General features: G+C 46.0%; 1 protein-coding gene and 1 long non-coding RNA gene across 8 annotated transcripts; one reads left to right on the forward strand and one right to left on the reverse strand.

Moving 5' to 3' along the window:
* Nucleotides 1-307,599: 307,599 nt before the first annotated feature.
* On the reverse strand, nt 307,600-331,601 carry LOC138503963 (uncharacterized). Of its 2 annotated transcripts, none has more exons than XR_011279740.1 (3): nt 331,166-331,601; nt 325,879-325,977; nt 307,600-313,548 (listed from the first exon to the last, which is right to left on the reverse strand). It is a non-coding gene; the product is annotated as an uncharacterized lncRNA (long non-coding RNA). The 2 variants fall into 2 exon arrangements; XR_011279739.1 differs by having other exon boundaries at nt 329,440-331,601.
* Nucleotides 331,602-331,690: 89 nt separating this feature from the next.
* LOC138503961 (uncharacterized protein C11orf24 homolog) lies at nt 331,691-938,287 on the forward strand. 6 transcript variants are annotated; one of them, XM_069624097.1, is made up of 7 exons: nt 331,691-331,810; nt 350,160-350,265; nt 517,931-518,029; nt 765,713-765,787; nt 801,315-801,555; nt 920,818-920,934; nt 936,360-938,287. In XM_069624097.1, the coding sequence occupies exons 5-7, from the start codon at nt 801,354-801,356 to the stop codon at nt 937,712-937,714; spliced, it is 1,674 nt and encodes a 557-aa protein (XP_069480198.1). In that variant the 5' UTR covers nt 331,691-331,810; nt 350,160-350,265; nt 517,931-518,029; nt 765,713-765,787; nt 801,315-801,353; the 3' UTR covers nt 937,715-938,287. The 6 variants fall into 6 exon arrangements, with proteins under 6 accessions (XP_069480198.1, XP_069480203.1, XP_069480200.1 ...); XM_069624102.1 differs by lacking the exon at nt 350,160-350,265 and adding an exon at nt 730,107-730,175 and having other exon boundaries at nt 331,696-331,810; XM_069624098.1 differs by lacking the exon at nt 331,691-331,810 and adding an exon at nt 402,514-402,641.
* The last annotated feature ends 215,146 nt before the right edge of the window (nt 938,288-1,153,433 follow it).

Below are 1,153,433 nucleotides of genomic sequence, written 5' to 3' on the forward strand. Positions count from 1 at the left end.
CTTGATGCCTTATAGAATATCTGCATTCTCTGGGCTCTGCATCTCTTCTAGGTACGTCGGTTCAGCTCTGTGTGACGTCACTATTCTTCCTTACCATTTATCTGCTCTGTTTCTTCAGGAATCATATTTAAACAACCATCATATTTCCTCATATGCAGGTATGGTTTCCTCAATGGCAATCTTGCCTCTAGGATTCCCTTTGGCCTTTGTCGTTTCAACTGCTCCATGAATGTCACATACTCTGGCTTCCAACATACAGGCAATAGGGGCGGAACAGTTGAGGTGGGGGTACTTGGCTCCTCCTCTACACTCCCCCCTCTGGGCGATTCATCAACCACTCTCTCATCCTCCTTCACATCCAGGCATTCAGGTCTGAAGAAAAGCTTCTTTGGGATCCATATTTTTATGACACCCTTCAGGCATCCTGCTGTTTTCATATGCTCATCCTTGTTCCACATCATGAGCATGCATTTTCCATTTGGACAGCAATAGATCCATTTTCCTACATACTTCTTATGATTCTTTGGATACAGGAACTTCGTCCCTTCAGGTGCATGAATACTGGCCTTCACAAAGTCTCTGATTTCTTCATCTGTCTGGTCTTTGGCTTTCCATCCTGGTTCAACATTGATCATGATCTTCATCGCTATGGCTTTCTTTGCTGTCTTCTTGCATTGTGGGATTATCAAATTGATCACACAAAATCCAAATAATATCATCACTATCAGGGCTCCAAGAAACTTGAAAATGTCTGCCATCCATTGTGGAACCCATGAAAAGAGTGATCCAAACCAACTGTTATCAGCAATGTCTTCAACTTTGTCTATCATCTGATCATGGAGCTTTGTCAGCATGTATATGGCTTCTGTCAAGGTTCCATTCTTGTCATCATGAGAAGGTATAAATGTGCAACATGATTCTCCAATTTTTGCACAACCACCTCCTTCCATAGCTGTAATCATATCCAAGACATATCTGTTCTGAAGAGTCATCAGTCTTAGGGCTCTCATCTCTTCTCTGATTGCATTGAATCCCTTTATAGTTGTGTTGATCGTCTGTAGCAATTCCCATCTGGTAATCTGCAGCCATTTGGTATTTGCTCCAACCTGGATTCTCGGCATAAAGATCAAGATGAAGACTAATGAGGTCTGGCTGAACAGCCTGTGCTCATATGGAATAGCATCAAAAGCTTCTATGGATTTTGCTGAAAAATAGTTCTCTCTCTTCATCCTCTTCATCAGCTTCACATATCTCTTCTTCCTCAAGTGAGCATCTACTTTTGGAAAACTGTCAAGGTGTAGGTCACTTTCTGGAATCACCAGTGCTGGAATATGAACATTCACCAATGAACATCGTCCTCCCCAATCCTTGGGTAGCTTCATGTACGCTCTGTATCCACAAGCCCAATAAGTAGCCATGATTACTGCTGTTCCGTGTATCATTCCTGGCCCATACAAGAGTCAAGCACAGTTCTGATTCTCTCCAACTTTTCTTATGTCATTATTTCTGAAGCACAGCTCTGAACTTTGCAGAGGCTCTATCTGCAAGTGTCCTCCTCTGTCTTCGACCCAAGTCAGTAGCTTAGCAAGTCTTGGTCATAATGGCTTACAGCCATTCTGTACGATGTCAATGGCAGGCTTGTAACAACCAATGACCACCTAGGCTCTGCAGATTACCACTCCTTCTTCCCATCCATCTGGTGATACCACTGATCACCAGATCTGCTTTTGGCCTCTGTTCTTATATCTACACATTTCTTCTGCAGATTTTCCTGGACTCTCCAGTCTTTTGTTTACCTCCCATCTGATTCCAGCTCCTTTCACTCCAGGTTTCTCGTATCTGATCACATGATTCTTAGTATGGGCTCTGTTTCTTGTCTTTGTATCTTGGATGTAGTCATCTTCATGTGAATCTGTCCATTCAGTTGCCCATTTGAGGTAGGCATCTCGGCCCATGAACTGGCCTCTTGTTTTGCAAAGTGCTATGTGTGAAAGACAATGAGCTGTCTGGACATCTATTTTGATAGCTATGAAGATCTTGGATTTTCCCATACTGTACAGTAGGAGGGTACACACAAAGCATTCCTCCTTCAAGGTTCTTCTTCCCACTTCCTTCATATGTTGATACAATGGGCCTCATTACACGGAAGGCGGTGAGCCATGGCGCTATTAGCGCCATGGCTCATGCCGGTAAAATACCGGCACCGCCTTGGCGGAAAGGGGATTTACCGCCCCATTCCAAGGTTGGTGGGGCGGTAAATCCCCCTTCCGCCATTGCCCTTCCCCATTCCCATTTCTGCCCCATAGGGCTCTATGGGAATGGGGAAGGCGCTAATTACGGCACCGCAATTTTGCGGTGCCGTAATTAGCTCCGAGGTCCCTTAGCGGGTTGGTTTTTAACGCCTGCAAAAAGCAGGCGTTAAAGCACCAACCCGCTAAGGGACCTCGTAGTAAGGCGGTAATGGTTAACGGTCACCGTTACCATTAACGGTGGCCGTTAACCATTACCGCCTTCCGTGTAATGAGGCCCAATATGTTATTCCCCAAATGAGCTGTACTGTCCAGGTAATCACCATCTCTGATGCTTTTTGTAGGCCTCATTCTTCTCATGTGACCTTCCATAATCTATTCATGAAGTGTGTTAGCATAACTCCTTCTGGCTGGATCAATTATAGGAACACCTATCAGTGCTCCCTGAGCAGAAGAAAATTAAGAAAGTTTCATCTTCTCAACATACCATTTAGGCATAAAAATGTCTCACAAAATCTCCATGTGTGACTTTCTTTGAGGAATCACCCTTTGGTATATATCACAGGACCAGGTGCAATTGCATGCATTACCTGTGTAGGTTCACCTTCTACCAACCATTGCTCTTGCCTATCTTGCCATGCCTGTCTCTTGCATCCAAAAAGAGTCTCTAAGACACTTCTTGCATGTGAAGGATGATTGTTAGTGACTTTTATCTCAAATTCCGGCAATTTGACATCTTTCTTTGGAACAGGAATAACTACATAGGGTCTTGGCTGCCTAGTAGTTGCCACGATTGTACCTTCCTTCTGCTCAAGAAGATTCACAGGAGTCTTAGCTCCATGTACATCAGTGTAGTACAATGTGCGCACTGTGAGTGAAAGCAGTATGATTATGAACAAAATGCAAGTGTAAATAATACACAGATAAGATATTTTGCAGCATCGACTTTGTGGACAACGTGGACGTCTCTCTGCATCTGGCATTATAATGTTACTACTAACACTTCCCATCTTTATTGCTTAAGGACGAGAAAAGTAACTTTAATACAGCAGTATTATGTACTACTTCTGGAAGCTGCAGACTTGACTTGACAAATTGTCCCCGATCAGCTGTCTGCTTACTGGATAACAAGAACACACTCTAAAGGTATCCCTGGAACCTGTCTTTAACCGGACGAAATGTGGCTGCTTCTCCAGCAAGAAGAAAACCGACTTCAGTAAGTCTAAATAAGTTGAACGACATACACCAGTTCCCAGTCAATTCCTCGAATCTGTCTTAGACCAGATGACATGATGAATTTCTTTCAGAATGAAACACAAGTTCTGTCTGACCAGCAACCACTCGCTCTGTCCCTCGAAGGAAAGTTTCACTCTGACCTCAGAGTTCTCTTGGAATAGGTACTCACCTGTGATATGATACCCCTTTGTGTATGTTCTGTAGAAAGTGTTGTGTACACACTTCTGTCAATCACCCCCCCGGACCATTTTCCGTCCTGGGAGCACCTTGTCCAACTATAGGTCTACCCTACTGTCATTTGTGCCTGTGCCCGTAATGTGGAGTTTTTACCTCGACATTATAGAGGTTGATACTTACCTGTATTTACACTGTATATAATCACACCTGTCTGTTGTCACTTTCGTGCTTATCGAAAGTTTTGTAAAATAATTGAGAATTTATCTGCAAAAAATATATATCTTGTGTTTTGGAATAAATGTACATGTTCAGAACCACGCAGCTATTTATATGATCTCTCATCCTGATTCTTTGATATTTAAACTTGTACCCACCTGGGTATATCAGGACCCCACCAGGCTCCTAAGGATTAACAGGATTCACTACTCTGCAACAAACTATTTTGATCGCTGGATTCGATAGGACTACTTCATAGGCAGAAGCCCTTTGAGAAGTCAACGTGCCTTTTGGGTTCTCTAAAATGGCAAACAGTGCATGTTCAACAAATAACGTCATAGAGCATTTTTATTCAGATAAACCCAGAAGCCAACAGGGTCCCGTTCTGTCTGTCTCATGCCCAGTATCTTTTAGTAATCATCTGCGCCTGAATATGATTTAATCCATCTAGTGCGCGTACGAAATTCTTCAAAATAAAAATAAAAATCAAGCATCCCATCACTATGCTTGCAGCTTTTTCTATGGCAAATGCGGCGGCTGCCAAAGATTGTTCGCATGGAAAATGACCTCTCATTACTGTGTCTAAAATCCCACTGTAATATGCAAGGGGCTTGTACCCCAATGTGGTTCTCTGTGTAAGGACTGCTGTCATAACAGTGCTGTCCGTGTGTGAAAACAAAAATAATTCTTCAGCATAATTAGGAATCCCTAAAACTGGAGCTGTGCAAATTGCTTTTTTCAACTCATCAAACCCTTCTTCCATTTCCTCAGTCCAAACAATTTTTTCCTGCGTTACCTGTGCTTTCTTTAAAGCCTGCAATAAAGGCCTTATATATGAACTGTAGTCAAAGACCCATGCTCTGACATAATTACATAATCCCAGAAATCTCTGCATGTATTTTATCGAGTGCAGCTTTGTGGTTTTCAAAATAGCCTCAGCTCTCTCAGGTGTACCCTTCTTTCCTTCATGTAAAATCAATTGGCCTATGTACAACACCTCCTGTTAACAAAACTGTAACATCTCTTTGTCAACCTTATATCCTTTGTCAGCAAGTGTAATCATCAGCTGAACAGAATCCCGTCTGCATTCTTCCCCTGAAGTGCTGCAAACTAAAATGTCCTCTATGTATTGTAACACACCACTTTCTAAATCAATATTGCTTAAGTCCTTCTGGGATTTCTATTGAAAATCGTTGGAGGTAATCACATGCTTTTTAACTTAGTCTCTGAACGTAAATGACATCAGATCCTGCGAGTCTTTGTGCAATGGGATTAAGAAAAACACATTTTTCAAATCAATCCCAGTGAAATATCGTGCTTCAACGGTTATATTACATAAGATTGTAGCAGGATTAGAAACTAGAGGTAACTCAGCCTCTACAATCTGGTTTATCGGTCTCATATCTTGAATTAGCCTCCACGACCCCTCTTCCCCCTTTTCACAGGATAAATTGCCGTATTACAGGGTGACTCTGACGTCACTAAAATACCCTGATCCATCATGGCGGAAATTGTCTTAAAAATACCTTCATCTGCCTCTCGAGACATGGGATACTGTCGTGCGCGATTTAATCAATGTTATCAATGTAATCTGTACTTCTCCAACCCCCTTCAACAGGCCTACGTCATAGGGGCCTGTGGTCCATAATGAAACTGGCCCCTTTGCCATATATTCATCAAAATACTCAGGACGTTTTTGTGATAACATCATTTTCTGAGGAACTTCTCGTTTGATTGCTCTCACCTAATAAGTAATACTCATATCAAATATTACTTCGTCATCAGATGGATGATCTCCAAATAGATCCTCATCAGTGACGTCAGTCAATCTGTAACCTTCCCTGATGGCAATTACTGCACACCATTGACTGCCCTTGTCATCATTCCCATCAAGCAAAGCCATTTCACCTCGCAATATGGCTGCTTACAGCTCTAAGGGAAAATCTCATCCCTCTTCTTCAAACATAGGTATTTTTGGCCTAAACAAAAATTCATCAGGTATTCTCATAGTTCTGCCTACTAGGCCTGGTAGCCATATCAACAGAATGCATACCCCATAATGAAAAACCTCTGATTCTAAAGGCGTTGCCCGCATGGCCATTTGTCCTGCAAATGCCATAATAAATTTGCTCACGTTTAAATAATGCATTCCTGGTGTTGAACACACCATACCTTCATCAGTAAACAAAATTGTCATTGTCAACTTTGTCAATAGATCTCGACCCAATACGTCGACAGGTGTCTGCCTTGAATATAGCAATGGCACCGACATGTCACACTCTCCTATAGAGACTGGTAATTCTTCAGTGAAAGGAACTCTACTTGTAGCTCCTGTAAAACCTTGGGTATGCATGGTATTTCTACACATTAAAAACGTTCCCTCTCGTATACATGAGCGTGTTGCACCCGTGTCTACTAAAAATGAAAAAGATTTGCCTCCTATACTGATGTTTACCCTCAGTTCCTCATGAGGATTCAGAGTCACGGATAGTTTTGAACACATTAGGTAGGTCCCCCAGTGTGCTGTCCTATTGCGGGTACAGCCTCATTGCGTTACCTGTAAAAGGATTCCCTCCATGGACAGTGACACCCCCTACTCTAGGAGTCATTAGCTGTCCTGTGCTTGTACTCTGCTGAATCTGCATGGGCGAATGCTGCGACTGCCCTTGTGGCGGATTGACTGCTACCTGCTGTGTTTGCAAGCCTTGGTGCATTCCCGGCGCCTGTTGCTGCTGCATTGTTTGATTCTGAGCAAAACCGTCGCCACTCTGCTCTGAATACGCAGGCGGATTTGAAGTCCCCCCTCTTAAAAACTGGCCGTTTCACACAAACCCTTGACTTCTACACATACGATCAAAGTACCCTGTCATACCACATATCCATCAAGTAGGAGGTCTCCTAATATGCCCATCCTGCATATTTTGACTGTCCTTCTGCAAATTTTTAAACCCACCTTGATTATTCTAGAAGCTTCCCTGATTATTCTGCCAATTCCCTTGGTTATTCTGAAAACCTCTTCCTCGAAATCCTCCCCTTCCTCAAGGAGCAAATCCATTATTGCCCTGATCAAACTGCCTTTGGTTATTCACCTGCGGCATATTCGTGGTCTGCTGTGAATTCGATCTGTCTACACTAGTCAACGTTGCCCCTTCAATGGCATTTTGGACAATTTCTTCTGTACTAACTTTGCCTCTTTGCTTTTCCTAGCAACATCTTGATTCTATTCCTGCAAGAGTCTACAATAATGCACAGTGATCAGCTGAATCTATGACCACGGTTTGGCTTCTATACCAACTAACTTCTTGAGCTGCTTCTGTACAGGGTCCGGCAGCCCTTGGCCCAATATATGATAGAATACAGGTATAGATTTTCCCCAAGATTTGCGTGTCTCCAAGCTCCACTGCTCTTGAAAATTCTGAATGTAAACAAGCGGATCATCCCCATCTTGCATCTTTTGCGTCATTATAGTTCCCATATCGGACGTGTCCGGATACAGTACTCTAAGCGCTTTCCACACTGCCGCTCTACAATTATTGAACGGTCCTCCATTGTGAGCAGTGTTAACTGTAGTAACACCACCATATCCTGCCCTTGACCACAGGTCATCAGCTCTCTCACCAAGTATGGCGATCAGCAGACCCTTAATGTCCCCTATAGCCAATGTGTTTCCTCCCGTCATTTTCTCTAACTCATGTATCTAGCTCCCAGCACCAGAGGTTAAACTTGGAAATGTACACCTTAAATGATCCTTGTTCATCTGGGGCCACGGTATATACTGTGGTCTGCCCCCCCCCGTTCTCTAACAAGGGAAACTGTGAAGCCCCAAACTCATTCTCATCTCTCATCATTTGCCTGTCCACCGCAGGGACACGATTCCCACATCGCCTTCTTCCTGGCAGCGATTTTAATCTGCTCACATATGGTGGCGACTCCCCCCTTTCACCATGGAGTTGCCCTTTAGGTCGGTCTGACTGTGTCAATGGTTCTGACACCCTAGGTATAGGTGTGTTTAAATCTCACCATCTTACTTCCTTATCCATAGAAAAACATCCCTCAGGACCACATACAGCCCCTCTCTCTTCCCCACGGATGGTGTCTCTGTCTTCGTCTGACATTTCTTGTGCCCAACTCGTGCAACTCTTCTCCTCTTCGTCTTTGTTCAGAGTCAATCTATCTAAAGACAACTCCTTCTGCCTCATACTGCATGAGGCTCCCTCTGTGTCATATAACTGCGTACTCTCGAGTCGATCAATTTTTCCCTTCCCCTTTCATTCTTTCTGGGCTTTCATTTCATGGTATACTTTATTAATCGCTTCCCCAATGCTTCTAGAGTAAAACTCGTCCTCTAGATTTACTCTAAAAGGGCCTGGTAATGACTTGTATTCTGGAAAGAATTCCTCTATGTCCTCCCATGCTACTTCTGGTTTTGGATCCCTTATCTCCTTATCCAAGCGATCGAGATTGCATGCTCTCTGTCTTCTTTTACGTTCTATATCATCGTCAAATTCTCTCTGCTTCCTTGCTTCCTCTCTTACTCTGTCTTCCTCTTTTTTCTTCATATCGCTTCTCTCATTTGCCCTGCGTATCTCCTCATCCCTTCGTCTCTGTATTGTTTTGTCCCTTAACTTCTGTTCCTCTTCTTCTATTCTTTTTCATTCTAGCCTTTCCTGCTCATCAATTTCTCTTTGTCTGTTATCACATTTTCTTTGCTCTTCTGCTCTCTCTTGTTTTCTTAATTGCTCCTCTTGATATAACTGCTCTCGTCTATGTCTATCCTTGATTTTCGCTCCTTCATCTTTCAATTGTTCCTCTCTTTGTTTATCTTTTTTGTCTTGCTCATCTTGATCTTCCCTTTGCCTTGCATCCTCGATGCTTTTACCATCATTTTTACGCAAAATCTAACCACCCATTCATTCCATCTGTAGAAGTGCTAACTCATCAGCTTTATCTCTTTCTCCCTTCCATCTCTTTATTTCTCTTCCTATATCCAGAGATGTGCTTGCTCAATCACTTCTCTCTTTATCGTGTCTCTCCTTATCCCTCTGGACCTTAGAGATTACATCTCGCTCAGTATTTTTCTCTGGACCCTGGTCACTGCTTTGCAGAGGCGACTCATATGCCGGGTTGCTATACCCTGTTGCTGCCTTAAGCTCCCTCAATGGGTACAACCATCGTCTTTCTTGTTTTCGTCTTCTATTTCAGCTGGGGCTCTTTGCATACATTAAGTATCCAATCTACAGGAGGCGGCTCATTTCGTTCCTCCTGGTACACTTTCCAAAGCTCTAAGCTCGCTAGTCGCTTGTCTAGCTTTTTTCCCGTGTACGCTGCATGCAAACATGTCGTCATATGTTGCAGGTCTGCCTTCGATAGTGACCCTCCTTGTGGCCACGGCATAAACATGTTGCCTGCCGTTCCATTAACCCATTCCGTACCATACTGTCTAAGCTTGGGTGCATGTTTCGGCAATTGCTTGCAGAGATGCACAAGTGGAGTAATATCCTCCATTCTCAATTCGTTACTCTTAACCTGTTTGACACCTGCTTGCTTTAATCACAGATTTAAAAAGTATGTTTCAGAAAAATAACACAATATGAGCATGCACCACTTGTCGCAGGCTCCAATCCCTTTGATTACACTTTTTACTTTAATCTTGCTAAAAAAACAACCACCAAGTTCAATTTAAAACAATCAGTTAGTTTTTTCATGATCAGATAAAACAAACAGACAGACTTGACCGGTCACATATATTTTTCTCTACAGTCTTCTCTAAGATCTGTCTTGCGATCTAAAATTCTCCATACAGAGTTTAAATTAACCTCATTAGATTCATCTTTAATCAAATCCGTCTTCTACGTCATCCGCTACAGGACTCTAGATTCACATTTCTTTTAATACGTTCCTTAAAACACAGGCCAGAGCATTTTCTCATATTGTGGCCTCTCTCACGATACCTCTATTGCTTGGCCACACCAAAGTGAATATCTATTCACTATATAGATATAGTACTCTTATTCTCACGTTATGTTTATCCGCCTCCCTCCGTTACTCACTTTCTTATTCACTCATCACCCATACGTTTTGCCAACTCTCTCAATTTTTACTCACCACTCGCATTTTCGTCTTCTGACTCTTTGGATCGTACGCCTCTTTTACCGCCTCTTCAACCTTCTGTTCGATCAGCTTCTCGTAGACGTGGGATGGGATTCTGTGTAAACCAGGGGACCCGTCACACCGCGCTTGCAAACTTTTTCAAATTACACTAACCACTATCTACGGGGAGCTTCACGTCCTTTCAGCCAAATGGCAAAGGCCGTACAATATTTCCGGGACTCTAATGTTTACTTATGTCGATGGATCCGAACCATCCTCTCCGCTACCAATTAAACTGGATAGCCCAGCCCTTTAAGATGAGTAGCAATTTACCTGGAAATGGACGGGGATGCAGATTTTTATTCATACATCAATAATCAAGACAGCTCAGGTAGTTGGCAAAAGGAAGACTGTTTTAATATCAATTATCTAAAACAGAGAGCATAAAGAACATCAACGAATTCGCTCAATCCTCTTACTCAATGTGTTCTAGAAAAACCTGAGATCTTATACACAAAACTCATCATAAATGACGCTAACCTACGTGTTTAACTACAAAACGTATGAGTATGGGTGATTGGCTCTGAGTGAACATCTAAGTATATGATCCATACTAGTCTAAAAAAGTATGACTATGTGATTGGTTACTTAACATCAGGTGGGGCAACTAAGCCCTTCCCTAAAAATGACCACGATGAACGTCACTAAATACACGACGTTCCATTGGTTTACACAACTATAAGACCCTTAATTACGCAGTCCTCTACAATTGGTTGGCAGTCTAACCTCTGTCAGTACTTTTCCATCTATGTCTAGCAGCATGCAGGCGGGCCATCCAGGTGCCGGTGAGCTTGCTTTAACCATTGCTTCCCACCAATTAGCATGTCAATCCATCATCACCTCAGTGGTCTACTGTCCATAAGGCTTTGATGCTCGGCCTTGAGAGTGTTCTTAGCTCTGAGAAATTCAGGGAGTGAAGGCACGCTCTGCCCTCGTGCATAGGTGTGACCATCTTGTTCGTCCAACGTCATCCTTCCATGTGACTAGAGACCATGGAATCGAGCTTCTAGTGCATTTTAATACTTTTTTTTAATAGACCCCTGACGTCTTCCTTGTTTTGTTCATGCCTTCTGAACAGGAGTTCTGTTCTTTCACACAATTTGTATACAATGTCAGTTTACTCCAGTTTGACAAGGCCTTGGCTTCTTGGCTCATCCAGCCTTGTCTGCTGAGATTCACTTTGTAATTTAATTTGCTTTTTAACTGCGACACTCTGGAAATTAGGCTTTTTCTGCCTTTTTGCTAAAGTCTAGCACTGCTATAATGCGTGGTGGAAACATCCATCGTTTACTTGTCAATATGCATATATATATATTGGCGCTTCTCGCAATCTATTCACTATAAAGCTAGCCTCAAGATTACTTTATCTGCTTGCGTTTCTTTTGCATCTGTACACGTGTAAAATAACTTGACATCTTCATCTGTTTCTGTGGCATAGGTTTCATCACCTTGATCATAAGATGTCACTTATCCTTAATACTTTCTTGATGCCTTGGAGAATATCTAAATTCTCTAGGCTCTGCATCTCTTCTAGGTACGTCAGTTCAGCTCTGTGTGACATTACCATTCTTCCTTACCATTTATCTGGTCTGTTTCTTTGGGAATCTTATTTAAACAACCATCATATTTCCTTGTATGCAGGTATGGTTTCCTCAATGGGAATCTTGCTTCTAGGATTCCCTTTGGCCTTTGTCGTTTCAACTGCTCCATGTATGTTACTTACTCTGGCTTCCAACATAAGAGTCAATAGGGGCGGAACGGTTGAGGTGGGGGTACTTGGCTCCTCTTCTACAACATACTTGTGGCAAATATGTACACCCTCCAAAAAAACAACTAACCAGTGGTGGCTGGTATATTTGTGGGTCAGGCACCGCCCATTCTCTCTATGGTACGTCAAAGATTTAAGCTTTGATTGAAAAACATATTTACTTCTTTTACTTGCAGTAGTACATGCCCCTGCAGCAGCATAATCATCATGGACATTGTGCACACGTGGTGGTCCACACCGGCCTGGGGTTTGGCATGCCCTGTGCTTTGATAAGGAGCTTGTGGTGGATCCCACAGCATGGCTCGCAGGGGAGCTGCCAAATTATGTGCTACGCCATTGGGCACCAATGGGTCTTACAAAGGAGTATTGTGCACTGCGCACCTTCAAGTCTGCCAGTGAGTCCCTGGGTGATACGCGACTCGTGGGTGTTTTCAATTTTAAATAACTGTGTGGTGCTATGAATTTATATGTGCAGCAATGATATTACATTAAATGTTTTTTTTAAAGTCTTCTGGCACCTAGTATTACGCTTAGATAATAAAAATTGTGGGGGATCTTGGGTATATTAAAAGAACCTTTCCCGGGTATTATACTCCAGCAAAGATAACATTATCAGGATCACTCCCCTCTGTGCCCGCAGACCAGTCTGATAGGTTTCTTCTATCATAGTGGTAGCTGAATCATATATACATTTAAAACCAGGGAATTTAGTTGATATTAAATCCTGGTCAATGATTTAATTTTCAGGCCTTGCGCAGGCAGCATTTTTCTCCTGGTTAAACAGCAGAGCACGCCTCCCCTGGTCAGTGCTTGTTTGGCTTGTTTATCACAGCAACTCCATGGATAACACGTACTTCTGTGTCCGTTGATCTATAGATGTTTCATACACTAGCTGTAGCCTGTGTTACAGATTTCGGTTACCCTGTCAGAAAAACTGCATTATGTATGTTTTACATATAGACCCCATGTCGAATCTGGAAAATTGCATTCCCCAAATGTGTAATCGTGGGCAAATCATGCCTCCCTCTGTGCCTCAGTTCTTATATCTGGCTGAAATGAGAGCACCTGGAAACACGGGTGCTAGATTCATCTAAGAAATCTGAAGGTCATTTACCATCACTTCCTGTGATGTCACTTGGGGTGGGGTCAAATTACAAATCTTACTGTGATGTCATCATGGGGTTCAAGATCGTGTGATGTCACTTCCACTACACCTGGCATTTTGGTGAAATGACATCCCTGTATCCACATCCAAGCAGTGAAAGAAATGGTGATGACAAAAACTAGACTGAAAATGGATACAGCAGTCAACCGAGTGCAAGTAAAGGCATACAGTAACCAGGTATTCAAATAGCATACACTAATTCTCAAGCACATGGATAAGAATGAACATCATTTGATGGAAATTGCAGGGTTTGAAATTGCTGTGTGCTATTTAGCTCCTGCTTCTACCCTAGTAAAGCCTGGTTAGCTTAAAACCAATAGTTACCAGGAGCTACTTTTGGCTCCCCAGGCCAATTGGTGCTTTACAAATGTGCATATGTGAGATTAACTTTGAGTGTTTAAAGGAGTATTGCGCTCAAATATATTATTGTCCCAAGATTTCGGGCATGTGTTTTTAAGCATACGTTCATCGACGGTAAAAACATTTCCTATGCACCTTACCGTGGTTTTCCTCACTTTTATAAATGCGAAATTAGGCAGCAGCGTGTGGCCATTTTGTGCTAATCTTATCCGTTGCTGCATCGCCCTAAGCTCAAGTGCCCTATCGGCACTAAATCATAGTCCCCGCCCCTGAAGCTGACATCACCATTCCTAGCGATATTCTCCGCCTATCTCTGTGACGCTACTGTGTAGCGTAGCCAAACGCGCCCAATCATAACCTACGTCCCGATGTCAGTTGACGCAGAACCCAGAATATCAACACACATCCTCTCACAGCACAGCGTGTCCCTATTCTGAATATAAAACACTATCTTTAAAGGAAACCGCAATACTCTGCAATTTATAATGTGCTTTTATTTCACAATAAATGCTCCGAGAACCTCTGCCGATTTCCATATTCAACCAAATTTTTTGTTTCTTTCTTTGTTCTCGATACGCAAATGTTTATCATGAGTCACACTGTGTTCCTTTGGGTATAAGCGCATTGGATGGGGGCACCGTGATTCACAAGGCTTCTGCATCAGCTAGTTGCTATACCACCATAAACGATGTCAAGGTACTCCTTATTGCCGGTAACGCCAAAGGGGATATAGGCCCAGAGCGATCGTCCCAAAACAGTGTGATGGTCATCCAACCATTGAGGTGTATCATTAACTGCCGGCTGAAGAAGCCATCAATTGGTATCTGGAAACAATGACATTCGCAGTAGGGCAGGAAGTGGCTGTGTATAAAACATAACAGAAATGTGTCTCAGTAGCCGTTCTTTATTCTATTCTAATCAATCCATTACTTATGCACCGTGTGAAAACCAATGATGAACACAAACATGAAACAATGCAAACACAGAGAAAACAACATGCAATGTTGGAGTCTATGATGTGATTGAGAGGTTAGTGCTATGCAGTGTGTTTAGTTCGCAATGGGAGGCCGATGTAGAGGTTGACGTAATAATTTGAATAACACATAGACAGCATTTTGACGTAACAGCCTAGAATTGGGCGTTGGTGGAACCTGTGCGAACACAGACATGGACTCCATGCATTTTGGTGCTGGATTGCCCACATGCCTGGGACAAATACAAGTACACACCGGCTGTTTCTGAGTGTCCTCACAAATTGCCAAAAACAACAAGCCATTTAATATTAGCCAGCCAGCCATACCGGTCATAAAATGAAACCTTGACTCCTTTAGCTACAAATTCGTCTACAGAAAACGTACAAAATAATCAGCATTTCCATTCTCTCGGCGTAACGCAGAGTGTCCGTTCAGATCAACGAATTTTCATAAAATGAAATTAAATGTTCCATTGTCCAGTTTTGGAATGCTGAACCTTATCACATTTGACGGTTTTACAAAACTCCCTCCAATCCTTTCCTTTCCTTTCAAATCCTACCTTTATTTCCAAGGGTGAAAAACAATACTGCCTTATGCCTAGCTTGCTTTTGGTAAATGAAAGCCACAAATATACTCGGCAGGACGCGAGGGAGTGGACAGCTCAAGGCATTAACCTTGAGTCCCACTACATCGATTCCCATGTGCACCAGGACAAATTGTTTGCCGGCATACACCAATGCCGTGCAAAATTTCCAGAGATGTACTCATTTTATGAAAACACTGAGAATTCATAATCCACCTGTCAGCTGAGCACGTCTCCAGTTTTCGGCTAGCGAGCGCCGCGCACAAGGAGTACCAACAGCCCCCACCTTTGTAAATGCTGCATACAGCGAACAGTGACTGCCCCCCACCTTTTTCCTCCGGCGCCTGTGTCACACTAGCCTATTTGTCACGGCTGGTCCACCGCAAAGTGTTATAATTCAAACAATGTATTGGTTTTGCTTCCTTCCTCTGAGGAGTGTGACCGTTCATTGCTGACCACCCTAGAGTCCCCCAACACAACTGCCTTTATGCCCCAAAGCTTGGGGTACATCTTGCCCACTGATAAGGTCTTGGAAGAGCAGTACCCCCCACCCCTGCAATCATTTGGAAATTGAATGTGTTTGGTATAATGTTTTAAAGGGCAGCAAAGTTATCTGTATGCTGAATCTCTATAAAGACTTTATTCTTCTCAATGCCAATCTCCTGCTCATTCCCTTATGGATGTGTACAATTATTATTATATTTTGTATTTTGGGGACTCTGCGCCTCCAGACCCTAACCCCGCACCACCATCTGGAAAGACATTTTTCGTACGCTTTATTTGAACAATTTATACTTTTGATAGCTTTCAAATTCAAGTTACATATGTTTTCCATTGGTCCATTGGTCATGTACAATGTATCAACATTTTTGAACATATAAATAGCTGCTGTTCATTTGTATCAGGAAGCGAACTGTTCCAAGAGTTCTGCTTTCGGTGGACAGGGCACGTTTGCAATGTATTGTGGCAATGTATGTGTCCTAGGAACCAAACCACAAACGATTCCATGAGTATGCATGTCCAACACAGTCAAAGTCAGATCTTTCACGAAATTGAATTCCATTTCTTGGTATATTGGCTTGACCACCCACTTTTTGCTTCTTTTTCCAAAGGCCATTTTGTAACGAAGCATCCCAAATTTTCCAACAGTTCTAGATTGTTGTCTGCCTATGTTCTTGTTATGCGCTAATAATGCAAGCCGTGTGCGAGATTCCATACCCTGTGTAATGAAATGCAATCTCTTGGGCCGGTGCTTTAGGCACATATTGTGTGACAGAATTCTGTGAGTCCCTTCAGATCTCTTGATACAGTTTTATCAAACTTGAACCAACCACTTCTTCCTGCGTTCCTGCTCCTCTGATAAAGGTCCATGTTCACATTTGTGAAAATGTTGGTTTTCTGTCCATGAGTGAACGTTGGAGCAGTGTTGCATCAATGAGCGCCATTTTTCAATTAGAATTTCCACAGACTCATCACAAGTTTTGGAGCTCCACCAAAGATGGTTGCTGAAAAACTGCGACCACTGTAAAAATATTTTCAGACCCCTTTTTTTTTTTACCAGCATCTGTGATTTTTTTATTGATTGATTAAGCTACGTGCCAGACATCAAATTGATGGTGAATGTTTGGAAATTGCTCACGCATGACCTTAGCAATTGAAACATGACCTTAGCAATTGAAACATGTCTGTCAGTGGCTATGAGGTCTATTTGCATTCCCCTCGATTGGAGATCTTGCAGGGATTTTATAAAACCATGTTTCTCCATGGCCACTGAGGATTTACATTCGGACACATACATGACCACAGAACTCACTATTTTTTTAGTGTCCATGTCCTCAAAGTGATATGTGCAGTACTTCACAGAAAAACTGGGGCTGTCACACTGTCCATCACCAGCTAGTCTGAACCGTTTGCCAGAGAATGTCCGTTCAATTGACATTCGTTCAATTTTCCAGGCTTCACTGGTAGCAAGGAATAAAAATTCACATTGATATTTGAAATACTGCGTTTTGGCGAGGAACTGAAGTCCCACAAATGTACAGAAACTGGACCACTTACTAAAGCTCGAACCACTGAAAAGCAATGCTGCTGCACACAGTAGATTTCCAGCTGGCACTTTGCCCAGCATCGGTTGAGCAGACCATGAAAATGGTGCATGGAGTAGGGCACAGGTGGCTTTGATTTTCAGGTTTGTGCCTTGTGATACACGAGTAACATTCACCAATGGCTTCCCTCATTCTACCCCCCTTACTAGATGGACACATTTCAGCATCAGTATAATCTGTACTAGGCAGCTTTACTGGACTATTGTCCTGCGTGAATGTGGGTTCTGACTCAACTGTGGTGGACATATCTGGCAAACTGCCCACACTGAAGTCGAAATATTTACCACGTACCTCTGTCAATTCCGTTGAGGTTTCAGGCTCTGTTATTTCAACTTGTGTTAATTGCTCACGAATTGGAGAAACCATCAATGTCGATGGTTTTTTGGGTGGCCCTTTTTTTGCGGGTTTAGATTGTTTGATGGGGTCAGTGACTAATTCAAAAGCATCTTCCCTATATTCAGTTTCATCTTCATCTTGTCCAGTTCTCGCATTGTAGCAATGGTCCAACAACACTTTGCTTGCTTCGCCGGTCACATTCCATTTATTTTCTGGCCATTGGGCATAAGCATCGCGAGCCTGCTTATTGACTGGAACACTCTGCGCCTCAAATAATAGTTGCTCCATGGTGAGATCTGTTTGGCAAGCAGCATCCTTGGTTTGATATGTTGTCTGTGTGCTCATAGTTCTTATGCTTCTGGGCCTCTAGGAGATGGGTTGTAAAAATATGTTCAATGCAAATCCAACATGCAGTATATAGCACTTTAGATAAAAAATACATGTTATGAAGACAACACCAGCACAAAACGCTTTTCGCAAATGAATTTGTGTGTAACTTACCCTTGTTTTCTTGTATTTCTGTGCAATCATCTTCTTTGTCTGTGCAAGCGTCTTATTCAGTGTGACGACCGCACCAGCAAGCTGGTCCACCACCTCTGATCCATGTGCCTCCTCTTCTAATTCACCTCCTTGTATACATCCCTTGAATAAAATATTCATTTTTAAAAAACAAAAATAAAATCATATTTGGAATCAAATTCTTTCAACGCACAAGTCGCTTACATACATACCGTCGTAAACAGTGTACAACATTTAGGCAAAATAGACATTTTGAATTTCACCTGATTGATGGCAAGTACACTCGATCAGAGATCACCATGCAAAACAAACATATTCTAATGTTGCACTGAAGCAATTGGCATTGCATTCTGCATACCTCAGACTCAGGAACAGCTCCAAAGGATGATGTAACTGTAGTCGAGGTACCATCATCACCATGTAACACTGTACTTGTTTTAGAATGGATGGAAACAGCAAAATTGAACTGAGACTATCGGATGCAGACATTTGGTACAAATATATAAAAACGCATAAATGATACTCTATGTAAACAAACGGCCGGATACATAAACTATTTCATATGATTTAGAATTCCATGTATAATACATTCACGTAATCATAAAACTACCTGACAGGCGCTCGAAGTGGTTGTGGACTCTGGGAAAGAAAAGGATGCAGAATCTAGTTCCTTCATTTTCAGTGATTTGCCACAAAGTGATAAAGTGAAAATTAGATTTGCATTAGATATGTGGGAAGATCTAACTGTCAATAATATGAACTTCTGCAAGTCTGTATGGCTCACCATTGGTATACTGGAATTTTCGGATTTGTCGTCAGTGTCGAGGGTCTGTGCTTCAGTCAATGTGCTCACCTAAAAGAATTGAAATGTGAAGCAACCGATTAAGATAAGATTATGCTTATTTCGAAATGCACTATTGCATAGTCATCTCTGATGCTCATAAAACCAGGAACAGATGTCTAGCAAAATGTGGTATAGTTCTAAAGTAATAAAATCTGGTAAATATGCAAAGTTTAGTAAGAAACAATTACACCGAAAGCACCAATCCGTTCATGTAGTTATCTGCCCCAAGGCCTACAGCTAATTCATCATCGACAGCTAATTCATCACTGTGAACTCACCTGGTCCCGCGTGTGCATTAATAGAGTTTGAATTGAGTTCGGAAGCAATTTACGAGAGGTTCTGAGTCGACGCTTTTTTGTGTACTGCGATGGGTTGTACATATATCATGGAATGATATCATAATGGGCCTCATTCCGAGTAGGGCGGTAAGGGTTAACGGTCACCGGTAACGAGACCGGTGCCGTTAAACCCTTACCGCCCTACTACGAGTTCCCTTTGCGGGTCCTTCCTTAATGCCTGCTTTTAGCAGGCGTTAAGGACGGGACCCGCAAAGGGACACCGGGGTCAATAACGGTACCATAATTTACGGTACCGTTATTGCCGCCTTCCCCCTTCCCATTGAGCCCTATGGGGGCTCAAATGGGAATGGGGAATGGCCCTAGTGAATGGGAAATTACCAGTCCCTCCGACCTCGGAATGGACCGGTAATTACTCCATTCACCAGGCCGGAGTTTGGACGAGTTCGGAGGCAGCCATGCCACAAATAGCGGCGTGGTTACCTCCAAACTCGGAATGAGGCCCAATGTTTCTATGCAATGTTTGTTTTGGTCACAGAAGCAAAACCTGTGGAGCGTAGTCGACTATACAATAGGGTAACTTTCATACAGAATTGATTGAGGTGACGCAAATCCTAAAGTGTTAGTCGTCCATTGAATGTACTTTCTTGCATCAAAAGGAAACATGCTTATAGACATGGTCCGCGAAGGATGCAATTCTATCCCAATTGTCACTGTATACACTTGCTATATACCGAGAACAGAATCGATTAAATAGAAGACAATGGTAAAGGCAATGAGATGAATGAACATTAGACTACTGGGTACACTTGTTCGAAATAGGATAGAATTTTACAAGACGATCAGGTGACCTGCACTTACCTTGACTAACAATCAATGAGATTCAGCAAGCCGGGTAGTTAGTAGCAGGAGAAAAGGTAGCGCCGATCCAGAGTTGACTTCCAGTGCTCACAGATGCTCACAGGTAGCACGATCACAAGTTGATTGAGTGAAGGGGCGCGGTCTGCATCAAGGCAACAGGCCTGCAGACACTGGGTCTGGGGATGCCCTGAGTTCCATGGCCACTTTGCAGAAGATAACTTTGAAGTGTGGAAGGTATAGCGCACCTCGGACATTCCCATCCTGCCAGCACCCTCGGGAGGGCAGGGCCATAGGTGCAAACTGCCATTGATACTGGAGGGGAGATGGATACCCAAGAGGCATGGAGAAAGGGGCTGGAAAAAACTGCTGAATGGAGACGACACACTTATGAGGACATCCTGCCAGTGTAAGGAAGGATGGGTTGTTTTGCCTCATCACTGGTGCCAGAAGAGAAATCCTGGAAACAATAGAAGAGGGCCTACTGCAGGACCCAGTCCGAATCCATTTTGTATAAACCTCAGACTCCATTTTGGAGTAGGCCACGTTCAGATTAATGTGAAGCCTCCTCTCCCCTTTTGCAGCGCCGCGAACAGCGAACACAGCCGGCCTCCACCTTTTTCTCCCCCTGAGCCTGTGTCAGACAAACTCATGGATGTACTGGATGTACTGGCTTGAATTGTTGCTAGCAAACAGTGTATTCTTTTACCTTCCACTGAGCTCATCTGCCTTGTGTGTGACCGGGCCAAATGCTGCTCTGCAACCCATTCATCTCCACAAAGCTGCTCTTGAGCCTTTCACCCCGTCCTGTGGAAGTTATCGCATGATTGCCCCATGTGCCCATACATTCTCACTTTGATGTAGCAGAAGCATGAGCCTTATTCACTGACCGCCCTAGTGTGCCCCAATATAGCCTATCCATAAGTCCTCATATATTTTGCTAAGACCAACACGTGTCACTTCACTCATTCTTGCCTGATGGCACAAGGACAAATAAATCTCAAATGTAATCCTCTAATCACGCACAAGGAGAGTAAGACCATTGCACCCCTTACGCCCACAAAGGCCTTGAAATGAAACATGTTTATATGTAGTTACAATTCATAGGTATCCCCACATTCTTGGGGTTGTACACAATTTGCATTATTCACATCTGCCAGATGAGCGTGGCTGACCCACGTGCAGCAGAGTTCTCTGTGTGCTGACTTTACATAAAGTCTTTATACTTCTCTCAACCACTACCAGACTACATTAATTTGGCAGTGATAGATCAAAGTTACGACAATATATGAGACATCCATGTCCTAAGTTAAATCACATCTAGAGCACACTTACTTGAATTGCAAGGGCGAACTGTTGCTCGAAGTTCGTGCATAAGCACCATCATAATCCTCAACACGGACCTTGTGAGGCAGGCTACCCTGAAGTCATGCAGCTCGGTAACGCATATTGGTGGTGTGTCTTCTTCCGATATGTAGGCCAAGCATCCAGAGTTTTCTCGGCAGCAGCATTTCATGACCTTGCACTGATTGCAGGTACACCAGGTGGAGACGTCGTCCATGCGACTAGGCTCAGGTCCTTGATCGGGTGATTCGGTTTCCCAACTTTCGTCTGAAGCCCCATCGTTTCCAAATCTTTCTCTTTCCATTAATTCGGCCTCGGAATACTCCGGCTCGTACTGGTAGGGCATTATTGATGCCATCATACGACATAATTAAAATCGATAGTAATGCTGGCACTAGTATCTGTTCGCACAGGTTACAAGCAAGGAGGATAGCTGAACAGAGCAGAAACGAGTCACAGTTTATTCTACAAAAGACAGTGAAACGACTGAAAAAGCAACTCTGATGTTGTCTGATGAGAAGTGGTCTGTTTATACGTCTTGAGGAAAGAGGTGTCCTGCCATTTCCATGGAGACACCACCCATTAGCAGAGAACGTTGACACGAGACGTGCATTCACATTGTGAAATGGGCCATACATGTCGAGTGATGTCAGCTTCAGGGGCGGGGGCTATGATTTAGTGCCAATTGGGCACTTGAGCTTAGGGCGATGCAGCAACGGATAAGATTAGCACAAAATGGCCAGGCCCTGCTGCCTGATTTCGCATTTGTAAAAGTGAGGAAAACCATAGTAAGGTGCATAGGAAATGTTTTTACGATCGATCAACATATGCTTAAAAACACATGCCCGAATGCTTGGGACAATAATATTTTTGAGCGCACTACTCCTTTAAGAATTGAAAGCAAGCGTCCCCAAACAGCACGATCCTCCCCGCAATGAGAGACAATGAAGGACTCTCCCAAAATGGGAATAAGGCCAAGACAGAGTGCGGGTGAGCGTAAATGGGAGTTTATCAATCAGAATTGGGCATGCAAAGAACTCTGCAAACTCCGAGAGCGCTCTGTCTGACAATAGCAAAGACAGGCGTATATATTTACAAAAAACGTCATCAAAACCTACATACTATAGGGGGCACAAGTTCATTGGGATTGGGTGGCGACGACTAACTATAGGTGCTGCTGCGGTGTGGTTGGTCTTGGCTGGAGGACGTCACTGGTCACCCTCGTGGGTTGGGCTGGGCCTGGCAGGTCGGCTTGAGTTCATCCGGGCGGTGTTGGTGTGCTGAGGCGGCCTGTGGCAGAGATGAATGCCTTTCCTGACTTGCTTGCCCTCTGCCATGCACCCCGCCGTCATTCAGTCATTTACAGTTCTATTTTCTTTAGTAAATCTTTCAATAGGTTAATGCAACACAGGAGGAATGCACCTTGTGAGGGGTCTGGAGATAATATATCGAGGTCTGGTTACTTGTGATCTGTTGACCGGGACCGTGGGTCGTGGGGCTAAGCTTCAGGGACTGGGGCGGGTGGTACAGGTCTTTCTGTCTTGTTAGAAGTGGTTATAGATGTTTCGCTGTGTGTCGCCAAAGTGTTGGGTGTCCTGATTGCACAGGGCCATAAGTCTGAGACAGTCCGGTGGGTTGTGGGGTTTATGAGGGGGCGCTTGAGTTTAAACTAAGGTTTACTGCAGTGCTGTAAATAATGCAGGTGGCTGGCCGCGGCCTTGGGTGCTGCAGTGGGGTTACAAGTCTTTGAAGCAGCTCCAGTCAGGTCGGGGGAGGCGTGATAGCACAGAGCGGGGCTTTGTTCTCATGTCTTGGCAGTCTTCTGAGGGAGGGAGGGGGATACATCGAGACCTTGTACGCTTTCACAAAGGTATCTCCCTTGTGTGTTGCTGAATATAAGTAAAGACATCGCAAACATTTGAATACTTTCTATAATACTTATTTAAAATCACTTCAAAACATGCATTTAACCTTGGCTGGGTGTGTTTCCGTTATACCCAGTCCGAGCACCATTTTTGTACATTACATTCTAGCAGCTACAGTGTTTTAGTTACATGCATATATATTTGCAGTAAATGAGGTAGTAGTTAGATTAGTGGAGTACATAGAAAACGATCCGCCCCTGTACGTGACGGTGGTAGCATATGAGGGGCTCAAACATTCACACATGATAAGTGCACGCTTGCGCATTCTTGACATGAGTTCATATTATAGTTGCATCCGCGTTCTCGCGTACTCTAGCAGCATTAGTTTTATTTATGGCGCGAAACCATGTGAGGTAGGCTGCCCAGTGATACACGCAACGAACAGGTCCCTGGAGCGTCCCTTTATCATTAGCATCCACCTACAATGGTGCGAGCTCGCCATAGCTTATATCATAGGAGCATACTCTCTCATTTTAATACATTCTACAGGCGTTTGTATTTTATGGAGGAAAGAAATAATGCAAGAGGTCTTGACATTAATATATACATATATATAAAGACTGTCTGCCATCAGAGGACCATTTTACTGTTCTTCCCATTGTTCAGGCCTGCTGGCCGGGTCATGCTGATAGTGATGGTACACTGCGGGAGGTGAACTGTTACAATGTTAGCGTATTGCGCTAGCTCATGTCCGTCTTGTTCGTGGGAACGTGCTCACAGCGGATCTGCCAGGGTGCTGCGGCAACAGGGATGTTCTCCAAGGGTGGGGGCCGCGCTACAGTGCGCTGAGCTCACACCATCTTTGCTGGGCAGAGAATGGTTTTTGGGCCTAACTAAATTTGTGTTGTGATCAATAGATGTGGGCATTCGATACGTGTGGGCAATGTCTCCAGTGGGTGAACCCTCCACCACCTGGGCCCGGGTGGCATGAGGGAACGCCCAATGGGCCATAGCCCTCACCTGGGGAAGAAACGCAGGCGAGAGGGGTCTCTTGGACCAGTCCTCCCCTACATTTCCCCCCTTTCGTTACTTAAGTAACGAATTCTTTAACTCCTCTATCCTTCTACATTCTGCTTCGTCCATCACCGCCTCATCCCATGCAGGAGTTCCTTTGATAGGCATCCATGCTCTGCACACCCCCCTTAAACTCTCACCTCTCCTGGCGTATTCATCTGGAGTACACGTAAGATATATGCACCCACCATCTCCTTCCAAATCTACCCACACTTCCTCGTACCATTCTAGTATGCGGGGCTCTTTGATGGTGGTGTGCCAAAGCTTATCTACAATATCCTTGTCGTGGTACATGGGCACCAGTTGGTACCTTGGTGTGTTGTCTACCCCTGTTTGTACTTGTGCTTCTTGCACCGTTTTTATTGTACCGTGCGAGTTGCCCATTGTCACCATCATCATTGCACCATTTGGTACTGCGTTAGCACAGACTCGAAGACCCACCTGGCATAGGCAGAAAATCAAAAGGAGGAACACCACAGCTGGCATCAAAAGTTTCATCGTTGTTCCAAGCCATGAGGGGACCCAGGAGAAGAGGTTATCGAACCATGTACTATCTACTGCTCCGCCTTCCATCTTCATTTTTTCTCCTAGGTTGTGGACTGCTTCGATCACATGGGACAGGGAGCCGTTTTCTGTGTCTTCAGAAGGTACGAAAGTGCAACAGGCACTTCCTATTTTTCGGCAAACACCGCCGTCCATCGCCGTCAACAGGTCCAGGACATACCTGTTTTGCATGGTCATCAGTCGCAAGGCTCTTAGTTCGACCTTTATTATGTTAAAACCTTCTTCAGTGTCGTTCGCCAGCTGAATTAATTCCCAGCGGGTTATCTGGAGCCATTTTGCGTTAGCCCTTGCTTGGACACTTGATACGAGCGAGGCAAAAAATGTTTCTGCTGAGCTGAATAATCGATATTTGTCTGGGATCTGGGCCAATAGTTCTGATGATGCCTTCGATATATAGTTTGATGCTCGTCTGTTGCGGGTCAGCACCTCTTCCTTGCTTCCAGAAGACAGGACATACATTCGTGGTTCTGCAGTTGGTTGGCCCACACTCTGTTGTGTGCGTTCCTGTGTCCTTTTGCTTCCATCGATGTGGCTTTCTGGTATCACCATTAGAGCTGAGTGCAGAGTGGCCATTGAGCAGCTGCCACTCCACGACGGGGGGAGGTGTAGGTATGCCTGTTTTCCACATACCCAATACGTGTCCATAAGGGCCGCAGTCCCTTTTCTTAGGTCTGGGATAGTGAGGGTTTTGTTGCACTTCTTGTTCGTCCCCATGGACGTTCTCCCCTCTCCTTTGAAACATAGTTCATAGTCTATTTCATTCTGCAACTTGAAAGGCTTTTCGATGGGCGTGACCCAGGTTAGTTTTGAGATGTGTTCTCTCCATACAGGTGTGCATGTTTCTTCTATCCATTGCAATTTCTCCGGTGCCACACCCCTCAGTGCTTCAGCTTTACACATTACTTTTTCATTCTTCCACTTGTTATCAGAAAAAAGTGTCCCTTCGATTGCAAAAAATGGTTCTTTCAGACATACAACTCCTGACGGTTTTGGGTAGCACGTTTTCTCGTTCTGCAGCATTTGAAAAGTCACTTCATGTGCCTGGAAGGTGTTCTTAATTCTGCACAACGTGAGATGAAGGAGACATTGGGCATCTATAATCGGCAATTCTTTGGGTAACAGCACTTTGGGTGTACCTGATGCGTGAGGGATGAGGGAGCAAACATAACAGCTCTCGTTTGTTGTTTGTTTAGCTGTGGCACTCATGTCTGCATACCACTTATTTGTTTGGTGGGGGTGTCGTGGGTCTTCCATCTTATCTAAGCCTAGCCCATAGTACTCATCATACTTCCTCCTTCCTGCTTCCCTCTTCCGTCTATTGTTCTTGTTCCTCATATTCTTCCCGATTCCCTGGGCAAGAGACAAAATAGACCCCCCTTTCTCATTCCCGCCCCCCTTCACCCAGTCATCATATAATATTTCATGTGTTTCTCTCGTTCTTTGATTCTCTATCTCCGTGGGGGCAGGTTGGCTGGTGGGGGTATTATACAACCAGGATATGGCAGAGGGGTTTCGGTCGTTTAAACTGTGAGCATTGTAATTAGACATTTCAGGTGGGGACAGTGTGTTGTATTGTCTTTCACTTTTTGGCTTTCCATCATGTGAGATGACAACATTGGGTGATGTAGTATAGTAGCCCCACACAAGTTTAGTTCCATCCCATACCAAAAAATCACCTTCCCTTGTAGTTGCGTTGACACTTGCAGTTGTATTGGTCCCAATAGTTGCGTTGCTCCCTCCCCCCTCGTTCATCTCGATAGAGATGAACGCTATAAACCAGTATGTAACCAGACCAAATAATAATGTAAAAAACAATATAATGCACGCAGATAGTCCACATTCATACGAATATATACATTTCACAGTTAACCATTCTCTAATTCTCGTAAATTTATCCGTTGCAGGCCGCCCGTTAGATGCCATGGAAGCTCCTGTTTTAAGATATAAAAGTGCATTGAGTGCATACATGTAAACATTTTTGTTGGCACCATCAGTGCCAAGATACATGTGACGGGGAATGGAAGCGGGTGGGGATACGGGGAGGGGTATTCACAGACAAGGGTGTATACAAACTCATAATGTATATATATATATATATATATATTCGCTCTCAACAAGATAAAAGTTAAAACAAAATTTATCAGTTGTGCATTTCTTAAAATTCACTACTAGCACATACACGCAAGTTCATGTTCAGTCATTCTGTTCAGTCGCAGCGTTTGCTGTTGTCTGTGCCTCCTCATCAACCTCCTCTTGTACGTTGCTATATGCCTTCCGTACATCGGTCAAATGCACCCAGTACCTCAACCCTTTGACCTTTACCGCCGTAGGTGTGCAAAATATTACTTCATATGGGCCATGGAATCGTGGTGCATTCCACCGACGCACAAAACTTCTGACATATATCCAGTCGCCTGGCATTAGCTGCAGTTGTGGCTCTGGCTCCGTGACAGCGCCTGTTACATTTCCCTCTTCTCTAGTGAAGGGTGGGGACAATTGCTTTGCTATCACGCGCGCTGCCCTTGTCAGCTTCTTTAAATAGTCTGTGAACTCATCTCCCAATATCGCGGCGCTTCTGTGAGCGTCCGAGTGTTCGCGCAGTGGTGAGTGTGCTGTGTTCATCCGTCTCCCAGTCACGATCTCGTGCGGGGACAAATGGTGGTCTTTGCTTGGCTGGTTTCGCAACTCAAATAGCGCAAGCGGTAGGCAGTAAATCCAATTCTTTTTTAATGAGAAGCATAGTTTTGATAACCTGCCCTTCAACAGTCCGTTCATCTTTTCCACTACGCCATTACTTTGAGGATGATAAATTGAGCATAATTTATGTTTTATTCCCAGCAATGTAGTCACTTCCTTAAAAAGCTCATTCACAAAATGAGTGCCATTGTCTGAGCGGATCACGTCACAAATTCCCCAGCGCGGGAATACTTCCCTTACTAGGAACTTGGCGGCGCTCTTGGCATCGGGTCGCGCGCAGGGTCCGGCTTCCACCCACCTTGAAAATGGGCACACGACCACAATCATGTACCGTGCACCATTACACCTTTCCCCCATGTCTGCGTAATCTATGTGTAGTTCCTTGAATGGGCCAATAGGTTTAGGGATTGTTCCCCGGAGAGTGCGTAATGTCATCCCTGAATTGTATATTTGGCATGTTGTACATTCCATTGCCAATCGAGACACGTGCTCCTGAAGACAGGGCACGAACCATTCTTCCTGTATTTCTGCTGCGATGTGTTGTTTGGTGTTGTGTGCAGGGAAGTGTAGCTGTTGGAATGCAATCTTTAGTAGCTGAATTGGCATTACCACCTTTCCCGAGTTATTTTGCCTCCACAGTAGGTCTGTTCCTGACTTGCTGCACCCTCGCTTTGTCCACAAGAGTTTTTCCTCTGCACTGGCTCCTTCCTGTAATTCTATTATTTGTGGTATGGGCATGATATTATATCCCTCTGTGGGCTCTTCGTTTGTTTTATCCTTAAGCATGTACTCACCTTTGTCATTTTTCTGAAAATAGGAAGCCTCCTTGGCGGCCGCGTCCGCTGCCGCGTTCCCTAAAGACACAACATCTGTGTTGGACGTATGTGCCTGGCACTTTACTATTGCTACTGCAGTGGGGTTTTGCAGGGCCTCAATTAACTCTTTTAACAATTCTGCATGCTGTACAGGTGTTCCATCTGCCCTCCTAAAGCCCTCCGCCCCCATCTTGCTAGTCCTCCATGTACTGTTGTTGTCATGTAAGCTGAGTCTGTGTATATCGTCACTGCACACCCCTTTGATGCATGTAGTGCTTCTATGAGTGCAATCAGTTCTGCTGCCTGCGCGGAGTAATGTGATGGGAGACGATATTGTACCAGTGTTTCATACTCACCGTCTTCTAACCTCACCACTGCCATGCCAACGTGTTTTTCTCCCGTGTCCATGTCAATAGATGCGGACCCATCTACAAAGTACACTTCCCCTTCGCTTAGAGCGTTCTCACACACCACTGTCTCTTCCCCACTTCCTCCTGTGTAGGTTGCGCAATCGTGGTTCTGCATGTCTTCGAGCGTGCACGCTTCTGTAATGAATGCGGCGGGGTTCACTGTCTTGCATCTCACTATATGGATGTTGGCACTGGACAGTATAATCTCGTAGGCAGTTGCCCGCTGTGTGGTCAGTGTGCTTTTTGATCTCTCGAGTATGGCAAATAATGAATGTTCCACAAACAATGTCACAGAACAGCCCATTACTATTGTGGCACTTTTCTCAATCGCGAACGCGGCTGCAGCGAGTGATTGCTCGCACGCGAAATGGCCCTGCATCACGGCATCTAAAGTGCCACTATAGTAGGCCAATGGCTTGTGTCCTAAAGATGTTTTTTGTGTCAAGACTGCTGTCATCAGTGTTTCCTTGCAGTGTGAGAATAGGTAAAACTCGCGTCCATAATCAGGGTTTGCGAGTACTGGGGCGCTTGAAATCAACTCTTTTAGTGTTTGGAAGGAGGAACTCATCTCTTCTGTCCACTCCATCTTCCTGTTCTCCTGTTGGGCCACTTTTAATGCTTGTAATAAGGGCCTGGTGTATGCCGCATAATCTAATATCCATGCTCGGCAATAATTGCACATTCCCAAAAATTTCTGCATGTCTTTTACTGTTGTGGGTTCTTGTACTGATCTTATGGCTTTTACCCTGTCTGGTATTATTCTTTTCCCATCTCTTGAAATCAGCTGCCCTACGTACAGGACCTCTGTCAGACAGTACTGTAGCTTTCCCTTGTCCACTTTGTACCCCTTGTTGGCCAGCAAGGTCAACAATGTTACGGAATCTGCTCTGCATGTCTCTTCGTTTCGTGCGCAGACTAGTAAATCGTCCACGTACTGAATAATGGTGTTCTCAACTGATAGGTTTCCTAGGTCTTCGTGTAATACACGATTGAAGATGCTCGGGCTCTCGCAGTAGCCCTGTGGTAATCTGCAATGTTCATACCTTTTACCCCCCAGTGTGAAGGCGGTAAGGTATCTACTCTCTTCAGCCAGGGGTATAGAGAAAAATGCGTTTTTTAAATCCACTACTGTGAAATGTGATGCCTCTTTCGGGATGCTGCACAGTATTGATGCGGGGTTCGGGACTAGAGGGAACTCCTTCTGAATTACATCATTGAGGGGGCGTAGGTCTTGTATCATCCTCCATGACCCCCCTTTTGCTTTTTTGATCGGATAAATGCACGTGTTACATGGGGAGTTTGAAGGCACTATTATCCCTTGTGCCAGTAGGGCATTTATTGTCTCTTTTATCCCTTCTTCAGCTTCACGAGACAGAGGATACTGTTTAACTCGTGGTAAAATTGCTCCTTGCTTTAACTTTATTACCACAGGCTGTACTCCATGCAACAGCCCCACATCATGGGGGCCTGTTGTCCATAAGTTGTTTGGTACGAGCCTCATGTCGTCATCAAAAAACGACGGTGGTGCTCCTACCACTGTCATCAATTGGACGGGAGTCTCCCTGGCTTGTATTAAAATATCACAGGGCATCGCTATCTCCATCACTATTTCACCATCATCTTCTGAGTCTGAGAAGAGATCCTCATCTGTTACCTCTCGCAGGGCGATGTTGGCGTTTGTGCATAGCACTGTGCGCCACTCACATCCTTCCTCATCCACTCCGATCACAGCTATTCTTTTTGCTGACACTTGCACAGCGTGCACATCTAGCGATACCACTGACCCTGGTACTGCGTTGGGGCATACTATGGGGCGGAAGAGGAACTCCGCCGGGATCCTCCAGTCCATGCTCCTTAGCTCGGGAATTATGAGGGCCAGAGTCTTCAGCCCTTTGATAAACATTTCCTCATTTTGTGGCAGTCCTCGTATTTCCTGCGTGGTTGTGTGGGCTTGCACTACCAACATTGCACGCAAGGGGCATATCCCGGGTGTGGAACACACTATTCCTCTCTCGGTAAATGATATGGTCATGTTGAGTTTGCTCAGGAGATCCCTCCCTAGCAAGTTAATTGGGGAATGTTCGTAATATAATAAGGGTGCCTTCACTGTCTTACCCCCCACTGTCACATCCAAAACTTCTGTGTAAGGAACTTCAACTACAGCCCCAGAGAACCCCTGCGTCTCTAACTTCCTGTTAGATAACGGGAATCGGCCCTCTCTGATACATGATTTCTCCGCTCCTGAATCAACCATGAATATAAACTGCTTGTCTCCTATCTGCGCCCCTACCAATGGTTCCTCCGCTGCATCGTAGGTGGTAGATAGAACTGGACACGCAAGTGTTCTCTGTGGGCTGTCCTATGCGGGGTATCTTGTCGCCCCTCCCTCAGTAAAGACATTTCCGGAAACTACCGACATGCCGCTGTAAGGTGCTGGCGCGGGGGCCCCGTTTGCTGTTGTCGCGAAAGGGTTACCTGGCGTGTATTGCATACTGTCATTGTTTTGGGGGTGGTTCTGTGTCCTATACTGGTGTCCTTGTTGCTGGCCCGTGGTACCCTGGCCAGGGTTCCTTAGCTGCTGTTGTCCCATTGGGAGACCGTATGGGCTTCCCGGGTGTGGATGACCATAAGCCTCCCCCTCCTGGAACCCATTGTTTTGTCTACTTCTGCACTCCCTGGAGTAATGTCCCCATCTTCCACAGTTCCAGCAACTCCCTTGGGGGCCCCTGGGACCCTGCCATCCATTTCCTCCCATTCCTCCATACCCCTGTCTGCCTCCTCTCCGGCCCCTGTACCCACCTCGTCCCCCTCGAGGGGTCCACTCTTGCCACTGCGGGCTTCCACCTTGCTCTTGCTCAGTCCACTGCCGCTGCGCTGGTCCTGCCCAATTAGTTGCCACCCTTCCTTGGAGTGCTATCAGCCCCTCCTCCTCCTCATCTCCCTCCCTACTGTGTGGGAGCGCGGCTACTGCTGCTGCAACCTTCACTAATTTTGACTGTACTAACTTCGCCTCGTCTGCCAATCTTTTCTGCGCCACCTCCTTCTCCCTCTCCTTTATTCGTTTACAATGGTGTACTATTATGCTCTGAATTTCTGGCCATCCTTTTGCTTCAATACCTGCTATCTTGTCGAGCGCCTTCTGCACTTCCTTTGGGAGCCCTCTCTTTATAATAAAATAAAATAAAGATGTCGATTGATACCAGGGCGTGCCCGTTTCTGCTCTCCACATCTCTTGGACCCGGAAAATATAATCCATAGCCTCTTCCCCGTCATTCATTGTACACTGCATCACTGACTGCAAGTCCGGTGTGTCTGGGAATGTTTCGCGTAAGGCATCCCACACCCTGGCACGCACCGTGTTAAATGATGCCCCATCATGGCGGTCACAGTCTAGCGTTACTCCCGGGAAACCGGCCTTAACCCATACCCTTTCAGCCTGGTCACCTACCGCTGATACGAGTAGACTTTTCACGTCTCCTATGGCTAGGGGTACCCCGGCAGTATGTTTCTCAAAGGCATATATCCACTTACTTGCCCCTCCTGACAACGGGGGCAATAGCTTTAATAAATTGGCTTTATCCATCTGTGCCCATGGGATATAGTTAGGCCTCCCTCCTCCCCTGTGTATCAACGGGAGCTGTAGCCTTCCTTTTGTCGTTCCGTCCGGACCCGTTTGAGCTGTTGATGTCCCCAGTGATGCCATTTTTCCCACTCTGTTCCTTAGTCGGCCACTCATCATCCAGGGTTCTCAGCGAACACGTACCTTCCTCCCCCTCGCTTCCCCCTCCTATTGCCATACTCAACCTGTCGCTTTCTTCTACCTCGTCCCTTATATCACACAGCAACTCCTCTCTAATTCCCCCCGCCTTTCCTCACTTGCACCATCTCCCTCTCCGGGCCCTACTTCTATTATTCGCGTTGGTTCTTCCTCAATTCTGAACAAAATCTCGCCCTTTTTCCACCCCTCTTCTGGCTTTCTATTTTCACCTAGCGCTCTGGACGTACGCCCTGATCTAGGTGCATCTAGTGCTGTCCGTTCGCATATGTCTTTTATCCTAGAGAGCTCATCCTTTGCTATCGTCAGTCTTGATTCTAAATCATCTGTGAGCTTCTCTATATCTACCCTTTGTGCGCCTGCCTGGGCTCGCTCCCTCGTGCTCTCGTATGGCGGAGGTGCCGTGGGCCGGAGGGGTGTGGTATCTCTCGGGGGAGGTATGTAAGTGGGATCACTGTACCCCTCTGCGGGCACAGGCTTCTTTATTATCGGGTACAAACTTATTACTTCTACTGGTGGCGCTACATTTGAGCCTTCTTTGACATCTTTTTGTATTAGCAGTGGATTGTCTGTGGTGGACGGGAGATCAGGATTTAGTGCTGGTGTCTTAGGCGGTGGTACCTCTTCAAATAACCTCCAGAGATCTAATATTTCCCTCCTATTTTGCAGCTGCTTTCCTTTGTATCTTAGATAAATGCATGTGGCCACTGTATCCAGGACACTTTTATCAAACGACCCTCCCTCGGGCCAAATCTGGGGTAACCCCTCCCCCTTTAGCTCGGTCACCCATTGGTCGTGATATTTTTTAATCCGCTCCACGTATCCCGGGAGATTCTTACAAATATGTGATAAGGGTGTTTCAGCCCCCATCTCTGTGCCCTCCTAGTGCTGATGTGCCTTGTGTGTTTGCAACTACAATGTAAGTGTCGTATCAATATTATTCTTTATATTTTACGTCATATGCAATGTTGGGTCCCTTTGGGCTCTCCCCCTCCCTGTCTGCACAATACAAAACTGGCCGTACACAATGTCTATTATGTTCTTTTTGAGGGGCACATACAAGAGCAACCCATCCTTTGGTTTGACAATGTCAGACTGGAAATCAAAAAGGTTATCCGGCCACACTTATCATGACCATTTAACTATTATGCACTTATAATCGCTCACACATTCACAGCATCAAAATCTCTTCTAGCACATACGAGCTGCACACACCTCTTGGCACCATTCACCATTCAAGCTGCCCTCCCTTTCCTTCCTAGCCGGCTGTCCCTAATCGCCTTATTTGAGTATCTAGATACCCATACATATATATATATATATATATAGATATTAACCCGTTTTCCCCTCCTTCTAATAGGACTCTTTTTCTCTTACTCTCTCCCTAAGTCTGTGCTAATCACAGTTCTTTATTCTCCCCCCCCTACCCTTAAAGAAAAGGAAAAAAGTAATAGCGGTCACTAATGTACTCTCAGTGTCCCCTTTTGCTGAACACTTTTATTTTATACTCCACTTCTTCATATATTCCCAGTACTAGTTGAGATAGCACTATGCGGCGCCGCCTTCCACCCCCTTTCGGAGCTAGGTTCCCTTCACTTTTATCTCTTATTCACCTCTTAATCCTAATGGCCATATGCAAAGAAAAAGCAAGGAAAATTTAAGATGATCTTCAGTAGATCTGCGTACCCCCTCTTCGTTTCCTGTCCTACACTTCACTCCCTGCTCCCCTTAAGATCGCTCGCACTCAGTACTCACGTGCCCGTCTTGAACCGATATTCTCCGAAACTGGGTCCGTCCAGGCAGTGTCGCCGTCAGCTCAACGGTCAGCCCCGGCTCCGGCGAGCGGTACTCAAAGGGGATTTTTCAACCGGGATCCCGTACCCCCTCTCTATTGAGTGCGCACTTCTTAGTGTACCGGTCGCCGTTGGTGGGCAGCCTCCCGGAGCCGGCTCACCGTGCGTATCCCTTTTCGACCGGAGATTCTCGTGCCAAACGGGGACGGTTAGAAGGAGTTTAGGAAGAAATAAATATCACGCTATCGGGGTCACCACTGAAAGCAAGCATCCCCAAACAGCACGATCCTCCCCGCAATGAGAGACAATGAAGGACTCTCCCAAAATGGGAATAAGGCCAAGACAGAGTGCGGGTGAGCGTAAATGGGAGTTTATCAATCAGAATTGGGCATGCAAAGAACTCTGCAAACTCCGAGAGCGCTCTGTCTGACAATAGCAAAGACAGGCGTATATATTTACAAAAAACGTCATCAAAACCTACATACTATAGGGGGCACAAGTTCATTGGGATTGGGTGGCGACGACTAACTATAGGTGCTGCTGCGGTGTGGTTGGTCTTGGCTGGAGGACGTCACTGGTCACCCTCGTGGGTTGGGCTGGGCCTGGCAGGTCGGCTTGAGTTCATCCGGGCGGTGTTGGTGTGCTGAGGCGGCCTGTGGCAGAGATGAATGCCTTTCCTGACTTGCTTGCCCTCTGCCATGCACCCCGCCGTCATTCAGTCATTTACAGTTCTATTTTCTTTAGTAAATCTTTCAATAGGTTAATGCAACACAGGAGGAATGCACCTTGTGAGGGGTCTGGAGATAATATATCGAGGTCTGGTTACTTGTGATCTGTTGACCGGGACCGTGGGTCGCGGGGCTAAGCTTCAGGGACTGGGGCGGGTGGTACAGGTCTTTCTGTCTTGTTAGAAGTGGTTATAGATGTTTCGCTGTGTGTCGCCAAAGTGTTGGGTGTCCTGATTGCACAGGGCCATAAGTCTGAGACAGTCCGGTGGGTTGTGGGGTTTATGAGGGGGCGCTTGAGTTTAAACTAAGGTTTACTGCAGTGCTGTAAATAATGCAGGTGGCTGGCCGCGGCCTTGGGTGCTGCAGTGGGGTTACAAGTCTTTGAAGCAGCTCCAGTCAGGTCGGGGGAGGCGTGATAGCACAGAGCGGGGCTTTGTTCTCATGTCTTGGCAGTCTTCTGAGGGAGGGAGGGGGATACATCGAGACCTTGTACGCTTTCACAAAGGTATCTCCCTTGTGTGTTGCTGAATATAAGTAAAGACATCGCAAACATTTGAATACTTTCTATAATACTTATTTAAAATCACTTCAAAACATGCATTTAACCTTGGCTGGGTGTGTTTCCGTTATACCCAGTCCGAGCACCATTTTTGTACATTACATTCTAGCAGCTACAGTGTTTTAGTTACATGCATATATATTTGCAGTAAATGAGGTAGTAGTTAGATTAGTGGAGTACATAGAAAACGATCCGCCCCTGTACGTGACGGTGGTAGCATATGAGGGGCTCAAACATTCACACATGATAAGTGCACGCTTGCGCATTCTTGACATGAGTTCATATTATAGTTGCATCCGCGTTCTCGCGTACTCTAGCAGCATTAGTTTTATTTATGGCGCGAAACCATGTGAGGTAGGCTGCCCAGTGATACACGCAACGAACAGGTCCCTGGAGCGTCCCTTTATCATTAGCATCCACCTGCAATGGTGCGAGCTCGCCATAGCTTATATCATAGGAGCATACTCTCTCATTTTAATACATTCTACAGGCGTTTGTATTTTATGGAGGAAAGAAATAATGCAAGAGGTCTTGACATTAATATATACATATATATAAAGACTGTCTGCCATCAGAGGACCATTTTACTGTTCTTCCCATTGTTCAGGCCTGCTGGCCGGGTCATGCTGATAGTGATGGTACACTGCGGGAGGTGAACTGTTACAATGTTAGCGTATTGCGCTAGCTCATGTCCGTCTTGTTCGTGGGAACGTGCTCACAGCGGATCTGCCAGGGTGGTGCGGCAACAGGGATGTTCTCCAAGGGTGGGGGCCGCGCTACAGTGCGCTGAGCTCACACCATCTTTGCTGGGCAGAGAATGGTTTTTGGGCCTAACTAAATTTGTGTTGTGATCAATAGATGTGGGCATTCGATACGTGTGGGCAATGTCTCCAGTGGGTGAACCCTCCACCACCTGGGCCCGGGTGGCATGAGGGAACGCCGAATGGGCCATAGCCCTCACCTGGGGAAGAAACGCAGGCGAGAGGGGTCTCTTGGACCAGTCCTCCCCTACAGAATGTAAAATAAAGAAGAATTAGGACCCATTTAACTACAATGGATTGTACTTAATGGGCAAAAAGTTCAAGCATACATCTCATGTGGACACTAGATTTGCAGTGCACTGTGTACTTGCTCCTGCTTCACCAGCAGTAGCTGCTGCCTACTCTGGGATGCGTGATACCCAGGAGCTGATTTTAGCTCCTGCCCATTGAACCTTAATTTCCAATCTGACATCTGTATAGCTTTCTTTCTCGAAGCAGCAGTAAAACCCTGGCTCTTTTAAACATAGAGTAGTGCTTCACTAATTGGTATGGTAATTATTTTTTTATTTGTGCCAGAAATAAATCACAAACACTTGGTTGTGTTTTTTGTCTTAGGTGCAGCATAACAGAGAGGTGCCTCGTAGACTGTTGGATATAACCTTACTTCTTGCAAAGCTAAATCTTCCCTTCCGTGCCCATAAGGAAACAACGTTGGGAAATCATCCTCATCACAGACAATACAAGAGTGTAAACATTATGGCAATTTCCTCCAGGTGGCAAAACTACTAGCCAAGTATGACTCTGTGTTGAGTAAACATCTTTCAGACTGTAAATTCAACCAATCGTAGTTAAGCCCTGGAATCCAAAATTAGTTTATTGATTCACTGTGATCTGTTGTTGTAGGTAAAATTATCAGTGAGGTTCACGATGCTAAATACTATGGAATTATAATGGATTGCACAATTGATATCTCTCATAAGGATCAGTTTACATGCTGTGTTAGGTTTGATGATGGACATTTTAGCATCCAGGAGAGATTTTTAATGTTTACTAATATTGATGACTCATCCTCCTCTTCTCTTTTTGCTAAATTGCAAAGTATTCTAAATATTCTGAATCTTGACGTAGCCAATGTCTGCTCTCAAGCCTATGACGCTGCAGCAAACATGGCCGGTATAGTTTCCAGACTGCAGATAAGGGTGAAAGCAGTCAACAAATCAGCATTGTATGTGAATTGCTATGCACACAAACTTAACCTTGTTTTAGCTGACGGTTATAACTCCTATTTAGATGCCATTACATGTTTTGGTTTTATTGAAAAGCTACATTGCTTCATATCTGCGAGTCAGCCGTGCTTAGAAATATTTTTAAAAGCCCTAGAGGAACTGAATATATATGCCCTCAGAGACTTAAGCGCTTATGTGAAACAAGATGGTACTGCAGGCATGAGTCTGTCAAAACTGTAAAATGTATACATCCTGCAATCATACTTGCATTGGAGAGAATCCCAATCCGAGAGACACCAGTCAAAAATGCTGGAGAGGCTCATGCTTTGCATGAATCTATAACCAAGTTGGAATTTATACTGATGCTCGACATTTGGGAAGAGATTTTGCAACTTGTGAACAGCCACTCATGCAACTTGCAAAGTGCATCAATGGACACCCTGACAGCATCGAACATGGTCTCAGCATGTTAGAATTGCTTAAAAAAACAGAACAATTGAACATTACAATGCGTTGCTTTCTACTGCAAAAAAATTTGCCAGACAAAACCATGCAGAAACAGAATTCAAAATTGTACTGCAGTTCAAATAAATGTGCAGAGAGGAAGCCGCGGATGAACGTAGCTCAAATCCTGAAGAACTTTTTAAAACTCAGGTTTTCTTTAGAACTTATGACCAAATAACGACAGAGTTAAAAGAAAAGTTCACAGATTTCAATAACATTGTTTAATTGTTTGGTGGTCTTTTGCCAACCCATTTACCAGACCAAGACAATATTGTTAGGCTGAGTGTATTGTGTTCTGCCGACGTTGACACAGATATGGCATTTTCAGAATACCAGCAGTTTTGCGAGGTCTACAAAGACGTATCTATTGATCCTGCACCCACATCCATCTGCACCATCTTAAACAATTTCAGCAAAAACGACCTTCACAATGCCTTTCCAAACTTAGGAACTTAGGAATTCTTGGCACCGTTTATTGTCAACTTGCAAACCTGAGCGTTGCTTTAGCAAACTGCGAATTTAAAAAAAAAAACACTTGCGCTCAAGCATTGGAGAGGAGCGTCTTTCCTCCCCCTCACTTCTCAGGATTGAACGAGATGTTGCAGACTCCTGTTGTCGACCTCTTCAGCGGAAGGAAAAAAAGACGCATGCCACTTGAGCAATGTCTTGTTGCGTGCTAAATGTCGCCCCCTTCAACTTGCCTATTGATTACCTTTCTCATCCTCCTTAAAAATGCTTATTAAAAACAAGATTCCGTATTTCTTGTTTAACGTGATTTTTTTTTAAATGCGGCGACGATTGTGTCAGTTTAGCATTCATTTTCCAGGCTGCATTTGGGGGTAAAAATAGCAGGATTTTTTCAATGTAACCGCCGCCGGCCCCGCCTTCCTCCCCCCCCCCCCATTCCCCGTCTCTTGACATGCTGGATACTCCCCTGCTAAAGGCCCATTCATCGAGATGGGATCCCCATCCCGGCACCATGCACTCAGTCCACTGGCTGGGCGAGACGAGACCAGTCTACTACGTAAACAGCTCGTAATAATGAGCGGGTGGCGCTGACTTGGATAATCCTTTGTTTCTGTGTAGGATAGGCTGCATTTGTTCTTGCTTGGCAGACGTAAGATAAGAGCTGCTCACCTGTGACTTGCTGCCCTATGAACAATACTCTGCTCTTCACGAGAACCGCGGGCTTTGCCTCAGACTTGTTGGCAGACAGCCCCAGTGAACGCATACAAGAGCTGGAGCGTGTCACATGAACGTTAACAGCCACGATGCATCTGGGACACCTGCAATAACACACTCCTTCGCGCCGGGAAATTGGAGCTCCGTTCTGCTCCGAGTAGCAGAACAACCCGACTGCCCGCGCTTATTTTCATGTGCTGTAAAATGAGTATTTAACCAACACAAAGAACGGATGCCAAATCTAAACTAAGCAGCTACGGAAACAACGGGCCAGATGTCCTCTTTGAAAAAATATATTAAAAGGACAGCCAGCAGCATGCTGCCCGATTTACGTGGCCAAGCTTGCAGGATTCCGTGCACGCCCTCGTGTTAGTCGGTGCGCGGGGGGAAAGAGTGCCATTGTCAATCACCGCTGGGCACTGTGTACAAACCGATCAGCCGTTCTGCGCTATGCAGCCATGCAGAGCCTCGCCTCATTAAAATGGAGGTAGGACAATAACCTGCTCACTCTGCACAGGCGGAGCAACGAGACTGCAGTAGCAACCATTGCTCACCACATTATGGCATTTTAAATAAAGAGTCGTCCATGCACCATCTATGGTACCGCTACCAGAAATTGGCATTAGAGCTCCTTTCTGTTTGGAAATATATAGGGCTGTTTATGCCTGACCAAAGAGACAAGATGGCTGCCGTGTAACAGTTGTCAAATGTGAATTCACCACTTAACAGAAAGAGTAGAGAGCAGGGATATAGACAGCGTCAGCCTTAGCTGCGGTAGCTGCCCGGGCAGTTTAACTCTCTGCCACCGCGCCATAGCAGGGAGTTAATCACTGGAATAGGGTGCCAATGTTAATGCATCAGTGCCCTGTTGTTAATAAATATGCCCCACTCCTGTGCTGGAAAGCACGGCGCCAGCACAAGAGCGGGCACATTTAATTTCAATAGGGAACCGGCCGCGCCTTCTCCCACCACGCCTGCTCGGGGGAGCCGTTGAAAGACTCCCCTGAGCTGGCGTGGCAGACTGCTAATGGCACCCCGGGCAGTTGCCCGGGCGGCCCTGCCCTAAGGCCGGCCTTGGATGTAGAGTACCTCCCAGAAACATGCACTGGAGTCAAACCGCTGCTTGCTAAGCACACTTAGGGCCTCATTACACGGATGGCGGAGGACCAAGGTGCTATTAGCACCTTGGTCCATGCCGGTAAAATACCGGCACTGCCTTGGTGGAAAGGGGAATTACCGCCCCATTCCAAGGTTGGCGGGGCGGTAATTCCCCCTTCCACCACTGCCCTTCCCATTTTTGCCACATAGGGCATAATGGGAATGGGGAAGGTGCTAATTAGGGCACCGCAATTTTGCGGTGCCGTAATAAGCACCAAGGTCCCTTAGCGGGTTGGTTTTTAACACCTGCAAAAAGCAGGCGTTAAAGCACCAACCCGCTAAGGGACCTCGTAGTAAGGCGGTAATGGTTAACGGTCACCGTTACCATTAACGGTGACCGTTAACCATTACCGCCTTCCGTGTAATGAGGCCCTTGCATTGTAAACTGAAGGTGGCAGAGGTTACATTGTAGTCACAAGCCTTAGCGTGGATTGCACATCCCTTATTGTCATCCAGAGGCACTATTCTGGTTATTTTCTTTCCCGAGCAACCACATCCAACAAGTCATATTGAAGTCCCGCCTATCAGAACTAATCCCATCAATCATGCGTTTGCAGAAGAATCCTCTATCGGGCTGATTCACTCCGACATCTTTATGGCGCGGCATGGCCACAGCCTGGAAGCACACTGCATCTGCCACTAGTCACATGCTGTCCGCACACAGATATGCCTCAAGCTTGTAGAGCAATCTGGGAATCAACATCAAGCACTCAATTGCCTAAAAAAGGTTGAGACATTCATTCAACTAAACTAGTCTCCATCTTGAAAGCCAGGAGAGAAGTCTTGCTCATGGTACCAGAGGATACATCACTGCTGCCATTCATTTGGTCTGATTCACGTGGGCCACCTCGAAAAGTAGCCCAAAGATACACACCTGTGCTCACTCTTTGACAGCAACATCGACAACGTGCTACAAGTTAATGCAACTGCCACAAATGTGTTCTTCTACCTTAGCAACTTAGAAGGAGTCCTTCCCTTGCTGCACCACTCTGGCAAATTTGCATTCATTGGCCATTTTAAGAATTGAGTATTCCATCTCCTGCTACATGGGGCCCCCAAAAGAGCTCACATGTTCCGAATGATACTGCCTGAAGTTCTACAGTGACTTTGCCCATGCCCTGAAGAACTTATGCTGCCTGCTTCTCGAGAGATTGCCATTCAAGATGCTGTTCCTCACCCTCTGCTCACTGTATGGCTGCACCCAAAGCTCACAGGTTCAGAATTATACTGCCCGAGGTTCTACAATGACATTGCCCATGCCCTGAAGACATTATGCTGCCTGCTTTTCAAGAGACTGCCATTTACGATGCTGTTCCTCACCCTCTGCTCATTGTATGGCTCCGCCCAGAGCTCACAGGTTCAGAATGATACTGCCTGAGGTTCTACAATCTGTGAAAAAGGGGGGATCAGTAGAAGCACTCCCTAATTTTATATATAAAAATAAGTCAGTTTCCTTAGTAGTGTATGATAATATAGATAATATTTTAAGGTGCAGGGGAGGAAACGTGATCCTGGCACAGGGTCACTGCAACATATATGTAGAAACAAGAACGAGGATCCAAAGATAGGAGCCCTCCCGCCCCCTGCACTCTGTTATAAATCCATCAAAAGATGGTTCACTAAATTTTGGTAAGCTGGCTATGGTTATTCACTAATCTACAGGTTGAGTAAGTAATAAAGCTAATCATTCAGTTGTTTAGTAAAAGAACCAAAATAGGTTTTCATTGCAGTAGCAATTAGTTCACCATTAAAAACTTAAAGAGAAGAAGCAAAAATTGCTGTCAACAAAATGACGTGAAATGAGTAAGAAATGATAATCCATGCATACAATTCAGAAATGGCTGATGCGTTTCGGGATACATATCCCTTCTTCTTGCGCCAAGTGGGTTTAAACTGAAAAACATACGTGAAAAATAAAGACTGTTTCAATAGACACAATGTCTCTGTATAGCAATGTTAAGTTTAAACATAGCAATCATAATAAATCTTACATGAAAAGATATACCATGCTGAGGACAGTTCAAAGATATTCTTAAAATGCTGATCCTAGTTACCCTGAGAAATGAGACCTACACTGTAGCCAGTGTGCCAGAGAATGTCCACTACATGCACCAAGATAAAACAATTACAGCTCTAGATTGCCCTTAAATAAAGACACACCCCATATAATAATTGCAAACAGGTTCTACAATGACATTTCCCATGCCCTGAAGACATTATGCTGCCTGCTTCGCAAGAGACTGCCATTCAAGATGCTGTTCCTCACTCTCTGCTCACTGTATGGTTGCACCCAGAGCTCACAGGTTCATAATGATGCCCAAGGTTCTACACTGACATTACCCGTGCTCTGAATAGCGTATGCTGCCTGCTTTACAAGAGACTGCAGTTCAGGAAGCTGTTCCTCACCATTGGCTCACTGTATGGCTGCGCCCAGAGCTCACAGGTTCTGAATGATACAGAGTGAGGTTCTACGGTGACATTGCACGTGCCCTGAAAACATTATGCTGCCTGCTTCTCAAGAGACTGCCATTCAAGATGATGTTCCTCACCCTCTGCTCACTGTATGGCTGCGCCCAGAGCTCACACGTTCAGGATGATACTGACTGAGGTTTTACACTGACATTGCCCAGGCCCTGAATACCATATGATGCCTGCTTTTCAAGAGACTGCTGTTCAAGAAGCTGTTCCTAACCCTCTGCTCAGTGTATGGCTGCACCCAGAGCTCACAGGCTCAGAATGATGCCCAAGGTTCTACACTGACATTGCCCGTGCCCTGAATACCGTATGCTGCCTGCTTTTCAAGAGACTGCAGTTCAAGAAGCTGTTCCTCACCCTTGGCTCACTGTATGGCTGCATCCAGAGCTCAAAGGTTCCGAATGATACAGCGTGAGGTTCTGCAATGACATTGCACGTGCCCTGAAGACATTATGCTGTCTGCTTCTCAAGAGACTGCCATTCAAGATGCTGTTCCTCACCCTCTGCTCAATGTATGGCTGCACCCAGAGCTCACAGGTTCAGAATGATACTGCCTGAGGTTCTACACTGACATTGGATATGCCCTGAAGACCTTATGCAGCCGGCTTCCCAAGAGACTGCCCTTCAAGAAGCTGTTCCTCACACGATGCTCACTGTATGGCTGCACCCAGAGTTCACAGGTTCAGAATGATACTGTCTGAGGTTCTACACTGACACTGCACGTGCCCTGAAGACATTATGCTGCCTGCTTCTCAAGAGACTGCCATTCAAGATGATGTTCCTCACCCTCTGCTCAATGTATGGCTGCACCCAGAGCTCACAGGTTCAGAATGATACTGCCCGAGGTTCTACACTGACATTGGATATGCCCTGAAGACCTTATGCAGCCTGCTTCCCAAGAGACTGCCCTTCAAGAAGCTGTTCCTCACACGATGCTCACTGTATGGCTGCACCCAGAGTTCACAGGTTCAGAATGATACTGTCTGAGGTTCTACACTGACACTGCACGTGCCCTGAAGACATTATGCTGCCTGCTTCTCAAGAGACTGCCATTCAAAATGCTGTTCCTCACCCTCTGCTCACTATATGGCTGCACCCAGAGCTCACAGGTTCAGAATGATATCTCCAAACACCGGACCGAGGCCCACTGGACCCTTAATAAAACACATTGCAACAAACAGAATAGAAAAAAACAAAAAAGAACTTTGTGTTAAAAAACAGAGTATAATGAGTGAGCCTCCTAATATTCGATGCCTCTAGCCATAGAAATGAAGCCTAGGGATATGTATATATATTCACCTAAGTTAGTCCAAAAGTGGTGCCGAAAAATATGTTTGTTTCGATCCGCCACCCAAGCTGGACTGATGATGCAAGTGAATTTACATCTAAAAAGACAAAAATGAGAAGTTACATCGAGGGCTACATTACTGTTGACCTGTATCGAAAAGAAACTGATCGGAATACTATTTTAAGATTCGATAGTTTTCATCCTGAATCATTGCGTAAGAGCATTCCCTATAGTCAGTTCCTTAGGGCTAGACGAAACTGCACCAAAGTTGAAGACTATAAGATTCAGGCGAACATTATTGAAGAAAGACTGCATCAGCGAGGTTATCCAAAATATTTACTTCGTCAAGCTCGTAAAAGAGCCAGATCTCAACATCGAGATATCCTCCTTGAGAAACATCCTCGGGAAGACATTACTAAGGAGAGGCTAGTTTGTGCCATGACTTTCAACACCTTTCATCATAAGATTAAACAAAGCATTATGAAACACTGGCATCTGCTCCAATTAAACAATCCAGGACTTGCAAAACCTATTTTTGCATTCAAGAGAGGCAAGAACCTCAAAAGTTGGCTCACTAAAGCCGACAGGTCGAGTACTGGACCTAAATTGAATACGGTGACAGGTCTTTGGGGCGTTAAACCTATCCAAGGTCACTTTTCATGTGGTTTTTGCAATCAATGTGCTTCTACAATCACTGGAACCTCTGTAGGGATTAATGGTAAAAATTGGAATCTCAACCATCATACCACGTGTAACACCAAAAACGTGATTTACGTAATCATCTGTCCCTGCGCTCTAACGTACATTGGCAGAACATCTAGGCCTATTAAAACCAGAATTGGTGAACATAAGTCCAAAATTCGTAACAAAATTGTATCTGCTCCCTTAGTGTCGCATTTTGTTGAAAATAATCATGATTTGAATAGTTTGAAATGGTGCGTTTTGTAAAAAGTCTATGGTACCGATGCTAACAACACAGCAGCCCGGTTGGCGCAAAGGGAACAATGGTGGATGTACAATACCAATAGCTATGAGACAGGATTAAATCGTCAAGAAGAATGGCTCCATTGTATACCTTAACGTACAACATAAATTAATCAATTTCTTCATAGAGCCCTGCAGGTTTTCTCTTATCTGGTTTTGCCTTTGATTATTTTATACTTCTATACCAGCAAATCTTGCTTCTGCCCCTGCATTGTTTTGAGATTAAGTCCCTTTTGAACATTCTATGGGACTTAAAATTGACGTATGCAGCCTTACTTCGATTAGGGCGTTTTTCCGTTCGTATTGATGAACACAGCCATGGTTACAATACACAAATGGCGTCTTTTTACGACAGTTATTCAAATATAGCCACATTATGTAACTCCACTGGCCTATTCTCATTATATTACATCTGACAGCTTACATTCGTTGTCTCTGCTCGTTGTGAGGCCGTACCTAGTCCTTTTTTAGTCTCTACGGGACCAGAGGCTCATACGTAGTCCTATCTCTTTTCCCATTATCGCATGTGCCTATACCTAGTCCTTTTCTAGTTTCTACGGGACTAGGGGCACATACGCAGTCCTATTTCTTTTCCTAGTACCGCGTGTGTTTATAAACACGGCCGCGGAGGATATATCGGACGGTGTGCAATTTTAGCGGCCGCCTTTAGAGGCGAGAGAGAAGGCGTATTCCGGGTGAGAATCTTGTTATTCCTTTATATACACTTGTAGGCTTTCCCTTGTCCCTCTCGCGAGCCGATTCTAGTCTTAGGACCAGGACAGGCTTGTGTAAGTGGCATTTGCCCGACTCAAGCTTTAGTCCTTTTTCTTCGACGAAATTGAAATTCATTTCAACATTCTAAATTTCACGTATTCCAGTTTCTCAGAGGTTCAGAGCTTACCCATCGGGTCGAATTTATTTAATTAGGATGCAGCTTGTTTTTTCATCCTTTTAGGCTTTTTTGCAACTGCTGCATTCAATGTTTTGCAACCCTTTAAAATGCAAACCTGTTTTATACCTTTTTCTTAGGGTTTCCACCCACGGTTTTTCATCTACGGGTCCTGGAATTGTTGGTCTCTCCTTCCGGTTTGATCTCACACCATTTAAGATTTAAAAATTTGGAATATTCTCGACCCTGTTGCAGACTTGAGTCTATTGCGGCTTCGATTAAGAGTTTGAAACATTTTAAGGTTAGCAATTGAAGAGGCAAAATTTTGATCTACTCCCTGTGGAGACAGGGGACACTGTGTTTTAGCTATTGAAGTTTGAGATAATCTTGGGATATCTTTCTTAACTTCTCATTTTTGTCTTTTTAGATGTAAATTCACTTGCATCATCAGTCCAGCTTGGGTGGCGGATCGAAACAAACATATTTTTCGGCACCACTTTTGGACTAACTTAGGTGAATATATATACATATCCCTAGGCTTCATTTCTATGGCTAGAGGCATCGAATATTAGGAGGCTCGCTCATTATACTCTGTTTTTTAACACAAAGTTCTTTTTTGTTTTTTTCTATTCTGTTTGTTGCAATGTGTTTTATTAAGGGTCAATGTCTCCAACAGACTTCCAGATCTACAATCAAGCCCTTATGAATTGTACAAAGATTTTACCTGTGGGAACTACTGAATGATAGATTAAAATTCAAGCATTAGTATGTTCTAGGTTCATATTTGCAACATCTAGTGCGCCCTGAAGAAGGCGACTACTGGCTCGCTTAATTGAGCCAGATAGGTTGAATTCGCCGAAACTGTTTTGATATTTGAAGATCATATATGCACAGTATGCACAGTAGGCACTTAGCACTTTTTTTGCATTCAGTACTTTATTTCTTGGTTAACAATTTGGCACTTAGCACTTGGTTGCATTTAGCACTTTATCCAATTGTTAACTATTCATTCTCTCTACAGCAATTACGTTTCTTGAATGAAATTTAAAAATAAGACAGCGATGCTCTACCTTGAGTAATACAAGGTTATGAATTGTGGCAACTAAACTGCGATTGAATGTATTGAGACATGAGCTTTGATAAGAATTTTATACTTAAATTGATTCATCTATTTTATTGTTGTTTTGATGTTTATATATACTATGCAATTTTATAATGATAACAAATTAAAAATGAAAATGTGAATATGTATGTCTGGGCTTCCTTCTCTTCCTCGCCTCTATTTTTCACAATCGAGTACTCAAACTAATACAGTACTCTTCCATGCGAACTCCTTTTTCCCTTTGGGATTTTTTGCTACTTTGTTGTTCCCCAGTTCCATGGTTTAGGGGTTACCCATCCGGTGTGATATATCTACAATGACATTGGCCATGCCATGAAGACCTTATGCTGCCTGCTTCTCAAGAGACTGCCATTCAAAATGCTGTTCCTCACCCTCTGCTCACTGTATGGCTGCACCCAGAGCTCACAGGTTCAGAATGATACTGCCTGAGGTTCTACAATGACATTGCCCATGTCCCGAAGACCTTATGCTGCCTGCTTCTCAAGAGACTGCCATTCAAGATGATGTTCCTCACCCTCTGCTCACTGTATGGCTGCGCCCAGAGCTCACAGGTTCAGAATGATACTGCCTGAGGTTCTACACTGACATTGCCCATGCCCTGAAGACATCATGCTGCCTGCTTCCCAAGAGACTGCCCTTCAAGAAGCTGTTCCTCACACTCTGCTCACCGTATGGCTGCACCCAGAGCTCACAGGTTCAGAATGATACTGACTGAGGTTCTACACTGATATTGCCCAGGCCCTGAATACCATATGCTGCCTGCTTTTCAAGAGACTGCTGTTCAAGAAGCTGTTCCTGACCCTCTGCTTACTGTATGGCTGCACCCAGAGCTCACAGGTTCAGAATGATGCCCGAGGTTCTACAATGACATTGCCCATGCCCTGAAGACCTTATGCTGCCTGCTTCTCAAGAAATTCCCATTCAAGATGCTGTTCCTCACCCTCTGCTCACTGTATGGCTGAACCCAGAGCTCACAGATTCAGAATGATTCTGCCCGAGGTTCTACAATGACATTGGCCATGCCATGAAGACCTTATGCTGCCTGCTTCTCAAGAGACTGCCATTCAAAATGCTGTTCCTCACCCTCTGCTCACTGTATGGCTGCACCCAGAGCTCACAGGTTCAGAATGATACTGCCTGAGGTTCTACAATGACATTGCCCATGTCCCGAAGACCTTATGCTGCCTGTTTCTCAAGAGATTGCCATTCAAGATGATGTTCCTCACCCTCTGCTCACTGTATGGCTGCGCCCAGAGCTCACAGGTTCAGAATGATACTGCCTGAGGTTCTACACTGACATTGCCCATGCCCTGAAGACATTATGCTGCCTGCTTCCCAAGAGACTGCCCTTCAAGAAGCTGTTCCTCACACTCTGCTCACCGTATGGCTGCACCCAGAGCTCACAGGTTCAGAATGATACTGACTGAGGTTCTACACTGACATTGCCCATGCCCTGAAGACATTATGCTGCCTGCTTTTCAAGAGACTGCTGTTCAAGAAGCTGTTCCTGACCCTCTGCTTACTGTATGGCTGCACCCAGAGCTCACAGGTTCAGAATGATGCCCGAGGTTCTACAATGACATTGCCCATGCCCTGAAGACCTTATGCTGCCTGCCTCTCAAGAAATTCCTATTCAAGATGCTGTTCCTCACCCTCTGCTTACTGTATGGCTGCACCCAGAGCTCACAGGTTCAGAATGATACTGCCCGAGGTTCTACACTGACATTGCCCATGCCATGAAGACCTTATGCTGCTTGCTTCTCAAGAAATTCCCATTCAATATGCTGTTCCTCACCCTCTGCTTACTGTATGGCTGCACTCCTGCTTACATTTGTTTCTTACAGCTTGCCCCTAACTCAGATACCTGAGGTCCTTTACCTATAGTAACAGAACCATCGCTATGTTCCTGTTATACATCCAAGAGGTGCAGCAACAGACAATGTTTTTTCAAATGTTCAATATACAAATGCATGATCTGTGTCTGCGGTACATGAGCTTCACTCTCAACCTTGAGGCTATTGCAGGAGAAAGAGCACACTTCTTCATGGATCCTGGGTCTTTGACCGGCTCGTTTGACTATCAAGCAAAAGGAGGCACCTGCTGCGGATGCCATTGGGCGGATGAACACAGTGAGCAAGGGGTCCGCGTCTGGATTACCCTGGATTACTTGGGGTGAAACCCCAAGTTTTACAAATTAAACAAGGGTGTCAGAGCCCCTCTACGTAATCCAGACGTGGGCCCCTTGCTCACTGTGCTTTTGCGAGTCTCAGCTCACCTCACTGTGGAGGCCCAACAAGGCCGAAACACGAGTCTGGGTTGCTGATGGCACTCTTGTTCAAGAGGATTGACTAGCATTTCGGTGCTGGACTGCCCTTGTGGGTGGGACAAAGACTGATATGCAAATGGGAATTTCTCCTCTGTGAAGGGTGCAGTGAGCTAAAACGTGGTTGAAGACCCTCCTGAGTGGAGGAAATTCCATAGAACAGGGTATTTGACCCCTGTTTGTTCTCAGTAGAGGGGCTCCTACACTCTTGCTTTAACTTTGTTTTAACAGTGAACAAATACTTTATTTTTAAATAGTTTGATGAAAATGTGGTTACAATCAGTTTTAAATTTGGTGTCATGTATGAGAACTTTACAACTTATTTGAAGAGTAACTGTGTTTTTTACAACTGCCATTAGTTGGTGGTCGGTCTTAAAATAAATCTAACACCACACATGCGTACAGGGGTTTTAATGATTCAGCACTTGGCCATACAGCAGTTTGGAAGGGGTTGTGTCTGTAGCAAAGTCTGCAAGGGGTTCCCTGATCCCCCCACAGATTTTGTGTGTCTCCTACGCCCCTGGGAGCGGGTCAATGGGTCAAGTGACCATGCTCGGCTAATAAATGCCAAAAAACACCAAAGGAAATAGGCTGAAAGACATATTAAGGCAGGGATTGGCTTGTGGGAGGGTTAGGGGTCAAGTGACCTTGCTCTGCCTGCATCAGGCAGACATCTGAAATGACCTGATTACTTACCGTTAATCTTCATTGCACTGAGTCCTAGGCCTCTTCATCAGAGTCCTTACTTGACGGTGGTGTCGGCTCCTCGAGCCAGACTCTCCAAGCTACCCTTTCCATATCAGCCTAGAAGAAAGGCCCCAAGCCTCTGCCCTAGTCCTTCTTCTATATTGTTTTCTTTTTTTTCCCCATCAACTGACCTATAGATACCGGCTTTTGAGGTGAGTAGCGGTGGATATACATGATTGTTCATGCTGACTCACGGTGTGCTCCTGGGCAAGGTATGGATACTTAGCGTGCCCAGCAGTGCTTCGGGTGCTCAGTCCACCTGCTCTGCAGTCACCTATTTTGAAGATTATCATAGTGTCATGAGTGGGAGGTGGGGCAAGGTAATGCCAGCTGATGGGACAGGGCCTAGCTTGTGGCAGGGAGGCACTAAAACCCTTTCACAGGTTCTGGTGTGGAAATAAAAAATATAAAGGAGTGGCCGAAGCAGCACGTGACTGAGAGTGCATCTTGCTCCCACCCCCCTTCCCTGGATGGCAACGGATGCCTGATTCCTAGATGAATAAGACCAGTGCCTTAAGTGGCACTACAAATCGAGCCGGGGCCCATCGAGGGGGCGTGGCCTAACAACAGGCTCTTGATGGGCCGTTAGGCCACGCCTCCTTTGCGAGCCCCGGCTCAATGGGCTACTGGCACCCCTGCCAGGCAGCCTTTTGTAGAGATTAGCACCCTCTCCCCTCTAGAGGGGAGAGGGTGCTGATCTCTGCATTTATTTTGTATAGGCTTGCCTGGCAGGGGACAGCGCCTCGCCTATTCAGCCTTGATGGTGTTGCTGCCCCTCGCCAGCTGGGGAGGGGCAGCGTCACCATTAAGGCTGAAAGGGTGAGGCCACTGGAAGCAGAGGCCTTTTTCCTAAAGACTGAAACTCCCGCGAATCCGCGGGAGCTTCAGTATTTAGAAAGCAAGGCTTCTGCTTCCAGCGGCCTCACGTTTCTCCATAATGGTGGCGCCGGCCCACGTGGCATCCCTTGATTAAAGGGATGCCTCGCAGGTGCGGCGCCACCATTATAGCTGAAAGGCATTTTTTTCTGAAGCCTGAAGCTCTCGCAGACGAGCGAGAGCTTCAGGCTGTAGAGAAAAATGCCTTTTCGTGTAGTGGCTGGGGCTGCCAGGGGAGATTAGTGGGCCCGGGCAGGGCCCCGCCTCAAAACGAAATTTCGGAGCCTGCCGGGGCCCAGCCCCGGCAGGCCCCGGCCCACTTAAAGCCCTGAATAAGACATTTGTCGAGACTCTGCCCACCTGCGCTATTTCCCATCATTACATATGAAAGGGGCCCTAGTCTGATATTCCGATCAATGCCGAAAATAGTGCTAGAACCTTCCAGGCTACAAGGTACAAGCCAACCAGTTCAGCACGGAAGCTACACAGCTCCTTCCAGGGAACCGTCACTCCTGTGAAGACCTTGCCTCCGGCTTGGGGACTTGAACCCGCGCCCTGCGCTCTAACTTCGGGTGCCCCAGCTTTCGGAGAAGGAGGTGCTGAGTGTTACTGTCAATTCCTATCCCTCCTTGTGATGTGGCAGGTAGGTAGTCCTATCTCAGTGGAATGCGGGGCGATGGCAGGGGCTTCAGTTGTAATGTCAGTGCCCCTGGTGTTTGCCTCGGGAGGAGGATCACACCTAGGCTTGGCCCAGTTGTCACTCTGCCTGCTTAGGCAGTGGCCTGTGCCTGCTAGCTGGTCTGCCCTGCACGACCCGAGAAACAACTTGACTCTCTGAGAAGAAGAACGGACAAGCAATGTTTCCGGAATGCCGCAGAGGTCAGAGGCCCCGGAAGTAGGCAGCTGTCTTTGGCCTGCCCGGATGTGGAGGGGAGGGAGGGCAGATCACTACCGAAACTGGTCCGCCTAGTAATAAACTGAAAACTAAAAACAAATACTATTATGACTGTGTCTGTCAGCGGGGAGCTCATCATTACTTACTGACACAGGCATGTACACAAATGTCGCAATGTAATGTACACGTATCTGTCTGGTCAAGGTCATGGGAAGGTCAAAGAGCCTGCATGCAGGGCCTCTGTCTTTATCTTGCCCGGCCTCATTACTCCAATTTCTCTTGTTGAAAGTGTATTGACGCTTTGGGTCGCTTCTTGATCGGTGTTATCGTGGCACAGCACAGTTGGCTTCACAGGGGCAGCGCTGTGACGAGCAAAAAAAAAACAGTCATAGAATGGGAGGTATTTTTAGATCGCGTGACAGTAAAGCAACAGAAGGATTCTGGCAGTGCAAGAAGCCTTTCTTCTATCCTGATTTGAAGGGGTAGTTCAGAGTTGGGACCTCATTACGACTTTGGAGGTAGCCATGGTGCTATTGGCGCCATGGCTGCCTCCAAAACCGTCCGGGTCCGGGTTCCCTGAATGGGGAAATACCGGGCCATTCCGAGTATGGAGAGCCCGGTATTTCCCCATTCAGGGAACCCAGACCCGGACCTTCCCCATTCTCATTCGAGCCCCCATAGGGCTCAATGGGAATGGGGAGGGAGCTAACATCGGGCCCATTACAAGAGGGCCCGTTGTTAGCTCCCTGGTTCCCTTGCGGGACCCGCTGTGGACGCCTGGATAAACCAGACGTCCACAGCGGGTCCCGCGAGGGAACCTCGTAATAGTGCAGAATGCATTTAAAGGTGCCGGCACCATTACCGGCGCCGTTAAACGCATTCCGCAATAGTTACAATGAGGCCCTTGGTCTCGATGAGCTGATGCCTCACCTAAGCAAGGACCGTGACGAGGACAACGAACCCGCGGGAAATGATGAAGGCATAAGCTGGTAAAATAGCTCAGCGGGTTGAGCGCTCGCTGCTGTGATCTAAGCATGATCTGCAGGTTGCAGGTTTGAATCCCGGCAAGGCCAACTCAGCTTTTCATCCTTCTGAGGTTGATAAATGAGTACCTATTTCGGTTGGGTGATATTGTATGTAAATATGTGCTCTGTAAAGCGCTTTGGATTAGGGTGCTATATAAATAACACATCATTATCATTTGTGAGTGACAGATCAATTAAGCCATATTCAGCCATATGTTTAGATCTTACCCGGACTTTAATAAGATTCACTATTAAAAACTAGCATAGGGAGGAACCTGATGGGCTTAATGGAGGGTTTGTTTGGCATAGGGTCAATACATATAAAATGATGCATATCTTTGCCAAGCACCCCCTGGGAAGACACCCCTATCTAGCCCCATGAGGTGCACTTGTCATGGTGCTATGGTTTTCTAATAGGTCCCAGTGTTTTTAGAAATGTGACAATCTTTGCCGTAGCGTGTGCAAAGTTTCTGTAATCTGGCGCAGGTGCATTTTGGCTTAAATTATCAATCTTGTTCTTTTTTTGAAAATGAAGGAGCAAATTACTTTCCCTTGGTCACCAGAGGACCTTGCAAGGGTGCAGCATGGATTCTGTGCAATCGTGCCCTTGGCGAATGTCGATGGTGCTCTTGATGGCATCCATGCACGGCTCGTTCCACCTAAGGCCCGTGACTCGTTTTTCAATGATATGTGACACATCATAAATGTTAAGGGAATTTTCCCAGATCAGCACACAAAGCATTTATGCAGCAGCCCTAAGGGGATGAAGGTCATCACATGATAGATGTTGATTGCTTGGTAAATCACCACATGTACTGATGTTTTCCAATTATAATGTTGATTGATTATTGGGACTAACGGCTTACAGAGGTCCTAAATCACTGTAGAGACTTGCAGGATCTCCCACCCCCTTGTGATTTGCACCAGTGACAGCGTTCTGGTTTTCTGGTGTGTAAGTGAGAGTGCTTATCCCTCTAATTCTTGACTTCTAACACACATTTTGGAAAGTGAAGACCCACCAGCCGACCTGGGAATTGAACTAGATGGTTGCAGACTCTGTCAGGAGTTCACAGACAATTCATCAAGGATTAATTACACAAATGTTTGAATAGTGCTTTAGCTACAACTTGCGGTCATGTTACAATGTTTGCATTATACCTATGTTAACTACAGCTACAAACATTTTGTATTTGAACTTCTATTAAAAGAACCATTGAACTACAAAACTGTTAGCGCAGTGCAATAATACCCACTGGCCCCTCTCTGGGTCTCAACAGGAAGTTACCTGATCTATGATATCTCGGTCCATGAAAATGTCAGCCGGAGTTTCTTGAGAAAGACAGACATTGAACCTGAAAACATGTCACACGGCTAAGGTTTTGCTGGCATTTTGAACATGATTGGCACAAATTGAATGGGTCTGAGAGTTTGTGAGCCACATTCCTTTATTCTGGATGGCATTGTCCAGGAACATATCAGATGGGCATGAGGTAGGGGTTCTGTCTACAAAGGCTTAGGGTGTCGACTGCAATCTCAGAACATTCCATACTCATGTCTTCACGAGTCAGCATTGACAGCCCCTTCTAACAAACTAGGAGCCTGTGGAGCATCAACGCAGGGGACATGACAGTGCCATTAGCAGGCCGTACATTTCTGGAGTCCTCACGGCAGGCATCCTCTTCTTCTTTGACACTATCATCCATGCCACTAGCATCTTTCTATCTCCAACACTCTGGACATCCTTGCCCCTGCCATGAGGATCCGTCTGAAGCCTATTTCCAAGTGCAATTCTTCGTATGATTCCGACCTGGCCACCCTGAAATGTAAGTGCAGGGTAGCAGAGCGGACATGGAGGGCATCGGGTGCATCATCTGACAAAGTGGCTTGCCGCCTGCGCCAAAGGCAATACAGACTCTCCGTCTTCTCCAAGAAGAGGCTCCATAGTGAAGCCTCTGCCTCTGCGGCATCTAACAACACGGCCAAACTCTTTAAAATCTGTAAGGTGCTGCCCAATCCTATTGCAGTCTCCACCTCTCCTGCTCCCTCCTAGGCTCTCTGCTCTTCTTATTTCACCACTAAAATACAGGACATCCTGTCTTTACTTTCCTCTTCCCCTCTCTCTCTCTCTCTCTCTCTCCCTCTACCTCTCCCAGGGCCCCTGTGGCCGCCTCTCGCCCTCCTCTCCTTCTCTCTTTCCTCTTTCTGGTAACACCTTATGATGTTTCTAGACAAGTCTGATCTAAGAAAGTGTCCTCCAAACAGGTGCTCCCTTACTCTTCCAGAACCATCAAGGACCACATTGCTTCCCTCACTGGCAGATTTCTGTAATCACTCTTTCACCACTCAATTTTTCCACTCTCTCCTCAAGCACTCCCTTGTGCACTCCCTTCTAAAAAAGCCTTCTGCCAATCGCTCCTGTGCAGCAAACTATTGTGCGATCTCTATCAGCCCTTTCCTAGGCAAACTCCAGGAAAAGCTGGCCATCTCCAATCTAGCCCTCCACACTAAATCTGTCGGTTGTCTCCATGAACATCAGTCTGTCTTCAGAGCAGCCAGAAGCACGGAAACTGCTCTTCTGAACACCCGTGAAGATCTGCTCTCTAACCTTGACTCCACCCCTCCCGCTGTCTTCATCCTCCTTGACTTTTCCTCTGCCTTTGATACGGTCAATCATGCCATCCTGATTAATGGACTCCACGAGAACCTGCGCATCACAGATCAGGCCCTGGAGTGGTTGACCTCCTTCCTCCTGGACTGACCCACCAAGGTCCAACTTGGGTTACTTAGGGGCTGTAACTGTAACACCTACTGCACCTGCCTTCCATGCACTTACCTAGATCTGCACTGCCTTACATGCACTTACACAAAGCCATGGTGCCCTGATCGCACTTTCCCCTTCCTTTCCCCTGCACTTCCTCCTCTACATTTCCCCCTTGGACTTTTGTTGTCGCACTTGCACGATCCGGATGACACAAGGCCTAGTAGGATGGTTTGTCCTATATTCTCTCTGTCTCCCCTTCCCTGTCTTATGGCCCGTAGAAACACTTGTGTACAGTCGCGTTATAAATACCACATCATATCATATCATGGGAATTAAGGCCTTATTACTATGAAAAAGACGATGGGATAGGTCGGTCAGTGTGACTAAGTCTTTGGCAATGAAGAACAAGGACCCCAAGCCTGGATTGTCAGGGCCAAATTATTTTGAGGTGGATGACAGTGAGAGGATCTTTTTTGTGTCAATTAAAGCTGCCATGTCACAGTGATGATTGACAACTAATATACAGATACTGATGCCGACGTTCCACATAACCTTTGTCTGTGCTATGATCTCAGCTAATATTTTCTCTTCGTTACATGAGAGTGTGACCTCCCGCTCTGCTGTGTTTACAGTTTCTGGTAGTGTGACAATGTGTGCACCTCCTCATTTGCCACGCTGGTTTGCAACGGAAAATCAAAAGTGTACTCATAAACTGGTTCAGCTGGTTCCACTTGAACAAGATTTGTCTGATTAAGGTGCTGTGAACAAGGGCAGAGCCAGCCCCAAAATTTTGAGGAGGCTGCATGGCAGTTTTGAAAACTGTGAGTGAGACAAAAGTAGGGGGGCCACAGGCAAAAGTGGGGGCCGCTTATGAAAGGTAATGTGTGACGTCACAATCACTCCTGCAGAGAGGCTTTTGTGCCCACCAACTACCCACACCCCACTGCACCCCCCCTCCCATCAGTATGCAGGCATGAAACCATTCAGTGACTAATGGCCCATCATTAGCAGTTTCGTGCACTACATTCTGATAGGAGGGGCTGCAAGCTGCTCTGCACACACTATGAAGGTCCCTGTGCAGAAGCCGGGCAGGAAACCCTGAGAAGTTGCTCGTGCTCATACAGATGCCAATATGGATGCCAGAATGCATACCAAGATCACTGCCAGCTTTCAGACGAAAGGAGAGTATTGCCCGTGTGATATGCAGACATTTGCCTTAGTGAGTGTCACAAATAACACCACAAACAGAGAACACGGTCACTGCTCGCCTTAGGTAAGGGGCGGGGGGGCAGAAGGAATGGGCCAGGTTTTCAGAGGGAGGCGCAGCGACGCCACTGGGCCCACTTGCCATGAGAGAACCCCTTCAAATGACAGGAGCTCATGGACAGGCCTCAAATTCTCGGTCTGAAAGCTTTGCCTTCCGTTTATGCCCCCTGCCATTTTCTATGTGACAAGGTAATATAAAGGAACACGAGACACACATAGTTCAACATACCGCCAACATACTTCCAGGTGAAGTGGAATTCCCTGTCCACTGAGCACACGTGTGATCCGAGTATACAGCGTTTGGAATCAGACAAATATTATGGACCAGATTTTCAAAAATGTGCATTTGAAACAAGGGCAGACGATGCACTTTTTTTCATTTGCGCTCATTATAGAAAAGTGCAGAAGGCGACGTGCATTTCAGGGTGTTGGCCGGACAGTAGCGCAGAGATGCACTGGCCAGGCCCCTGCATTCATTAGTGTCGGGCACGTGACACTTATGCGCATCAGCACTAATGAGAAAGGCCCTTAAAGGATGAGTCTCTGTGAAATTCGAGAAAACCCCCCAAAAAAGCATGCCCATCCCTGTTTGGGGGATGGAAATGCAGGCGTGACAGCTGCAGTTTAAACTGCGGCTGTCACACTTCAAGAAAAATGCATGACAGGGTAGTAAAATGCCCCTCCCCTGCCCCCGGGGTGGGCTGTAGGGAACTCTGGCGAATTCCAGGTAGGCCTCTGCACCCTGGGCCTCTTTTGTGTGGTATTTCCATCTTTTCCCATAGGAAAAGGGTTGGATTTGCTGAAAATGTGTAATATGGGGACACTTTGAAAATTATTTCCAGGGCCTCTTTTGGCTCCAGTCCACCTCTGCCCCCCGCAACTGTTCCCAAATATCCCTCATTTCTGTGAATTTGATCCTGTCTGTCTGAACTTTTAAATGTGCAGAAACAGCCCCTGAGATGCACCAATGTGGAAAGGGGTGAAACATGGCACCTGATTGTGCACATCTAGGGCGCACGCATTCAGGTGTCGATTGTGAATTGGGCTGCTCCTTTATTCGGGGCAAGTACGCCTCTAATTACTTGCACCCACAAATGTTTTCAGAATCTGGCCACAACGCGTCCTACAGATGCACCACAAAAGGAACCAGGCCCGCAATCTCAGACTTGGCCACATACCCTGGCATCGTTTGAGCAAACAAATGGTGTGGCTAAGGCAGCTGACATCAAAGCTTACGGTGGACTCTTGCTCCCAAGAGATCCTCTTCAATGACAGGAACTCAACGACCAACCCTTGTGATGGACATGCGACGTGGCAATAAGCAGAGCCAGGGACATCATTTAGGGGGTCGCCAGGGGTCGCACTTGCTACCCCTGTGGTCTCCCTTGCTACTCTTAAAAAAAATGTTTTTTTTTCTTTTTTTTTTTACACATTGAAGCTCCTGGGCTGTGGCCAATGCCATGTGGTTATTAAAGCTATTTGTCTTTCTGGAATGCCATACAATAATTGCTAGACTCATTAAAGGTTTATTTCAGGCACAATTCAGGGGGTGTGTCACTGATTTAGTCTTTTCTTATACACCTCAAATTCACAATGCAGACCAGATCCTCCAAAAAGCATTTAGAGTAGAATAAGCATCCATTTTGCACTATGTATTTTGCTTTCCGCAAGTTGCAGTTATAACATGTTTTTTTCTGTCGATGCATATGGTGATCCATTGATGTATGAAATGTATATCACGTTACAGTAATAATGTAACCATATTTTTATAGTGTTTTTAGAAACAATGTTACGTGATGCCACTTCCTGTTTTGTCAAGGGGTAAACGGTTGTGTTCCATCTCTTCCCATGATGTCACTTCTGGGTGGGGTCAAATGACATCACTTCCTGTGATGTCATCAGAGGTTAAGGGTCATGTGGTGTCACTTCCGCTACCCCTGGCATTAGGGTGAAATGACGTCCCTGAGCAGAGCGCAATCTCACTGTTGCGGCAAGACACTGCTACTATACTTTGCAGACAAGAACGTCAAAACCAGGCTCTCCCGGGGAGCACCCTATTGACGTTCGTCAGCTGTAGGTCATGGAATTGTGAATCCCTTAGTCTGAGAACACGACTGAAATGCGGTTTTGGAAGTCCCGTCCTCTGGCCATCCAACTTGCAAGCTCATTATTAAACTATACTGTGGCAAGCTTATGTGGCAGCAAACTGACTTCAAATGAAGGAGCTGAAGTGTATAACTCCTTCAATGGCAAAGCCAGGCCCTTGTAGCTTCTCAAAATCTTGAATGAAAAAGGTAGAATGCTGAAAATCTTGAGCGGTAACAGGGAATTCAAGGTCGCGTGAGTGAGACAGCGAGCCGTCCCATTGCACCAGAGATCCTAACGCAGAGCCCGCAGCTCCGGCGCGTGTACAGGCCTCAGTGGAAGCTTTGGTGGAGGCAGAGCCAGCGTAGCGGGCCACGGAGAGGAGCGATAAAAACAATAGCCGCCTCTGCAGCTCCCGGGGCCGATTCCACCAGACCCAGCTGCAGAAGACGACAGAAGGCACCGGCGGTGCAGGTGGAAGACGAACCTGAAAGCCCATGTACCAAACAGTGCTATCTGGTAAGGACGCCACCATTCCCCTTCCGCCCCAGGCTCACTGGGGCATCAACGGCGATCCAACACCAAACGGCAGCGCCCACGATACGCACACGGCACGGCCTCGTGGGAATACGAGGCCCGCAGGACCGGACCCGGGCTGTCCTCCGCCTCCCCCCATCCATCGGGTGATGCCATAGGCGGGCCGAGGGCACACCGCGGACCAGGGCAGCCACGCTCCACCAGCGCTAACCAGCACAAGTCCACCCAGTGAGGAAACCCGACCAGCACCCAAAAAGGGGGGGAAAAAGAAGAGAAAATAAACAAAAGGACCAGAGGCCCCATCGCAGTTTCACGGGGACGTCCACCAATGCGGCCGGGGATGCCGCCAAGACACGAGATCCTCACAGATCATCAGGCGCCGCACGCACCTCTCAACGCGGGCACCTGGACCCAGCCGCAAATTTACCCGCCTCAATAGCCCAGCAAGTCACGCCAGCTTTGGAATTCGTCATACCGGTTCCGAGTCCAGCAGGAACCAGGATCAACAAGCCCTAAGGTGGGCCCACAAGCAAACATTAGTATCCCTGGTGGCAACGCAGATCAAGGAAAGGCAAATATGTGAGAGGACACAGTCCACTCCTTGTAACAACTAGGTGGCACACAAATTAACATCCAGCTTGCTAACATCTGCCACTCAATAACACCAACATCCTTTGGCAAACTGCGGCCCTGCTGCCGCAATCTACTGAGTACAGCGATCCAACACTGAGCTCAGCAGGGGACAGAGGGCCTACCACCAGTGAATCAGCCCAACGAAGGAGGAAAAAAAAGCCAACTGGTGCCTTGACACTGTTTCTCCCGATAACACTGTTCCCTGTGGCTCACATCCACGACAACCTAGATCATGGTACAGGCACATGCAGCTCGGGCTGGTTGACCAGATACACCAACTGGACCGGGCCACGCAGGATAGACATTCTTGAGATGCCTGGAAAGAACGTTGTAAAAAACAGGAAGACAGGTCCAATGGATTCATACACAAATTCACAAGTGTTCACCGGTAGCTCGGACCCACCTGTTGCCACCACAGCAGCATCAGCAGACGACACAAAATTTGACCACCTCCTCACTACGGTGGAAAACGGGTTCCTAGCAGTCAATGTCAAACTAGATGACATTGTCTCAACAATAGGCTCACTCAAAGCCTGTGTTGACAAAGAAAGTTCCCGAATTACAGAAACGGAAACCAGAATCAGCGCCAATGAAGATCCAATCCACCAAAATACCCACGACATAACACTCCTGAAAGGGGAGATGACAAAGCTCCGGGGCAAATGTGAAGATTTGGAATCGAGATTGCACTGTAACAACATACGGATTGTTGGGCTCTCAGAGTCCTTTTGCAAGGGACCAATGGAATCCCGCATTGAAAACCTGCTGAAATCCCTGCTCGGCAAAGACTCCTTCTCCCCACAGTTCTTGGTTGAAAGGGCGCATCGTACTCTGGCCCCGGCCCCAAGCCGGGTGCCCCCCCTTGAACGGTCATCGCTAAGCTACTCAACTATAGAGACAAAGACACAGCGCTGAGACTGGCAAGAGAAATGGGACCCCTGAGACACGGTAACAACAACATTCACATCTATCCCGACTTCTCGGCTGGAGTCCAGACCCAAAGGCGATCCTCTGGAACAGCCTCCCTGCCACTCTAAAACTTGAGGAGAACCATCTCCGGTTCCGGAAGCACCTCAAGACCTTCCTCTTTTCTTCTGCCTTCGCTCCCCCTCTCCCCTGCTGATCTGTTCTCTCTTGGCACCGTGCACCTGGCCACCCTCTGTCCTCTGGGCCCAGGTACCTTCTCACCCCGCCATCCTCCTGCACTGCCTCCGGGCCTCCCCTTGCACTGGGGTCTTTATCTGTACCCATAAAGCCCCCCCTTTTTCTTCCTGCACTTATCAGACCTACCCTGTCTGCTGCCTTAAACCTAGCAATTGCAAATTTCTGGCTGCACTACCACTGTTTGTTGTCTTTATTATTTATTTATTGTTATTTATCTGTTTCTCCTCTGCTTCGCACTTTCCACTTCTCCCCCCTTCCATGCACTTTTCCCCTCCCCCTCTCCCATGCACTTGCGCGTTCTCAAATTCACTGGGCCTAGTAAAATCGTTGTTTTGTTCTCCCCTGTTCTCCTCCCTTGCCTTGTTGCGCTCTGAAACACTTGTGTACGAGCACGATAGAAATAAAATATCAATATCAAGATCTATGCAAAGATGCCTGCAACCATATTGTTACCCAAAATGACTACCCTTATACACCCCGATCAATGCGGCTTCATCCCAACAAGGTCCACGGCCTTAAACCTACGCAGACTGTTCGGAGTCATGGGTCAGATTAAATCAGGGGTACAGGCAGTGGCTGTAACACTCGACGCCGAGAAAGCGTTCGACTCAGTCTCTTGGGCCGACTTGTTTGAGGTTCTAGATAAATTTGGATTCAGTCCATACTTCACACAATGTGTCAGGCTGCTTTCCACTTCCCCCAAAGCCAGGGTCCATAATTTGTCCATCCATTTTAGATTAAATAAGGGAACCAGGCAAGGATGCCCCTTCTCTCCCATCCTCTTTGCTCTCACGATAGAACCAGTTGTGACAGCGGTCAGACTAGAACAGGAACAGAGGGGCATAAGGATGGCCGGCATTCTCCGTTATATGCGGAGGAAACATTACTGTACATACGCGAACCAGAGAAAAATCTAGCTCCCATATTGGCAGTGATAGAAGAATTCACGGTATACTCGGGATACAAAATGAACACCACAAAATCTGAGATTTTCCCACTAACTCCAGCCACCACCCGTCCTACACATACGCATGGTCTTAGGTGGTCCCCTAACCATATCAGATATCTTGGTATTCTCGTTTCTAGAGATAGGACGTCCCTATACATCGACAATTATGAATCCCTATTACAAACGATCCATACTAAACTAGACTCCCTATATCACTCATTAGTCCCATCACGGTACTAAAAATGGTGGTACTCCCCAAGCTCCTGTACGTGTTCAGCAATGTCCCAATATGGCCAGGCACACCCTTTTTTGAGAACCTACGATCCATGGCAACAACATTCACATGGAAGGGCGGTAGTAACAGAATGAAGTGGGAGAAATTGGTGGAGTCGTACGAAATGGGGGGCATTGCTGCACCCGATTTCGAGCTGTACTACTTGGTAGTACAAGCCCAATACGCTAAATACCGGCAGGACCCAACAGATAGAACACTGCATGTCCCCATCGAACGCCATTCTGTCTGGCCTACTGATCTGCGCTCCATAATATTCACGAAAACCACAGGGATGTATGAAAATTCGACCCAGAACCTCCACGATCGCAGCCTGGGCCGTGATCAGTAAAAGACTGCAAATACACACACCCTATGACTTGCAAACCCTGCTATGGAATTTCCCGGGCATCAAACCCTCATACAATACCAGTATACAGAAGACATGGGTTCTGGAATATGAAATCAAAATGAGATATGTTTCCAAATGATAGATTCGTTACACCAGAAGACTTTGCAGACACAGTGGGGAGAACCCAATTGGCCACCCTCCAATACCACCACATGAAAGCTGCTTTCAAGAAGCGATGGCCAACATACCCAGAAGACCCACCCATACATGCATGTTTTCAGTCACTTTATTCACAATCTAGTACAGGGGTGTCGAAGCTATACAACATAATTCAAACACACTCAAAATCTTCAAATAACATCAAAACCTCATGGGAGATGGACATGGACATAACCATAGAAGAGGGGAAATGGTCAAGATATTGCCTCTTATCTAAAAAAGTCTCACTGAATGCCGGCCTCAGACTGATTAAAATGGCGAAATTCTACAACACATTGTCGGCAGACTGCCCGAAATGCGGAAGCCCCAGAGCGGATGCATTCCATGTGTACTGGGCATGTCCCATGATCGCTGGTATCTGGCGGGAGGTTACTAGAGGAGATCACACAGATCCCGGCGCAGCTCAGCCCCCAAAAATACCTGTTTGGAGACATAGGGAAAGTACCAGAGAAAACTAGAAGATTGTTCAACGTAACATGTGTAGTAGCTAAGAAATGTATTCTTCAAGCATGGAAAAGCAAGCACGACCCCCGCACAGATCACCTCCTTAAAGGATTAAGATACGTTAACGATTGTGCGAAGAAACTTATATAGGAAAAATGCCCATAACAAGTAGACCAAAAGACATATGGACTCCGTTTAGATCATACCTGAATAGAACCCTATCCGACAAAGAGAACTCTGATGGGGAATAGACTCTGCCCAAGACCGGATAGCCCGGAATTCTTTTGATAATGGAAAACTCTGTAAATGCGCAAAGGTACCTGATTGCTGTCTAGACATATGAAATGTAGGGGTTATGTATTATCATATTGTATGCTTCAAAATCAGTGATAATGTGGAACAGCTGTGATGTGATTTGCAAACCAAAAATAAAAGTTTGAAAAAAAGAGTTGGGCAGTATTCCAGTGGTAAATCTGCCAGAATATTGCCAAATGATATTACTGTTACCGCCACTTGGTCCAGCAGATTTACTGCGGGATTACTAGTGGTTGTTGTGTTAGTCCGCATTAATTCGGAGTCCGTAGAACTCCATATGGGATTTCAGCGGAATTAAAATGGCAGTAATTCCGCCTGTGGTAATTCTGCCGCTTTGGCTGCCACTTTTTTTTCCTGCACCGCCATACTCGTAATAAGCCCCAAAGTACTGAACCGCGATTAATGAGCCACTCAAAAAAACAAGAGGGATCCACTGACTTTTAGACTAATTACCACAATGATGGTAGCTGCCCTGGACCACATCAACTGATTTCATCAAGGAACACCAGACACTAGATCTCCCCTCTAGCAGCTGTCTAATAGTACAGAAAAGGATGTCTGAAGGAGAGCGCCCACCAGCCTTCGGTGCTATCCCCTATATGGTATGTTATCTTAATTTTGTATAGCTCGTCCTGTCAGATGATTGCCTTTGAAGGGCTGTAGGAAGCACTGTGGTCTGAAAGGCGAGCGAGAAGAGCATTGCAATGCACGCTGCTGCGTGGGCAAGTAGAACAGAGGCTCCTGCAGTAGGCAAAAAAAAGAAGAGGAATACAGCAAGGCCCCCCCCCCCCCCAAGGAAGGCCCTTAGAGAGACCACAACGGTAAAAAAAAAATCAGCAAAAACTGCTAATAACCCAGAGGGTAGAACGCGCCCTGCACTGTTTCCGTCAGCGCTACTATGAGCAGGGAAACGTCCCGGGGAGACTATTAGCCCAGTTCCTTAGGCAGCAGAATGGCTCCTCCTTTATCTTAACCCATTGGCAAGGCCAGAAAAGAGAGTGGAGGAAAAAGAATCTCTTTAACAAATTTAACAGCACGCTCTACTCCTCCGACGAACCAGACGCTCAGCAGCAGAAGGCATACCTGGATGGGGTTAAAGAGTGGAAAGCGGCAGGGCTGCACCCCGTTGCCCCTTTTATTTGCCATGGTTATGGAGCCTTTGGCGGCACGCATAAGGGTCGACAGGTTGTATCAAAATTGGGGGGCCCAGCACAAAATTAACTTGTTTGTGGATGGCATTATATTGTCACTTACAGAGCCAAGCAACTTCTTAGCCGAGAAGAATTGCGACTGTGCGGGGGCGTCTTGGGTTTGAAAATCAATTGCGCCAAATCTGAAATTTTAGGTATTAACATCCCCCAACTCTTAAGGTCGGAGTTGGAGCAACGTTTTCCATACACCTGGGCTACAGGATCGCTGAAATTTCTGGGGGTAAACATACCAGAAAACTTGACCCACTTATATAAACTTAACTACCCGTCCCTGGTGCAGGGGGTTCAGAAGGACTTGGCCCGCTGGTGCTCTCGACACATCCTGGTTTGGCAAAATGGCCATTATTCAAATGAACGTGCTCCCGTGATTCCTGAATCTCTTCCAGTCGATCCCTATCCCTGACTTTAAGCACACTCTGCAAATATGAGACCCTTACTTCTGAAATTCCTATGGAATGGGGCCTCTTCCAGGGTGAACAAGCATATACTGTATGCCGCAAGGGTACAGGGGGGCATAGCCTTTCCCAAGCTTCTCAGTTATTACCTGGCAGTACAGATCAGACCCATGATCGACTGGGTACAAAAAGACTCCAGAAAGTCCTGGGTGGCCATGGAACAGGCTGTAGCGGGACGTTAGTTATGGACGCCACCGTGGGTGCCGAGGAGTGGCCGGGCCAGAGAACTATATGTAAATCCCATTACCAGGGCAACCCTGGAAGCCTGGGACAATCTGAGCAGATTTCCTTGGGCCTGCTCCTTCTCCTTACCCTTATCCCCATTCTTCCACAATGACAGCTTCTCCCTCGGTATGTCCCTTGGTATTGCGGATAAGTGATTTCAGAGGTGGCTGGATAGGGAGCCTAGCAAGGAGGTAGACCTCTTTTCCAGGGGCAGGGATTAGAACGTTTGAGGAATGCAAAAATGTAATGAGGCTCACTGAGGGCAACCCTTTTGGATACCTGCAAGCCAGATACTGGGTGTTTCACCCATCTGTTTAGAAATTGGCTACCAGGGAGTTAACCCCTCTTGAGATTGGCTTTGGCAGGGCAGATATCTGAGCTACATAAAGCAATTAATCGCTCTCGCTCCTTGAAAGACGATCCTATTGTGGGTTAGAGAGCTGGGTAGAGATCTATCCCCCGGCACCTGGGGTAGGAAATATGTGAAAAATCACTCCAAGCTGTGACCGCGGCTGGCGGAAATACAGGCCAAGATACTGACCAGATGGAATAGAACCCCCTCCCGGTTACACCTGGTATGACCAACAATCTCAGAGTTTTGTTGGAGAGGGTGCAGGACAGAGAGATCTCTACTGCATATCCTCTGGGTCTGCCCGGCATTGCAAGACTTCTGGCTGGACGTCAGGTCGAAACTGAAGGACAAGGAGGGATCAGAAATTCCAGAAGACCCATAATATGTATCCTAGGCCTGCATGACTCGCTTAAACAAAAGTGCATGGAAGCGGAACTCAAGCTGGTAGCGCACCTGCTGCTGGCGGCCAAGCTCTATATTTCACATTTATAGAAGAAACCTGAGCCGCCAACTATAGCTATGTGGCTGGACAAAGTCTGGAAAACTCTTGCCATGGAAAAGCTTACAGCTAACATGAGGAACTCTTTACTCACGTTCACAACGGTCTGGTCCCCCTTTTCGAGCCCTCAACTTGGACTACCCTAAACCTTTTTATCTGAGTCATAACTACCTACTTAGCTTGTCAGATATGTTGTTGCCTGTAATGTGTTACCTGTGAGCACTCCCGGGAGGTGGGGAGAAATGGGGTTGGGGTGCTAATGATGCTTTGCTTGGAAGTTGTTATGTAATGTTGTTGCACGCCTGCTTGGACCGGTAGTTGTCAAAAGTATCTCAAAACCTAATAAAATCTTACTTACTAAAATATTTAACAGCAGCCCAAGACAATGATTTACAATATCATCTTGTGGCTAGCTTGAGAGGTTAAGTGCTCACCTCTGACATGAGATCTGCCTGCAATTGGCAAATTGGAGCACTGGCGGAGCCGACTCAGCCCATCATCCCTCTGAGGTCAAACAGCCACTATTACAATGCTTAGAAGCGTGACAAATATGGTATGAAGCTTTACTAAAATGGGATACTGTTATAATTATGCACTTACATTTCAAACCCATTTAAGGTTATATTTCTTCAGCACCAAATTCATGTCTCTACTGACTTGAACTTCGGTTCCCAAGGGCGTTCAACCTACCAGCGCCTTCAGACCATACCAATGGTACATAAGGCGCTATATAAATGCAAGTAACATAACATAACATAACATATAATGCATTCTTCAAAAACGGACAATTCCCTCACGACCACCAACATATGTTGCCTCTTTGTCTGGCGTATGACTTTCCAGGGAAAACCATCAGCCACTCTTTATCCTTCATTGATATCCGTATGAATTCCTAACTGAGTTCAGCTTAATGGTCATCTTAAGAAATTGATTACTGCATCTTTGGGTTATTTGTTCAAAATCAGGTCGAGGGCTGTATCTGCAAACTTATTAGGATTTAATGTTTCATAGACCAGGTGGTAAACCAAGTGAACCCCCACCTGGCACAGATCCAGAGGTGCTGTTCAGGTGTAGCAAACATAAGTGGTCTCCGCCCTCTCCGACAATGCACGCACCAGTGGGGAAACCACAAAGATCTATGCCACAAGTGGGATCTGCGTGTTCATGGTCGCACATGGATGTGTGCACATTCACATGCACTGCGGTAAACGATAACTATTTTAAACCGTGTCGTGAAAATTTAGATTTGATTTTTAATTAAAAAAATTCTCTCGATAGATAAAGATCTAGAAATCCAATTTTTGAAATCTTCCCGCTCAACCTAAGTGCAGGACAGACAGACCCTGCTGAAGCTGAATTCTGAAAGTCGCCTTGTGTCACTTATTCACATTCTCCATGCAACAGTTCCATACCTACCTCATCCACCCATTGCAAGCGGCAAGGAGCTCTGCCGGGTAACTGGCCTCTGGATGTTTCACCACCTTCAGAGGGCGGCGTGCAGCATGAAATAGCAATGTCATGCTGCACACATGACATGGCCACTGTCGTGGTCTCCAAAACGTGAGTCTTGTTCGGAGATATTACGTATTGGGCTCACGTAGGGGCTTCCAGACCTTGGTGTGTTTTGTGAAGATAAGAGGGAGTTTGGAAAAGCGGCAGCTGAAAGTACACATTTTGAAAACAGAAATTGTCTTGGATTAAGACGTGATGCTAACCTGACCTAGCTTGCATAAGTGTTACAAAAGGATTTACTACCCAGCTCCAACAATTCAAGACATCACTGGGAGTGCTTGAGCCTGCTCAGGCAGAGGCAAGATCAGAAGGGAAGTGGTTGGTGGCGAGACGAAGAGAAGAGCTCTTGTCTTCAAATCCTTTAATGTTTCTGTGAGCAGATGTATGTTATTAACTAACAGTTACAAGCACCAATAAATTGATATTTTTTAATAGTTCATATTGCAATAAACACGGAATAATATATAGGTCTAAGAATATTTTTATGGTTTAGAAAGATTAAACGCCCAACCTTCTCACTGCCCACTTTCAGATCGTAGTCGTACTCCCCTAATTTGTAGTAATATGTCAAAACAGGCATGCAACACAGGTGAGATATGTTCTCTCCGTGGTTTCCAGCCAAGGCTGGTGGGACACATCCACTACATCTGGAGCTTCTCGCTGAGCCCCTGAGGATCCCAACATGCAGAAAAAGGCAGCAGTACAATTAGAAAAGTCAACCGCGAAGTTCATGTTGATGCATTTCGTGGGCAGAAAGATGCCCATTTAAAACGGCATGCGGAGTGGGCAAGCAGAGTGGCGGTGAGTGGCAGTCATGCAGTTTGCTCCCACCATCCCAGTATTTTTTCCCTGTCTACATCAACCTTTGGAGGCGTGTTCCAGCAGTCCCTACTTATACTCATTTACTCCGCGGAGCGGACGCAGAGTGGCAGTGAGTGGCAGTCTTGCAGTTTGCTCCCACCATCCCAGTATTTTTTCCCTGTCTACATCAACCTTTGGAGGCGTGTTCCAGCAGTCCCTACTTATACTCATTTACTCTGCGGAGCGGACACAGAGTGGCGGTGAGTGGCAGTCTTGCAGTCATGCCAGGCAAGACGGCAAGGACTGCAAAGACGGCCACCCCTCTGACTCCCTATCCGGATCCTGAAGACGATATAGGACGCTGCCTAAGGAGCGCCTGCCTCCGCAAGGAGTCTTCAATCGAAAACATCAATATCACACAAGAACATTACCAAACTCTCCTTCACCCGAGTGCTGAGAGCATAGAATTTCGTCTGAATAAGGGAAGCGTCACACATATACAATCTTCTCCTTCCAGTGGAAAGCACAGAGTCCAAACAATCTGTGATAATATACTTCAAAAGGACATCAACATTTCCTCCGGGGGAAACAACCTTACCTCAAGCGAGCCCGTAAGCCAAACGAAGCTTTCTCCTGTGGCCCTCGACCGAACGCATGCTGGTTTAGCCTTTGCGAGAGCTCCGCTTTGAGTTCTCCGGCCGCGCTGGCCCATGCACTTCCGGAACAGACGGCATTGGAATTCACACCGGCCGCCCCGTTGGAGGGCAACTCATCAGGAAAGCTGACGAGCAAATGCGAGGACCGAGGGCCCGGTCATAGTGGTCTCAACCGACCAGAATCATCGGATCCATCATCTTCGCAGATGCCTGGAGCCGCGCGTCCTGCGTCCAACACAGAAAGCGAAACCAACAATGACTCGGCTCCACCCATTACCGTAGTAACGGTAAAAGCACAGATTCATGTTAATCTAGTGGATACTGTACCTCCTGATCTGCATGGCACCGCTCAAATCAATGTTGTCCCGGCACCCTACACACCTCATAATGAAAAAGATAAAAATAATTCAGAAAACAAGAAAAAAAAACCAAGGAAAGTGGGTGACTCCACTGATGAAAACCCAGACAAAGCCAAATCCAATAAAACAACAAAACCTTTGGTGAAGCAAAGAGTGAGCCAAAAACAAGGCAAGTCCAATAAAACGGGTCGTGCGGCCCCTAAGGGCACAAGAAAGGGGACAAAGAAATCCCAACCCCCTCTAAAGCTGCTATCAGACTTTTTCTGCAAACATTTCGAAAGCAATACAAGAAAAATGCCAAGAACTAATGGACGCTGAAATCCATGAAGCCATAAATGAAAATACACCACCACGTAAGCAGCCTAAATTGGCAACAGCACAACGAAAACTTTCTCCGCCCCCACAGAGAGGTCTCGATAACATTGTTCAAAAAATAAACAAGGACCATTGGCAATTTACAGGTAAACCTGCATTCACACTTGCCCCAACAAAGACTGTTGCACTGCAAGTCGAGCACGATCTTGACACAGGCTCTCTCTCAACATCCTCCCCAACACCCCCCAACGATAAACATACCACCGGATGGGCCGGAAGCGTCCATGTCCACCCGGGAAGAAGCTCCAACCGTTAATACAAAAGCCCCTGAACTGGAGCAGCAAGAACGGATCCAACCCCTGGACGAAAACCCGTCGGCGGGGGCTCAAATTCCATCTAAAAGCCTCAATCTACTGGGAGAAAGTCCCCTATCAGGCCAAACCTACCTCACCAACATGACCTGACCCCAATTGCGGTCTAAGACCCCGCCCAGTTGAACCTGATAACAGTTAAGAAAAGGCGGAAAATCCACCACCTGCTGCTCTAGAAGATCCACATAGACTCAACAAAGAAACCTCGGGAACCCCGTACGAAAACAAGATTCCCTTGAAATCGAAGAATAGACTGCAATTCGAGAAACCTTAGACACCTTTTATTCAAACCTGGACAACTACAACCATCCACGAAGATATTCTCTGGACCAACCAAATAGAATGCCGCCACACCCAGGTACACCAACGATGCGACCATTGTCTCCAGTCAGGAGCAGACCATCGTCCCAAAGCTCAGCAGCTCCTCAAGAAACTCAACCAAAAACACCCAACATGTGTACCCTGATGTCGGCAATAACGATTGCCTTCACACCATTTACCAAACTTTTACGAAACTATCGGAAATACTCTAAAAGATCAAATATCAATCCAAGCTTCAATGTTAACCAAACTGACCTATCTCGAAGGGTACATTACGGTCTTAGAACTAAAGCAAAATCCCACAGACCCTACATTGGCCCAACGACTACCATCCCCCCTCAACACTCAAGAAACTGCATTAAACACTGTCATGATGCCTACCCCCGGGGAACCAGACCAGGTCCAGCAGCCCCGGGAGCAGGCATCACGTTCCCGGGGAAAGGCCCAGCGACCCCTGTTAGGGGCCATCTGGACACAGTCCTGGCGCCTTTGGCACCAGGCTCATATGAGACTTCAGTCCTGGTGCCATGGGCGCCAGGCTCATAAGGGGAAAACTTACCTGGACTTACCTGTGCAGACCATGCTGCAAGGGATCCAAGCCCCCAAGAGGCCTAGAAGGGACTACTTTACCTAGGGACTCTTTTGCCACTCGGTGTGGCGGTGGAGGAACACTTACCTGGAACTACTTTGGAGGCTATTTAAACCACGCTCAAAGAGCAGTACACGCTTTGCGTTATTCTGCATCCAGCAGCGTAACGCTCACTGTGCCTGCAGCAGCATCCAGACTTCAGCCACGCCCGCCTCAAACCCGATCACCTAGAAACAAGAGAAAGAAGGAGAAAGGTTAGAACCAGAACATTTACCAGCTTCTTACCTGATTCCAGAGCCATCGCATCGTCGAACCAAAGGAAAGACTTTATTTTTAAACACGTCGCATCGCCAGCAGCAGCACCGCGCTGCACTCACCGTTCCTCGCAACAGCATCTTCACGTTTCACCGCAGCCTCCTGCATGTTCCCGCCGCATTCTGGCACCTAGGGGGAGATAAAGACAATGGCCCTCATTACGACCCAGGCGGTAAGGGGTTTACGCCGGCGTAAACTTCGCCGACCCTTACCGCCTGAGTACGAGTTCCCTTAGCGCCATGGCGGATTTAACACCTGCTTTTAGCAGGTGTTAAAATCCATGGCGCTAAGGGACCTCGTTGTTAATTACGCCACCGTAATTTACGGTGGCGTAATTAACGCCTTCCCCACTCCCATTATGCCCTATGGGGCAAAAATGGGAATGGGGAAGGGTAAATGGGGATTGGGGACTTACCGCCCCGCCAAGGTCGGAATGGGGCGGTAAGTCCGCCAACCACCATGGCGGAGTTGGCAACTTAGCGCCATGGACCATGGTGCTAATAGCACCATGGTTCTCCGCCAAGGTCGTAATGAGGGCCAATAAGGTGAGCCAAGGGAACATATAGAGGAATACTGGTTACCACCCTAAGACCTACCTGATTTACCACCGGGGGAACCATTCCTCTCCTCGGGTCGGCGCAGCTCCCACTGCACCATCGCCGTACCCCGGCCCCTAAGGGGAAACAAAAGCACAACAGGGTGAATCAAAAGGACAATCAAGGGGAGCCACCTCCCGCCATAGACTTACCTAATTTTACCGCTGGAGGTATAACTCCTCGACCGTGGTTTTCTTTCAGCATCTAAATAAAGGGGAAGACCACAGATTACGGGATTGGATAGGAGTGATGGTCAGGCATTTGAACTCTTACGAACTGCATACTTACGGCGTCTTGCCGGGAGAGTCAAAATAGCCCTGGAACTCACCAATTCCTTCGACCAGTGGAGCAACTGCTCCATCACGCACCCCTGCGCTCGAAGCAGGATGGAGAGCTCAGCCCTTCGAACCATAAGGTGAGACTTTAGAGGGGACATCGGAGGTGGTCAGTGGGGAGAACAACAGGGGTGGGGGGAATTTACGCTCAACTCCACGGGTGGTTAATTCCCCTTTCTCCATTCACAGAAGAGTACTCCTACCGGCCAGATAAACGACACATCTCGGCCCTATGCATTATGCAGGAGGAGGCCGCAGCAGCCCAGATCAGACCGGCGCCTCTGTGGGAGTCAGGTGAGCGTAACAACACAAGACTTTCGTGCCAATCAAAGCCATCTTCCAAATCAGAAGGTCCCCAAACTCTACCATTTATTGACTTGACAGTAACAGTACCTTCTTCAACTGTGAAGCTCAAGACCCCAAAAGATACCACAGAACCCAAACCCAAACTCAGCAGGAAACCGACACTTGAACCAACCTTTCAACAACAAGAGCCTGCAAAGGGTGAAACGGCACCACTCCTAAGACTCCCAGTGGCTCACTTAAAGCCTAAGTCTATAGCTAAAGAAGCACAAGTGCCTCACACCGAAGATATTGAGTCAATCAATCAATCTCCAAGAGGGGTTGAAGCCTTTCTAATCAACGAAGACATGATGAACATTACACAACACCTAACAGACTCGATAATAAGTTCACACTCGAATTCCCAAGGCAACCCGGAACCTGCTAAAACGTCTCTTCAACCACAAACAACCACCATCGAAGAACTCGAGACCCCAGAATCTCCATTCCTTACCCTTGAGTATCGCAGACGTCGTGCAACCATGAAACACAACAATGCATTTAAAACCCGAACTCATCAGTTTACTCCCACCGCTCATCCAAGACCAAACCACCAAAGTCAAGACACAAGCAAGCAAGGTAACTATGGACATCAGTCGAATGTGCGACACAAAGACAAACCCCTTAGGAGATCTAGGGAGCCTTGACCAAATGATCGACTAGGGAATACTTTAACCAGAGAGCACACAAAGGTATTCAAGTCGCTCTACAAACCAAAGACAGGTGTTTACCATAACAAAACACAAACCCGATGAATACTGAAGCTAGAACAGATCCACGTAAATTACGATGACGTCACGTTAAACAGAAGAGCAGTTATCGACCTCTTTAGCCATATCCCGAAACTACGTTCAGTTAAATCAGCTGATCTTCAGATTGTCGACCCAAGTCATAACCACTCTAAGGTGATCTCACACCTATATATAGCATCATCGACCACAAATAACCTTCTATTTCAGCAGCAGAGGAATTGCTAATTATGGGTTATGATTTAACTGAATCATCGAGGAGAATAAAAGTAAGCAGAAACCTGGAACCTAAAAAGATCTCAGAACCTTTGAAAGAAAATGACCGACCGAAACCAGATCATCAAAAACATCATAGCATGCCAGAGAAAACCAAATCCGCCTCAGCAATGAACGGATCCCCCACCAAGGATTACCGTAAAAAAACAACAGTGGGGTCCTCAAATCCAACAGCCCGATCCCTAAAATCTGTCCATCAAAACCGAAGCCGCCTTGATTCTCCAATAGATTCAAGTCTTCAACTCAAGAATTTAACACTAAAAGAACACCAGAAATTCCAAAGGAATGTCCAGAACGAGATCTGCTCTAGTGAGATAAAACCGCACCCAAGTTCTTCACTGCAGACCATGTGGTCATGGCTTCCAAAGGCCCTGAAGATCCAACATCAAAAATAGCCACTCAAGGACAAGATCTGCAACAACATGACCGAAAATCGATCAACTAGGGACCTCGACCCAATAAAGATGTGTTCATGGAACACACGAGGCTTCCACCATTTAACTGTCCCGGGCACCATACACCTGAGCGATTACGACATCATCTGCCTCCAGGAGACATGGTTACTTCAACCTCCCATCCTCGATGGCTACGATATTAACACAGTCTTAGCCAAAAAGGGCTCCACAGGATGCCCGACAGCGGGTCTACTAATCGTGATTCGTAGTGGGCACGGCATTAACGGCCATCCAAAAATTGAAAGAGAATCACTACATGTTGATGGTGAAGCTAAACTGGCTAACAACCGATGTAAAAACCAACATAACCCAGACAAGCCTGTTGGTCATTATTACTATCTATTGGAACCCAGCCACCATAGACTGTATAAAATACATCAAAATGATTGAGATGATAATAGACTGGATTCAAGCCAACCACCAAGCCGACCACATTGTTATATGCAGTGATCTTAACACCAACTGCCTGGCCCCTTCCAACGCCACTACGAGTAAACCCAAGAGACCTCAAACAGACCAGAGGTCAACCAAATGGCTGAACCTGATGAAAATCAGATCCTTCTCTAACCTCGACCAGGTCTTTTACGACCCAAACAGACTTCCAACTTGGGAAAGAACAAATGCAAAATCAACGATTGACCACATCTTCGCGTTGCGATCTTTACTGCCTTTAATAACAACATTCAAAGTGCTTAGGACACCCGAAAGCGATCATAACCTCCTAGAAACCGCCTGGTCTTCGAACCCTCCGACCAACCCATCAATGACCTCAAACATAGAAGTTACAAGTCAAGGCACAAGACTCAGAATGACAGAAAGGGCAATTAGCTCTTTAACGGCAGCCTACAGGGCCTTAAACAACCAAGAAAACCAAATGGTGGTGGACTACACCCCACTTCTGACCTCCTTCAGAGTCCCACAGGGGAGGGGAAGAAAAAGCAAACCAAGACCCAACTAAAACACATATACGATAAATTGATCGCTGAAAAAAAGAGGAACCTCAGAAGAATTAAAAGGCAGGCACGAAAACTAGACCCTCAGCAGTCATCAACCATCATTAGCGCAGCTGTAAAAACCTATAAAACGTGGTTGAAAGGATATCGTCACAAACTATACCAACAAGACGCTGAAAATATCCTCGAGGCCATAAACAGCAACCATGCTAGAGATGTCTGGTCCCTCCTCCATTCAGCAACACCAGGTGCTCCCCCGTCCCAATTGAACGGAATCGGAGAATCGGTCTGGGAGGCCTACTTTGACACCCTTTTCCAACGGCCCAAAACCGGTCAGGAGGACACGGGTAGTTGTGACACCCCATGGGTACACCTAGACAACACCGAGGACATCCAGGACCTGATAAGAAAATTAAAACCATCACATGCTCCAGGTCCAGATGGGATCACCAACCTCGACTTGAAAAAACACCCAGAAGCTTGGTCATCTCTTCTGAGCACAATCTTCAGACGCTATACTACATCCAAATCCATCCCACCATCATGGACTTGCGCGAATATAGTTCCCATCTATAAAAAAGGAAACAGGGCAGATCCTGCAAATTATCACCCAATTGCCCGTCTAGACCCAATAGTTTAAACTTTTTGGGTCTTTCCTTCTACAACACTTCACTACATGGGCGAACAAATCCCCCTGCCAGGACAAACTACAGACGTGCTTCAAAAAGAAGCTCGGCACAAATGCGAACATACTTATGCTGAGTTCGCTGAAAAGCAAGATCTTGGAAGGTCGACCCCGCCTTTTCATTGCCTTTGTCGACCTTACTCAGACGTTCGATGAAGTTGACCGCTCAAGACTATGGCAGAAACTTACCTTATGGAAAAGTCCACACGAACTGCTCGGTCCAATCAAAGCCCTATATTCCAACACGTCCATGCGAGTCCGATTAAACCAACAAGGGGCCCTCTCCGGCGAGATAAACACGGCCAGAGGTGTCAAACAGGGCTGTCCCCTCTGTTTTGGACACACCTAGGAGACTTCCAAGAAACTGAAAAATCAGTACGAGCATTTCCACCAAAGCTTGGAGGAGACCAGATCAGTCGACTACTCTACGCAGACAACTTGATCCTTTTAGATCACACTCCTATAGGCCTTCAACACCAACTTAACAACCTGCAGCAGTACATGGCGGAAAACAACTTGGAAATAAACGACGAAAAAACGAAAATGATGATCATTGCAAAATAGACCAGGACAAAGGAAAATATTCTGCTCCGTTCGGCCTAGCTACCGTTGAAAGAGTCACCAACTTCAAATACCTAGGCGTCACACTAGACAGTTCGACGAAGGACAAAGCAATGCAAGAGGTTCTTTACGAAAAAACAAAAAAACTAGCAATCCAAGGAAAAGCCATTGACACCAAATTTGGACACTACTCGTCGATCCCAGTCAGAGACTTTTATAAAAAGAAGGTCATTCCATCTTTAATTTACGGCGCTGACGCGATGCCTAACGTTCGCGCCGAGTTATGGCCTAAACTAGAAGCAATCTTTTGGAGAACAATCTTCGGCCTACCAAATTCAACCCCCATCGCATTGATCAGACGTGAACGCAGTCTTTCATCATTGGAAACAACAGTTGACTCAAACAGTGTCTTACTATATAGAAAATGTATCATGAAAGATTCGCCATATGCCTACCGTCTGATAAACCAAGGAATCCAACTTGGATCATGTAAAATGCTGCTGAGATGGGAAACTAAGAACATGTCTATTCTACATACAGTGGAAAGTAGCGAAGAAGAGCTCATAACCAACCCAGTCAAAGTTATTAAAAAGATTCGAGAACAGGACTTGATAAAGACCATCGAAACAGCAAACAAATACAAACTTGCCAAACATCTTCCCCCGTTTATCAAGAAATTGGACACTGTACAAACATACCTCAAACTATTCCCAAGTAGACCGGCACGGAACCTTTTTCTGAAAATCTGCCTGGACTTACTGGAAACAAACGAAGTTCTGGCAATGAGAGACCTAGCTCCAACAAATAGCTGTCGTATCTGTAAATCCACAAGGACAAAGGAAATCATTCGCCACTTACTTCTGAGCTGTCCGGCGACGAGAAATATTCGATCTATATACCTGAAAAACACCATTTCAACCTTCAAACTCCAAGACGAGGAAAACTGCTGGTACAAACTGATAGGAGGAGACAAACCGAAATGGTTGCTGGCAACAGTGAAAATGATCCAACACATCTTCAAAGTGATGCTGCCGCATCAGGACTTGAACACGGTTTCAACCTCATCAGGGAAATACATTTTAGAATCTAAGACTAGTTTACTTCTTTTGGCCAACTCGCAGCCATCTTTTTTGTAAAAAAAAATCCGATTGGATTACAAACAAATAAAAAAATTAAATTAAAATAAAAATTAAAACACATTGGTTTAAACATTGGTTGACTTGGGACTAAAAGGCAATTCATGAATAAATTAAATCCTCAGGTTTTTGCCTGACTGTGATGGGATCAGACACAGCCTAGTGAGTCATGCAAGGTAATGAAATGAAATAGGCATTTCACAATGCAGGCATTACCACTGTAGTGGTCTCCAAGCAGTGAGACTTGCCCGAGGGTATATGTCATGCAAAGCATCTCGCTGGTGCTGCCTACCTGCTTTCCGTTGTTGTTGTTGGGTTGAGGAAGCCACCAGAAGACTGTGTGAGGCGGGAAATGGACCCAGTGCTGCCCTAATGAACAGGGGAATGCAGAATCAGCTCCTCACGGCAGGTGACGGACCTTCCCAGATTAAAGTGGCGTGAGGACAGTGCGATGCATCGACAGGGAAGGCCACTCTCGATCCAGATGTCCAAAGGGCAGTCCCGAAAACTCTGTATAGCACGATGGTCGGACTGGATACAGTGATGATTCCGAAGAGGCAAGTTACAGAGGTCAGGACAGCTGGAGCAGTGCAGAGGCCAGAGACCAAGAGGACAAAACCCACCCTAAAGGCTAGGAAGGCAGGACCAGAAGGATGAACATGGTCAAGGCAGGAGAGAACAAGGCAAGGACAGGAGGGCAAGGAAGGTTAAGATGGACCTGAACAGAGGGGAAACCAGGAAACCAATGAGACCCAAGAAAATGAGCAATAACTGGCAGAAATGCTGGTTTCAGGATCAAAAACACGGACAGGTCAGAATTTGCATTGGGACCCGCTGAAAGGCATCTCCACCCTACCTTTATAGGCAGCCGTGCTTGCTAGAGGCCTGAGGCACGCCGGCAATGGTTGCCCCGGCAACCTGGAGGGCATGTCAGACTGCACATGCGTGAAGAGCCGAACACGGTATCCCACGTATGCGCAGACCTGTAGTAATGGCTGCGCCCATTAGCAACGGCTGCCGCATCACCCGCACCCAAGGCCACCTCCAGTGTGGGTAAAGCCTCCAGTAGGGCACCCGGGCCCCCACACCACGGCACCAGGTAGGTGCCGTAATAGGAGACTGCATATTGGGCTCACTTAGGGGTTCCCAGACCTTGGTTTGTGATGTGAGGGTGGGCTGAGAAGGGAATGGAAAAAGAGCGAGCAGAGAGTACACATTAAATGGAAGTTAAGGAAAGCCAGTGGGGTGGGAAACTGTGAGGATATAAATTGAGATTCACAGATCAGCTCCCTTTTTTAGTAGTGAATTTCGGTATCTTGCTGCAAACCTGTCTCCCTGGCAGAGGTCTTAGAGACTGTATCTCCAACAGAGGTTCAGTGACTTCTTCTTGTTCTTCTTAGAGTCCAGAGATGAATCAAATAATGAGGGGAATCTCCTCTGCCAGCAGGAATTGTTCCAAAGAAGGCATGCTGTAAGGGTCAATCCCTGTTGTAACAAGTGCCCTTTGCTTTGTGACATCATGTACCTTGCATGCAGGAATTGTAGGGGACTGAAAGAGTAAGAGAACCATAACAGAAGGCAAGATGTTGGGACCCTACTCCAGGCCTACATTCCCTCTCTGGCTACCCACACTTCTTCCCATGCCTGCTAGCTTCAAAAGAACTCCAGTGATCAGCATCCTGGTGTGAGGCTGGGTCTGTAATGTCAGTGCTGCCTCTAAAGCACTGTTGCCAGGAGACCTCTTGGGGACATTTCTATGCCCTGGGGGAAAGTTTGACCTTTATGCTGGAGAATAAACGAGGCAGAATTCTAGCTTTGTTCCTTGTAGTTGGTGGAAACAGTCAGCCTAGACACCAAAATACAACAGTCCTGTCATAGTTAGGCCCTGCTCAAATAGTTGATGCTGTTGTGATATCAAATTGCTGTGGCTTTATAATTGTGTGATTCTAGCAGTCACCATGCCATATATGGCTTATATTTACATATATACTTGCCACCAGGCTGTCTACATTGCACAATCATTGGAATGTATATCAGAGATGCAGACAGTTAAAATGCTATGTCTACCTGACCTTTGCACCTACTCTGTGCCACTTCAGAGCTGGCGCTGTAGCTGTGAGGAGACTGGTTACAGCAAGTCACATGTTTGCACTATAATTTTGGCATGGAGCATTATGAAAGGAGGTCTGAATAGCAAACTTCACTTTCAGTGACAGAATTACATGCATCATTTTAACATTAAAAATCAAACAAGCTAGGGCTGTCACACCATGGTAGATGGCATGCTGTCACACTGTGCTCATCAACACAAGGGCACTTGTGAATGTGATAGAAGAAAGTCAGTTTGCCGTCCCTGACACCTTTCCACAACTAAAGCCATCTAACGTCAATAATTATACCTCCGAGACTTCACCCTGCTAAACCTGGAAGGTGTTTTTGTCACAATGATCTACCAGAATGAAGATTCTGTAAAAACTACATTTTACATGACAAAAGCGTTGTCATTGCAGAAAGCCTGGGACTAGTTCATTTTATCTTCAGTGATCGAAAAGAAGAAATTGACAATCTTCTGGAGAAATTCCAAGACATCTTCTAGGGTATTGGGTGTCTAGTAGGACATTAGGTGAGACTTCATATTGATCAGACCAATAAACCATTGGCAGATCAGAAAAGGTGGAGCCGTTTTCACTTATAAAAGAAGGTAAGTTGAGCTACTGAAGCTAGAACCCAAAAGGGATACTTAAGAGAGGCGCAGGCCCCACCCTCTGTGTATCCCCTATCGGCATGGTCATCAAACCAAAGCAACCAGATGTGGTGCATATATGTATCGACATGTACCTTCCAAACAAATCCATCAAATGGGAACAACACCATACGCTGATGATGTATGCCATAATCACAGAGCTACAATGTGCTACCATATTCTTCAAAATAGACAAATTCTGGCTATCACAAGGTCTCACCGCACAGTGAAAAAAGGTACATAATACTGTTTCATCTTGCTCTGGCTTTTTCCAGTACAAAAGGTCGCGATTGCTCAGATTTGGTGTTTCCTCAGCTGCTGCGGTGATTGAACACACAAGTAGGGACATGCTAGTGGGGATAGCTGGCATGCTCAGTGGGAGCATGACTTTCTCATTTAGGTTTCCTACATTCAAGAGCAAACACTATGGGCCTCATTACGAGGTTGGAGGTAGCCTTTCCAGTAAGAGCGGCAAGGCTACCTCCATACCGGCATGAAAGTCCGGCACCCGCGAATGGGCCATCACCGGGGTATTCTGACCCTGCCGGACCCAGTAATTGCCCTTTCACCGGAGCCAGTGCCAGTAGATCCCCATTCCCATTTCAGCCCAATAGGGCTCAATGGGGAATGTGGATGCCTGTAGCACTGGCACTGTTCATAACGATGCCGATGCTACAGGCATTCTGTGCTCGCAGGTGCCTTTCATTCCGCCAGGGCAGACCTGGTGGAATGAAAGGCACCCGCGGCACAACTCACAGTTTGCCAGTCCGGTAACAACGGTACCGGCAAGCATACCGGTATCGCTGTTACCGGACTGGCAAACTCGTAATGAGGCCGTATGATTTAGGGCTGTTTTCCAAAGCCTAAAGGGCAATTGTCAGTCAACCAGGACAAATAAAAAACAGGATTGGGTTCTTTCTGCATATTTTTCAAGATGAAGGGCTATCAATTGACCTAAATAAAAGTACATAACATTCGAACTGCAGCTTTCGACAAGGTCCGTCATCTGAACATGTCAAGAGGGGATGGGAACCCCTCTCATTCTGGGGTGGGAGGCCTCCAGTGTGGAAGTCAGAGTGATTCCTATCTCAGAGGGGCATGGTGGAATTTTGTAGGGCCCCAGTTCCTGTCCTCTCTAAGTGCCTGCGAGAATGTCAGCAGTACCATTGTTAATCACCCCATGCCTCAAGAACCCATTGCTGGACAGTTTTTTCTCTTTACATTTGAGATCATTACAAATCATGCCTGGGGCAGACATCCTGCAAGACAAAAGCCCACCAAAGTGGTACACGCAACAGCCTCAGTCATCTCATGAATGCGCTGTGCTCCAACAGCCGCTGTGGAGCATTACAGACAGTCATGGCCTCGGGACAAAGCAAAAGGTGCTTACCTGGGTTCTTCAAACTTTGCTACAACACGTTCTCCTTACATGACTGGGGACACTCTCTGATGCGGGTGCCCATTGTTCCATCAGTTTGGCACTTGCAATCCCTTCCAGGTTGGTCAGGGATAAAGGCCCAATGAAAAAAGGATGCAGAGGATAGGAAGGGAGACAGGAAACAGGAAGGTGTGGGTTGTTTGGGTGAGGTCCGAGGAGAAAGAGGTGGCAGACTAAAAGACCAGAAGTAGGAAGGATGGTGGATTGGAGCGTGGAGACAGTTTAACGAAAAGGTGCAGCATTGGTTGGTGAGAGCAAGTGGTACTGTGCTGTGCAAGGTGGGTGAGTGAGAGTATTATAGGAAGGGTAGAGAGTGGGTGGAAGCGATTTTCAGAGTGGAAGGAGGGTGACTGAGTAGCAGTGGGGTGGGGAGAGTAGTGGTGGAGCAGAGAGCGGAGAGTAGTTGTACAGTGGAGAGGGGAAAGTAGCAGGAGAGTGGAGAGAGAGAGGGATAGGTGCAGAAGGTAGCAGAAGAGAGTAACATCAGAGAGTGGAGGTAGAAGGTAAAAAGAGTGAGGGAGACATTTTAGGGTCAGAAGGAGGAGAGTAGTGGGAGGAGGGAAGAATCTTAACGAGATGTAGGGAGAGGAAAATCTTGGCATAAGAGGAAGATGTCAGGATGGGGTTTGAGTGTCTGAAAGGCACATAGCTACAACCCCTATAGCACTAACATCAAGACAGAGTAGGGCTAGTTTAGGAATTTCCAGAGGGATACTGGATAGATAAGGCGATTGCCTTTATGCCCTCAGTGCTAGAATAATTAGACCTTAGACAGTAGGGGGTCAATATTGTGAGGGGTCAGAAATACGAGTCAGACACATAGGTATAGTTTTCTCGCAAGTTGCCATTTTATTAAAGGATTAGGGTTGAGACAAACACCTATCTTTCCCTAGCCTAAGAAGGATTCCCCTACCTGACAAACTAAGGCTAAAGAAAATGTTTTCAAAAGTATCTGTCCCTCACACTAATACATACAACAAATCATACAGGAATGATTTGGCTCTTTAAACTTCACAAAATAACATATACATTCAAACATAAAGATTGTGAACTGGAATCCCTTGTGACAAGGGTTAGATCCCCTTTCCCTGGATCAATTCAGGATGTTTTACACCAAAGTTCAATTTCAAGAAAAGTTCTTTTCACTGGCCAAGTTCCACTCCAGGTAGAATACAAAGTTCTTTTCATTCAGTATGTCCTTCACTTGGCAAAGTGACTATTTTAGTTGCAAAGGGTTTTTTTTACACTTAAAGACAATTGGTAATGTTTCCACAACCTTCTGCTTGGCAAACAAAAAGGACTTTCTCTTCACACATCAAGTCATAAGGTAATGTAAATGTTCTTTTCTCTGAAGGCCAATCACTTTTTATCACATAGTATTTCTGCTTCATAAGTAAAACTTTAGTTAGGATGGTTCACTCAGAAAGATATACTTTAGTCAGGATGGTTATACAACATTTCATCAAAACCACGGTTGTGGAATTGGCACTTCTTTTCCACCACAACCTTCTACCACATTCACAGTGCTTCAAATTGCCAGGACTAACTACTATTTCTTCCTTTCCTGGTTTATTCACCTGCCAGGACAAATCTCCTACTACTACAGCGTGTACCCTGTGGTAAGGTTTGTATCAAACTTTACAAACTTAAATCCTCAATGGGGAAAGTTGAACCAACAACTGCTTCTCAGACTAGTCCTTTGACTATCAACACAATAAGCTTACAGTTTCTTCTACAAGTATACTGCACAAAAGGACAATGATTCTTACGTTGATCTGTTTGCCATAGGCAAGGCAGGTTACAGTTCATTCCCCCTTGATCTATTTCACAAGGAGGGCTTTTCTCCTGCAGTCTCTGATTTCTATTTACACAATTTATTGGCTGCTGGTAATGTGGTTTACAACTTTCTGCCACAGGGTATCTTGTTCTGGGACTGTTATATTCAAATTGCCTTGGTGTCACTCTCAGCTTTCTTTGGCTCAGGAAATGCAGGTTATAATGTCCCCTTATTGGATATCCCGCTTCAAGAAAGTTGTGTTCCCTTTGCTTGCCTAGTGCCCCACTTTGGCTTTGGCAATGCGGTTTACAATATTCCCTAATTGGATATCCATCTTTAGGCAAGTTCTATTCACTCTGCTTTATTACTGTCCCTTTTTGACTTTGGCAATGCAGCTTACAATATTCCGTTATCGGACATCTCTTAATAGGACAGTTGCACCCAATTTACTTTAATTCAAATGTTTGTTATTCAAAGTGTTCATAATTACACAGCGGTCTCCTTCAGAGCGCCCTGAGGGGCCCTGCATCAGGCCAACTCACCAGTATGTACTGGCGTCTCCTTCTGAATCGCCGGTTCTGATTTTTCACGCGTTGGGACTTCCTCAGCGTTTGGCAGCCCTGGTCAGTCTGCGCATGCTCGTGCTGACTGTCAATGGAGCTTTCACAGCTCCATATGCTCTCCGGTGAGAACCTTACACCGGAGCGGGATACAGGACACAGAAAACTTCTCTCTCCCTTAGGTAGCCGGCCACAATACCACTTCCTGCTGCATGTCCTCTGCATAAAACAGGAATCCTGACCTCCGCCACGTTTCCTGCATGGTGTCCCGCTGGCAGTACAGCAACGACTCCAACGTCTGCTTCTTCCAGCTGTTTTCTTTTGGCCTGCACCTGAAAGGCCTTTAAATGTTTAAAGGTCCCGCTTAGGTGTGGGTCATTACAACATTTCATCCAAACCACAGTGGTGGAATTGGCACTTCTTTTCGACCAGAACCTTCTACCACATTCACAGTGCTTCAAATTATCTTCTTCATGGTCCACTCATCACAGTTTGGTAACTCTGGACCCATCTTCCTCGTCTCAGTACTAAGAGCATAATGGGACTTGAAGTCCATAATGTTCTTATTTGATTTAAGATTAGAATCCTCAATTTTACAATAAGCCATTTAGACTTCAAGATCATTAGGGAAATTAGTCAGAGAGTTCTCCCATTCCTCCCGACCTGAGTTTTCTTCCATGTGATCCTCCTGCATACTAACCACAGGGTCAGGACCAGGTAGCGACTGCCTTTCCCTGGCCACATGAGAAGGGTTCCAGGTCAGGGTTTTTGGGATGATCTCCTCGGATTCATCACAAAGCACCAGAGACTAACCTGGGGAGTTAGGATGTCTAGATTATGGTAGATCTGAATATTCTAGACGAGAGAGTGGCGGCGGCCTTAGAACCCTACAAAATGTTCATAAAAACCCTTCAACTATGTCTCGGAGTTTGTGTGCTCTTTAGGCTTTCTATGGCAAGCTGCGCCCTTTTCAACATGGAAGTCAGACATTTTCTAGGGGTGGTGACATTCTATAGTGTATTTATCCCAGATCTTGTAACTTTCAAATAACCTATATGATGGCTTACCCATAAGGACTGTGTTTGGGAATGGAATAAAGTGGAACAGCTGTCATTTGAATGGATACAGCAAGTACTTATCGCTGAGAAAACAATGGCATTTTTCAACATAGCCAGACAAACAGATGGTGGTAGGTGCCAGCCCCACACTTAGAGCATTTCCCAACTTAATTAACAAACAAGGCGGTCATCTCCCCGTTCTCCAAGCCAGTGAAGTCCTGACACCTATAAACCAAAGATACTCTCAGATATATAGGAAGGCACTGGGGGGTTCTGCAAGGGTGCAAGCACTTTCATGTATACATATAAAGACACCCTGGGCACTGCTCATTCCCATGATGACTGGCACAGCCCTCAATCCACCAGCCGAATAGAATGGAGGCTTCTCCAACTGTAGCAAAATGGCGTTTCCCTACTTATTCCACTACCACTTCTGGCAAACCAGAAGAAGGACTCGGACCAGAGAACATGTTTGAATGTAGTTTTATTTCAATACAAAGAAAAAAAAAGAGTTCCCTTCCTAACAAAACTAAAGTAAGGTGCATGTCTATATTCCAAAATAAAATAGTCCTCGGGCCAAACCTATCCACTAAACTGGCCCTACCACTTAGTAAAAACATAAAAAAACAGGTTGAGTGCCCTGCACCCTTGGTTCTTCACAGAGCTATCTGGGGCTGTCCCAGGAATCCCATGTGGGTCTGGCAACAATGGTTATAAGTAACCAAAATTCCCACTCAAAGAAAACAGTTCTTGTCAGTCTATCAAACATTCCTCAAAATTCCCCAAAGTTCAAAAATGGCTCATGTTCCTGGAAAAACTAAATGGCCAAACTTCTTTAGGTGGGGGGATAGTTCCCTGATCCCTTTCCACCAACTTGGTTGATCTCTTCACACTTAAAGCTACTTTTGGGAGCCTCCATGCTTCCGTGATAACTGTTTTTCACTCTGCGCATTATGTTCCCTGTGGCTCATTTAGTTCTTTAGGGTTCCTATGACGTATTGCAGCGTATTGTTCACTACAGGTTGTCAAGCATGTGGAAATTTCAGCATTACCTTGAGCCAAACACGTAGATGTATTGTGAATATTACCTTGAGCCAAACATATTTTTATTTATTTTGCATTTATTTCAGCGCACCAAATTCTCGGGCATCAGGGCACTAGTTACAGAAAGTGCATAGAGTACATGAATACACATGTGGATTACAGCAGTGGTTGGTGGTACAAGCACACTGTGTCAAGCCTCACCGTATGGTGTGGGGGCTCAAAGAAGCATAATAGACAAAATAGTTGTGATTACACAATCTGGCTAAGCCTCACCTCATGGTGAGGGGGCTACATCAGACATGTAAACAAGCAAGATGGAGAAAATAGGTGTGATTACATAATCTGGCAAAGCCTCACCTCATGGTGTGAGGGCTACATCAGGCATGTAAACAAGCAAGATGGACAAAATAGGTGTGATTACACAATCTGGCAAAGTCCTGCCTCATGGTACGGGGGCTACTTCCGGTATGCAAGCAGACGGGTGTAACAGAAACAATAGGCAAAATAGCACAATCTGACGAAACCTCTCCTAATAGTAAGGTAGGTAAGTAAGGTGGGTTGCAGACAAGTGACAATAGTGGTACTGGGCTGGGTCCGACATGTTAAATATGCTGCAAAAGGCAGCTGTGTGAAATAAACAACAAGATGCTGATGGATCAAAGTAGAAAGGTTGCAGAGAGTGCACGGGGCTACAGGCTAAGACAGGTATATTATAGACAGGTTAAGGTACATATACAGAACAGGCTGCTGGGCAATCTGGTAGGTTACAGAGCAAGTTAAAGTTACACGTACAGATTGAGGCTGCCGGTTGAATAAATATCAAAACATATCTGCACAAAATGTTCAAGTTGGAGTTTTACATACAGCGCCAGGCTTCAGTCAAGTCTGATGAACTGTAGGTGAGTTCAGGCATAAAAACAACGTGGGGCAGCTGGACAAATCAGTGGGCTAACGGTTCAAGATTGACTGGGTTGTAACGAGAAAGGATGCAGTCAGGTAGAGCTTCATTGCAGGATACGGCGGGGGTTTTGGGGAAAACAGAGAACTGAAAGAGTTTCTTCTGATGTCAGGCTGTACATGTAAAGGATTTGTGGAAGAATAGATAGCACCAGTTGCAGGGAGCAGTTTAGGGCGGGCACAGGATGTGCATAAGCAGGGCACAGTGGGCGCATGTTGCATGCGATTATAGTTGGTGACACAGAGATGAGGACTTATACATGGACGCGTACCTGGCATAGGTACATGGATGGCTGGATCGCTGCAGTAGCGGAGCGCGGGTGGTCCTAAGAGAATCCATGGGTAGATGCAGAGTAGTATTTCCTTTGGCCAGGCCAGCAAGACAGGCAAAGACAGGAGTAAGGGGCCTTATAGCCGGGCCTTCGAGCTGGGCCGGCATCACCTCTCGGCTCAGTCGGGCTATTTTATTTGTTGTACACATAGATGTATTGTCAGTATTTGGCATGTTTTATGGGTTTTTGGTTGGCACAAAGCATGCCTCGATTCTTCCAGTTAATCAGGTGCTCCACTAACCTATTCCTGACATAATCAGAGTCAGTGATTATGACTAGTTCTTTTAGTTGATGGTACACTGCAGTGAGGATTGCTTGATGAACGGCCATCAACTCTTCAACCAGACTACTTCCGGGTCCCATTTTGTAAGCAGCAGAGAGTTCCGGGGTATCATTCACCCAGGCATTCCGAATGCCAGCCACTAGTTCTAGTTCTACCCCTGTGGTTATCAACATGGTAGGAGCACCCATCCACATAAACTGTGGGTACCCCCTGACATGTGCCTTCCTAATAGACTGTGTGCTGAGAATTTAAGTACGCCTCTATATTGTTGTTGGTAATTAGGCTTTCATCCCCAAAACTGTTTTCTTGAGCACAGTCATGCAAGTCTGCCAACCCTTGCGCTAGGGGACTCTTCTTGGAGTGCACTTGAGTGGAGCCCCTTCCCTTGTCCCCCTGACGCCTTCCTTATTCCAGTCTGCCTTGATGTCCTTTTTCTGTTTGTTTGTGGTGTGCTCCTCCCATGTGTGTCTCCCTCCACGCCTCGTCGTTCCTCTGTTTCCCCTCCCCATTGCCTTCCACCTCACTCAATTGGCCGCTGACCTCGCTCCTGTGAGAGTTTCACTTGAATCCGGCCCCCGGCTCTCCATTCCCATCTTGGAGAGCAGGTGAGTGGAGCCCCCTTCCCTTGGCGCCCTGGCCCCTTCCTTCTCCACGTCTGCTCTGATGTGCTTTTTCTTTGTGCTGCGCTCCTTGCGTGTGTGTGCCCCCCTCCCCTGACCGCCTCATTGTTCCTCTGTTTCCCCTCCTCATTGGCCTCTGGCCCGACTCCTGGGAGAGTTTTCACCTGCTGCCGGCCCCTCTGCACTCCATTCCCATCTTGGGGTGCAGGTGAGTGGAGCCATTTCCCTTGTCCCCCTGACCCCTTCCTTTTCCCTGTCTACCCTGATGTGCTTTTTCTTTGTTTGTGCAGCACTCTTTGAGCGTTTCCCCCTCACCTGCCCTCCTCCTTGTTCCTCTGTTTCCACCCCCCATTTCAAGGACAACATCACCTCCGTTGCTCAAGCCTTGGCGGAATCTGTGATCACTCCTTACGCTGTGCTCCTTCCCGCCTCTCTGCAAGCATTCCCTTGGGTACCCTCTCCTCAAAGTGCAAGTGATTCTGTTCACTTTCCCTTAATTATTCCTTCTCCTCCCTCCTGCCTGAGCATTCCTTTCCTCCCCGTCCTGCACTTCTCCTCCTACCCCTCTCCCCTTATTTCTGTTACTGCACTTGCATGCTCCGAATTGTCTCATGACCTAGTAGGGACATTATTGTTGGCCTTCTTCCCTGTTCATCCCCATCCACTCACTTCCCCTCCTCCCCTCTCCCTTCTTTTTCAGTTACTGCACTTGCACGCTCCAAATTGTCTCACAATCTAGTAGTAATACTATTGTTTGGTTTGTCTTCCTCCCTGTTCATCCCAATCTTCTCTCCACCCTCCCCTCTTTTCTGTTACTGCACTTGCATGCTCTGAATTGTCTCACGACCTAGTAGGAAAATGTTTTTTTTTGTCTTGTTCTTGTTTGTTTGTCTCACCTTCACCTCCCCTTATCCCCTCCCTTCTCCTTTATTCTTGTTACTGCACTTGCACGCTCTGAATTGTCTCACAACCTAGTAGGAACAATATTGTTTGTCTTCCTCCTTGTTCATCCAAACCTTTTCTCCACCCCCCCCCTTTTTGGTTACTGCACTTGCACGCTCTGAATTGTCTTGCGACTTAATAGGAACGTTTATGTTTTTGTTTGTCTTACCTTCACCTCCCATCCTCCCCTCCATTCCCCTTCATTCTTGTTATGGCACTTGCATGCTCTGAATTGTCTCACGACCTAGTAGGAAAATGTTTTTTTTTGTCTTGTTCTTGTTTGTTTGTCTCACCTTCACCTCCCCTTATCCCCTCCCTTCTCCTTTATTCTTGTTACTGCACTTGCACGCTCTGAATTGTCTCACAACCTAGTAGGAACAATATTGTTTGTCTTCCTCCTTGTTCATCCAAACCTTTTCTCCACCCCCCCCCTTTTTGGTTACTGCACTTGCACGCTCTGAATTGTCTTGCGACTTAATAGGAACGTTTATGTTTTTGTTTGTCTTACCTTCACCTCCCATCCTCCCCTCCATTCCCCTTCATTCTTGTTATGGCACTTGCATGCTCTGAATGTCTCAAGACCTAGTAGGAGCGTTTTTGTTGTTTTCTCCCTGTACCGCCACCTCCCTTGTCTTGGTGCACCTTGAAGCACTATTTGGCTGCATAGGCTCATTATAAATACCTAATAAATAAATACAAATAAATATTTCTTACTCCCATGTAGGCCTAATACCTTAGGTATAGTGAGTTTGCCATGGGAATGTGAGTCATTGTCCCCTTAAAGAGGAGTCACTACCAGTGAGTTCCTGCTTTCCTAAACACGTAGGAAGGGTTTTGCTGAGCAGACTCACCCCCATAACCTCAAAGAGGGTGGATATTGCTAAGGAAGAAGGGACAGATTCATCACACTGTGTAAACACAGCAACAGGATGGAAGAAGCATGGGCAGAAGAACACATGTACCTCCTCAAGCACACAAACATGCCGGCTACCCTATCTCTACCAGTCAATGTGAAAGACACTGAAGAGGGTGACTGTATGCAATTGATCAGGTCACACATTCAATCAGGGCAATGCAGAGACTGTCAAATCACTTCCACTGTACAAGTGCAATAGGTATTTCAACGGTGCTGGCAAGTGCATATGGAACCGTCTGTGGCAGATCATGGCCTAGTACTGAGAGGGACCAAAATTGTCATCCCTTCTCCGCTGCTAAATGAAGATGTGTCACTAGCACACACCAGAGAGTTCAATATTCCTGGTGCTAGGCAAATGCGACTAAACCCAGACCACCACCCATCCAACCACTGATGAAAAACAACATGCCTCATCATGGATTTTGGTACCATCTTGAGTAATCAGCACTTCTTGGTAGTCGTGGATGAATACGTAAATTATCCCTAAGTGGAATCTTTAAACTCAACATTGGTAGACACAATAGTACTCAGACTACAAAGACTGCTTTCCACCAATGGCCTGTCGGACTCCCCATGTTCCGTCGACCGTCTGCCATTTCAAAGGACTCAATTCTGATGCTCCCTGTCCAACATGGTCATCACCCACTGGCGTATCACAGCCTGCTGGCCCAGAGGCAACCAACAGTCAGAGCGATACATGCAGACTCTAAATAAAACATTCAGAATTGCGTGTGAGCAGGGGGAACCACTGCCCAGAGTACCATGCAGATTCATAATGGCATACCGCACAACTCCTCACTTGTCGACTCAGCTTTCCATGGGAGAGGCATTATGGGGAAGAAAGGTGAAATTGTTAACACTGGCACATGAGCTAAGACCGCTAATGGTGAAGATGATGGTATCATTCACCAATGGCAGGTGAAAGGCAACCAGCGAGAGAGCTAGAGAAGGAAGACAAGGCAGGTGCCACTAGAAGTGGGCGATATTGTGACAATCCACGACTGCCGTATAAAAGGCGTCTGTGGTCAGTAGTGGCAATGAAAGTCTCACCTGCGCTGGAGGAAAACAACCAAGAACAGATGGCCCCTGACCATGTTAGAGGATTACCATTAGATCACTCCATTGAATACTCTAGGGTACAGGACAGGGAGAAGATCCAACGGGGTGAGGGGAGTCGCTATCCGAGGCACACCTTCAGATGCGTCTCTCATGAGTACATGGTTTGAGTATGAAGGTTATAGTAAAATTGCTAATGTTTTGGGAGGGATATTATTAGGAATGGGTGTGACCCCAAACTGAAACAGAGTGACATCATGATTAAGCATAATGATTCTGGGAGCATTATCACTTTCTATGTTTAAATAAATATGAGGCGTGCGGCAAAGTACGCACTGACTATAACTCCAGGCCCATCTCTGTGTGGTCATTACATGCGGCTGCGTTGAGCAAAGCCTCCTCCCTGCAACACAATAGAGCCAATTTCTCCCCCATACCTGAGGGACATTATGGTTGTTTAAAACCACAATTTAAGAATGGGTTGATAGGTAGCCATTGATAAACTAGGTGTGTTGGTTCTCTGGCATTGAAGCGATGCTTAAGATGGCGGTACCTGCCTATCGGGTCGAGGGTAGACCTATAGCTCTCAACCTCTCGAGTCCGTTGAAGAGAATGGACAGATAAGGAGTTTGGCGGGAGAGAGAACACTTTCCGTGGTGGATGAGTTGAGAGGTATGTAGACCCCATAACTGCGCGCACATCGCAATCTCTATCAGTACCTATTAGTGACAATGGCTCCTAGCAGCTTCCAGTAAGTGCCACCTGTGGCTAGTGACTGTGATGAGAAGCTGTGCAAAGCCACAGCCAGCGGTGGTCAATGGGTTGGGTCCGCGATCCGGCATCAGATGTCTCTCCGGATCTCGGACCCAGCTGGCCTCAGCTTTGACAAGGCTTTACCAAGGGCCCTGCTTTGTGGAGGGAAGCTGGGGGCTCAGTGATCTAATCTGCCCTGTGCTCCTTTCATCCTTTCCCCAGCCTTCATTTGCACGTTTGCATAATCTATTTGCTGAGCCTGTTTTCTTTCTTCTAGCCTGAAAGGGACACCAGGGGAATCAATGGGTCATGACTATAACTGGGGTGGGGGCTGTGACGTCTGATGTTGAAAGTACGCATTCGCGAGCCTCGTTTTGGGCCGCACATGTGCTTTGTGAATAAAGACGGTCCGTGCGACAGTTGCCGCCGGGACCCTGGAAAGCACAGACATATGTCTCCGGTCTCTGTGATTGTGTGCGTGTGTGTGCGAGTCCAGGGCGGCCCGAGGTACGGGCTCGCCCATCACATTGGCGACGAGGCGGGATCCAAAGGAGGGAGCGGTTTGACACGCGCGAGTGTGTCAATCACCAGCATTTTTCTTCACTGGGCATCCCGAACCCGATGCGAGCGATGGCGGCCATGTTATTTTCAGCGCTGCCCACATGCTAAGGGATAACCAGCAACCTAATTTTTTGAACTTATGCAGTTCTCCAGGCCAGGAGGACTGCAGTGAAGCCTGTGACCAGAGGGTCCTTAGGCCAGGATGGTCATCTAGGCATTGAATGACAGCCAGGTGCCTGGGAGGATCATCACAGTTGCACCGCATCATCACAGCTCTGGTATCCAGGTATGTCAACATCTGTCTAAGTCAGGTTTGCGGCCTCTAACCCCGTTCCGAGGTGCCTGTGTGACCTGTGAAGATGGCAGACAGCGATGGAGAAGCGCCTGCGGCACAGGCGGTGGTGCGCAGACAACAAGGATTGTTACTGCCAATGCAGGAATTTGACACTTCGGGCCCACCTTCGAAATTGGGCCCAAAATGGTTACTGTGGATAAGAAAATTGGACATGTACTTCACAGCGACCGGTGAGACCAACGATGATGCAAAAAGAGCGACACTGCTCTACTCAGCCGGGATGGACGTTCTTCGTATTTATGAGTCTCTAAACCTGCAAGTGGTGACGTATGATGCTGTTAAAACAGCCCTTAAGAACTATTTCATTCCGTTATCTAACGCGGATTATGACAGATTTCTCTTTTGTGACGAGAAACAGCGGGAGGAGGAATCCCTTGACCAGTTCTGAGCACGGCTGCGGCAGATGGCTGCCACATGCAGGTGGGACAATGAAGAGGTCATGGTCCGCAACCAGGTGATACAAAGTTGCAGTTCCAGCAAGCTATGCAGACAGATCCTGCGGGAGCCAAGCATGACTCTAACTCAAATATTGGATAGTGCCAGAATATATGAGTTAGCCGAGTCGAGAGGTGCGAAGATGGACGCAGCAGTGCGCCCTGGCAAGTCGGAAGAGGCGTTTGCAGTCGGGAGGCAAGCCTCGTCGAAAGCTTGCTGGGGCCAGAAGCGCCAAGAGGCGGCTCCAGCACATGGGTCTGCGACTATCTGCCAGTACTGTGGGTATGATCTGCCTCACTCTGATGACTGTCCCGCCAAATCAAGGGTCTGCGGTAGGTGCAACGGTCCTGGCCACTATGCTAGGATGTGTCGCGCCGCAGCACCGGTGACCACTCACCGAGGGCCGGCGAGGACAAGCGGAGGCGGGTTTAGGAGGCAACGCAGTATTGCGACATTAGAACATGATGCTCAAAGACTCAACATCTCAGAGGAAGAGGAGGGGGAAGAGGAAATCTTCTTTATTTTGAATATTGCGACAGGAGCTCAGAAAAGGAGGCAGCCTACGTGTGTTGTAGACATTCAAGGCGTCCCCACACAGGTACTGATAGACACAGGGGCCTCTGTTTGTGTGCTTGCCACCGACCACTACAAGGCACTCCCGGGACCGCCACCGTTGGACATGTCAGAAGCAAAGATTTTCACTTTTGGGGGTGATTCCCTGCTACCCCTTCAAGGGGTGTTTGTAGCGCCCATTACCAAGGGGACCAAGACCATCAAGGCCCGATTCTTCGTCACCGATGTCAGCCCACACTCACTGCTCAGCTGTGCGGCGTCGGAGGCGTTGGACATGGTTCACTTTGCCCTGGAGGTGTACCACATGGACATAGTTCAACTCCTAGTCAAGTTTTCTGGCATCTTTCAAGGGGTGGGGAAGTTGAAGGCTCCCCCAGTGCGTCTCCACATCGATGACACCATCCGGCCCACCGCCCTCAAAAACAGACAAATTCCGTTCCATCTCAGGGAGCAAGTGGAGAAGGAACTCCAACTGCTTGTCGAAATGGACATAATAGAGAGGGTGGAGGGGCCGACGCCCTGGGTATCACCCATTATAATGGCGCCAAACCCGAAACAACCAGGTGCCGTCCGCATCTGTGTGGACATGCGTCTCCCGAACGCTGCCATCAAACGGGAAAGGCACATAACACCAACGTTCTATGACATTGTGGGAGAACTACAAGGGGCCAAAGTATTCTCGAAGTTGGATCTGAGGTCGGGCTACCACCAGCTAGAGCTCCACCTAGATTCGAGATATATCACGACATTTACCACACACGAGGGTCTCTATCAGTTTAAACGCCTGAGTTTTGGCATCTCATCTGCAGCAGAAGTCTTTCAAAATGCCATCAGGGGAGCGCTGGCTGGCCTAAAAGGCGTACTCAATATGAGTGATGACATTCTGGTTTTTGCTGAGCCCATGGTCGAGCATATGAAGAGACTGGAGTCCACCTTGCGGAGGTTGAGCAAGCTGGGCCTTACCTTGCACTGTCAAAAGTGTGAATTTTTCAAAGATACGATTGGGTTTTTTGGTTTCATCTTCCATGCCAGCAGGTTTCGCCAGACCCGGAAAAATTCAAAGACATCCGCGAGGCGGCGGCGCCCCAGTCCCCTACGGAGGTGCGTAGTTTCCTGGGGATGGTTAATTACTGTGGGCGTTTCATCAGAGGACTGGCGTCCCGATCCGAGCCTCTCAGAGCACTGACCAAGAATGAGGCCACCTGGGTGTGTAACAAGAGAGAGCAGGAGGCCTTCCAGGAGATCAAAAGAGCCTTGTCGGATCGCGACACAATGGCATATTTTGACCCCACCGCTGAGTCAGAGATTGTGGTGGATGCCAGCCCGGTGGGACTGGGCGCTGTTCATGCGCCCAGTCCCACCTGTTCATGCAGGCGGACACTAGAGGTGACATGCTCCCCATCGCATACGCGAGCAAGGCCCTCACGGACACGGAGAGACGCTACTCGCAGATTGAGAAGGAGGCGTTGGCCATCCTTGGGGCTGCCGGCATTTCCGTCTGTATATTCTTGGCAAACCTGTAACGGTCGTAACGGACCACAAGCCGCTTCTGCCCATTTTATCGGGTGTGTCGTCAAAGCCCCCTCTGAGGATAGAGCCTGGATGCTTGCACTCATCGGGTATGAGGTCAAGCTGATTTACCGACCAGGGACTTACAATCCTGCGGATTACCTCTCCCGCCACCCGAACTACGAGCGGGCAGAGGGTCCCAGCGAGATGGTGGAGTGCCAGGAGTTGGTGCACAAATTCGTGGAAGGCGTGACGCCCGTGGTGCTGTCCAGGGCAGTGGCTGCCGAGGAATCGGCGAAGGATGAAGTGTTTCGAATCATCCAGGCCGCGGTGAGATGTGACGATTGAAAAGTGGTGCTCCAGAACAACGCCAGGCGGGAAGCGAGAGAGGAGAAGAAACTTCAGGCATTCTGGAGGGTGAAGGACGAGCTCTCGACATCGGACAATGGCTTACTGCTGCAGGGAAGGCAGATCGTCATTCCACAGGCCCTGAGGAATCGCGTCCTAGAACTGGCACATACGGGACATCAGGGGGTCACCAAGACAAAGGCGTGGCTGAGACCCAAAGTATGGTTCCCCGATCTAGAAAGCCTAGTGGAGTTGTACGTGAAGAGGTGCCTGCCGTGCCAAGCAGCGTGCCCCATAGAAAGGGCTCCGCCCATCAGCTCCATGGAAAGGAGAGAGAGTCCGTGGGGCACCGTCCACGCCGATTTTGGATCGACGGGGAGGGGCATGTACTTTTTGGCAGTGGTTGACCAATGGTCGAGGTATCCGGAAGTGGAGGTGGTGGAGTCAACAGCGACCGACCACACAATCAGGGCTTTGGACAAAATGTTCGCGACTCATGGGTTTCCCGAACTTCTGTGCTCGGACAATGGGCCTCCGTTCATGGGGAGCCAGGTTGCGCAGTACTTGAAGGAAAAACGCATTCAACACCAAAAAGTCTCGCCCCTCTGGGCTCGGGCAAATGGCGAAGCCGAGAGACTTATGAGGACCCTTAACAAAGTGTTCAGAATATCGGCATATGGAGGGGATGACCTACGGCAGAAGTTGGTTGAATTTTTGAGAGAATACAGAACTACGCCTCACCAGTCCACGGGCTTTGCCCCAGCCGAAGCTTTGTTTGGACGCTGTCCGAGAGGTTTGATCCCGGAGATTGAGGGCCGAAAGCCCTGGGTTATCGACAACAAGAAAGTCCGGGAGGAGCGAGCTGCACGAAATGCGAAGGAGAGTGCAAGGAGGGGTTTGAAAGATAAGGAGGTGGCCATCGGAAACTGTGTTGGTGCGGAATCGTAGACCTGAAGGTAAACTGTCACTACCGTACGAACCCCAGCCGTGGACTGTCACCCATGTCAAGGGGACCATGGTCACTGCGGCCAACGAGCGAGGAACAGTCACCCGCAACCGGTCCTTCTTCAAAAAAGTGGATATCCCATGTGCCGAAGCCGATCCAAATGAAGGAGCCTCATCGGAATCTAAGGCTGAGAACCCCGTGGCTGATGTACCACTGGACGTGCCACTGCGGGCTGAGAGCCCTGCTGTAGCCCCACGGAGCAGCGGCCGATATCCGGTGTGACATGATCGCAGACTGCCTACTCGTCTCAAGGACTACGTCCTGGACTCAGGAGACTGAGCCGACGTCCTAGTCAGGTCAGCGACCCACGTTGGGTCTAGCTATAGTTACCATGTTTAATGTGTTGATGACAGTTTTGTTTTGGTTAAAGAAAAAAAGGGATGTGACGTCTGATGTTGAAAGTACACATGCACGAGCCTCGTTTTGGGCCATGCATGCGCATTGTGAATAAAGACGTCCGTGCGGCAGTTGCCGCCGGGACCCTGGAAAGCACAGATGTATGTCTCCGGTCTCCGTGATTGTGTGTGTGTGTGTGCGAGTACAGGGCGGCCCGAGGCACGGGCTCGCCCATCACTGGGGCCATAACTGTTCAAAGCAGGCTTTCTTCATGATGGGCACACTATTGTTTCCCAAATATGCATCTTCCACTTTCTTAGAAAAAAAGGCATTTCCAAACTCACAAATGCTGCTTGCACTTGCATTCACTACTAGTTTTCTTTGAAGTGTGTTTCTTTTTTTGTCAGACTGCCACACAAATACCCTGTAATTTTTGAGCCCCTGCCTTTGTGTTTTAGAACAGGTTATATTTATAAAGATGTTATATGGAAATTAAACACTGGGATCATGGGTGCCAACCTTTGATTTTCACTACAGTGGCACAAAAACCCACACCTCTGCCCTGAATATAAGCAAGCGACCAGCCCAACCCAACCCCTAGCCAAACACATTTTATAGCACTTGTTTTATATAAGGAACTGCAAAAAGTTATACGATTAACAACCAGTTTTTAATATAAAACATCTCAGGTTTGCTCAACCTGCTGAGTTACCCTGGTAGCCTTCTAGTAGAGCTTGTCGATTGACACCTTGATGTACTAAAAATCACTGCATTACCAACAGTATTTGGGTGCAGTTTGGAAAGAAGCAGCATGAAAGAAATTGCACTCTTTTTATTAAACCATTATTTTCTTTCAACACTTCCTCTGAGCGGAGTTCAACTGCCAACTCCTCCTACTAAAAACTCTGCCCCTCCCCCAAAAACCGCCCCCAATCCCGGCCCTGTGGGATCCCCCTTTACATTTTTTCCATTTTCACCGCTGGCTGCAGTTGTTATATTTAGGTCATTTAAAAGTATGTGTTAAGTATCGCTATGTATTAATTAATGTCCTAACGAACTAACGAGTGATTGAAGCTTTGAGAGGGGATGGCGGTCAGACGTTGGCCTGTGTGTGGGTGGAAATGGCTGTGCCATCGTTGCACACGGACTGGTGTCACCCTTTCCCTTCTTGGTTCACTTACGAAAGGGAGCTTTCAGCTCACGGTTTTCTGCAAAATTAAAACCCCTAATCCCAGGCCCGACTCCGGAATAAGGGCAACAGTTAGAGGGGGAAAAAAGAGTCCGCCATGATAAAAAAAAAAAAAAAGCGCAACGATGCGCTGTTTCCTTGGAGCGGCAGGGGGCAGTGCGAGCGAATCTCCTGTGCTTTTGAAAAAAACGACACCATGAATTCTGAAAACAAATCTTGATTGGTTCCATTGTCAGATAATTAACACACCACCACGATGTGCCCTATGTAGCATTTAAGTGCTTTCTCAGACCTCGGTACAAAACCTCGCACACCGAGTACAACTAGAACACCGACATGCTGTGCATATCACACAAACACGCACACAATCCGAATCCGCAGATACATCAGATACATTGCGCACGCAAGTCAACAGATCTTATGTGGACACCACGTCGGAACATGCAGCGTGCGTTGGCGTTATCTGTACGGCGCGGGTCTGTATAACGTCGTGAGAAGAGCTCCGATTTCGACGGTCCGTCGAACACAGCAGCTGAAAGAGCCCTCCGGTTTGCTGAACATGCTACAACCACTGCAAGGGGACCAACATACATCAAGGGACGCCGTTTATAAAATCCTTAAGAAATCCAGAGACAACTTTGGGAATGATGAACAGAAGTTGCTTTGTGCGATATGCATTTGAGAGGCTTCTGAATGTATCTCACGAATATTTCCCTGATCACGTGATGTATTGTTGTTTTCTTTTTCAATGCAATCATTGTAATGTTTTTCGCTGACAGGATGCCACCTGGTGTGAGAAGTGAGAACATCACCACAACTGTATTAATGTTTGGCCATTGGATTTCGTTAGAAATTCTCCAGTACATCTACCTTCGCACAAGGTAGTGTGATGGATTGCCATCTGTCGGCGAAAGGGCGGGGGTGAAAGCCCTGTTTTTTAAAAAAGTTTATTAATAGGTACAATTATGCTGGTAACTGACTCTGAAAGGGAGGCCTGCAGATCAGACTCCATTTAATAAAAAGCTTCATGCCAAAAGCGCAGTGTATACGTGTGCTCCTGATGCACCAGTCTCCTGACATCCGCAGCATCTGCTCTTCAGTGGAACAGAGCAGATTCAAAGGTCATATGTGCATTCATGACAGCATGGGACACAATAAATGTCCCTAAATAGTACCCAAGGTCACCACAGATGCAAACTCAATCCTACACACTCCTCAAAAACCAGTCCGGCATACTCTACAATCCAACAAACAATTTACGTTACCAACCCTGGGCGCAACTCCCAACTGCTCCAGACAACTCACAAAACGAATAGAACATACACACCACAGAGAGCCCTATCTTCTCACATCTGCACTCATAAAACATTGCTACAAAGCAACCTTGCGTGCTCCTAAATTAGCCCGATACCCCGCCTCCTGGAGATCCTGAAATTCCAAGGAAGAGTGAAAATGGTAGACTGTGTGCTATACATACATAAAATAACAGGGCATAGCAAAGAGATTCACCCATTCTGCGGGGCAGTACGCTGGACAACTCATGTACTTTGGTGACTGGCAGAAAAAGGCGATGACATTAATGTTGGCTCTGTTCAGGCCAGTGCTCTTTACTAGAACAGACTATTTGCCCAGGATCACACAGTATGTTTATTTATTTATTTGTTTACTTATTTCAGCACACAAGACCCAAAGGCATCTAGGCGCGAGTAACAGAAAGTGCATGTTCGCATTTGGCAGTTAGAAGTAGGTACATTTCAGGTACAGCTCAGGACTGTGAGAATCACCGTTGGTAGTTACAGGTAGGTACAGCGCAGGGCTGTGAGTCACATTTGGTAGTTACAGGAATGTACAATTCGGGTACAGCGCAGAGCTCTGTCACATTTGGTAGTTATGGGTGCGTGTAGTTCAGGTACAGCGCAGGGCTGTGGGTGTCACATTTGGTAGTTACAGGTGGGTGTCGTTCAGGTACAGGCAGGGCTGTGAGTGTCACATTTGGTAGTTACAGGTAGGTAAAGTTCAGGTATAGCGCAGGGCTGAGAGTGTCACAATGGGTAGTTACCGGTAGGTACAATTCAGTAACAGCGCAGGGCTGTAAGTGTCACTTTTGGTAGTTACCGGTAGGTACAATTCAGGTACAGCACAGGGCTCTGAGTGTCACATTTGGTAGTTACATTGAAGCTGGAATTTTAACCCACTGTACAGTTTGGGCACTAGAACGCATACCTGTCATGCGGCACTTGGTAACAAATAGTTACATTTTGTATTTCAAGGCCCACATTAAGAGCAGAGGTCTAAAGCTCCCCATTACCATTGGCGAGGAAGCCATCCAGTCCTGTTTTTGATTGGAATTCTGGGACTTGTAGTTTTCCTAAATTCCAAGTGGGGAAAAAACTTTGTATCCCAGAATCCAGGAGTGGATGGTCCTCAGACGAATGGGATGGTAACTTGAGCACTTTGATCATTTTACTTTCAAACTATACATCTCATATTAAAGCAACCTTGTAATATGTCAATTCTGAGAAAGAAATGCTCATGCAAAAGATTATTGGTTTAGCTTGATTTTTCGCTGTATGAAATGAATGGAAAACTAGAAGAACCAGAACACAAAATAATGCATGCCGGAAATATGTTTTCTTTTTACACTACTGTATTTTATTCACTTTGAGAATGGTTAATGAACGTATAGCAACGTACCTTGGATAAAAGAATGGTTGTCACAAATGCCTGGCCTGCTATTGTGTAATGCTGAGGCTTTCGCTTCTGCCTATGCTCAGGCAGTTGGCATTGATGGGACAACTATTGGCTAGGTAACGATCTGTGAAGGGCCTTTCAGATGAGAATGTCCCATCAGTGCCAAACGGCTAAGCATATTGTGATGAATCTGACGACTTCGTCACTGATTCCCTAGAAGGAAACCTCTCTTACATGGCCGGAGAAAGGTAGACGCTACCTGACTCTGACCCTGGGGTGGCTATCTGCGGGAGGACCACATGGGAGAGGACAATCTCCACGTCGACAGAAAGAAACTAAGACAAAATACCCCTTCACTTATACCTTTCAGTGACAACCATGTACCTTGGCAACATTCATACATGGCCTATTGTAATATACATACTGATTTCCCAGGTTTTTCTAGCCCAAAAACTCATTCTCCCCTCCCCATTTTGGGTACTGAGACGTGGAAGAGAGAGGGAGTAATGAGAATGACTGGACATGGTAAACCCACGTCATGTTCTAGTCATTTGCGACTGCAGGGAAAGACCGGGACATTTCAAAGCAATACAGGTGTACCGAATTCAGGAGAACGAGAGAGCCGGAAACTGAAGAATCACCTGTCTTGTGCTGACACTGTGGAGGACGCTGAAGGCAAACAGGTTGCAGAGTGCATGGCAGATGCCAACTGGCACGGTGTGCAGAAGAGCCAGATCAGGAGAAGTTTGACGCAAGACCAGTCAATGGACCGGGAACGTAGATGCTGGGGAAACACGAGGAATGCTGAAGAGGCCATCCACGACCGGTAAGCCCAGACAGATTGAGCAGGTAACCGGGGAGCGTCTACATGAATGCAGTGTACCGAGAGTCCAAGTATGAATACGAACATTGTTGAAGGAACAGGTCTTAGTAAAGGCAGAGTGAATATTACTGATATGAACATTATTGAAGGAACTAGCCTCAGTAAAGGCAGAGTAAATATTACTGATACGAACATTGTTGAAGGAATAAGCCTAGGTAAAGGCAGAGTGAATATTACTGATACAAATATTAAAGGAAAAAGCCTAAGTGGAGGTAGTGCAAGTATTACTGACACAAGCCTTGTTGAGAGAAAGAGTCTCAGTAAAGACCGTACAAGTATTTAGGACACAAACACTGTTGAGAGAAAGAACCTGAGGGAAGACAGTGAAATCGCTGCAAGTACGAACACTGTTAAAGGCAAAAGCCTAGATAAAGGTGATGGAAGTTAGAAAGGGTTGCTGACCCGATATTGGAACATTATTATGAGCTGGATAAAAGAGAAAGTGAAGCAAAGAGTGGAGAAGCCCTGGCAGGATAGTGAACCAGGCAACCAGTGAGTCTGGGACTCACACCCAAGTAAGAAAGTGATGACACCCTGGCAGGCTAGTAAACCAGGGGTACAAGGATAAAGCATAAAAGGGGAGGATAATTCCCCTTTTTTCAGGGACAAGGAACAATACACTGACAGGAGAGTATACCAGGGAAAGGAAAAAGGATTGAGCAAGCTAACAGACAAGGGAAGATTCATGCCCCTTAAAAAAATTCAAGAGATAAAACTAAAGAAACTAAGCAGAAAGGGATGAGCCTTATCCCTTTAAGGAATCAAAGTCCCAAGAGAAGAAACAAAACAGTGGAACCCTGGCAGGGAAGTAAATCAGGGATAGAAAGATAAGTGAAGAAAGCTAAAGTTTTGGAATAGCAACACAGGGGGGAAGCCATACCTCTGGAGAGAGGAGCAAGAACAAGAAAGAGAGAAAAAAGTGAACAGTTTAAAGAAACCTGAAGATTTCGATTCAGTTAAGATAAAGGGGTTCAAGGGTGGAGTTGTTCCCGCCCCCTAACCCCTGTCAAGCAGAGAAGTACGTGAGAACTGAGTACCTGTTTTCTTGACTGAGGTTCTAGTTGGGACAGCCAGGCTGCATCCAGTGAATTGACGAACATGTGACTCGGGGAACCAGCCTCTCCACCACCCTAATGACACAGGGTGGTGAATGGACCAACTCCCAGCGTCACGGAAGACACTCTCCTGATTAACGTGACGAAGGGACTGTGCAAGCACAGGCAGGAGAGGCCACAGTCTGATGGAAGGATACTGGATACTGGTGAAGTCCAAAAGTGTCTTTTCCAGAGGTACGTGATCCAGTGAAGAAGCGAGATAGTCTGGGATACTTCTCAGATGAATACAAGGAAAGGCCCCCAGTCCATGGGAAGACAAGTTCCAGCAGATGCACGTAGCTGGTCAGGGATGACGGATCTGCTCGAGGTACAGTAGGTCCAAAGGATGAGGCACCAGGCAGGACCAAACAGGAAGAGGGAACCAGATCGGGAGGGGAGACCACCAAGAGTAGGGATCCCTAAGGTATGTCACAAAACAGTGAACGAGGGCCCCCAGGAAGCAAGAGGAGAAGCTGGCCCAGAAAGACCCAGGGAGAAGCCCAGGAAAGAAAGCGGGAGTCCCCAGGGAAAAGCAGGGTAACCTGGAAACCGGACCCAGGGAGGCTCAAAAACAGACAGGAGCAAGGTGGGCCCAGGCAGGAGGTAGGAGACTGGGACCAGGCAGGCAGGGAACCCACAAGGCAGGGAGAACAAGGAGCAGGTTGGTGCAAGGCAAGGCCAGGCACAGGGAAGCAGGAACCACAAGTGGCTGGAGCGAGCAACACGACCGAAGCAACCGCGTTGAGACGCGAATTGCAACTGCTCGCGGCTCCTCTTATGGGCCGCCGGCACTCGCGAGGCCTGAAACGCAAGCCGTTTCGTTTCCGAGCGCCGGCGGACCCAGAATGAGGCTTGGAAGGCAAGCCCTTCCCAGAGCGGAGGCCCAATCTACGGCGCATGCGCGGAACCGAGACAGTGGTTTCCCGCGCATGCGCCGCAGCCCTCTAGCAGCGGCCCCAGCACCTCTCCCCCCGGCGAACGGCCAAGCGCGAAAGCGCGGGTAGATCCGCCAGGAGAAGGGAGAGGGAGCGGGTGCAACGGACCCCGGTCTCCCAAAAAGTGGCGTGACACTATGCCCCCTCCCAGAAAGACCCAGAGCCCCAGGCTTCCAGGGAAAACGATCATAGAACTCGCGAACCAAACGGGGAGCATGCACATGCCGACGTGGTTCCCAAGTACGATCACAAGCCGGGTACCCCTTCCAATCAACCAAAAAATGAAGCACCCCCCTGCGGTAGCGGGCATCGCAAATCTCCTGAACCTCAAATTCAGGGACCCCTTGCAAAAGGACAGAGGCTGGGCGAGGGCAGGATCTGCCATAGGGATCGGCCACATAGGGTTTCAATAGGGAGACATGGAAAACAGGGTGTACGTGCCAAGAGGGAGGTAGCTGAAGACGAAAGGCCACAGAAGACAACCGTTTGGTGATTTTTAACAGACCAAAATACTGAGGAGCTAATTTGACCGGTAAATTGCGAAGTGGCAGGTTCTTGGACGACAACCAAACCCTATCCCCAACCCGAAAGTCTGGTTCCACACTCCTCTTCCTGTCAGCCTGGGCCTTCATCCGCTCCTTGGCTTCCTTCAGGATCCTGCAAGCCAATTCCTGTTGTCGTTGAATGGTTGAGACCAAGACATCAGCAGATGGAACTGTACTAGTGGGCACAGGATGAAATGGCACCAACTTGGGATGTTGACCCGCGGAGCAGAAGAACGGACTAACTCCAATAGAAGCGTGGACAGTATTGTTGTAGGATACTTCTGCAAGATCCAAGTACGACTTCCAGTTGGACTGAGTTGCGTTAGCAAAACAACGGAGATACTCCTCCAGGGTCTGATTAGTTCTTTCGGTGAGCCCGTTGGTCTGCGGGTGATAGCCAGAGCTTAAAGCTTTACGAATTCCCAGATGACCACACACCTTGTTCCAGAAAGCAGAGAGAAATTGAGAACCCCGATCCGAGATAATCTTTTCAGGAAGACCATGTAGGCGATAGATCTCATGGAAAAAAGCTGAAGCCATCTGCGTAGCTGTAGGGATCCTGTGAAACGGGATGAAATGAGCATATTTAGTGAAGCTATCCACCAAGACCATTATACACGTAAACCCATTAGAAGGAGGTAGATCAACCACAAAATCCGTAGCTATGGTATGCCAAGGGTATGGTGCTAATTCTGTGGGTACTAGCAGTCCCAAAGGTCGTCTTCTAGAAACCTTACATTGGGCACAGACGGGACAACTCTCGATGTATTTCTGGACGTCGGTAGCCCAACCAGGCCACCAAAACTGTCGGGATATCAGCTCTCGTGTGGCTTTCACCCCTCGATGACCACCAAGTGGTGAATCATGAAACCCATGCAAAATGCCGTCTCGCATCGTACCCTTGGGGATGTAAAGCCTCTTCCGGCAAAACAGGAGCCCGTCATGCTCAGATACCGACATTTGCCGAAGAAGGGCCGGTCTTTCAGGATCCATCCGGGTGGTATCAGCAATTGACTGTAGATGAGGTGACAACGTCAACAGGAAATGGTGAGGGGAAATCAGCGGCTTATCCGAACTGGACGTTTCTTCCGCTCTTTTCAATGATCGGGAGAGGGCATCCGCCTTCAAGTTGGAGACTCCAGGAACATAGGTGACATGAAACACGAATGGTGAGAAAAAGAAGGCCCACCTAGCCTGGCGGGGCGTTCGACATTGCAGGGAGCGCAGGTACTGCAGGTTTCGATGATCGGTACGAACCTCTACCGAAAAACGGGCTCCAAGTAGGTGATGCCTCCATTCCTCAAATGCGGTTTTGATGGCCAACAGCTCCTTTTCGATGACCGCATAATTTCTTTCGCTGGGATTCAACTTGCGTGAGAAGTAGGCCACTGGATGTTCAACAGATGTAACCGGATCACTTTGCAGGAGAACCGCCCCAACTGCAAAATTCGAAGCGTCTGCTTCCACGATATAAGGTAAGTCATCCTGTGGGTGACGCAGAATCGGGGCGGCCATGAAGGCCGACTTCAAAGTGTCGATTGCCTGAGACGCAAGGGAATCCCACTTGAAAATGATCTTACTGCTGGTCAGCCTGGTAAGGGGCGCTGAGATTTGAGAAAATCGTGGAATAAAGCGCCTATAGAAATTAGCGAATCCCAGGAAGCGTTGTAACGATTTTATGTCATGGGGTTGTTTCCACTCCTGTATTGCTCGAACCTTCTTGGGATCCATCTCAACCCCATCCTGATTGATCACAAACCCCAGGAATTCAATACTGGACTGGTGAAAACAGCATTTCTCCTCCTTGGCGAATAAATGATTGAGAGACAGACGGCGAAGGACCTCGCGTACATGTCCTACATGTTCTTCGATGGTACTGGAAAAAATCAGGATATCGTCCAGATACACCCAAACTGATAAGCCAATAAGATCACCAAAGATGTTGTCCATGAACCGTTGAAAGATAGCTGGGGCGTTACATAAACCGAATGGCATGACTCTATACTCGAAATGCCCAAAAGCCGTCTTAAACGCCGTTTTCCATTCGTCTCCACTCTTGATGCGCACAAGATGATAGGCTCCACGTAAGTCCAGTTTGGTAAAGATCCGGGCGGTGTGTAGAGTTTCCAGGATACTGCGAATCAATGGAAGTGGTTACCGGTCTTTGATAGTTATGTCGTTTAGTTGTCGATAGTCCACACAAGGTCTCAAAGTGCCCTCTTTCTTCTTCACAAAAAACAGGGGAAACCCTGCGGGCGACTTAGACGGGACTATGTATCCTTTCTGTAGGCAATCCGACAAGTAGTCTTGAAGCACTTGTCTCTCGTCCCGTGTCAAGGCGTACAGTTTCCCATGGGGAATCACGCTGTCTGGTAACAACTCGATTGAATAATCAAACGAGCGATGTGGTGGTAGAGGTATATCGCCTGGTTCAGAAAACACTTGTCCAAAATCAACATATTGCAGTGGAACTTGAGAGGTAGAACACACACTGAGCCCTCTGCCAATTGATTCCAAAGGGGTCGAAGAAGCTCGGATCGGAGCGGACAAACCGCACTTCTGGGCACAGACTGCGGAGGAGAAGGTCAAAGTGTGCGTCCTCCAGTCAATTGCCGGATTATGATGTTGCAGCCAGGGTAACCCCAAAACCACCTTGTAGGTAGGAGACTTGATGACATCCAAAGCGAGGTCTTCAAAATGGTTGGCAATCTGAAGATGTAGACCCACTGTACATTGGTGGACGGGTCCAGAAGACAAAGGAGTTCCGTCGATGACTTCCACGGGCAGAGCAGTGGGTCTGGGCAAGAGTGGAATCCGGTTTACAAAAGCAAAAGTCTCATCAATGTAATTGCCGGAAGCCCCGCTATCCAACAGACCAGACACTTCCAGGGTTCTGTCTGGCAACTTGATCTGAATCTTCAAAGTCTGTAACACTGCGGGTTTCATGGGATAAAGTCCTGTGCAAAACGGGGAAAGGTCTGAGGAGGAAATGGGACCTGTCACTGCCTTCCCAATAAGTGACAGGTCCTCTAGTTTCCCGCTTTCTTCTTCTGGGGTCGTAAGGGGCACGTACCCAGATAATGCCCGGCAGCTCCACAATAAAGACATAACCGAAGTGTTCTTCTCCGTCTCCTCTCTTCCTCAGATAACGGACCCCTCATGGCACCCAATTGCATTGGCTCTGGCCCAGACTCGGTAGGACCAAACGATCCGGCTGGTAAACTGGTCGTTCTGGGAGAGCTTCTCTCGAGCCTACGTCTCTCGGCCTTTCGTTCTGCCAGTCTCTGATCAATTCGGAGCACCTGATCAATTAAATGTTGTAGAGACTCTGGTTCAGGAATGTGGAGTAGCTCATCCTTGTACTCCTCTCTAAGCCCACGACGGAACAGAGTCTTTTGTGTGATTTCAGGCCATTGGGAATCAGTTGCCAATAGGCGGAAGCGACTGATGTATGTTATTATGTCGACACTCCCCTGTTTTAAATCCATCAGTTGATTCTGCGCAGCGGAGGCCAGGTTTGGCGTCTGAAAAACCTCAAGGAATGCTTTTTCAAAGGCTGCAAAGTCATTCAGAATCGGACTGTTTGTTACTACAAACGGGGTCGCCCAGGCCAGAGCATTCCCGGTTAGATTCCCCAGGATGTAGCCAATCTTGGCTTTATCGTTGTTGAAGTGTGTCGACCTGAAAAGAAAATGGATTCTACAGTGGTTACAAAATTCAGCCACTCGACGTGGGTCTCCGTCGAACTTTATTGGTGTTGTATGTGCCAAGGATCCTTCAACCTGCGAGGTACTCATCGCCCCTTGGGTTATCATCTGGCGTAGAGTCTGATTTTCCTGGCGTAAGGCGGTCATCTCCGCCCTGAGTGCTTGTAATTCGTTCCGCATCTCTTGCGAATCCTCCATCTCTGGGTCTGAAGGCAGGCGTCTCAATCTGTCAAGCAGAGAAGTGCGTGAGAACTGAGTACCTGTTTTCTTGACTGAGGTTCTAGTTGGGACCGCCAGGCTGCATCCAGTGAATTGATGAACATGTGACTCGGGGAACCAGCCTCTCCACCACCCTAATGACACAGGGTGGTGAATGGACCAACTCCCAGCATCACGGAAGACACTCTCCTGATTAACGTGACGAAGGGACTGTGCAAGCACAGGCAGGAGAGGCCACAGTCTGATGGAAGGATACTGGATACTGGTGAAGTCCAAAAGAGTCTTTTCCAGAGGTACGTGATCCAGTGAAGAAGCGAGATAGTCCGGGATACTTCTCAGATGAATACAAGGAAAGGCCCCCAGTCCACGGGAAGACAAGTTCCAGCAGATGCACGTAGCTGGTCAGGGATGACGGATCTGCTCGAGATACAGTAGGTCCAAAGGATGAGGCACCAGGCAGGACCAAACAGGAAGAGGGAACCAGATCGGGAGGGGAGACCACCAAGAGTAGGGATCCCTAAGGTATGTCCCAAAACAGTGAACGAGGGCCCCCAGGAAGCAAGAGGAGAAGCTGGCCCAGAAAGACCCAGGGAGAAGGCCAGGAAAGAAAGCGGGAGTCCCCAGGGAAAAGCAGGGTAACCTGGAAACCAGACCCAGGGAGGCTCAAAAACAGACAGGAGCAAGGAGGGCCCAGGCAGGAGGTAGGAGACTGGGACCAGGCAGGCGGGGAACCCACAAGGCAGGGAGAACAAGGAGCAGGTTGGTGCAAGGCAAGGCCAGGCACAGGGAAGCAGGAACCACAAGTGGCTGGAGCGAGCAACACGACCGAAGCAACCGCGTTGAGACGCGAATTGCAACTGCTCGCGGCTCCTCTTATGGGCCGCCGGCACTCGCGAGGCCTGAAACGCAAGCCGTTTCGTTTCACCCAGAATGAGGCTTGGAAGGCAAGCCCTTCCCAGAGCGGAGGCCCAATCTACGGCGCATGCGCGGAACCGAGACAGTGGTTTCCCGCGCATGCGCTGCAGCCCTCTAGCACCGGCCCCAGCACCTCTCCCCCCGGCGAACGCCCAAGCGCGAAAGCGCGGGTAGATCCGCCAGGAGAAGGGAGAGGGAGCGGGTGCAACGGACCCCGGTCTCCCAAAAAGTGGCGTGACAACCCCTCGTTAAAACTGAAAAAAACAACGTTGATAAGGAGGAATATTCAAGGAGAGGATCATCTCCTTGGAAAATATTGGAACATTATTGGCTGTGTAGAGGAGGTCCCAAATAAAGCCTGCACTCCAGTCGCCCATTTTGAAGTTCCAGGAACGTTGACACCAAAATATGTGACGTATGATGAGCAAATAAACAAGCAGACAAGCAGAGAGCCACAGTAGGGCTCTACCCAGTGCCTATTAGAAGAGCAACACCTAATGAAGTACCGGTACCCAGAAAACCATGGACAGTAAGGTATCCATTGAGGAAACCTAAAAGAAAATTAAACGAAATGAAGATTGCCTAAGCACTGTCCCAGAAGAAACCAAAAAGGCCGTAAAGGAAGACGAATGGTGACGTCACAAGGACCCAGACAGACTTGCAGATAGAAGAAATGACAACCCGACAATGATGCAAAGAGACGAAACGCCATGAATAAGGATATTGTGAACCTAAGGAGAAAGAACAATGTTGAAATACAAAGAAGTTCAAGCTGTAAGCAAGATGAAGCCATTCAAATAGTTTACACCTGTAAATATGCTTGGAACCGCAAGAAAGCTAAGAGAACAGTGCGGCTTGCTATGGTTGGTAGAGGAGTAGTGCGGGAAGCGCCATTACACATAATCTACCTCAAATGAAGCACCTTATTATAAGCATATTTCTACTTTGCACAAAAGTAGAACCAACCCAGGTTACTAAAGGCCGAACGCAAGAAGATTCATATTCTAGTCTAGAGACGGCTGAATCAAAACTCGGCAGATACAACTCGTGCCAGGGAAGCCAAGGTCATACCAATAGAAGCTATGAACAGTAGCTATATTTAATTGAAACTAAGAACAGAATATCCTGCCTCTGAAAGGTCGAGATAAGAAGACGTAGGCAGGTGGCGAGCTAAATAAGAATCAAATACACAAATGGAGAGAAACGAGACAAATTCACGGTGTGGGAAGCACACGACCAGCCGAGCAAGAAGAAGCGGGTGTTCACACCTACGCTTGACACCGGACCAAGCAGAGATATTAGAACTTTTCCAGACAGAAGATGCAGTTTCGAGGCCAACCACAATGTACTAATTGACACATGGCTATTAAAGTTATGATTGATTGTAACAAAGGCTGGAGGAAGGCCAGGTAACTAAGGGGCACCTTGCACCTGGCCGACCATTCTGAGTGCTGCTAAGCAAAGTAGAAAGTTATGCATGGGGTTGGTGCCAACCCAATCACAATGGACCTAATAATCTAGGGTCCTATAGTTAGTAGAACCAATGAGACGTTGTACTTTTAGTGACATCAACAGTAGTCATGTTTGAAGGAAGGGCTTAGACGCCCAACTGACAGTGTTTACCCAATCCCCTCACTCCGTTACCATATAGAGATATAGTACCTATAATAAAGTTATCTTTTCCTAACTAATAGAATTGCATGTTAACTTTTGAGTGTTACACATCAATTATGATGAGTTATGTGTATAAATGTTACAACTTGTATGAAGTTCGTTGGAGTTGAAGCGAGAAGGACGATCGCATCACTGCTGAAATCCATAACTCCTAGTTTTTTGTACTTGTCATTAAACTGACTCCCTTTGCCAAACCATTGAGTTGTCCTTATTGATTGGTGTTGGAGTAATAAATCTGCACCCCAATCCATCTCAAGGGTGCCTCTATCTCATTTTAAGGTACTTCTGAGCGAACCTCGACTCTATGGGCCGGCCGGCCGGGGGTCTCTGGAGTACACTTGGTTGCAGAGATTGATGGTTATCGATGATCGATTATTGACTAGAATAAGACACCCATTGACCGCCAACATAAAGTAACTCTAGGTGAAGGATCCCGTGTTTCCCCATGCAACCCCTTCCCATTTCTACCGGCAGCTGAGCGGGCGAAAAGCCGAAGAAGGCGGGTACAAAGGCAGTGATCTTGAGGGTCCATAGAGGAACAATGCGAACGGTGAGTGAAAGAAACTGAGTGTTTTGGCAAAAGTGCATGCTTTAGATCAAGTAAAGGGAAAAGGTAGCGTAGGGAGGTGGGAAAACAAAACATAGCTAGAAGTAGAGAAGAATGTATATATATATAAGGGAATAATGACTCGAGGATAAATAAACAAAAGAGAGGTCCCCGGGGAGGACACCTGAGAAGAGAGAGGTTACCAGGGGGGACACCCAAGAAGTGAGAGGATTCGACTTATTCCTACGCTTTTAATATAAGCGGCTAGAAGAAACGTGTATCCAGAGTCCCACATAATGGGGAACAAATAGACTACCACAGCGATTAAAGACGCAGTGAAAAGGGTACGTTTAAACTCCATGAAGAGGTAATGATTAGAGGCAGAGATACCTGTGACCAGCTGGTGTTCGTTTAGTCTGTTAAAAGTCTGTTTTACATGTTGTTTGTTGTGACATCACAAGTCAAAACATTTTCCTTGAGAAAACTGATTTAAATTTTATGCGATTGAATAGCTGAGGTAATATCGCATGCAAATTGATGTTTTTTGAATTAAATAGAAGATATAACATTTTGTGAAAAAATCTGGATTGGAGCTTGCAGTGTTTGGTGCTCGCTCATATTGTTGGAAGTTGTTTCAGTCACGTGAAGTGTTGACAAGTGTTATATAAGGAGAAAGGGAATAGATCTAAGCATGGAAGACATAACTCCATTAGCACACATATGCAAACAGTTGCCGAAACATGCCCTAAACTGAAAACATACAGTACAGAGTGGGTAAAAGGAACCGCCCACAAAAATGTTTATGCCATGGCCACAAGGGGGGTCCTTATCTAAAGCTGTCTTGCAACACATGATGACATTTGCCTGCCACATACACAGGTAAAAAGTTAGACAAACGCCTCGCTGTTCTAGAACTTTGGAAAATGTATGAACAGGGAAAGGAAGAGGAGCGCCAACAGATTGGATACTTAATGTATGCACAGAGGGGGGGGTGAGACGCCTACTGCGCCACCTGCCCCATCCGAAACAAAGGTTGAAGAGAACAAAGATGAGGGGCTATACCCGCTGAGAGAACTTAAAGCAGCTACAGGGTATAGTAACCCGGCATATGAGTCACATATGCAAAGTAGTGATGAAAATCAAGGGAGAGAAAAGGATAAGGATATCGCCTCCAAGGGACAAGGAGAGATGCGAGGATGAAAGAAGGGACCAGACACAGACAAGTACAGTTCTCGATAAAGAGAGAGAAGGGAAAAGATGGAAGGGAAACAAAGCTAGAACTGATGAGATAGCATTCGCAAAGAACGAATGAATGGGAGGGCAAATTTTATTGAAACTCGATGGTGAAGGCCTTGATGATGCGAAACAAAAAGAGAGATTAGACAATATACAGAGAAAGGAGAACGAGAAGGAATTGAGAGACGAGAGAATAAGGAAAAAGGATAGACAAAGGCGAGAACAGCTATATCGCGAAGAGCAAGAAAAACAGCTCGATCGCAAACAGAGAGCAGCAAATGATCAAGACAGACAGAAGCAGCAAAGGTTAGAGGAACAGCAAAGAATACGAGAGAAAAGAATAAAGAGACGAAGAGATGAGGAAAAATGAAGGGCAGATGAACAAAGAAATGAAAAGAAAATGGAAGAAGATAGGGTCAGAGAAGAGGCAAGGAAGCGCAGAGAATTTGATGATGATGTAGAACGTAAGCAAAGGCACAGAGCACGCGATCTTGAATATCTGGGGAGAGAGATAAAAAAATCTGATCCTGTAGTAGATTGGGAAGATATAGAATAATGCTTTTCTGAATAATGCTTTCCTGAGTACGATTCAGTACCAGGCATGTCTAGAGCAAATATGAAAGATGAGTTCAACACCAGAAGCATCGGAGAAACAATCGATATAATATATGATGAAATGGGGCTAGAACAAATACCCCAAAGGGAGGGGGAAGACGAGCGCCTGGAGAGCCCTCGGCTGTACGACACTGAGGATGTCTCCCGAAGTAGTGGGAATAGAGAACTATCCCTGGATAGACTAGAAATAAGTAAGAACAAAGAAGACACGAGAAGTGGCACTAGTTGGGCACAGACAATGTCTGACTCAGAAAGGGAGGAGCGTGAAGAAAAAGGAGGAAGAGAGATGGAGCAAAAGACGACTCCCAAGGGAAAAAGGAATAAGATGATCAGACACTAGCGAGTCTGCACCGAGAGCATCAGAGTCAGCCACACAGTCAGACCGACACGAAGAAGTATCTCACGGTCAGTGGGGGGTGTCATAACTGCCCTAAGTGGACAGGCTCAGGACATTGCCAGGCAGACGGCGATGCAGGAATATTACCCCTGCAATAGACAGGAGGACAATGAGAGAATAGAGAGAGGGCTATGCATCCCAATTTCCAAAACTCGAGAAGGGGGAGTAAGACCACAATATATTCCATGGCCACACATGGATCGAGAAAACTTGAAAAACAAGCTTCCAATGCTGACATCGGGAGCCGGAAAGTGGATACACGAGTTAGAAAAAAATGACAGGAGGAAACACGTTAGCTATAGGGGATATTAAGGGTACCCTAATCGCCATACTTGATGAGAGAGCAGACAATGTGTGGACACGAGCAGGCTACCCTGGTGTAACCACACTCAATACCGTGCATGACAGAGCTCCATTTAACAATTGTAGAGCCGCAGTATGGAAAGCGCTACGAGTGCTGTATCCAGACACTTCTGATATGGGAGCTATAATGACACAAAAAATGAAGGAGTCTGAGGATCCATTAATTTACATACAGAATTTTCAAGATACGTTGGTACTTGAGACTCATGAATCTTGGACGAAATCTATACCTGTGTTCTACCATATATTGTGCCAAGGGCTGCCAGAGCCGGTACAGAAACAGCTCAAGAAATTGATAGGAATTGAGGCTAAACCTTGGGCAGAAATACAGCTGACCATCGCACATTATTGCAGCCTACTGCAAGAAAAGAATTGCAAAAAGGAAGCTGCACGAAAGGGTGAGGAAGCGAAACTGGTGCAGAAGAAATTGTCAAAGTATGCTGTTGAGGGAGCCATGATAACCAGCGCAGCCGAATCGAGCATGCAGCAGGTGACTAATCTACAGCAGAATAATCAGGGCAATACAGGGTTTTACCTACGGGGAAGAGGATTTAGGGGAAGAGGATGGCAGAGTAATCAGGGAGGCTTTCAGAATAACCAAGGAGTTTTCCAAAATATGCAAAATGGCAATATAGATATGCCAAATGGGCAAATGATTCGACCACCGCCATTATGTTGGTTGTGTGGGATGATGGGGCATTTAGCGCGCACATGCAGAAACCAAGGCATGATGCAAAACAGCCAAGGTATGGGAGCAGGCATGGTGAACCCACCTGCAGTTTTACAGCAGGGAGTTACACAGAATCACACTGTTCAACTGCAAACACCAGGAGCTCAGCAAAACCCACAGCCCAAAAATGTAGTGAGTTTTCCACAAGGGCAGTCCCAACAGTCACCGCTACAATTGTCGCAAACAACGAGCTCAGGGCAGACCACGAGCCTGGAATGAGGAGTAACACTGGTAATGGGGGAAATCCACCAGCACACAGTGGGCCAAATTAGTATACGGACTAGGACAGCTCACTAGGAACTCTGATGTGTTCTATCCTATCAGTGACACCAGACCCGCACCGGGAACCTAGGATAGATGTCGTTATAGGGGATAAAGAATATTCCTTCTTAGTTGAAATGGGTGCAACACGCTCGTGTATACGTGAAGGCAAGTTTTCCTTGTCCGGCGAGGCCATAAATACTCAGAGTTTCACAGGAGCCACAAGTCGTGTTCCCTTCACAAATGTACTTCCAGTATCTATAGGAGAATGTGAAATGAATATGCCTTTACTATATTCTCGTCAGACCCCAGTAAACATTTTGGGTAGAGATTTAATGACAAAGTTAAACATGACAATCTCATTCACGGAGGAGGGCATAGTATGTTCAACTCCAGGAATGCACTATTCAAATGTATGCAAAATTATCAGAGCATAGGCAGGACACACAGCTATGAGGGCTTTACCATTAGAGGCTGTAAAACTCCCTGATATTTGCGTATGGTATGCGCATACTAATGGCAGGGCTGCCAGGCCTTGCAGACAGAACCATGAGAACCCCAGATGAGTTCCTATTTCGACCAAAAATACCCGTGCACGAGGAGAAGGGACAAGTATTTCCCTTGATGATACACACAGCTGCAGTACTAGGGAGAGTGGCCTTGATTGACGGTTATGATGTCGAAGGCCGACAATGGTGTGCAGTAACCGCCAATGAAGAAGGATATAGTTTGACTGATGTCACCGATGACGATCTGTTTGAAGAGCAAGCAGATATGGGAGAAACCATAGTGGAAGTGAGTCTGACCTTTTGGGTGAGAATGATCAAAAGGGAAGTGTCTCAAAGAATGATGTTGGCACGAAACCGTCCTGAATATTCTGATGGCAACATGGCCCAGGTGCCTGTCTCAGTGTAGACCACAGGTCCCTATGACGTAGGCCTATTGAAAGGGGTTGGAGACGTGAGAATTAAGCTAAAACCAGGAGCAATTCTCCCAAGAGCACGACAATATCCCATGTCCAGAGAGGCAGATGAAGGAATTTTTAAGACAATTTCGGCTATGATGGAGCAAGGCATCTTAGTGACGTCAGAGTCATCATGCAATACTGCGGTTTATCCGATCAAGAAATCAAAGGGAGGGTCTTGGAGGCTAATCCAGGATTTAGGCCCAATAAATTATATTGTTGAGGCCGAGTTCCCTTTAGTCCCTAACCCGGCTACAATCCTATGTAATATACCTGTTGAAGCAAAATATTTCACGGTGATCGACTTAAAAAATGGAATTTTCTCGATCCCGTTGCACCGTGACTCACAAGATCTGACGTCATTCACGTTCAGACAGATGCCTCTGAAAAGCACAAGGCTACCCCAGGGGTACTGGTAGTCTCTGTCTATTTTCAACAGAGTCCTGCAGATGGATTTAAGCAATATTGCATTAAAAAATGTTGTCCTGCAATATGTGGATGACATCTTGATCTGCAGCATGACAGAGGAGCAATGTAGGCACGATTCTGTTCAGCTATTGACTATACTAGCTGAGAAAGGATATAAGGTTGACAAGGAGAAGCTACAATATTGTCAACAGGAAGTGCTGTACATAGGGCAGCTGATCTAACATGAGGGAAGAGAGTGACCCCAGAAAGGGCTGAAGCCATACTGAGCACGGCTAAGCCACACACGATAAAACAGATGCAGAGCTTTTTAGTCCTATGCAACTATGTCAGATCATGGGGCTTCGACTATAGCTCTTACACTAAGCCTTTACTTCAGGCCCTAAAGAAGGCCCAAGTAACAAAAGAAAAGATTGAATGGTCTGAGGCCATGGAGGAAGGATTTGCTGAACTCAAAAAAGCCATTTGCACAGCACCAGTTCTAGGGATTCCCAATTATGCAGAGGAATTGTACCTGTTTTCACACATGAATGGCAGCGTTATGACGGCAGTACTCACACAGAGAACCACATTGGGGTACAAGGCTCTGGCGTACTATAGTGGAAATTTGGACCCAGTAATGAGAGGTCATTTCCCGGGCGAACAAAGTTTAGCTGTTGCAGCGTTCGTCATAGAGAAGGCTACAACCATTGTGATGGGATGCTCCATGACGTTGTACGTTGAGCACTCACTATTTGCCATTCTAGAGAAATCAAAGGGCACATTGACATCTCAGAGAGCATCTGCTTATGAAGTGATCATATCAAATCCATCGATTAAGGTAGTCCGATGTAAGATAGCTAACCCAGCTGCGTTTATAGCAGAGCCAGTCACTGAAGGAGAGCCAATACATGACTGTGCAAACTATGAAGAATTCTATGACAAAATTCCCAGGGTAAAAGAAAATGCCTTGGCAGAAGGAGAGATCGTCTTTATTGACAGTTCTTCGAGGATCGATCAAAGTGACGGACAAAGATATACAGGCGTTGCTGTGATGAAGCACACAGCAAATGGAGAATTCCGAGTACTTATTAGCGCGCAAAAACCATCTCATTATTCAGCACAGGCTGCAGAATTATTAGCGTTGATACTCGCCATTGAGAATCACGCAGACCAGGAAGTGACGGTGTACAATGACTCCGCCTATGTGACGTCGACAGTGCACGCAGGCTTAGCGTGCTGGAAAAGGAGGGGCTACTTCAGAGCAGACGGCACGCCCTTGCAGCAGGCAGCCTTATTGGGCAGGCTGATCAAGGCACTACAGCTCCCAGTTGGCATAGCAGTCATGAAATGCGCCGCCCACACGAAGGGGACAGATTTTATCTCATGCGAAAATCACGCAGCAGACACGGAGTCCAGGCGTATGGCATCCAAAAGTGAAACGATCATGGAAGTGGAAGTCATCCCTATCAATGAAAGGGTGATGGTTGCACAAACTACACCTGAAGGATATAACAATCTTGGGCAAACCCAGTTGATGGAACTCCAAGGGGAGGCAACAAAGGAAGAGAAAAATCTTTGAAAATGCTGAGGGTGTTCTTTAAACCCCTCTGACAGCTTGCGGTGACAAGACAGCACTGGTAGGCTGGTGATGCATGTAGCCCTATTGAAAATAGCGCTGGAGCAGTTGCATTACCCGGCACACATGACAAAAGAGAATCTAGCAGCAACACTCGCAGAAGACTGGTTCATACCGAATGTAACCGAGCACGTTGCATTTTTTATAGTAAACTGTATAATTGGCCAACAATTCACAGCTGGGCACACATTAAAAGTAATGAGAGGAGTCATCCCTAGGCCAAATGGGCATTTTCAGCACGTGCATGTCGATTACGTCGACATGATTCAAGTATGTAATGGTACAGATACTTAATTGTTGTGGTGTGTCCATTCTCCAGATGGATTGAGGCAGGTCCTTGTACACACCCAGACTCTACCTGTGCGGCCACATTTTTAGTGAGAGAGGTGTTCCCCAGGTGGGGAGTTTGCGAGGTCATGAGATCCGATAATGGCCCTCACTTTGTTAATGCAATATTCAAACAGATTAGCTTGCTGCTTGGTATAAAGCACAAGATCTCATCGGCGTATCATTCGCAAGGTAACGGAACCTGTGAGAAGCTCAATGGCTTATTAAAGGAAAGGATAGCCAAGTTGAAGCTTACTCTAAGAAAGGGATGGTTGCACTGCCTTCCTTTGGCACTGTATGCACTTAGGAACCAACCCGGTTCCGACCATCATCTTACGTCACACGAGATAGCCACAGGAAGAAGAATGCGTACTCCTCTGACACCCCGAGATAGAGCTAGATGTGATGCCCAGTCAACAGGAGAAATTTTAGGGTCTGAAATGCAAAATTACCTGAACTGCATGACATCTTGCCTTACTGTAATTTCAGACCAGCTGCAGCGACGACGAAAGGGGTGCAGGGCAGCACGGAACACAGAAGGAGATACTACTACCGACACAGCTCAAGGACTTTGTGTACCATCCGTTTTCCCTGAAGACTCCATCCTTGTAAAGAACCATACGAGGAAAAAGTGGGATGAACCAAGATTCAACGGTCCCTTCACAGTGGAGCACTGCACTCCTTCCGCAGTGAAACTACAAGGCAGGAGAGCTTAGATTTTCCTGAGCGATATCAAACCCTACATCGAAGAAGACCCCTTGCCTGCACCCCAACGAGAGAAGTCTACAAGCGACGGGGAAGAACCGCAGCAAGTGCAGACGAGATCCATGACGAAGAAAAAGGACGCATGACCAGCCAGACAAAGATAAAGAACTGTTTGTAAATTGGGGCTTAAATTGGATACTTCCTCTAAGCAAAAAGGGGATAAGGACATAAAACTGACACTCTGTGCATCCTAGTTGCAGGGTGAAGAAGAAAATTCCACAAATAAGCCACAACATAGTCTGTTAACTTTAAACATTGGACTGAGGCACACCTAAGGCCTTGATAAAAAGGAATATGCCAAATTTTGATCGAGGACACATAAATTGGAAGAAAATACAGTATCCAGACTCATTCCGCACCGAGACCCTATTCGGAATTACTTATGGTGTCCCACAGTAGTGACAAATCCAAAGACGTGGTAACATACTTTAATCTAGTGCTAAGATCATACCCTTCATTGGTGAGAAGGCTCACCAGTGTCACTGACTTTCTTCAAGATCCTGAAAACGAAAAGACAATGGGCCTCATCACGAGTTGGGCGGTAATGCCGGCGCTTTTAGCGCTGGCGCTAATAGCCCTACTGCCAAACCCCCCCCCCGGCGCTATTAGTGCCAGATCACGGGTTTGGCAGAACGGTTATTGCCCATTCCCCATTGGGCCCATTCGGGAATTCCTCATTCCCCATTGGGCCCAATGGGGAAAATTTGCGCTATTACCACCGGCAGATTTCCCGCCGGCAGTAATCGTGCCGAAAATCTGCAATTCTGCCGCGGATTTCCCCCCAGCTCAGAGCTGGAGGGAAATCCGCCAAAGCCATGATCTGGCAGACCCTTAAATGTGGCAGTACTAGCACTACCACCGCATTTAAGAGTTACCGCCAGACTCGTGATGAGGCCCAATAAGATGACTGCATACTGTAATTGCCGAACAATTCCTCTTACTTCCTGAATACAGTGAGGAGAAACCAAATGTCTCAAACGGAGAAGGAAATAAATTAGCTTGTCAACACATTGGGCCTCATTACACGGTAGGCGGTGGACCAAGGTGCTATTAGCACCTTGGTCCATGCTGGTAAAATACCGGCACCGCCTTGAAGGAAAGGGGAATTACCGCCCTATTCCAAGGTTGGCAGGGCGGTAATTCCCCCTTCCCCCATTGCCCTTCCCCATTCCCATTTTTGCTCCATAGGGCATAATGGGAATGGGGAAGGTGCTAATTACGGTACCGCAAATTGCGGTACCATAATTAGCACCCTGGTCCCTTTGCGGGTTGGTTTTTAATGCCTGCTAAAAAGCAGGCGTTAAAGTAGCAACCCGCAAAGGGACCTCGTAATCAGGCAGTAAGGGTTAACGGCCACCGGTACCATTACCGGTGAACGTTAACCCTTACCGCCTTCCGTGTAATAAGGGCCCATTGTTCTTTCGTATAATCGAAGACTGTCCAAATCTTGTCGGCAGAACAACAGATACACTCACGTTTCTTCGAGACCCAGCGAATACAGAACATCTAAGCCAACTCCTAAACACAATTGTGATCTTAGTTGCACTCCACGCGAATGAACAGTGCAGACATTGTTTACATTGAAGAGAAAGCATAAAATCCCAAAATTCAGCAAGAAAGGACGGATGTCCCTGTCACTAGAAGACAGCAGGTTGGCTCACAATGTTTTCTTTCATCTAGTCACTGAGTTTCCAGAGCTAGTGGGGAGACCGATCGATGTTGACGTCCTCACATTCATCAGAGAACCAGCTAATGTTGCACAGATGGGCATGCTCTTGCATGGAATCGTACTACAAATAGAATTCTCGAACCATCAACAGAACTATCTGAGGAGATTCTAATAGCTTTCCGCCAAGGGACAGATCGAGGAAGCAGTGTCAAGGGTTTCCCATTCTTCCATTTATTGTTATTTTTCTCTATTCTTCATATCGACCAGGATACAAAATGTCTTCGGGACTGAAGCAAATCAGAGGCGTGGACTGGGAGCTGACCTACGTTGAGCATGCACAGTAAAAGGACTTGCCGAAGTGTTATTTGATTTGATTTTTCCCATAGTTTAGCAAAGGAACTGTATCCTGAAATAAGAGACAATTCATGCCCGCAAGAGGAGGGACACTTGTCGGACACCTGAACCTGTTAAACACAGAATCTGACAGACAGTATTGGTTAAAGAAGTATAGTAAAGGGTAGACATTTGCAAATGATCGAGTTGGGGATCCAGAGCGGCAATCTGTTCCTCCCACAGGAAGAGAGACACCCACGTTTCTCTGGAAGTAAATGCTGCCGCCTGACCTACAGGGGCATAATGTATTATCATATTCATCATTGTTTTACTATCATTAACGATCAGAACTGCATTTTTTATCGGTGCACAAAGCATTCCAATTCCAGTGCACCCATCTAATGATGCACACATGAAAACCACAAAGGCACCCAGACCTTACATAATCATTCCGGTCCCTAGAAGATCTGATGGTGAAATTAATGAGCTTGAAATGAATGTGATCAGCAATGACACATACACACGTGGCAACAAACAAAAAGAAAGTCCGGAGACAGGGTCGGCAAAGAGTGAATGAAGAAAGAGTACTGACAACCACACGCATGAAAACACTGAATGCACACGCAACAGGCCTAGTGTCAATGACTGCAGAACCACAATTCAAAGCCCCAGAGAAGAAAAGACTGCCTACTATGGAAAATATCACTACAAGTAAAGTAAAGAGCCAAATGAAGGAAGCAGACATAGTGGAAAGTCTAGAGGAGCTAAAGAAGAAACCCACAGAGACAACAGTGACAAACATATATGTTCCAGTGAAAGGGACACGCACAATTTCCACAGTACAACCATATACCAGACCAATGCCATAATGGATATAGACATTTCTAGCCTGAAAGAAAAAGACGTTTGAGGACCAGGAAAGAGCTGCCAGACTTTTGTCCACTCAAATGGCGCAGATGAGGAAGCCAGCACCATGGACCGGGATACCTGAGAATCCTCCAGCAAGAAAAAGCCATACAGATGCATTCAGGGATGTAGTGATAGCAAACTACATGAAAACCTTAAGAATCAAGAGAAGCATGCATGGAGATGACAATGAACTAAACGACTACCTGGACAGCACACCACATTTGGGAAATAACATTTTGTACCAGCACATGAAAGAAGTTGGAAGATGAAGTTCAGAAGGCGAATGCTTTGTTTGCACACTCCTACCATACAGCATGGGGAAGTCCAAGATCTTCGTAGCTGTAGAAATCGATGTCCAGACAGCACACTGTTTGTCACACATAGCAATGTGCAAGATCAGAGGCCAGTTCATGGGTAGTGATGCCTCATTGAAATGGGCAACTGAAGCAACTGATCCAAATGAAGATGACTATGTCCAGGAAATAAAGACAAGAAACAATGGAAATACGAAACACATTGTGATCAGATATGAGAAGCCTGGAGTTAAAGGAGCAGAAATCAGAAGAGATGCGAACCAGAAGCTAAATGTCCAAGGAAAAACTCCAGAAGAAGCTTGTAGATGGAAGAACAGAGGTCAAATGCAAATTTGGGGAACAGTGCTTTCACCAGACCGATGAGAAAAGGAGTAGTGATATGCCAAGCCTGGATGGTCTTTGGTGGTCACTACGAGCCCACCATCAACATAGTGCGAAGCGGATGCAAGCCATTATGGCCAAAGCTTGCAAAACATTTGACATGGGTCAAAGACAGAGGAGGACCCTTGCAGATAGTGCCACTGGAAAGCCCAAAATTCTGCTTCAGGAATAATGGCACAAGAAAATGGGACAGAATCAGAATTGTGGACGAGTTTTTGAGGCTCCAGGAATGGTTCATGGCACTGCCGTAATTATGGATCATAATTGGGCATGTGGATACAAGACATATATCAGGCTGCCGAAAAACTGAGGAGGCATATGCACAATAGTGAATGTCCACGTTCCAGCACTGGTGATCCCGAAAAGTGACCTGAATATTGACAGTTTCCCAAAAGCAGATGCTCACTTGAAGAAGAAGAGATCTGTGGTTCTGCTAACTCGAATGAAGAGAGAACATTATTTCTCTACCAAATCAGAAGAAGCCTTTCATACAAACCCATATGAACACGGGCTGTTTAGCCTCACCTCATCAGTGTTCACAATGATTTTCATGCCAAGAATCCAAGGTGGAGTAAATACTAAATGGTTGCAGATAACCAGATGGGAGTTACTGCAGACCATCAACACGACAATAAAAGGATTGAATGTGATTAAGGAAGAGTTAAGAGCCATCTGACTGATGACTCTCCAGAACAGATATGTGCTTGACATTATCACAGCTATGGATAGAGGAGTTTGTGCAAAGATCGGAGAATCATGTTGCACATTTATACCTTCTCACGATGAGGAAAATGGAACTTTAACAGAAGCCATATGTATGCTGACAAAACTGCAGAACCAGATGATCGATGAAACTGACGAAGTCGATGATGACAGCTGGTTTGGATCACTATTCTCATGGGTCCCACAATGAATGGCAGATGCATTCAAGTTCTTGGTAGCCCTGCTAGTAATGATATTACTAGGCTTTTGTATTATCAAGATAATAATCTCTCAGTGCCAGAAGACTGCGAAAAAAGCCATAGGGATGAAGATCATGATTGATGTCAAGCCAGGATGGAAGCCCAAAGACCTGACTGATGAAGAAATAAGAGACTTTGTGAAGGCCAGCATTTACGCACCAGAGGGAACAAAGTTTCTCTACCCAAGGAAGCACAGAAACTATGTGGGAAAATGGGTTTATTGCAGCCCAAATGGACAATGTCAATTGATGACTTGGAATAAATACGAACATATAAGGACAGCAGGAAGCCTGAAAGGAGAAATAAAAATCTGGACTCCAACGAGACACTTCTTCAAACCATCATGTACAGATCCAGATGAGGAAGAAGGGATGAACCCAGGCGATGAAGTGAAGATAAATACAGAAGAACTGAGTAAGATGAGTCCAAAGACGGAAGTGAAAGTGGTCGATGAATCGCCCAGAGGGAGGAGTGTAGAGGAGGTCCCAAATAAAGCCTGCACTCCAGTCGCCCATTTTGAAGTTCCAGGAACATTCACACCAAAATATGTGACGCATGATGAGCAAATAAACCAGCAGAGAGCCGCAGTAGGGCTCTGCCCAGTGCCTATTAGAAGAGCAACACCTATTGAAGTACCGGTACCCAGAAAACCATGGACAGTAAGGTATCCATTGAGGAAACCCTACCAGCAAATGAAACAAAATGAATATTGCCTAAGTACTGTCCCGGAAGAAACCAAAAAGGCTGTAAAGGAAGACGAATGGTGACATCACAAGGACCCGGACAGACTTGCAGATAGAAGAAATGACAACCCGAGAATGATGCAAAGAGACGAAACGCCATGAATAAGGATATCGTGAACCTAAGAAGAAAGAACGATGTTGAAATACAAAGAAGTTCAAGCTGTAAGCAAGATGAAGACATTCAACTAGTTTACACCTGTAAATATGCCTGGAACCACAAGAAAGCTAAGAGAACAGTGCGGCTTGCTATGCTTGCTAGAAGAGTAGTACGGCAAGCGCTAGTACACATAATCTACCTCAAATGAAGCACCTTATTATAAGTATATTTCTACTTTGCACAAAAGCAGAAGCAACCCAGGTTACTAAAGGCCAAATGCAAGAAGATTCATATTCTAGTAACACAGGGAGAGACGGCGGAATCGAAAGTCGGCAGATGCAACTCGTGCCAGGGAAGCCAAGGTCATACCAATAGAAGCTATGAACAGTAGCTACATTTAATTGAAACTAATAACAGAATATCCTGCCTCTGAAAGGTTGAGATGAGAAGACGTAGGCAGGTGGTGGCCTAAAAAAGAATCAAATACACAAATTGAGAGTAACGAGACAAATTCACGGTGTGGGAAGTACGTGACCAGCCGAGCAAGAAGAAGCGGGGGTTCACAACTCCGCTTGGCACCGGACCAAGCAAAGATATCAGAACATTTCCAGACAGAAGATGCAGTTTCGAGGCCAACCGCAATGTACTCATTGACACATGGCTATTAAAGTTATGATTGATTGTAACAAGGGCTGGAGGAAGGCGGGGTAACTAGGGGCACCTCGCACCTGGCCGACCATTCTGCGTGCTGCTAAGCAAAGTAGAAAGTTATGCATTGGTGCCAACCCAATCACAATGGACCAAATAATCTAGGGTCCTATAGTTAGTAGAACCAATGAGACGTCATACTTTTAGTGACGTCTACAGTAGTCATGTTTGAAGGAAGGGCTTAGACGCCCACCTGACAGTGTTTACCCAATCCTCTCACTCCGTTACCATATACAGATATAGTACCTATAGTAAAGTTACCTTTTCCTAACCAATAGAATTGCATGTTAACTTTTGAGTGTCACACGTCAATTATGACGAGTTGTGATGTTACAACTTGTATGAAGTTTGTTGGAGTTGAAGCGGGAAGGACGATTGCATCACTGCTGAAATCCATAGCTCCCCGTTTTTTGTACTTGTCATTAAACAGACTCCCTTTGTCAAACCATTGAGTTGTCCTTATTGATTAGTGTTGGAGTAATAAATCTGCACCCCCATCCATCTCAAGGGTGCAGCTATCTCGTCTTCAAGTACTTCTGAGCGAACCTCGGCTCTATGGGCTGTCCAGGGGTCTCTGGAGTGCAGCTGCATCAGAAGTCCCAGACTGATTGAAAGAAACCAGGAGAAACATAGGGGAAGGGAGAACCCCCGATTCCTGGTCAGACAGTATTTCCTTTTTTCTTTTGTGTACCTTAGAACTTTATGTTTGGAACTTCAAGAATAAGCTATGCATTTATAGTTCAAAGAAATTCCCATTTTCACCATGTATTTAGTTTGGAATGTAAGGGTCAGTTTAGGGTTTTGGACACGGGACTGAAGACTCTTTGTTTAAAATCCTGACACAGACATTTCTTAGTTTCGTGGAGGCATGGAAACCCCTCATAGATTTGGGGATAGCTAGGATTTACCCAACCCCTCTAATTATTTTGACAATAAAGGTTTATAACCAAAACTTAAGATGCACTGTGTTTGAATCTTACTACTGACTTCTTACAATAAGTAAAGGAGGGAGCACCTAGGAGGAAACCTATGGTCTAATTACAGGCCACAAAGGACTTGCCAGCAGCCCAGTGCGAGATGCTTTGTGGAGCCGCGACTTGTAATGGGCTTTGCTGCAATTCAAACACGCCCAATTACACGTGTACATATGGTGAAACAAGCAGACAAAGCCCACGACAAGCAACCTCCAAATTTTATAAGCGACTTTAGACAAAAAGAAGCTTAAGCGGACCTGGCAAAACTGGCCACTGCTGCTTCCATGGGGACCCTGGGGTACCCCCCTTCCACCTCCCTCACGAGAGTGTACCTGAGCTGGATGCAGGGGGCCAGAGTGGCAGCCCGCTATGCCGGATGTCCCTTTAGCGTCCCCTGCATGGGCTTTGACATCCGCTTTATGCTCTTACGAAAAAAGCAAGAAAGAACCTTTGCTGACCTTTTTGGTCACTTGATGGGCGAGGGCTCTGCATGAGGCATGGCACCCTGTCGAATGGCCTGCCGGCTGCAGCCTTTATGAAAAGAAATGAAAACAAGTCGTCCTTGTGTGTTTCCTATGGAAAACCGTTTTAGTGGGCAGAAGACAAACAAAACCCATGGTTTATATAATACATAAAGTATTCCTCTCCCTGCTTCACTGCCCCAGCCTGCGGATAAGTGTGGGGAGTCTCAGCAGATTTGCAACAAGGATTTATAACTAGTTGTCAACTGACGAGAGGGAAACTGCACACTGCGGCAGCCACGGCCCAAATAGCCTGACCAGGATAGCAGGAAAATTCCAGCATAGGATCTAACAGACGGGGAACAAAAATTGCTTTCTTTAGCCTTGAAAAGGACCGTTGAGGTCGAAACACGTGTCGGTTGACCACTTAAGACTATCTGGCTATAAATAATAATAAAACCACAATGGGTTTTGAAAAACCTTTGTGTAGATATCCATCTATCTAATTAAGTAACTCAAGGTATCCGGGACCAAACAGTTTTTTAGGACTTATAACTAGCCTTCAGCTATCTCTGTGATCAGCACTATAAATCATAAGGAATATATATAGCTCTGTGCACACAGGCAGAGGGAAGGAATATGTTGAGACAGCTGGTGGGCTGTACTGCTTGAATGAAGGCTCCAGCACCTGACAAGAAGGTTATATATGTATATTTATTGAAGTACAGGACACAACATCCAACTCCTGACTAGCCTACCACAGAATCACCAACCGTCCACCCCCTACCGCCCACCCCCTACCATCTCTTACCCAAACACTCATGTTCTCAACGTTCCACTTCATGCACCTGCACAGTGTTACAGGTCCCAAAACCTATTTCCCCTTTAATTAATGAAAAAACATTTATCAGCAATCAATGGAATAATTGTAAAGCAATACATTGGCGGAATAAAGATACAACATCAAGAGTCAATAGATCACAAAATCACAGCAACTTCTTTGGAGGACCAGCAGATCTGTGATGGCGGAATACTACCCCATCAAATCTGGATTCTCCACCATTAGGAGGCACACAGCGACTCTCCCCCGCCACATCTCTCACACCACTGCGGATCATTGGGAAAGACCGAGGGCCAGAGCTGGAAGGAGCAGACTGCAAGGAGTTATTCAGTGGATATTCCACATGTACATTACATTCAGCCTTCTGAGATGTACACACTTTCGCCACTTTTGCAAAATTCATTCTAGATCCATCCTCCAGGCGCACTTAAGTACCACGTAACGCGCTCACTGTCATCGGAACAGACTACTGCAATAGCCCCTTTCTTTTCTTTTTTAGGAAACGTTTTATTGTTTTTTGACAATAAACAAGATTGGTCACATCGCATCAAGAAGTTACACAACAAGTGAAGCCCCAGCAACCCCATCCCCAATCCCCCAACATAAACATGCATCGGAAATCTTACTCCTGATTGTAAATTTAAACACCCTGCTCCCAACTTCCCCAGATTTTTGCGTGACTTTGCAGACCATCCTCTTGTATATTCTCTTTTCCAAGGACATACACACATTCATATCTGACACCCATACACTGTATTTGGGACGCCCCGGGCCACCCCATTTCATAGCAATGTTACGTTTAAGAGACTAATTGCCGTAGACAAAAACTGCTTTTCAAAGCGGTTGCATGAATATGCAGCCCAAATTTCCCACAGTAACTATTTCGGTTGTTCTGATATTCCTGTCCCAATAATCACTGACAATTGATCAAGGCAGGCACCCCAAAAACAGAAAATCTGCGGACACTCCCAAATGATGTGAAAAAAAAGTGCCATCCACCCGTCCACATCACAGACAGTCTGGGTTAGCAAGCCGTCTCCACCTAAAGGGCAGGGTGCAGGGATAGCACACACTGGAGTATTTTGAGTTGCACCAATCGGAAATGTGGATGAGATTGCAACTTCCCTAGGAAACATCAGTGCCTCCACCCAGTCTTCCGGTTCAACAGGCCCGGCTCCAGCAGAGGGGGCAGGGGGGCCAGGCCCCCCCAGAGCCAGCCCCTGGCCCCCCCTAGAAAGAGGCCATGTCAGTGGTGTAATACACCATTAGTAACCAAGGTAGTGGAGGGTGGATGTCACTCTAAACATTCATCAGCAACCTCAGAGACATCATTCTGAGAGGCTGAACTGCAGGAGGCCCAGCCAGGATTTGTTTTCTTGCCCTAGACAATGATTTATGCCCCACAGCTATGAAAGTACAGATGACCCGGGAGATGGAGGGCCATTCACAACTCTAAGTGAGGTAGCACACGGATTCAAGCAGGCTGCCTACAACTATTTTCTCAAACCTAAAATCACAATTTTGGTTTCTGTAATTTAAAGTATGTTTATTTTTTGTGGGAACATAGTGGTTTTTCACATCATGCTTAATAAAATAGTTAATTATATCAAACAATATAAATGGCAATTAAAGTTGCTTGAACACAGATTTCTGCAGAAGGTGCGTCAACTGACTGGTGGCTCTTACAAATTAAATTCAAAGTATATATTCTGCTGCATTAACTACTTGAGTACAAGTGAATTGATAAGATTGGTAGTAACACACATTTAATTCTGGAGAGGAAGAGTGTAGTAAAATCAAAATGATAGATGCAAGGCTTTGAATTAAACATTACCACTACCGTTTCTTTGCGCAACATTCCATGCCATAATTCTCTAGTATGTATGTGCCATTACAGAAGGGGACAAGCCATTAGCAAATTACTTTTGGTGCTGCCACCAAAATGTGCAGTTCAATATCAATTGCTAGGCTGTGTTCCATCTGCACTGGAACACAAGTAACCACATGCATTTTAGGCCCTGTGGTCTAGCAGTTTGCGACGAGCTTCTGATATTAGTGACAGGGCCAAGGCTGATATGCAAACAATGGTATGGAAGGCTGGCCAGAGCAATGACAGTGGTTCTAATTGATTCAGAAACGTTTTACCTGTTAGGTGCAACCAGAACATATGCTGTGAAACACAGATAGGATTGCAATAAAATGTGAGGAGAAACACACACCCTATGGGAGTGTCTGGTCATTTACCCACCTAATGACTAGCCATGGCTATGTTAATGCCTCATCACCAAAACCCAACCTTTCTAGAACTCTTTGAGCAAGCTCTATCACAAACTAACACCAAATGTGTTTCTGTATAGGGCCTGCCAGTGTTATATCTAAGCATTCTTTTGAGTGTTTAATTACTTAATTGCCTCTGTAAATGAACTCCTGGTTCTCTTAATACGTGTCTTCAGCCAGTTGATTTTCAATATATTTGTCAATGCCTCAGTGACAGTGCACTAAAGTCCTGTCTTAAACAAGCAATCACATTCCATCAGTTTTTGCTTGTGCATAGGTATTAGCCGACATTTGCCAGGCATGCAATCATATGCCCAGTTACTGGCACCATTTTCCTGCTGTTGCCATTTATGGCCATTTGTAACCCGCATGTGGTACCCTTATGGCAGTGCCTGGCAAATGCCTATCCATGCCTAATCAAAATCCCAAGCCGTTGGCTTTGCCAATGCATGTTGGTTCTGTTTGTTTCCCTAAGTGAATGTGTATATGCCCAGATGTGGGTGTCTTGCTTGCTATGCCTAGGGAATCAAGCTGCACCTCACTGTGCTGGTCCAACAAGGCCCTACCTGAAAATGATAAGGCTAGGTTGGCAAGTATTGACCAGTTTCAGATTTTCTCATGCATACTTACCAGTGGGGCTGCGACTTAAATAGAATGTATCTTTGTTTTTAGCCTAATCTATTCTGCCAGAACGTTTCGTGATTCAAACTGATAGGTACTGACTTGATAACCTCATTCTGTTTGAGTAACTTTACAGAATTTGCATGTAAACAGAATATGTAATGCTTGTTGTGGGATTTGTTTGGAAAGCATGATGTAAATCCTGGGTGCTAGGTGTTTATGCAGTGCCGGAAATGAAACATGAACACCCGTTAAATAACATAAAAGAAGAGCGTTTTCTATAATGTTGCGGGCAAAGTATAAAAGGTGCACATCTTTTATAACTAAAAAGCAGTATTTCAATATTTTCTAAAGAGTGCCATCAGAGGTGAATTTAACATCTGGACAAGGTTAAAATGACAATACCCCCCACCCCCTGTTCTACCCTCTCCCCTTAAATGCAAATAGCATGGCTGAACTGGCCCTACCAATGTTTCTTTTTAACGTGCCTCAGAGGCAGATTATTTACAACAGGAAGTGCTATGATATGCTGATGATACTGTGCCTTTTCCCTTTATCAGATGACCACTCCAAAGACACTGAGGTCATTAATGCCACATACAGCCAAATCCAGCTGATGCTGTATAATGGCCTAGCCCTGAATAACTCAAAAACTGAGAATATTATCCTGGGCACCGGCCCCAAGTGGCGCCAGCTTGATCAGTCCTATTGATTCTTTCAAATTGTAGACAGTCTGCTCCCCACTTTGAAAAAAGTAAAAACCTTGGGGATCACTATTGACCAATAGTTCTCAATGAGGTCCCATATCAGTGGACTAGTGTCTAACTCAACCTACTACATTACACCTTTGGCACAAATCAGACCATTCCTTGAGGCCTCCAGTTGTACCACCCTATCCAGGGCGATCATTGGGAGCCGCCCGGACGTCTGTGCCAGCAGTCTACTTGGGGTAGGCAAAGGAGAATTCAATTGTCTTCAAGTTGTGCAGAACAACGCAGTGAGGACCGTTATTGGTATGCGTAAGAGAGATCATATCTCAACAGCACGCAGAGCATTACATTGGCTCCCCATTAGAAAGAGAATCAAGTTTCATACCCTTTGCATTGCACATGCTTGCATCAGTGGCGGCTGCTTATTTAGGGCGTAGGGGCACCGCCCTCCCAGCCCCCAGGGAGCACAGAGAAAACAGTGTTGGCTATGTTTATTCCTTTTTGTTACACGCGATGTGGCTGCAATGTTAAGTACATATATAAATAATGAAATCATTTTGCCGTGTCAGAGCTGGGCCTGACACATACAGAGGGGCGCGTCCCATTTTACGCATTTATTTCCTATAGTATAGTGCATGGAGCTCAAAGGCTCCACGCACTTAAGGTAACCCATTATCATAAACGAGGCTGGCGGGGCGCTAGAGCTGTGGCCCCGCCAGCATTAATGTGTGCGCAAGCAGCGCAGTGTAGGATCCTCATCTGCATTACACCATAGCAACAGAATATTCGGGATTTTCATTGGCTGTTTGCAAGCCAATGATAATCGTGTTGTGATGACTGTGGGTGGGGTGATGGGCGCACGTGCGCCACCGTCTGAGTATGTTTCAAACTTGCAGAGCCCTCAGCCAGGGAGTGGTCGGCCAAGCTTCTATAGCCCCCAGAACAAGATAGCATGTAGCAGCAGAGTAGAGCCACGTGCGCAGTGCAGCCTTGCTTTCACTTGTGGACCCTCACCCATCTGAGGATTCTGAATCTGAACGTAAGTGCTGCCCCTCTAGCCTGTACCACGTGGCTGAACCATTACTAGCCCAGCCGCGGTACGGCCTCAGCCATGCCCTGCCCGGAGCCCAGTTTTCAATTTCAACACTCTCCTTTCCCCTGTGACAAGAGGTCACGACGGAAACCGAGAGGGGCGAACTGTCGAACAAGTAGCCTGGGCTGCCTCAACGCTTGAGGGTGAGATGCCGGAGGCAGTAGGCAAATGAGTGCACTGAGCAGGGGTGACTGGGCGATCGGGGCTTGTTCATGAGATTCCATCAAATCAAACATATAATACTGAAACAGCAGCAATGCTTTGCAGTTTGTCTTGATGTTAAGACGGATTTGATGTACTAAATGCCTGGGGTAGGTGCCGCGGAACTGGTTTTCATTCCAACACTGAATCCACGCAAATCACACAGATCGACCGAACTATGCTGGCTGTGAATGCCCCCCCTCCCGCTTCCATCAAGATACACAATATCACTTTCAGGCTATGCATGCAGTGCTTCAATCACATAAGTGCTTTCAAGATCTAACGCTGTCCATAGTTGTTGCTAGATAGGCCTCTGTTCATCACAGTGCGCACAGAGCAGGTTGATGTACCGACAGAGAACTCTTTGATATGAATTGTATTTGCACATTGTGTGCACATATATGACTGGAATATTTCACGGTGCAGGCGACACAACCCCACGTTTTAAATAGATGCCGTTTATTATTTTTGCATTTTTAATTCCGTTGACCGACGTACATCAGTATTCCCCGTTATGTACTTTAGCAAGCACAATATTACAGCACGCCTGCCAGGCCCACTGCCTTTCCTGGTGTTTTCGAATAAAGGGCATTCAAGAATACCTTTACCCAATCTCTATTTAGCTTTTGTTCTTTTAAGATGAAATGAATCAACCCTCCAAATTACGCTTTAAGGAGCGCATTGCTTAACTTTCACCCATTTATGAAAGCGCGCGCAGCCCGTCCGCAAATGTACTTAAAAAAAAGCAAGGCTATTACAAGTTTAAAGATGGCCTTTTTATGGAGAAATGTAAGGATGTTAGTTTTATTGACTACAAAAGTGTGTCTCCCTAAAAATTGGAAATCCTCAACAAAAAGAACATGCAGTTATGATATTGCTAGTGCGTTGAATTAAAACTAACATTACATTGTGGACACACACATTTATAATTAAAGTGTCGTTCTCGAGTCGAAAGGATCGTGTTGAATGTCTGAGCCAAATGCTCCAAAAGCAGAATGCGGGTCTCGAGCATTAGCACAACAGCAGGCGCTGCCTTATCACCCCGTGATATTACTGCAGGCGATAATCACCTAAGTGTACTGGGTAACCCCTCAACTAACCGGACCGCATTTGGGTTGGAGCCAGATCACAACACTTTCTGCATTCATCCATTTACGCCAATTTAAAACAATCCCAGGATACATTTCACGTGGCATGGAAACGCTCAGGGTCCCTTTCTCCGATTTCTTTTCTTGCATCACAGATGCGAGACATGACATACACTGCCACCAGGACCAGTGCGCACACAAGCCTCACTTGCACATTTGTCCTTGATGAGTCTTTGGAGGTTGCACTGGCATGTATGCACTCTCTCTACTATAAGATGCGCAACCTCACTTCTCGGCTATTTGCCTTCTCTGGATGTGTACCCATATTGTCATTTGTCTGGTCCCTGCTGCCCGTTCCTTCACCCAGAGGGATTGCATGGGATATTTACGGCATTGGGTACGTAGAAAGTACTGTGAGTGGTAAAAAAACAATATTTACTCCATGTACTTCTTTATATACATGCTGTAAATATACCATGTGATTGCTGCTATCGAGCAGACAGAATTATACAAAGAAGTGATATTTAAAATGCCACAGCCCCAATATATGTATGGAAGTAATGGTGTAAACATGTGGGGTCAGATTTTCAAACAATCACTCGAGAAAGCAAGGGGGTGCCCTTTTTAGTTCTAGCTATTGGGTGGAGCTAAAGTGTAACCTATAAGCAAAAACGATTAATTTGCAGTACAGTAGTGGGGAAAAGGGATATGAGCAGGCACACAAAGCTTGCATGTGTTCTTTGATTATTTACCCACCCATTGACTTCCGTGGCCATGCTAATCCCTATGACGATCCCCACCCACTTCCTGCCCCTCCCCACCTAAAACACATCCACCTGGGATGTCGTTGAGTAACATCGAACTTTGTGCTTGATGTGCCTGCCAGTGTTATTTCAAAGCAGTCTTCGGAGTGTTAATGCTTTAGTTGGAGCTGTAAATGGATTACTAGTGTAATGAACATTTCTTAACCAAGTGTGCATTCAGAGCTTGTTGCATATCCTTCATTGAAATCCGGTCAAAAGCAAGCACTGGCAAATCCAACAGTTTGGCCTTCTGTATAGGTATTAGGCATTTGCCAGGCACTGTTACTATATGCTCAGGTATTCACACCATTTTGAAGCTGCTACAATTAATGGCCAATTAGTCTAATTATTGCAGTGCCTGGCAAATACCTATGCCAAGCCTACACACAAGCCAAAAATGTTGGCATTACAAATACTTACTTGCATGGCTTTAAGAAATACATAGTTGACATTATCTGCAAAGGTGACCTGAACATTTTGTGGGATTCAGTGAAAAAATGACTTTCTGTCTTGCCCCTTAACATTCATTAGTGCTAGGAAAGCATTCCAGACATTAATATGGTAAAGCCTCCCATCATTAGTACCTAAATCCTAATACTTTTTAGGTAATCTTTGTGTTGGTTTGGTTAGTAAATTGGACATTTTGGAAGCCCTTTTTCCAAACATTTTGCACGGGAACCCCCATCCCCCGCTCACCCCTTGATGTGGGTCGGACTCACTCACTCGCTCGCTTCTAAATTCGCCCTGCTAAATTTACGCCCCACCACCTTTCAAAGTCACCAGCCGCCACAGGCTTGCATGTATGGTCTAAGCCCTTCTTATATGACAGCACATTTGAAGTGGCTATCTAACAGGTGTAATCTAAGATCCAATAACACTGGGTTGCTTTTCACCCCAATGGCCAAGCTGGTACAGGTGCAAAATGAATGCTTCCCAGCCGCAATTCCTCACTTTTGGAATACTCTTCTGCCTGATTTGAGGCTGTGTACCACTCTTCCCAGGTTCAAACGTGTCCTGAACACCTTTCTTTTCAAGTAAATTGATCCTTGGCCTCCAATAGTTTCCCTCAGGTTTCTCCTGAGGCCTCTCTGAGCTCTATGTTTTTATTGTATGTAATGTCAGCGCTCTTATGCCTCCGGGGCCACTGTCCTAGCGCTTTAGAAATAAATTAAAGATGAAAAAACATAAAAATCCAGGGACCATTGCTGTGGCACATTAAACAAAAAAAATTATATAGGGTTTTAAGAAGCTATTTGGGTGATTAGTAATTAAGGGGATACAGAACAAGCTGTGTGAAACAATAACCTTGTCATGCATTTCATTTCACTTTGTGGCTGTATCAGACTTTTTGTAAGTTCTCATTAATTGCTATGCTGGAGCTTATAGGCTTCCATTCAGGATGGGGAAAATAAAGCTACAGTCATAGGGGATTATTTTCCAGGTCAAGCGGAGTGGAAGAAGTGGCACTAAATGCATTTAGCTCCACTTTTTAAAAGCTGTAGGATTTTGTATGATTTGATAGGCGAAGTTGGAGAGCAGATCAAACTTAACAAGGTCCCCCTGCCAAATCCGATTGGTATTGCACCAGCATATATTTTTATGTTGGCAGAAAACCAATGGATTCCTATGGGATCTGTCTGACTTTTACACCTGACAAAAGTGGACAGAGTCAAAAGGAATCCATTGTGGATGGCTCCCACAATCAGTGGTCGAAGTGTACGAAAAGAAGTATGGGAACTATGTTCCTTGCTGGCCTGCACCCACTTCCCACAAACCCCATCATCACGTCCCCTCCCACACACAATACACACCACCAAAACACTTGCACCTGCTGTTTAACCTCTTAAGTGCCATTGAGGTTCCCCCCCAGTGCCAATGGGTTTTTTTTAAAATCGCGGTATTCACCGCCCAAACCCGCCAGCATTTCCCCCCTCATTAACCCCTTAAGTGCCACCGACGAGCCGGCTTGTCGGTGGCAACCTAGAGCGGTTTTTACCGACGAGCCGGCTCATTGTTGGCATTTAAAGGGTTAAGGGAATGTTCAGTGCAGTGCACTGAAAGTGCAAGCTGCGGATATCCAAGATGGCCGCCGCGGAGACGGGACGCGACTAAGCCGCGCTCGTCCCGGGCCGCCGCATAAAAGCACAAATTGAAGCAGAACCAGAGCGACAGAGACCAGATACACCCCCCCCGGAGACACCCTTAGATCAGAGGCACTGGGTGTGCGGCGGAGGAGCGCCGGATAAAGCAGGGTACGCCGCTCCGCGGCGACCGCCCCTCCCCCACCGAGGGATTCCCGCCTCGGACCCAGAGGCTCGCCGGTGCGGAGCGGGACCGGGGGCGGCGGCCGGGGTGGAGCCCTGGCGACGGAAAGGTGAGGTGACCCCCTCCCCCCCCACAAGCAGAGACACGCACACGGCAGAGACCGGGGTCGCCCACGCCCCCAACCCCGTTTGCACTGAGGGCCCGCCGCGCTGGCCCCCCCGCAGTGGCGGTTGCGGCACCGGACCCACCAACAACGGGGAGAGCGTCGTGGGGGCCGCGGGGAAAAAGACCCAGCCCAAACAATTGGGGGAACACAACCGGCGACCCCCCCCCATAAGCCGCCGGAAGGGAAGCGCTTCCAAAGGAAGAAGGGCTGAGCCGAGAGCAAGGGACGCGTCTGTGAAGACGGCAACGAGACGCCCAACCGGGCACATTGAGACAAGGCTACGGACATAAATACAGAGGGACCGGCAGGAGGGCCGGTCTGGAGGGTGCCCCCCCAACAAAGCCATAGACAAGAAAGTCCGTCCGGGAAAGGGGGATAATCCCAATTTACACCAAGTAGACCCCACAGGAGACCCGCCACGAACGCTAGGGGGACAAAGCACAAACCTCAAGAGGGAAACCCAGCGGCCCCTGTGAACTCCAGGACACAACCATACCATGTCAAGAGCTAAAAACAAAAACAGCGTAGCCCAACAGACCCCACAACCCATGAGGCAAGAAGCAAACATCCTTCAACTGTGGTCCACGGAAGCTGCGCAACAAGGGAAGACTCAGGACAACCAACAAGCGGAGGGAATGGCACAGGCGAACCCCCATAGTATACCCTCTAAGGAGGACATGCAAACATGGTTCCACGACCTCCAGGAGAAATTCATGTCCACAGTACAGGAAGAGTTCATGACGATGAAAAACGACATGAAACAGGCGGTCCAAGACCTGCGGGCCGATGTGGCGAAACTGGAGGAAAGAACCGACACATTGGAAAGAACACTCCAAGGGATTGACGAAGAAACGCAGCAAGTTAGCGAAACCCAGGAACATCTGGTGAGACTCACCCACAACCTCGAGGTACAGTGTGAGGATTTCGAGAATCGTTCCAGACGCTCCAACATCCGCATCAAAAATATGGTGGAAACTGTACCGGACAGAGATTTGATGTCGGCAGTTAAGGAGGTGTTTAGAGACATCCTGGGCGCAGCAGAGCCAGACACAATCGGAGTTGACAGAGTCCACCGGGTCGGCCCTAAGAGATCGGGGGCACCTGGGGAGAGGCCAAGGGACGTCCTGGTGGCGCTCTCATCCTACCCGCAAAAAGAACAAATTCTGAGGAAAGCCAGAGAAATGGTCCACATAAGAATGAATGGGCAGGAAATTCAATTGTACCAAGATCTGGCACTAACTACATTACAAAAGAGAAGAGCGATGGCCCCACTAGTCAAGGCCCTACTGGCGAAAGAAATCTGATACAAATGGACCTTCCCATTTGGGCTCACGTTTGCATGGGAAGGTAAACAGAGGAGAGCAACCACTTGGGAAGAGGGCCTCAGCATATTGGGCCTTCAAGGTGATACGGAGGAGGGGGATCAAACAGCACCCAGCGGAGAACAACGAAGAAGTCCGAACGGATGGGAAAAGATCAAGCAAAAAAGGCCGGCCCTGGGAAGAGAAGGCCGCAGGAAGCAAATATGAAAGGAGGATAACACACAGAGAGAAAGGAGGTCAACCATGCGACATCGTGCTGGCTCCGGAGAGGGGGCGAAAGAGAACACAAACAGTCGCGCTAGAAACGGAGCAGGCGGCCCGGGATGGATCATCCGGCTTGGAATCGGGTAAGATAAGACAGTAATGTGGGGTTTAGGATTCCCCACGCACATCTCCCCCGAGAGGAAGGAGGGCAGGGAGCTTCGGGCGGAACGCCCAAGCATCAGTAGGAACCCTCGCCCTACTCGGGGGCAACAAGTTTGGTTCTGTTATTGTTACCTGTTGGGGGGGGGAGGGGAGTTCAGAGGGTGGGCAAGGAGGGACCGGGATCACAGCCAGAGGACAATACCGAAGGAAGGGATCAACCGTACTTTGAACTTGTGCCTTATTAAATGGGTAAGTTACGTATAGTGACCTATAACATAAGGGGGATGAACCATCCAACTAAAAGGGTGAAACTGGAGAAATTACTTAAAAGGGAAGAGGTGGACCTCCTCCTCCTCCAAGAGACGCACATCAGGAAAAAAGATAAACTAAAGGCAAGGGTAAAGGGATATACAATTTGGGCCCAAGCAAATGCCACGGAAAAAAGGGCTGGGGTCCTCATTGCAATGAAGACCGGAAGGGACGCCATTCTGGAGGACTCCATCACAGATAAGGAGGGTAGGTATGCTTTTGTCAATGCGGTGCTGGAGGGACAGAGAATCACCCTAGCGTCAGTATATGCGCCCAATGTGGGACAGGACGGCTTTTTAAGGGACGCCCTGGACAAACTAGAATCCTTTGCAAGGGGGGAGGTGATCTTGGGTGGAGATCTGAATATAGCTTGGGACCCACAGAAGCAAAGAAGCGCTGGAAGGACATACAGCCATGGGGCACCTTCTAAACGGCTAAAGCAACAAATGGACCGATTGGCCCTGGGCGATGTATGGAGGGAACTCAGGGGGGACCTGAGCGGGTTCACATACTTCTCACATGTGCACAGCTCTATGTCACGAATTGACTACTTGTGGGCTTCTGTTAACCTCATGGGCAAAATCCAGGAGGTAGAAAAGGGGACAATTGCACTCTCGGATCACGCACCCGTGTGGCTAGATCTGAAGCTGCAGGGGAAAACTAGAGGCTTGTTGAGGTGGAGATTGCCGGAAGACATAATCCAGGACAAGGTAATGGGGGGGGGCCATAAGGGAAACGATAGAAGAATACTTCACCGAAAATGACACAGGGGAAATTCCAATTTCCACAGTCTGGGAGGCGTTTAAAGCAGTGATCCGAGGGAAACTAATGGCACTGAAAATAACAAGGGAGAAACAGAGGTATGCGTGGGAAAAAGAATTGGAAAGATCGATATCGGAGCTGCAAGGGAAAATTCTATCACAACCCACAAAGGAATTTAGGAGGACTCTCAAACACACTCAGGGCCAACTGGAGATGCTACGCACAAAGGGAGCGGAAAGGAGCCTCCTGTACCTAAGACAAAGATATTACATAAAAGCAAATAAAGCAGATAGGCTACTAGCGAGACAACTCCGAGCCAAACAGAAAGACATAACAATCAAAAACATCACAGACACAAAAGGGGAACACCTGACACGTACACAAGACATTGGGGAAGTCTTCAGAGAATATTACCAAAAACTGTATAACTCGGACCACCCGGAATCAGACGCACAAGACACATATCTGGCATCCCTCACATTCCAACAAATCACAACGGCCGACAGGCAATCCTTAGAAGACCCCATAAGGGAAGAAGAGGTTAGAAAAGCAATAATTGAACTCCCAACGAATAAGGCCCCAGGCCCGGATGGCTTCACAGCCCCATTTTATAAAAAATAAGCGGATCAGCTAACCCCGGTTATTACCAGACTCTTAAACTCCTTCAAGGAAAGCGGCAATGTGACCCCCACAATGAACGAAGCAAAGGTCCTGGTTTTTCATAAACCAGGGAAGGATCCATCATGCCCAGCCTCATATAGACCAATCTCACTGATTAATTTAGACGCCAAAATATATACGAAGATATTAGCAGCTAGGCTATCCCCGCTTCTCCCAAAGTTAATTCATTTAGATCAATCAGGCTTCATCCCAGGAAGACAAACTCATGACAACCTTAGAAGGATCATCCACCTAGTGGAAAAGATAGGAGTAAAACAATCCCCAGCAATCCTTCTGGCAATAGATGCCGAAAAAGCATTCGACCGAGTTGAATGGTCCATGTTATTTAAGACACTACAATGTATGGGATTTGGGGAACACTTTATTGCTAGAATCAGAGCGAACTACAACACCCCAACCTGCAGAGTGGCCATCAATGGGGAGGTAACCGAAAGGGTAAACATATCCCGAGGAACAAAACAGGGGTGCCCACTATCTCCACTTTTATATGCCATTTTCCTAGAGCCCCTACTGATGAAAATCAGGGAAGCCACGCAAATAAAGGGGATAGAGATGGCAGGCACGCAACATAAGGTAACCGCATATGCGGACGATATGCTGCTGATCTTAGAAGAGCCGGACCGCACGTTGGCCGCAGCAGTGGAGAGCTAGAAACATTCGGGGCCATCTCGGGGCTAAAAATCAACAGAAACAAATCGGAAATACTAATACTAGCAGGTGACGGGGAAGAGATTAAAAAAGAAGCAAGGGCACTCAACCTCAAATTAGCAGAAGGGGGTATTAAGTACCTAGGAATCACCCTAACACACAGGGTGGAACAACTATACGGCAAAAACTACCCACAGCTACTGTCAAACGTCAGAAGTGACATAGGTAAATGGAATCCCCTGCTGATCTCTTGGTGGGGTAGGATACAGGCGGTAAAGATGACCATTCTCCCAAGGCTCCTTTACTACTTCCAGGCCCTACCGGTAGGGATTCCCCACTCTTTTTTCAGGGCACTCCTGAGTGTGATCTCGACCTTTGTGTGGAAGGGGAAAACTCCAAGACTGTCCAGGGCTGTCTTAACATCGACAACAAGGGAGGGAGGGATGGCGCTTCCACATTTCCAAAAATATTACCAAGCGGCCCAACTAAAGGTGCTTCGGGAATGGCTGGGAGAAGACCCACAACAGATATGGGCGGCTCAAGATAGGGCGGTGGCTAGAACCCCTCTAGGGGAACTACTCTGGAAACAGAAACAGCATAGACATCCCAACATAGGGATCAGCGAAATACTGAGCACGACAATGAAGGCTTGGGACACCCAAACACGTAAAGGCGCAATGTCCACCACACTAGGCCCATTCACCCCCATATGGAGGAATCCGCAATTCCCGCCAGGGACGGAGCAGGGTACATCAGACGATTGGGAGGAGGTGGGCATAACGAGAATCGGGGAAATGTTCCACAAACAAGAAATTAGACCATTCGAATCATGCCTCACACTCCCAAATAGAACCACAGGGAACAGATATAGGTATGAACAACTTAAGCACTGGCTAAAATCCCCCGAAGTCGTAAAGGCGGCAACGAGAACCCTAACCCCATTTGAGACTTACATAACATCCAACTCAGGGGTAAAGAAATGGATCTCGACACTATACACCTTTATAAATAAGCAAGATGAAGAGATCAAATGGGCATACATGGGCAAATGGGATAAAACGCTGGGAACGGAACTAACGAGAAACCAGTGGGAGGACATATGGGCCCTGATCCCCAAATTGACAAGATCGGTACAGTTGAGAGAAATGTGGACTAAAATAATGACCCAATGGCACTACACACCAGAGAGACTGCACACCATGTTCCCAAACACATCTAACCTCTGCTGGAGGGAATGCGGAGAGGTGGGGACGTGGAAACACATCTGGTGGGCCTGTAAAGGAATAGTGCCGTTCTGGGAAGAAGTTAAGGGAGAAATGGGCAAAATGTTCCCAGATGTGGAGCAAATAAGTGATGGCGTATGGATGTGCGGAATAAGAGACGACACTACAAAAAGATACACGAAAGCACAACTGAGAAGCTTTGTGGGACTCCTCATAGCGGCTTGGACAACAATAGCACAGAACTGGAAAAAGAGGGAAACACCGCTAGTATTCACATGGCTTCAAAAAGTCTGGGCACAGCTTGCAATGGAAAAAGTCACCCACACAATCCAAGGCACAAAGGACAGGTTCGCCAAAGAATGGGGTAGTGTCATGGAACACCTACAGTCGGATTTTATGGAACAATGGTGCCCCCACAATATTAAGGTTTCGGACGTTTTCAACGCATAGACTAATCCCTCTGAGATAAATATCACGTGTCCCCGGGGGGGGGGAGGGTGAGGTTGGGGCGAAATGTTAATACAAGTTGACTATATGCTGTTCACTAAGGAAAAAATAATAAAGATACGTTTTAAAAAAAGAACCGTTCTGGAACGGTTTCTTTTTCAAATAAAAGTATAGGAGCTGTAAAAGGTCATTTAAAAAAGTAGAGGAGCACCGCTCCCGACCGCTCCCGACCGCTCCCGCTCACTTCGACAACTGCCCACAATCATTAATTGTGGAAGTGATTTACACTTTTCCAAACACGTAGTGGTAAAGTAAAGAGCAAAGGTGATTTTCACCTGTGTTTTACTCTTTACTTTTCCAGTACTTGGTGGAAACAATTAAAATTAACGAATGGCCCCTTTTGCAAAAAAGTGCAAACAGGAGAATTCAGCTCTATGCAGTTTATAATTCAAAACAAAATGCCCCCCTTAATCTTTTCATCAACATGTTTCTACAATGATGAATACATTGTCAGGGTTTTTTATCATGTGACGTGTGCATTTTTAAGGTAATCTGTATATAATTGAGAATTATTTTAGGTATTCAAAGCTAAAATTCAACATATATTTGTACCAACTTGAGCTCAGGAGATGTGCAGTATCTAAATTTCAGTCTAGTCTGAAATTATGGCTTTACCACTTAACCAAAGTGTGTGATCCTGAGCATTTTATTCTTCACTATGCCTTGCTTGTTAAAATGAGGTGCCCCTCGAAGTGATTCAGTTCGCATTATAAGCTATTCCAAAAAGCCTCACTCATGGTTTAATGGATGGGCAGAACAGGCATTAGGACACACACACACACACACACACACACACACACCTTACTTTGAAAATATCCGGGCCAAATTTGTAGAACAAATTTGTATCATTCAATGCCAAATCAAAGTAAACACATCAAGCAAAGAGACATCATGGACAATTGCATATTATAACCAGTGTATAAACAGTATGTTCCAGACAATGATGTACAGGGCCATGGCAGGGGAGCAAGGCCCTCTCCTTCATGCCACGCCCCAACAGGTGCGATACCAGGATGCCGGAAACCCCTCAACCAGCACCGTCTGCCTCCTGATGCAGCCCTAGCACTGTCTTGCAATCTCAACTCAATTAAAATGTGTTGAAAAAATGCAACAAAATCTAACATTTTGTGTTTAAAATGTAATAGTTTTGGACATGAATCATTGATGGGAAACATTCAGAATGGGACTACTGTATTGGATCAGTTGGAAAGGAGGGGGGGTTGTTGTGGACTGGGTGGGTGAAGGGAGGATTGTATACATGTGTATGCTATTGGAGGATATGTTTTTGTGCCCTAAATATTGTTAAGATCAACAAGGCTACATGTATTGATTGGGCATGGTATGTTCTGTTCTTGAAATAAAAAGAAATTTGAAAAAAATGTAATTTTGTAGGAAATAAAATCTCCTATTCCTTGCTTCAGTATTCTGGGGGTTAGGGGGGTATGTCTTTCACAACAAGATGGAGGGAGCACAAGCATCTCCTCCGGGGTCTGCTGGCAGAAGCCACAGTGCTCAGGAAGGTTGGGCAGAAACCGTCTGAGATGGTACAAAGACTGTGGGCCTCACTGCTCAGCCTCTCAGAGGAAGATGAGGAGGCATCACCCTCAATTCTCCCAAGCCAGGCCAGGAAAGGTGTGCTGGGTGCTATTGTGAATAGGTGGAAGGGTAGGTAAATGGGAACGGTGGTTAGGGCAGCTGTAGGAAGGTGTCTGGACGGTGAAAGGTGAAGGAGGATCAGATATAACAGAAAGGGGAGAGCAGATGGGAAGGGAAGATAGGTAGATTGAAGTTGCAACACTATTTGCCTTGCTTCTCTTTTACTATCTACTGTTTTTTATAGAGCAGTGCAAATGGGAAATCTGGATTCACGCCAGCACTTTGATTAAGGTACTCCTAGACCCACACCCAATGAAATGTGGTCCCCCCTGGTCAGAACCCTGGCCCACCCAGATGAAAATTCCTGGAGACGGGCCTGCGGTTCAATTAGGTCCACCTCTTTTTCCCACCTCGCTTTAAGGTTAGAGAGTTCTTGCGATGCAAATGATGACATGGCCTGATGGAGTGTGGAGGTGACCCTGGTCGTTATGCGCTCTGCCAGGATATTTCTCTCCAACAGGGAACATTATGGAACCTCCCTGAGATCCGTTATCTGTGCATGTAAGGCATTAGATATTTTCAAATAGTGATAACGTTCTGTGTTAGGTAATTGGTACGTGCGTTGAAGCTCTACAAATGGCATAATAGTCCATCTTTTACCACAACTTTAAACTCCAGTATACTCGAGTTTACCCACACCATGAATCTTCCCATCTTATTCAATTCAGGCAAGAATGCATTGGCTCACAGCGGCCGTGTCATCGTCTGTTTGTTCCCCCATCCAATGTGCTTATGTACCCAATTCCAAATGTGTATAGTGTGGCGAGTCCTGTCAGGAATGGATAGATCCCCAGGCCTTCCGTATAGGACATGTAAGGGTGCCGTCCATCCCATCCACGCTCTCTCTGCCTTGATATAGGTAGGTGTGGATTGTCAGGTAGCCAGTTCTTAACCGTCGCCAGTTGGCTCGCCCAGTAGTAACACCTCACATGTGGCAACCCAATGCCTCCTTCGAACACTGAGCATTGTAGCATTGCCGGGGCGATACACAGTTGTTTGTGTTAGGCAGAATTGCAGGCAGTACCCTCTGGGAACACCACACACAATTAGGACAATAGGTGTAAGCAAAAACCAACCTTTGGTATAAGTCTGTACCACACACCTTTGGTAGTGAGCTGAGCAGCCAGGCTCATCTCAAGAGGGAGTGTGAGCAGTAGAAGAAGTTACACAGAAGTATTACAATCACAGTGGTTCAAGTAGACACTTACACTCAAGGTTTCTTGGTAAATAAAATACTTAAACATTTATTTACACAGTCATTTAGAAAACTTGCACTAGTAGAAATGAACTCAATATTAAACATCAATATACTACAATATCAAACTAGTTATAAAGACAGTTTGCGCTCCCCTGAAAAAGGAGCCAAATAGCACTTCAGTACTTTTAAATAGGAATAAAAAGCATAGGTTTGTACAAATGGTTAGAACACAGTTTCTTTAGTGCAAAGGTTCAATGTACCAGGAGGGTCAATTCGATTCAATAGGCCAGGCCAAAGTCAATAGTCCAGTGTTCTTGGAAATGATATCACAGTTCTGGTACAGGTAGAGAAGTCTTTGTAAAGGTTTTTAGAAGTAGTTGAGGCGATAAAGCAAGATATGTCGGGTCATAAGCTGATTAGGCTTGCGAGTTGGGAAAGTTTCATGAACTTCCACCGCAAGAGTTGGGATTTCTCAACCATATGACACAGTACCTTAAAGTGGAGCAAAAAAGATGCAGCTAAAGATGTTGGTTCCTGGCAGGTCCTGCAGGTCTTGCTGTTCGTGAGCCTCAGTCGTGGGGACAAGAGGGAGGACGTCGGGGGACTCCTGCACTACACGGGATCGTCGTCGGAGCAAACAAAATGGCGTCACTTCAGCTCAAGTAACTGTGGCTTCCAAACACAAACTGGTGTCCTTCCCCCTGGTTCACCTTAACCAGCTCCGAGAATGGTATCCAGGTGTTTTCTGAGTTGATTGGTCCCCCCAACAAAAAGGTAGAAGCCGTCCTTGAAGGAGCTTCTCTGTCGATTGAAGATCTAGCAATTCGGGGTTGCAGCAGGGCTTCACCGGGCAAACCAACGGTCCAGTGGTTGCTGCAGCCATCCTCTTCCAGCTCGTCTTCGGTTCTTTCGTTCCAGTGGTCAACTCTGTCTTCCAGTCCTGGAAACTCGCCTTTTAAACAGTTTTCTCCCATTCATCCCAGCCTAGCTGCAACTCACCCAGCAGGCTGGCTGTCCTTGACGGAGAGTCAGCCAGCCAATCACGCCAGAGTGCATTTGGGTCTCCTAGGAGACTAAGCACAGGGAGTTTCGGGCACCTCCCTCACTTCCTGCCCAACACCAGACACTCTGATGCCATGGTCAGACTTCAGTCCTGAACCCGCCAAAGGTTCACGAACAAAGGGACCAAATCTGATTTGGCTTGAAGAGTTAACAGAAGGACCTTTCCACAAAGACACGGCGAACAAAGATGACCAGAGTCTGTTTTCACAGAGGGGTCTTGGGCGCCATATTGAAAAACATGGCTACCCCGATTTTTAGCTACCGGTGCTCGGGGTCGGGAAAAATCATGGTTGTTTGTTGTAAAACCACTGCCACCAGCCATTTCAATAGGAACGGGTAGCATTTGACTGCTACAAGAGTGTTTAGACACAGGGGATACTAGGTAACCCCTCCAGCACTTCATTGTAAGATGGTGTGTGCTGGGTGTATGGATTTAAAAAGACTAGTAAAGTCAATTTAACTTTACATTCTATGGGGAACAGTAGTTCATCCCAGAGAAGGTATTTAAACTCTGGGGAGTCCAAAGGACACCCCTGTGCCACTGCACTAAAGGTGCTGTGTGACACAACAATAAAAAGATGATGCCTATGGGGTTATCTAAAACTTCATAACCAAGGAAGACAAGAGTAAAACACACATCAAAATACCTGAGAGAGTGGGAAAAAGGCTCACACTTTCTCCAGGGGGAAAAAAACAAGTCCTAAAAATCCAGCAAAGTTGCTGGGGCTCTCTAAGGTGAAGGGAAATAAGCACATTTCTGAGAATTCTCCCTAACAGTTGCCACCCCATATGGGTTCCCTGAGAGCTGTGTCAATTTTGCGAAATTCCTGTTTGGGGACCACATAAGGGGCATTCTGGCGGATATAAATGAATCTGGGCAACGTTATTGTTTTAAGAAATGCAGCTTCCCCAAGTAGGGTTAATGGAAGGGTCTTCCAGTGTTCTACATCTTGTAGAAGGCGTTCATGGATTTGGTAGAAATTACGCTCAGGAAACTTGGTGTGTTCAGTGCCAATGAGTATGCCTAAATAGTGGAATACATCTCTTGCTACCTGATATGGACAGTCTGGTGGAAGAGCCTGTTAATTGCCTTGTATTGTGAAGAAAATTGATTTGTGCCAATTCACCTTAAGCCCACTAAGCGTTTCATATTCCTGGAGTCTCCTTGTTACAATCAAACAGGAATTATGTTTATGTTTATTAAGTTTATATAGCGCTTTAATCCAAAGCGGTTTATAATAAAACAACAAGATAAAAAAACAATTGGGTTTGCCAAATAAATGAGTAGATCGTCAGCATACAATGAAACCCTGTCCTCCCACCCTGTTGACTAGCGAACACTGGTCCATGTCGGATCTGATCCAAGTTGTGTCGCTACTGGATCTGGATGTTATGCCGATATTTACGCTGACTTCTGCAATTGGTGATTCATAGAGGAGGCAAACCCATTGAACAACATTAATCCTAAATCCCATGTCGCCCATAATATCCCACAAACTATATCACAGAACCGAATCAAAGGCCTTTTCAAAGTCGACCCAGAGAAGTGCCATCGGGTCCTGAAGGGAGAAGGCCTGTTCAATCGAAAGGTGTAAGCGCTGGATATTCATGCGGGTGGATTTGTCTGGCATAAACCTGCATTGGTCTGGATGGATCAGAGAGGAAATAACTGACAATAGCCGGTTTGCAAGTACCTTTGTGAATATTTTAGCTTCCCCATTAATTAGGAAAATAGGCCTATAGGAGGCACACAACTGAGGGCTTTATCTTTCTTTGGGAACACCACAATGCTGGCTTTCCGAAGATCCAGGGGGAGTAGGCCAATGTCTCGACAGTATTCGAAAAGATAATACAGGGGGGTAGCGGTTTTAGTGCTGAGTTCTTTCCACATTTCAACAGGGAAACCATTCGGACCTGGTGCCTTCCCAGATTCAAGCTGAGAGATGGCATATGCAATCTCCTCCTCTGTGATTTCTGCCTCTAATATCTGTTGATCTGACAAATGGGAGAGGGCAATATTTGCTAAAACTTCAGTGCCCCCCAGACTGGAAGATCCCTGTGGACTTCAATACAACTCTTCATAGTAAGTAGCAAAGGTTTCTGCTATACCCTCATCTTTCCTGATTTTTTCGCCCACACTACCTATCAGTTCCCTTACTTGTCTATGTCCTTCATCTGTTTCTTCCAGCCACACCAGCATCGGCCCGGCTTTACCTCCCACCTCATATATTCAGCTGTATTTTTCCCAGTGTGCCTAGCATGCATTGTCGAGAGTGACATTCTGTAGTCTCTCTCTAGCTGCTAAACGTGACCTGTGTGCCCTGTGGGAGCCTAAATTGAGAAATTCTGTTTCTAGCCGCGCAGCCTCACACACTGCTTGCGATTGGGCCTCCCTTCTGGAGACAATTCATGAGATAATTCCCCCTCACACTTCTCCCACGAGTACGGTTTTATACCCCAGTATTGCTGGACTATCCACCGTCCCAGTATTACGAGTGAAATACTCATCTGTTGTGGATGTAATGTCCTCAAAAAGTTTGGGCAAACAGAGATAAGAACTATTTAAGTGCCACCGTGGTGCATGTTTCACTCTGCCACTTTTGAGTTTGATAAGGAGCGGTGAGGGATCGGAGAGTCCCCTGGCTAAAAAACGTCCAGATGTCGCTTTATGGGCATCTTGGTGGGGAAGAAAGAAATAATCTATCCTGGACATGGACACATGTGTCCCGGAGTGAAATGAGAAACCACGATCAAGTGTGTGTAATTCCCACCATATATCACTTAGATTGAGTGTTGTTGTGAAGGTATGTTGTTTTGTGGAAATGTCAGGATTCCTGCTGCGCAGGTGTATTTGATCGTGGGTCACATCCATAGCATCACTGACGTCACCCCCTAAAACCCAGGGATCAGTCTGATGACTTGTACGAAGAGACTGAATGTCGTCCAAAAGTTCCATTGATAGCGGTGGAGTGGCATAGACCGCAATTGCACCTAGAGTAGCCCCACTAACTCTCCAATCAAAAGCATGAATCAGCCCCGGGGGTCCTGTTGGACTGCCAATAATGTAAGGGGCAAAAATATATGTACTTAAACCAGAACTACTGTAGCTTCCCTAGAGAATCGGGCGTGTATTGCGATTGTGTAATTTAACCTCTTAAAGAGATGGCACTCTGAACCTGCCAGATGTGTTTCAGTAAGAAGGGCCATTTCTGGAGCATATCTGTTAAGAAATTGGAGAACGAGTCTACGTTTGATACAAGAATCCAGCCCGTTCACATTCCACGTTAGAAACTTGAGGGGTCTCACAGCATCATCTGTGCCCATGTAGATCTAGGGTAGGGCTTCGAGGGGCTATGCCCATATGCTCAATCGTCCCGTTAGGGACTGTTTGAGAAGCATCACTTGGTCTATCGAGCAAGATGCACACAAACTCCCCAACTCCCCCCTCCCTATACTCCACTCCAACCTGAAGTACCTTTCGCCCAAACATTTTGGTTAAAGAATAATTGCCAACTCTGAAACCTATATAAAAAAAAGGTTAAGTGGGAGAGGCTGGATGAAACACCTCCGCTGAGGCACTGCAGTGTGATCTTGGTCTGGGTGTTCAAAACCAACGTGCATTTTTGTTTCGCCTGCACACTAGTAAATATAGATCGTATCAAAGGACTGACAAGCTTTCTGCACTTCCCTCGCATAGTCAAGAAAGAAAGCAATCTTCAAGCCATTAAAAGTGATCAGTGCTTTGGGGCGTGCCACCTGGAGTCGACTGTCTCAATCGTGATATTTTAGAGGTTTGACAATTACTGTTCGAGTCTTGGGTCCCGTAATCAATTGGCCTGTGGGCATTCTATGCACTCTTTCCACTGAGAAGAAATCTGAGAGCTTTTTGGGTTTTATCAAGTCAATCAGCCATTGTTTCAGAAAAATCTCCATACTCTGCCGCTCAGATTTCTCCAGTAGCCTCAGAATACAGATGTTGTTGCCCCTGGAGCAGCCTTCACTCTCCTCAACCTGAAAATCCAGCACCTTCACTTGTTTTGTTATTATTGTGATCTGGCACCCCATCGCTCTGATTGTATCTTCCGAGCCCGAGATATGTTTCTCAGCCTCACCAGTCCTCTTGTGCAAATTATAGCATAGCAGGGAGACCTCGGAGCTCAGATTATCAAGTCTGCCTACCATAAATGTTCTAGTATCCACGATAGCGCTCATCACGTCTGCAAGGGAGAGGGTGAGCACCTTTGGGTTCCCTATCATGCTGTCCAGTCATGGGTGTGGAAGTTTTAGAGGATGCTGAGGCTGAGACAGTGTATTGTTCCATCCTATTTTGTGATCCGAGCTTTTTCATCTTGTCCTTCACCATGATTGAGGTTTGACTGTAAAGCAGGAGCTGCGCCAGTGTGAAAGCAGCTCAGCACAGTGAAATGGCTGTAATCCGTTGTACTTGACAACAAAGGGGAAATGGCCACTGCCTCACCACCAACACACACCTCAGGTCCTACCAGACTGATAAAACAAGGAGTCAGGAACTACAGAATTAAACATTTGATTGGTATTCAGAATAAGAGAAAACTCCTTCTGAATCACAAAGACCCCACTTTTTTCCTTAGTTAATCTAGAGTGTAAGGGTCGGAAATAGGTTTGGCCACAGGACCTGAGGCTCAAAGAGGGATGGTCCGGCACACTGGGGGAACCGTTGCTACATAGGAAGCTGTTGCACTTCCTCCTGCCACCGCCGTTAGGTCTCACTTGATGTGGTCCAGATAGGTTCTCTCAACACATAGCCTTGTCTGTCGCCTATATTTACTCCACCTGTGCTGCAATTTCCAGTGTGTCTCGGGACAGTTCTTGATCTAAATATGCCCTTGCCGATGGACAAGTGTGGTGGCTATGGCAGTGCCATGCAGTGTGCAGGTCCGGGGCCCATCAATGTATCGGCACAGGGCCTGAAAACTCCACAGGCCATGACCCTGTGGGGGTAATACCCACCTGGAGCACTCTGGGGGCTCCAGGGACATCCGGCGCCACACAGCAGCATCACCCATATCTCTCCCACTCCTGACCTCTAACTTTTCCTTTCCAGGCTCCCTTCTCAGCCTGGCCATCTCCCCCTCCAACACCCCGTGTGGGTCATATCTGAGGTGCAGGTGCTGCTATGCTGACGGCTGGCAAGATGGTGCCCGGTGCTACAGAGCTTCACACGGAGGAGACAAATCTAAATGCTCAGGGCCCTGTTCTTCTCCGGAGTAAGACCGGGCGGATCAGGAGAGTCTCGCACCACCACAGCACCAAATACCTCAGGGGTAGGGGCAAGAAAATCAGGATATATGTGGGCAGGATATAAGTACCTCAATGGAGCTTGCTCAGCTCACGTCTTCATGCTATCGCTGCACAACAGTGCGCCCCCGTAATAGCACCTTTCTCACTCTACGTGATAGCTTAACTTTCACCACATATCCCTCCTTAGGAAAAGGAAAAACTATCTGGCCCTATTTCTAAGAGGGGTTTCCTAACCTCAACAAAAAAACTATTGACTGTCAGGATGTTCCATAAACGTGTCAAACACAATAACAATATTAGCAGGGAATTTGCCTTCCATCCTGTTCTTTCCTTCTCTTTTGTCTTGTTCCCAAAAACATAGTTCCCAAGCATCAAGGGGGATCGGAGGGGAACATCTCTTCCCCTGTTCTTTCTTCACTTCACAAAAAAGTCTCATCAAGTCGGGTTCACAATCCTGCCAGACTTGATTTGTAACTCTTCTTGTTTCACACAAGTTGTATTTTCACACAAAACACCAAAAAGCAAAATTTGGGCATTGTAAGGAAGGCATGGTATCAACAGTAAAACAGCTGCAAGTGCCCACAGTTCAAGGGTGTTTATTTAACTTTAACAAGGGTATAATAAACGGCTATCAAATCTTAAATCTACAGATGGGATCACGCTACGACCATCAAAAAATAATAACGCAGTCCTAGTGGTGTCTTGTCAAAATAAAAGGGCCTATACTAAAAACCTATTGCCAATCCTTACCTCTAAATACAAATAGTGTGGGGGTAGTGTTTATAAAAAAAAAGAAGTGTTCACAAAAATGATATGTCAGGATGTTCAGGTCTTTGGCCTCCCTTCCCCACGTTTTTAGCACGGGCCAGCGTAGCACAATCTCTGGCTTCTTTAGCACAAGGATACCGTTCAATCATTAGTATCAGGGGCTTCTGTGCCCAAGTCTCTTTGCCTATTAAAGTCTCTTCATGCAGAGGGCCTGATGCGACAAAACAAGCTAAAAGTTATTTTCCTGTTACAAGTACTCAATTCAGGTGATTCACCATTCACCCTGGATGCCCCTCAGCCGGGCTCAGATCCCTTTAATATATTGATCGTCAATGTGGATCCTCCTCTTCCGGGCTCATATCCTCTTTCACAATGTTCTCAAGATATTCTTTGTCGGGTGACTCACGGTTCAGCCCGGATCCTCCTCAGCTGGGCTCATATCCCATTCTTAATACAATTAGTCTCCCTCAGCCAGGTTCAGACCAATCTCAGTTAGCATCAACTATCGAAGACTTTCAAATGTGCACAGGGTTTGGCTTGACCCATTGCAGGACCACTTAGATTTCACGATTCCTTTTTACATTTGCCAAATTTCATTTGGATACCTAACAGAGACCTTCGAATGAGCACCCACGTGGCGCCGGACTACTTGGTTTACAGTATCTGTCTTGGTTTCAAAGGTTCACTCACTCATCTGCTGTTTAATTATATTTGTGTTGCTTGTCACATATGCTTCGCACACTGTTCTCTTCAGTTTTCGCTATACAATGTTGCAGCTTGCAACCTTGGCTTCAACACAGACCGGTCTGGTATCAGTCTCCTCAACTCACCGGCTGTGCTAACTTTACTGGCGCTGCTTTGTTGTAGGAGCCAAGGACAGTACCACAATGGCAAATGATCCTCCCTGCCTTGGGTATCGATGCAGGAGAGCCCCGGGTACCTCTGACACACAATGCAGGTTTCTTCAGCTTGGATTCTGGGTTTATGTTTCTTGTTCTTGAAAGCTCATGAAAGTAACAATCTTCCTCTGAAAAGGTCAAGGGCACTTCCCTCCTTGCAACTCTCTTCAGTCTTGCCGTTTTTCTCCTTGTATTAAACTGCCATCTTGGAACTGCTGCTTCCTCGCATGCTTTGCCTTGCTCAGAGTGTGCTTTCCTGCTCCACCTTTTATTCATGTGGGGAAGTGTGATGGAAGTCAGGTGTGAGTAATTGACTGATCCTGTATGACCATTGTACTGGGACATATCAGGTATACGGCTCAGGTGTTAGTCAGTTTTCTCTCACAGTGAGCTGTCTGTGAGAAAGTGTTCGTGTTGGAAAAGGGTGGGGGCTGAGTTCCTAAGTATCCTACCTGGTAGGATGGGGAAACGTGTTACAGGGAAGGCAATACCGCGTCTCGCCGTCCGGTGTCCCACTTCCACTTCCCGAAGACCCCTCATCCAGGTGATCCTCTTGCACTGGTCCACCCCCAGGAACTGGATCCAAAAGCAATGGCTGTGTCCTGGCCACCTGGATGACAGATCCCCGGGGACTAGCGGGTGAGGCACCTTCAGATTTCTCACAGCTTCTGTATACCTTCCTGCAGGCTCCTCGCCTTGTTTCCAGAGCTGGTCTCTATCCGCTTGCGCTTCTTGCTCCAGCCGTGTGCTCTGGCTCCTGGTTGGTCCCAGACCTCCAATTCTCCAGCCCGGATAAGTGTGAACACAGCGTGTGTTCAACAAGGCTCCGTCAGCCTTTCCTGTTCTCTGCGGTGAGCCTCCAGCCAGCTCTTGGTTCCAGCTGGGAGGATCTGCCCCTGCACACAGTACTTCTTCCCTTTTTATGTTCACGTTTTACTCTGATTGACTGTACCGCATATGTTGGTTACGCGGTGGGCTTTTACCTCTATGCTTGATCTTCTTCGTCTCAGTAGGTAAATGCACTACATCTGGGTAGTGGTCACTCTTCCTTGTCCCAGTTTGGTCTGTCGAGATAGGGTGTCCTACCTTACAGAAATGCAAAGACTTGTGGGGAACTCCAGAGGATGGAGTAGAGTGAAAGGAGTGAGGGGACAGAGATGGGGAGGGGGTGCATACCATTTTATCCCAAGATAGTTGTCACTGGTCCCATAGAGGGTTTCCCTCCCCATGAGATCTACCCACTGAGTACTACCCACAGGGGGTCTATCGGGTAGCTGCCTCACCTCCCTTGTCTCATGGGAAGGGGCTCCCCCCATGGGAGCAGTGACAATACCCTGGGATTCATCACAGTAGCGTGAGGCCAACATTTCTTAACATATCTAAGACCATTGCCAATCTCTCACAGTGCTCTTCAGGGAAAGGTGAATATATGAGCACGTCATCCTGGAATGCGAACACCCCTTTCACCCTATGAAACAAATTCCTCATCAATTTTTGAAACATGGATAAAGCGCTCGCTAGGCTGAAAGGCATCCGTTTGAACTGGAATAACTCATGAGGGGTCAAAAAAGCAGTTAGCCGACAAGACTCTGGTTGGAGCGGCACTTGATAGTAGGTACTCGTTATGTCTAAGGTGGAGTCAAATGTAGCATTTCTCACTAGTGACACCAACTTGTGAATGTTAGGAAAGGGATGACATTCCAGTGCAACACATTTGTGTAGGCCACGTAAATTGGAACACAATCTCAAGCTAGCATTGTTTTTTTCAAACAGAACCATGTGGCATCCTGGTCTGCTTCATCTTCCTTCGCAATAATGGGTTTCACACTCACGGCTCCTCCAGGGAGGGCCAGACAAGTTGGTAAGTCCCTCTTTGGTTTTTATTAGAGAAGTCCACAAAAAGCTAGACTGTAACATCATGTTCTTGTTGGTGATCATTATTGTTCCAAGCCTCCTCATTCCAGTCCTTGTCCATGATGGCCTGTGAGAAGTCTTAGTTACTTACATGTTACTGTATTTCTCCAGCATTGGTATCTTTCATAGATTCACATGCTTGAATATTCCCCATCGTCAGACTGGGAATCCTCAGTGATAAAAATAAATATACATTTTCTTTTTTTATATACACACATTGCTACATAGAAATGCATGTACATAGTCCATTGTGGCCTATGGGACATTCTATTGTGTAGTCCCTCCACCTCACTTTGGTCCTTTATGACCCCAACCAATGAGGTGGCAGGGCTTAAGCTCCGCCCCAGGCAGCCATCTTCAGATTTTGAACAGTAGGAATTACAGTATGATGGAAGCTGAGCGTAGGAGCAGCCTCTCAGGGGAGGTGGTTGGGCGCATACCAATGCTGGAGAAATACAGTTACAGGTAAGTAACTAAGACTTCTCCAGCATTGGATCTTTCATAGATTCAGATGCTTGAATAGAATACCAAGTAGTTAAAAACATGGCACCATCATATACATATATGCATAAATACAGAAAAAACATATCTCTGATGAAACCTTTACCATGCAGCAACACAACGGTTACATACTTAGGGAAAAGTGGGAAAAGGAGGCTGGTCCTACCTTATGCACAGAGGTGGCGGAGCACTGCCTGTCCAAATGAAGTTTCTTTGTTGGTATCTTCAGCCAGACAGCAGTGTTTAGCGAACGTGTGCAGAGTGCTCCATGTGGCGGCTCTGCATATGTCCTTCAAGGCCACCCCTGCGTGGAATGCTGTTGACGCTGCTCTCCCTCCGGTGGAGGGCGCTGAGGGTGGTTTGGGAAGGGGGTCTCCTTTCGTTAGATGGCTGTGGGGGATGCAAGAAGAGACCCAGCGTGCCAGACCTTGTTTGGAAATATGTTGGCCCTTTGTATGGCCAGAGAAGGCGATGAACATTCTATTTGAAGAACGGAACTGTCTAGTCCTTTGCAAATAAAACTTTAGAACTCTTGCTATGTCCAGAGAATGCAATGTTCGTTCTGCTTCCAAAGAATGATTCTGGAAGAAAGTTGGTAAGACAATGCGTTCTGTGAGCGTCATTTCCGATACTACCTTCGGGAGGAACTTAGGGTGTGGTCTTAAAATGACATGGGGCCTCATTACACGGATGGCGGTAAGGGATCCTGAGGAATTTTCTGTGTACTAGGTGGATTGGTACGTGGAAGTATGCGTCCTCCAAGTCTAGAGTGGCCAAGAAATCGTGCATGTTTAACCAAGGAACCACTCCTTGCAAAGTTATCATCTTGAATTTGATGCGCTTGATATATTTGTTTAGCAATCTCAGGTGCAAGATGGGTCGCCATTGACCATTCTTCTTTTTGACAAGGAAGAAACGGGAGTAGAAACCCTTCCCCCTTAGAGAGTAAGGTACTGGCTCTATTGCTGCTTTGTGCAGCAGTTTCTGGCTTCAGACAGGACTTGCTTTAACATATGCACCTTGCACGGAGTCAGGGCAAGGAAGGGGGCTGGTCTAGAAAATCCAAGGTGTGTCCCTCGCGGACCACCCGTAACACCCATTTGTCTGATGTTATTGACTGCCAGCGTTAGTAGAACTGGCTCACCCTTCCCCACACCGGGGCATGATGTTGAGGGCGAGGAGCTGGACTGTCAATTTTGTTTGCTCTGCGACTTTCCTTGAGCGGAACCCCGCCTCCCTCTCTGGCTGTATTTGTTGGAAGACTGGTACTTGGTGACCTGGTATGAATTACCTTGCGACTTCTGACCGTAGGAAAGATGGTTAAAACCTCTGTACTTCGAGGATGAACCTCCAAAAGGAAGAAAAGACCGGCGATCCTTGTCTTTATCTTTCAAGGAGCTGATGGCACGTGCCGTGTCCGTGTCTGTTTTGATTCCTTTGAGATGGTCATCGATCTTTTTCCCGAAGGGTTCTTGACCATCGAAGGGCATGTCCAATATCTGAGCTTGGACCTCAGGTCTAAAATTGGTAGCCTTCATCCAGGCCTGTTTTCTCAGCACTGTGCCGTGGGCCATCTGCCGGAAACCTGACTCTGGCACATCGACTGCTGCGTCAATCGTGTGATCCGAAGCTGCTTCCCCATCGGTGATAATCGACCTGGCTTCTTCCTGGAGTTCTACAGGTAGATGTTTGGCCAGCTTGGACATGCAGAGCCAAAGTTTGCGGTCAAACCTCACTGTCATGGCCAGGGCGTTGCCCGCTCTAATGGTAAGCGATGCTGATGCGGATACTCTCCTGCCCATCGCCTCTAGTTTGCAACCGTCCTTGTCTGGTGGGGCTGATAGAGGTGATGCTGGATTGGTCACCATTTTCCTAGCTGCTACTGTGATGACCGAGTCTGGTTTTGTATGACCTCATAGACAAAGAGGTGCAGGCTCAGGAGCCTTGTATTTTTTCTCAGGCCTGGAAACTAGAGCCGGAGTGGATAAGGGTGTCTCCAATATCTTGGATCCGGACTCCCAAATGGTGTCGAGGAGAGGAATGGTAGTAACAGTTCTCCTACGTTTGTCCCTGTGCTCATAAAGCACTGACTTCTTCTCATCCGATGTGACCTGTAACTGAAACAATTCTGCGGCTTTGCCAATGATAGTATGAAAAGAGACGGCGGTGAATAGCCACCAGGAGAATATTTCTTACTGGGCTTTTCAACAGTGTAATCGTCCCATTCGCGATTATCAGGCTCTTGCGTGATCTTGCCTTCTTCCAGCTCAGAGAGAACTCTCTGAAAGGATCTTCCTGCCAGTCTGAGACCGAAACAGAGGATGGTACAATTGTTGGATCTCTAACTGGAGATCTTGTTCTGTGTGACGATGCTGGAGAAGGGACCCTTGTCGCTGAAGCACTGAGTGTCCTGCTCCTGGAACTGCACGGTGGTTCTGTTGAAAGTACCCTTTTCTGTGGCCAACTCCTGGAAGTCGAATGTCTTCACATGCTTTGTCGAGGTGAAAAATCTTTCTACGGGGGGGGTCTGGCTCCCTTGGTACAGCTGACTTGCTTTTTTCATTTTGACGTCTGTTGAACTCCTCAATGATCCTTTGCATTGATAACATGAGCACAGGATCATAAGGATCAACAGGCACCTCTGTAGTAGGTTTCCAAGGAGGGCTGTGTTCCTTAGGTATAAGACAATGCTGTTCTTCAACAAACTCAGTGTCTGAAAACTCCTCCTGCAGGATGACGTCAGGTAGTTCTGGCATTTCTCCTAAGGGAGTTAATTGTGTTCCCTGAGGTTCGAGAGCGTTTACAACAGAGACAGCGCTTCTATAGACTCAGGAAGACTGTCTTCATTGGATGGCGTAACAGTGGCGTCAGCGAGGGGTGTTTTGGGCCCTAAATCCTCTGTCGGTAAAAGAGCTTGCAGTGCCGTCGACGGAGCCGTGGTCGAAGATTTCGCTGATGACGGCCTCATCGGCAGCGGGTCCATGGACGAAAATTTTGTGGATGGTAGCTTTCCTTTTTCCGTCGACGAGTGCATGGACCAGAATTTCGTGGACGGTAGCTTATCCGTCGACAAGTGCTTCATGGACGATTGTCTCGTGGATGAGTGCTTCATGGACGAATGATGAGCTTCCTTCGTCGACGATTGATAAACTCGCCGACGAGGATTTAGCCGTGGACGATGCGGTTTGTCGCTTGGTGGTCGTCGATGAGGGTTTTGTCAATGGCTTGGTGGACAACGGGCCTCTATCTTTACTGCCACTCGTAGACGCCTTCTCTGTGGATGACTGCCCCCCCCCCCGTTTTTTTGCAAACTCCTCCTTACCCTTGGAGGTAGTTTTTGCCGAAGAATGCTTCATCTTATGGCTTGTAGAGTCCAGGGGAGGTAGGAAAGGTATAATTTCCAGCTTCCTTTTACCCTTGGGAGTGGGAGAGGAACCCCTTTCCACTGAAGAAGCCCTTCTTTTAGATGTTTGCCTCGCAGATGATTTGCTGGAGTGAACAGGGGCTGTCTTCGCAGATTTCTCGTCTGAAGAAAGTTCCTTGGCTTCCAAATGCAGAAGAAGTCTTCTATGTCTGTCTTGTACGGTCTTAGCTGAAAAAGACTTGCAAATGTGACATTTCTGGAAGTCATGAGGATATAGACAGTATATACAGTGATCATGGGGGTCTTTCATATACACCACCTTTCTCCTGCACCTCGTGCAATCCCTGAACAAGGAAGGTTTCTTGGTAGCCTGAAGTTCAGCCATCTGAAGAGAAAGTTCACTCGACGAATTCTGGGTCAAAATAAAGTGTTTTGAAACCCCAAAAACCAGTGAGATAGCCCCTAGCAAGGGGAATGTGGTAGAGTATATAAAAATATAAACTACTGTGAAAATAGATGAATATTCGAAAAAGCTCAGAGAGCTTGAGGATTCCATGTGTCAATTAGACTGCGGTGAAAAATCTGAAGATGGCTTCCTGGGACAGAGCTTAAGCCCTGCCACCTCATTGGTTGGGGTCATAAAGGACCAAAGTGAGGTGGAGGGACTACACAATAGAATGGCTCATAGGCCATAATGGACTGTGTACATGCATTTCTATGTAGCAATGTGTGTATATTAAACATTTTTTCATATTTATTTTGATCACTGAGGATTCCCAGTCTGACGACTGGGAATATTCAAGTATGTGAATCTATGAAAGATCCAATGCTGGAGAATAGTCTAGATTCTCCCTCGTCTCGGTACTAATGAGAGGGGTAGACTGGCAAACATACACAGACAAACAAAAAGGAACTGCGTTCTACGGGAGGATTATCAGAGTTTGGGTGAGGGTCAAAATACTGCTGTCTCCCACTGTGTCCTCCCTTTATCCCAGAGAGGGAATCCCTCCCCATGAGATACTCCCGCTGAGTAACACCCCCAGGGGGACTATTGTGTAGCCGCCTTACCTCCCTGCCCTCATGAGAAGGGTCTCCCCCTGGGGAAAAGGGATGACACCACAGGATTCATCACAATGTGCACACTGTTTTGCACCCACTTTATTGTGGTTTATCATTGAAAAGTACAAAATTGAGAGGGATTATCGGACTATCCTGCCCCAGTATTTGTGTCTGTTAACTTACGTGAACTATTTATAACTGCACTTTACACCAAGAATTTGCCAGTTATTTATTACAGCGGTGAACCCACACGTGGGGCTGTTTTTTTTATTTATTCACATAAAGCTTTCCCTGTGAGGGGTTTTATTTTAAAAGCATTGTGCAGCTGACTGTTCATTGATGTTTTCCTGACTTCCATTGCAGTAATATATACCCACATTGGGAAGGTTGCATATTCATGTTCACAGGTGGAGATTCCTGGAGTATGCCCCACATTCACTCCCAGTGGAGGCACAACATACTCATAAGAGTGAACATGTGCTACTCTTGTCCTTTTTCTTTAGCCCTGATCACTTTAAAGAACTCAGGTACACGTAGAGTTGTGTAGTCCATCTCCTGTGTCACTAACAGGTTGTGTTTACTCCAGTGGTTGAAGTGTACGATAAGAAGTAGTGCAGCTATGTTCCTTAATGGCCTGCACCGCTCCCCACAGACCCCATCGCTGCACCCCCTCCCATGCACAATAAAAACCCCAAAAAACATGTGCCTGCTCTTTAAGGAAACGTCCTGTGCAGTGCACTGAAAGTGCAAGTTTCAACTTCTTCCTACACTTTTATTTCATAAACGAAACGTTCCAGAACGGTTTCTTTTTAAAATAAAAGTATAGAAACTGTAAAACTTAATTAAAATAAGTATAGGAGGCCATAACTGGATGGCGAGGGAGGGGGGAGCTAGGGTTTGGGGAAGTTTTGTTGGAAAAGGCAGAGGCAGACCAGCAGATCATGCTATGATGAACAGTCTTAAGAGTAACTACACGAACTGCAAATGCATGCCACGACAGGTGAGCTGGGATGTGCCCTAGACAAGTGAAATGCCCACTACCATAATGTCCTGGAATGTCCGGGGATTGAGTAACCACACCAAGGCCCATACAATTATGGCTTATGCCAATAGACATGACAGCAAAATACTACTGCTGCAAGAAATGCACTCAACGGGCCGCCTTGCAGGGAGCATGGCACCACCATGGGGGCCTAAGATACTTCACTTCCTATTCCACGCAGGCCAGAGGCGTGCTGACATTGGTCCACAAATCTGTTAACTTCATACTACACAAGAGCTACATAGATCCCGATGGCAGATATGTCGAATTAAACTGTACCATAGTAAACAGGAAGTACCTCCTTGTGAACATCTATGCTCCAATGCAGATTCCCCCGAATTTGTGGACACTGTGGCTGCTATACTGCTTGGTTATGTGGGAATCCAGATCATATGGGGTGGGGGGACATGAACCTCATATTGGACACTAGCCTGCAAAGGACCGGGACTGCCGTCAGGTCTTTGTCCGGCACCGCACGCAGACTACATAGTCACAGCGCTACACTCAACATGCGAGACGCTTGGAGTACATTGCACCCTCAATGGCGCGAATATACCTATTGCTGCTCTGTCCACGATAGTTCCTCCAGAATGTACCTGTTCCTAATGTCAAGTGAAGTGATGGGCAGGGTGGAAGGAGCGCAGATATTGACTCGTACATTATCTGACCATGCCCCAATTACCCTATCAGTAGAACTGGGAACACCTGTCCCGACATTCAGCACATGGCGCTTCAAATCCGCGGCTCTCAAGGACATTGTGTTCAAGGCTGATATATAAGCGGATATCGAGTCCTTTTTTTAACACAACACCCCCCAGGCCACCTCCATTGCTGTCCGGTGGGATGCTTTCAAAGCATATATCAGGGGGATGTCCATATCCAGAGAAGCGATGTGCTAAAATCGATAAGAGCCGCCCTCAGCCGCTCGGAAACCAGACTGCATGAGTTGGAACAGGAATGTTCGACAGCGGCTGACCCCGCCAAACTTGCTGTAATTGGAGAGGAACTCCAGACATTCAACACACATGCCACCAGAGAAGTCCAATATTTTAACCGGCCACAGGCTGCTCAGAAATATGGCGAGGGTGATAGGGCCGGGAAAACAATAGCAACTCTAATAAAGGAGGAATGGGGTCAGGCCCAGATCGCCTCTATTAAGGATGAACAAGGCATTGCACAGTGGTCGGACCAACAGATATTGGATATATTCACCAAATTCTACATGACCCTATATTCCCAACACCCTGAACACACTGAACAGCATATGAGGGACCTCCTTGATCAGATACCCACAACATGTGTCTCCTCTTCGACCAGAGACCAGCTGGACTTTCCAATCACTCTGGACGAGATAGTCAGGGCCATCTCAGACCTGCCTAAAGGCAAGGCACCGGGTCCCGACGGACTCATGGCTGAATTCTACCAGGAACACATAGCCCTACTAGCTCCCAAATTATTGGAAGTCTGGGACGAATCGCTCTGCGTGTCTATCCTCCCTCCTTCCTTGCGTGAAGCCGTTATAACGGTGCTGCTTAAGCCTGGCAAGCCCGGCAATGAATGTGGTTCCTACAGGCCCCTCTCCCTGATGAACTTAGACACTAAGATCTTCGCCAAGGTAATAGCGAACCGTTTCCTCCTGATTATGACGCATCTGGTCCATGAAGATCAAGCGGGCTTTGTACCCGGGAGATCTACTTCCCATAGCATTAGGCGGCTGTTTAATGTGATTGCCCGAAATGACCAGGACGCGCACGCAATTGCAGTCACACTCGACACTCAGAAAGCGTTCGACATGGTATCATGGAGATATATGTGGCTAGTGTTGGAGGCAATGGGCATTGGCCCCAATATGATTGGATACATTAAACTATTATACACCTCCCCAGTGGCTAGAGTTTGGGCTAACTCCTTGAAATCTGCTCTGTTCACACTCTTCAGGGGCACCCGACAGGGTTGCCCATTCTCCCCGATCCTCTTTGCACTAGCGATAGAGCGCATGGCGGACCATGTCAGGGCTCGCCCACAGGGATGTACGACTAAAAGACGGCCCGGCAATTATATCCCTGTATGCAGATGATGTATTACTTTATATTAGAGACCCTACCACCCATCTTGACCCCATACTACGAGACATTACACGGATAGGCACCCTTTCAGGATTCACAATCAATTACTCCAAATCCTTTCCGCTCACTAACTCTACCCAACAACCAGTCACCGAATACTCTCTCCGCTGGACCCCCGGTGGAATCAGATATCTGGGAGTCCAGGTGTCCCTAACTAAGACGACCCTGCTCGCAGACAACTACCTGACTGCAGCACAGCTAGCTGAGACGTAAATGGCACGGTGGCGCTCTCTCCCACTGTCATTTGCCGGGAGGCTCTCTCTCATCAAGATGGTCCTACTCCCCAAGTTGTTATACACTTTCAGTAACATACCCATATGGCCCGGGGGGAATACTTCACAAGGCTACAGAAATTATGTGCATGTGCACAGTTCCTATGGCACTCTGGTGTGGTGCGCAAGAAATGGTCTGATATGACGCTCCCATATGAGAAAGGGGGGTTCACTGCCCCTGACCTAATATCCTATTGGACAGCTGCGCAGGCCCAGTATGCCACTCACTGGTACCCTGGCTCCCCAAACCACCCACACGTCAAGCTGGAAATCCTGGCAGCAACCGTGGTTAACATAATGACCCTCATATTACATCAGCACTATGCACCGACTCTCCCATCGACCCAATCGAAACCACCTTACGTGCCTGGAGTTGGCTTCTATACTCAACAGCAGAATCCCCTCCCTATTATAAATGGCTCCCCATGTGGAACTTCCCCGGGCTGGAGCCTACACACGATACTGCTCTGGTACGGCACTGGGGGACTCTAGGCTACCAGGCACTGACAGACTTCTACCCCGATGGCAGGTTTATTGACCCACAGACATGGAAGCTGGGCCACTCTTGGTCTGCGCTGGAGATCCTGCAATATTATAGGCTCTGGGCCGCATTCCACGCCACATGGCCCACTTTTCCTAATGAACCCTCTGACACTCCAGCGATTGCATACATTTCTAATTCGGGCGGCGAAATAATTCCTCTTTATATAAGATCTTACTGGAGTGCGCCCCGGTCCAGGTTTCTAGGGCACGCAGCGAATGGACAGAGGAACTGGGCTTTGAGATTTCCGACCAGTTGTGGGGGAAAATGTGCTCACATACCAACAAAGTTTCCCTTAACTTCCGCTACCAAGCCATGCAGTATGAACTACTGAAAAGGTTGTACTACACCCCCTTCAGGATTTCTAAATTTGCTCATACCACTACACAGGCCTGTCCCCGCTGTAAGGCGGAGAACGCTGATCATATGCACATGTTTTGAACTAGCCATAAACTTGGGGAATTCTGGGGAAGAATCCTAGAGACACTTGCTGAGATAATTGACACTACAATCGACCCTGACCCACTGGGGATCTTGTTTGGGGTGTGGAAGTCCGACGATACTAAACACATGGCTCAATTCTTAAATATAAGCTGCATAGTGGCCAAGAAATGGTCTCAAAACTGTGAAGAAGAGTACCTTACTATGCTCCTTACCCATTCCTGCCCCAAGAGCATTTGGTCTGCATTCAACAGCTACCTCAATAATCGGGAAGAGAGACCATCTGAGAGCGCTCGTCTCCGGCCCCACCGGAAAGCACTTGAACACTATGAAACATCATATTTTGTCGCTTCCCCATGGATTATACTATTGCCTTTGCAGTTACTGCACTACTGTTCATGTGTTTATTGAATGCATCATTTGCTTTAACATGTGTGATTGTTGTAAAACTCTGCCAACAAAAATATAAGGTTAAACAAAATAATAACATGTATAGGAGCACCGCTCCCGACCTCTCCCGCCCACTTCGACCACTGGTTTACTCCCGGTCATAGTTAGGAATCATATTAATGCCTGATACTAAAGAAGAAAATGATACATTGATCATATCTGATGTTAAGGGGTCTGACGATTCACTAGGTGTCATCATTTCTCCCCAAGGGGGTGCCCCTTTCCATGAGGTTAGGGAGGTGTGACAGCTACCCAATCGTCCCCCTAGCAGGGGTTTAATGTGGGAGGACCTCATGGGGAGGGACTACCCCCCTGGGGACAAGGACAGTCACCTAGGGCACAGCACATGTAATATTGTCACTCCTCAACATTCCTTAGCCTTCCCCACTGTTCAAAACCATTTTGTGGAGAGTAAACCTATGTACTTTTGTAACACTGAGGATGAAGCTAAAACCAAAGGTACTAGGATGATGACGAGCACAGGAGACATGAAGGTCATTGACTGTGCTAGTACTGCTACGAGGTGGCCCCCGAGGAGGCATACAGATTAAGTTATCAACAAGAACAAAGGACTTTTACAATCCACCAAGGCGGGACTGGCAACATTGTAGAAGTATGGAAGACGGACTAACCAGGCTGTCAAACCCAGCCGGGAGAGGCAACAGGCACGGAAACCAGCAGGAGTGTGACGAAGAGAAGAACCCTAGTCCCAGGAAATCCCGGTGGCATGCAGAGATCCCTTAGAAGGTAACGTGAGGTGCGAGAGACCCAGAGGGGCCCTTGGTTGAAATTTGATGGGTCAGGGACCATAACACTGCCATACCAAGCATCCGAGGAGAACTTCACTGTTGCAGTGGTAACCATAAGCCCACTGACCACCAAAGAACGGTTGGAGACCCTAATCCAGATAAGCCAAGCATCCGAGGAGGACTTCCTCATTGCAGTAGCGACCATAATCCCACTGACCACCAGAGAAGGGTCAGAGACCCCAACCAGTCCAACCCAAGCATCTGAGGCAAGCCTCCTCATTGCAGTGGCAGAAATAAGCCCACTGATTATCAGAGAAGGGTCTGGGACCCCAACAAAAGGAAACTGAGCAAGCAAGCAGAACTTCTTTGTCACCGTGGCATCATTGAACCCAGTGATCAACCAAGGAGAATTTAGGACTTTGCTAATAACAAAACAGAGTGGCAAAGTGTAAATCATGCTAAGGGCTGTGAGAAAGGAAAGAACTTTTAAACACACCAGGAGAAGGGAGTCATTCTCCTGGACAAGAGGCCAAAGCTCTTGGAGCATACTCTACAGACGGACAGGGAAGGAAGTCATTCCTTCTGGCCCTGTTGTGAACTGTGCCAAGCAATATCAGGAGCAGGTAGTCGTTATCCTGGTACCAAAATGAGAGTGGTAGAAATGCCAGGTAAAGGGAGTAATTCCCCCTGGTTTATTTGGAAACGGTATCGATCTACACCAGGAGAAGGGAGCCATTATCCTGGATTTGGAAAGACTTTGTGAAACCCACATGCCAGGGGACGGGAGTTATTCCCCCTAGCATATTTTCTTACAACAGAACATTCTTTTGAAGATTACCCAAGCATCAAGAGAAGATAGACATTCTCCCAGGGAAGGAACATCTTGTTAGATTATCCTTTAGTTGTAGAGTGAGGGATAGAAGCATGTTATGGCACTAGACGGTGGTATTTGATTTGACGGACATTCTGACGGACCTGTTTAGTATTAGTTTGAGGCAAAGAATCCCCTCTTAGAAATAGGGATAGTGAGTGATTTTTCTTATACAAATGAAAGTCTATAACCAAAACCATGCCACCTTTGTGTCAGCTCCCTTCTTTAACAGCCTTACTGGGGCCACACATGGGGTTACACTGCTCCATAGATGGCACTCTATCTAAGATGTTTCCCAATAATAGCCCCATATGCTGGAGAAGGTGTGGAGAAGTAGGATCATGTTGAGATGTCTGGCGGACTTGCAACACAATCTAAACATACTGAAAGGAAGTTCTAGGATGGGAAAGGCAAGATGAGGGAATAAGTAGGAAAATGGATACCACGTTGATTCTGTTTGGACATTCCCCAGAGAACACCTCCTATCACTCTTTACCACATATGGTGCACAATGTATTCTTAGTGGCAAAGGTATGACTACTGGTGGGGTGAAAGCAGCCACTTCCTACTACTTAAAGGGAATGACTGTTAAAGCCCCAGGAAATGTATGGCATAGATCTAGGCACATGTCCTCTGTCCCACTCACCGGTCACTCACTGCTGATCTGTTGCTTTATTGTTTTGTCACTCTTTTTTCCCCTAGTAAAGACCTTCCATCCTCTTATCTTTTGTAGTTGGTCAGCTGACGCAAGTGGATCTAGGCCATGTTAACTATACTCCACCCACCTGCTTGACCCTGTCTCTTTCTTTCCTTTCTTAACTGTTAGACCACAGAGTGTCTCTTGCCTAGGCGTCCAATGCAAAGGGCAGACGAAGAAAAGGCAATTCCTGTTTCGTCCCGTTGAGACCAGGAAGGACCCAGGACCAATTTCCTGCTTCTCAAACATCAGGTAAGCTCCCTCAAATATGGGTCCCTCCTATAGCCCATTACCACTTGTCTCCAACCAGGCCACCAACTAACAACATCTCAGACACCGCATTGCAGCAACCTCACCCATGTCACCATAGACCCCATTAGCCATCATGATCCACAACTACAGGAAAACTCATGTTTGCCAACGTTGACTCAGCAATCATTTGCACAGTGGACATCACTAACATCATTACCACACACGACTTGGACGCCATTTTCACTACTGAGACCTGGATGACATCCACCTCCACCCACATCCTAGATGTACCCATTCCCAAAAGCTGCATCATTCTACAATGAGACTGTCCAAATAAGATTGTCAGGGGCCTCACCATCATTCACAAACCATCATGGCAATGCACCCAACTAGATGTCACCACCATCAGCTCTTTTGAAAACCTCTCCTGCCACTTCCTGCTTTCCCCAATGGACATAGTCACCTTCCACCTCATCTAAAGACCACCTATGCCCAACACCTCCTTCATTAGAGACTTCACAGACTTGGTCACCACCATGTCTCTCACACACTCCAACATCTTCATTGATGGCTTCAACATCCCTGGTCACCCAGCAACCAAGTCCATGAAGAAAGCTCTCCACTGCCTTCTCAACACTCTGAACCTCACACAGCACATGAAAGACTTAACACACAGGAGAGTTAATATCCACGACCATCATCAATGTCCTACACAGCCTCAATCACAGCCCTTCAATCCTGCTGAAATTAGTGGACCATCTAGCAGTCCCCTTGGACATCAGTCACACTATCACAGTAAAGCACATTCTCAATGAACTAGGACTGCAACTTGATTTTCCAAGAACTCGGCACCACACTTGCAACCAAAATCCACCACTATGCCCTGGTAAAAGAACTCACCCTCAAGCCTAAGCCTTCCACACCCTGGTAGACTCAACCATGACAAAAGAGCCATCAGAAAACAAGAAAAAAGTTGGCGACAATCCTGCAGCATACCCAACCTCGCCCTGTTTAAGGAATTCCAAACTACACGCAAAAAACTGATCACCAGAGCCAAGGCCAGAAATGAAAGCACAGCCTTCTTCAAAGCCATCAAGCATTGTATTAACCCTCTCTTCAGACCCCTGTACTGCACTCCTTTGTAAAATCCACTGCCATCAAATCATTCTTCATCAAACACAATCAGCATATAGACAATGCCACAAATCACAGCACAGCACAGATTCTACCTCACAAAACCATCCCTTCTTGGACAACTTTCAAGACACTCACCATGGAAGACTGGACAGCCACTGTAGCATCCCTCAAGGGAACATCATATGTAGACGACATCCTGTCTGCCTCAGTACTGAAGACCCTTCTGAGAGAAGCACTCCTCCCTTACCTGGCAATCACCAACAGCTCCACCATTCAAGGCACCTTCCCTTGACTCTCAAGACTGGGAACATCCTCCCTATTCTCAAAATACCAACAATGGACCCTGATGATCACAGAACCTCCTGCCCCATCACCCACATTCCTTTCTAGGTAAGATCCTTGAGAAAGCAGTAGCCACGCAAATCCTCCAACACATTGACTCCAATAACCTCCTTCATTATTACCAATCTGTCTTCAGATCCAGAAGCAGCACAGAAACGGCTACCATCAAGGTGATGGATGATGCCCTTAACTTTCTCGACAATGACCATCCTGCCTCAGGTTCTCCTCAACCTCTTTACTGCATTTGACACAGTAGACTACCAGGCACTTAATGGCCTTCTACATTGCCATAATGGGATCAGGGAGATCATCCTCAGCTAGTTCAAATCCTACCTTGATAAACCACCACCAGTTCATCAAAATGGATTCCCCCAGATCACCAACTCTACCCATCACCTTTGAAGTTCTGCAAGGATCCATCTTCTCCACCTTGTTGGAGTCACTTGTAACTCTCCTAGCTCACACATCATCCACATCCACCAATTCACAGATGACATGCAACTTTACCTCATCGAAGCCATCCACAAGCTCAAAGACTACCTCACTTTGATGTAGTCCTGGATGTCCAGTGCTTACCTGAAGCCCAACCCCTCTAAGACTGAATTCCTACTGCTGACCAACAACACCGGAAACCCAGACATTAAGACCTGGTTCTCCACTACCTAGAAGGCCTACACCTCAGCTGACTACCTGTATCAAGTCTCTTAGGTTGCACATTGACAGATGCTTGAAGGAGCACATAGCAAGGAAAACATAAAGGGCTTGATATCAACCTTCCCTCCTGCAGGAAATGAAGCCCTTCCTCCTAGCAAACAACTTCAGATCTGCTATCCAAGCCTGGATCCTGTCCCACCTGAATGTGGCAATGCACTCCAGAATTCTTTCTGGCAACCAGCCTAACACCCGTGAGATACGTCCTATATTCAGCAGCATGACTCATCAAAGGACTCTGCAAATTCAACCACATCACGCTGAGCGTCATCAAAGTCCAGCTGCAAGCACGTATCACCTTCAATTCCTGCTGCATCATATGCAATGCCATCACCCTCAAGTCGCCAAGCTACCTCACTGAGAAGCTCAGCACTCTGGAGGTCTACGATCTACCAGAAACCCGGACATGTGGCAAGTTGAACTTCGCCGGTGCAGGAAGAAACGAATGAGAAAACAGGCATTCTCTGTCTATGCCCCCAGACTCTGGAAGCTCCTATCCATCAACACAAGACTTCTACATTTCAGGGAGGCGCTCAAACCCCTCCTCCCCAAAGAACAGCTCCTTCTTAACATCTATGCCCACAACCCCTCCAGACTCCCCTTCCTGAGACTGGGTGATCTTTACCTCCACCCTGTTTCCACCTAGGGTGGCTTTTAGATCCCTTGCTGCCACATTGTCTGCCCTCCTCCTACTCGGGTGTTAGCTGCCTGTTCCCTTGTATTGATCCCTTGTGATCTGCTTTCTTCATTGTGAACGTCCCCCCATGACATGAAAAGTGCTCTGTTGCTAGTCTACCTGAAGCGGATCTATGAGGTTTGCTTGAAATTAACTGGCCGAATCACATTTTGCCACATTTATTTTACTAATGTTTTTGCTGCAAAAGGTGGGGGGATACACCCTGAACCCTCCACCTACCTCCTCAGCCCCCTTTCTCTAAACCTAATCCCAATCAACACCTATATTATTTCCAGTAAAAAAGGTTAAGAAATTCGACAAAATGTGTTTCCTATCAGTTTGTAAGTTTAACAAACTGGAGAATACCATTGAAGCTAGGTCTGCACTCAATAAATACCCTAATTATAAAGGAACTAGGTCTGCACTCAATAAATACCCTAACAATAAAGGAAATAGGTCTGCACTCAATAAATACCCTAATAATAAAGGAGCTAGGTCTGCACTAAATAAATACCCTAATAATGAAGGAGCTAGGTCTGCACTCAATGAATACCCTAATAATGAAGGAGCTAAGTCTGCACTCAATAAATACCCTAATAATGAAGTAGCTAGGTCTGCACTCAATAAATACCCTAACAATAAAGGAAATAGGTCTGCACTCAATAAATACCCTAATAATGAAGGAGCTAGGTCTGTACTTAATAAATATCCTAATAATGAAGGAGCTAGGCCTGCACTCAATAAATACCCTAATAATAAAGGACATAGGTCTGCACTCAATAAATACACTAATAATGAAGGAGCTGGGTCTGCACTCAATAACTACCCTAATTATGAAGGAGCTATGTCTGCACTCAATAAATACCCTAATAATGAAGGAGCTAGGTCTGTCCTCAATAAATACCCTAATAATAAAGGAGCTACGTCTGCACTCAATAAATACCCTAATAATGAAGGAGCTAGGTCTGCACTCAACAAATACCCTAATAATAAAGGAACTGGGTCTGCACTCAATAAATACCCTAATAATGAAGGAGCTAGGTCTGCACTCAATAAATACCCTAATAATGAAGGAGCTAGGTCTGTCCTCAATAAATACCCTAATAATGAAGGAGCTAGGTCTGCACTCAATAAATACCCTAATAATGAAGGAGGTAGGTCTGCACTCAATAAATACCCTAATCATGAATGAACTGGGTGTGCACTCAATAAATACCCTATACTATACTGCGTTGGACTAAGGGAAGACCGGGAGCAGTGCTTGGGGGAAGTCCTGAGAAGCTTCGTGACAAGGAGCGCGGAAGAGTGGTGGAGGGCTCTCGTTGAAGGAGAAACAATGAAGACCAACATAGCACTCATAAGACTAGTGATTTTAATACTTAAGAAATTGGAGGGCCTCAAAAGTGTGAAGAGACTCGGAAAACATTCACAGGCCCAGAAACACTAGACCAAGCCTTGCGAGCCACACAACGCATATTAGACAAAAGATAAACCACGGAAAACTGGTCACGATATTAGGTTAAAGGTTTTAAATATGAAAAACATATAATCTGTGTGTAATAAAAAAATAAAAAAATAAAAAAAATACCCTAATAATGAAGGAGCTAGGTCTGCACTCAATAAATACCTTAATAATGAAGGAGCTAGGTCTGCACTCAATAAATACCCTAATAATGAAGGAGCTAGGTCTGCACTCAATAAATAGCCTAATAATGAAGGAGCTAGGTCTGCACTCAATAAATACCCTAATAATGAAGGAGCTAGGTCTGCACTCAATAAATACACTAATAATGAAGGAGCTGGGTCTGCACTCAATAAATAGCCTAATAATGAAGGAGCTAGGTCTGCACTCAATAAATACCCTAATAATGAAGGAGCTAGGTCTGCACTCAATAAATAGCCTAATAATAAAGGAGAGGTTAACGAATTTTGTAAAAGACTCCCTATGAAGTATTAACAAAAATGACTGGTGCCCATTTCTAAAGATATATTAACAACCGCAATCCCCTCCACCTGTGCAGGACATTTCATAAAATTAAGAGAAGGTGACCACTAGGGAGTGCTCTTTGGCTAAAGCGGGCTTACATTATAGTAATGATCACTCTGTAATATTATTGGGATATCTCACATGGCTGTGTTTCCCCTTTGGGGGTGGGGTGAGTGGGGGTGGTGGGTCTTGAAATTTCAACTGTGATGAGGGATTCCACGGAATATTGAAAATGTTGTTTATCAGCACTCACAATGCTCTTATTTTGGCAAATTACTATAAAAAGATAGTTTGCTAAAATAAAAAATCAACTCACTGTTCAATGCAGTGTCCGAAATCCTCAGGCAGAGAACCCATAGAGGCAAACATAGAAGGACGGCTTTCATCTATCAACCCCTAGGGGCGGCTCATATAAAAGCTGGGGTTCATATTGCCGAGGATACCAGCCACGCATACCACCGCAATCCATAAACCCTAAACACAATCCCCATGGCAAGGAAGAAGAATGCAGAACGAGCTCACCCTGTTCCTTTCTTGCCCCCAGGTTTTGCACTAACGAGGGGACAAGAAACACCGGGCCAGGTTCCGCTGCTCAGCTTTGGGAACCCGAAGATTTAGACTGCAATCTCTGACCTCCATCTAGCAGGGCCCCAGGCTGCCACAGTGCAGTTATCTGGGGACAGAAGGAAGGTGCAGAACGGCAGCCCTCGGTGAGATGGGACATGCCTCACAGAGGCCCATATCTGCGCTGGGAGGTGGCCATCATGCTCTTCCTCCCATTGACCCCAGCCCACCTGCTCTTCACCCGTGTCACAGGGCGAGAGGAAGAGGGCGTCCAGAGACTGGGTGGGATGTTGGGTTCCGAACACAGTCTTGTTTGCAGAATAAAGGAAGTTTCACACCTCTAGGAATGATGAAATAGAAAGCCCTCTCTGGGCAACAGGATAGTGACATGCACAATTATAAACTGACCCCCAACCACATTCTTCCTTCACAGGTTCTGTCTGCCAACAGCCTGCAGACCAAAGCACAGCCAAACTATACGAATTATGGGAATGTGTCAGTAGAACTCCAATGGGGACGAAGGTTCCCTGTACAACAAAAGATAGGAGCTTTCCACCAGTAAACAGATCCGGGGATGGGTGAAGTAAGAACAGTGTATTCTCTACTGTAAAAGGACCTCGTTTTCTGAGGCTAACAACTGCGTGAGTGTGTCCACAAAAGTCACTCACAGCCTTTGGGGGCAATTATTTTTATCATGCTGGGGTCTTGGCCACAAAGATCCTGGTCGTAGTTCTGCATCTGTGTCTTGGCTGTGTTACATCCTGAGACGGTGGATGTCTTTCAGTGATAGTGAAATTCCTAGTGTATGTACTTATGGTCTGCAATGGGCAGGTGTGTAGTTCTCTCAGCTTTACTATTGACTGTGACCTTTAATTTAAAACACACATCACCAAGAGCCAAGCAGCATGGTAACGGCTTGCACTCCTCCTCTTGCCCTTCTGGTTCCACTGATAAACAGTCTATAGAACACCTGACTCAGTACTTCCCTGAACTCTCCGCCTGGTCCCTATCAGCCGCTTTCCCCAGGTCCTCATCAGGCTTTCTACCCATCCCGGATGTGGGCACTAGATCACAGTGATTCCTAGGAAGTGCGCCCTCCTAATCCCGGTATGCAGTGATAAAATCGCGGCAGAAATGTCGCCTGTACAAAGAATCGTGGCAAAAATGCTGTGGTTTGACCCGGTAAAGGTGTACCGCATTAACCATTTAAGTAGAGCGGGGGTTTCGGGGGTTTCCCCTGCTCCCCTTAAATAGTATAATGGGGCCGGAGGCTGCGGGGGTGTCGCCTGCATCCTTTACATAGATTGCGGCAGCAAAACCAGAGCCTTTTTGCCGCAATATTTTGTGTCCGTGGCCATTTGTGTCCACGGCCACATGGAACCCTAATCCCTGGCTCGACTCTCTGCAGCCTTACAATCCAGCTTTTGCCCTCCTATTTCTTTTCATCCTTCTCCACAATCTTCTGCTTTCACTGCTCCATTTCTCCATTTCTCATTCCTGTTCCTCCTCGTACTCTTCCTCTCCTATCTTCTAAAACAGGTCCCTTTCTCTCCTTTGTTCTCATCTCCACCTCCTTCTCCCCTCCTCCTACTCTGACCTTCCTTTCTCTTCTTCCAACCTACCTCCAGGCTCCAGCTTTCTTCTCGGTAAGTAGTATCAGCTCTCAAGAACTGCGGCCCGGTCCTTCACAAAGTCATTGGAAATTGGATCAATACATGCTCTGATTGGCTGGCCTGTTAGCAGGGTTGGAGTGGGGCATACAATTGTCTTGGGCATCAATGAAAAAGTTGCCCACAGCTGCAAATGTCAATTCATTCCGTTTGCAACAGACTGTTTGACTAGTACCCAAGGAGGTGTTTTTTGATAAAATGCGATGCTAATTGTGCATTTAAAAAAATGTGTATTCAGCAACACTGGTCAAAACTACTAGCTGTATGGTGAAGTACCTTATCAAACTGGCCCACATTGGCCCAAAAAGTGGCCCACTTTGACCCAAAAAACTGGCTCACACTAGCATTTGGAGTTTTTGGTTCGGGCATTGCCCTGTTGCCCTTATGCCAGTCCGAGCCTGCCTGTTCCGTCCTGGTATCCCTGACGCTAATTGCCCATTGTGTCCATCTCCTCTCCCTGTGGGCAACAACACCTTGACCTCTTTAATTCCAGGTGCAGGCAGTTTTCAACTGGTTTAGTTTGTGCGCTCACTATGATAGGGTCAGGGAGGAGTGTCGTGGCTGCTTTCTTACCTGATCTGCCTGCAATGTTTGCCAGGAACTAGACGCCCAATTCACATTGTGTGTTTTTAACTGAATTCTGTTTGATATTGTGAGTCCTTTCATATATTTTGTGACAAATACAGACTCGTGAAAAGGCCTAGCCTAGCACAAAGCTGACCTGCCAGTACGCACTGTATCCTGCAAGTAAATGATGCATTCCACTGAGTTGTAATAACTTTATAAAGAGTCTACATGCTTCCAAAGCACTGTAATGATGTAACACTGCAGTAAACACCATCAACGTTATGAGCTTAAAAAGGCTTGGTAAAAAAAACCTTGCACCTTAAACATGAGAGGATAAGTCATTTCAGACAAATCACACATACCACAGCACCATCCAGTGGCCATCGATAGAAGTTCACCTTCAGTTCAGAGCCACATATAGAGGTTTTAGTGCCTAAATCACTGGTCCAAGTGGGTGGGAGCGGTTGGGCGTGCTGATCTACCTAAAACATTTTTTTTTGCTTTTCCTATACTTTTATTTTACAATGAAAACGTTTCGGAATGGTTTCGTTTTAAAATAAAAGGGTAGGTAGAAGTTGAAACTTATATAGCTGTGCCCACCGCAGCAACAGTAACATCTGTAAATGCTCATACAGCACTACTGAGTGGGCATTTACAGATTTTGGGCTTAGGCCCTACTCTGTCTATGCGCGTGGGAGAGGGCGTGGCGATACGGTTTGTGGGGAGCAGGGGCAGGCCCAGCAGGGAACATAGTTCCACTACTTCTTTTCGTACACTTCAACCACTGGACTAAATAGGGTGTGCCTCTACCATACCTATTATAAATTTATAAATTCAGCAGCACACTGTGAGATTGTTCCTAAATTGCTCTGCCAACACAAGGCCCAAAGCCAACTCAATTCTTTATAGGTTAGAATTGAAAAAGGGAAGTCCTGCAGGCGTAAGCAACAGGGCGCTCCATCACAATACCTGATATTATATCTGCCCCTGTGATGACCCCGAGTCCTTATCAGATATTTTGTATTTTGTAGTGATAGAAGCGCAACACTTCTTCAACCTGTTCTCTCATTGTGATGGTTTTGGGTTAATGCCAAAGGAAATCATGAGGTGACATTTATGTCTGCACATGTGCCTACTGTAAGGAACTCATGGTGGCAACAGCCAAAACAGACACAAGTGATCACAGTTCAAGGGTGTTTATTAAACTGTTAATGCAGGGTGGAAAAACACCTAAACTAAACCTAAATCTAAGATGGGAGCAAGCATCGACCATCAAAGGAAAAAAGTGAGAGGCAAGGGCATTGCAAAGAGCCTGGGAGGCAACAGAAGGGGTAGAGACTGCAGCAGGGTTGGCCAGCTCCTTGCAGATTTTAAAGAGTTTGTCCGAGTTGTTAGATGCCGCAGAGACACGAGCTTGAATGTGGACTCTCTTCTTGGTGAGGACAGAGAGTTGGCATTGCCTTTGTAGCAGACGACAGGCCAGTTTGTCAGAGGATGAACAGGAAGTCCTCCATTTCCGCTCAGCTGCCCTATACTTACGTCTAAGTGTAGCTAGGTCAGAGTTATACCAGGTATTGCACTTGGCTTTGGACTTCAAACGGATCCTCATGACAGGGGCCAGAGCATCAAGCATATCAGAAATTGAATAGTAGAGCAGAGACAGGGCTATGTCAGGATGTGAGACAGCCATAGGTGGGGGGGGGGGGGGAGAGAAAGTGGCAGCAAAAGCCTCAACTGACACGCTTCATGGGTCGGATGTCCGAGAAGGTAGGTGGCAGTGTTGGGGTGGGCTTGGCTTGGGGGGAAGAGAGGGAGAGATGAGAGGAGAGGAGGGAGTGATCGCTCCATGAGAGAGGAGTGGTCAGAGGGATGGAGAGGGGGAGGTCAGAGGAGATCAAGACATCGAGTGTGTGCCCTGCAGAGTGAGTCGGGCCAGAGAGGAGGATGGACAGGGATAAGGGAGTCACAGAGGTCACGGAAGAGTACAGAGGAGGAGCAAGGAGAGTCTAAATGTATATTGAGGTCACTGAGGAGGAGGAGTTGAGTGGTAGAGGCCAGGAGGGAAGAGGAGAGGTCTGCCCACTCAGAGAGAAATGAGGTGATTTGACCAGGAGGCCGGTAGATGGTAACCACAGTAAGAGAATGGGTAGGCGAGAGAGAAAGCCTACAGACAAGGCATTCAAAAGAGGAGTAGGTCTGAGTTGGAATGATAGAGGCAGGAATCCACTCAGGAAAGATCAGGGCTACCCCCCCACCAGACCGGGGGGATCTGGGTGCTGAGAGGATCTTGTAGCCATCAGGGAGGAGAGTGTCAAAGCTTGTGACAGAGCTGGCCGTGAACCATGTCTCAGTAAGACCAAGGACATCAAGGTCTAGTTCTTCAAGGAGGTGGCAGATGTCAGAGGAGTGTTTGACAGCAGCGCGAGAGTTGAGAGTAGCAATATGAAGAAGGTTGCCAGCCTTAAAGACCTTCCGGGGAGGGGTATAGATCAGAGGTACGCCGTGCGGAGGAGAAAGAGCCCTAGGAGGGGCAGAGGAGGAGGAGGAGAGAGAGGGCAAGGTAGTCAAGGGGGGAGAGCAGGGGACAGCAGGAGGTGAGAGGAAATTGATGAGGTGAGGGAAGCGCCTATCAAAGAGGAGGAGATTGGCCTGAGGGCCTTGGACCAGGACAGTGCCATTTAGGTAGACATTAATGATGACTTTAGAGGAGTCGAAGGAAGCAATGAGAACTTCCAAGCGAGTGCCACCATTAATGGGAGAGGAAGAGATAGGGCAGAGCACAGATACCATATGAGGAGTCCATAGATTTGGCGAAGGAACGACAAAGAGGATGTTGGTGAGGGTCTGTCTGGTGGAAGCATTGGAGTAGGTGTCAGCGATAGGAAGACCAGGGTTAGAGGCCAAGATATCCTTTTTGAACATCTTCCTACCAGACTTAGTGAGAAGGGAAGGATAGTCAATGGAGAAGCAGTTGGAAAAGATAGGAGAAACAGAAAGTGCCATTGTGGTGGAAGCGAGGAGAGGATGGAGATACTGGGGGGCTAAGGCAGGTAGGTGTGGGACAAAAGAGAGTGGTGAGGTCACTGGGCTGGCAAGTTACAGAGAAGAAACAGTATACAAGCAAAATACAGAGAATTTCGCAATTGGCAGCAAGATTTGACTTTTTAGCACAAAGCAAAAACAGTAAGATTTGATTTTTTAGAACAAAGCAAGAACAGCAAGATTTGACTTTCTAGCACAAAGCAAAAACAGCAAGATTTGACTTTTTAGCAAAAAGCAAAAACAGCAAGATTTGACTATTTAGCACAAAGCAAAAACAGCAAGATTTGACTTTTTAGTAAAAAGCAAAAACAGCAAGATTTGACTTTTTAGAACAAAGCAAAAACAGAAAGATTTGACTTTTCAATCTTGGAATCGGATGTTAGCAAAGGGTTTTAGGGAGCACTGCACATCAGGATGACAACATGGGAGTAACAAGCTGAAAGAACAGTGATAGTCAAAGGCGGTAGGAGTGAGTCCATAAGGAGGGAACTAACCCATAGTTTTGGAGGAGGCAAAGTCAAGGCAGTCTGGATTTCTTAGAGTAGTGAGGTGGCAGCATCATTGTGGTTAAGGTGCATGGAGGACCCCAATTAGCGTTCCGGAAGTGGACAGGGAGCAGACAGAGGCCTTAGAAGTGGGCCTTTGCTGAGAGGGCCGGCTGAAGCCTGCCGGTCCCTGATTGGATGGAAGAAAGAAAACACTGAGCAACCAATCGAAGTGCAGCACAGGGAGAGGTGGTTCAACACAGCCTGCCTACACAACAAAGAAAACCACGGCGGCCATCTTGGAAGGGCCAAAAAACAGTCAAATAAGCAGGCAATAGTGGGCAAAAACGTGTGCTTTCAAAATAGCAAAGCAGCTCCAGGTGTTAAAAACCTAAAAAAATGGCAGCACGATGAAAATGCCAAATAAAACGGCCTTTCCAACTATTTTATGCAAATTTCGTTTTTTTTCTTTTTCTTCTCTTTTTTTCCAATTTTGATTTTTCAGGAACAATAATTCCCCTGGAGGTGCAGTAATGCACAGAAAGTGCACCTACCTAATGGAATGGTCAGCAGCCAGGCGCAAACTCCAAATGTGCAGGAGAACAACAGATGGCCAGGAGGGTGTAAACAGGACCTCACTCTCAGTGAGAAGCAGATGAAAAAGATATACCGAAAGTGCACAGGATCTAGAGCTAATTATTTGTTAATTTAATATTTGAATGGTCAGGCTATATCCGGACACAGGCAACTAAGGGACTTTCCAAGGGATAGTGAGTATGAGAGATCAAGCCATACTAATTGGCATGCAAATGTGATTGATTTGAAGCTTGATAAGGCCACGTACTTTGTGTATTATTGCATTTAGCTATGGATATGTTTAGGGGCAGAACTAACCTTAGATATACAGGAGAACCATTCTAGGCCGATGAAACCAATGGTACCCATGTTTAGCAAGAGTTGACATCTTAAATGATGTTTGCTTCATAACAGGTGAAACAACAGAACATATGATATTGAAAGTGAATACTTTACAAAGCACTACGATTTGTACACTCATACTGTGGCTATAGAGCATATTTCACATTGCAATGATTTCAAATTGAGAACATTTGAGAATTGTGAGGTAAGCAATTGGAATAGATGAAATTGTTAAAGGCAGGCGGAGGCGTATTGGAGCAGTGGAATATATTTTTAAAAATAACATTTTTTTTAAAGAGGAATGTTTAAAAGATCGAATGATATTGTGTATTTTCTGAATAAAATTGTAAAGTACAGCTTTTATTATTTATTATTATGGTATTTATTGAGCGCGGACCTAGCTTTGGGAAGCAACGGAGAGCTTTACAGCTTCATCATTTTTAAAATCATTACATTTCAAACAAATGTCATACAAAAAATGTAACATTTGTGAAAGCTTCGTAGGAACCTCTCTGTATAAAATATGCATACATCATTCTACAAAAAGGTTAATTCACGTTTTTATTTCTGACTTAACAGAATTTGATAGTGCTGAAGTTTTCGAAGATTCCATTCTTTAAAAAGACAAGATATTAGGCACCCCTATCTTGAACGCTCTTCTCATTCTCATTCCATGCCTGGGGATATTCTCCCTACGTTGTCCTGGCTGAACTAGTTGACTAGGTTTGATTTCACATAAATCCAGTCCAAACGACTGATCCCTCGAGAGACCGCACCACTTACAGGGTTTTCAGGGGGGTTGTCCTCCCGTGAAATTGTTTGAAATAATGGGTGAAAATGGTGCATTTGAAAGCATACTTTTTAGAAAAATTGTGTAAAAAGCCAAACAGTTTGCAAGTCACCAACAGTGCACAGGAGCATTCCTCCAACACGTTTTCATGATGCCTTTTCCCACAATATGTGCCAGTATAAAACATTTTCACACGGGCTGTGCCCATACAGTTCAATGCCAACTGCACCATTATACCCTAATATTCACATATAAGAACATACTCATGATTGCTTTGTGTATAATGCCAGTAATGATACTTTAAGAAAATATGTCCATGTTTGTTCGGCCAATATATGGCAGTATCTCCACGTAAGTACATACTGTAGTAGGCTTTACCATAATAAATGCATGCCAAAGTATGAAAACAAGTCCAAACTGGCTTTACGTAAATGCCAGTTGAGCTACATAATAACACTTATTATGCTTGCTTTACCAAAGATGCCTAATACAAAATGTCATACCACAATAGGAAATGACTAGACTGGCTGCATTGGAATGCCAGTCTAGCTACAAAATAACGTCATTTGATGTGTAACCACAGCCTTATAGCAACTGATGGTGAGTCCCTTATTTCCATGAATTAATTGTTAATGAAAAATAGATTTTTAAATTGTTTGATCGGCTGCAAAATCGGGTCCAATGGATATTGAGGCTGTCCAATATACTCAATACTGACTATGTAGAAGAAGAAACAATCCAATTTGTTGCGCTAAGATCTATTGTATTTAATAATAAAGTTCAAGTAAAAAAAGAATGACATCACTTTTGTTGAAATACGTTGTAGTCCCTCGACACATGTTTCTTCACCTTTTTGGGGGTGGTTCATCAGGATAGTTCAATAATACAAATCAATTAGGTGACGTAAAGCAAAACAAGGCTTCATATCAGTCTTGGCAATTCTTTGTGAAAAATTATTTATGAAACTTAGTCAATTTCTACTTATGATTTCAGACTCAACAACCTTTAATTACAAAATAATGATAATATTCACTAATGGATTTGTGCTGTGGCTCAATATTCACTCCATAATGGGCAATTTGGAATTTACAATGGAACACTTCTTTGTTTTGCTCGTGTGTTTTTCCAATTACATTACTACAAAATATAAAGATGCATATTCCATTTAAACTGCTGAACTACTTGCTGCATAGCAGAGTTCATATTTGGAGAGTAAGTATAAATGTTTGAATAATTAGAATTGGCGTTCCCACCGCTTACCTTTATTATCGGATTGCGTGCCGGTTTCCCATTCTTGAGGTTTTCCTCGCGGCATGTTAACCACGGGAAAACAAAGATGACCATTTATTTATAGTACCGTGATGACGCAGTCACGCTGTTGTGCGCCGCTGCGTCATCACACATACTCCATCTTGCATTGGGCTCATTTTGATTGGCTAACATGATATTGCCTTTGTTTGATGTTGATATATGATTACTTTTTCTACCCTTCATTTTGAAATAAACTTATCACAATGCCATATTTATTTTCGACTCTGTCTTAATGTTGGGTCTGGAGTCAAGAGTATAATTGGTAAACTTTAAAGGGAAAAATATTTTTTTCTCCCCTCTCTCCCACTGAGGTTCTAACCTGAAATGTAAAGTTTACAAAAATGCATTAGTAAGTTAGGACATTGACATACTGTCAGAGTCTAATGTTTCCTCCCCTGAGTCTCCTCACCTGGGTCTTCTGTGGAGCTGTCCTGTAGAGATGTCTTCTGTCTTCTCCTTCTGTCTTTCTTGGTATTCTCTGGTTCGTCTTCTGTCTTTGAATTCTTTTTCCCTTTCTTGCATTCGTAGAGATAGGGACGGACCTGTAGGGTATTTTGTGGAGATTTGGGGCCTGACAGTATTTTCTTACCGCCGAAAAATAACTTAGCAACAATCACTCCTTGTATTCAGATTGGGCCATGTACAACAATAATACAGTGGACATGCATTATTTCAGCACACAGACATGCGTATTTGGTATGCGTGGTTGGTATGCGTGGTTGGTGGTATTTTGGTGAGCATAATTCCCTTGTTTTATTTGTGGCCCCAATATCCAGAACCCCTTATTTTTGTTTAGATTTTTTCGTGTAATCACTAGAGAGACCTCAGGCTTGCATTTCAGGAACACCACATTTAAATTTTTAGTGTGCCACCATGGGCAATTTCTCTCTGTCTTATCTACGGCAGCGAGCTATCATGTGGTATTTTCACTATCTTATATACGGTAGTGAACTATGTCCCGGGCCTCCCTTTTTGCCGACTCATAGACCTCCGACAAACTACAACACACACAGTTAGTTATAATTGCTCATACTGAATTACATTGTGCACACGGCTGCAGCCAAATTTGATGTTTAGCTACCTTGAAAATGACAATTGCACTGTGTAAACATCTCCCCACATCATCAGCACTGTATTGGTAAATATAAAACACACCACCCGTCTGCTTTCAAATATCTTTGTGTATTATAAAAGTTACATTTAAACACGATCTCACTCTTTACAGAAATAAATAAAATAGCACAGTAACAGCATTGTCTGTGATACACTGAAAAGAGAGTGGCGGAGACAAGAACTCAATTTGCAACATTAAACATGTGAGTAAAGCACAGGAATCTCCTTTCCTACACTGACTGAATATTCTCGTACACACTCAGCCCCCACACTTCTGTAATTACCTTATCTGTTCAGCATGAGTTTTCTTCAGCTGTTCTCTTTCTGAATTTGGCTCCCTTGAAGATTAACCCCAGTGAAAACAAGCGTCTTTCGTTCTCAAACCGGGGTTATTGCCTGGAATTCTCAGCTTTTGCAGCAGGAATGCTTCAGCCAGGAAACAGGTCCTTCTCCCAGCTCTGCCAAATCTCGATTGTTCTCCCCCTCTCCTCAAGCTCCCCCAGCAAAACTCTAATCACTGCCTCTAGCATGATACTTGCTATGACGCTGCTCCAATCAGAATCAATCATGCCATCTCCTCCCTCACTACACAATGGCTCATCTCTACAGTAACCATTTGTAACCAACTGATTTCCTGTTCCTTCGAGCCCTTTGCTTCCTGTAGTTATGTGGACAGAGCAGTAGAGAAAAAGAAAAAAAAATGAATGTGCGTTTTAAAGTTCACTTTCAGAGTAGGCCTAATTCTGCAGTGGAGACACATTTTTATTAGTGGGTTATGTTAAATGCAGTTTTATTAGTCAGGTTAGTTATTAATAAGGTTAGTTATTAATTTTCAAATGTGTCTCTTGCACCATAGGCATTTCAGGTGAAAAATAGTGTGCATTTTTGAATGTGCACGTGTGCTTTTAACTGTAAAAATAGATTTGCATCTTATATGTTAAAATCGTTTTTGACTGAATAGCCTGTCTTTACTTATATGTCCATGTTATTCTGGCAACACATATAGCAATGCACCACACCCATGTGGTGGTGCTGCATCAAAAAAAAAATTGCTACCTGTGCAGTAATGCTGTACTCTGTGCTGTAACACGCCAAATATCCTTACATACCCTCCTTTTGTTTTTAGAACTTGGCTACGATCCAAGCCAATTCCTAAAAACAACTTGTTCTTTTTTTTCTTTTAAAATGCATGTGTATTGGGATATCTTTCTCTTCCTGACGTAGCTAGTAAAATCAGTAACATTTTCATTTTTACTGATAGCACAATCAACCATCCACCCATGATTAGCACCAGGACAGCCAAACCCACTATTGAGCGTTCCCCCCAGGTTCCCCAATTAAATCTTTCCACTTCTATTATCCCCAGATTACTAATTGTAATATTGTTTTTTCTCAAATTCATTTTTATAACGTGTCTTTCTTTGTGATTCAATAAATATTCCACATCCGGATCTATTGGAAAAGTATCCCTTTGAAAAAAATCGATATTTTCCACTTGGCTTTCCCAACATCATTTGTTACATGAAACAATGTTAACCCCCCAATTGACACAATTGTATCCTTTGGAACCTGTAAATAAAAAACATTATATTTCATCTGTTTAACCACGTATGTTCCATGGTTTAAATGTACTACCGTCATGTTCTTTAAACAGGTGCTGACCAACCATTTACCTCTGATCATCTTAGCCTGTGCCATTTCTTCACTCCCCATATTGCTAATAATCACTTCACATCCCTCTGATATACTTGGGTCAGATTTCAAACCACAAATAGCATCTGTGGCATCAGGAATAAACGGTTTACCTGGACACATATAATTTTGTTCTTTAAATTTCACACATGTTTCCAGGTTTGGTATTAAATAAACTTCAGGTTCCCATGACTGAAATGCCACCACTTCTGCAGTCTTAATCTTAATAAATGTGTCCTCTTGCCAAAATCCCACGTTGTGTACCCACTTCATTTGGTAAATAAGTTCAGGGGCTACATATGGGATGCATAGCAAAAATCCGATCTCTAGTCTTTCCAAGTCCACATATAACGGCATTGCATTACCCATTTCGAATGCAATTTTTACCTGTATTATATCAATTTCCCTCCTGGTCAATCTTTCTATCATTTGACTGTTAGGAAAGATTTCATAATTGTAGGGAATTTTCCTTCCATGTGGCAACCCCTAAACTTTTTGCTGTTGTTATTCACCTTGTTCTTGACTTTGCCAGAGAAGTGCAGCCTTCTGCCGCACTCCTCTGGGCTTTCGCTCCTTTCTTACGGGGAAACTGACATGCCCTTAAGACAGTCAGTACCGGGGAACGCTGTTTCCCGTAGTTTCTTCTATCGTGTTGCGGCTTTAGTGCAACATGACACAAGAGGGCACTGTAAGCTAAGTTACAGCTCTCTTGGGTCTCTAGCCTTCTACAGGCCGTAGATACTCTTTTAGGAATGTATTTTGATCGGTGCAAGTCATTCAGGGACTCGAATGGTGGCAGCGATCGTTTTGTTTATTTTGAGCTCCTTTTGGCGTTCTGAGCACGTTTTTCGCACTGAACCCAAAATGGTGGCCTGGCTCCCAAAATGGCCAGACCACGAGGCTCCTTTGTCTTGTCCACTGACCGTCTTGCTCCCTTCACCTTCCCGAGGTCGAGCGACCCGGGGCCTTCCTTATTTGGGCATGTACTTTCCCGCGAAACGTGGTTGCTTTCGCGGGCTTCTACATGTCCTTTGTGTGCCTCCATGGTGTGGGCTGGGATGTCTGGTCCCAATACACATCCTGGGTGCCAGAGAGTCTAGGGTGGTGTGAATGCCTGGGACCACCGTGGTCCGTGATTGGTCCACGTATGGTGTGTGTGTTGATGAGCGGATCTCCCATTGGCTCCCCTCCGTTTTGGCGCGAAGGGAACCGTGGATAAGAGGGAGCTGGAAACACCACTACCATGTCGATCTCCTGAGTTCTCACGAACGAAGGAATACAGGAGCCAAGTATCCTGCAACTACGAGGCTGGACCGAGGAATCGCTGGTGACCCGCTGAAGGAATCCTCCTTTGCACTGCTGTCGTCCTGTGAAACCCTTTCCTCCTTTGATCGAACCAGAAGGCCTGTACTGGTGCTTCGACCTTTGGAATAGCAGGAACAGCTATTCCCGGCGACTTCATCATCTCCTGCCAAGTAAGCCTTCGGAAGTGTCTCTGGGCCATCCAGTTGACTGACCAGCTTACAAGGGAGTCCTGCTCTGTAACTGCCGCCAGGTTGTGTTGTATTTCGAGTCCTGGTCACTCTCCCACGCTTCGTACGCTTGGCGTCCCCAGGTCTGAAGGGAGGAGTGTACATTTGGCTCGAATACACACGTCCGCTCCGTTGTCCTGCTGCGGCAACAAAACTGTGCTGGTTTCGTCGATTGGGACGTCTTTTTGCTCTACACGACTACGAGGCGTTCCCTGCTCTTCTGAACCTGCCAGCTGCTGAAACTAACGTGGAGAAGCCTGGGTCTGCTTGCTTCGGGGACCGGTGAGTAGTTTAGCTAGGATCTGGTCGCCCTCCTGCAGTATCCCATTGCTTTTCCCTGCTGTGTAAAAACAGCACCCTTTTGGCCGTACTCGCGCTCTGCTTCTGCCTGCTGTGGAGGCTGCGCTTGAGTTGCGGAAACCTGTTCTCCTTCTGCTGTGCACTAACCCGAACTGCCTGACTTCCTCCGAAGAGCTTCCCCTTTTGCCCGTTGGCACCGGCGTGGCAGGTACTTTGAGCACAAGGCTCCACTCTTCGCAGGGCTCGGACTTCCATCTAGTTAGGTGCCTCTGAAGGCGAACTGAGTCTAAAGCGTTATCGCACTGCCTGTTTTCCTTTCCTTTCAGGTGGACTGCATATTTCGTGCTTTAAACGCTTGCGACTGTGTATTTGTGTATATATTGTGTTGATATGGTATGTGTTGGTTTAATATTGTGATATTGTGATTTTCTCGCTACGGTCATTATTTTAAAGGCCTTAAAATAAATGTGTATCTATTTTTGATATAACAACTGTTTGGAGTAGTTTGTAAGCGCTCTTGCTTTGTGTGCTCACTGCAGGCTTTCAGTCACCCTCACCCCTCTTGAGACCTAGTCTTGACCGCCGCGATCGCTACCTTGATTGGTCTGGCTTGTCCAGAGGTTACCCTGTTCCAAGTAATTAGGTTGGCCTTCTGAACTTCTGCGCCACCAGGACAGAGTTCAGAAATCCGTCTTAACATTGACGAATAATATCCTGCGAAACAAAATACAAGGGGATATGTCCTTGAATCAATTGTGAAACTGCCGTTTGAACTTCTCTCATATAATTCGTTAATAGTCTATCAACAGGACTCATTATGTTCAATATTTCATTTAAAAGTTCTGTCATGCTTAAGTATTATTTTAGTCGCCCGTTGCATTACATCCGCTTGTTCATTTAAAATGATTGCAGTTTCATTTATGAATCTTACTTGTTCATCCAGTCCCTCTCTAATTCCATCTAATGTTTTTTGTATTATTTCTAGGTCAATACTCAGTTGTTGCGCTTTAGTACTCAGTGTTCCTACCGAAATAGAATTGGCTGTTGATATTGTGGTACCTATTATGGCTCCAACTATAGACATTAACAATGATATCGCGAGCATCACTGCACCTCTCTTTCCTCTCTTCTTCTTAATGTCTGCTGAATTCACGAATGTTTTTTCCAATTGCATTAATATATCTCTTATTGACTGCTTAGTGTCCTCTTTTCTTATTTCCAGCCACTCTTTAGTGTGTTCAATCTTAATTCGGGTATTGTTCAAGTGTTTTTCAATCAAAATCTCAGGATTCAATGGTATGTATATATTTTGGAAAATCATCCTTCTATCACTCATGATGAATCCTGGTGCCTCTTCCACCGCGATACCAGATGCTGGTCCAGGTTCAATGACAACCTGTGCTTCTGAATTCTTGAAGATCCCTCCAAATATCATCATCATTAACCATATCATCGGTATCATCTTCAATGCTGATCGCTTTGCAGCCTTGGTCTTCACCCCTCTTTGGGGCTTTCCCGGAATCCGTCCACGTGGGCTCCAGGACTCCATCGTCTCCCGTGGGCTCTGATCTCGGAACCTCCGACCAAATAATGTTAATTTTCTAAATCAAATAGAAAATAAACAAATTAAGTACATAGCACGATACTAACTTCACCCTTTTGCCAAAAATAAAACATGCTTGGTAAAAATATTTCGTTTTTTTTTTTTTCTTTTCTGAAATTAAACACAAGTTAAAAAGAAAACAAGCACATATAAAACAGCATTCAATATTTAATACATTTTCTCTCTGCACACCAACCATGAGCTTCCATTATATATATATATATTTATTTATTTATTTATTATATATTTTTACATATATTACAGTGTTTATGTGCCATTATAACAATCAACTTTTTAACTTCTTTGTCACTGCCTCCTGATTGTACCCATTTATTTTCTCTTTTTGTGTTCAAGGGACTTTATCTGTTTCTACATGCTCAAGCTGCCTGATCTCATGTCTGGGATGGCATGGTTTGATTTGATTTACATGGACAAACTGCTCTATTGCCGTTTCACCTTCATTTTTCAAAATTTTATAAACTACAGGAGAGACCTTATCTATAATTCGAAATGGCCCCTGCCAGGCTACTAGAAATTTAGAATTTTTCTGTTTACTTTTTCCAAAATGAAACTTGTACACCTGATCCTCTACACTGTATTCCTTTACTGATGTCTTTTTGTCATAATAAGACTTTGCACTGTCAGCAGCTCTTTCCAGATTTCTCTGCACAAAAGCAAATGCATGTTGCAAATGCCTCCTCGGTTCATCAATATATTCATGAACTGTGGATGCACTCACAGGTGTCTGCTCATGTGTTCTGTATAGTAGGTGTTGTGGTAACACCATTTTCCTACCTGTCAAGATCTCATGGGGGCTAACACCTGTTGCTTTGGCAGGAGTTGATCTGATTGCCATCAAAACCAACGGTAAACGTAAATCCCAGCTGGAACCTGCTTCTGCCACAAATTTCTTTAAAATATCCACAACAGACCTATTGCTTCTTTCAACTGTACCTGAAGACGCTGCCCGATATGCGATATGTAGTTTCCTTTTCACACCTAGTATTTGCCATACCTTACTCATTAGAGTACTTGTGAAATGACTTCCTCTGTCTGACTCAATTCTTTGTGGCAACCCAAACCTTGAGAACACATGGTTCACCAGCAATGTGGCTGCTGTTTGCGCACTACAATCTGGTGCAGGAATGCATTCAATCCACTTCGACATCAAACATACCACACTCAAAATATAACGGTTTCCCCTGCTCGACCTTTTTAAAGGACCTACATAGTCTATTTGCAAATCTGACCATGGGAGAGTTAGGCCTCTTTTCATCAATGGTGTTCTATGCATTGGTGAAGCAGGTTTAAATTGGGCGCATACTAGACATCCTCTAGTATATAATTCCACATCTTGGGACATATGTGGCCAGTTAGCATAATCTTTTAGTATTTCTAATGTTTTTTGTGAACCTCTATGGCCTACAGTTATGGCATCATGTGCATGGTGTAGCATTAGTCCTCTGAATGAAAGGGGTACTACCCACTGTATTTGTCCTGTTATGGACTCTCTAATCATGAGTCCATCCTGTAATCTAATTCGTGTTTTGTTCTTTAATAGCACCCTCAACTCTTCTTTTCCCATACAATAATTTTCTGTTAAAGAATTTTGTTCAGGATCTATCAAATGATTATAATATATTCCCAAAATTCGATCATTCTTTTGTGCCTCAATCAAATCTTGGTCTGGCATGTCATGACTCCACTGCACCACCGGTTGATCTACCTCCTTTGGTGCTTTAGAACGTGTCACTGCATCAATTTGTATTTCACCCATTAAATAATCAATAGGTAGCAATTCTCCCATCACAGCCCCAATCTTAGCCAGGTGGTCTGCCTTATCATTTCCCTCCTTATCCTCTCCTGGTGTTTTTAAATGCCCACAAATTTGTCTCCAGTATATTGTTAAATTATTCTCTGAAACCAATTTGTCTATGGCTTGTATCATTTTTCCATGTTTAAGTGGCTTTTTGTTGTATGTAACCATGCCTCTTGCTTTCCAACCAGGCAAATACTCCACAAAGCTATTCCGTGCATAGTCAGAATCAGTCACCAGGACAATTTCACTGAACGTTTTATCAACTGCAGTAGCAATTGCTTTATAAATGGCTGCCAATTCCGCCACCTGACTGCTCCTATCTCCAATCCTCATCCCTATACTGGGGACGCCTTCACATTTCAACCAGACATTTCCTATTCCTGCCACTAACTGTTTATTACTGTCATTTTCAATGTGAAAAGCACAACCATCCACATATACAGTTGGCAACTCCTTGCATGTTTTTTCATCAAAAGCTTTGTGTGGTGATTGTTCAAATTCCTGCAAACTAGTTTCCACTTCCATTTCATTTGGTATTTGTTCAGCTGCACAGTCATGTAAGTCAGCTAACCCTTGAGCAATTGGGTTCTTTTTATTTTGTCCATATCTCACTTCTACGGGAAAACCTTGTAATGACAGCGTCCATGAAGTGATTCTGGATTGCGCTAGATTACCTGATCTAATTCTTTTACTATCTAAAAATTGCAAAGGTTGATGATTTGTTTTAATAATCACCTTTCCTCCCTGAACAATGGGGCGGAAATGTTGTAGCACCCACACAGTAGTTAATAGGGCCTTTTCACATTCATTAAATTTCATTTCAACTTGGGAAAATGCCTTACTTGCATAGGCAATGGTTTTGTGATTCAAATCGTGTTTTTGTGATAACACTGCTGACATACAATTGTCAGAAAAACCTATTTCTATAAAGAAATCCCTGTCCTTTATGGGGTATGCTAAACATGGTGCCTTTACAAGACATTCCTTTAATTTAGCCACTGCATCAGACTGCTCTTTTTCCCATTTCCAGGGAGTATTCAGTTTAAGCAGTTTAGTCAATGGTTGAGTGATTTCTGCATAATTTTCAATGAACTTTCTGTTATAGCCTGTCATCCCTAATAAACTTTTTACTCCTTTCACATTTTTAGGATCTTTTAATCTTTGTATGGCCTCTATTTTCTTCTTTTGTGGATTTAGCCCATGTTCAGTCACTTCATGCCCTAGAAAGTTCACTTTTTTCTTGCACCATTGTGCTTTTTGCAAAGATACTTTGGCGCCTGCTTTCTGCAATTGGCCAAGTACATGTCTTATTTCATCAAAATGGCTTTTCAGGCTTTCATTTTTTATCAGGACATCGTCCACATAAACTATTGTTCCTCTTTCCGCTGCATCCGGCATGGCCTTTCTCAAAAATATGCCAAATTCACTCCCACGATTGATGTACCCGAACGGAGCTCTAAGCCAGGCATATTGAGTCCTGTCAAATGTAAAGTAAAATAAATGTTATATCTCCTCTGCCAATGGCACGCACCAATATCCAGAGGTGAGATCTAATGTGGTAAATACATTTGAACCATGTACCTGAGCTAGGCCCTGATCAATGAATGGCAGTGGCCATCTAGATACTGGTACTCTTTTATTTAACTCTCTCAAGTCTGAACACAGCCGCCATTGACCATTTGGCTTTAACACACCTAAAATAGATGTATTGGATGTGCTATGAATGGGCCTGATGATTCCCCGCGATTCCAAATTTTTAATAATCTCTGCCAATGATTCTAAACATGCCAGCGGTAGCCTATACTGGCGTACAAACACTGGATTTCTGCTACACCCTTCTGGTAGTGTGGCCACATGTAAATCAGTTAAACCACAATCATAAGCATCTTTTGCAAATACATCCTTAAACTCCATAAATATCTCCCTCAGATTGTCCCTATCCTCATTGCTTTCACACGCATCCGCTAAGGAGATCTGCTCTTCTACCATTTTGGAAAATTCTGGAAAATCTTCTGGTAAGGGAATCTCGGCGCTTTCCTCTAACTGTGTGGCTGTGTCTTTTTGTAAAGCTGCCACTTTTAAATATTTTGGCATATCAGCTTCCACTTCAATGGGCTGATTTTCTGTTTCATTTTCATTTAAATTAAATATTATGCAATCCTCTTGATGGCAGCACACTGTCTCATTTGAATCATAAGGATACACAGAATGAATTTTAAATATTCCTTTGGGCTGAGAGTCCAGGTGTTCTGGCAACTCACCCTTGGCATCTACATACTTTTCAGGAATATTTCCAATCACCATGTTATTTAAATCTGCCGCATAATGTGATTTTTGTATGGCCATTCCTAATGGGGAGTTTTCCTCTAAATGAATATCCTGACAACCTTTATTATTTACCATAATTTTTACAGATCCTTCACCAATGTTTACCAATGGAATGTATTCATAATACAGGCCTTGTTGTTTTATAGATTCATTCAGGCATACAAATGCATCAGAGCCTTTCATCTGCTGTCCATTTTTACATTTCAGTGTTATTGCAAACTGTTTTGTAAATGCAGGAATAATAGTATCTTTCCTCATTTGTAATTCGATTGCATAAGGAACCAGTTGTGCACAATGATAAGCCCTTCTTTTGTCTTCAAATTCAGGTGCCGGACCACCTAGACGTGACCATATTTTTTGATTAAGGAAATCTAACACCATACACATTCTGTGCATGATGTCATTGCCCATGTAAAATTCATTTTGTGCTCCACTCACTATCCATACATTATGGTAAATTGTTTTCTGCCCAATGCTAATTTTAAGCATGCATCTGCCTGCAATTCGGTTTTCAAAGTCTGGACTGTCCAACCCAGAAAGATATTGGTTTTTAATCCTAATTCTCGGGATTTCTTCCCTCTCCATTATTTTTTGCAACAATTTCTCATTAATGAAACTCCTTTCATGTCCAAGCGCTAAAGTGGCTTTTATTGTTTTAAAATAGTCATTTATACCAACATGACCCCATGGTTGCTCATCTTCCATGTGTATTTCTGCCAGAGTGGTAATGTGTTTTTCTGAATCTGTTTTAGGAGCAATATTCTGTTTGCATGTTTTCTCTTTTAAATAAAAACGTAATGTGTGCTCATCTATGGCAGTCTGCCAATTTTTCCTTGGGTCCAAGTATATTTGTACAGGTAGTTTTTCATTGTCGCTCTGCATTTTGTCTTGACACATTAATATAACAGTGACACTAGGTATGCAGCTATTCTGGAGATATACCTCCACAGCATCATTTGTTTTGGCAACGGTGTGACATTCATTTATATTGCTGTTTTGTGATTTTAGTTTCTTAGGCCTCAATGGTTTTTTGGTTAAGGACCACAGCACTCCATTCACCCCATCAATTAGAGGAGACAATCTTTTCAGGCAATCTGTCCCCATTAGAAATGGAATTTCACAAATAGATGTGATCAATACCTCTTGTTTCATTCTGTGCTTTCCTATTTTTATGTCAACCTCAGTTACACCTATGATGGGCACCTCCTCCCCATTAAAGTTATGCACTGGGCCTTGATTTACCTTCACTGTGATCTGACTCTGTGGGGGTCTCCCTTCATTGATACTCTTTACCAGCTCCTTGGACATAATTGTGGCCTGTGCGCCAGTGTCAATCATAGCAAAGGTGTGGCATTTTTCTTCTACAGTGATGGGTGCATAATATCTGTCCTCAACTTCCTCTAATACACATATGAAATGTGAATTCTTACTGATTTCAGGACTCACCTTTCTCAGGTCTTTTTCACTTTTGGCTAAACACATTGGTAAATGGAAAGACATTTTTCCCTCCTTTTTACCCATTTCTGCGCGAGAGACTTTATTCATTTCTCCATGATCAGAGGTTTTTTGGAGTGTGGCCACTGTTCGCCCATCCATCTGGGTAACATCAGAGACCACATTACAACCTTCCAACTGAACATGTGTAACAACATCATTCAGCAATTTGTCATTTTTTAATTCTGTGCATTTGTGATCATTTAGTGTGATACCAGCCCTTTCAGCCTCTTCAAAAATATGTGGCTCAAAGAATTCTTCAGGTGATTGACTTGTACCCTTCTTTTGAGTATTTCCTTTTTCTGTCTGTGTTTGGTCATTGTTTTGCTTGCCCAGGGAAGGAGCTATAGCATCCCCACATACTCCCTGTCCACTGGTATTCCCCATGCATGAGTCATTTTTCTTAAATCTGTCCCTTTGTTCTTTTGGAATTCCTAATGTTTCTTTTTCATTTGTACAAATCTTTACTGTTTTATTTAGCTCTAGGTTAAACCGTACCTCTTTTTTAGAAGTATTTGCACTTTCTGTCACAAGTTCATTTACTGGCACTTTCACATTTAATCCATTAGGCATTTCAGAGTCGTTATGCAAAATTATATCAGAGCAATCTGTCATTTTGGCACTGCAGTTATCATAAGTACTTAGTCACTTTTCGGAAGCCCCCCGGTCATTGCTATGGCCATCAGCCCCCTCTTTGGAAGGTTGTTTTTGCGCTGTACAGAGCTTTCCTATTTGCTCAGCTAACATTTTCACTTGGGCCTCAAGGCACTGGAACCTTTCCATCTCTCTAGGACCCTCTTTCTGTGGCCTAGGTCGATATTGGTTGTTTTCCCCCTGAGTGGATCTATTCTGATACCTCTCAGGTGATTGATGTCGGTTGGGATGGTTTCTGAACTCTTGATTCATTTGTGGAGGGGAGCAGGTTGCACCCATCCTTTGATTATAGTCCCCTGGTGGGGAATCATTGTACTGACGTGGATTGTAGTTCACGTTTTGCCTCATGTCCTGTCTCTCAGATTGTGTGTACTGGCCCCTAGGTTGATTTCCATTATCAGTAAATCGATCCACATATCGGGGCCTATCCTGATTACCATATATCATGGTGTTGGGATCAAATCTGCTCTGTGTCCCCAATGACTGGTAGGGACCATCATTTCTTTGATCTTGATTTTGTCTCTGGTTATTGTTCATACCTGCCATATCAGGCCGATATCCTACCCGGGGTCTGTCCCCTAAATACCTAGGGCTGATGTAGCTCTCTCTATTACTAGGATCAAGTGATTGGAACATTGGTACAGGAAATGGCGATCTTTGTTGATTACCCCTTTGTTCAGGTGTCACATTATTTTTACCTTGGCTTTGAGCAGACTCAAGGGACATTTTGGCTGACCTGATTTCCATTACTGTGGCTGAGGGTTCTTTAGATTTAGGTCTAGTATCTTTCATTTTATCACTTTCTCTACCCTGACAATAGAGTACCTCATATGGTTGTGTGCTTTGATGTACAATCCATTCAAGGGACTTGTCACGGTCAAATTCACGGACCAATTGGGATATGATGTCATTCTGTAGCCCATAGAAGTATGCAGTTTTAAACTCATTGGAATTTGAGTCAAAAGATACATCAAAGCGAGAAAATGCTCTTTTTAAGTCTTGTAAAAATTGGCGAGGGGATGTATTAGGTCCAGCAGTAATTGTGTAAGCGACTTTCTTTGCCTCCTGCAATGACTGAAAAGGAGAAAAATGACGCCTAATTTCTTTTTCAAACTCCAACCAGGTCATATTCTGCTGTTCATTTAATCCCCTTATGATGCTGGCCGTCGGGGCATCTAAAGTTAAATGAAAATATTGTCTGTACTGTTCCTTAGGTATCTGGAGTGCTTTAAAAATGTCATGCACCGCTTCTAAGTGATCCTCAATGCAGCATTCACCTCCCTTTTTAAATGGTTTGATCAGGGCTTTAATGGATTTCAATATTTTTATGGGGCTGCTTGTTGCAATGCATGGAATTGCACTATTTTGTGATTCAATCCTGTTTTCAGGTGTATGAGATTGGTGGCTGCCCCCAATGGGAGTATCAAATCCCACAAGGGCGCTGCAACCAAGTTCAGTCACCGGCCCAGTCACTGGAGCACTAGCTCTTTGGGCAGAGCTAGAATTCACCTCCACTCCATTGAATGTGGTACCCTGCCGCCTCTCCTGGGACCTGGTAATGCACATTTGCTGTTCTAAGTCCTTACACTTTTTAAGGAGTCTGTTTGCTTCATTTTGCAAATAGTTGTTTTCATCACTCATCTTATTAATCACCTCCTGCATGTTGCACATTTGCATTTGGCATTCATTGAACTCTTTATTCCTCTTGTCTCTTTCTTGAATCATTTTAATCATTTCTTGTTCTGCACTCTGGAGATCACATTCTTTTTCACAATGTTCTTTTTGTAAAATCTGCATTTCTGAAACAACCTCATCTTTATCCTGTCTAATGTGGTCCACTAAGGCTTTTAAGTGTACCAATTCTTGCTCACTATCCTCAAATTGTTTCTTGCTTTTGGATAACTGAGCAGCCAAGTCTCTGCATTTTAATTGCATGTCATTTTGGCATACATCCAATTCTGCTCTCAACATTTCCTGATTTTTACTTGCCCCATCTAATTCAGTCTTTAACCTGTTAATTAGCTGAGTATCATTCTCCTGCATTTGCAGGGACTTATTCAAAATAAACCATATTTTGCCGCATAGCCGTATTAAACAGTCTTTCTCTGCACTTTTATCGGCTGCATTCAATAATCTTGTAAGGCAGACCTGAATTATGCTGCCTTCTGCAAAAATATTGTCTAGTTTTTCTTTCTGCACCTCACCCTGAATGCGTTCACGCCATTCTAACGTGCTATTCGACGACCAAGTCCCATGTGCAAACAACTTTGCCTCTAAATATTGCACTAGGTCTGAGAATGTGGTTTCCCTTTGTGACATTCTGAAATTCGTTTTTAGTGGCACACTGCTATTATAAAATGGGTTCCCTTTAATGTGCAAATGGCAGTGTGAGACACGCTTGCCACGCCCAGTAGGTACTCTATGATCACTTTCCCGGCCTGCAACGCACCATAAATATGTAGGGTATTTTGTGGAGATTTGGGGCCTGACGGTATTTTATTACCGCCGAAAAATAACTTAGCAACAATCACTCCTTGTATTCAGATTGGGCCATGTACAACAATAATACAGTGGACATGCATTATTTCAGCACACAGACATGCGTATTTGGTATGCGTGGTTGGTATGCGTGGTTGGTGGTATTTTGGTGAGCATAATTCCCTTGTTTTATTTGTGGCCCCAATATCCAGAACCCCTTATTTTTGTTTAGATTTCTTTCGTGTAATCACTAGAGAGACCTCAGGCTTGCATTTCAGGAACACCACATTTAAATTTTTAGTGTGCCACCATGGGCAATTTCTCTCTGTCTTATCTACGGCAGCGAGCTATCATGTGGTATTTTCACTATCTTATATACGGTAGTGAACTATGTCCCGGGCCTCCCTTTTTGCCGACTCATAGACCTCCGACAAACTACAACACACACAGTTAGTTATAATTGCTCATACTGAATTACATTGTGCACACGGCTGCAGCCAAATTTGATGTTTAGCTACCTTGAAAATGACAATTGCACTGTCTAAACATCTCCCCACATCATCAGCACTGTATTGGTAAATATAAAACACACCACCCGTCTGCTTTCAAATATTTTTGTGTATTATAAAAGTTGCATTTAAACACGATCTCACTCTTTACAGAAATAAATAAAATAGCACAGTAACAGCATTGTCTGTGATACACTGAAAAGAGAGTGGCGGAGACAAGAACTCAATTTGCAACATTAAACATGTGAGTAAAGCACAGGAATCTCCTTTCCTACACTGACTGAATATTCTCGTACACACTCAGCCCCCACACTTCTGTAATTACCTTATCTGTTCAGCATGAGTTTTCTTCAGCTGTTCTCTTTCTGAATTTGGCTCCCTTGAAGATTAACCCCAGTGAAAACAAGCGTCTTTCGTTCTCAAACCGGGGTTATTGCCTGGAATTCTCAGCTTTTGCAGCAGGAATGCTTCAGCCAGGAAACAGGTCCTTCTCCCAGCTCTGCCAAATCTTGATTGTTCTCCCCCTCTCCTCAAGCTCCCCCAGCAAAACTCTAATCACTGCCTCTAGCATGATACTTGCTATGACGCTGCTCCAATCAGAATCAATCATGCCATCTCCTCCCTCACTACACAATGGCTCATCGCTACAGTAACCATTTGTAACCAACTGATTTCCTGTTCCTTCGAGCCCTTTGCTTCCTCAAGTTATGTGGACAGAGCAGCAGAGAAAAAGAAAAAAAATGAATGTGCGTTTAAAAGTTCACTTTCAGAGTAGGCCTAATTCTGCAGTGGAGACACATTTTTATTAGTGGGTTATGTTAAATGCAGTTTTATTAGTCAGGTTAGTTATTAATAAGGTTAGTTATTAATTTTCAAATGTGTCTCTTGCACCATAGGCATTTCAGGTGAAAAATAGTGTGCATTTTTGAATGTGCACGTGTGCTTTTAACTGTAAAAATAGATTTGCATCTTATATGTTAAAATCGTTTTTGACTGAATAGCCTGTCTTTACTAATATGTCCATGTTAATCTGGCAACACATATAGCAATGCACCACACCCATGTGGTGGTGCTGCATCAAAAAAAAAATTGCTACCTGTGCAGTAGTGCTATACTCTGTGCTGTAACACGCCAAATATCCTTACAGACCCCACCCGAGGCCACCTTGACTGTGGATAGAACAAGCAGTCAGGAGAACCCAGGGGAGCCAGTCCCTTAAAACAGAGAAAAAGCCTGTTGAGGCAGAAAAAACCCTGCATCGTCGTAGGATTGGATCGAAGGATTGAACAGGAAGTCGAAGAGGCTGATTGACTGTCAGGATACTGGAGTCAAGATGAATGATCGAATAGAAGGGAACAAGGACCACAGCAATACCTTTGTAAAAGCAGAAGTCCTTGCAGGTACGTATGGGACGAAGGCGGTAGTAGTCAAAAGATCCTTGGAGAGAACTGGAGAAGATGCAGCAACAAGAGGGAACCCTAACAGAATGGCTCAACCCCGGGGAAGGATCCAGGTAAGGTACAAGTAGATAAGAAAAGGAATCCTGTTCCGAAGAGAATAGAGAAGATCTGAGAAACGAGACAGCAAGAGAGCTAGAGAGAGAGAGAGAGAGAGAGAAAGAGAGAGAGGAGAGAGAGGAGAGAGAGAGAGAGAGAGAGAGAGAGAGAGAGAGAGAGAGAGAGAGAGAGAGAGGAGGAGAGTGAAGGAGAGAGCGAGAGGGTAAGAGCGAGAGAGCGAGAAAGCGAGAAAGAGAGAGAGAGAGAAAGCTCGAGGATAGGCAGAGCGCTGCTTATGGTACAGTGGGAAATCCGGTGCCACCAAAGCTGAAAGGGTTGCAATAGCAAAAGCTAAAAGACAAACCAGAATAGGAAAATTACACAGAGATAGACCCACACCACAGAAAGACACTAGAGAAAGAACAGTACCCGACACAGGTATCAGCGGCACCAAGGAGGAGGAGTTAAACTAGGACAGCGGACTCCTGGAGAGAGAGAACCTGGCCTTCGACCCCAATACCCAGTTGCTACTCGGCTTTGACATCATATCTCTTTATACCAATATTCCTCAGCAAGCATCTTTAGAGGCGATTGAAGAAATACTTCTGGGCCGTACTGACAAGGATCCGGTTCCCACGTCCTTTATCTTGTGGTGTGTCGAACTGGCGTTGAAACGCAACTATTTTGAGTTCAACGGTAGGATTTTTCAACAAACGGAAGGGACTGCCATGGGTGCTACCATGGCCCCGAGTGTTGCGAACTTATATGTAGAGACTTTCGAGAAAAGTAACATCTATAGTAATCTTAATCCCTACAATAATAACATTGTGAAATGGAGTCGGTACATTGATGATATCCTGGTCATATGGAGAGGCACCTTGACTGAAGCTAACAACTTTTTCAACTGGCTTAATAACCGTAACCCTCACCTCCAGTTTACTATGACGTCTAGCAACGAGCTCACTAACTTTCTGGATCTAACCATTTTTGCTTCGAATGGAGTCCTGAAAATTAAGCCCTATCATAAACCTACCGATAAAAACTCCCTTCTAGAGTACTCCAGTCACCACATTAAACATCTTCGTGACAACCTCCCCTTTGGGCAGTTTCTACGCCTGAAAAGGAATAGCTCTACTAAAGAAACTTATGAGGCGGAGGCCGACACCCTTGCAAAAAAACTGAGACAGAGAGGGTACCCTAAGAAACTGGTGCAAAAAGCAGCCAAAAGGGCTTTCAATAACAATCGAGAGGCATTATTAGAACCTAAACCAGTCAAACCTAAAAATGATCGGATTGTTTGTGTGAGTACCTTTTCTAACCAGAGCTTTGATATTACCAACATCATTAAGAAGAATTGGAAAATCTTTCAATCCTCCTCTCCAACTATGAACATGCCAATTTTTGCTTATAAAAAAAGCACAACGATAGGCAACAGAGTGAGTAATAGCAAACTTAAATCCATCCCTATCCAGGAACCCAGATTGACCACTCTATGGGGTCTACCTGAACCCACCGGTCATTACCCTTGTGGTTCATGCGGGGTCTGCAAATTGACCTCTGTAACTAAAAATATTGATGTTGGACTCTCAAAGCTCTGGACACAAAAAAATTTAACTAACTGTAACACAGAATTTGTGGTATATCTGATCACTTGTAAATGCGGACTGCATTATGTGGGGAAAACAACTCGCAAGGCTAAAGTTCGGATCATGGAACACCGGAGCTGTCTTAAAAACAGGACTGAAAATGCCCCAATGGTGAAGCACTTCAATCTTCTGAAACATCACTATGAAGACTTTAAATGGACAATACTGTTATCACTCAAAGGTTCTAATTATGCCACCCGTGAGAAAAAATTGTTTACTATGGAACAAAAGATGATTTATACTTTGCAGAGTGATATCAGGGGTCTCAATGACTCTGTCGAATGGTACAATATCTAATTGCCTGTTTTTTTGACCATTTCTTTGATCTTTTTTTCTGCTATCTCTGTATTGTGTGTACGAGGTACCTCAGAGTTCTCAGGACTAATATTGGTAGCTGTATTATTTGTTACACTGTTTACCATGCACTGTACACCTATAAGGATAATTGTTTACCCTTATCTCTCTACATACTAGCTGTATTCTCCCTAATGAGTATATTTACAGATAATTTATTCTATTATCTTTATACGGTCCTCTTGCTCTTGGAGTAGCTTTTTTAAGAACTGTTATAGTTTTGGTACTATCCCCAACAGCTTCCCCGTATGTCTATCTTGTTAGCACTCATGAGTTCTGTTTTTGCTCTGCGACCGGCTCTTGCCACTCCAAGATGGCGGCCGTTCAGAACTACGTTGGTCTGCTTGCTCTCTTCCTGGCCAGACATAGTTGTAGGACCACTTTGTCTCCATGACTACCGTTCAAGCACCGGTCATCCAGCCTAATGACCCTGTTATCTCCCCAGAACACGGTGCTCGCTGTACTAACCTTGCAGCACTTATCGCTGGTTGCAGCGTCTATTCCTGGAGCCGTTTGCCAGATCCGTTCTCGCCCGGCACTGCTATTTACATTTCGTAGGTAAGGCTAGATGCACACTGATTCCCTGTTTGGGGACCGCCGTTGAGATATGACTTGCTTGGTTTCCAATGGCGGCATTTACTAATTTTCTGCCATTCTAGTCGCCCAATTCTCTTACTTCAGGGCCTATTAACGGTGTAGCACGAGACACCGTGTCACGCTTTGATGAATCTTTTTTGATTAGAGCTACCCAATGCACTACAGCTCGGAGCTACGTAGGAGGCACCCTGTGGACATGTTTGTTCATTTTACTACATTAGACTCTCTCTGTCTATACTTCCATCTCTAGATGGTTCACACTTTACACTTATGTCATTAGTTGCTAAGCTTTAGCACGTTTCCTGCTTTTGTTAATGAGCTACTTTTTAGCGCTCATGTGTATGTATTTTTACTCTAGGTAGGAACGATTTTCGGTCCCATACCGCCTACTACTTCTCGAGTAGAGAGCACCCACGCGGCATCAATGGAGGTATCTATTCCCCTCTTTTTTGATTCCGTAGTTCATGAATTTTGAACTTGCAACATGAATTGCTAATTGTAAGTTTATGTTTTGCGTTTTGTCTTTTATCTTATAGATGCCACGAATTCCGCGAATGTTATTAGTTGTCTACTGATTGTTGTCCTGGTTACGTGGTTAATCATATACCTCCTGATGAATGTTCCATAATAATTGTAGGAACTGAAACATGTCGAGCTAATACTCTGTATTTCTCACCAGAGTTACTAATTGTTTGTCTTAACTAAACCTAACCAGTGGAGGGTATGGTACACTATTTGTTAAAATGTACCTACAGACATTGAATGTGTCTACAGTATGATACATTGTAAATCAGCTAAATTTTAGCCTGTCACGTAACGCCTGTTTGTTTTTCTGTTACTCTGTTTATGAATTGTATGTGTTGTGGACCACATTATTTAATCACTTTTTAGACTCTGAACCTATTAAATTTGATGTTTATCTCTTTTTAATAACGACTGGTCCTTGTGTGGTCTCCCGATTCTGGGAGTCCTGTAAATGTGTGGCATCTACACTTTAGCTCTGTCTTCACCATAACTACGAGAGAGAGAAAAGCACCAGGAAGGAAGAAAACAGCAGGAGACAAAACGAGGCTGGATACGGAGGATAGTCTAACGGGAAATCACCAGAGGGTAGCACTGCGACATGGGTGAAAGTCACAGAGACTCATAGTAGCGAATTGCAACGCGACTCGCTGGGGACGTGGTCTCCCTAAAAACCTACAGCCGCGAAAGACTGTAGCGTTACACTGACCTGCTGCAGCGTCCTAATAGCACCTCCATCTTTTCCACAACTTCCACGGCCGCGGTGTGACACATACATTATGAAAGAAAACTGCTGCGGCTGAACTTGCTGTTAACCATTTGGTAATGTTACTCAGTATCACAAGAGCAATAACTGTTTAATGAATAATGAAAGTTTTAAAGGAAATTATTAATCTCTGTATCTACATTTAGACCTGTAAGGCAAGTGTCCATTAAGCATATCCAAGATGCTTCATTACATCTCAAGATTTTCTTCCTATTCCCTCCTCTCAGAGGCATACGCACACTCTCTAGTCCAAAATATTTGATATTGTCCACAGAGTCTTTATTATGTTCCTGCTGAAAATGGTAAGCCAAGCGAAATTTTAGGTCCTTATTTCTGATGGATCTCAAATGTTCTGCTATTCTTATCTTCAGGGGTCGAATAGTGCTTTCTATGTACATTTTTGAACAGGTGCATTGGATGCCATACATGACATATTTCGTATTGCAGTTAATAAACTGATACATTTTCCGAATTGTTCCATTTGGCATTTGAATTTCATTGGCTAAATAAGGGCATAATTTGCATTTACCACACTTATAGTTTCCATGTAGTACCTTCTGGTTCTACATTTGTGGGAGACCAGTATCTTTCTTTTGGGCCAGAAAGTGCAACAGACTTGACATATTCTTCAGGTTCTTTGCTTTTTGAAATGTTAGACAGTGTGTACTGTCCAAATAAGTCTTCATCAAGTTGTACAATTGGCCAATGTTTGAGCAATATTTATTTCTTGTCTATCAGAGCTATAGGTAGTTATAAAACGCACCTTATTGGTCATAATTGAAGGACTTGATTTTGGTTTGCTAATGAGCAAATCCGCTCTTGTGCGTAGTTGTGTTTTGTAGTATATTTTCTGGAGATGCTGACGATCATAGCCCTTCTCTTTAAATTTTCGAAATTAATCTCTTGCATGTTTTTCAAATGTTTGATTATCGGTACAATTTCTCTTTATTCTCAACAGTTTGCTGTACGGAATTTTTCGGATCACAGGGTTAGGGTAGTTGCTTTTCGAATGAAGAAGGCTTTTTCCTGTGGTTGATTTCACAAAAAGGGTTGTGTGAATGTTACGCTCACCTGATATCCCCGGGGGCGTCTGGAAGGCTCTGAGAGCTGGAACCCTGGAGGCGTAGTTGCCCAGTGCTGAGTAATTAATCTTAGTTATTTGTAGGGTGAGCTATCCGTCCTGCGTTTCTTGTGCAGGGGCGCTTGACGTTTATCGGCGAGCTGCCAGAGTTGCTTCACTGGTGCAGTGCTCCTTCCTTGGGCCCAGGCCTGCTGTGACCGCGAATCTGCTGATAGGCAGGTAGGTTTGTTAATTTTAAGTTTTTGTTCTGTTTGTGGTGAGATTCCGTTAATGTCTTTATCACCTTCTTTTCAGGTGCAAAGGTTTTGCTGCTGGCATGCCGGATGAAGAGGCATGTTTTTAGGCAAGAGAAAGCACGAAGCGCGGCGCCTTTATTGTCTTTTAAAGCTTCTTCTTCTTCTCCTTACAGGCTGCTGTGGTGTTGCGAGTGGATGAGAGCGCGATGAAAAACTGGCCCCCGGAATCTGTTAAGGTAACTAAAGCACTGTGCAGTTGTTGTATTTTCAAAGCAAACCTGAATATGTCTCCTTTTCCTTTTCAGGATGTTGCTGTGGTGCTTCGGATGGAAGCGCGGTGTAGCACGATGGAATTCAGGTGAGACTGATGGAATTCGATGTTTTGGAAGCACCCACGCTTTAATATTGCTTTTCCTTTTCTCGTTATTGCAGGTCACGATGTTCGAGCCGCAGCTGTGGTAGCGGTCCGCTGGAAGTCTTTAAGCTGGTACTCACAGGTGAGTGATGTTTCTTCTTCTCTCGGTTCCACAGATTGCAGCCCGGTTGAGATGCTCAGTGCTGGATGGTGTATCCTCAGGTAAGACAGAATAATCTTGTTCTTGTACTTGCAGGACTACAGGAAGATGCTGAAGACCAGGAGCTGGACACGGTGAGCGTCACGCTGCTAGTTGCAGAATAACGTGAAGCGTGTTCTACAGTCAGGGTGTGGTTTATTTAGCTCAGGTAAAGTAGTACCAGGGAAACTAGTTCCAGACCTGCCACACCCAGAACACTAGACCGCATGGCTTGGTTCTTGGGAACTAGGCTGTGTGGTTGCTTCCATGTTGGATTTAAAGACCCATGCAGTCAATTGAAGTAAGCCTGGTAGTATCTCCTTACAGTACATGAGCCTGGTGCCAGATGCGCCAGGACTGGCTCCAGGAGCCTTTTTGCAGAAGTCTTGAGGTCCTCTGAGTAGATTTGGGGGCTTGCTTGTGGCACAGCTTCTGGCCCCTGACAGTGGTCATGACAGCACTCCCTCCCAAGGCCCCTCTCATGGTATTCTTCCTCTCCGGTCCTGGTTTGGTGGGATTATTCAGATGAAATATCCTAATCAGACGTGGTGCATGGATATGTTCACTTGGTTCCCATGTTCTGTCTTGAGGACCGTATCCTTTCCAATCCACTAAATAATATAGTTTAGATCTAGTACGTTTTGAATCCAAGATGTCCTTAATTTCAAATGCAGGCTCTTCATCGATTAGCACAGGCTTTGGTGGGGTTATGACTCGGGTCCCAGGTTGGACAGGTTTTACAAGTGATACATGGAATACCGGGTGAATTTGCATGTTTGGTGGCAAGGCCAATTTGACGGCCACTGGATTTATCACAGATTTGATGGTATAGGGTCGTAGATATCTTGGACGAAAGGTCCGGGTTCCTTTAATGGGCACATGGTTTGATGCTAACCAGTCTTTGTCCCCAATCTGGTAATCAGGAGCCTTCCTCCAGTGTTGGTCTGAAAAAGGTTTCTGTCTGTCTTTGGCTTGCTGTAATTGTTCAGTTGCCTTTTTGAAAGCTTGGATTATACTTGTTTGTAGATTCTTTACCACTGGCATTTCCAAGGTTGTGGGGGAGTCTAATTCAGAGGTACGTGGATGTCTTCCGTATATTGTGTAGAACGGGCTTTGTCCAGTGCTGGTGTGTATGGAGTTGTTGTATACGTATTCCGCTATCCATAAAAAGTCCTTCCAGCTCTCTTCCACTTGGTGCAGCATGCAACGTAGATATTGTTCTAATGCCTGGTTTGTTCTTTCAGTTTGTCCGTCCATTTGAGAGTGATGGCTAGTGGATAATCAAACATTGATTAGTGCCATTGTACAGCATTTCCTCCAGACATTGGATACAAATTGGCTTCCACGATCTGAGATTAGGACTGAGGGGAAACCATGCAGTTTTATAACCTGTTCAAGAAATACCTTTGCCAGACCAGTAGCGTTAGGAAGTCCTTTGAACGGAATGAAATGCGCCATTTTAGAGAACAGATCTACAACCACCAAGATGGTATTAAATCCTTGACAGGGAGGTAAATCCGTAATAAAATCAAGAGAAAGGGTATGCCAGGGAGCCGGTGGAATATCCAGTGGTTGTAGAAGGCCAGCTGGTTTCTGCTTTTGTGATTTATTCTGTGCACATACCCCACAGGATAGAATGAATTGAGCAATGTCCTTACACCAGGTTGGCCACCAATAATTCTGCTTAACCTTGGCTACAGTCTTAGCAATTCCGGGATGGCCTTTGATCAGGGAATCGTGATAACTAGACATGACCAACTCTTGCAGATCTTTATTTGGTAGATATAGTCATGCCCTGAAGTAGGGTAATCCGTCCAGAAACGTGTGATGTTCATTTTGGGAATTCCATTTTTGCAAGATCTCGGGTTTCATTAAGGATCGAATCTTATCTTGTAGTTCACTTAGAGTCAATGTGGTAGTAAGTCCCAGTAATTTATCACTTGGGATGATGGCAACAGGGTCCAGGGTACTGTTCATTTTTTCTTCAACACCCATACGAGATAAGGCATCGGCCTTCCCATTCTGAACTCCCGGTCAGTATGGTACCACGTAATCGTATTCTGCGAAGAATAAAGCCCACCATAATTGTTGTGACGATTGAGCTTTTGCTGACTTTCGGTATTGAAGGCTTCGGTGATCTGTGATTACTGTGGTGGTATGTCTGACACCTAATATATATTGCCGCCAGGCTTTGAAGTCCGATTTTATTGCTAACAATTCTTTATCTGTAATTGCACAGTTAAGTTCTGTTGGTGAAAATGTACGCGACCAAAAGGCCACGGGGTGTAACTGGCCCGTTTCTGGATCTCTTCGAGAGAGAACTGCTCCCATAGCTACGCCGGAAGCATCAGTTTCCACCACATAGGGGAGGTCTGGGCGAGGATGTCGTAGTATTGTCGCAGAGTTGAATCTTATCTTGAGTTCTCGAAAGGCCTGTTCCGCTTCTTCAGTACATTGGAATTTTTTGTTTTTTTTTCTCAATAACTATGTGATTGGGTGTACTATCTGCGAGAGATCTGGAGTGAATCGACAATAAAAATTTGCAAAGCCGAGCATGCTTTGGATTCCCTTAAGTGAAGAAGGTGATGGGCAATTGAGAATGGCATCAACTTTAATATGTATCCATCTTGACTCCCTTTGGCAAGAGGACAAAACCGAGGAACTCGACTTCGGTGACATGGAAGGAGCATTTCTCGAGTTTAGCGTACAGTTTGTGCTGGCGAAGTTTTGCAAGGACTGAGCGGACATGTTCAACATGCTCTTCTTCAGAGGAGGTATACACCAGGATGTCGTCAATATAGACCAGGGCACAGACATTGATTAACTCGCACAATACATCATTCATAAAGTATTGGAATGATGCAGGAGCATTGCACAGCCCAAAGGGCATTACCTGATATTCGTACAGGCCACACTTGGTGCGAAATGCGGTTTTCCATTCATCCCCTTTCTTAACACGAACAAGGTGGTATGCTCCTCTGAGGTCTAGTTTGGTGTAGATTTGGGCATCCTTGACTTGGTCCAAGAGTTCCGGGATAAGGGGCAAAGGTTAGCATTTTTTTACTGTGATTTCATTAAGTGCGCGGTAATCGATACAAGTCCTCAAATCTCCTTCCTTCTTTGGTACGAAGAATAAGGGGGAAGCTGCCGGTGACTTTGATTGTCGGATAAACCCATTAGCCAGGTATTGATCCAGATAGGACCTCAAGTGGAGATTTTCGGTTTCCGTGAGCGCATAAATTCAACCACAAGGAACCTGTGCAGCAGGTATTATGTCGATCTGACAGTCATAAGGCCTATGTTAACCTGTTCCTTCTGAAAAACATCTTGATAATCCTGATATTCTCTTGGTAAAGTGTCCATTGGTTCAGCGATTCCTGACGATATTCCCTGGACAGATTTCAGGTTTGGCTGTGGTATAGCTTTCGAGTAGCAAGTGTGGGCGCAATCCTTAGAAAGGATCAGTTTCTTTGCATGCCAGTCTATGTGGGGTTTGTGAGTTACTAACCATGGCATCCCTAAGATCAACCGGAACTGAGGAGCTTTGATGAGGTCAAACCTGATTGCTTCTTGATGTCCATCCTGACACAAAAGGTTTAATTCTGTTGTGCCTTGAGTTACTGGAACCGAAGCAATTTCTGTACCGTCAACAGTAGTTACCTTTTCAGTTGTTGGTTTTGTGCATAAGGGAAGCCCCATTTCTGTTACCAGGTCTCGATCTATGTAATTGCCAACTGCTCCGCTGTCTATATACGCCTCTATGGCATGCATCCGCGACGGTCGTTGGTGATTGATCAAGATTACTGACAGGGCGAAATGTGAGGTCTGTGACTCATCCTTCTCGCTCGACAAGCGGACCTCTATGCTTGCCGGGCCTGGTAGTTTTCCGATTTTTTTCCATCATCTTCTTTCTCTGTAGCACCTACTACCTTCCTTGGAGGTTTCATTGGGCATTCTTTGAGGTCGTGACCCGATTTACCACAATATAGGCATAACTGTAGCTTCCTCCTCTTGTCTCTTTCAACCTTGGTTAAAGGGGGTTGTACTCCTCCAATCTGCATGGGTTCTGTGGTATTTTCTGATGGACGTTGAACATTGTCTTTCGAACGTACGTCCATGGCACGATTTTCGAGTCTACTTCGGTCTGTCCTTCTATCCTGTAATCTGTGGTCCAACTGCGCTACCAGGTTGATAAACTCTGCACAGTCTTTAGGTAGATCTACAACTTGAGCAAGGACATCCTTCAGGTCTCCTCGTAGGCCCCGATAGAACAACGTGTTTCTTTTTTCTTCAGGCCACCCCGCTTCCACGACCAGTCTATTAAAGGTGGCAATATAAGTCAGCAAATCCTGATTTCCTTGGCGTAGGGACAGGAGTTCGTTATCAAGAGCTTGTCCATGCAAGTGTCGAGCAAATAGCTTTTCCATCGACTGTTGAAAAACCCCGAAGTCCTGCAGTAACGGGTCATCCCGGCTCACTAAAGGTACCGACCAGTCTGTGGCACTTCCACTCAAATATGATAACACAAAGGCCACCCTCGCCTGGTTGTTGGGGAAAGCCCCAGGTCTACAAAGAAAATTGAGACGGCACTGGTTCATGAACGTTGCGTACCTTCTGGGGTCTCCATTAAATCATTCTGGTGATGCCAGGGGTACTGCTCCCGGCAACGTTATCTGTACTGGGTTGACTGATGATGGTGTAGTGACGGATGGGGCAAATCTGGGCAATGGAGCTTGCCCCACCTGTGTTTGTAGTAGCTGTTTGCTTAGTTCATCAGTACAGTCTTTTGTGACTATTAACTCTCATCTTAAGGCATTGGTTTCTTGCCGGGCTGTGTGTACCTCGGCGCGTAATTGTCCCAAAAGCTGGGCTAACTGGTCAGTTTCAGATGTCTCCATGACACCCAGGAGGATAAGGTTTAAAGGCTTTGTGTTCTGTTACACTCACCTGATATCCCCGGGGGCGTCTGGAAGGCTCAGAGAGCTGGAACCCTGAATGCAAAGTTGCCCAATGCTGAATAATGAATCTTAGTTATTTGTAGGGTGAGCTATCCGTCCTGCGTTTCTTGTGCCAGGGCGCTTGACGTTTGTTGGCGAGCTGCCACAGTTGGTTCACAGGTGCAGTGCGCCTTCCTTGGGCCCAGGCCTGCTGTGACCCCGAATCTACTGATAGGCAGGTAGGTTTGTTAATTGTAAGTCTTTGTTCTGTTTGTGGTGAGATTCCGTTAATGTCTTTATCACCTTCTTTTCAGGTGCAAAGGTTTTGCTGCTGGTGTGCCAGATGGCACGTTTCTAGGCAAGAGAAAGCGCAAAGCGCGGCGCCTTTATTGTCTTTTAAAGTTAACCTGTGTTTTCTTCTTCTTCTTCTTACAGGCCGCTGTGGTGTTGCGAGTTGATGAGAGCGCAATGAAAAACTGGCCCCCGGAATCTGTTAAGGTAAGTAAAGCGCTGTGCAGTTGTTGTACATTGAAAGCGAACCTGAATATGTCTCCTTTTCCTTTGCAGGATGTTGCTGTGGTGCTTCAGATGGAAGCGCTGTGTAGCGCGATGGAATTCAGGTGAGACTGATGGAATTCGATGTTTTGGAAGCATGCGCGCTCTAAAATTGCTGTGGTAGAGGGCTGTTGTGGAGCTGTTAAGCTGTGGCGGCACTGACAGCCATTTATTTATTTAGCTCTGCTATATTGGTGGACTGCAGCAGAGCGAACGGAGCAAAGAAGCGCAAAGCAGCCTTTTTTTTGTCTTTTTTGACAACTCGGCACGAACATTATTCAAAGTGAAAGCTGAAAAGGACGCCTTTACTCTTTGAATCAGCTGGAACTCCTCCCCAGCAACGGGCAAGCCATGTAGACACTAGCTGGGCTTATTAGCATAACCGGAGCACCCTTGTGGCGTAAGCCCTGTGGTAGAAGGGCTGTTGTGGAGCTGTGAAGCTGTGGCGGCGCTGACAGCCATTTATTTATTTAACTCTGCTATATTGGTGAACTGCAGCAGAGCGAACGGAGCAAAGAAGCGCAAAGCAGTTTTTCTTTTTCTTTTTTGACAACTCGGCACGAACATTATTCAAAGTGAAAGGTGAAAAGGACATCTTTACTTTGAATCAGCTGGAACTCCTCCCCAGCAATGTCCAAGCCACGTAGACACCAGCTGGGCTTATTAGCACAACCGGAGCGCCCTTGTGACGTAAGCCCTGTGGTAGAAGGGCTGTTGTGGAGTTGTTAAGCTGTTTGGCGGCTTTAGCACGTGGAGCGCCAGCTCCGGCTGTAGAGGGCTCTAAACCTGGAGATTTAATGACCACCCTCTACTGCTACAAATTGCCCTGTCTGGAGCGGGAGGACAGGAGGAGAAAGCCTCCAAAATCGAGAAACAATATCAGCACAGTAAGCATCTTGTTACCGACTTATAGACATAGGAAATCCAGCACTTGTATTTCATCTGCCCCTCCCTTTGATTAAAACCCCAAAACCTAACTCAAACATTGAGATCGCATCGGGAGAAGGGAAATTTATATAAAAGGGGAGAGGGCACCCAAAGTTAAAACCAAATTCGGGAAGTTCTACCAACCAATCCCTCGGGGTGGGGCTGTCATTTGGAAACTTGGGGAACACAAATCCCCATCCCACTCAAACCTGACGGGAAGGCACCAAGAGAAAAGCAAAAAGAAAGTAAGGTGAAATAATAGATTAACAACAATCTAACACCTACATAATCATATTCACCTGCAACGTCTGCTCGTAGAATGAACTAAGGAGCACAGCGCTTTTGGACTGAACAAAAGTACCAGAGTGGGAGGGCTCCTATTTGGAACCAGTAGCATACTCCACTACTGTAGGGTCACCTGCAGATAGGAGGGAGCTGGGACCCGGAATGAATAACCAACATTCAGTGGAGGCTCAAATACATACTCCCAACCTAAGATCAGAAGAGGAGAGAACTGAAAATGGAAACCATTCAGATTGTAGGAACCATTGGAAAAAAAGGGCTGGAATACACAGTCACCACCAGAAATATACAAAAAGAAATAAAAGAGTATTTTGAAAAAAGGAGATGTAGAAGTTTAGATGAACTGGTGGAATACCCAACAAAGGACCCAATGCAGCAGAGTGAAGAGGATGATATGAGGAAAAAATCATGTGAAGATCAACAGTCAACACAAGAACGTATTGAAAGTGAGAGGGAAATTGAGAGGGAAGCAGAAAGAGAAATCATTGAGACAAATAGTGGAAGCTCCTTAATGGAGAGATCCAACAACAAACCCATAGAAGAGGGAAGAGAAAAAAAGAGAGACCCAAGTTCCCCTATAAGTGGGACAACCTTGGCGCCCTCAATTATGTTCTAAATTCTTTAGTGTCAGTTTTTGAATTATTAAAAGGGGAGGTTCAATCCCAAGCAGGAACAGTTTTGGAACTAACCAATAAAGTAGCAAGATGTGAAGCATCAATGGTCGGCCTCAGCAATGTGATAAATACCATAATAACACTGTCATTGGAAGAGATAAAAAAAATCTTCCCAAGCCATAGAAAAGAAACAGCTCTCCTGCTACCCTTTTGAAACATCTTGGGAAAGCAGAGTAGTCTGGCAGAGACCAGATGCTGAAGGCCATGTGGAACTGGAATGAAAAGCCAGTGCAAAAAGAAATAGGAATCCAGTCTGGAAATCAGCAGTTTGATGATCAGGAAGACACCCCTTTATCAGAGTCAATAATAGAAGAGCTTTTAAAGACAGTTCAATTGACGGAAGAACAAAATAATATTGGAGAAGAGACCAAAGATACACAAAATGAAGGCAAAGAGGACCCTAAAGATGATTCAATCATAAATTGGACCGAGGCAAATAATCAAAACTCTAGGAGAAGAAGGAATACAAAAACAAAACAGAAGAAGAAAAATATGGATCAGGAAAGACTCCCTTACCTGACAAAAAAGCAAGAAAAGAAGCTACGAAATGACAACAGCCAAAAAAGGGAAAGGGAGGAAAAAGAAAACATACAGGAAAGCGGGGATAAGATACCACCGCAAAAGGGCAAAGCTCCACTGGATAAGGACCCAAAAAAAAAGGGCATGACATATTAGAAGACAACTTGGAAAATCGACCACAAAGACAAAAGGGAAAGAAAAGCACAGGGCAAGACGCCCTGAATGCATCAAAAATGACGGGAGTAAATGCAGGCTCGCAAACTGAGAATCAAACCAAGCCCACTGAGGCAGTGGCGATTTCCACTAACAAAAAATTGAAATTGGCTCCAATCTTTATTAAACAATTTAAAAAACAAACAGGCGAAGCAGGGCCCAAAAAGAGAATAGCCCCGATATTTGAAAAAAAGAAAGTAACTCCGACGAAATTGGCAAATTCGAAAGTCCAAGAGTCCTTTACCGAAGTGGCTATGAACCTGGGACAGGGAACATTTCAAACTATCCCAGAACCTGAAATAAGAGAAATCAGAGAGAGAGAAAAAGAACTTTTAAACTAAGGGCTGAAGAGAATAGGGAAATGAGACGCAGCAGCCCAGACATTCAAAAAGACTCCCCTATGGGATTTGAAATTCCTAAACTATGGCTAAAGATGGAGCCAAAACGAGCAAAGACCAAATCCCTCAGTAGAATGGCGATATTATCCATAATAAAACAAAACAGAAATCTCTACCTATTTTCTACAGAAGATCTCGAGTATGTGAAATTTCCAGATCGGGCAAACTTCTTTTTTAGTAGAAATAGGACTGAGCTCAATAAAAGCCCAAGCTGCAATCTTAAAGGCAAACAAAGAACTAGAACAAGAAGGGCTAACCATATACACCTCTGACCCTATAACAACTGAACCTCAGACGAACGAACAAGTTCGACAGGAGGAAACGGCCCAGAAGGAAGGCAATGCCCCCCGGGACGCAAATGGAGAAGGAGAAAAAACCTCTGAGAATGGAACATCAATCTAAGAAAAAACACTGGCGGCCCTACCCGCATACTTACACAAGTTCTGAAAAATATGGGAATAGGGATTCAGAACCTTTAGGCAGGAAGAGCTGAATGTGGTTAGCTGGAACACAAGAGGCTCAAGCACGTTCAGGGCAAAAGAAGTGAAAAACTACCTTCTGGAGAAAATGGATATACTGGCTTTTCAGGAAACATGGCTAGTAAACCCAATAGAAATAGAGGGCTTTACAACCGTTTGTCTACCAGCAAGCCAGAAAGCAAAAGGGAGGCCGGTGGGAGGTTTAATAACGGCTATAAAAAACAGCACTTTCAAGCGTGCTACACAAATATGGAAGGATGAAAGTGGAATCCTGGCCTGCAAAATTCGCTCCTCTATCAACCTAGAAGAAACTGCTCTGATCGTGATTAACATGTATTGGAACCTGGCAACCACCAAAATCCGACCCTTTCAGGACAAGCTAGCAGAAGTAATGGGGATGATTAAGACAGAAATGCAAGACGTGGAGATCATGCTAGTAGGTGACTTCAACACAGAATGTGTATATCGTAAAAGGATCAAGGGAACTAATGGCAAACAAACTCTATCAAATAAAGGAAAATCCTGGTTAGAATTTACCAAGGCTTGGGATTTAAAAATGATGAATAACGTAAACCAAGGAGACGAAGAGCCCTGTATGACATGGCAAAGAGGTAAATCAGCCTCAGTATTGGCTTATATATTTGTCAGCGAAAGCCTCTTCACTAGAAAATCATCATTAAAAATCAAAAATGAAGGAGCAAGAGACCATTCGAGATTGGAACTATCAATCATGTACGACTCGGACATCACAAACCTAGCCCACAAACAAGAACTCATGGGAATAAAAGGCAAAATAAGATTAAAAAAATATGGACAAGGAGGGAGAAACCTCAATAAAAAACTACAAGATATGCCGGAACAGCCAGCTCAAGAGATAAGCAACCCAGACAAGTTTGTCAACACCCTATGGTCACTTCTACCACCAAAAGAGCCATCAAACAGTGGGAAATACACACATCTCCATAGCTTTGATGAAGAAACGAGACAAAGGAAAAGAATTTTGAGAAAAACCATCAGAGATCTGAAAAGTCAAAAACTCAACAGTGAAACATACTCTCATCAACTGAAAATAATTAGAAGAAACTATAAAGCCTGGACAAGGAACCATAAAAGTATGCTCCACCAAAATGAGGGGGAGAAGATGCTAAAACTTGTTTCGTCCTCTTCATCGAGAAGTTTCTGGTCACTTTTACGAGAACTATAACCAAACTCCAGCAGCACATTATGCAATCTGGTCCCAGAGAGAACCTGGGTGGAATACCTCACAAAAAGTTTTGGAAAGACATTAAAAGAACAACCCTGCCCGGCCTTTACCAAAGGCTGGGAACTACAAATCGAGGAGGAGGAAACTGTGTAAATCATAAGCAAGGCCTCACTATCGAGAGCAGCAGGGCCAAACGGCCTCACATACCAAGTACTGAGGGAAAACCCGAGGCTGTGGGCCAAGCTACTGAGAAGGCTCTTTAGGGAGATACTGAAACAAAAGAACTTTCCGCCATCGTGGAAAACCGCTTTGGTCATACCATTCTTCAAGGAGGGCGATAGGGTAAATCCATCAAATTATAGACCCATCGCCCTCCTAGACATTGATAGCAAAATATTCATGAAATTGCTATTGAATGAGCTCTCGACCTGGACAGAACAAGAGGGGGTGTTATCCAGATGCCAAACAGGCTTCAGAAAAGGTCTATCAACGGCCGTAAATGGAGCCCTATTAAACATCCTTAGTGAAACAACAAGGGCCAAAGGAGCAACACCCCTATATGGAGCCTGGATAGACCTCTCTAAGGCCTTTGATCAGATCGACAGAACCAGACTACGGCACAAACTTAGAAAAAAGGGAATACCAGAGTCATTGCTATCAATGTTAATGGAATTGCACAGGGGAGCAAGCGTAAGATTATGGTTAGATAACCACGGCCACCTCTCAGAGGCAGTCCCTGTGGAAAGAGGGGTAAGACAGGGCTACTTGGAAGCTCCCACTTTCTTTAATCTGTTCTTAGCAGACATAGGAGAACATTTGAGCCCGTCCGCATTGGCAAGCCCAGTCATAAATGGCAGGAAAATTTTCTGGCTTGCCTATGTCGACGACATTAATCTGATGGACAGAACAGCCATCGGATTGCAAAGACTTTTGGACAGCCTAGGGAAATATGCGGAAGAGAACGGGCAGATAATAAATCCTAAAAAATCAAGGATACTAGTATTCAAACATCCGGAGAAAAAGATATTATATAAGCATTGGACCCTAGTGGGGCAAAGAATTCCCCAAGTTGAAGATCTTAAATACTTGGGTTATATGATCTATGCTAACCCAACCACTTACAAAGCTGAGAGAGACATTATCTCCAAAGCTCAAGCACTAATCCCTCACTTGATCAAAATCAGGTCCAGATTCTGTAAATTCTCAATTGTCCCAATAGTAAAATATTACCTGAGTAAAATAGTTCCAGTCCTGTTATATGGAATCGAAGCCAAACCACAAATATGGAACTTTAATTGGAACAAAATAGAAGGAAGAATTTGGAAAAAAAAGCCCTAAATCTACCATGGTGCACATCAGGAGGACAGCTACGATTTGAATTGGGTTTGAAATCTTTGAACTGCATGTGAGAATGGAAGCTAACATCCTTCTATAGAGAAATTACAACACCCAAAAAAGGCTCTTTGAATGAAGATATTAACGAGCATCATAAGAATCTAAGGTCTGAAATGCTACAGACCCTGGATAAGAAAATAAAAATCGTAATATCAAGAATTGAGTCAAACATGGAAACCCTGATGGATAACCCATTGAAAATAAAGCAGGAGATGGTAACATCAGATTGGATAAAAACTATAGAAGAAACAAGATGCACAACATCAACGAATACCTTTCTGGCAGTGGATAAAAAAATAGGCACACTTCCAAAGTACCTAGAAAAATGTCCGGATGAAAAAATCAGAAGTAATTTTCTCAGAGCAAGAATGAACATTCTATTAACGGGGTAAATTCTGAACATTCGGAAACAGCCAGAAAGAGCAGTGATCTACTGTAAAGACTGTACATTTCCAGGAAATCAAACCCTAAAACATCTGCTCATCGATTGCAAGGGAACAGGGGCCTGAGATTTAAAAAACTAGGAGGATGTGTAGAAAGAACTGAATGGTTGACATCGGAATACACATGGCATAGAATAATAGCAGGCCACGAGACCCAACTAACGGCGGCAGTGGTGAACTTTCTTAAGGCCCTATACTTGTTATAGAGGAATAAAAACTACTGGCCTTTCCCCCTCAAGAGGGGTAAAGAAATCGTATATTTTATATATTGAAACAAAACAAGAATCATCATTTGTCTTAATTTTCTTTCTTTTTTTTCCTTTTTCTCCTTTTTTTCTCTTCTTTCTTCCTCTTTGGAAATGTGCTTTTTTTAGCAAAAGAAATTGTAAAGGTTTTCTTTTTCATGTCTGTTAGACAGAAACTGTAGGCCATATGCAATAAAAAAGAAAAAAATATATATATATTGCTTTTCCTTTTCTCGTTATTGCAGGTCGCGATGTTCGAGCCGCAGCTGTGGTAGCGGTTCGCCGGAAGTCTTTAAGCTGATACTCACAGGTGAGTGATGTTTCTTCTTCTCTCGCTTCCACAGATTGCAGCCCAGTTGAGATGCTGAGTGCTGGATGGTGTATCCTCAGGTAAGACAGAATAATCTTGTTCTTGTTCTTGCAGGACTACAGGAAGATGCTGAAGACCAGGAGCTGGACACAGTGAGCGTCACGCTGCTAGTTGCAGAACAACACGAATCGTGTTCTGCAGTCAGGGTGTGGTTTATATAGCCCAGGTAAAGTAGAACCAGGGAAAGTAGTTCCAGACCTGCCACACCCAGAACACTAGACTGCATGGCTTGGTTCTTGGGAACTAGGCTGTGTGTTTGCTTTCATGTTGGATTTAAAGACCAATGCAGCAATTGAAGTGAGCCTGGTAGTGTTTCCTTACAGTACATGAGTCTGGTGCCAGATGTGCCAGGACTGGCTCCAGGAGCCTTTTTGCATAAGTCTTGAGGCCCTCGGAGTAGATGTGGGGGCTTGCTTGTGGCACAGCTTGTGGCCCTGACAGTGGTCATGGCAGTGAATGATGTCATTCTCACTGTACAGTTCCAAATTCAGCAAACTAATTGAAGTTGTGCTATCTTGTAAAGTAAATTGAAGATTGTAGTCATTGGTATTCCAATAGTTATGAAATTCTTTGAGCGCTTGTTGGCTTCCATTCCAGATTATCAGTATGTTGTCTAAATAGCGAACCCAATAAATTATATGATTTTTAGTTGTGAATATGGGGTGTTGCCAGGCAAATACGATTTCTAAGTGACCCATATATAGATTGGCATACAAGGGTGCAAATTTTGCACCCATAGCCGTATCCTGTTTTTGTCGATATAACTGATTGCTAAAAGTGAAAATATTGTTCTGAAGAGTGAAGTTGAGCATTTCTGTGAGCATGAGAGTCTGTTGATGGAAAGAAATATATCGGGTTTTGAGGAAGTAGTAGATGGTTTCAATGCCCTTGTTGTGTAAAATGCTGGTATAAAGAGAAGAAACATCAAGTGTCACTACTCTATAATTGGCTTCCCATGTTACTGATTCAAGTAGCTGAATTACATGTTTGGTGTCCTGTATATATGATGACAATCCTGATGCTAGCAATTGTAAATGTTTATCTATATATTGGGAAATAGGTTCAGTTAATGATCCAATGCTATAGATGATTTGTCTGCTTGATGGAAAGGTCTGTATGTATTTTCAAAATAAAATATACTGTTGCCAAGATTGGAAATGGATTGTGCATCCAATTGTGTTTATCTTCTGTGACCAGGCCTACTTCTATCCAATGAGTATTCATAATGTTCCATTCATCCACAGGTTTTGGTATTGGGTTGGTTGTCAGTTGCTCATAGCAATGTTCATAATTTATGTGTTGGAGTGCCAATTTGACATAATCATCTGTATTCATGAGGACAATGTTTCCTCCTTTTTCCGCCATTTTGATTATCACTGAAGGATTCTTGCTCAATTCTGCTAATGCTGTTTTTTCTTTTAGTGACAAATTGTGGTGTATTTTGGTTTGTTGCCCAAAAGATATTGGCTTCTGAATTCTTGCATTGTTGTTTTATAAAACATGTCAATCACATTGTCCATAGCTAAGAATGGAATACATTGAGACTTCAGTTTTAATGATGATTCTTCTGATAATTCTGTCGTGATGTTAAGATCAGCTGAGAATGATTGTAATGTATGTACTTTATTAAGTTCTTGTATATGTAACAAATTCACTGTATCTTCTTCATGTGTTACTGATTTGTGAAGTCTGATGCTGTTTGCGTATGGTCATGTTGGAAAAATATTTCTTGAGCTTAAGACGCCGGTAAAATTTGAATAGGTCAATATTAGTTGTAAAGTAGTCCAACGAACCTGATGGACAAAATTATAGTCCTTTGTTTAGGGTTGACGTTAGTTGTGGTGAAAGATCCATATTGGTGAGGTTCACTATTACATATTTTTGTTGTGGTGTATGTTTCTGGATCTTGTTTGCATTCCTTTGCTGCTTGATGCGAGATTTAGAGAGGCTGCCCCTCCTACCCTTCCTTTTCCTCCTCCTCTTGTGGTGGGTTGTTGTGATGTTGTTGATCTCAGCTGGTTCTGTGATGGTTGAAACTGCAAATAAGTCCTCATATTTATGTATTTTATGAATTCTTCTAAAAAAAAAGAGCAATCTACTGGAGTGGCTCTTGAAGATAGAGATGCTGCTGTAGTTGTTTCTAATTCGGTTTCGCTTGATGACTCTACATCTGATGACTAGGGCGGAATTAGCAGTGGTGTGGGTATTGTTGGTTTTGCTTTGGGTATTGGTTTATAATTCCTCGATATTTGTAGTTTTTGAATATGCTCAGTCCATCTCATCTCGGAAACATTTCTTTTGTTTTTTGGCTTTCAATTCCTTTGTATAGTTAAATAGGGAATGATCCATTATTTGACAGTTTTTAAATGTAGGTTCTGGTAAGTTATGTGCTTCATTAATTTTTTTGATGTTTGTGATTTCCTCAGTAATTCTTTCATGTGCCCCTTTGGCATGTTGTATCACTCTATGCATCATTTCCTTAGATGTATTTATTATTATTTCCTCCCATTCCTTGAGGCCTTCCAGATCCTCTTCTTCAAACAAAGGGAAGATACATATTCTGAGTCCTCTGGGTATTCTACCAACATCCAGATATTTTTCCAGGGTTTTCACTTCCCACCACCTTGAAAGTTCTTGTTTTTGTAGTAGTTCTAGTACTTCAAACAGTTTCCTTAAGGATTGGGTATTGGAAGTGTTTGTGGCTATTGTGGGTGATTTTTGCCCCAAAAATAGCAGTTCAGCCTCTTCATCAGGAGATTGGTAATTTGTTGTCATTTTCTTATTGTTTGAATACATATTTTGTTGTTGTTTTCTTTCTTCTCTGACTGTTGTGGATTCTGCCTCAGTTGTGTTATGAAAAAGTCATTTGATGTGTAACAACAGCATTATAGCAACTGATGGTGAGTCCCTTATTTCCTTGAATTAATTGTTAATAAAAAATTGATTTTTAAATGGTTTGATTAGCTGCACAATCAGGTTTAATTGGTATTGAGGCTGTCCAATATACTTGATACTTACTATGTAGAAGAGGAAAGAATCCAATTTGTTGCTCCAAGATCAATTGTTTTTAATGATAAAGTTCAAGTAAAAAAAGAATTACATCTTGTTCACTTTTGTTTTTGGAATACGTTGTAGTCCCTCGACACGTGTTTCTCCACCTTTTTGGGGGTGGTTCATCAGGAGGGTTCAATAATACAAATCAATTAGGTGACCTAAAACAAAACAAGACTTAATATTAGTCTTGGCAATTCTTTGTGAAAAATCTTTTAATTTCTACCTATGATTTCAGACTCAACAACCTTTCATTGCTAAAGAATGATAATACTCACTAATGGATGTATGCTGTGGCTCAATATTCACTCTATAATGGCCAATTTGGAATTTACAATGGAACACTTCCTTGTTTTACTCATGTGTTTTTCCATTTCCATTCCTACAAAATATAAAGATACGTGATCCATGCGATGGGAAGAAGATTGTGGCATACATTTTGGCGATGAATTGTGGTCAAAGATTTGGTCCAAAATTAAAAGTATATCTACCTCAGCTAATTTCACAGAAACCCTTTACTTTTTTATACATAGACTATCACTCCCAAGAAGCTATTCCTATCTAAATTGGCAGATATTGATCTATGTTTCGTCATGTCACCTAGCTTCTGGAACCTTTAGTCATATGTTTGTAGACTGTCCTCTGGTAAGTATGTTTTGGAACCATGTTCGGACTTCCCTTCAACAGATCTTTAAGATCTCTATTCCCTTGAATTTAACCAAGATCCTGCTGGGGAGTCTAGCCCTTAATGATGGCAAGATTAGGCTGTTGCCAGTTATATTTGACTTGTTTATACTTCTGGCAATACGCTTAATTACATCAAATTGTAAGGATTTCACCAAATTGTCTTGAAAAGGTTAGAGCAATATATGCGATGTTCATCGAATGGAGAAATGTATGGCTAATTCACCCTCACTGTCACTCAGACATGATAGAAGGTGGCATCTGTTTGTTTTTGTTAAATAACACAAGTGCTTAACTTATCTGACTGATATATTGTTAATCCTGTTTACAAATGTATTGATATTTCCATTTATCCTGTTGAATAATCTGATTGTTGTTCCATTTTTTTTCTTCTAACCCCATATCACCCCCTTTCGCTTTATCACTCAGTTCGGAGTAACTCGCTCATATGCTAATGAATTCCATACTGTTTATATACTAGTTACTATATTGTAATACTATATATATAATAACTTTCGGTCTGCTCTCCCCTGAACATTTCAGACTTTGCCCTTGGACCCACCCCCTACTTACCTTGCAGCGGCACACTTCGCTGTGTGCCGCCGACTCGCTTTGTCCCTGTGGCGCCTGTTCCCTTTCACTTCTGTGAAGCAGCAGGTCCTTTCCCATTTTCTTTTTTCTTTATACAGGAACGGCTGCAGTGGCCACCCCCACAACCCCAACTCACAGTATAGTGAACAAGGGTGCGGGGGGCAGCCCTTACCCCCGAATGGGGGATTTAGTGGAACTTTTCAGACGTTTGGAATTTTCGAACGTCCAAAATTTGGTCAAATCGGGATTTTAAACATTCTTTTTGGATGTTTACATGATTGATTATTTATTGATAAAGGCAAGGATTACCTCTTGGAAAAAGTGTACACACAGACAAATGGCTGCTCAGATCATGATATGGCACAAATTGAATTGCAATGTGGCTTGCAAAGGTGTAGAGGGGCGAGGTGGCAGTGTAACGAATTCCTACTGAAAGATTAGGTTTTTAGGGACTTCCTTGAGGAAGAGAGAAACCATTTTTTTTGTCAATGGTGATGGGGAAATGGACCTACCCGTTTCCTGGGATGCAGCCAATGGCCCTATGAGGGCCTTATTATAGCTGAATGAGCAAAGAGGAAAAGGGTGAGCAATCATCTGTAAGCAAAACTGACAAACGGGATAACAAACTTTCAGTAGAAACTCCTGAAAGGGAAGAGGTGCGGATAAATAAGGCTTGCCAATTCCTTGGAATAAAACAGATGTACCACAAAAAGGGTGAAAGATCAAGGCCTTACTGGCCAACAGAATACAAAAGCAAACCGTTGATGGTATAGTTAGATGTATAAGGGATTCAGCAGGGAAAAAATGTGATCACCTAGAAGAGGTAACAGTTGGTTGGAGTTATCTGGGTCGGGACTCCCTGTCCACTGCGCTTTTAGCCCACAGCCTGGCTCCTGGTTTGTCTGGCGACCAACTCCGAGGTTCCCAATTGGCTGAAAGAGAAAGTGGGACGGCAAACCTGTGGATAGTGTTGGGCGCTGGCGGGATTGGATGATCCAAGAATTCAGTTGATATGCTTGTAGTTTAGGTACATCATCAGGTCAGAAGAATCATGTTGGTGTTTGTAAGTTGTTGCTTTTTTATTATTATTTTCAAACACAACACCAAAGCAATTAGACAATTAGACAATTTCTCCACAACCATGTCTCTGGTTTAATGCACAGTTATATACTTTCAAACAACAATGCCAATGTCTGGAGTCCAGAACGAGGAAAACTAAAGCTGACCCTGACAAAATATCAGCTAAACTTGTACTATGCGGTTATATTAAAAAAAAGAATTTGTTGAGGCAAAAACAGCTTCCTCCATAAGGATCTCTGAGGCACTAAACAAGCCTAGGGGCTTGTTCCAGGCTGTTAAGGATTTTCTGCCACCTACCCGCATTCAAAGAATGCTACTGCTGTGAAGTGAATGCAAGATATACAGAAGGAGTTGACCTCTGTGCCCCTTGTTGTCTCTCCAGCTGGCACTCATTGTCCACAGTGGACTATGTCCCAAACATTTACCTTTACAAACATTGCCGTTGAAGACATTTTCATCTTGATGAAATCCCTGCATCCAACCTGTAGTTTAAGCGACGCCATACCAGATGTTGCTGTCGATGAGCATGTTACTGTTTTTGCCCCATCAATGTCAACTTTTGTCAACATGCCCTGTCAAGAAGTCCCCTGCCTTGTTGTAGGCAACACCAAGGGGGTAAATCGATGACCCAGCGATCACCTTGAGCCAGTGGATGATTGGCATGGTGGCCATAAATTGAGGATCCTCAGGGCACCCTCACTTGGTCTCTGTCACACGGCAGGGACAAAGATAGTAGTCCAGTGTGCGGAATCCTGGGAAGCTGGGATCCTCCCACATAGTGCAGTAGATAAGTACAGGGCACTACCTTCCCACTTAGTATTCATACCTCAAAACGCCAACCAAATTGCTGCCTTTTCCGGTTGCGACTATACTCCGGATGTGTGTCATCATTGCATCAAACACTATTATCTCATACATATGACATACATACAAAAAATTATATGTGTACCCATTGCACTGAAACAGCGCTTGTCAAAGTCTGGGACGACATCCTAGTCGCCATTCACGAATGGCCATTGTCATGCTGGTCATGCTAGACCTATTTTTGGTACTCAATACGGTTGATCATGTACTGCTTCTGGAAAGTCATAATTATGTAGCAGGAATCGAAGGCACACCCCTTAACTGGGTCCAATCCTTTCTTGATAAGCGTCAACATATGGGTCAACTAGGGCAGTTCTGCTTCTCCACAAAAGGGTGCAGTGTGGATTGCCTCGGGGTCCTCTATTTTCCTCAATCCTATTCAACATATACATTCAACCCATACTTGATGTGCTAGGTTTGTATTAGGATTTGCATGCTGGCAATGCACAAATGTACCTGCATGTCGAAAATCATCTCAATGACTTTGCCCTTCTCTCCAATGGCTTGACACTAATCAGCAAATGGATGAATGGCAGCGGTCCGAAACTTAATACATCTAAGACTAAAGCACTTTTGCTGGGTGCCCATCTGGACACCTGGACGTGTCCTAGACCATTTGAATATTTTTGCTTCACTTTTCGGATGCAATAAATTGCCTCTTTTCAGCGAGAAAGGCTCCTGATGAGTCAAACCAAAATACCCTAATGTTATCACTTGTCTTCCCTTTGAAAATGTGGGCAAAGGGTAAGGCTTACTCATAAATGCGTGAGAGGTGCAACCAAATCACAAGCACAATAAGAAAAGACAACAAAAGAGATTGGTGTTCTAACCAAGTCATAAAAAGATCCAATGTATTATCTAGCCAATACCAAAAAGATATTAGAAGGGAATAAAACAATAGCAAGCATTGACAAAGACAACCATTTTCGGCTCTTATAAATGCATTAGCTATACATTTATCAGGTGCTGCCATAATATGCCCAGGTACTAACGCATTTACCAGCTGTTGTCATCTAATATCCAGATAGTACCATTGGGTAATGCGGATCCCATGCCTCTACAGAATCCAAAACTGATAGCTTTGCCAATGCTTGCCATTGGAAGATTTAGCCTTCCTGCTCCAAGTCAACAATCCAGAAACCAGGAACTCCTACAACCCAGAGCCTGAAAGCAATTAACTGAAACGTAAGACAAAACTCAAATTGTAGGGTATCATTGGTACATTGAGTTCAATTTATTGAAATTAAGCTAACTAAAACTACAACTCTCAGGAGCCATTGGTTTCTAAAACATTTTTTTTTTAAAAAAATACCTTCACGGGGGCCTTCTGGTCACCCCAACTTGAACCATTCCCCTTTCACCAAGCCTTTGCCTACCTCTTTTATTCTATAACCACTTTCAGTCCCAAAAATGTACAAGATGCAGCCGAAGATGTCCTGCTATTTTGTCTCTTTCTGGCTCCCATATCTTCTAATCCAGTAGATGCCTATTCATGCATCCAACCTCTTTTATTCAGTTTTCTCTGTTATGTCTTCCATATTCTTTAATTCTGCTGGGTGCCTTTCCTGCTCTTTAATTGCTCTTTAATTCACCCTTATACACCTTTTGTAAGCTTACCATGCCGTTTAAGTACACCTTCATGCCTCTTAATGCACCTTGTGTGCCTTTAACGACTTTAATACACCTCCATGTCTTCATATGCACCATTTTACCGCCAGATATCCAGAAAGGCCAGTTGGCACATTCAGGCTGCGTAAAGCGCTATGAGGTCATACCAAGATGATGAGCTCTTGACAAATAACATGAACATGAATCAGGCCAGTGCCTCGGAAAGACCAGTAGGCCCGTCACAAGCATTCTCACACATCTCAGTCTGCTGAGTCGACAAGGCAGGTGAAATAAAATATCCATGGAGAGTTGTGAATTGCTATTGTAAGGAAGGCATGGTATCAACAGTAAGACAGACATAAGTGACCACAGTTCAAGGGTGTTTATTGAACTTTCACAAGGGTATGATATATGATATGGCATTTATAACACGCCTATACACAAGTGTTTCAAGGCGTGATGAGGAAAAAGGGGGGAAACAGAGGGAAGACAGACAGCGATCCTACTAGGCCAGGTGTCATTCAGATCGCGCAAGTGTATGGAAGGGGGAAGGGGAAAGTGTGTGGGGGAGGCGGAGGGGACAGGGCAGTCCATGGGATAATAGAATAAATAATCAATAAGTGAAAGTATGGCAAGCATGTGGCAAGTGCAATGGTAAGTGCAGACATCACGTGTCAAGTGCTGGTAGTGGGACTGTGGGGATAAAGAAACAGCCCCCAAGTGCGGGGGATGAAATGAAGGCAGTGCAGGTGTGTGTGACTGGCGGGGGAGGGACCTGGGCCCGAGATCAGAGGGTGGCCAGGTAACTAGTGTAGTTTCAGTTTCAGCCAGGAGGTCAGCAGGGGAGAGGAGGAGAAAAAGCAGAAGCAAAGAGAAAGGTTTTGAGGTGCTTCCGGAACCAGAGATGATTCTCCTAAAGTTTCAGAGAGGCAGGAAGTCTGTTCCAGAGGGAGGGCCAGCCGAAGAAAGAGACCAACTCCAACTCGTTGCTTGGAGAAGTGACTGACCCTGAGGGAGTTGGAGGCGGCTCAGCGAAGAGCTCGAGAAGGAAGATATTTTGGAAGAGGGAGTTGAAGTTATTGAGGCCCCAGAAGGCCTTGTGGACAATGCAGAGGGTTTTGAACTTAATCCTTGCAGCCACTTGGAGCCAGTGCAGAGATTTCAGTCCTGGAGAGATACGATCCCTGGGCTTGAGGCCAAGGACAAGTCTCGCAGTCCTGTTCTGGATGAGTTGCAAGGGCGGAGAGTAGTAGCAGGCAGATTTAGAAAGAGGCTGTGAATAATCCAGCCTAGAGGGAACCAGAGCTCGGGAGACAGTGAGCTTCTGGAGGAAGGAGAGGAAAGAAAGAATACCTCTGAGGAGGTGCAGCTGGTAGTGTGACTTCTTAGAGATGTCAGAGATGTGAGGAGCGAAGGAGAATGTTTAGTCGAAGATGACTCTGAGGTTTTTAGCCTCACAGGTGGGGGCAGGAAGGGGGCCAAGAGAGGCTTGCCAGACACAGTGACAGGAAAGGAGGGAGCGAGTGTGCCGATAAGGAGAATCTTGGTCTTACTGGCATTAAGGCAGAGATCATTGGTGGCACACCGCTCCTGGATAGCAGACAGACAGTCAGAGATGAGAGAAGGAAAAGGGGTGGCTGAGGGTAGCCTGAAAATGAGCTGAGGGTCATCCGCGTAGCACTGGAAGTTGGGGCAGAGTGTGGCAATGCAGTGGGTAAGAAGTGCCAGGTATTGGTTGAACAGCCATGGAGAGAGGTTAGACCCCTGTGGAATACCAAAGGTAGAAATAAAGATTGAGGAGAGGAAGGACCCAAGTTGAACCTGGGAGGGTCGGTCAGAAAGCAAAGAAGTCAGCCACACCGGGGCCTGACCAGTGATCCCAGGTTGTCACAGAGACGTTTCAGCCAGATGGCATGGTTAACCGTGTCAAAGGCAGAGGAGAGATCAAGTAAAATGAGTACACAGGGGGTGTTGGAGTCAAGGTTGGAGAGCAGGTCTTCACTGATGTTCAGGAGAGCAGTTTCCTTGCTTCTGGCGGCTCTGAAGCCAGACTGATGGTGATGGAGACAACCAACAGGGTGTGATAAACGGCTATCTAAATCTACATTTACAGATGGGAGCAAGCTACGACCACCAAATAATAATAATGCAGTTCTAGTGTAGTCTTTGTCAAATAAAAAAGGCCTGTACAAAAAAAACTATTGCCAATCCTTACGACTAACTAACAAATAGTGTGGGGTGATGTTACTGAAAAAAGAAAGAAGTGTTCACAAAATGATGAGTCAGGATGTTCGGGCCGTTGGCCTCCCTTCCCACGTTTTCAGCACGGGGCAAGCTGGTTCACTTAAGCAAAGCACACACTCTGGCTTTTGTGGCATGAGGATACAGTTCCAATTTCACCATTCGGACCTTCTGTGTTCAAGTCTCTTTATTTCTTGCAAGTATCTTGACTCAGAGGGCCAGATGTTCAAAACAAGATGAAAATGTTCCTTTCCTTTAACCAGTATTCAATTTGGGCGTTCACCCTGGATCCCCCTCAGCCAGGCTCAGATCCCTTTCAAAGCAACAGTTCAACATTGGAACCCCCTCTTCTGGGCTCAGGTCCCCTTATTACAATGTTCAGAGAATTGTTACTCAGGTGACTCACAGTTCACCCCGGACCGCCCTCAGTCGGACTCAGATCCTTTTTCAAAACAGAAGTTCAATGTTGGATTTCCCTTTTCCGGGCTCAGATCCCCTTATTTTTACTCAATTAGTCTCCCTCAGACGGGCTCGGGCCAATTGCTGTGTATTTTAAATTATCAGAAGACTTTCGAATGTGCACAGAGTTTAGCATGGCCCGTTGCATGACCACTTTGATCTCAAGATTCCTTTTTCTCACACTCAGCATTCGTTGGCTACCTAACAGAGACTTTCGAATGAGCACCGACATGGCACCGGACCACTCTGTCTACGGTATCTTTTCTTGGCCTCCCAAAGTTCAGTTACTCCTTTGGTTTCCAATTATATTTGTGTCGCTTGGCACATACGCCTCACACACTGTTCTCTTTATACAATGTTGCTGCTTGCAACCTTGGTTCAAAACACAAGCTGGTTTGGTATCAGTCTCTCCAACTCACCGGCTGTGCTGTCTTTACTGACGCTGCTTTGTTGTAGGAGCCAAGGACAAGACCACAGCGGCAATTGCTCATCTCCACCTCGGGTATCGATGCAGGAGAGCCCTGGGTAACTCTGACACACTGTGCAGGTTTGATCAGCTTCTGTTCCTGGTCTTAGGTTTCTTACTTTACAAGGTTTACAAAAATAACGGTCTTTACAGGTCAAGGGTACTTCCCTCCTTGTAACCGTCTCTGGTCTCGCTGTCTTTCTCCTCATATTAAACTGGCCTCTTGGAACTGCTGTTTCCTCGTGTGCTTTGCCTGGCTCAGGGTGTGCTGTCCTGCTCTGCCTTTTATCCGTGTGGGGTAGTGTGATGGAAGTCAGGTGTGTGTAATAATCCGTAATTGCCTGACCTTGCCTGACCATTGTGTTGGGACATGTCAGGTATACGGCTCTGGTGTTAGTCCATTGTCGCTCACGGTGGGCTGTCTGTGAGAAAGTGTTTGTGTCGGGAAAGTGGGGGGGGGGTTGAGTTCCTAGGTATCCTACCTGGTAGGATGGGGAAAAGGTGTTGCAGGGAAGGGGATACCACATCACACCCTCCGGTGTCCCACTTTCACTCCCCGAAGACCCCTCATTCAGGTGATCCTCCTGCACTGGTCCACCCCCGGAAACTGGATCCAAAAGCGATGGCCGTGTCCTGGCCACCTGAATGACATATCCCCGGGGACTAGCGGGTGAGACACCTTCAGGTTTCTCACACTATGATGGTGGGCTGAGTCCAGGGGGTGCACCCACCAGATACTGGCGAGCTAAAGCAGTACAGGCTTTTATTAACATCTGAGCGACTTCTGCCCCTAGCATATCAGAATGTCACCTTTAGCCATTCTTGTCTTTTTTGCCTTCAACAATCTGCATAATAGTATCGTGGGAACATACTTCTGATGGGAGAAACGGCACTACCAGTCCCAGAATGCAAAGACTGGTTGGCTAAAAAGATACTAGGACTAGATAAGAGTGCATGCCCTTATAACACTTAATGGAAAGACAGCTCCGGCCCCACGGATCAGTCAACAGCTGCATAACATGTGCAGAAGGCTTTGCTTTCTACTTATTTGTCCCAATTCATGCGGTGCCCTATAAAACAACAAATCCCAATTTTTCTGAAGCACTTCAGCTCAAAACGTATGCAGGGACATCATTTCACCAAAATGCCAGGGGTAGCGGAAGTGAAATCACATGACCCTTCAGCTCTGATGACATCACAGTAGGTAATGTCATTTGACCCCACCCAAAGTGACATCACAGGAAGCGATGGAACACGACTTTAATCTCCTTGACAAAACAGGAAGTGGCATCACATAGCATTGTTCCTAAGTACATTATAAAAAATATGGTTAGGATATCACTGTAATGTGATGTACATTTCATACAAGAATGGATCACTATATGTATCGTTAATGTCAGTGTGTGTAAGCCAATATTACCCAATTACTGTGAATGCAAGCAGACGTCCAAGATTAAATGATAATGATGTGTTATTATATAGCACTTTCGCTTAAGTGCTTTCGAACCGGCAACCTGCAGATCACCCCAGTGAGTGCTCAACCCACTGAGCTAACCCACTGAGCTATCTTACGGCTATAGCTATTTTACCAGCTAAAGTAAACTGAGCAATTACATGTCTGAATGTTCTGAAAGTCAAAAAGAAAATTACACTCCGTAGTGGATACCATTAAACTGGTAACCAAGATTTAACAGCAGGCCAGTTCATCTGCAGGTCTGGTGCAAAGTTGGCCACATGTCAATCCTGCGTGGATCTACTTTTCAGGCTTCAGAGGTGGGCAAACACATACCATTGGGAGGGTTCATAACTGTGTATTTAAGAATTTAGAGTAGGGCAGGGAAAGCAGCCCACTCGCACGGCATCCCATACTCTGGGCACTCGTTACCTCCTACATGCACCAAACATCCTGAACAGCATGCCTGGGAGATAGGGAAGATAGACAAATGACAACAAAGCTTTAATTGTGTCAAAATGAAATCAAGGGCCATTTTATGCGGTATGGTCAAACATTTCTACACCCGACACAAGCATTTAGGCACCAAGATTTTGGAATGTCTTATGATGATCATAAGACACAACGGAAGAAAAAAACATGCAACTTGCGAAAAGCAAAATACATACTCCGAAATGGATGCTTATTCTCCTCTAAATGTTTTTTGGACGATTTTGTCTGCATTTTGAATTTGAGGTGTTTAAGAACAGACTAAATCAATGACTCACCCCATGAAGTGTGCCTGAAATAACCCTTTAATGAGTCTAGCAATTATTGTATAGAATTCCAGAAAGACAAATTATTTATTATTCCTATTTTTTGTTATTTAGGGTCACTGCTCAAAGTGCTACACTTATGGAACCCCCGTTTTTTTTAAAGAGGCCTGAACAAGAAAGCCAGCTAGTCCAGAAACAAAGAGCCGCATGGCGATAGCTACAACCCAGGAGTTTCCATTTAAGAAAATATGTTTTTTAGAGGTAGCAAGGGAGACCTCAGGGGTCACAGGCATGACCCATGGCGACCCCCAAATGACGTCCCTGACCGTATGTATTTCAAACTGTGCTACAAAGACCTCCACCAGAATGTTAGATCAACGGGTGAAAGAGAATGCCGCGAGAACTGGGGTTTCACCCTAATTACCCAGGATAATCCAGACGTGGAACCCTTTGCTCACTTGCTTAGAGAGCCACAGCTATATCCCACTGATGAGGCTCGACTAGGCTGAAACGCGTGTCTGGGGTTGCTGATCGTACTCTTGTTCAGAGAAGACATGCCTAGCGTTTTGGTGCTGAACTGCCTAAGTGGGTGGGACCAGACGGATATGCAAATGGCTATGTCTCCTCTGTGAAAGGCACAGTGAGCTAAAACGTGGTTGTATACCCTTCTGAGTGGCACCTTTCCATATTACAGGATATATATATATATATATATATATATATATATATATATATATATATATATATATAATGCTCCGAGAGTGTCTTCTCTGGAAAAAGTATCCTTGTTTGGCTGTTGCTTGGGAAGGCAATAGTAAATGTCAATCTGTCATCAGCAGGACAATCTCTCCTTCATGACACCCCTCATTACAGTGATAAGATCAGTGGTCCAAGCACTTAGGCTTTGAGTATTTAGGCTCTGAGTACGTTTTGAAGAAAGTAGGGATGCAGTATCAATTCCTGACATCACACCTGTGTACCAATAAGTAGTCATAATAATGACTAGTGGTGACGGATGGCATATGGCTCCATGTCATGTGGGTATCATTTTGGCTCCATGTCATGTGGGTATCATTTTTCCAAACCAGACTTACTGGGCCTCATTACGACCCTTGCGGAAATCGGAAAACGATGGCGGAAATGCAATACCGCCATCGAATAGCGCTCGGTGCGACTATGACCCGTCACCGCAAAGTACGAAGCCATTAGCGACACCGCAGTGAACGCCAACGCTAACTGCACCAAGCACGCGCGCGCGCGCCATGCGAAACCGCAAACACCACCATGGCGCAAGGGTACGCCAATTCCGACCCTAGCGGACATGTACCTAACGCCATCAGGCATGGCGTAATGTACCATTCCGCCATGGTGAGAAGTACGGCATCGCGAATCAACCGTAAACGGCCCCACTGAGTGCCTGTACACCGCTCCCTGCCCACAAAGTACAACTCCCCGTAGGTGCAATGAAGTCACAATGCAACCATTGAAATGTACAAGTCACCCATGCATGCCAACGAACAAAAGAAACACAAGAGGGGCCAATGGGAGCTGCAGGGCACAGATGGCACGAATACAGAAGCCATCCCAATGGACATGACCACAGTCCCCCACCAAGAAACGCACGCAAACACAGGCACCTGTGACCAGCAATATTCCGAGAATCACATCATTCCACCAGTCCACCTGGCTGACCGGCATCTGCTACACAAAACCCAATCCCCCGCCCCTGAGCATGACAACATTCAAACTGTCATATTGGTAGCCCCCATCCCTGACCTCACGGGCTTAGTAGTCAAACGCGCCCAGTACAGTACCACGCAACTAAACTCCGAAGCTGGAACCCAATGCAGATCTCCTCACAATACATCGCCCCCCAAATAGGCATATGCCACATCACTTGCAAAGAAAAACGCTACACGGGCCAAATCAGAATAGAAATTTAATGCACATCAAAGTCACCAAGCCCATACAGCCATCAGGCCATGAACTCCAAAACACTAATCACCATTGTGGGCTGCATCCGCAAGAAATGACCAGCCACTACTTGTGTGTCGCCCTGTTCCCCCATGGTACACAGAGCCACATTCACGTACGAAAAGGCAACATGGAAGCGCACAGAACCGCAGGGCCGTCCCAATGGGGAGGCACTAGTCCAGCTGAAAGGCCGAAATGTTGCTCCGAGCCACCAGTACTGCGTAAGGGCATGTGGGCCATTGGCGATCGTCCCATAAGATCGTAATGCTGCTCCACTGATTAACACGAAGCAGCAGGTGTCGGGAGTAAAACCCATCTGCAGGAGTGGCATACAGATGGCAGTGGCAAAAGGGGAGGAGATACCTGTCAACCAAAAGAAAAGAAAAAGAACAGAATGGCCATCAGAACTACATTCCAACAACTCACTCCAATGATCACACCAAATCCACAGCCATATGCATGCTAGCCCACTCCAAAGGATCATCACCACCCCAAAACCACTTGCGACTCATAACCATCTATATCGAGGTGCAAACACCATCACAAACGAGTGTACCTGTGCATGCGTCTGTCAAAACAGAATCCATCAGATGGGAATGTTAACGTGCATGGACACAAGTGTCTGAGGGCGCGTCGAGACAGGGAGGGCTCAACAAGGCCAGATAGACGATGGTCCCACTATGGCAGCCCTGCATCACATAGCGTAGGGGAGGCGGATAGATCCCAAGAAGCCCTGTTCATGGCAAACTCTGTATCAAATCACCTGCCCATGCATCCATTCATCATTCCCTCATCCCGGGATCAAAACGCCTGAATAATTACTCACATAACATTAGAAACATCCATTGAGTCTGTGCGTTATGCAGCCTGCAAAATCCACAGTGCCCCAGCCCGTAAATCCAGTGTTGTGAAGTAACATGTATCTGGGAACGGCCGGCCTCATCGCCCACGTAGCTATTGCGCATCCCAAACTATTCATATCAATCATTGCTTCCTCGCCATGGGCCCTGTCTCAAGGACATTGAACAATAGAACGTTATATTTGCAGTCAGACCTGTGGGCATCTCCTCGCCGCTAGCTGGAAACCGAAAGCGCCGCCCTTCGAATTCCTCATTTGCAACATCACGTCGAAAAGGCATCTGTGGCCGTTTGAAATCACTAATTATTCCATCGAGCGCGGCTGTGTGTGAAAATGGCAACTGCCTTCACCCACAAATGGGACGCCCCGCCCGTCGGTGCAACTCGGTACAGTGATGCATGAGGGCCCACCGTTACTCGAGTACTACGTTCCACTGACCCTTCACAAGTCTGTTCGCGACTGCACAGATAGTATGTGAAACAATGGGACCACAGCAGAATGAACATATCAACCAATCTTACACGGCCATCGGGTACAAATACATGATTGCAATAGCAAGATGCCATTCCCCGAATTGCAGCGTTGTGCGCGGGACATGCTCGGCCAAAGGGGAGAGCAGTTTGCACAGGTGGAATGAATCACCACAGGTGGAGGCCATACAGCCTGAAAACACATAAATTGCACAGCCAGTCTCCTCCCACAACCACACCGAAATGCTACCGGCAGGACTCGCGATGTTGGCCCTGGGGGACCTGATAGCACTGCAAGTACTCCAACTCCAAGAAGAAGACGAACACCAACTACAACCAGCCGCACGGAGGAGACGCAGGAGGAGGAGGAGGCCAAGGCAGGGCCAGCAAGGCCCACCAGCACAGCCACTACCACCACGCAGGCAGCCCGCAATCCCACGCCTCCGAGCACATCCGTTCAACCTCACTGATGAGCAGATCCACACCCTCTACCGTCTGGACCGGGACACCATAGCCGCCATTGTGGACATGACACAAGCTGACCTTGTCAGCATGATAGATAGCCCAACCGCCATCCCACCCCTACTGAAGGTGGTGTCTGTACTCCACTTCCTGGCCACAGGCACCTACCAGCACACAGTCGGACAGTTGCATGGCATATCTCAGCCACTGTTCTCACGGACACTATTTCAAGTGCTCGATGCCCTCCTGCAGCACGCAGACGACTACATCTCTCTACCACGCTCGGACCAGGAAATTACCAACACAAAAGTGGGATTCCATGCACTTGCCGGCATACCGGGTTGCATTGGTGCCATCGACTGCACCCATGTGGAATTGGTCGTCCCACATGCCATGGAGGCCCAGTACCGCAACCGAAAACAATTTCATTCCCTGAATGTACAAATGGTGTGTGACTCCAACAGGATCATTACACATTGTTGTGCCCGATTCCCTGGATCAACCCATGATTCTATGGTCTTGAGGAACTCTACAATACCACGCTACATGGAGCGACACGCAGGGAACAGATCCTGGCTACTCGGTGAGTCTCATTACATGCATGATTATGTGGGGTATGTGATTTGGCAATGACCTGGCAGGAAGGGGGGGAGTGTGCGTACGTAGCAATGGCATTCCACATCATACGTTTCTCGTCCACATACAGGTGATGCTGGATATCCACTGAAGAGATGGCTCCTCACACCAGTCCGGAACCCACGGGACCAGCATGAGGAGGACTACAACCATGCCCACTCACGTACCCGTGTAGTCATTGAACAGGCATTCGGCCTACTGAAGACTCGTTTCCGCTGCCTCAGCAGGTCTGGCGGGGCACTCCTGTACCGCCATGAGAAGGTTGCAAAGATGGTCATGGCATGTGTCATGCTCCACAACATGTGCGTACGTAGAAATGTGCCCATGCCCCCTGACGCAGAACTGCAAGCACCTGATGATGGTCATGATGAGGGTGGGGATGTGGCAGCACCTCATGGAGTCTGCGAGGCACCGGAGGGCCGTGACATTCGTCAGCATCTCATTGATATATGCTTCTAGCACTCACGCCTGGTGGCTGATACATGGACACGGGACTCGTGGCACTGTGTGTGTCTGGGACATGCACAATATGGACTGTACGCCTATGATGGCCTAGTACACAAAGATCAATGTCCACACATCTCATTGGTTGATCGTGCACTTTTTATGGCATATGTGATGTCATGTTGAACACCCTATCGACCCGCCACCCAAGTGAGCCCAACACACCCACTCCACCCTCCTACCTCCCCCCCGAACACCAGTGTCCAAAGATGCTCATTGTCAGTGGGCTGTCGCTATTGCAGGCCCCCTCTGCGGGTATCAGGGGCACCCCTGCCTGTGGAGCGCAGGTTCCTCCCAGATCTACGTTGGGGGCTGCCCTGGACGGAACTTGCAACGGATGATGTGTCTGCCTGCTCACGTCCATGCATGTCCCTAAGGGTTTGCGAGAGCTCAGTGAGCACACGGCGCACTGCGGCAAGTTCGGCACATACGTCTTTGGACGTCGCATGCAGTTCCCCCCTCAGGCTCTCGGTGCTTCTCTCCATTTGGACTCTCAGGCTCTCGGTGCTACTCTCCATTTGTGCCCTTAGCGTCTCTGTACCTCTCTCCATTTCTGCCCTAAGTGTCTCAGTTGATGTTTCTATGTCTGCCTTAGTGCCCCCACATTCATCGGCATGGTCCTTGAGGAGTGTGGCCAGTTGCTGCTGTTGTACGATTAACTTGTCGAGGGACTGTTGCCTCTGCTGGGCCATGGCCATTTGCGGGGGTGTCACAGAGGGGCTGTTGTCCTCATGTTGCCTTGCCACAGGGCTTGTGGGGGATGGCCAGTCGTCGTCTTGTGGCTGCCCCTGCGTGGTATCCTCATGTTGTACGGGATGGGACAGACAGGGGGATTGGGACAGGTCATGGATGGATCTGACTTCGACATCCCCGTTTTCTGTGTCCGAGCATGCTGCCATCAATGGGGTGTCACCTATGGTGCTGCTGCCACCAGAGGCAGTGCCTTCTGTGGCATCCATTGGGGGGACCTGTGGTGGTGGTGTTGTGGGCATGCTGGCTGCTGGGGTGCCTGTTGATGTTCCCTCCTCTGTGCTGCCACCTGATTTGTGCTGCTGCCGTGTCTTGATGCGTGCAGCTGAGGTGGAGGGTCTCTGGCCGTTGGTCTTGGCCCTCTTTGCAGGTGTGCTGGTAGGGGTGTCCTGTAGCTCGTCGTTTGGATCGGACCCTGTGGTGGAGTAAAGGAGGGCGAGGGTTATTGATGGGTCTGTGGGAATTGGAATGGCATTGTATCACATGCATTGGGGTGGTACCTGAGGGTGATTTGGGTCGGGGCCTTGGAGGTGCTTTGATTTGTGTGTGGAGTGAGGGTGCAGTTGTTTGGCAGCCTGCAGTTAGGGTGTGCCTGCTGCACGTGTAGTGCGTGTATTAGGGGTTTTTAATTATTTATGTATTTATTGTGGGTTTTAACGTGCGCTATCAGGCCGATGTGTGTGGACGTTCTCCTGGACATGTGTTTCTGTTGCACTATGTGGACGCATGGTACTTCACACGGATGGACTGTGTGGATTTGGCATTGTTTTATCTGGCCCACCTACCTGAATCTTCGGATGTCTGCACTCCTTTCTCCATCCCTCCGACTCCCTCTATGCTCTCCATTCCGATGGTGGAGGCACAGATTTCTTCCCAGGGGGTCAACTTGATGGGTGATTCAGGACCTCCCCCGGTGGCTGTGGCAATGTTGCGGTTGGCAGAGAGTATGCTGCGGACGCGTATCCGCAGGTCGTCCCATCGCTTGCGGCATTGCTGTGGGGTGCGGGGTGCGGTCCCCACCGCACTTACCCGCTGTGCCACCAGAGCCCATATGGTCTTCTTGTTTGCAAGTGCCGTTCTGGTCATTTGCGTGGAGAAGACGACGGCAGCATTCTCCTGGAGGGTCTCTGTTAGCACGGTGAGTTCCTCACGGGAGAAGTGGACCTGGCGCTTGCGGTCGCACGCTTTCTTCGCTACTTTTCCCATTTTTCTTGGTTTCGCTAGGGTGGGTGACGGGTTGGGGTGTGTTTCATGGTAGTGATTTCAGTGGTTGTGTGGTTTTAGTGGTTTTATAGGTGTACGCCGGGATGTTTCCCGTTCCGGGCCCATGTTTTTACTTCCGTTTCCGTATATTTCCGGTCACCGTACTTTCCGGTAGGCCCACACTGCGGTGACCGCTAAGAGGGGTGGCGGTATTGCACCTAGGGCGCCGTACGGCGGCGGTGTGGGCTGTTTTGGGGTCATTTCCGCCATCGCGGACTTTGCGCTTCCGCCGTGGCGTGGTGCTCGTGCCCGATGGGTCGGAATGGGCCGCACTTTGCTCCTTCGTGCAATGGCGGAAACGCTATTTACGCTGTGGCGCTCCGGTCAGTCACTTTCCGCCAGGGTCGTAATGAGGGCCACTGTAAGGAAAAACACATTGGGACCTATAGTGTTGGTTTCAAATATAGTATATGTACTACAATACGAACTTGCTTTAAAAAAGTATTCGCAAAGCCAGCAGTTTTGGCTTTAGTGTAGGCATGATGGGATTGACGATTACCAGACCCTACCATAATGGTACTAACTGCTCTTAAAATGGCAAAAGCTGGAAAATGGCGTGATTACATGGGCATATGATAGCTGTGCCTGGCAAATGCTTGTCTAATACCTATACACAAGCCAAAACTGTTGGCTTTGTCAATGCTTGTTTTCAAGAGGATGTCAGTGCAAGGAACAGATACGAAGGGGTCAAAATTTCAAGCTGCTACTTACTAGCCAGCCATAAAATGTCACCGCCACCTCAGAATCAAGTGGCTAAAAAGCATGCTTGGTTTAGACATTTGTAGAACACAGATAGCAGTTTCACAGCTTCAATTAAGCAATTAACTCTCAGCACACTGCTTAAAACCTATACTGATAGGCCAAGGTGTAATGTTACTGCTTGATAAAGCTAGCTGAAAGAGATCCAGGATGATGTGTTTTGGGCAGGGTTAGGCAGACAGCGAGAGGCAATGGCAGCAGGGATTAGCATGGCCATGGGCAGTCAATGCGTGGGTAAATAGCCAAACAAGCACCCACAAGCTCTGAGTCCCTCCTTGGCTTGCATGCCATCTGCATCCTAGCTGTAATGCAATGCAATAGTAGCAAGTTATCAGTGGCGCTAAAGGACCACCGGATATACAAAACTAAAAGGGGAACCCATATAAAATAGTCGCCACTGCTCCAGTGACGACCCAAAGATAACTTGAAAATGTGTTCCTTTGGGGAGTCATTTTAATCACTGAAACAATGTAAAATGTAAAAAGAAAAATGACCAGGCTCAGCAAGGTGCAGAAATCTGACCAATCTATGGGTTGGTTCACTCAAGGCTTCACAAAGTGTGGCAGCAATCCAGCTTTCTCAGTCAGTATTTCATGTCATGACACAAAAAGCTCACACCAAACCTAAGCCATTGCAGGGTCCAGTGAATACTCTCTTGCACAGGGTCAGGTGCAGTGGCAGTGTTCATCATTGGCAATCCTCTGCTGTTTCAGTGGACTCTGTTGTGGTCAGTCTGTTTTGTCATGTTATTTGATATTTGTATAGCATTTTTTGCCATTGTTATGGCTTTGAAGTACTGTGGGGTGAAAGGCCCTTTGGAAGACTGCAGTCTGTGCAAGCATGGAAATAAAACGTGCATTACATTGCATGCGAATAGTAAATATAATTAGGTGACTATTCAACTACTAGCAAAGATGACATTATAAAAATCATGCAGAGCATTGTGTTCAGGCGCAGAGATGGCTGCTATGTCAGTGGCTATGTGACAGCTGTACAGGCTTTTTAGTGGGACTCAGCTCTGTACTATGAGTTGCAGTACAAGTGGGGGGATAGGTATTATAAAGTGTATCAAGCCCTAGGCCAAGTGTATACAATTGAGGGCTCTGCTATAGTTTAAATACAGAAGGCATGCACACTGAATAACGTGCAATCAATGCAAAACAACCTGCAACCCTGCACTCCCGCCACTGGCCTATATCGCATACAGGTCCCATTTCACTAGCTCACCCAGCATCTGCCAATCCCTACCTATCCCTCTCTCACATCGATACATTGAATCCCATGTGCAGCAAAACAAGCATCAATGAGTTGGCAGATGGGATTTGGGTTGTTTTACTGAAGTAGAAACAATCACTGCGGAATTGACCGTAGTCAATTTCACTCCAAATCAGTTTTTACTTTGGCAAACAGGTCAAATTTGGCAGTAGACCAACCCCCTCCCGCCTACTAACCTTTTCGCTGGGTGCTGCTGCGCTCCTGTACACCTGCAGCGTCAATTCTGTCCCTCTGATATGGGTCAGATCTGATGCTGCATGGTCTCTTTTTCTTTTTTGATCTTCTTTTGGGGGTTTTGGGTCCTCCGCGTCCAATGTCAAGGAAGCAGGGGACACTCCCGAAACCCACAATACCGAACATAGGGGGTGGGGGACACCCCCACAACCCCTGCTCCTCATGTTCAATATTTTGGGCTTTGATTTTGTAGTACTGGCTGAATTCGGCCAAATGGTCCATACAACCATTTTTCCAAACTTTTGGGGTGTTTACGGCAGATGAGGGGAAAAGATTAGGAAGTCTGCACGCTCCAGTCAATTAGCAATAAGCAACAGCTAAGTGTTATGGGAGGCAAGAACCTTTGGTTCCGAGAAAGGACTACTTGAAATGTGGGGTTGCAGTCACCCATTTTGCCTTGCATAGCATATTGTTTGGCAGGCTGAGAGATGCCTCAAACTCACTCTACCATGCTCAGGTGCTGTGCTCATTGACCTCGTGGGAATACTGCCCATGCAGGGCCTGTATTGTGCAAACCACCAGCAAGGGCTTATTCAGCTTCTCGCGTCCACTGATAGATAACCAGTTCTTGGCTGCGCCATCATTTGATACCAGTCAGATAGCTATTGCAGGCCTTTCCTCGATCTTCAGCTGTTTTTTTACTGCGGCACACCGCCCTCTGATCCTTCTTTCCCCACGGGTCTGAGCTTACTAAATATCTGACACCGATGTCCAGAATTCTATCCAATGGCAGCACTGCCTGCAGTCTATTCACTACGTATAGCCAGCATTTACTATTACTTAGTCTACTTGCGTTACAGCATCTGTACAGTCATAAATCGGCTTGCATTTTCTGCAGTACTCTTCATACGTGCAATATTTATCCCGCATATGAAAGTCTTCTCGATTCTTTACTTCGTCATCAGGTTCTATAAGGTCTATGCATTCTCTTCTTTAGCCACTCTTCTCAGCGTGTCACGCTTGTTTCTTGTGATGCCACCAGCCTTTCTTTTTCTCATCTTCATATTCCTTCGGGGATCTCCTCCAAGAGACTGTCATCTCTACTGGGATACATCATATAGGGTCTTCTCATTGGATACCTTGTCTCAAAGGCTCTTCGTGGAATAGGCACCATCACTGGTGTTGTACATGTCGCAATTTTCAACTTCCAACATATAGGCAAAATGGGGGCAGGACTTCCTGCGGAGGCATTCAGCTGCTCCTCTACACAAACTAGTGGAGAATGGTCCGTGACGATGTCTGAACTTTATTCCTGGGAGGTAGAATCTAAGGTGGATAATGGCCCACCTGATGGCAAGGGCCTCTAATTCTATCACAGAGTAATTTTTTTTAATGTGGGAAACGTTTGCGACTGGTAAACAAGATGGGATGTTCCAATCCGTCACAAATTTGTGATAAGACTGCTCCTAGCCCTGTAAGAGAGGCATCTGTGTGCAATACAAATTCCTTAGAGAAATATACCATAGAATTGGTTCTGGCAAATAGTTTGTTTTAAGTTTTTGTAACATGTATCATCCTCCCCTTTCAATTAATTTTCTGGGGTTTGGCGTTCTTTAGTTTATCTGCCAGCCTAGCTGTCCTGTCCAAGAAGTTTGGGATAAACCTACGGTAATAACCGATTAATCCTAGAAATGCTCTGAGATCTCGTTTAGTTTTAGGTGTAGGGGTATCTAGTACGGCTTTCACTTTCTCGCGTTGAGGTTGCACACTACCATTCCCTACAAAGAAGCCAGTGTATTTCACGGCTGATTGGACCACTGTGCATTTGGCTGGATGTGCAGTAAGGCCAGCTGAGGGCTCTCATTATAGTAAAGAGATGGAAAAGGTGGTCTTCCCAGTTTTACTATAAATGGCGATATCGTCGATATAAGCGCCATAGATATCAGAGTAGGGCTGTAATATTTTGTCCATAAGCCATTCTAAAGTGGCTGGAGCCCCATGTAAGCCAAAAGGGAGTACTTTGAGCTAAAATAGTCCTGTGGGTGTCGAGAAATCTGTCTTTTCCTTATGAGTCCATACCCTGGGACCTGCCAGCACGCTTTCGTTAAGTCTAGGGTTGATAGAAAGGTTGCGTTTACGAGTTTATCAATTAGGTCATCGATGTGTGGCCTGGGAAAAGCATTGAAGTTGCAAATTTGTTTATTTATTTATTTATTCGCATTTGTTGAGCGCACAACAGCCCAGGGCCATCGTGGCGCTTGTTACAGTAGCTGATCATGGCTTAGTTACATCAGGCAATGATCATGGCTTAGTTACACACGAAGAAGACAGACGAGCATGCTAGGATTAGATAGACTGACAGTAGCGGCAAAATCCATATAAATCGTGTAGATGGTTAGTTGAAGAGGGCTGTTTTAAGATTTTTGCGGAAGGCATAGAGAGACATTTCAGATCTGAGAGTGGTAGGGAGCGCATTCCATAGCTTAGGAGCAAGATAAGGGAAGCCTGTTCCTCTCGCTTTAGCTTTATTGTTGCGTGGTACCCTGAGCTGGTTAGTGTAGCAGTGCCTGGTAGGCCTTATAGAGTGTGTTCTGGAGAGTGTGTCTGATAAGTATGATGGTCCTAAGAGGTTGATACATTTGTGTGTGGTTGTAAGAATTTTGAATGTGATGCAGTCTTTGACTGGGAGCCAGTGAGCCGTCTTTCTTGCTTGTGTGATGTGGTCTATTTTTGGAATACTAGGAGCTGCTCTAAATCCGTTATTTTGTGTGGTTTGGAGTCTCGTAACATTTTTCTTTGATGTGCCAGCCAGGAGTACCTTACAGTAGTCCAATTTGGCTCCTATAGTAGCTCTGGCAATTGAGAGACAATTGTCCTTGGTTAGAAACGGTTTAATGGGATTAATAAGTTTGGTACTCAGAGCGGAGGCAGAGACGATAGCACTGACTTGCTTATCCATAGACAGTGTGGCATCAATGTGGACTCCTAGAGTTTTAACAGAAGATAGGACTGGGATAACACAGTTATCGATATGGAAGTTTGAGTAGAGTGAGTCAAGAGTGGCTAATGTGGACTTTTGACCAAGAATGAGGATTTCAGTCTTGTCCCCGTTGAGGCAGAGACCGTTTGTGGCCATGCAAGCTTAGATGGTGGAGTAGATTAGCTGTAAGGTTGTGGCATCTTGGTGATAGATCCCTCTCAGAGGAAGGAGCACTTGGGTACCATCTGCATAGTTTGTATATGTGATCCCAAGTGCATCCAGCTTATCAAAAAGTGGCTTAGTAAAAAGATTGTAAAGGGTGGGTGCAGTACAAGATCCTTGAGGGACACCACAATGAATGATAGTGGGCTCTGCATTTGCAATATTGGAGAACACTTTCATCGCTCTGCCTTTAAGAAGGAAGGAGGTGACCCAGGTCGCAGCTTGATTGAAGGAGTGTGCAGCATGTGTAAGATGGCTGGTGAGGGTGTTGTGATCAACCAGGTCGAACGCCGCTGAGAGGTCTAGGAGGAGGAGGAGAACAGGCTTGCCCTTGTCAAGGATATGGTTGATTTGGTTCTTTAAATATAGTAGGGCGGTTTCAGTACTGTGCCCTTTGCGAAAGCCTGACTGTCTCTTTCCTAGGATGGAGTTGGATTCAATGTACCATTGGATCTGCCTGTAGGTGGCCTTATCTAGGATTTTAAGGAGAAAAGGGACAGTAGTAATGGGACTGTAGTTATTCGATTGAGTGGGGTCTAGCGTAGGTTTTGTTAGGAGCGGGCGCACCCATGCCTCCTTGAGGCTGTTCGGGACTGAACCTGTCTTGAATGAGGCATTGATGAATGCGGTAATGAGAGGAGCGAGAGGCTCTGCACATTCCTTAATGATTTTGGGGAGCCATACATCGCCTTTGCATTGTGAAGGTTTGAGATGTCTGAGAATTTCAATGACATCTGTTTCAGTGATTGCAATGAAATTGAATTTGGGAGTATTGTTGTTTGTGGAAATTGGCTGGGTTTGGGTTGGGTGGTTCTGTAGGGCATTATAGTGTTCTGTGATTTTATTTTTGAGAAGGTCTATTTTTTTAGCATAGTTGATTGTATGCTGGTGTACCAAGCTACATCTTTAAAGATCTCCTCAGTGCAAATAGGTGGCTAGTAAGCTCTTTGAATATAGTAAAGAGTTCTTTAGTTTGGGAGTTAGCCTCTGTAATACGATGGTTGTAGGCTTCGGATTTAGCCTTAAAGATGGAGTCTTTATATTTTTTAGCAATGTTTTGGAAATTTTCTTTAGTTGTGTCACAGGGGTTGGACTGCCACGTTTTGAGCGCCTGGTGCTTGCATTTGCGTAGAATATGGAGTTCATCTGTGAACCAGGAATTGGAGTGGAATGTTTTTTTTCACTTTTCTCTTCTAATGGTGCGACAGTGTTAAGGGTGTCTTTGAAAATCTCTGCTAAGATGTTAGGGTCTGGTGAGAATGGAGGTGCTAAGCAAGAAAGGTCAAGAAAGGCACAGATGTTATCAGCAGTGAGTTTTTTTAAGCTTCTGGCTAAGGTAGCAGGTGCTGTTATAGTCGTTTTGGTGCACAGAGTTAATGGGATAGTAAATTGTATGCAGTTGTGGTCTGTCCATGGGAGGACTGTGTTGGAAACGATGGCTGGGTCACAATTGTGGTCTATAACCCAGTCTAGGATGCGTCCTTTGGAGTGGGTAGCAAATGTGATTTTCTGAGTGAAGCCTAGGTCGAGGAGGTCTTTGGTGAGAGAGGTGGCAGTTTTATAATTCTGGTCGTTGAACCCTAAATTAATGTCTCCTAGGAGCAGTGTTTTGGTAGTTTTTTGTAATATTGTTTCCGAGGAGGGGTGTGATTTGACCTTGGAAGTTCGTGGGAGGACCTGGGGGTCGATAGATGACATGCACTTTTATAGTGTCTTTCGGGCAGAGTGATAATTTGGCTGATAGAATGTCTACCTTATCTTCTCCTTGGTGAGGTATGGGTCTAATAGTTATGGTCTCTTTGAAGATTAGAGCCACCCCCCCTCCTGTTTCGGATAGCCTGTCTTGTCTAAGGATTGAGTAGCCTTGAGGTAGGGTCAATGTGATGGTCGAGCCGGAGGCCTCATGGAGCCATATTTCTGTGATGGCTATTATGTCTAGGTCCTGACTGGTGACTAAATCATTGACTTCTATTGCATGAGCATTAAGCGAGCGTACATTAAGTAGGGTGCATTTGAGGTACAGAGGCTGATAGTTCTTTTTTATTTGGGGTGGGCGCCTTTTGTTGGAGAGGAAGTGTGCTGTTTGAAGGGATTGATGTTAGGCATTAAATGGAGCAACTTGGTGTTGGTGCGTTTGTGAGCAGTCGAGTGGTGGTGACTGGTTTTAGTGTGTGTGCGAGAACCCAAATGGGTGTTTCTCTGTGCTACACGTGGGAATGGCAGAGATGTTCAGTGGGTGGGTGCGTGTTCTGAGTCTGTGTAGTCTGAGCTGATGGTTAGCTGTGTGTTTGAAAACCTGTGTGTTGTGGAGAGTGGGGTGAGTGGAAGTATGCATGGAGTCCATCATGTGGGTGATGGCAGGCTCTCACCTGTGACTAAAGAGTGTGCCATTAAAGGTGAGCACAGTGCCTAGTATTCATAGGTAAAGTGGCAGAGTGTACATGCAGTTTTATGGTTGACAGTACAGATAGTAGAGCTTCTATATAAATAGCCGCTGAATATTAAGTGTCTCATAAGGAGAGGCTGGCTGATGACTAATCTAGCGATATGAGGCAGAGGCTGACTACACTGGTAGGGAGGGCTGTATGGAAATCTTACAAGAAAATCGAGACAGTGGGAAGGGTCCCTCTTTGATGAAACCCCTCCTTGTTTCCACATGCGCTTTGCAGATGGAAGGCGAAAGTGGTCGGTTGGAGGAGGAAGTTGATACTGAAGACCTCGAGCTAAACCAGCGAATGGTGAGTAGATTAAGGGGAGTGGCAAATTGAGGGCACAGGGTTGTGATAATTTTAAAAGTAACAAAAGTAAAGACAGTAACGAGAGTAACAGGGGTAACAGGAACATTTTGTAAAAAGATAAGGAGCAATATAGCGCCCAGAAGCCTGACCCAAGATGGTCTAGAAGAGGTTGTCTCACACGGCAATGGGAGTAATTTAGGCTATGCGCAGGACAGGTCTGCATAAAGAGACAATGTAAACTCTGTGATCAGGGTATTGATTAGGGGCAGAAGAGAAGAGGGGTGATCACCAAAGTTTTTATGTAAAGAGACGACCAGTCTGTCTGTTTATGTATTTATGTTGAATTAAGTGTCGAGGAGCGACATGAACAGTTGTGTGAGAGTCGAAACAAAGTTAAGAAGTGATACTGTCTATTTTAGGGAACAGTTGGTACCAATCCAGAGGTAGGCAGAGATTATTGGAGAAATATAGGTTTTGAGCGGCGATTGTTGGAGCGCACTCACATTTGTTGTTTTTATCAAGGTATTTTGTAAACACTGGTAAATATTGACAGTCAATTGATACTTGTCACAATGGGAGACATTACTCCTCTGATTCATTTATGTAAGACATTGCCAAAGCACATGACCAAGCTCAAACAGTATAGCGCAGAATGGGTGAAAGCAACGGTGGATAAAATGTTCATGCCATGGCCACAAGGGGGATCACTGTCAAAAGCGGTATGGCAACACATGACCACATACTTGCACGCTGCGTACATAGGGAAGAAATTAGATAAGAGGTTAGCTATTTTAGAGCTTTGGAAGATGTACCAGGAAGAAAGGGAAGATCTGCCACCCGAAGGGTGGATGCTTAACCAATGCATGGAGAAAGGTGTCGAGACTTCTGCTCCCCTTGCCCCGCCTGAAGAAAAAGCAATAGTACAGAAGACATAGGATTGTATTCATTAAAGGAACTGAAAGCGGCAACGGGATACAGTAATCCGATATACGAACCACCCACTTAAAGCAGTGATGATAGTCCAGAGGACACCAAGAGAAAAGAGGAGATCGTTAAGATCTTGCAAAACAAGGAAGCAAAAAGTGAGCGATCAAATGTATGGACAAACATAGAAAAAGAGATTAGAGATGGAAGGAAGAGAAGGATAAAGCTGACGAGGTAACGCTCATACAGAATGAATGGATGGGAGGACATATATTGCTGAAAGCTAGATGGGAAAAGTATCGAGGAAGTAAGGCAAAGGGAAGATCTGGACGAACAAGATAGAAAAGATAGGGAATGAGAAAAAAGACTGAAGGAAGATGAGCATAAAAGAAAGAAAAGACAGAAGCGAGAACAGATGTATCAGGAGGAGCAACAAAAGAAAGAAGAAAGGGCAGAGGAGCAAAGAAATTATGACAACAGGCAGAGAGTGTTAGAAGAACGGGATAGGCAAGAAAGGAAAAGAGAAGAGGTTTAAGTGCAGAAATTAAGGGACAAAAGAATACAGAGACAGAAAGAAGAGGAAGAAAGAATAGCAGGGGCAAGGATAAAGGAGATTAGAAAGGAAGAAGAAAGAGCTAGATGGGAAGCGAAGAAGCAAATAGAATTAGATGAAGAATTAGAGCAAAAGAGGAGACAGTGTGGGCGCGATATTGACTTCATTCAAAAGTGGCTTATGGAGCCAAGTCCAGCAATACAATGGGGCAGTATTGAGGAGTTCCTACCATTACAGGGAGCAATGTCAGGGCCATCTATAATAGCCTTAGAAGAGAACTTTGATATCAGAAGTATCAGATATGGGATCGATACAGCCTATCAAGAATTAAGGGAAGGTAGTAAATCAGGAAGCCGAGGGAAGGGAAATCAAACACTGGTCTTCCAATCACGAAGCAAAGAGAATAATCCATTCAGCTTCGAGCATAGAGCCTTATCATTAAGCAGAATGACCTTAGATAAGGGTGAAGGGGACGAGAGTCACACTAGTTGGGGACTAGATATGTCAGACGAGGAAAGGAATCCTTCAGTGGAGAAGAGGGAGGGGCTGCATGTGTCCCGAGGGAATCCTGAAGGCGGACAAGGAAGTAAGATGGTCTGATCTAGAGCAACCTAAGGATAGGACACCAGATCCCACAGCAGATCCAGAGTGTCCTAAAGGACGATCGTATAGTTAGAAGGGAAAATCACCACCATATGTGAGCAGGTTAAGATTGTTGCCAGGGAGGAGATGGTCAGGAACCATTGTCCCCGCCATGGATAGGCAGACAATGGGAGCCGTTTGCGGGTTAGGGTTTACACAGTTTCCCTTATTGAAAAAAGGGGGAAAAAGACCACAGTATATCCCATGGCCGCAGATGGATAAGGATCATTTAAGATGCAAACCCCTGAGTTTAACATCGGGTGCAGGAAAATGGATTTATGATTTAGAAAAAATGACAGGAGGAAATACCTGGGCAATAGGAGACATTAAGGGTCTCCTAGAGGCCATTCTTGGGGAAAGAGCTGATGACATATGGAATAGAGCAGGCTATTCAAGTGTGACAGCACAGAACACAGCGCATGGTGGAGCACAGTTTAATAATTGCAGAGCAGATGTCTGGAGGGCTCTCAGGGTACAGTATCCTGACACATCAGACATGGGTGAAATCATGACAAGTAAAACGAAAGAAGACGAGGATCCTCTTGCTTACATTGAGGACATTCAAGAGCGCTGGATTCTTGAAACGCGTGAGCCATGGGAAAAACAACGGTAGCATTATTTTACCACATTCTATGTCAAGGGTTGCCTGAGCAAGTACAGAGGCAAATGAAAAAAGCAATGGGAATGGAAGCAAAGCCATGGGCTGAAATACAGTTGACAATAGTGCATTAATGTCGGCTGTTGCAGGAGAAAAACAAGAAGAAAGATGAGGCTAGGAAACCTGAGGAAGCTAAATTAGTTCAGAAGAAATTGTCAAAGTATGCCATTGAAGGGGCAGTATTGACAAGTGGAGAAGGGCTGGGAGTACAGCAAACAGTGGGTACATCTCAGGTGAATAACCAGCGCCAGATGGATCAAGGAGGGAATGGGTTTGCACCACAAGGTAGAGGTGTGGGCTACAGAGGAAGGGGTGGATTCCAAAACAATCAAGGTGGGTTTCAGAATACACAGAATGAGAATCAGAATGTGCAAGGAGGGTTCAACCAAGGGGGACTAGTTAGAAGGGCTCCTCCTCTGTGTTGGACTTGTGGGATGACAGGGCACATTGCGCGCATATTTGGGAGTCATGGGTATGTACAGAATGGCCAATTCTCAAGAGGGGACACAGCTTATCCTCCAGCATAGAGTTCACAAGCTAGAGAAGGGTTTCGCCAAGATCAGACAGTGTAACAGACACAGGCGCCGCAAATGCAACAGGCACAGCAAACACAGCAAGCGCATATGAATCCACTGCAAGGGCAGTTGCAGCATGCCCCTATACAGATACAGCAGAATGCAAACATGGGACAATTATTGACACCTAGAATAGGGGGTGTCAATGTGGTAGGAGGGAATCCTTTTACAGGTACAGGGGTATGTATGTATCCACAATAGGACAGCTCACAGGGCGACTTGATGTGTTCAGTGCTATCAGTGACACCAGACCCCCAAGAGGAACCGAGGGTTGATGTGACTATAGGAGGCAAATCGTTTTCGTTTTCAGTGGGGCTACTCGTTCATGCATACAAGAGGGAAAATATCCAATGTCGGGAATTGCCATGAATGCTCAAGGGTTCTCTGAAGCTGGGAGATGAGTTCCTTTATTGATGAATTACCAGTCTCTATAGGAGAGTGTGACATGTCTGTTACATTGTTGTATTCACGGCAGACACCAGTTAACATTTTGGGAAGAGATTTGATGACAAAACTTAACTTGATGATTTCTTTTACCGATGAAGGGATACTGTGTGGGTGAATTTATACTGGCATACACAGGGCAAGAGGCTCTGCAAGGCATTCCAATGGGGCCCAGGGTTTTTATTTATGGGGTGAGAATTATGTTGACATGGCTACCTGGCTTAGTGGGGAGGACTATGAGGATGCCTGATGAATTTTTGTTTAGACCACAAATACCTATGGACGAAGAGGGGGGACAGACCATCCCTATAGAATTAGATGAAGCCATAGTACGAGGGGAAATGGCAATGCTTGAAGAAACAGATTACGAAGTTAGGCCATGGAGAACAGCGTTAGCTATTGGAGAAGGGTACAGGTTGACTGATGTCACTGACGGTGACATGTTTAGAGATGATCCATCAGATGATGAAGTAGTGTTCTTTATGAGCATTGCATATTGGATTAGAATAGAGAAAAGGGAGATCCCACAGCGAATGGCGATAATGTGGCAGCATCCAGCATTTTTGTACAAAGACTTAGAGAAGGTACCAAGCCCCTTATGGACTACAGGCTCTTATGACTTAGGCCTATTAAAGGGGATAGGGGAATTTAACATAAAGTTGAAGCCAGGAGCAATTTTACCTCGAGCAAGACAGTACCCAATGTCTCGAGAGGCAGATGAGGGTATTTTCACAATTATCCCAGCACTGATGGAACAAGGTAGACTAGTGCCATCAGAATCATTGTGCAACACTGCAGTGTACTCTGTGAAAAAATCAAAGGGAGGGTTGTGAAGATTTATACAAGATATGAGACCGATTAACCAGATTTTAGAGGCAGAGTTTCCTTAAGTTCCTAATCCGGCGACAATATTATGCAGTATCGCAGTAGAAGCTAAATATTTCACAGTGAGTGATTTGAAAAATGTGTTTTTCTCAATCCCGTTGCACAAGGACTCACAAGACTTGACTTCATTTAAGTTCCGCCAAAATTGTCTGAAGCATACTCGTTTGCCTCAAGGGTACTATGAGTCCCCATCGATCTTTAAGAGTCCTACAGATGCACATAGGCAATAACGATTTGAAGAGCACTGTGATACAGTACGTAGATGACATTTTAATTTGTAGCACCACAGAAGATGAGTGCAGACAAGACTCGATTCAGTTGATGACTATCCTAGCAGACAAGAGATATAAAGTAGACAAAGGTAAGCTACAGTATTGTCAAGGAGAAGTGTTGTACATAGGCTAGTTGATGTCACATGAGGGAAAGAGGGTAATGTCTGAAAGAGCTGAGGCGATTATGAAGACTGCAAAACCGCACACAGTAAAGCAGATCCAACAGTATTTGGGACTATCTAATTATGTTAGAGCAGGGGTGTTTGACTATAGTTCGTACACAAGACCCCTTTTGCAGGCTGTTAGGGAGAATTCTCTGTATAGGCTAATTTCCTAAACCTAGTGAGTCCCCCAGCAGCTTTGCTGGATTTTTGGGGTTTAAGTTTTTCTCCTGCCAAGAGTGAGACTCTTTTTCTCCCACTCTTAGGCATGATTTGAGAATGTCCTTTGACTTTGTAATGTGTTTTATGGGCTATGGGGTCTTTTACTCCATAGGGCTTCATGTGTTTTTGGGATGTGTGTTACACAGCACCCTCCGTGCAGTAACACAGGGGTTCAAAGTGACCCCCAAACATAGACTCCATACCCTGGGACTGACTACTGTCTCCCAGGGCATGTAAAGTCACCATTGACTTTACTAGTCTTAAATTGTGAACAGAACAGGTACAAACAATCATATTGTGGAAGTCCTGGTAGGGGTAATTCGATTGCCCCTGGGTCTGTTTTTCAAGGGGGCACTGTCTTATCCTCCCTTGTCGAGTTTCTGGCTGGTGGCAGTGGTTACAACGCAAAATATTCCACCGGAATATTTCCTATGGGATTTTCCCATTCATTTTAAATGCACCACTTTTTTGGTGCAAAGTTAAAGATACTGCCGGGTTATTTATTTAATATTATTCCCCGGTTGGGTCTTTTTGCCAGGACTCGGTTTTAAAATGGTGTTTCTGTTCGCCTCTGTAACTCAAACCCAAGTCGAGCCCTTTGTTCTACTTTTGGCAGGCTTCTGCACAGAAGCCTCCAAAAGTGGTGCCACTCTGTCTGGGTCTACAGGATGTGTGGGAGGGGGGAATAGGCACCCTGGACTGAGTTGCCTTGGCAACTCAAGTCACACTCTGGTGTGATTGGCCCAGTGGTGAGCCGCCCGGCTCACCACTTAGCATGTTTGATTGACAGCTAGGTTGGTGAATGGGGGTTTTGCTGCATAAAAGCAGGGCTTTGGGGACTGGAACTTCAGAAGTCGCCACAGGACCTAAAGAATCCGAAGAGGGGAGAAGCTGAGCCATCTACAACGACGACACCACCGGTGGAGCCCTGCTGTACGAAACTTCCCACTTTCCCGATGACAGAGAAGATCTTCTTCCAGGAGAGTCTTCTTCCCTTTGAGCTGGTTGGACCAACCAGTTCGCCTTTTTCGCCTTCCTGGATCGTCTCGTGGTCGAATCGCCGGTGCCAAGCACCCCTGCGGCCGAATAGCCACGCTTCACCACTACCGCGAATAAAAGGGCACTACCTTTTAACCGGGAAACTCAGCGGCTGGTTTCTTCCCTGGCAGTGCAACGATCTCCAGCTTTCCTCCACGTCGAGATCTTCTCTTCCCCTGGACAAAGCACTGACTTGCACCCGCTTTCTGGAACAACTGCCCTCGCTGGAGCTTTCTCACCATTTCAGGTACTGTGTCCCACCTGGTCTCCCTTGCAACAGACTGTCCAAGGTGTCCCGTAAATCCTTAACTCTCTATCCTGGGGTGACCTCGGACCTGTTAACATTACCTTTCTAACTTGATTCAACCTCTTTTTCACTTTCCTGCAAAGACTTTGAGTGCATTTCCACTGTGTGATCTTAGGCAAATTCCGCCTTGCTCTCTCCAAGAGTGGGCCTGGCCAATGAACTTTTTTTTCTCTACAGTAGACCCTGCCTTTCTTGACATGCTGTGGTTCGTTAAAGGTGTCGGTGTTGTGTATTTTTTCCTATTTCTGCCTTTTCTCTCCCTTTTTAAATAATTATTGGAGTGCCTTCTATGGTTATGCGCTCACCTCTGTATTGCTAAATAAGTGGTGTCTTAACCTAGACTTGTCAAATAATTAATTAGGGAGGTGTATATATTTCTAGTGACTGTGTTTGAACTTGCATGACATATTAATGCCAGTGTATTTTTACAAGTGTGTTTTTAAATAAATAATTATATACTTTTATACCAAAGCTCTGGTCAGTGTTTGCTTGTGCTACTGTATTTTTGGCCCTATTGTGTATACTCTATATACTGCCTAACTCTTCTTGAGAGAAGTCTGACTGCTCAGCCACAGCTACCAGGTAAATCTGGGTGGTACAGACTGCTACCAATTGGGTTTACTGCTAACACCTGTAGTCTTAAACCTTTTGCAGTGGTCCCTAAGGGAACTGCACAGGTTTCTGCCTAACACAGGCTTTAAAGAAAGCAGAGGTGAACAAGGAGGAAATAGAATGGACTGCGAAAATAGAGGGAGGGTTTGAAGAGTTGAAGAAAGCAATTTGTACAGCTCCTGTTTTAGGAATTCCCAGTTATGCGGAAGAGTTTCTCTTGTTTTCGCACAGGAATGGGACAGTCATGACAGCAGTGCTTACACGGAGGACTACATTAGGGTACAAACCTCTGGCATATTACAGCAGGATTTTAGATCCAGTTATGAAAGGGCATTTTCCTTGTGAACAGTCATTCACAGCCGCTGTATTTGCAATTGAGAAATCTACAAGAATTGTAATGGACTGGTCTTGGATGCTTTTTGCGGAGCATTGTTTGCCATTTTAGAGAAACCCAAGGGTACATTGACATCCAACAGAGCTTTGGCATATGAAGTGATGATCTCAAACCCAGCGATTAAAATTGTCAGATGTAAAATAGTGAATCCTGCCACATTTGCAGCTGAGCCAGTGGGCGAGCATGTGCATGATTGTGCAAATTACATAGAATTTTATGATGATATACCGCACGTAAAGGAAAATGTGCTGCCAGGAGAGAAAATTCTCTATACTGATGGTTCTTCAATAATTGATCAAACAAGTGGAGAAAGGCATTCTGGCGCAGCTGTAGTGAGGCATATAGCAAATGGCGAGCTTGAGGATGTAGCGAGTGCAAGAGTACCGTCTCACTTTTCAGCGAAAGTGGCAGAATTGGTAGCACTCATATTCCCGCTGGAGAATCATGCAGGGCAGGAAGTGACAGTGTACAGTGACTCCACCTGTGTCACGTGAGCCGTACACACAGGGCTAGCACCTTGGAAAAGGAGGGGCTACTTCTGAGCGGACGGCACTCCAGTGCAGCACGCATCCCTATTGGACAGGCTTATTAAGGCACTACAACTCCCAGTAGCCATAGCGATAGTTAAATGCCCAGCGCATACTAAGCAAACTCACTTTATTTCCTGCGGGAAGAAAGCTGCAGATGCAGAAGCCAAAAGGGTTGCATATTCACCAGATATTTCAAGTTTTGATACTCCAGAGATGAAAGAGAAAGTAGTCACGATTATGGTAGTGAAAGAAGGATTTAATCATTTGCTGAAAACCCAATTAATGGAGATTCAAGGAAGTGCACCACAAGAAGAGCAGGAATTATGGAACTGAAGGGGGTGTTCTTTATCCCCACTGAAGCATTATGGCGACAGGACAGCACTGGAAAGCCGGTGATGCCATTAGCTCTGTTAAGGGAAGCGCTTGAGCAGTTGCACTACCCTGCGCATGTAACTAGGGAAAGTCTTGTTTGTTCCAAATTTGTTAGAACACGTTGCATTTTATGTAGTAAAATACATCGTATGTCAAAAGTTTACCACTGGGCATACACTGTGAATGATTATCAGAATAATTCCTTGACTGAATGGTCCATTTCAGTATTTACATATTGATTATGTTGATATGCTGCAAGTATGTAGTGGATACAGGTATCTGATAGTGGCGGTGTGTCCCTTCTCCAAGTGGATCGAAGCACGTCCATGTACATACGCTGATGCCACTTGTGCAACAAAGTTTTTAATATGAGAAGTCGTTCCAACATGTGGCGTGTGTGAGGTGCTGAGACCCGATAATGGGCCACATTTTGTTAATGAAGTATTTGAACAGATAGGTTTATTGTTGAGTATTAAGCAAAAGTTTTCTTCTGCTTATCACCCGCATGCAAACAGAATATGTGAGAGACTCAATGGCGTCCTTAAAGAAAGGATTGCCAAGCTTAAGCTGATGCTGAAAAATGGATGGCTATATTGCCTGCCCTTAGCTTTATATGCCCTAAGGAATCAGCCTGGTTCGGACCACCATCTCACACCCAATGAACTAGTGACAGGAAGGTGAATGAGAACACCTTTGACTCCTCCATTGAGGAGTAGAAGTGATGCCCAGAATACAGCAAAAATGTTAGGAAATGAGCTACGTGATTGTTTGATATATATGACCGCTAGTATCTCTCATTTCAGCTCAACTCGAGCATGAGGGGGGTCGGTCTCAGAACACAGATGAAAACCATTCAGCAACCGGACCTTCTGAACTTTTATCAGCTCCAAGACTCTTTGCTGGCGATACCATGCTGATTAAACACTTCACTAGGAAGTGGCACGAGCCAAGGTTTGATGGCCCGTTTGTAATAGAGAACATTACTCCCTCAGCAGTGAAAGTTCAAGGCAGACAAGCATGAATACACCTGAACAAATTCAAACTATACACCAGCGAGACTGCAGCACCCCCAGCCATTGATCCTAAAGCAAGACAAGAAGAATTTCAGCATGTCCAGACTCGATCGATGACAAAGAAGAAGGATGATAATCCAATGAACTAATAAATACAGATTTGCATTTGGACTGTGGCTTCCCCTGGATACTCCTTATAGATATTATAGAAGGCGTGCAACTCTTTGCTTGAGCAACATGAATCTTTGAAAATGAACTTTAGAGAAATGCCAATATATCATGATTATGCCTGAACGACAACACTTGGTTAAGAATTGGAAACGTTAACAGTACCCCGATTCGTTTTTTACTGATTATTTGTTTGACTGAATGTATGGTCCTCTCAGAAAGTGATGTACATTGTCTCGTGCTTGCTGTTTTTGTGTTTATTCTGCGAGCTTATCCGGCTCTTGTTAGAAGAGACGGAGACATACACACTTTTTTACAGGATTCTAAGAATGGCTCTGTAATAAGAAGGCTTTTTATAGTAATAGTAGAGGAGTTACTACAATTGCCTAATCTATTACAGTTACCAGAGTAAAGTATTTTTCCTTACTTAAATTGAAGTAAAAATGAGGAAAGTTGAAAATGGTACCATTTCAGAGAATGAGCGAGGCCAAGCGATGCCAGAATGGCACAAGTGGTTTGGATTTATATGTTGGTTTGCGATATACATATGCACCATTGTTCTTTGTGCCTTTTTGTTTCTTCTGATTTATTATTTCATTGGTCCAAATAAGGCAGAAGTCCCTTTGATTCTCCCCACTCCAGTAACTCGTGTAGATTTGTCTATTACTGAGAAGCCAAAGCCTCTTGTGTTGTCACCCGAACATAAGGCTGTTTAGAGTTGTTTCCATGGGCTGTAAACATTTTGTTAGGAAGACACAGGAGGAGTGCAGAGGATGGCAATGATGGGATAAACACTTATCTAGATATTACAGCACACTTGGGTAATAACATGTGGTATCAGCACATGAAAAAGGTGGGAGAACATCTAAAGAGAGTTGCTATGTCTGCACCCTCCTACCGTATGCTATGGGAACCTCTAGGATATTCATAGCTACAGAAGTACCACTGCAAAAAGCTCATTGCCTGCGCATCTCGCACTCTGCTAGACAAGAGGACAGTTCCAGGGTCAAACAGCATCCTTGATATGGATAACTGAAAAGACATCTCAAAGAGAAGATAACTATGTGCAGGATTTGAAGACAAAAGAGGAGCCAGAAACAAAGAATCTGGTAATAGGATATGAACAGCCTTGAATGAGCGGAGCAGGAATCAGAAGGGAAGAAAACAAGATGCTAAACTGTCAGGGCAAGAATAAAGAAGATATACAGAGATGCTGGGAAAGAAGAGACCAATTGCAAATCAAAGGAATAGTTCTGACTCCAGAAGGATGGGCTGAATGCCTGATTGTGTGTAAAGCAACAGCATTAACTGGATATTTCGAGCCAGTTATAGATACCATAGAGAATGAATGTAAGCATAACTGGGTGAAGATTGCAAAGTTGCTGACATGGGTCTATGATAAAGGAGGACCATTGCAGATAGTACCTCTAGCTAGTGCATCATTGTGTTTCAGAAATAATGGCATGAGGAAAGTTGGAGAAAATCATCAGTGTGGCTGAATTTTTGATGTAGAAGGCATGAAGGATGGAACAGTTGTTTTAATGGACCACTATTGGGTTGTGGGCATAAAGCCTACATGAAGCTGCCCTGAGACTGGGGAGGGATGTGTTCTATAGTGCTTATTCATGTTTCAGCCTTAGTGATTGCGAAGAGTGACCTGAACATTGGAGTGTTTTCAAAAGCAGATGCCCATTTGACTGATGATGCTCCTTAACAGATATGTCCTTGATATGATCACAGCGATGGATGTATGAGTTTGCGCCAAAATCAGAGAATCATGTTGCACGTTCATACCTTCTCATGATGACGAGAATGGGACCTTGACAGGGGCCATAATGTTGCTGACAAAACTGCACAATCAGATGGAAGATGAGACAGAAGACATTACAGATGACAGTTGATTCACGTCTATCTTCTAATGGGCTCCACAATGGATGGTGAATATCTTCAAGTTCCTGGGAGCAATATTAGTGATGGTGATGTTTGGATTCTATGTGATCAAGATAATAATCACACAGTGCAAGAAGACAGCAAAAAAAGAAGATTATGATCAATGTTGAATCAAGGAGCTGACCGCTGAAGAAATCAGAAAATATGTAGAGGCCAGCATCCTAGCACCTGAGGGAACAAAGTTCCTGCATCCAAGAAATCACAGAAAGTATGTGGGACGATGGATTTACTGTAGTCTGAAGGGACAGTGCAGTCATATGATCTGGAGCATTGATGAACATGTAAATTCAGCAGGTTCTCTGAAGGGAGTGATAAAGATCTGGACTCCGAAGAAGCACTTCTTCAAAAGGGGATACCAAGATGTGAAGACTGATGGAAGAGTGATCGATGAATCAACCAGAGAGGGGAGCGGAGAGGAGCAGCTGAATGCCTCTGCAGGAAGTCCCACCCCCATTTTGCCTACATGTTGGAAGCCGGAAATTGTGACATGTACAACACCAGTGATGGTGCCTATTCCACGAAGAGCTTTTGAGACAAATTATCGGTTGAGAAGACCCTATATGATGTATCCCAGTAGAGATGACAGTCTCTTGGGGGAGATCCCCAAAGGAATATGAACATGAGAAAAAGAGAGGCTGGTGACATCACAAGAAGCAAGCGTAACGCACTGACAAGAGCGGCTAAAGAAGAGAATGCATAGACTTTATAGACCCTGATGACAAAGTAAAGAATCGAGAAGACTTTCATATGCGGAATAAATATTGCACGTGTGAAGAGCACTGCAGAAAATGCAAGCCATTTTATAACTGTACAGGTGGTGTAACGCAAGTAGATTAAGTAATTGTAAAAGGTGGCTATACGTAGTGAATAGACTGCAGGTTTTGCTGCCCTTATATAGAATTCTGGACATCGGTGTCACATATTTAGGAAGCTCAGACACGCGGAGAAAGAAGGATCCGGGGGCTGTGTGCCGCAGTAACAAAACAGCTGAAGATCGAGGAAAGGCCTGGAATAGTTGTCTGGCATGGTATAAAAGGATGGAGCAGCCAAGAACTGGTTATCTATCCTTAGAGAAAAGTGGACATGAGAAGCTGAATCAGCCCTTGTTAAGGTGCAAGAAATAACACCATGAGTGCCAAGTTTATGAATTCAAGACAATTAAATGCTGCAAAATAAGCCAAAATACGGTCATCTGTCACATGAGCTAAGGATAGAAATCCGAGTTGGATGTGCAGACCTGAGCTGCAATAAGAATGTGCCTATGCTCCCTTTTATTCTCAGGAGCAATGATACTTTGCAAGGCCAAGTTCAAAGACGATCTGAATGGCAGACGGCATGAGCGATGAGAGATGTTGGGCTAATTGGATGGGGAGACACGGTCAAGTCCACTCATTGACACCTGGGGTACCAGCTTACGTGATGCTAATGAGCCGAATGTTCCAGAAGGGTACAAGCGTGCCAACCAATTGTAGAAGGCTATATAATGAAGGGCCTTATAGTTTGAGAGCCAATAATATGCTGTGTACTTAATAAATGTTGAAGATGACTTGCACTAGGGGTGGCCATAAATTGTCCACCTGACAGGAGAGACCCAATCGCAACCTGTCCCTACATAGAAAGTATACTTAGATGTTCCCCTTAAGCCAACCAGAACATCCCGTAGGTTTTCTTAGTTTGCCACGTAGTACGACATCACGTATGACACATTTTTGTTATAAAACAATTGTTTTTTTGTGAAATGCTTCGAGACCTATGCTGTGCGATGTCCGTTGATGTCCGTTGTAACTCCCTGTTTTAGACAATTGAAAATAAAACAGTCAGATGAGACATTTTGTCAACTTCCTGAGTCTGCCTTATTATTTGGTGTCAGAGTTATTCTGCTTCCCCATCATTGTATGATGTGTTACTGATTTGAAGGGCCCCTGCATGGGTTCATTTGGATTAGCCAACTTAACGTGAAGACTCTAACCCTGGAGTCATGCAATGGGTCTTAGACCTGCAACCCTACTGTTTCACTGTGGAGCACCAAAAAGGTAAAAACCAAGGGAACATGGATTTCCTCTCTCGGTTCCCCTGTGAAACAAATGGGGCGACATCGCATAGGGGAAGGGTATGTGAGAATCCTGAAGATGTCTCACACGCTAGTCCCTGGGGATCTGTCATCCAGGTGCCCAGGACATGGCCATCGCTTTTGGATCCAGTTCCTGGGGGTGGACCAGTGCAGGAGGATCACCTGGATAAGGGGTCTTCGTAGAGTGGAAGTGGGACACCGTAGGGTGAGACTCGGTGTACCCTTCCCTATAACACCTTTTCTCTATCCTACCAGGTAGGATACCTAGGAAGTCAACCCCTCCCTCCCCCCTCTCCCGACATTAACACTTTCTCACGTACAGCTCACCGTGAGCGATAATGGACTACACCAGAGCCGTATACCTGAGATCTCTCAATACAATGGTCAGGCAATTATGGATCATTACACACACCTGACTTCCATCACACTTCCCCACAAGGATAAAAGGCGGAGCACAAAAGTACACTCTGAGCGAGGCAAAGCTCACGAGGAAACAGCAGTTCCAAGATGGCAGTTTAAAACGAGGAGAATTACGGCGAGACCAGAGAGGGTTGCAAGGAGGGATGTGCCTTTGACCATTTAAGACTGTTACTTTCATGAACCATGGAAAGAAACCTAAGACCTGGAATTAAAGCTGTTGAAACCTGCACAGTTTGTCGCAGGTACCTGGGGGTTCTCCTCCATCAATAACTAAGGCGATGAGGAGCGATTGTCACCATGGTACTGTCTTTGGCTCCTACAACAAAGCAGCATCAGTAAAGACAGCCCAGCCGGTGAGTCGGAGAGACTGATACCAAACCAGCCTGTGTTTTGAAGCAAGGTTGCAAGCAGCAACATTGTATGAACATTTTTAAAGAGAACAGTGCGTGAGGCATATGTGATGAGCAACGCAAATATAATTAGAAACTGGAATTTGGGAGGCCAAGAAAAGATACTGTAGACTGAGTGGTCCGGGACCACGTGGGTGCCCATTCGAAAGTCTCTGTTAGGTATCCAACTGGTGGTAAATGTGAGAAAAGTGAATCTTAAGATCAAAGTGGTCCTGCATGGGTCAAGCTAAACCCCATGCACATTCAAAAATCTTTGATGGTTTAATGTACACTGCAATTGGTCCGAGCCCGGCTGAGGGATAGTGATCGGGTAAAAGAAAGGGATCAGAACCCGGCTGAGGGGGATCCGGGGTTAACCGTGAGTCAACTGAGAAAGAATATTCCCTGAACATTGTGATAAATGGTTCTGAGCACAGAAGAGGGGGATCTAACGTTCAACTTCTGTTTTTGAAAGGGATCTGAGCCCGGCTGAAGGGGATCCAGGGGTAACACCCAAATTGAATACTGGTAAAAGGAAAATAACTTCTGCATCTTGTTTTCTGTACATGTGAGTCAAGAGACTTTTAAGAAGTGAAGAGACTTTTACACAGAAGCTCAGGATGCTGGTAATTTAACTGTATCCTTGTGCTGCAGAAGCCAGAGTGTGTGCTTTGCTCAAGTGAACTGCCTTGCAACGGCCCAAACATCCTGACATATCATTTTGTGAACACTTCTTTCTTTTTTCATGAACACTACCCCACACTATTTGTAAATTAGTGGTAAGGATTGGCAATAGGTTTTTTGGAATAGGCCCCTTTGATTTTGACAAGACTCCATTATTATTATTTGATGGTCATAGATTGCTCCCATCTGTAAATTTATTTTTAGATAGGCGTTTATCATACCCTTTGTGAAAATTCAATAAACATCCTTGAACTTTGGTCACTTGTGTATGTCTTACTTTTGATACCATGCCTTAATTACAGTTCTATGGATCTAATGATGTATTCCACAAAGTTCAGGCAACTGGCTAAATTAACTGATGGCAGAAAGACACGTTTTACACCTTGTTTCGTTGTGGATTAAATTAAGAGATTAAAGACGAGTTAGCTAGTGTTGCCCATCCTGTGAACTTCAACGCCTTAGTGGCTTTGGTTTTACAGATTGATTTTTGTCTTCAGGAACGGCGTGCATAGAAACGCAAATCCAAAGGCCTTACCTACTGAACCAATCCTATGTCACCTGGAGCTACCTCCAGTACAACAACAACAGATCCTGAACCTATTGTTGCAGTTTGGAGTAGCTAGGGGACCACTTACCCCAAAGAGAGAAATCATAGAACCACTCAAGGTTTATGTATGTATTTTGGTTCCCGTACTCATTTGCTACGTGAATGTCCACTAGCCATGAATCATGTATTCTTCAGTCTCAAGAACCTCTCTGTTGGTGCTAAATATGTAAATCTTCTCATGTGAATGAAGGCCAGTCAATGCTCTGGCATTAGTGAATTGTGGATTTGCAGGCATTTTCATGGACATTTCATGGGCACAACAGAACAACATTCCCACAATGAAGAAGACTGTTTCACAACCTGAGGAAGGTATCGATGGAAGACATTTATCCTCTGGCCATATATTGGCGCAAACACAAGATTTGAGAATGGAAGTAGCCCGACATACAGACACTCTTAAGTTTCGATCTCATCAAAGCGGCTCACTTCCCACTTATTCTGGGTATTCCTTTGCTCCAAGAACATATCCCCTATATCAACTGCGCAGCAGGACCTTATTTTTGGGGGTCAGAGTACTGTACCCAGTACTGTTCACTGGCAGAGAAGACCTTCCCAGTTCACTACATAGATGTACAGAATGAAAACTCTTCTCTATCGGTTTCTTATTTACAAATTATTCCTCCAGAATATCAAGAGTTCACCAAGGTTTTCTCCAAAGATATCGAAAGATCCTTACCAGTGCATAGGCCGGAGGATTGTGCTATTGATGTGATACCTAACTCTGTTATACCATTCGGTAGGATGCTTATTTTGTCGACTCCAGAAAAAGGTGCGTTAAAGGAATACTTGAAACAAAAGCTTGCATAATGGTGTCATTCGACCTTCCAAATCATCCTGTGGAGCACAACTGTTCTTTGTCCCTAAAATAGAAACAACTGTGTTAAAACCGTGTCTGGATTACAGGAGCTTGAATCGTGTCACAGTAAAGGATAAGTACCCGCTCCCATTGATTACGGATATCCTGGAAGCCCTTCGGGGTGCTGTGGTATTCACGAAGTTGGATCTCTGTGGAGCCTACCACCTTATAGGAATCAAGCAAAGCAATGAATAAAAAACGGCTTTCCGAACACCTTTTGGGCATTTTGAATATCTCATCATGCCCTTTGGTTTAATGAATGTTCCAGCCGCTTTCCAACACTTGATGGATCGCACTTTTTCAGATATGTTATTTCAGTACCTATTCATATACCTAGACGATATCTTGATTGACTTGTCCAATTTGCCAGACCATCGTCACCATGTACGTCAAGTCCTAACCAGACTACAAGACAATAATTTTTTGGCAAAGCCAGACAAATACCAGTTTCATCAATCAAAATCCATTATTTGGGTTACGTGATCTCCCAAACAGGCATTTCTATGGGCCCACTAAATGTTAAAGCTATTCTTGATTGGCCAAGTTCTCAAAACGTTAAACAAATCCAGCATTTTCTGGGTATGGTGGACTTTTACAGAGGTTCATGTCAAATTGCTCACGTCTAGGTTTGCCTATTACTCGTTTGTTGAAAAAAGATTAACCATACCTTTGGTCTGACGGATGTGACGTGGCCTTTGACACCCTTAAAAACTCCTATCCTTTGCTAACCTGATGCCAACAAGAGCTTTATAGTTGAAACAGATGCTTCAAACTATGCGATTGTTGCAGTCTTAAAAAAGATGCAGAACGATGGGGAAGAACAGCCTTTGACTTTTTTTGTCCAGAACCCTAGGAGACAGCGAAAGGCACTATTCAGTCCTAGAAAAACAATTATTGGCAATACAACAAGCATGTCTCAAATGCCAACATTTACTACTCACCGCTACTAATCCAGTTCAAATGAGCACTGATCATCAGAATTTGTAAGCGCTCCAGAATTTCGAATGTTGAAACAGTCGACAGGCCGGTTGCGCCTACTTTTTTGCATAATATGACTTCATATTGACTTACATCCCAGGACCTCAAAAAAGAGTGGGTGACACCCTATCTCGCATATACAATGAGCCTGATGAAGCATCAGTACCCTATCATACTGTGCTTCCAGGGAAAACATTCATCTGTTTTGTGGACACCTATCTGTCTAAGATACAACATGGCACTCAGACTTCTGAAATACTCCTAAACCTATCCATATCTAACCCTTGGACACTCTTTGGCAGAAACACACAAAGGAAGACCTACAGGTCTGCTTCTACAACCTACACCACCTTCCAGACCTTGAGAAAACATCACCACCGATGTCATTGTGGAGTTGCCACCTTCCAATGGTTTTGCCACTATTATGATTACAGTTCTTCTGTTTACTCAGGTGGCCCATTTTTCACCTTTTCCAAAGATACTGACACCGATACCTTTTGCCTGCATGGTCTTTCAACTACAATAATATCAGATAGAGGACGGCAGTACATATCAAAGCTTGGTCTACCTTGTGTAAAAATGTTGGGATAAAAAGATTGTTGTCAGGCTATCATCCACAGTCAAATGGAGTAGCAGAATGCCTCAATCAAACTCTTGAATTCTATGTCAAGAACGGAGGTGAGCATTATGCTTACTCTTTATTTCTACCCTTCAGCAGATTTATATCTTTATACTTTCTTTTTTTAAAACAACATTTTTTTTAAACAAAGAAAACATATCCAGACTCCATTTCCCATGAGCACCAGTGTCTCTGGCAATACCTTTGCTCCTCCTTAGATCTATGAGGCAATTCCTATCTAGGTCCCTTATTCTTCTTTTTCTGCTCTTCACAAGAGTTAAGTGTCTCTCCCTATGGCAAATCGTGTTTATATTGTTGTTTGTTTTTCACATTAGGTTTTTACATAGATTCTGGATGCAGAGCAGACTGCAAGCACAAACACGACCTTCTGGCCACTAGCAAACCCTCTTTTCCTGGCATTTATCATTTTATCCCTCACAGCATACACTCTGTTTTTTCTCTCCGTCTACCACATAGACACGCGCAATGAGCGAGGAAACAGAACCGGAGTGCAGCCTAGCCCGCAAGTAATTCAGTCGTGTCCGGGGCTTCGGCTGCACTCTGAAATAGTTTTACAATGACTACTTAGATTAAGTAGCCTCCCAAGAACGGGCTGCCGTTTGCATGTGCAAGGCCGAGGATTTCTAACGGCTATGTACACAACAACCAAAGGAGCTTAGACAGCACATTTTAAGGAGATTTATAGAATGCAGACATGCCACACGAGTTGCAACACCCGAGACTCTCTTGCTACGATACCTTTGCTGCCTGCACAATTCAGGAGCAAGTCACACGAAAATAAAGACCTTCATACAGATTGAAGGACTGCAGATAGAGAGAAGCCCAACTTCCCAGCAGAGCCTCTTATCCTCATAAACCACCCTATCCCCCCCAGAAGGACGTGTGCCATTCAGCCTGCATCGTTCAGGCACACTATTACTATGGAGCCAGAAGAGGGGAGTGTTGGAAGTCGGGAGAAAATATACTCCGAGGAAGAAGACTCTAAGTTTTAAGAGAGTGTTAGGAGATACTTTAACAGATGCTGTGGCACAGGGGGTTCGCCCACTCCAGGATAGACTATATGCTCTGGAGTACCTCATTGAGGAGGGGCTAAAGAAAACAGGTTCTATAGAGACTGCCAGCAAGTCCTTCGAACAGCCATCTAGAAGGGCAACAAGTAAGGGGAGTGATCAGACCCTCAAACGCAAGGCCCCAACGACTCCCCAAGGTCATAACAAGGAGGATAAGAGGAGACCTCTTGAGACTGTTGATGCTTTTGAGAAACTAAAAGATGATTTCTTGCTAAAGTCGACTGTGCCAAGCCTCCTACCCCTGTCCCCTGAGGCGCAAAACACAGGGGATGATGACTCCTCGTTAGAATCTAGAGATTCAGCCTGTAAAGCTACCCAAAGATCCAGGGGCGGAAAAAGGAAGTGCAAAGAGAAGCATCTAGATGAGCACAAGGAGGAATTGATGATATTTTTGCTCCCGAATCAATCATACATCCAAGATCAAATAGCTGTCGCCCGTCCCCTAGAGTTACAGCATACATGAGTCGAAGGCTATGCAAGCCTATTGAAAAAGAAGTGAGACTGTGGATGCGCTGAGAATGACCCAGGCCAGAACTGCCGGGTAAGGTGGCAGAGACCACAGAGCTGGACCCCAAGATGACAACTTTTATCTCCAAAGTGACCAGAGACCTAAGAAAAGGTATGGACCGAGCTTGGAGAGGCTGTCAAGAAAAAGATTTAGACTTAGCAGGACCCTTAGCAAAAATCATGGACCTAGCAGAAAGGTCCAGGGACACCAGGTTTCCAGTAGATCCAGAGGTCCTAGCAAATTCTAGGGAACGCAAACTGTGCACTGTCTTCCGAAAGGAGAAGGAGCCTTCTATTGAAGGTGGATTCAATGCTAGGTGATCTAGCATCATACGAGGCAGGTGAGGCCGCTCAATGGCTGCTTTTTGGCAAAGCTTTTGTGAAAGAAATGGGGTGATTCGTAGGTGCATATACCACCCTCGAAAAAGCCCAAGCATTGATTAAAAAGATTTTTCCCCAAAAGAGTTTTTGCCAGGACCGGTCGCAACAGAGGTTGTGCGTCCGGTCGTTTCCAGGCACATAGAAGACCACACAACTCCAGGGTGCAGTACTGGGAATCCCTTCAACAAGACGCCTTCTTCCCAGTGCACAGACGCAGCTACAGGGGACGCAAGGGAGGCAGATACTACTGGCCCCCCAACACTCCACCAGGTGAGAGAAGTAACAACCTACCCCTCATCGGGGGCAGGACACTATTATTCTTTAAAAAACTGGCAAATGCTTTCAAGCGATGCATGGCTGCTTCAAGCAGTGACAGGTTTCTGCCTAGAATTCGGAGTTCCTCCTTATCAACAGAGGAGACCAATACGCATAATGATAGCGTGCAAAGAAACAGATTTGCTAGACAGGGAACTCAGAATGCCAGAGAGCATAGGTGCAATAGAACGCAACACAGCAAGAAAGGCCTTCATAAGCAACATGTTCCTGGTTCACAGGAAAGAGAAGGTGAGGTCAGTGATAAACCGAAAAGAATTGAACAGTTGGTTGATTTACAGACACTTCAAAATGGAGGGGGTATAACTCCTCAGAGACATCCTTCGCGAAGGGGATTGTTTAGTATGACTAGATCTGAAAGACACCTACCTGACAGTCCCCATCGCCATAGAACACCAGCATTACCTAAGTTTCATATGGAACAGACAGACATGGCAATTCAAATGCCTCCCGTTCGGCTAGCGACAGCACTGTGGGCTTTCACAAAGATTATGAGGTCAGTGGCTGCGACTATGAGAGAGAGAGAGGCGTCCGAATGATCATCTACTTAGAGGAAGGGGACATCTTGATGCTTGCAGAGAAGAAACAGAGATTCATCGAGCAGGCTCAATGAACGTCCAATCTGCTCCTTTCTCTTGGTTTTCTAATAAAAAATCACGCAGATCCCTCCACAAAATGGAAGCCTGGAACGAGCGCACCATATTTGGAGATATGCCAGAACTAGTCATAGAATCCGACACCAGCAAAGTAGGCTGGGGAGCAAGGTGCGGACACCTGGAGACAGGAGGAGGATGGTCCCAGAAAGAGTTGGACCTTCACATCAATTGCTTGGAATTGCTCGCAGGCTCGTTTGCAGTGAAAGCGTTCACTAGAGACAAGGCGGAGTGTTGCATCCTACTCAGAATGGACAACATTTCGGCGGTCCGATTATCAACCACTGAGGGGGGACGTGATCCTGCATGCTAACAGAACTAGCGAAGGCTTTCTGGCACTATTGCCTCGAGCACAAGATCTCTGTGACAGCGGAATATCTCCCAGGCATTCAGAATTGGGTAGCGCTATTGGCATGACTCCAGCGACTGGAAGTTGCACGAGGAAGTGTTCACATGAATAATAGCCATCTAGGGTCCCCTGAACACCAACCTATTTGCTTCCAGGTTGAACAAACAATTACCAACATTTTTCAGCTGGAGATTAGACCCAGAAGGCAAAGGAGCAGACGCGTTTCTGCAAACATGGTCGGGAGCAGTACACTACTCCTTTCCCCCCTTCGTAATGCTAGCCAGAGTACTAGCAAAGATCAGGAGAGAGAGAGCAGAAGTGGTAGTGATAGCCCCGAACTGGAAGTCGCAAGCATGGTTTCCAGTTCTGATGGAACATTCTACGGATTTCCCGCGAGTCCTCCCTCCCAGGGAGGATCTCCTGCGAGATACATTAGGGAACTATCATCCTCTGACGAGAACCGACCAACTACCTCTGAACGCATGCAGAATATCGGGAGCAGATGGAGCTTGCCGGGCATTTCGGGACCAGCTGCAGAACTCATCAATCAGTCTTGGGACTCCTCCACACTCAAGAGTTACAAGAACACATGGAAGAGATGGAGCGTATGCGCAACCAGCGCAACCTTCATCCCGTTTCTGCCCCTTTAGTACAAGTACTGAACTCTCTAGCTTCCTTAGCCAAAGAAGGGAAAGCTTTCCGTACCATACGTGTTTACAGAGCAGCCATCTCAGCAGGACATGATCCCCTAGAGGGAGCACGAATAGGGAAGCACCCAGCCGTAGTGAGACTCATGGGGGAGTAAAATCTAGCGGACCTACCTCCCCTCCCCAAATACGCACAGCTATGGGACATATCGACAGTTCTGCGCCTAATTCTAGACTGGCCTCACAATAGAGATGTATCTGACCAGCAGTTATCAGGGAAACTGGCAATGCTACTCTGTTTAGTGTTGTGTAAAAGAGTGTCAGACGTGAAAGCTCTAGAGATGGACCAAATGTTTTTCGGCCTGGACGGAGTAACCTTTGCCATAGTGAAAAGGACGAAGTGAAACACTACGACTATCTCATACCCCTATAACCGAGAGTGTTCCAAACTATGCTTAGCAGAGTGCATCAAAGAATACGAGCTAAGGACGGCAAACAAGCATCCGGCGGGCATAGTTCAACTACTCATCATGCGCAGGAAACCATTTAGAACGGTAGCAGCAGCGACCATAGTGCGGTGGGTGCGAGAGAGTATGACCCTAGCGGGTATAGATGTCTCTAGGTTTGGAGCGCATTCAGTGAGGGGAACCATGGCCTCCAAAGCTAATGGAGCCGGCACAAGCCTTCAAGACATATTAAAAGCAGGAGACTGGTCCAGCAATAGCATGTTTAGGACCTTCTTCTTTAAGCCTATAACAAGCGCTGCAGGGGCAAAAGTTCATAGCTTTGAACAAGCATAATGCTCGACTCCGGTCTTGACATAGAATAAATATTCCCTGCCTTGGAGCAGGTAGTCTTAATTCTATTAAAGACACGGAGGTGAGCATTATCCTACCCATCGACGCAAGCAAATTGCATATAATGATGAAAAAGATGTACGACATTGCTATTGTTACGTTGCGTCACACCCTAATACATTTTTTCTCTGGCAGGGGATGACTAGAAGACGAACTGAGGATAACACAGGGGAGTGAGGGCAGGATGCAGTCTGAGTTGCCAAGGTTGGCCATAAAGAGGACTTTGTGCAGAAAAGGATCCGCATGGAAGGACATTGGGACACCATGGCGAGAGTTTGTGACAGGTTTATTGGAGTTACCACAGGATGTCAGTTCAAAGGCATCAAAAGAAGAGGAAGGGACCTAGACAGGAAGTGCCTCATGGTTCTAAGGAGGACCATAGGAACTAACAGAGACACTGGGGCTTATGGGAAATGGAGTCTGGATAGGTTTTCTTAGTTTTAAATGTATTAATTGTTTTTAAATAGAAAAATGTTTGTTTTGAAAAAAAGGAAGTTTAAAGATTTAAATTTGCTGAAGGGTAGAAATAAAGAAGAGTAAGCATAATGCTCACCACTGTGTCTTTAATAGAATTAAGATTCCCTGTGCCAAGGCAGAGGTAATCGCTATTGTACTTACACAGCATTTCATCCCAGGTACAAGATGATTGGTCCGCCTTACTTTCTTTGCAGAATTCATGTATTATAATACCTATCATGCATCGTTACAACAAAGTCTGTTTTTGTGCATACAGATTCCATCCTACTGTATTTCCTTCAGTATCACCTGGTTCCTCTCAAGTACCAACAGTTGATAGCTGAATTGTAGATCTACAAGAACGCCAAAAGAAGGCATCTGAGATTTTTTTTTTTCGTTGGCTCAAGAACAGACAAAGACATACGTTTACAAGAAAATAAGTAAAGAACCTTCATATGTTGTCAGTGACAAAGGTTGGTTGTCTACAAAATACTTACCTTAACATCTTTGTCCTTCCAAGCTGTCATCCAGATATTTTGGACATTTTAACATTCAAAGAAAGATCAACCATGTTGCTTTCCGTTTTGACCTACCATCGTCATTGAAAAGAATACACCCGGTGTTCCAGGTCTCATAAAGATTCTAACAGAAAGAAGAAAAATCAGTGAGTTCCAATCCTCCTTGATGATACTCCAGAGTATGAAGTGGAACAGATCTGTGATACTAGATATCGCAGAGGACTCCAGTACCTTATACATTGGAAAGGGTATTCTATCTGTGAAAGGACCTGAGAAACGACAAAGAACTTCCCCGCTCCATCTTTGGTTCGGAGATTTCATATGGTGCATCCAGATAAACCTGAGGTGTCGGCATTGGAAGAGGGCACACTGTCATATATTAACCGGGAATGCAGTGGTCCTTTTGGCGAATCTGGAAGAATCGCCCTTTTAGGATTGTGTGTTCCGTTCATACTGCTTTTATTGCCTCGCCCAATATGGCAGACGGTTGCTACTGTGCTCTCCCGCTTCCATGGTTGCTTCGCCTCACAAAAGGGACAAATACTCGAAAGGCATCCATGGGACAAATGAGCAGAACAATAAACACAAAATGGGGGGTCCCCGAGATGAATCACTTCAATTTGTAATTCTCAAAGGGCCAACCTATATTTAGGTATGGCCATTACTTTTGGTAAAGATCAAATCTATATAGAGGCACACAAATAAATATGAAGCAAAACTATTTTATTTTATTTGTTGCGTAGGCCAATAGGTCCTACCACCTAACATTTAAGAACAAAGGCATATATTGTTGATCAGTTTTAAATGTGTACAAATTAATCAAAAACTATTTTACATATAATGCATATAAACATCATTAAATCACCACTTAAAATCTGGTGAGGAGTATTGCACACACAGGTGTGGTTATAGGTATGAATTGATCAACTTCATGAATATACAATTCCAATCCTGTACTACTGGCCCTATCTAGCTAAGCTAAATAGAATCCATGTATGCCAATACCCCGTGGCTATTACGTGGCTATTACGACAAGAACTAGACACACATCCCAGGTCTACGTCCCAAGTACAGTCACAGAAAAAAGATCTGTATTTAGTGCCAAGTTTATATAGGCAGGACGTTCCGGCAGAAGTTGGATTTCACTGCCTTTTTTAGGACCCCAAGGGAAGTTGGAGCTCTGTGGATGTGATATAATAAAAAATGACTACAATAGTAAAGTAAAAATAAAGTAATAACTGTCTTTAAAATGTAAAGAGTGAATAAAAAGGTGGGAGGTGTAGATCAATCAACAGAGAAGTGCCATCACCCACCTAGTGTGCCATCAACCGATAGTCACAACCTCAATGAAGAAGAAAGATGGGGTTCAACCAAAGGAGGCCACCCCCAAAACGAAAAGGGATAGGAAAGAAATCAGAAGACCAAAAACTTGTTTTGTGTTGGAGGGAAAACAATTCTCCATGCACACATGCATCACCCGATGAGCCCGTGTCCATTGTATACAAATAATGGACTTACTGAATAATCAAGCTGTAAATAGCTTGCAGAGAAGAGTCATTTCAATGTTGACCTTAATGGTGTGCTTGAATACACTGAAGGTTGTCGCCTCAATCGTAATTCTTGTAAGGTACTTCCACTGCATAGAAAGGAATACATAAGGGTAAAATGGAGGTGCCAGGGTGCAACCCCAGATTTCACAGTCGGTTGTCCCTATGGGTATCCAAATACCACTTGGTCCTCAACCAAAGTGCAGGGTATTGCCTAAATAGGCTTGGATGTTTAGTGGGGCAAAATTGAAAGCAAAAATCTTCCTATCCAATGCAGTCCCACATTCAAGTCTTACTCCTACTCCCTATAATGTGGTCAGCCCTGGAACACTCACCCTCAACATGGTTGTTTACGAAGAATTTGAATACGGGAAGACCAGAATTCTCCCCGACCGTTGCCCTCATATACACTTCACTGAGAATGCTCCTAAAACACACAAAGTTAACATAGATTGTCTTTGAGAGTCCAATTACTGGATGACTACTGTGATAGTGTAAGATCACACGCAATTAGAGCTAGGGAACGTGGGTTACTCCAAACAAGGGTAACCTGTGTCAGAGTCAAGTGCTGCTACGCTACAGCTCGTGCAGCGTTTTTCCATAAAACAAATCAGGTATTGAACAAAACTTGCATCTCAACGCTAAGGTAGCTTGCAATCTTAGCTCAGCGCTCCCTTTCCTGTGACCTCCTCGTGTTCCTAGCCTTCTCCTCCCATTTGTTCCTCTGTTTTTGTTTGTTCCTTTGTTTGACTTGTCAGTTTCCTCCTGCTGTGATTTTCCTCTCCAACCTTTCCTGGAATGTATTATTCTTCAGCCTCCTCCTACTTTGCTTATTTTTGGATTTATTCAGTCACATTATTTCCTTGAACTGTATTCTACTACGGATTACTTCCTTTACAAGACCAAGAAGACAAACTTTCAGTATAAGGGTTTTTTCACCCCTGGTGGTTTTTTCCCTTTTTTCGGGGTTATTTCAGGGGTCACTCCGTCTATTGCAGCCAGTGCCGGGTGGTGTGGTTGCCAGAGAGGACCGCCCTTACCTGCGGGATTCACGTCTCTGGCACAAGCATCGACCCAGATACTCTTCTACATCTATACATAAACTTCAGGTAAGCCAAACTCCTGACAGCGACATTGATAGCATCATCAACATGAGTGACAACATCCTGGTGCATTTCCAACAGAAGAAGAGCAACAATGAATGCTACGAGTTGTACTATAGAGATGAATTCACGGTACCCCAACCCTTCGCAGAGAAAAATATGAATTCTTCAAAAACCACCTAGAGTTCTTTGGATACATCTTCAACCAATAAAGCAATCAAAGCTGATACAAAGAGAACAAAATCAAGGAAGAACCTGCCCTGCAATCTCACCCAGAAATGTGCAGTTTTCAGGGCAGGGCCAACTCTCTCTGGAAGAGTTATTCTATAACTGAAACCCTACATGACCTGACAAAGACCTCCACTGAGTGGAAGAAATGTGAACTGCACCAAAATCTTTTCAGAAGACCAAGGATGGCCTCATAGTCGATGCCATGATTACATACGTGGACATCAACTAGGAAACAGAAATTATCATTGATGAGAGCCCTTGTGGCCTTGGTGCAATTTACACACAGTCCAACTGACTTGGAAAATTCTAAATGGTTGCATAGGCCAACAAGGTACTGTAAGGGTGCAGAAGTATGAGTCTGAGACAGTGGTAGTATGTTTGTGGGTAAATACTTTTATTTATACAAAATGAAAAGAAAAGGAAACGCTATCTTGCCCTATTACTATGAAGGGTTGTCCTACCTCAACACCAATACTACAGATTCTCTCAGGATGTCCGTAAAGTAAAAATGTCCACTGTCCTGTTTCCAAACCCATTTCCGTTCCTTACATTCTAAACTAGCTTAAGGAAAAACTGTGTGTCTTCTTGATCCAGAAGGAGGGCCCTCTCATTCTGGATATAGATTCAATTGTTCAATTCTTGATAAGAAAACCTTGTGTACAAATCTTAACTCAAAGGTTCTTGATCTTGAATGCTCCTCTACATGTATTCAAAAGAAAGCCACAACAGGATTCACTGGGGATTCGGCTCCACTCTACTTTCACCAATTCAATATCAAGTCTGGTTTACTCTCCTGCCAGACTTGATTGTGGGTTCCTCCTGCAATAAAACACAATTTTCAAACATATTAAAATAAGGGGTGTTCGGGAACAGTCTCTCTACCTATTCCTCTTCCATTTCATCAGTGCAGCATCCAATCTGATTTACTATTTTGCCAAATTTTCCCTGAGTCTCAGGGGGAGTCTCTTCCTCTGCTCTCTAGCTCACAAAATTAAGTGTCAAGTCTGGTTCCTTATCCTGCTAGACTGAACTGTAGACTTTTAATTACAAAGCAAAGTTCCCAGGCATCTGGGGGGAGCCACTTCCCCTGTCCTTTATTCAGTTTATTACCATAGTGTCGGGTCTGGTTCACTAGCCTGACAGATCTGACTGTAGGCTTTCTGTTCACAAAACATGATGGGCCTCATTACAAATCAGGCGGTCCGGAAATAACGGTGGTGGTAAACCAGCCGCCACCGTTGTTCCCGGACCGCCTGATCCCGACTCCTGCAGGCGGGAGGTGATGTTCCCGCCAGGTTTGACCTGGCGGGTTTAACACCGCCCGCCTGCTGGCGGACGAGGAAACACCGGCAGCATCACGAGATGCTGCCAGTGTTTCCATGATCCCCATTCCCATTGAGTCCTATAGGACTCAATGGGAATGGGGATTAACACCATTTCGCTTCCGTGATTCCCGGGAAACCGGGGTTGTAATGCCCCAGTAATTCCGGGAATCACGGAGGCGGAATGGTAATACGAGTCCGGCGGTAACCAGGCGGTTTTACCGCCTCGGTTACCGCCGGACTCGTAATGAGGCCCAATGTTCAAATATCTCCAGATTACCAATGTAGCGCCAAGTCTGGTTCACTATCCTGCCAGTCTTGACTATGGACCTCGCACACTCGGGGCTGCGAGTCCCCCTAGCGCTTTCTCTGTCTGCCGGATTCCTTAGTGCTACTTCTGTCAGAGAAGCTGTGCCGTGCTGAATTCACATGTGCCCTTTAAGAAGAGCTCCGCCTCTTTCTGTCCGTGGATTGGACAGCCCATATATTTTGAACACACGCGCACCCGCGCGTGCGCACTCGGGGCAAGTACTGGTTAAGTACAGCTTGGCTGTGAGTCCCCCTGGCGCTTTCTCTGTCTGCCGGATTCCTTCGTGCTACTTCTGTCACAGAAGCTGTGCCGTGCTGAATTTACGTGTGCCCTTTAAGAAGAGTTCCGGCTCTTTCTGTCCGTGGATTGGACAGCCCATATTTTTCGAACACATGCGCACCCGCGCGTGCGAACTCGGGGCAAGTACTCGTTAAGTACTGCTTGGCTGCGAGTCCCCCTGGCGCTTTCTCTGTCTGCCGGATTCCTTCGTGCTACTTCTGTCACAGTAGCTGTGCCGTGCTGAATTCATGTGTGCCCTTTAAGAAGGTGATTGGTGAATACTCTCTGGCTCACAGTGCTTGGACGTTGTTTGGACTTGTTTGGACTTTGTTCTGGCACTTCCCTGAATTTTGTTTGTTTTTCCTCCTCAGAGCTCCGCCTCTTTCTGTCCGTGGATTGGACAGCCCATATATTTCAAACACACACGCACTCACGCGCGCGCACCCGGCGCAAGTACTGGTTAAGTACTGCTTGGCTGCTTAGCTGCGCAGCCAGCGGTTACGAACCCCCGATTATCGCATGGCGTTATCATTAAAAACTGGTATGCCACCACTTTTAAATCCTTTGCAAAATGCCATGGTTATTCCGTCCACAGGCGCGATATGCGCTTCTTATAAATCCATAACCCTGACTCCGATTAATGCGACATCAGCTGCAAAGGAGCGCGCCACACCAGTCTTGCCTGTACCCAGTTATTGCAGAATAAATGTCCCTCCCTTCCCAGTTCTTTCATACACACTGCACTCATCGTAACATCCAAATCCTTCGTCTCATCCCTTGTCAGACCAGACCATGCTCCATACCACCCTCCCTCACCTTTCTCTCCCCATGACAGAACCTATGTTGTCTGATGCTCTTCAGACTTCCTCACCGTGTTCAGATCTGGATCTCTCCATCTATGCGAGTCAGTGTGAATCAACTACCTCTATGTTTGCCAACTCACCTTGTGCCCAGGCGAATACTCCTGACTCAGCCTCCATTACTGGTTCCCCAACAGTTTCATTTGTGTACCCCACCCCACGGAGAGCCCATGCGCCGGCTCCTCATGCTCCAGCTCCCACCATCCCTGCACTTCCTCAGCCCTCTCCAATATTGGATGTCACACTGGCTGCCATGAATTTGAGCATACAGAGCCTCTTTAAGTTATACGAGGGTCTCGACGCAAAAATGTCTATATATTCTTTACAGTTCCAACAAATACTTTCTTTATTGGAAACTTTAACGGCTCTTCCCAAGTCTACCCCTCAAATTGACTTAAATGAGGACGGCATGCCTGCAGATGACATTTCAATTATCACCATAGGTTCCCCTGCTCCTCAATGACCAGCCCATACAGCTGCCTTACCTCTGTTCAAGGATATTGTTATCCCAGAGGTGGTGGCTGATGGCGCGATCCCAATACCATCACCACATGATTCTTGGATCAGTATTCCAACTTCGCCGGCCACCATTACACCACCATTAGATCCATCTTTTGCCCTGCCTGTGGTCTCAACATTGCCTCCAATTGTTCCAATTAAAATAAGTACCAAGGTGTCTCTCCCGGTAAACAAAAAGACCAAAAACCACATTACCTTGAGATTGCCTAAACAAACCATGAAATCTTTTTTTCCTACATTGCAAACAGCCCCAGGCACAACTAAGCCTATTGAACAAGTTGCTTCTATTGACCAACTTCCATCTAGTGCACTATTGTCCATTGCTTTACCCGTGATTGACCTAGTAGGCCAACCCCACCACTGCAGGACATTGCTCCTCCTCCTACAGCGGCCCGCATGTCCACCAGAAGTGATCCCATGCAAGCCGCTGTCAATATATATCGGAATGTTGTAAGCTCGACAGTACCCAATTCTGACTATTCCAGTATGTCGTAACCATCAACAAAATCAGTAGTTTCGTCTGTTTCTATTTCAAGCTGGAACACACGTGGTTATTTATATCTGCAAGTTTCCATTTCTAAGTTCCCTGTGGAATATGATATTATAGCACTACAGGAAACTTGGTTGATTCAACCACATGCATGGAACAACTCCGAAATTGCACTGTTACCGGCTATTGCTGGAATGAAAGGGCGTCCTTCCTCAGGTCTCTTAGTGGGGGTTAACAAGTCCAGGGGCGTTTTTATTGTGCCTTGGGATTCTGTTACTGCATATATACAACTTGTTAAAATTGTATGCCGACCACATGTGACCCCCTTGGCCTTACTGATGCCATCTTTTATGCAGGGATGAGTAGTCTTCTTGATCTCATTATCATCACCTCAGATGTCACAGATACAATCATTGTTGGAGATCTTAACATGAATTGCTTACACCCGAAAGGCCAAAGCAATATTGTGAAAGTCAATCGCATATCGTCCTTTATGTTGAAACGCAATTTTCACACGGGCAATGGTTCCATAGCATAATCTTGTGTGAAAAGCGCAATCGTGCCTGTCGGAGGGATTAGGAAAGGTATGATTACTAATTAGCGCAGTGCCTCTCTAGCCTACGGTGAGTAGAGGGCTGAAATAGGTGATGGTGTAGGTCCTAGAAGTAGTGATGAGGATAGACCTACTGGCGTACCCACTGTGGTGTACAAGAGTGGTGCTGTGCGCTGACACGTGATAAGGCTTAGTGGAGTATCGATGTGCAAAAACACAACTGCACGTGACAACCTAATTGCAGATGCGGGTGGTGAATGCACAGCCTATTGGAAGTCCTCCAGAAAGTGTGGGTGTCCCCCCGGACTGTGAAGCATCAGTTGTAGTTATGAGATGCCCGTGATTAGTATGGGCTGTGATAGGTCTAGGTTAATATTGCAAACCCATATCATGCCACCTTAAGTTAGATGAGCGAAAGCGGCCAGGAGAGTGTAAATACGCTGAGTCGCACTGTTTAAAAATGCCAAAGTGGATCTGAGCACTAAGCATGTGTGGTAGAAGCTTACCTCTCACGAGTACGTGGTGCTGCCGAGATGGTTCTTGCGGCGGTGCGGTCTATCCGAAGCTGAGGATGCAAGTGTGTGAAGTGCAGGCGTGTGCCGTGTTAAGGGCAGGGGCCCTGTAGTGCGGTGACTACCTTAGTGCCTGTTTGGATGTGGTAACGGTCATATGCTGGACAATATCTTGGAGGCGGGGTTGTGTGTGGATGCCCATGGTGGTGGGGGCATAAGCCATCATGCAATGTCTGAACCTGGTGACTAATGCGTGTAGGCATTGCAGGCAGTCAGTTGGACTAAACTGCAAGTCATGCATGGATATGGCGCACGTGCCTTGTAAGAGCGGCGCCTAATAATGATGTCAGCCACTGTCAGTCTTAATCGAATTACGTGAATGTGCCGCGAGCACGTGTTCAGTTGCACCAACAAATTGCACATGACAGGTGTATTGTACCATGACAATAATAGGTCCTCCACACCGGCACAATATACCCTTTTACTAACTTCATTTAAGAACCCAAACAAGTCCTCCACTGGCCGAGGGCACATGCATTCTCACTTTTTTAACCCTTTAATCAAAGCTAGAAAGAACGACTATCAGCGAGAAAAGAAATTTATCAAATCTTCCCTCTCAGTCTCAACAATTGCGAACTGCAAAATGCAGATATCATAATTGGTTTTGACTATTTTGGGTTCAAATTCTGCAACACGATAGCAAAAACATGTTAAGGCTCATTGCAAATAAAAATACTGCTGAGACCTGGGCCGTTTTCAATCAGTGTGCCCAATTGACCCAATCCTCAATGCAATCTCATAATGTCACCAAAGCACAATGGATACAGCATTATGCAAACCATTACGCTGACTCCCACTTTACCAACTTGGTTTATCATGCAGAGGGTCAAGAAAAGTGGACATTAGAATGCTCTCCTACCATTTTACAAGACTATATTAAACATATTAGCCCATCGAGAGCTATGGGCCCTGATGGCCTTTCCAACTCAATGTTCAAATCCAGTCCTTCATTGTGGGCAAATATATTGAATGATATATTTCACCAGATTACTGAATCACGCTGCATTCCCTCCTCATGGAAGACTTCCATATTAGTGCCCATTCATAAGAAAGGTGATAGAACTCTCCCTCACAATTATAGACCTATTGCTCTTTTAGATGCGCCTGGGAAGCTCTTTGCTAAATTAGTTCTGCATGATTTGAACATCTGGACAAAATCTAGTAACAGCCGAGACCCTTTCCAAACAGGGTTTCTAGCAGGTATGGGCACCAACATCAATTTATTCTGCCTTAACGCAGTCAAATATCAAGCACAGGCATCTAGACAGGCAATTTATTTTGCCTTTGTTGACCTTCACACTGCCTTTGATGCGATCTCTCACCCTCTTCTCTTTTCCAAACTAAAAAGAGATAATTGTACATACACACTATTGCAAATCATTAAATTCTTACATTGTGATACATCTATCCGAATAAGATTGACCTTAGAAGGGTTACTCTCTATGCCGATTCCCACTGCCCGTGGCCTTAAGCAGGGCTGCTTACTTGCTTCTGCAATCTTTAATTATTTTATGCATGAAGTACGACCATTTTTTGAGCCAATCCAGTCAGACTCTCCCAAACTAAATAACATCCAGATCCAGACCCTTATGTATGCCGATGATCTAGTACTCATTTCCAAAACCCCCACTGGCCTACAAAAACTACTCAATGTATTTAATTACTATATAGAGAAGAATGAATTGCGTGTTAACACCACCAAAACTCAAATTGTTCTCTATAGCCCAAAGAGTGGATTTAAGAAAAAAACTATATGGACCAACAATCACATCAAGCGGATGACAGCCCCAAATTACACCTATTTGGCTATGTTATTTGATGGTCATTCTTTAACGTCTGGCTACTACGATGTTATACACCACAAACTAGCAACAGCCATTTCTCAGACTAAGGTTATTATACATCATTTTTGCACCTTCACTTTGAAACCAGCTGTCATTTACTGGAAACAAAAAAACATTCCTTGCATTCTTTATGGTTTAGAATCTCAACCCCCTTGGGCTTCACAAGTTTTGGATAAGCTAGAAGCAAAGTATTGGAAAGCAGTACTCCAACTTCCTCAATGAATTCCTGGGGTTTGGTTACGCTATGAACTAGGCCTAACATCTCTCCATGCACAATATTAATGGAGAGTCTGTGCATTGTTACGTAAATGCCTCATAGCTACTAACGAGAATAACATCTTGAAGTTCTTATCTGACTATGTATTCAAAACTAACCATACTTTTGTCAAACATTGGTTGCATGCCATTTATACCATCATGGCTCAAGCTGAAGTAACTATTGATGTTTTACTTTACAATCCTGACAAAGCTAAAAGATGAATCTATTGTCATGACTGGATTAATACCAGACATGAATGCCTAATATATAAAACTGCGTCCCCTGACAACTTTAGACATAAATGTCTTGGGACAATAGAATCATATTTGCTTAAGTTTCCATCCAAAAAAATGCGCTCAGGTATTCTACGGCTGTGCCTTAACCTGTGGCATACTCGTGAACTTCTTCTTAAGCCCAATCTCATTAAATTAGATTTGTACTTCTGTCGATTTTGTTTAAACATCAAGGTTACTGAAACCCTGGAACATATAATATCTTTATGCCCATCTATGACCCATGAACTTCTGAGGTTTTTCTCCCATCATTGTGACCATTTAAGTATGCTGGATTACTCACAAAGATGGTCAACTTTGTTATGCACTTCGAATGTCTTGTTGGAAATAGCAATTGTAAGTTTACTTTATGCTGTGAATTTAACGTGTTAAGCTCAAAATTGGTTCCATTGACCATGATTATGATATGCTTTCCTGCTAACTTTCTTCTCTGTTTTAAATGTGAAGTTAACTTGTTAAGGCCCAGCCGATTTTGTTGAGCATGCCTAACTATTTGTTTTCTTTTTTTGTTTGTTTTAAATCTAAATTTTGTATATTGAAAAGTTGATTAATTCAGCTAAATCAATAAAAAAAATAAAAAAGACTGGACCTTCTCTTCACAAAACAAAATTTTCAAATGTTCCCAGATCACCAATGTGGCATTGAGTCTAGTTTACTATCCTGCCAGACTAGTTTGTAAATCTTAGAGTTCCAAAAATAGTTTCTCTCTTTGGGAAAGGGTCCCGGACCCCTTGCTCTGGTTTCTTGCTCTTTTCTTTTTCTTCTACTTGAGTCCCAGATCACTCTGGATTGTTTTGGGATCTCCCTGCTGTATTCTACTGTTGGTTTCTCCTTTCTGTGGGCCCCAGACCCTTCAATGTTGTCTCGGGTCCTGCCTGATTTATTTTGGGCCCCATCCCATTGATTATGTGTTGCTATGTGCTGGTGTGGGTCCTTGACCACAGTGTACTTCTTTGGTGGGCTTTGCCCACTTTCATATGGGTCCCAGACCCTGGTATGTGCTGCTAGTGGAGATTTCCCATCGTCATGTGGGTCCCAGACCCTGGTATCCTGTTTCTGTGGGACCTCTACCCTTACTTCACTCTCTGTCCATCTGAACAGACCTGCTGTACTCCACGTAGTGTTCCATACAGAATATTTAGCAAGGTTTGTTTCAAACTGTATAATTCTTCCATTATCGCTTTTTTCACCTTTCGGGATGTCAGTGTGTGTCCTTTTAACCTATTTTTATTATTCGGTTCTTTGAAAGTGCAACACGCCCATAGGCCTCCGTGTGCACAACAGGAGACAAAGAAAGAAAAAGGGAAAAATAGGAGGTGCCTAAGTCAGGGAATTATGGTCAGCATATATATGTTTGTCTAGTCTTTACAATTGGAGAGGAAAGTTTGTATGACTTTTTTTCAAGGTACTAATATTTGGGATATTCCTTGAGTCTGGCTGTATTGAGTTCCAGAGGCTAGGCGCACAAGTATCAAACCAAGTGCTCCCAAATCTTTTAAGGTTCCAATGGAGTAACCGCTGATATCGAAGTGCATTAGACCAAAGGAAGCGTGTATTTAACGTCTTTTTCAGGCGCTGATGCAGGTATATGGGTGCTATGGCATTAACACACTTGTGTTAATGAAAGGACTTTGTAGGTGATACAGTGGCGCACTGGCAACCCGTGCAAAGATGTTCTTGCCTGTGTCACATGTTCAGTTTTGGCTAGCCCACAGATGGCTCTAACAGCTCCATTCTGCGCTGTTTGGAGTATTTATAGGTCGCCCTTTGAAGTTCTGACTAACAGACTGTTCCAATAGTTGAGTCTTGAATTTACCAATGCTGTTGTTACTGAAGACATTTTTTGGGGAGACAGGTAAGGTAATCTGTCTGATTAATTTTTTCGTATAAGCACATGCAGATTTACTTTGTAGTACGTGCTTTGTCATGGTGAGTCTTGAGTCCAAATAGACTCCCAAGGTCTTCACCCATGAACTGACTTGTACAGTACAATTAGATATTTTGATTTGGGCATATCCGTCCTCCTATTTTTTATTCTATGATTAGTAACCACAATCAATAGTTCAGTCTTACTTTTGCTCAAGGCTAATGAGTTAGCAGTCATCCATTCCTGGATTAAACCGTATACCCTATTTATTTTAGCTGCATCCTCATCATAATCACTGGTAAGTTCCAAGACCACCTGGGTATCATCAGCATAGTTAGTATAACTAATGCCGACGCTATCCAGGAGGACAAATAGTGGTCTTGTATACACACTGAACAATGGGGGGCAGGCATGCACCTTGGGGTACACTGCATGTTAGTAGCTCTGGGGGTGCCTGAAAACCCTCTGAAGCCACTCTGGCAGTTCGTGGACAGATCTCCCAGCCTTTCGAGCAGCAATTTATGATCAATAAGGTCAAATGCTGCCGAGTGGTCGGGAAGCAACAGTAGTGCAATCCAACCATCATCAATTTTTGCTGATTTGCTCTCAGGTCAAGCATAGCAGTTTCTGTTCCATGAGAGGATCAGGAGCCGGACTTTCTAGCACTCAACACATTATATTTTTCAATATTTAGCTGTAAATAGACTGCCCAATCTAAGATCCTCAATAGGAATAGAACCTTTGTCATAGGGCGGTAACCATCTGCCTCCTCAGGGTTGGCTGTGTCTTTTTTAAGAATGGGGGAAATCCATACTTCTTTTAGGCAGTGAGGTACGGTAGATGTGCTGAAAGAAGAATTCACTATCTCTGTAACAAGGGTTGCTAGGCATTCAATGGATGTTTTTATTATACAGGCTAGTGTACGGAACTCATGGTGGCAACAGTAAAGACAGACACAATTGATCACAGTTCAAGGGTGTTTATTGAACTTTATAATGGGTGAGGTAAACGCCTAATCTAAACCTAAATCTAAGATACGAGCAAGCTACGACCATTAAATAATAATAAGACAGTCCAGGTGGCGTCTTGTCAAATAAAAAGGGTCTATACTAAAAAATAAACGATTGCCAATTCCTTACTGCTAAATCACAAGAAGACTGTAGGATAATGTTCACCAGATAGAAAGAAGTGTTCACAAAATGAAAAGTCAGGATGGTATGGCTGGGTCTCCCTTCCTCACTTTTGAAGCACAGCACAAAGTGGGACTCTCGGGCACAGCACACTCCTTGGCCTCGTCAGCACAAGTTTTATAGTTCAGTTAAACGATATCCAATACTTTCAGAGGCCAAGTCTCTTTCCTGAAAATGTCTCTTGCCTCAGAAGACCTGTGGTGGTTCAGACTGACAAACAAACAAACAAAAGGTTTCTCTGGTACTCTTGTACCTTGGGCGATTGTTCTTCGCCCCTTGGATCTCCCTCTGCTGGGCTAAGATCTCTCATGCAACTTGGGCCTCCCTCCGTCAGGTTCACTACAGCATTTCAAATCTTGCTGAGATCATTCAAAATTGCTTAAATCATTCAAATGTCTTTTTAAACACTTCCCAACTGCAGACAACCCTTGACCGGGTTTACTCTTGTCGACACAATGTTCACGGGTGTATTACTCTTGATGCAAAATAACAAATAAACAAATGTTCTCTCAGTCATCTTGCACCTTGGGCGATTGCCTCTCCCCCCTAGGATCTCCATCTGACGGGTTCGGATGCTTCTTGCCTTTTCTACAGGATCTCCCTCTGTCAGGCTCGGATCCTCCTTGCAGTTCAGTCTGGGCCTCCCTATGTCGGGTTCACTACGGTCTTCTTTAACACAGTTCATGTATTTCTTATACAGTTCATGTATTGTTCATTCTCATCAGAAAGCAGGGTTTTCTTTCTCCTAGCTTTCTTTCGGCATCTCTCTGTTGGGTTCACACTTGCCTCTTTCACAGTTCACAATCCTTTCAGAAAGTGGGGTTCCCTTCCCCTAGCATTCCTCTGGCCACGGGTCAGAGACTTTCGATTGTATAAGGGATTTGCTGTAACCCTCATAGGACCACTCTGGCGCCTCATGCCTCCCTTCCCTAGGACCTTCTGGTTCTTGTAGTTTCAAATAACAGGACCCGGTCAGAGTCTTTCGAAATAGCGTCTATGTGCTGCCGGACACCTCTGCAATTGGGACTCAACTTGGCTTTCTTTTAAGTTCAAACAAATATACAAGATTCTTTCTCCCAACACATTCCTTGCATTCAAAATGTTCTATTTGCAACCTTGGGCTCCGCATAGTTCAGTTTGCTATCAGCTTCCTCCAACTCACTGGCTGTGTTGAGCCCGTTGGCTTCTTTGTTCTTTGGAGTCATGGGTAGCACCATGGTAGCCAGCTTGCTTCTCCGCCTGTGTTATCAATGCGGGAGGCCCCCATGTGCCATTGACGTCTGCTGCTCGGCACGCCAGCTGCAACTCCCAGTCTTATGTTTTCCCCTTCTGATGCTTCGTAGATTTGAGTTGAAAATGGCAAGGGCGATTCCCCTTTCATCATCCTTCCAGGTCTCACCGCCTTTCTTCTCTGTTCGAACTGCTGGTTTTGTGTAGCTGGCTCTTCGTGCATTCGGCCTTGCTTAGAGTGTGCTTTCGTGCTCCACCTTTTATCCCGGGGGAAAGGTTAAGGACTGTCAGATGTGCACGGTTATTGTCAATTGCCTGACTTTGCCTGATCCTTGTGTCGGGACATGTCAGGTAAACGCTTTTGGTTCGCTGTTTGTCATGGTGTGAGAGCGTGTTGGTATCAAAAAAGGGGGTTGGTAGACCTTCCAGATATCCTACGGGGAAAGGGTTGTGAAACAAGCAGTAATGACTGGGATTATCAACTTGAAATGAACAAGGGGGTTTGTGAGAATGGTAATGTTTGGTTAAAGCAGACTGGGAGTCCGGGAAATAATAATCAGGGGGACGGTGAGAAGAATGATAGGGCGTGTTCGAGTAGACAACATGACGACAGGGATTCTGGGAGATGTAGTTTCCCACGGCCGGAGGGTTTGGATATCTAATTGGTGTACCAGATGTGGATGGGTTGCTGGATTTAGGGAGGGGAGATTCATTAGGTGGAAGGAAGATTGATCTAGAGTTACCTATAAAGGCCTCACGTCTTCTTCCCCTGTGTCATGCTGTGTCTCACCTGGGGTGTTTTCCTGAGCACAACCCCAGGATAAGGGATTCCTGGGTCCTACTCAGAAGTGCCCCCTTAGGTTTCTGACACTGGGCATGTATCTCCAGTGCAGACCGAGAGTTTTAAGCCTTTCACAATTTCTATCAGTCCAGCCTCTGAAACCACATTAAGCTTGAATTCAGGAGGAAGAGATGGGTGATTAGCCAGTGACTTGTTATTAGATTCTATTTTAGGAGTAAAGTGAGGGGGTTCTGTGGACCTGCCACAATAGTTGCAAGGTGTGACTTGATTTTATTAGAAAAAACACACTGAATCATAACACACTATAAATCACTTTTATGGTCAGCATAGCCTACAGCTTTCTTACCCTTAGGATGCCAAATAGTTATTTTTTTATCCGACTTAGCATTCCTTTTCAAAACTGACCCTTTTGGCTTTGAGAATATCATTTTTGTAGTTGGCTGCTGAACTTCGATAGGCTTCTAAGTTGGCCTGACAAGGTTGTCTCCTCCAAAGCCTCTCACTTTGCCTTTTGGCTTTCCTACTTTCAATGATATCTGCTGAAAGGTGTTCCCTAAAGCTTTGCTCTTTACTTTCTTATTTGTCACAGGCGCAAGAATATCAATCATAGAAGTGCTGATGTTCTGAAACTGTTCGAGCAAGACATTAGTCTCCCCAGAGGAGGTTCGATTGGCTAAGAATCAGACCAGCTAAATTGGAGAATGCCTCCAGAGTAGCTTTACAGAGGTTTCTGACCCTAGAGATCAGCCTTGGATGGGTATTGGATTTTTTTTACATAGAGCTGGTACCAGTAAGGCAAAGGAACAAGTGATATGACCATGGGCTAGAGTTAATAATAGGAGAGGAAGTTAAGAGATTTTGTGTCACGACCCAGTCAAGAATGTTACACTCTTTATGAGTAGGGTATTTGACAGTCCTGTTGCTTTCCAAAGTAGGTAAAAGAGATAAAGCGTCCCTATCCAGAGAATTGTAGGCCGAACAATTAAAGTCGCCCAAGAAATCTCCAAACAAGGTGAGCAATTGTTCCTCAAATAGTGGGGTCTTCATGGGGGGCCGATATAGGACTAAGAGACAGATAGTTATATTAGCATTAATACTTAGTTTAATAAGTTTGTGCTCACAGCTCTCTAGGGACGACAGATTGAGTCTGTGAACCCTAAAAGCGTCCTGAAGGATAATCACAGTACCCCCACCTCTTCCTTATGTATGGTCTGTTCTTAATATTTTGTAGCCTGCTGGAGTGGCTAACTCTGCAGCATGGTTGGTTGTTTTAGTTAACCATGTTTCTGTTATACAAGCAATGTCTCGGTCCTGTAGCATGATCATATCTGCAACCTCTTTCGCATGTTTGACCAAAGAGCGAGTGTTTAGGAGGGCTATTTTCAAATGATCATTGCATTTACTCACAATGTTACCAGTAATAATAAAAGGTGACGTGCCATTAATCTCAGTTAATTTATCACTCGGATGACGTGCCATTAATCTCAGTTCTTGGAAAGAGTATATCAGGAGGAGGTGCAGACGTATAGATTACCCTTTCGTTATTATTGTATACATGCTCCTGTATAAGTGGCACTGTATCTAAAAGGGTTTCAGGATCCCTGTTATTATTATGTTGGTTGCCATTATTTATTTGTTCCTTGCTCCCCTCCAAGTCACGTACCTGATCATGGGTAATAATAGTGGATTCTTGAAAGTGAGGTAACAAGCAACTATCTCATTTGAGCGGTTGCTATGCACAGGTACTGTGCTTAAATGTGCTACTAGTGAGGTTTTGGCTGCCATAATGGCATCTAGTGGGTGCATGACGTGGCAAAAGGTGAAGATGTCACCAAGGTAAGTGTTGCAAGATAATAATATAAGCAATAACTTACGTGTAAGGATGAATACCTCCTGGAGAGACTCGCCTCTCCTCGACAGTGTCTCTGATTCTTCTGTTTGGATCCGTTGCCACGAAAGCAGTGTCTGGTTCCTCGCTCCTCCAGGGCTGGCTTTACGAAATATGCAGCACTTCCTTGCTTTTTATTATTGAGGTTGCCTCTAGTAAGCTGTACCGCGTATGTCGGTTCCGCGGTGGGCTTTTGCCTCCTCGCCTGATCTTCTTTGTGGCAGTGATGATTTGTATTCTACCTTGGTAAGCCTCACTCTTCCTCGTCACAGTAGGATTAATGAAGTCCTCTAGTGAAATACATAGAGGTGCAGGGGACAAGATGTTACTAAGTGGGGTGCAAGGACAGTGGGGACAGTAATGGAGGGAGTGAATACCACATTCTCCTAACACTATCATCACTGGTCCCATGGAGGGCTTCCCTCTCCATGAGATCCACCCGCTGAGTACCACCCCCATGGGGACTATCGGGTAGCGGCCTCACCTCCCAGGCCTCATGGGAAGAGGCTTCACTCATGGGAGCAGTGGCAATACCCTGGGATTCATCACAGCACTCACACTCACTGGAGAAAAGGTACTCCCAGATCAAAAGTGAGTCTCAAGCGGTACTATCAGGTGGATCAAGCACCTTCACCTTTGCACTCAGAGACAGAGGATCAAAGCCATCACAGATCACAAACCCTTAGTCCCCATCTTCTGCGCTACCTGCCACAATCAAGAAGTGAATGCTAGAGTTACATGGCCACAGTTTCAAACTGGAGTATAGACCAAGTGGGGACAACCCAGTGGACTTCCTGTCCAAACACCCGCTTTGACTAAAACAGCGCTTCCAAAAGCACTGAGAATGGATGAAATCAAAATTTTAAAAAGACAATGAGGTATGCACTCAAATTTTCCCATCTTGCCTGCAGTCCAGATAATAGAAAACCCTATTCAGTCAGTAGCACAACTGGAATTTGAAAGTAAAAGTACACTCACTGCCATGGTCACCATGGTCAGAAACCGTTACAGTCAGAACATGGCTTGCTGGTCAGAAGCAGAAGAATTGGCACTTCAGAATCACTCTTTAAAAGGGTCATGCAGTTCACTCATGGTGATGACACTTCCAGATACAAATAAGTAGAATGCACCAATGCAGAAGATGCAATTCTAATGTTGGGGAAGATATTGGCAACCCATAGCCTACCCAAGCTGAGAATACCATAACTACCTTTACCACCTTGGGATCAAGCACACCTGCATCATCTCATGCTACCTGCAAGCCAACAGAGATGCAGAAAGGAACATGATAACCCTAAACAAAGTGATCTGCTTAACCCAGCAAAGAGGATATAAATTGAAACTAGAACTATACAGGTTTCTTATGTTATGTTATATTGGCATTTGTATAAGGCCTACTGCCATTGGTGGTATGGCCTTGAGGTGTTGTGGGGATGAATGCCCTTCAGTGAACCATGGTGCCAGATGAGAAGGAAGGATTCTAAAATGTGGGTGGGCATTTTTAGCCAGCACGAAGGTAGGTAGGAAGTGGCTAGGCCCCTAATAGCAGCCCATAGAAATCAGATGAGAGGATGGGTGCCATGATAGACTGTCAGGGGAGTAGGAGAGCCATGGATACTGATTATGTGCACAGCTGGACGGAATTATTTCATGTGACTCAGCTGCATTCTATCAGAAGTAGTTATGTAAGTTTGGGTAGGTGAAGTCGAGCAGAGTTTATTGCAGATGCATGGTGGAGGTGTGGCCATGCCCTGAGAGTGATACAGCTATGTTCCATTTTGAGTGATTGACATTCCAGTGAAGCAAGGTTGACACCTAATTAGAATGAGGTCTTGGGGCGACTATCATAAGGCCTCTCTGAAATGTTTTCGGTTGGGGTCTGGGTTTCACCTTGTCAGCTCATAAGATGCCCCTTCAGTCCTGCCGGGGGAGGTAATAGTACAACCAGGAGATGGACTAGGTCTGTCAGGATGTGGAATGGAAAATCCAGGCTTTGAGAGTCTTCCTGAAGGTGATGTGATCCTCTATGTGGCAGATGGTAATTGGGATCGAGTTCCAGATGGTGGGTGCTTGGACTGAGAAAGATGAGCTCCGTATTCTGGTTCATTTTGCCACTGGAATGACAAGGAGGGGAGCTGTTAGGTTTCTAGTGGGCCTGTAGCGTGTACGTTTATGGTTCAGATATTCTGGTCCTGTATTGTGGTTAGCTCGGTGGGTGATGCACATTGTCTTCAAGGTGGATTGTCGCCTGATCGTAAGCCTGTGAAGGACACAGGGGGCGGGTGTGATGTGTTCTCTAGGGCCTAGAGCATGGAGGAACCTTGCAGCAGTGTTTTGTACCCATTGGAGTTTTCTTAGTTGTGATGCGGGGGCTCCAAGGTATAGGGCGTTAGCATAGTCTAAGTGTGAGAGGATGATAGCAACGATTGCAGAAACTGTGTGGGAAGTTCAAGGAGGGAAACATGGGGTGGAGATGCGCATGTGTAGATAGAAGCTTTTGGTTATGTAATTGATGTGATGTGGCCAGGCAGGCTTTAATTGGCCTATAGGGCAATAGGCCCAGGGCCAAACCAAAACACAAAATGCCTTTGTGAGTCTTTTTTTGGCCAGTTTGATGAGTTAATTCACTCTGCGGCTAGTAGTTTTAACCAGTGTTGCCAAATAAATATGCTTTAAAATGCACAATTTGCACCACACTTTATCAAAAAGCTACCCCTTGGTTAATATTCAAAGTGTCACAAAGTTTTTAAATGACTGGGTCATGACACAAAAAGAAATACTACAGGAGATAGCCTGCTCGGAAGAAGAACTATTGCAAAATCCAGTAAGAATCAAATCAAAAATGGAATGGTTAGATTGGATAAACACCAACGAGAAAGCAGTCACAAACAGACTGCTAAGTCATCTGCCACTGACCTTCAATAAACTTAAGGAACCCATGGCTTACTGCGCAAAATACCAGAGTAACCTTTAATGAAAACCTTACTGAAAGCACGCCTTATCCTGCTACCTACTCAGGAAATTATTGCAATTAGGACAGCCAGTAAAGAGAAAGCATGTCGACTCTGCGAAGACCCACAAAACACAGAATCAATCAGACACCTTCTGATGTCCTGTCCGGCACTAAAACAAGAAAGGAAAGCCTTTTTCAGCCCTCTACTCTTAAAACTCTTTACTTGATGACGAAGACACATGGTGGAACCGTCTCATCACAGAAGCCCAAATCAGATGGTCAATAGCAACGGCTAAACTCCTAAACATCGCTATGGAGAAGACTAAACAACCGTCTGGCCTCCCCACAACCTCCACCTGAAAACATACGCGAATAGAAGATCCTTCCACTTCACTTACTTCTAGCGCCTTCTCTACTTCCTTTTAGTTCCGAACAGTAGATGCCACTAAACTTCATGATTTTCTTCTCTCTACTGCTGATAATGTCCTTGTAAAAATCTAAAATGATTATACACAATAAACATTTTTTTTTAAAGTGTCACAAAAGGAAGGAATTGCCATTTGCAAATGTAGACCACTTTTTCATTGAGGCCTGAGGCAATTTTATGGCCCAGTTCGACCCTGTGGTCCGGTCTGTGTCCATAATGCATTTTTACTGCATTGGAGAGGGTGGGCCTAGAGATGGGGTGGGTTGGGGGAAGAGGGCAGTCTACCCTCAGAGCATGATCTCGGTTTTCCTGGGTTAAGGACGAGGTTAGCAGTCATCTAGTGTTTGATTCCTGAGAGACATAATGCGAGATCGGGGGAGGCGGAGCAGGGGCCCTTTGGGATTTTGAAGACAATTTGGGTGTCGTCTGCGCAGTTAAAGCAAGATAGGCTGTAGACTCGGATGAGTGCAGAGATGGGGCTAAGGCAGAGGTTAAAGAGCAGAAGGGAGAGAGGCGCCCTGTGGCACTCCGTGGGCAACAAGGCGGGGAGTCAAGGAGAAAAGAGACATGTGTATTATTTGGGATCTGTTGGAGAGGAAGGAGGTTATCCACTTCAGAGCTGCACCCCTGATGCCGAGAGAGTGGAGTCTGTGCATGTGGATGGGATGGCCAATGGTGTTGAAGGCTGCCGAGAGGTCAGAATTAGGGCGGCGCAGACTTCCGAGTCTGAGTGTCTTTTAAGATCATCCCAGATGGAGACTAGTCATGATTTAGTTTGTCTAAAAGGTCTGAAGCCGGGTTGGGACGGGGGTGAGGAGTTGGCTGGATTCTGCGAAATGGTATTGTTGAAAGTAAGCTGTTCGATCAATTAGTTTAGCTATTGTGAGAAACCTGAGGGCATTCTCACTTCCTTCTCTCCAGCTTCCTCTGCTCAGGGGGCCAGGGAAAGGATATGCAAGGGAGAATGTCCTTAGGTGAGACACAGTATTCCCCATTCCCTTTTCATGATGAACCTTCAATCCTGGAAGCTTTTATAGGGTACTGTCAGCAGACCCCCTTGCCTTCCTTTTCAGAACAACCCTTGGAAACACCCTTCTTATAAAAGGTCTATAAAGTGAACATCTCGAAGGACCTCCCTCTATATGGGCAAGGTAAACCCATTTCAAAACACCTATGTTGATTCCAAGACACCGTAAACATATGCCAAACCAGGAAGTAAACAGCTAGGAGGAATACCCCATGTCTTTCTCCCTTCCCTACACACCCACTGTCCCACATTCACATACTTTTACAAGTCGGATGAGGAAGAAGAGAACTAGGAGTAATGCACACTTCTAGTCAATTTCACCACTATGTTACTGAAATGAGGAAGAGAACTACAGAAGAAGGCCAGGCATGTCTTGTTCATGATTGTAATTATGATCATGCAAAGGACTTACAGCTGAGACCAATTGAAAGGTCCCAGGTGTATAAAATGAGGAATCAAGACTGAAGAAGGAGGAAAACCTTGCTGGTATCGAGGAGGCAGCTGCGAGGTGAGGAGCAGGCTGGAGCAGGTCCGGCAGAGAGGACGCTGTGTGTTGCCAAGGAGAGATAGAGGCGGTGCAACACGAGCGGGATGTGGGAGGGCCAGAGCCCCAGCAATTATCTGGGCAGAGTGTTCCAGCTGTATCACGGGGAACACGAAAGACTCCAATCAGCCGCTGGGTGCTGCAGCAAGATTTCCCGGTAGCGAGCGCAGCTTGCTGGAGCTCCAGACGCCTACCCGGGAGGAAAGTGGAGGCCAGAGAAGGCAGCAGAGATGGCCAGAGAAGCAGCCGAGTACCGATGAGTGCGAGAGACGGAATCTTGTACCAGGGTGCTCCAGGGGTGGGAACTGAACTTTTGCAAATAGCAATTCGGCTAAAATTCCCAAATGTGGGGTTTGGAACCCTAAGGTAAGCATATTAAATACCGAACAAACTACGAAGTGCTTTTTGAAATGGCTCACAGTTTTTTGAAATGCCACAAGAGTTATTGAATGGCGAACCAACTGCAAAGTAACTTTTGGAAATAAACCAAGATTTATTGAATACCGAATTGAAGAGAAAGACAGAAAAATAAGATGAAAATACAGAACAAGTGAAAAGTGAATGATGTGCAATTGTGAATGTTGTGAAAACCCGTTCAGAAGCATTTAATGAACAAAGTGAAAATTCATGATAAGTATTCTTGAATTAAATGGAACAGCAAGTATGAAAGACAAGTTGATGAACTTGACTGGACATTGAAAAAGCAGAGTGTAAAAAAGATTTTTACGACAGAGTGACTTGAATACAAGTTGTGGCAAAGCCAAGATACTGTCATTGAAAGCTATAACGAAGGTGAAGAACTGACACAGGTTCAGGGAGGAAAACCTGTGTTGGCCAAGGAAAACCAAGAGCATCACAAAGTGCCAAGGTTTATCAATTGCGTGACCTGTAATGGGTGGACCGGGTGGTCCAAAAACTGTGACTAGACTGAGTAGCCCCTACTGGAGAAAGAACCCAGGAAGCCACAACATAAAGGCTGTGCTGAATGGTGATCGATGGAAGTTCAAGAAAGCAGTTGTTTAAGTTATCAAAAGAGCCTAGAGGATTACAACGTTAAACTTGGAAGCATTCAAGAAGCTCACAGCAGTTCTGCTGGAAGAGCTGCTTACTTGGGAAGAGATCCCCGAGGTTCTTGGTGAACTGTTTTACACTAGGGAAAGGGAACAGCAAGCCTTTGTGAAGTGTGTTACACGTGGGTAAGGTAACCCTGAGGTTTCTGTGAAATTGTATTGAATTTAGGGGAAGGGAAACCCCGAGATCATTTGGACTTGTGCTGAACTTGGGGAAGGCAACCCTGAGACATTTTGGTACTGTGTTGAACTTGGGTAAGGGAACCCTGAGACATTTCGGTACTGTGTTGGACTTGGTGAAGGGAACCCCAAGACATTTTGATACTGTGTTGAACATGGGTAAGGAAAGCTGAAACCAAGCATGAGCTGGAAGAAGCTCAACACTTTACTTTGAACACTGTTTCTTTTATTGCTAACATCCCTATTCACTGTATAGCTTTAGTTGTGAGGGCAAGTATAAGTTTTGGACACAGACCAGGTTTTAAGTGGAACTTAACAACACAGACTGAACTTAGTTTCTTTAGGTAGGGAAATCTCACCTTAGCTTAGGGAAAGTTAGGCGTTACTCCATCCTGATATAAGGACAAATAAAGTATTTTATCTAGAAAAGTGAATCTTTTGTTTGCGTCTTGCTTCATGATGCCTTCACAAAATTAATTGGTTGTTTGAGATGGGTCTGTAATTGGTTGGGACAAGGGGGTCGAGAGAGGGCTTTCTGAGCAGGGACTTGATCTAGGAGGTCTTGAATTCTGCTGGGAAGGTCCCGGAAGTGAGAGATGGGTGAACAATACATCTTGCAATGTCGCTAGCACAGTTTGAAGACAGGATTTCTTTTAGTAGAGTAGGAGGGTAGGGGCCTCCAGGGATCCCAAGGCCAGCTGTTAGTAGCTTTAGAAACTTAGAGTGGGAGAGTGGAGAGAAGGAAGGGAAGTGCAGGTGGGTGGAAAGTGGATCTCAAGTCCAGGTCGAGGTCGCTGTGGAAGGGGTAGTGATGATGTTGATGTTTCTTTCGAGGGCTATGTTGTGGAAGTGATCTGAGAGGGAGTAACATAGTGTTTGGGTGTGGGGGCTAGGCAGTGTATGCTGGGGCATTACATTCGGGGATACGCTTGTGGAGCTTAACAGGCATTCTGAGCATTTGTGATTCTATTCCAGTGATAGGATCTTCTGGCCTTGCGTATTTCTGCCCAGTAAGCTTTGAGCTGGCAAATGTAGGCTATTCTGTTTGATGTCGATGGGTCTGCACACCATCTGCGTTCTAGGAAGGGGTTCTGGGATTTGAGAGTTTTGAGGGCTAAGGTGAACTGTCTGGGAAAGAGGTTGTGTCTCCTAAAGAAGGATCTGGCGGAGGTGAGTGGGCTGAGAGCTTCAGAGAGCCAGCAATCAAAGTGGTGAACAGAGATCTGGTCCAACTGGAGGGGGTGGAGGACAGGGAGAGAAGTAGGGAATCTGCCAGGTCAGGCGTTACTCTGACTTTCTTCCAAAGAGGGGAGTGTGTAGGGCTGCCAGGTAGGGAGGGTCTACAGTCAAAACAGTGAAGAGGATGGCTGAGTGGTTCATCAAGGCGAGGTGACAGTGAGGTGATGTGGTCTGGAGAGCTGAATATTGCATCTAGGGTGTGGCCTGCAGACTGGGTAGGGCCAGAGTCTAGTTGTGTTAGATGCAGGGTTTCCACGTTGTCCAGTCGGGATCGTGTCATGGGGGTATGTGGAATGTTGAACCAGATATTAAAGTCTGCTATTATTGTGAGGAGGGGGTTGGCTGCGAAAGAGTCGCTAAGGGATTCTGCAAAGCGTCTATTGTACTCTGGGGGTCTATATATGAGCAGGAAGCTGTGAGTGTGTGAGGCAGTGAGCAGAAATGTAACAGAAGGGATTTGCAGTCTGAGCTGCAGGCTCGTTCCTTAGAGTGTGAAATGCAGAGGTAGGATTTGCACAGGATGGCAATGTCACCTGCTCTACTGGCTCTTTTAGGCACAATAAGATTGTAGCCTGGGGTGGGGATGGGGGGATGGTCCCATGTGCAATGGGCCAGAGGTTTTGTTAGAAGCAGGTTTTGGTGATGAAAAGGATATCAGGGCCTTCAGATAAAATTATGTTGAAAATGCTGTGGTGATTTTTAGTGATGGATCTGGCATTGATCAGCATGCACTTAAGCCCGCTGGTTTGTTCAGCGCTTGAGGTAGGGGGTTGTAGATTTTGGAGGGAAGCTGGGGGCTTCCAGATGGATAGGGTTCGGATGGTATAGATGTTGGTGGGGGGTGAAGGCTAATGTGGTGATAGTTGCAGAGAAGGGAAGGGCTGCTGGGAGAGGTCCGGTGAATGACTCGACTATGTATAGTGGTAGAGTCCAACGGAGAGGTTAGGTACCGGATCCTAGATGCGTTTGAAGGTAAAATGTCTTTCGAGGATGTCATGCGGTTTCCGGTGGGAGAGTGGTGTTGGTGGCCATGTGTGCTATTTGCGATTGTGTGAAAAGTGCTTGCATGGTCGGAGTCCTCTGGGTAAAGGTGGGTGTAGTGGTTACTCAGGGTGGGAGTATGTGTGGGGTGTAAGGATTAAGACCCTCGTGTGAAGGTGGATTTGGATTCTGTGGTGGGTAGGTGGTTGAGAGGGTATGCAGGGCTCTGTGTGGGGTTTCCAGTCAAGAGAGGTGTCTGGTGACAGTCTTCTAGGGGAGGTAAGGGAGACTGGGGAAGGTCTTCTAGAGGTGCAGGGGAAATGGTGCCTGGTGTGTGTGCCCGACAGTGTATTTAGCAGGTTGAGGAGTGATTTCACTGGGTTGGGTGGATTGGGGAGGCTGCAAGGATGTATGTGAAGGGGGATGTCTTGGGTCTGGATGTGAGATAGTGGTAGGTATGTTGTATAGATAATACATGGGTAGCAGTGTCTGTTCAGTTTTGAGCATGGGGAATGTGAGTGAGGGTTGGAGGGGCGGCAGAGCAGGGATGATGGCAAGGGTTGCATGTAGAGTGTTTAGGGATGCAAAGCAAGGGTCAGTGTGGTGTGATTGCGATGAGGGAGTGCACATGGGGTGCAGGTAAAGCGATCCACAAAGGTAAGGGTCTGGTGTAGGAGAGGGTGTTGGGAAGGTAGCCTGGGAGAGAGAGGGGGATAACTGAATGGGTGATGCGAGAGGGGGTCTAGGCTGGATGGGGGTAGGTTGTGTCCTCATGAGGGTGCTAGGTTGGGATAGAGGAGGCAGCATGGGCGGGATTTGCACAGGTGAGTGGGGATCTTTCTTGTGGGCCTCTGACTTTGGAGTTGCTAGGCAGGGCGAGAAGCCCACAGCCTGGACCCTAAGGAAGGAAAATATAAGTATGGCAGAACAGAACAACAACAGAATTCAATTATGAGACTCCTCACTGATGAGGTCCAATGTGGTCTTGTGCAGAAGGGATGTGACCAAGCAGTTTGAGCTGACTACCTCTTTTGTTTTGCTATAGTACCGTGGACATAGTCAAAGAAGAAAAAATAAACAGTCCACCATGTGGCCTGGGTTCAAGTCCTAAGATGGAACAGACACCCCTGAGGACAAACCATTGCTGCTTTTGACCGACAGCCACCTGCACCAAAGGAACAGAGGTAACTGCAGTGAGCTGTAAGACTCTGTGGCAGGAAATAAATCACATTTTGGAGACTAGCAGGGCAACCATGGACTGATAATGCAGTGTTACTGATTAAACACCACTACTAATATATATATATATATATATATATATGTATATATATATTTGAAAAGCTTTTTTTTTTTACAAGAGTTAAGGGTAAATCAACAGAAAACATATAGTCTACAAACATCAGAAATAATAACGTTAAGGTGAGAAAATAAACATTATCAATAAAAAAAAGATTAAAAATCAAATATTTAATTTTAACCTTAACTCACCTTGTTTTTGTTTTGCAATACTTTGTTTTTGCTCTGAAATGCTTTATAGTGAAAGTAATGTAATGTGTTGTGTGAATATTTGTGTTTTTAATACATATTTTAGTTTTTATTTGTTTTTAATGTGTATTACATTTCTGCTGCTTTTGTTAGTACTCAATTTAATTTAGCACACATATTACGTTTGCATTTTTATGTACAGTGAAATTACTATAAATGTTCTGCATGTATTATTTGTAGAAGTATGTTACTAAGCTTTTACTGTATATGATATTGTAATTGTAATGTTATGCTTATTGTTTAGTAAATTATATGTATTTACAATGACATGTACCTTGTTAATTGACATTGTTGAAAAGTATGACATTTGAAAGCTTATGTGTATTTTGTTATTGTAGATTTAGTTTTTAAAATATTCTGTGTATTTTTTTACATTGCAATATTTGGAGGAATGATGTGGGTGTGTACTATATTTAAAGCTTATGTAGTAATTTTGTATTACAAAAATATTGTATACTTTCTTTAATTATGCAATTACTTGTTTTTATGCATGAAATTGTTATACTTGTATGTAATATTGTATGCTTTGAAGCGTGTGATTGAGTTAAAGTTACCATGACTTTTGATGTTAACATATTATTTTTAATGTATTGATACATGTATTATGCTGTTACTTTACTGTTATTATTTCTGATGTTTGTAGACTTTCAGTTTTTGGTGGTTTTACCTTAACTGGTTTGTAAAAATATTTTTTAAAATATTGTAAACTTCTTTTTACAGTTACGCGACTATAGATTCTGAGTGTTTGTTGTAATACTAGTGTGTGCTGTGTGATTCATCCTGCGGATCCCTCACTAAAACCCTACTCATTGTGAAAAAAAATGTTCTAAATAATGTTAACTTTTTTACAATTACGCGACTATAGATTCTGAGTGTTTGTTGTAATACTAGTGTATGTTGTGTGATCCTACGGATCCCTCACTAAAACTCTACCCAAAGTCTCCTCCCTTTGGGTGGTGTTCTGCGGGAGGATCCCCTGGGAGGTGAAAAGGCTCAGGGAAGTGAGAGGAATCTGTGTGGTGAGACTTGGTATTTGGAATGGGGGTTAGCGGGCACCGCTTGTTTGTATATTCTTTCTTTATGTATAGATTAAATAGATGTCTCAAGTATGAACATTATTTGGTCCTGTCGCCAGATTCCTCCCCTTTACACCATGGGTTGGTTTAAAATAATCCCAAAGGTAAGACTGGGTTGGTTGTCCCAGTCAGCTGGAAGGGCCTGTGTGGTGAACCACTGTGTTTGTTTCTAATATTCCCGTTCAATTCTTCATGCTCTTTGCTTAAGGATACTCCCAAAACATACATGCATTTTTCAATGATTGTCTTTATTTGTAAAAAACATCTTTTTATTGGCCTGTTGCAATTGCTTTACTTTCTCCAATGCATTTCAGTCTATATTCGACCTTCTTCAGGGACTGTTATAAAGAGATAAACCCTGTGTTTCAAATCATGTGTGTCAATTGTATCAAGGTTGAATTTAATCACACAAGGAACTATTTTCAAAATGATATATTGAATTTCAATTTACCTTAGCTTTATGGTCACTTTCTTGTATTCATTGTATTAGAATATAATTAATCCATTCTCAATCTGATGCCCTTTGTATCTGTGTAATAACAAATGAACACATATTCTTGTTGTGCTATTTGTTTCCCTAATATCACAATTGTTCAAACACTGTTTTCGAAAAAACTGTTTTTAACAAAATACAATTCGTACCTTTTCCAGTATGTATGATCTATTCCTCTCCGGTATTGTTGATCTAAAGCACCTGCATTTAAAAAAAAAACATTATGCTTTAATGTTCATTACTGGGATGAGGAAGAGGGATGCAGAGGAACACCCCTGTAGGAGCGGTGTGACGAATCCGATGGATCGCTCACTGAAACCCTGCCTAAAGTCTCCTCCCAGGTGGTCAGGGGAAGGCAGATGGTGCCTGGTCCTAACCCTGAGGGTGGTGTACTTCAGGAGGATCACCTGGGAGGAGACCAGGCCTAGGGTGGTGAGGAGATTCCGTGGGATGAGACACAGTATTTTTCCTCTGGAAGAGGGAGCCTTCCTAAGGTACCAAAAGAGGTAATGGTTTATTGTCATTTTAGTGTATATGACCCTCAAATTAAAGCTGGAGGTGTGAACACAAGTATTGTAAAATCTGAACAAGCCCTTCCAAAGGAAAGATCGTTTTGGGTATCCCAAACTAAACACCCTCCTTACTCCCAAATGTATAATGCAAAGGAATCCGGAAATGTTGTCTTCAATAACTCACCTTCCTCTATAATGACTAATTGTAACAGTCCATCTCTTAATGAGTTCGGGGAAAATAAAGCTACCCTTAAAATGAACTCAAATGTTAAAAGAACCAACTTTGTAGAAAGGGACTATAAGTCCCATGATGCCATAAGTATTGAGACGAGGAAGAGGGCCGAATAGGCATGCAGTTGCAGTAGTCATGCCATCAAGCCTAACAGCCACTGCAGCAGTCAAGCAATTAAGCCCAACAGCCCACACCTGAAGGAACCTGGGAGGCAAAAAGGCCCCCTCAGTTGCAGGCAGAAGGAAGGAGTGGAAGGAGCAGGAACATTGGTTGGAGTGCATGCTGTAGCAGTAGAAGCAGAATAAAGACACAATTCTGGCAAACCAAGCAGAAGTGGGAGGACAAAAGGGATGCCGGAACGTGGAGACAGCAGATTTCACCTGCGTGTTCTGAGAGGGCCCTGTTGTCACAAGCTTTGAAGTGCAGAGGCTGTGCAGCGGAAGAAATGCAGGAGAGACGGTTTTCCCCTTGTGAGCCCGATTGCTGTGGTTGCCGAGCTGCAGACGTGCAGGAGACTGAGGCAAGAAGCAAGCAGCAAGCTGAGGGTCACGGGAGTAAGAGAAGCTCGCAAAACGTGTGGCCGGACAGGAGACACCTGTTCAGGAGAAGGGTGTGGGTCCCCAGCGAGCCAGAATCAGTAGAGGTTGTGTTGGAAGTTGGAAAACGGTGCAAACTGCAAAGCAAGTGCTAAGAAACCGGTGAGTGAAGCACAGCGTGCTTATACATTATGCGAGCCTAGCTGGTAACAGTAACCAGCTCCTTGATAACTTGCATAAGACTCTAGATAAGTAGAAGTTGTTTGTTGCATCTAATCTAATGTGAACAATGAAATGTAACACACGCGTTTAACAGGAGGGATCTCTTACTCGCGTGAGAAGCTAACGTTACTGAAATCCATTGTTCCATTTTTACAAAACTGTTGCTGCCTGAAGGAGTGGTTGCGTGTCCCTAATTAAGGAGAGGGAACATTGCGAAAAAAACTACTAAATACCTAACCTTTACAATACAAGAGTTACAATCTATAAAGTGTGAAAACTAAATGAAGGAGTGGTCATGTGTGCCTAATTATAATTCCCAAAGAAGGCCTGAACTCTGTCTTTTAACTTTACACAGAAATACAATTGTATATTCATCCTTAAACCTTGAAAACTACCTCAAAGAGAGGTCGCGTATGACTATTTGTGGTTTCTGTAGAAAGACTGAACCTTATATTGTATCCAAAAGTGATACATCTTTTATTCATAAGAAGTTAAGAGTATAAACTGTTGAAGAGGCGAAGCATTGCGCAAGACAAGAGCCAACCCATATTAATAATGAAACCAACCTTTCCAAGAGTTGAAGAGCCATCCAGCTGCACTGTGAAGTTAGTAACAATTAAATTGCCTAAAATACACATGTGCAAGCATTACCTGAAGCTAGGAGATTGGCACCAAGACTTCTGTGTAATTACTTGGCTGTTAGCAGGCAGTAAGACACAAGTGAAGATGGGGAAGGGGAACTGACTGCTTATAAAGACTATTTGGAAGTAGACACGACTTGTAGTGCCAAACACTGTGGAGGCCAGAGACAAGTGAGTCTTAAGGGCAAACCCAAGTTGCTATTGTGGCAGTCAGACAAGAGAGGCAAAGAGGCTGCCCCTTTTGAAGAAAGCTATTCAAAGGAAGAGTGCATTGCCTACCTGAAGATGTTGAAGTGTATCTTGCCAAAGCCTATCTAACATTTCAAAGTACTGATGCTGTTAAAGTAATCCAAAGTACTGAAGCTGTGGTAGTAGCCCAAAGTACTGAATCTGTGGTGGTATATCTGGTTGTCCGTAGATGCAATTTTGCAGTACTCTGAATCAAGTGAAGTACTGTGGGACAAAGGGCACTGTTCCCATGGTATTACCAGTAGAAATGTGGTTCTTGAAGTGGAAACAGCAGCACCAAGAGGTTGTCCTGACATATATACCACTGCGAATACTAAAACTGCAACTAAAGAAGTCCTAACTATTAAACAAGTACTGCACATTATAAACAGAGTGGATATTGATATTGCATTTCCTTTTGAACTGTGGCAAACTTTCTTAAAGAAGTGACAAAATATTGTGACCAGGATTATCATTGGTGTTATTTTTCTGGAAGTAGAAATTGGATATTTCATTGTCTCTGGAAGATAGCTCAGGGGCAACGTTCTCGCCTTGGAAGCAAGACGACACAGACCAACAGAGGCTCTATCCCCGGGCCCGTACTTAGAATCCTCTGGGTATTAAGCACGTTATAAATAACCTATCATCATCAACTGATTCAAGACGTTTCTTTCTTTGGTGGAACAATCTCAGAGTTGACTTTGAATCCGGGGGAAGGGAAATTACTGAGGACAGTACAAGGTCATCCAGACATTGTGAATGTTATTCATGTTACCTTGCATTTCCATATATTTTCTATGTATTTGTTGCTTAGTGTGAGGGACGGTTATCCTGTGTTAAGAGAGGGTTTCCTTAGCTTTGGTTAGGCAGGGAATTCCTCAGCAGGCAAAGTGAGGCATGATTTAACATTTTTATTTTAAAAATAAAATTGCATATTCTGATAAATCAACAAACAGTTGTCCGCCTCGCATTACTGACCCCTCACAGTGGTCAGTTAATTGGGGCAAATGACCTACACCTGAGGAAGACTGGGAGGCTTAAAACCCCCCCTCAGGTGCAGGCATTAGAGCAGCAGAAGAGGAGAAAGCCGTGTGGGCCGTGTAAGCAGCTGGAAGTGGAGCTGGAGGCGAGATAGGACGCCAGGACCACTGTAACACCAGAAGCAGTGACAAGTCCTAAGTGGGTCTTTGCCTCGAGTTGTCTAAGTTACAGAGGCCAAGCAGCGGGAAGAGTGAGATAAGAACGCTTGGCCAATGAAGATTCATTGTGCAGAGGTCGCACAGCGGGAAGCAGAATTAGCAAGGGGAGTGTTCCCTCTTCAAAGGTTTCAGGTGGCTGGGTTGCACCTGACCCTCTCCGGAGCAGAGGAAGTTCCATTTCCAAGTGGTGCAAGCCGAGGTTGACCAGAGGAGGCTGTTCACTGGATCGCGAGGAGCCACAATGACAGAAGATCTGCGAACACCAAGCAGAGTGGGAGTGAGCGAGTTACCCGGTGAGTACACAGCTTGCAAGTGACACCGGAGCGCTCCGACGCGGTCCGCGTGTTCACGACAGGCAGTTTCACTGAGTGAAAGAAGCATTCATCGCAAATCTGAATACTGAATCGTTCGTAAACAACAAATGTTAAACGTATTGCACCAACATAACTATGTAAGCAAGCGTGAAATTGAAACAAAAGCCTACAAGCAAAACCCAGACCAAGAGTACTTAAAAAACTCAGTAATACCAATATAACAAACATTACTCAAGGCGAGTATTGAGAAACCCAAGGGTGAGTATACTTGCTGCTTATGTGTTATGAAATACAGATCATCAGGTGACACACATTGTCAAAGCCAAATCAGAAGTAAAGTGATATCATACCCTGGTCACTAGTTGGTTGTTTGTGTAGAGGCGACAAAAAGGTGGCAAACAGGCTGCCCTTCTGGAGAAGATTATCCAGAGGGAGAGGAGCATAATTGCAAAGCAGTCCTAAAGAACACTAATGTGCTTCTTTATTTCCCCGAAGTTGGTTTAAAGCTTGTTTCCAATTAAAATGTGTGAAGTTGCTGTTCTATGTTGGAAGTTACCACTGAAGCACACTCTGTTCTTTTGTGAAGTATTGAGCAGGCATGAGAGTGAACCTGTATGGCAAGTGTTTGCTATAAAAGCCCTGGTACAGGAGTAAACCAGGTATTAGTTGATACAAGTGCTGAGCTGTGGTTCTAACAAAGACAATTGTGTAAAACTCATGCACATGTGTTATATTTCTAGAGAAATCAAAGTTATGGCAAATCATCTTGAAAAAGACAATTGTTGCTTGTTCTTACTCCAGGAGGAGCTGGAACATACTATTTCTTTTGCAGAAAAGTTGTGGCAAATCATTCTGACAAAGACAATTGTTGGTGTTTACTTGAAGAAGACAACATCTGAAACGTGTTCTTACTCCAGGAGGAGCTGGAACATAGTAATTCTTTTGGATACATTATTGAGAAATGGAACTTTTAGATTATAATGTTTAAATCCTCAAGAACTGTGTTGGAACTTTGTGTCAAACGAGGATTTCCTTGTTTCTTTTGAACTGTGGAGCAAAACCATGCTCATAACTGGGAAGGGGAATTCACACAGCACAGGCTTTTACAAGAGACAGTAGCCTTATTGTGAATTTGATCATATGCAATATATATTTGATGAATTGGACTGCCATGCATTTCCTTACTGTTTTATTGAACATACAATTTTGAGGGACAGATATCATTTTTTAGAGTTTCCTTTAGTTTATTTTAGGAAGGGAAATTCTCGTCAGGGTAGCCATAGTCAGGAGTCAATCCAACCTTTTGTTTTAATAAAATGGCTAATCTTGTCGTAAAAACGTGTGTCTTAAGAGTGTGTATCGTTAGAGTCTTTGGTGTAAGACGTATGAGTGCTTGGTGTATATGTTTTTGCCGTGCGAGTCTATGACGTATAAGAAGCGCATGAGTGTTTGTTATAAAGTCATAAAATGCACATGTCCTAAATGCCTTTTATGTGTTTGAAAAATTACATTGAAATCAGGTTTAACTTTGATATGAAGTTTTTATACGCAAAAGAGGCATATAGGTCCTTTACAGTTCATACATATAGAAAATGTACATCTCCTAATAAACGACATCAGAGTAGTTCTGCATGTTATCTGAAGTTTTTAGAGGTATGTTAGTGTGAATTGTTCATTTCCCACGCATACATATAAAATGTACATTTCTTCTGATATTGCACTGAATGCCTCCTTTACGTATGGAAGCTCAAATTAAAATCAACTTTAATGTGCATTTTTAATATTTTTACATTTGTAGAGCTCGTTAGCCCTGGAGACATACATGACATCTCCAATTAGTATTTGTAAGTAATGTATAGCTCCCGAAAACTTACATCAAAGTCAACCCGACTTTCCTGTCAGTGTTCAAAAGATGTAAACTGAATAATATATGAACTGCGAAAATGATACGCCCCTTGGTACAGTTCATATGAAAAAAATTACATTTAATAAATCCCCTGAAAACTAACATCAAAATTAGCCCTGACTTTAATGTGAGTTTTCATATGTAAACTGTGAAATGTACAAACTGAGGCGTATATGACTTCTCCAGTTCGTACTTCTATGCAATTTATGGCTCCTGAAAACATACATCAAAATAGCCAACTTTCATGTGTTTTCAGAAGATGTAAAGTGCCACCTTGAAAACTAAGATTAAAGTAAACTATAACTTTAATGCGCATTTTTTATAAGTATGAGAGGCGTATATCACTTCTCCAATTAGTACTTGTATGTAATTTATAGCTCCTGAAAACTTACATCAAAGTAAGTCCTGACTTTCCTGTCAGTTTTCAAAAGATGTAAATTGCTTAATCTACGAACTCTGAAAATCAAACGCCCTTTGATACAGTTCTTATGAAAAATGTACATTTATGAAATCCCCTGAAAACTAACATCAAAATAAGTGTGTACTTGTATGCAGTTTGCAGCTCTTAAAAACTTTCATTAAAGGAAGCCCTGACTTTCATGTGTTTTTAAAAAAACGTAAATTGCATAATCTACAAACTGTGAAATTCATACGACCCGTATTACATCTCCTGAAAACGAACATCAAAATGAGCTCTGACTTTGATGTGAGTTTTCAAATGTGTTGTAGCTGCATGTGTTGTAGGTGCTCATGTGATAGGTGTATGTGTCATCGGTGAATGTTTTGTAGGTGTGTGTATGGCTTCTCCAATTCGTACTTATATTTCATTTATAGACCTAAAAACACACCAAAGTAAGCCCTGACTTTCCTGGCAGTTTTCAAAAGATGTAAATTGCATAATCTACGAACTGTCAAAACCATACGCCCCTTGGTACAGTTTATTTGTAAACATTTACATTTATTACATCCTCTCAAAACTAACATCAAAATCAGCCCCAACTTTGATGTGTGCTCAATTAACATACCATTACAAGTGTTTGATAGAATGTCACATTTTTCTCACATCAATCATGAAGCATGCTTATTCAAACAATGAAAAACAAGCATGTTACCCTTTCACACGTTATTGTTTTTTCTGCATCTAAATCTTGCGAGTGCATTGACAAAACACACAGGCCATTTTTTAGCATCCTGCTTACATGCATTCTGGTATTTGAAGTCACCCTTTCAAGAAAGGAGAAAATACTGCTACAATTACACTCTTATTATTGCTTAACATATTCCCATAAGGATTTACACATTTGTCTGAGTGTGTTATTATGATTTGGGTTCTTTTCAAGTCTTCTCTAAAAAAAACTGAGTATTGTTCAAAGTTACACATGGGGCTGAGCAGGGGAATGAAGGAGAGGCCAAACAAATGCCAGGGATGTGGAAGAGAGATTTCTAGCCAGGAGACTGGACAGTTATTTTCCCTGGAACAAGCCCTGTGCTGATTTTGTTAACACTGGAAGGCCTGTGAGACCACTTACTCGCACTGCCTCAAGACCTTCCTGCTGAATAGGCTCTGCTTTGATTGCACTATAAGGCAATCTCTGCCTCAGAGCCAATCTGTGGCCTGTCACATTTAGAACCTGAGGTCACAATAGGAGACATATGTTAGGTATGCAACTTGCCCTATGTTTTTGTTATAATCTGCCTTTACCTTTCTGGTCAGCTATGTATTGATGTGATGTAGGAGTGTTTCATTAGTAGAATGCTGTGTAAGTGCTCCCTGCTGTGTGGTTCTAGGAGTGACAGTTGATATGAGAGAGGGTGGCCGGTTGATGTGTCACCTGTGTCATTTTCCTACTGCTACTCTACTTACCTGTAACTGCAATAAAACAAGCTTTCTTTTCTACAAGCGGCTCCTGTGCTTCTGCGAGACCACCTCACCAGTTTTACAAATAATAAAGGCATTACTTGGAAATTAATTTCGTCCAACATTCAAAGTAATCTTCGCCTGTAGCTTCCGAATTAAAAAACAATTGCTAGTATGGACAATATGGCCAAATATATACACACCATGCAAATAAAAAGCAATCATAAAACTGCTGCAAAAACAGCAGTTTACTTCAGTTATCAAAACACAGTTGCAAATGTGCACTGCATTCCAAAGTCAATAGGTTAAAATATTATATTATATATGGTCCACAAATGGGGTCTAATTGGTCGATGCGGCATTAGGGCATGACAAGACCGAGGCTAGGGATGGCGTGATACAACTTCAAAAGCCTTGCAGTGATGGTTCATAAACAACCGCGTCTGCACCTCGTAGGTAGTCCCACCAAATAGGAACGTTCCTTTCGTGGACCATATATACGTTAATTGAGTCATTTATCTTAGCACTCATTGGTAATATATTTTATCCCAGTTTCCTTTTGAAACTCGAGCATTAATATGTTTGTACACATGGTGTAAGGGATTCATTGCATTCTCCCTTTCTCTGCTCTCTCTTTATGCAGATCAATGACCTGAACATTTCAGAATTTCTTTTCCTTCATGGGTACATGCAACAATACAAGCGCATGACCAGCACACAGTAAAACACGCGACTGCCCGTAAATTCTTTCTATAGGCTACTGCTACAACTGTCTAAACGTATACATTTCGAACCACCTGACATATTTTTTGGGCTTTTCTCCTAACTTTCTATGCCAACTGTGCGTTGTTTTTCAGCACTCCGTGTCATGTAGACTAAGCAATAGTCTCTTTTTCACAACAAAGAGTCTAATATGATGTTTAATAATACATAATTAATTTAAAGAAATATGAATTTATATTCATTATGTATAACGCAACACTCTTTTACACTTAGGACAAGGTGATTCTTGCCATAGAACCTATGATCCATCCAGCCAACGTGCCTCTGGACGTAGCAAACTAATTCTTGAGACAGATGATTTTCTCACCGACACCTGACCTAGAGAAAAAAAGTAAGAGATTGGTTTCGTATTGAATGTCACACAATGTTGTCTTGTCATCTGGTTTTTAAGTAACTGTTTTTTTAAATTGTGAATATCTGTACATAACCTTAAGTAGAGACACTCAGTAAGTCTTGGAGGATATAATCAAAAGTCAGTTGTTGATCATTAATCTGTACAGCATCTGTTTTTGCATAGCTCATGAATTGCACATACATTTCTCTAGATTGATGATTTTCCATCTATGTCATACACAACCTTCACTATGAAGAAATCATTTGTCCTGAAGATGGCCACTATACCTGCTTCCGAATAGACACTTGAGAAAATGTCTAATTCGCCCCTTGGCCGAAACATGTTGACACCCTATGTCTCCAATAATGTCTAAACCTACCCATTATAGTAAAATAACCTCATGTTAAAGTAGGGTTTATCGAATTACCCATTTTTCCTTTTCTTCCTTCCTCTTGTTATGTCTCATTAGTTAGACATATGTTGTATGTCTCATTCTTTGATACATTGATGTACGAATTTCTTCTTGATTTTTAATATTTATATTATTAAAATTATTTTTTTCGTGTATTGCATCTGTTGAATATGTTTTCCAATGTTAGCGGAATTGCTGTTATTTGAAATGTGTTGTGGTTATGTTTAGTTTTGTGTGACTACAACCGGTCAATCTCTACTACTCCTAGTGTCATAGTAGTGAGGGGTAATCAATTCTCTGTGCTTCCGGCACCCTCTTTTTTCACATCCTAGTCAGCAGACAGCTCTGGCTTCTTCCTTCCTGCCGGCGGCAGTGTCAGTGAGGGGCAGAGGAGTAAGCTTCAGCCTGCATGATAATACTCTGCTCTGCATGCTTCTTTACTTCTCAGCTCGAGCATGCTACATAAATTCCAAACAGAGACTACGCCTGGGAAATGTGCACAATGGTCTACATGCTTAGCGTCCCACCGAGTGGCAGTGAGCTCACCGTTGAAAAAATGCACAACTGCACATTAAGATTTATTGGGCACAATGAAGGGTATACAGGACTCCAATCGAGGTCCGTTGGATAGTTATAGAGGCACACAAACAGGTCAATCCTGAGTTTGTTACAGTGAAGGACCAGCACTGTTCGGTATGGAGATACATTGCATTCATAATGGTTGCCCGCAGCTCTCCATTCATATTTATTGTGAATACTGGGAAGGACCTGCAGCTCCCAATTGAGCTTTTGTGATTACATGGATGCACTTTCTCCAACTCCCCCATTGAAATGCATTGGGTACATAGTAGGCACAAAATTAGCAACCTGTGCAGCTCCCTAATGAGATTATGTGGATTTAGAAAAGGCCCCCATTAAGATAGATCGGGTACATTCCAAAGGTACAACGAAGGACATGCCCTCAGTTGATGTACATTGGGTTAAGAGAAAACCCTGCAAAACGCTTGTTTCCCTCTAGGTGCATTATGCCTATATACAGACCTGCACCGACTACCTATCAAAATGTATTTGGATTTGCACCAACTACACTTTGAAATTCAATGTGTGGCTATGTAGAAGAACCTGAATAATTCCCAGTTCAAGTACATTCGTTACAGAGATGAATTTGCACAATTATCCACTAAAATCCATCAATTATGTAGAAGAACATGCCGACTCTCTTTCACTAAGCTGCATTGGCCAGAGACGACCAGTCACAACTTGGCTTTGTACACAGAGAAGGACCCATATCAGCCCTCATAAAGCCGCATTGGAAAAGAAAAGGGCTCATCCCAAAAACCTACCTGTTTGCAGTGGGTACGTGGAGTGAACTACACTATTCTACGATCAAAGGCACTTGGAACAAGATAATCCACTCAACCTAGAACATCAGTAGGTGCTGCGAAAGAGATGTCCCATCTCCCCTCTCAAATACATTTGGTGCAGAATTTGATTTGTTCCAATTCACCAATTAAATGCATGGAAATGCAGACAGTACAAAGACTTGCATTTCTCCCAATTACCATTCATTGCATGTAGGTATGGGTCTGCAAGTTTTTTTTGTTCTACATCAGGTAGCGATGGATCTGCTCTCAATGCCATTTACCAATATATCCACCAGTGGCTTCTTTCACACCTTGTTTGCGCAGATTTGTGCACACCTAGTCTTCCCCGCTTCATGGGGTAGACGACTGATCTTGTTGAGATACAGTCTTGCTGGAACTTTTCATGTTGTGGGATAGTGATGATTATATACCGAGCACTTGACGTAAATAGCAGACTGATATTGTTGCGAACAGATGAATATTTTCTCGTGGTTATTCTTCCACACTGCTGTCACTTCAGTGCTTAACAGTTGGAAAGGCAGGACTGCCCAACTCGCAGATTGAGGACTAGGCAAGCTTGAGTAGATCCCTTTCAGGAAGTAGCACACAATATGCTTGCATATGTATAGTCTTTAATGAACTCTGGCATGCCCCACACTTTATTTCCAATTAAAAGCATATAGCTGTCCATCCTCCTCAACAGTCATTCAGTACATTATTTACTTAATAATTGCCCTCAATGACCGGCAACTGACCTAGCCTAGTTAGGGTTTTGAGCAGGAGGAATGCTATTGTTTTATAGCCTGTTGCTTATGTAGTCTTTCTTGAGATTTCACTAAAAAGTTCACACTCTTTTCATCTCTCTTCTTATAATGTTGTCTAATCCTGCGGATTGTACCAGAGACAGAGCTCTTTGATCTCTGCCAATTGTTCCCACTATAACCCAGAAATCTTGCAGTGCTAAAGGATAGTATATCAGGGAAAAGGTGTTTAGCTGATTTGTCTAATTTATCGGGTATGTCTTTGTGAGGGACAAAGATTGTGAAGGTTTGGTGATTGCTGTCCAGTGTATGGGCCAGTGCAATGCCGAAGAGCCCAGAGCAGTGCCAGTGGTTATGATGTATTCCTCCTAACATCACTCTTTTTACAAGTCGATGGTTTGAGACCAGTATTCCCATTAGCCAAAGCTTGCTCTGCATGGAGCAGTTGTATCCAAACTATGCTGTGCCGGCCCCCTCAAGTAAAATTATTGTTGCCACCCTCCCAAATTTCACAAAGGCTTATATTTTCTATTAAAAGCAGCTAAGGTACTCCCTTTTTAGAGGGACTTGCGCCACCTCTGGACATCCTCTAGGCCATCCTACCAAAGGCCAACCACACAGTTTGAAGACCACTGATCTAGAATCCTAGACTACACCTCACTGATGCCCAGTGAGGCTGAAACATGTCTGGGGTAGCTCATGATCGTCCATAGAGGATGTGGCCTAACAGTTCAACCTGAACTGCTCCTTTTGGGGCGGTGCCAGGCTTGAAGTGCGTGTGGTCATGCCTTTAAAGTAATTGTACGGCAAGCTGATAAATAATGGTTTGGCATGTTGCCTAGAGCAATAAAAGTGGATTTGATTTAGTAATAAACGTAATCTATTGTTTGTTTCTGTTTGCTATGTATTGGTCGGTTTTCTGCTGGCAGGGCATCCATTGAATAAAAAGATGTTCCATGTGAAGTATCACATTGCTTTTAAATGTCTCTGGTACTTTGTTGTATGTAATTTGTGCGCGTAAGCTGTCATTTTCTTATGAATGAACTGTGACCTTGCACAAACTAGAAAGCATTGGGGGCTGAGTGATGGAGGGCACTGTCTCCACCTTAGCTGGAAAAGAGGAGCCAGACACTATCTATTCCCACAAAAAGCTTCTTTCTAGAAAACAAGTCCCAATGGCGGCTATTGGCAACATTTACCCTCCTCCCGGGCTCATATTCATGCGCAGATATCAAAAGCTTCCAGTAGCTCATGGAGAGGTGCACAAATACCCCATATCCTGAGTTTTTTTTCACTCAACAGTCTTCCAAGCCACTCCTCCCCACTTATCCCATGAAGCTTTTGGTCTCCGTGGTGCTTCCCCCACCCCCCCCCCCCCAAGTCAAAAAGGAAGATCTTCCTGGAATCAGTCTGGAATCATCCGGTGACTCCATCCTAGAGTCATCCATGGCTAGTTCAGGGAGATAATCCTGAAGTATGTATTTGTATAGGCCGAAATATTTAAATGAGATGACTCTATGAGTTATCACAGAAACAACTCCAGGATGAGCTCTGATTACTTCCAGTGATGATCGTGTACTACTCCAGGATGACCACATGACAAGGATGACTTTATGACAACTTCAGGATGGGTGGGGAATTACTCTGTGATGACCCCCATGACTACAGGATGGGTGGGGAATTACTCCAGGATGAGCCCCTGACAACTTCAGGATGGGTGGGGAATTGCTCCAGGATGACCCCATGACTTTAGGATGGGTGGGGAATTACTCCAGGAGGACCCCCTGAGAACTTCAGGATTGGTGGGGAATTACTCCAGGATGACCCTATGACTTCAGGATGGGTTTGGAATTGTGAGTGATTATTGCAGACAACTTCAGGAGACGTTATTTCATGTTGCTTCCAAACAATTTAGGAAACGGGTTTTGATTCCTTGTGTGTAAAATGGGTGGTATTACTGTAGGGTGAGTCTAGTTGGACTAATGGATAGTGTACTGGAAAACCTCACAGTCATTTGCAACCATCACTTTCCATCTTTGCCTTCTTTGCTAGAACACTCAAATGTCATTTACTAAGTATGCTGATTTAGTATACAAAACTACAAATCCACCCCACAATGTCACAAACCAACCTGTAAATGCTGTCATTTCAGTTCTCACCTCTAGCTAACATGGCATCACACTCAATAAACTCCCCCATACACAAATCACTGCACTAAAATACCACATTTCGGTGACCTAAGCAGAATCCATTAAAGGTCTACCTGCATGACAGACTGCCGATCACTTCACCCAATATCACTCTGAGCAGCTAACAATTAGTTCGCCCATTCACCACAACCAAGAAAACACTAGCTGAACCCCAACAGAAATCATAGACAATAGCACAAAAACATATACCATTTACAAGTTGGCCCCAACCTACAAATTCACCAGATCAACTATATAGTTATACACACAAGAGCACTTGAATCTTCAGTTTCACAGAGCAGCGGGTGAGCTACAATTACTTTGTCGATTAGTAGCAGGGGCTGACGTAGCAACCAAACTCGGTTGTGGGGATGTTCCAATTCCATTATTTTTAAAGACCGGAATTTAAATGATTGAGCAGGTGCGTGGGAACGTGGAGGTGCCACTTCACTGTCCAAACAGGCATGACCGTCATACTGTAACAAGAACACACTGTTGAGAAGACGTGGCGAGAGCTGAGCTTGCCTAATCGGATCTGTCCGACAAAAGACAATTGACTTACTTTATAGTCCAATATTTTTGTTGCTGCGCAGCTACATCTTTGGGAACTGCAATATTACACAGAGACATCTGTCGATTTACTGCTGTGTCTTTCAATTGTCCAGATGAAGTAACAAAGGCGGGTTCTGAGGCAGGAATGTAGGAGGAATGAATATCACTGGCCAGCCCTACCAAAAGACTTAGGTTTTGCAGCTTATGTGACCATTCATAAGTTTGTGAATAGTCGGTTTCTACTCATCAGCTTTTACAATATATTTCTCTTTTGTTTTTTTCACTGCATCTTCTTCTTGTAGTTCACGCAACACTCAAGTTTTCCAGTGCCTCCCAGATTCCGTCAGTAGCTGCTTTTTCTCCTCTGCCTTTCTTTTCAAAGCCTCATTAGTCCCTCTGCATCACAATAGGTTTTAATTATTTCGTCAAATGTTTTCTGTGTCTCATACACTGTTTCTTGGCTGTGGGTATGAAAAAGGCAAGTTAAAACTTAAATGTGACTATCATAATGTGACTATCAATACAACAAACGTTTTGTTTGAGCTGTACACTGGGGTAAGTGACTCCCATTAAGCACGATCCTATCCGTCCTCTTGGTTATTCTTACGCTCCTTGGCGCTTTCCCTCTGTCCCCAGGCAGCTAACCAAACCCCAGTCTAGCTGTACACATACTCTGACCTGGACTACTCTCCCGGAGGGCATTCAACCCATAGTGCTTTGCCAATAACATAGGAGAAATCATGTACAGCATCTATACTTTAGAGAGTTACTCTAGAGGAAAGGGATGCTGTAAAAGAGTGGTTGGTATTGTGCAGCACTCATCTGTATGTATGAAAAAAGGGAATGCCTCCGCGCAGGAACGTCAGATGTACCCTCCTCCCCCAAACATCAAATAGATGAAGAAAAAAAAACACATTGCTTACCTGCTGACTGGAAAAAGCACTACTGCCTTGAAATCCTTTCCTTCACATATTTCTCTTCTACTTTCATCAATACCCTCTATCAGCCATTTACAATTAACCTCTCCAGGAATTGCCAAAGGCTCAAATTCCCCATTCTTTTAAAGATACAGAGAATTGTCTGAATCAAATAAAAGCACATTAAAGAGTGCCATGAGTTGAGTTGTTGCCTAAAGGAAGAAATTTAAAAAAGTAAATTTAGTATGCTCCAAGTATTTGTGAAACATGTCTGTACCCAAAACCATTAATTTATAGTGGGCTTGCTATCGATGTTCCTGCCTGATGTGTCCCTATTTGTGAGTGAAGCGTCTCTTGGTGCTTAGTAGCTTCCTCCAAGACTTTCACCCATTGTGGCTTCAACTAGTTAGAGGTGGGTGTTCTGGAGAGGCAATACGTTCTTAACTGCAGAGCTCTTGTACCTAAAATGCTGCAGAGTCATTTCGCGTGTGTCCTTTAAAAGACAAGCACCTGTTTCAGTTTCTTAAATGTAAATATCAAACATAGAGAGTCCCAGCTTGCAGACAGCAACATGTACAGGAAATGATAGGGACCGAAAATCGGAGGGTATGCAGGGTCAGAACCCATGACCAATGCAATCTTTACTGGGGGGAACACAAATTAAATATTACACCTTAGCAGGCAGGCCTTTACCCCCAAGCATCGCTACTGTTCCATAAATTATGCACTACAGCTGAACTAGTGCAGTGCTCATAAGCAGTGGAAAAATCCTGCAAATAAGTAAACAAAGCCATGGGTATATTTTGCAGAGGCATGATTTCTCACACATGCCCCAAGGCCTGATACACGTAGATAGCTTATTACTTAGAGGGTCAGGTGCACCTATCTGAGGGAGGCATGGACCTATTCACGTGGAACATTGTGGGGGCATTGGAGCAGCAACAGCGTTAAAGTCAAAGGGGCAGCCAGTAGGAGCATTTATTCCCTACTTGGCAACGGTTTGAAAGCGATCAGACTGATCAGTAGAACAGTCATTGTGTGGAACTAGAATGGGGAAGGGAAGGAATCGCCCCACCCACCAAAAGGGGGCCTCTGTATGCTGAACAGCTAGGGTGCAGTGGTCTCCAAACTGGGGGACCCGAAGGATTATGGTGACTGTTTTTAATAGAAAATATAAACATTTGTGGTGGGGGTACCTGTAAACTACATTTATACTCAATGGGGGTCTCACCATAATGGCTTGAAGACCACTGTCTTATGGGAATACAGTAACCTCCCACTTTCAAATAGCAAAGCAATTAACAACACTCCTTTCACGGTCAGGTCAGAAAATACCTGCTACCGCAACAGTCCTCTGAAACACAAGGCTGCTGAAAAATCCAGAAAATCAAGAAAATAGCTCCAAAACATCTTAACGAGAATGAACTGGTCCCATCATTAGAGAAAAAAAAAAATAAAAATAAACAACCATCACCATAAAAAAACATCCACCCCAGATCATCAGAAACAGATAAAAAAAAAAGATATTTTCAAAATTAACGACAGTGATGACAAGCCCAGGCAAGCATCCAATAAATAAATTATAAATGATGTTCAATTAACTGCTGAGGTGCAATTGTTGGAAAAAAAAAAACACATTGAAGGGCCAAAAAGAACCCTCCGGGAACCTCATCAACCTATATACAGATTGTGACATAAGTATAACTAGAACATGCAGAAATCCTGAGTCTCTGAAACATTTGTATTCATTAAATCATGTAGCGAGTTCCCCAAACTGTTGAACATAAACTAAACGTAGATGGAGGAAAGCACGAGTCATGGAGGGAATTAGAACATTGTCCCCCACACACAAAGGCTGGCACAACTAGCCCTACTGTGAACTGAAAAGGCAATGGAAAATGGGGGTAAACAAGCTCTTAGTTGACTGGTGTTCAATGACTTAAGTGAAAGCAATGATCAGGTGGCGAGCAATGTTAAGAGAAATAAATAGATGGGGGCATCTGTCCACTGTTGGTTAGAGGAGCCTTTTTATCTCCCTTCTTAATGAGCTTGGATGGCCAATATCTGCAACCCTTCTCTGTGCGCAGAATCACAACAGCAAATCTAATTTGGAGCTTCAGTAAAGTAAAGCCCAAAGCACCCTGTGCCACCATTATTATGAAGGCAGGAATCAGAGAGCGCATTCATCAGGGCATAACCATCCCCAGCCTGAGATTATGTCGGTGTGTGCCGCAAACCCTGTAACACACAGCGGCTCAAGCAATCTGCCACACACTTCAAAACGTTGCCAGCCTTCATCCCAGCTAAACAAAACTTTGCCACCCTGCTTCACGATTAAGCAATATCGAGGATGCTGCAAAAGTCACACACGCTTCCCATGTGCCACACATCAACAATCCTCACACAAGGGAAATCTATGCCAGCGGGCGTTTTTGCACCAGCATGCAGCTGTCTGGGCAACCTATTGAAAATTACAAGCATAGCGCCACCATGCCCTTTATATACAATAGACATTCTCACAGGGGCTACACAAAACTGCATGGTTCTTAAACAGACGACCAAGTCAAATCTTGAGTATTGCCGGGCCCATGTGACTCTTTCACAGTAAAGCACTGGAATGATTTGCTTGTACCCACTGAAGGTGTGGTAATGTGTACGATTTGCAAATGCACCATACTGTACACACAGCAATGTCGCACAGAAGGGCACTGCAAGCATGTGGATAATGGACCACTTTAAAAAGTAAAAAAGCAACCAGGGATTTTGCAAAGTTTTGTTTAGTACATTAAGCTTCTGCCGTTCAAGCACGCATGTGCACTGTCCCCTAGGGACCGGGTAGGGTCCAAGTGCTCTTCCAAACTAGCAATCAAAATATATGTTAACATATAACGGTGCCAGCAAGATAGCAATTATGTTTTTTCGCCTTTTTTATTTTTTAAAACATTTTTCTTGATAACAAGATAGTCACTCTATAGCAGTGGTCTTCAAACTGTTTTGCCCCTGAGCACCCCTAAGAAAAATGTACCTTGCTTGGGGCCCCCCTATACACATGGACTCCATAATGTTTATCGGTTGCGATCGGTTATCGCGCTGGTGTAGAACGGTTCCCCAAATGGAGAGTGTGGGTGCCAAACACTAAATTCTTTCAAAAACATTGCTTGAAATAACTCAAATTAGATTAGAGGGCAAATATTTGTAAACACAGCATTCAGGATTTATTGCTACATAGCACTTGACTAAAAGTAGTGTTAGATATTTATTTCCAACAGTAACGTTTGACAAGTATAAGTACAACTTCTTTGAGATTTCTATCAATGCAGTCACTTGCAAGTTGGACAGTGGCATATTGGAGAACTTGTGTGAAAGGTGGGCCTGTCTTTTAGCAGCAAGCCTGTCACTATGTGGTTCAATTTTTGCAATGGGCAACTGCAGGTTTTCTTCCAGCTCTGACCAATATTTAGTCTTTAGGGTTGCAAGTGCTGCAAAGCCAATCTCGCAAAGGTACGAGGTGCTGAAAGGTAACAGTACATTGACTGCACATTTGGATAAAGTTGGAAACTCTGCATTTTGCCAAAATCCACCCAAAGATATTTTTTTGAATTGGCTCTCCAGTAGGCGGTCACTTTGAAGCTCCTTTAGTTCCTCCTGGAGGTGTATTGGGAGGTGGGTCCCTACATCTGCTAGGAAAGGCTGACCCACCCAGTCATTGATGTTACAATTGGCCTCTGGAAAGTACTTTGAGATGGGTTCTGAAATGGTTTCCTATTAGTTCAACAACACATGAAAGATCATACTGTATCTCCTCAACAGCATCTGCTAATAATGGAAAGACATCGGAAATGACAATATCAACCCTCCTCCTCCAAAGATCCAGCTTGTTCTTGAATGCAGATATTTTTGTGTTCATAGCCAATGATGTGGTTTTTATGCTTTGCAGGAAGAGGTTTAGAATATTTAGCCTTTCAAAGATGTCGCCGTACAAGCCAGTGTGAATCACACAGAGGCTCTTCCTTCGTCTGGTCTAAACCCATGAGAAAGTGTCTCACTTTGTTCCCGAGTTCCCTTGGAGAGCCACCTGACCTCCGTTTGAAACAACAAAGCATCGTGTTCAGCTCCCATTTCTGCACATAATGTGGCAAACAGACTGGCTCTAGTGGGGTGCATCTTAATAATATGTACAATATTTACAACAGAAGTCAGCACCTCTGAGTGTTCATTTCCCACATCGCGCACAGGCAGAACTTCCTGGTGTATCACGAAGTGTGTCCACAATATATGTGGAGCTACTGTCAACACTTTGCTTTTAACCCAGCTCTAGCACCACATAATGAAGGAGCACATCTGTGCAAATACCAACACACGACTCCCACTTTAGGCAGTGGTAACTTAGGAAGTAGTTAACAATGTCAAAGACTACAGATGCAGTTGCCCTGCCCTGAACTGTTTTACAAAATATGAAATCCTCCAATGTTTCTTTTAAATGGCAGTACCTCACATAAGCAATCAAATGTGTTTCTTTTGAAAGGCCAGTGGCCTCATCCAACTGTCGGGCAAACTAACAGTTTCAAGCGCAATATCAATTCTGTACTGATATCAGAGGAAAGGTCAGTGATGCAGCGGAAAATGGCAGTGTCAGACATAGGGACACTTCAGCATTTTTCTGCTGCACCGTCGGTTGACAGCGAGAATTGTTGGCAGAATTACTTTCTCAGCATCTGTAAAAGGCTTTTTGTTGTTGCCCAGATAAAGTAGTAAGGAGCTTGCAAAGTATTTGCAGGTACTCAGGCCACATTTCTAACAGTGTCCTTTTGTTTTTTCATGCCTTGAAGCTGCTGTACAAAGAAATCCTTGGTCCGTTTTGCTAAATCGGCATGTTCTGTTTCCAAATGCGGCCTTAATTGTGTTGGCTTCAGGCTGTCATTTGATAATGTAGTGCCACAAACCACACACCGCGGCTTAACTTCACCAGCAACTGCGATCCATGTGAACCCAAAGTCCAAATAAGAGACATCATATTTCTGTGTTTTTGCATTTCTTTTGTTTCCGTTTACACCTCCCCTTCTGCTTTTCGTTTCAGATTCCTACCATCTTTGGGCACTACGAAATGATCCGGTTCTATGTGATATTTGTGCTTTCTAAAGCCCGAACACAAAAAAAGACTGATTTTATTCATCCGTTTTTGTGTTGGCTTTAAAATGCAGAAGTATCACATATGCCCCCTCCTTGCCCACCTGCTCATTCACTCGTTATAGGGGGGTATAACTCACCGAACTCCCAATTTACCCACCCACCACCCCCATGCCGCATCAACACACGCATCCTCCCCACACATACCCACATAAACACACACACTGACAAACATACAATCCAAAGCTAACCTCTGCCTTCTGCAATGACGCCCCTGGGGCTCACAGAGCCTGTCAGCCCCTGCACGCATCCGTGTACGGCGGGGGTTTGACAAGTGGGATAGTTCGAACTTTTCACTTAGAACCAACAATCCATATAAAAAAGGAGCACGAAGTCTGTGAAAACATTGCAAACCCCCACTTTATTGTATGTCACGTTAGTTTTTAAAAACCATTTAAAGTTTTCAAAAATAAAAAATGCAATGGAAAACACCACATGCAAAGATTTTAAACGAACCACGTGAAAAGGCTGGGGGGGAAAAACCCTCACAAAAATGGGTCCGAAATACAGGTTGGATTAAAAAACACCACATCCATACAAGTCGAAGAAGACTCCCTGTTCAGATCTTGAAGTCCTAGCTCGAATAGATTGGTGGCGAAAACCACACCTGGATGCATATTGCTCAGGGCAGATCTAAACTTTTAGCACTTCTACTCAACCAATGGTACCAGGGCCGGCCTTAGGGCAGGACGGGCCGAGCGACCGCCCAGGGCGCCATAGCCCTCCAGGGCGCCATTTACCCCCCAGGGTGCCAGCTTGGAGGAGCCTTTCAAGGGCTACCCCGAGCTGGCGTAGTGGGAGAAGTGTCCTTTTGAAAATAAATGCGCTCGCGTGAGCGGGCGGATTTAACAACAATAGGGTGCTGGCACCCTATTGAGATAATTGCAGCCTTTCATAGGTCTGTCTACCAGGGAGCTTTGGCAAAGATCAGCTGGTACACGATGGTCCCTCGTAGCTCGGGAAGAGGTCTCCTAACAAGATCCTCTCTCGGATCAGTTCTTGAAGGCACAGCAGCTTTCAGACTGCAATGAAGGGAACAGCGGTTCGCCTTCTTCTGGCTCGGCTTCGAGAGTAAGCATCAAGTAACAACTTCAGCTTCTGAACAAATTCTAGCAGTGAGAGGGCCCCAGATATACTGTAAATCTCCCATTCACTCTGCTGGGTCACACTGGGGCAACCAATCATTCAGAAGGGCATTCAGTAAGCCAATCGGGCTCACAGCGCATTCAGGCCATTCGTCCCCGTCCAGACACTCACAACACAGAATGTGGATTAGGACAAGCACTCTGGCATCCAGCACGACACACTGCATTCATACTAGTTTCGGACAGGGCTGTCTCAGTCATTGTGTCAAGCACCAGATACTAGACACCCATAACACGGAATGCGTTTTCGTCACACACTCCATTCACCCAGGTCCCGCCACACGGGCATACCCACAACATACAGTCATTGGGAAGGATCCAGCCAGTCTGGCCTGGACGTCCCCACACACCATATATGGAACTTCCACCCAACAGCCAGTCAGGGGGGAAGGTACAGAGTCAGGGCTTCCCAGGACTTCGGGAAAAGTAAGGTAACGGGCAATAGAAACCAAGAGGCCATCTTGTTTCCTATCAGGAATCAACAGATTCCAATGGCAAGGCCTGGGTATCCCCAAAAATGGAGGATACTCAGAGCACCTGTCAAATTCAGCATGGTGCTGCCACTGGCCCATACCCTGCTCTGTGGGCCACACACAGGTGCCCTAAGACATACATTAGGGGCACAGGGTTGTACCCCCCCACCCATGGGTGCCATAAGGGTATCCCAAGGGTCTGTACACCAAACCAAAAAGAGGAAGAGCCGCACCACCAGGTGTCCCACATGAACTCCTGCGTGGAAAACACGACAGAACATATATGATAAGGCAATAAAGGAAAAGGATATGGAGGCCCTGTCCCTCCAATGCTTTTCCAGCATCACAGCCCCTAAGGTGGGGGCACAGGAGAACCAGCATTGCAGTGATCCTGCCCCCTGCTCGCCTCTCCCCACACGTTCACTGTTGGGTCCTAGAGGCCCACGTAATAAGGATGTGACACCAGAGCGATGCTATAAGTCTTTCTTTATTTGTGTACTACAGCATACTGCCAAACTTCACGTACTCCTCCCCGCACCCACGTCATCCCTCATGTGACCCCCTCACTAGACAGCGCCCGTTAACAGCACCCCCGGACAAATGTCATGGCGTCCACCTAGCATTCTTCAACTAGGCAAAGTGGTCTCCTGATGGTTCGCTGGGGCCTGGCACCTGTATTGCTGCCCTGGACCGCACTGGGTGCGTCAACCGGCTCCGACATGTGCCGTGTGCTTCTCCCATGTTGTCCACAGGTCGTCTCTGGGTTCACGAGCCTCCGGATCGGGGTCAGGAAGCCAAGGCCTTTCATCCTCCCTCTTGAGGACGTGCTTGAATAGAGAGCTGTTCCTTTGCAGTTCCCTATCGGCTTTGGTGCAAATCGAGCATCAGTCTTCTTTGACGTTGTTTGCTGCACCAACACTTCATCTCCTACGTGGAACTCTTTTGGCTTAGCTCCTCTTCTCTCATCTGTCTACACTCAAGCTTTCTCCTTCTGCTCTGTGTCTCTTCTTATGACCTCCTGGTCCACTTCTGGCTGGGTCATGAGGTGCCGCACGATCCGTGTGCGAACTTCATATCTCATCAATAATTCGGCCGGGGTCTTGTTGGTTGCCTCGTGGGGGGTAATGCGGTAGTCACAGAGCAGGCGGCAGAGCGTTTGATGCGGGTCAGCACCCTCGATATGGGCCCTCTGCAGCTCTTCTTAATTGAAGCCATAAATTGCTCGGCCACATAATTGGCGTGAGGCCAGCGGGGTGTTATTTTCTGATGGGCAAAATCCATGTGCTTCGCAAAGGTTGCAAACTCGTGTCCACTGAATGGAGGCCCATTATCGGACTTGATGGTGGCAGGGATCCCCCATTCACTCACTACCTCGTCAAAGATCGCTGCGACATGGGCAAAAGCTGTGGATGCTACTTTCTTCACAATGGGGAATCTTGAGTGTTCATCTATGAACAGTAGGAGGTACTCCCCCCGATTCTAGGGGTCTGTGTCAGTAATGAATGTGAACCTTTTGCCTATCACGAAGTTGTGAAAGTGCTTGCATGCCCACACGGCTGCCAGGCTCTCCTTCTCAGCTTGCGAGTAGGCATACTCGGGCGGGGGCAATGCTCTGCTAGCAGAGGCAACAATGTGTCTGGGGTTAGAATCAACCCTGTTTGTCTGTGCCAGTGTAGCCCCCAGCCCCACTGGGCTTACGTCCACAACGATTTCGGTGTGCCAGTCCGGGTCAACGTATGCCAACCTCTGGGCCTCTGCGAAAGCTAATTTAATGGTGTCGAACGCCTCCTGACATTTGGCTGACCAGGCAAACGTGGTGTCCTTCTGCAGCAGGCGATGTAGTGGCTCGGTGATGGAGGCATAGTGTGGGATATATCTCAAGCGCAGTAGCCTGCCATCCCCAGAAACGATTGCACGCCAGCCACCTGGATAAGTTCCCGAAGGTTGAAGATGGTGGTGACCTTGTCAGGATCCAGCGTCATGCCGTCTCCTGAGATGATGTGCCCAAAGAATTTCAGTTTGGTTTTTACTGAATCAGCATTTGTCGATGTTCAATGTCAGACCCGCTCCCTTGACAGCGGCGCAGGTTGCAAGCAACGCAGCGTTGTGTTCCTCCCGAGATCTTCTGAAAACTAGGATGTCTTTGCTGTAATTCAGGGCCCCACGTATCGGTCTGATAATCTGCCTAAAGGCCTCCTGAAAGATTTCAGCCGCCAACGAGATACCAAAGTTGAGGCATTTGTTACGGAACAGGCCATTGCAGTTTGCGAATGTGGTGATACCTCTTGAATCGGGTTGTAGCTCGATCTGATGATAACCTTGGTTGCGGTTTAGTTTGGAGAAAAGAACTGACTTTTTCAGCTGGATGATCATATATTCGATGCGAGGTCCTGGGTGGCGTTCTCTCTGGATGGCAGTATTGGCCATTCTCAGGTCCACGCAGAGTCTGAAACGTCCCCCTTCCTTGGGCACGATCACTAGCAGTGAGACCCATGGCGTCGGTCTCATGGCTGATTCTATAATGTCATTGTTCAACAGCTGATTGAGTTCACTCAAGACTGTGGCCTGCAGGTGGAACCCTACTCTCCTCGGATGTGGGGAACAGGTCGGACTGATGTATCAATATGTAGCTTGATGGGGGGACCTTTCATCTTCCCCAGCCCCTTACAGAGGAGTGGGAATTCCGCCAGGATCGTGTCTTTCGTGATAGGGCTACCGGACAGGTGTTCATGCCTCATAGTGCAGATAAATTCTTTCAGGTCGCCTGGGGGCGCAGTTGACTGTATTGTGTCTGCCTCGTGGACATGTAGGTCAATAAGTCCTAGACAGGACACCATGTGGAAGCTTAAGAGGCATCTCCCTTTAGTTGGGCTTCAGATCACATGGATGACTGTAGTAGTGGCCAGACCTTTGTGTATGAGCCGTCGCCTGAAGTGTCTGATGGAATGGAGGGGGAAGGTCTGCTCCCCACTGGAATATTTTGGACGCCGCCTGGGTGAGTGCTGGCGTGTTGGGCATCTGGAGAAACTCATTTTACCCGATAATATTGACGGTGGCCCCAGAGTCGACCAGGAAGCAGAACTGTCTGCCACCGATGTTGACAGGTATCCTGGGCACCTCCCTTGCTTCTCTGTCGTCTAGGATAAGGTTAACATATTCGTCCTGACCATATTGGTTGTAGCGGTCGCCTTCATACACTGGTCAGTGCGCCAATGCCACATATTGGCTTTGGTGTGGTTGGGGTGGTTTGTCATATTCATCCCTGAGATATAGGATTCGAGGTCTTGGGGGCCCACTTCAGGGTAATTGCCCTCCACCACCCTTACTTATCGTCCAAGCCCCTGATGGTATGGCCACACCTGGTATGCCGGGTTCTGTGGGGTCCGACTGTAAATCCTGTACTGTGATGGAGGTGGCATCCGCGGCGTGGGGAAGGGCCTGCCTTCTCAGCAGACCAATTGAAAGTGGTCCTCTCTGCCACAATTGCTGCACCTCTGAGAGAGCAGGACACGTCCCTGAATGGGGGAATGCCATCCTGCAGCGGTAGCACTGCCTCTGCATTCTGGGGGCCATTTGCTACCCTCCTGTGGTACTCCTTTCTCCGGGTCTCTGACTGGTTGGCTGGAGCACTGCAATGAGTTCACTTTTGCTTTGTTTGGTGGTGGCACTCCCCGACATGTGGGTTGATTGTATGTCCACCCTCTCGAAGATCCTGGCCATTTCACTAACTTCGTCGATGGAGAGTGGCTTCTTGAGCAGTTGTTTTTTCAGTTTTTGGGACAGGCACCCTTCGATCACTCTCAGCCGTATTGCTTCGTCCAGGGAAAAAGCGTGAAATTGGCACTGTGCTCCTTTGATCCTCAGGCGAGTGAAGAACTCGACGACTGTTTCTTCTCCACTTTGGGTACACTGATTAAACGTGTACCTCTCGTAGTAACGATTGGGCTCAATCACAAGTTTCTTGTTGAGGGCTGTCAATAGTGCCGCAAAGTATGGATGCACCTCCGGAGGGATGGTTTTGATGAGTGTCTTGACCTCACTATCATTGATGTTGAGGAACATGTTTTGCGAATTTGGGGAGTTCTCTTCACCCGCTGCCTTAATTAAATTATTAAAGTCATCTGGCCACTCCACCCATCGCTGGCCTTTGTCTGCCTGCGGGTCATGGAGAATGGGGGCGTCATGCGGTGGCTGTGGACCGTGCAGGCGGATTGGGCATGGCAGGAGGTTGTGCCGCAGGTGCAGCCGGTGCGCTCATGGTGGCGACTGTAGTAGCTGGGGTGGTCATTCGCTGTTGGCTCAGGGCCTTTTTTAGGGCAGCGAGCGCTGGTAGTGCTCCTTGTGGCTGTCACTGTCGTGGTAGCAGGTACATGTGGCGCGTGCGAAATGGCAACATGCGTAGTGGTGTTTTCACAGTGCTCATGCGCGCATGCTTGAAATTGTCCTCATGGTGCGGGCGAGCTGGGCCCACTTGGTGACCTGGACGAGCGGGTGTTTCACAGCGAGCCGCATGCAGCATGTGACTGGGAAGCTGCGCATTATTGGCGGGCTCGCAGGAACGATGGCGCGACCTACCTGCTGGGCCGCATGTGCTGCCGTGCTCCAGCATGTGGGAGAAAGCTGGCAGCTGGCGGATTGCCGCGCAGCAAAGTAATGGAGTTCTTCCCTCTGCTCAGGTAGCGTGGATCATGTGTGCTGCGTATTCGGTGGAGGCCCGGGATCGGGTGTTGTGATGCCGGCGGGATCACCAGGTGCGTATGGAGTGCTGCTGCGAAGCGGCCTGGAACTGGATGCTGGAAGGGAGCATTGCGCGGTGGGATCACCTGCACGCTGTAAGAGGACGACTCTGGTGCACGATGGAAACCGCCTTGTCGCCAGTTGTTGAGCCCTAGAGGCCCACGTAATAAGGACATGACACCGGCGGGAAGTTATACGTCTTTCTTTATTCGTGTACTACAGCATACTGCCTAACTTCACTTACTCCTCCCCGCTCCCACGTTATCCCTCATGTGACCCCTGTCCATCACCCACAGCAAAATAGTAGTTTGAAAAAAAAAAGGCATTCTTACCGTCGGCAAGTCATACTGCAGATGTCAAGATTTTTTATGGTGCCACTGCTCCTCCGAACTTTGCTGTCCTATATTGGATGATGGAGCCAATTTGTGTTCCTGCAATTGAAAAAGTACAATAAAAAAATATTATACCCGTACCAGATTGACCATACTAATATTTGCGCACTGCACTCTGCCAGTCAGCGCACATCCTCCCCCGCACACAAAAGGGACCTAGGGTGCAGGGTCCTACCAGGAAATCTACAAAGTTCCCTATAGGTCAGTCCACTCCAGCTGGAAGAGAGAACAGAGAGCAGTCAGAGCACATACCTGAGAACGTGACTCATACTCAGCCACAGTAAAATGATAGAGCGAGAGTAAAGGCATCAGCTTGTTATATTTTACCCTTTCTATTTCCTGCCTAGAATAGTTGAGAAGTCCAGCTACATAGAATCCGACACTGCAGTGCTTAACCCACCGAGCTAACTTTCGGAAACAATCGAGTAATAGTCATTTAGCTTTTACTGGAGTTCAGTGACAGCGCTGAAGTAGCAGCAGACTGTTGTGGCTGCCAAGCCAGACACAAGGGCAGCTGGCTTCTCTGCAACATATGGTGCCCCATACAGGCAAAGGCCTGGCACCCACGGCAGGAAGATATACATGCATTTCACTTTAAAACTCTTCTATGGCTGTGGTGCATCCAAAGTACTGTTGCTAATGCAGTCATTTAATACATCAAGGGATGCATAGACTAGCTCTATAGTAGATGGCTACCGGGGTAGCTCAGCAGGTTGACAGATCGTTGCTGAGACGTTATATATGCCAAATATAATTATGCGTATGAATATATTGTTCCAGTTTCTTTTAATGTGTTTAAGGTTAAATTTAACCAAAACAATACAAACAGAAATGCAAACCGTATAATCGAATGACTTTTTGCAATTACTTTAAAAAAAGGAAGTGCTATTAAATGTGTTTGGCCAGAGGATGGGTTGGGGTATTTCTGCCTCTGTAGTGAAAATCAAAAGTTGGCACCAATGAACCCAGTTTAATTTCCCAATAACTCCTGTCAGCACAATGGAAGCATTTATTTCTGATTAACCAGTTTGATAAACATAACATCTTTATAAATATAACCTGTGATAAAACACAAAGCAAGGGGCACACAAATTACAAAGTATTGGTGTGGTGCTCTGACAAAAAAAAAAACATTTCTAAGAAAATTAGTGAACGCAAGTTTCAGCAGCGTTTTTGAGTTTGGAAATGACTTTTTTCCTATGAACGGGTAAAATGCACATTTGAACAACATTAATGTGTCCAGCATGTAGAATGCCTGCTTTCAACAGTGACCCCCACCCCCAGTGATGTTCATGGCCCATCGATTCCCATGGTGTCCCTTTCTGGATAGAAAAAAAGGAACGGGATGAGCAACCAGAGTCATGAAATGCGCGAGTGGTGGCTGGGGAAAGGAGCACCGTGCAAATTAGATTACCGAGCCCCCAGCTTCCTGGTAAAGCCTGGTCCTGGCAGAGGCAGGCCGTATCCTGAGATCCAGCCAGACATCTGATGCCGGATCTCAGACCCAGCCAGAGCCGCCCCATGGACCAGGGAGGTGATGAGGCAGCCAAAGCAGGGGGGGCGGTGTTGTATGATATCTGGATCCCCCACAGCAGATTGCTGGGGCCCAGCTATCTGCCGTGGGGAAGCCGGATAATATTACAACACTGTGTAACAATGTTGTATTGTCATCAACACACCTGAGCCAGCAGGTAAGTTATATGGGTCTATTAGTTAAGTACACAGCAGGAAACACCGGCACATCCTTGCCAGCCAGCTCTCTATCTCCAACTGTCCCCCATGGAACACCATTCAGATGACAACACCCTGAGCACAGTGACCTCACCACATTCCACTGACATCACCACTGCAGGGAAGACACAGGAGGGAAGACACTCATTATAACACTTCTCCCTTCCTTAATTTAATAATAGGACACACCAACATTTGTACAGTACAAGTCATTCCCATACACAAAGTACCATCCATCACAATACCGATACAAATACGCGTGGCCACCACGTACCTGCCCAGAAACACCCAAGCTCATATGAACACGAGACCCAACCCCAGGAAACGGTCCACATGAAGCCCATTCACCCACCAAGGCCCACAACAGAGCACAAACGCTCTACACCACCATAAAGGTACAGAAGCGCACTGACACCATTGAAACTATCTCCCACTAATAAAACCCAAAGCACTAAACAGGTGGAAACATAACCTTGCACAATGACTCCCACTCAAACGGAACACAGATCCACCCTACAACACTATTACTATCCCTTGTCCACCAAATCACTCACAACAGAGGAACCCACCGACATGGAATAAGGGCTGCACCTCCCTTCTACTGAACTGGAATAACCACTCGAGGAACAAAACAACAAAACAAAAGCTCCACCTGCTTCAAGCTGCCCCTTGAAGCCTAGGGCCTGCCACACCCCAGCATCCCCAAAACGGATATACCACTAACAAACACAACCCCTCAGTGCACCTACAACCTTCCACCCTGGTCTGCACCCCAGGGCAGCCACCCCGGGCACTAACCCAAATTCAAAAGAGTAACCACCGGGCACTAACCCAACTCTAATGAGCACCAACAAGCACAACTAACAACATCAGTTAAAAAAAAACCTAATTAAGGCAATACTTAACTCTGACCACAACCAACTCTGAACTATTCTGCAAAACTAGATCCACCGAACCAATGCACAAGCTCACAAAAAGGAACTAAAAGGACCTCTAAATGCGTGTGCAACCTAGACACCACACCTAACACCACAGGACCCCTAGTCCATGCCAAATACAACACACCTCTACACGCCCCAGGACCCCTAGGCCCTGCCAAAACAGTACACCTCTACACACCCCGGGACCCCTAGTCCCTGCCAAAACAGTACTTCTCTACACACCCCGGAACCCCTACTCCCCGACAAATATAGCACACCCCCTCCTAACGTGGGAACCCCAGCATAGGTCAGGCTGTCACTGTGGTCAAACCCACCAAAATGTTCAAACTGGCACAACCACCACACCATACAATGGGACCCCTAGCACTTACTAGGCTACCATAGACTAACACAGTGGCTACCACTCACACGCACCACTCATGCGCACACACAACATGCGTACTCACACCCGCGCTCGCACCTCAACAAATCACTCACAACACAAACAATATAGGGCTCTTAAATCAATGGGAAGTTTCAAAAGATACAATTCTAAAACAATGCAGAATTTTACACACACTGGCGTGTGCAACTCATCTTTACATGCAAAACGACATTTGGAACCAAGTTGCAGTGCATCCCACAAGTCTTGAAGTTCAATAATAGTCAAACTCCCAATGTATATTAGTATAAGCCACAAGTCTCGGAACGCCACCCAAAACACTTTATACTTAAGTTACATAAATAATGCAACAGGGGCCACAACATGAACATTCACACACTTGCGTTCTGGCCTGACACAGAAACTGCATTACTTAAGGCCACAACACCCTACCAAGACACCACTCACACTGGCCTGACTGCTCATCACGAGCACGAAACGTTCAACATGTCCCGGCACCATCAGTTCCACACTGGCGAAAGACACCTCCTCCTCCGCCCAGCGAACACAACTTCTGGAATTGCCGCACCCGCGACGGATTTCCTGTCCTCTGCACGGCGAACTTGATCCTTGCAGCTCGCCGCTGTTGTGAAACACACCATGTTGCCAAAATGGGGAACGAAGCACTCCACAACCCAAAACCTTTACCCCCAGTTCGGCTTCCGACTGCCGTAACACACTTCCTAGTTGCCATGGAAACTGTAAAATTCGTCGTGATTCCGGAATAAGGAAGGACACTGTCTTTACAGTCCACGCACCGCCGCCAGGCTACCGTAAGGCAAGTCCTGATTGCTATGGAAACTGGAACTCCTGACTTGCTTCCGGAAACATGAACAGAACTGGCCGTACATCCCATGCGTTCTGCACACGCAGAGCATTCCGGATATTTGTTAGCACCCCGAACTTTCCACACGAGCGTTCTGTGATGGCTTGCACCCGTCATCATTTCATGCCAGACAATGCGGCGTACGCATCTCCTGGATACACAACCCAGTACCACAGTTCGGGAGCCATAAGGACAGCGACAACACTGGCCCATCCGGCACCAGGCAGACAATAAGGGTAATTTCACTTGGATTGCCGCTGCCGCGCTCAACCCCTTCCTGGACCAGGGGAGCGCAGCAGCACAGCTAAGATGAGAATCAGCAAACTTCCTCACAGTGGCTGATCCTCCATGAATTTCTGACTGGCCACCCGGCCTTCAGTCACAACAGGGTTTGTCCTCCAACTCTCCTGGGAGAGCCGCTCCTGGCCCACCGCCCCGCAAGAGCACAGCAAGATGAAGACAGTGAATTCACTGCACGGCTGTCTTCCAACTCCTCTCTGCACTCACATCAAAGGACCCTACACTTCCAGGCCCCCGGCTCCCGCTGAAATGGAGCCTTCTTCCTCCAGCACCACCCGGCCTGCTGGGCTGCAACTTTTGCCCGGACCTCCAAAGCTGCACTGCTGGCTGCTACAAGGACATGGACACTTGGAGGGTGGTGTCCTGATCATCTGCTGTGCCCTCCACGACAGGATCCCATCCTCGTCGCCAGTCTAACAATGTCGTACTGTCATCAACACACCTGAGCTAGCAGTTAAGTTATATGGGTTTATTAAAGTACACAGCAGGAAACACCGGCACATCCTTGCCAGACAGCTCTCTATCTCCAACTGTCCCCCAAGGAACACCATTCAGATGACAACACCCTGAGCACAGTGACCTCACCACATTCCACTGACATCACCACTGCAGGGAAGATACAGGAGGGAAGACACTCATTATAACACACTGGCAACACTTCCGTCCCCGCTCTCCACTGTGGCCGCCAAGGAGGGGGCATAGAGGGAGAGGGGCAGAGATTGACCAGTATTGCAGTGATCTGGCCCCGTTGCTCGCCTCTCCCCACTCGTGGACCTTCTTAGGTACACAGGGGGAGAGAAAAGCAGAGGGACTGAGAAAGCCATGAAACGTTCGCTTCCCCGCAGCCCCCTCAAACTGTGGTGTGGGGAGTGAGCGGAGAAGACGTGTGCGGCACCAGCAGAAAGCAACAACGCAGCCTGGATGCGTGATTCAAATTCAGGAAAGCGCACGTCCAGACTGTGTCTATTTCCTGTTTTGTGCCCACCACCCCCATCACATCACACTGACCGAGCACATGCATGGGGTGGGGGGCAGTGGCTCGCCATGCAGTTAAGTGAGGCAAAACATATTTTCTCTTTTCTCGTCGTCCTGGGTCACGCTGAGGCGGGAGGGGTGGCAGGGAGAATTAAGAAAGACATCTTGGGGTACAGACACACTCTGGCCGGTAGTGTGGTAAAAATGGGATCACGATATGGGGCTTAATTTACAACAAGGTGAGTTCATTGTTGTTTTAACAGTGAAAGCCGTGTTGCGCAGATAAGGGAGAAGAAAGAAGGCGTATAATTCCACTTGCTGCTGACAGCCGAATTTGGAAGAAACATCTGCCCTGGGGCGTGCACGGAACGGCCATAAATCACTTCTGCTTGGGGGGCGGGGGGAGCCGGGGATGGGGCTAATACGGCATGGAGTGCTCCTTCCTCCACGATTCTCTCCCTAATCACGTCCTTCGTGAAAACGCCACGACGACTTAACAGAATTACTTGCAATACGTCATTCCGCTGAAAAGGCATTTGAGAAACTGTCGGCAAACTGTTAAACAAACACACAATGCTGTCGGGCCTCCTAGGGACTTTAATTTCGTGATTGATAATGAAGGCAATATACTGCCTCCCTTTACGAAACGCTCATTTCCGGATTCCAAGCATCAACCAGGTGAGTGCATGCGAGTGTAGTGAATTGTATATGCATTTCTTTTAGCATACATTAAAGTAGACGTTCTCGTCCCTTTCTTGTTATATTGGTAAGAGGGGCCCTTTTGCAACCTCTGAAAATGCACTTTGTAGTGAGAGGGTGCAGCTGAAGGTGTAATTGGTTGTATTGTATGTATCGCATGTTGAAATTAAACATTGTAAGTACGTGCCTTTCTAAACATCTGGTTTTCTAATTACATGGAGCAGTCTGTTGTTGTTGGTATTGTAAACACGGTAGCTGCTTCCGAAGCTCATTTACGGTACTGTTCATGCTCTGGAATGCTCGCAGACAGACGCAGAAATTGCTCTGCAGCCACTGCACAGACCCTGATCTGGTGTAAGTGACTACTCGTATAATAATACCTGCGCTGGCTAATGATTGCAGTGTACTGTGTCCAGTTCCAGTGCCTACTCCGAAAGTAATGATTCCTCAGGGCTAATGGCTGCAGATCCGGTACTTTCTCTGCATCTAATGACCCCTCTGTGCATAATAACTACAGGCACAGTGTCTGTTCTAGGTATGACTGTAGACACAGAAACAACACCCCTATGAATATCGGCAGACACTACCTTATGTAGCGCTAATGGCTGGAGCGGATGAGTGCAGACACAATAATACCTGCTCTGGATCTACTGACTTCCGGTACAGTACGTCGCACTTGCTCACCAGCTACATCTGACAATACCTGCCCCGGGCAAATAATTACAGACACAGTACCGGATCTGGCACACCGATTCCAGACACAGTACCTGCTAATCCGCTACAGTTGACAGAATATCTGCCCTGGGGCAAATAATTACAGACACCGTACCGGATCTGGGATACCGATTCCAGATACAGTACCTGCTAATCCGCTACATATGACAGTATACCTGCTCTGGGTTTTATGACTACACACACAATGTCTGCTCTGCACAGTACGTACCCTGGGGCTAACGATTCCAGTCACACTATCTGCTCTGTAGCTAATGGTATTTAACATAATACCTGCTCATGAGCAAATCTAGGATTAATGACTGCAGAAACAGTAAAACCCACATGCACCCTTTCCTTCTCATGTTTCCTTTCCCATTCCTAATTCATCTTTGAGATTTGAAGTGAAAGTACAGTATAAAGAAGTGATCAGTAGGGTTAAACCATTGTGCCACGATTTTCAAAACGCGTTTGGTGCAACTGATGGGGGGCGGGGAATCATTCAATTCACTTGCGCCAGAAAGGTGGTGAACCGTGCACATTTAAATGTGTGCATCGTAGTTGTGCACATTGAGGTTCTCTTTTTACCACCAAATGCACAACTGCACAAGGCAGAGGGTGGAAAGGGGGTTCTGGGCATTTTCAACTAAATCCCGATTTTCAAAAGAGGTGCACTTTTGAAGGCACAGGGAAAAAAATGTCTCTTTGCCTATAAAATGTGTGGGTAGGTCACTTATGATCCTCTCATGTAATGAGTGAGTTTATGCTGTGTGTGAATATGCAATTGAATGTTAAGTCAAATAATGTGGGTGTGTTCGTGCTGGGCCAGGGCCGTGAAATAGTACAGGATTTTTTCCAAAATCACAATTTTAAGGGCATTTATCCTCCCCATCCAGGATATTGATAAGGGCACCCATTCTGCCAGCAGCCGATGCAGCTTGTCCGCTAAAGGTGGGTAGTTAGCACGATAAAGAGCACCCATAGAACCAGTAATCTGGACTCCCAAATATCTAATGCTGGTTTCTGCTCATCTATAGGGTACTATACCCCGCAATTCCTGAACCTTTTCTGAGGGGGCGGTCATGTTTAATAACTGACTTGTGGGCATTTATTTTTAACCCTCCCCCCCCACCCCCCTCCCCAAAGAGAAGAAGTTCCTGTGAGATCCCTGGAAATTAGGTTTCTGGTTCTCTGATCAAGAGGAGCATGTCATTAGGAAACGCTGCAACTCCGCTCCTCACACCCAGAGGGAATTCCCCCTAATATTCAGGGAGGGCCTAATGCTGGCAAAGTGCGGCTCCAGGTGGATGGCGTACAAGAGCGGGCAAGCCCGCTTAGTGTCTCTTGAGACCGTGATCCTCTGGGAAAGTTGCCTGTTGATTGCGAGGCGCAAGGAGGGAGTTTGGTAGTTAGCTCTTACCATTGAAAGGAATTTAGAACCGAATCCCATAACCTCCATCGTATGGAAGAGGAATGGCCATTCGACCCAGTCAAATGCCTTCTCAGCATCCAACACTAGTATAAGTGCAGGGGTTATAGATTTATGACCGACCCGCTGAATGTTATCCGAGGTCTGCCTATGCCTAATAAATCCTTACTGGTCGGGATTAATCCGTTTGGGGAGGAGCTTATCCATGCATGACGCCAGAACCTTGCTGTAGATCTTTGTGTCTAGATTAATAAGGGCAATTGGCCGGTACGAACCGCATAGTGGCATCCTTACCTGGCTTTGGGAGCAGCACAACCATGGCTTCTTCCATTGTCGGGGTGACGCACATTGCCCACCCCCCCCTCACCTCATGAAAGAGCTGGGCTAAGCGCAGTATCAGAGCTTCTCTAAAGGTTTTGTAGAAGCACGCCGGAAAGCCATCCAAACTCTGAGCCTTTGCTGATGGCAAGGCAGCTATAGCCGCCCTTACTACTTTGGGAGTAATGTCTCCCTCAAGTTCTTCCCATTCTTGAGGGGTGTTCTTAGGGAGAGGGCACTAAGACAGGTATTCCCTTTGGGCTCCATCCTCAGGGGAATCTGATGTGTACAGTGATTAATAATATTCTGTGAAGACCGAAATTGTCAGGTAGACCAGTGCTTTCTTACCCCCTTCTTTATTTTAAGGATTGTCCTTGTCCCTTCTTTTTTCCTAATCCACCTCGCTGACAGGCGATCCACCTTATTGGCTTTGACATAATACCTCTGTTGGAGGTAGAGCAATGAACGCTCTGCAGTTCTAGTCTGCAAAACATCTAACTGGCCCCTAATCGGCTGATATTCCCTTTGCAGCGTGCTCCCCGCATTATTTGCCATTTGAGACAATTTTTGTTTGAGTTTAGCTTCCAATTCCTCCCGTAAGAGACCTAGTTGTTTGTCCCTCTGGCACTTTATCGCATTGTGCTCCCCCCCTCAATGTAGCTTTAAACGCGTCCCACACCACATGGTCGCGTACACCACCTGTTGCGTTAAGTGTAAAGTAATCCAAGATTTTATTCTTTGTCCTCGCGTAGGACTTCATCCTTAAGGATGTGGCTAGGGAACTTCCACCGCCTTAGGCCTGATTCGTTCTGCCCCATATTTAAGGTAATCGTTATGGGCGAATGGTCTGACCGGGCGATCACTTCCAGCTCTATCCTCGCGACCCTACCCAATAGTGACCTCGAAATCCAGGTATAATCTATCCTTGAGAAGGATCTATGAACATGGGAATAAAATGTGTAGCCCCCCCCCAGTTCCCTCCAGCCATCTACCAATGCCATTTGGGCCATGTGTTCTTTCTAGCAAGTAGATGGTGCCACCTGGTTGTGGAACACCCTTATGCTCCTGTCTTCTCTTGGGTCCCAGGCCAGATTAAAGTCGTCTACCATTATTATCTGCCCTTTGGCAAAAGTCTCCAATTCGGTCAGTGTTGCCTGCAAGAACCCATTTTACCCCGTAATGGGGGCGTAGATTGCTGCCACTGTATATTTCCCCCTCTCCCATTGTAAAGAGGCCACCAGATACCTACCCTTTGAGTCCCCTATGTTGCTATGACCTGGAAGCCTGGGATGTCCCGAATGGCGATTGTCACCCCAGGGGCATTAGATTGGAACAGATAGTGGTACCCCTATGATTTTCAGCTTATGCCTGTCTCTCCTCCAAACGTGCGTCTCTTAGAGGGCTACAGTTCATGTGACTTCCCCGCCCCAAGAATTGTTCCACCTTCCTTCTCTTAACCGTGGAATTAAGCCCACTGACGTTTAGGGCGGTCACCCAAAGCGCTTCCCTCTTTCCCATCATCGTCTTACCATGCGGCTCACACTAATGAGTGGCTGCTGTTGGGATCCCCCTCTACCTTCACCCTCCCTCCCCTTTCTCTGCAGGCTCAACCAGCCTCTAGCTTCCCCTGACCCATCATCTCTGGAATTGAGCCCTTGTAACAACCGAGACTAAACCTGTGGGGGTCCCCCGTGGCCCATGTAGATAAACCAAGACATCCTGTACTACCCACCTCCCTGGTACCTTTCCCCTAACTACCTCCCCCAGGTGGACTCTAACATTCCTTCCTGTAACCCCTCTTTTCCCTCAGCGTGGCGCTCCAGTGTCGATGGGCGTGTGGGCACCGTCCACTCGTGCCCCCTCGTCGGGGTTGGGGGTGCGGTGAAACTGGGCCCCTTAGGCCTCAATTCTTTTAGCCCCTTGTCGAAAAACTTCCACTCTCACTTTTTTACCTCCTTGAGCGGTTCTTTCCCTGGTCTTTCTTCTTGCCTTGGTGACCCTTCGTCCTCAATTTTCAGTACCCTCGTACCTTCCTTGCAGGTGGTGACTCGATGCTGTTTCCCTTTCCATTCGAACAGTAGTCCAAAGGGAAAGGTCCATTTATATCGTATGTCCGTTCGATCAGGCATCGCATCACCGGGCCCATGATCCTACGATTCACCAGAGTGGTCTGGGCTAGGTCCTGGACTAGCTGAAGTTCTGAGCCATTGTAGAGGATTGATCTGGCCCTCCTAGCAGCCGCTAGCACCTTCTCCTTCTGCCTATACTCGTGTATGGCCACCACTATATCTCTGGGTCTGGCCCCTGACTCTCCCCTTTTGACCCCACTCTGTGTATGTGGTCCAGCTCTATCCCCGACCAGTCTTCCACCTCTAGCAGGTCCGCGAACACTTGCTGCGCCATCATTACATTACAACATTTATATAGCACACTGTGGACCCTGGGGCATATAGGCGCAGACAGTTGAATCAAACAGATCACACCAAATGTATAGTCTCATCCTGGAGACTCTAAGAAGACGATTACTGACCAGGAAATACTTGGATTAAGCAAACAGAAAAGTTTTTACACCTTTCTTAAAAACTTGCAGGGAACTTTGACATCTTAGCATAGGCGGAAGCTGATTCCAGAGTTTAGGGGCCGCCAAATGGAAGGCCCCCTTCTCAGCCTTCGAGGTTCTGCACCTAGGGATTAGCAACAAGTTCTGATCAGAAGACCTCAACACTCTGCAATATACTTTTTTAGTAATGGCATCCTGCAGATAAGAAGGCATAATGCCTAGCCTGCATTTGAATGTGATGGTTAAAAGTCTGTGCTTAACACGAGCTTCGACGGGAAGCCAATGAAGTGATCACCTCGCTTCTGTCACATGATCTCTCCTGGTAAGCCCCAACACAGCCCTGTTCTGCATGATCTGTAATCTATGAATGTCCCTCTTGCTAAGACCTGCCAGTAGGCTGCCACAATAGTCCATTTTGGCCACAATAATGGCTCTAGCAATTGTTTCTGCACTTGCCTACATAATAAGCGGTCTGAGGTGGTAAAGCAGTTTAGCATAATATGCTGAGGCAGATGCAACACTAGTGACACGATGAGTCATTGATAGTGACTAATCTAGGGTCACCCCCAGAATCCTGAGTTTGGGGACAGGGATAATATGGTCAGACCCTAGCCTGAAGGAGCAAAATTTGCTGTCCAATTTTCTGAGGGCGACTGAGCTTACTATGATCATGAGTTTGGTCATGCTTTTATTTAGACCTAGGTTGTTATTAAGCATCCAGGTCTCCGAGAGTGACAGCCTGAAAGCGGGACAACACATTGTGTGTCATCTGCATAATTTGGGAATATAATCCCCTCTGCCTCTAAATTAGCAAAGAATGGCGCTATAAATAAATTGTAGGTGCAAAGGGATGTGCTGGCCCCCTGTGGGATCCCAAAGAGAACCGGGATGGGAGAGCCCTCCTGTGTCTGTTTTCCAAGAAGGATACAATCCATGAGAAAGCCAGTGATGAGAAATTGGCTACCTTGGACAATCTAGACTTCAATATAGAGTGGCTGACCAAGTCAAATGCTGAAGACTGGTCTAGCGAAACGAACAAAGAAAGAGACCCTCTGTCCAGGCGATCTAGCAGTGTGGACTTTAGGTCGAGAAGTGAAGTCTCGGTGCCAAAACTCTGCCTAAAACCAGATTCAAAATAGGGTACTTATTTAAATGTTCGATATCTTGCTCTGCGCGACATAATCCAATATGTTAGGAGGAAAAGTGTATTGGATATTGGGCGATAGTTCAGAGGATTATCCCTTGCCAGTCCAGCTTTTTTAAGTATGGGCGTAACCATTGTTTGTTTCAAGTCATCTGGAACCTTTACTTCCCTCAGTGATGTATTAACAAATATGCTGATTACTTTTATGAGAAGCGGGGGGCAGGTTTTTATTATAAGGGAAGAACAGAAATCCCCTTTACAACTGGAAGGTTTTAGTTTTTCAATGATTTTCTTTGTAGCAAGTCTTTCGTGATTGGATGAAGTTAAATTGGGCAACTGTTGATTCAATTCCAAGGGGTATCTGCTGCGAACTTGGAGCCTTTGGAGGTAACTGCTTCTTTCTTTCCAGCATCCCAGCTCTTATACCCAGGAGTTTATTTTGCATGCCGTCCTGTATACGCTGGCACTAGGTAGAGTCCATAATCTCAAGTTGATCCTCTGGAGGAGGAACTACTGCCTGTTCTTTAAGGATTTAAAAGATTTCCTTCACATCCGATGTGGCATTAGCGATTCTTAGATTATGGAAGTTCTGCTTTGCTTCCAGAGCGGCTAGTTTTTAGTCCTTAACCAGAGTCTTCTAGGACTGAAGGAGGGCTGGTTTAGAATCGGATTTCCACGAGTAAAAAGCCTTAAGCGTTAGGCTTTAAGCTTTCTGAACTCCTCCGTAAACCAGGGTTGACTTTTAAATTCTATATTCTTTAGTTTCTTAGGTTTTAATGGTGCTAGGATATTGTATATGCTAGCCATGTTGCTAGCCAGACAAGAGGACATAGTGGTTTTAAAAAATAAAAATAAAATTACAAAAAAAATAAAAATAAGAGAGAAACTTATGATGTTGTCCAATAATGGCGCAATATTGTTCAGGGTTAGGCGTTTTAGATTGCGTGATGGAGAATAGCTCTTATTGGGATTACTTAGTTTCACCGAGAATGGTACCAATATAGAAACATTTATTTGTGCGTAGATCCTTGTCCGCCACTGACTCAGCAAGGCCCTTTATTCTGAAGTTAGATCTTCTCGAGTGGCTTTTAAGGTCTTTGCTCTGGGTCTCGAGGTTCTGTGTGACCTTTGCTAACTGCTCTACCAGCTTGTTTATCTTCCTTGTGTACTCTGCAACCTCTTGTATGGCGCTCTCCACTGCATCGGTCCGCTCCTTCGTTATGTCCCCTTTCACCTCTTGCAATGATTGGGACCATTATGCTCGCATCATGCTAAACTGCGACTGAATGGTGTTCCCTATCTTGTCTGCAAAATCCTGAAAGCATTGGCGAAGGACCTCCTGGGTGACCATATCATCTTTTGCAGTGCCTGCCAGCGCCCCCAAATCCTCTCCTGCTCCTGATCTCCCCTAGTCGGTACCCTGCTGTCTCTGCGCCAAAGTCTCTGCAGATTGCCCTTCTGTGATTTCTTCACCAACTTTGGGGCAGCTTGCAAGTCCTTCCCCTTGTTTTTGGACATGTGTGTAGGCAGGTCTGATTTTGGGGGGGGGGAGGGGTGGGCTGTCCCCTCCTCTTCTCCCTGATATTGTGTCGCATCCTTCGGACCTCTTATGGCTATTTTTTCAGGGCGTAGGAACCTCCTCCCTCCGCTGCTTTGTGGGTCTGCCCTTGACTGTGCGGGGGGGAGGGGGTTGGAACGCCTCTCTAATTGTGCGCAGGTGAGCCACTGTTTGTCCTCCTTCTCGGGTTTCAAATAACCCTCCTCCTGGCCTTGGATCACTCTTCCTTGAGCCCGGGCAAATGACCTCTCCTTTATTCTTCCTTGCCCACCACGGATGTAGATGGACGGTTTAGCCCTCTATTCGGCCTCAGGATTGGCTTGTGGATGCCAGTGCCCTACCAGTCCCTGTCTCCTATGCGTGGTGCGCCTCTTGTACCCTTGTCTCCCTTGCTGTGCTTCTGGATGGGGGTGCGCTGGCTAAGGCACTATATGCAGCTCCAAAATGTACCTCAAATGGGCCTCCTGCCACCCCGACTATAACACCACAGGGCCTCCCCTGGTCTTCTCTTGGAATCCCAATCATGATGCACTTTTTAGTGGGTATCCATCATGGATGCCAGTACAAAATAGATATGTGCTTTTATGTGGCTGCAGTGGCATTTTGGGGCACCATTCTTTGCTGTGACATTTTTTTATTTTTCATACTGGGATTCTATGACAAAGCAATCATGAGTGTTGTGTCTATACTGGCATTTAGGGCAGACAGTCAAGCCATTTCTTACTGTGGCATGGCTTATTTTTCACTGGGTATCCAGGGTAAAACAAACATGATAAGAATGATTACGCATCTAGACTCGCCTACATTGTGCAGCCAGTTTGGACATGTTTTCCTGTTGTGACAAGACATTTTTAAAGGCAAAGCCAACAGGAGTGTGTGGCAGGCCACGGTGGGCATGCTGCTACCCCCCATGCTCAGTCTCCAGAAAAAGGGGGATGGAGGGGTTAGTGGGGAAAAGAGTGAGAGGATAGGTTAAGAACCAGAAGGAACTGCCGTCTGTTTGTTGTTTTGCATGTGGTCACTTGTGAGCTGCCTCGCGCATTGTAACCATATGGGTAAGATTCCGTGCCGGATGTGTGGAAGTGTTTTGTGTTGGTATTAGTGTGGTGTGGTTATGATGGGTTGGTCATATGCACTGGTTAGATAGTTTCCATAAGGGATTAATAGTCACAGGTTGTCGTAGCTGTCAGGTAGTCCGGCATCTTGGTGTGTTGCGTTTTAGATGATTTTGGGCTATGTGAGTGGTACATTCTGGATGTCGGCATAGTAATTGTTCTCTGTCGGCATAGTAATTGTTCTCTGTATGTATGAGTGTGGCTAGTCCAAGATCTGGTGTAGAAGTGTCAGTTATGTAGGAGGAGCAGTAAGGGAAGAGGGTTAATAAAGTTAGTCTGTTTGTGGTCTCTCTTTGGATGCCACTTGACGGTATCTAGATAGGTTATTGTTTGCGGTTCTCTGGCACCTGTCATCTCCTCTCTAGTTGTTTGTCTGCGGTGTTGTTGTTGCTGGTGTCCCTTCTAGGTTGTTATTGTCTGCTGAATAGCCAGGTTTTTAGCAGTTTCCTTAAGGTGATGTGGTCTTCTGTGGTTCTAATTACTTTGGGCATGTTGTTCCAGGTGTTAGCAATTAGACGTGAGAACGCTGTTCTGGCGAATTTCCCTTTTTCTTGGTGTTTTCCCTCTATTTGTAGGTCGCTGCTGGATCTTAGTTCCCTTCCTGGGGGATACCAGTTCATCTTGTCTTGGAGGAATTCCGCTCTGTGTGTGTGCAAGGCTTTGTGGACGATGCAGACTGCTTTGAATTTGATGCACTTTTCTACTGGTAATCAGTGTAGGCTTTTCAGTGCTGGCTTGATGTGGTCTCTTCTTTTTAGTAATAGTAGGATTCTGGCTGCTGTATTTTACACCCTTTGGGGTTTCCTGGTGAGTATTTCTGGCATTCCTAGGTCAAGGTTGTTTGCCGAGATAATTCTTGTGAGTATCAGGGATATGATTGCAAGGGTTCTGTGGGAGAAGGAGAGATAGTGAGTAATCTCCTGAGTAGTTGTAAGAGGAAGAAGCATTTTCTGTAGATTGCATTCAATTGCGGTTCTGCATGAGTATTCCTATGTTAACTACATTGGTAGTCTCTGGTTGCGTTCCCATGCCGATTGGCCAGTCCAGTTGTGGGTTCCCTCCATTGAACCCCGCGGGTGAGAACATTATTTCAATTTTTGCCTGGTTCAGTTTGAGATTGTTGTCATCCAGTTGTATATGTCTGTGAGGCAGTTGTTGAGGTTGTTATTTTGTTCCTGTGTTCTGTTTGTTTTCACGATTAGTTTTGTTGTAGGCGGTAAGTCCGTAGGATCGAATGATTTTCATTAGTGGGCACATGTAGGGGGGGGAGGCTGGAACCCTGTGGGACTATGCAGGATATATTTTTGGTGTTTGAGATGAACGGTGGTAGGTAGGAACTTTCGGTTCGGTTTGTTAGGAATAAGGTATGCCACTTTAGTGCAGATTCCTGTATGCCACGTTCCATCAATATTTGTATTAGTGCTGCGTGGCTGATTGTGTCAAAAGCCGCTGAAAGGCCCAATAGAAGGGCCGATTGGGTGTCGTCTACGTTTATATACAGATCTTCCCATATTGATTGAAGTGCTGATTGTGTTCCTCTCAACTGGTGATTGGTAGAGTGTTCAGTTTGTTTTGACGTTTGTTTTGACCTGTTTAAGATGGATTTTGTAGACGTGGTTCTCCAGGATCATTGCTGAGTAGGGCAGGTTGGATATCGGTCTCTAGTTGCTTGGGTCTTCTGCTCTTTCAGACCTTTTTTATCAGTGGTTTGATGAAGGCGGATGGTACTATTCCTCTTTTGAGTGATAGATTAGTTAGGTTCCGTAAGCGTAGATTCATTAGGTTCCAGAAGTGTGTCGCTGGGGTTCTGTGGTTGAGGATTCCTTTGAAGATGTCCAGGGGGGGCAGGGATCCCTTGGAGATCCTGCAAGGTTGGTGTTCTTGAACAGTGTGGCAAAAGTTTCCTCTGTGATTGGTTCTAGGCGCATGAGCTTTGCTGTAATATGTGTTTAGTCTGGTCCAGTGGTTGTATTTGACCCGGCTAGGTTGATGGTTTCCTGTATTCTCTATTTTTGCTCTAAGGTGGTTGGTGATTTTGTCACAAAGTGTTTGTGTAGGGGTGACAGAATTTTTGCAGGAAGAGGCTTTTTTAAGTCTCTGATTTTGAAGAGTTCTTTCTGTGGATTGTTTGAATTCTTGTGGCTTCGTTTTTTTCTGCTTTCTGGACAGTTACTTTGTACAGTTTGAGTTGTCTTTGGTATTTTAGTTTGTCTTGTCTGGTGTATTCTCTCCATTCAGCATTTTTTTTCATATTTTATTTTTTTAAAGATTGTTTTTCAGGTCTTCTGTGAACCATTTTGCTGGCAGTTTTTTTTTTGTTGGTGTTGCTTTGAATGTTTAGCTGGTGCTAATTGGTCAAGGATCAAGACTCTTACTTAACTCTCCATATGGTTAGTTTTTCCCTCCTTCTGCCTACCCTTTTGATTCTATCTCATTCACCTCCACCCTACCTGCTTCTTGTTTACAACTGGTCCCCCCTTCATGCTCTCATCTAAGCACTCTCCTATAACCTTACCTCTTTTCTTATACCTATTGGTGCTTTATTGCCTTGATACTGAAATTCTGGGTGTGTTTGGGAAAGTGAGATTTGGGTGTGTCTAGGTTAGTCAAATTTGGGTGTATTCTGCATTTAACTTTGGCCATGGATTTGGAACCTGCTAGCCCAGTGACTACTCTATACCCCTGGACTTCCTTACTCCTCCCTCTGCCTCCTCTCTCTTCACACCCATGGCGCTTTTTGTTTCTCCCATCTATTCCAACTGCTTCTCTATCAACTAGCCTTCCCTTCTCACTAGGTCTGGAAAGAAGAAGTTTAAAAAGGATATCTTGGCCTCCAACCATGGACTCCCTATCTCCGATACCTATTCCAGCACCTCTTGCAGACAGACCCTCACAGACATACTCTTTGTTGTTCCTTTGCCGGATCTATGGACGCCCCCATATGGTCTCTGTGCTCTGTCCTTTCTGCTCCTCTCCCATTAATGGTGGCACTCGCTGGGAAGTCCTCATGGCTTCTTTCCACTCCTCCAGAGTCATCCTTAATGTCTACCTAAATGGCACTGTCATGGTCTAAGGCCCTCAGGCCAATCCCCTCCTCTTTGATGGGCGGTTCCCTCGCCTCATCAACTTCCTTTCATCTCCAGCTGTCCCCTCCTCTTACTCCTCGGCTACCTTGCCCAGTATTCCCTCCTCCTCTGCCCCTCCTCAGGCTACCTCCACAACTCTGCAGGGCCTACCTCTGATTTGTACCCTTACCCGGAAGCTCTTTAAGACTGGCAACCTTCTTCATCTTGCCACTCTCAAATCTCGCTCTGCTGTCAAACACTCCTCTGACATCTGCCACCTCCTTGAAGAACTTGACCTCAATGTCCTTGGTCTCACTGAGACATGGTTAACGGCCAGCTCTGTCACGAGCTTTGACACTCTCCTCCCTGATGGCTACAAGATCCTCTCTGTACCCAGATCCACTCGGCCTGGAGGGGGATTAGCCCTGATCTTTCCTGCGTGGATTCCTGCCACTATCATTCCCACTCACCCACTCGGATCTATTCCTCTTTCGAATGCCTTGTCTGCAGGCTCTCTCTCTCTCCCAGCCACTCTTACTGTTGCTACTCTCTACTTGCCCCCTGGTCAAATCACCTCTTTTCTCTCTGAGTGGGCTGACCTCCCTTCCTCCCTCCTGACCTCTACCACTCAACTCCTCCTTCTTGGTGACCTCAACTTCCACGTTGATTCTCCCTGTCCCTCATCTTTGCTCTTTCGCGACCTCTGCGATTCCCTCTCCCTCATTATCCCTCCCCTCCGGCCCGACGCACTCTGCAGGACACACGCTTGATGTCTTGATCTCCTCTGGCCTCCCCTTCTCTATCCCTCTGTCCACTCCTCTCTCCTGGAGTGACCACTGCCTTCTCTCCTCTCACCTCTGACTCTCTTCTCCCCCCACCCCCAAGCCAAGCCTACCCCAACCCACCTACCTTCTCAGACATCCGGCCCAGGAAGCGTGTGTCAGTTGAGGCTTTCGCTGCCACCTTCTCTCCGCCCCGTCATCCTCCCGCTGTCTCACATCCGGACACAGCCCTGTCCCTTCTTTACTCTTCTATTTCTGATACTCTTGATGCTCTTGCCCCTGTCATGAGGGTCCGCTTGAAGTCCAAAGCCAAGTGCAATTCCTGGTATGACTCTGACCTAGCCACACTTAAACGTATGTGTAGGGCGGCTGAGAGGAAATGGAGGGCTTCTTGTTCATCCTCTGATAAACTGGCCTGTCGCTTGCTCCAAAGGCAATACCGACTCTCTGTCCGCACCTAGAAGAGAGTCCACATTCAAGCCTGTGTCTCTGCGGCATAAACAACTTGGCCGAACTCTTTAAAATCTGCAAGGAGCTTGCCAACCCTGCTGCAGTCTCTACCCCTCCTCTTGCCTCCCAAGCTCTCTGTAATGCCCTGGCCTCTCACTTTATCTCAAAAACCCAGGAAATCCTGTCCACCCTCTCCCCCCCTCCACCTCCTATTCCCTCTCAGTCTGAGCTTGCTGACCCTCTTTATACCACTCCACCACCCTCCTTCTCGTCCTTTCCTCTTTTCTCCCCTGATGAGCTCACTAGATAAGTCCGATCTATGATGGCCTCATCAAAACAGGTTCATCCCTGTTCCTCTAAAACCATCAAGGATCACATTGACACCCTTGCTCCAGCGCTTGCTGATTTTTGCAACCACTCCTTTGCCTCAGGATCCTTCCCCTGCGCTCTGAAGCACTCCCTTGTGCATCCTCTTCTCAAGAAACCTACAGCTGATCCCTCTTGTCCGGGATCGTATCCCTCCAGCTCAGAAATCTCTCCACTGGCTCCCAGTGGACGCTAGGATTAAATTCAAAACCCTCTGCATTGTCCACAAGGCTTTCTAGGGCCTGGGTCCAAAATACCTTCAGCTATCGCGAGCTCCTCGCTCATCTACTTCTAACTCCCTCAGGGTCAGTCGTTTTTCAAAGAAACAAGCTGGGGGTAGATCTGTCTTCGGCTGGGACCTCCCTCTGGAACAGCCTCCCTGCCACTCTAAAACTTGAAGAGAACCATCTCCGGTTCCGGAAGCTCCTCAAGACCTTCCTCTTTGCTTCCGCTTTCGCTCTCCCTCTCCCCTGCTGAACTGCTCTCTTGGCACTGTGCACCTGGCCACCCTCTGTCCCCTGGGCCCAGGTACCTGTTCACCCTGCCACCCTCCTGCACTGCCTCCTGGCCACCTCTTGCACTGGTGGACTGTATCTGTACCCATACAGTTCCCCACAACCCCATTTTCTTCTTTTTTCTGCACTTATCAGACTTACCCAGTCTGCTGCCTTAAACACAGCACTTTCTGACTGCACTACCACTGTTTATTGTCTCTACTATCTATTTATTTTTATTTATTATTATTTATGTTTCTTCTCTGCTCCGCACTTTCCTCTCTCCCCCTTCCATGCACTTTCCCACTTTCCCATGCACTTGCGCGTTCTCAATGTCACTGGGTCTAGTAAGATCATTTTGTTCTTCCCCGTTTCCCTCCCTTGCCTTGTCACGCTCTGAAACACTTTGTGTACGAGTGCGATATAAATAAATGATCATATATCATATCATAATGGCCCTGGTGATCCAATTGTTAAATGTGTCTTCTGTTGTATCTATGCTTGTATCGGCGGGATCTCTTTCGCTTGGGACGGTTGCATCTAGACAGTTTTTTGGAGCCTCTAGGTCCTAGCTCTTAAAGTATATTTTCTTGCTGGTATGGAGTATTTATTTCCTGGCCAGTAGGCGGTGTTTGGGGTGTGATGTGGAATGGTATCAAGTAGTGGTCCTCCTCACCATTGGTGTAGGTGTCACGGATGCACATAGTTCTTACCTGCAGAAAATTGCATCCAGGGTGTGTCCAGCGTCGTGGGTGGATCCCTTTACTATTTGCTTGAACTGCAAGGTTTCCAGGAGTGCGCAGAGTGAGTTTGCTGTGTACACATTTTCTGTTTCGAACCGCTAGTTTTGTTGTAAGAAGGTGGTCTTTAGATCAGGAGGAATACTATGTTGGATTGGTTGTGAGTTCTATCTTGATTAGGAGGATTCATAGTCTTCCGTGTTGGTTGTGATGATTCGAGGAGCTCGGTGTGTGTGGTTTTTTATTTTTTTTTGGGAAATTTTTATTTATTTTTTAAAAACATTTTTTGGGTATAGATGCAATTACGCCTCCTCTTTGGTTTTCTCTGTTGGCGTGTATTTTATAATTGTCAGGTATGCCTTGTTCTCGGTGGCGTTATAGTTGTCTGATAGCCAGGTTTCTCTAAGGAAGAGCACGTCTGTGCCTCCTTCGCTTACACTTAGGTCATTGATTTCTGTTGTTTTGCCATGAATCTGACGTTGAGGAGGCTGCAGTGTAATTTGCTTGGTTTCCCATTCGGGTTGTTGTTCGTATTGGTTGTTCTTACCAGTGTGTTGTTAGTTGGATTTCTGTTCCAGGTGAGTTTTCCCCGTTGAGTCGGTTGGGTGGGGTGGTTCTTTGTTGGTCAGTCTTTCTCAAGCAGACTGATAGTGGGGTTGGTTTTTTCCGGTTTGTTCTGGGTTGTAAATAAGGTAGCTACCCCTCTGTTGTTCCAGTCTTGGTGATATAGAGGGTGTAGAGTGTGATGGATTCCAAGTTGTCCCTTGTTCTGGTTGGGGTATTGTCCATGGTGGAGACTGGGTTGGAATGGTTTATTAGTTGTCGTGTTCCGTTTGGTGTCCTTGTTGGTTCTGTATTTGTGATGACTTGTTGGTTCGTTGTTGCTGTGCTGTTTCTGTTAACCATGTTGTCCTATGTGGACAGGTAGCAAGCAATGTAGTCTCTCTTTGCTCTGTTATTTGTATGTCTCCTTGGGCCATCTCAGATCTTTGTTGAGTTTTTTGGGGGCTGTGGGATCATGCGGGTCGGTGCCTTCCCGAGCGGTTTGGGTTTTCTTATTATTTCTGTTGTCTGTTCTGGCTCTTGTCTTTCTTGTGGCGAGGCATGTGTGTGGTGTTCCTTTGAATGGGCGCCCTCTTTCGGTAAGTGTTTTTCCTGGTCTTTTGTTTTTAGTCTTTGCTGTTTGCTGTTTGTGGTTTGTTGCTTGTATTTGGTAGGTTGTGGGTAGTTGAGATCTCGGTTGATGGTTCCATTTGTTTATTGCTTTTTTTCTTTTTTGGATCCTATGTTTTTTTTGTTTTGTTTTTTTCACTGGAGGTCCTTTTGCTTATGATTGTTGGATTATGCGCAAAAAACATGAATACTGTTTGAAGGAATACACGGGAATACTGGCATATATTGGTGCAGTCAGCATGGAAATGTATTCATTGTGAGGGTGCTGGCTTTCTGCTTTTGACTCGGATGGCAAAGGATTCTCACCCAGGGGGTGCATGCTATGTTTAGGCCTTTGGATTCCACTTTGGCCCAACATAGTCTCAAGCTTTACCCTTGCCACGTATATCATCCTACTAACTCTGATTTTCTGTAATCAACAAGTCCTCCCCAAATCATCAAGAACATACATGTTTCATTGCAATGCTCTTTAAGTAATCTAAACTAAAACAGGGATGATGTTAGCATATTCATTTAGTCATCCTCAGCTCTTCCCCCAAATCATCACCGACTATTCTGAGACATTTACTGATGACTTTAACAGTGTGATGACATCTGATGATGTGGGAATGACTTCTAGTGTAGTTCGATGGTCTCTAAAGTCATCCTTTTAGACCGGGGTTCTCTCAGCCAACTTTCATAACTACAATGTCAACTCCTCCTGAACTCTTCATGTACAGCTCAGTATTAGCACGAACACACCCTTTCTCCTCCTTTCCTTTCCCTTCCCTTCAATTGGCTATATAAACATTGCACAGCCTTGTGTGGTAGCACACAAGCCACTGAGTAACATTATAGTGATGTTACTTTATACCGTCCAAGATGATTTTCTTTTCTCTCTGCTAAATAATTCTGCAACCGCCACTCATGACACACCATACTCGCCAGTACCGGGAGTTTAGTTGTCTGTTTGCCTCCACGCATTCTCTGCAGTTTCCCAGACCAACCATGAAAAGAGTAAAGGGACACCTCGCACATCATCGGTCATCATTTTTCTGGTGGTTATTGTTTTTTACTATAACAGTCTAACGTGATGTTTTCATGGCCCTGCTCCATCTGCCCTCGGTGCGCTGACATCTAACTTCATGTTAGAGATCGAGGGCTGACCTTGCAGATGCACATGGCGGTAAAGTCGGGATGTGCACAATGCTGGATCTAATGGGCCCTTTGCCCTCATTATTGGCCAACACCTGAGTTATGTGTCTGAGACAAACTCAAGGGTGTGTAGAGAGGGTGAGGGACAATGACCTCCTGCCCCTGCAAGACTGTAATGCCATTGTCATATGGCAGAACGGTTGAAGAAGATGCTTGTAATCTTGGAGTGTTTATGTTCCGGGTGGAATGGGCTAAGGGAGACACTAAGCATTCATACGGATAATGGGAGAGAAACAGAAGGCCAGTGGCTGCGGCCCTTTGCTGACACATTGGTCATAATTCTTCACCAATAGTCCAGTGTTTATAATTAAGCTTTATAGACAGGTTTGAGGGCTGTAACGGGCGGTACGGGTCATGAAGACCAAGTTAAAGGCATGTAACAATGAGGGTGTTTTAAGTGTTTTAAGAGTCCCATAACACCTGGTATGGCCCATGGGTGGCAGTTCTATAAAACTATTAACATCTGTTGCCCTTGAAAGTATATATGTTACTAGTCAAGCCGCCTACTCTTTGCGACTGCCAAGGTGCATTGAGTACATCAATTTAGCCTGGTGATTGCAGGGAATTGGACTGCAAAGAGACGCTGTCATGCCGGCTGCATTGAAACATAGTGTTCTGAACAATCTGCTGGCTAGACAAACACTTCTATGGGCTGTACTGGTTCTTTTAGCCTACAGATTGTTCAGCGAGAGCACTAAGCTAACATTCCAAGGGTTATAATTCAGTTTTATAGACCTAGCCCAATGGCCATACCTGAGTTGTGGGCTCTGAAGACGGAGTTAATTGTCAGAGCACAGCAAGGGAATTTAACGAGGTGTACAAAGACCCATAATTCCCAGTATGGTGAGGTCTAAAAAGATTTCAAAGTCACTCTTCAAAATGTATAAGAAGTATTCAATGTAAAATTCCACCATAGTGGAGGCGGGGAAATAGCTGCAGATACACCCTACTCTGCTGGTAGCCTTAGACTGTTGTATTTAAAGCAATCTGTAGGATTTACTGAGGCGATATGACCTGAGGCGACAGTTGAACCCTGTCTCTAACAGCCCGCTGCCCAATCTAAGGGCACCATGCGATGCAAGATTCCCTTAACGCGGGCGGCAGCGCTGTTACAGTCAGGGTCGGCCCAACACTGACAGTCATATCGCCATTAGCACCTGTGAGTAACTACACGCAGGAGCTAAAGGTGAAGCAAAAATGTTAACAAAGAAGTAACTTATTTTTTTTAGTCCTGCAACGCCACATTGGGAACATGAGTCTGACTTCAGTGTTTATTATGAATCAACAATGAAGATGGACTCCTGATGCAGGCGCAGCATGGAGGACTGAAGAAAGGTATGTTTCTTTTTTTTAAATGTTAATTTAACTTAGCTTTTAGCACCTGCGTGTAGTTACACATGGGTGCTAAAGGTGGTATGGGGAGGTGGGAGGGCTCAAGAAAGGTGAGGGGCATGTGGCCACAGGGGAACTCAGAATACAGGCTTATACTAGAGAATATATCCCTTGTTCCGAGCTTCCTGAGTAGCCAACGCCCCGCCCAGGGTGGTAATGAATGGTGTGCTAATGGTTCCGATGGCATGCAGATTTATCAATGAGGATGCTTTCTCAGGAAGGAATATCCTCTTTCCCGACATTCCAGTGGTTCTCTTGTTCCAGTTGAATTCAAAGTACACTTCTCTCAGTGGGTAAAATGTTCTAGTGTTCTATGCTCCTCAAACTCTTCAAACCATGTTATTGATTTTACAGTATAGCATGGTTACAAAAATGTTCTTCAACTCCCTGAGCCCCTCCCTCGGTGGTGTAGATTGTGTCTTCGGCTGGGATGTGGAATGTTTTACAGAATGTCCAGAATTATGATTTTGTGCGGGCACCATTGCAGCATATGGTCACTTTGCAAATAAGCTAGGATATGTCCCCAGTCTTTCCGAAAGGCTTCAGGTGATCCTTGAAGTTTGTCATCCATTCAAGTGACCCGAATCGCCACACTTTTTGCAGGCAGTCCTAGATCGTGGGCGGGGTTTTTTTGTTTCCAGTTTTGGGCAATCATCAGCCATGCCGCTCTCACCAAAATCATCACTCCCCTCTGTTGTATTTTCATGTTGGACCCCTGACCTAGTTCCCACATTCCCGCCATCCATACCCTATCCCGTAGTTGGTCTGTTCCCTGCATCATTTTGCCTACTTGGGATTTCACCTCCCCAGAACTGCTGGAGGTTTGGGCAGGTCCATCATGTGTACCTCCAGTCCCCTTTTGTGGGGCATCCTCGCCAGCACATGTCGCTGGTGGATGGGTACATTGTGTGGAGTCTCTGGGGGGGGGGGGTTGGTGTAGTGCCACTGCAGTATAACTTTCTGCCACATCTCTTGCCTATATCGAGCGTGTTAGCTTGTGGACTATGCACCATGTGTGTTCCCATTGTTTCCTAGTGATGGGTTCGCCCAATGTTTTTTCCCAGTTTTTCATATAGTTCATGAAGCTCTTGTCTTTGGCAGTTTTTATAAATAATGACTGGTGTAGCTCTCTGCAGAATTCTATTATGTTAGAGGAGCTGATTGCTTTTGCAGATGTATTCGAGTAGTGAGATCCATCATTTGATGACTTTCTGGTGTGGGCGCCTGTATACAGAAGCATTCCCATGCTTGGGAATCGTTCGTGTGCTTTTTCACCTTGGGCTGGGTAGGGGTGCAATATTTTCGTGCGATTCACTTTTGGATTTGGGCATGAGCTCTTTGAAAGTTGGTTCCTTCTGGCGTTGTTGGTAACCGCTGGAGCCTTGAAACTCTTCAGGATCTGTACAACCTCCAGAGATGGAGAATTAAGGTGGTTTATCTTTAAGCTTGGAACGCCTCGAGCTGTACTTACTACCTATGAATTTAAGGCACTAAGGGGTGCTTTTGTATGATTGACGGAGCTTTCGTGACCTGGGAGGTACACACACTGCATGGAATTCACGACATACACTTATATCGTCACTGCTGCTTTCTTTTCCTTGGACAGGTATGGTAAAAAAGATTAGTCACTGCTCCACTTTAACTTCCTGTAAGGTGCTTGTCACGCTTGCTGAAATGTACTCTTCCAGTGTGCAGTAATTATCCACTCTGTTCCTATCATGCAATGAAGACATTATCGCCTGCTCTTGATTAGTCAGGGAGGGAAAAGTGACATTTCTTTTCTATGCAACAAGCGTCACGCGATGCTGGTGACGGTTTGCGGCAGGTGCCTGTGGCTGCAGTATGAGGTGTGAGGCGTCACAGTTGAATTTTGAAGTCGTGATGGTGTTAGAAATGGAAAAATGTTAACAGGGAACCGATTCTCAGGAGCGGAATGGGGGGCTGTAAGGGGCAGTGGAGCTTTGCAGTCAAGTGAAGACTGAACGTGAACAAGGCTCTCCACTTCACCCAACCTAATTTCATAAATATAAGGAGTATGGTTGTATCTTATAAACTGCACCATAAAGGTAATACTGCAAGCACCTGAATGACATTTTATGTGAGCATACAAATATCCTGTATGTTTTAGAATTGTACTTTAAACAATGTCATGAACAAGGATATTAAGCTTATTGTTTAGGATAAAGAAAATATTTTGCGTCTAAAACTATCAGACATTATGGAAATGACTGGGCAGATTTTTTAAATGGGGTGAATTTTGTGATTCACATAGCATTGACATGAAAGAATTCACGTATTTGGCAGCATACCACACCCAGTACTTACTCCGGGGGTTACCAGATGCATTCGTCAGTTTTAGCGCGTAATCTGAGGATTTATGCCATTCTGATGATCTGTTCCAGGCGTAATTCCCCAGTCTGTGAAGGGTGACCTGCTTGCCCTGTGGAAGACTACCTTTCTAACACTTCAGAGGCCGAGGAACCCTGTACCCGCCCTGCTGGGGCCGATGTTGCAGGTGCCTATGCTGCTTCCTTTTTGCCAGCGTGGCACTGCTGTGCAGTGCAGCTATCGCAAGCACGCGCCTCCCGGTTTTCTGCCGGTCTCCTCCTTGCAGCCAGAGGGAGACTCGGCGGGGAAAAGCCGATGCAGCTTAATATTTTTGCCTGGCTGGGGCAGGTTTTGATCTAGCCGCCATGGACTAACGCTCTGGAAAGAAACCTTTTCGGGAGCGCTTTTCTGGGGAATTCCCTGCCCTGGTCGTGATGGTTAATAATAAACGGCAATCCTTGTTTACATTCTCTGGAATGCATGCAGCCGAGCAGGATATGTGTAGGATTTGACCGATTTTGGAAGCTTTCACTGCTGGATTCTTTACCACACTCGTACATCTTTGTGAAACGCATCCAGCGACGTTATTTTGGGGTAGAAACATTCTCTTGAGGGTGCGTGGGTGATGTGATTAATGGCAGATATTGCTATTTCTTATTGCTTCACATAATAATACCCTTTTGCAGCTGGTCTTATTACTTTTGCCATTTTCCTATTTGAGAAACTGAATACTTTTCAGAGCGTATCAGAAGTACGAAGACTTCCCTATTCAACATGACCAGCCTCTCAGAGGGACCCGCCGAATGGGTGCTCCTGGTTATTCAGTTAGCACTCGCCCATTGAAGTCTCCTACAGGGTTAATGACTGATGCTTTTGCGGGGTGACCCCATTGAAATTAATGGAGAGGAAGAATATTTTGGCAGACAATGAAGGATTGTGGGTAGAGTAGTCACATTGAAGTATCTGGGCGGTGAACCAACTTGATAAAAATGTACATAGTACAGTAGCAGGGTGCAGGGCATTCTTTTTACTGCATGCATCATAATAGTTGATAGTGATAAGCTTGCTGGAGTGGACAAGGTGGTGGACAGGAAAGAGACCTGTGGGTGCAAGGACGGCACAGTCTGAAACTCATTTTGTACATTTACCGTTAATTATGTGCTCACGTTTTTAAGTTATTTATAATTGCAGTCCATGGAGGGATGAGTAGGTGGAAAAGATGATGCGACTGTATGTCCAGGGCCATTTGGTGGACAGGAAGTGCTTTTGAGAGCAGGCTTGAAGGCTTATGCAGTGGCTATGCTCTTGATATTGAGGTTAGGGAGATCCATAAATTGAGGGTCAAGAAGGAGGAGCAGGTAGCAAGAGGGAGGGAAGGGAATGTACAGGTTGCCAGGGCTTGGGAACGTAAAGTGGGGGTATAAAAAGAGGTAGACAGGCAGGGGTGGGGAAAGGCAGCCCATGAATGGATTTTAATACAAGAAGGAATTTGAAGAGCACCTGGTGTTGCATGAGGGGGCATCCTGCATGAAAGCAGTGGGCAGAGGGGGAGAATGATGGGATAGGTTGTAGAGAGGAGGCTGAAGCAGTAGCCAAGAAAGTTGACATAAGTCACAATCAAGATTTTAGTAGAGTTGTGGGGACTGAGCTTATGTGTAGAATTGTATAGCAGTAGAGAGGTTAAGGGCCTGATTAACAGAGCAATTTCCAATGCCATTATAAAACGCTTCTGTGATTTAGGTCCTAAGTTTGCTGTAAATGAGGACTCCAATGTGTTACAAGCCTTACGCAGAAGAGCGAGGACATCGAGTAGGAAAGATAACTGGGATTGATTGAGATACAGTTACACAATTAGTCTACCTGTACAGCTCATTTTCTGTAATGCCTAGCTGCACATGTATATAATATATTTACAAGAAGTGTATGTGTTCCAGGAAGTAAGAACTACAAAGAAAAAAAAAACTGCATAACATTCAGGATCTTGGTTCTCATCACTCGCTTCTGTATGTTGATTATATGGTCTGGTGAGCGTTTATTTCCAGATGGGTGCAAATTGGTTACTCTCCCAAAACATTGGGACTAGCAACTTACACTTGTGAAACCTGAAGGTGTCTCCCTAACCAGCTCCCAGGGATCTGTCATCCAGGTGGCCAGGACACAGCCATCGCTATTGGATCCAGTTCCTGGAAGTGGACTAGTGATGGAGGATCACCTGAATCGGGCGGGGGTCCTCGGGGAGTGGAAGTGGGACACCGATGGGTGAGTCGCGGTATCCCCCCTTTACCCCTTTGGATATTCTGAAACACTGCCCCCTTTCCGACACAAACACTTTCACACTACACAGACAACAGACTAACACCCGAGCCATTTACCTGACATGTCCCAACACAAGAGTTCGGCAAAGACAGGCAATTGACCTGAATCACACACACCTGATGGCCCTTTTCCCTTCCCCACAGGGATAAAAGGTGGAGCACGAGAGCACATTACGAGCAAGGTAGATTGCACAACTGGACGGCTATCCAGGCATGGTAGTTCAAGAGGAGGAGAAAGACGGCGCATACCAGGAGGGTGACAAGGAGACAAGCACCATTGCCCTTTCTGACCAAGGCCCGGGAAACCTCAGCAGAAGGTATTGTAAAACCGCGAACAATAGCCAGCGTGTGTTGCAGCAGATGTCAACGGTACACAACACCCTTCTCCGCTGATAACCAAGCAAGGGAGGGATGCTTGTCTTTTTGATGCCAATCTTGGCTCCAAAGAGGAACTAAGCCAAGCCGTTCATCACGACCGGTGAGTCGAGAGGAGAGTCAATAAGAAAACTAACTATGTTGAACGAAAAGTAGTGAACGGCTAATTGAACTTTGAAAGCATAAAGAGTGATTGATAAGAAAAGGGGGAAATGAGCAACAGAGGAGTCCAGCACCACATTGTTGCTCACTCAGGAAACTCTGGCTGATTACCCGATTATTGAAACTACCACAACCAGGAGGCATTGGGAAAGGCGAGAAGAGTGGTCAAAGTGGTCATACAGGGGACTTGTAAAATCCTCTATAGTCTTTTACCTACCGATGATTGTGAAGCTAAGGGAAATGAATCCTGCATCGCAAGAGTTGAATGAGAAAATGTACGATTGACAGATTGGCAAACGTGAACCCGATTGAGAGATGCCGACAAATGGGGGGGGGGGGTGAAGTGAAGTCCCAAAATACAATGTGTTGACAAGAGTGAACCCGGCAGAGGGATGTCCACCGTGAACTGTACAAAAAGACATATTTTATGAAAGTCACCAGATAAGTTCCATTGAAAGCCATAATGAACCCGACCAAGGGAGGCAAACAGTCAAGTCAGATCTGAGCCTGCAAGAGGGAGCTCCAAGGGTGAGAAGCCAACATCCACCTACCTGTGGGTGCAACAAATCAAAATACAAGAGGGAAAAGCCTTTAGAATGCATGATATGACAGAGGGAACCCGATAAAGAGAAGTGATATTGAGAGCGGTCTGAGTCTGGAAGAGTGAAGAACTGTCAACCAAATACAGAGAAAAGCTTTTGTTGAACTTTTTGTTTGATTATTTTAACTATCAGATCCTCGGAAAGCAGGAGAGACAACCTCCGAAGAACCTGATATTGCTAAGAACTTTCTAGGGTTCTGTGCCCAGAAGAGGGGGATCCAGAGCTGAAGGACCTCACTGATGTATCCGTGAAAAGGAACTCTTTGTTTATTATTTGAATACATCAGACCCTTGGTGGCAAGAGACTTTTTGATAGAAAAGAGACTTAACCACAGAGTGCCCTGATTGAAAGTGGAACTGTTGGCTCGTGATGGGGAAAGCTTGAGCGTGTGCTGTAGACCCACCTTGTCCCGTGCTGAAAACATGGGGAAGGGAGACCTCGAATACTGCATCCTGAACTATTTGTGAACACTTCTTCTTTCTTAAGAAAATTATTCCACACTTCTTTTTGTATTTAGCGTAAGGATTGGCAATCGGTTTTTCTTAGTATAGGCTCTTTTGTTTGACACAACGCCACTAGGACTGCCTTATTACTTGATGGTCAAAGCTTGCTCCCATCTTAGATTTAGATTAGGTGCTTTTTCAACCTACCTTTACAGTTTAAGAAACCCCCTTGAACTGTGATCACGTGTGTGTGTGTGTGTGTGTGTGTGTGTGTGTGTGTGTGTGTATTCTTGATATCATGCCTTCCTTACACACCCACCAGCACCATTGCAAAACTCCCTTGTAACAGATTCAGCTTAATTGCGTAATGCATCATGTGAAACCTCCTTACTGTAGCAAGGATTGAAATGAGAATTTGGTGACTGCGAGCTAAAAGTTGCTCCTGCATTATATATAATGCAGGAGCTACCTCTGGAGGATGAGGTGCTAATATATAGCGTGTTGCAAATGTAACTTTCGCATGAAAGTTAAACTATTAACGTATGACCTTCTATAATATGGCTCATTATGGTTTAAATATCTTCTAGGAGTTTCCTAATACTCCTTTTGACACATTCCCAAACACCGAGATTTGATGTCACATAGCTATGTTTCCATGGCACTTTTTGGCGCGGGTGTGAGGGAGGGTGTCAAAAGTAGCTCCTGGCAGCTGTTTGTTTCAAATTAACCAGGCTCTTCTAGGGTATAAGCAGGAGCTGAAATGCTCAAAGCTACTGCCAATTTCGAAACCTGCTCGATATAGTACAGAAGTGCTGGAACCCTTAAGTAATACCATCAGCTGGTCAATGTTAACCTCTCATTTTATGGCTGTGCACGCAACATCACTCGTTTTGTGTCTTTGCATTCTTTTCTTGCACAGTGCAGGAATAGCTTAAGGAGGTACTCTCGAGGAACCTTGGTTTCAATTTAGCGTGCTTACTTTGTCATGGATCCTGCAAGATGTTTTTCACTGCGCACTACCAAGGCTAGTGTGGACAAAGCACATCCTTCGTGAGGAATATGTAATCCTTCAGGAAAAAAAGCCATCTTGCATGTGGAACCCGAGGTTTTGAGTCCATGGACCAAAAAGAGATTTGTAAATGTTTATTTTCATCAAGTCCTCTTACGATTTATACAAACTTTACCTGTGCAAAACACACCCCAGAAGCATTAACTACTTCACAGTACTCTCGTGAACTATTTTTCTCAGACGATCCCACACGCATTGCTAAAGAATTTAATTCAGCAAGCTACAAGGACTCCACAGCTAGCTAGCTGTAAGGTGATCAGTATATGTCTGCGTCTGCTGGAGCCAGTTGATAGCAAAAGGAACAGTCGTTTGGGTTAGAACTCCACTAGAGCAGTTAGTTTTCCGTAGATGTGATATTTACAAATAAAAACACACTGAACAGCATTTCTGCCGCGTGTGTGTGTGTGTCTGCAACTATCTCGTATTCATGTTGCAATATGCAGGGAAAAAAATGGAAGTCCTACCTTCTGATAAACCGCATTAACAGAAGAGTTACATTTGATTTCTCTGCATTTTGAAATTAATGTGAGATGGGTGCGTAGAGCACACTCGACAAACCAGAAGTCCCCTGGCTGCATTATTCTACCAAATTCAGTTTCTTGTACGTCCAAATTATTTTTTGCAAGACAAAGCCTACCTAGGGTATATATTGAACAACCTTACCAGAGGTGTGCTTGTCTGGACTATTCTCTGTCTCAGCCAAGTGCCCCATTTTCGAGAACTTTACTGAATTTGAATTTGAAGACATTTCTGGCAGTGTATTTGTCTCAGAACGTTGCTTCCAGTGCCCAAAATCAATTGATTTCAAACAAGATAGTCTGATCGCTTGCATCAGTTGTTTTTGCCAGCAGCTGTGGGTTCTCTTTGACCTGAAGTAACACAATAGACCTTGTGCCAGTGTGCAGTTAAGTGGGGAATACAAGGGTGACTTGGTTCATGTCCCAGGATCTAAGACACTCCAGGCTCTAAATTACCTTTTGGTTGTCTGAGTAAAGACTCCTACAACTAAACTGCCAAGTCTCTCAAATCCCATCTGTGTCAACGCCACCAGGACCTATGTAATAGAGGCTATAGGGGTATCCCAATCTGTTAGGGCGAACTCTCAGAAATGTGCTAATTACCTTAGAGACCCCCAGCAACTTTGCTGGATTTTGAGGACTTGATTTCTTTTACCTGGAGAGAGTGAGACCCTTTTCCCACTCTTTCATGTATTTTAATGTGATTTTTGAACACTTTCTTTTTGGTTGTGGAGTCTGACAAACTCCATAGGCATAATTTTTTGCATTGGGTCACACTGCACCTCACACTGCACCTTCAGTGCAGCGACACAGGGAAGTCTGTCCGATTTCCCAAAGGTTTAAATACCTTCTCTGGGATAAACTACGGTTTCCTAGAGCAGTAAAGTGAAATTGACTTTACTTACATTTATAACTTTCTAGACCCAGCACACACTAGGGTTCAGGAGGGGTTACCTAGTATGCCCTTTGTATAGCTTCTCATGTAACATTTTTGTTATCCTTTCCTCATTGAATGGCTGGTGGCAGTGGTTTACTTTTTACTACCATGTTTATACTAACATTATAGGATTTTACCACAGGCTGCGTTCGCAGCCACGGTAAAGCACCCATGGGTGCCATTTTTGTCAAAATGGTTCTTTTTTCGAGATTTCTTTGTGGAAAGGTCCTTCTTGAGATTTACTCTACGCGCCAAACCAGGTATTGTCCCTTTTGTTAATTTTGTCTTTGGCAGGCTTCACGAGTGAAACCCACTTCTGGCTCCAGGGAGTCTGGCGGGGGCAGGAAGCGAGGGAGGTGCCCGCAACTCCCTGTGATTAGTCTTCTAGGAGATGATAAGAATGCACTCTTAGGTGATTGGCTGGCTGTCCGGCAAGCACAACCACACTGCTGGGTGACTGACAGCTAGGCTGGAATGAATGGGACCAAGCTGCATAAAAGGCGAGGCTTTTTGGCTTGCAAGGCAGTTGACCACTGGACGAAGGAATCCGAAGAACTTGACGAAGACGCCTGCTGCAACTCCTGGACCCTTGGTTTGCCCGGTGAAGCCCTGCTGCTGTGCTGAAACTCCAAATTCGTATCGACAGAGAAGCTGCCGCAAGGACCACTTCTCCCTTGGAGTTGGTGGGACCAATCGACTCCAAAGTAAGCCACCTGGACATCCTCTCAAAGATGGTCGAGTATCCACTGCAGTCGCTGCTGGAACCGGATAGCCAGGGAGAGGAACACCATTTTGTGTGTGTTGCTTTTAAGCTGGCCAAGAGCTCCAGGAAGATCGTCCGGACTCCCAGGAAGCCGGATTGACCGAGCCTGACCCCCCCCCACTCAACAGTGCGTGACCCCAGACGCAAGGAAAGCCCATCTCAACAGCCAGGAACTGCTGCGTTGCTATTTGCGGTAGACCAGAGGAGCTGAAACGCTGAACAGCCACTTGTTTGAAGTTTGCCGGTTGCAAGCAGTGAGGGTCCCATTGCAATGCAGGAGTCCCCAGAAGTCCCCCCTCTTGTCCCCAAGACTGAGGCCCAGGAACAGGGAGATCTGCAGAGCTCCACAGGAACAGAAGTCATCTGCTGCACTTTTTCTTCCACCTAAAGGTACTGTAAAGTCTAAGAACGTACCTCTTGTTGTGTAGCCACTTGTCCTTGTTGGAGACTTGCTTGGTTGCATCTGTAGAGTTGCTGTCACCTTCTTTACTTCACAAGCCTAATCAGCTTGTGACCCTACTTTTGATTTTCTTCTATTCTACCAAGACTTCGAAAAGACTTTCTACTTACCTGCAAAAAGTGCTTCACTTCACCTTGACTTTTGCTAACTTAATATTGGCTGGTCTAGGCTCCCTGAATGACTCTTCTCTTTTCTGCTCATGTGTTTTGCCTTCCTTCCAGGAAAGGGTTAACTGACTTTGCATTGGGGGTTGTATTGAAATTACTTACTTACTTAAAAATAACTGTATGAATACTTGTTTTATTCTGACCTCTCTTCTCCTTAACACTACTCCTAAGAATATTCTAAATGCAACAGTGATATATTAATGTCAACAGCAACCTAGCTATTGAAGTCACCTGAGGGTGTAGGTAGTGCATGCGTGTCATCCCAAATGGGTATTTGCTGATTTAGATAACTAAGAGTGTGTAAGTATATTTGTGTGGTGTTTTATATTGCTCCCTTCTGGCTTATTCTAACTGACTGATAAAATTAATAATCGTTTTTATCAAGAAACCTTGTGTGTAAGAGTTTATTTGAATACTTGTCACTGTGAATCTCTGTGTAACTCCCCTACAGCTCACAATGACCCCTCTTGACATGAGCCTGGCTGCTCCATACGCTACTACCTTTGTAGTGCAGAATTGATTGTACCAAGGTTGAGTTTCTATTGCCAGGAGGTCAGGATTGTGCCCCGAAAGGGTACTACATGCAATGTTGCCTAACACTATCGGAGGCTGAGAAGATTCGACACAGGCTGAACCATCTTTGTTTATGGTGTGGAACAGCGGTCATTAACTGGCGAGGTGTCCCCAGTGCCCTTCGGAACCAGTAGTCAAGTGACCGGCTATCTGTAGACGATGGAAGCCACAAGCCCGTGTCGGGCGATGAGCCTTCCATCTGACCAAACACCAAAGCTCCTACCCCTTGTTTCCTCTTAAGGTACGTAACCAGGGAAACCATATACCTAGACTTCTTGAAATTATTGCTCTAGTGGATTGCAGGGGATTAGGGAATTATGTGGACAAAACCTTTGCATGCATTCACTCCATTATTTTGATACCCAAAGACATGGGAATGCAAATAGCAGTTCCAGGTGGCACTCCTCTGGCTTCAGGTCTGATCGTCCAGCACACAGAAAGGATAATAATAGCTACAAATCAAGATCAGCAAGTCTTTGCCTTTGACATCATTAGGGTATCTGCGTATCTTGTGGTCCTCGGGCTTTGTGGCTTATACATCACAATCCGTTTATAAACTGTGGTACCTGTGCCTTGGTTTTTGGGTCCAATCTCTGTATTACCTGCAGTTTTATGAATACTGCATCAGTGACTGTTATGACTTCCACTTATACTTCTGTACTGGTACAGCAAGAATATAGTTGCCAAGACATGCATCTAGAACGCCAAGGTTTCCATAAGGTATTTAACCATCCTGAATTGATTACACTGACTCTCATTGGCCTATGACATCCTCACTCATTCCTTCAAAAAACCTATTCCTTGTGGGCGAATCTTCTCCCTGACTGGCAGTGAAAGAGGAGTTGCAGTGCTACTTGGACTAATGCCTTTCGAAAGGCTGTACCCTATTTTCTGAAACCGAGGCTCTGCTGTTTTTTGGGTGCTGAAAAAGGAAGTTGACCAGAAGGAGATCACTTACACAGGAAATATTGGAATTGCTGCATTCAACCTTTAAAATAAAAAAGTTTTAAAAATGTCTTTTACCAAACTTGACATACGATTTGCTTCACATCTGATCCATATCAAGGAGGGAGACAAATGGAAGACACCTTTTAAGACTCTTTTGGGGTAACATAAATATCTAGTCATACTGTTTGGCTTAACCAGTGCTTTTGCCGTCTTTCAACGATTCATGAATTCAGTGTTTTCTGAAATTTTGAGGATATTGGTCTGGTTATCTTTAGAGCATATCTTGGCATTCTCCCCATCATTGATTATCATAACCCCATTTAAGGGAAGTACTATCCAGACTGGAGGGCAAGCATCTATATGCGAAGGCTGAGCAGTACTTTTTTTTTATTTTTATTTTATTTTATTTTTTTTTTATTTTTTTTCACACCCAATCTACTTGTGATCAGCCAAACCGGTGTGCATATGGATGCCCACAAGTGCAAACCATATTAGAATGGAAAAGTCCACGCAATGTCCGATCCACCCAATGATTGCTGGGATTTATTATTATAATTTTTTTATAATGTTTTTTATAGTTTTTTTTTTTACATACAACATACCAACCAACAAACAGTAACTTACTAACAACTTCTCATACAACACAACTGCCATAGTCGGGAGTAGCAGCCAGTCTATGTTGACGCACTTTCTGTCTTGCCATGTTTCATACTCTTCTTCTTCGATGTCCATGCGGTTCAACCAACCCCAAGGTGAGTTCTCTGCTGCGGGCCATGTACCCTTGGCGCCTAGCATTGTCGTAGTGATACCTTACTTTCGTGGGCCGCACAATCATTTGTCTGTCTCCCCATCCTCTGATGTCTCTGTGCTGCTTTCGGGCCTGGGTGCGAATAATTCCTCTGCTAGCATGTCCCACTCCATTATTTTGATGCTATTCTCGCTTGTCCCTCTCTGCAGTGCGGTAGTCCATGCCATTGTTTCTGCCATTGTCCCTCTTTTTAGGTCTGCCCACCATGCCTCAATAATTGGGCCTTTGTTAGCCTTCCAGGATATTGCTATCCGGTGTTTTGCTAGGATGCTGATTAGGTCTTTCATTTTTGCCAAGTGCTCTTTCTGTGTGCCGCCTCCTGGGAAAAGTCCCAGTAGGTAGGATGCCAGTGACCATGCTTGCATTTGAATTCCCAAAGCTGCGACACTTACCTTTTATTTATTCCCAGAATTCATTGATTACTGGGCAGGTCCAAAACACATGCATTATGTCCGCGTCCTTTGCATTGCATCTTGGACAAAAGTGTTCAGCTTTGCTTCCTATTCTGAATAGCCTACTCTGGGTGAGGTATGCCCTGTGAGTGACAAACAATTGCATTTGCTGGAACCTTGCATTCCTAGAAACTTTCTTTATGTATTTTAGGGCTCTAGCGCACTCTTGATCCATAAGACCTTTCTGAAGCTCTAATTCCCATTTCTTTCTAGCCGGGAGCTCAGGGGTGTGTTGTAGTAACACGTACGGCGTGCCCACACCCCTCTGCCATGTCGAGCATTTCGTCTGTCCCCTCCCCCGTGCTCAGCTGAGGCCACCTCGTTCAGCGCTGACACCATTCTTCTGTAAAGCATGAATTGGCCCTTGTGTATGCCACTTTCTTCCATTAGGGTTTGGAATTCCACCCACTGGCCCTCACTCCATAGGTCTCCTATTTGGGCTATTCCTTTGGCCTCTCAGTGACATCTGTATATCTGGAGCGCTCCATGTTGTGCATTCACCATCACTGCCAGGGGGACATGAACCGAATAGGGGTCTGGGTTCTGCCAAGTTTTCCATGCTCTTCCACAGTGCAAGGCCAAGCGTGACCAGCATGGGGAGCCTCTGTGGTTTACGGTGTGACATCCATAAAATCTCCCTCATGTAGCGGTGTTTCAGGGCAGGTTGTAGGATCAGTGAATCTATGGAGATTTCGTCTTTTAGCCAATGCGCCACGAACTGCAGCTGTCCCGCCAGGTAGTACTATTTGTAATTCGGTACTTTGATCTCCCCTGAGTCATAATCCCTCTGCTGTGTGCCTAATGCTAGTTCTCCCCAAAGAAATTCCCTCACCTTTATGTTCAGCTGATTAAAGAACTTTTTCAGCATCGCGTAGGGCTCATTGGTGAAGTGATAAAGTAGGCGGGGAAGTACTATCATTTTTTTAGCAGTGCCGCTCTCCCCGGCATTCCCATTGAGAGCGTCTTCCAGAACTCCATGGATCTAGTAATGCTTTCAAGGGCCGCCAACGTATTAGCCTGATGTGACATTGCCGGATCATGGTGTATCTCTATCCCCATGTATCTGAAGGAGACTGGGGCCCATTTTATTCACAAGTCTGGCAGGTGGTTTATGTTTACATGCCTCAGTGTCGCAAGGGTGTATAGGGAGGATTTTTCTCCATTAATGCTTATTCTAGACAGTCTGGCAAATGCTGTTACTTCCTGTATTAAGTGTGGCAGGTTGTCCTCTGGGTTATTAACCTACAAGAGCATGTCGTCTTTGTATAGTGAGACTAAGTGAGTGTCGTTGTTTATGCATATTCCCATATCCTTATATTCTGACCTCGGTAGGCTGCCAGCGATTTCAGCGCCAGTATATAAAGCATTGGCGACTGCGGCCAGCACTGCTTTGTGCCCAGATATATTCTCCATGCTGCCGAGACATGTTTCCCAGTCTTGACTCTGACTCTAGGTTCTGTATACAGTAGCCTGACCCATTGCAGGAAGTTCATGCCCATTCCAAAGTGGCCAAGCACCCGTAGGAGCCAGTTCAGAGTCGAAGGCCTTGACTACGTCAAGTGAAGCTACTGCGCTCTGATCCTGTCTGTGATTTGTCTGGTCGATAATGTAGTGCAGTCTATTGCGGTTCCAGGTGAGGTTGCGTCCTGGAACGTACCCCGTCTGGTCTGTGTGCACCAATGTGTGTGACTTGTTTTTGCTTGTATTGTTGTGAGGATCTTACATCCTGGTTGAACATAGAGAGTGGTCTATATGATCCATAGTCTAATGGAGATTTTCCTGGGTTTAAAATGGGTATGATCAGCGCCTCTTCGTATATCTCCAGCAGCTTAGGTGCTAATGTGTCTTTGTATTTTTTTTATAGCCCATCCGGTCCCGGTGTCTTAGCTTTTGGTAGGTCGGCAATGACTGCTTTAATCTCATCTACAGTGATCGGGCCATCTAGCGCCTGTGCCTGTTTTTCCGTTAGTTTGGGCAAATCTATCTGAGCTAGGGCTTCCTGTATCTCCCACTCCTCCGCTCCCAGGTGAGGAGCATATAACTGCTTGTAAAATTGTGAAAACACCTGGTTAATATCCTCCTGAGTCGTGGCAATTTCCCCTGTCTCCTTACTGTGTTGATCGGGTCTCTACGCACTTCTTGCTTTTGTCAACCAGGATAAGAGTCTCCCAGGTTTATCACCTTCAGCGTGCAGCTTTTGGATATACTTCCCATAGTCCTGAGTCTCTCCCAGATGGCTATGCACTGCTGCCTTAGTGTCAACAGCTCAGCCGGTTCCGCCCCCGCCCGTCCCGCTCGCTTCTCTTCCTGTTCCATTTCTGTTCCTACGCTGGTCAGCTCCTCCAGTACTTGTCGTCTTAGGCCCCCAGACTTCCCTATCGCTTTCCCTCTGGCCACCACTTTGAAGGCGTCCCATACAGTTCTGACTCTGTCTACGCTGCCCGAGTTGCTCTCAAAGTATTTGTCTGTAGCTGTTAGCATGCGTTCCTGAAATTTGCTGTCCAGCAGTGCTTCAGCCCTCAACCTCAACATTGGAATGGGGGCTTTTGCGTTACTGTATTTCCATAGCGTTACTAGTGGGGCATGGTCCGAAAGGGTCCTTGCTTAGTACTCCATGTTTGTGAATTCATACAATGTTTCTTCCCCGATGCAGATGTGGTCCATCTGTGTGTGCGTGCCGTGTGGGGCGCTATAATTGGAGTTCCCTCGAATATCATTGTGTTTTTCTCCAAATGTCAACCAGCTGGAGCTGGCCAAGGAGTGTCTGTAAGCCCTTTGCTGGTGGGGCTGGCTACTTGAATTTTGTGTCTGACCTGTCTAACATTGGGTAGAGTGTACAGTTGTGCTCCCCCCACACCCCTCCCAAATGTATGCTGCCCCTCTGTATAGGGTGAGCTTAGGGCTGAGTGTTTTAAAGAAACCAGTTGCATTGTGGTTAGGTGCGTACATGTTTACAAAGCACACTACCCTATCTTCTAGCAGGACATGTACAGCTACTAACCTGCCCTCTTTGTCTTTGTCGACTGTTATGAGCCTGGAATGGGACGTTGGGAGCAATCCAAGTCAGTACCCCTCTGGCGTAGCGGAGTAGGCAGATCCATAGATTTTCCCACCCTACTTACTTGTTATCTTGGTCAGTCTCTCATTTGTCAGGTGAGTTTCCTGCAGCATGGCCACTTTTACTTTTGATCTGTTAAGCCATGAGTAAACTCTGTCTCTTGACATAGTTGTTTAGTCCCCGCACATTCCACATAGCTATGTTCATCCTTTCAGGTCTCATCTGTTCCTTCCTTGGCCTGGCCCACCTTTTCCCACTGGCCCTCCTTCTCCATTCTTGCTTCTGCGTCTTCCCTCCGCCCAGACTCCTTGCACTTCCTTCCCATGTTTCCATGTTCTTTTCGGCTTCTTGCTTTACCAGTATGGCATTCTCTTTGTGGGTGTTCGTTCACCTCCTCTGGGTTGGCTATTTGCGGCACAGGTGTTCGTTTGCTCTGTGCATTGTTTAATGAATCTCTTGTGCTGAAGAGTTCTCCCACCTCCTTCCCTACTTCTGAACAATAAACTTTAACTTTGAACAAACGCCAACCTCCCCTCCCCCGCTCAGGCTCCGCCGCTTCTCTAGGTTAGCCCCGGTTTCCCTGGGGTGGCCTTCCACAGCGCGATGACTTTGAACTGACATCTTGTATATCCTCAGCATTCTGGGGGGTCAAGCTCGCTGTAGCAACCATCAGTGAAGCCACGGGTAGCCCATTGGCATACTCCCTTTTTTCCTTTTAATGATCCTGGCCTTGAGTTCCCATTCCGTGTCTTGTTTCATTCTCTGTTTTGGATCTCCTTTCAGGGCTTCTTGTGTCTTCTCTCGTCTAATTTTGCTGGTGCGTTGGCATTGTTATTGCGATTTTTAAGCCTCCAGTTGGGGGTATGCTTTGTTGGCCCAACCAGGCGTGTGCTTCCTCTGTGCTTTCGAAGCAGTTGGATCGTCCGTTTTGTAGTACCTTGAGTTTGGCTGGGTCTAGCAGCATGTACCTGAAGTCCCTCTTTCGTGGGTCCAAATTGCGCTCGCTCGCCTCTGCACCTGCACTGTGTAGTCTGGATAAATTGCAATTTTTGAGGAACTCCTGGTGATCACGGCCCCTTCTCTTCAGAAGGGAAGGATCTTTTCCTGATCTTTAAAGTTCATGTTCTTGGTAATCATGGGCCTTGGTGGGGCTCCCGGCAGAGGCTTTCTCACTAAGGATCTATGGGCTCTCTACTGCGAACCCTTGCAACAGCTTGCTCGCCCCCACTTCCTGCAGCAGTAAATTCTCCATGTAGTTCGTGGGGTCTCTGCCTTTCTCTCCTTCGGGTAGGCTGACGATGCAGAAGTTTTTTCTTTGGGTTCTCCCCTCCACATCCTCGGCTCTGTGCTCCAGGGTCTTTATTCTCTGTAACATGTTTGTGATTGCGGTCTGGCCCATTGTTCAGTACTGTGTTCTCTTGCACCTGATGTTCCGCTGTGCCCATTTGTTCTGCCAGTGCCCTGACGTCCTGCCGCAGCAGGCCCATGTCCACTATCACTGCGTCCATTTTGTGCTCCAGCGCCGTTTTCAGCGCAGCTATTGCCTCTAGGATGGGGCCATCCTCCTGCCTCCCTGTTTGTTGGTCCAGGCTCGCCGTGTTCATGTCTGTGGAGGCATGCGGCTCATTTTCATTTTTCCAGGCGTATGTCTCCATACTGGTTTGCTTGCCCTTGCCCCGCCTTTTGTTTGTCCGGCTTCTTGTTCCCGTAGTTCTTGGGCTCGACTCTGTTGCTGGTCAGGTGTTAATGTTCCACTGCCCTCGGGGTTGCCGGGTATCTCGTGGGTGCTTACTCCCTTCTGCAGTTCAGACCCCATGGCTTCCGCAATCTGTTTGTGTGGGCTTGTTCTACGCAGCAGGCAGGTGGCGCCAGGTCTAGTCTCTACCGCGCAGCTGCTGTTCCGTGCTGGTGCACTTTTAGGCCCTCACTGCTGGATACTCTCGAATTGTCTCTATTTTTTTTCCCTTTTTGCCCCCTCTTCTGTTTTCGGGGGTGGGGGAAAGAGGCCCGGAAACAACGGCTGGTTCCCGCTGTACTTGTGTCGTAAGTGCATGTGTCTTCCTCCTCTCTGCGTGCCCCGCTTGTTGCGTTGCTTGTACCCCTCCTTGGTTGGTGGTATGAATGTTATCCGTTCACCGGGCGGCCTGTTGTGCAGAGTCAAATTTAGCAGTGTTGTAGTTACTCTATTGTGTCGCAATCTTGTTCTCAAGGTGACTCCAGCATTTTCTGCAACTTGCTGTAGCTGCAAGCCTTAAGGTGTCCCTCTTTGCGTGACTACCATCTTAGGTTCCGGGGGCACCCACGCTGAATTCTTAACATGCCTCTCGGACTGCACTGCACAGTGGGGCCTCTCCTCACTCCTTGCCGGTATCTCCTTGCCTCCGCTGCCGCAGGACGTCTCACTTCCCTTTCACACTCTGCCCGGGGCAAGAATTACCTCGAGGGTTTATGTCTTCCGTGGGGACAAGCCTCCACTTCGCCCTCCAGTGTCCCCTGGGTCTGGATCAGGGGGGCGGGGTGGGGTTCCTCTTTGCAGGAGGAGCACGCTGTTTTCAGTTTTTAAAAATGTCTTATTCAGTGCGCCGTGTTTGTCCCTGCCGCCCGGCCCCTTTATCACCTCTCGCTTGTGGTTCCTTAATTTTGCTGTCCGTCCCCGGGCGGATTAACAGTGGCCCATGTTTCTTGGCAAGCTTGGGTCACCACTCGCGTATTTTGTATGTGCCGCAGGTGGTGTGTTGTTGCAGCGTATCTCTCACGGTCCGCTCCGGCAACCTACTACTTCGTGCCTCCCTGTCTACTTTTCCCCTCTGCACGTGTGTAGATGGGACAGCAGGGGGGAACCAGCGCAGGGGCCGCTGCTCACTTCCAACCTCGCACGGCTCCTGTGCCACTTGCGCCTGCCTGGAGGTCCTTGCTCGCTCCTCCGCTGTTCGTGGCCTCCCTCGTGGGTGCTGGTGCTATCAGCTGGCTGGGGTCTTGCTTTCTCTTCCTCCCCTGACCTCCGTCAATGCAGCTTCCAATGCCCTCCTGCAGCTTCCAACGCCCTCCTGCAGCTCTGCATCGACGAACGACTGCTCTTGTGTTTGGTGCTTGCGTTGCGCTCCAGCTCTCTTTCCTCTGCCAGTTCTCAAGCACGTTTGCGTTTCTGGTCACAACCGCCTACTCGTGCCCCCTCCTACTCTGCTCCGCTGTTGCTCCTCTGCCATGTTAGCTCTGGGTGCAGTGGCATGCTTCGCTCCCTTCTTGGCATTCATTTTGAGTTTCCCTACTTCTCCGCACAGCGGTTTCTCGACTTGTTCCCTGGTATTTCCGACACCTTCCTTTTTTTTTTTTTTTTTTTTTTTTTTTTTTTTGTTCAGCAGGATCTATCGGGAGCTCTGCAGGTCTGCTTCCTCAACGCATGGCTTTTAAGCCACCCCCCCCCTCTCGTCCCCCCCCTGGGATTTGTTAATTATTTACATTTGACCAACAACTGGACCCAATGAACTTCAGCTGTTACAAGTCTCAACTACCTCAAGTATTTCTCTATGGGACAGTGTAGCTGAAAAGATGTTTTAGGCATTGAAGCATTCCTATACCAAGACTTGGCTCTAGGAGGCATCCTTCTCCAAAAGTAACGGAATACTGGATCCAAACAGAATGTTGCTTCTTATATATGCAAGTTATCTACCAGCGAACGTACTGCATTATAGAGGCCTTGGAATAGTGGAGACCTCACCTTCAGGGTACCCACTGTTTGGTCGAGATAGTTAAAAATCGTAGGAACTTTGCAAAATGTATGCACTGTGTTGAACCAGAAGAAGGACTGGGACTAAGATGTGTCAGGTTCAGTATGTTTATTAAATAATAAAAAGAAAATGTTTATTCTGGAACGCTCGTATCCTGACTTACCTTCTGCTACACGCCGAATATCCTGGGGCGCCTGCCGGCGTGCACTTACTTCCTGGAGGAGGAGGAGCTCTGCGCCGGTCACGTGTGTGGTCACGTGACATTTATCGGTTTCAGAAACAGCCCCTGACGCCCTAGCGGTGTGTTTATTCTGGAACGCTCGTATCCTGACTTACCTTCTGCTACACGCCGAATATCCTGGGGCGCCTGCCGGCGTGCACTTACTTCCTGGAGGAGGAGGAGCTCTGCGCCGGTTACGTGTGTGGTCACGTGACATTTATCGGCTTCAAAAACAGCCCTAGACGCCCGAGCGGTGTGTTTATTCTGGAACGCTCGTATCCTGACTTACCTTCTGCTACACGCCAAATATCCTGGGGCGCCTGCCAGCGTGCACTTACTTCCTGGAGGAGGAGGAGCTCTGCGCCGGTCACGTGTGTGGTCACGTGACATTTATCGGCTTCAAAAACAGCCCCAGACACCCTTGCGCCGTTCAGCCCGACTGCGGAGTAAAGGGCACTGCACCATATACATAAAGAGCTGTTTGGCTGCTGTTCGGCTCTGGATGGCGCTGGTACCTGGAGAAGAATAGGCAAGTGTGTGGAGCAGGGTGTCGGGAAGCAGCAGACGGTAAGCCACTTTTTCTTATCTTCTTGTGGCTTACGTGGATAACCCCTCTTCCCCGTCCCATCCTCCACTTAGCTTTAAAGCTGTGTACCACCCACTCACAAACTCTCCTAGAGTGGGGTGGCTTGTCCACCTCCATCGGAAGACGACATAAGTCGCCGTCTGCGGAGCAGTAAACTGGCACTCGACACTATTGACCCCCCAGAGTGCCAGGCGCACACCCAGTTAAATAAACATTCTCTAAAAACACAGAGAGCTGTGCCACGAGAGGGGCAACCACAGACTGGGAGTAATTCCACCCCCTTAGATCTTCCCTGCTCACACCCCTCATCTCCCGTGCCTCCTACGCAGATGAACTCACCCCTGGATAGGCAGCGGGCCGACGTCAGGCAAAAGGAAACAGGTGGCTCCAAGAGTCCCACTGTGTACCCCACGTACTTGGACGGTCCTTTGCTACCAGTAGCAGATCAAAGTGACAAAAGGGAAGGGGAGGCAAAGAACGGTGCAGTGTGGAAGGGCGCCCTTCTCCCCCCTTTTATCGCGCGGAGTCCCCTCAAAACTGCTGTGCACAGAACGCCCGGCGGTTCGACCGCTATGGCGAGTGATCTCCAGCCAGAGACTGTCGGAGGATGGGCGAGGCAGGAATCTATACGCCCTGAGCTATCATCACGAAAATGTTCTCAAGACAGAAGAACCGCGGATCGACTTACAGAGCCAGGAGTGCGCTTTCACGCAGTCGTCCGCAAGTCGAATGCGGAGGGCGCCTCCAACCACCAAGTAATTCCAACTCCCCAAGTCTCTACTATCGTCCAAATGCACCAGTCACTGAAAAGTACACATTCACCTATTGGCTGTCCCAACCAGTCAAATTTACCTAACGCCAATGCAACCCGAATTGAAAGTAGGGTAAACAGCTCAGACCTGGCAGAGAGCACCGACCATGAAGCTGAAAAATCAGCAGTGAGCGTGAGTCAATCAGATGACTCAGTATTTGAAGTACCGGAGGAAGAGGCGACTACAGCCCAGGATGACTCGTTTTGTGAAAATCCAGACCAACACACCCCATCTGCAGCAGTTGGGGGGGGAAAACGCAAAAGAAGGTCCCACAGCTCATGCCACAAATACAGGAACTACATAAAAGTGACAGTGGAGGCTCTAGCCACCAGAATTTAGCCCCTCAGTACGAGGTCCCCAAATTGGATGACCCACTTGTAAAATCTCCAGTACCACGCAGAACAGTTCCCCCAAAGCAAAGAAAAACAGCAAAAGAAAGGTTGGAAAAAGCCCCAGGGAAAAAAGCCTGCATAGCCCCGGCACGAGCACAGGGTAGAATCAAACGCTTAGCAACTCCTCTGATATCGGCATCTCTCAAAGACTATTTTATCCAACAGCACAAAAGGAAACATGAGGTGGAGCCAGAACTTTCAGATGCTGAAATAATTGAGGCTATCACAGAACCCTCTCCAAGACTGAAATCTAGAAAAATAGATGGTAACCCTCAAGGGATCGCAAATAGCACCTCAGTGAACCTTGTCCCACCTATAGACAACGAGGAGAGCAGTGACTTAGAAAATATCTCGTCCCATCAAAGGACAAAGCAAAGTGCTAAAGAAACTTCTGCTCACCTAGCGACTGAGAGAGGTGAAGTGCATGAATCTACCAAAGCATTACAGTCAAAGGAGGCTCTCTCAAAACCCCGGGATGGTGGCTCACCAACCCCTAGTGAAAGAGGAGAGCAGACTTCATCCACCGCGAAGGACCAATATGCATGGATACACCCACACATTCTAGGGAACTCTGGGAGGCCACCAGGGGAAAACCACTCAATCATTCTTGGTGCACCGACACCAACAAAGAAAGGGAAAACAGAAAGACCGGCCCATCACCAAATCGAGAGAGCGACAAAAACCCCCAATGAATCGAGGCGCTCAAGTGAAATTTCAAGCATGACAGAGAAAGACACCCCTTCCAAAAATAAAGCCGACCTACTGTCGATAATGTCGGCGGTGACAATAGCCTTAAACCCCTTTTGCAAATTGTATGAGTCAATTCGTGAAGCACTCAAGGACAACTCGTCCATGATAAGCTCAATGCGTGAAAAACTAACCTTCATCGAAGGATATCTAACGGCCGTTGAGCGAAACTCAAATAGGATTGCCACAAACCTTGAGGGGAAAATTGGCTTACTGAGAGGCGAGTTAGAAGCAAAAAACAGCCTGACTACTTCCTCTTCTAAGGCTACACAGACAACAGAATGTGGCAACAGCATGGGTACCGCCCCCATTTTCAAAAAGTCAGTAAAAAAAACTGCACTTCACGAACAGGAACAGGTCATAGCCGGTCGGCTTACGACTAATCTAAAGCAAACAAAGGGGAAAAGCGTACTGGAAATGGACAAAAAAGCAAAGAGCACTCAAGGGGAACTACCAGAATCACAGAAAAGTCGAGATGAAGGGATTTTAAAACCTCATCCCAATAACGTTGTGCAGCCAGAGAAACCCCCAACTGTCTTGAGACCACTTCTGACTCTTGATGTAAGCAGTGGGAATGAGTCCGATCAGGTTCTACTGACCATTTCGCAACACTCTGTTGGTCCTCAACATCGGAAAAGATCAGTTCCCCAACGACAAGCTCACAAAAACCCTTGTTGGGGAAACCCACCCCACCACCGAATGAGGTAACAAACACCAATGGGGGGGGCCGAAGGTCTCGTACTCATAGTTCGCCAGCAAATTCTCCAAGCGTCGCCTTGGAGGCTTTAAAAACCCTTAAAGAACAAGAAATACCAAGAACATGCAAACCAGATCGAGACACAAGTTGCGGCCCAAATCAACGGCAGCACCAGGATAAAACTCTATTACAATCCCACAAATCGATGGGTAGGCACCAAAAGTCTAAGGAAAATATACAAGAAAAGCTACACGGCTCAACACTCTTCAAATCAGAGCAAACCTCTGCAAAGGATACCTATCTAGTACTGAACCGAGGTACAGTCCTGAAATTGCTGCGAAAGATAAGCACGCTGCGAAATTTAAGATCAGCCGATTTTATACTTGAGGAACCATACCATCGGGACCACAGTGCCAAAGCCTACCTCCATGTGCATAGTAAGGCAGCTTTCTATCTCTCTAGAGAAGTTGTAAAGGATCTCCACCGTATGGGCTTGAAAATAGAAAAACTTCGAAACCCACTGCCCTTACACCAAATCCACAAGAGAGAGATAAATGGCACGGCCTTACATCATGGCGCAAAATACATTGCAGAAAAGACACTGTATAAACCTAAGTGGTCCTCAAGGACAAACGTAAGGGGAGAACTCAGGCCGTCTAACCATTATGAAAACAAAGAACACAGTAATTACAGAAACAGTCGATCCACAGATTCACCGAAAGCTCAAGGGAAAAGTGATGAGAAGCAATATCACGAAGAACTAGGCAAACAGATGAAAACAGCGTCTAACAAAGAGGGAACTCAATTGAAACCATGGAAGTGGGTTCAAGACCTTATTGCCCGCCCACACAAAGCATAGCAATCACCAGCGTGTTCCAATGCCACTATGGGACGGGAGGAAACGCCGCCCACAAAGCAAAAAGAACTGCCCCTTCATATGGCATCCTCGAACACAAGAGGCCATCGCCATCTAATGACTGAAAGTGAGACTAACTTAGGAGCCTTCGATCTTATTTGCCTTCAAGAAACCTGGCTCTTGGGAAAACCAGTGTTAGACGGCTATGAAATTGAAGTTTCCCCAGCAACAAGGTCCTTACAGGGACGACCATCGGCTGGCCTGCTGACGGCAACCCGGGTGGGATCAGCAATCTCGAGTATAAAGAAGGTAGCTGAAGATTACGGCATGTTAACAACTCTTGTATCTTGGAATCATCGTTCCCGGAATGTAGCCATAGATGCTACATCAGAAGTAGCAATAATCAACCTATATTGGAACCCGGACAGAGTCTCCACCGAGGGCTTCTGCACGGCGATTGCGAACATCATCAACAAAATTACAATCGACCTAAGGGTCCCCCACGTAATAATATGCGGCGATCTGAACGCAAAATGTGGGACTGGCAAACATAAAGATGATAAGCCTTCCTATCCCGTGGCAGACGATAGAGGAAAAGTGTGGGCAGAACTAATGAAATCACGAAAACTCTACAATGTGGCAGAACTGGTGGAGCATAAATCCCAAATTCCAACATGGGAAAGGTCGGGTGCGGAGGCTACTCTCGATTACATTTTTATCACCGAAGGTCTGATCCCGTATTTGACGGACTTCACAGTACACCGGACACCAAAAAGCGACCACAATCTGCTGCAGATGTCCTGGGGAGGCCTCATGAAGGAAAGAGCGCACTACCTACCAGTGGTAAGTTCGAATATGCAGCAAAACCGACTTCGCCTCTCATCTAACAACGTGAGAGGGTTGGAAATCGCTCTGAAGCAAAAAGGGGGGGTCCCTCCGGAAAATCTAATAGAGGGAAGACCTGAATATGTATCGCTACTTGTGCCCTACAAAACAAGTTTTGGAGGAAAGGTGGGAAACCCTCCCAACCATGTCCACATGCTCAACCAAGAGGTGGTGACAAAAAGACTGGAGCTGAGAAAGCTAAAAAAGAAAGCGATCAAGGCAGGGAAGGGGGAGGCATGGACTGAATACCACACGGGCGAGAAGATTTACAAGGCATGGCTAAAACACCATCGTCAAGCACCCTACCAGAAAGATGCGGAAGCCATGTTGGTTATTGGGGCTACAAGAAAGACCAAAGATTTTTGGACATTGCTCAGAAATAGAAATTGCCAAAAAGCGCCACCACTCTCGAGTTCAGTATCTGAACAAAACTGGATCTCCCACTACTCAGACTTATACCGCGTACCAGGGGACTCGCCCAAACAGATTCAAAAAGGAGGGGGAATACCCATGGATCGACTTAGCGAATCAGGAAAATATCTTAAGAACAATTGCCAAACTAAAAGCTTCAAGGGCACCGGGCCCGGACGGACTCACAAATGTTGATATCAAAAGGCATCCATTAGCATGGGCAAAGGCAATTTGCGAACTCTTTACCCAATGCCAGACCCAGAGGCAAGTTCCAAAATCCTGGACAGAGGCAATTTTAGTCCCAGTTTTCAAGCAGGGTGACAGAAACCAACCGGCTAACTACAGACCGATTGTACTTCTAGATATAATTGGCAAAATCTTTGCCTCGTTGCTGTTACAACATTTCAAGGATTGGGCCGCCATCTCCCCAGCCATGGATTGTTTCCAGACAGGATTCCAAAAAGGTACAGGAACGGCAATTAATCTTCTGATCCTGAGTATAGTCAAAGCCAACGTAAAGAGGGGATCTACTAAAGTTTACATGGCACTAATAGACCTCTCGCAGGCCTTCGATATAGTAGATCGTACTAAGCTATGGGCCAAACTGACAGCATGGAACTGTCCGAGACCAGTTCTCGACCCCATCCTGGCACTTCACACGGAAACATCATTAAGGGTCCGTCTAAACCAGCAAGGGGCCCTCTCCGACATGATTTACACCAAACGGGGAGTCAAACAGGGATGCCCCCTGGCCCCGGCCCTGTTTATTGCATTTATCGGGGACTATCAAGAGTCTGAGAAAATGGTGAGAGCATTCCCTCCAAAAGTAGGAGGGGAGAAAGTGTCTAGGCTTTGGTATGCCGATGACCTGGTTTTACTGGACCAAACAGCAATCGGCCTTCAGCGCCAGTTGACCAACGTGGCGGCCTACATGAGCACAAACAATTTGCAAATCAACAAAACGAAAACCAAAATCCTTATTTTCTCAAAATCAACAATGAGCACTAAATCAACCTTCGGCTGGGCTTTGGGACAAACAAAAATCGAAGTCATAACCGAATATAAATATCTCGGAGTAATGCTCGACAACACGCTCCGTGAAAACTCACTCCAAAACTCGCTTTGGTCCAAAGTGTGAAACTTAACTTCTCAAATGCGGGCAGTCGATGGGAAATTTGGAAAATTCTCTTGGTTCCCCGCCCTGCAATTCTACAAAACGAAAGTAGTTCCAACCATTACTTATGGCATGGCGGCAAACCTCAATCTCCCGGATGAACTATGGCCACGTCTGGAAGGCTTCATCTGGAAATCAGTATTAGGCCTACCTAAGTCAGCTCCCCTTCCAGCAATCCGTCGAGAATTAGGCTTGCTATCTCTCGGAGCGGTGGTGACCATATGTGCAACCCAACTATACAGGAAAATCCTGCTCCAAAGCTCCCCCCCCGATTTTCAAAATCGTGGCGGCTGAACCACAAGGACGGAACTGCAAAGCCTTGGTAGATTGGGAAAAAAAATCAAGATCGCCATGGAGGCGGTAGTGTGTGATGAAGAAACACTGATTTCAAATCCATGCCGTGTCAAAACAAAGTTAGAGCAGCAAGATTGGATCTGTACAAATGAAAAAGCTCTTTCATACAAATCACTAAAGCACCTACCTCCCTCTCACAATCGCCTAAAGGAACCTTTAAAGTACTGTGATAAGTTCCCGGAAAAAAATCTAAGAAGAACTTTTATGCGGGCACGGCTGAACTTACTGCCTACTAGAGAAATTCTATCTAGTAGAGCGCTGTCCCCATCAGCGGAGTGTCGTCTATGCAGTGTGCCGGACAACCGAGAATCACTCCTACATCTACTAATGATTTGTCCAGCCTTATCCTATGAGAGACAATCCTATCTGACACCACTCTTCAACGAAGCCAAGACGTTGGATGAGGAAACCTCCTGGTCACGGCTGATAGCCGGGGCCTCGGCTAAATGGTCCAGGACAGCCGCGAAATTTTTGACTGTTGCCCTGCAAAGAGCTAATGGGCCTAATTGTAAGAGCCTCCAGGTATCCCCTGAAGAGGCACCAACGTCAAGCCTGTTCTCAAGTCTAGAGAAATGATGAAAGGAGTCCCCAGGAGTGGTGTCCTTGGGAAGTACACAAACTGCACAACAGGGAATGCGAATTTCGAATACGTTTTGTAAAAACCTATGAGGTTATAAACAAATAAAAAAAAAAAAAAAAGAAAATTCCTATCAAACCCTATTGTTATGAGGGGAATTCTCCACTTAGAAGAAAAATAACAAAAAGAAAGGAGGCAGGAGTAATGGCCTCTATTTTTGGGCTTCTGCTTGGCCCAATCGCGTGGATCTTTCCCTCTCCCTCTCCCTCTCTCCAGTAAGAAAATATCTTCTTAATCCAATTAGGTTTTAAATGTTTGCCAATGTCTCGGAGCATACTTCAGTTTCTCTGTCGGTTCTATATGCCAAGTCTTCCTTTCACATGGTTCACTCTTTCCAGGAAGAAAGGTTTTTCTTAATTTCGATACCCCCCCCATTTCCGACTTCGTGTTTGTCAATATTGTGATTAAATGCTTAATGACTGGAACCTTCCAGGTTATCTGTCGCCAGTTTGGACTGTCTGTTTGCCAGGGCTCTCCAAAACCATCTGGCCCTGTGCTAGGTCTTCTTGAGTTGAGCTTTAGATCGGGCATCTGCCTTGTCAGGCTCCCTTAACCCATGTGATTATTATTATTGTTTTCCCAGCCTCCACTGTGAATGTCTCTTGGTTTTCTCAGTGCTCTCTAAGACCCTCTGCTCTACTGATGTGCTTGCTTTAGCTTGATTTAGATGGGGCATCTGCCCACTTATGTTTATCAGGATCCCATGACCTTTGTGGTTTCTCTGGCCTCGAATATCACTGTGTGCAGCTCTTGTCTGGATTACCTCTTAGGGAGCGTTTGCTTCCTCTTCGCCTCTCAGCTTGGCAGATAATTCACTTCTCGCGCACAGCTCAGGGTTCTGGTCTCTCCGCTGCATTTTGGTTTCGAGTCAGTTAACGGGCCCCAGGGCCACAACGACTTCCATGTGGTTGCGCCACCAGACGGGAGACGGTTGCTTTACCGTCCCTGTCTCCTTGTAGACCCAGGCTTCTATGCCGGTTAGGACACCAGCATTCCGGCATCTTTCGAGTGTTTCGTTCTCTCCACACTACCTCTGGTCTAGCGTGGATCCTCCCCACCCAGGACGTCTTCCAGTCAGAGACTCCTCTGCGCAGGATTCTCTCTCCAACCATTCATAGTTCATTGTATTTTTATGGATGTCGTCCCAAACAAAAGGGGTTTGTCATTCTTCCTTGACTGTGGTGTTCGTTATCTGAAGCCAAAGAGTGAAGACATGTCACTAATTGGTGAATCCAAAACAGATGTTAACAGTAGAGTTGGTCCAACAAACAGGTTTTAACAAATTACAAGCAGTAATCTGCTTCTGATCACTAGAGATTGATTTTGAGCAGGGGTCCGCAGTGAAAAAAGTCTTAACTCCTCTCTAACTTTAGTGGTACCCATAAAGGTGGAGCGTACAGATTTTATCAGGGCTCCCGTCCTATCCTGGATCCCCTCCCTTGCCTCAAGGAGGGTGGCTCCCCCTTCCAGGGGAGACGAATACCCCTGGATTCATCACAGCACCCTGATTTTCAGAAATAGTCGTCTAGCCTGTTCGCCATTCTTCATATTGGGGGTATGGGGGGTAAAAATAGGTTTTCACCATTATCTTCATACTATTGACTTAAAATATTAGTTGACATGCTATCTCTCTCCATAGAGCTTGCAATCAAAAAAGAAACCGTCATCCTTGAGGTTGCAGCTAAAGCACCTTTTTTTTTAATTTAGTTTTTATTGACAATAGGCAGAAATAAGGTCGGGCCGGACAGCCGACCCGATCCATGAAAGCATCAGAAAGAATCACATTGTCAGCAACATTTTCCAGTTACACTTTTCTTAACATCTTTTCCCAATTCCCCCCCTCCCCTCCCCTCCCACCCCCCCAAACAATTAACAAGCCAAGTTTAGAGGAGTTACAAACTTATGAAATTTTGGGAAAAACACTTGCGAGCCATTCGGTTATTAAGAGTAGCACTTGAGACAGTGGGGTCCATATGAGAGATTGGTGAGCAGAGGCTGGGCCGGGTCTAAGAGGGGTGTGTGGAGGCCTGCCGAATCTGCACAATTACAGTGGTCTGCATGTCCAACTATATAGCAGCGGCACAACACTTCTCCCAAGTTCTTCAGCTGCATGTGGGCCCAGAGTGGGTCCAGTGCGTACGACGCAACCAATCAACTACCAAACATAAACACAGCATAGAAGTAAAAAACAGGCGACGTTAGCCGCAGTAGATAACTCTGCAGGGTGCGGTGGGGCGAATGATACTAGTAATCAACAGATCAGGACCCCTCTGTTGTGGGCCAGCACAATGCCCCTTCTATAAGCGCATAGAGACACAATCGTCGTGCAACAGGACTGCCGCCCATTCTTGTACAAAATCTGTCATGGTATCATTTGCTATTGCTGTAAGCTTTTCGTACGAGAATATCACCCTAAGCTTACGAAGCCATTCTTCCCTGGAGGGGGCCTGGCCGCTCTTCCATTTTTGGGCGAGCGCCAGCCTACCCGCTCGCAGCATGGCACCAATGACCTTGGGGTATACATTTGTTTCAGTCTCCGGCAAAGGGGTACCCAGCAAGACTTCCAGCGGGTGCAAGGATGGACCGAACCCCTCAATACCCTTGATCCAGCTGAGAAGTTCTGACCAGTAAACCTGTATAATTGGACAACCCCACCACATGTGAAACCAGGTTCCCCTCTGGTGGCAGCCCCTGGGGCAAAAAGGAGACACGTCTCGGAACATTTTAGACAGCAGGGATGGGGGGCGATGCCAAGAATGAAGAATTTTGAAGCTGTGTTCCATGGCAGCCGTGTACAGAGAACCCGTGAAAATACCTTTAAAAACGGCCCTCCAGGTATGGTCATCCAATGGCATCCCCAGTCTCTCCTCCCATATGCGTTTAAAGGGCTGTCTGCCCTCTAGGTCGGACGTTATCAAAACCTTATAAAACTTGGACATCGCACCCTTCCGTGATGTACTCTTGGCCAGGATGGATTCAAATGGGGTGAGGGGGCGGCTCAGCTGTTCAGACCATCGGGGTTGGGACAATATCCCCTTCAATCGTAAGTATTCAAAAATCGTGGGGGGCCTATCCACCAGGGCCTCGAGCAGGCCACCATACTCTATGAAGCCCTCCTCTCTTGACAGCTGGGAGACTCTTTCCAGGCCCAAGTCAGACCAGGATTGTGTGTCGCGGAAGCCCCTTGTGTCCAGGTCGATAGGGGCCCCCAGAGTGAGGATAGCGGGGAAGGCCAGCTGGATAGGGGTTTGTTGGCTCTGCTAGGTTTCCATAACGCCCACAGGGCTGCCAAGGTAGGATGCATTTTTAGCTGGGGTGGGAGAACCTTAGGAGAGGCCCAGAAATAATCTCTAACCTTTTTCGGGTGGGCATGGATGTCTTCTACATACGTCCAGTATGTGCCCATGTCGTCTCGCATATGCTCCAACATCACCCTGAGCTGGGCTGCCTTATAATAGAGTCGGAAGTCAGGGAGGCCAAAACCACCATGTGTCTTTGGAAGGGTTAAGGTGGAGATTTTGATTCTAGGTCTCTTACCATTCCAAATGAAATTTAGGACACGGGACTGCAGTATCTCAAAGAAAGTCTCGGGTATCACAACAGGGAGCGCTGCGAAGAGGTAGAGAAGGCGGGGCAGGACATTCATCTTGACTGTGACCATGCGACCCAGCCAGGAAAGCGTGAGGGGAGCCCATCTTTTGAGGTCGCTGCTGATCTGGGCAAGGATCCCCGGGAAATTGCACTGGTATAGCTGTGACAGGTCTCTGGGGATGGTAGTTCCCAGATACCTAGTGGATTCTCTTTCAATTCTGACCCCCAGAATATCGGAGTTGCTTCCAACGTCTAGATCGCTCTGGCCGATGGGCATGATGCTTGATTTGGAAGTGTTTATCCTCAACCCAGAGAAAGAGCCAAAGCTGTGTATGAGGTCGAACAGTCGGGGTAGGGATGTCTGAATATTGGTTAGGTAGCCTAAGATGTCGTCTGCAAATAGGGAGAGTTTGAAGTCACACTCTCCGCATCGTATACCCGTGATTTCCGCGTCGTTCCTGACCGCTATAGCTAGGGGTTCCATTGCCAAGGCATATAATAGGGGTGACAAGGGGCATCCTTGCCGGGTGCCCCTGGTGAGGGAAAAGGGCTCCGAAGTGCCTCCGTTAACCAACACTCTCGCTGTGGGACTGTTGTAGAGTGCCGCTACCCACCCACAAAAATTGTCCCTGAGGCCCATCTTTCGGAGAACCTTGCCCATGTAAGGCCACTCGACCCGGTCGAATGCCTTTTCTGAGTCGAGTGAGAGAAGGTACCCTTCAACTCCCTGCCTGGATGACTCGTGCATAAGATCGAGGGTTTTTCTTATGTTATCAGACCCCTGGCGCCCCGGGATGAAGCCCACCTGATCCCCGTGTACTAGGGTAGGGAGGAACTTTGCCAGCCTATTCGCTAGGAGCTTAGCCAGAATTTTAACGTCCGTATTAAGGAGAGATATGGGGCGGTAGGATTGGCAATGCGCGGGGTCCTTGCCCTCTTTAGGCAGAACTACAATCATAGCTGACATCATTGTGGAAGGGAGGGTGCCTTGGTCTAGCGCGGCATTGAACATCTTGGCCATGAATGGAGCAAGTGCTGATCTATAGGTTTTATAAAACTTGACTGTGAAGCCATCGTCTCCCTGGGTGGTGCCACTCTTTAAAGAGGATATAGTGTCGACTATCTCCTCTGGGGAAATGGGGTGTTCTAGTGCCTCGGCTTTCTCAGGGAGAAGGCCCGGTATGGGGAGAGAGTCTAGGAAATTGTCGATGTCTTTCCCATTCCCGGGATATTCCGAACAATACAATTTTTCGTAGTATAACCTAAATTGCTCTGCGATCTTGGCGTCCCTCACGGTAAGGTCCCCTTCCGGGGTGCGAATCGAGTTGACCCTCCTACTATTCCTAAGTTCCCGAAGTCTCCAGGCCAATATCTTGTCCGCCTTTTCCCCCTTTTCCATATATTTCTGTTTCAAAAAAGAAAGCTTCCTTTCCGTTTGTCCCACTTGAAGGTCGGCTAGCTTGGCCCGCAACCCCTGCAATTCCTCCCACTGCCCAGGGAACATCTGCGTTTTCAGCTTTCCCCCTGGTTGGATGGCCGCTATCTTGTCTTTCAGCTGTTTCTCCTCGTGCCCCCTCTCCCTCTTTCTCCTGGACCCAATACCAATAAGTGTGCCTCTGATGGTTGCCTTAAATGCCTCCCATACTCCCATGGTACCGACCTCTCCATTGTCATTCAGGGCGAAGTAATCTTCTATGGCTACCAGGACGGATTGGCGTGTCTCCCTATCCTGCAAGAGGAGGTTGTTACACCTCCATCGGGTTTCAGCTGCCGGGGCGGGGGGGAGGCCGAGCTTTATCATTACCATATCGTGGTCTGTCCAGGGGACGGTCTCCACTCCCGAGCTTGTGACCTCTCCCTGCAATGATGAGTCCACCAGAATATAATCTATGCGTGAAAAAACATTGTGAGGCTTGGAGTAGAAAGTGTAATCGGGGTTCCGGCCCTGTACATTGACATGTGTATCGCACAACCCCAGTACCCCATTCACTTCCTGAAAGGCCGTCGCCAACTTCCTATGGAGACGGGTGTTGGAACAAGGATTAGCTGACTTCCTGTCCCGCTCGGGGGAAAGCACCATGTTAAAGTCCCCCCCCACCAGTAGGGTGCCCTCGGAGAATGCCATTATTGTCCCTCTCATACCCTCCCAGAAGGTGTCTTGCGCCTCATTCGGGGCGTATATGCAAACCAGTGTGAACAAGCGGCCCCGCACCTCCCCTTTCACCATGAGGTACCGACCCTCCGGGTCTGCTTTTGAGGCTTTAAACCTGAAGTGGGCCCCAGGGGACACCAACAGGGCAACTCCCCGCTTCTTTGTTTGTGAAGAGGCCGTGAACAGGTGATCTATGGTTTTGGCCTTGAGCTTAGGCTCTTTACCTCGGACCCAATGAGTCTCTTGTACAAAGAGGAAATGTAGGCGTAGCTTCGCAAACTCCCTTAGGATCAGCGACCTCTTTGTAGGCGAGTTGAGCCCACGGACATTTAATGACCCCACTGTTAAGGATAGGAGTGGATCATCCATAAAAGAAGTTGTCAAGGCTCCTAACTCCTCTCCCTGAATCGCAAGCGTTATAGTTCCCACAATGCTTTTGCCGCCCATAGTAGGCTCGGGAGAGCCCCCGGGGCGCACGAGTAACCCAAAAACTTGGCGCGCTACAACAGTAACCCCAACACCCTAACCCCCCCTCGTGACAGGACAATCCGAACCAGGCCACCGATGTCTCCCCCCTCCGGGCTCATAAACTTCTCTTGAATCATAACTCGAGCCCCCCCCTGTCCCCGGATTCAATACAATTCACAACCTACTACATCCCCTTCCGTTCACCTAGTCAAGTGCCTCTTGCTTCGTGAGGCACCAGCGGCTCGTTTCCACCATTCGAAGAAGCTGGTGACGCTGGGGCCACTCTCCTGTACTTTCTTTGGCCTCGGACTCTGCGCCTTTCCTTCGGTGCTTTGTTCCCTTTCGGGCCTGTCGGGGATCGCACACAGTTCTGGTCCTCCGCCTCCACGCTAGGATTGTCTAATAGTTCACCCGACACTCTCTGGATATCGTCCTCAGTGATCAGTGCGTACTTGTAGCCCTCGAATTCAAAGGAGAGTGAAAAAGGATACCCCCACCTATACCTGATTCCTTTGGAGTGGAGCATCTTCGTCAGCGGAGCGCAGAGGCGGCGTCTTGCGAGGGTGAAGGCCGACAAGTCTTGGTATATCGAGATCCAGGCTCCTTCCCACTCCACCGGCCCCTTCTTGCGAGCCAGTTCGATGATCCTGTCTTTTTCCGAGAAGTAGTGAAAGCGGACTAACACCGATCTGGGGCCTCTGGATGGTGCCCCTGCTCTGTGGGCCCTGTCGATGGTGGGTTCGTTGGTGTTAGCCCCCTCAAATAGCACTCCTATTACCGCGTTGACGGCCCTGATGATGTCTGCTTGCGTTTCACCGTCGCGTTCTGGGAAACCAAGAAAACGTAGGTTGCAGCGACGTTCTCTATTCTCCAAATCGTCCATTTTTAGGGCGCATTTTTCTTCTCTTCTCTCGAGCTCCGACAAGCGCATGTCGAATTGGGTTTCAAAGACGTCAGCTGAGGCTGTGTTGGATTCCAGTGCCTGGACCCTATCGTCCAAATTATCCACTTTTTTATCTAGGGTGTCTAATCATAATGTAATGTCCGCCCTGAAGCCCTTAATTTCTTCCAATAGGGCCGCCATTACCCTGGTGACTGAGTTTGCATCCACCGGTTCCTGTTGTGCCTGGGCCACCATTGCGGGGGGCGTACGATGAAACTTCTGCAAGGATTCTCTCCAGTTCATAGGGCCTTGCCCCAGAGGACCCGGGATGCGGATCGTGACGCTAGGGGCAGGGGCCAGCGGCAGCCTCGGAGGTTAAAGCGGCGGCTCTGTTCTGGTAGGGTCGGGGGGCCAAGCAGCTTCCCTCTGTAGGTGGTGCGGAAGCTGTTCAGGCCAGGCCGTATTACTTGGATGATAGCCTCCCGTGATTCGTGTTCTCCGGGCCGCGCAACTGCCGCGCCAAGGGTTTAGCGGAGGCCCGCCCGCTTCCACCCGCGTTAGTCCTTTCGGTTATTGCTCGTGTTATGCGTTCGGTTCTGTGGGGGCCCACTTCCTGTGTCCCGACGGGGCTCACCGGGTTCCGCTTGGTCCTGTGGGCGAGTCCCCGCCACTCCCGGCGCGGCCTTCCGTTTCACTATGCGTCTATCCTCTACTCCAGGGAGCGAGCCGCGAGTCACCCCCACCAGAAAGGCGGGGGGAGGAATCCGCCGGCCGGGGACGCCTAGGCCTCCTTCAGGCCGCGCTCGGGCCTGGGCTCGTCGTAGATTTCCGCGGAGCCGCGGCGCTGCGGGGAGGAGGGGCTTCCGTCCCGCGGGGATGCAGATGCTCAGAACTCTGGATCGGTTCCACCTCCGGAGCTCAAATTTGGGCTAGGGGTGCCCGACACCTTCCTACAGGCTTGGGTGGTGTCATCTCCTTACTCCTGGGGCGTCGGGGGGGGGGGGGGCTCAGGTCCCGCGATCTGTGCCCTGTCGAGGAGACGAGCGGAGATGCGTCAGTCCATCTCTGCGCCCCCTGGTGGATCTAAAGCACCTTTTTATATTGGCTTTTTCCCGATAACTTCTGGGCTACAAGCTTAGACCAATATCGACCCTACCCTTCACCAGCGGAGTTGCTAGGTCTGGAAAAGATCTGGGGCTAAGCTGATGTTGGAACTGGGGGCTAGCTAGTCTTTTGGCTGTAGCTCCTGAGATTCTATCCAGGGCTACAACCAAAAGATCAGGGGCTATAGCCCCCTTACCCCCCCCCCCTAGCAACGCCCCTGCCCTTCACACCCTGTGGCAGATGCCTAAAGTTATTGAACGGGAGGGACTCCTTCTGTCAAAACTGCTTACATATATACCCTCCGAGGTTGCATACAACCATCCTAACTGGATTTCATTATGCCCATATTGGCAAACACCGGGTGATCATGGGCAGCAGTAGAATTGATATCCCATCAGTTTTGGTGGCCTAATATGGCATCTTAAGCATGGACATATGTCTCTGCCTGCCTAGACTGTGTACAAGTGAAGACCATTGGCTTCTACTTGGTGGACTGGAAGGGCTAAACAGGCTTTTGACCATTCCTGGGAACCTGCTTCTCATCTTGACACTTGAGTTGCCGATTCTTTGTCTGCTTTACTTGGAAGACTGGGAGTCCTGTCCTGCCCACAGGAAGACATGGTGTCACACCTTTGCCGAAACACACAGTCTGGCTGTCTGTTCAGACCTCTTGCCTAGCTCAGGGAGTGCTCATTGTAGGGAGGACCCATGTTGGTGGTGGGATGTACTCCTCAGAGGGTGGCGATCAACCTACAGAAGGGGGCCAGTATTTGACATGGTAGAGAGCTGCCATGCTGGAAATGAGGAACAGGCATAACTGACCATTGCCAGCTTTTCATGCATGTGCTGTAGTCTGGGCACTAGCTGTCTCTTTGATGACTGACATGCCGGCAGTCGGCCCTGTTGGGACACTTACCCTTGTTTTTGTAATGCATTCTGTGTCTGACCATGGTTGCGTCTCAGCACTCTCCGCTCCTGTGTGCTCCTGAGCCTATTTTGCTTCCTTTTGTTTCTGCCTTCTGTCAGATGCATTCCTTGACTGTCCTCTTCACTGAGGTTCCTTGGCCCATTCTGGGGTCCCCATGAAGAGGCTTCTTGGCCCATTCTGGGGTCCCTACTTGTCTTGCCCTGCACCTCGATCCCAGGCTGGCGCCCACCTCTCCCAACTCCCCTTTTTAGGCTCCCAACTACCCTTTTTAGGCCCTCTACAGTAGCTCACCTACGTTATATTCTACTGGTTGCGATCAGTCACCAAGAGTTCCTGCTTGCACCATCCAGCTTCCTCTTACCTGGCCTTGTTTTGGTTCTATGAAGGTTTGCTGCATTTTTTTTCACCACATTTGTAGTTTAAAAAAAATGTTTGACCACAAACCGCTTGGGAATCCCCCTCGGCCCTGACCCACCCCTTCCCCCACCCCAATATGTACCTTTCCCCAATTTACCATCTACTGGTTTTTGGTAAAAAGAAATGTAAAAAACTTTTACAAAATGTGCAAAAACATATTAGGCAAAGTTGTCATTCGGCAAATATGATGCATACCCTTGTTTTCCCATCAGCCTAAAACCCTGGGCTTTTCTGCTTTCATCACAGTACCTGGCTCCTCACTTCAGCCATTCAGGGTGTGGTAATTCTGGTGGTTGCTTAAGGCTAGAAGATGCTGCTAACGAATTCTTCAATCTGACACATCCTCTGAATTCAGGTAGCTCACACAAGCGAGATTCTCTGTATAATACCAACAAGACCTACAACTCCTGATTTTCTTTGGAACCATATATATAATACTGCAGGAGAAAAAAATGCTATTGTTTGACGAAGCTTGCCTTTTTTCTAGTTTGGCAGATAGTTATTTTCCCTCAATTGTTGTAGGGCTGCTTTAACGTGTTGAATACGCTGTTGTTAGCTTTGAAAATAAATGATAATATCGTCAGTATAAATGATGATGATGATGATGATGATAATGTCCAAGTAACCCGGTACTGAAAAGCAGCGGGTGTGTTGCAGAGGAGTCTGAATCGATTGAATAGGTGTTGAAATTATCCAAAATGTGCGTTCTATAGGCAGTCTTCCATTCATCCCCCTTGCACACCCGCACAAAATGACAAAGATCTATTTTGTGTCGATGGAGGACGTCTCTACCAAGTTTAATTTGACGGATATCAATATGAGGGTTGCACCTATTTTTTTAAATTTTATTTATTGCTGTACTTTCGTCCTTGGTCTTTTTAGATACAAAGAATATGGGTGAAGTATAAGGATGATTTTACCGTGCTTTGATTTTGCTTCTTTTTAATCCTTAACATGTTGGCTTACAGCCTATGCTACTGTGTATATCCGGTTGCATGGCACTGGTGCTGCCTGCTCCGGGTCAATGCAGCAGCTGAAGGGACGATGTGGTGGCAGTGTCTCTTCAGACTCGACATGCAATAATCTTCTAAAGCCGCCATTTTGGGCCGCTACAGATCCCAACCACCTGACTTGTGGAGTACCCCAATGAGGCACACTGTCCCTTCTCCTTTTCAGCAATAAATGGCACTCCACCTGGAACTCCTCAGTCTATCCGGCCTTACCTGCTACAACTTTGCAAGTATTTTGCAAACTGGAAAACTCATCAACTATCTCACCAGGCCTAAAAAGGTGACTTGCAGATGTGGGTGCATGGATGATGGCAAACGGACTAAAACTCAACCTAGGGCTGGGCTTTATGGACCAAAAATACAATATTTATCTCGTTTTTTTTATTTTTTAATCTGAGTTAAATGCTCAGTTGTAAGCCATCAACGGCATGTGAGATGTCACAAACATCTTTATTTATAAGACATTGATCAAAATAAAGTGCAAATACAGGGTTACTCTTCTTGTTTGAGAATACACACAACTGTGTAAATATCAAAATGTAAATAAAACATTGTAGTATATGTATATATCTCAATGCTAACAATATTTTCTCATCGTCTATCTATTTTGAAAATATATAGATCGCCCAGCCCTAGCCCAACCCCCCCCCCCCCACCTCCCCAAAAAGAACTCCTGCTCTGCAACTCAATACCATCTAATATCTACTCGGCCCCTTGCTCGACCATGTAGGCCCCTTCCCAACACCATCATCCACGGTCACGAACCACCGTGAATGTAACCTTATGCTAGTACTGCAAGTGAGAGCCGTCATCAGAAGCTTGCTCCTAACTCTGCACTCTACATTACCTGTCCATTCACAAGACCTCTGCTGTGTTCTCTTTATTCCTAACAAGACTAGATTATGCAAATAGCCTCGATCTTGGACTCCCAGAGTACCTCATGGTAAACACTACAAAGAGTGCAAAACACAACGGCAAGACTGCTCCTCGGGATGTAAAGATTGACACCTCACCCCGACACTTGACATGCTTCATTGGCTACCCATTAAGAAAATCTATTTCAAAGGTATCAGCATTACATACCGTGTTTACCATGGAAAAGGTACCAGCCTGTTTCACAAGGACATTTCAGCACTGCACACACACCCGGGCTCTTAGGTTGAGCAACACTGCTATAGTCCATGTTCCTGACTTCAGTAGAAAGAGAGCAGGAGTATCCTCTTTTTTTCCGTATTGACTATCGCATTTCAGAATAAACTTACCATGCATCTTTTTTATATAAGTGAACCACATTGCATTCAGGAAACAACTCAAAACCTGACTCTTCAATTAAACAAATAGGTTATAAAACATCAAATCGAGTTCAATTCAACAAATTGTATTCGGTATGCATCATTAACAAAATAAAATAACATCCCAAGTTAAATAGTGAATACATTATAGAAGACCACAACTTCTAAATACTCAATCTTCCTGCAAATGCCTCTTTTACAAATGTTGAAATAATGTACATAAAATCCTCAACCATAAAGTGCATGACAATGACCCATGACCTATATGGCAAGTACATACAGTATAAAAGAGCCACAGGTTCAAAAAACCCTAAAACATCTTCCAAATGCCTCTTTAACAAATGTTAAAATAAAATTCTCATCAACTGACTGCATAATTAAAAGCATAGAATCAGCACAAAATCTGATGTTATTCTTAAGGAAATGCAGCTTGAACCCTCTTCATCGCAAATCAGTATAAAATGTACAGAATAAAAAAAAGTCATCATCCTTACCCATCCTGCAAGTACATTGCCTGTCTATACCCATCCAGCTGGTTCTGGATCTCAGCGGGCGAAGATTTAATCTGATCATAAGGACAACCATCCTACTTTTTTCTGATTTTATTTTTGTTAAAAGAGCTGATGATCAATACAGGCCTCAAGTCTTAGAGATGGCAACCTCCCAATGCGCAACTGGATATTTTCAAAATCTTCTTTTCACCTCATTTCTTGATTCACTTTTTTCTGTTGTTCTTTCATCATAGAACTAATGAGCTCCATCTCATTAACTCACATTGTCCATTAAAGCAATCCCCTGTGAATACCATTGATACCTTGTACAGGGAATTTGACCAGCTCATTGTAGGCATTCCCCATATTGAGATTTGCTGCAGATGCACTTTAAGAACTGTTGGAAACTATTATGTGCCTCACATTTTATACTAGATATTCCCAGCTCCCTTGTAGTGCATTGTCAGTGATAACCCGACTACCCTATTCTGGATAACTTTCAGCCTTGCGCAGGAGGAAAACCCCCATAACTCACTTCCATATAAGATTGCCATGCAAGTTTTAAGCTTTAATACAGAGAGGCATTTGTCCAATCACCCCCCCAGAGAGATAATAAAAGTGTAAAATACCCTCAACTTGCCTCAACCTGTGTTTTTTTTTAAAATGCATTTACTTTTCGCATTTTCCATAAACAAGCAATTTCACAAATCGTAAGCCATTCAAATATTAAATGCAACAATATGAACAATGCAAATCACATGGAGTATTCCTCCTATCAACCAATCGATAATCCATATCGTGCAAAAGGGAAGGGAACCACCACACACACACCCAACAACCCAAGCAACCCCCAATCCTGTTGATCCCGTCTGTTTTATCTTCCACCTTTGTGGGTGTTCCAACTCCAATCATGTGAGAAAACCAACCCCAGTTAACTGTACGAGTAAACCACCTCCATTTCCTCCTTAATGTGCCATTTACCCAGTATTCTTCCTTTTTCAAAGACCACGATCTTGGTTTTTGCTAAATTTAATTTCATGTCGTGGTTTCTGAAAAATGCATCCACATATAGGAGACTCTGCTGAAACCCCCCCACCCCCCGCCTCCCCCTTCTGTGAGATCGGTTAACAGTGTCATCAGAGTAGAGCTGGGCGCTGAACCTAATCCCATTTAATTGTGGGCAAGTAACCTTGTCTAAAACGCCATGTGGGTTAAAATCTGATAAAAACGGCTTAAATAAAAGTGGGTCTAATGGGCACCCATATTTAACCCCTCCATTAGTACAGATATCCTCCGCATATTCATTTGCCCTTGAACATCGGATTGTTACTGAAGTCTCCTCCTGGACAAACTGAATTAGCTATAATAGCCGTGCTCAAACTTCTTAAATACCAGATTCCTGTCAATTGAATCAATGGCCTTAGATACGTCAAGAAAGGCTACACATACCTTACTGCCTCTAATCTTAGTTTGTTTTCTCTAAAGTATGCAGCGGGAGACATTGTTCCAGTGTGGAAAATCCCTTTCTAAAACAAGCTTGGCTTTTTGGTAAGACGTTATTATCTGAAACCCAGCTCTGCAACCTTGATACCAATCAGCCTGCAAACCTCTTTGTTTTTTGTATTTATTAATCTTATATAGCACTTTATACCAAAGCGCTGTACAGTTACAACAACGGGGTACATTTAACACAACAGGGTACATTTAACACAACAGGGTACATTTAACATAACAAAAATTGTAACAATGGAAGCAAATTACAAACATGAATCAGTCACCAAAAACAGAAAGTAGAGCAATTATTTAGAGGGGGAAGGAGCAAGGGGGGGGGGGCTAGGAAGAAGAGAGAGGGAGGGAAGGTAGGAGGAGGATGGAAGGAGGGGGTTGGGAGAGGATAAGGGGGAGGAGGGGAAAGTGGGTAGGAGAGGAAAGTGGGTGAGAGGAGGGGGGTGTCATGGCGGGTAATGGAGAAGGAGAGATTTGAGGGGTGTGTGGAAAGAGTAGGAGAAGAGCGGATAGAGAGGGGCAAGGAGTTCCAGTGGAGGGGGGCCAGGAGTTGGAAGGAGCGGAAACGGGAGGAGGCACAGGGGGAGGGGATGAACGGTGAGGAGGAAGTCGTCAGCGGAACGAAGGGGACGAGACGGCGTGTAGAATGAGAGAGGGGAAGAGAGATGAGGGGGAGCAAGATCGTGGAGAGATTTGCAGACTAGACAGATTTGAAAATCTTGCTCGAAACATCTAATAATGAGAACAGTGAGGATCAGCAACCATACCCTTTTTGAACAAAGGAATTGGGAGCCTCCTCTTCATTTGTGACCTTGGAGATTGCAGTAAAAACTCAAATCAGCACTATGGTCCACCAAATCATGCAAATGTATAAATACTTCTGGCCTTACCCCACCAGAGCATGCGGCTTTGCACATTTTCATCGTGAGGATGCAGGTAACAATTTCTTCCTGTGAGAAAACTATCTTTTTGAGGGTGTTTAAATCTTTGAGTTGGCTTTGAACTTCTGTTCCTCCTTAAACAGGACCTCTTGAAAATGAGCTATCCACACTGGAGGAGGTATTGATCCTGGTTCACCTTACCCCTTTTCTTCTAGCCTGTTTGATCCCATCCTCCAGAAAACCTTGATATTATTCTCCTGTATTACCCTGTCTTAATTGTCCCCATTGTTTTTTCAATGAATTGAGGCTTCTTATCCTTTAATAAGATGTAATAGGCAATCTATTTTGCATGCAAAAGAGTAGCTTTTAAGGCACCCTCCCTCGACTCTGTATTCAATGCCCCTTTGGCGTGCCTACAGTCTGCGTCAAACCAGGGGGCCCTGCCTCCCTCTTTCATTTTTCCTCTGTATGGTTCCACTAAGCTGTACGCCAATTTGTCATGAGCAGAAATTGGAAGTTGTTCAAAAGAAAGGATAATCCTACCTTCATCGTTATCATTCAGAAGAATAGCGCATAGCCCCTGCGTTTCTAAGGCCTAAAGAATATTAGCCAGCTCGTCCTTCCCTACTCCCCTCATGAATGGGAGATGCACTAGTCTAGTCTGTTTGTAGGTTATTGGGTCACAAAAAGCCTGCATCTTCCACTCTACTACTAGCCAGTTATGATCGCTCTCCAACCACTCAGGAACCCTAAAATGTTTTATTTTATGAAAATAAAAACAGTCTGATTCCATAATCAATCATTGATTTCCTGCGACTAGATTTAAACGTGAATTTGGGTGGCATATCTCCTCTACACCTGCCATTTAATTCAACTAAATGATGACGTTTCAGAAAGTGCTCAATTGCCCGGCCCATTAGATCATGATCCGAGTTCAAACTGTTCCTTTTTGGTATACCTTACAATTCCGCAATTTATGATTCAGAATGTAGGGAATCATTCCCTAATCTATCATGGAAATCCCCTAGAAATATTATGCTTGCCTTTTGGAACTTCAGCTAAAACTATAGAAAGTGGCTTCCCGCTTTAAAAACGCTTGTTTAGTTTGATTTAGGCAGAACATATACATTTACTAATGCCAAATTTTGGTTAGGCCTGGAATCGCCTCTGTAAAAATGATCATTAATGATTCAGAGCGTGACTGCTTATGTTTCACAACCAGCCCTGGAAGAGCGCTCTGGACCAGCATAGCCAGACCCCCTCCGATGCTCCTTGGGTGACCTTACTGAGTATACCTCGAACCCAATGGAAAGATCCCTTAAACAGTCATCCCCCAACACGGGCTCCTGAAGACAAATAATATAGGTTAGATGATTTCAACCAATGACTAAACGACAAATGCATTTTTAACTAACCTAAAACAATGACAGAATATTGTTTTTTTTTTTGTGGGGGTCCCTCTCAGCCCCCTGTTTCTCTATGTTTAAAACCCCACCCAACAATTCATATCAGCGCATGTACGTGGCACAACCCTGTTATCTGTCTGGTGCACTAGGCAGGGATTAGCCTGGCGTTCCACAGTCTGCAGCTAATACATTTCATTTTTTCGGACAACCATGACCCATTCGCCACAGCGCCCTAATACCTGGCATCTCCAATGTATCTTCCCCACCCAACACCTCCCCACCTATTTTAACCCCTTACCCCACCCCCGTATATATATCTATTTTTTAATTTGATATTTTTTCATTGTTATTTCATTCGTTGAAATGTCATTCTTTGTTTTCAATTCGACAAAATCACTGCATACCATAATATCATAGGTGCCTAGCCACTGTAACAATCTCACTTCATTCCAACTAATTATCCTCAGAGTATCTGTGTTTTAAAGGGGCAAATACAACATACTTGCACCCCCCCCCCTTCTGTCGTTCCGTTCGGGCGCATATTGATGGTGTCTAAAATAGATGGTAATTCAACCACCCTCTATAAACTCTATCCCTTATGATTGAAGTGGTGGTACGTGATCGATACAACAATATACACACTCTGATGCATGGCTCGATGTTTTCTGTGTCCATGATTTTTTCTTGGCAATGGTTCAAGTTGTGGGCCCAAGTAATCTAGTAGCAAGGCCTTACAATTCATTACCATTTGTGCGTTGTCTGCTCCTCCAGGTTCCATTGATTGGCACGAGCCAGACGTCATCAGGTGGCATATTTTAAACTAGTGAACTGCAAACACATGATTCCCTCTTGCTCCCAGGGCTTCCGTCCAGTTTACTATGCAGGGTCTAGTATAAGGATTCATGAAACCAACCCCCCACACAACATCCCCCCACAGAACATACAATCAGACAAGACTGAAAAGATTTTTCACGTGATCTCACTTAAATCCCAACTCTGAGTGCTCTCACAAGAGCTCGCTTATACTAGGGACGTCATTTCACCAAAATGCCAGGGGTAGCGGAAGTGACATCACACGACCCTTGACATCACAGGAAGTGAAGTCATTTGACCCCATCCCGAAGTGACATTCCAGGAAGGATGGAACACAACCTTTCAGCCCTTTACAAAACAGGAAGTGGCATCACTTAGCATTGTTGCTAAGTACACTACGAAAAATATGGTTACGATATTCCTGTAATGTGATATACATTTCATGCAAGAATGGATCACCATATGTATAGTTAATATCAGTGTGTATAGGCCCATATTACCAAATTACTGTGAGTGCAAGCAGACGTCCAAGGCCAAACGATAATGATGTGTTATTATATAGCACTTACGCTTAAGCGCTTTATATAGAACATATATAATATCACCCACCTGTGTTGGTACTCCTTCATCAACCTCGGAAGCATGAAAAGCTGAGTTGGCCTTGCTGGTATACGAACCTGCAACTTACACACACATCGCAGCAGCATGCGCTCAACCCACTGAGTTATCTTGCTGGCTTTAGCTATCTTACCGCCTGTAGTAAAATGAGCAATTACTTGCCTGAATGTTCTCAAAGTCCGAAAGCAAAGTACACTCTGTAGTGGATACCATTAATCTGGTAACTGAGCTTTAATAGTAGGCCAGTTCATCTGCAGGTCAGGTGCAAAGTTGGCCACATGTTAAGCCGGCATGGATCTACTTTTCAGGCTTCGGAGGTTGGCAAAATGCATACCATTGGAAAGTTCATAACTGTGTATGAAAGAATTTAGAGTAGCGCATGGAAAGCAGCGCACCTACACGGCATCGTACTCTGGGCACTCATTACCTCATACATGCAAACAAACATCCTAAACAGCATGCCAGGGATGGACATATTACAATAAAGCATTATTTGTGGCACATTGAAATCAAGGGCCACTTTATGTGCTGTGGTCAAACATTTCTACACTGTACACCAGCATTTAGGAGAGATTTTGTGGAGTGATCGAGGACACCGATACGGAATGTCTTGCGATGATGGTAACTGAGACAACGGCAGAAAGTCATGCTATAACTGCAACTTGCGAAAAGCAGAATGCATAATAGTCCGAAATGTATGCTTATTGTATTCTAAATGCTTTTTGGACGTTTTTGTCTGTATTCTGAATTTGAGGTGTTTGGCTAACCCCCTGAAGTGTGCTTGAAATAAACTTTGAATGAGTCTAGCAATTATTCTATAGAATTCCAGCAAGGCAAATTAATTGTTGTTCCTATTCTTTCTTATTTTGGGTCACTGCTCAAAGTGTTACACATGTGGAACCCCCTATTTTTTTTAGAGGCCTGAACAAGAAAGCCAGCCACTCCAGAAACAAAGAGCCACATTGCACTGGCCACACAACCCAGGAGCTTCACTTAAAAGAAAAAAAATAGAAAATACAACTTTTTTTTCTAAGGGGTAGCAAGGGAGACCGGACCACAGGGGTAGCAAAAGAGAGCTCGGGGTTGCAGCTGGGACCCCTGGCGACCCCGAAATGACATCCCTAGCTTATACGAGTTTTTGCAGCAGTGCTTACATCCCTTGAGAGTACATTTTTAAATTCCGGCCCTTCGAGCCTTCAAGCAGGTCAGGGAGCAATGCTGAACCTTGGCTGGTAAAATGTGGTGACCTGCTGGCCTTGCCTCCCTCTACCTCTGGAGTTGGCGCTTTGAGAGGTTTATGATTCCCATTATTGCAGACTCCCTCATTACCTTCCTCACCCTGAAATGCGTTGACCTTTCCCAGATCTGAACCTGCTGGGTCACCAAGATGGTAGCATCGATCCATTCCACTGGTACTATGCTCCACTTGCATGCGATTCTGACGCATGCATTCTCCTGAGTGGCTAAGGTGATCTGCTTGGATAGCCCTGCTGCACTCTTTCCCACACCCAAGCTGGCTGACCTTTAGTCTTGCGTACATCTATAACCTGCTGCACTAGCATTTCTTCTGGCAGTTTCCCCTCCAGCGCTGTCATAGTCTGTGATTCTCAAATAAACCATATTTATTTCCGCACTCTGGCCTGTGTATCGAGCAGGCGGAGGCTCCTGTCTGCCCAGTAAAGCAATCGACAGCCTCTCCATAATTTCCACACACTTATTATAGGGCAATTCATCCCTGCGACTGACCCCGTTCAGTATATATATATATATATATATATATCGTATGTATATATCGATGAACATTGCGTCTACTCTCGCTGCTCAAGCGAGCAATACTGCAGGCATTTCCCCTTCAGCATATAGTTGAAATCTGCTGTCATCCATTATTCCAGCGTTCTGAGGGGAGAATAAATGTCCCTGCCTTGGTTTTTGAGCACCAAGGAGTAAGGCAATCTCCTCCCTAGAGGCCAAAGGCTCAGTCATCGCCCTGCCAACTCCAAGGGCATCTTGGTCCATCTCTAGGGGTGGTCCATTCGGACATCCTGTGCGTGATTATTGAATTCATCATTGGGATTGCTGCAAAGGTTGCTGTTGTCACTTTTTAATTGGTCCTCTACTCTTCGACTTTAGCACGGGCCCCTGCATATCATACAGACCCTCCAGGTCCCCTGTTGTTGGTAGCCTCTAAACAGTTCACCATACAGGCGGTGGATTGAGCGCTCCAATGCATCAAGTATGGATCTGACAGATGAGTTTCTGGAGATGTAATAGCAAGCTCTGTCATCTTTAAGGATTTGTTCCTTAGCTCATTGCTGTCCACACCCATACTCTCTATTGTAGACTCTGTCTGGGGCCCCTCAATTGTGCTCTCCACTTACTCAATGTCACCCAACAGGTTCTCCTCCGGTTTTTAGTGGGATTGGTGTTTAAAAGTGGGCCAGTAACTATCGTTGCCCGCTGCCGGGGTGAGGTTAGGATTAATACTGTCATTATATTTCTTGACCTCCCCACCTGATATTGCTCCAACACATTCTGGCTCCTCAGTGCCCACTAAATTGTTGATGCGTGTATTTGTTTGTGCCTCGCATGTTGGATAGCTGTGCTGCACCTTTACAGTAGAGGCCATCTTTGTTTTAGATGCAGGTGCCATCTATGCCAGAACTTGCAGGTCTTCTTGGCGATTACTTTGCACGAAGTGCACTGAAGGAACCCTGCAGAATCTGGGGCAGACGAATAGATACCTACTGCCGACAAATACATGGGGGCTCATTCATGGAATTATTTGCGCCAAAAAATGGGTATTTGTGTGCCAGTCTGCACGCAAATCCCTTTTTAACAAATGGGGATTTGCGGGCAGAATGGCGCACAAATCCCCGGTTTTTGGCGCAAATAAATCCATGAATCAGCCCTTTAGTAGTTAAAGATTTTCCCGATGACACTGCACTACTCTTGAGTCTCTCCCCCTGCGCGGCCACCTTTTCCCAGATGTTTCCTGGGCACAGACAGAGGAAGTGCACTGACCAGGCCAAGTATGACACAGAGACTAGTGCCCACCCCCCTGCTCCAGACAGCCAGTGAGATGTATGGCCGCCAGCTCATCCGCAGAGCAGCATCAGAACAGATACGATTGGGTGAATTGACTCACCAGCTCAGCCATAAGCCTGCAGCAGTGCCGGCCTTATGGCAACCTCTGCATTATCAGTGGCTTTGACGCCTCTTACCAACTGGGGGGATGTCCAAGCACCTGCAGGTGGCACTAGAGGGACAGCCCGCATAGCTGGCCACCCGCTCCCCAGTGCAGGGAACGCCCACCTTTCCTCAGGAGGGGGCGTCCCCAGGGCCTTCACATCCAGTGCGCGCCTGGGGACGGAATATAAGGCGGGGGACTGGTAGCTCAGCCTCTTTCCAGCTCCCCCCTCCCCCCTCCTGGTCGGGCTACAGGCAGGTAATGGCCCAAAGGGCTTTAGCTCATGATGCGTTAACTCGATGTATGGTCAGTAGTTTGATCAGTGTTGCTGAATAAATATTCTAAATGCACTATTGGCAAATTGGGCGCCATTTTTCATTCAAGCTGAGACCATTCTTGGGCAGAGTTGGAGCAAGATTAGGGTTGCTCGGTATAGCATAATTGCACTTACGTTTCGTTCATTGACACCTAGCAAACACTTTTTGCAGCCTTACTTTTAATGAAGGACGTCAATAGAATTAAAAATGGACACCATGCACACGGAAAGGTTAAGAAGGTGCGGATGGCGACATTGAATTCTGGCATTGAAAATCTCTGAGGTGGTTGAGCCATTTGTGCAATTTTATGCTTGCAGGCCATTTGGGGGCTCTTGCCAGATGTTCTGGTTAACGGATTGTTCATGATTTGGTAGTCTTGAGTTTTCTTAAGCAGTGGGGATGGCTTGACCAGATCTTTAGTAAGGACGCTTTGAAGGTATTCATCGACTTGCTCGATCTATTTAACAAGGCACAGCAGCTTTGATGTGCCGTTGCAGGTCTGCCTCCTGGTCTGAAAGTATACTTGCTGTACTGTTTAGGTAACAACTGGCTGGTAACTGGTGCATGGGGCGGATTTGTTATGTTTCCGTGGTTTTCTGGCTTCCAGAAGAAGTGCACAATACACTTGATGTACTGGATGGGTTGTTCGTGAGGGGAGGCCTTACCTTGGGTGTGGATGGTCTATACAGGCGTGTAGCCATTCCACCTACTAGGAGTTCAGGGAAAAGACAGAGGCATGGTGCCTAGTGTTTTAACACAACGCCGTCTGACATTTCTTGATATCAGCCACAATAGAATAGAGGATTCAACACCAAAGCTTTTGACTTTGCTGAAAAAGTTTGTTCAACACATTACTGTGTTTTTTTTTTCTTCCAGTTTCGGCTGTTGTGGTAGATGTTGACCTATAAATGACAGGATTGTAAGTGAACATCTCAAAGAAGGTAGCAGGCGCTCCTCTCCAGAAAGAACATGGCATGATAACCTGTTCTGAGATGAGAGTTTGCAGCACACGCTTTTTGCTCACTGTACCTTTCGCAGATGGGAAATATCCATTTGCATATCAGTCTTTGTCCCGCCCACATGGGCAGTCCAAGTGAACATGGGCTAACTAACCATCAAGCACTGTGCTAAAACTACTGTAAGCACTGAACTCTATGCCCTATGGCAGTGTACGCAAATCTGGTATGCCCCCACCACCCCCCTTGAATAAAAATACTGTTGGAGGATGTGAAGGCAGCTTGAAGCAAGAACCAGACATCCGATTAATGTCAGGATGGCTGAAGACCTGTCTTTCCTTAGTTTTGTTGGACAGAAAAAATCACACCTTGACACAGGGCGAGTTGAGTCAAAATTCAACAGAAGTGTCTATTAAGGAACGCTAGGCAGATACTTACACTTTGTCATGGACTGACTTGGGTTCCATAAATTAATGGGAATAGCTAGATTTAATTAAAACTCCCAGCCAGGGTATTCGGCTGTGCTTAGCGATAGGTCGCAGGTACAGAGACGGCCCAGGTTTTTCTTCCAGAGGTATATTGCAGTGGGTCTGGTCACAGGAACCATAAGGTTAATGATTGGGACCAACAGAGGATCCGTCCTCCGCAATGGGGCCAGCTGGGGATACTGCTCTGGATACTTGTGTGAATAGCGGACTTGCGATTATGTGTTATCATAGGAAATGGAAATAAGGGAGGAAGCCAATGACCGCCGCAGTCGGGTCCCAGGAGTCTTTCCAGGAATGTGGCATAACGCCCCTTGAAAGGTTTGGTAAGATTTGAGGATTGCATAAATCCTTGATAATCTGAGATTGTGGTTTAGGGAGAATTTAAGGGCTTGGCCAGGAAGGCGGCATAGTGCTGCCCCCCCCCCCCCCCCCGACCTCAAAGGTTTGGTATGTACATGCCTGCAGTAAGTCTGAGTTAGGGCATAGGTCACTAATACATTTGAAATTGTGTATATATACAACTGGAGGGTCAATGGGAACATGGCATAACGACCTTGTAAGGATGGTAAATTAGGGGACACCACCACAGGGTACATACCTGCATTCTTACGGTGTAATGACAGACTGGTGATTATGCGTTATCAATCATGGGAAATGGATATAATTGTAATCTGATATTGTGGTTTAGGGAGAATTTAAGGGCCTGGCCAGGAAGGCGGCATAGCGCGCCCCCACACCCCCGAAAGGTTTGGTAAACTGTGGGACGCTCCCACATTGTACATGCCTGCGGTAAGTCTGGCTGATGGCGTAAGTCACTAATACACTTGAAATTGTGTATACATACAACTGGAGGTTCTGGCCAGGAACGCAGCATAACGACCCTGTAAGGATGGTAAACTGGGGGACACCTCCACAGGGTACATACATGCATACTTACGGTGTAATGCCAGTGATTATGTGTTATCAATCATGGGAAATTTATATAATTGGGGATGTCGAGGACCGCCTCAGTCTGGTCCCAGGAGTATGGCCAGGAATGCAGCATAAACTACCCTGAGAGGTTTGGTAAGCGGTGGGACATTACCACAAGGTACATAACAGTGGTAGTACTTGACAATGGGAGGTGCAGTTCAATTCAAAAGCCTACAAGGAGGTGTTGACCATTAAATTGTGCCAGGGCAAAACTGATCAAGGGGGCTAGGGAAGTGGGTAGTGCTTCACCAGGCCACCCACAGCGACAGTTTGTGGTGGCACTCCTGGTTACCAGCAGTGCAAAGGCGGCTGCAGTGGAGGCTCGTGCTTCTGGTGCACTGGTGCAAGAATTAGCTGGCACTGATTACAATGGGGTGGTGCCCAGATTGCAATGGCACAGGACGGCATGTCACATGGCCATGGAGAAGTCCAGGCGCAGGCTCAACAGAGGGATTGAGAAATTTACAAAGGCTATGGGGCCTGGGATTTGTAAAACCTGCTTGCCTAAAGGAGAGGAGTGTGACACTGTGGTTTCCCGCGTAGACTGTTTCCCAATGGCCGCAATCGAGCCAAATTCCGACGATGGTCACTGAGTCCCGTAGGGATAGTTGAGATTCCTCACCAACTACATTCAGTGGCCCTAGGAAGAAGTACTGCATGAAGTACAATCTGAAGCATATGTCCGCTGCCTTGCTAAGCCATGTACGGCAAGGGTGCACCGGAACATTCAGAACTTTGACATTTCCCTGCTTATGGGCTACCTTAGAAGTCTATGGTCATAAACCATGATGTTGTTTAGGGCTGGGACTGCCCCCGTTTTGTGTTATGCTCCAATCAATATGACCTTTTGTTTCTAAATGCATAACAACTGTCTGTGTTTATTAGTAGGCTAGTAATGGGTATGGTCTGTTGCCTGACTCACCGCCCCTCCCGCCGAACCCCATGAAAAGAGGGAGGGGGGCCAATGGGGGATGGCACTGCTATGTGCAGGGGCATACTCCTCCCCCCGAGTACTGTTCCTTGCCTTGGCTCAAATCGAGAGCAACCCAAGAGAGCGTCCCAGTGTCCTTTATGTGTCAAATCACAAGACCACTAAAGTGCTCAGATACCAAAACTCCTTGACATTCCATAAAGGAGACCAGGCTGGTTCGAAGCCCTCTTAATGGAAATGCTTTTACAGAGATGCCTTTCCTGCTTTCCTACTAACGCTGCCCTCGCCCTCTTTGACTTGCAGATGCACGCGCAGCGAGTCCTACATTATTGCCAGAAGTGCTCCACATAAGACCACTTTCCAAGACCACTTTCCTCATGGAACTGAGGCACAGACAGATAAAGCGATCAACACAGGATCAGGTTACTGAGGTTGGTAAAGGGAGTTCTATGAATGATCTCTTTCTAGGTGAATTGTCAAGTTTTGTCCAATTGAGCATCAAGAAAGGCCACCTTTTGTGTGCAGGAGAGCCTGTAGTCGGTGGCCGTTTTCTACTTTCCTTGTCGGCCGCCAGCTGTTTTTAGCTTTAGGTGCACCTAAAAATTAAGGACTTCGATGAGGAAGATGGGCCTAGTGATAATGCCTGAAGTGTTTTGATTAACCCATGTCCTACTCTTAAGTCTTCCATTTTACCACCTCACCCTCCGATGCAATTAAATGGCTTTATGAAGCAAAAAGGAACACACATTTTCTTTCTTAGTAAAATGTAAAACTTGGCTAAGGATGAGCAATAAAAAGACAAGTGGAGAATACCAGTAAATAAACCGGGCATTGGTCGATGATGAAAAGCTAAGCAAGACGAGACAGTTACGCTGATGGTTGAAGCGGGCCAGATCGGGGACAGCGGTTGATAACAAAAGCCCAGTGGATTCTGTTACTCTGCCAATTGTTTTGGCCTGTGAAAACTCAAAAGCCTCTCGCTTGCTCGTTTATGCGCAGCTTCTTGCTGTACAAAGCATCACTTTAGAAACAAATACTCTTACTGCATCCCAAGAGGGGTTATGTGTGGCCTGGAGAGGCAATGCACTGTACAAATGGGAAACAATTACATCTATGTGCATTCAGCATTGTATCAATTGTGTAACCGCGTTCAATGCTTTCACAAAAGGGTTGTATCAGATGCCTCCTCTTTACACTTGATGGTGTAAATGCATATATTTTTGGATTGAAAATCCAAAAAAGATCCTGGAGCAGTTAATAGAAATGATGTATATCTCTCTCTCTACCTGTGGTGTTCACCAGGGGTCTAACCTCTCTCCCTGGCTGTTCAACCTGTATCTGGCACTTCATGCCCACCGCATTGCCGCTCTCTGCCCCAACTTTCAGTGCTATGCGGATGACACCCAACTAATTTTCAGGCTCACTTCCTCCACCTCTTCTCCTTCTTTCATATGACTGTCTGTCCGCCATCCAGGAGTGGTGCGCTGCCAATGATCTCTGCCTTAATGCCAGTAAGACCGGGATTCTCCTCATCGGCACACCCGCTCCCTCCTTTCCTGTCACTCTTTTGCCGGCCTCTCTTGGCCCTCTTCCTGCTCCCACCTTTGAGGCTAAAAACTTTGGTCATCTTCGACTCCACACTTTCCTTCGCTCCTCACATCTCCGACGTCTCTAAGAAGTCACACTACCAGCTGCACCTCCTCGGAGGTATTCTTCCTTTCCTCTCCTTCCCCCAGTAGCTCACTGTCTCCAGAGCTCTGGTTCTCTCTAAGCTGGACTATTGCAACAGCCTCTTTCTAAATCTGCCTGCCTCTACTCTCCGCCCTCTGCCACTCATCCAAAACAGGACTGCGAGACTTGTCCTTTGCCTCAAGCCCAGATATCGAAATCTCTTCACTGGCTCCCAGTGGCGGCAAGGATTCAGTTCAAAACCCTCTGCATTGTTCACAAGGCCTTATGGGGCCTGGCACCTCCATACCTTCAACTCTCTCTTCCTAAATATCTTCCCTCTCGAGCTCTTCGCTCATCCAACTCCCTCAGGGTCAGTTGCTTCTCTAAGCACGAGTTGGTGGTAGATTTTTCTTTGGCTGGGGCCTCTCTCTGGAACAGCCTCCCTGCCTGCCTGATACTTGAGGAGCGCCATCTCTGGTTCCGGAAGCACTCAAGACCTTCCTCTTTGCATCTGCTTTCTCTCCCCCTCTCCCTTGCTGAATCTGAATCTGCACTGGTTACCTGGCTACCCTCTGATCTCTGGCCTATGTTCCCTCCCTGGCAGTTGCACACCTGCACTGCCCCCTGGCAACCCTTGCACTTGGGGGCTGTTTCTGTATCCCTACAGCCCCCTACTAGCACTTGACCCCTGATGTCTGCTCTTACCCTTGCCACCAGCTGGCTGCACTTTTATTTGTTTTATTTATTTTACTTTTCTCCTATGTACTGTACTGGCCCCTTCCCTCCCCCCCTGTACTCCCACCCCCCCATGACCCTCCCCGCACTTGCGCAATCTCAATGTCACCTGGTCTAGTAGGATAGCTGTCTGTCTTCCCTCTGTTTCCCCTCCCCTGCCCTGCCTTGTCGCGCCTTGAAACACTTGTGTATAGGTGTGTTATAAATGCCATATCATAAACTGGGATCTATGGAGGTGGTTTTTGTGTTAGTGCTCCAGTTGCGAACTCTCTGTATTCGTTCAGCAAAAGATGCATCTCTTTCACCATCTAGACCACTCTGCAGCCCTTTTGTTAAGAAATTTTAGCAAAGTTTCAAGCAACAGTGACAATCACGAGAGGTATACGATTTCAGTGATTCCAAAGAAAAATGCAGACTGTCGAAATCCACCAATGGTGGAATAATGACTGTCTGAGAAAGCTGGCGTTAAACGATCCCAGATGCATTTACGCTGTTCATCGGTTTTTAGTATGATGGCAGCATGTTAAGCTACAACCCACAGAGATAGATTGGAGGCTTGGGTGTAGTGTTCTTCTCTTTTATTTTTCCCGGATCACCCCTCATACTCGTTAAGTAGGTGGAGCTGGCCACATGTAGTGGGGAGTTTTCCAAAATCCCTTTCCAATACCCTGACACTTGACCCACCCACCACAACCCCCTTCCTTTCCATCTTTTGGTCAGTACTGTTCATGTGACATTAAGGGGTGCCGCTGCTTTGTTTGCCCAGTGCAAAAACAATGTGCTTTTCTGAAATGTTGTCATCCGGGGACAGTGTGCCACATGGACCAGTCACCTACAGGAAGCCTGAACTGCTGCCCAAACACCTGCCACCAGTCTCTATCAATCCATGCCCTGCTGAACCCAAAGCCTCTGGTCAGGGGTGGACTAGGAACTAAAAGAGGCCCTATATTACACATTTTCAACGAGCCCAGCCCTTTTCCTATGAACACATTTGGAAATTAAATTACCACACACGAGGCCCAGGGTGCAGAGACCTAGTAGGAAATCTCCTGAGTTCCCTAGAGGCCAGTCCACCCCTGCCTCCGGTTATTCCAAGAACAAGGAGGCCCGAGGCAAAACGTGTTTTAAGTCTTGCACGTATAAATTGGCTATACCTCAAAGAATGTGTTACAAATATGAAACTGGTCTCCAGGAGGCCTATTGGGGACACCCCGAATATAGCGAATTCGACACATCCTTGGAGAGGCACATGTGTGCAATCAACTGTCATCGGTAAATACCGACTCGGGACACAAGTCGAATGTGTGGCAGCAGACCAGAAAACAAGCTGACTGGATGGCCGGGCAGGCAGGATCTGATGCACTTGAGGCGTGCTGTACGATTGACCCGCCGAATTATCGGCCCTTTAGAATAGTCAAAGGACAGCAGGGCAGGGATAGCTGACCTCAAAATGGAAACGTTGAAAGTCAGTGTGCTGATCTTGGGTAATGCCGACCTCTAAACATTGGATGTCTAATTTCCAATGCCACGTTTGACTTTCGTGTGCACAGGAGGCTCTCGTCATTTACAATCTCTTGCTAAAATGTACTCGTGATATTTCGATGGTTTACAGCGACAGAGGCTCTCGCCACGGGGAACGGATGCATGAAGATTGGACTGTGAGGAGTGCAAAAAAAAAGATTGGACTGTGAATATTTTGTTTGATTTCTACATGGCAGTGTCACAAAGCTTCCACTCCTCCCTTTATCTGTTGGAATGGTTATGTGTGCTTGACTGGGAGGTATTCAAGTTAAGCGCGACAGTGACCTCCTTGTGAAGTGGGAAGAGCAGAATGGTAGCAACAAAATATAGGGCAGGATTGCGCATTACTGTTCCATGTATGTACAGAATTCTGCCTACTACTTTTTTAAATTTATTGATTTATAAAGTTCTTCCGCCAAAGCTCTTGGCAATAATTTTATCAAAGGTGGATAATAGCGATGTAAAATGACCATCTAAAAGAGCAGTAAAAGAAGGTAAGTGTTGGAGGGAAGTGACAGTGTTATAAAAGTGGTCCAAAAAATATGAAAGGATGCAGAGGAGTGAATATGAAGGGGTACAGCATTTGGGGGCCACTGAGTAGAATGAACAGGAAGAGGCAAAAGGGGGGGGGGGGTTTAGGGACAGTGCGAAGAAAGAATGATTGGGAGTGAAGAGAGCGAGTGGGAGTGTAGAAGGACACTAAAGTAGAGGGATAAGAGGAGCCAAGGCCATGAAGACACTTGAAAACAATACAGAGAAAGTGAAAAAGGGATGATCAAAAGAAAGTAGCAAGGCTGAGAGAAGAAAAGGAGTGATAGAGGACCGACGTGTGGGGGCTTGGAAGAGGAGACAAATAGAGGAGTTAAGGACAGACCGAAGGGAGTCAGATGGGAGGAAGGGAGAGCAAGCAATAATGCAGAGCAGTAGTTAAAAAGGTGAGAAAAGATGAGCGAGAACATGAGAAGCTTCGTAGCCTGGAAAGAGAGAAAAGGAGGAGCATAGTAAGATTATAAAGGTGGAGACGGGCAATACGAGCAGTGTTGGTAATATGAGGTGAAAAGGAGAGCGAGAAATCTAAGGTGATTCCAAGATTGTGAGCTGAGATGAGAAAGCAAAAATGGAGGGGGTGGGGGAAGCAAAGATCAGCAGGGAGGATTTTTTTCAAGCTTGGGTTGATAACCGTGCGTTTTAAAGGAAGAAGGAATAGAAGAAGAGAGGTTAATTAAAGGATGGGGTTGAGAGAGATGGCAGTAGGATGAGCACGAGAAACTTGGCCGTATCATTCAGTAAGAAGAGAGGAGAAGGAAAGAGAAGAGCAAGGGAGAGACGCTGAAGGAGGGGGGAAAAGGGGAAGCGGGAGAGGGAAAGGAAGACTGGATATTAGAAACCTTGGTAGTGAAGAAAGGGTCTGGTTGGCTCTAGGAATGGAACCTGCCCATGCTAAGCACCATTTATAGGTTGGAAGGTTTGTTCTGGTGTCGCAAGATCACAGGAGTGGTTAGGGGTTTAGCCAGGACCCCAATTTGGTGCGTATGAGAGGTGGGTTTACTCCTGGTTATCTTGTCTGATTCGGTATCAATAATCCTTCTAACACGGTAGTTAGTGCGATACAGGTTCGCTTTTATTGATGGTTTATGAAAGATTCCACTTGATACAATGATTAGTGTGTAGAACACTGTTATGGCATTTTATGCCTTGGTGCGGTCAGCCGACACGTGTTTCAACCCAAACGGGTCTTTCTCAAGGCAAGTATGTCATGCTGCGGTCCCTGGGTGGGGTTCTTGTTTTATTGTGGGTGGCTGTCCTTATGGCAGTCAGGGAGCAACGCATCACAGACACTACTCAGACGAAGAGCCCAATAGGAGCTAGACTGCCATAAGGACAGCCACCCACAATAAAACAAGAACCCCACCCAGGGACCGCAGCATGACATACTTGCCTTGAGAAAGACCCGTTTGGGTTGAAACACGTGTCGGCTGACCGCACCAAGGCATAAAATGCCATAACAGTGTTCTACACACTAATCATTGTATCAAGTGGAATCTTTCATAAACCATCAATAAAAGCGAACCTGTATCGCACTAACTACCGTGTTAGAAGGATTATTGATACCGAATCAGACAAGATAACCAGGAGTAAACCCACCTCTCATTGGTAGTGAAGAAGTTGTCAAAGTCAGAGGATGTAAGAAGGGAGAGGGGATCAGTGGCGGGAGGAGAAAGGATATTGTTAAGTATTTGGAATAAGCGACGTGGGTACAGAGAGCTAGGAAATAATTGTTTTTTTGCAAAGCGTAAGAGGGAGGAGGTAGGAAGTGTAGATGGAGTAAGAAGATCGTTGGGTGCACTTGGCTTTACGAAGAGGGGCGCAAAGGGATAAAAGGAGAAGGACAGAGCCATGGTTGGAGGATTCTTGAGGGTGTGAAGGGACAAGCAGGGTAAGATGGATCAAGAATCAGTAGGAGAGTGGAATGAAGATGGGAAGAGGCTGCATCAACAGAGAGGGAAAGGGGGAAGCTGAGTGAGGAAAAAGGATGAGAAATTAAACATGCGAAGATTGTAAAAAGAGACACAGAGGGGGAAGTAAAGGGGGGGACGGAGGGAAGGAAGTGATCAGAGGAATAGATTGGATAGGCCATAAATGGGGTGTCCAGGGAGGACACTGGGGCAAATTGGTCGAGAGGAACCAGAGGATTGCGAGAGGGGGGGGGATATGATATGATATGGCATTTGTAACGCGCCTATACACAGGTGTTTCAAGGCGCGACGAGGCAGGGAGGGGAGGAACAAGGGGAGACCGACAACGATCCTACTAGGCCAGGTGTTATTCAGATCGCGCAAGTGCAGGGGTGGGGGAGGGGGAAAAGTGCAAGGGGAAGGGGAGGGGGGGAAGTGCAGTACAAGGTAAGTGGCGTAAAGTAATAAATAAATAGGGCCAGCTGGTGGCAAGTGCAAGGTAAGTGCAGAACAAGTGCTGGAAAAGGGGGGGGGGCTGTAGGGATACAGAGACAGTCCCGCAGTGCAGAGGGGTTCCAGGGCATCAGTGCAAGTGGAGAGTGGCTGTGCCCAGGACTGAGGCCGTTAAGAGTGGTCCAGTTGCAGAATCAGTGCAGTTTCAGTGAAGAATATTAGCTGTTCAGCAGGGGAGAGGGAGAGAGAAAGCAGAAGCAAAGAGGAAGGTTTTGAGGTGCTTCCGGAACCGGAGATGGTTCTCCTCAAGTTTCAGGGAGGCAGGAAGGCTGTTCCGGAGGGAGGCCCCTGCCGCGCAGAGAGATCTACCCCCAGCTCGTTGCTTCGAGAAGCGGCTGACCCTGAGGGAGTTGGAGGCGGATGAGCGAAGGGCTCGGGAAGGAAGATATTTGGGAAGAGAGAGTTGAAGGTATTTAGGACCCAGGCCCCAGAAGTCCTTGTGGACAATGCAGAGGGTTTTGAACTTTATCCTCGCAGCCACTGGGAGCCAGTGTAGAGATTTCAGTCCTGGAGAGATACGGTCCCTGGGCTTGAGGCCAAGGACAAGTCTCGCAGTTCTGTTCTGGATGAGTTGCAGAGGGCGGAGAGTGGAGGCAGGCAGATTAAGATAGAGGCTGTTACAGTAATCCAGCTTCGAGAGAACCAGGGCTCGGGAGACCGTGAGCTTCTGGGGGAAGGAGAGGAAGGGAAGAATACCTCTGAGGAGGTGCAGCTGGTAGTGTGACTTCTTAGCAACCTCAGAAATATGAGGAGAGAAGGAGAGTGTGGAGTCGAAGATGACCCCAAGGTTTTTTGCATTGCAGGTAGGAGCAGGGAGGGAGGTAGGGAGTTAAGTCGCATGAAGGGAACTAAGAAGACGTAACAGTGGGACAGATGAGTGTATATTAGAGATGGAGAGTGAAATCCCCAAGATGAATAAAAGGAGAAGGGAGTGGAGGAATAAGAGACGCAAATATGTCAAGGTAATTGAGAAATGTAGTAAAGCATTGGGGGGGACTGGTAGAAATTGAGAAAAGAGAGCGAGATTGAGAACAATTTGAAAAATGATATTCTAACGAAAGACAGACTTGAAAGTGAAGGTATGAGGGTGCAAGAAGTCGGTGGAGTGGGCAGAGTTGGGAAGTTAGCAAGGGAGTAAAGAAACAACACATGGGTACTAGTGTTGGATGGGGATATCCAGGTTTCTGTTAGACAAAGAAAATTAATGTTAGAAAGAGATCAAGGATGGAGTGATATTTAATGCAAACAGATTGGACATTCCAGAAGGTAACAGATTCAGATGGAGTGGGGAAGTAGAGGTGGGGCATAGAGAGGTAATCCTTTGCTGCTTTGCACATCGGTAGATTGCCAAATACAGTAGGTTCAGTACAGAGGGTTGCTTTTGTTCTCCGCTTGTACTGGGTGTTGATTGAGTCTACGTATAAAAGAAACCAAGACCCATTAATCATACTGTTAAAAGAGAAAATAAATGTGGTATATCTTTCAAGAACTTGGGGGGGGGGGGGGGGTGTGGGGAAGACGTTTTTTTAATAATGATTGAATTCTTTTTTTAACAATTTCGGCTCCTAGAGCCTTTTGTGAAAACATCCAAAATAATAAACGTCAGGAATTTACAAAGGACACAAAACCCTAAAACCATTTTTTACAAAATAATTGCTAAAACATTTTTTTAAAAATCTTTGACCAACAACGCAGATATGAACTACAACATAACAAGCTTTTTAGGGGGAACAACCTCAAATTCTTTACGTCACAACCTAGTAATAGTTACTGCAAGAGCGTGGAGGAGAGGTAATTTTTGTGGGTTTAACCCTCTGGACATCCTGACCCAAGCCCAACTTAAGCATAGCTCTACTCGCAGGTTGAAGACCTGCTTTTAAAAGTGCCCTGATGCATATGAAGCTTACTGTAGGAGTTCGCACCTCTGGCTGCATTAAGTGCACTTTCATCTGCACATGTTTATTGTGAGTCTATAGCGCTTTACAAGCGCTTCACAAAATTAGCGAAATGGTTCAGTAATAAATAGCAATGATGATGATGATGATGATGATGATGATGGTGATGATGATGATGATAATAGAAAACCTAGTAGAAGAAGGAAAAATAGACATTCTGAATCCTGGAACTGGTTCATATCATCATATATCAGTGCCAAGCCGCAAACTAAAGATGCTCCCGCCATCCTTCATAAAATAACCTCAAAATTACCTTTTAGAAAAAACAAGCCATTGGACGCTTCCAGAATGACCTCTTTTCTGAATCGACTGACCATAGAACATCACACAAGGAATTATATAAGAGGCAGATCAACAAAAAACGTTGCAGAGTTTGTATGGTTTAAATTATCTTTACATCTGTCTCCACTCTAGTACTTGGGCTTCTACAGATTTTCACCCAAAAGCAGTTTGTCACACGCTGCACCAGCAGCTGCAAATAGCCACTGATGGAAACTTTGCCCATTTCATCCAGTTCCATACGCCGAGCTGCTTCATCTCTGCACTGCTTTCCTTTTAGGAGATGTGATGGAAACCTCTACTGAACATCCTAGCCCATAATCTCCTTCGTTCCCAGGGAATGTAAATCCGACTTAATGCTTTCATTAGAAGGATGTTCATGTTTCAGGTATTTGTCCATGTTTACTTTTTCCCCCAATAGAGGCCTTTTTACAGTGTACATACCTGAATAGTTCTTTGCTCCGTCATCACCTTTTGGTTTTGAAAAAGTTCCCCCTGAGTGAGACGGGTATGCCCAGACGTGCGTCCAGAGCTACTCTTCACTGATGACACCCAACGAGGCTGAAACATGTCTGGGGATGCTTGTGGTCCCGTTCGAAAGGGGTATGACCTAGCAGGTCGGGCTGAACTGCTCCTTTTGGGGTGGGACCGAGCCTGATTTGCATATTGTCTTTCCCCTTCTATAACGGCTTAGCAGGCTGAAAACCCGTGGTCTGGAGGGTTGCCCAGACGGTGCCATTTATGATTGATTCAAAACATTCTAGCCATCACCTTTTGGTTTAGCATTTGTTTTTGTAATGCCAGAGGGGTTATTCATGCATGTCATGTATATTAATGAAGTTGATTTAGTTTCAGAGTTGAACAACGTTACCAGCTTGGTTGTTCAGTTTACTCCACTCCAACATTCAGATTTGCTTCCTTTCCCTACACCCCTGGGTTTAGTTCCTGTAAGTGCCATCCGTAGCAGATGTTCAGTGCCTTACTTCTTTGGTCGAGAATGCTACGTGCTGCATCTTGTCCAGTGTTGCACTTTTATTTAGACACATGTTGACTATTGCCACCCCTACCCTCTGCAAACCGTGTTTTCTCAATCCCACTGCATTTTGGCAGCATATCCGCACCACTTCACTGTACCTCTACCGCCATGTAGGCATGCTATCGGAGACCCCAGTGTTCACCCCACCCATCAGTTCAGGTTTGATGTTCACCTGCCGCCCAGTGGCCAGGCGTTTAGTCCACCACCACTTTGCTGACCGCCCCCTCCCTCCTCACTTCTCTGCAAGCAGGCATCTGGAAAACATATGGCATACTTGCAACTATAATGATGTTGGCAGTCTCTACAGCAGCAAGGATTAAATTGCAACCAGTGCAGGAGGTCTTTGGGTAGATTTGGTCCAAGGTCTGCATTTGTAAAATGGTGGTATGTATCTATGGTGTAAACGTGAGGGCTACGTTTAAGTGAAATAGTTGATACCTAACTCTTGTGGGCAAAGGGAGGAGCCATTATTGTGGAATAATGACCTGTCGCAGTATATTGCAGGAGGTAAAGCCGAGGGCTAGAAGTTAGGGAAGGGTTGAAACATGTCAGTTTAAAGGTCACAAGTGATCATGACCAGTGGCAAACTCTACAAGTTACAAGTTTGTCACAAGTTTTGCTTGACAAGCCTTGTCACAAGTTTTGACACACTTCTCCCTGAAGGCTACAAGATCCTCTCTGAGCCCAGACCCAACAGGCCAATAGGGGGAGTGGCCCTGATCTTTCCGGAGTGGATCCCCGTTTCCATCACTCCCACTTGGGACTATTCTTTGTTTGAATACCTGGTCTGCAGGGTCTGCCTGTCTGTGTCCCTCGTTCTCCCTCGTTCTCCCTCGTTCTCCCTCGTTCTCCCTCTACTGCCTGGTCCGACGCAAACTGCTGGCCACACCTTGAATGCTCTGATCACCACTGACATCACTCTCTCTGTCCCTCTCACCACCTCACTCTGTTCTCTCCTCTCACTTAAACCTTTCTTCTCCTTTAGCACTGCCACACCCTGCACTGCCTCCCACTTTCAAGGTCACCCAACCCATGAAAAAAGTGTCAGTAGCTACCTTTGCCTTCACCTACTCTTCTCCTCCTAATCTTGCAGCTGACTCCCACCCTGACCCAGACTTTTTCAACTTTCACCTTTCCATCTCCAACATCCTAGCCCCTGTCATGAGGGTCTGACTGAAGCCTGCCAAAAGGTGCAACTCTTGGTACGACTCAGACTTGGCTGACCTTAAACGCAAGTGCAGGGCAGCAGAACGGAAATGGGGATCTTCAGGTGCACCCTCTGACAAGCTGGCCTGCCACCTTCTGCAAAGGCAATATAGACTTTGCATCTGGTCTAAGAAAAGTGTCCATATTCAAGTCTGTATCTCTCCGGCCCCCAACAACACGGCCAAACTTTTCAAAGTCTGCAAGGAACTGGCCAACCCTACTGCACGCTCATCCTCTACTACACCCACTTAGGAACTTTGTGGGGCCCTGGCTGAACATTTCACCGCCAAAACACAGGACACCCTGTCTTCTGTCCTTCGCACCCACTTGTGTACCATCAGCTCTTGGGGGCCCCCTCGGCCGCCCCCACCACTCCTCCTTTTCTCCCCTACCTCTCCCCTGTCCCACCTGAGGATGTATCAAGACAAGTCCGGTCTATGAAAGCCTCTTCCAAACAAGTGGACCCTTGCCCCTCCAAAACCATCAAGGACAATATTGACTCTCTAGCTCCAGCCTTGGCAGACCTCTGAAACCTCTACTTTGCCACTGGAGATTTCCCCACTTCTCTCAAGTATTCTCTTGTGCACCCTCTGCTCAAAAAGCCTTCTACCAACCATTCTATTCCAGCAAACTATCACCTGATCTCTATCACCCCTCTATCACTGTCTCCATGACCATCACTCTGGCCTTAGAGCATCCAGAGGTACAAACTGCTCTTCTGAACACCCGTGAAGACCTGCTCTCAAACCTTGAGTCCGGCCCCATTCTTCTTGGCCTCTCCTCTGCTTTTGATAGTTCAAGCACAACATCCTGATCTCCCGTCTCTGTGATACCCTGGGCAATCCAAATCGGGCTCTGGTGTGGCTAGCGTCCTTGCTCTCTGACCGTCCTTCCCTGGTGGAACTTGGGTCCTTTCTCTCCACTATCACTCTCTCTCTACTTGTGGCATCCCCCAGAGATCTAATCTATCCCCTGGTTTTTCAATTTCTGCATGGCCCCTTTGGCCCCAAGATCTCTGCCTTCACCTGCAACTTTCAGTGTTATGCGGATGACGCACAGCTCTTTCATGCTATCCTCTGCCTCTTCTTCCTCCTCCTCGCTCATTCCTGACTATGTCCGCAATTCAGTCCTTGTGTGCTGCTAATGGGCACTGCCTTAATGCCAGTAAGACAGAGATCATCCTCATTGGGACCCCTGCTCCCACTTTCCCACTCTCACTCCCCACCAGTGAAGCAAAAAAAATCTGGGGGGGGGGTCATCGATCCACTCTCTCCTTCTCTTCTCACATCTCGGACATCTCCAAAAAGTACAACTACCAGCTGCACCTCCTCAGAGGTATTGTACCTTTTCTCACTTTCCCCCAGAGGCTCACCCTCTCCAGAGCCCTGGTTCTCTCCAGACTTGACAACTGCAACAGTCTCTTTCTCAATCTCCCTACTTCCACTCTCCAACCTCTTCAATTTATCCAGAAAAGAACCGTAAGACGTATCCTTGGCCTCAAGCCCAGGGACTGCATCTTTCTGGCGTTGAAATCCCTCCAATGGCTTTCTGTGGGTGCAAGGATCAAGTTCAAGTCCCTCTGCATAGTACACAAGGCTTTCTGGGGCTGGGGCTGAGGTCCCACTATCTACAATGCTCTTCCTAAATACTCTCCTTCAAGAGCCCTCCGCTCTACCTCCTCCAACTCTCTGCGGGTGAGCCACTTTTCTAAACTGAGATTTTGGGTATATCTTTATCCTGTGCAGGTGCCTCCCTCTGGAACAGCCTCCCTGCCTCTCTGTCTTGAGCCGGACCGCCCTAAATTCTGGAAACTCCTCAAGACCGTCCTCTTCTCTTCCTCTTTCTCTCTCCCTCTCCCCTGGTAACCTCCTTTTTCTTCTCTCCTGCTTCCCTCCTTCTACTCCCCAGCTTGCTCAGTTTCGCTGACTGGTTGTCTGGTGCACCTCCAGAGCCTCACAGGTCCCAGGCTCCCCTGCTAGTCCTGCACTTGCCTCTGCACGCTGCTTGGCACTACTGTACTCAGAATACATTCCATGAGAGGGGCAACCTCTCTGCACTTAACCCAGCCCCCTGCTGGACTGGGCAAACTTGTCCCCGTCCCTCGCACTTCCTGTCAGTGCACTTGCACGACCTTGAATGTACTAGGACTAGCAAGATTGTTTCTTCTGTCCGCCCTCAAAGCTGAGGTACTAATCAAACTATACAGTTTTGGTCATCCAGGCAATTTAATGTTGCCACTATAAAAGAACACCGATTTATGAGAATACAGTGGACCTAAATAGATTACATCGTCCAACGAATCGGGTAAACCAACAGATCAACTCTGTCCTGTAGAGTAAAAAAAAATCGGATAGCCGTGGGATGTCTCCTAATTTATAAAAAAAGAAGTCCTTTTAAAAGACGCAATTCGTGAAAAGCTCAGAGATCGTTGCTTACAATTCATCACTCTCACCCATAGATAATGAGAAATGACTACTGAAATGGAATGACCATATCTTAGAGTAAAAGACTTGCGTCTGTGTTAAAACAGGGCAAAGAGATTCAAAGTTGTTTGATTTACAAAGTCTACAAGTGAGCCTGTCTCAGGGTAGTCCAATACTGCGGCCAATCACTTTCAATGTATGAAGATTGTTCAACCTAAATCTTAAGAACCAACTTCTATAGTTCTTGATGGAAATTTAAAAAAGTAGGCCATCATGATATTCACTCCAGGTAGAGTAACAATATACTCTTTTTATAGAGTTTTAAATTTAAATGCACTCTTCCTTTTTCAATGTAATCCCGCTCTCTCAACTACTTCCTTATTAGTGAAGAATGGGATTCCAGTATTTCCCGCTTCGGATAAGAAACTTTCACAAATCTTCAAACTCATTCAATGAAGAATTAAACTTCAAACGAAACATATCCCTCAAACTTGAAAAGAGGGATTTGCCTCTTTCTTCTCATCTTCCTAAAGAGAACCAATTTGTTCAATTTGCAAGTAAACCAACAAGAGTTAATACCAAGCTCTATGCCAATCCCTTCAATTGGAACAAAAAGCAGAAGACCCAAAAGTGCCTGCCTTAATTTCGCCTTAAATACATCAAGCCATTTCCGGTTATTGAGAGATGGCAGCTCCAAACCATACATAGTTGGCGTGACTTTCGTTTTGTAGAATTATAAAAGTGGGTGTAAGGAGTAATTCGAGTATCTGGCCTGAAGAATCTTCATTTGGGAAATTAAATATTCAATCCTTGACCCTAGTTTTGACTTAAGAAGGCCAAGGTGATTCATATTGGTATGGTATGGTAATGTTTATTTGTAAAGCTCCTATACACAAGGCAAGTGTTTCAAGGCGCTCCAGGAGGGAGGGAGCAAGGGGGGAAAAACAGACCTTGAATTTCTTAATGATACAAGTCTGCACAGGCAGAGTAAGTGTAATTAATACAATTATCAGTGAAGATAACAGCAAATAGGTCTGACCACGATTCTGGAGGGGAGACAGGGAGGATAGATAGAAAATCTTCAGGCATGGTATGTTCAGATCGTGCAAGTGCACAGACGGTGCGGAAGAGGGGAGAGGGGAGGTGGGTGGACAAGTGCAGGAGGGGGTCGGAAGGGATCAAGTGCACCCAGTCAGAAACTGGGGTAAGTACTGAGAGATTCCACTGTCATGGGTCATTGACCAAGTGCAGTAGGTAGGGAGGACGCAAGCACAGGCCCAGAGGCAGTGCGAGAGGACTGGCAAGGGTGCCAGGGACCTCTGAGATGCACCCGGCTGCCAGTCAGTGAGCTGTGTGAAAAAAGGAGGGATAGAGCAGAGAGAGAGGTTAGCAGGGTAGAGGGAGAGGGGAGGAGGAGGAGAAGAGGAATGTGTTAAGGAGTCTCCGGAACTTAAGGAGAGCCAGTGGAGGGATTTCAGCACCGGAGAGATGCAGTCTGTGGGCTTGAGGCCAAGGATATGTCTCGCAGTTCTGTTCTGAATGAGTTGCAGAGGGTGCAAAGCAGAGGCAGGGAGGTTGAGAAGGAGGCTGTTGCTGTAATCCAGCCTTGAGAGAACCAGGGCTCTGGCGGCAGTGAGCCGCTGGAGGAAGGTGAGAAAAGGAAGGGTACCCCTAGAGAGGTGCAACTGGTAGTTGGACTTTTTAGAGCTGTCCAAAATGTGAGGGGAGAAGCAGAGACTAGAGTTGAAAATGACACCAAGTTTTTTTGCCTCACAGGTGGGTACGGGCGCAGGGCCAAGGGAGGCCGGCCAGAGAGAGAGAGAGAGTGGGAAAGCAGGAGCAGGAGTCCCAATGCGGACAATCTACGTCTTACTGACGTTGAGGCAGAGGTCGTTTGCGTCACACCATGACTGAATTACAGACAGTCAGATATCAACGAAGTAGAGGAGGTGGCTATGGGTAACCTGAAGGAGAGTTGCGTGTCATCTGCATAACACTGGAAGTTAGAAATGAGTGGCAATCATATGTGCCAGGGCAGCCATGTAGACCTTGAAGAACCTAGGGGATAAGTTAGAACCTTGGAACACCACAGGTTGAAAGAGTGATAGTAGAGCGAAAGGGCCTAAGTTCCACCTGGGATGGGCGGTCAGAAATGAACGAGGTCAACCACGCCAGAGCCCGACCGTGACATCCTGGGAATCACAGGAGACGCGGGATCAGGATGTTGTGGTTTACTATGTCAAAGGCAGAGGAAAGGTCAAGAAGAATGAGGACAGAGGAAGTGTTGGTGTCAAGATTTCAGAGCAGGTCTTCACGGGTGTTCAGTAGAGTTTGCGTGCCTCTGGATGCTCTAAAGCCAGCCTGATGGTTGTGGAGGCAACCAGCAGATTCAGTGTGGAGGGCGAGCTGAGAGATAACCAGCTTCTACAGAAGTTTGCCCAGGAAAGGGGTTATAGAGATGGGGCAATAGTTTGCTGGAATGGAGGGGTCGGCAGAGGGTTTCTTAAGCAGAGGTTGCACAAGGGAGTGCTTAAGAGAAGTTGGGAAAACTCCAGTGGCAAAAGACAGATGACCGAGATCAGCCAAGGCTGGAGCGAGTGAGTCAATTTTGTCCTTAACGGTTTTTGGAGGGGAAGGGTTCCATCGGTTTGGAGGAGGCCTTCATAGACCGGACTCGTCTAGTGACCTCATCAGGTGTGATGGGAGTGAGGGAAGAGGAGAATTGGTGGCGGGGCCAAGGGAGGCTCAAGAGGTGTTGATGTATGATGTGGTGCGGAAGTGAGAGAGGAAAGGATGTCTTGGGTTTTTGCAGTGAAGTGTGTTGCTAGGGCCGAGCAAAGGTCCTGGGTGGGTGTGACGGAAGAGGAGGCTGCAGCAGGATTGGCCAGTTCCTTACAGACTTAGAAAAGTTCGGCCGTGTTTGATGCTGCAGCGATGCAGGCTTGAATAAAGACTCTTTTGTTGGTGTCGCTGCAGAGTTGATATTGCCTTTGAAGGAGGCGACAGGCCAGTTTGAGAGTCCACATGACGAATTCCATTTCCGCTCATCTGCCCTACACTTGTGTTTAAGGGCAGCCAGATCAGTTGTACCAAGAGTTGCATTTTTTGGAAGCCTTCAGTCAGACCCTCATGACAGCTGCAGGAGTAGGAGGCGGAGAGTAGGTGGAGGCAAAGGCAGCTGCTGTCACTCTTTTCATGGGTCTTCTGGTGACTTTGAACCTGAAGTGGCCGCACCGGGTGTGCCGATGGGATAGGAGAGCTTCAAGTGTGAAGAGGGAGATATGACCTTCACCAAAAACTCTCTTCCTGCCTTACTGCCATTAAGAACTGGATGTCCTCCCGCTTTCTCTCTCTTAACACTGACAAGACCAAAGTCCTATTCTTTCCTCTCTTCCACCTCCCTATCCTCCCCCATTCATTCACTTTCCTCCCTCTAATCTCCCTATCTCTCTCCAAGCTCGTAATTTAGGCGTTCTCTTTGACTCCTCTCTCTCCTTCTCCCAACATATTTCCCTCACTTCTCGCACCTGTCGCTACCACCTCTTCAATATTCCCAAAATCCGTCCCTCCCTCACTTTTACGCTACCAAACTCTTAATCTCCTCCATCTTCTCCCGCCTCTTCTATTGCTCTTCCCGACTCTTTGGACTACCTACATCTCATCTTGCCCCCCTTAAATCCATCTACCACTCTGCTGTTCGTACCCTATGTCCCCTTACCTCCCGTGACTCCATCTCTACTTCACTCTCTTACCTTGGCTGGCTACCATTTCACTCCCAACTTAAATTTCACTTTCTCTGCCTAGTCTTCAAATCCCTCCATGGTCTTGCTCCCCCTTATCTCTCCTCCCTTCTCTCTTTCTACTCCCCCTCCCGTTCCCTTCGTTCTGCTGACCATTTCCTTCTCACTGTACCTCCATCCCCCTGTGCCTCCTCCCGTTTACGCTCCTTCCAACTCCTATCGCCTCTGCACTGGAACTCCCTCTCACAATCCGCTCCACCCCGACCTTCTCATTCCACAATTCCCTTAAGTCTCTCCTCCGCCATTCTCCTCCTTGAAACCCCCCTACCCCCTCTGCATCCCCTCCTCCTTATTCTTTCTCCTTGACTATCTCTCTTCCCCTCTCCCACCTCCCCTCTCTCTCCCTTCCATTTCCCTCCTCCAACTCATCACCCCCCTACCCAGTCCCACTCCCCTATTCCCCCTTTCCCCTTCAGTTAATTGCTCTTTTCACTGTTTTGTTGAATGATTCATATTGTAATTTTGCTTCCACCGTTATATTGTTTGTTTTTATGTTTTAAGTTGTTCCACTGTACAGTGCCTTGGTGTAAGGCGCTTTATAAATACAAATATATATCGGAAGAGATGAGAGCATCCAGAGTGTGGCCCGCTGTGTGTGTGTGAGGCCCGAGGGTAAGATGGAGAGGGAGAGGAGGCCAGGTCAGCCCATTTCGAGAGGAAGAGAGTGGACTGGCCTGGTGGGCGATAGAAGGTGGCCATCAGGAGAGAATATTTATGAGAGTGTGAGAGCCTGCAGACTCGACAATCTAAAGAGGAGTAGTCCTGAGTGGGGATGATGGACACAGGTATCCATTCTGGGACGATCAACTCCACCTCCTGACCTCTTGGCCCTGGGCACAGAGGATCTTGTATCCTTCAGGGAGGAATGTGTCAAAGCTTGTGATGTAGCTGGCCTTGAACCATGTCTCTGTGATGGCGAGAACATCTAAATCCATGCGTTCAAGGAGATTGCAGATGTCAGGCAAGTGTTTGACAGCAGAGCGAGAGTTAAGCGTGACAATATGGAGCAGCTTGCCATCTTTGGTCTTCCGCAGGGGGTGCAGGGGACGTTGGCCCACCACCCCGAGGTTGGCAAGGGAGCCAGAGGGATAGTGGAGGATGGCAGAGGAGCCAAGGCCGACAAGGGGGCCGGGACAGTGGGGTAAAGCAAGGGCACCTGTGCAGAGGAGGAGGAAGGCACAGCAGGCAGGGGAGCCTGTGCAGAGGATAAGGAATGCACAGCCGTCAAGGGAGCCTGTCCGGGGGAGAGGTAAGGTTTGAGAGGCAAGGTAGGACCCGGTCTAAGAGAAGAAGGTTGGGCTGAGGACCCTGAACCATGATGGTTCCATTCAGATAGACATCAATGCTGATCCTAAATATGGCGAAGAGGTCAAGGAGGACCTCCCAGCGGGTGCCACCATTATTGGCAGAAGAAGCGATAGGGAGAAAGGCGACCATGTACCGGGTCCATAGGTCTGGTGAGATAACGAAAAAGAGGATGTCTGTGAGAGTCTCACTGGCGGAAGCCGTGACATAGGTGTCTACAATCGGAAGGCCTGGGTTGGAGCCCAGTATGTCCTCAAGTTTCTTCTGGCCAGATTTAGTGATAGGAAATGGATCGGAAATAGAGAAGCAGTTTGAGAAGATGGGAGAGATGGCTAGTGTCGTAGCTAGCTGCAATGGTATAGAGTACACTTAACAGGCTGATGTAATGAGGCACATGGTGGGGGGAGAACACAGAGGCTGGGGGACAGGGTACAAGGGGGGGCACTGAGGACAAGGTAGGACGTGCAGGGCGTTGGTGAGGGATGAGCTCAACAGCAACGCTGAATGTAAGAGGATAGTAACAGTAGTGCACCCAGCAGAAATGATTTTCACACAAACGGGTACTTTCAATGCACAAAGGAGGCACAGCTAAACACGATTTTTCACACACAGCTACTTTCAACGCAGGAAGGGGGCACAGCTAAAAACGATTTTCAAAGCAAACAGACAGTATTTAAGGAATGGCACAGGAAGTGGAGCAATGCCGTAGTTGGAATTGGTGGGAATGAGTCACAGAGAGTGGGGCAGAGTGGAGAGTCACTGCAGAGCAAGGGGCACCTACAAGGTAGATCTCTTGAGGCAGAGGAAATGAGTTCCGTGGCGCCGAGGCAGAAACTGAGTTGTAGTAGTCGTGTGAAGACACCCTTAGCGATGACAATCAAGAGGGCCCTAAATAGATACTTGCGGAGCATTTTACAAAAAGATTCCGGGAGGTGGGCCCTGAGCAGGGCCAGGCACTTACAGGAGCCTTAGGAGTGGGTTATTGGGAGGCGGGCCTGCATTTGCCTGCCGGCTAGCCTGATGGGGCCATATGCAGGAAGAGGAGCCCAATCAGACAAAGCCGTCCCACAACAGCAGGCACTCCGGTGCCTAGGCATCAGGGGCAACCATGAAGGAAGGTGCAGGCTAGCACTGCCTTTTAAAAGCACAGATTGAAAAACGAACACAGCAACTGTTTTTGTTTGTTTTTTTTAAACATTTTTTTTAACCAAATTTGTCAAACTTTGCATTTAAAAATAAAGTGCCTTTTTATGCATGTTTGCTGGTGAGTTTTCGGGGCACTATGATCGGTACCCAGTGGGTGCTTCACGAGGCCAATAAAGCCCATAGGGCTTACCTTTGTGCTGTTGTGAAGAGGGGGTGGGGTGTCCTCAGGCCTCATGGTGGTGGAGGTAGGCCCATGCTGGCAGACTCTCACACAGAGATGTTGCAAAATGTATTGGCAAAATAAACCCCCAAGTATATTAAATGGTCAACTTCCGATATATTATTACCACTTACAAACCACCTAAAATGTTTAGTGTCCTGCAAGTGTGGGTCAGTTCGTCGGGAGACACTAGTTTTTGGAAACGTGTGCTGCATTGAAACCTTTCCTTCAGCTGGAACTGGTGGCCCACCTATTGGAGCCTACTAAAACTGACTGACACGCTCCTTGTGCGCGCGCCTCTTTGTGTGGGTCATTTTGCCAGTTCGGCGTGGACGGTGTAAATTCTAGGTCTTTGTAGCTGTACCCACAGCTATTTTTTTTTTTTTAAGGCGTTGTGCTCACTGAGAAAAGAATAATTCCATCACAGCAAAGCTTCAATGAGCAGTTGTTTGAACCGGAGTATGTGCTGTGGTACTCTTATCACCTGCTTTATTTGGTAAGGCTTTACCCCTTTTTCGCTTTAACATTTGGGAAGGAGTATTTTACTATACTCAATGGTGATTCATCAATCCACCATCAATTGTACATGTACGATTTGCGCAGTTACAAGCTTAGGAACCACACAATGACTAATAACATACACATTTCTGATGAGGATCTCTTGGCAGAAATTTGTGTCCCGCTTCCTCCCTCAGCAGAGATGTCGCATTTTGCTTCTCCCTTGTGTGAACTGGTGGACAATGGTGGCGTTGTAGCTAACCCCTTAACATGTACTGAACGTGAAACTACTAGTAATGCGCCCAGTTCTGCAGCGCTTGTTTCAGTGGAAACAAGCAGTCATTCAAGCATTGTGGCAAAGATAATAAGTTCAGGGAAATCTCTGGGGGGACAAATCAAAGCCTTCTTTCCAATTGTTAAAGGGGCTTTGTGAAAGGCCCAAAAAGGGTCAGTGACTGTGACGTGTCCCCATATAGGCCCCCAGGACTCGATTAAACACATTGGAAGCTCCATGGAGGCAGCTAGAACAGTTAATGGTTTGGTTTTAGTTCTGTTACCCCAATCTGGCCTTCAGGTAACCTCGGATTGGGTGGGGCGTCTTCTTGATCAAACAATTGATTACAGCTCACGCAGTTGTCCTGATTCGCCGCCTGATTTGGGGAAACTACATTCTAGATTTTGACTTCTCCTTATCCATTGGTTCTATGTCTCCAACTGTGCCATTCAGTCACTTTCCTGCCGCCTCGACCAAAATGCTTCATGAGGGGCAAGTTCAGGCGGCACAGTCACTAGTCAAGATTAAACCAGTGCTATGCATCCTTGTCTCTCTATGAAGGTCTTAGAAAGTAGAGATTCCAGGAGTATGGTGTTCACCCCTGCCTCTGTTTTAAGTTTGATAATATTAAGCTGTACTCGACTGCAAAGGAATTTCTATTTAATCACTCTCCTAAAACCTACCTCTGTAGGGGCTCCTTACTCAGCTACTTCACCATCTAAAACATCTTTTCTGGGATCCTGCAAGCTGAGATTGGAGCCACAAGGAGTAGAGTCACGGGAGACCCTGTCTAAAGGAGCTCCAACAAAGTTGTTCTTACTGACTATTGATGGCAAAAACCCTCAGGTTTTGGCTGTTTCTGCAGATCCTGTTGATTAAAGCTCAGGGCCTATCTCAACTTCAGCCATTTTGACTGGTTGCCCTGTATTGCCATTGTCGTCCACTACTTATGTTGTTTCTTTTAGGAATGTACCTCCCCCTCATGTGTAGATGGTGAGCTCTAACTCTCCACCTGCTTTATCCTTAAAGACTCAAGGGGGTAGGCCCCCTCTGAAGGCACGAAATAAGAGGTGCCTGCTTAGGAAATCGGGAGCCAGTTTTGGAGACCACAAACTCAGCTTTGCAGCGTTTATTAGGTCCTTTTTTAACAACCAATGGTTGAAGCTGCACTAGCTCACAAAAATGATGACCCGCTAAGCGTTGCCCAGCAAGATGTGGTTTTTCTTGGTGATTTGACCTCCCAGGATGTAATTCCCACTAAAGCGAAGACGACTGAACAATTGGCTTTGGCAGCCCCTTTGATTCAACATAGGGGACAGAGTAATCTAAACGTGCCCTCAGTAACCATCAACACGGCAGTAGTGACAAAGGACGGTGACACTCCTCAGAAGCCTGCTCACAGGTCTGGTTCAGTCGGACACTGGGAGGGTGGTTTGGAGAACTCTTGTGCCCAAAAGCCATTCTGTAATCAACTAAATATGCTAAGGGTCCTGCTCAGGAATTTGTGACTCTGGTCCCTTCATTTAGGCTTCTGTTGGAATCTGTTCACCCAGATAATACATCTGACTCTTAATCGCTTTGACATTCTTCGCTTGTTTTCTGAGGTACCCAGCTGGGTGGGTATCTCATCGAGCGATCTTCAGCGTTAGACTTTATTGATGGACTGATAGATCTGTTATTAATTTTCAATCTAAATTGATATGATATTGTTTTACAAGAATGTCATTCTCTCCAGGTGTTTGGCATTGATCTGTATCCCTATGTTGAGAGGTTGTCTTCATAAGTTGCACTTAATGGGCCTGAGAGTGTAGAGATTCCAGGGGATGAAATTCAAACCCTCCAGTTTAAGATGAGGGCCTCAGAGGAAAGTGGTGATTGGTCCTGGCTGCTGAGTGCTATGAACCGTAGATAAGGAACAATCTTCTTTCTCCCTATTAGAGGAAAAATTATCACTCTCCATTTATTCCTGGAATACCTGTAGCCACACACATGTGTTTAATAATCCTCTGGTGTGAACCCATATTGGGGTACACACAATTGTTTGTCTCCAGGAAACCTGGTTGCAAAGTTCCCTCTCAATTGATGGTTTTGTTGCGATTTTTCAAGCCGTTGGGCGAGGCGACAAGGGTCACCTGTTTGCGGGCCTGTTAGCACTTGTCAAATCGGGGAAAGACCTTTGTTTGAAATCTATGGTTTTCTACTTTGATGCTCTAATAACACATGTTCAAATCTCAGGAAGCTCAAATATTGAGATTCCAATCATTAACTTGTACTGACACGAGGGTTTGTATGGGCTGATTGCAATCTTAGAGTACCTAGTTGGAACCATCAATGAATGGCGAAAAAGGAAATAAGGGAGGTCATGTTGTTCTACTAGGTGATCTGAACTCTGACTGTATTAACGTAAGTTCTTGCAATGCTCAGGATCCACCTGGTGTTGGGACTGCTAACAAACTTCAGAATGGGAGTTTATGGTTGGGCGCTTTAGAGTGTCTAGGTCCATTTTGTTTTAAACTGTACAGTTCAGGGGGACATCCTGTACTGCCCCACTTAGTCCAAAGGGAACGTTTATTCCATAATTTACATCTTTGTAGGTTGGTGGCTTCATACAAAAACGCACTAGCTTGGAAATAACACCTACCCCCTATAGTGAACATTCTATGTTAGTGGCACACTTCGCTTTTGGCCTGAAAAATGATTATTTGGGCCTGTGTGATTTTACTAACTAAACCGGCCGGAAATAAAATCTCCTGGAATTTGGCCTTAGCAGCAAGGGTACTAGTGCCTTCTGGGGTTTAATGAATAACGTTGAATCCTGCCAGCATTGTTATCCACTAGACTTTGACTGGGTTTCCCACTTTCTTGACCTGTTTGCTCGACCACTTGTGGAGTTGGTCATCTTTTCTCCAACTTGGGGGGGGGGGGGGAGGGGAGGAGAGGGGATAGAAGATACTATGCAATCATCTTTGTTTGACAAGGAGAGGGTGCTTCAAGTTATAAATAGGAGAAGTAGTTCTCTTGCCCTGGGCCCCAACCAGTTGTCCAACTTTCTTTTTAAGCAAGAACCAGAGCTTTGGGCATCGACTTTATCTACCATCTTTGAAAGTATCCTTATTACAAACCTTTTTACTCCCTCTTGGTCTACTGCCTTCATAGACCCAGTTTTTAAAAAGGGGCGTACGATTGAACACTACCAACTACAGACCAATTGCGATACTGGATTCAGACAATAAGGTGTTTTCATCATTACTACTATTGCATCTTGAGCAATGGGTGATTGGGGCTGGAAAGTTGGAGCAATGACAGGTCGGATTTATGCCTGAAAATGCTAACTTCTTTAAATGGTCTCATTGTGAAATGTATACAACATTTGGCATGGGAGGGCACTAATGAGGCAGTTTACATGGCATCGATCGATCTGAGTGCCGCCTTTGACGCTGTTGATAGAAATCTTATATGGTCTAAACTGTGGGCATGGGGCATTCCACAAGGCCTCGTGAGGCTGATTATTGGCATCTATTCAAACTCTAATATTCAACTCCACCTCAGTTGTGCAGGTCAGCTTTCATGCCAAATGTCCACCTTCGTGTGGCGTCAGGCAGGGTTGTGTTTTGACCCCCTGCATGTTTCATTTATATTTGTCTGATCTGGATGATCATTTGAAATTGGCTACTTTTGTGTCACCAAAATTACTTGAGACCGTTTTGGTTGGCTTATGCCGGCAGTTTTCTCATTTTCGACTGAACTCCAGTGGAACTGCAGTGTTTGATTAATGCACTTGCCGCGTTTGTCAATAATCATTGTTTCCAAATTTAACACATCGAAAACAAAACTTCTGCAATGCTGACGGGGTAGGAAAATCGGCACCTTTATTTGAGTCTGGGGTCTGAGGAGGTGGGGAAGAGTGAACTCACTATTATATCTGGGGTTCTGGCTTTCCACTAAACCTTCTACTGGTAGTCTTCTGAAATGGCTAAGGAACCGTGCTTTGGCCCTATCTAATAAATGATCAAGGATTGATTCAAGTTATGGTAAATTCTCCCTTCTTCCATGTATTAAATATCAGGAAGGGGAAATTGTTCCAACAATTCTTTATGGAATGGATGTGCATCCCCTGTCTAACGTGGACTATCTTCCCATTCTTGAGGGATTCATTTGGAGGAGGATTTTACATACCCCCCAAACTCATCCCTGTATGTTCCATAAAATATGAGCTGGGATTGGTATACCTTGGAGCGAGAGACCAGTAGAAACTTTTGTCTCGAAGATCATGTCTCCACTTGAGGGATCTTAAGCTAATTCTTGAGGGCAAGGGGAGTACTTGGTTGCATGAGAAGTTTTGTTATGATATATTAACAATGATGGGCGGTTCTTTGTGTGATCTGATGAACAATCCATCCAAGGTTAAGAAGTCTCTTCTTCTGTGATTGTATTGGAACTAATGAACAAATGCACACATACTCATCCATGAGTCATCTTCGGTTTGATCACAAGAAGCCCGGAACTTTAGGCCCATATCTTTCATTATATCCACGCAAGTGTTTTAGGACCTTATTTTTTTGCGATGTCGACTGAATCTGATGTGCACTAACCAAATAACCAAATCTTGGTGAGATAGCTTGCTGAGGATGGGCCAGCTTCAATGTTTAGAGCACTTAATGGTGTATTGTCCTGCTGAACTTTTGAGCTTGGAAATGAGGAATTCATTTAGTCCACTTGTTTTGCAGGCCGTACTACTTCAACTGATCTTTCAGTGATCCACTTTTAAATCATTGAATCTAGAAGACTCATTATTATGAAATGTATCAATTTTCCTGTGATGCTATGTTTTTGAATATTAGATGATTTGTATTTGAATGTAATATCTTTTAGTCATGTTTTTACTTTCTTTTCTTTTAATCTAGTTTCCATTTTGTTCTTGTATATATTCTTTCCTTCTTTATTTTCTTTTTTCCTCCTTTTTTAGTTCCTTAAGTATTATGATGTTTTAAATTTAAGTTAGGTTTTCTTAATGACATAACAATAAAATAAAAATAAATGCATTTCTTTTTTTGTTGAAGATCAGAATTCGAGATTTATCCGGATTATTCTCTAGACTGTTTGTTTTTTCTAGCGTATAGCCCAACCTGATCTAAATATCTTTGGAGCTTGATGGGTGATGACGCTAAAAAATCAGTTTGCATAGGCCATTCATCCAACCTCCAGTGAAACAATCTTAGGGGGGGAAAAAAGGAAGACTTTGACAAAATATCCTGCAGATAAATCTAAATCCAAGCTTGCCGAGTACAGAGGTTGACTTTTATCTTTGGATGCCTTAGTCTGACATAGTGTATAGCATTTAATGTGAACCCCATTCCTTTACTAAAACCTGTTGTTCAAACTCTTGTTGCTGTCTATCCACCTGACTAGATCTTTTAAATTGAAACCTGCTAACACATTGCTTAATGTATCAATTGGACATATGGGTCTGTAGCTTTTAGGGGGGCCTTTTTTTAAAATGGGTGCTATGATCATCCTATGCCAAGAGTCTGGAAGGATCAGAGTGGAGTCTACCTGTCTAAAGAGAGTAAACCGGATATTGGCCCATAATTTCACATTTCTTTTGAGAACCCTATTGGAGACACCATCAGGCCCACACAGCCCTGAATTTTTTTTAAACTATTCGGGGCCCACTCCAGATTTTCCAAATCAAAATTCAACTTCAGGGAATACATGGTCAATGTAAAGACTGGATGGGGATATCTGTACTTCTGCCCTCCTACAAGGTAGGGTAATGGCAACTTCCCCAGCCAGGGCTCTCAATTTGGTAGCAATGGACGAGAAGCTAGGCATAAGCTTTCAGGAGGTAATGCTGGCTGGTTCTTAAGTACAGGGAATCCCCAAAGCCCCAAAATGGAATGTCCATACTCTATGTTGGGTGATAAAACAGCTTCTTTATATAAAATAGGTTTCAGGAATTCAAATAATAACACTTTGTACTTGGACATACTTATTCAAAGAATGGCAAATATATACACTCTATGTGGTATCGCACAGTAATTAAATTCAGTAATAGATGCACTAACTGCAGAGAGTTTTAAATATGTATGGGAATTCCTAAGTGAGGTGTATCAGCATAGAATAGGGAAGAAAGGCAGGTTAGTTGTGAACAGTGGCAGAATGTGTTCTTTAGACTAGTTCTACAATTAATTCTGTGTGAAGATCCCCCCCCACCACCCCACACCACCCCAACCTGGCCAAACTGTAATGGAAAGGTTAGGGGGTAACTTATCTTGTCTTTTATAGCCTAGTCCAATAATGTTCAATAACCTTCTGCTTTCTTTAAAAGGAAAGAAACCTTTTCCCTTTTATAGAAAACCCTAAAATACCTGAGGGGCCACTGGAGAACAGGATACAAGATGAATTTGGGATGCCTGGAGGACTTGTGAGGCTAGAAGATGCTCTCCCTCATTGCAGTACCTTTGGTGCCTTGGCAGGTGAAGTGGCAGAGTTTCTTGGTTTCACTCGACAATTCCCTGCGAGGATGGATCTCCTTTGGAAGAAGGAGCTCCTGGGATGCAGAGTCCAAGAAGAAAAATTGAATCGAAGCCTTTCTGAAGTGCAGCAGTTTTGCTATTCGTAGTGCTCGCCTTTTGTAGACTATTTCTTCGACTGAGGAATCCTGTGAAGATGAAACTTGCTGTGGGCTTCTTAAATGCTTGGAAGATGAGTAAGACCCCTGGGATCCTTCAATTACTTCTGGTGGTGATGGGTGCATAGGTCACATTTGGTGTTGGGTTTCGGAATATTGTGGTTTTCCGACTTTTGGTACTTCAGTGCTGCAGCCGCAGCGCAGACCTCTAGATGGCTTCTGGCGATTTGGACTTCACCACTGGAATGGATCTTGGACCCTCTGGACAGCTTTGTTCGCTTCTTGTGGCAGGAAACTCACAGACACACCTTCCTCTGCACTCAGTGATTCTGGACTATCTCTCTGGCTGGAACAAGTGGTCAGTGATGAAATAAACCCCAAGTATATTAAATTGTCAACTTCCACTATAATCACTTACAAACCACCTAAAATTATTAGTGTCCTGCAAGTGTGGGTCATTTTGTCAGGAGATGCTGCTTTTTGGAAGCGTCTGCCGCATTGAAACTGTTCCTTCAGCTGGAGCTGCTGCCCCCTTCTTTTTTACAGTCCCCCCCTCCCCACTTACATCCTTTTAGCAACGGGAAGTGCATCAGCTGCTCCTTCCTCCTTCCTCTCTGCTCCGTATGGCTGCCATGGAAAGGGACGAAGGGCTCTTTACGGAGCCACAGCTTTCGATTCCATGGCAGCCATATTTAAATGGTCTTTTCCTTCCGTGAACGGGACGCTGCGAGGCAACCCATCCACGGAACGAAAATAATTTGAATTGGCACCGTACCACCCCTTGGGACAGGTGCTAGTGGCATTAACCACCTGTTCCAGACTTTGGGACAGGTGGTCAACGCCATTATTATAGACTGTATTTTGAGCATTATGATTGGTTTGGAGGAGGTCTATAAAGGAATCTGTGTCCGAATGAGAATGATCCAGTCCTGGATCCATAGACCATTTTGTATCTTAGCTATGACCATTTGCCGGGCACTACGTTACTTTCTCCTGTAGCAAGACATTGTTCCAGAGATTTTGAGATTGGTGTATTTTACGGTCTAATTTTGGAAATTGGGCGTAATGGGACATTTTAGGGAGTAAATATGTAGTTGCCATTCTTAGCTAGTGTATTTCAGGCCAAGTCAATACGCTCGTTATGTGATCAAATTCCTTACGCCCCTTCCTCCCAAGGAGTTACTCACAGGGCCAAAGGTAGGAAGAGTTGTGCCGACTTCCCTAAACAAATCTGGGTACACTGGGTAAATCCAACAGTATCTCGGCCCCTCCACCCCCCCATGTATGGCTTGAATTACTTTTTATGGAGGTTCTTTGGGAAATCCCCAACAATAAAGCCCCAATGTGGCACATTTACTATATTGATTGAAGCCCCATTGTAACCTGTGTCATTATGAAGAGTGTCTGTCCCCTGATGGTAGTTGTATTTTGGACTGCTCTGTTGCACTGTGCCACCATAAAGTCATTAATTTGTCACCCTTTGATAAAAGCATACGGGTGGTGAGGCTGCTCACAATGCACTCAATGTGCGCAAAGACCCTGCTTATTCATCATTTTCACAGATGGGCGGCTCTTTGCTACCTTTGCTTTTCTTTGGCATGTAAATATGGTGTTTTGCTTTCCGTGCACTTGGACTGTGTTTGGTTAGGCGCTGAGTCTGCAACAACATTCCAAGAAAGGAAGAGCTGCACTGTGGCAAGAGGCGGGCTAGAATGGCGTCTGCAAGGTTGTACAAGCCTTAGCTTTTTTTTGTTTTTATTAATAAAATGATGGTGGGTCATTCTGTTTCTGAAAGGGAGCTCTGCTAATTGCCCCCCCACCCCCCTTTCATAATGTTTAATGCTAAAAGCATGTCCTGTGCCTTTGCTGAGACAGTCGTCTAACATCCCCTGCACCAGCCCTGCAGCGACAGCAGTGCATTTTCAAAGGTCACATGTGCATCCCTGACAGCTTCTAAAACGCAAAGTTCCAGCAAGTAGAGTTGGCTCTTGTCTGCAACCTTGATTAAAAACATAATAATTGTGCTCTCTAGTCAGCCTGGTGACACATTAAATATAAGCCATGCTTGATTGTGACTTCGTGGCTACTGGGGGCAGTCACAATGCTACAGCCACAGCATTTGGATATTCTATTGTGCCAGCTTGGTGAGCACCGCATATGCCATTTTAGGGCTGAATTTTCTTAGCTGTCTGGAATGGATGTATCCACAACAACATGCAGGACAATGACCAGGCGGCTGCCCAGGACAGACTGGTCCAAGGCAAAGGAAAGCTCTGCCCCCTAATCGCCCTCCGTGAACATTAAGGTGGCACTTCTGTGGACCAAATCTACTGAAAAATTGTCCAGAGGTTATTTTATTTTTAAAGGTATCAAAAATGTATTTATTAAGATGCATTATTTTCAAAAATGAATTAATCATTAATTAAGACACACACATTAAATTACATTAACATTGCAAAGGAGCACAAAACACCAGGTGATAAAAACCACAACCATCATTCGCCAACAGTCAATCCATCATTTACAACTCAAAACAATCAACCTCATTCACTCACCGTAAAAACTTTTATTTGACTAAACTTTTTAGTACAATCCATATGTGGTAGCACATAAATTAGCCCCACATGGTCTTGAATACTTCATCTTGTCCACATCAAATGTGTGTCAGCACAACCATTGACCAAAAATGTGCTCTATTCCACAGAGTGGGTACATTTAACAAAAAATGATAAATCCCATCCCCGGATCTTCTTCTCTACCGGTTTCGACGTTTTTGAAAAATATGAATGGAATAACGTCTTCATCAGGAGGACCACTTGATACAGTATTACCACTGACTCCCAATGTCATGTGCTCAAACTCGTCAGGCCCATTAAATCTGACTCAAGGGAATTTCACAAAGTTTCAAGGAGAGCTCAAGAAACAAGTCGCGCTACTATTGCTGACGTTGGTGTTGCCTCCGTACACGTGACTTTAAATGCATTTTAAATCTGGACTCTAGGTTGGGAAAGAATCGCAGCACACTGCAGTCGTCCGTGAGCCCGGCCAGCGTCCTAATACTTCTGTGGACCAAGGCTTTCCTGCTGTATGTGCACTGGAACCAGTATCCTACTCACTGGAGGCGAAGGACCCCCCTGCAGGTGCCAGACAAGCTTACTAGCGGTGTAGACTAAAGACTCTGTGTATACCAGGAGACCATCTGGGATAGGGTTGGGACTTTGAGATGACTCCTCCCAGTTACAATCTACACCCCTTAAAATGATTAGGACACTGCATGTGATAACCCAAATAAGGATTCTTTCCTCCTCTTCCCCTATCTGGGTTTCCCTCCCACCCCCCATTATATTGCCAGTAACTGTACCTCGCTCTTCCATCATATGGAGAAACAGAAGTGTAGAGACACCTGTGCGATACTCGCAATAGCTAGCCTTCACCACCTTGGAACCCAGGCTACATATGAGAGACTTTTCACGGACCAAACACCTGCACCAGAACCTCCATATCCAAGCCTGTTCATCTTTTGATGTAGGAGCAATTGTAGAGAAGCATTGGGACGGAAGCCATCTGACCCATGTGGTGAGCAGAAGTGGAGCAGCACAGAGGAAGCAGGACTTCTACATGAACCCAAAATGTCACAGGCCATTTACATCTTTCTGTGCATGCCTACAGATGAACAAGATTATGGGTACATCAATCAGAAGGACTCCAAGGCAGACAAAAAGAGCATAAGCAATGCCAAGCCTTGTTACGCTTTCAAGCGCATCACTATAAAAGCCTCGATCTAAAAGGACCATGTGTATCAGTTGCGAGTAGGCGGCAGAGAACAAGAAGCCAGAAAGGGGGGGAAAGGGATCAAGGGATCAGGAGAACCCAACTGGAGGAAAAGCTGTTTGACACAGTGGGATAATCTTTGCGGGTTTGACACCCACTTCAAGAGCTTTTGATTCCAGGAGAGGCAGAATGGGAGAAACTGCTGAAGACACTGACACATATAGCTTCTCTAGGCTTGGGTGATCAGAACATAGAAACACTCCAGATTTGGTTTACTAGGAAAAATCGCACACCTGAGCCTGGCTCAAAGAGAGACCACCCCAGGTAGAGGGTAAAATAATCTCAGGCTGGCTGTGAGAATGAGCAGGGCACTATGAACCTCATTACTACTATGGAGGAACCATAACAACTGGAGGTAGTGCAATTACCTCCCAGTTTTTTTCATGCCTCCTCATTCTAAAACACAGGAGGTAATATCACCAGCATATGCAAAGAGGTATAACCTCCAGATAACTGGAGCAATTGCCTCCAGAGATAATTCTTCCATTTCCCAATGCAGTCCTATGAGAATTCAAAATAAGGACTAACCTCTGCTCATAATCGGGTGGAAATTCCACTGTTAACAGTTGTCGTAAATGCAATTCCATTTGGAGGAAATTATTGCAATTAAAACCTCCAAACATGTAACAAGGCCCTATATTCCGGACGGAATATTGAGCTGGACACAATATGCCTGATAGTTTCTAGAAATTGTAAGAAGCATGCTTGGCACTATACCCCTGAGTCGGTCAAGAAGTGTGCAAAATGCTATATGCTGTGTGGTATGCCAGAAATAGGAGTTGGACCACTGGACATGATTAAACTGAACATTTTATTAACTTGAATAAAAACTGCCTCACCTGGCCCTACTGCTACAATGGGGTTACCCAACTTCAACTGAAACAGAAGCTGTGCTTAAGAACGTTCAGTCAACATAATCCTGTCCTCGGTCTAAACCTAATCTAACTAACTGGCACTACCACTATTGGGTGGACATATCCAGAGTATTTGCAAGGGGATGAAAAAAGTAATATTTGTTCTGCTTCATTGAAACCTTCAAGTTTGTGGAGGACTGGAAGTTAAACCAGCTAATTTGGGAATGCTTGAGAAGCGAATTGTGTTTTCATGAATTACAGCACAACTGAATGACCTTTGTACAAGGAACTGTTGCCAAAGGCCAAATATAGAGAACTGTGTTAATAGTTCTTGAAAATAGGAAGGGGTCAGCTACGGGTACCCAACACTCCAAGCCTAACAGGCATTTACTTTAGGTTTTACAATTTGTGAATAGTGGTAGTGCCAAAAAAAATCTTCTCTAAATCATGAAAGAGACTTCATGATTTAGAGAAGATTTTTTTCCTTTCAGTGATAAGTTTCAGCGTGATAAGGCTGTCTCATCTCTGTCATTATGCTAAGTTAGCTACTTTGTGTTTCCATCTTTGTAATTGGCCAGCCCTTTTATCCCAGTTTGTCTTTGCTGTAAACTAGTTTTTGGATTGATTTACTTGCGAGCTATGCCCGTACCCTAAGCCCCTTTCTGAGTGGGTAAGGTTGTTCGTAGTGTTGGGCATGTATGCTGATTTCTATCCTCATGGGGTTGTCTCTTGTGTTCTATTCCACCTAGCGTTGTCTCTTTTGTTCTTGTAGGAGTTATGGTTATGGTGTTAGGTTTAATTAGTTGGTTTCTGACAGAGAATATTTAATTTTGACAGACATTCTGAAAGCTCGCTAAAGTTTTCATAGGTTCAGGCAGGGCAAGCCCCTTAGAAGTAGGGAGAGAGAGGTTTCTTAACAAATGTTTATAGCCCACGACGTGACCCGTACATGCCAGTTTCCTTCTTCCACACCCTCACATATAGTGGCAGTAGGGGGAACAATGTCCACCTGAAACAGTGGAGGGAACCCAACAACCATTAATGCTTGCATGGCAAGACCTAGTGACCAATTGCCAGTGATGGGCACCATGGTGATAAAACCAAGTCTGAAGAAACCTTCAACTCAAATTCTCTTAAAACCTCCCTTTACGTCTTCTTTATCGCTGAGAAAGCAGGGGCGATACAGACAAGGGGATTAGAGAAAGGACGAGAGACACATACCCTGCCATAGAGTCACCTGAAGATGCATCTAGTCCCAAAAGAACATCAAGGATAATTTCCTCCCCCCTCCCTTCCTTTACATTCAGAATAAAAAAAGATTCAGAAGAGGAAAAGGAAAGAGAGGCATTTCTATCAGGTTGGGATAGGTCAGAAGACTGGGAGGAGATTCCAACCTCCAATACATCTCTCTCTCCTCGCGACCTAGAACCTCAAACTCTGAGTCAGAAGAGCAGGAGAAGCTCCTGAAGGCAAAAGAGACGCAGACTCTTCTCCTGGGCCACAATTAAATGTTCTTATGAATCCTGAAACAGGCATTACTTGAACACCTGGCAAGCCACCAAATGCAGGCTGATCAAAGATTCCAAGAGGGACTAGAGAAAATGGCAAATGGGGCTGAATGATGCAATGTGGGAGAATTGGCCTCTGTTGACTGTCAGAAGGGAGAAGACCTAGGAGATTCTTCTTTGAATTTTGAGAGACTTGTCCAACAGTTCAGTTGGAGTGAGGAGAAACATGCTATCTAGCACCCCTGTTAAGGGGTGAATTGCAAGCTTCTTACCAAACACTAAATCCTTTGGGAACCACATCCTTAGATACAATTAAGCAAGGTCTATTACATAGAGTAGGACAAACTGATAATTTCTGTTGTCAAATGTTCAGAGAAATTTGGCCGGGTACAGGTCTTATCCAGTTATGAAAGGTTTATACTCCTGAAACAAAATTGGGAGGACTTTAATTGGAAATGTTGGCACCCTTTAACGACTTCTACAGTTAGGGGAGAGCTTTTGTGTTGGCTTGTGAGTAAAAAAAGTGGTAGAGGCTTGGTTGGGGGGGTGTGGGTTTTTTTTTTTTTTTTTTTTGGGGTGTAATTTCTCGTTTACATGCGTCAGATTATTCTTTTTTTAAACAAATATTGTTTAGTGTTTATTGCTGTTATACTATTGAGATATATTTATAGCTTGTTAAGAGAAACTATAGTCATGAATGCTAGCATGATGACTTTTAAATTGAGTTGTGTTTTATGTTAAAACATATAAATGGAGACATTTTTAAACAAGTTCAGAGAAATTAAGTCCAATCGAAACATCACTGAAACTGGGGCGTGGATATAGAACATACTATCCCAGTGGTTATGCAAGAAAACCCTACCCGAAGTAATTGAGACCTTAGCTCTTCAACTGCTGACTAACTGCCTTCCCCCATTTTTACAAAGAGCGCTGTTACAAATAAGCAAAACAACTCTTAATAGTGCGATTTAAAAACTGCTTCGTTCATGCCAAAAACTGCTAAACAAATATGAGCCTTGCATAAAGGGGAGGAGAGCCGAAAGAGTTAAAAGCAAACACTAGGCACATAATTCAAAAGGAATTAAAGGTAACCCCCAGAGCGAAAAATCAAACGAATCAAATAACTAGGGACGAAAGAGGTAAAAAAAAGAGATTAATAACGATGAAACCCGAAGAAGTAAAAACTGGCCCGGCCCGATTTAGTCTAGTTTCTCATGTGGAGAAGAGAGGCACCTAGCTAGACAATCCCCTCGCAACCAGAAAGAAGAACCTATGGAAGTGGGGTTGCTGGATGGAAAAATATGGGAAGAACCAGAACAGCAGGAGGAGGCAGAGGTAGAATCTATAAGCAGTTGTCTCTGTCTGCCCAGCCCCTTTAAAACCCATCAACAAGTAAAGGTCAATGGGATACAGGTCTCTGCCTTAGTAGATTCAGGAAGTCAGCCAACAGCAATAAGAGAGAATCTTGCATACCCCCAAAGATCTACAGATCAGTAAACCAATAGGAATACATGCATGAAGCCCAAGACCTATTTCATTGAATATTCAGGGTAAAGAGGTCACAAACTCCACTGCAGTCCTCAGCCTCCCGGAGGAATTCATTATCAGCACCGATTTACCTCAATTTTGGGAGTTGATTGAGAAACTAAATCGACACCAGTCTAGATATTCCCCCTTAAATACATATGAAGGAACTGGGTTTGTAGCAGACACCCTGGTTTGGGTCTGGAAGGAAAATCCAGTGTATGTACCTAGTAAGAGCCACAAAGACCATAACCTTTACCCAACTGAAATTTTAGATGGGGGTGGGGGGGTGAGGGAAGCTGAAACCATTAGGAAAAGGGTATGTGACGATTCACCAGGTTGTGTCACTTCTCCTCGGGGTGCCCTTTCCTTTGAGGCTAGGCTGCTCCTCAATAGTCACCCTACGGGTGGTAATATGTGGGCATATCTGATGGGGACGGACTCCCCTCCTGGGGATTAGGGCATCCACCTGAGGGAAATCCTTCCTAAAACCCTGTCACACAACCTCCTTCCCTCATGGTCACCCTTTTCTCCCACCATTGATAATGGAGCCATGTGTTATTGTAATGCCATGACAGTGACAAATGTAAAACATACTGGGACGAGCATACTTTTTGCCAGTGCGCTGCCAATGGTAATTGGAGTCCTGTACCCCCGCCATACTTGAATGTTTTCTTATTTTTGTTCATAATTCAGGTATTGTACTTCCTATATGTATTTCTTTACTTAGAAATGTGGTGGCAACACAAACTTGTTCGACAGTTTACATGCTTTGAAATATTTTTTGTGCCATTTTTTTTGCGTTGTCTATACTTGCATATTGTTCTTTGCATACTTGCACATACTGGATATGCTATGTTAGCTATTTTCATATAACTAGGACAGAGATTGGAACGTAATGTTGGTGCCCTTGTGTATATTGATGGCTTTTGTCCCACATATTCGTTCATGTCATTATGCATTCTCTGAATATGCCAATGTTAAGTATTTCATATAAAATTTTGCTCTTTGGTATATCTTGTGATAGGTTGTTGCCATGATTTGAATGTTTAATTTCGGTTTCAAAATCTCCTGTCTTGATTTGTGTGTTGATTTCCGTTTTGCTGTATCACTGCATTTCTCAAGGCTCCGACAAATTCACCCGCTGGGATCTTATTTATTGTACTTCTTTGATGAGAACCCTTTGCATGTAATGAAGCATTTACCTCTCTGAGTTTACGCAAGGTTTTTGTATCCATTCTACCTCTTTTTTTTAGATCAACTTCCTTGATCTATTTATGTTGCAGTGCACACTGAGCAGGGCTGAAGTCGAGGGTACACGCGGGGGAGACGGAGTCCACCCACGTTTTTCAGAGGGTAGACTTGGTCCCCCAGCTAAGTTTGTAGGCCGGACACTTCACCACTGCATTATATAACCTGATGGAAAAATAACAAACAGCTAAAGGTGAAATGTCCCATTTCGGTACTGCAAATCCCAGGGAAAACATTTGTTCTTGGAGTTTAAAACATGCACACCTTTTAACGTTTTCAAAAACACTATTAGAAGTTTTGTGTGTTTTGATTTTTATGAAAAGGCAAATGCCATTTGTCCTGTGTAATTTGGGTGGTTATGCAAAGCCAATTTAATGAAATGTGTATATTTCACTTTGATATGCTCATTTCTGGCAACGTCACATCCCATTGTATTTGTTGAGTCCCCCCACTTTAATTTTTAGGACTTGACCCCTGATACTGAGCTCTATACCGAAACTGTTGTTCAATAATGCAGTATAATTTGTTACATTTGCTTGTATTCCATTCCAAATCAGAAATATATCATCGATATTGTGATTCCATGTTGCAGTTTTAGATGTGAAATTATTATTGTTTAATGCATGTAAGATTTCATACTTGCCCATGAATAAATAAATGGTGCAAAGCATGCACCATTGCTTTTCCCCGGGTTTGCTTGTCGGTTACATTAGCAAAAATAATAATGCCCGCAGCAACGCACTAATGGCCTTTTTATTTGAGTTCCACTCTCCCATTGGCTGCCTCCTACGTTATTTGCCAATAGCGTTGACCGGCAGGTGGAGCCGACCTCACAGACAAGGGCCTGTCTGTGCCAGTCGGTGTTCTGCTGTGTGGTCGTGGCCCACCACCCTAAAACCGACAGGTAATCCCTTGCCATCCCTCCACTCCCCCTGGTCTCCCGTGATGTGCCCCCCGGTCGCCAATGATGCTGTGTGCCCCCCAGTTGCCTGTGATGCTGTGTGCCCCCCACCTCTTGGTTGCCTGTGATGCTGTGTTTGCGCCCCCCCCCCTGTTTGTGCTCCTCTGGGCGGCTGTGTTGCTGTGTGCCCCCCCCCTCGCACCACCTGGTCTCCTGTGATGCTGTGTGCAGCACCCCCTCCCGGTCACATGTGATGCTATGTATGCACAATAAACTACCCCCCTGGTCTTCGTAATGCTGTGTGTGCGCCCCCACCCCAGTCGCCTGTGATGCTGTATCTGCCCCCACACCCTTTCTTGCCCTTGATGCCCTCATCCCACTCTTCCAAGACTGGTAGTGCCCCTAATTAATTTTTTGCAATTGCATGCTGCTGCCGCCCTGCAAAATGGGGTAGGCACCATGTATCTGCCCATTGCTGGACTTTCGCATCTGTGTGCTGCTGCTACCCTGCAACATGGGGTAGGCACCATGTACTTGCCCACTAATTTGACTCTCGCATCTGTGTGCTAGTGCTGCCTTGCAACATGTGTTGGGCACCATGTATCTGCCTACTGATTTGACTTTTGCATCTCTGTGCTGCTGCCGCAACATCGGGTAGGCACCATGCATTTGCCCACTGACTTTGCATCAGGCTCAATGGACATCTCTTTTGCACTTAGCATATGATGTGTTACGTTTGCACGTTCTACGATGTTGTAATTCGCCTCTTGCACTTCTTTTCTGTAACCGGAAGCACTGAAACTAATCTCAAGTCTAAGCGCCTAGATACCTCAGGGTTTGCACGCTATACAAATAAACAAAAATAAAAATGTTGTTAATGTAAGTTGTAGCAACTCCTTAAGCATTTCTATGTAAAGCATGTATAATGCTGATTGATCATTGCAAAAGTAATCGAAGGTATCGAGTGCCAGTTTATGATCGATTGAGGTATATAATGCTTTGAAATCCTTTGTTACCAACAAATAGTTTTCTTCCCAAATAATAGTAACTATGTTAAATGTGCATTATATCTCCAATGTATGATTTTAATTTACATACCATGGGTCGCAATATGTTATCAATATATCTCGATTGTGATCCAGCCAATGCACCTGACAATAGATCTTACTTTTGGAAGTTTGTCATATTCTTTATGTACTTTAGGTAAAAGGTATATAGTTATCTTGGGATATTCATTTATTAGAAGTATTTTCATCATCCGATGTCATTCCTCTTCTGTACCATTTCAAAATTATTTTTCACTTGCCCAACAATAATTTTATTAACTGTATTTTCTTTTAGTATATTATATCAAACTGTCAAGTTGCGATGTTTGGAAGCCATGTTACTGCACTCTATTCTGTTTAAGATTAGAATATTGCCTCGGTTTTCCTGCCTCCTTAATTATTATATGCTCATACTTTAGTCTTGTCAAGTGCAAGTTTTTCTTACTTGGTGAGATTATCATCAGTGCTGTTTTTCCTCTTGTTAAAATCATCACATGATGGATGTCCCTGGTCGTCACTTTGTTGAAAATAAAAATTAGATTTTTTTGTGGTGTACATTTAGATTGACACTTTTTAATTTAGCATCCAATAATTTGTCTGTGTCTATATTGAGTCCATTTAATATTTGAGAGATGGCAATGTCCACCCCTTCTTCCAATGAGAGTTAACAATTGTGTATCTTAAATGTCTTTTAATAGTCGGTACATATTTACCTGTCTAAGGTGATGCTGATTTGTGATGAAAGTATTTCTTTAGTTGACATTTTTTTATAAATTTGAAAAGGTCAGTTTGGATCTCTGTATAATTATTATAGTTGGTGCAAATGAAAGACCCTTGTTTAGGATGTACGATGTTCTTTCATCGTCTGGCCTTTCAAAGCCTGCAATTTAAACGTGTTTTACAGTTCATTGAATTTGTTGGGGTGGGTGGGAAAGGGCAGATAAGTGGTTGGGGGGGGGTTGGCTATAGGTAAAAATAGGTGCCGGAGGTGGGGGGTGAAATTTTAACTGTCAAACACTTTTAAATTGCAGGCTTTGAAATGCCTGATGATGAAATGACATAGAACCTTTTAGGGTTTGTAATTCGGTCTATTGAGGTATTATTCTTTCTCATAGTGAATTGTACTGTGGTAGCCTGTTGAGTGAGTGTCTGGTGTAGGTGCTTGTCTTTGGGGAGGTACCCTGATAAACACCAGAGGCATTCTGGTATTCTATTTTTGTATTTCGGAGTTGAGTTGTTGTTGAACCATTTATTGAGATTTTTAGCTTGGGATTTCAGAGTTTGGATGCTTTAGATGCTATTTGATCCAGTGCTGATATAATGGCTTGTTGGAGGGTGGCGAAAAGCACATTAGTGTCTCCCTTGTTAGAATGGGTGGGCTGCCAAAAATACTTTTAAGGGTTATTTTCTGTCTGAATTCTGAAGATACTTCATCAGTGGGAGTTGAGGAAAAGGTGTTTGGGCAGCCAACCAACAGTTGGTGGCCAGTCCATGATTGGGGTATGGACTTGATGTTTGCCTATAGCTATTTTGAAGGTGTACAACGTGTCCAATTTATTATCGTGGTTGTGAGTAGGGCCTTGCAAGAGTTGGGCAAAGCACATGTTGGTCATGCTTTCGAGCAGGTCTGTTGCACGCTTGTTTGTGGCATCATCCACGCAGACATTCAATTCTCCTTATGTAATCACTTTGGTTAGACGTCATGCTAACTACCATCAGTTCTGAAAACCGTATATGCTATAAGTGTACCATGTGACGGAAGCAAATTATTTTAGCCATCCTTTATCCAGAAACTTAAAAATAGCAGTGGGATTAAAAGGTGGGGTCCTCTTTGAAAGGGCTGCAGCAGCCTACTATATCTACTGCAACTATAGCAAGGCCTCAACCACCATGGAACAAGCTGACCATAAATACAATGGCAAGTGCTGTGCCACCCAGCTTTCCCATGCCACAATCCTTGAATTCCTTGCACAGAGAAGAGGACTGCAGCTGCAGTGTTATTTTCTTCCCAGGACCTGAAAATATTTATGGTGAGTCTCCCAAGCTCTTGATAGGAATATTTTTCTTTGTTTGTTTATTTTTCTTTGAGGTGTTCACCACAAACTAAATTGCCTCTTGGCATGGTAACCAGAGGTCAAGATGACGAGTTTCCAGAAGGAGGAGACAAAAAGTCTAAGAGGGTGAGGTAGAGGAGAAGACAAAGGGAAAGTAGAAAGTAAGGGAGACGAAAGCTGTGGAAGTGTCGCCCAGGGAAAGAAAGACAAGCAGGTAAGCTAGAAAAGTAGTTTTGATCAGTCCTGAAATGCACAAGTGACTCTATCTCATAAGAGGGGGCAAGGAGTACAAGGTGAGGGTCGAGAATAATCAATAATCCTATGCCCTTTGCTTCTGCAGTGGGAAAGCATGCACTGAGGGAAAGTACCTAGATCCAAGGGGCCTGATGATTGTAACCTGTGGATTTTGTCTTGGAGGTGGCAAGGAGCCAAACTATGAATGCTCATAAAGGAGGTTCGCAGCTGGATAAAAACATTTGCAGTTTTAAAAAAAACTGCAATACTCTTTACATGCAAAATGCAGCAGGTCACTGATTTTCAATGATCTAATCTTGAGTTATCAAACACTTCACTTAGCCCTGCAACATGGACGCTTTCTATTAGTTAGTAGTACATTTACAAGGGTGAATATTGTTTCTTGATCATCTGGACAATTCATGTTGGAAGAGGTCAGTAGTAGATTCCAGTCGAGTCACCACCCCACTGCCAAGTTATAGTTTCTCCTCTTCAATTTCTTTATAATGTTTTAAGTTATTTATGTATTGAAATCTTGTGGAACACGGCACTAGCCCCTTCGCTTCTGCATTTCCGGAAGGAGCTCCATAGCCTCCTCTTTAAGGAATGGCACCCCCTAATACCTGGGTCTACATACCCTGTCTACACTCCCTACATAACTTGTGACTGGGTGATTTGCTCCCCCTGGTTTCGCCTTTGGTTGCTTGTAGATCCCTTGCTACCGGATTGCTCGCCCTAATAATAATCTTAAGAATAGTCGAATAGTATGGAATGTGTGCTAATCGATTTTTCAACCAGTCCTACATTAACACGGTTCTGTTTTTGTATTTTCTTTGCAGTGCGTTCTGGTCTTGTAGTCTTTGATTCCCTATTAAATCTATGTCTACAAATCCAAGGCCACAAAGAAACAAACAAGCATTTGTCCCTGCTGTTTAGTTTCTCTTTCTTCTGATGCTGAGGGTAAAGCTTTTAAGGACAGACTGCAGCGTTGTCTTGGTACACATAAAAAGCCTTGTCGATCGAGGAGTATCTTCACTCGCTGATTTTCATAGGCTAACATGGAAGTAATGATTACCTTTGTTTTGGCACAGTTAGTGTTTGCATATGTCTATCATTCCCAATTATTGAAAGTGCTTTAGGCATAATATTTGATTTGGAAGTGACCCGCAGAAGCACAATGTCTTCCAGCCCTACATAGAAGGGGTGTATCACCCACTTGTACGCCCTATAAAAATTGGCAAATGCTTCCAAAAGATAGGGAGTACAAATACTCCCAACGAAAAGTAGGAAAACGCATGTGGAATATTCCGCCCCTGCTTTCACTCTCACAGGTCCATGCATACGTTTGGACAAGCAGTATCTTTTTTGTGGAAGAATAACTAGGTGCAACGAAATAAATACTTTAAAATATTTCCGTTTTTCAATTAAAACATTTTTACTCACTTATAAAAATACTCTTGTTGAGAATTGGGCTTAACATTTTTACTTCTTAAAAAAAAAAAAATCATGTTACTCCCAACTGTAAAAAAAAACTTCCAATTCTTATCTGGAGCACTGATGTCTTCATTATCCTGAACAAGCGCAGGGAAAAAAATAAGCAGTTAAAACTGATTAAGCCAGTCAGAATCTTTTCATGAACAACTTTCCTACATGGCAATCAATTTTTCATAAAGTTTTAATTCATTTTTACGAGGTAAAACATTTCTGCCATGACCGTGGTCTAACCAAAAATGGGTCTAACATTAGGGATCTATTGTTAAAAGTAAAACTATAAGGGAGAGCTGGAATGTATGACTTGCATTCAGCGTTGATAGATCTGGTTAAGGCGCAAAATGGGAACGCCACCCCGTTTGTGAACATTCATCATTTTGACCTATTTTCATTTTTCAGAGGGTTTGAGTGAATTGACGGGTATGAGCTGCACGTTATAACTCAAGATGTTCATTCAGACAACGTTGCATTGGGAAATTCCATTCTTCCTGCACCAAATCTTAGTAGTGTTGTGGGCAACATTGAGTTGTGTGCAGTTTATAAGAACGTTCTTGGCAGTTCCAAGATCAGTTTGAAAAAGGGAACAAAAGCTGTGTGGCTAAAGACCAGGCAACCCACAGACCATCTGACAAAATCGCATGCAATCGGTGTACGCCTGGCATTGCTGCCACAGCCTAACACTTTTTGGTTCATGCCTTTTTACGATTGGAGATTTTGGTTCTAAGCTGAAAGGCGTAATTTTGCATTCAATTTTTCCCATTGACCCTGGTTGGTCTGAAGTATGACTTGGAAGAAATCCGTGTATGTTTGGCTGAGCACTTCAGCCATGGAGAGAAAGCAGTGTGCGAAACACTTTGGACACTGTTTGTTACCAGCACAGGCCCTTGTGCTATCTCTTCACACTCAATTCACTCGCTTCAGAGATCTTTCTGACGTGTCTGCACTACAGGCTGATTGTGATAAACACCACTTGTGCATCTCTGCCTCTGGGCCCAGTGAAGGCACAGAGTAGTCATTGTTTGTCATGTTAGATCTGAGGCAAAGGTTCCATATTTGCTGTGTTGCTGGCTTCAAACTTGTGATAGTTAAGAGTATATTTTTGAGCTGTTTCTTTGATGTGTTTGTTGTGGCAAAGGCCACAATGACATGATATAATGTAATCTGTAAAGAATTATGGAGAAACTCCTTCTTTGAGCATTTGAACAAGGCCCTTGCTTGTTGACACCATCGTTCTTCGATTGAGTGACTGCTGCAACCCGCTAGCACTGTTCATCCCATTTTCCTGCCCGTTTTGGCACCCAAAGAACCTTCTAAGTCTGTCTCTCCTCCTGCTGCACCGTCCCAGCTCTTGCTGACTTGTGCAAACCTATCGGTGGTCACAACGGATCCCTGTGGATCGCTATAAAATGTAGCCCAGCTATCGCTGAGGTGCACAAAGCATGTGCCAGTCCCAACCAGCAGTTGAGACGTATGTGTAGCTTGTATGGGAAAATAAGCCCAATCAATTAGATCATATTGCAAAGTCCTGAGTGCATGTACCATCTCCCTTTTTTCAGCTGCACAAGGACGATGGCACGACTTTCACCTCCTATTAATCGCTCAGCAATGTTTTTGACTGGGCTTTTCGGAAAGAATAATATTTCCCAGTGAAAATACACTTAGAAGCCGTACCCTGTCCATGCCCACTATCCTTGCACCCCATTGTGCCAGTGAGCACTTTTGCGATCTTTGAAATTTAAAGTACCAATAAAATAATATTACCTATAGTCTCACGGGAAGCCTGGATCCATTGATGTTTCCAATTATCTAATAAGACACCTTTTTTTCATCCAGGTTTTCCCTCTGTACTTTCCCCTCCCCTCCCCCCTCTCCTGCACTTGCGCAATCTCAGTGTCACCTGGCCTAGTAAGATCATTGTCTGTCTTCCCTCTGTTCCCCCTGCCTTGCCTCGTCACGCCCTGAAACACTTGTGTATAGGCACGTTATAAATGCCATATCATATCGTATCCTATACATTACTACGGTTTGACATTACTACTAGGTGTGGAGGAACATGCTGGACCCCACCCCCCTCGTAACTCTCCATCCAAGGCTTGACTCCACCTTCCTACAGTGATTGATTCTCACTTGAACCATACGCCATCTGTAAAACAAAAAGCATGATTTGATGATTTGCCATTTTGGGTGAAAATGGAGGATGGTACTCTCATCCTTCAATATTAATCAAAGGTTTAGCATCTTTCTTTCTGCTCGTTTTTTTACATGAGCAGGGAGAGGCTCTTTCTTTTATGTGTTCAGCAGTTTTAAAGGGCTACACTCTTACCTGCAGCTCTAATCAGGGATTATACTTATCTTGTTAGATGTGCCCTCCAAGCACCCCTTCTCCTATACGGGATTCAAGGGCTAGTGTACAATTCGAAGGTAGCTCATGCAGTTGGGTTCCACCAATGCGAACTCCGTCACTGCAATTGATTCAGTTTCTCCTTTTTTCAGACCGGTTTGTTATAGTCACAACCTCCCTTTTAATCAAACTTTCAGATTCGGTTTCCTGTTGACGGGGAGAAGCGGAGGTAGTATATCCAATGCCAAGATAGTTATGTTTCCCTCTTCCAGTCCCTCAATTGATAACTTCCACCAAATCCTTATGCTGAAATGGATTCATACGGTTTCGTAGACCCAGTCAGTCTCATCTTGGTTGAGCAATAATATGTACCCAGGCAGACTTGATGTTTCCTTGTATAAGGCATTCCACTTCGTAGAGGCTCTGGCATTATATCCAATATTTCATTGTTTTTAGCTGTGCTGCTTCGTAATACTTCACAATTTCTGGGAAGACTAATACCATGCACGCCTTTTTCTTGTGATTATCACCAATGCAACCTTAGATACCCTTGGAACACCCATCTCCAGACAACACATGCTCACTTTCTTCCTGAGGGCCTCACTGGCAACCTGCAAAGCAAGTTCCTTAAATGGGTGGAGAAGACTTGGTGATATGTTCATCTTGAAGGATGTGACTGCCCCTGTCCTCCAAGATTGCTAAATTGATCCACCTGCACATACGCTCTTTAATTTCCTGATGAAATTCTCACTAGTGTGCCCTGTACAGTAAGGAATTACAGTAAATTCATGATATTTACTCCCCAGGCTTTGTTCCCGCTTTAATCAATGGGGATACATGAATTGCTCATCTACCCAGGGACTCCTTTCAGGTGCAACCCGTTTGACATGTACCCCCCCACCACTCCACATTGAATCCCCCTAATGTTGCTGTCCCTATCGAATTACACCTCTCGTTTCGAAGTAAGCTATAATGGCGATAGTAATAATGGCAACAGGACCAACGCTCCCAGGTACTTGCACCACGTGTACCATTGGGCGAGTGACTGAGCTACTGCTGCAGTGGCCCCAGACTTGTGATTCTCTTACTAGGCTGCTCAACTGGTACACTCCTCATTTAAATGGCCCCTCACATTGGAAACTGCTCTTTCCTGACTGGTAAAGTTAAAACCTAGGGAATTCGATTTGACACAGGACTCCGCGTTACATGAACGCAGTGGTTAAAGGAACCAATTTCCAGCTCATCGTGCTGTGCAGACTACTACCTCCTCCGAAAAGAAGCTGTTCTGTTGGCCATATTCCCGCCTTTAGCAGGGCTACTTTAACTCTGATTTCAAGGAGGCCATCTATATGATTTCAAGGAGGCTATTGGCCTATTTTGTAAGGGCTGGTGACCTTAATTGTTCAGGTCACCAGTATGTGAGTTTATTGGTTGGTCAAAGACTGTAATCGCACACAATCTGTTACTAAGACTACTAGAGAAAATTTGAAAGCAATCCTAACCAAACCAATTTTCTTCAGCTTGACTTCGGCAAAAGAGTCTCATCCATATCTTTGTTACCTCTTGTTTGGGGAGTTTTGTTAGGGGAGTTTTCCCAAAGTCCTCTGGAAGGTAGGACATCACAAAACTTTAAATGAGTTTGTAGATCCTCGACTCTCAGCATCCGTCTGTACTGTTGAAACACCTGTCGCGCCTAGTAACACTTGTCGCGCCTAGAAACGTTTGTATACAGGCGCGTTATAAATGCCATATCATATCCTATCATACTACTCGTGCAACCTTGGTAAAGTGGCAGAGCAGTCAGGCTTATCATAAGAGAAAGGTGTGAGCTGTAGTTAAGTACACTGAACCTGGTTAGTAAAGCAAATATATATATATATTATAGAAAAAAGAAACACAGGGGAAAAAGCTAATCAAAGCTTTTTTAGGCGGCACTCTTCTCCGAAGTAAAAATGCACCAGATGCAAAAAAGGATCTCCATCACACGTCCTTTATTTTGCCAGAAAAACACGGTGGACAAGCAGTTTCAGGAGAGAACAACGCGTTTCACCCTTCCGGGCTTCGTCGGATTGTAAACATAGAAGACAGGTATCTCCATTTAACATTTCTCTGATGTTGTAGTCCCTCTTCACTTTCATGTGAAAAATACATTTGCGCTTAACCTGGTTAACATGGGTGCCATATTGGAAATGCTTTCTTGCAACGTGCATTGTCAACTTTCTCGCACATTTTGTGCTTACATGATTTCATCTGCTTAAGAGTTTTATTTATATGATTTTTTTGCAAAAACCCAACGTGACTGATGTTGAAATCAAAATTATATAAATAATCTTTGTTTGACTCCACAAATGCATATAATATTTTTGGAACACCACATCTTTTTAAAATTCTAAATGTTTAGGGTTATGATCCTTAATGACAGTTCGTGAATAACCATTCCTGCATGGAGAGTACCTTCACGTTATTGAAATAACCAATATTGGCATAAAATGTTTAGTGTTCATATTGTATTGACAATTTGGCCATGCTTTGTCCATGTCCTTCCATTGTTATTTGCTGATGGATTATATTGGCCATATAGCGCATAGTGCTTTATCATGACCTTAAAGTGCATAGTGCTTAAGGTGCATGGTGCTGGAAATTAGAAGCAATGTTATAATTTACAAATATGTTACACAATTATTAATTGTTCTCCATCATTGGTATACATATATACAATATAAGGATTAATAATGGTATTAAATTCATTGGGTTGACATGTTAGCCTGGTTTATCGGTAGTCTTTGTATGAGGAAAGAAAAAATAAAAAATAAATGCTATTACCCGTATTTACCTCAATAAAGTGCATAGTGCTTACAATTTGTGTGGCATACAATTAGTATATAACATTCATTAATACTTTCTTCTAAAGACCAGTGATGACAAAGTTCTGTAAATTTGATTGAATTTCATCTTTGCATTTCAGAACTAGTGTTCAAAACATTAGATTATTCCCAATATGTAACTGTTCGATTCTAAGGATTATATTAAGAGTGTTTTCTTCAGTTGATTTTTTATTCGTCACATTTCCAGGATCTGCGCAATTAAAAAATGCAAAGGTATCTGAGACATGGACTGATAGATGCTAAAACTAGAGACCTGTGATTGCTGCATATATTACAGTGTTTTTAGGAAAGCTCCTTGAAAAATTAAAAACGTATATTATGCAAAGTTATATACAAAAATTAAAACTTGTTTAAAACCAAATATCTAGTTCAAGAAAGGATATTATGGATACATATAGACACAAAATGGGAAGGCATTTGTAAACACAGCTTGTTCCTAGAATGTTCTATTCTCCCACAAAAGTATAGAGTTCTTCGTCTTTGTTGTGGCCTCCCGGGTTCTTAGTATGGTAATCAACAATGTATTTGCATTCAGTTTGTCGCAATTTTCTTTCCCGATTGCCACCTCTCGGATGTGGGGATATTTTGTCTATTCCAAAATATTTTAAAGAAGATATATCCCCATTGTGCTTTTCTTCAAAATGTTTTGCGAGAGGATAAGATGGATCTTTGTTTTTAATGGCTCAGAGGTGTTGCAGCATGCAGAGTTTTACTTCCAACTTTGTGCTTCCGATATACCAGAGGTTACAGTCACATGTGATTACGTACACAACGTAAGATGTTGAACAGGTGATGTGTTTAGTTATTGTTACCTTTCTCTGTGTCCGAGGATGTATATAATGTTTGAGAGAAATCCCATGTTTGCAAGCTTTGCACTTGGTACATTTATAGAACCCCTTTTGGTTGCTTGCTACCCACTGTGTGGTAGATTGAACAGGGGTTACAAATAGACTTGGCGACAATTCTGATTGTAATGATTTGGCTTTTCTGAATGTCACACTTGCATTTGGCTGAATGTACTTTTTTATGTCCAAATCTCTCTGTAATAGTGACCAATGTTTGCCCATAATTTTTTGAATTTCTCTGGCCCCGTTGTTGTAGGTTGTGATAAACCTTATATTATCAGATTTAGTGTCCTGTAATTTCAATTGGCTTTTCTCTTTGTTTTTTCTTAAGATAGCCCCTCTGGTTTGTTTGGCACATTGGTTAAATGCGCTATTGATTGTTGACTTCTTATAGCCTCTTGCTACGAAGTTGGCCGCTCTTCTGATTGCATTTTCTTCAAATGTTTTACTCTTCAAATGTTTTACTCTTACTGCAATTCCTTTTCATTCGCAGGAATTCACCGTATGGTATACTGTTTTTGAGGCATCTTGGATGTGCACTATCTGCATGGAGTAATGAGATGGTACTTGTTGGTTTTCGGTTTGTTTCCGTAGTAATCGCTCCATCTTTGATCTTAACTTTAATGTCCAGAAATACCACTTCTGTTGGATCATGATGTTGGGTGAATTTAAGATTGCTGTTCTGTGGATTCAAGGTATTGAAAAAACACATCCATTCTGTTTCACTGCCCTCCCATATTATGAACAAATCGTCGATGTAGCGACGCCATAGGGCCACCTTGTTGGTATGTAGATGCATTGTTTCGTCAGCCAGCAAATTTGCCTCCCAGTTGCCCATAAAAAGGTTTGCATATGTCGGTGCTACCGTAGTACCCATGGCAGTACCGCATAGCTGCTTGTAATGTTGTCCATCAAACATAAAGGCATTATGCGTAAGACAATAATGGAGCATGTCCAGAAACATCTGGGAGTGATCCCTAAAACTGAGAGATCTGGTGGATAGGTATCTTCTGGCAGCTTCCATGCCTTCTTGATGTTCAATACAAGTGTACAATGAAACAACGTCCAAGGTTATGAGCAAGTATCCTGGTTTCCATGGTATTTGGTCGATCTGCTGGAGAAAATCTGACGTATCTTTGATATAGGAGGGCAAGGTTTGAACAAACGGAAAGAGAAAATGGTCCAGATATTTGGATGTGTTTTCAAGCAGGGAGTCAATTGATGCGACTACGGTCTGCCCGGTGGTTTTCTCATACACTTGTGGATTTTCGGAATAAAGTGTATAATTGGTAGGATAGGAAAATCTTTTGATAAGAATGTCATTTCTTGTGGGGTTATTAAGCCCATTGTTTGTCAGTTAGACAGTTTCAAATCATACTCTGTTTTATACATTTTGTATGGATCCGCAGGTAACTTTTCATAGTTGTTGATTTGTTTGAGTTGACGCATGGCCTCCCGTTTGTAATCACTTGAATTTAAGATTACAATATTTCCTCCCTTATCTGACGAGCGAATGACAATTGATTTGTCTTGTTTCAAGTTGTTTATTGCTGCCCGTTCACCTGAGGTCACATTATGGTTCCGTTTTTGGTTAGCGGAGGCCAATTTTTTAAATCCTCTATGATTAAGACCTCAAAAAGGTCTATATATGTCATGTTGTTGTTTGGAGGAATACATTTCGATTTTTTTTCCTTAAAAGACTAGGTGCCGGCGTATTGGTGGGTAGATCCTCCGGTATGTTGGTACTCCATTCCAGCTCATGCGAAACTGGTCTTGCCACGGGTTCATTCTCTTCTTGTAATGATGTTAGTGTGCATAGTGTAGGTATACGATAGTTCGGACGGTACTTTGATTCCCATAGTACTAGATCTTTCAGTATAATTTGTGTTGGCAAAGAATTTGGCCAATCTGATTTTTCTGATGAACAGGTTCACGTCCACTCTACATTGGGCATAATCGAAGTTGGATATTGGACAGAATGACAGCCCCTTTGACAAAACTTTGATTTCTGTATCAGTTAGTGTCTTCTCTGATAAGTTAATGACTTGTGAGTTTTGCGTTGTCATTATTGCTTCTGTTTTTTGGCCTTGCCAGAGCGTGTCGGCTGGGTTTCTGACTGTCCTCTTTTTTTTTTTGGGTTGGCCTCTGCTCCCCCGTCTGTTCTTCCTCTTGTGTACCTTGGCTGATTCCTGCCTTGCGTATTTATCCCTACTTGATGTAGGAGTTTCATTTCTTCTAAAAAATTTAATTTAGGAAGAGGTTCGTTGGTACTGCTTGAAGTTGAGGTATCGGTTGATGAGCCTGCACTTGTTTCTGAGTCCAAATCTGTGATTACCGGCTTGGGATTTTTCTTTTGACTCTGTAATCCCTTTCTAACTGTATCATATTTTTTAGAAAAGGTATATATTCTTCCACTGGCATAGTCTTCTTTATCACGAAGAAACTTCCTCTGCTTTCTCTCTTTTATTTCTTCTTCGTATATTAAATACTCAGCACATTGCCAAAAACACTTTAGAACACTTTTGAAAGGCTGCTGCTTAGTTTGTAGTTGCTTGCGGTTACATTTGTTACAGCTTTTGACAGTAATGACCGTTCTATCCTATTGCAAAACATAGAAGAAATACGGAAAATACATTTACTCTGCAAACCCACATAAGATAGTGGGGACTTTTAGGAAGGAATATAGTTGGTTAGTTTAATACTAGCAAGGCTCAAGGTTCTAGAAGCAGTTTCTTTGCACACCACGGCTTCTTAAACCCAAAACGCAACCCTAGCTAAAGGAGGTTCGGAGAGGGCTCAAAGTCTTGACAAGTAGTAGAACAATGAAAACTCCGGTGGATATTTTCTGGTTTTCTGGTCTCTAAGATGCAAGAGGATACAACCAACGTTGGAGACACTGTTAAAGGATTCGCTAAATGGGCACAAGCAGCAGCTTAGATCGGAGATAAGAGGTGGTTGCCCTGGGCACCTCCAAGTGCAGTCCAATGCTCTGTAGTGACTTTTTGGCTTAAGGTAAGCAGTACATCCCGCCCCCCTCCCCCACTCCCCCACCAGTACCTCTTGGTTTGTAGAAATGTTTGGATTCTCCTCGATGTGGCAGTGCTGGACCCAGCCTCCAGGTTCCTTGGTCTAGTGATGAAAAGGCAGGACAATGGACGGTATCTCTCAACAGCAGTCTTGAGGGGGTATTACCCAAATTGGTCATTTATAATTGTTCGAATGAACAATTGACCGAATTTATAACCCATATATATATATATATATATATGTTTTGGGGGGGTTTGGCGTTGGGTGGGGGGTTGTGTGGGGGTTCCCCCCACATATATGGTACAATTGACCTTCACAATTCGGTCAATTGTGAAAAGGTCAATTGTCATTCGAGCAGTTGTAAAACGATCAATTCGTATACAACCCTTGAGGGAGGACCTCTGGCACGGATTTCAGCAACTTCTCTGGTCACTGCAGTTTTGGCACCTTTTCTGCAGCACCAACAAAGGATGCGATTCACCTGGAAAAACGTCTTCAGTTCCTGAAGTACTGCACTCTGGTGAGGGGACTTGAACAGGCTGGAATGTTTCTCTGGAGGACCCCCTGGAGCTCAGCAAAGACTTGAACGGATTTCGCCTTTCCATGATGATGCACTTCAATTGGGTTGGAAGTCTCCTGGTATTGTGGTTCTGCAGTTCTGGGGAGGCACAGCACCTCGGGAGATGGCTCTGATTAAAGTTAGTCTTGCGACTGGTTGTTCCCACCAGTAAAAGGGAAGGAGTCTTTGTCTTCGGAGGTCCTCTGTCACACAGAAAACGGGTTCAGGACAACAGTGGTCGCTTCACGGGCGTCTCCGTTCTTCTTCTTCGGTTACTTCAGTTTCCAGAGGTCGATTTGCCTTTCACCTCAGGAACCTCACCTTTCATACCGTTTGAGCACACACTCCTCTGCAATCTCTCTCAGCAATTTATAGAAAGGGGCGGGTGGCTGTCCAATCAGGACAGCCAGACCGAGCTGGTTCCATTCAGGGACTCTGGCAGACAAAGCGCAAGGGAGTGGAAAACTCCTCCACCCCCACTTCCTGTCTGCCCAGACACATTGGAGCCTAGGCGCGGACACCCAAGGGTACCCACCAAATGCAAAGTGCTCACACAGGCCTCCCCCCTCCCATGGCGGTAGAAGAAGTTCTGACAAAGGACAACCACGCTAGTAATGGCGAAAAAAGAAAGGAGACACCAAGTTAGTACTTGGGTGACCCGTTTGTGCACTACCGGGGCTATGGATATAGCCTGCGGTAGAAAATTTGCACAGAAGTTGGTAGAACACGTCCATTGCCATCAGCCATAACTAGAGGGATGTCTGTGACTAAAAAGTCACATGAGCAGAGAAAAGGGGGATACTAAGGCACATAACGTGGTGTGTGGTAATCTCTCGGACTAAAGTTTTAGGAGAGATACAAAGTATCTCTCCATCCTTAGTAACTGTAGTTAATCTAGGATATAGAAAGGAATCTCAAATGAGAACCCAAAGGCTTCCCAGCAACACTGCCCATAAGGAGCTGTGTGCTGCAAAACTAAAATACAGATTCCATAAAAAGATGTGGAGGAAAGTAGACTCCACGGAAGAGTAAAACGCAGAGAACGGAGCCCATAAGAATGAATGAATGAATGGAAAAAGGCTTCACTCATTCAGGATTAAAAGGAAAAGGTCCAGAAGCCCAGCAAAATGTGCTGGTGGTCTCACCAGGAGAGGGGATGAAGCAGAACAATGTAAAATCGCCCAAACATCTCTGCAACTTGGTCATCATTCATTGCCAGTATGGCAGGCCCTGCCCAGCCTTTTCTACCTACTTTTAGCTGTTAGTGTACTTTAGCAAGCTCTCTGCCTGACTTGACATCCTCCAGCTTTTACAGCTTGTGGTTCCAAGAATGTCAAATGACGACTCTTCTTGGACTGAATGTCCCAACAGTGTAAGGGGGTATTGCAGCCACACCCTTTAATTGATCCCAATCTTATGCTGGTCCATCGTCAGTGTCTGTGACAAAAATAGATTTCAGAGTCCTGCTTGAGGAACAACACATTTCAATGCTAATTAATACACGTGCGGGCTAAATGCACGTTTTCAAACGGTGAATGATGTGCTACATTAGGTCATGAATGTCACTTTATATAGTGTGACTGTAGAATGGGGCGATGTACATTAAGGGAGTATATAAGTTCCCATAATGGGCGTACATTCCGGGATAGACGGAGGGTGCACTTGCAAGTGCATAAAGAGGTTGCAGGTTGCAGGTGGTTACACACTGGGGGTACCGATTAGGGACAAAAAGGCTGATTCAGTTTTCATTCATTTGTGGTGGGTCTGCAGCTATGCCATTTCCCTTCCACGTGCTTTAATGATGAGGCATCCCATCTATTTTTAAATCTCAACATTTAAATGTGCTAATTACATTTACTATACATAAACCTTTTAATGACTGTGCCTACCAGTTCTCTGCATGTTAAAAGTGAAAAGCACCCAAGACCTTTACCCAAATAATGCTCATGTTGTTTACACCTATTCTTAACAAGGCCAAACTGAACTTGACACGGTTGTTGTCGGTATCCAGTACAAAAGCACCTTACTGTGTTTTAAATCTTTGTAAGCGAATCTAGTTAAAGTCGCAAATCAACACCAAAAATCAGATCAATTCCCCCAAAAAAGTTCGCACATACTAACATTGTTTTTTGAAACGCAAAATAATGCTGTCCAGCTTTCAGGCCGTTTTACAGCCAGGACACAGGTAGGACCCACAGGTAGATCGTGTGGCTGGGCGTCGGTTTGAAGGATTGTAAATTCACGTGACTGGTGTCTGGGTTCAGGGGCTGGAGTGGTCTCAATGCTGTGGAAGGAAATGCAAAGGTCGTGGAGAGCCCTCTAGGTAAGGATGTTTTATTTGCTTAAGTTGGCAGTGGCTGAGGGGTTCGGTTTGTGGGTTGCCAATTACTAAGGAGGAGCAGGGGACCTGAAGAGATGTCTGTCCGATACCACCATTTAAATACATTTGTATAGTCCGAGAGGTTATTTATTTATTGAGATGTTAAATGCTGGGTTAGTTTAAATAGTGAAACATTCATTACATTTAGTTAATGTCGAATTCGCTTGAAGTCAGTATTTGCCCTACTTGACCTTTTGTATAGATTTAATTTCAGAGATCAGAAGTAGGCGTTTAGGACGCACACTTTTACAAGGAATAATTTAGGAATCTTCAATTGAAGGAAAAAATCCTGCGTGTACCAGGGGGTGAAATAGACGATACTTCCCGGCCTCCAAAGCTCATTCGATAGTTTAGGATTCACCCTCTCTTTTAGGGAAATATGCCCCCTTGGATTCAAGGAAGTCCCATTAACCATTTTTGCTGATATTGGGAAAGTCATAAAAATTGCCTTATTGTTACCCTTTTGCTGTTTGTTAGATTAGCATCTTCATGATGGTAGGGTTTTCTTTCATGCGACTTGTTGCTCCGCTTGTCTCCCACTATACCCTATTCTCATACCCGGCATACCTAACGCCTTCTCAGTGACCCCCATCTCCTGGGGTTTCCATTCCTTTCTGATGCAAACATTGTAACAGCTTGGCTCTAATGCTGACCCTTAACAGCCAAGCCAGTGGCCAACCAGCATTTCTTGTCGTTTTTAAAAATAAAAATAAAAATGTTAAGCCCACTTATAATCCTCTGCATAGCCTACTTGCTTCACCCATTAGGTAATTCAAATATAAGGCATATTTAACTTCAGCCATCAAATGAGCCAAAAGTAGGACATCCTCTCCCATAGTCAATCTATTGATATCACTGTCTGGGATTTCGTTGTGTTCTGTGAATTTCCGGACGACCTTTCCCGTTGAGTGTCTCTGGAAGACGCAGCAATTTTTCCATGTTGTGCTGTTGTTCCTTTCCGTGTAGGTCTCTCGCACTGGGATTAAAGTCCAAAAGAGAAAAGTTTTTATATAATGTTTCTTTTCCTTTTTTTGCAATTTGCTGATCCTCTTCAGTGTTAAGTTCATTTTAGATAGGAGCTGGGACATGTCCTGAAAAATACATTTGCCTCGCTGATTCATATTTTTCCATTCCCTCTTTGTTGGAAATATTTCTTGCACATGAACTATTTCTTGCATATGAACTATGATTTATCTACTGTTCAAGTTTAGATTCGGGGTTTGTTCAGGGTCCAACGTCTTCGGATTGCGACTAGGTTCAAGCTCTAATGAGAAAAGGTCGCGTCGGTGTGGTACTTGTTAGGAGGAACCAGAGCCCCTACCTCCTTGGTTAATGTAAACAACTTTAGAATGAACCACGACTGTGACTGCGCCCCAAGGAATTAAAAAATGTTTCCTGTATTTGTTTGAAAAAGTATAAATAAAGTTCCAGCTAAATAGTACTTGGTGTAATGTGCCCCTTATTTGTTAACACATGTTTCGGCCTCTCAAGGGCCTTTTATCCGGGCAATTTATATCCTAAACAAAAATACCTGGGCAATTTTTATCCATTTTGAGTTCTGAATACCATGTTCACGGGATAATACCTTGCTTCGCTACGAGCATCCTCCTTCGCGTCGGCTTCGTTAATGAAGCCGACGCGAAGGAGGATGCTCGTAGTGCACATTACACCAAGTACTGTTTAGCTGGAACTTTATTTATACTTTTTCAAACAAATACAGGAAACATTTTTGAATTCCTTGGGGCGCAGTCACAGTTGTGGTTCATTCTAAAGTTGTCTATGATTTATCTACTCAAATGATTCTTGGCGGGTATAGGAAAGGAATTAGGTGGTGCGTTTTAACCCAGGTTGGTCCACCTTACTACATGGTCTTGAGGGTTTGGTGCTTCGGAATGGGCAAGTGAGGGAGTAGAAGATCAATTGGATGAACTGTTGCATGCCTCGGGCTTAGAGGAGAATCATAAGAGTATGACGCCATATATTGCTAGTGAAATCCAATTTTGAGCCCCCACATAATATTTCTTTAAATGCCTCAGCTGTTCAGTTATTCCAAGTCCGGGAGACACAGGGGCTTGTGGCTTGAGGATCAAAGTTACAATACAAAGAGGTATTGCATAGTACTAAGCGCATTCAAACACACTGAATACTGGAGAACCCTCTGAAAAGCATCAGGATTCAGCTACGTACATATAATGTAATTTATTACCATTGTATCATTTCTGTGTGTGTGGCTACATGACTGTTTTAGGAAGGTGTGTATCAATGTTGTTCTGGCACAATATACCCATGTATTTGGGTTATGAGGCAGATAATTGGATTATCTACTTCGATCCTCTAGGTACTCGCATCATATGCCATGTAATGACTTATAAGCACAACATACTACCTACCACCATGTGTGATGAAGGATTGGCAAAATGCAGGAGTCAAGAATGTAGTTTATGGTTTCCATGTTTTATGGATGAAAGCTTAACAATTTGCATTTTAAGGTACATCTTCTAGAAAAAGGCAACTCATCCATGAAAATTAATTTTTTGAAAAGGAAGGTGTGGGTTTGGGTGGAAATCTGTAAGGATGTTGGTTTAAAGGTGAAGGAGTAAGGGCAAAAACAAGGTATGGGCAGGACTCCCCTCGTGCATAGGGTCAATGAAGCAGGTGTTCGACAAACATTGGGCACCGGCATTTGCAGAAATGCACTTCTGGATAATGAGGGTCGGAGCAGCCACATACGACCATATATCTGCCCTTTTTCATTGGTAATATTAACCTATGGTGTGATGAGAGAGATGCACAAAAGAGTGAAATGACAACGAAACCAAATGTGAGCAGAAGAACACCTCGCAAATGTTTAAAGGGAACGGGGCATAAAGGAACCCAATACCCTTTCAAATCAGTGATGAAATGTATTATGATCTCATGCAGATATTATGGGACACAAATGTTTTCATTACTGCATTCTTCAAGCATAATCTTAAGTAGAGATCGAAGTTCTACAGCATTATGACATGCGACTCCACTCAACAGTACTTTATTTCATATGTGAGAACTTGGGAGATTGAGTAGAGTGATCAATATTGTGGAATTTTATACTTTTAAAAATGTTAAATAAAATATATTTTGGTTTTTTTAAATGAGGAGTTTCACAGCTGGCACCATCACAACAATGGCTAAACAAATACTTGCCATGTGTTTATATATATATATATACACATATATATATCTCCTAGCCACTGCTGAAGCAGCGACCCACTGCTGCTGCACCTTGTGCAGGACTGCACGAAGGTATGTCTCCTGCAGCCTGGGATATTGTGACTATCTGCGTTACTCTTAGCGAGTTAGGCGCGATAACCATCTAATCTGAATTTCGTTTTCTTTTTTAATTCATAATAATTGAAACAGCCGTGTTTGCTGCTCTGCATCTGCTGCAAAGTTGTGGCTGTCCCCCTGACGGAGGCACAACCACTCGAGCACCATTAGAGGACACGAGGCTGAAGCCACTCCAAGATGGCCGCCCGTGCCCTCTGAAGCCTCCCCTCCTCTGTGCTTCCTCACCCGATCAGAGGCACCGAATGATTGGCCCCTCCACCTTACATCTTCACCTATCAGGCGCCGGAAGGCGCAAGCCAGCCCTTCCTGGTAAGGCCCTGAGGGAAGGCCAACTACTGTCCAGAGACTGTCCTGAACTGACAAGAGCCCAAGGCCATACCCCCTGTCCAGTTCCCATGAGACTGTGAGTAACCTACGTCTACTTAACTTACTCTATTCGCACCCCCATATACTTTTCCACCCAAACAGTACCTTCCATCACCTCCCCCCCCCCGCCCCTTCCATGTGCTCTAGTCACTACATGGATCTTGCAAGCTGCTTAATCATCTGCAACAGTGTGCAACATTAGTTGGCCTGGGTGCCCTACATCCTGAGGACAACTGTACCGTGCACACTCCTTACATGCAAAATACATCTCTGTATCATGCCCATGTGACACACTTAGTAGAAACCTTAGACTCCGTGCCAGACTAACTAAAATGCACAAACCTCTCCGCAGGTCTCTTCCCCCTACCAATATCAAAACCAATCTCCAGCAGATCTGTAAACCTTGTTATACTAGGCTACCTCTTCAACCCAATTCCAATATTTGCCCAATTCAGAATAACGAGCCTAAAACACCCAATACATCTACCACTCTATCCCCCAAAGCCACAGAGGTCACCAAGACCCCAACCATCGTTGGAGCACTCCTTAACGTGAGATCGCTGGTCGCCCATGCCCTAGACATTGCCGACCTAATCTCAGAAGGCAACCTCGACTTTCTCGCAATCACAATGCAGCAGGACCTTCGCTAATGCAAGCCATCCCGGATGGCTACATGATAATCAGACATGACCGAGAAGGTGCAAGAGGTGGCGGCATCGCCATAATATCTAAAACGAGCCTCTCACTCAGACTAGTACCCACCCAATCGATCCAATCCTGCGAGACCCTATCTGCCAAACTCCAGATAAATAATAATCAAGCACTCACCATTCACCTTCTATATAGACCCCCAGGCCTCTTAGGCACCTTTGAAGAGTATCTCCACAACCTACTCACTAATAACCTCAAACCCTGTTCTCAACTAATCCTCCTTGGGGACTTTAACCTAGGTTTCCACGACTCCACGGATATTAATGCTACAGTGGTAGCCAATACTATTCACGCACTAGGCCTAACTCAAAGAGTTGACAAGCCTACGCACCTGAAGGGAAGAACGTTATATTGGATAGCTGACTGCAACTGCTTAGCCACTATTTCGTCCATAATGCCCTTACCTTGGACAGACCATTCTTTGGTGTCCTTTAACCTAGCTACTTCTAGACCTAAATCCACAGCCCTTCCACTAGCGCCACCTTGCTTAACCAGAAATAAACAAACGTTTCACGGCAGAGAAAGTGATCCCAGCTATATTACCGACCCTCAACGCATTACCAGCTAATCTAAACCCCAGCACCCTAGTGCAAGAATTTAATAATATCATGCTCTCTACTCTAGATAAACTGGCACCTCTCAAACTTGGATCAAGCAAATCGAAAGCTCAACTAAATAAATGGTTTACTCCACAGCTAAGAGACCTACACATTCTGAAAAGAAAGAGTGAAACCACCTGGAGGCTCTGCCCCTCAGTCGAAAACAAAGCTAAATTAACTTCTCTCTCCTCACTTTACAAAAAAGAAGTTTGCCAGGCAAAACGTAACTCGTATGATGATCGTATAGCCAGATCCAATTCCAGCATGAAAGAGCTCTTTTCCATTCTAAAGGAACTTGAGTCTCCTATCGCCACACCGGACGCCTGTACCAAGGACAAACCCTGGTGCACAGATATCCAGCAAGCCCTAAAAAATAAAATTATCAGACTCCAAAATAAAATCCAGCAAAAAAAAGAAGTACTCAAAATTCAGGACTCGCCTAAAATGTCCCATACCAATAATTTGATGGCGCAAAGTAATACCTTCCACTTCTCCAAAATGACTACCTTGGAAGTTGAAAAAATTATCCTGTCGCTTAACCCTTCTAATTGTAAAGGTGACATTTGCCCTGCACAATTAATAAAAGACGCTGCCAGAGAACTATCTCCCTTTATCACTAAATTGATTAACGCCTCCTTTGCCTCAGGCACCATCCCGGCCAACCTTAAACAGTCCTGGGTACTCCCCCCCCCCCCCCCCTCCTTAAAAAGCAGACACTAGACCCCCTCATCCCCACTAATTACCGCCCTATCACTACGGTACCGTTTCTTCTCAAGATTCTGGACAAAGCCGCATACAACCAAATTCAAAGGCATCTAGAACTGCATAACCTCCTAGGAGAGAGACAATCGGGCTTCCGTCCCCTTCACGGAACAGAAACTGTCCTTATTGACTTGAAATCACAAATTGACGAGCTGAGAGACAAAGGGAGAACAGTACTCCTGCTACTCCTGGACCTCTCAGCTGCTTTTGATCTGGTGGACCATAAAGTCCTCTGTAGTCACCTGGATTCCAACACTCATTTCTCCCCGGAAGTCATTAGATGGATCGAGTCATTTCTGAGTGAAAGAACGATGAGTCTTCTCCCCCTCAGCAGCGGCAGATCCCACCCCCATCTCATGCAGTGTCCCCCAGGGCTCTTGTGTCTCCCCAACTCTATACAATATCTTCACCAAGCCCTTGTTTGATGATCTGGACTATCTCGGTATCACCTACACTAATTATGCAGATGATACATAGATCCTCCTCCCGCTTTCTGGGGATCATGCAAAGGACACGGAATTGGTGAACAAGATGAACTTATCATCCAGGCATGGATGGCCACTCATGGCCTCTGTCTGAACGATGATAAGACAGAGTTGATTATTCTCGGCACCCAAGCCAATATCAAAAAACTAGGCCAGGAATTCTCCTCATTCAACATAGATGGGAATATCATCCAAGTGTCCAAGGATGTAAAAACCCTGGGATTCTATCTTGATTCTACCCTTTCACTTGATAAACAGCTAAAATCCCTTGCCTCCTCCACGGCTTACACGTGCAAACTGATAAGAGCCGGTAAGCCATTCCTCTCCAATAACAGTTGTTTAATCCTGGCCAGAGCCTTAATACTCTCCAGAATTGATTACTGCAACGCTCTATATTCCGGAGCTAATAAAACAATAACTCAAAGACTACAAACACTACAAAATAATGCCCTGAGAGCAGCACTAGGCATAAACAAAAGATCCCACATCTCCTCCGCCAGACGCCATCACAACTGGTTGACCACTGAGAACAAAATAAATCTCAAGATGTTATCCTTGACCCACAAAGCCCTTAATAACTCCGCCCCTAGATACCTGATTGACAAATTCCACAGGAGAACATCTCTCAGACCGACCAGAGCTGTTAATTCGAATTGCTTGACAGTACCGAACTTTAGACTCACTACGATCGGAGGAAATAGCTTCCCGCTAAAGGCTGCAAAAACCTGGAACTCACTACCACAAGACTTAAGAGCTGACTTGCCCTATCTTCGTTTCAGAAAAAATGTCATTCAACAACTCACCTCGATTGACCTCAGTTGACCTGTGTCACCTATCTTCTACTGACTTACTTGCACTAATTCTTGACTCTACACATCTGCAACTTTGATTGACCTTACTTGAACTTTGTATATTTGTAATTATCTGTGTTCCAGAGACCTACTGTATTCTCTATTGTACGTTATACTATGATGTAACCTGTAAGTTTTGCATTTCCTTGCCACTGCGCCCTGCTACCCCTGGGTTTGGCGCGCATAAAAAGTGAATAAAACAAACATCTATATGTCCTCTAAGCATCTCTTGTTTATGCATGTGATCTTGTGCCACCCTGCATTTGAATTTACTGCCTTTTAGGCTGTTACTACCAAAATCGAATCTAGGCATCTCTTGTTTATGTATGTGATCTTGTGCCACCCTGCATTTGAATTTACTGCCTTTTAGGCTGTTACTACCAAAATCGAATCTAGGCATCTCTTGTTTATGCATGTGATCTTGTGCCACCCTGCATTTGAATTTACTGCTTTTTAGGCTGTTACTACCGAAATCGAATCTAGGCATCTCTTGTTTATGCATGTGATCTTGTGCCACCCCGCATTTGAATTTACCGCACAACTGTATCCCAGCCACAACTGGGTCGGCCCATTATACTTGACACTGTGCCATCTTCGCCCAACATGCGCACTATCCAGACCTGCTTCCTATATACATCCTGGACCCTTCTAACCATTACCACAAAAATGGCCCTCACCAACCTTACCCCCTGCAATCTGCAAGAGAGAAACTTGCGACTCAGAGCTAGGCTGCCACGACTTTGATATCAAAAACAAAAGAACCAGTCCACCAGCCACTACATTCACTTCTACTGCCACTAATCCCAACCTTCTAGCCTTAGCGACGGCAAATCATCCTGTACCACAAGGGGACCCATATCACAAACAGAGGAAACCCAACCACCCTAGTCCCAGATTTGTCAAAGATACCACTACAACTCCTACATTATCAGGAGCCCTCATTAATGCTAGGTCCCTTATAGCACACAATACTGAAATAGCTGATATACTGGCTATGGGCAATTTAGATATCCTTGCTGTTTCTGAAACCTGGCTCCATGATGCAGCTGGCCCTGCCCTCATGATTGCCATACCGGACAATTACAATATCCTAAGAGTCGACCAGCCTAACACTAGAGGAGGCGGCCTGGACATCATAACCAAAACGCAGCTAGCTGCTAGACTTACCCCACACCCAGAAATCACATCGTGCAAACTTCTCTCAGCTAAAATACCAATCTCCAACAATAGCACTCTAACGATACTTCTAGTGTACAGACCACCAGGCCCACTAGGCAACTTTGAGGAAGACCTATCCAGCCTCCTCACTAATAGCATCAAAGACTCCACCCAGCTCCTTCTACTAAGTGATTTTAACTTGCGCTTTAATGACGTTGAGGACAAACAAGCCCAATCTATCCAATCCATTTTAGTCAATCCCGACATCATTCAAAAAGTCTTAGCTTCTACACATATAAAAGGACGCACACTAGACTGGATAGCCAACCATAACTGTGACATCACCATCTGTAGTCTCCTACCTCAAACATGGACTGACCACTATCTTATTTGCTTTACAGCCATCATAGAGCCTCCCAAACCCAACAAGAATAAAATAGTACCCCGCCATGCCAACGAGAAGCAAAGAAGAAATCACGGCTGAAAAACTACTCCCACTACTCCTACCAGCTCTCACTGCTAGCTCCAGTGAATCCAACCCTAGCGAGCTAGTTGAATCATTTAACAACTCCATGGCCAACGCTATGGACGTGATTGCCCCTATCAAACTCCATAAAAGTAAACGTGAAGCTCACCTTAATTCATGGTTCACTCCCCAACTCAAAGAAATGAGCATCCAAAAACGCAAACTCCAAGCTATCTGGAGGCACACTCCTTCTGCTGACAATAAAACCACTCTTGCCAACTTTGCCAAAAGATACAAGAAGGAAATAATTCAAACTAAAAAAGTTACATTCAACGAAAGAATTAGTAAAGCCAATTTTAACACCAAAGAACTCTTCACTATTCTCCGGGAATTGGAAAACCCAATTGCCCCTACAGACAATGTCCCCAAGGACAAATCTTGGTGCACTAGCATCCAAAATGCCCTAGCAAATAAAATCACAACCCTTCAATCTAAAATTGCTAAAAAAAAAGCCTCCATAAGCCCTAGTGGAATTCATACCACACCACTGATAGAGATACCCAGCACTGTACTGAGTTGTTTCTTATCCTCTGCATGCAACCTAAGCTTAAGTATCCCTGTACCTGCTGCGCCCGGCTACCCCTGGGTTTTGTGCGCATTATCAAATAATAAATATATATATAATATATAAATACATATTATATATAATACACACACACACACATGTCCACAATCTTGTGGTGGAACTCTCCCGTCCCCTGCACACCGAAGTTGTATTGTAAACACAATCAAATGGCAATTGGTTTAGTTAACAGTGAAGTAAGTTGAATTTAAATAATATCATTCATACTACAGTTTTACATCAAAATATATATAGAAATATGAACATAAACATAATCGGATAGACCATTTCAAGCATTGAAAATGATAGTCTCGCATTTGTCTCAACTATACAAGTCAACATCCCATGGTGTATTCAATCCTTGTTTCTTGTTTTGTTTCTCTACGCCTTTCGGGGTATACTTATCCCCTTCTTCAGAAGTTGTCTACTCCGTTCTGTATTTCAGAATTCCAATCTGTATTTCTTCCTCTCAGGGTAGCATTGTCCAAATCCAGTTTTCAATTTAGTGGGCTTAAAAATGCTTCCTGGTTGGTATATGAGGAAACCTTACGGTTTTCAGCGAGAAATATCCTTCCTTGTACAACTTCTCTCTCTGATGCCTAAATTGTACATCCATGGATAGTTTTTAGGCGATCCGGGGCAGCGAGATGGGAGAATTCAGTCCAGATGGGCAGTGTGCGTGCCGGCATGCATTTATTTTATTTGTTTGCTTGTTAGGCGCTTATACAATAAGAAAATGCTGTTTCAAAGCACCCACAGGGCAGGGAGGGAGCGATGGTGTGAAATGCATTACAACGCAATATTTAAGAGCAGAGGGGGGAAAGGGTGCGGGACAAGCCTACTATGCCTTGGGAGTATTCAGAACGTGCAAGTGCAGAAAAGGAAGAGGGGGGTAAGTGCTGGGGAGCCCGAGCTCGAGGGTGAGCCATAGACTAAGTGCTAGGAATCTTGAGTGCTACATGGCCAGGCTGCGGGAGGTGTAAGTGCGAGCCTCCAGAGCAGAGGGTGTGCAGATGCATAGTGCTGTGGATAGACAGGAGCTGGGAAGAATTGGTGTGGGAGGTCAATACCTCGAGGATGCATAAAGGACACCGATTCCGCAACTGTGGTATTAGCAGAGGAGGAAAAGAGGAAAGTCTTAAGGAGCTTCTGGAATTTGAGAAGATCATGCTCAAGTAGGAGGAGGAGCAGGAGGAGCAGGAGGAGAAGGAGGAGGAGGAGGAGGAGGAGGAGGAGGAGGAGGAGGAGGAGGAGGAGGAGGAGGAGGAGGAGGAAGAACCAGCAAGTGTGATGGACATTAACGAAGCAACGTGAGGATGCAAAACCGGCCAAGAGGACTTCCCACTTGGTGCCACTGTTAATGGAGGAGTATGTGGAAGAAGAGAGTGGAGATGGGGTGGAGGGTCCAAAGATCAGGAGAGGGGACAGAGACAAGGATATCGGTGAAAACCTCTCTAGAGGAAGCACTGACATAGGTGTCTGCTGGAAGTCCAGGGTTTCCACTCGGGATGTGTTTTTCTATTTTTTTTTTTTTTTTTTGTGCTTTTTCATGCCGGACTTGGGGGGATAGGTGATGGTGTAGCAGTTAGAGAATATATGAGAGATGGAGAGAGCCATAGGAAGGCAGAGGTTTAGCCAAGGAATGAGGGAGGAGTGGCAGCATAGCACAGTTCTGGCTAAACCCACCAGGAGGCCTAGTAAATTGAGTCGGAGAGAATAAGTGAAACCCAGAAGCAATAGAATTGCATTGGATAAGCGGCACATAGATGTGACACTATACACATCCAGATTCAATTTTAAAATGGAGGTAACAAACCATGCAGAGTACCAAATGCAGTGAATAGAATGAAGTTAGTTGAGGCAGGATGGAGGAGATGAAGCACTGAAGACACCTCAGGAGAGTTAGTTGTGGAGGTCATCAAAACCCACTTTCATGACTGCAGGGATTGTGGATGGCATTTGAACAGTAGTAGTAAAGCAGTCAAGTAATTAGTCCGGGGAACGGATCATAGTTGGAGATGTGCATCTGTGGCTCTCCAGGCCCTCCCCGGACAAATGGGGGCCTTAATGTGGGTCTTGTGATGGGCCAGCGTTCGCCTGCCGGCTACTCTGATAGGCCAACAAAAGGAGGGACAAGGCGACTCCCGAGGCAGCTCAGGCATGCACAGTGGAACCTGCTAAATGGCGGTGGCCATGATTGAATGTAGAAGAAAGGCTCGAGTTGGTGGCCCAGCTAGCCCTCTGCGTGTATTATGGGTAATTTCAATCAAATGCCTCAGTGGTGCTGCCACGTTCGGAAAGAGGCAGAGGAGGATGGTGTAAATGGAAAATGAAAATGAAAAACTTTTTTTCAATTCCATTTTTTCTTTCTCGTTTCTTCTTGTTTTTCCTTAATTCAGTCTCTGTATCTTGTGCCAGCAGCAGAATTAGGCCATGCCCCATCAACGCTTACCTACTGGGGTTATTGGTTGCACACCTCTGGTTCCTCGGTATAGAGTGGGGGCTGCTGGTCCATCGAGGGCAGCATGGGTGATGAATGACGTGGTGTGCTAATGCTGTGGGAGGTTGATTCAATGGTCTCTCAGATTTTGTCTATTTTTTTAAATAAACAATTTGTTGATTCCATCACATTTTTCCTGAGTTGCTGGTACCTCGGTCGGGTGTGGGTTTGGTACGGTGCTTTACTACTTCAAAGAGAACTTTGCTCATGTAAGAGCTTGCCGCAATGGTGGTTGAGTAGTATGCAGCTTTGGCCTCGGAAATCAGAATTCAATGGTTGGTATGGAAAGAATTGAGGTTGGTGAAGTCTCTAGGGTTAGTGTTTTTGTGCTACTGCTTCTCTAGGGCTCTAATGAGCATTTGTTGGAGGCGCATTCGAGGGTGTACCAAGGAGCGGATGGTTTGGCCTTAGCGTGACTGGGTTTTAGAGGGGTATGAGTTGCCCACTAGTTTCATAGCAGAGTTGTTGAACAATTTTAGGAGGCTCAAGGCATTCCCTGTGGTGGGGAAGACTGCAAAGTTTGCTTCTAGCTCGTTGACTGGGAAGGTTTTGAATGAGTGGGGTTGAGTGAGTGCGCATTTAGCCTGACCTCTGTATGCCGTAGTCCAGTGGATGACCGATAGTGGGGTGGCGGCGTGGTCCATCCAGTCGAGTGGGACAGGGTCTGTGCAGTTGGTAAGGCGGGATAATGTGAATACTAAGTGTAGGGTTTTGCCTTCGTTGTACATGGGGGGGGGGGGCAGCAACATTTGATTGTTAGCCTGGGACAGCTCTGAGAAAGACGTTATTCAAGTGTGCTAATTTGGCAGAGGAGAGTAAGTTGGAGATGTCCGCAATGAGTCACTCCTATTAGGTGGTCTGTAGATGAGGTGGAAGAATGGATTACCTATGCGATAAAGGGAACTGGCAGGTGAGTGATATAAAAGAGCTTGTTCTGGGTAGGGGATGATGGAGCATGGGGGAATTGCACCGATGGATGATTGCCACTCTGCCTCCTGCCCTTCCTGGCCGGTCGTCCTGTTGGATGCATTGGGTCGGAGGACATCGAAAACATGGGTGGATGATGGGATAAACCCTGTTTCAGTGATGAACAGGGCATCAAGGTTGTTGTATGAGATGCGGGCAAGGACGATATTGATTAGATTTTCTAGGGTAGTTTGCTGGGGCTGCTCAGGGCGCTTGACCATTCAAACCCTAGAGAGAGTGGGACTGGGTTCTGGATGGAGGAAACGCGTGTCGATATATTTTGGCAACTAGCAGTATCAGCGACAACATTTTTGGGTGAAATGCAGGATAGTGGGTCTGGCCCTTGGCTCTATCGGCACAAACGGGCACGATCCTTGTCTTAGTTTGTCCTTCAGTGAGCACGCTTGCGATGAGAGCACCTAAGGACTTGTGAAAACTGATGGTGGTGGGTGGAGCAACTGAGTGGCAGGGCCTGGTAACATGACCAGCAGTTTACTCCATGCTCTCTGCCTGGGGCTGGCCTAGAGCCCTTATGTAGAGGCCTGGAAGGCCTGAAAGCTAGTGGTGGATGCAGCAGCTGTGTGGCAGGAATTGGTCAAAGACAAAACAATGCACGTTCTTGCTGTGCCATACCTTCCCTACTTTGTGCACGCAGCATGGCGATGGTTTCTTACAGTGACATGACCATTTTTACTGGTATTATGGGCAAAGCCAATAGGAGTATGCTCTTATGAAGAAATTCTGGTATGTATTGGTTCAGCCAGCTAGCATGGACATGGATGGGCACAGCCATCATGAAAATGTTTCTTACACTTACATATACTTTAGACGAAGGCATTCTGAAAATACATGGAAACATTCTTCTGTGCACTGTTGGTTAGGCCTCCCTCATTATGCTCGGTCACTCCCACATTCATAGGGAATGGATACGCCCTCCAGATCAATCTATCATTCAAAATTCACCAGCCACCACTGCACTTTTGCGACAGTTTAGAACTAGTAGTATACATATTAGTTATTTATGAATAGTCAAACTCTGAGCATTCTGCAAAATGTATGTGGGATTCGGTCTAGGCTTCAGCTAGATTCTGACACCTGTAATTAATTGGTTTTGGGAGGACATGAATATGAACGTGATGGATCTTGTGGGTTTGATAAGAGATGGATATTGTCTTATTGGTGCAACAGAACTGACAAACGTAGGCCACTGCTTATTCGAGCATGTTATGACAGCTTCTAACCTTACAAAATGTGACGCACTCTTTGTGTCTTCAAAGACGTTTACCAGAATACCAAGCCTTATCTTAAAGCAACGACATCTAAATATGGTGATCTTATGTGCCCCACAAAATGAATCTTGTTTTCTTCATTTTACTATGTGTTGGGGAAACAGGCGTAGATATGCAATAGCAATGAAACCATGATTAAAAGGCATCTTCCTTCTTGGTTAATGGTTTTATTCAAAATGCTACTGAAGTATTACAAATGTAAACCATTTAATTCACACTTTGCAACGATTGTTAAAGACCCATTTGAAAAGCACAACCAGGGAGGAATTGAGTAAAAGGCATCTCTTGGCTAATACTTTGTTCCAATTGGCACTCTCAAAAAGAAAAAGATTTTTAAAAGTGTAACCGGCAAATGCTGGCATAACTTTGCCAGCTGTATATGATACATTTAAGAGATGAGGAGGACGCTTATCAAAGAGCATTGTCCTGCTCATGGTGAATACAGTTTTGTTAATAGGCACCCAGGGATTCGAGGAAATCTCTGTCACAGAATAGGCCATTATATGAACAAAGCAGATGGGCTCTTTACACTCACTACTGCCGCACACCCCAACAAAGCTATGGACCAGAGCTTTTAACTAGGAATCAAGGGTTTCACTTTAAAGCTATATCTTTGCTGGATGACCAGGGTTGCAGCTCGGAACAGTTAACTCGCCAGATAATGCACTGGAGGTCTCACTCCACTTACAAGTGGTTTGGGAGGGTAGTTTGCAGGAACCAGGAGTACTCATTGAATGCTCCCAAAAAGGCATCAATAGTAAGCGGACATGACCAGCAAAGCAGCAGTTCTACACTGGTGAGAACTCGGAGGGACGTGAGAGTCCCCTATTCCAAAACGGCACAAGTGTGGTACAAGGCCACCTTATCATAAGCTCTGGCAACCAAAATCGCTTCAGCTTGACGGCCCAACATGCCCTTCTAACGACCACACTTCGTGTGGACAAGGAACAGACCACTGCATGCGATTACCTCGAAAGACGATGGCCCTCTGATGTGATGCGTTTGTATTTTGTGTTCGTAGTACACTCATTACCAATATTTACAACAAAGCACAAATATGCATGCACAATATTTATTTTGTATCCTTGGACAGTATGCTAATTGCAGATGTAACCCGTTTCTAATCCCAAAATGGCCATGCAATAAAACTAGGCACATTAAACGAAGGTCCTCTCCAGTAACTGTTTTCTGGGGGCAGCTTATTTTTTAAAGGCGTGAATGACAATTGTTGAATCATTTTCAGTGATTTAAAAGTGAGCAGAGCCCCAAAACGAGCAATTTTGCTTTCGGGGCACATGCATGGTTATGTAAAAGGGTACAGAGGAAAGAAAAAACATGCAGTCTGAGGACTTCAGTAGAGGTATTGATAGATAACCTGTCGGGGAAAATCGCTGGATGAGCATATGGGGAACATGACGGCTGGAGTTCAACACAAGCTCAAAGCGGATCATTCCAGGCCTTGAGATCCTATCCTTTGTGCTTCTGGGTGCATGTGTCTAGTAACTTTACGGGAGTTCGCTCACTTAGTGTTTTTAACCAGTCTAAGTTGGGAGCTGCCAATGAGAATTTGAGTTTGCAACCAGCAGGTTGGACTCCGATAGAGAGCTGTATTGGGCATTTTAACCCAAGTCTTTGAAGCTACACAATTTTAAAAGGTGGGTTCTTTGTCTCAGAGTTATGTTCTCTAAATTGTCTATATGAACTCAGCCTGAGAGAATCTAAAAACTTTAGCCTTAATAACAAATCTATTGCAGAAACTTGTATTTTAAGATGGTACAGTGGACAAGTGTTTCTGAAGGCCAATGGCTCGAATCCCAATTGTTCTATTCAGTCTCTTTTCCTTCCAAGGTTGATAAAGTGTACCTTAAAGTTGAGTTCTCGAGCGGCAACCCGTTTGCCCCTGGGTTTCTCTCCCGTGCTTGGGCTTGCTTCCACACAGTCTCCCATGGCGTGGTTCCACTTAGCATGGTTCTTGGGCCCTCGCAGGTCGCGTGCAGCCCAGCATCTGCAGCTCTCTCCTCTCCTTCTCTCCGTTAGCTATAGCGAAGGCCACTTTAAACTTCCCGGCATGATTACATGTTCTCCAGTGAGTAGACCGTTGCGTTGGTTTACCCGTCTTCGTCATCTTTATTTTGCCTTGCTTTTTCTTGTCTCAGTTGTAACAAGACTGTTTCTTGGATGACGTTGAGGAGGTCGATATTGGCCCTCATTGGCAGTGATCATTCCTGTTTGCTGCCCCTTCCTTGTCCCAGTTGTTGGGGTAATGTTATTTGGGGGATATTGGGGTGTATTTAAAGTAGACCTAGCAAGAGGCGGAGAGAGAGTGTTACTATATACCATTAAGGCATGTGGAATGGAGGAAACATTCCTAGAAGGGAATGAAGGGCATGTTATTTTCCCCAATGGTGTCGTATCCCTGGAGGGTTACCTCCCTCCAGGTGATTCTCCCTCATGTAGCCGCCCCACAGGTCAGGATCAGGTAATGGCTGCTGTCCCCTGGCCACATGGGGTTAGGATATCTCAGGCAATGCAGTGATGGCATCATTAGATTAATCACAATTAGCACCGAGGGGTCTCGTCAAAAGGCCTCTTAGATAATCGGCATGCTCAGACAGCAGGTATTGCCCCACTGCATTGCCGCCTTGCACAGCACCTCTGCTTTAAGAGGTTGCCATCTTCCATCCTGGGACACTAACACCAGACTCCAGCCGCCTGCATCCTCACCACTTCCCTGTTCCCCCTCACTAGCACCTACCTGTCCGGCTTCCGCTTGGTTTCGACTTGCCGCCCGGCCCTGTTACTCCTCCAAATGTGCAATGCAAAACAAGAAGGGACTAGGAGCAGTTAATTCTGTTTTCTAAAGCCATCAAACAGTGAATGGAACTAATGTTTTATTTATTTAACCTGAGAAACAGCCACTGCACCATTTCTCAACTTTAGAAAAAAAAAAGCTATCCGCGCAATCATGCTGGGCATTACAGGCAGGTAATGGCACCTAGGACCTTGTTAAGTCCATTGTTTCGCTCAGGCCTGCACGCAGTTACCTGCCAGTAATGATCTCCACCTCGGGGGTATGTGCGAAACAACTTCTGTGCTGGTGAGCATATGCATGTCACCTGGCCCACGCTGCTTGCTGACTTTGTTCCACGCTGTTTTGCCTGGAGCACACATGTTCCAGGAAATGGGGTAGCCATCTTGGCTTGGCAAATACCGATATCCATGCCATCTATGGGATAATTCTACAACAAGTGCAAAGAATTAAAGTGAAGTGTTGTAAGTGTACATCGAAAAAGATGGCAGGCAGCAGGGCTAAGGAAACTTCCTTCATGGTCTTCTCAGGTAAAGGCAAAACGACCAATGGTGCAAGAACCCACCCATGCTCCACTGCTTGGGGAAATGCCTACCTTTACCTGCACTCCTACAGAACATTCTCCATGACATCAATGTATTCCACAGATGACCTCCCACCCTTATGAATCACATATCGGTCATACAGACCTAAAGTAGGCAAGCTTAAAGTCATGGAAGGAAGCACATGGTTGCTACACTCCTTCCTTACTTCACAATGAAAACGGCACCAAATGTGGCCTACGTTGATTTTGGTCACAGAGGCTCTACCCTGAGGTCATTTACCCTACACTACATTAAGCTGTAAAATGTATCCTGGTGCGAAGGGGACTGCATTCTGAAGCGTCTCTTGGCTTTGTGTCCGGATTAAAGCCTGAGATTCAACCAGTTCTCCAATCCATGCAGTTTGATGTAAACCATTCTCTGAGTGTATGCCGCCAATTTTTGAAAGCTATCAAAACCCAACAAGAGATGTGGCCTGGGCACCTTTGTGTGGATCTAGAAATCTGTAGTAGAATAAATGTATTTTTTTATCAATTGTCATGACAAATATTTAAGCAGAAAACCCTTTCAGTTCGATCTTCAATAGAATGCAAATCACTTGTAGCAGGGTAATTGAGCTCAACAAATGTGCCTCCAGTAACCAACCAAAGTAACCACTCATTGCCGCTTTCCAATATCAAATTTGTGATGTCCCCGACATTAGCTACTGCGAAAACGCAGCGTGTCTGGCTTCTTTGCACCAAAGAAACCTGAAGGATTAAATGCCTTACTCATCACGGTTTTATTCAAATAATTACAACGCCGTTTTCAACAAGATCACATGCCCAGCAAATTAGGTGATGGGAATGTGAAATGTGCTAGCCTTATTTGAATTCTGTTGGCGTGGATTCATTTTTAAAATTAATGTAGATCTGTGTTTTTCAGGAAGCCTCTCTAGTAGTTTTTCTTGTCACGTTTGGATCCTCCAGAATCACAGAATTGTTTGAAAAACTAAGGTGGTCTATGTTCGGTTACAGTCCAATTCTTTCTGTTCATTTAGGTAGCAGTACGTCATACTGGTTACTCAACAAGGATTTCCTGACATACACCGATAGTACTTTAATGTCACAGGAATTAGAAAGCCTAAGTCCTATTTGGTATTACAGAACCAGTGACCTTCTGGAATAGTAATCTCAGTTGTTTTCTTGGGTTTGATTTATGCAAGTGTGAGGTACCCAAACAATTCAATTTTGTTGAAATGAGAAGGGAGGTCCCTTTTTCTTTTAATGCCTTCGTAGAGTAACCTACATTAGTTATGTCCTACTTCTTCATGAAGGTTCACACACATTCATTGCAGTGGTTAATTATGAAACCCCTCACCTTTTTCCACTCTAATTCTCCTATTCGGTTAATACACTATGTATAAAGTGGATAGATGTCTAGTGTTGAGATGTGTGTTTTGTGGCTAGGTTTTCACAGTGCACAATATGATATAAAAAGGTCTTGTCAGTTCAGCCAACCTCGCAGCTTTGTTTTGCGTGCAGCTATCTCCAGGGCAGTCCAAAGGGACGTGTCATGTATAAAGTCCAAGTTGAACTATTTGTGTGGATTTCATCACACCTTTATCTTTATAGTGTGTTTGTCAGCAGGATAGCTTCTCGGGGACACACTATGACCAGGCTTGCCAAGTTGGAACAGAGCTCTCAATTTTCCAGTGGCCATGTATGAGGAGACCATTCAGTCATGTTTGTTTCGTTTTCGATTCTGTTTTTCTATCGCATTCAAAAGTTAAGGAAACTACAATTCCCAGAATTGCAAGTAAAAGCAGACTGTTTGGCCTTCTCACGCATGGCCACAGGGAACTTGAGAGCTCTGTTGGAAGCAAAGCTGAAGAACATACTGTGCGGGACCTGTCCAATCCTCCATTGCAGTATTGGACGGTCGAAGGTAGAGGTCAAAGGCTGCAGCAGGAGCTCTCTGCTGCACCTCTTATGTGCTTCAGGCCCCCCACCACCTTGTAAGCACCCACTGCACCAGAGAAGTAAAGCACAGCCGTGCAGATCAGGAGATGGCTGCCGTGGATTCCACTGTCTCTGACACAACATTGTTTGCCCAGATGGATACAGCCGATTGGCTAAAGAAACAACATGCCCAGCAGGACGAAATTCGCCAGATGGCGAAGCCATCCTCCGTCGAAGGCCGAGGTCAAAGGCTGCAGCAGGAGCTCTCTGCCGCTCCGCTGCGGACATACATCCTGACTGAGCTTGCTGTGCTGAGTAACATCAATGCCTCAGGTAAGCCCAACGTACCGCTATGTACTGCCGGTGCTTTTGTTGTGGGGAACAATGTTATACTGCCAGCACGATGCCCCCGCCATCCTGTCGGCGTCTGCCCAACCCCGTTCTTCCCATCCTTAGTATCGGTAGAGCCAAGGGAACGCCCCCCCGCCCCTGAAATAATACGAGGCTAGAAAGTACAAAATACCAGGTCGTTGCATCATACCATGGCCCTTTCTCTACCCACCGCAGTTGCTACCTCCCCTGGACACCAACACCTCACAAAGCCTTAATTGCCTACCAGACCCAGGAACAACAAACATCTCGACCTAGCTGGAAAGTACCACATATCGACACCCCCCACGTACTGCTTCCCTACACGCACACTACCGTAGCCATACTGACCCACAACAGTCCACTCAGGAGAAGCGCACCTTCTTCAGTAGCCGTTACAGAAGCGGCTCCAGCTACTCCTAGAGGAAACTCCCTGCAGTCCGTCTCCGCTTGCGATTACTTGCATGCAGCCATGAAGGTACTCCCGACCAGCAATACTAGCCCACCAGGCATACCGAAATATACACACTTAATCGGGCCTCCCAAAAGACATTTCACTCGCACATAATTGTCAATAGCCTCTGCCTCATCCCGCAAGAGCTTTCAATTCATAAGACTACACAGGCTAGCACCCATCCTCCCCCCCCAAGAGAGAAACTACAGGCTATGTGCAAAATACTGGAGCACTTTCCAGCACCGACACAGAGAAGAAATTAGAAACTTGGGGCACAGACTCAAGCTAGCCTCGCTGCTTCTACTGCACATCCCATCCATTACCATGAGGATTCTACTAACACTAAAATTGCCAGCATCAACCCTATGCAGTACTCCTTCCGCACCACAGCTGGCCTTGAACCTTACAATAAAAGGATCCCCAGTTCTATCTTGAGCTCAAATAAACACCCAGGGACTAACCCCAATCCGTTAAGTCACAAGCAAGCGCCTCAACCACTACACCCACCTACCTCTCAACCTCAACCATACATGCAGCCTTAATCAATGCAAGGTCCTTACCAGCACACGCTCTGGACATCAACGACATAATCTTAAACCTGAAGCTAGACCTTTTAGCTATTAGAGAAACCTGGCTTCATCAAGCTTCATGCCCTGCGTTGTCCCTAGCTTACCAGAATGTTTCATTATCCTCAGATGCCCTCATCCACAGGGACTCCCTCCATATCAGACTCACTAGCTCTTCCACAGAAAGAAACTGTGAATGCCTTTCTGTCAAACTTTTCGCTGCACCCTCAGTCTCCATCACTATACATATCATATGCCGCCAGCCAACCTTGTGAGCAGACTTTGAAGAAGACCTCCTCCACCTCATAGGAGATAATATAAAACCTTCATCTAGAATAATACTCCTAGGAGACCTTAATCTAGGTCTCTGACTCATCGGACCATACAGCGACAAGGGTTGCCAATGCCCTCTCGAACCTAGGCTTCAAACACTGTGTCTCATCTCCTACCCACATCAAAGGAAGAACCTTAGACTGTATAGCTGACCCGAACAACCAGATCACCATCTCCTCAAACAAGCCCATTCCTTTGTCGTATCATCCTGTCCTCCCCTTTAACCTCCCTTTGCTGAAACAGGCACCAACTACACTTTCAACCTTGCCACCCACCTAGGCCTGCAGCACTAAGGAATCACAAAAGATCCACTCTGCCCTTATCTCGCACCGTTGGCCATTGAAAACATCGCCACAGCAGATCTTGTAGCTCCGCTCCTCCCCAGAAAATGTAAGCCCACAGACCACCGTAACCCCTGGTTCACTGACTACCTCCAAACACTGCGTGCTAGGAAAAGACGAGCATAAGCTCTCTGGAGAGAAAAAACATAGACCTCCTAAAACTGACCTTCAATAAGGTTGCAAAGGAATACAAGCAGGCCATTATAGCAGCTAAAGCAGAAACCTACAATGCTAGAATAGCTAAAGCGAACTCAATTTGAAAGAACAACTCAAAATACTGAGTGAACTTGAAACCCTCACCACACCTCCCTCTTCTGTAAATAAAGCCGAAAACTGGTGTACCAACATCTAGAATGCCATGAGGAATAAAATATGCCTATTACAGAAGAAAACTGAATTAGAAGTAGTTCAAACCAACTCTAACAACCTCCCTGCTTCCTCTAGCTCATATACTATACCCACCTTCCACTTCAGAGAAATCTCAATTGGAAACAGCTAATATTAAAAACCTTAAACAATCCAGATGCAAATGAGACATATGCACAGCAACAATCATAAAAGACTGCTCCACAGACCTAGTCCCTTTCATCACTAAATTCATTAATGCCTCATTCGCCACAAACCTGGTGCCTACATGCCTGAAAGAATCTTGGGTACTCCCATTGCTAAAAATAAAACATCACTAGACTCTACAGTACCTAACAATTACCAACCCATCACCACAGTACCCTTGCTTAAGATCCTAGATGGAGCAGTCTACAACCAGATCCAATGATGCCTTGAATCAAATCACATCCTGAGTATGCAGCAATCATGGTTCCGACCTGGCTATGGCATGTGTTATTAGACTTGAAAATACAAATGGACTTGTTCAGAGACAAGGGCAAACCAGCCCTCCTCCTCTTACTAGACCTTTCAGCAGCGTTCAACCTCGTAGACCACAAAACCCTATTCTATCGCCTTACCTCAGACGCCAATTTCTCAAATGAAGCCTCCAGTTGGATTACCTCCTTCCTAGAAGGCAGATTAATGAGTCTTTTCAGACATAGACAGCACTGCATCGATCCCCATCCATTGCGGCGTCTCCCAGGGTTCATGTGTATTCCCCTCCCTATACAACATCTTCACAAAACCCTTATTCGATCTCCTGGACGACTTAGGCATATCATACACTAATTATGTTGATAAAATCCTGTCAGAGGTAGGAGTATTATGACAAGGACTCCCTGATGCTCAAAAAAATATATACAACCATCTAGTCATGTGTGGGATGTATTTACCCATGCATCCTAGCCCTACCTCAAAACTGTGCAGTACTGACATGAAAACATCATGATGGCCAGAGCTTCCCAGAAAATGCACAGGGAAATGCAGGAAGAATAGGCTGCCACCCATTTTTGCCGATGTTATGGGCACAGAAGGACACTGCCTAAAACCACCATTGGACTACCCGCACAGTAGTCTGAAACCATTGGGAGTGGCAATGCTGATTGCCAAAAGCAAACCCATAACTGTTGGGAATTCATTTTCTTAAATCCCAAAAATGGGTGCAGTACCAAATACTCACCACTATCCAAAAGCCGGCAGTTTAAAACCACCCTGTGTTTCTCTGAAGGGAAGCCAAAGTGCCTATTTTCAAACATTGCAATATGTGCAAAATATTTACTGAACACCAGCAGACATTTGGCAGAATGGAGTTTTGTGTGCCTACAAAATCTGGGAAATGAAGATCATAAGACAAGGTTTATAACAAGACTGGCTGCGCTGTGGATTTCAGCAGTTTAAGTTGCACTGGATTGAAAGACACTAAAAAAAAAAATCTAAATGTTTAAATTGACTGAGTGACCTACTTTTGAGTGTCACATAGGTTGCAATTGTTTAAATGTCATAGTTTTGCACTTAGAATCAGCATTCTAGCTGCATGTGTAAAATTGCAAGTTAATTTAAAAAGCAACAAATAACATGACAGTAGCTGAAAGTCTGGCTTAAGGAACTTGATTCTGCCTGGCAACTACCCCATCAGGAGTGAAATTTGAGTCACCACTGTGCTCCCAGGCCAACCTTCCTTTTGCTGCCCCCACTAAGGATATGCCATCTATCTGATAATTGAATTACCTGTGCTCTGCAAGAGAGTGAACAAAGCCCTCTTCACTCAGGCAAAGGTTTTTATTACCGCAGTCGTAAAATGTAGCTTCCTCTTGGCAAGAGCTGGGAGGGGCACCGCCTGTGAGAGCAAGCTGGCTTGGCAGAAACTGGAAAGACTGGTTTCTATACCATGTGACCTGGGAAACCACACCCCTTTGGAGCCAGAACATAACTTTAAAAAGATGAATAACTCATAGAGCGGACATGTGAAAATTTTATAAATGATACCATAATTCTTGTGATTTTTCTGCCCACATTTTAAGAGGTTTTTCGACCCGGTGGCATGTTCAGGGGGGTTTTAGCGGAAAAATGGATATTACTCTAACTGTATGCATGTTAAAAATCTGAAACTTCTTCAGTTAATGTCCATACTCCCTGCACACATATATGTAAAGTTGGGTCAATGTCAGAAATTGCAAAACCAGTTAAAAAGTGAAATATGTGCCATTTCTGAATGCAAGCTCCCAGGAAGAGCAGAGTTTGAACAGGGGATACCTCCTGTAATGCATGATGGGTGCATATGATTTTAAAACAATATGTACCTCTGCAAATATGTATTTGTCTCAAATCTAGATTTGTGTGTAAGTTGACAGGAGGAGTGGACTTTCTGCAGGCTGTAAAATGACATCACTCTGACTCACAGTTCATTCCCCAATCAAATGATAAATGGAAGTTTGACCAATTAGAAGCTGAGAGAGAGGTAGGGTCAGTGATGCTAGAACACACCCACATTCTAAACACATAAAAGCAGACACATAAGGACAGATAGGAGCTTCCAAATCCATCTGCAGCGGGACGCTCTGCCGGAAAAATCCATACTTTACCTCCATCAACCTCCAGAGAGCCAAACTAGAGACTTCAATCTATCCAGGACTAAGAGACCAGACCAGAGAGAGACCCGAGCCCAGTCCAAACCCTGACCAGATCCGTGATGAGGCCCATTTCACTCAAGAATATAGTGTGAGTACCTAGAAAACTGTGCAGAACCAATCTCCTAGTTAAAATAATATAATTCAATCTAGCTTAATCTAAGTAGAACTGTCTCCTAACTGTCACCTGTCATTTGCATAGCTGTCACTTGTCATTTTCTAGTTGCAAGCTGCACTTGTCTTTTGAGCTTTTAAAATTTCAAATCTGAAAAACGACCTTTATTAAATCGCTCATATCTCCGCGACCGTTTGGGCTAGAGACTTGCAGTAACTTTCCTCTGATAGCTTAGAATCGTAGCTTTGAAGCGCACCAAGAACCGCATTCCTACCCCTTATAGTTTTACCGCAATCGCGGAACACGCATCCGCGAATTTTACCGCGATTTGCAATTTCTTCACATGTAAAAACTGCTGCTGTTTGCTTTCCATTTGCCAGAAATTCGTTTGACCTGCTAACTATCCCTGCATCATTGCTAGTGTGAGCCTGGACTAATATTAACTAGATACCACTCACCCTGAACCTCTGAAAAGGGAATTAAAAGCATTTTAGCATATTTTTAATTCATTGCCAGCACATATCAAAGCAATTTGGGCCTGTGTTTTCAAACTTATGTAGTCTAAGTTTGCTGGATTGAACTGAATTACAGTTGATTGCATTTCTGAGAACTGTGTGCTTCCTTCCATTTCCTTGCCTTGCATCAAGGGGGGAAGGGGACTGCCAGAGAAAAGTGATTACATTGTTTTGCTGAAATCATATCAAGTTGTTTTCTATACTGCATTTCATTCATTCAACCTTGCATCCATTTGAACTCTATAAAGCATTTGGTACCACCTTCTTCTTTTGTTCCTATTCACCTGTGTGCTACCTTATCCATTTCATCTCAACTCATTAGTGATTATAAGAAGTGTGCTAGTGCCAGATTCTCCGTTGTTGATCTTTATCATATCAGATTAAGTGTGCTATTCAATTATTAATTTATTATAAAGTGTCATATATATATCTATTGTTTAAATTATCAAATAAACCTTTTAAACTTGCAAAACAGAACTACTTCTTGGCTCAGTGGGGTCAGGGGGATTTCAAGAGAGGGGTGTTATACAGGGGTAGTCATCCAGAACGCATGAACTGGACCTAAAGATATATCAATAAGGGTTTTCATTCAGTATTCTAGACTAGGCGTTAACTTAGCTGTAGTGCTGAATTGAATCCTCTTACAAAATGGGGGCTCGAGGCGAGACGTTGGGTTAGAATACCACTTGTGCAGCTTAATACAGTGTGCTAACTGACGGGATACATACATCCAGTCGGATCACCACGCTGCCTTACGCTGTGAAGCATTCCTCAAAAGGGACACTCCAAGAAAAGTTCTGTTCTGCAAAAATAAAATACAAACTTCTGTAAGTCAGGACAGAGACTAATCTCTAGAATGACGACCTTAGTAGACATGAAAATAGCCAGAGAGCACCTCTTGCATAAGCTATTTGTGAGAGGTGAATGGACCGAACAGGGCCAGGATGTGTGGTTGCAGGCCATCACACAACAGGTCACTGAAACAGGGTCAGATATATATAGAGATCAGGGTCCCTTACATGTGGCCCTGAGTGAACTATATATGGCTCCTAAAGCCAAAGAGGAACACAATAAGATTGCCAGGATAGCAGCATACCTGTACCTATATATGGGAGACATGCAGGATAGATGTGCTGAAAGCCAAAATCTGGCAAATAGGCAACAGATGGCATTACAGAAGGCCCAATCTGATCTGGACTCTTCTGAGCAGAGGCTGCAGAGGAGCCAGGAGGCAGAAAATGATAGTAGGCAATATATCATTAAAATAAAAGAGGATATGGGCATCCTACAACAGGAAAAGACAGACCAGGATACCCGATTTCTGGCTCTGCAGAAGGAGCACCAAGACAGTTTGGACTCCTTGCTGCAGAACCAGAAAAAGCTGGAGCAACAGATCAATTTCAACAGGGCATGCACAGAGCAGGTAGCCACCCTGCAAATCCAACTAGACAGAGAGAAGGAGGAGAGCAATAAACTGATTCTGAAAGACCTGGATACCCAGGCAGAGTTTGATCAGGAGCGCCAGAAAGCCGGCGCCTTCCAAAGGCAAAGGGACGACCTGGCGGCGCAGATGCAGGCTCTTAGTCAGGAAAGAGACGCCATAGGCCAGGAAGTCTGCCACTTAAAAAAGGAAATTGAAGAAAATCACCTGGCCCTCCAGGGTCTGGGTGATCTCCAAAAAGAAAACCAGAACTTGGTAGAGCACACCAGAAGGGTGGAAGATGCTCTAGCAAGAAAGGAGCAGGCCAATAGGGACATTGCCCAGGAGGTAAACCTCCTGCAGCAAAGACTGGCCCAGTTCTCCAGGACCAACCAGGAAGCACAGAGGGAAAATGAGGCCCTCTGTCAACACAATGATAGGCTCCAACAACAGGTAGCGATGCAGGAGAAACTGATAGAGTCGAGTAAGGCCTTAACAGAGGAACTGAAAGCACAAATGCAGGCTCTTGCATTGCAACAGGGAGCAGGGGCGGATAGAGATGAGGTCCGCTGGGAAAGAGAGATTCCTGACCATAACCGCAGGAGCCCTACCACCAGGGGCCTTCATCTCCCCCAGTCCCTGGACTCTACCACCCCCATGTCCCCTGGCGCACATGAGCACAGGGCCACAGGGATGGCAGATTACTATCCAGCTAAGAGTATGGGGCTCGTAGGCCAGTACCACTCAGGAATGGAGGGGTGGGCATCCGGGTATGGGCACCCAAGTACAGTACAGTTCAATGGGGAACCCCAGGAGAGTAGGCCCATTAAGGGCATCCTGAAAACCTCTGCCCAGTTAGGTCAGTGGAGGGGGTACCCATCAAATCCTGGCAGCAAGGAGGAATCTGAAGACTCCTCTGAACTGCGCAGGACACAGGAGACCAGGTCCCCACATTCTGCCAGCCATTCTCAGGCTCGCAGAATTCGGGAAAACCTGGAAGAACAGATGGGAACCTCTGGGAGCAGTGCCTCTGAGTCCGAGGAAGAATGGACAAGGGTTACCCGAACCAAAAAGGCCAATAAGGCAAAAAGGGCCTTGCTTAAGGACCCCTTAAAGCAGATTAAGGCAATCAGGAGCGTCATCACGCCTTACCATAAGAACGCTAAGTATTCTGTTTGGGAGCACTTAGAGTTGTTTGAACAAATGATGGAGACTTTCCATTTGAAGGACAGCCAAAGCTGTATTCAATATGTAAAGTGGACCTTCTCCCCGGAATACTCCAGTTTCTTTGCGGGGCTGGAGGACCAAAATCATTTAAGATGGTCCACCTATAAGGCGGCCATCCTGAAACATTTTTCTGTTCACAGAAATCCTCAAGAGGCTCGCAAGGCAGCCTACAATTTGCAATGTGGGGAGGATCAGGCCCCACAAGAATTTGTGCAGGAGTTAAAGCGTGCTTTTGCACAGACCACAAGAAGGGTGCGCACAGATAGTAGAGAGTTTATAAATACGTTTTTCCATGCCTTGCCCAAATATATCATGACCCAGCTTGTGAGGGATTTTCATGAGAAAAGATCTTTAGACTGGGTCATTGAACAGGCTACCCGGATCTATGAGGTGCAGAAACCGATAGATAGCAAAAGTAATGCCCAGAAAAACCCCAAAGCCAACAGCACCCCTGCTGCTGCCAAGGTGGCAGAGGTAAAGGTCACCCCCGTTTTGGATTTGGAGATGGGGGGGCCTAAAAACCCACCTGCACCTAATAATGCTAGGCCCAGGAGGTCCTCGGGTCAGTCACAGACAGGGAGCCAGGGAGGCAGCCCCACAAATGGGGTCCCTCGCTCTCCTGATTATGTAAGTCCCCGTTACAAGGGAAATCGACCCATCCTGGGTTATGTGTGGACTCCTCCAGCCCAAGGGGGGGGATCCAGCCAAGCACCTAACCCAGGGAACTTCCCTCCTAACTTCCCACCGGAGGGCAGAAACTCTCCAAATCCTGGGCAGAACTTTTTCCCCAGGTATCCACCCAACTTCCAACCCCAAAATCATCCATCCTTCTTTCCCCAATTCCCTGAGCCCAGACCACTGAATCCGGGAGAGGGGAGGCCAAGGGTGGAGGGGTACCCAAATCTTCCCAACCAGGGGTACTACCAAAGAAGGGACAGCTACCCTTCCCGGGATCAGCCCAGGGGAGAAAACAGGGCCCCGTATCAGCCTGAGCGGGTTTCCCAGTTAGAGCGCCAGGTTCAAAACATGGCGCGGGATCTGGGTCACATACTGAGGGCTCAGCAGAACCCTCAGATGGGCGTGCCGGCGCAGAACGCACCCAACTCTGGACCTGGTGCTCCAGAACAATGACGGGGGCAGCACCCCGATAACTCACCGGTTCCCAGGGAGGAGGCACAAAGGGAAGGGGGGTGTAAAGCCTTGGAGGAAGCTTCCTTCCTCACTTGTAAACAGCCCCTGGAAACCCAGGAACCGGAAACAAAATCTCTTGCCCCTGAAAGTCTGCCTCCGAAGGAGCAGAGGGGGGGTAGGAGAAACAAAAGACCCAAACAGACTCAGTTTGAGGAGGAGGTACAGATCTTCCAATTTGAGGGAGAGGGATCCTCAGAGGATCCTGGGAAAAGGATCTTCTCCTTCAGAGAGGGGGGAACTCCTCCCAAAGAAAAATGGGTCCCTAGGAATGCAAATCCAGACTGGGGAGATGTGGAGACTGAGCTACCGCCGCCCACCATCTTATCCCAGAACCAACAGCAAGAAAATCCCCTGGTTCGAACCCATCCTGGTGACTGCCTCCAAAAAGGGGGGGGCGGCCCAGAACCGGAGCCAGGGGAACCCACAATGGCTCTGATCTCCAGTTGCCAACTTTTTCTTTCAGATTCCCATGGCTCTCCACAGAATTCTGCCCAAATCTCTTCGCTAGCGATGTCCAAAACCAGAAAATTAGCCCACCAGTTGTCCAAAAATGTACATTATCTGTGCCCCCTTGAGGAGAAGGAGGGAAGATATTATGCCCCGGTACAAGTACAGGGGCAGGGTACAATTCTGGCACTGGTGGACACTGGATCTCAAGCTACCCTTCTGTCCAGAAGGGCCTTTGACGAACTGAATGCAGGAAGGGGAGAGAATTACCAAATTCCTCTCGCCTCTCTTCCTGGACAACTACAGAACTTTGACGGGAAGGAAATTCCCGTTGAGGGGACTGCAGACTTGGACATTAAAATTGGGCGACACAAGTTGAAACACCCGGTCATAGTTGTGACCCCAGAGGGCACCCCTTGTTTACTAGGGAATGACCTCCTGAGAAGGTTGTCACCCCTAATTGATTGCGTAAACAAGGTCCTCTGGACCCAGACTAGCCGACCCATAAAATTAAAACAGAGTGTCAACCATGTTAGTTTAAACGGCACATGCCACATGGTTGAACAAAAATCAGACCAAGTAGAATTCCACTTCCAGAACAACCAAATTCCAGACGTGACAGTAATAGCAATAGGACAACAGACTGGTGATGGGGGGTCCTCTCTATTTCTGAAAATCAACCTTCCTTCCAGTCTAAAGTGGTATTCCACGCTGGAAGGAAACACTCTGAAATTCTATACTAATCCACAATCAGAAACTCCCACTCCTATAGTCCAGAAAGATGTGAAATCAGCTCAAAGCCTGGCTGATATTCAGCAAATTGGAGAGCAGTTGTTCATCCCTGTTCAGTTAAATGATGGGAAGGACTCTGTTCTCGCTCGAGTGTGCGTGAACAATGGTAAGAGCTTCATCAGCGAAGCCATGTTTCGCCAACTCCCAAAAGATCCAGCCATTCCCACCTTCAAACTGATAGACAAATGGGAAATGGACCTGGAAGCACCTAATTCCAAACATCTCCTGCCAAGCAGGTGTATGCTCAAAATCTCCATTGGCAACAAGAGCATAGTCCACAATTGTTGGGTCGTGCGAGACGTCCCTGCCGCCTTTTACTTAGGCAGTGACATTCTCAATCGCTTTGCCATTAGTTTGGACCTAATAAACTTCAAAGCTTGGTCCCGATTAGCGGATAATCCCATGGGCTTTGATGATCCAGAAAAAGCATTTAGGTCAGCTCAATTGCTACCTTATGCAGTTGAAATTCAGGTTAAAGAGGAAGTCACCATCCCAGAAAGGACCCGACAATTCTCCCTGGAAGTGAAAGTTAAAAGGGGACAAGAGTTGAAAAACCCTGATGCTTACATACATCTAAATGCTTCTCTCCAACAGCAAGGGTTGGGGGTAAACCCAACACCATTAGTCAACATAGAACATGACACCATTCCAATAGAGGTGGATAACAGCGACTTAAAGAGTATTACTCTAGCCGCAGGCACCATTATTGGAATGGCGGTTGATGACCGACATTTCTCCATTGATCTTAGAAATGAACTGTTAGGACCAATCCCCAAGGACTGTTTTGACAGTGACAGTGAGGACAATACAACACCAGACAGGATTTTTACCCGTCATGGGGGGAACTTCCTGGTGTACACTTCCTGCCCCTATGGTAAGGAAGATGTGACTTGTGATTTCAGGAGGGATGAGGTGATTTTCCAGGTCCATGAGGGCTGCCTTGCCCACCTGAAGCCTCCGGTCCAAATCAGCACTCTGACCAGGGACTTCTCCACCCAGCTGGAGGAGGCCGCTGAAATAGCCAAACCAGAAGTCTTTCCAGGCTTCAGGCAGATGGTGGAAGAGAGAGTCAACCTAGCTGATGCCTGTGTGACTCTGGAACAAAAGCAAAAGTTGAAACAAGTTTTCTTGGATTTCCAAGATCTCTTTGCGGTAGACTCATATGACTGTGGTCGCACTGACATCCACACAACAACAATCCCCACGGACCCTGGCATGACTCCTGTGTTTGTGAAGCAATATCGCTTGCCTCTCGCATCAATGGAGTCCCTTACTGAAATAATTAAGAACCTTGAGTCCCGGGGAATAATCCGTCCAGTCCACAGCACCTTCAATAATCCGGTGCTGGGAATATTGAAGCCAAACGGCCAGTGGAGACTCTGCGCCGACCTCAGGGAGCTCAACAAACGGGTCCATACTTCCCGATGGCCTCTTCCCTACATTGACCAAGGGCTGGCCCAGATTCAGGGGTCACAGGTATTCACTGCAATAGACCTGACCAATGGATACTGGACTGTGCCTGTCAGTAGGGAGGACCAATACAAACTGGCTTTTACCTTTGGGGGCCAGCAGTACACATGGACCCGGACTCCCTTCGGATACCTCAACTCCGGCAATGAATTCAACATTTTTCTACACAAGGCCATGCCCGACTTGGGTGCAAGGGGTAACCTGGCTTATGTAGATGATGTCCTCATCAAAAGCTCAACTGTTGAGGAACACATAGCGGAGATCCGTTATGTTCTGACATAGTTGAGGGCCGCCGGAGCAAAACTTTCCTTTCAGAAAGCACAGTGGTGTAGAACCCGTGTTAATTTCTTGGGGCATGAGATTACTCCTCAGGGTCTCTGTCCCCAGGAAAAGAAAGTGGAAGCACTTCAGAAACTGAAAGACCCCACAACTCTGCGGGAACTAAGGAGCCTCCTTGGACTGACTAATTACAGCAGAAAGTTCATTGAGGGCTACGCAGAGATCACCAGACCCCTGATTCATCTCCTGAAGGGGGGGGTCAAGTGGGAATGGGGTCCAGAACAAGCCGAGGCCGTAAAACAACTCAAAAGAAGCCTCTCACAAGCGCCTTGCCTAGCTTACCCTGTCAGAAACAAAGAGTTCTTCCTGGAGACAGGGTTCTCTAATACGTGCTTGACGGCAGTATTATACCAAAAGCATGACAAGGTCAATAAAGTAATCTCCTATGCGAGCAAAACTTTATCCTCTGTGGAGGAAAAATTCAACGATTGTGAGAAGGCACTCCTGGCGACGGTGTGGGCATTGAAGAATTACCGCCCGTTTATCCAGGGGGAACACATCATAGTGGAGACTCCACACCAGCCTCTGCAATATCTCCAAAGTGACAGAATCCGGGCCGGAAATGTGAGTAATTCCCGAATTACTTCCTGGATTCTGTCAATGCAAGGCTTTCCTGTGGAGGTCAGATATGGCCAAAACAAGAACAGTCCCCTCGCGCAAGGTCTGGCTGACTTGCATGATTGTGCCAGAGAAAACTGTCTCGAGGACGAAAGTCTAAAAATAAAGGACAACATGGAGGCATACCTTAATTCCCCACACAAAGTCTTTGAAGAGGACAAGTGTGAGGGAATGCCCACTGTGTATGTGGATGGATGCTCTTACCATGTTGACAACAACGGGGAGAAAGAACTAGTGGCCGGCGTAGGGAATGCATGGGTGAATGAGTCCCCAGAACCCTCCGCCGGATACAAAATTGGTCCCCGAAGTAGTCAGGTGGCAGAATTGATGGCTGTGCATCAAGCCATCCTCACTGCTGTCCAGCATCAACTCCACGAACTGGTCATAATCACAGATTCGGATTATGTACGGAACGGGTTCGTGGAGCACCTGGTTAATTGGAAAACCAGAGGCATGTTATGTGCTAACAACAAACCCTTGAAACATGGGAAGTTGATCCAAAACATTGATGATCTGGTCACATCGAATGGGATGACCATCTACTGGAAAAAGATCAAGGGTCATTCCAAAGTAGAGGGACCAGACAAAACTGGAAATGACTTAGCTGATCAGCTGGCCAAAACCGGGGGCCATCCAAGGGGATCTAATTGAGATTGAGTCCCTGTTGGGGGAAATCCAGGTCACTGCCATCACTAGGTCCCAGACGAATGCTCACAACGACCTTTCAATTCTACAATGGAGTAAGGAGACCCCTGATGCTGATTTGATTACTGCTCAGAAGGGGGATCCAATTATTGGTAAATTTTACCAGCACCTTGAGGACCCTGAGAACTTTCCCCTGACGGATACCGATTACATTGGGAAAGAGGACCTAAGAGTGTTGATGAAATGTCCAAAAATGTTCCGAATCCAAGACGGTTTGCTGGTAAGGAAATCCAAAGCTGGCCACGATCAGTGGGTGGTTCCTACCTCATTCCGAAGCCTGATGTTAAGTCACGCCCATGATGCGGCCACCGCCGGTCATAGGGGGTTTCACACAACATTGGAAATCTTAAGAGAGGTTGCATACTGGCCACACATGGGCCAGGACCTCAACCAATATTTGAAGGGTTGTCTTGTGTGTGCACAATTTCAGCCAACATCCCTCACACACCGGGCGCCTTTACAAAAGAGGGGAATGACACTGCCATGGTCAGATTTACAAATCGACTTTGTAGGCCCTGTGATTCGCTCGGCTAGGGGGAATAAGTACATGTTGACTGTGACATGCTTGTTTACCAAGTGGGTGGAATTTCTCCCAGCCCCAAATTGCAAGGCAGAAACTGCAGCTGCCTTGATGATTAACCACATCTTTTCCCGTTTTGGTCTACCTCAAAGGATTGAGTCAGACAGAGGTAGCCACTTCACCAGTGAAGTAATGACAAAGATGTGGGAGATACTGGGGGTCAAGAGAAAGCTGCATATTGCTTATAGACCAGCTTCTTCTGGGGCAGTAGAGAGATATAACCGGACAATTGTGAGCATATTAAAGAAGTTTGTGGCAGATTCTGGGCCAAGTTGGGATATCCGATTACCTCTGGTCCTAATGGCCATCAGATCTACCCCTTCATCTGCAACCAAAATGTCACCATTTGAGTTGATGACTGGGCGCAAGATGGTGCTTCCTCAGCATTTGCTCTACAGAACCCAAGAGCAGACACTGATAAATGCCTCCACTACTCATGAGTATGTAGAGAATTTAAGGAAACACCTTCAACATGCTTTTGCTTATGCTCAGCGGAATCTAGAAAGATCGGCTGATAGCATGAAGACCCATTATGACCTGAAAACTTCCAGGAAGGAATATCAGGTGGGAGACCGGGTCTATCTATACAACTTCCAAAGGAACCAGGCCAAGCAGCGCAAATTTTTGCCTACATGGAAAGGACCCTTTGAGATCATCGACAAAATCTCCCCTGTGGCCTACAAAATCCACATCCCCAAAGGTCCTTTGGCAGCGGGGGAAGACAAGTGGGTCCACATAAACCAGTTGAAATGTTGCCATCCCAGGCACACTCTGCAACAACTGGAGGAATCCTCTGGAATCCTAGCGGGTACTGTCTCAGACTAATTCAGTTCCAACCATAAAACATACCACATCTAGTCTCTAAAATATTGTGATTTGCATGAAACTGTCTCTTAGTTATACTGTTTTCTGTATCAAAATAAGAATGTAATGTTTCGTCATGATGAAATGCATATGCTGTCCCACTATCTCAACAGTGGTGGAAAAACGTCTATGAGTAGGTATTGCCGCTCTTCCTTTGTCGTCCTAGGAGAAAGAAAACCTTGAGACGGGCCAAGGAGGACGATCCGGAGACCGGGAGCTGAGACGCAACGGGCTCGGGGTGGACCGCCCAATATTCCCATCAGGACCGGCGAGGAGAACTGATCGATCAGTACCGGATGGAGGAAAAGATGCTGAACTGTGCCATCTATTGGAAGAAGATGAGGAAACATCCCAGATCTTGCGAGTCCCATCAGTGAAACCGAATGGCCATCGCAAGAGGGGGGCTTGTGGGATGTATTTACCCATGCATCCTAGCCCTACCTCAAAACTGTGCAGTACTGACATGAAAACATCATGATGGCCAGAGCTTCCCAGAAAATGCACAGGGAAATGCAGGAAGAATAGGCTGCCACCCATTTTTGCCGATGTTATGGGCACAGAAGGACACTGCCTAAAACCACCATTGGACTACCCGCACAGTAGTCTGAAACCATTGGGAGTGGCAATGCTGATTGCCAAAAGCAAACCCATAACTGTTGGGAATTCATTTTCTTAAATCCCAAAAATGGGTGCAGTACCAGTACTCACCACTATCCAAAAGCCGGCAGTTTAAAACCACCCTGTGTTTCTCTGAAGGCAAGCCAAAGTGCCTATTTTCAAACATTGCAATATGTGCAAAATATTTACTGAACACCAGCAGACATTTGGCAGAATGGAGTTTTGTGTGCCTACAAAATCTGGGAAATGAAGATCATAAGACAAGGTTTATAACAAGACTGGCTGCGCTGTGGATTTCAGCAGTTTAAGTTGCACTGGATTGAAAGACACTAAAAAAAAAAATCTAAATGTTTAAATTGACTGAGTGACCTACTTTTGAGTGTCACATAGGTTGCAATTGTTTAAATGTCATAGTTTTGCACTTAGAATCAGCATTCTAGCTGCATGTGTAAAATTGCAAGTTAATTTAAAAAGCAACAAATAACATGACAGTAGCTGAAAGTCTGGCTTAAGGAACTTGATTCTGCCTGGCAACTACCCCATCAGGAGTGAAATTTGAGTCACCACTGTGCTCCCAGGCCAACCTTCCTTTTGCTGCCCCCACTAAGGATATGCCATCTATCTGATAATTGAATTACCTGTGCTCTGCAAGAGAGTGAACAAAGCCCTCTTCACTCAGGCAAAGGTTTTTATTACCGCAGTCGTAAAATGTAGCTTCCTCTTGGCAAGAGCTGGGAGGGGCACCGCCTGTGAGAGCAAGCTGGCTTGGCAGAAACTGGAAAGACTGGTTTCTATACCATGTGACCTGGGAAACCACACCCCTTTGGAGCCAGAACATAACTTTAAAAAGATGAATAACTCATAGAGCGGACATGTGAAAATTTTATAAATGATACCATAATTCTTGTGATTTTTCTGCCCACATTTTAAGAGGTTTTTCGACCCGGTGGCATGTTCAGGGGGGTTTTAGCGGAAAAATGGATATTACTCTAACTGTATGCATGTTAAAAATCTGAAACTTCTTCAGTTAATGTCCATACTCCCTGCACACATATATGTAAAGTTGGGTCAATGTCAGAAATTGCAAAACCAGTTAAAAAGTGAAATATGTGCCATTTCTGAATGCAAGCTCCCAGGAAGAGCAGAGTTTGAACAGGGGATACCTCCTGTAATGCATGATGGGTGCATATGATTTTAAAACAATATGTACCTCTGCAAATATGTATTTGTCTCAAATCTAGATTTGTGTGTAAGTTGACAGGAGGAGTGGACTTTCTGCAGGCTGTAAAATGACATCACTCTGACTCACAGTTCATTCCCCAATCAAATGATAAATGGAAGTTTGACCAATTAGAAGCTGAGAGAGAGGTAGGGTCAGTGATGCTAGAACACACCCACATTCTAAACACATAAAAGCAGACACATAAGGACAGATAGGAGCTTCCAAATCCATCTGCAGCGGGACGCTCTGCCGGAAAAATCCATACTTTACCTCCATCAACCTCCAGAGAGCCAAACTAGAGACTTCAATCTATCCAGGACTAAGAGACCAGACCAGAGAGAGACCCGAGCCCAGTCCAAACCCTGACCAGATCCGTGATGAGGCCCATTTCACTCAAGAATATAGTGTGAGTACCTAGAAAACTGTGCAGAACCAATCTCCTAGTTAAAATAATATAATTCAATCTAGCTTAATCTAAGTAGAACTGTCTCCTAACTGTCACCTGTCATTTGCATAGCTGTCACTTGTCATTTTCTAGTTGCAAGCTGCACTTGTCTTTTGAGCTTTTAAAATTTCAAATCTGAAAAACGACCTTTATTAAATCGCTCATATCTCCGCGACCGTTTGGGCTAGAGACTTGCAGTAACTTTCCTCTGATAGCTTAGAATCGTAGCTTTGAGGCGCACCAAGAACCGCATTCCTACCCCTTATAGTTTTACCGCAATCGCGGAACACGCATCCGTGAATTTTACCGCGATTTGCAATTTCTTCACATGTAAAAACTGCTGCTGTTTGCTTTCCATTTGCCAGAAATTCGTTTGACCTGCTAACTATCCCTGCATCATTGCTAGTGTGAGCCTGGACTAATATTAACTAGATACCACTCACCCTGAACCTCTGAAAAGGGAATTAAAAGCATTTTAGCATATTTTTAATTCATTGCCAGCACATATCAAAGCCATTTGGGCCTGTGTTTTCAAACTTATGTAGTCTAAGTTTGCTGGATTGAACTGAATTACAGTTGATTGCATTTCTGAGAACTGTGTGCTTCCTTCCATTTCCTTGCCTTGCATCAAGGGGGGAAGGGGACTGCCAGAGAAAAGTGATTACATTGTTTTGCTGAAATCATATCAAGTTGTTTTCTATACTGCATTTCATTCATTCAACCTTGCATCCATTTGAACTCTATAAAGCATTTGGTACCACCTTCTTCTTTTGTTCCTATTCACCTGTGTGCTACCTTATCCATTTCATCTCAACTCATTAGTGATTATAAGAAGTGTGCTATTGCCAGATTCTCCGTTGTTGATCTTTATCATATCAGATTAAGTGTGCTATTCAATTATTAATTTATTATAAAGTGTCATATATATATCTATTGTTTAAATTATCAAATAAACCTTTTAAACTTGCAAAACAGAACTACTTCTTGGCTCAGTGGGGTCAGGGGGATTTCAAGAGAGGGATGTTATACAGGGGTAGTCATCCAGAACGCATGAACTGGACCTAAAGATATATCAATAAGGGTTTTCATTCAGTATTCTAGACTAGGCGTTAACTTAGCTGTAGTGCTGAATTGAATCCTCTTACACATGGATGGCAACCGATTATCTAGATCTAAACGATGACAAGGCTGAGATTTAGCTAGTGGGCTCCCGGGAGTGCTAAAAGAATCGACCCTCAATTCTCAGCCTTAATGATAGATGGAATTCAGATCCCAGTCTAGGACACGAAAAAAAACCTTGGGTGTATACCTGGATGCATCTTTCTCGCTCAACAAACAAGTTAGCGCCATTGCGACTTCCGCAGCTTACACAGCCAAGCTCATCAATGCTGCAAGACAATTTCTCACCACAGAAAGCTGTATGACCATTGCCAGAGCAATTACGGGCGCAAGACTGGATTACTGTAACGTCCTATTTGCGGGAACGTCCAAACGGAATATAAACTACAAGTAATCTAGAATAGCGCCCTTGTACCAGCTCTGCACATCCATAAAAGGATCACATCACAGCTGCAAGGAAACAGGCTTATTGGCTTCCCATCAGGGAAAACAACATCTTCAAGAGCCTTGATATTACACAAATGTTTGAGCACAACTGCCTGACAGTATCTGTTGCAGAAAATAGATCGAAACCTAACGGGCCTGTAAGATACTTCGATGCCTACAAATTAGCCATACCTAGAGTGAAAAGAGCTAAAGGTGGAGGGGTAAGCTTCCCATCAAGTGCGGTCAACCACTGGAACGCCCTCCCTTCAGAGCTCTGAGCACAGGAATCTTACTGGGCCTTCTGCAAAGCACTAAAAACCTGGCTATTCGCCTAACCCCCCAACGCGATAATGACATTCATGTAATCTCTCCTGCAATGCTGTCTGTCTCTTGTCAAGATGTGTTTAATTAAGTTTTGTATAATGCAACTGGTCTGCAACAGCGCCCTGATGCCTATGTGGTGTTTAGCCAGTCCGATAGCACAGCGAGTGCTCGCTTTGACTTCTCATCCTTCACAGGCCTTTCATCCTTCACAGGTCAATAAATGAGCACCACACACCGTGGGTAATAATAAGCAGCGCTCAGATACCTGAGGGTTCGTAGCGCTATATAAATGCTAAATAATTATTATTAGCATTTCAAACATCTTTGATATACATTTTACAACCGTGGTACAGCCAGCATAGTTACGGTTGCCTGACATTTTCCATAGGAAAATCGGTAGTCGTTTCCCTCTGTAACGTTTGGCTTTGTCGCTAAAAGCTCACAAAAACCGGCAAGCAACTGATCTGGCTACACACTCATGACAAAGTTGGTGAAGTTTCATGAGCACTTTCAGGTAGGAAGATTGTTGAAAGAATGTGTGGGAGGCTCGGGGGGGGGGGGGCGTTGCATAGAGTTTTCCAAAGACAGTCAAAACAATTGCTTTCAAGACACGTCATGAAATTTCCAGTTTCGATTCTCGATTTTGTTTTTTGGCGCGCACCTAGCCCCTTCCATTGAACTAGTGGAAGCCATATTTTGAAAATCGGATGTGCCAAACTCGAAACATTGGAGTGGGCGCTTCCACCTTAACTTTGGCATTCCCAACATTTGTAGATGCCACCTTTTTATAGGTAGTCCTTCTTTTTTTTTTTTTTTCTTTAGAAAACATTTTGTCCAGTGGAGAAACTTTGCTGAAAAGGTTGGGGTGGTGGGACATGACCTCTAAATGAAAGGGGCCCCTACCAAATGAGTGGGACAAAATGGTGTGCCACAAATGTGAAGGTCGGGCAAACACCCTTTACCCCCCCACCCCCCTAAAATGATGCCCATGTTTTTGTCTACTGTGTAGCATACACCAAACCAGCTCCATGGAGGAGCCAACAGTGGCACTTACTCTGCTTGCATTGGTGAATAATCCTTGACAGACTTTGTGAAAAGCGACTTCTGGCCCCTTTGCTATTTTGGGCCTGCATCCTCCTATTGCGTGACTGTACAATAGGTCTTTTGCACCGCCGACACCTGCAGTGAGTTTCCAGGTCTCTTGCAACGATTTGTGCTGCATTTAGCAGCTTCTTTCTGATTCTCTGGCTTATTCATTGGGTTTGTTAAGCCAATTAAAATCCTCCTGCACTGTCTTGTCAAGCTTGTACTGCTGGTTTGAGCCTATAAATATTAAAAAGCCCCAGCTCACTTCTTGTACCTTTTCTGATTTTGTTGGACTGTGAGGTGAAGGTGTTGCATAGAACACTTTGAGGATGTTGGTTTCATTTGGAATATTTAGAACAGTTTTATGTGTTGCTTTTTGCGTAGCTTGGCGTTTTTCGGAGTGTTCTGGAGTGTTTGTGCTGTCCGTTTGTGTGCCCCTTTGTCTGCTTGTTAGTTTCCCCATATAGCATAAGGGTAAATGTTGCCCTTTTATCGTGTATCATTTTTTTTTTTTTTTTTTAAATATTTTATTGATTTTATATTTTAGAAAACCAAACACACAACACAATACAACTGTTAATTACTTACAGAAACACAAAAGAAATTACGAAAAAACTCCCCCCACCCCCCATCAAGCCAGAGCCGGCTCCCTTGTATCCTCAATCGGGGCACCGTCAGGTGGAGCATTGTCCGTATGCCCGTCATCCGAATTCTCAGATTCGTTCAAACCCTGTTGTGGGTTGGTCATAGAGGTCGTCAGGCCAGCAAGGGCCCTATCTCCGCCTCGCCCCCTCTAGTGACCGCTTCAAACCATACCACGGATTCCGCCTCCGCCCACCATAGTTCCACTCTCGGCCTCCTGGCCGATTTCCAGTTCATGGCAATCCTGCGTTTGGCCAGAACATATGCCAGGTGCCTCATCTTGCTCAGGTGCCTAAAGTGTCTGGGCCTGGGGAAGATCCCAAGCATACACGACCAGGCCGATCTCACGTCCAACACCACTCCCCCACCTGCGAGCTTCATCCTAACCTCCTCCCAAAATCTATACACTTCCGGGCAGGCCCAAAACATGTGTAGCAACCCTGCGTCCACCTCCCCACACCTGGGGCATTTTTGAGTGATCGGGCCTCCAAACCGTGCGATCTTCTGGGGAGTCAGGTAGGCCCTGTGAGTAATGTAGAACTGGAGTTGTTGGAGCCGTGCATTTCGGGACACCTTTTTATGATACCCCAGGACCCTCTTCCACTGACCCTCCGTCATGAGTCCACCCATCTCCTCCTCCCATGCATGCCTCAGTTGGAGCAACTCTTTCCCAGCCTTCGCTCTAAGGAGTTCGTATATCTGTGATATTTCATGCCCGCCCTCTGAGACATCATACATAGTTTCAAGGGTGGCATCACTGCCAGTGCCGTCACCGGCCATCTCTCTCTTACTCGTTTCACTAGCCTGGCATAGGTGATGTACTGGCCTCTATGCATCCCCGTCTCATCCTGCAACTTCTGGAAGTCCAACGCCTCCCCCTCCTGCCATATGTCCCCGAGCGTGGCCAGGCCCACCGGCTCCCAGTGCCTACGGACAGACTGAAACAGTTGGGAGTCGTTTTCGCACAGGGCCACCAGCGGGACCTGCCGGGATAGCGGCTCTGACTCCCATCAATTTCCACGTTCTGTGCCAGACCTCCCATCCCAGCCTCAATAGCCGCCCTCTTCCCGTCAGTTTATTCCTTTGTAGCCACCCCACCTCTCTCAGGAAGTATGGGGCCGCATCCTCCCGCAGCAACCTAGATTCCGCCGAATCTTCATCGGACAACCACCTGGCCACATACAACAGCTGCCCCGCCAGATAATATAGTTCGAAGTTGGGCAAGCCTATACCCCCCTTCTCGTGCGGGTTCTGGAGCTTCCACAGGGCCACCCTATTCCTGGAGTTACCCCACACGAAGCCCCTACACATACTATGAAGTCGCACAAATAGGCTCTTAGGGATCAAATACGGGACTTTCACGAAGAAATGCAGGAGTCTGGGAAGGACCACCATTTTCAGCAAAGCCGCCCTCCCCATCATGGACAGGGGCAATCTGGACCAGAATGCCATGCTGTTCCTGACCCCCTCTATGGCTCTCTCTGTGTTATGCTTGTGTACCGCCTCAGTCCGGTGGTAAATATTTACCCCCAGGTACCGAAACGTGTCGGTCCGCCATGGTATTGGCAACACAGGCAGCCTCTCCAGCGGGACATCCCTGTACCCGCCCAGTGGGAACAGGCTAGACTTCCTGGGGTTCACTGATATGCCCGAGAGGACAGCGTAATTATCCAGTACCTCCAGTACGTACTGCAGGTTCTCCTCCGGGTAGCGCAAGTAAAGCAGCATATCGTCCGCATACAGAGATATTAAGTGACTGCCGCTGGCGGTGTTAATGCCCACCTCTCCGTATTGTTGCCGCAGGCATATCGCCAGCGGCTCCAGCGCGAGTATATATAACATGGGTGACCAAGGGCATCCCTGCCTGGTCCCCCTGCTGAGTTGCCAGGCATCCGAGACTGTGGCCCCTGTCTTGACCCTCGCCACCGGGCTGCTATATAACAACTGAACCCATCTGATATACCCAGGGCCCATGCCGTATCCCTGCAGGGCCGCTTTCAGCCAAGGCCATCTCACTGAATCGAAGGCCTTGACCGCATCCAGCGACACTACCGCCATCTCGCCCATGTCGTCCTTAGTATGGTCGATAACATGGTGCAGCCTCCTATGGTTATCAGTGATATTCCTGCCAGGGACATATCCCGTTTGATCCGGGTGGATCAGCTTGCCGATCACCTTCTTCAACCTGTTGGCCAGCACCGCCGTGAGTATTTTGCTGTCCTGGTTTAGCATGGACAGAGGTCTATAAGATCCACACTCAACAGCCGGCTTGCCTGGTTTCAGTAATGGGACAATCATGGCCTCACGGAGGGACAACGGGAGTTCTCCCTGTTCGTATGCCTCGTTAAACAAGGCCAGCAGTGGCTGGAGCAGCTCCTGCACGTACACCTTGTAAAACTCACTAGGCAGTCCATCCGTTCCAGGTGCCTTACACGTGGGGAGGCCCCGGATCACCACCTCCAGCTCGTCTGAAGTGATAGGGGCGTCCAGTTCCCCTCGCTCCAGGTCATCTAGGGTGGGCAGACCAATGTCTTCGAGTGTGTTCAGGATGTCCTGACTCCTGTCCTCCCCAGTGTCCTCATACAAACGTTTGTAGAACCTGAGGAATTCCTCGTTCACCCCGTCCTGAGTGTTGCGAAGACAACCGTCCTCTCCACAGATCTCATGAATAACCACCCGGGGGGACTCGCTCTTGTACAGCCAGGCCAGCAGTCTGCCTGGCTTGTCGCCCCCCGCGTGCAGCCTCTCAGTGTATTTCCTATGGTTCAATCTGCATAGTCGATCCCAAAGAGCACTGCATGCCACCTGAAGGTCCCTCGCCCTCGTCTTGTCCTCCTGAGTGGCGTTCTCGAGACGAGCTAGGCTTTCAAGTTCCCTTTCGGTGTCCTGAAGCTCCCTCTCGATACCCCCTTGAAGTCCTTTGGATTTAGAGATGGCCACTCCGCGCACCACCATCTTAAAGGCCTCCCACAGAGTTCCCACAGAGCGCACGCTACCCGTGTTTATCTCAAAATATTCCCCGATGGCAACCCTCAGGTCCTCCCGGAATCCCTCATCCTGCAGTGCCTCCGACCGAAGCCTCCATGTGGGGACCCGAGGCCTAGGGGGTTGGTGTCGCCACTCTACCACCAGGGGCGAGTGGCCCGACAATACTCGGGCCTTGTATTCTGCCCCCACTATTTCCCCCGCTATCTCGGCAGTTCCAAACACATAATCCAATCTCGTGTACAGATCGTATGGCGCCGCATAGTGCGAATACTGCCTATCTGTGGGGTGGAGTTTCCTCCACACATCTACCAGTCCCAGGTCTCCCAGCAATGTCCCGAGCGCCTTGGCCGCCGGCGACATTTTCCCTTTGGTATCAGCGGACCGGTCAATTTTGGGATCCAAGACGCAGTTGAAGTCCCCATCGCACCCCCTACCAGGGGGCCTAGTTTGCCGTAGAGGGATCTAAAGTAGGCTGCAATATCATGATTGGGGGCATACAGGTTGAGGATGTGTACTTCCCTGTTCTCCAGGAGTCCTGTTATCGCCACCATTCTGCCCTCCGGGTCCACTATCGAGTCAAGCACCCGGAACGGCACGTGCGGCGCCACCCAGGTGATAACCCCTCTAGCATACGCCGAGTACGTGGCACCCACCACATTGCCCTTCCACTTCCTCTTGACCACCTCCAATTTCTCGCTAGTGAGGTGGGTCTCTTGTAGCAGGGCTATATCTATCCGCATCCTCTTCAGGTATAGCATTACCTTATTCCGCTTGAGGTAGCTATTGAGGCCTCGGACATTCCAGGTAGCTATGCGAAGATTATCTGATGCCATCAGTTCGGTCCATACTCAGCCTCGCCCTCCCCACAATGCTCCCTTGGTCTAACTCTCCGCCGGCTCTTCCGTCCTTGATCCCCGTCCCCACTCCCTGTTTCCCAACTACACACCACAGCAAACAACCCATCCCACCCCAACAAAAGCCCAGCTCCATCCCTGGATCTCAGGCCCACCCGCGTCTGGTCTTATCCCGTATTCAAGGAATAGGACCCCGCGGGGTGTCGCCGATCTAACAGCGACCTAACTAACTAGATATGTTACTACTGGGGACAAAGGAAGCCTCTCGGAGCTCCCAACCAAGTAACCACGGGTAGGCACGCCCAATGGGCCAGCCAGTCAGCACCACATCACACGCACCATATGCCGTATAAATGACTATATTCAAGTCCCAATGTCTCGGCCCCATTGCCCTAGGCGACCCAGCCGTAAGCTACTTATCTTCCGTAGTCTCCGCCTGGATGCCCGGTTCTTGAGGACTGCCCAGCGCGTCCAGCCAGTCCATTGCTTCAGTCAGTGTTTCAAAGAACAGGGATCTGTTTCTGTAAAAAACTTTCAATTTGGCCGGGTAGAGTAGCATGTAGCGATGGCCAGCTTCATGCAGTCTCCTTTTCACCGCCCCGAAATGCATCCGACTCCGCTGTACTTGTAGCGTGTAGTCAGGGTAGGCCGTGATCTTGGCCGATCCTCTGTCAATTGTTCCCCCTTTTCGAAAGAATTCAAGAATCTTTTCGCGATCTCGGTAGTTCAGAATTTTCGCGATCACCGGCCGCGGGGGGGCCCCAGGAGGCGGCCTCCTGGTTAGGGCCCTATGCGCCCTCTCAACTGCAAACCCCTGGGTCAGCACCCCGCCGGTAATCTCCTGCAAAAGCATGGATTCCACAAATTCCGTGGGGTCTGGTCCTTCCGTTCCTTCAGGTAGGCCCACAATGCGAATATTGTTGCGCCTGGCACGTCCCTCCGCCTGCTCCGCTCTGTCCTCCAGGTTGCCCACCCGTTGCACAAGGGCATGTAGTTCCCTCTTATGAGCAGCGCAGTCTGCCGTGTTCGTGGCCGTCTCCTTCTCAATGGTCCCTGTGCGCTCCGAGATCGCCCTCACATCCAGTCTTAGCAGATTCACCTCCTCCTGGACGGCACCGATCTTAAGGTTTAAGCCTTCCTGCAGCCCTTTCATGGCAAGGCCCAACTTGGTCTCCCATGACACTTTTAAGTCCGCAATCGCCGCCAGCACCTCCTGTATCGTGCCCGGCGACTCTGCGACCGTCACGGGGGTCTCTTTGTTCTTGCCTCCTTCCGCCCCTGAGGGGGACTTGGCGTATGCCTCCATCGTGGGCTGTTTGGTCTTGGGCTTCACACCTCTCGTGGTCATACTGTTGTATGAGTCGGGCGGGGGCCCGTCCCGCCAGGCACCGAAGGGGAATCACGCCACTCAATGCGCAAAGCCTGGCCCACCGCACCATGGGGCATCCAACACGCCCAAGCACCCCAGCTCCCGGGCCCACGGTCCCGTCGTCACAGCTGCATCCGTTCGGCCCTCCAGCTCGCCGGGCCACCGTGCGTCCTAGGCGGTGCTCACGTGTACTAGTCCCCAAGCGAAGGGACCCGTGGGTCCTGCACTCGTAATCGCGACGCTGACTTCACGGTCCTCGGTGTTCGCAAAGTGTCGCCGCCATTTTGTCTTGTCCGCCTACTCAGGGCTCATCCCAGTCAATCGCATTTATTTCGGTTCCCGGGTCTCCTAGACATCACAAACTTTCAGCGGGTGTAGTGGTGGCATTCCCACACCTGGACATCGATTTCCAGCGTCGGCCGGCCCCCGTGGACGCACCTTTCCATCAGGATCAGAACAGGATCAACGGAGCTCCTCCAGAGTGCGACCCTTTACATGGCCGTCCAAGCCACGCCCCCCTTTTATCGTGTATCATTTGCTTTACTTTGATAAAAAGGTTTCTGTCCCCAATCCTATCCTCAAAAAAAAACCCAAAAAAACCACAAAAGGGTTTTACTGTTTTCCTCTTCATATGGGTTTGTCGTCATCTCATCTACCCACTGGTTGCATTGATTTGTCATTCCTATTAGTGCAGTGTTGAGTCTTCAACCCTGGCTTGTTTTCTGGTGTTTTTTGTTCTCCAAATTTCCACCTTTCTTGATTCCTGAGGCAAGTAATGGTGGGTTTGCGATGATAGGAAGGGATGAAGGTGGGAGGAGCCAAGGAGTAGGACCGTGCTTCTCTTTGTAGGAGGTGACATGGTCCCCCATGATTGATGAGGAGTGTGGTTTCCTCGTGCTGTGTTTTGTTGTTCATAGGCATGGGCCATGCGGTATTGCGGGTCTTCTGAGTTGCTGGGGAAGCCTGAGGCATTGGCGGTGGGCTCATGAAGAGAAGTGAAGAGTGAGCAGGGCCTGTGGAGGACTCCTCCTTGACCTCAGAGGCATGGTAGGCCGGGCCTCCGGTGGAGTACCCATGGACATGGTCATGTAGTGGAGCAGGAAGGCATGCAGGTGGTGAAGGACAGGGGCAGTTTCCTCATGTGGCAGGTGGAGATAGTTGCACAAAGCACTGCAGAGTAGGAGTACAGTGGAGTACAGTGGGATGGTTCCAGTTTTACTGAGAGATATTGCAGCAGGTCGAGGCTGCAGAGTAGGGGAAGAGTTTCCTTCAAGTGAAGCCTCATGTTGGGGAGAAGGCTCGGCATGGTGCTGCCACAGGTGGAGGGCCTATGTGAGGGGGGAGGAGGTTGAGTAATGGAATAAGAAGATGTTGAAGAAGACGCCTTGCTTGGTTCTGCCATTGCAAAGTGGGCAAGTCTGGCACATAATTCCAACTCCCAGGGAGCAAAGATCTCTCCCCACCCTCTCAGCCTCTTGGGTCTTGAATGTGGGAGTATTCTGAGTTGCTATTGGGGAAGACTGAAGGAGGATCTCCTCTGCAGGGGGAGGACTGGACATGTGCAGCCACATTCTCCGTTGGCATGAAGATGTTTACCAGGTGAATGAGTCCTCGATCTCCACTGAACCCACTAGTGACAGGGCTGACAACACCACCCTTTCCAGCAGTGGTGAGCATCCGTGTGCATGTACTTCTCACTGCCAGGATACACAGGAACGGCTTTTGGCATGCTGTGCCAAGCAATAGGTGGCACTGGCACAGGTAGCCAAGTTGTGGGGGGGGTGGGGTGGCACGACACTGGCTGCATCTGGACAAAATCTGTGGAGCTGGGTAATCGGGCATTCAGGCACTCATTGCTTGGGGTGAGATGCAGGGGCGGTGCAAGCTGGACTACATTGTACTTGTGACTGCTGTGGCACAGCGGATGATGCAGTCATGGGGAATGGATTGTTCTCTGAGAGACTTCAGCACGCTGTGGGGGAGCCATTGACGCATAGGGCGGTGACTGCACTCTGTGGGAGAACCCGAGAAAACTTGACAAGTGGTGCTTGTGGTTGTGACTATAGTAGGACTGTACTGGCACAAAAGGCAACCGGTCAAAGACTATCAGTCACTACTACAGCTATCCATTTCCCAACCACTTGCACCACAAAACGGTGCTGACCCACTTTTCGGCATCTGACTTGTACAGGGTAGCAAATTGTTATAATTTAGTTGTAATTGACATAATTTTGGCTGTTTGATGATCTCCCTGCATCCTTCTCCAATTCATTTTACAAGCCATGCAGCAAAGCATCACTGCACATTTGCACTGTATCCCCTCTTTGTGATGTTTGTTGTAAATTCCTCTTCCCTGATACTGACCCATGCAGATGAAAAGCATCCATTTTAATCTTGAAATGTTGGTCTATATAGAAGGCCAGCAGGTAATCAATGTAACCTTTAAATCCAACTACCCATGGTTTACCACGCAATGTTGAAAGCCGGTCTCTCACCAGCTGTGCCATATCCGTTCAGCACGCAAATGCATAAGCGCCATCTCCATACAGGTTCAGCTCAAGCAGGTACACCAGAGGAAGAACCCCAGTGGGCGCTAATCCATTTAGTGGCCTCCTCAAAGGTTGTAGCACTGTCCAGACAGTAGACTCCACCTGCAACTGACACAGTACCAAAAATGCCCCGTCTAGGGCTCTTCTGTGAGATCTGCTTTCAAATCCTGACTCTAACTCTTCCTCTGTCCTCCATCTACTCCACCTGAACTCTGCCTTCGATACGGTGAACCACAACAATCTGATCGCACGTCTCCATGATACCCTGGGCATCACTGATCAGGCCCTGGCATGACTGACTTTCTTTCTCTCTGACCGCCCATCCCAGATGGAATTGGGGTCCTTTCTCTCCGCTATCACTCTCTACATGCAGTGTACACCAGGGATTTAACCTTACCCCCCTGGTTTTTCAATGGCTACATGGCCCCCCTGGCCCATAAAATAGCCACCTTTACCTCCAACTTTCAGAATTACGCAGATGACACGCAGCTCTCCTTCAGGTTACCCTCGGCCTCTTCTTCTTCCTCACTTATACCTGACTGTCTGCAATTCAGTCGTGGTGTGCCGCAAACGACCTCTGCCTCAATGCCAGTAAGACAGACATTGTCCTCATCGGGACCCCTGCTCCCGCCTTCCCTCTTACTCTCTGGCCGGCCTCCCTTAGCCCTGAATCTCCACCTATCAACGAGGCAAAAAATCTGGGGGTCCTCTTCGACTCAACTCTCTCCTCCTCGTCTCACATCTCAGACATCTCTAAAAAGTCCTACTACCAACTGCACCTCCTTAGAGGTATTCTAACTTTCCTCACTTTTCCCCAGAGGCTCACCATCTCCAGAGCCCTGGTCCTGTCTAGGCTGGACTACTTCAACAGCCTCCTTCTCAAACTTCCCTCTTCTACCCTCCGTCCATTCCAATTCATCCAGAACAGAACCGCAAGACTTATCCTTGGGCTCAAGCCCAGGGACCGCATCTCTCTGGGTGCTGAAATCCCTTCACTGGCTCCCCGTGGCTGCAGGATTAAGTTCAAGACCCTTTGCATTGTCCACAAGGCTTTCTGGGACCTGGGCCCACTCTATGTGCAATGCTCTCTTCCTAAATACTCTCCTTCCCGAGCCCTCTGCTCATCTTCCTCCAACTCTATGAGGGTGAGCCGCTTCTCCAAGCAGAAGCTTGGGGGTGGAGGGGGATCTTTATCCACTGCAGGTGCCTCCCTCTGGAACAGCCTCCTTGCCTCTCTCCATCTAGAACCTGATCTCCTTAAGCTCTCTCCCTCTCCTCTGCTAACCTGCTCTCGGCTCTCTGACTCTCTCTCTCTCCTCTACCTCTGCTCAGTTTCGTTGCCTGGTGTACCTTCAGAGCCTTACAGGTCCCAAGCTTACTCGCCAGTCTCCTGCACTTGCCCCCAGGCCTTGCACTTGCCGCAGCACTACTGCACTTGGGTTATGACCCATGACAGTAGTATCTCTCTACGCTTAACCATGTTCTGACAGGACTGGGCGCACTTGATCCCTATTCCCCCAACCCCCACGCACTTCCTGTTGGTGCACCCGCATGATCTGAATGTACTATGCCTAGTAAGATAGTTTGTCTTGTATTCCTTATGTCTCCCACTCCCATGCATGGTTGCACTTTGAAACACTTGTGTGTAAGCGCATAATAATCAAACCTGCACTGCTAACATTGCGTGTCCAATATATACAAAGTATAGTTCCAATGTGTGGCAACTGAGGTCTTCATGATGTGCAGTGTCTACTTGTGATGCACCTGCAATTGGTGAAATGCATTTTTGACATAGAAAGACCATCTGAAATTTTTTCTGACCTTCTAGGCCACAGCCACCACGCCGTCTGTGGGCTGATAATTGCTGATAATACATGTAAGACGGTGCAGGGGATGTGTATTCTCTTGCTAATTCTTAAAGTAGCAAGGATGTTGGATCAATTGTTTGCTTCAACAGTCTATTTGCAAATTACGAGACCGTAGCCACTTTTCCTCCACCCCCTCTACCCAGATATCCGCTCTCCTGTGCTTTATGTTCTAAAGCTCTTGCATGCACAATGTAGACTTATGTGTGGAACTGCATACTCATATTGCCCGTTGGATTACTATGGGACCTCTCCTGACTCTGACTGTAAGAGAAAGGAAAGGCCAGGTACTGTGCTTTAATGACATGTAGGCAATGCTCTGACCACTGTCCCAACAGGCAGAGGTGACATTTTAATCTATACTTCTAATTCAAAACATAATACAAATTGTGTACCCTATTCAGCCTGCTGGCATGTTAAACTGTCAAGCCATGACCTGGTTATGACATGGTGGCTGCTGTGGTCACACAATTATACAGCAACATCATTTGGATGACATAGTATTGTCAAATTGGTGGGCTGTGTTCTGGGCATGGCTGTGCGACCTGGGTGTCTCCACATCAACCATGTGGGACCTTGCCCCAGGAAGCTACTCCTTTAATCTACCTGAGGCAGTTGACTCCTTGCTTCAGTGCGCAAGAACTCCCCCCGGGAGGTCCCTTGGAAAAAGTGCTTTAAAGACATTCATGACCAAAGAAAGGCACTCTCACACAAGTGTACTGATAACTGGAGTCCTTTTGAATTAGGCAGATGTTGGTTGAGGTGGAGTTAGAGTAGTCAGAGGAGAAGTACAGGCCAGTAGGGGAGGTCCCCGACCATGGATTCTGGTAGGGATCCCTAAACATTCTGCTCCTCCCGACTTCCTGCAGACAAAGCACTCTGGATATGACATCGGAAAGCCAAGGACACTTGTTAGTACAGCCTGAATTGGACCCCAGACAACCAGTTTGGACCAATCCGCTCTGTCCTTTTACCTTCATGGGGAGAGACTGTGCCCTTAGTTGATTCATGTTTGGATTTCGAAGGATTCTATTTGAACTCTGTTGAGGATACAGTCTATTACAAAATCCTTTGCCATAGAGGGGAAGACTTCCAGGAAAGAGGATAGCTCTTCTCCATACCCAACTTGGGGGGGGGGGGCTCATTTGGATTGTCACTGCTGTAGACCAATGCACCTCTGCTGCCTGTGTGCTGGAACCTTGATCCTGCTCACTGGTGGGGAAGAACCCCTGGTAGGTGCCAGACAATGTTTCACATTTCCAATCCAGGAAGGAAAGGACTCACTTTGTCTCCAGAGAACCCGTATTGGGCCTCCCGCCAACTCGGAAGTCCAGAAGCAGCTCAGAACCACGTATACTGCCTAAAGACATCTTCGAGTTGGACCCAGGTCGCTTTGAGCCGCTACAGAGCTTGCAGTGCTGCTATTGGCACTCTGTGATCTTCAACACACTTATATTCTCTTCGAGCAGTCCATGGGCCGACTCGATCCATTGAAGTGGACTGCCTTGACTCAAACTTATTGACTGTACTCTGTGGAAGCAGCTAACTCACCCTGCAGGAATTCATCATCTCACCCATTAAGAACGTCAAATCGACCCCGCAGAATCAGTCTCACTGCGTACTCGAACCGCTGGAACCCATCATGTCTCAAACGCCATCTTGACCCTATGGGCATGTGCGTCTCTAACCAACTTGATGCCGACTCGCCTTTGGCAAAGCGCAGCTCAACCGTCTAGACACTAGCTCAACTGCAGCAAAGCGCCTAGAAGTCTGGCTTGATGTTGTTGAGCCCCAAAGACAAAAAAACTAAGGATATTTGAAGAGGCCCTGTCCCCTTGGACTGCCTTGCATGACCTACTGACTTTTAAGCCCCCTTCTCGACTTATCTTTGAACCTTCACAGCTGCTGAAATCTTTTGCCTATGCACCCCTGCCTATCAACCCCGAGTGCATTTTTATTTCCAAAGTCTTTGTTCTCTGAGTTTTACAGGGCTGGGTCCCTGGTGTTTTTAATTAGTTGCGTGCAACAGTAGTTTGTTTTTAAAATATAATTCCTATTTTCATAGAAGCTTGGTTGGACTTTCTTTTATTTTGCTACCCTCTTACTATTGTTTGTGTTGCAAAGAAATCGGCTCACACCCCTCCCGAAGCGTATAGCTTGCACTCGGCTGGTGTTACCAAAACAGCAGAATTAGATATTCCTGTTGGGTTGGGTCTGTTTTACTCTTATGATTGGATGGTTCTATGTGATTTTACTGAAAGAAATGATTTTTTACCGAAAAATATTAGTTTTTATTTTATTTTTTTTTATTTAAAAAAAAAAATTGGGTGTCCCCCCCCCCAAACCTGCCATTTACCTATGTTTTTAATCCCACCCCGAACCACTCCCCACCCGTTTTAACCTCTTACCCCACCCCCATATAGATTCAATTGAAAATTCTGTATTTATTTGTTAATTATTTAGTTAATAAATACCTCTGTTTTCTTTTTTCGGTAAAATCACTGTATACTGATTGGATCATTGCTAGTTCAGTGGTATAGAACTCTGTAGGTGTTCGGATAGATTTCTCTTTTGGCAACTGTCCCTCCATAGTTTCTATGGATCCCCAACCTTTGTGCTTTTGTTTTTTAACCTGTTCTGACTTGGAGGGGAAGTAAAGCCTTCAGCTTAATTTCCTGTGACCTTTTGCTAATTTGTTATGGGGAAACTGAACCCATCAGACTATTTGGTACTGAGAAACTGTTTCCCTTTTCATCTTTTACTTTTTGTAACTTTAACATTTCACACAGTATCTTACAATGCAGTGCAAGAGGATACTTTTGTATCGCCCTAATCTTTTAGGCTTGGGATGTTGGGTTACTTTTATGTGTCTAAAGACGAGCTGCGGCAGCAATTGTATATAATTTTTGTTATTTCTAGTGTGCACATTCGTGTTTACCACGTATGGCTACTAAACATGTCTAGCTGTCACAGCGCCTCGCCATTTGCTCTGGAGTCGCTGGAAATGGATGCACGCTGTGGTTTCATCACGTTTGTGCTGATACGTCCGCGTACCGGCCTAGTGTTTTCCAAGATGGCGCCTGCGTATCATATTTACATACCGAAGCTGTGGCGCGCTGATGCATTGCAACCCTTATGCCTCTGTAAGATGCTTGTTTCCTTCTTTTCCCTTGCCTTGTACTGCCCTTATTCTTGTCTCCATTCTGCTTGTTTGCCCCGCTGTTTTTCCTGTTGTTCTGCTGCCCTTGCTCTCTTACCCTTCGCTATTTCGCTTTTCCTTGGCATCCTTCCGTGTCCATGCTGCTCCTGTTAACCCCTGTTGATTACTTGGTTTCAGTCTTCCTTGAATTCCTGATTGCCTTCTTTATGGATTGCCATTATCTTCGGCCATCTTATTGGGGTTTTTGTGCCTTGGCTTTTCCCCAAATAGGACTGACCATCCTGTTGTCCCCTTGTCCATCCTGTTTAATTAGGAAGAGACTGTAGTGATAGGCAGGGACCATCCAATCCTCTACAAGGAACGTTCTTTCTCCAAGCAAAAGAAGACCGGCCGGAGAAGACCTGAGGATCCATTACCGAAATAAGGGCTGTTAAGAGGTGAGGATCTTCACCATAGTTTTGAACGTGAGACTAGTTTCCTAAAATGGCCATGCCACAAGATTTTTCGCTTGTTCTCTGTGCCATATTGTTTGCCCGCCTTCCTGCCTTGCAGGAGGGAGGAGGAAGAGTAAGAAGAAGAGGAAGGGGCCATTTCTTCAGTTCAGCATTGGAGCCAAGAACCCTTTGCAGAAGAACAGCTGACTGAAGAGGCCCACCATCCCATCCTGTGTCTGGCCTGGTGAAGCCCTGTTGGACTACCTAATCTGCAAACGCCCTGTGTGGTGCTTCAACTGTTGGACTGGTGAGATCAATCAGTCTTGACGTGTTCTCAAGGGTGCAGCTATCCTGAGCCTTCAGAAGTGTCCATGGACCACGCAGTGCACTGTCCAGCCCTCCAGTGGGCTAGTTAACTAGAACCATCGCCGTTCCACGTTTGCAGCCGTACCTTTGGTGGTCGCCAGCTTGGTTAAGTTACCTTCCTGGAAAATGTCAGTCTCCCAGGTTCAAAGGAACCTGTCCTGGAAGGACTTCTACAATCGTGACTGGAAGGACGCCTGCCGATGTCTGTGTGATGTTGCTGGAGCTCGCCTTCCCCTCGTCCTGTAAAGTGTCCTGAAGTGGGCTGCATCAGAGCATTCTGCATTTCTCCATCAACAAAGATTGCGCTCTGCTTTTGAACCAGACCAGAAGAATCCTTGCACCTGCAGCTCCTGGGTATCTCTCACTCGAACCAATTGCGGGAAATCCAACCTCCAGCGCCCCCAAGTCAACCCATCTAATCATCTGGGGAAATTGGTGTCATGTGAGTAAGTATTTGTCTCCCCTGCCCTCCATATCATAACATTGGGAACAAGTCTCTGTGTATCCTTCCATAGTAGTAAAACCTGAAAGATGAGCACACATTCTACTCACCAAGTAACTTAGTTACAATCACCAGAACACATCTTACCTGCTACAGACACATTCCGGGGAGAAGAATTATGACTTTTGGGCACAAGGCCCCACTCTTCTTAAGGACTGGACTGCTGAAGCTAGGGAGTATCACTTGTGACTTGGTTCCATCTTTACTGCATCATTTTACTTATCTCCTTTGTTGATTTTTGAATGCATTTTAAGAACCTATGGTGACTGTATATATGTTTATTATTGAGTGTTGTGCAATATTATCACCTGCTTGTATTTTTAGTGTGTAAATGCCTAGAAGCAATGATGCATTTTTAGACATTCCTGTCTAAATTGAATTATTGTGTGCTTCACTGTGTGGACTCATTGTAGACCCCTGTTCCCACTCACATAATCCTGAGAATAGCCTTGACTGATCTCTATTGCTACCTTGATTGGATTTTGGCTAACCTCTCAGAGGTCCCCTGTTCACTATAACTAGGGTGGCCTCCTAATATCTCTTCACCAGACTAGATTCTAGTAGGCATTTTAGAAACTACTCATCCCTGTACTCCTGTAGAGCAGTAGTAATTTTGTCACAGTGCCCAGTCACTCACTAACTGCCCGTATCCTTCTTCTTACTCATTGTGATACATCTGACGATGCTGTCCCTTCTCCCTTGAGGGGAGATCTTTCCCATGGGGCCAAGGCGGTGTGTCCACAGTATAAAAGTCTCCCTGGGGGTGGTGCACTGAGGGAGGATCACATGGGAGGGGGATCCCTGATGGGATTTGGGATGGCCCTCTTGAGAGAATGCGGTATGCATCCACATTGGTACCCCTAAATCACTCTCCAATATAAAATCCCCTCCTGCCTCCTTGTGATATGGCCCATATTTATTATTGTCAACCTAGTCATTCTAATATATTGGACAGGCTTCAAACCTTAGATTATACAGAATGCTTCACATCTGATTCTGACACATACTGAGTAGAAGATGATCTGGAGTCCAAAGATCACTGCAGAGAAATCGAATGAACATTCTGTTTTCTTAAGGACTGAGAAGAGAAGATGGTCAGGAATACAAGGATCACCAGCTGGAAGCAGAATGGGCGTAGTTTTTCAGCCAATGTGATTGGTTCAAAGAAACTCCCTTTCCCAATGCCGAATTTTGAACATGAAATGGCTAACTTGTTGGAAGAGAGTGCGCCTCCTAGGAGGAAGCTGGAAAAACCGATAGCAGCGAGAAAGGCGAGAGTGAGCTTGCGGGAAGCGGAGAGCAGAGGAGGGGGAAAACGTGAGCAAGGTCCTAGGAGCTGTACTTATGTTGTTGCGGTTGGCACCTTTGGGCTCCCTGAGCACCGGTGAAGCACCCAGCAGAGGACTTGCTGCTGGAAAGAAGCAGCCGCCAAGGAAGCTGCTGCTGACCACGAGGAAGCCTCAAACATGACGGGAGCCCCCGGGGAAGCTGCAGCTGCTCTGGAAATGCTGGCACCGTCCAGAAGAAAGCAAACAGATACGTGGATTCCCCGAGTAGCAGAGGGAGTCCAGGGGAGCGAGAAGGCAAAGGCAGAGACCATTATAAGAGGGTCTGGGTCCCTGGAAACCAGGTGCAAGTCAAGCACACATATCCATTTCAAAGACAGAAACCAATACAAACATTGCGAGTCTGGGACTCGCACCCACATGAGAAATTGAAACAAAGCCAAATTAAATATTGTGAGTTGGGGACCCGGCCACAGAAAGACAGTCCATGTTTCAACTGTTGCTTGGGAGAGGAATTGGCCAAGCAAGAATGAAAGTTAAGAGTCTAGGAAACAGTGTCCTTGAATGGGTGAATACTTGGCAGGAGAGTATACCAACTCAAATTAAATATTGAGAGTTTGTTAACCGCAACCAAAGGAGAGGTTTTGCTTGGAAGGAGAGCATACCAAGGCAAAGTGAATGGTACAAGTCTAAGACTTGGTGTCCTTGAGAGGGTGAATACTTGGCAGGAGACTATGCCAAGTCGCAATCAAATATTGCAAGTCTGGGACCCGTACCCAAATAAGAACTTTCATTACAACATAACTGCTTGGCAGGAGAGTGAACCAAGCAGTTAAATTGAGAGTCTGGGACTCTCACCCAGGAGGAAAGACAGTAAAACAAGTCCTGTACTTGGCAAAAGGAGCGTGTCAAGTTGTTAGGATAAACTAGTAAAGCATATAGAAGATAGTATGGTGAAGTATTTATTGACATTCGTTTAAGCAATGATAGGCCTGAGAAGCCCCAAAAAGAGAAGAACACATTGAACAAGGAATCTAGGGGAACGGTTTACAACCCTTACCTTGGAACAAACAGTTTTTGAACATTTCTTTATTTGTACCCAAGAGTCTGGGAACTTTTCTGTTTATGGAACTCACAAAGAGCATCTTTACTTTGAGAAGAGATCATCCTTGCACAGTTAGGTTATGTTATCAGTTTTAGGGACAGAAGTAGGCTTTTTGGGACACTAGAGTGACAGACGTTATAATTTGGATAGTATTACCGTTTCATTTGTTTTCTTAGGGGCAGACTCTTAGTTTTAGGGACAGATGCATTTTTCCAACCCCTTTTCATATAATAAAGGTTTTTGCCATAAAACACGCCACCTTTTTGTGTCCGAGCCTTACTTCTGCGCCCTTACAGCATCTACTCTATCTCCACTCGATATCCTGCCTCTCTGAAAGTTGCCTAAAACTCGGTATTGGCGTGGATGAATGACGAGTTGAAAAGAGTATTGTGCTTAAGCATTGTTTTCATAGCATGTATTTGTTTGTTTGTTTATTTATTTGTATGGCGCACCTTACCCAGGGGCATCGGGGCGCAGGCAAAAGATAATTCGAACCTTACAATGTTGCAGAAATATACACTTTGAAGTAGTAATAAAAATAATCAGAATTACAGGAATAAGAAATATACAAATCTTCATGCATACAAAGTCAATATCTATGCAGGGGTAAATATACAGATATGTGCAGGGCTGTTAGAGGCGGGTAATCCTGAAAAAATATTCAGGATAATAGGAATAAGAGGTATACAAATCTTCAAACATACAAAGTCAATATCTATACAGGAGGTAAGTGTACAGATGTGTGCAGGGCTGTTAGAGGTGAGGGCAGAATCACGAACAAAAGTATCACTATCTATACATAGGTGTAGAAAGTGCAGCTAAATACAAGGGTTATTGGAATTAAAGTGACTGATGAGGTGTCTTCTAAAGTGCAAATATGGTTGGTCAGCTCTTAGGTTGTGTGGCAGAGAATTCCAGAGCGTGGCAGCTTTCACCGGGAAACTGTTCCCACCAATGGTGGAGAGTTTGAATCTGGGAATTATCAGACGGTTGGAATTGGTAGTTCTTGTTTGTCGGATGGAGGACTTTCTCTTTACCTTGTCCATCAGATAACTGGGGGCGGCATTGTTGAGGGCTTTATGGGTTAGGGAGGCCAACTTTAGTTTAATTTTGTTGTCTGTGGAGAGCCATTTCTGTTGGCGTCTGGTGGTTGAGATATGATCTCTCTTATTAATGCCGAGGGCAGCTCTCAAGGCATTGTTTTGTAAGATTTGAAGCCTGTGGATAATGGCTTTGTTAGCACCGCTGTAGAGGGCATTACAATAATCAACCCTAGATAGTATGAGTGCTCTTGCCAGGATCAGGCAGCTGTCATTGGATAGGAATGGTCTGTCTGCCCTTATTAATTTGCACGTGTACGCAGTGGTAGATGCTAGTGAGTTGACCTGTTTAGTGAATGACATAGTGGCATCCAGATAAAAGCCAAGGGTTTTTACTTCCCTGGATACTCTGATGAGATTGCCATCTATGTTGAATTTGGCATACTCAAGGCCTAATTTCTTGATATTAGCAGGGGTACCGCGGAGAGGTCGAGTAAGAGGAGGAGTGCTTTCTTGCCCTTGTCCCTCAGATCATCAATTTGGGTTTTCAGATCAATGAGGGTTGTTTCCGTGCCGTGTAATGGGCGGACACCTGATTGTCTGGCGCCTAGTAGCTTGTGTAGTTCTAGGTATTTTTGAATCTGGACATAGGCAACTTTGTCCAAGATTTTCAGTAGGAAGGGTACCGTGGTGATGGGTCGATAGTTGGTGGGGATGAGGGGATCAAGCGTCTGTTTTTTGAGGAGGGGGAGCACCCAAGATTGTTTTAGGTTGGAGGGGATACTGCCTGAGGAGAAAGAAGCGTTTATAAGTTTAGAGATAAAGGGCGACAGGTCTCTGGCTGCGTCCTTCATTATGTGTGCAGGGCAGATATCGCCTTTACAGTTTGATGGTTTAAGAGAGAGGATGATTTTCTCGACCTCAAGGGTGGTGGTTTTAGAGAAGGTGAATGAGTTAGTGTGTGTACTTGGTGAGGCTTTGGGCGGAGATGTGGGAGGGTTAGTGAGGTTTAGGGAGTCTTTTTTTAGTTGAATTTTATTTTGTAGGGTGTTTATTTTATTTGCTAGTGCTTGTTGGATGTCAGTGCACCAGGTCTGGTTCTTAGTGCAGGTGTCGGGTGTGGCAAAGGGTGACTCAAGTTCCTTCAGTATGGAAAAGAGCTCCTTCATACTTGAGCTGGAGTTGGCAATGCGGGTGTTATAGGAATTCTGTTTAGCTAAGCAGATTTCAGCTTTGTAATGATGAGAAATCGTGTCAAGGATGGCTTTCTTTTCGCTGGAGGGGCATAATTTCCAATCCGCTTCACATTTTCGCTTTTTTAGGCGGAGGGCTTTGAGTTCGGGTGTGTACCATTTGTCTAAATGGGTTTTTGGCTTGCTGGTGCGAAGTTTGAGTGGGGCAATTTTGTCCAGGGTAGTTAACATGATTTTATTATATTCGTGAACTAGTGTGTTGGGATCTAGATTGTCTGGCAATGCGTTTAGGGTTGGAAGGATAGCTGGGATGATTTTTTCTATTGAGATATTTTTCTTGTTTCTTGTGAGGCAGGGTGGTGCCAGTGACACGGTTGTGGTAGGTGATCTAAAGGTCAGTAGGTTAAATGAGACCATCGAATGGTCGGTCCAGGGTAGTGGTGGTGTGGTGGCGGAGATGACCACTGAGCAATTAGCATCAGCAACCCAGTCTAGGGTTCTACCCTTCAGGTGGGTGGGTAGGTTGACTTTATGTGAGAGTCTGAGTGATGAGATCGTATTGGCTATGGTGGAGGCATGTATGTCTGCTGGGTCGTTGAACCCTAAATTAAGGTCCCCTAGTAGCAGTAGTTGTGAAGTGGTTTTCGCATTGTTAGAAATTAGGTTGTGTAGATCTTCCTCGAAGGTTCCGAGTGGACCTGGTGGTCTGTAGATCAGGTGGATAGTGAGGGATTGGGTATTATTTATGGGGAGTTTGGCAGTGAGGGATTCACACGATTGCAGAGTTTGGGTCGGGGCTAGTCTGAGAGCTAAGCTTACTTTAGATATGATGGCGATGCCACCGCCCCGGTTACCTACCCGGTCCTGCCTAGATATAGTGTAGCCGTCTGGGATGGCCAGCATTAGAGATGGGCCTGCTGCATTGTGGAGCCACGTTTCAGTTAGAGCAATAAAGTCTAATTTATCTTTGATAATTAGGTCTGCTATATCAAGGGCATGTGCGACCAATGATCTGGTATTGAGGAGAGCTCCTTTGTAGGAGTGTACATCCGTTTTTACCGAGATGTTTGTATGAATGATAGGTTTGGACTTGGTTGTGGGGATAGTGGTGCCTTTGGTGGAACTTTTGGCTTCGCATTTGGAATCAGACAGGAATCTTCGGGGCGGCTCATAAAGTTTAGAGAGTCTAGCGCGAAGTTGGTTGTTTCTTTCGGTGGTAGTGCAGGGGTGGGAGGCAAAGGGTGTAGGTCCTGACTTGCAATGATATCTTGGGTAGGAAGGGTCAGGATAGTACCTAGTTGTGTGGGAGTCGTTGGTGAGACTAGTGCCTGGCTGGGGAGGGGGGGGCTCCCGAGTCAGTATCCTGGATGGGAGTGTCTGGGGATGCGGGCGTGGCCATTGCACAGAAGATGAGTAATATAGTTAGCATTTTCTGCAGTACTGCGCTGGCGTTGTGTGAGCAGAGTGGGAGTAGCGATGTAAGTGTTATCTGAGAGATGGGGTAGGCAGGGCGAGAAGCAATACAAACACGTGCAGTTCAATTCGGGCAGGGCAGTAAAAGTGCAGTATGCAGATATGAGGATCTATATGTATATTTATGGTTAACTGTAACATGCCAATCTTTTTTTGCAAACTCAGTAAAGGGTGGGGAAAGAAAACACTTTTGAAAAGTTCTTTTTAGTGCTGTTTCGCAGGTATTGCAGTCTTGGAGCTCAAGGTTGCAAGTCTGTTTTCTCTGTGTTGTGGCACAGCCCAGTCTCAATCCTACTGATCAGCTTGGCCAGCAGATGTCATTTGTTGATATGCATTTTTTGTTTGAGATATATTACCTGTTGCATACCAATGTATTTGTTAACATCATTAATAAATAACGACTATCCAAATGCAGCACTGCAAAGATCATGTAGTAGTGTGAACATCATTTTTCCCTACTGTAACTACTATACTCAATTTAAACGTTTTCTGTGTTTTCAGAACAAGACGACTGGTACCGGTTGATATTATTCTGTTCATGTTCCATAAACTTTACTGATGCGACAAAGATGTACCAGATGGAGAGTTCCAGGACTTGAGGTGAGATGCAAGGAATCAGAATGACTGTTCTTTTCCGGAAACATGTCTACCGTTTGCCGTTCTTTGTGTAATATTTAGGCAATTAATGGGTGTTAGTACTTGCATGTCGGGGGAGTGATTAGAAGGGTGAGGGGCAGGAGACCGTTCATTCTCACAGCAGTTAAGTGTGTGGTGTGAGACGTGAAGGAGAGAGTTAACTTCTTGTAACATTGAAGCTGTCCTAGAATAGTCTCATTCGAACGTGTGAAGAAGTTGGATGACCCCACACAAGTAGGTTTGCTCCGCCCCCACAGTGAAGTTGGCACCTCTCCCAACATTTGAAGGGTTAGACTTCCTCCTCCCCAAATTGTGGCCTAGGTGCACCCTTGCCTCCTTGTAGATCACTGTAAGCAGTAAGAGCAGGTCCCATTGCCTCTATGGTACTGAAAGCCTGAATGGATGGATCCAGCTGAGCATTTAACTATTTTACCAGGCTGCTGAGCAATGCCATTAAACATGGATGGGATGGCGCCAGGTAGACTTTATCGTACCATCAGCGGAGGTAAGAATAAAGTGGTCAAGTGAATGCAAAATACTTGCACATGTTGTTCCCTGAGCTAGCCCGTCTTTGGATGTCTCCAGGAATCTATGAAGGACATATCATTTCGTGTTGTCCCACAGCTACTGCTCAAAGATTGAATGCAAACAAGGAATTGGCACCAACTTTCACTTTGACTGAAAGGCAAACAGGATAAAAAAACAATCTGACCCAACTGTATGGGCTAATGAGTACATACACCAGTTGCTCCACCTTTTTTGAGGGCTGCTGCAACCTGGATAATTATGAAGGGGTGGAGTAGGGGCAGTGATGGCTCACTGGAATGCAACTGGAAGGCTTGCATCTCCTTCTTACTTGACGTTAGTATATGCAGAACATGCTAGGGAATGTTAGCACTGTTCTGCTCCCCCCTTTCATCAAGTTGGCGACTAAGTGCAAATGTGGTGATATTGCTGCTGTTGGTGTTCCCTCCCTATATCTGGGCACCCACTGGGAAATTCATGAGTAGGCTCCCCTGATACTTGTTGAACAGTCACTTGCTCTGCTGTGTTGCTCTCGGATCTCGTCAGTGTTTTCCTTACATTATGGAGAGAGAAATTGCAATAATGGCAGCAGAAACAGCTTCTAGCTTAAACTGCTCTGATGGAATTTAATCTGGTTGTTTGACTGTCTCCTGCGGTCTGAACCCCCGTTCAGCTGTTCCTAACTAGTTAAAGATGCATTTTTAAGTTTTTCTTCAAAGTGCATAGTTGTGTTACCAGACTTTCCAGTTAAGAGCAGGGGTACAGCACCTACTGCTGCGCTGGAAGCCAGTGCAGCTGGGCATTGCAATTTTCTGCATTCCACAGCGAATTTAACTGGGTTATAGACTATTGGCAGGAAATGCATAATCTGAGCCTTAACGATGAGCAGTGCCATCGCCAGCGTGCTGAGCATGCTTTAGCCATAATTAAAGTTCTGTGGCCCAAAACTAAACGGACACCTCTTCTGTGCATGTAAATCCAGTAGTCCTTTTTTAAATGTACAGTATTATACCATGGACATCTCACTGCCTGCCTCTCTGCGTCTGGTGCATGACGCATTCTCCTCTCGCAAAGATATAACTGCCCTGGGCTCTGTTTTGCTCTATTGGCAGTTTACAGCTCTCGACATTTCTTTCATCCCCAGTAGCTCCTGTCATATAAGAAGATTCATTCCAAGCCGTTCTACCTCCGTGTGTATCTAGATGCAGTGGCACTCACTGGCCATAACCTAGCCCAGACTCTTCCTTCTTTCAGTCCTATGGTAAGCAAGGGCCTGCCTTGTCCTCGTATGCATTCGACTAGGCAGCTTGCCGCTACGGGGACATGCAAGTGTCCCAGTCCTTGACCTCACCAGCCAATGTGGAGGGATTCATTTGGATGCTGCTTTGCCCTCTTTCAGCATTAAGGACTGCTCTCAGCGCAACATAGTGTGCGGGTTAAAATGGTTCCACCACTTCAGATTGTAGTCGCATCCAGATAAGATTGTCAGTCCCCTCAAACTTCCTGTGTCTGGAATCTTCCTGTTGGAAGTGTGATGGCCTCTTTCCATGCTCACAAAGTGCCTTTTCTGTGAAGTGATCCATGTGGGGAATGTCTGCAGATAGAGGGAAGCTGCATCTTCTGAGATATCAAAAGGAATATGTACTTTGCAGACCTCCATCAGTATTTTAAGTTCTCAAGCCGGTTTCTTTTGACTCGAGTGGCATGAAAAACCCTCTGTAGGGGTTTTAAGTGAGTAAGTAAAAGGAATGTTATTCTTGAGGTATCGGCTTCTAGAGGTTTGGTTGTTTAATGTTTGCCACTGACATTTCTGTTCACGATAACAAGTGATTAATCGGGTCAGAGCCCTGTTCTGTGGGGATCGTCAATCTAGTGATGCTTCCCCTTGGCTTTAATTACAATGTTATGTTTGTCAAAATATCTAACTTTTTTTTTATTCAACTTTTATTTATAGTCAGAAGTTTACAACAATCAATACAAGTTTTCCATACTATTAGGTAGATGCAGGTCACTGGTCACAGTGGCAATTAACACAAACGGACGTTCTTAAATGCATTGGTTAGAGCACAGTTTTACACGATATTCTGGCAATACGGGTTACCCTTGTGGGGCTCCAGGAGATGTTGGTTCCGAGTTCCCTTCGGACAGCCTGGTGGGATAGGCACAAAATGCAGACCATACATTTTGGGGCGAGAGTGTATGGGGGAGGGAGTTGATGTATTCCTCCTCACAAGTCTGAGTCCAGGTGCTTTCAGCCACAAGTCAAAGGTAGGGGGGGGAGGGGCGCTTCCAACATTGTAACACGCATTTCTTGGCAACATGCAACTGACATTTAAAAATGTTGACATTTTCTTAATACTATCGCGTTCCCATATTCCAAACACAGCTAACGGGTCCGGTTCAACCGTGGCCCCCACAATGTCAGAAAGGGCCTGCAGGACCCCGTCCCAGAATCGGGTAAATTCAGCACAGGACCAAAACATGTTCATTTGATTAGCCCCTTAAATGTGACACCTTGTGCAGGCCTGTGCGTGGTTTCGAGTGAACTTGGCAATTTTATGTGGGGTATAACCTGTTTAGTAGCTTGTACTGCATGCAGCGAAACCTAAAGTTGAGGGAAACCCGGCGAGTGTGGAGGCACAGTTTCTTCCGTGTGTCGTCTGAGATCTCGGTCCCGAGTTAATCAGCCCATGCATCACGAGCAGCGTAGAGGTTGGTCTGGGGATTATGCTAGCAGCATTTTGTACAGGGTAGAGACCACACCGCGGGCCCCTCCCGAGTTAGCTATGTAGCATATTTCAGGTGAATCGGGTGGGGGGGCGGGTCTCGTTCGTGTAGGATGACCACGTGGCCCTAACCGCCGCCCGGAGTCTGCAGTATTGCAAGAGTTCTAATGCCGACCCAGAATGGCCAGGCTGCCACGTTTGTGGAGTGATGAATTTCCCTTCAGGGAACAGGTCGGACAGGGTCTTGTAGCCTATTGCCAGACAGTGCTGGGTCAGGAGTTTATCGTGTGTAGGCTCAAGCCCGGGGAATCACCATATAGGGAGCCATTTGTAATAGGGGCATGGGTCTGAGGTTGGGCGTAGTAGCCGGTTCCATGCCAGCAGAGTGGTTGAAATGGGGTCAGAAGGAGAATCAACCACGTAGTTGCGATGGAGAATTAGGGACATGATATTCACTTTGGCAGCTGCAAGTTTTTCTTGTTTATGATGAGGTGGGGCAAATACCCTTGGGTACCAGTATGTGGCATATTGAGCCTGTGCCGCTATCCAGTATAATGCATGGTTGGGGGTAATGAAGCCACCCTTCTCGTAGGGCAAAGTCATGTGTACCCACTTTTTACAAACTGCATCAGCATGCCACAGGAACTGTGCCCACAATATGTGTAACCTGTTGAAGTATTGTTTCCCTGGCCAGACTGGTACGTTCGTAAAAATATAGAGCAGCTTAGGAACCAGGACAATCTTGACCAATGAGAGGTTCCCCGCTAGCGAAAGTGGGATGGAACGCCATCTCGTTATTTTGGATTCAGTATATTTTGCAGTTGCAGTTTAGTTGTCAGCCAGCAGGGTCGATTTAGATAGGGAGACTTGGACCCCCAGATATTTGATTCCTCTCGGGGACCAGCGCAGAGGGTACTCGCACATGGGTTGTTGCGTTATGCTCGTGAGCGGGAATATTTCAGATTTAGAGTAGTTTATCGTGAAACCGGAGAATGTGCCTATTCGCGTCACATGGCGCGGGATGGGGGTCCAGTTGAGTAGCAGGGCATCTGACATAAAGCAGTACATCGTCCGGGTAGAGTGATATTATTTCAGCGATGTTCCTCGGCTGTATTCCTTTCCGGGCATGTCGCGCTCTAACATAATCAGCCATTGGTTCAATAACCAGTGCAAAGAGAATAGGAGAGAAGGGGCAGCCCTGCCGGGTGCCCCTGAGTAGGGCGAAGGATGCAGATGTCGGGGATTTCACCAGGACCCTAGCCGGGGGTGCATGTGTACAGCAACTTAATGTATCCTATCATATTCAGACCCACCCCCGTTTTCCCCAGGACCTCCCACATGCATCACCATGAGACCATGTCAAAGGCCTTTTGGGCATCCAGTGTGACTGACATGGCCTCTATATTTTGACCGATCCTGGACATAACATTGAAAAGGCGCCTGATGTTAAGCGCAGTCGGGCACCATGGGACGAAGCCACTCTGGTCCTCATGTACCAGGTATGGCATGATCAGCAAGAATCAGTTCGCTATAATTTTGGCAAATCATTTCGTGTCTATATTCATTAGCGACAGGGGTCTGTAGGATCCACAGTCGTCACTAGGCTTACCAGGTTTAAGAAGAATAGTTATAGTTGCTTCCCGCAATGAAGGGGGGGGGGGAGTGGACTCCCAGAGGGATTCAGTCCAGACCTCCAGCAATCTGGGTGCCAGGAGCACCATATGCTCTTGATAGAATTCCGAGGTAAGTCCATTGGGTCCGGGGGTCTTGCCCTTCGTCAGGTCTGTGATAGCTTTAACTATTTTGTCTAGTGTAATTGGAGTGTCTAGTTGGTCTCTGGTTGCCTGGGATATGCATGTCATGGGGACCTGGTCGAGAAAAAAGCGTATATCTTGTACGTCATGTCCCTGGTGCGGGGTGTAGAATTGTGTGAACACCTCTAATATCTGCTGGTCTGTCCACTGTCGGACGCCTTGTGCATCCTTGATGCACGCAATCTGGGTTTGACCACCTTCGGCTCGGACCAATCTCGCCAGTGTTCTCCCTGGTCTTTCGCCCTCCCTGTACTTCTTAGCCTACCGTGGGCGGGAAAAGTAGCATATCTCGCGCAAGGCATGTGAATCAAAAACCCCCAGTTCTTCTCTAATCTGCGCTCATTTAGCAGGAGTGGCTGCTGTTGCGCATTCCCGTTCCAGGTTTTTAAATTTACTCTTGGAGCTGTGTAGGTCATTCCTTTATTGCTTTTAGAATTCCCGCCTCCCTAGAGATGGACATGCCACTGATGTACACTTTGAAGGCTTCCAAGCGCACACCCCTGGTTGTGTCCTGTTGCGTATTTCATGTAAAGAATGTCTCTGTCTGAGAGGACACGCGGTGCGTGGAGGCAGTGACAATCCCAACACAATGGATAGCGTTATTGGGGCATGGTCTGACAATGTGCGGGTGAGTATCTTGGCGCCTTCTAACTTGCCAATCAAGTCGCCCGATGGGAGGAAGAGGTCAATCCTGGAAGAGCTATCATGTACCCGTGAGTAGTATGTGTATTCTTGCACCTGGGGGTTGAGAACCCGCCAAACATCTCTCGTGCCAAGCGATGCCTTGTGTTTGTGTAGCCTCCGAGCTGCACGCGATAGCGTCCTGGGAGCAGCTCCAGTTCTGTCCAGGCGAGAGTGTGGTATCAGATTCATATCGCCCTCCCCCAGATAATCTGTACCCCAAGAGGATGGCAGCGACGGTATCGAAAAATGTGGGCCATACGTGTTCGCAACCAGGTATTCACCATTTTGCAATCCTACGGTGTAGGATGACATATCTGCCCTTCGGGTATGTAGCTCTTCTTAAGTGTAAATTTGACCGACTTATGGATTAATGTCAAGACTCCCCTAGCCTGCATGGAATATGTTGTATAGAACCTATTCGGTCTCCTGGAAGGAGCAAGGCCAGATGCAAGGTGACCCTGGGCATGGGTCTCCTGTAGCATGAGCATCATAACACCATGTCTCTGGGTGTACGCTGTGATCTTACGGGCCTTCGTGAAGTTGCCTTTACCGCGGACATTCCATGACATCAATCATAAGGGCATGTCAGCTCCTAGGGGACATCCCAGCTACCACACCTCTGCATCTAGTACTGTGTCAATCGTGTCACCAGATAGTCTACCAGTTATGTGCAGTGCTTCAATACCTCTGCCATTTTTAACATAACTTTCCCAAACACATTCCCTCCCTCCTCCCTCCCTGCCCCCCCAGCCCCACAATGAGCAGTGTGATATCCCTCCCCCTCAGTACAGGTATCCGAGGGCCATCCCCAACTTGGCCCACCCGTGGAACAGGCCCAACAGGGGCTCTGGTGTAACAAAACCTCAGTGACAAACATTGCAGCCGCATTGGGGTGCGCTGCTGCCAGCTATTCAGGATCTGTGGTGGAGCACCACAAATTGTTGCATAGGCTGGATATATACACTACGGGTTCTTCTATAGACTCATGAGAAGGATAGTACAGTGTAAAGGCGGAGCTATTGTACGAAAGTTTCATCAGTTAGTCAATACAAACATTGTGGTGTATGGCGAGTATTCAGTATCAATGCGAGTTGCGACAGCATATGGGCCATAGGGTGTCCGGTCAAATGGTCGAAAATAAAAGATCGAATGACCATTTGATCGAAAGTCAAATGGTCGGAAAAAAAATGGTCGAATTTTTTTATTTATTTATATATTTTTTTCGTTTTGTTTGGTTAAAAAAAAAATTAATATAGAAAAATGGGGGTTGGAGGGAACCCCCCCATTAAAAAAAAAAAAAAAAATCCCCAAAAAAAAAAAAATCGACCATTTGACTCTCGATCAAATGGCATTCGATCATTTGGTTTTCGACCAAATGACTGGTAACCGACCATAGTACAGTGGGAAGTCTCCAACAAGGTGCAACTCTGCGGGTTTCAGCCCCCCTCCAGGACCCCAGTATGTCACAGGTGAATGGGGGACGTTTGCTCACGCAGCAGATTGCACAAGTGATGTAGAATGATGGGCACAGGAGTGGGGAACAAAGGACAAGGGGGCCCCAATTCAGTCGTTGTGCATTAAGTCCATGGCAGGATTGTTCTGAGGGACATGTGCTTCGATGAATTTCACTGCTTCTTCCGGAACGGTGAAGAAGTAGAGCTTGTCTCTAAAAGTGAACTTCAGGCGTGCAGGAAACAGTATTGCGTAGGGGATGTTCTGTTCACGAAGCATCTTCTTCACACCAGTGAATTGGCGTCTTTCTTGTTGCACCCGCAAAGAGAAATCGAGAAAGATTCTGATAATTTGCAAGCCCAATCTGAGTTCTCCCTTTTCCCCCGCAAGGCAGAGTTTGTGATCCCTGTCTCTTTAACTTAGCAGTTTTGCAATTATAGGTCTTGGGAAATCTCCTGGTTTAGGGTGCAGAGCTAGAGCACGATGAGCTCGCTCAACAGCGAAGAAGGGAGAAAGTGCAGTATTGTTTAGTAGTTTTTTAAGCAGGTCTTCCTTTGTCAGCTACATCTTTCCCTTGTGTGCGTTCTCAGGCATGCCAATAATGTGGATGTTATTTCTATGCGACGTGGACTCTAAATCATTGCATTTTGCTTTGATAAATCTCATATCCTTAGGGAGGCCACTGCTTCATGAAGTGAATGTATTGCATCTTGATTTGTTCCGATTCTAGTTTCGGCTTCTGTGATTCTGGTACCTACATGGTCTAGTTGAGATTTGAGTGATGCCATGTTTGCATTAATGTCATCCAGTTTTTTGTGGAAAGGTGCAAAGTTTTTGGCCGTGGATTCCATCATAGTAGTTTGGAGCGGGAGCCTCCGCAGGTGCTGACTCGTCGTCCTGGCCGGCAGAGGATTGCCCCTAATCTGGCCTCAATGTTGCATGGCAAATTTATCCATGGCGCCGACCTTGTTAGCACTCCGAGTCCTGTTTGACATTATTGAGGCGGGCAAGGGTACACCGGCTGGGCGTATAGTGACCGAGCTGGACTAGCCTCCACGAGTGCAGCGGCCGGGCCCTGTTGCAAGCTAAGGGAGGCACAGGACAGCGTGGTTGGAGTGGGGCACCCCGGAGTATCGCAGAAGTGCAGCACAGCCTCGGGACTCCGGGCTCCCTCAGTGGCGCAAGGCGGCTCGTTTCAGGTGTTCAGGATCGGTTAGAGATTGGGCCGCTGGGCGATCAGGAGCGCGGCACTGTGCGTGTTGTGTAGGGTCAGGTGATGGTCTTCCAGTAGCACCTCAGTGGCCAGGTTTGGCCCGCGAAGACGGAGGTATGATGATGTACCACTGGCCAGCCCGGAGTTCCTAGCACCAGCGGTGGGGAGGTCAAGATGATGTGTTGCAGTGTCAGTCACAGGCCAAATATTGGGGGCACAACCACCCGGGCTCAGGGCTCACAGAGGCTGGATTGATGCGCCAACTAATATGGGGTATTTAATCCTCAGTCTGGGTGGAGCGGAGGGCCAGCAGCAGTCCAGAGTGGGCCGGTGCCGCTCAGTTAGAGAAGGCCATAGGAGGGCCAGTCCAGGTCCGTAGAGCGGACCAGGCCATTGGTGTTCACCCACGGGACCCCTGATTAGCCAAAATAGGATGTTTCGCAGGTGTCTGGGGTCTATTATATGTATAACTCAGTTTTGCCTCAGGGAGGGCACCAGTGCCTCTGGAAAGTCCCAGATGGGCCACCAGCACCACAGCGCAGCCCGATTCCAGTGTATGGTGGGAGGTTATGTGGGCCGCACCCCCGCCGCCCCAGGCTCACCTGCTTAATTTTAGTAGGAATCATTGTCGGTGCCCCGGTTCCTGCCGAGTATCCGCCGCAGCACCACGGAAGTCCAGCACCGGGTGAGGCCTCTTTGAGCACCTCTAATTCAGCGAGAGGGCAGGCGTGCACATCCAGCGGCTGTGCAGCCCGAGGTGGTTCGCTTCGGCAGGCCGCAGTAGATTCAATCTCGGCCATCCTGAGTGGATCCCAGCGCCATGCAGCGGCAACTTGTGTAGGCGGACAGGCATCCCCTCGGGACCCGCTCCCACAGCAGAGCACAGTCAGATGGCAACGGCAGGCACAGGCTGCGCCTCGGTAGGAAGAGCTCCTATCTACGCCCCAGGGCACACGACACCTCCGAAACTCCACACAGGAGTGCTCCACACTGTAGCTGTTGAATAGTCCTCTCCAGGGAAGGATGACCAGCGATGCCGCAGTTATAGCTGGATTGCTGCCGGCATAACACAGAACTAAGTAGCTAGGCAGCCATTTTGGGCTGCTCAACAGCGCCAGCCCCTCAAAATATCTAACCTTTTAAATATAGGTTTTGTTACGGTGTTATTGACCTTATAATGCTATCACCATACCTATTTTTAGTTTGGGCTATTAAGTGGCACTATAAGCCAAAACTACTGCATTCGCGTACAAGTAGGAGGGAGATTATATGTGAGGAGGGACTTATGGGTATTGTTTGGTTACTTAAAAAATAAATGTCTGGTAGCCCCACTACCCGCGAACAAACGCAGCCAAAGTAACCTGTTCTATGGGAAGGTGCCCCCTCTGCAGTGTCTACAACCACGTTTAGCCCACTTCCTCTTTCACGGAGGAGAAATACCATTTGCATATCAGTCTGGTCCCACCCACTTAGGCAGTCCAGCACTGAAATGCTATGCCATTCTCCTGTGAAGAATACCAACGGCAAACCCAGACACGTGTTTCGGCCTATTCGTGCCTCATCGGTGAGGTGAAGCTGTGCCTCTCTATGCACAGTGAGCAAGGGGTCCACGTCTGGATTACCCTGGTTAACTTCTGGTGAAACCCTACGTTCCCATATATAAAATAAATCCGGTCTGGTGCTGCTGTTTCTACTCTTGTTCAGAGGAGAATTGCCTAGCATTTTGGTGCTGGACTGCCCTTCTGGGTGGGACCATACTGATATACAAATGGTAATTTTACCTCTGTGAAAGGTACAGTGAGCTAAAACGTAGCTGTAGACCCTGTCGAGTCGGAACCTACCCACAGAACAGGTTATTTGGCCATTTTCGTTCTTGGTAGAGGGGCTCCCAGGCCTTTGTGTATATGATTTGGTTATTTACCCACCCCTTGGCTGCCCCTGGTCATGCTAATCCATATGGCCATTGCCACCCACTACCTGTCCCTCCCAAAACACCATTCTCCTAGGAGCTCTTTGAGCTCTTCCCGTCAAGTCGTAACATCAAGCATTAGCCTGGCACAGTTATTCCTAAGCAGTCTGCCAAAAGTTAATGGCTTAATTGTAGCTGTAAACGACTACTGGTGTAATAAAAATGTCTTCACTTAGTGTGCCTTCAGCCACTTGATTTATGCGCCTTCCTGCACTTAAGTCCTGTTAAAAATAAGCAGCAACAGAGCCAACAGTTTTGGCTTTAGGTAACTGGGTATAACGTCCTTTGATCGCCAGTCTGTATAATGTCTGCCTTTTAAACGTGGAGAAAATAACGAAAAAGTTCGAAATATTTTGAGGTGGGTGGGGAAGGGCAGATAAGTGGTTGGGGGGGGGGTCGGTAATAGTAAAAAATAGGTGGGGGTGGGGGTTGGGCCCCCCAAAGAAAAATTCGATTAACTTTTTCGTTATTTTCTCCACATTTAAAAGGCAGTTGTTAGAAAACCTGACGATGAAAGAACATAGAACCAGGTACTAGAAGGGCATTTTCCAGGTATGCTCAGGTAATCACTTAATGTTCGACATTTCATTGATTCTCACCGCACACAAGTCAATGCGATATTTTATTAACGCTTTTTTTGTGATTTAGCATCAACCTGACTGGCTCAAGGCACAGAACAATCGAATTCCGACAGATGCTCCTTTTGGTGCGACTTTCTCTCTCACTCTCACTCTCTCGCCCTGCCCTGCGTCCCAAGGCACGCAGCTGACTCCCACAATAAGTTTGGTCCAGATGTTCTCAGTCTTCCAGGCTTTCCCTCTTTCTGTCTTTTTTCAGCCTATTAGTCCTTCGCCCTTCCTTTTCTGGACTTCTTTGGCCGCCTCCTATCTATACTCCTCGATCCCAACTGTACACAACTTTTGGCTACCTTTCTCTGTCGCATGCTCCTTCCATTGGCGTACCGGGGCACCTGCTGCCCCATGTCCTGCGTAGGCCCTCCCAAGACTTCAAAAATACATTTCATTTTAAAGTCCAGTAAAATCCCCACCCCTCCAGGACCTGGATGGAGGCCTTGCCTCCTCTGCGCTTGACAGGAACGGTTTCTGTCTGTATGGAGCAAGGAACCGAAGCCTGTCAGACGGTTTTGCTGAAAACGGGTAGTCAATACTTGTTTTGTAAATGTGCATGTGTGCATGCATGGGTGGGTGTATGTATGTTATGTAATGTGTGAGAATGAGTGAGTGTATGATATGTATGTGTTGAGTATGTGGTGAATGGATGCACGTGTAAATGAGCAAGTGAATGATCTGTTAATGTGTGTGTTTAATGCTGGGCTGATTTTGCGGGGTGGAAAGGAGAGGGTACGTGTGGGGGGGACATACATAGATTATGTAATTTGAGTGTGTATGATGGCTGGCTGTATGCATATGTGGGTGTATGGTGACTGGCTGCATGTGTAAATGAAAAAGTGAATGTGTCTGTGCTTGTGTTTAATGCTAGGCTGATGGGCTGATTTTGGGTGGTGAGAGATAGAGGAGACATGTGGGGGCATATATATATATACACACATATATATATATATATATATATATATATATATATATATATATATATATATATATAATTAGTGTGTGTGTATGATGTATGGGTGGCTGGCTGTACATATTGTCTCGGGGGGGATAGCTCAGCGCCAATGTGCTTGCCTTGGAAGCAAGACGACACCGAGCAACACAGTTTCGATCCCCGGGTCTGCACTTAGAAACCTCTGGGAATTAAGCGCGTTATAAATAACCTATCATATATCATATAATATCATTCATATCATGTGAATGTATGGGGAAGGGTGCATGTGTTAAAAAATAAATACTACTTTTTTTTAAAACGAGTGAATGGTGTATGAATGTGGTGTTTGTGTTTAATCTTGGCTGAGGAGTTGATCTTGGGGTTGTGGGTGGGAAAGGGGATGTGTGCGGTAGACTTTAACGTGTGTGAATGAGTGTATGATGTGTGGGTAGCTGTGCGAGTGTAATGTGAATCGGCACACATGCAAATGAGCGAGAGAAAGGGTGTGTGCTTGTGTTTAATGCTGTACTGAGAAGCTGATTTTGGGGGCGGAAGTTGGATGGTGCAGGGACGTGTGGGTGGACCCAGCAGGGTGTGCTAAATATAATTTGAATGGCCATCCATGATAAAGGAGGCATGATGTGTTATTAGATGCTGCACTCGTGTTTTGTTTTCTTATTGTGGTATGGCATTTTGAATGGCAGAGCTAACGGGAGTATGTCCTTGGGTACTGTCATGTATTGGCAAAGCCAGCCTGGACATGTTTTCTTATAGTATCATTACTGGCATTATGCACAAAGCAGACATACGTATGTTCTTATATTTGAATACTGACATGTATAGGTGTAGCCATCATGGACATGTATTTGCACAGCCACTGTGAAAGTGTTTTTGTACTGGCATATATTGTGGGCAAAAGCATCATGGAAATGCGTCTGTGGAGTGTTGGTCAAATGCATCTATTGGTTTTTGATTAGTTACCCTACTGTTTCGCTTTGTAGCCAATTTTTTTTCACAGAAAGTGTGTTGTATAATGCACCATTTCAAACTATTAGTTAAAAATAGTTCTCTGGGAGGGGGTGCTCTCCCTACCCCGAACCACCTTTTGGTTGCTTCAGGCTCCTTCTGTGCGCTCGTCCACTTTGGCATATTTGTGGGAATTTTTTACATCCCCCAATAAAATAATTCCCCAGCTGCCAATGGGTGAATGGCTGGTGGGTGAATGGGTATGAATGTGTGCGTGCAAGGCTGGGGCCCAGGCAAGGGGCATTGGAGCATGGACTTTTTCATACATGTTTTACAGGAATTTTTGTTCAAAGCCAACTTTATGAATGTTATTACATGGAGGAAGGTTTGGGGTGGGGCGTTTTAGCACAATGGGGCAGGCAGGCTGGACATTTTCTTTCTTTTGCATGGCATCTTTATTCACATAAGGGGCAACACCAGTATGATGTGTGTTCTTACATGGGGAGGTTGCAGCACTTGTGCAGTCAGCAAGTAAACGTTTTCTTACAGTGGCATTGCATGTTTTACTGGTGTTAAAGGCAAGGTCAGCATGACGAGTGTTCTTGCATGTTGGGTGGTGTTCTTGCATGTTGGGTGGAGGTATACGTGCAGTATTACTGGCATTGAGGGCAAATTCAGCGAGTATTCTTGCAAGGTGAGGGTTGGGCAAGCATTTGTGCGGCAGCCATAACATGTTTTCTAATTGTGGCAGAGTTTTACTGGCATTACGGGCAACGCTAAGAAGTGAATATTTGTACTTGGGGATATTGGCATATATTGGCAGAGCAGCATGAGTATGCTTTCTTATGGTATCATTATTGTGCCTAATATCACTGGTCACTCAGATAGTTGGCTGTTACATTTGCCATCCGCAGCCCCCTTTTTTCTATGCTAGGTGAAAGATTAGGTTTGATTAAAATGCATGTTTCCATCTTTCACCTAGTGCAGTGTGCGACGCATCCCTGCAGCAGCATGATCATGCACATTGCGCATGCATGGTGGTCTAGGCCTGCCTGGAGAGTGGCGCAGCCCATGCTTTGTTGCCAGGCTTGGGAGTTGAGAATTTTCCTCTGCCGCTGTGCCAGGCAAAAGTGAACACTGTACTCGATGAATGTTGCAACACAATGTGTAATGAAATGCTGAAGTTGCAACCTGAAAGAGAAGAAAAAGACAAAGACTTTTCTCACCAGCGCAGTCTTGAGTCAATAGTCATGAGCACCAGTGGCATGCCATTGGTGGGATCTGTCTAAAGGGTAGCCATGGCTGCATATCTTACCTCTTTATTGGGGACCCAGGAAAGGGGTGTCCACCCCACTCTCATTGCACAGATGTGGAGCTCTGAAGTATAAGGCCAGAGCAGCAAGGGGATGGATTGTTTGAAGACCTGCCAGCAAGGCTTCCCAAACTTCAGATACAGTGTCCACGGCACAGAGAATGAGATCCTTCCACAGATTGTGTCGTTTCTTCGGTTGCAGGGCCAACAGGATCAATCGTCTAATGGACAAAAACACAAATGCCGAGTTCATGCTTGGAGGAAAGTCACAGGTGACTCCAAATACTCCAAATACGTCCATTGTATGCATGCTCTCCCTATAAAATGGAGGCTTAATATTCAATCTCCTACTAGCTTCCACTAAGACTCTGCAACCTTTAATTCACCCCGAGAGGTTTTGACTTCACCTTCCATCGGACCTGGTCACTGGTGAGGGATCATTTATGTTCTAGTCCCCCATATCTGGCGAGCTGCAGGTTGCAAACCTGCCATGCTCCCTGATTTACTAGGATAGGGGGAAATGCTTGGTGGGATTAACAGTGCATATGCCTGGGAATGGACACAGGGCATTTCAAATCCTGGGAGACTTGGTGTCCACTCACGGGGCCAGCTTTATAGGAATGGGGACCCATTTAACTTTTAGGAATGTACGGTGACATTCTTAATCAGGGGCAGAACACTTTTGGTATACACCGCTGCAACGCTAGATCTCCTGTGGTAAGACCAGAGAGGCAGGATCCAGAAATCCTAAGGGTTTAGAAAGATCTTTGGCAGAGGGTCGCTCAAAGTGATGGGGTTCGCGGTTTTACAAATTGATGGACGATTCTTCAGTGTCTGGTAGACTCTCAAATATGTCACGATTGAAATCCAAATTTGCAATTACAATTTCTTATAAAGACTGGGCACACACATAGGGTAGCACATTACAAGTTTCACAACGCACAACTATTTAAGGTATCCTCCCACATAATATGCTTTTGATGGTGTACACCGGTGCAAACAAATCTAATTAATAGAGCTCTTATCACAAGTATTTTGGAAAGAAACCCTATCTCAACTCCAAGAAATAGCTGGTTTACATTTACCATTAGACCGGTCGGTGGTCGTCTTCATGGCTAGTGATGAGAAGGACATACACCCACGTTTTGCGTTTACATGGCTTCTCAAATTTCTTGGTGGGACTTCTAACGTTTGTGCAATTTTGGAGATCCTGCAGGGCCTGGTTTAGACACAATGGTGGGGTAAAATATGGGGATATTGGCCATGGAGAACGTGTTAGGAATCATTCCGAACTATTTTCATAAATATCTACAGGCCTGGTACCCGCCATTAGATTTTTGAGAGACCAAGAACATAACATTGGTATCTTCTTCCTTTGATATTGCAGAGTCCCGCCTTGATCCAGCCATGTCCAAAAGGGGTTATTGTGGATGTGAGCCCTAAAATAGTTGGCAGTTTTATGGATGGACTTGGTAGCAGCACCCCAACAATGAACGCTTCTTGTTTTCTAGCGATGATTGATTTCTTTTAAACATTTTTTTTCTACTTTTGTGAACTTTGATTTACTATTATTATGTTATGAGACGTTAATTGCATCTTGTTTCGTTCAATCGTTTACAGAAATGTTGGTTAAACTGTTGAAAATTAAAGTTTATAAAAAAAATAAAACTCAGATTTACAATTTGTTTTTGAAGCGCTCTCCATGGTTGGTATGATATAGCCTCTTCTGAGGTAACGTAGACAAAGCCTCAAGCCTCAACATGCTTTGTCAAGTGAGTGTGCAGCTTATCCTCATCCTCCACTAGCGCTAGAAATGCTGGCCTTCGTAGTTTAGTGCATTCAATGAGGTATATTTATGAAACCTCAACCACATATAGAAATGAAGTGCTTTCTGGTGGATCGGCAGGTTCATGGCGGCCCGATGCTTGGGTCCTTTATAGCATTAAGGAACCCACAGTATTACAGCTATGAGAAGTTACCTTTTGAGTATGCCACCATTTATTGAGGCACAGCCAATACATCGTGAAGATTGGTGCCACTGCTAATTCCTGTTCTGCTTCTCCAAACCCTGAACGACCCTACATGCTATCAGACACACAACTGCAGCCATTGTCTGCACACCCTCTGATAATCTGTGCATCCTCGGGCATACTCTGCATGCGCATGCCTTACACACGGTCAGATTTACTGCAATTGCAAACTCTCTTCCCATACTTATCCGTGCTCTCCTCACCCTGAGCTTGCCCACACTCTGCACACCTTCAGCAGGGGGGTGGGGGGTGGTATTTCTCCGGCGAGGGTTCCAGTCGAATGGCACCCCTGCGGCTCCTTGGGGGGGGGGGGGGAGAGTGGTACAGTAAGATTGGAAGGAAATAGAAATGTGTAGCTCTACAAAGGGGATAACGACGACTAGAAAGAAATAATAAATGGTTGAATCAACTTTGCTTCTTTCAGCCAGTTTTTGGGAGGCGTTTATCAGGTTGGTTGTCTCTCTGCAAACATACATTTTCAAGGGAGCAGTGCAATGGTTTCTGAGGAGCACCATGCCACATTGACTCTACCATGTTCAAAGCTCGTCAGTCTCTGGAATGTCAATGAGCCTTCTGGACTACCCGATGACTATGGAGCATGGGATTCTAATACTACTGCTAATTTTAAGCTCTGAAATAAATGCACTAATTATCCTTCTCTGAGGAGCTCCCGAGTTCTACAAGCACCAGTAGAAGAGGTTACTTGCCATTCAGTCCCATTGCTGAATACAGCCTCTGGCGATCTCTTCAAACGGTTTACTTCCGATTCCTCTTTGGATTGTTGGACATGCTCTCTATATATCAATTGTGCAACTGACTTGTTTGGTATTTTTCCTCGGGGTGATTTCTGCAGGTATAATCTAGTGCTGTAGCTATGCTGCGAGAGCCTTTCTCTTCTGGTACTTCATTAAATATGTATGTATGGGATATTATTTTCTAACTATGCGGACAACACTCAATATGTCGTCCCGCTCTCAGGCTGCCACTCGCAAGACGAAGCAGAGTTGAATCTTTAATTTAATTGAAACCTGGATGCTTTAATAATAACCTGGCATTGAACAAAAGCAAAACATAACTAATGATTATTGGAAGCTCCTATGCCATTCGTAAGCTCGAAAGCAAATATCCATCCTTTAAGCTTGGATATGACTATATTAAGCCAGTATCAAAACTTTAAGATTCTAGGAGTGATTAATCATTGTCCATGTCACACCACGTCTCTAGTGTAATCTCGGCGTCAGCATACTACATCAAGCTACTACACCATCTTACACCGCTCGTTACACAGGCAAATCATAAGGGCAAAAATGGACTACTGTGGCAGTCTACTAGTAGGTTAAAAAAAGGGAGACACCCAAAGACTAAAGACAATGCAGAACAGGGCAGTCAGAGTGGTTCTTGGGCTGTTAACTGGCTCCCAGTAGAAGCACACTTTCAATATAGAATTCTAACAATCACCTTTAAATGCAGACAGGGCATTATGCTATCTTATCTGAAGAATGCCAACATTGAAAAAATGGGGAGCAGAGAATTGAGATCCTCGGGGCAGAACCTTCTTAAGATTCCCAGGAGCAGTACCTCAAAGGCTGAGAAAGGAGCTTTCATTTTGTAGCCTCAAACTTTTGGAATCCGCTTCCCCTTGCGCTGAGACTCCAAAGCTCATTGCAGATTTTTTTAAAAGATTTTAAAACTCTCCTCTTTGCCTGAATCTCTATCCCTGTATATAGCATTCTAATGGCGAGAACTGTACCATAATGTTTTTACATTGCTAGTTAATCTCTATGTAACAATGTCGGAGCCTTCATGCCCCAGGGTCAACAGTGTGCTATATAAATACTGTAAAGCAAAGATGTATCAGCATTGATATGGCACTAACCTTCTTGAAAATATGACATAATCGGTAGCCATGTTAACAAATCCCAGGAGGATAGCTCAGCGGCAACGTACTCGCCTTGGAAACAAGACGACACGAAGCAGCACAGGTTCGATTCCCCAGGTCCACGCTTAAAAACCTCTGGGTATTAAGTGTATTACAAATACGTAACTATGAAACAAATTCCTGTAACAGTGCCTCGATGCCCCCGGGCTGTGTGAGCGCTTTAAAAATGCAAAACAAAATAAAATATAAAATCAATGAAGTATTTCTATTTTGCAGTCTGTGTGTGTAATAATGTGGCCTGTTAGATTAAATGAAAGCGCTGTGCACATTGACGGTCTCGATCCATGCATTTTAATGAGTAATTAAGAAGTCCTGTAGGGAATCCCTCAAGCTCATATATTCCCTTCACCAATTGATCTTCTAAATATTTGAGCTATTTTATACGCAAATATCGGAGACAGTGAAAATAATCTTTTAAATGTAGGATTGTTCTCCAAAGTTGCTGACTCTTAATGAGCCTCCTGATTTGTATCCTGAAATTCAAGTACGTCTTGAATAGGTCAGTCCTTTCCTAGCCTTCTCACTGAATTCTCCCTTCATCAGTTCATCTCGTGTAAATTGATGCATTCTGATATTCCTTGTGTCTTCATTTGTTCGTTTTCAGTCAACTGCAGAACTCTCTTCTGGCAGCCCTCCTCCAGTGAAAATACACTTTTTAACTTTGAGTGACTATTATGTATAAGTACAATAATTTTTCCAGGCTCATATTTGTGCATGGGGGGGTAGAGGAGTTAATAACTATCAGGGCTGCCTGTGCACCAGTTGGTATTACTGTAGTATGGTAAATGCCAACACTATATTGCCCTATCATCATTGTACATCGTTAGGATATAATGCAGTGACATATTTGTGACATTGTTTTAGTTGTAGTAGACGTATGTCTAAGTGGTAACCAAGACATTACATGCTCAGAATTCTGTCTCTCTTCAAATGTATATCACCGTTCCAAAGCATGCTTGAATCAGTTGACGTAGCTAGGTGTTACATGAGACCCCTTCGCAGTCCATCTTGTGCAAGGATGACCTTGATCTCAAAATGCTTTTGCAGGAAAATCCCCTTGAGCATAATAAACATTCATGGGATGCTTCTTTTGCATCATATTCGGTCAATAATCTCCTTATGCTCATAGTGTCCATGTGTGATATACAGACATCCTGTGCCGCTACGAGTCATGTCTCTAGTACCCTGCTTCAAAGCTGTTCATCAAATCTGTTCTGCCATGCAGGTATGTGGGAAATTTAAGATTCGTCAATTGAAAAAAGAATCCGAATACCGTATTGTACTAGAAGTTGTTACCACACGGTCTGTAGCTGCCACTTAAGGATATATAGATGGTTCTTTGAAACAATCATAGGCTTTAGAGAGACTATATAGTGCTGATGTCAGAGTACTCTGCCTTCTGATACTTTTTTGTGTTACCAGCAATATAATCTCTCTGAACAACCAAAGTCACTGTAATGTCTACAACTGCTTTTATTGCGCAAAATGGATCCCTGTCTAGGTATCGATTTGTCTGTGTTGGATGTCTTTGTGTATTATCAAGTATTGTTGTGTATTCATAAGAACCAGACCCTCTCCCTTATCTTCATGACAATAGTCTGTGCCATGGCTGGGAAATGCCTTTTATAGGTTTCTCCAAGTAATATCTTCTTGTATCACAGTCCTAGTGACATTTACATTTGGGGGAAAGTTCTACATAATCACTCATTTAGGTAGTTAATGTTGAATTTCTCCTAAAATCTCACCTCATCTAGTAATGTATATTTTGAAGTAATTTATATTTTTTTTAAAAAGCAAATTCTGTCCCACATTTCCAACCTTTATAAGCACACAAATGATAACCCTTATTTAATGTCTGTCTTTATTACAGTTAATGGTCGAGCCAATATATTCACCACAAAATCAATAGTGTTAGCACCCCTTTATCTCATAATCTTGGTCCGTTGCCTGTTGGTTTTTATACCTTCTCTCTTCTATTGCTTCCTATTAGATCCTAAACACATTCTGCGGATTGCCTGGGCCTTTTTGCAAAGAGTTAACTGCATGGGGAACATGCTGACTGCAGTGAATCCTGTCTGCAAATATCCAGACAAGGCAAATAATGAGCCTTGGCCTTTGTTTAAAAATGTTTTATGATGGACAAAACGGTCCTCCGAGTCTCCCTTCTGCTGTTTGGATGTGTGTTAAGTTTGGAGGACATAGCTGGCTAATATTTGAGAGTAAAGGAGTTGTTACAGTGGTTAATATGTACATTTCATTCCCTTGTTTACAAACTCTTGTATATGTCTAGCTTAATGGATGGTGGGAATTCTTCTCATAACAAAATAGGATTAAGCCATCCATTGTTCATGGACGGTCCAGAGTTTCCCTATTCCTGCAGAACCAGAAATTCCTATAATATTTTCTCCACCATCAAAGTTATTCAATCAGGATGAAGGTAAAGATTGTATATCAAAGGCCTTCTTCTAGTTTGTCGACTCTAGGCGTTGGCCAAATTATGCAGGGCTGAACTCGCATATCTCGAAAATGCCTTTACATAAATTGATCATTTTTTGAAAATGTGTCCAACGTGGTCTGACCAATCCAGTGTTTGTTGTTAGTAACCCGTTCCAGGGGCTACACTGGGAGGGGTAACACCCTGCAGCTAATGGCCCGAGCGAAGCAAGGGTGGTTAATGAGGGCTACGGGATTCCCCCCTCCCCTCTATCCCCTGCTTTAACGGGTTACTTGGTTACTTGTTTACTAACGCCAGTAGCAACCTGGGTTAGCAAATTGGTAACCCGGGGTAATGAAAAAGGTATTTTCATTAATTGAAGAGACACTGCGCGCCTCCCATTCTTTGACTGAAAATACTGTGCAAAGATGGCCACCATGGGCTCCTCTTCCCTTTTAATTGTGACCTCAAGTATCAGGAAAGAGGAAGAAGGAAATTACGCCACAATGAGGTAAGTGAGGTCAGGGGATTATTTAAAAAGGTGTCCAGGGGTGGGAGGAATACGGTGGGCGGGGAAGCGAGCATCAAGTGGGTTGGAACACTGGCTAACGTTGGCAGATTCAGCCAGTGTTTACAGCCTCCTGATTGGCTGCTCCCCCGCTCCGGGTGCTAAATTTACATCCGTTTGTAAAAAGTTTCCTTGATTTGTGCAAAATGCTTTTCTGTTCCAAAATGCCTGATTACTTTCTAAGCCCCACTTGAAGAGATGTGATGTTGTCCATAGCCTTTAAGTGTACCCTTATCAGATTTAAATCAAGGTGCATTCTTCTCCTGGACTGATGTACGTAACATGAGGGTGCATAATGTGGTGTTGAGCCCCCGTTCCAAGGGCTGAAACTGGGGGGGTGGGGTAACAGCCCGGCAGCCAGAGTTAACCACCCGAGCGAAGCTAGGACCATTGACGAGGGCTCCGGGCTGTTACCCCCAGTTCCAGCACTTGGAACGGGGCTTAAGGCCATTAGCACCCCGGCTACCAAAGCTGTAACCTGGGATGCTAAAAAAAAAGGATTTTCCTTCGTTCAACAGGATGCCTTGTGCGTCCTTTTGAATGAAGGAAAATCCTTTAAAAAGATGGCCGCCATGGAAAAGGAAGGCGGGGATCCGTACAGAGCCCCTCATCCCTTTCCATGATGGTCTGTGGGGGGCAAGGGGAAGGAGCGGATGCAGGGATGGCACTGAAGGTCGTAAATGCTCTAGAGGGGATATTCCATGATACCCCACATGTTGTCTTTGTTGCTACTGTAGATACTGACATCACATGCTCATGCACCCTCATAATTTGCGTAGTGCTACAATTGAATGTGCATATTACCACCATTTTCCAGGTTTAGCCATACTATAGTGCCATAAAACCATTACGGTGGTGTTGGGCGAAGGCCCCACGCAACAGGCCCCTGCGCACCGAAATCTGAAACCATGCATGCCACCATAACAAACATGACTCCTTACTTGGCCTACGCGGCCTGCCCACGCCTCCACATGACTGGCAACCCCACTCTCACCTCGAAAGGAGTGGGTGCCTCACCACACCCTCTCCCACCTCCAAAGACCTCCCCTACAGGCACACAGCCAGCTGGCCGTGCTGACAAGCAGCACTTGCTCACAGCGCTTCCACACATCCCCTTTGCAAAAAGTGTGCCCCAAAGCCCAGCAATCGGCATCCCTCATCCCTCTTGTCACTGAGCCATATCTACTCCCAGCAATCGCTCTGCTCTTGCCCCAGCACAAGCTACATCCAGTACTTATGCACTCCCCCATCCCCCTCAAAGCAAAGACTCTGCCATCTGCAGCCTCGTTGCCCATAACAAAGCACACTCCCCGCCCAGGCACACACCTCCCCTGCTATCCCCAGGCATCACACTATCCACCCACACCATCGTCATCCTGCCCTTACCCACCACTTTCCTCCCACCTCTTCACGCTCTGCTGTTCCCATCGCCCGCATGCCACAAAACACCGGATTATGCCCCCTACAGTTCTAGATCATGCTTGCTAAGCCACCACCCCTCTCCACATTGCTCCTTCCCCACCTCTTCAACATACGCCAAGCTATACAACTCACGCCCTCCTGCCACCCACACAATACCCTGCATTGGCCTTCCAAGACATGAGCGCCTACGCTCACGGATCCCCACTGGCACTGACGCACCATGCCTTGGCCACGATAGATGTGCTCGCCTAGGCGCTCGCACAGGTCCCCGCCATCGCCAGTTACACAGCACTCACCCTGACACCCCTCAATCTCCCCACAGGAGCCACTACACACTAAGCCCGCTCTCACAACCCCCTCAACCGTACACCTTCTCCAGTGCCCTCCTCAATGCATGCTCCCTCTGCGCGTACGCGCAAGACATCTTTGATCTTCTACTGGAACTTGACCTTGACATACTCTCCATTACCGAAACATGGCTTCACAAAGCTGCGGGCCCTCCCTCTCCCTAGCCATCCCCCCCTGGGAACACTCTGCTGAGATCCAACAGAACAACCCAACCAGGCGGTGGAGTCGCTACCATTGCCAAAACCTCCATTCCCATCGGGCAACAAACTCCTCCTCGCCAAACTAGAACCGCATCCACAAACTACCGTCAACCTCCTCCTCCTTTATCGTCAACCTGGCCATTCTACCTCCCCGGACACAGACATCCCCCTCCTCTCATCAAACCCAAAACCAAACTCGGTGATTTCAACCTTGGTCTCCATAATCCAACCGACACAAAAGCCACTGCCCTTGCTACTTCTCTACAAGAGATGAACTTTACACAAGCCTTTAGCTCTCCCACCCATATCAAGGGCTGGACCTTGGACTGGGTCTCAAACCTTAACCTGCCCATTGACCCTGTACCCTGGACTGACCACTCCCTGATCCTCTTCCTCTTACATCTGGAGCATCCAAATGCCCGAAACAACCCCACGCGCATTCCCATAACCTCCCGACACACGCACAAACTCACTTCTGAGTTGCTCTGACCTATCATCTCATCTCGCCACCTTATCTGCCCAAAACGACATTGAATCCATCTTCGCTGCGTACAATGCACTGATAATCCACACACTTGACTCTCAAGCCCCATTCAATACTACTATCCAAAAGAAACCTTGCACCCACAATTCATTCTCTGACGAACTTATCTCCCTACGTAAACACAAACGGGCCCCAGAACACCTGGAGAAAAAGCCCCTCTACGAAGAACAAAGCCTTTCACACCGCAGCCAAAACATACGAAGCTACCGTCATCTCCACCAAATAGTCAATCTATAATTCCAGAATTAGCGGAGGCCAGCTCAAATACTAAACAGCTCTTCAAAATTTACAAAACTTGAAGCCCACACACTCCCTATCACCAGCTTTCCTAAGGACAAAGCCTGATGCACCACCGCTATCTGACAAAACAACCAAACTAAGAAACAAAACTATTCTTAACAAACACTGCTTCACACCCCCCACTGTTCCTCCATTACAGTTCTTCCCTTGTCCCCCATCACCTGTCCTCCACATCATCCAAAACCTTAAACTCTCTAACTGCAAGGGTGACCTCTGCCCCACTCACATCACCAAAATGTGTGCCAAGTACCTGACACCTAGCATCCATAACTTCATTAAGGAGGCCTGGGTCACCCCCTCATCAAAAACCCACCGTCGATCCCACCCTCCCTACCAATTGCTTCCCCATTACTACTGTTCCCGACCTACTCAACATCCTATACTGCACTGCATGCGTCCAACTCCAAGCATACCTGTAGTCCAACTTCCTATCGGGCACCCGCCAATCCGGCATCACAACTAGACATAGTACACACGCTGCCCTCCTCAGCCTTGAAATCCATCTTGCAGCATCTGCGATGCTAGCCAACTAGCCATCCTCCTCCTCCTCCTCCTCCTCCTCTACCTCTCGGCAGCCTTCGATCTTGTCGATCACAACATTCTCTGTCAACATCTCTCCACCAATTTAATTTCTCTAGAGAAGCTACCAGCTGGATCAAAGCTTTTGTCTGCCAGTGAACCTCAAGGGTGTCCCTGCATTTCACCCACCCTGTAAAACATGTACACTAAGCCTCTTTGACCACCTTGACAACCTTGGGATCCTCTACACAAACTTCGCAGACGACACCCAAATTCTGCTAACACTTACTGGTAACCACGCCACTGACTCTGCAAACATCAATCAAGTCCACAGCATCATTCAAGCATGGATGGCGGAACACCATCTCTGCCTGAATGATGACAAAACCAAGCTCCTCATAGTAGGCTCCCTGTACCGTCTTAAACAGCTATACCTTGCCTTTGCATCCTTTTGCATTGACAGAAACCCCACCAGCGTCTCAATCCATATGAAAACGCTGGGTGATCACCTATCTGCAGAACTATCTATGCACAAACATGTCAAGGCCCTCGCCTCCTCAGCGCTAGACTCATCAACCTCAGCAGAAAATTCCTATCCACTGACAATTGCCACACCCCCACCAGAGCAATTATAGGCAGCAAAGTAGACTACTGCAACACCATCCTTGCAGGCAACTCCTAAAAAAATTTGGTTAAACTTCATCTGATCTTAAACAATGCCCTCCGGGCTGTCTGGGCCCTCAAGCGGTCGGACTACATATCTCATGCCAGACATGACTCTCATTGGCTGCCAATCAAAGCACGTATTGACTTCAAGATTCTCTCCATAACACACAACGCAACGGCTGCATTAAGCAATGTCAAATAATCCAAAATAATGCAGTTAGATCCATCACTAGGAAATCGAAACACGATCACATAACACAAGACAGAACCGACCTCCACTGGCTCGCCATAGAGGAGCGCATTAGATTCAAATCTTTGACGATGGTCCACCGTTGCCTATATGGCACGGCCCCAGCATACCTAAAAAATAAATAAATAAATAAATAAATAAATAAATAAAAAATAAAAAAAGAATTCAAATGGTATGAACCAAGCAGAAGCTTAAGATCGGCTAAACAAGGGTTACTTGATTCTGGCCACGTCAGAGTAAAAGCCACTAGCTTAGGCAGGTCATTTCACACCAGACCTGTCTCTTTGGAACAAGCTACCTTGCAACCTCAGGCTGGAAACCAATTTTCTCTTCTACAGAAAGCAGTTGAAAACATTACTCTTTAGGTAAATTAGTCACATTACACAGCCCTGTACTCATATTGAGTCCATCTTCTTCCTTCTTTGTATAGTCCCGTGTTCTCTCAGTCTTCGTGTTCTTGTCGCGCCCTGATGCTTGCGAGCTACGGCGCGTTACAAATATATAAATAAAATAAAAATAGACGCATCCACAATATGGCACCCTCCTTCCTCACCCAACGAATCGCAAAAAAAACAAACTCCCTTGCCTAGGGTCCTCAACCACTCCATTAGCATCCCCAGATTCTCAAGAAAAAGACTGGTTGCACTTGCATCACAGTCATTTCCCCCACCCTGTGGAATGCCCTATCCCTCCACATCAAAGAGTAGCCATCCTACCTCATCTTCATAAAACTGCTGAAAACCTGACTGACAAACACGACTAACTTGAAATTGGGGATAATTTACTATCATGCTTATGTACCGTATTGCTGTGCTGTCTTGTTCACTGATGTCTCAGCGCTGTGATACTCACGGATTTGGGCGCTGTAAACAAATACAACAAATACATAAATATATTTTAAATAACACACTTGCATTAAATTAGAAGTATTGCCATCTTATAGTAAAGTACTTGCATGATTCCATGTATTGAAATACATCGCTAGCTTTTGCAATCGAGCAACAGCAACTCACATAATCTACTGAGTATTTCTACAAGCTGCCCTTATACTTGCATCATGTAGTAATTGTGTTTAGTTATATAGAGCTTCATGTATACTGACGAAACACTGTCTACGCATCGTACTCAATTGATCACCCTCAGAAGGATGCAGGGCTGAGTCAGCCCCTCTGAGGTTTCAAACTTGTGTTTCATGGCCTCATTCTTTTCCCGAGGTGAGCACACTGCACATTTCCTCTCCATGCGGCATGCCATCATTTGTCAGATGTTAGCATTGTATGCCCAGTTACTTCTACCATTAGCCAGCTATTGCCATGGGATGCCTAAGTGTTCGTGCCATTTCACAGGTACTTTCACCATATGCCAGGTTTGCCCTTAAATGCTGTGCAAACAAACCATTTGGCGGATAATGTTATAATTTGTTGAAGTTCTCGCATAATAGGACAACATGACTGCTTTACCTAATAGCTTCCCTACTTCCCCTACAGTGGTTTGAAGTAGCCTCAAGGAACTTTGGCACCAACCATGTTACCTAACCTTACTCAATATAGCTTGGCTGTATTTCCTTTTTCCCGTGCTGCCTAAGTACTAACCTTTCTTCCAACCCCCTCTACTGTTTTTCCCCTGGAACTTTTGGAACAGTCTCTGAACATGTCTTCACTAGCTGAAGACCGCGAAATGTCTCTTCCAACGCTTTTAATTCAGAGCAAAATTAATGAAGAAATAGAGGCTGCAGCATATGCTATAGCAGCAGAAACATCAAGGGAAGTGCCCCTAGTTTAGACCGCAAACTTTAACATGGGATAATGAGGCTTCATCTGGCAGAACACAAGAAACAGGGTAGCACTATGGAAGTTGCAGAACACATATGAATAGGGTGGCATTAAATTGCCTAATTTTGAGGCATACTATCTAGCAAGCCAGCTTCAGTTAGTGGCTAAATGGTTATCGAATGAGCAGACGTCAGACTCATGGCTGCTTACGGACAAATGCTCTCCATACTTTCTGAATGTGTTAATATGGCTTCCTGAAAAGAGAGATACCGGAGAGAGCCGGCTTTTTAAAAAAAAATGTATTTTTTTTTATTTTAAACAAACAAAACCAATAAATAAATATTAATCGCTTGAGTCCTACAGCTATACAGCTAGGGGTCTCCTTCAGAACTGCAAGTAGTGCTGAAACAAATTGAGAGTGGCTACCTGTCTAAATGTAACTCTGCATAAATAAATTGACTATTTGCTTGTGTAACCCAGTGCTGGTCATTGGGCCGGCTCTCGGCGGATCCGAGATCCGGCACCAGATGTGTAGCCGGATCTCGGGATCCGGCCAGAGTCAGCCACGCAAGCCCATGAATCACGCTGGAAAAAAGAAAAAAAGCGTCCGCGACGGCAGCATTGCCGTTTACCGCGGCTTTGGCACTGATGTGTAATTCACAATGCTCCTACATGTACAACTGAAAGGAGTCAGTTGTACATGTAGAGAGCATTGTGCTTTACACACCAGTGCCAGAGCAGCATAAAAGGCAATGCTGCCCTCGCAGGCGTTTTTTTTTTTTCGTTTTCTTTTTTTGGCACAACAAAATGAGCAAGGGGGCCTGGCCTAACTGCAGGGGTCCTGCTGGCCCGTTAGGCCACGCTCCCCCGAGGAGCCCCGGCTCAATGGGCCACTGGCACCCCTGCCAGGCAGCCTTTTGTAGTGAACAACACCCTCTCCCTTCTGGGGAGAGGGTGTTGATCTCTGCATTCATTTTCTATAGGCTTGCCTGGCAGGGGACAGGGCCTCGCCTATTCAGCCTTAATGGTGGCGCTACCCCTTGCCATCTGAGTAGGGGCAGCGTCACCATTAAGGCTGAAAAGGTGAGGCCCCTGGAAGCAGAGACCCTGTTCCTTAAGACTGCACCTGCGAATCCGCGGGAGCTTCAGTATTTAGAAAGCAATGCCTCTGCTTCCAGCAGCCTCACATTTTCTCCATAATGGTGGCGCTGGCCCACGTGCATCACTTGATTGAAGGGATGCCTCGCAGGTGCGACGCCACCATTATGGCTGAAAGGCATTTTTTTCTGGAGCCTGAAGCTTTCGCACACGAGGGAGAGCTTCAGGCTTCAGAAAAAAATCCTTTTCGTGTAGTGGCTGGGGCTGGCAGGGGAGATTAGTGGGCCCCACAGGGCCCCGCCTCAATTCGAAATTTCGGAGCCTGCTGGGGCTGAGCCCCGGCAGGCCCCGTCCCACTTAAAATCCTGGCCGGCGGTAAAAGGCAATGTTGCCTTTGTGGGCGCTTTTTTTTCTTTCTTTTTTGAAGTATTTATCTGACCGGATGGCCACTACCAACCCTGCCCCCTCTAGAACTTGCCCCCCCAACTCTTCCCCCACCCCGGCACTTCTGGGATCCCCACCACATTTTTTCCATTTCCACCACTGGGGTAACCCTAACTAAAAAATGCTTGATATGACTGTACTACAACACTGTATAATTTGTGACAACTCACCCGTATTTTCGCCGTGATACCCTCGGGTTTGGGCGAGTAACAAATTAAATAAACAATACAGCTTTTCGGGACATACATAATCAATATGAAACCATCACATTATATAGTGTTATTCTCCGTCCTCTCCCCACCCTCCCCGTGAACTTGAGCCGGCTCTTCCGTGTCATCTACGGGAGCGTTTTCGGGAATCACAGTGCTTGTAGACTCATCTGAGTCTTCTATTTCATGGTTAACCTGGTGGGGGTTTACCATAGAGGTCACTAATTGTCGCCAGGCTATCAGGGGGCCCACTTCCTTCTCACCCCCCCCCTGGTAACGGCTTCAAACCATACTACTGATTCTGCTTCCGCCCATCTCGGGAGGTCCGCCCACCATGTCTCCACCCTGGGTCTGTGGGCTGCCTTTCAGCCCATTGTGATCCTGCGCTTGGCCAGGATGTAAGCCAGGTCCTTCATCTTGCTTATGCGCTTTAGATTGCGTGGCCTGGGAAAAAGCCTGAGCATGCATGCCCAAGCCGACCCCACATCCAGCACCACTCCCCCACTAGCCATCTTGGTCCTTATTTCGTCCCAGAATCTGTGCACTTCGGGACAGGCCCAGAACATGTGTAGCAACCCCCGCCTCCACCTCCCCACACCTGGGGCATTTCTGCGTGGCTGAGCCTCCGAACCTGGCTATTTTCCCGGGGGTCAGATAAGCCCTATGGGTGACATACATCTGGATCTGTTGGAGTGTTGCATTTCGGGACACCTTTTTATGGTACCTTTGAGCTCTCTCCCATTGCCCCTCTGTCATGGGTCCTCCTACCTCCTCCTCCCAGTCCTGCCTCAGTTGAAGCAGTTCCTTCCCAGCCTTAGCTCTCAGGAGCTCGTATACCCTGGATATCTTGTGCCCGCCCTTTGAAACATCGTACATCGTTTCCAGGGCGGCGTCAGGTTCTTCCGCCAACACTGTCTCAGGCCACCTCTCCCTCACCCGTTTCGTGAGTCTGGTGTAAATTATATATTGGCCTCTATGCACCCCTGTCTCCTCCTGCAAACTCTGGAATTCCAATACCTCCCCCCTCCTGCCATATATCCCCAAGAGTGGCCAAACCCACCTGTTCCCAGTATGTACGGACTACTTCAAGCAATTGGGAGTCGTTTCCACACAGCGCCACCAGCGGAACCTGCTGGGAGAGCGGATCCCGATCACCCACCGTTCTCCACGTCCTGCGCCAGACCTCCCAACCCAGCTCCAATAGTCTTCCTCTTCCCAGCAGTTTACTCTTTTGTAGCCACACCGTCTCTCTCAGAAAGTATGGAGCCAAGTCGCCCTGCAAGAGTCTAGCTTCTGCCGAGTCCTCTGACGACAATCACCTGGCCACAAACAACCGCTGCCCCGCCAGATAATAAAGCTCAAAGTTCGGCAAGTTTATGCCCCCCCCGTCACACGCGTTCTGTAGTTTCCACAGGGCCACTCTGTTCCTGGAGTTGCCCCATATGAAGCTCCTGCACATACAATGAAGTCTCTTGAAAAAACTTCTGGGAATCCGATACGGGACATTTACAAAAAAGTGTAAGAGTCTGGGCAAAACCACCATTTTGAGCAGAGCTGCTCTCCCCATCATAGATACGGGTAATCTAGATCAGAACACCATACTATTCTTAACTCCCTCGATCGCTTTCTCTGCATTATGTTCGTGCTCTGTTTCCGTCCTGTGGTAAATGTTTACTCCCAGATACCTAAATGTCTCAGGTTGCCAGGGTATTTGCAGGATAGGCAGCCTCACCAACGGGACACTCTTGTACCTTCCCAAGGGGAACAAGCGAGACTTCCCGGGGTTCACCGATATGCCCGAGAGGGTGGCATAACGATCCATCACCTCCAGCACATATTGCAGGTTTTCCTCCAGGTAGCGCAAATAGAGGAGCATATCATCTGCATACAGCCATATCAGGTGCAGGCCACTTGTTGTACGAATCCCCACCACCCCGTACTGTTGTCGTAGGCATATTTCCAGCGGCTCTCGTGCCAGTATGTATAACATGGGTGACCAGGGGCATCCCTGTCTGGTCCCTCTGCTGAGTTGCCATTTGTCTGAAATTGTGGATCCCGTTTTAACTCTCGCTACCGGGGTGCTATATAACATCTGGACCCACCTGATGTATCCAGGGCCCATTCCGCAACCTTTCAGGGTCACTTTCAACCATTGCCACCGCACCGAGTCAAAGGCTTTGACCGCGTCTAGCGACACGATAGCCAACTCACCTGTGTCTTCCCCAGTGTAATCAATGATATAGTACAGCCTCCTGTGGTTGTCTGTGATATTCCTACCAGGGACATAGCCCGTCTGATCTGGGTGTATCAACTTACCAATCACCCTCTTTAGCCTATTGGCTAATACTGCCGTGAGTATTTTACTGTCCTGATTGAGCATGGACAAGGGTCTATAGGACCCGCACTCTATGGCTGGCTTGCCTGGTTTCAGAAGTGGGATGATCACTGCCTCGTGGAGGGACAGTGGCAATTCCCCCTGCTCGTAGGCTTCATTAAACATGTCAAGCATCGGCTGGAGTAGCTCCTGCTTGTATGTCTTATAAAACTCGCTAGGCAACCCATCTGACCCAGGCGCCTTACATGTGGGCAGATGTTGGATCACCACTTCCAGCTCGTCCGAGGTAACAAAGGCATCCAGATCTGCACATTCTAGGTCATCCAGTGTGGGCAGCCCTATATCCTCTATTGTTCCCAATATGTCTTGGTTCATATCCTCCCCTGTGTCCTCATATAGTTGTCTATAATACTTAAGGAACTCCTCGTTTACCCACTCCTCGGTGTTACGGGTTTGGCCTTCTGCATCCCTGATCTCTAATCACTGAGCGGGGTGTCTCGTTCTTATATAGCCACGCCAGCAATCTACCCGGTTTATCCCTACCTGCATGTAGTCTCTCTGTATATTTCTTGTAATTTAATTTGCATAATCTATCCCAGTCCACTGCAGGTTAACTGTAAGTCTTTTATCTTGGCACTGTTCTCCCGGGTTGTCTCCTCATTTTGCATGAGACCCTCCAGCTCTCTTTCTGATTCCTGAAGTTCCCGTTCAATGCCCCCTTGGAGCCCTTTAGATTTCGATATAGCGACCCCCCGCACCACCACCTTAAATGCCTCCCATACTGTACCCACAGAGCGTAAACTGCCCGTGTTAGTTTCAAAATATTCCTCGATGGCCTCCCTCAGGTCCTCTCGAAACCCCGCGTCTTGTAACGCCTCAGTTCTGAGTCTCCATGTCGGGATGCGCGCCCTGGGGGGTTGATATCGCCACTCTATGACCAGAGGCGAGTGATCGGATAGTACCCGATCCTTATATTCTGCTCCCATCATTTCTCCCAATATCTCGGACGCTGCAAACACATAGTCTAGCCTCGTGTGCAAGTCATGTGGTGCTGCGTAGTGCGAGTATTGTCTATCCAATGGATGCAGCTTCCTCCAGACATCCACTAGGCCTAGGTCTTCCAACATTGTCCCCAGCGCTTTAGCCGCTGGCGCTGGCTTCCCTGATTTGTCATCTGACCTGTCTATTCTAGGATTCAGGGTACAATTAAAGTCCCCTCCCCACACTATCGCGCCACCCGCCAGGGGGCTAATCTTATTGTATAGGGACCTAAAGTAAGCCGCCGTATCATGGTTAGGGGCGTACAAATTGATGATGTGCACCTCTCTGTTCTCCAGGAGTCCTGTGCCCTCTGGGTCTATTGTTGAACCGAGCACCTGGAACGGCACGTGCGGTGCCACCCATGTGACCACCCCTCTTGCATATGTCGAATACGTGGCCCCCATAACACTACCCCTCCATTTTCTCCTGACCACCTCCAGCTTCTCCTTAGTGAGCTGGGTCTCTTGTAGCAAGGCTATATCAATACGCATCCTTTTTAGATACAGCATCACTTTGTTGCGTTTTAAGTAACTGTTTAGGCCCCGCACATTCCAGGTCACCACTCTAAGATTACCCGATGCCATCTAATCGGTGTGCTCCCAGTCCACTCCTCCCTCCGATGCTTCCCGTGATGGCCCGTTTACCGACTCTTACCCTTCCCAGCCTCAACAGTTTCCCCCCCCCTGTACCCCAACTCCACCCCACTGCACACAACCCAACCCTTCCCCCCCACCCTACCCTACCCCAACAAATGCCCAGCTCAATCCCTGGATCTCAGGCCCACCCGCGTCTGGTCCTATCTGGCGTCCGAGGACTAGGACCCCGCAGTGCGTCACCGATCTAACAGTGACCTAACTAGGTATACAACTAATGGGTTCAAGGGATGCCTCCTAGGTGCTCCCACTTATCTGTTTAGGGTTGTTGCGCCCAGCGGATCCCGCCAGCTTATCTTGCCGCGCACTCCCCACGAGCTTAATTGAACTCTATATTCAAGTCCCAATGTCCTAGCCATGTCCCTGAGGAGGACACAGTTGCGTGCTGCTTATCTCCTGCAGCCCCCATCTGGATATCCTGTTCCTGAGGGCGGCCTTGCATATCCAGCCATTCCATTGCAGCCTTCGGCGTCTCGAAGAACAGGGATTTGTTCTTGTAGAACACTTTCAACTTGGCTGGGTAAAGCAACATATAATGATGGCCTGCTTCTTTTAATCTTCTTTTCATCGACCCAAAGTTCATCCTGCTTTGCTGTACGTGCAGCGTATAATCCGGATATGCCGTGATTTTTGCCGACCCCCTTTCGATCGTTCCTCCCTTCCGAAAGAATTTGAGTATCTTCTCCCGGTCTCGATAGTTCAGAATTTTTGCGATCAGCGGTTGCGGGGGGGGGGGGGGTTCCCGGGGGCGGTCTTCTTTTGAAGGCCCTGTGCGCCCTTTCAACCGCGAACCCCTGGGTCAGCGCCCCGCCAGTTATCTCCTGCAGGAGCATGGTTTCCTCATATTCTGTTGGGTTGTGCCCCTCCATTCCTTCCGGCAAACCGACAATTCGTGTGTTGTTACGTCTGGCCTGCCCTTCCGCCTCCTCCGCTCTGTCCTCCAGGTTTCCCACCCGCTGCACGAGGGCATGTAGCTCCGATCCATGTGCGGCGCACGTCGCAGTATTCGGGGCCATCTCCTTCTCCAAGTTCTCGGTGTCCTCCGCAATCGTCTACATGTCCAGTCTCAGCAGGTTCACTTCCTCTTGGACCGCACCGATCTTGAGGTCCAGGCCCACCTTCAGTTCGTCCATTGCCTGGCCCAGTTTAGTCTCCCAGGCCACTTTCAAGTCTGCAATTGCTGCTAGCACTTCCTGGATCGTGCCCGGTGCCTTTGCCTCTGTCGTGGGGGTCTCCTTGCCTTTGTCTCCCTCCGCACCTGGGGGCGTCTTGGTGTAGGCCTCTATCGTGGGCTGTTTTGTCCTGGGTCTGATAACTTTATTAGACATCCTTCCGTGTTGTCCGGGCGTAAGCCAGCTGCACCTCCCCGTGCACAAAGGTCTGCGTGGCACCAGGCCACCCACGTACTTGTGCACTCTCGGTGTCGTGACCCCGGTCTCTGCCTTTCTCCGGGGGCGCCTTCCAAGTTCAGTCTGGCTTCACTGCGGGCCCAGCATGAGCTGCGAGTTCGCGGCGGGTCTCGTCAGTTACCATCTGTGCGCATTCGGGCTGCGGGCGCACGCCTCTTCGGGCGTCTTGCTGTCTCGATCTTGTCTCTCGGCTCGCAGTCTGCCTTCTCTCCTCCGCTTCTCCACACCATGGCCCCTTCGGGTCTATTGCTTAAAACAGGATCCTGAAATCCATTACTGGTACCGTCTGATCCTTCCATCAGCTATCGCTGCAGAGCGCCTATGACCCTCGATGACCCCTTTGTTCCCACGGCCATTTTGTTTCCATTTTTCGAGTCGGGGCCCGCAGTTATACAAATGGGTATAACTTTGTGTCCGTGCATCCCATGTGCACCAAAAGTTCCGCGAATACGGCCCCCACCTTCATAGTCACGGATGTGAATTCACAGCGCTGGCAGGCATCCGTGCGCGCACTTTATCCCCAGGATCAATACAGGATCGAAGGAACGTCCCCTTACACGGCCGTCCTAGCCACGCCCCCAGAGAGAGCCGGCTTTTAAGGCTAGGTAAAGATATCTGGAGGACATGCCGATTGATAAACAATCCCACCCCATGCTCCCCGCAAATACCACTGGTGGGGCTAGAAGGAATAGACATGCAGACCAGGCTGAATATTAGGAAATGATGGGAACTGGTTGGGATAGCTACAGTGGGTGATATATGGGTAGACGGGAAACTAGGGGAATTTGAAGAGCTGGCGGGTGACACAGGGCTACACAGAGAGCAGAATATCACGTATTACAGACGCCGGCAGATCATTCAAAGGACGTGTCCCGAGTCCGTATTAAAACAGCAGCTGGATGCGATGATAGAGACATTTTACGATGTGGCAGAAGGGGGGCATGAGGTCTCCCATATATAGGAGTTGATGATGTCAAAAATTGGGAAAGAGATAGCCCAGACAAGACAACAGTGGGAGGAGGAAGTGGGGGCACCTATGTCAGACAGCATATGGGGAGGAGTTCAAGAATATCAAAGTGTCGAGGAATGCACGGCTGCAGCAGACCCAGCTATATGTGACTCACAGAGCATACCTGACCCCGGAGAAAATCGCCAAATTCAACTCGGTAGCGGCTCCATCATGCCAGAGGTGTGGGGAGGTGGAGTCTGGGATGGTACACAAGTTTTGGTCCTGTGTAGAGATAAGATATTTTTGGGAAGAAGTGGGGGTTCCCTAGGCCTAGCAGAGCTAAACATGTGAGTAAACTAATGGGCCTACCGTATATACTGGCAAAACGCAGAATAGTGATGAGCTGGAAAGCGCAAATGAGGCCGTCTGCTAAGGTATGGTGGCACGACATTATAAAGTGGGCAAATGCAGAAACGGTGGTGTGGCAAGAGGCCAGAGGTAGCCAAGAAGAAACTGAGGGAGGGGGGGTTAGAGGTATAGATACAAATAGTGTCTGAGCTATCTCAGCAGGACCAGACAAATTCAAGCAGCACCTACAATTGGAAGGGGGGGGTGAGGCTGGGAGATCTGGCTCCACAGAGCAAATATGGGAGCAATGTGGTGGGGCGAAGGGGTGAAAAGAAATTGCATATGACTGCACGACACAATGTGTTGACCAAGTCTTGTGGTATATATTAATTCATGCTTGTATGCTGAAAACCAATAAAAAATGTAAAAAATAAATTAAAAAAAAGGATAATGAAAATGAATTCATGTTTGTAATAGTCTTGTCTAGGTATTACTTTTACGTACAAGTCAATAAAACATTGCTTCAATTGCAAAGGTTTAATGATGCTCTTGAGGGGGTGCCGGATGGGAGCAACATGGGTGTCATCTTCTGGTGTGAAGGCCTGGGTGCAATATTGTCTAGGATCAGCCCAGCATTCATTCATCCATCCCTCTTTGACTCTGTTCTCAATTATTCATCTTTTCATCTCCCCTGCACCCTCTGCCATGCACCCCCAGGCTCCATATTCACCCTCTGCCTACACATGCCTGTGCGTTTGAACACAGTTCATCCTTCACCATCAGTAAGCCAAGCTGGGCTTCTTAGATCTCTAAACATATTGTTCCAAATGATCGCGTGAGGTCAACCCCATCGGATGCAGGAACCTTTATGGTTGACGAATGCTAGATGGAAAGTTACAAGATGAGGAAATGGGAGTTGTGCGACCTTTGAGGAGCACAGATAGGGGCTGTATCGGGGGTGAGGGATGTGGAGGAGGTTTCTCGCTTCCTAATATGAGGGGCTGTTGGGGACATAATTAGACATTTCCAACACATATTTCTCTGAAGTAAAAAACATATATACTGCGCTCCGACATATTGAAGCAGATATTTCTTATAGTAAATGGCATGTATTCTAGTGCTCGCCTCACTAAGTCTGGTAGGAAGAAGTTCAAAAAGGATATCCTGCTCTCCAACTCAGGCCTCCCTATTGCTGACACCTATACCAGTGCTTCCTCCAGACGGACCCTCACCGACATTCTCTTTGCCGTTCCCTCGCCAGACCTTTGGTCTCTTCATATGATCTCTGTGCTCTCTCCTTTCTCTTCTCCCATTAATGGTGGCACCCGGTGGGAGGCCCTCCTGGCCCCCTTCCACTCCTCTAAGATTATCATTAATGGTTACCTGAATGGCACTGTCTTGGTCCAAGGCCCTCGGGCCAACCTTCTCCTCTTTGATAGACGCTTCCTGTGCTGAATCAGTTTCCTTTCTTCTCCTGGTGTCCCGTCTCTCCCTTCTTCGGCTTCCTTGTCTGCCCCCTCTGCCTTCTCCTTCGTTACCTTGCCCTCTCCTCCTTCCACTTCTGCCCACCCATGGGCTCCTTCTACAACTCCGCAGGGTATACCTCTGATTTGTACCCCTCCCCGGAAGTCTTTCAAGGTTGGCAACCTTCTCCATATTGCCACTCTCAACTCTCACTCGGCTGCAAACACTTCTCTGACATCTGCCGCCTCCTGGAAGAACTTGATCTCAATGTCCTCGGTCTCACCGAGACATGGTTCACAGCCAGCTCTGTCACAAGCTTTGACACTCTCCTCCCTGATGGCTACAACATCCTCTCCGTGCCCAGTTCCAACCGTTCCAGAGGGGGTGTAGCCTTGATCTTCCTGGAGTGGATTCCTGCCTCTGTCATTCCTATGCAGGCCTACTCCTCTTTCGAATGCCTTGTCTGCAGGCTCTCTCTCCTGGCCACTCTTACCGTGGTTACTATCTATCAGCCACCTTGTCAGATCACCTGCTTCCTTTCTGAGTGGGCGGACCTCTCCTTCGTCACTCCTGGCCCCGACCACTCAAGTCCTCCTTCTAGGAGACTTTAACATCCACCTGGATGCTTCTCTTTTGCGACCTCTGCGACTCTTTCTATTCTCCCCTCTGGCCCGACTCACTCTGCAGGGCACACTCTGTATGTTCTGATCTCCTCAGAGAACCCCCTCTCTATTCCCCCTCACCACTCCTCTCTCCTGGAGTGATCATGTTCTCCTTTCCTCCCATCTCTCCCTCTTTACCCCTCAGGCCAAGCCAACTCCAGCACTGCCACCTACCTTCTCGGTCATCCGACCCATAAAGCGTGTGTCAGTTGAGTCTTTCTCTGCCACTTTCTCTCCCCCTCCTCCTCCTCTGGCTGACTCATCCTGACCGTCCTTTCCATGCTTGACTCTATCTGATACACTTGATGTTTTTGCCCCTGTCATGAGGATCCGCTTAAAGCCCAAAGCCAAGTGCAACTCCTTGTATGACTCGGACCTCGTCGCCCTTAAACGCAAGTGCAGGGTGGCTGAGATCAAAAGGCTAGCTTCTTGCGCATCCTCTGACAAACTGGCCTGCTGCCTGCTCCAAACGCAATACCGGCTCTCTGTCCGCACTAAGAAGAGAGCCCACACCGAAGCCCGCATCTTTGCAGCATCTAACAACTCGGCCGAACTCTTTAAAATCTGCAAGGAGCTGGCCAATCCTGCTGCAGACTCTACCTCTCCTGTCCCCTCCAAGGCCCTCTACACGGCCCTGGCTTCTCATTTCATCTCTAAAACCCAGGACATCCTGTCCACCCTCTTGTCCTCTCCTCCTCCTCCCTCTACTCTCTCCTCTACCCCCCCGGGTCCCTTGTGGCCACCTCTCCTCCCTCTTTCTCTTCCTTTTGTCTGCTCTCCCCTGATGAGGCTTCTAGGCAAGCCCGATCTATGAAATTCTCGTCAAAACAGGTTCTTCCCTGTTCTTCCAGAACCATCAAGGACCACATTGACACCCTGGCTCCTGCCCTGGCTGACTTCTGCAACCACTCCTTCGCCACTGGAGCCTCCCTCCCCTGCTGCCTCCGAAGCACTTTCTTGTGCACCCTCTTCTCAAGAAACCCTCAGCTGACCCCTCCTGCCCGGCTACCTATCGCCCGATTTCCATCACTCCTTTCCTGGGCAAACTCCTGGAAAAGCTGTCCATCTCCCAGCTTAATCTTCGCACAGAATCTGTTGGGTGTCTCCATGACAGTCAGTCCGACTTCAAAGCAGCCAGAAGCACAGAAACTGCTCTCCTGAACATCTGTGAAGACCTGCTCTCTAACCTTGATTCTAATCTCCCCTCTGTCCTCATCTTAATCGATCTCTCTTCTGCCTTTGACACGGTCAACCAAGCCATCCTGCTCACCTTAAGTCCAGAATTGGTGGCAACGCACCTACCGGCACTCTTAAGATCTGAGGCTCAAGGGCTCATAGTATTGAACCCTTAAAAAAAAGCTAACGGTCTAGGCAGAGCCTTTCCCAACCGGACGGCTGTCAGTTGGAACAAACTTCTGCTGAGTTTGAGACTAGAACCTAATCATCTCAATTTTAGAAAGTCATTGAAAACGCTCCTGTTACAATGAAAAGAAGATATTGGCGTAGTAACTGTCCAGTTTGTCTTTCCACCTCAAGTGTCCAGCCCTTATGTGAGTCAGTTAATTCTTGTCTTTGTCCACGTCTTTTTGTGGCGCCCCGATGCCTGCAGGCTTACAGCGCATTACAAATAAATACATAATAATACAATAAATACATAATACAAAAAAAAAATACATTGTCTCCGTGATGACCTGGGTATCGCCGATCAGGCCCTGGCCTGGCTGACCTTGTTCCTCTCTGATCAACCCTCCCAGGTCCAACTTGGATCCTTCCTTTCTATCTCACTCTCTACCTGTGGTGTTCCCCAGGGGTCTAACATCCCTCCCTGGCTGTTCAACCGATACCTGGCACCTTTCGCCCACCACATTGCCGCTCTCTGCTCCAACTTTCAGTGCTATGCGGATGACACTCATCTCGTTTTCAGGCTCCCCTCTACCACCTCTTCCCTTTCTCCCATCTCTATGCTATCCAGGAGTGGTGTGCCACCCACTATCTCTGCCTTAATGTCTGTAAGACAGAGATTCTCCTCATCGGCACACCTGCACCCTCCTTTCCTGTCACTCTGGCCAGCCTCCCTTGGCCCTCTTCCTTCTTCTCGCCTCTGAGGTTAAGGTCATCTTCGACTCCACACTCTCCTTTTCTGCTCACATCTCTGACGTCTCTAAGAAGTCAAACTACCAACTGCACCTCCTCAGAGGTATTCTTCCTTTCTTCTCCTTCCCCCAGAAGCCCACTGTCTCTCGAGCGCTGGTTCTCTCTAGGCTGGACTACTGCAACAGCCCATTTCTAAATCTGCCTGCTTCTACTCTCCGCCCTCTGTAACTCATCCAGAACAGGATTGCAAGACTTGTCCTTGGCCTCAAGCCCAGCGGTCATATCTCTCCAGCACTGAATACTCTGTATTGGCTCCCAGTGGCTGCAAGGATTACGTTCAAGACCCTCTGCATTGTCCACAAAGCATTCTGGGGCCTGGGTGCTCAATACCTCCAACTCTCTCTTCATAAATAACTTCCTACTCGAGCTCTTTGCTCTTCCACTGCCAACTCCCTCAGGGTCAGCCGCTTCTCCAAGCAACGAGTTGGTGTTAAATCTTTCTTTGGCTGGGGCCTCAACAGCCTCCCTGAAACTTGAGGGGAACCATCCGGTTCCGGAAGCACCTCCAGACCTTCCTCTTTGCTTCTTCCTTCTCTCTTCCTCACCCATGCTGATTTCTTGTCTGATACTGCACTGGTCACCTGGCTACCCTGTGATTTCGGGCCCAGGTCCCTACCTGCCCAGTTGCACCCCCGCTCTGCCTCCTGGCAACCCTTGCACTTGGGTCTGTATCTGTAACCCTGCAATCCCCCTGCCTGCACTTTTGGACACTTGCTCTCTGCACTTACCCTTGCACCTGCCACCTGCTGGCTGCACTTCTTGTTAGTGTTTTGATTCCATATACAGCACTGCCCCCTTCCCTTTCCCTTGGCACTATTCCCCTCCCCTCCCCTGCACTTGAACAATCTCAATGTTACTTGTCCTAGTAAGAACGTTGTCTCTTTCCTCCCTCTGTTCCCCTCTCCTTGCCTCGTCGCGCCTTGAAACACTTGTATATGAGCGCGTTACAAATGCCATATCCTACATCATATTAGAAAACCGGGATAGACTGAAAATGCCTGGCCTGCTGCATAATAAAATACATATAGTGATATCATTGAGACAGTCCCACTATGTACTCTTTTTCAATGTAAATAATGTTGTTTTTAGTAGTGAATACAAACAACTCTATGAAATAATGGTTTTACTAATATTTTAAATGTTATAACGGCTATTTTCAATCTATTTAACAATGTAACCTCTTTATGCAATGTACTATACAATACGTATACAATACGTATGTTTCATTATATGGTCTATACGCATTTGAGTTTATTATACATTGTCTTGTAACATAATTCAACATTTCCGACGTATATTTATGTCTCAATCAGCACTCATTTCTTAGTTTTGAAACACTGCAACTTTTTCTAGGACAAGTTGAATGCGTTAAATATTGAGTTTTACCATTCGACCACACCGGTTATAAAAACAACTTTACGTGTAAAGTGAGTCTGGGTGTTTGACAGTTGGAACAGCTGCGCAGGAATTTATTTTTAAAAAGAATGTCCTCGCATTGTGTGCCGTTCTCGTCGCAGTGCTGAAAGGAGATGGGTTCTTTGTATTTTCGAGGATTGACCCTAAACAATCTGTTTGAAACGGCTGTGCCCCCAACTCTCGTTGATTCCCGGCCGATCAGTGGCGAAATGCATCAACTGAATGTGGAATGAGCACGCCCTGCTAGGCCTTTTGGGGAAACTCTACATTTTGGGCCCATTCGCACATTGATCCCCTTCAGCTGTTGATATTGCGAAACACAGCTCAGATTACCCTGTTCACTCCTCAATGTACATTCACAGACCGTGACCTCATGCTAAAATGTATTTTTACAACAGCGAAAAAAGAGCCCAAGCACATCAACACGTTTATGAAATGTTTGAAGGCTATCAAACCCAAGTGCACTGACCAGGAACCGGTTTCCCTTGCCCACGCTGTCACTGTTCTGTTGGAAGTTGTTATCTGTAAGTGTTGTGGAGGAAGCGGTCACTGTAGCTTTTGGCTCGTGCTACCTCGGGTAGGATTGGTAGGGTAGCGACGGTGGTGACGGGCACTGCAGTCACCTTAACGGGCTCATAACGGTTGTCCTGGATTGGAAAGTGTAGTAATGAGCGAACCATTTTTAGCGGACGGGGGGTTGCACAAAACAGTGTCAAACAAGCATGGGTGAAGGGATTGTCTTTGTTCGTTCTACCCTCCATTTCCGCAGAGTAAAGAAGAGCATTGCAATTCTTTCACGTCATGGTCTCTGCCAGATTTCGAACCGTGCCACTCCCTCTGCAGCCTTATTCGTGTATAATTTTTCTGAGCAGCCCCTGTCCTATTCATTTTTTTTTTGTGGAACTTTATTGATTTTACAACAATGAAATCGTGAGACATTACAAGACCGTGCACCGGTCACGAGACCCTTTATCTCCCCCCCCGCCCTCCCTTGGAACGATCTCAGCTTAATGTCGGGTTCAGTTTCATATCGGTTCTAGTGTTGTTGTTGTTCGGCACTCATGGCTACTATTGAAGTGTCCGGTTGCTCGCAACAGTTTTGTGTTGGAGGTGAAGACTGCGAGCTCGAGTCGTCATCTGCGGTTAACAGGTATGCAATATAGAAGCCCCAGATATCGGGGGGGGGCGTGCATGGAGGGGCAGAGTTCGTAGGTAGTTCGTTTCGGTGTCTTGACAGTAGGTGACATCTTGGAGCCATTGCTTTAGAGTTAGCCCCTGTCCTATTCATAGGAAATCCTCCCGGGCTCAAGCCTGGTTTGCTTTGGACTTTTTTTTTTCTTCTACAAATCATCATGTTATAATTTTCACAACTAGAGTGGGCTGATCGTTTGGGCACTGCTGTGAGAATAAACATGCCCATCTCAACTTGGATATTTGTTAGAAATAGTGCTTTATGTATGAATGTGTTCTTCTCTGGAAAGCCTTGCTCAGCACAACAATGGGGAAAAACCCCACACAAGCGACGTGGACATAACGCAACTGATCCATGCCTAGCTCTTGTGTGCATCACACCCCAGCAGTTATGTAAAAACTTAATGGAAACATTAGCACTATCTTGCAGAAACACGAACCTGTAAATAATGTTCTCCTACCCTACCCTTAATGCAGGTATTCATTCACTCTTTGCGTTACATGTAACAGCGCAAAGTTGTCACACACAAATAAAACACGTACACATTAGACATTGTCACCATAGAAATGGCACACACGTGTGAACTATAACATTGTCAGATGTACTCTATCATTACAAGATGGCACCCATCCAAATTCTAGTTTATTAGTTTGTGCAATTAGGTGGCGCTAGTGCAGCATACGCCAAAACTATTGCATTAAAATACAGATGGGGAGAAATGGCATAGAAGGGACACACACACATTTTTAGGTGTTTATTTGCCTGCCCGTTGCCATGCTAATCACTATGGCAATTCCCACCATTTCCTGCGCCTCCGCGCCCAAAACACTTCTCATGGGAACGCAAGCTAGCTTTAATCGAGACTTGCCATCAAATCTTGTACTCGATGTGCCTGCCAATGTTTTTTCAAAGCAGTCTTCAAAGATGTAATTATTTAATTGGAGTTGTAAATGTGCTGGTTGTGTAATAATGTCTTAACCAGATCTGACATTAGCCACTCTATAAACACAATGCATGTCCTTCACTGAAGTGCTGTTTAAACAAAAAAAAAAAGCATTGGGAAAGCCAACCGTTTTGGCTTGTGTATAGTATTAGGCATTTGCCAGGCACTGCTATTAGATGCCCACGCACTCGCACCATGTTGCACCTGCTACTGTCGATATCCAGTTAAGTGTCTGGCAAGTGCCTTTCCCATGCCTACACAAAAGCCCATACTGTTGGCATTGCCAATGCTTGTTTAAGATGCAATGAGTCATTGTGAAGCTGATTTTGCATGGTTTGGGAGCCTTATTAACATGATATTATCATATTCCCAAACACACTGAAAGTTGCAGCAATAGACTAATAAAATGGCAGTACTGATAACCACTGCAAGATCAAATGTAAATCAGCACGAAAGTAGGGGGCATATCTGTGTACCAAGGAGCATGGAAACAAATGACTCTTAAAAGCAACTTTCGATAATTCTGTTGCACGATCTTCAGCAAAACGGCTGTGACAATAATACAGCTTCCACCATGGTGCACTCCATCCGCATTGTGCAACAGCTGATTGACACCGGTTAGATCTACAAACACCAACAAGCGCTCTAGCAGAGCTTGAAGCACTCTCTAGGAAGACTGAACAATGAGCTTAGTGCGGCCTTCAAGATACGATTTCCACTAATGGGGTGAAAGGGGGTTGGTGGGATGGAGTCAATTCTAGATGGCACATTCTTCATCAAGGTTTCTGCCTAGTGCGGAGGAAGCACATAAACAATAAATGTATAGCCAGAACGTCAATCTCCATGACTCATTTTGAAGACCATACACAGGAGAACTCTTTACATTAATAATCAATAATTTACAGTTTTTCAGTTTCCCAGATGCCTATCTTCCCTGCAGTTCCATAATGTGTATCTTGCCATCAGAATTTTGGTTTGGTCCATTTGAGCTCTGAATGCACAACAAGAAAGTGTTTATAAAACAGTAGTGATTGGGTCCGCCTGCAGCCATAAGCCATAGCTGTGGTAATGCCCACTGCTAATACTGTAATACAGCCCCATTAGAAATAATGCACATCATAAATACTGTGTGTGTGTATATAAATACTGTGTGTGTGTGTATATAGATATGTGTTTTGCAAGGTGCATAAAAAGAAACTCTGCGAATAGTAAACGGAACAGGAATCGACTGAATTACCTTTTTGTTGTATTCCCTGTCTCACCACAATGTCACTAACCCCAACTGGCCTAGATCTGGTATTCCTGCTCATGACCTATAAAGGCATCAAGGGAATGGTTTGACCCTTAAGCGCCAAATGCCTGTGTGGAAGTGGTAGGGGGGATATTTTTTCTTTTACAAACAATTGAAAACGAGAATTAATCGGGATGATACTTTTAAGCTAACTATATCCTGTTTGGCAAAGATGAGTATGTGTAACTTTACTAAAAACATGCAATTTCATTCTTAGCCATTTATGTTGTTGCATAATGCATAACTGCAGTATTGCTTCTTTAAAACGCTGCATTGTCTTCATGGTTTACAGTAAAATTTAGGTTAGTGTATCTGAATCCCATAGTGGCAGATAGATTTTTTGTTTTGTTGGGGCAGATGCATCACATTGATGAGTGAACACTTTTGAAAATCTACATGATCACATGGCCAGCTGCTTTTAATGGCAAATCTAGTTCTTTGAACTGCTGGTTTCATTTATCTGTGCAACTGGCACTCAACGCATGAGCAGTTTTATACCAGTTAACCTGAAAGTGAGAAGGCAGCAAACTACAATATTTCACCTAGTTTGACCAATTCTTTGCCTGCTATGCCATCTTCTCTGCTTAGTCTCTTACATTCTTTTCTCTTACATAATGAATACACAAGTCTAACAAGATGTTTACGCAAAAGAATGGCCAATAGTTCTATCCAGACTGTACATCAACACATCTACTGCAATACCACACACTGTAGGTAGCCCCTAGAGCTCACTCTTCTCTATAATTATAATTGCATTATATATTAGCACTTATGGGGGAGAGCTCGCCAAACTGTTTTCAGTGGCTTTTTTTTATCATAGCTATTTATTTATTTGTGTCCATTCATTTAAAAAAATAAAAACCCTTTATTTGAGTCATTTTAATCATAACAAAAGCATACATCAACATTGCGCCATGTGTGGATCCTGCCCCCCCTTTCCCCTCCCCCCCATCGGTTAAAATACATACGTTTACTACAGTCGAGCTGTGCTGTACTCAATTTGAACATAGCAGTCATCGAAGATGTAAATGATCTGTTAGGGCTTTTGCCAGACATCGTGGGCCGTATGGCAGTGTTCAGTCTGATGTTATTAGATGATTGATGTAGGGCCCCCATATGTCCGGGGGTCTTGTGTGTAGGGGCAGGGTCATGATTAAGTTATACTCCATGTCCTGGCAATATGCAACGTCTTGTAGCCATGTTTGTGGTGTGGGCGGGTGGCCCCTCCCCCAGGTCATGGCCACTCTCCGCCCCCCCCCCAAAAGCACAAGTAGCAGGCCAGCCAACTTCCTCACTGAGCTATGTACGTTCTTAGTATAACCCAGAATCGCTACTTTGGGGTCGTGTTCAAGGGGCTCTCCTATTATTGAAGAGGTTCGCTCCAAGACTTCCATCCAGAAATGGTTAATTGTCGGACATTCCCAGGCTAGGTATAGGAAGTTGGCTGGGGATGTACCACATCTTTCACATGTTGCTGGTATGGCTGGACGCTGTCTGTATAGTCTTGCTGGTGTGTGGTAGGCCTGGTGTATACAATTAAAGTGTAATAGCTTATAATGTGAATTTAGAGACACCTTTTGTGTCTGCCACAGGATGTAAGCCCAGTCTTGCTCTGGTAACGTGGCCCCCAGTGTTTTTTCCCATCTCACCTGTGGGGCTTGTGGCTGGTTTGTTGTGTCTGACAGCAGGTTCTCAAAGATGACAGATTCTAGCCTTCCCTCTCCCTGTGATTGGATAACGCTGTGTAAGAGTTGGCATGTGGGTGGTTGTACCGGGAATTAAGGGAATAACGACTAGAGTGTGTGTATGAGTCGGAAGTAAACGGATATGTCCAGAGCAGAGTCCGCTCCACGTGCTCGCGTTTCTTAGGGTGTCAAACTTCCCGTCTGTAAACAGGTCGCCTAGCGTATCTATCTGTAGTTTATTAACCCACTGGAGATCTACTTTCTCTGCAGTGAGTGGTATCCCTGGAATTAATCTCGCCGGGAGAAGAGGGGAAAACCTGATTGCAGCGTTGCCCCTCTGTGCTATTCTTTTCCATATCTCATATGTGGAATGCACTATGTTCAGGGTTTTTGGTGTTATCTGGATATCGCCTATAATGGCCGTTCACAGCAGGTTGGGGCATATTAGGGCTTGTTCCATTTGGACATGTGGACGGATGAATTGGGTTGTGTACCAGTGTCCCAGGAATTGTGCCTGCGCTGCCCAGTAGTATCGTTCCAGGTCAGGCAGTGCCAGTCCACCTTTTGCTATCAGCTGGACCAGCGTTGCGTGGGCTACCCTTGCTGGTTTGCCCACCCAAATTAGCTCAAGGACTAGGCTACGTAGGCTTGGGAGGAACTTCCACGGCAACTTTATGGGGATGTTTGTGAACAGGTATAGGAGTTTATGCAATATAATCATTTTCACGATGGAGACCCGGCCCCACAGTGTGAATGGTAGCTGTTTCCATCTAGATATTTTGTCGCGCAGTATCTCGAATACCTTCCCATAATTATCTTAAAAGAGCTCATTGTAATTCCTGGACATCCATATTCCCAGGTATCTGACTCCCGTGGAATCCCATCTAAACACAGTCGTCTTTAAATACTTGGGCTTCAGGGGTTAGGGGGAATATAACCGATTTCGTATGATTCATTTTTAACCCCGAGAGGGTGCTGAATTTAATTACCTCCCGCATGATCGGGTTTAGGCTTGTTACTGGGTCCCTGACGAAAAAAGCCACATCATCAGCATATAGAGAAAGTATCTGTTTATGGGGGACCCAGGGAGAGACCCCTTCCCATCTGTCTGGTCCTGAGGCCTGCCGCTAGGGGTTCCATTGCTAGTGCGAAGAGGAGGGCTGACGGGGGCATCCCTGTCTTGTCCCTCTCTTTAATTCTATGTGTGCAGATTTTACTTTCCCTATTGCAATGCTGGTTAGGGGGTGTTTAGAGAAGGGAGACTAGGTTCAAGAAGTAGCTCCCTAGGCCCAGTTTTCTTAAAACCGTGAAGAGGTATTGCCATTCGACTGAGTTGAAGGCCTTTTCTGCGTCCAAAAGGACAGCCCACAGCCTGAGATGTTGGGTCGAACGCCTCGATGATTCCGAAAAGGCATTTGATTCCAAATGACATATTATGCCCTGGGACAAAGCCTGCCTGGTCCGCTAGTACCAGACCTGGCATCAGGGGGAGCAGTCGAGCGATAAGGATCTTTGCTAGGATTTTGTTATCGATATTAATCAGCAATATCGGTCTGTAAGAGGTGCATTCCTCAAGGGGCTTCCCCTGTTTATGGAGTAGGATGACGTTCGCCTCACGAAGTGTTAGGGGCAAGCATCCTTGCACCAGAGCCTCTTTGTATACCAACAGTAGGACCGGTGCTAGGATCAGAGCAAAAGCTTTATAGAATTCCCCCGTTAAGCCATCGGGGACAGGGGCTTTGGTGCTGGGGAGTTCTTTTATTGCTACGAGTATCTCGTCGAGAGTGATCGGTTTGTTTAGGGTTTCTCTCATGTCCCCCCTCCACCCAGTACAGCTGTTTCTTCAATGTAATGCTCAAGAGTTTCTGGGCTGTTTGAGTATTTGGAACTGTACAGGTCGTGGTAGAAGGCACGAAAGGCCTCTGCTATTTCGACTTCAGTATGGACTAAGTTACGTTGGGAGTCAAATATGCATTGCACCTGTGGGGGTTTCCTGTCCTCTGCAAGTAGTCTTGCCAGGAGGGCACCTGGTTTTTAGCCTTCCCCGTATTGCCGAATACAGTATCCCTGTGCCAGGTATCTAGCTTCTCGGTCAGCATTTGTTCTAAAGGTTTGAGTCATTATGCGCTTCGTACACGCGTTCCAATTCTTTAAACTGCGTCTCGTTTTCGGTGAGTTCTCTTCTAATTAGTTTCAGTATCCCATTCTCTTTAGCCATACATATCCCTCTAATAAAACATTTCAGTGTTTCCCATAAGGTCTCATTTAATGGTACGGATTCTCTATTAATGGTTAAGAAGGATGTGATCTCGTCCCTAAGTTCTTGGCAAAACACCTGGTCTTGTAGTGCCCCTGATTTAAATCACCAGCTGGGTCTACCATTCCTGCTGTCTCGGGGGACACACTCTAGGGTGACAGGGGAGTGGTCGGAAAGTGTTCTCGGGAGAATCTGACAGGCTCCCCATTGGTACCCTCCCCCGGGCCTAGACACAAGTAGATAATCTAGTCGTGAGCTGGTGTTGTGAACCCAGGAATGAAAGATGAAAGGTGAAAGCCTGCGTGCCTTTGTGGCTGTCTTCACACAGCGACCAGGTCATAGGCTCCGCAGATCCCCCGAACCTGGAGGCTCACCTTGGAGGGTATGTTGGTAGGTGCGTGTGATCTATCCCATGTGTGGTGTTTAGGTCTCTGCCCCCAAATGATTGTGGCTGTGTCATTTCCAGCTAGATGAGTCATACCCCGTCAAAGGTGTTTGCTCCATCTGCCATCTGTTTTCGGGCCGTAGGAGTTCACTAGGACGATTTCAGTGCCTTCTAGAACACCCTGGACGAGGAGCGATCTACCTTCTTCGTCTCTAGAGACTGACCGTAATCTGAATTTCACCCTTTTATTAATTAGTATAGCCACCCCCCTGGCATATGATGAATAGGATGAGTAGTACCTGTGGCACCACCAGTTGGCCTTCGGAGGATGGGATGAAGTGAGTTTCCTGTATGTGGGCAATGTATATGATGTGTCTTTTGAAGTATTGCGACACCTTCCGGGTTTTGGCTGGATTATTGCCCCCCGAATGTTCCAAGTCGCTAACTTGAATGGTGTAGATTGCTGCTATGGCTGTTCTGGATGAGCACATCTCTCCTAGGTGCTGCCTTGGTAGTACATCTTAGTGCTGGTTGACTGTTAAGAATTGACCGCAGGGTCAGTCGGTGGTGGCTGGGCTCTGACCTGGTGGATTTTCCCCTTAAACTCCCTCCTCCCTTAAATTTTGCCTACTATTTGTCATAACTTCCAGCCAAGTTCCCCTCCCTTCCCCACCCCCAAGGGCAACCCCCAACCTGCCTGTCATTTGTCCCTACCCTCACAACTGGTAACTAACAAACGGTGCTGAGCTCGGGGCGCTAGTGCCCATCCAAGTTCAGTAGCTCCCTTCTGTGTATGATTTTTGGTTACGCCTGTGTGTTGTGCTCTGGTGTGAGTGTCGGACAGGAAGTGAGAAGCTCAGGTTTACTGTTCCCATGTTGGTAGTGATCCGTCCGCCACACTGGGCACGGGACGTGATTTGTCGTGGGGTATCCCACATACAGGTCCTCGTCAGTATGGGTTCCTTCTGTCGCGGTTATTGTCCAGGGGCTGGCAGCCTAGCTCATCCAGGGAGGTATTTGCTTCTTCTGGTGTGTTGAAGACTTGTGCCTTCCCAGCGTGTTGGATTCTTAACTTTGCGGTAAATAGCATGGAGTACTGCATCTGAGTATCTCTCAAATGCCTTTTCACTCCGGTAAAGGATCTTCGAGGCCTGGACTGCAGAAGTCGGGGTAAATTTGGATCTTATGCCCATCGTAGTGCAACTCGCCTTTTTCCCTGGCACGACGTAGGATCGTGTCACGATCTTTGAAATTGAGCAGCCTCTCAATGATGGGGGCGCAGGACTGATCCCGGGATCGGGTGATTGGTCGGTATACAGTGGGCACTTTCAACTACGAATAGATGGGATAGTGAGTTTCTCAAACAGTTCTTTACACATTGCTTCAACGAAGGCTTCCATTTTCTGTGGGATTTGTCATTCTCTCTCTCATCCCAACCAGCGTGATGTTATCGTGGCGGGCTCTCCCCTCCAGGTCTTCACACTTGGCAGTCACTGCTTTCATTTGGACTTCCAGTGTTGTCACTCTGGTCGCTAGAGTGGTGTGGTTGTCATCGAGATCTGAGTCCCTTTGTTCCACCGAGTCCAGTCTGTCACCATGTTTATCGAGCCAGTGTTGTAACAGGTCAACTTTCGATGAAAGCGCATCGAATTTAGAATCCAGGTTGCCGATGCCGGCTTTAAGTTCTAGCAGGATCTCTCGAATGTCAGTGGTCGGGCTTGCTATTGCTGTCATGGCTGATGTGAGGCTTGCATGTCTCTTCCCACTCCTCACTGTTGCATAATGGAACTAGGCATGTACTTCCAGTGGTTACAGAAATATAGCACTAAGCTGCCTAACGGGGGAGAGGGGTGAAGGGTCCACTTACCAGATCAAGCCAGGAAATACTGCGTGGACTACTCCTTTTCAGACCTATCCAGCCTGCTCCTTCACCACTCAGGAAGTTCAGATAGAGGTATATGTTGTGTCCCAACTGGCTGTTGCCACTTTAAGGGGGCAGGGCTTAGACAATGGAAAGCCTTTGCTGCGGGCTGCACCTCGGCGGTGGGGAAGGGAGTTACAGTTGGCAGTTAGGGGAGTTATAGTTAATAAAAGAAGGTTGATGAGCCAGGCTGTGCTGTGTAATTATTTAACACGCATCCCATGTGGGGTGTGCAAAGAGACGCCTTTCCCGTAGTCGATGCAGATAAAACAGCTGGTGGTGAGCCAGTTAGTGACCTCGAGAGTGCAGACGGACGTGGCGGTGATTGGCCACCGAGACGTAGCGCTCCTGGCGAGGCACCAGGAAAGCGAGGGCCTGCCCACACTGGAGCAGCCGTACAATGGAAAAGAGAGCAAGTAGTGGCGCACGCAGGAGGAAAACTCCTAGAGAGGCAATAGCTGACCCGACTTACCACACTCCAGAGCGAGCGCAGAGTAGGTCAGAAGGCGCGACTAGCGGTGCAAAATAACGCACCTGATGGTACCAGGCAGGAACAGTAAAGTTAACACAAGCCTCTAACCCCTCCAAGTGCTGGTACATTCAGTTTGAGGCCGGCCAATATACGCATTTGCTATTCGCTTATAGTGACGCACCTACTGCTAAAAAGAAAAAAACAGGAAACTGAAACCACCATCACCACCAAGGCTCGTCCATGCGACCTGAAGTAAGAAAACCACACCAAGAACATCCACTACAAAATTAAGGAGGTCCAACACAGTACTCCGTTCATAGCGCCACAAGTGTTCAAACAAAATCAAACGGGGTACAGCACCAAGTGCGTTTGAAACGGAACATGAGGACAGCATACCGGAATTACCATCCCGAGTGCCAGGAGTGCCACTATGCAGGACCAACAAAGTGATGACACCCGGGGGTGGGGGGGCACATAGCCACCAAGCCCACTGAGCACTTCTTCTTCCCAAACCGCAACCTTTTGAGCCCACCCACCAGCATAGATGGAGGGCAGAGCCGGCCTTAGGGCAGAGCGAGCCAGGCAGCTGCCACGGACACCCTATCAGTAGACCCCTGCCACTCCAGCTTGGGGGAGTCTTTCAAGGTCTCCCCCAGGCTGGCGTGGTGTGAGGAGGCGTGGCAGGTGCCCAGTTGAAATTAAATGCTCTCCGCTCCCGGGAGCAGAGTGCATTTAAGAACATTGGGGTTGCGTGCCGTTCCTATTGAAACATTTTGCGCTACCCCCCCACCCCTTGCTGCATGACTAGAGGTGGGGGGGCGGAACCACATTTTTCATTTGCTGCCCGCGGTGCTGGGGCTTCTAGGGTCGGCCCTGGCAGAGGGGCACGCTTGACCGAGTAAATTGAAGAATTTTAAGACCATATCCATGCTATAGGAAACTCCGAAACAGAAGGGAAAATTCACATCTTGACTAAAATGTCTGGCAGAGACGTGAGGGAAATTATCAAAACCCTGGCACCCACGGAGAAGGGCTCATATGATACGCTTGTTGCAGCGTTAAACGGCCAGTTGACCAATGCGTACTCCTCCTGCAGAAACAGGCCAGACACTGCCAATTCGACCAATTCTCGGAAAAAGAGGCCATCAGACTGATGGTGATTGAGGCTTAGCACATCATCGGGCCTGCGGAAACATTTACTCCAAAAGCCACTGCCCTTATCAGAGTTGTTGGACCTGCCGAGAATCTACTAAAGAGTGGACATGCAGATTGCTGTAATAAAAGCACAGAAGACTAGCAGAAGTATGAGGACAGCAACCACAGTCCAGGGGAGATGCCAACCACAGGCAACAGAGCCAGAGCAGATTGCAGAGGAGCTGGTGGTAGAGAAGTGCCGCTATGCTACAGTTGTGGCCTCTTTTCCTCACAGAGTCAGTGCCCCGTCCTTGCCCAAGCATGCAACAAATGCAAGTGGATAGGGCATTCCCAGTCCATGTGCAGGAGCGCCCGGGAGGATCTGCCTGACCGAGGAGAGGTGAAAGAGTACCAACGCTGGTACGTTAGAGCGATGGAGGATGAAGACTATCCTCCAAGGCCCCAAGCCTGTGAAGCAAATGTGGCCAGTATGGCCATCACTTGCGATGAATATGTACAGCTCATGACGGACAAGTCACAGGGAGCCCCTTCTCCATAAATTCGACTTGGTATATGTCAGCAAGAGGTGGAATTTGTTATCTATACCAGAGCCATTGTTTACTTCATGGATGAGCGGGAATTTTGCAATTTGACCCTACTCCCAAGCCTGTAGCCGTCCAGGGTCCCACTCTTTCAGTGCGGCCCAACCGAACCCCTCCCATGCGTAGGATGATTTAAACATTGCCTCCGCCACAGGGACACCACACTCTTGGCCACTATTTACGTCTTTGGGACACCCAACGTCAGTCTGTGTCTTCTCATTTTCACCTCAGCGTCTAGACTAGGGCTCATACACCTCACACACCGTGACAACAAACGGACAATGTCAGTGACGCAACTCTGGTCCAAAGAAGATAATCAACAGATGTCCCCCCCCCCCCACATCGCCTAAGGCCTGGCGAAGTTCAGAGGACCTCTATATCAAGGAGAGTGTCTAAACCATCCCTCAGCACCCCAGAAGGGTGGGGTTCCATCTCCAAGGGAAAGCGGAGGAGGAAATACAAAGATTACTGAAGGATGACATCATTGAGCCAGCTACAGGGCCCACACTGTGGGTGTCGTCAGTCGTTGTGGTACCCAAGGAAGAAGGACGGATCAGACTGTATCGATATGAGACTACTCAAACGTGCAATTGAGGGAGAACACCACACGGGGCAGAGCATCAAGGACATGATTAAGACTCCAGAAAGAAGTACGCTTCGCAAAGCTGGACTTTAACCAAGGCTACCACCAGCTGCCCCTCCCTCCACAGTCTAGACGCATCACCACGTTTACCACTCAACAGGGTTTATTCAGGTACAAGTGTTTGAACTATGGGATCTCTTCTGCCACTGAGATCTTCCAGGAGACAGTTCAGCACATTCTGCTCCCCATCAGACAATCATTCAAATGCAGTGATGACATTTTAGTCTTTGTGCGCAGACAGCTAGAGCACGACCAGGCCCTCACACAAGTCTGCCAAGCTTTGGAGAATGCTGGCCTCACCCTTAATTTAGACAAATGCACAGTTAATCGAGCACAATTGAAACTCTTTGGGCACATGTTTTCCAGCCAGGGAATGACACCCGACCCTGAGAGATTCCTCGCCAACCTGACAGCTGCCAGGCCTCATCAACGAGCAGGAGCTCCTATCCCTGCTCGGGATGGCAGGATATTGTTCCCTCTGCATACTGCACTATGCTACTGTCACTGCGCCACTACCCAACATGTTGAAACACAATGCTTCATTCATCTGGTCACCAGAATGCAACGCTGCCCTTGGAGCCATCAAAAAGGCACTTCTACAGGCCCACCATCTGGCCTATTTCGACCCCAGGAAAGAGATTGAGCTAGTAGTGGGTGCCGGCCACGTAGGGCTTGGATCCATCCTAGGCCAATGAAGTCCCGGTGCTCAGACCCCATCATTGGGTAGCATATGGGAGTCGAGCATTGTCCCTGATGGACATGACTTATTCGCAAGCTGAAAAAGGAGCCTCGCTGTGGTGTGGGCGTGTGAGCACTTTCACCATTTCCTTGCTGGCAAACACTTTGCGCTCATCACGGATCAGCAGGCCTTACTATCCATCTTTGGGAACCCCAGATTCCGCATGCCACTGTGAATCACAGGTGGGGAATGAGGCTGCAGGAGCTAAATTTTTCTATAGTCTACGCTAAGGAAGCACTTACATTTCCAGGAAGCTCATGGCTGTGGGGGTTGGTCAAGTCCAAGGGAGGGGAGGAGTACATCCGTTATATGGCAGCCCCTGCGTTGCCACCATTAAACAAAAAATAGGAACCCACGCTAAAGACAACGCAATTTGTTGTCATTATTCATTTGAATTAATTTCAGTTTTTAAAAGGACATAAATGTATCGATGTTTCATATTCAAACAAGACACAAAAGAGAATGTTTAGATTATTTTCTGCTAACCATTTATAGAAACAAGTTTCCACACAATACTCATCCTGTACTTCAGACAGAGGTATCCAGAATGTGTGATCTTGTCTCCAGACAAAGAAGTTCCTGTAAAGCGGGTGAACAGACTTCCATTGTGAACAAGAGATTTATCTGGTGTAGAACCCAGCCACTATGAAAGAAAATCAAAGAATGTATTGTTATAAAATATGTACCAGCTACCAGTGTTTGTATTATAAAAAAAAAAGTGATACTCTTAGACACATTTTTACCTTTTTTTTTCTTGTGACCTCTGGGCATACAAGTCTGTGAAATGAATGAATTCAAATGAATAATGACAACAAATTGCGTTGTCTTTAGCGTGGGTTCCTATTTTTTTGTTTAATATTGTATACTGCCCCCAATCCATTCCCACACCACAGGGCGTCCTTTGTATTTGTAAGTATGCGTTGCCGCCAACCATTACAAGTGCCCAGATAATGGAAGCCATGACAGTGTATCCCACACCCCAACTTGCCATTGCAATGACCAAACTGGGGAAGTGGAACGGCCATAAGAGACATCCCAGAGAAGCCAACGACATAGATGAACAGGACATACAGGCTTTGGCCAAGGTGAAGGATGAGCTGGCCGCTATGACAAATGGGCTCCTCATGAGAAACACTAGTCTCCCCAAGACAACGCGACCGTGTCAATAAAAACACCATGGCTTGCGTATCCACTTTCAGCGCCAACACAACTCAAGGGGATGATAAAAAAATGTTGGCCCATAGTACAACTTAGCCTACCGGAAGAACCTCTACCCAGGATGGCACTCAGAAGAGCTAAAAATCTAAAAGACCTCACTCACACTAGACCCAGACGCATAAATGCCAGATCCACTGTCTGGAACATGCGCAAAATCCAAGGTCACCCCACCCTGTGGCAGCTGTGCAGCTTGTAACCAAACCCTAAAAATGAAATCATTCCCTATAGAAGGCAAAGAATGGGAACTGCGTCAATTCACGAAATGCAAAACATCGAATGTAATCTACCTAATTGAATGTCCATGCAAACTACGGTATGTGGGGCAAACCTCCAGACTGGTGCACAAAAGAATTGGAGAACCTAAATCGAGGATCGGGTGCAAAGCCCATGCAGAACCTCTCGTTTCACCTTTCTTCTACGCATGCGCGGATTAGGTGCTCAGACACAGCTCCTATCGTCGCCTATGCGGATCACAGGCAGACCCCTCTGCCGGTCCCCCAGACCCGCCTGCTGCACACAAGGTCAGTGCTCATGCCCCCCCATCAGGTAGGGTGATGACCCTGTCTTATACTATTAGGACCCATGACTTAAGGGCTTCCCGTTTTAATACAGACTTGCTTTTGTCTTTGCCCATCTGTTCCGCCACCCCTACCCCCGCTCCCACCTGCAGACTTGTGGTAGCTGACCGAGGATTAATCCTGTTAGGAGTGCAGGACACATTCCCCATGGACAATAAGGCTACTCCAATCCGCCTTCTATGCTGTTTGTGAAGACACAAGCGGCTCCTGGATATTAGATTCCCACCTCTTTGAAGAAATACATTTAGAGCATTCACCTCCTTTACAGCTCGATTTTAAGGTCAGTCCTTTTGCTACAGGGCCACAGATCCTTCACTTATTTTCTACCCTAAATTTAACAGGGTTTTAACCCTTTTTTTGACTATCCTTAACTGTGATTGTACCGTCCTTCACTCTGAGTACTCAGTACAAACATGTATCTTTTTATCCTTAGGGAGACCTGCTAACACTTGGCCCCAGAAGAAGGCTGATGCCCAATCAAGCCGAAACGTCAGTGGTGATCGTGCCCCCACATGGGTTTCTCGAGCTAGGACCACATGAACTGTTCTCCATTTACATCTAGACGTTGACCAGTATCTTGGTCGTCCCTCCAACGCCAGGCTTAAGTAGACTTCACCTTTAGGTCTTAGTTCCACACACAGTGGACCAGTACACCAGACCTCTGTTAACTGGCACCCAGCCACTAGACCTATAAACTCAAAACCTCTCTTTTTATGGTTGAAGTGCCAGTGGTGATGCCCCTGCATACAAAATACCAGGTGTCTGAGTTGTATGTGTTTGTATTCTATGCATCTTTTCATACAAAATGTTATATTAAGTTTGCATAAAATGTTGAATTTGAAGTTGCAATGGATATATGATGATAAGAGTACCCAATAAACTGATAATTATTGCATAGGAGCTGACTGATGTGAAGTAATATTTAGTCTGGCCTTGCATATGTGGGTACTTGAGTAGGCCTAAAACAAAGGAAGGTTTATGTCCCTGTTTTTCCTTACTATTGATATGTATTACTCACAGATTGGTTTGTGCACACAATCAAAGCCCTGTATTGTGTTATGAGCCTAACTTATTTTAGCCTATAAAAAAATACAAGAAATCTACATGGGTAGCCAAATAAAAAAGACCGCTGTAGACACATCTCAGTGGTTGGATGGTTATTTCTCCCAGTGACACAAATTTGAAAGTTGGGTTTCTGGCTGTTTTTTTGAAGGTTTAAATAAACATTGCAAGAATTGATTGCATTACAGTTGTTCTGAGGACAGGATAAACCCCTTGTATACACTGTTTCTCTAGCCCATTTAGTCCTGTCCGTCTCCCGGCTGTCCCTTCTGTTATCACAGGGCTCCTCATGAGAGGCACTAGCATGGTGGTACCAGAGAGAAGTTCATTGAAGTCGCATACAAAGGACACTGAGTCATCGTAACACTTGTGATGTGTTGTGTGGTTTCCACATATCAATTAAATGGTGCATCGTAGGACCCAGCGTTGTGAAGCATGCCAGGTGGCAGAAAGATCAGCACTCCCAGTACTGTTGGCATTAATGGAGATGCCGGCGAAAGTGTGGCACGCCATTTCAGTTGACTTCTTCGGCCCCCTCCTCAGTGGATCCTCTGGCCTAGTGGCCATTGATGAGTACTCGCGGTCCCCCTTACAGAGTGGTACAAACAACGAGTTTTGCGTGTACCGCCCCGGCATTGGATGAAATGTTCAGTGATTGTGGTGTCCCGCGCATCGTAAAGTCAGATAAGGGCATGAGTTCACGAAGTTTGTAGACTACCTGGGATTCCGCCACCGTAAGATCGCCATGCTGTGGCCCCAGGCAAACGGAATGGTGGAGAGAATCATGGCGGCATTGAAAAAAAACTGAAAAAAAGCAGAAGTCGAGCCAGTCCTAGTCCAGCAAGTCGTATGTCGAGTCCTGAGACCATACAGATTAACCTTGCATGATGCCACAGGGAAGGCCGCTGTGGAACTGATGAATGGATGCCAGTGTCGTGGGCGTCTGCCTGTGGGTGCCGGGCCGCCCATGTCAGACGATCCGGAGGTACAGTGAAGGGATCTCCTGAAGATGGACGCCAAGGAGCACAGAGATGCGAAGAGAGGTGCCCGATTAAGGGTCTTTGAGATTTGCAATGAGTTCCTTGTCCAACAGACGCTTGAGGAAAATGGATACCTGTTTTGCACCCACATGGGCGCAGGTCATGGCAGTCAACAGACCCATGGTCCCAACCTCTGACCGTGAGCGTGAGATGACCAAGAACACCACGCATTTTTGCCACTTCTGTGGGCCCGAGGGGGGTGGATCTGATTCCTCAGGAGACAGCCTGGAAGTAGCAGGTGGAGTGGGTGCCACAGACCCTGTGCCAGGAGGTAGTAGGGGAGAAGAAACACGAAGTTGAAGTAGTCGAGTGATCTGGCGGCCACGCCGGCTCATTGAGGAGGTGTGACTTTAAGGAGGGGGGGAAGGTGTTGTGTCCCCACCTGGTTGTTGCTGCTTTTAAGAGGGCAGGGCTTAGACACTGGTAAGCCCGTGCAGTGGGCTGGAACTCGTGGGGGTGGGAGGAGTTAGTTAGGTGAGTTATAGTTGATAAAAGAAGGTCGATGAGCCAGGCTGTGCTGTTGTTATTGAACCCGTATCGCGGGGCTTGCAAAGAGGCCAACACGGACCCAACAGTATATAAACTTGCATTGGCAGTCAGAGGGGCCCTTTATGCTCTGATGGTGCTTTCCCTATGAAGCGCAAACACCTACCAGAGTGTTCCCCCACTTCTCATTCAATCATTTTGGTGAAACTGCGTTTGATCGCCTTCCCAGCCCTCTGCCATATTTAGCACTGACTAATCAGCTTCTACTAAAGCGACTCTTACCCCGGTTTCCTCCTCCTCCCTTACAGCCATCTTGATACTATGGCATATTTTTGTGGTGTGCCCTTACCCTCTACACGTGTGCACATGACCGTAGTCCGCAGCATAAATCTGCGAGCTGAAGGGGCATGCACAGTTGCTCGAATGGTTGCATTTTAAAAATACAAATTGGCCTTTTTTGTATTCAATCCCCTTTAGTATCTGCTGGAGGCTAAGTGGAGTGAATGGGGTCATCACGGGGATCAGCACTCTAATGTATAGGCATTGATGGGTAATATTAACCCTTTGTAATCGGTTACTCGAGCTGTATGCACATCAAGGAACAAATGCCTGCATTAACTGCTTTTTCATCCTTTTCTTCCAAGTCATCACCAGCGGTGCCCCTAAAATAAGGGTTTTGACAATGTGTGAACATCACTCACTACGGAAACTTAATGAGGTGTTTAAATGTGCCGTTGCTCGTTAATCAGTTGGTTTTCCTTTGATTGCTGTTTGTTTGAGGAGTGCTGATGGTGCCCACACCCACAAGAACATATTCTAGATCACCCTGCCATCATTGTACATGTTGGCGGGGCTCGTGAGTGGAGCCTCAGATACGGGCCTGGCATCACGTGTCCAAATAGTGTTTATTTTCAAATGTAAGGTGGTTTGGCGTCAGTACAGACGTATGAGACCTTTCTTTTTCTGTACTAACTTTTTCCATAGATGGGCAGCCAGCACAGCAACCCGGGCCCGACTTGCCACCTGGGAAGTTGGGGGGGGGGTGTACAGTGATGAGCACAATACTTTGTAGGGAGGCAGGTGCCCCAGTGGCCCTACCCTCGAGAGGCCACTGTTCCTTAACAAGGGCTCCTTGAATGCTCCTCAAATATTCTTATTCTCTGCAGGCAGCTCGGATTTCCTGTTCTCACCACAGTCTATGCCATTTATTTGCTCCATGACATTTTTTTTCCCTCTAATGTTCTGAAATGGTTGAGTTTTGGAAAATGTTCTTCAACTTATACCTGTGGTGTCTCTGCGTAGTACTCGAGAACATTGGAGTCTTCGTTACCAACTACGCAGATGACACCCAGATTGTGGTGGAACTGAGCGGGTGTTGTAGCAAGGATAGCGGCAAGCTGGAAGCCACCTATAAAATCATTCAAACATGGATGGCACAAAATTAGATGCGCCTAAATGGGAGGAAGACGGTGCTGATGATTTTTTAATCCAGCCAAGCTCGAGCCAAACTCAGCCCGGAGTTCAAGTCCTTTACCATCAAGGATGTAGTTATTAGAGTCAGTGAAAAAGTAAAAATTCTCGGATTATATCTAGAAGCCTCCCTAAGAGCAGAATCGCAAGTGGCATATTTGCATAGAAACTGCCAATACTATCTCAGACTTCTCAAGAACATTAGATCTTTAAACGAGGAAAACAGTGCCACCATAGCTAGAGCCACGATCTTATCGCATTTGGACTATGGAAATGCACTGATGGGCAGCGCACGCCAAAAGTGTCTGACCAAATGTCAGACTATTCAAAATAACGCGGTAAGAATAATCAAAATGAAAAAAAGGAGAGAACACATCACTAAGGACAAAATGGACCTCCACTGGCTAGCTGTCAAGGAGAGGATCTCTTTCAAAGATCTGACGCTAGCTCATAGATGCCTGTTTGGACAAGCTCTGGTTATCTTAGAGAGGATCAGTCAATGTGTTCCTCCAGGATCATTAAGCTCAAACGCAGACACTGATCCAATGTCCAGCTTCGAAAGTGCGTAAATGGCCTGGGCAGTTCTTTCCATATAAAAGTAGCTCAGACTTGGAATAGCCTTCCAACTGAGCTAAAGCTTGAAAGAAACTACAACAGTTTCAGGAAAAAACTGAAAACGCACCTTTTTCAAATTAAATACCTTCTGAAAGTAGTCTACAAACAATAAACTGAGTAAACTTTTGTCCCGTGTTGGCTGTATAATGTCTTCGTCTTATTGGTGCGCTTCGATGCCTGTGGTGCGGTATAAATTAATAAATAAATGTTTACATTTTTTTTTTTTAAATGTACTATTTGTAAGCAAAGTGAATGGTGTTGCAGTTGATTTGGGCCAGAGACCAGCGTGGAGACTCGATGCACCCCCAGAGAAAGCAGTCTTGTTTTGCAAAGCTAGCTCCAGCAGTGAGAGTGCGGGCAGCAATGAGAGTAACTCTATCTCCAGCTTCCGGTCTTAGAACGTCCTCCTGCATCAGTCCATCTGAATTTCTCTCCTCCTAGGTCTTGCACCCCTTTCTGTCGGGAGGGGTTGCTCTTCGTGTCGTGTCTGCTACGGCCTCTTGCATCCAGATGGGTGCTTTTCTTCATGCCTCTCTTTTAGCCTTTTATCCTCTCAAGGCCTATTCCTTTTTGGTGGTCTTTTTATTTTCCTCGTCCAAAATCTCCCCTCCACGATTAATCTTCTCTGCCTGCTTCGCCTCAGTTTTGCCATTTTTAGTTCCTTCCCTCGCGTATTCCCTGTGCCGCTATATTCCTTCTGGTTTGTCCCCTCTACTTTACTTTTTTTTTTTTTCTTCATACTCCCTCAATCCTTCTCTTTGCTTGGAGCAGCTTTGGCCAAAGTTCCAGCTTTGACTGCCTGCTTCTCCTGGGTCAGGATGTCTATATGGGTGTTCTCCTTTTTTGTGTGCCGTTGTTTGTATTCCCTTCCCCTCATCTCCTCCTTTTGTGCGTGGTCCCACTGTTTTTTTCCATACTCTCCCTTTCCCATTTCCTCTACTTGCTAAACCTTTGCTTCCTTTCTTTCTCCAGGAGGCCTCCTCATTGCCTAGAAGAGCTTCTTCTAATGTCTTTGCTCTGGCCCAATTTCCTTTTCAGGTTAGCCAGCTCTCGCTCTTTAGTCTCGCCACGTTTTATGTCTCGTTCTTGTCCTTGTTAGCATTCAGACCGCCTATTGCTCCCATCTGACCTTCCCGTTTCCCTCTCTGCCTCTTTCTTCTGTCTCTGTTCGCCTGCATTTCTACACCATGGTTTTCTGGCCTTTGAGGCCCAGTTTTGTTCTGCCCCTCTTCCCTGTGCCTTCCTGCCCTCTGGCTCTTGAAGTTCTTACCGATCCACTGGTCCACTCTGAACTTCCCCTTTCAGCCCATCCTTGAATCCTACCTCTAAGACCAGGTGTAACTGCAGGTTCCCAGCTTTGACTGGCCTTTTACCTTTTGAACTTCTCTGTCCTTCCTTTCCAGGCACTCCGTCCTTCCACTCCGGCACGGCCACCCTTCCTCCTGCGTCCCTGGCCCCTTCACCCTCTCTTCCTGCTTGCTTTGGCAATGCCCTCTTACACCCATTCTGTGGGACCAAGCCTCCTGATTTGCCTTTGATCTTTTCCCTTCAGTTTGGCATGTCAAGCTAAAGAAATGATGGGATGGGAGCGTGAGGGATAGGCAAGGGGCGTGTACCCGGAGCAGTGTCTCGGGCTATGATGAATTCAAAACCTTCCAGCCATCTGCCTTGGGTTTTGCTAATGGAATAGAAATTGCCAAGTTCATTTCTCCAGCCCTTATTAATCTTGGCTGTGACGTGATGCTTTACTACCACCTATAAACGGAAACTATTTCATTGGAGGACTGAGAGTGAGGAGAGTGGGCATTATTGCCTTTGATTACCCATGGCATTGCTAATCCCATGGCCATTTCCACCCGCTACCTGCCTCCTTCTGCCCAAAACACACTATTTCGGGATCTCTTTGAGTTAGCTCTATCCGCAGTAGCATAAAACTCTGTGTATATGGCCTGCCATTATTATTTCGCAGCAGTCTTCTGAGAGTTCATGGATTCATTTCTGCTGTAAATGATCTCCCGGTGTCATAACAATGCTGAAACCAAGCGAGCCTTCTGAAATTTGTTTTGTAAGCAATATGGGTGTCCTCACAACTGTGCCTTGGACTTAGGTTCTGTTAAAAAAAAAAGCATTAGTAAAGCTAATGGCTTTGGCTTGTACATATGTATGAGATTGCCATTTGCCTGGCACTAACGTTGTACGCCTAGGCACTTCACCATTTTCCAGCCGTTGCCAACTTCTGGCCAGTACCGGTGCTACCTTCGAGCCAGTTATTACCATTATTGCTGTGCCTGGAAAATGCCTATCCTTTACCGACACAAAACCCAAACCTTTTGGCATTGCCACTGATTATTCTAAATTGACAGTCTCGGCCACCTCCAACTTCTCCGGAATGAAGCTCGTTTCGGTGACGTATGTGTTTAACGTATATGCCAGACCCGGGTCCTTGCCATCCTGCCTTCCTCTCCTCTCCTCCGCTCCCACATACGTTCATTTTCTTTTTTTGCTGCCAACGCCGGATTGTTGGCCACATCCGCTTCTTTCCTCTGTGCCTTGCTGCACCTTTGCTCATCTGATACCCAGTGCCTGCATTTTTTATGTAAAATCAAATGCCCCTAACAGCCACCTGTGTTGTGTTCATGCAGTTAGCTTTTTGAATATATTTTTTTGCCTTTACTTTTGATTCAGGGTTTCATGTTTCATGCCAAACACTTAACGTTCGATGTACGAAGATGAACACCAGTGCCCGACATGCCGCCCGGTCCTTTAGGATTACTTGGCTTGCCAGGGTCCAGGCCATGTGTGTGGGATCACCTTTTATTTTCTGTGCCTCGGATTTCCCGCCAATGTACCCGCTCCGGCTCCACAGCCCCTCGCCCCGGGTGTGCGGCAGCTTGTACTTTACATCTGCACATCTGCGCTCCTGGCTTCCAGCAGCGGCCCTCCTCCATCCCTAATCGCTTTCATTAACAATGGAAAGGTATATAGTCTTCCAAGCCTTTTGTATGTGTCTTTCCTGATGGCGGTTTTCAACAAATTTCTTTTCTCTTTAATAACACCCAGTTGTGTGGTCTGACAGCGGACGAGTACTTGAAGTCACTATCAAATCGTGATCCTCCTGGCCCCACTGGCATGCTCGAATCGCGTCATATCTCGTGGTTGCCAGCATCGTCGGCACTTAAACTTACTGACCGCTTCTTGGCTAACTTAAGTAGTGCCGAAACCTTGTGCTTCTTTTTGGAAATCCTCAGTAATTTTTGCTGCCAGAAAGATTTCTGCAGAGGTCTTCTTGAAGGCTGCACCCACCTTTTAGATGTGCTGCCTACAATAGCCCATATGACTACATGGTGAGCTACAAGTTATCGGAGAAGGTACATAAGGCAACAGGCTTGTGGCAGCTGTTTGGTTAACTTTTGGGTACACCCTGATCTAGCGTTTTTACAGTGTTGGTAGCCACAATAGCAAAATGGCTACCAATGCATTTTTAATTCCTGTGATATGGCCATTTTCTTTGTGGCCCTCCTTTGTGTGTTTTTAACATGCAGGATGGCCATTTTGGCCATTCTACAAACATGTAGAAACTAGACTATAAATTTAACTTCTCGAAAGTAACTATACTCGAGACTGAAAAGATAATACTTTCACTCAAGCCATCCAATTGCCGAGGCGACCTATGCCCAGCCCAACTAATAAAGGAAGCGGCCAGAGACCTCTCCCCATTAATTTCTAAGCTTATTAATGCCTCCTTTGCTTCAGGCACAATACCAGATAACCTCAAGCAATCCTGGGTCCTCCCCCTCCTAAAAAAACAAACACTGGACCCATCCATCCCGACTAACTACAGGCCTATCACAACGGTACCCTTCCTATTAAAAATCCTAGACAGGGTAGCCTACCTACAGATCCAAAAACATCTGGAGCTGCACCACCTTTTAGGCACAAGACAATCAGGTTTCAGACCCCAGCACGGAACTGAAACCGCGCTCATCGATCTTAAAACTCAGGTTGATGAGCTGAGAGACTCTGGAAAGATGGCCCTACTCCTCTTACCTACTCCTCTCTGCAGCCTTCGACCTGGTGGATCATGATGTGCTCTGCACCCACCTAGAAACAGCTGCCCATTTCTCCACACATGCCATCGCATGGATCAAATCATTCCTAACCGGTAGAACTATGAGAGTCTTCTCTACTTCTGCTGCTGCTGACCCTGTATCCATCACATGTGGAGTCCCACAAGGTTCTTGTGTCTCCCCCACTATGTACAACATCTTCACGAAGCCATTGTTCGATGATCTAGATGAACTGGGTGTTACCTACACTAACTATGCGGATGACACTCAGATCCTCATACCACTTTCAGGGGATTATGAACAAGATTTGGCCTTGGTGAACAAGATTTATCTCATCATTCAGGCATGGATGGCCACCCACGGGCTATGCCTGAATGTTGACAAAACGGAACTTATCATACTGGGGAACAAACAAAACATCAATAGATTAAAAGAAGAATACTCCTCCTTCATCATAGACGGCAATATTATCAAGGTGGCAAAAGAAGTAAAAACATTAGGGTTTTACCTTGATTCCCACCTCTCCCTAACCAAACAGGTGAGCGCAATGGCATCCAGTACCGCATATACCTGCAAGCTGATTAGAGCCGCAAAACCATACCTATCCACTGCCAACTGCCTAACCCTTGCTCGAGCATTAGTGCTGTCGAAATTGGACTATTGCAACGCACTATACTTAGGAGCCAATAAACATACGTTGCAAAAAATTCAAACACTACAGAACAATGCTCTTAGAGCAGCCTTAGGAATTCCAAGAAGGGAGCATATTTCAGAAGCTAGAAGACAATCCAACTGGCTCTCCACAGTGGACAAAATCAATCTCAAGACAGCTTCTCTAACTTTCAAAAGTATCAACCATCTAGCACCCAAATACCTAGCCGCTAGATTCAACAGAAAAATCTCCACTAGACCCACTAGAGAAGCATACTCTAACCAGTTAGTGATCCCCCCATTCAAACTAAGTACGGCCGGAGGAAATAGCTGCCCAGCTTTGGAACTCCCTCCCGCCCGGCCTGAGATCTACCCAATCCTACGCCCTCTTCAGATCTAACTGTATCAACTGGATCAAAGAAAATGACCGATAGTCCCGCCCTACACTAATATAACTACTGTCCTACATTCGTACTATGTACATAACTAAATACTCTCTATCTTCCTACTGCATATTTCCTGTATATATTATGTTATATGTTTATATTATGCACAATGTATACTCTCCCTACTGTCCTGCATTATGTAATTTCTACTATGTTTAACCACCATTTGTAAGCATGCGTAACCTGTAAAGTTTAAAGTATCCTTGAACAACGCGCCCGGCTACCCTCGGGTTTGGTGCGCGCTATAAATAATAAACAAACAAACAAACATGTGCTCTGAGCAGAGTGAACGCAATGTGGTTTAGGCCGGATCCCTCATGCTGGCTGTGCTGCCGATTCCTGGTCCTTGTGATACTGTACCTCTTGCCTCTCTGCACTGCAATCCTGCTTTAGGATTTCCCTCTTCAACAATCCGACTAGAGCAGTGGTTACATCAAGCCCTGTGTGCTCCCCTGAAGCTCCCTGGACCTGGCTGAGAAGGCCTTGCTGCTGGCTGGAACCCGAGTGGTGGTGGTGCTGCTGATGCTCCATCCCACCAGCTCCTTTCTTGGACATCCTGGCGTGGAGCTCTGCTGCTCCTTCGTGGAACTGTCCCATTTGCTGCACCAGTGATGCCTTTAATCCAATGTAATGGGCCACTACTGTGCTTCCTTGCTTCTGCTGTTATGCCCCCTACCTTGCCTGAATGGGGGGATGTGAGTGTGTTTTCCTCACCCAGCCATCTCCCGGTGCTGTACTTGCAACAGGAAACGGCAATGCGACCAGAATTCATTTCGGACGCCTGATATTACCCCTGGCCTTATTCAACTCCCTCCTGCAGCCTGGGTCATATTGCTGGAGCTTTCTGACCTCCAGCCTGTGCTGATCCTCTTCTGCAGGGTCTTGGGACTTCATCTGCAGTTCTTCAAGGCCCCCCACCCCGACGGACAAAGCACTGCAACTGGCTTGACCCCATCCCTGAAACTTGTCTTCTCCGGAACCCTGGTTGGAAAACCTGGGCATGGTACTCCTCTGGTGGAACCAGACACGGGTTGCCACCTCTGCGGCTTCTCTGGAACGCTGGAAAAACCTTCCTTTTCACTGTAACCGCGAGATGCCAGCAGAATTGTTTTGTTAGTCTATGGCCAAACTTTATCTTAACCTAACCATTAGCACATAATAATGTTACTTGCCGATCAGATTGCACTAAATGATTGTTTATTTCTCAGAACCCTGGTTTTAGCTTGTGTTTTTTACTCCTCAATAAACCGTGAAATCGCTTCAGTTTGTGTCCTGTTTCTCTTTTGCAAAACATTGAACTGTATTATTTACTTGAACTGTTTTTCAGTGAATATACTGTGTAGACTTCCCCTTATTGTGCGCTTGTGTGACTAACTGTACCGTAGTACTGCCCCTTGTCAGACTGTTAAGTCACACTGCCATTGTGAGAGTCAGGAGTAACTTAGTGGAAACCTTGCACATACGCTCCAGGTTGGTCTTCACAAGCAGCTGTGGCGAGTCAGAATGATGATGCAGACACAGAGTTCATCACCAACATGTGTGAATTAAAGAATAAGAGTAAGAATAATGCCTAACTTTCCTGATCGCTATGGGGTATTCCCTACCCATTTGATTTACCAAGGTGCTTGTCAGTCACCAGTAAATGGCCAAAGGAATAGGTCTGCTGTCCTAAGCTAATGCTACCTGACTCTACCAGTGTTCAAAGAAACTAAGGTCAGGAGAAGGACTCCCTTCTCATGATGGATGCTCCTCACACTTCTATTCTTGAATCTATCACATTTCTTGTTAATATTATATTTGCAAATATTCACTTTTTACTTTTCTGTGGCTGTTCCTGTAGTTCTCTTTGCAGACTTTTGGCTTTCCTTTCTTCTTTAATGATTACTTTCTTTGGCCTTTTTCGAATCCTTTGACTCATGCTGATCTATTCTGGGTCACCGTGGAAAGTGTCTTTTCCTATGTGTTGTTTATGCCAGGAAAGGTTGAAGCCCAATTATAGTCTTTCTTGTAAATTTATTTCTGAGGCTTCTATGCCCTTCACTTTATGATATTATTTCTCTGTTACGTTCCCTTCAATGTTCCTTGAGTAACTGGGTGTTTCCCCCTCTTAAGATAGTGTGACACATTACATTGATCCCTCTCTCAGGATTATTTATGATCCTTCTTATATTAACACCTTTCCTCAGATTTAGTTTTACGAAGTCAATTGTACTGAGATGTGTCTCTGTGCTAGCATAATAAGCCCTGCTCGGTCTCCCTGTTCTCCCCATCACTGGGGCCTGTACTGGTGTGCAACCTTCTCCTTTACTTGGTTTCTCTGTCTGCTCTCTTCCACCAGTGTTTTCTCCTTGCTGTTCTCTCGTTCTCTTCACATCTTGATATCCCGATGGGAGACCCCAGAGCGTTTACCAATTCCCGACTGGTACAGTGTTGGCATTGTTAGACGGGCAGCCTGCCCACCACAAAGTCCTCGTGGTCATGTCACTGTCCCATTTTGGCCTCCACTCGCCTCAGCTTCTCGCTTTCTGCACAGGCCGGGCTGCCAGCATTTGTTTCCTGTGTTCAGAGCACTTTTGAATATCGCTGGCTCTGCAGCTCTCTCCAGTGTCACCTCCTCCGGATCTTAAATTCCCACGCGCCTCCCCTGCCTGTGTATGCATTCTTCTCTCTCAGCTTCGTTCGGCTTGCACTCTCCAACCTCCTCGTCCCAGTTGATTAGTTGATTGGAGATTTTTATTTAAAGTGACATTTTCGATTTCTTCCTGGTGATGGCATAAAAAGACTCTCTTCAGCCAAGTCACGGGACTTGACACCACTTTGGATATTAGATAGTCCCATGTATGCCATCATGTGACATAGTTTAGGGAGTTTCTCACAGGAAAGGGAGTCCTTGTCCCTTAAGGCGGGAGTCTCCCCCGGTAAGGTTCCACTTGCCTCTTCCCCTAATGGGGTGGTGGTATTGCAGACAGGGCTCAACTCACTAGCCTCACGGGGGCGGGGCGCGCTCCCACTTGAAGAGAAATGATGAATTCCCTCGATTTGTCACACAGTAGAAAAACCTACCGACACTAGTTAATGGCCACAGAATCTTATCTCTTTCAGACCATTTTCAGTTTAGTTATTGGTTACATGAAAGGAATAACAGACTTGGTATACTAGGAAAAAATAAATCTACCAGGAGGAGAGGCAAAATCGCACATAGGCCAGTATCGTTTTTTAAAATTTGCTCATTATGTGGTCTGCTTTGAATTAATCACTCCAGTCCAAAGAAGCAGGTTTTGTCCAAACTATACTTGCATAATATCCTTCAGCCAAGCCGATGGCTCAATTAGTAAAGCACTGCATGTTGAGATATCAGCAGGGCAGGGCAGCTCTTTGTGCTTCTGGGGTCGATTTACTTGGGTGCAAGTCGCACCTATTATTACAGTGCTCACAAACGGCAAAAATCTGACATAAAACCCTATGTAAAGCATATTGTCTTTCGGGCAGTTCTTTCTCTGCTAACTCATGAATAGTGCAGTTCAATAAATATGACATTAACTCCTAGTTATTTGCTTATAATTTGTGATGGGGGAAACTATATACTATTTGCACATAAGCAATTTAGTTCATGCCCTGCTTATGAATTACAAATATGCATTATTATTTTTAGAAATAACTACGTTCGATGCTTGGTAGATTGTGCCCTCACTGAATGCGTGTTGCAAACATGCCCGGTGCAATGAAAGTTATAAGGAGCCAACTATCCAAAGAGGCAGTATTTGAAGTCATTTTGATTCTTCTAGAGTACTTAAACAACAAAATGGACGACTTTTATTTTTAGCTCCTCCGATTCTACTCTACCTCTCATAATGAAGATTACCCCTGCTAACTGCGCAGGGAGTATTAATTCTATTAAAGACTAGGAGGCGAACATTATGCTTCAACTTCTTTAATTACTACTCCGCAGCAGTTTCAACAAACCAACAAAACCAATAACAAAACACTGAAAATGTCTCAGTAGGCTTTTCTTCTTTTTGGAACTACAATCCCCATAGTCTCTGTAGTCCATCTCACTCCATGCTCAGCTATGACCACTTCCTGCCCCTGAGCTCCTCCTCTCTTTTACTCGCTCTGAATTGTCACTCTTAAACTCCACACTATGTCCTGCCAACAGAGCAAAGACTTAAACCACTCCAAACCAAATGTCGATCCTCCTCGACTCCAAGCGACTATAGTTGCTAATCTCCCATCTCAATTGTTCTTTTGCTCTTCCCCTAGGAATAATACAAAGCAGAAAATTCAAGGTGGTGTCCATGTATTGTCATTATCCTATACAGTATCATCGGCCACAATCTATAAATGCGATAATATACATAATACATAAAATGGGCGGGAAATTAATGCTCGCCTCCTAGTCTTTAATAGAATTAATACTCCTTGCGCAGTTAGCAGGGGTAATCTTCATTCTATGGCAAGACTAGAGGCGAGCATTATGCTTGTTCAAAGCTTCCCAACACAGCGACCGCTAGGCTCTCGGTCGGCTTACAATAAAACTCTTTAAATGTACGATCATTCACCCAGTCTGCCGCTAGCATAATCTTTCTCAAAGACACTCCTGCCTTAAAGGCTTTAGATGCCATAGATCCACGCACTGAATGTGCTCCGTACTTCCCCAAATAAATGTTTGCCACTTGCAGGATTTCCTTAACCTATCTAGCATTGGTGGCTGTGGATACGCCCTGAAAGGGTTTCCTACGTGCTATGTGCAATTACGTGGTACTAGCTGCTCTGTGTTCTGCTATCCTGCTTTCATACTCTTTGACACAGCTCGCTACACACCACTTAGGTCTGTTTGGAAAATATGGATAGTGTACTGAAGAGGTCCCTGTCTTAGTCCTTTTTACTATTGCGAAGGTTACCCCCTCTGGGCCGAAGGATCTTCTATTTATCTCAAGCGCTTTCACATCCGATACGCGCTTGCAAGAAACTAGGCACAAAAGCATTGCTAGTTTACCCGACAATTGCTTATGGGATAAATATCGGTCTACAGGCCAACTTTCTAATAGCTGAAGTACAACTGATACGTCCCAAACTGTATTATATCCAGGCTCTGGGGGGACCTTAAATCTGGCACCACTAATGAGTCCGACCACTGCTGGATGTTCTCCCGCTGGTACGCCCTCGATCGGCAGGTGCCCTGCAGATATCACAGATCTGTATACACCTATTGTGCGGAATGCTCTTCCGTCTTGCAACAACTGCCTAGAAAGTTTAGGATCATCACTACAGGCGCTGGAATGGGATGAACACCTCTCCCTTTGCACCAGCTAATCCATTTGGCCCAAGCCGCGTCGTAGCTCCTTCTAGTGGATGGGGCCCAGGATTCTGCGATGAGCACTGCAGCTTGCGGCAAAATGCCTGGCAATGCCCAGCGTCTCCTAATATCCTGCATGCAATGAGCGGGAGTGTCCCTCTCACTCTCAGAGGATGATATGACCCAACTGGGTCCGTGAGCAGTTGTTCTCCTTCTGGTAGCACTCTCACAGGTCCACTGCTAGCTCCATAAGAGTTGGAAACCATACTTGTGACTTCCACAGTGGTGCTACTAGCAGCAGTTCTGCTCTCTCCCTCCGACATTTCGCTAGAGCTCTGCTCAGCATCATGAATGGGGGGAAAGCGTAGTGCGGGCTGTCGTTCCATTCTTGCAGGAACGGGTCTGTCCCTCGAGCACCCGGGTCCAGCCTCCAGCTAAAGTACTCGGCTGTCTGTCCATTCAGACGAGATGCGAAAAGGTGTATATTTAGCGGTCCCCATCTCTGATTCATCCTCTGAAACACTGACGGATCCAGCTTCAAATCGCTGGAGTCCGTGAGGTAGCGTGAGTTCCAGTCCGTTACTACGTTCAGTGTTCCGGGCAGGTATTCCGCCATCACTGACGTCTCTGACTGGAGGCAAAAATGACAAAAATCTTTCGCCAGCTCTGCTAGCATTTTGGATCTGGTTCTGCCTAGGTCGTTTATATATCGGACTGCAGAGATGTTGGCCATCTTTAATAAGAAACATGATTTCATCCTCCCCTTCGTGAAGGCCTTGATCGCGAAGGACCCCACCAACAGTTCCAGGCAATGTATGTGGAGACAAAGTTCCTCCTCGCTCCACTCCCCTCCCCCCTGACCCCCCTATCTACAGGTCCCCGCATCGAGCACCCCAACCCAACCGGCTGGCGTCGGATTCTATGATCAGGTCTGGCCGAACTCCGAAAATGGCCCACCCATTCCAGGTGTCCATATTCTTCAACCACCATTCCAGTTTGGTCATGGATTCTTGATCCAAAGGTACCAACTGATGATATCTCAACCCTTGCTTCAAGTGTCTTATCTTTTACCTCTGAGGCGCGCGATAGTGTAAGGGTCCGGGAAATACGGCTTGGATGGAAGCTGCTAGTAGCTCCACTATTCTCGCCAACATCCTGAGCGAAACCATTTCTTTACGTAGGCACCCTCTTATCTCTCCCTTGATGTTGCATATTTTCCGTGATGGAGCTCCAGCATGGCTTTCCTGGTGTCTCAAATAAAACCTATGAAGTCTCTGTGCTGGTGTGGTGTCTGACTTCTCTACATTGATTAGAAATTCTAGGGACAATGGCAGATCCTGCACCCATTTTGCCTGGTATAGTAGTGCTTTTCGGTCCTCAGCCAACAGCAGGAGGTCGTCCAAATAAATGATCAACCTTATGCCTTTCTCCCTTATCGGTGATGCCACTGGCTTCATCAGCTTGGTAAAGGCCATAGGAGCCGACGCAAGCCCGAAGGGCATGGTCTTGAATTGCCAAAACCGCCCTTTCGAGCAAAAAGCCAGGAAGGTCCTGAATTCCTCTAATACTGTCAGGTAGGCATTCTTCCGGTCCAGTCTCGTTAGCCTCAGCCTTCTCTGAGGGAGTCTCGAAGCTGATCTTGAAATGACGGTAGACTACCCAACCGTTCACTTCTTTCAGGTCTATGACCGGTCGCACTGTCTCCTTCCTGTGCTCCAGGAACATGTTTCTTACGAAGCTGGGAGCTCTCAAACATCTCTCTATGGCATTCTTCTGCGGCAACTGGCATAACACGGGATCTAACAGCCTCTGCTCTGCGCGCGCTAATCGCTGCTGGTGCGGCCTGTGCTCTTGTATGGGTGGTTCTACAAATTCTAGCTGCAGACCTAGTACGGTTTGCAATACCCAAGCATCGCTGGAAAGCGCGCGCCAGTTTCTCCAGAACATACCAGTCCCCCCCCCTACTGGAGGGTAATGAGCTGCTCTCACCATGTGTGAATCCTTGGCCTCGGCCGGATCCTCTCCCTCTGCGTGCCCTCAGGAAACGTCCTCTGGCTGGGAAGAAGGAGTCCTGTTGCCTGTTTTCCCAGTATTGAGATATGGGATTCGGGCGGGGGTCTTCTACCTCCCTGGTTTCGACCAGCTGTGTGACCCCTGTGGCGACTGGTCCCGGCAAAAACCCGCTTAGGGAAGATCTTGGAGATAGAGGCTTGCGCCTTCTCCAGGGAAGTGTACGTACTGACGAAATGGCCCATTTCTTTTCTGAAGTTTTCTCCGAACGGGAATCCCTGTGCTGCTTCTCCTGCCTCGTATGATGCGCGGTCGCTGATCTTGTGACCAATCTTGAGCAATAGATCTCTCCTTCGTTCCGAGGCGATGGTGCAGTTGGCCTTGCCTAGTAAGCAGACTGACCTCTGCGCCCAGCCTGCCAGGGCATCGGGGTCTACTTCTTCCCCCCTGACTCTAGCCCTCTCTGCCAGGTCCATGATCTTTGCAAGAGGACTGGCTAAGTCTAGTACCTTCTCTTGGCAAGTCTTCCAAGATCTCTTGATGCCTTTCCGGGGATCCTTGCTGGTTTTGGATACGAACGTAAGCATCTTGGGATCTAGCTCCGGGGTCTCGACTACTTTACACAGAAGGTCTGGTCTTGGGCACTCTGCGCGAAGGCGTTGTCGAACCTCCCTGTCGAGTGCTTTCCTTAATCTGATGGTCATGTACTGTTCCACTCTTGGTGATGGTTGCCAGTCCGATGACCTCGGGTTCCGGATGCTGTCTGGGTCGAACATATCTTCTACCTCTTTGAGGTGTTTCTCTTTGCGGACTCTCTTGTCTCCGCTGAGCTTGACCTCTTCCTCCTCCACTGTCTCTTCTCTTCCTCGTCCTGGGAGGGCGGGTCACCTTCCTCTGGCTCCTCTTCCGAGCCTGGGTTTTCCTCTGTCATCATCTTCCCCTGGAGTGGGGGCGTGAGTTTCGGCACTGTCTGACGCTGCAAATATGCTTCTCTGAGCTTTGCCAATGCTTTGACCACCTTCGGGGCCTTTGCTTTTGCCCCATCTGAAGGGCCCTGGGGGGGGGCGATCACAAGAGGATTCCTCTTACGGGCCTGAGTATTCCCCTTGGACCCTGGACCCTGTTGCAGAGGGTTCAGTGGGCGTGCAATCTACCATACCTGTGCTATTTATAGGCTTGTGTAGGATAGCCTCTAGGGTCTCCAGCCTTTCTTGAAGGGGTCTCACCCCTTACGCCACGGCATCCACTAGTGAGTTTCCCAGCACATCTTTGAAGCTGGCAGCTAAGTCCAAAGACTGCTCCTCTTCACTCCATTCAAACTCTGACATTCTGGGAGATTGCTGTGTGCCTGTTATACCCGAGACAGGTGTCTGAGCACACCCACTTCACTAGCTGGTGCTTGTAGAGAGTTCTGTTAAGCTCCGGTAACTACTGTGTTACCTCCTGTAATTTTTATGTAAGAAAATGTCTTTTTTAAAATTTTATTTTCTTTGTGTATTCTGTGGCAGCACCGGGTAAATTGTTCTTTAGTGCATGTGATGGGCGAATAATGTCTTAAAAGGTCCCTTTGGAGAGCATTGTTTATATTCAGAGCCTGGGCTCGTGTTTCTCTGAGTTTATCTGCTCCTTGCTTGTGTACAGCTGATTCTGTAGGTTCCGAGCGTGTGTGCTGCTGCTCCACAGCATCTCCGGTCACGGCCTGAGTCAGGCTAAGACTTCTATTCCCCTCGGGATCAGGGAAGCTTTTGAAAATTCTCTGCCGTGCCCGGGTCTGCATTGTGCTGGCTCCGCGTCGCACTGCAAATGCGACGCGGGCTCTGACGCTTCGCGCTCCGGCCCTGCCTTCACGAAGAAGGGGGCCTGAGCGTCTCAGCGTTCGTCTGCCTCTTACGAGGCTCTCCAGGCTCCAGCGGGCGCAGCACGAGCAACCCCTGATGTGCCGATGATGCAGCACAGGTTGAGTGCACCGTGGGGCCTGTATTCTACCTTACAGTGACTCTTTAACTAGAATGCTGCGCATTGAAAAAATTGTCTCCCGCGCCAATTATTTGAGGTACGCCTGTTCAGCTAATACGCTGCTAAGCTCTATTACATTAGCTCTTATAACCTTATTAGTCCATAATATTTACATTCTTAATACCGTACAACCCCTAGACATGCTATACAGGGATCTGCATGAAGAGCAGTAAAAGAAGAGGTGGATCTCAGGGGCAGGAAGTGTTCATAGCTGAGCATGGAGTGAGATGGACTACAGAGACTATGGGGTTTGTATTTCCAAAAAGAAGAAAAGCCTATTGAGACATTTTCAGTGTTTTGTTATTGGTTTTGTTGGTTTTGTTGAAACTGCTGAGGAGTAGTAATTAAAGAAGTTGAAGCATAATGCTCGCCTCCAGTCTTGCCATAGAATTGCAGCTTCTCCTATCATGAGGTGCATTATTACAATCTGCCGATTTTACTTGTTTTGATGGGTTTGGTGTCACCTTTCCCTGTTTCTGTATTTGAAACGCTGCATTTTTCTTTTTTGGTGCCCAGGTCCTCTCCGTATGTGTATGGTTACACAGCTGAACTTTTTACTGTCCTTAGGACGTATTTACATTGCAGTTGCTAAATGAAAGCATTGAAATCCTGTCCTGAAAGAGTTAAAGAAATACCAGTCCTTTGCATTGTCTGGAGGATGCTTCACTAGTAAAGTCTTAGTCATTTATAGTGGCATTAGGTTTACACAGGGTCTCTGTCAGCACCACCTTTCTTCAAAGGTCCTATCGGTCTGGACAGTAAAAACAAAAATCTCTCCCAGCCGGCACCAAAGCTCTTGTTGGTCCGCACCATTACATGTGCTTAAATTGGGGCCCCAGCCTCATAACTTGGACGTTTGTCTTTTAGTGCCCATTGTTTAGGCTTGAAGAGTTGGTAGACTTTGAGTTGCCTTTATGTCCATGTGCTTTTCTGTGAGTTTCTTGTTGCTCAGTAAGTTCCCTGTCACACTTTTCTTTCCTGTTCTGACTGCTCCTGGAGAGCGTATACCTCTTTATATGCCAAGCGAGGCATGGCTTCAGAAAGCGCAGGCTGCTCTTCCAGCAACGTCATTTGAACATTCGAGTAAGCAGTCTCTTTAGCCAGACCGACTCTATCCTAAATAAAACCCTTTATTCAGCTGCCAGAGCGGATAATCCTTCCTGGCCTCCCTCAACCGCTCGCTCAACTACTCACTCATGCTCAATTGTTGTTGGTGTAAGGTTTGAGTGTCTACATACCTCTGCCTTATGAGACTTCTGAGACCGGACTAGAAGCACCTGACTTGATGACATTGTGTGTCCCAGGTTCACACTGCTGTCTTCTTTTATCAGAAGACGATTGCAATTTAAAAATGGAGGTCGCAAACTCCTGGGCTATGCAGATAGTTCCCAGAGAATATATAGAACTAGCCTTCGAGGAGGCCGTCTTCCCAAGTGACTCGGCCATGACGATAGTTATTGACCGGACTTCAGCTTCCAGGCTCAAGGCATTGCACTCAGAAGACTCATCAAGACCCATCCTTGTTTTACTGTCCTTTTCCTACCAAGTTAACCAATCATCAAAGCTTATGTGCTAGGGGGCATTGCAAGAGCCCCTAGCCAGTATCACTTTTACCAGTCAGAGCTTGCAGTTTGCCTTGTTCCAAGTGCTCCCGTTTTTACAGACATGGACTGGAGGACGGTCTTCTTGTCTACTTTGCCTTCTTGTCTACTAGCCTCCACTCCCCATCAGCTGGAGGACTGGGATTCGCTCCCCTGGCCATTCTTCTACAGACCATTTCTGCTGGAAATGGAAAAGTTATTGGGGGAACTATCACTTCTAAGGAGGGGCAGGTCTTTGTGAAGGCGAGGGTGGGGCAAAGGGGCATAGCCCCCGGCTAGGTTGCGCAACGCAGTATCGCTATATAGAACCCAATCCTGCATAAAAGCAAAGAGCATCATGGCAACATGTCTTCTAGTGATTCATTAAGAAAAGAGAATAATGGACTTTTCTGTTTTGATTGGTCACAATATTCACTCTAATAAAGAGATGGCTGTAAAATGCAGGACATATATACCAGTTTGAACAGCTGCCAAGCTGAATGTGACGTTTCAGTAGTTTCTATATGCAGGCTACAGTACTGCATGTTCTGAACCTTGTTGAAGAATGTGTTCAAGTTTGAGGTCCGAGGTCTGCTGATCTGAAATGGCAGATCAGTCTTGCTTCCATTTGTCGTAGACCTAATTCCCAATTGCCACCCCTGCGACCTAGGGTGACTTTCTGGGCTGCAGAAAGTCACCCTAGGTCGCATGGAAGCAAGACTGATCTGCCATTTCAGATCAGCAGACCTGGGACTTAACTCGGACAATGAAATGGCTTCTTTCCTATGAAGAATCAGAATTTGTTTGCAGTGCTTCTCAAACTAACGATGTGATGTGTACATTAATAATGGGATGTCTGTAATAATTCCTTTTTTTGAAATTTCAGAGCTACATGTTCCTAATGATTATGAAATTCCTTTAATTTAATTGATCCTTCAGAATTATTTGTCTGTCAAGATTATGCAATTTCTCTAATCCAATGGCATGTTTTCTCTCTTAACTATTGCAACCGACTAATTATAATTATTTGTCTCCATTAACATTAATTGGGTAGTGAGGCCAAATTACATATTGCATCATTACTACGCGAGTACACACAACAATTGAAATGGCTTGCGATACAGTATTTCATTCGAATCCTAGCCAATTAGGTTTGGTAAGAATGATGTTTTTCAATACACTAACAACTAAACAATGACGTTTCTACTACAGCTTAAGCAGTTTGAGAATCACTGCCAACACTGTGCTCAAATCCCAAACATACTTATTAATGTGCACGATTTTAGCACCAGCATGTAATATACTTTCAACGAACGTTCAATCACTGACCGTTTTAGTTATTTTGATATTTCAATGGACCGCAGTGTAGACCAATCGAGGGTTTGATATGTTTTTAAACACTTACACCAAGAACTAATATCACACTAGTTTTGACATTCTGGGTAAAAAGACATTGGTTAACATAAACAAAGCGACCCACAATCCCTAAATATGGCTGCTGCCTTAGATAGGGAAGTCAAAATAGAGATAGAACTTTTAGTAACCATGGCAACTTTAATAAACAGTCATTCACCATGGCATCCCTAAACTGAACGCAGAGCCGATGCGCGAGACCATGATCCAGAGTTTCAAGGTAAGCCTTCGCACCTTAGCCGACCCCTAATTGAGTTGGACCAATAGCTGTTACTTGCGAGGATACACCTTTACTTAAAACAATAGTGATGGCATGCAGAGCCACGTATAACATGTAATGGTCGGACCGCGATTAAACAATTACCAGACATACTACCTTTTAGATATATGTACTATTGAAGTACATTGATTCATTGTGGATTTGACATATTTTCGCTCATTTTATTTAAGACCTAGTTTTGACATTCCGCCACACTGCAAACTGATAATCTGTATTGCCTTATAAACATGAAATAGATATCAGCAGATGCTACGGGCCACTGCGGTTCCGGGCAATTATTACCGGTAGCTGCAGAATCGGAGCATTTGTTTTGTTCAGTTACTATACACAGTACTATTGACATACCGCCAATGCACCTTAATTGATATACTTTTTAAGAGGGATTTAACCCATGACCCAGGCATCAATAAGAACTCAAAATGATTGCTGGATAACCGAAAGGGTAAGAGGTGTCGATCATTCTCCATTACAATTTGATTATACATAGTAAAGATTGATTAACTATGTGTGATGAGATTCTAAAATCTGAGAGTCTCTGACTTTTTTGTTAACCCTTGTACTAACTAGAGTGGCGTATGTAAAACATATAAGTAAACGTAAACTTGACCAGCGTATGTATTAATATATGGACTTGCTCAGAACTACTCAACATCACAAATTTTTTGTTATTTGTTTCTCTATCTTTTTTGCTCCACAATCTTTCCTTTATTTACGCATTTATCCTAATCAACCCTTCCGGCCCTCCTCCCCCTTATCTCTGTGGTTCAACGTTAGTTAACAAATGCTTCTTTCTATTATTTTGCAACAATACCCTTATTTTGCTGATTATGTATATATATTTGAATTTTTTTCCTTTTTAACTGCGTTACTCAATGTGCCTATTACAAACAGTGACGCAGTTTTGTGTGAAATACTGAATTTCTCGTTGAAGAATGAGCTGTGCAGCAGGGAGCAGACTGCTTTCAGAAGACTCGACACGAACACCGAGTCTTCTGAAAGCGGTCTGCTCGATGAGGTGCAGGATCTGCAAGATTCGTGTTTGTGACCCCATGGGTCTGGAGGACGGAGCGTGGCTCCAGCAAGACATTGTTTGCTGGAGCGTCGTTCCTGCCCATTTCCTGCGCTGCCTCAGACCCCTGACAAAACCATAGGGTTATCAGATTGTCACTGAGGCTAATCAACTAGAGATGCGCAAAGTGAACCTGATAACCTTCGACTGACGTATCTATGGCTGCAAAGTGACCAGATGTAGGACTCAACAAAACCTAATTTCCAGCTGCCAATTGCAAGTGGCAAGGTTTCCACAAACATATTCTTATGATACAGAATTACTGTAAATGAAACTTGTAAACATCCGTTTGCCTTTTTCTGTACATACATTTGTGACCATAGCTAAAAGGTCCAACTTGCTGATATTCTTAAAACATGGATTACAATCTAAGCTGTATCGGGACTGGCTTCCACTCCCCACCATACCCATGACTTGGTGATCTGATCACCACTGTTTCCTTCTCTGGTTACTTGTAGACCATGTTGCTGGCAATTGTCCACCCTCCCCTGTCGTTGGATCCCCACTCCCCTGTTTCTCTGCTCCCTAACCTTGTTCTTCAACCTATCATTGTAAAGCACTCCTGTGCGTCCCGAAGCTAGGTCCGTGCTCAATAAATACCCTAATAATTATCATTGCACACTCTTATCACAACGATTGTAGTTTCTCACCCGAGTGCTTTAAGGCAAAGTTCATTTAATGAGTACTGCATGATGTATCTGCCATTGTCGAGGGAATAATGTAATATGCCTACCAACATATAAACTAGTCACACATTCCTCTCCCAAGAGGAAACGCAAACTTTCTCCTTGAGTCTTTGGTTACATCCTACTTGCAAGTGAGTATCGTCTTTAATTTCCCTATTGCAGGCCAAGTTCCCTTCTTGTCATTCTTTTTAGTTGGTTCACGAAAACTCCTTTGTAAAATGTTAACCTGCCTTATTTTCTTTTCAGTTTTTACTCCCCGAACCAGAGCTATACCATCGTATCAAAAGATGTGCCTTACTTTTACACTGCGTCTATGTGTTTTGACATTTCTCCAGCATGGGGTCTGGCATGGATTCACATGCTCATGAATATTCCCCGTCGTCAGGCTGGGAATCCTCGGTAAAGAAAAAACCAGTATCAGTTTCGTTTCTGATCTGTCTTTCGTAGTAATAACCAATCACTGGTCTCTGCGTCATACTGACCACAGCCAATGACTGCCCTCTACCTAAGCACCGCCTCTGGCAGCCATCTTCAGATTTTTACCGCACGTTCATGTATTGGGATCCTCGTGCTATTGCTCTCGAGCGTTAGTGCTATTTTTTCACGTTTTTTCTCAAAAACTTCGTTTTTTTCGGTCAAAAGAGCCTCCAGCTCCACCGACTCTCCATCCGATCAACGGGGACCCGTTTCGGATTCGTCTGCGCCCCTCAAGGGTGAAGATTTCGTCGAGCTACGCTTTTGGAGGACTCCAGAAGTTTCTCAGGCCCGGTCATGGCCCAGGAGAAGGGAAGCTCGACGCCCGGAAAGCTGTTCAGGGTCTGCCCTGGATGCCAGCTGCAGAACGTCTTCAAGGAGGACGAACACTCTCTTTGTCTTTACTGCCTACATGAGGACAAGACGCACGTGGAGAAGGACTGTGCGTTTTGCGGCAACATGTCGGAGCGGACCATGAAGGACCGCCATCAACGTCTCGCCAACTGGCTAGAAGGGAAGAGCCCGTCCGGCGAGAAGAAGAGGAAGAAATCCGAGCGGTCTTCTAAGACCTTTGAGGACGCCCCGGCGACGGGGGTCCAACATAAGGCCAAGCACCGCGAGTCCGCTGGCACCGGGAGCGCCGAACGGTCGGGCTCTACGGGCGCCAGGCAGGGCGCACCCTCCCCGGCACCATCAACCACGAGCCAACGCTCTGGGTCGGGTAAGAGGAAGTCCGAGCACCCGGCGAAGCTCCTGGAGAGGCCCCGGTCGAGCTCGAAGGCGGAGGGGGAGCGAGGCAGTGTCCCCCCCCCTCAAGGATAAGGCGGTGAGCGCACCTAAGGTGGTGAAGGCCTTAATCCATCCGGCCAAGCCCTCTATCGAAACTGTCGCGGCGGCCCTGGCTCAGCCTGTGGAGGCTACACCAGTGGTGGCGACCTCGGGGCTCAGAGTCTCCCTGCCACCTCGGAGGGAGTCCTCTTTTGTGCCCATTGATAGGACCCCCGTGAAATCCCCCGTGGGGAACAAAAAGGGGGGGCAGGGCGTCGTCGTAGATTCGGCCTCAACCTCGGAGGAGGAGCTGGTCGAGGTCTTAAGCCACGGCCTCGGCGTGGAAGAAGACGGGCCCCTGATTGCCCGTCGGATTCCCCTCTGCCAGCGCCGCGAGACAACTCGGCGTCCATTTTGTTGGCTATACAGTCCTTATGCTCAGAGATAAGGACGAGACTACCGTTGCCGACGGAACCTCTCCCGTCGGGGGACCCAGAACCGGGACCTTCTGGTGTTCCCCCTACCAAGAAAAGAAGGATCCACCCTCCACCTCCTTTTCAGCCGTCGCGCCCCTTCCAGCCCTCCTCCCCGTCCACCCGAGGGGATGATACGGGGACTGACACGGCAGCGACGGGTACGGACGACGAGGTATACGCGAGGATGTACCGTCGTCGCCTCCCACCAGGGCTTCTCCGCCCGACGAGATTGGATCGTTCCACTCAATGATCGCCAGGGCATCCGAGCTTTTCCAACTCTGCCCTGAGGAGAAGAAGAAGGAAGGTTTCCTTTATCAGCGGCGCGAGGCCAAGAGGAAGACGGTCCTCGCGGTGCCACTATTGGACGACATTTGGGATGAGGGCCTCACCCTCCTCAAGAACCCTTCCACGACGCCAGCTAGAAGAGACCGGTACGAGAAAAAGTACCGGGTCCCGGACACGGCCCCCCTGTGCCTCCGGGCGCAGCCTACTCCGGACTCCGTCGTCTCCGCGGCAGCCAGGAAAAAAGCGGGGGGGGTGCGGCCTCCACATCGACTTCCCCACCGGACGGCGAGGGAAAGAAATTGGACGCTATGGGACGCAGAGTCATCTCGTCTGCAGCAACGACGATTAAAGCTGCCAACGCCTTGGCTATCGTGGCCCGATACGACAGGGAGCTCTGGTACAAACTGGCTCCCCTGCTGGACTTCTTGCCGGACGACAAGAGTGCAGAGGCCCTGGAGATCCTGCAGGAAGGTGAGGTGGCTTCGGACCACGCCATTACCGTTGCGACGGACATCGCCGACACTGGGTTCCGCCAGTTGGGCAACGGCGTTTGCCTTAGGCGGCGTGGATGGCTCAAGGCTACGGACTTCCGTCAAGACGTTCAGACCAGAGTCCTTGACATGCCCTTCGATGGGAACAACCTGTTTGGGAAAACAGTGGACGATTCCCTTCAGGCCATTAAAGCGGACACCGAGACGGCCCGGGCCCTTGGGGTTCTGCAACAGCGACGGACGTCCTTTCGGAGCAGCGGAGGCAAGGGCGCCTCCAAAGGTTCCGGCGGCGGTTTCTCCTCCTACCGTCAAGCGGCCCGCTCGTCGTCTCAGGAGGCCTACAGAGGACGAGGCAAGTCTGGCGGACCCCGCCGTCGTCGCCAAGGACAAGGCGCTAAAGCCTCGTCGAAGCAGGATTGAACCGGCCGGGGGGTCGGGCCCCCACCGAAGCACCCCGGTGGGAGGCCAGCTGGCGAGCTTCGTCAGCGTGTGGGAGTCCATCTCCACCGACCGTTGGGTGCTGGACGCCTTGGCCCGGGGCCACGCGCTCGAGTTTCAAAGAAAGTGTCCGCGCGTCCCCCCCGTGGCCAGGAAAGAACTTCACGTCCCTCAACTTCTTCTGGAGGTGAAGGCAATGCTCAAGAAGGGCGCCATCGAACTCGTCCCAAAGAGGCTTCGGGGCTCCGGAGTCTACTCGAGATACTTCCTCGTGAAGAAGAAGACGGGGGGGATGGCGCCCCATCCTGGACCTGCGACGTCTGAACAAGTTCATCAAGGCGCAAAGTTCCGGATGGTCACCCTCCAGCACGTCCTGGGTCAGCTAGAGGAAGGAGACTTCCTGTCGTCGTTGGATTTGGAGGATGCCTACTTCCATATTCCCATCTTGAAGGGGCACCGAAAATTCCTCAGGTTTGTGGTCCAAGGGCGTCATTACCAGTTCAAAGCCCTCCCCTTCGGTCTACGGTCGGCACCCAGGGTGTTCACCAAGTGCCTCGCACCGGTGGCGGCTCAGCTGCGCCGCGAAGGGATCCACGTCTACCCCTACCTGGACGACTGGCTCATCCGAGCCAAGACAAGGGAGCTCGCCGTGGTTCACATGGCAAGGACCGTCCAACTTCTCACGGACCTGGGATTCTCCGTGAACTACGCCAAATCCCACCTGGTACCCGCGCAAGACACTCTGTTTCTGGGAGCGAGGCTCAACACAGTGTCCCTTCTGGCCTCCCCGTCGGAGGAGAGGACCAGGACCATCCTGGGCAAGGTGCAGCGGATGTTGGTGGCCGACGCGGCCAAGGTCAGGTCCATCAAGTCCCTCCTCGGAATGATGTCTTCCTGCATCTACCTCATTCCCATGTGCAGGCTCCGGATGCACCCGTTGCAGGAGTTCCTGGACGCGCGCTGGATCCAAACGACGGGCAGCTTCGAGGAAAGGATCACACTCGACGAGAGTTTCCGACGAGCGATCCGGTGGTGGGGCACCAGCGCACATCTGACGGCGGGCATGGACTTCCAGACCCCAGCCCACCAGGAGAAAGTGACCACGGATGCCTCCCTGGAAGGGTGGGGAGCGCACACCGGAAATCTGCACGCAAGAGGCCTTTGGCTCCCGACGGAGAAATCCTTACATATTAACGTCCTGGAGCTCTGTGCAGTGTTTTGGGCCCTCAGGTCCTTCCTTCCGTCCCTCAAAGGCAAAGTGGTGAGGATCTTCACCGACAACACCACCACCATGTTTTACATCAGGAAACAGGGCGGAACCAGGTCCCCAGCACTGTCCAAGGAAGCGCAGGACCTGTGGCATTGGGCAGTCGCCCAAGGGATGTTTCTGGTGCCGTTTCATCTGGCAGGAATAAAAAACACCATTGCCGACTCACTCAGCAGGGAGCTGCGCTCGTGCCACGAGTGGGAACTACGGCAGGATCTAGTGGATCGCCTCTTCCGACGGTGGGGCACACCCCAGATCGACCTGTTCGCGACAGCGACGAACTCCAAGTGCCGGAGGTTCGCCAGCAGGTTTCCCCAGGCGAGGAGCATGGGCGATGCTTTCTCGTTCCCCTGGGAGGGCCTGTTCCTCTACGCGTTCCCTCCTTTGCCACTGCTAATCCGGCTCGTCAACCAGCTCAAGAGGTCACGGTGCAGGATGATCCTCGTCGCACCTGCGTGGCCGAGGCAGATATGGTTCCCGGACCTTCTGGACTTGTCAGCGTCCCCGCCAATCAAGCTGCCGGTGGACGCGGATCTACTCTCCAGGGAAGGAGGCGCCATCCTCCACCACGACCCGAAATCGCTGAACTTGCAGGCCTGGCTCCTGCAGCGCTAGAGTTTGGAGGATACGACATACCGGCCGACTGCAGAGAGGTTCTTGCAAAGGCCAGGGCGTCCTCGACTCTTAAATGCTACGGACGCAAATGGAAGAGGTTCTCTGTCTGGTGCCACGCACAGAAGATTAACCCTCTACGGATTACGGCTCCCCAAGTACTGCCGTACCTGCTGACGCTGGCCAAAGCTGGACTGGCACACGCGTCCATCAAGATTCATCTTGCTGCGATCTCCCGATACACCAGGACCACGGGGCGGACGTCCTTGTGGTCTCATCGTCTGGTGAAAGAGTTCATGAAGGGACTGTTCAGATCGTTCCCGCCGGTGAAGGCTCCGGCCCCGGCGTGGGAGCTCAACGTGGTGCTGACCAAGCTCATGGGACCTCCGTTCGAGCCTCTGCACTCGGCCCCGTTGAAGTTTCTGTCGTGGAAAACAGCGTTTCTTGTGGCCATCACCTCCGCACGACGGGTGGGAGAGATCCAGGCCCTTTCCTGCAAGGCCCCGTACTTGACTTTTCACGACACGAGGGTAGTGCTCAGGACGCACCCCTCCTTCATGCCCAAGGTACCGTTGGACTTCCATCTCAACGAACCCTTGGTGTTGCCTGTGTTCTTCCCGTCGCCTTCGTCGCCGGCTGAGAGGACTTTGCACTCGCTGGATGTGGCTAGAGCGCTGAAGTTCTACGTAGACCGCACAAAGTGTTTTCGGAAGACGTCACAACTCTTTGTGAACTTTGGACCTGTCAATCAGGGGAAGGCTCTCTTGAAGGCTTCCATTTCCAGATGGCTCTCCGGCTGTATCATGTACTGTCACCGGTTGGCAAACCGACCGCTGCCTGGCTGTCCGAGAGCCCATTCCACCAGAGCGATCGCAGCTACCACAGCGTTCCTATCTGGTGTGCCCCTGCTGGACATATGCAGGGCTGCTACGTGGAGGTCGACGCACACCTTCACGAAATTCTACTGCGTCGACCGGGATTCCAGGGAGGAGTCCAGGGTCGGCCAAGCAGTGCTGCGCAACCTGTTCGCCTGAGGTGAGCCTGGTGAGGAGGTAAGATGCTTAATGTTGAGTTTGATGTAATGCTTAATGTTGAGCCTTTGCCACCTCCCGTGGTTGTGCATGTGTGTACTGCTATGTATTCTTTATTCATGAGCATGTGAATCCATGCCAGACCCCATGCTGGAGAAGGAACAAGTTACTTACCTGTAACTGTTGTTCTCCAGCATGGGTCTGGCATGGATTCACATGCGAACCCTCCCGCCTACCCCTCTGCGGCTCTTCACTTGGTCATACTGCCACTTCACGTGCTTCCAAATCTGAAGATGGCTGCCAGAGGCGGTGCTTAGGTAGAGGGCAGTCATTGGCTGTGGTCAGTATGACGCAGAGACCAGTGATTGGTTATTACTACGAAAGACAGATCAGAAACGAAACTGATACTGGTTTTTTCTTTACCGAGGATTCCCAGCCTGACGACGGGGAATATTCATGAGCATGTGAATCCATGCCAGACCCATGCTGGAGAACAACAGTTACAGGTAAGTAACTTGTTCCGTCTCCAAGCACCTTGTTCTTTTTGTTTTTGACCTCTGCGTGTCATGTTGGTCAAGGCAAGAAAGATTACACTCTGTAATATATCAGCACGTTTAAACGCAGAAGGAGCAGACAAAGCAAGTGGGATTCTGGCTACAGTTGCTAATGGTCCACTAGTGAGCCCTGTCTCAAAATGTCTTAAATTGCCCAATTAAGGGGCATTGGACCCATGTATGTGTAGATTCTTCATGATGCCTTCCGATGGCCAACACTGGATAACCATGGCACAATCTAACCTAACTGTGCTGCTAATTTTGTTGGTGGCTGCTTTTGATGTAATGTCGGGGAAATATCGTGGTGAGGCAAGCAAGCAGCATTCAAATGTTTACTTGTATGTAGTCCTTCTTCAGAATCCCCCTCACTTAGGTGAATAGTTATAATTAAGCAATAAGCCCAGAGAGAGGCGTCTGGTATTTACAGGCACAAGCAAAGCGAGGGTCTTATTGCAATTAGTACCTCACCCGTTAGACCGGGGTACTAATACTGTGTTTATTTGGTGGTGAGACGCTCTGGCATTTCGCAACTGGAAATCAAAAATGGCTGCCACAGATTGGTAAACTAAATCCGTTCTCCCTTTCCATGACAGCCATTTGAAACAGTAAAAATGTTAAAAAGTAAACGAAGATTGGTAATGCCCCTGTTCCAACCCTCCTTATTGGCTGGGATGACAAAGCCTTGCCAGTTACTAATAATTTAATTGGAGCTTCTTGGCGGGCTGCTACAGTGTGCAAGAACTATGGTAGTAGGTGTAATAAGGTCTCCCAATTTAATGTTACTATGTATATTGACCTTGGAATAATGTTGGGCTGACTCAGCACTGGTGGGGTTGGAAGCCTGTAACTGGAGGTTGTAACCAGATCTCTGAAGCAGGCAATTTTAGCCGGTGTCAGACTACCTTTTACTGCATTTTTAGGTGTCTTTTTATGGGGGCGGGGTCAGGGTTTAAAAATATATATTTTTGGTGTACTGTAAGGGTGGGGGAAGACATGTGGGGGTATGGGAGGGAGGCCTGCCCATCATTAAAAAACAGAGAAAAATGCAGCAAAAAGACCAGCACGAGCAGATGTACCTGACCCATTTTTGTAAAGCTGAGCTATCTCATAGCCTGCTCACTGGCAAGTCTGTCACTTTAGTATTGTGTTGAGAATTGTAGACCAGAGTTTTCAACCTGTCTATACAAAGACACCACCACTCTGACACTTCTCTCCCACTTCCTTCTTAGGCAGAAAACAAGGGATTTAAGAACTGGGCATTGTAGGTATCTACATAATAATATTGTGTTCTTATATAGAGTGTAATGCCAGACTTGCGCCAGCTTCCAAGCACTGCAATTAAAGGATGAAAGACCAAGTCGCTCATGAGGGGATAAACTTTCTCTAATTTAAGCAGTGATTAACGTTGGTGAAGAGGAGGATTAGTTTTCGTTCAGAGACAGGATTTGGCCCCATGTCGGAATGTATGGAAGGAGTGTTCTAACCTGATGTTGGGAGGTAGTGCATTCCAAGTTTTGGCTGCTAGGACTGGGAAGCTTTTGCCACCTGCCTTTTGGAGTTTGAACTTGGGTATGATGAGTAGGTTAGAGTTTGAAGATCATGTTTGTCTTAATGAAGGCTGGAATTCAAATGTGTTGCAGAGGTATTTGGGAGCTAGATTATGTACACATTTGTGTGTGAAGGAGAGAGTTTTGAGTTTGATTCTTTGGTTGATAGAGAGCCAATGAAAACTATGTCTTAGCTCTGAAATATGAAGTTTTCTGGGAAAGTTGGTGGCTGCTCTTAAGGCATTGTTTTGATAGATTTGTAATTTATTTAGATTATGCTGACTAGTGCCTAGGTACAGTGCATTGCAGTAATCTAGTTTGGTTAGTATGAGCGCCGTGGCCAGGGTGATGCAATTTGCAGTCGTCAGAAAAGGTCTGCATGCGTTAATGAGCTTACATGTGTAGGCAGTCGTGGAGGCGGTTGCGTTAATTTGTTAAACGAGAGATGGAGGAGTCTATGTACATGCCTAGGGTTTTAACGTCCTTAGAGACTTTGATATTATTGCCGTCAATGGTGAAGGTGTTGAATTCGTCGTCAAATTTGTTGAGTCTGGCTTGAGTACCCACAAGGAGAAGCTCAGTGTTATCGTCGTTGAGGCAAAGTCCATGTTGTGCCATCCAAACTTGGATAATAAAATAGATCTCATTGAGTCTGTGTGTCCAAGTCGTGGTTGCCTGATAAGTGTATGAGGATTTGTGTATCGTCAGTGTAGTTAGTGTAAGATATGCTCAGTTGGTTTAGTTTGTAAAAAAGAGGTTTTGTGAATATGTTGTAGAGTGTGGGGGAGACACAGGAGCCTTGTGGAACTCCACAGGTGACAGATGAGGAGAGTGCAGAGGGGGTGCAGAGGCCGACGGTGCGATTACTCTGGTGGTTCTGTCATTTAGAAATGATTGGATCCAGGTGATTGCTTCGTTGGAGAAGTGGGCTGATGAGGAGAGGTGATTGTAGAGGGTTTTATGGTCGACCAAGTCAAACGCCGCTGATGGATCTAGTCCTTGATGTTTTCGATTTGGGTTACTAGATCTAGTCCTTGATGTTTTCGATTTGGGTTGCTACATCTATTAGGGCTGTTTCAGTGCCATGTCTCGGTCGGAATCCAGATTGGCGTAACCCTAGCAGATTATTATTTTCCAGGTAGTGTTGGATCTGCAGATAGGCTGCTCTGTCTATTATTTTCAGGAGGAAAGGTACAGTGGTGATAGGTCTGTAATTGGAAGGATTGTTGGGGTCAAGAGATGGTTTGTTAAGGAGGGGCATGACCCATGCATCCTTGAGGTTTGTGGGGACTGTGTTGGATTTGAAAGATGCATTGATAAGTGAAGTGACAAATGGGGTGATCTCCTTTGCTGTTTCTTTAATGATCGGTGCGGGTCAAATGTCGCCCATACATCTGGATGGTTTGAGACCTAATATTATTTTTTGTACTTCTTTAATGCTGAGTGGGGTAAATTTGAATAGGTTATGTTGGTCAGAGTGTGGTATAGTTGTGGTGGGAGCAGGCAGGTTATTAGTTAAAGTGGCTTTTTTATTTTCAATCTTTTTTTGTAGGAGCTCCATTTAGTCTGATGAGGCCTTTTGGATGTTCTGACATCAAGTGGTGTCCTTCAGGCAGGTTGTAGTAGGGGGTGTGGGTGATTCAAATTCTTTGAGAATGTTAAACATTTCTGTAGTGTTGGATTTAGCATTTTGAATACGTTCGTTGTAGGAGTCTGATTTGGCAAGAAGAATGGCAGATTTATAGGTGGTAGAGGCTAATCTAAAATGTTCTTTGCTATGAGGTGATTGGGTATTTCTCCAGCTGGCTTCCGCTGTTCTTTAGTTTTTTCGCAGGGTTCTCAATTGTGGGGTGAACCAGGTATTAAGGTGGGTGTGTGGCTTGGCTTTGCAAAGCTTTTGTGGAGCTTTTTTGTTGATGGCGTTAAGTATGGTCGTGTTGTACTAAATGTGATTGGTCTTCACTAAGCTCGGAGACTACGTTTCCCTGTAGGAGCAGTTGTAAAAGTGGCAGTACGTTGTCCGCTGTTATATTTCTTGTGTTTCTTGTTATTCTCGAGGGGGCTATAGATTTTTCGTGGATGGGAGTGTCTCTCGGAATGGAGAAGAGGATAGCATTGTGGTCAGTCCATGTGAGAGGGTAGTTGGACATGATAGCAATGTTGCAACAGCAGTCTGCAATCCAGTCTAATTGTCGGCCTTTTGCTTCTGGATTGTGCAAGCCTTTGTGTGAGGCCTAGATCGGTTATGCTCTTGCTGATGTTTGTGGCTTTTTTGTTGTTAGTGTCATGAAGCCCCAAGTTAAAGTCTCCAAGGAGGAGAGTTTGTGAGCTAGGTTTAGCTTTATTAGTGATCAGCAGTGATGGGTCTTCTTCGAAAGAGGAGAGTGGGCCAGGGGGTCTGTAGATCAGATGGGCTGAGATGGTCTGTGTGGGTGATAGTGGTAGTTTTAAGGCTAGGTGTTCGGCAGAGCAGAGGGTTTGGCTGGGGGGGTTGTCTGATGCCTAGGGAGGACTTAGCAATGATATCAATGCCGCCACCCTTGGAGGATGTTCTATCTTGTCTAATGATTGTGTATTGGTCTGGGATGGCCAATGATAGGAGGGGACCTGATGCGGGGTGGAGCCAAGTCTCTGTGATGGTAAGGAGGTCGAGGCCGTTGGCTGTCATTGATTTCCAAGGCGTGGGCTGTTAGTGACCTTGCGTTGATGAGGCTGCCTTTCAAAGTGGAGGTATGATTGGCCTGTGATAGGGGTGGGTTGATATTATTGGGTAGTCTGTCAAGGCTGGAATTTTGGTGGTCTGGGGTGTATGTTTTATTTGGGTCTGATTTTCTGCAGAGCGTTGGTGAGAGTCTAGGCGAGAGCGTGGGGTGCCTTCTGGTGAATCTGTAGCCTAATCTAGTATTTCTGATGGTAGTTGGGCATGGTACGTTTGGGGTGGGTTTTCGAGCAAATGTGTTTATCCATTGTTCTGGAGTGTGGCATGCTCCACTACAGTTCGTGTTAAAGGTGGGTTTAGTGCTGGATATTAAGGTGTTATGTCGGACGGCAGTTGTCTTGATGTTTGTTAGGTGAGATAGTGAGGCAGTCATGTATGGAGGATTGTGGCGTCTATTGCATATTTACACATGCATAGGATTGGTATGATTGAATAGGTCAATAGCTCACACATCAACATATGGCTCGACATCCCCACCAACCCTATGACACACTCTATGGTTGACGGTCTAGACGCGATTAACCTCTAACCCCACTTAAACGGCCCGACTCACTATAAAGGACACACTCTTGATGCCATCTTTAGCTCCCACAACCGGATACTTCTAAAGCACCACCACTCCTATCATATGGTCCGATCACTTCATTGTTTCTTTCGCCATTAGCTCACCCGACCCGCTTCCCGTACTCGAACCTGAACCTCCGAATCTATGCAAATGCTGGAAAAAACAAATAATCGTTCCCGACCTAGCCAACGCACTCCTCCAGTCTCCTCCACCTACCTGCCAACTCAATAAACAACCTAACCCCCGACGCCTTTGACTCATGGCTCAACACCTCACTAATGCGGCTCACACCCTCTTGCAAACCATCAACCCACCGTGGCCTGTTTCCTAGATGGTTCACTCCTGATTTGAAGACCACTAAACCACTATATAAATACCTAGAACGCAAATCGCAGAAAGACAAAACCCAAGAGAGCAGAGCCGCCTTGGCCCGACACCTTCATCAGTACAAGGCCGAAATCCAGAAAGCAAAAAAATCCCACTACAACTCCCGAATCCTAAACTGCAAAAACCCCAGCAAAGAACTTCACAAAATCATCACCGAATTCACCAAACCGGCATGCACTACCACTGTCCCGACCCCCTCACAATCACTCTGCGACTCACTCTCTCTCCACTTTTACGCCACGGCTCTCGAAAGAACAAATGCGCTAACTACCAAACTGGCTCTGTTACATCCACCAGGCAACCCTCCCCTCATACTGGCCAACCCACCGCCTGTGACCACTGCGCATCCAACGTTCGACTCCTTTAGTCCAATATCACCCGACCAATTTCTCAAACTTCTCTCTGCCCGTAAACCATCCGGCTCTCCACTAGACCCTTGCCCGGCCACAACCCTCAAAGAATTTTTTGCTCCTACGTGGGCAGGAGAACACGCAAGATCCATCATAAATGACTCCCTTTCCTCAGGTATTTTTCCCGACGCATTCAAAACGGTTCATGTCAAACCTCTAATAAAAAAACCTTCCCTCGAGCCCAAAAACTACCGCCCCATCTCAAACACCAGGTTCCTTGCCAAACTCATTGACCAAACCGCCTACTCCCAACTAAATGCCTTTGTCGAAGCCAACAATCTCCTAGACCCCGCACAATCAGTTTTCAGAGCCCAACACGGAACAGAAACCACCTAACCTCAATCTGGGATGACCTTAAAATCACGGCAGACTCCGCGGGATGTGACACATTAATCCTTCTTGACCTATCTGCCGCCTTCGACACAATCAATCACTCAATCCTCCTTGACCGCCTAGGAATTCGTGGAACTGCTCTGAAATGGATAGCTTCATTCCTCAAAGATAGGTAGCAAATAACGCTACTCTCCACCTATTCCTCCCAAGCCCGACCAGTCGACACGGAAGTTCCACAAGGAGCATGCCTATCTGCCCTCCTGTTCAATCTCTGCTTGATCACCCTCCCACCAATAATTTGTTCACACAACATCCTCTGTTACAACTACGCTGATGACACTCGACTAATTCTAAAACTCCTGAACTCAAAACTCAACTGCTGACCTGACCTCGCCTCCTGCCTCCTCAATATAGAGCTCTGGATGACCCAAAGCCACCTCTTGTTAAACCACTCCAAAACTGAAATCATAGTATGTGGCAACTCCGAACTTCTTCCGCACCCACTACCCTGGCCATCTGCCATGGGCAACTCACCGACTCCCTCTAACTCAGTAAAAAACCTTGGCTGCACCCTTGACTCTGACCCAACACTCTCGCGCCAAGTCAACAACGTCTCAAAGTCCTGCCACTACCACCTTAAAACTCTTAGGCGTATCTTTCCATATCTCTCCTTTTTCAACAGACTCTCCACGGTTCAATCAATTGTTATATCAAGACTGGACTACGCTAACCCCCACTACCTCGGAGTCCACGCTTACCAACTGAATAAACTTCAAAAAGCACAAAACGCTGCAGCCAAACTGCTAGTAGCGCTCGGCCCGAGAGACCAAATCTCGCCAGCCCTTAAAACTCTGCACTGGCTTCCAGTGGCCCGAAGGGTGACTTTCAAAACCTTATGCATCTCGCATCAAGCATTTCATAAAACCAGACCTCAATATCTTCAAGACGAGCTAAAACCCTATCACTCTCTACATACTCTAAGATCAAGCTCAGCCGGCCTCCTAGTCATACCTAAAACATTACTCAGTCAGGCTAGGCGGATCATCATTCTCAGCCTTGGTATCCAACCTGTGGAACGCACTGCCACCCCACATCTGCCTAACTGAAGATCTAATGTATTTCCGCAAACTACTGAAAACTTGGCTCTTCCTCTACAACCAACCCGTACGCAAACTAACCCAAACTGAATAACCGCATCTCAATGACACCAACCCAACAAACTACTAAATCTTGAATAACAATAAAACAAATAATAATACAACATCAAGATCCATGCGAGAAATTGACAACAATAACCGCCAATGTAAACTAAAAGGACAAATTAGAATAGAACAAGTAAACTAGATCAAAGCAGTGAAGTGGATAAAAAGAATAAATTGTACGAAACAGTAAGGAGGTTTAAATTAAAGAAATGGAAGTAATAAGTGCGATGGACAAAATGGGCGAAATGAATAAAAAGAGGATGGAAAGATTAATTCAAGAGACTGATGAGTACACAGATTGATGACACCGACTGTATGAGTTCATAGCATAAATGGAAAGTATGGAATAGACTATTCAAGTACATGAGACGGGGTAGTGCATCAAACAGAGAGCACGGAACAAATACAGTGCGTACGAAAGGTGACATGGCCTGAATCGATAATGCATGATGAATGAACAAAGTGAATGGAGCGGATGAAATCGTTGGAATGGATGAAGCGCGTGGAACGGATTAGTGCGCTGAGCGGATGAATGCGCTGAGCAGATGAGTGTGTAGATCGGATGAGTGTATAGAACGGATGAGTATGTTAAGCAGATGAATGTGTAGAGCGGACAAGTGTGTGGAGCAGATGAGTGCGGAGGAGTGTGTAAAACGCAGGAGTACATAGAGCAGATGAATGCGCAGAGCGGATGAGTGTGTAGAATGGACAAGTGTTTAGAGTGGATGAGTGCGCAAGTGCGGAGGAGTGTGTAGAATGCAGGAGTGCATAGAGCAGATGAATGTGCAGAGCGGAGCAGTGTATGGAGCAGAGGAGTGTATAGAGCAGACGAGTGTATAGAGCGTATGAGCGAACGACTTTGTAGAGCAGATGAGTACATATAGCAGATGAGTGTGTGGAAAGAACATGTGCATAGAGCGAGATGGGTGCGCCGAGCGAGATGGGTGCGCCGAGCGGAAGAGTGCCTAGGGCGGAAGAGTGCCTAGGGCGGAAGAGTGCCTAGAGCCGGTGAGTGCGTAGAGCTGTTGAGTGCGTAGAGCGTATGGAATGGGTGATGTATGTGGATGGAATGGGTGACGTATGTGGAAGGTACTGGTGTAATATGTGAAAAGTACAAGGAAGTATGTGGATGGTACGGGTGGAATACGTGGATTGAGTGCATAAAACAACTTAGAAATACACGGAACGGATCGGAGTACATGGAACAGATTCGAGCGCGTGGAGCGGACTGGAGCGCGTGGAACGGATTGTACCGCATGGAACGGATTGGAGCGCATAGAATTGCGCGACTTACATGGAATGGTTTGGAGTGCATGGAACGTTTGAAAGAGCATGTAACCCATCACATCACCATGCTTACTCTCTTCTTTACACCACCATTCAACTAGAACACAGATACTATGACACCATTCGGTATAGCTGTTCTCATATCAACATCTGCCTGATACTCCCCATCACTCTAATCACTGCTGGTTACACCCCCTACCCCAGCCAGGCGTTTTCCTCAGGCCTAACGCAGCCACAATCGGTCTGGATAAATCCTGCCAGAACGAACACATACTCTTGATCTCTCAACCACCACACCTACCGCTAAGAAGCAGCTATTACACAAATGCCATACCAGCTGCACACATATCCAGTGCTCACACGCACCTTTGACTCTCTACTGACTTGAACTTCGGTTCCCAAGGGCGTTCAACCTACCAGCGCCTTCAGACAATACCAATGGTACATAAGGCACTATATAAATGCAAAATAACATAACATAACATAACATGACAAACCTGTGAAGTGCAGGCTGCTCCCATGATGCAGACCATCTCTCCACCCATGTCAATGTGGCAAGCAAGGATAATCCTTTGGTTCACTGCTTATGAATCTCTTAACTAAATCTTAGTGTTAAGTGGCGGGTCCATATCCTGCACGTGTTCTAAATTGAACTTTGAAACCAATCACATCCTCACCCTTGACATTAAACGGAACACGAATTTGTGAATCGCACTCGAGTCCAGAGACTGCCTCTGATATTGGCCAACACGTGAAAGAAGAGCAAGAGGTTCCTGTGATCCAGGCGTGTGCGTCAGAGGATACCTCATTTCTCTCCCCTCAGCGAACAGTGATCGAGTGTTACAGGAACGTTCTCCTATGCCATGAAAAAGAACTGGCAGGACTTCAAAACTGTTAGTTCCTTGTCAACGTACATCCTCTGTAAGTGTTCGTGTCAGGACGCCAGGTGCTTTCAATATGGTGAAAAACATCCGACGACGGGAGCGACAGTCGTGATAGTTCGTGCTTTTATCATAAGATGCAAGCAGGCTGCTGTTGTCCCGCCAAAACGCCAACAGGTTTAGGGAACCTGTGAAGTTCAAGAAGCCTGGCCATCCGTGTCGAGCAGCGGTGACTGCAAGAACGTGCAGGAATGATGACTGCACAGCAGGGGTGGACTGGCCTATAGGCAACTCTGGAGATGTCCCAGTAGGCCTCTGCACCCTGGGCCTCTTTTGTGTAGTATTTTCAAATGTTCTCATAGGAAAAGGATTGGGCTTGTTGAAAATGTCTAATATGGGGCCACTTTGAAAATTATTTCCAGGGCCTCTTTTGGGTCCCAGTCCACCCCTGCTGCACAGAGTGCTTTACACGTCATCCCGGCATTAGACAAAATAACCGAAGCTGCAGCTCTGCAAAGACAGCGTACAGAGCAGCAGAGACCAACGGCGACGGTTAAAATGAAGAGCAATGTGGGAGCTGAAACGGAAAATATTCGCTCTGAGTGAAGCAATCCATTTAGCATGTGTGCCTTTGACCTACTTTGTATAAGGCACATTCTCTTTCTCCAAATAAAAGTATCCCCACAGTGTTGACATGAGCACACCTTATGTGCTCATCCACAATATTCGTATTGTTCTTTTGTATTCTGTGTCAAACATTCCTTTTTAATAATGGCACATTCAAAGATTTTTGCGTTCTCGCGAACACAATTCATACGGTCATAAACACATATTTAGAGCGTTAGTCTTTCTTCATAACTTCCTTAGTTGACTAATTATTTTGTCTGATGTTTCCATGCATCCATCGTGTTCTTTAGGAAATCGTAATGAACGAACATCTTCGTTTTCAAATGATAAGAGTACTCTTCAGGATGGCATTTGTTTACTCCTACTCTCTCATTGTCATGTGAAAATAACTGTCTGTCTTGGCATTGTGAAATGTATTCCAAAACATGTATTGGTATGGTTTCGCCACCTACATAGCTTGCTGCACTGGTCCAGTTCTGTTTGGTCTTGAATCGAACAGACTAATTTGTGCTACTTTGTATGGATTTCCATTCCCATTTGAGGTATGTGGGGAGCTTGTGTCTTAGCTTCTCCGATGCAATGAAACATTGTGTTTTTTATTTTCAGAGTTTTTTTTTAGCGCACTGAACATCTTAAATTCATTTCAGGGCACATGACAATCCAAGCAGAGGAGATCATTTCCAGATAGAGGGAACTGCTGCAGGGGCCCTCTCTCCAGTATTCCCCAGTCACTATCATGTGTAGAGGCAGCATCCCTAGTTTGAACATTCACGTTGGCCCTTAAAGTGGGATTCTGGACTCCACTTGGAGTAGTTCGATCTGGTGTTATTATTATCATTACGTTTCTTGTAAAGCGCAACATGCACAGAGGCCACAGTGCGCACGAAAAACAGGAAACGAACAAAACAAACAATGCAAATTAAGAGTCGGGGGGGGGGGGAACAAAAAGGAGATGGCAAGGTGGGACAACCTTTTAATCCTTGGAATTGAAGTTGTGTGTTTTTAAAGCCTTTTTAAAAGTAGAAAGACATATTTTGCTTATACTTCGATGAATCAAATTCCAGAGTGAGGGTTGTTTATTTATCGTGGGTTGGGGTTAGTTCACTACCTTCACTGCGCTTTGCTGATCACTTGCTTTCAACCATTTCTCTAGCATGGGGTCTGGTATGGATTTGCATGCTTATGAATATTCCCTGTCGTCCGGCTGGGAATCCTCGGTAAAAGAAAAAATAGTTTCACTTTCACTTACAAAACTGTATTTCTCCCATAAACCAATCACTATCCTCTGGGTCATACTGCCCCCAGCCAATGACAGCCCTCTCCTTAAGCCCCTCCTCTGGCAGCCATCTTCTGATTTTTACCACACTCTTCTGTGTTTGGAGTCCTTGAGTTTTGCTCTGTGAGCTACTTCTAGGGAAAAGGTTCTATTTCTGTTCCAAAAGAGCCTGTGTAGCTTTTCTCTCCATCTGCCAATAGCGTGGATAAGTTGTCTGTGAAGTTCAGCGACCCTCAAGTGCAAAAATCGTCAAAGTTTCTATAAGGCGATAGGGCCTACTTCGCACCCTCCGACAATCGGACAAACACCTAGAATGCCTCTACTGCCACATCCGGACCACAAGGAAGAGGATTGTGAGATTTGCTTCAGATTCTCCAAGAAGATGACAAAGGACAGGCACAGTAGACTGGCGGCATGGCTGAACGCAAAGGCCTCTGCCCCGTGCCCCGGGCAGGGACACTCCTCACCCAAGGCCGGTCGGTCCGAGGAGCGGGCTTCTAAGTCCTGTGAGGGCCCCTCATCCATAGGGGCCCACAATGAGGCCAACACTGCAAGTCTGGGGTCACAGTGGAAGCGGGTCGCACGGCAGGCAGGGCACGATCGACGTCACCCTCCGCCTCCATTGCCAGCCGGCAATCGAGCTCCTCCTCGAAGAGGAAGTCGTTCAACCCGGCTAAGCTGCGGGAGAAACCCAAGAAGCTGCGGACGGAGAAGGCTGAGCTGACCCTGAGAGGGTAACCCCCACAGTGCTGAAGGTATCCCTCCCTCCAACGCGAGAATCCACAGTGGAGACTTTGTTAAGGTTTAACGGCACTCTGAAGGACACCCCCTCAGAACCCGGTTCCAGCTGCTCAGGGTGGAAAAAAGGGGGGCAAGGATGCCCCGGATCAGCCCCAGGCCGAGGCTCATGCAATGGACATTTTGGCCACGGAGGACAAGGACATGGAGTCGTCCACGAGGACGTGGAAGAGGATGATGGTGACAAGGGCGCAGGGCCCAGTGTTTCCGATCACGCTAGTTCTGCTGAGGGATGTCCCTGGACATCCTATCCACCTTCTACACCTTGGTGTTGGAGATCCAGAAGAGGGTGCCACAAGGGCCTGTTGCAGCGGCACCCCAGGCCCCTGAGCAACCACCTACAAAGAAAAGAAAGTGCCATCTGACGCCCCCCTTTCAGCCTCCACATCTGCATCGGGTTCCAACTCCCCCCAGCATACCCAGACACCGGTACAGAGATGGATACGGCCATGACGACGGATGACAGCGACGATATCATCTGAGCGGGCAGCGGGTCCCTGCAGCCTAGGGAGTCCCCACTGGACGAGGTGGGATTGTTCCATTCTATGATCGCCAAAGCCTCCGAGCTGATCCAGGTTGTGCCCGAGGAGACCAGGAAGAAGGGTTTCCTTCTTCCTGGCCCGAGGAGACCAGGTGCGAAGCCAAGAGGAAGACCATTATGGAAGTACCCCTCCTGGACGATGTGTGGGAGGAGGGCTTGGCCCTCTCGAAGAACCCTTGCACAGCTCCAGCCAAGAGAGAGGCGGGAGAAGAAGTACTGGGTACCGGAATCCGCACCCAAGTACCTGAGGTAACAAACCATTGCCTGTTTCGGCGACCATGAGGAAGCAATCTAATCCGTCCTCGTAGCCTTCTGTCCCGCTGGGCAGCAAGGGCAAGACGTTGTTGGCGACCGCAAGAAAGCGATCTAACCCGTCCTCTTAGTCTCCCTGTCCCTCCGGCCACAAGAGCAAGAAGTTGGACGTCATGGGGAGGAAGGTAATCTACACCGCGGTGTCCACAATCAAGGCAGCCAACGCACTGGCTACCCTAGCCAGGTAGGACCAGGAGCTGTGGTACCACCTGGGGCCTATTCTAGAGTTCCTCCCCGACGACAAGAGGATGGAGGCAATAGCCCTCTTTCACGAGGGAGAGGTAGCGTCAGATCACGCTATTACAGTGGCACTGGACGTTGCGGACATGGGGTTCCGCCAGATGGGGAACGGTGTCGGCCTTCGTTGCCAAGGCTGGATGAAGGTCACAAACTTCTGTCAGGAGGTCCAAACGAAGGTACTGGACATGCCTTTCGACTGGGATAACCTTTTCGGAAAGGCCATCGACGAGTCCCTACAACAGATGCAACCTCTCTTCAGGAGTTCCTGGACGTTCGCTGGGAGCAGGTGTCTGGAAACTTTGCAGACAAGATCACTCTGGACGAAGAGTTCCATCGGACGATAAATTGAGGGGGCGACTGATCCAACATCGCCTGTGGCACAGGATTTCAGAACCTTCCATTCCAGGATACGGTTATGACGGACACTTCCCTGGAATGCTGGGGAGCCCAGACTGGACCTCTTTACGCCACAGGTCTGTGGTTGCCGGAGGAGAAGGATCTCCATATCAACATCCTGGAGCTGTGGGCAGTGGTCTAGGCCCTCAAGTTGTTCCTTCAATCCCTGAAGGGCAAGGTGGTGAGGATCTTCACGGACAACACCACCACGATGTTCTACATCATGAAACAAGGAGGCACTCACTCGCCAGCCCTCTCCAAGGAAACACAGGAACTGTGGCGCTGGGCCATCAGGCAGGAAATGTTCCTCGTTCACTTTCACCTAGCGGGTGTTAAGAACACGATCACAGACTCCCTCAGCAGGGAGTTGCGCTCCTGCCAGGAGTGGGAACTTCGGCAGGACCAAGTGGACCACATCTTCTCCAAGTGGGGCAGGCCCCAGATCGATCTGTTTGCGACCACATCTTCTCCAAGTGGGGCAGGCCCCAGATCGATCTGTTTGCGACAGTGGCAAACTCCAAATGCCAGACGTTCGGCAGCAGATTTCATCAGCTGAGGAGCCTGGGGGACACCTCTCCTTCCCTTGGGAAGGAAGGTTCCTGTAGGCGTTTCCTCCATTGCCTCTCCTGCTGCGAGTCAACACACTCCGTGTCAGTGCAGGATGATTCTCATTGCCCCGGCGTGGCCGAGGCACATTTGGTATGCAGACCTTTTCAGCCTGTCAGCAGAGAAGGTGGCACAACTCTGCCTCACGACCAAGGATAGCTCAACCTGAGGGCTTGGCTCCTGCAATCCTAGAGTTTGTAGGATATGAGTTCCCAGTGGACTGCAGGGAGGTACTCGCCAAGGCCATCGCATCGTCGACTCTGAAGTGCTACGGTCACAAGTGGAAGCGTTTCGCTATGTAGTGCCAGTAGCAGAAGATTACCCCTCTGAGGGTCATGGCCCCGCAGATTCTTCCCGTAATTGCTATCCGTGGCCAAGGCTGGACTGGTGCACACCTTGATGAAAGTGCATCTGGTGGCCATCTCCCGCTACACCAGGTCTCCAGGAAGGTCTTCACTTTGGCCTCATCGACTCTTCAAGGAATTCCTCAAATTACTTTTTTTTAATCTTTCCCGCTGGTGAAGCCGCCTGCCTCGGTGTAGGAACTCAACGTGGTTCTGACGAGGCTCATGTGGGAGGGGGGGCTTCCAGCCTATGCTTCGGGCCCCTCTGAAGTTACTCTCGTGGAAAACAGCATTCCTCGTAACCATCACTTGTGCCAGGAGGGTGGGTGAAATACAGGCCCTGTCCTGCAAACGGCCATCCCTGACGTTCCACAAATCGAGGGTGGTGTTGCAGTCGCATCCCTCTTTCATGCTGAAGATTCTGTCAGAATTCCACCTCAACAAACCTTTAACTGGTTTTTTTTTTCCCCCCAAAACCTTTGTCTCCGGCTGAGAGGGCCTTGCACTCTCTGGACGTTGCTCCTGCCCTTAAGTTCTACGTGGCATGCACAAAGAGTTTTCGAAAGACTTCACAGCTGTTCGTGAACTTTGGTCCTGTGAACTAGGGGAAGCCTTTGTCCAAGGCTTCCATCTCAAGGTGGCTTTCCGGCTGCATCATGCACTGTCTTGGGTTGGCAAACCGACTGCTGCCCGGCCGTCGGAGCCGATTCCACCAGAGCGTTCGCTTCAACGTCCCTTTTTGAGCAAATTTGAGAAGCAATGTTTGTTTTGCAAGAAATGATCAAGCTGGTCATGTCGGACTCTGAATACACAAAGAAAAAGAAAATGAAACTTTGGAATAAGAGGATGGTTAGCAATTTTTCCAGGGATTCTATATGCCTTAGAGGTTTTTCCTAAGAGGGCTATTAGCTGGCTTCTTAAATTGGAGGCTAAAATCCTTTGGTCGCTATTGGGTCTGCCGGGCTCCGTTCCAGTCGAGTTTTTAAGACTGGAATTGTGCCTTCAATCACTTTTGTCTATTTGGACATCTGCAGTGTGCAAACTATGGGTTAGAATAAAGTTTGGTGGTGGCAGATTTGCATCTTTGTTATAATCTGCCATGGCTCATGCTGAACGGTACACTCGTAGCACGTGGTTTAGAGCCTTGGAGAGCTTTGCACTTGCTCTCATTGCCAGGATATTTTTCAAACTTGTTGCTGCAAACAAGAGGTTCCTGTTTTCTTTAGCAAACTTTTTAGGAGTCTGGATTATGACTCTGGCTTCCTTGGCGGAAAGGCATAAATGCATTCAGTATACAGAACAGGGGGGCTTCACCCAGGGTCCGAGGCAATATCCAACTAGGTGGCGCCTCCCTATGCTGAGCCGCTTCATTATGTGTCTGCGCCTTGATATATTACCTGTGTATGCCATCAGGCTAGCTTGGCAGGGTATTCCTGGCTATGTGGCCAACAAATTGAAACTGGTCGACACATACACCTATGCACTGCCCTACTTAAGGAGATTGCTATGACAAGGCCTATGCCCAGTTTGAGATGTATGAAAGTGATCCATTTTGGAGTATGCTCTATGCAGCAGAATCCTATCTGTTGGCTTCTGCTGCCCATCATGCCTGGCTTAAGGCGATTGCTATGCTTTCGGAAGTTAAAGATCCTTGAATCCTATTGTTACTATTGGCTGCTAAGTTAACAATTAATTATTCTCTTGTATTTTTTGAATGTGTGTTAGATGTGTTTTTAGTGTGTGATTTCTTCTCGTCCTTATCTTATTGAATTAATCAATTAATCTGGGGTTTTTTTTCTCCATATTTTTAAATATAAATCAATTGTATCATGTAGTCCCTTCTTTTATACTGTTCAATTCTTTTTACATTTTATTTGAATGATTGTATTATATTGTAATGCTAGTGTAAAAAGTTATTCAACTGTATGCACTTAAAGCAACAAAAAAAGGATTGCAATATAATGATGTACTGTAATTCACCATGCCCTTTATTTTGATAACCTAGAGGGATAGTTCTTAGGAAATACGTTTGAAATCGGTCTTCAGGCACTGTGCACTTCATTGAGGATATGTACTGAAAGTCACTATGCACTTCTGTTAACAAAATGTGTAGATACATGTTAGAGCACCTCCCCTAATTGTGAATGTATTGCGTATTTGCACATGGATACTGGCAATGGACTTTGAAGGAGGACGAGCATTGAAATGTTCTTTGCACCTCATGTTTCTATTTATTGAATATGCATTTTGCACAGACCACAAATGTGGTTACATGGGCCTGTAGATAATAATCTGAGATTGTGTGTGTTCACCAGGTTACTCTGCAGGTTTATAATACACTGCAGTGGGTTTGTATAACTAAAATGTGCGCACACGATTTGGCCATTATAAGGCACCAGCGTATTTATAAAGCTAGTGCTCCTTATATAGAGGTTTACTTTTTTGGTCTGCAGATGTAAACAGTAGGTAAGGGACGAATATTCTCTTTCAGCAGATCTATAAATATGGATCACTAGATAAAAGTCTGTACAAGGACATTTGGAGAAACAAAAATGCATGGTGATTTCATTCCTGCTTGTATTACTTGCCTCTGAAACCAGTGCAACGAGTTTTACACACTCTGCTTTGGTCCCTTTTTGCTTTCGACAACATAATTGTAAAATAGCCTGACATTCAAGTCGGAAACGACTTGAATGTCAGGCTATTTTACAATTATGTTGTCGAAAGCAAAAAGGGACCAAAGCAGAGTGTGTAAAACATAGTGAATGCAACGCTTTTCAGAATGTCCCTCACATGGTGTATGTTGTACATGAACAAGCAGTTGGAGAACTGAAAAATGCGCTGTGCGGCGTTTAATTTTAATTTTTCTTTCTTGTGAAATGAACTAATTAAAAAAAACCTCTTCAATGTGGTCGTTCTCTGTGGCTTAAATATGGCAATCATGCCGAGGATTATCTATGCACCTCTTTGGGAGTGCAAGCCCAAGTGTACATAGTTACATTTCCTCTTTTTGTCACAATAAAAAAAAATATATATTTTCACAAAAAGGTCTGGGAACCCCTCTACCGGGGACAAACACGGCCAAATAACCTATTCTGTGGGATGGTGCCCACTCGTGAGGTTCTATAAACACGTTTTGGCTCGGTGTACCTTTCACAGAGGAGAAATAACCATTTGCATAACACGGGCAGTCCAGCAACGAAATATTAGGCAAATCTCCTCTGAACAACAGTGCCATCACCAACCCCAGACACGTGTTTCAGCCTAGTCGGGCCTCATCAGTGAGTTGAAGCTGTGCCTCTCTAAACACAGTGAGCAAGGATTAATCTGGATTAATTATATATGGCATGCCATTTGCTGCTCTTAAATTAATCTAAAACCACTTTTCATTGACTTCCCAAAATTCTACTTCTAATAACCTCTGACTTGCTAGACCGATTTGGATGAAATATTCAGAAGTAATCTTGCAAAAGCGCCTCCAAACTGGAAAATGTAAGCAAGAAAATCTTAAACGGCTCAAATGTTTATTAACAAAACAAGCTGTTTTTGGCCTACTCTTATTTATTTTACCCGTAGGGAACTAGGGCTTCCATTTACCACCCCATACCACACACATCTCTTCATGGTGGAATTTTCTTTTTATACCTTCGCCATCTGTTGATGTTTGTCTATATTTTCATGTTTTTTCTACTGCAGATTCAGCATCCCATTTCAGAGTAAAATTGATTGCAGCTACGGGTGATGAATTTTGCTGAATGTTGCATTCCTGGTCCTGCTGCCTTAACCCATTTGTAGCTCTGCTCCCAGGTCTTGTTGTAAACACAGAATATCTTAGTCTTCCTGGCAGGGCTCGATTCATCACCTGATATTCCAGACGAAGCAGAGCGCGCTCTTTCCTTTGGTATCAATTTAGCACTTCAATCAGAAGAATTTGCGGTCCAATCCAGTCCATACTCAAATTGCAAGTTAGTGCTTGAGGAGGTTTTCCTGGACATAGGAGCATAAAATGGCATATTTGACGCCTGCTCAAAGATCACTTGTATGCAATTAAAATCTCAAGTTGTGGTATCTTGTCGGTGATACCACTAATGGGACATGACCAGATATGTTAAGCTGCATGGCCAGTAATACCCATTTGCTGCGTTATCTTACAAACGTTGGTATTTAAAAAAAAGTTGTATGCCTCTACAAAATTAAAAGAAAATCTACCTTCCTTCAAAGCATACACTATCCACAAAATAACCAGAAAAAGCACATCCATTTAGGATGATTTGGAAATTGCCAATACCGGAAAGTGCCACTTTTCTTTTTCTTAAACAAAATGCATTCCATCTCAAAAACAAATAATGTGTTTGCCAATCCAGAGCAGTAATTGGGGTACATCTGTAATGGTTTGTTTGTAGAGCTTGATGCAACAGTAGTATGTCTTTGTAGCATTGTAAGTAACGTGTGCGTGTATTCATATGGCACACATTTTGAAGAACTTGGAAGGCGGAGAAGCGGAAAATGCCCTAGCGGAATAGCATCCTGAAGATTTCAAGCTCTTCACACATTTTTGGATGTTTCCATTATCCCACTTTGCTGTTTTGCAAGATAAATAAAATACACTACCATGTTTGTATTGAATTTTGCTCGCTGAATTGTATTGGGGATTAGAAAATATTTGCATGTCCTTATTGTAAGGAATGCATATTACTGGCATGTCAAAGAGAACACCATGATTCTATTCTTTAATAAACCACTGCAATTTTGTGCTAAAGGCCAATTGAATTGAGCCTGGACTCCAACTCCCAGAATGCATCAGATTTGTAAAATCTCATGCTGGCAGCTGAATCCGCCATCACCTTTTCCTAGAAAAATGTTAAACTTCAGAAGCCAATGAATCACTGAAATAGCTTGGTGGGTAAAGCACCTGCAGCCGAGATTAGTCTGTGACCTCCATTTCCCAGGCTCACATCCTGGCTGCACAACAAAAAATCTGCTGTTGATTTTAATAACTATTCATTATGTAACCCAACTCAAGGGCAAATATTGTAGCTTTATTGTAAGGATGGAAGGCCAAGTCATCCATTTGCAGAGTGTAACCAATGATCTGCAGTTTGCACACACGGAAGGCACATAAACCTATCAACAAAACCTGCTAAAGGAAAAGTTGAAGCGAAAAGGGAAGCAACGACGATGTATTGCCCATTTTTCCTAGTGTATGCAAACGGAATGGGCCTTGGAGGTGCTTTAGAGAAGTGGCTATTACTACATCTCTGAATTAAATTCACTGTATCCCAATCGAAATTCAAAAGCTGGTTTAGGTACACTTGACAAATGGCTTATACTTCCGAAGCCCAATTTAGCTTTTAGTGGCCTTCAGAGTTCATTTGCCTGTGATACAATCACATTTATTATCCACTTGCTGGGGTACCCGGTGTTACCTGTGTCCTGATCGAGTGGTGTGTAATGTGCTCTGGAGGATGTTGCTCCTGTCCTCTTGTGGGCAGTCTTGCTTCAGTTTGCTCTGGTGTCTCATGTGCCCCGTAGGATGTTGCTCTTGTCCTCTTGTCGGCAAATCTTGCTTCAGTTTGCTCTGGTGTCTCATGTGCCCTGGAGGATGTTGCTCTTGTCCTCATGTCAGCAAGTCTTGCTTCAGTTTGCTTTGGCATCTCATTTGCCCTGGAGAAACTTGCTTTTGTCCTCTGGTCGGCAAGCCTGGCTGATGTTTGTTGTTTCAGAAGCTCTTGATCTTGATTTTTGCTTTGCATCAGATGGAACTTTTCCAAGTGATGTTCGTTTTTTTGTGCGGCATGTTTCAGGCACTTAATGGCTTTAGCACATTTGAGAAAATGTCCAAGAAAGATTGATTGTGCTCTCTTCTCGTGAATGAACTTAAGTAAACTGTTACATTGCCATTTCCCATATTTGGAGTGGCGTGATAAAAACATTTTAATTTTATTTGAATTCCCTTTAAAAATGCTTTAATAGTGCTACATAACTATAGGATCAGCCCAAACTTTATACGGTGGGTGCACATTGTATGTACGCAACCATATGCTAGAGTATGTGTGAACAGAGTTTTATCCTCCATACTGATACTAGCGGGGGGCAACAGGCAAGGATGCCCGCTTTCACCTTTACTGTGCGCGCTGGTGATGGAACCCTTGGCAGATCTCTTGAGGGCTTGTTACACTCGAGCTGGTATAGTTATACCTGTGTGGGTAGAATTGATAACACTATATGCAGACAAGATCATGATGTATGTGAAGGATCCTGAGAAATATTGGCAGAGGGTATTAGCCGCGGTCAAAGAGTTTGGGAAATATCCAGGTCTCCCCTGAACAGTAATAAATCTGAAATATTCCAGCTGACGGACAGTACAAGAGAACCTAGTAACCTGTTCGGTCTGCGTTGGACCCCCAACAGGTGAAATATCTAGGAGTGGAGAAGGCGCGTTCAGCAAGTCTGGTACGCTCCCTGAACTGTGACGCCAATCTTATTGCAGTGTGTGCTAAGCTTTAAAGATGGAAGCAGCTCCCTGTCTCATTGATGGGGCGAGTAAAACATATTATTCTTCCCAAGCTATTCTACCTCTTCAGTACTATACCACTGTGGGTAGGTAGATCCTTTTTTATGAAGATAACTGGAGCATGCTCTGCGTTCGTGTGGAAAGGACAGGCAAGAGCCAGTTGGAAGCGCCTTACATTACCGTACGAGCAAGGGGGGCTGGCCGCTCCAGATTACGAATTGTATTTTTTGGCAGCTCAGACATACTATGCAGTGCACTGGACACAGGGTGGGCCACTCACGTCATTTATTGAGCTAGAAAGGCAGGGGAAGAGTAAGGCTACACTGATGCATAGGGTGGCTATGGGAAGGAAAGGGAGTGGCAACCAATTATATCCAGTGTTAGTCACACAACAAGCATGGTCGAGACTAGTCCAACACCCCCAGAACACTATAATGTATAGCCCGGTTTTGCCAATCTGGGACGTACCCTACCTGGACCCATCAAGAGACGCAGTGTTGGCAGCACACTGGCGGGGGGCAGGCATAATAAATCTTGGGGACTTAGATTGGAATGGCATGTTTGTGACCTGGGATGACATTAAGATGCATGTGGGGGGATACCCCACTCCAGAAACACCAGTACTTCACACTCCGCTAAGCAGTGGCATTGGTTTGTGCTGGTTTCCCTCAAGAACCGACCTCACACCAAATCCTAAACTATGTAATTTCCTCCGGTATGGTGAAGAAAACTGCTTCAGCTTTCGATAAACTGGCATTGTCGACAAGGAGGGTGCAAACAGCAGACAATGGGAAAAGGATCTGGGTATCACGTTTACGGAGGCACACTGGCTGCAACTGTGTAGGTTGATGAAACCGGTATCTTACAATTCTAGGTACAGATTAATTCACTTCAAAATACTGAATAGAGTGCACCTGATTCCTGCCCGCCTTAAGAAAATGTACGCAACAGTTGAGGGGGAAATGTCTGAGATGCAGAGATGAGGATGCTGATAGAAAACATATGTTGTGGTCTTGTAGGGAACTTTCTGCTTATTGGGGCAAGGTATGTGATTCACTAGAAGAAATGGTGGACCAGCCTGTGCGATGGGAACACACGTCGTGTATATTGGGCTATGTACTTAAGATTAACCCATTGAAGTGAAACGTATAAACATTGGTCTGCTGCTGGCTAAACCTGCTATATTAATGAGGTGGAAGAGTAAAATACCCCCTACGATTAATGGGTGAGCGATATGACCTGGGCAAGCGACGTCTGCTGCCCCCAAAAAGCCGACTGAGGGATATATGGGGAGAATTCCATCAGTACTCTTATCATTAAAGAAGATGGGGGTGGTAAAGGAAATGTAGCACTATGATAGACTTGTACACCTTGTTGCCTGATTATGTGCTATCGAAATGATTCCTGTGTCATGCATTATCTAGCTGTATAAATAAGTGATGTTGTAACTGTGCAAAATTAAATAAAGTTTTTTTTAAAAATGCTTTAATAAACACTTTTGAACTGTATAAAGTAGTAATAAATGTCAAAGGAATAACCAACACATCAAACATTTTGCTTCAGACACTTTTCTAAATGTTGCCTCGTTCTAGTACCTATTGTAGTGAATCGGGGTGAGCATCAATAAATGAGGGGGTCTACGGAGTGAATTCTTTGCATCCAAGCAGTGACTACAATCTTTCCCGCAGGCAAATGAGGAATACATGCAAAATTTGGTAGACGTTGGTTCAACAGTGTGGATTTGTATAACCGGACAAACCAACACACACATATACATTCGGCTTTATATATTAGATATCACTATTACTCCTGTTATCACCTTCCTAGAGATGAAATGTCTGTGTCCAGCAAGAAAACTTGCTTCGGCATTGAGCTCCTTCCTACACCCCTTTCCCCCGCCCCCGACACACACACATCACAATGATGAAATGCTGAAATAAAGTGACTGACCCTTCCCAGCGGTACTGAGTTTTTGGAGTCACTATTTTAACTATTTCAGAGGCACTTATTCTCCCTAAATATGATGAAATGCTAAGCCTGGCACAGCCAAAATTCGACTGCATTGGCCCCAACCCCCCCCTGCACAGGCACTAACCAGTCATGAAACCTAATGTTATTGTTACTCATGTTCTCGCCATGAAATAAGAGTGAAATACTATACCAGCCTCCATGCTACTTGAACACAGGCATTATTCCCCGATTAAAAAAGTATTAATTGCAATCCTATTACTACAAAAATATACCATTGGGAGAGGAAACGTGCCTGTAAAGTGTACTCGCATAGTATACTTCCCCAGCCTCGTTGACCATATAGTGGCTTTCAGGGTTAATTGGCCTGTGACAAAACATGTATTATCCACATCACACTTACTCAGGTTATCCCCAGGCATTCAAAACTTGCTTGGGCATTGGGTGACAGAGATGTACGGGCATTTGGGTGGTGCTAGCATCCAAGTGAGAAGTTTTAATTGATCACCATCGCCACGGGGAAAAGCTGAAAGGCTGTGACTGACGCCTCCCCAGCATTACTGGCTTTTCAGAGTCGGTAGCTTGCTATATGGACTCGCCACTAAGTAGTACCTCACCGAGGCACTAACCTAATCTTCCTAAAAATGATAAAATGCTAAAAGTCTGACACAGCCAAAATGTAACTTGATTGGCACCAACCATTTATGAAACCTTCCACTGTAAAATAAGGATGAAAGGCTGTGCCAGAAACGTAACGTGAATACTTTGACCAGATATTATGTCACAATCTTAAACGATATATTCATTGCGGTCCTATTGCGATACAAATACCGTTACCTGATGCGTACTCTTCTCGTTTCAGGAAAATCTTTGACTGCAGTGGATCACGCTGACTAAGCACAGGGTCAGATGCATCTTGAACGGGCATCTGTTTGCAACGTCAGTACAGCCTCATCAAAATGCATTGCATAGAAAAAGAAGGCTCTTGACCTAATAACTACTTGGAGATGCATTATCAATGCAAAGGTGTAGTGAGTGGCGTGTGCATTGCCCTTTGTACTGAAGATGTTTCTTTTAAAAGTCCCTTCCTTCGTGTTCGAGGTGGTGGAATGCACGTGTGTCTGCTGCTGCTCTCGGAGAAAAAAAGAAATGGCCATCGTAGAAAGGGCAGTTTTGCTCTGCATTTCCGGACAAAAGCCGAAATCCAGGGCATTGGTCCTTGACCACAACAGCAAACCAACACAGGCAAACATGCCATTGGTTTGTTTACCTTTTAAAACAAACGCAAGTGCTCCAAGCAAGCTCTACCAAGCTGGGGGCATGCAGCTGAACTGGCAGGTATGCAGCAATCAGTTGTTGGGCTGCTTGCCTTCAGCAACAGAGCCTGCATCTGATTGGTGCACAACTTACTGCTTTTTTGTGCGACACTGGAGACTGCCATTGTGTCCCAAGGGAGTGATTGTGTAACTCCGCAAAAGCAGGACAGGAAATTCGGCTTTATGTCCATGAAACCGGACAAAGAAGTAAACTCCAGACCAAATCTGGGTAGGCGGCAACCCTACAAGAGCACCATAGGGGCAGCGTGGACAGCGCTCATCATAGGGAGATGGATATCAGTCCATGGTCTTTTAGCCTGTTTAGTGCACTGGTGGAAAGTGGTCATGGTCGAAGGCTGTGGCCTGCCCGTGGGCTTTTTGCCCAATTTTTGCATTGGGGCCATTGACCATGACCAAAGGCCTGGGACCCGTGGGATCTAGCGACTTACTACTCAGAGGGATGTGGATCACGGCTGTTGGCTGAAGCCACTGGCCGGGACCAAAGGTCTAGGATCTGTGGGATCTAGCGACTTACTACTCAGAGGGATGTGGATCACGGCTGTTGGACTGAAGCCACTGGTCATAACTAAAGCCCATGGCCATTTGGCCTCCGACATTTCTTTTTAGTAATTGGTACAACATAGGCAGTGGCCACAGCTGAAGGTGGTGGCTATTCTGGGCCATGGCCAGCAGGCCACGGAGAAGATGAAGGATAACGAATAGCAAAACCCTTGAAATTCAATGGGAAAACTATTTTAGACCGAGTTCAGACGACCCGATTTGTTGCAACAAAACCCAGGAAACGAAGCTTGTGTGGCATGCGACGACTCTGAGCCCATCTTGTTGCTCTGCCTGTGAGCACATACATGAGATGACAACAGTGAGCAACAATGAGCTACAAATGGCATCATTGGGGACATCTCTGAGTGGTGTGGACTCAAATTTAAGGTGGTCACCACTTCCTACACCCGAGTATCAATGGTTTTCTTTACAAACCACGTCATCTTAACTTTATTTAAACTATAGTGTTTACACCATCATTTTTTTACTGTAATTACTAAAAAATACTTCAGCTAATAGTTTAGGTGACATCATTTCTCACAGCTAAATCCATGCCTAATACGTGTGCTGGAAGCAACGACAGACTTAACTCCGAGGCCCCAACCCTGTTGATGTCATCAGTGATATATCATTGCTGATACCATCTGTTATATCCTCTGTGTGGTCTTGTGCCAAGCAATCCGGGTCGGGTGGGAGGTGGACTTTTTAAAGACATTTTAAACCGCTTATCTGGCCTGGGAGAAAAGAACAGATGGAACATGTCCCAATAAAGACCACCAGATGGCGCAGCTGCGTCACTAACGAGGTCTCCATCATCGGTTCTGCTCTATCGTGAGGGAAAACCCTGTCGTAAAAATATGAATGTAGGACATTTAGTGTGAGCGAACCTAAGAAAATAAATATATCCGCTTCTGGCCTTCTGGAAGGATACCTACCACTGCAGCGGTTTTGTGTTGGGGGTGCAGGGATGGTTTACAAATACATACTTTGATAAATGGGGCCATGTGTTTATTAGCACAGTCAAGAGCCCGCGAAGAAGACAGATGCTGCCGTCTGTTAACGCTAACTTGGTGAAAAACAACACGTGGTACGTTTTAGCTAGCCAGTGGCAAGACGTTTAATGATGGCACAATCGATAAACTCTGCAATGCCCGAGGTGGGCCAGTTTATTTCTGTGGTAATGCGTGCGCTGCTTTATTGGTGTTTTTGACGCCTCGAACACACTTCCCCGGTAGAAAGAGCAGAGCTGGCTGCCACCATTTAAAAGCACCGTGTTTGACGACAGTGTCAGAAATCACAACTCGGCGCGGTATTGTGGGGAAGCCTGACATGCAGCATAGTTCTTTATACCACTAAATCAGTATTGACAAAGAAAATAGTTTTGGCGATTCACCATTTGGTCACTTTTGCCATCGTTTGCCCAATGTACTCCTATAATTTGCCAGGTATTGACATGACGTGGTGCAATCTTCACATCATATGATAAGTATGCATCAGGTGATGCCTTCAAAAGCTCAGCTACTCACTGCAATTGCCAGTGATTTCCATGCGATGTCCAGGTCTGCACCCCACAGGCAGCAGCATTTTGAATGGATTGTGTCCTCCCACGCATTCCTCATCTTTGATATTCAAGTCTGATTGCAGCATGCTTTGGATTTTTTTTTCTCTCCATAGAATCTGGTGCGGTGTTGCGTCAAGTCGTGGCCCTTGGCGGCTGCCGCCGTGACGTCAACGCTGGTATAAGTAGCACACGCAGCGACCGTTGCCTCCGTTCCGATTTTCCACATGTCAGCAAGCTTTGGAGCGATGATCGCCTCAGCGAATTTTCTTCTACGTACTTCATCTTCGACAATGTCTTTGACACCCACGACCGGTTTTAAGTGATGTGCAGATTGTGGGGCAAAAATGGCCATCCCATAGTCTGTTTGCGGGTAGACCACAAAGTCGATGACTGCGTGTTTTGCCAATCTATGATGGTCAAGGCCTTTCATGAGAGGAAGGGGAAACTCGTAAGCATGTAGGCCCTCCTAAATTGCCCTCCCACCTCAAAAAGAAAATGTTCAGATGACTTCAGGGACGGGTCCCCGGAGAAAAAGCACTCCAGAAGCGCTCAAAGTCGAGGTCTTGACACTCGCCCTCTCACCAGAACAGTAAGAAGCAATGCCACGGGTCATTGTCGCCTTCCTCATCACCTGATGGGAAGGTCTCCTTCCCAAGTAAGTCGTTGACTCCCGCGGAATGGGATAAATTCCGTTTGAAGATGTTATTTTTCAGAGCGCTGCTCCACCGAATGCCCCTCTGAAAGAGTCGAAGAAGTCTTCCAATCCCTCTGCGTCTCTCAAGACCAGCAAGGCCCCTGATGTGTCTCCTTCTCGCGTGCCCAAGAGCCCAGGAAGAGAGGCTCTTTGACACAGAGATTCAAGTCACCGGCCTCTGCTTTGAAGGTTAAGGTGTCGGGGTCCTCAGTGCCTTTATCGCGGCATTCCCCTAAGCCGTCGAAGTCCTCGATGCAGCTGCTGGCCTCAACACCCTCCACGCCATTGACGCCTTCGGTACCTCAGAACTTCAAAGCCTCCTGTAGAGCCTTATAAGACGTATTAACACTTCTCCAGCATGGGGTCTGGCATGGATTCACATGCTCATGAATATTCCCCGTCGTCAGGCTGCCCTCTACCTAAGCCCCGCCTCTGGCAGCCATCTTCAGATTTGGTAACACGTGAAGCGGCAGTATGACCAAGTGAAGAGCCGCAGAGGGGTAGGTGGGAGGGTTCGGGGCTTAGGTAGAGGGCAGTCATTGGCTGTGGTCAGTATGACGCAGAGATCAGTGATTGGTTACTACTACGAAAGACAGATCAGAAACGAAACTGATACTGGTTTTTTCTTTACCGAGGATTCCCAGCCTGACGACGGGGAATATTCATGAGCATGTGAATCCATTCCAGACCCATGCTGCAGAACAACAGTTACAGGTAAGTAACTTGTTCCTTACCAAGACCAGAATTCTTCAGGTCCAAGGGTTCAATATTCGAGGAAAAAGAATAGGAGGAGGAGGAGGATGTACCCTTTGGGTATGATTATGGTACCCCCAATGTACCAGAGGAGCTGGTTTCAGAGGAGTCCAAGATGAAAAATCTTGTTGACGCTCTGAAAGAGGCCAGTGGTTGGGAGACTTCTCTTGAGACTGATTTTGGAAATCCAGAGGTGCCAGGTTACTCTGACCCATCATATAGATCAGTAATGAGTAAATGAGTAAGATGTCAGAGTATCTTGGTTGGGCTAAACCAGCTGCTATAGTGGAGAGAGACGATCTCACAGACCTACTGAATTATAGACCAGTTAAAGAGGTGGTACTGCCATTTGACACCGCATTGAGAATAAGGTTCATGGAAAATTGTGTTAAGCCGGATTCTACTTCGGCAGCGAACAGTACCTTAACATAAAAATATAGACCTGCTTCTATTGACCCTCTGTTTCTAACATGGCATCCAATGCCAGAAAGTCTGGTGGTGCAAGCAATGACTTCTTCCTCTAGTGCTTTTGCATACCCTTCGGCCCCAGCAAACAAGGATGATAGGAAAATGGATGCCCTGGGAAAGAGTGTGTTCAGTTCCCGCAGCATGGCCCTTAAGTCTGCCAATGCCACCAGTGCCCTCCCCAAATACACCTACACCGTATGGGGGAGTCGCAGCTTTGACAGCGGACCACATTCCGGAAGGTGAGGAGAGGGAAGGATTCCTGAACCTTGTTCAGGATGGCAGGGAGTGTGCTTGGCAGACTAGGATGGAGAACTACATATGCGCAGAATGGGAATCTCTTGAATCGGGAATAAGAGCAGTTTTTGGATACATGCAACAAGGACCCATTAGTGCGAGGGTGAGATCCCCTTCGGAGGGACACAGGGAATAAGATTATCACCTTGTGGAGTTATTAATCGTGCCTCATGAACAATCGTGGCAGAGAGACACCTATTTGCAAGGAATGGACCACAACCACAAGACGCAAAAAACTACCCAGGAGGGAAGTTTTGGCAAGCATTGACGGCCAGTACAGGTCTACAATATGAAACACATCTTATTGAAAACATTTTGGACCCAAGCATACTCAGGTTTCCCCCAGTCATCTCTCTTTAGAGACCCTCACAGAAACAGTTTGATCTACAGAAGTATGAAACTCATTTGAAATTGGCAAGAAGTTATATTCTGAACACCTAGATGACACGCACTACATATCGAGCTGAACTATGCCAATATGAACTGGCGTCTTTGTATTTAATAATATATATGTCCTGATGAGGCGCACCAGATAGAAATATTATTTGTCTATTGAGGTGCACGAAAGTCGGGTAGACAACACCATAGAGCCCACTTTGCCGTGTTGGGCTCCTTTGAGTTTCCATAAAATACATAGGCAATTGACACATGTTCATAAATAAGTTATTTTTGAACATTTGCCTGGTTCAACTCTGTGAACAGAAATATTTAGTGTTAAATAGGCCTTTGTAATTATACAATAATATTTGAATCCTAATAGATGGGGGTTCTACTACTAGAACAAAGTGATTAGTATTGCGGTTCTTTGCACAGTACGAATGATGGATGGTATGAATGTTGATGAAAGTGGATGTGAGTAAAGATGGGTGATATGCGATCACTGGTTTTGATATGTGTTTTTCTAGATGTGATATATGTATCTTTAAAATTGGTTTTTAATATATGATATATCAATGTGTTGTGGGGTTATTCTCTATAAATGTGCTTTTCAATGATTTGTAAGCAATAAATGTAATAAATGAACTTTAAACATACCTACTGTGATTTGTCTAGAATACAGGCCCTTTGAGCAGGGCGATCCCTTTGGAAAGGATGATTGTCAGCGTTTTTTCGCATGAATTATCTTATAAATGAATGGAGGGGGTGCACTTATCCATGGATAATTGCAATTTTGTACAGGATGGCAAGGAGGCCATGAGAGTCACTGCAATCTATCCTTTACAGAGCTGATGCTGTGAGCAGGGCAGTGGCAGCCAGCACTGTGATAAGACGTTTGGCGTGGCTGAGAAAATCCCAGCTGTTCAGAGAGAAAGCTGATGACAGCTTAGAAAAGCTGCAAGCTTCTAGGGCTGCATCAAAATCTCTGGGGCGACAATCGGACAACCTTCTCAATCCCAGTCTTGTGCACAGGGATGTAGAGGGCATCCTTTTCAATTAAATTCTTTTATCTCAAGGGGGAGAGGACAGTATTCTCAGAGGTCAGAGGACACCATGTGGGTGCAGCGGTAGAGGAGGTAGGACTTCCCTGGAAGCTTTTTCCAGCTTGCCCTCTCCTGTGGCTGGGTCAGCAAAACCGTTCCGACTCCTTTACCCATAAGACTGTGGTTTTGGGCAGGCTATCATTGCATCTTCAGAGGTGGCGGCGCATAACCTCGGATGCATGGGCGCTGCAGACAAAACCCCTGCATTGCCCCCCAAAAGGCTGATCTATCTTAGATCCAGATCAGATCCTCCTATAGGACATCTCTACCCTGTTACAGAAAGGGGCGATGGAGTTGGTACCCGCAGCAGAGAGGGATCAGGATTGGTACTCTCCTTATTTCCTAATCCCCAAGAAGACGTAGGAGCGTGTCCCATCTTGGAATTGAGGCGCTTCCCCTCAGGAAGTACAAGTTCAAGATGGTAACTCTTGCAGACACTTCAGGCCCTTCAACTCCTGGCTGGTCTCCTTGGACCTTCAGGATGTTTATTTTCATGTACCTATCCATCAGAACCACAAAACCACAAAGTACCTGAGGTTTGCAGTTGGCAGTTCTCGCTATCAGTTTCAGGTTCTGCCATTCGGGCTCACCTCTGCCTCAAGGGAGTTCACCAAGCTTATGGCAGTGGTGGCTGCAAGACTAAGCAGGGAGGGGATTCACATCTATCTTTACGTGGACGACTGGTTGATCAGAGCTTGCTCGTCGGAACAGGCGCCAAGTCACCTCTGCCGCACTTGCCACTTCCTCCATGAGCTGGCCTTCTTCTTGAACTTCAAGCTGTCCAACTTGAAACCTTCTCAAAAGCGTCAATCCTTTGGAGCAGTCCCTGATTCAGCCTAGGGAAAAGCCTTGCTACCCGAGTTGAGGGCTCAACATCTTTTGCAGATGGTGAAAACATTTCAGTGTGACCCAACATCTCCCGGTCTTCGATTTCCTAAGGTTGCTCGGCCTCATGGCATCCTGCTTTTTTCTGGTGCCAGAAGCCCGTCTAAGAATGAGATCCCTTCAATGGGCTCTCAGATCCCAGTGGTCTCAATTCTCCGGCAGGATGACAGACCTTACTCGGATCCCAAGAAAGATCACCCAGGACCTTCTGTGGTGAGCCTTTTGAGAGAATATGAGAGGAGAACCCTTGGCAACCATTTCCGGAGATGACAATTGTGATGGCCACCTCCCTTTCAGGATGGGGAGCCCACATGAAGGATCTTTCAATCAGCAGACACTGGTCTCCATCTGTGTCCAGACTTCCCATCAACCTTTTAGAGCAGAGGGCAATCCGGCCCTCGATACGGGGGAGTAATGTCCTGATAATGACAGACAACACAAAGGCCAGGCATTACCTCAAAAAGAGGCTGGGTGTGGGGGTCACTGCCCCTGTGCAGAGAGGCAATGCACCTCTAGTTCTGGGCACTAAAGGAAGGAATCTCTCTTCTCGCAGTTCATCTAGCCAGAGATGAAAACAAAACACTACGGCGGATGCTTAGAGCAGGCAGAGCACGATCTTCCACGAGTGGGAATTGGCTCAGGAAGTCCTACAGATCTTCGCCATTTGGGGAACCCCTTAGGTGGATCTGTTAGCGACGGCTGTCGATTGGAAGTGCAAGCAGTTCTGCTCCAGGTAATCTCCTCAAAGAGGATCTCTAGGGGACGCGTTTGTGGTTGTTACTCGCCACCAAACTGGCTGGGGTGTTGTGATATGGACCTCGAGTCAACCAGATGGAAGAGGTAGAACAGCAAGCCCACAGTACTCCACTCGTAAACCAGGGTTGACCCAGAATCCAGTCCTCAACTTTTTTTTTTTCTCCCCTCTGGACAGATAGAGGGGGTAAATCATACGAAAGAGTGGGGAACGTGCACACCGCCAAACCAGGGCTGTTTTAAGAATAATCAATAGATTAATGCAAGTGGAAAAGAACAGACATAGTATGTTCCAAAACCTCCCTGATATACCTTGGATATTGATGTAATAGATATAGGGAGCGTGGACCTAGGAAAACCAAAGATATGTAATTAACCCCCTAATCCTGGAATTATAACAGTAATAGGGGAAGGAAAAGGAACTGGCTTACCACAGTGGGGATAGAGTTGAGTTCTGAAGAAAATACGATAGTTCGAGAGACAACGGCGTGGAGAAAACAAACAGGGCAATTAGTAAAGGTAAATAACCCAGACGGCACGGGGGTCGCACTCGGTCCAGGTTGGTGCACAAAACCGCAGAGCGTCCTTGAGTGCATGTGATGGTTGTTGAACTTGATAATGACTTGTGGTGGTAATTCCCATTGAGGTCCATAATCAGGATAGGGTAATATTGTCAATTGTGGTATAGAACACAGGAGGACAGTGCCAAACAAAATCCACTATGAAAACAGGGTATTAGAGTTTGTGGTATTGAATGGCAGTGCAACCAGGAGAGCGTGAAGCCTTGGTATGTGATGGCGTATTGAACTATCATTTGTGGGCTTAGCCGGATGGCTACGTGTGGTTGACTACACCAAGATGGAGAAGGTAGGTTTACAAGCAGCAAAAGCGTAAGCAAAGCTGTAGGTTTACCAGGTGTTTGTTCAGTGTTGAAAAACTGGAACAGCAGGAGATCCAGAACGTTAGGCGGAATGGAATCCGATAAGTAGACTGAAGTCGGCAACGGCTGATCTAAGCATGAAATGGGACGTATGATCAGGAAGTCAGTTATAGCAATTCCGAGTCGGCAACAGACGTATCATAAAGGTGAGGGATAAGGCAGTAGAATGTCTGTGTAGCAAAGCCATAGTCGTAACAGGATAAAACCTGCCAGAATAATGGAAGAATAACGCTTAAGAATAGCAGCAGCGTTTCACCTCCGAATGCAATGCTGCATGGGAGGTGGAGTCTGTGAGGCTGTGTTGCATGGGAGGACAACTGATCTGTCACGTTATGCAGCATACTACGTTCCTTCCCCAAGGGAACCGAAGCGGTCACTCGTCACCATGGCAACCTCCAACGCTGCCATACAGGAGCGGCCATGAGACGAGAAGCAAGAAACGCATGCCGACAGGTGCGAGAGCCCCACTGCCTCTGAAGTGTTACAGTGGTGCACTAGGAATTTCCACTTCTGTATGCGTTTTCGCCAGTGCCAGTCATTCCTCATGTCATCAGGAGGTTGAGGAAGTGCGGAAAATCATTGATCCTCATGTTCCGGATTGGGCCACGAGAACGTGGTACCCGGGCCTTCTGGAAATGGCCATCTGCCCTCCAATTAGTCTTCCCCAAAGAGAGGACTTGTTCTCGTAAGGGGGCGGGGATCTCCTTCATCCAGAAATCAGTACTCCGAACCTTCACGCCTGGTTTCTGAGAGGGTGAGATACAAAGATTGGGACCTTCCAGAAGACGTGATTGAGGTGTTGCTTTCAGCTGGAAAGCCAGCAACGAAGTTCCTGTACTGCTGCCATTGGAACAGGTTTCACAGTTGGTGCAGGGAGACGAAATGTGACCCTTTTGGGTGTAAAGTTCCTACTGTTATTATTTTTTTTTTTTTACTCTATTTAGCCCATTCAGGGATCCAGGTATCCACAATCATGGGCTACTTGGTGGAACTTTCCATATTTAAGAGATCACCTGATGAAGGATCTTATTTCCAGGTCCTGATTCTGATACAATTCTTGAAAACATTTTCTGCCGGTTTCTTTCATTGTACCGACCTGAGATTTAAACATAGTGTTGAGGCAGCGTATGGGAGCTCCTTTTGAGCCCTTACTTTTGTGCCCCTTAACAATGATAACACTCAAAACTATTTTCTTGTTGGCTATTACATCAGTCCGCAGCATGAGTGAACTGCAGGCACTGTCCTCTAAACCACCTTTTGCAACCTTTTTTAAGGAAAAGGTAATGTTGAGGGTGCGTTCATCTTTTCTGCCGAGTGGTGACCGAGTGCCACCTGGCACAGAGGATTGTCTTACTGACTATTTAGCCACCGCCTCATTCTTCTAATGATGAGGAGAAGCTGCACCGTTTAGACCCTAGAAGAGCCTTAAGTTATTTCAAAGATGGCAAATATCAGACAGGATGACCAACTTTTTGGTGGTTACACATGACGTAAGCTAAGGTTAGCTGATACAAAGCAAACTATTTTTCGTTGGATTGTTCTGTGCATTATGGAATGTTACTCTCTGGCAGGCAAGGACTCACCCAATGGTTTAAGGACACATTCCACTAGGGGAGTGGCGGCTTATTTGGTTGGGTGATATTGTATGTAAATATGTGCTCTGTAAAGCGCTTTGGATAAAGGCGCTATATAAAATAACACATCCTTATATTATCATTATTCGGCTCTTGAACGAGGGGAACCCGTACAGGACATCTGCAGAGCGGCTACTTGTTGGTCTCTTCACACCTTTAGTAGATACTATTGCCTAGACTATGTCAGGTGAGGAGGCCAAATTTGGCAAAGCGGTTCTTCACAGCATCAATAAATAGAAATTCTTAGCACCCACCTCATCCAGACTGCTGTGGGAGTGTATCTAGGCTGAGGAATGCGTGGTAGGACACAATCCATTTGAAGAACAAGTTACTTGCCGGTGGTAACATTCTTTCAACTGGATGTTCCTCCCACGTATTCCTCATCGGCATCCCATCCTTCCCCACGTACTTGCCAAGAATTTCCATATTAACACGTTCCTCTCTCCCAACGCCAGATTTGTCTCTTAAATTGGTAGAGTATTTAGAGCGAAAAACTGGAACTGAGGCAACAGTCGCTGCACATGCTACTTCTACCAGCGTCGACATCCCGTCCAAGGACAGGACGGAGGCCGTCGGGCCACACCGCCACACTGCACGGCGCCCGATTCTCTGAAAAAAAAAAATAATAATACTTGTGAAGTAAGCTGCAAGCAGACTTTGGTTTCAAAGATGAGGAACATCCAGTCGTAAAAACGTTACCACAGGTAAGTAACTTGTTCTTCCCACCGTCTCACACATGCCTCCTGCCGTCCATGTGGAACAGAGGGACAGATTGCACAGGTGAGTGAACAAGCCACAATGGTGCACCTTTACCTTCCACACTGGCACTTTAGAGCAAGAGGCTGGCTGCGGAGTCGAGGGTCCCTATGCACCATCTGTCTGGACCGCTTCTCTGGTTTCCCTGCCTTTTTAAAGCGGGACCTGAGCAGCGATAGAAGTGTACCAGAAAAAGTAGTGAACTGTGACTCCGGCTGGGGACAGAGTAGGAAGGAAAGGAATGACGTGGAACACAATTCGAGGGGATTGGGTCCTCCGACGTATTCCATATCTATGACAGGTAATCACCACAGCTGTGCTGCTTCGGAAACTTTTTTCGGCTCCTGCGTCGATGACGTCGATGCGCCGTCGTCGAGGACCTCCTCCGACGTCATCCGATGTGATAAGTAGGACGCACGACGCCCGTAGCCTCAGTTCCGTTTTTTCCGCGAACGTGTTGCTTCGTGAATCTCGATTAACGCCTCGACTCTTTGGAGTTCTGTTCTTCTCGGTTCTTCGAACCTGTTCGTTTTTGTGAGAATCTCCCTCGTGTGAAGATGTCTTCTACTTCGTCTTCGACCCCGCGTCCGGGCTTCAAGAAGTGCGGGGAGTGTGGGTCCAAGATGTCGGCGACGGACTCGCACGACGCCTGTCTCTGGTGCCTTGGGGAGGCCCACGACACGGATGACTGTATCGACTGCCAGTCGCTCACGTCCAAAGCCTTACATGAACGTAAGAAGAAGTTGTCGGTAGGTCGGGTGTACAAGCCCCGGAAGTCGAAGTCTGCGGGTCTTTCGACGGATGATTCGAGAGGAGACTCTCCGCGCCATCGTCGGAAGTCTCGTGGGTCTCCTTCTAGGAGTCGGTCTCGCCACTCCTCGGCCTCTTCGAGGCGTTCTCGGAAGCGCCGACAGCGGTCGTCTTCCAGGTCCTCTTCTGAGGACTCTGCCCGGCACGTCGCTTACCCCACCAGCCGTGCGACGCCAGAGGAATGGGCTTCCTTCGGGAAGAAAATGCTGGCGATTCTCGAGTCGCAGGGTACTAAGCCGTCCGCGCCCCCGAGTGGGTTCGGTCGTGAGAGGTCGAGAGACACCGCTCGCAAGAGTGGTCGGCACGAGCCGCGGGAGAGGTCCCGTTCGGACAAGGGGACTCGTTCTCGACGTACCCGTTCCAGGTCCCCGTCCTTGGCGCGTTCGAGACCGTGTGCACCTGTGATGTCTTCGAGAAAGACATCGATGTCTGAGGCGTCGAGGGCGTCGACAGGCTTTCTCGAGGCTCCGGCTCCGAGGAAGTCGTCGAAGCCGTCGATGCTCAGGTCGTCGAAGGACACGCTCGGAGCTCCGGCTTCGAGGACTGTGTCGATGCTGTCGGCGCTGCATCTGACGTCGACGCCGATTTACTCGACGTCGACGCCAATCCTCTCGGCGCCGATGCCTGTTCTCTCGACGCTGGCGCCGATTCACTCGACGCCTTTCGAGGCCGGGGTGTCGGAGGTACCCCATGGCACGGGGGAACCCCCTAGGAAGGCTTTGGTTAAGAGCAAGCACTCTCGGGTGCCTTCTTTTCGCCACATGGAATATCTTTCGGAGGCGGATGAGGATTCTGATGGCCTGGTTCCTAGTCAGGTTCCAGATGAAATTGTCTCGGGCCATAGTCAGTTTGACGATTTGAGGCAGTCACTGCATGATGCCAGTGGACAGGACACCTCTCCGGAGGTGGAGTTTTGTAGGCCTGAGCCTGGCTCTCATGCCGATTCCTCGTACCGGCGCCTTATGGCTAGGGTTTCAGAGTACTTGGGATGGTCTGCTCCCCCAGGGGAGTTTGTGCAGGATGATCTCACAGACATCCTTGATGTTGGTCCCCAAACTGACCCGGTATGGCCGTTTCATATGGCTCTACAGAGAAGGGTGGCGGCGGCTTGGACTGCTCCGGAGAGTCTCACGGCGGTGGGCAGGTCCTTGTCGCGAAAATACCGTCCAGCCAGTAGCGACCCCTGCTACTTGACCAGGCACCCCACTCCGGAGAGTTTGGTGGTGCAGGCGGCCACGGCCTCTGCAAAGCAGGCGTCGTACCCTAGCATCCCTCCTGATAGGGACGACAAACGTTTTGATGGCTGGGCAAAGAAAGTGTTTTCTTCTGGTGGTATGGCGCTTCAGACGGCCAACTCCATTTGTGCCTTGTCTTGTTTCACACACACTCTGTGGAACTGTGTTCCGTTAGCGGCTGAACATATTCCCGAAGGGGACGAACGGGATGGTTTCCTTGCTATGGTCCAGGATGGTAAGGATGCCATGTGTGAGTCCGTTCAGTCGGGTTTGGACATGGCTGAATGCGTCAGCAGGTCCATGGCGGCGAGCACCGTGATACGCAGGTTTGCGTGGTTGCGGAAGTCGGGGTTTGCTCCTGATGTGCAGTCCCGGCTCCTCAACATGCCCTTTGACGGTGAACACCTTTTTGGCAGCAAGGCTGACGAGAGCCTTGAGCGGTTGCAGACCTCAAAAGCTGCAGCGAAGTCGTTGGGCGCTGCAGTTCGCCAACCTCCGCCTTTTCGTCCTAAGGGACAGCAATGGAGGGGTGGTTCCTTTCGCTATTACTCGTCCTTCAGTAAAGCGAGAGGAGCTGGCAGTCAAAGAGGCCAACGCAGGGGTACCAGAGGTGGACGACAGGGTACCCGTGGTGCCAAGGCCGCTCGGGCAGTTGCCTCTTTGCCCTCAGGTAACGCCGCAGCCGCTACCACTCAGTCATGAGGCCATGTCCCATGTTTCGCCGGTTGGGGGAAGGCTGGCGCAGCATCTTGTAGAGGGGCGTGCCATTACTTCAGATGTGTGGGTTCTGGAGATCATAACCCACGGCTACTGTCTTCCCTTTCGGCACAGGCCTCGCGACAATCCACCGCGGAACCTCTTTGCAGAGTCCGGATCCACTCCTTGCGCAGGAAATTCAAGCCCTGCTGGAGAAAGGCGCCATAGAACTGGTGCCTGTAGCGGGGAGGAACAAGGGATGGTATTCCCCTTATTTTTTGATTTCGAAGAAAGACTGGGGATTGAGACCCATCATGGACTTGCGCGGTTTGAACAAACTCTTCAGGAAGGACAAGTTCAAGATGGTTACTCTCTCTCAAGTCCTCCAGGCCCTTCAGCTTCAGGACTGGTTGGTGTCTCTCGACCTCAAGGATGCTTACTTCCATGTGCCGATCCATCCCAAGCACAAGAAATACCTGAGGCTCGCGGTTGGCGACTCGCACTTTCAGTTTCGGATCCTGCCGTTCGGATTGACCTCCGCCCCGAGGGTTTTCACCAAGCTCATGGTGGTGTTGACAGCGCACCTCAGGCAAGGGGGATTCACGTCTACCCCTACCTGGACGATTGGTTGATCAGGGGGAGCTCTCCCGAGCAAGTCCTGGATCATCTGTCCGTCACCTGCCACTCCCTTCACAGGCTGGGCTTCTCCCTCAATTTAAAGAAGTCCCATTTGACGCCAACACAGCGGCTCCAGTACATCGGAGCAGTGCTCGACACTTCCCTGGGGCAGTGTTTTCCTCCCCAGGTGAGGGCTCTTCACATTCAGCAGATGGTGCACAAGTTTCAGCATGCCCAGACGCTCCCAGCGTTCGAGTTCTTGAGGTTGCTCGACCTCATGGCATCCTGCATTCTTCTGGTGCCAGAGGCTCGCTTGCGGATGAGATCTTTGCAGTGCGCACTCAAGATGCAATGGTCGCAGTCCTTCGGCAGGATGTCGGACCCGGTTCAGGTGCCGCCCTCGGTCGCCCGGGACCTTCTGTGGTGGGCCGTCGAAGGCAACTTGATGAAGGGGGCTCCATTTTGGCTTCCCTGGCCGGAGGTGACGATCGTGACGGATGCGTCCCTCACGGGATGGGGAGCTCATGCCAACGGGCTGACAGTCAGCGGTCGTTGGTCTCCGTCGGAGTCCAGACTCCATATCAATCTGTTGGAGCTGAGGGCCGTCAGGCTAGCCCTGAAGGCTTTTCTGCCGACTGTGCGAGGAAAGAATGTCCTGATCCTGACGGACAACACAGTGGCTATGCACTAACTCAACAAAAAGGGGGGGGCAGGGTCACTTCCTCTGTGCAGGGAGGCGATGCAGCTCGAGTTCTGGGCCATCCAGCAGGAAGTTTCGATCTCGGCAGTTCATCTGGCCGGAGACGAAAACGTGACGGCGGACGCTCTGAGCAGGCAGAGCACGATCTCTCACGAGTGGGAGTTGGCTCAGGAGATTCTTCTGGAGATCTTCGCCCTTTGGGGGACCCCTCAAGTGGATCTCTTCGCCTCCAGTGTCAACCGGAAGTGCGAGAGGTTCTGCTCGTGGGAATTTCCTCCAAAAGGAGCCTTAGGAGACGCGTTCGTGGTGGAGTGGTCATTCCCGCTGCTGTACGCATTTCCTCCAGTCCCCGTCATCCCGCAAGTGCTGCGGAGGTTACGGAAGTTCGGTTCCCGGATGATCCTCATTGCTCCGGCGTGGGCTCGGAGGACGTGGTACCCGGACCTTCTCGACTTGTCCATCTGCCCTCCACGTCGTCTTCCCTACCGAGACGATCTGCTCTCACGGGAGGGGGGTCAGGTTCTCCATCCAGAGGTCAGATCCCTCAACCTTCACGCTTGGCTTCTGAAAGGTTGAGGTATAAGGATTGGGACCTCCCTGAAGACGTGATGGAGGGGTTGCTCTCGGCCCGAAGGCCAGCAACAAAGTCTCTGTACCGTTGCCGTTGGCGTAAGTTCTGCGACTGGTGCAGAGTTCAGAATGTGGATCCTTTTGCATGTGACATCCCCATGGTTCTGTCCTTTTTACTTTCTTTGGCCCACAGGGGCTTGCAAGTGGGTACCATTAAAGGTTACCTGGCGGCGCTGTCCATCTTTAAGCGCTCGTCTGAAGAGTGTTCCTACTTTAAAATCCCTTTAATTTCACAGTTTCTGAAAGGGCTCACTAATGTGTTCCCTCCGTCACCTTTCCTGGTGCCCGGTTGGGATTTAAACCTTGTTCTTAAGTTTCTTATGGGTGCTCCGTTTGAGCCTTTGCATTCTTGCCCTTTGAGGCTGTTAACTCTGAAAACTGTGTTTCTGGTTGCGGTTACTTCCGCTCGCAGAGTGAGTGAGTTACAGGCACTTTCAGTTAAGCCACCCTTCACTGTATTTCACAAGGACAGGGTTGTCCTTAGAGTTCGTCCTTCTTTTCTTCCGAAGGTGGTTTCGGAATTTCATTTGGCCCAGAAGGTTGTTCTTCCGGCATTCTATCCTCCTCCGCATCCTGGTAAGGAAGAAGAGAGGCTCCATAGGCTTGATCCTAGGAGAGCTTTAAGCTTTTATGTTTCACGCATGTCCCGGGTCAGAGTGGACGATCAACTGTTTATTGGTTACGCTGGAAAGCGTTTGGGACAGGCTGTGACGAAACAGACTTTGTCTCGCTGGATTATTTTGGCCATCTCTGAGTGTTACCGCTTGGCGGGTAAGGACCCGCCGGCTGGCTTGCGGGCCCATTCTACCAAGGGTATGGCTGCATCTACTGCCCTGCAGAGGGGTGTTCCTATTCGCAACATCTGTGATGCAGCCACCTGGGCTTCTTTACATACATTTGTACGTCACTATTCCCTCGATTCCATCCGGGGACAGGATCTGGCCTTTGGCAAGGCGGTCCTTTGCTCTGCTATTTGATTGGCAATTCTAAATTTTGATTCTAAATTCTTTCCCTCCTCCTTGCTCTGGTACTGCTTTGGGAGTCTGTCATAGATATGGAATACGTCGGAGGACCCAATCCCCTCGAAGAACAAGTTACTTTCTTACCTGGTAACGTTCTTTCGATGGGATGGTCCGACGACGTATTCCATATCGCTCCCTCCCTGCCTTCCCCGCTGCAGAATTTCTTTTGCGATTGCAGCTTACGTTCCGCAAGGCTTTGTGTCTGACTGGCAGTTGACTGATGTCACACGTTCTGGGGGGAAAAAACTACAACTGAGGCTACGGGCGTCGTGCGTCCAACTTATCACATCGGATGACGTCGGACGTCGGAGGAGGTCCTCGACGACGGCGCATCGACGTCATCGACGCAGGACGCAGACGCGGAAAATTTTTTCCGAAGCAGCACAGCTGTGGTGATTACCTGTCATAGATGTGGAATATGTTGTCGGACCATCCCATCGAAAGAACGTTACCAGGTAAGAAAGTAACTTGTTCTTCTCAATGGTTGCAGTCATGCTAGTTTACAGCCAATTGAGTTGAAATAGATTTCAGTTTAACCGTAACCAAGATCCGGTGGTAAAGTGGAGAAGTGTGCTTTAACTTCATAGTGAACAGTTCTGGAATGGTGAAAATTGTTGTAAAAAGTAGTGGAGCTGTTAACAGTAAAAAATAAAAAGAAATGTAATACCACTACCGACAATTCCCGTTCACTTCGATCACTGGACCTGGGAGGCGGGAAGGCACTGGAGGTGTCCCGAGATGGGCGTGAGGACCCGGAACTGAGTCAAGATGCTTGACTGCGGTGCCCCTGCACATCAGCAGCCCTGCTAGCTTACCCCTCTTTGCGTTTTTCGGAGCACAATTCTGCAATTGACTGGAGCAAATTGACATTTCGGAGACTTGTGAGCAAAGTCCGAATTTAAGGCTGGCAAGTAACTATTCGCAGTTGAAAATCTTTTTTTGCCAGATTTAGAAATGGCTAGCTTGCAAGTTACTTGCTAGTTAAACTTCTAGCTTCCATAAACTGCTGGGCTGGGTATATACGTTTGAGGGCTGTTTTTCTGTTTTTGTTGCAGAAGTCCTAGACCTGGGTTCAGGGGAGCCTGTCTGCTCCTCTGTGTCCCCAAACCCTCAATCCTACCTTTCCCAATCTGGTGCTGTTTTGTGCTGTCCACTACGGATCCTCTTCTGCCCTGGCAGCAGTACCTTTTAGTCCTGTCCAGCCAGGCCCAGATGATCAGGCCAGATTCTGGAACTGGATGCCAGCTCCTTTTAGTAGAGCAGATTCTGGAACTGGAGGCCAACCCCTTTTAGTAGGCCAGATTCTGGAACTGGATGCCGGCATCCTGATTAGCCCCACAGACTCAACTTCTATTGATTCTAGCATGTTAGATCTGTGAACTAGGAGGAGCCAGGACAAGAATGAGTCCACAATCTACAGCATTGAGGTGGGGATTGTGAGCTGCAGCTACCTAGTGAGGCAAGCCATCCGCGGCTGAGAGTCATGCATATGTGCTAACCACATTGCTGTGGTGGAGACTAGGGAGGGAAAAAAGCTTGGGGTGAGTGGGGACCCGTTTTGTCTTGGCACTTCCCTCCGGGAATGGCTTTTCTTTTCTTACCTTTCCCTCCACCTCTTTCTTTTCTCGTCTGGCTGCTTTTCCACGCTATCATGGAGAGAGCTCCTTTTAAATTTTGCCCTTTTTGCAACAGGGCATTTCCGTGGAAGGACACTCGCAGTGAGTGTGACATTTGTCTACCTTGTGACTATGACAAGCAGTGCTGCAAATCCTGCAAACTCTTTAGGCCTAAGACGCTCCAAGAAAGGCGCATGAAGCGCTCGGCGACCTATGCTATGCAGACTGTGAGTCACTCTCAGGCCGGCGTCTCGGACGAGGATTCTTCAAGCAGGCACGGCTCTGTTTTGGTTGTCCAAAGACATTACTGTGTAGTCGGCTGACTCCTGTGTGCCCGTCTCAATCCCCGCTAAGCATGCCGTTGGCAGTGCAATGGGGAAATCGCACCCTTGCGACAAGGGCACACGTTCTCTTTCAAAGGGCAAGCACACAACCCCTCGGCCTCCTTCGATGGAATCGTTGAGTCTTTGGCACCCATAGGCCGGTGAAAGTTTTGGCGGGTCCTGCTAAACCTCTGGTTTCAGGGCCCACTGTGCCTCCACCGCCAGTCGGTGCATGGGTGTAGTGTTGTCCCCTGGTCCTCTTTCCCAGGGTGCCATTCCTAAAGTCTCAACCCATGTTTCTGATGCGTCGAAAGATCTGTTTAAATGCACTTCTTTGGTGAAATCTCTCCCCAAATCCGGGGGGGGTTTGGGGGGGAAAGCATTCCAAGGCCCTATCTCATGATTCTGAGCCAAAATAAATCCCCTCTTTGCCTTCCGGGTATTCCCAGGCATCCTTTCCATTGTCCCCGGCCCTACAACCGCCTGGAGACCTTGCTCCATCTGACTCGGCTTTCCTTCTTCTAGAAGCTTCCTCATCCTCTGCCTGGACTAGCAAAAGATTTGAACTCTGTATGAATAAAGCCGTAAGAGGTCTTGTCCGCTTGATGAAGCCCTTAGACGTTTCAAGTCTCCTAGTCTTCACTCTCCCGAGGCTCACTCGTCTTCTCCTAGGCAGAGATGTCCTGATCCCTCTGAAAACATTTTCTAATGTGATCAGTATAATCCGGACGATGACGTCTACTATGTCCCAGATCAGGAAGATGGCTCTGAGACCCAGTTTCTCACAACTCAGATGCTTGGTTCCCCGCAGATGACCAGGGAAATTGGGCCACTACCCCTGCTCATGAAGCTCAGTCGGATGATTATTTTTTGGGACTCTCCTCCTGTATCCCAACCCAGTGTATCCCAGCCCAGGGCAGCTTCCCCCATTAATGATCAGATGCTGTTGAATACTTTCCTTCGGAAAGCAGCAGACCATTTTAAGATTGTCACTCAAGAGGTGGTACATGATTCAGTTTTTATTGAGGATATCCTCAAGACTAAAGTTCCTTTTGAGCCATGCTATCCCGCTTCTTAATTCTATTAGCACATTGCCCCCTCCTTGCTTACGCCCTCCCTTACTCTCGCAGTTAATCCACGGGTGGAGAGGATGTTTCACCCTGCGCCTTCTGATCTGCTCTATATCCGGCGATTGTAAGGAATCTGAGGGCGTCCTCGCTTCTTTCCCCAATATATCATCCCAGGTGGCCAGGGAAAGACCGTCGCTTTCGGATCCTGACCCTGGGGGTGGATATGTAAGGGAGGATCACCTGGGTCGAGGAGACTTGGAATGAGGTACACTTGGGTGAGAAGCGGTATCCCCCATTTCCCTTTTGTAAGGAGTCAAATGTCACCCAGGCTTTTATAGGGTATTACCATTCTCTTCCCTATTTTTCTAGAAAACACTCTCCCAATATCCACCAATCTGGTACTGAGAGGAGGCCCAACAACTACCACTCTAGTACTGAGACTAGGAAGAGACAGCCCAGAGTTAGACATCCTCTTTTTATTAAAAACAAACATACACAAACGCCACTTTGGTGCTGGGACAACGAAGAGGGATGCCGAGTACCAAGACCGTTAGCCAGTAAAGGAACGTTGCCTGCACCTGGGGCCCAGGAGGCAGTAGAAATGGCCTGCTCAGGTGAGGCTGAGGAAATTGCCTGGGAGAATGCCTGGGAGATTGCCTGTGGAACGCTTGCAGGAGAAGCTGGAGGTGAGACCAGGGAGATGCATGCCCTAAGCGCCCAGAAGCTGCAGAGTCGTTCCAGCGGAAGCAGAGTGTGGCAGGAGCCTTCAGAAGGTCTCAGACAGCTGAACTGGTCTGCATACTTCCTGGAGTCTGAGTTACTCCTTCTCCGTACAATTGAGGCGGCGGAGATCATTGGAACTGAGGCGCGCTGTGCCGGGAGCAGCGGCGGCCACAGAGAGCCTGTCGATGCGGAGTGCATCACCCGGAGACAGCATACCCAATAAGTCAAAGGAGCCTGAATGACTCTAGGGCGCTGTGGGATCACCCGTGTGGTTTCTGCAGGTCGGACCGCTTGCAATGAGCAAAGGACAAGGTAGGCAATGTAGATGCCAGTCCAGTTTTGAATTAAAGACTTTTGACAGTACGATAATCAAAAGGCAGAGAAAATTGAATGTTTTTTTTGTGAGTACCGAATTGTGAATAAGACGAAATTAAAAGGCCAAGAGAGAGCTATGGAAAATAGAAGTTTAGAACTTGTGAAAACTCCTGTGAGCAGGGTGCAAATTCCCAGCGGCAGATTAAACTGGGAATTTGATGCTAATGGATTTAAAGTGACTTAAATGAATGAGATGAACTCTTGTGATTTCAATACCGAACTGAAAGAAAACATGTGTGATTGAATACCAATTGAATTACAAGCTGTTGGTCAAATTCCCTGATCCAAAGAAACTGTAAATTGAGGAAACTGAAGAAAATAAGCATTGGCAAGTGCCATAATGAATATAAGGAACTGTGTGTACTGAAAGAATAAGCAGTGGTAAAAGCTTTGAGAACATGTGAAAGCATAACAAGTGAATGATGGCAAACCAAGTATTGAGAAAGCTCCAAGAGGATAACTCCAATACCACTGTAAAGCTTAAACAGTGACCGTGTAACTGTGAAGAAGCAAGTAAGGTGCGTTGGTTGCATGATTTGTAATTGGTGGATCGTGTGGTCCGACAACTGCGCCTAGACCGAATACACCATCTAAAGGAAAAGCCAATTAACTCGACCCTAAGCTTGTGTTTGACGATCAAAGAGAATTTCGGTGAGCTGAAATTATGGAAGGAAACTTTGCGATATTGGTGAAATTGATGAAAGGCTTTACCACCAGAAAGCTGGGAAGTGTCCCAAGGAATTGTGTGATTTTAGAACATTGAAAGTTGTGAAAGCTTGGGGAAGTTAACCCCTCTTTTTGACAAAGTGAACATCCTAAATCTTGGGGAAGGGAAACCACCCTTCTCCAACCAAAAGCTGGAAGAAGCGCTGAACTTTTATTTGAGCACTTCATTTTGATGCCGACATCCCTACATGTAGTATTGAGGGCAAGTATAGGTTTTGAACACAGGCAGACATTTGTTTTGGACTTCCTGATACAGACTATCTTTAGTTTCAGTAAGGTAGGGAAATGCCACCTTACCATAGGGCAAGTTAGGCCCTTTTTCACCCTTCTTTTTATTTGAATAAAAGTTTGTGACCCAATCTTTGTGACCCAAACTGTGTCTACTTCCTGATGCCTTGACGGGGCATTCCGACTCCGACTCCTTAGTCATTACCACAACTAGAAAACATGCTGGGGTTCCCTTGTCTTCGTCCAAATCTCACCCTGATATAGACTGCAAGAAAAGTTATGCCCTGGGCAAACGCATCAGCTCTTCTGCTGCCTACAGCACCCGCATCGCTAACAATACCACTCTCCTTGCTAGCTTTAATGATGTCCAATGGGTCTGGTGCAAGAGGATCTGCAGAATGTACCAGAACCTACTAGGTCACAACTACTTTCAGTGGTGCACGAGGGACATCAAGTTACACAGAATATATTGAACACACTTGACCCTGCAGAGACTGCGGGCAGGGTGTTGACTAAAGGCACTCTCTTGAAACTCCATGCATGGCTTAATAATTCCAGTTTTAAACTCGAGACGCAGGCCTCGCTCATTAACCTATCCAGGGCTCAGCCCTCTTCAGCAAAGCGGTGGATGACGCCCCTGAGACCGCGATAAAGGAACATGAGACATTGTCTCTTAATCAGATCTCTGCCAAGCCATATGTACAACGCAGGGTCTTCAGTACCTGCTGGTCCTTTCGCAGGCGGTCTTTTCCCCGTTCAGCTCAGAGTGCCTATGGGACTGGGGGATCCTCCTGATATTCCTGCCAGGGAACAGCCAGCACCTTTCAGACCCCTCAACAAAGGTGATTTTGACGTGGCAAATGTAGGGGAGTAAATGCAGCAGCCAGAGACTCCCCTGCCAGCAAATGATTTGATGATTCGTGTCCCCTCCCATGCTTCTTCATTAGGAGGGTGATTAACATGCTTCACCCACGCTTGGGAGGGAATAACCTCAGACCTTTGGGTGTTCAAGACTGTGAGAGGCGGTTATTGTTTCAGGTTTCTCCATCTGCCGCGATATGACCCGCCAAAGAGCAGAGGACTATTTACAGAACATCTTCACATCCTCCTGGAAGAAGTAGACCCTGCTGTAAAAGGGAGTGATCGCGCTCGTCCCAGATCTTCAGGTAAACAAGGGCATTTATTCAATATGCTTCCTTGTACACAAAAAGTATCTAACCATGCACCATGTATTAAACCTGCGTCCTGAAAACAATTATGTCAAACCTCGAAAGTTCAGTATGACGACTCTACAGGAGGTAATCCTGTTGCTAAAGCAAGGGGATTACATGGCCACCTTGGATATGAAAGATGCATACTTTCATATTTCAATGTTGCCAGCTCACAGAAAGTACCCCAGGTTCAAGATAGAGCACACTCACTATCAGTTCAAGATACTCCCATTTGGCATTGCCTCAGCCCAGCCCAGATGGTGTTTACCAAGGTACTTGCAGTGGTGGCAGTTCACCTGCGCAGGCATAGCCGGTCAAGTGGCACAGCGAGTAGAGCGCTTGCTTTGACACCCGTGCAGAGCCTGCTAACGCAGGTTCGAATCCCGGCAGGGCCAAACTCAGCCTTTCATCCTTCCGAGGTCGATAAATGAGCACCACACACCGTGGGTAATAATAAGCAGCGCTCAGATACCCGAGGGTTCGTAGCGCTATATAAATGCCAAATTATTATTATTATTATTATTCCATTCCAGTGAACCCTTATCTCGACGATTGGCTCATAACTGGAGACTCACACAAGGCATCTCTGGAGAACACCCAAAAGACTATAGAGCTTCATTTCAGCCTGGGGTTCTCCATGAACGAAAAATGTCTTGTCCCCAGTCAAGTCAAACAATTTCTGGAGGCCCTAATTCAGACAGAAGACTCTCGTCTTCCCCTCTACTGAGAGGGTTCAAAACATGTTGTTCCAGATCCCTCAATATGTAGCCAGTCGTTGGGTAACCGTATGGAAAGCCATGCGGCTATTGGGCATTATGGTTTCCTGCATCTTCCTGGCTCCACATACCTGTATGTGCATGTGTCCAATGCAGAAGTGGCTTTCGAGCCAATGGTGTCCGGCAAGCAGTCAGTGGGACGATTTAGTTATCTTGACAGCCCTTGTTCAGTCGCTGCAGTGGTGTTTGAAGGAGAACCTTCTAAAGGGAAAATCCTTCACCACCCCCGCAGTAGAAGCCACTCTCACCACGGACGCATCCCTGTCAGGATGGGGAGCACACCTTCCACACCAGAAAGCACACGACATGTGGTCACTATCAGTAGCAAACTGACATATGAACCTGTTGGAGCTACTTGCTGTGTTCAATATCTGAAAGCCTTTCAGACACAGCTACAAGGAAAGACTGTTCTAGTCCTTACAGACAGCACCACAACCATGCATTACCTGAACAAACTGAGGGCATTCGCTCTCCAGGGCTGCCCAAACTGTCTCGGTGCATTTGGAAATGGGCACTAAACATATGTTTCTCCTGTCTCAACATGTTCCAGGGGAACACTGTGTACGGTAGAACACAAGTGGCGCTTGCACAAGCACATTTTACACAACGTTTTTGCAGAATGGGGTCACCCAGATATCGACCTTTTTGCAACACACAATGCCCAGACTACCCCTCCAGGTATCCCCAGAGCAAGTCCAAAGGGAACGGTTTCTGGATAACATGGTCAGGGAGATTTGCCAACGCTTTTCCCCCAGTTCCTCTACTTAACAGTATAGTTTACAAGATGCACCAGGAACAAGTTACACTAATCTGGATAGCACCAATGTGGGCTTGTCAGGTGTGGTCCTCGCATATCATGAGAATGTCACTTTCCCATCCAGTGAAACTGCCTTGCCCGTACATCATGCTGTCCCAGAACCAGGGGACAGCACTACACCCATGCCCTCAAACACTCAATGTAACAGCATGGCTCCTGAAGTCAGAGTTTGGGCATCTCCAACTACCTCAAAGGTGTATGGACTTTCTTAAAGAGGCACAGAAACCTAACAAGTGTCACCGCTATTCCAGTAAATTGAAGCGCTTCGTCATTTGGTGCAGTTCTAGGAACATCACTACTATTGACTGTTCACCCACACACATAGTCCTTTATCTAACACACCTCTTAGACTCAGGCTTGGTTTCAATTCACTAGAGGTTCACATTGCTGCCCTTTCTGCTTACACCACATCTCACAATGTTTCCTGTTGGAAAGTGCCTGTAATTAAGGCTTTCATGGAAGGGGTAAAAAGACTTCACCCTCCTATTTCTAATCCAACTCCCGGATGGGTCTTGAATGTTTTTCTTAAGAAACGAATGGGGGCAATGCACAGAGCCAGTCTTAAGGCTCTCTCCTATAAGACCGCCTTTCTGATGGCTATTACCTCTATCAGGAGAGGTAGTGAACTGCAGGTACTCTCAGTTCAAGACCCATTTGTTACCATTCATAAGGACAAAGTGGTGCTGCACTCACAACCACACATTGCGCCTACATTCATTTCTAAGTTCCATGTGAACGAATCCATCGAACTTCCAACTTTCTTTCAGAATCCCACTAACTCAGCTGAAGGAAGTTTCCATACACTAGATGTCAGGAAAACAGTGGTGTATTACCTCGATAAGACAAAACCACTAAGAAAGATAGACCAATTATTTGTCTCTGTTGCCGCTGGTAGAAAAGGGGACCCTATCTCTAAGTCATCAATCTCTAGATGGATTGTAAAATGCATCCAAATGTTTTACTCTCTCTGGCTAAGAGAGATTTACCCATTACGCCTAAGCACATTCTGCTCGAGGCACAGGAGCTACTATAGCTTTTATTGCAAATGTTCTGCTTGATTATATTTGCAAAGCGGCTACCTAGAGTTCTATTCACGCTTTCACTCTACATTATTGCTTAGACACGCACTCGAAGACTGATTCCTAGGTGGGTCACTGGTGTTAAGACCTCTCGTTGCTGCTGTTCCTTCACACATCCCACCACCATCTCCTGGTACTTCTAGGTAGTCCATGCACAGCATGTGATTCTGAGCAGATTCACAGGCATTAGAAGACCTACATTACTCATTGTAATCATGTTTCGGTGCTTGCATCTGCTTAAATTCACATGAGCCCACCCTTCCTCCCCTCTTGGAGTTGAAGGAGCATAATGCCCCTTCTCTTCTTCTTGACCCTTGCAGGCAGAAACAACCAGAGGGACCTCCAAACGTGAAGGATCTTGGGTACTCTACACGTCACGTTAGGTATAGTGTTACAGTCACGCCCATGTCGACGTCCGATGCAATACTCCGCAATAACCACTAGATGTTGGACTATATTCACAGCATGTGTATCTAAGCAGAAACAAGCACGAGAAATACGATGACGGTGAGTCATCTACATAGGTCAGAGAGGTAGCTCAAGCCTGGATCTTGGTGGGGGGAGAAACCTGCTGACCTCTTTCCCTATCATGCAATATTGCTGATGCAGCGGCGCTCGAAGGCCGTTTCAGTCAGGATACAGAGTAGGCGGGCTGCTGGTATGCCCCAAAGTTCTTCCTGTCAGCTGGCTGCAAAGGTGGCATGCATTAATTGCACTAATTCTGGTTGCTGAAAAGCTTCCGGCCCAGGACCGTTAGTGAAGGAGATGCCTCCAGGTTTTCCATCGCCTCGACTGCAGTCTGAGAAAACACCCCGGCATTGACTGGTGGCTGCTTGGCACTTTCTCCAGGCTTTGTCAGCTGTGCGCAAGATGCTACACTACTGGGGCTTCGTGCAAAAAAAAGGTGTTAAATGAAGCAGCAATGCGCCTTATGAAAAGAAGTGCTTTTAAAAATAGAATGTTTTTCCTGCGGGATTTTTAAGAAGATGACGGTTTCCTTGCTGCCAGTGCATTCTTCTCCTTTCCCAGTTTCTGGCAGGATTTTCCTGGAGCCAAAGCAGACATTGTTAGGTCGGGTCCCAAGAGTTTGCTCCCTCACTGATCTGATGCTTAACAGTCACACATGGACTCCCATCATATCTTGTTCTTATTTAATGGTTGCAGCAAGGCTCTTGTGCAGTGTGTGCATTTTGCAAAACAACTAGAGGCTATTGTGTTCGAGGCGAAGGACCGCAGGAATTTTGCTCTTTGGAAATTCATGGTCTTTCACGGTCTCCGGGGGTTCACTGCTTGAACAGTTTGACCAAGCTGCTAAAGGGCCACCTATAAGCCTAAACTGTTGCATTAGAGTAGAGCTATGGTACAGCTTCCCCCCTCCCCTTCCCTGCACTTGCGTGATCTCAATATCACCTGGCCTAGTAATATCGTTGCCTGTCTTCCCTCTGTTCCCCCTCCCTTGCCTTGTCGCGCCTTGAAACACTTGTGTATAGGTGCGTTATAAATGCCATATCGTTTCATATGGCCTATGAGGAGGAATACAAAGCTTGCAGATGTTCTTTACCCACCCATTGAGTGTCCATGGTCATGGTAATCCCTATGGCCATTCCTACCCACTTCCTGTCCCTCCTTGCCCAAAATAAATCCCCCTGTGATCTTTGACCTAGCTTTATCAAACCTGACCATCAATCTTTGCTCGAAGGGCCTGTCCGTTTTTTCAAAGCAGACCTCTAAGAGTTAATGACTTATTTAAACGCACTACTGGTGTAATAAGAATGTCTTTACCAGGTCTACCGTCAGTCTTTGGATTTAGAAGCACTATGTGTGTCCTTCACCGAAGTCCTGTTTAAAATCAAGCATTGACAAAGCCAACAGTTTTGGCTTGTGTATAAAATATTCAGCATTTGCCAGGCACTTTTATTATATGCCCAGGTACTATCACCCGTTTGCAGCTGCTACCATAATTGGCTAGTTAGTACCACTGTGGCAGTGCCTGGAAAGTGTTTTTCCATGCCTACACAAAAGCTAAAACTGTTGACATTGCCAATGCTCATTTTAGAAAGAGTTCTGCTCTGCGCCCCGCTCTCCCTCTGCAGCCCCCTTGGCATTGTGTGCTCGGTAAATCCTCGGCATTCTGTCGGAAAGACAGGTGCAGTGCACTACTGTGCATGACGACATCTGAGAAAGGATGCACGTCCCACACAATGCCAGTGGAACGCAGTACTGGGGGGTGGGGGGTCCACCCCTCCTCCCCTGTGCATGTACTTACCATAGTTGTGCCAGTATATCAGCTAAAATTTAATAGACCAGAACATTTTCAGAATCTCATTTTTGTAGGCAAATATAATGTACTTTCGCTTAATTTTACGAAACACTTAAAAGTGAAAAGCACCTTTGACAAATATTTCATAGTGCATCAGAAAGATTAAGAAAATGAGTATACAATTAAAATGTCTAACAAAACGATAACTTGATGCACCATTTAAGTAAAAGCTTGGTGTGTGTGTGTCTGTCTGTCTGTCTGTGTCTGTGTGTCCTTGGTGACCAGATGAAGGCCTGGATATGGAGGCCCATATCATTTCTAATGAGTCACTATAAAATATTAGCCAAAGTTCTTGCTAACAGGATGAAATCTATTCTCACAACAGAAGACCACACCTGTGCAGGTAAGTGCAGCATGCCCCCAGCACCTCCAGTTTGTCCAATTTATTTTAAAAAAAACACCCCATCCCCAGTCCTCAGGTTCCGTAGCACCCAGCAACCACTTCCTGGGCTCGATTCTCCCTACCGCCTCCAAGCCCGACCTCCGCCTCGCATTGGCTGAGCTATGTGGTCTTAACTGACCCTGCTAGGCAGCCCTCTGCCCGGCAGCCCCTGCGGCTAAGGGCCTCAAGGCAAAGGGCGGCTGCAACAGAGGCTGCTTCAAGATGTGTCTGCAGGTGTCCGCAGGGGAAGCAAAGGAAGCGAACAGACATCAACAAAACTGTAAGTGTGTCATGGGTGGGGGGGTAGAGCAATCACTCTACTCCAGAAAGCCCTCGCCACTCTACCTTGCCTCTCCAGAACGTTGACTGCCATAGAATTACAGCATGCAGGCTTAAAGAGATTAGTTACCACCAACCTAAATACATTCTTGGCTGGACTATAAATGTTGCAATGCACTACGCACTAACATCCTGTTATGTTATGTTACTTAGCATTTATATAGCCCTTTATATATCATCGGTAGGTCCGCAAAGCCAATGTTAACTAGTGCCAATGTTAACTAACCTATAGAGAACGGTCACGATTAACCTATGTCACCTTAGACAGGTGTAATAATCGTTAGCCTGCGCCGTATCTAGATGGGATTGTGAATGTTAGCATGGGCACACATGGAGGGAATTCTTAAGCTTAGCATGTGCCACATCTAGATGGAATTGTGAATGCCAGCATGTGCCACACCTAGACGTAATCTTGAACATTAGCCAGTGTTGCATCTAGACGTAATCGTAAACACTAGCCGGTGTCAATTCTAGATAGGTTTAAAATATCAGCATGTGTCACACTTAGATAGAATTATGATTGTTAGAACTTGCCCAATTAACCAATCCACTAACTATTTCACCCCTCTGCATATACCTCTCAAACTCTAACCAAACACAACCACAAACCTATAACACAACAATCCGCACAAACTTCACTACACTGCAACAACAAAACAAACCACACATAGACTACCGACCAGGAAACACCCCAAACCCAGCCAACGGAATTCTGGGCTGAGGCCGCCAACTGCACATCACTGCTCTCTTGCACTTCTCCAGCTTACTCCCACTAACTCACCCCCCCCCCCCTCCCTTTTTTCAGAGCGCCAGGGGACCACTCCGGTGGTGATAGTGTGCAGTACAAATATCCTTTAACATTAACATAACATGAAGCCATTCCAGGTTCTCCTCTGAAGATGACATGCAAGAGAAGGTCCTTCCCTGCAGGAGCAATCATGGAAAGTCAAAGGTTTCAGGGAGCGTCCCGCCTCTCCACGCCACTGTAAGTAATCTTCTTGTCCAAGCCACTAGCTTATTTCAAGGTGTTCGCATGGGTCAGAACGTTAGCCTTCCAACAAGCACATGTATGATTAAAGCGAAAGGAAGGGGGAAGGAAAGGATCTGGAAGGGCTAGTCATGCGATGGCTACTTGGCAGGAATGTAAGTGGAATGAGAGAAAGCACATGCCTTTCACCCAAATGCAACTTCTCTTAAACAAGAATATACAAATTGATATAAAAAAAATTGAAAGTTATAATAACTCGCAAACACCAGAAGTCTGGCAAGTCAGATGTAGAGGTGAGCGAATGTAAAGTGGGTACTTTTGAATTTTCTTTTTCTTTTTTTTGTGCTTTTGCCCAACATAAGACATTTTACACAGTTTAGAAAACATAGCCAGAGTGCACATACTTTATACAAAAGACTTCAATTTCTTATTCCATACAAAATAAAAAATAAAATAACATAGATAATGCAAAAAAAAAGAGATAATGCAAAAAAAAAAGAGAGGAAGACAAATCATAAGCCAAAGAATCATTTCATAGGGTAGATGGAGTTCTCATGTGTCTACTAAAGGCGCAGCGTTTACAACACCCTTATTAACAGTCAAATTAAGTTCCTTTAGCAGCGCGGCCACCTCCAGAGTAAGAAAGACTTCAGTTCCCGAAAACAACCTGTGCCAGAACATATCCGAGACAAGTGAGTAAGGGTCATGGACACATCTTTGGAATTTTAATACTCTGAGCAGCCAGGTTCCTGAACAAGCAACCAGAAGATGACGAATAGTTTGCGTAACGTTTGCGTCCCATTTATCACAGATGTTTGTCACATAAATATCACCATACCGGATATGCAGGATTTCCTGGGTTGGTAATAGATAAGTCTTAATCTCAGGAAATCCATCTGTGTTGCTGAATCGGGGAATTTCCTTAGATATTTAGGGACACATGATCTAGGTTTGTTATTTAACACAGGTGATGAGAAGAGTTTACACAATCTCATCATGTCGACGTTCCTAATCCAGTCCATGCGATGAAGTGCTTCTTTAGCTTTGAGTGGATTTATGATTAGAGCATTGATGTTAGTATCAGACGCAGCCAATAGCTCATTACATCTAAGTCAGAGTGTATTCAGAAAAACATGGGTGGAATTATGTAAAGCTAAAGCCACATAATTGTATGAAGAACATTTTGGAGGGACCAAGATAAGCCTATAGGTTGACACCCACTTCCATTCCACCCATCCGCCAAGGGAGAGAAGCCCCAACTCAAACCTTAGACAGGAAATAGGAACACTATTTGGCAATGCCAGAACTTTTTTCCAGATTTTACTTTCCACCTTGCTCCAGTCGATGTCAAACGCCCAAATGCTACATTTCATATCAAATATAATAACTGGAACCACCTTACAGATGTAGAATTTAATGAGTGGCAACAGAGAGAATTTGCAATTTTGGGAGCAAATTCTCTTCATTTGAGCCACCAGGTTAAGAACTTTCAAATCTATGGTCTCCAGAAGGACGACCTTGGTGGGAAAAGCTGTTTATTTAAAGCCCAAATGAATAATTTCCTTTAAAAATAGGAATAGAGGAATTATCCAAATGCCAAACAAATGGTTTTAACTTTCTTAGTGGATGTTTGTTAAAACCATGATTTTAGATTTGTTTGGATTGATTTTTAGGTCATTTTACTTGGCATACTCAGATAGTGCCGATAGTAAGCGTTGCAGTCCGACTAGTGTGTGGTCTAAAACCGCAATATCGTCGGCATGTGCTATCCAATTCAGTTACATACTGCCAAATTTGGGGCCCACCAGACCGCTCTTCTTTAGCCACTGCAGAAATCCGACATATATAAAATAAAGAGAAGGGGTGCCATCAAGCAACTTTGACGCACCCCTCTCTCTATTTTAACAGACTGAGAGAGGTCCCCTGATTTAGAGAGGTGAACTTCTAATGAGGATCTCTCATGAAGCTCTATCAAAATAGATAACAGATTGTCTCAGAGTCCCTATGATTTTAGTTTCACCCATAATCTATTTCTATTAGTAGTATCAAAAAGCCTGTGTGAGGTCCACCCAGGCTCCGAATAGAGGGGTTGCTCCTTTTGCACAAGACTCCGCTCCAAGACAACTTAGAATCAAGGTACTGAGAGTGGTAGAGAGTCCTCTTCGAAAACCCGTCTGTTGTTTGGGGTTGATACCGGTATTCTCTGCCCACTTTTCTAATTTCCCCCAGTACAAGTCCCGAATAAATCTTCCCATCTGCATCCTAGAGCGATATTGGACGATGATTCAATGGGGATAGACGCTCACCTTTTTTATAAATGGGGATTACAATCGAATTTCTCCAGGACTCTGGGATAGTTTTACTGAGTCTTATGTAATCAAATAAGATCTTTAGGACTCTGGACCACAATTCCGGGTTTAATTTGAGGACTGCATTTCTGAGTCCATTAGGACCGGGAGCCCTAGAACCAGACGATTTCTTTATCAACTTTACAATATCCTCACAGGTGTAATTCAAGGACCATTTTGAAGTTATTTCTGGTCTAGATTCCCGAGAGTCAGTGGCGCTATATATTGAGGAGAAGTGGCCAATCCAGGTCATTCCTGAATAACAGTGTCCTGGGATGGTCCACTTCGCGCCTTTGTCGACTCACAATGGACAAGAAATTTCTCACACATACAGCCCTAAACATTTCTTCCCACTCTTCTGTTTCCTCATGTATCTATGTGAACTCAGCCAATTTATTTCCACTTCTAGAATTTTGGGGTCACGTATGGTTCTCTTTAGTAATGCCCTTTGACGCCGTTTCAGTTTTTTCCTTTCATAAACCATTGAGTCAAAATGATATTTATTCAGGTGACTAGAAACCCCAGAGCCTAGAAGTGGAGGATTAAGGTCCCGTAGAAATCTACTGAAATGGGAAGGTTCACAGTACTTCCACAATTGTTGCTTTGTAGAGTCATTGGTCACTATGTCTAAATTGTTATTAAGTTGTTATTAAGGATACAACCTCCCCTTTCAAACCTTCGCAAGCGATTTCCCACAGAGTTCAGAGTCAACTTCTCCACATAATAAAGAGGCTGTATACTCTGCACAACAAAAAAAGTGGCCTCCAACAGACAGTGATTGTCAATAGTTCCTTCTGTTATTTTGAATTCTTTGCAGTTATCAAACATTTGAACAGAAGTGAAAACCTAGTCAGTCGTCGATATTGCATGATCTCTCTGCCAGGTATGTCTGCTAGGAATGTCGCCCTGGGCGTTACCATGGAGCATCCTCAATTCCTGGTCTGACATAAAGCTCTGCCAAGCATGACAACTATTATCTCTTTTTTTTTTTTTTGTGGTTTTGTTCCTTGTTGTCTTTAGGCATTGGGAGTTGAGGTCGCCCATTATAATTAACTCCTGGATATTTAATCGATAATGCCACTAGGAGGTCAGACAAACAACCCAAAAAGTCAATCAGAGGGGCAGAGGCGGGATTCCAATATAGATTGATTACAATCCAACTAGACCCCTGATCAGCCCCTCTTCTGTCCACACTGATCGCCAGTATGCCTTTTACATCATTAGATCGCAAAATAGAAGCGCCAAAGGTCAAATTACTGCATAGGCTAAGTAGGCCGCCTTTTAATCCTCTTGAGGCCAACTGCTAAAAAGTGGAAAAACCATCTACACACAAGATACCCAAGGCCAAGGTTTCTTGAAATAGAATTACATGGAAGTTATGTAAAATATAAGATTTTCTAGAGTGACCAAAGAAAGAACTAAAACCTCTGGAGTTCCAGGACAGACACCTAACTTCATCCATGACTAGAGCTTCCCAGCTTAAGAAAGATTTGAGATATTTCTGGAATACACTCCCACATAGCTGGCAGTGTTATGGGTAGTTTAACGGCACTCGGTTGGCAACCAGAGGTTATTTCCTTTGATATTTGCAAGGCCTCCTGTTTTCGCCTTCTGGAAGCGTAGTTGATATATGGAAACCTCTTGTTGCCCAATGTTCCTTTGCTCCTAAAATAGTTTCAAAGGCCAATTTTGAGTTAATATGAAGCTATGCCATGTTTGTCTCCGACTGGAGAGGGAAGCTCAACTGTTGTATATCCATGGTAGAGAGGAATTTTAGGGCAGGGATGGTAGTCATTTCCCTTAATACCCTTACGCGATTCAAGGGAAGGACCTTTGTAGAATCTTTAGATATATTAAAAAGAAAAACTGTAAGGTCTGTGGGCAGATCTTGAAGAGATTCATTACATCTTAACGGATTCTGGTTTCCCATCCTTGCTAATCCTTGTCCGATAGTGTTGTTTTTCTTTCTTCCTTCAGCCGGTTTCCTTTGGTTAATGTTATTCTTAATTAACCCCTCCTGTGCTAGAAGACCAAATTGGGATTGTCCAGTAAAACAATAGGCGAATTAGCCGGACACTCCCTGTTCCCCAAAGTCTGAACCACAGCCTGGGGGATTTTTCCTGGTTTAAATATCTTCAGGAAAATGGGGGGCAATTTTCTTCACTGGCAAGGTACTCTTCATTTGGTTTTTTGTTTTCAAAAAGATCGGGGCAATCTTCCTTGGGGGAATTGCAGGTTCAGTTTGGCTGCCAACCGTAGCTTTAAGTGTTTGCAGGCTGGTACCTATATCATCGGTATTCCTTTTCTTTTCATCTGCCAAAATGTTTGGTTTTTTTTCCACCTTTTGGCCCAATCCTTTCCTACCTACTTTCTGAAAGGCCTCTAAATTCACTCCTTTCTGACTTTCTGGGTCGTCATTCAGGGTAATGCTCTTTTTTTATTTTTGTGTTTCATTTGGTTCTGGACCTCCCTTCTTGATGAACCTTTAGAGCCCTTGGATTGTCTCTTCCTCAGTTTTCTTGTTTTCCCATTTCGTTTCTTGCCCCTCTTGCTCTCATCATGATTCACATACAGAATGTCTTCTGTAGTTGCTTCCTCCTCTACAATAGGCGATATAACCTCATCTTCCGCAAGTTGGGCTAGCCGAATAAATTCATTCATTACTGATGAGGATAGTGGAGTATCATTCGCTTCGTCCTCTGGGATAACTGGCAGGGTGGACTGCCTACATTTCATACAGCCATTCTGTGTCCCTATCTTTTGTAGATTCCTCCATCTTCATATTCAATTTGGTCATCTCCTCTTTCAAAACGGCATATTGAGACGTTAAAAAGTCCTTTTTCCCTGCTTGTTTCTCCGATATTGCAATCAAAACATTAGTAGTTCTTCCCCCCCCTCCCCCTTATAATCCCTGATAGCCGTTTTTAAAGCCACCATCGAAGTATCGGTCAATTCAAGCTCTTTTGTTACTTCCAGCAAAATCCCAGTATGCTATTGGACTTCCAATTTAAGATTTTCAAAAACCCTCACCAGCGAACTCGGCACAAAATGAAGGTCTACTATTGATGTGGATTTCAAGTCCTGATCTTTTTCTCCAGCCGGCAAGTTCTACTTGTCTGGTACATCATTAAGATTCAAGGAGGCAAGAGGGATCGAAGCACAGATTTTTTCCACTTCCTCCCAAATGGCTGATATGCCATTAAATTCTTAGGAGTCGGTGGGCATTAATGGGTCCCCCTCTCCCACCACCCCCATCAGGGATAGCTGGTTTACAACAGTCCGACTAGCCGTCTCGGCAGGTAGATGCGGGGTACCCTGCGCCTCATCTTCAGGATGTAGGGAGGGATCAAATAGTGTCTCTTGTCTGGTAGGTGGATAATAGTTCCCAATTGTGGCCTTCATTGTCGTGGTCGTTAAATTATAATTGAGGTTAGCTTAGAGTACATTTTTTATCATAGGGTTTATCGGTGTAGAGGCACCAATTGTTATAGCATCCATCCCCAAACTTGGTGCAATACCCAAAGTTGTGGGCTCTTGTAGATCATTTGCGAAGAAGCTCCGTGGGGTGGGGGAAACACCCCCCCCCCCCCCGTTTTTGTACAGCCTGAATGAAGACCCACCTTCTTTAGAGGTTAAGGGGTTAAGAGGCATATTCACCTGGTGGTCTTTAAAATTGAGGTGTCAGGCAACCCGGCACTTCAGAGATTATACGGCTTCGACATCTTTTTATCTCCAAAGACAAGTTGGTGGTGCCGCTGCTGGTATTGAAACAGCGGAGTGTGATTTACTGATGCTCAATGTAAGAGGTCTTTGAGTTCAAAAATTCTCCTATTCAACTGAGGAGCAGACGCAAAGAGAACCAGAGCCCGCTGTTCCAATGAAAAACTGTGTCACTGACTCTGCGTCGCCAAGCAGCCCTGAGAGAGACAGCGGCCAGGCAACCACCACCTGTATATCCTCCTCTTGATGAAAGAGGGGAGCATGCCCTTCAGGCAAGAAATAAGCTTGATTAGCATGGCAGGCGAGCCAAAGGCAGGCCTGCAGTCCTCACCGCCGCAATCCTAGCTGAAAGGGTCTTCCCCACAGTAAGGTTGAAAAAAGTCTGATGAGGCATTATATGAGGAGTTATGCCGGAGCCTAATACTCCAAGCTCAGCGCTCAGCCTTCCTGATATATATATTTGGGGTATTAGTTATGCATGCCTAATGATATAGTCCAGTCTGGATGGTTTACAGCGGAATCAGAAGGGGAGAGACCCCCAACAGTCTCCCACTAACCGACATGATCACTTTAGCAGCTTTATTAATTTAAATAACTTTGGTGGGTCTCTTTCCCTTATGACTACATTTGCTTACCAAAGCTGGAATACAGCGGGCCTCTCGTTCTGAAACTTCGAAGCTTCCGCACCATACTGGGGGCACCTCTCCCACGGGAAATCGCCTCACTCACTTGACCCACTCAGCCCAGTCGGCCCGCTCACAGCATGCGGCTTCCTATCAGGCGTCTTTTTCCTCGCCGCCTCCACGCAATGGATCACTGGTTCGCGGTTTGCTTCAGCTCGAGTGACTTAATCAGCTCAAGACTTCTTCTCCAGGAGTCTTCTGCCATTCTCTCAGGCATTCACTACGATTCAACTTCGACTTCAACTTCGAGTCAATATGATTAGAGGAGAGAAACTTCCAAGTTCTCTCTCTATCTCAAGTACAGCCGTCAAGCCGCACTGAAACTCCAGGAAGAGTCAGCCGCTTCCGACATGGCTCAGTTACAGCACTTTAAATGTCTATTGCGGATCTAAAGGCATCATTGGACAAAGAAACCAGGCATCCTAACATCTAAAGAAGGGTTGAAGGAAACTGAAGAATGCGCTGATCGGGCCAGAGGGTGGAGCTGGACCAAAACTAACCAGCCACCGAGCAGGTTCTACATTGGGGCAACATAAGAGTTTCAGAGCCCTTTCCTCAAACCTACCCTCCGCTCACAGCAGCAGACTTTTGTATATTTTTCATTATACTCCTTTCACCCTCCCTACGGGAGGATCCTTGATGGTGTTCTATCAACCCACTCCGAATGTGGCCCCTTCGGTCTCCTTGTTCCTAGTCTCTTCTAAAACCGTTGCTATTTCCAGTGACTTTGGGGGCCCAATATAAATATATAGGTCATTGACAATGGCAGAGTTATTCAAACCTTCCCCTTTTGAAAAACAAAAGGTACTTGTTTAAAAATAGCCTTTCACTGGTTTACCACGGTAGACTTCAGATGCCTGATTGGGATGCAGACACCACAGAAAGGCTTTGAGTTGTTCTGCAAATGCCAGAAGCTTATGAGGACATGATATTGCTTTCAATACCAAATCTGCTTCGGTCTCCTCTAGAGGTAAGACTGATGTGTTGAGGGTGGAGGATGCTTTTCACATAGGCCACCTCGATTCTCCTCGATCTATCGTCTGCTTTTCACACAGTCAACCATGCCATCCTGCTCAATCGCCTCCACAACAACCTTGGTATTACTGATCAGGCCCTGACCTGGTTGACCTACTTTCTCACCGACTGACCCTCTCAGTTCGAACTGGGGTCTTTGTTCTCTTCTATCTCTCTACTTGTGGTGTTCCCCTGGGGTCTAACCTATCTCCCTGGCTCTTCAACCACTACCTGGCACCTCATGCCAACTGCATTGCTACTTTCTGCTCCAATTTTCAATATTATGCAGATGACACTCGGCTCTTTCAGGCGGCTCCCTTCAGCCACCTCTGCTTTTTCTCTCATGCCAGATTGTATGGCAGCAATTCAGGAATGCTGTGCTGCCAATGATCTCTGCCTTAATGCCAGTAAGACCGAGATCCCCTCATCCAAACACCGGCTCCTTCTTTCATCTCTCCCTGGCCGCCCACTCTGGGCCCTCATCCTGCTCCTTCCTGTGCGGCTAAGAACCTTGGTGTCCTCTTCGACTCCACCCTCTCTCTCTCCTCACATCTGATGTCTCTAAGAAGTTAAACTATCAGGTGCACCTCATTTTCTCACTTCCCCCAGAAGTTTACTGTCTCCAGAGCTCTGGTCCTCTCTAGGCTAGACTATTTCAACAGCCTCTAAGTCTTCCTGCCTCTACTCTTCGACCTTTACAACGTATCCAGGACAGGACTGCGAGACTTGTCCTTGGCCTCAAGTCCAGGGGTCGTATCTCTCCAGCTCTAAAATCTCTTCACTGGCTCCCAGTGGCTGCAAGGATCAAGTACAAGACCCTCTGAATTGTCCACAAGGCTTTGTTGGGCCTGGGACTGCTCTACCTCCACCTTTCTCTTCCAAAACATCTTCCTTCTCGAGCTCTCCCCTCATCCATTCAACTCTAAGGGTCAGACGCTTCTCCAAGCAGAGAGTTAGGGGCAGATCTATCTCCAAAGCTGTGGCCTCCCTCTGGAACAGCCAGCCTGCCTCTCTCAAACTTGATCAGAACCACCTCAGGTTCCGGAAGCAACTCAAGACTTTCCTTTTTGCTTCTGCTTTCTCTCTTCCACTCCCTGCTGATGCATCTGACTGCACTGAGCACTGGTCACCCTCTGACAGGCTCCTGCATGTCCAGTTGCCCTTGCACTGCCTCCGGGATACCCAGCACTTAAGGGTAGGTATCTGCAACCCTACAGTCCATTCTCGCTGCACTTATGAGCCACCTGCTGGCTGCACTTGTGAGTTAACTGCACTTCCCCCTTCCCCTCCCCCTGGCATTTCTCCTTTTCCCTCTTCCTCACACTTGCACGATCTGAATGACACAAGGCCTAGTAAGATCGTTTTTTTTGTCCTCCCTTTGTTTTCCCCTCCTTGTCTTGTCGCGCCTAGAAACACTTTGTACAGGCGCGTTATAAATGCCACATCATATATCTCATCCTCTTGATATAAATAACAATAGTTGGTGTTTTATGTGGCACAATCTCACGGATATCCTTTTTTAAGCTCTTGGCATCAGGAATTGTAGTTACCAATTACTGATTGCCCACTTTATTTTTGTGGCACCCAATTCCCTTTTCGGAGGCATGAGTAGACCTGTAGGAGACGCGTGCTCCAGGCTCCTTGTGGAAGGCCCGTGCCCCAATAGAGTAGTCGGCGGACCCTTTTCCAGGATCTGAACTGTCGGTTCGGAGGTGCCTTGTCTTAGCTTTTGCTGTGACTGGAGGTGCTAGGCTGATCAGCAGATGAGGGTTTACAGGACCGAGGCATGACATCCGCAACATTGTTTATCGCAACAGCATTCGGAAGAAGATTGAATCTTTAACATTAGTTAAACCAAACATGAAGGTACGTTTTGTGCAAGAAAAAGAAGTCTCAATGCATTCAGATACATAGACGGTAAAATAGCTCAGCTAGTTAAGCCCTCATTGCGGTGATCTGTGTTTGATCTGAAAGTCACAGGTTCAAATCCAGGCAAGGACAACTCGGCGTTTCATCCTTCTGAGGTCGATGAAGTGAGTACCAATTTCAATTGAGTAATAATGTATGTAAATATGTGCTATGTAAAGCGCTGTGGGTAAAAGCGCTATATACATATCAAATATGATATGTTATATATCTTTTAGACATCAATTCGGACAACATCAATACACTAATGGTGCATTTAGGTGGAGGTTTGGGTGGAAAACACCCCATATTATGAGCAAACTAAAAAGGTGCATGTAATTTCTTGGGTCCCAACACAGTTAATGTGGAGAGGTTTCCTTACTTACGTGCATGCTTTGCTCAAAGTCTACATTTATTGTTGGGATACTGGATTCCATAGTTGTGATGTCTTTACTACAAATGAAACTTGAGTAGACCCATGTTTCAGGGTTGCATTTCTTCATCAGGTGGTGGATGTGTTTTTGTTCTCCTAGACTTGGGATGACGGCATTTTGCAGCCGTGGAGAAAGAGGCTAGATTTGTTTTCTTTTCCAGAGACGCAGCTTGAAAAAGATACCAAGGAAGCGCACTGAGCGTAGAGACACATGTCGGCGCATACAAAGACGAGCCCTACCAAGAAATAATCGCACACTGTTTGGAAATGGCTCTAGCAAGTACACAAACTGTGTTTGTCCCTTGAGGACCTCGCGTGCCCTTGTGGTGCGGCCAGTGTCACGCTCTGCCGTTGCGTTCTGGTCGCACAGGGCCCAGGGACTAATCATCCCAACACCGTGTTGCGTGTTTTTCAGATGCACTCCCGAAAAGTCCAACATTGCCATGAGTATGCTACTCTGTCAATTACCTCCCTGGACTTGAATGCTCAATACGCAGAGAAAACTTAAACTCTTAACTTGTTTTACTGGCAATGTGGACGTGCATTCACATGTGGCCTTGGTCTTTCGTACACATTATAAAACGCAGTCCCTTTGAGCTGTCTGGGAACCCAACCATTTGGTGTATCTGAAAAGGTTGGGGCAATTAATTGGGCATGTTATCCTATAAAGGTTTTCCCCTGTAACAAAAACAACACAGGAAGTTGACTGGCCGCTATAAAGTGTCTCCCGGCGTTGAGATGGCAGTAACGATCGTAAAGGGGCCTTTGGCAGACACTTCCCAAGTAAAGGAACACCAACCCTTGCATCGTTGACACAGAAGTGCATGTTACTGGCAGGGACGTGTGCCTTATTTGCTCCCCTGTGTCGTTCACGGTATCGTTTGCTCTAAACATACCCGAGGCACTAAATGAAAACTTAAGAATGTCTTTTCTGTATGCAAAGTGATGCTTTGCAAACCAATCCGTTTTTCAAAGCTAACGGCATGCAGCACAGGTGAGGCTTCATCCCTGGGCCCTTTGCGTCCAGAAGGCAAAGGGAGGTTCTGCTGCCAGCAGGGCACTGCATGTACCAGCCACTAGTGCTCACACGGTAACAGCTGGCACGCGTGTTTGTGCCTTTTCCAAACAGTGTTTTGTTGGCAGGGGGCATCTTGGGCCAGCACGTGCTTTACGTTCAGTGGGCGTCCTTGCCACGTGTTATATAACCTGTGCATCTATGCCGTATCCGAGAAAAGAAAGTCTGCTTCTTTCTCAATGGCCGAAAAAAGATCTCTTTTGGAGACACACACACACGATACCTGCACAGCCTGATCGCCTGGGCCTTTTCTCCCAAATCTAGAGAACCATAACAAATCCTCCAAACCCGGAAACCATGCATGATCTTAAATGAGTTCTGATGAAGAGGTGTGAGCACGAAACATGCCTCTGCTCAATTTTTATTTATGTTATCCATCTTGTATTTAAGCGCCTCCTGTCACATAAAATGATGTCACAGATTTATATTAAAGATATCTTCATTATTGACTCCAGGATCCCAGCAATATATATATAGACTTGGAACAAAGGGCTGCACGAAAATAAGTGCTCCCACTTTGCAAATGTATTTTCTGAAACTGTGTGGGGGTAGCCTAGGAAGTTACACATACTTATGTTTTTTGCTACTGGGATGGCTGTGTTCCATCCATAGTTTAACTTCAATGCACCATTGGTCTAGTATTGTTCTGCCATTTGATGATTTCCTTATTTGAATATGTGAGTAATCTTTAATGTCTACACAATTATTGTTGATTTGTAAGGCACCCTCTGTGAAGACAGACACTTTGTGATGCCATAGATGGAAAAAGGGGAGAGAAAAGCTGGTCTTTGCTGCCTTCACATTCAGATCGGGTACTTCTATTCCTAGCACTGGACCATAAAAGAATTAGATGAACATGATCTTTATGACCTCGTTGGACTTGAATTGGACACCATTCTCTGAAGTTAGCTGGGGTATTGGCCCTATCAGGAAAAGTGAGTGATCCAGAACAAAAGTAACGTGGTTTTTTAGAGCCCTTTTTAATTTTGGAAATCGCCCTGTGAAATGTTGCAGTTCTGTAATGTGCTATATTCACAAAGGTGCAGCTGGAGAGTAGGGTTTGTCTATATAGGCCAGGCAGACTGGATGTCCCAGACCCAGAGCTTGTTATGTAGAGTCAACTTGATCTTGTTATGTTTGAGGCTTATCATCTTGTGCAAAAATACTCCACTTTGTGATGTTACTGTGCTCTAGATGTTCATGTATTGAGGTAAAATAATTGGTATTATGTCACATATTGATGCATAGCGCTTCATTTCTGACTCCTGTTTCTAAGTACTGCAAATAAAAAGTGTTCTTACTATGCAATCTAGTAGTACTTAGTTTATCAACCTCCGAAGGATGAAGGGTGGAATCAGCCCTGCTGAAATATGAACTTAGAAAGTGCAGGCTTGCACATGTCAGAAGGGAGTTTTTTTTTTAATTTTAATTTTTTTAAAAGTTTTATTGAAATTTTCTCAACATTTCAAGAAACAGTACATCTGGATATTAGGTGGATATCAAGGTACATATCAAGGCAATGTACGTTTGTCTTTCCCACTCCCTTCATCAACTTATACATAGAACATTTCAAACAATTTTTCCACCCCCCCCTCCAAGGAACAGTGTACCCTCTTGTTGTGTACATTGAAATACTTCTTAAGGTTGTGATTAGTGCATAGTGATTGTACTTTACAGATGACATTAAGCGTGGTTGCCTCCTTGTATCTTCTTTGGAACAAACATAAGGGTCTCCTCTGGGGGTGCACGTTGAATGTTCTCTATGATAGGGTGGGCAAGGATGATCATTTCTCTTTACTATAAACCTCATACAGTCTAGGGCAAGTATGTATTTACTAAGTTCCCCCACATTAGATCACATTGCATGGATGTAGTGCAGCAGTGATCTTTTTTTAATTTATGTTTTATTGTATATGGTTTACAAAAGAAACCTTTACAAATACATTAAATGAAAGAAACATCAATATCAAAACATCAGTATCAAAAGAGCATAAAAGAACATACATTACAAATACAATTTCAATAAAGATACATTACAACCCCAGGATCCTAATTCTAAAACAGGAAACATTAAACAGACCGTTAAAAATCAGTGCAGAAATAAGATCTGATACAATATCTAAAAGATAATTTTAGAAGTCAAGCTTCCCTCTGCGTATAGACACATTTTGGTAGGATTTCAGTAAAAATTCACAATTTTATATAGATGCACAGTACAGTCAATGATATTGGAATTAAAATTCATCATATACGTTGATCATAAGGAAGGGGCATACAACTCTAATGATTTGATAAAACCCGCCACAGCAAGTCCATCTATGGTTTTAGAAATGAAAAGACACTGAGACCAAATGTGATTTTCTGCCCCCAATAGTCCCAGAGTATTCAATCTGCCTAAGTAAGTGGCCTTAGGACCTTTCAGAGCAACACAATCTAAAAAAAAAATGACGGGCAGATTCTGTAACCCCAGGAATCTGGCAGAAGCGGCATGTAAGACCCAAATCACTAATCTCCTTCCTTCTATGTAGAACTTCCTTGGTAGGTAACAGGTTCCATCTAAGTTTCAGGAGAAGTGAGCGATAGTGGCGGTTGGGAAATTGTGTCAAAATAAAAGACAAGCAGCCTCTCTTCTTATGATCAAATTGTAAGTCGCAGAGAGATGGATAGGCATGCAGTTTTTCCAGCGTATTGCTCCAGTCACAACAGAAAAGACACTCTTGAACTTTGTTAGAATTAGTCAACAGGGTATCCCTATCCGTGGAGAGATCTAATAGCGTTTTATCACAAAGGTCCCTAAATTTTGAGAGATACAGGATACGGTCTGGAGATCCCTGCGAAAAGAGCGTCTTACCAACATCAGCATAAAGAGTGTCCTATTTAGGAGAGAGTAAAGCAGAGAAAAGTACAAGAGCCCTCCAAAGGATTCTTGCTCGCAGAGAAACTAAACCCAATTCATACCTTATGGCTGCTATTGGGACACAGTTAGGCAGTTTCATAACCTTTCTCCAATAGATCCCCCCCAAGGGTGTCCCGAAAGGTCAGGAGAGCTAAATAGTGTAGTTCCATTCCGTATATTAGTTTTGGAGTCCCCTTTCCCTTGAAGAAGTCTACAATTGGCTTAAAGGAGAACCTGCCATATTTATTATCTAACTTAATAGATTGTGAGATAAGCGGGAGTATTTTATGTCTAAGGGAACGTCTTAATTCGGCGACCGATGGTTGGGCCATCATAAGGAATCCTAGATAGACGATTTTGTGTGCTCTTATAATGTTTTCACCACCAATTTTCCACACTTGTTTATTTCCTTTTTTCCCCTTTGAAAAAAAGACCATCGTACAGGTTTTACTTGGGTTGATTTTTAGCCCGTTATGTGTAGCGTATTCTTCAAACCTGCATATCAGTCTTTGCAGGCCGACTTTGGTCTGATCAAATAGAAGGAAATCGTCAGCATATGCCAACCAAGAGAGCCGGAGATCCCCCAATTTTGCATTCACCATACCTGCATTTCCAAGAAACTCCCCAACATCAGCCAGATAGAGGATAAAAAGGCACAGGGCTAAGGAACAGCCCTGTCTGACCCCAATACGTGTTCTTATCCTTCTAGAGAGCGTTCCATCCAGATCAATCCTAATATGGACCGCCGCGTTCTCATACATTGCCATGATTAGATTGAGAAGCCCTGCCGGGATCCCCCACGTTGATAGTTTTCCCCAAAGTCTCGACCTAATCTCCAAGTCAAATGCATTTGACAGGTCAATTGAGGCAACGTAAAGGGAACCACCATATTTTCTCCATGTTGTACTTTGTAGGGCAGTTAGGATAAACCCATTGAGATTAGTTGAATGGCCAACCCTGAAGCCTGTTTGTTGCTTCGGTAGGATGTGATTTTCCTTGATCCACACATTAGGATGGGAGAGAAGCATGGAAGCAAAAAGCTTACAGTCCACATCAATAAGAGAGATTGGTCTGTAATTCTTGACCAGGGTTCGTTGGCTTCTCTTAAAGATGGGAACAATATGGGCGGTCTGCCAACTGGTGGGGACGTTACCAGTATTTACTACGTCTTGGTAAAGCATGCGGAGAAGTTCAGCCCAGATTTGTGGTTCCGCTTTCAGTGTATTGTTTGTTAAGCCATTAGGGCCAGGGGCCCTGGATTTCTTAGCTTTGGCAATAAGGCCAAGTATTGACTCATAGTCAATAACAGGCTCCCAAGTATCATTTATTGCATTCACCCCCCTTGTGCACGGTTGTAGCCCCTCTTCCCCTGTACCAAAGAGTTCGGTGTAATGATCTACCCATTGAACCTCAGGGATGGCATTCAACTGGTCCACCACAACGCTATCATTTTGGGCTGAAAAAAAAGCCCAGAATGCCCTAAGATCTCTTTTGACCAGGACTCTAAGCATACACTCCGCGTCATTTTGTAGCAGACTAGATTTCCTTGGTTTGCAATCATTCTTATATTTTTGACGGATGGTTTTAATTTTTGCTTTTTTGCCCAGTCAATATCAAGTGCTTGGACCTCCTTGATAAGTTTCCGAGTATAGGCCTTTTCATTGGCCAACTCCGATCAAACCTATGAACATGAGATTTTTTATGGTTACCCTTCCGTAGAGAGCCAGAGATAGTACTATAGAGAGCCTTGAGGAAAGTATCAAAGTACAAAGTGTTAAATACTGCCTGTTTCCAGGAGAAAGAGGTATGATTGAGCGAGGAGATAAATTGGCAATTAAAAAGGTCAATGTTAGCAGGTGACCAACCAACCCCAGTCCCTTGTCTCACAGTTTTAAGATGATGTGGTCCCCCTGCGAGCAAAGGCTTCATGGGGAAAGGGGAGGAGAATGTAACCACCAGAGACCCATGGTCACTCCATGGGTTGAATAAGACCTGAACCTCAGACGAGAGGTAAGACGGAGAATGATCTACAAAGACATAGTCGAGAGTAGACGTTGACAGACCTCTATGCCATGTAGGGCAAGGTGGAAAATCGACATCATGGGAGCCGTTGAGACGAATTAGACCAACCGAATCCAAGGCGAGATTCCAGAGTCTACCCCAAACAAATTTCTGACCTCTTCGATTATCATCCTCCAAAACCAATCCCAGGTCATCATGTTTGGCCTCGGACGAAATGGAACAGTCGGAGTTAAGGTCACCAGCCAGGATCACTTTCCCCCTGGGATATAAGGATCTCCAAGTAAGGGCCATATCCGTAAGGCTTTCCAAAAACGGCTCAAGGGCAGCAATGCCCTTGTGCCAATAGACATTAATCAAAAGAAGGTTGACCAGTCCATCTAAAGAAGCAACCTCCAAAGCCAATATACCAAAAGGCGTGTCCAAAAGGACCTCATTCCTAAGGCCAGGAGAAGCTCTGATTCCAATAAGAAGGCCCCCTGAGGCCCTCCCTCCTAAATTAGATTTTGCATTTTGGGAATAGATATCAAATCCATCAACAAAGGAAAAAACAGTCTGAGGCCCTAATCATATGTACTGTATCAGTATTCATAAAAAGATGTAGATTACCCCTGGAATTCCAGGAGAGAAAAGTGAATTTGTTTGGGGCCATGACATTTGTGGATAGAGCAGGACTCTTGAGAGAATGCTCATTTCCACAGACTTGAGGTAACCTGGGCCCAGTTTCTGGCGTTACCATTAAATCTGGCCGTGAATTGCCTCCGTTGAGGTTGCGACGCTCTTTCCGGATGATATACCATTTTAGGATTTCCCCTATACTCTTCACAACTTCCATATTTACCGGTGAGCTGACTGGATTGTAGCAGACTTACTTCGAAGCCTAGCTGCAATAGACCCTCTTTATGGGCCATTATTCAGCAGTGATCTTTTCCATTACACAAATATTTGTGGCTACGTTGACCATCTCTCCTAGAGTTGAGCTTTTAAAAGTTATCCATTGCTACACAGTGTGCAGTTTAATCAATTGTGCCGCTAAAATGAAACCTTTATTAGGATATCTACCCACCACCCTGTCCCCCTCCAGTCCTTTTAAAATCAAAACGTAACACTATTATCCCATTTACTACTGGGCCATGACACATTCCACCTGCTTCTGTGCCCTCTAATAATAAGTTTTATGCTAATAAGAAATGCACCCCCCAAAATGCAACCGCCTGACCCAATGCATTACCAAATGCTGTGGTATGCCCATTTAAGGAGAAATAGCTGATAAGTTAGCTCATCGGGTTAGGTGGTCACTGCTGTGGTCTGTGTGATCAAAGTTACAGTTCTACTTGGATAGAATGGGGTCAAAGTATGCTTAGATGGTGTTGACGTTGTTTATATATCAGCTTAATTTAATATTTTCACCAATTTATAAATGTTTCGGCCTATCATAACTTTCTCCTTCAAGTCCCAGAAGAATAAAGGAGGAACCTGTATTGTGAATCGTGTGAAGGAGTTTATTCATACAAAATATTGAATCACTAAAGGCCCAGTTCTTTCACTAACAACCACAAGGTCTCTGTTTCTTACCAAATTTGAGCCGAGCTGCCAGTTTTAGTTTTCCACATCCTGTTATAATAGCGGTTGTTAAAGATATACGAGATTTTAAAACCAGAACAATATCCTCATCTAGCAGAGTGTTTCTTAGAGACTCGCAATTGGACTAAGGAAGGAAGGAACACCTTTCTGATAGATAGTAACACCTTTATGATAGGTACACCAGGCCTGTTAATGGGTCTTGTACCGCGCACTGTTGCCACTTGTATGGTCTGTTGGTTCTCTGGCGGGTCTGCAAAGGAAGGAAGATTGCAGGGTTTGTTAGTGGGATTCAGAGGGAGAAGAGCAAGAGAGCTTTTGATGTGCTGTTGGCGGCTTCAGTTTGGAGAAACTGGTTACTGAGCGTAGGAGCGGTCGGTAGCCGTCATGTGGTGTTGAGGTGTGATTGTGTGTGGTTTGTTTTCATTTCTGGTGTTGTGAAGTGCATGCATTTTGTGGTGCGGTAGAGTAGTGGTTGTGTTTAGTTCAGAGTTTGTGGGTGCATATGCAGAAAGGTGAGTTTATAATATGGTTGGTTAGTGGCAATACATTTCCTGCACCCAACAATCCCTCCAAATGCGATACATTCCCCTCCCCCAACAGTTCATACACGTGTGATGCCTTTTCCACCCCCAGCAATCCATCCAGGTGAAACGTATTCCCTGTGCCCAAAATTCCATCCAAGTGTGGTACAGTTTCTGTCCCCAAACAATCCGACCAAGCGCAATGCATTTCTCACCAGTGGCAGCCCATCCAAGTGCGATACATCTTCTGCTCATAACTGTCCATCCAAGTTTGACACGCTTTCCTCCCCCAACATTCTATCCAAGTGTGCTGCACTTCCTGTCCCCAACTACCCATCGAAGTGAGACGCAGCTCCCACTCCCCTGCAGTCCATCCCGGTGCGACACACTTCCTATCTCCAAACAATTCATCTAGGTGCGATACATTTCTTAGCCCCAACAGTTTAGTGCAATGCATTTTCTTCTCCAACAATGTTTCGGGGAGCCGAATCCGGCATGCTACAGATGTTAAATAGTGCCTATCTCAGTGCTCAGCAGGGAGTATAAGGCTTAGTTATATTATACCAGATGCAGAATGTGGATAACCTACACATAAAGACTCAGTGTAAAATGTGGCTAGTTTACACAATTAGGCTACATGCCGGCTAAGGTTAACCTATGCTGGTAGGTGTATGATATCAGGAAACTAGAGTGGTGTTTTCTTTGGAGTGCATTAATGGCTGTACTCCTGTTTTTTCTGGTAGGTTTCTCTTGCTGGATATTGCATGGTTTAGCTTGTGTTGATGGGGGGGGGCGTAGGTCCCTTCGCGTGGTCTCGGTTCATGCTGGGTGGGTTTGGTTAGTCACTGGTTTCGTGGGGTTTCTTTCCATGTTTTTGATCATTTCGTGGTGCGTAGATGTTTCCCTCACCTTCGGAGCGTAAGACCCAGGTTTTTTTTAGTTTTCTGAATTATAAATGGTCATTTCTTTTGGGAGGGAATTCCAGAGTTTTATGGCTATGCAAGAGAAGGCTGATCCTCCAGTCCTTCCTTTGCGTAGTAGTTTGGTTCTAGGTGGATGTCGTTGCTAGTTCTAAGTGATCTAAGTGAATTTCTTTTGTATGAATTCCTCCCCCTGTCCATTTATTGCTCTGTGAGCTATCCACATTGTTTTGAAGGTGATTCGTTTTTTGACTGAGAGCCAATGTAAGATCCTTAGCGCTGGTGTGATGTCTCTTCGGGACAGTTTGAGGAGAAGTCTGGCAGTTGCATTCTGTATTCATTGTAGTTTCATCAGCAAGTATTCCTGCATTCCAAGGTATATGCTGTTGGCGTAGTCTATTCTGGACATGAGGGAGATGATGGCAAGTGTTCTGTGCATAAAAGTAAAGCAGGGTAGTCTGTTAAAAAAAATGTTTTATAGTGTGCAGATGGAAGAAGCATTCCTTAATTATCGTGTTGACTTGTCATTCTAGTGTTAGCTCATTGTCCTTTAGGATGCCAAGGCTTTTAACTAATTTGGATGGTTCATGTGGGATTCACAGTTCTGTGGGTCATGGGATGTCCTGGTTGTTTCCTCGGTTGTTGGGTGAAATCATGATTTTCGTTTGATCAGGGTTCATTTTAAGGCTATTAGTGTTCATCCATAGGTATTTCTTTGAGGCAGTCTGTTAGCGTAGCGTTCTCCTCTTCATTGCCATTGATTTTGTAGATGATTTGGGTATCACCTGTGTAATTGTAGCATGCGAGGCTGTGTCTTTTGATGAGGCTAATTAGGGGCGCCCGGTAGATGTTAAACAATAGTGTGCATAGCGAGGAGCCTTGTGGGACTCCACAAGTGGTGTTCCGCAGTTCGAATTGGAATGGAATGGTTTTAGCCATATTTTTGTTTCTCCAGACAGGAAAAATTTTATCCAGAATCATGCTGTGTTGCCGATGCCTATGTCTTCAACTTTTTTGTCAGTGGTGTTATGGTTGACCGTGTCAAAGGACACGGCTGAGGTCGAGAAGAATCGGTGCCGATTTTGTGTTTGATTCTGCATTGCTCTTTAGGTTGCCCGATATAGAAAGTAGTGCAGTCTCCGTTTCTGTCATGGGTCTAAAACCCACTTGTGCCTGATCTAATAGCTGGTTGTTTTCGACATGTTCCAGTATTTGTTTGTAAACATAGGTCTCTTTTGCCAGGTATGACATGTTTGAGATAGGTCTGTAGTGTGAGAGGTCTTCAATATCGCCTGTCTTATCTCTAAGCAGCGGTTTGATGTAGGCTGATTTGAAGGCTCGCAGTACAGTTCCCGTTGAAAGTGACATGTTGAAGAGGTCTAGGTAGTATTCTGATGGTCTTCCCTTTGCAAGGATCGCTTTGTAGATGTCTGGTGGACAGGGATCGTGTGGGGCACCTGTGTTGCTTTTGTTCACCAGGCTGATGAATTTTTCTCTTCAGATTTGGGGAAAGGGGCTCAGCCTGGTCAGTGGGTGGGTCCCAGGTTTAGGTGAGCAGAAGGATGGATCAGTCTACTTTGTATGATCTGTTGTATGCTGGTGATTTTATTCTTAATAGCTAATAACAAAATTCCAGCCTGTTGCCAGCATTTCATTCTTAAAATGATATGCGAGATTGTTGCATAGATTTTGTGAGGAGAATGGTGTGTTATTGCACATACGAGGGTTTCTCATCTTGTTTATGATGTTGAACAATTCTTTTAATGTTCGTGGCTTTCGTGATCCATTCATTGTAGTATTTCTTTTTTGCTTTGAGAATTCAGGCTTTGTATGATCAGATCTGTCTTTAATATGTTATTCTTTTGTCTTTGTCGTAGTTCTTCCTCCATTCTTGTTCTAGTTTCGCCCTTGCTTTTTTCATTGCTTTGAGGTCTGGTGTGAACCATCTAGCTACCTATATCTTTCGCTATGGAATGCCTGTTTTTTCTGATGAGATGTTATCTATTGTTTTCATGATCAGTTCTTTGATCTATTTCCGTTGCATTCAGGGTGGTGATTGATTGCTTTGAAAATCCCAGTTTCTCCTCCAGGTCACTGCTTTTGACAATTCTCCAGTTTCTTTTCCAGATCGGGGGGATTATTTCGGGACATGTTGGGTGCTTTTGATGGTTTTTGGACCACAAAGGGTATAATGAGGTGGTTGTTCCAAGGTATTTGGATCGGGAGCGTTGCTGTGATCAGATTCTTTTTGGCGAAGATTGCATCTAGGGTGTGGCCTGTTGTGTGTGTGGCTCCTTATACCGTTTTGTCATAGTTGCATTGTCTCAAGCTGTTTAGTTAGTGTTTTCTGCAAGTTTACATTCTCTTATTCAAACCATATTTTGAATGTGCAGAGAATGATTAGGTGGTCATGTTGTGTGGCCATGTTAGTGACAGCTTCTACATAAGTGTCTACAAAGGTTGCATCATAGTTTGGGGGCCTATATAAATGTGAGGTTTGTTTGCAGGTCTGAGGTCAGGTGCAGGGCGAGGGATTTGCAGGTCGGAATGTTCAGCGGATCGGCTGTTCTTGTTTTTAGATGTTCCTTGTATGCCACAGTGAGTCCTCCTTTATTCCTATTCTATTTGCCTGTATGCCAGGTTTCTGTGACGCATAGGATGCCGATTCCCCCCCACCCCCTGCCTCCATTGCAAAGTAGATCATATGTCTCTGTTGTGTGTTTGGACCTAGATCTGGCTTCGATTTGGTTGCAGTATAGCTTCTTTCATTACTGTGGCATGTTGTCTCTTATTGTGTATTCCAGTGGTCTTGTTGATGATGCTTATTGTCATCACGTTGAAGGTTACGATCTATTGGGTCTGTTTCATCATTAAGTAGTTTGGTTAGTTTCGTCTTGGGTTCACGTCTTCTTCTGGATCCTCTTCGCTTTCAGGTTGATGGTGCCGGTGGTCCCCTTGGTGTTTTGTGATGTATGGGGTGCAAGTCTTGTTTCCTATTGCTTTTCCTCTGTGTTTCTTTCCTTTCCCTTTGGATTCCCGATATCCTGCTGAAGTGTCTTGTGTTTCTGACTGTTGGTTGCTGCTTAGTGATTTTTGTCTGGTTTTCGTGGTGGCTCTTATTTCAGTCGGGCGCGTGGGTGTGCGTTCCATTGCTGTGTAATGTTTCCTTGTGTGGTAGCCTGCTGTGATTCCATTTCGCTTGTCCCAATTCAGTGTTTTCTCGCACACTGTCCTCTCCTGTGGCATAGCATATTCTGTCTTTCTATGACTTACCAGTGGTTTTTCTTTGAATACTTGGATGTGTTGCTGTATTTCGCAGTTGTGAATGCCTTCCTGTGAATCTGTGGTTTGCTATTTTATTGTAGTGTATTCTTGTGGCTTTATGCCAAATGTGGTATTTGCTGATTTGAGGTTCTCCCTGTGTTGCTCCTTGGGTTTTCTGTTCAGTACTTGGATGTGTTGTAGTTCAGTTACTGCTGCCTTCCTGTGAGTCTGAGGTTTTATCTTTATTTGCAGTGTCTTGTGGCTTTGCTCCAAGTGCGGTAGTTCTCAATGCCAAGTTCTTTCTATGGTTTAATTTCCTTCTTTCCTTTTCTTTCAGGTTTCTTTTGTTGCATCTTTGGTGTATGTTATTGGATCACAGAGGCGTTCTTCATGTCACGTTGAGTGGATTTGAGTGTCCGGTCAGATAGCACAGCGAGCTGAGTGCTCGCCTCTGACATCTGTGTTTAGCTTGCTGATGCAGGTTCAAATCCCAGCAGGACCAACTCAGCCTTTCATCCTTCCGAGGTCGATTAAATTGAGTACCACACAGTGGGATGATAATATCAACTGTTATTCAGCGCCTTGATGCCTGTAGGCGAGTTAGCGCTATATAAACTTGATATTATTATTTTGTCGACCTTCCTTGTTGGTTCCTGAGTGGTTGTTTGGTTTGCAGTTTCTTTGTATTGTGGGAGTTTCTTTGTATTGCCTGTTAGTGTATTTGAATTGTTAGTGGGACTGGGTTAAGGGGTGGGTGGTTTTCAAAGGGATACAACGTGGCTGTTGGGTGTCAAGAAGAGCATTACTACCTGTACCAGGTAGGGGAAGGGGCAACGTCCACGTGAGGCAGGGCAGGTCAAAGGGCAGCAAACTGCAGAGTGGCTGTCACTGAGCTCAGCCGTGATCAGGACACCACCCAGTCGCTATCCCGGTTTGTTTAAAATCGGCTGTAGAGTGCAGTACAGCTCAACACCATGGCAAAGTATGGATTGTAGCACAAATCAGCACAGTGGCTAACTAGAGGGCACAGTACAGTTCAACTCAGGCTAACCATGTGGGGCAGCACAGCTCATCAAAATGGCTAATTATATGGCGCAGCCCAGTTCAACACAGTGGCTAGCTCTAGGGCGTAGCACAATGGCTATCTTTAAGCCGAGCACAATTCAACACAAGCTAGCATCCTCCTACAGTGTAAGACAACTCTGAATCCTTCTGCAAATAGAAGCAAGGTGCAAAATAAATTGCATTACGTATTTAAAATAAGTCCAAACACATGTGGTACAGTTTAATCCCTGATTGTTTTTAACTTCCAACATTTTAGTGTCAAATCTCCACTTCCTTTTCTCAGTTCATAATTTGTTGGACCGTTTACTCCAACTGTGAATTCACATAATGTTAATGTTGAAGGTATTTGTACCATGCACCGTCACAAACGAAATTGGTCCCCAGGCGCTCAGGCGGATCTGTGAAGGAGGGCGGGCAGGGGGGTGTTACTAAGGTGAAGAGGAGGTAGGAAAGTGTTTAAAGGTGATGTCTTGTGGGCTGCTTCAGTTCGGTTTTCACTGTGCGCTGAGCTTGGGTGTGAATATCTGATCGATGCAAGCCCATGTGTGCTGTTGGTGCAAGTTATATGTTTGGTGCAGTGCGGAGAAGTTCGTGCGGTTTACTGTGAGAGAAGGTGGTTGTTTGGATTTTTGTGTGAGGTAAGTATGCAGAAATTGAGCTTTCGGGTTAGTGGGTTATATGTCTTAGTCCTTATACTTCTTGTTCTATGTATCCGGTTGTCCTATGGAATAGGCAGATTCTTTCTATTTTTTGAACTATATTTAATATATAGATCTGACTTCACTGCAGAAAGTGTCAATTAAATGCAAATGCAAAAAATAGAGTGTTAACAGTCTCACTCCCAGTGCAAAACCAGTATTACATTTTAAAAAGTCCCCCTTTGGATGCAAGTCTAAAATATATGAAAGATTGCCACATGGATGAAATGCCCCACTAAGAGTTCAGAGCACTGTTGTCTAAAGGGCAGCGATGCGCTGGCCCAGTTTTTCTCTGTTATGCTATTGGGTGTATACTGCGCACTGATCTCCTTTGCTTGGTCTCCAGGTGCTCGTGGATCTGCTAGGAATAGTGGGGAAGACGAGGCATTGTATTGTGTTCACATGTTGGGGTGTGTGTAGAAGCAGCAGTAACTGACTTCTGTGCGCATGTCTTTTCTAAGGGTATTCATTTGCCTACCGGTCCCGGAGGAATTGTTCCTAACTGGGAGGCCCCGCGTGTGCGACTTGTCGAGGTGCTTTGGTGAGATTACGGTTTGTAGTTTGATTCTAGACATGTAGAGTTCGGAAGAGTTGAGACGAGGAAGAGATTTGTCTAGTCATTTAGTGGTGGTGGAGGTGGGGGGGGTGCGTGTGTGCGTGCGTGTGTGTCTGTGTCCGCCCGCCCTAATGTGTTTTGTTAATAGGTATTCCCAGGGCTTTAAGTGGGCCGGGGCCTGCTGGGGCTGGGCACCGGCATGTTCTGAAATTTCGTTTTGAGGCAGGGCCCTCCCGGGGCACACTAATCTCCCCTGGCAGCCCCGGCCACTACACGAAAAGGCTTTTTTTTTTTCTACAGCGTGAAGCTCTCGCTCGTGTGCGAGAAGAGCTTCAGGCTTCAGAAAAAAATGCCTTTCAGCCATAATGGTGGCGCCACACCTGCGAGGCATTCCTTTAATCAAGTGATGCACGTGGGCCGGCGCCACCATTGAGGAGATAACGTTAGGCTGCTGGAAGCAGAGGCCTTGCTTTCTAAATACTGAAGCTCCCGTGGGTTCGCGGGGGTTTCAGTCTTTAGGAAAAAGGCCTCAGCTTCCAGCGGCCTCACCCTTTCAGCCTTAATGGTGATGCTGCCCCTCCCCAGCTGGTGAGGGGCAGCGCCACCATTAAGGCTGAATAGGCGAGGCGCTGTCCCCTGCCAGGCAAGCCTTTAAAAAAATTAATGCAGAGGTCAGCACCCTCTCTCTAATGGGGAGAAGGTGCTGATCTCTACAAAAGGCTGCCTGGCAGGGGTGACAGTAGCCCATTTGAGCTGAGGCTCGCCAAGGGGGCGTGGATTAACGGGCCAGCAAGACCCCTGCGGTTAGGCCACGCCCCCTCGATGCGCCCAGGCTCGATTTGTAGTGCCACTTAAGGCACTGGGTATTCCCACTACCAATATTACTTCACGAAAATAAAAAAGCACACTACCGAAGGAGAAAAATCACAAGCCCAAAGTTGCAGAAATACGACACAACCGGGTGTAGTAAATTACTTGTAATAAGGACAGGAGCCTCTGGTCTTGTAACGTCGTATTTATTCTCTCACAAGTTTCATGCAGGATGCACACAACATGTGTGTCTTAATAATAATAGCCAACGGGCTGAAGGTGGCTGGGAGGATATGGCCTTAATGTCTGTGTCCCAGATTAATAAGGAGCGGGCCCCGTAACAGGAGGGCTCAGCAGGGCGCTTCTTGTCGCGTCCTCCGCTCGTCCCGTAGTGCGCGCGAAGCGCGCGGGTGCGGAGCTAAGGTCCGCGGCGAGATCTCGCGAGAGCGCGCGCTCTCGCGATATCTCTACACATCTCCCTTTTTCAATGCACAGCGAAATCATTGTAAAACATAGTCATTGTATCTCACCGGTCTTCTGTGTTGTCTTCTGGGCCGATCATCAGTTCGGGTGCAATTCTCCTGTTGCTCCTGATCGGGATCTGCACCCAGTGCTTCCGGTTCGACCTAGGTTTCCACCCTCTCTCTGTCGTCTCCTTCTGGTTCTCTTTCTTCACCTGCTCCGTGGTCTCTTTCGGTTTCCGTTCGTGATCTCTCCGGGGTCTTCGCTCTTCCTCGAGTCTTCTGGTATAGTGCCATTCTTTCAAGATTCCACGCTCGCCCGTCTTCCGTGCGAACATGATTTGCTCCTTTGTGAATCACTTTAATGGGTCGGCTAAACCGAGACGCTGTGACTTGATCTTTCTTCGGTAACTGGATTTTAACCAGGTCTCCTTTTCCTATGTCAGACGTTTGTTTGGTTCTTCTTCTCCGATCACTCCATGACTTCATGCGTGTCTTATTGCTTTCGATTCTCCAGACTACTTCTGCCATGTCCACCGCTTCATCTTCTCGTATTTTCGACAACCATGGTGGAATCAGCGTGGATGCCGCACTCCTCCCTCTCAACATTTTGAACGGGGATATTTGGGTGATCCCATTTGGTGTGAGTCTGTGGGCCGCTATGGCCTCCTTGGTGGTTTTGAGCGGGTCCATGCCCGAAGCCGTTGCCAATTGGATGGCGCCTTTTATGAACCTGTTGGCCCTCTCTACAAGCCTATTTGCTTGGTGGTGATATAGGGCCGCTTTCTTTTGTTTTATGTGATTTCTTTTTAAGAATTCCTCCATGTCTTTTGAGACTAGTTGCACCCCGTTGTCTGTGACTACTTCCTTGGGGAGGCCTTCCCTCTGAAAAATTTCTGTAAGTACTTCTATAACGGTTGCCGTAGTTATGTTCGGGACGAACGCGGCCTCCACCCACTTGGATAATGTAATCGACCAGTACTATGCCGTACCGGTGTTCAGGTGCCATTGCTTCCAAAGGCCCTATGAAGTCAATGCCAACCTTTGACCACACAGCTTCTGGAATTTTCGTGGGTATTAGGGGTGCTTGGCGGACCTTAAGTCTCTTGTCGCTGTTGAGACATTCATGGCAACGTTCTATCATGGATCGAATTTCCTGGTCCATGGATGGCCACCAGTAGGCCTCTCTCACTCTGCGACGGATCATGGTGTTTCCCAAGTGGCCCGCGTGGGCTCTACATAGGATGATTCTTCTCATTCCTGTGGGAAGAATAATCTGGTCTGACTTCATAATTATCCCCTCCGTCTCAGATAGTTCGTCCGACACCTTCCAGTAGGGTCTCATGCCCTCGGGTAACGCCTTTTCACTTGGCCAACCTTCCTTGGTCCATTTGCGAATCATGGCCATGGTGGGGTCTTTCCCGTCTTCCTCTTCCCAGTGTCTCTCACTGAGTTCCAGGTAATCTGGCGCTCTCAAGTCCATGATGGATGCAACTATGCATTCTCCATGAAGGAACGTGGTGGCTTTATCCTTACCCTCCGGCAGTCTCGACATGCAGTCAGCTTGTGAGTTTTTCCCGCTGAGATATGCTGGATCTCAAACGTGTACTCTTGCAGCTTGGCTGCAATGCGTGCCAATCTGGGCGTGGATACTTTTGTGCCTCCCGGGCTGAGCATATGGATAAGGGGCTTATGATCAGTCACCAACTTGAATTTGGTGCCCCATACATACGTCCTGAAATGTTCCACTGCCCATGCGCAGGCCAACATCTCTTTTTCAATGGTGGAGTAGTTCTGTTCCGCCTCCGATAATGCCTTCGATGCAAAGGCCACAACGTGTTCAGTGTCACCTTTCTTTTGTGTTAGCACTGCTCCTAGCCCATAAGCACTGGCGTCGGTGGTGACGACTGTTACCCACGCCGGATTAAACGGTTGAAGGCATGGTGCATCTATGATATGCTGTTTTATATTCACCATCGCCGTCTTTTGGGGTTCTTGCCATACAAATTCCGAGCCCTTTTTGAGTAAATCTCGAAGGGGTGCCGTGGTCTCGGAAAACTTCGGTATGAACTTCGCATAGTACTCAGCCAGCCCCAGAAATGACCTTACTTCCTCTTTGCTGTTTGGTTCCGGTGCTTTAATGATTGCTTGCATGAGATTCTGTTTGGGACTGATACCTTTTTCTGAAATCTTATATCCTAAGTATTCAACTTCTTTCACTCTGAACAGGCATTTCTCATACCGTAACCGCACCCCTGCTTCTTGTAGCTTGTTTAGGACAATTCTTAACGTGGCGTCATGCGTTTGTTCATCCTCCGCATACACGAGGATGTCATCCTGGAAGTACACCACATTTTTGACTTTCTTTAGCAAAACATCCATCATGCGTTGGAAAGCCAACGCTGCTGTTGACAACCCGAATGGCATTTTGGTGAATTGGTATGTGCCAAATGGAGTGATGAATGCTGTGAGGGGTTTCGACTCTTCATGTAGCTGTATTTGGTGGTATGCATTCCTCATGTCCAGTTTTGAAAATATTCTGGCTTCTTTCATTAACAGAATGAGTTCATTTATGCTTGGAAGAGGGTAGTTATCTGTGATGACTTCCAAGTTTAAGCTGCGTAGATCTATGCATACCCTGAGTTCCTGTGATTGGGGTTTCTTTATAAGCACGACAGGGCTCAGCCATTCAGATGCTTCGATTTCTTCTATGACACCCTCCATTTTCATCTTTTCCAACTGACTTCTAAGGATGTCCCTTGCCGTGGCTGGTACTGGCCTCACTCGGTGCTTTACAGGGACCGCATTCCTTTTGAGCACTATTTTGTGCACAAAACCCTTGATGTGCCCCGGCTCCTCTGAGAAAAGTGTTGGGTAGTCGCTTTTGACGACAGGTCCGCTCGTCACCCTGACTGACAGGACTTGATCTTCGGTGCTGGGATCCAGCCCTAGCACTGCTGGGCCTTCGTGACTGAAATAGACCCTGGTTGTGGTTTCCCTTCCTTTGAATTCTACTTTGGCTTTGATGTATCCTAACAGTTCAACTGACGCCCCTCCAAACACCGTGGGTTTGTGCTTCGTTATTAGCACTTGCACCTTTTCCTTTCCCACCATGTCCTTATACGTGCGAAGGGGAATGATCGTTAGATCCAACCCTGAATCTGCCATGACCCTTGTTTCCATGCCATCAATCTTGATCATGCAGTGAGGTTTCTCTCTCCTTGCTCTTGTGCTGTTAACCATGATGACAGTGGGTCTTCCTTCATCTTCTGAGGATGATTCTTTCTCCGTATTGCGATCTGCATTAAGGCTGGAGACTTTCTTGTTCCTCCACCGACACACAATAGAGAAATGGCCAATGCGTTTACAAATGGAGCACTCCTAGTCTCTGGCTGGGCACTCCCTGTCAAACGCCAGGTGTTTGGTGCTGGTGCACCTGTGACACTTTAGGGGTTCTTTCCTGTTCCCTCTCCCTTCTCTCGTGTCGGTTGCCGGCCTTTCTTTTTTTGCATGGAAACCCACTGCTTGTATTTCTGCGGAACTCTGGGCCCCAGTAACCTCCTTTCGTCTTCCCGCCGTTTCCTCGACTGCTCTGGCGATCTCAATCGCTTTCTCCAACTGCAGTTCCTTTTCGACAATAAACTTATCTTGGACTTTCCGACTGTTAGTGTGGACGACCAACATATCACATATGAGACTCTCCGCATTGTTGCCAAAATTACACAGCGCTGCTAATTCCCTCAGCTTGGTGACGTAATCGTCAACTGGTTCAGACATTTCTTGCCTTCGCGTGTAAAACCGTATCCGGTGGAGCACTGTGTTCTCTTTACTGGCAAACCTTTTTATGATTCTCCTGACCGCTTCCTTGAAAACATCGTCATTGTCGCCAGCCACCGGTATCGGGGTGAGACTCTCGAATATTCTCTGTCCTTCCACTCCCAGGGCATTTAGTAGCATGGCCCTGCGCCTTGCCGCTGAGAACCCTGCCCCACCTAGGGCCTCCACATATGTCGTGAATAGGGGCTGCCATTGTGGCCATGGGATGGCAGGCCTACCTGGAGTTTGGAGAAATGGTGGCGGTGGCGTTGCTCCTTGCATGCTCCTCTGTGGGTTCTGGTGGTGATCCTCGTCGCCAATTTATGTAGTAAATTACTTGTAATAAGGACAGGAGCCTCTGGTCTTGTAACGTCGTATTTATTCTCTCACAAGTTTCATGCAGGATACACACAACATGTGTGTCTTAATAATAATAGCCAACGGGCTGAAGGTGGCTGGGAGGATATGGCCTTAATGTCTGTGTCCCAGATTAATAAGGAGCGGGCCCCGTAACAGGAGGGCTCAGTAGGGCGCTTCTTGTCGCGTCCTCCGCTCGTCCCGTAGTGCGCGCAAAGCGCGCGGGGGCGGAGCTAAGGTCCGCGGCGAGATCTCGCGAGAGCGCGCGCTCTCGCGATATCTCTACACCGGGGCAGCTGCAGCCTGCCCCAAATTTGAAACCGTGACCTGCTTAATTTTTTTTGGAGGTGGGCGAGGGTGCTTCTTTCTCTCAGCTAGCACCCAGGCCTCAGTGAGCTGGAGGCAGGCAGGGAATGGGCCCCTTGCAATATTCTCCGAGGTCTCCCGCCCCTCAGCCCGCCTGGCGCAGCACTCCCACCGGGCCGCGCACGGGGAAGTAGGTGCGGCTCCCACAGGGCCGGGAGTCTGCACACTGTACCCTCTCGGGAAGGTCAGGCTGCAGAACGCTGCTCTCCGTCTGGCTGCAATGAAGTTTCGGAGGCTTTTATTTCTTGCATCGTGCACATCCTGTTTTAATACAAGTTATTGTGTGTGTGCTAAAGATAGCGCAGGGTTTATTTGAAATAAGAATACTTCCATTTTAAACATTGCATTTGCAAGACATTATTAGTATAATCCCCTTCTATGGAGAAAGGCCGAGTGAGGCCGGTCTGCCCACAGTAGTTTTCTTCTTCATACCTCGTTGCTCTGTTGAACTGTATTGATAGCGGGTCTTGTGTGTGCCCCTCCTCCACACCTTATCTACTTTCCACTACTGCCTCATCGGCGGCCTCCTTTTTCTTATGCACCCAGTCTCCTGTCTTCCTCCATTTTTCCTTTGGATCTGAGCCTTTTGCCTTTCTACATCTTATTTCGTTGCTTTCTCCCTCACCTTTCTTTTTCTCTTCCGGGAGAGTACAGTAAAAGGTTGGAAGCCTGTTTCATACCTTGTCGGCAAAATAATGTGATTATCTGCAATATACCTAAACAAACACGTTGCAACGCTGATGCACACAAGCCGAGAGTCGGCAACGTGACACTCCTCATGGAAGAGGGACGCGTTCAATGGACACTGCTCGTGTCTGCATTGGCCATCCAAGGGCCTGGGGCACCTGGGACTGGAGTAGGACATTATCATCATCTGATCATGTTGCCAGGTGACCATTGTTCCATCAGAGGGTGGACTATTCCACAGGATATTGAGGACACCCTGAATGACTTATCAAAGGAATATCGCCCATAGAAAGCAACATTTTGACATTATCACGGCTTCAGATGCAATTTCGAAGTGGAAAGTGTTTCCCCTCATTTTGTTGGAAGTAAAATTATTTTTTAGGGATTAAAAAGTAATTCCAATTCCAGAGAGGAAGTCTCCTTAGCCAAGTTAAGATATATATTTGAACTGTAAACCAGATTTATTTTGTAATCCATGCTTCTTTGCACATAGTGACTCATGAAAAAATAATGTGCGCATGCCTAAAAGTTCCCCTTCAGATGAGGGGGCAGTGCTTAGAAGAGTGTTGTATCTAGTGTATTGTTATCTTGCTGGGGTGTGCACGCGCGTTCCGAGGTATTTGGAATGTTGGTGCGAGGGATGACGTGAGTGTGCTCTGAAGTTGACAGTTGGAGAATATGCCAGCCGGGTGCGGTGCTGCCAGTGTCTCTCCCGTATTACCAGCTTACCTTAAGAGACAATAAAGACACCGTAAAGCAATTCGGTGTTTTACCTGACTACGAACTCACATTGCTACACTGGTGACGAGGTTTCGGGCTGCTGCGGAGGGAGCAGTGGAGAGGAACGTGACGCTGCCCTCCAGTGTTGACATCGCACCCGGCGGGGCGCTGGGCCAGTGAGAGGGACTGTGTTGCTCCGTGTTGTCTCCAGAGGTGACGTGGTGTGCTCCGGCATAAGTCCTGTTTGTGGGCTGTTCCTCACTGTTGGGCCTGGCGTCGGACTGCAGGATCAGAGTGGGCAGTCTGAGTCGACGCGGCCGGCTGGAGGACTCCGGTGGTCTGCAGCGGGGGAGTGTCCAGTGCCCCTGGGTCCGGACCCGGAGAGTCCAAGGCTGGGGGGGTCCAGGGCCGGAGAGCCCAGAGCCCTATGTTCCGACGGGGCTCTGGTGCGACCGGAGGTTGGTCAGTTGCAGTTCTACCCGTACGCGGTATCCCGTGACAGGGTTTTGGAACGGCCTCCTTTTGGGTTGGAGAGGCCTGTTACGGGGGCTTGCAGGAGTTGTCGCGGCCAGTGATACGCCACACTGTCAGCGGAGGCGGCGAGCAGCGGAGCTCTTCGTCACAGGATTGGTTGCCCCTGCTGTCCAGTGGGTGGCGCTGTGGTGTGCGGCCGTTAGGATTCCGGATTCGTTTAGGAAGACTTTATTTCCGGGTGCCTGTGTTTTGCGTCCCTGGGTCTTACTTCCCGGGAAGAAGATTATGGAATTAGAGGATGGTGCGAGTTCGTCAGGGGAGCACAGTGACGTCGGTGCTCCGACCCCCTCCGAGTTTTCATGTGCGGCACAGAACTTTCATCTCCAGTGTTTTCGGATGAGTCCCATGGGGACAGTGACATGGGGCATCTTAAGGACATGTGTGGGCAGGAAGATCCTCAGCTGGGTGTCGTGGATGGGGCTGTCAGTCTCCATCACGCCTCACGGAAGAGGTGTTCAGAGGTTGTCAGTGGCGGCAAGTACTGTGTGCATCCTAAAAGGATGTGTCGACATACATGTGTGTCGTGTGTCTCGAAGGAAAATACTGTAACCGATGTTGTTCCTTTCCTTCCATTTTAAATGAATTTGATGCAGATTTGCACGATTTTTATATGAGATTAAACAATCTCACATTGACCGAAGATTAATTTAATGAGTTGTGTTCGAGGCCAGTGTGAGTGCGTATGAGTAGGTGGCGTTAGTGGCCTCTGTTATGTTCTTGTATGGGCCGTATGGTGCGTATGGTGTGACTGTAGGTACGTGTTGTGGCCCTGTCCTGTGTGCTTTTATGTTTGCAAAGTAACGACAATGTTATTGCCTGTTTTCCCTTGCAGGGGGGGGGGGTCTTATTAACGTCTGGAACTGCGTATATTCTGTAACAATGTACTTCATTTTAAATGTTTTATTCCCTGTTTCTCTTGCAGAGGGGGGAAGGGTCGTATGAACTTGTGGAACTGTGAACATTTCCTTGTAATGCGTTTTAGTTTTTCACAGAGTATTTGGACTTCCTACGGTTGAGGGGTGTTATGGTTTTTCCATATAATTATTTGGGTCATGTGATTTTGAACAATTAAATGCGGTTTCCTGTGTTACGCTCACCTGGCTCCCACAGGGGCGTCTATCTGAACTGGACAGCTGCGTCTCCACCAATATGACGCGTAGTGCCGAGATGACGGACTGGACGGGCCCACCTAGCTTTGTTTGCTTGGCCCGTAGGAATATTCTTCTGCAAATGGAGAAAGGGAATTAACCACCTGTGGAGTTGAGCGTTAACCCCCCCTTCCCCACTCCCGCTGTTCTCCCCACTGATCACTTTTGATGTCCCCTCTTATAGTCTCACCTGATGGTTTGGAAAGATGAGCTCTCCATCCTGCATTGAGCGCAGGGGCGCGTAGATAACCAGTTGCTTCATTGGCTCAAAGGAATTGGTGAGTTCCAGAACAGTATTGACTCTGAGACTCCCGGCAAAACGCTGTAAGTATGTAGTTCGTAAGAGCTCAAATGTCTGACTTTCACTCTGTCCGATTCCTTGTGGGTTGCAGCTTGACCCTAGCGAAGAGTTCCTCGTGGCAACCGGTAATATTCAGGTAAGGATCTGTATTATCCAACACAGATCGATAAAATAATGTCAATATGTAGCCTGTTGCTTTCTCCCTTATTCAGGCACTGAGAGAAAGTATGAAGTCTCGGGGAATAATGCCTCCGGCGGTAAAATCAGGTAAGTATATTGTGGTGAGGAGGTTTCCCCTTGTTTGTCCCTTTGTTTCACATTGCTGTCCTTTTGTTTCCCCTTAGGGGCCGGAGTGCGGCGGGAACATGCAGAAGGATGCGGTGGAATGTGAAGATGCTGCGAAGGCCGGTGAGTTCAGCACGGCGCTGCAGCAGGCGTGGTGACGCGCATAAAATAACTTCTTTCTTCCAGCTCGAAGGCGCAATGGATAGGGAATTCAGGTAAGGATCAAAGGTATTGCTCTTGTTCTAACCTTTTCTCCTTCTTTCTCCCTTTTTCTAGGAGCTCCAGACTCGAGGCGGGCGTGGCAGAAGACTGGATGCAGACTTGCAGGCACGGTGAGCGTTACGCTGCTGGATGCAGAATGACGCGAAGCGTGTGCTGCTCTTCGGGCGTGGTTTAAATAGCCTCCAAAGTAGTCCCAGGTACGTATTCCTCCCCAGCCCCAACCGAGTAAAAAAAATAGTCCCTAGGTAAAGTAGTCCCTTCCAAGCCTCTTTTGGCTTGGAGCTCTTGCAGCATGGTCTGCATCAGGTAAGTTTGCAGCATGGTCTGCATCAGGTAAGTTTTAATCTATGAGCCTGGCGCCTATGGCGCCAGGACTGACTCTCCATTTGAGCCTGGCGCCATAGACGCCAGGACTGCACCCAAATAGCCCCTAGCAGGGGTTGTTGGGCTTGCTTGGAATAACTTGATGCCTGCTTCCGGGGTTGCTGGACTTGGTCCGGGTCCCCAGGGGTAGGCATCATGACATCCTCGTGTGTGGGAAAGGGGTTTTTGTACAACCTACACATTTAGTTGTGCAAGGTTAGGTTCTTCGTGGTTTATGCATAAAACATGTTCATGAATTTGCGGGTATGAGTATGCTGTTTATTATGCATATGTGTGTGGAAGAACTGTGATTGTACCGCCTGTGTGAGTGGTATGTTTCCTTACCCTCATTATTCTAAGGATTTAGTCAGTTTGTTCCGTATGTGTTTAAAGGGAACTTACGTATGGTCCTTGTAGTCGTGGGCAACCGGGTAGACACCTATGGTGTCTTGCTGGCGCCACTGCGGGCGTTCTATTTCAGGAGGTTCCAGGTTTTCTCTGGCTGTGGCTTGTGTCACAGTGTCTTGAGGTGTCGGTGGCAGTGGCCTGGCACGCAAAGAGGTGAGGGGTAAGTGGCAGTGGCTTGGGGCCACAGTTGTGTGGGTGGCAGTGGCCTGAGGCCACGGAGAGGTGAGGTGTAGGTGACAGTGGCCTGGGGCCATTGTGAGTGAAGGTGTACCACTGTTAGTGGTGGTCGTGGTGGTCGTGGCGTGGGGCCACATTGGTTGGTTAGTGTGTGTGTGAGGGTGTTGGTAAACATTCTAGTGGTTTTTATTCTGTTTTGATTATCTCGGGTGGTGTGCGTGTTGTGGGTCGTGGACGGCCGGTTGGGTCCATTGGCTGGGTGGTTTGTGCTCCAGGGTGGCAGGCTGGTGGCCCCGTGGGGCAGCCTGGGGTGGAAGGTGTTGTGTGCACGGGTGGTTCTGGTTGGTTAGTGTGGATATCGTGGATGAGTCAGGTGTGGCAGGCCTGAGCCCCGAGGGGCAGCTCGGGGTCTGGTGGTAGAGCTTCCTTTTGTTGTTTTTGTCCTCGAGGGTAGTTAGGTCCCGGATAGGTTTGTAGGGATTAGTTGGACAGGGATTAGTTATGTTCTGGTGTTTTGCGGGTTTTTGGTTCGTTGGATTTAGATAGTGGGTGGTCATTTAGTAGTCAGGAGGTTGTATCACCTGGTTATGTGGATACACCGAATGGGCGGGTAGGCGCTCTTATTTTCTAAAAGTGGTGTTCATTGCAGCGTTCTGTCCTGTGGGGCATTATGAGTGTAGGGGTGTTTGAGTTTCTTTGCTGAGGTTGGATGTATGGCATGGTGGCCACATGTTGTGCATCTTGAAGGTTTGTCTCAAAGAAATGATCGGGAGGACAAGTGTTGTATCTAGTATATTGTTATCTTGCTGGGGAGTGCACGTGCGTTCCGAGGTATTTGGAATGTTGGTGCAAGGGATGACGTGGGTGTGCTCTGAAGTTGACAGTTGGAGAATATGCCTGGCGGGTGGGGTGCTGCCGGTGTCTCTCCCGTATTAGCAGCTTACCTTAAGAGACAATAAAGACACTGTAAAGCAATCCGTTGCGTCTTACCTGACTACGAACTCGCATTACTACAAAAAGCTCCTGCCTGTCACATCGGATACCCTCTACCAATATGATTTTCACATTCCCGTGCTAAAATACCAACCAGGAGGGAGAGCTAATGTGGGTACAAAGCACCTCTTATGTGCCAAAGCTGTGAAGTAACGCTAGGTGGCGCTAATGCGCCATATACAAGATACAACTAATTGATGAACGTAAGCGGTATCTATGAGCCAAAAGTAATTGTGTCGAAACTAACAATGGAGCTAAAGTGTCATCTATGAGGCGAGACTAATAGTGGTCTAAAGTACCATCTCTAAACCACAATTAATTGTGGTGCTGAAGCACGACCAATAAGCAAAACGATGTACCCTTACTGTGAGACACTCCTGTTACTGCCGCCCAGAAGCCAACGATGAGTGTGATGCTAAAGCACAGTCCAGGAGCCAGTGCTGAATGCGGGGTTAAAGTGCCATGCAGGACCCACAAATAACCATGGTGCGGAAAGGCCACATTGCAACCACAATGATGTACATGCAGGAGGAGCTCAGAGGAAATGTGGCACAACGCGCCAGGAGCCAAAAGTGATTGTGCTGCGAAAGTGCCACTTATGAGCCAAAAAAGTGTGCTGTTCAAGCAGCTCCTGATGATGCAAAACTAATGTGGAAGCTGAAGCCCTGTCGATACCGGAGGTGCAACTCGCTCTGCGAGTCCAAACTGATTCTGGCGCTAGACTAGAGCGCCACAGGTGAACCAAAACTAATTGTGAAACTAAAGCCCCCTATGGGAGCCAGAACAAATTGCTGTACTAAAGCATCATCTTTAAGCCAACCGTCTCTACCTCCAACTTGAACCAAAACATTGTGATGCTTAAAAACCGAACATGAGCTACATGTTACGTTGGTGCCAACGCACCATCTGTCAGCCAAAATGAAATGTGGCGCTTTTGGTCTGTAAAGTGCCACTGATGAGCCAAAACACATTTTCCCACCAAAGGGCCATCTCTGAGCCAAAACTACTTTTGATGGTAAAGTGCCAGACATGAGTCGAAAGGAATTGTGGCACCCAATCGCCATTTACAATCCCAAATAATGCAGCCTCGCTCTGAGCCAAAACTAGTTGTGGTCCTAAAATGCCTTCTCTCATCCAAAGTAAATGATGGCGTTAAAGCCCCAGCTTAAAGCTGAGAAGGTTTACCCTCACTAGGAGACATAAAAGGTAGACTAACATGATGCAGATCCCATGTTAAATGCAAAACAATTGAAACTTCTTTATTGTTAAAAAAAAAAAAGAATAACTTTCAAAGTCTCATTCATATTGAAAATGTAACAACTAAGGTCTTGCATTCATGGCAATACATTTGCAAGCCGCCACCATACTCCTCCCTCAGCCACCACTGCATTTCAATCGAAAGATCAATTTACACTGCCCACACAAACGGGGTTAGTTTGGACAGATTTGATCGAGCGTTTGAAGATAAGTGTCAAGGATACTTAATGGAACAATGGGGCTAGAAAGGGGTATTTGCACAAAGCACCAAAAACCAACCGAACAATGAGCCGAATCTGCCACTAACCCCCAGCGGCGCAAAAATGTTCAGATGAATTAACCCTTACCACTGTTTAAGTATCTGAACCATTTTAAAATTGCAGGATACATGCACCTGGAGAGAACCCATTATAGAGGGGTGGGTACAGAAAAAATGGTGGACTCAACAGTGAGGTCAACAATACTTGGGTATTCATGTCCTCGAGCATTGTCATTGTATGTGCAGTTTTTTTTTACTGTGACGAAGTCCCCAGCATGGTCATCATGGCAGGGGACAGTCACATGGCACCTGGACATGACACTGACTCATTTAGGACCACTGTCGAGTTAGGGTCTCGACCATGGGGATACATGTAGCCGTCCCCTAGCTCTAGTGAAAACAAAGACCCTGCCACGCAGGACCAATGGCACTGGTAGTTCAGCTCCTGTACGGCAGCAGAATGTCTCGGAGCTGCTCAGGAGGGACATTAATGTTGTTCTCTTAAATCAGAAAGCCTCGGGCATGAGCAGAGCACGTTCCCTGTAAGGAATCGGGAGCCACCCTCCCGAGCACTAAGGTAGTCATGTGGCCAGGCTTTCATTCAGTTTCCTAACACAGACCAGGAAGTCCTCCCCCTCTCTGCCCCCCCAACTCCCCAAAAAAGCTTTCCCTGAGGTGTGCGTTACATCAAGCAGAACAATGGTGCAAGTTGACTGTTTACCAGCAGAATTTTCACTTGCAAGGGAAACCGTGTTACCAAGTCATTGTTCCCCAACAAAGCTTTCCTGCGTGTGGATCCAAAATTATAATTCAATCAAAGGCAAGTATATTTTCTAGAGTTAAATAGCCTAGGGTCCACGTATTGCATTGCAGTAGCAGAGCTGTGCCTCATACAAGAATTCCCAGCCCGGCAGAGTTAGAAGGAGAACCAAAATTATGTACAGGCCAAATAAAGACTTGGTCCCACCCCTATCCCCAGAGTAGTCAATGGTGAGCCAATCCCCATCCCTCACCAATTCAGAGTTGCAGGTGCAGACTCTCACCCCAGAGTCCAGTTCAGGCTGGGGGGTCAACACACCAACACAAAGCCCCAAAGAGGCAGTGTATTCGTTTTGAGGCATTAGTTTTGTCTATGTGGCAGGGTGGATATCAAGGGGAGAAGAGTTAGGAATAGGAAGCAGAAGTGGTGGAGCTGGGATAACGAGGGGATAGACGACTCTGGAAAAGATTGGCAAGGTTATGAAGCTGATTGAAGTTTTGTTGAGAGAGTTGGGGATCATCAGGAGGTGACTGGCAACCTTGAGGAGAAGATTAGGAAATGGCAACACACACTGCCAGGGGGAGGGGGTTAGTGTGTGCAAGAAGGATGGTGGCAAAGATTTGATGTAGATGTTTTGAGATTACAGAGGAAGCAGGTGATCATCTGAAGGAGTTGTTTGGTGAGACTGGAGGAGGGTGGTGAAATTAAGGAACAGGTCAGTAAACCTCTTAAATTTAGGAGGTTATTGAATTTTAGGAGAAGGGGATGGCATTAAGAGAAATTAAACAGGAGACCTATGAATATCTTGACTCTAAGGTTTGTAAACGTTTGCAGGAGGGGGCTGCTGCATGTCCGGAGGAGGGATCAGGAGTCTTGAAGGACTTGCTTGGAAAAGTTAGGGAGGCAGAAGACCACTTAGTTAAGAGCCACACTTGGGTGAGTAAAACAAAAAAAACCTCTATTTAACATATGACAGTCACATACAAGAGGTTCATGCTGTTGCAATCACGGTTAATCTGTTACGTTACACACAACACTGGTATATCCATTTACATCAGCACACCTTAAAGCCTCGCATGGTGGACAGTTTACCATACCCCAGCTCTATCTACATTCTGTCGGCTGATTCCGGACAGTTCCTCCATGCAAGCCCGGTCTGGGGCCCAGATGTCTTTGGGCGAGATATTATTGCTTTGGTTTGTATGTAGCTCTCTTCATGGTCGTTGCCAGTTCAGTGAACCATTGTCTTAGTGTTGGTGCATCTCTTGCTTTCCACTTCAGGAATATACATTTCTTTGCTATTATACAGCCAAGGTTAAAAAGTCTACGAATTTTGATTTCTGCTTTGCCTATGTCGCCCAGCAAGTGTTTCAGTGGTAGGGGCGTTGGGGGTATACCATCCATTTCATGTAGTGTTTGTGCAATGAGGTGCCAGTATGCTGCAATTGTGGGACAGCTCCAGAGCATTTGTATGGTGTCTGCGTTATCTGATTTACATGTCGGGCATAGCTGTACTTGCTGCGGGTTGAACCTAGTGATATGTGCGGCTGTGTAGTGGAGCTAATTCAGTACTTTGTATTGTATTAGTCATAATCGTGCGTTGAGTGAGATTTCCGTGGTCAGGCTACACATTTTCCCCCACTTGTGTTCATCTATTGTCGATCCGGTGTCTCCTTCCCATTTTTCCCTTAATGTTTTGGACTGTGGCATACTGTGTTGTATTTTAGTAATTTCCTCTCATTGCCAGATACTATTATCATTTCCATATATTCGTTGGAGTCAGGCTCCATCGGAAATGATGGCCATTTTCGTTTCACTGCTGCTCTCATGCGGCAGTATTGTAGTACTAACACACGGTTATCCCCCAATTTGCTTTTGAATTCCTCCAGTGTGACATATCTGCCCTCGACAAAACGGTCCCCTAGTTTCATTTCCCGGTTTGGGTCCCATGTCTTTTGTATGTCCAAGTCCATCGTTGGGGGGAGGTCAGGGTTACGCAACAAGGAATTGTGTTTGCTATATGGGTTCTCGATTTGTAATTTGGCCCTTATATGCTTCCATGCCCCCAACGTGGTGCACAGCGGGTCGAAGAGGCAAGCGTCTGTTTTGCACTCACTTATGAGGGTGGTCCTTATATCATTCGGGCTGCAGACTGTCTCTCGAGGTCAGTGTGTGAAAATGTGTAGTCTATATTGTACTAGAGGCCTGCATATTGGGCTTGGGCAGAGAGGTAATATAATTCAAAATCTGGGGCTGCCGGGCCCCCTGTGATGTATGGCTCAGTAAGGGATTCCCAATTCGTTCAAGCAGTCTTCCCACCCCACACAAACCCCACGGATAGTTTCTGGAGAGTGTTGAAAAACTGTCATCCCAGCCAAATCGGTATAGTGTTAAAGTAATGTAAGACCTTAGGAGCTACTATCATTTTCAAGATGGCTATCCAGCCTATTAATAATAGTGGGAGCTTACACCACAGGCTAAATTTGTTCTCAAGTGTGCCAAGGTAGTCGGCATGGTTTTTCTCATGGAGAAGCCTATATGTCCGTGCTACCATGACTCCCAAGTACTTTACTCTCCTCGGCCCATTTCATCCCATGTAGGTGTGCTGGCTTAGGAGTGTCATCAGTGAGCGGAAACAGTTCCGATTTCAAAGTATTAATCTTATAGCCTGAGTGTGCAGTGAATTTGCTAACTTCTGTAAGTACAGGTTCTGTGTTTACATCTGGGTGCCTTAGGTATATTAAGATATCGTCTGCATATAATGATATTATCTGCATGGATCCCTGCATGCATATTCCCCTGTGCCCATGGAACTTGCGTATTTTGCTTGCAAACGGTTCTATTGTTAGTTCAAATAGTAGCTGGGAGAACAGACAACCCTGACGGGTCCCTCTGCAAAATTTTATCTCCTTTGATTAGTTTACATTAATCCGTATTTTGGCTTTGAGGCCACTATACAGGAGTTTAACGAATTTGTTGAATCCCTCCCCCAGTCTCAAGCGCCTCAGGACCCCAAATAGGAAGTTTTACGACACTGATCGATTGCTTTTTCAGCATCTAGTACCATCGCAGCCGCCGGGACCTCTGGGTTAATCTGCGCCATTGTACCGAACAATCTATGTAAGTTCAGAGCCGTGGACCTTCCCGGGCTGAATCCTGCCTGGTCGGTGTGAACTAGTGTCATCATGTAGGGTAATAGCTGTTGGCCAGCATTTTAGCAAAGATTTTTGCATCAGAGTTTTAGTGAAAGCGGGCGGTAAGAGGACATTTCATTGGGGGTGGGGGGACTCCCTGGTTTTGCCAGGACCGTTATAACCGCCTCCGTGAGGGACAGTGGCAATTAACCAATCTTGCAGGCCTCTCCCCACACCATGAGTAGTTTGAGGGCCAGAATATCTTTGTATAGTTCAATGGTGATTCCATCGGGTCCGGGGGCCTTACTTGCTGCCAATGAGGCTATTGCTTCAGTAATTTCCTCTACTGTGATTGGGGCACATCGTTTTTGTTTGGCTGTAATATCTAGAGTGGGCAGTTGTGTGTTTGCTAGGTATACCCTAACCTCATCCTCTGTGGTTGTCAGTATTAGAATATAGGGTTTGGTAGTATTCCCTAAACATATCATTTATTTCCACAGGATTAACGGTAGTTGAGCCATCGGGTCTAGTGATCCCATGTATATGCTGTGTCTCGCGCTCCCCTTTTGATTATGCTTGCCAGCAATCGACCACGTAGGTCGCCCTCCCCATATCATCTCATTTGTACTCCCCTATTAAAAAACCAAGTCTCAAGTTCTGCCAGTTCATAGAATCTGTCTGTTCCCATTCATGAGCCCCAGTAGTGCCTTATGTGTTCTCGTGTACTCATTTTCTAGGTCCCTGATGTCCTTTTCCTTTTCGGCCAATTCTCTCCTAATGGTTTTTAGGAGGCCAGATGTTGATGCAATCATCTCTCCTCTTAGCAATAACTTGAATATCTCCCATATCGTGGAGTACTTATCGACTATACCCTCATTTTCAATTAAGAATGATTTGATTTCCATTAGCGTCTCTACCAGGGAGTCGTCCTGCAGAGCGGCCAGGGCCATTTGCCACACTCGGGTCGGTCTAGGCGACTGTGTCGGTCTTAGTTCCAGTACTACAGGGGAGTGGTCCGACCAGGTGCGTGATCATATTTTGGTATTGGTTACTTCCCCCACCCAGTCGTCAGACACAAGCCACCAGTCTATTCTAGAATGTGCGTTGTGGACTGTGGAATAATAAGTGAATTCAGTAAGCAAAGGGTGTTCTATACGCCAAATGTCAACCAATCTGTATTGGGTCATGATTTGCTTAATGGTGAGGGTAGCTCTGGTCTCATTCCTGTGTTTAGTGCCTGATCTACCCAAGGCCAGGTCAGGTACTGTATTGAAAGTGCCTGCCCATATTATAGGAGTGTCCGGGTCTTGGCATAGTAAAGCTGCAACCTCAATATAGAATGTGGGTTCATCCGTGATGGGGCCATATGTGTTAACTAGGCTTAGTGGCCTGTTATTGATCATGCCCGGCACAACTACAGATCTACCTTCTTGATCTATGTGTACTGCGCCAGCCTTAAAGTCAACACTTTTGTGTATCTGTGTTATTACTCCCTCTCCTGTGATGAGTAATTTGTAAAAATAAGAAATGACATGTTCCTCCATCTCTGTGCCATTTGCTTGTGTGTAGCCTCCAGTGTGTGAGTTTCTTGTAACATTACTATGTTAGGCTTATGGTGTTACAGGTATGCCCACAGCTTCCTTGCTTTAATCGGGTTGTTCAGGCCCCTTACGTTCCATGATATCATTCTAAGGTGTGTCGCCATTCCGTGATTTGGTATCCCATTTCTCCAGCATGGTGTCTGGCATGGATTCACATGCTCATGAATATTCCCCGTCATCAGGCTGGAAATCCTTGGTAAAGAAAAAATCAGTTTCAGTTTCGTTTCTGAACTGTCTTTCTACTAGTAACCAATCGCTGGTCTCTGGGTCATACTGCCCCTAGCCAATGACTGGCCTCTACCCAAGTCCCTCCTCGGGCAGCCATCTTTAGATTTTTACTGCACGTTCAAGTGTTCGGAGTCCTTGTGCTGTAGCTCTCGAGTTTATACTTATATTTTTAGTCAATCGAGCCTCAAGCTCCACCGACTCTACTTACGATCAACGAGGAAACATTTTCAGAATTTTCCACGCCCCTCAAGGGCATCTTTTCATCGTGTTTTCCACTCCTCAGAGGATTCCAGAAGATCTTTGAGGCCTACCCCTCATGGACATGACCCAGGACAAGAAAAGCATGACACCTGTTGATCCAAGCTGTCCAGGAGCTGCCCTGGATGCAGACTTCAGAATGTCTTTGAGGATGAGCACTCTCGGTGCCTCTACTGCATTCATGACGACAAATCACACGTGGAGAAGGACTGTGCGTTTTGTAAGAACATGTCCGAACGGACTATGAAGGATCGTTGTATTCGACTCACCAACTGGCTGGAGAAGAGGAGCCCAGCAGCGGGTGAGAAGAGGAAGAAATCAGAGCAGTCTTCTAAGACCTTTGAGGGCGCTCCAGTGACGGGGGACCAACAAAAGGCTAAGCACCGCGAGTCCGCAGGCACCGGGAGCACTGATCAGTCGGGCTCCTCAGCTGCCAGGCAGGGCGCATTATCACTGACGCCATCAACCACGAGCCAACGCTCTGGCTCGGTGAAGAGGAAGTCAGAGAACCCGGGTAAGCTTCGGGAGAAGCCCCGGTCGATCCCGACGGATACAGCCGAGTGTGAGCGAGGCGGTGACCCTCCCCCCAAGGTGAAGGCCTCGGGCACGCCCAAGGTCGTGAAGGCCCCGATTCACCCAGCTAAGGCCTCGATTGAGGGAGTCATGGCGGCCCTGGTGAAACCTACGAAGGCTTCCCTCAGGGGCTATAGTTTCCCTGCCACCCTCAAATTCATCAGCGTGTGGGAGTCCATCTCCACCGACCGTTGGGTGCTGGATGCCCTGGCCCGCGGGCACACTCTAGAATTTCTAAAAAGGTGTCCCCGTATTCCACCCGTGGCCAGGAAGGAAAACCACGTCCCTCAACTAGTGCTGGAGGTACAGGCGATGCTAAGAAAGGGAGCCATCAAGCTCTTCCCAAAGAGGCTCCGGGGCTCCGGAGTGTAATCGCGGTACTTCCTCGTCCGGAAGAAGACTGGCGGTTGGCGACCCATCCTGGACCTTCGTCGTCTAAACAAGTACATCAAGTCCCAGAGGTTCCAGATAGTCTCCCTCCAGCACGTGCTGGGACAGCTGGAGGAAGGCGACTTCCTATTGTCACTGGACTTGGAGGATGCCTACTTCCACATCCCCATTCTAAAAGGACATTGCAAATTCCTGCGATTTGTGGTCTAGGGGCGACACTATCAGTTCAAGGCCCTTCCCTTTGGATTGAAGTCGGCGCCCAGGGTGTTCACTAAGTGCCTAGCACCAGTGGCGGCACGGCTGCGCCTACAGGGGATCCACGTCTGCCCCTACCTGGACGATTGGCTCATCCAAGCAAAGTCAAGAGAACTCGCCGTCGATCACACATCGAAAACCGTCCAACTGCTCACTGATCTGGGATTCTCCATCAACTTCGCGAAATCCCACTTGGTGCTGTCGCAAGTCACCCTGTTCGTGGGAGCCAGGCTAGACACAGTGGCGCGATTGGCTTCGCCGTCGGAAGAAAGGACAAAGGCCATCCTGGGCAAGGTACAATGGCTATTGACCATGGGCGTGGCCAGGGTGATGTCCATCAAGACCCTACTCGGCATGATGTCCTCGTGCGCCTATGCAGACTGCGGATTCGACCACTGCAGGAGTTCCTCGACACCTGTTGGATGCAAGCGGTGGGCAGCTTCGAAGACAGGATCTCACTCAACAAGACTTTCCGCCAAGCGATCCGTTGGTGGGGCACCCGCGTGCATCTGGCGGCGGGCATGGACTTCCAGACCCCGGCATATCAGGAAACGGTGACGACGGATGCCTCCCTGGAAGGATGGGGCCCGCACACCAGAGATCTCCATGCAAGAGACCTTTGGCTGCCGGAGGAGTGGTCACTACACATCAATGTCCTGGAGCTCCGAGCGTGTTCTGGGCCCTCAGGTCGTTCCTTCCGTCCCTCAAGGGCAAGGTGGATAGGGTCTTCACCGACAACACCACCACAATGTTCTACATCTGGAAGCAAGGGCCACCAGATCTCCAGCCCTAGCCAAGGAAGCACAGGATCTGTGGCACTGGGCCGTCGCCCAAGGGATGTTTCTGGCACGAGTGGGAGCTACGGCAGGATCAAGTGGATCTTCTGTTCTGACGATGGGGCAATCCCCAGATCAACCTATTAGCGACAGCCAAGAACACCAAGTGCCGGAGGTTCGCAAGCAGGTTTCTCCAGCCAGGAAGCATGGGCGATGCCTTCTCTTTCTGCTGGGACGGCCCGATCCTGTATGAGTTCCCGCCGTTAATGCTGCGACTCATCAGTCAACTCAGACGGTCCCGGTGCACGATAATCCTCGTCGCACCTGCGTGGCCAAGGCAGATTTGGTTCCCGGACCTTCTGGACATGTCAGCATCCCCCCCAGTCAAACTGCCGACGAATGCGGATCTTCTCGCCAGGGAAGGAGGCGCCATCCTACACCACGACCCGGGGTCGCTGACCCTGCAGCCCTGGCTCCTGCAGTACTAGATATCTGAGGATACGATATCCCGGCGGACTGCAAGGAGGTGCTTGCAAAAGCCAGGGCGTCCTCAAGTGCTATGGACACAAATGGAAGAGGTTCTCTGTCTGGTGCCGTGCACAGAAGATTAACCCTCTGCAGATTACGGCCCCCCACATGCTGCCGTACTTGCTATTGCTGGCCAAGGTGGGGCTGGCACATGCCTCCATCAATATCCATCTGGCGGCTATCTCCCGCTACACCAGAACTTGGGGGCGGTCATCCCTATGGTCTCATCGCCTGGTGAAGGACTGTTCCGATCGTTCCCACCGTTGAAAGCCCTGGCATGGGAGCTCAACGTGGTGCTGACCAGGCTCATGGGACCGCCATTCGAGCCTCTGCATTTGGCACCATTGAAGTTCCTGTCATGGAAGGCAGCGTTTCTTGTGGCCATCACCTCCGCACGACGAATGGGAGAGATCCAGGCCCTCTCCTGTAAACCTCCATACCTGACATTCTACGAGACGAGGGTGGTGCTGAGGCCGCACCCCTCCTTCATGCCCAAGGTGCCGTCGGACTTCCATCTCAATAAGCCATTAGTGTTACCTGTTTTCTTCCCGTCGCCGGCTGAGAGGACTTTGCACTCGCTGGATGTGGCTAGAGCGCTGAAGTTCTATGTGGACTGCACGAAGAGTCTGCGGAAGACATCACAGCTGTTTGTGAACTTTGGACCTGTGAACCAAGGGAAGGCCCTCTCAAAGGCTTCCATTTCCAGATGGCTCTCTGACTGCATTATGCACTGTCCCCGTTTGGCAAACCGACCTTTGCCCAGCCGTCCGAGAGCCCATTCGACCAGAGCGACCGCTGCTACCATGGCGTTCTTGTCCGGCATGCCCCTGCTGGACATCTGCAGGGCTTTTAAGTGGAGGTCGACGCGCACCTTCACAAGATTCTAATGCGTCGACTGGGATTCCAGGGAGGAGTCCAGAGTCGGCCAGGCAGTGCTGCGCAACCTGTTCGCCTGAAGGTGGACCTGGTGAGGAGGTAACAGATGCTTAATGTTGAGTTGTTGAAATGCTTAATGTTGAGCCTTGCCACCTCCCGTGGTTGTGCATGTATGTACTGCTATGTATTCTTGTATTCATGAGCATGTGAATCCATGCCAGACCCCATGCTGGAGAAGGAAAAAGTTACTTACCTGTAACTGTTGTTCTTCAGAATGGGTCTGGCATGGATTCACATGCGAACCCTCCCTCTTACCCCTCTGCGGCTCTTCTCTTGTTCCTACTGCCACTTTACATGCTACCAAATCTGAAGATGGCTGCCAGAGGAGGGGCTTAGGTAGAGGGCAGTCATTGGCTAGGGGCAGTATGACCCAGAAACCAGTGATTGGTTACTAGTAGAAAGACAGTTCAGAAACGAAACTGAAACTGATTTTTTTCTTTATCGAGGATTCCCAGCCTGACGACGGGGAATATTCATGAGCATGTGAATCAATGCCAGACCCAGGCTGGAGAACAACAGTTACAGGTAAGTAACTTGTTCCTTCTCTGTGTTGTGTTCGTTACCAGGTCCCAATAGCTTAAAATAGTACCAGGCCTGCATAATTCTTGCCATAGATTTTCCAACTTTACCACCCCCCCAGAACGGTCTGGCTACCATTTGCTACCATTACCTTCAAAACCTTTAACATCATAATCCTGCTTCCCTTTCCGTCCCTCCCCCCCAACCTCACCATCAACCCCAAATTGATGATGTAACCTTTGTAAACTTTTGGTGAAACCCTCCGGGTGGGGGGGGGGGAGAAATTGTGAGGATAGCTTGAGGGGTCATATCTTTTAGAAGCTTCTCCACTAACAGTTCCATAGAGCCTTTGCATGCTGCTTCTGGAATTCCCACCAGGTGGATGATGCGTCTTGACCTTGATTCCAAATCCTTGCATTTTTTGTCATTTTCTTCAGCTCAGTTTGGATACTATTCAGTGTTTGGACATGCTGTTGTATTATATGTTTCTCACTTATTCTAGTTTGAGCCTCTGTAATGTGTCCACTCTCCTCCATTTATTTTGCTTTCAGTGACCCTATTGTACCCACGATATCGTTCAGCTTGACATTGATGGCTAAAATGCTATTCTGCATTGTCTGTATTAAATGGTCATCTCTGGAACCGCCATTGCTCCTATCCATCGTTGTGGGGTTTGGGGGTGGGGGAGTGGCGGATGTTGTTGGTCTTGGGCCAGTAAAGGAGTCCATTGGGCCTTTTTTCTTATGGGCCCCCTTTGTCATTGTATGGGTTATGCCAGGGGGTAAAATGTAGTTCCACCCTTTGATTTCTCCTTTAGTGCTGGTCGTTGTCTATGCCGTAGGATTGTCACGAGTACATGTCAGACATTTACTGTTGCTTGTGGGCTGTTGGGCTGGTCTTGTCTCGAACTGAATGAGTTGAATGTGCGTCCGCTGTCGGGTCATCGGGGCTGTCTGCGTTATGGCCGCAATTAGGGTGTATTGGCCAGCTGATCGCCTTTAGTCTCCCCAAGCGTCCCCTGTGGGCATGCCAGTTGTAGGCGTTCCTATCTCCTGGGTTGCTGGTGTGTGCTGTGCAATCTAGTCCTCGCCCGATATGTGGGTTGCTGGACAGGTTGTTGGGTCTTTCGCTCCATGTATTTAGGGATAGAGCCTGTTACAAGGCGGCCATGGATTGTCCAGGTTCAGACGAGGCACTCCAGTTATCAAGTGGCGAATTGAGGTTTCCTGCAGTCCTCCGACATGGCCCACTGATGATGATCAGCCTGAAGTGGTTTGTAAATGCGTCCTCAGATGGCTGCCTTGTGCTATTTGAGTTGTGCAGCCTTCCCGGTCTCGACTGTATTATTGCACTTCTCTGCAGCGCCCGGGCCTATGGTATTCCTTACACATTTATGTCAGGTCATCGCCGTTTAATCTTGTGCGTTTATCAGTATATGGCGCTGTGGAGGGCGTTCCATCCCGCCATGCTCAGACAGACCCAATCACGGATTTTGTAGTCTATTTGGGGACTGGGTTTGTTACGACCGGATGTGCATTAGAATGTTCTCTGTTAATAACCCTTTTGCTCAGTGTTGCGGTTCGTGGGCCCAGGCATTAGTGGGGTTGCCACTTACATGAGTGTTAATTCTCTAAGGTATTCACCTTGCTGTCGTGAAGTATTCCACCGTTGGTGTAGCGTGAGGATCTAGGTTGTGTTGCGCTATCACTCAGATGTAGTCTCTGTGGATCACCACGTTAGCATTACACTGTGCGTTTCAGAGCTGTGATGTTACTACTTGCCCCAGTGTCCCGTATCAAGGTTAATTTAGTGAGCAGGGTCGAGCCGTGGGCCACAGGTACGTGCCTTCACCAACCGGGCCTTCAACAGGACCACCATACTCGTATTGGTGCTGCGCGTTGTGGCTGTGCGCGTTTCCCCACTGCATGGCTTACTTCAGTTCGGCATAGTAGGCAGCGTTCCATTCACTCTGGGACCTACGGATCAGTCACGGGAACTCGATGGTCACTGTTCCGCTTGTTATCTGGGGAGGTGGGAGCGCTGTCGCTCTGGCCGGGCCTTCAAGTCTCGCCGCTATTACTTTCCCTGCTTACCCCACCGGGTTCTTGTCTGTTATCGGGTTATCTGATTCAAGAGGCCTGGCTGTTTGTAGGGTTTCGGTGCGCAGCTAGTTGCCGGTGTGTTGGAGGAATCCAGTTGCAGTCCCCCCGTCTCCATTGTGTTGTTCGTTGTGTCTCAGGAGGCCGCGTTTGATGGAGGGGCTTGACCCGACCCTCCGCCAAGCCGATTTTCGATGCATCCGGGCCACGTTTCCTAGAACGCATGGATGAGGTCCGGTGGCTCGAAATTTCACCCTTCCAACGTCTGGTGTAGTTTAGTGTACTGGTCATACGTAACCGTGCTACCGCCTGCTTTTCGGTCTGGCTGCACTGTTTCGGCTAGCTTGGGCTCCTCCCCCACCTCCGATCCCAACATCCCCGCGGCTTCAGCACTGGCCTTTCTTGTGGCACTTGTACTCGCCTCAGTAGCTTGTGCTTTTGCTCAAATCAGACGAGTGAGTGCACAATCGGTTCTTCTACTACCCAGTCTCTGCAGAGTTAAATATTTATGGCCGGCGATGTCAATTTTCGTTAAGGATTAATAATTCACTCGGAGCTCCTCTCCTAGACGGCCATCACAGTCGGCTGCTCAACAGCGCCCCCACACTTGGATGAGTTTGGAGGCGAGGTTCAGGGAGTGGGGAGAAAGGCTGGGGATGGTGGTTTGAGAACCATTACCAGAAAGTGAAAGGAGGACGTGATTCTTGCAGTGGTTTACCGCAATAAACATTTGAAAGTGGTGACAGGAGAATATTAAGAGGAAGGTACTTATTTGTAGCTAGATGGTGATTGGGAGCATTGGATTAAGAGCTGAGAAGTTGACAAGAGGTGGAACATGCTTGGTGATGGAAGAAGAAAATGGAAAGGAAGTAGGTAGGGATTAAAAGTGAAAATAGAGGAGGTATTTGGAGAACATTGCGAGAAAGTGGTAGGACCGACGGAACAGGAGTTGTGTAAGATTATCAGTTAAACTTTTTGGGACGGCCTGCCTTCCTAGGCTGGTATTAGTTGTGAGAGGAGAAACAAGCCCTGGGTTTGGGCGATGCGGATGGAGGGAGAACCCCAAATGTTACAGTACAGGGGTGGGTGGGGTAATGGGGACCTCTGGACTTCACGACTAACATCTGGAACTCATGGAGCCTGTACAGAGGGTGTTCTTCCAAAGGAGGGTTCGGGTACCCCTTAGGCTTGCAATGAAAGACCAACGGAGAGATACTACCCCTCCAGAAGAGAGGTCCATCTCTGAGGTCCGAATCTGAGATACTTTGTTGCTTTCTTCCACCCCTTCAGAAGATTGCTTTGGCCCCTTAGTTTCACTGTATCCCTAAGAAATTGTTTGTTTAACCTGATCATTGTCGGGCTGGTCTGTTAATCGCAGTCACCCATGTGACACTAGCGCAACTATATTTTTCTCTAGCCGATAGTTATAGGGTACTAAATCCTGCATTTCCACAAGGTCAGGATGCAGACTTCCAATTTTTCAGAATCTCCTCCTTGGCCATGAGGAGTGCCTACGAACACCAGAGTTTAGTGGGTATTGGTAGATGTAGGGCTTGCAGAACTTATTCAAGAACAGAAAGAAGCACATTAGACTAGAATCCGTCCTGGAGGCCATATGTCAATCCATGGCAAGAGGAATCGGTCAAATAGCTTGCATTGTACACATGAAAAATTATTCTCTGCTTTACATACCACAGGTTGTAGTTAATGTTCATATTAAATAGGTCTGCACAGATGTCGGACTAAGTGTTCGATAATTGGACCCAGCTCCGCCAACGGCGATCGTCGGGTGCCACCCCTGCCACTCCAATAGATGGAATTTGTAAGGCTAAAAGGGTTGTGTGCTTGGCAGGAGAAATAGGGTGGGAGGCTTCAATAGGCAAACCCATGGACCTTAGGTCATCTTGTCCAGCACTGTAGTCAGGATGGTGTATCTTCTCACTTCGCTGTCTGCCAGCCTATACTGACACTTTATGTATGCACAGAGGAGCATTTTGCCAAATACCCAAGCGCCTGTAATATACCTTATCCCATCTCCTACCACAGCTTCAGGTGACTTGTCCTATTGCTGCTTTTGTCCGCCACCTTGTTTGAGAATGATGCCCTGAAATGCCACATCAAATGTTTCCAATATTTGATAAAGCTTCCATGCATTATCTTATACAATGGGGGCAACAATTAGCAGGAGGTGTTGTATCCAATGATGGCAAACGTGAGAAGATACCTGGGGCTACTCAACTTGCACCCAATTTTTGACTGCTGTATAGGGTAACTTCACTCCAGAGTCTGCTCCAAGCCCAATGCTAGACCCGGTAATTAGAAGGCGCAATGTCCGATAGCTATATCTGAAAATCCAAACGTTCCCTTAGTAGTGTTAACCTTTAGAATTTTTGGGGATTTTCGAGAGCAAAATCCCCCCCCCCTCCCTCTGCCCCCACCACAAAAAGTTTTTGAATGTTTTTATTTCACTGGTTATCTAATGTAGAGGGGTAGAAGGAACGTGTTGGAAACATAAGAATGTTGGAAGGAGGGTCAATGTTCTCATGTTGAGTTTGCCCCACACGATCAGTTAAGTTTCCCGCAAGCCTGCAGTCAGCATTGCAGTTTTCCAATGCCATTTTTATATTCTTTCTAAACAAGTGATTGTTGTCCCTGCCAAATGGTGACCATAAGTGCGTGAATGAGTTATTTGCCCATTTATCATCTAACTCACTAAAAGTTGCCTAGCAACAAGCGGGTGACACTGGAAAACATCTGTCTTTGAGCTATTGAAGTGGACGAGTTTGCAAAAGACATTATAGAGGTCATTTAAGTTCCTGGTGGAGGATTGTGTATTGCACAGCAGAGCTGGCACTTCATCAAGCATAGAGGAGGACATTTGAATTAAATTGTGTGCAGGGATGCCTTTAATTTCAGGTCTCTCAGGAAGGTCAACCGCTAACAGTATTGAAAAAGCAGAGCGAAAGGGGCAACACTGCCCGATGCCCCAGTGAATACAGAAGCTCTCTGATATGTATTATTTTATTCTTATTGTGGTATTTGAGTGTGCACCTAGCTGCGAGAAGCAATGGAGCGCTTTAGAGGTATACAACAGAACAGATGCATAATGGAGGGCTTTTCAGAGATCTTAACCATTTTACTAGGATCCTTGCAGATGGGTCGGGGTGCAAGCCCTTAAATAGATTCACAAATCTGTGTCCAAAACCAAGTTTGCTCATTGTGTATTTCATGTAGCCACAACATACCAGATCAAAAGCTTCCTCAGTGTCGATAGAAATGGAGGATGGGTCTGTTTTTATATTGGTGGATATTTAGGGAGATTTAAAATTTTCATGCCAAATCTCTTCCACCTGTCAGACCCCCAGAACTTTTTGCTGGACTACTAAGATTTGCTCTTCTCCCGAATGAGTGGGAGCCTTTTTCCCCACTCATTAATTCTTTTGCTGTGATCATGGGAACCCTTATGCATTTTTCTGTACTTTGTCATGGAGTCATGCTTTCTAAAGGCATCTGTAATTTACTTTTGCAGCACACAGCACCCTTTGTGCAGTGTTGCTTGGGATCCCCTGGAACTTTCCTTTTTATATTCTTTACTTTCCTTGTATGAGCACGTTTCCAAGGATAGGGGGATACTTTTATCCTTCTGACCTTTTCCTTTTGTGAGATCAGCACAAACCACCTTATGTAGAAGAGTGCTGAGAGGTTCCACTGTATCCCCTTTCTCACTGCTCCTGTAGCATTTATGTTACAGTGACAAGCATACCTGAATGGCTTGTGGTAGTGGACGTGATCTACCAACTATTGTGTATGTTTCCTACCCTGGGTATGTTCACAGCTGCGGTAATGCACAGAAGGGTCACCATTGACCCAAAGTTGTGGCTGGTTTATTTTTTTGCTCATTTCTTGTGTGCATGTCCTTTTTTGGTCCTTCGTCTGCTGTGCTGAGTGGGAGGGTCCGGGTTTGACTTTTGTCTTCCCCGGGAATCCTTTTGTGAAGCCTACCGAGGCACCAGAGTGTCTGTTATGACAAGAAGCCGGGGAGGTTCCCAAAACCCTGCTGGTCTGTCTTTTCGCATGTCTGCCTGGAACCAGTTCGAACTGGGAGGCTGGTTGCCCTGAACGGACAACCACCTGCCAACGTTTGAATGTAGCATGATTGCTTATTCGCAGGGCTCCTGGATGGAAGGCTGAATTCCTGGTGCACAGAGTCGACAACTGGAACAGAAGGTTCGAAGAAGATGACCAGAAATGCCTGCAGCTCTTACCAGCAACTGCAGAAGCCTGCTTAAGTAACAGCTGTTGTCCTAACTCCATTTTCAAATCGACAGGGGACTCTCCAAAGAGGATGACTTCCTTCCTTGGACCAGTGGGCCTAATCAGTCCTAACATGACCTGCAATTTAAAGCCATTCCAAAATGACCTGCAACCTTACTGGCTGCAAACCACCAATTCCCTAGGACCTGCGACCATCCTGCAGAGCATCATCTTGCTACAAACAAAGCTTCCCGAAACATTGGACTCCATTCCCGACCAATTCCCCCTCCTAAAAGTCCCCTCACAAGAGTGCAGGACCAAGCAAGCAAGGCGATTTTACCGGGCAGTAACTGTTCGTCAGTAGTGTCTGTAAAATGGTGCCAAAACCACAGATCTGCATTGGAGCACAAAGAATCCTTTGCTGGGAGTCCCCTATCTCGACTGCTGCTGTGACATCCCTTCAAGAGGCCCTCCTTTCGTCACCACAACCCAGAAACTGGGGACCCGGTATACAGCTGCTGCATCGTGAAGGCGTCTAGCTTTATCTTCTTAATCATTCCTAAGGTACTGTGGGACTCTCTGTAATACTGGTTCCATGTGTTAATTCCGCGGGAAAAATATGGCGATGCAAAAATATGGTGATATTTTTGCAGTGAAATTCACACATGGACCCTGCGGGGGACACCCCTGCATCATTTTCTTATGTGCGGGGGACACACCCACAACCCCCGCTCCCACATAATATCCCCCCCAAAAATATCACATATGGCGAACCAAAAGGCCATATCTACGGCTATATTTTTGTTGGGGATATTATGTAGTGATACTGTAATACTTACCTTGAGTCATTCTGTCACTGCTTTGTTGCTGGAGTGCCAATTCCAGTGTTTGGGTGTTCACCCATACATGTTCTCCTATGCTAAAAGCTTGTGCATTCAAAGTCCCTGAACACTTTTTACTAACAAAAGCTTGCTACTTACTTGTAACCAACAAATCCTCTGGAACTTTGCCTTTTCTACAGCTGTGCCTTTCCTGCTTTCCGTCCAGTCTGACTTTGAAGAACTAATAACTAGGTAGGGATGGACTGCTTAAACCTTCTGGGCCTCTGAAAAGTATTACAAGTCTTTAAAAGTGCTAATGTTGGTGCTGTTCCATCATTTGATTCCTTTCACAGAATATTATGAGTTATTTGAACAGTGATTTTACTTACCTATCAATGGCCTTCACTGACCATATACGTTTTTACATTGTGGTTTACTCACCTGAATTATTGCATTGGTTTTCTATTGTGTTTATTAGCTTGGAAATAGTACTTACATATCTGAATGTGTATCTTTGCCTTGTGTGTATATATAACATTAAGTGTTTCTTTGGGCCTATGTATATTCTAAGTTCTCTGTTCTGACATACAGCTCACATCTCTCCTAAAATAAGCCTGGCTGCTCTGCCATCCTATCAATACCTTGAGTGGAACAGGCCTATATTAAAAGTTGGGGCTCTGTTTACCAAAGGGACAGTTTTATAATGTCTATACTTCACAAAAACTCCCCTAACGTGGATTATGGCCCACTAGTACCCAGTGGGGGCGTGGCCTAGTCCTCCCAGCCAATGAGGAGTCTCGGAGCGGGGGCACTACCATACGGTAATCACGCCGCTCCAAGCCTCCTCAGTGCTGGAGGCCACCATTTTCCCCCACTGGTGCTCAGGCAAGTGCTTCCCTGTGCCCCGCAACCTCTTCCTCCTTCCCACCCCACTTTTACACATTTCACCTCCTCCCACCCCCTCCCACTTACCTTGTGCTTCATGGTCCCACACCAGCGCCGGGAACATAAGTGTTCCCGGCGCATCCCTGCAGCTGTGGGAATGGCCGCCATGTAAAGGGAGAAGGGACTTTAGTCCCTTCTCTGGACTGTAGTCCCTTCTCCCTGTTCCATGGAGGCCATATTTTTCACTTTTTAGTTTAATGTTTCACAACTTCTCAAAAGAATGTATTAGTACCCCGGTCCAACGGTCCAGGTACCAATAGGCCATAATCCATGTTAGGGGAGTTTTTCTGAAGTCAGTCTGTATTAAGGCTCTCCCTTCTCTCTGGCCTTCTCTCTGGTTTATTGCTTAGCTGTTCTTGCATGTTCTCCCTACCTTTACTGCTGTTCACGAACCGTGCTTGTTTTCTGTGTATCTTGGTGAGTATAGCAGAGTCTATCTTTCATTTGAAGACGTTTGCAAGCAGCCTCAAATTCAAACTGAGGAAAGAGAGGGAGCTGAAATGTTCGCAGCTTGTATGGAGCATCATAGGCTTGGGGATCTTTTGATTAAAGCAGCAGAGAATGAGTCAATGACATTTTAACATGACATTTTTACAGGATTTGACATACCACTGTGAGAACTGTCTGGGACATTTAAAACTCAATTGGCAGTCCATCTGGAGCTAGGCATTTAATTTGATTCATCAGGTGAGCTGCCATTCCAATCTCTTCTCTCTACATGTCTTTATTTGATTAGATTTTAATAATGCGTCAAATTGCAAGCAGGTCACTTCAAAGCACCAGAGTTTTGAAGGAGAAAGGTGGGAACGGCAAAAGAGGTGCATTATACCAATCATGACGCACTTGTCTTTCCGGGATAGTGGACACAACAAGCTAAACAATAGTCTGGGTAACAGATGGAGGATTTCTTTCTTATTAGCAGCTTGGTGAGTTGTTGGACCAGTCTATACAGTGGAGGAGTCGTTTGCCAGCAACCAAATCTTGAAGTCTCTTTTGAATTTAAGGCAATTCTGAAGCTCCTCAGAGAAAACAGATTATTAAAAAGTTGCGGCACTGAGGTAATCTATCCCGTCCAGCGCGGGCTTTGTTAAATTGCTTACTGTCAGTTATCCGTTTGTTGTATTTCAAGCCTTTCCCACGTGTGTAGACCTTAGCTAGTTCATTCAGATACTCTGGGCTTGATTTAGGTAAGGCAATATTGGTTAGATAAAGGACCTTGTCAGTGATTCTCTTTTCTTCTGGGCGCCAGTTCAGAGTTTCCAGGCTACGGTAGATAGTCTTTCATTTTTGCCCCACAGATTTGTCCGTCGGCCGTGTACTACACCACTTGTTCCTGAATTAAGAAAGTTGGTGTGCTTGTTTACATGCCGGCCATGGTAGCATGAGAGCTTCCACCGTCTCCTTTCTCCAACAAGTAATTTCTAATAGGGGGATCATTTTTTTAAAAAGGTGGAATTGGAGGGGGCATGGCCAGGAGCCGTCGCGAGAGGCATGGCCGCTTAGGAGCTCCTGCTCGGCCCATCGCGCCTTCATCCACACCGCTGCTCCCAGACCCCGATAAATGATGAAAAGCGAATGCCTCTCGTGGGATCCCGCACGGCAGCCACTGATCGAGTGGGTCCCCGTTCCAGCGCCGGATAACAAGAGTTTTGGAGTGTTTTCTCTGCAGGACCCCGCTCGACGGCAAGATGGTGGCTGCGTGACAAACACTGAGGCGCACCTTCATGAGGGGGAGGGGCAGGGGTACTGAATCAAACATAGCCGCCTAACGATCTCAGCCCTCTGTCCCGCACTGGCACACCAGCAGACTGCCCTGAATCCTGCAGACTCTACCGAGCCCGAGAAACCCACAGAAGCAGAGGCGGCGCATTAGCGGGAACCTGCACCTCCTCCGAAGCACCCCGCTGCAGTAAGACAAGGGGCCCTGGCACAAACCCTGCAATCCCCGCTTCCGCCTCACACACCCGGCGTGCCTCTCTTCCCCCGGCCTGCACAGGGGCTGTCCCAGACACATTGCTCCCTGGATTGTAGAGCCGGAGCTTATGTCCCCCCCTGGGGCGGGGCTGCAAACGGGGTTTGTCGCACTTCGCGGTCCCTGCCTGGGATCATCAGCTCCTCGCCCCCAGCAACAGCTCCTGAAGCGACGTCTCACCTATCCAGCCGGGTCCCTCCTTCTGGTGCTGAAATCCACCACGAAGATCTACCAGCAACATCAGAGGACACTGCCGGAACCCGCCCAGATCTACACAGCAGCCCTGCAGATCACTCAGCACAGCGATCCCCACCAGCCTTCCGGTCCTCCGCCCGCAACATTCCTGGACCTTGAATCTCCAGGACTGAGATCCTGGGAGCACGCGGGGTGCTGCAGACTCCCCCCCCCCCCCCCCCCCACCCTCCTGAATAACAGATCAGACCGCCATCCCTGAGGTGAGGACTGGGGAGGGCCTGGGGATTCTGGCCTGAATTTCCCTCTCTGAGGCTGTATTCTAATCGGGCCCCTGAATTCACGCTCTGCTGATCATTACGTTCCCACCCCACGGGCCACTAGAAGCACCCTCCGGCCCCCTCGACCTGATATTCCATCACTCCTCACCCTTCACGTCGGGTCTCGCGACTCAACCTCGGAGCCCTACTACGATCTGCTACGGGCATTCGCAACTACACAGCTCCCTCCTTCAATATTCAAGCTCTCCAATCATCATCTGGTGGACCGGGAATCCACAGGTGAAGTCCTCTGAACTCTCCCCCTGTCCGAAACAGCAAGATACCCATCAACACCAAAATTTCAAAAAGCAGCAAAACTTCTAAGCAGGCGGATATCGTCTCCTTACTGGCGAATACCACCACTGAAGGATCTAGAAAGGGGGACCCACCAGAGGACCCACCCAACAACTCCACGCCGACGGTATCAGCATCTGCCCACTGCTCATCCCAAATGGTCACTAAAGCCAACTTGCAAGACATATTGTCAGCATTAACCAAAGAAATTCAAAAAAGCACTGAAGAAGTCACAAAGAAAATCAACTCTCTGGATGGGCAGGTGGGAGAGGTTGAACACCGAACAGCAGAGCTTGAATCCGAGGTTTGTGACCAGAGATATGAAGATGAAATGGACAGGGACAGGATCAAGGCACTAGAGGCAAGATGCAACCTCCTTGAGGCAAAACAGGGGGATGCAGAGAACCGCTCTAGGAGAAATAACATTCGCATAAGAGGGATCCCATCCTCCATTCCAGAAGGAGAGCTAAGACGCTACGTCTCAAATCTAATCAGATTCATAATTACACTTCCAGATAATGCGCCCCTGAAGCTGGACCGGGTACACAGAACCTCCCCAAGACGGGAATCCACATTCCCCCCGGATGTCCTAGTCCGAATCAATTTTTTTCAATTAAAGGAGGAAATCATGCGCGAAGCAAGGCAAATGCACCAGATCACCTTCCAGGGCTCCATTATATCACTCTACCAGGATTTAGCTGCCTCCACTCTCCACAAATGGAAAATCATGCGACCCCCTAACGGAATGGCTACGAGAAAAGAAAATACCGTACCAGTGGGGATTCCCGACATCAGTCAAATTCAAATGGGAGGGAGCTCTGAAACAACTCTACACACCAAAAGAAGCAGACAAATTCATGGGTCTCGGAAAATCGGACATGTAGTCGGAAATGGAAGAAGCAATCCGCCCCGCCCGGGGAAACCCCTCCACAGGAGAATGGTCAAAATCCAGCAGGAGGCGCAAACTTCAAGGTCCCACCAAGAAAGACAATAATCCAGGATGACCAATCGGCATTAACTCACTTGTATCTAGGCACTACAATCCCATGACGATGCCCTATACGGGCAATCGCTCTTGAAGTGATGCCATCTCACATCCTACAATGCTACGAGTCCCCTGCAGTGTGCTGGACCTCAGATACATCCACTTGCAATCACACCAATAGTGCGGGAATAAGGCTGAACTCTGACGCACTTCAGTTCAATGATCAGCGGCCCAGTTGGCCAGTTCTAGGTGCTTTGGTGCCACCAGTTCCCCAGTGGCATCAGGACAAAGACTCTACTACCAGTTCAAGTTATGGGGGCGGAGGGGTGGGGGGGGGGGAGTTCAGTTATCAGAGCAACCAGCCCAGAAAGGGACACACCGAACCTCATGGGGCCTGGCCCCTCGCGCATCACCTCAGCATAAAGCGTCAGCGACGAAGCTACCACCAATCCAAAGCAGCAAGAAACATCCCCTAGCAATCTCTCGGCCTTAGCGTGACGATACGGACCAAGACACTGCTAAGACAAAAGTAAATATCAATGGCTGATACAAGCGAGATAGTAATACTCACATGTAACGTCCAGGGTCTGAACTCGTTCAAGAAAGCGCAAATCAGTTGAGCATAGACTGGGACAACTATCGGGAGATATTGTTCTTCTCCAAGAAACCCATCTACTGCAAGAAGACGAAAGCCGGGTGAGATTTAACAGGTATAGAAATGGAGCATACTTCGCCTCCTCCGGAAAGAAGACAGGAGTAGCAATTCTCTTAAGTGACAGAGTCCTGCTGTCAAAAATCACCATAAAAAGAGATCCGGAAGGCCTTTTCCTCCTCCTAAAAGGCCTGTTCGAAGAGCTCCCTATCACCATCATTTCAATTTATGGTCCCAACACATCCCAAGCTAACTTCATCACAAAACTAATCCCATCCTAGCCTTCCATGAAGGACACTTGATTATGAGCTTAGTCTTTAACTGTATGCCAAATCCACAAATAGACAAAACTCTGCCCCCAAAGAATACAGACTTTGCGCATGCACTGCATTATCCAAACTACTCAGAGAATCCGAAACGAAACTGTAGACGCATGGAGGCTATTCAATGACACCCTGAGAGACTACACTCACTACTCATGTGTGCATAAAGGCTTCTCAAGAATAGATCTTATTTTAATATCTGGAATCCTGTGCCCATGCCTTAATAGCGCAGAAATCCACACATGTATGTTATCGGACCACGCTCCAGTATCCGCCAAACTAGCCATTTCAGGTCAAAAACACCCCGTTCAAAGACATTGGAAACGTAACGTCTCACTGCTACTAGATGAATGCATCAGATCAGAAACTGAAGAAACAATCTCCAATTACTTCAACGAAAATACAACGGAAAACTCTCCCATCAACATAATCTGGGATGCCATGAAACCCGTCGTTAGAGGCGCACTGATCAGCGCCGGAACAGAACAAAGAAGAGTCTTGAATATCATGGCTGCTAAACTGGAGAAAAGGGTAAGGCATTTAGAGGACGAACTCAAATCGCACACCTCCAGGAAAAGGGAAAGAGCCTTAAGGAAAGCCAAAACAGCGCTGGAAATGCACTGCACCGATCGCACGGCAAAGGCCTTAGCATTTACAAGGCAATTCTATTACAACAAAGGGAATAAGGCAAACAAGGTGCTGGCGCAAAAATGGAAGAATATCCACAGCCGAAACAATATCTTGAAACTCAGAAGGGAAGACGGAAAAATGCTTTACTCCGTGGCTGACAAGACTGAAGAACTGTTGAATCACCATAAATCAATCATGTCTGGGACACCCACAGTACTAGACAATCTACCAGAATATCGCAGTACCATGCCCCTCCGAGACACATCCCAGCTGGAATCCCTGGAACTACCCATATCCACCGAAGAGATCATTGAAGCTATTAAATCTCTTAAAACCGCAGCCCCAGGCCCTGACGGTTTATCTGCAAACTTTTACAAAACATTTGCCAGAATACTAGCTCCTCAAATGACGGTCTTGTTCAACTCCTTTCTCGCCTCAAAATCAATAACGGAATCAATGGCAGAATCTCAGTCCTGCTACACAAACCTGGAAAAGACCCCAAACTAGCTGCTTCCTACAGGCCTTTATTGCTACTGAACAACGACGTAAAGATCTTTGCAAAGGTTCTTGCCAATAGACTGGGACCTACCCTACCAACCTTAATTGATCAAGACCAAACAGGCTTTATCCCTGGACGAGGGACCCATGACAACATCAGAAGGACAATTAACATCATCGAAAGCGCCCATAAACTAAAGGTAGGAATGGCAGCCATATCCTTAGATGCACACAAAGCTTTTGACCTGGTCGACTGGGGGTATATCCAGGCAGTCTTGAAGCATCTGGGATTTGGCCCTAATTTTATCACATGGGTAATGGCAAATTATCAATCTTCTACCACACAGCTACGGGTCAACGGCACTAGATCCAGCAAAATTCACATTTCCAGAGAGACTAGACAGGGGTGTCCACTCTCTCCTCTAATTTCACCCCATCTATGGAGCCTTTCGCTGCGCGAATCAGGCAAAATGCCAAAATAAGTGGGTTATCCATGGGAGGTCACGAGTATAAAATAGCACTATATGCGGACGATGTCCTAATAACCGCTACAAACCTAGCAACCTCCCTAGAGGCCCTGTGGACGGAGCTCTCAGAATTTGGGGCCATGTTGGGATTCACGGTAAACCTGTCTAAATCCGCAGCCCTGGGGGTTAATCTCTTTAAGCAAGAAAAACACACTCTCAGCCCTTTAATGCCAATCCCATGGTCGACTGGCCCAATTGACTACCTCGGGGTTCACATCCCTAGTGACCCACGGCGCTTGTACTCGAGCAACTTCCCACAAATAATGAGAGATCTCCAGAAGGATCTTAAAAGGTGGAAACCCCAGGAAATATCCTGGTTTGGCAGAATCACAGCCATCAAGATGAATCTGATCCACAGATGGTTGTACCAATGTACGGCACGCCCAGTCAATATCCCAGGCCCTGCCCTGGCAACATTACAAAAGCAAATCCAAGCTTTCGTCTGGGGGGGAACCTCGTATCGCCAAACAAATAATGTTGAGGGGGATACCACAGGGAGGATTGGGAGTCCCAGACCTAGCTAGATACACACTAGCAGCGCAACTGTCTCATGCTTTCACATGGGCCCACGAGTCGGATGCCCCGAAATGGGCACAACTTGAGGAATACTGGAGTCCAGCGGCGACCTCAGATCTCCCACATATTCCATTTATAAAACCACAAACAGTGGACCCCTGCTGGCAACGCTGACAACGGTCCACTGCTGGAAAGAAGCAGCCCGAAAGTGGGGTATCCGCGGTCCATTGGGCCCCCTAACTCCGATGTGGAATAACCCTGAATTCTCTCCAGGCCTACACCGCAGTGTTTTGACCATGGATCGAAGGCGGCCTACGAAAGACCAGCGACTTCCTGGAAGCAGATGCACCCATCTCATTCGAAAGGTGTAAAGCAAAATTCGGGATCGACGAGCGGGAAAGATTCCACTATGCACAAAAACGACACTGGATGTCCCACAGAGTGACTAGGGAGAAATGCACCAGAGACTTAACAGCTTTAGAATTATCCTTAACGACCCCCACAAGCAAAGGCAGGATTTCGACCCTGTACCGTCTCCTCGACAGGGCAGACCCATCTAAAAAGGAAAGATATATGCTTCAATGAGAAAAAGACCTGGGTCAAGAAATCAAGAAATTGAAGTAGAGGAATGGGGAAAAATGTGGGCCAGGCTGCAGAAAAGTTCACAATGCATCACATATAGAGAAGGGGGCTACAAAGGGGGGCTACAAACTATGCTACAGGTACTACACAACCCACGCTCAAATCAATAAGGCCAACCCAAACATTCCAGGGACCTGCTGGCGGGGGTGCCCATCTATCGGTGATGGAGCATTCCCAATCTCGGGCCAAATCCCCAGGCTATGGACACATCTACTCCTAGCAGCAAAAATAGCACTGGCCCGGGTTTGGAAAAATCAGGAAGGCCCATCTGTGGCACTCTGGTGGGTGAAATGCTTGGACATAGCAGTGGCCGAAAAATTCACCGCGATCCGAGCAGGGTCTCTGAGTAGAGCACTAAAAATATGGGACCCATTTATGGACTACGCTGCCAAATTCCCGGCTCTCACCAAGCGCCCTCCACTGACCAGATGGCTTCAAAGCAGCCCGTTTTACTGAAACACTTCCTCACACCGTAGCGCCACATCACCCCGCTGTCCACTTGGCGGCTGAGAACAGACAATGAACAACAGTGCTCACTCTATCACACTGGTCCTTCCCACTCCGATCCCCCTGGAGAGATATTATCGCTCTATCACATCCACCAATTGCTGCTTTATGATTGCTGTTATGCTTACTGTAATGCTCTTTTGTAAAACTGAATAAATGTTATGAAAAAAAAGGTGGAATTGGAAATTGGCTTTTTTTGATTATTTCATTAAATTGGGGTTCAGAAGAGGGTGCAGAGTTGAGCAAAACCCACAGGTTACTTTTGCTAGTGGGGTTAGCATGAGAGGAGGGCCAAGTGCCAGGGTGTAGGGAAAGTGGAAGTGGCTGGCAGTTCTTGGGCTTGAATACAAATTTTCCATATTTTTCTTAAAGGCTGCTCTCCTTTCATCAGAGATGAGGGTATGTTCTGAATGGTGGAATTGGGTAGGGTAGTGCCAGTATTTAGATTAATAAGGATCTGGGCATCATAAGCATGGAGGAGCAACACGAGTTCGATTCCCCAGGTCCGCGCTTAGAAACCTCTGGGTATTAAGCGCGTTATAAATAACCAATTATGATTATTATTATTAGAGATGTGAGACGTTTCAAATAGATATTGGGTAGCCATGGGGATAGTGGTGAACCCTATGGTAAGCTACAAGGACGTAAAGTGGGTTCAGAAATGAACTGCCCCAATTTAAACTGGGAGGAGCTCTCAAGCAGGAATCAAAATACTGCAGTGCTTATCCCCCCATATGGAGGTGGTCTTGAAGGATGTTTTGATCCACGACACTGGAGGCTGTTGACCAATCAGATCGATTCAAGACTGTCAGCTTGTTAGTGTCTAACATCTGAGGAAAACCGTTTTGAATAATTAGTGGTTTTTCTGCCACATGTGATCTAAAGCCAGTTTGCAGATTGTGTAATTGCTTTGTTTCTTGCAAGTATTTTTGGAGGTGTGAGACTGCCACTTTTTCTATGATTTTAGTCGCCTTAAAGAGGTTAGTTATTGGATGGTAGTTGGCTAACTCAGATGAATCCGTGTTAGGTGTTTTTACAATGGTGTAAATAGTTGCTTTTTCTGAAATCCAAGGGGATGTAGGTCTAATGTGAGAGGCATTACATAGGGAAACAGAAGCCAGACCCATTGGGTTTATTAGCCATGTCAAGAACATTAATAGGCATGGGTTATGTGGAGTGCCCGATGCTTTCAATTTGGAGGTGGTTGTGAGAATTTCTCGCCTCCGACAGCGTGTGACAAGCAGTGACTACATTTTTGATGGCAGCTTTCTTAATCAAGAAAATTGAGGCTAAGTCATCTTTAAAGGAATAGTGCGCTAAATAATGTTATTGTCCCGATCGTTCAGGCAAGACATTATAACCATACGGTGATCGATCATAAAAATGATTCCTTTGCATCTTACCTTAGTTTTTCTCACTTTTACACATGCGAAAACAACGTGTGGTGTGCGGCCATCTTGTGCTAATCTTATCTGTGGATCGATCACCCTAAGTTCAAGTGCGCTCGTGGCAATAAATCAAAACACCCATACCCGAAGCAGACATCACTTGTCCCAATGATCTGCTCCACCTATTTTCATTACGTTCGTGGCCAGCGTAGCCCAACGTGCCACGGCATCACCCACGCCCGCAGAAACAGGAAGATAAACACAAGATAAACACAGACATCTTGACACAGAGTGTACCTTCTCCGTCTTGCCCTAAATATCATTTGCGTATAGAATATTTCAGTAATACATCAACAATAGTCTGCAATGTTGCAAGTGCTTTTATTTTTCTAAGAATGTTCACAAGAAATGATAAACTCCAGGAAACTAACGATTTTTAAATTTTGCAGGTAAGTTAGAGCTGACGACGATTGCATGACTCTCGAGCTACGCATATTACGATGAACGCTCCATGTTCTTTGTCCTTTTGGGTCCTTGTCTTGCCATATGACACATCAGCAAAACAATTCAATGACCGCCCTTGGTGCTCCGTGTGGGAGAAGACATGTCTTTTTTTGCAGTTTCAAAGCCGAAAGCTCTTGCTTCTCAGCGTTCTTACATCACGAATGCCGACATGTTGCTCCTTATAGCCGGAAACGCAAATGGACATATAGGGTCATATAATCCCACATAACGCTGATCGAAAAAACACTGCTTATGATAATCCTCCAGTGTTGATTCCAGAAGCCATCTGCTGGCAACTGGAAGCTATAGCACAGGCAGTATGGTACAAAGTATCTGCGAACAAAACACAATAAAAATAAATTTATGTAGCCGTTCTTTATTTTAATATAACAAGTTACTGTATAACTCATAACTGTTCGAAACCTAATCGTAAGCACAACACAACCAATATTTAACACACAAATGAAAACAAGGTGTACTACTTGAGACCACGAGTTGCGTACAATTGGAGGGCTGTGTAGTAGGTATAGCTCCCAATGGGGTGGAGAACCACATGGAGAAAACAAAGAACAAACATAGCAACCATTCAGCTTGAAGCCTGTACAGATGTCATTGTAACGAAACTTGCAAGATTACTGTTCGAAAAGCAATCACAGTGCACATGCACAACGTTTACTCCATTCTCTCTATTATGCATACAGCACCACACTCTACTCGTTTTTAATCCCAATAGAAATGTTATGTAAACTTGAACTTACATTATTTCTGGAAATTCCATGGTTAGATTGTTTCCACGAGCAACCGCTTTGTACGATGCATCACACACTTTCACACTAACTTGTCTATTCCCGACAACTTATGTCCTTCGAGCAATTGCTGCCTAGCGTTCAAGGCGAAATTACAATAAGGCACTTGTCCTATTCAAAGGCAGACGTTTAGCTTTCGATTTCGACAATGCCGGAAAAAAAGGCATTGAAGCGGGACAGTGTTTCAGAACAGGAAGGACAGCGTGAAACATCAATCTAAAGATATGTTACACTGCATTAACGTGTCTACATTCATGAATTGTGTATGTTGATGCCTCCCAGAACGCAAACATGCTCAAGCATGGATAGAGGAGACCAATTGGTAGGAAGGAGAAAGCTACACATACGATAGCATGGAAAGTGGATGCAGATTCGAAGCTACCAGGAAGATGTCTGTATCCAGACAGTCTGAGATTATAAGTGGGACATGGTTTTCAAATAGTGTTGCCATTAGAGATCAGAGTAAAGTGTCTTGGGTGTGCAATATATATCAATGCTAGCTATTATAGTGGAAGCAACACAATAGCCAGTGAAACCATGAAAGAGGCTGCTTTGAAGGTCATACCCTGAGAAGGAAATCTCTCTGAAGGGCTGACAATTTTGAAAGGTTTAGGAACTGGCAATTTCGAGAGGGTAGGCAATACAAGATTAAATTGATCACATTACCAAACATGACAAGTGCCCTGTTTGCCCTCCTATTAAAACTGTCTCTGCTGGATGGCAAAGGATAACAAAACCAACATCGAATGGCTGGAACTGTCTTTCTGCTATCCGGGAGCGATGTGCCTCCAATGATCTCACCTTCATTCTGATGCTCACTGTGTCAAGAGCACTGGTTCTGTCTAGGTCTTTCCAAAGGCACCAACATTCACTCTGTTCTAAGAACTTTCGTGAGTTTTTTTTTCTGTAAAAATTCACACGTTGGAATGAACTGGACTTTATATTTGTATGATATACTGATGCTCAAATACTGTGCACTGTATAAACCAATCACTCTAATGCAGGATATCACATTTAATGTAGGAGAGTTTGACCAAGGGGTGTAATATTCAATTACAGTTTCTTTTTAATTCAAATTTTATTTTTTGGCATTGATAACGCCTCCAGATGCCCACGTGAAGGCGTTTTACAGAGAGCTACAAATCATTTGAATCTAAAACTACGCCTTTCGACAAGTTCATATTTTGGAGGACAAGGCTTGTTTGCAATGTTTTGTGGCATTGTATGGGCCCTGGAAACAAAATCAGCTTCCAGTCCATGAGGATGCATGTCCAACACAGTCAATGACAGATCTTTGACAAATTCAAAATCCATTTCCTCGTATATTGCCCTGACCACCCATTGTTTGCTTTGTTTTGTAAAGGCTTTGTAGTAACGTGGCACCCCCAATTTTCCTGAAGTTCTCGCTTGATCCCTACCAACGTTATTGTTATGGGCAAGTATGGCTAATCTCGTTCTCACCTCCATACCGTCTATGCCGAATTGCACCCTTTTGGGCCTGTACTTTAGGCACATATTATGGAACATTGCCAAATCTCCAGTGAGCCAGAAATCGGTGAGTCCCTTCAGGTCTCTAGAAAGCGTTTTATCGTACACAATCTTTTCAAGTGCTTTGTGTGGAGGTGAACATGGCACCAACCACTTCTTCTTCTGTTCATCCTCCCTCAAAAACGGTCCATGTGCACAATCATGGACATTTTGGTTTTCTGTCCATACGTGTACATTGGTACAATGGTGCATCAATGAACGCCATTTCTCAAGTAGAATTTCCACAGATCCATCACAAGCCTTGGAGCTCCATCAAAGATGGTTGCTGATGGACTGACACCATTTTATAAGGGTTTCCGAACCCTTCTTTTTCCCATCAGCCGTCATTTCTTCATTGATTGATTTAGCAACGTGCCATACATCAAATTGATGCCGAATGTGTGGAAACTGCTCTCGCATGGCCTTTGCTATCGAAATGTGCCTGTCGGTGGCTATCACGTCTATTTCCGTTCCCCTCAATTGCAGAAGTTGAATGGATTTAATGAAGCTATGTTTCTCCATGGCAACAGACGATGAACATTCAGCTAGCCAGAAACGTTTGCCAGAGAATTTATTTATTTGTATTTGTAAAACGCCAACTGCCCTCGGGCATCGTGGCGCTGTTAAGAAGGCTTTCTTAGTTACATATGTGCGTTTGAAGGCATACAAAGATGTTGCTTCATAAAGTTACAATAAGTGCTTCACATTGGGTACTTAGATTGGTTTAGTAGGTATATGGTGCCAGCCACATCTTGAATGGCGGCAGCTACATAAGGTTGCAAGGTCAAAATCGGTAAGCAAGAGCATGGTGCCAACCACATCCTACATGGCGGCAGCTACAAAACAGTTGCGTGGTCAGAATTAATATACATATACAAGGTGCTAGGCACAAGTTGAATGGCGGCAATGATTCATATATGCAAGGTCATAGTCAATGGGTAATAGGTAGAATGTACTGTGCATTGACATCTGTTCAACATTCCAAGCATGGCTAATAGCAGGGAATAAGAATTCCCTTTTGGGATTTGTCGTATTGAGTTTTAGCAAGGAACGCAAGACCCACATACTGACAAAAACTGGAAATCTTGCTGAAAGTCGATCCGCTTAACAGTAAAGATGCTGAACAAAGTAGATTCCCAGCTGGCACTTTGCCGAGCATCAGTTGAGCAGACCATGTAAATGTATTATGGAGGTGGACACAGGATACATGGATTTTCAGGTTGGTGCCTTGTAATACGCGAGACACATTCACCAATGGCTCCTCGCATACCTTGGCCCCAATGGTATGTACATATTTGAGCATGTGTACAATATGTCAGGGAGCTGTCGTACACAATGAACGTTTGCTCCTTTTAGTAGCCAATCGTCCTGCAGTACTGATTTTTGTGAGTCGACGGTGGTGGACAAATGCTCAAGAACTGAAATCTAGATCTTGTGCAAGATCATCGGTCAATTTCGTTGAAGTTTCAACCTCTGTCCGTTCATGACGTGATAATTCAACATGAATTGGAGACACATCTAACTTTGAATGTTTTTTTTGGTAGAGCATTTTTAGCAGGTGTAGATTGTGTGACGGGGTCAGAAAGCAGTTGCAATGCATTATCACTTTCTTCATTTTCATGTGTTCGACCTGCCACAAAGTAGCAATGGTCCAGGCTGACTTTGTAAGGGTCGCATATAAGCTTCCATTCATTTTCCGGCCACTGGACAATGCATCACTAGTCTGCTTGTTGACTGTGCCACGCTGCACCTGAGATATTAGTTGCTCCAATGTGAAATCGGTTTGGCAAGCAACATCTTTGGTTTCAAGCGATGTCTGCATCTTTATACTCCTCTTACTTCTGGGCTTCTAGAATAAATGGAAGAAGATGCTGAATGTATTGCACACATACAGAACATACAATGTTGCAACTAAAAAGCTAGAAAGATTAAAACATCTGCTCAAAAGCTTGTGAAAAACAAAATGGTACGTTCTTTACCCTTGGTTTCTTGATTTGCTTCGAAAGAGTGACTTCGCTTTCGTGGACAGCGACATCCAGCTGCAAAAAAAAGGTTTCATATGGTTTTAATACAGCAAATAAAATTTCAAAGCAAACAAACCTAAGTATATATCTACAAATCGAAATCAACTACACAGACTGGAAAAGATTGCGACATAATTAAAAAGTATTCATAATGCAATGTGATGCCCAATTTTACCTCTTATATGTATACCTCAGTTCCATGCACCTCTTCTAAGTCCACATCTGGAGCACATTCCTTGAATAGAGTAGTATACCAAAAAATACAATGTCAGCCAAAGCGCACAATAAAAGTTTGCATTCGACAGAGCACCTCCAAGCGAAGTATTTTACATAGACTTTGAACCATATACTGTTACGATCAGTGTCGGAACACAAATGGAACATTAGTATGGAGAAAACCTTGAAACGAGTGTACGTAACTTGTTCATATTTCACCTTATATCCATCCAAGTTCATGATTCGAGGTCACCCTGTAAAACATAGTGATTTCAATGTTGCCCTGCAAAGTTCTGCATTAGGGAGTGGGGGAGTGCAACATTACTACCAAAATCGGAAACGTGTAAAACCGTGCACGGTTACATACATTTATGTCTCAAAATATATCCAATGTCGGATGTACTTTGAATCTTGAAAATTAAATGTGAATAGAAATACCTCCAGCTGTGGAACTGTTTCAAAGGAGGACGAGATATTCGAAGTTCCACCTTCCTCCTATAATACAGCACTTGTTTTAATATGGATTAAAAAGTGAAATGAAACTGAAAAAATGCAGTGCAGAAGAATGTACATACTGAACTGAAATGCAGACCATGGGGCACACGTACACAAACCCATACCTGCCACTTTGTACAAATAGCCAGTTCTGCACTTAATACATTTTGATATGTTTACATTGAAAGCATACCACATGCAAGTAGTTCAATCACATACAAAGAGTAGTGTAATATTGGTATGTGTAGGAGGTTGATGTTGACTCCGGAAAAGAAATTGATGCAGAATCTTGCTCCTTCATTTTCAGCCCAATGTCCGAAAATAGTACAATGGAAAAGGAAAATTAGTACTTGAAAGGTGGACTTATGCTGGTGAGGTGAGTAGTGAATCTTGAGTTTGTTTTGTTTGTTGGTATGTAGGACTTATGCAACGAGATAACATTTCACTTTGTGCAGGTCCGAAGGGCTCTCCATTGGGATAGAAGGCGTGTCGGTGGTTTTGTCGCTTGCGAGGGTCTGTTCTTCCATCAATGTGCTCTAAATGAAGGAGATGTCAACCAACACATTTCCCAAACATGATTTCTAAGGGGCACTGTGGAAGTTTTCATTAAGGATCACATTTACTGGTTAGAGATTCCAGAAAGCGGGGCAAGATGAAGTATACTAAAATGAAATATTTGACCCTTGTGTTGAATGTGGTGACTATGGAAAATGGAGTGATGGAACAGTGATGTAAATAAACAGATGGAAGATGATACTTATTACTGCAGACCATCGTCCTACATACCAACAAACAAAACAAACTCGACATTCACTACTCGCCTCACCAGCAGCTTGCGGAAATTGAGTTGAGTTGGGATGGAATTTGGAAGCAGTTTAGCAAGAGCTTGCAGTAGACCTTTATTTGTGAACCTTCAATGGTCGTACATATCCCGGGTGAAGTGCAGACGCGGAATCGATTGACCTCACATCAGCCAAGATTTCCTTGGCCCTAATTTATCTCGTCCACTTTACAACTGCAATTTCTATGCCATCTTCTTATTAAATCAATATCCTTTGGGAATACATGCGGGATAGTACCTGGATCTTTGACGTGGCTTGCAGTATTGCAACCGACAACCACACATGATGGCATTCTTAAAGTGTGTGAGATCTGTATAAAGAAATAAGAACTATTAGCATGAATAACACAGGATGAATGTGAATAAAGGTATTTGTACCAGAGATTTGTCTTTAGAGTTTAATTGGAATAAAGACAGAAAAGCTGTGTAACCTAGCCCAGTGAATTGTGCAACAACTTTATTATACAATTGTTATACTGCACATTCTACTGCAACGCACAGTGATGAATTGTGGTAGTTAATAAGAAAAAAATACCGGAACTAATCGCTAATGCATACATTTCTGAGATACATGAACATGAAAATCCTGGTTACATTTGGGTGAAATCGACATAAATGTTCATAGTAACATTCGATGAACATAGGGAAGTAATTGGTTGACTTACACTTACTTTGGCGAACAGATGAGCAGATTCAGCAAGCAAAGGAACAAGTATCCTGTGAACAGGAAGCTCGATGACGATATACATAGTAGATCTCCCAGCTGTTCTCAAGGTAAATATCAAGGTGTTTATAAAGGCTTACACAAGTGGGTGTGTATGTGAACGGATAGCGTGTTCATAGACACCCACGCTGCCTCCATCCCAATGGTTCCCATCTGCCATATGAACCCACCCTACTGTCTTTCCAGCGCACAGGCATAGGCCTACGAAAATCATAGGTGTGAAATGCCATTGATACTGGAAGGGTGGGTGGATGGGCATGAGGTGAGTGTGAAAAGGCCGGAAGAATGCTGAAGGGACACAAACGTTTGATTGCAGGGCTTGGGCTTTGAAGAGGGGAGTATGGAGAAACAGGGTCTGGGGTAGCCATATGGACAACGGTCACTGTGCGGAAGATCCCTTTGAAGTGTACATGGTGTTTGACAACTTGAGCGGTCACACCCACCCAGCCCCTTTGGGCGCGTACAGTCATATATGTGAAATGCCATTGATACTGGAAGGGGGATGGATGGGGTCGAAGTGAGCACAAACGTGCACCAACCAGGGCTGGACTGGGCTACTGGGTACTGTGGAGATTTCCCGGTGTGCCTTTGCACTCTGACTATTTTGTATTTTTATTTTCACATTATATCATAGCAAAAGGGTGGAGCTAGATCAAAATGCGTAATATGGGACCACTTTGCAAATTATTTCCAGTGCCTTCATTCGTTCACAGTCCACCCGGGCAACAACCATTCTAGCATGACACTCGTAGACGATTGCGCGTGTTCTTGACTCACTGAAAAATTCAAAAAAGTATCCTTATTTACTCAGTTGTATTTTCTTTAATTGGGTGATGTTGATGGCACCAACAAACTGTAAATTGTATAATTGAGGTTGAAGTACAGTATGAGAAAATCCCCTGTACTGTCTGCTGTCAAGGGGAATTTGTGGCGAATGGCTTGAATGACACAGGTGGGTATTACTTGTTGATTGTGGTATTCAAGCCTCCCATAAAGCCACCATGTAAACAAACGATAGGCCACCAGCCTATACCAACTGAGAAAAAGAAACGTACATGTTTAAATCGAATGAACCTGATAAGTGTAGCAGATTCCAAAAGTGCATCCAAAATTTGATGGCATAGTTGCCCTAAAAGAAAATGAAGACGGGAACCCTTACAGCACAAGTCCCGACTATATGCTAAAAGAAATAATTAAAACACACCACAGAGGTTTGATCTACCATCTGCCTTGCTAGAATCCTAATGATATAGGTGGACCTGTGTTGCTTTTGGGAGAATATACTGATGCACGTCATTAGGGCTGTGGTGGGTGTTCTGGAATGGTCAGTGGAAGAGGGTCAGATAAGTATCGGCATGAAAGCAACTGGGTGTTCGGGGCTGGTGGTACCCTGGACTGGAAGGGTTGGGGTTGAGAGGGCACAGGCAGTTTTGTCGAGATGAATGTACACTTGGGACACGGCTTGCCACGGTCTCTCTCTCCGCAGAGCACATTCGTTCGGTAATGATACTACAGAATTGTAACAACGCCATGGCAGGACTTTCGTAAGAACAGTGCTCGCACGGAGGTGACAGGGGAGGCGATGGTGTGTGTGGGCTTGCTGTGCGAGGCACTGGGGAAGGTAGAGCTGTATTTCTGCAGGGAGATGGATCACAATTCGGAGAAAGTAGGAGAAAAACATGATAATCAAATGGTCTCGGTAGTAAAAATTACATTAGATCTAGAGTATACTTACTCGTTACTTGGATTGCGCAGCCGAACTGTTCCGCGAAGTTCATGCACAAGGACCATCATAATCCTCAACACGGAACTTGTGAGGCAGGCTGCCCTGAAGTCATGCAGCTCTGTAACGCAAAGCAGTGGTGTCTTCTTCAGCTATGTAGGCCGAGCATCCAGAGTTTTCTCGGGAGCAGCAGTTCTCCACCTCGGTTGACATGACCTTGCAACAATTGCAGGTACACCACGTTGAAACGTCTTCCATGCGACTCGGCTTCGGCTCATGCTCGGGTGATTGATCTTGCAAACTATTGTCTGATTCCCCATCATTTCGGCAGCCTTCTTTCCATCAGTTCCTCCTCTGAATACTCAGGCTCGTACTGGTAGGGCTGTATTTTGTATGACGAAGATTTAACCAAAACGCAAATAACGAGTGAAATCTGTTCTGCTACAGTAACAGTTTGTAGGGGCTTCTTACTGCTAAAACAGCTCAACCGAGCAGAAACGAGACACATGGGGATCTAAACTAAATACAATGAAACTGTTGCCTAAGAAACTAGAGTGTTGCCTGGTCTGAAGGGTCTATTTATACTTCTTGAGTAAAGAGGCGTCTTGCCATTTCCATGGAGACAGTCAATAACTTTGCGGACAGAGAACATTGAAACTTGACGTGCATTGGTGTTGTGGAAAGGGCCGAACACATCTAGTGATGCCAGCTTCGGGGGCGGGAGTTTTGATTTATTGCTGCGAGCGCCCTTGAACTTGGGGCGATCGCTCCACAGATAAAATTAGCACAAGATGGCTGCGCCCAACAGGTTGTTTTCGCATGTGTAAAAGTGAGGAAAACTAAGGTAAGATGCATAGGAAACATTTTTACGATCGATCACCGTATGGTTATAACCACTTGCCCGCACGATTGGGACAATAGCATTCTTGAGCAGACTATTCCTTTAAAGTTTTGGGGGGCTCTGGATTGGATTTGTGATTTCACAGATAAGTGATTTCTCTGAATGTACTGTACTGTTCTCCAGCGATTGTTATTTTTTGTAGGTCGGAGGCACACTAACAAATCTTCATCTAGTTGCATAGTCTGTCAAATTCTCCCGTTTTCTGCTTGTTCTCGTCCATTAAGTTGAAATTACTTATTTACTGCCTGTCACTTCCCTTCTCCTGTCCCCAGGCCATCCTCTCATGCCAACCTGATTGACAGAAAAAGTTGGCGTTTATTTGAACTGCACACTCTTTCCAACCCCAAATTGATTCAATAAGCAATAAAGACAATTTCCATCTCCATGGAAGAGGACAGACAGAAAGCTTGAGAGAATCTGGCAGAAAGAGAAAATAAAGAAAAAGGACCCAATCGCATCACCTGCAAACACCTTAATTATCCTGTAGCATTCCAGGGAGCAGGGTCCAAGCATTCAAACCCTGTGCCATGGCAGGGCCAGTATTTTAGTCAGCTAATCTTCCTTATGTCGCCCTCCCTAAAAATATATATGGTTTCAAAGAGGAAAGTCACCCAACAAGCCCAGACCAGGTTTTCACAATGTATGTGATTTAGGGGCCATGTTCCACTGCCTCATCCTTACCTATGGCCCAGAGAGCTTTCTTTTTGGAGACTTGATGAAGTCCAGGCAAGAGGGATGTGGAGTCTAGGCCCCCTCCCCACACTCCTCTGATGCTGCCCAAAGACGACTTGGATTACATCCTGGTGCTTTGTGTTGGCCTGACACATCCCTCACAGGCTAAGGAAGAAGGTGCGTGGCGGAAAAATTTAAAAATGCCTAACAACTCCTGCTGTGGTCTAGTATTGTCCCGTCATTCTGCAGCTGTTTATTGTGAGAAGACCTGATGAGCTCAGCCCTTCCAGCCCCCGGAAGCGGCCCAGAAAAGGCACACCACCAATGACAGTAAGAGACAAAGGCAAACTAAAACACTACATTACACCTTCCCTATAGTATAAGCAAAAAAGAAGACCAATCAGAACGAAGCTCATAAGCTATAAACAAGAGGTTAGTGCTCCAATAATGAAGAGGCATGCTAAGATCCCAGAGACCATCCTTCAGATCCGTAGGCGTATATGAGATTACCTACTATGTATGTTAATCTTTGATAAATGCTTCGACCCTGTTGTGCTAGTTGTATACGTGGGTCGGGCCGTCCACTATGTGAGGGTAGCAGTAGTGGCACACCACTGGCCTCGTCGGACACAAGTTCGCATGACACAGAACAAAGGGCCACTTTATACGTTTCAACGGTTTTTATTGAAATGTTTATTCTTAGTCAGATGGTAAAATAAGATTTATGCTGGATTTTTTCAGTCTTCTTTTGGAATTACGGAAGCGTACACTTTAATGTACAACAGGGAAACTCTAGCAGCAAATGGTGGACTGGCATAACTACAGTTAATACATGACCACCATATGTCCCTTTTCTCCTCAATTTCCCTTTCCCCCTCTTCTTGTCTTTTTTCGTTGTTTCTTTATCCATATGGCATTTCGTTTAATTTGGAACCAATTCCTATAATGGCAACATGGGGTTCTTTCCTAGATGAACATAAAATTAAGTGTACTATTGAATATATATCATAAGTGGCATCTGATTTGATAAACAACTGCATTTTATATAATCAAAGCCTTGAAAAAGGTCAGGAGGTTGAAATGTATGTTCACAGACTATTGATTAATTTGGCCATGTATTGATTGATTGATGTATTGTATTGTTTTGCATCATTTGTATAGGGCCTTTCACCATTGGTAGGATCACAATGCGCTGCAGGTTGAACGCTTCTCGGGGGACCAAAGTCCAGGTATGAGACAATTCGAGAAGTGCTATTATGCGTGTGTGCATAATGAGCAGTACGAAGATGGGAAGAGTGGTAATGCTAATAGCGTTGGGCAGTATACCGGTGCAATTACCGCTGGGATACCACCCAACTCAGGATGAGGCCCTATGATACAAGTGTAATATGGTGGCTACCCTTGATGACACATGTATATGAATATACTTTTGTAAATAACGGGTGTGTGTATACGCTATATATTGGGAAGACAAACGGCAGGCTATTGATCAATTCAGCAAGCTGTTGATTGGTTGACCTGTGCCTGATCATAGTAACGATCAAGACGTATGCATAATATATTGGGACGACAAATGACAAATGGCAGACTGCAGTCCTTGATTACTGTATAGGCAAAGTAGGCACCGGACTATGGGCCTCACGACAACAGATCGAAATAATATTTATTTGATCTTGAAAGAAAATTACAATCCAGCTTTCTTAAATTGTTTCCAAAAGATAGAAAAAAATTAATCAACTGAAAGAAACTAAAAATGTACATTAAAGACCATATAGAGAAAATACTGTATTAATGTAATGTACCCATTAACTACTTAAAGTACAACAACCAGAGACATCAGATTCACATAAGTTTGTCTCTTAAAAGCTCATATTCTGGCAGCTGTCAGTTTGTAAAATAATCGGGTGCAAACTACGTAAATGCAATGTACAGTAGTGATGGTCATCTCCATCTAGTGACGGCGTGCACACTACTTAGTTCAATGTTATCCCACCAGAGAGCGTGCACGAAAAACCTCCAGAAACAAAGCCTTCTGTGAGTTGTTGTGTCGCGAGAGTTCCCGCCGACTCCAAATCCTAGTAGAAGCTTCGAGAGTTATGCTTAAGTTTGATTAACTTCACTATCTAATTTAACAGAACAAATCTCTTGTTCAGGCACCTTTACTCATTTTTGGCAAAAAGACTTTCATTTTCTTGTGCAAAGCGTAAATATTGTTTGTCGTCGCTCACTTGCCATTATGGCCACTGAATACGACGTCTCGCGAAAGGTAGACTTCCAAGATATCCTGAAAGATTTCACCACAACAAAAATTGAGGAAAGTGAATAAGTTTTGTTGGTTTATTTTTTAAAAAGTTTTTGTTTCATAACATTCATTGTTTAGTTTTGTGTAATAAAATTGGTTTATTAAAATTGTTGGCTGGTAAAATTAAAAAAAAAAACGTATTCGGAGCTAGGGGGTGTCCCGAAACTTCAACTGCCTAGGGGCCTGCACAGTGTTTATCCCGGCACTGGCAGGCTGTAATGAATTGCTTCTAAATAGAGGCGCTTTATATACTTAACCGAGTAATAATGTTATGTAATGTTGTTTGAATTAATTTGAACACATGTGAGCTTGATGGGCAGAGCAAGCTGCGATGTGATGCCACATTCCGATAACGATCGGGCTTGAGAGTTCCACAGTGAAAGCACATGGCTTGGGGTCTGCATTTTTAATGGCAAGCACAATTGATTATGGCACTGCTGTGATAATTGGGCCTAGCGGAATATGACTCTTTTGCGTTAAGAGGGGAGAACAGTATTGGGCCTAATTCTGCTAACTGGCCATGATGGAATCTATGGTTTATAGTCATTGCATTGAATGCAAAAGCATTGAATGCCATACCAGAGAAAAAAAAGCATCTAATGCATTTTTTTAAAAAAATTTTATGGGGGGGGGCCTCCAAAGCCCCCTTTTTTTAACCTTTAAAACCCATTTTTATTCAACTAAACCCTTTACCTTTAAAAAAAAAAAAAGCATTTCATGCATTTTTTTTCTCTGGTATGGCATTCGATGCTATTTGCATTCGATGCAATGACCAGATACCGAATCTATCATTGTTCTGCTCACTTGCGACTCGCTGCTCTAACGGGGCTTTCCACATGGTGCTAACTGGAACCTTGCACTCTTTTTCTAACTGTGCATTTTTTTGACCGTGGTGGGACGTGGAAGTGACTGGATATTCCAAGGTGAGGTTGCGAGTATGTGAGGTTTTGAGGGAAATACTTGCCTGTGGTGTGAGTACCTATAATTTTAATCGCTATATATGGTAATGGAGCGAATACCATAGCATATGGCTTTTTATTATTATTATACACTGGCCGTGCTGCTCATTTAATCTGTTAAAACTTTAACAGTACACTCTGAGTGCGCTCTGAGGCCTATGGGCGAGTAGCGCGTTACTTGCGAACTATGAGTCATATATAGTGACTGCTTGGAGTGGACAAAATCTACTCTAGGGGACCCCCCCCTGCCCTGTATGTGCGGGGAGAATGATCAGAGCAATGTGGGCGGGGCTGAAGGGTGGAGCCCCAGCCCAGGTCAAGCAGCCCTCAAGCCCTTTCAAGTATCCTAATAAAGTGCAGCTGGGGGGCACCTGCCAGACGGATTGAGTCTTGTCGATTTCCATTAAAGCAATGAGCACTTTCGAAACATAAGAATGACAACAGAATTTTATATTTGAAATATGTCTGTTAAAACCCTTCTGAGCAAGTAATGCAAACTGGGCCCCCTGTCTGCTCATTTTATTTGTTACAGCACTCGGCCTAACAGTAACCTATCGATGCACCACAAGCCCCATATACTCATTTGGACAGTGGTTGTTCCAGTGGAAGACCTCTAATGCCCCTAAACACTTCAGAGCATGTAAATGAAGCACTCAGTCCCCTACTTACTGCAATTCGTTTCCTGGATCGTGTCCCCGCGCAGTACAGGAGATAGTGCTTGGGCTGTTTATGGATGACCAATAGCCTTGCAGGAGTTCCGGCTCGGACGGCCCTCAAAGAGACAATAGAGCAAAGCGCTCTTGTGAGGCGTTAGCTGTTCTGCCCGAGCTGGACATGGCTTCTGGCTTCCCTGCACCTATTCCTTTCACAGCTTGCTCTATTATAAACCAGCAAGTCTCCTGTGTGTTCTTTCAGGCTCATGACTCGCTGTAAAGAACAATTGAGGCCTATTTGTGTGTAACTGGGGGGGGCGTCCCGGCTTGGGGGATCTTTTTTTTAAGACTGCCAGGGCTCTGCCCCAGCTAACGACTGTTGGGCGGCACCTCAGTTAACACCTGTCGGGGAAACCAGGCTCATGCATCAGTTTAGGGTGATGACAAATTGCCATCTTTTTTGTTGTCTTGCAAGCCAAGTAAAACAGGAACCTGCACCTAGCTGGAACTGACCCCTGTAACCTGACCCGCATTCCAGACCCCTTACCTTTTTATAGGTCACCTGACAGAATCTAAACAGAGTGTTTGAGAACACATCACTAACTTCCCGCAATAACATTGAACTTCTTTATCCCCACTGTTAAGTATTTCAATTAGGCGATACAGCCTTGTCTCAGCCTAGTATGCAGTGCACAACCAAAATGCTTATTTTATTATATATATATATATGTTCAATATTTTGAGTGATACACCACTCATATCACACCCCTTTTCAAATACCCGGATCACGATGGACCAGGAATCAGGCTGGTTGGTGAAGGTAATATTTATTTATTTAAAATTCAAGTCAAACATATACTTTGTAATGGGGAGCAGCAATCACCAATGTTGTAACAATAACAGATAAGACGGCATGTAATGCACTTAATTTCACTCTCTAGCAACACAAATGGAAAACGCCAGAGAAAAGAACACTTTTGGCTTGTTTGGAGAGAGAGCACTTAAATTAGGATTTTCCCCTGCAATATTCCTCAACCCACAAATAAGCAATTCTAAATAGATATAAGGAAGCAGCAGGTAATCGGGAATAAGGAATAGAAAACAGAATTTGAATCCAACCTCCCCTCCCCAACCAGCGATATAAACTGATTTGAAACCATTCTGTTTCAGATGACATTTCGGAAATGGCTGAATACAACACTGAAAATGTACAAAAATCCTTAAATCAGTACAAATTTCTATGGCAGCAACATTGAAAATATACTAGCAATCAGAAGCAATAGTTTGAGCAAAAGTAAACAATTTGAATTTGAATGGAAGGTTTAAAATAACATGTAAAACTTTGCAAAAATGTTGATTCCCGCCTAAAATTAACCAAACCCGTTTTTAATAAAAACGGGTGAAATTCGCTAGGAGGTAGCTATAGGTCTTAGATATAATCCAGAATTGAAATGAGGTCTCTGGCTATTAAACTGAAGGAGATATGCAAGGTAGAATGAGAGGCGTTTTTACAAAAATCGGGTAGTGAAAACAGAAAAACTCAGTTTGGACAAGAAAATATTTACTATAGGTTTACTTTCGACTAGAGCATTCTGGCTAGAATACCAAAGAGGGACACAGTAAGCTCTGGAGTTGATTCATGACTTCAACCCCAGATCCCCAGCGCCCGCTCTGGCGGAACCAGACCGACAACTCGAAATAGGATTGATAGTTTAGGATTTACACAAGATAAAAATGACTAAAGAAATGGTGCTTAACAAAATAAATCAAAGATTGGATTGCAATAAGGATTCTGACAATCTTACAAGTTATTAAGGTAAGGATAGGATGGTTTCGAGATTGGGATAGGACAAGGCAAGGTATGCTATGGTTTTCTATAATTCCTATTAATACATACAGTCCACTTTAATTTATGATTTTGGGCCGTCAAGGGTTCTGGATTGGGTCTAACACTTGGCAGCTGGGCAAATCTGGCGAAACAGGATCAGCTGGGCCCTTCTGGTCACCAGACGGCACTGGACTGGCGCTTCTGGTTACTGGATACTACAGATCACTGGGGTGGCAAGTTTGGAGTAGGCATACATTTAGGCCAGGCTGGATCAGGATGCTTCCCCTGGGTTTTTTGGATTTTTAGAATTTGAGGCCTAGCTGAAAAGGGGTTCAGCAATGCATAGGCCTTGCTTTGCAATGAAAATCTGGAATCTGGATCAAGCAGGATGAAGAAATCGGGTACAGGACCCCACGCAGGAATTCAGGAAGAAAGTCAGGAATCGGTGTGTACCCTGTGTGCTGTCGGGTGCCCTTATTTATCATGCCAGATGACAACACTATAGTATATGGTAAGGGCAGCCTTACTACCCATACCCATAGTGCTAGGATTTGGGTAAGAGCATAGTTTCTGCCTTGCCCACAGCTGATTGGATCACAGAAAAGGATGTCATGTTATGAGGTGATTTTTTTACAATGTCTAGAACCCTCCCCTAGCTACTGGAACCAAAATCTAATTTTGCCACAATAACATATTTATGCAGTTATAACCTCTGAGAAAATCAGATACAGAGGTTACATATTTTGTGCGTCATATTTCAGTCCAAACCCCAAGTCTGTGGGACCTGGTTTTGCCTTTCTGCTACATTTTGGCAATTTCAACCATGAAAGATTTGCCCTAAAATTCCCCAAATTTGTACACGGATGCGAATTTACACCTGGGATGTGTGTACAAAGTGTTATGTTCGCAACATCAATACTTTCCCTGTAATCAGTCATTTTTTTACAACTTCTGTTCCTTATGCAGTAATGAGTTTTACCAAGTTTTCAAAGAAAGAGCATAAAATTGGATTTAGAACTAAAACTTTTCATAGTTTTCCTCATTCTTGCTGAAAAGTTAAAACGTCTTTTAAAGTTCAGTTACAAAATAACCTTTAAAACCAAATGTCACTTGATCCGTTTTTTTCCTTTCCCCAACTGCAAGCAGCTGTCAGTTCCTTTGAAGCAGGATGAGGGGCCTCTCTCTCTCGATTGAAGGTTTTATTGCCCCTCACACTTGACAGGAGAGTCTCAGCCTGCTATTGCCCAGTCAAGAGCAAAGACGAATGTCTGATGAGCTTCGGATGTCCCTTTGTCCTGGTGCATTCAACATCCTCCAAGCTAGCAATTAGCACTTTCCTGTGCCAGAGGTTTGAGGTGTCACCCTTTCTCGGGGCTAGCAACGGGCAGAGAATGTTTTTTTTAATATAGTTTGCCAATTTAACCTGAGTTGTAGCTTTTATTTTCTCGTTTTACAACTTGACTTAAACCTATGGAATCAAAACAGTTTATAGGTGCACTTTTACCAGCAAAATTGTTTTACATTGCTAAATAAGCAGGCCTTTACCAAACAATTTACTTTTAAATAGGCAATTTTCTCTCTTCGGTTAGAAAAAGTACATTTTACCATTTCTTTAAATTCGGTTTTCATCTCCAGCAAATACACACTTTCTGCTGCTATAGTTCTTGGAGTTGTTTTGCAGCATGGATACATTTAACAGGCATCTATTTGAGTCTTTCTCTGAACCAGGGGTGTTGCTAGGTCTGGAAAAGACCTGGGGCTACGCTGATGCCGGGTCTGTCGAGACTCTGGGCTAGCTAGCCTTTTGGTTGTAGCTCCTGAGATTCTATCTGGGGCTACAACCAAAAGATCAGGGGCTATAGCCCCCTAAGCCCCCCCTAGCAACGCCTCTGCTCTGAACAACTGATTATTGATACTTTTGCAAAGAAAATAGACGCTTTTCTGTGTTAAATGAAAACAAAGCCCCTTGTTGATTTTTCAAAGATACTTTTGACAGGAGCTGTCATTCAAGTGAGGCCTGGTTCCTCTGAGACACAATGGATGATCCTGGGCATTGCAGGGCCTTTTTTGATCACAGTGGTTCATGGTAAATGGATGGATTTAGTGCCAAGCAGCACTTTTAAGGTTGAAAGGTGTGATTTTTAAAGAGGCATTTTGGGTTTAACAGCAAAGTAATGCTGCCTCTTTCACTTCACTCCATGTTAAATGTTGCAGAGCACACTGACACATTCCTGCAGTGAGTACTCTGTTCCACCCCACCTGAAATATGGGTGGCAGGGTGGTGCAGCCACTTTCCGGTTTTTGCAAAAATGCAGTTTAGAGATCTTGGTGCGCATAGGATTCAGCACGGCCGTTTTGCTGTTTCTTGCCCCAATGCAGAAAGTGATGTGGTAAGGCACATCTGAGTGGGTCAATATATCCCACACCACGTAGTTCTGTTAGTGTTTTTTCAGGTTCTGTTATCATATGATGACTGACTGGTGATTCCGCTAAAGTACAATGCACCTCTACCCCCATGGCTGCTTTAAGTCTATTCTGAGCAGGCCAAATGTCCGTTCCAGGTTATGCTGGTTGTATCCACCATGCAGGTTCCTTCATCCTTGGCACAGTAACTCGCTGTTCAACGTTTTTAAGTTCAGGCCACAGAGCGGATGCTCGAGAGAGAGTCTACAGGGAAATGAGCAGTGGCGAAGCAAAAGGGTTCAGGAATATTGAAAAGGTCGGCTAAAAAGGAATGAGTAGTGATGTAATAGGGATGCAGCCGACTGTATTTAGTGTATTGGTATTGTCCACATACAAATTAATTTGCTTTATTTGTATTCATTTTATTCATCATCCTTTTACTCTGTCGCCCACTTAAAACCCTGACTGCAACTCGATACCAGCAGAGACTCAATGGTAACCTCTGCGGAGGTGCCCAGCTCCACGGGTTCACGCCTAAATTGAACATTATCTCCTCCCTAAGATGGCCTAAGGTTAAGGGGAACTCTGCCCCCCTTTATAAATGGTGGGTAACTCCGTCCAGTCACGCGCCCAGGCAGTTTCCCTGTGTCCCACACGGAGAAGGCATTATTACAGGTGTCTTGGTTTCTGCGGTATGTTGTGATGGTAATTAAACATCACTGCCAACTTAAAATATTTTAGCAGTTATCTGCAAGAAGCATGCTCGTGTTACGAATGTCACACCTTCACACCTCCTCTAATAGCACTATTCTTTACAAGGAACCACTTGACACGATCATAAATTAATAAAAAACTGCCTTTTTATTTGCAACTCTTGTATCCTGGCTTGCAACATTATGTGTTACTACTGACTTCTGCAATTGTATTTGCTCTCCCCTCTTGCTTCTCCACTCTTTTTGACTGCTTACTCTGTTCTCTCCTCTCCCTTTCTCCCTTTTCCTATCTCCTCCCCTTACTTTCGTCTGTGCACTTACTCTTATCAGAATTGTCCCTGGACCTAGTATGATAGCAACCTCGTCTGTCTCCCCCCCCCCCCTTACTTGTTTTTTTTTCTCCCCCCAAATCTCCCTCCAGCACTATCTGAAATGTTGTCAGGCCTAGTACGATAGTCGCTTGTTATGTTCCTCCCCTCCCTTTCTGCACCCCTCTCCCTCACCTTTTTGTTTTTCTCCGGCTCTACCAGAAATTTCGTCGGGCCTAGCGCGGTAGTCGCCTGTCTGTTTCCATTTCCTTCCCACACTCCCCCTCCCTTCCTTATCTATGTCTTAGCTCTTGGACTATCTGAAATGTTGTCAGGCCGAGTACGATAGTTAATTTCACATCCTTGCTGATCATGGCCTGTAAGAATGTCATTGTATTTTCCCATTTTCCCTCCCTTGCCTTGAAGCACTTTGAAACGCATTGTGCATAGGCGCGATATAAATAAACTATCATATCATAACTTTCGCAAGCTTTCAAATATTGGCACCAAGATAAGCCGGTTGGCTATGTCAGTGCTTGTTTCTATCCCAGCGTGACATGCGCAGATGTTTTGGAGGCTGCTCATCAACTTGGTTTAAAAAAGCAAAACATTTTTGGAAGAGTTTTTCAGGTGAGTGTCAACTTTGAGAGTCTCTTGTTTCAGTCCAGACTGAAGAATGTTTCTCGGGTTTTGTCCTCTCTGAGCTGTTCCCACGAGGCGCTCTGTCTTAAATAGGCTTTTGCTGGGGGAGGGGTATTATTCTCTCCTCACCTCACCCTGTGCTCCAGCCACATTCCCCTGCCTCAGTTTGGATAATTTGCGACCATTCCAGTCACGGCTCACCAGCTAAAGTGTACACTGTCCAAAAAAACAGTAAAGCTATCCTTTCTTTTTTAGACTTCGTTCTTTTTACCGAAAGGCTAGTTTTACCGTGAAAGGAACATATATTTTTGGTACTTCAATGCGAAAGGAAATCCATTGTGAGTAACGTCTTTGTGTCTCGGGTTACAAGGGAAGCTTTTCAAGGTGCGCGTTCCCTGTCGACGTGACTACTGCTGGAAGTGCTCAGTCCTCTGGCCATTCAGCCGCCGCTGAAAGCCATTGTCACGAAAGGGGCCTTCTTATTCGCAAGGGTGCCAGCCGCTACTCTTCCCGAGGTCGGACTGGGGGGCTTGGGGAGTGCAGGGGGAACCAAGTAACCAAGTATGGACAATAGAAAGAAAGAAAAAATGCCCCCAGTCAGAAATCGCAGTTTGCAACTTACTATCAACTGCGCAGGGAATTTAGTCAGACTGGCCTGTGTTTACAAAACCAGCGCCGCTGCTAGCATGTTGCTGCTAGCCCTGCGAACTTTACCATGTAGGCCAGTTCGATCCTGCCTCTTCCAGACTGGGAAGGCCTCCTCGCATCCGCTTCATTTGGTAGGTGAAGTAAATAATACACTTGATCAAAGAAGAGTTTGGCTGTTGTACAAGGAACATTGTTTTCTTTCTTGAATGGTATTGCCGGCATATGGCGCCAGGTAATGTCATCATGGTGGGTATTCCCCTCACATGACTGGTGGTCTGCCGAACAACAGAACTGAGCCCCCTGCTGTTATTGTAACGTATGTTTAAGAGGGTCTTGCCTGCAGCTCAGTGTCATGTACAGCGACCTATTAAAGAATCATGCCGTGAATTTATTTAATAGGCACAATTTAAATGACACTGAGCTGGAGGCAATGTGCCTCATTTGCACGCGCCGCGGGGGTGCCCTTGTGCGACCGCACCCTCTGAACGCACCTTGAGCCGGGGCTGACCACCGTGGAAGTCTTACGGCACCTGGCTTTGTCAGAAAGGAAGCGTATTGCGACTCCGCCAGGATGACGCAGACCTTGGTCTGTGAAAAGGAGAAAGTGGATTATACAATAGAACAAGCACATTCAGAGGGTAAAAAAACAATTGAGATGAGGTGGATGGGGATATGGTTGTGCTAGTATGGATGCGTGTTTCTAAACTGATTAGTTAGCAGTAAGCATGGGGAGAGTACAGGCAAATTTAGAGCAGAGTTTTAATGTGGTGGCAATATCTACACCCGATGAAGCGTGGTACTAAATGTATTTGATATGCTTGCTATCGCCATCAAATGCCAGATATGATATGCATTCATAACACGCCTATACACCAGTATTTCAAGGCACGATGAGCCAAGGGATGAGACTGAGACCACGATCTTACTAGGCCGAGTGATATTGAGATCGCGCAAGTGCAGGGGAGGAGGGAGGGGAAAAGTGCGAGGGGAAAGGAGAGGGCAGTGCAGTACATGGGATCAAACAGTAAAACATTTTTAAAATATGTGGCCAGCTGGTGGCAAGGGTAAGTGCAGACATCAAGTGTCCAAGTTCTGGTAAGGGGACTGTAGGTATACAGAAACAGACCCCAAGTGCAAGGGTTGCCAGGAGGGCAGTGCAGGTGTGCAATTGGCGGGGAGGGGACCTGGGTCAGAGGGTAGCCAGGTGACCAGTGCAGTTTCAGGTTCAGCCAGGAATTTCAGCAGGGTAGAGAAAGGGAGAAAGCAGAAGCAAAGAGGAAGGTCTTGAGGTACTTCCGGAGATGGTTCTCCTCAAGTTTGAGAGGCAGGGAGGCTGTTCCAGAAGGATACCCCAGCCGAAGAAAGAACTACCACCAATTCGTTGCTTGGAGAAGCGACTGGTCCTGCCTGAGGGAATTGGAGGCGGAGGAGCGAAGAGCTCGAGAAGGAAGATATTTACGAAGAGAGAGTTGAAGGTATTGAGGCCTCAGGCCCCAGAAGGCCTTCTGGACAATGCAGAGGGTTTTGAACTTAATCCTCACAGCCACTTGGAGCCAGTGCAAAGATTTTGCTGGAGAGATACGATCCCTGGGCTGGAGGCCAAGGGCAAGTCTTGCAGTCCTGTTTTGGATGAGTTCAATAGGGCGGAGAGTAGAAGCAGGCAGATTTAGAAAGAAGCTGTTGGAGTAGTCTAGCCTAGAGAGAACCAGAGCTCTGGAGACAGTAAGCTTCTGGGGGAAGGAGTGGAAAGGACGAATACATCTGAGGAGGTGCAGTTGGTAGTGGGACTTCTTAGAGATGTCAGAGATATGAGGAGAATGTGGAGTTTAAGATGACCCCAAGTTGTTTAGCTTCACAGGTGGGAGCAGGAAGAGGGCCAAGGGAGGCTGGCCAGAGTGGCAGGAAAGGAGGGAGCAGGGGTGTCGATGAGGAGAATCTCTGTCTTACTGGCATGAAGGCGGAGATCATTGGCAGCACACCACTCCTGCATAGCAGACAGTCAGAAATGAGAGAAGGAGAAGAGATGGCAGAAGGAAGCCTGAAAATGAGCGGCATGTTATCCGCATAGTACTGAAAGTTGGGGCAGAGAGCAGCAATGCAGTGGGCAACAAGTGGCAACTATTGGTTGAACAGCCAGGGAGAGAGGTTAGACCCCTGGGGAATACCACAGGTAGAGATAGAGGAGAGGAAGGACCCTAGTTGGACCTGGGAGAGTCGATTGGAGAGGAAAGAGATCAGCCATGCCAGGGCTTCGGTGATGCCCAGGTTATCATGGACACGGTTGAGCAGGATGGCATGGTTGACAGTGTCAAGTGCAGAAGAGAGATCAAGTAAGATGAGGACACAGGGTATTAGAATCGAGGTTGGAGAGCAGGTCTTCACGGATGTTCAGTAGAGCAGTTTACGTGCTTCTGGCTTCTCTGAAGCCAGACTGATGGTCATGGAGACAACCAACAGATTCAGTGTGAAGATTACCCTGGGAGATGGCCAGCTTTTCCAGGAGTTTGTCCAGGAAAGGAGTGGTGAAGATTGGACGATAATTAGCTGGGCAGGCGGGGTCGGCTGAGGGTTTCTTAAGAAGAGGGTGCACAAGAGCATGCTAAAGGGGGGAGAAGGGAAGACTCCAGTGGCGAAGGAGTGCTTGCAGAAGTCAGCCAAAGCAGGAGCAAGGGTGTCAATGTGGTCCTTCATGGTTTTGGAGGAACAGGGGAGAACCTGTTTTGACGAGACTTTCATAGATTAGACTTGTATAGAAACCTCATCAGGGGAGAACAGGGGAAAGGCGGAGAAGAAAGGAGGAGAGGGCCAATACTCCAATGCTTGGAATTCCAAACTGTATGAACTAAGTTTCTCCAGCATGGGGTCTGGCATGGATTCACATGCTCATGAATATTCCCCGTCGTCAGGCTGGGAATCCTCGGTAAAGAAAAAATCAGTATCAGTTTCGTTTCTGAACTGTCTTTCTTAGTAGTAACCAATCACTGATCTCTGGGTCATACTGCCCTCAGCCAATGACTGCCCTCTCCCTAAGCCCCGCCTCCGGCAGCCATCCCCAGATTTTTACCGCACGAGTCCTCGTGTTTAGCTCTCAAGTTTTTTTACTGTGTTTTCACGCTTTTTCAGGATATTTTCTCCTTTTTTAGGTTTAATCGAGCATCAAGCTCCACCGTTTCTACTTCTGATAACGAGGACCAGTTTCGGAATTCTTCTACGCCCCTCAAGGGTGAAGTTTTCGGCGAGTTTACACTTCTTGGAGGATTCCGGAAGATCTGCGGCCTACCTCAACGGACATGGCCCAGGACAAAGGAAGCTCGACGCCCGGATCCAAGCTATTCAGGAACTGCCCTGGATGCGGATTATATAACGTTTTCAAGGAGGACGAGCATTCGCAATATCTCTACTGCCTCCATGGGGACAAGACGCACGTGGAGAAGGACTGTGCGTTCTGCAAGAACCTTTCGGAACGGACCAAACAAGATCGTCGTTCCCGCCTCGCATCCTGGCTGGAGAAGGGCACAGCAAATGAGAAGGCGAAGAAGAAGGTTGAGTGGGCTTCTAAGTCCTTTGAGGGCGCCCTGGCGACGGGGGCCCAACAGAAGGCCAAGCACCGCTAGTCCGCGGGCTCCGTGAGCGCCGCTAGGTGGGGCTCTTCGGTTGCCAAGCAGGGTGCTACTTCCCCGGCACGTTCGACCACGAGCCAGCGCTCTGGTTCGGGGAAGAAGTCCGAGAACCCGGGTAAGCCGCTGGTGTCATGCTGCGCGGCACTTGGCGCCTGTGGAACCGCTGGCGGCGAAGACATTATCCTGCCGTGCACGCTGGTAGCCTGTCACGCCCACCTGCAGCTCCGCCCGTGCGTATGCGCGCTTACGCGGCCCGGAGTATGAATACAGCTCCTTCCGGGTTGTGTACGCGCTGCAACGCTTCCGGTTTCCTCCGTTAGTGCTGTCTGCCTTTTTGCCTGCTCTTCCCTTGCTCGCACTCGCTGCTCTTGTACCCGATCTCTATCGGGTCCTTGTCCTCTTCCCCTTGTCTTGCCTGCTGCCCCTTTTTTCCTTCTACTATTTCCCTTCCTCTCTCCTCGCCACCCTCCTTCTCCCGTCCCTTCTCTGCTTCCGTCCCTCCTCCTTATTTTTCCCCTTCCTGTTTTCTTCCTCCTCCTGCCTTCCTCCTTGTGTACCAGACCTAGGCCTGTTTTCTTGGATTGCTGATTCTTCTGATTCGGATACCTTCCTCTGTGATCTCCCGTGTACCAGATCCCGGCCTGTTTAAGGACTGCCTATTCATTGTGCTTCACCTATGGACTTGGTTCTCCTTGTGAGATTCCGTACTACTTACTGTCTACTTTCCTCCGGAGCCTCATCCTTTCTACCACGGAGTTCAGCTTCAGCCGACGGCATTCTCCCAGCATACCAGCTCATTCCTTAGGAGAGTCACGCAGGTCGCTTAGGGGTTTTTTGTGCCTTTTGGCTTTTTCCCCTTCCCGGCGTTCCCGGGAGGAGGCACCGGAAACCTTTTTGGGTGACACGGTGGCTTCCTTCCGTGGGCGCCCCTACCTACATTAAAAAAAAGGAGCGACCAAGAAGTAAAGGAAAGAAAGGTACAGGAAGAAGAGACGAAGGTGAGGAGTTAGGGGAGGGTGGTGAATCGGATTCTACGTTCTCTGGCGAGGATATCACCGATCCTGGTGACAGTTTGCAACGCCTAATTGAAGTTGAAATGGCTACGCCACAGCAAGTACAGGAACTTGTAGCAGCAGTCCAGAGCTTAAATGTGGAAATGCAGAATCTCAAGGCTGCCAATGCCACCCTACAGCAACGGATAACGGAGAGAGAACGACCTTCCACCGATCTTCCACCGCTCCCCCTTGTGTCGGGCAAGTTTGATGGCACTCCAAAAAAGGTAAGAGTTTTTGGATGCGTGCCATTTACACTTCTCATTCCGCCCTCAGACCTTTTCCTCGGACCATGCCAAGGTGGGGTTTATGATAACACACATGTCAGGTAATGCCCTGGCATGGGCCACTCCGTTGGTGAACCTGCCGAATCCAGTCTTACAGGATTATGATGCTTTCAAGGGTTTGATGCAACAAACCTTTCTACGTACCGAAAGCACCTACTTGGCTTCAGAAGATCTGCTGGCCATCCGTCAAGGGAATTCGGATCTGCTAACCTACATTACAACATTCAAACAGGTGGCAGCTGAAGCGGGGTGGCAAGAGCAGGCTCAATATGCAATCTTTCGGCGGGGTCTGAGAGAAGACTTAAAGGATGAGCTAGCCAGGATAGAAAGACCTGTATCCTTTGCGGAACTCCTTACGGCTACCCTCAGGATAGATTTCCGCCTGACCAAACGACGGATGGAAAGAAGAAAGACCAAGACAAATGCTCCCCCTCTCCTGGAAACACACCCGTCTCCTTCTGTACTCTTCTCACGCTCCTCCAAAGAGGAGCCCATGCAAACTGGGACAGCACGTGCTCCACTCACCCCTGAGGAACGCAAACGGCGCAGGGACGGCTGCCTGTGCATGTATTGCGGAGCTTCTACTCATATGTTACGAGACTGTCCGGAGGTTCCACCCAGAAGGCCGGGAAACGCTCGCCCTCGGTAAGTGTTGGGACTCACTACCGAGGGGCTGGTCCAAGTCCTTACGCTTCTCTATCTGTGTCATCTCCCGAAATCCCTGAAGACTCTCGTCTTATGGTGCTCACTGTTACCCTCAAACTAGAATCTACAGAAGTGACCACATTAGCTCTACTGGATTGTGGTGCTGCCGCCAACTTCATCGACTCTCACTGGGCCAAACAAAAAGGTCTTAAAAGAATTGCCAAACAGGAAGACCAGAAGGTTGAAGGAGTGGATGGTGAGCCCTTGAGCTCAGGCATGATCACCCACACCACCGAGGAACTCACCTTGTCGATACAACAGCACACAGAAAAAATTGTATTTGACATCATCAGAGCCGCGCACTTCCCCATCATTCTGGGAATCTGCTGGCTACGCAAGCACAACCCCAGCATTGACTGGTCAAAAAATCTATTGAATTTTCAATCTTCATTCTGTAGAGCTGAGTGTTTACCCGAGCCAAGATTCAAAACTGTCAAGACATCTAATAGTTGTGAGACCAAGTCTGTCCATTGCTTGCCCCATTACCTAAGGGAGTTCTCAGAGGTTGTGACAGAAAAGATACCTATTGAACTACCTCCACACCGACCTGAGGACTGTTGCATCGAACTAACTCCGGGAGCTTTAGTACCATTCGGCAGAATGTTTCCTCTGTCGCTGGAGGAAAAGCAATTTCTCAGAGGTTATCTGGACGGTAACATGGCCAACGGGCTGATCCGACCTTCAAAGTCTCCTGCTGGAGCTTCCTTGTTTTTCGTTTCCAAAAAAGATTCGAAGGACCTAAGACCTTGCATTGATTATCAAGGCTTAAATAAAGTCACTGTTAAGGATCGTTATCCGATGCCTTTGATAACTGAGATCTTACAAGCCGTCCACGGTGCAACAACGTTTACCAAGCTTGATTTAAGGAACGCCTACCACCTTCTCCGAGTACAGAAAGGAGATGAATGGAAGACTGCCTTCCGGACTCCGGGCTCTTTGAGTATCAGGTCATGCATTTGGGTTGGTTAATGCCCCTTCTATTTTTCAACGGTTTATGGACAGACGGTTCTCCGATTTGTTGTGCCAAACAACTCTAGTGTATCTTGACGATATTCTAGTATTTTCCAACAATGCCAAAGAACACGAGGAACCTGTCAAGGAAGTTTTCCGTAGGCTTAAGAACAATCACTTATCAGTCAAACTTGCTAAATGTGTGCTCTCCGCTTCATCCATACCTTATCTGGGTTATATCTTGTCCAGTCAGGGTATCTCAATGGACACCCACAAGGTGTCATCCATCCTAGAATGGCCTTCACCCTCTTCAGTGAAAGAAATTCAAAGATTCCTGGGTCTGGCAAACTTCTATCGTAGGTTAATTCCCAATTTCTCCCAGAAGATCCTGCCCATCACTACTCTCCTCAAGAAATCTTCTGAGCCGTTCAGATGGTCGGCTGAGGCCGAGGATAGCTTTGGGGATCTTACGAAAGCCTTTTGTGCTGCACCCATACTACTACAGCCTGACCAGGAGCTGCCCTTCATCCTGGAGACCGACGCCTCTGCTGCTGCCATAGGAGCTGTCCTTCTTCAAGAGTTTCGGGGAGTTGAGCATCCTGTCGCCTACTTCTCGAAGACACTTAACGCCAGTCAAAGAAACTACTCTGTCATTGAACGAGAATTAATAGCAATGACATCGGCTTGTGTGGAATGGCGGCATCTCCTTCAGGGAGGCAGGTATCCATTTACAATCCGGACTGATCACAAGAACCTGCAAGTCCTGAGGCAATTCGAGTGCTACAACACCCGACAGGCCCGATGGGCTCACTTCTTCGCCCAATTCGATTTTCACATCACTTATATCCCAGGAAAGATGAATGTGTTGGCTGACTCCCTTTCACGGCGTTGTGATTACCTACCCGAATCCGAGTCTCCTCGTGAACACGTTTCCCCGACCCAGAAGTATCGGAATGGTTTTGACGTTCCTCAGTCAAGTAAAAGATGAATCGGGAGGGCGCTTTGAAGTAGAGAGACATCCCAAAGGCTTGGCGTACGAAATTAGATATGGTCTTTATCTGGTCAAGGGTAGACTCTACCTACCCACGCCTGCCTTTCGCAAGATGGCCTTGAACTGGTGGCACGACACAAAACTTGCTGTTCATCGGGGCGGTACAGGCACCCTTGAATTCCTTCGTCGTCACTTCTACTGGCCTAGAATGAGGGAGGACGTGGATCGTTATGTTCAATCCTGTATCATCTGCCTCCGAAGTAAATCCCCTCGTCAACGACCTATTGGATTACTCGAACCATGTGCTGTGCCTGACGGCCCGTGGAGCTCAGTCTCTACTGATTTCATTGTGGATCTCCCCATCTCACAGGGGTGCACATGTATAATGGTGGTGGTTGATTCATTTACAAAAATGGCTCACTTTTCCCCTTTGCCCGGAGTTCCCACTGCAGCCAACATTGCCGAAGTATTTCTCCAAGACATCTTTAGACTGCACGGTATGCCCTCTAAGATCATCTCTGACAGGGGAAGTCAATACACCTCTCATTTTTGGAAGGCTCTCTGTGAGCGGCTGGGGATTGAAAGAGCTCTCACGTCGGGGTTTCACCCCCAGTCTAATGGTCAAACTGAACGGCTAAATGGAACTCTAGAACAATACTTAAGGTGTTTTACTAATTCCCAACAAGACAACTGGCACTCGTTATTGGCTCTGGCCGAATTCTCCTACAACAATTCCGTGCACTCAGCTCTAGGAGTTAGTCCTTTTTTCTGTAATTGTGGCTACCATCCCCGGTCTATTCTTCCTGTCTCCTGTCTTTCTACTAATATACCATCTGTAGATTCCTCACTCACCCGCCTTAGAGAGATACACAAGAAGGCTAGGGAAAGCCTTCAGGCAGCGCAGGAACGCTCTAGATCCCAAGCCAACAGACATCGTCAACCCGTACCAGGTTGGGAGGTTGGTTCCAGAGTAATGCTTTCTACGAGATACTTACCTCATTGGGCCCATCCATCCAAGCTATCCCCGAAGTTTTTAGGGCCTTATAAGATTGTACAAAGGATCAACCCTGTGGCTTTCCGTCTTAAACTCCCTACCAGCCTGAAAAGAGTTCATCCTGTCTTCCATGCGTCTCAGCTTAAGCCCTTTCATGTTGCTACCTGGAGGCGTCAAGCTGAGAGAGTTGCTATTCCTCAGGATTCCACTCCGGAAGAATATGAGGTAGCTCAAATATGCGACTCCAGGTATCGTAGAGGCAAACTAGAGTACCTTGTACGATGGAAGGGCTTCCCCTCCTCTGAGAATTCCTGGGAACCCATCTCCCATATTTCTGCCCCTATTCTGTTGCGTAAGTTCCACTTTTACCATCCAGGCAAACCAGGGGGAGGGTCCCTTGGGAGGGGGCATACTGTCATGCTGCGCGGCACTTGGCGCCTGTGGAACCGCTGGCGGCGCGGACATTATCCTGCCGTGCACGCTGGTAGCCTGTCACGCCCACCTGCAGCTCCGCCCGTGCGTATGCGCGCTTACGCGGCCCGGAGTATAAATACAGCTCCTTCCGGGTTGTGTACGCGTTGCAAGGCTTCCAGTTTCCTCCGTTAGTGCTGTCTGCCTTTTTGCCTGCTCTTCCCTCGCTCGCACTCGCTGTTGTTGTACCCGATCTCTATCGGGTCCTTGTCCTCTTCCCCTTGTCTTGCCTGCTGCCCCTTTTTTCCTTCTACTATTTCCCTTCCTCTCTCCTCGCCACCCTCCTTCTCCTGTCCCTTCTCTGCTTCCGTCCCTCCTCCTTATTTTTCCCCTTCCTGTTTTCTTCCTCCTCCTGCCTGCCTCCTTGTGTACCAGACCTAGGCCTGTTTTCTTGGATTGCTGATTCTTCTGATTCGGATACCTTCCTCTGTGATCTCCCGTGTACCAGATCCCGGCCTGTTTAAGGACTGCCTATTCATTGTGCTTCACCTATGGACTTGGTTCTCCTTGTGAGATTCCGTACTACTTACTGTCTACTTTCCTCCGGAGCCTCATCCTTTCTACCACGGAGTTCAGCTTCAGCCGACTGCATCCTCCCAGCATACCAGCTCATTCCTTAGGAGAGTCACGCAGGTCGCTTAGGGTTTTTTTGTGCCTTTTGGCTTTTTCCCCTTCCCGGCGTTCCCGGGAGGAGGCACCGGAAACCCTTTTTGGGTGACACGGTGGCTTCCTTCCGTGGGCGCCCCTACCTACATAAAAAAAAGGAGCGACCAAGAAGTAAAGGAAAGAAGGGTACAGGAAGAAGAGACGAAGGTGAGGAGTTAGGGGAGGGTGGTGAATCGAATTCTACGTTCTCTGGCGAGGATATCACAGATCCTGGTGACAGCTGGAGCGGACCCGGTCGATCTCGAAGGGGGAGCGAGGCGTTGACCCTCCCCTCAAGGCGAAGGCCCAGGACGCACCTAAGGTGGTGAGGGCCTTGATCCACCCGGCTAAGGCCTCTACCGGAGTAGTCTCTGCGACCCTGGCGGAGCCTGGCGGACTACGCCAATGGAAACGGCCTCTGGGCCCAGAGTATCCCTGCCGCCGTGGAGGGAATCCTCTTTCCAGCCCTCTGCTAAGACCCCTGTGAAGCCCCCGGCTGAAAAAGAGGGGGGGGGGGTGGTGGCCGCTACAGACTCGGAATCAGCCTCTGAGGAGGAACTGGTGGAGACCGAGAGGGGCCTCAACGAAAGGTCCAAAGGCCTCAACGAGAGGTTCATAAACCTCAACGAGAGGTTCGAGAAGGTTCGATCCCAGGGGACGATCCCTGCTGACGTGATCGAAGATAACGACGAGGAGGACGAACAGGGCCCAGTGGAACGGCCTTCCCGTCCCTCGCAGCCATTGCCCGAGCCCCAGGATAGCTCGGCGGCCATTTTGTTGGCATCCAATCCTTATGTACCGGGATAAGGACGAGATTACCACGGACCCTGACGGAGGATCCAGAACCAGGCCCGTCAGGAAACCCTCCGAACAAGCGGAGAAGAGTCCGCCCTTCGTGCCCGCGAGACCGGTGGACCCCTCATCCCCTCGCCGGGAGAGGATACGGCGACGGATACGGCGACGGGGACGGACGACGACGGCGGCGATGACACAGCAGACATAACGTCCCCACCCTCCCCCCCGCGGGCATCCCCAGCCGACGAGGTTGGCTCTTTCCACGCCATGATAACCAGGGCATCCGAGCTCTTCCAGCTCTGCCCTGAAGAACAGAAAAAGGAGGGGTTTCTGTACCAACGACGAGAGGCTAAGAGGAAAACGGTCCTTGCGGTGCCTTTACTCGACGACATCTGGGACGAGGGGCTTGCCGTCCTCAAGTACCCTGCCACGACACCCGCCAAGAGGGACAGGTACGAGAAGAATTCCCGAGTTCCCGATGCCGCCCCCTTGTGCCTCAGGGCCCAGCCCACGCCGGACTCGGTCGTCTCGGCAGCGGCTAAGAAGAAGGCAGCGGGCGCAGCGTCTTCAACGTCCACTTCCCCGCCGGACAGCGAGCGCAAGAAGTTGGACTCTATGGGACGACGGGTCATCTCGTCGTCAGCGGCGACGACGATTAAGGCGGCCAATGCCTTAGCGATCGTGGCCCGCTACGACAGGGAGCGCTGGTTCAAGATAGCTCCCCTGCTAGATTTCCTGCCTGATGAAAAAAGGGCAGAGGCCCTAGAAATTCTGCAGGAGGGCGAGGTGGCGTTGGATCACGCCATTACGGTAGCAACGGACATTGCCGATACCTGATTTCGCCAACTGGGCAACGGAGTTTGCCTCGGACGACGAGGATGGCTCAAGGCAACAGACTTTCGCCAGGACGTCCAGACCAGAGTGTTGGACATGCCGTTTGACGGCAACAACCTCTTTGGTAAGGCGGTGGATGAGTCTCTACAGACCATCAAGACCAACTCGGAGACGGCCCGGGCCCTTGGAGTGCTTCAGCAGCGACGGCCCTTTCGGAGCGCTGGAGGCAGACAGGGTGCCTCCAAAGGATCCAGCGGTGGCTCCTCCTCCTACCGCCAGGCGGCCCGCTCCTCTTCCCAGGAGGCTTACAGAGGTTGCGGCAAGCAAGGGGGTTCCCGCCGTCATCGCCAAGGAGGCCAAGGCGGCAAGGCCGCGTCCTAGCAAGACTGACCCGGCCATGTGGTCGGGCCCCCACCGAAGCACCCCAGTGGGAGGCCGAATGACGAAGTTCGTCAGGGTGTGGGAGTCCATCTCCACCGATCGTTGGGTGTTGGACACCCTGGCCAACGGGCACGCACTAGAATTCCTAAAGAAGTGCCCTCGCATTCCTCCCACGGCCAAGAAGGAGAATCCCGTCCCTCAACTGCTGTTGGAGGTAAAGGCGATGCTCAAGAAAGGTGCCATCGAGCTCGTCCCCAGGAGGCTCCGGGGCTCCGGAGTGTACTCCAGGTACTTCCTCGTCAGGAAGAAGACAGGCGGTTGGCGCCCCATCCTAGACCTGCGTCGGTTAAACAAATACATCAAGGCGCAGAAATTCAGGATGGTCACCCTCCAGCACGTACTGGGACAGCTAGAGGAAGACGACTTCCTATCGTCGCTGGCCCTGGAGGATGCCTACTTCCACATCCCCATTCTAGAAAGGTACAGGTAGTACCTCAGGTTTGTGGTTCAAGGATGCCACTACCAATTCAGAGCCCTACCGTTCGGATTAAAGTCGGCACCCAGGGTTTTCACCAAGTGCCTGGCACCAGTGGCGGCGCAGCTGCGCCTGCAGGGGATCCACGTCTACCCCTACCTGGACGACTGGCTAATCCGGGCAAGGTCACGGGAACTCGCTGTCGATCATACGGCGAGGACCGTCCGGTTGCTCACAGGGCTGGGGTTCTCCATCAACTACCCCAAATCCCACCTGGTTCCGTCACAAGTAGCACTGTTTTTGGGGGCGAAGCTCGATACAGTGGAGCAATTGGCCTCCCCTTCAGAGGAGAGAACCAAAACCATCCTGGGCAAGGTACAGCGATTGTTAGCCACGGACGTGGCCAGGGTGAGGTCCATCAAGTCCCTTCTCGGGATGATGTCCTCATGCATTTACCTTGTACCGCTTTGCAGACTTCAGATGCGCCGCTACAGGAGTTCCTCGACGCCCACTGGGTTCAGTCGGGGGGCTGCTTCGAGGACAGGATCCCCCTCGACAAGGAGTTCCGTCGGGCGATCCTATGGTGGGGCACCCGGGCTCACCTCACGACGGGCACGGACTTTCAAACCCCGGCGTTTCAGGAGACTGTGACTACGGACACCTCTCTGGAGGGTTGGGGGGCCCACACCGGAGATCTCCACGCAAGAGGCCTTTGGCTCCCAGAGGAGAGGTCTCTTCACATCAACATCTTGGAGCTCCGTGCAGTGTTCTGGGTGCTCAAGTCGTTCCTCCCGTCCCTCAAGGACAAGGTGTTGAGGATCTTCACCGACCACAACACCACGATGTTCTACATACGGAAGCAGGGAGGCACCAGATCCCCAGCCCTATAAAGGGAGGCCCAGGATCTGTGGCACTGGGCCGTCGCCCAGTGGATGTTTCTGGTTCCCTTCCACCTGGCAGGAATAAAAAACACCATCGCCGACTCACTCAGCAGGGAGCTGTGCTCGTGCCACGAGTGGGAACTGCGCCAGGATCAAGTGGATCGACTCTTCCAACGATGGGGCAAACCCCAGATCGACCTGTTCGCGACGGCGACGAACTCCAATTGCCAGAGGTTCGCCAGCAGGTTCCCACAGCCGAGGAGCATGGGCGATGCTTTCTCATTCCCTTGGGACGGCCTGTTTCTATACGCGTTGCCTTCGTTGCCGTTGCTGCTCCGCCTCATCAGCCAGCTCAAGATGTCCAGGTGCAGGATGATCCTCGTCGCACCGGCGTGCCAGAGGCAGATCTGGTTCCCGGACCTTCTGGACTTGTCAACGTCCCCGCCAGTCAGGCCGCCGGCGGACGCAGATCTTCTCTCCAGAGAAGGAGGCGCCATTCTACACCACGACCCACAGTCGCTGAACTTGCAGGCCTGGCTCCTGCAGTGCTAGAGTTTGGGGGGGTACGATATCCCGGCTGATTGCAGAGAGGTTCTTGCAAAGGCCAGGGCATCCTCAACTCTCAAGTGTTACGGTCATAAATGGAAGAGGTTCTCTGTCTGGTGCCGTGCACAGAAGATTAACCCTCTGCGGATTACGGCCCCTCAAGTGCTGCCGTACTTACTGTTGCTGGCCAAAGCTGGACTGGCTCACGCCTCCATAAAAATACATCTGGCTGCCATCTCCCGATATACCAGGACTACGGGACGGGCGTCCTTGTGGTCTCATCGCCTGGTAAAGGAATTTATGAAGGGACTATTCCGTTAATTCCCGCCGGTGAAGGCTCCTGCCCCGGCGTGGAAACTTTATGCAGTGCTGACCATGCTCATAGGAGCCCCATTCGAGCCTATGCACTTGGCGCCCTTGAAGTTCCTGTCATGGAAGACAGCGTGCTTCGTGGCCATCACCTCTGCACGACGAGTGGGAGGGATTCAGGCCCTATCTTGCAAGCCTCCATACTTGACTTTTCATGACACAAAGGTAGTGCTTAGGACGCACCCCTCCTTCATGCCCAAGGTGCCGTCGGACTTCCACCTCAACGAGCCCTTGGTGTTACCAGTTTTCTTCCCGTCGCCTTCGACGCCGGCCGAGAGGACTTTGCACTCGCTGGATGTAGCCAGAGCGCTGAAGTTCTACGTGGACCCCACGAAGAGTTTTCGGAAGACGTCGCAGCTATTCGTGAACTTTGGGTCTGTGAATCAAGGGAAGGCTCTCTCGAAGACTTCCATTTCCAGATGGCTCTCCGGCTGCATCATGCATTGTCACCGGTTGGCAAACCGACGGCTGCCCGGCCTTCCGAGAGCCCATGCGACCAGAGCGATCGCTGCTACCACGGCTTTCCTGTCTGGTGTACCCCTGCTGGACATCTGCAGGGCTGCTACGTGGAGGTCGACGCACACCTTCACAAGATTCTACTGCATCGATCGGGACTCCAGGGAGGAGTCCAGGGTCGGCCAAGCAGTGCTGCGCAACCTGTTCGCTTAAGATGAGCCTGGTGAGGAGGTAAGAGATGCTTAATGTTGAGTTGTTGTATTGCTTAATGTTGAGCCTGTTGCCACCTCCCGTGGTTGTGCATGTGTATACTGCTATGTATTCTTTTATTCATGAGCATGTGAATCCATGCCAGACCCCATGCTGGAGAAGGAACAAGTTACTTACCTGTAACTGTTGTTCTCCAGCATGGGTCTGGCATGGATTCACATGCTCATGAATATTCCCCATGTGGGCCTGTTTGAATTAAACTTCAATTAGTATGTGAATGCTGCCACCAGCTACATGGCTCAACAAAAGGACATGGTGGATCCATGGATCCTTTGTTAGTTAATTAGGCTGGCCATGGAGACACATTGTGTACTCCACCTGTCGGATCCCAACTAAATGACAGGTGGGGCCTGCGCCTGTAGGCTGTGTCCACCCAGAGTACACATGTCTATGCATATGTCATTCGGTGACCATATGAAAAGACAGTGTAATGGGTTAATGTACCCAGTATCTGCTGTGCTTCTCATAGACATGCATTTGATACTAATATCACAGCTAAATGAGCAAAGAGTGCTAGCCTTAGTTTTGCTCAGAGAGCATCGATGTGATTCTATAGGATATCTAGAGGAAAAGAGCAAGGTTTGCTATCATTATTGAATTTGGTTGAAGAGGTGCAAGTGCTGGATGTCCATCAAAGACAGCCAGGTGATTCTACACATTTTGTTGGAGAGTAAAACCTATAAATGTTGGTCCATAATGAATGGTGATGGTACCCAGAGTCCTTTTGGAGGTCTATATGATTGATGAAGATACTTGGATTTCTTATTTCTGCCAAATGTATGCTTTAGTGCTCTTGAAGTCCGAGTATGTTATTACTAGACAGTCCTTACCTCTAAGAAGATTCCATAGAGAAGCCATCTTAGAAGCTATTAGACATTCTATGAATTAAAGGTCTCTGGGTCTGGATGTTATCTCCGGTTACTATCAAACATCCAGAATTAAGGGCTGACAGCGTGTGTCCTTTGTTCTGTAACATAATTGAGAAGGATTATGTTCATGTATCCTGGCAAATGGTCTATATTATCCCAATTTTTAAAAGGAGGATTACGACTAATCCTGCTAACTGTTGGCCGATAGCTATACTAGATGCAGCCAGTAAAATCTTTGCTGCCTTGCTTCTACATCAAATGGAAGACTGGGTTAAAACTTCTGGACAAGTGGCCACATTTGAAATTGGGTTTCCAGAAAAACATGAGAACATCATTACGTGGACTTATGTCCTTAAAACATGCCCATAACTTAAGTTCCTATGGGGAGTCTGTTTATATATGCTAGCATGGATCTCTGATACGCTTTTGACAAGGGGTGGGTCAGGAGGTGTCCGCAAGGGTGGGGGTGAGTAGGTGTCCATGCAAGGATGGGGGGATGAGGACGAGAGTTGTGGCGAGAAGGGTGGCCATGCTAGTGGTCCGAGGGGAGGAGGGGGGCCATGAAAGGGGTGATGTTTGATTAGGGGGTTGGTGAGGTGGGGGGGCCACGCAAAGGGGGTTGAGGCAGGGGACCGTGCAAAGGGGGAGTATGGATGAGGAGGGAGCAGCACAAATGGAGGTGGTGTGGAGGAGCAGCAGGTGGCCACGTGTGAGAGGAGGAAGAGTAAGAGGAGGAGGGTGACCATGTGGGGAAGGTGCATGCAAGGCGTTTGAGGAGGGGGGAGTTGAGGTGGTGGCCGCACAAGGAGGTGGAGGGATGAGTTGAGGTGGTGGCCATGCAAGGGGCGGGTGAGAGTTGAGGTGGTGGCAGCACAAGGAGGTGTGGGGGGGGGAATGTGTGAGGTGGTGGCCGCACAAGGGGGTGTGGGGGGGAAATGTGTGAGGTAGGGGATGGGGAGAATGTGTGAGGTGGTGGCTGCGCAAGGGGTGGGTAGAATGTGAGGTGGTGGCCATGCAAGGGGGTGGGGAGAATGTGTGAGGTGGTGGCCATGCAAGGGGGGTTCTGTGATGTGAGGTGAGGGCTGTGCAGGGGGGATGAGGTGATGGCTGTGCAAGGGGTGTGGGACGTGAGATGGGGCCACGCAAGGGGAAGAGGCGAATGTGTGAGGTGGAGGCCATGCAAGGGGTGGTGCGCACGTGGGGAGAATGTGTGAGGTGGTGGCCAAGCAAGGGGTGGGGAGAATGTGAGGTGGTGGCCACTCAAGGGGGGGCTGTATGATGTGATGTGAGGTGATGGCTGTGTAGGGGGTGGCTGTGCACGGGAGGTTGAGGTGTTTGCTGTGCAAGGGGCATGGGGGTGTGAGATGGGGCCAGGCAAGGGGGAAGAGGAGAATGTGTGAGGTGGGGGCCATGCAAGGCGGGTGCGCATGTGGCTGGGCGGCGCAAGGGGGGGTGAGGAGGAGGATGCGCAAGGGGAGTGATGAGGAGGACCTGGAGGAGGTGGCCGTGGAGGCAGCGGCCTTGCACGTGCAGGGGGGGAGGAGGAGGAGGAGGAGAGAGAGAGAGTAGGTGCGCGCAAGGGGTTTGTCAAGAGCTGTGAAAAGGAGAGAGGAGAGTCGAGGAGGGGGCTGCGCAAGATGTGTGAGGTGGTGGCCACGCAAGGGCAGATGTGTGAGGCGGCAGCCACGCAAATGATGTGTGAGGATGGGGCCACGCAAGGTGGGTGAGGAAGGACCACAGAACAAAGGAGTGGGGAGGAGGGAGAGAACATAGGAGGTGGGGGGGGCAGAGCACAAGGGGGAAAGGAGCAACTGCGCAACTGGGGAGTGACATCTGTGTTGTCCTATAGTGTAGTTTTGATCTCAATGTGATTTTTTTTTTTAGGACACACCTGTATGCTGTCCGTGGTTCTGCACCTCTCCAATGAACTACAGCTTAAAGATGTCTCGTAACTTATTTTATTTGAGTGGTGTAGTACCACTGATTTCTTATGCGGGCATTAGTATATTGTCAGTGGCACTACACCTCTCCAAAAAATAATTGCTTGTATGGTAACAGGATCGAGGAAGGGAAACTTGCATGTAGTCCAGCGGGGCCAGGAAAGTAGCCCAAATAAAGCTCAGCTATTTTGGGCTGCAAAAAGAAAGTTCACTACACCATACCAGATTTGAAAGTGACAGTCGCATAACATTGTGCTCAACTCCTGATTCAGAGAAAATTAGTTGAAAAAGCCGCTATTGGATTACATCGGTGTAATAAAATAAGAAATAACATTTAGTGTGTTGGCCGATTTATGCCACAGTATTTCCAGTTGTCATGCCAACCACGAAGGCAACTTTCTGATACCCCTTTACTCTTTCTCTTTGTAGCAATGGTGTTGGTGATATTTTGATGGGCGTGCCAACAAAATGCACACAAAAAAAAATTGAGGACAGTTTAAAAGTTAATACGTATTACACCACTCAATTGAAATTAGCACATTACAAATGTTGTTCATATTTGTTAATTCCTTAGATCAGAGCTGGAATGATTTTCATTTTGTAAAATTTGACCTAGGGTCTTGATATTTTTTTGGAAGATTTAGGGAAATGTGTTAATATTTGTGAAGGCAAGGTATGTAAATCTGTTCGTTCCGCTTCCTTATTCACTTTCTAATTGTGTTTTACGACATGAGCTGTCTTCTTTGGGGACCACCATTGTACTGTGGAAGGAATTCAGCATTTTTTTAGAAGAATTGTGGCTCATCCTGTCATCTCCTTATTTGAGGACTTAAATATTTGGTTGAGGAAAAAGTCAATACCAGCTCTGAATAACTTTTCAAGGACAAATGAGCATGTACTGAACGATTTGGGATATGACATAAAGGACCTAGTGACCAACCTAATGAATATTAAAATTGAACTATATGAACGGTAATGGTGTTGCACTAAGAAGATATCCGACCTGTGACAGTATAAAGACTATGCCAATGTACAGTGGAATAAACTTAGGTATCCTAAATATGGGATTTAATTTCCAGCACTACACTCTAGACTTGAGTCCAGGAGATGTGCCTACTCTGGAGGTGATGGGGCCTAGAGTAGGTTTGTGAAAGTATGAAACGTGTAGTCCTCTCATGTTTAGCTCCTGGATATTTCTGTCTGCTTTTTAAATATGTTAATGACACTTCGGAGGTTGCATTCGAATTTTTGTGGTCAGGGTTGATATAAGGAGACTATACACCACTAATCTTATCCCTACTTGGTTTTTTTAACCAAATTGTATGGTATATTGGCAACTGGTTGCAACCCAGGGCTAATTAGCCCAGGGCACTAATAAGGATGTGGCACATTAATTAGAATGTATTCCGTTATATTTTAAGATTTTGGAATTCTAGAATGTCTTTCTTAAACGATAAAGCTATTTATCTTAAATATCATAATTCTTTGTTTTTGTCTTAATTGTGTAAGAAATATTATTTGCGAAAGGTTTGTTGATAAACCAACCACAATAAAATACAAAATAAAAACGTCATGCATGGGCTGCAGCCATCTATCTATGTGTCTATGGTGACAACACCATAGAGCCGACTGCGTTCAGTTGGGCCGGCTTGAGTTTTCCAAAAACAGGTGGCAATTGACAATTGTTCACAAGCAAGCTTTTGAACATTTGCCCTATTTAACTTGATGTAAGAAAAATTCAGTGTCTAAATATGTCTCTGTAAAAATATACAAATTTTATTTGGCCCTAATAGATGGGTGTTCTACTTATAGAACAGAGTTATTAGAACTGCGATTTTTTTGCACAGTACGAATGGTGTGATGGTATGAATGAGGATGAAAGTGGATGTGAGTAAGGATGGGTGAGATGCGATCACTGGTTTTGATATGATATGTGTTTTCTCTAGATGTGATGTGTATTTTTAAAATTGGTTTTTAATATATGAATTGTCAATGTGTTCATATGTGGTTTTTTGTATAAATGAATGGTTTATAATGAAAATTTGAATAACAAATGCAATAAATGAACTTTAAACATATACACTGTGATTTGTCTATAATGCATTCCCTTTGAGTAGGGCTATCCTGTTGGAACGGATGTATGTCAGCGCTTTTAAGCGTAAAGTAGTTCATGAATGATTGGAGGGGTTGCACTTATCCATTGATAATTGCAGTTTTGTATGGCCTCCAGGCACCACAACAAGTTCCTGTTGAGATACTGAAAAGGGATTGCTTGCTATTCCCCGACCTGTAGGTACCTGATTCCCAGCAAATGTAACTTCTCGGCACTCGCCCGTATAGGTATTTTTTTCTTCCCTCAATGTTTTCATGACAGTTGGGAGCAAAGACGGGTATGTTCTGAGAGTTCGCATGGCCAGAGAGCAGAACGCAAAGGCAGAACTGGTAGTGGGCAGGCTGGCATTTGGAATGGCATTGGGTATCGTCACTCAGGGCCCCACTCTTAACCCGCATTTCAAAACTGTCTTCCAGCCCCCTCCAAATGTATGAGTCTGGCTGCACCCCTGTCTGGAAGACACTTCTTTCCCACACAGCTCATGTCCTGTTGTGACTTGGCTTTGTCGATGACATGCAGGTGACCGGCGCCTCAAACCAGTGCGCGCTGTATTTTGCGTGCTGCATACCATCATCCGCCCGCAACACACAGCCTAGGAGCCAAAAAGGAGGGAGAAACGGACACGTGCTGCCTTGCCTGCATGGCTCGGCCTATGTTTCACCCCTCTGTAAACAAGTTCTGCTTCCCACCTGACCGACCCCCTTTCATTAGTCCACAGTAGCTCGAGCAAAGGGCCGAGAACGCACGTATTTTCTTTGGCCCTTTCTCTCTGTTCCCAGCCAGACGTCTGTTCAGCCTTGGCATCCTCTTGTGTGCTTGCTTACTGCTTTTAAGGAATCTGCTTCCTGCAGGCCCCAATACTCGGAAACGTGTCCTCAAGGGTTGCGCTCTCGCTGTGCGTTTCTTCTGAACGCGTGCCCATTTATTCAAGTATTTATTTTTCTCTTTCAGGTAGAAACTTGAAGATACATTCTGACCACTGACCCGTCCTGGCGGTTTCTGCACACCTTGGGAAAGAAGCAGAAGGTAAGCTTGTGCCATACACACTGCCAGGCATCTGTTCTTACACGGCACGGCGTTGGGCCTAGAGAGGCGCTCTTGGAGGGACGGGGCAGAAAGCTCTGGAGCCTGCTCCACTGGAGAGGACGCCATGTGCTGTCACCCGGGGGTGCTCCTACATCTGAATATTCTAGGCAGGACTGACCACATGCAGGGAGCGAAGATATCCATAATGGTCAACACGCCTCATCACAGCCACTCTGCCCCCTACCACCACTAGCCAAAGTCCCGCAGCCCCCCTGCAGAAGTAGTTCTGCTTGTTTACTGGATGACATTATTGGGCTCAGTAACCAACATAAATAAAAAAAAACACTGCAGGAGAAACACGTAAAATAAATGGCAACTAAGGAAGGACTCCCCCCCCCCCCCACAAATAAATAGTAGCGATGCGAAAAACGGAGTGTGCCAGCAGTATGAAGTTGAACATGCAGATTTAGTCTGTGGTGTAGATCCAGGACTGAGTTATATGGTCGGCGTGTGTGCCACTCTGCTTTCTGATGCTTTCCAAAGCTATGCCTGCGCCCTCTTCAGAATGTGGTCATGCGTATTTCCAGGGACGTCATTTCACCAAAATGCCAGGGGTAGCGGAAGTGACATCCCACGACCCTTGACCCCCTGATGACATCACAGGAAGTGATGTCATTTGGCCCCGCCCCGAAGTGATATCAAGTGGAAGCGGTGGAACACGACCTTTCACTCGTTGACAAAACAGGAAGTGGCATCACATAGTACACTACGAAAAATATGGCTACAATATCACTATAATGTGATGTACATTTCATACAAGAATGGATCGCCATATGCATCGTTAAGATAAGTGTATATAGGTCCATATTACTAAATTACTGTGAATTCAAGCAGATGGCCATGACCAAATGATAATGAGGTGTTATTATATAGCACTTACGCTTAAGCGCTTTATATAGAACGAATATACACCCAATATCACCCAACCTGTGTTGGTACTCATTTATCGACCTCAGCAGGATGAAAGGTTGAGTTGAGGCATTTAAGAATAGACTAAATCAGTGACTCACCCCCTGAAGTGTACCTGAAATAAACCTCTGAGTCTAGCAATTATTGTATAGAATTCCTGAAAGACACATTATTTGGTATTCCTATTCTTTCTTATTTAGGGTCAGTGCTGAAAGTGTTAGACTTGTGGCATTCCCGTTTGTGTTTCTTCTTTTTTTTTTCAAGGGGCCTGATCAAGAAAGCCTTCCACTCCAGAAGTAAAGAGCCACATGGTGCTGGCCACAGCCCCGGAGCTTGCATTACCAAAAAAAAAAAAGTATTAAAAAAAAAAAGTTTTTTTTCGTTTTTTAAAAAAAAGATAGAGGTCACAAGGGAGACCAGAGGTAGCAAAGGAGACCTCAGAGGTCACACTTGCGACCTCTGGCGCCCCCTAAATGACATCCCTGCGTATTTTCCATTTCCTGAGGTGTCCCTCTGCAGCGATGTTAACCATGAGTGTGAAGTATTCTGTCAATGCGTCTTTGGACCCATTTCAAATGGCTAGTGTTTTGTGAAGTTTGTGTACTTCGCTCCCTGTGTAGAATAGGTGGCTGGATTTGCAACTCTTATCTCCTTCCTCAGCGCTTTGAAAAACATGTGCGCTCTTTCACACCAAAGCATCCGAGGCCCCATTGAGGCGAGTGAGCCATGAAACTGCTGAGGTAGTTTGGGTAATGCTTATGAGCTCTTCTGTCTGCACCCTCACTATGTTCCTATACATGGGTCATGCAGCGGAAGAGGAGGAGACGTCTTCTGCCCCACTCTGGGCTGCTTGCACTTTCCATGATATACCTGGCAGGTGGTTGAAATGGCTCCACACTTATGTTAAAGGTTCTTATACCAGGCACTGTTTCCACTTATGTGGTTCCTTGTAGCTCTGGCGGCTCTGTAAAGCAAGAGGGGTAGGGGGGTAAGTTAGCAGGACTCAGCTGGAAAAAGGAGCACGAGAGCTGTGATGTGCTGCTGGCAACTTCAGTTCGGCTAACATGTTCGCTGAGCGTGGGTGTGTTTTTCGGTTGGTAGACGTCATGTGCTGTTGTGCATGGCTATGCATGGTTTGTTTCATTGTTGTGGTGTAGTGAAGTGTGTACGGTTTGATGTGCTGTAGAGTTATGGTTGTGTTTAGTTAGGAGTTTGAGAGGTGTATGCAGAAGGATGTGTTTTTATTATGGTAGGGATGGTTAGTGGCTGTGCCTTATCCGACACAGTCTGTTTTGATTGACTGTTGCACGTGTCCCTTCCCCTGTCGTGTATCCCAGTGTGATCCACTTGCCCCTCCTATGATGTGTGCAGCATAGTGGGCCCTGAAAGGGCTGTATCTTCGCCTCCAGTATATTTTTGGTGTGCCGCAATTACCACTGCCACAGGTTCCTCAAAGTTGGTTTGTGTTCCCTGTGTTCTAGTCCATCAGTTTAGATCTGGACGCATCTCTCGTCCCTTTTTACCCCTTGCTTATCTCAGTGGTCCAATTAAGTCGGAACCATCTCTGTCTCCTCTTTCCCGTTTGAATCTCTATGGGAAAGGGTACACCTAGGTCTCCTTCCCATTCGGACGACTCTCGTCTTCATTGCACTTGATTCTGGTTCGGCACAGTCTCCCGTCTTTCTCCGTTGTGTGCTCATTTCATGGTGAGACGACGTTGTTCATTCGTTTTTGTCCCTCTCAGAGTGAAAGAGCCAGGTTTTTAGAAGTTTTCTGAATTTTAGGTGGTCCTTCGTAGTTCTTATTTCTTTGGGAGGGAGTTAAAAAGTTTTACGGCTAAGCAGGAGAATGCTGATCCACCAAGCTTTTCTTGTGTACGGTTTAGGTTCTAGACGGATGTCGTTGCTGGATCTGAGTGTTCTAGTTGGCTTGTAGATAGTTGATTTTTGTTTGTATGAATTCTGCTCCTTGGCCGTGGATGGTTGTAGGTCAAAGGCTCGACAACCAAAGGGTCGAATGGTCAAAGGATCGACACCAAAGGACCGAAAACCAAAGGATCAAATTATTTATTTATTTTTACATGTTTTTGGGGGGTGGGTGGGTCCCCCATCCCCTGTTTTTGTGGTAAAAAGCACTTTTTTTCACTAAACGAAAACCCCCCAAAAAATATATAATTAAAAAAATAATTCGATCCTTTTGGTTTTCGATCCTTTGGTGTCGATCCTTTGACCAGACACCGCTGTGGATTGCTCATTGTTATGCACATAGTTTTGAAGGTGATTTGTGTTTTTTTTTGCCTTTGAGCCAATGTAGCATCCTTTGTGCCGGATTGATGTGGTTCCTGCGTGAGACTTTTAGAAGAAATCTGGCATCTGAGTTCTGTATATGTTGCAGTTTCTTCAGTAAATAGTCTGGCATTCCTAGGTATAAGCTGTTGGCGTAGTCTATCCTGGACAGGATAAGGGAGATGATGGCCAGTGTTTTGTGCTTGAAGGAGACAAATGGTAGAATCTTTTTCATGATCTGTAGATGGAAGAAGATTTCTTAATTATCATGTTTACTTTCAGTTCTAAGGTTAGCTCATTGTCCATTAGGATTTCAAGGTTTTTGACAATTCTGGATGAGTGAGTGTTGTTCCTAGTGCTGTTGGTCCTGGGATGTACTGGTTGCATCCTTGGTTGTTGGATGTAATCATGATTTCTGTCTTGTCCGGGTTGAGTTTTGGTTTGGTAGAGTTCTTTGAGACAGTCTATTAGCGTTGTGTTCCCTTGTTCATTGCCAAGTTTGTAGATGATTTGGGTATAGTCTACGTATTTGTAGCAGATGAAGCAGTGTCTATTTATGAGGTTGATTAGTGGTGTCATACAGATGTTGAAGAGGAGTGGCGATAACGAGGATCCATGTGGTACTCCACAGGTGGTGTCCCACAGTGTGGCTCTGAACACTAAACTTGGCACACAATCAACCTTATCTCCCAGGGCCGATGGTCACGCTCTCAGATGAATGGGTTTGGTGGGTCACTGGCTGTGGTGTCTTTTCCTGAATCAGCTTTGCTGCTGTGGCTGAAGAGGATCTTCATATTCATGTTAAGTTTCTCCTTATTATTCTGTGAGATAATGTTATGAATTTTATCTCCTTTATTCACTATTTTGGATGCACCGACAGAGGACGAGCCATTGCATACCAGCCACCCTGAAGCTTGTGCCTTTCAGTATCTATCCCAAGCACAGCATGGGGCTTTTCGGCGAGTCTTCAACTGCAGCAGTATGTGCTGCTTCATGCGCAAGGATTGACCACTTGTCACCCTGGGGCCTCGAATCCTTGTCGGTTCCCACTTACCAGTTACAGCGCATTCCAGGTGCAAGGAATACTGGATGCAGTTGACTGGTAATGCACCTGCCACCGGAAGGTTGCAATCCTCTCTCTTAGTTCTCCAACACCCATCATGTCACGTTCGCCATACATTACAGAATTAGCATGACGTCACTAAATCATGGTCATCACTACATCGAGAACAGGGTGTGCTTGAGTTGTCATGCACCGATCGGAGACTTGGGTCCAATTTGTCAAGGTAGACCAACGATCTGCTAGGAAACAATCCCCTTTCTGGTGAGGCGGGGCGGGGGTGCATCTTGCAACCAAACATTTAGCTCCAAAAATGGTCCTCTTCTTTGCAGTTGAACTCTGGTCCTGACGCCTCACAGCAGTTTCAGCCAGAGGGTGTACTAGAGTGTAACTGTGCTCCCTTTGCTGGTTCAGGACTGGATCAACCCAGTCCAACCTAGTTATTTAATATGAGGGAAGTGGACAATATCCAGTATGCCTACCGTCTGTGTTTGGTCAAAGAGAATATATTATTTTCGTTTTTGAAAATTGATACAATGGTGTGGCCTGGCAGCAAAGCCTAGCAATGACTGATCTCCACTAGTCAGTCAGTAAGTACAAGTGGATAGCATGGGTATGTTAAATTACTTGCAGCTAGCCTTTTCGTTAAAGCAAAAATTCTACAAGTGAAATTTTTATAAAGTATTTTATTGGTTCTAAACCAAAGTAGAGTTTTAATTGTTTGGAAAAGTGTCAACATACTCCAGTTGGAGGCACGTGCAATTGTTTTCCCCTTACCCAGGCTTCCTCAAGGCAGAGCTACAGTGATAATGTGTTCGATACAATATTGTGTGTGTGTGTGTGACTTAATTAGAAAATAGAAGGGGTACCTGAGATACTGTACGGTCCTCCAGGTAAGATACATTCATATAACACATATGTGGAACGTTAGGTGGAGGTTGGCACAGACAAAATGTATCCTTTGTACAAAACTAAATTTATTCTAGACACAAAATGAACATTTCATAGTGCTCAATTCACATTACTTTTTTTGAAAAAAATGACTACAATTGCATAATAAAATACAACTCCTATTCCAAAAATTCACTCCCACGCACTCACACACTCAAACATTCATACTAAATTCGTATTTCTCCATATTGACATTCAATTTCATAATGTATTTGACCATAAAATAAATATTATTCACAACATATAGTAACACCCCTTTCTCATGTGGGTATGTCCATCTGTTAAACAGAGGTTTTCCGTGGACACGTGTTTCAGTTGGTTATTTGGTGCTGCGAAATGTGGCCCTTTCTTATCACAATCGTGACATTCCCTCGGAAAGACGACCAAAACTCCCCTACCTGGGTGCTCACTGAGCACACCCCATTTGAAGCAGATAACTTTGAACTAGGGTTACATAAATGTCTAATAATAATCTAAAGCTATTTCCAACAGCATCAACGAAATGACCTGTACTTTTATTTTTGTAATCTAGAGAATGAAGATTGCTCGATTTGTGCAGGCGTATCTCTTGTTTGGTATTTGAAATGACACACTTATAAAGTGAAACAGAGAAAGGGATATTCAGTAAAAGTCTTAGACATCGCTCAACAGTTGATGGGGAGGCGAGCAAAACCGGTCCCTTTGAAGAGACTTCATTGCCAATACTTTGGAACATATATGCCGCAATATCCTGGAGAGTCTGTATAGAGGTTGTGCGCAAGTAAAAACACTCTGCTAGTAGCTTCATACTGCAGAGGCTGACCTCTGTTACAGACGTGTCTATGACAGAGGGATCTACAGAACCTGCGACAGTGGCAGAAACGTCCATCCAAGGGCCCTCGCTGCAGAGGTACTTGAGTACACCAGTGGCTTTCACCAAGAAAGACCTACCAGCTTTTCTAGGTAATTGCAGGACAATATTAAACATGATGCCATGGCGTTCAAGGAGGAAATGAAGAGAAGACTTGGATAGGAATATCAAGATTTGAAGTCATTGGGTGAGAGGGTAATATCAATGAAGAAACAATCACAGATCTCTCCAGAGAAATGCCCAAACCTCAGGGAGAGATTTCAGCCCTTAAAAGCCCTAACCACCCAATTGGTAGACAAGTGTGATGACCTAGAAAATAGGTCCTCTAGGGGCAACCTGTGCTTTAACTTTCTCAAGGGAGTGCAGGCATCGGATCTAGGACTTGTTTACCTCTCTTTGTCCCACTGCCAACTGGCTATGTTTGGACATTAACAGGGCACATCAGACAGGACTGAAATCCCGCCTAGTCCAAGGAAAAACCTAGAAACTAGTTGATGAAACGTCATTCCACAGTTGGATAAAATGCTAGCTGCAGCCCAAGACGCGACCCACGCAGAGTGCAAGGGATGTAAGATGCAGATCTATCTATCAAGATGTACCTGCACCCGCCCTCATGAGATGGAGTTTAGGCCTCACAAAGCATCTACAGAAGAGCAAAACCCCATGATTAGGGAACTCTTTTTAAGGCCGGTGTTTCAAGTAAAACCACCCCCAGTGGCATATCGGATGAGTACAGGGGGGGGTTGCTTGTTGTTGGCCAGTAAATGAACTGAAAACTCTCCTGAACAGCAGAGTTATAAAGAAGCCCAGAAGAGAGACTGGGTGCTGGTTATCAATAGGAAAAGGAGACATTACTATGAAGTCCCAGAGGTGACATCTGATATAAATATATTCCCCAAATGAAGCCTTTGTTAAAAGTGCAACAGGGGGAAATGCACTCCAGAGAGCACCTGTGGGGTACAAATGTCCTTTCAGCAGAAAGCGGGAAAAACACCACTATGGATCCAGGCAGCACAAAATGTCTTTATTAGTAGATGTGCGGCAGAAAAAAGGAGCAACCTGAACAAAAACGACGCCTTTCGCGGTATACCAACCTCTTGATCACATAGGTTTGATTGACACAGATGATGGACTCCGTTTTAAACCATAGCAACTCTCTCTGTGCAGAGTGTCTACATAAGTATCAGCTTTCTATGTGTCTAAGCAATGGGCCGTCTTATCATATTATGTTAGGAAGTCCACAATTGCTGGTGCATACAGTAACCGTTTGCTGTTATTACAATACATTTCTGAAACCAATTTTCGAAAACTAACTGTTGCAGAGCATATCAATGGAGGGTAAACTGTCTCTATTGAAAATGAGACGGCACGCGAGAGAAACACACATACATTCCGCACTGGATCTGGGCATCAATCATGTTGAATTAGCCCCCGTAAATGCAAGGGCTCGCCCGCTGCAATCCATCAACTTTATATAAATAAAGGCAGCTATAGTAAGATGGCTAAGGCTCGAATGCTCGATCACAACAGTAACAGCCATTTGCATGCCTACGTATGTCATCTCTAGTGGATTAAATGCTATTCCTCCATATGTGGTGCAACAGTTAGAATTACATAATATACTAATACCGCATTTGTATATGAGCAAGCTTAGAAGGAACATTATGGTAATATTACCCATGACAAGGCAGTGAAAATACGCGAGAGCAGCAACATAAATAAATGTGCAAAATACATCAAAGCAGCAATAGTTTCTTTTTGCTGCTATGCAAAGTGCATAGTGGTCTCCGTCCATGCATGCAACTCAGGAATTGATGTCAAGCTCATTTTGCCTCATGTCCATATGTGGCAATGAATGCCCTCATAATGTTGAATGGATGGGAAAATATCCCTTTAAGGCATTTCTCACACAGAGCTTTGAGTGCTTGCATGGGCTTTCATTAAAGTGCTTAGTGCGTGCAAATATTGCTCTCCTGTAAAGTGCATAGTGCATAAAATATTTCTATTTATAAAATGCCTAATGGGAATGTTTATATTTGTTAACTACAAGCATAACTTCATACATAATTAAAATCAGTGGCGAGAATCCAATTTTAAAATACGTGTATCTAGAAGCTCTATGTGGATAATATAAGATATGGTAGAAAAAGCAGAGTAAAACAAGTCCAAAAGTCTGTGTTCAAAGGGCTACTTATAATAAGCCCTTAAACCTAGACAGATTTACATAGTCAATACATTTTAAAAAAACACTCCATCTAAAAAAGAAGCTCCTAGAACCATGATTTCATATATGTTGATAACAAATAGAAGGTTAAATGAGCAAATAATCAGAAGTGCTTGGGAGCAAAAACATCAAAAGCTCTACAGCATTATATAACAAAAGTGATGCCCAAATACTTCAGAAGGTGGGTTCCTTTGGATAAGACGCATAATGCAATTTGGGACACCCAGTTTAGAGGTGTAATGTGCAAAGGACCTCATGTACCCAGGAACGTATATATAAATCCTCATCGAGATTGTGTGCCCTAGGTTTTTTTTGTCTCAAGGTCCAAAATGCATATTGTTTCCAATTGTCTCAATGCAAGCTTGCGATTACCGCCTCTGAGTGGTTTGGCAACTGTGTGCATTCCAAAGAACGTGAAACCCTCTAGTTTACCACCATGTTCATTCTTAAAATGGAGGGCCATCGGGTATGTCTGATCGGCGTTTTTAATTGCCTTAATATGCTCTAGCACTCTCAATTTTAGTTTACCTTTTGTACTCCTGACATACCATTTGTCACATGGGCAGTTTAACACGTACACCACAAACTCAGTTTCACATGTGATCCTGGACAAAATCTTAATGTTCTCTCCTAAAATGGAGTGTAAATAACAGGTGGTACTAGCAGCATAGGTGCAGGCTTTACATTTTGAACATTTTTGGAAGCCTGATTTTTTAATATTCATCCAGCTGGCCCCCAATTTGCCATTAAGAGGACTCATGAAACTTGGTACAAGGATGTCTTTTTAACGAAGTTGACCTACGGAATGTGATATTCACTTTTTCCTCCAGAATATCGCTCAGGTGTTTATCCAATTTAAGAACGTGCCAATGTTTCTGTATTCCCTGACGGATATTCTGGGCGCCATTACCGTAGGTCAAAATAAGACTTGTATATATCTTGTCTATGGTCTTGTCTTGCACATGTTGGAAACCAATAGTAGAGAACGGTCTGTCTCTAGCTTTTAAACAGGCTCCATCAAGTACTTTTTTAGGGTAGCCTCGATTGTTAAGCCTATGAGCCATCAAGGCACATTCGCTGTCAAAAGTATCGATTTTGGAACACTTAAGGGCTGTGGGATGGCTACTCTTCGCATGAAGTGGTATATTTGAGCTGGTAGGCTTACTGTATACACTGGTAGTAAGTTCTCCTTGAGCCACAGTGACTACAATGCCCAGTAATATGATGTCAGTCTTGCTATGGCTCTCAGTGAATTGCAGATTTAATTCATTAATGTTCAGTGCTTTTACAAAATCCAGCCATTCCAAATTGGTACCGTCCCAGATTACAAATACAATGTCAATGCAGCGTAGCCACGGAGCTATTTTCTCTGTGTATTTGCTGTTTCTGGGATGCCAGACAACAAACTTCTCACACCAGCCCATTGTCAAATTAGCATACGAATATGGTTTTAGGCTGCCTTTACTTTATTTGAGACTAGGGTCAGTGGCTTTCTTTGTCAACGGGTAATGTTGGGTGTACCCCAGGGACTGACATGCAAGTATACATACAATTTCTGGTTAACCAGCTACTGTTGGTTATCTAGTGTGGAGCCTCTTTGATTTGTCAAATTCATATGCTTTTTGTACAATTGAGAGGGGCTGGCGAGGTTGAAGTATGAGGAGGAATGCTGGGAAGGGGTCTGGTAATGTGTTGTGGGGGTGTTTGGGTTTTTGGTAAGAGGGGGGAGTGGCATTATTTGTGGAGAAAGGGGCCAACCTCTGCTAAACTGTTTTTGGAGACCCCTGTGCATCGACCTATGGGTCACGTCCCTTTATAGATTCATGCCACTTACACGTGGTTAGGTTTCTGGCAGTTATTGTATGAGGGTTTAACTTCCTTAATAAGAGGGCTACAATGCTTGACCTGCTGAAGGAGCAAAATGTGGTTAATGCTTTTATCCAGGAGGTCCAAATGAATGGGAAATACCAAATAGGACTTTGACAGAAGCCCTTCCCAGTGATCGTGCAGGCTCCCCTCCTCCAATCAAACGGGAGTAGCTATTGTAATTATACTACCTAACAGGAACCTTCCTTTTTACTCAAAGAGGGTAGATGTTAGCTTGCATGGTCCCTTATCTGGCAAACCCTTAAACTTAGCAACAATGTATGCACCAAATGAGGCGCATGGCGCCTTCCTTCTAGGCTTCTTTCAGAAACTGGACAAGGCAGTAGTTTTTCTGCGAGGGCGTCTGAGCCCTCTGACGTCCAATCTGTTGGATCACGCCAAGGGAACACGCAGAAAGGTCAATGTGACAACGTATTGGAGACATTGTCCGCACAGGGGCTATGCAGCACTGTCGATTTTAGAAACTCGAGTGTTAAGGATTACTCTTTCTATTCCCACTTCGACATGGTGTATAACAGAACACTACTCGCCTACTGCTCATGGAAGATGTTCACATGTCTTTAAAATGTGAAGAGGGAGAGGGGGCACCACTTAATGAATTCAGTCTTTTTGATTATCAAATACATTAGTTGAATTGATTCCAATATTTTGAATATTTTTTCCTGCAGCTGCCAATCCGAAAGGATCCTATAGCACAAGGACCTGTAGAAACATATGATATCCAGAAAACAAAGTAACTCTACTTTGTTAGGAAAGGCGCTTCACAGTTGGCCCCATTTGGTTGCTGCTATTTTATCAGCTGTGAATTTTGCATAAAAAGTCTTGGCCATACGTCAGTGATAAATTCAAAACAGGATAATTTATTACAGGAAATGTTTAATGCACATTCCTGGAATGTCCGTTAACATAATTTGTCTTTACAAATCGCACACTGGGTTCGCATCTGTTTGCCCGTAATACTCTAGTGCCAATGCATTTCGGATAAAAGCTTCATCAGGGCGGTATTAGGCAAAATTGATGTCACATGACTGATATCTCATTCATATCTAGTAGATGTTCAACGTATTTAACACATTAAACCAATGCATTTTAGTGCAATCAATACAAAACCACATACCATTCCGTGAGCGAGCCACATCTGTTTACATAGGTAGATGAAATAAAACAAAATAGAAGTGTCAATTAGTTAATTGATTGTGTAATGTATACTATGTGTATCCGCAAAATCTGAATAAGCATGTCCTACCTGAGTCATGCCAGTTTCTCGAAAATGTACTTCTGTACACAGATACATCTATAATATAAATAGAGACTTGTAACTCTATTGCTGATGTTTAGGAGGAAAACCTATACTCAAATGGACACGGATAGTACTTACCGAGCAGCTTGTGCTCGCAGGACGTGTAAGCCGAATGAGCTGCTGCATTACGCGCTCACGGCAGGTTCGCTTTCTTTTTATGTGTTACCATGGAGACGGGGCGAGGTGTCGTGGTCCAGCAGGAGCACGTACGCCTCGCGCCCCACCCCTTGGAGCGAGCCCTGGGGCGGGGATGTCTCCAAGGAAACGGACGCTTGGGAAGCGCTTGTTCGTGTGAAGAAGGTGCACGTGCGTATATATGCAATTTACTTAGAGAAACAAATGTAGATGCTAGTACGGAGAATGGAACACACTCCGTGTATGTCTAAAGAAACGGAAGGGACTCCTAATACTCTTACAATGAGGGATATCAAATGTGTCATATCTTATATAGTTGGCGGTGTCAGGTAATGTCCTCAGGTTATCCTATCGAGAGTGAAGGTAGTTAGTGGAAATACAAGTACTAATGGCGCCTGGCATGTAATAAATGTATACAACAGAAAATCCAAGAAAGCCAAAAACAGCCCACGAGGGTGAGCACTAATTTGTCCACAAGCCAAAAACAGCCCACGAGGGTGAGCACTAATTTGTCCACAAAATGTGGACAAATTAGTGCTCACCCTCGTGAGCTGTTTTTGGCTTTCTTGGATTTTCTGTTGTATACATTTATTACATGCCAGGCGCCATTAGTACTTGTATTTCCACTAACTACCTTCACTCTCGACGGGATAACCTGAGGACATTACCTGACACCGCCAACTATATAAGATATGACACATTTGATATCCCTCATTGTAAGAATATTAGGAGTCCCTTCCGTTTCTTTAGACATACACGGAGTGTGTTCCATTCTCCGTACTAGCATCTACATTTGTTTCTCTAAGTAAATTGCATATATACGCACGCGCACCTTCTTCACACGAACAAGCGCTTCCCAAGCGTCCATTTCCTTGGAGACATCCCCGCCCCAAGGCTCGCTCCAAGGGGTGGGGCGCGAGGCGTACGTGCTCCTGCTGGACCACGACGCCTCGCCCCGTCTCCATGGTAACACATAAAAAGAAAGCGAACCTGCCGTGAGCGCGTAATGCAGCGGCTCATTCGGCTTACACGTCCTGCGAGCACAAGCTGCTCGGTAAGTACTATCCGTGTCCATTTGAGTATAGGTTTTCCTCCTAAACATCAGCAATAGAGTTACAAGTCTCTATTTATATTATAGATGTATCTGTGTACAGAAGTACATTTTCGAGAAACTGGCATGACTCAGGTAGGACATGCTTATTCAGATTTTGCGGATACACATAGTATACATTACACAATCAATTAACTAATTGACACTTCTATTTTGTTTTATTTCATCTACCTATGTAAACGGATGTGGCTCGCTCACGGAATGGTATGTGTTTTTGTATTGATTGCACTAAAATGCATTGGTTTAATGTGTTAAATACTTTGAACATCTACTAGATATGAATGAGATATCAGTCATGTGACATCAATTTTGCCTAATACCGCCCTGATGAAGGTTTTATCCGAAATGCATTGGCACTAGAGTATTACGGGCAAACAGATGCGAACCCAGCGTGCGATTTGTAAAGACAAATTATGTTAACGGACATTCCAGGAATGTGCATTAAACATTTCCTGTAATAAATTATCCTGTTTTGAATTTATCACTGACGTATGGCCAAGACTTTTTATGCAAAATTCACAGCAGATAAAATAGCAGCAACCAAATGGGGCCAACTGTGAAGCGCCTTTCCTAACAAAGTAGAGTTACTTTGTTTTCTTTTATCACATATCTTTAAAAGACATTTTCAAGAGCGTTGTTCCTACCCTTTATGGGTTGACTCTTTCTTGCAATCTCAAGTTGTTACAGCATTGATGAGGAAAGCTACGCTCAGCTTAACGTTGAAAGCGGGGAAAGATGCAGATCTTTGAAGCCCATACATGCCTATAGCCCAATTCAATATAGATGTTAAAATATACACCAAGAGTCCTGCTCCAGCCTTTAAACCGTGTACATTCGCTTATACAGACAATCCATGTTTGTGAAGGGTCGCCAAACCTTTTATAATGTTGGGAAAATCACCTAACTCCTTGGCAGGATATGAGGTTCTACACAGGCCTGCCCATCCTCTTGGTCAAATGCTTTTTCTATATCCAGTGCCAAGAAGACTGGGGCTTTCTAGAGATTATGTCAGAGGCCATGGGGGTTTGACGATCATTTTGTTTGCGTGTCTAGTTTGTACACAGGGGTGTTGCCAGTTATGTCGGCCCCAGCATGAGAATTGGAGAGAGGGGTGGACTCTCTCAGAAGATATTTCTCGAATGGTGAGTTATGTGAGGTGCAGGTTTCTCTATGAAATGAATTGTCTGCAGCAGCAAATAACATAAATTGGTGATTTTTACAAATGTGCTGTACTCACTTTTGGGCCCATTAGTTTCCCTTTTTGCCTTACAGGCTGAGACTGATGGCATTTTTAAGGTTTCGGGATTAAAGATCAAAACCACCAAGGCTGTGTTATTGGGTCTGTGCTGCACCGAAAAAGATCATATAGTGCTCTCTAAAGGAGTAGATTATAAATAGGTGGGTACCTGGCTAGAATATCTTGGGTTAAAACAAGTTCTTGGATCTTTATAAAGCCAATTAGCCACAATTTGGAAGACTTAACATTTTGAAAATGCATCGCCTCCCAAAGATTACATTTTTCTTCCAAGTCCTCCCCACCCACTTGGCTAAAATTGCGCAAACTTGAAAAAGATATTATCGCTTCAATTTGCAGTGGCAGGAACCCAAGGAGAACCCCGTAGGACCTTAATGACCCATCTACTATCTTCAGAGAATGGACACAGCCGCAGTCAGAAACATAGTGATAGGCAATGCACAACGCAATTAGTGGCCATCACAGTTCTCATGTTCTCTAACAAAAGGACCACCCTATGTTTTAGAATAGCCCAGTTATGAAATCGGTCTTTGAGGCCTGGACCTTCACATGGCCATCTGCTTTTATTAACATTGCATATCATAGGTCATATCCTACTGAGCTACAGTAATGCATTGTATGGCAGATCTGAAGGAGGACACAGACTCTTAGAGGGCATTTCAAAGCTGTTTTTATTAAAGAATAATAAAAGAGCCTAACTTTCCCTATTGCTATGGGGTTTTCCCTACCTGACTAAGCTGCTTTTCAGTTGTCTGTGAATGTCCAAACGCATCTTCCACAGTCCAAACTAACCCCAACTGACCCCATCACTATTCTAACAACTAAAGACAGGAGAAAGCCACCATTCTCTACCCATAGGGAGGGTGTTGCGAAGCAACCTCACCTCTCTTACCTCACAGGGGGAGGCTCCCCCTTGAGGAGGAGGGACACATTGCTGCAATTCAACACAATTGTCATAATAAAATTCAACACTGTCCTGGTTCCCTTCCACACATAATGCAGGGGGTGAATGGAAACCTAAGGGAGTCTTATTATGGCATGGTTACTATAAAATAAATTAACATTGGCTTGGTTACAACCCAAACATCACTGACCGTGGTGTCTTCTGCTTCCAGCAAGCACGGTACCTATACTATACTGTAGAGATATTTGTATTTATGTATGTTTAAATGATAGGTTCCCGTTAGTAAAACACACTGATATAACATTCTGCGCTTGCACAATCCCCCACCACAATTCTGGTAAATCAAATAATGTGTTTCTCAAAACCCTAAATGTATTTAAATAAATTACTCCAATTCAAACAAAGTGGTCTCCAGGTTTACCCCTTACCCTGGAAATCACTCATTTTCTCCTTTATCAAAACAAGTATGGTATCGGAGAACGTTACTTGAACAAATAACATCAAAAGTACATGCACATTCAAGTTGGCTCCCCGATACAAGTGTGAGATGTATTGGCTACATACAGATAATTGAAATGTAGACAATGGCCAGCCTAATCTGGCTCCTGCAGGTTTGAATTAGAAAAGTCATATCCTCAGTGATTTGTTTATACTGCTCTGAACACGCATGTGGCCTTCTCAGAATATGCATGTCCAGTTTCCAGATTACTTCCAATGTTAGTGATGGTTACTTTAAATACATCTGAGCGTGCAGCTTTCTATGGACATCTGAGGAGTGTGCTTGTGTGTGTGTGTGCGTGTGCAACTGTCAATCTAGGTATGAATAGCTTTCAATGTGCCTATGTGTGGTGTTTCTAATCTCCATATATTTCTGGACTGGAGATATACCCTTCCCCTGTAATGTGTATAATTTTACAGCATCTTTGCCTGTCACATTACACATCAGTCTGCGTGTGCTTTTCAGTCTACATGTGTTTTGGACTGGAGCTACAATATTTCATAGTGACAGGTATTTTGTTAAACATATAATCTATGATTAGACTCACTCCTGCATAATTTGTGCATGACGTTAAATTAGACAATAGCAGGTGGACTAGACTATGGCCTGTGGGAGTCTGTGTCGGTGTGAGTCAAGAATTCTATGTAATGAGGCTTAATTTCACAAAAATGCAAATGCGCAAATTGCAATTAGTTTTAAACTGTGACTCGCTATACAAAATGTATAGGGCTTAAAAGAAATAACATGTCACTTTGTGTTTCATTCAAAAGGGAAAGCAAAGAGCATTTTAAATACACTACACTTGTGCTCCTGTTATCAAATTGCATCCCCCTGGACTCCCAGCCCTCTATTTCCAGATTTAACTTGGTCAGTTTATTGAGACGATTTGGAGTTATGTTTGGTGTTTGCCTAACTTATCTTTTTAAAATAGATTGTATTTTGGAGAATAATCAGGGACTTCCTCAGTCTGGAATGACTGCCTCCATAAGGGCTGCTGGTTGTCTTGAACCCAACTTTTGATATGTGCAAGGGCTTCTTGTTCTGACCTGCCTGCCTAGAAACCATTCCCCAAGAGCCTCGGCTTTCCCCAGCCATCTAGTTGTTCCCAATATCCTTATCTGTATCTCCCCATATTAATTCTAATCCTTCTATGAGCAGGCAAATATATATTGTTTAACTCCACACAGAGGTATGGTTCCCCAGTCCCATGACCCAGATGGAAGGGAGGAATTCACTCCTTCATATAACACAACAATTTCGTTTGTGAGCCCTAACTTTGGATGTGAACATGTGAGATTAATATAACTAATATCAAATTCTGTTGGTTGTGCACACATCACATGCATGAACGATCACACTATACTCATTTATCTCTCAATCATTTGGTCACACTCTGAATTTTACATGATTTAGTAGATATAACTTCTAGCTACAACGTGCAATTTGTTTCGCGTTAATCCAATCTTGCATTAGAGAGTTGCATGGATTTTGAAAAATGAAAACATTTTTGGATTTTAACAGTTGACGTGTATTTTCCTATACAGTTTGGAAGTAATGAAATGTTGGCTTCTTCCCCTATGGGGCCAATTGATACATCTACTGCGTACTCCTTTTTTTTTATGGCATCAATGTGTTCAGGCAGAATTCTTCTGGTCTCTCATGAAAATCTGATGAACTGCCGGGTAGATGCAGCTAATGCATTTTTTATGATGCCTTTGTTTTGGCAAATGGGGACCGGCCTCTTTGAAGCCTAAGCCCATTAGCTGACATCCGACAGTGTCTTTATCTGTATGATCTTCAGAACCAAATTAAACTTGATAACTGATGCCTTTTGTGACCTCTTCATGATTTTGTATTCTTTGTTCCTCGGCAGGGCCTTCCGAAAGGGGAAGTCTTGTAACAGTTTCAAATTACCCCTAAACTACATCCAATTATCTGTTCGAGCAAGTCTTTTGGCTTATAGAAATCATAGGCTTATTCGAAGTGAAGTAAAAAAATATGGTAACACACAAGGGTGCTTTAAATAAGGCTGCAGTAGGCTTTACATTTTACATCATTGTGTTCTCTAAAATACATAGCAAAGATAGTCATTGACTACAAATCAGATTATTGATTATAGTTCTATAACAAACATTCTGAGCCTGCTGAATTCTCTTGGGAAGTAAATGCACTCCGGCTTTATATGCCTTGTCTTTTACATGGGTAATAGTTCTTGTTTGGTTCTCAGCATTGTCCTGGTGAATTGTCAAGCGGTATCTAAATGAAAATATGCAATTGTCATTTTTGTCTTTAACAGTGAAATAATCGGTTTCTGGCCTGTCTTTAGCATTCACAATAAACTGCAATGAAAACTACCTTAGAAAAGGTTGGATTCTGTGAGAGACTGTTAATTTGTTGAAATATGTTTTTAGGTACGCACAATAATTTGCAAGGGCATTCTACTTTCCCATGGCCGCAAGGAAGAAGTGATATCCGCCAAACACATTTGAACATAACTCTCTTGCTCTTTCAAAAATTACACCTCCATTGTCAGTTCACTTTGTTTTAGGCCGTTATTGACTGCATTTTCTCTGGCCTTTCTAATACCTACACTGACCTTGATCCCATGATCTCTCAACATGATTGACTTTGTGCCACATGGTGCTCTTGCAGCAACTCATATGTTGTCATATGCAGAGGCCTAAAGAGAAGCACAAGTGTTAAGAGGGATTTTCAAAACTAGTGTGTGGGTTCTGAGAGTAAGACAGACACAAGTGATCACAGTTCAAGGGTGTTTATTGAACAATGAATGATGGGTGCAGGTTGGAAAAAACGCCTAATCTAAACCTAAATCTAAGCTGGGAGCAAGCGTCGACCATCCAATGAAAATTAAGGCAATCGTAGTGCTGTTGTCAAAATAAGAGGCCTATACTAAGAAACCTATTGCCAAACCTCATAACTAATACAAAAAGTGGTGTGGGATAGTTTGCAAGAAAAGAAAGAAGTGCTCTCAAATACCATGTCAGGATGCAGTGCCTGGGTCTCCCTTGCCCACGTTTTAGACACTGGGTAAGATGGCAGCTCGAAGCACAGTACGGTCTCGGGCTTCTCCAGCACGAGACAGTTCAATGGTAGCTCTCGGGATATCCTCTATGGCTTTTAATTATCAGTGCTGTTGTTGGTCTTGTTTCACTTGAAAGTCTCTTGCCTTCGAGGACCTGACGTGTTCAAACAACAAAACCGAAAGTTCCTTATTATGATATGATAGATTATTTATAGCGCGCTTAATACCCAGCGGTTTCTAAGAGCCGACCTAGGGATCGAACCTGTGTTGCTCTGTGTCGTCTTGCTTCCACGGCGAGCACGTTGCCGCTGAGCTATCCTCCCGAGTCAACAATGAGTTTAACAAATGAAAGTTCTTTTCCAATGCCCGCTAGGTGATGGGTTCACCCTTGGGTCCCCCTCTTCTTGGTGCTGACCCTTCTCAATCGTATTCCAAAATATATCACAGTTCCTTTATCAACTAACTTTGGGTGACAGCTTCACCCCTGAATCTCTCACCCCTGAATCTCCCTTAGACCCCTCTGTCTTTTGCGGGATTTCTTTTCCCTTGGCTGCTCAATATTTTCTCACTGTGGGATTCACTTCCCTTACTCTCGTACGGTTGGTAGATCAGTTTTTCGATTGTACGGATATTTTGCTTGACCCTCTGTATGACCACTTTGACCTATTTGGCCGGCCCTCCTACCGCCTTCTGGTATCTCTAGTTTCTCTCAAATGGGGCTCGACCAGAGTCTCTTGAGTTGGCACCCATGTGGTGCCTGTTTCCCTCTTCTGCTGGTCTCCCATTCACACTTTCACACTTTCACAGTTCAGTCAAAGTTGATCAGCTTTGGTTCAAAAACTTGCCACTTTGCGATTCTCACTCAACACAGCCCGGCTTTGAGCAGTTTTCCCCTCGACTCACCGGCTGTGATGAACCACTTGGTCTTTGGCTTCTCTGGAGTCAAGGCTGACACCACAGGCACGGAAGCTTCCCTTACTCCTGCTTATCAGCATAGGATTGCCCCGTGTACCATTGACATCTCCTGCAGGACACTTGTGCTATTGTTCGCAGTCTTAGGCTCTCTTCCACGAAGGTTCCGAGGGTCTGGGACGAAAAGGGCAAGGTCACTTCTCTCCTCACCACCCTCTCCCTTCCTGCCACCTTTCTCCTTCTTTTGAACTGCCGTGTGGTAGCCGTATTGTCGTGCTGTCTGCTGCACTCACCTTGCTCGTACTGTGCTTTCTGGCTCCACCTTTTATCCCTGTGGGGAAGGTAAAGGGCTGTTGTGTGAGTGTGATTCCGATCAGTTGCCTGACTGCCTGACCCTTGCGTTGGGACATGTCAGGTAAACGGCTCTGGTGTTAGTCCGTTGTGTTGTGCGAAAGTGTTAGTTAGAAAGTGGGGGGGCAGTGGTTTGGAATGTCCTCCGTAAGAGGATGGGGAAAAGGTGTAACATGAAGGGGGATACTGCATCGCACCCGTCGGTCTCCCACTCCCTGGGGACCCCCATCCAGGTGATCCTCCCTCACTGGTCCACCCCCAGGAACTGTATCCAATAGAGATGGCCGTGTCCTGGCCACCTGCATGATAGATCCCTGGGGACTAGCTAGGGAGACCGCTTCAGGTTTCTCACAGAGACCAAACTAATGGATGAGCAGGGGCATTTAAAATGTGGTCTTGCCAAACTCTCTCTGGGTAGCGTAGGCTGAGCGGGAAGGCAAATTTAGGAGATTCAGGGGTTTAGTATGTAAATAGTATTAACACTTGGGGGTAGCCAAGTAATAGAGATCCACACAGGTGTATAGAAATAATCAATTTATTAGGCCCAAAATACATGAGGATATAAATTAAGAATCCTATATACTAAACACACTGATTTTCACACGCATATGTACAGAGTAGGCAGTCCCAACAGGGGACTACACAACACTTACACGGTTATAGGCAATCACTTAAGACAATAGCAGAACTGTTTCAAGTAAAGTGGGGGAAGAAAAAGTAGTTGCATAGCTATAAATCATCATGCTTTATAATTGTAAGAAAGTTAGCTAACGTTCAGGTGCCCTTCCCTAACCATGTAAATAGGTTCCAGTATTCTTAACTTTATCAGTCGGTATCTGTGAAGGGTTTCAGAAGTCACAAAGTCCTTCAGCTAAAATACTTCACCAATTCCAACAGATAAGTTATTGACTTATCTTTCCTCAGGAACCCAAAGGGGTTAAACCAGAGACTTGTTGTCCAGTCGTCTTCTTTTGCGCAATCCAGCATTCATGAAGGTTGCTCATCAGGCTTCAGGGTTTTCTAAGGACAATCAAACCTCAGATATTGTTAAAGGATGCATTCTCTAAGCCAATAATACATGCATAATACATGCAAAAATACCTATGTTCTTTGGCTGCCTCCTTGCTACTCTTCATATATACACATTTTAGTTGACCCCATAAGGCTACTGCTTGAGCCAGCACAGAGCAGAATCCCAGCTGTCGTGATAAGCTTTTTCAAATTTTAAAATCTCTTTCTGTGACACTTTCCAGTTCTTAACTGATAAGGGAACTTTTCATGGTAGTATGTTTATTTTCTGCATTGCTGGAGTTTAACACACATGAGGAGGCTCTAAACTGGGCAATCCCTGCTCAGTGCCTCCCCATGGCTGGAGGCTTCCTTCGTCCCCCGCCGGGGACTCAGGTAAGACTCCCCACCCCCCACCCCCCCTTTCCTCCCTCCTCCCACTCCACTTACCTTCTATCCCGTGGTCTCCGGCGGGGGACGATGGAAACCTCCAGCCGTGTGGCGACTCAGAGCGGGGCCATCCCCACTGCAAGCCTCCACACGGCTGGAGGCTTCCATCATCCCCCGCCGGAGACTGCGGTAGGTTTTTTTTTTTTTTTTTTTCTTCCCCTCCCTTCCGCCCTCCCAACTCCTTACCTTCTTTTTTCTTCTGGTCTTGGGAACGAACGCGCTAGAAACACTTCCCAGCACGTCCGCTCCCGATGGCCACCATGGAAAGGGAAAACGGACGACATTTTCCCTTTGCCGGTGGCCATTTTTTTTCACTTTTTCTTTTTTTTTTCTGTTTTGAAACGCGCGAAACAGAAAAAAAATGCCATTAGTACCCCGGGCTAATGGGCCGGGGTACTAATGGCAATAAGTCCCTCGGCGGCGGGCCAATACCGCCCACGGTAATGTCCCTGGGGCTTCGTTAAGGTCCTCACTAAGCTCGGGCCTGTAACTATGGCCCCGGGGCATTACCTTGGGTGGTATTGGCACGCCGCCTCGGGTCTTATTGCCACAAGAAGAAGAATCTGCCTGGGATTGTTTACTTTAAATCAAAAAACGAAACCTTCTTTTATTTGCATTTTATGAAACTGTTATATTATTTTCCCGCAAGATGTTGGAAGCTGCATGCTCCTTGTTTTTTTAATCCAAATAGATGTTATGTTATTGTTATGTTATGTTATTGTAAGTTATAAAGCGCGCGGTCGCCCTGGGGCATCATGGCGCTGGAAAGAAAGGCTGCAAAGGCGAGGAAACCGATGAAAGGCTAAAAATTAAAACAGATTTTTTTGAGTTTTGAGTTTGAGAGCTCTTCTAAAGCCAAGATGGTCATCAATGGCTTGCAGTGACAGAGGAAGGCTGTTCCACAGTTTGGGGGTGGCAATAGAAAATGCTCTGCCGCCAAGCCTCTCCCGATGACACATTGATTATATGAATTAGTATACATTATACAGGAGGCCAGGTACTCTACGGGGTGTGGTGAGTGTGTATGTGTGGCCATGTATTATAAGGAAGGATATATCGCCAACCGTATAAAGTAACTGAGCTGCTCGGTGACTTGCAATATCTTTGAACCCATATGGTAGTCTATTAGTGACATCCCTGCTCACCTGTAATAAGAAAATGACCTTGCTACTGTAACAACTCAATACCTGCTGCTTGAGCCAGCACAGATTAGAATTCTAGATGCCATGGAATCCCTTAAAGCAGTGACTGGCTTTTAAGAATAATTTCTTTTATAGTAACTTCCTGTGACATTTTGCAGCCATTGACTTGGAACTGTTTGTATCTTTACTTTGGGCGCTGCTGAAGTGTACCAGGGGAGAGCCCAAATATATCTACATGTTATCACCTTTTTTAAACTTCAAAACCGTATTAAGATGCATTTTATGAAACTGCCTAAATATGTTTTGGAACACATTGCAAGCTGGACATTTAGTATGTTTTCATCAGAAAAGATATTACATGGCCATGCATTATAATGACTAGCCCACGGTATGCAAAAAGGATATTGTAGTGCCTATATTTTCTCATGACACTCTTCAGTGAATTGAAATATCCGTGTAAAGTATGGTAGGTATTACTTTATCTCATGTATTATGTAATATAAAGTGGTGTTGTCAGGCGTGTGTCTACCCTTTTGATAGTCTCTTTTGTTGCAGAGCTCCAGAATAAAATAGCAGGGTTAATGTTGTCACAACTGTCAGATAAAATTTAATTAATGTGCCCTTGTTGATTTGAAAAATATCTTACAAAATTTATAGCAGCAATACTCAACGAGTGCTGTCTGCCAGTTATTATGTTCATCCATATGAGAACCGAAGGCCTGGATTTTAAAAAAGTGCAAAATGTTCCAAAAATATATAGCACATTTATCTTGTAAAGAGGGACAAGCCAGTAACAAATGTTCTAGGTTTTCTACTGTTAGTGTGTGTCTACAGAATCTACAGTAGTTGGAAATAGATGTGTCCTTTATTCGAATTCCAGTATTTTTTCTAGCCGGTCGGAGATTAAATCTTAATCTGAGAAAATTCAACCTCCATCTTCTGTTTGGAGGTCACATTGGGTGCAGAGGGATATTATCTATAGTATAATATTCTGAACTGTAAATTGTCTATTGTGCTATACTTTGTATTATAATTACAATGTTTACAGAGCTGAGAAGTGGGTGGGATAAGACACCAAGCACTCTATTTAAACCTGACATCATTTTTATGCAGAATAAGATTAATTTGTCTACCATACACGAGAGAGATATCAAATATACATTTAAAATATGGAACTTGGAAAATGAAACTAAAAAGAAGTTCTCTAGCAAAAGCATATAGTATCTGCACCAGAGGTGACTATCCTCACTAACCCTTCCTGTCTCTGAAGGCACATTTGGTCCAAAGTACACCACAACATTTTTCTAGAGCCCGTCTATTAATTAAACCATAATGTCGATTACTATTATTGATATTCCCAGCTGTAGGGCAGCTTAGGACCTGATCCAGTCCCCCATTGCTGCTTTTATCAACAGCAGAAGAAGAGCTGACAGTGTCTGGGAACAGTGGTGGAAGAGCTGTCCCCACTACACATGCATAGTATTTCATGGCCTGTACTTTTTCATTTGCAATATGTGACTATTACAGTCCAGTTTGCACCCGTCATTAACTGTGCGCAATCTGCCAATTGCCTATCCGTATCGGGAGCGGCGTCAGGCGGCCTAGGGGTACGAGGTGGTGATACTTGGTAGATTCAGGAGGACCAACATGATGATGCCCTGACAAGTTCTGCAACTGCCAGGAAAGGAACAATGTCTGTATACTAGGGGTTGGGCTATTGTATAATCCCAGAGACTGAGTGACAGTTTTAATCGCCCCGAAGTGACTTTGAACTAAGGACCATTGTCCTAAGGGAAGTAAAATACCAGGTATGATAGCAGACAGTTTGCTTCACTTGCTATACCCCCACATGGATGGTTCAATTATCCCTAATTCCTTTTCAGTGAAGAGAATAAAGAAGTGTCTGTTGATCCCTTGGCCATTGCAGTAAGTACTTGCAGAGGAGAGGGAGACTATAGTGGCAAGGGAGCATGGAAAGGTGACGCAGTGTGGGGACAGGCTTATCGGGTCAATGTGGCCTAATATATCCATCTACTGCAATCACATGCCTAGAACCTTTTGAGAAGCCCTCACTGGCAACCACTGCATTTTCTGCACTTTTTAGGCACTGGTAATATGCCCTGTCATCAAGGGGAGAAACTGATAAATCTAGTGGCTGCATTTTGGAGCACAGGTAAGTAAGTACCCAACCAATAAACCAGTCGGATCCAATGAATGAGGAATTCAAATAATCCGAATTGACACCAATAATCGTGCAAACAATGGTGGCAGAATTAATTTTGGTGAGATATATATCTAGCATTTGAAACTAAACATTTTAGGTAGGATACTTAGGATTGCTAGTAGGTGAAACCCAATATTGCTTTGGTTGATTGATCCAGCAGTCCAGAGGAGGCGAATGGATGGAAGTGGAGCAATGGCATATAGTGAGGTCCGAAGCATAGAACCTCGGTTTTAGACGATTTGAGCTTCCAAACAATGTGGCCCCATTCAAATTCCTCCTTTCAGCAGGATGCTACCATGCACATGGACCAGGGCAGATTTAAAATTGACCAACTTTGCTCTCCTATCAAGAATGATCGAAGCACATCTAAAGCCATCCCTATCACCTTTTCTGCTTCTGGATGTTATTCCAACAGGCGCACAGACATTTTGGTATCAAATGCAGTAGACTGGCTTTAAGTTGATCATAAGAAGGGCCCCTTCATCGGAAGGGGTGAGATTATCATCCCACATAGTTGCCAGTTCTGTTTTTTCCCCAGGTTGCAGAGGAAATGGTACTTGCCAACATCAAGAATCCGCTCATTTAAAAAAAGGCTTGCAGCTGTTTAACCACAATCTTCTCAAACTTAGTGCAGTGTGACTTATCGAGGGAATTTGCCCCCTCCTTTCCCCTGTGAGGCTAGGGAGGTGGTCCTGCTCTGCAGCACCCTCCCTAGGGGTTGAGGCAAGTGGGACCTCACCGGGAGAGACTGCCCTTAAGGTACACGGACTCCCTTTATAGTGAGGAACTCCATAGAGCACTACACACTATGGCCTACATGGCAGCCTCTCCAATATCTGAAGTTTCTAAGATTCAAGACTGGGATCAAGAAACTCCTCAGAGATTCCAGTATCTGTTAGGAAAAGAACATGTCCCTTTAACTTAGAATATTCCATTCAATGAGACGAGTACATTAAATTACGTACTCTGGACTGAGAGGGGCAAGATAGAACGCATATGTGGGGTAGAGAGGGCCCCGCGCAGTATAGTACCGGTTGGAGGTTGATGATGCGATGAAGCCTGCGAGTTTTGAACTCGCCAGAGACGGCCCTTCCTCTGAAGACCAGGACAGTGTAAAGCGAAGAGAGACCAGAAGGAGAAACGCGCAGACGAAGGCAAGGCTACCACGCTCTGACACCTGAGAGAAGATCGTAGAACAAGGCTCCCGAGGAGGTCTCCTTTCGTCATAGAAGGTACCGGGGAGAACAGGGATCATGGGAGGCCAAACCGGAATCATTATATGGTGCGGACAACTCGTCTCGGTAGTAGTCATGAGACAAACATATTGTTGAAATCAGATGAACTTGAATGACTGGGATGCAAGGAAAAGACATAACATTAAGAGAATAGGTCAAGAGATAACAGTACCCTTGGAGAAAGGGAGAGCCCTTAGATATTTTGCCCAAGAGGAAGAGCATATCAAAAGGGAAGAATATTCTGAACCAGAAGAGGAATTGGACAGTTGAAACAAGTAAATAATCAAGTAGAGCAAAGTAAGCCGAGCTATCCTTTACCTGTAAGGAAAGACTATATGAATAGCATCTTCCCAGGATATTCTGTAAATAACAACCAGGAGCTTATAGCTTGTAAAATAAACCCCAAAAGGGGATTCCAAGGAGAAGGGAAAAGTCCAGAATGCAATTCTACAGTACACTCGAGGAGAAAGCAGCCATTCTCCGAATAAAGGTTACTTTTCATATTGGTATGGTTAGATTAGGGTTTTTTTTAAAAATGTTATTTGAATTAACAATTTTTTCAAAAATAGAAAGAGTAACCAAGAAATCCTTTTGTTTCCAATAGTCCATCTGTATATCAAAAGTCAAGATAGGGATATGAGAAATAAGAAAGACCAAATTCCAAAGAAAGATCAAACCCAAAATGTGAAATAAAAAGAGGCTGCATAAAAACAAGAAATAAGGTCAAATTCCATGCTGTGGATGACCGTGAGGTCTTTAGCATTGTTGCAGATAAAAAGGCCTTCCATCTACGATTAAGCCCCCTACTTCAAGTTCTGTATAAGTTTCATCATTGATACCATGGCTATGACCATCTCGGTTTTTTCACCATTCATCAATATTCTCCAACTATCTTCCGTGTCCATAGTGGCACAGCGAGTAGAGCGCTCGCTTTGACATTCGTGCAGATCCTGCTAACGCAGTTTCGAATCCCGGCAGGGCCAAACTCAGCCTTTCATCCTTCCGAGGTGGATAAATGAGCAGTGCTCAGATACCTGAGGGTTCGTAGCGCTATATAAATGCCAAATTATTAATATTATTATTATTATAGTCCGAAAATGTCTCATTACTGGGGCGAAGTATTTCTCTCTTAACTCTCTCCAGCCAGGGCAGCTTATTAGTAGGTGTTTGATGGATTCTACCTCCACTGTTGGCTGGCAGAATCGTCAGACTCCGGAGGCAGAGGTACCACAAATGAATTTTATTTCGTTTGTGGCCATGAGGTTTAGCCTCATTCTAAGGAAGGTGTCTCTGTATGATTTGTCCGGAAATCTTTTTAGGTATCCTAATGTCCGCCAAAGTTAAATTCTTGGATAGGCTGCTTTTGTTTGCTTCATCGATCATGTTTATCCAGTTTTTTTCCAAGAGTTTTCTTTTTTACTCTCAATGGGTTTGTAACCAGGTCCTGTTCTGAGCATCCAATGTTATCTAGTACTTCCCTTCTTTAAGGGACCCATGTGTTTAGCATGATGTTGATGCTTCTTAGCAGTTCATCATGTACTATTCTGAATATCGTGGCGTTGTATGGTGGTAGAATTTTGCAGAACAAACTCAGTGCTTTCCATTCAGCCATTCCCTCCAGAGAGGATAAACCAAGTTCATTTGGAATCTGGACAGTTCCCGCAGAGTTGGGGAGGTTCAAAACAGTCCTCCAAAAAATACCTTCCAATGTTGGCCATATTTTTGCTGGCATGTGAATGGTACCATCTGCTCCGTATGTTAGCGTAGGAATTACTTTACTTCTGTAAACATTAATGAACCCAACAGTCGAGAATCATCCAAATCTCTTGTCCATTAAGCGACCTTGTGTTCCCATCACTTTTACTTTGGCCTTCAAAGACTCCTGGGCTGGGGCTTCTATTGCACTGTTGTAAATCACTCCCAGGTACTTGATTGTATCTACCTCTTTGATTTTCGTATCATCCAAGTACCAACTGGGGCCGTTACTTCTTTTTTTAAACTTTTTGTAAACAGTTGATATTGTTTTTTTCTTCGTTGATCTCTAAGAAATTTTGATGTAAGTAACGTTGGAGGCTATCCAGTTACCTTTGGAGCGCAATCGCAGTCGGATCAATCATGATCAGGTCATCCGCATACAGTAATCTGGTAACTTTAGCTTTCCCGATTGTTGGGGAAACGTCCGGATATGTTGTTCAAAGTCGGTGATATCGGCGATGTAAAAGTTATAGATAGCCGGGGCCAGTGGGCACCCCTGTTTAACTCCTCTTGAAGTCGGAATTGGCTTGCTGAAAAGTCTGGCTCTGTTCAAACTCGCCCTTATTGAGTTGTCGGAGTGGAGAAGTGTTAAAGGGTCCAGGATATCCACAGGGCAGTTTCGCTCAGAACGTTTATGCCACGGTCGCTTTCTGTTGACCCGGTCAAAAGCCTGGACCAGGTCAACAAAAGGTATATACCTTCTAGTCCCCAGTTGATGGCTCTGGGCTTTCAGGATGTTCATTATATTGGCTGCTGTTCCAATGTTCTTGATGAAGCCTGTCTGAAAAGGGTCAAACCAACCGTTTATGGTAGTCCAGTTGGTAAATTTCAACAGTAATAGGAAACCAAAAATGTTGCCTGTGACATCCAACAGCGCGATAGGCCGATAGTTTTACGGGTCGTTTTTTTTTTCCTTTTTTGAAAATCAGTACTATTGTTGCTGTTTTCCACGAGAGAAGTATTAGTTTGACACGGCAGAACTTTTCAAAAACTGCATTTATAAAACATGCCCACTCCTGCAGGTGTTCTTTTAACATTGCGTTTGTCAGGCCGTCAGGCCCAGGGGCTCTTGAGCTGTTAAGACTTTGTATTTTTGCTCGAATGTCTTCCAAGTTGAAGTTGAGATTCCATCCTTCTTGGTTGTCTGCAGTTGTCGAGCTGGCATTGGTATCAAAACCCTCAAAGTGTCGGAAAATGTTGTTTCCATGCTGTGTCACTGACATAGTTTTGTTGAACGTCATTTGCGACAAGGGGACCTTGCTTAATTTTTTTTTTTTTTTGTCCGAACCTTAAGCATTTGTTCCAAGTCATTTTGAAGGGCCCATCTTCTGCGTCCAGCTACCCAGTTTTTGTATGTTTGGGAGGCAGCTTTGGCCTCCTCTATTCCGTATGTGGACTTTGATTTAAGTGTGGCTCTTTTGAGGCGTCTTTTTCGTTTTTCAACCAGTTCTTTGTCGTAACTGTGTCTGAAAATTTGTTCGGGTTTCCCTGCCCCAGTTTTCTTTACTTTAAAAAGATCGAGGAGGGGTTGAAAATCCATGTGAAGATTTTCCTGGTTCTTGTTTTTTTTTTTTGCTTCTGCATTGTATTCTTTTGTCAGGTAGTAAGTGTCGTGGCTTTTTAGCCGAAGACGCTCACCTGTTATTTGTCTCGATGTCCAATCGCAATGTTTGGGTTGGTGCTTCAATACCATTCGTCAAGACCACTGATATTAGATTATGATCACTATTTTTAGTTAAGGTGATCTCGTGCTCTTTGTAATGTGAGAAATATTTGGAGACAGACATAAACATGGTCTAAGTTAGCTGTTTGATTTCCCCTTGACCATGTTGGAACAGATAGTTTTGTTACTGGTTTACTCTGCTCCGTGGCGATGTTTCTTAAGGCCATTGCCGAGGACCTTAAGGTTCCTCTTATTTCCCGTGGCATTTTTGGTCTATGGATGCCATCAGATAAGGTTTTGGTTTCACAGGTGGCATTCAGATCTCCACATATTAAAAAGTGTGGCATGTCAAAATGTATTGAGGCCGAGTTGATTATTGATGTCTCTCCATGAAATCATCGTTGGAAATTAGTTCCGGGTTCCAATAACAATTGATTATAATCAGTCTTTAGTGTTGACTCTTTTCACTGGGTGTAACGTTGCCCAGCTAACCAATGGTGCTAAAAAGAGAGTTCACAGACCAGCACTTTCTGGACTGAAATTCCTGAACCTGATTTTAGAGCAGTTAATAAACCAGAGATAGGGCGCCCTTTGTTTCTTTTTTTTTTTTTTTTTGCTGGTGCAACTCTTATATCATATCTGTCCAGTAGTGGTATATGGGTCAACCAAGTCTCTTGAAGACACAGTAGATCAAAGAAGCCCAGATTTACATCGCTCTGCAATGTCAAGTGGTTGAACCCCCTTGTATTCCATGATCCAAATTTTAACTCCTTGTGTTTTATTCGTTTCATGTGAGATATTTCATCTTGCTACTGGTGGTTTCTCCTGGGTTGCTATTCTTGCTGTGAACCAGCGAAGGCGGTTGAAACCCATCTCCATGGTTTTCCCTGGGACCTTTCTAAACCAGGCTCCGATTCCCAGACGGCAGCTGTTCTTTGCTCCATTTCTATATCTGGTTTAAAGGTTACCTTCAGGCAAATTTTCTGTCCTTTTGGGATCCTATAGGATCTTGACGGTCTTCCAGTTGATTATTTGGTACACCTTGGATCGTTCTTGAGTTTTATTGTGAAATTGCAAGGATCTCACACAGGTCATCTTGGGCCGAATCTTGTGTCGTAGATTTTTTGTAGTGTGGTGTTGATGACTCCCCTTTCGTGGATTTCTTCACGGTTCAATCTTCGGGTACTTTCACCACACGTTTTTCCACTCCAGTTCTTTCATTGAATTTATCTGAGGTGGGCCTGGAGTAGTTGACCGGCCTTAAATCGAAGTCTAGCTTTTGATGATTGTCTGTTGCTTCCGAGAGCATTTCAATTACCAAAGAGGACTTTATGTGAAGATGGACGTATCTGTGATGTGTTTTTCACCAAATTCCACTTTTTGGATATCATCCGAGCTTATCCTTAGGTTTGGCATGCAGTGAAGTAATTGCATGATAGCTTTCTGGTTCAGTATCAAGTTATCTCTTTTTTCCTAAGATTCTTGATAAATTTAATGATCTTGAGGAACGAGACGGGGGCTGTGTATCGAGCTGCCTTTTGTTCTTAGTTTTTTGGTTCCGTAAGGAACTCTGGTAGCTTACTTCATTGGGCCTTGGGACTCTCGTCTTTTGGATGATGAGCTCTTGTATTTACTCCTGTGCTCACGGTTCTCCCAACTCCTTTCCCTATTGTGGTCGGCGTGGTCTTCTGCTCCCTTTTCGGCAGTTTTGGGGGGATGACTTTTAGGTTAGTCTTCTTCGCATTTGCCAGCTGTGTGGTTTTTAGTGTCACTGACGGTTCTCTGTGATGCATTAATTTCCTTTTTTCTAGAGAGTCAGGAAGGGTGGAGAAGACTGGGGTGGTGACACACCCTTTGATTTGTCCATTTACTTAGTGGGTCGAGATACTTTGGGTTCTGGGGTCGACTTTGGCAAGGAGTTCATGTTCGTGTGTGGTCTCTCGACCAATTGTTCTTCCTCTGCCATAACCGAAATCTCTGATTCTGAGTTCTCAAACGAATATTCTGATACATCCATCAGATCGGTTCGATTCTTCGATTACTACCAAGACCGCAGTTCTCGTTTGTGCAGTACCCTCAGTATTTTCAATAGTCTGGTTATCCATGTGCTTTTCTGGTACTGCTCTAATGCACAATTGCATTGGTTTTTCTGGCTCGGGAGTCTCCTTTTCACGGTTTTTAGATGCCACATCTGCTCTTTGAGGGATCCGACATACTGACTCCTTATTTTATTGACCCTTAGTTACGTTTTAAAAATGTTCAGAGATAAAGTATTCTTTAATACTTTTGTTGTGGTTTGATAGCACTGCCTGGTGTGCATTCTCATTATGCTTAGCTTTGTGCTTGCTCCTCTACTTTACTTTTTTCATTTTTTTTTTTACATTTGTGGTGAATTGGAATTGTGACATCGAATCTGATGTAAGGTCTATTTGATCCAGTTCTGGTTGAGAAGAACTGCTGATCTCTCCTGCCGGGGGGTGTAAGTTGTTTTCCCTGAGTCCACTTCCATGCTCCGATTTGCTTGTTTGGGTACTTGTATCTTTCTTATTAATTTAATAGGCAGTTTTTTTTCCTTTTTTTCTGTAGCCATCATGAACCCTTCCAAGAATAGGAGTTTACTATGCATCATGGCGACAATAGTTGTGTGATCTTTTAACGTCTCGTGAATTGATTCATACAGTTTAGAAAATGGCAACAGAGCTATTGTCACTGTGGACATAATTGACCATAAGTCAGATTTCCTGGAATTATCACTGTTTGGTCACAAAATTTACTAGAGGCGCGCTTTCTTGATATAGTAGATCCTGCTGTTTCGTTTAAGGTTTCATGTTGCGGGTCTATAACCAGATTTTCACGGATTACCAGAGTGATTTGGGTACTGATACCAAGTGACCCGCTCGGTTCTCCTCATATTGAGTCACCATAGGTAGATGGAGACAGATTTTTGCACAGATCTTGAACCACAAGGGGCTTGGGTCTGTCTGTGTTTTGGGTTGCCGATCCATGGTCTGCAATGGATTTGTGCCTTGTTTCATCCGGTATTATGGTAGCTGGCTGTCTATCCAACAGTGTTGGTGAAGCGGTTGTAACTTCCTCGTGCCTTGCCGGTTCCATCGCAGAATTTAGTTCAGAGGTTTCTTTTTAAACTATTTTACTGCTAGTTTCTGCGGTTGGTTGATACCTAGATTATCACTTAGTGGAGTAGGATGGTTTGCTGGTCCTGTCGTGGGACCCTGTGAGGTTGTTGATCTATTGTAGCTTTTTTAGTCTGGAATCCGTCAAACTCGATGGAAAGATTCCTACGTTGGGGGTGGCTTGCAGGCCTCCTGTTTCCCCCCCCCGAGTGACTATGTACTGTTAGTATGAGCGGGGTCACAATTGTTTCCCCCGAGATCAGCATCATTCCAAACCGAATGAGCCAATTCAGATTTCGTCACTTCTGTTTCATTGGCCATACTTTCCAGAAGCTCTGCGTCAGATATTTCATGAGACTCTAGCGTTTGTTTTCGAAACTGTCTGGTGCAATGATTTTTGCTTGAAATTTGTTTTTGCCAGGTTTGCTGATTTAGGGGACTCTTCAGAAAAATTGTACCGAAGGTATGAAATTTGTCTGGTGTGGTCAGTATGACTTGGGGTTCTGTACTTTGCATGTTTTGAACTTTGGCTTTCTTCCCTAGCCCTTCCTCTATTTCGTTGTTTACTTTGTGTAGGTTCATCTGGGAAGGTGCACAAGTAATTTCCTTCGTTTTGGATTTAACTTGTTTTTATTCAGCTTTACTGGTTTAAGTACGGTGCTTCTCGATTTTAGGCACCTAATAATAGTATTTTTTTTTTTTGTTTCTTTTTTCGCTGCTTCATTTTTGGTTCAGAGGGACTGTGTGCCACTCCACTGAAGGTAGGCGACTCGTTTAGGTTGATCGATGTTATTTTCTGAAGCGGTGCAGTGTTCCCTACAGCCCCAATATCAGTACCGTTAGAGTGGTGTTTGGGGAAACATGGGTCTGTCACCCGGTTTACTTTATTTGACTTATTGTCCAAAATTGGTTGTCCTGAGCTACATTCGTTATTGATGTCCTCCTGAGCATCGATGTTAGCAAAACAGAGTGTGGCGTTTAGATTGTTCGTTGTAGGATGGATCTCTGCTATTACGTGTCAGATAGATTTTGGGCACGGCCTCGGTTGTGATGATGGGTTTATCGCAGCTTGTACTGACGTCTGGGAACTGGTGGATCCTGATTCTGTGTCCGACGTCAGAGTCGGGTTAGGACCCTGTGAATAAGGGCTTTTGTGTTGTGGTGTGGGTTGTGTTCCCTCCACCATCTCCTTTTGTGCTGGTAATACTAAAGAATGGTAACCTCACTCGTTTTCGTTTTTTTTCTGTCAAGTTTTACTTCTTTTTAGAAAGTCACCAAGGCCCCCCGGGTTCTGTGGAAACGCAGGAGAACCAAAAAGGGGAAGCATGTTGGCTAACTCCCCGCTAGCGTCCCTTACCTGCCAACAGCGGCCTGCCTGTGCAGTCGCCTTTCACCAGATCGCCAATGCTTGCCACAGACATCCGAAAACTGAATATGGGAAACGTAGATGTAAGAAAAAGGCGTAAGCTTCAATTGGAAATGCTTACCTAGTGGCTCTTAGCTCAAGCTAGGTTTTGCTTGGTGTCCTGTCAGCACGAAAGGGTTGGCTCACTTCGATTGCTATCAAAGGGAATCCATCCGTATATTGCTTTGAAATCCAACAGTCCGCTGAATAGTGAGTTACCTACTCTTTGATATGCAGTGTAGAGCAGCATGTGGCAAACTCCGAGGCAGGGCCTTGGTGCGGTGGGGTCCGAGAGCCTCAGAGGTTTGGTTGAAGAGGGTGCAAGTAGTAATATTCATAGCTGCTTTGAGGGCCCGAGCAAAATTAATAAGACTGAAACGTTGTTGAACATTACATTGTTGTTGAACATTAGGTATGGAAGGCTGCATGTAACAGAGCTGCAGAGCACAGGATTGGCCCAGCATGGCAGCAGGGTCTGGACAGGAATCTGAAGGCTGCTGTGTCCAGAAAGAGTAGGACCACACTCTAGCTATCCGAGGAAAGGAATTCTATGAGGAGATTTTTAATACAATTTCAAATCTAAATGGTATACTCTGTATTTCAGTCCCCCAAAATGTTTTCCTGCGGTACCAAATTGTTTCTAGTGACCGGATTAGGTAGTACTCCTGCCTGTTTGTCCTGTACTATATTGGTTCCATAAAATGTGTCCGTAGATAAGACTTTCCACTCCATAAAGCCTTTCCTTTTCCCATGGAAGTAATTTGGGGGTCGCCAGAGGTCTCCCTTGCTTTTTTTTGTAATGCAAGCTCTTGGGCTGTGGCCAGCACCATGTGGCTCTTCTGGAATGGCTGGTTTTCTTGTTCTGCCCCTTAAAAAAAAAAAAGAAAAATAAGAACAAGAGTGCCCCAAGTCCAACACTTTCAGCACTGACCCTAAATAAGAAGGAATAGGAATACCAAATAATGTGTCTTTCTGGAATGCTACACAATAATTGCTAGACTCATTAAAGGTTTATTTCAGGCACACTTCAGGGGGTGAGTCTGTTCTTAAATGCCTCAACTCAGCCTTTCACCCTTTTGAGATTGATAAATGGGTACCAACACAGGTTGGGTGATATTGGGTGTATATTTTTTCTATATAAAGCGCCTAAGCGTAAGTGCACCAAAATGCCGGGGGTAGTGGAAGTAACATCACACGACAGAACACATCATTACCATTTGGTCATGGACGTCTGCTTGCATTCACAGTAATTTGGTAATATGGGCCTGTACACATTGATCTTAACGATACATATGGCGATCTATTCTTGTATGAAATGTACATCACATTATAGTGATATCGTAACGTAGTGTACAATGCTATGTGATGCCACTTCCTGTTTTGTCAATGGGTGAAAGGTCGTGTTCCATCGCTTCCCGCGACCCGCGATATCACTTCGGGGTGGGGTCATATGACATCACTTCCTGTGATGTCATCAGGGATCAAGGGTCGTGTGATGTTACTTCCACTACCCCTGGCATTTTGGTGAAATTACATCCCTGCCTTTTCCCTCCTGGTGACCATCCAGAACTCCCATATTTGGCGCCTGCCTCGTCCCAATTACTATTGTCCGCTGTGAATTCTGCCCATGTGTTGGCATCAAAAATATAATTGCGTTGAAGAAGCCCTCTGGGGAACGACCTGTTACTTTGAATGACCCCATTTTTGCCAAATGGCACTGACCTTAGGTTTATAAGATGTCTGAAGTCTCGTGTCTGTTTCTTTTCCTCTTGCAGAATTAGTACAATGCGCCAGAGCTGAAATAGTGTCCTGGAATGGCTGAAGAAGAAACTCTGAGGAGGAAGGCACCTGCCTTCAGGATGTGGACGCCCTTTGTGTTTGTGGGACTGCTGTCCTTGTGCGTTTCTGAGGGTATGGTGGATTCCTCGGCAAAGACTGACATCCGACTGCTGCAAGTGCAGAGCGTGCGCAGCCGGCACCAGTGCAGGCGACTTTGCCAGGACACCGTGATTCCAGGTAGGTCGATGAGGCAAGATCTTCACATAAGACCAGGGATTTAAGTGAGTCTCCAAGATCTCCCCTGGAGCCTGGGTGCTGCCAGGGCTCTGGAGCAATTTCCGTCACGAGCTTGTGGCCGTGGTAGGGATGATATTGATATTTTATTTCTATCGCACTCGTACACAAGTGTTTCACAGGGGGACCCGTGACAGAAATACCCGCAGGGAAGCCCGCTAAAGCAGGACCGTCAGCACCCAACTCCCAAATGATAAATCTCTCCATCTTTCTATGTATGACGTGTAGTTTGCATTCACTTTGCTGGTAGGGTCTTATCATAAATTAAATGAGTGCTCAGAAGGTGTGCAGGCTTGAATCACTCTCACAGAATTGTCGTATATAAACATTTGTATTCAATCTTGAGTTCCCAAAATGCTCTGATTTCATACAAAGCACCAGGTAGTTTACATTGGCGCTGTTTGTCCTCGCCCCCTTCCCCGTGATGCTCCATTGCGTGATTTCAGGCTTGCTGAAGATGCCAGGGATATGTTAAAAAATTGGGGTCCATCTTTGGTCCGTAAAAGCACATTTAAAGTGACTGCTGATTCCAAGGTCATTGTGTGGTTATTATTAGCCCTTCCTTGCAATGGGTTAATAGCTACAGAGTATCACGGGACAGACAGGGGGGCTGACACCGTAAAAGTGCACTTAAGAGCTATTTAGCCCACTGGGCCTGCATCATTTATTTACAGAATTAAGGTGGTTTATTCACTGATTGAATCAGCTATATCCCGAGCCAGAACAGGATTTGTGTACAGTCAGCAGCTTGTCTGGAAACTATACCAGAGGGAGTTTTATTTAGAGTATGCAGACTGAATGCAACAAGACCACCTGAGACCATGCTGTATGGTCCAAAGTAAGTGTTTGGAGGGCCTCATGCTGTTGACACTTGCCCAAGTCACCTGCCCTTCTGCAGGCCTAGCCCAGCACAATGAGGCCATGCTTACTTTCCAGGACCCACCACCTCAATTTCTGATCCTATTTAAACCACTACATAAAGCGATGCAATGTTGGTTGGTCAGGCCTTAATGGAGGTCTCCCTGAGTAGAACCAGGTGCTCCTGTGAAATGGCTAACGGAGATGTGTGAGAATAATACTCTGATGTCCATTCCACCTTCTTTCATACTTTTCCAATATCCGTACCACATAAGTGGACTACAGCATTTTTAAGCAAGACTTTAAAGATGTACTTACTCTTCACATGCAATGTAATGCTTTTTTTTCCTGTTTGCACAGACTGTACTGTGGTCTTCCTAAGTGCCTTCCAACCCAGAGCGCTTCGAAGCCATAGCAATGGCAGTAGGCGTTATACACAATTAAAATAACATCGAAGACTTTGTTTAAATCACTGGTAATAGAGAACCTGAATATAAGCACACTTTGGCCCTACGCCCTCATCCTGCTATAACTGACTTGCTTTCCAAAGACCTTCCTCCACAGAAGGCGGGGCTGTGTGTGTTTTATTCCAGTTACATGTTTTTGCGCTAGGCCGCTACTTTTAACAGGAGTTTTACCGTGTCCTGAATTGAATTCCGACTCACCTCCACACTTTCATCGCGGGTTTAAATAGATTCCCTTTACTTTCATGCTTGAAAGATGCAAGAATTGTTCCTGTTTTTTAATTCAAAGCTGGTCCTAGTTCTTTATCGCCAGTGCCCTGGTCCCCGGCATGTATAGCCAGACTCAATACTGTGTGCCCTTTTTCCTGTATGCCTCTCCAAAACAGGATCAGCTGTGAGATATTTTCAGAATCAAGGCGCCTCGTGTTGAGGGCTTTGTGGCACAGAAAAGACCAGGGTGAGTTTCCCCGTGCAGCTGGGGACGAGTTCTTGTCAGACGTTTTTCTTCAATTACTAGGAGCAGCCGAGAAGTCCCTCTCACCTAATACAGGTATGCGTAATGACTATGGCCTAAATCTGGTTTACAGGGGAAGCATTTCATAAGCGTAACCTTGGCCTTCACATCAGGGCTCTTCTTCTATGTCTGTAGTCCCTGTGTGGACCTGTCCCACAAAGTATGTAACTGGCCCTGCTGACACTCCCTCAGGGGTTAGAGATGGTGTTCCTATTGGGTTTGGTCATTGGCATTGCACTGGTATGAGGTCAGAGGTACCCCTGTAAGTAGCTATAGTGTGGGGTGCAATCCCACCAGGTTCAAGGGATGTGAGATGCACAGAGCACCTATAACAAAGTCTGCCAAGAAAAGCATCTCTCAGGGTGGTGCGCCCTTGGCGCAGATGTGGCTATAGACACCAAAAATAGAGGCTCAGGCAGCTGAAGAGGAGTGCAAGTACCACTCGTAAGCCACTCCGACAGAAGTAGACTGCATTCTGAGGGTATCAAACTGTCTTCTGTACCAGCAGCCAGATGTGCAGGTGGCCCATTCCCTGCCAGATGTCGAATGCAATGAGCCGTAAGTTCAGAATTGGTGCAGTCACACTGTGTGAGACTACACAAGACTTCTCTGCTTGGTAGTGTGACTGAGCAGCCAGACCTATCTCAAGAGATGTAAATGTGAGCTCTAGAGCTCTTATAGACGTAATCAGTCAATACAAGTAACACTAACACTCTCAAGGTTTCAGTTATACATATATATTGATTTAGTTAAACATCAAGTTTTAGTTAAGCATTCTTTAAAAAGGCAATTGTTTGTTTGCTTGACTGTCACAGTTAATAAAGTTGGTGAATACTCTTAGGATATGCTAATACATTTCTCCCACACCGTGAAGTGACTTCAATTACAAGAATAGTATTTCATTTATATATAACACCAATATATGCTTTAGACACATGGTTTCAGAAAGAAAGGGTTAAGGAAAAATAGAAAAGTTCGAACATACTTTCTTATAAGAGTATCTAGGTAAGCCTTCCCCAGCAGTAAACGTGTTCAACAAATGACAACCTATGAGGGACACGCAATGCCAAAGTCAATGGATTCATAAAGGTGCCTTCTGGGAGCCAGGACAGCCAAAGCCAATTGGACAAAGTCTATAGTTCTGATGCAATTCTTGGATAAAGTCTTTCACAAAGTCTGATAGTTCAAAGAAAATCACTAAAAGGCACACAAGCTGTTAGGCCTGTGCAACAGGGAGTTGAGATCAATTTGGAGTTGAGCAAGTGCAATTCTGAAGTGAAAAAGCACGACTTAAGCCAAAAAGGTAAGTACCCCAAGCCCGAAAAGTAACTCTGGGTTGAAGAAAGTGGTCCAGCTGGATTCTGTCTTGCTACAGCCAAGCAGACCCTGATTCCTGAGCCTCAGTCGTGGGGACAAGAGCGAGGACTTCTGGAGGGCTCCTGCGGCAGTACTCAGGGAAAGGACTTTGTTGCTACAGGTTTCCTTCGATTCACCGGTTCTTCTGTGTTTCAGCAGCTCGCAAACAGCACTGATGCAAAGCTAATCTCTCCGGATGGACTTTCTTTGATCCCTCGGTCCTGGGCTCTGGTGAGAGGACTCTGGAAGGGGATTTCCTGCTTCTGGAGTGTCCCTGGGAGGCTCCTGGAGCTTTTGGCCAGATTCGTTCCGCAGACGACTTTGCACTTTGATATGGATGCTTGACCCCTCGCATTGGGCTTCTGCAAGACTGGCGAGGCACAGCAAGTAAGGGATTGCACCAAAGTGGAGTTTGTGATGGGCTAGTTGGTCCCACCAGCCCAAGGGGAGAAGTCATTCTACGCGGAGCTTCTCTGTCGAGGTGAAAAAGGAGGTCAGCGCAGCAGGGCTTCACTGGGCGATTCAAGGTCCAGGAGGTTGCTGCAGGCTTCTCTTTACGGTTTCTTCGTCAGATATTTCTTCCAGTGGTCGACTCTGCCTTTAGTCCCAAAACCCTCACCTTTTAAGCAAGTTTCCCATTCATTCACAGCCTAGGCTGTCAATCGCACAGCAGGTTGGCTGTCCTTTTAGGACAGCCAACCGCCCAATCAGGACTGGTTCCGTTCAGACCCTCCTAGAGACAAAGGACAGTGGAGTTTCGGCAACCTCCCCCACTTCCTGCCCTTCCAGACACACTGGGGTCAGGGGCGGGCTTCAGGACTGAAGCCTGCCAAAGGTAAACCACAGAAAGGGCTCAAATCTGTCTCAACACATAGAGTGAAAGCCAAGAAAGACTTCACAAACAGAAAAATGGTGAAAAACGAAGACTGGGGGGGGGGTCATTTTGATGAGATGGATACTGCAGCTGAGGGTTCAGCCTACGGTAAAAAAGCATATTGGTAGCCATTTAAAGCAGTGAGGGTAACAAAAAATGTTACATGAGAAAGTAAGATAAGGGTCTACTAGGTAACCCCCCAGCACTCCACATAAACTGGTTTATGCTGGGCCTATAAAAGGAAAAAGGTAAGTAAGATCAATTTCACCTTACTATTCTTAGGAACAGTAGTTAAAGGATAGTTCCGGGACTTTTTTTTTATTGTCCCTACGGTTCGGCCATGTGTTTTTAAGCATAAATCGGTAGATCGTAGAAAACTTTCCTATGGACCTTACCCGACTTTTCGTCCATTAACGCACTCGAAATCAGCCGGCATTTTCTGATAATCCTATCATTTCCCCCCATCGACCTGGCTCACCTGCGTTTGCGGCACTAAATCAAATCCCCCGCCCCTGAGCCTGACATCAGCAGACGCGTACCGCCCATTTCCCAACGCCAAAGCACGTTTCGTGTCAACAATCGCTGCGCCTCAGCTAATGAAGTGTCGCCATGAAAATGGCAGGACGCCTCTTTCCTCAATAAGTATAAACACACCGTTTCACAACACACAGCAGCAGATTTTCGATTCCATTCCTCTCTCTGTGTTACTTTGAGTATTCTGTGACTCGTTTCTGTGCTCTGGTCAGCTACCTTCGCCGCTTCTAGGCCTTGTGAACACCTGTACCATCTCTGTAAATTATTTTACTTTCTTTACCACACAATGGCTACAATAATGCCGTATATGTACGAGCCCGAGTACACTGAGGAGGAACTACTGGAAAGGCAAGCACGCGAAAACGATGGGGATTCGGACGGCAGTTGGGAGGACCAGTCAACGGATGAAGAGCCTGGACCATGTCGCATGGACGGCGTCTCCACCTGGTGCACGTGCAATCGGTGCGAGCTAATGCCAACTGAGGAGGAGAACTGCTGCTGCCGTGAAAATTCCGGGTGCTTGGCCTACATTTCGGAAGGCGAGCCAAGTCCGCAATGCATCACCGAGCTGCCAGAGTTCAGGGAAGCCTGCCTCTCACGGACCGTGTTGAGGATGATGATGGTGCTTATGCACGAACTTCACGGCACTGTTCGTCCGCGTAATCCGAGTACCGAGTAAGTATACTCTGGTTGTGATGTCAGTGATGCCACTACTATTTCATGGTCGTCTCCCACATATAAAATTACATCTACATATCATTCGAACGCATGTAAATTGGTTCCATATTGTGCATTTTCTAGATAGAATTTTTTTCAAAGCAGAATGACATTTTTTACCTGAATCGACATTGATAAGAAAGTTTTGTCATTTTAATACAGTTTGCATCTTTCATTTTCACAGGTGGTACAGGCTGGTGGCCTATCGTTGCTTCACTTGGTGGCTTCACGGGAGGCTCGGACACCGCGTTCGGAGAGTAATACCTGCCTGTGCGGTACTTGCCATTAGACAACATTTCCCCAGCGACAGTGGACAATACCGCGGATTTTCCCTGGATGTGCTGCAACCGGAACTTTACAATGTGTAATGTTTATTATTTATGTTCAATTGAAATTAAGATCTAAAATAAAACCCAACATATATTTTAACAATGGTTGTTTTGATTTTTTAAATGAATCTAGTGTGTCTCCATTGAATAGTCTTCCTGTGCCTTGTCTTGTCACACCACATGTCTCCGGCCAGCATCCTCCCTCACGCTGGCCGCCCACCTTCAATCCACATAACCGTTGAACCCATATGCAGCAGACATACATATGTTATTTTGCGGGTTGGCATCAAGCCTCCCGGCCTTGCCTCCTCCCCCAAAAATACTTACCACACCACTTTGTTCAAGCGTTGGCAATAAAAGGCCGTTGGATTTTATTGATACAAAACATGGTTATAGGTAAATAATCAATATGGTTGATCATAATAAATCATCCTTTTGGGCACCGGGTACAGAGATGACCCCCTCTGGCCCGTGCCGCCTTGCCACCACAGGCCAGCCTGCTGCTAACTGCCTAGGCATCCAGGGTCTCCAGGGTGAACTGCACCCATATATTCTCCTGGGAGGGTGAGGTATTTATAAACTCACCCCCCTGCCTTCCATGTACTAGATCCTGCAGCCTGCCTCTTACATGCAGTTAGATGGCCTCTCCTTGGTGAGGCCCTGCGGCAAACGAGTCTTGTCTGCACGACCACCGCCCCAATCCACCCCCCCGCCCTATCAAAGGCAGTTCGCACCGGGGTACTTGCGCTGGCAAGTGGAGCTGTCAGGGAGCGATAAAGGCCAAGAGGTGCCAAAGACCATGTACACTTCAAAGTGGTCTATAGAGCATGGGTTGTTGTTCCCATGTCTACCTCCAGACCCCGTGTCTCCTGCCAAGCATCCCCCCTCACGCTGGACGGCCCCCTGCAAACCGCATAATGCCACGACATATACACGTCATTCATTCACAAACACACCCCTGTTTCGAATTCTTTATAACCCACTTCATATTTCTAATGAGAACTTCTTTGCGCTTTGCTAGTCAACCCGTGAAGGTGCTGGTTATCTGCTCTTCGTCTCTGTGAACTTCCGTGACCACTTCGAGGAAACTCGTCAGTTTGCAACCTGTGAACTGCTCCCTGTTCTACGACAAGAAACTACTCTGATCCCTGCATCTAACTGTTTGTTCGTCAAGGTAAGGCCATGTACCATAATCATTTTGCGTCCAATTTATTTTCGTTCAAGACAGTACATGCAAGGAACTAGTCACATGTTCTGAGTTTAGTCAAATTATTTTTCTATTTTTTTAAAGTTATTCAAATACTTATCCGCATGTGAATAACGTGTATAGTTCCAAGAACCAAAACGAACCTTGCATTGAACCTTTTATGTGTCATTTAATTTTTTAACACATTGGTATTCATAGAGAATTGTTGATCTTTACTTTTCAGAACTTTCCACAATGCCTGCCTGTTCCATTGGCGGTTGCCCTTCGAAGACCCATAATAAATCTGAAGGTACTATAATGCATGTTTTCCCTAAGACAATAGATCAGATAAGAGAATGGGTCCGATATTGCGGATATCCACCGTCTGAGCCTGAAAGTAGAGTCCTAGAAGTCTTTGCGGACAAGAGGGGTGATCGATACCGCATCTGCAGCAGGCACTTTAGCTCAGACATGTACTCCACATCATTGCTAATAAAGAAGAACACACCGCGAGCAAGGCGAAAATTGCTCTCAACCGCTATTCCCACTCTATTCGTCCACATCCCTCCACTGGTGAGTCAAGTTTACGTATTTATCTCTCGGCTTTGCGGTAGTGTGTAGCATTAGCTAACAATAATTTCCCCATTTATGTATCCACTCAATATGAAGGCGGAAGATTCTCCATCCGTGTCGTTATTGCAGTCATCAGCTACTTCAAGCGCCTATCGGGTAATCTTACTTAGCTATTCTGCCACTGACTTGTTTTAGGCATGTAAATCAATAGTTTTAATTTATCGTGTAATTATTTTACCTAATGGTACACCCTTGTACTCGTCCTCTAGTCTTTGTTTTCAGTTATAATTATTGTTATCCAAAATAATGCAAGTACTGTCTTTCAGGGAGATGCTGAGGAGTCCAACGTATTGACGACAACCGTTGATGTCACTCAGATGCTCGAGGTACGTTTCCGGACAGTTCCATCGATGGAGATCATCAGATCTTGCATTCTTGTAGCGTGATTGTTACACACAATGTTTCTTTCGTTTTTAGCCATTGATATGTCCTTCTGTCGTCGCCCTCCTATGTGTCTTCTTTTTTCAATATTGTGTTCATTACTAATGAAAGTCCTATGTTTCAGGGAGTCGATGGAGCATTAGTCCAAGAAGAAGGGGGAGCATGCAGTTACGGGTCGGCGCAACAGCTTGCAGAAGTGTGCACCGCAGTTACATCGTCCCTTGATGTTCTTATGCATTTCGAGGTATGGATACTGACAGTTCGATCAAGCGAAATCATATGACGTGATTACATCCGCTATACTTCCTTCTTTATTAACGCAAGTACTATGTTTCAGGGAGATGACGGAGCTTCTTCTACAAGAACATCACCCCTAGTAGTTGATGCAGATCTCTGGGTGGTGACACTTCCAACGATCGAGCAAATCGAATCATATTTACATATCCATTATTTATTTTAGACAACTGATCTTTTGTGCAGGTCTATTTAGATGAGCCGTTGACGCCTGCACAAAGTTTATGTTCTTTTTAACAAAATAGAAAACCATACTAATGCAATTACTGTGTTTCAGGGAGTTACTGAAGCATCATCTTCAATAATATCATCAATGGAAGTCTATGAGGAGCCCGAGGTATGGATCTTGACAGTTCCATCTAACTAGATCAACTAAGCGTGAAAAATTGTCGTTTGAATGTTCTACACAAAGCGTTCATTCGTGTTTTGCTATTGAGATGTACGTGGGTATTGGTCCCCAAGTACATTTTGTGTTTTCGATATTATTATACATACTAATGAAAGTTCTATGTTTCAGGGAGTCGATGGAGCGTCAGTGCGTGATGGATGTGCTTATCATGAAAATATAGTCGTTGCAGCGCAAGAGGAAGTGGAGACATGCACACACGAGTCGGAGCAACAGCGTCCTGATGTTGAAGTTCGAGGCAAGAAAGTTTCAAAGAAAAGAAAGCAAAAGAAGGTTAGTGTCCTGGTCACTATATTATGTTGTTTTTCACTGTTAATAGTTCAATACTGTAAGTTGTGTTTAAACTGAACATCCCTTTTCCAATCTGTCCTCTAGTTGCGAGTGGGTGTACGAACTAGATCTACACAGACAGCGAAGCAAACGAGAGATGTTGCTTGTCAAACCTTTTGGCAGGGACTTGAGACTGGAGATGCATCGTGCCAATGGGAAGAATATGAAGTGATTGACAACGGAGCTTTACCACCACCAGCCATTGATAGTGAATGTCCTCCTGGTAGTTCGGATGCAGTCGGAGATCAATTTACAGAATCCACACCCGCAAAAAGTAAGACCGCGAGAAAGTTGAAGAAATTGTTTTATTTACCCATCGCCGGAGAAGGAACAGATGTTGCAATGAAAGAGAATGAAGTGGACGACAATGAAACACCATCAATATCACTGAACATAGCGGAAGACGATATCAGAGATTCTACCTTTCATGTGAGTGACATGTCCTCAACGTTACAGGCCGAACCAGCTGGGATGCAGAGTGACAGTATAAGGAAAGAGGCCAAATTCATTGTATTCGATAGTTGTTTGATTGATATTATTATTCGGATGAAATGTGGGCATTCGGTTGGTGGGGAAGTATGTGGGGAGCCATTGATTAATGTGACTCGTGCAATTCGAGGCACTAACCTTAAAATACATGCCACCTGTACAAAATATCATCCTTTCTCATGGTCTGCACAACCCATGCTGGGGCAACTGCCAGCAGGCAATCTACTTTGTGCAGCGGCTGCACCTTTTAGTGGTTCAAGTTTTAAAAAGTTAGAGTCTTTCTTTCAGTTTGTGGGAATCCATTTCATTGCGAAAACTCAGTTCTACAAATACCAAACCGATTATCTATTTCCAGCCATTAGCGAAGCTTGGAGAATGGAAAAAATGTCTATTGATAGTACATTCGCGGGCAAACGGTTCAGGCTAGCCGGTGATGGACAGTGCAACAGCCCAGGATTTTCAGCCAAGTACTGCACCTACCGCTTTCAGGACATGTAAAGTAAGAAAATTGTGAGTTCGGTGGTCGTGCAGGTGTCACAAAGTACATCCTCAGTGGCCATGGAGAAAGTTGGCTTTGTAGCATCATTGCAAGAACTACAATCGCGGGGAATGGTGATCGACCTGATAGCCACGGACAGACACGTTTCAATTGCCAAGACAATGAGAGAAGAGTACAAAAATATAAATCACCAATTTGACGTATGGCATCTTGCAAAAACAATCAATAAAAAAATGTCGGCTGCAGGTAAAAAAAAAGATATGCAAGGTATTTCACAGTGGTCCAAGTCAATCAGCAACCATCTTTGGTGGAGCTCAAAAACATGTGAAGGGTCGTTGGAAATTCTACTGGAAAAATGGCGGTCAGTAATGCTACACTGTAGCAACGTTCACCGCTGGACCACAAACCAACATTTCCACAATTGTGAACATGGCCATTTGTCCACAGAGGAGGCACGGAAGAAGAAGTGGTTGATTCCTTCATCACCCACTCACAAAGCCATTGAAAAGATTGTATTTGATAAAACTATAACAAGAGATTTGAAGGGACTCACGGAATTCTGCCACACAGGAGATTTGGAGGTGTTCCACAATATGTGCCTAAAGTACAGGCCAAAACGATTGCATTTTGGCATGGAGGGCATGATAAATCGGACTCTTCTAGCGGTCTTGGCACATAACCATAATGTTGGCCGTCAACAAAGTAGGACGACCGGAACTTTAGGGACGCTTCGCTACAATAAGGCCTTCACTAAAAGAAGTAAACAATGGGTGATCAAACCAGTGCTTGAGGATATGCAATATGAGTTTATTGAGAGACTTATTGTTGATGTCCTAGATAGGCACATACATGGAGTTGTGAACGAACCTGTGCAGGGGACAACTGCATTGCCACCCAACATTGCCTCTGTTCCATGTCCACCTAAAGCAGAGCTCATAGAGAAATACACATCACGGTTTAAATGATTGTAATTTGATTGTCTGTTCTCTCGAGTCTCCTCATGTTGCAGGCCCATTGAATATGTGTATCTATGTAATGTGTAAATAAAAGTGATTGCTCAGTGTACATGCAATGTGTCTCTCCACCCTTGCCCCTCCCTTCACCGTGCAGTAGTGCGAACCACCCGGGTGTCACCTGTGACTTTGCTCTGGAGTCTCCTCATGTCGCAGGCCCATTGAATATGTGTAGCTATGTATTGTGTAAATAAAAGTGATTGCTCAGTGTACATGCAATGTGTCTATCCAACCTTGTTCATTTGCGCATTAAATTAAACCAAACAGTAATATAAATCATTTTTCAAAAAATATAGAATGTCTCCGTATTTATGGTTCTCTGGGGCTGCAAAGCACGCAGACAAAATGCAAAGATGGAGTGTAAATTTCAAGTCCTGTGAGATGGCCTTACACTGAATGTAGCTAACTAGGAATGTGTGCTCGTTCAAAGTGAAGGTCAGCTGCTTTGATTTTTTGCTCGGGTGCCGGAATGGCCCACGACTCAGTATAAGGTTCTATTGTTATTTGACCTTGACAGGCCGGGACCATCCCGAAAGACTTCTTTTTGGGGGTGTGGGGCAATAACGTAAAACGATAATGAATATAATTTCAGAAACGAAAGCCATTTAATGTTCGTTCATTAGAAGAAATAACGTCGGCATAGAAGGAGTGGTATTTCGGGGCTGCCCTACGCACAGACACAATGGAAAATGCAAATATATTGTAAGTAACTCTTTAGATGAGTTTATACCGCAATTTAATTACTATACAGTAGCTTTAAAGACGGGTTAAGTTGTACTTGTTCGTTCTATGTGGCATATTGTTTTGTACCGCGCACTATCTTGAGGAGAACCATCTCCTTTTACGGAAGCACCTCAAAACCTTCCTCTTTGCTTCTGCTTTCTCTCTCCCTCTCCCCTGCTACAACTGGTCCACTGTCTGCGACCTCGGTCCTGGGCCCTTCCACTCTCCACCTGCACTGCCTCCCTGTCAACCCCTGCACTGGGGGACTGTCTCAGTATCCTACAGCCCCCCCTTGACGTATAATACCCAGTTGCACTGTCCTAGCTATGAAATAATTTCCCGACCTAATATATAAAATGAATCATTTTAATAAAGATCTGATGGTGAGACTAATTTCATTTTTTATGTTTTTAAAACAGGTACATCCTTCATTATTGTATGTGTCACGAGTACCAGACACCGGCGGATGGCTTTTTCAACCGCCAGTTGCTTCTCCGCGTGAACAACGTTACCACCCTGACCATTTTATGGGACGATCGCCAAGTACAAGTATGCCCTTACGCGGTACTAACGGCTAGATGCAACATACAGACCGTTGTGGTGGCCTAGTGCCTCGTTGTTGGAACAGCCATGCGATTATCAGTGCGACCGAAGAGCTTATTTTATCGTAAACCAACACCCTGTGTACTGCACACGAACATCGCTTGCCTCAAGACGAACTATTTTGGATCGAGAGCAAAGAAAAATGCAAATCGCTGAATATTCTCTAAACATTTGATGTCCAATAAATGTACTTTGCCAAATGTACAATCTTGCCGTTTGCTTTTAAACCACAGTTTCATATTCCGAATTGTGGCGCTGTATTGTGAGATGATCTAAGACCCTGTGTACAGCAAAGGAACATCGCTTGCCTCAAGACGAACTATTTTGGATCGAGAGCAAAGAAAAATGCAAATCGCTGAATATTCTCTAAACATTTGATGTCAAATAAATGTACTGTACCAAATTTACAATCTTGCGGTTTGATTTAAAAGTACAGTTTCATATTCCGAATTGTGGCGAGCTGTGTTGTGAGCTGATCTGTGTTGGTTTCCGGGTTCTGTGTGGAGTCGCGTAGAAGACGCCTGGGCGCGTTTGCCTACGCAGCACAGTCACGTCACGGATAGAGGCGGGGAATATGAATGTTTTGATAAAGTCTGTTTCAGGGGCGGGGGATTTGATTTAGTGCCGCAAAAGCAGGTGAGCCAGGTCGATGGGGGGAAATGATAGGATTATCAGAAAATGGCGGCTGATTTCGAGTGCGTTAATGGACGAAAAGTCGGGTAAGGTCCATAGGAAAGTTTTCTACGATCTACCGATTTATGCTTAAAAACACATGGCCGAACCGTAGGGACAATAAAAAAAAGTCCCGGAACTATCCTTTAACCCAAGAAAGGGTATTTAAACCTTAAGAGAAATCCAAAGGTCTTCTCAGTGACACTGCACCGAGGGTGCTGTGTGTCATTTTACAAAAAGCAGATGCCTATGGAGTTTGTCAGACTCCAAAAACAGTAAAAACATAAAATCCTAATCTGGGAAAAACACACGAGAGAGTGAGAAAAACGTCCCACTATCTCAAGTCCAGCAAAAGAGCTAAGGGTCTCTAAGGTGGGAGGAAATTAGCACAGAAATGAAAATTATCCCTAACACCACACTCTCCAGTGTAGGCAGTGACTGCAGTGAGTGGAGTGTGGGGGCTATGAATATTTGGTACCACTTTGTCCTAGCCGTCAAACAGACACTTTCTCAAGCCCTTACAGGTAATAAAGGAAAAAGGCAAGAAGGCCACGTAAATCCTGTTCGCAAAAACAATGCAAAATAGTGCCAAAGCAAAGATGATATGAGTTTTGTTGGGAAAAGGCAGGTAATGGAGACTGCTTTGAGGAACTTCAGGTAAAACAAAAAAAACACCTTGTCAATGAGGCTGTCGGCTAGAAAAAATGATAATTCAGCATTGACTGTAGGAGGGCCCGATTACAAGCTAGTGAGGCCAGATCTTGAATGGCAATGTGCATGTGTCCAGTCCAACAACCAAAATGTCCATCATATATGTGTGCATTTTATGACTGTTCCTTGCCAACAAGAACAGACTGCCTGGATGCTGTTTGATGGCTTAGGGTCTGGAGGAGAGATTATCCAAGGCCAAGGTATTCGGCAACCTGAGTGCGTATGTATTATCATGCTGAGACCCAATGCGCTGTAGTCCTATTCTTTAGATACGTTTTTTTTGCCCCAGTCTTTACATTTAGACACCAGCAGTGTCCATCCAGACCCATTACTCCAGGTATAAGTGGGCCTAGTCTTGGAAAAAACAAGCTCTATTCAAGAAGCAAGAGGTTTGTGAGAAAATACAGGACTCTGTCCAATGTGTGTGTGGGGGAGGGACATTGCCTCACCCACACAAGCTTTTGTGGTGGTGACAACCAATGCATTAAATCAAAACTCATACAGCCCTAGCTTTTTCACCAATAGTCACATTCAAATACTTGTGTACTTTTGAAAAAGAAAATATATCGGAGCTCGCTACTGTATCTGTGCTATGCAGATGTTTCCTTTGTAAGGTGCAACAGCAAGGTCTGTGAGGACAAATTGACATGGCCTCAGTGCATTACTGAGTGAGGGTGTGTGTGGGCAGTTCATGGCTGACAGTGCTGCAACAAGATTGAACCTCGGCATAAACCCATGCAGGTGATCATTTCAGAATCTTTTTTTCCAATCTCATAAACACCTCGCCATGATGGGATCCTTGACTTCCATTTGAAAGATGTTTGTGAGTTGGGATAGATCATCGGAATAATGATCTTCACACACCAACCAAAACCATCTTGCAGTGCATTGGCCACTAGGGAAGGGAGGTCCTTTTTGTTGCTGGGTTTTCACCACTTTCAGGAGCAGAGTGGCAGAATCACGCAGACGGTAGGCAGCAAAAAATAGTAATGGAAATTTAGCAAACGTCTTGGAGAGCACGTGTCACTTTTTCTGAACGGCCTGGAGGTGGTTGTGAAAGACCCATGTCTCTTCTCCATACGGGACAACTGCTATCTTGTTCCCCTTCTATAATTGCTCAGTTACTTCCTTCTCACCACCAGTAACCACACCCCATCTAAGGGAAGAGATCCAGCTCCTGGTGGACAGGGGGGGGCAATGAATCGCTGTTACACCATCCATCGCCCAGGAATTCTTCACATGCCAGACATGAAGAGGGAGCTTAAGCTTTAAACTAGGTAGTGGACTGAAGATCGGAAAGTCCTTCAATAAGTGTTCTGTGGAAATGTTTGTTCTTCTCCGGATCCCCAAAGTGATCATAAAGAGTTTGATGAATCCGAAGGCTCACTGCTATCTGGAGACTTTACTATATCCTACACCTCAGGTAATAGACTGACTTGGATTCTGTGATGTTGAATCAAGATGAGATGTTAACATTTAAATCTCAAGAGAGCCCACAATATGTTTGGAAGAATTCTCAATATAAGGTGTGCATATATAGTTACCAAGAAAGTGAAGTAGACGTTAAGCATCCAAACACGCTTTCTAGTTTCTTCATTGTGCAAGTCTGTGTACATAAACGGACAGCTCATTGGTTAAGTGTATGCAGCATCTAGATCCTTATGGGAATACATCTGGGAAGTGGGGCTAATGAGGCAACATATTTTAATTGTTGGGTTAAAATGACGAAGATGAGGCACACGATTTCAATTCAGGTGGCAGATCGGATCAGCCGATTGGAGAGCATAGGTTCCTCTCCGCTCTGCCGGCTATGACTTTCACCTTTATGAACATTGGAGAAGTTCACGAGTTGGAACACAAATTGGGTTTTCTGAATGAGGGGTTCATTTGGAGAGAAAAAGGAAGATCGAGAAGATCTGGCTATGCCTGGGGACTGACAATGAAACATGCATGTGTATGGCAGTATATGGTCAAGTTGATTTCTTTTAACATCAGGGGACTTACCTCACGCACTAAGCGCTCAAGAATATTTCAGCTGAATTAGCATTCCTACAAGAGGGTCGCCTGTAGCAAGCAGATGTTCATCGTTTAAGCATAAAATACTGTACTTGTTATTTGCATCAACTTGCAAAAATACTTCAAGGGTTGCCGCCCTGTGTGCGAAGGGGTCATGGTTTGTATTGAAAGATTATACTGAAGACTCAGAGGGCCATTATGTTATGATATGATATGATAGTTTATTTATATAGCGCCTATAAACAATGTGTTTTAAAGCGCTTCACGACAAGGGAGGGAACAAGGGAAAATACAAAACATTCTTACAGGTCATGAACAACAAGAATGTGAAATTAACTATCGTACTCGGTCTAGCGACATTTCAGATAGTGCAATTGCTAAGAAACAGATAGGAAGGAAATGGGAACAGACAGGCGACTACCGTACTAGGTGCGACAACATTTCTGGTAAAGCCAGATAATTACATGAGGTGAGGGGGAGGGGAGGAGAGAGGAGGGAGAAGAACAAAACAAGCAACTATCGTACTAGGCCTGACGACATTTCAGATTGTGCTGGAGGTGGAGGGGGGATAAGAAGTAAGGGGGGGGAGAAAAACGTTTGTTACTATCATACTAGGTCCAGGGACAATTCTGATAGAGTAAGTGCACAGAAAAAAGTAGGGAAGGGGGGAGGAAGACTGTACCTTGCATATGATGACTATACAAGGCATATGCGGCTACAACTGGCATAAGATGACCGTACCTATCTATATAAGGGTGTGCTGGCATGAAAAGGCAGTGTCTGGGTATGGGGGACTGTAGCTTGCATATGACCACTACACCAGGCATGTGAGGCTATGACCGGTATAAGAGGACGCACCTATCCATATGAGGCTGTACTGGTATATAAAGGCAGTGCACCTAGCTTTTCATGGGTCTGCTGGGTGTGCCCCTGGCATATCATGTCTGCACCATGGCATAGCAAATCAGTGCCCTTTTAGGGTTGGTCATTTTAAATGAGCTAGTGCCTCCTTTAGTATAACTAGGTATTGTTTTAATTATGTATCCTTATTGTGGGTTTTTACATAAGTGATGTCACTTCTTGTGATGTTATGGACAAAGCTCACATGACCTGACTTCCTGTAATTCACTGAGATCAAAGCGCAAGTGATGTAATCTCCTGTGAAGTCATCACGTATGTGATGTCACTAATGCTACCCCTGGCATTTTAGTGAATTGACGTCCCTGTAAATTGGTGAGAAAGTATGAGGTTTGTCTGCATTAAACAAGTTCGTCCCATGGGGAATGGTTCATGTCTGTGGAGATCTCCAGAAATCTGTGTGGAGCCTGGGTGCATATGTTCGACTTCCTGAAGGGTCATTTCGAGGGGATTGGGTCCTCCGACGTATTCCATATCTATGACAGGTAATGTCCACAGCTGTGCTGCTTCGGAAAATCTTCGGCGTCTGCATCCTGCGCCGATGACGTCGATGCGCCGTCCCCGAGGACCTCGGCTGACGTCACCCGATGTGATAAGTAGGACGCAAGATGCCCATAGCCTCAGATCCGTTTTTTCCGTGAACGTGTTCGCTTCATGACTCTCGATACACCTCGACTCTTTGGAGTTTGCTGTATTCTTCTCGGTTCGTTGAACCTGTTCGGTTTTTGTGAAAACCTGTTTGTGACGATGTCTACTTCGTCTTCAACCCCGCGTCCGAGCTTCAAGAAATGGGGGGACTTTGGGTCCAAGATGTCGGTCACGGACTCGCACGACGTCTGCCTCTGGTGCCTCGGGGAGGCCCACGATACGGACAACTGTGTCGACTGCCAGTTGCTCACGGCCAAGGCCTTGCGGGAGCGCACGAAGAAGTTGTCGGTAGGTCAGGTGTCTAAGCCCCGGAAGTCGAGGTCGAGGCTTTCGACGGATGACTCGAGAGGCGACTCTCCGCGTCATTGTCGGAAGTCCAGTGGGTCTCCTTCCAGGAGTCGGTCTCGCCACTCCTCTGCCTCTTCGAGGCATTCCCGGAAGCGCCCGTCGGCGGGTCGCTTATCCCACCATGCAAGCGACACCGGAGGAATGGGCTTCCTTCGGGAAGCAGATGTTAGCGATTCTTGAATCGCAGGGCACCGGTCCGTCCGCGCCTCCGAGTGGGGTCGGTCGGCACCGGTCGAGAGACACCGCTCGCATGCTGGCGGCGCCTAGGTTATTGAGAGACACGCTCGGAGCTTCAGCTTCGAGGCCTGTGTCGACGCTGGCGGTGCTGCAGCGGACGTCGACGCCGATTCGCTCGACGCCGATTCTCTTGACGCCGACTCGTTCGGCGCCCTCGACGCCTTTCGAGGCGGTGGTGTCGGATGGGCCCCGTGGTACGGGGTTAGCCCCTAGAAAGGCTCTGGCTAAGGTCAGGCATAGCTTTGGTCCCCAGGTGTCTTCCTCTCACCGCCTGGAGTACATTTCAGAGGGTAATGAAGGCTCTGATGAAGGCTTGGTTCCGGTTACGGTGCCAGATGAGCTTCTCTCAGGCCATAGCCAGTTTGATGACCTGAGGCAGTCACTGCATGATGCCAGTGGACTGGACACCTCTCCGGAGGTGGAGTTTTGTAGGCCGGAGCCTGGCACTCATGCCGATTCTTCGTACCGGCGCCTTATGTCTCGGGTCACCGAGTACTTGGGATGGTCGGCGCCCCCAGGGGAGTTTGTTCAGGATGATCTCACGGACATCCTTGATCTTGGTCCCCCTATTGACCCAGTACTGCCGTTTCATATGGCTCTGCAGAGGAGGGTGGCGGTGGCTTGGACTGCTCCGGAGAGTCTCCCGGCAGTGGGCAAGTCTTTGTCGCGAAAATACAGTCCAGCCAGTAGGGACCCCTGCTACTTGTCCAGGCACCCCACTCCGGAGAGTTTGGTGGTGCAGGTGGCTACGGCCCCGGCAAAGCAGGCGTCGTACCCTACCATCCCTCCGGATAGGGACGACAAACGTTTTGACGGCTGGGCGAAGAAAGTGTTTTCTTCAGGGGGTATGGCGCTTCAGGCGGCCAACTCTGTATGTGCCTTGTCTCATTTCACACACACACTCTGTGGAACTGTGTTGCTTTAGCGGCTGAACATATTCCCGAAGGGGACGAACGGCATGGTTTCCTTGCTATGGTTCAGGATGGCAAGGATGCCATGTGTGAGGCCGTTCAGTCGGGTTTGGACATGGCAGATTGTGTCAGCCGGTCCATGGCGGCAAGCACCGTAATACGCAGGTTTGCGTGGTTGCGGAAGTCTGGGTTCGCTCCTGATGTGCAGTCCCGGCTCCTCAACATGCCCTTTGATGGTGAACATCTTTTTGGCAGCAAGGCTGACGAGAGCCTTGAGAGGTTGCAGACCTCCAAAGCTGCAGTGAAGTCGTTGGGCGCTGCAGTTAGACAACCTCTGCCTTTTCATCCTAGGGGACAACAATGGAGGGGAGGTTCCTTTCGCTATTACTCGTCCTTCAGTAAAGCGAGAGGAGCTATCAGTCAAAGAGGCCACTGTAACAGTGCCAGAGGTGGAAAACAGGGTACTCGAGGTGCCAAGGCCGTTCGGGCAGTTGCCTCTTTGCCCTCAGGCAACGCAGCAGCCGCTACCACTCAGTCATGAGGCCAGGTCCCATGGTTCGCCGGTTGGGGGAGGGCTGGCGCAGCATCTTGTAAAGTGGCGTGCCATTACTTCAGATGTGTGGGTTCTGGAGATCATAACCCACGGCTACTGTCTTCCTTTTCGGCAGAGGCCTCACGACAATCCACTTGGGAGCCTCTCTTTGAAGAGTCCGGATCCGCTCCTGGCGCAGGAAATTCAAGCCCTGCTGGAGAAAGACACCATAGAACTGGTGCCTGTAGCGGAGAGGAACAAGGGATGGTATTCCCCTTATTTTTTTATTTAGAAGAAAGACGGGGGATTGAGACCCATCATGGACTTGCGCGGTTTGAACAAACTCCTCAGGAAGGACAAGTTCAAGATGGTTACTCTCTCTCAAGTCCTCCAGGCCCTTCAACTTCAGGACTGGTTGGTGTCTCTCGACCTCAAGGACGCTTACTTCCATGTGCCAATCTATCCCAAGCACAAGTACCTGAGGTTCGCGGTTGGCGACTCGCACTTTGTTTCGGGTCCTGCCGTTCGGATTGACCTCCGTCCCGAGGGTTTTCACCAAGCTCATGGTGGTGATGGCAGCGCATCTCGGGGAAAGGGGGTATTCACGTCTACCCCTACCTGGACGATTGGTTGATCAGGGGGAGCTCTCCCGAGCAGGTCCTGGATCATCTGTCCGTCACCTGCCACTCGCTTCACAAGCTGGGCTTCTCCCTCAATTTAAAGAAGTCACATTTGACGCCAACACAGCGGCTCCAGTACATCGGAGCAGTGCTCGACACATCCCTGGGGCAGTGTTTTCCTCCCCAGGTGAGGGCTCTTCACATTCAGCAGATGGTGCACAAGTTTCAACTTGCCCAGAATCTCCCAGCGTCCGAGTTCTTTTCTTAAGACTGCTCGGCCTCATGGCATCCTGCATTCTTCTGGTGCCAGAGGCTCGTCTGCGGATAAGATCTTTGCAGTGGGCACTCAAGCTCCAGTGGTCTCAGTCCTGCGGCAGGCTGTCGGACCCTGTTCAGGTGCCGCCCTCGGTCGCCCATGAACTTCTGTGGTGGGCTGTTGAAGGCAATCTGATGAAGGGGGGGGCCCATTTTGGCTGCCCTGGCCAGAGGTGACGATCGTGACGGACGCATCCCTCATGGGATGGGGAGCTCAGGCCAACGAGTTGACAGTCAGTGGTCGTTGGTCTCCGTCGGAGTCTAGACTCCATATCAATCTGTTGGAGCTGAGGGCCGTCAGGCTTGCCCTGAAGGCTTTTCTGCCGACTGTGCGAGGAAAGAGTGTCCTGATTCTAACGGACAACACGGTGGCCATGCACTACCTCAACAAAAAGGGGGAGGGCAGGGTCACTGCCTCTGTGCAGGGAGGCGATGCAGCTCGAGTTCTGGCTGGAGACGACGACGAGACGGCGGACGCTCTGAGCAGGCAGACCACGATCTCTCACGAGTGGGAGCTGGCTCAGGAGAGTCTCCTGAAGATCTTCGCCCTTTGGGGGACCCCTCAAGTGGATCTCTTCGCCTCCAGTGTCAACCGGAAGTGCGAGAGGTTCTGCTTGCGGGAATTTCCTCCAAAAGGAGCCTTAGGAGACGCGTTTGTGGTGGAGTGGTCATTCCCACTGCTGTACGCGTTTCCTCCAGTCCCCGTCATCCCGCAAGTACTGCGGAGGTTACGGAGGTTCGGTTCCCAGATGATCCTCATTGCTCCGGCGTGGGCCCGGAGGACGTGGTGCCCGGACCTTCTCGACTTGTCCATCTGCCCTCCACGTTGTCTTCCCTACCGACGATCTGCTCTCACGGGAGGCGGGGGTCAGGTTCTCCATCCAGAGGTCAGATCCCTCAACCTTCACGCATGGCTTCTGAAAGGTTGAGGTATAAGGATTGGGACCTCCCTGAAAACGTGATGGAGGTGTTGCTCTCGGCCAGGCGGCCGGCAACAAAGTCTCTGTACCGTTGCCGTTGGAGAAAGTTCTGCGACTGGTGCAGAGTTAAGAATGTGGATCCTTTTGAGTGTGACATTCTCATGGTTCTGTCTTTTTTGCTTTCCTTGGCCCACAGGGGCTTGCAAGTGGGGACCATTAAACGTTACCTGGCGGCGCTGTCCATATTTAAGCGCTCGTCTGAAGAATGTTCCCATTTTAAGATTCCTTTAATTTCTCAGTTTTTGAAAGGGCTCACTAATGTGTTCCCTCCGTCACCTTTTCTGGTGCCCGGTTGGGATTTGAACCTTGTTCTTAAGTTTCTTATGGGTGCTCTGTTTGAGCCTTTGCATTCTTGCCCTTTGAGACTGTTAACTCTGAAAACTGTTTTTGGTTGCGGTTACTTCCGCTCGCAGAGTGAGTGAGTTACAGGCACTTTCAGTTAAGCCACCCTTCACTGTGTTTCAGAAGGACAGGGTTGTCCTTAGAGTTCGTCCTTCCATTCTTCCGAAGGTGGTTTCAGAATTTCATTTGAGCCAGAAGGTTGTTCTTCCGGCGTTCTATCCTCCTCCACATCCTGGTAAGGAAGAGGAGAGGCTCCATAGGCTTGATCCTAGGAGAGCGTTGAGCTTTTATATTTCCGCATGTCCCGGGTCAGAGTGGACGATCAACTTTTCATTGGTTACGCTGGAAAGCGTTTTGGGACAAGCTGTGACGAAACAGACTTTGCCTTGTTGGATTATTTTAGCTATCTCCGAGTGTTACTGCTTGGCGGGTAAGGACCCTCCGGGTGGCTTGCGGGCCCATTCTACCAGGGGAGTGGCTGCGTCTACTGCCCTGCAGAGGGGTGTTCCTATTGTCACATCTGTGATGCAGCCACCTGGGCTTCAGTACATACTTTTGTATGTCACTACTCCCTCGATTCCATCCAAGGGCAGGATCTGGCATTTGGCAAGGCAGTCCTTTATTCCGCAATTTGATTGGGCATGCTAAATTTGTGTTCTAAATTCTTTTCCCACCTCCTTGCTTGGTACTGCTTTGGGAGTCTGTCATAGATATGGAATACGTCGGAGGACCCAATCCCCTCGAAGAACAAGTTACTTACTTACCTGGTAACGTTCTTTCGATGGGATGGTCCGACAACGTATTCCATATGGCTCCCTCCCTACCTTCCCCGCTGCAGAATTTCTTTTGCGATTGCAGCTTGTGTTCCGCAAGGCCTTGTGTGTCTGACTGGCAGAAAACTGGTGTCACGCGTTCTGGGGGAAAAAACTACAACTGAGGCTACGGGCGTTGTGCGTCCTACTTATCACATCGGGTGATGTCGGCCGTCGGAGGAGGTCCTCGGGGACGGCGCATCAACGTCATCGACGCAGACGCCAAAGATTTTCCGAAGCAGCACAGCTGTGGACATTACCTGTCATAGATATGGAATACGTCGTCGGACCATCCCATCGAAAGAACGTTACCAGGTAAGAAAGTAACTTGTTCTTCTGCCTCCCTTCCTTTCACCGTCAATAAAACGAGTAGCATTTAGTTGGGTAATGGTGACAAGTTTTATTTATTGTGTAATACTTAGCCTGTAGTGACATCCTCTCCGTTGTAGGGTGCACGTTCAAATGAGAGCTCATCAAGACGAGTGGGCCACGTGTAGTGTTATTGTCTCTCAGCTTGGCTTACTAGATGTGTCTGTTTTATATAATGTCATGATGGTTAGCGAGGCAGGATTCAGGGTGGTGTGACAGTGCATGATGTGATCGGGCATAGTGTGATGCATTGGAGTGTGATATGTGGTTGGACATGGTGTGATTTGATGAGGCATCATGAAATGTTGTGCAATGTTATGGGGTGCAGTGTGAAGTGGTAGGTGTGATGTGTTGTGATGTGGTGGGATACCACGTGATGGGGTGTGATCTGATGGGACATGGCAGGAGATGGTGGGATATGATGGGACATGCAGTGATTTAACATGGCATGAGGTCATGTACTTTGCTTTTGTGAGCTGGGGTGTGGTTTGAGCAGAGGGATGCAATGTCCGATGTGTTGGGGTGTGTGCATGGTGGTGGCACGCACAGTGGGCACATGGGGAAAAGCGTGCAGAGAGGGGGCTACCTGGCACGCAAGGATTCTATATAGAGGGGGGAAGGGTCCTGGGCATACTGGAAATGCGTGCAGAGAGGGTGCTGTCCATATGGAGACAGGTAAGTCATAATGGCATCTATCTATTCTGCAAACCTGGGACAAGAGATGTTGCTTAAGATATTCCTTCCAGCTATATTGCAATTTAGTAGGGGAAATATGATCAATGGAAGTTACATTTTAAAATGTATAGAGAATTGGATCCCTCAAGGGACTTGATGGCACAAATGAAACCCGCATTTGACCCACTGAAATAAGAATGAATAAATATTTGGGTTCAAGACATGGTGAGGATTGCATCCAAATGCGAAAAAAAGACCATTTATATTCACACATGCACTTAATTTATACAAGAATCAATTATTTCTGTTACCTCAAACACTCTGTGGCTCTTAGTGCAGCATGTTAAGCTGGGGAATTGAACTGTCTTCAAACCATAGCACAGTAGCGCTAGATTTGCATTTGGCTCCCATGGTGCCGATTCAGAGCTCTTGGTTATTCCTAATCACTTACCAAGAGACCCCAGTAGTGAAGGCAGCTTTGGCCGACCAAATCAAATAATTCTTTGCCTTAAAGAAGCCCGCAGATGCACTACATTTAACTCGACCTGGGGGTCCCTTTGTGACAGTTTTTAGGGAAAGTTTCTGGCTGTGAGTTCTGAACTGGCCAGGGTGAGAAGGCTTGAATAGGAGAGAAGGAGCTGGCAGACCTGAAAACTGGCATAAAGCTAAGGGTTCTAGGAAAATCCTCCACAGAGTGATGTTAGTCGGAGGGAAGTTGAATGCCCAGGAGATCAGCAGGGCCTAAAGATCCTGGTTACAACCCAACAGGTTTTACTATGCAAAAATGCAGATAAAATGCTTGCACGTTTTCTGAAAACTAGATTTAACCAAACAAAAGTAGTAACCTTAAGAGACACGGATACAGATGTAGTCTATGATAGGCATTTAGATCTTTCAAAATGCCTATGTAGCATTGTATTCTGTGGAAACCAGTTACCAATCAATAAGGATGCTGCATTACCGAAACTCTCCTCAGCTCAAAAAATTAACCCGGAGGCTACCATTCAAAAGGAAAAGGTCATGAAGGCCATTAAATCCTCAAATTTAAATAAAGCACCAATCCAATTTCACCTGACAGGCGGGGTTATATAAAGCCCTCGCCCAACTTACAGGCTTATTTAACTCTTTCCTGGACTATGGATCAATATTTCATATTCTGAGTGAAGCTACTATGGGCCTCATTACAAGGTAGGTGGAGAACCATGGCGCTATTAGCGCCATGGTTCATGCCGGTAAAATACCGGCACCGCCTTGGTGGAAAGGGGAATTACCGCCCCATTCCAAGGTTGGCGGGGCGGTAATTCCCCCTTCCACCGTTGCCCTTCCCCATTCCCATTTTTGCCCCATAGGGCATAATGGGAATGGGGAAGGCGCTAATTACGGCACCGCAAATTGCGGTACCGTAATTAGCTCCCTGGGTCCCTTTGCGGGTTGGTTTTCAACGCCTGCAAAAACCAGGCATTAAATTCCCCAACCCGCAAAGGGACCTCGTAGTAAGGCGGGAAGGATTTACCGGTACCGGTAAAATACCGGTACCGTGTAATGAGGCCCTATGCGCCTAATCCCAAAGCCTGGTAACACCCTGAGGAGCGAGGGTCATATAGGCCTATTTCTTTGCTAAACTTGGACCCTAAACTATTCACTAACATACTCTCCCAAAGACTTAAATCTCTCCCCTCCTGAATTAATCCAGTCCGAGCAGTTGGTGTGTAGCTAGTAAAAGCATGATCCAGTTAAAACTAGTGAGTTTTTTTGGGGGGGTAGACGATTTCTCTCCTGTTCTTTAGTGTACATAATTTAGGTTTTTCTTTCACTACAGTGGATGGTTCTGTGAGGGTGCAGGTTCTAGGCTTGTTAGAGTTTGGTAAGCTATTGTTGAGTACTAATGTTCTATATTCTATAATAACACAAATATCTTAAGAGCTAAATGGGACATTATATTGGTCATCAAAAAAATATTTAAGCAATAAATATAATACAATAGTGACTCTTACTGCACTCCTGTACCTACTCCTAGACTTAGTCCTGTTTCCTCGAGCCGACCCACCCCACTACTAACTCTGTCATGCGAGTGTGGGCACGAGGAAGAATCTGCACAGAAGGGGCAGCTGGGTGCAAGGGTATTGAGTTGGACCAGGCAGATCTGTCATGCCCCTGGTCGTCAGTAGACCTCTTGGATTTCCTTGCATGTTTATATGCTACTATAGAATATGTTCTGGTCTCAGTTTTGTGGTTCCTTCAGCCTACATCTCTAAAGAAAGAATGATGTAAGACTAGGAGTGTTAAGTAATGGTCAGTATTTTCCATATTTTCTGTTAACTTTGAAGACTGGACTATTCAAGGATACTTTGCTGATGCCCATCCCCACGTTGATTTAATTAATCTTTGATTGTTTTACTGCAGTACCTTGTAGGGTGTTTCACAGACATACCGTTTTATTTTACATGCCCATCTCCCAGTTTCTATGGTTGATTTATACATATTAAGTGCTTGGCATGCAACCCCTCTCGGCCATCATTTTTTGCTCCCGTTTTATGCTTGAATAAATAATAGACACTTTATAAGACATTTGCTAGTGTCCCAAGGTGAGTTTGTGGAGACCTTAGGTTGGGATTTGATCTTTCAAGTATTTGCATCAGCGGGGCAACTTGGGATGGGGGAGCGATATAAGGGACTGTCGGAGATCTAGATCTCATGAATCTATATAAGGTGCACTGAAAAACATCCATTCTATCATTTAATCATGCACCCTCCACCTCCTCTGTCCATTTCTAGCAGAATGGCTCTACTCATTAGATTTCTGGTTCTAATGTTGCACTGTTGGCAGCCAATTTGAGTCGTTATGCTTCTGGGGTTGTAGCTTTCGGGGCTGCACACCCTACCCTAAGTTGCCTATGCATAGTTGTGTGGACTGCAATATAAAAATGTTATTTTTAGGCATGTACTTTGTCTATAATTTTACTTGCCCGTGTATTGCACTTAGAATAATTGTGTAGGTTTGCCAATGTGTTGCACTTAAAGAATGTTGAAGGTAACCAATATATCAAATTTGGTAGGACGTGATGCACAGTCCACCGTCCACGCGCCAATATCCTGCTTGCACAGAACAAAACACACTACCTCTACCGCTGCAAAGCATAAAACCACCACAAACTTCATACACCATACAACACCAAACAAGAAACGAAGAGAAACACACCCACACACCCCAGACAACACAAACTACTAACAATTAAAAAACTAGCAGTGACCGGTTTTCCTAAACTGAGGATACCAACAGCACATCAAAGCTCTCTTGCGCTTTTCCTCCCTCTCAATCCTCCTTCCTTTTGAGAACTGCCAGGGTGCCTGGAGACCACACAAAGTGGCATTGGTGCACAGTTTAAGTCCAAATAACATAACCTATAAATCTAGCTGTTTTCTTGGATGACGCTAAGGCACTGTGTTTGGCTGCTTCAGTGGCATTCATGAAGTATGCATCCAGATCTCTTTGCTCCTCTCTGGTACCCTTTAGAATGCACCCATCCTTCTTGATCTCCTCTCCTGGAGTCCTGCACCCCATAAACATGCTTAAGCTCTTATCTGCATCCCATAGTCTGTCGCATATAGCAGAGTTAATTCTTGGCTATCGCCATTGCTTAGAAAAGTTTATTATTTTCTTTCTGTCCTTCTGATATCCATCGAACGAGAGAACTCCGGTGACGGCTTCAAGGACGCATTACCTTCGTCGACAACTCCAACTCCTCGTCTAGACGAATCTGTTCCACCACCTTGGAAGGCCTCAACGTGCCTCGGCCCTCACAGTAGGGAGAGTGAAGGTGGTTCGTTCTTTGGTCTCATTAAAAGAATGCATATTACCCTCTCCGCCCACTTATTTCAACAGGCTGTCTTCACCATACATAATGGAGAATACTCCTTTTAAGTTTTGCCCCTCCTGTAATAGGAAATTCCCCTAGAAGACTTGGACCGGATGTGCAACCTTAGTCTGTGCAGGGATCACGCTGAAGGACAGTGCAGTTCTTACAAACTGTTCAGGCCCAAAATGCTGGGCCCGCCATGCAGGCCGAGGCCGCCATAGACGTTGAGGGAGCCTCCAGCGACGGCAGTATTGACGTCTACAGTGACGCCGAGGGCGATAGGGATCCGTCGGATACCTGTGTGCAAGCCCCCGAACCCACCCCCTCCCTCCTTATCTTTCCCCTTGAATATCTTCTGCACCGCCCCTACCTCCCCACTCTCACCGTTTCCCCTCCCCTCCTCCTCCTTACCCCTCTCCCTCCCACAAAGTCCTACTCCACTACTCTCCCTATTCCATTCAGTTAATTGCTCCTCTTACTGTTTTGTTGACTGATTCATATTGGAATTTGCTTCTTTCGTTATTTATGTTTCATGTACTAGGTTGTTCAATTGTGCAGCGCTTTGGTGTAAAGCGCTATATAGACAAATAAATACAAATACAAAATACACTAGCACGACCAAGTTGCACCACACAAAACACCCCTCCCACGGCTGAAAGTCGACCACAGCGGTGACCGGAAAGCCACACACGGCATCATGGGGGAGGTCTGAAATTTCACTGTCCTCTGGGCCATCACCTTTGCCACACGACAGACCCCCAAAACAGACAAGCGTGTCAGTTTCTGACACTGTGTCTAAAGCTACAAAGTCCTCACACGTCAACGACCGGGCGTCAAAAGACGCGTCGACGGCCCCCTCGCATGCCGGCCCCCGACCGTCGAAAGACACGTTGAATGCCTCTTCAAAAACTACACCAAGCTCGAAAATGAGCGAGCTGATTAAAAAACACATCAGAGATACATTGTTAAAAAGCCGGATGTAAAAAAAAAAACACAAGTAATCTAAGACACTGGGAGAAGACCCTATCTCAGGGACTATGACCCTGGGCGGGGGCACCATTTCAGGGGCTATGCACCATAAAAAAGCTTGCGCACCCTTGTACCCCCGGCTATCCATCATAATGGACAACAGATCAAATTGATAAGGTCTTGAGGCGTATGTACTCTCTAGCTAATTTCTTAGATAACCACCCGAGGTCTTGCAAAACCTTCAGGGTGCTCCACACAGCGGGCCAGTATCTAGCAAGGGGACATAGATGATGGTGATTAGTATTATGTTGATGACAAAACAGAGAGAGAAAGTACCAGAGACCTGGTGCTTAGGAGTTGCTTACCCCTCACTACCCTTATTCAGAGCGAGGTTGGATACAATGTTAGTCACACATCCATATGGTTATATACCAGCAAAAGAATTTTTGTCAATAGCACAAAAAACCAAGGGTAGAAGAGAGAGAGGCATACAAGCGAATAATTTTAATTCACAATCTAAAACATTAAAAAACTACAAATAAGCACATCAATCACATACAAGTCAAGTGAAAAGACACAAATAGAAAAAATATAAAATTAGTGTCAAACAATTATATAAGGCGAGGCTCCAGGTGACAAAAAGCCTTAAGGAGAACAAACACAGGCGAGATGAAATAATACACCTTCACTTCCTGGTACAAAAATGTTGCAAAATAGCGAGAACATTAGCATTTGCTGAGATTCAAAATGTCGACATGTTTCGGCCAATGCTCATATGGGACAGTTTCTCAAGTGTCCATATAGAATACAGTTGTAGTGGCCATCATCAGGACAAGACATTTCTTCAAACACAGCCTTATAAATGATTCGATATTGGCATCACACAGATCTAGAAAAATGCACATATATATACAATTAATCATACAGCATAGACACACTTACATCTATATTGAAACTAAATGACAATGACAATGTGGCCTCTAGTATTTGGACATACCCTATGTCGGCTGATGGAATAGCCTGACAATCTTTTAAATCCTTCAATTGTGCCACATAAACCAACCAAATTCGAATACATGCTGAGCATCATGCCCAGAACGTTTTACGATAGAAACATAACATTATATGACATAAAAAAATGTGTGTCATCCAGTCACCAGATACTTCAGACTCACTAGTGGATAACCAAATACAGTATAATGGCCTGCTCCTAAAGGCAGCAAAGCATTTCAAAATTGACACACAAGAGACACAAGTCGATAAGGACTTTGTTGAAGACATACTGGGGAATAAAAAGTAAGCTACCCCATTTATCCCCCTGCTACAATCAGTACAGAGGCGCATCCAACCCTCTCTGCTTACTCCTAATTTAACACGGGCAGTTAACCCACGCATTGAGAAAATATTCAGGCCAGCCCCCTACGCATGATATATAGGGCGCTATATAAATGCCAAATAACATAACATCACATCAGGGGACAGTTAAAACCTAACTTTAGTGGTAACAACTACTAGAAACCGAATAGGAACCCCTCTGGCCTCTTCCGGATAAGGAGAGTAAAACGATTTGCACCTTTGGAAGAAAGGTAGCCTGTTCGGCAGCTTACCAGACTAGGGTTTCTAATAATACGACTTTATTAGCTAGTTACAACTGCCACAAGTGGGACGACATTGCCGAACAAATAGCATCGTTCCCAGAGCCCCTTAAAACACAACTGTCGCTCTCCATTGCAGAAGGGAAGCAAATGGCAAAAAGCATCCTCAAGAACTACTTGGATGCAGCAGACAATGCAGGAAGAAATAGGGCACGTTGATCAAACACCATGCGTGGCTACACCAGTCTGCCTTCAAGCTTGAAACTCAGGCAACCCTTCTTAATATGCCCATCGAACGCAATGTGTTTGGCAAAGCGATGGAAGATGCTCTAAAGAGCGCAAAAGAGGAGTATGACACCCTTAAATCATTAGGGTATCCAACCAACAAACCCTCAAGTCAAAGAGGGCGCTATAATGTTTGCTGCTTTAGAGGAAAAAACTCAACGAGCATCAGGTTACAATCAAGGTCAAAGCGCGTCCTGGGGTTTATCACAGGGACAGTCCTCTCAACAGGGGTATCAAAGAGGCCAAAGAAGGTCTCGAAGTAGGGGTAGATCCTCCTCCTCCAGAGGCGGCTCAGCAATCCCCAAACAGTGACCACCTGCTACAGGTTCCCTTCCATGCTACTCCAGTAGGAGGCTGCATTTCATACTTTACCCACGTATGAGAGGGAATCACCTCAGACAAGTGGGTACTTTCAACCGTGGCGGCCGCCTACTGCATAGAACTGATACAACAGCCAGCCAACCACCCAACAAGACAAAGGAACACCTCCCAGGAAGAACAACGCATCCTGTTGGAAGAGGTGAAGGCAGTACTCTTAAATTACGCCGTAGAAATCTTCCTGGCATACCAGGGTAAACAGTGGTATTTATTCAATATACTTCCTTGTGCCAAAAAAAGACTTTAGATGTGCCCTGTCCTAGACCTGCGCCATGCAAACACTGATGTCAAGCCACAGAAATTCTGCATGACAACGCTACAGGAAGTAATCCCACTGCTAAAGTGGGGGGGGCTACATGGCAACCTTGGATATGAAAGATGCATACTTTCCTATTTCAATGTTCCCAGCACACAGCAGATTCTTGCGTTTCAAAATGGCAAATCAGCACTACCAATTCAAGGTGATACACTTCGGCATAGCCTCCGCTCCGAGGTAATACTAGCGGTAGTGGCAGCGTATTTATGCAGGGAGTCAATCCCAGTGTACCCTTACCTGGACGACTGGCTGATCACCGGGGAGAACCCCCAAATTTGTAAGCAAAATACCCAAAGAACAATCCATCTTCTCTTTCAATTAGGTTTCTCAATCAACGAGAAAAAATCAAGCCTTGTACCAAACAAGACCAAACATACTACTGCAAATACCTCTGTATCGAGCCGGTCGCCAGATAACCGTACACAAAGCAATGTGTTTGCTCGAGATGATGGCATCATGCATTTACCTGTTCCTGCATGCGCCCAATGCAACAGTGGTTGGCGATACAGTGGTCTCAGGCAAGTGGTCAGTGGTATGATCTAATGGCCGTATCGCCAACCCTAGTACGCGCTCTATGCTGGTGGACAAAGGAGAACCTGATAAAGGGAAAACCCTTTCACAACTTCACAACCCTGCAGTGAGAGCGATTGTTACAACAGACACATCACACACCGGGTGGGGAGCCCATTACCTTCATTACACAGCACATGGTCTGTGGACTCGGATAACAGCCCAGAATCACATCAACCTTCTGGAACTTCTAGCAGTGCTCAAGGTACTACAAGCCTTCCAAGCACACCTATCAAATCAAACAGTACAAATACTCAGAAACAGCACCACTGCTATGTTTTACATCAACATGCCGGGGGGCACACACTCTCCAAGTCTGTGCAAGCCAGGACAGAAACTCTGTGTGGGCACTCAAGCGGGCCATGTTCCTAACATTGCAACATGTTCCAGGGGAACTCAACTCTCTAGCAGACTCACTAAGCAGAGATCCTCTACCAGAAGAGCACTAGTGGCAACTCGACAGAGATATCGTAAACTGGATCTTCACACAATGGGGCTACCCCACTCTAGACTTGTTCGCAACAAAACACACAATGCCCAGACTTCGCATCCAGGTTTCCCCAACACGACTCCAAGGGGAACTCCCTGTGAATGAACAGGTCAGGGAAATTTGCATACGCTTTCCCCCAACTCCTCTGATGAGCAAGGTGGTGAACAAGATGCACAAATAACAAGTGGCATTAATCATAGTTGCTCTTATGTGGGTAAGGCAATCTTGGTTTCCACATCTGCGCAAACTGGCGATGTGCGACCTATTTAAACTCCAGTGTCCTTTCAACATGCTCACACAGCATGGGGGGACCATGTTACACCCTCAACCACAATCTATTAACTTGGCAGCTTGGTGTCTGAAGTCCTGGAGTTTGGCTATTTAAATCTACCTCAAAGGTATATGGTGTTGTGGCTTGTAGAATATGGAATGCAGAGGAATGGAACTGGAATGGGGATGGAATAATAGGAAGGGAAAGGTAAGCAGTTAAAATGGAGAAATAAAGAAGGATGGATGTGTAAACCGCCTCAGGGTATTATTTGATGTACTTAATGTTATATGAAGAAGATATACAACATTTGGCGACGAGGGGAAATGATCCGCAAAAGTAACTCAAAGGATCAAAAAATACTGACGGCCTGGGAAGAAGACTGATGAGACACAGCCTGTGGAGGTGGCGGATACGGCAAAAAAAAGAAAAAAAGAAAAACAAAGTGCAGAGGATACCAAAGGAAATAGTTTCACGGTGAAAAGAGCGTAACAACTCATAGCGCTCCCGTCTCACATAAAGAGTGGAACAGTGGGGTGGATGAAATGGATTGTATTACCATATATATTGGGAAAAGAAACAAGTGGATTGCGCCGCATACTTGAATAAAGAGGCTAAAAGTGCAAGACTGGAGGACAAATACATAGATGACCTAAGGAGGAGGTCATAACCGAAGTGGTGAGGTGACAAGAAAAATAAAGCCTTATGGACAACTATGGCAAGGAAGGGTAGCGCATGAAAGTTAAAGATGCTGCAGAAAACATGGGAATGACAAAAGCAGTAAGGTGCGCAGCGCAGTCACTTTGCATAAAGCGACTTATTATTACTGTTTATCTTTACTCTCAATTACCATAGAGCCATTATTCCAAAGGAATTTTTTTAAATGGCTGCCAGATGCAAAAGCATTTTGTGAAGAACAGTGCAAAAGCTGCAAACAGGACTCCTAAAACGATGAGACGTGCAGCAGCGCAACCGTCTGATGTGAATATTTAATTAATGCCATGAAGAGTAGGCTGCTCGGTAACAGTGTTAGCGGATTAGGTATATGTACATGAAAGTATAAAATAGTTCATGACATTTTTAAAAAACGCACAGAAGGACTTTTTTTTAGAATGGAGTCATTTTTTGAAATATAATGACGGGCTATGTAACTCACTGAAGCGCGAGGCACAGCACTCCAAAGCCGAGCGTAGATTCACTGAATAGCTTGGAAAGTTAAAAAAAAAAAAAGGCCCTAGCAGCGTCAGAAAACGTGCCGCCCTATCTGTTCGACCAGGAACAAGCATAAAGTTGCCATGACAACCCAACGAGACAGATGTAAACGAAAATGATTTCGTTTTCACTAATATCCCTTAGATGTCAGATCGAAAATATATGCGAGGCCATGTACGCAACAGCATTTAAATGTGTACAGCAAGTGCTGATTGGGAAAGAGGATATAGAGAGCTGCACTAGGCATAGTAAATGAAATGAGAGGCTTGGCATGAGAAATGATCAAGGGTGTTAGCAGCAATACGGAATAGAAAGATAAATAAAGGTAACAACGTAAAACAGCAAAGTAACGAGGAAAGACACAGAGATACTGTAAACAAGCAAATGCTGCATTGATGAACAATTGATGCAGAATTAACACTTTGTGACATCATTTTTATTCGACCCTAGGCAGCGTGTATCAGCACAACATGCAAAACTGGAGTGGTAGAGAGGGATTATTTTTTATTTTAGATTTATAAAGCGCACTACAGCCCGAAGGTATCGAGGCGCTATGAAGGACATGTATGAAGACTTGATTCAGGGTTACAAGATAACAGACTGCAGCAAATAAAAATATATTTTTTTTAAAAACCAAGGGCAGGGAATACAGTGAGTATTCACAAAGACCACATAAGCCATGAGGAATAAGAACTGCACAAGCCATAAAGAATATTTGAAACCTAACGGGGAGCCTAGCCCTAAAAGGATATAATGATGCCTGTGCTTTCCTTGCATCATGCACAGCAGTATGGTGCGTGTTTACCTGTTTATCAACCCATGGCGCAAAAGAGCAAACGGAGTGTGCACACATAATTAAGGAAGACTACATATGCAGAGCGGCTAAGGTGCACAAATAGGAAAGATAAACATGTTTGCATCAGCCAATGCGACTGCACTGGGTAAACTGCTCACCAAACAATAAGGGGAGTGCTTTCGCACCGTAGTCTAATGAAGAGGAAATACGCAAGTGCAGCATGCGCACCATGTCCAGTGGCATAGCTGCTGCATAACTAAGAGCGACGCAAGAAGAGTTGCTACACCTGCACCAGCACAACACAGCTGATAACGGTGCAATATTTCAGCGCGGGGCAACAAACAAACGAACTGTGTCCACACAAAGAGCCAAGGTGAGAAATTCTTATCTACCAGTTCAAAATGTTGTCTGACAATAAGTGGAGATCTAGACCCAGCTCAAGACATGTGGGGAGTCCCCATATCCATGAGTTTAGTCAATTATTTACACCGCCCAGGCTTGTTCAGTCTTGAGCCACATAGTAACCAGGGACGGCGCTGGCAAGAGTGGGTAAATGAGTTTGAGGAATTTCTAAGAGCATTAGGAAATGAGAACATTCCAAACAAATTAGATATATTTATGAATCTGGTAGGAAAATAAATGAAGGGTGTCATGAAGACATTAACAACAACTGAAGAGAGAACATCATATCAGCTTCTTATTGCTGCGATAAGTGAACGTTTAATAGTTGCTCCTAACAGAGATGATGAAAGATATGAATTTAACCAATGCACACAAGGGCCACAGGAGACAATTGCACCGTTTGTGTTGAGATTACAAGAGAAACCAATGTATTGTGAGTTTGCAAGCTTTGATGACGAAGAAGCAATTCGGCTGAGAATAACTGAGAGCTGCACATTGTCGGAGTTTCGGAAACATCTTCTAAAGTTGCCCCTCCCGTTGAAAGATATTCTGGAACTAGTGAGAACGTATGAAAGAATTGATAAACAAGTGGCCAATATGGAAAACAAAGGGAAGCAGCAGGAGACACTAGCTGGCATCAGAAGTTATGTACAAAAATAGTCCCGATACTCAAGCATGCTACTCTGTCAAGGCACATGGAATGGTTTCAGCAGAAACAGACAGAGAAGATGTTATCGATGTGGATCTAGATTTTCGCACAAAGGTCGGTGTCTGGCCATTGCTCAAATGTGTGGGATGTGGCCAGAGAGATCACATTTGGGTCATGTGCAAAGAGAGAGCATTTTTATTGCCAACCTGTGGGTCTAATGCCCAGTCAATACTGAATGGGAGACAATGCCTAGTGGGGAAACATTCTGAGCATGATGAGGTGAGCCGGAGAAGTGTGAAGAGATTGGTGAGAGAGTAAAATGAGAAAGTGCTGTGGCCACACCGGATCAAGGACTAATGATTAAAGGAAGGGGGCTGCCTCAGGAAGAGCTGCAGGACAATCTACAAATCCTACAAAGTCATCGAAAGATTTCCCATGGGTTGACAGGATGTGCTCCCGTTGGAAGAATTGTCAGATATCAGTTGGAGGACCAAGGCATGAAGGCAATAACTGCATAAATAGAGAAAGGGTTGATGAAGATGAAAAAGAAGTAAGAAAGAGGGCCAAAGTTTGGCCAACTCGTAAGAGTACAGTTGAAGAACATGTAGAACATCTTGTACAAGATGAGAGTATGCTAGTGGGGCAGAGACCGCGAAGGAAGGTGGACCTTAGTGATGAGACGGAGTCCCTGATTGAGACCATTGGTAAAAGGCCTGCGGTCACTGTTAGGAGGAATGGTAGTGAAGTGACTGAGGATGCCTTGTTCTTTCATGCACTGTTTCAAGATGATCTGGGCGGGGGAGAAGCATGTGAAGAGCGACTTAATGAAGAATTGCATGAGGAGCGGGCGAATGAAGAACCTGTTGGTCTCATGTCACTTAAAGACTGTGGACATTCTCCACCTTGTTTGACTGGTGAGGAAGTTCCAGGGGCAGCATATTTTCGGCCTCAAAGTACTATTCGTAAACCTTTGCGTCTGACTGAGCAGATGTAGAGGTGACCCTGCTGGACAGATGGAGGATGAACTTATATGATGAGCAATGGGGGGTGGTGTGGCTTGTAAAATATGGAATGCAGAGGAATGGAACTGGAATGGGGATGGAATCATAGGAAGGGAAAGGTAGGCAGTTAACATGGAGAAATAAAGAAGGATGAATGTGTAAACCGCCTCAAGGTATTATTTGATGTACTTGATGTTATATGAAGAAGATATACAACATATAGAAATCCTCAATGAGGCGCATAAACCAACCGCTAGACACTGTTACTTTAACAAGTGGAAAATATTTGTATTATGGTGCCAGTCAAAACCAATAAACCCAATAGAATGTCCTCCATCACACATTCTTGATTACATGCTTCATTTACTAGACTCGGGGCTAGTATTTAACTCAAAGTTCACCTGGTAGCTCTATCCGTGTATATCACTTCTCAGAGTAAGGTGTCCTGGTGGAAAATCCCAGTCATTAAGACTTTAATGGAGGGAGTAAAGCGTCTACACCCTCCCATCTCAAACCCGCTGCCAGGGTGGGACCTAAATGTATTACTTGCAAAGCTCATGGGACCCCCATTTGAGCCCATGCATAAGTCCAGCCTTAAACACCTCACATATATTAGCTTTCCTGGTGGCTATCACCTCCATAAGGCTAGTCAGTGAACTGCAAGCTTTGTCTGTGCAAAACCCTTTCTTTGTTATCCACAAAGACAAGTTGGTATTAAGAACGCAACCTCGGTTTTCAACTAAGTTCATTTCAAAGTTCCATATCAATCAGGCCATCGAACTACCAGCTTTCTTCCAAAATCCATCAAACTCTATACACTAGATGTAAAGAGGGCGGTCCTTTACTATGTAAACAAGACTAGACCGCTAAGGAAAACAGACCAACTGTTTGTCTCCATAGCGCCAGGCAGGGAAGGAGACAGCGTTTCCAAGAATGCGATCTCCAGATGGATAGTCAGATGCATACAGCTCTGCTACTCTCTATCAAATAAAACACTGCCTTTCACACCAAAAGCTCACTCCCCCAGGGGTACAGGAGCTACCTTGGCCTTTATCGCAAACGTCCCGCTGGATGCCATTTGCAAAGCAACTACATGGAGCTCTATCCACACTTTTACTCACCAGTACTGCATTGACACTCGCTCTAAAGCAGATTCCCAGGTGGGACAAGCGGTGATAAAACATCTATTTGCCTCTGTACTTTCTCGCAACCCCCTGCCTTCTCCAAACACTGCCCGCTAATTTATGCATACCATGTGATCTAAGCAGATTCCACAAGCCTCAGAAGGGATACATTACTCACCGTAATCATGTTTCTGATGCTTGTATCTGCTTAGATTCACATGCGTCAACACCCTTCCTTCCCTTGGAGTAGAAGGTGCATAAATGTTTTCCGGGCTTATCTGATACATAGACTTCTTTACTAAACATGTAGACATGCTACACTGCATGCAACCTCATGTCAGAAGCAAAATCATCTGAGGGTCCTCGAAGCGTGAAGCACCATGAGTAGAGTAGACGTCACACTAGCGATAGTATTACTGGCGCTCCCTGTCGACGTCCCTTTTCGAGTTTTGAAAACAACTGTAATACTCTGCAGCTTCCACTATGTGTCGGCCTGTGCAAAGCTTGTGAATCTAAACCGATACAAGCATCAGAAATACGATTACAGTGAGCAATGTATCATATATATATGAGCATCAAGGTCCATAGGAAACCCAAAAATTGAATTGCTAATAACGTTTGACTCGCATGACGGATTTGGCTGATAGCATACAAAATGTTTGTCGTGGCCCGCTTCGCCTCCCCCAGACTGCACATTTTGGGAACGGTTTGTTAAAAAGTTAGTTACTCAGAAAACCAAATAATTCTGTTTTCCACCTACTCCCATTCATTTCCCTGTAGAGAAACAGTTCAGATTTCTGCACAGCACACAGCAGAAACTGCTGGATGGAATTGAACCAGGTACGAACCCCAACAAAACCTAGTGGTGTGGCCATGGCTAGTGGGGCCCTGTGAGGGGGCAAATGGGAGACAGGCACAAAGGTATAATTTTCTCAATGTTTGCCATTTATTAAGATAAAAAAGGGGTGAGATAAACTCCTATCTTTCCCTAGCATAACAAAAATATCCCTACCTAGCAAACTAAAACTAAAGAAAGATGACCTAGTGTCCAAAATTCTCTGCCCCTCACACTAATACATACAACAAAAGTGTAAAAGGAATGTTTGGCTGTCTTCAGTGCAGCAAGTGCAAAGGTTCAAACTTATAGGTCCCCTGGATCACTTCAGGAATACCCTTGGAGAGGTTCAGATTCAACAAAGTTCTGTTCAGTTCAACACAAAATGTCTTTTCCATCCACTGCGTCCTTACACTTGGTAATGCAAATGTCTTTCACAAACACTTGTTCAAAAACCAAAGCAATAGTTCTCCTTCACAGTATTCTTCCTGGTAAGGCAAATGTCTTTCATAAAACACTCTTTCATAAACCAAGGCAATTTTTTTTCCTCCACGCAATGCCTTTCTCGGGATGCAAAGCAAATCATATCACAATTATTATTCTTCCAATCTAATTATTTTATCAGGATAGCACAGCAACTACCTGGGGTGTTGCAACAGTTTGTCAAAATGATAAGTTATCAATGTCTTTCCACAACACCTTTTTACCACTGATCTATGTGATCACTGCAATCCCCAGAGGTCCAACAGCTGAAAATGCTGACTTTTTCACCACATACATATGCGGTGGGAGACCCCAGCAGCCCCCCATACTTGTATTATATCCCATAGCCACTCCCACATATATATGTGGTGTAAGGGGGGTTGGTAAAAAAGTCAGAATTTTCGGTAGGTGGATTTCTGGAGGTGACATTTTGGTATATTTCCTTTTACCACTACCACATTTCTTCAAATCAATTGTTTATTTCCTGGTCTACTCTCTTGCCAGGACTAGCTACACATGCTCCCTTACCTGGTTCACTCTCCTGTCGGAAAGACAAATTCCTACTACTACAGTTGGTCTCTTCTGTTAGTGGTACTATAGGTTACAGATTTCCCCAAAGTGGTGTCTCTGGAAAGGAGAATTGTCCCCTTGTTATCTCTTTGTTATAGTCTCTACACTGTTGGCAATGTGGGCTACATGTTTCCACTGTGTTAACATTTCAGTAATGGAGAATTGCGTCTTTTTCGTCTTTTTATATTACTTGCTCAGTATTCAAATTAGCAAACGTTCCACTTGAAGCACCTCGCCAGCTTCTTTTGGCACCTGCGTGTTGCTCCCTGCTGTTGTGCAAACCCTTGGTGGATCAGTAATGCAATTGACAGCTCTTCCGTTCCTGCCACCACTTGCACAGCCCTTCTCTTGAGCCCTGCCGGCCACACTGGGTCTCTGCATCCTACAGCACCTCCAGGGAACTGACGGTGGGTCGGAAGCATGTCTCCCACACAGCTGGACTTCTCTCCCTGCTGCTGACCACGACTCTGCTTCCTGCTGCTCGCACTCTGCAAACCGCACGCCTTCTCTTCCTGTGTCGGCATCTGCTGGCGTTCGCACTCTTGCTGCAGCTCCAGCTGCTTCGCTGGTGATCCTGACTGCTTCTGCTTCTCCTTTCTTTCTTCGCTGCAGTACATTTTCAGGTTTAAATGTCCCGGTCAGGTGCCTTGCCTTCAAACAACTAGAGCGCATATTCCTTTAAGTGGCATCCTTGATTATCTTTGACTCTTTGTCCTTCTTCCTCGTCCCATCTTAAAGTCCATAATGGGGTTGAGTCTTTTATGTCTATTCATTTCTATTTGAGTGTTGAACTGGTTGTTATCAGAGTTTAGAGAGGTTAAGTGCATAGCAGTTACATTTGTTTTCTCTACTTTACAATATGCCATCAATGCTTTGGGAGAATAGGGGAATCTTGAGTTAAAGAGGTTACCAATTCCCCTAGACATGAGTCTCCTCCCATGTGATCCTCCCTCGCAATACTGCCCCCAGAGTCAGGAACAGGTAGCAGCTGCCTTCCCCTGGCCACATGAGAGGAGGCCCCTACCGGGGTCTTAGTGATGATCTCACTAGATTCATCACAGCCCATTTAGGAAACCTATTGGAGAAATATGTAGAGTAGACCGGCCAAATGCCAATGCCACTGGCAAAGGGCCATAGGCCATGGCTAGTGGGACTGGAAGAAAGGAATTGGGGCAACATGTAAAGGCAGATTTAACGCAAAAAAAACCCTTGAAATTCAGCAGATGTGGGAAGTCATTACCAGCTTAACTTGGCGCGTTCCCGTTGCAAAGCCCATGAGCACATACATATAATAAGAGAAGGGATTCACAATGACATACACAATGGGATTATGGGGAACATAGCATTACGGGGGACATCAACAGGAGTTCAGCTGGTCATGATTTCCCACATTTGCTGAATTTCAAGGGGTTTGTTGTGTTAAATCTGCACAATTTAACTGCACCTTAACTAAGAAAATATATATATATATATATATATATATATATATATATATATTATTTGCAGCGCCAAAACCCGTAAGTATCACAGCGCTGATGCAACTTAGGAAAATAAACAAAAGAAGTACAAAAACATGATAGAAGGTATTGCCGAGTCGGGTAGGGGGGCTACCCCAGTTTTAGGTTAGTCGTATTTGTCAAAGAGCCAGGTTTTTAGCTGTTTTCTGAAGATGGGGTATGATGATTGCTCTTGAATGTGGAGAGGTAGGGCATTCCACAAGTTGGGGGCGATGACTGACTGGAAAGCAGGTGCACCCTGCTCTTTTTCTTGAGAATCTGGGGATGGCTAGTGGCAAAGTGGAGGAGGACCATAGGCAAGGGATCCAATAGTATACTATATGGAAGCAACACTGTCTACCTTCCAGCCCTTCTGCAGTGTAAATTATAAAGGCAGTGACGAGTACCAGCCTGGTAATTCCTTCCACTGGCTCCTTTTTTGTCAGCCTATTTTCCTAATAACTCTATCCAGCAGCATCTTTCCCGCCTCTTGGTCATCCATTTTAACACTCTAGTTACTACCCTTTGTCCACTCTGAAGGTCTGAGTTCTTCATTTGTAGAGGTATCCACAATGTTATAAGCCATATAGACTACATCCGTTGCGGCACCGCATTGGACTGTTGACGTAGAGATCCAATCTGCTCATTTCTCTACCGCAAAGCTATTTTTGTCCTTGTTTTCACCCCCATTATTCCGACATCTGCTTCATGCCCTCTGCTTCCTTTTGGAGGCCACTGTATCAATGTGTTACTCTCTCCTTGAGTAAGGTTTCAAGCAAACCAAATCACAATATAAAATAAAGTGTATTTGTTACTGATAATATCAAATGAGGCTCTTCTACTCTAAGCACATGTTCCTATGGGGGGTTTCTGCTGAAACTGATTATCTAAAGACATGCTTATGTGGATCTGTTGATGCAGACCCTGCTACAACTTTGTGTTCATCAGAATTATCCTGCAAAAATAATACAATAATCCTTCAAATATAACGTAAATCATTATGAAAATAGGTGACGTTTGGTAAATTCCCATTCAACTGATGCAAACTGATCCCGCTGTTAGGGAGAATTTTTATTTCTGTGCTAATTCTCTTCAACCTTAGAGACACCCAGCTTTTTTGCTGGACTTGGGGCTTGTGATTTATTTTCCTCCTGAGTGAGTGGGACCTTTTTCGCACTCTGTCATGTATTTTTCATGACTAGGATTTTTGTGTTTTACTATTTTATGGAGTCTGACAGTCCATCGGTATCTGCTTTTTGTATAGTGACACACAGAACCTTAGGTGCAGTGCCATTAAGAAGTCCCTTGGACATCTCTTAATGTTTTATTACATTTTCTTGGGTGAGCTACCGTTCCCAAGAATAGTAAGATGATCCCTGTCTTACCTTTTTCTTTGTGGGACCAGCACACACCCACTATGTGGAGTGCTGGGGGGTTACTTAGTAATTCTCCATCCCACTTCTCATTTAAACATTTTTTGTTACACTAACATACTTTAAATGGCTGGTGGCAGTGGTTTATTTTTACTACCAGTGTGCATTTCTGCCGCAGGCTGAACCTTCGGTTGCAGTGCAGCACCCATGGGTGACCATTGTTTTCCCAAAATGGCCCCTGTCTTCTTTTTTTGCCATTTTCTGTTTGTTTGTTCCTTCTTGGCTAGTTGAAACCGGTTTGAGCCCTATGTGTGTTTTGCCTTTGGCGGGCTTCAGCCCTGAAGCCCACCCAGGCTCCACTGTGTCTGGAAAGGTTGGAAGTGAGGGGGGTTAATTAGTAATTCTCTATCCCACTTCTCATGTAAACATTTTTTGTTGCACTAGCATATTTTAAATGGCTGGTGGCAGTGGTTTATTTTTACTACCGGTGTGCATTTCTGCCGCAGGTCGAACCCTCGGCTGCAGTGCAGCACCCATGGGTGACCATTCTTTTTCCAAAATGGCCCTGTCTTCTTTTTTTGCCATTTTCTGTTTGTTCGTTCCTTCTTGGCTAGTTGAAACCGGTTTGAGCCTTGTGTGTTTTGCCTTTGGCGGGCTTCAGCCTTGAAGCCCACCCAGGCTCCAGTGGGTCTGGAAAGGCTGGAAGTGAGGGCGGGTCCCGAAAATTCCCTGTCCTTTGTCTCTAGGTGTGCCTGAGTTAAACCAATCTTGATTGGCCGGCTGACTGTCCTCAAAGGACAAGTCACCCTGCTGTGTGATTGACGGCCTAGGCTGTGAATGAATCGGAAATTGCATAAAGAGCAAGGTTTTTGGAACTAGAGGCAGAGTCGACCACTGGAGCGGAACATCCAAAGAAGATGGGACGAGATGCCAGCAGCACTGTCCTGGACCGCAAAGTGACTGGTGAAGCCCTGCAGCTGTGCTGACACCCTTTGCAGATCGACTGGGAAGACCCGTATGGGATGATTTCCTCCCTTGGGCTGGTGGGACCACCTAGCCTCAAGACAAGATTCCATTTGGCGCAACCCTCGACTTGCTGTGCCTCACCAGAGCTGCAGAAGCCCAATGCCAGGGTTCCTGTGACCATTGACGAGTGCATCATCTTGAGAAGTCCGAATCCGTCCAAATCTTCGTGGGCATCCAGAGGACCCTATTGAAACAGGAAATCTTGATCCAGAGTCCCCTCACCAGAGTCCAGGACCAAGGGAGCAAGCTTCTTCCAGCCAGAGTTTTCGTTCTTCATTGACGCAGAGGAAAAGGCCCCAAAACACAGAAGTGCTGCTGAAACATAGGAAATCCATTGCTCGGTAGTCCCTCTCCTGAGTACTGCCGCAAGTGCCCGCCAGACGTCCTCCCTTTCGTCACTACGCCCAAGGTCAAGGAACAAGGGTCTGCCAAGCTGTAACAAGGAGGAATCCACCTGCAACATTTTCCATCAAATCACAGGTACTGTGGGGCATGGGGTTTTCACCTTCCAGAAGTCTTGCTTACTCTCTTGTGAAGTACTTTTTGGAGTTAATCTCAACTCACCTGCACTGGCCTGCTTATGTTCTCTACAAAGTAGCTTACTTGAGTTACAATGATTTCTTCTTAACCCCACCGTACCTCTCTAACAAATTCACTTTAGAACCCACATCCAGAACCACCAGATCTTCCAACTCCCTATGCCTGTTAGTGCCCAGATTTGCCTTAAAAAGAGCAGGAGGCGCCAGCTTCACTGTGCTAGCCTCCCAACTCTGGAACACCCTACCACTCAACATAAAAACCACTGAGTCCTTCCCTATCTTTAGGAAACTTGTTATAGGCTGGTTACTGAACAAAGAGTAGCTTTTTAACCTCATCTCTAAACTCTAACAGCCGTAACCATACCTGTATTATACGTAAATTGCTGTACGTTGTAAAACTTTGATGTACTTTGTAACTGTAAATGCTCTTTGTAACTTGATGTACTCTGTAACTGTAAATGCTTATCTTATGCCTGTAACCGATTCCTTAAGCGCCCTTCTACCCACGGGTCCGGAGCGCTCTACAAATAAATAAACAAACAAACAAATACTAACTTTATAAAGACTTTATGTAAGAAGTGCATCAGAACTATTGACTTTGTCCATTGACTTTGGCTGTCCTGGCTCCTTAAAGGTACTCATCTGAACCTACTGGCTTTGGCTGTACGTGTTCCCTCATAAGTTATAATTGTTACCTCTATTATTGCTGGGATAAAAGTGTACCTGCCTCCCGTTAGGAGATTGTAATTGTTTTACAAACTTTTGAAAGTATGTTCTAAATCTTATTCTAACCCTTCCTTCCTTAAACAGTTCAAACACTGACTTGGTAACTGAAATGAGTGCAATACTGATCTTTACTGAAGTCACTCCGTGTGCTGGAACATGTGTTCGCATAAGAAAAGTAATTACCAACTTTTATTGTCTTTTAAAAACTGAATCTAAACTTTGATTGAATGTTACTATTAGGTAAAGCTTTTTAAAGAATTCCTATTTAAACCTTGTGTTTATTATAAATACATATTAATATAACTTTAAGTGTGTAAGTGTTACTTGGCTACTTGTACTTACCGATTTCAATTGTACAGCTCTACAGCTCACGTTACCCCTTTTTAAGATAAGCCTGGCTGCTCAGTCACACTACCAGCTTGTGTAGTACAGGCCTACATTAAAAGGTGGGTTACCTAATACCAAGCAGATAAGTCTTGTGCAGTCCCACTCCAGTTGGACTGCACTAATTCTTACCCAACACCCACCTGTAACAAATTCTGGTTCGCGGTAGGCTTTTCACTCATCAGAAAGACATAACTACCAAGGAAGAGTTCTCCTGATTGTTACCTAGATTGTGGCAATACTAACGGGAATCTTGCCACCGGATCTGGAGTAACTGCAAGATGCTGTTCATCTTTGTGACCGGGATCGTAGACACTAATTTATTTTCTCATATTTGACCCCTATGCACCTTCTTTCTCCCGATCCCACTTCTTCTCCCACCTCATGGGACAGCCTCCTTCCTGCTCCTTGTTTCCCATGATTCCAGTATACTGGTTTCTTAGCTGAAATGTACTATTGCCCTCATGGCAAGTTCCATACTCTATAAGAATCTCCCATTAAAAAATGTCAGAAAATCAACCAACATTCAAACTGTCCATGTCATGAATACGTGTGTTTCTGTTATTAAATTTAACCACATAAAACCAACATAATCTTTTTTTGAGATGTACGAATTGAGTCGTCCTTCAAAAATATATCAATGTGCAGTTTGGAGGGGTGCTAGTGAGCTTGCAGCCAAGTTGGCTGCTTCCTTTTGAGCTCTGCGCGAGGTCTGCATAAGGGGGAGGCCAGCACCGTACCACCAGATCAATCCTTGTGGAGGGTCACACACACAGAAGCACTGTCCACCATCTGTGCGGGTTCGGGCTAAAGTAGCTGCCAGCGTGAGCCCTGAGGGCGACGAGAAATCTGTGCGCTGCTGGAGGAGCCCGGACAGGCGTGTTGGAGATCGCTGCTCGTCCCTGGGAACACTGATTGACCGGTGCCAGTGGCCGTTGGCGGGGATTACCGAAGCTTGGATCTGCTCGGCCACTAGCAGGGAATTGGTTCTGGTGATGGGGTCCCCCGGCTTGGCTTCAGAGGAGCAGGCACGCGGACATGGAGCCCTGTGCCGAAGCCGGGTCACGGCGTGAGGCCTGGAACCCACTCTGCTGAAAACCAACTGGCGACTGCACTCCTCCGGAGCCTGGGCTCCTGCAGCGGTCATTGTGAGGCGCATTGGAGGAGAGGTGGCTCCTCCGCCTGGCACGGTGTGCGGCACTGGCAGGGATTGAGGGGGTTGGGGGTGATTGTGATGTCGGCAGCTGAGTGCCCCCTTGGATGAAAGGGGGCCTCCAACTTCCCTGACGCCTGGGATGGTGAGCTAAAGGTGGCCCCCACACGCTTCTATACTTGGCAATCCCGCTTGCCATTCTCCCAAAAGAAGGGCCTGGGTTGTGTGGGAGAGAAGTTGCTGACACCCCGTGATACCCCAGACAATTCAAGCCAGGTCGGCCGAGATGAAGCTTCCTTGAAATCTGCTGAGGGCACCCCGGCGTCCGAGCTCAGCCTAGTGCTAGCTGAAATGAGGTCTGGCTTCGCGTCCATCAATACAACACTTGACGGAATGGCATATAAGGTCGACCACATGCAGGAACGAATCGAAGGAGAGTGGTCGAATATCCGAGGCAGAGTGGGGGCCCTGGAGGATACCCGCGCAAAAAAGGTGAAACAGGCGATCCGCTAGCTACAGAGGGAAGTGTCATGACCACTGTGAAGGGGCACAAGTTGTTCCACAAGCTGGCTCCCACCAGAACCTGAGAGGACCTTTGGCACCAGGCTCATATGTAGGAAGGAAGGGCTGTTCAAACTAGGTCCCATGTATGTACATGGGCCTTTAAATCCAACATGGAAGCACCCAGACAGTCTAGTTCTAAGAACCAAGCCATGCGGTCTAGTGTTTTTGGTGTGGCAGGCCTGGAACTACTTTCCCTGGTACTACTTTACCTGGGCTATATAAACCACACCCTGACTGCAGAACACGCTTCGTGTTATTCTGCAACCCGTATCGTGACGCTCGCCATGTCCAGCTCCTGGTCTTCAGCATCTTCCTGTAATCCTACAAGAACAAGATGATTCTGTTTTACCTGAGAAAACACCATCCAGCACTCAGCATCTCAACCGGGCTGCAATCTGTGGAAACCGAGAGAAGAAACATCATCACTCAACTGTGAGTACTAGCTTAAGGACTTCCTGCAAACCGCTACCACAGCTGCTGTTCGAACATTGCGACCTGCACGAGAAAGGGAAAAACAATATTAGAACGCGCACTTCCAAAACATCGACTTCCATCAGTCTTACCTGAATTCCATTGCGCTATGCCACGCTTCGATCCGGAGCACCACAGCACCACAGCAACATCTGCAAAGGAAAAGAGACATATTCAGCTTTGCTTTCAATATAACCGCACAGCGCTGTACTTACCTCAACGGATTCCCGGGGCATGTTTTTCATCGCACTCACATCCACTCCCAGCACCACAGCGGCCTGTGAGGTGAAGAAGAAGAAAACACAGGTTAGCTTTAAAAGACAATAAAGGTGCTGCGCTTCGCGCTTTCTCTTACCTACAAAACGTGCCTCTCCATCAAGCACGCCAGCATCAAGACCTTTGCACCTAAAAAGGAGATAAAGAAATTAACGAATTCCCACCATAAACAGAACAAAGACTTACAATTAACAAACCTACCTGCCTGCCAGCAGATTCGGGGTCACAGCAGGCCTGGGCCCAAGGAAGGCGTACTGCACCAGTGAAGCAACTCGGGGAGCTCGCAAACAAACGTTAAGCACCCCTGCACAAGAAACGCAGGACGGATAGCTCACCCTACAAATAACTAAGGTGAGAAAAGAAACCAGTGGGAAGGGAATCGCTCAGAGGGAGGTGGGAGATTCACCCATTAGAGACAGTAATCACAAATCCTCCCTTCTGTAATTGCAGATTCATTATTCAGCACTGGGCAACTACGCATCCAGGCTTCCAGATCTCAGAGCCTTCCAGACGCCCCCGGGATATCAGTTGAGCGTAACAGGAAGTCACTGCAATTAAAGAGAAGAACAAAGACTTGGAGGCAAGATCTCCTAGGAATAACATCCGGGTGGTGAGGGTCCCGGAGTCAGTCCGACAGCAAAACATGGAGATCTTCATGGAAAAGTTAATCCAAGAAGTCCTTCAGGCACCCCAGTTGTCCTCACAATTCTTGGTTGAAAGGACGATGCAGGTGGCCTCAAGGCCGGGACAGAACCCTAGTCTGATAATGGCTTGCTTTCTTACTGAACTACAGTAAGTTGGAGTTAATTTTTCAAAATGATTCACCTCTCTTGTGTTTAGGTTTCACCCGTGGGGAGGTGCTGGGGTATATGGAGGCAGGGTTGGTCTGTCCAGAACAATTCAGGCCTATGGCTAGTTGCAAGATACTAAACTGGAATGTGCGAGGGCTAAACAAACTGCGTAAGGCCCGCAAGGTGATCCTGTATTGTGAAAGACACAGAGCCAACGTGGCCCTCTTACAGGAGACCCACATAGTCAGTGAGGTAAATGTGGGGGTCGCCAGGTCCTGGGGTGCTTGTAAATATTACACCTCCTACTCTACATACTCGGCCAGGGTCATGACACTCCTACACAAGTCACTCTGGTTTCGTACCATGGAAACAGTGATCGACCCAATGGGGAGGTTTGTGATTGTGTCAGGGTGTTGGGGGCACACGCTGGTGACTTTATTTTTTTTAAAACATATTTTTATTGATTTTTCACATGTTTACAGTATTAACCATAACTTCCCATCCCTCCTCCCCTCCTTCTCCTCCCCTCTCCCTCCCGGATGGCGGGCTTAGCCCGTGAGACCTTAGTGGTGTTGGGTTATAGAATGTCTAAAATTCGGATCTTATGTGGACACATGTCTTTTGTCAATATCTATGGCCCTAATGTGGATGACCCCTCTCTCTTTGAGCCACTACTATCCAGGTGTCACAAAAACCTGCATACCAATATGGTGTGGGTGGGTGATCTCAATGTCATCCTAGACCCAGTGAGAGATGGATCAGCTGGTGGAACTCTTCTGTTATCTCGGGCATCAGAGGTGGTGCAGAGGTGCATGTCTGAGTTGGAGTTGGGGGATGTGTGGAGGTTGCTCCATCCGGAGAGTAGGGAATATTTGTTCCACTCATCCATCCATAATACCGCCTTGCGCTTAGACTATATGCTAGTGAACCCACCCCTAGTACATAGGATGATCAATTGAATCGTTCTTCCAAGAACACTACCTGACCACTCGCTGGCCACTGGGTGGTGAGGGTACCTTTTGGAGTTTCAAGGCCACAGCCCTATCTGACATAGTATTCCAGAGTGAAGTGCTTAGCCTTGTCAAGTCATACTTCCAAGAAAACGTGGGTTCAGTCTCCACAAGGAGTTCCACATGGGAGGCATTCAAGGTAGTCCTGCGGGGGAATAGCTGTCCTGTAAATTGGGAATGTCGAAGACAATTTGAAGACAACTAACCGAAGTAGAGCTGGAAACTAAGGGCCGGGATGGTGGGTTGAGGAGGGGGGTGCTGACTTCAGAGCTGGTTTGAGGGATGCAGTAGACTGCTTCAATAACCTAGCCGAACCGGAGGTTAAATACCTGGCACGCCCGGCAATGGCTCGTCGATATGGAGAGGAGGGCCAGCCGGGTAGATTGTTGGCAGCAATGATCCGACACGAGAGGGGAGCCACGGATATTGCTGCAGTGCCCGCTGAGGATGGTGTTGTGGTGGTAAAACCTGATGCCGTTCTCGACACCTTCTGTCAATACTATGAACGCTTATACGCATCCATGGGGTCATTACCCGCGGGGAACTATAGAGATATGTGAGTGAAGCATCCCTGCCTGTGATACAGCAAGAGGCAGTCGAGGCACTGGCTAAGCCTATTACACATAATGATATCCTACTGGCAATACGAGCCTTACCTTCTGCCAAAGCGCCTGGCACGGATGGTAGAATAGCGGAATTTTACAAGGAGCTTGGCCCAGAGGTAGTTAAACATCTATCTGTGTGGGAGGAAGGGATGAAGGTGGGGTAGCACCCCCCTACTATGTGAGAGGTAGTGTTCACTCTGATCTTGTAACCCAAGAAGGACCCTTTCGACTGCACCTCGTACCGCCCTATTTCTTTGCTGAACCTAGACACAAAAGTCTTTGCTAAGGTGCTGGCAGATCGTCTGCTCCCGTATGCCTCGACCATTGTCCATGCAGACCAGTTGGGCTTCATTCCTGGGAGATCGACCTCGCTGAACCTGTGCAGGCTCTTTGTCATCCTGGCTCAGATGGACCCCAAGGTGCAGGCAACGGCAGCCCTACTTGACATGGAGAAAGCATTTGACTCAATGAAGCTACCTATTTGACGTATTGCGACAGGTGGGCATCCCAGAATACTATTTGATGGCAGTACGTCTGCTGGATGCCAGAGTGAACGCTCGGATAGGACTGGATGACAAGCTATCCAGGGCCTTTAGCTTGGGTCGCAGGACCAGCAGCGATGCCCGCTATTGCCACTGCTCTTCGCAATCGCGATTGAGTCATTGGCGGCCCGGCTATATAAATTCATCTGACAAGGGGCCTGGCACTGGGAGGGGCCAGAGAATTTGCATCATTGTACGCGAATTACACAATCCTGTACTTCAAAGACACAGTGATTAATTTGCAACTGCTGTCTCAGGAGAACCTGTTCCTACTAAATGAGTCTACTGTTAAGCCCCTTGATACTGGAGGCTACAGATGGGAGCAGACGTCAGTCACGGACGAGATGCCGAACGTTATTGGAGGATAACCACATAAAATACCTGCATGCTCTGAAGTCCAGGGTAGAGAGATGGTGCAAACTCCCCCTTTCACTGCTAGGTCGGTTTGCGGTAGCCAAGATGATAGTGGTCCCCAAACTACTCTACAGTTTCCAAAACATCCCTGTGCCCGGTAGTCTGTTATTTTGCTGAGTTGAAGGCCCAGTGGGTTAAGTTGGCATGGCATCCACGGGACCCCCAAGTTACCTGGGACACTTTGGTTCTCCACTGGGAATGTGGAAGCATCGGTGCACCAGATGTGGAGTTGTATTTTCCTCTGGCGCAGCTGTATGTTGCGACCTTCTGGATGCCGGGTGCCCCCTACTACCCTCACGTACGCATAGAAAAATGCTTGGCGAGTCCTTTCGCACTACAAGGGGCCCTGGTGTCGAGAAGAGTGTCGCATAAATGCAAATTCGACCCGGCAGCGTGCACAGTGCATGCATGGAACGGGGTTCTGAATTGATTGCGGGTTGATATTCCCTTTGACCCGGGCCTTCAGCTTTGGAATGGTCAGTGCCTGTCACCAACATGTGACGATGAAACAAGGGGGGGTTGTCCTACCCTCTATGGATCTTAGGGGTGCACAGGGTAGGTTCAGTGCACATTGGTTTTAGACCCTTACGGTTGCCCATGCAGTTTGGGCAACCGTTGAAAGAAACAGCATGCTTGCTGCTGTCAAACAGATATCTCTAATACAATATTCATGTACAAAATTCCAATTCTTTTATGCAAAATTGCAGCTTTTTATTAATTAGCTGATGCTTATTTTTCTTTGTGCAAAGCATTTTAGTAGACTTATTATGTATGACAATCTATAATGTCCATTGTGGAACACAAAAGCATAGTTAAACATTCACTATGACATAAATGTAAAGGTCAAAGGCATGGTAAATAAAGCATTCATTTGTACATTTTAACTGGCAGTTTGTTTGTAAGAAAAAATGTTCCATGCCAATGAATGTAGAAAACACAGGATGAAAGTGCAGATGAAGGAGACGTTGGAAATCGGTCTCCTATGCCCGGCTAAAGTCTGACCTCAACATGTGACGAAGCTGTAGCTCGGGAGTGGGGGTCTAACACATGGCTGATTTATACCTTGATGGAATATTTGTATCACAGGAGTAATTCTCTACTAAAATGGGTGTAGGGTTCTGATGTAGACTACAGTATTTCAGAATCCAGCCCGTCTAAAAAGAGTGGTCTCTGTCGTTCCCCAATATGCAACCTGCACTCTCGCTGCTAGAATACCTACTTGGATCTCCCTCTGCGAGACCGGTGGTCTCCGCACTGTATGTGCTAATCCAACGCGATTTTCTTCCCCCCCCCTCACCCCCTGAAAGACCCTGAAGTGTAGACGGCGATGTGAGGAAGATACCGGGGGTTCCCTTTACAGACAAACAGTGGACAATGCTCTGTGAGCGTACACATAGCGTTGCATTTAACACACGGTTACAATTGATCCAATTCCGGACCCTGCACAGTGTTCCTAGCCCCAGCTCGCCTTCATCTGTTTAATCACACCAGGGCAGGCAGTTGCCCGAGATGTAATTCTGAATAGGCTGACTTCATTCATATGTTGTGGCTATGCCCTAGGCTGCAGAACTTCTGGGAATGGGTGGTGGAGGCAGTCTCCAATATGCTGGACCATGAAGTACCCTTTCAAACTGTTGTGCAGTATGTTTGGCTGGCTCCCTGGGACACCTGAGCAGAGCTGGAAACTACTAAGGACCCGCATGATAGTCGCAAGGAGATGTATTCTGTTGCAATGGACTGGCTCGACCCCCGCCCCTCCTGGAATCCGGACTTTGCTCAGGGATCTGGTCTGGCTCAGTGATACCGATAAAGAATATAGTCTCCTATGTATCCAAGAAACAGTACTTAATATCATTGTTAAACTAAAGCCTTCCAGCTGCAAAGGAGACACCTTCCCAACTCACTTAGTCAAACTTTGTGCCAATACCCTCACCCCCATCATCACCAACATTGTAAATGCATCCTTCAGCTCCAACCTGGTCCCGACGAGCATCAAAAAATCTTGGGTTACAGCACTACTAAAAAAGCCCACACTCGACCCTTTTAGTACCGACCAACTACAGGCCCATAACCACGGTCCCATTCCTTCTTAAAATTATCGATTTAAAATTGCATATAACCAAATTCAAATACACTTTGAACAGAATGGACTCGTAGGTGCTAGACAATCGGGGTTCAGACTGAGCCACAGTACTGAAACTTCTTTCACTGACCTCAAAATACAAATAGACTACATCAGAGACTCTGGAAAATGGCCATCCTACTGTTGCTTGACCCATCAGCAGTGTTTGACCTTGTGGACCACAACAAACTCTGTGATACACTGACAAAAGACTTCAGCTTCTTTACCGATGCAACCCTCTGGATTATATCGTTCCTAGCCGATCGAACATCCAGAGTCGCCATTGGGAAAGAGGCAGCTGATCCCATAGCGGTCCCCATTGGAGTACCCCAAGGATCATGCCTCTCTCCGACCTTGTACAACGCCTACACCAAACTACTATTCTCAGCCCTAGATGACATGGGTGTCATCTACACCAACTTCACTGCTGACACATAGATCCTCATTACCATCACCAGGGACTATGCCCAAGACACCCAGACTATCAACACAATTTACTCTATCATCCAAAACTGGATGGCACTGAACAGTTGCTGCCTGAATGATGAGAAGACTGAGATTCTCATTGCAGGCTTCCAAGCCAGAGTTGGCTCGCTCTACTCCGACTACACACATCCACATTGACAGCACCCAAATACCAGTACTTAAGCATGTTAAAACCCTCGGCGTCTATCCAGATGCCAACCTCACCATGAGCAAACCCATATCAGCCCTCATCTTCCACTGCATACATAGCCAAACTCATCTCGCAGAGCCGCCAATTCCTCACTCCCACCAACTGCATAACATTAGCGAGAGCACTGATACTATCCAAGCTTGATTACTGTAACGTCCTCCTCCTAGGAACCTCTAATACCAACATAAGTAAACTACAAAACTACAACCGCTGCAGAACAAAGCACTTCAAGCAGCGTTAGGCATAAAATAATCAGATCACATTTCCAACATTAGGAGAGAATATCATTGGCTGCCTATCAAAGCCAGAATTATCTTTAAAACACTATGCATAGCTTACAAATGTATCCCCTTACAAATGTATCCCTAGCAAAGCCCAAAACTACCAGTAGAGCACTCAGATCGAACAACAAGCCTCCTCTAACAATCCTGAGCCATGAAAGTGCTAAAGCAGGAGGGAATAGCTTCAGAGTCCTTGCCCCCACCATTTGGAACTCCTTACCACTGGAAATCAAAAATGAGGAAACTATTATCAGATTCAAAAATCCCTGAAAACATGGCTTTTAAACAAATTCTGACCGAGGGGGTCTCCCCCAAGCAGGCGCCCTACTTTGAATCATCCTACTAATCCCTGCAAGATACCGTACTGAATTCCCATCACTGTGTAATGGTCTCTAGTGGATGCCTCTTTCTCAAGATATTTCCAACCTGCATGCAACTTTGTATAATAATGTGCAATCGATATGTCTGTAACATTAGCAAGCTGTCTGTAACCTCGCCGTGATACCTAAGGGTCTGGGCGTGTAACAAATGAAATAAATAAAAATAAAATCTGTGGACAGCAGAAAAGATCCGAGAATATATGGGATACTTTTGTGTTCTACCTGCTGGCACAGCGCCCGTGTCAGAACTGGGGGAGTCGCTGATTGTACCGAATGCAACGGATTTGAGTGTAAGCCAGACAGGTGAAAGAAATGCTGCGCCACTGTGTGTTTCATGAACAAGGCCCGCCCCTCACATTATACACTACCTGTTTGACTCTGCTGTTTCTTTGCTGGTCATTTGCCTATGTTGGAATGACCTTACTGTGCCCCAACGCATTAATGTACTGTTAAATGGTTTTGAGGCGTGAATCTCTTAATAAAGAAAGTTAAATAAATAGTGTGCAGTTTAGATATGCATTTATTACAGGTCCGGCCCTCAGGCGCAGTGTATTACGCTTGTCAATTCTAGTTCTAAAAGCGCTGCGCTAAAGAAATCCTGCAGAAGACTAGATTACACAATGAAAAGTGGAGCGAAACAACTCCTGCACCTCAGTGGTACCTTTGGCCAACCAAACATTATTCTCGCTAGGCGCTTGAGCAGCAGTTGCCTAAAACCCTGTAGAAGCAATCCCCAGGGAACTTCCAAGCATTGTAAAAAGCTGCCTTTAAGATAGTGCCTACATCGTTCCTGCTAGACGGTGTTTGCGCTATGATTTCATTGGTGTGATCTAGTTCTGCATAGCCTATAATTGCACGCGTGTGCAGGTGTGGAAATTGAGTGATGGTTGCCGGGGTAGGATATCTTCCTGCAGGGCGTGTCTTCAAGAAACGACCGTAACACAACAAGCCACCGCCTGCTGTGTTTCAGCCTGACATTCTGCCAAAGTGTTGAGTGGAAATCGCATTTGTCAGAATTAAAGATGAAAGCGTGTCGGTCCCCCAGGCGTAGTATTAGATGTAATACGTACTCTGGCGCGCGACTTGCAGGGATTGCCCTGAAAGTCTTCACTTTTTGATGGTACAGCATGAAGGCCTAGTGGCTGCGGTGAGCACGTGTGTTCAGTCTGCATGAGGCATTCCACCGCACTCGGCTCCCGATGGGATTGGGCGCAGAACGTATACGCGTGTTATTAGTGTCAAAGTGCAATGCGTCTGTCAAGATAGTTTGCGGTGGACGGCGGATGCACGAGTGCAGAACGGTCTCCAAGAAATGCATCATTTTCTACAGGTGTTTGTCAAGGAGGCAGTCGCACCCTTTGATGGTCGCAAGAGGCAGCAGCTGCTGCCCCTGGCTCCCCTTGTTGGACCCCTGGTGCTGGCTGCCCTTGTGACCCCTGGCTCAGATGTTGCCGGGACAGCGGCAGTAATATAAAGTAAACGTGGGAAGAGCTACGTTTTCTTGTTGTTGCACAGGTGCAGGCCATTATTCCTCTTTATATTTAGCACGGCATGTTAAATGTGGAGAACACCTGAACTAGGCATTTCTTGCTATGATGCACTTGTCTTAAAATGTATTAACCCCAGTACATACGAGTCCCAGAACTATGGCCCGATATGCTTTATGAACATGTTATGTCTGCATACATCTACAGAGACTTTCCAAGCGAATGACGCATTTACAGTCCCTACAGAAATCGCACTGAAGACGTAACATACTGGAGGCACTGAAGAGAGATGCTCATGAAAACCTGCTTTTTCTTTGCACTCTGGGACACGTAGTCCTTGGTTTAAAAACTGAAAGACAAAACCACAAGACGATGAATGCAAAGAAAAAATATGACTGGACGGGCATCACTTCGAGCAGCATGTATACTGAACATGGAGGACAGCAAGTGACTTGCCCGAAACACACATCCACACATTAAGAATGTAAAAGTCCTTGACGGAAACACCGTGGACTTAAATAATAGAATGAACCACATTTCTTCCGATGTCACCACAGGCAAGCTTCTCCCAACCTCACTTCCTGTGACATCCTCTGTGTCAAAGATCATTAGATGTGATTTCCTGTGAAGTCATTAACTGCAGATGTAATACCCGCTACCCATAGCAATTTGGTAAATGACGTCCCTTCAAGGAGGGATGACCCCCCCAAGTGGCATCCATTGGTACAAAATGAGTGTGATGTTGTCACATTGACTCCCTGGTCACGTGGAGAGGAACACGGGGCCGCAGGAAGGGGAGGGACAGGAGATGACGTGGGTTGGGCAGTTCTCTAGTAGGATGTGAGAAATAAAGATGTGTTCCTGAAGACTCTGCGTCCGCTCATAATTTCAGAGTGTAAGAGATGCGTGTTGAAGTCCGGGCATATCTCGACACTGGCGACGAGTGAATCCACGCGGCAGGATCGCTCATCCGGCGTCTCAGGCGCGACGGCAGCACACGGCGGGTGGGAGTGAGTATACTCCCCGCCAGCTGAACTTCCATCAGGAGTCCGAGAGCGATTTCGCTAATAACCGCCAACGGTGACAGGAAGACTCGCAGGTGGAGCGCGTCGGCTCCCTGCAATTCCGCACGTCTGTGTCGCGGGTGGAGCGCATCGGCTCCCTGCGACTGCTTCGCACCCACAGAGGCGTACTCGCGTGTGAGTGGAGCGCGTCGGCTCCTCACAGCGTTTTCCCGCCAACGGTGGGCAGAAGATTCACGGGTGGAGCGCATCGGCTCCCCGCGACGGCTCATTCCTGTGAAAGAAATTTACTCGTGAGTGGAGCACATCGGCTCCTCACGCAGAGACGTGTGAGTGGAGCGCGTCGGCTCCTCACAGCATTTTCCCGCCAAAGGAAGTGGCACCAGTGGGTGGAGCGCGTCGGCTCCCCACACACGCAAAAGGTACGCGTACAACAGACAAAACGCACAGAGACTTCTTCTCTTTTGAAAGAATTTTTTTTTTTTTCCTTTCCCCTTTTGTTTTCTCGCTCGTTTTCGCGTGAAGACTGGGAAGTTTTCTCTCTCTCCAATTTGAGGAAGCCACGTGGGTGGAGCGCATCGGCTCCCCACACACATGTATTTTCGTGTCACACACGGAATATCCACCATTTTCAAATCAAGTCTTGACAGGAAACACGTAACTGCTGTCATCCACGTTTCCACACCCAATAAGTGCACAGTTGCATATCATCTGTCATGCTTGATGATTCATCTGAGGAATCACTAACTGTACAAGTAACTCCTGCCAAAACAACACGCACAAGCATGACGGGCGGCCTAATAACACAGCAACCCCCCAATTTTGACTTGAGCGACACCAGCACACTTGGACCAAGGTGGAAGAAGTGGGTGAGGGATTTTGAAGTGTCTCAAGGCAGTAGGCCCTTTGGAGGATGAAAGGAAACAGCCTACTCACCCATGCCATAGGATCAAATGTGAGAGACATTCTAGACGAAATTCCTGAAGATGACATAGACACCTACACCAAATTGAAGACAACATTAACCAACTATTTCACGCCACACACAAACGTGGACTATGAGCGTCACATCTTCCACACCACCAAACAACTGAAAGGTGAAACAATGGATGCGTTTGTGATGAGATTAAGAATAAAAATGAAACAGTGATTTTAACAACTACTCAAATGAGGAAGCACTCCGCTCACAGATAATAGTAGGGTGTGAAAGCGGTGATTTCAGAAAACGACTTCTGCAAAAACCTCGAAACCTGGAAGAGATTCTACGCCTGGCTCGATCCGATGCGGCGCTGACAGCACAGGTCGAAGGTCTTGATGGCATCACCATCATTCACGGGAAGCATGAGAATCTACATAAACTTGAGAGCACTACCAAGGGAAACGCAGATCCATTTTGCTATCGTTGTGGACATGAATATCCTCATGAAGGCACATGCCCAGCCATGGGTCAAGTGTGCTCTGCCTGCGGGGGAGAAAATCATTACAAGGCTGTATGCCTCATATATCGTAGCAAAATGCGAGGAAGTGGAAGGAATAGACGCTCCACACCAGAAAGAGAGCCCAGACGTCTGAGCCCTGGTTGTGATTCACACTATCAGAATGATGCGACACGCCGCAGACAACGGGAAGAGCCCTCGGATCGAAGACAATCAAGGAGCTCACAGGAATGGCGAGACAACAAGCCTGCGTCCTCAGGACGAAGAAGGCGTCCTCGGCGATATGTCAGGTGTTTGGTAGAACAATCACACTCTGACAGCATGTCCAGCACCTCCTCAGAGGACAAACCCAAGAAGGAATCAATTCTACGAAGAGGAGAACCACGGATAAAAGGCTACTTATATGCACTTGGAAACCCCACCGCAAAAGAAATCGGCCCCACTCTCATCATCAACGTCAACCAAGTGGCTGCCGAATTTCTAGTGGACACTGGAGCCACAGTAAATGTGGTGAGTGAGGAAGTGTACAACAACATGCCAAATGCACCACGTCTACAACCAGCCAGAGCACTCATTTTTCCGTATGGCTCCAAGACGCCGTTACCGTGTAAAGGCTTTTTTACGGCATCATGTCGGTACAAAGATCATGTAAAAGAAATACCCATGCACGTTCTTGAAGCCGCCACTGACAGCGGATGCATTCTCAGTTACAAATCTGCAGTTGACATGGGGCTGATTCATATTCTATATATGACAACTTTTTCCCTGCATTGTTCAAAGGACTAGGAAAATTGAAGAACAGACAAATTGAACTACATATAGACAACAGCATTCCCCCTGTAGCGCAGCATTACCGCGGTATTCCCATTAATATACAAAAGCAAGTGGAAACCGAATTAATGAAACTTTTAGAAGCAGACATAATTGAACCGGCTGAAGGCCCCACTCCCTGGGTGTCCCCCATAGTACCAGTCCCCAAAAGAGACTCCGCTGACATTTGCATTTGTGTGGACATGCGAAGACCAAATGAAGCAATCTTGAGAGAACGTCATCAATCTCCCAGGATAACGGATATGGTACATCTGCTCAATGGAGCCACTGTATTTTCAAAACTGGACCTCAATAAAGGGTACCATCAATTAGAACTCCATAAAAGGTCTAGATACATCACCACTTTTGCTACTCACCTGGGTCTCTATAGATACAAGCGGCTCAGTTTTGGAGTTTCTTCAGCAGCAGAAATTTTCCAGTCGGAAATTCACAACATAATAAAACACGTGCCGAATTGCTTGAACTACAGCAACGACATATTAGTATTTGGACAAAATCAAGAGCAACACGATGACACTCTTATGCGTGTGTGCATGGCACTGGAGGAAGCACACCTCACCCTGAACAAGGACAAATGCGAATTTAGAAAACCAACCCTACGATTCTTCGGCCACATTTTCTCTAAGAATGGAATGACACCGGATCCTGAGAAGGTCAGTGCACTCACGAGCATGACTCCACCAACCTCCGTCACTGATCTGCGATCATTTCTAGGCCTAGCAAGCTATTGCACCAGATACATAAAAGACTTTGCATCGGTTAGCGCACCTTTGAGAGCCCTCACTAAACTCAATGCCGATTTCCGATGGACAGATGAATGCCAGCAAGCGTTCCAAATCATCAAAGATCGCATTGCGGATGCCAAAAATATGGCATATTTTGATCCACGGAAGCACACGGAATTAATAGGGGATGCTAGTCCGGTTGGCCTAGGGGCCATTCTAACTCAACTTGATCCCAAAGACGGCCAGGCCATACATGTAGTATCCTATGCCAGTCGCAGCCTCTCAAAAACTGAACAAGCATACTCACAAGCCGAGAGGGAAGGTCTGGCTGTTGTGTGGGCATGCGAGCACTTTCATCTCTTCCTTTACGGGAAACCGTTCACAATAGTCACAGACCATCAGGCATTATTATTCATCTATGGAAATGCTCAAGCTAAAATGCCTCCCAGAATAGCTCGGTGGGCTCTAAGGCTACAAGACTACCAATTCAACATCATTCATCGACCGGGGAAAGAACAAAATCCAGCGGACTTCCTTTTGCGTCATCCCAGTCAAAATTGCAACCCCGATTCATCCATTGCGGACCAATACATTATGTACGTGGTCCAAGAAAGTACCCCACAAGGTCTGGACATGGAACAAATAGCCAGAGAAACCAACTCAGACCACGCAATGCAGATCATCATGAGATGTCTTGAGACAGGCCACTGGAAACAGGCAAAGCAACTGAAAGAAGACGCCGGGAAGGAAACTAGACAAGACATCTCCTGTCTACTCACAGTAAAGGAAGAGCTCGCTGAAACAGAGGGACTCTTACCAAAAGGGACAAAACTTGTGATTCCTCGTTCATTGAGAAGAAAGGTCCTTGAACTTGCACATGAAGGACACCGAGGAATAATGTCCACCAAGAGGATGTTGCGACAAAGAGTATGGTTCCCTCAAATGGACACACAGGTGGAAGAACTGCTCAAAAGTTGTCCCACGTGTGTGGTTCTTAACCCTCAAACTAGACCTGAACCGCTCAGAATGACTGAATTGCCCAATGGAACCTGGGAAGAGATTGCGGTAGATCACTATGGTCCTTTGGAAGGGGGAGAATATGTACTTGTGGCAATAGATGAATATTCAAGATTCCCAGATGTACAAATTGTACCGTCAACAGCGGCATATCACACCATCCCTGCATTGGATAGGATGTTTGCCACATACGGAATTCCTAAAGTAGTGAAATCAGATAATGGACCTCCTTTTACCGGACAAGACTTCAAAACTTTCGCGGAATATATGGGTTTCCATCACAGAAAAGTAACACCGTTATGGCCTCAAGCGAATGGCACAGTTGAGCGTTTCATGGGGAGTGTCAAACGCACCACACAGATAGCTCGCCTGACGGGAGAACCAGTGGAGAAATTGCTGTGTAAGTTAATGAGGGATTATCGAAATACCCCACACAGCACCACTGGCAAATCACCATCAGAAGTCATGTTTGGAAGAAATGTGCGAACCAGAATACCCCACATAGAACTAGAAGAAGAGAGATATAAAGGTGATGCTGAAATGAGACAACAAGACGCATCCCAGAAAGCGAACATGAAAGACACAGCGGATGTGAAAAGAAGGGCTGAAGAGAACATCTTGGAACCAGGAGACATTGTCGTTGCGAGACAGCCACAAAATCGCAAAAACATGGCAGCGTTCAATGAAGAACCCCTCACCATCACGCAGAGGAAAGGCTCTCTCATCACAGCTGAAGGAACTACGCATGTAGTAACAAGAAACAGTTCTCACTTCAAAAAAATGCCAGGGATCCTACCCCTAGTCGAGCATCACATGCCAAGAGACGTTTTGGTGCGGGATGCACCCTATGAAGGAGATCAGGAGGATTCTGACACTGATGAGCCCTGTTGGCTGCCTCAGGAATCGAATGAAAGAAACAATTGGAGGCCTCAGAGAACTCGAAGAAGACCACCTCGTCTCATTGAAGAGATGCCCTAATGACGAACTTAATGTTTAGTATCGGGGGGGTGTGATGTCGTCACATTGACTCCCTGGTCACGTGGAGAGGAACACAGGGCCACAGGAAGGGGAGGGACAGGAGATGACGTGGGTTGGGCAGTTCTCTAGTAGGATGTGAGAAATAAAAATGTGTTCCTGAAGACTCCGCGTCCGCTCATCATGAGTGTAAGAGATGCGTGTTGAAGTCCGGGCATATCTCGACAATGAGGAGATGGCAATCTGCTCCCTGACCCCCCTATGTATACACCTACTGCCCTCGACGGCTTAAGTCCTGCATGCCACTCGGGATGCTACATACCCTCCCTGTGGGCTGAGGAGTGAAACTGCGCAGGGTCAGGGAGCAGTTCCACTACACTTTTTTCACTGTTATGCAGGCCCGTTTCTTGGGTCGGGGCGACTGCCCGGGGTGCAATAGCCCACACTGGTGATGGCTCAACTTGCCCTGGGGGCGCATTTGCCGTGGGGTGAGCTCAATTGCCTTGGGCTGTGCGCGATTTCTCGAGTAGAGGCAGCAGGTGCTGGGGCTGCCTCTAATGTGCTCACGCTCGGTGCCGGGGCAGGCACCTAACATGAGCACAACAGCTACTCAAGCAATCGCGCACAAACGACCTCCAATTGACATCCCTGTCCCCTCAACCTTCTTCCTTTCAATCCCAGCCGCAGCGCCAGCAGGACCCCTGCTGCTAAATTTCATTAGCAGAAGGGGTCACTATCAGACTAGGCGCTACAGTGGGTGAAGTGAAGAAACAGTAAACCACAGGGAAGTTAACTCCCTTTTCAATCATGTTAGGAGCAATGATTTGTAGTGGAGGCAAAATAGAAGGCGGAAAGCTAATTTTGCTGTTAAAAATCGAAAGCAACCAGGGCCTGAAATACTGTATGAAACTCACAAGATGTTGACTTTTTGTCAGTTTCAGATTGTACAGTTTGAAAGGACCGTACTGGGTGCATTTTGTTACCCCCCCCCCCCCCAAGACAAGGGTGGATACATTTCAGGCAGAATCTAAAAGTGAACGGAAAAAAACAAATGAATGTGGATCACCTCTGTGAGCATGGCAAAGAAAAGTGCATTTTGAATAAGTAAAAGAAGGTGAACTCATCCACTAAAATTCAGTCTTCAAATGATTTCACTTAAAATATGCGTGTTGAATAGCATGGGTGTTATTGACTCCTGGGACATGCCATGATCTGCTTCACGTTAATGCGGTCCCAGCTCGAGAGGATGCATCTGCGCGAATTGAGCATCCATTTTAGGGAGATGAAACTCATTTTCAAAAGTTTTCCATGTTGATGAATAGAACCTTTAGTAATGCCACATAGTCAACAGTGTTGAAAGCCAATGAGCGACCTGGGATGACTGATGGTGCCCCCACACACGTAGCATCAGGCGGCACCTGAATTTAATTGAAGTTCACTTTGTGCTACAAGCAGCCTGCCCATTGATAGTCCCCTAGTAAAGTGTGCAAAGAAAGGTTGAACACCCAAATGCCTAAAACGTATACACAAGCCAAAAACTGTTGGCTTTGCCAATGTATATTTTTTTTTTAACAGGACTTTGCTTATGGACACTCACAGTGCTTGTACATCTATTGGCTAAAAGCAGACCTGGTTAAGACGTTTTTACTACATCAGTAGTGGTTCCAGCTCAAATTAAGTCATTAACTCTCAGAAGACTGCTTTGAAAAAACACTGGCATGCACTTTGAGTGCAATGTTTGATGTTAATGCTTGATTAAAGAGAGCTGAAAGAGTTTCCTTCATGCTCAGTACATTAACAGGACAACTCTAACGTGAACCAGGCGACTGAGTCCTTTCGGTAGTACTGCCATAGCACCGGGCACTTGGCTTGTTCACTTGGGGGAGTACAAGTGCATGCTTTGTAAACACACTATTCTTCCCTTATTTCACCCAAAATTATCCTCGGTAACCACCCAGGTATTTTATGATTACATCAAAATGTGAGGAGTGATTAGCTCTAGGCGCAACTCATGAGGGAGCCAATAACCAGAGGGGTCATATGTACCAAGGACCAGGGGAGAGCGATCAACCAGATTCCCCAAGACCATAAGGGCGACTGAGCAGAAAAGAGTGACTCACAAGGGAGTCGAGGACCAGAGGGGTAAGAGAAAAGCGGAGCAACTCACAAGGGCCCTGCTGCCAAGTGGGGGCCCCATGCCATGCGCCAGTCCTGGATTTTCACTTTGCATGGAGGTCCTTCTAGACCCATGCTTATAATTGGAAGAACACAAATACCAGTCTTCGCAATTAACAGGAAATGCCTGGGCTGGCTCATTGTCACAAAGGACATGGAAATACCTGGCAAGGGAGCCAAGGACCGGAGGAGAGCGACGAATCAAGGACCAGTTGGATGATGGACCAGAGAAGCCAAAGATCCAAAAACCCAATGATGTGCTTTTATAAATGCCACATGCAAGAAATTAAAATACACTAATAGAAAAAAATGCTATTTTAATAAAAGTTCTCGAATCACAATGTAATGAAACCTGGTCATCTGTATAACATTGATTTATTGACGTTGGGTAAGAGTTACTTAACCGCAGGGTATCGTTTGGGAGTGGCACGCATGCCGAGGGCGGGGGGTGTGGCGCAATTTAGTGTTTTGCCCTGGGCACCAAATGGACTAGAAACTGCCCTGGTGTTATGTTTAAAGTTTCCAGTTTGGGGGTTGTTTAAGAACCATGCAGTGTAATCAGGTTGCTTTGTAACAGCTCAGGCTAAAGATTCCCTGTGTGTCCCTTCCGTGGGGGGGGGGAGAGATTTGGAGGGAGTGGGGGGGGTATAGAGTAATCAAACACTTTTCTTAGTAAAATCAAAACACGCATTGGCAAAGCCAGTTTTTGGGGCTTTTGTTTAGTCATGGGGATAGCCATTTTCCAGGCTCTGCCATAATGGTAATAGCTGACCACAAGATGGCAACAGCCAGCAATCTGTGCTGACACATGGGCATACTATGGCCTTTTATATACCTATCTAATGTCTACAAGCGCCAAACTGTGGATTTTGCCAGCACTTGCTTTTAACAGGAACTCTGTGCAAGCAACACATGCAAGGTCACACACATTGCTTAGGAAGCGTCTGAAGGCATATTTGGCTAACACATGTTTATTACACCAGGAGCCGCAGTTGCACCATAATCTTTCTGTATATGTCCTTTCATTGACACCCGTTTTTACGACGGTTGTTTTACCGCAGAATTTTTGTAGAAAGAAATCTTTTCAACTTTTTTGGAGGGGACGGGAGGTGGGCAGTGGCGGCTGCTATCATTGGGCGGAAGGGTGCCGGCCCCCTACTTAGAACCCCCCACCAGGTGTGAGTGTTAAACAGATTCAGAAGATTAGATTAAGTTCTTCTGAATCTGTAGCAGCGTGGGGGCACTGTGGCGACAATTACCTTCCTATTGTTGCAGCCGGCCCATGAATAGGATTCCTATTCATGGGCCGGCTGCAACAGCGGGACACGCCCCGTTTTACATTGTTCTTGCCCATGGTAAAGTGCGTGAAGATCGTAGCTCCCCACACTTTACGTAACCTTTTTAAGTAGGAGGCTGGTGGGGCGCTTCAGGGGTGGCCCCGCCAGCATCACTATGTACGCAAACAGCGCACCAAAAATATATAGTCTCCCTCCCTTGCATAGATACAGTAATGTCATTGGCTATTTGCTAATGGCTGGTAAACAGCCAATGACATTACTGTATCTATGCAGGAGGCCAATCACGTGAGTGTGGGGGTGGGCTGATGATGACTCATGGTGCATGAGCCACCCACGCTTCTCATTGTCGTCGCAATTACGTGTTGGTGTGTTTGTGCTGCCCTGCCAAGCCCATGGTCCACCTGAGAGAAAGGCAGCGCAGGCCAAGTTTGCCCTCCGGCTCCGAATTGCAGTAAGTAACTTTTTCAGTATTGGCCCATTACTACTGGGCCTGGCCATGGCAACTTTTAATTGTTGCTTGCCCCATTCTTGGCCTACTCGTAGTGTTCGAGTCGAGTGGGCTGAGCTCCAGAAGCCAGTGTGTGGACGGAAATCCGCACCAAATGTCCCAAGTGTGTCGGACCTGTCTGGGGAGTCCCCTGACGGGCCCGACACGTTTTGTTTAAACAAACAACACAGCCCACCTTCCTTTCACCAGTCCCAGCAGGTCTGTACCCTAACTGGACTGACACACATAGACCTGTAATCCCCAGCCCTGCCAGTACCCCAGAGTATGTCTGCTCTCTATCCTCTTGCACCAAGGCACAACGGTAACCGTGCCCAGGAAAGCAGTGTGACCACCATGGTAGAGGCAGGAACTGCAAAGAAGCCTGGACTTGAGATAGCCGGAGGGGGAGGGAGGGCGGGTGCATTACTACATGGGGTTCTGGCCATACTGGGACACCAGCCATTTACACACTGTTATTAGCCACTGAACCTCACTTGTGAGCCACTCCCTGCTCCCATTTTGGGACCCATCCAAATGTAACATCCTCTGCAAGAATCAGACCTCTTTTTGATGTGCCTCACATGAATGTTCTGTGTTCCAGGAACTGGACATAGTATTTGGACTCCTACACGTCAAATGGAAACATGTGAATGAGTTGCATTATGTTGCGTGCCTTTGCAGCGGGGGAAGCCTTGGGTTTTGTTGTACTTCTCGCGTGTCTTCATGCAGATGCGTGATATATGCGAGGAGGAGTGAGATGCAGGAATACGGATGAATGAATGAATGAAGACTGATGAGTGAGATGCAGCATGACTGAGACGTGAGCAAGAGATCCGAGAAGGAGAATTCTGTCCGTTTTAGGACATCCTCGTTTCTCCCCCTCGCCTCGCTTGCACCTCACACTCCGAGTGCTAGCCGGCCCCCTCCCTCCCTGTTCTAGAAGGCTGCAGCTTTATGACCGCTTTCCCCCACACTGATCCCAAGAGAAAGAAAACAGCAACTCACCATTCGTGCTCCACGGCCAAGGAAGAGCCTTTGCAGTGTAAAGAACCGGCACCAGTGCACAGATAAGTGAAAGGCAGAGTGACGTAGTCGGGCAGCTGCGCCTGCACCTCTCTCTCTATCATGCGACTGCGAGAGAGGTGCGTTTGAGCTTCGGCTTTTCAAGGTGGGGAGAGGTCCATCTCAGACAGTGCACTGCTCACGAAGAGCTACATGCTGCCAGTGGGGCAAGATAAGATAGTCATGGGGATGGGGGTCAACATCCTGTTCCCGTGCCCTGTGTTGTGCTGCACTCTGTTTGTTTTTACAATTTGGGGACTACGATTCCCAGAATGCATATTGACGTCACAAATTACTGTAGTGCCCTCTGGGACAGCAAGAGATAGTCAAGGGGAGGGCAGAGTGGGGTATTTACCGCCCACTCACTAGCCCCCAGCTGGGAACCCCTACAATTCCCAGAATGCATACTGACGTCAGTATGCATTCTTGGACTCGTAGTCCTCAAATTGTAAAAACAAACTGTGAGAGTGCATCATAGTTAACACCGTCAATCCCACACTTTAGGATGGGACCCACACCCATTTGGAACTGACTCAGTGGCTAGTGCCATGCATCCTGGGAGCGAACCTTACGCCCCCCCCCCCCACTGTGGATGCCGCAACATTCCAGCAATCCCTCACAGGGCCTTTTTACTCTCGGCTCATCCGTACACAAGCTGTCCAAAAACAAATTGCACGCTGGGTTCTTTCAGTTTCCTCATGCAGCATGAGGAAACTGAAATGCATATATATGCATATGCTACATCCATACAAACAACAGAGATGATGGGAAGAAAACCCGACAACTGTTCTGACAGTTCCCGGTCATGAAGAAGTATGATGGTGAACAGAGCCTGGCATAGAGAAATACATCAACAGGCTCCAGCTATGTGTACAATGGCCAAGTTTGCTTGCGCTAGAAGCGGATTTCTTTGTTGAATGCACATGCACTTGGAATTCTGAATGTCAGTCAGCATGACATGTTCCGCCTCCAGCTGATAACAAGGCCCGTCATGGACGACGTTCAACAAATATAGATGCTTCCCCCCTGCAAAGAAGGGAAATGTGGATTCGAAAATGCACACACACACACACGCAAACCCGCACAGCAACAATATGCACAATGTTAGGCTTTTCTTTTACCCCTTCAGGTTGGGGCCTGCTGGCAAGGGATCCCAGAGAACTCAGCCACACCCTACTCTTTCCCAATAAGAAAGGAGGACTACAAGTCCCAGCAGGCAAAGTTAAAAGTCAGAGCTTTGCATGAACCTACTAACTGGTATTACATGAATCATGTTTGCAAGTACAGTACACTTTTTGTACTGTAGAAAACAAATACCTAAACACAACCAAGCCAGCCCTCTCAGACTAGGGCGAATGTAAAGTCTTAGTCACATTGCAGCCAGACACTTCCAGCCAAGAGCTTTTTTAATTGGGTATTTATAATGCGCTTAACACCCAGAGATTTCTAAGCATTGACCCAATGACAGAACCTGGGTTGCTCGTTCCGCATCCTAGTGCTTCCAAAACTAGCGCGTTGCCCCTGAGCTATCCTCCCGGCCCACCGATGACGGCAGACTCTGTTCTAAATGTAATCCCATGATGAGAGTACAGCACACAGCATAGTCTTCAGCAGTCATCATTCACTCATCATCTTCCCTAATCAGAGAATCAATCATCTTGCCCATGTACATGAAGGTGTGCTATTTTGCAAGGAGAAAACACAGACAAGGAATCTAAGCACCCGCTGTATCAAATATGGAAAGTTGGCGTGCACAGATACTCCCACCTCCTACAGCCCACAGACCACCTGACTGACACCACTATTTCTGTTGCATTTTTCTCCATGCAATATCTATGTGCTATTTGTGTGACCTGTGCGTTCCACGTGTTTCAACTTTGAGCAACTGTGCAATGGCAACTCAGTGAGGCAGACAGCCATTAGAGATAGGACAAATGTTGCATTAATTAAGTGGTTAAAAATTAAAAAGTTATATTTTTGAACTTAGTTTCTCCCCCCCTTTCAGAAAATGCCTAAAATCCCACTTTAGTAAGAGGATGAACGCATATGAATGCCAGTAACAACATGACAAACATATATGTTTCCATCATTACTGACTATACACCATTGTACCAGCTATTCTCAATACAAGCTGCTGTAAAATACACCATCAGACTTGCACACGTAAGAATAATGTACCACCATTAGTATGTAAAACCTAATGCTTTCTGTCATGTTTCGGTGGGTTTTTTGGACAATAAATTGCACATTTTGGAGGCCATTTTTCAGAAGATTTCCCGGGGGGAGAACCCACACGCACCCCCCTTGGGTGGTGTAGGCTCGCGCGCTGCGCACGCTTGCTCAAAAATTTGCACCCACCAGCTTTCAAACTCACCAGCCGCCACTGAGGGTGGGAAAGTGCAAAAAGGGTTGGGGGGGGGGGGTCAGGAAAAAACATTGGTAAATTTCGGGTGACTTGGGAAGGAAACCCCCCGCCCCCAATATTTTTTTTAATAACATTTGAAACATTTTTTAGGCAAAAGTTCTGCCGAAAAATATCAGTCGTAAAAACGGGTGTCGATGACATGGAACCAAACTTTCTTAAGACCACTTAGTAACAACACTTAAAAGCATAGCACAGAGTTAGCCCAAAGAGATCCCGGGGATAGTGGATGTTTTGGGAGGGGAGGGACATGCAATTGGTAAGAATAACCCTAGGGACCCCATGTCCATGAGAAGGCGACGGGTGCATACAAAAGGCCAAGCGCCTACAGGCTGTGTCCCTAATCACAAACCACATATACCTATTCCGATTCCTTATAGAGCTGTCCCTTTTTAGTTTTGGCTATTAGGTGGCGCCATAAACCCTGCCTATAAACTGAAACTGTTGGCATCCCTAGGAAGGCGGCTGCTTATTTAAATAGTGATAATCTGCTTCATGTTTTGCCTGCTTTCTCGCTCACGGTCCTGCTCTTCTTGCCTACCTGTCACTTTATTTGATTGACGTTCCAACAGGTCACAATATTAGACCAGCCCCCTAGGGGCGGCACTTGACAGTGGCAGTCTGTGTGCAGGCATCAGGCGCTGTGCGGGTGGGGACCTTGCAGGGAGCAGCTGCCCCTGCAGAACTACTTTTTTTGTCCATAGAGATCATAGCAGGAAAGACCTTCTTCCTGCCACAATGGCTTCTTCCTTCCCCAACTTATCCGAGGCCCTGGCGACTCCCCACCAGCTCTGTGTGAGCCCACGAAGATCCCCCCCTAGTGCCCGCCACCCGAGGATCGTTACTGTCGCCTTTCCCATATCCTTGAAACGGCTCAACATTTGCTGACGCCTTGTGAAACAATAACGCAGCTGTATATGAGTAGTTTGATGGTTTGTACAGAATGTTGTTACGATACAAGTGGAAGCCTTTTGGGCATATTGCCTCAACTCTGGGAACATGCACTTTATGCTTGCTCTGTATGGTCTATGGAGGATGATTGGGGAAAAATAAATAAGAAATGTGGAATAATTCTGCTGTATCTTAGATGTTGCTGAAGACCTTGCATCTGCTGATTTTTACCTTTCTTTTTACTGTGATGCTATGATGTAATGTTTCCTGGTTTCTGTTTGTGTTCTTTTTTTTTTTTACTGTGTATTTATGTGAAAAGTAATTTGAACTACTGGTACGTTATTATTTTTTAAAAAAAGATGCATTTAAATGCTTTTCTGAAAACAAAGAAACGTAACATTGACGTGTCTCACGCAGCGGGTGGGAGTCAATTAACACCCCCCCATTAACTTTGTTCCAAAAAGCAATAGCACCATTTGCAGTGAAAGCATCACACAGCTTCATTTAACTACTCAAATGTGTGCCATGTCTCAAGACGGGTGAACTGACTCCTTTCCAACAGCGTCCTGCGTTTTAAGCCACCTATTCTATTTAAAAAGTCTATGCTTGTTGGCATGCATGGATTCTAATATGGAACTTCACATTTGCATGGTAACCATGCACATGTATGTGCCCAAAAAATAATCCAAGCAGGTAATGGCATCACACTGCTTGTTTTGAGCGATGTCTTTCAGGCTTTGAAGCACAGTTGTAAAACTCTGGAGAGTTTTAAGTCTCACGTTACATTTCCCATCCTGACTGGAACAATACAGCTAAAATCATTCTCTTTGTGTGTGCTTCTATAAGGATTTCTGTTTGGTTTCATACTTGATTTGTGAGTCAATTTCACAGTATTTTAGCACCTGAAAGCGAAACATTATTCTATACCAACCAGAGCTGAGATGAGGTCAATTTGCAAAACTGCAACAGGGTGAAATTCCTGACGTCACTGTTTAACTAAGGGGTGTGATCCAGTGATGTGCTGTGAGGAAGGCCCTCGCAGGACAAGGCCGCAGTGTTGTGCGACACAGGTGCGCAGGAGACGCTGCCCAACAATATTTAATACATTGTGCCTATGTCCATGCATCCAAACCTTTATGAACCGAGGATCGGACCCTTTGCGGCGAAGCCCTTGCAGGACTGGGCCGCAGTGGTGCGCTGCAGGTGTTTGCGATGAAGGGGTAGCAGCACAGAGTGCGAGCGCTTTGTGCATCTGTCGACCATCGGTGATCGAAAGGTGCTAGAAGGGCGAGTACCCACTACTGCTCCCTACTAAACTTCTGGCCTTGCACGTACTTCCACCTAACCATCTGAAATAATTGTAATCTGTCTCTGCGCAACCCTAGGCTCTCCACTCCAGCAGTTAGCCATGCTTTGTGTCCTTTTTCTAGGTCCCCTCATTTGCGGTTACTATTGTACTCTGATCTGTGTCCTTTGGGCTCTCTCCCACTCTCTAGGACACTCCCCCCCCCCCCAACTGTGCTTACTGTTTTCTGAACTGTGTCCCACTAGGCTCACTACCACTCCATAGGGTCTCATCCACTGTGGTTTCTGTTGTACTGTGAACTGTCCCCAGTAGGCTCTCTCCCACTTTAGGACCCCAACCCTACTGGGGTACCATTTGTACTGTTGAGTGTACCGGTCTGCCCCTTCGGTGTGTTCCCAACTGTGTGACCCCCCCCTCCCTCTGCGCATCCTGCATTGCATGGCGCTGGACTGTGCATCTCTCCTCTCTTTTGCACCCTCCTCCTCCCACTTCCTCCTTGCGCCCTCTGTGGTGCTTTCCGTCTCCCCTATGCTCTCCAACTGCTACTCTATTGCCTATCCCTCACACTAAGTCAGGAATGAAGTAGTTTAAGAGGGACATCCTGGTCTCCAACCCAGGCCTCCCTATCGCTGATACCTACTTCAGTGCTGCCTCCATATAGACTCTTAACGACATCCTCGGTCGTTCCGTCTTCAGACCTATGGATCAATCATATGGTCTCTTTTCTCTCTCCTTTTTCCTCCTCTCCCATTAATGGTGGCACTCGGTGGGAGGTCCTCTTGGCCCCCTTCCATTCCTCCAAGACCATCATTGTCTTTCTGAATTCCACCGTCTTGGTCCAGGGCCCTCAGTCCAATATCCTCCTTTTCAATAGGTGTCTCCCACTTCCTTCTTCTCCTGCTACTCCTACCAGCACCTCTCTGGCTTCTTCGCCACTTCCTTCTTCCGCCGCCTCTCTGGCACCCTCCTCCTCCTCTCTGGCTACTTTGCCACCTCCTTCTACCACCTCTGCCCACTCTCGGGCCCCTCTACCACTTTGCAGGGTGTACCTCAAGCCTGTACCCCTTCATGGAAGCCATTCAAATGTGGCAACCTGCTCCACATCGGTACTCTCAACTCTCGCTCTGTTGTCACACTCCTGACATCTGCCACTTCCTCGAAGAACTTGGCCTGGATTTCCTTGCTTTCTCCGACACATGGTTCACGGCCAGCTCGGTCCTGAGTTTTGACACTCTGCTCCCTGATGGCTACAAGATCCTCTCTGGACCCAGAACCAACCCTCCCGCAGGTGGAGTAGCTCTGACCTTTCCAGAGTGGGTCCCTGCTTCTTTCATTCCTACGCAGGCCTACTCCTCCTTTGAATGCCTGGTGTGCAGCAAGCTCTCCATCTCTCCTAGCTTCTCTCTGACTGTGGCCACAATTGTCAGGCCACCTGGCAAGGTCGCCCTCTTCCTCTCAGAGTGGGTTGACCTCTCCTCTTCTCTCCTTGCCTCTATCTCTCAACTACCCCTCCTCAAAGACCTCAACATCCAGCTGGATGCTTCTAATCCCTCCTCTCGACTCCTCCGCAACCTCTGCAACACTCTCTCTTTCCATTCTAACCTCTGGTCTGTCACACTCTGCCGGGTATACCTTGAATGTTCTCTTCTCCTCAGACATCCCCCTCTCAAACCTTCTCACCACTCCTCTCTCTTAAACTGACCACTTTCTGCTCTCCTCTCACCTGATGCTCTCTGTCCCCCAGGCTAAGCCCACCCCACCCCAGCACTGTCACCTACCTTCTCGGTCATTCGGCCCATGAAGCGTGTGTTAGTGGATGCCTTTGCCGCTACTTTTCCTGCTCCTCCCACAGCTGACTCACACTCTGACACCTTTCTATCTCCAACACTCTGGACGTCCTTGCCCCTGTCATGAGAATCCATCTGAAGCCTACCTCCAAGTGCAACTCTTGGTATGACTCTGACATCGCCACCCTGAAACGCAAGTGGAGGGTGGCTGATAGGAAGCAGAGGGCATCAGACGCATCCTCTGTCAAACTAGCCTGCCGCGTGTTCCAAAGACAATACAGACTCTCTGTCCTGTTGAAAAAGGAGAGGCCACATCCAAGCCTGCGTGTCTGCGGCCTCTAACAACACGGCCAAACTTTAAAATTTCCAAGGAGTGGGCCAATCCTTCTGCAGTCTCCACCTCTTCTGTCCCCTCCCACGCCCTCTGTATGGCTCTGGCTTCTCACTTCACCACTTAAACTCAGGATATCATGTCCTCTCTCTCCTCTCCCCTCTACATCTCTCGGCCCACCTCTCCTCCTCTCTTCTCCTCTTTCTCTCTTGACTACACCTGACGAGGTTTCTAGACAAGTCCGATCTATGAAAGTGTTGTCGAAACAGGTGCTCCCTTGCTCCTCCAGAACCATTAAGGACCACATTGACACCTTTTCTCCATCCTTCACCGATTTCTGCAATTACTCTTTTGCCACTGGAACTTTCCCCCTCTCTCCTCAAGCACTCCCTTGTGCACCCCCTCCTTAAAAAGCCTTCTGCCGATCCTACCTGTCTGGCAAACTATTGCCCAATCTCGATCACTCCTTTCCTCGACAAACTCCTGGAAAAGCTAGCCATCTCCCAACTTACTCTCCACACTGAATCTTTTGGTTGTCTCCATGATCATCAGTCTGGTTTCAGAGCAGCCAGAGGCATGGAAACTGCTCTTCTGAACACCCGTGAAGATCTGCTCACTAATCTCGATTCAAGCCTTCCTTCTGTCCTCATCCTCCTTGACCTTACCTCTGCTTTTGACACGGTCAGTCATGCTATCCTGATCAATCGACTCTGTGAGAACCTGGGCATCACGGATCAGGCCTTGGAGTGGTTGTCGTCCTTCCTCCTGCACCGACCCTCCCAGGTCCAACTTGGGTCCTTTCTCTCCACCAACTCTCTCTCTTCACATGTGATGTTTCCCAGGGCTCTAACCTTTCACCCTGGCTCTTCAATGTCTACTTGGACCCTTTGGCCCACCGTATCCCTACCTTCTCTAACTTTCATTGTTATGCAGATGACACCCAGCTCTCTTTCAAGCTCCCAACAGCCGCCTCCCCTCTCTCTCGCTTATTCCTGACTGCCCATCTGTCATTCAGGATTGCTGCACCTTCTACGATCTCTGCCTTAATGCCAGTAAGACTGAGATCCTTCTCACTGGGACCCCTGCTCCCACTTTCCCTCTCACTCTGGCCTCCCTCCTTTAGCCCTCTTCCTTCCTGTGAGTCAAAAAACTTTGGTGTCATCTTCGACTCCATTCTCTCCTTCTCTTCTCACATCAGACCTTGCCAAGAAGGCCCACTCACAGCGGTACCTCCTCAGAGGTACTCTTTTTTCTTGCGTTCCCCCAGAAGCTCACTGTCTCCAGAGCCCCGGTTCTCTATAGGCTGGACTACTGCAACAGCCTCTTTCTCAATCTGCTTTCCTCTACTCTGCCCTCTGCAACTAATCCAGAACAGGACTACAAGACTTGTCCTTTGCCTCAAGCCAAGGGACCGTATCTCTCCAGCCCTGAAATCTCCACTGGCTCCCGGTGGCTGCAAGGATCAAGTTCAAGACCCTCTGCATTGTCCACGAGACTTTCTGGGGCAGGGGCCCTCACTACATCCAACTCTCTTCCAAAACACCTTCCTTCTCGAGCCCTTTGCTCAGCCACTTCTAACGCTGAGGATCAGACGCTTCTCTGGAATGGCCTGTCTGCCCCCCTCAAACTTGAGCCGGACCGCCTGAAGTTCCGGAAGCAGCTCAAGACCTTCCTTTTTGCCTCTGCTTTCTCTCTCTCCCCTGCTGACCAACCTGTCTGTTGCCCTGACTGGTGGCCTGGCTACCCTCAGAGTTTCACTGGATACTGGGCACCTCCATGAACCGTCTTTTATGCACTTCCTCAGGGCCGACCGCACACTTAGGGGCTGTAACTGTAACCCTACAGTCCCCTGCCTCCTTACACTTAACCAAAGCCGCGCTACGCTGGCTGCACTTCCCCCTTCCCTCTCCCTGGCACTTCCCGCTTCTCCCCCCTCCGCCTCTCCCTGCCCTGCACTTTGCATTTTCGCACTTGAATGATCAGAATGATGCAAGGCCTAGTAAGATCGTTTGCTTTGTCCTCCCTCTGTCTTCCCTCCCTCGTCTTGTCCCTCCGAGAAAAACTTGTGTACAAGTACATTAATGACTTACCGTATCATATGGAAATATTGTGGCATGTATGAACAATTTTTATGACATACAAAATGAAATTTAGCAGCACAACGCTATATATGTTTGAATTAATAAGAAACGTGCTGCGAAATTGCTGCAGAGATCCGAGTGCATGCCAAGTGTGCAAGATACAGCGTATTTGTAAGGGCGCAGGAGACTCCGGGTGCAAAGGAGTAAAGAAAGGGGTGCAAGAGAGGGAGCGAGAATGAGCGAGAGCGCAAGGGTGTGCGAATGTGAGTTATACACACCATTCAAAATAATCCCAATAGCTGCCATCCTCCCTTCCCTGTTGTTCCAGTATAGGGCGCATACCTGGGTTCTGGCATAAACTCGCACCCTCCCATATAACTGAATGCCATCATCCTGCAGCGAGGTAACACAAACGCTGTGCCCTCCATATCTTGGAGAAAAGCAGCTTCCAAATATGGCGTGCTCCTATGGTGGAGAACAATGTGCACCAGGAACCCCTTGCTGAATCCATAGCTACCACTACAATCATAACAATGTCTTCATTTAAGAAATGAGCTAGTGCTTTCGAAATTCTGTAACACTGGAGTGAAATATGGGTGAATTGCATTATTTTAGAACCGAATGCTCACATACATGTAAAACGTTTAAAATGGTTAATGATGCATATTTTTTTACAGGAATAAATGTCTGCCAAACCATAGATATGGCCCCTTAACTGAGGGCAAGAGACTGGCATAAATCCAGCATTCGGCTTCGAGGGATCATGACTGCTTCTGCTAAGGAAGGGCGGCCCAATAACACCACACACGAGCTCCTGAAGAAAGACACAGAGCTTTTGTGTAATGTAGATCGGATCTGTCTGCTTTGATCCTATTCCTTCCTGTACGTGGTGACGTGAATCTTGTCCTCACATGTACATTGTGTACACAAGCTCAGGGTGTTATCTCAAGCCCTGACCTAGTAACACCACTCCCCAACAGTAGCATGACACAGTACAGCTGGTAATGTAGTACACATTTCTACCATTAATGACTACTGCAGTACAACGTCTTTGGATTTGGCTGGTGACCTTCAGGTGGCCCTGCTGGTGTACTTTGGAAGATGTGGGTTGTCTCCTGCCCCATCTGTTTTTGTTAGAGGGTAACTCTCCTGTCCCTCATGAGTGGTCAAGACTGTCCAGTCTCTTCTCTGTCTGCCGTCTCTCCTGTGGGCAACACTGGTTCTTCCAGACCATGTTCACTTAAGTCTCCTCATGCTGGCTTGTTGTTGTTGCTCCCTACTCAAGTTCTTTTAAGTGTATCACATTTTGGGTTTCTAGGGAGTGGCAATCACTGGCTTTGATCATCAAACCCTGTACCAATACCATAAGCTAAGGGCACGTTTCATTGGGCATGCTTTGTGTCTGGGGTATCTATCGTGAATCAGAACCAGATTACCCTTTTCAATGTCCCGTCAAACTCCCCTCTTCACCGCCTGACAGTCACTGTCTAGACAGGGCAGGATGTGTGTGAAGGGATGAGACCTCATATTTTGTGACGTATCAAAGCTGCTGCCGGGGCCATGCCTGTCGAGGAGCATGTTGTTTGGCAATACCTTTAGGAAGGCCACATGGGTATGTTGCAAGTCCTCTTTGCAGCAGGACTATGCAAAACACCTTCTTTACGTCTGAAGCGACCTCTCAGTTTTTACATATGCCCTGCACCATGCTGGGCTGATCCTTCACTCTTCAGTGCAGCGGGCCTGTGCGAATGTTAAGAATTCCGTGCTTTAAAATGGTGGGCCATTGTCTGACCTGATGACCTCTGGAAGTCCATGGCAAGTGAAGATGTCGATACAAACTCCACTTCCCAGAAGTGTAAAAACTCGTATCTTAGGACTATAAAGCATTGGTCCATGAGCATAATGCCAAAGTCCACACTCGCCAGCGACCATGGTACAGCGCTATGTGGAAGTGCTTATCTGTTCCTCCACTAGTCTCCCTGTAGCTTGGTGCCATCTGCAACACTTCATCTCATTCACTCTGTCCTCTAGGCACAAAAGCCAGGCTTTTCCCCATAGGCTTGCGTTCGTTTTTGATGTGCCTTGCTGGCCAGTTTGGGCCAAATTGAGGGCCTTGTTAATGATTACTCCTGGCAGCGCTATCCTCAAGTACTGTAGCAGAAGGCTGCCTGCGTCACATCATCATTTTTTACCTATGCGCCACATACATGTCATAGCAGCTTCAGGGTGAGGTGGACATTGCCAAGGTGACTATCCCATTAGCCATACCGCACTGCTTGTATTGCCAGTTGTAAGCAGTCATACTATGTGGTTGCTGCTACTATTTCTTCTAGTGCGATTGAAATCTGTACTGTGGCATTGGCAACAACCCAGACATGGGCTTCTGCCACGTCTTCCGATTCATCTTTGTGGAGCATACAGTCAGGATGACAAAAGAGAAAGGGCCTCATCACGACTTTGGCGGTAACCCTTAAATCCGGCGGTCGCGCTATTACCGCCAGATTTAAGGGTCCGCCAAATCAGGACTTCGGCGAATTTCGCCCCAGCTCTTGGCTGGTGGGAAATCCGCCGAAAATTTGCGCTATTACCGCCAGCGGGAAATCCGCCAGCGGTAAGAGCGCACATTTTCCCCATTGAGCCCAATGGGGAATGGGGCATTGCCGAATGGGCTCAATGGGGAATTACATTACCACTGAACTCGTGATCCGGCGCTATTAGCGCCGGGGAGTTCGGCGGTAGGGCTAATACCGCCAGCAGTAATACTGCCGGCATTACCGCCAAAGTCGTGATCAGTCCCAAAGTCAGGTTTATCACAGCCAGGGCAGTGAACGCAGTGTTACATCAAAAGGCCTTATTCTGAGTCTGGCGGTAACCCTGCCAGTGCTCCCAGCGGGTTGCCGCTGGACTCGGAATAATTTACTGTCGCTTGACCTCCCGGTGCCACCGGCTTATTAACAGTCCAGGGGCCTAGAAGTCAGGCGCCAGTATATATGTTAATACCCACTCCCGTATGGGAGTGGAGACACGGGAACGCTGGTACCATTAGCAACCATGCCGGTGTTCCCGTGAAGAGTCTGCCTACCGTGGCTGCTGCGGCAGGCAGGGGCTGACCTGTCGGCCACAGCAGGCAGACGGAGTTTGCCAGTCCGGAAACCAGGATGCCGGTGAGCGTACCGGCCCCCTTGTTTCTGGTCCAGCAAACTTGTAATGAGCCTCATAGCCATGTAGCTGTAGAACCCTATGCTCAATCCTTGCCAGTAAGTGGTGTGACAATCCCTGAATTATGGGTAATGACAGCTTATTGTCCGTGGGAATCAAAACCAGAAGGCCAAAGTTTCCCAGGTGGACATTTCTGCACCTCCATTGCCACTCTCTTCCTTTGTCAATGTACAAAGTGGTGTTGTTAATGCTGCCAGATCCTTGATAAACTGTGTGGGGCAATTCCAGCCCCAAGACAAAAGGAAACTGTGTCTGGCTGACTGCGGCCTAAAAATGAAGAAATACTTTGCTGTAATTTGAAAGCACACTGTTGACCGGCACACTGAAAGGCCAGCATGGACATTTCAACACTGCCAAATACCCTAACACTGTTGTCAGAAAAAGGAAGAATAAAAATAAGTGTGCCATGTGTGTGAATGACCAGGCTGAAAAGAAAGCAGGCCTGCCTTCCATTACAGGCTATTGAGACACTGAAATGCATTTTCCCAAAGAGAAAGCTGCCATAGAAATGAATAAATTTGGCAGTTTGGGATGAAAGGAACTGTTTACAGAGTAAAACTCCCTGGCCCGAGCCATTCAAATGTATTGTAATGGGAAGTTGGGCATTGATGGCCTGAAGCGAGATATTAGCGCGAGATATTAGAGCAGGCCTTGTGTGTAAAGGAATTGCAACATTCAAAAATAGCAGTTTTCTGTGCATGAAGAAAAGCTGTGATTAGCCTAAAAGAAATGTGTTCCATGCCATGAGATCTGAAGGCCCAGTACTGCTTGCCATCCCCCAGAATCTCTTTGAAGGTCACAGAACCAAGAAGGGACAGTTTGTGCCAGACTAACGTTTAATGAGGTGAACAGATGACCACTGTGAAAACATGAGACCCTGCTAATAAGGGTGATTTCTTAAAAATACAGATAATGTTTTTTATTTGCATTTTTTTTACACAGCTTTTTGTAAAAATATCAGTCTTCATCATTCCATTCCAATTTATCTTAAAAACAGGAAACAAGAGACAAATGAAGAAGAGAGACAAAGAACGGTATCCGGAAACCTCACCACCCGGCATAAGAAAACGCTGGTTTAGTAATCATTACGTTTCTTCTCCGTTTCCCCTTTTTGCCTCCTCATCCTTCCTTTCCTTTTCCTCCTCACTTTTCTCTTCGCCGCCCAGTCGAGCTTCAAGCACTTCCCAGTAAAATTATACCATTACTATTGTAAAGGACATTCGGCTGCTCCCTACCATAAGGGTCCACCAATCTTAATTTCTCAATGTTGCACATTGATCAAAGAAATGGCCAAAGTATTCAGCCCGTTTCTAAGTGAATGCTGTGCAAGTAGTAAAAAGGTGACAGAGCGTTTCTTTTACATTTACCTGTTTACCGAATCTAGAGAAAGATTCATGTTCTACCTCTTTAGATCGCACAGCGATAATTCCATTAGAGCTGAACAGGTTGAATCCTATCCTCATGATTATAGAACTAATTTGAGCATTAGGTCATTTCCGGAGCTATAGCTGGACTTCACCTCTCTTCCTTGATTCGGCTCCCAGGTGTTTGTGTAGCTTTAGTTCAGAAACTTCTGCCAAGGTCTGAATCCAGTCCACTTCTTGCATTTTCTTTTTCACTCTTCCCGGGTTAGCCAAAAGATCAGCTATGGAACAATGTAGGTCATTGGGTAGTTGGTTACATTTCTTTCCCCACTTATGTACGGTTTTGTTCGGTTTTTCAGACATCTCTTTTTTAATCCCTTTGATCAAAAGCAGAGTAGTTGGATCATTGCATTTTCTAAAAAAAAAAAACGTAGAACTTTCCAGTCCGAGGCTAATTTAAGGGATCCCAATCCCAGCTTTTTACTTACCACCTAAATGGGAATTGACTGTGGGTAACACAAGAACTTTTTTCCAGAAGGACCCTTCTGCCGCTACCCAGCTTTTATACGGTAGGTCTATGAGGGTCTTGCTGTCGTACGTTAGAACAGGCATCACTTTTGCAGTATAGAAGTCCGAGGGGTTTGAGCGTGAATTTACAATATTTCTTTAGTATTAAAGCTTGACTGACAAGCATATCTGCCTTTTATTTTTGATGAATAAACGTGGCAGATCCATATCCATAGATATTTGAAGGCCGCTATCTGACCAATCTCTGCGTATTGAGGAACCATTTACAGCATTTACATTTCTTCCTCGATTCTTTTTTATGGTGAGGATCTCCGTTCTTTTAATGTTAATCTCTAAATAGTTTAGCTCTGCATATTTTTGTAGCTGATTGAGTTGTCTTTGCAGACCTACCGCGGTTTTATCTAAAAGCACTAGATCTGCATGCAGTAAATGTGCTATCCTCATTGATACCACCTGGGGTTGGGGGGAGGTTCTAATTGTAAAGGGCAGGTGCCAGTGCACAGCCCTTGCTGACCCCTCTGTTTGTCCGGACTTCGGCGCACAGCGCCCCTTTAGTTGTTAGTCAAATTTTTATCGTGGTGTCGGTATACAGACCTTGTATTTGTTCAAGCAAACCAGTCCGGCAGTTTTTCTCTCTGTTTTTCCCAGAATAGTTTTCTACTCAGACTGTCAAAAGCTTTGGAAAAATCCACAAAGGTCAGATGTATTTTCATATTTGTTTCCAGGCCTGTAGCTTTCAACACATTGATAAGAAAAGCTGGCAGAGCCGTCCCTAGGCCTTTCATGAAGCCTGTTTAAAAGATGTCATTCAAGCAATTTTTCCTCGTCCACATCATGAATCTTTTCAGCAGCAAAGTGGCATATACATTCCCCAGCACATCCAGTAATGCTATGGGTCTAAAGTTGTTTGGATCCATATGTTGAACAGCTTTTTTAAATATATGTATTATCGTCACTGTTTTCCATGAGGGAGGTATGGATTTAGACATCAAGATGTTTTTAGATCTAATAGGGTACCCTATTGCTCAGGATTTTCCCTCAATGTACGATTCGATAGGCCGTTTGGCCCCGGTGCTCTGGAGGTGCTCAATCCCTTGATTTATATTGACATGGTCCTCACGATCATACAGAAAAGTTCACTCCGATAGTGGCTTCGATAGTGATATTTTGGCCCAATGAGTATCAAATGGGGATCCAAGAAGGTCATCCAGCTCGCTTCAGTGACAGTTTACCTGCAGACACGCCTGAGTTTTGCTTGTTGATCTTACCAGCATCCAGGTCGCATCAGAGGATTTATGGACCAGGGATCGTAGCAAAGCTTCTGCATCATTTTGCTCTGACTAATGCACCATGATCTGTAAATACAGATAATTCAAATTTGATTCCTGGTGATGTCCAGTGTCTGTCTTACAACTGACATGTTACAGAGACTGTCACATGAGTAAGGGGGCAGTGTTATACCCTCTGCTCAAGGAAGACAAGGACCCAAATGGGCATTAGCCCTGCCAAAAGAATGTAAAGTATTTTAAAGCTGGCAGAATAAACGAAGAAGCAAATGGCATAGACTGATGTCTAAGTTTGAAGATAAGAAATGTAATGTGCAACTAAAGTATGCATGTCATTATTTTTACATAGGATTGTATGGAGGATCGTACTTTTGCCAGTATCCTGGGAACTGTAACTCTCGCAGAAATCATTCAAATATCAGTGAAAAGATCATGGAAAGCTCCATCCAATGATTCATCCCACATAAAAATTTGGGAACTGACGTTATAAGCTGAAATTTGATGATAGCTTCCCAGAAAATTTCACAAAGTGGAGATTCAGGGAGACGATTTATTGAATTGGATATCTACACAGAAAATCTTGTGTTGATAACTGTTATATCTGTTGAATAAATTACAAAAATCTTCCATTCAATCCTGCAACATCGTACCGATGCCAGACACATTTCATTAAGTTAGGCATGGTCAGACAGCCAAGTTGTAGATTTTTCTGCAACTCTAAAATTGTTAAGAAAGATAATTCAGGGAGGTGGAGTCATACACTCCCAAGAATGAGGCTTTGTAACTAAAGGAAATAAACCAAAGAGAAGAGGCTACGCCTTGTTTAAAGGGAAGAAAATGGATGTCCAATAGCAATGAATAGCCAATGAGATGATCTCCCCTAATTTTTTGGGGGAGTGGTTAAAGATTTATAAGGAAACGCACAATGTGGAAAGGGGAGAGCTGTCTGAAATCATCTGAGTGGGACTGCTGAAAACAAATTGCTGGAGAACCAACATTGCCTGGGAGGTGGATAAGACCAGCAGGAAGACTCAAATTTGGTGGGAACCTGAAGAGGCAAATAAAAGGATTGATTCTGGAGGACTCCATGACTGAACTTTGAGAGGCCATTTAACCAAGTCCCTATGTTTCCCCTGAGTATCCAGAAGCGTTGATGTCTTTTTTCCTTAGCACAAAACCCAGAGATATGCTATTGAAGTAAACATGTCCAACTAAATCAAGTCTTGTCGGGATCATTTTGATGTAATACCTTACCCTTAGTGATTGGGTGAGCAGACCAAGTAGATCCTTAGCATTTTGACTAAATAAGAATTTAATTAACTCCCATTTAGTCAAAGAACGCGGGGTGAGCTTCAGGGGTTCGAAACCTCTGATCTCTCTCTCTCCTACTGCTTTTTAAATGTATAGCCATTTGAGGGGCACCCTACACCGCCGGGGGAATTTTGTAATTTGAAGGAGGGTGCACCGCTCCACCCCCACCCCAATTGGAGGGGCAGCGCATCTTATGTAGCCCTCTCTGGGGGCAAATAAGGAGGGGGGCTGTCAGGCACTCTTCCCTGGGCTCAGGTGTCCCTTCCTAGGAGCAGATAACTGGCCCCAGGGAGGGCTACATGACATGGCCCCCACTCCATTGTGGGTGGGGGGGGTCACCACCCCGTCCCATTAGAAAAATCCCCATCGGTTTGGGGTGCCTCACAGCCCCCCCTAAAATGTGGTCCACCATTTTCACTTTTTTCCTTTTGGAAACCCAAATCCCCTTGGCGCAGAGGGGTACATTGGTGTGCCAATCTGGCCCCAGGGTGCCCAAACCTTACTGCCCCACCCAATGGGGGGACTGTCCCAAAATTTCTGATGGCCTTCTTCCCCCCCTCACCCCAAATGGGTGGTGGGGGCACCTCATGCAGGCCTCCCTGGGCCTCCTACAAACGGCTCCGTGAGGTACACACCCCCCATTTGTGGTGGGGGGAGAGGGCCACCGGAAATTGTGGTACAAGCCCCCCAGTGGGTGGGGCAGTAAGGTTTTGGCACCCTGGGGCCAGATTGGCACACCAATGTGCCCCTCTGCGCCAAGGCAAGTTTGGTAAACAAAGAATACAATTGAAAATGGCAGGCTGCACTTTAGGGGGGGCTGAGGGGCACCCTAAAAGCCAGGTAATATGCTAATGTAATGGGGTTGACCCTCTCCCCCCCACACCAAATGTAGGGGGGCATCTTATTCAGCCCTCCCTGGGGTCAGATGCCCCTTCTTAGGAGCAGATATCTGCCCCCAGGGAGGGCTACAAGGGGTGCCCCCATTTTTCCTTGGTGTGAGGGGGAGAGGGCCACCCCCCTTTTCTGTAAAATAAATCCCTGGTGGCTAGTGGCCCCACCACTCCCACCCAAATCTCCCTTTTTGTTTTTGTTTTTTTGTTTTCATTTTGCCCCCTTCCCTGGGGGCAGATGATCAGCCATCATCCCCCAGGGGGACCCTAACCTGCAGGCCCCATCCTTTGGAGGGGCTGCACACCTATTCTGGTGGCCCTCTCCCCTCCCCCCCAATTGGATGGGGGGCCACCTCATGCACTCCTGCCTGGGGGCAGAAATCTACTTTGCAGGGATCGCTCAAAACAACGTGCCAAATAGGACGAGCTATCTCGTCCCTGGCACTACCGAGGTAATGTCAAGGATGAGATATCTCGTCCTTGGCACTTAAGGGGTTAAGAGAAAAACCTGCCCTCTGCAGATCCACCATGTTGTCCTCAAAAGTTGGAGTCTGGTGGCATTATCTGCAAATAGCTTTGTTAGGCATGCCTATTTCGATGCAGATTCTTCTGGCTCTGGGTTGTGTGGACTTTTCTGTGATGACCCCATGATATGGGGAAAAGTACACTTTTGATGATTCCACCCCATTCAAGTTTTTGAAGTTCCATTTACTGATGTGGACTTAGATGAAAAGGCAGCCACCTGTGCTGCAGGGCCCTTGGCTGGATGCAGTGTTCAATTGGGAGGGTGACCTGAATAGTTTTCCGGCAGCCAGTGTCTTCAAAGCAACAGCTGAAGGCCTAGAGGATGGACTCCATACCCTCTCCATAAACTCTGTGGGCAAATTGCACTACGTTTAAGGCCTCCACCACCGGACAGCTGCGCAATGTGTCCGATATCAAAATTATTATACATACCAGTTAAACTCACACAGCAGAAGTCCTCTGTTGGAGCACAACACACAAATCCAAGCCTCACTCTGCAAAGTGAGCAAAAGGCGCCATGTGTGGCACACAACAAAGCAACGCAAACAAATTGGCAAACAATTTGGATTGTTGGTCTTTTTATGACACCCAGAACTTTATCCCTTAGTTCCTGGAATCGTGTATGGAGTGCATGCCAGGCCTAGTGGGGTTCTAAAGCAGTACAGGATATGTCTTTGAAGGAGAAATCCTTTTTACGTTGTTTGCAATCCCTGGTATGCAAGAGAACCTGCCTGGATTTCTGTAAAGAGGAACTTACTTAAGGGTGGCGGCGGATACCAAAACGTGATGGTTTGTAACGACTCAAACATCTAGATTCATTTAATCTATTCTCATGTGATTTTCCCCTCCCAACATCGATCATTTTACTTGGAACATCCTGGTTGGTTAAGTCGAAGTGGGAGGCAGGCCAAAATGGGGAAGGCTGTGAGGGAGACCCCAGGCAGGGCCACAGTTTTGGGCAAGGGAGTGAACAGACCCCGGTGAGTGTGCATTGTGTATGCCGACTGGGTCCCCCCCTCTGACAATAACAGGCAGGCTACACAGAAAAGTGGGAAAATAAAGAAAGGCACCAAAGTCTTTGCATAAATCAGGAACAGATTTATTACAGGCAGAGAAGTAGGCTTATTGTCAGCAGTGTAAGCTGGGCACACTGGGCATGTATGATTGTCTGCACTGGGCTGCGGGCATAAGGTAGTGCATTGATGGCAGGCATACTGGCTGAAGGGGGGAGGGGAAGAGAGAGAGAGCGTGAGAGAGACAGACGGGCAGATAGGCAGACAGTTGCAGGGCATAGAGGGCCAGGAGCCCTACAGCTGGAAAAGTAGAGCAGGTTGGGGTTGGAAAGAGAGAGGAAGGCTGGAGAAGGGAAGACAGGGTACCTGTTGAAGGGGCCAGGGAGAACTAGATTATGTGTGGTTCCCAGGGAAGGGAAGCAGGACATTATATTGTGCAGGGCAGATGGAATAGATGAAAGGGTCCTGCTTGGTCCCCCTTCCCATCCACCATGATGGACACAACAGGTGGAACTCGTTTTGCAGGGCTCAGGGAAGCTTGGTGCCACACAAAGGGGAGATAGAAATTATAGGGTGGGGGGGCAGATGGGAGGAAGAGTTAAAAGGGGCCAGTTCCAAGCTGCAGTTTATCAACGGGTAGAACTTTTTCCTGGAGGGAGCATGTCTTGGGTTCCACAATCTCCCAGACAGTGCAGGGGACACAGAGGAAAATACATTTGGGAAATTGTCATGCAATACTTTGAGTACAGTGGGGAAATGGTCATGTAGTAATTGAAAAATACAGGAAACCCACAGTAAACAGAAAGGTACATGGAGATTGCCATTTCCACAGTTATACCACCAATAGAACCTTCAGGAGTACCAGTGCTGATGCCTCAGAAGTCTCACATCTAGGCTACACCATTCCCAGGTAGCAGTACCGAAAATGACAGCCTTGGACCACAACATTCCAACCACCGCAGTCCTTTGAAATTACTCTGACTGAAGATGCTTCCTACAGCCACTGGTTCCATGTCCCTTGTTTCTCCAATTTACCATGGTCAGAACAGTCCACAGCTACTTTGAATCTGCGACAACATCAGCAGGATGCTATGGCTTCTAAGCCTGGCCATTCTGATTTTCACTCATTCAACCCTTATATCAGTGTGTGTACTCTCACTAAGCCCATGCAGGACCTGGACACAGATGAAGATCTTGATGATAACCAAGAAAATGTTATTCAACAAAATTCCATTCAATACAGATGTTAAGTTCCTCTTGTGCCATTGTTGACAGTGCCTCCAGGAATATGATCAGGGTTGTTTTGGTCCGATAACCAACCTAGTCTGAGGTGTCCATTAGGGACTTCAAGCCCAGAAATGCATCTGCATCTAACCCAATCTCTACACACCAGGTTCTCTCATACTATCAGGCTGTGATGGTTACTATGAAAGCCTTCCATTACTTCTGTCAAATATCCACTCATGGTGCCTCAGTTATCTTTGAGTTATTGTGTTCAACAGAATCCTGTCTCAAATGGACTTTGGAGTTTTGCCAGTTTCCTGTATAGTCTGGAAATTTTCTTATGAAATGATAGTTTATCTGTATAGCGCCTATACACGTGTTTCAAAGCGCTTCAAGGCAGGGGAGGGAGCAAGGGAAAAATACAATAATATTCTTACAAGGCCTTGAGACATTAAGAATTGGTAATTGACTATCGTACTAGGCCTGCCGACGTTTCTGATATTGCAAGAGCATATACAATAGGTGAGGGAAGGGAAGGAGGGGTGGGCGAGGAGAGGAACAGACCACTAGATCATACTAGGCCTGACGACATTTCTGATAGTGCAAGTGCATTGAATGTGGTGAGGCGAGGGGGAAGAGGAGAGAAGGTGCAAGGGAGAGGAACAGAAGACTGAGAAACAGTGAGTAAGGTGAAAAGAAGCAACGCCGGCAAAAAACAGAGTTAAGGAGCAAACAAACAGATGGAATGAGCACTGCCAAGATACAAAGGTCAATACTGAAAACCTTATAATGCAAGAGTCCAGCATTTGCATGCCATGATTCAAAGTCGTTGACGGGCGCAGCATGTTTCAGGGCCACCATGATTACATAATGATTCAAAAGTCCAGCATGAGAACGACGAGATTCAAGGTGGGTGAACCAACATGAGTCAAAAAAGTAAATTCAAAGCATTATTAACCTAGCAGTGATGGTACCTCCATAATGTGTCAGAGTCAGACTTCAGGCAGGGCGGGTTTGTTGATATAGAGGAGACTTTGCAACTGTGGAATGCTGTGAGAGGGGAAAAGTAAGGGGTGATGACAGTGTTACTAAGGTGCCAGTAAGGACAGGGCCAACTGGCAAGCAGCAGGGGAGGGGAAAGGGTAAGCATGAACTGGGAGAGGTGGAGCGGCCAAGGAGGGGGGACAAGGGCGCAAGAGGCACGGCACGCTAAACCAGCTGGGCAAGGGGACAGCTACAGCCAGTAAAGGTTATTTCAGGCAAACGGCACTCTCATACAACAGAGGGGGATAGCTAACTACGGTGGAACATCCAGGAACATCAGGCAGTGGACATGGATCAGGCGGGGGGCCTTACAGTGCTGGGCCTTGATGTGTAGGCCGGTTAATGCCTGCTGGTTGCTTAAGAGCTGCAGCTGCCCAATCGGAGAAGTCAGCAAGCTGAGCAGATGAAACCCCTCAGCCACGCTAATGTGGTGGCCATCATTGGAGGAGAGACACTTTTCAGATTTTTCCAATGAGCAAGCTGCAGGTGAGGCGGAGGATCACCTCCAGGTGGAGAAATGCACATTGTAGTGCAGCAGATAAGGTTTCCAATTATTTTAACATTTGTCTGTTCAATAACAGAATAAAACATTCTCTTCTGCCTACAGAAAGGGTTATGAGCGGTAGCACGCGTGAGCAGCTGGATAGGATTGGAAATGCCGACCATCACCACATCTGGATAGACTAGCGGTTGTTGGCCAATCCCGCGTCTGAAGGGCATTGGGAATGCTGTCAAGGCCAGATTTGGATGGCATCGCGTACACTTGCTTGTCTCACCTATAGACAGGTTTCAAAGGTGCGCAGGGGCTAATTTAGACACAGTTGTGAATACTGGTGGCCGTGATATATGGAAGGGATTGTGAATGTCGGCTGATGCCGGGTCTAGATAGAAATGCAGAGATGCTCATGCGCCACACTTAGAAAGAACGTGGAAATGTAGCACATCGCCTCCAGACAGCAATGCCAATAGCCAACCCACTAACAACTTCACCACTCTGCATACACCTCTCAAACTCTAATCTAAACACAACCACAACCCTATAGCACAACAAACTGCACAAACTTCATTACACCGCAGCAACAAAACAAACTACACATAGACTCGCACAACAACACACAACATCTACTGACCAAAAACACACCAAGCCCAGAGAACGGTGTTAACCGGGTTGAGGCTGTCAATGGCACATCACTGCTCTCTTGCACTTTCCCCGCTTATTCCCACTAACTCACCCCCTTCCCTTTTCAGAGCCGCCAGAGCACCAGGGGACCAATCCGGTGGTGATGGTGTGCGGTACAAATATCTTTTTAACATTAACATTACACAATCTCTCACAACAATGCATCGGCAACCATAGTAGGAACTGCTGAGAGTTGGTCTAAGACAACTTGAACCTGGCTCCAAAGAAAAGGTTTTGCAAGCAGAGATCTTTTCTGGGTTGTGTAAGATTCCCGGGGACAGAAGAAGCCATGTCGTTCCGGTTAGTGGAGCTTGGCAATAAAGTGGTAGAATTGAGTGGGACAGCGAGTCTGGGTAGTGTGACAAATATTTAATCAGTTCACACTAGTAAGTGAACAGGTGCTATGTTTTTGTTTTAACCAACAAAGCAGGGACTGCTTCCGGCACCACAACATTTAATGGGGAACCAAAAATCAAGCGTTCCTATAATTGTACCACCAGAGGACCCCTGTTAAACAGTGGAGACAGGGAGGAAAGCCAGCTGCAACAGGATCTAGCTATCTAGCGTAGTGCTATTGTACTGTAATCTGCTCTGTTTATCCTTGTGTTTCTATGTTAACACTGCTGAATCTTACCCACTAATGACAGAAGAGTGTAAAGGTTTTCTTGTAATCGTACAGTCCTAATGCTGGCACGCTCCAGAGAGCATGTTTAATGGCCTTCAACACCTTTTGTGCTTTAGGGGACCATGATAAGAGTTCAGGGGTATCTGGCCGTGTAAGGTCCTGTAATGAGCAACAAAACCCTAATATCCATTGTCCGCAATATCCAGCCATTTCAGAAAATATTCCATTTGGATGATAGCGGTAAGTCTGGGTTTACTTTCTTTTTTCAATTGAAATATAATTGCAATTAAATGGGAGGTGTTGATATTTCTTTTCCTCTTCACCCTTCACCAATCCTAAACTGCATGGACCACATTGTGCTTGAGTGGAATGACCATTCAGGCATCCCATTCTCCATATCACACTCCCTGACAAAGCACAAGGGTCCGGATAAACACCTCTGGATAGCATATGACTCATTCAAAAACTTTCCATTAGAGCCACTGAATAAAAGGTTTCTCCAATGTTCAAACCTTTACACATCACCTTGCTTAAGGAAGCCTTTAGCTGAACCTGAAAGGAGTTGGAAGATAGATTTTTCCAGGAAAACTGTGGTGCGCCAGAAACAAACTGACCACCTCTGATATACACAAGAGCTCTCTATCAACAAACTCCTTAAGACCTCTTGAAAAAATGTTTGTATAAGGCACACAAATAGTAGGACCATATATCCCTCAAGGCCTTGCATTCCAAATGGCCGGCCATGATTTCTGAGGACAGGGCTATTACAGCAGCATCTAAAAGGAGCAAAGTCCCTTTTGCAGCATTCTAAGACTGCTTGAACCCCACACCAAAAACAGAGGTACCAGAAGAAGTTCTTTATGAACAAGATCTATGCCATGTGCGGGTTCAGAAATGAAAGGCGGACGCAAAGTTGTCACGTTTTTGGTTAAAGATTTCTATAAACATAAATGGGTGGGAAAATGCCTCCCTGGCCCTGCTCTTATAGGAGTTTCCCTACCTAAAACCAAAAACGAAGGATCTGTCTGTGCTGGGATGTCAGAAATCAAAACCGTCCTTGTGTCCAAACGTTATATTCTGACCCTGGCACTATAAACAGAATAATACAATGAGAAGGGAAATGTCTTTAACCTGATGCTTGTAAAACGTGTTCATAAATGAAAAATAGAACAGCTCCAACAGAAGTTCTCCAAGGTAACAGAACCATGGCTCCAGAGGGTGGTTCCCTTCCCCTGGATTCTTCAATGGTATGCTAATGTTTCTTTGTCTAACAGTTCTTTGTGTCTTTTCTTGGCCCACAACAATCCTGTTAGTTACCAAGCTGCTTAGCCCCGTAATTCCTTCTTTTTGAAATGTTCTTCTTGGTTCAACAAACACTATCCTTTCTTGGGACCTTTGTAGGTCTGCAGTTGCCTCATATACTCCCCTGCCAGGACTTCTTATGTACTTCAACCTGTCTGCTATACTTCCCTGCCAGGACTTCCTATGCACTTGCTGCTGCCTGGTTTACTTGCTTACCAGGACTACTTACTTCTGTACATATGCAACAGTTTCTCTCAACATCCAAAATTGCATACATCTTCCTTGGTTCAGTAAATTGAGTTCTTTCGATGTTCGCTTTTTCCCCATATCTGCATTCCATGCACTCATATATTGTTGGGGGTTGAGTTTTTACTCTGCCCTTTTGACTCGCAAAATATCTTCTTATTGTTTCAGTCTCTGCAGCTTTACAGTGTTCAAACTGTGTTTTAGTGTCGTCTCCGAAACGCCCCAGGGTACCCACTCTGCCTGGGCTGACTCACCGGCTCTGTGTGGCGTCTTTGGTCCTGTTCGTGCTTACGCGGCATAGCTTTGCCGCTTGCTTTTCACTCTACACTGCCTTGACATCTCTCCGGCTTCTATCGCGGCTTCGCTCCTGCACACCTGCTTTCCCGGTGAGGGTAACACTGCTTACTCCCGCTGCAGAACGCCCAGGACTCTTCTTGTGTTTCATGGCGTCTCTGCGGCACGCTCTGCTCGTGCAGCATTACTTTCCCCTCTCTGCCGGCGTGCAGCTTCCACACACCTCTGAGGGAGATGCAATGTCTTCTCCTGAACAGTTTCTTCCAATACTTTGGTTTCCATCTTTAAATGTCCTGCACAGCAGTGCTTTCTGAATACAACTAGCACGCTTATTGAGCTTGAGGCTCCCTCTGCTCTGCATCATTTCCTTCTTCCTCCTTGTCCCAGTTCTTAGGTGGTTTTGAGAATTGGAGTCCATTGATGTCCACTGTTCCATGGTACTTGGACGGTCTCTCTCAATGGTTCCATGTTAAATGCCAGTTCTACATGAAGGGGAATTAGAACTGAAAAGGGTATTCTTAGAGCATTTTACTTTTTAGATCAGGGATGGAAGGTTAGTCTAAAGGGTGTTGGGAAAAGGTTTCTCTTTTTTCCCTAAAGGTGGGAATAGATGCATGGCAATAGACCATTAGGGTATTTGGTATTAGGGGATCTTTTTCATGGGCAAATAGGGGATACCATGTCTCATCCAATGAAGCGATGACATCTCCCTGATGTGTCTCCTACCATGTGATCCTCCCTTTATATAACCACCCCCACGGTCCAGATCAGGTAGCGACTGCCATCACCTGGCCACATAAGAAGAGGTTACCGCTGAGTATTCCGTGATGACTCTATTGGATTCATGACAGCCATCAGGCTCCATGTTGGGGGCTCCAAATCCTCTGACACCCCCCCCTCACACAGGCAAGTTTATCCTCAGACCGACTTTTCTCACCTCTCGCCCGAGGACCTCTCATACACGCTTGCATCCTTAAAATAACCTCTTACACCAATCCTTCCAGCCACCATCCTTACAGGTTTCTTTTAATTTTAAACGTATCATTCCTTTCCTTACCGCTCTCCTTAAGATAGTCAATGGTATATTCCCAGGAATCCTAAAAACAGGACTCATGTGACTGCCCCTAAAAAAAACAACAAAAAAAACACCCTCTATCTGGAAGACCTAGCAAACTACCGGCCAATCACACGCCTCCCGTTTATTGCCAAAATCATCAAAGAGGTAAATGCTAAACAAATGGAGCAATGAAAAGGCTTCTATCCAGGTGGCTTACGACCTTCAGATTATTGATCATTCGGGCTGTGCCTCGTCAACCACCTAGACCTTTAGGCTTTGTCCAACACTGTTGACTATCACACACTATTTACCCACCTTTCATCTTTTCTGGATGTGCTTCCATAACACCGTCTGGAAATGGTTCACATCTTATCTGGCAGACACCAGGCTGCCCAGATGGACTCCCTCAGTTCCGAAGAGCCTCTGTATAACAATAATAACCTGTAATAATGGCAGCTTCTATTCCCTCCTCTGCCTCGCGGTGTAGTGAGTATGAAAGACTCTCAGAATGTGTTTGGGGGAATCTACCCGGATCCTAACTGCTGTATGCTGTGTATTCAACCTACTTACTTGTCATGTTCAAACCAAAAGTAAAGGTGGGGAGTTGAGATAATTGACAAGATCCTTGCTAGAAATATACATCATTTAGGTCTGGTGGTGTAAATGGTCCTTCTTGCAGAGTCATGAGCACAATTTATGTGTGTTTCATAAAGGATATCTAAAAATACTCCACTGGGTGTACAGTGTATGGTAGAGTATAATTTGCACATGAGATCTCATGCTTGCAGGTTAACCGGGATGGAGGGAGTGTACAGAAACGAATGTTGATCTGCTATGTCCCCAGAGAAACGAATATAAGTTGAGTTACAAGATGCAAAACAAGTTGATTAGAAATATCACAAGCTTTGAGAGAGGTGGAGTCAAGAAGAGAACCAGGAAAGTCTTCAGACTGAAGATCTAACAGGCTTTCCTTCAGTAGCTATATGGCATGGTACAGATTATCCTTTTATTACACATTGCACAGACTGCCCCCCCCCCCCGCCCCTTAATCCACAAGCATGAAAGGATTCATGGCGAGATGACTTTCTGCCAGGGTGTCCTAATAGAAGTGTTCTTTTGGAGCAGTTGGTGTGGTGGCTTTTGCTAGCAAACGCCAGGTGCATTTCGATTGGTAATGGGTGTGGATTAGGGATTGGTGGTAGAACGTTTTTCTTACTTCCAGTGACCTTCCTGCTTAAAATGGTTGCATGCAGAACGCTACTTGATGCTGAACTGTGAAAGATGTTCACAATCCTCTCCCTCTCCCCAACATCGGACAGTTCGCCTGGATCTCCTCTGCCCTGAAAGCCCTGCAATTGCAATGCTATGCGCTTGGCTTCTCTATTCTTTCTTCTGGTCTTGGCAAGCTGTACAGTGGTTTGCTATAGTTATGTTGAGCTAGCGATTTTGGCTGCCAGTTTATACAGATTACCTTCACTTGTATCTTGGGTTGCAAACAATGGACATATACAAAATAGTGTGGGATATATGGGTTTGTTAATGCCAGAATGTTGTGTAAATGTAACATTTCTTCTAATAAGTCAGTAGGAGGTTCTCCTTCATTCTGTTTAGTTTTTTATTTTCATCCATCACTTTTCTTCAGGCAAACCTCTGTGAGTGCTGTCAATAAACACATTTCTCGCAGTGTCTGTGCCCTAGACACCTATAGCAGGGTCAGTTGCTGGCCAGTTACTTTGCTCAGTTAGATGTCGTACATCAGCCGGCAGAATGACTCGCATTAAGCTGATTCATGTCTGGCCAAGACAGGTTTGTAACAGTAGATAAATCTGCTGATCCGCTATACATCCCTTTTCCAGATGCCAGACCCTGGTGTCCATGGGACATGCACATGGCCTAGATTTGCTCATCAGTGGTCCCTGGCTGGTGCCTTAAATTTACGAGGAATTAGGGTATAGTGGGTCCACACTGTGCTCTCCTTCCCTCCCACTGCAACATTTGTGCTGGCAGAGTAGGGAGGTATAAAATGGTTTGCTGGTGCAGAACGGCCGGACAGTTGGGGTAGCTCGGCTTGCTGAAGAAGTCCCTGAATAGTACAGAGAAGGTCCATGTCTGAAGCAGTTTCTTTGCTGTTTCTCTCTGATTTTCTGTGGGTAAAGGTTAGCTACTGACATACCAGAAGAAGGCTGATGCTGCTTTCCTTTTGATTTTAAAGTGTGAACCTCATGATTGAACTTTTCGTTAGGATCATTTAGGCCTCTTACTTTGGACATCTTAATTAATTTCGAGGCTATCCGTACCACGCAGGATAGCTTCCATGTAACTTGGGGGCAGATTTCACCCTTTGTGGATTTGAATACTCCTTTTACGTTTATTCGTTGTATCCATATCAAAGGTACTTGCAATTGAGAATGGTGTAGTCCCACCATTTTATGTAAGGAAGTTCCATTTATATCGCATTCCAAGTTTCATAAGTATAAGGTATATACATGATATGTATAATTGTGCCTTTTGATTTTACCAATGTGAGGGTCAACCAACATGACCCGCGTCTGCCATCTCTTGCTTAATAAAATACAGGTATAGGGTAAGCTCAAAAAGAGACGCCAAATACGAGCAGCCCAGCTCTGATAACCCGGTAAAGATTTCCGAAGGTCTCTTACATCTCAGGTTGGCGCCAGGAGTTCAGACAAGGGCATCCTGCAGCTCTGTTGCTGTCTCCGCTGGGCATTTGCCATCTTGGTAATACCACCAGATTGTCAAAGCAGAAACCTCCGACTGCAGTTTTGGCTTTGCAAAAGGGAAGAGTCAGTTTATTGATATTGCAAATGCACGTAAATAACCCGACATAGTATGTGAGGCAGAAAAAGAGGCGCTTCTAGCAAGTAAAGAGCACCCTTGATGTAGATATTTTCATTACACTAAGAACAGGAAGTAGTTGCAACAACAACGAGTTATATTTTGAATACAAAATTCATCACTCATACATTTAAAATTCACGAAACAACAATATAACAGTCACGACAAAATAATCAATCCAAATTATCGCCTTAATAAATTATACACCACCAATTTTATTTTTTTCTAATTCTTATTGCACTAACCAGTAAACATGCAAGGGCCCAGCAAGTACAAGGATCTTTGGCTTGTATCATGTAAAAAATAAGTCACACAATTCTGTCTAAAATGTCGGGCTCTAAACCGTGGCAATAAAAAAACGCTAAGCGTACATGGTATTCTCACATAAGCAGCATGTTGATTGGTTTTTAGTCCAGATTTGTGCATTTAAAAGTAAAGGAACCTTGTTTCATTTCCATGTATGACAAGCACAAGCAATATGAATTGATTGTATAAAACATTCATGGCTTGTGCTGAACTACAGTTGATGATGATGATGAAATGGGCTTTCACAGATGACGTTCCATCTTCATTAAATAGAGAAATGGATACCAATGTACTCCTAATTGCTCGATTTAATTGATATTTACACTTCATACTTATCAGCTCAGGTTGATATCAGAGGTGGCTATATCCCATCCTCTTCAAATTTTCCGAACATATCATAGCCAAGGTATATCCAAGGCCTTGTCCAATTTGAACACATCCTTGAAGTTAAGATATTTTTATAATTAGTCCAAATTGAAGTCCATACGCGAGCTGGAGTATCCTCAGCGTATCAGTAAAGGAACCAAACTTCAAAAATATATATTAAGATAATTAATAGGAAGACTCCTAGATGTCTTCATTTTGACAGAATCACATTTGCTTTGCTCTACATTTTTACTTTTATGTGCATGCCTCTTTTATATTATCAACTTTATTGATCATTATCAGTTGTAATTGTGCAAATATTCCCCGTTTTCCAATCCCTGAAGCACCCACACTCCATCACAACTTACATTCCCAAACATCTCACTCTGCCAGTTATGCGCATATGCTTGCTCTGTCACACTGCCATGTCACAACTTGATTTCCCTGCCGCACTCCCAAACATGCTCCCAACTCACACCAAGTCTCCAATTTCTCCTGCATTCTACAGTGGTCCATTCTTTCTCTTGCTGTCAGTATCTCACATCCTTTCTCCTAGTCTATTGCACTCTCTCCTTCCTTTGTCCCAATCTGCCCATTGGTCTCTTTCCAGCCCATCACTCCCTCTATGCTTTCTGACCAATTGCTCCCTCTCTACTTTCTAGCCCACCACTCCCTTTCTGCTTTCCTGCCGCTGCGCCGCCCTCTGCTTTCTGGCCCTCCGCTCCCTCTCAGCTTTCTTGCCCATCACTCCATTTCTAGGCCACCCTCTCTGCTTATTTCACCCGTCCCTCCTCCTCCTCCTCCCCCGAGCCTCTGACCCACTTCTACCCCTCTGGCCCTCTGCTACTACACTGCTTTCTTACCCAGCACTCACAATTTTTGCAAAAACAGCCGATTTGGCGGGGGTTTATTTAAAACAAACTGCTGATTTTGCAGTATTCCCAATGATTGTGAAATTGCCAAAAGGTGTGTGGGGGAGGGGAGGAGTCGATTCTTGGGGTGTTGGCCACAGTGCTCCAGGACAACGACAACTACTCACACACCTGACTACCTTTTCACTTCCCCATTGGGATAAAAGTCAGAGCACACTTCGAGCAAGGCCAAACGCACGAGGAAGCAGCCATCCAGGACGGCAGTTCAAACGAAGGAGAAAGGCAGCAAGACCTGAAACCATGTCAAGGAGGGAGTTGCCCTTGCCCTTTTCAACCTAGAGCTGTGAAGCCTTCGATGAAAGAAGCAGAAGACCGGGACTCGCAGCTGGGGAATGATGTGTCAGATGTCAGCGGTACTTGGAACCCACTCGCACTAATTGCCAGGGCAGGGAGAAGTGGTTGCCATTGTGGTATGTCCTTTACTCCAGCGGCAAACGAACCGCCATAGAGTTCAGCACAGCTGGTGAGTTGGAAGAAGCTGATAGTGGACCGGACTGTGTTAGGCTCAAGGTTACAGTGGCAACACTGTATGTGAAGAAAGAAGAGAGGTCTTTTGTGGGTGAAATCGGTACCAGAAATAGAGAGGTCCGGCGCCACATGGGTGCTCATTCGAAAGACTCTAGCCAGTACCCCTCTCCTGAAAGAAAGAGAAAGTATTGAACTAAAAACTTTTTTTGGTTAGCGAAACTACCAAGGAAAACATGAAGTGTCAAAGTGGTCATAGAAGGGTCAAGCCAAACCCCTTGTACAGTTGAAAGTCTTTGACACGTTGTGGAGGTTTGCACGAAAGAAAAGGAACTGTGAAAGAAGCGTTTGCACCCGGTCGAGGTCAACACCATGTCATTTTGTGAAAACTAGATGAACTGTGATAAAGTGGCAGACGTAAACCCGACTGAGGGATGCTTGGGAGTTGGAGTAAATAGTAGGATACCCGTGAACTTTCTCCACAGTGAGTTGATGGTCTGAGCCCGATTTGTTTTGGTGTATCAGGCTCTCTGAAGCAAGAGACGTGCATGAGAAGAGACTTCAGCACAAAAGGCCCCGATACTGCAAGAGGAACTGTAACCTCGTGCTGGAGAAGCCCAGGAGTGTGCTGTGCTCGAGAGTCCTGCCTTGTCCCATGCTAAAAATATGGGGAAGGGAGGCTCTTCCCCATAACATCCTGACTAATCATTTTGTGAACACTTCTTTCTTTTCTTGTGAACATTATCCCACACTATTTTGTAAACGTAGCGGTAAGGATGGGCAACTTTGTTTTGTATAGGCCTTCTTATTTGACTAGACGCCACTAGGGCGGTATTATTTCATGGCCGTAGCTTGCTCCCATCCTAGAGTTGGGTTTAGCTTAGTCCTTTATCTCACCCCTTCTTACAGTTTAATAAACACCCTTGAGTCTCTTACTTTGATACCATGCCTTCCTTACGCCCCATGCTAGAGAAGGAACAAGTTGCTTACCTGTAACTATTGTTCTCCAGCAGGAGTCTGGCATGGATTCACATGCAAATTCTCCATCTGTCCCCTCTGCGGCTTGGTCATACTGCCACTTTACGTGCTTGCCAAATCCGAAGATGGCTGCCAGAGGAGGGGTTTGGGGTGAGGGCTGTCGTTTGATGGGGGCAGTATGACCTAGAGGACAGTGATTGGTTTAGAGGAGAAATGCAGTTTGTAAGTGAAAGTGAACTGTTTTTCTTTTTACCAAGGAGTCTCAGCTTGACAATGGGGAATATTCATGAGCATGTGAATCCATGCCAAACCCATGCTGGAGAACAATAGTTACAGGTAAGTAACTTGTTCCTTACACTCACTTCCTCGTCAGTCCTAGACTTTCTTTCAAAAACTGGATAAACGGAAAAGCAAGAGGATAAGTTTCACCTGCCAAAATCCAAGACCAAAAAGCTTCTGCTTCCCCAACTATCTGTTTTCGATAAGTCTGCCAATATACTGAGTATGCATATCAGTTAATACCAGGCAAAATAAAATGTTTAATTGCTCCAGGCTTTTCCCCAGAAACACAGAAACTACAACTAGGATCCGAGACCTGTCCGTATAATTTCAAAATTCGTCTCGTAGGCAGTATATTGAGACGAAACCTCATAAATTGCTGCATGTACCATTCAGATGGAAATTGTTTCAGATACTTGGGTATAGAGCCATAAGCTTTTTTGTTTTGTTTTCCGAGTGGCATTGAAGGATATAGTCCCCTTTTAGTTTCAGAATATTAATCCAATCATCTTCCCTTAGACGTTGTTTAACCTTCCCTGGATGTATTAGAAGGATGTCTAGGCAAGTACACAAGGAATCCACCAAAGCATGGCATGTTCTCCCCAAGTGTTCTAGCAATTTATTATATCCAGTATCCTTTTTAGGTGTCAAAATCTGATAAGGTATAGGTTTCAATCCCAGTATACATTTCCTAAATAATGATGGCGATTTCCAGGGTTGTAGGTGAAGGGATTGAAAACAAAAGTATCGAATACAATAGTTTTGAGTTAAAAGGGCCGAAAAAAGGTAAATTTTCGATTTGGTTTTTTTTGGGGTTTTTTGTTTTTGTGTAAAAACCACTTTTTTCCCTATACGGAAACCCAAAAAATATATATTTAAAAAAAGGCATTCAATCTTTTTTTTCCAGTCCTTTTGACTCAAAACTATTGTATTCAATCCTTTTGTTATCGATCCTTTGACTGGACACCGATTTCCAGATAGTACTGGCATAGATCGATGTGAAACCAAGTTCATATCTGATCACAGCTATAGGAATGTTTTGGGGCAATCTCAGAATCTTTCTCCAAGAGAAGGCCTCCAATGTCCCCCTGATTTTCCATGGGGTAAATCTACAAGCATCTGCCCCATATGTCAAACACGTCACTAGTCTCTTTATTGGTGTTGAGATACTCACATATACAGAAAGATCTTTGGTGGTTATAAAGGTACAATCAGAAGCAGAGATAGCCCTGATCTGCTCCTTCAGTCTTAAAGAAGTCAAGAAGATTGTTAACCATATTCTTGTGCTTTACTTGTGCTTAATCAAACTGATTTCTAATAATAAACTGTTACATGCAGTCGTTTTTACTACAGATGTAGTCCCCAGTGCTGATGAGTGGTCTCATCAGCTGTTCTCTGGAGCGGGTTTCCTGACATTCTTTCAGCTGTAGAAATTCTGTCCAGTTGAAAGTGCACAAGGAGCCCTCGCAGGGCAAGATTGACTTTCCTACGACATAATACGTGAGTTGCTGTGGCCCGCCTTGCCAGTCCTTGCTTAGAAATGGGTATACCATAATTTGTTTTCCCCCAAAAGCTACAAACTACTATGTGGATGACCTAAAGCCTTTGGCTCTATTTATTTAATATTTAAGGGTGCACTTGACAACTAGCACGTGACGCACCTTGTCAGCTGATGATGGTACATAGAGAAATGTAGGCAGCACCACTGCCTCAGTCGCATGGTAATCCAGAGGCACTCTTAAGTAGAAACTTGGGATTCATTCTTAAAATCATGTTATGGTATGGGTTGTTGACTGCAAATGTCTGTCTCCTAAACATCTTGTAGATGAGATAGCCACCTCACCTAAGGCACATTTCATTTCTACCCTTTTGCTTTGGCTCAATGGGATGACCAATTTCCCTTGACATGACAGTATTGAGCTCCCAGAAAAGGGGGGAGTGTGGGTTGCGTCAGTAGGTAAGAGGCCCCTTACAAATTCCATAGTACTCTTTTCTGAAAAAGGGACATACAGCCGACTTCAACTGTATGTGGATAGGGCCGTTAAATGGATTGTACTGACTGAGGCATATATGTGGCCGCATTTGGACATTCAAATAAATAGGATCTAGAGCATGGGTGTAGTTCTCTCTCTGTGCACCATATGTAAAATCGTTTGCATTTTGAACATCCAAGTCCTGTTTGTGGAAGGGGCCATAGCCACATGGAGAATATCATGCTGCTCCTGAGGAAGGTCTGTATGTCCAAACTCTGAATTCAGGTGTCAAACGTTTAGGTTCCAAGATGTTGGATTCAGTGATGTGAGAGGTCCGAAATGAGAGAGGTACACAAAGTTGCAATATTTTCAACAACTGACATCTTTATTAAAGGAAAGTGGGTTCGATAAAGAACTTTCTGACCATATCCTAAAGAGTGTTTCCCTTCTTAGAAAACAAAAACTAAAAATCAGACTGTCTTGTCGTCAAAATTAAGCAAACTGTCCTTGTGTCCAAAGCATATTTGACCCTCACACTAAACTAAATAATAAACAGTGTAAGGGAAGTGACTTTATATTGATTTAGCAAACCGTGTTTAAAAACCAAAAATGTGAAAATTCAACCAACAATCCTTGAATTCGGGAGGTGGTTCCCCTCCCCTGGATAGGTTCAGGAAGAATAGTAGTGTTATTTTCAACCAATAGTTCCTGAAGAGTGACAGAAATTTCTTTTTCACACACTTTCTTCAGGATGGCAAAATTGTATTTTTCAAAGAATATCAAAAGTGTCTCTTTTCCACAATAGCCTGGAAATGATGACCACAGTGTCTTTTCCACAATAGCTTCTTATGATACATATCCTCTGGTAAACTCCCCTGCCAGGTATCTTTCAGCAATGTCTTTTCCTCTTTACATGGATTACCTGTTGTCTCCCCCACCCCTGCCAGGAATCCCCCCCGCCCCGGGTTTTGCAGATCCCCTGATATACTTCCCTGCCAGGTACTTCTCTCCCCAAATGCACTTATCTCACCAGGACATTCCACAATGTTCGCTTTCAATCTAATACAGTTGTACTCCTTCATTGTTTTTACTGCCTTGACTTTAGCTACTACTTGTTCCAGCTTTCTCCATAGTGACATCTCATATATGGGGACTTATATGGGTACATATATTGCCTTTAAACTACCTCATCACTGTTCATCTGCTGCTGATAATAATTACTTCAACTTTCCCCATATTGACTTCTCTTATATGAGGACTTGTGTAAATCTTGTCTTTCAATTTTACTTGGTTTGTATTCAAAACAGGGTTTTAATTGTCTATATATCTGTCTGTACGTCCCGGGGTCCCCAAATCCTATGGGCAGACTCACTGGTGTTCGCTGGTGCTTCCGACCCGTGCTACACTGTTGCAGAGATTTTTTTCCTCCGGGAAGGCTTCCCCTGCTAGGCAGGACCCTCACTTGGTTCCTTGCCAGACTTGCATTCTCACGGCAGTAAAACTGCTGCTTTCTCTGGAGACTGTGTCCCCAGCATCCTCGCTGCCATTTCCGGTGGTGCATCAGTCCTTTCACAGCACCCGCTGTGTTTCATGCCATCTCCCGCTTCTCGGGTAAATCAGTCTCCCAAGCGGTTGCTTGTAAGAGATTTTCTTTGTATGGTCCGTTACAGTGTGCTGGTGTCTGCCTCCAGTTCTGCTTCCTGCTCGGCCTGCTCTGTATCTCTCTTCTCCACCTGTCAATGGAAGGTATTTCTCTGGTTTAAATGTCGCACGCAGCTGATTTTCATTATGACCACTAGTCTGCACGATTGGCTTAGTATTGCCTTCAATCTTCATTAACTCCCTTCTCCTCTTCCTTGTCTCAGTACTTGAGGCTTTGTGGGAGTGGAGTCCACATGAACCTTGGGGCTTTTAAAGCAGAGTTGTTTTGAATCTTTCTATAGACAGGAGATGTTAAGTGTGCTTTCTGTGTACATGAGGTATAGCTGGTGTTCTGTTTGGATTGTTTTGCAAGAGGTTTTTGAGTTTTACAATGGAATTTTTGAAATTACAGCAAGCCATCAGGAATTTAGCAACTATAGGGTCTTATTCCTTAGGAAGGGAAGAATACTGCGTCCCTCTTGATGGGGCTACCACCTCTCCCCTACAGTCATCTCCTTCCATGTTATCCTCCCTCACAATACCACTCCCAGGGTCTGTATGATGTAGTGACTGTTTCCCCCTGGCCAGATGTGAGGAGATTTTAGACTGAGGATAAGAAATGACTCCACAGGATTCATCAGTGATCAATGCTCCTGTACAGGAGATCATAACCTCTTACCATGACTATTGGCTCTTCTGACCGATAAAGAATGTCTGAGTACCACACTTTCTTTGGCCTACTGGCTTCAGTGGGGATCACCTGGCAAAGTGCACTCTAGGTACCATCAGAAATCTCTGGATTATCAATATCCATAGAAATAGGTATGGCAATATCCCTGATCATGGAATCAACATGCCTCCACCAGCTAAACCTTGTTCCACAAACCTGCCTAGGCAGGGGAAATATTTCCATTTCGAATAGATTGCAACCTCCCACTTATTCCTCATCTTTAGATGTATCCTCTGCAGCTTAGCTGCTTTGGAATTTTGTTTTCAGTAGAGGGCGCTGTGCGTCGATGCGGTCTGCTCGATGTCCATCGAGGGCCTCCGTCTCGAGGTTGGCGTCATAACTGGTACATGTAGCGCGTGCAGTATCTGTTAGCTTCAGTTCCGTTTGTCTGTGAAAGCCGACGCTTAGAGAAATGATGGCATGCTTCAGTTCCAGTGAAAACTGCGACATCTTCAAATAACAATGGCCTCGTCTTTGACACCATCAACCCTCGAAGACCGGGATCAAAAATGTCTACAGTTGCGGCACTAAGATGTCTCTCACGGATCCTCATCCAGTGCGTCTATGGGGCCTTGGCGTGCAACATCAGAAGACAGACTGTGGGTCCTGTCAGTCTATGACTGTTAAGGCTTTGAAAGAGCAAAAAGGGAAATTCGCTGCAGGTATGCACCCTACTAAATCGCCCTCGACGACTGTCAAAAAAGCGCTGGTCCGACAAGTGGAGAGGCAACTCACCTAAAAGGAAACGATAACCAAAGAAGTGCTCTTAATCCAGGAGTGGATCTCACCACTCCTCTTTGTCGAAGATGAAGAGAAGGCTATACCCAAATATTCGGTGTACCCGTGGTGAGGAGTAGCAAACTCGGGTACAAAATACACTAATACACAGAAGCTAGTACTGCTACTTGGAAGGGTTCATCTTGATTGTATTTCATTGAATAAAGCCTGACCAATTTATGAAATCAAGGAACCTTCACTGGTTTTTTACTAATAGAATATATCTTCAATGAAATATTTGACCCAAAAAGAACAAGTCCAGAAGGAAAAACCCACATACACACTAGGGGTGGTGAAAATATACAACTTGTATTAAACGCACGTATTTACAGTTTTGTGTGAAACATTAGACATCGATTACAAAAAAACAAGCCATAATGTTTTCAAATAAAACAATAGTACAACTTAAACATAGTGTGATATAGAGAAATCCTAAAAATTGGACATAGAACAGAAAAATTAATATTGATCAACAACTTGTACTCTTCATGAGTTTTTACATTAAAACAAATTCTTAAATTGATCCAGTGGTCTTAAAGCTATCCATCTGGGTAAATTCAGTCTAATTCACAATGGTTGGATGTCTATGCCAAAAAGATATATTGAGACAAAGTGATCCCAACTGGTTATGTACCAGATAATTCCAACTGGTTATATGCCAACGTCGCAGGGGGGTATATATAAGTGGGGGTCCCACTTCCAGAAGTGTAGCAATCTATGTACAGTATTGTATCACTTGACCAAATTGAGTTGTTGAATAAGTCCCCCTTGCTTGAAAACTGACGTTTCGGTGGCCTTGGCGTCCATCATGTATCAAAATTAGAGGGACGTGGAAGGCGCCTTCTTCAGGGTGGTTGAGTGACCCCGCAGAAACCTTGTGGACACTCTTAGTCGTGCAGACTCTCCGAACTGAGCGACGCAGGATGCAGGGATGGTTGCAGTAATGGTGCATGGGGGGCAGGGGGAAAGAAAATGTATTTCCGTGACTGCCCCTCTTGTCTGCTGTGTGCAGCTCGCACTCTCGGGATAATGCTCTGGGTGTGGATATTCAATAGATAATCCAAGTGTTCCTCTATTGTCAAAAGACCCAAAGTTGGGGAGGCTCAAACAGTGTATGGCCGTCTAAATTCTATGTTTCTGTGTCGGTAGGGCGCTGTGCCCGGAGCCAAGTCAGCCTGCTGCCGAAAGATGAAGGGAAGGCGACATAGATCACCTTCCACCTCCTCATCCGATTCATCTCCTGAGAGGAGTATTACATGCCCAAACAAATCGCCAACTCCTGCTGAGTGTGAGTCATTCAGAGAAGAAATGTTAAAAATCTTCGAGAAGGAGGCCCAGACCCCCTCGAAAGAGAAGGTTAAATGGCATGCTCCTGTTAAAGCCGACAAGGAAAAGGCTAAGGCAGAAATCCTGCATGCCTGGGACTTAAGCCAGAAACCCCACAAGAACCATCAAGGTCTCCACTCGAAGAACAGTCGTTGACTCCATCAAGTCGGGGTTCGGTCCCCTTCGAGGGCTCCGTCAATGCCAAAGTCGTCGAGGGCATAAACGCCATTTGCGTCGAACCCGTTGACGCCATCAGTGTCAAAAACCAACAACTCCACTGTTGCAAAAACCTTTGACGTCATCTGCGTCGATGCCATTGACACCTTTTCCCATGAAGCCTTCATTACCCTCTAAGGAGGTTGAGAGATCATCCAAATCTTTACCTAGAAAGGATTTTCTCAACTCTTTGTCTTCTATTTATGAAGAACACAAGCCCTCAAACCCAAATACGGTATATGGTGTTTCCATCGAATTTCTGTCCATCAAATTCATATCCATCGAAATGTATTAATTGAAATGCTTTTCCATCGAAAAGCATATTCATTGAATGAATTTCCATGGATTTCAATGGATTTTAGGGTTAGGGTTAGGGCAAGGGTTAAGGGGGTGCCCTTGGGAGGTGGGGGGTTGGAGGGATGTCCTGGGGAGGGGACCCACCAATAAATAAAAAACACTAAAACATTACATGAAACTGGCCAGTGCCGAAATCCTTTGAAGATTTCAGAACTGGACAGCGCCATGTAAGCTTTTACATTTCGATGCATTTATTTTCCATGCAAAATATTTGAGAGAAAAGGTTTTGTTAAAAAGACCATAAAACCCCAGATACTCCTCCTTTTGGATTACAATTTGGTACACCGAATGTCCCAGAGGCCGTTATCTCTGAGGAGTCCAGGTTAAAGGACTTGTTAAAAAATCTTCAATCTGCAAGTGGCATTGACGTGTCACCTGAACTAGAATTTTGCAAGCCACACCCGCCTGACCACGCAGATGCCTCTTATAGGCAGCTTATGACTAAGGTGATAGATTTCCTAGGATGGGGCAGACCCTCACTCCCATTTGGGCAAGATGACTTGATGTATATATTAGATAAAGATCTTAAGAAGGATCCTGCATTTCCTTTCCATTTTGCCCTACAAAAAAGGGTAAAGGCAAACTGGGAGGCTACCGAATTTAGTGCAGCGATGAAGAAAAACCTTACCAAGAAATATAGAACTTCCAGCGCCGATCCTGAATATTTGCCAAAACATCCTACACCAGAGAGCCTGGTGGTTCAGGCTGCAACATCTGCTTCTAAACAACCGGCTTATCCAACCATTCCGCCAGACAGGGATGATGAGCACTTTGATGCTTGGGCTAGAAAAGTGTTTTCTTCTGGGAGCATGGCTCTTAATTACGTTCACCCTCTGGGACTGTATAGCCATGACAGCTGAACATGTTCCCGAAGGGGAAGGTAGAGACTGCTTCCTGAATATTGTGAGAGACGGAAAGGAGTCTGTGTGAGTCTCTTCAATCAGGAGTGGACTCTGCTGACAGCATCAGTAGAGCCATGGCAGCAAGCACTGTAATCTGCAGGTTTGCCTGGTTCAAGAAGTCTGGATTTGCACCGGACGTGCATTCTATGCTCCTCAGTGCCCTTTAACGGCACTCTGCTGTTTGGCAGCAAGGCTAAGCCTAAATAAGTTGCAGACCTCAAAGGCAGCAGCCGGCAGTGGAACATCTTGGAGGGTTAGATTATTTTGTTTCTACTCCAGTTGGAAGAGCGAGAGGACTGGCTAATCAACAGGGCCAAAGAAGATTACCTCATGGGGGATGAGGGAGGGGAGCCAAGTCCGCCCAAGCAACGGCTACCGTACCATCAGCTGCTGCTTCAGCCACCTCAAAACCTCTCTGTGGCCTTAACCCACAAGGCCCCAGTGGGAGGCAGACTCGCCAGCATCTGCAAGAATGGCGGGGTATTACTTGAGATGCATGGGCATTGGAAACAGTACCCCAGGTTTACTGCCTTCCCTTTCTAGAAAGGCCTCTGGATCATCCACTGGGAAGCCACTCGTTCAAAGTTCTAGATGCATTCCTTTTGCAGGAAGTTTTGAACCTGCTAGAGAAAGGTGCTATAGAGCCAGTACCTATAGTAGGAGAGGAATAAACGGTGGTACTCTCCCTATTTTCTAATCCACAAGAAGGACAGAGGTTGAGACCAAATTTGGACTTCAGATGCTTGAACAAGTTCCTCAGGAAGGACAAGTTCAAGATGGTTACCCTTCTCAGATCCTGCAGGCCCTCCAGCTTCAGGATTGGATGGTGCCATTGGCCTTCAGGATTCTTACTTTCATGTGTTAATTCATCAAAAGCACAGAACTTACCTGTGGTTTGCCATTGACGGTACTTACTATCACTTTCTAGGTCTGCCATTTGGGCTGACCTCCGCCCCAAAGGGTTTTCACCAAGTTAATGGCTGTGGTGGCAGCAAGTCCCAAGAGAGGGGGGGATTCACATCTACCCCTACCTGGAAGCTTGGCTGATCAGGGCTCGTTCTCCCGAGCAGACCCTGGAACATCTCAGCATAACCTGGCATTCTCTCCAGACTGGGCTTCTCCCTCAATTCCAAGAAGTGCCACACGATACCTTCTCAAAGACTCCTATTTATCGGAGCAGTCCTGGATTCATCCTTGGGGTGGGGGGGGGAGCATTGTGACCGGAGGTTAGGGTGATGCACATCCTGCATGTTGTCTTCAAATTCCAGAGTCTTCAGGCCTTCACCTTTTTGAGGTTCATCAGCCGCATGGCATCCTGTATTTTCCTGGTGCCAGAGGCTCACCTGAGAACGAGATCCCTCCAATGGGCCCTCAAGACACAGTGGTCCCAGTTCTCAGGCAAGATGTTGGATCTAATCCAAGTTCCGAGCAGAGGTGCACAGGATCTCCTGTGGTGGGCCTGCGAGAACAACATCCTGAAATGGGACCCTTTTGGCAGCCATGGCCGGAGATAATAGTAGTTACGGATGCCTCACTCACGGGGTGAGGCGCCCATGCCAATGATCTGACGGTAAGAAGTCTTTGGTTTCCATCGGAGTCCAAGCTACGTATCAATCTTTTGGAGCTAACGGCAATCAGACTCGTGCTGAAGGCCTTTCTGCCCTTTATACAGGGTAAGAATGTCCTGGTAGTGACGTACAGCACGGTGGCCATGTACTACCTCAACAAGAGACGTGTAGGGTCACTACCACTGTGCAGAGAGGCAATGCAACTCTGGTTTTGGGCAATTCAAGAAGGAATCTCCCCATCAGCAGTTCATCTGGCTGGAGAGGAGAACATGGCGGCGGACGCTCTGAACAGGCAGTCTCCCACGAGTGGGAACCATCTCTTGGCCCTTTGGGGATCCCCTCAAGTATATCTATTTGCGACCAGTGTCAACCGGAAGTGCGAACTGTTGTGCTCCAGGGAATTCTCCCCCAAAATAATCTCTAGGGGACTAGTTCATAGTGGACTGGGAGTTTCTACTCCTGTATGCATTTCCCCCAGTCCCCGTCATTCCTCACGTGATCAGAAGTTTGAGAAAGTTTGAGAAGTCCATGATCCTAATTGCTCCAGATTGGGCCAAGAGGACGTTGTACCTGGACCTTCAACCTTCCCGCATGGTTTCTGAGATGTTGAGATATAAGGATTGGGGACCTCCTGGATGACATAATGGAGATTTTGCTTTCAGCCAGAAGGCCAGCAACTAAATCCTTGCACCATTGCCATTGGAACAAATTCTGTAGCTGGTGCAGGGAAAAGGATGTGGTACCTTTTTAATGTAGTACACCTATGGTATTATCTTTCTTATTACATTTGACAAATAAGGGGCTCCATTGAAGGATATTTGGCTGCGCTTTCAATCTTCAAGCGCATATCGGAAGAGGTATCCTACAAGATGCCATTAATCATACAATACCTAAAGGGACTTAAGTTCTGATTTGGGACCTCATTCTTGTGCTAAAATCCTTTGTGCGCTCCTTTCGAGCCATTCATTTGTGTCCTTTTAAGGCTGTTGACTTTTAAAACCATCCTATTATTTGCACTAACATCAGCCCGCAGGGACAGCGAACTACAAGCCTTATCTTGTAAGCCTCAATGTACTATTTCCTTTAAGGACAAGGTAGTTATTGAAGCCAAACCAACTTTTCTACTGAAAATTGTATCAGACTTTCACTTATCCCAGAAAATTGTCATCTTTCTATCCACCTCCACATCCTAGCAAGGATGAAGAGAGACTGCATAGGCTTGATCCAAGACGAGCATTTAGCTTTTACATTTCCAGGATGGCTAAGTTACATCAGGATGACCAACTTTTTTGTTGGATACAAGGGTCACAAATTGGGACTCTGTTACAAACCAAACTTTGTCTAGATAGATCATATTGGGCATTACAGAATGCTACAAATTGGCTGAGAAAGATCCCTCAGAAGACCTTGGGGCCCATTCCACAAGGGCCATCGCAGCATCTTCTGCTTTACAGAGAGGGATGCCGATACACAATATTTCTGCGGCGGCCACGTGATTTTCCATTCACACTTTCACAAAATATTACTGTCTGGACAGGAAGGAGGATTTGGTAAGGCAGTTTTACATGCTGTGCATACCAGTTCTTACATTTGCATCTAAAATTCTCCAGCATTGGATCTTTCATGGATTCACATGCTTAGAATATTCCCCGTCGTCAGACTGGGACCCCTCGGTACACATATATAGCCTTTTCCTATAGAAAAACTTCCGACACTTTTGTGTCCTATCTACGTCCTTTTAGGACCCGCCTACGCATGCTCCGTAGGCCGTCCCAGTATAAGAGGCCCGCCCCCGCGGCTCCCCTTCAGATTTCAACCGTCTCCAAAGTAGTGGGATCTCCTCGCGTTGTCTTACTATTTTGTACAAGGTTGTATACCTGGAGTTGTTATTAGAAGTAAATGTCCTCCTTGTCAGGAAAAGCGCTGTTCCGTCCATGCGCGACGTGCGGCTTGAAAAAAGTTTACGAGGGGGACGGACATATGGATTGTATATATTGACTCCACCCTCATCATTCGGCTGATAACTGCGACATATGCAAAGGGTTTTCTCAAAAAACCCTCAAAGACCGGAGTCGACGGCTGGTGGCATGGCTGAATGATGGAGCGGGGGCATACCCCCCTTCGGAGGTAGGCTCCACACAATCGGCGAAAACATCACGCCGCGCTACCTCGTCGGAACCACCAGCGAAGAAATCTCGACCGACGGAAAAAGAGTCATCTGGGAGTCACTCAGCTAGAGACGCTTCGTCAAAAAAATCATCTTCATCAAAAAAGCATGAAAAGGAAAGGCCGAAATCCTCCTCGGGCGATCACCATAGATCGACCACGAGTCGAGAGTCGAGTAAAAGCAGGCCAAGTGTGGAAAAGGCGGGACCGCCTAAACCACCTGCTAAGCCACCGTCGTCGACGACGGTCCAGTCATCGGCCTCCACCCTGCCACTAACGCAGGTGGCATCCACCATCCCACAGACAACGGCGGCGACAATGGGCTCGTCGACGGGGGTTCTACAGGAGGCCTTTAGGCCTGAAGTTTTTGACCCGATCCCCACGGATACTTTACTGCAAGAACAGGCTGTGTCGCTGTCCTCGGGGGAGGACGAGAGCGAGAGAATAGCTGGCCCAGCAGACCTAGGGCTACGAGTGGCTGACAAGTCGTCGACGAGGGGATCCGGTATACCGGTATCTGCCCCTCTTCTCAATCCTCAATCTGTTTTGTCGTTGGAAATTCTGTCCACGCTTCAGTCTTTGCTACAGTCGTTGGACCAGAGACTACCTCAGTCAAACCTGCCACAGTCACCCGTCGACGAGCCGGGGCCGTCCCGTCCACCGACGCACCTACACACGCCAATCTCAGCACTGGCACAAGAGGAAGGTGAGCTGCCAGATTCGTAGTCTGACAGGGGAGCCTTGTCGGATATCTCATCATCCCCCTCCAGGGATCCAACCTGGGAGTCAGAGGTGGAGTTGGAAACCCCTAGAAGCCCAGCTCACCCGTCCCCTCCGGACGACATTGCATCATTCCATTCTATGATGGAGAAGGCGTGTAAAGAATTTGTTTTGTCCCAGGAAGAACAGAAAAAGGACTGTTTTTGTTCGACCACGTGGGTAACAGAAGGAGGTCTGTGTTCGCAATACCAATACTAGACCACGTGTGGAAGGAGGGGTTGCAGACAATGCGTCACCCCTTTTCGGAGCCGGCAGTGAAAGGACGCCTCGAGAAAAAGTTTAAGGCTCCAGAGTCTACCCCCAAGTGTTTATCCTCCCAACCAACGCCAGACTCGGTGGTGTCGGCGGCAGCGGCGAGGAAGGCGAAGGCCAGCACAAGTGCACGACTCCGCCTGAAAACGAAGCGAGACGCCAGGATGCCTTTGGCAAAAAAGTGCTATCCGTGGGAGCAACCACAGTAAAGGCCGCAAACTCTCTGGCTATTGTAGCCAGATACAACAGAGAGATGTGGCACAGGCGAGCTCCGTTGCTTGATCATCTTCTGGAAGAGCATAGGAAGGCAGCGATGTTACTTGTCCGAGAGGGTGAGGAAGCCTCAAATCACGCAATAAACATCGCGGTGGACCTCGCTGAGTCAGGCTTCAAGCAAGTCAATAATGGGGTCGTATTACGACGACAGTCATGGCTTAAGTGTACCTACTTCAGGCCAGAGGTACAATACAAAGTATTAGATATACCTTTTGAGGGAGACCTTCTATTCGGTGAGAAGGTGGACGAAGCCCTAAAGGGAATGAAAGAGGACTCGGACAAGGAACGTTCATTGGGTGCCCTCCAGAGTGGCAGAAGCTACAAGTCTTTTCGTCCCTTTTTGAGGGGCTTCAGGTAATTCCAGATTCTCTGCGTCTGGAGACAGATCCTTTGGCAGGTCGGCTTACCCCTCCCAGGGATACAGGCGTGCTTCCCAAACGGCAAACCGACGCCGTAACTTCCAGACATCCAGGAAAAAACCATCCTATCCATCGTCGTCGAGAGACAAGCAAAATAAAGTTCAGCAGTGACATACAACACACCGTTCTGGGGGGAAGAGTGTCAGTATATGTCGACGAATGGGAACGAATAACGACGGATCAATGGGTGCTGGACACTATAAGAAACGGACACTCTCTACAATTCAAGCACAGCCCTCCGCACATTCCACCTGCGTTCACCGCTCATTCCCATCTGAGGATACTGCAACAAGAGGTAACACTCATGTTAGCAAAGGGCGTGATAGAATTAGTTCCAACATCACAGAGAGGTCAAGGAGTCTACTCAAGATACTTCGTCATAAAAAAGCCGAACGGCAAATGGCGTCCCATTTTAGACTTACGCGATTTCAACAAGTCTTTAAAGAGCCTAAAATTCAAAATGCTCACTCTGCAGGAAGTGATCCGCGCCGTTCAAGAAGGGGATTTTCTAGCGTCCCTGGATTTACAGGACGCGTGCTTCCATATTCCAATGTGTCGGAAACACAGGAAATTCCTCAGATTTGTAATAGGGCGGACTCACTACCAATTCACGGTTCTTCCCTTTGGACTCAAGACCTCCCCCAGAACGTTCACGAAATGCCTGGCTCCAGTAGCGGCCTGGCTAAGGAAGCAAGGCCACCATGTATACCCATACCTCGACGACTCGCTGGTAAGGGGATCCTCCCCAGCGTCGACCAACACAAGTTTACAAGCCACCATGCAGCTTCTACAACAGCTGGGATTCGCCATAAACTTCGTAAAATCCTCTCTGCGGCCACCGAGAACGCTGGTATTCCTGGGGGCACAGTTCGAGACCCAGTTAGGGCTAGTGAAGCCTTCTCTCGACAGAACCTCAAAACTCAATCAGCTGGCGAGCCGACTACGTCAAACCACCAGGCTCTCAGTGAGAAAATACGTTTCGGTCCTAGGGGCCATGGCATCCTGCATCCATCTGGTGGCAAACTGTCGCCTGTTCATGAGGCCAGTCCAGGAATTCCTCGCGGACCGATGGACGCAGGCCCAAGGATCGTGGTCGGACAAGATAACCATCGATGACGACAAGCTGCTTCGGACCCTTCAGTGGTGGCAGAGTTTCGACAATCTGAACAACGGTGTACCCCTACAGGAACCAGAGTTTCAGCGAACCATAGTCACGGATGCGTCCCCAACCGGATGGGGAGCTCACATGGGTGCTCTCCAAACGCAAGGTCGCTGGTCTCCAACGGAGTCACTCCTACACATAAACGTGTTAGAGCTCAGAGCAGTACGATGGCCTTGAAGGCATTCCTACCACACATCAAGAGATTGCGAGTACGAGTACTGACCGACAATACAACGGCCATGTTTTATCTGAGGAAACAAGGAGGGACGCGATCAAGAACTCTTTCCATAGAGGCCCAGAAAACATGGCATTGGGCATTAAAGCACAAAATTTCCATCGTGGCTCACCACCTCCCGAGAGTGAGGAACTCGCAAGCAGACTCCCTCAGCAGAAGCATGGCCCAGATACACGAATGGGAAATGGACACAGTTCAGCTGATGAAAGTGTTCGAGAAATGGGTTCACCCCCCTCTGGACGCCTTCGCAACCAAAGACAACAAGAAATGCGAGCAATTCGCAAGCAGATGGCCTCAGGAGGGTTCCATGCGGGAGGCATTCTCCTTCCCATGGACGGACATGTTCCTTTATGCTTTTCCCCCGTTCCCCCTCATACGGAGGACAGTACAGTGGATACGCAGATACAGTTGCCGGGTAATTCTAGTGGCACCATACTGGCCGCGGCAACCGTGGTTCTCCCACCTGCTTCACCTGTCGCTGGAACATCCTATAGCGTTTCCGATTGTCCCGAACCTACTATCCCGGGACAAAGGCACAGTGTGGCATCATGACCCGGACAGTCTCAATCTTACAGCCTGGCTCCTGACTTTTCGGAGTTCGGTGCTCTAGACGTTTCGGAGGATTGTTAAAAAATTCTGCAGGCAGCACGAGCCCCTTCTACAAACAAATCTTACACCTATAAGTGGCGGAGGTTCTGTGAATGGTGTCGAGGACAACAAGGCCTACAACCGTTGTTGGTGACGCCGGAACAAGTTCTACCTTACCTGCTTCTCTTGGCGGAGAGGGGTTTATCCTTCACATCGATAAAGGTGCACCCGGCGGCCATCTCGAGGTTCACGAGGAAGAGACAGTCGTCTCCTCTATTTAGCGACAGACGTGTGAAACACTTCATGAGGGGTTTATTTCGAACTTTTCCCCCGGTAAAATGTTTCCCTCCAACTTGGAGTCTCAACACAGTGTTGGCAGGCTTAATGAAACCGCCTTTTGAGCCTATGGCCACATCCGACATGAAATTCATGTCGTGGAAGTTGGCATTCTTGATTGCTATCACATCAGCTAGGAGAATCTCGGAACTGCAAGCGCTGGTCGTAGACCCGCAATACTTAAGATTCTTTAAGGACAAAGTGGTCCTGGCAACTAATCCTACGTTCGTCCCAAAAGTTCCGACAGTGTATCACAAACACTCGTCCATTGTTCTCCCTACTTTCTTCGCGACCCCATCATCGACAGCAGAAAAAGCTCTTCATACCTTGGACGTTAAGAGGGCTCTGAAATTTTACCTACATCGTACACAGGAACTCAGGTCTACTCGACAACTGTTCATCGCATATGGTCTGTCGACGAGAAGAAAAGCAATCTCTAAACGGGTTAGCTCGATGGGTCTCATTGACGATTGCGTTTTGTCACTCCAAGGCCGGAAGGCCACTGCAAGGACATCCTAGAGCCCATTCTACAAGATCAACGTCCTCCTCAGCAGCATTATGGGCAGGAATTCCGCTGACGGACATATGCCAGGCTGCGGCATGGTCAGTGCCCCACACGTTTATCCGCCACTACTGCCTTGCCAGGCAGCATGCGGACGAGGTGCAGATGGGAAGAGCTGTCCTACCATCTGTTTCAGTAAGGTAAGCTCCACGCTGTGGAGAATCTGTTTTCTACCTTTTGATGACAGTATACTTTAGGTGGGTAAGGTTATATGAGTTAACTTATTCCTGCTGTACATATGCATTGTGTATTATGGTGAGGGTATATTACATTACATTCTCACCGCCGTTTCAGGTGTTACTGCTATACAATCTATTCTAAGCATGTGAATCCATGAAAGATCCAATGCTGGAGAAGGGAATAGTTTCTTACCTGTAACTCCATTTCTCCAGCATTGGTATCTTTCATGGATTCACATGCGCCCGCCAGCCTCCCCGGAATGCAATGTATTTGATTGATAAGTTTAACCCTTCCTACTTTCGAGGGTCCAAAATCTGAAGGGGAGCCGCGGGGGTGGGCCTCTTATACTGGGACGGCCTACGGAGCATGCGTAGGCGGGTCCTAAAAGGACGTAGATAGGACACAAAAGTGTCGGAAGTTTTCCTATAGGAAAAGGCTATATATGTGTACCAAGGGGTCCCAGTCTGACGACGGGGAATATTCTAAGCATGTGAATCCATGAAAGATACCAATGCTGGAGAAATGGAGTTACAGGTAAGAAACTATTCCCTTCTTACTCCCTCCTCCAAAACTAACACTGCTTTGGGAGCATCTAAAGATGAGGAATACATGGGAGGAACATCTAATCAAAAGAATGTTACCAGGGGGAAAGTAACTTGTTATTCTGTACCGTGGCAAAGAGGTCTGTGAGAGGAGATTCCCACCCCTGGAAGATCTGATCCACTTGAGTCTGGGCCAACTCCTACTCATGGCAGCTGGCAAAGGTCCCACTGAAGGAATCAGCAGCGAGGCTCTGAACACCCGATTGATGCTGCAAGAGGAGAAATATGTTGGGCGGAAGAACCCACTCCCATAGCCATCAGGCTTCCTTGGAAAGGTTGGTTATCAGTTTATATTGGCTTCCTAATGTAACATTGTAGTTGTGTGATCGGTAAGCTCACAGACTACTTTCCCCCTGAACAAGGGGAGGAAGGAGTGCAATGTCTTCTTCACTGATTGCAGAGCCCCAGGATGTTAATGTGGATTTGGGTCTTTCCAGTGTCCTCTGACTTTAAGGTTATCACTTGTGCACCCCCAACAGTCCAATGGGGTTTTTGACCACTGTTCTTTAGAATTGTGTATCTTGAAATGGGGCCCTGGCTATAGATTGTCTCGATCCTTCCACCAGCGTAGGCACTTCCTGAAGGAGACGTGTACGTGGATCTGGTCTTCTAATTTCCATGTTATTGGTTTCCATTGTGAAGTGGGGATGCTCTTGAATAATTGGCATTCTGAACCTGCAACAGGATATTAGGGGACTGCAGGAGGAGAGCGCTTGAAAACATTGCTTATTTTCTGACCACCGCTGTATGTAGGGGGTCAGGGCACATGCCAGCACCAGGATGAAGTTTATCCTCTTGATTTAGTTGCACCAGAGCAGTGTTGGATTTGATGTGTCCTCTGAGCAATTTCTGTTCCTGTGATGGCATAAACTGCAAGTTGCCAAAGTTGAACAAAAACACAAGTGATTGCAATAGTGCCATACTGCCTCATTCCAACTTTAGTGGTAATTTCAATAGTAAATCTGTTGAATTACTGCCTAAATCGGTTACCGTTACCAGCACTCGTTCCCGTGGATTTATCACAGTATTCCGAGGCATGGTATGGCAGTGTTAGTCCCCATTTTTGGAGTCCATAGGACTTGTCAGATTTACCGCAAGCAGTATTTCCGCTGTGGTAAAGCTGTCCATTTTTGGCATGAAAGTAGAGGACTTGCCTCCAGCGTGATGCAGGAGGTAAATCCTCCACTTCAAGGCCAATCTCTTAGCTTGGTGGTGGTGTAAAAAAACAGCTGTAATTTTGTTACTTTTGTTACTGAAAAAAAAATCGTGATAATATAATTACCACCATAATCTATTGGGAGGATATTTAGGTGTGTTGTCTGTATGGCCTCTGACCAACCAATCACCCATATATGTATAGAGGTGGGGACCTTGCCTCCAAAGCTGTCCTGCCACCATCATGAGGCATTTTGTGAATACGTGCTAGGATTACTTGATGCCATAGGGCAGCCCCGTGATCTGAACATTTTGGTCGCAGATCCTGAGCCGGAGATAGATAGATATATATATATTTTTTTTTTTAATGGGTATGTGGAAGTGTGCATCCTCCACATCTGCGGATCCAAGGTAATCTCCTTCCAGCAACAGAGGATTGATGCTCTACACTAGGATTAATTGAAAAGACTGATAATAGTTGCCTTTTATATGTATTAAGGCATTCGCCTGAATATAGCCATCCCCCCTGCGCCAGGGGGTGGTGGAGGAGAAGAATACCGGACTTGTAATGGCCTGCCACCCTGAGCCTAGTTCGGCCCAAGCGAAGTGAGGGTTCGGGCAGTTACGGGCCCCATACACCCCCTTAAAGGGTTGATAGCGGATCACACCGCAGGGCTCAGTCAATGATGTGAATAGTTGTAATTCTTTTGGGGGGAGGGGATGAGTTGTGCTCATTTTGCGCATGCCCAAACTCCCATCGAACAAGAAAACAAGATGGCTGCCCTCATAGTGAATAGAAAAGTGGGGGTCTGACGGGGGAAGGATGGCAGGAGCTAGGATCCCCAGGCCAGCATGTAAGTCTGGGTGTTTTTAATTGTGGGTCAGGGGGCAGGGCTGGGCAGCATGGCTATAGCGGGGGGCTAGGTGCTGAGGCGTCAGAAAAAACATGGCAGCACCCAGGGGATGGGAGTGGGGTGGCTGGTGGAATATGGGCAGGACACTGGTAGTTCCCGCTAGCCTTTCCAGCCATCTAGTTGGCTGAGTGCCCTTCCCCAGCTGTGAATAAAGGTTATGAAACATTGCCCTTGTTCTGAGGTATTTCGAGATCTCATTCTTGAGTGTTGTATAGATTTCATTAAATTGCTAGCATGGTCCAGTTTCTGAACCGCAATCCTTTTGTCTGAAGGGCTGGGAAACTTCCAATAATGTGTGATGGTCGGACGTGCGGTCACCAGAATGTCTTGTATTAATGTAGGCTGTTATCCTCCCAATTTATAAATGTCCTTGGCATCAACATCTCCTTTTGACAATCACTTTTCTACAAAAGGTAAGTCTGCTTTTGTAATATTTTCTGATATGATTGCACCTCCAGATCATAGAGAAATCAAACCAAATGTGTTATAGAGTGCCCCGCGCTAACTGACATCTCCCACAGGACAACATGGAGGGGTATATTTTGTTCAGTCAAGTAGGTGTATGGTATCTCAAGAAAACCTTTTGTGTTTTCCTCAATTTGTGACAGCTGATTGACTTACTAGCCTCGCCAAATATTAACCAAGGAAAATAAATCTATCTGGACCCTCAGGTCAGTTCCCAGTCCCACTTTGACACATTGGGGCGCGACACCTACCTCAATTTGATATCAAATGTAGAATGAAATAAAGAAACAATTCACCTTGGTCGTCTCCCAGAAGAAAGGGCTGCACATTGTCCCTGCTACACATTCGGTCAATGGGAGAGCGAGTGCCTGATTTGAGCGGGTCTTTAAAGTTTCTGTACATTGAAAAGCAGGTTTAAATCTCCCAAAGTCTCAAGCACGCCTTAATGACCATACATTGGGGGGTTTGAGGTGGGTTTATGTAGAACTACGGTAAACTGGGAAAGTGACGTGAACCCATATTCCGTGACTGCCCTGTCCCAGCATTGGAGTGTGCTTGTGGTATATGCCAGCGCATTGGTATCAAAGGATCCAGTCTCAAGGTCAGTATGCAGGGCTGACTCGTGATCTGAGAGTGCCAGACACGAGGGGCGGAAGCGGCAGGTCATTCAGTAGCGTGGTGTCGGCCAGTAATGACTTTTCTAAGTAGGAGAACCGTGTGTGGAGGGGCAACTGACTGTTAAGGTGTTTACACTGGAATGTATTATTTTTAATGTCAGCACGAGCTCTCATCCCTGCAGGGAAGATGAGGAAGGGTGGCCGTTGCTTTTGGGTTATAAAATGTTTCTGCGCTGCTTTGAGACCGGATATGGCAGTTGTAATTGGCTAATGAAATGTGCGTCTTGTTTGTATAGTGCTTTGAGCTCTCTGTGGAACCGATAAGAAGCCACATATAAGTTTAACAGTAACTGTTAGTTTTTTTTTTTTATGGCGCACAACTGCATCTGTATTAAAATTCGGTTCCATATATCGTGTACTTAGGCTCGTTTTTTGTGTCTTTCAGGTGGCCCGTCTTGCAACTGGTCCACGGTATACCGAAAGCGCTGCCTTCTTTTACACTGCCGCAGCCTCCATCTCTGCCTCAACTTGAAAGGCAGCGGCATTTCTGAACTATTGGCAGGTAATTCAGACTCTGTTGAAAAGTGTGCTCGCTAGATAACATGCCCGACTCCCACCCTTCGCTTCTGTGCCAGCGTCTGGAACAAGGACTGAGCCAGGTAGTAGCTAGAATTCCAAACTAACGTTATCCGCGGAGAGAACAGAGCGGCTCGGCCTCCCCAGTGCTACCCCCACTCATGTGGTGTTAAATGATCAGTTTTATTCATTCAGGTGGTTGTGTGATGAATGGGTGTACTTGGTCACTCCCTATGGCAGGGGTATGCAATTCCCATGATACATGGCTATTGACTATGCTGTTGGGAATGATGGGAGTTGTAGTCCAAAGCATCTGGAGGGCCAAAGATTTCAGACCGCTGCTCTATGGTATGTGCTGTAGCCAGAGGTGTGGCTGGGAGGGGGGGGGCTATAGCCCCCGGTGTTTTGGTTGTAGCCCGGGAGAGAAGCTCAGGGGTTACAACCAAAAAGGCTTGCTAGCCTCCAGTCCCAACAGTCCCAAAATTAGCATATCCCTGGATCTTTTCCAGACCTAGAAACATCCTTGACTGTAGCGCCACCCACGCAGTAGTCCATTCTAATACATTACGGTCCCATGATACCTGGCTATTGACTATGCTTTTAGGAATGATGGGAGTTGTAGTCCAAAGCATCTGGAGAGCCAAAGATTGCAGACCCCTGCTCTATGGTATGTGCTTTAGCGCCACCCGCTCAGATGTCCATTCTTATACATTATGGTCCAACAGACTGTATAAGGGAGCACCAGGACTGGGAAGTGGTTTCCCAGTAATTTTAATCTGGCAAATTTGATGCACTCCAAGGACAGCAGGGCTGGACATTAGACAGTCGCCTGTCAGACAGTCTTTGCATGTGATTGGTTGCTCCACGTTCACCTTGACACAAAACATGCAAGAGGCATATTTCAGAAACGAAATATGAACAACCAAAAGTGTTGGGCGGCTCTTGATCAGGTGAAAGAAGGCTAGGGACTGCTTGCTTTCAGGCTAGGTTTGAGTAGCGTAAATCAGCAAGCATAGGCAAGACAATGGGCAGATTCTCAAATATGAGCTCAAATGAAAGAAATGCAGAGAATACGCTCCTTTCATTTGCACGCATTGCCGAAATGCTCAGGTCGCCATATTCAAAAAGGTGACCTGAACGTTTCTTGAGGGGCTGGAGAATAGCACAAAGGTGCACTGTCTGGCCCTGTTGACATTAATGTATGATGGGCTCCCAGCAACGTCATGCACTACAACAGACCGGTCTAGGGCTGGTCTCAGCGAAAGGCTTACAAAAGCATTTCCATCCGTTTTGGGAATGGAAATACAAGTGTGACACGTGGATGCCGTACTTAAAAAAAAATAATTAAAAAAAAGAATTTTAAAAAAGTTTTTAAAAAAAGCAAATCGTGACATGGTCAGAAATGACTGTCATGATGTGCGCCTTTTCCAAAAGGTGCATGGGGAGGACACTTAATTCTGGGCATTTCAAAGTGCATTCCGTTTCTGAATTCAGGATGCACTTTTATATGGCCTGCATTGCCCCTTATTTGCACAAATACGCAAAGGGAGGGAGGGAGGCACCTGGGATGCACCCATTCAGGTGCCGTTTGTAAATTGGGTTTCTCTTTTTCTTTGGTACAAGTGGCCTCGCTGGTGCCAACACACGTTTTGAGACTCTGTCCCACTATGTCTGCCTTTTTTGGGGGGAAGGTAGGGATGGAGAGAGTGACGCTGCCGCCTCTAGATGACCAGGGTGTGTCTCTGGGGTAGAGCAGTACCTATGTTCGCATGGTGCATGTGGTCAGTGACTGCATAGACTAACTAACTCGAGGACCGCCCCATCCTGCACCATGCAGCCCCTGCTTTGCAGCCATGCGCCCGTTACAGTGGTCGATCCTCAAGTGGCAGTGCAATTATTTTTTGATTTTAATAATTTTTATTGTTTAAGGTTATAATGATAAAACATGTGTTAGCAAGTTACAGACTTTAAGAGGAACTTATTACAGAATAAAATGAACAGTTTGATATTAACTAGCGAAGATATTCATTAAAACCAAAAGCATTCATTAAACAAATTGAGTTATTGTACATATTTCAAAGAACATAGTTGATGTTAGTAATATAAAGGCAGTGCAATTATTTTTGTGTGTAGTACCAGCAAGCCACTGTCAGTTGTATATAACTGATGTAAACCAATGGAAGCAAGCGAGCACTCCAGGGTTGAATGTTTAGCTGCTCCTTGAAGCTCTGTGCTGAGCCCCAGCCCAGATGGATGGTCATCCTAGCATTTCTAATGGTAGGTTATGTCTATTTAGACCAATGGCATTTCCGAACCCCTTTTGTTCCTGCAAATGTTTAACCTAAATATCTGGCCTCGCCACAAATATAATATATGAAATGCAGAGAAACTTTAATCTTATATTTGTAGGTTTTGGAAGCTGAGAGGGGCAAGCGTTCCACCTGCTCCTAAACTAGTGTGCATTAAGAGAATTATTGTTTTTTCTCCTGTTCTAAATCAAGTAGGACATCGACATCATCATGTGTAAAAGGTTTATAAAATACTATGCGTTGTGTTGGATGAGCGTTAATGCAGATCGTGGCATATTTGCATTTTAGGTAGAAGAGCTTTAATGGACCAGGCCTTCTGTTGTGCAGGAAACAGCACACATACTCTGCTCTGAAGACAGGCGTATACGTGTAAAGAGGGTTTTTCAGAACCTACTCTTGCAAGTGGTTCTGAGACGCCATCTTCAAAACGCAGCAAGATTGCGCTCAAGTATTTGAGCAACTGAGAAGTCTTGCATAGTAGACTTAGGAGGAGATGCTACTGGTGTAAAGTACAGTTAACTATAGCAGAGCCTGTTAAGCAACAAAGGTCTATGGTGGTAAGTACACAAATATACTATTTATTAGTACAGGGTTGGATCCAGTTCAACACACGAATAGTTAGGTAAAATCACCATAAAACATATATACCGAACATTTGTTTCAACCAAGATGGGTTGCCTTCCACATTAGTATTTAACACATGCACAGGTATAATATACACTGTGAGATACAGAATAAAGGCTTATAGTTAAATTAACAAGCATGAAAATCAGTATATGCAGCACACAAGGACGCTCTGTGGCGAGTGACTGGGGGGGACAAAAGATACGCACCTCAGAGTAACTTCGATCCGTGGCACACCACGGTTTATTGCTCAAGGAGAATGGCCAGCGGTCATCTCTGAATCAACAGGCTCCATGAAACTTTACACACACACGCACACACGCGCGCGCACACACACACGCGCGCTCTTAGCGTTCGTCACTGACCATGCAAACACTAAACTACAAAAACATTCCTTCCCTTTTCAAAGTTCAGTCTGGTATAAAATCAGCTGATGCCATAACACAGTTTGCGCCAGTGTCAAACTAAATTTTTAATAGGTTTAAATAAGTGATGTCCGTTAACGCAACACCTAACGACCACTGTGTAGTAAAGATGTATATAAAGTCACAACAAACTGAAGGCTCAAAAGACATTGCAAAAAGTGTTCTTGAGGTGGGACCAGGCCGCAATCGATTGCGACTAAATGCAAACAAAGTCAATTCACTGGTTAAATCATTGGATGGGAAATCAACAATAGATAAAATTGAATACACGACTCTTTTGGAGACCTATCGAGAGAAGAACACTACCAAAGCTAGACCGGACTTTATACAGTCACATGCTTGGGATGCCGAGCTTTATTCAACTTTTTTTTCTTTGAGTTAAGCTCTAAGATTGTTTAAGAACAAACTGGATTTGATCAGCAAAAGTAAGGTTAAACAATTGAAACAAACCTACAAAAATTGGCTAATTAGCCATAAGCATATAATGTTACAACGAGATGCAGAAAATATGATGAAAACGCTTGCCAACAAAACACAAGTGACTTTTGGGCTTATTTAAATAATATCTCAACTCCCCAAGGTGCCATTATAAAATCTATGATACCAGAAGAAGTATGGCTAAGGCATTATGCAGGAATTTTTTATAACAATTCCATTAAGCTGGACACATCACTACCTATGGAGCATGAATGGTCAATCGAAATAAAGAAAGAAGATATATACAGTAACATTACAAAATTAAGTACTTCAAGAGCTCTAGGGCCTGATGGACTAACAAATCATCTATTAAAACAACATCCAGATCTATGGGCTGAATTTTGCTATTCATTGTTTACATCAATTTTACTGAAGCGAAAGATACCCACATCATGGCGGGGTGCTACTGTAGTGCCGATCTTTAAAAAGTGTAATCGAACTGACCCAAATAATTATCGGCCCATAGCACTGCTTGATGTGGTTGGGAAAATATTTGCCTCTCAGCTCCAAACCCAACTACTAAAATGGATCCAAGACTCAAAAAGGTATCACCCTCGTCAAACAGGATTCGTTAAAGGAGTTGGATGTGGGTTGAGTTTGACAATTCTGAACTTCATAAAGTTGGAAGCAATTCGCCAAAATAGAAAGATCTATGTAGCGTTTGTTGATCTGTCCAGCGCTTTTCATACAATTGACCGAGAGATGCTCTGGAAGAAGATGAAGAACTGGAAATGTCCAGAAAATCTACTCCAGCCCATAAAAGAACTCCATACGAACACAGAAATTAAGGTCAGATTAGATTCTGGTGGAACCTTGAGTAAGTCGATAAGAACAAACCAAGGAGTGAAACAAGGCTGCCCGTTAGCAGCCACGCTGTTTGGTCTATTTCTGTCTGATATTGGAGAAAGTCTAGAAGCTGTAACTTCCTTCCCACCAAAAATTAATGGGATGATTGTAAATTGGATGCTGTATGCAGATGATATCGCATTACTGGATTTAACGCCAAATGGTCTAAAAAGAAAGTTGGTAGCCCTAGAAGGATATGTGGAAAAAAACAAACTAAAAATCAATCCCACAAAGTCTGAAATAATAATTTTGCAAGACCTCAGCAGAACTAATAAACATTGCACAATCTCCATTTCGGAGCATGTTTTGTGTTCTGACAATCTGAGATGTGTGAAAAAAGCAAAGTATCTAGGAATGTGGATCAACAGTAATATTAATGATGCACCTTGGGCAGAAAATGCCAAACAAAAATGCAAACAATTAGCATGTCAAGGAGTCCTCATAAATAAAAAGTTTGGGAAATTCTCCCTATTACCAGTGTTGGCTCACTACAATCAAAAAGTACTGCCAACACTGATTTATGGTGCTGAAAGTGCTTTAGAAGTGTCTGCGACCCTGTGTCCAGAATTAGAAAATGAATACTGGAGGCGAGTTCTGTATCTACAAAAAGGAATCTCGAGTGTGTGTGTGCGATATGAACTTAATTTGATATCCATGCAGGCCTGTGTGCTATGGAACAAGTTATCCATTTACAGGAAAATAATAATAGATGATTGCACTCCTCAGTTTAAGATTCTACGAGACGCTCTGAAGGGAAATCCAGAAACCCTACTGTGTAAATGGGCACCCGGTTGTTGTAACCATTTAACGGAGTTGGGTGTTGATCAAGACACACTGAAAAAGAACCCAGATTATGTCAAGAATAAGCTATGGGAACAGGACTGGTGTGCGACAGTCGATGGTCGTAATCGTCACAAGCTCCTGGAAGATGCGGCTATTGAAGCAAAAGATCGGAAGATAGCGCTGCAATATCTGATGAGGTCACCTAACACAAGACATCGAGCAACTTGCATGAAATTTCGCTTGAACCTATTTAATACAAGAGTAAGTCAAGATATAAGAGCTCGGAACGTGACAGCGAAGCTAAATTGCCGCTTCTGCAATAAACGGCAGGAGACCCTAAAACATCTAATATTGTACTGTGGAAATCTGAAAGATATGAGATCCCTGCATTTAGGAAACATAGTGAGGCATTATTCCACCCTATGCGGAGAAGAGCTATGGTGAAAATTTTACAACCCCTGTGGGAACGATATATATGGGTTGACAAACCTCCTACAAAACCTGGAATTTATGCCAAAAGTCTGAAACAAATAGGATGGAAATCGTCCTGAGTAAGATGTATGTGTGCCAAGGAAGCAGAGATGCTAATATGGGATAATGAAGAAACAAAACCTTCAAATCAAATACTGACTGAGAAAGCTGAAATTACAAGTCAGACATGAGGCGGCTACCATACATTAACGCACAGGTCAACGTGCTATGTGACGTTGTGGTAATTTGTTTCTACTCTGCTTCCTGGACACTTTGTATGGGGGGAATGGGAATTCTTTTTAAAAAGGTTTGTATAAACTAAATGAAATAATAAAAAAAAAATGAGCCAGGCATTACCTCCATGTCCCCTACTTCATACCAGTACTTGTGTTTGGGGCACAGTGCCTCATACACAAATACTGGGACAAAGAAGAGTAGTGCTAGGAGTAATGAAGATTACCAATAAGTAATCCAGACATTAAATACACACACACCATTCACCATACACTCACACAGCCACGTGTATATTTACATTTGCACCCTTTCACCATACACTCACACTCAGGCAACCACCCATACATCATGCGTTCACACACATTACATTATATACATATACACGCACACACATTTAAACCAAATACATTTTCTTACCTTTTTTGAATCCGTTGGTCCAGGAAACAAGGCCTTCAGCTCCCTGCAGCATCCAGGAACGCGTATTCCCGTCATTTGCAGAGGATCTGGAGGCCTCTGTCATGGGGTGAGGGTAGCCCTATGACTTCAAGAATAAATAGTTTATTTTTTAAGTGACTCTGCCTTCATAGAGACATTATTTCCATTACGGTTTCTTTATGAAGGCAGAGTGACTTCAAAAACAAACTATTTATTTTTGAAGTCCGACAGAGACCCCTCCCAGAACATGTGGTAGCGGTCCCCCCGCACTGTGGAGGCGGCAGGGGGCCCCCGCTATGCCGGTGGCCAGGCAGTGAGAATACTATCAAAGTTTCCCTTTTTGAAGCAGTAATGTGCCCATTCAACAGTGCAGTCCACACGCAGGCAAGTGCAGTCCAAATGCAGGCCCAGCAGAAAAATCAGACTGTGGCGATACAATATATGCATAGCATGGCTTTAGACTGCTTGCTGGTTTATCCCACCAGTCCAAAGTAGGAAGGGAAGGTACCCGGTTTAGAGTTTCCATGTCAACTTGAAGGCAAACGTGTGTTATGGGATGGTTGGCTTTACCAATACTGTTTGATGCAGCAGTCCTCCAGCGGGTTTTAGGAGGTCCTTCGGTTGCTTGGATCTTGTGGATGACAGTCTTGAAAGGCTGCAGGTCCTTTCTTTATACAGAATTCGGGCTGTGGGGGGTCAGCAGCCCACCAGTGAAAGGGACCTGTAGCATTCAAATAGAAATTGCTTGTCCAATCATTGACAGCCTACCACCACACCATTTTCCCAGCAACAGGATTTACCGTGGCTCGTGTGTATTGGGATCAAACCGTCCAAAGATGCAGTGTCAGCCAGTTCAAACACACAAAAACTGACTAGGAGTCCCTGGGTCTGACTGCCGCCAAAATGCGTGCCCTGATATGATACTTTCCAACCTGAATGGGAAGGAAAGAGACCAAAAGAGTCAATTACACAGAAAAAGAAAGTCACCTACTCAGTGAAAAGCCACAGGTCAATTGCCACCTGAACAAAAGTAGCGACAATTGTAGAAAAAACTATTCTGACTAGCCAAATGTAATCTTGATAGGCCATCAGACGTCCAATTCAGATGTGGCCTTAAACAATGCCTTGCTATGTGTTAGAGTTGAGGGGCGTTTTACTATGCTTGTTAATCTGTCTGTAGCATAGATGTACGGCTCTTTCAAATAGATTGTTTCCTCCCACGTATTCCTTATCTACGATAAATCCACTTCCAGCTTGCTGGCCTCGGAATTTTATTTCCCAGTAGAGGGTGCTGCGGGTCAACGTCCCTCGAGTCGGTGTCACTCAAAGGCCACCGTATCAGCGTCGATGTCATCATAGGTATATATAGTCTCGCGCAGCGTCCGTTGTTCAGTTCCATTTTTCTGCGCTTCGAAAGCCTCGGAGATGCAACGCTTGGTTTCTCAGTGAATCTTTGCTAAACTTCGATTTTAAAAATTCTTTGAATCATCGATGGCATCTTTGTCCGCTTCATCGACGCTGCGATCCGGTTTCAATAAATGCCGGGATTGTGGAAAAAATATGTCGTTAGCCGATCCTCACAGAATCTGCCTGTGGTGCCTATGCTCAGAGCACCAGTGTTTGGAATGTGAGTTATGTATGTCCATGCCGGCGAAAGCCTTGAGGGATCGTAGAGGGAAGCTGGAAAAAGGTAAAACCGTTAAATCCTCTACCGCTTCGAAATTGTCCTTGATCTAGACATTAGTCTCCTCGCCATCGGAGAAAACATTCCCGCTTGAGAGCTCGTAATGGTTATGACCACTCATCCAGATCGAGACATACTAAGAAGAGGCGTCATAGATCACCTTCCTCTTCATCTTCCAACTCACCAGAAAGGGTCACCTGCCCCACTAAACACAGCTCTCCAGCTAAGTGGGAGGAATTTTGCAAAAAAATGCTAAAGGTCCCCCTCAGAGATGCCTGGAGGTGATACCCCGGGCGAAAGACCCAAAAAAGGGAAACTCTGTGAGTCGTCTACCTCAGCAAATAAAAACCCTCAAACGTTATGAACCCCCGAGTAGAGACAAGGGCCCTTCGAACAAGAGGTCATCGCCGTCGTCGACCCCAATGAAGGAGAAACCATCGAAGCCTCATGCCCCGACTGCACCACCGGCACTCGTGGCGTTGAAGGATCCTTCGAAGGCATTGAAAGGGGCTTCGGCCATATCGACGACATTGAGTAGAATTCAGATTCTCCCGACGACAGCGAAGCCATACTGGAGTATATATCGACGCCGTTTGTAAGTTTGTCGAGACCTATGACGTCTACATCGACAACTACAACCATATCTCAAGCAGTGTCGACCAATTTGGCTCCCTCATCACTTGAAATGGGTTTTACCCCTTACCCATGATCTACTAGTTCAGAGCTTTGTCCTCTATTTATGAGGAAGGGGAAGACTCTGATAATGAAAGGCCGTTTGGATTACAAACTACAAGAGTCCCTATTCCAGAGGAGCTAATATCAGAGGAAGTCAGATTAAAAGATCTTCAGGAGTCTTTGCAGGATGTCAGTGGAATAGATAATCTCCAGAAGCTGACTTCAGTAGACCGGAACCTGGGGTGCATGCAGACATGTCTTAGAGCTCTTATGGCGAGAATTATGGAATTTATGGTTTGGTCAGCTCCTGCACCCTCTTTCCAACAAGATGACTTAACAGACATCTTAGATAAAGGACCTCAAGGAGACCCTATAGTTCCTTTTCATGCAGCATTACAGAGAAAGATAACTGCAAATTAAGAAACACCGGAGGTTATCCCTGCAGTAAACAAAAAGCTCTCAGCGAAGTACAGAACGTCGGCCTCCTATCCTCTGTACTTAACTAAGCATCCGACCCTAGAGAGCTTGGTAGTACAGGCTGCGACTTCATCAAGCAGTAAATCGGCGTACCCCACAATACCACAAGATAGGGACAAGAAATTTGACGCCATGGCCAAAAAGTTCTTCTCGGCATGCAGGGGAGTGCACTTCATCAGCGACTGGCCATCTCCCAGAAGGGGAGGAACAAGACGCATTCTTGAATATCATCAAGGATGGGAAGGATGCGATGTGAGTTCCTCCAAACAGGTCTCGACTCTGCTGACAGCATCAGCAGAGCCATGGCGGCCAGTACCACAATCCGCAGATTTGCGTGGTTACGGAAGTCTGGTTTTGCTCCTGATGTAAAAGCCAAACTTCTAAATATGCCCTTTGACGGCACCTCTCTATTTGGCAAGAAAGCTGATGACAGTTTGGAGAATTTGCAAACCTCCAAAGTGGCAGCCAAATCCCTTGGGGCAGCAATTCGTCAAACTCCAAATCTCCCCTCAGGTACGTCCCGGAGGGGAAAGTCCTTTTGTTTTTACTCCGCATTCGGAAAAAGGCAGAGGGCAGCCAGCTGAAAGGAGCCAGAGACGATTTACCCATGGTGGACGGCTCAAAGGTACCAAGTCCGCATCAGCAGGTGCTGCCTTACCCTCAGCGTCTACGTCGGATGCTTCAAAACCCCTCTGAGGTCTCTCCTCACAAAACACCAGTAGGAGGCAGGTTAACTCAACATCTGACAAAATTTCAGGCTATTGCGTCAGATGCTTGGGCATTGGAAACAATTGCCCAGGGTTACTGCCTGCCTTTCCTACACACTCCTCGGAGTCATCCACTGGGGAGCAACTCTTTGAAGTTTCCAAATCGGTTCCTTATGCATGAGATTTTAGACCTGCTAGAGAAAAGTGCCATAGAACCGGTACCTGTAGCGGAGAGGAACAAGGGTTGGTACTCCCCTTACTTCCTAATACCAGAAAAAGACAAACGATTGAGACCCATCTTGGACTTAAGAGAATTGAACAAATTCCTCAGGAAGGACAATTTCAAGATGGTAACCCTTTCTCCGATCCTTCACTCCCTCCAGCTTCAGGATTGGTTGGTATCTCTGGACCTTCTGAATGCTTACTTTCTGTGCTTGAGATGTATATGCACATGAAAGTACCTGAGGTTCGCCATTGGCAGCTCTCACTATCAATTTTGGGTTCTGCCATTTGGGCTGACCTCCGCCCGAGGGTCTTCACCAAGTTAATGGCGGCCGTGGCAGCAAGTCTAAGGAGGGGAGGGATTCATGTCTACCCCTACCTGGATGACTGGTTGATCAGAGCAGTGTCCCCGGAGAAAGCTCAGATCCATCTAGATTATGTTTGCCACTTCCTCCACAAGCTGGGTTTCTCCCTCAATTTACAGAAGTCACAGATGATACCATCACATGGACTCCAGTTCATTGGAGCAGTCCTGGACACATCCCTGGGAAAAGCCTCACCACCAGAGCTGAGGACTCGAGATATTCTACAGATGGTGACCACATTTTAAAATGCCCAGCGTCTACCAGCCTTCGATTTTCTTGAGGTTCCTCATGGCATCCTGAATTTTTCTAGTGCCAGAAGCTCGCCTAAGAATGAGATCTCTCCAGTGGGTGCTAAGGACCCAGTGGTCTCAATTCTCAGGAAGGATGTCAGATCTCCGACAAATCCTGAACAGAGTAGCACGAGACCTTCAGTGGTGGGCCTGTCGGGAGAACAGCTTAAAAGGAGAACTGTTTTGGCAACCATGGCCGGAGACGACAGTAGTCACGGACGCCTCACTCACGGGGTGTGGAGCCCATACCAACGACTTAACCATCAGCGGTCATTGGTCTCCATCGGAGTCCAGACTACATATCAACCTATTAGCGCTGAGAGCAATCGGACTAGCACTGAAAGCTTTTCTGCCATCCGTACAGAGAAAATAATTTCTGATAATGACGGACAACACAATAGCCAAGCACTACCTCAACAAAAGAGGAGGCATAGGATCACTGCCAATGTGCAGAGAGGCAATGCAGCTCTGGTTCTGGGCAATTCAAGAAGGAATCTCTCTATCGGCTGCTCACCTAGCCGGAGAGAAGCACACAGCGGCAGATGCTCTGAGCAGGCAGACCAGTGTCCCACGAGTGGGAACTAGCTCAGGAAGTCCTTCAAGAGATCACCCTTTGGAGAACCCCTCAGGTAGATCTGTTCGCAACAAGTGTCAACAGGAAATGCGAACGATACTGCTGAAGGGAATTTCCCCCGGTAGGAGCTCTAGGAGATGCGTTTGTGGTGGACTGGGAGTTTCCACTTCTGTACGCATTTCCTCCAGTCCCCGTCATTCCTCACATAATAAGGAGGCTCAGGAGATTCCGGAAACCCATGATTCTAATTGCCCCGGATTGGGCCAGGAGAACATGGTACCCGGATCTTCTAGACATGTCCATCTGTCCCCCGATTCGTCTTCCACAAAGAGAGGATCTTCTCTCGCAAGAGGAAGGTCACGTTCTCCATCTGGATATCAGGACTCTCAACTTTCACGCTTGGTTTCTGAAAGGTTGACATACAAAGATTGGGACCTCCCGGATGACTTAATAGAGGTGTTGCTTTCGGCCAGAAGACCAGCAAATAAATCTTTATACTGCTGCCATTGGAACAAATTCTGCAGCTGGTGTAGAGATAAGGATATTAACCCTTTTTCATATAGTACACCAATGGTGTTCTCTTTCCTGCTATATTTGGCAAATTCAGGACTTCAAGTTGGCACAATCAAGGGTTACCTCGCAGCGTTATCAATCTTTAAATGCACGGCTGAAGAACCCTCATATTTCAATTTGCCTCTAGTCATTCCGTTTCTGAAAGGGTTGACTAATGTCTTTCCCCCAACTCCTTTTCAGGTTCCCCTGTGGGATTTAAATCTCGTCTTAGCATTTCTAATGGGCACACCATTTGAACCTCTTAATTCCTGTCCATTAAGGTTTCTCACTCTAAAAACAGTCTTCTAGTGGCTTTAACTTCTGCCAGAAGAGTGAGCGAACTACAAGCTTTATCTTGCAAACCTCCACATACCATCTTTCACAAAGATAAAGTAGTTCTTCAAGTGAAGCCGAATTTCCTCCCAAAGGTTGCCTCCGAATTTCATATCACACAAAATATAACCTTGCCTTCATTTTACCCTCCTCCTCACCCAGGGAAAGAGGAAGAGAGATTGCACAGACTGGACCCAAGGCGTGCCTTGAGTTTTTACATTAACAGACTTGCAGGGATTAGGCAAGCAGATCAGTTGTTTTTGGGGTATGCACGACATAAACTAGGTTAACCTATCACTAAACAGACCATCTCAAGATGGACAATACTAACTATTATAGAGTGCTATAAATTGGCAGGAAAAGATCCTCCTCAACACCTCAGGGCTCATTCAACCAGGGATATCGCAGCCTCGTCAGCTCTCCAAAGAGGAGTTCCAATTAAAGACATCTGTGCGGCTGCCACATGGTCGTCCACACATACTTTCACCAAATTCTACAGTCTAGATTCCTCCACTAGCCAGCACACTAAATTTGGGAAAGATGTGTTGCACTCTGTGCATTCTTAGTCACAAAATTTTACTGCCACCTCCTGTACACATTACTGCTTTGGGAGTGTATCAAAGATAAGGAATACGTGGGAGGACCCAATCCATTCAAAGAACAAGTTACTTACCAACTGTAATGTTCTTTCGACTGGCTGTTCCTCCCACGTATTCCTTATCGCCCCTCCCATCCTACCCGCAGTAAAACTTCCTTGTAGTTGCAGCCTACGCTCCTTCAGGGTACTAACCATCTCATACTAGACAAACACAGCACCTCAAAACGAAACTGAACAACGGACGCTGCGCGAGACAATATATAACCATGATGGTGTCGGCGCCGATACTGAGGCTTTCGAGGGACACCGACTCGAGGGATGTTGACGCGCAGCACCCTTTACTGGGAAGAAAATATACGAGGCCAGCAAGCTGGAAGTGGATTTATCAAAGATCAGGAATACGTGGGAGGAACATCCAGTCGAAAGAACGTTACAGTTGGTAAGTAACTTGTTCATCTAGATCAGAGCTCCAATCATGAGCATGAGGGGGCAGGAAGGCTGCAATGTTTTGTATTACAACACCTATTCATCCCTCACCATGGACTATGCCAGGTCGGACTAAAGTTGTAGACCAAAACATCTGGCAAGCCGAAGGTTACAGATCCCAGAGGAGGGCATTAGTAAGACCGTTTTTTTTAACAGCAATTGAAATGTCTTGGATCAATTTGACATTTTTAGTCAGAAAATTGAGGTATCGAGCATATGTTATGTTACCATGTTTTTATACTGCAGTGAATCCTCACCACAGCAGTTTTAGATATGCCTAAACAAAAGGGACCAACTCACGAAAAAGGAAAGAAATATCATGGTTTTTTTTAGGAGCAAAAACTGCATGCTTAAAATGCAAAAAAGCTCTTTTGTTTTTTTCCAAACGTTGTTTGAAAAACAGAAATAATAAATGTTTCACTTTTCAGTCAGTTACCTAGAACATGTAGGCAATCAGCCCCGCATCGGACATGGCTGGTAATGGCCTGCCAGCCCGAGCCTAGGCAGTCCCGAGTGAAACGAGGGCTGCACATTACTGCCCATGTCTGCCCCCAACAAGGGGGTGATGGCCATTCGCACCCCGGGGTTCATCCGGGATTCAAATTGTTTATATATTATTTTTCGGGAGCTTGGCTACGCATATTACACAATGACAATCTCCAGAGAAAAAGGAAAGAAAAGAAGGCCGCCGCCATAATTCTATGGCGGCGGCTGCAGTCGGTAGGGGTGCTGGGACTTGAGCACAAAGCTCTGGTCCAGCAGATAAGTCAGAAGGGAGGGTGGGGGTTTTAAAGGGTATGTTTTGGTTTGGTTTGGTAGGGCAGGACGGGAGGTGGCGAGGCAGCAGGCAAAGGCTCCCTGTTGCCGCCCCACAATCAAGATGGCGCCAGCCGGGGCAGTGCCTTGGGTGGCTGGAAAGAACGGGTGGTACACTGTGCTCTTCCAGCCACCTGATTGGCTGAGTGCCCTTTCCAGGGTGTGAATGCACTTTAACACTTGGCTGTGCGTTTGCTGCTCTGGAAAAATACAGGCTGAAAAGTAACCATGACCTCCAGGAAGTGGCGTGAGGAGTCCAAGGGTCACAGAAGGGATAGGGTCATGTGATGCTTTACCGTAAATTAAAATGTGCTTTGTCTCAAAAGCAGTTTCCTTTTATCACGCATTAAATTCAGCCAATAAAGTTATTTTGTGTTTAGTTGTCGCAACACGCATTTCAGTACCAGATACATACAAATGGTACAATGCCACAAAAGGATTCCTATATTTAGAAAATAGTTTTCAGCATACAGTATGTCATTTGCAACCTGTGATATCATTTTCAGTGGTGAGCAAAACATCTCATAATATAAAATAATGTTCTCACTTAACGGTATACTATTGTTAATTATATAATGTATACTATAATCAATAATATGTTCTCACTATTTAACCTTAACATGTCATTATTTCCTTGTACAATTCACACTTTTCATTCTATGATGCCTGCAATTAACAATATGATATATATATATATATCATTATCTGATGTTTGCTTTACAATATACACCGTATTGGTTTTGTAATGAACAATGTGTGTTTAAAAACAAGAATTATGTCCCCAAAAGTTCCTCTTAACAGTGCACAGAATTTCGAACTTAAATGATTAAATCATGAAGTAAAAGCATGAACACCCCTCCTGATACCAATGCTGTTTTTGAAAGTTAAAAATTCGTGGGTGAAAGAACAATAATAATTCGTGTCCATTTCTGTTATGTCTGAAATCAGACAAGTTCAGCATAAACGAGCGTTTTGACTCGGTCTCAGTCTTCTCATTGATTTTAAAATCTTGTTTACTTTTAATACAGGTTTCAAACATTTTACAAAACGAAAGAAAAGAGGGTCTGAAGCAGCATTATATTCCAAAATTAGAAGAGATGCAAATGAAAATAGCACTACTCTGACCAGTGGTACCATCACCACAGCAACAACTACCTCAGCAAGCACGACAGAAGAAAGCAAAACAACCTTACAACCAGTAACAGAAGCACCTTCAACCTCCAGTCAACCAAGACCGCCCTCATCAACGGCTTCAGGGTCCCCAATCTCACTGGCAACCACCAGCGCCTTCTTAACACCAGAGTCAACCTTAGTTGTCACACAAACATCTGTGACCACCACACAGCCATCAACAACAAACATTAATAAAACCTCACCAACAGCAGAGGCAACCACGCTAATTAAAGAAACAGCCCCCCTACTAACAGTTGAAATTACACTGAGCAATGTGACCTCTTCCCAACTTTCTATAGTTCCTACTTCAAACACCTTGCAGGCAACCTTAGCAAGTAGTGAAACTCTTACTACAACAGAAAAGCCTTCATTGACATTGGAACAAATTGTGGTGACCATCAAGACCAACTCAACCACCAAACAACCATCTCCATCACGAAGTACACAGGCCTTTTCAGCCACCACACAGCCAACAGTGGCACCCAAATCGGTAGGCTCGACTGTTATTGTAGTAGCACACGAGGATGCAGATAGGAACGTAGAGGTATTGGACGTCACCACACCATCACCAGTTGCAACTGAAACAAATACTGCTCATCATCATTCAGTGAAGGCAAATGATGTGTCTGTTGGGACCAACCAGTTGTCAAAAAATGAAACTCAGTCGGAAGACACAAGTAAACACCTACTGATGAATGTTACTGGGGAGGAAATCGCCACCGCAAGCCCTGCAATCGCCACTATCTCTGAAATCACTTCAGTAATAAAGTCTTTTGGAATGACAGCAAGCTTAACTGCCACTATGGTACCCACATTGCCTCTTTTGCCCACCACCACCGCACCCAGAACAAAAGTCCCCACTCGGCCTGAAGAGTATCTGACAACCAAAAAAGAAACCACCAAAACTACACTGCCCAGTGTGCAAGTAACGCACAGTGCTGGCTCGACCAAACATTCTGCCAAGAGTACGGACTCGTCAGAGAACGGCCAAAATGAGCCAAATGATGGCAAATATTTGGTTGCCACGTGGCCTTTAGCAAGACATTTGATGGACACAAGTTCACTCTTAGCAGTTCTTTTATTTGGAATCATATTTTTCCTAGCAGTTGTTTTTGTATTTGCTTCCCAGGCCTATGAGAGCTACAAAAAGAAAGACTATACGCAAGTGGACTACCTAATTAATGGAATGTACACAGATTCCGAACTATGAAAGGACATTTACATTAAGGAACTTCTACATTTTCCTATTGTAGAAAATGGGAAACTGTTGAACCGCTTTGTTTTTATATTTGCCTTTTAATGATAATACATGACAGTGCTTCCAAATGACACACAGTGCAATTTAGGAAAAATGCCATGAACTGTTCGTTTTTCGCAATTAATGGAAGTTGATGAACAAGACGCTACATTATTATATGAAGGTTTTTAATAATGAAAATCGATAAAACCTGATTGAAATTAAATCAATGACAACATTTCGATGTAGTTCTGACCTGGCGCTGTAACTAACCCAGCCTTGCTTCCATTTCAGGATGTGGTTATGGTGTATGTCCCAGAAATCCGGGTGGGGTGGGTTTAGTGGGAAGGGGGAGGCAGGTGGTTTCAGTCCAGTGTCTTATTGTTTACTTTTTTATTAATCTGGAATATGTTGAAATGCAGCAACATGAAGTGCCATTGCTGATCGTATTACTGATGACTGTCTTATTCTTGAATATGCATTAATGTGCCAAGTACAGCTATATTTTATTTTTGTATACATCCGTATAATAAAATGTTAAATCAAGTGCGTCTATGAAGGCTTGCATCATTTCCTCGTGAGAATAGTCTGATATGATTCCCAGTGATCTTTGAGACACCTTGTAAAGCGAGACTCAAAATGACAGGCAAAAGGATATTTGTTTTAGAAGATTAAAAATTAAGCTGCCATCATCCTGTTGTAAGGTATAGGGCATGGGCATTATGATTTTTATGTTACTTTGCCACCTGCAGTGTATCCACCTGCTCCACCTCCACTTCTATCCCTAACCCCTCTATATATGTGGCTTAAAATATTTTCGGTGGTAGCATTTTTTCCTGGTGGTATGCTAAGTTTGCCAAAGTGGCCTAATATGGAAAATTATTGTACAGAGACAACATGAACATAATATTGCAGTCTTGTGTTGTTGTTATGAACCTAAAAATCAGACAAAAGGACTCTGGAGTCGTTTCCAAAATTAACAGGGAAGACTACATTTACTGGTTGCAACCTGCATAAACCGCGTTCTATCAACTCACCGCCCAAACTAATAACCTAACCCGCCTCCAGTTCTCCTTCCCTTATATCCCTCATAGTCTTCTCTCCTTACATTGGTCGTACATCTGTTTCGGTATCCAAGCCCACTTTCTTGCAAAATAGAACGCTTTATAAACAATCAGTCTTCGGTTTCCATCTATCTTCCTGGCACCGTGTGGCTCTTCAGTTCCTGGTCAGTCGCTCTAGTCTGACGATATCTGATGTTTCCCTCTCATCGAGAGGTGTGGGGCCGATGCCACTGACGCACATCCGATCGAGATTAATACCCCATTGTAAAGCAGGTTTAGGCCAGTACAATCCAATATGGAGGTACAGGAGGCCTTCACCCAGTGCCCCCGAGAGCTTCCAAAAGCGTGTTCTCAATAGTCCTTAAACACATGCCCATGTAAGTAGACGTTCTAGGGAGCAAGCATTACCAACAGCCAATAGGTGGCAATATCCCTATCCAATGTTTGTGTAAAAAAAGAAAATTAGCAAATTTCTTGGACTCATACATAATTATAATACTGTAGGTATAGAATACTTTTGCCGGACTCCTCACATATGGTTTATTCACCCATTATGATCATAGTCATCTGATAGCCTTTGTGGCAACGTTTTACATTACACATCAGTTTCCCCCTGTCCCTCAGGGGCCATCAGCATTAACAGAGGTTACACAGAATATCTACAACACCTTTGTGTATTGTGTAAATCTTTTAAGATGAAGGTAAAGGAAAACTCCGCTTTCTGAAGATGCCCAAACTCGACCATTCAGCAATACATTTCATATTTCGAAAGATGTGCGAGTTTGGTTTGAAAATACATTGCATGAGGTTGGAGGATGTATCCCAGTGGTGCTGTACAGCTAGAAGGCAGCTTATATTTTTAGATATTGTTTTCCGCACATCCACTCGTTCCTTACAGTAGGATTATACAAATCCGAGGTAATCCATAATGCCTGGAATTTCCAATTTTGCATATCCCAAATGTATCAAACACCCAGTATTTATTGACAAAAACGTTCCTACACACTAAAATCTGCTTCTAATTTGATCAAGAAAATGTCATGTATTGAAAATTACAACAGTCCCAAAGAGTTTATAGTTATGTGGCAAAAATGAAAAGAAAAATAACCCCATCAATCTAAAAACTGCCAACAGAACTTAAAAAAAACAAATGATTTATCTGCGAGGTTCAGATAGCATTGCAATTGGTGCAATTTCTGTAAATTAACTCAGTCCTCGAGTTCACCCCCCCCCCCAGTCGACATCATGAAATCCTAGACTGCAGAAGAAACCACAGCTGAGTTGCTTTATGTTGCATTTATATTAATTTGTTTTTGCGTTTGGTTATGTAAGTGACCGTCTCTCTGGTCTGGTACAGATTAGCTTTGTAATGCGGTCGCTGGAGGTGGTAATTGGTGAATCCCTTAAAGCCTATTCCTGCCCTAATCTCGTGTCAGGGACACACATTGGAATTTACAAATAATCATGGCCAACCCTGTGCGTGTTTCATGGGAGTCACTGGCAGAGTTGGTGGCTACGCCAACACGGGTATATATCAGCTAAAAGCAGACCGGGAAGCATGTGGTGCGCTCATAAACTGGCTCACGCTGGGAGAGACTTGTGGGGCAGGCGAGAGGGCCTCGCGAATCACCTCAGATTACTTGATATGTGCTCACCAGCAGTGAGGGACCAGATGACCATCTGGAGGCTTGCACACTGATTGATCAGAGGGAGACAAATTGTTCATTCAACTTGTGAATGCTGGAAGCATGTCGCAGAGCCACCATAACTATGCTGCATGACTTCAAGATAATCAAGGCTGTTGTTTCTGAGCCCTTAGTCCATTTGCTGCATTACAATTACGCACTTATGCATGTAAAGCTTCACCCTTCGACAATAGTAAAAATTGAGCAAATGCCTGTGGAGAGGGCAGAACCATTAAGTTGATCCATGATTAACCAAAGACTAGCTAAATATAGGATAAGGCTGAAGGAGACAGGCAGTGAAAGAGTTGAGAAAGAGAGTTGGGGTACTACTGCTGGAGGAGGAGCATATGGCTGGGCAGTGTAACCCAGACTTGGAAACCCATTGCTGAGAGCCTACGGAGCCTGTGACCCAGGTCCTGGTCAGGACAAGAAGATCTTAAGAAAAGGAACTGATTTCAAGCCAAGAGCTGGTAGGCACCGGACACCCACAAGGAGAAGCACCAAGACAGACCCTGTAAGGGACATGTCTCCATTTCTGCTCGGGCAAAGACGAAATCTGAGATTTAAGTAAGACTTTTGTGGGGAATAACTCGATCGTAAGCTGACATACGATTGTTGGCAAAACAAAATCACAAAGTTCTGTCTGATTTTGTGTTCTCACCCAACCAATCATAGAGTGGCAAACGATTTTTGCAGGAGAGAACACAGTTGCAAAGAGCAACGTGATTTTTGCGGGGTGCCACACAAATTCAGAGAGTGGCACATGATTCTTCCAGAAGAGAACACGAAAAAAAGTGCATAGTGACATGAGATTTTTGTAGGTGGCAACCCAAAACACCCAGACCACTATGGTTACTGTGTCAAAGAACATGAAATCTAAATCATTGATTTTCCATGGCCTTAAAGAAAATCTGATCTCCGAGATTGACACGTTATCATTTATTTTTCTTTCCCCACAGAAACACAAAGTGACGCTTGGCTTCAACATAGGATGGGTTCTTTTTTTTATTTTTAAATGTGTTTATTGGTCTTGAGCAAAAAGTGACATGGCGTCAGTTGGTCAAGGTTACAGTGAGAGTATAACATACAAATAATGCATTGACCACATAACAGCAAAGTAAGAATACAGTATACAATACACTTAAAAAATACAAAAAACATACTCTCCAGCCATAGCAAATGGGCTCTTGTACAAGGTGATATGAAGTGGTCCGTATTTTAAAATCGAGGTGGTGTCATGGGCAAAGTGGGGTGGGCAACCAAGGAGTCAAAACTAGTGAACCAGAAGAGAGCTCAGGAGGGAAAAGTGGGGACTCGCATTCATATATATTGATTATAATATGTCATTGAATAAGTATTCATGGTGGCTAATCGGATGGGTGGAACATAGTGAAAACAAGTATTTTCCAGGACTCGTAGGCTTCAACTTGGACCTCGTCTAGGCATTGAAGTGACCCAGCCCATGCCTTTGTTTCTGCGTCACACCAAATTATAAATTCATAATACCACAGTTTGTTTTGCAGTCCCCCGTGAGCTTCCAAGACATGGCGATGCAACGTTTAGCAAGTATGCAAGCGAAGTCCATAAATCTGGTAACATGTCTGAATTTGCCCGGCCTGGGATACACACCAAGTAAACACTCCAGCGGACCCCAGCTGTAGCTAACAACCCCAGCCACCCTACAGGCCTGTTCAATTCGAGACCAAAACCCTTGCACTTTAGCACATTTCCAAAACGTGCGGATTAAATCTGCATCATCTCGGTTACACCAAGGGCAAGTTGAATGCTTGTTTTTATTAAATTTAGCAACTCTGCTGGGGGTCATATTTGTCCAATGAAGTACATTAATTTGGAGCAGTATAAATCTGGTATTCGGGCACACTTTTTTAGCGAAACTAAGCACTTATTCCCGCTCCTGATCAGTGATTACAGAGTCCACATCCGATCCCCATTGTATCTTCAAATGTGGGTTTTGAAAGTTAGACCCACCCAACAAGTGACTTTACAGTCTGGTTACAGCCCTCCAACCATCCTCAAGCATGTACATTAGAGCAAGAAGCGCTGTCTCACCCGGTTCTGCAGGCCACCCAATCCATCTACGGCTCTCCACCCCCATCACTTTCATGTATCGCAAAAATTGGCCCCATGTAGAGATGCCCCGTTCCTCCCAGCGACTTGCAACAACCAGGTCTTCCCTGCTCGTACATACATCTGCCACTATTGCAACATTGTTCTGCCTAGAACCATGAGTAGTGGTAGGGAATTCATGCAACTGACCGGGAACCATAGCATTTCATTAAGGTGAGCTGGTGTCACCAGATGTTACAACAGTATTGATTCAGAAGTGGGTTCATCAGACAACCATTTTGAGACAAAGCTTAGCTGAGCGGCTATATAGTAAATTTCCAGCCTTGGTGGTTGTGCTCCATCGTCTCTGTAGGGTAGGGATAGCACATCACGCACTTGTGTATAGGTGCGTTATAAATGCCATATCATATCAAGTCTGTGTCGATTTGGGCCCCAGGAATGGGTATTACCAAGGTCTCCCTCATACTAGCCGGGAGTATGCCCTTATAATAGGCCTCCTCAAAGACCTTAAGTAACAGGAGCTAAGCTGGAGCTGTATCATTTGTAGAACTCTGGGGGGAGTCCATCACTCCTGGGCGTTTTACTAGCAGAGGGGGAGGCAATTGCATCGATGGGCTGGTCTAGAAGAGCACATTGTGCAACAGTAATGTTCGGGAGCGAGATTAGCGAAGTGCCTCTGCCACTTCCCCCTGTGGTACCTGTTTGTCGTGACTGTATAACTGGGTATAGTATGCAGTAAAGGTAACATTAAGATATCCACAGGGCCCCACAATCATCATGAAGTAACGTGGTCAGAGGTCTAGGGTTTCTCGTTTGCAGGGCCACGCAAGTAGTCTCCCAGGTTTGTCCCTCTCCACATGTGCCCGGGTGGTTCGTCTAAAATTGTCAAATTTGGACAAACTTCCCCATGCCTCAAGGCAACGGGACGAGGTCTCAGCTAGTTTTACCCAGCCGACTGCAGGCGCCTATGTCGGGCTTCCCGAGTCCGAACTTCTTCCTCCATAGCCTCCAAGTTTTCCCCTAGTTTACGGCGGAGCACTTGCTATAACCTTGCCTCTAGTCACCACCTTCATAGTTTCCCAAATAGTGCCCCACTCATCCACACTCCCAACATTATGTTCTAAGAATTCAGTCTGCGAGTCTTGCAGCGTTTTCTTGAAAGCGGCATCATTCAAGGCACCCGCAAGCATACGCAACATTGGGATAGGAGGTTTCGGATTCATGAGATTCCATTCAATCACCAAAGGAGAGTGGTCTGATATTGAGCGACCCATCTATTCAGCACTACAAAGTTCAGCCACTTGCCCCTGCCCTGCGAAAAAATAATCAATTCTGGTGTGTAGTTTATGGGGGGATGAGTAAAAGGTATAACCTCTAGTGTTTGGGTGCAGTTCCCTCCAGACGTCCACTAAGTCTAGGTCAGTTAGTGCTGCATTCAAAGCAATAGTAGCCGGGGATGGAGCCCCGTGAAGAGAGAAGGATCTATCAAGTGTGGCGTCTCTGACAGTTAAAATCTCCCCCCATAGAAAAAAAACATAACGCCTTGATGCAACATGGCTACATAATGTACGAACATGAGATGGGACATTATGATTTGGAAAATATGAGTTCACAATGCAGATTTCTTTGTGGTCAAGATGACCCTGTCCTAACAGTTGGAAGGGTAGCTTACCATCAATCCATGTAAGCACCCCCCTAGCAAACTTGGAATATGTGACACCATAGCCCTCCCACCCCAGCGATTCAAAATAGCCTCTTGTTCATCCACCAGCAGGTGAGTCTCTTGGATTAAAGCTATGGATAGCCTTTTATGCTTAAGCTAAGATTTAACTCTGTTTCTGCAAAGGTAAGAACCCAACCCGCGCTCATTCCAGGTTAATATTCTAACAGGACCATGGACATGTAACATGGTGGACAACCCTAATAAAGCTCAAGTGACCCCACCCCCAGCTTGTTGAATAAACCACATGCAATACGCCTCCCCACAGTGTATTGTCACCACCATCTTAGTTACCCAGACATTCAGCATGGTTGTGAGTAGTCCATAAACTCGCCCACACCGCCCCCCAGCTTCCCCAATAATACCTTGTGAGCATTAATACATGTAGTAAACAAAGAAATAGCAATAACAATAAAACTATGTAACAGTACCCAACAAAGACATATTGCTCAGGCATTCCTTTACTTCCATGCCAAATTTGGCCGTTGAATACCAAGTAAGAGAAGTCGGCTACTGGCTGGCTCCCAGTATCAACTTAGAGCAGGTGAAAAAGACCAACAGTCAGTGACTGGGCTTTGCCCCCACTGAAAAAAAAGAGTAAGTGACTGAAGCAGCAACTGGCCATTATCAATGCACCATTGTTCAAAGGCCTTCAAACTGTATAGTACTCAGGTTCCCTGTAGGCCCGCAACTTCACACAAAAACCTCCCCGCAGCAGCAAGGTGAAAACGGGCCACACAGTTCACAGATGGCATAGTGGGAATCAATAAAGTTAAGCAGTCGGTCAGATGTCAACACTGTTCTTGCTAGCAAAATTGTTGTGCTCCATCCACAAACTCGCTGCCGCAGAGCTATCAAGAAAGTATGATTTGCTGCTGTAAAAGATCTTCAGCCTTGCAGGATACATGAGCATATATTTGAGGCTTAATTGTCCCAGTCTTGCCTTTGTCAAAACAAATTAATTTCTGGCTCTCTGGACTGCAGGTGTGTAATCCGGTTAAGTAGCAATCCTAGAACTATCCCTCTGTATCTCGCCTCCTTCTCTTGAAAATGTCAGTATTACTTCCCTATCATGGAAATTCAGGATGCTGGCTATAACCGGGATGGGATCCAGGTGGCGTTCTTTTTTGGAGTGATCGGTGAGCTTGTTCCACTGCAAAGTCCTGTGACAGCTTACCAGGCCCAATTTCTTGTAGCAACATATTTTCAATGTATGAGGTTGGGTCCAGTCCTTCTGCACCCTCTGGTAATCCCAGCAAGCGTATATTGTTCCTGCGGAATCTGCCCCCAGCATCCTCTGCGCGTAATTCCGGTGTGGTATTTTGTATTTCCAACTCTTTGACTCACACCACAAAATCTTTAGTGGTGCCTGCAGTTTCTTTTAACCCCAGTTCTGCAGTTGTGACCCTCTCTGCCAATTGCCTGATGTCCTGCCAGAGAAGTTGGACATCTACCTTGACCATGTCAATTTTAGTTTCCAGTGAGGACCACAGGGTGGCTATTGCAGCAAGAACCTGGTCCTCGTGAGGGTTCTTTGCAGTGGTGAGCGGCTCAGGCTGTGCAGTGTCCTCATTCTTGGGGCATCTTGTTTACTTTGGACAGTGAACAAGTCCCTAATGGTTGACTTGCCCTTATGTTTGGTGTGTGACATTGTGGGATACTGAAACAGGAACAGATTATGATGTGTAGTGCAACACTGCATGGTCCGAGTAACTCTGGGTAATGAATGATTAGACCACTAGATACTGATTACGCACTACAGATTAGACCTCATGTTGCATTGTCCAAGCAGAAAGCCTGGGAAATAGTAATGCCAGGGATTCCCAATCACAGTTGCTACCACCACGAAATTAGTACTCTTGCGTTATAGTGTTGGGTGAACCCAAACACCCAGATACTTGTATATGTGCAAACTCAAAGGGTGAAGCAAACGCGTAACGCTGGGCCTGGTGGCTCAACCCATCACACATGCAGCAAGCGGCAACCCTGCACTGCGCACAAACACATAGGGTGCAGGTAAGTTTTTCCGGGGAAGCTGAAGCTCGAGAGGTGTAGCCAATACCACTCTCGCTGCACACCTCCATTCCCATCGAGGCAGGGCTCTCACTGCAGTCAGCACACCCGACAGTGTTGCAGGCTAAGGCACAAAGCTCTGCTCCGGGCGCTGTCTCCACTAGATGTTTTATCCCACCAAGAGTAAAAGCTGTGAGGGATGACCCACCCTCAGACAGAAACACAGTGCTGTCGTTTTATAGGCACCCGAGACCAGGAAGGCTTCACGGAATCGCTGCGGCCCCCATCTTGGATTTCGCAGGTCTCGGTTCCGGACCAAAGTTATCTGTGTTCCTGGGTCCTATTCATGTTGGATAAACGCTGTATCAGTAGTTCCAATTTCCCTCATAAGTAGATGGTGGCAGATTTAAAGTGGAGAGGGGGCAGTTCCAGTCGCCGCTATGAGAATCTATATAGGATCTCAGTGGGAGCTCCAAGCAGTCACAACCTTGCTGCATGAGCTCAGTCCAAGCCCCTTCTTGCATGGGACAGGTAAAATGCGTATCATTTCTGCGGGTGGTAAGACAGAATCAAAGAGTTGCACATGATTTTTGCCAGAGAGAACCATCCCATATAGTGATGCCTGATGTGTGTGGGAGATGACACAAAATCCCTGAGAGTAATGTGATTTTGCAGGCAGCAAGACAAAATCACAGTGAGTGGTAAGTTATTATTTTGTAGATAAGAACATAAAGTCGCAGAGTGATGCAATTGATTTTTGCAATTAGCAAGACAAAATTACAGTGATGAGATTTATTTTTTGTGATGGAACACACAGACATTACATTCTTTCGTTTACAGGAGGCAGAACAAGATCAGAGAGACAAGCATTTCCTGTGGCAGGGAACAATCAGTTATTTGATGGGTTGGGCTCATTTACGTGGACAATAAGGCATTAGATTGCAGCAGGTCCATAGATCACAATGTCAACCGCAGTAGTGGCCAGGAGATGGGTGCAGCTAGTGTCGGTAGCTCAGGTATGCACAGCAGAAGCCCACATTGTATGTGGTTCTAGGAAGCCACATCAGCCATTCGGGTAGCCCATGTCTACCTAGCATATTCCACTCTACGACCCCTCCAACTAATCCAGAATAGGGCAGCAAGACTTATCCTTGGCCTTAAACCCAGGGACTTCATCTCTCCTGCCCAAAAAACTCTTCATTGGCTCCCGGTTGCTTCACAGATTAAATTTAAATCCCTCTGCATCATCCACAAGGCTGTCTGGGGCCAGGGGACCACACTATCTGAAACTTTCTCTTACTAAATACTCTCCCTCCAGACCCCTACGTTCCTCTGGCTCCAACTCTGCGTGTAAAGCCTTTTGCTAAACAGAGGGCTGGTGGCCGATCTCTTTCTTCAGCTGGCTCCCTCTTATGGCACAGCCTCCCCATTCCTCTTTGTTTTGAGCAGGACCCCCTCAAATTCTAGAAGTTCCTCAAGACTTTCCTCTTCACAACCTCCTTCCCCTCTCCCCTCCTCTGCTAATCTTAGTCGCTGTGGTTGGTGACCAGGACCCTTATGTGCCCTTCAGGGTCCTGGCCTCCCTCACCCAATTGCCTCAGCCACTGCCTACTCAGAGCACTTGCCTCTGCACCCACCTCCCATCGCCCTATAGATTTGCATTCACCTACCTAATGCGGCTCCACGCTGCATAGCACTTACTATACTAGGCACTTATATGTGCTGCTCACACACGAGCACGGACACTCCAGCACCTACCCCGACTCCCACTTCCCCTTTTCTCTCTGCACTTGCACGTTCTGAATACTTGCAAGGCAATGTAGGTTAGTCTTTATTTTTACTCCACTGTATTTGTTTCCAATCCCATGTTCCCTCCCTGTTCCCCTGTGGGCGCTTTAAAACCGAATCGACTTGCTGTATAAGCGCCTAATAAATGCACAATAAATAAATAAAATAAATATCTTGTGTGCCTGATGCTTCGCCCGCCTGACCTCTCGACTGCCTGCCCCCAGTGTTTGTCACTTGATCCTCTGGCACCCTTGCTCCTGCCCTAACTTTATTTCAGGGTTCCTTCCTCGTGGCCCCCTGTCTTCTGTGCCTTCCCGCTTTCATGCCGACTCCGTCGTGTATTCCTCCTGTCCATCCTTTCATAAACCCTGTTGATTTTACTGTATTTCCTCCTCCTAGGCACTGTCCAGGACATGGTTTCCGCCCTTACCTGTCCTACCCCGTACCATCGAGATGGCTCTATACGCGGACGATGGTTGGTTTTTTGGTCACTCTGAATACTGTCAGGCGGTTGTTTGGCCTATCGACTCTGTGGCAGGTGGGACTCTGGTTAGGCAACACGACATCTTTGAGGCCGACACCACAGTATTGCCACAACTGGTCGATTTTTCTAGACTGAAAATGCCCAGATCGGAGTTAACTCGTCGACAATGCAATAGATTGAAAATCAGGTAATTAAAACCCTGACTGAAAACCATATGTCAAAAGCAATTAAACCTTGAAATGGTTTATTCACAAATGATGAAATATGAAAATGTTATTTGAAAATAAATGTAGAGATATTCACGCACTTTAAAACTGAATCATTTTCAAATGCAACAGTAAAGTCCACTTTTGTTTTTCTGTATTGTGAATATTATTAGTGCTTTGTAACTGGCCGAGTGGAATGCTGGGGGCAGTCAGACCAGGTCGGGTACAGCTTAAGCTCTGCCCCTAATGTAAGCGGTGTAGTTGGCGGTGGACGACGGTATATTGATGTATGTTTGAAGAGGCAGGGAGGGTGGTTTAGGAGTTTAACCCTTGGAAATTCTTGCACTGAGTGTAGGTAGGTTTTGTCAGAGGGATCTCTGTGGCTGGAGGGGAGTGCTTTTTATGTGCAAAGTAGTATTATTTTTTTGCGAACAAACGGGATGATTTTGAGGTCTGTAAAGAGGCTTCAGGTTCTGGTGTGCATCGAAATATTGACATGCTGTTTTATTGATGGCTTAGCAGGTTAAAAGCTCCTCGCTGTGATCTGTGTTTCATCTGCAGGTCACAGGTTCAAATCCTGGCAAGGCCAACTCAGCTTTTTATCCTTCCGAGGTTGATAAATGAGTACCAATTTTGATTGGGTAATAGTAATGTATGTAAATATGTCCTATGCAAAGCACTTTAGATTAAAACGCTATATACAAAACAAAATTATTATTGGTAAAATCCTGTGGTATTTTATTAACCTGTAAAACATAAAGTATGTTATTTTATGTTTATTTTATCAAAGCACTGTTTCTGACTCATGCTTAACTATTTTTCCTCGTAATGGTTTTCTACAGATCTTTGTCATATACTGTGGAGAGCCTCAGGCAGCTCTATTTGGATTCTATTGGAAAGCCTGATTTGTGACTCCCTTAATTGCTTTTATACCATGGACCTGCGATGAACTTTTCCTTTATTTAACTTACTTTCTGAGGAACTGCTAGTATTTAATGGACAGTTATCTAACAGTTTACTTTTGGAACTGTTCGATTTCGAACTTCTACACCTTTTGTATTGTGTTGAATATGAACTGCTTTTTCAGAAATGTTCAGGTTATGCAAAAGAGCTTCTACCACTTAATTTTCGAGCAAAAGGGGTAGATCCGTCATCACTGATACAAAGCTTAATGCGTGGAGTTTGGGGGAAGGGCGGGGACATGTGAAACAATTGGAGCGACTACTCAAAGCGCAGGGCCCAGTCAGCAAGTGCATTGTATCGTCACTGCACCGTCTCTTCCAGAAATAGCCCGGCCTTGCGGATGTCACAGTGCAAGTACTTAGCCTGCGGCTCTAACAATACCACAACAACCTTCGCACAGTACACCAAGAAGACATGCTCAGCAAGAGGAGACCACACCCCACCTTAGGCTATACGTTAAATTAGTTGAGTGTGGGAAATTTATCAATAATGGGCAGGCACATTAAATACCTTCTAAAACCATGACAAGCCTTGGCTATGGACTGAGCACTGCATGCGTGGAAGTCTGGACTTATGCGGAATATACCTTCCATGAGGGTAATGTTGGTAATAATGTTGGTGGATGTGATGGGAATTTTTTTTTTCTTTCTCTCTCCTCTGTAGTTTTATGTTGTATTAAATCAAGCTTCCGCCCGGAGCACGATGAGGAACTTATGAAGTACAGATGAATTGTAACCAAGTTAAAATGAAATTTCGAAGCGTTGATTAAGTGATATGATTAATGATGTATCTCTCTTTTATGTTACACGATGAAATTCATGTTTGATCGATGTTTTAAAGAAATATATATACTGACAAAAAAAAGGTAATGGACAGGCAACGGCCCTATGTTGAACATTGTTTGCCAGTGGAAGCTGGGGGACGTGTGTGTTCCTATGCTCTGCTTGCTCATAGGAGATGGCACCATGTGGCGTCAACCAGGCCTAAACAGCAACCTCCTCTCTCCTGCACCTACTGGCCAAGATTCTGCCAAAATCCTTTGGTATTACCAGACTCTGTTTCTGTGTTGCTCTCAGTTATGAGCATATTTCTACCCTGATGCCACATAATACACCACACAGACTTACCAACACCCCCACAATACAAAAGGGGATCGAGACCGTTTGGACTTCTTCCGACGATGAGAGTCACCTCTTGACTCGTCGGTCGAAACCCAGCAGGTCGGGATTTACGGGGCTTGGATACCTTCCCTACCTTTAGTTTCCCTTTATGTTCCCACTTTGAGCAGTCATCCGTATCATGCTTCTCACCGAGACACCACAGACAAATGAAATGTGGATTGTGATCAAATTATTTGGAGCGGCAGTCCCGACACTTCTTAAATCCTGTCTTCGTGGTTGTCAGGGAAGACGACAATGAGATAACCAGATTTCACAGTAAGCACAAGGCGTGCCGAGTTTTCAACAAAGCAAACACGTTTGTGGAAAAACGGAACTGAGGCTACGGGTGCCGTACGTGCTGCTTATAACATTCGATGATGTCACCCTCAACTGAGGCCTTCGAGGGACGTCGACCCGACGCAAAGCGCCCTCTGCCAAAAAATGGATGAAGGAGCTGAGCTGTGGACATTACATGTCAAAGATGAGGAATACGTTGGAGGACACAATCCATTTGAAATGTTAGTTCTAAACATTGGTAAATTAGCCATTCAGCATCTGCCTCTCCAACATTTTCTCAGCGGTCAGCTCCCTAGTAGGTTTTACCACCAATCCATTCCATGGCCAACGTTCTCTGCTGGCAATCGGTGTACCCTGCTCCTGCTGTCTGGAGTCTGATAAAGGGGGAACCTAGTGGCCAGAGAAGGACTCGTAATCTATGCTCCGTCCTCTGATCCTTGTCCATAGTGAAATTGACTACCCCATTGGTCTAGTTCCAGCCCCATTGACAACAACTTGGTCGAAGAACTGTGATACTGTTCTGGAAAAATATGTCAGGTTGGGAATTTCCCTTCTGGGATTGTTTATCTCCATCAGCGGCCTCAGATCGGATCTTTTTACAAACACGAATATCGATAATTACACACACTTCTCTACCAGGGTGGCGATACCTACACAAAACCCCTTTTTGATCTCCTGGTGCCATCGAAATAATCTATACTAATTTTGCGGACAATACGCACATTCTTTCCCCCCTCACAGCTGATCACATCACTGACACCATCAAAATCAACTCGGTCTACTCCACAATCCAAAACTGGATGGCCTCTCACAATCTATGCTTAAATGATGAAAAGACAGAGCTCCTCATCATTGGTTCCCCACACCGACTTAGACACCTGGATGCTACCTTCTCCTCCTTCTGTGTTGATGGTACATCTAAACCGGTACTGAAACATATAAAAACACTGGGTTTACACCTTGAAGCTGAACTGACAATGACCAGGCATATCAACACCCTTGCCTCCTCCACTGCCTACAAAGCAAGAGTTAACTCGTCAAGTAGACAGTTCCTCTCCCTGAGAAACTGCATCACAGTTGAGCGAGTCTGCGGATCTTGTTGAAACACGACTACTACAATGTACTCCTCATGGGCACCTCTTCTTCCAACCTGTCCAAACTCCATTTACGCCAAAATAAAGCACTGCGCTCTGCACTGGGGATCAAACGCTCAGACCACATCTTAACTGCTAGATGTGAATCCCACTGGCTCCCCATTGGAGCCTGAGTGGAATTCGAAACCCTCACCATTGCGCACCTCTGCATTTGCAATGAGCCTCCCCTGTACCTCAACAACTGCATCACCCAATCTGTCCCAGTCCGTGCACTGCGATCAAGCACTGTTCATTCCTAGCTTTAAGAAAAAAAGAGAAGGCAGTGCCAATTTCTGTGCGACTGCGCCAACACTCTGGAACGCAAAACCCACACACATCAGAAATTATCAATCTTTGTCCACTGTCAAAAAACTAATCAAGACCTGGCTGTTCGACAAATACGAATAATGTCATACCTCGGTTTGCATACCTTGGCTAATACTTACTGTCTGCCCTACTATGTATTGTACAACGTGTATACACTTGTGTAAAGGCTCATTATAAATAACTTATCAATAAAAACGCTGTGATACCCTTGGGTCTGGGCTTTTTCATAAATGTAAGAGTGGAGTGGGATGCTTCCCAGATGGCGATGAAAATGTTTGATAAACATGGCACCCTTCGAAAGCCGGCAAGGAACACTCTCGGCCGAATGCTTGCATGCCTTCTGGCCCGGGTAAACGGCATGATGAACACTGGGAGCCTTTGCGGCCCTGTTCAGACAAGGCCTCGAAAGATCACCCGAGAAGTGCCAGGTCATGGCCTTCATCTCCGGTGAAACCGGTTAAACCTTCGACACCCTTGAAGGCGTTGATGCTATCGGCGCCACGCCCGTCGAGTGTGCCTTTCGGGTCTTCAACCCCGGTCGTGCCCTCGATGCTGTCGGAGCCATCAGCGCCAATTTCGCCAGTGAAGGTCCCTGTGCAAGTGGACCCTCTGAGGAAGGATACTGCTAAGTCTTTGAGGCCTGTGGCTGCTAAGAGGTTCACTCCTCTCCCGAGGAAGGATTATTTTAGGTCCCTCACTGACATTTATGAGGAGGAGGAACAATCTGAGGATGAGGTTGTCCCTTTTGGTCTCCAGTATGGGACCCCTAATGCTCCTGATTCCTCATTTCAGAGGAGAGTCGGATGGAGGATCTTTGTCAGTCCTTGCACAATTCCAGTGGTATTGACACTTCGCCTGAGCTGGAGTTCAGACTCTTCATATCAAAGACCCATGTCTAGAGTTGTGGAGTATCTGGGCTGGTCCAGGCCTCCTGTGCACCTTGAGCAAGAGGACCTTATAGATATTTTGGTTCAGGGTCTGTCTACCGACCCTATGTTGCCGTTTCATATGGCTCTACAGAAAAGGGTGGCTGCAAATTGGGACGCACCGGAGGCTACTCCGGCGGTAAAGAAGTCTCTGACGAAATAATACCACCCATCCAGTAGCGACCCCAGCTACTTGTCCACTCACCCTAATCCGGAGAGTTTGATGGTCCAGGCAGCTACAGCTACCTCAAAGCAGGCGGCATACCCTACAATCCCTCCTGATAAGACAGTAAGCATATGGATGGATGGGCACGGAAGGTGTTTTCTGCTGAGTATGGCGCTAAAATCAGGCAACGCGAAATCTGAGCTATACTAAGAGATCCTATGGAAAGAAGCCAGGCAGAGAAATGCTCTACAGTGAGTGGCGACCTATGGACTGAATTTTATAGTAACAAATATGTATTACCAGATAGGTTCAGGTCACTTAAGTACGAGGTAAAGGTATCACTACTGCCCCACAGTTGTCCATGGGACATCGAAACAATTGAGTCAGTGATTACGAATCTAAAGTTTTCAAAAGCAGCGGGCCCGGATGGAATTCCTCCATGCCTGTTAAAGGATGATTCAAAACTTTGGGCAGCTCACTTAATGCGCAGCTTTGATATCATCTTTAAAACAAAGAAACTACCAGCTTTCTGGACATCTGCTCTAATTATTCCCCTACATAAAACAGGAGGAACAGCTGACCCAAAAAACTTTAGACCCATAGCTTTGATAGATACTCCTGCAAAAATGTTCGCAAGTTTACTTCTTGGAGAACTGAATGCATCTATAATGTCTCTATGTATCCTCTCACGCTTCCAAACAGGCTTTAGAAAACACATGGGAACACAACTGAATGCAACTATTCTTGTGCACCTATTAAAGAGCTCAAGAGGAGAACTTAATGGTCCAATATACATGGCATTGGTGGACCTGTCCTCAGCGTCTGACTGTGTGATTAGAGAAATATTGTGGGAAAAGATGCACAAATGGCAGATCCCAGTGCATATAATAACAATGATAGCCATGCTCCATACTAACACCAGTTCTAGCGTAAGAATTGATGGTACGGGTCGGCTAACTGACCCAATAAATACGTTTATTGGGGTGAAACAAGGCTGTAACCTCGCGGCCACTCTGTTTAATTTGTATTTAGCAGATATAGATAAGTTGTGGGAACAATCGAATAGCTTTGCTGTAAAATTGGGACATCTAAGCATAAATTGGCTGGCTTTTGCCGATGATATCATCCTTTTAGATCGCACGCCATTTGGACTACAAAACAAAATACATCTGTTCTATGGCTACTGTGAAAAACACAACTTGGCAGTCAGCCCTGGAAAATCGAATATAATGATTTTCTCTAACAAAAGGAAAACATTATCATTTAAATGGCTAATCAATGGAAACATGATTCCTCGTTCACTAGGGTTGATTTACTTGGGATATAACTTAACGAATTTTGATTCGCTGAAAAAATGGCAAAAAGCAATATCAATTAAAGCATTGCCACTTATAGCACAAATGAAGATTATCCATCTTAAGCTTTGTAGATTCTCTCTTATCCCACTAATAGAGTTTTACCTGCTTAAAGTAGAAGGAATTATATTATATGGATTAGATTTATGCACACTAGCGATGGGGCATATTCTAAATTCCGCACAGGGAATGATTTGGAAAAAGGTATTACTCTTGCCCCTTTCGATGCCAAATCCCATAATAATTCATGAATTGGGGCTTACATCTATGGCGTCAAAAATGATATGGCGCAGGTTGGCAAACTTTGCTAAAGTTCTCCAACCAATGGAAAACTCGCTATATGAAGATTTGGCGGTTATGATTAAGAGGGGCAAACCTGATTCCTTACAGAAGTCTTACAAGGAGATACAACAGGTATTGGATTTGATTGCGCAAAGTACAACAGACCTAGCTACCTTGCCTCAAATAGAAAAAAAAAAAACTATATATTTATGATTGGGCAAATACATCTGATTTAATTGGACAATATAAAACGCATGAAGAATACTCTAAATTTAGGCATAACCAAAAACCAATACTACTATATATTAGGCAGGTACCTAGTAATCTGATAAGAGCAACGTACATGCGATTCAAGTTTAATTTACTGTTAACGAAAGACTGCATGAAATGTTGGAAACATAACAAAAACGAGAGGTATAATTTGAATTGTAGATTTTGTATGAGTGATGTTAATGAATCCTTGAAACATCTAGTATTATATTGTATTTCTTTTGAGGAAGATAGACAAAAATATTTGGGCAATTTCCTATTTGGCGCTATGGGAATTCCCCCAGAAACGCTATGGGTAGAATGCATGTGGAGAAACAGGATTTCACTTATACTTGCACTAGTCAAACTCCTACAAAGTATTGAAAAAAAACTCGATTTTATTGAGAATTATAGTCAAGAACAGAAAAAGATGTGAAATTTGTAAATGTTTTATCTAAGTGAGCCCAAGTATATTGACAGCTTCTTCCGATACTGTTTGGACTTGTAGTGCTTGAATTTAGATTTATATATGCTGTTTTATTATGTTGGTAGAAATATTTTATATTTTAAGAATAACTGTGTTATACATTGAAGAAACATGTTTCATATGTATTTTGAAATTTGAATTTTATGTTTGAAGATAAATTGGATGTTGTAAAGATCTATCATCAAAAACAACAATATAAATAAAAAAAAAATAAAAAAAAATCAGGCAACTCTTCTTGTGCCTTAGCAACATTTTCGCACACTCTATGGAATTGCATTTCATTAGCAGCTGAGCATATTCCTGAAGGGGAATAAAGGGATGGTTTTCTGGCTATTGTTCATGATGACAAGGATGCCATGTATGAATCCCTTCAGTCTGGGTCGGATACTGAGGATAGTTTGAGCAGGTCCATGGCTACAAGCACCGTGATGCGCAGGTTTGAATGGTTGCGGAAGTCGGGTTTTGCACCTGATGTGCAGGCTTGTCTTCTCAACATGCCCTTTGACAGGTCTCATCTGTTCGGCAGCAAGGTTGGCGAGAACTTTGAGAAGTTGCAGACTTCGAAGGCAGCTGCCAAGTCTTTGAGCGCTGCCGTTAGGCATCCTCAGCCTTTTCATCCTAGGGGACAACTGCGTGGGCTCTGGAAACAATTGCCCTTGGCTACTGCCTAACTTTCTTCGACGGCCTCATGACAATCCACTGCGGAAGTACTCTTTGAAGATTCTGGATCCGCTCCTTGTGCAGGAAATGGTGACCCTGCTAGAGAAAGGTGCTATATAACCAGTGCATGTGGCGGAGAGGAACTAGGGTTGGTATTCCCCATATTTCTTTATTCCCAAAAAGGATGGAGGACTGAGACCCATCTTGGATTTAAGGTGCTTGAACAAGTTCCTCAGGAAGAACAAGTTCAAGATGGTCACTCTTTCTCAGATCCTTCAGGCCCTCCAGCTTTAGGATTGGTTGGTGTCATTGGACCTGCAGGAAGCTTATTTTCATGTGCCGACCCATGTCAAGCACAGGAAATACCTACGTTTCGCAGTTGGCAGCTCGCACCATGAGTTTCTTGTCCCGCCATTCGGGTTGACCTCCGCCCGAGGTTCTTCACCAAGCTCATGGGGGTGGTGGCAGCGCATCTCAGGAGAGGGGGGATTCGCATCTACCCCTATCTGGACGACTGGCTGATCAGGGCACGTTCTCCCGAACAGGCCTTGGATTATATCAGCATCACCCGTCACTCCCTTCACAAACTGGGCTTCTCCCTCAATTTCAAGAAGTCACATGACACCTTCCCAACAGCTCTAGTGCATCGGGGCTGTGTTGGACACTTCCTTGAGGAAGTGCTCACCAGCCAAGTTCTCCAGATGGTCACCAAATTTAAACATGCCCAGAGTCTTCCGGCATTCAGATTTTTAAGGTTGTTCAGCCTCATGGCGTCCTGCATTTTTCTGGTGCTAGAGGCCCGACTGAGAATGAGATCCCTTCAATGGGCTCTCAGGACGCAATGGTCTCAGTTCTCAGGCAAGATGTCGGATCTCATTCGGATTCCGTTCCGGGTCTCACAGGATAGTCTGTGGTGGGCCTGCAAAGGAAATCTCATGAAAGGAGAACCTTTTTGGCAGCCGTGGCCGGAGGGAACCGTAGTGACAGACGCTTCCCTCACAGGGTTGGGGGCTCACGCCAATGATCTGACCATCAGCAGTCGTTGGTCTCCAATCTTTTGGAGCTGAGAGCAATCAGGCTAGCACTGAAGGCTTTCCTGCCATCTGTACAGGGGAAGAATTTCCTGATAATGATGGACAGCACGGTGGGCATGCATTACCTCAACAAAAGAGGAGGTGTAGGGTCAATACCACTGTGCAGAGAGGCGATGCAGCTTGGGATCTGGGCAGTTCAAGAGGGAATCTCCCTAGCAGCGGTGCATCTACCCGGAGGGGAGAACACAGCGGCGGACGCTCTGAGCAGGCAGAGCGTGGTCTCCCATGAGTGGGAGATAGCTCAGGAAGTCCTTCAGGAGATCTTCGCCCTTTGGGGAACGGGCAGGTGCACCTATTCGCGACCAGTGCCAACCGGAAGTGCGAGAGGTACTGCTCAAGGGAATTTCCTCCAAGAGGAGCTCTACGAGACGTGTTTGTCGTGGATTGGTCATTCCCGCTTCTGTATGTGTCTCCTCAGATCCCCGTCATTCCTCAAGTTCTAAGGAGGTTATGGAGGTTCAGGTCCCACATGATCCGGATTGGGCCAGGAGAGCGTTGTTCCCGGACCTTCTAGACATGTCCATCTGTCCTCCCATACGTCTTCCCCAAATAGTGGATCTTCTCTCGCGGGAGGAAGGTCGAGTCCTCCATCCAGAGGTCAAAACTCTCAACCTTCAGGCATGGCATCTGAAAGGTTGAGATATAAGGACTGGGACCTTACAGATGACGTGAGGGAGGTGTTGCTTTCGGCCAGGCGTCCAGCAACAAAGCCCCTGTACCGTTGCCGTTGGCGTACGTTTTGCGACTGGTGCAGGGGGAAGAATGTTGCTCCTTTTCAGTGTTCAATTCCGGAGGTTCTCTCCTTCTTGCTTTCTTTGGCATACAAGGGTGTTCAGGTTGGGACCATTAAAGGTTACCTAGCAGCGCTGTCCAAATTTAGGTGCTCATCCGAAGAATGCTTATTTTAGGATTCCACTGATCGCTCAATTTCTAAAAGGACTCACAAATGTGTTCCCGCCGTCGCCTTTTCAGGTGCCTGTCTGGGACCTTAACCTGGTCTTAAAGTTTTTGATGGGTGCTCAGTTTGAACCTTTGCACTCCTGTCCATTGAGGTTGTTGACCTTTGAGACTGTTTTCTTGGTTGCAATAACATCAGCTAGAAGAGTGAGTTGCAGGCACTGTCTTCTAAGCCACCCTTTTTTGTGTTCCACAAGGACGTTGTTGTGTTGAGAGTACATCCTTCCTTCCTCCCTAAGGTAGTCTGACTTTCATTTAAATCAGAAGGTTGTGCTACCCGCCTTCTATCCTCCTCCACATCCCAGTAAGGAAGAGGAACGGCTACATAAGTTGAATCTGAGGAGAGCGTTCAGCTTCTATCTTTCCAGATTGTCCAAGGTCAGAGTGGACAACCATCTCTTTGTGGGGTACACTTGTCACAGGTTGGGCCAGGCTGTTTCTAAACAGACCTTGTCTCAGTGGATCATCTTCACCATTTCTGAGTGCTATAGACTTGCAGGCAAGGATCCGCTTGAGTGTTCATTCCACAAAGGGCATTGCTACATCGACAGCCCTACAGAGGGGTGTTCCTGTTAAGAACATCTGTGATGCTGTCACGTGGTCTTCCATCCACACGTTTGTTAAGCATTATTCCCTGGATACTTCGCATGTTCAGGCTATGGCCTTTGCGAAGGCTGTGCTTTACTCTGCTATTTTATTGGGTAGGTCTAAATTCTTCTTCCCACCTCCACTTCTGGTTACTGCTTTGGGAGTCTGTCAACAATGAGGAATACATTGGAGGACCCAATCCATTCGAAGAAAAAATTACTTACCAACTGGTAACGTTCTTTCGACTGAATGTTCCTCCAAAGTATTCCTCATCGCTCTCCCAGCCTACCCTTCTGAAGAATTTCCTGTGCTGTTGCAGCTTACGTTCCGACAAGGCTGGAGGCAGTTTACACTTGTTGGGCCCACATGGCCTACACAGTCAGAGGTGGGAAAAAACATGAACTGAGGCTACGGGCACCGTGCGTGCTACTTATAACATCTGATGACGTCACCCTTGACTGAGGCCTTCGAGGGACATTGACTCAACGCCATCGACGCAGAGCGCCCTCTGCCGAAAAATTTCTGAAGCAGCCGAGCTGTGGACATTACCTGTCAAAGATGAGGAATATGTTGGAGGAACATCCAGTTGAAAGAACGTTACCAGTTGGTAAGTAACTTGTTCTTTTGGCAGCTGTTGGTGGCCACAACTCCATGTTTGCACTGAGGTTTGTCAAGATCATTAATGTCCCTTGCTTTTCCCACATCCTCCATCTTGTCACTCATGTCATCAGCTGTTGCCAGCCTCTCGATGCTACGATTGGTGCGGCATAGAAGATATTCTCCCTTTTCAGTAGCTCATGCAGTGCCTTGAATGTCTTGGACCAATTGTAGGTGCACCACAGCTCTCCAGATCACTAGCTAAAGACAACAGTGCCAACTTGATGGAATGTTACCCAATACATACTGGAGAGCATACTTAAGATGGACAATGCAGTGAGTGATTATTCTAACAGTTACAACCAGACACTGGAAGGAGCATGCTTCATACCAATTTGGTGCCAGCTGCTTAAAAGGGACTGGCCCTCATTACGACCCTGGCGGAAAGTAACTGACATGACCGCCATAGCGTAAATAGCGTTTCCGCCATTGCACGATGGAGCAAAGTGCGGCCAATTCCGACCCATCGGGCACGAGCACCACGCCATGGCGGAAGTGCAAAGTCCGCGATGGCGGAAATGACCCCAAAACGGCCCATACCGCCGTCGTACGGCGCCCTAGGTGCAATTCCGCCACCCATCTTAGCGGTCACCGTAATGAGCGGTCAGCGCAAATTACGGTCACCGTAAATATACGGAAACGGAAGTAAAAACATGGGGCCGGAACGGGAAACAGGACGCCGTACACCTATAAAATCAGAATCCCAACACAACCATAAAAAACCGACCCTGAGACACATCCCAACCCGTTAGCCACCCCATAATAAAAAAGAAAAATGGGAAAAGTTGCTAAAAAAGCGTGCGATCGCAAGCGGCAGGTCCACTTCTCCCATGAGGAACTCACCGTGCTCACAGAGACCCTCCAGGAGAACGCTGCCGTCGTCTTCTCGACGCAAATGACCAGGACGGCACTTGCGAACAAGAAGGACATATGGGCCCTGGTGGCACAGCGGGTAAGTGCGGTGGGGACCGCACCCCGCAACCCACAGCAATGCAGGAAGCGATGGGACGACTTGCGGATACGCGTCCAGAGCATACTTTCAGCCAACCGCAACATTGCCACAGCTACCGGGGGAGGATCCGATTCACCCATCAAGTTGACCCCCTGGAAAGAAATCTGTGCCTCCACCATTGGAATGGAGAGCATAGAGGGAGTCGGAGGGATGGAGAAAGGAGTGCAGACATCCGAAGAATCAGGTAGGTGGGCCAAATTAAACAACGCTAAATCCACAAAGTCCAATCATGGAAAGCACCATGTGTCCCCATAGTGCAATAGAAACACATGTCCAGGAGAACGTCCACATACATTGCCATGATAGCGCCCTGTAAAAGTCAGATTAAATACATAAATAAGTAAAAATCCTAAAAACACCCTCTGCATGTGCAGCATGCACACCCTAACTGCAGGCTGCAAAATAACTGCACCCTCAATCCACACGAAAATGAGACCTCCCCCAAGGCCCTGACCCAAATCACCCTCAGGTACCACCCCAATGCATGTTATACATTGCCATTCCAATTACAACAGACCCATAAATAACGCTTGCCCTCCTTTACTCCACCACAGGGTCCGAATCAAACGACGAGCTTCAGGACACCCCTACCAGCACACCTGCAAAGAGGGCCAAGACCAACGGCCAAAGACCCTCCACCTCAGCTGCACGGATCAAGACACGTCAGCAGCACGAATCGAGTGGCAGCACACTGGAGGGGACATCAACAGGCACCCCAGCAGCCAGCATGTCCACAACAGCAGCACCACAGGTCCCCCCAATGGATGCCACAGAAGGCACTGCTTCTGGTGGCAGCAGCACCATAGGTGACACTGCTTTCATGCCAGCATGCTCCGACACAGAAAACGGTGCTGTAGATGTAGGATCCATCCATGACCTGTCCCAATCCCCCTGTATGTTTCATCCCGTACACCATGAGGACACCACGCAGGGGCACCCACAAGACGACTGGCCAACCCCCACAAGGCCTGTGGCAAGGCAACATGAGGTGATCAGCCCCTCTGTGACACCACCGGAAATGGGCATGGCCCAGCAGAGGGAACAGCCCCTCGAGCAGATGATAGTGCAACAGCAGCAACTGGCCACGCTCCTCAAGGACCATGCTGATGAATGTGGGGGTTCTAAGGCAGCCATTGAAACATCTACTGAGACACTTAGGGCAGAAATGGAGCGAAGTACAGAGACACTAAAGGCACAAATTGAGGGAAGCACCGAGAGCCTGAGGGGACAAATGGAGAGAAGCACCGAGAGCCTGAGGGGGGAACTGCATGCGACGTCCAAAGATGTATGTGTTGAACTTGCCGCTGTGCGCCGTGTGCTCACTGAGCTCTCACAAACCCTTAGGGACATGCATGGACGTGAGCAGGCAGAGACATCATCCGTTGCAAGTTCCGTCCAGGGCAGCCCCCAACGCAGATCTGGGAGGAACCTGCGCTCCACAGGCAGGGGTGCCCCTGATACCCGGAGAGGGGGCTTGCAATAGCGTCTGACCAATGACAATGAGCATCTCTGGACACTGGTGTTCTGGGGGGAGGTAGGAGGGTGGAGGGGGTGTGTAGGGTTCTTCCGGGTGGCGGGTCGATTGGGTGTGTAATACCATTTCACATTTGCAATACATATATACACATTAATCCAATGAGATGTGTGGACATTGATCTTTGTGTACGAGGCCTTTCTTGGCGTACAGGCCACATTGTGCATGTTCCCGACACACACAGTGCCACAAGTCCCGTGTCCATGTAACAGCCACCAGGCGTGAGTACTAGAAGCATGCATCTATGATATTCTGACGAATCGCACGGGCCTCCTGTGCCTCGCGGACTCCTTGAGGTGCTGCCACATCCCCACCCTCATCATGACCATCTTCAGGTGCTTGCAGTTCTGCGTCAGGGGGCATGGCCACATTTCTACGTACGCACATGTTGTGTAGCATTACACATGCCATGACCATCTTTGCAACCTTCTCATGGCGGTACAGGAGTGCCCCGCCAGACCTGCTGAGGCAGCGGAAACGAGCCTTCAGTAGGCCGAATGCCTGTTCTATGACTACACGAGTACGTGAGTGGGCATGGTTGTAGTCCTCCTCATGCTGGTTCTGTGGGTTCCGGATTGGTGTAAGGAGCCATCTCTTCAGTGGATACCCGGCATCACCTGTATGTGGACAAAGAAGGATGTTTGTGGAATAACATTGCTACGTACGCATCCCCCCCCCTTCCTGCCACGTCATTGACGCATCACCTACCCCACATTCACATGCATTAAATGAGACTCACCGAGTAGCCAGGATCGGTGCCCTGCATGTCGCTCCATGTAGCGTGGTACTGTAGAGTTCCTCAAGACCATAGAGTCATGGATTGATCCTGGAAATCGGGCACAACAATGTGTAAAGATCCTGTTGGAGTCACACACCATCTGTACATTGATAGAATGATATTGTTTCCGGTTGCGGTACTGGACCTCCATGGCATGTGGGACAACCAATTCCACATGGGTGCAGTCGATGGCACCAATGCAACCCGGTATGCCGCCAAGTGCACGGAATCCCACTTTTGCGTTTGTGAGCTCCTGCTCCGAACGTGGTAAACAGATGTAGTCGTCTGTGTGCTTCAGGAGGGCATCAAGCACTTGGAATAGTGTCCGTGACAATAGTGGCTGTGAAATGCCATGCAACTGTCCGACTGTGTGCTGGTAGGTGCCTGTGGCCAGGAAGTGGAGTACAGACACCACCTTCAGTAGGGGTGGGATGGCGGTTGGGCTATCTATCATGCTGACAAGGTCAGCGTGTGTCATGTCGACAATGGCGGTTATAGTGTCCCGGTCCAAACGGTAGAGGGTGTGGATCTGCTCAGCAGTGAGGTTGAACGGATTGGCACGGAGGCGTGGGATTGCGGGCTGCCTGCGTGGTGGTAGTGGCTGTGCTGGTGGGCCTTGCTGCCCCTGCCTTGCCCTCCTCCTCCTCCTGCGTCTCCTCTGTGCGGCCGGTTGTTGCAGTCGTTGGTGTTCGTCTTCTTCTTGAAGTTGGAGTACTTGCAGTGCTATCAGGTCCCCCAGGCCCAACATCGTTAGTCCTGTCGGTAGCATTTGGGAGTGGGTGTGGTTGTGGGAGGGGTTTGGGTGTGCAATTTATGTGTTTTCAGGCTGTATAGCCTCCACCTGTGGTGATTCATTTCACCTGTGCCAGCTGCAATTACTTTTGGGCGAGCACGTCCCGCACACAACGCTGCTATTTGACGCATGGCATCTTGCAATTACAATCATGTATATGATCCCGATGGCAGTGAAATATTGGTTAATATGTTGATTCTGCTATGGTCCCATTGTTTCACATACTATTTTTGCAGTCGCGGACAAACTTGTGAAGGGTCAGTCGAATGTAGTACTCGATCAACGGTGGACCCTCATGCAGCATTGTACCGACGTTCACCGACGGGCGGGGAGTCCCATTAGTGATTGAAGCCAGTTGCCATTTTCACACACAGCCGCACTACATAGATGTATTTGTGAATCCAAGCGTTCACAGATGCCTTTTCGACGTGATGTTGCAAATGAGGAATTCGAAGGACAGCGCTTTTGCTTTTCAACTAGCGGCGAGGAGACGCCCACAGGTCTGACTGGAAATGTAACGTTCTATTGTTGAATGTCCTTGGGACAGGGCCCATGACGAGAATGCAATGGTTGATGTGAATTGAATGGGATGCGCAATAGCGTAGTGGACGATGAGGCAGGACGTCCCCAAATACATGTTACTTCACTACACTAGTGAACCGGGCAGGAGCACAGTGGATTTTGGAGACTGCATTACGCACAGACTCAATGGAAATTTCAAATGTAATGTGAGTAAATATTCAGGCGTTTCTATTCCGGGATGAGGGAATGATGAATGGATGCATGGACAGATGATTTAATTGAGAGTTTGTCATGTGCATGGCTTTTTGATATCTATCCCCTTCCCCTGCGCTATGTGATGCAAAGCTGCCATAGTGGGTCCATCATCTGTCTGCCCTTGTTGAACCCTCCCTGTCTCGACGCGCCTTCAAACACTTGTGTCTGTGCACGTTACTAATCACATCTAATGGATTCTGTTTTGACAGACGCATGCACACATACACTCGTTAGTAATAGTGTATTGAGCTCGATTTATGTCGTTATGATTCGCAAGTGATTTTTTTGGTGACATTAATCCTTTTGAGTGTGCTAGCATGCATATGGTTGTAGATTTAGTGTGTTGAATGAACTGAGTAATTCATATGAAGTTCGGATGCCCATGCTATTATCTTTTTCTTTTGGGTGACAGGTATCTCCTCCCCTTTTGCCGCTGCCATCTGTACGCCACTCCTGCAGATGGGTTTTTCAGTCGACACCTGCAGCTTCGAGTTAATCAGTGGAGCACCATTACGATCTTATGGGACGATCGCCAATGGGCCACATGCCCTTACGCAGTACTAGTGGCTAGGAGCAACATATGTACCTTTCAGCTGGACTAGTGCCTACTTCATGGGACTGCCCTGCGGTTCTAGGCGCTTCCGTGTTGCCTTTTTGGTCGTAAATGTATGCCCTATGTACCATGAAGGAACAGGGCGTCACACAAGTAGAAGCTGGTCATTCATTGCGGATGCAGCCCACAGTGATGGAAATCATTTGGGAGTTAGTTTGCGAATAGCTGTATGGGCTTGGTGATTTGGATGTGCATTAAAATTATGTTCAGATATTGACCGTGTGGCCTTATTCTTTACTAGTGATGTTGCATATTCCGATTTGTGGCGCGATGTATTGTGAGATGATCTGCATTGGGTTCCGGCTTCTGAGTGGAGTTGTGTGGTACTGTACTGGCCGCGTTTGCCTACGAGGAGTTGTGCAATGTGGGCAGGGAGTGGAGTACAGGCACTCAGTAGGGCCATGTACGGTTGGTTCGCGATGCCGTAATTCTCACCATGGCGGAAAGGTACTTTCCGCCATGCTTGATGGCGTTGAGTACATGTCCGCTAGGGTCAGAATTCGCGTACCGTTGCGCCATGGCGGAAATTACGGTTTTGCAAGGCGCGCGTGCGCGTGCTTGGTGCAGTTAGCGTTGGCGTTCACTACGGTGTCGCTAACGGCATCGTACTTTACGGTGACGGGTCATGATCGCAACGAGCGGTATTCGATGGCGGTATTTCATTTCCGCCTTTGTTTTTGGAATTCCGCCAGGGTCGTAATGAGGCCCACTGTCCTCTGCAATAAGTGTTTGGTTAGGCCAGTCAGTGTGTTAGCATGTGTGTTTTTTCACTCATCGAGTAGCTACCACTGCTTTACTTAATCGAAATTGGACATGTCCATCACGGTGCAAGAACATGACTTGGTTGGCAAGGCAGGCACAGTGGTGATAGAACTGGTCTCAGCTGTGCACGGGTCTCACCACTTCTTGGAATGAGGGGTTTGTGAAATACCTGGTGGTATCATTAATCAACCTGCATTTTAAAGATAATGTGCTATTCAAGTCATGGACAAAGGCAAATCATGCCTCCTGGAGCTCTCTACCACATTTGACACAGTTACCACCGCACACAGACAGACCAACCTACTTGTGAATAGAATGAGTGTCACAAGTACAGTGCCTATTCAGTTCACATCTTATCTCTGATAGTCACCAACCCGTCTAGATGGGCAATTTTAGATCAGCCCTCCGCCCCCACCCAACCCGGTCACCTTGGAGAACCAGAATGCTCAATACTCTCCCCTGTGAATTTAATATATGCATGGAGCCATTGAGCTCACTTCTCAATGATGCTGGTGTCTCACCCCCACCAATATGCAGAGACTACCCAGTCAGACCTAAAAGTCAATCCCACAAAGATGGAATGTGTCCTTGATGACTAATCTAAGTAAGATACTATTCAAGGAGGTTAAACCTGCACCTTGACTGCTTCACTCCCCCCGTGGCCCTGACTGCCAAATCACTCTGGTTCACTATAGAAAGCACGCTATCCTTCCAACAATATATCAACAAAACATCCTAAGTATCTGGTACCAGCTAACCCACTTCCTGCTGATAAAAAAAAATTCTTTCCACCTGAGGACTACAGACCCACAGTCCACGCCTTAGCAATCTTCGATGGTGGAACCTCCCTCTTCAGCTCTGTTCTGGTGATGCACATGGCCTCCCTTAGGGCTGCCCAACATGCTGCGACTTGACTCATAAAGGGAAACCATACATTCAACCACATTTCCTCATTCCCAGACACTCTTTAAGAATGCTGTATCATTTAAAAGGGAACCACCGCATACACAACTACCTAGATGCAAAACTCTGTAGCTGAGGTGGGTCAAGCTCCTGCAAGAGCCAGGCCATCGATGAGCTTGAGACAAAACTTCCCTTATCTTGCTAGGCCCCTCCCTACAGGAACACCCTGCCATTGGCAATCTTGACTGCGCCAACACTCCTGCAGCTCAGGAAGAAACTAAAGACCCTTCAGTCAGTACATAGTGCCACCTAGGCTCCTTCCATTTTCACGTCACTTCCCAGCCCAACCCCATGGCCAGAACATTCCATGCCATATAACCTAACCCCCTCCTTACCTCAGATGTTTTCCTCCATGACAGGTAAAGCGCTCTGCTGCTTCCAATAAGTTTGTGCTATGTAAAACCCATTTAAAATACACAATACAAGATGGCTTCTTTCCAGCAGCATGTGGTGGGCTCTACACTCAAAGCAATAACTTCTATTTTATAAAGATCAGAGGTATAAAAGATGCTGTTTCTATGTCCCTTTTCATTTTTCAATGTATATGTATTGCAGGACTTCATTTTCCGAAGTATTGGGCGACTTATTTTTTCCAAATGTATTTTCCTCTGTATCCCCTCACTGTGTGGGCGGAAGGTTGTGGACCCAAGCCGTGATCCCTCCAAGAACCAGTTCTACCTGTTGCTCAGCTGCAGCCTGGACCCCTTTCAACTCTTCCTCCCACTCGCTCCACCCTATCTATCTCCCCTTTGTCTTGGCATGAAGCCTCTTAACCCTGCAAAACAAGTTCCACTTGTTGTGTCCCTCATGGGTGGGGGGCTCTGGAATGCCACTTCTCCCACACCCTGTATTTATCCTGCCCTTTGCCAAGTCACCAAGCTAGCCTCTGACCTCTTGCACCCATTCTCGGAACCTCCTCCATTCCCCTGTCCAAAAAGTAATCTCTGCTTTGGGCCCAAATGCCCTGCAGTCTATAATTACATCTCCCCTGACCCTACAATTAACCTCCCCTCTGGCCGCAACTCCCCTGACCTGGGAATCACACTGTTTTCAAACGCTTGCCCGGGAGGGGGTGGAGCAACATAGTGGGTCCTGGCAACAGCCAAACGAACACTTACCTGGGTGAGAGTCCGGCCCTGGAGTGGGCAGGAGAAACAGCCTTATATAAGGCTGTGGCGAAATGCCTATGGGCTCTCTCTTTGTTGGTTGCTGGCGGTGGTGTGCTGACTGGGGTGATACAGAGCTCAGGAGTCCCCTTCCACAGGTACCCTCGTCTTTGTTCTCCATTCTTCCCCCTCCTTTCCTTCTCAACCTGCTCCACATTTCCACCAGTAGGGCTCCTGGCCTGTCTGCCTCCCCCCTGTCTGTCCCTCTCCCTGTGTTTCTGTACCTGTCGCGCTCCCCCCTGCGTCTCTGTGCCTGTCTCCCTCTCCCTTTGTGTCTCTCTCTGCTCTCTCCCTTTCTTTCTCTCTCCCACCCCCCTCACCTTCCCTTTCCCCCTGCATCCAGTGGTACTCCCCAGGCCACGGGTTCTATGCCAGTGTGTGTACCCAGCTAGTCCAGTGTGTATAATTTATCCTGCTGCCAATGGGTTTACGCCTCTTCCTGTAATACATCTATTCCTGATTTCTACAAAGACATTTGAGCCTTCCTTGTGTTCTGACTTTTCAGTGTAGCCTGACCGTTATTACCAGGGAGGGGAGCAGTCAGTCTGCGTACACAACACACGTCCACCGGGTATGTTGAATCCTTGGTCCAAAACTGTGGCTCTGACTGGGGTTTCCCTCACAGTCTCCCCTATTTTGGCCTGCCTCCCACTTCCATGCGTGCACTCCCCTACAGCTATCAAGAACTTCAAATAGTAATCGCCACTTGTCACGTACATCTAACTCAAGTTCAAGAAACGAATTCTGTGCTCACATCCAAACACCAGGGAACCATCCAGCTGCTCGTAACCTTTTCAGTGTTCTTATTAAAATGATAAATTATAGAAAATTATCCAGATGCTTCCATTTTGGCTAATTGGGGGGTAACAATTTGTAACAGTTCTGGACATTCTTGAAAGTTCAGACGTAAGGCTTTGCTGAGGATGTGGCAGGCTTTGCACGATGGTAATTCAGGAGATGTCCTCGAGTATTTTGAAGTTCTTAGCCTAATGACTACTTTCAAAATCATCTGATGTGACGTAAAGACCCCATAAAGTTTGGCTACCTCCAGCCTTGGATCCATTTCGACTGATAGCTGGAGTAATACGTGTCTCCAGCAAACAAGTGACTCCATCCACAATATCTTATTCAGATCATGCAGTTCTAATTCATTTTTCAAAAGCTGCCAGGGATTCTATTTTGAATATTTTGCTTATGCCATGTCACCCGCATTGAAAATAGGGGTTATCTAACTAACCTGTGGTTCTATTGAGTGGATCTTGGTTTGATCAACAAGAAACGCATTTACTGTAGGTCACCCACTTTATATATTTATTGGCCCCGAGAAGGGGGGGGGGTGTGTGTGGGGTGTGTGTGGGGGGGGGGGGGGGGTGTGTGTGTGTGTGTGTGTGTGTGTGTGTGTGTGTGTGTGTATATATATATATATATATATATATATTAGTCCTGTTTCGATAACGTTTTGAACATGTGTATAAATTGTTAAATGATACACTATTGGTATGGTTATTTATTCCATCTTGCAAATTTATGTATATTTTTTGTGACTGCAAGTGTGAAATTTAACATGAATGTGATATGCCTTATTAGTGGGTTTGATTTCATAAACTTGTCTTTGAAAAATGAAGAATGCCTCTTAAGTGATTTCGGTTTTGTATATGGAAGTATATTTTCTTTTCATAATTTATCTCTCTGTGTGCCATACATAGTTTGATGCATATTATCAACTTTTGATTTTGGCATAGGAAAACTAATAATTTATGTTTGCACCCTGGCAATTTTCCATGCAATATGTTTCAGTCCCGATTCCCAGTAGATGGACCTGCTGGGGCATTTACCCTATGCTGGATCAAGTGCAAGAAACCCCACCGTTAGTCACACTGGAGACGGGCTAAAGAGTCCACGCGACCGAGTCCACCCCATGCATCGGGACCGGGTATAACATGCAGAAGTGGGCCTATGACCATAAAAGATCATTAAAATAAATTGATCTTTTATACCGGGGACGCTGGATCGGATTCGAACCTGCATTGCTCTGCATTGTCTTGATTCTAAGACACGCTCGTTGCCCCTGGGCTATCCTCCCAACCAAGATAGTTGCTGGATATCTGGTTGTGGCTTGCCAATTGGGAATAGATGATTATCGCCTTCAGTTTTGGCTGACGTTGATCTCTATGCTTGTGTGTAGTGCGAAAGAGTGCATAGAGAGGCCAGAGGTATTGTCATGTTGAATAAATGACAATTTAAATGAACTAGCATCACATTCCAGCCGACTGGCATGAGACCTCTGCTCCAACCCCTACAAGATGACCCGGGAAGCGTATAGCATGATGACGTGTTAGCAAGTACATTTTGGGCACAGATAAGGGGAGTGTTGGTGATAGTTGCTAGCAGTGGGTCGACACTGATCGCAGTGATTGGAATTTGTGCACAACAAAAGCCATGACGCTAACTATTTGGAGGGATAAGGGGCTTGTATTATTACTAGAGTAGAACACCAAGGACGCAAATGGCTGTTTGCCTATTTCCTCAATTATTGTGCAGCCACTTCCACAATTTTCATTTTCTCCTGCGGAGCAAAGCCGTTCCCTCAATTTTGCAGCCTCTCCACGGGGATGGCCAGACTCTTGTGACTGCCCCTTTCAAAGCCATTTTTCTACCTCCTTGCCAATATACTTTCAAGCAACAGGGATGGTGTGGAATCATGTGTCACTCCAACACGTTCTTTATGGCTACATCCTCCAGCATCTCCCTTCTGACACTCTGAAGACAATTCAGGGAGTGTGTGCATGCATCAGATGAACCCATGTTGTCGCCCCCAAATGGAGTCACGACCTTCACTGGGGGCTGGTAGCAGGGCAACACAGCTGTCCTCGCCATTGGCACTTGCTGTGCATTTTTGGTGTCGGAGTGCAAGACTGAGAGATGTTTGAGACGGGCTACCTGATGCTATGGTGAAAGTTCAACAGCTAAGGACTACCAGATACCTCATTGCCTCGGCTAGAGAGACCTGTGGAGGCAGGTCAATGGGTGCCGGTGCCATGTCTGTCATAGGTGGCATTGTGTCAAAGACCAACGTGCTGCCACATGGCCATTGTGCCCAGTACTCGACCCTTGGACCTCTGCACCACCTGACTCCCTTCAAGAGGGTGCACACTACATCGCACTCTTCTCCCTGGAAAGTCTTTGCTAGCGGTAGATCAAAGTATTCCATAACCCAGAAAAACTTTCTGATTATGCATTCGTGAGACGTCTGCTGGTCCTTAAGGAATTTAGTCAGGGATTTATATGCTTGCTTTGCTCCCTACACAACAGAAGGCATAGGCCGAGTCTGCTTTCCCACCACATGGGATGTTGCTTCCATAAAACACCTGATGCTACCCCTCCTAATTAATCACAAGCTGCTGAGGTACCACCTCCTGCTTCTCCTCCTGAGGCTGCTCCTCCACCTGAACCGCCTGCTGCTCATCCTCAACACCGCCTCACCCCCACTCCCTCCTGTTTGTCCACAATTTCAACCATTGGCTCAACCCATTCAGACAGACTTTCGCTTCAGGATTGCTACATCCTTTACCCTCAATGTACAAATCCACATCCACTACTTCCCCATCTGCACCTCGCCATCGTCTAATGAGCGGTCAGGCCTACATTACTGGCACGAATACTGCCCTTCTCCCCATAGCAGCCTCCGCAACACATCAAACACATCCATCCCATTGTCAGAGATGGTGAGAACCCAAACAGCTCATTGAGCAACTGCTCCTTTGCAATTGTATCCTCACCCTGAGTCCCCAAGGTGCAAAAAAATAACATGGAATACCAACAGATGCAAAACACAAACCAGAACAACTAAGGGATTGATTAAACAAGGGTCAAAACAAAACAAAAAGTGAGAGACTACAACATGAGAAAGCGAACCAAGGAAAAGGAAACATTGTGTATGTTTTTTTTTTTATTCGGGTGGTTTCTAGATGAAACCGTGCAAAGGGGAACAGTTTTTTGTTGTATTTTTCTTTTTAAGGGAACAGAAAGGATGTCCAATATAGGAGCCTTATCCGACTTAAAAACACACACCAGAAATTTAAAGTGTACACAAAACCCTGCTCCTGCCACCACCTAACAAAACTCTCCAGCAACTTGAAAAAATGCTTTAAAAGTCATCCAAATAACTCGGAATATTTGTCTAGCACCCTCCAAGTGTCAATGTAATTATTTATTTATAAGGCGCGAGACACTGCAGTCGTCGGGGCGCCGGAACATAAACACAGGATTACAGCAAAGGGATGGGACAGACAGTTCAATTAGACCTCAAGGATCAAAAAGACATTTAATTCAAGAGTAACATTTTTAGCTGTCGGTGAAACCCATTGCAGTCCTTCTTTTGTCTCAGATCTAAGGGGAGGGCGTTCCATATCTTGGCTGAAGTGACCGTGAACGGCATTCCTAGGCCATTTTCCCGACTGAAGCTTGGATTCTTGACCAAAGCTTGTGTCGATGATCGGAGCATTCTTGTAGGCTTGTAAAACGACACCATGCTTTTAAGATAGACTGCTATTGTACCATTTATGCATCTGTGAACAAGTATAACTGTCCTGAATTGTACACATGCAAGAACCGGGAGCCAGTGTAAATCTTGTCGACTGCTAGTCATATGCTCTCTTCTGGTTTTAATGATCCGCACAGAATCATTTTGTGTCATTTGCAGCTTTTGCAAGCCCTTCTTATTTGCACCTATCAATAGGGCACTGCCATAGTCGAGTCTAGATAGTATTATCACCTGTGCTGAAGCTATACAGTTGGACTCGGATAGGAAAGGACGGGTGTTCCTCCGCAAACTGAGATAATATGAACATTTATTTGATGGTCTGATTGACATGAGCTTCAGAGCCAAGTGAGGGCTCAAGGTGAAAGCCTAGTGTGTTGACCTTCTCGGAGACAGGAATACTACAGTCATGGTTAGGAAGACTGGTATCTTGGTTTGAGTTTACCCCTAGCCTGGGTGGAGCCGAAAAATCAACAGCTGGGTCTTATTCCCATTCAGGCACATCCAATTAAGGTTCATCCAGGCTTCAATCTGGGTGTAGATATGACCAAATGTGCTGTATCAAGTTTGTAATCTCCTGAGAGTTCAACAGCTAGCTGAGTATCATCAGCGTAATTGGTGAAAAAAGCCTTTGTCTTTTCCAGAAGGCCACATAAGGGCCTGATGTAAAGGTTAAAGAGCAGAGGGGATTTACAGGCCCTCTGTGGAACACTGCAAGCAATAGGTGCTGGAGTAGAGATAGCATCTCCCAGGCAGATTCTAGATGTCCGGTGTGACGGGAAAGACTGTACCCAGATGATAGTATCCATGCTACAAAGCTCTATATCTCTCAGAATGTGAAGGAGGCGCTCATGATCTAAAAGATCGAACGCCGACGACCAGTCCAATGGCCTGTGTTACCCATGTCAATAGTGCCCAACATATGGGTCTATAGATCTAGAAGAGTTGTCTATGTGCTATAGACCGGCCTAAAACCATATTGTCTAGTGTGTAAAATATCAGACGCTTCTAGAAATGTTTGGAGTTGGACAGTTGCAGTTTTGTCCAATATTTTCAACAAAGTTTCAATTTGTAATGGGTCTCAGGTTATTGTCATCTTTTGGATGTAGTCCTGTTTTCTTGGTCAAGGGTGTCATTGTAACCATCTTAATGGATTTAGGAACCTGGTTGTTGAGAAAGAATGAATTTAGAAAAGTAGAACTTAGAAATCTAACAAGAAAAGGGCACAGTAATTAAAGGTATTAATCATATCAGAGATGATGATAGGTGAAAAATCAAATTTTGGTGACCCTTCACTGGCCATGACTTTGGATATAGAAGACAGGTTGGACTCAATTTTGACCAGATCACTTTTAATTTTTGCCCGGGCTTTTGCTTCGAAAGCCAGCTGTATCTTGACACAGTTCTGGTAAGTTGGAATAAAGGGTATTGATTGAGCTTTCAGCTTTTACAACAGCATAAAGGTCTCAAACAACTTCTTAGGTTTGTTCTTAGCCTCTTCAATCTGTTTATTTTAAAACTTTTTTTTTAGTTTCAAAGATTGCAGACTTTTTCTAAAGTTTTCCAACTGGTTTTATTCATCTCAGTGGGACATTTAAGCCACCTAGTCTCTGCTTTCCTTTTGCCTTTTTTCAGAAATTCCTGGGTAAACCATTTTTGGTGTGACACGTTGGCCCTGACCGTTTTGTCCCTAAAAGGTGCCACTCTATCCAACATAACGCCTAAAGGGGAGTTAAAGATGTCGACAAGGATAGTTGGAGAATCTGAATCAGAGGTTGAGATCATAACCTGGTTCAGACATTCTTTCAGGTCGTTAACACACACTATATTACATTTGCGGCTCTTATCTTTCTTGTATGGTTTTATCTTTCAGAGGTGGATTCTGGAGGTGGATTTAAAAGACTTGCATAGTGGTCTGACCAGATGCAGGGTGAGGTATTATTAATCTGCACACAAGTGTCTAGCAACTACCCAGTCAAGTGTATTCCCTTTACCTGTGGTGGGATCGCAATTGAGAATAAAGTAATCCATATTGTTTAAAGCAATGGCGTCTTTATCAGTGCTGTTGTTATACCACTGATTGAAATCCCCAACCAATAGGTTGGAACAATTTGGACCATTTATACCCGCAAGAATTTGTCTAAGTTCTTCATTAAAACTTGGCATGTCAACGGGAGGGTGGTAAACTAATATGAATTTGACACAACTACAAGCCGTTGGGGTCATTTTCTAATGCAGATTTTCGCAATTGTGACATTCACTAGGTGTCTGAAAGAGTTTTTTAGGTAGATTTTAGTATCGATCGCCACCCTCCCCAAATGTCCCTTTGTCCGGTTCTGACAGGTAATGGAATATCCTTCTGGGGTGGCTAATGAAATCGTTGGACCACTGGTATCAACAATCCACGGGTCTGTTAGACACAGCAGATCTAAATTTAATCTGGTAATCTGTTCAACCATCCAGCAACAGTTTTGCACATAAGTGTGACTCTTATAGAGGCTCAGACTTAATTTTGGAGCAGTCCGTTGTTTGAATTGCTGCTCAATTCCTTCTATTAAGTTGGAGGCCTGGGGCTGCAGCTGCGGTTGATCAGAAGACTCCCTCGCCTTGGAGTTCTGAGCAAGGATTAAAGCTCTGCTAAAGCTCTGAGCCCCAGAGGTTTCATTTTAGGAAGTTACATTATGTTTACTAACAACACAGAAGCATGATTGGAGCCTGTCAAAGCCTTTGTTGTTTCTTTGTCACATTTCATCTGTTAATATGTGAGTGACTTTAGTAGGTGACGTTTGGGCTTGTGAGATATATGAATAGTCATTTATTTATGCATTAAACTCCATCTTTATATACACCTAGAGGCGCAGTCCGGGAATCCACAGACGACCCCAAGCCAGAATGTAACGTTAAAATGTTTTTATTGTAAGACAGAAATCTGAGGTATTAGGGTTTAACTGAGGCCACCACATGATAATTGAACACAAGAGAAATAAAGTAAGTTGTATGACTTGTGGTTTGCCTTCCCTCCTGTTGCTATGAATGTTTGGAATGTTATGAGGCCTGGGTGCTGAATACTGAGAACATGTTCTCCTGTGTGTTCTGAGAGTGGCAGTTAAAGAGAGCCTGACTGGGACTGAGGGTGACAGTGGATGTCTCCCAAGAGTCTTACCTGTGTGAGTCCTTATGTACCTGTACCTGAGTCTGAACTAGTAAAGAAGACTTTTCCCTGTAACCTGAGACCCTGTGTCATCTGTGGCTAAAACCTAGTTCTAATACTGCTGACGAGCTGAAGGAGAACCTGCAAAGCAGGACCTACTTGTGTCTAGGGCCAGAGCTTTGCTCGAGTGACAGCAGTAGACGGGGCCAGTGAAAAAGGGACATCCACAGGTGCCCTCCAACACAGAAGACCCTCTCTCTAATTGAAGCTAGGCGGCTGTCAGGCCAGCTTAGGCCTCGTGTCAGCTGTGCGGGATCAGACAGCAGCTTTTCTGGCCTGCTGGGTGTTCAAAGGGCAGTTAAACCAGGGCTGTGTGAAGTGTTTGAGCCGTGGCGTCCTCACTGCAAGGGGCATCTGCGGTAGAGTAGGTGCCAGCCATCGCTGCTAGGAGCAGCCTTGGTTTAGTAAGGGTTTGCAGCCTAGTGATGGCTTCAAGGCAAGACAGCCCTCTGCCAGGCAGCGTTTTCGGAGTAGTGCTCACGCAGATCAACTTGGCACCAAGCAGCGAGATCTGAACTGCCTTAGAGTCTGTACGGCAGTTAGCAGTTGTCACGGTACATTGTCAGCCTAGCGAGGGTCGTCTAGAGAGCGAGCAGCAAGCTCAGTAAGACTGCAACAAATTGGTACTGCTGTGTGTGAGCCGCTTGTGTCTGTTTGGACAGTTGGGTCCAGTCAGACGGTGCTGTGCGTGTTCCTCGCATTTAGAGGGTCACTGTTCTACAGTAAGGACAGTGGAGCTGCATACTTGTTGGTTGCCATAGCCGGACTGATGACATCACAGTGAGCTGTTCAACGGCTGAGCAGGCTGTTTCTTTGAGACGTTCTGACCAGGTCCATTCCTCTGATTGTGGGGGAAATGTTGACAACAGGACAAGGAAGTGTGTCGCCTCACGCTGATGAGGCCATGCGGCGACACAAGGGCAGTTTGAAGGAGCCGGTTGCCATACAGGGTGCTGGTCTTGGGCTGTTGCTAGGAGCAGATTTGTTCCATGCTGAGGGGGAATAGTGTTTGTCCCGCAGAGGAGGGCGGCTAAGAAGGAAGCTTATAAAGTGTTGAGGTGATGTGTCAGAGGGAAGGAATCCCGAGAGGTACTGTGGAAGTGTTGTGACCACTGGGATTGTGATACTGGTACTTGGGCTTGTGCGTGGATCCGGGGTTTTGGTGATTGATCTGAAGGTGATGGCTACGGCACCGCAGTCAAGGTATATGAGCAGAAGCTCAAACTGGAAATTGTTTTGCTGTACTGCTAGGTTTATATCCTTTGCTGAATGGTGGTTGTGACGTGAGGCCTGTATTAGATATGAGCTTTTTGTGTTTGTGCCTTGTCGGAGCTGGAGTGAGTCTGGATGTTACCACCAACCTATTTGTTGCATGACGTGGCCTCTGTACTAGGAGCAAAGGAATATTGGAATGTTAGGTTTTATGCTAACATTTTACCTCCACAGAAACAAACAATATCTTCAGACTTTAAGCTCAGGGCATGGACTTGCCAAGGCTAGGAAAATGTCTTCATTTAGCATGTTTTTGGGTGCTTACTTCAAGTTTTATTGGTGAGGATGTGTGTGTCTTGTGTGTTGTGAACTGGGGTCGTGGCATAGCGAAACACGGGTCCAGTTGAGGCAGCCAATGTTTGTGTGTGTGTGTATTGTTGTGTAGTGCCAGCTGGTTTGAGCGTCATCCTGCCTACATGCTGCCTCGCAGTGTTGGACGATCGTGTGCAATCGGAGTGTTGGACAGTACACTGGAAATGTAGGTGTTGGTCACCTAAGTCGTTGTGGGGTGGTGGACACCCTGGAGTTATTGTAAGCGGTTAGACACCCAAGTTGGATGTGAGGTGTTTAACGCCATCAGTTTTGCCCAGTGGGTATATACTCTTGTGGCTTTATATTTTGCCATGATGTGGCCTAGGATTTGGGCACTGTAGTGTTCTGTGTTAAATGGTTTGGTGAGTAGCAACGCGGTCAGGTAGGGCGCCTGTAACTGGGTCATTTGTGTGATGTATGTGTGATGTAGTGGACCATGTACAGATTTTAGTGCAAAGCTATAGGCCTGGTGGTTTTGTGGTTTCCCTGTTGGTGTTGCTCTAATCAGTTAATTGAAGTTGGCATTTGGTTTGAATTGTGTTCTATTTATATATTTTGCATTTTTAAAGCGCTCACACAGCCGGGGGGCATCGAGGCGCTGTTACAGGAGTTTTTTTGTCTTAGTTGCGTATTTATAATGTGCTTAAATATCCAGAGGTTTCTAAGCGCGGACCCGGGATCGAACCTGTGTTGCTTCGTGTCGTCTTGCTTCCAAGGCAAGCACGTTGTTGCTGAGCTATCCTCCCGGGACAAAGACCAATGGGGAGCTACACCCGGTTTGTATTTGCGCAGTTTTTACCTGAGTCAGTGGTCCGGTTGTTGTTGGGGCTGGGAACCCTTTTTGTGGTTGAGTTGAGGCTGGTAGTCTTATGTGGCTCGTTAGATTTGGCATGGTTTCATAGATTTGGCATGGTTTCATAGGTTCAAGTGTCCATCCCTCTCCTAAATAGTATGGTTGGGAGGTGATCTCCCTGTTGTGGTTAGGTTGGAGTGGAGTGGTGTGAGAGATGTAGTGTTTGTTGCCGTTCTGTGTATGTGTGTCCCTTTGCTTATTCTCTTGTGCTGTGGTTAGTAGGCATACATTCTTTGGGCTTTGTGAGTGTATATCTCTGTCAGGTGTTTGTCTTGTTGTTAAAAAAGGGATATGTGTTATTACTTGTGGTTTGCCTTCCTTCCTTTTGTTATGATGTTATGAGTGCCCAGATGTTGAATGCCGAATGTTATCTGATGTGTGTACTGAGCGTGGCAATTGAAGAGAGCCTGACTGAGAGAGTGGGTGCCGGTGGATGTCTCCCAAGAGTCTTACCTGTATGTGTCCTACTTGTGTCCTTATCGACCTGTACCTGAGTCTGAACTAGTAAAGAAAACTTCTCCCTGTAACCTGAGGCTTGGTGTCATGTGTGGCAAAGACCTTCTTATAATAGGAAGCTCCTCTCTAGGGTTGTAGCCCTCAGTCCTTCACTTCTGCCTTAGGGTTTGCCCTCCTGAAAGAAACAAAGTCACTCAGGCTTGTGGTTTTAAGTATCCCACAATTCCTTATTTGGAGCACATAGCATATTTGTATTTATAGAGGATAGTGTTCAATCTTTGATTGGACAAATAACAGAAGTGTGTATTTTTACCCTGCACAGTGCCCATTGGCCACCCTTCCGAGACAAACAGACCCTTCTCCAGACCTAGGAGAACACCCTACGCCAATAGACTGGTAGTACCCAAAGTGAAACATGCCAGAAGGGGTGGTATAAGCTTCCCCTTCATTGCCGATAGGCAATGGAACTTCCTGCCGCTCTCCCTTAGAACAGAATCCTTGCACCTCGTTTTTCGTAAAGCCATCAAAACATGGCTATTTACTTAAACCTGTTCATGAAAAGCCTGCACCGTTACCATGCAATGTCTTAATATGCAATCATGTTATGCTAGCTCTATGTAACATCCCAAGGTTGCAAGATGCAATCACATTATGTAAGCCCTCTGTAACTAAAGCGTCCTCCATGCGATACATTATGTAACACAGTTTGTAATCCCTCTGTAACTAAGTCGCTTTCCATGTAACAGCGCCACAATGCCTCTGGGCTGTTTGTGTGCTTTATAAATGCAATAAAATATAAAAAAAAAAATGTTTTAAATTTCCTTGGAAGGATGAGCAGCTAAGTCCATGCACTAGGGTTCAAAGCAGTGATCTTCGGGTCACATGCATCTCTGCAATGGATGCACTAGTACATTGAGCTATGTCTTGCTTCATGATAGTGTAGATGCTGTGACTTATATGTCGAGATGTTGCCTGTAAGAGACACTGACACCACCACCTAGTACCTTGGTTTGTCTGCACAGAGGACAGGCATCAGACTCTTTGAGATCCTTTGTAGGCTCACAGTGGGCCCTAAAATTCCCTGGCAGACTGTCCGATATTTCCCCCGCCAAGACAGAAGTCGACCTAGCGACTTGAGTAAGGCTTAGCCCTTTTTTGCTTTGTTTTTCTCTCTGATCACCTTCTTTCTGGGGTCTCCCCTTCATTCTCCTCTGTGACCTTCATCCTCTGGCTTTCTCTCCTTCTGCCTTTCCTCCCTTATGGCTCTGATATATCCACCTCCCCACCTCAAACCTTCGCTCTAGTCTTTCCCTCTACCTGCTCCACTCCATCTCATCTCTATTGATGGTCCATCCCTCCTTCAAACTTGTCACCTTTGATCCTTTCTCTTATGATGGTCTCTTCTCCGGATGGCTCCTCGTATACCCTCTGTACTGTTGTCTCCGCTTCTCACCTAAATTTCCACTCTCCTTCTCTTGTCCTCTCCTCCACTCCATCTCTTAGCGGTCTCCCCCCTCCTCTCCAAACTGCTAATTTCCTTCTAGATAGCTAAGACAATGCTTGGTATCGGCTCTCCTTCCTGTGGAAAGTCAAGCCCCTTCCTCCTTCTGGACAGATTTAGAGCCACCATTCAAGCACTGGTCCTATTCCACCTGGATGAGGGCAGTGCACTCCTCGATGGCTTCCCGTCGTCCCTTGTGCCTTTGAGAAGTGTCCTATACATGGCCGTACACCTCCTCAAGGATCTACGCGATACGACCACATCACCCAGGCCCTCATCGACCTTCACTGGCTCCCACAAATCACCTTCAGGTCTTGTTACATCATCTATAAGGCAGTCGCCCTCAAGTCACCCAGCTACCTTGCACAGAAACTCAGCATCTCTGGCAGACAGCGCACCACCAGTAGGCAGGACACATGCAGACTTGAAATCTGCTGCTGTAAAAAGGAAAGGACCAGAAAACAAGCCATCCTTGACTATGCCCACAGACTATGGACTCTCCTCCCAGCCAGCACTAGACTCTGCCACCCCACAATTCAAATAAGAACTCATGAACCACCTCTTCAAGGAGTCTCTCCTCCTCAACACCTAGTCCATCATGTCGCCCCTCGCACCACCTGACTCGCTAGATGCCGCCTACCCCTCTGCTCCCCGCCACACAGTACAGCTGTGCCCCTCTGTATCCTACCCCCGCTATATATCGGTTCGGTCGTTACCACTGAAAAGAGCTCTGTTATGTATATCTACTGTTGTATAGCTCTGTAAAGTACTTCGTTATGTATCTGTATTGTGGCATACCTCTGTAAAGCGCTCCGTTGCTTCTTGAAGCGAGCTCTGTGCTCAATAGATAACATAATAATAATACTTCACCATACTCCTCGCTATGTCCTTCCTCCTCTCTTCACTGCCCTGCTCCTTTCACCTTCAATTGCTGACTCCTGCATCCCTGGCTCCTGCTGGCACCCTTTTATACGCCTGGTTGAACCCAGGGGTTGCTTAATTGATTTGTGTCTCGCCTTGAAACACTTGTGTAAAGGCGCGTTATAAATGCCATATCACATGATAGTAGGGATTCACCGCCTCCAGTAACTAGTGAGCGCTGCGATTGGTGCTCACTTTGATGGACTACAATTTCCCCACCTGTGTGTGATGTGCCAAGGGGACCCGATTTGACTTGTTGAGGCTTTATCAACCTCACGCACTACCTTGTATTCAAGTGGACAGCGACTACATTTGGCATCAATTGGTGTTGAACTGAGTGGTGTTTGTTTCCAAGCACGTAAGTGAAGGTCCATGGGCCAGGGAGGGCTTGTTCGCAAGATGTTGAAAAGCAAGTGACTCTTGTGGATTCACAGCGTTTTTTAAACCATGTCTTTACATTTGGTTTCTCAGCACTACAAATGCCAATTGGTGCAGGTGTGGAGCCCTACTACAGTCCATCATTCTTTTTAATTACTCTTGCTGTATTTGACTCATCCATTTACTCTGTAATTAACATTACCCTGCGTGCATTCTTCAAATTAAAGAAACCTTGATTCCTCCATGAATAATGGTAAGGCAAGCTTCCATCTCCAAGCAGGGATTCGTTAAGGTCAGACGTCAATGAACGGGGCATGCTAGTTGATGTGGCACGTGCTGATGAGCCTGTAACTCTAGGTTACATCATGTGATAGGATTAGCCCAGGTTTGAACCTTTAAACAATCTCCTCGTCTTCACCTTCTCAGATTCACATACAGCAGAGAGTTATTATAGTATAGGCTGGTAGTATGTGTCTTAAGGCTGCGCTGATCGACAGATGGTGGAAGCTGGAACAGAAGGCTACCCATTCCCATCACCACGCCTACCACATGGGACCTTGTCACAGTTAATAGTCAACCTATTAATGCCATCTTTTGCCAGCAAGATGTCTACCAAAATGCCGGCCATCGCTTTCACCCATGACTAGGTTGATGTCAACATTGACAGATGGAGCATTGTCTTGCACAATGGCAGATCTATAAAGTACCCTTCTTGATTTCTTTTTCAGAGCCTCTATTGATCCATTTACTTCTCCCTACGGTCTTACTTCGTCAAACATGGTTGCGGCTTGTCATTGTGCACTTGTATTTTTTTCTTTAATAGTTAATTTGACATGTGCATGACTGAAGTGTGAAAGAATGTCAACACCTCTGCTTTTCCAGGTGCTCCCATTCACAGCCCCGGATAAACTGATCACCTCTTGGTGAGTTTTTTTTGTCAGCAGTTTAAATAAAGTTTAACACATATATAACAAACGTTATTGCATACTTTCCAATATCTAAAATACCATCAAACAACAATCTCCATAAGTCCACATTCAAATGAGGAAGAAATAAGAAAACCAAACATAAGTACAATTCCTCATATCCCTCAAAGCCTTCAATTCTCCCACTAAAATATTCTACAATTCCCAAGGATTACCCAAAAAAGAGGGCAGATAGAGATGAGGCAAGCTTTGTAGACTACTAGCCCACCCACCAAACGTATGAGCAATGAGTCAAGAAGGCACTTGGTGCAAGCTTCAAAACCTGCTGAATGGAGCTATTATGAAGGAAAAGAGGATGTAGGCATGGAGAAACAGACAAGGCTGGTGAGGTACCAAGGGAGCCAATAGCCCGATGGTGTTCTAGAGAGCAGGCCCCACCTCTGTGAAAAAGTGCAGACATAGTGTTTGCCCAACTGCAGCACAGCAGTGAGTCAATGAGTGGCTCAAGGTGAATCTCTGAAGCTGGGACAACTGTCACTTGGGATTATTGGGTGCCTGGGAGCTGTTCCGGCTGAGTCAGGCACTTTCGTATTAATGTGATGGTCTTGTCCGCAGCTTTATTGTGTCCATTCTGGGAGATATGTAGAACAATGCATTGTGTCTCTGGGGGCAGAGTGGAACTGTGGGGTGGTTGGGGGACATGGCATGTGCACTGGTGGGAAGCTTCTTGGCAGTGCTAATTCTGGCCTGATCACCTTATGTCAACCCCTAGCCCCCTTTTTGGCATGCACTATACAGAGTTTGCTGAGCCTGGGGCCTGGAAAAGCCAACAACACAACTACATACCAAATCACTTGCAAAAAGGTTGAGAGGGCCAGGGAGGCGAGGCAGTTTAGGGACAGACACAAGACCCCTCGCAAAGCAGTCCACAAAAGAAAGAGGTCAGAAACCTCATCATACAGCCAACAGTGAGCCAACCGCGCTGTAACAAAAGATGAAAACGTATACATGCTCCATCAAACATTGTAATAAGAAAATGTGTCTCTCTGGGTGGTAGTAACCCTGGAGTGGTGGCAATCCAGGAGCTTACTCCATCACACTTCACTAAACCTATGGAACAATGGAATATACAAATGTACCTGCGGGGGGTGGGAGGGAGAGCAAAAAAGCCAACAGCAAGAACACTACCCATGCATCACTGAAAGGAGTGCTCAAGAGGGGAAGCTCCTTCGCCACTTCAGAACTGCCTTTATAATGGAAGTGTCACGGATGGTGCAGCAATCCCCTGGGTCTTTAGAGAGAGTTCAAGGGTTATTATTTTCTTCGTGGGGCCTAAGGCCGTCTCTCCTGTCTTGTTATGACTGTCCTCCCTAAACCAGGTGTCCGCATCCCCTGGTTAGCACTACCGAATGTTGACCCATACTGTTTAATGCTAAAGATGGTTCCCTAGATGCCAGCTACGTAAGCTCCCTCTGGGCTGCCTAACCCTCCCTACTCTATTCAAAGGCAAAGGTTCCAATGGGAACTGGGTTAGGGCTGAACACTTAGACTAGTTTGAATCAGGTAATTCTTGCATGACCACTCTATTCTCTCATTCTGTACTCTCAGGAATTAGACACGTGCTGTGTCTTTCCCTTCAGCACCAAGGCTAACACTGAGTGGGCTACTGAGATTGTGACAGGGTGGTCTTGTACTAGCGAATCGTTTTTTTTTATTTTTTATTTTACCTGCAGGGCTGCATTGGCAAGGGCTCATAGAGAGTCCATCCACCACTGGATCCAATGAAAGACTGTGATATGACATAGGATGATGCTTATCACCATGTAACTGTGTTACTCTTTGGGCAAACCCATCCCATCCACAGAATAAGGCTTGCTTTAGGGTGACAAAAGCGTCATCGGCATCCTGGGACCGTGGAAGGGGCTTTGGGGTCCAATCATGTGAGAGGGTCTGAAGGGGCTTAACTATGGTCACATACCCTGGGACCCACTCTCTGCAGTAACTGACCATCCCAAGAAACCCTCTCATTTGCTTCCTGGTCTGGGGCTTAGGAAGTTTGTGAATCGCTTTAGTACAATCCTGAGACATGTGTATTTTCCCTGCTGAAATCTCATGGCCCAAGTATCGCATAGGGGTTAAGCACAGCTGTAGCTTGTCTTTCGGACACCTTGTGACCTTTTTCCGGTGAGCACTCTCAACAGTGTGAGGGAGTCCTGCCTGCATACTTCCTTGGAAGGGGAGTCCAGTAGCAGATTGTCTACATACTGCACCAAGACAGACCCTCCTGTAAACTCTAGCGAGTCAAGATCCTTCCTCAGGATTTGGGAAAACAAGTTGGGGCTTTCTACATACCCCATAGGAAGACGTGTGAACTTGTACTGTGTGCATTTATAGGTAAAGACAAACAAATTATGGCTGTCTGCGTGGATCGGTATGGAGAAAAAGGGAATGGGAGATTTTGCTGCAACAGATTTGCTCGTAGAGATTTGTTTTAACTGATTTTGTCCCAAATATAATTTAAGTAATATAAATAATTTTGAGTGTAGGGGGATAAATGGGTGGGATGCGGGGGATCCCCACCGCATATATTTTCGTAAAAATCACCCATGAAAAAGAATTCTGTGAAATCTACTTCAAGAAAATAATCTCGACCAAATCACCTAGAACCAAAGAAAAATGCTGAACACAAATTCACAACATTGAAATACGTAGCTGACACAGGGATGCAGGCAAGGATGGTAGCAGGGTTGGGGACCACGGGAAAAGCTGGCAGAATGGCAGCATTAACCACACACAGTTCTTGGATAAAACGATAGACCTTTTTACCTGGCTTTTGGTGGGCACAATTGGGGTATTGCACAGGCTACGTGTGTGCACAATAATACCTTGTTCAAGCGGGGACTCCATAATGGGACGGCACCTTTTTCCGCCTGTCTAGAAATGGGGTACTGAGGCACACATGACAGAGGTTTGGCTGAGTTCAGGGTGATTATAACTGGCTCAGCATTAGGGAAATAGCCTGCTTCACTTGCATAGGTGGACCATAATTTGGTTGGGACTCAATCCAACACTCCCTCTTGCAGCAAGGGATCAATGGTTCCCTCTCCAGGGTGTTTGAACGGGGATTCTCCTGTAGCGCAGCCAAAACCTCATCTTACCTATGGGCAGGGATGTCATGAAATATGCCATCAGGGGAACAGCTTAGTTTCCACAAGAAATCCAGACCAAACCGATTAACAGGGAACACAGACTCAACAGGAAAGCATGGTTATCAGAAATCGGGCACAGAGTAACCATAAGTGATGGAAACACATGGTGAGGTATGGGTGTACCTCCAGTAACGACAGCATTGACAATTTCATCAGAATGCAAAACATGCAGAAATTCTGAAACTTTCAGAGCTGAGCATGACGCTGCAGTGTCAACCAAACATGATATGATATGGCATTTATAATGCGCCTATACACAAGTGTTTCAAGGTGCGACGCAGCAACATGAACCCTTTTGAACAGCAATTGTACAATCAACATAGGCTGCAGCCGGATTAAGCAGTATAATTGGTGTAACAAGTTCAGGAACCCATTGGCAATCCTAACAAGCCTTCTGATGAGATGGTGCGGCACAGCCAACTCGATCGGTGGAGTTGGCTGACCATCTCAACCGTCATATTGAGGCAGATTCGTACATTCAGCGTTTGAGTGCCCAAACTCCTTGCAGTAGTTACATTGGTCATTGTATGAATTGAAGTGATATCTTTCATTAACATTTTTCTGTTCATTCTGCTGAAAAGTACCTCTTCTCCGCCCTCCGGCATGGAGCAGAATTCTCCCCATGGGAAGCTGAAGTTGTTGAATTTGCAATGCCATAAGCTTAGCTTCTGTACTTTCCTTTTGTCTCTCAATCTTTTCATGGAAATGGTGTGTAGCTAGCAAGACCTCATTCAAATTCTTTCACTCCCAGCCTATTAGGACGGATTTTATACTCTCTGCCACCTTCATTTGTAACCCGATAATAAATTGTGTTATCACAGCCTGGGGATCTAGGACAGCTGTATCAATAATTCTGGAATATTGTTCAAAACATTGCTTCAAACGCTGGAGACATTCTACCGGATTTTCACCCTTCACCTGTTTGCAGGCATTGATCCTAGCCCAATCAGTCTTTCGGAGAACATTTCAATAATCGACTGTACCAATCTATCAGTAAAAGCTTTTTATTCATCAGTGGGGGGGTTCCTCACATGGCCAGTTGCTGAGCTGTTTTAGCAATGTGAAGGTGTCAGTAGGAAGTGCATCTCACAGTGATTGGTTTAGATCTACACACATGGGTTTTTAACAACCGTAAATGACCTGCATATCCTCTTGGAACTTGACTGGATCTTCTCATATCTTAGTGAACTTCAGGATAATATTAAATAGATCTGTGGCACTCCACAGTACATGTACTGTGACTATGGTATCTCCTCCTCCCAGGAGCTGCCTTAGAGGGAACGCATCAGTGCTGCTATTTGAAGGGCATCCTGGAAACCCTTTAAAAGTGACAGATGAAGACTGAAAGAGATTGGAGATCTGAGCTTGCAATGCGGCTTGGATTGGGCTGGTCAACAAACTGATCGGGGTGGACTGGTGGTATGATGGTGGTTGGGTGGAGTCTGGATTAACTATCTGTGTGGGACTACTTGGCCGAGCATCAGCTGTGGGATGTAGTATAGCTGGGTTGTAAGTGTCCAGGATGTCCTCAGGGTATTTCTTTGGTGGGGGTGCCCCTTTGATAACAGGATACCCAATTTTATGTGTGGGGATCTGTAGGTTAGAGTACTGTTTTTAGTGTCTTAAATTGCTCTCAGAGTTTCTCCTGGGAATCTTTCATGGCTCGAGTCTTCGATTTTGACTGCCTTTGTTGTTTCTGTGAACCAGTCTAGATAGCTATCCCACTGCCGCTGGTGTACGTGTGTGCCTTTTTTCACTAGTGCCTTCGGTAACATGGTGATCAGGTCTAGGTCAAATGTTGCCTTCCTGAGGAAAGTGACTGGGTGAATCATGCTGAGTATAATCATGGCATTTATCGAGGAACCTTGCAGGCTTTGGGCGAGTAGTGTGTATATGTTAGGTAAGATTTCCATTTATGTATAATTTTTCCTCCAGTCGTGAACCCCCCCAACGTTTTGCTTTTGTCTGACTGTCCTAGCCTGACTTTTACCAGTGGATCCCAGCCTTCTGCTGTACTCCGCTGGGCTTTTGCTCATCTCGTTAAGGGGAAACTGACATGCCCTTATGACTGTCAGTACTGGGAGACTTTGTTTTCCTTAGTCTTTCATTTTGTTGCTATTTCTTTGTTACTTTTTATCAGTGCACAATGTACCTTCCAGTACAGTGCGCTGGGGTCTCTTTTTCATTTCTAAGGCACCCTTGATGGATTTTTGGTGAATGCACAAGTGTACCCAGGACAGAGGTGGTAGCAGCACTTACTTTTGAAAGCATTATGACTCTTTTCAATGGTCCAAACCGCGTTTACTGCATTTGGGCCAGGACGGAGGCCAGTGCCTAAAATGGCCATGCCATGAAGTCCTTTGTTCTGTCCTGTGGCTATTTTGTCCCTTAGCCTTCCCCAGGTCAAGCCGACCCGGGACATTCCTTATTTGGTCATGCAGGCTCCTGTGCAAACCAAGGCTTTTGTGGGCTTCTTCATGCCTTGTGTGTGTGCACCCAGGATGTGGGCTGGACCTGTCTATTTCCAATACACATCCTGGGTGCCAGGATGTCTGGTGTGCTGGGATGACTGGGACCCCTGTGGTCCATGATAGGCCCACGTCTGGGATTGTTGAATGTGAGCAGATCTCCCATTGGTTGCCCTTCGTTTTGGGGTGAAGCGAACTTTGGATAAGAGAAGGCACTCTACACCCATGTCAGGTCGATCTTCTGAGTACTCACCAAACTTAGTAAAGGAACCAAGTATCCTGAACTGAAGAAACAGATCCGTGGAACCGTTGGTGACCCGCAGGAAGGTTTGGGACCCTGACTCTGCTGTTGTCCCATCTGAGCCCCTGATTCTCATCGATCACAGAAGGCCTGCAAGGGCGCTTCGACACGTTGGAGTAGTGGGGCCAACTACTCTCGGCACCTCCTGCTTAACCTGAAAACGATCCCCTTCAGAAGTGTTCCTGGACCGCCCAGTGAACTGACCAGCTCGTACGGGACCTTTGCTCTGGATTCACTGTCGTCTCGAGTCTTGACTTGAGACTTTGGGAACTGTAAGCTCTTGGTAGAAGGCACTCTCCCACTGACATTCGTACACCTAGGATTCCTAGGTCTGGAACTATGAGAGTCTGCCCAAACCCGAGCCTACGCTGTACCCGTGTCGCCCACTGTGGTGACGAACTTCATGGATGCCTTGCTGCTGTGCTCTCCTGTGCCCTAAAATGAGCTGCAGTGGAAATGACCCAATTCCCTCCCCAGAAGTGGAGAAAAGGCCACTGTCCCATCACGGACTGAAGTCTCGGGAACACAGCCCCTGAAAGCCAGAGATGCACAACCGCGAGACCCAAACCTGCAAGCGAACTGGACTAGACTGGTGAAGTTTGGTCCGTACTCCATCGAGGGATTGTGAGTACTTGCATCACTTATCGGTGGCCCCTGGTGCATCCATAGACTTTTATGCATGAGTGTCCCCCAAGGGCCACACACCTTTGTTAGTGTAGTCTGAACTACCATCCTATTTCCGATTCCTGGAAATCACCATGCTCTCTTGGGGAGACCCTTCTCGAATAGTGGAACTCTATTCTTCATCACTTCACCTCCCTTTCTGAGACACTACAGCCCCTTGATGACCTGTTTTGTACTTAAAACGCACGGCTGGCCTTCTGAACCTCTGGCCACCAGGTCAGAGTTCAGAAATCTATCTTAACAAATTAGTGTACAGCGGTGGGATAGGATTGAGGGTAACCAGTGTTGCGCCCTGGTAAAGGTACCCAAGTTACCCTTACCCAGGACACATAGTGACCTTAGTGACAACTGCAAGACTAACAACCTATCTTAGAACATGGAAGCAATAACTAACATAACTTTGAATGCTTGCAAATCAGAGACACAGAGAATGTTGTGTACCGAAAGAGGATTATCTGCTCAAGGTACCAAGATTGAAATTATCCAAAGGATCATTAATTGGCAAGAGGATCAACTCAATACCATAACTTGGACGATAGTGCAGAAGTTGGTGTGGCTGCTCTCACTGACAGTTCTAGCATAACTGTTGCTGCCATCATGCATGAAGTCCATAAAGATAGGGATGAGGAAGAGTCACAAGTTTTGTCTGTTGGCTCTGATGCTGAAGCCATGCTTGAATTCAAGAAGCAAGAGCTGCTGTTTATGCAGAAGGAGCTTGAGTTCAACATGGCAAAGCTGAGAGCTGAGCAAGCAGAAAAACAAAAGGACAGGCATCACCAGTTGGAGCTGGCCAAGATTCAGGCTACAACTGGCTCCATCTAAGGGATCTGGAAATGGGTTTGTGTCCTCCTCTCCTCTACGGTTTCTTAAAGATCTGCTCAGTATGCATGATGAAAAGAATGACATCATGGACTGGCTAACTGCATTTGAGAATGATTCTGAAATACAAGTTGTGGATGCTGACAAGATTGCATGGTTTCTCAGTCGACTCCCCCATTCTGGGTTCAGTGCCATTATGGAAACGTCAATGGCTGACAAAAAAGACTTAGCAGAATTGAAGCAAACTCTCATTTTAAAGCTTGGGAAGACTTCTGCCCAATACCTGCTGAGATTTAGGGCATACAAAAAGAAAGAAGGCAACACGTGGGTGTCCTATGTTACTGAGTCCTTGAAAAACTTGACTGGCTGGGTTGAAGGCTATATGGTCCCCACCTTTGAGGGTATGATATGCTTGGTCATGCTTGAACATATTTTTGCATCTTGTTCCGCTGAGCTTGAGCAGCACTTGGCTGATTCTAAGGAGATAGATCCTAAGCAGCTAGTAAGTCGCACAGAGTCTCCCATGAGGACAAAACTACTCCTGGTAAGCAGGAGGATGGGAAAAAGCACAAAGATAAGGAGGGTGGGGGATCTGATACAACTTCATGCCAAAAGAGTCACAAAAAGAATAACAAGGGTAAGTCCCAAGAGAATGTTCAGGGTAGTGGGAGTAATACTCCCAGACATAACTCTGGTTACAGTTAGCCTCCCTATGTCCCAAGAACCAGTGGATCTTGTGTGACTTGTGGAGAAAGTGACCATGTGAAGCGGGGCCCAGATGTAAGTTCAGAACCTTGGGGCTCCACTGTGTGAGCCTGGCCTTCCCTCTCCTATGAGGAGGAAGAAATCACATGGGCATCCTTCTCCTCAGACTCTTTTCCCATTGGGATAGAATCTGAAGTAGCCATAGTTTCCCTGGTTTCCTGGGAGCCTAAAGTCTAGGAGGCTTATACTAGCATTCCTGATAACACTAAGCACAACTTTAAGAACAATGTGCAAATCAATGGGGTAAACATTTCTGCCCTTGGGGATAGTGGGGCCAGCAGAACGGTGGTAGATTCCACTTTGTTAAACCAGGAGAAGCTTGCCAGAGCCCCCCTGATGCCCACCAAGTTAGCTGATGGTCACCCTCTCAGATTTCGAGTAATGCCTGTACATTTAACCATCAATTATATTGTAATCAGAATTCCTGTGAGTATACAGAGGAAAGTCCCAGGAAAGGTCATGCTGGGAAATGATCTCGGAGACTTGGGTCTTGTGGGCGATACAGCAGATAGACCATGCACAAGGTCACACACCAGGGCTGCCCTAGCCAAGACCAAGGCACAGCCCAAGCCAAAGGGGAAACCCAAGGCTAAAGGAGTTAAGAGAGGGAAAGAAAACATTCACCCTAACCCACCCATCATGGAGCAGGGGGTAGTTGGCCAAACCCCTGAACCTGACGAGGAAGAGGTGTTACCTGAAATTCTCAACCCCCATCACCATCCTGAACTCCAAGGTTTGTTGGTTGAAGGTGGTTATGACGGGGCTGAGTTTAAAAAGGGCCAACATGAGTGCCCATCTTTGGAAGGCCTAAGGATGCAGGCCTGCTCGCAACTGGAGGGGAACCTCCAGGGCAGCATAGCATTTATTGTGAAGGTGGACTCCTGTACAGTGAGTCCACAGAGTCTACAGAAGGAGACAATAGGAGGTTGATGGTCCCACTTCATGTAAGACCTGTCCTCTTGCAACTGGCGCATGAAGTCCGCTTTGCTGGTCACCTTAGCATCAAGAGAACCAAGCAAAAGTTAGCCATGCGCTTCTGCTAGCCCAGGATGGGGGTCCAAGTAGAACGTAATGCAGGAGTTGTGCCACATGCCAGTTATCCTGGAAAAGTGGCTCAACAATCCAGGCTACATTCTTACCACTCCTAGTTGTTTGGGTACCATTTGAGAGGGTAGAGATTGACATTGTTAGTCCCCTTGACCCTCAGACGTTCTCAGGCAATAGGTTTATCTTGGTTAACCATGCTACCAGATATCCAGAGGCCATCCCATGAAAGACAGTAACTGCCATTTCAGTTGCTAAAGCTTTGCTTGGAATATTCACTAGGGTTGACTTCCCTAAAGAAGTTGTATCTGATGGGGGCAGCAACTGTATGTCCAGGTATATGCAAGCCATGTGGAAGGAGTGTGGGGTCACATATACGTTTTCCTCCGCTTATCATCCACAAACCAATGGCTTAGTTGAGAGGTTCAATAGAACCCTCAAAAGCATGATTGGGGCTCTGGAAGAACCCCAGAGGAGAAAATGGGATAACCTTCTGCCATGCTTACTTTTTGCCTACAGAGAGGTACCTAAAGAAGGGGTTGGCTTCAGCCCTTTGAGCTTCTTTTTAGTCACCCTGTTAGGGGACCCTTGGCTATAGTCAAGGAGGTGTGGTAGATTGTCATGCCGCCGGTTTCTAGTCGCCGGTGGGGGCTATGGAACGCCTGGTGCTGGCGGCGCCATTACAATGTTCCGGGTTCTCTGTCCACTTCCGGGTTTCCCGCTCTAGTCTTTGCTCTGTCTTCCTGGCTTTCACTACTTAAGCTCCGCTATCTTCCGGGTTCGGCGCGTTGCAACTTTGTTTATCTACTTCGTTGCTTGCTCCGTGTGTTTTTTCCTCCGTGCTTCTCGCTCTGCCCCTTGGCCCTCTGACGGCGTCCCTTAGCCGTCCATTCTCTCCTGTTTCTACCTCGCGGCATTCCCTCGCCGCTCCGTCTTCCTTACCTTTTTCCCGTGGCGTTCCTTCGCCGTCCTGGTCCTCTTGTCTTCCCGCTTGCTCCCTTTTTTTTTCTCTTCCCTTCCTGCTTGTACCTGTGGATGCTCCTGTTCCATCGTTCGGATTGTTTCCATTATCCGTATCTCCCCGAACCTTTTGAAGGACTTGCTTCAACTTCGGTCTTCAGTCCAGAAAATCTCCATCAGGTATCCTCCATCTGTCACTGGGTCTGCAGGATTTCATCTCTTCACCTCCCGGACCTGTTGAACTGCCTTCCTACTCACAGAGTGTTTTTTTGAGCGTCTGCTTTTTTCCCTCTTCTATTCGGTCCCTGCGGGAAGGAAGCCTCCTGCTTCCCTGCCTGGCAGGGAACCAGGGTGGCTTCCCACCGCGGACGGCCCTACCTCTTCTCAAAAAAGAAGAAGACCACGAAGAAGTCTATCCGCCATTTAACTTCTTCTGAGGATTCAGGTGAGGAGCAAGGGGAGGAGGTTGTGGATATTACTGATACTCCTTCTAAGGCTGCTGAGTTTGACAGTTTGCAACGCCAACAGTTAAGAGCTATGGCCTCTCCCGAGCAGGTGCAAGAACTGCTCACAGCTGTGCATACGCTCACACAGGATTTACAGGCAGTCAAAACGGAAAATACTACCCTCAGACAGAGGTTAGACCATTTCGAGCAGTCTCGCAGTGACCTTCCTCCCAGGCCTTTATCCTGCGGTAAATACGACGGATCACCCAACAAATTCAAGGAATTCATGGAGGCTTGTGTGATCTATTACACATTCAGACCCCATACTTACGCTGCAGACCAAGCCCGCATAGGGTTTCTGATTTCTAATCTGACCGGTAATGCCCTGTCATGGGCAGCCCCTTTGGTAACTAGTGCCAGTCCTCTCCTTCAGGATTATGCTGGGTTCACAGCCCAGTTCAAACTGGCGTTTGAACGACAAGAGACTACTCTAGTAGCCAGTGAACAGCTACTAGACATTCGTCAGGGGAACATGGACCTTTTGTCCTACATATCACGCTTTAAGAGGGTGGCCGCTGATGCAGGTTGGCAGGAGAATGCTCAATATACTATCTTTCGTCGAGGTCTGAGAGAAGACCTTCAGGATGAACTAGCCAGGGTTAATCGTCCTTCCAAACTCTCGGAACTCTGGGCTACTGTCATCCAGCTCGACTTCCGGCTATCTGAAAGACGGTCTGAGCTTCGGAGGCAACGTGCGTCTCCAATTTTTGCTGACCCAGCTCCTTCTTGCCCCACTCCTACGTGTTCAACGAAAGACGAGCCCATGCAGATTGGAACCACTAGAGGACCACTTACGGCTGAAGAACGAAAGCGGCGCAGAGACCTCAATCTCTGCATGTACTGTGGTTCCAACACCCATGTCTTAAGGGATTGCCCAGATGTACCACCCCGCAGGTCGGGAAACGCCATACCTCGGAACTAGTGGGGACCAGTTACCGAGGGGGATATTCCGGTCCCTACGTCTCTTTGTCTATCACACCAACAGTCAGCGCCACCGATGACAACCGTCTCATGGTTATCGCAGTCCAGTTGAACCACTCACATCAGACATTCGAAGTCTTAGCGCTACTGGACTGCGGGGCGGCAGGATGCTTCATGGACGTCGTCTGGGCAGACAAGACAGGTATTAGCCGCCTGGAGAAGGAAGAAGACCAAAAGGTTGAGGGTGTTGATGGTACACCTTTAAGCTCCGGTCTCATCACTCACGCCACCTCTCCCATGATAATGAAGGTGCTCCATCATACCAAGACCATCCAATTTGACTTGATCCGAGCAGCTCATTTCCCCATCATTCTGGGGGTTTCCTGGCTCCAGAAAAATAATCCTACAATTGATTGGACTAAGAACCAATTGTCTTTCTCTTCTAGTTTTTGTAAAAGATCCTGCTCAGTACAACCCTTGGCTGCTACAGTCCACACACTTCCTGATCCTCATACCCTGACAGATGTGTTATATGTGAACAACATTCCCAAGGAGTGTCTTCTCTATCAGGAAGTTTTTCATGATGAGGGTCCTCAAGAACTACCTCCGCATCGGCCTGAGGATTGCCATATCACCCCGGTACCCAATGCGGTGGTACCATTTGGACGTATGTTCTCTCTTTCCCTCAAGGAGAAGAAAGTACTTAAGAACTACCTTGACTCCAACCTACAACACGGTCTCATACAACACTCCCACTCTCCTGCAGGGGCATCCCTGTTTTTTGTTCCGAAGAAAGGCTCTGATGAATTACGACCTTGCATCGACTACCGGGGCCTCAATCAAGTGACGATAAAGGACCGTTACCCCATGCCTCTCATAAGGGATATTCTGGAGGCGGTCCAGGGAGCAGTGATCTTTTCCAAAATCGACCTCCGAAGAGCCTACCATTTCTGCGCATCCATTCAGGAGACGAATGGAAGACTGCGTTCCGCACTCCGTTTGGACATTATGAGTACTGTGTCATGCCTTTCGGCTTGGTCAATGCGCCATCAATTTTCCAGCGCTTTATGGATCGAACCTTCTCGGATCTTCTCTTTCATTGTGTTATTGTCTACCTCGATGATATTCTGATATACTCGAAGACCGCCCAGATCCATAATACTCATCTCCTCCAAGTTCTTAAAAGGCTACAAGACAACCACCTCAAAGCCAATGCAGAAAAGTGTGTCTTTGGAGTCCCTCAAGTATCTTACCTTGGTTTCATACTGTCCTCGGAAGGCATTTGCATGGATCCAGCCAAAACCGAAGCTATCTTGCGTTGACCTCCTCCGGGATCTGTGAAGGAAATTCAAAAGTTCCTTGGTCTTGCGACCTTTTATCGCAAATCTATTCAGGGATTCTCAGAAACGGTTCTTCCCATTACTAGACTACTTAAGAAAACTTCCAACCCTTTTTCCTGGACTCAAGAAGCTGACCAAGCCTTCTTACTGTTAAAGGAGCAGTTTTGCTCTGCTCCCATCCTCCGCCAACCGGACCAAGGGTTAAGGTTCATAGTGGAAACCGATGCCTCTTCAGCTGCCTTGGGGGCAGTTCTCTTACAGGAACATGCTGGTCTCGAATACCCTGTAGCCTACCTCTCCAAGACCTTGAATGTCAGTCAGACTCATTACTCCGTCATCAAGAAGGAACTACTGGCCATGAAGATTGCTTGTGAAGAATGGTGACACCTTCTGCAGGGGGCTATTCATCCATTCGAGATCAGAACAGACCACAAAAATCTCAAAGTACTGCAGAATATGGAGTGCGTCAACTCACGCCAGGCCCGATGGGCGCATTTTTTGTCACAATATGACTTTCTTCTGACCTACCTGCCGGGATCCAAGAATATTCTAGCAGATGCCCTTTCCAGGAGACCATGTCCCAGTTGTCCTGCCAGGGAACTTCCCAGTTTGTTGCTTTCTGATGTCAAATTCATATGTACCGTCGATGCTTTCTTGGAGAAGGTACGTCAAGTCACTCAGTCTGATGGTCTTCCTCTTACCAATCTACACGCGGAAGACATAACCATCCAGGATGGTTTGGGATTCAAACAACAACGTCTTTACCTACCCGATTCACAGACTCGGCGCACTGCGCTAAAATGGTGTCATGACAATCTTGTGGCCGGGCACAGGGGGGTAAAGAACACCCTGGAACTGCTTCGACAAAGCTTTTGGTGGCCTAACATGTCTAAAGAGGTGGTCTCGTATGTTCGCTCCTGTCCGATATGCTGTAGATCTAAGTATTCAACTCAACGATCCATTGGGTTCCTACAGCAAGGTGAGGTACCGAAAAGACCCTGGAGTCTTATCTCGACAGATTTCATCGTGGATCTGCCAGCTTCCGAGGGATGTTCCTGCATCATGGTTACAGTTGACTGTTTTTCTAAAATGGCCCATTTCACACCTCTGGCTGGGTTACCCACCGCTGCTGAGATGGCGACCGTGTTCGCCAGAGAGATTTTCCGCCTGCATGGCACTCCTGACAAGATAATCTCGGACAGGGGTTCGCAGTATACATCATGCTTCTGGAGGGAACTATGTGAGAGGCTGGTCATCGACCGTGCCTTATCGTCCGGCTTCCATCCCCAAACCAATGGACAGACGGAAAGAACAAATGCCACCCTTGAGCAATATCTACGCTGCTTCACCAACAATCAGCAGGACAATTGGGTTAGCCTTCTCCCTACTGCTGAGTTTGCCTACAATAACTCTGTACACAGTGCCACTGGTCTTAGTCCTTTCTACTGTTCCTATGGGTATCATCCCAGCTTTACTCCTTCCCCGTCTCTTGCTCCTTCTACTGTTCCTTCTGTGGATTCTCTTCTCACTACTTTGACAGAGGCCCATAAAACTGCTGTCAATAGTCTACGGGCTAGTAGCCAGCGCTATTGCGATCAGAGTAACCCCAAGGGCTTGCCCTCCCCCGCTTGGCAAAAGGGGACTAAGGTATGGTTATCCACCAAATACCTCCCGCGTTGGCTGCATCCTTCTAAATTGTCTCCCAGGTTCTTGGGACCTTTCCCCATACTGTGCAGGATCATTCCTGTTGCCTATCGGTTTTCATTACCCAAACATATGCACCACCTTCACCCTGTCTTTCATTCCTCTCTCTTAAGGGAGTATAGGCCGGACCCCTATCATCGCTCCATACCGGCTGTGCCAATCCCTGTTGCTTTACCCCCGGAGGAGTATGAGGTAGCCTCCGTGTTGGACTCCCGCTTTCGGGGAGGTCGCCTGGAATATCTCATCCATTGGAAGGGGTACCCCATTCTGAGGACTCCTGGGAACCGGTCTCTCATGTCCATGCCCCATCTTTGGTTCAGAGGTTTCACCGCCTCTTTCCCGGCAAGCCTGGGGGGGTCTCCATGGGGAGGGGCATGCTGTCATGCCGCCGGTTTCTAGTCGCCGGTGGGGGCTATGGAACGCCTGGCGCTGGCGGCGCCATTAGAATGTTCCGGGTTCTCTGTCCACTTCCGGGTTTCCCGCTCTAGTCTTTGCTCTGTCTTCCTGGCTTTCACTACTTAAGCTCTGCCCTCTTCCAAGTTCGGCGCGTTTTAACTTTGTTTATCTACTTCGTTGCTTGCTCCGTGTGTTTTTTCCTCCGTGCTTCTCGCTCTGCCCCTTGGCCCTCTGACGGCGTCCCTTAGCCGTCCCTTCTCTCCTGTTTCTACCTCGCGGCATTCCCTCGCCGCTCCGTCCTGGTCCACCTGTCTTCCCGCTTGCTCCCTTTTTTTTTCTCGTCCCTTCCTGCTTGTACCTGTGGACGCTCCTGTTCCATTGTTCGGATTGTTTCCATTATCCGTCTCTCCCGGAACCTTTTGAAGGACTTGCTTCACCTTCGGTCTTCAGTCCAGAAAAGCTCCATCAGGCATCCTCCATCTGTCACTGGGTCTGCAGGATTTAATCGCTTCACCTCCCGGACCTGTTGAACTGCCTTCCTACTCACAGAGGGTTTTTTTGAGCGTCTGCTTTTTTACCTCTTCTATTCGGTCCCTGCGGGAAGGAAGCTTCCTGCTTCCCTGCCTGGCATGGAACCAGGGTGGCTTCCCACCACGGATGGCCCTACCTCTTCTCAAAAAAGAAGAAGACCAGGAAGAAGTCTATCCGCCATTTAACTTCTTCTGAGGATTCAGGTGAGGAGGAAGGGGAGGAGGTTGTGGATATTACTGATACTCCTTCTAATGCTGCTGAGTTTGACATAGATGCCTAATCCTCCTATCAGTACCAATGTAGTGTACTATGTGCTGGGACTAGGGACGAGAATGGTCCTACTAATGGCTCAGGCCAGTGATAAGTTGAAGGCTGGTCAAGCTCTGGTAAAACATTGGTATGACCAGAAGTCTTCACTTATCAACTTTACCCCAGGCCAACAAGTCCTGATCATGAACCCTATGAGGCCTAGAGCTTTACAGGATAAATGGTCAGGCCCTTACTCAATAGTGGAGCCACTGGGTGAGGTGAACTATTTAGTGGACCTTGGAAGGGCTGAACAGGCTCCAAAGGTGTTCCATGTGAATAGACAGAAAGCTATGGTTGATCTGCCTGCACTGCTCTTAGCATCAGACATAGAAGAGGACGAATCAAAATCTCTTCCTGACCTATTCCAAGGCAGTCCTTCAGACCGCTCCATTGAGGGTGTCAAATGGCCCCTCACCTGACTACTGTTCTACAAGATGAGATGAGAACTTTGCTGAAGCAATTCTCCCCCTTGTTTTCCCTAGCTCCTGCTTTGATACCTTGGTACAAACATGATATGGACACAGGAGATAGTGTATCTTCCAAAGGTAGGGGGTACAGAATGTCAGATAAGGTGAGATCATACATCAAGACGCAGGTCAACAAAATGCTGGATCTTGGGGTGATTGAGCCCCCCCAGTGGTCCTTGGTCCAGTCCACTGGTTCTGGTACCAAAGTTAGGTACCTCTGGGCTGAGGTTCTGTGTGGACTACAGGGCTCTGAATGCTGTCACCAAGACAGATCCTCACCCCTTGACTAGAACTGATAAGCTGGTGGATACCTTGGGCGCCTCCAAGCACCTGAGCACATTTGACCTCACTGCAGGGTATTGGGAAATAGCCCTAGAAGAACGTGCCAAGGAGAAGACTGTATTCTGAACTCCAGAAGGCCTTTACCAATTCAGGGTAAGGCCATTTGTATTGGAGAATGCAGTTGCCACCTTTCAGAGGCTTGTGAATCATGTCCTTAATGGGTTGGATGAATTCTGCCTTGTTTATCTGGATGATATAGCAGTTTTCAGTGCCACCTGGGAGAATCACGTGAAACACTTCAGAATTGTGTTCCAGGCTCTTCAGAACTCCCACTTGACCATAAAAGCCAACAAGTGCCAGATTGGTCAAGGGTCAGTGCTCTACCTTGGGCATGAAGTAGGTGAAGGGAGGATTCAGCCTCTACCCAGTAAAGTACAAGCAGTACAAGACTAGCCTACCCCCACTACTAAAACTGTGAGAGTCTTTCTAGGTCTCACTAGGTATTACAGAAACTTAATGGCAGACTATGGTTCCATAGCTGCCCCTCTGACTGCTCCCACAACTCCAAAGAAACCCATGACGGTCTCTTGGTCTGAGGAGTGTGGGAATGCCTTCAATGGCTTAAAATACTTCTTGTGCCAGGCCCCTGTTCTCAGGGCCCCTGGCTACAAAAGACATTTTATTGCGCAAACAGATGCCTCTCACACTGGGATAGGTGCTGTACTATCACAGATAGATGAGAAAGAAAGATGAGAAAGGCTAGGAACACCCAATTGGTTTCATCAGTCGCCAGCTTAACGACCGAGAGCTCAGATGGTCCACAGTAGAGAAGGTATGTTTGTGTTGTGTGGGCCCTAAGGAAGCTGAGATCCTACCTCTATGGGGCCCACTTCACTCTGCAAACTGACCATAAGCACGTAAAGTGGCTCTTGAACATGAAAGGAGCAAATCCAAAGTTCCTCAGGTGGTCCATTAGCCTGCAATGGTTTGACTTCACCATTGAGCATAGGCCAGGTGTCCAACATAGCAATGCTGATGGGTTGTCCAGAATGTTTAGTCGACCTGAACAAGAAGTCCATCCAGGGGTGGATTAGTTCCCCCTGCCCTTGGTCTGGGGGGAAAGATTTCCATTTATGCGTATTTTTCCCTCCAGTTGTGAACCCCCCCAACGTTTTGCTTTTGTCTGACAGCCCTAGCCTGACTTTTACCAGTGGAGCCCAGCCTTCTGCTGTACTCCGCTGAGCTTTTGCTCATCTTGTTCAGGGGAAACTGACATGCCCTTCAGACAGTCAGTACTGGGAGACTTTGTTTCCCTTAGTCTTTCACTTCATCATTTCTTGGTAACGGTTTATCAGTGCACAATGTACCTTCCAGTACATTGCGCTGGGGCCTCTTTTTCATTGTTAAGGCCCTACACACCCTCGAAGGATTTTTGGTGAATGCAGAAGTGTGCCCAGGTCAGAGCTGGTGGCAGCACTTACTATTGAATGCATTTTGACTCTTTTCAATGGTCCAAACCGCATTTGGCCCAGGACGGTGGCCAGTGCCTAAAATGGCAATGCCACAAAGTCCTTTGTTCGGTCCTTTGGCCATTTTGTCCTTTAGCTTTCCCCAGGTCGAGCCAACACAGAAAATTCCTTATTTGGTCATGCAGGCTCCCGTGCGAACCAAGGTTTTCGCAAGCTTCTGCATACCTTGTGTGTGTGCGCCCAGGATGTGGGCTGGACCTGTCTAGTTCCAATACACATCCTGGGTTCCAGGATGTCTGGTGTGCCTGGATGACTGGGACCACCGTGGTCCATGATTGGTCCACATATGGGATGCTTGAATGTGAGCAGATCTCCCATTGGTTGCCCTTCATTTTAGCACAAAGCAAACTTTGGATAAGAGAAGGTACTCTAACCCATGCCAGGTCGACCTTCTGAGTTCCCATTGAACTTAGAAAAGGAGCCAAGTATCTTGAACCAAAGATAAATATCTGTGGAACCGCTGGTGACCCACTGGAAGGTTTGGCACCCTGACCCCAGTGTTGTCCCGTTGGTGCCCCTGTTTCTCATCGATCACAGAAGGCCTGCAAGGGTGCTTTGACATGCTGGAGTAGTGGGACCAACTACTCTCAGGACCTCCTGCTTCACATGCAAACTAGTCCCTTCTGAAGTGTTCCTGGACCGCCCAGTGAACTGACCAGCGCATACGGGGCCTTTGCTCTGGAATCGCCACCGTCTCGAGTCTTGTCTTGAGACTTTGGGAACCGTAAACTCTTGGTAGAATGCACTGTCCCGCTGACTTTCGTATACCTAGCATTGCTAGATCTGGAACTAGGAGAGTCTTCTCGAACCTGAGCCTATGCCTTACCCATGTCGCCCCGCTGTGGTGACGAGCTTCGTGGGTGCCTTGCTGCTGTGCCCTAAGATGGGCTGAAGTGGAACTGACCCGATCCCTTTGCCAGAATCGGAGAAAAGACCACTGTCCCGCCATGGACTGAAGTCCCGGAATGCAGCCCCTGAAAGCCGGAGGGATGCACAACTGCGGGCCTCGAACCTGCGAGCGAACTGGACTAGACTAGCAAAGTTTGGTCCAGACTACGTCGAGGGACGGTGAGTACTTGCATCACTTACCAGTGACCCTTGGAGCATCCATAGACTTTTACGCACGTGTGTCCCCTAAGGGCCACTCACCTTTGTTAGGGTAGTCTGAACTATCATCCTATTCCCGATTCCTGGAAATCTCCCTGCTCTCTTGGGGAGACCCTCCACGAATAGTGGAACTCTTATCACCTCACCCCCCCTTCCTGAGACACTACAGCCCCTTGAAGAAGACCCGTTTTGTACTTTAAACGCACGATTTAGCGCTGCCGCGCTAAACGTACTTTTCAGCTCAAGGCTCCATACTTCATAGGGATTGGACTGCCTACTAGATAGGGTTGCGATTCCTGCAGAATTGCCTAAAGTAAAGTATATTTGCACTGTCTGACCCTCTTCTGTTACAGGTTGTGGATCTATACTTGCTTAATAGTGCTTTAGGGCAACGGTTAATGTATATATTTTCCCTAGCATAAGTTTGTGTTAGAATTGTTAATATTACTGTGGTTTCAACTCGTGTTTGATTTAAAAGGCCTTTAATAAATGTATATGTATTTTTGAAATATACACCTGACTGAGAGTAATTTGTGGTGTGGTTTACTGTGTGTGCTCATTGTAGGCCCCTGATCACCCTCACCCCTCCGGAGACCTAATCTTGACTGCTGCCAATGCTACCTTGATTGCTCTGGCTTATCCAGAAGGTTACCCTGTTCCAAGAAACTAGGCTGGCATTCTGAACCTCTGCCCACCAGGTCAGAGCTTAGAAATCCAGCTTAACCGTATATATAAAGTGAGCTGGACTTCCTTTAGGAGGAAGCAGCACTCCCTAGACTGACCTGAACCCATTCTCGCAGAGGTTAGATAACTTATAACCTATGCAGGTCTGGCTCATACCTCACTGCTCTGCATTGTCTATTCAGAGGTTCAGGTTCACACAAACTCTGCTACACCCCCATTACTGAAATTTTAGAAACACACGTGTTGGCTAAATCTATGTCCAGATGACTGTTACCTCACACTCTAGATACCCTGTTACCCTACCCAAACACAGAGTGGTGCAGGTTTTCAGAGACAGCGTTGGGGAAGTGTCACACATAGATATAGGAAACAAAACCTGTTACATTTCCCGTACTGGGATAGGTAAGAGTCTGAAAAGAAAAGCTTGGGTCACAGCGGAGCTGCACATACATGGTTTCGAGTACCAGGGAAGGACTAGAGCAGACAAGTGCAGGGCTCTCATCCAACAATATTTTCTTTGCATACGCACAAGATACATTCACTCAAGATCATGTTCTGCAGTACTTCACTCTGAGCAGTATAGCGGCCACGTTATCCAAAGTCACTAAGGTGTATGTTTGAGCAGCTTACAGTTATGATTATCGTGTTGGCCATCTGCTTTCTATTTTGTGTTTGTTTCTGGTCAGCTTAATACATAGGCAGGGTACTTTCCCTCCTATGTACTAGGACAACCAGACAATTTTCAGATTTCAATTTTTCTTCTACCAGAGAAAAACATTACTCTGACCAGTTTCCGACAACAATAAACAAGTCATTACAAATAGCAATGCAATTACTGTGCTCAGCAACCCACGAATTTCAGTCCGCTCTTCTTCCGCGTCTGCCCCGTCTACTCGCCCCAATCCCTGGTTGTGCCTGCCAGCAGTCCCCACTGAAGAAATAGTCTTACCTGGCCCCCCGTGGATCAATGGAAGTCCTGTCCAGCGACCCTTGAGTTTCGCTGCAGGGCAACAGGAATCCGACGTTGCAGGCACCAGTGTTGTCATGGACAATCGACCACAGACTCTTCAGGTGGATTGGTAAACATCTATAATAGCACTCGGCACTCTGAAGAGCCAGCATACACAGAACGACAGCAACCCAACGACAGAGCAAGACTGAGTGCAGCGATTTCCCACCCTAACTGGCCAAGACACAGCTTTTATGCAGGAGAGCCAACATGCATTTCAATGGAAAGGGATTTGCAGACATGGCATGAGATCATCAAGCAACAATGTTTCGGGTGATTGTTCACTGTTTCAGCTTGCAAGTCTTAGGCAGTGGCTACGTTCTCACTTTCTAGAAGACACAATCTGGATGTCGACGGAAGACATTTTATGATGTATTGCTATTCCTGCTGTTCAAGCTACTTTCATGATTTCAGCATGGTTTGGGGCACAGGGGCCCCGCATATACATGCCAAATGGGAAGCACGTCCATGATGCACTGTTAAACATGGCAGTTAGCATAGGCACAGTCATCATTATAAAGAGAATTAAGTATCGGAGGAATTCATTAAACAATGTAACTCCTCCGTTTTCCACTCAGTTTTCCCCCACAACGCTAAACATGGTCTCAATGAGATGGAAGAATGGTGCTCAGTGTTATTCTAGGAATCATAGATGAGCATAGATTGGTTCCATTTTTGCAGCTCAATGGCTACACTTCTATGAATTTCTTTCATATCATTATTCAAATACTTTTCTAACTTACTTTTCACAAGATGGCTTCTTAGCCAGCCTTTTATCTACTGGTGCTTGGTAGCAGCCTAGTGTCCTAACTACCGGCAAAGCAGTTTCCTGGCAGCACACCAAGCATTTTAGATTTATATAAAACAAATGCCTCGCGCCTTGAAACACTTGTGTATAGGTGCTTTCTAAATGCCATATCGTATCATTTATTGCTTAAAGTACTGCCTTGACTCTGGTTGGCCTTTGTGTAACCGTCAACGTGAAAAACATGCCGTTTAACTTTTTACTGCAACAACTGGTGTAATTTAACAGCCCACATTCTACAATTTCAAACACAGCATTATTCATTTGTTTTTTATAAAGATGGCTTCCTAGTCAGTCCTTTAAATAATGACCCTTGGAAGCAGTCTAGTTGTTGGAAGTGTCAGCGACAGAAAGTTTCCGTTGTACGTACCCAGCATTTTTGATGTATATGAAACAAAAGCTTTCATTGCGAAAAGTACTGCAGCGACTTTGGCCTGCCTTTGTCAAAGAGAGAATGCGACAGCCACGCTGTTTCCCTGCAATTACAGGAAGGACATTTCAACATTAGAGTACATCTGCAGCCATAGCGGTGCTTTGGTAGAAATATAAACAAGACTAGAGTGTACTATTTAGACTGCAGAGAGGCGACACTAGATCATTGAGAGTGAATTGGCAACCAAAAAATGTCCCTTTCTTGTTTTACTCTAGTCATTGTTAATACATGTTTACAATAGTCATTAAGTAGTAATTCATAGAAAAAGACTCTACATAGCCTTTTATATACTTTGTGTTTTTGTTCCAATTGAACCTTTCACAAATGTACATATACAGGCATCCATTAGACTGATCATTGCACAAACATTTGCACATAGGAAAATTATTCAAAAAACATTACCATTTCAAAATAAAAATGTTTTGTTTAAAATATACTCAATAATTAATACATCCAATTTGTTCTAGCCCCAGGTAAAGTTATTTAAATGTTCCTTTGGAAATATTTCACATGACATGAGCCTGTCCCAGAAATGCTCTGTAGAGAATGACATTGATGAATACACAAAATGAGCAAATTATGGATCTTTCATAGATTTGCATGCTGTTTGAATAAGGCTAGACAGCAATACCTACATATAACCAAAACGGATGGAGGCACAGCTCAACAGAAGCAACCACTCACCACTGGAACACTCAACTCATGCCAACAGGTTGTGAAGCACTGCTTGTCCGACGCAGGACTCCTCCTTGGAATCCCTATCGAGCCAGTAGAACCTTGCGAAGGTATGAGACCTCCATGTGGCTGCCCTGCAGATGTCGAGCAGGGGAACACCATAGTAGAAGCCACGGCCCTCGTCAAGTGTGCTTTTGGTCTTCCTAGAAGGGGCCTGTTGGCTGTACAATGACAGTGGGAAATGCACACCGACAGCCATCTAGTAATGGAAGACTTTGACAGGGCATTGCTCTTGTCAGAAGGTCAGATGGCAACAAACAATTGTGAAGGCTTTGGGAACTCCCTAGTGCGACCCACATAGAACTTGAGGGCTGTGGCAACATCCAGGGAAGGCCAGGATTGCTCCACTGGAGACGAAGGAGAGCCAAAGAACAGCCATCTTCCCCGCAGGGAATCTGTTAAGTGTGTACCCCATACCACCTTTCCCCACCCAAGTTTCCACATTCCCCTACCCCTCCCCACTTACTGTGCGCTACTTTGCCCCTCGCCAGTGCTGAGAACAATCCATGCTATGGAAAGGGAGAAAAAACTATCTGTCGCTTCCTTACCCCCGATCCATGGCGATAATCTTGCATTGTAGTTTTTTCCAAGTTGTAAAACGCACTGTTTAGCACTTTGAAAAAAACCTGTTAGCATCCCAGTACAACATGCCGGGATACTAATAGCATTAAACCACTGCGGCTGGGACTTTACCGGGGCAGATAACACCCCAGGGTTAACATTAAACCCATTGCCCTTGCTACCATTGGTTCCTGGATCGACTACTGCAATGTCCTATTCACAGGCATCTCCTTTGGAAACATTTGCAAACTTCAAATCATCCAAAATAACACCCTTGGAGCAGCCCTTAATATCCCTAAAAGAGAACACATCTCAAGAGCAAGAGGAGAAGCACATTGGCTGCCCATCCATGAGCGTACCCCCTTCAGAACACTATCCATTGCCCACACTTGCCTCTCCAATACAGCCCAACCATACATATCCCAAAGAATTACCAAAGCTCACTCCTCAAGACCCACCAGGACCCCCTACACAGATCGACTGATAGTGCACAATGTAAAGAGATGCAAAGCCGGTGGCTCAAGCTTCCCCTACCTTGCTGATAAACTCTGGCATGCCCCCCACCCTCCCTGAGTGCAGAATAATCCTATTGGGTCTTCTGCAAAGCGCTCAAACTCAGCTCTTCCCCTAACCCTTAACTAACTCCCCCTTCCCTCCACTCCTACCTGTAAGAAAATAATCCTGCTACACTACTTTACTGTATGATAATGTGTATGATAATGCCACTTGGTTATTATGTACCTGTGTTAACCTGTTATTGCACGATGAAAACATGATTATATGACGAAAGCATGACTATTGGAGTTGTACCTGTAACAGCGCCTCTATGCCTCTGGGTTGTATGCGTGCTGTACAAATGAAATAAATAAATAAAGTCCTTGCTTCGCTCTGCATCCTAACTTGCCCTAGGCCATTACCTGGCCCGGTAAAGCCCGCCCCTGTTGGGTTTATTGCTTAAGTAAGAGATGTTCCAGTGTCTCTGCTATTCCATGAATTTTATAGAACATGCAGATACAGTTGTTACGATGACAGCCCTTTGTTTGTCCCATTGTTTTCAGCGATGGACAGACATTAAATTTGATCCTCATGAAAGTGGCTCTGAGGTTCTTTCCTAGAAATGTCAGCGTATGTTTTGGCAGGGATCTTAACCTTTTCTCTGATTTTGCAATTGTTTGAACCAATTTGTATTTAGTTGTTAGATTGTGGTTATTTATCCTGTCCCAATTCCATAATTCACTTTTGGTTTTTTGACAAGTTATCCAGGAGAAAAGTTGCATCCACACACAGATCTTCCATCATACTTTTACATTTGTATTCATATTCTACTAAGGCCTTTAAACTCCTGTTCAATATTATACAATATATATCCTCATATAAGGTGTTCTTAGTTGGCGCAAGTATTGTTGAATAGGTCTATAATGCTTGCCACCTTAGGTCATCAATGATACTAAACCAAGTTTACATCTGAAAATTGATATCAGGACCCCAGGTGGAAGGCACAATACTCTCCTCCAAATATTTCCCTAACTTATATTCAGAAATAACCAATCTGAATTCAAAATTGACTCCAGGCCATAAAATAAGCTAGGAACCACTTTCTGTTTACATATTTTTTTCAGAGGTCTGTGCGGAAATCTCCCATACTTATTGTGCATTTTGTTCATTTGAGAAATAAACATCAGGATCTTCAATCTTATGTGTTTTCCTCTGCTGTCAAATTTGGTCGCTTGCATAGAGTGAAGAAACCCTGGAAAATTATATAATCTGTTGATTCTCGTATTGCTCCGTCCAAATGCCAAACAATCTTTGGACTTTTTTTCATGGTGAAGAACATTACTCGCGATTTGATGGGATTAGCCACCAAATCGGGACCAGTTTGAAATGCAAACCATTTATTCAGCGATTGCTGTAGTCCGATCAGTGTAGAATCAAAGACGATTAGATAGGCTAGCCAATGAATGCGGATGTTCGGGTTCAATCCTCGTGGAAATGAGAGGGCTGATGTAAAATAGTCCCCTAAATCAGAAATGTTAAGTTTAAATAAAGTGGAGGCTAATACACAACCCTATAGTAGGCCACAGAAAGTTCTAATCCCATTTGATAGTAAACCATCCCTGTTTAACCTGACTTGTATATGATTTTTATTATGTAACAATGCCAGAATACTCAGCAGACCCAGTGCTAGCCCCCAAGATTTGCATTTTTGCTATAATAGTCCTCTGTTTACACAGTCAAATGCGTTTGTTAGGTCTATACACGCAAAATAAATTAGTGGATGGTAGAAGCTTGTTGTTGGAATAATGATCATGAAAGTCTATTTACTGATGTGCCCATGTTCTTACAAAAGACAGTTTGCTATTCTTGCAATTGACAGGTCTTATCAGCCCAGTCATTTAAATCGCTTAGGACTAGTGCTGCAATTAATTTGCTAGAAAAATCCATAAGTGGAATTGGCCTATAATTCTTAGGAGACAATCTTTCACCCTTTTATACTTTGGGATAATATAATTCATCCATGAGGTAGGTATTTCTTTAGTAACCATTATTCAAAGAATTCTAATAATAGTCTTCCCCATAATTCAGGTTGCTCCGTAAGAACTAATATTGAAATACCATCCGGACCATTGCTACTGATGGTCTGGCCATTGTTTTCCATGAAATTACATTTTCAACTGAGATATTGTATTGCCATCTATCGGAAATATGGCTTTGAAGAGTTTGAAATGTGTTACTAGGAGATGCATAGAATTAGTCATAGTGTGGTTCTCTGGAGGAGTATGATTCAAGTGCATAACAACTGGCGAGGTAGTTTTCCTCATTTACCAGCTTCCAAAAAGGAGCTAAATTTCTCTTGAAAATAACTCCAGGCATTCTTTCGCTCTGTTTTTCTGCAGTAACACATTTATGCGATCTAAGCCACTTTTTGTATTGCATATGTAACCGTTTTCTATGAGCAAATGGTCTACATCAAAAATTGTTTCATCCAGTAACCATACATTTCTGCGAAGCTCCAGTTTTTGTATTTGAATTTCTACATCAAAAGCTTTTGCATGGTTACTTATTTGGCCAGATGGTCTCAGACTTTCATAAGAGTTATGACACAAAGCTTTCCTTTGATATGTTTTAAAATGTAAAATAAATGTGCCGTTCTCAGATTCATTTTGTAAAGAGCCACATGTCAACCTAGCAAGTCTGGAATTAAACCTCTGAATTGTAGGCAAATTCATTTATTTTATTTTAGTTGTCATTTGCAATCATATTAGTGCAATTTGATATTGAATATGTTTTATGATCTATCGTAGAATGTAATGTTCCCTTATGCCATGTAGGTTGAGTTGGGTTGCCACCCACTGTTACCATTTCTCTTTCTAAGATTCCATTTGTCCATTAATTCCAGCCACAAAACACCTCAATGTTTAGAGGTTAAATGTGTGTTTGCTGCAAATATTTTTTGTGAGTCTACATAATTACTGTACTCAGGACATTCAGAGTTTCAGTCCCTGGCTATGATAGGATTAGGAATATGATCTTTTAGATGGATAGGAAGCAACAGATAAATAATTGTGTCAAACATAGTAACCTCATCCTGATGCACCGTATTCCAATATTCATCAATTAATGAGTGTTCGACACTAGTAGGAGGTTGAGGGCACGTCACTCCCAGATTGTTTCCAGCTGCAATTAAACCTCCATAGGGTCTTCCCAAAGAGCCCCGTTTAGCTTCATGCAATATTACAATGTAGCTGTCTAAGTATGGAGCCTCCAGAAGCCAAACTTCCTGTAAGAATATGATGTCAAATTTATGCAAACTGGGAAAAGATACATTTGTACAAAATAGTTGACTATGGCCTCTTGTGTTCCAGGATAGGACGGCTGCATTTTCACTAAACTAGATATTTCATTCGGGTGTCCCTCCCATCTCCCCCCCCCCCCCCAACCCCCCTCCATACTACTGAGTTGAAGCAATCTGGATTATTCCTCTTTTTCTCATCATCAGTATGTGCAAATGTTTCACCCGTTGTTCACTATTGCTGGCTCTGCAATCAGTGCTCAAATTTCCACCCATGCTTTTCAAAGCTTTTGTTGTTATTTGAGTACAATAACTTGCATCCAACTTTTTTGTAGTGAGGGAACAGATCATTTCCAAACACAAAACAGCATAAAACTGCGAGCCAGACTAATGCTAACCCCATGTTGTACACAATTCTTGATCTAACAGGGATGATAACTTAATCAAACTTGTTGTTGTAAATGAATTTGATTTGGTCCAAGTCTTTTGGCTCAATAAGCCCAAGCCAAGGCATTTCCTTTAAAAGTTCCTAGATATTTTGTCCATTCAGTGTACAAGAAATGCCAGAGGAGTACCCTGCTGTTAGGCCTAACATAAAATGATCATCGTACCTACTATGCCTTTTTTGTCATAGTGGTGCCTTTATTATTTTAAGTCTCCAGTTGATTATATCTTCAACTTGTTCTGAATTCATTACCTTTATTTTGAACTTTTCCTTTTAAACACCAGCAGGACTTGCAGAAGAAACATTAACACATTAAAACATTCTTCACCTATTGAAACATTTAGAATAGTCTCTTTTGTTGCATTCATTTCACAAATGTCTTAATTACATGGTTATGTCTTTGACAAAAATGGTAATCTAGTTCCTGTTTCATTTGCCAGTTTCTTGTTGGCTTTAGCCTTCTTCTTTCTCTTTTTCATAGGTAATTTGTTTGCATCAGTAGGTGAATCACTTTTATGGTCGGTTCTTTCCTGCCCGTTGCCATTAGCTGTGTATGCACAAATAGTTAGCAGAAAAGCTCCAGATTATCTTTTTCCAAAGACCTTTTATTTTGTTGTTTTGTTTTCTCTCATTAGATTTTTCCACCATTCACCACTTTAATGAGAGACCGAGAGTCATTTATGGCTGTTGCTGTAATTGGCTACCTGATTTTACATTGATCTAAATCCACATTACGCAGCATAAGACTTTCATTAGGATTGATTATTTTAAATGTTCTGGCATTCATTACACCCGATATACTAGGACATGCCTTTTCTATACTCTCAAATAAACTGGAGTTGTTTTGGTTTGTAAATCTACACTACACTCGTAAATTAGAGTGCGAAATTAGGTATTTTTCTATTTCGACTACTGAATTTTCAATCTTGTCCAATAACAAGGAGGGCACTTTTATTATCCTCTGTTATGTTATTGACCAACCCAACTAGAGACCTTAAAACAAAATGTAACGCAGAAATCGAGTTAGGACCTAATGTTGAAAGGTTCCCCAGAGCTGTGTCAAATTCCTATAGAGGTGTGATTGATGTTGTCAGATTAATTTTCGGTGGAGTGAGTATATTTGTCAAATGTGGAGTTTTGGACAGGGGAGAAAGTTAGTTTTTATATCGTGCACTTCCACCACAGTGCTTGTCTTTTTTATAATTTCAAAAAACCAACTGGAAAAGGTAGTAGATGGAGACAGTCCAACACACCAAAGCCATTTCATTTGGTATTCAGCTGCGAGTCTGAACCCATTTCAGTCACTACTAGGTGAGAAGCTGATTCTGCTGAGCACTTTCAGGTACGTTATTATGAACATATTGCTGATTAATTCTGTTACATAATAGTGGGAGGCATACACTGGGATTAAATTAATTTTCTAGAAATGTTACACCCTGTGGAAGATGCTCCTTCTGCACTTAATCAACGTACTGGTTAATCGTCAAAACTGGAAATTACTAGTAGGCTTGACAAAGGCTTAACAAAGAAATGCAGAACAATAGGAAGCCTGTGCACAAGAAATTTATTGTCCTTACTAAGAATTGTGGCATAACAAAGCAGTGCAGTACAATCTTGTGAACTATAGCAATTTTTATGTCAAAGGATTTCTTGAAATGTGTGTTTTGTATCCTATGTAGCACTGGTACTTTTACTCTATCTAATTCTATATTTTTTGTTTTGTATTTCATGTTGTATTGGCCCTTTAACAAAAATGAAATCTGCTCCATAATTTAAAAATGAATGTTTAAAAAATTAAATGTGCTTCATAATTTAAAAATGAATATGTTCTATAAATTAAATGTGATAGAAATATTTGGTACATTTGCATTCCTCCTACCGGAATAATTACTTTTTGAGTGTGTAATTCTTGTTGAATCTGTTTTGGGAGTACTAAATGGTAGGGAATTGATTGCCCTATAAGGTTTAAAATCGGTTTTATCCACTCAGATATCTTTTTTAAATCCATGTATTGGTTACTCGTTCTTTGAGAGGGAAAATTGGGACATTCATGGTAATACTATATTTCTCTTTAGAAGAGGAACAGCAGGACCTTGACGGATAGGAATATTATGTCTTCTTGTTTTGATTTTTCCAGCAAAAGGATTGGATGAAAACACTGTGTGATACTCATACCATCACACAGACGGACACTTCTCGGCTGATGAAATCTTGTTATCCAGCACTCAGGTGATGAGACGTGAAGCACAGCCAGGCCCCTGAATTCAGTCTGGACCATGCAACAGAGGAGAACATGTCAAATCTTTTATGCATTCTATATGTCAGTGTCATGGATTGTGTGAATGCTGAATAGAATGTATACATGTAAATATAGAAGCACCATCTCTGGTATTTGTATTTTATTTATTTATGTTGCGCACCTTGCCCTGGGGCTTCTGGGCGCATAGTAAGAACATGGTTATATACATTTGATTGCAGTTACATAGGTACATTTAAGGTGAACAAAGCAGATAAGCGGAGGCAATATCATTACAGTAGGTGCAGTCAGATTGTAGTTACAAAGATTGAGTTTACGAGTGCACAAAATAGTGTGGTTGAGTAACAATAGTGTTATAGAAAGTAGCAAAATAGCACCATAGATATGGATCAACATATCAGAGTGCTACCGAAAGGTGTTTTTCTTAAATTAGAAGAAGGACCGTTCGGTTCTGAGAGTGGCGGGTAGGGTATTCCATAGTTTAGCAGCCAGAACAGGGAAGCTAGATCCACCAGTTGTCTGCAGCTTATAACTGGGTATGGTGAGAGTCTGTATATGTGCAGACCGTAGAGGCCTGTTAGCAGTGTGACGCTTGAAGTGGTTGGTCAAGTACGCAGGAGCATGGTTGTACTGGGCCTTGTGTGTTAAGGTGGGAGTTTTGAGGGAGATGCGGTGGGCTACAGGGAGCCAGTGTAGATTACGTCTTGTGTCAGGGATGTGGGAACTCCTTGGGAGGTTATGTGCCGCCCTGATGGAATTATTTTGAGTGACTTGTAACTTGTCAATGTTTCTTTGGCAAGTCCCTAAGTAAAGGGTGTTACAATAGTCAATTTTGGACATGATGATGGTTCTGGCAAGGATAATGCAATTGTCAGTTGTGAGGAAGGGTCTGCAGGCTGTGATAAGTTTGCAGGTGTATGCTGAGGCGGAGACTACAGCATTCGTTTGTCTAGTCATGGAGAGAGAGGAATCTAGGTAGATGCCAAGAGTTTTTGTATCTTTGGAAACTTTGATAATGTTCTCATCAATCGTGAACGCTTTGTATGCTGGGTCAAGATTACTTAGTTTAAAATGGGAGCCAAGGATGAGAAGCTCAGTTTTTTCATCATTAAGGCAAAGCCCATGATGAGCCATCCACGCCTGGATGGTAGAGTAGACTTCGTTAATGGCTTTAGAGTCAGTTGCATAGTCACCGGAAATGGGGATGAGTATCTGGGTGTCGTCGGCATAGTTGGTGTATGAGACACCCAGATAGTCAAGTATGTCAATGAGTGGTTTAGTAAACACGTTGTATAGTGTTGGGGATACACAAGATCCTTGTGAGACACTGCACAGGACTGGGGCAGGGTCAGCAGACGCCGACGGGGAAAGCACTCTCATGCTTCTGTTGTCTAGGAAGGAACTGATCCATGATGTAGCAGAGTCAGAAAAGTGGGCAGCTGTTTTAAGGTGGCGACAGAGAATGAAATGATCAACCAGATCAAAAGCAGCTGAAAGATCAAGAAGAAGTAGGAGAGACATCTTTCCCTTATCTTTCAGGTCTTCAATTTGTGTTTTTAGATCGATCAGGGCTGTCTCTGTCCCATGTCAAGGTTGGAATCCTGATTGTCTTAGGCCTAGTAATTTGTTTGATTCAAGATAGTTCTGGATTTGTAGGTAGGCCGTCCTACCTACAAATCCAGAACTATCCAGAAGGATTTTTAGAAGGAAGGGTACCGTAGTGATAGGCCTGTAATTGGAGGGGTTGCTCGGGTCAAGTGTGGGTTTTTTGATTAGTGGGATAACCCACGTTTCCTGGAGGTTGTTTGGGACAATGCCAGTTTTAAATGAGGCATTTATGAAGGTGGTGATGAAGGGAGCAAGGTCGTGTGCAGCTTCCTTAATGATGGGAGCCGGACATGCGTCACCTTGACAATTAGAAGGTTTAAGCTTCTTAATGATGTTTTCAACTTCCCAGGTACCAAGAGGCGTGAAGTTAAAAGGTTTGATGTAGTGTTTGGGCTTAGGGGGGTTGTAAGGTGGAGAGTTACTTGGGGAGTCAGAGAGATTGTTCTTTTTAGTGTTGATTTTAGCTTGTACCATAGAGATTTTATCTAAGAGTGCCTTTTGAATGTTGGTGCACCAGGCAGTGTCAGGGGTGTAGGTGTCCAAAGGGGCTACTGGAGACTCTAATGCCTTAAGAATTTTAAAGAGTTCTCTAGTGTTGGATTGTGCTGACAGGATACGTTTCTTATACACATCTTTTTTTGCATGCAATATGGCTTCTTTATAAATAGATGAGGCAGTAGTAAGGTTATTTTTGTTGGCAGGTGACGGTTTACTTTTCCAGTGAGCCTCAGCCTTTCTTTTTTCTTTGTGGAGGTCTCTAAGATGAGGGGTAAACCAAGTATTTAGGTGGGAGCAAGGTTTTTGTTCGCGGAGTTTGAGCTGTGAAATGGTATTGATGGCTTTTAGCATAGTTTGATTGTAGGAGTCTACTAAGACTGTGGGCTCAGTGCAGGAGGTAGTTTATTAAGACCTATCTTCACTTAGTGAATGTAAATGAATACCCGATCCGTTGGGTCGGATACACGGTGCTGCAGATACACCAAACTGATTAATGTTTTGTTGAATTCCTTCTAAGTGAGATCAGTTAATCCTCTCAATTCGTTCTCTGTTGTTCTAATCAAAACACTTGAGTGAAAGCATTTGGTTTTGAGTAGGCTTTGATGCCACCCTCTCCCTTTATTGTGGTCATAATAGATTATATCTGGCTGTTACTAAGTAAAATATAAACCCTCTTTTGATTTAATGGAGAAGTAACATGGTAGTGTAAATGTGTCGCTCTTGCTAAAACCATCTTTGTTTGCCTATGTGAGTGGGATTCTTGAAGTACCGCGTTGCCATTAGTCTGGCTGAGCAAGGCATTGACATTTTCTTCTTCTTCGTAGGATGGGGGATGTCCTTGGGTGCCTGCCGTCATTAATTCCACGTTCAAACTATGGTCTGGATTCCCATTGGTTATTTTACAAAGGGTTGCTGGTGGTAAAATACAGACATACAAGACAGACCTTATTTGCTTTCTCCCTCCACCAAACACATGGAAGGCTGCATTTCCGCCTTGGCTGGCTCGGAACCCCTTCAAGGAAAAAGGTGTTTGGAAACCTATTGACACATTGAACTAAAATGCAATTGTCCATGCTGCTTAAAAAATGCGAATTCCTGGGGTACAATCTGTGTCCACCATGCAGCGTCAGGACAGAGAGCCTTCTTCACTTTATGTTGATCTGCCCTGACTTAAAACCTCTGTTTCGCGAAAGAGCATTTAGAACTACAACCAAACTATTGCCCCATGCTGCATTTCAAAGGACAGTTTGGCAGTTCACTCAGTGGCAAACTATCTCCTCAGGGCTTGGAGGAGTAGACTGGTAACATGAAATAGGCGCTGGAGTGCCCTTAAAGTACTTAATTTGCTTTCAATGGATGAGCTGCATGGATATGTATTTTCTCCTAGGCATTGCATAGGGAATTAAGGGCTGCCGATCCCACTATTTACATCTTTTTTACATTCTAACACATTTTATTGATAAGCATTTGCACTTTATTTATTATTGCTATGTCTGTTGATTGAATTCCTGGAGTTGGGGGATTATTCTTCGATTTCTCTTTTTAGATGTTTTTACCAGTTCACAAATAACTGCATTTTTACAAGCACCTGTAGTAAGCCTTTTTTCTATGTGTGTAATTAGAACTAGGTAAAGTTATTTGTAATTCTGATTTTACTGAGTCAAGGTGATTCTGGACGTTTTTAAGATTGTGCTACTATTTACGCATTTATTTGGCTGCTTGAATCTTTGTTGTGTGTGTACTACATGCATTCAGGACTATGCAGAAACAAAGCTTTGTTGACTTGACTTTCGATCAAACACGGTTGTTCGGCGTCTGCAGAGTATGTGGAGAGTGTCTGCTCTCCTGCTCGTTTGGACTCGAATGTGTAGTGCAGGAAGTCCTCAAAGTTTGTGCTTAAGGTGGCAGGCAGGCCTCAGCATATAGTCCTCATAGTGCACAGTGGGCCTCCGCGAGAGTTGTCCTTAACCTTGGATATATCTAGCTAGCATGACAAGAATTATTTTACAACTTGACCTAGAATGTAATGCTCTCATTCAGCATTCCAGTCACTTATTCACTACATACAAGGAGAACACTCCTTCTCTCTTCTTCCCCTAAGGCAAACCTTGTATGGTGCGCTGGGGGGGAGGAGGTTTGGGGGGGAGGGATTATCTTTTTGTCAAGTTCCCTTTTGTGTGCAGAAGCACCTATTCTGCACACAGCAAACTCCTGGCGCGGACAGCTCGATCAGTGGGCTTTGCTTTACCAGAACGCCCTCATGCTATCAGCAGGAGGCGACCCACTATGATTATCCGGTTAGAAGCCCCCACAAGTCCTAGAAACTCTTGAGCATATCATCAAGGCGCTCACAGATCCACAGCATGACTTACCATAATGCCACCACAAACTGGTAATAGCCTCCATACAAATCCTGCCATCGACTAAAGGAAGCTTTCATCCCTTCTTTTGATTGCATTGTCTCCTCGGCAAAACACTGAAAATGATGTATGCCTCCTAACGATCACTAAACGAAGCCCATGTCTGCAGCTCTCACTGCTGATAGCAATTCACGATGCTTAGAAGGAAGAAAACCCCAAGTATGAAGCACCACACTAAAACATGGTGTTATTGCATGTTGTTGTACACATCCCACTGTATGCACAAACAGCCAACTGGGATTTGAATATCAGATAGTACTGGACATTCTCAAATATGGGCTGACAAAGAAACCTTTGTTGAATGTATCTTTGACATATCGGGCAAATGTGCAAGTAATTTGCATGTTCTTCATTGTAAATGTGTTCTGAATTCAAGGTATACCAGAGTCTTCAACAGGTGACAGTTCCCCTTGGGATTGATAGATTGATTTATACTGGCGTCCATTCCACCTTTAGCGCTGCACCCTATGCGTTACAGCTGAGTCCCATGAAAAATGTGGTCCGGGTGTCACATAGTCACTGACATAGCAATCCAGGCCGTGCCTGAACACCGTTCTTACTTTGGCTATTATAATGTCACTCACTACACTAGACATCTCTAATAATTGAACAGTCGCTTGACATTATAAATGCTGTTTGAATATAATGTAATGCTCTTTTTATTTCATGCTTGTTCAGGCTGTTGTCTGCCAAAGGGCCGTTCAGCCAACTGTGCTTCAAAGACAAAACAATGGCAGTAAGGCACTATACAAATATATCAAGCAACATAACATACACCTCTTTAACCATTCTCTTGCTACCATGCATTTCAATAACACAAGTATTTCGGCATAACCTTCATTCTGGATGGTGGTCTGAAAAGTATGGCCCAGATCTTAAAACAATCATCACATTTGTAGTGCAGGAATTTTGAAAACACACAAGAACAGAGATACATATGCAGAGGAGAAAACAACATTTGCACAACATTAACAAATACTCCAACAGGGTCACAGTTTATTACATGGCATACGTCAGCCAGGGAACTCCTTCCCCTACAATGAATGTGGCACACAATAAAACGCTTTTTATTTTTAGTATACTACGGATTCTTTTTGTGTAGGCCTCCAATCCGAATCACACCCAACCTCCACAAACATCCCCTGTCACAATAGACTACGAACCAGGCCGGTGTATATCAATAAGATATTTATTAATTTAATATCTAATGAAAATCCCTAAAAAACAACCAGGTTAGGATATACTATTACAGTTAATTCAGGTTTTTTAATGGCAGACAGAAAAACGGCAATTTACCACAATGATAGCACTATGGTTAAGTGCTCCCCCTGCAACACTCACCCCCAAACATCAATTGGACTTGATTCCTTTGAATGAAAGGCAGTGGCAAGGAGTAGGAATATAGAGGGAAAATCGGTTTTGGGGTGACGCCCATCACCACAAGATGGGAAGCCAGAAAAGAAAGAGGAAACCTGTTTTTGGACCAAAATGGAAGAATGTTTTTCTTTAAACTATTTCTCACAACTGCTAAGGAACAGAATAGAGGAAAATTCATATTGGTTACACTTAAGAGACGGGCAAAGTTTTTGTATACTTATCTGCACACCAGAGAAAATGGAAGTAAGTAAAGCATGAAAATCAGTTTTTGGGAGATTGCAAAGGGAAAATACAGTGGCAAATGGAAATTTGTTTACACTGAGGCTTACAATAATAGGTAGGCTCTGGGAAAGGGGTAACATACAATAGGAAAATCGGTTTTCAGTTACAACGACAGAGGCATATAACAGGTAGACTTCTGGGCAAAGGAATTGCTCACACTAATGAAACCAGTGGGGTTTAACTTACAGATGCAGATAGGAATTTGTTTGGTAACATACACAATACACAGACACATTCGGTTTTCAGCTAACAAGGGGACTAATTATTTTGGGGCAACACTTTAAAGACTATAACAATTAACAAAAACACTGGGAACAAGATTGTTGGTTTTGAATTTCAACAATCCTGATCCATGAAATTCAATGGGTGAATTAATTGATTTACTTACAAAAATACGAAGGATTTACATAGACAAATTAGAGGTTTTTCAATGGGGATAGGCAACCTACACAGGCAAACCAGAGATTCTTCTATGGAGAGATGACTGAACTCCACTGACATTGGGGTTTTCAATGGGGAAATATTGGATGCAGTGCCACAAAAATGAAGGGCCTATGCAATTTAGGGAGGGGGTTATTGCTACTTACATAGCAAGCCTTTGTTTAAGATTCAGGAAAGCCACCTGGATCTCAGGACACTCTGGACAGATAGGGCAGGGGGTCTGGTCACTCCACTCTCAAAGATGGTAAGTTTCAGCAGCCTTCTCTCTGTCCTCCTTTTTCTGTCTTCCCTGCTTGTTGTGTGTCTCTATCCTAGTACAGCCCCCCTTATATAGCAGAAAGGACATCACTCATTTAACAATATAGGGGGAAGTACCCGGCAATCATCCCTGCTGCTAGGATTGGACAGTTACCTTCTCCCTGCCCCCAGTCAGGATTGGTTTAGGGGAGGGGAGCACCATTTGTCTTTTTCCATTTGTCATCATCCTTTGTTCTCCTTATAAATGTTTGGCATAAACTAGTTATGTATCACATCTTCATAATTGTACTAGCCACTGCTATATGAAACATATATTCTGTTTAAGCTGATCATGGGGAATTAGATAAATTGACCGCCAAATCTGTATGATGTAGCATGGCCATGTAGCATGGCCATGTGAAACCAGTTGGCCATGTGCCACATTTTTGTCGTTTTCATACAATGTATAACAGTTATGAATACGTAAATTATCAATCATGTTCTTAATTTCATTTTCCATCTTTTCATCAAATCTCATAATTGTCACATGGTCCGATCAGCCAGAAACCTAATCTAACTGGCCATTATAGTTCCCAAAGTCACAGGGAGATGCAATTTATACCCCCAAAACCGCCTGGAAATTACAGGAAAAATGGAATGAAAACAAAATTAATCCTCAGTCTGATTGCTGCGCAAAATGACTAAAACGAAAAGTCTTTTAAATTAATTGGGAGTTTCTCCTGTTCAACAAATGGGAGGCTGCTTTATCCCCCACAGCCCTCTGTCTCCATGTGTTCGCCTGTGACCAGAGGTTTTTATGAGTCTCTTTGAAGTCAGTGTGGCCTCTTTTGAAGTGGGTGCAACAAGGGCTCACACCTTTTTGTCATGCTTCAGCCACGGATGGCTTTCTTTGAAGTCCCTGCTTTAACTGCCTTCAGTGCCAGCCAGTCTGGGGAACAGTGGGCGTTCAACACCTGCAGCAGCAGATTCTATTAGAGGGTGTCATTAGATGGGAGATGTGACATCCAGGGCTGGAAGTGGGGCACAGGTTTTTCCTGAATTAAGTGTCTCTTCAGATGTTACTGGAGTTTTGTGGGTGAAACATAATGTACATTTGCTTTGGTCAACCCATACCATGTTTTGCTTTCCTGACATTTTTCTGTGAGCAGTGATATCTTTTTCCATTGTGGCTTTTTAAAGAGGTTTTTATTTGCAGACACACGTGCAGGCCATTTTTTATTTTAATGTTTAAAAATCCTGTTGCGGATGAACCGCGTTTGGTCCTTGTGAATGATATTCGGGAGGGTGTTTTCTATACGCCTGGCTATGCACTTTGCTAGGATATTGGCGTCTGCCTTTATAAGGGATATGGGTCTGTACGATCCGCATAGCTCGGGGTCGCATCCCGCTTTATGGAAGACCACTATGTTGGCGGAGAGCATTGACTGGGGAAGGCTTCCAAGGTCGATCGCTTAGTTGAAGACGTCTTCCAGTTGGAGTGCAATATCTGTATCTAATTTTTTATACAAGTCAATTGGTATCCCATCTGGCCCTGCCGCTTTTCCGGTTGTAAGTGTGGTAATGACGCAGGCTATTTCTGCTGCTGTGATCTGTGTTTCTAGGGCAGGTATGTGATCTGCAAGGATTTTGCGGATCTGTATGCAATCCAGAAAGGGGTCAATATTCGAGTTAGTGGAGTCTATGGGGGCTGTGTAGAGTTCTTTGTAGCACTCTGCGAATCGTGCGTTGATTGGGGCGTCTCCCACAAGCAGTTTCCCTGTTTTATCTCGTATTGTGACTATGATTTGGGCTGCTTGGTGCTGTTTTAGGGCCAGGGCCATGGTCCTCAGGGGTTTATCACTCTCGACATAATATGATTGGGACCAGCTAGTGTAGGACTTCTGGACTTTGTCGGTAGTGACCTGTTTGATTTTGGCGCAGAGTTTATTCAGTTGAGGTTTTAACAGCTTGTCTCTGGTTCTCTTGTGGTCTCTTTCGGTTTTGCTCAGTTTGGTTGTTAAGCGGACGATTTCCTCTGTCCACATCTTGCGTTTTTACACCCATCGCGAGATGCATTGCCCCCTTATGTGGGCTTTGAATGCGTCTCAGCACTTATGGGTCGTGTAGCCCTGTATGAGGTTGGCTTCCCAGAACCGCTCAAAGTCGGCTTTGAGAAGTTCAATGAGTTCTGGATAGTGGAGCATGCAGAGGTTCAGTCTCCAGGAGGGAGGCTTGCGTGGTGTGTCTGGGAGGGCTAATCGTAAGAGGACCAGAGCATGGTCTGAGAGGGTTGTCGGGAGGATCTTGCAGTCCTCGGCTAAGTGGAGCGTGTTTGCTGGGGTAAGCCAGTAGTCCAGCCTGGAGTATGTGTCGTGCAGATCGGAGAAGAATGTGTAGTTGTTGCTTTGTTTGTGCTTCTCCCTCCATATGTCTACTAGGTGGAGGTCTTGCATTAGGGTCTTGAGGGCTATCCGTTTTTTCTGAGTGACGGGGCCTCCGGAGGTTGTGCCCTTACGGTCCAGCTCGGGATCTAGGGTGATGTTGAGGTCACCCCTATGAGCGTGATATTACCCATGTATTGTGCGCAGGTTGTGACCATCTGGGTGAAGATGGAAGGGATGTCTAAGGTGGGGGCATACACATTTAGGAGTGTGATGTGGTGCTGGTGTAAGATTCCCTTGTCTAGTACATATCTGCCTTCCTTGTTGGCCACTGTGTGTTGTATTTGGAGTGGGACCCGCTTATGGATAAGGATGGATACCCCTCTTTTCCCCTGCTGCAGGGAATGGTGAGCAGCCCCTACCCAGCCCTGTTGTAGTTTCCCCAATTCTGTGGCGCCCAGGTGAGTTTCTTGGAGAAAGATTACATCTGCCTGGAGATCCCCCATGCTATTTAGTAGGCATCTGCGTTTGATGGGATGGCCCAGGCCTTGAATGTTGACTGTTACAAGGGTGATGGTCGATGCCATTGTTTGTGTGTGTATGTTCTGCTGTATGCGCTAAGAAGGGAGTGTACCGGTTTAGGGGCTTGTGCGTCATGGCTGCTCGGGCAGCAGGGCCCTATCCATTTGAGATTCGGAGTGTGCAACTCGGATTGGCTCCAACCTGAGACTTCAACAGATCTTAACCAAACAACTTGGATAACAAAGTAAGAACGTTAGGTGGGACCAACACTTTGCCCTCTCCCAACACATGGCGAGATCGCCAAAACACAGGGTTTGGGAGGGCGCCAGGGGACCCTGCCCCCCTCGTGCCCACGTGTTGCACTCCGCTTCGAGTGCTGTATTCCTTTTGTTGCCTCTGTCGGGGCTACGACATGGCCCTCTTCTTCGGGGCGGTGGCGGCGATATGCATGTCCGGTACGTGAATGCTGTTTTTGAGGGACGCGTCGCTGGTGTCAGATTCTAGTTCCAGGATCCTGTGGTAGCGTGAAATAGGGACCCGGAAGATCGAATACTTACAATAGACGCAGAAAAAGCCTTTGATAAAATACAATGGGACTTTATCTTCAAAGTCCTACCGCGATATGGTTTTCCCCCTATTTAATCCAACTGATCAGACTACTTTACACGGCCCCCACAGCCGCAGTCGTAACAAACAGCATTACCTCCCCTGCCTTTGAACTACAGTCTGGCACCCGCCAGGGGGGCCCGCTATCTCCATTCTTATATGCGCTGTCCGTACAACCTATTGCGATCAAACTACAAGCGGACAAAGAATGGAAGGGTATAACACAGGGTACGGCGGAACACCGGGTGTTTCTATATGCAGATGACATGCTACTGTATGTCAGCAAAGGCCGCACCTCCCTCACATACATTAGGTCGCTCCTGCAGGACATAGGCCTGATGGCAGGCTACAATATCAACTGGAGCAAATCCGAGATCATGCCACTACGCCCAGACATCCTGTGGGACCCAGGCGGAATAGCCCCCTTCACCTTGCAAATGGGCCACATAAAGTATCCTGGTATCAATATCAACCCCTCACTGGATAATATCAGCGACCTGAACTACCCCAGTAAAATAATGCGCATCTGCCAAGATCTGAAGAGATGGGACACACTAGCCCTCTCCCTGAACAGGTGGATAAACGGCACTAAAATGAACTCATTCCCTAATCTCACATACATCGCAATGATTTTTCCAGCTAGCCCATCATCTGGCTCCCTGAAAGAGCTCGACAGAGCAATCACCAAGTTTACATGGAGAGGGAAGAAGGCAAGACTCCACCTGCCAACCATTCAAGCCGCCAAACCAAATGGCGGCCTCACAGCCCCCTCCCTGAAGTCCTACTACCAAGTGGCCCAGGTCTGTTCGGCAAAGCTCTGGCTAGACAACACAGACGATTCCAGCTGGAGGGCAATGGCGGTCGAATCGATGAAACCACTCAACCCAATTGAAATCATGGCCACCCCTCCCAATGTGCTCCCCCCAGCCCTAAAGAAGCATTTAATAATAGGACCCGCTTTAAAACAATGGCACAGACTCACAGCAACACAAGGGATCCAAACCCGCCTAGCACCACCATGGTCCAGCATCAGGGCGATTCTTACATATGGGCTAGCACAAACAATTCATCACAAACAGGACACAGAATGGGCCAACCTAAGAATAATGGACTTAAGCGAAGAGGGACGACTGCAGACGTTCCAAGACACATGCCATAAACTGGGGCTGACCGCTGGCGAATGGCTCACATACCACACACTCTGCAGCGTCATACGCCAACACACCACCAAGTTACCACAAACACCAATCCTGGCCCCTTGCGAGGCGGAAATGGAGCACCACTTGAATGCTTTTCCCCACCTAGGCACCTTCTACCAAATGGCGATACCAAACAATTTGGATGCAACCACTCCCTAGCGCATGCCTGGACCGAGGACATGGGTACCCTGATCGAGATCTCGGATATCCTGGAATGCTACGCTGCCGTACCCCTAATATCCATTATCCTCAAAAACAGAGAGATCCAATACAAATGATACAACAGTTATACTATACCCCCTCAACACTATATCAAATGGGAATTGCACACAAACAAATGCGGGAGGGAATGCGGGTCTTTAGGCACGACAGGCCACATCTTATGGCACTGCCCTAAACTCATCCAGTACTGGAAGGGAGTCCACCATCAGATCGAGAGAATCGAGGGGGCCACAGTCGCATTCACGTCCCAGGAGATGCTACTGGGGGCAGGAGCAGATGATTGGCACGAAGACCCCCTAACCTGTAGACTTTTGGGGTTACTCCTATTTACGGCGAGAAAATCACTAATTACCAGCTGGAAAGCCAAGACCCCTCCCTCACAATCTGACCGCACAGAACTACTAGCAAAAACATGCAGACTTGAACTGGCTGCTATGGCCAAAAGACAAACCTCCAACTCCTCCAGAGTCGCTAGATTCAGCGACCTCATAGATCAGTATGTCTAAGGGGGCCACAGACGTCTACACGAATTGGGTCAGACAAGCACCATACGACCAAATACCCACAAGGTCAGGACATACTATCCACAGTGGGCATGGACATCCGGGCAGAGAGACCTCACGTCTATGCCTTGGCGCAGGTCTGGCAGGGCCATCCATTACGAAATCCTTTGGATGCAACTCACAGTTGGGGGCAGGGGGAAAAGGGATATTATGTTGAGGAAAAGGAGAACATTTCTCCACATAAGGGGAAGTTAACACTGTAAGAGAGGGCAGAAGACTAGACTTCAGCATTCAGCAATTACCCTGAATATAAGAACTCACAAATCCTACCGCAGGCGGCGCATGAAATATCACGCTGCAACAGGACCCACAACCCCAAATGCTCTGCTATTGCTGTTTTCTGCTATATGTCGCTATATTTTTCTCTATGCTTCGTCCTACTGCTTGCTGCTTACTGTCTACTGTAACAAATACAATAAAATGCCAATAAATTGTGTTCAACATTTTTATTTTTTAAATCCTGTTTTCTATATCCCAGGATTCTTTGATTCCTCCTTCTTGGGTGGATTAACTGCTGCTTGTCCATTGATAATGATAGGTAGGCCCCTTTCCACATGGCTCTCAAACTCTACATGAAACAAAAGTAAAAGCCACGCCGTTTTTGGTTGCATTGTTTAAATGCCTGCTATTCATGTGAAAGGGACTTCTGTTTGGGGCCTTTAAATGCACCCCACAACAGGAAGTCCTGTACTCATAATGGGAATAGTTAAAACAATAAAAATAAAATAACTATAGAATACAGGATTGTCCAACTCCAGGCCTCGAGGGCTGAATCCTGACAGGTTTTGAGGATCATCCTCATTAATATTGATGATAGGAAATGTACATACATTTAGAATCATTGTATGCAAATTAATCTCATGAATATTAGTGAGGGGGTATGCTGAAACTCTGATGACATGCTTCCAGCCCTTGTGGTCTGGAGTTGGGACAACCCTGCAATACATCTGGCGAGAGGTCCCACCTCCTAATCCATATTTGAAGAATATACCTCAGGAGCATGAGTACAAAATAGATTTGTGAACAATTAGGAGGAAGTACAAATCGTAATAAGGGGCCCACGTTCTTATTATGTGCATTTATTTACAGCAGTATTCCAAAAGGTTCTGTGCTGTAATACCCTGGGAATAATACCCCAGACTGAAAATTAAGTAGTAAAAATTAAGAAGTAAAATACCTAATGTTACATTGAAAGCTACGAGAAAATATAAAAATAAAAACATTTGAAATGAAGAAAGTAAAAATAACTCAATGTTATTTTTCTTTGTTTTCTAAAATTGGAAACTCTGCACAAGTGCATGTATTTGTTTCAAACATGTGTTTCTGGTGCATTATTGACGTAGCAGTAGCAGGCGTACTACACTATTCCACCTATTCACGTATTCCCATCTTTTAAGGTATATGTCAAAATGCATGGGGATGCTATGTCCGCAAGCACCATTCTAATCCTCCTCGGCCCTACTCGTGTACTATAAACCATGCTGACCACAGCCAGGAGTGTTGGTCTTTTTTTGTTTAAATCTATTTTGTTTTTTGAATAAATATTAAAGTTGGAATTGTTTTGTTTTATCATTTTTACCTTGGTTCTTTTCAGTAAACCTTTTTCTCTCCATAGTTTCTGTATGTGACATTTTTGCAGTTATTTTTACTGTGTAGCTTTTAAAACAGAGCACAGCACGTTCCTGAATTCCTAACTAGCTTCTTTACCTACCAGGTTAACCCTAGAGAACAGTCTTCCTGCAAAGACCAAGATAAGGAGATAAGTTTAGGAGCTCTCTGCCCTGGCCAAGAGCACCAGATGACTGACTGCTTGCCACTTCATTTCTTCCCTTCCAGATTTCTCACACATGAACACTGTGTTTTGCCCACTGTAGTGACTGGGCATGGGTGCATTCAAGATATGTAATGTACTTACCCTTGCCACCTGCTGGCCATACTTCTTATTGTCATTTATTCTTTCATCCCATGTACTGCACTGTCCCCTCCCCCTTCCCCCTGCACTTTCCCTCTTCCCTCTCCCCATGCACGTGCGCGATCTGAATGACACATGGCCTAGTAGGAGCGTTGTCTGTCTTCCCTCTGCTCCCACTGCCTTGCCTCGTCGCGCCTTGAAACACTTGTGTATAGGCGCGTTATAAATGCCATATCATATCATTATTGTAGAGTTACATCAGCGGCGTGTGAGGCTTGCGGGTGCCCAGAGACTCTGCCTCATTATATGTTGGATTGTGTGAAGCATGATGTGCAGCAGGAATTACTCAGAGTCCGGATGAGTGGCATTGGGGTGGTTGTACAGGGGTTATCTGATCTGATCTGTTCAGTTGGAAAAGAGAGGTGGTAAATGAACAGTGTAGGTTCCTGCTTCAGTTTGTGCGGGAGACGGGGAAGTGGGATGAGATCTAGTGGAGGTTGATGGCTGTTTGGTGCTCTTTTTGGCGAACATCATCTTAATAGATGGAAATCGCCGGCTTCAGATTTCTGGAGTCATTTTAAAAAGAAGAAGAAGAAGAAGAAGAAGAAGAAGAAGACGATTATTGTTCTTTGCAATATTAAGGCTTTCACAAATTAGCAGTGTAGCCAAAGCACGCAACATATTGCTGTGTGGTTAGGGGGGTAGCTAGAGTTTGTGTAGCTATACCCTTTCTGCTTTCCTTGAATGAAACATTCACAACAATTTTGGTGAAGATTTTCTTTTTCATGAGTATAGTGCGCGCAAACCCGTAGGCATCAGGGCACTTTTACCAGTTACATGTGGCCCGTAGAGGGCGAAGACACAGCTACAGATGCCTTACGTACAGTTAAAGGTATACAGCATTGGTGGTCAATAGAAGTGTGAAGAATGTGTGCTAGGCGAAAAGCCAAGTTTTCAATGCCTTGCGGAAGACCGAGTAGGATACTTCTGCTCTCAAGGTGGGTAGGAGGGAGTTCCAGTATTTGGCAGCAAGGACTGGGAAGCTGGATCCTCCAGCTTTGGTGCGTTTGAACTTAGGTTGGACCAGCCTGTGGGAGTAGAGGATTCTAGTGAGCCTACTGGATTGGAATTTGACAATGTTCTGAACTAGGTAGATGCTACATTAGCCATACACTTGTGGGTGATGCATAGCGTCTTGAATATGATTCTTTCATTGATCGGTAGCCAGTGAGCAGCTCTGCGGGCAGCTGTGATGTGTTCGGATCTAGGGATATTGAGGGCAGCGCACAGGGAATTGTTCTGGATAGTTTTACTTTTTTATGTTGTGTGTGGATGTGCTGGCGAAGAGCATGTTGCAATGGTCTAGCCTGGCGCTGACCACTGTCCGGGCAATTGTTAGACAGTTATCACTGGATAGGAAGGGCCTGGCAGCATTAAGCAGTTTAATTGAGTAGACTGTTGCGGAGGAAATGGCATTTACTTGCAGAGTTAGGGAGAGTGTTGCATCGAGGTGGACTCCTAGAGTTTTTACCGTGGATGAGACAGGGATCGAGGATCCGTCAATGTTGAAGGTGGCATATTGAGGGTCCAGGCTCTTTAGGGCAGCTGTCGGCCCAACATTGAGAAGCTCAGTTTTCTCATAATTGAGACAGAGGCCATGAGTCGTCATTCATGCTTGAACAGTGGCGTAGATTGTGCTGAGAGTGGAGGAGTCTTCGAGGTAGAATCCTGTGAGTGGGAGGAGAATATGTGTATCATCAGCATAGTTAGTGTAAGGAATGCCGAGTGAGTCCAGGTGGTTGAAGAGGGGCTTAGTGAAAATGTTATAGAGCGTGGGCGAGACACAGGAACCTTGAGGGACCCCGCAGCTGATAGGGGAGGGTGTGGCGCAAGCATTTTCAGAGAAGACTTTCATCACTCTCCCTCCCTTGGAGGAAGGATGCTATCCAAGCGGCAGCTTCTGGGGAGAATGCAGCGGAAGAGGTAAGATGCTGACATAGGATTTTGTGATCGACTAGGTCGAAGGCCGCAGACAAGTCGAGGAGAAGAATCATGGCCATTTTTCCGTCATCTCTTGTGGCGTCTAACTGGATTTTCAAGTCGAGGAGGGCAGACTCAGTACCGGTGCCGGGGCGGAAACCCAATTGGCGGGTGCGTAGAATTTGGTTCGTTTCTAGGTGAGATTGAATTTGAAAGTAGGCAGCTCTGTTGAGGATTTTAAGGAGGAAGGGCACCTTGGTAATAGGCCGATAGTTGTTACCAGTGGTGGGATCAAGCGTAGGTTTCTTTAGTAAAGGAAGGACCCAGGCTTCTTTGAGGCACTTGGGTACTACCTGTGTTAAAAGAGGCGTTGATGAAGGCTGTGATAAAGGGGGGTTGTTCAAGGGCACAGTCTTTGATTAATGGCGCTGGGCAAATGTCCCCTTTGCATATAGAGACCTTTAGACTTTGTAGGATTCTGAGAGCTTGCTGGGTAGTGACTTTGTTGAAGTTGAGCAGAGGCGTATCGGCATGTGGACTATAGGTGTGGCTAGGGATTGTTGTGTGGTGCAAGTTTTTTTTTGCCTGGATTTTTTCTTTTAACATCTCAATTTTTATCAGAAGGGTGTTTAGTATGGTGTTACACCCAGCAGAGTCCTTGTGGATCTGGGAGACTTGAGGGGCTGGAGTATCCAATTCTTTAAGGATGGAGAATAACTCCTTTGAGTGAGAGCTGGTGTTGGCGATCCTTGGGTTGAGGGAGGAGGCTTTGGCAAGTGTGGTGGCTTTTTTAAAATGTATTAGTGAGGATGGTGAATGCACTTCTGGAAAGTTCAGAGGGTGACTTTTTCAAGTTAGACTGCTAGTCCTTTTTCAGCTCTGAAGGAGGCAAGCTCTCTGGTGTACCAGGCATTAATGTGGATCATTGGTTTAGCTTTTTTGGCAGCAAGGGGTGTAATGGTGTTGTTGGCGCTGGTGAGGATGGTGAAGTAATGTTGTACTAGGGACACTCGGTCAGTGATCTCTAGGCAGTCAGGATTAAGGGCATTGAGGTAAGGGTTAAAGGGATAGTGTGCTCAAAAATTGTATTGTCTTAAAAGATAGCCAATATTCATAAACATATATTAAACATCTTTTTAACGAAAGTTCCTATGTAAAATTGTGTGCAAATTATGTTTAAACCCCTTTAATTTCAAGCACTAGGAGGCATCCATTTTGTGAAATGGATGAGCCTCCTGTGCTTGTTATTCTCTGCCCTCGCGGCAGTAATGAAGCAAAAGCCACCTGCTGGTAGTTTTTATTACAGTGGCTTTTGCTTCATTAGTGCCGAAGAGCAGAGAATGCACGCTGGCAGGAAGGCTGCTACGGTAAGTGCGCTTCTTTTCTTTTTGTATGAAAACCACAGCAATTATAAATACAACCACGTTGTATTTATGATTGCCGTGGTTTTCTTTCTAAGTTTCCCAGGCTCCTCCGTCCCGGGGGAGCCCGGGAAACATAAAATGAAAAAAATGAAAACCACAGCGTTTATAAATACAATGTGGTTGTATTTATGATTGCAGTGGATTTCGCTTTCAGTCTCCCGGGCTCCCCCGGGCCGGGAGAGCCCGGGAGACTGAAAGCAAAAGCCACTGCAATCATAAATACAATGCGGTTGTATTTATAATTGCAGTGGATTTCTCTTTAAGTTTCACAGACTTAAAAAGAAACCCACAGCAATTATGATTACGCTGGCTTTCTCGTTGAGTCTCCTGAGCCCATGTGACTCCAAGCGAAAGCCAATGCAATTATAAATACAACATTGTTGTATTTATGATTTCCGGGGTTTTCTAACTACGGCAATCTTGAATACAACAATGTTGTATTTGTAAAAGCACTTCTCTGCTCCCTGGCACTAATGATGCAGAAGCCACTGTAATAAAAGCTACCAGCAGGTGGCTTTTGCTTCATTACTACCGCAAGGGCAGAGAATAACACAAGCACAGGAGGCTCATCCATTTAAAAAAATGGAGGCCTCCTAGTGCTTGAAATATTAAAGGGGTTTAAACATTATTTGCACAATATTTTACATAGGGGTTTTCGTTAAATAGATGTTTAATATATGTTTTTGATTATTGCCCATCTTTTAAGACAATAAAAAAAATGTGCGCACTATCCCTTTAAGGTTTTCCTTTGTAAGTTTTTGGGAGCCGCGGGCAAAGGTGGACGGGGTGGGACTGGTGGGGGAGGGGGGGGGTCTGGTGGGTGGTCCTGCTGGGAGTGAGAAGGTTATTACATGATGGTCAGACCATTGGCATGGAGAGTTTGTTTTGACAGTGATGCAACAATTTGTCTCAGCCAGCAAGTTTAAATTACGTTCTTTGTTGTGAGTGGTATTGTAGACTCGTTGGTCGAAGCCGAGGGAGGCAAGGGCCGTGGCTAGTGAGGAAGCTGGTAGGTCCATGAGGTTATTGAACCCTAAATTGAGGTCTCCTAGGAGGAGCACTTGAGATGCAGGCTTAAGATTGTGGCTTAGAAGGAGGAGTACATTTTTCTCAAAGCCGAGGGCGGGGCCTGGTGGTTGATAGGCAAGGTGAATGGAGATTGTATTAGTGGGGGAGGTGGTCCATTTAAGGGGGTGAATGTCACAGTTATTGTCAAGTGCCAAGGGTACTTGTCTGATGATATGGTAGTCCTTTCCAATAAAGCCCACACCATCACCTCTCAAATTAAGATTGTCACTTCTGTAGATGGTGTAACCTGTGGTGAGGGCGAGTGATAACAAAAGCCCTGATGCTTCGTGTGGCCAGGTTTCAGTGATGGCAAGAGCATCTAGATTGTTTGTAATTAAGAGGTCATGGATTTCTAAGGCATGCGCGGTCAAGGAGCGCCCATTGATGAGGGCTAGATTGAGGGGGTGGTGTGGGAGATCAGTACAGGTGTGAAGGTGTTACTGGGACAGGCGGGGCTCAGGTTGTTGGCTGTTAGAGTACATCTGCCATTACTGGAGGCTGTGTTGTCGTTTGGCGTTGGTAATGCACTCAGATTTGGTAATGTGACAGGATCAACATTTTTCAAGGCAGTTGTGCTAGCATGTAAATCAGAAACGTTGTGCACATTAGAGCATGGGATAGGAGCAACATTTTGCATGATGTTTATGGTAGCATTTGATACTGTGACAATACAGTGAGTAGATGAGGGAGCCTTGTTTAGTAGTAGGTATGCATCCGTGTCTCAACTTAGGTTTGGCATTGTTCGAGTTAGTCTTACCCGAGTAGCTGGGAGTGTGTCAGTAAGGGTACCTTTGAGGCTGACTGTAGTTCTTATGCAGTAGCACTGAAGATGGTGGTGTTCCTGAAGGTGGGCTGTAGGCGTGGGGAGTTATCCTGTTTGAGATTATTATCAAACTTTGTTTGGGATTATCAGCGTTTTGGAGTTTTCTGTTCTGGTGAAAGATGTTGTGGGCATGCCCTGGGTGAATCTGTAAGATTGATATCCGAGAGGGGATGGTGTAGACGCCAATACGCAAGTTTCTGGCCATGGTTGGCATAGGTATGGCATTGATAGCATTGGAGCGGGGGGGCGGCTAGAAAGGTGGGTATTGCGCTGGAGCAAATGGGGCAGTCCCAACACTCCTGTCTTGGATGGTGGCTTGCAAGCAGTGGCAGAAGAGCCAAGTTCCAGCACAGGACTGACTGATAAGGTGTTTGGTAAGAAGAGAGAGGGCGGACGGTATTGATCAATTTGCTGTATAAAATGTGTGCCTGAAATTCACATGTAGCAGTAATATAACATTGTTCTATATTAGATGTTGATTTGGGTTTCATCTTTATATTGGCTAATGTGTCATTTGATCATTTTTATTTGATTTTTGCATTTGGCTGTTTCGGGAGTGAGTGAGATACAAGATAACATTGAGTGTTTGACTTTTGTCTATGTTTGCTGGCTGTTAGATGGTGTACAAATGTGTTCCCACTATTATTAATATCATGGTGTATTCATTTATGGTCATTTTCTTTCACTGGTTTTATCAGGGTATGGTTCAGGACACTTAAATTGATTGATTGAATAATGCTTTGGATGTTTATTTTCTGGAATTCTTGTTACTTTACATGTTTCTCATGTCATTAGGATTTTGTACCGTGCACCGCTGCCATTTTCATTGTCTCCAGGTGCTCCGACGGATCTGGAAGAGAGTGGGTATGTTTGGTAAGTTGGGAGGAGAAGGAGAAGCAAGATTGGATTGCTTTGAGTTGACATGGCAGATCGGAAGTACCCTGAGCTCTGCATGCCTGTAAACTTTCTATCTGAGAAGTGTAGGGGGCACCAAACGCTTTGTATCCAGAGGCGCGTCCTTGTGCGTGTAGTGTGGGTGGGTGTTGGCCTGAGGATAAGTATGTTGGTTGTAGTTAAAGGTGTAAGTTTGTGATGTTCAGAGTTTGGGGAGAGGGTTTTCTTTTTTTTATAAAAGCTGTGTGTAAGTAGCCGGTTTGTGTTTGTGTGTGGAGAATATTTGAGGGTTAGTGTGACAAGGCCCGTTTCCAGGCCTTGTGAGGGGAGGGAAGGAGCCCAACCCCTAACACTCTTCCGAGGTGCCAGTGTGTGGGCATGCCCCATCCTTTCCCCTCCTTACCTGAGTTGTTGGCAGCAGGGCTGCGGCAGACCCTGCTACAGTCCGAGGCACCACCACGAAGCCCTGGAGGACGAAGAGGCCCATGGAGGTCAGCAGACCGAGACGCAGACAGCAGAGCCAGGGTGAACCCCACGGCAGCTAAGAATGACACCATGCAGAGAGGAACCGGAGCCGACACAGGATAGATGATGGCAGAGCCGTGGGACACTGTAAACACAACATTGGGTGGAGTTTCGCCACGGGGTGCGGAGAGCTCAACACTGGACTTCACCGGGAGAAGAGGGGCACGGCTCCAGCTCATGGTGTCAGCTGGAGTCTGAGCAGGTAGGGAAGCCCACTAAACCACCAGGGCTTATATTAACAAAAGGCCCACAAGGAGGCCCTATAAATGCCAACCCACTAATCCACCAGGAACATGGTCTCACTATCAAAAGGGGCATTTACAATTGTTCAAATATCCAGACCCTTGGAACCCATTTAGTCCTCCATGTAAGGAATGCAGTAAGGCTGCATGGAGAAAGGGCAGAACTTACAAGCCATTTTAAGCCCTCCACGCAGCCTTCCCTTACCACACCCCTTCAAAGAAAGTAAGTGTTTGGCTAGGGTAACTAGACCAATCCTGGGAGCAGGTGGGGTATTTAAAAAGGTGTGTGTGTGTGTGTGAATGATCTGGTGTGGGCTAGTTGGGTGAGGACAGGAAGTGGTGAAGGATGTCCGAGAGACCAGAGGAGGTGACAGCGAAAGGAGTGTGGAGGCTATTGGCGAGAGGGGGTCTGTTAAAGTTTGTGAGTGAGAATAAGAAGTGTGTGGAAAAGTGAAATAGTAGGTGGCAGTGGTAGTTGGGAGTTGAGATAGTGGTAGTGGGAGTAGAGTAACGAATTAGCAGTTAGAGAGCAAAAAGGGTAGCAAGTAGTAGTAGTGGTCGCGACCCTAATAAGTGATACAAAAAAGAGGAAAAGTTATTAGAGTGATAGTATTAATGATGGAGTAGGAATATTAGTAGGGAGACAGAGACATGACAGTGGGAGAATAGGAGTAGGGGTTGGTGTGGAGGGAGAGGGGTTATAACAGAAGAATAGCAAGAGGTAAGGAAGTACAGTGGGAGGAAGGAGGGAAGAGAAGATAACATCAGAGGTAGGGGCCTCATCACGACTTCGGCGGTAACCCTTAAATCCGGCGGTAGCGCTATTACCGCCGGATTTAAGGGTCCGCCGAAAATTTGCGCTATTACCGCCGGCAAGAAATCCGCCGGCGGTATTAGCGCGAAATTTCCCCATTGAGTCCCATGGGGAATGGGGCATTCCTGAATGGGCTCCATGGCGAATGGGGATTGACATTACCGCCGAACTCGTGATCCGGCACTATTAGCGCCGGGGAGTTCGGCGGTAGGGCTAATACCGCCCGCGCTAATAGCGTTACCGTTACCGCCCAAGTCGTGATGAGGCCCAATAGTTGGAGGGGAGATTGACAGTAGGATCAGGGGTAAGGAGAGACATAAGATCAAAGGGTGGAGGCAAAAAGGGGGAGTGAGAGTTCAGAGGGATAGCAGCATGGTGGGAGGAGAACAACATGATACTCAGTATAGCGAAGGGTCAGGTAAGAACGCTGGTGAGACGAAAGTCAGTGACACCTGAGCGAAAGAAGGCACCATGCCTAACTGCCTGGTACACTAAGCGGGATAGGTTGGGACAGTTAGAAAATCCTGTGGTAAATAGTTAGCCAAGATTTTAGTGAAATACCAATACTATTAGTCAGAACAACAGACAGATAGGTGTCCCCGTTGGCGACCTAGTAACACCTGATTAAGGAAACCTGGGCTAGGATGGGGGTAAACCGGCGGGAAATAGGCAGGGAAGGACAGCCCTTGTGCCAATTCCCTTTAAGACCCTAAAGGACCCTGTTGAACATCCAGGCATTCTGTTGTAAAGTTCCAATAAAGTCTCTTGGAATGTACTACCATCTCCAAAGTGGTTATTGGTGGTGGGTGCCCTGTCACTTTAGTCAAAATGTATGGAGTGTTCTTTGGTTTCTGAAGTGCTTTCAAATTATTGGTCTTGCTGTCAGTTGCTTTATGGTGAGAAGTGCTTGGCCTCGGTGATTGATGCAGGAAGGTGTCCTGTGTTGAGATTTTGATATTCGGGGAGAGGCGTTCTTATAGTTTGGGCGGTTCCTTGATGTGATGTCTTTTAGCTATTTCTTTAGTTTCTTGAGTGCGTGTGTTGTGTACCAGGCGTGTGGTCTGCAGATGGTATGGTGTTCCCTTAGGTTGTGTGTGCATATGAAAGATGAAGTATGGGGGGGGTGTTGTATCCGCTGCTTGATGGGTGTAGATTACACTGTCTGCTGTATGTTAAGCATTGAAGATCCAGGTTTTTAGACTTTTCCTGAATTTCAGATGATCATGTAGGATGCAGATTTCCCTTGGTAGCGTGTTCCAGTGTTGAATACCATTTTTTTTCCTTTGGGAGCATATATACATGCTTTGCATCACTGCTCCATGATGACGCCTCTAGAAGTTACCAGAAACGTTAATGCCTTTGCCTGGCTGCCATCTTAGGTCTCTTTTAAACCTTTGACTGTTTTAGGGTTTTCAGTCTACCATCCACTCTGCATGTCACTGTAGATTGCTTTGCTGAAGCTAGTCAGTGTACCATCACCTGAGTTTTTGGGTTTGAAGATTGAACCCCGTGCTTGTCTGTCATCAATGTTATGGTCCTTGGACCCACCTCTTTTTTCATTGGATTGCTGTATGAATGTCCACCATCTCCAAATGTTGTCTGGGGAAGGCATCTCCTCTTGGTAGTTTGCCATGGTTCAGACTTTTTCTTTACTGAATGCGTCCCCTTTCTTCAGTTCTGTATGTCTTTGTTGTACACCAGGATTTGTGTCCCCTATTGTGGACACTGTTTCTTGGTAGGCAGAAATGTTGTGGTTCCACCGTTTGAGTTTAAGATAGCAGCTTTTCGGTAAGTGCAGATTGGATGTTGTCCTATCAGTCCGCTCCTTGACTGCATTGTTTGTTGAAAAGCTGCATTTCCTTGTAGGTTATATTTGTTGTGGGGTCTGTGTTTGAAGCACAAGGATTGTTGTTCCAAGACTGGGCACTTCTACATTGTCATAGTTTAGTGACTGAGATGAGGAAGAAGGACAAGGTGGCAATGCTTTGATTACTTGCTGGAAATCTTCATTGCAGAGAGTCATGCTTTTCTTCATCACAATCCTGGATTCCTTCCCACCCAAGAAGCGTCTGTCTTCGACCATTAGGGCGCTGCTTGGAGACTTCCAACAGGAAAATGTGTGTTTAATCAGCTGTTTTCTATCTCGGGGCAAGGTACAGGCTAGTTTGCTTTTTAATTTAAAGGGTAGAGTGTGTTCCTAACGCCCTGACATGACTCCTCCTCATAGATCAAGGACTGTGATGAGGAAGAGTAGGACGGGATGCTGTCAATACCCTGACTGCAGGTTAACGAATTGCGCCAAGTTAAGATTCTCATCATTTCCACACCCTCTGAATGTTGGCGATAATCATTTTAGCGCTGTCTTAACTAAAAAAAATGTACACGGAATATACGTGCGTCTGCGTCTGCGCGTGCGCGTGCGTACTTGGTTGACTCGATAATGAGTCGACAAAATGGTTGACTTTTAAGATGCAGTCTGTGAAATCACGGTTTACCCCTTGAGCCATTGCGGCAGCGTGTATGTTTTGGCCATCCTGGCACAATACTGGCCGCTGTGTCACTGCGCGTTAATGCGAAAACCCCCAATTTTTCAAGATCCCGACTTCCGAACAAAGAACCATTCGGCGTTAATGATACTAAATCCCATTAAAAGCGATATAAATCACTCAACATGTGCACATGTATTCGTGGATAAAACACTCAACATGTACACATTTATTCGTGGATAAATCATTCAACATGTGCACATTTATTCGTCGATTTACACCAAAACCCCTGGATATTTTTGCAACTGTTCTGTTAGTTTGATGGCCATTTAATCAGTTCAATCCCTTTTATTGCTCCTTTTAATGCGGTCATAGTAGACAGCAGAGAGAGCTGCATGCAAGGCCTGGGTTTGAAGTACGAGTTGCTGAAAAGCCGTTCTCATTTTTAGTAGTTGGGTAATCCCAGCTGTCTGTGTTTATGCTTTGTTCGGAGTGTGTCTGTCAATTACGTGTAAAAGCTCAATTTGGTTTGTTTGGGTTTTGATTTGCGCCTTTTTTTTTATAGCTTCATGATGTTAAACGTTTATTCTGGTTTACAGAAATAAATGGACTTGCACATGGGTTAGATGTAATGGATGCTGTTGTTGTAGTCTGTTCACTGATAGATGTTATAGAGATCTGCGAGTACTGTATCTGCTCCCTGTTCAAAACCACGCGCATCGACGCGTGGATGACGCTGTATCTTTCTGCAGTTTCCAGCAACCGCAATGTTGGTTACCATGTTGCTAAGTATATCCATCGAGCTCGGCGAATTCAATGGCTGACCACTAACTTTAGTGAGACCGAAATGTTATGACAGTTTAAGCCATTGCTTAACCTTGATTATTGCTTGAAGAGGACCAGCAGTGCCAAATACATTGTTATCAAACAACAGAATATAATACGCACCTAGCATTTTAGTGGTAGATGAAATGATGTTAAATCCTAGAGAACAATTCATTTTCTTTTACTTATAATTCTAGTTTGTTATTTATAACGTGCTTACTACCCAGATGTTTCAAAGCGTGGACAAGGTGATCGAAACTGTGTTCCTCTGTGTCATCTTGCAGCCAAAGCGAGTATGTTGCCCCTGAGCTATCCTCCCGAGACTTGTATCAAGGTATGATTGAACACTATGCCCATGCCATCCTGCTTCCAAAGCGAGCGTGTTGCCCCTGAGCTATCCTCCCGAGACTTGTATCAAGGTATGATTGGAGAGTATGCCCATGTCGTCCTGCTTCCAAAGCGAGCGTGTTGCCCCTGAGCTATCCTCCCGAGACTTGTATCAAGGTATGATTGGACAGTATGCCCATGTCGTCTTGCTTCCAAAGCAAGCGTGATCTATCCTCCCGGGACTTGTTTTAAGGTATGATTGAACACTATGCCCATGTCGTCCTGCTTCCAAAGCGAGCACGTTGCCTCTGAGCTATCCTCCCGAGAGTTCTATCAAAGTATGATTGGACACTATGCCCGTGTCGTCTTGCTTCCAAAGCGAGAGCGATCTATACTCCCGGGACCTGTATCAAGGTATGATTGGACACAATGCCCGTGTCGTCTTGCTTCCAAAGCGAGAGCGATCTATACTCCCGGGACTTGTATCAAGGTATGATTGGACACTATGCCCGTGTCGTCTTGCTTCCAAAGCGAGAGCGATCTATACTCCCGGGACTTGTATCAAGGTATGATTGGAACCAATGCCCGTGCCATCTTGCTTCCAAAGCGAGCGGGTTGCCCCTGAGCTAACCGCCTGAGACTTGTATCAAGGTATGATTGGACACTATGCTTTGCTTAAATTTGTAATAATTATTTGTTTTTACATAATGTTTTGATTGCATATATTTGTGCTGGTAGTTGTAATATTTTTCTTTTGGATTTGTATATATATATATATATATATATATATATATATATATATATATATATATATATATATATATAAATATATATATCTTGTGTAAATCACGTTGGTTTGTTTCTGTTTTAAATCTTATATTAAAGAATGGATTTTTAGACTGATACAATTCAATAAGTGAGATGGCTCAGGATTAGGCATTCTGCGAAGTCTCATCAACTCTGCCTTGTAAACCATGCTTAGAAGCTACGTTGATCGGTGTGTTTTGCTCAGTTTAAGGGTCTATGCGTCACTTGACAGGTAGTTATTTCTTTTATGCTTTAAGCTGTTGTGAAGTATGTGAACCCCCCTCTTCATCTGGTTCACCCCCTATCGGACAGACACCAGGTTGGGCTAGAAGGGAAGATTCAGATCGATGGCGCCTTGAAAAACCATTTGCTGTATAGGTCACGTCTGGAGCCCCCCAGGTTTCAACCTCCCACCAGTCCTACCTGGACTACCTGGAGCCTCCAGGAGCTCCACTCACAGATCCAGGCGTCTGTCCATCAACACGTGGATAACCCACAATTCTACCTAAAGATCAGTTGTATCCAAGGCATCTGACAACTTAAATGTGGTCGCATGCTTATCCAATATTGGATGCCAGGCACCTAAATGATGCTCAACCCCACCGCAACTAATATGTGCTCCTTGGCAACCCAGCCAAGCCAACACCCATCCAGTCTGATCTATCCAGCAGGACTCTCGAAGGGTTCATGCCGCAACTAGTCCGTAGCTCCTTATTGAGGCATTGTATCATCTACAGCACGGAACTCTTCTACACTAACCTCGGAAGCGGTCTTCGGTGGCGTTAGTGCACTAAACACAACCAAGGTGACATAACATTGCCACGAAGCAACACACACCCTGCTCTCTGCTATTACCTGTGCAAAAAAAATAATATCTTCCGCGCTGTGACTTCTGGACTGCCGCCCAGCATTAATAATGTCACTTCCGGATGAGGGCAGCGCACTTCTCTTGGGTGTCATCGCCTCAGCCCTTGTGCCACTCAAAGCAGCACAACACGCCACTGCCTGACCGGCATTGAGACATTTCAACCATCGCTCTGATTTGCCAAACGCTTCACTGCCTGTCGAGCCAGCCGTGGCTAACTTTTATAACAGTCTGTATCATATTTAAGACTACCTCAATTCATGCACTACCTCATCTACCCCACAAGCTAGCCTTTTCTGGGGGCCAATGAACAGGAAACGGGCCTCCCCTGTTCTGCACCGATACTGTACAACACCATCTCACCGGACAAAAATATAACGCTATGAGCCCATGACCTGGAATGTTCGGGAAAGAATGGAAGTTCCTCCCAGAGCACCCGGGCTCTCAAAGTGCCCCAACCTGTGCATGCCCTCATCACCCTAGGAGACTGCCATGATGCCTTGTACCTCTGTACAGTGCCATGCTGCATCCTACCTAGGTCTGTACTATATAAATACCACACATGCATAAATAAGCGGCAGTGTATTTCCTGTATCGGGTGGCTATTATTATAGTGGTTTTACAACACTTAAGGGCAATATGTGGTCTAGTGGTTTGGATGCCATGTTCCTTTCTAAAAAGGCCATGCTGGGCAAAATATGCATTCTCTATGTATTGCATTTATTGAATAGTAATGTCATTTCGATCAGGATTGACTCACATAAGATCCTGTACATTACAAGCGAGGGAAGCAAACCTTGTGCAGGGTGCCTTTGCATTATATGATAGATGTGGGATGAGAGTACACCCTGTAATGGAGTACTAGTTGAACTGAGACATTGACAGGGGACAGTTAAATGTTAAAGGTATTTGTACCGCGCACCGTCGCCAACGGAATTGGTCCCCAGGCGCTCAGGCGGATCTGTAAATGATGAAGGTGGGATGGGTTAGTAAGGTGAAGAAGGGAGTAGGATAGTGGGAGGAGTGGTGTTCTGTTGGCAGCTTCAACTCGGTATACACCGGGTGCTGAGCTTTGGTGCGGGTATCGGAACGCATTCAGTCCGCGTGTGCTGATGTTCCGGCTTATGTGTTGTTGCAGTGTTGTGAAGTGCGTGCGGTTTATTGTGCGAGAGATGGTTGTGTGAGTTTTTTGAGTGAGATCAGTATGCAGAGTTTGAGCTTATATTGGTTATTGGATTACCTGACCTTTACCATGCTAACATTCACAGTTCTGTCTGAGTGTGGCACTTGTTGGCCCTCACATTCCCATCTAGACGCGGCACAGGCCAACGCCCAGGACTCCATCCAGGTGTGGCCACGCCAACACTCACACTCCCACCCAGATGTGGCGCAGGCCAGTGTCTAGAGACCCGTCCAGGTGTGGGCATGCTAACATTCACAACTCCATCTGAGCGCCACGCAGGCTGGTGTTCACAACTCTAGGTGTGGCACATGTTAGCATTCACGTTTTTCTAGGTGCGGGCATGTTATCCTTCAATCGATCCTATCTAGATGCGACGCAGGCCAGCGTCTATCTAGATGCATCTGCCGGTCTGGATGTGTTTGTCTGGTACGTACGAGCGGGAGTGTCAATTGGGCTTTCGTGTGGGTCTAGGTATGTGGTCAGTCTCTGCAGCCTTCCTTTGTGGCTATTTTCCATGGTGTCTTATGCTCTGTCGAGTGGTTGGTTCTTTGGTTTAAGTGTTTGTCCAATTTGAGAGTGGTCGAGGTTGGAGTTATTTTCGTCATTGTTTTAATGTCTGGGCATTCTAGTGCGTCTCCGTTGTGGTTCTGCTTTGAAGAGCCATGATTTGAGGAGTTTCCTGAATGCTAGGTGGTTTGTTGTATTTCATATATTCTTAGGTAGGTCATTCTAGGTTTTGGGTGCATGGTGAGAGAAAGACGATCCTCCAAGTTTTTTTCTGTTGTAGGGTTTTGGTTCCAGGGGTATGTCGGTGCTTGATCTTAGTGTTCTTGTTGGTTGGTGTAGGCGTAGTTTGTCGCTTAGGAATTCTGCGCCTTGTTTGTGTATTGCTCTGTGCGTGATGCACATGGCCTTGAACTTTATTCGCTGTTTCAGTGGTAGCCAGTGTAGTATTTTTAGCGCTGGTGTGATGTGTTCTCTTCTGGGTATCTTGAGGAGGAGTCTGGCTGCTGCATTTTGAATGCTTTGCAGTTTTTTTAGAAGTCGTTCGGGCCTGCCCAGGTATAGGCTATTGGCATAGTTCACTCTGGACATGATCAGAGCGATGATGGTAAGTGTTTTGTTGGCGAATTACAGGAACGGTAGGATCCTTTTTGCTGCTCGCAGGAGGAAGAAACATTTCTTGATTACCGAGTTTACTTGTGGCTCCAGAGTGAGGTTGTTATCCATCAGGACCACTGGGTTTTTTTTACAGTTGATGGTGGTTCTGGTGTGGTGCCAAGCTCTCTTGGCCAGGGTATGTAGTTGATGTCTCCTCCCTTTTTTGAAACAATCATTATCTCTGTTTTGCCTGGGTTGATTTTGAGATGGTTGAGGTTCATCCAGTTGAATATGTCACGAAGGCAATTCTCTAGTGTGGTATTTTCTTCTCGGGTGTCCTGTATGTTGAAGATTATTTGAGTATCGTCGGCGTAGTTGTAGCATGTGAGGCCGTGTTTTTTGATGAGTTTGATTAATAGGTACATGTAGATGTTCAATAGAAGCGGGGAGAAGGATGATCCTTGTGGTACTCCGCACGTGGAGACTTTGGGTTTGGATTTACAAGGTTTCATCCATATTGTTTCTGTTCTGTTTGTTAGGAAGGATTTGATCCATAGTAGGGCAGTGTCTGTTATCCATAGTCCTTCTAATCTCTCTATGAGGATGGCGTGGTTGACCGTGTCGAAGGCTGCAGACAGATCAAGGAGAATCAGGGCGGTGCTGTTGTCCGAGTCTGCGTTTGTTTTTAGGTCTTCCCATATTGAGAGGAGAGCCGATTCTGTTCCTTTCATAGGTCTGAAGCCAACTTGTGCCTGGTCTAGTAGGCAATGCTCTTCTATGAATTCTTGGGTTATTTGGTAGGCGTACATTTCTAGCAGTTTGGCTATGTAGGGTATGTTGGAGATGGGTCTGTAGTTAGGTAAATCCTCTACGTTTCCTGTTGTGTCTTTGAGTAGAGGCTTAATGTAAGCCAATTTGAAGGCCTGCGTTACTTTACCTGTTGATATTGAGAGGTTGAGGAGGTTCCTGTGGTATTCCATGGGGGTTCCTTGTTTGAGAATTGTTTTGTATATGTCCGGGGGGCAAGGGTTTCAGGAGAGCCCGATTTGTTGCTTTGGTTTACCAGTTTGACGAAAGCCTCAACTCATATTTCTGGGAGGTTTCGTAGCTTGTTTGCGTGTTCCTCGTCTGTGTTGGTGGGGTTTGAGCTGTGAACGCTTGGTCTGTTTTGTATGGTGTGTTGGATGGAGGTTATTTTGTTTTTGAAGTGGCCTCCGAGGTCCTCGCAAAGTTTTGTCGATGAGATTGCCGTGTTGTTGCAGGCCGGTGGGTTTTTTATTTCGTTTATGATTTTGTATAGTTCTTTTTGAGCGTTTGGTGCTATGAAGATTCGGCTGTCGTAATGTTTCCTCTTCGCTTTTTGTATTTCCTTTTTATATGCGCGGATCTGTTGTAGGTATTTCAATTTGTTTGCGGTGTTGTTGGTGATCCTCCATTCAGATTCTAGATTTCGGTTTTTCCTTTCCATGAGTAGTGGGGTGAACCATTTTGCTGTAGTTTTGTTGCGTGATGGGGTGAAGGGCTTTTCTTCGGCGATGTCGTCAAGGGTTGTTGCGATCCAGGTATGAAGTAGGGCAACTTTTTTGTCTAGGTCTGCTTCTTCCATGGTTGATACTTGTGGTTTGCTGAGTTCTAGGAGCTCAGTTAGATTGGAGTTTTTTAAGGTTCTCCAATTTCTTTTCATCCTGATGGGTTGCTTTTCTTGTTGCTTTTTTGTCAGGGCGGCCGTTGTGATTATGAACAGAATGATGAGGTGGTCGCTCCAAAGTATTTGGATTGGGGGTGCCGTGGTGATGAGATACTTGTTGGCGAAGATTGTGTCCAGTGTGTGCCCTGCTGAGTGGGTTGCTCATTTTTTGACTAGTTGTTGTAGGTTCATGGCTGCTAGTTGGGCGGTTAAGGATTTTTGTGTGGTTGTGGTTTCTTCGTCGAACCAGATGTTGAAATCTCTGAGGATGATCAGATGATTGTAGTTGATGGCTAGGGTAGTGATTACTTCTGTGAAAGCGTCTACGAAAGTCGCATCGTAGGTTGGTGGTCTGTATATCAGTATGAATTTCAGGTTGGTTTTGGGGTTTACTGAAAGTCGTAGTATTAAGGATTCGCATTTATCGATGTTTAGTGGATCTTCCATTTTGATGGCCAGGTGTTCCTTTTGGATGATCGCTAGTCCCCCCCTCTTTTGGATTTTCTGTTTGTTTGGATGCATTTGAAGTCTTCAGGCAGGCAGTTGTTGAGGGTGATCTTGTAGTTGTCGTCTAGCCATGTTTCGGTTACAAATAGGATGTCTATGCCTCCTTCTGACAGGAGGTTGTATATTTCCGTTGAGTGTTTGGACATTGACCTTGCGTTTATTAGATTACAGTGGATTCTCTGGGTGAGATTTTGTTTTGAGGTTATTTGCTGTTCGAGTTTGTAATTGTCTGTTCGTGGAGTTTCCGCATTGATGTCGGTAGGATGAAGAACGGCGACAGCTGCTTCTTCATTGAAGTGGTCTAGTAAGTTGATAACAGGGCTGATTAGTCTTGGTGTTTCAGCTGTGATGCTACTCGGATGAAGACCAGCAGTGGTTTCTTCATTGGGTCCGGTTGTTGGGTGGGGGTGCCATTGCTGGTTGTTGGTACTTTGCCGTATTGTGCGGGATTTAGTGGAAATCGATGTTGCCCCTCTGTTCTTGTAATGCAAGGGGTAATGGGGTCGGAGCCCTCCCACTCTCTTGTTGAGTGCCCCCGTCTTTTTTCCGCGTGTATAAGGAAATTCTTTGCATGTTTCGAGGTTTCCGTGTTGGGGTGTCGGTGTACCGTGGTTGTTGCGAGGTAAGCTGTGAGGTATAAGGATTTTTCTCTTGTGGATTTTATTCCGGGTGTGGCTGTTTTGGGCATCTTTTCTTCCAATGGGGCTGTTTCTTGTGGGTTCTGTCGGTGTTGTGTGTTCACGTCTCTTGTTGCATGATCTTGTTCTCTTTCTCGCCATCCTTTTCTGGTACGGGCCATTTTCCAGTCTAGGTGCAGGCGTGGTATGGTAGTTGGTCTATTATGCTGTGCTGTGTGCTCGCAGTGGCCTCGGTTTTCCTTCTCTGGATATGCTGGGGTGTTCTCTGGCTCAGTGTTGTTTTCTGTCGGTGGGTTGGGTATGTTTCCTGAGGGTGCACTTTCGGTGGGGGGGGGGGGGTTAGGGTGTTGACGGTCTGCTGGTATGGGATTTAGTTAGGTTAGGTAGCGGTGGGTTTCCGGGAATGGTAGAGTATTGAACTAAGCGCAGTTAGATTATTTGAGAGATCTGTATATTGGTTGAGAGTCCTATCAGTGCAATCTAAACATCAAACAGTGCCGTTCAGAGACAAGGCCCCTTCTAAGTTTGAGAGACCTGCACAGTGGGAGAGACGTCCACCAGCGCAGTCTAAATGCCACACAGTGTAGTTTGGAGACGGAGCCCCTGCTAGATTTGAGAGCCCTGTATAGTGGGAGAGAGGCCTATCAGTGCAATATAAACATCATACAATTCAATTAGGAGACAGAACCCATGCTAAATTTGAGAGACCCGCACAGTGGGAGGGAGGCCTATCAGTGCAATCTAAACCTCATATAATGCAGTTTGGGGACAGAGCCCCTGCTAGATTTCAGAGACCTGTATAGTGGCAGAGAGGCCTATCAGTGCAACCTAAACATCATACAATGCAATTAGGAGACAGAACCCCGGCTAAATTTGAGAGATCTGTATAGTGAGAGAGAGGCCTATCAGTGCAACCTAAACATCATACAATGCAATCAGGAGACAGCACCCCTGCTAAATTTCAGAGACCTGTAAAGTGGGAGAGAGGCCCGTCAGTGCAACCCAGACATCACACAATGCAATTAGGAGACAGAAACCCCGCTAAACTTGAGAGACCTGCATAGTGGGAGAGAGGCCCATCAGTGCAACCCAGACACCACACAATGCAATTAGGAGAGAGAACCCCTGCTAAATTTGAGAGACCTGTATAGTGGGAGAGAGGCCTATCAGTTCAATCTAAAGCTCATATAATGCAGTTTGGGGACAGAGCCCCTGCTAGATTTGAGAGACCTGTATAGTGGCAGAGAGGCCTATCAGTGCAACCTAAACATCATGCAATGCAATTAGGAGACAGAACCCCTGCTAAATTTGAGAGATCTGTATAGTGAGAGAGAGGCCTATCAGTGCAACCTAGACATCATACAATGCAATCAGGAGACCGCACCCCTGCTTAATTTGAGAGACCTGTAAAGTCGGAGAGAGGCCCGTCAGTGCAACCCAAACATCACACAATTCAATTAGGAGACAGAACCCATGCTAAATTTGAGAGACCCGCACAGTGGGAGAGAGGCCTATCAGTGCAATCTAAACATCATATAATGCAATTAGGAGACAGAACCCCTGCTAAACTTGAGAGACCTGCATAGTGGGAGAGAGGCCTGTCGGTGCAACCCAGACATCACACAATGCAATTAGGAGACAGAACCCCTGCTAAATTTGAGAGACCTGTATAGTGGGAGAGAGGCCTATCAGTGCAATCAAAACATCATACAATGCAGTTTGGGGACGGAGCCCCTGCTAAATTTGAGAGACCCGCACAGTGGGAGAGTGGCCTGTCAGTGCAATCTAAACATCATACAATGCAGTCTGGGGACGGAGCCCCTGCTAAATTTGAGAGACCTGTATAGTGGGACAATGACCACATATCCTTACCATAGAACTGGCCTTTTGTGCTGATGAACCCTCTGACACAGACCCCTGTGTGCACTGGTACTCACATTGTTGGATTGTAACCTGGCTGATGCATTCCTCAGTGGTGTGAGATGGACTTATACTGTGCCCTGAAAGCGCTATAAAAGCAACAAGCATGAGAAACCAGTAACACAAGCCGCTGCCCCTCTCTGTACATGAACACTGAGCTGTGTGGCTATGGCACTCTCTGACATTACACTTTTTCCACCCACTGCGCCCATTCCACTGAATGTTGCCATGTATGTTTGTAACTCTGGAGATTGTAATTGTAATTGTTTATTCATTTATGGCGCACACTGGGCCCATGGGCATCTAGGCGCGTTAACAGGTTACATAGTTACGCAAGATATGGATAAAAACTACAGATATATACATATGATATTCGAAGCAGACAGGTTACAAAATTACGCATTACATGGAGGTGAGGCACGGGTATATACAGGTAAATACACATATTTGTGGCAGCAATGTACAAGTTAACAGTAAGTAGATTCTAATAGTTACAATTTCTTGCTTAGATATAATCAGCAAGAAGTACAAGGATGCGTGCGTTCGAGGTTACAGGTCTCGGGAGTGCAGCCACCTCTTGACACTGGCCACACACCCGCTTTCCATTCCCATGTCAGTCACTTCAAACATTCAATCCACATTGGGCTCTGTCGCGTCTGGCAGTTGGCTAGGCAATCCTAGGTTTATCCATCTGGGCTCTGTCGCTTCTGACAGTCGGCTAGGCAATCCTAGGTGTAGCCATATGCGTTCTGTTGGTTCTGACAGTTGGCTAGGCAATCCTAGTTGTAGCCATCTGGGCTCTGACACGTCTGGCAGTCGGCTAGGCAATCCTAGGTGTTTCCATCTGGGCTCTGTTGCGTCTGCCAGTCGGCTAGGCAATCCTAGGTGTATCCATCTGGGCTCTGTCGCTTCTGACAGTCGGCTAGGCAATCCTAGGTTTATCCATCTGGGCTCTGTCGCTTCTGACAGTTGGCTAGGCAATCCTAGGTGTAACCATATGCGCTCTGTTGGTTCTGACAGTCGGCTAGGCAATCCTAATTGTAGCCATCTGGGCCCTGACACGTCTGGCAGTCGGCTATGCAATCCTAGGTGTTTCCATCTGGGCTCTGTTGGTCTGCCAGTCGGGTAGGCAATCCTAGGTGTATCCATCTGGGCTCTGACATGTCTGGCAGTCGGCTATGCAATCCTAGTTGTAGCCATCTGGGCTCTGTCGCTTCTGACAGTCGGCTAGGCAATCCTAGGTGTAGCCATATGCGCTCTGTTGGTTCTGACAGTCGGCTAGGCAATCCTAGTTGTAGCCATCTGGGCTCTGACACATCTGGCAGTCAGCTAGGCAATCCTAGGTGTTTCCATCTGGGCTCTATTGCGTCTGCCAGTCGGCTAGGCAATCCTAGGTGCTTCCTTCTGGGCTCTGTCGCTTCTGACAGTCGGCTAGGCAATCCTAGGTGTGTTCATCTGGGCTCTGTCACTTCTGACAGTTGGCTAGGCAATCCTAGGTGTGTTCATCTGGGCTCTGTCACTTCTGGCAGTTGGCTAGGCAATCCTAGGTGCTTCCTTCTGGGCTCTGTCGCTTCTGACAGTCGGCTAGGTAATCCTAGGTGTGTCCACCTGGGCTCTGTCACTTCTGGCAGTTGGCTAGGCAATCCTAGGTGCTTCCTTCTGGGCTCTGTCGCTTCTGACAGTTGGCTAGGCAATCCTAGGTGTGTTCATCTGGGCTCTGTCACTTCTGGCAGTTGGCTAGGCAATCCTAGGTGCTTCCTTCTGGGCTCTGTCGCTTCTGACAGTCGGCTAGGTAATCCTAGGTGTGTCCACCTGGGCTCTGTCACTTCTGGCAGTCGGCTAGGCAATCATAGGTGCTTCCATCTGGGCTCTGTCGCTTCTGACAGTCGGCTAGGCAATCCTCGGTGTAGCCATCTGTGCTCTGACGTGCCTGCCAGTCGGCTAGGCAATTCTATGTGCTTCCATCTGGGCTCTGTCGATTCTGACATTCAGCTAGGCAATCCTAGGTGTATCCATCTGGGCTCTGACATGTCTGGCAGTCGGCTAGGCAATCCTAGTTGTAGCCATCTGGGCTCTGTTGCTTCTGACAGTCGGCTAGGCAATCCTAGGTGTAGCCATATGCGCTCTGTTGGTTCTGACAGTCGGCTAGGCAATCCTAGGTGTTTCCATCTGGGCTCTGTTGCGTCTGCCAGTCGGCTAGGCAATCCTAGGTGCTTCCTTCTGGGCTCTGTCGCTTCTGACAGTCGGCTAGGCAATCCTAGGTGTGTTCATCTGGGCTCTGTCACTTCTGGCAGTTGGCTAGGCAATCCTAGGTGCTTCCTTCTGGGCTCTGTCGCTACCTGACAGTCGGCTAGGCAATCCTAGGGGTGTCCATCTGGGCTCTGTCACTTCTGGCAGTCGGCTAGGCAATCATAGGTGCTTCCATCTGGGCTCTGTCGCTTCTGACAGTCGGCTAGGAAATCCTCGGTGTAGCCATCTGTGCTCTGATGTGCCTGGCAGTCGGCTAGGCAATTCAATGTGCTTCCATCTGGACTCTGTCGATTCTGACAGTCGGCTAGGCAATCCTAGGTGTATCCATCTTGGCTCTGATAGGTCTGGCAGTCGGCTAGGCAATCCTAGGTGTCTCCATCTGGGCTCTGTCGCTTCTAACAGTCAGCTAGGCAATCTTAGGTGTATCCATCTGGGCTCTGTCGCGTCTGGCAGTCGGCTAGGCAATCCTAGGCGTATACATCTGGGCTCCGTTGCGTCTGGCAGTCAGCTAGGCAATCCTAGGTATAGCCATCTGGGCTCTGTCGCTTCTGACAGTCGGCTAGGCAATCCTAGGTGTAGCCATATGGTCTCTGTTGCATCTGGCAGTCGGCTAGGCAAGCCTAGGTGTAGCCATCTGAGCTCTGACATGTCTGGCAGTCGGCTAGGCAATCCTAGGTGTAGCCATATGGTCTCTGTTGTGGGATGTTTTTACCCATGCATCCGAGCCCTACCTCAAAAACTGTGCAGTACTGGCATTGAAAACATCATGATGGCCAGAGCTTCCCAGAAAATGCCCAGGGAAGTGCATGAAGAATAGGCCGCCACCCGTTTTGCCGATGTTATGGACACAGAAGGGCACTGCCTAAAAACACCATTGGACTACCCACACAGTAGCCTGAAACCATTGGGAATGGCAATGCTGATTGCCAAAAGCAACCTAGAATTGTGGGGATTTCATTTTCTTAAATCCCAAAAATGGGTGCATTACCAGTACTCACCACTATCAGAAAGCCGGCGTTTTAAAACAACACCAGATTTTTTTTTTGTGTAAAACTGAATAAATGAACCCAAAGCAGGACAAAGAAAGACTTACTGAGGGGTGGATACAATGTAAAGTTATATTCTGAAGTGACTTGAAGGTTTATAACAAGACTGGCTGAGCTGTGGATTTCAGCAATTTAAGTAAATTTGGACTGAAAGACACTAAAAATCTAAATGTTTAAAATAAATGAGTGACCTACTTTTGAGTGTCACATAGGTTGCAATTGTTTAAATGTCATAGTTTGAAACTTAGAATCAGCATTCTAGCTGCATGTGTAAAAATTGTTAGTTTATTTGAATGCAGAAAACTGGGTAACTAGAAGTGACATTAGCTGGGGCCTGGTTTAAGGAACTGAATTCTGCCCACCAGCTACCCCCGACAGGAGTTGAGACTTGCACAACTGCTGTGTTCCCAGGCCTAGCTGCCTTTTGCTGTTCCCACCAAAAGGGATATGACACTTCTCTGATTGAATTACCAAGGGACTGCTAGAGACTAAACATAGGACCCAGGCAGAGGGTTTATTGAAGTGGCCATAAATGGCTTCCTCTTGAACAATGGGCCTTCCAGGGCCCAGGCAGATGGTTTGTTGGGGGACCGTAAAACCGCTTCCTCTTGGCAGAAGCTGGGAGGGGCAGGGCCTCTGAGCCTGGCAGAAACTGGACAAACTGGTTTCTACACCATGTGACGTGGGAAACCACACCCCTGTAGCCAGAATATGGTTTTAGAAAAAGATGAATAACTCATAGTACGGACTTGTCATAATTATTTAAATGATACCATAATTCTTGTGATTTTTCTGCCCACATTTTAAGAGGTTTTTAGAACCGGTGGCATGATCTGGGGGCAAACTAGCAGTTAAGAGGGTATTACTTAAAATGTATGCATGTTAAAAATCTGACACTTCATCAAGTAATGTCCATACTCCTTGCGCACATGTGTATAAATGTGGGGTAATGTCCGATATTACGAAACCAGTTAAAAAGTGCAAATGTTGCCATTTCTGAATGCAAGCTCCCAGGAAGAGAAGATTTGGACAGGGTATACCTCCTGTGATATGTGATGGGTGCATGTAATTTTAAACAAATGTGTACCTGTGCAAATATGTCTTTTGGGTCAAAATATAGATTGTGTGTAATTTGACAGGGGTGGGTTCTCTGTACCATAAACAGACCTCATCATGATGACACTTCATTTCATTCCCCCAATCAAGGGGAAGAGGATGAAGTGGCCAATGACAAGTGGAGAGGGGTAGGGCCTAGGAAGCTAGCCTCTCCACCCATTTTCAAAACACATAAAAGCAGACAGTCAGGACAGATAGACACTTTCAATTCCATTTGCTGCAACGCGCTCTGCCGGACCACACAACATCCAGAAGATACTAGATTCCACACTTAGACTTTAAAACTCCAAAGAACTTGATTCAGAACTCAAAGCAAGGGCCTAAACCCACAAACTGAGAACTCTTCTCAGTGGGCCTCAGCATCCAGCAAACCTAACAGCGAGAGCAGCATCCAGGAGCCGTGCAGATCAGCGCTGGGTCCAGAGAAAGCTGTGCAGAAAGATCCAGAAGCAGTGCTGTACCCAGAGAGAGCAGAGCTGACCCAGACCGCTGTTCGCAGAACCACAGAGCTGACCCTGACCACTGTGCGCAGAGACCGTCCGTGGCGAGTGAAGAAAACCTGACCAGATCCGTGGCGAGGCCCATTTATTTCAAAAATATATTGTGAGTACCTAGCAGAACTGTGCAGAACCAATCTCTTAGTTAAAATAATATAATTCAATCTATTTTAATCTAAGTAGAACTGCCTCCTAACTGTCACCTGTCATTTTGCAAAACTGTCACCTGTCATTTCTAGCTGCTAGCTGTCACTTGTCACTTTGAACTGTTAAAATTTCCAATCTGAAAAACGACCTTTACCATATCGCTCATATCTCCGTGACCGTTTGTCTTAGAGACTTGCAGTAACTTTCCTCTGAAAGCTGGGAATCTTGGCTTGTCAACGAACCTAGAACCGCATTCCTATTCCCTATACTTGTGCCGCAATCGTGAAAAACGCACTCGCAAATTTTACCACGATTTGCAAATTTCTCCACGTGTGAAAACAGCAGCTTCCTTGCTTTCCTTGCTAAAAATTCGTTTGCCTCTTAAGAACCATCCCTGAATCATTGCTAGAGTGAGCCTGGACTAATATTAACTTGATACCACTCACCCTGAACCTCTAGAGGTAATTAAAAGCATTTTAGCATATTTTTCACTTCATTGCCAGCACATATAAAAGCATTTTGAGCCTGTGTTTCAAACTTCTGTAGTCTAAGCTTGCTGGGGTGAACTGAATTACATTTGATTGCATTTCTGAGAACTGTGTGCTTTCCTCCCATTTCCTTGCATTGCATAAAAGGGGGGGGGGGGTGAATTGTCCAAGAAAGTGATTACATTGTCTTTTGCTGAAATCCTATCAAGTTATTTTCTGTACTGCATTTCATTCCACATTGCATCCATTTGAAACCATCAAACTATTGTTGCTATCTTATCCATCCTATAACCACTCATCATTGATTATAAAGAAGTGTGCTAGTGCCGGACTATCCATTATTGATTACTGCTCAGATTAAGTGTGATATTCAATTATTAATTTATTATAAAGTGTGATATATATATCTATTGTTTAAATTATTAAATAAACCTTTTAAACTTGCAAAACAGAGCTACTTCTTGGCTCAGCGGGGTCAGGGGGATTCCAAGAGAGGGGTGTTATATAGGGGTAGTCATCCAGAACGCATGAACTGGACATAAGGATATATCAATAAGGGTTTTCATTCAGTATTCTAGACTAGGCGTTGCCTTAGCTGTAGTGTTGAATTGAATCCTCTTACAAATTGGGGGCTCGTAGCCGGGGATTCCGGATTAGATCTATCACTTGTGCAGATTAATACAGTGTGCCAGCTGACCAGATACACATATCCGGTCAGATCACCACGCTGTGTTACGCTGTAAAGCACTCCTCAAAGGAACGCTCTAAGGAAAAGGTCTGTTTTGCAAAAATAAAATACAAACTTCTGTAAGTCAGGAAGGAACTCAAATCTCTAGAATGACGACCTTAGTAGACATGAAAATAGCCAGAGAGCACTTCTTACATAAGTTATTTGTGAGAGGTGAGTGGACTCATCAGGACCAGACGGTCTGGTTGCAAGCAATCGCACCCCAGATCACGGAAACAGGGTCAGATATATGGAGAGACCAAGGTCCCTTACATGTGGCCCTGAGTGAACTATATATGTCCTCTAAGGCCAAGGATGAGCACAACAAGATTGCCAGGGTAGCGGCATATTTATATTTACATATGGGAGCCATGCAGGACAAATGTGCTGAAGGCCAAGATCTGGCGAGTAGGCAACTGCTGGCATTACAGAAGGCCCAATCTGATCTGGACTCTTCTGAGCAGAGGCTGCAGAGGAGCCAGGAGTCAGAAAATGATAGTAGGCAGTATATGATTAAAATAAAAGAGGACATGGATATACTGCAACAGGAAAAGGCTGACCAGGATACTAGATTTCTGGCCCTGCAGAAGGAGCACCAAGACAGTTTGGACTCCTTACTGCAGAGCCAGAAAAAGCTGGAGCAACAATTAGACTTTAACAGGGCATGCACGGAGCAGGTAGCCACCCTGCAAAGTCATCTAGATAGAGTGAAGGCAGAGAGCAACAAGCTGATTTTGAAAGACCTGGATACCCAGGCAGAGTTTGATGAAGAACGCCAGAAAGCTGGTGCCTTTCAAAGGCAGAGGGACGACCTGGCGGCACACATGTAGGCTCTTAGCCAGCAAAGAGACGCCTTAGGCCAGGAAGTCTGCCATTTAAAAAGAAAAACAGAAGAAAATCACTTGGCCCTCCAGGGGCTGGGTGACCTCCAAAAAGAACACCAGAACTTGTAAGAACACACCAGGAGGGTGGAGGATGCTCTGGCAAGAAAGGAGCAGGCCAATAGGGACACAGCTCAGGAGGTAACCCTCCTGCAGCAAAGACTGTCCCAGTGCTCCAGGACCAATCAGGAGGCACAGAGAGAGAATGAGGCTCTCTGCCAGCACAATGATAGGCTCCAACAACAGGTAGCAATGCAGGAGAGACTGATAGAGTCTAGTAAGGCCTTAACTGAGGAACTGAAGGCTCAGACTCTTGCATTGCAACAGGGAGCAGGGGCGGATGGAGACCAGGTTCGCTGGGAAAGGGAAACTCCTGAGCATAACCTCAGGAGCCCTAGTACCAGAGGCCTTTATATCTCTCAGTCCCTGGACTCTGCCACCCCCCTGTCCCCTGGCGCACATGAGCACCGGGCCACAGGGATGGCAGATTACTATCCAGCCGGAAGCATAGGGCTCATAGGCCAATACCTCCCAGGAATGGATGGGCGGGCATCTGGGTATGGGCACCCAAGCACAGTGCAATTTAGTGGGGAGCCCCAGGAGAATAGGCCCATTAAGGGCATCCTGAAAACTTCTGCCCAGTTAGGTCAGTGGGGGGTACCCATCAAATCCTGGCAGCAAAGAGGAATCTGAAGACTCCTCTGAACGGTACAGGAGACCATGTCCCCACATTCTGCCAGCCATTCCCAGGCTCGCAGAATCCGGGAAAACCTGGAAGAACAGACGGGAACCTCTGGGAGCAGTGCCTCTGAGTCAGAAGATGAATGGACCAGGGTTACCCGGACCAAAAGGGCCAATAAGACAAAAAGGGCCTTGCTTAAGGACCCCTTAAAGCAGATTAAGGCAATCAGGAGCGTCATCACGCCTTATCATAAGAATGCCAAGTATTCTGTTTGGGAGCACTTAGAGTTGTTTGAGCAAATGATGGAGACTTTCCATTTGAAGGACAGCCAAAGCTGTATTCAATATGTAAAGTGGACCTTCTCCCCGGAATACTCCAGTTTCTTTGCGGGGCTGGAGGACCAAAATCATTTAAGATGGTCCACCTATAAGGCGGCCATCTTGAAACATTTTTCTACTCATAGAAATCCTCAAGAGGCTCGCAAGGCAGCCTACAATTTACAATGTGGGGAGGATCAGGCCCCACAAGAATTTGTGCAGGAGTTAAAGCGTGCTTTTACACAGACCACAAGAAGGGTGCACACGGATAGCAGAGAATTTATTAATACGTTTTTCCATGCCTTGCCCAAATACATAATGACCCAGCTCGTGAGGGATTTTCACGAGAAAAGATCTTTAGACTGGGTCATTGAACAGGCGACCCGGATCTATGAGGTGCAGAAGCCAATAGAAAATAAAAATAATGCGCCCAAAAACCCCAAAGCCAACAACACCCCTGCTGCTGCCAAGGTGGCAGAGGTAAAGGTCACCCCCGTTTTAGATTTGGAGATGGGGGGGCCTAAAAACCTACCCGCACCTAATAATGTTAGGCCCAGAAGGTCCTCGGGCCAGTCACAGACGGGGAGCCAGGGAGGCAGCCCCACAAATGGGGTCCCTCGCTCTCCTGATTATGTAAGCCCCCGTTACAAGGGAAACAGACCCATCCTGGGTTATGTGTGGACTCCTCCAGCCCAAGGGGGGGATCCAGCCAAGCACCTAACCCAGAGAACTTCCCTCCCAACTTCTCACAGGAGGGCAGAAACTCACCAAACCCTGGGCAGAACTTCTTCCCCAGGTATCCACCCAACTTCCAGCCCCAAAATCCTCCACCCTTCTTTCCCCAATTCCCTGAGCCCAGACAACCGAATCCGGGAGAGGGGAGGCCAAGGGTGGAGGGGTATCCAAATCTTTCCAACCAGGGGTACTACCAAAGAAGGGATAGCTACCCTTCCTGGGATCAGCCCAGGGGTGAAAACAGGGCCCCGTATCAGCCTGAGCGGGTTTCCCAGTTAGAGCGCCAGGTTCAAAACATGGCGCGGGATCTGGGTCACATACTGAGGGCTCAGCAGAACCCTCAGATGGGCAGGCCGGCACAGAATGCACCAAACTCTGGGCCTGGTGCTCCAGAGCAATGACGGGGGCAGCACCCTGATAACACACCGGTTCCCAGGAAGGAGGCACAAAGGGAAGGGGGGTGTAAAGCATTGGAGGAAGCTTCCTTCCTCACTTGTAAACAGCCCCTGGAAACCCAGGAACCGGAAACAAAATCTCTTGCCCCTGAAAGTCTGCCTCCTAAGGAGCAGAGGGGGGGTAGGAGAAACAAAAGACCCAAACAGACTCAGTTTGAGGAGGAGGTACAGATCTTCCAATTTGAGGGAGAGGGATCCTCAGAAGATCCTGGGAAAAGGATCTTCTCCTTCAGAGATGGGGGAACTCCTCCCAAAGAAAAATGGGTCCCTAGGGATGCAAATCCAGACTGGGGAGATGTGGAGACGGAGCTACCGCCGCCCACCATCTCATCCCACAACCAACAGCAAGAAAATCCCCTGGTTCAAACCCATCCTGGTGACTGCCTCCAAAAAGGGGGGGGCGGCCCGGAACCGTAGCCAGGGGAACTCACAATGGCTCTGATCTCCAGTTGCCAATTCTTCTTTCAGATTCCCAAGGCTCTCCACAGAATTCTGCCCAAATCTCTTCGCTAGCGATGTCCAAAACCAGAATGTTAGCCCACCAGTTGTCCAAAAATGTGCATTATCTGTGCCCCCTTGAGGAGAAGGAGGGAAGATACTATGCCCCGGTACAAGTACAGGGGCAAGGTGCAATTTTGGCACTGGTGGACACTGGATCTCAAGCTACCCTTCTGTCCATAAGGGCCTTTGACGAACTGAATGCAGGAAGGGGAGAGAATTACCAAATTCCTCTCACCTCTCTTCCTGGACAACTGCAGAACTTTGACGGGAAGGAAATTCCGTTGAGGGGACTGCAGACTTGGACATTAAGATCGGGCGACACAAGGTGAAACACCCGGTCATAGTAGTGACTCCAGAGGGCACCCCTTGTTTACTGGGGAATGACCTCCTGAGGAGGTTGTCACCCTTAATAGATTGCGTAAACAAGGTCCTCTGGACCCAGACTAGCCGACCAATAAAATTAAAACAGAGTGTCAACCATGTTAGTTTAAACGGCACCTGCCACATGGTTGAACAAAAATCTGACCAAGTAGAATTTCACTTCCAGAACAACCAAATTCCAGACGTGACAGTAATAGCAGTAGGACAACAGACTGGTGATGGAGGGTCCTCTCTATTTCTGAAAATCAACCTTCCTTCCAGTCTAAAGTGGTACTCCACGCTGGAAGGAAACACTCTGAGATTCTATACTAATCCACAATCAGAAACTCCCACTCCTATAGTCCAGAAAGATGTGAAATCAGTTCAGAGCCTGGCTGATATTCAGCAAATTGGAGAGCAGTTGTTCATCCCTGTCCAATTAAATGATGGGAACGACTCTGTTCTCGCTCGAGTGTGTGTGAACAATGATAAGAGCTTCATCAGTGAAGCCATGTTCCGCCAACTCCCAAAAGATCCAGCCATTCCCACATTCAAACTGATAGACAAATGGGAAATGGACCTGGAAGCACCTAATTCCAAACAGCTCCTGCCAAGCAGGTGTATGCTCAAAATCTCCATTGGCAACAAGAGCATAGTCCATAATTGTTGGGTCGTGCGAGACGTCACTGCCGCCTTTTACTTAGGCAGTGACATTCTCAATCGCTTTGCCATTAGTTTGGACCTAATAAACTTCAAAGCTTGGTCCCGATTAGCGGATAATCCCATGGGCTTTGATGATCCGGAAAAAGCATTTAGGTCAGCTCAATTGCTACCTTATGCAGTTGAAATTCAGATTAAAGAGGAAGTCACCATCCCAGAAAGGACCGGACAATTCTCCCTGGAAGTGAAAGTTAAAAGAGGACAACATTTGCAAAACCCTCATGCTTATATACATCTAAATGCTTCTCTCCAACAGCAAGGGCTGGGGGTAAACCCAACTCCATTAGTCAACATAGAACATGACACCATTCCAATAGAGGTGGATAACAGCGACTTAAAGAGTATTACTCTAGCCGCAGCCACCATTATTGGAATGGCGGTTGATGACCGACATTTTTCCATAGATTTAGGTAATGAACTGTTGGGGCCAATCCCCAAGGACTGCTTTGACAGTGACAGTGATGACAATACAACACCAGACAGGATTTTTACCCGGCATGGGGGGAACTTCCTGGTGTACACTTCTTGCCCTTATGGTAAGGAAGATGTGACTTGTGACTTCAGGAGGGATGAGGTGATTTTCCAGGTCGATGAGGGCTGCCTTACCCACCTGAAGCCTCCAGTCCAAATCAGCACTCTGACCAGGGACTTCTCCACCCAGCTGGAGGAGGCCGCTGAAATAGCCAAACCAGAAGTCTTTCCAGGCTTCAGGCAGATGGTGGAAGAGAGAGTCAACCTAGCTGATGCCTGTGTGACTCTGGAACAAAAGCAAAAGTTGAAACAAGTTTTCTTGGATTTCCAAGATCTCTTTGCAGTAGACTCATATGACTGTGGTCGCCCCGACATCCACACAACAACAATCCCCACGGACCCTGGCATGACTCCGGTGTTTGTGAAGCAATATCGCTTGCCTCTCGCATCAATGGAGTCCCTTACTGAAATAATTAAGAACCTTGAGTCCAGGGGAATAATCCGTCCCATCCAGAGCATCTTCAATAATCCGGTGCTGGGAATATTAAAGCCAAACGGCCAGTGGAGACTCTGCGCCGACCTCAGGGAGCTCAACAAACGGGTCCATACTTCCCGATGGCCTCTGCCCTACATTGACCAAAGGCTGGCCCAGATCCAGGGGTCACAGGTATTCACTGCAATAGACCTGACCAATGGATACTGGACCGTGCCGGTCAGTAGGGAGGACCAATACAAGCTGGCTTTTACCTTTGGGGGCCAGCAGTATACATGGACCCGGACTCCCTTCGGATACCTTAACTCCGGCAATGAGTTCAATATTTTCCTACATAAGGCCATGCCCAACCTGGGTGCGAGGGGTAACCTGGCTTATGTAGATGATGTCCTCATCAAAAGTTCATCTGTGGAGGAACACATAGCGGAGATCCGTTTTTGTTCTGACGCAGTTGAGGGCCGCCGGAGCAAACCTTTCCTTTCAGAAAGCACAGTGGTGTAGAACGCGTGTTAAATTCTTGGGGCATGAGATTACTCCTCAGGGTCTCTGTCCCCAGGAAAAGAAAGTGGAAGCACTTCAGAAACTGAAAGACCCCACAGCTCTGCGGGAACTAAGGAGCCTCCTTGGACTGACTAATTACAGCAGAAAGTTCATTGAGGGCTACGCAGAGATCACCAGACCCCTGATTCATCTCCTGAAGGGGGGGTCAAGTGGGAATGGGGTCCAGAACAAGCCGAGGCGGTAAAACAACTCAAAAGAAGCCTCTCACAAGCGCCCTGCCTTGCTTACCCTGTCAGAAACAAGGAGTTCTTCCTGGAGACTGGGTTCTCTAATACGTGCTTGACGGCAGTATTATACCAAACGCATGACAAGGTCAATAAAATATTCTCCTATGCGAGCAAAACTTTATCCTCTGTGGAGGAAAAATTCAACAATTGTGAGAAGGCACTCCTAGCAACGGTGTGGGCATTGAAGAATTACCGCCCGTTTATCCAGGGGGAACACATCATAGTGGAGACTCCACACCAGCCTCTGCAATATCTCCAAAGTGACAGAATCCGGGCCGGAAATGTGAGTAATTCCCGAATTACTTCCTGGATTCTGTCAATGCAAGGCTTTCCTGTGGAGGTCAGATATGGCCAAAACAAGAACAGTCCCCTCGCGCAAGGTCTGGCTGACTTGCATGATTGTGCCAGAGAAAACTGTCTCGAGGACGAAAGTCTAAAAATAAAGGACAACATGGAGGCATACCTTAAGTCCCCCCACAAAGTCTTTGAAGAAGACAAGTGTGAGGGAATGCCCACTGTATATGTGGATGGATGCTCTTACCATGTTGACAACGACGGGGTGAAAGAACTGGTGGCTGGCATAGGGAATGCATGGGTGAATGAGTCCCCAGAACCCTCCGCTGGATACAAAATTGGTCCCCGAAGTAGTCAGGTGGCAGAAGTGATGGCTGTGCATCAGGCCATCCTCACTGCTGTCCAGCATCAACTCCACGAACTGGTCATAATCACAGATTCAGATTATGTACGGAACGGGTTCGTGGAGCACCTGGTTAATTGGAAAACCAGAGGCATGTTATGTGCTAACAACAAACCCTTGAAACATGGGAAGTTGATCCAAAACATTGATGATCTGGTCACCTCGAATGTGATGACCATCCATTGGAAAAAGATCAAGGGTCATTCCAAAGTAGAGGGACCAGACAAAACTGGAAATGACTTAGCTGATCAGCTGGCCAAAACCGGGGCAATCCAAGGGGATCTAATTGAGATTGAGTCCCTGTTGGGGGAAATCCAGGTCACTGCTATCACTAGGTCCCAGACAAATGCTCACAATGATCTTTCCATTGCACAATGGAGTAAGGAGACCCCTGATGCTGATTTGATTACCGCTCAGAAGGGGGATCCAATTATTGGTAAGTTTTACCAACACCTTGAGGACCTTGAGAACTTTCCCCTGACGGATACCGATTACATTGGGAAAGAGGACCTAAGAGTGTTGATGAAATGTCCAAAAATGTTCCGAATCCAAGACGGTTTACTGGTAAGGAAATCCAAAGCTGGCCACGATCAGTGGGTGGTTCCTACCTCATTCCGAAGCCTGATGTTAAGTCACGCCCATGATGCGGCCACCGCCGGTCATAGGGGGTTTCACACAACATTGGAAATCTTAAGAGAGGTTGCATACTGGCCACACATGGGGCAGGACCTCGACCAATACTTGAAGGGGTGTCTTGTGTGTGCACAATTTCAGCCATCATCCCTCACGCACCGTGCGCCTCTCCAAAAGAGGGGGATGACACTGCCATGGTCAGATTTACAAATCGACTTTGTAGGCCCCGTGATTCGCTCTACTAGGGGGAATAAGTACATGTTGACTGTGACATGCTTGTTTACCAAGTGGGTGGAATGTCTCCCAGCCCCAAATTGCAAGGCAGAAACCGCAGCTGCCTTGATGATTAACCACATCTTTTCCCGTTTTGGTCTACCTCAAAGGATTGAGTCAGACAGGGGTAGCCACTTCACCAGTGAAGTAATGACAAAGATGTGGGAGATACTGGGGGTCAAAAGGAAGTTGCATATTGCTTACCGGCCAGCTTCTTCTGGGCAGTAGAGAGATATAACCGAACCATTGTGAGCATATTAAAAAAGTTTGTGGCGGATTCTGGGCCAAGTTGGGATATCCGATTACCTTTGGTCCTAATGGCCATCAGATCTACCCCTTCATCTGCAACCAAAATGTCACCATTCGAGTTGACGACTGGACGCAAGATGGTGCTTCCGCAGCATTTGCTCAAAAGGACCCAAGAGCAGACACTCATAAATGCCTCCACAACTCATGAGTATGTGGAGAATTTAAGGAAACACCTTCAACATGCTTTTGCCTATGCTCAGCGGAATCTAGAAAGATCAGCTGAGAGTATGAAGACCCACTATGACCTGAAAACTTCCAGGAAGGAATATCAGGTGGGGGACCGGGTCTATCTATACAATTTCCAAAGGAACCAGGCCAAACAGCGAAAAGTTTTGCCTACATGGAAGGGACCCTTTCAGATTATAGACAAAATCTCCCCTGTGGCCTACAAGATCCGCATCCCCAAAGGCGGTTTGGCAGAGGGGGAAGACAAGTGGGTCCACATTAACCAGTTGAAGTGTTGCCATCCCAGGCACACTCTGCAACAACTGGAGGAATCCTCTGGAATCCTAGAAGGTACTGTCTCAGATTAATTCAGTTCTAACTTAAAATATCCTACATATCGCCTATCAAATTCTGAGTTTCTCAATGTGGGTGTTTTTGTTTTTGAATGCAAAAAGAAATGTGCATGTTCATATGTTTTGACTATAAATTTATATGCCACCCCACTATATCAATGGTGGTGGAGAAATGTCCATGAATAGGTATTGCCGCTCTTCCTTTGTCGTCCTAGGAGAAAGAAAACCTGGAGACGGGCCAAGGAGGACGATCCGGAGACCGGGAGCAGAGACGCAAGGGGCCCAGTGTACCGCCCAATACTCCCATCAGGACCAGCGAGGAGAACCGATCGATCCGACCGGATGGAGGAAAAGATGCTGAACTGTGCCATCTATTGGAAGAAGATGAGGAAACATCCCAGGTCTTGCGAGTCCCATCAGTGAAACAGAATGGCCATCGCAAGAGGGGGGCTTGTGGGATGTTTTTACCCATGCATCCGAGCCCTACCTCAAAAACTGTGCAGTACCTGCATTGAAAACATCATGATGGCCAGAGCTTCCCAGAAAATGCCCAGGGAAGTGCATGAGGAATAGGCCGCCACCCATTTTGCCGATGTTATGGGCACAGAAGGGCACTGCCTAAAAACACCATTGGACTACCCACACAGTAGCCTGAAACCATTGGGAATGGCAATGCTGATTGCCAAAAGCAACCTAGAATTGTGGGGAATTCATTTTCTTAAATCCCAAAAATGGGTGCATTACCAGTACTCACCACTATCAGAAAGCCGGCGTTTTAAAACAACACCAGATTTTTTTTTTTGTGTAAAACTGAATAAATGAACCCAAAGCAGGCCAAAGAAAGACTTACTGAGGGGTGGATACAATGTAAAGTTATATTCTGAAGTGACTTGAAGGTTTATAACAAGACTGGCTGAGTGCCAGGCAGTGTATGTGTGTGAGAAAATAAGAGAAGGACCATACCCCTTTAAAGTGAAAGACAATAAGAAGTGTTATTTGGGGGAAGGGAAGCCCCCTTTGAAATGATGAAACCTTTTTGTTGGAATGAAGTGGAGGTCCTGGCAGGAGAGTATACCAGGCAGTGTATGTGTTTGAGAAAATAAGGGGTCATCCATACCCCTTTAATGTGAAATACAATAAGAAGTTTAATTGAGGGGACGGGAAGCCTCCCTGAAATTGGTGAAACCTTGTTGTTTTACTACAGTGAAACTTTGATTACTTGTTTCTTTTTACACCATTTCACTTTGGAACTTTGTGTTCAAACTCTGGAGAGAACCACAATTGCTCACTTGAAAGACTATACCCTGCTTTCATTTTATAATAGATTTAGAATGTAAAGGTCAGGTTAGGATTTCGGGCACAGGGTGGAGAACTCTTTTACTTTTGGACATTATGACAATTGACATCCTCTGTTTCATTGAGGCATGGAAAACCCTCATAGTGATGGGGCCAGAAAGGTATTTTTCTAACCCATTTTGTGTTGTCTTTTGCTATCAACATAATGCCCTTGTGTCTGAGTGTTACTCCTGATTCCTTATAGTAGGTGATGTGGGCTATTGGTTAAGTTGCAAACTCAAAAAATTCTGTTTGGCTGCATTGTGTGATTTTAGCCAAATGACTTTATCTCCATGGGGGTCATTACGAGGTTGGAGGTAGCCATGGCGCTTTTAGCGCCATGGCTGCCTCCAAAATCGTTCCGACTCCGGTCTGGTGGATGGAGCAATTACCGGTCCATTCCAAGGTCGGCGGGACCAGTAATTCCCCATTCAACAGAGCCATTCCCCATTCCCATTTGATCCCCCATAGGGCTCAATGTGAAGGTGGAAGGCGGCAATAACAGTACTGCAATTTGCGGTACTGTTATTGACTGCGGTATCCCTTTGCAGGTCCTGTCCTTAACGCCTGGTAAAACCAGGCGTTAAGGAAGGCCCCGCAAAGGGAACTTGTAGTAGGGCGGTAAGGGATTACTGGCACCGGTGCCCTTACCGGTGCCGGTAATCCCTTACTGCCCACCTCGTAATGAGGCCCCATGTCCTTCAATTCACATACTTGTCAACAATAAGAGTGCACATAGAAGGCCTTAGTTAAATAAGCTTATTTCGGATAAATACAAATCCATAAAAACGTAAAACATAAATACAATATTTATTCATGAGTCATAGTTTGTTCATTATTCGTTTTGTATTGGCAGAACCAGGCATTGTAAAATCTATTCTTTACATAAATTACACCTTTTAAAAATGTTGCTAAAGCGCAAGAAGCTGCTCTGTCTCTGGCCCAGAGTAAATAAATAAGTGCTGGCCGGCATTGGCAGATATTTCCGATATATATATATATATATATATATACATACACAGGACAGGATACTGTTAAAGTACATTCCTGTTTCATCTATCTGCACTCTCTTGACTAAAAGTGTAACATAGGGCCTCATTACACGGATGGCGGTAAGGAAATAACGATACTGGTAAGGGATTACCGGTATCGTTAAATTCCCTTGCCGATTATGAGCCGGCCAACCGCTATTAGCGGCACCGCTAAGAACGGTGCCACTAATAGCGGCTAGTCCGCGGGCGCGCAACCCCTCATCCCGTAAATAGCGGCTTGGCGCTATTAGCACCCAATCACAAGCCAATGCAGACGTGCTAATAGCGGCATGGATCAGCCCCCCATAATGCCATACCGGCATGGCGTAAATACCGCCATCGCGAACCACCCGTTAAGAGTACTGAGCAGTGTTCCCACCTGCCACAGGTGGACACAATCAGCACAGGTGGAGGCAATGGAGACTGTGGCAGCACAAAAGGAGCACACCACACCCCTTCACACACCAAGATGGTTCCAATACTAGCAGCATTACATGGGCTGGAGGACATGATTTCATTGTAGCACCAACAACAGGCAGCACAGAGGAGACGCAGGAGGGGGAGGAGGAAGAGGGCAAGACAGGCGCAGCAAGCACCACCAGGGCACCTAGTAATAACACAGAGGCAGCCACCAATCCCCAGGATCCTAGCCAGTCCATTTAACCTAACCCCTGAGCAGATACACACCCTGTACCGTCTGGACCGGGATACCATCACCAGCAACGTGGACATGATACACAACGACATTGTGAGCCTCATAGACATCCGAACTGCCATCCCCCTCTACTGAAGGTGGTGACTGTGCTCCACTTCCTGGCCACAGGCACCTATAAGCATACAGTAGGGCAGATGCATGGCATCTCACAACCAGTATTCTCACGCACGCTCACCCAGGTGCTCGATGCCCTCCTGAAGCACACAAGTGAACACATATTCCTGCCACGGACTGCCCAGGAGATCGCAAACACCAAAGTTGGCTTCTATTCACTGGCAGGCATCCCAAGTTGCATCGGGGCCATCGACTGTACCCATGTGGAATTGGTGGTCCCACATCACAATGAAGTAGTCTACCGAAATAGAAAGCAATTCCACTCCATCAATGTCCAAATGGTATGTGACTCAATCAAGATAATCACACATTGTTGTGCCCGATATCCCGGATCAACCCATGATTCAATGGTCCTGCAGAACTCAACCATACCACGCTACATGGAGCGACAAGCCGGACAACGATCGTGGCTACTTGGTGAGTAGCAGGGCAAGCACATGGCAGTCTGATGTGGGGTGTGATTTCAGGGGGGGAGAGATGCATACTCCAACTGGGTGTGATTGGTGGGGGGGGGATGCATACTCCAACTGGGTGTTGACTGTCGTCCGTAGAACAAATGGACATACAGATGTATGCCAATGTCCATCAGGGAAGGCCACAATGTACTGGAAAAGAACCCACATGCAATTTGAAACTGCACAACATTGAGAACAATCCAAGATGCCAAATATGACACATCCATCCACATCCACATAGCACATCATGCCACACCACATATGACACAAATCAGCAACATGGCGTCAATATAGTAATAGAAAATTAGCGCTGCACAACATCAATACAGCAATGCGCCCTTGAGTGCATGCAAAGGGATCACCCCTAGGCATTGCACTGAACCACACCCCTATACCACCACTGAAGTGATGCTTCACATCATGGCAACATCGATGTCAGAATGGCAGTACACTAGCAGTGTGCTACCTAATTCGCCTGGGCCCAGGGACACACCTAAGACCTTTCCTCAACCAGGACATGTCAATGACTGTCGGAGGCATGCATGGAGCATGTCCACTTGCAGGGACGAGCTCACCTTTGCACATTGCAGTTACACAGACGGTCTGCATGCATGCTGTGATTCGTGGATATCAATCACAATGCAAAGTCGATTAGTGTGATATGTACAGGTCGCACTTGAGGTGAACAGTAACAGGTCCCCATTCTTCCACCCATACAGGTGATGCTGGCACTCCCCTGAAGAGGTGGCTCCTTACCCCTGTACGAAACCCAAAGAACAGGCACGAAGAGGACTACAATCGTGCACATACCCGTACCCGCGTCGTGATTGAGCAGCCATTTGGTCTTTTGAAGACACGGTTCCGGTGCATAAGCAGGTTGGGTGGGGCTCTCCTGTACGGCCATGAGAAGGTGGCCAAGATCACCATGGCATGTGTCATGATGCACAATATGTGTATCAGACGGAATGTGCCACTGCCCCCTGATGTTGAAATCCAACCACCTGATGAGGATGATGGTGATGAGGATGGAGGGGACGGGGATGCAGGTCATGCAGGACTTCATTAGTGGGCATTCAGGCCATGGGGCTGTTGAGTGGGTCATCCATGCATGGGTCTGTGTGGCACGTGTCTGTACTGATGCGTGCATGTGTATGTGTTGGGGTGTGACACTAACATGGGCAGGGTTGTGTGCATGTATGTTTGTGACCGCATCCATGAGGTGATTCTGGGCTCACATTTGGGCGGTGCCTCACCATTCACAGTGCATTGTTTCATGTGTACACTCACCTCCATCTGATATTGTGGCCGCACAACACTCCATGTCCCCGACTCCCTCAATGGATTCTACGCCAATCGTGCTGGCGCAGGTATCCTCCCACTCCTTGAGTTTGATGGGAGAATCAGTGCCACCTCCTGTGGCCATGGCCATCTTACGGTTAACACACAGTATGCTGCGGACCCGGAGGCGGAGATCGTCCCACCGCTTCCTGCACTCCCTAACGGTGCGGGTGGTGGTACCCACCGCACTGACTTTCAGGGCCACCTCTGCCCATATGGCCTATTTTTTAATCAGGGTCTCCCGCCTCATGTCATTAGCAAAGACAACATCAGCGTTTGCTGCAAGGGTCTCCGTCAGCATTATCAACTCCTCATTTGTGAATTTCTCCTTACGCTGGCGTTCTGCGCCTTTCTTGATTGCCTTTGGCATTGTGAGGGGATTCTTGAGGCTTTGGGATGGAACTGGTGTGGAAACAGGTCCTGGGGGCAGAGGATGGCAATGGATTGTGTTTTTAAAGATGGCCGCCGTGCTCTTTCCCGTTCCTGTGCGATGACGCTATTTCCGGTTCCGCAATTTTGCGGTCACCGCTAATAGCGTTGTCCACTTATTAGCATGTTACAGGAGGTCGGAAGTGCTATCAGCGCTTTCGTCGGTGCCGCTAAGGGTCTTTTTGGGGTCTTTAGCGGCATGGTGCTGTGCTCTTGTCCACATACTCGTAATGGCATGCAATTAGCGGCCTCTACCCAAGGCGGACACGTTATTAGCGCAATGCCGGTAAGGGCCGGAATTTAGCGCATAACGTGTAATGAGGCCCATAGTCTTTTTTAGATTTCCCCCTGGTCCTCCTAAAAATTAGAAGTAATCTGGGCCCAGCGAGCGTGTATCCACACATGAGGCAAACAAAGCAGCTGCACATGTCTTGTAAAAGCACCTCCAGCAGGCCTCAGACAGAAATCACAGTTGGCACAATGAACTAGGCCATCTTGAAGCTGATGACCTAATTCACCCGGATAGTATTTTTCTGGGTGCATAGCTCCGCTCGGGGGCATCTGTGAATATTAGGGCCAACATGGTGCCCAGAAGCGTTGGGGTTGTGACGTGTAATCTCTAATTGGCCCACCTATCTGCAAAAGAGGGTAGGATTCAATGTTGTGACTGCTTGCTTGTCTTTGCTTTTCCCATCCATGACGGATTCCAAAAACCTTTCTTTGTGGAGCCACATAACAACGACTGCACCTGTTTCCTTTGCATCGGAAGCGTAATGGGAAACCAGGATAATCATTTGCTGTGTTCATTTCGTGTTTCTAGTCATGTTGGTCACATTAAACACGATGCAGGAGACTGGACGTTAGACTATTTCTTGCACATGTTTTTGCCACACAGTATCTTACTTTAGCTGCAGGCCTAATTTATTAGTGATATTAGTTGTCTTATGATCATTAGGGTTCACGTCACTAGGATTTGATGAACTGCTGCACCACATTGTATTCACATCACCTAACATGGACACACAATCTCATACCTTATCCAGTAGGTTTGGCTCTTGGAGGAAAGAGATTATCCCCTCCTTTTCCCAATTTCTCCTTTTATGTTCCTCACATTCACCTTTCTAGTGACAACTTCTTGATCTGGCACTTCTGACAGTTGTCTTGGCGTCCCCAGATTACTCTCCCAGTTTAATGGGAAGGAAATTTAAAAATGTTGTGTGGTAAAGAAGTCTCCACACGTCAAGGGCCCGCTTGAGCACACAGTGGGCCTCATTACGATGCTGGCGGAATGGGTTTAACGGAACCGGTAATGGTGCCGGTGCCGTTAAACCCAATCCGCCCTATTACGAGGTTCCCTCGCGGGACCCGGAAAGTCCTTTCCGGGTCCCGCGAGTGGACCAGGGTACTAACAACAGGCCCGTTGTTAGCTCCCTCCCCATTGAGCCCTCTGGGGCTCAAATGGGGATGCGGATTAACTTTTACCGGGTCCATGGAATGGGCAATTACCGGGTCCACCAAGGTCGGCATGACCCGGTAATTGCCCATTCCATGGACCCAGTAAAATTTCAATACTGGCGGCAGCCGTGCCCTTAATAAGGGCACGGCTACCGCCAGCCTAGTGAGGCCCAGTATCTTGAATCCATCACACAACAATGTGCAGACTTATTTTGGTCCCATGCAATCAATGCACTTGGAAGAGTCTTCCTGGAAAATTAGCTGGCACCAGGGATTCTTATTTTATTCCTGCTTTTCCCAATCAACATGTGTTTGCAACTCTACTAATGATTACACATTCTGCCCTACTACCATAATTCTACACCTTCACCCTACACCTCTGCCTCTATCAACCTTTCCCCCCTCTAACTACGTTATAGTCCACCTCCACCCCCTGGGCGGTGTATCAGTATCCGGACAAGTCTTGGCACCCTAATATCTCTACGGTTGTGAGAGGGATAAATACTTATTAACCTAATATTAGTTTATTCATTTCTTATATTATTCACTTATAGTGCCAAAGAAGAAAATAGTTGCACTAATAAGTCATACTATTCTGCAGTATAAAATTACAGGGCCTGTGGTAGCGACCCCGTAGTTATGGTTAGGTTGCTCAACTCAAAGAAAGAGTACTTTTTGGGTGGCTTAAAATGTTGCCGCCTCCCCCTAAACGAATGCTTACCAAACTTTGCAAAAAAGTACATGGCCCCGTCTGAATTTTTCTGGCAAGTTTGATGAGGTTTTGGCAATGGGGGACAAAGTTATAGGAGGGGGCCCAAAAATTCAGTTTTTTCCTGGACAGATTTTCACCAAATTTGCGATAGGTGTGGCGGCTTGGTCCCGAAAGCGTGCTTTTGTAAATTTGGTGTAAATCCATCCAGTAGTTTTGTTTAAAACAGGCTAAAAGTAGGTAAAAAAAGAATTTGTGATATCTGGGTTTGGTCCGTGGGCTCACTTCCCTGTTCGCTCCACGGACAGGCCTCCAATTGGTTCAGAGGGTGGCATAATGTCAGCGGACACCTGAGGCCCCTGCTGATTGGTTGGTGACAAGCGTGAGGTGCATCATATATTTCCAAAACGACGAATCTAGATGATATGGGGATATTTGCATAGGTGAAAAATGGTCCATGCACCCGACAATCTAGGCACTGGCCACAACCACCACATCATAATAGTTCCATGCACTCAAGAATCTGGTCACTGGCTACAACCATTCTAATTAGGTCTTGGGCAGGCAGTTCAAGAACCACATTTGGGGTTATTTGGTGACTACAAGGGGGCTTGGTTAGGGTAGGGGAGTGGAATCTAGATGATATGGGGATATTGGCATAGGTGAAAAATAGGGTTGGTGGTCCATTTTGATGTCTGCCGATGTCATTTGAATCGGGAAGTTCAGGGCAAGTTGTGGTGTGGTGTGGTGGTTGAAGCCAGTGACCAGATTCTAAGATGCATGGCCGTATTATGCTGTGGTGGTTGTGGCCAGTGCCTAGATTCTTGGGTGCATGTCTGCATGCACCCAATAATCTAGGCACTGGCCACAACCACCACAGCATAATACAGCCATGCACCTGAGAATCTGGTCACTGGCCACAACCATTGTAATAATATGTTTACAGAAATGGTTTCCGGCCATTGGAAACAACCATTATAATAATATGTGTATAGTAATTAAACATAGTTGTTGGCGGTGTACAGTATTTGTAACATGGTGACACAATACAATTGAAGTGAAAATGATACTTTTGATTGCTGTAACATTGGGTTTACAGGTTGACTTTATTGTACATGGCAATGCAGGAGAAATCTTTGCTTCTTTTTCTGTGAACAAAAATAGCACAATATGTTGGGTAGGATACTTAATGTCGCATTGCATACAATTTCACATATTCATGTATGTTTTTAAACCCTCATAATCAGTACATTCTAAGGATTATTATTGTGCATTTTGCACAGTTGCTGTCTGTTGTTGTTTGCATAATCATTGGGTCATTGGGAAAACAAAACCATACAGGATTTTTTTTAAACGACTACATTTATTTGACCTTACGTGTCACAGTATGTTAGTTTGAAGTGTGCAGTATTTAAAGGAATGTTTAAGGTGCATAAATACGTGTATTTGTTGTTACAAGCAGTGTTGCAGTAGGAAGAATTGTAATGCTGTATTTGCAATGAAGTGAAATGAAGGGTATTGTGTATTCTAACTATTTTCAATTCAAAGGTATCATTGCACTAGTAAGGATGCAGTTAGGTACCAGTTGGAGTATTCGAACTGTTGATAGTTTTACCATTTTGAAGGGAATGTTTTGAAGCAAGACCAGGTAACCTCTGCTAGCTGCGCTCTCCTACTATGGTATGCTGATGTTGTTAAACAGTAAAGAGCAATACTGGTTGCAATTTGTGCTTAACATTTTGGCAGGCAGTTGCCTTTTCAACATATGTATATCTTGCATAAGGTTTAGACTGAAGGAGCTTGACCAACAGTGTTGTCATTTTTTGTTACCAGCAAGAGCTGGAGGAATATATGGTTTCATGTTGAGTTTGGCAGGAAGATTCCTATGCTTCACTAATTGTTCATTTTGCGCACTTACTCGGGCAGTTTTACAAATAAGTGCTTCCATTCAGAGTGTGATTTCTGTCTTGTATCATCTTTAAATTATCTTCAATTTTCCTTTCAATAAACACAGCCACACAGGCACAAATTGCAACCAGTATTGCTCTTTACTGTTTAACAACATCAGCATAACATAGTTGGAGAGCGCAGCTATCAGAGGTTACCTGGTTATTCTGTTACAAAGGTGATTTAGGGAAATCACCAATACCCCTGCCACTGCAGCACATCCAACGATCCAGTTCATCATCCTTTACACGAATTACTCCCACTCATAACTTACAGCGCAAGCGCACTCGTGTTTGGGTTCCCTACCACTTTTACGCTCCTATGTTTTGAAGCAGCTTGATTCCTGTTGGTGTATTTGAACTATTTTGCTATTTAAAAGTAGCATTGCAGTATTATGGGTGCAGTTAGATACCAGTTAGCGTATTCTAACTGTTGATAGTTTTAAAGTTTTGAAGGGTATGTTTTGCAGCAGTTTGATTGCTGTTAGTGTATTTGAACTACTTTGCTATTTAAAAGTAGCATTGCAGTGCTATGGATGCAGTTAGATGCCGGTTGGTGCATTCTTACTGGTTATAATTCTACAGGTTAGTGACTAAACTTTGTAGACCCTCATAATCAGTACATTCTAAGCACTATGTTTCAAACAATATAACTGTGTGCACAGTTGTTTCTGTTTGCATAATCATTGGGAAACAGTGTATACAGCATTAGCAAAAAGGTACTATATTTATATCTGTTGGGGTATTGAAACTGTTTTCCATTTCAAAAACAAAATTGCAGTGCTATGGATGTAGTTAGATACCAGTTGGCATATTCTAACTGTTGATAGTTCTATAGTTCTGAAGGGTACTTTTTGAAGCAGTTCAATACCTGGTGGTGTATTCCAGCTATTTTGCTATTGAAAAGTAGCATTGGGGTATTATGGATGCAGTTAGATACCAGATGGCACATTGTAACTGTTGATAGTTCTACAGGTCAGTGAATTAACTTTGTAGAACCTCATAATCAGTAAATTCTAAGTACTGTAGTTGAGACAACATTACTGTGTTTTGCGCAGTTGTTGTTTCTGTTTGCATAATCATTGGGTCATTGGGAAAAAACACTATACAGCATAATAAAAGTAGTACTTTTATGCAAATGTAACTTTCACAGTATGTTTGTTTGAATTGTGCAGTACTTAAGGAAATGACTAAAGTGCATTAACTCTTGCAAGTTTTACAGGGCAGTGACTAAATTTAGGTTTAAGGAATATTAAGTAGGCATTTGTTAGATTTGCAGTTAACCTTTGTTTTAGAGTAATAGAAGTGTTGTTGCATTCAAACTAACCACATCTTTTTTAATGTATGCATTATAGTGACCTGCACAGAGGCATTCTGAAGGCACCAGAATCCCTTGTTTCATCAGTGAAGAAATGGTCTGAAATACACCTTCATCAGCTTCTCGAGACATGGGGTACTGTTTTGCTCAAGGTAAAATCACTCCTGGCTTAAGCTTTATTTTAACCTCTCCTATTCCCTTTAATAAACCTATGTCATAAGGGCCTGTGGTCCAAAGGATGCTTGGCACCTTTTCCAAGTCTTCCTGAAAAAATGCCGGACGTTGCCACATTATCGCCATTCGCTGTAGGACTTCCCTCTTTTCTATCCTTATACAGTATGTGATGCTCATGAAGAACACCACTTCATCATCTGTTCAGTCTTCCCTGAACATGTGATCAGGTAGGCGCTGTTCTCCATGGTCTACCCTCATCATCTACTCCTTCCAGCATTGTCATTTACCTTCGTACTATGGCTGCTTCCATTTCTCTAGGGAAAGTCTTTCCCTCCCTCTTCATCCATAGGTATTCACGGTCTAAACAAAAACTTGTCTGGTATCCTCACAATTTTTCATTCCCACCAAGCCAGGTAGCCAGGTCAATAAAATGCGCACTCCATATAGAAAAATCTCTGGATCTACTGGAATGCCTCGCAGAGCCACTTGCCCTGTGAACGCCAGTATACATTCTCCCACGTTTAAATAGTGCATTCCTGGAGTGGAGCACACTATTCGTTGATCAGTAAATGAAATTGTCATGTTTAGTTTTGTCATTAGATCTCTTCCCAAAATTTTACCCGGTGTCTGTCGTGAATATAACAAAGGAACAGACATGTCACGTTCTCCTTTCGAAACTGGTAATTCATTGGTAAAAGGAACTCAACTCGTAGCTCCAAAGAAATCTTGAGCATTCATGGCAATTCCTGACATTGGATATTTTCCCTCCTGTATACACGAACGAGTTTCTCCAGTGTCTAAAGAAAAGGATTTGCCACACCGACCTTTGGTCGGTCTAGTGTCACAGATAGTACTGAACACATCTAGTGTCACAGATAGTACTGAACACATCAAGTCAGTTTATGCAGCCTCCACCATGGCATATGTCTGTCACCCGCCTTGACTTTCGACAGTGGGTGCTCTTGCAGCACCCTCATGCCCTTCACCCACAGCATCCTCAGCCCTTTCTCCATGTAGTCAGTGCAGGAATAAACTAGTTTGTGGGATCGGCCCAACTCAAGTATTCTCTGGCAGATAACCATGCTCACACAGCATTTGCCATTAATGCCTCGCTGAAAAACATGCCGGAATGGGGCATGAAGTTCGTCCTCCTCATTACCCAACGTACAGGAAAGAGCCAGTTGACGCAGACTTGCAAGGTAAGTGTCTAGTCATTCCTTCCCTTTTTGCCGAGGCTCGGGCAATTGAAACCTCTTGTTACTTGTATTAACAGGAGGGGGGCTGAAATAGACACCCAAGCAGCAGCATAGGAACATTGCCTGTGAAAAGAGTCTTACATATTTGATAAACAATATAACCTGCCATAAAAGGCATCATGAACTTCTTTGTTATAACTTCTTTGTTCTTTGTTATGGCAGGTATGACTTTCTTTGTGTCTCTCTCGTGACCAGAAAATACATTTCTAGTCTTTTAATCCATGGGTCCCACCAGGGTCCTTGAAAAGAAAGGGTACCCCGAGCATCAAATGAACTCAGACTTCCTTTGAAAGCATTGTGGCCCCAATGTGAATAAACCAGTCGATGCTGCCATCGTCAGCCAGGCCTTGAGGATGACACCTCGCTGTCTTCATCCTGGCTGCCATCGGCCATGGCAGCTCAGTGTGTTGTAGTCTGTGGCAATCGTGCATGTGTACGCCCTGCGAGCACCTTATGGAAAGGCTGCCGTCCTACATTTATTCCAGCCTCCTACATGCTACAGCGCTCCCTGGGCAGGCTGCATGGGCACCCTTCGCTACAGCGCTCCCTGGGCAGGCTGCATGGGCACCCTTCGCTACAGCGCTCCCTGGGCAGGCTGCATGGGCACCCTTCGCTACAGCGCTCCCTGGGGAGGCTGCATGGGCACCCTTCGCTACAGCGCTCCCTGGGCAGGCTGCATGGGCACCCTTCGCTCCAGCGCTCCCTGGGCAGGCTGCATGGGCACCCTTCGCTACAGCGCTCCCTGGGCAGGCTGCATGGGCACCCTTCGCTACAGCGTTCCCTGGGCAGGCTGCATGGGCAACATTCGCTACAGCGCTCCCTGGGCAGGCTGCATGGGCACCCTTCGCTACAGCGCTCCCTGGGCAGGCTGCATGGGCACCCTTCGCAGATATCCACAAGGGATGAGGCACTCTGCCACCTAAATGTATGTTTATTTTTGGCAAAACTCGGGGACAAATATTGAATGTTTAGCACTCCATGTAAGGCAACAGTGTGCTTACGTGCTTCTACATAGAATGGATTGTGTCCAAAATGGTGGAGGTGCAGGACAGGACACACTTCTTTTCAGCGTGATGACGTGAGAGCTGCAGAAGTAGAAAGGAGCTTCTACTGGCACTTGTGGCCCAAAGTGTGCCAAGCCAGTGTTTACGAATGTCACTTGCAGTGCGTGTGACACACACACTAGGAAATCACAGAGGTTCCTTCTGACAATTATGTAATACTATTAGAAAGGGCATTGGCTACACCAACCCTACCCCTCCCCCCCAACCCTTCCAAAATGATATGTTCCTCGCAGCATTCTAGGAAATCGTAGAAACGATAAGGCCAAGTGTAACCAACCCCTGTAAAGAAATAAAAAAAGTATCAATTATGAGGGTTCCTTGGTAAGAGAAGGAAACCATCCACTTTAAATAAAACAGCTGATCTGGCGTGCCAAAACTAGGGTACTGTTGGCAGGAGGAAGCTCAGTTTAGCTAGGTATCAATATAGGGAAGCTGAAATAATGGGGACAATAGATGAAGAAAAAAAACACTTTTTGAGGTCAATGTCCTCAGTGTCAGCAGGAGGCGGCGGCAGGGGGTTGTAGAGGGTTGTAGAGGGAAGCGTCACCGGAGGCATGTGGCATGAACACTTTAGTCAGCTTTACAAAGAAACCGGGAGACTGGTGGCATGAAGGGCAAAAACAGAAATGATGTTGTTTGCCAAGAAATAGTTGTCTTCACATTGCCCGAGAAAGCCAATGCAATTTGTTCGCCGAAATGTAACAAGGCTGCACAAGCTGATACAATACCAGTCGACCTCTTCAAAAGTGAGCAAGAAATATGGGCCCCAGGCTCTCTAAGGCACTTTAACGCAATAACCGCGACCAACACCATGGACAAGGGCCGAGGTCGTCCCATCCTACATACAAGGAGATTGTGACTCTGGCAAAGTATCAGCGTATCTCGTTATTAGATGCTTCCGGGTTAATCTTTGCAAGAGCCCTGTTGGGGAAGCGAAAGCCATGGACGGATGATAATGAAACCTCAAATCACCTGCCAGCAGGATTTAGAGGGGGTCATTCATGGAATAAATGTGGGCCGAAATTTGTGGCGCAAGCTGGCGCAAGCGTGAAAAAGCTGGCGCATGTGTGCAAATTGCACGCGTGCGATTCATGGAAGGCCCTGCGCGTGGTTTCCCCCAGGATGTGCGCCAAATCTGGGAGTGTCTTCCGTGTGGCAGCGGTTGGGTCAGCAAATAGATGCGGAGAGGCGGCGGGCAGAGAGGGCACGGATCAGGATGGTCAGGGCGGAGAACTCCATGCACCAGGCTTTGAGGCGGGCGCAGGGCCTCGAGGAAACTCGCAAGGAGTTGAGGGATTCCATGGCTGCATCCCTGCGAGAACTCGAGGCCAGGGAACAGGCTCGCCTCCGGAACCTCGACGTGGAGTTCGATGATGCCCTGGCCCGGAACATCACTAAATGAGCCGTGGGACTGGTCCACCGCCTTTGTAAATAGTTTTGTAGGTAGGTTTTTTGTTAAGTTTCCTTTGGATTATCAGGCTCATGGACCCTTGATTTTATATTTGTACATAGTTATGGACCAGATTTTACTGTATCATTTTTACCATGGAGGTATGGTTTGCTTTTTTTTAACTTTGGATTTTGGTTTATGGGCGGACGCTTTGCAGCCATTTTACTTTGGATTTAATTGATTTCAGCATTCATTTTTTTGCCTTTATTTTGGACATCCAGACTTTTATTTATTTATTTATTTTTTGTGTGATTTCATTTCATAATTCCGTTTTGTATAGAATACATTTTTATTTTTTAATTCATTTGTGTGGTCTTCTCTCATTGGTTTCGTGCAAGTCACAATGTGGGTTTTCTTAGTCATGTGTCGCCATTGTGTGGGTCTGACGGACATGTATTCATGGCCGTACTGGTTGTTTGGGATCTGTCATGACATGTGGATTTCAATGTGGAGTGGATGGAATGCTTGGTTGGGTGTTTGGACTGGGGTGGAGTGGGATTTGGGTGGCTATAAGCGCCATAGGTCTGGACTGTGATGACATGTTGGGTGGGGGACATGAGTCGGGACCTGCTGGCAGGTGCTTGTCACTGGGGGTGGGGTGGGGCACATGAGTCGGGGCCTGCTGGCAGGTGCCCGTCACTGGGGCTTGGGGTGGGGGATATGTGTCGGGGCTCCCAAGTGCATGGTGCCATTCGGCCTGACTGCGGGTCATGGTCTGGGGTGATGGGCTGTGTGCGGGGCATGCCCAGGGGTGTAGGGTGCTCCCCTGTGGTGTGGGCTGCCTGCAGGGCATGGGGAGGGTCAAACCCGGGAGGGGCCACACTGCCAAATCGCATGTAAAACTCCACGCGCACCCCCGGAATACACGTACCCTGCTCGCGCCAGCGAAATCGCATGTAAAACTCCACATGCACCCCCAGAATACACGCATGGAGCCCATCCACCCGCCCCATGGCCCGCAGGCAGCCCATCCACCCCTGGGCATGCCCCGCAGGCAGGCCACACCACAGGGGTACTTTCTCCACGCGATTTCGCTGGCGCGAGCGGGGTGCGTGTATTCCGGGGGTGCACGTGGAGTTTTACACGCGATTTCGCCGGGGCGATCGGGGTACATGTATTCCGAGGGGTGTGCGTGGAGTTTTACACGTGATTTTGCTGGCATGAGCGGGGTACGTGTATTCCGAGGGGTGCGCGTGGAGTTTTACATGTGATTTCGTGGTTGGGGGGCTGTATGCTGCTCCACTGGCCTTTGCGTCATGTACTGGATTACTGCGATGTTTTTGGCGCATGGGGCGGGGTTGGGGCCGTAACTGGTGCTGCTGCAGGGTCGCTGCACCACCCTGCGCCACGGCTGATTATGGATGTTGGTATCCTTGAATACGCTGTGCGTTAAAATGGGTTTTGGCGCACGCGGCTGGCACAGACTACCGTACGTGCACTCTGTGCGCCAGCCGCATGCGCCACTTGTGCGCTAACTTCAATGAATTACCCCCAGAGAGAACGGGGACAGTCCACCAATGTTTTAGATTGTACATGGAATGCATCTATATGCTCTATTTATCGACTTACATACAGCATTCAACTGTGTACCGCGGGCCAATCTAGAGAGTGGCCTCCAAGAACAGGACACTCCCAATAATTTGCTGTCCGCAATAGTGCCAATCAGGCGGTAGGTACAGACCCTTTTAAAGTTGCAAAGGTGGTTCGCCAAGGATGCGTACGAGCACCAACGATCAACAAGCACCTTTCAGCTCTAACGCTCGTATGCCAAATGGGGAAAGGTGTCATCTTCTCATCTTCACCGATGACCCTGTATCGATATCCCTTAAACCAGCTTGCATAAGTGTGTTGTGGATAAAGGCCCTAGAGAAAAACTATGGGGAAACAAAACGGAAGGTATTCCTAGCCAGAAAGAGGAGGGGAACCTGTAACCGAGTGTTAGATAATCCCAAAATAGAACAAGTAAATATGTTTGATTACCTAGGCAAAGGTTTATTTGCATTTGTTGCAGTGCACTGAACCCTTGGGTATCTAGATGCTAGTTACATTATGAGACAAAAATAAAAAGTACAGAAAATCCAAGAAACAACGGGGACGGAGGGGTATCATGATGTCTTAAAGTCTTGGTCGGGGAGATTTACATGCAAAGAGTAACAGGGGGGGGGAAAGACAGGTATCCAATTGTCTTACTGTCTTAGCTCAGGGAGATTTAAGGCAAAGAGTTGCGTTTTTAGGTTTTTTCTGAAGGTCAAGTAGGAAGGTTCCTTTCTCAGGGTGATGGGGAGATTGTTCCAGAGACATGACAGGAAAGCTCAGTCCTCCTGCGGCCATTTGGGTGAAGATGGGCACTCTGAGGAAATGGCTGTTCGTGGATCTTAGAGGGCGAGGAGGGGTGTATTCCTCCACCCGGCGTGATAGGTATGCGGGGCGGTGTTCGTGGTGCACCTGTGTGCGAACGAGAGGGTCTTGAATTTAATCAATTCACAGATCTGGAGCCAGTGGACATCTTTCCTGGCCTTTGTGACATGGTCATGCTTCGACATGCATAGGGCAGCTCGGAGGGCATTGTTTGGATGGTTTGCAGCTTGCACAAGTTACGTTCAGAGGTTCCTGCAAAGAGGGCATTACAGTAATCCAGTTTGGCTCTGGTGATGACAGTTGGTTGTGGTAAAGAATGGGTTGCTGGCATTCAATAGTTTTGCAGTGTAGGCAGCGAAGGAGGCAATGGCACTGACCTCGCGAGAGACATCAAGGTGGTGTCTAGGCAGATGCCCAGGGTATTGACTGCGGAGGATGTTTGGATGTGGTTGCCGTCAATGTCGAATGCTTTGTAGGCTCTATCCATGCTGTGGAGGGTGGTGTGAGAGCCTACAATGAGGATCTCAATTTTGTCGTTGTTGAGGCCTAACTGTTGGGTTGCCATTCGGTTCTGGACAATCTCATGAACTGAGTTGATGGTTGCGGCGTCAAATTGGTTGGTGCCTGAGAGAGGGAGGAGGATTTGGGTGTTGTCTGCATAATTTGTATAAGAAATGCCAAGGACATCCAGTTAATCAAAAAGGGGTTTAGTATAAATGTTATACAGGGTTGACGAGATGCAGGACCCTTGTGGGACCCCACAGGTTACTGGTGTCGGTGGGGAAGCGTGGTCGTCCATAAAGACATGGGAGGATCTGTCTGCTAAAAAGGAACTGATCCAGTCTGTTGCTGCTGGGTAGAAGTTTGCTGTTGTGGTGAGGTGGTTGCAGAGTGTCTGCTGGTCGATCAGGTAGAGTACTGCTGATAAATCCAGCCTCATGAGGAGCAGGGTGAGTTTGCCTAAGTCGTTGATATCATCTAACCATTTTCTTAGGTCCAGCAAGGCTGTTTCAGTTTTGTGACTTGGTCAGAAGCCTGATTGGTGGATGTCCAGGATGTGGCTGTCCTCAAGGTATTGTTGGACCTGGATATATGCTGCACAGTCAAAGATTTTAAGGCTGACGGAGACACTGGTAATGGGATGGTAGCTAGTGGGGATGGTGGCGTCAAGCGTGTTTTTTTTTATCAGTGGGAGGATCCAGGCTTCATTCAGGGCGGTTGGCACCATTTAGGTTGTGAAGGAGTAGTTTATAATAGTTGTGATGATAGGTGTGAACATCTCGGCGCAGTCTTTGATGATAGGTGCCAGACAGACATCTCCTTTGCATCAGGAGGGCTTGAGGCCTTTGATGGTATTTGCCAATTCGGGTTCCAAAGTCAAATTGGGTGGTGGGTCGGCTGGTAGGAGGTGTGAGGAGTGTGGGGTGGCTGGTAATGGCTTGGCGAGGCTGGCCAGTTGCTTGGCGCAGATTTTCATCTGGAAAGAGGCGATTTTCTCCGTAAGGGCTTTTTGTACCTTGGAACACCAGGTGTCATCTGTGATGAGATCTCTGGGAGGGGAGGCTGGTGACTCTAGATCATGTGACATTGTGAAGAGTTTGAAGATGTTGGATTGTGCATTGTTTATTCTGGCATTGTAGCTACTGGTTTTGGTGGTGTGTATCGTTCTTTTGTAATCTTTGGTGAGGGAGGTATACTGCGCTTCAGAAACTGGGGAGGGTTTTTTTCTCCATGCCGTTTCATCAGCACATTTCTTGGCGCAGGAGGCAAGGAGCTTGGGGGTGAGCCAGGTGTCCTTCTTTAGAGCTTGCTTGGCTTCGAGCCCTTTTAGCGAGGCTAGAGTGTCGACAGCTAGTGCAATGGTGTGGTTGTAGATTTTTACCAGGGTGTCTGGGTTCATATCCGTCTTGGATGGGATTGCGAGGGCTGAGAGGAGGGGTGTGAGGCAGTCCTTGTTCGGTTTTTTGGTGCAGCGGGCAAAGACTTCAGGTTTCATTGAGTGACAGTAGCTCGTCCTCTTGTTGTTGGGGAGGTCAAATGTAATGGTGTGGTGGTCAGACCACAGGCAGGTTGTGGTGATGGGGCTGGTCAGGTTGCAGTTAAGGTCAGCAATCCAGTCGAGGGTGTGGTACTGAATGTGGGTAGGTTAAGTGATTCCCTGAGTAAAGCCAATGTGGTTGAGGGCTGTGGGTAGGCTTTTTGCATGTGGTTCTTTTGGGTCATTGAGGCCCATATTGAGGTCCCCCAGGGTTACGATTTTAGAGCTGGGCTTGATGGTGGGATTGATGGTTAGCATGAGGTCTTCCTTGAAGGATGAGATGGGGCCTGGTGGCCGACAGATGAGGTGGAGATTAAGCGTATTGGTGGGTGAGAGAGTGAGTTTGGACAGCATTTCGCAGTTTTGGACTGGGCTGGAATTGGTGGCCCAGATGGTGATGGTATTTTTGTAGATTAGAGCGACTCCGCTTCCTCAACTGTGGGTTCTGTCATTGTGCATGATGGCGTATCCTGTGGGGTTAGCAAGGGATAGTGCAGGGCCTGCTGCAGGGTGGAGCCATGTTTCAGATAGGGCAAGCAGGTCAAGATCGTTGGAGGTGAGGAGGTTGTGAATTTCAGGGGCATGCACTGGGACTCATCTGGCATTGATCAGGGCATATTTGAGGGGCTTGTTGGGAGGAGCCGGTAGGGGGGCAGTGGGGGTGAGCGGGCACAGTGTTTTAGGGTAAGTGGGGAGGTGGAGGGCCAGGTGCACAAGTGAAGGAGCTTGTTTTTGTAGTGGATGGAGGGTGGAGCTGAGGGGAAGCATGAGCTGTTTATGGGTGTGCAGACTTCTGGTGCGGAGCTGGAGGTGCGGGTTCCTGATATCATGGGAGTAGACAGGTGGGAGTCATGGCGTCTGCAGATTTCGAGAAGGGTGTTTACCGAACACAGCGGGTAGCAGGCCTGGGCGGGCATCAGGGGCAGCTTGGAATACGAGAATGCAGAGCCTTAGTGCAAGTGGCACGTGTGTGCTTACCTAATTCAACAGGTAGTGGGCCTGGGCGGGTGTCGAGGCGCAGCTTGGAATACGAGATGTAGGGCCTTAGTGCAAGTAGCGCTATTGCGCTTACCTGCTGCAGTGGTTAGCGGGCCCAGGCGGGAGTCAGGCACAGCTCGGAGGACGAGAAGTGCGGCCTTAGAGTGAGTAGCACAAGTGCACTTACATTGATGCAGCGGGTAGCGGGACTGGGCGGGAGCCGGGGTGCAGGTCGGAGTACAAGATGAAGAGACTTAGTGCAAGTGCTACGAGTGCGCACTTATCTAATGGGTTGGGAATTTGGGGCACCATATCATGGTGCCCAACACCTGCGGCGCAAAACAGAGCGCCCTTAGCCTGAGCGAGCATCGCCTCTGTAGGCTTCGGTACCCGGAGGATAAGCAGCCCTTGCCGGAAGTTGTGCCTGCATGGGAGAAGTGTAGGCATGACGGACAGTCGGACAGGGTCTAGCGCACTTGCGTTGCACAACACTGTGCCCTTAGCCTGCGCGAGATTTGGTACCTGGAGGATAAGCCGTCTTTGCCAGAAGTTGCGCCTATGTGGTGGAAGTGTAGGCCCGACGGGTGGTCGGACAGGGTCTAGCGCACCTGCGCCCACTACACCACCCCCTTATCCTGTGCGGGCTTCACCTGTGTGTGCTTTGGTACCTGGCGGATAAACGGTCCTTGCGTCTGCTTGGTGGAAGTGTAGGCCCGATGGACGGTCAGCCAGGGTCTAGCACACCTGCGGCGCACAACAACATGCCCTTAGCCTGCACTGGCTTCGGTACCTGGAGGATAAGCGGTCCTTTGCCGGAAGTTGCGCCTGTGTGGCAGAAGTGTAGGCCCGACAGACGGTGGGCCAGGGCCTAGTACACCTGCGATGCAGAACACTGCACCATTAGCCTGCGCTTTCGCCTGTGTGGGCTTTGGTACCTGGAGGATAAGTGGTCCTTGCCGGAAGTTGCGCCTGCATGGCAGAAGTGTAGGCCTAATGGAAGGTCGGGCAGGTTATAGCGCACCTGCAGTGCACAACACTGCGCCCTTAGCCTGTGTGGGCTTCGGTTGTGTGGGCTTCAGTACCTGGAGGATACGCGGTCTTTGCCGTAAATTGCACCTGCGTGACAGAAGTGTTGGCCCGACAGGTGGTCGTCTAGGGTCTAGCACACCTGTGGTGTACAACACCATGCCCTAAGCCCTTTGGTACCTGGAGGATAAGTGGCCCTTGCCGGAAGTTGTGCCTGAGTGGCGGAAGTGTAGACCCGACCTACGGTCGGCCAGGGTCTAGCGCATCTGCGGCGCTCAACACTGCACGCTTAACCTGCACGTGCCTCTCCTGTGTGGGCTTCGGTACATGGAGGTTGTCGAGTAATGGTAAATAGGAGTGTCATAGAGGGAAGGCTGGATTTGCCTCTCAATATTTGCGGGGACAATAGCCAGTTATACCATCAAAAAAGGCAGTGGAGCCTTGAGCCCAGCCGTAAAAAACCTATCGAATGCAAGCTAGGCACGTAGCCCTATTTGGAGTTGAATCATAGGGTTGAAATAACTGAAAAAACGTGTGTACCACCAAGGGTTTTTTCAAGAAAATGTTGGGTTTTACAAATCTAGACCACTATCTATACCAAATAGTAACAATTAGACCAGTAATGGAGTGATATAGTGGCTTAAACTGTGGTTGGTGCCAGAACTGTGGAAATACAGGGAGGCAGGAGGCATTGACATATTAAGCCAGTAAGTGACCTTGACATTGCCTTGGGTCTTGCACCACATTAAAAGTCTCTTAAGCTCTTTGGGATGCCTGAACCTCTGGGTCGACCCACAGAGAATTGAAGTCCCCACAAAACTGATTATCAAAGAAAAATGCCAGGAGTTGTGTGTGGGTTAAGTATTGAGAAAAATATCCCTCTCAACACCCCTGCATAAGTACTTGGTAATCAACACTAACACAGGCTATGAGAGACAAGATGAGCTCCAGAACAATGCGCCGCTTGTGGGCCATTTGAGATTTGGGATTCTGCCACTGACGGAAATCATGCACACATGGGATAATGGCCTCACTGATAAATGTCCACAGTACACAGTAGAGTGGAATCCAAAGTGCATTTCATGCCGATATGTCCCCTCCTTTTAAATGATAGAAAGAGGTACCTAAGTCACTGCTTACGAGAGTCTGGACTAAGGACAACTGAAGAAGCCATACTATTTATTATTAGTATTATTAACTATTATTAGTTAAACCTGTTACATTTACAGTGGGTGGTTATGTGCACAGAGCTTGTATTAGAAGTCTATCGGCAATGAGTACAGCGCTGTGAACCAATGAATAACTGGATTATCTGATCGATTTTAAGATTATTTTGTTTGCTGACCAGCATTTTAAACTGTATTGTCGGTTTAATCATATGATGATTTAGAATGCCAATGTGATTGATTTTGGGACCGAACTGACATCCTTATCCATCAACAAGTGAATAAGGATAACAAGAAAAATGAATTGTTATGATAGGTTATTTATAACGTGCTTAATACCCAGAGGTTTCTAAGCGGGACCGGGGGATCGAACCTCTGTTGCTCAGTGTCGTCTTGTTTCCAAGGCAGGCACGTTGCCCCTGAGCTATTGTTTGAATGAGTTGAATTGAATTTCTCTGCTGCAATGACAAATACTGCATCATCCCGAGTTACACACAGTCTGCGAGGCAAACAACCTGCATCCTTTTCCCAAGCTCTATAGCCACTTGTAGGCCACGACCTCATGAATTGGACATGGTAAGAGGCCAGTCGGTAGAAACACGTTCTAGCCGGGGAGCTTTTGAAAATGCCACTTCCAAAAGAGAGAGCATGTCAGGGCCGGATTTAGGCCCGGCCGGGCAGGATGACTGCCCAGGGCGACACATAAGCCCCCTGCTTTGCCAACTCGGGGGAGTCTTTCAAGGGCTCTGCAAGCCGGCGCCGTGGGTGAAGACATGGCAGGCGCCCTATTGTAATTAAATGCACCCCGCTCACCTGCTAGTGCAGAGAGCGGGTGCTTTTTATTACCATAGAGCGCGGCTGCCAAACCAGCTTGGGGCATCCTTTGCTGCAACATGCTGATTTGACAGCCGCGCTGTACTGAAGTGGGACAGGATAGGCTGGGGCAAGTCAGGGTTTGACCTTTGGTTTGCAATTTTCAATGTATCTTACTCCATTATTGCAAGACTACACATTGGCTGGAATAATAAACTAATGGCACTATATTCGTCCCTGATAAAAAATGTAAAAGCAATATCTCAATAAATAGAATCTTTGTGGATGCAAATGAAACCAGATACTTTTTTGCCACACATTGTTTTAGGACATGTTTGTTTAGTGTTATCTGTGAATCATCAGTTACACTAAAACACACAATTACAAATATAGTTTAAACATTTTGATTGGCAATAAAATATGAACACTATAAGGCTCTATACATTGTCACTACGTAAACATATAATGTCCTTACATGCATAGTACTGAAAGGTAATTCATCTGTCAGTTGACAGTTTAATATTCATTTTTAATTACAGTGTCTCTTCTCTTAATTAATACTTATGTTTGTAAGTAGCAGCAATTGAGCAAAGCAGAAATGCATTGCTTTGGGCAAGCCCAAGCACCTACCCTAAACTCAAGACACTTTGTAGTTGCCAGTACTCATCTGGCTGCAGTCACTTCAATTGAATCCAAACATTGGCAAACACAACAGATTTGGCTTTTGTGTAGGCATGGGATAGACATTTGCCAGGCACTGTCATAATGGGGTTACCTGACCATAAGATGCGACAGCTGGAACATGGTGCGATTATTTAGGCATATGAGTGTCTGGCATATGCCCATCTAATCCCTATACACAAGCCACAATGGCTGACTTTGTCAATGTTTCTTTAGACAGGACCTCAGTGTAAGGAACATATATAAATCAAGTGGTTGAAGGCACACTTGTTTAAGCCATTTCTTATTAAACCTTTAACTGCAATTAAGCCAGTGTGAGCTGAATCAGTTCAGTTCTACTTCTAATTTTGGCAGATAGCATCAGTGAGATATAATGATTTGCCGAAGCACACTCTTAGGTTAAGTGGCAAAGCCGGGATTTGAGACCAATCTTCAATTCACTTTAATGCATATCTTCTTAGCTGTAGTTGGGAGAAATACGTTTGATATACAGATCTTTTTGCAATGGCCATACTAGCAATATGCTTTTAATTCAGAAACTACAGATGTGTTTTTTTTTTTTCACTGTCAAAAGAAATAAATCCCCAAGCAACGTTTTAATTATTTTTAAAATATAAGGCGAGCTACCTACCTAAAAAATGCCTATTCTCATTCGCCCCAAGGAAATTGTCAAACCCGTAGAGGAGGGAACCCCGTATTTCTCGCATATCTGCAATGTGAAAAATGTCATACCAACAAGAGAAAATGGTCAGTTGATAAGCGTGTTGGGATCAGGGGTAGAAGCATATCAACAAAAAGTAGTGAGCCATGACCCCGGCAGGGGACAGAGTAGGCAGGAAGGGAGCGACGTGCAGTACATATTGGATCCATGCTGGTTGACAGCCAATTGTGTTGAAACAGATCTAATTTTAACTGAATCTGCTATTGGCTGTTAAAGTGGAGAAGTGTGAAAAAAGTAATGGAACTGTTAACAGTACAAAATAAAAGTAGTGGCATGATGCCGCTCCCGACCGTGCCCGCTCACTTCAACCACTGATTGGGATCGAGTGACAGCGGCTATTTACCAGCCCTCTCCTTATTGGGGGCTCACATCCTGATACATCATTAGAAAGGTTCGCGATGCAAAGCAACAGTTCCTCTAAAAAAAGAACAGTTTGGCGAAAAGAAGACCGCGCTGATGCAATTCTACCGTCGGATCCTGCACACCCACACATCTACAGACGTCTCTGAGGCAGGGCTGCAGGGAACTCACAGTGTAGGTTTCTTCAGTGAGAGCAATGGCACTGTGGCGCGAGATCTGCTGGGTGTGCACTGTGCCAACAGGGAAGTTCAAAGCGAAATGCTCAGCACCAAAGGTCCCACGCGAGATGGCGCACTGTCCATAGCCCTGAGGGAGAGAGCAAACAGAGACAAGGCAACATATGAGAATGAGTCGCACAGAATGCTGGGAAACAAGGACGTGTTCGGGTGTGGCAAGTCACAGCCAATGCCCATCGAGCCACTAGCAGGAAGCCAATTGCAACAAAATAGACCATTTCATCAGACAATGCAAATCAGAGTGGGTAGAGCAGCAGCCAATCACAAGAGCGATATGGAGGCCAGCACTAAAGAATCAGAAGGGGTTCTGCTCGCAGCAAACAATGAAGGCACGCAAAACCCACACCACAGTACCATGAAGTCAAAATGAAGGGAAAGGAGTTCAAGAAACCTGACATGCGGCGACATCTCCACTTGCTTCAAGAAGTGTATCCAATTAAGAACGATTTGGCCACATCGATTGGAAACAGAGTTCAGAAACTGGTATGCAGCGGGGGAACATATAAGTGGTCCAAAAGGTCTGCTGATATTGGGATGGCACGAACAGAGAGCAGAAGGCACGCAGCCTGGCCACAACAAAGAGGAGTGAACGTAAAGACCTTGTGCTGCAATGGTATAGTGGCACGCCACAATGCCTTATCTCACATGTGTCAGGATGCATAGAAGGATATGTCCACAAAATCTACTTCCCCACACTATATCAGGGAAGCTCGTCCTGTTTCCCTTAAGCCTATTAAGACATCAATAGGGCCTCACCACTGAAGGTGACGTCCAGACGACAGGAGCTACGACGTGGCCTAACCAAATAGTTAAGGACGGTGAACTGTGTGGGCCTCATTCCGAGGTGGGCGCAAAGGGATTACCGGCACCGGTGCCAGTAATCCCTTTGCGCCCTATTCCGAGGTCCCTCAAACGGGACCCGCAAAGGGACTTCAGAGCTAATAACGGTACCGTAGTTTACGGTACCGTTATTAGCGCCTTCCCCATTCCCATTGAGCATGGCTTTTCAAATGGGGACTTACCGGTCCCGCAAAGGTCGTAATAGACCGGTAAATCCCATACAACCAAGTCGGTGGCGGTACCGGTATTGGTGCTAGTCATGGTGCTAATAGCGCCATGACTAGCACCAACCTCGGAATGAGGCCCTTTGTGTTTGTTTTGGTCTGAAGAGCTGATTTTGGGGATTGGGGGTAGAGTGGGGAAGGAGGGTTGTACAACAAAGGCATTTTAAAAAGGCCTTTGTTGCACAATGCCCCCTGCCCACCTGCCAAAATCAGCTCTCCTTCTGAGGCGCTGTGGAGCCCAGGGGACAGGGATGGTATTTATTTTACTGGATATCTATCATAGATGTCCAGTCAAAAATACCATGCTTTCCCCCTTGGCCCCCAAGCGCCAATTGCAAACCGTTTGGCTTTTTACCCATTTCTTTTAAACTATGCTGTAAAATGCAACATTTTAACCCATTATTTTAAAAGAAATTCACGGGGGAAACCCCCCGAACCTCCCTTGATTGGTTCGGACTCCCTCGCTGCGCTCGGTCGCTACGGCATTTGTATGGGAAATATTTATGCCGCTCCACTTAAAAAAAAAAAAACAGATCCCACTGTCCCTCGCACTGTGTTGGGAATGTGGGGGGGGGAGCTCAGGGACTGTGGTGGGAGCAGGATGGGCGGGAGCACTGGGATAGTGGTGGTAGCAGGGTGGGAAGAGCCCAGGGACTTGGTAGGAGTGGGATGAGGGAGCCCAGCAACCGTGATGGGAGCATTTGGGGGAGCCCAGGGACTATACTGGGAGTAGGGTGCAGTGACGGCGTGCAATATTTCATAGCGATTTGCACATACTGTCCATTTGACATTTTGGGGGGGCCCGCCTGGCCAAACTTTGCACAGGGGGGGCCCAGGCCAAAAAAGTTTGAAGACCACTGATCTAAAGCCACCTTAACTTTGCGCCCCCTGTTGTGCAGCCTATGGCCACAATGATGACATCACAGATGACATCATCTATGACTTACACAAAAGTCAATTTAATACAAAATGATGTATTTATGTATGTGTTTTATTTTAATTCGAACATGTTAAACACTTACAAAAGAGACACAGAAAGAAATGCACATCTATGTTTTCAAGTAAATGTTGACTTTAAAATGCCATTTCTTTTCTATACATATATACATTTAGAGTAATAATCACAATTTTTTCAATACCCATGTTTGGAAATCTTAAATTATTTCCTAATACATAGTTGTTTCTTGTTTTAAAGCACTTCTCATGTAATTTAGAAAATGATACATGTACACATTCGGTGATGTCATTGTGGTCATAGGTTGCGCAACAGGGGGCGTGAAGTTAAGGTGGCTTTAGCTGAATTTCAGGGGTTTTGTTCCTTTACGTTCTCACCTTAATGTCCCTGCAACTAATGTTTTTCCTTGAATATATATATATAGTGACAATCAGAAATCAGAAATAGAAATGTACATTACAGCAGATAATATCTTGCACAAAATTCCCCCAAAAGGCAACAACAAAATAACTAATAAAAAAGAAAGAAAAACTTAAACCTGAATTTAACAATCCTAGATTCCAGATCAAAAATCGAAAAGGGTAGGCTACACAGTGGGAGAATTTAAACATGGCAAGGCATAGCGAAGCATATCGGTTTATCTGTCACCTAGCGTCTACATTCTGTACATATTCCCAAGCTTGATCATCCAAATGAGCAACAATGGGGCATTTTCCTGTCCCAAAAGTGTGCAATTGTGGCTACTGCGGGAAGAAGTGGCTTAGGGATAAATGTGCCCATTAGAAAGCACATTGGATATGTCCTTTGATCATTTCTGCAACCAAAGAGAACTACAGGCAATTTATTTCCCTGCCTACCCAAAAACGCCCTCCACCATTCAGCTGACAACTGAATGGATATACCATGAAGCCTGTGGGCAAGAGGTAGTACTGGTCACATTGCTTATATGCATTCTACTTGTAGATGGATAATCACGTTTCTTCGTAGCTGGAAAGGGTCTCTTGATTTTGTTGAATTCTATCTTTGGCGAAGCAATCAGACCAGCATCGCAGGAAAACATTGTGACCTAAACACAGGTGGCTGAATGCCAATTTCTAACAGATTCTTGTCTCTTCCTTGCCTCAAAAATAAATGTGACCCTGAAAATGAGGCCAGGATTGGGCACACACTATTACACAATTTTCACACATATCAACAGGTTTACAAATTGTTAACAGATGTTTTGGCTACGACCCCAGTCATCACTCAGCATTGACTATGCTGACAGGGGCTGGTGCTAGTAGCGGTCTACAACAGCTGGAGAGCTAAAAGTTGCAGGCCCCGACATAGACTAATGTTGTAGCAGCATTTTCTAACAACACTAGAAAATTCCTGATTTTTAATATAGTATACGTCTTTCATATTTAGATAAGTCTAAAACAAAAGGGAATTGCTTACACTTCTCAAGTTGTCCACTTTAGATCAGGCCCTTAGATGTTCAGATCAATCTGTGTAATATTTTCTCTTTCCTCGAAAAACTCTTTTTTGTACATAGCATATTGGCCATACAGACAAATCATGGAATAGAAGTCTATTAGTCCATTGTCAGAATTTCAGTCCAAGTGGTTTTTGAGATTGTTACCCTTACAATGGTCCACCATCCAACCCAAAACAGCAAAGGATGAAGAGCTGTACTCCGATCAATCCTTCGAATTCCATCTCAAAGCTTGATTTCATGCTTAAAACATTGTTTCCTATAATTGATCATTCAGACCGTTTAAGGTGCCCTCAAAGTTTAGCCCTATAAAATGTAGCAATCTGGCCTCAATCTATATACAAGTCCAGGACTGGTGATGCTCCCTGTCAACCAGGTTTACACTAGGAAACGCAAAATGACTCCCGTTTGCTGTACCATCCCCTTGGATTATGTTTAGAAATATGTTCCTGCAATCCTGCCTATTTACTTAGCGTGAGGCTATGGTAATCGAATGTAAGCACGCTTCCAATTTTGCACCATGAAAAACCTGGGATTTGTTTTTCCCAAAACTAATGACAAGATTTAACTTTTTTCTTGATTGACAGCAAGATGCTCCCTCTTACAGTACACCTGTAATGCAGCTAATAATTACCTTAGACCTACAGTCTTTGATATCATTACTATGTTGTCCGCTAATAATAGCTTGGTGTAGATGCTACATTGAAATTGAACTGTCTGCTGAACAGCTTGTCAGGAAGTCCTCTATGCCATTTATGGGCAAATTAAGAACAGGAGCCCGGATGCATCTCAGCTCCAGAGTTCACCTGGAGAGAGATTGGCAGCAGCTAGTGTAGATGCAGCAGAGCTCTGTGCCAGTCTAACTGGCAATCCAGAGGCTTCCTTCAAGGCAAAAGCAGACTGAAAAATGGACTGGGACTGAAGCAAACGGCCATTGTCATTGCCTAGAGCAGTCACACCCGTGTCGAAAAGGGGGTGGTGCTTGATGTCTGTTTTATGTTGTCTGATACCTGTATCCTGGCGACGGGGGACACCAAAGGCAGCAAATTGTCAGTGGAACCGGATGACACAGAGATCAAGGGGCAGGGAGATAATAAAGGAGAACTGAAACATTATGTCTGTGTGGGTTGTTGGTGAGGTCTAAGGGGGAGAAGGTCAACCAGGAAGTCAAGTGGAGGAAGGGCAGTTAGAGGAGCATTGAGGAGATTGTTGAAAGCATGTGCAAGATGAGGAATTGGTTTGTGAGAGAAAGTGGTACTTGGGTGTGAGGGTGCGTGTAAGGTATGTGAGTGAGGCAAAGTGAGAGGGTGTGAAGGAGGGTGGTTGGGGTTGGTGACTGGGAGAGTGAAAGAAGGGTAACTGTTGGAGAAGGTGTGGGTGGCATATAGTGTAGTGGAAAGGTGCGAGAAGTGGAGAGGGAAGAGTATGAGGCAGTGTTAGGAAGAAGTAGCAGATAAAAGAACATTGGAGTGACAGAGTGGAAGAAAAAGGGCAGAGAATAGAAGTAAGGGATAGAAAGGATAGAAAATCAGGGAAAGGGACACAACAACGCGTGGCAGGTAGAGTTTGAGAGACAACTAGGAGACTGGAAGGCACTGCTTCTTGATATCATTGTTATTGGGGGACCCATGTAAGGATCCACCTAGATTGCTCATGGAGGGAGTCAGTTATATAAGGCATTTGCCTTTAGGACATCCCAACTAGCCAGTCAGCCATCAGATTGAATGGGTTTCCAATATCTAGTGGCCATCTTGGGACCTGGCTAAGGAGGGAAAAGCCATGAGAGAACATGGGAAAGCCCTTAGTGGGCCCCTTCTCAATTATTTGAATAAAAACCCTTGAACTGTCTTCAAGAGTTGATGTGTTCTTGAGGCCATCTGTGACATACATACCAAGTTCCTTTAACACAGTTTACAGGTTGGCCTGATAGATACGATTAAAAGCCATACGGACGTCTATGAAGGCCAAATGTAAAACCCCTGTCTTTGAAGATGGTATATTTTGGGCGATTATCAGATCAAGACCATGACCTTCTTCCAGCCTGCCGATTTCAGATCTTTATCCTGGTAATACATAATTTTCCTCTATCCACTGACTAATCGTACCATTAAGATATTTGGCATAGAATCTACTCATTCTACTAATGAAAATAGTCTATAATTACTAGGGTCTAATCTATTGGAATGAATTCTGCTTTGTGCCAAGATTCTTGAATTACCACTGAGCTGATAATTGCATTCACAATTCTTTGGGTCACTCGAGCCCAGCAAGAGGGAGGTTGCGTTTAAAAAGCTCATGCAGCATTTTGTCCAGAACAGATCTCTTGCCCAATTTCATAGTTTGAATTGTTTCCTTGACCTCTTTTGAGGAGATGTTCTCTGTGCAGACAGATTCTATCTCTCTCATACTTATTAGGCTTTTACCCTCAGTGACAAAGTTTGTTGCCAAGCTATAAGTGTAATGGATGGGTGATCCTACATCGCAGGTAGCATCACCCACAAAGTAATGCAGGAACTGGGGGTGGTGTGATGATCTCCAGACCTACTCCACCATTTTCTATGCTCATGTAAGGGACTTGTCACTACTCAACACCAACACGTTCTGGCCCTTTGAACAGCTGAACGATCCTTGCTTCACTGTGGAAGGGGAGCATGTCTTGCAGGGGGGAACAAACAGACAGACATGTTGCAAGACTGAAGTTCACAAGTCCCACATGGACAAAAATATACTTGCAAGCCCAGAGACCCATGAACCAGGAACAAGCATGAAGCTCACAGCTCTGCAAATCTGGTAGTGTGCGTGTGCAAACCCCAATTAAAAGATAGTGGTTCGGCCAGCAGAGATGTGATTAAAATGGGTGGAGTGAATAACACCGTCAAAGGACTAACTGAGAGTGCCAACAGACCAATTACATTTACTGACAAACATTCTTACATGCCTGTAAGACATTGAGCAGGGTAGGTGTGCCCAGACCCTTATAAAGAGGTCAGGAATTTCAAGAAGTGGATGGGAGTTGAATGCTGTAGAGGTGCAGCGAAGGAGCACTGTGGTGATAAAAGACGAAAGGACAAGCCTGGGGCTCATTACAAGTATGGCGGTGGGGGAAATAATTGCCGGTAACAGAATTACTGCTACCTTTCTCACGCCACCATACTACGAGTATGGCACTGGAGTGGGTGATTTACCCCCAGCATCATGCTGAATGCAAATCCTCCCACTTTCCTCTGAAAATCAGCAAAATCAGTGGAATTACTTGAGTGGTAAGTCCACCAGAAATGGCTCACAGACTCTCAAAAAATGGAGATTAACTCTGCCACCGCCACTGGGAATCTGGCAGTAATTCTGCCAGACCAATTGGCGGTAACTAATTCCATTGGGTGGTATTCTTGAGAATTTACCGCCAGAATACAGCCCAACTCGTAATGAGGCCCTTTAAAGTTGTGAAGGAAGCTGGTGAAGAGGAAAACAGATGACTTGAAGGAAAGGAGAGGAGGTGCTTGGAGTACTAGAGGGGAGGTGATTTGGAGAAGAAACAAAGGTGGTAGGAAACAGATGATGAAGGAGAAGCAGCAGACAAAGGAGGAAAAGTAGGAGAAACATCGAGAAGGGGTGGGGAGACAGCAGTAGAGATCAAGGGGAAGGGCAGATATATTAGGAGGAGTTGGTAAAATAGCATGAAATCTGTTAGGAGGAGGTGTAGCAACAATAGGTTGTGGTGAAACAGGAGAAGTGTCAGGAGGATGTAATGGGACATCCAGGGGAGAAGGTGGTGCAGTATCACCAGGAAGAAGTAGCGCGTCATCAGGAGGAGGTTGTAGAGACACTGATGGAGTAGGTAGAGAAGAGCTAAAGCCTGAGAGGAATGAAACCGATAGGTAAGGTATGCTATATGCCTAGTGGACTTGTTTGGTGGAAGGAAAGAGGTACAAGCACATAATGGGGTGGCTAGGAGGTTGTGGGAGTTCAGAGTGGGAACAGCATAATATTGCAAGTGATGTGAGAATAGGAGAGGATCCCCGGCGAACAAAATGTTTGGAGGAGCGTGAAGAAAGTAGTCAGAGGAGTGAGCCCGGCACCAGTGGGTCCTTTCCTCCAACCCAGACAACCAACCAAACAGAGGCTTTGTGACCTTTTCTTGGTGACCCCCCAGCCTCAGTCCAGTGGTTGGTCAGATCTGGATGACAGCAACGTACAACGCCTGAAACACCAAGAAGGTGAACAAAGAGAAAATCACAGTTTACGAACATTTAAAAAGACGTGTCTTGGACCTTTATACATTGCAGACTGTGTGTGACTGAAAATCCCACACGGATTGCGATTAGTGTGTCCACACTTGTTTGAATTTTCTTTTAGTTTGTCATTGTTGGAATTTAATTAGAAGGACACTTCTGTTGATTTGCATTTGTAGGAATTGAAGGTATTCCATCCTGTTATTTGGTTACCCCTGGATTGGACTGGGACCAAGGGAAAGGTGCACCTCATCAACGAACTCCATTTATTCACAGGGACCAGGAAAACAACCCCTCTGAAATATCAACTGCAACGCGTCGGAAAAGGGGTTTGGTTGCCTCATACACATGCTATTGTGTTCCCTTTACATAAAGCACCGACAGACCCCCACCTTGACATGTGTTAATCCCAATAGGCATTGGGACACCACCTGAGCCCCGTTCCGATTCTGGGACAGAGTCAAAGTCGTCATTAGAATCATACACTTTCTGAACATGTGCAAACCAAATTCTAAAGTAATGCCACCTGGAACTGTTGGGCCCCAGGTCATTTACCAAGAATGATCTTCCAAAATGATTTTGAATCATTACCAATGAACAGATCAGATCATTCCCTTTACATTGGATGCAGCTTCAGAGAGAAAATACATCTCTTTCCACTGTTCTACCAAGTTCTCATTTTGACTTTTAAATGTACTGGGCATGTTTGTGGTTGTCTTCATTTTCAAATGTCTGCACTATTTGATACCAAAGGTTAATAGAGGACTCCAAAACTGTTGTTTTAATGCATAACAGCTGTCCACCCCATTTCTTTATGATTTCCTGATTCACCATCCCATGGTGTAGTTGTGCATGTTCTGGAATTTCTGTGTGTTCAATATCGTGAATTCAGTCTTTCAAGTGTTAAGTGTATTTGGTATTGACATAATGAGTCCAGATGCACCAAGCACCCTCTGTAGACGCAAGATGGATGCCTGTGATTGCCGCTGGCTGGGGCTGTATATGACCATCTACGGCCCTGGTCCACTTCCAAAGGGCAACATTAACTGCTTCCAGGCTAGGTGGCTCTTTGGCAGGTCATTTCCAAGGAAGTGCCCCGAGTGGTCGATCTTCATAGTAGCATTCCATACTGGCATGCGTCTTCCCTTAGGGAGCTATTTGCCTTTACAATACTACTCTTATATGAGCTGACACCGATTCTGGTATTTTTGACCCTTACTCCATATGAAGGAGAGGTACTTACCTTGGATCTGAAGCCCCATACAGGCGGGTATTTTCATAGAAAGGGCTTGGAATTCATATGGCAAGCAGGGCAAAGCATACACTTTGAGAAATGCTTTCCTGGATAGATGTTGATGGCTCATTTTCCCCACTTCCTAAATCTGTGTAGATTGCGTTCAGAAGCCCACAAATGTTATATTTATAGAGCGTATTGTGGTGTGTTGTAATGATTTTTTTTGTTCTGGGTCCTGTCCCTTTTGAATGGCAGGGTGGTCTGTAGAAACAAGCTTTCCTCCAATCATTCTGTTAAATTAAGCCCACCCCCCAATTTTTAAAACCTAATACATTACTAATGCGTCAGGTCCTTGGCCAGTTAGACAATGGACCTTATTACATTTTGGTGGTAACACAATTGCTGGCATTTTTACCACGCTAACGAAAATCTGCAGAACCCCCATGGAGTCCAATGGACACCGAAATGAGGATTCACCCTTTCCCCACTCATGGTCCCATGGTATATCCACGGTGACAGTAAATGAGTCTGGGGGTAATCCAGTGGCGTTATCGTCAAATTACCTCCAAACTCGTAAGGAGACCTGATGTGTTCTGTTGATATCACTTGAATTCATGATTATGTCATCTGTGAAGAGAGACAGTTTAGGAACGTGTCCTCCTTCCTGGCACTGCACTATCCTTGGGTCCTTCTGCATCTTTAGAGCAAATGGTTCAAGCATTAAAATGAAAATGACGGAGGGAGTGACCATACCTGCCTGTTCCTACTTCCCCAGGTGAAGGTCGCCCATCGTCGCAGCACTCACCCTTGTTGTAGCTTTTAGAGATTTGCAATTGGACACGATCCACTTAGAAAATGTGGAGCCAAGTTTAAATTGGAGGACCAAGTTTATGTAACTCCAATTAAACTGAGTACTAGCCTTTGGGTGTTGGGGCTCGGTATCACAGTCCCACTGACGCCTCATGAGCAGAAGATTGTGTTCCTGGAATGACAATTCACCAAAATGCCCGGGGCCGCAGGAATGCCATTATTACACATCAGATGGCATGATGAAAGTGCCACCGCAGAGCTTCTGATCCAGATGGCATCCCCAGAAGTCATGCCCCCTGATATTTGACTCATATAACATCACAGGAAGTGCCATTATGGATGACAAAATAAAACGAAAATAAGTCTGAGATCAATAAAATGCTAGCTTGTAAAGCAGCAACAATGCTGACTTTTTTATTTTAACTGCAGCCTTGGTATGTGATGGGTGAGGTCATGATATGGCAGCGGTATGCCCAGCCAAACTGCCATAGGCAAGGGACACTGCCTTAATATGCCATTTTAGATTCACCTAGCCATTAGCTGCCATCTTATGCCAGTTTTATATTTTACACGCTCAGCATATATATGCAGCCTCCAATGCACAGCAGTACAGTCGTGTGCCGAATAAAGCCACCAATGCAAATGCTGACATGCAATGCCTAGTGCAGCCTCCAATGCCCAGCCGTACAGTCGTGTGCCGAATAAAGCCACCTATGCAAATGCTGACATGCAATGCCTAGTGCAGCCTCCAATGCCCCAGCAGTACAGTCGTGTGCCGAATAAAGCCACCAATGCAAATGCTGACATGCAATGCCTAGTGCAGCCTCCAATGCCCAGCCGTACAGTCGTGTGCCGAATAAAGCCACCTATGCAAATGCTGACATGCAATGCCTAGTGCAGCCTCCAATGCCCCAGCAGTACAGTCGTGTGCCGAATAAAGCCACCAATGCAAATGCTGACATGCAATGCCTAGTGCATCCTCCAATGCCCAGCCGTACAGTCGTGTGCCGAATAAAGCCACCTATGCAAATGCTGACATGCAATGCCTAGTGCAGCCTCCAATGCCCAGCCGCACAGTCGTGTGCCGAATAAAGCCACCTATGCAAATGCTGACATGCAATGCCTAGTGCAGCCTCCAATGCCCCAGCAGTACAGTCGTGTGCCGAATAAAGCCACCAATGCAAATGCTGACATGCAATGCCTAGTGCAGCCTCCAATGCCCAGCCGTACAGTCGTGTGCCGAATAAAGCCACCTATGCAAATGCTGACATGCAATGCCTAGTGCAGCCTCCAATGCCCCAGCAGTACAGTCGTGTGCCGAATAAAGCCACCAATGCAAATGCTGACATGCAATGCCTAGTGCATCCTCCAATGCCCAGCAGTACAGTCGTGTGCCGAATAAAGCCACCTATGCAAATGCTGACATGCAATGCCCCAGCAGTACAGTCGTGTGCCGAATAAAGCCACCAATGCAAATGCTGACATGCAATGCCTAGTGCAGCCTCCAATGCACAGCAGTACAGTCGTGTGCCGAATAAAGCCACCAATGCAAATGCTGACATGCAATGCCTAGTGCAGCCTCCAATGCCCAGCAGTACAGTCGTGTGCCGAATAAAGCCACCAATGCAAATGCTGACATGCAATGCCCAGCAGTACAGTCATGTGCCGAATAAAGCCACCTATGCAAATGCTGACATGCAATGCCGAGTGCATCCTCTAATGCCCAGCAGTACAGTCATGTGCCGAATAAAGCCACCTATGCAAATGCTGACATGCAATGCCTAGTGCAGCCTCCAATGCCCAGCAGTACAGTCGTGTGCCGAATAAAGCCACCTATGCAAATGCTGACATGCAATGCCCAGCAGTACAGTCATGTGCCGAATAAAGCCACCAATGCCAATGCTGACATGCAATGCCTAGTGCAGCCTCCAATGCCCAGCAGTACAGTCGTGTGCCGAACAAAGCCACCTATGCAAATGCTGACATGCAATGCCGAGTGCATCCTCTAATGCCCAGCAGTACAGTCATGTGCCGAATAAAGCCACCTATGCAAATGCTGACATGCAATGCCTAGTGCAGCCTCCAATGCCCAGCAGTACAGTCGTGTGCCGAATAAAGCCACCTATGCAAATGCTGACATGCAATGCCCAGCAGTACAGTCATGTGCCGAATAAAGCCACCAATGCCAATGCTGACATGCAATGCCTAGTGCAGCCTCCAATGCCCAGCAGTACAGTCGTGTGCCGAACAAAGCCACCTATGCAAATGCTGACATGCAATGCCTAGCGCATCCTCCAATGCCCAGCAGTACAGTCGTGTGCCGAACAAAGCCACCTATGCAAATGCTGACATGCAATGCCTAGTGCATCCTCCAATGCCCAGCAGTACAGTCGTGTGCCGAACAAAGCCACCTATGCAAATGCTGACATGCAATGCCTAGTGCAGCCTCCAATGCCCAGCAGTACAGTCGTGTGCCGAACAAAGCCACCTATGCAAATGCTGACATGCAATGCCTAGTGCATCCTCCAATGCCCAGCAGTACAGTCGTGTGCCGAATAAAGCCACCTATGCAAATGCTGACATGCAATGCCTAGTGCAGTCTCCAATGCCCAGCAGTACAGTCGTGTGCCGAATAAAGCCACCTATGCAAATGCTGACATGCAATGCCTAGTGCAGCCTCCAATGCCCCAGCAGTACAGTCGTGTGCCGAATAAAGCCACCTATGCAAATGCTGACATGCAATGCCTAGTGCATCCTCCAATGCCCAGCAGTACAGTCGTGTGCCGAATAAAGCCACCTATGCAAATGCTGACATCCAATGCCTAGTGCAGCCTCCAATGCCCAGCAGTACAGTCGTGTGCCGAATAAAGCCACCTATGCAAATTCTGACATGCAATGCCTAGTGCATCCTCCAATGCCCCAGCAGTACAGTCGTGTGCCGAATAAAGCCACCTATGCAAATGCTGACATGCAATGCCTAGTGCAGCCTCCAATGCCCAGCAGTACAGTCGTGTGCCGAATAAAGCCACCTATGCAAATGCTGACATGCAATGCCTAGTGCATCCTCCAATGCCCAGCAGTACAGTCGTGTGCCGAATAAAGCCACCTATGCAAATGCTGACATGCAATGCCTAGTGCAGCCTCCAATGCCCCAGCAGTAAAGTCGTGTGCCGAATAAAGCCACCTATGCAAATGCTGACATGCAATGCCTAGTGCAGCCTCCAATGCCCCAGCAGTACAGTCGTGTGCCGAATAAAGCCACCTATGCAAATGCTGACATGCAATGCCCAGTGCAGCCTCCAATGCCCAGCAGTACAGTCGTGTGCCGAATAAAGCCACCTATGCAAATGCTGACATGCAATGCCTAGTGCATCCTCCAATGCCCAGCAGTACAGCCGTGTGCCGAATAAAGCCACCTATGCAAATGCTGACATGCAATGCCTAGTGCAGCCTCCAATGCCCAGCAGTACAGCCGTGTGCCGAATAAAGCCACCTATGCAAATGCTGACATGCAATGCCTAGTGCAGCCTCCAATGCCCAGCCGTACAGTCGTGTGCCGAATAAAGCCACCTATGCAAATGCTGACATGCATTGCCTAGTGCATCCTCCAATGCCCAGCCGTACAGTCGTGTGCCGAATAAAGCCACCTATGCAAATGCTGACATGCAATGCCCAGTGCAGCCTCCAATGCCCAGCAGTACAGTCATGTGCCGAATAAAGCCACCTATGCAAATGCTGACATGCAATGCCTAGTGCAGCCGCCAATGCCCTAGTACTGCTGTTACATGCAAGGTCAATGGCGCCTATGCCTTGTGTAGTCACCATATGCAAGATACAGCTTCGCATGACTACTGCCATTACATGGAAGGGCACCCACAAATACCTCAGTCAGGGTCCCACATTGCAGGTATGGTCATAAGATGGGAGGTACAGAACCACATGTGTAGGTGCGGCCATCGCTCCCCCTTAACTGCCCTCCCTGCCCACCTCCAGCTGCTGTTGTCATAAGGGGGCCTCATAAACCCCATGGCCAAGAGCTGGGGAGGCGGGGCTGGCCAGCAGGGATCTGTGGGAGTGCAGCACACGTAGCTTCATTTGCATGGGGGCGGGGATCAGGCCTGAAGGGCTTTGTGTGTTTTGCGCCCCTAGCGACCTTTGGCCTCCAATGCTGCTGCAGCTTCTCCACGATCTGCCCCCTCCACCCCCCAACCCCCTTCCCACTTACACCACATCATCAACGTCCTGGTGAGACAGGGAGAGCGAGATAGTGTGACCCACCCTTGGCTTTTCAGCAGCCATTATTGTCGCCTGGCCAGTCAGATATAGGAGACAGACAAGTAGACATAGTTTGAAATCAGAACTTTTATTAAAGGAAAGAATGCCTACACTATCCCTACGACTGAGGTGATGGTTTGCCCTAACCTTAAAATAAATAAGAAATTGGTGCTCTTCTGGGTGTCTTTTTGAAACTCCGTCATCAGTCCGAACCTAATCTCCCCTAGTATCTAACCCTATCACTAACAACACAGGTAATTTAAGCTTGCCTAGGAGAATATTGCTACCCCCATTTCTTGGCTTGTGGTGGCTGGTTCCTGAGCTCGCCGCATGTGTGTCTTTAGTTCTCTCTCTCTTTGCTTTCAGCCCTTTCCCTGCAGGTACAGTTCAAAATATGCCTTGTCTTTCGGGAATAGGGGACTCCAGGCTCCCACACGAATGCCCCAGGCAATTTAAAAAGTGTTCTCCACAATTGGAGTAACTGGTCCTGTAAACATACTTGTTTTCTATAATAGGCCCTGGACTTAGGTTTATGATCAGTCTCTTGTTCAGCCCTGCAGGGAGTTTCAGTTTCTCCTGGCGTATTATATATACCAGTCTGCCGCGCGACTTCTAGCTCTTTGGCCTCTCCCCGCTTGTTACTGTTCTCACCCCTCCATGGAGTGCCTAGCTTCCGAGCCCTGCGGGGGCTATCTGGATTCTCAGACCGTCTGAGTTTCTTGTTCCTTTCACCACCTTGTGGATATTTCTTTGGGTCTGAGCCCAGCATGGGCTATATGGCCTCCCAGGCTGTCTAGGTCGCTTGATGCTTTCACCCCCTTGTGGGAAATGTTCTGTTCCAACCGCTCATGGGCTTTATGACCTCTCCGGCCATCAGGTTTTCTTGTTGCTTTCACCACCTCATGGGGTACTTTGTGTTTCAACCCCTCGTGGTTTAGCTGGCCTCTGGGTCCAGCTGTCTTTCTTGTAGCTTTCGCCCCGTTGTGGGGTATTTTGTGGTTCAGCCCCTAATGGGCTATTGGTCCTCTTGGGACATCTGACTGGTATTGCTCTCTCTTGTGGTGTATTCTGTGGACCAGTACTGCGTGGGCTAATCAGCCTTTTAGATGGTTGAAACCTCACATTGCTCTCACCCCTTTGTGGGGGTATTTCGGATCCTCACCACCCTCCTCCCACACCTTTCTGTATGCTGCCTACCTGGGTCTTGGCAGCGCAGCTCGCCGGGGGGTGGGGCAGCTTCTATGGTTGCTGCAGCACTGCAGGGCCAGCGTCTTCGTGCTCAAGTCTTCTACCTCAGTTCCTCCCACCTGCCACCTACAGGATTTCGGCATTGGAGCTGAACGCCGGTATGCCACGTCTGCAGCAGCTCAGACCCTCGCTTGCCCAGCGGGCCTGAGCTCGGAGGTCTGTCCACCGTCCTAGGCGCAGCAGATTACATGGGCTCTGGATTCTCTCCTTCCCCCAATGCCGACTGTGTGCCCTGCCTCCAAGATCAGATGTTTCCTCTGTGCTCCAGCGCAGGCTTCTGCTTTGCTCCCTCAGGCTGGCGCCCCCCCCCCCTCTCTGCATGGACGTCAGCTCTCTTATGTTCCTCCCAGGAGCCGGCGAGGAGACACTGTTAGTTCTGCTCTTCAAGGACAGAATTTGAGAGGATGGAGTCAGCAACCAAGCCATGCATGTGTCAAGGGCCCTGCACATTATTCTACTAGTCAATCCCCATTTAACCAACACACATTCAGGGCTCTGCTTTCAAGGAGGAAGGTGCAGCAACATCTTTACGTGGTCTTTCCTTGGCCCTTAAGGGGCGGTCACCCACAGTGAGATCCCACTTGCCCTGTACCCTAGGGGGTGTTAAGCGTCACAGGTTCATCTCCTTAGTCTAAAGGGGGGCGGGGAGGTTCCGCCTTGGGGAGAAGGGACGAATCCCCTGGATTCCTCACGGAAGCTGCTCTGCCCTGTCCTCGGCACCTGCACCGTAATCTGCAAGGGCAGTAACAGGAATAGCGCGCGACTTGCCAGAGCTTTCGGTGGATAACCCTGGCAACCAGAGATGTTTTTATGGGAGGGCATAGGCGCCCATGCCCCATGCCCCCGCCTTGAGGCAGCCCCCACATGGCTAGCTGATTCAAAGTATTTTTTTACAAAGTATGCCAGGATATTTTATGATGCCCTGCTGAAGCTCTAATATTGTTCACAAGTACCTTCGGTGCCGATCAATGAAAGCATTGCGGCTTTCAGTGGGCCAGATTCTCAAACCTTTTTGTGGCGCAAGTGATGGAACCCGCTGGCGGAACTCATCACCTGTTTGGACCGGGCGCAGCGGAAGGCCCAATAGACTAAATGCTAATTGCTGAACATTTCATGCCTTTTCCTTAAAGTGGGAGAGCAGTGGTGTTAAGCGTTGGTCTTCTCTTCAAACAAGGATAGAAATGCTATATATTGGGAATATTTCACAGTGGTTTGCTTGGCTGTCGCTCTGAAATACGCCCCTGCAGCCGCGTGCATGCTGGAAGCTAGCAATACAGCAATACTATATGGCAATGTAATACAGCAATACATTAGTGTCGCGATCACACGCCCGATACTAATTCATTGAAGATGGCAGGGCGGGGCAACTTTGCGCTACTGTTCAGCCTCCACTGAAATGTGCAGTACACAATAGGCTGACCTGCGCATTTCTGAAATCAGGACAAATGACAAAGTGTATCATATGCGCTTTTTTTAATTTGCAATTCTGTTTGAGATTCTACTCCAGTTTGTCCATTCTCTATAGCACTAACATCTGTAGCATTCACATCCTTCTGTGCGGAAAATATTATTCATGTGCAGTTCTGAAAGTTGCATATTTATACATTTGAATGCCATAGTTTTTCAGAAAACAGCTCAGTATCGTAAAAACTCATGATAGAGAATTGTGTTCACTTGCCAGATACCACAGTACCGAATTCCAGCAAGGCAGACTCAGCCTTGTCTAGGTCTGAGGTTGATAAACTTACAGGTTGAGGTTGGTATACTTTTGTGATGGTAGCACATACTTCCCTACACAAGAGTGCACCAGATAGCGTTATCTATTACAAGTAATGTAGCATCAGTATGATGGAAATCTAGAGCTTGGTTCTTCCAAACAGGGGTTGCAAAAACTAGCAGCCACCCCCCAATAACGAGCATAACGTGTTCGGAGAGCTGCCTAAATAGCCAAATTCAGGATTTCTCAACTGTGGGTGCCGGTGACCATCTGGTGTGCAGGAGAGATGGAAATAAGTATGGGAGATCCCTTCTAGACGCCACCCCGCCCTCCTGAATAAGAAGGCCAAAAGGGACTTTCAGAGGATCTTCCTCAAGAATGGGCAAAAGCCGGGTTGGCAGGAAGACCCCCAAGATATAGAAGGTGGTTTTCCAGTGGAGGACTTCAAGTAAGTTCCAGCGGAGTAGGCACAGGGTGGAATCCAGAATCAAGAAGACAAGGATCTTCCAACAGAAGAATGACCAGGTATAGAACGTACCAAGGACAAAACTGGGACGAGTAGCAGTAGAAGAGGACTGGAGGTTCAGGAGGAGAATGGGAGCAAGGACAGTTGAAGCAAGGGGAGGCAGAAAAGGGTTAATTGAAAGGGTAGAGCTTTAGGGCAGGAACAAGGAAGCGGTACGATGCGGTGAGCAGACCGAACTGCAGAGTGATAAACGGTCCCAGCAGTGATGGAGTGTAACTGGCAACCATTTTGAAATAAGCTAGACCACACGCTTCCAAAATAGTGTGACAGCACCGGCCAGCCCTGTTGTGCCTGCTTCTAGAGCTGCCAAACAGATCACTACCCTATCGCGGACCTGGTGTTCATGACAAGACTGTGGAACCAAGCACAGTGTTGAGGGTCATATCGTGGCTATGCCACGGGATGATGCTGTGACCCTGGACAAACCATCTTATTTCTGTGAGAAGGTTTGTCGTCTCGCATACTGTCATTGTTTCGACCATAACCTGATTTTTCTTTTTATGTAGGCCATTAAAGTGAAGCGGCCATAGGCAAAAGAGAGCTGACCAAATGTCACAGGCCTATGGCAAGGGTATTTCCAGATCTGCTTATTTGGCACAAGACATGTGTTGCTTTCTAATACAATTTCAAACGTACTTCTGCACATCATAAATAACAGTCAAAAGGTCTGTTTGTTGGGTGCATTGAAAGCTGCAAAATACAACAGAAACCCCGGATGGAATCTTTTAAGCTTGCATCATTTAATATTCTTGTACTTGTATACTTGCATTGATGATGGAGAACATACGGCCATAATTGGTCTCCTTTTGCATAACATGCTTCTGTAAAGATTGTTTTAAAATTATATCAAGTTGGGTAATTATGTGATTTGTGTACTTTCCAAGTCAGTTCTACAAACCAGGGTATTGTTATAGTTCATAAAAGTCAAACATTCACAAAATGTTTGCACCTTCCTCTATGATAAGATCTGGGAATCAATGTGGGGAGTGCAGAAAGAGGCTTCATCTCTTAACCAATGTGTGTGATTCTGGCTAACTTATTTAATTGTGTGGTGCCTAACCTGTCAAAATACCATTGCCTAAATATTTCAGAATTGTCTGCCGTTAAGAGTGATTTAGTTCTAAGAGTATGCTGTTCAAAAAAAGTCTCAATGATGGTTTAGCTAGAGTGGTCGGTTGAAAGAAAGAGGCAGACATTTTGAGAACATTTTTGTGCTCTCTTTATTAAACTAAAAGAATAAGGACTATCTCTCCCTGTGACTAAAGGGAATACTCTAACTATCTAAAGAATCTAAAGATGTCAGGAAGTCCAAAGTAACTCTGTCCTTGTCCAAGCTAACCCTCTCGGACTCTCCCAATAAATATAACAAAAGAAAACGAGGCCAGATGAATGTCTGTTCTTCCCTTGGTCTTCTCTGTATCCACTTATCTTGTTATACTATGTATTTCTTAGTATAGTCAATTATGATAGTCTTTCTTATTGGGTCTTGTAGTTCTTCAAGGCAACTTTTAGTTCTTGACTTTTCCAGGGTCCTCTCCTGGTAGTAGTTTTCCCTGCAATCGTTTCTCCTCTTCTTTGTGTCACATAGATTCTTCACACTCTTTCTCTTTATGCTTTTTCAAAGTATCTTTACTTGTACATCCGTTTATGCTTTGTCAATAGTACTCTCTCTGGGACTTAGGGTTCTTCTATCCTCTTCAATGGTGAGCTTTATCTTTCCTTTCTCGTTATATCTTTTAGCCATATATGGTTCTTGCCCTTCATCCCAGGGTTTCCATTCCCATTCTCTTAGTTCCCCACCTGGGTTGCTTAAATGTTTCTCTTATCACTTGTTTACTTCCCTTCCTATCTGGGCTCTTCCACTATGTTTTGATCTTGGTACTGGGACGAGGTCCTGGTGTTTCTTTACCAGATAATTTATTATGTGTTCTCTTCGATTTTCAGAGTTCTAACCATTCAGCTTTCTGCTTATGGTTTCGTCCTTAAGACTGGGACAAGTTGTTTTCCGTAAGAAATAGTTCCCCGGTGGCCTCCCACGCTTCCCTATTCCCCTGGTACCTGTCATGATGTGTGGGAAGGTTGAGGGGCTCGGCTTTCACTTGGGTTCTGCTCTAGCTCTCTTCCATTTTCATCAGTCTCCCGTTCTCGGCTCGCATCGGACGTCTACTGTCTGCATACACAAGTGCTCGGAAGGCATTCAGCCTTCCCGTCGTGGTAGTCTTGGAACTGGTCTTCAGGCATACTGCCCACCACTCAGTTCTCTCCTGGTTCATATCACTTTCCTTGTGCTCCTGGACACTGGGATCTCGCGAGCTCCACGATGTACCTTAACTCCGCCTCCGCAATGCGTGATGAGGTCAGAGAGCTTCCCCTGCATATCCGGCTCTTCTCTCCTCCTCCTGCTCTGACTCCACGCCTGAGCCCTTTTATATTACATGAACATGCTAATATGCATCCTCTGTCTATGCTGGGGTATGAGTACCTTGTTCATATGGTTACTGATATGTGTCTTGCAACTAAGACTACACCCTGCTCGTGGCAGCTATTTTCAAAATGTGTTCTGTACCCTCGTCATGGACTGCGAATGTTGCCCTAGAAATGACACTTGTTTATTATTCGGATTCCAGCAAGTCTGGAGGAGGCGAGGGGTCTGGAAGGGAGCCCCCGTGCATAGTTGGATTGTTTCGAAGCAGAGGCCAATGCGTTGTGATCGCATTGAGGGGGTATCACCAGAGATTCACGGGCATAGTTTGATTGCTTTGAGGCAGAATGCTAAGCTATGGGTTGTGATCGCTTTGAGGGGGTATCACCAGAGATTCATGGGCATAGTTTGATTGCTTCGAGGCAGAATGCCAAGCTATGGGTTGTGATCGCTTTGAGGGGGTATCGCCAGAGATTCACGGGCATAGTTGGATTGCTTCGAGGCAGAATGCCAAGGTATGGGTTGTGATCGCATTGAGGGGGTATCGCCAGAGATTCACGGGCATAGTTGGATTGCTTCGAGGCAGAATGCCAAGGTATGGGTTGTGATCGCATTGAGTGGGTATCACCAGATATTCACGGGCATAGTTGGATTGCTTCGAGGCAGAATGCCAAGGTATGGGTTGTGATCGCATTGAGTGGGTATCACCAGATATTCACGGGCATAGTTGGATTGCTTTGAGGCAGAATGCCAAGCTATGGGTTGTGATCGCATTGAGTGGGTATCACCAGAGATTCACGGGCATAGTTGGATTGCTTCGAGGCAGAATGCCAAGCTATGGGTTATGATCGCATTGAGTGGGTATCACCAGAGATTCACAGGCATAGTTGGATTGCTTCGAGGCAGAATGCCAAGCTATGGGTTATGATCGCTTTGAGGGGGTATCACCAGAGATTCACGGGCATAGTTGGATTGATTCGAGGCAGAATGCCAAGCTATGGGTTGTGATCGCTTTGAGGGGGTATCACCAGAGATTCACAGGCATAGTTGGATTGCTTCGAGGCAGAGACCAAGCTATGGGTTGTGATCGCATTGAGGGGGTATCACCAGAGATTCACAGGCATAGTTGGATTGCTTTGAGGCAGAATGCCAAGCTATGGGTTGTGATCGCTTTGAGGGGGTATCACCAGGGATTCACAGGCATATTTGGATTGCTTCGAGGCAGAGGCCAAGCTATGGGTGGTGATCGCATTGAGGGGGTATCACCAGAGATTCACGGGCATAGTTGGATTGCTTCGAGGCAGAATGCCAAGCTATGGGTTGTGATCGCTTTGAGGGGGTATCACCAGAGATTCACGGGCATAGTTGGATTGCTTCGAGGCAGAGGCCAAGCTATGGGTGGTGATCGCATTGAGGGGGTATCACCAGAGATTCATGGGCATAGTTGGATTGCTTCGAGGCAGAGGCAAAGCTATGAGTGGTGATCACATTGAGGGGGTATCACCAGAGATTCACGGGCATAGTTGGATTGCTTTGAGGCAGAATGCCAAGCTATGGGTTATGATCACTTTGAGGGGGTATCACCAGAGATTCACAGGCATAGTTGAATTGCTTCGAGGCAGAGGCCAAGCTATTGGTGGTGATCGCATTGAGGGGGTATCACCAGAGATTCACGGGCATAGTTGGATTGCTTCGAGGCAGAGGCCAGGCTATGGGTGGTGATCGCATTGAGGGGGTATCACCAGAGATTCATGGGCATAGTTGGATTGCTTCGAGGCAGAGGCCAAGCTATGGGTGGTGATCGCATTGAGGGGGTATCACCAGAGATTCACGGGCATAGTTGGATTGCTTCGAAGCAGAGGCTAAGCTATGGGTGGTGATCACATTGAGGGGGTATCACCAGAGATTCACGGGCATAGTTGGATTGCTTCTAGGCAGAATGCCAAGCTATGGGTGGTGATCGCACTGAGGGGGTATCACCAGAGATTCACGGGCATAGTTGGATTGCTTCGAGGCACAATGCCAAGCTGTGGGGTGTGATCGCACTGAGGGGGTATCACCAGAGATTCACGGGCATAGTTGGATTGCTTCGAGGCACAATGCCAAGCTGTGGGTTGTGATCGCATTGAGGGGGTATCACCAGAGATGCACAGGCAAAGTTGGATTGCTTCGAGGCAGAGGCCAAGCTATGGGTGGTGATCGCATTGAGGGGGTATCACCAGAGATTCATGGGCATAGTTGGATTGCTTCGAGGCAGAGGCCAAGCTATGGGTTGTGATCGCTTTGAGGGGGTACCACCAGAGATTCACGGGCATAGTTGGATTGCTCCGAGGCAGAATGCCAAGCTATGGGTTGTGATCGCATTGAGGGGGTATCACCAGAGATTCATGGGCATAGTTGGATTGCTTTGAGGCAGAGGCCAAGCTATGGGTTGTGTTCGCTTTGAGGGGGTATCACCAGAGATTCATGGGCATGGTTGGATTACTTTGAGGCAGAGGCCAAGCTATGGGTGGTGATCGCATTGAGGGGGTATCACCAGAGATTCACGGGCATTGTTGGATTGCTTCGAGGCAGAATGCCAAGCTATGGGTGGTGATCGCATTGAGGGAGCATCACCAGGGATTCACAGGCATATTTGGATTGCTTCGAGACAGAATGCCAAGCTATGGGTTGTGATCGCATTGAGGGGGCATCACCAGAGATTCTGGATCCCTTCATTCTTTGGTTCAGAAGGTTCCCAGAGGCGTTTGTGCCCTTAAGATGGCTCAGCTGGCGACCCATAACGGATGTTTCCTGTATCCCCAAAGTCTCAGTTGTGCGTTGGGGTATTCACAATTGGGGTTCAACAGCATAACAGGAATTGCAAAGCAATGTTTCTTTATTCAGCAGCACGTGCTGCTTTAATTCTTCTTTCCCTCCCACTGATGTGCCGACCTGCAGAATTTATGGCACCCAATTAAAGGCTTTGCCAAATGACTGTGCTGACATCAAATATTCCATTGTTTGCAGTACAGAAACGAAAGCAGAGTGTCAATAGCGCCAGCGACGAGAGAAGCCGCGTCTGCCCCATTCATCTAGGCAAGTTATTCAGCGCAACCCTGCACCCTAGGCAGGATTAGCTGGAGGGCCTGCGCGTTCGTGGCAGGAACAGGATGGCAAGGGGCTGCTGGGAGGATGTTTGCCTTGAGTCATTTCCAGCAGCCGAGGCCCGCTCGCTTTCGCACTCACCTACTGCAAACACTGCGCCATTTTCTTTTCCTTAGTTCTGCAGTGCGCTTCATGGCTCCGCAGATCGCTTCTGGGTCTCGAGCCAACACCGGGGTCGGACGGCGGCAGAACAGTGTCTCGGGCACCAATGAAAAAGTGGCCCCCAGTTGCAAATGGCAATGCATTCCTTTTGTGACAGTCCGAGTGGTACCCAAGGGGGAGGTTTTTGATCAAATGTAATGCAAATTGTGCGTTTTAAAGAATATGTAACACTGGTCAAAACTACTAGCTGCATGGTGAAGTAACTTATCAAACTGGTCCTTTGACCAAAAAACCTGACCCACACTCGGATTTTGTGTTTTTGGTGCGGGCATTGCCCTATAGGCCAGTCCGAGCCTGGTATGCCCCATCTTGTTACTCGGAGGCGTGTGTGAAGACAAGCCTCTGAAGCCCGCCTCCACGTGTGTTGCATCGGCTGTTCTCTGGGTCGTGTGGGGCAGCCCCCTGAGCTTTTACCAGCCTGTGTCCACTTGTTCTTTGACTTTTGAACTCCGGTGGCATTAGTTGAGAATAAAAGGCTCATTGAAATCTGCTGATTGATTTATGCTTTGTAGCCAAAAGTGGCATTAACCTCAATAAGCCTTATGAAGTAGGCACACTAGCATACATTTTATTGGACGTGTGACTGCGAAAGTGCCACGACTCTAGCGCATGGAAAATGTGCTACAAGGCTCCTAGCGCAAGACTTTCAGTTTTGAAAATTGCTTTCTGCAGTGTCCTTTTATTTTCTGCTGGTTTTGCTATATGAATGTCATTGCTACATTTCGATAGTCAATTATAGACATAATGTTAGCATTGGCCAGTGTTGTGATGAAATCACGACTGCTGTGCAGGAGTACAGGGATAAGTAGTGTTGAAACCACTTACTCGGACCTACACTACTGCTAAACCAGCAGTGATCTCAATCATAAAGCTGAAACTGGTACAGCCTGAAAGGTATACCACATTCGCCTTGTTTGGTAGCGCAGGCTGAGGGCATATTATGTGTTCAGGAACGTTGTAAGCTGCAACCCAAACAACTTAAGTATAATGGTGGCAAAAGAAAATCGTACAGTCTAGGCTCTATAAAAATATACACTTTTAATAAAACAAAACAATGCAATCATCGAACTAAAAGCACTAACAAAAACCCAACCCTGTGCAGACAGAACAGACAATGCAGAATGGCTGCCTGGTAATATGAACAGGTGTGTTCAGGCACTTTGTTGACAAAGTGACAATGTTCAACATCGTCTTCGAGGAAAAAGGCAGAGAAGGGGGGCTTAAAAGTCACAGCAGAGCAGGTGCTGTACTCGTCAATAGACTGAAAGGAGGTTCTGATTAGCAGACCTCCCTTTCAGAAACAGAATTAGCTGCATTGTTTCATTCCTACAAATAAGAAAAAACTAGGCCTTTCACACCGCACCAGATGGCATTCGGTCACAGTGGCTGCATGCATTTGTCCACCATTGATGTAGCTTGTTGTTGGAAACTTGTATACTATTCCATTAAAATTAGCATTTATTTATTTCATTTTAAAAATGTTTTAAATGCAACCATGACCCACAAGTCTAGGTGCTACACAGCAACTCCAACATCTTATAAGTAAGAACTTCAATCTGAAATAAGTATATTGCATTATTAAAAAGAGAAAGAAACTGTTTAAAAATTGTAAGTTTAACTTTACTTGAATGTGTTTTAAGAGCTTTTCGGAAAGCATATTAGGAAGGAAGAGGACATAGAGAGACACAGAGGAATTTCCAGGCCCACGGAGCAGGCAAATGACCATGCACAGACGATTGAGAGTGCCAAAGCCTTAAATATTCACTCTTAGAATATTCAAGCTGCGCATGTGTCTAAGACTACCAGAAATCTGCAATTTAGTTGCCAAATAGGCACAAAATCTTTCTAGATAACACGGAACAGCTTGAAAAAAAGTGCTGTGAGTGGACAACTAATAAAGAGAAAAAAATGAAATGTGCCCAATCTTCCACATCCCAGGAATCAAATGGGCAGCAGAATGTATTACATTATTAAGGGAGTGAAGGAGGGCGCCTGAAGGCCCTTTAGATGCATTTTCTCCAACAAGCTGTGACACAACTGGAGCTTGTTCTGCAGTAAGGAAGCCTGAGAAATGCATAGAAGCTTTAATCTTATTTTAGGGGCAGCTGAAAAGACAACATTTTTGTATCCGCGCAATATAAGCCTCAACGTTAAGATTAGAGTCCAGAAGAAAACCCAAGGATTAAGTAGATCACACATAGAGAAGACAAAGATCAGTTTCGACTAGAAGAATGAGTGAGTGAGTAGAAACAAACCAAAAGAAATGGTGATTCTGTTCAAATACTTTTAAACCGAGTATCGACATCCCTCAATCTGAGGACATCTGCTATGGACAACACTTTAAGATAAAACTGAGTGTCATCTGCATGCTGACATATGGAAATGCCTAATCCAGCAACGATATCCTCCTGTTGACGTCATATGGATTAAAATGCAAAGGTGATACTATAGAACCTTGAGGGACTCAACATTGCATGGGAATTTGTCATTGCAGAACACAGCTGCACAAACTGAATGCAATCTCTCAAAATTTCAGAAAACCAGGAAAGGACGGGCCCGGCCAATCTTTTACGACTGGATAGAATGTTTATCAGCACCTCATGGTTAGCTGTGCCAAAGGTTCTTGAGAGACCATGGCCCTAGCAAACAGACTCCCCAACATCCAGAATATTCCTGGGCATGACCTACTTGCCCTAATTCTCATTGCAGTAAAAGAGTCAAGGACAGGTTAGATCTGCTGGAAATGCTTTGCAATCTCTCCTTCCAAATTCTTGCTTGGATAGGGGGGGATTAGGTAGGGGTCAATGCTTTGAGGTATCCATTGAGGATGCTTGCCTGAAACCCTTCTGAATGTTTCACCTTTCTAGGGATGCCTTGATGATCTCTGTAAGATCCGGAGTTAAAGGAGTAATGCGTCCTTAAATAAAGATGCCAAGTATGCAACTATTGGAAGATTTTGGGCTGTTATCTTTGTGCCAGTCTGGAGGACATTTCTTTGGCTCATGCGATCATAGGTTGTCAGATGGTCTTCCAAGGTATGTGCACTAAGTGGCACTTTTACTCCCTGAAAAGGGATAAATTCTCTAAGCAAAACAAATACGGAGTATGAATATCCCCAACAGAAATAGAAAACAATGAACAGATAGCAGCCTGTGCCCTGCTTCCACCGATACAGCCACATAAATATATTCAGATCAGTGTAACCTGTAGTGTAGTCTCATATCAAGGACCTCTAATATTATATACACTGTGATCAATCCATTTCCTCAAGTTTTTTCAGAATGTCCATGGAATCCATAGTATAGAAGTCTAGTTTGTAGACATACAGCCTCATTACGAGTTAGGCGGTAAGTGGTAAAATTGGTGGTAACTGATTGGAAAACCCTGGAGATAAATCTTCCCTCTCAACACCAAAAAACTGGCAGAATTGGTGGAATTACCGCCACAGTAATTCTGCAAAAAAAGCCCCATTGCATGCCAAATAAATGGGGAATTACACCGCTACCACCACTTGTAATCAGGCCTCACCAAGTGGCGATAACAGTAATTCCTTAGGGCAATTGTTATGGATGTTATTGATGTTCCACCACCTACCACTGCTACGCCAAAGGCCATTGTTAGTGATGTTATGGATCTTACTGATCTTCCAACACCTACCACTGCCCTGCCAAATGCCAATGTTACTGATATTATGGATGTTCCACCCCTTACCACTGCCAGGCCAAATGCCACCGTTAGTGATGTTATGGATGTTCCAACCCCTATCACTGCCATGCCAATGCCACCGTTAGTGATGTTATGGATGTTCCAACCCCTATCACTGCCATGCCAAATGCCACTGTTAGTGATGTTATGGATCAGAGGTCTTCAAACTGTGGGGCGCACCCCCCTAGGGGGGCGCAGCCACATCCCGGGGGGGGGGGGCACCAGAGCCCAGCATGAAATGTAAAAAAAATTGTATTTATTATTATTTTTTTTTTAGATTGGAGGAAATGGGAAGGGGCAGCTCACATGGTCAGACTGGACCATAACACGGTTTTAGGCACCAATGAAAAAATGGCAAGCAGTTGCAAATGGATATTCAGTCCTTTAGTCACAGACTGTTTGAATAGTACCCATGGGGGTTGTTTTTTGTTCAAATGTAAACAAATGGTGATATTTAAAGAATATTTATTCAGCAACAATGATCAAAACTACTAGCTGCATAGTGAAGTAACTCCTCAAACTGGCCCACATGGGCCAAAAAAGTGGCCCGTTTTGACTGGCCTACACTAGCATTTTGCATTTTTGGTACGGTCATCACCCTATTGCCCTATAGGCCAGTCCAAGCCTGCCGGCTCATCCATAATGGGTGAGGGGGCGTCCACCCACTGGCCACCTCACCCATTATGGAGGAGCCAAGGAGCCAGCCCAGTGAAACACTGAGCACTCCCTCAGCTGCTTTTACCAGCTGAGGGAGTGCTCCTGGGCTGGCTGAACTGTCAAAGGGAAACACTGTTTGCCTTTGACAGTTCATTTCCCCAGCCGCACATGCTCACTGAGCCATGCAACACTGGGGGTGTTTTGCTTCGCCAGCCTTGCTTAGCTCATTGGAAATGCTGGCTGGGGCACTGCATGTATGGATGTGCGAGGGGGTGCTCCTGCGCCTCCTCACACATGCAGGCAGAGCAACCTGGAGCGGGGCATTTTAACAAACACGCGCAGGCCCATGCAGAAGGTACATTTATGGTGATTTAATTTTTATTTAAATGTGTATGGATGTGTGTATGCTTATGTTATGGGGCTGTGGTGGGAGCAGGATGGGCGGCAGCACTGGGATAGTGGTGGGAGTAGGGTGGGGAGAGCCCAGGGCCTGTACTGGGAGTAGGGTGTGGTGACGGCACGCAAAAGTTCATAGCGATTTCTACATACTGTCCATCTGGAACTTTTGGGGGGGCCCGGCCTGCCCAAACATTGCCCGGGGGGTGCCCAGGCCAAAAAAGTTTGAAGACCACTGTATGGATGTTATTAATCTTCCAACACCTACACTGCCAAGCCAAATGCCACTGTTAGTTATTTTATGGTTGTTATTGATGTTCCACACCGTGCTACCGCCAGGCCATTGCCCCCACACTGTGCAACTACCTTCCCATTCAGAAATGCTACACATGACCCTATCCCACACACCTGCACTCCTACCATACCTAAAGAGACAAGCAGGCCAGCAACTTTGCCCTCCAAGCCCTCTAAGTCACAGCCCACAGCTGCCAGAACTAGCCAGACTAACCTATCCCAGAACGCTCCCCTGAGTTGCGCCCTTATTAATGCCTGCTTCATCAATGCACACATCCTGGATAGTCACAACCTTATCACCACTCACAACCTAGATCTGCTTATGATCACAGAAACATGGCTGCATGAAGCCTCCGGCCCAGCCCTATCCCTTGCTCTGCCAACAGGGTACACTTTCATCAGACAGGACCACCCGCCAAAGGAGGGGGCCTAACCATCATAGCAAAGGACACCCTATCCATTAGGAAGACAGACAAAGCCATGGAAAATAACAGTGACTACCTTCTTATCAAACTTCACCTCTCCCACAACTGCACAACTGCCCTGCACCTCGTCTACCATCCCCTAGGCCTGTGGGTGACTTCCAGACAGCCCTTCTCCACCTCCTATCAGGCAACCTAAAAAAATCAACCAAAGCCATCCTCCTAGGAGACTTCAACATTGGCCTCAACGATCCCAAAGATCCCACAGCGAAGTCACTAAACACTGCGCTTGAGACACTAGGGTTCAGCAACACCATTACTGACCCTACTCACACTCAAGATCGCACCCTAGATTGGGTTGCCCAGCACCACTGTCCACTTGCTATTACTGGAAACTCTCTGACCCCCTGGTCTGACCACCATGACATCCAGTTTGACATCTCCTCCTTAAGGAATACACACCATCCCAAGCCATCACTCCCACCAGCAATCTCCAGAAGCTCTCGCCAGCTTACTGCAGAAAGGATACTACCCCACCTAGTAGTGCCTGCCTTCAGGAACCCCTTCTCCAACGACCCTGAGACTCTCGTACCATCCTACAACACCACTCTCAAACTATCAGTGGACGCTTTGCCCCTCTCACATCCCAGAAAGCCAAATCCACCAGTCATGCCAATGCCTGGTTCACCACAGACCTTCTAGAACTCTGCTCCAAAAACGTGCTGCCCTATCACCAAAGACAAGACCTAGTGTGAAGGGATCCAAACATCCATGCTTAACAAACTGGATACCCTCCAAACCAAAATCAAAATGACCCAACATACTCTGACCAACCCTCCCCTCCTTAATCTGTCACAAACCAAAGGACCAACCACCACGTTCTCCTTCAATCAAATCCAGGAGAAGGATATCATCAATATTATGAAATCCATCAAACCCTCCAACTGCAAAGGGGACATCTGCCCTGCAGCCATTATCAAGGACTGTGTCAGCACCCTCCCCCCCTTTTTGACTGCCTTTGTTAACGCATCCTTCTCCACTGGAAAGGTACCCTCCTATCTCAAAGAAGCTTGGGTTCGCCCTCTTCTAAAAAAACCTACCATGGACCCCACATCACCTAACAACTACAGCCCCATAACCACTGTCCCATTCCTGTTAAAAATACTAGGCAAAGCATTTTATGGACAAGTGCACAAATTCATCGAGGATAACAAACTACTCAGGCTGCGTCAATCTGGGTTCCGCCGAGGGCACGGTACGGAAACAGCCCTAATTGATCTAAAAAATCAAATGGATGATGCAAGAGATTCAGGTAAACCTGCTCTACTCCTATTCCTAGACCTCTCTGCAGCATTTGATCTTGTCGATCACAATGTCCTCTTCCACCACCTGCCATAACCAGCCAACTTCTCACCCAATGCCACTGCATGGATCAGATCCTTCCTACAAGGTAGGACCATGCAAGTCTTCTCCAACCTAGCCTCTGCCTCACCTACCATCATCCTATGCAGTGTGCCACAAGGGCTCTGAATCTCGCCCACCCTCTACAATATTTTCACTAGACCCCTCTTCCACATCCTGGATTCATTAGGTATCTCCTACACTAAATACTCTGATGATACTCAAATCCTCCTTCCACTAACAGGTGACTGTGAATCGGACTCCAAAGCCCTCAATGCCATATGCACCACCATCCAAGCCTGGATGGCCGTGAATGGACTATGTCTCAACAGTGACACGACTGAGCTTCTCCTGACTGGGTCGCCTGAAATCCTAAAGAAACTCAACACACAATTCTGCCACTTCACTACTGACAACATCAAAATCCCTGTCTCCGAATCAGTGAAAACTCTTGGAGTATACTTACATTCAAACCTCTCCATGACTAAGCAAGTCAATGCCATCGCCACTGTCGTGGCATACCACGCCCAGAGGCATTGCTAGGTGGGGGGCTTAGTGGGCTATAGCCCTGGGTCTTTTGGTTGTAGCCCTGGATAGAAGCTCAGGGGATACAACCAAAAGGATAGCTAGCCCTGGGTCCCAACAGTCCCCACATTAGCGTAGCCCTGGATCTTTGCCAGAACTAGCAAGACCCCTGAGCACGCCAAACTACTAAATGCAGCTAGACCATTCCTATCCCTGGACATTTGCCTTACCATTGTTAGAGATATAACAGGGTCAAGACTCGACTACTGTAATGCCTTTTTTCTGGGCATGTCAGTAAAAACATGAAAAGCTGCAGATTATCCAAAACAGCGCTCTCCATGCAGACATAGGCATCCTCAAAAGGGAACACATAACTGCCACCAGGAAACAGACGCACTGGCTACCCATCAAAGAGCGCGTCCTATTCAAAACCCTCACTCTAACCCAAAAATGTGTCTACCAAACTGCCCCCTCCTACCTGTCCCGAAGAATACACATATCTGCATCCACAAGACCAATCAGAACTCCCTACTCTAACCTGCTCACAGTTCCCAAAATCAAGCGAATCAGAGCAGGAGGAGCCAGTTTCCCTTACTTAGTAGCCATGCAATGGAATGCCCTTCCACCATCCCTAAGAGCCGAAAAACTCACACATTGCCTTCTGCAGAGCTGTGAAAACTCTAATCTTCACCTAATAACTAACACTTACTACATGTATACAACACTCTCAATATTGCCTGTAATGAATAACGTTTAATGTATGTATCACCAACACTTGCTACATGTATACAACGCTCTCAATATTGCCTGTATTGCATAACGTATGATGTATGTATCACCAACACTTGCTACATGTATACAAAGCTCTCAATATTTCCTGTAATGTATAATGTATAATGTATGTCTCTAATCTGTAGTGACCCCAAAGGCCACTCAGATGCCTCATGTAACTAAGCTCATCACATGTAACAGCGCCTAGATGCCCAAGGGCTGTTTGCGCGATATATACATTTAAATAAATAAATAGTTTGGCGGATTTACCTTAATGAGGCCCATAATCTCTTAACTGGGTATCAATGAACTTGGATATGGGTTCTGTGGCTAAACCAAATGTACTCATCATGGGACTCATTGCGGCAATCCTTTCAAACGATTTGTCTATTTTGAGCATGAAATATATGGGAGGCATTCTCACTTCCGCCCTGATTAAACATTGTTTCTCTTCCTCATTAAGTAATCCTAAAACACGATTATGTATCTGATTCCACTATGTTGGTCGAATACTCGATAAGAAGCAGTCCACAGCGCCCGGTTGCCAGATCTCGTTATCAATGGGCGCAATATCATTATGTTTGTGAAGGTAAGATATCACTGAGCAATGTACAAGGGAACTGCCCCATTAACATTTAATTTAATAGATATTATGTGCAGGGCTGAAGTCGAGGGCACACGCGTGTCGACAGAGTCCACCCACTTTTTACAATGAGGAACATTGAACGTCTTGTTTGAATTTATGAATTAAAGCAACTTCAGGGATAGAAGCGCAGTCGTCAGGTTTGCAGGCCAGACACTTCACCACTGCACTACATAAACTGATGTAAAATAACAAACAAGTAAAGGTGAAATGTCCCATTTCGGTACTGCATGTTCCAGGGAAAACGTTGGTATTGGTTATTGGAGTTTAACACATGCGTACCTTTTAACGTTTTAAAACATGCTATTAGAAGAAAATATCCTCTTTTGGTTGTGTGTGTATGCTGATTTTGTGAAAGGCAAATGCCATTCGTCCCGTGCAATTTGGGTGGTTATGCAAAGCCATTTTAATGAAATGGCCATATTTCACCTTGATATGCTAATTGCTGGCATTGACACTTCCCATTGCGTTTGTTGATGAGGCCCCCCCCCACTTTTATGTTTAGGACTTGACCCCTGATTATGTGTGGCTGTTTAGAGGCAAACAGTGATGGATTGTTGTATATGCTTATATGGGAAGCCATGTATGAAGCACAATATCATGGATGACAATCTAACATGATGAGAGACCAAAATTGCTTAACAACAATAATTATGATGTACAATACCAACAAAGAGGCACCAAAATTGTTCAAATTGAGGTAATGTATGGGAACACATTTCTAATGTTAATATACAGCAGTGGCACCCAGCACGGTTACAATAATTTCATTTTTCTTTGAAACAGGAGGAACACATTTACAGTTTTAGAGTAACAAGAGATTTTATAAGAAACCAAAGCTGCAGTATGTACAGTGAACCCGATTGTTTTAGAGCGAAGGCCCAAAGGCGATCTATTTTTCTAGGCAGTACTACTTATCCCCACAAAGAAACAATGGGTCTCATTACGACCCTGGCGGTACGGAGTGAACGGCGCCATAAAAGGTGCCGGCGCCGTTCACTCCGAACCGCCGCATTACGAGTTCCCCTCGCGGGACACGGTAAGCACGCCTGGGAAAACCAGGCGTGCTTACCGGGTCCCGCGAGGGGAAGAGGGAGCAAACAATGGGCCATCTCGTAATGGCCCGTTGTTTGCTCCCTCTCCCATTCCCATTCAGCCCTATAAGGGCTGAATGGGAATGGGGAAGGACCGTGTCCGGGTTCTTGGAGGGAGAAATTACCGGGCCTTCCGATCCCGGAATGGCCCGGTAAGTTCTCATTCCGAGGACCCGGACCCCAACGCGATTTCGGCAGCAGCCATGCCGCCAATAGCGGCATGGTTAACGCCGAACTCGTAATGAGGGCCAATGAGTTTTAGAACCTGTATTTTTGGAAGGCAGCCCTGTAGCCATAGGCCTTTTGTTTGGCAGATCTTTTTTTTTATCATGACATTTTATTGACACTGATACAGCCCTATATAAATCACCAAACATCTTTATTAAAGTGCAGCCAGGGCAGCGTGGCTCTGGGAAGTGCAAGGAGGCAGGGGGCTGTAGAGGTTACAGTTACAGGCCCTAAGTGCGCAATAGGCCTGAAAGCAGTGCAGGGGAGACAGATCTTGGAGGAGCCTTGTACCCAGTGAGACTCTGAGGGTAGCCAGGAAACCAGTCGGAGCTGACGACAGGTGGTCAGCAGGGGAGGGGGAGGGAGAAAGCACAGGAGAAAAGGAAGGTCTTGAGCTGCTTCCGGAACTTTAGGTGATCCGACTCAAAATTGATATGGGCAGGGAGGCCATTCCAGAGGGAGGCGCCTGCAGAGGAGAGAGATCTACCCCCCACTCTCTGTCAGGAGAAGCGTCTGACCCTCAGAGAATTTGAAGGGCTCGAGAAGGAAGGTCTTTTGGAAGAGAGAGTAGAATGTAGTTTGTGCCCTGGCCCCAGAAAGCCTTGTGAATGATGCAGAGGGTCTTGAACTTGATCATTGCAGCCACCGGGAGCCAGTTGAGAGATTTCAGGGCTGGAGAGCTACAGTCCCTGGGCTTGAGGCCAAGGATACATCTTCCAGTCCTGTTCTGGATTAGTTGCAGAGGGCGGAGAGTAGAGGAAGGCAGATTGGGACAGAGGCTGTTGCTATAGTCCAGCCTATAGAGAACCAGGGCTCTAGAGACAGTGAGCTTCTGGGGAAAGAGAGAAAAGGAAGAATACCTCTGAGGAGGTGAGCTGGTAGTGGGCCTTCTTGGCAAGGTCCGTGATGTGTGGAGAGAAGGAGTGGGTGGAGTCGAAAGATGACACCAAGGTCTTTCGCCTCACAGGAAGGCAAAGGAAGAGGGCCCAAGGAGGGTGGCCAGAGTGAGAGAGTGAAAGCGGGAGCAGGGGTCCCAATGAGAAGGATCTCTGTCTTACTGGCATTAAGGCAGAGGTCGTTGGAGGCGCACCAATCCTGGATTGCGGATAGACAGTCAGGAATGAGTGAGAGAGTAGAGAAGGCTGAGGGGAGCCTGAAGAAGAGCTGAGTGTCATCCGCATAACACTGAAAGTCAAAGGAGAAGGTAGAGATCAGGTGGGCCAAAGGGGACAAGTATACATTGAAGAGCCAGAGTGATCAGTTAGAGCCCTGGGGAACACCACATGTTGAGAGAGAGGTGGTGGAAAGAAAGGACCCAAGTTGGACCTGGGAGGGTCGGTCCAGGAGGAAGGAGGTCAGCCACTCCAGGACCTGGTCGGTGCTGCCCCGGTTCTCACAGAGTTGGTTGATCAGATGGAGTGGTTCACCATATCGAAAGCAGAGGAGGATGAGGACAGAAGACTATAGTCAAGATTAGAGAGCAGATCTTCACGGGTGTTCAGGAGAGCAGTGTCCGTGCCTCTGGCTGCTCTGAAGCCAGACTAATGGTCATGGAGACAACCAACAGACTCAGTGTGGAGAAAAAGCTGGGAGATGGGCAGCTTTTCCAGGAGTTTGCCCAGGAAAGGAGTGATAGAGATCAGCCAATAGTTTGCTGGACAGGTAGGATCAGCAGCAGGCTTTTTAAGGAGGGGGTGCACCATGGAGTGCTTGAGGAGAGAGGGGAAGGATCCAGTGGCGAAAGACTGATTGCAGAAATTGGCCAAGGCTGGAGTGAGATTGTCAATGTAGTCCTTGATGGTTCTGGAGGAGCAGTAGAGCACCTGTTTGGATGACACTTTCATAGATCAGAGTTGTCTAGAAACGTTGTCAGGTGTTGTCAGAGAGAAAGAGGGGAAAATAGGAGTAGATGGAGAGGCGGCCAGATGGGGGCCACGAGAGGTAGAGGGAGATGAAGAGGAGAGCAAGGACAGGATGTCCTGAATGTTGGTGGTGAAGTGAGAAGCCAGAGCCATACAGAGGGGTTGGGAGGGAACAGGAGAGGTGGAGACTGCAGAAGGATTGGCCAACTCCTTCCAGATTTTAAAGAGTTCAGGCGTGTTTCTAGAGGCCGCAGAGAGGTGGGGTTGAATGTGGATTCTCTTCTTAGACAGGACAGAGAGTCGGTATTGCCTTTGGAGCAGGCGTCAGGCCAATCTGTCAGAAGATGCGCCCAAAGCCCTCCACTTCCCTTGTGTTTTAGGGCAGCGAGGTCGGAGTCATACCAAGAGTTGCACTTGGAGGTAGGTTTCAGATGCATTCTCATGACAGGGGCAAGGATGTCCAGAGTATTGGTGATAGAAGAATGCATGTTATAGAGGGCTGTGTCAGAGTGTCAGTGAGCCGCAGGAGTAGGAGGAGCTGAGAAAGTTGAGGCAAAGGCATTCACTGACACACGCTTCATGGGTGGGCCAAATTACTAAGAAGGTAGGTGGCAGTGCTGGGGTGGGCTTTGCCTGAGGAACAGAGAATTTCAGGTGAGAGGAAAGCAGAAAGTGTTCAGTCCAAGAGAGAGGAGTGGTTAGAGGATTAGAGAGGAGGATGTCTGAGGACATGAGAACATCCAAGGTGTGTCCGGCAGAGTGTGTCAGACCTGAGGGTAGAATGGAGGGAGAAAGAATGTCGCAGGGGTTGCAGAAGAGCCAGAGGAGGGATGATAAGCTTCCAGGTGGATTTTCAGGTCTCTGAGCCGCAGAAGGTGAGAGGTAGAGTCAAAGAGAGAAGAGGAGAGGCCAGCCCACTCTGAGAGGAAGAGGGCAACCTGGCCACGTGGCCTGTAGATGGTGGCCACAGTTAGAGAGAGGACAGGAGTGATAGAGAGCCTGCAGACCAGGCATTAAAAGGAGGAGTAGGCCTGCGTAGGAATGACAGAAGCAGGGACTCACTCTGGAAAGATCAGGGCTACTCCACCTCCGGGTCGGCTGGTTCTTGGCTTGCAGAGGATCTTGTAGCCATCAGGGAAGGGGGTGTCAAAACTTGTGACAGAGCTGGCCATGAACCATGTCTCGTGAGAGCAAGGACATCAAGGTCCAGTTCTTCCAGGAAGTGGAAGATGTTTGAGGAGTGTTTGACAGCAGAGCGAGATTTGAGAGTAGCGATGTGGAGCAGGCTGCCAATTTTGAAAGACTTCCGGTGTGGGGTACAGGCTTGAGGTACACCCAGCGGAAGTGGTGTAGTGGCCCAAGAGTGGGCAGATCTGGTAGCCAGAGGTGACGTAGTAGCAAGAGAGGAGGAGGAAGGTGCCAGAGAGGCGGCAGAAGAGGGAGGTGGCGGAGGAGCCAGCAAGGTGCTAGTAGGAGTAGCGGGAATAGGAAGGAAGTTGATAAGACGTGGGAGCCACCTATCAAAAAGGAGGAGATTGAGCTGAGGACCCTGGACCAAGACGGTGCCATTCAGATGGAAGAGTTTGGAGGGAGAGCCAAGACCATATGAGGGGTCCATAGGTCAGGTGAGGGAACGGCAAAGAGGATGTCTGTGAGAGTCTGCTTGGAGGAAGCACTGGTGTAGGTATCATCGATAGGGTGGCCTGGGTTGGAGACCAGGATGTCCCTCTTGAACTTCTTCCTTCCAGACCTAGTGAGAGGGATAAGATAGGAGATAGAAGAGCAGTTAGAGAAGATGGTAGAAACGGAAAGCACCATAGACGGTGCAAGTAGGAAAGTAGGAGGAGGAGGCAGCGAAAGAGAGAAGGAGAGATGCACAGCCCAGCGCCGCACAACGCTTGGTGCACAGGGGGGCTCACAGTAGGGAACACACAGGAGGAGCAGACAGGTGACACACATCAGTACAACGGTAACCTCAGCGTGGTGGGGACCTTGAGAGTGGGAGAGAGCCTAGTGGGACACAGTTCACAGTACAACAGTAACCACAGTTGAATGGGGACATAGAGAGTGAGAGAGTGCCTAGTGGGACACAGTTCGCAATACAACAGTAACCAGAGCGTTTGGGACCTAGAGAGTGGGGGGGAGCCTAGTGCGACACAGTTCACAGTGAAGCAGTAACCACAATTGAGGGGACCTTAAGAAGGAACCCAAAACACAAAGTACAGCTAACCGCTAGAGGGGAGAGCCTAAGATTGTTCAGAGACAGAGTACTTTATGTCAGATGGTTAGGTGGAAGTTCGCGCAAAGGCTGGGTAATTTAGTAGGGAGCAGTAGTGGCTGCTCCCACTTCCCGCACCTATCTTATCTTTCGGACGCTGATGGTCGACGGCTGCATAGCATACTCACACTCTGCGCTGCACCCCTTTGTCGCCAAACACCTGCGTCGCACAACACCTTGCCCGTAGACTACGTGGGCTTTGCCACGGAGGGCCCGGTCCTCAATTCTTAAAGGGTATGCTACATTGGTGTAGCACAACAATCTAAGTTCGATCGGCCAGCATCTCCTGCTGTCCAGCGTTGCACAACACAGAGCCATTAGCCTACGCAGGCTTTGCCACGTAGGGTCTGATCCTTGCTTCTTAAAGGGTATGCTATGTGGGCATAGCGCAGTGTGCTATGTTCGATCGGCCGGCATCTCCTGCGGTCCTGTGTTGCACAACACCGCGCTCTTAGCCTACACGGGCTGTGGGTAGTGATAGTCAAATAACTAATAATACAATCCATTAAAGTATAAACAATAGTAAAACACATGGCAATATGGGCCTCATTGCAAGTGTGGCTGTCTGGAAATAAGAGTGCCATTCACATCGTACTGGCACCCTTTCCGGACAGCCACACTACAACTCTGCGGGCGGGGAGAGTTGCGCCCCACAGGTCTCACCTGCGTGGCGTAACAGCATCCACCCACAGAGTTTTCACGGAAGCACCGGCACTGTTACCAATGGTGCCGGTACCTCTGTGTCCCCAATCCCATGGGGTCCTACAGGACTCTTTGGCAATGGGGACTTGTACTTTCCACCGCCTGATATCCCAGGGCACCGGGATTTGTAATGTCATGTGGCACCGGGGTCTCAGGTGGCAGAAATGGTGTTATGACTCTGGCAGCAACCCACCGGTAGCACTGGCGGGTTGCCGCCAGACTTGTAATGATGCCCATAATAATCATTAAAAGTTATGCAGATAAAATAGTAAAAAACAAAAAAACACAGTCGTTAAAACGATTATAAAGGAAGTATGGAGTTCATCAGTGATTTTCTGCGGCTCAAGGCACATCTCAGATATTTGAGCAAAGTCTAAGACACCACAGAAGTATTAGCAGACAAAATAAAAATCATGGCTAGCCTACACTCTCTAAAGTTAAAATTAAGTAATAGCGTTCTTATTGTTCTAGCCCTGATTGACTTGCAAGCTGGACAGAAGAATAACAAATGCATAAAATCTTCAGTATCAGCATCACATAGCAAACAGCCTGATTCATTAGAAACTGACAATTGGTCTCGTGACCCCCGACATGTAACAGCCCAGAGAGGCAACAGGATAAGCCTGGCCCTAGTTCCATTTGTTTATGCTCTAATTTAAACTGAGCTTTGAGATTCTGCAGTACTACTTTTTTGAGAGCCACAATAACAAAAGCATGATTAACCAGACATTTCATTGCATTTACTTCACCCAGACAACTCTTATTATAAGAACTCCGAGGAATTGTCAAGTAGTTTGCCTCAGACTGAAAAATGTGGTTCAAAACCAAGTGAGTCAGGCTCACTTTCGTATTAAGGCAAACTCTGAACCACTGCTTTACTGGTTCTATGCGGATCTCATCTTCAATATATTGCACCCCCAATCCAGTTTGAACAGTGAACATAGGCGACGAGTTAGGGATACTCAGTAAGTGTTTAAAAAAGTGGTTCTCTTCCATTTGTATGCCATTCACACCTGCCAGGGCCCCTAAAGTTGAGCCACCGATTTAGCCTTTGAGGAATATATTCTCAACATTATGCCCACTGGCTGTGCTTTGTATAATTTAGCGAAGCATAATACATCTCCACATGCATGTGACATTTTAGTTTTTTACTGCCGAATGTGAGAAGACCCATTAAGCCTAGAGGTGCATTTGAAAGCAAGGTAATCATAGGTCGGCAAACCTGTTCTGGATCAGGCCCTGCAAAAAAGACCAGTAGGTTACATTTTTTGCGACCATCTTGACAGACCATGATAACCGATTTGGAGGCGTTGATGCAAAACTCAAGGTTAGACATAAAATTGATATAGGCCATAATCAATGCCTGTAACGAACAAGGAGTTCTTGAATATAACGCGGTATCGTAGGCATACATCAAAACTGGTATCGGCATACCCCCCAGTTTTGGAATGTCTGCATTAAGTTCCACCAGGTGTTTGTACAGGTTGTTGACATATAAATGAAAACAGCAAAGGGGCAAGGGCAAAGCTCTGGCATGCCCCAGCACCAACAGAAAACAATGTTGTACAGTGCACTAGATCTTAAACATGCTTCATTATTCATATGTAGCGTGGCAAGGACATTGGGCAGTTCTTCAGGGCAGCCCATAGAAGCCAAAATCAACCTGGGTTTCTGCATATTCACCCTATCAAAGAATGATTTTACATCCATAAAAGCTATGTCAAGTTTTTTCTTTTTTAAGATAAACATAATTGGAAATTACAAGATCCAAATTGAGCACACAATCTTGCAACCTAGCAAAAAATTGCCCTTCTGACATTTTTGAAAGAAATCCAGCAGGGAAATTGGGTGATAAGAAGTTGATATATTTTGAGACCTTTTTTGTAGAGCGGGCACATAATGGCTTAATTCCAGGAATCAGGGTAGATATCAGTGGTAAGCATTGAGTTAAAACCAACTGTCAGTAAAATGGCCCAGAATTCTTCTTTCCCCCGAAATAAGTCTACAGGAGATGGATGCTCTCTGAATCGGGACTCTTACTAAGTGATTGTTTTTTAGGGAAATCACTAACTCTTATACATAAAATATGATAGGAGATGAAGCAATAAATGGGCCAGGAACAATAGAAGGAAAAGAGAGAACAGATTCAGGAATGGTCGGGACAACATCAGTCTTAAAATACAATGAGGATAAATAATTAACCCAGTCAGGGTCCTGGACAGTAGTTTCAGGCAAGTGAGCTTGAGCAGAGTATTTTGGACTGTCGTTTACCAATTGCCAAAAATTCCTTGAATTATTGGTCATGTCAGCATCAAGGAGTTCATCCCATGCCAAAGTATCCAGATCACATTTACATTGGGTTATTTTTTTTTTTATACTCAGAGTAGTGATGGATGCTTTATTCAAAATTGAATCCTTCAGGGCATTTTGAAGATGTGTATTTCAATTCTACAGGAGTGGTCAACCCAATAATTTCTCTTCTGTGTGCCCAAACAATTAAATGACTTGAAATAAAATGGTAGATACCAAATTGAAAAGCTCTAAAAAGTCACTAACTAAATTATGGGCCAAACCATCTGAATCAAGAATACTTCCAATTGTTAACTGGTTTTTGGATATGTTGACAAGGTTAAAAACATCTTGCTTAGCCACATCCCACCCAATATTCATACATACTCCAGTGGCTACATTACTCTCGAAATGTGGAAATACAACACCTACAGTCTCGGCAATGGCCATCTAATACTTGTCGAGATTGCATGATGTTCACTAAAAAGATCATTAAGAACTGTAAAATCAGAGATTACAGTCCATCTTTCAATAGATGCACAAAAGTTATCAATTGTTGAGGCACTCTGGTGGCCTTTAAAAGTATATGTCTCTGGGGAGTTTGATCTAAATCTACCAGTCACATAACGTAAACCATGCTCTAATAATAGAGTAAACATCTTTGCTTCCTTGGAATTCATACTAGGATGAAGCAAGGGATGGTACATTAAAACTAAAGTCTCATCATTGTAAAGTGAGTCATCTAAACCATGGCCCATTTTTACATTAAGATCCCCCCTGAGTGAGAATTATCCAACTGGAATTCACATTCATTTACAGAATCAGATATAAAAGCCAATGCTTCAGCCACATCATTAAACGAAGCGTCTTCAAAGTAATGAATGTTATACACATTGAGTAATATTATGGCATCATCTTGGCCCTTTGACAATCTTAATATTCGCATGTTGGGACAATCAAATAGAATTTGCATCACCTCATGTGATAGTGAAGCTTTAACAAATATAGCTAAGCCACCCAAAAAAATGCCCACGACTACAAACTTTCCTAGCCAGTGTAGTAAACGCAATGAGTCCATCGAGGGAGATATCGGAGTATGACCATTTATCATGGAGCAATATCACATTATAGGTAAGCCGTTTTGTTCTAATATCAGGGATTTTTTTATTTTTTTATTTGATTTAGTTGAAATTACAACTTTACAAATATTCGTCAGTAAAAAGGAGAAAGAACACATGTATCAATAGACACTAAGTTTACATGTTTTCTTATTGTTCATTGTGCAATTATTACTTCTTATTCATTGTGCGATCATTTCTTAAAAACAAGAGATCAGGAAGATCCTTATTGCAAAGTATAAAAACATTTTCCATTTTCCCCTCAAAATATGCTTATAGTATGTTTCATTTTAGAGAAGTGAGAGACTTTCCTTCAAAAGGAAAAGCGGCATCAAGGATTTGTACTGTTGCAATCCTAACAGATATTTTTCTAGAACCAAAAATTTCAGCCCATATTTCATAATAAGAGCAATACGCCTATTTCCGAGTCAAGAATTTATCAAGTTTAGTGCGTTGTTAGATAAAGGTTTTACAGTGCTTTCTAATGTGACCAAGTGTTTCAATGGAGAATAGGTCTTTGCAGAAACGACAGAAACTCAGTTCCTTGGTAACAAGTCCACGTTTTAGCAAAAATTGATTGACCGGCCACAGATTAAGACGAAACCTTAGAATTTTTAGTCTCAAATCTGGTGATGGGCATCTAACAAGGTAATCTGCCATTCTGCGGAATTGTTTGTGACCAAAGAGAGTTCTGTTAAAGTCCTTTAATTCAAGGCATCTTTCTTGCATGAAAGACCAATCAGCTTGGTAAAGTTTGATCTTTGCACGATTCGGCTTGGTAACAAGTAGATCAATCGAGATATTTGCCTCTTCAAGGGCATTTGAGATGTGTGTTCTCCATTTTAAGGGAAACGTGTGAGACAAGGTCAGCAGATAATTGGCCAGAATGGCTAGACTGTCTCGATTAGATGTGCCCATAATACATTTCCTTAATAGGGTACACATTTTCCAAGTGACTTGGACATGTATTGACAATAACCCAAGTTCAAATTTTAAGAGCATATTAGGAGTGCTTTTTGGAAGCCCAAGTATGCTCTTCCAAAATTTTGCTTCTAGGACATTCCAGAATTTGGAGGTTCTGGGTAACAGAGATTCTAACCCGTATGTAATAACGAGTAGCACTTTTTGCTGGTAAAAGCTCATAATCAACGTGCAAGTAAATTTACCGAATTTTGCATGAATAATTTTAGATTGGAAAATAAGCCTGGTTCATTTGAGTCGAATTGTTAATTCAAGCGATTTTTCTGAAATGGAATTGTTAAAGTGTAGCCCCAAATATTTATATTCAGATACAACTTGTAATTTGTTATTACATATCAGCCATTGGCATTTATTTTGAGTTGATACTTTGGGCTTGCCAAGAATAACAATTTGAGTTTTGTTTTGGTTCACAGTGAGATTATTTACTGAGGCACACCGGCCAAGCACATTGAGCAAAGTTTGGAGCCCAGATGGAGTTTGGGAAATCAAGACTAAATCATCCGCATAGAGGAGCCATGCAATAGCTTGATTTCCAAGCTTTGGGGGATCAGATTGAACAGCCGCAAATTAATCAGCTATATCCAGTAGAAATAAGTTGAACAGGGTTGAAGCAACTATACAGCCTTGCTTCAATCCTCTAGCAGTTGGAAGTATTTTGGATAATAGACCCTCTACATTTAGCTTTACTTGTACGGATGTATTTGAGTGTAACAGGCCCACAATCTTTATCAGTTCTTTAGAACAGCCATAATTCACCAATTTCCTCAAAAGCAAAATGCGATCAACAGAATCAAATGCCATGCGAAAGTCCACGAATGCTACATATAGTGGTTGCTTCCGCGTAGCATAAGAGGATTTAATGGCATTGAGGATTGTTAGGTTAATACTAGTACCAAGACCTCCCACGAAACCAGTTTGAAACGGGTCTCTTCGTTTGTGTAGGAGAGTCCAGGTGTTTAAGTCTCGCAGGACTAGTCTGCAGAAGATTTTTCCAGAGACATCCAAAAGGGCTATAGGGCGATAGCTCATTGGGTTTTGCCTATTTCCTTTTTTGTGAATTGGAACAATGATAGGGTGGGTCCAAGATTTCGGAATTTCTTGATAACGGATGATTAGTCGAAATAGTGAGTATAAAATAGGAACCCATAGATCAATGTTCTTCTTTAATACAGCATTTGAAAGTCCATCCGGACCTGGGGCTCTGGACATGCTAGCTTTGTTAATAAAGTAATAAATATCCTCCTCATCAAATTTAAGATCAAAGGGAGTAGAGAGCATGTCCAGGGTCCCGGGTGAAGTTGGAGAAGCATACAGAGAAGTAAAATAGAGTGACCAGTCATTTTCCGACACCCCATTTATGTGCGAAGAGAGTTGAGTCGCATTGGTGACAGAGTTGAGTAATTGCCAAATTTGCGCAGTGTCTTTACCTTGGATCTGATAGAGCATGGTTTCTCCATCTTTTTGGTATTTTATGGATTTGTATTCCAATAGCCAGTTTCTATAGGCAGTTTTGATGGATCTTAATGCAGCAATTTTCAGAGCTGGTAATACATTTCAAACTTGTCTTTTCTGTTTTTTAAACTGAGCCTTCCAGATACGGACTGCATTGTCAGATACTTGTGGTATGTTCGGGTTAACATTCTGCTTGGAGGCATATAGTTGCATTAGATCGAAAGGAGCCACATTGTTTACTTTAGCAGGTGCACTACTTGTATCTTCATAGGTCTTTAAATGGTCATGATAGCATATTAAAGACTGGTTTGACCATTTTAGCCGATTTAGAGAATTGTTAATTTCGAACACGCCCTTAAGTGAGTGTCTCTTCACAGCTGGAGCAAGAGACAACACAATTTTAAGTCAGTGGGCGATGGTCACTATGTTCAGATGGTTTAACCGCAAAATTGGTGGTATGTTCAAAAAGGCCTCTTGAGACAAAAATAAAGTCCGTAGTGGCTGACTGTTTTTGTCTAGACCAGGTTGGAAGCGGGGGGGGGGAGTCGGCTGCACTCGTACCATTTAGCATAACCAAGTTCCAAAATTTTACAAGTTTATTCCACATCCGTACCCGTTCTTGCTGTTTAGATGTCTCCTCTTTTAAAAGATGTAAATTCAGGTCACCAGCAACAATGAGATGTATGATACCACGTGAAAGCATAATATCCTCAAATGCAGTTGTTAGGTCTTTAAGAAATAAAGCAGTTGAGATACCCATAGGATTCCAATACAAATTGAAACAGGCAATTTGGAAAGCCCCAATAGTGATATAAGAGCATTGGATAAAAGGGTTTGGAGCAGGCAGTGGAAGCAGTTGTATGTTTGCTAGAGAGGTAGTTGCAGTGAGTAGACCCGACATTGGTCTTCCTCTAGTTGCTCGTATGGCTGGTTCTAGATGTATGTCATAATTGTTCCAAGTTGGAGCAATAGGCAACCATGTTTCTTGTAATAACAACAGATCATAGTCACACACAAAACTCACAGGATTGTAAATAAGGTGAGTAAATCCTCGGGTATTCCAGCTCACAAAAGATAAACACACCCGCTCCTCAATCTGTTCTAGTTATACTATTGTCATGTGGTTGTGGACCTTCAGCCCAATTGGAATTGCATCATTGTTATTTCTAGGGGCATAAGGCTGGAATTTTTGGGTAGTTTTGAGACATGATTTTAAAGGACCCTTCAACGCATCATTTAGTGACAGCACAAAACTCATTTTAAACAAGTCCTCTCGTGCAGCCCAAATAATGTTGTGAATGATTAAAGACCGGGTCCAGACAAGGACTGTACCAAGGTCATGCTTGTTTGGAAATTCAATTTGGTCTATATCATTTGAGTCAATTTCTCGCAATGAAGTCGTGTCAGAAAAGAGTTTCAGGATGCTCTGTCGGTTCATTATGTATGATAAGGATAGGTCATGTCGACAAGTGAGTGTCAAGGAATGTCTATTTTCTGCTTTAGCCAAGATCTTCTTAAAGGGTGGTGTGCTGTGTTTGCGAGGTGAGTTGCCCAATGGGGCATCTACGCGAGTGTCTGGATATTGTAAGCTTAATTGATTTTTACGAGACTTTTTGTTTGGTGGAGACACAAGATGCGATTTAGTATTGAGCATCCACAGGCGAGCAATGGAATCTTTAATTTCATCCAGATCTGTTTGCGAGAGGGAGTTGTTAGAGATGCAGGCCTGAGCTGGGCTCTCAACAGCATTAGGTACTGACCCAGCAAAGGAGACTCGCTTCGCAGTGATATTTTGAGTATCTCTGGGAAACAGCTTTAGTAGTCATTCAGAGGAGGAAACAATGGTGGATTTAGCCGGGCCATTGGTTATAATGGGAAACATTGGGGGTTCAAATTTTAGAGTCTCAAGGTACAGATCAATTTCGTGTTTTATGGTTTGCCTTGATACTACAGCATCTTTGGAAGGTTCAGTGTTGTCACCTCCAGAATCACGAGAAGGCTTTCGTGTAGTTTTTAAAGATACACTCACATATTTGCTTTGTTTGGGTGGGAGATGACTTTCGGCCAGTTCGATCAATTCATCTAGCGGAGGGTGATCTACTATTACTCTTGGGGAGGGGCAAGACTCCAGATGCTTACTTTTTTTGAGATTGGCTAGAGCAAGATATTTTTTAGTTATGGGGCTCTATGCCGCTATCGATCTGCTATTAGCCCGTGTTAAATTGTGAATGAATTGTTTGGTGGAGGATGAGACCGCCAGCTTCGAAGCGTTCACATTTTGTGATTATCTTTGTGCTGGCTGTCGACACAATTTCTTTGAGTTTGTCTTTCCCGCAGTGTGTTTTGCAGCTCTCAAATCAAAAACAGAGTATGTCGATTTGGACGCTTGATGCACATTTAAAAAATGTTCTGTTTGATTTGACTGGGGATTATTAGATGGAGCCATATAAGAGGAGGTAGATGCAATTTTTTTCCATCATAATGCCTGCAACAAAAGGGATGGCTGTCTCTGTATTATGTGTGTGAGTAGTTGGAGATAAATGCTGATGTGTTTGTGAATCCAGAATAATTTCTAGAATTTGGCAGTCTGGATCCTCAAGTGTTTGAGTGAACACATTACATATGTCGCATTATCTTTCATTTTTGGAAGTTGTTTCTGGGCCAGAGACTGGGCTATTTCTTTTTGTAGGTTGACTACGTTATTTAATTTTGTGTTGGTATCACCACATAAATGGTTAACACTGATGGACAGTCGGGGCGTGGCCTGGAGCCGATGGTGTACAGAGGCTGAATAGCCGAGCTCCGGCCGAGATGCCGTTTCTCGATCCTTTTTGCCGGTATAAGAAGTGCCTACGACCGCGAAAAGCTGATGCAGAGGTGGGAGAAGCCGACCCCGACGCAACCTGCTTGGCCAACTGGGAAATCGGACCCTCTGGTCGGCGAAATTGTCCTTGAATCATACTCCCTCCCCCGCTCCCATACGCATCCAAGATGGCGCCCGGCGCCATTTAGCGGTAACTCTGAGAAGGAAGCCGCCATCGAACGGCATCCGGGGACTAAGGTGGCCAGATCGAGCAGAGACACCACGACGGAGCACGATCGCATGCAGAACATCGGAAGGGAGAGCCCCCATCCTGCTTCTCACCACTGGGCGAGGCCCACCACAGTGGCACCTCTACACCCGTGGTACACTACGCGGGCTCATCCGTCGCTGGGGACGGCCCGCTGATGGCGCACACTACCACCAGAAGTTCCTCCCCAGCGTCGCCCCGGGGCACAGGACATCGAGAACCAGCTGCAAGAGCGCAACTGCGACACCCTAGATCTCTTGCTCAGAGGCAGGGGCAGTTCGGCGACTTCAAAGATATAGCACCCCTACCCCCCTGCAGATTCGGATTTATTGACTTTTGACACCTTGTGAACGTCACGCATTACTCTATACACGGAGAGACGGCTGATGCCCCCACCGGTAACTCATATAAAGTGTCCCAGGGGCAGCATCACCGAGACTCCAAAATGGCCGCCAGGAACAAAGCGAAAGCAGCCACCATGGACTCATTTGTATCCGCCAAGCCAAAAACCCCCACGCTGGCTCGCTCTTGTGCTCCAGAGATTACCCACACGAAAGAGGGGGAAACCACGGATAACCACTCCCAAATATTGGAGGCTATTGCTTCATTGAGGACACACATAGACTCTAAGATCGACAAATTTAAAATGGACATTCAACTCATGCGTCAGGACGCCCGCAAATTAACCGAGAGGGTGACAAACACCGAGACTTCATTAGAAGAAACAGCAGGAGCCACGGCAGTCTTGACGTCCAAGGTTGCAGACCTAGAGAAGAAACTTGCGATCCTAGAGGAGAGATCCGAGGAGGCCGAAGGTCCGGCTAGACGGGGCAATTTTAGGATCCTAGGAGTACCAGAGGGAAACGAAGGCCCGAACACTACAGCCTATATAGAATCCTTGCTACAACAGGAGATGGGGCCGGGAAATGGTCGCAAGGATTTGCGGTCGAAAGGGCCCACAGGTCACTCCAGAAGCGGCCCCCACCTGGATCATTTCCACGGCCAATAATTGCTAAAATCCTAAACTTTCAAGATAGGGAGATTATCCTTCGCCACTCCAGGGAAGAAGGCCCCATCGAACGTGGCGACTCTAAAATAACCATTTATCCCGATTACACTCAGAAAGTGCAGAGGGAGAGGAACTCTTTTGTCCTGGTAAAAGCAAGACTCCGACAACTGAACCTGAAATAAAGGCTGCTCTACCCATCACGCCTGAAAGTCATCTTCAATGGACGAGCCATATTCCTAGAAAACCCAACGGCCGCCAACATGTGGCTGGAAGACCACAACCTTGCAGATGGTAAAGATGCTCCCCAGATGGAAGAATGAGTCTCTCAGACCGCCGGCACACGACACACACTGCCATAAATGACCACAACAAGCACAATCAACCGGATCCCAGAAGGTAATCCAACTAACAGTTAGCTACATAGAAACGGCCCTCGTTTGGCCTCTCCGCCAGACACCAGCCCTATCCCCCGCAGACAATCCGGGTCTGGACAGCCACCTGCCCGACCCAGCTCGCGCCCGACACACGGATGGGTCTGGACGGCTCGAGAGCGCCCGAGCACCACAACGAAGATGTAGTCGCTGGGCGCACCAGTTTGAGTTTTGTTAACAGTTTTGTTAGTTATACAGTCTTCATACCACTATTGCCGAAGGAACACAGGATGGGTGCATGCCACAACTTGGGGGGGAGAAGAACCCGATTACTCCCATCATCGGCCTAATAACCTAAGATTGGCATCACTACAGGCTCCAGAGGATGAGCTGCCAGCCAGCCTCAAAACATTGACCCGATGGTGTCACAACTCAAGGTCATGATGTGGGATGTGAGAGGGATGGGCTCATGCCTGAGACGAAATCGAATACAATCCTATCTCCGCAGGAAAAAGGTCTCAATTGCAATGTTACAAGAGATGCATTTTACGGAAGACACCATGTCAAAAATAATAGAGCGATGTGCTGGGACCGGGAGAGCTTCCCCCTACTCCAAATACTCAAGGGGGGTGTTCACATGGGTGAACCCGAATGTGCCCTTCCAATTGCAAGGATTTGAGTCCGATAAAGAAGGAAGGTTTGTGATAATGTGGGGCACCATCGAACAGACTCCAATGTGCCTAGTTAATTCGTACTTCCCACAACACGGGATACCATCTCAGCTCAGGGCAATATTCTCAAAGATAGCACACCACCAAAATAGGACCTTTATATGGGGGGGGACTTCAACCGCGTCATGGATGGCTCTATGGACAGGTCTGCCCACCCCCCCCCCATCCAAGTAACCCCGCAACATGTGCTCTGACAGAAACACTGCAACAACTCGACTTGGTGGATATTTGGAGGGAACAACATCCTGTTGAAAAGATCTATTCCTATTATTCAGCCCTGATTAAGATCCACACGAGAATCGACTATCTGTTCATCGACAGGGAACAAATATCATTGGCAGAAACCACGCCATATTTAGGAAGATCAATCTCAGATCACTCCCCACTGATTATGCAATGGCAATTAACAGGGCCTAGACCACCAATCCCCATGTGGAGAATGCCCACTGCAGCCCTCGCCGACCCGGAGTTCAGGGAAGACCTCGCTGAAAGACTAGAAGAGTACATTGACATTAATAAAGGCTCAGTATCTACCTGGAGCACACTGTGGGAAGCCATGAAGGTGGTGACCAGAGGAGAAATAATATCAAAAGCTGGTGGCACTCGTAGGCAATTGAGGTCTGAACTCGAAGCACATGAAAAAGAGATCTCCCGTCTAGAATCCACCTCAAATATTACTCTGGAAGTTGAAACGAAGTTGAAGGAAGCCCGCGAGAAGTACCAATCTTCCTGGGACAGATTGCAGAAGTTTGACTTCGCGACATACACTACCAGGTCTCATAAGGAATCCAACAAACCCGGCAGAATGCTGGCCTGGCTGTGTAGGCGTGAAAGTCCCAGGCACCTCCTAACGGAGATACTAGATGAGAATGAGACAAGTCATAAGACACAACTGGGAACTAATGAAGCGTTTGCCAAATTCTACTCCAGATTGTACTCCCACGAAACACAAATAGACAGAGACGAAATCAAAGAAACACTAGATGAGATATCCAAAATATCCAGCGAACAGAGAGAGGCACTCGAGATGGAAATCACAGCAGAAGACGTGACTAGTGCAATCCGATCGCTAGCCACCTGTAAGGCTCCCGGAAGTGACGGCCTCCCGCCTGAATTTTACAAAACATACGAATCCATCCTCACCCCAATCCTCCACGAGGTCTACCTGGAGGCCTACGAAAACGGGGTCTTACCTAACACTATGAAAGAGACAATAATTATTCCCATGCTCAAACCAAGCAAACCACCCACTGACTGTGACTCTTATCGCCCTCTGGCCATGTTAAATTATGATAGTAAGATCCTCACCACTATACTGGCCAGCAGACTCGCTAGGGTGGTAGGGTCCCTAATCCACAAAGACCGGAATGGCTTTGTCCCAGGACGCAACACCACGGCCAACCTGAGAAGGCTTCAACGCATTATGGCCGAAACCTATGAGAATGAGGAAGACCTAGCAGTACTAGCCATCAAAGCCTTTGATTCCATCTTCTGGGAGTGGCTCATCGAGGTGCTGAGGGGGTTCGGGTTTGGCTAGGGCTTTGCCAGATGGCTTTGTCAGACGAACATAACATAATATCCCTGTACGCGGACGATGTCCTTTTATACTTGAAAGTGTCATGCCTGCTGGACATACCTCTGGACCAGGAACGACTTCTCCATACAAAATGAGTTACGCCCATAGAACCACTAGACCATTCTACTCAAAATGGAGGTTGTTCGATGCATTGCCCGGAAAACGACGTCTGCATTTTTCACGCCGATTAAATTTCACGTGACTTAGGTCCGTCACATGTATCACGGCAGTGCGTATATAAGCAGCGTGGAAACTCCAATCACTGCTTCTGATTAAGTCAATTTTGGCGTTTTGGTAGCTGAACTCCGGACCTGCGTTCTTGCATTCCCTTCAGCAACTTCTTTGGCCTATTTTGAGCGTGTTTCCTCCACACGCTAATTCCGGAGCTGCGTGTTTCCTGTTCGCGTGCCAAGTCTCCACGCGGACACTGTCTGCAAGCGCGGTTGTCCTGATCTGCGTGAATCCTGTTTGCGTGCCAAATCTCCACGCGGACGCTGTCTGCAAGCGTGGCTGTCCTGAGCTGTGTGAATCCTGTTTGCGTGCCAAATCTCCCCGCGGACACTGTCTGCAAGCACGGCTGTCTTGAGCTGCGTGAGTCCTGTTTGCGTGCCAAATTTCCACGCGGACGCTGTCTGCAAGCGCAGCTGTCCTTAGCTGCGTGAATCCTGTTCGCGTGCCAAATCTCCATGCTGACGCTATCTGCAAGCGCGGCTGTCCTGAGCTGCGTGAATCCTGTTCGCGTGCCAAATCTCCACGCGGACGCTGTCTGCAAGCGTGGCTGTCCTGAGCTGCGTGAATCCTGTTCGTGTGCCAAATCTCCACGCGGACGCTGTCTGCAAGCGCGGCTGTCCTGAGCTGCGTGAATCCTGTTCACGTGTTAAATCTCCACGCGGACGCTGTCTTCAAGCGCGGCTGTGCTGAGCTGCGTGTATCCTGTTCGCGTGCTAAATATCTACACGCGGACGCTGTTTTCAAGCGCGGCTGGCCTGGCTGCGTGTATTCTATCACGTGCAATCCTGCACGTGGTTTTCTGAACTATTTTGAACCTTTGGTACCTGTGACAGTTAACAGGTGAAATTCTAATTTTTGTTCATCGTGGGAAAGGAAGTATTTCATGAACTATTTAAGGTTATTGTGCACAGTACTTTGGACGCTATCCTGTGGTGCACCAACCCGGTATCTAGCGAGAGCCTTGTGCCATTCGGGATAAGTCTCCCTTACTAATCTTCCCTTCCTTTGTCGTTTATTCAACTCCTGGTTTTCTTCAAGGAACCTTCGTGGATTACTTCAGTTTTTGCCATAAGGACAGTGTCTGAATTAATGCTAAACTGTGTTATCTTAGTAATTCGATTGGGACAGTTTCTTATGATACTTTATCTATCCTAGGCATACTTCCTACACAATTCCCACTCCCTTTCCAGTGAGCCATCTCTCTGCCTGTTTTATCCAGTCAGAGAGTTGTATCATTTGGAAGGTCTAATTTGACCTGCCTACAATCAAGTCGTGTGAAAATAGGATCCGGAAGAGCCCTACCAAATTGTATACTTTATTGGTTTCCGTATCCTTTTCAGTTCATACATTGGTGATTTTTGACAGAATCAGAAGCCATGGAGGGTACGGATCCTTTAACTGTTTTGACTCAGTTAATCACTGACTTGAGAAATGAAATGATTACGGCACAGGACGTGCTACGGCATCGAATGGATGTTATGCAAGATGCCATGCATGCCACTCCTCAGGGAGCATGGGTTCCAGTAGCCACTGCATCTGGATCTGGGACTACAACACCATCATTATCACAGGAAACTCTTAAAGTGGTTATGCCCACACAGTTTCCATTGGCTCCCCCGGAAAGGTTCACAGGTGATCCTAAAACCTACAGAACTTTTGTTAATCAGTGCCAACTTCATTTTCTTTGCCGGCCTAATTCATTTCCTGATCTAACTACTAAAGCAGCATTCATTCTTTCCCATTTGGGGGGTACAGCTGCTGCTTGGGCAAATCCTTTATTGGAATCAAATAGCCCCTTGTTGTACGATTGCGATGATCTTCTGGCTGCTATGAACAAAGTCTTTGACATGCGCTACGCTACTCAAGCCACAGATCTGGAGTTGTTGAATTTACAACAAGGTACTCAACCTCTGTTGGCTTACATTGCACGATTTAACCAATTAACAGCTGAAACCCAATGGCCGGAAGACAAGAAGACGGCTGTTTTCTACAAGGGTCTTTCAGAAGAACTCAAAGATGCCTTGTCCACAGTCCCAGTGGTTCCTACAGGTTTTTCAGAATTTCTTGATTTAATTTTACAAATTGATGCCCGAAGAAATGCCCGCAAAGGAGAGAGAAAACCTTTCCTTCATGCACCAGTTCGTTCTGATACACCGGCACCTTCTTCGAATGATCCTGAACCAATGCAAATTGGCGCGGTGAGAGGCCGGTTGTCTAGAGCCGAAAGAGAGAACCGAAGGAAAAATAACTTATGTATGTATTGCGGTTCATCTGAGCATTTATTGGCGGCATGTCCTAAAAGACCAAATAAGCCTTCGGGAAACGCCAAAACTCGACAGTAGCAGGAGTCCCTGTGCCGAGTGTTACATCGGACTCCATTACATTTCCAGCTCATGCACCGATAGCTGTTGAGATGATTTTACATTTCAATGATCAAGTCTTGGCTTCCAAGGCTATGGTTGACTCTGGATACACTAATAATCATATATATCAGAAAGGTAGAGAAATCCCTGACCAACAACAACAGCGACTACCTCCAAGTCAAAATAACCCTCTCTCCCCCCTGCACCATTACTGTACACACTGTCTACCGCCCTCCAGGCCCAACAGGAGACTTTCAAGCCTCTCTCATCCACCTCCTCTCTGACAACTCAAAAAACAGTCTAAAGCCATTCTCCTTGGGGATGTCAACCTAGGGCTCCGGGATAGCAAGGACGTAACAGCCAAATCCCTTGACTCTGCCCTCAATGCTCTAGGCTACAAGAACACCATCCTGAGCCCAACTCACACCCAGGGCAGAACACTAGACTGGATAGCACAGCACAACTGCCCACTCATCATCACAGGAAACAATCCCACCCCATGGTCTGACCACCACATCATCACCTTTAGCATCCTCACCACTAGCTCCCCTGCTGCCCCCTCACCTCAACCGCTCCCACCCTGCCTCACCAGAAGCTCCCGCCAGCTCACGAAGGAAAGGCTACTGCCCTTCCTCCAAGGCCCAGCCTTCAGACCACCTTTTTCATCAGACCCAGAAACACTCGCAACAACCTATGATGTTGCCATTAAAGCAGCTATCAACTCCATTGCCCCTCTCAAACCTCGCAAATCCAAACCCACTACCCACTCCAACTCTTGGTTCACCCCTGACCTCCTCACACTCCGAAATGAGAAAAAAGCCGCACTCACACAGTGGCAAACGTCCCACTCTGAAAAAGACAAGATGATCTTTAAAGCCCTATCCACCAAATACAAAAAGGCAATCACCCAAGCAAAGGCCAAATCCTTTGAATACAGAATCTCGGAAGCCCAATCTAGCACAAAAGAAATCTTCGCCATTTTCAGGGAGCTCGAGACACCCACTCCCGCCCCCCAGAATTTCATCAAAGACAAAGACTGGTGTGATGAAATACAAACGGCCATGCTAACCAAATTAAGCCTCCTCAAAAACAAAATACTAGCCACTAAACAAGCCTTACCCAATAAGCATATCCCCTTCCCACCACCTGCCCCGGATCCCCCCTACCCTTCTCCTTCAAACCCATTCAGGAAAAAGACATCATCAACATAATGAGGAACATCAAACCCTCTAACTGCAAAGGCGATGCATGCCCAGCCTCCATTATCAAAGACTGCACGGAAGCGCTAGCTCCCTTCCTAACAGCCTTTGTGAATGCCTCCTTGACCACAGGGAAAGTCCCCGCCTCCCTCAAGGAAGCTTGGGTACGCCCTCTTTTGAAAAAGCCAACTCTCGATCCCACCTCACCCAACAATTACAGACCCATCACTACTGTCCCATTCCTCCTCAAAATATTGGACAAAGCAGCCTACCTGCAGGTCCAGCACTTCATTGAAGAGAACAAACTCCTTGGACTCCGCCAATCTGGCTTCCTCCCCAGACACGGGACCGAAACCGCCCTACTTGACCTGAAAAACCAGATGGACGATGCTAGAGACTTGGGTAAACCAGCACTTCTCCTACTCCTTGACCTATCCGCGGCCTTCGACCTCGTGGATCATAGTGTCTTATGCCACCACCTTTCCTCCACTGCCAAATTCTCCCCAGAGGCCACAGCCTGGATCACCTCTTTCTTACAAGACATAACCATGCAAGTATTCTCTGACCTAGCCGCCGCATCACCAACCATTAGACTTTGTGGTGTACCCCAAGGCTCCTGTCTCTCCCCCACCCTATAAAACATCTTCACACGACCCCTCTTCCTCATCCTCGACGCTATGGGCATATCCTACACCAACTACGCCGACGACACGCAGATCCTCCTCACTCTCACAGGGAACTATGACACTGACTCCCTGACCCTCAACAACCTCTACAACACCATCCAAGCCTGGATGGCAGACAACGGTCTATGCCTCAATTCTGACAAGACAGAACTCCTCCTGGTAGGTTCCCCCGACACACTAAAAAATCTAGATGCCCAATTCAGCCACTTCACCATTGACTCCATTAAAATTCCGGTCTCCGACTCTGTCAAAACTCTGGGAGTCTACCTGGACTCCAGCCTATCCATGGATAGACAAGTCAGCGCAATAGCCTCAGCAGTTGCATATCATGCCAAACTTATCAACGCAGTCAGACCCTTTCACTCCAAAGAGAACTGCACCAACATAGCCAGAGTCATCACCGGCTCTAGGCTAGACTACTGCAACGTACTCTTTCTAGGAACCTCCAACAAAAACTTAGAGAGACTACAAGTAATACAGAACAATGCTCTCCGGGAAGCCCAAGGCATTGCTAAAAGAGAACACATCTCTGAAGCCAGAAAACTAGCCCACTGGCTCCCAATAAAGGAAAGGATCGTATTCAAAGCCCTGACACTGACCCACAAGTGCATTCACCTCACTGCTCCAGCATACCTCTCTCAAAGGATCCACCCCGTCTCCACTACCAGGCCAACCAGATCACCGTACACCAACATGCTCTTGGTGCCACTAGTAAAAAGAGTAAAAGCGGGTGGATCCAGCTTCCCCTATCTAGCGCCCACTCACTGGAATGCCCTACCTCCCACTATCCGAGGGGAGGCCTCCCTCACCACCTTCCGCAAAACTCTGAAAACTACCCTCTTCACATAAGACCCGACACACCAGCACGAATACTTATCATATATGTTGTGATATACGTCCCAATGCAATATGTGTAACAACAGTATGATATCTTGTAGTATTCATAATGTGTTATCAATCGCTTTCATGCCTGTACCATGTAACTAAGTTATTTCAAGTAACAGCGCCTCAATGCCCCTGGGCTTCTTGCGCGCTATATAAATATAAATAAATAAATAAATAATTACATCAATATCACATATGCCAAGAAATGTTCTATACCCCTTATAGACAAGAACAAACCTGAAACTATTAATACTGTGGATGGATCAGTCTTGGTTTCCGGTATGGTAACTCAGGACACTGTACCTATTCAGATGATTTTATCAAATGGTCATTCGGAGGAAATAGTCTTCGATGTCATTGCGGCTCCTCAATACAAAATATTACTTGGACTTAATTGGTTGAATCTTCATAATCCCGCCATAGACTGGGTTACGGGATTGATCCAATATCCTTCCGTTTTTTGCAACGAACATTGCTTTACCAGCCAGGTGGTGTCAAATAAATCACATATGTTGGCCTCTATTGAGGGAAATTCCACTATCAGTGTGGTACATCAGAGCGGTACACATATACCAAGTGAATATGCAGATTTTGCTGATGTGTTTGACAAGGGTCAGGCAGACGGCTGCCTCCACATAGGCAATATGATTGTCCAATTGAATTAATTCCTGGAGCTAAAATTCCTACTGGTCGAGTTTATTCTTTGACTCTCAAAGAAGATGTTGTCTTGAAAGAATACATCGATAAAGCTCTTGATATGGGATTTATACGGCCATCTCAATCGCCGGCTGCCTCTCCTTTATTCTTTGTTCCAAAGAAGGAAGGAGATCTAAGACCTTGCATTGATTACAGGGCTATTCACGACATCACCATAAAGAATCAGTATCCTTTACCACTGATTAATGTCCTGTTAGATCAATTAGGAACTTCCAAGTATTTCTCTAAATTGGATTTGCGCGGTGCTTACAATCTGGTTCGCATTCGCGAAGGAGACGAATGGAAGACCGCTTTTAAGACGCGGTATGGCCTTTATGAATATTTAGTGATGCCTTTTGGTCTTTGTAACGCTCCCGCCACATTTCAGTTCTTCATGAACGATATCTTCAAAGATATGATGGATCAATTCGTGGTGATTTACTTGGACGACATTTTGATATATTCATCATTTTTTCCAGAACATGTTAAACACGTCTTAGCTGTTTTACAAAGACTGAGAGAGAACAAACTTTATGTTAAAGCCGAGAAATGTGTCTTTCATACACAAGAAGTGGAATTTCTGGGTTACGACATTACCAATCAAGGTGTTCGAATGAGTCGTTCCAAAGTGAAGGCTATATTGAATTGGCCTGTTCCACACAATGTCAAGTCATTACAGTCATTTCTAGGATTTGCAAATTTTTATCGCAGATTTATTCGTTCTTTCTTCAAAACAGTGGCACCATTGACAGCTTTAACTAGTTCTAAAATTCCATTCTGTTGGAACCAGAATGCCCAAGGTTCTTTTGAGAAGTTAAAAGAAGCATTTACCACTGCATCTGTACTTCAACATCCTGATCCGGATGGTCAGTTTATCGTTGAAGCAGACGCCTCCAGTGTCGCTACAGGAGCTGTACTCTCGCAGGTTTGTGCAGAAACTAAGGAGGAGCATCCAGTTGCCTTCTTTTCACGCAAACTTACCCCATATGAACAAAACTATACTGTCACTGAGCGTGAATTACTTTCAATCAAGGATGCTTTCCAAGAATGGAGACATCATCTTCTTGGGGCCAAACATCAGGTGGTGGTGAATTCGGATCATAGAAATCTTCAGTTATTCAAAACTATGAAATGTCTTACAGCTAGACAGGCCAGATGGCATTTTTTTTTGCTCAATACGATTTTCAAATTACTTATCGCCCTGCCAGACAACATGTAAAATCGGATGCTTTATCTCGCATCGGTGAAGAGGTGAAAGAAGAATCATCGGTGCAAAATAAGTTTTTGCCAGATCATGTGATATGTAGTTGTTCTGCACAACCTTCCCTAAAAAACGAGTTACAGGAGTGGGTGAAACTAAATCCACAATTGATTCAGGAATTGAATATTGATATATACAATGGTTTGCCTTTTAAACAAGGAGTACTCTATCTACCAACTGGTACCACTCAGAACAAGGCCCTCAGTTGGGGTCATGATTCCTTGATTGCCGCCCATCCTGGACAGAAGAAGACTCTAGAGTTACTCAAAAGATGGTGTTGGTGGCCGTCTGTAACACAAGATGTTATAAATTATGTTTCAACATGTTCGGCATGCAGTCAATGCAAGAACACTCCTGGCAAACCAGTGGGTTTACTCCAGTCTCTACCTGTTCCCAGAAAACCATGGGACATGATATCAATGGATTTTGTGGTTGAACTTCCAAGAAATAAAGGCTACGACACCATATGGGTGGTGGTGGACTACTTTACAAAATTGGCACTTTTCATCCGCTGTATTGGTGTACCAACAGTTGCTGGTCTGGCTGATCTATTCATCCGGCATATATTCCGGTTTTTTGGTCTACCTTCAGTGATAATCACTGACAGGGGCTCACAATTTGCGTCCCGTTTTTGGAGAGCACTAAATTCGGCATTACTAATTGATGACAGATTGTCTAGTGCTTATCACCCTCAAACGGATGGACAGACAGAGAGTCAATAGCACTATGGAACAATATCTGCGATGTTTGTGCCTGCAGTTTCAGTCAGATTGGCTCAATGTTCTGCCGGCAGCAGAGTTCGTCTATAACAATTCCTATCATAGTGATATAGGTACTTCACCTTTCTATGCTTTGTATGGGCAACACCCATGTTCCATTCCTTTGGATTCCAGTTTGTCTTTGGATACTCCTGCAGCAGGACGTAATTTTAGAGATCTTAAAAGTCTACAGAAGAAAGTTAAGCAGCAATTGGAGCAAGCTAAAAAACGAGACAAGACCTATGCCGATGCTCATAGAATCCCTGCACCTGTCTACAAAGCAGGTATGAAGGTATGGCTGTCCACAAAAAACTTGAGGATACCCGGGAAAAAAGAAATTGTTGCCTAAATACATCGGGCCATATGAAGTGCTCCACGTTATAAATCCGGCTGCTGTCCATCTGTCTTTGCCACAACGGTGGCGATTGCATCCTGTATTCCACGTGTCTTTCATCAAACCGTGTTCGGATGCTACTAGATTGCCTATACGGCCTGTTGCTATTTCTGTGAAAGGGTCAGATGACTATGAAGTACATGACATTCTGGACATGAGGTTACGGTCTGGGAAACCATTTTATCTGGTGGATTGGAAAGGTTATGGTCCCGAGGATAGATCCTGGGAACCTCTGTCTAACATTCATGCTATTTCCTATCCCAGTTGCTAACCGGCGGGTTGCAGCCAACCCCGTAACACCGAATCTGGCGCCTGACTACCCGGTGCCACCAGGACATTACAAGCCCCAGCGGCGGACTTGTAATGTCAGGCGCCAGATTTTGTAAGTCCCCAGTCCCATAGCACTCCATGGGATTGAGCACTCGGAAGCACCAGCACTGTTGCTTCCATGACGATTCTGCCTACCGGGGCCGATGTGCCTGTCAGGGTCAGACCTGCCTGGCGCAGCAGTCCCGGCAGGTAGACTCGTAGGGTGTTTTGTTTCCGGACTGCCACACTTGTAATTAAGCCCATTGTGTTTGAAATGTAATTATTGGCTCTCAGACACTTCTGTAAAGTGCAGAAAGTCCTGGTTACCTTGCAACTGAAGTTTTTGTGTTGGACCTTTATAAGTAAGAAGAATCTCACGCTGGTTGCTGTGTCTTAGTGTGTGTTTCTTTTATTGTCCATAGTGTAGACACATAGGTGACCAAAGGTGCAGCATGCTTCTCCATCCGGGAATACGTTTTTGTAAGGTTGTGCATGCATATAAACAGGCATGTGCTTGGAATAATCTTTGGCATCTGCCAATTTAGCTATTTCCAAAGCATGTTCGCCCCAATCCCACCATCCTGCCCTTTTATATTATCAGAATCAGTTGGACTACCATAGGCTCAGTGAAGTTCAAAGCAAATCTTCCAGTTTCCCTCTTAAATTTGGCTAATTATGAGTGTTCTCCTCTCATTAGCACACTTTTCAGAAGGCCAGATATGGTGTTGGATTGTGATAACATTATTTTTATTAAAAAGGGCCCTTTTTTCTAATGTTTACCATTGTTCTTCAGGAGGTTAGGCCTAACTTGCATCCAAGAGACTCATAGCAGTAGATTTAGCTACGCCCAGGCTCTGGCTCCCTTCCAGCTTATCCAACTGCCTACTTATGTCCATTCTTGTGGTCTCTAGACCATATAACACCATAGGGGTATATTTTTGCTTATATAAAATTAAGCCTGGGCGAAATCCACAAACCTTCTATGTAAGAGCTCGTAGCCAGGATTCCTCTGCTTGCTTTTTAGTCTATTTTCAACAAGGTATCTCTCCAAAGCACTTCCATTACAAGTGACCACCAATAAGAATAGTCCTACACTACTTCAATCGGGTAGAATCACAAAACCAGTGAAGCCACATACTCTTATATTTTTTCCGAACATCATAATTTTTGTCATATTGAAATGAATTTGCAGGTGCAATTCTACAAGATAATTCAGGGTATGCTGTAATGCCCACTCTGTTCTATTAATTAGGATTATATCATCTGCGTATGATAACCAGGTGATGTATTCATTTCCTATTTTTGGTGATCTAAGTGTATCTCGATTTAGATATTTATTGAAGTCAGAAAAATAGATGTTAAATAAAAAAGGGGCAAGAACACATCCCTGTTTTAAACCACGGTGTATACAGATATTTCTGTAGTGATCCATCTGGTTTAGCCTAATATTCAGCCTCGCCTGGTTGTGCAGACCTACAATTCATCTTAAAGGTCTGCGGTCTACTTGTGCTTTCTCTAGTTTCCTCCAAAGACAATAATGGCACCTTATCAGATGCCGCAGAATCGTCGATGAAGGTGACAAAAATTGGAGGTCTCTCCTTGACCTGAGCTAATGTTCAGAGTGTATTTAATAACAATGTATTATGAGCCGTTGCACAGTTATTTTTTTTAATCCTGTCTGATTGTAGTTCAGGATGCCCTTTTGAAGAGCCCACTTCTGTAGCTGTTCTAGGATAAAGGCAGCAAATAGTTTAATTATATTAAGCAGCACAATGAGGCGATAGGCCAAAGGTTCAGTACGCAAACCCTTTTTATAAAAGGGCAGAATAAGTGCATATTGCCAAGAGTTGGGGATGCTTCCTGAAATGACTCTAAAGTATTGGCCTGAGATGCCAGGCCCACTTACCTGGATATTTTTTTTAGAATCAAGTAAGAGAACCCATCTGGGCTAGGGGCCTTGGAGTTCTTCATTCTCCGTACGCCCCACTTCCTCATCTCCGGAGCTCCTTTAGACCTTCCTTTTCACCTCCTCCTTCCCTTCCACCCTCCTCTGCTAAACCCCACTGTTGCTGAGATTGGTGACCAGGGCCCTTATGTGTCCTCCTGGGTCCTGGCCACCCACACCCAATCGCCTTCGGCCACTGCCCGCTCTCAGCACTTGCCTTGGCACCCACTCGCACTTGCCACCACAGGCCTGCACTGCACTTATTTATTGGCAGCTGACCACTCTTACCAAGTCACTTAACTGCACACTCCGTAGCAATTCCCTTTTGGTAGACCTAGCACACCCCACTTCCTCATCCCTTCTCTCTCTCTCTGCACTTGCACGTTCTGCATGCTCACAAGGCCTAGTAGGTCCAGCTCTATCTTTTATTTTTATATATTCACTTTCTTCCCATGTTCCCTCCCTGTTGACCTGTGGGTGCTTTGAAACACAATTTACTTGATGTAGAAGCGCCTTACAGATGCAAAATAAATAATTAAATAAATATCGTACACATATTTCCTCTTAGGAAAATTACATTCTCCTGTGTATAAACCTTTCCTCAACTCTGTATAAGGATTTCAAACCGGAGGGCCAAACTGTGCAGTTATAAATCTATTCCAATCCCTTTCTAATATGGGCATGCATTGACGATCTTTTGCCGCCTCCCTGTTGCAAATGGTAAGCTTCCAAAAGCTACATACATCTTTTGATATAACTGTTTAATAACGTACCTTCTGCCTATCAGCAATTCAATGCAACATTAACCCATTCTTATAGTTTTTTAAGTTTTCTGTAATCCTCCAAGTTAAGTACCTCCATCCTCAGTTTTCTCAATTCTTTTCTATAGACCACCTGCCTCTAATGTATAAGGGGGTCTCAATGCCACTTTTTGATGTTATCACTATGCGCATTGATTTTACTAGCATGTCTGACAAAAATTCTGCAATCATGTTTTTCAAGTCCCCTAGAAAACAATCTATCAAACTGTTATCCATATTCTTTTCATTGGCGATGGACACAACTCCTTACACTCAGTCTCCATAAGTCTTTGAAAAGCTAGGATGTTTTATGCATGTGTGTTGCTATAAACTTCTCCAATTCCGGGTACTTCAATGTACCCTTTCCCTTTAGATTTAGTTTCAGGGACCAGAAAGCGTGATCGCTATAAGAAGTGTATTGCACTTACAATGATGTTATCAAACCTCTAAAATTGTAGGGTGCTAAGATATAATCTATTGTAGATTCAGAGCTGGCATCCCTCCTGGCGTGCTTTCCTGGGATGTCGCTCGGTGAGCAAGCAGAAGCCATTTTGTGATTTGGTCAGTCCTGTCCTGTCAGAGCATTGGACCAAGTGTTGTCCACCAGTTGCTTTGTGAAATACTTCACCGCTTTTCAGCAGGGCAGACCATTAAAGACGAGGCAGGCATTGCCTGAATACAGAGAAGCTCTTTTGGGCCAGTAGATAATCTTCAGTGAAAGGAAACCTGTAACATGCAATGCGGTGTTGCCTCCAATTCTATTAGCTTAGAAGACAGTGTGACCTTGAAATGAATCTGGTATCCTGTTACAGAAAGGGAGATTGATTGCTGAACCTGTGCTGCTCTGACAGAAATATATTATTTGGAGGTGTAAAAGGTCAATTGAGAACATAATTGCGCTCATTTCGACAAGCTTTGGGAGACCTCGTTCAGGTAAATTGGAACCTCGGCAATCCTTCTCGGAAAGGAGTGCACTGGCAGACCTACATACAGAGAAACCTGGGGATATCATGTTGGGCTTCTGTGCCTTGGACCTCTTTTAAGAAGGCACTCTGGATTTCTTTAAATTGCTGCATGCAGCATCCACAATTAAGGTGTGAAAAAGGCAAACAGATCTCTGTGTACCTTCCAGTGGCTGGGGTTGCGCAGAGTTCTGTTTGTTGCTTGAAAATCGAAGATGAGTGGCACTGACACTCCAACCCAGTGTGCACGCATGGGCATGGTATGCATCCTGCGATGGTGGCCGGAAGGAAGAGGCCAGTGGCCAAGAGCAGGGCCGCTTTACGCCCATCCCCTCAAAGTACGGAGGTAGCCCGTGACAGCTCCTGACTTGTTAAGATAGATGCTCTCTATTTCAGCTGCCCTGTAAGAGTGGGCTATGGGAGGATAGCTCAGGGGCAACACGCTTGTCTTGGAACTGAGACGACACAGAGCAACACAGGTTCAATCCCCGGGTCCACGCTTAGGCTCCTCTGGGTATTTAGCATCCCCGGGTCCACGCTTAGGCTCCTCTGGGTATTTAGCATCCCCGGGTCCACGCTTAGGCTCCTCTGGGTATTTAGCATCCCCGGGTCCACGCTTAGGCTCCTCTGGGTATTTAGCATCCCCGGGTCCACGCTTAGGCTATTTAGCATCCCCGGGTCCACGCTTAGGCTCCTCTGGGTATTTAGCATCCCCGGGTCCACGCTTAGGCTCCTCTGGGTATTTAGCGCGTTATAAATAACCAATTATAATTATAATTACTTAAGAGTCTAGCTGGTGGAAGGCCCAGATGGAGGTTTCTCTAGGGCACAGCACTGAATGTCGAGATCTGTTTTATCCAGATCTCTCAATGGGCAAGGTAATTGAAATTATAACATGAAACATAATTGTATGGCTTCTCATTGGCATCTGCTGCATGCGTGCTCTTTCCTGCAGCCCTGGGAAGTTCCGGTAGTTTAGATTGTCTCAGAGAAGCGGCACTCGCATTTGGTACTTTTTCCTGATGGTGTTCTTCGCCTCTGGAAAAGTGGATCCTGGAGCTTGGGATTCTGTAAGTAATGAGAAAGAATTCTGGACAGAGAAGAGGCTAGAAGGCATGTTGAGACAGACATTGGCATCAGGATATGAACCATGGAAGGCAAGTTCAGGGGTTTCAGGGAACAACCTCACTTCAGGGGTAGGTTCGGGTTAGGCATACGCCCTGGTAGGCCACCTATCCCATGTTGGTAGGGGTCACTGCTCCCCCTGTCAGGGTCAAGCCCCTGACCCTGCCACAACACATTCATGCAAATCCCATCCCTGAAGGAATGTATTCATATATCACTTAGGTGGTTCGTCCTTGCTAAGTCACGATGCAAGGCATGAGAATAAGGCAACCCTTGTTCACAATAAGCGCTATGCACAAGAAAGGATACATACTTATTAAGTCAACAATATATGAATTCATGTCACCCACCCCATTCAACTTTGGCTATGCCAGAGAGCAAGTACAATGCAAACTGGTTTGTAATATGCAGACAGAGTTGATTCCGTCAGTAAGAGAGACTGTTGCATACAGCTTGCGGGGGCAGTGCAGTGCAGCAAAGTGAAATGTAGCATTAGCTTAGTCTCTGCCCCTGGGGATAAAGCATGTCAGTGCTAGAATGATGACTGCCTATATCGGGGGATAGCAGGTAGCTGCTGACAGTGCGCGTCCCTCTTCTAAAGGGTCTGTGTGTGGTAAATACACATTAACACAGAAGGATAAACTACAGACCGACGAGGTGTCTCAGGGACATTCTCTTTGTTACAGAGATGACTAGAGCCAGAAATGAGAACTGTATGTTACTGCATGTTTCTGTAGGCCTCCTAGATATAGGGTGTGATATTACTGGAATTCTCTGCATTGGGTGGAATGGTCCAATAGGGTCCCTTGAACTGGAATTGACCTGATAAAGAAAAAGGTTTGACCTAGCTAGGAGATCCCCTGTTATGGGCACTTATAGTCATGTTAACGAACGCTAGTTTGGAACCCATGTATACAGGGAGAGTCTTTGTAAAGGCCGTTTAAGGTCCCTCATAGATGCAAGACCTGAAACCTGTCATGTTGATCAGCGGTGGCTGAAATTTGTGCAGGGAAGCGTCTAACTGCCAACTCCCACCACTCAAGGAAAGTGGTCTCTTAGACGGCAACCCGATGCTTCACATTCACAAGTCTAGCAGGTCAGATAGATACAGTTTGCCTCATTACGGGTCGGGCGGTCTGGAAATAACAGTGGCGGTAAACCCGCCACCACTGTTAATTCCGGACCGCCCGATCTTGAGTCCTGCAGGCGGGAGGTGGCGTTCCCGCCAGGTCTGACCTGGCGGGTTTAACACCGCCCGCCTGCAGGCGGACGTGGAAACATCAGCACCCTCACGAGATGGTGCCGGTGTTTCCACTTCCCCATTCCCATTGAGTCCTGTGGGACTCAATGGGAATGGGGATTTACCGAATTCCGCCTCCGGAATTCCCGGGACACCAGGGTCGTAAT

This window comes from Ambystoma mexicanum, chromosome 11, assembly GCF_040938575.1.
Source record: "Ambystoma mexicanum isolate Mex_15411 chromosome 11, UKY_AmexF1_1, whole genome shotgun sequence".
Lineage (NCBI taxonomy): Eukaryota > Metazoa > Chordata > Amphibia > Caudata > Ambystomatidae > Ambystoma > Ambystoma mexicanum.

What these genes read in the sequence shown, in the direction of transcription:
- LOC138503961 (XM_069624097.1), top strand. Translation starts at nt 801,354, where the DNA reads ATGGCTGAAGAAGAAACTCTGAGGAGGAAGGCACCTGCCTTCAGGATG. An exon ending in CCAGGACACCGTGATTCCAG is followed by an intron (nt 801,556 to 920,817) that starts GTAGGTCGATGA and finishes TGTGTCTTTCAG; the next exon opens with GTGGCCCGTCTTGCAACTGG. An exon ending in CATTTCTGAACTATTGGCAG is followed by an intron (nt 920,935 to 936,359) that starts GTAATTCAGACT and finishes CTTTTAATACAG; the next exon opens with GTTTCAAACATTTTACAAAA.